This window comes from Macaca thibetana, chromosome 5 (assembly GCF_024542745.1).
Source record: "Macaca thibetana thibetana isolate TM-01 chromosome 5, ASM2454274v1, whole genome shotgun sequence".
NCBI lineage: Eukaryota > Metazoa > Chordata > Mammalia > Primates > Cercopithecidae > Macaca > Macaca thibetana.
Genome location: NC_065582.1, coordinates 176,771,017 through 177,905,525, shown reverse-complemented (window position 1 = coordinate 177,905,525; position 1,134,509 = coordinate 176,771,017). Strand labels below are relative to the sequence as shown.

At 45.8% G+C, this 1,134,509-nt stretch overlaps 11 protein-coding genes, 2 long non-coding RNA genes and 3 pseudogenes across 28 annotated transcripts; 9 read left to right on the top strand and 7 right to left on the bottom strand.

Moving 5' to 3' along the window:
- The first annotated feature begins 28,122 nt into the window (after window positions 1-28,122).
- On the top strand, window positions 28,123-29,176 carry LOC126955526 (L-lactate dehydrogenase A chain-like; annotated as a pseudogene).
- Window positions 29,177-59,486: 30,310 nt separating this feature from the next.
- On the bottom strand, window positions 59,487-63,482 carry MSX1 (msh homeobox 1). The gene is made up of 2 exons (XM_050792200.1): window positions 63,013-63,482; window positions 59,487-60,684 (listed from the first exon to the last, which is right to left on the bottom strand). The coding sequence occupies exons 1-2, from the start codon at window positions 63,479-63,481 to the stop codon at window positions 60,242-60,244; spliced, it is 912 nt and encodes a 303-aa protein (XP_050648157.1). The 5' UTR covers window position 63,482; the 3' UTR covers window positions 59,487-60,241.
- A 71,870-nt stretch (window positions 63,483-135,352) lies between these two features.
- On the top strand, window positions 135,353-139,435 carry LOC126955479 (zinc finger protein 532-like; annotated as a pseudogene).
- A 7,312-nt stretch (window positions 139,436-146,747) lies between these two features.
- On the bottom strand, window positions 146,748-170,925 carry LOC126955550 (uncharacterized). Its single transcript, XR_007725975.1, has 3 exons — window positions 170,618-170,925; window positions 168,231-168,442; window positions 146,748-148,614 (listed from the first exon to the last, which is right to left on the bottom strand). It is a non-coding gene; the product is annotated as an uncharacterized LOC126955550 (long non-coding RNA).
- A 206,596-nt stretch (window positions 170,926-377,521) lies between these two features.
- On the bottom strand, window positions 377,522-391,724 carry LOC126955542 (uncharacterized). Its single transcript, XR_007725963.1, has 4 exons — window positions 391,226-391,724; window positions 384,381-384,547; window positions 379,457-380,376; window positions 377,522-378,899 (listed from the first exon to the last, which is right to left on the bottom strand). It is a non-coding gene; the product is annotated as an uncharacterized LOC126955542 (long non-coding RNA).
- A 60-nt stretch (window positions 391,725-391,784) lies between these two features.
- Window positions 391,785-516,529, top strand: STX18 (syntaxin 18). Of its 3 annotated transcripts, none has more exons than XM_050792194.1 (11): window positions 391,785-392,054; window positions 463,448-463,515; window positions 476,391-476,506; window positions 478,386-478,463; window positions 478,629-478,695; window positions 497,332-497,447; window positions 500,989-501,077; window positions 510,718-510,776; window positions 512,336-512,405; window positions 515,009-515,089; window positions 515,872-516,529. In XM_050792194.1, exons 1-11 carry the CDS (start codon window positions 391,887-391,889, stop codon window positions 515,965-515,967), a joined length of 1,008 nt encoding a protein of 335 aa, XP_050648151.1. In that variant the 5' UTR covers window positions 391,785-391,886; the 3' UTR covers window positions 515,968-516,529. The 3 variants fall into 3 exon arrangements, with proteins under 3 accessions (XP_050648151.1, XP_050648153.1, XP_050648152.1); XM_050792196.1 differs by lacking the exon at window positions 510,718-510,776 and adding an exon at window positions 482,254-482,306; XM_050792195.1 differs by lacking the exon at window positions 478,386-478,463.
- On the bottom strand, window positions 426,374-427,091 carry LOC126955536 (40S ribosomal protein S7-like; annotated as a pseudogene).
- Window positions 516,530-516,938: 409 nt separating the features above from the next.
- On the bottom strand, window positions 516,939-1,073,615 carry NSG1 (neuronal vesicle trafficking associated 1). 6 transcript variants are annotated; one of them, XM_050792226.1, is made up of 6 exons: window positions 1,073,606-1,073,615; window positions 550,773-550,852; window positions 550,213-550,367; window positions 546,460-546,576; window positions 528,523-528,633; window positions 516,939-518,762 (listed from the first exon to the last, which is right to left on the bottom strand). In XM_050792226.1, the coding sequence occupies exons 3-6, from the start codon at window positions 550,339-550,341 to the stop codon at window positions 518,562-518,564; spliced, it is 558 nt and encodes a 185-aa protein (XP_050648183.1). In that variant the 5' UTR covers window positions 550,342-550,367; window positions 550,773-550,852; window positions 1,073,606-1,073,615; the 3' UTR covers window positions 516,939-518,561. The 6 variants fall into 6 exon arrangements, with proteins under 6 accessions (XP_050648183.1, XP_050648182.1, XP_050648186.1 ...); XM_050792225.1 differs by lacking the exon at window positions 1,073,606-1,073,615 and adding an exon at window positions 1,071,180-1,071,189 and having other exon boundaries at window positions 550,773-550,858; XM_050792229.1 differs by lacking the exon at window positions 1,073,606-1,073,615 and adding an exon at window positions 916,659-916,668.
- On the bottom strand, window positions 633,812-666,287 carry ZBTB49 (zinc finger and BTB domain containing 49). 2 transcript variants are annotated; one of them, XM_050792108.1, is made up of 8 exons: window positions 666,137-666,287; window positions 656,427-656,597; window positions 653,458-654,563; window positions 650,032-650,078; window positions 642,799-642,872; window positions 640,198-640,280; window positions 639,952-640,113; window positions 633,812-634,951 (listed from the first exon to the last, which is right to left on the bottom strand). In XM_050792108.1, exons 2-8 carry the CDS (start codon window positions 656,576-656,578, stop codon window positions 634,275-634,277), a joined length of 2,301 nt encoding a protein of 766 aa, XP_050648065.1. In that variant the 5' UTR covers window positions 656,579-656,597; window positions 666,137-666,287; the 3' UTR covers window positions 633,812-634,274. The 2 variants fall into 2 exon arrangements, with proteins under 2 accessions (XP_050648065.1, XP_050648066.1); XM_050792109.1 differs by lacking the exon at window positions 666,137-666,287 and having other exon boundaries at window positions 656,427-665,102.
- LYAR (Ly1 antibody reactive) lies at window positions 666,298-689,258 on the top strand. Of its 5 annotated transcripts, none has more exons than XM_050792144.1 (10): window positions 666,298-666,461; window positions 669,590-669,643; window positions 672,257-672,431; window positions 674,161-674,275; window positions 676,312-676,419; window positions 676,531-676,614; window positions 683,315-683,717; window positions 684,421-684,507; window positions 688,341-688,426; window positions 688,934-689,258. In XM_050792144.1, the coding sequence occupies exons 3-10, from the start codon at window positions 672,310-672,312 to the stop codon at window positions 689,066-689,068; spliced, it is 1,140 nt and encodes a 379-aa protein (XP_050648101.1). In that variant the 5' UTR covers window positions 666,298-666,461; window positions 669,590-669,643; window positions 672,257-672,309; the 3' UTR covers window positions 689,069-689,258. The 5 variants fall into 5 exon arrangements, with proteins under 5 accessions (XP_050648101.1, XP_050648102.1, XP_050648103.1 ...); XM_050792145.1 differs by having other exon boundaries at window positions 666,298-666,511; XM_050792147.1 differs by lacking the exon at window positions 666,298-666,461 and adding an exon at window positions 666,573-666,870.
- LOC126954468 (SH3 domain and tetratricopeptide repeat-containing protein 1-like) lies at window positions 690,867-707,083 on the top strand. The gene is made up of 6 exons (XM_050789973.1): window positions 690,867-690,893; window positions 697,563-697,658; window positions 700,877-700,999; window positions 701,802-701,952; window positions 703,033-703,229; window positions 706,691-707,083. The coding sequence occupies exons 1-6, from the start codon at window positions 690,867-690,869 to the stop codon at window positions 706,943-706,945; spliced, it is 849 nt and encodes a 282-aa protein (XP_050645930.1). The 3' UTR covers window positions 706,946-707,083.
- On the top strand, window positions 739,503-742,527 carry LOC126954467 (SH3 domain and tetratricopeptide repeat-containing protein 1-like). The gene is given in 4 exon segments (XM_050789971.1): window positions 739,503-739,570; window positions 740,309-740,402; window positions 740,720-741,236; window positions 741,239-742,527. Coding segments are annotated over 4 exon segments (1,968 nt in total).
- On the top strand, window positions 742,412-769,101 carry TMEM128 (transmembrane protein 128). Of its 4 annotated transcripts, none has more exons than XM_050792220.1 (5): window positions 742,412-742,862; window positions 746,331-746,511; window positions 747,738-747,888; window positions 758,052-758,193; window positions 758,736-762,904. In XM_050792220.1, the coding sequence occupies exons 1-4, from the start codon at window positions 742,739-742,741 to the stop codon at window positions 758,139-758,141; spliced, it is 546 nt and encodes a 181-aa protein (XP_050648177.1). In that variant the 5' UTR covers window positions 742,412-742,738; the 3' UTR covers window positions 758,142-758,193; window positions 758,736-762,904. The 4 variants fall into 4 exon arrangements, with proteins under 4 accessions (XP_050648177.1, XP_050648176.1, XP_050648179.1 ...); XM_050792222.1 differs by lacking the exons at window positions 742,412-742,862; window positions 746,331-746,511; window positions 747,738-747,888; window positions 758,736-762,904 and adding exons at window positions 755,845-756,063; window positions 763,863-764,021; window positions 766,742-766,850; window positions 768,413-769,101; XM_050792221.1 differs by lacking the exons at window positions 742,412-742,862; window positions 746,331-746,511; window positions 747,738-747,888; window positions 758,736-762,904 and adding exons at window positions 755,848-756,063; window positions 763,863-764,021; window positions 766,742-766,850; window positions 768,389-769,101.
- On the top strand, window positions 778,092-815,211 carry OTOP1 (otopetrin 1). Its single transcript, XM_050792123.1, has 6 exons — window positions 778,092-778,559; window positions 791,266-791,402; window positions 798,221-798,279; window positions 801,529-801,659; window positions 806,312-807,243; window positions 814,856-815,211. Exons 1-6 carry the CDS (start codon window positions 778,157-778,159, stop codon window positions 815,024-815,026), a joined length of 1,833 nt encoding a protein of 610 aa, XP_050648080.1. The 5' UTR covers window positions 778,092-778,156; the 3' UTR covers window positions 815,027-815,211.
- On the top strand, window positions 841,020-843,515 carry DRD5 (dopamine receptor D5). The gene has a single exon (XM_050792126.1). The coding sequence runs from the start codon at window positions 841,527-841,529 to the stop codon at window positions 842,961-842,963; it is 1,437 nt and encodes a 478-aa protein (XP_050648083.1). The 5' UTR covers window positions 841,020-841,526; the 3' UTR covers window positions 842,964-843,515.
- Window positions 886,794-1,085,797, bottom strand: SLC2A9 (solute carrier family 2 member 9). Its single transcript, XM_050789970.1, is given in 19 exon segments — window positions 886,794-888,239; window positions 888,241-888,270; window positions 898,124-898,228; window positions 898,231-898,253; window positions 938,141-938,216; window positions 941,182-941,283; window positions 959,064-959,174; window positions 967,316-967,427; window positions 967,429-967,496; window positions 998,834-998,965; window positions 1,034,528-1,034,559; window positions 1,034,562-1,034,672; window positions 1,042,531-1,042,655; window positions 1,043,136-1,043,227; window positions 1,071,321-1,071,419; window positions 1,078,184-1,078,286; window positions 1,081,432-1,083,371; window positions 1,084,062-1,084,179; window positions 1,085,726-1,085,797. Coding segments are annotated over 16 exon segments (1,542 nt in total). The 5' UTR covers window positions 1,078,247-1,078,286; window positions 1,081,432-1,083,371; window positions 1,084,062-1,084,179; window positions 1,085,726-1,085,797; the 3' UTR covers window positions 886,794-887,978.
- Between the last annotated feature and the right edge of the window lie 48,712 nt (window positions 1,085,798-1,134,509).

Sequence of the window (1,134,509 nt, the reverse complement as noted above, 5' to 3'; positions counted from 1 at the left end):
GAGAAAGGGACACAGGAGAGACTGAGGCACCCAGGATGGCTAAGGTGTGTGGGGCAGCTGTTATGTGCCAGCACTGTTTTGGGTATTCTCTATATACACTCTCACCCGGTCCTCCCAGGATCCCCCAATATCCCGTTTAATAGATGGGGACCTTGGGGCATGGAGAAGATCATGAATGCACCCAGGATGCCATGGCTCAGAGCTGACAACTGAACTAAAGAGGGGCCAGATGCCCTGCAGGCTGTCACCTCAGGCCCATCCTGCCCTTCATCCCTGCCCAGGTTTGACCCAGCCCAGAATGAACATGCTCCTCACTTGCTTCCCAAACTCCCATCAACATCTGACAACAACAACAGCAAGAGGAGGGCCCAGAGGATCTGCTGCATGCTGTGGGCGTCGCCAAGTTCTTAATGTTACCCAGCTGTGCAGAGAGGTTGGCCGGCAGCCTGGCCTGGGCAACCGGCGGCGCCATGATTCACATGGGCTGAACAGTACCAAGTGAGTCACCGGCGTCTCCCACAGCCAGCCAGCCACTGGACTGTGAGCTGCATGTGGGCATGGAGTGTGCTCTCTGGATGCCTGACCTGCAGTGAGTTCTTGGTGCTACTGCTATTGGGCTCCCTCAGCCTGTTCTATTGCATCCGCTTGCTTTGACCACTGGGCCTTTGTGCCCTCTGAGAGCTTCCCACTGTGGGTATGCTTGGTGTGTCCTCTCTGGACAGCTGAGTGGCAAGTGGCAGGCACAACTGTGTCCAGGAACTCAAGGTTGCTTCCAAGGAAGTAAAGTCAGGCAAAGCCACCCAGGAAGTTGGATCTTCAAGATAATTTATTTACCCAGAATTCTGGGACACCAGGGCCCAGCTAATGAAACCATCCTCTTTAGTAAGATGGGCTCCAAGGTAACCAGGCAAAGGGAACTGAGCCCCCACTTCCCTACCCCCACACACCTGACAGCCTGTCCTTCACCGCACTAGCCTGCTGGCCCCTGGGATGTTTTGCACATCACTTAAAGTAGGGCTCCAGTAGCCTTTCCCTGGGTTCCCATCTGCACAGGGAGACAGGCAGAGATGCACGGGGGAGAAAAGAGGAAAAAATCCCAGTCCAGGCACTAAACCAAGATGGCCCCTGTTCAGCCACAAAGAGCCACTCGGCAGATCCATGCTCCAGGGCATGGACCTATCATGGCCCAGCCCTCAGCCCCTGGCTCTGCAGCCTGCTGGGCTCAGAGGACTAGGGAAGTCTGAGGAGGGCCTGGGAATTGAGAGCCCAAGAATAGCTGAGAATGGTGAAGCTGGCACTTGCACTGAGTATCACAAGGTAATAGGAGTTTGCTTTCGTGGGGGTGGGGGCGAGAGTGTGAGGAGGGCATATGCAGAGGCTGGTGGGTAGGCAGCAGCGATCATTCTGTTGTGCAGGTAAGGACAGAGGGCATCTAGATTCTGGGACAGGGTGGAAGCTCAGTAGCCTTAGGCACAGGGTGATAGCGTGCACAGTCTCAATAGCAAGGCATGAAGGTCTTCTACAGCATGGGCCACCAGGCAGGAAGAAGCCCAACTAGGCAGGCCAAGGAGTGGGAGGTGTGATATGGCTGCAGACCCAGGTCCCAGGGAGTACCTAGAGAGAGCCCTTTGTGCAATCCCAGCCCTCTCCCTCCTTGTCTGGTAGCAGGCCCTGTCTCTCTGCTCACAGAGGCGTGTGTGAGATCTCCTGGCTGCCTGGTGCCTCATCTCTTAGACCATAGTCCTGGGCCCAAGGGGGGAGCTCGTACCCCAGGTGAGCCAACCACATCCTTCCAAAGGATTTTCCAGGGGAGAGCAGGAGACAGAAGACCTTTTCCTCTTGAATCAGACATGGCTTCAGGGGCATGTCTCCCCAGTTAACTGTAGCAGAAGAAAACTAAGCCACAGTGTGCAAAGAGAAGCAGGTACCCTTGTGAAGAAAATGTCACTCTGTGTTTCTGGCTTTGCTGGCCCTTCTGCAATGTCCACTTCATGCTCCTTTTCCATCTTTGAGGACTTGAGCCAATAGATGTTCCTCTTGGACTTAAGCTGGTTACATTTGGCTTCTGGCATCTGCAACCGAAGGCATACAACAACCCACTGAGATCCCGCCCTTGAAGGATGTGACATTGTTGTCCTCATCCAGGCCACTCCCAGGGTCTGGTGCCATGTTTGTTGATTGTTTTTCTGCCTCCTCTAACCCCTAGATTGTAAACTTAGAAGGCCAAAGCCTTACCCATTGGGGGCCTAGGGGAAGTGTTTCTTGCATTATTAACTAATCTAGGTTTTATGGCCCATGTTAGCCCAGTCCAGCAGGGAGCATGGTGTCAGGGGTTACAGAAGGTAGAAGCCCCCAGAATCAATGAGGGTGGCAACATCATAGTTCAGTTTGGAGTGGCCAGGGGGTGGGACTGACAGCTCAGAGTGGGGATAGCACCTGTGGGGACAGGTAAAGGACAAGAGAGATGAGGGGCAGACACCCACCCCATGGGAGGCAAACAATGTATTGGCATTTATTTATTCATTTAACAAATACTTTGGAGCACCTATGATATGCCAGACACTGTTCCATGCACAAAGGATACAGCACTGAACCTCACAGGTTCAGTCCCTACCCCTGTAAAGTTTGCATCATGTAGAGGTGAAGTGATGTGGTTTGGCTGTGTGTTCCCACCCAAATCTCACCTTGAATTGTAATAATCCCCACATATCAAAGGTGGGACCAGGTAGAGATAATTGAATCATGGAAGCAAATTTGCCCATGTTGTTCTCATGATAGCGACTGAGCTCTCACAAGATCTGATGGTTTTATAAGGGGCTTCTGCCTTTGCTCGGCACTCATTCTCTCTCCTCCTGTGCTGTAAAGAAGTACCTTCCACCATGATCGTAAATTTCCTGAGGCCTCCCGAGCCATGTGGAACTGTGAGTCAATTAAACCTCTTTTATTTATAAACTACTCAGTTTTGGGCAGTTCTTTATAGCAGCATGAGAATGGACTAACACAGTATATTGGTACCAGGAGTGGGATGCTGCTATGAAGATACCTGAAAATGTGGAAGTGACTTTGGAACTGGGTAACAGGCAGAGGTTGGAACAGTTTGGAGAACTCAGAAGACAGGAAGATGAGGGAAAGTTTGAAACTTCCTACAGACTTGTTGAATGGCTTTGACCAAAATGCTGATAGTGATATGGACAATAAAGTCCAAGCTGAGGTGGTCTCATATGGAGATGAGGAACTTGTTGGGAACTTCTTAGATGCAAAGGTGACTCTTGTTATGCTTTAACAAAGAGATTGGTGGCATTTTGCTCCTGCCCTAGAGATCTGTGGAAGTTTAAACTTGAGAGACATGATTTAGGGTATCTGGCAGAAGAAAGTCTAAGTGGCAAAGTGTTCAAAAGGAAGCAGACCATAAAAGTGGAAAATTTGCAGCCTGATGATGCAATAGAAAAGAAAACTCCATTTTCTGTGCAGAAATTCAAGCCTGCTGCAGAATTTTGCATAAGTAACAAAGAGCTGAATGTTAATCACCAAAACAATAGGGAAAACGTCTCCAGGGCATGGCAGACCTTCATGGCAGCCCCTCACATCACAGACCCAGAGGCTCAGGAGCAAAAAACGGTTTTATGAATCGGGCCCAGGGACCCTTTCTGTGTGCAGCCTAGGGACTTGGTGCCCTGTCTCCCTGCAGCTCCAGCCATGGCTAAAAAAGGCCAAGGTACAGCTCAGGCCATGGCTTCAGAGGGTGCAAGCCCCAAGCCTTGGCAGCTTCCATGTGGTGTTGAGCCTACAGGTGCACAGAAGTCAAGAATTGAAGTTTGAGAACCTCTGCCTAGATTTCAGAGGATGTATGGAAATGCCTGTATGTCCAGAGAGAAGTCTGCTGCAGAAGTGGGGCTCTCATGGAGAACCTCTGCTAGGGTAGTGTGGAAGGGAAATGTGGGGTTGGAGCCCCCACACAGAGTCCCTACTAAGGCACTGCCTAGCGGAGCTGTGAGAAGAGGACCACCATCCTCCAGACCCCAGAATGGTAGATTCACTGATAGTTTGCACGATGTGCCTGGAAAAGCCACAGGCACTCAATGCCAGCTTGTGAAAGCAGCCAGAAAGGAGGGCTGTACCTCGCAAAGTCACAGGGGCAGAACTGCCCAAGGTCGTGGGAACCCACCTTTTGCATCAGCGTGACCTAGATATAAGACATGGAATCAAAGGAGATAATTTTGGAACTTTAAGGTTTAATGATTTCCCTATTGGATTTTACACTTGCATCGGGCCTGTAGCCCCTTTTTGGCCAATTTCTCCCATTTAGAATGGATGTATTTACCCAATGCCTGTACCCCATTGTACCTAGGAAGTAACTAATTTGCTTTTGAATTTACAGGCTCACAGGTGGAAGGGACTTGTCTCAGATGAGACTTTGGACTTGCACTTTTAGGTTATTGTTGGAATGAGTTAAGACTTTGGGGGACTGTTGGAAGGACATGATTGTGCTTTGAAATATGAGGACATGAGATTTGGGAGGGGCCAGGGGTGGAATAATATGGTTTGGCTCTGTGCCCCACTCAAATCTCACCTTGAATTAAATAATCCTCATGTGTCAAGGGTGGGACCAGGTGGAGATGACTGAATCATGGGAGTGTTTTTTCCCAGATCTCATGAGAACTCACTCACTATCATGAGAACAGGGAGACACAATGAAAACCAAGTAAGTCAATGTATCATGTTGCAAATGATGACAAAGGCTTTGAAGACAAATGGAGCTGTGCAGGAGGTGGGTTTTAGATAGTGGCTGAGGGCAGATCTGACTCTCCAGGAACTCCACTCTATGATACAGAATGAGCACTCTTCTTCTGCCCTCACTCTGTGGGAGCGGGCTCAAAAGATTTTAGCCCCTGTTCCTCCTTGGAAATGAGGAAGACATGGTTTTTGGAGCTGAAAGTAGTGAGTTCAAGCCTTGGACAAGAAATGCAGGAAGGAGATCCCTGAATGAAGTTGCAGGGGCAGGTGCTGCCAGAACAGGACAGACCCTGCCACTCCAGGCAGCAGAGTCTGGATTGGAGCTGGGATCTCTGCTGCCTCAGTTGAGAATATAGGCCACAGATGGGCAGGAGTGAGGGCTGGTGGCATCAGACAGCACCAAAGTGTAAGCCCAGCTTCTCTAAAAGCTTGGGTGTGGCCTGCTCTGCCCCATCATTCAGTGACCTGACCTGGGACTACCATGCAGCCAATCTAGGGAAATCCAAAGCTAAATTGGTGACCCCTCCTCACAACCAGTCAGACCCAGTTCCACAGTTCTGCAGTGAACTCCTGACAAGACGACCTACATACAGGATCAAATCCCAGCTCGGCCCCACTGCTGCCACCTGCCCCCTGACCCAGCAGCCCCCTTTGAAGCCCTCCTCCTTCATCTGGTGGGGCCATCCCAGAGGTCAGAGGACACTGTCTGTGGGGGTACTGTGAGGTATGAAACAACAGGACAAACGGGAGGGATCATTGTAAAACCCGGAGCCCAGCCACCTGCAGATCGGCCCGCATGTTGGCGGCTTCCTCCTCCAGCTGCATGCCTGGGAGATGCTGACCCTGAGATGAAAACCAGTTCTCTGACATGAACTCAGAGAAGGGTGGGCTCTGCAGGGGTCTGTGTCCTCATGGCACAGGCTGAAGAGTCCCAGATCCAGTGGGGATTGAGGTGAATCACTGTAGTAGGCAAAGCCCCCATGAGACAGCAAAATGCGCCTTGAAGGAACACGCAACTGGGGCTGCAGGGTAGAGGACTTGAGTGCCAGTCCTGGTGCTGCTGACCCTGGCAGAGTCACTCCTCCTCCCTGGCTCTGCTTTTCTACCTTCCCTCCAAGAACATAACAAACTCTGGGGCCCAGGCAGGAGTCATCAATGGACAAAGAGGGGTAGGGTTTGAGAGGACAGAGAGTGGGGTTGGCGAACACAGCAGCCCTAAACAGGGTGGTGGTTCAGCTTCAGCCTCCCTCTGCCAAATGAAACACAGGTCCAGTGATAACAAATCTTCCCTCTCCCTCAAAAGGAGCCAGAAATACAGATTTTTATGTGATGGCTCCAACTTCTAAGTGCTGGCAATGAAGGCTGTTTTTTATAGAAAATGCCATATGGTTCAAAGCAGGTATATCATTGGGATCTAATCCATAGGCTGCAGCACTGAGGGTCCCCTGCACCCTGCCTTCCAGGTGGGGTCAGCCAGTGAGGACACTCACAGGTGTTGGGGGAGGTGGGAAAGAAGAAGGAGAGAGGGAGGGGATTTGCTTTTCTGATGACCAAGTTGCAATCTTAAACACCTTCAGGGGCCAGACAAGTCCCAGAAGTGGCTGGCAGCAGGTCATTCCCTGGTCCCTGCCATAGTTGTTACTGACTGCCAATACCACTACTTCCTCCCTCATCATTTCAGACCCAAAGGAGGTGATGACTTCCTGCATTACGAGCACCGAGAGCCTCTACATCCCTTGCCAGCTTCCCTAACCCTGCCCACAGTTCTGTAAATAGTTCCTTCATTAAATTTTGCCTCTATGGGCCCTTTTGGGTGGGATTCCGCTTCCTACAAAACCTTGGCTACACACAATATTATTTTTTGGTTGTTGAAAACTCTTGCAGGTGGCCAGAGGAAGGAAGGGATCGTCTGGGTACAAATCCTGGCTTTACTCCCATTGTTGTGTTGCATCAGCTCTCTATGCCTTGGATTCCTCATTGCAACCTTAGAGAGCCAACAGACAGGGTCAGTCATGATAATCCCACAAGCCCCTAGCCAAGGGTGCTCAGCAAACTGGCTTGCCTGGGGCCTGAACTTAAATAACAGTAGCATTTGTAAAACAATGGCATTTTCTGGAAATGCATGGCCAGTGATCTTCAGACAGTGTGACTGCCTGTTCCTGAACAAGGTCTTGATGCTCTGTGCCCCTTCTCCTGCTCACTCTGCACCACCCATCCTGGAGACCCCTTCCATTTGATGGGCAGGCTGGAGGGGCTGAGAGGCAGGAGCAGGGAGAGAATAGCATTGGTTTTCCTCATTCCCAGAGTCAAATCCCAGCATAGCCACCCTCTAGTGTGAAAAGTCCTTTCCCTCTCTGGGCTATTTCCACATCCACATAAGAGGAGTTTGCTCTGGAGCCTCCACGGTTCCCAGCAGCTTCCCCATTCTAGGGTCCATGGTGGATTCTACTTCTGCAGACAAACCAAAGTTCTGCACATTATCTATGACACTTTATCTTAATGAAGCATAAAAATTATGAAATTTCACGCTAAGCTTTCCTCAATTGTGTGGTAGAAGAAATGTTTAAATCTCTCTTTTTTTGGCTGACTCTTTGCAAGGCAAGTGTTTCCAAATGTTTGGCCCAGTCCCTTTCCCTCCTCCTTCCCCAGGGCCTGTCCTCAGGAGGAAGGCTCCAAAGATGAGGGGGGAGGGCCAGACCCAGGCCAATCAGGGGGTGGCACTGCTGACCGCAGATGACCCATTGGCTGGGTCTACCCCACACCTGGATGACTGACCGCTATTCTGGACTTACTTTGGGCCAGATGTGTTTGGCAGCCACCCACAGTCAATCAGGGGGATTGCGTTTGAAAAACTAGAGAGCAGCAAACAAAGGCAAGGGTGAGAAGGGTGAGGCCTTCTGGTTAGAAAATACTGAAATTCCTCCTGGTTGCCATCCAGTCAAAAGAACAGGCTGTTCCATGGGTTCCTGGGGACTACTGGGGAGTGAGAAAGTTGATATCTGAATGGACATGGCTTGACTGCCATTTTGTAAGATTAGGAAAACCATTCAGTTCTTACTTTCCCTGGGTCTGTCACCTGGAGGAGCAGAATCCAACAGGGATGGTGCAGGGAAAGATCCCAGCTTTGGAATCAGACTGATGGGGGGTTGGAACCCGAGTTTGCTACTTACTACTTGGGTAATTTGGGCAAGTTACTCAGTCCTCTTGGCCCCACTGAAAATGGAGATAGTAAGGGTTAACTCACAGGGTTGGAGAGAGTATTAATGCAGACTGGTGTGGATGACTGTACAAATGGACAGGTGAACACCTCACTAGCAACAAAAAATAGAACTACAGGGACCACCACGCAGCAGTGTTACATGCTCAGTTGAGAAGAAAACAAAGTACTGAATGGAGAAGTTAGAGACTACCCATTCTCCTAACTAATCTCAATTTTATCCCACCTAACCCCCCTTCAAAAAGAGGTTATGGTTTTTCATTCTGGTGTGATAAATTCAGGGCTAAGAACAGCAGAAACAGAATTGTTAGGATATATAGAAAGATATAAGAGGGGGTTTATGATGGGAATTGGCTCTGGAACTTATACTACCAGGAAGCTGACCATGTAACTTCCTGTAAGTTTTGGAGTCCAAAGGCCAGAGAACAAAGAGGTCCAATGTCCAAGGGCAGGAGGAGATGGATGTAGAAGAGAGTGCAAATTCATTCTTCCTCCACTTTTTTGTTCTACCTGGGCCTCAACTGAGCTGCTTTAAGAAACCACCCACTGTGGTTACTGGGCGGACGTTGTCGAGGATGTTTCTCACTGCTTCACAGTGTCATCCTCCCATGTGTCATCCATGAAGATTTGTGGGAGAAGGTTCAGCTCTATTTCATTTACCTATTAACTTATTTTGAGACAGGTCTCACTCTGTCATCCAGGCTAGAGAGCAGTGGCACAGTCTTAGCTTACTGCAACCTTCACCTCACTGGCTCAAGTGATGCTCTCACCTTAGCCTCCCGAGTAGCTAGGGCCACAGGTAAACACCACCATGCCCAGCTATTTGTGTGTGTGTATGTAGAAATGTGGTCTCACTATGGTGCCCAGGCTGGTCTCAAATTCCTGGGCTTATGCAATCCTCCTACCTCAGTCTCCCAAAGTGTTGAGATTATAGGCATGAGCTACTGTGCCCAGCCAGGTTCAGCTTTAGTACCAGAAATCATCTTGCTACTCTTAGCACCATATGGGCTTCTGAGCAACCGGTTTAGTGCTACTTTGCAGACACAATCACGTGCCTGATGACATGGCTCTCAACATTGGCTGCTGGAGAGGTCAGCACAAAATCTATGACCTACCTCTACCAAGTCTCCTGACCTCATTGTCAAACTTTCACACGCCAATTTCACCCTGGCTTGCCTTTGGTTTTCCTCACCCTCATTGCCTCTTTGACCTGATTTTTTTCTCTCAGCTTTGTTTTTAACCAAATTGGATTTTGAACATGACAAGTCACTTTGGATCATCTGAGGATGAAGTTGGCTATGGGTTGTTAGATGATAAATAGACAGGGTGATGAAGAAATCAATATGGAATATGCCATGGGAAGATGGTACCTAGTGTGTGTTCAAACAAACATAGGTCTCTATCCACCTTAGTCTGTTCAGGCTGCTAAGCAAAGTACCTTAGAGCTGGCCTATGAACAGCAGACATTCATTGTTCATGATTCTGGGGCCTGGCAGGCCGAGATCCAAGTGTGGGCATGGTTGGGTGCTGGCGAAGGCCCTCTTCTGGGTTGCACACAGCAACTTCTCTGTGAATCCTCACATGGTGAAAAGAGAGCTCGCTGGCTCTCTGGCCTCTTTTTATAAAGGCACCAATCCCAATTCTGAAAGCACCAGCCTCAAGACCTAATCACCTCCTAACACCATTACTTTGTGGGCTAGGGTTTCAACCTATGAATTTGGGGGGACACACACATTCAATTCTAACACTATCCTCTTCTCCTATGCAATATACGCCACACCAATACTAGCAGATGAGGTCTAGAACTAGCTTTTCTTCCATAGGCCAGGGATCTGGTTTCCCTTTATGGGTGTTCTGCTCATGTCCGCTGAATCACAGTGCCCTGTTTTCACCTGGCATCATGCTGAGATGATGCAGTGTGGGTGTAGTGTTAGCTCTAACATTGTCCCAGTCCTGCCTCACTTTTCTCTATTGACATTCTGTCCATCATAAAGCATCCATGAGGCCAGGCACAGTGGCTCACATTCACAATCCCAACACTTTGGGAGGTCGTGATGGGAGAAGTGCTAGAGGCCAGGAGTTCAAGATCAGCCTGGGCAACATAGTGAGACCTTGTCTCTACTAAAAAATATTAAAATGTCTGGTTATGGTGGTGTTATGTTTGTAGTCCCAGCTACTCAGGAGGCTGAGGTAGGAAGATTGCTTGAGCCCAGGAGTTGGAGGTTGCAGTGAGCTATGATTATGCCAGGACACTCCAGCCTGGGTAACAGAGTGAGACCCTGTCTTTAAAAATAAATAAATAAAACATCTACAAACCTCTATCTGGCTGACGTCTGCTTATTGTTTGGGTTTACTCTTGGTACAGAGTGGGTGTTCCCAGGAGGAGATAACAGCCCACTAGAGGCAGAGCCTGACGGGGGCTATGAACCCCTCTTCTGTGGAATTCTGGGAGGAATGAGGTAGAATCAGCTCTGCAACTCTGGGAGGATCATCTAATCTCCCAGCCTGCCTCCTCATTTCCTGGCAGGGGTGGGGCAGGTTTCGGGGGGTAAGACATGCAAAGCTTGAGGCCTGCCTTCAGTAAGTATTTACTGAGCACCTAGTCTGTGCCAGGGCCCTCAGTGAGCAAGACAGGCCCAGTTCCTGCCCTCATACAGCTTGTCTCTGAGTAAGGGAAGCAGACATGGTATAAATATATAGCCTGGAGAAATGATTACGCTGAGGGCAAGGAAGAGAATTTAAGTGAACTGTTGAGACGGTGACTATGGAGATGCTTGAATTTCAGAGGTGCAGGCTTCAAGAACAGACGTTTCTGGGAGGATAATCAGAAAGAACCTTCAAGACGTGGTCAGATTGTGGAAAGAGAGGTCCCTAGAGTGGAGGAATTCTGCAGCCAGGAAGGGAGGAAGGATTGCTGGCCTGGATATGAAAGTCTGTAGTCGTCTATCATCTGGAGGGGGGAAAATACGGTCACAAGCTGAGTTTGCAGAGTGGAAAACGTCCACGACATACTGTAGTGATTTGCAGCTGCGCATAATAAAGCGGCCGGGAGACAGCTTCTTGGACATGCCACCTTGCTCTGCTCCAACCTGAGAACTCTGAGAAACCTGCCTACTGTGTGCGAAGTCCATCGCCTCACCTGGTGCTGCCAAACAGCTGTCAGCTGGTGACGGAACCAAATGTTTTCACTGGTCAAAACATCCAGCCCGTTTCTCAAGTGGAGAGAGAAGCAAACCTTGATTTAAACCCAGAAAGGGGTGGGTGGATAGAAAGGCAGCTAAGCAGACCACATGGCGCTTTCACGTTTACAGAGAGAAGAATAAACTTAGGTGGCTAACTTTAAAAGCTTGGAAATATTCACATCGTAACCCTAAAACATGAGGTTATAGCTCAAGAACATCGTATCCCATAGTAGCCTGTATTTTCCTCTGAGTGAAGGAAGAAAGACGTGTTTGAGACCGAGTGATAGTGCTTAAGTGAACATGTAGAAGTGGATGGACTTGGCTAACTCTGATGGAAGGTGGTGGGAGGTGCCGGGTCCTGGCTTCTCTCTCTGGCTTTGCCCCTTGTCCTTGGGATAGTCACTTCACTCCTCTGGGAACAGTGAGATGCTGCACACACACACACACACACACACACACACACACACACGCATACACGGTTGCTGTGCTGATCATCCGAGTCAAAAAGATTTGAGAGTGCTTTGCAAACAGTAAAATGCCGAGGAATAAAAGTGACTTTTAGTTAACAACTAGAAACAACTTTAGAGTGAAAGCATTTCTATGAACCCAGCTCAATTCCTCTTTCAGCTTTCCTCCTACTTTTCTGCTCATCACTGGATTTCATTTCACATCATTTTAGGGTTTCTGGGACTAAAATCAAAGGTGCTAATGAACACACTGACTGTAAAAGATGAAAAAAACAAATAATACTTGTCCAAAGATAAACAGTAAGAAATGCTGAGGCTGCTCATCCAGACCCCACTCACCAAGGTGGGCACCCCACCCTGCCCACACTGCTAATGTCTCTCAGCTGTCCTCCTCTCTGGAGAATGGTCCTTGGCCTTTTGGAATATATCTGAAGAGCTACACCCTGTCCCCAAGCTGGCCAGGGTCTGCCTGAGCCAATTTCTGACTAATGTGTATACAAAGCTTTCTTCACCTTGCCTAGAAATGAGACACCCCAGGGCTCCCCATGGGATGCAGGGAAGGCCAGACTTCAGTTGAACCCATGTCTTTGCCAAGCTGCTCCCCTACCCTGTCCTGCTTCTCTCGCTGTCTTCCCAGTTTCTCAGAAAGTATTCCTTCAATATCTCAATTGCACCAGATCCCTTGTCCCAGGCTCCTATACTGGGGACCCCAACTCAGCACATGTGGTACTAGAGCAGAGCTAGGAAACAGACCCTAAGGACAGGAATCTGGAGTTGGATCCCTCGCCAGCCTGATGGTCATAAGGACCCCATCACTGGTAACAGGGGCATCCCTAGCATGCCGTAACAATGTGATTGCTAAGAGTCTCACCTGTGTTCATTGGGGCACTATATAGGTGAAAGGGTGACTCACTCGCCTGTGCAATCTTTCTGAAGTTTGAGAGGTGCTATGGGCTAAATGTTTGTATGAATTCAAATTCATACATTGAAGACTGAATCCCCAGGGGGTTAATATTAGGAGATAGGGCCTTTGGGAGATACTTAGGTTTAGATTATGTCATGAGGGTGGGGCAGTCTTGGTGGGATTAGTGCCCTTATAAAAAAGAAATATGAGGGAAATGATCTCTGTCTGCCTTGTAAGGACACAGTCAGAGGGCATCTGTCCCCAGATCAGGAGGAGAGCCCTCACCAGGAACCAAATCAGCTGGCATCTTGATCTTGGACTTCCCAGCCTCTATAACTGTGAGAAATAGATTTCTGGCTTTTTTTTTCTTTCTTTCTCCTAACTAGTCTAAATTTTAACTAGGCTGGAGTGCATTGGTGTGATCTTGGTTCACTGAAACCTCTACTTCCTGAGTTCAAGCGATTCTCCAGCCTCAGCCTCCCGAGTGAACCACCATGCCCAGCTAATTTTTGTGTTTTTAGTAGAGATGGGGTTTCACCATGTTGGCCAGGTTGGTCTCGAACTCCTGGCCTCAGATGATCCACCTGCCTCAGCCTCCCAAAGTGCTGGAACTACAGGCATGAGCCACTGCACCCAGCCAGATTTCTGTTGTTTAAGCTACCCAGTAGATGGCATTTTTGTTACAACAGCCCCAACTGACTAAAATAAGAGATATAGGAGAAACAGTAATGATAAGATCTGTGGAACTGAGAGGCTGTTGCTAAACACCATAGATCAGAGGTTCCCAACCTTTTTGTCACCAGCGACCAGTTTCGTAGAAGACAATGTTTCCATGGACTGTGGTGGCAGGGGATGGTTTTGGGATGAAACTGTTCCACTTTAGATCATCTGTCGTTAGTCAGATTCTAGAACGCTCAACCTAGATCCCTCACATGCACAGTTCACAGTAGGGTTCATGCTCCTATGAGAATCGGATGCTGCTGTGGATCTTACAGGAGGGGGAGCTCAGGCAGTAATGCTTGCTCACTCACCAGCTGTGTAGCCCAGTTCCTAACAGGTCATGAATTCGTACCAGTCCACAGCCCAGGGATTGGGGACCCCTGCCATAGATGAATGGAAGGTAGAAAACCACAGGCTCAGATTGATAAATCACCAATTAAAAGATGAGTGTGAGAATCAGAAGATCTATTTGGCAAGGTTTCAGTGACTTTTTTCTCTGCACCTGGAGTTGGACTGAGCTGGAGACCAGGCATAGGATTTAACTGGAAGATAGCAGAACTTCAAGGAAGGTTGAGTGCTCAGCCTAGGTGAGTCTTCTGTGCCATGGAGGTACAGAAGCACAGAGTAGAATCTTGAGACCTGGATTAGAGATATTTGCATAGATGTAACTGAGAACTTTGCAATTCCCTTGAGCCCTCTGACCCTGCAGAGTGGCCCATCCCCCTTGTTGGAAGTTAATGGGGGTCCATAGCTTGAAGACCGTACATGGGTCTGGTGAGGTGGATGCCCTACACGAAAGCACTTGCCCTCCTCAGAATCTTCCTCGTTTCCTCTTCTAGCCATCGGACTAATAGTTAGGCTCAAATCTCAGCATGACCCAGGTGGGGAAGTGGTAAGTATTCTAAGGGGTGATAAGGATAATAGGTCCCAATAAAGTTTCCAGACTGGCTAACATATACCAGTAGTAATTTGAACATCTTCTCAGGAGGAGACCCTGGAGGTGCTGGATTGAAAAGCTGGAATATAAAGCTGAGTACAGGAGATTTTATGGGCATGGGACACTCTCTTATTTTATAGCATTTAATATCTTGGCAAGCGACCCAGGAGAAGTTTCTAGCATGCTGTTTTTAGGTGCTCAGGAAAAGTGATGGACCTAATAGTACGAACTAGAGATGCCAGAACTGCGATAGGATGTTCTAGAAGAAGGGATCAAAAGATTAACAAAAGTGTCCATGCCTTATGGTTATGTATATCAAACCAGAAAACCTATTGGCTTTACTCTGTTCTCCAGGAAGCCTTTGAAGGATGCTGCATTTACCAAGACTGCATTAAATGCTCTGGAAGAGCAGCAGAAGTAACATTAAGCTCCTAGTGACTGTCCTCTGTAATCTGGGCCAATGGTGAGAGATGCTATGATAAATTGGGCTACTCAGTAGCAATGAGGATGATAACATCCCAGAATAGCGGAGTAGAGGGGCAGCACCTAACTGTCAGGATAATTACCCTAAATAGGCAACCAGGGTCCCTAATCCACAAATACCTTAGACGTAGTTAATAGAATATGGCATTCCTAAGGTAAGATAGCTAGAAAACCAAGAACAGGTATCACAATGTATAATCAAAAGAGAACAAGAATGAATGAGACTTAGTCTATGTGTCTGTCTTCATGCCAGTACCAGGCTGATTTGGTAACTATAGCTTTGTAGTATGTTTTGAAGTCAGGTAGTGTGATACTTCCAGCTTTGTTCTTTTTTTTTTTTTTTTTTTTTTGAGACAGAGTTTCACTCTGTCACCCAGGATGGAGTGCAGTGGCATGATCTCAGTTCACTGCAACCTCCACCTCCTGGGTTCAAGTGATTCTCCTGCCTCAGCCTCCTGAGTAGTGGGGATTACAGGTGTACACCACCACATCTGGCTAATTTCAGCTTTGTTCTTTTATTTCAGGATTGCTCTGACTATTCTGGGTTTTTTGTGTTTCCATGGAAATGTTGAGATTTTTTCTATTTCTGTGAACAATGTCATTGGTATTTTGATAGTGATTGCATTGAATCTGTAAATTCCTTTGAGTAGCATTGTCATTTTAACAATATCAGTTCTTCCAATCCATGAGAATAGACTATCTTTCCGTATTTGTGGTGTCCTCTTCAATTTCCTTTATCAGGGTTTTGTGGTTTCTGTTGCATAGATCTTTCACTACTTCGGTTAAGTTGACTCCTAGGTATTTTATAACTTTTGTAGCTATGGTAAATGGGATTACTTGCCTGATTTCTTTTTCAGATTGTTAGCTGTTGGCATATATAAATACTACTTACTTTTGTGTGTTGATTTTGTGTCCTGCAATTTTACTGAATTTGTTTAATAGTTGTAACCTTTTTTTGATGGAGTCTTCAGGTTTTTCTAAATACAAGATTATATCATCAGTGAACAAGGCTAATTCGATTTCTTCCTTTCAATTCCACATGCCCTTTATTTCTTTCCTTTGCCTAATTGTTCTGTCTGGACTTCTAGCATTATATTGAATAAAAGTGGTGAAAGTGGGCATCCTGGTTTTGTTTCAGATCTTAGAAGAAGGGTTTTCAATTTTTCCCTGTTCAGTAATATGTTAGCTGTGGGTTTGTCATACATGCCCTTATTATTTTGAGGTATATTCCTTCTATGCCAAATTTGTTGAGGGTTTTTACCATAAAGCAATGTTGAATTTTATCAAATGATTTTTCAGCATCTATTGAAATGATCATTTGTTTTTTGTTCTTGATTCTGTTAATGTGATGTATCATGTTTATTGATTTGCATATGTTGAACAATCCTTGCATTCCTGGGATGAATTCCACTTGATCATGATAAAAAATATTTTTAATGTGTTATTGAATTCAGTTTGCTAGTATTTTGTTTAGGATTTTTTCATCTGTATTCATCAGAGATATTGGCCTGTGGTTTTCTTGTTTCGTTATGTTCTTGTCTGGTTTTGGTATCAGGGCTATACTGGCCTTGTAGAAAGAGTTTGGAGGTATTCTCTCCTCTTCAATTTTTTTCAGAAGAGTTTGAATAGAATTGACATTAGTTCTTTTTTAAATATTTGGTAGAATTTGGCAGTGAAACTGTCAGGCCCTGGGCTTTTCTTTGATGAGAAAGTTTTTGACTTCAGTTTTTATCCTGTTACAGTTATCAGTTTGTTGTGGCTTTCTATTTCTTCATGGTTCAGACTTGGTAGGTTGTATGTACCCAGGAAGTTATCCATTTCTTCTAGATTTTCCAGTTGGTTGGCATATAGTTGTCTGTAATCGTCTCTAATGATTCTTTGTATTTCTCTAGTCTCAGTTGTTATGCCTCCCTTTTTGTTTCTGATTTTATTTAGTTGGGTCTTCTTTTTATTTTCTCCTAGTATAACTAAAGGTTTATTGATTTTGTTTATTTTTTCAAAAAAAAACCAACTTTCTGTTTATTGAACTTGTGTATATTTTTAGTTTCAATTGCATTTATATCTGCTCTGATCTTTATTCCTTCTTTCCTTCTACCAATTTTGGGTTTGGTTTATTCCTGCATTTCTAGTTCCTTCAGACGTACTGTTAGGTTGTTTATTTAAAATCTTTCTACTTTTCTGATATAGGGATTTATTGCTGTAAACTTCCTCTTAGTATTTCTTTTACTCTCTCACGTAGATTTTGGCATGTTGTATTTCCATTTTCATTTGTTTCAAGAAGTTTTTTAATCTCCTTCTTAATTTCTTTATTGACACCTTGTAGTTTAGGAGCATGTAGCTTAATTTCCATGTGTTTGTGTATTTTCTGAAGTTCCTCTTGTTTAGTTTTATTCCACTGTGGTCAGAGAAAATACTTGATATAATTTCTACTTTTTAGAAATTTGATGACTTCTTTTGTGGTCTCTCATATGTTCTTTTCTGAAGAATGTTCCATGTGCTGATAGAAATAATGTGTATTCTGTAGCAGTTGGGTGAAATGTTCTGCAAATGTCAGTTAACAGAATAGAGAAGCCAGATATAAATCCATGTACTTAGAGCCAACACATTTTTGACAAAGGTGCCAAGAACATACAACGGGGAAAGGGCAGTTTCTTCAATAAATAGTGCTGAGAAAACTGGATAACCATATGCAGAAGAATAATCAAGTCAAAATGAGTTAAAGGTTTAAATCTAAGACCTGAAACTATGAAACTACTAGAAGAAAACACAGGAAAAATAGTCCAGTACTTTGGTCTGGGTAAAGATTTTTTGTGTAAGACCTTGAAAGCACAAGCAACCAAAACAAAAACAGACAAATAGGATTACAGCCAGCGAAAAAGCTTCTGCACGGTGGAGGAAACAATCAACAAAGTGAAGGGACAGCCTACTGGATGAGAGAAAATATTTGCAAACAATCTATATGACAACGGATTAATAACCAGAATATATAAAAAGCACAAGCAATGCAACAGCAAAGAATAATAATGATGATAATAATAATATTAATCTGATTTAAAATGGGCAAAAGATCTGAACAGATATTGCTCCAAAGAAGACATACAAATGGCCAACATGTATATTAAGAAGTACTAAATATCCTTAATCATCAGAGAAATGCAACTCAAAACCACAATGAGATATCACTCTAGTTAAAATGGCTTTTATCATTTGTCATCAAAGACAGATGCTGGTGAGGATGTAGAAAAAGGGAAACCCTCATATACTACTGTGGCAATGTAAATTAGTATAGCCACTATGGGAAACTGTATGGAGGCTCTTTAAAAAGATAAAAATAGAACTACCATATGACCCAGCAATTCTACTACTGGGTATATATTCAAAAGAAAGAAAATCAACATATTGAAGAGATACCTGTACTCCATGTTTATTGCAGCCCTATTCACTGTAGCTGAAATATGGAGTCAGCCTCAGTGATCATGAACAGATGAATGGAAAAAGAAAGTGTGGCACATATACACAATGGAATATTATTCAGTCATAAGACAGAATGAAATCTTGTCTTTTCCAGCAACATGAATGAAACTGGAGTTCATTATGTTAAGTGAAATAAGCCAAGCACAGAAAGACAGATATTACAAGTTCTCATTCAGATGTGGGAGCTAAAAAAAAGTGGCTCTTATGAAGACAGAGAGTAGATTGGTGGTTACCAGAGGCCAGGAAGGGTAGTGGGGAAAGGAGGATGAAGAGAGGCTGATTCGTGGGTACAAATATACAGTTTGACAGAGGAAATATGACGTAGTGTTTGATGGATCAATAGAGTGATCACAGTTAACAATAATCTATTGCATATTTCAAAACAGCTAGAAGAGAATAGTTCAAATGTTTCTAGCATAAAGAAAAGACAAATATTTAAGGTGATGGATATTCTAATTACATTGATTAGTCTTTAAAATTTATATGAATGTATTAAATTATATGCATCATGAAATATGCAAATCTACTATGTTTCAACAAAAATAAATAAATGAGCAGAAATCTGATTCCAGCCACCCCAACAGAAAGTCATAGTCCTTTGCCCATTTTTAAAAATGGATTCTCTAGAATTTGTTCATTGAAAAAGAGTCCTGTTTCCATGATGAGAGACCATGTAACACTGAAGAGTATACAGAAATGATTCCCTGATATCTTCCCAAAAAGAGCCTCTGGACATTATTTTGGCTAATCATACACCAAAGAAAGGAAATGCCCAAGTCTTTTGAGAACTGTTTGATACCTGGTCCAAGATGACACTGAAAAATGCCAAAGGGCCATCCTGGTTCCCCCATGAGGGTAGAAGCAGTTGAGAGTCAGGTCTAATGGACTTGGGGGCTCAGGTTCATATCATAGTATGTCCACTGGGTCATTTCTCCAGTTCCCAAAGTATATTCAGAATAGACAATTTGCCAGAACTCTCATACTAGTTCCTTTACCTGTGGAGTAAAAGTTATCGTAGTAGGAAAATCCGGGAGGAACCATTATAGTAGGGAAAGTCTTCGAAACAACTCTGCCTTTGGTGTAGCTAATAAATCAAAGTCAATTTCACATTTTGTGAGATTAGTACCACCCTCAAAAATGTTAAGAGTAAACAACAGATGGTTATCATATCCTCACTTAATTCAGCAGCCCAACCTCTGGAAAAATTGGATGAATCATGGCAGAGAGCAGTGGGTTATGACAAATTTAACCAATTAATGACCCAACTGCAGCCACAGTGCCAGACATTGTATCTTTACTAGAGAAATTTAATGCAACTTCTAATGTGGCATGTGGCTATTAATGTGCTATTAATGTGCAGAATGCATTTTTAAATTATTTAATTATTTTTATTATTTTTATATCCATTAGGAAAGGTACTAGAAACAGCATGCATTCACAAGGCATGGGCATCAGTACACATTCACAACTTTTCCCTGTTGCATGAGTAGTCTCATTTTGTCCTACTTTCTATTGCAACAGAAAGGCTGAAGGACCCTGGACCGTCTAGGCACAACCCAGAATATCATATTGGTCCACCATACTGAGTCTTCCTTAAGATGTATGGGCTTCAACGGGTGGGAACTGCCATAAAGGTGAAGTTTTGAGAGGTTCACTGATCTAGGGTATGCTGGAACATCTCCTCAAAGTAAAGGACAAATTGTGGCACATTTTCCTAATACACATAAAGGTGCCATATGGGCTCAGGCAGCCATAAATGGCCAATTTTTCAAACCTCACTGCATAGCAGTTGTGTAGTTTGATAAAGACTCACTCCATTCTACCCAGGTCTGAGGGTGGACCCTGATTAGACTGAGTCAACCGAAGAATTCCCACCACCTACAAGTCATGCTTACTGGCTATGGGTGGGTGACCTGGGTTAGTCCATTCTGAATAAAGCTTGGAACTTCTGTTTGGCGACTAATGGAAGAGAATCCTGTTCTCTTCTCTAGTGAAGGTGAAAGCATGTAGCTCTGGGAGCCCCAAAGCCAGCTTGAGAGCAAAACTGATGAATGATACCTAGAGACTGGCAGAACCAAGAGGATCATAGAGAAACTAAGCTTCCATCTGATGATATGTGGACCAAGCAACCCAGAAGCCTGCTCTACCTATGAGCTTTCCCAGTGTTTGAGCCAATATGTTCCACCCTTCCAGATTACGCCACCTTGAATGAGCCTTCTGATGTTTGCAGCATATTGTGTCTTAATTCATGCAGGACCTTCTCAGCATCATGTCATCACCAAGAGAAAAAGAAATCTGGCTTCAATCCACTGGCCAGCAATGTCAACCTCTTCTAAAGGAGGTTCTGAAAGAATAGTGATAGGGGAGTTTGTTGCACAAATAGAATAAGATATGCTCTTTGCTGTCTCTGTCCCCAAAGTCCAATGATAATTGCTATTATCTCCTTCTCTCTCCCTTCCCCTTCCCCATACCCCAGCCCCTAATCAGTCCTCCTGTCTTTCCTTCTTTTCTCATCCTCTCTACCCCTCACCATGGTCAGCAAAACAAGAGCTCAAGAGATGCCAGAGCAAGTGAGAATCCTGAGAAGGCATAGGGCAGAGGGGAGGGTGCCCATGCCTATAATTTGAGATTTCATCCTTTACCTATGCCATGCTCTGGGTACAAAGGGTCTTCATCAGGGCAAGAACATTTTTTCAAACCCATCATTTACCTTATTAAAAAAAGTGTGAAGGCCATTATCAAGAAGACAAAAGGCAACAAGTGTTGGTGAAGGTGGAGAGAAAAGGAAACCCTTGCACACTGTTGGGAATTTAATTAGTACAGCCATTACAGCAAACAGTATAGAAGTGCCTCAGAAAACTGAAAAATAGAACTACCATAGGATCCAGCAATCCCACTGCTGAGCTGATATGGTTAGGCTCTGTGTCCACACCCAAATCTTTGTGTCCACACCCATATCTCAAATTCCCCATGAGTCAATGGAGAGACCAGGTGGATGTAACTGAATCATGGAGGCAGTTTCTCCCATGCTCTTCTCATGATTGTGAGTGAGTTCTTAAAACATCTGATGGTTTTATAAGGGGCTCCTTTCCCTTCACTCAGCACTTCTCCTTCCTGCCACCTTGTGGAGAAGACACATTGCTTCCGCTTGTAAGCTTCCTGAGGCCTCCCCAGCCATGTTGAACTGTCAGTTAATTAAACCTCTTTCCCTTATAAATTACCCAGTCTCAGGCAGTTTTTTATATCGTATGAAAACGGACTAATAATGAATACATATCCAAGGGAATTAAAATCAATATGTCAAAGAGGTATCTGTTCACCTGTGGTATTATTCACAACAACGAAGATATGGAAGTAACTAAAGTGTCCATTAATTAATAAATACATAAAGAAAATGTGGCATATATGCTCCGTGGAATCCTATTCAGAATTAAAAAGAGAAGGAAACCCTGTTGTTTGCATGGAGGTACATGGATAAGAATGGAAGACATTCTGCTCAGTGAAATAAGCCAGACACAGAGACAAATACTGTATGGGCTCACTTACCTGCAGAATCTAAAAAAGGTGACTTCATAGAAACAGAGTGGAACAGTGGTTACCAGAGGCTGGAGAGGGAGTCAAGAACGGGGAAAAGAGAGATGTAGGTCAAAACATACAAAGTTTCCCTTAGGAGGAGTTGGTTTTTGTGATCTGTCACATAACATGGTGACTACAATTAGTAATAATGTATTGTATATTTTACAATTACTAAAAGAGTAGATTTTAAACTTTTTCATCGTGAGAAAAGAATAAATAAGTGAGGTGATGGATATGTTACTTAGCTTGATTTAATCTTTCTACAATGTATGCATATATCAAAACATCACATCATACCCCATAAATACATGACTATTATTTGTCAATTAAATAAGTAAATAAAAATTATAATTGCAAAAAAAGCGTGAAAAGGAAACAACTCACGAATTTCCTTCTTGAGCCTCTCCTGTTGTGGATGTCAGCAAGAATCCTGGTCTTCAGCCATGACATCTGCAAAATTCAAGGCAGAGATGAATGGCCACATGCAGCAGGTCAAGGGGTCCCGTGGCTGGCCCAAGGACACAGGGAATCAGGTGCTCAATGGGGTCCCTGGAGACACGGACGGCAGGAGCCTATGCTGGGCAGGTGAATGGCTTGGATTCAACCTGGTTCTGTCACTCCTTGGCTGTGTGGCCTTGGACAAGTGATAGAATGGATTGGGTCCACAGTATCCTTGTCTGTAAAGTGGGGACAATAGTGATTGTACATACTGAGTCCCCAGTTGAATTTAACTGTAATCATAGAGTCTCTGGTCTGTGGGTGTTGGTGGTGACTCAGCTGCAGGGTGGGGAACAAGGAGGCCCCAACAGCCAGTACTAAAAAGACATCTGAAGTTGGTATGCATTCTACCCCTGTCTTAGTTTTGGTGCCCCCCAAAGCACAGCCTGAGACAGAGCTTGGGTGTGGGTAGTTTGTTTGGGAGGTGACCCCAGGAAGCAGGAGGAAGCAGGGGAAGGTGTGCTCTCAGGTCTCAGATAACGTTTTGAAACATGTACAGAAGTTCTCTATACTGTTTTGAATAACGCCCCCCCAAAATTTGTGTCCACCTGGAGCCTCAGAATATGACCATATTTGGAAATAGAGTCTTTGTGATGTAATTACTTAAATTAACGTGAAGCCACACTGGATTCAGGTGGGCCCTGAAACCAATGGCTGATGTTGTTATAGGCAGGCCATGCGAAAGCACAGAGAGGAGGCCATGTGAGGCTGGAGTGGAGACTGGAGAGAGTTTATGAGCCAGAAAGTACCAAGGATCACTGACGACCACTGGAAGCCAGGAAAGAGGCATGGGACGGTTTATCCGTCAGGGTCTCCAGGAAGGAACTAACCCTGAAGGCACCTTGACTTCAGACTTCTGGCTTCCAGAACTTTGAGCAAATAAATTCCTATTGTTGGAAGCCACCAGCTTTTGGTCATTTGTTACAGTAGCCACAGGAAACTAATAGAGTCTCCCAGAACCGCCCACCACACCTCCAGCCATGACTCATCTCCCAGCTTGCCCAAGAGTTTCTTCACTCATGCATCCATTCATTCAGTGCACATTCCCTAAGCTCCTGCTCGCGAGGATGATGCGACCTGGTGTCTGGGCTCAGTGAGCTCAGGGGCAGTGAGGGAGACACTAAATCATTGGGACACACGTGTTAAGCTTGGTGATTGCTGGAAACAAAGCAGGTCAAGAGAGCACTGAGGACAGACTCAGCTCAGCCAGGGCTGGGGGCTGTGTGCAGGGTGCAGGGCGGTAAAACTTCCCCAGGAAGACTGCTCACACAGAGAAAACAGTGTGTGCCAGGCACAGTGGGGAGACAGCGTGAAGGATTTGGGAAGAACACTGTTAGGTGCAGTGGGAGAGTCAGGAGATGAACGCTGGGCATCTCCAGCACTAAGCTGATAGGTTGTGGGCACCTGCTGCCCCCAGTGTCCCTGCATGCCCCTCCTTTCAGGAGGGTGACCCAAGCTGGGCCAAGAGAGTCCTTGCCTGGGACTTCATATATAGTCACCATAAGAGGAACTCTCTCCTGTCTGGCTTGGCTGGAGCTGGGAGTGGCCTGTGACTCTGCTTCTCCTCCTGCTTGGACAAGGCTCTTTGTCAGAGGGAGAAGATGGGACCAAGGCACAGAGGAAGGCAGTGGAGAGAAACAGAGAAAAAGAGGTTGCCTGACCATGTCTGAGGTCAGGTCCACTCCCATCCTTCCCAGTCTTACGTCAGCTTTTGTCTTATGTAAACGAGTTGGGTTTCAGACCCTTAAAACAGAAAACAGAAAACCTCCAGATGGTTTTTAAATGTGTATGTAGTGGGTTGAATGGGGTGGCCTCCAAAGGAAATTTCCACCCAGAACCTCAGAATGTGAACTTATTTGGAATTAGGGTATTTGCAGATATAATTAAGGTAAGAGTCTCAAAGTGAGTTCATGCTGGATTAGGGTAGGTCCTAAGTCCAATGACAAGTCCTCAGAAGAGAGAGAAAAGGAGAAGCCACGTTGAGAGACACAGACAGCGGAGGCCATATGGTTATGGAGGCAGAGATTGGAATGCTGCAGCCTCAGGCCACAGAACACCTAGAGCCACCAAAAGCTGGAAGAGGCAGTAAGGATCCTCCCCTAAAGCCTTCAGGATTGGGGGAATGCAGCCTTGCTGACAGCTTGAGTTCAGGGGAAAGCGAGCATGGTGGAAGAACGGGCTTTTGGCTCATTGACCCACCACTTCTGATGACTCCCAGGGCCCTCTCCTGTGTACCACCTTAGATCCTCTTGGCCTCATCTATGTATGATCACAGCCCCAGCTGTGGTGGCCAGGTGTTCACAGGCTCTGCCCAGCTTCCTGCAACAGTGACCTGACAGCATCTCACCCAATGTTTATCAATACTGGGCTTAGGATGCCACAGGAAGCCTCCTTGGGCTGGGCACATGCACTCTTCAGAACTGTGAGGAATAAACATCAAATAGGATAAACCTTAACCAACAGGGACTTCAAGTCAGTGGAAAATTGCTGCACTCTCTCTACCTTTAATGATTGCTCTGAGATGATTCTCATGGAATCATTGGAGGAGATCAGGAAGTCACAGAAGGTGGAGCCAAGACACTCCTCCACCCAAGCCTCACTTGTTGTCCCATACCTGATCCTGGGACCACACTGTCTAACAGTCCTCAAACAAAAGCTTCTGTCTCAGGCTCTGCTTTTGGGGAATCCAGGCTCGGGCAGGATTCACACATGATTCTAAAGCAGGAACTATTCCATCTGGCTGCATGTGATTGTTCTTCACAGCTAAAGCCAGTGAACAACCATGTATTAAATAAGAACCAGATGAGGCTGTTTTAACAAGTAACCTTCAGTACAGTGACTTCAAAAGGAAAGAGTTTATTTTTCACTTGTGTAGAGTCTCCGTAGATGGCCCAGGGCTGGTGAGGAGCTGGGAAGCAGGGCACTCTAGCTCGTTCTCAGCCGTCACCATGACTGGTGTCAAACAATGCTCTTGTCACATTCCTGCCTGCAGGAAGAGAGAAGAGGAAGAGTGCTCCTTTTATGGGCTCTGCTCACACCCCGTTGACCAAAATTTGTACACAAAATTTTGTTATCAAAATTTGGTCACACCCCTTGCTGCAAGGGGTGTTAAGAAAAGTGGTTTCAGCTAGATGGCCACGAACCCAACCCAAACTGGTGGATCCCATCATCAAAGGGAAATTGGATTGATGGATACTGGGAGACAAGAGCACCCTCTGCTGCCAGTCAAACTGCTTTCAAGAATCTACAACTACAGACACCCTACCATGCAAAACAAACCAACTTGGAGGAAACATAGTGAACATGAGTGGCATTGATTCAGGGCCTCCAAGGAGCAGAGTCCTTTATATTCAGATCAGCTAGTAACCTCAGAGCTGTCCTACGAGGCCTGTGCTCTATCATTCCCATTTTACAGTTGAGGAAACTGAGGCTCAGAATAAGTAATGTTCTCAAGGTGAAGAAGTGCCATAGTTGGAATTTGATATAACACAGTCTCCTTGGGCAAATATTCTTGACTCCCTTATCACACTGCCTCCCTTTGAGAGCCACTAACTTCCTGCTTCCAACTCTTTCAACTCATAATGACCCTCTCTGGGTCATTATGGTCGACAGCCTCTGGGGTGGCCCCATAAGCTGATGTTTATTGATATGGTTTGGCTCTGTGTCGCCATCCAAATCTGATATTGAATTGCAATCCCCAGGTGTCGGGGGAGGGGCCTGGTGGGAGGTAATTGGATCATGGGGGTGGATTTCCCCCTTCCTGTTCTCGTGATAGTGAGTGGGTTCTCATAAGATCTGATGGTTTCAAAGTCTGTGGCATTTCCCCCCTCTCTCACTCTCTCTCCTGCCACCATGTGAAGAAAGTCCTTGTTTCACCTTCACCTTCCGCCAAGTTTCCTGAGACCTCCCCAGCCATGTGGAACTGTGAGTCAATTAAGCCTCTTTTGTTTATAAATTACCCAGTCACAGGTAGTATCTTTATAGCAGTGTGGAAGCAACTAATACATTTATACTCTTGTGTTATCCCCTGCCCTTGAGTGTCAGTAGGACCTGTGATTTGTGACGAGATGCACATTATTATGATACAAAAGATTGTAACCTCTCTTGCTGGGTGTGAAGAAGCAAGCTGCCATGTTGTAAGATGTCCTATGGAGGGGGCCACATGGCAGTGAACTGAGGGCAGCTCCAGCCTCCATCCAAAAAGGATAGTGAGGCCCTCAGTCCAGCAGCCTGCAAGGAACTGCCAAAACCTATGAGCACAGCCTCCAGTCAAACCTCAGATGAGATCACAGCCCCAGCCAATATCTTGATTGCAGCTTTGTGAAGGCATAGAGCAGAGGACCCAGCCATTCTGTGCCCAGACTCCTGACCCACAGAATTATGAGATAATAAATGTGAAGTGGTTTAAGCTGCTAAGTTTATAGTAACATTGTTACACAGTCATACATAACTAATACAGTCTTAGTTTCTCTCTCTGAAAATGGGCAAAATATACCACCTTTCAGATGTACACTCAGCCAGTGGGAAGGAAACCATTCTCCTATACTCAGCTGTATTAGTTTTCTATAAATGTTGTCACAGAGTACCACAAGCTTAGTGGCGTAAAACAACACATATTTACTTGCTTGCAGTCCTAGAGTTCAGAATTCTGAAAACAGTCTCACTGGGCTAAAGTTGAGCATTGGCAGGGCTGGTTACTCATGGGGAGACTCTAAGGCAGAATTATTTTCTTATCTTTTGCAGCTTCTAAATTCCATTTTTTATTCCCTGGCTCATGGCCCCTTCCTTCATCTTCAAAGCCAGCAGTGTAGCTTTTTCAAAACCCTCCTTCCATCATCACATCACTTTTGTAACTCTGAGTCTTCTGTGTCCCTTTATAAAAACACTTAAGATTACATTAGGTCAACCCAGATAATCCAGGATAGTTCGTAAACGTGTGCTCTTTTAAGCTGCTAAATTTGCGGTAACATCGTTACACAGCAACAGAAAACTAATACTGTGTGTACTAGTCAAAGTTCTCCAGATAAACAGAACCAATATGATATATAGAGCGATAGAAAGGGAGGTTTATTATGGGAATTGGCTCCAGGACTTATACTACTGGGACCATCCCCATCCAGGGAAGTTGATGGTGTAACTTCCAGCAAGTCCTGGAATTCAAAGGCCCGAGAACCAAGAGCTTCAATGTCCAACGGCAGAAGACGGATGTTCCAGCTCAAGAAGAGAGAGCAAATTCATTCTTCCTCCACTTTTTTTGTTCTACCTGACCCTCAACAGATTGTTTGGTGCCCACACACATTGATGAAGGCAGAGTTTCTTTACTCAGTCTGTTGATTCAGTGCTCATCCCTTCCAGAAAGACCCTCACAGACATACTCAGAAATGTTTTACCAGTTACCTGAGTATCACTTGACCCTGTCAGTTGACACATAAAATTAACCATCATGCTATCTCAAAACCTTAATTTGATCACAGGTGCAAATTCCCTTTGCCTATAAGGTAACACACCCACCAGTTCTGAGGATTAGGACATGAACATGTATGGAGGCCATTATTCAGCCTACCACATTATCACACCTTAGGAACACAACCAATGCTAGTTACTAAGACACCCATATTCATTAGTTTGTTTTTTCATCTATTCTAGACCACCTCGTGTATGCCTGGCATGGCTCTGGTCATTGCAAATAAATGTATGATGTCTGCTCTCTAGGGGTTGAGAAAAGAAACATCTGAACAGTCGTAAAGGGAAAATTGAAAGTTTATATTTCTTCAATGCCTACCATATGTGATTACTTTTCTGTTGATCCTGTAACATATTGTGAAGAACTTGTGGCTTAAAACAACACAATAGCTGGAGCCGCTGCCACCAAGTCCAAATCTCCTTGTTGCATGCCCCCGATGGCCACCCAATGTGCATTCCCGATTCCTTTTGGTTCTAAGTCCAATATGGCAATTCTCAAGGATCAGTTGATTCATAATCTTCTAAAGGAAGAACAGACCCCCCAGAACATGATTACCGTTGTTGAGGTTGGTGCTGTTCACATGGCCTGTGCCATCAGTATCTTAACGAAGGACTTGGCAGATGAACTTGCTCTTGTTGATGTCTCGGAGAACAAATTAAAGGGAAAGATGATGAATCTCCAATATGGCAGACTTTTCCTAAGAAAACCAAAGATGGTCTCTGGCAAAGACTATAATGTAACTGCAAATTCCAAGCTGGTCATGATCGCAGCTGGGGCACATCAGCAAGAAGGAGAAAGCTCTCTCAATTTGGTCCAGTGTAATGTAAACATCTTTACATTCATTATTTCTAATATTGTAAAATACAGCCCAACTGCAAGTTCCTTATTGTTTTAAATCCAGTGGATATCTTGACTTGTGTGGCTTGGAAGATAAGTGGCTTTCCCAAAAGCCGTGTTATTGGAAGTGGCTGCAATCTGGATTCAGCCCAATTCCGTTCCCTGATGGAGGAAAGGCTGGGAGTCCACCCATCAAGCTGTCATGGGTAGGTCCTTGGGGAGCATGGATAGTCCAGTGTGTCTGTATGGAGTGGGGTGAATGTTGCTGGTACCTCCCTGAGGATTCTCCACCCAGATTTAGGGACTGATACAGATAAAGAACAGTGGAAAGAGGTTCACAAGCAGGTGGTCAAGAGTGCTTATGAGGTGATCAAACTGAAAGGCTACACATCCTGGGCCTTTGGTCTCTCTGTGGCAGATTTGGCAGAGAGTATAATGAAGAATCTTAGGCAGGTACACCCGATTTCCATCACGATTAAGGGTTTCTATGGAATAAAGGATGATGTCTTCCTTAGTGTTCCTTGCATCTTGGGACAGAATGGAATCTCATACCTTGTGAAGGTGATTCTGACTCCTGAGGAAGAGGCCTGTTTGAAGAAGAGTGCAGATACACTTTGGGGGATCCAAAAAGAGCTGCAATTTTAAAGTTTTCTGATGTCACACCGCTTCACTGTCTAGGCTACAACAGGATTTTAGTTGGAGGTTGTGCATGTCGTCCTTTTTATCTAATCTGTGATTAAAGCAGTAATATTAAGTTGGACTGGGAAAAGCATCAATTCCTAAAGTTAGAAAGAGGCATAGTTTGTAAAATCCTACAGCTATATCCTGATGCTGGATGGTACTAATCTTGTGTAGTCCTATAAGTCTACCACCTTTGAGGCACCACTGCCAACGCTGCACATGCTGCAGTTACTTACCCCTTGAGCCAGATGGATGTTTACTGTATGTTATATACTTTCCTGGCTCCTTCACCAAACATGCCTCGTCCAACATTTTTTTCCCAATCAGTCACATCCTAGAATCCAGTGTATAAATCCAATATTTCATGTCTTGTGCATAACTGTTTCACAGGATCTTATTCTGTGTGCTATATATATCAGTAGTACACATTGCCATATACTGCAAAAGAAACATCTACATATAAACAATGCAACCAACTATCCAAGTGTCATACCAACTAAAACCCCCAATAACCTTTGAACAGTGAAAAAAAATAAAAATAAAACACAATGGATATTCTTACAGTTTTGTAGGTCAAACGTCCAGCACGGGTCTAAATCAAGGTTCCAGGAGGGCTATGTTCCTTTTTGGAGGCTCCAGGGGTCAATCTGTTCCCTTGCCTTTTCCAGCTTCCAGAGGTCGCCTCCATTTTTTGTTTATGACCTCTTCCATCTCAAAACCACCAATTGTGGGCCACAATCTTCTCAGGCTGCCGTTGGTCTGGTTCTCTCTCTTCTGCCTTCCCCGTCCACCTATAAGGACCCTCTCGATTACATCAGGCCACTGAGATCATCCAAGATGAGCTCTGCATCTCAGGGATGGCTGATGTGCAAGCTCAATTTCACCTGCTGTCCTAATTTCCCTTTGCCATGAATCTAATGTAGTCACAGGTCCAGGGGATCAGGAAGTGGACATCTTTGGGAGCCATTATTTTGCCTACCATAGCATGTCACACCCAGTGATAGCATTTTTAAAGTATTATCTCATCTAGTCCTCAGAACAACCAAGTAAAGTAGTACTGTCATCATCCCTATTTTGCAGATGGGGAAATGGGGTTCAGGGGGCTTATGTAATTTTCCCAAAGTCACATGGCTGATAGTGATTATATTTGAAACCAGAGAGTTTTGGTCTAAAACCCACTCTTATAAACACTGCACCACGTTGCCTCATATGCAATACCTACTACATGCCAGTCCTGTGCTGTTTTATAAACTATAATAAGCTAGCAGTTTCCTTAATGTAAACAAACCCTTAACTTTCAAGTTTGCAACACAGAATCTCCATCAAAGAAGGGGTTTTGGACCTCCCAGTCCTAATCCTCTTTACTTCATGGACGATGGTGGTTTCTGCTACCATGACCCACCTCTCTGGCCTAGGGGAGATTGGTTGTCCCCCTTAGCCTCACAGAGCCAGATTAAGAACCAACAAGGCCAGGCATGATGACTGTCATCCCAGCACTTTGGAAGGCTGAAGTGAGAGCATCACTTGAGCCCAGGAGTTCAAGACCAGCCTGGGAAACAGTGAGGCCTCATCTCTACAAAGATGAAAAAAAACATTAGCCAGGCATGGTGGCGTGAACCTGTGGTCTCAGCTAAGCTACGGTTGCCCCACTGCACTCCAGCCTCAGTATCAGAGCAAGACCCTGTCTATAAAAGGAAAGAGAGAAAACAGAACCAACAGCTGAGCATGTCTCTGAAGCTATCTATGAGAGGGGCCAGATCATTCCAGGGAGAGTGAGATGGAGGGAATTATATTTAGCAACATTCTCTCAAGGGCAATATGACAGGAAAGAATTCTTTGAGGGGCCCCCTGGATTCAAAAATGAGACCCCCAAAGGCAGGCTTGATGATCAATAGATGGTTGATCTAATCTTAGTGGAGGGGGCTCAGTTAATTATAGTTTTATTTTACTCTGTACAGCCTGCAAATTTGGGCCGGAGCAGAATTGTTCTGACAGCAAAAGAGATGTAGAATCAGGGTTCCTACTTCCCCACACCTGCCACTCCTGCCCCCAGATGAGAATGAAGACATTTAGGGAACATGAGTTTGGAGGACAAACTCTTAGCCTGCTCAGGGTCCCCACACATTTTCACTCCCTTTACAGAGATTCTTCCCTTATAATCCCATAGTACAGTTGAGACATGACTAAAAGTTTCTATTTTATCAAGATTTTTTTCCCTAAAGTCCAAAATAAATGTGGAGAGGAACATAAAACAGCATCATTTCAGCAGGCTATGTCATCCTGGCTTCTGACCAGATCTGCTCACCATCTTAGCAACCACTGCCCCAAAGACCACCCTGCCACACACACCTGCCCTTGAGGAATGCTAACCTGAAGTGATTCAGGCAAGTACCCCCACACCAGCCCAGGGCCCACCCTCCAAGATTCAACTTCCCAGCTGAGGACCCAGCTCTTCATTTGATTAACACTGGAAGGGCCTTTTAGAGATAATTAGGCAGTGGGGCTCAGAAACCCCTACAGGAAAACACCATCTCCACCAAGCCCCTCCTTCATAAAACACACACACATACACACACACACACACACACACACACACACACACCAGGGAGAAGAAGACTGCAGAACACACACAGAATCCACAGTCACTCCTCCCAATAACTCATCAAAATGAGTACCATTACCTCTTTTTACAGAGCAGTAAACTGAGGCTTGGGAAACGTAATTTCTCCAACCCACGCAGTAACTAACAAAGCCACAGTTTGATTAAGCTTTCTCAGACTACAGAAACCATGTTGCCTCCCCATGATAAAGGAAAAAAAAAAAAAAAAAATAAGTGCACACAACTGTTCTGGCCTCCGTAGCCCACACCCCTCTCATTTCACTACTTAATATTCAAATGCAGAGAATTTCCGCACTGGAGAATCAAAAGCCCAGAGATTTTCCCTAGAAGGCCTCAGAGCTTGATTTTTCACAAATGGCCCCAAGGATGGAAAAAGTCTTCCAAATTGAGACTGGCAAGAGAGCGGGACCCATTTTGTCTGATTTTTCTTCTCTCCTTTCTTGGCACTAGTAGGCTCAGCTCACGCCAATGGAAAATTCCCAAGTGCCAAGCAGTTCTCAAATAATCTGCACGCAAAACAAAACAAAACCAAAAAAAAAAAAAAAAAAAAAAAGCCTTTCAACAGAGATAGCTCATGAGGGGTTAAGCCGAGGCTCCAGCCAAAACATAGATTTTTTTCAGATTCTTGACATCTTTTTCATGTTGATCAGGAGGTTTGTGCCCAGCCACAGCCTATGATGGCCTCAGTCTGTCACTGAGACCAGTACTGGGTCAGACCAGAGCCTGCCTTTGGACTCAAGAGGGTCCCAGGTCCAGATAGTTTGACCTCTACCAGGCCTGGGCCTGGAAATTCCGTGTGGGAAAGGACAGGGGCTGCCTGGGAGGGTTGAGGAAGAAGGGTCTGTGCTGGCTTGGACTCAAGGACGACAGATAGATGGACAGAGGTGGAATCCGGAGAGGGTGAGAAAGAAGGAGAGAGATACTGACTGTCGAGGAGTCCCTATATATAACCTAGAAGACAAAATCTGGTATAGAATGCTCTATTCATAAGACAAAAGATGTATTAATCCTATCTCGTGCAATCATATTAACAACAACATTTGTATATATTCATTTAGACAGTATTTATTAAGCACCTAAGCATCAGGCAAGAATTTGACAATGAGCAGAGCAGCCTAGGTGCCTACTGGCAGAGAGCTTTCATCCTTACCATGGAGACATGCCGTAAAAATGACAGTGACGTAGTGAACTTCAGTGCTATTTAAGGGACCATGGGAGCACATAAGACAGGGAAATCTGATGTTTATTTGGAGCTGACGTTTTTGCAAAACATGCTCCCCCACTGCAGTTCTTAATCTTCTAAAAAAAAAAAAAAAAAACCTCTCAAGGTAGGCATTACTGTGTTATCATCGGAGTCATCCCATGTTGGAGATGAGGAAACTGAGGCTCAGAGAAGTGGAGGAGCACACAGGGCAGCCTAGAAGCTAGGTGTGCCTACCCTCAGGTCTGAGACACCCTCCTTCGGGATAGCGCTGGGCTCCTCCGCTCACCCGCTGAGGGCAGGTGGGCAGGGTCTGCCGCAGCTGAGGCTGGCTAACTCCTTGTTGTGAGGAAGCTGCCTGACTGCCACCCACTCACTCAGGGGCCTTCTCGGCGAATTCAGTAGGCCTGAAAAAGAGACATGGGAGACTGAGTCAGACCCTCCAAGGTAACCTCTGATGACCCCTGTTCCCCTTGCCTTCCCCAGGCTTAGCATTATAACAACCCTGCTTCCCAGGTCAAGAGATCCCTGGGTAGTTCATAAACACAGCCCAGTTCTGTAACACCTTATGCCAAAGACCTGTAACTCAACACAGGCTCTGCCTGTGCCCACAAGCATGGGAAGATGGCTTTTCATCTTCCCTCCACTCCTTCAACCCTAGCCCCTGGGGTTAGTGATGGGCAGAATCTCTGGGGAAGAAGGACCACCTGCGACAGCACATCTTGGGGAAGGCTGTAATGACCTGTTTACATTCCCTCTACCCCAACAAGCTGTAAATTGGAGAGAGCTGAGTTCTAACCTGGCTTCACCATTTGTCTTAGCTCCAGCTGCTATAACAAAGTACCACACCGGGTGGCTTATCAACAATAGACTCCTATTTCTCACAATTCTGGAGGCTGCCAGTCCAAGATCAAGGCTCCAGCATGGCCAAGGTCTGGCGAGGGCCCCCTTCTGGGTTGCAGAATCCTGACTTCTCCTTGGATGCTCACATGGTGGAAAGAGGGCACACTGGCTCTCTGGTCCCTTCTCATAAGACATGAATTCCATCATGAGGGCTCAGCCTTCATCACCTCATCACCTCCCAAAGGCCTCACCTCCAAATGCTGTCACATTGGGGGTTAGATTTCAGCACACGAATTTGAGCGTGTTTGTGGGCTACATAGGCATCTCTTGACCTGGGAAAGAGGGTTTTTATAATACCGTAGATTTCAGCATATGAATATGGACAAGCACTCAACCCATAACCCCACTTTAAACCGGGGCGACCCTTGCTAGGATCTGTTACCCTTTCAGCCTTGGCGTTCCTACCTGTTCAGTGGCGACAGCTGCTGCTAGTTGAGTGGCCCTGAGTTTGTGTCTGGTGCACGTGTCTTGGGCTCAGCACAGGCTGCTCTTAGGGAGTTTCCTTCCCTCCATCCTTGACAGCAAGGACCACCTCACTCACTAGTCCCAGCACCCAGTGTCGGCCAGGCATAGAAGAGGCACAAGGAGAATTTCCTTTTGATTAAAGTTGGTTCATTTTATTCTGCTTTACTCTTTATTTTGGGGCTCTGTGGGAGGGGACCTATGTGGGATTTGGCCACATGGCCCCGGACCATGAATAGATCCATTAGGATACATTTTCCAGTCTCACAGATACATGCCCAAAGGAAATGAAAACCAGAGGTTGGAGTCAAGAGACCTAACTTCTAGCTTGGTTCAAATTCCAGCGTCATCACTTGCCAGTTTCATGACTTTAGCAAGTCATTTGCTTTTTCTGGGCCTCTCTGTTTCTCAATCACAAGGGTGGGTCCCGAAGGACTCCCCCTCCCTGACAATCCCAGAGATCTCCCTAGTTCAAGAACAGGCCAGAAGACTCCCTCTGGGTCTGCTCTCCTCTCCCTGTATGTTGGGGTCCGATGCTGGTTTCAGAGCCGTGACTCTTCACCAGGACTGTGTAACCTGAAGCACACACAGAACCTCTTTTAAAATGCTGTGGGATGGAGACCAGGTATCCTCTGGGATGGAAACCAGGTGGTTTCCACATACACCCTGCATTGAAAACTGCAGCGCCTGCAAGAAATTAACCAAGCCTAAGCTGGAAAGAAACATCAGCCTAAGATTGCTGCCCTGGGTCTTTAGAAACCAGGTCATACTTCAGCAGGTATCCAGTTGGTCATGTGTGGGAGAATCCTGAGATGTTCTAAACTCATATCTTTGTTGTGAAAACTTTTCCCAAAGGCATCATTAGTTCCCTGAGGTTTCTGTAACCAATTAACCACAAGCTGGGTGTCTTTTAACAAAGTAAATGTATTCTCTCACAGTTCCATCCCAGCCTTTGAGGGGAGTGACCACAAGTAAGCCACTTATGCCTAGAGCCAGGAATAATAGCCCAGGAATGAGAGTCCCAGGGGCAGGAAATGAATGGGGAGCACACAGGCCTGGTGGGAAGGTCCCTCATCACAGGCAGCGAGATGAGTACCACCCGGCCTCATGAGCCACCACTCTGGTTTTCTCTCTGGAGGAATTGCCCCAAACAGGCTTTGGCTTCAGGAACACCAACACATCTGAAGGAGGTGTCCTGACACCTGGCTAATCCCAGAACATGTGGAGGAAATCTGCACTCTCAATGGTGAGACCTCTGGGCATCTTTCCCAACTTGGCTCCCAGAAACCTGGCAGCCAGGCTCTGCCCTTGCTGCCCTCCCCTGGGAAGAAACTGAAGGGTTCCCCTCTAGAGAAACCCACTGGCTTAAGGGGAAAGACCTACACAAACTGCCATTTCGGCAGCCCCAGTGAAATGATGGATCGCTGCTTCATTGCCTGACTTGCCCACAAACCCAGACTATGCCCACAGAGCTCTTATTCCACGTTTTTGGGCAAATGTCACCAGTAATTTGGGAAACATCTCTTGATATAAAAAAGGAAGATGAAAGCAGAAAGGGAGAGAGAGAGAAGGAACTCAGAGAAAAGAGAGAAAATGCAGCAAGCAGAATAAACTTATTTTTAAAAAAATCTATAATTCCAAGCCTCAGAGAGATAAATATTGCGTCTGTGAAATAAGAACAAGATGCTATAATAAAGGAGACATTCAAAGACTATGAAAGAGCTCTTAAATACTACGAATACAAGAGCAGAAATGAAACCAAGGAAATGAATAAAATTCAGAAAATCTTCTAGAATGGAGCATAGGAGAGATTTTAAGAGATTTTTGTAAACTAAAGGATTGATCTAATCAGTGTAATGTCCAAATAATAGGAAGTAATAGGAATTCTGAGAAGATAGATGATTAAATTTGCAGTTAAGGGTACAGGTTGAGTATCTCTTACCTGAAATGTTTGAAACAATGGGTATTCTGCATTTAGGATTTGTATTAATCCATTTTCACACTGCTATAAAGAATATCTGAGACTGGGTAATTCATGAAGGAAAGAGGTTTAATTGACTCACAGTTTCACATGGCTGGAGAAGCCGCAGGACACTTACAATCATGGCAGAAGGCAAAGGCAAAGCAAGGCCTGCCTTACATGGTGGCAGGAGAGGAAAGGAACAGGGGAAACTGCCACTTATAAAACCATCAGATCTCGTGAGAACTCACTTGCTATCGTGAGAACAGCATAAAGGAAACCACCCCCATGATCCCATCACCTCCCACCACATCCCTCCCTTAAAATATAGGGATTACAATTCAAGATGAGATTTGGGTGGGGACACAGAGCTAAACCATATCAGAATTTGTATCATATTTTGGAATATTTACATACATATAATGAGATATCTTGGGGTGGGACCCAAGTCTAAACAATAAATTCATTTATGTTTTATATAAACCTCATATACATAGCTTGCTGGTAATTTTATGCAATATTTTTAATGATTTTGGCAGAAAACAAAGTTCATGTACACTAAAACATCAGAAAGCAAAGGTGCAGGGACTAGGCATGGTGACTCATGCCTGTAGTCCCAGTACTTTGGGAGGCCAAGAAGGGCAGATCACCTGAGGTCAAGAATTCAAGACCAGCTTGGCCAACATGGCGAAACCCTGCCTCTACTAAAAATACAAAAATTAGCCTGGCGTGGTGCACACCTATTATCCCAGCTACTCGGGAGGCTGAGGCAGAAGAATTGCTTGAACCTGGGAGGCAGAGGTTGCAGTGAGCTGAGATCATGCCACTGCACTCTAGCCTGGGTGACAGAGCGAGACTCCATCTCAAAAGCAAGCAAGCAAGCAACAGTGTGATTATCTCAGCCACCAATGTGGACAATCTTGGTCGGTTGGCATCCCCAACATTCCTGACTGAATTTATATTCTACCAATAAACAACCATTTTCTTACACTTAGTAACATGAGTACTTTAACAGTAAAAAAAAAAAAAAAAAAAAAAAAAAAAAAAAAGAAAGAAATAAAAGAAAAAAAGATGTGCCATTAATACAGTGAAAAATCATATGCTCAGGGTACCCAAGCAGTGCAGCAGCATCATGAGAACTCATGCATCACCGCTAACCAGCAGCAGCCAGCAAAGGCAGGCGTTCGACTTCACCAGCAATGCCTTGTCTGATTAAAAGGTTACTAATAACTGGTTTTGTTTGTTTGTTTGTTTGTTTTGAGTTGGAGTCTTGCTCTGTCACCCAGGCTGGAGTCTAATGGCGCGATCTCAGCTCACTGCAACCTCTGCCTCCCGGTTTCAAGCGATTCTCCTGCCTCAGCCTCCCTAGTAGGTGGGATTACAGGTGCCCACCACCATACCCAGTAGAGATAGGGTTTCACCATATCGACCATGCTGGTCTCGAACTCCTGACCTCAGGTGATCCACCCATCTTGGCCTCCCAAAGTGCTGGGATTACAGGCGTGAGCCACAGTGCCTGGCCTAGTGACTGTTTTTTGTTGTTTTTTGCTTTGATTTGTTTTGGGTGAGAAAAAACATGAGAAGTAGTTGAGGAACGAGAAAGTGAGTCTTCCAGGGATGAGGAGGCATTCCGCGGGATGGCTTTTTAAATGTTTCCTGCAGGGTCCTCTGCCTCATTAATAAGGTTTTTTTTTTTTTTTCTGAGAGTCTCTCTTTGATTTTATAAGGGACATGATTTTGTTGTTCTGTTGTGAATGTGCAGTGTGCTAGCCCTTCAATAAGCCCATCCTGCATTTTCATCGTGTTGTGTGTAGACACTCTTTCTACAGTGCTAACATCATCTTTATTGTCACTATTATCACCATCACCTTGATTCAGAAACATTTCAGCTATTTCGCCATTAGTCAATAAATGAACAATTGGAGCCCCATTCTCAATGTTAAAAACTTCTATATTCACCTCTTCCAGCTCACTGATAAACGCTAAAGGTCTATATTTTGCACATATAAGGTCAGACATGATTTTTTTTTCTCACTTGACATATGGAATCCTTGAAAGTCACCAGCTTGTTTATGATCATCACTGAACACAGTCACAGGCCAGAGGTTGTGCCAGGCATGCACAGCTGTGTCTTTAGTCACTGTGTTCTCAGCCCTGGCAATAGTGTTTACAGCATCCTTTGTGCTCAACTCCTCTTGAAAATCTCCCACACACACACCACTGTTCACTGCTGCTAGTGCATTGTTCAAGAGAGGGTTTTTATATTTACTCGACATTGATCTAAGGATACCCTGGTCACATGACTTAATTAATGAAGCCACATTTGGGGAAAGTACATGGCATAAGCCTTTTTTTATGAGAATTTCAGCTGAAAGATGAGCAGAACTGTTGTCAAGGAGTAACAAAACCTGGCCAGTTTTGTGGCTCATGCCTGTAATTCCAGCACCTTTGGGAGGCCAAAGCGGGAGGAGTGCTTGAGCCCAGGAGTTTGAGACCAGCCTGGGCAACATAACGAGACTTTGTCTTTATAAAAAATTTAAAAATTAGCTGTAGCCCTAGCTATTTGAGAGGCTGACGTGGAAGAATCACTTGAGTCTAGGAGTTCAAGACTGCAGTGAGCTAGGATAGCACCACCGCACTTCAGCACGTGTGACAGAGAGACACCTTGTCTCTAAAACATTAAAATAAAATAAAAAAGGAATAACAAAATATTGTGGTCATAATCTAGCTCACCTTCCCTGAGCACAAGTCACTGGTACAAAACGTTTGTGAAATAGGCCGGGCACAGTGACTCACACTTGTAATCTCAACACTTTGGGAGGTTGAGGCAGGAGGATCGCTTGAACCCAGGAGTTCAAGACCAGCTTGAGCAACATCATGAGACCCTGTCTCTGTTTCTTTAAACTAAATTAAATTGAGTTTTAAAAAGCAAAATGTTTGTGAAATCAATCAGAATTGGCGTTGCATACATTTTTGTTAGCATAACAATTAGACCGGTAAGAAATTTACTCCATGAAAACAGTGAGAGTACAAGTGTTTGCCCATCCCAGCAAGCTCAAACTTATGCGTGCCTACAGCATTAGCACATCCCAGCACAGTCGTTCTGCCCTTGGAATCCTTCATTCCCACAGGGGCTGTCTCATCAGCTGTAGTCACTGTCTTTCTAGGGCAATCACAGCAAAACAGTGATGTTTCATCGGCATTGTAGAGTTGTTCTGCAATGGTGTCAGATTTTTATCAGTGATGACCTTTGCAAACTCGTTACTGAATTTCCTCACTGCTTCTTGATCAGCAAATGTTTTATCATCACACATCTTTAATAATTTAATGCTGTCTTTAATTTTCTTTTCTTTTCTTTTCTTTTTCAGACGGAGTCTCGCTCTGTAGCCAGGCTGGAGTGCAGTGGCGCGATCTGGGCTCACCGCAACCTCTGCCTCCCGGGTTCAAACGATTCTCCTACCTCAGCCACCCGAGTAGCTGAGACTACAGGCATGAGCCACTATGCCCAGCTAATGTTGGTAGTTTTTCTTTTCTTTTTTGAGACAGGGTCTCACACTCTCACCCAGGCTGGATTATAGTGGTGTGATCATGGTTGACTGCAGCTTCGACCTGCTGGGCTCAAGCCTTCCTTCCACCTCAGCCTCCCAAGTAGCTAGGACTATAGGCACATACCATACCTGGCTAATTTTAAAAATGTTTTGTATAGTAATTGGTTTTTCTGGAGTAAAATCAAAACAGAAATCTCATCCCCAAATATTCAGGATACGTCTTTTTTAATTGCAGACACAGTGGGGCATTGACCATAACTGCTTTAACAAAAATATTTAAATTGTCTTGTAAGTCTATGTTTTAAGGAGATAAAAAGAATCTGGGATGATGTGAAATAAAAATACAGTGGAAATAAAAAATCTTAAAAAACAATGTTTTGTGTAGATGAGGTCTCACTATGCTGCCCAGGCTGGCTCAAACTCCTGAGCTCAAGCAACACTTTCTCCTCAGCTTCTCAAAGTGTTAAGATTACAGGCACGAGCCACCGAGCTCAGCTTAATGTCGTCTTTTCTTAAATTTCTGCATCCAGCCTGTTGAATATTCACAGTTTCCTTCGATGTTTTGTTCAGCGTGACTGATCCTTGCTTGTTTCATGATCCGGGTACACAACAACTGATGGGGTCACACTCAATACACAGCTGAAATCTTCATTTTTAGCTATACACAGTGTTTTTCTAGTTTTCATTAACTTCTGTTCACGACTTGCGGCATAGGACTTTGACAGTTCATCCTTCTGTTTCTTCAGGTCATGTGCTGTGGTCATCCCAACACTGAGCTCTTCCATCCAATGTTTCACGTCTACAGCACTGTCCAGCTTCTCCAACAGCTTGACTTTCCATGTCATAGATAAACACAAATGCTTCTTTTTTTTTTCTCACCACTGTAGCCCATGGGAATATCAGCAGGCCTTTAAATTTTTAATCAATAACTTTATTTATTAATTAATTTATTTATTTTTATTTTATTTTTATTTATTTATTTATTTTTGAGATGGAGTCTTGTTCTTGTTGCCCAGGCTGGAGTGCAGTGGTTCACCGCAACCTCCGCCCCACAGGCTCAAGCAATTCTCCTGCCTCAGTCTCCAAAGTAGCTGGGATTACTGGTGCCCGCAACCACACTTGGCTAATTTTTGTATTTTTAATAGAGACGAGGTTTCACCATGTTGGCCAGGCTATCTCGGCTTCCTGACCTCAGGTGATCCGCCCGCTTTGGCCTCCCAAAGTTCTGGGATTACAGGTGTGAGCCACCATGCCTGGTCTTAATCAATAACTTTACACCACACAGCAGAGAATAAGAAAAAGAACCAACGGAGTAATGCAGGTAGATCTTGGCTTCATGTGGGGCATTGTGGGGAACCTGTCATTGGTGCCTCAGCCTGTGCAAGTGCTATTTTATTCCCTGTGTGAGTGCTTGAAGGGTGGAGGGAATCTGGATGTGCATGGAAAAGATACATCACCGCTGAAGGGGGCTGAGAAGGCCTTTTTTTCCCTTGGGAATATGAAATAAACGATGTGTTGTGTGCCAGTATTTTGACTGTGACATGTCACACGAGATCAGATGTGGAATTTTCCACTTGTGACATCATGCCTGCTCTCAAGACATTTCAGATCTTGGAGCATTTCCGATTTCAAATTTTAAGATTAGGGATGCTTAACCTATACTTTCTTGCAACTGAAGGCCACAGGTTTCCAGATTGAAATGATTCACTTGGGAACAGCACAAACAACAAAAAAGATCTACACCAATGCACAGGATGATGAAATTCCCAAGCAACAGAGATAAGGAGAAGAACCCAAAACCCCACAGAGAGAGAAAATAAGAATTAGAATGACATCAGACTATCAATACCTGGAAACAAGATCACAGAGAAATGGTTCCACGGTTGGAAGAGGTACAATGCTGCACTCAAGCAAACTATCATTGAAATGTAAGAGGAGAATAAAGACAATCTTAGACACGCAAAACTTTGAAAATGTTACCTTCCATGCAGCTTCTCTCAGGAAGCTACTGAAGGAGATGCTCCAAGAAAGGAAATCAATGAAGCAAAAGGAAGGCCTGGAACCCAGGAAATCAGGGCTCCAACTCAGGAAACGGGCAAAGGGGACTTCTCAGATGACGGAGCAGGGAAGTCCGGGGTTGACAGCAGTTTGATGGCTTCCAGGACAACCAGTGGTAGGAGGGCAACGTTCTCCAGGGGAAGTGACTCCAAGAGGAGAAAGGGAACTGGGATATTACCTGGCGTGTGTAAAGTTGCTCAGAATAGTTCTCCATTTCTGAGAGAGTGAAGAGGTGAAATTAACGACAAGCACATAGGTAACTAAAGAAAACATAAAGGCAATGATCAACTTCAAGAAAAAAAGGTTATACAAGACAGGAAATGTAATTAAAGCATATTATGTGGCATAACTATGGACACTATTTATGTGGTCATAATAGTAAGCACAGAATATTGATCTAACAAAAAATGATACTCTTATGAGAATGGTGAGATGGTATTTGGGAAAGCAGCATAAGAGTTACTCTTCATCTTCGTAACAGAAAGTCCATCGATAATATTTAATACTAAAAAATCAAGGATTATCAGTGCAGAGAGGCAATTTAGAAAGAGGTGAGAAAATGCCAGAATAAATAACTAAAGGTTGAAAATGCTCAATCTGGGGAAAAGATTTGGGTGGGCAGGCACAGGGTGGGGCTGTTCTTTTTCATTATATGCCTTTGAAAACCATGTGACCTTTAAAATGATATATGACTTATTTACTTAAATCAAAATTAATTTTACAAACAACTTTTAAAAACAATCTCTAGGGAGAAGTGGAAACAGGCTCTATAAACAACATATGTATCCCTTTAAGGGGAAATATATTTAAAAATGGTTTATATTAAAACAAAAATTAAATTTTAATTTGTTTTTAAAAAAAAGGGGGGAATACCGGATTTGAACCCAGGACTTTGACTCTCTGCCAGAGGACGGTGGAGGGAGGAGTTGGACCAGCAGGACACATAGGACTTGGACCAACAAAGAGGGGGAGGGAATTCCCAGCTGGGAGAAGACACAGAATATTTGGCTCAAAACAAGAAACCCACACAGAGATTTTGGTTTGAAGCTTTGGAAAACATTTGTTTTCGTTCCTCATAAAAAATGGATGACGAACGGAGTTATTTGAAATGAGATTTTAACAAGAAAAAAACTCATCACATTTCATTAGCATTCTCCTACCAGCCCATCATTAACAAGTCCAATGACTGGTTTTAAGAGTTTCTATTTATTTATGATCTCCAGTGAAAGTCATCAACACCAGGAGAGGGTTCAGAGTTTGTTGTTCGCTATTGTTTTCAGTTAACATTCTTTGTTCTTCCTCTAAGCATATTATTTGATTTATATGTTTGCAACCACTTTCCACACTGCCTTTAGAGCTTATTTATGTGTTAAAAAGGCACTTACGCAAGCTTAGTTCCCTCAGCGTGAGTGGATTGAAAGAGCATGTGCTTTAGAGACACACAGAACTTAATTTGAATTCCAGATACTGGTTTATTAACTGTGTGATCCTGAGCAACTGACTCATTTACACTGGGCTCCAGGATTCCCTGAAAAACTGGAACCAGACATTCATTTCCCCAGCTATTGATGTGAGTATTAAATTAAGGAACAAGGCTGGGTACAGTGGCTCACACCTATAATCCCAGCACTTTGGGAGACCAAGGCGGAGGGATTGCTTGAGCTCAGGAGTTTAAGATCAGCCTGGGCAACATGATGAAACCTTGTCTCTACATAAAAATACAACAATTAGCCAGGTCTGGTGGCATGTGCCTGTAGTCCCAGCTACTTGGGAGGCTGAGGTGGGAGAATCACCTGAGCCTGGGAAGTCCAGGCTGCAGTGAGCCATGATTGTGCTACTGCACTTCAGCCTGGGTGACAGGGCAAGACCATATCTCAAAAAAAATTAATTAATTGATTAAAGAACAGACATGAAGAACCTGCTAGGTACTTAGCAAACAGAAACTACTCTTCCTTTCCCCCATCCACATATACAGAAAAGTACTCAGACGCTAATTACTTAAATGACTTTTACCACAATTGTGTCCAAGTGGAATTTCATCCATCCACCTACATTTTGAGGATTTCTTGGAACTCCTTGTCCATAAATATCTTTTTTTTTTTTTTTTTTTTTTTTTGAGACGGAGTCTTGCCCTGTCACCTGCTGGTTTTTTGTATTGTTTAGTAGAGACGGGGTTTCACCGTGTTAGCCAGGATGGTCTCGATCTCCTGACCTCGTGATCCACCCGTCTCGGCCTCCCAAAGTGCTGGGATTACAGGCTTGAGCCACCGCTCCCGGCCCATAAATATCTTATGGCCATTACAGACTCATAGTGCCTGCTGAAAGCTCCTAGAAGAGCCTTGTAGTTCAGTGGCTGTGCTCTGACCTAGCATCAGCAGTAAAACAGGGTCCAACTCCCTATCATGTCTTCAGGTTCTAGCTCATCTGAGTCATGATCAGTCCATTGCCATTCAGAAGGCAGATCCAAGGAAAAGCAGTGCAATGTGCAAATGTGACCAGAATATAGCACTGGCCCCAGAATCCAAATGTCTGATTCCGATTCTGGCCTATCCCTCACTGCAATCTTGGGCAAATCCTTCCACCTTTCTGGACTGTGGCTTCCTCATCTGGCTAAAGGGAATCACACTCCTGCTTCATCAAGCTCACTGGTTTGTGGCGAGGTCTACAAGGTGAGGGAGCAAGTGAGGGTACCATCTGTATGTCTTTTCTCCCAGTGTTTCCTTGCCCCCTCTTTTCTGCTCCCACCCTGGCTGATGTGGGGTGGGAGGACAGGAAAGAGCCCTCAGGGCTTCCAGCTTCTGAGTCCCACGAGAGACAACTTATTGCAGCCTCACTAAGTCGCTGGCACTGTTCGAAGCATATCACGTGCATCAACTCATTTGATCCTCAGAACAATCCTATGAGGTGGGACTTATCACAACCCTTGTCATCCAGATGAAAAAACTGATCGCAATCACTTAAAGGGGTTCGGAAATCCCCCCACGGTCCCATAGCCAGGAGGTGAGGGGCCAGGATTGGAACCCAAGCTTCCTGGCTCCTGAGCCCCCAGACTCAGCCAATTCCTGTGTTCATACTTCCTCTCGCACCATAAAAACGTAAACCTTTAGGAAAATTGAGAGAACTCTCCCAAATGAGAGGAAAAGAAGGGGAACTGTGGGTCCTCACACACCACCTTAGAGCCAAGGGGAGGTGGTATTAAGATACCAGCTTCTTGGATCATTGTGGGGATTGAACTACAAAATAAGCATTCTGGCTTATATGTCCTCGGAGACTGGCACTTCCCTTTAGCACCAGCCTGGAAGCCCTATCACTCTGAGTCTGTCCATCTCTTGGAATCTTGAAGTGTCCTGTGTCTGGTCGGGACAGGTAAGTAGCAAGGCTTGAGTGGAGCTGGCAGGCCTACATGGAAATGAGGGCCAACTTTTTCACCTTTATCACTTTCTCCCAAATCCAGGTTCCAGGGACTTGACAGCTATGGCCAGCTGTCAAGGGCGAGGCTGCTGACTTCCCGGCACCCACTTCCATGCCTCCTGGGCCTCCCTGGGTTCCGTGGGGCCTCTTCTGAGTATTGATGGCAGGAAGGACAGGCCCCAGAGCTGGGCTCAGAGCTCAGCAGCGTCCAGTTTGCCATCCTGCGGCTCCTCCAAGCCTCAGGCTCCTCTTGTGCAGAACGAGGACGGAAATCCTTCATTTGGGCAGGTGTAGTGGCTCACACCTGTAATCCCAACACTTCGGGAGGCTGAGGCAGGCAGACCTACTTGAGGTAGGCCAGGAGTTTGAGACCAGCCTGAACAACATAGTGAAACCTCGTCTCTACTAAAAAATTAAAAAAGTAGCTGGGCCTGGTGTCATGCGCTTGTGATCCCAGCTACTTGGGAAGCTGAAGCAGGAGAATTGCTTGAACCCTATTTGGGAGGCAGAGGTTGCAGTGAGCCGGGATCACGCCACTGCACTCTAGCTTGGGTGACAGAGCAAGATTCTGTCTCAAAAAAAAAAAAAAAAAAAAAAAATCCTTTGTTCACTTAACAAATATCAAAGTCCTACTGTGTGCTGGGCGCTGTTCCAGGTACTGGGAAGATCAGGGAATTACACAGATGAAGCCACTGCCCTCACAGAGCCCAGGGCCTAGTGAGGGAGAGACAAAGAATAAATAAACATGTAAGCGTGACCTCTGCTGCCATGGAGCGATTTAAATGGAGAAAAACAAAGCAAGGTGAGGAGGAACCATAAAGACTCACAACAGCACAATTTTAGGCAAGGGGTCAGGAAAGGCTTCTCCGAGCCACCGTGCAGGCACCTGAGCCAGGGAAAAAAGGGACAGAGAGAAGCACACAAATAACCAGGGCACAGTGTTCCAGGAAGAGGGAACAGCAGGTTCAAAGGCTCTGTGGCAGGAGTGTGTGCTCTGTGCTGGAGAGACAGCCAGAATCACTCAATGGCATCAGTCAGTGAAGTCACAGGAGGCAGGGGAGCTACATCCTGTAGGGACTTGCAGGACAGGGTAAGCGACACTGGAGGAAGGAGAACATTTAACAAAAGAAAAGACTTAGGAGGACAAAGGAGAGTGTAGAGCCAGGCCTCAAAGTCAGCCAGACAAGGTTCAGACTATGGCTGTTATATTTAATAGCTGTGTGACCTCAGAAAAGTTCTTTAAGCTTTCTGAGCCTCTGTTTCCCCATCTATAAAATGAGTCATTGGCTGGGCACGATGGCTCACGCCTGCAATCCCAGCACTTTAGGAGGCCGACGGGGGTCGGATCACTTGAGGTCAAGAGTTCGAGACCAGCCTGGCCAACATGGAGAAATCCTGTCTCTACTAAAAATGCAAAAAAAAAAAAAAAAAAAAAACACAAATTAGCTGGGTATGGTGGTGGGCGCCTGTAATCCCAACTACTGCGGAGGCTAAGGCAAGAGAATCACTTGAACACGGGAGGCAGAGGTTGCAGTGAGCTGAGATGGTGCCACTGAACTCCAGCCTGAGCGACAGAGCGAGACTCCGTCTCAAAAAATAAAATAAAATAAGTCATCAAGAAGCTTCGATGGGTGTGGGGAGCAGCGGGAGGAGGAAGAGTATCAGGACAAATAGCTAATGTATGTGGGGCTTAAAACCTAGGTGATGGGCTGATAAGTGCAGCAAACCACCATGGCACACATATACCTAGGTAACAAACCTGCACGTTCCGCACATGTACCCCGAAACTTAAAGTAAAATAAAAATTTATAATAAAAAAATAAGCTTCTGCAACTCAGCTCCCTCTGTGTGACCAGCCTTCTCTTCTCTGAACTTCAATTTCCTCCTCTCTGGCCTTGGTGTTCCTTCTCATAAAACAGGAGTAAGAATATCTTCATGTGCTGTGGTGACCTCATGTCCAAGGTGATTACTAAATAGTATAATATATGTTGAGTTTTCTCTCAGCATGGTGTCACTTATGAAGATGAGCATTTCATGTGTATTTTCATAATCTTCAGTTAATATCTGTCTCACCCAGACTCCAGTGCCCATAAGGGCAGAGATCTTGCTTTTGTCCCTCTTTGCCAGTGTGTCCCCAGCACTAGCCCAAGTCCTGGGTACACAGTTGGTGCTCAATAAGTGCTTGGTGCTCATTATGGGTAAGATAAATGCTGAGTGAATAGGTGGATAGACAAATTAACTGTTTCCCAAGGTGGTGAGTGCTCCATACACGGAAATGTACAAGGAAACATCAGAGCAGAGGTTGGTTTCATTTATTCACTCAACAAACATTGCTGGGCTGCCCACCATGTATCAGCTCTAAGGACTCACAGGATCACAGCAATGAGGGAAACTGGGAAGCCCCTGCACTTTCCAGTGGGGCTAAAAGACAGGAAACAATAGATGATGTCTCGGGATGATGAGTGTTAGGAGTAAGAGAAGTAATGCTGGGAGCTACAGAGGGACCCCATGTGATCTTGGAAAAGGTACAAATAAAGAGGTGCTTGGATGCTTCAAGTTGGGGGATTTGAGAATCCCTTCCAGCTAGAAGATGCTTTCCTCCCTTGATGACTTCAGAAGGAACTGGGGTTGGGATGCGGTCCCTTCTCTGGGTAGATTTGTGAAGCAAGAGGCTGAAATTGGCCCAGACCATGTGAGTGCCCTATCCTGTTCAGCTCCACTTCCTTGTGTGATGCTGTCACCAAATCTTCTCAACCTCAGTGTCCTCCGGTGGCCCCTCAGGACGTGTACCCTTGGCTGTCTTCATGCCCTGCCAGCTCTGATTCTGAGCCTGGGACTTCCAGAGTCCCTGCTGCAGATATGTCAGCCCTGACCAGGCGGCATCTCCTGCTGGCATGCTGCCAAGCATGTCTCCTTGTAAAGCTATGGTCTCAGAGGAAGCGGGGTGTCCTATTTTATGAAGACATGTTTATTGGCTGAGAGGCTGCTCTTGCCTGTACCCAGACCTCTCATGGCTCAGCCCTGCTGACCAGGTCAAGACACCCAGTACACGGGGGTAGTTTCAGCTGCTTAATCTGTAGGGTCCAGTACATTAGGAAAACGCAGGGCCTCTGTTTTAAAGTAGGGGGGAAGCGTTGCTAAAGGTATTCTCACGTAAAGCTTTTTACTTTCTTTGTGGTCTTGCTCTTGACCCGTCATGATTTTTGTTGTTTCTAAATTTCCTATTTAATGCCAGGCTCACTCATGCATCCTCAGGGATATTCGCAAGTGAGTGCAGATTGTCGCAGGCACCTGGGGCCCCAAACAGTGACTTGGCATGGGAGCACAAGGCTCTTCACCAGCTGACAAATCTGACCCAGGGTGGAGAAGTCAAGCATCTACCTCCTCTTCCCTGAGGCCACTGCCCCAAACCCTGGCAGATGGGTAACCTCCAAGGGCATTGCAATTTCAGTGCTTGGATGTGCTGGGTACCTGGATCAGGGCTGGATGAAAGGCTAACCCTCATCCACCTTGCCCATGAAACATATGTCACTGCCAGCCCAGGGCAAGAACGGCCAGTGCCCACCATGTCTCACCTGGTGATGCCGGAGATGTGAACATTGAGCCCTGACTCTCCTCACACTGGCACCCAGGCCCCTGCCAGGTGGAAGGCAGTGGCAGTCACAGTGGGGACAGGGAGCTGGAGGCTGGGCAGGGCCTGGCTTCCCACGGAGTGGAAAGCAGGCAGCCAAGCATTGTCCCAGGGAAGCATTGGAGGCAGGTCCAAGTGCCCAGAACACACTCCATTGTCCCATCAAACATCACTTATAACGCATAAATTCAAAGATAAAAATCACTAAGAACTCCAAGATGGTAACTGAAGCACTACACCCCAAGCGTGGCACCCTTCTGAGTGCAAGCCCCATGCCCATGAATCCAGCATGGGAGAATGAAATCAGACTGGGCCCTGCCACTCCCCAAGCAGTGGTCAGGGGTTCATTCAGGTAAATTACTTCAGAGACCCCACACAATCTCGGTGAGCCTGGCCAGGTGTGCACTGATCCCCACTGGCTGTGGATGGACCCCAGGGGCAGGTGCTTTCTCCCAGAAGGAACAAGGACCCAAACATCTTTGGAATCCCACCCAGGTAGGGCAGACCATATACAGGAAAAAGAAACACCCCCTGATATCAACACCCTTCAGAAACCAACAGTTCCTGATCTCCTCCAGGGGCTTCTCTCTGAGCAAGAGGGTAATGTGCTCCGTGTGCACTATGCTCTGGAACATTTCTTGTGGCTTATCCAAACCACTCACCCTGTCCCTCCTGGAATGAAGGTGCTGGTGAGATGCAGGCATAGACCTAAGCACTCTCCTAAACCTGTTTGCCTGCAGTCAACTGGGTGTCCTGGAATGACCCAGGCCTGCTTTCTCATCCCAGATTTACCTCTTCACTCAGGAACAGGCCACAGAGCCTCAGTTCCCTTATCTGTAAAATGGGCACAGTGAGAACCCGTCCCTGTTGCCTGCTAGATGATGAAGGCCAGAGGAGACAAGGTCTGCGCATTCACATGAACAGCAGACAGGTTCTTCAGTGAGGCAAATCCTGCCAGGGTCATCTGAAGGCTGAAGGATGGTCACAGCCTCACAGTTCTGCCCACTGGTTGACTTGGGGGACTTTGCATCTGCTGGTTCCGTGGCCTGGACTTCCTTTATTCCATTCAAATGTCCCCCATGTTCCCTCTTCCGGAAAATCCCCACCCCAATGGCTCTCTCACCACTCTGTTTTATACACTACCTGGCTTGGTAGTGTTGTTTTCCGTTCCTTCTTAGCGCCAGCTAAGCGCTGCTGCGGGGCAGGGACCTCAGCACCTCACCCCTACCCTGCACTTGGAGGAGTGGCTGAATGAGCCAGCGTTCAGGGAACCACTGCCCACGCCACACCTTTTAACATAAGAAATTATAGTCATCGTATTAAAATAAAATGAGGGAAAAGAGAGACAATAAAGGAAGAAGAAACTTGGGGAGGAAAAAAAGAACGGGCAAGAAGAAGTCCTCTCGGGGTCTCCGCCAGCTTCCCCTGCCTCCCCCCGCCCGGCTGTCAGGAAATCCAGAGCTCTCCTCCTGGAAAATAAGGACGTGGCACAGGCATGGCTCTTATACCGAGCTCCGCGGGCGCACCTGCCCCAACTCCCCACCCCTGAAGCCAGTGGAGTTTTCCTGGATCAGGTGGTCTACTGGCCCTACCCTCGGACGGGAGCTGCCGGATTTCCCGCCGGAGGAGGTTGGGATTCTGCTGCCCAAGGCCCCGCTTCTCCGAGGAGCAGTCCGGAGCGGGAGCACTCAGAGCAAACTGGTCCCAGCGCCTCCTTGTGTCCGCGCCCCAAAGTTCCCGCTGCGTCCCCGCCTCTCGCAGCTCCCCTTGGAGGGCTCCGAGGGCGCGGGGAAATCCCGGGTTTGGATCGGGAGTTCGGATTCCCTGAGGGCTCACTCAGAAGGTGTTTGGTGACCTTGGGCACGTGGCTTGACACCTCTGGTCCACAGTCGACACGTCTGTGAAAAAGAACTAAGGCAATGATTTCCTTTAGAGGACTTGGCGTGGATTAAGGCAGACAGTGCCTGTGGGGGGCCTGTCATACGCTCAGGTTCAGAGTAAGCTCTCACCGAGGGATGGGGCGCTGGATTCCCCACGCGGGGCCATAGTGGGCGCTGGCATAAATTCCTCAGGCAGGAATTGAAATGTGAGTAAAATCCCAGGTGCTGGTGGCGGCGGCGAGGGGCAGATTGGGACTCACGTTCCTCTTCTGTTAAATGGGCACAAGAGACACCGCGAAAGCAGAATTGAGACAATATTCTGATAAGTCGGTGCCTTCCTCTCTGGATAGTTCATCCCTCCTCCCTTCTCTCCAGGTGCCCATCCCGCACTTGCACAACCCTGAAAGTATCTCCTTACATTTTGCTCCCCGTGTTGCTCCCTTGCCTTCCTCGGTTGGAAATGGGGCTAGCTGAAACCCTGGGCAGGTACCTTCGGGCCTCTGCGTGCGCAGCAGTGTGCTCATGTGTGCAATGGGATAATATTCCTCCCTAAGTCGCTCGGCTTTTGTGAAGATTAAACGGCTCCATGCACGCCGAGCGTTTAGCACAGGGTCTGGATCCGGTACGGATCAATACAGTCCCTCTCTTCACAGGCTTCCAGACCTCAGTTTCCTGGAACGCGAAATGGGCGCAGGGCCGGGCCTGGAGGATGACTGCATTCCGGGAGCGCAGGCCTAGCAGGCTCGTACAGCTGGCACGCAGCTGGGCCGCAGGAGCCGCGCAGGGTGTCAGAGGGAGGGGAAAGCCAGCGGAGTTGGGAGCTGCAGTTGCCCCGTGGGTGAGGGTGTCCGCCACGGACGGACTCCGCCCCACAACTGAGGCTCAGCTGGCCCCGCCCGGGGCTGGCATAGCCGAGTTCGGGGACTCCGGGGCCGCAGCTGGGCGCCAAGGAATCCGGGTGAGCTCGGAGGGAGGAGAAATACCCGTGTGTCCCGGCGATGCTTCACTCTGCAAGGCTGCGAAGTTTCTTCCGGAACTCTCTCGATTTGGGGGTTGGAGAATTACAGGAAAGAAGGGTAATCACCAAGGACGAGGCACGTCTCAGGCAACCACCCCTGGTCCTGGCCATTGACACTTCCCTCTCCTACAAGGGCACGCGGCCCCTTCTACCCCGCCCCCATCTTTCTGCTCCAAGTGGCCGCCAGAACATCACAAAACGCTAAGCCTACTCCAAACTCGCCTAAGGCCGGTTCCAGCCGCGCCGCGGCCTCTGCTCTCCTTGAGGCTTTTGCACTTGCCGACCCCTCTCAATAGGAAATTCCTTCTTCAAACTATGGTCCCTCCTCACCCTTCAGGTCTCAACCCATAAGTCGCCTGCCCGGAGAGGCCTGCCTTGACCGCTCCGCCGAAAATGAGCTCCGACTGTGCTTCCCGCCCGCGTCTTGTTACTTCTCCCCTTAGAAGCATTCAGCTCTACCCGAATTCGTATTTGTTAGTGTGCTGCTCTTGTTCAACGCCGCCAAATTAATTAATTTAAGAAAGCTGGACTAAAATCGGGGATGCCGGTTCTGTCCAGCCTTTCTGCCGGACCTCGCTCAAATCACTAAACCCCTTTGAGCCTCAGTATCTCATCCTTAAAGAAGGATGTTGGCTCATTGGTGACAGTGGAGCGTCCCTCAGGCAACGCTTAGAGCAGTTTCTCGCAGTCCAATGTGGGTTTAGGGATTCAGCCAGCATCTAGAGTGAGGCAAACCTGGTCAACTTTGACCATGGCCAAAGGGGAATTCTGCCAAGTATAGGAACCGGCTCTGGCCTGGGCGCTCGCTTCCCGGTTGCCTGGTCGGCTGTTGGATGCTTTCTGCATTCATGGAGAGGCAGCGGCAGAGGTCGGTGGGAAATACAGGCCAGGTCTTAGACACCTACTGACATTTGGCAAGTCACACACCCTCTCTGTGCCTCGGTTTTCTCACTTGAAACAGATTGAGTGCCTGCGTCATAGGGAGAAGGCTAAAAGAGGTGAAGGTGTCTTAATTCCAGGTAATGTCGCACAGAAAATGGTGTTCCACCCTTCCTGACACTTTCCAAGAACAAGAACACTTTCTTCCGCTTCCACTCTGCTCATCCCTCTGGCCTCAGGGACCTCCCCTCACCCACACACAGCCTTGGAGGACTGGAGCATAAGGAGTTGCAATCGCGCTGCGGGGAGCAGAGCCAGCCAGCAAAGAGCATTCAGGTCACCACCCTGACTCTACGCTTGGCGCTCTCAGCGCGCGCTCCCCTTCTCACCTGGAGTTCTCATGCGCGCTGCCTTTGGAGTCACCCATAGTTTCCTCTGCACCAGCCCGGAAGTGATTCCATTCCGCGGACCAGGAAACTGAGATTTAGGGGCACCAGATGGTGGCACCCAGCAATGGCTGTCTGGGTTGGAAGCTCTGTTTCACTCTCACTAGCTGTGTGATCTTGTCTGAGTCATTCAACTCTCTATGCTTCAGTCTATGAAACGGGTCACAATGACACTTGCCCACCTGGTAGTGAGGATTCGTTGGGATAACCCGCGTGGAAAACTTAGATTCTAAGGGTTCTGATCCCTATGCAATCGCTCATACATGACAGCTGCGGTCACCCCAGGCGGAACAACTGTGGCGACCTCACCACCATCACCAAACTGGGGACGCAAGTGAATGGAACAGCCCGTGGAGAACGCTTTCCCTTCCACTCTTTCAGGAACTGCCAGGGGCCATGATTGTGCCCATTTAACAGAGATGGAACCTGAGTCTTGGAAAACTCAAGAGGTGGGGGCCCCACCCAAGGTTTCAGCCTGCCTCAAACATTCCCTTTTAGTCGATGTGGCTGTTTCTCCCGTGAAGAAGGCCCTGCTGCCACCGGGGGGGGGGCCACGGGGGTCATCAGAGAGGAAACGGGGTATCTTTTTAAAAGCAGCATCGTCAGAGAAACAACCACTCAAAGCACCAGAGGCCAGCCCGCCCTTGGGGCAGCTCGTCTAAGGGGCAACAAAGAGGCAGGGCATGGCAGTGGGTTATGGAAAGCGCCAGGTGGGTGAAGCAAGGAGTGGTCTGCAAAGGGGAGGCTTTGGGGTCTATCACATCCTCCTCAGCTCCCTAAACTCCGCAAACTCTGGCTGCCTGGGCGCACACACGAACTGTCCAGCGGCGCCCTGGGAATCATCAAAATCTGCACCCAGCTGGTGGAGGAGAAAGCAACTCCTGAGGTCCCACAGCCGCGGGCTCGGATCCCACCACTGTCTCCTCGCCTGTGAAATGTGCAACAAAGGCTGCAACGTAGGGCTGCTGCCCAGCCCCACTCAGAATTAAGGGTCGGGGGACCCTTCCTTCCATCTGCCCCTAATCAGGCCCCAAAATAAGGGCGGGCTTTTGAATTCGCTTTTAATTACCCACCCCCACTCCTTCACCCCACCCCCCTACACAAAGGCAGATCTTTATTGCATCCCGCTGATGCGATAGCCCCTGCGAGCCTGGCGTTAAGGGCAGAGATTCACCCAGAGGGGGAAACCTAGATTTGAGCCCCCTGTCTGAGGCAGTGACCGGCCTTGACTCTTTGGGAGGTTCCAGGGAGGTATAGACATAACCCTCCCTGCTTTGAAATTGATCTAAGTGCAGAACTCATAATCAACGTTAATTGCTATCAGTGCCAAGCATCTCACAGAGCATTTCATTTGATTCCCTTAACAATAGAAGCAATTGTGACGATTCCACACTTTATATGGAAAAAGCGAGGCTCAGTGAAGTTAAGGAACTTGCCCAAAGTCACACAGTAAGTACCAAAACGAGGATTTATAAGTAGATGATCTGATTCCAGGCCGGCGACTCCGACACCCGCCCTAACCAGGGTCTGCCACTGCTTCTTGAAGTACCGCCTTCTCTGTCAAGGGGAGATGGGATGGGCATTCCAGATCTCCGGCCTTGGTCCGTGGAGAATGAGCAGGGTGTTGGGTCTGATCAAGGCATTCTGAAACCCTCTGCCTAGGTGGGAGAAGGTGGGTGTACAGGATGAGATGGGGCCGGAGGGGGTCCCAGAGGAGGGGACCAGGAGGAGAAAGGAGAGCTGAAGTCACTGGCTGTTCTTGGAGAGGGGGGACTCCCGGCATTCCCTCAGGCGATTCTCCAGGCCTTCCAGTAAAAGGTCTGTGTCCGGGGATTGACCCCACGTGCGTGCGTGGAGCCAGACTCCGCACTTACCCTCTGGTGTCAGCACAGCAGAGCACCCAGAGCTCTCACACCTTGCGCTCTGAGCTGAGTTTCTCACTTGCTGTGTTGAGCTTCCGCCGCTCAGGTCTCGCATGGTTTTGCTCCTCCTCTCTCTGGAGTTCCTGAGTCTGAAATTCTCTCAATACAGCACCTCCTTGGTTTCTCTCTCCCACTATGTCTATCTCTGGGGTCTCCCTCCCCCTTTCTCCCAATATGATACGTGTCTGTGTCACCAGAAGCCCTGTGGAGATGTTAGAGCGTGGCCTTGAGTGTGTATGGTTGCCTCTATAACTAGAGCTTGTGGGTGTTGGATGTGTGTTGATTGTGGGCATTGGGTGTATGTTGGTTTTGTGTCTAGCATGTGTTGGTTGTGTGTGGCTGGGTGTGTTGGTGATACGTGTTGATTTATGTGTTGTGTTTGTATTTGTCAGCCTTGTGTGTATGTGCTGGGTGTGTGTGGTGAGTCATGTGTGTTGATTTGTTTATGTGTACGGTGTGTGTTGGTGCCTGCATGTGGATTATACATATGTGTCGCATGTGTGTCTGTTTCGGTGTGTGTTGGAATGTCGTGTTGATGATGTGTGTTGGTCCGTGTGTGTGTGCACTTGAGGATCTACTTGTCACACAGGGAGGCAAGGCCAGTGTCCGGCACCGGAACTACAGTGAGCAGGCGCTGGGAGAGCGGACTGTGAGCTGAGGGCCGCGGGAGGGCGCTGTGGGGGAGGCGGGCGGGGTGGAGGCAGGTCCCCCTAGGCCTGGGAAGGCAGCGGACTGCGCGGCAGGCGTGGGAGCTGTTGAGTGGAGCGGAAAAATTCCACAAGTCTGGAGTGGGGGCCTGGGGGAGCTCTGGAGAGTGGGCACTTGATGGTGGCACTTGGGGGCCGGCGTCTTCCCAGGGCGTCCGGCCTCGGGGTCAGGGGACTCTTCCACTGTGGGGCGATGCAAGCTGCTGGGCGGGCGAGACCGAACCTTGAAGGCCGCGCGGCCCCGGGGGCCCGGCCAGGCCGGCGCCAGCCGCCGAGTTGAAAGGCGGCCGCGGCCTCTCCTCGCCGCTTCCTATTGCGCCCCGGAGGGCTCTAGGCGGGGCGCAGGTCTGGACCCGGCTGGGCTCACCTCCCGGCCTTGGGTCACTAAGGAGGGCGCAGCAGTAGGATTCGCACTCGGGGCCCCTGCCTCACCAGTAACTGTCTTCACTGGGCCTCCTGCGCAATCTGGGCCTTCAGCCCCTGGCTCAGCGATCCGAGAAACTAACCCTAAAATAAGGCGCTCTTAGGGCGAGGTCTTCAGCCCCACCCTAGCCTGCCGGTCCCCAACTACCCGGGCCCCGCGGACCTAGCCTCAAAGCTCGAGACGCCCCAGGTCCCTTGCCGCCAGGTAACCTCATTTCTGCCCCGCTTCCACGCCACTGACTGCTTTGGTCTTGACTGCGTGGTCAGAAGCTGAATTTGCAAAATGAGGCTTCCGTCTCCTCCCCAACAAAACGAAAACGCTCTCACAGCGTGCAGGGCCGGTGAGACGCCCTTCTCATTCCTCAAGGGACAGTGTCTGTTCGTGGTTAGAGCGCAAGGAGTTAAATTCAGAACTAGTGCCTGGATTCTGCGCTCCGTTTTCCGGCGAGACGCGCACTTCGCAGGATTGCTGCTCAGGCACCAGCTGACCCTCAACCAGATGGAGATGGGCAATGCGGCAAAAGAAGGATCCTCGAGTGGAATCCGGGTTGGAATTCCTGCTATGTCCTTTATTAACTGTATAACCTTGGGAAAACGACGTCACCTCTCTGAGCCGCAGTCCTCTGCGCTATAAAAATCTCCTAGGTTTGTTGGGAGTCAGCGTGAGCGGGAACTCCCCGCACACAGTAGGCTGTAAGTGCAAACTGCTCCATCACTACCTCCCAGCGGGAAAGGTGGCCGGCCCCTCCGCCTGGTAGATCCCATGTTTCTGACCAGAGAAGGAAATTGGTCCGTAAAGGAACAGGCCCAGGAAGCCCCTGCCCACTCCGCCTTCGGTTGATAAACCAGGGAACCGAGTTCGAAGGACTGGGATGGATGAGAAGCAGTGCCGGGAGTGCAGCCGCGATTTCCGGCCGGACCCGGCTGACTGTGGCTCTGGGTTTTCTCCCCACACCAGCGCACCGCCCCGATCCAGCAAACAATTATCGAGCACCTTCTGTGTGCACATCCTGTTCAGAGAGGGAATGCGGAAACAAAAGAGGGGCAAAGAATAGGATAGACGGACAGAAACAAAAATGGAGAGATTCAGAGGCCCAGAAGTGGAAGGAAGTCCCTATCCAAGACCGGCAGCCAGAGGCGGAGGCGCGCGCGGGCCGGGGTCCCAGGGCAGCGGGGCCCTTGCACCCGGTCTGCCGCGCAGGGAGGGGGCGGGGAGGCGTGCCCGCGTCGCCTGCAGCTACCGCCTCGCTGGAGCCGCGACGCGTCTGCAGAGCGCGAGCCGTTGCTCATTACCGCAATTATGTTGCTCTAAATTTACCTCTATCCTAAATTGCCAAACTCCAAGGAGCCAGGAGGCCCTGGAGCCGGGGCCGGGGGAGACACCCGATCCTGCCCTGCCATTTCTCTTTCACGGATGCGCGGAAAATCTTCAGTGCTGCGGACGCGCAGTAAGCCAAGAAAAGTCAGATGCACCCGGTAGTCCCTGGGTGCCCTCCCGCGCGGGGGCTCGTCGGCCCTTCCCCCAAATCCTGGGGTGTAGGAGGAAGAGGCCAAGGCCCATTTCACAGACGAGAAAATGGCGGTGCAGAGAGATGATGCGATCTTTCACAGTAAGTGGCGGACTTGATCCACAGTGAACCACATTGGGTCTCTGACTTCAAGTTCAATACTAACCCCATGACGAGGACATCTCTAGCGTGTTCCAGAAAGGAATCCAGATTTGCCAGAGCCGTGCGTCCTGCGTGCCGTCATTCGAGGGTTGCTTAATTTATAGAGAAAAGAAAAAAGAAAAAAAACGCTGCGAGGCACTTCAACCCTAATGCACCTTTAGAGAGCTGCGTGGCGTGGGAGTCTGAGAGCTTGTTCGTCTGAGTCTGATAGCTCCTCTTTGGGGGGCGAAAAAGCCCAGATCCGGGCTCTAGTGTTTTTCTAGAGGTTCCCAGGCCGAGGGCAACAGCTCCCGGGCTCCCCAAGAACGAAACTGCCCTCCACAGCAAGGTTTTCTTTCTTAAGGAGCGGGGTTGTAACAAGTTCATATTGCAGCTCCAGCCAGGGTAGACAGAATCTTTGCCCGAGCTGCAGAGACTGGAGGATCGGAAGCCCAGGATGCCCCGGAATGTGCCCGGCGCCCGCGCAGAACCTGCGCAGGGCGCATTCCCGAAACCCTGGGCTCACTGGGAATTCCTAGACCGACCTCAGGGTCCTGGGGCTAGAAATCGCGCGCTGCGCTTGGGACTCCGTTTTTAAGGTCTCTATCTGTGGAGCTGTTCACCCCTGCCCAAGTTCAACGCCAGGTACCCAGGTTTAGAACCATCTTTAGTCTACTGGCCTCCCTCTTAACGGCTTACTGCAGACAGTCCGGCGCTATCCTACTTGGAGTTTGGAGGAGCGGGCCACCGCGGCACAGAGGTTGAAGGAGGAGAGGAATGTGCAGGTCTGCGGCAGCCCGAACACGAAAGACAACAGAGCGGTGCCTGGAGCTTAATAGGCTTTATTTACCAGGGGGTAATTTTCTGCATTCAGCGTTCTTGCAGAATTCCCCGGAAAGCTAAACTTGGCGCGTGTGCAAATATATTCTCCTGGAAGACTGATCTTAAGAAAAACCGAGTTTGTGAGGGTTTGGAAACAGGGCTCCTACAGAGGACTTTCCAGGCAAGAGTGGAAGGTGGCCCTGGGTTTTCTGTAAAGTTTGTTAGGTTGTGTTGTGTTTTTAGCGGCCAGAATAGGGGATGAGAAGGCGCTTATATTCTGGCAGCTCAAAATTAGTTCCACAAACCGCGTCTACACTGGGGGTAATTTAGAGAGGCAAAACAATCGCTTCCATCCCCCAGCTGGCCTCCCGTGGGAAAAACAGATTTGCGGAGGTGGGAATTGTCTGGATTAGCTGTCTACAGTCATCAAGCCATTTGGGCGATTTGCTTTGTTTTCATAGACAGGTTAAAAGGAGAGAAAGAAAGCAAGAGTTGGTTATAGGTTGCCGAGCAAGTGTCGATTTCAGCTTAAAGTGAATTGGAAAATTGAGCCTAATTATCCTAGGTAATTGCTTCAATTCTCCACTTGACTTTGCTAATGCAGATCTGTCCTGTGTGTTCAAAAAGACACCCCCCTCTATCCCTGCATACCCTGTTATCACCTTTCAAAGTTGCTGGCATAAAACTACTATCAAATTGAAAAGCAACAGTACACATAAAGAGACGGCAAGAAGCAAAATTAAAATAAAAGACTAAATCAGTAAAGAAATAATTTTTGTAGCTTAAAATTAATTTATTTAACAAATATAGCTATAATATAAATGATAATAAAATTTCAAATATACAGTATATTACATAGTACACAGAATCCCTTCCAAAGGGATGTTTGAGAGCCACACAAATGTACTGTTAAATAGAAAGAGTTTTTTTTCTTTTTTTAAATTTACAATTGTGTTTCTGGTACTGGTAAGAGAGAGGTCCCTTCAACCTACCTTTGCAACGCATCTGTGTATTCCCTGCCCCCCCAGAGCAAATGTTTTGTTGTTAAACTTCTCTTAAATTTTCCAATGGAAGAAGCTAGGATTCATCTCCCTGGCTTGCTTTTTTTTTTTTTTTTTGAGATTGTTCTCATTTCCAAAATCGTCAGACATCAATTTCTCTGCGCTTTTCCTGCCTGGTGTCAGGACAGGGAAAAGCTATGCAGGAGACATGGCCTCTAGTTCTGTTCAACTGCCAATTCTGCTGGGGACCTTGGATAAATTCTTAACCGCTCTGCCCTCAGTTTCCCCATCTTTAACTTGAGAGTGTAGATCTAAATTCTAGAAAAGTACTAAGGGACCCTTCCAGTCACTTTTCGGCAGGGATCAGACTTCGGAGACTGAACTCAGGGAGCAAAGAACTGAAACTGGAGCAGTGTGGGGGTTAAAAGGAAGGCAGCTGGTGGTGCCGAGCAGTGGAGCACGTCGGGGGTACAGCACCAGGGCTGGAGGAATCGGATGGCCCACAGGTGGGCGACCGTGGGACCCTCTATGTCAGGTGGTACATGCTGTAGCCTACATGGGCCGTGTAGAGTCCCACTGGCGCCACGGGCAGCGCAGCGCGCTGGAAGGGGCCAGAGGCACCGTAGAGCGAGGCACCCGCCGCGGCCGCTACAGCTGCGGGGCCGCCAAGAGGGAAGGAGAGGCCGAAGGCAGTCGGTGGCAGCATGGGCTTGGCGGCCATCTTCAGCTTCTCCAGCTCTGCCTCTTGTAGTCTCTTTGCCTTGGCGCGGCGGTTCTGGAACCATATCTTCACCTGCGTCTCAGTGAGGCTGAGCGAGCTGGAGAATTCCGCGCGCTCGGCGATGGACAGGTACTGCTTCTGGCGGAACTTGCGCTCCAGTGCCAGCAGCTGCGCGGTGGTGAAGGGTGTCCGCGGCTTACGGTTCGTCTTGTGTTTGCGGAGGGTGCAGGCTGGGGGGCTCAGCCGCCCTGAGGGCCGAAAGAGAAAAATGCAAGGGGTTAAGAGAGAGGCTTTGAGCATAATCAGCCCAAGGAGTAGTAATAATAGTCAAACAATACCAGATATTGAGTGCCGCCCAGTGCCTCGGTGGCGGGCACTGTGCAAGGCACTTGAAAGATATTTTCTCCAATTCGCATTGCAACCCCCGCAGGGGAGGAGTTCCTGTCTACTTTTTGCAAATGAAGAAACTAAGATTTCAGGAGAAAAATGTTGAAGGCCCGGTGTCCACGTCTAAGGCCCAAACAGCTGGGAAGATGTGGAATCACCTTCGTGCTGCCTGGCGGCTTAGGAAGGCCTTCATGGCCGGCCTCCTCCCACGGCCACACAGAGGAAAGGTGGATGTTAATACAGGTGACGAGACATGCAGAAAGAGGACCTGCGCCCAGCCCAAGGGCACATGTAGTTTTACATGCTGGCCAAACATTTATCAGTGCCCGCGAAGTGCTTCAGTGCGGGGGCTAGGCCTTACTGTGGCATAGAATCCAGATCAAATTCTACACTATCCCCTGGAACGCTTTGCTCCTACGGGATTCTAGGAGTAGTTCCCGCAGACCAGAGGTGGAGCAGCGCAGACCATCATGGAGGGTGCACTGTAGCCCGCACTCTTAGAAACAGAAAATGTCATCTGGAGTGGAGAACGAGGGGCTGCTTTATTCTAACGGACTTTTTCTTTTGATTGTCTCAGTCCTCTGTTGGATTGCGTTCACCCCTGGCGCCAGGGCCCCCTGGCCCCACTCAAACGTGTGTGTGTGTGTGTGTGTGTGTGTGTGTGTGTGTCGGTGTTGGCGGGGGGGAGGGGGGGAAGTGTTGAGATTGCCTCTCCCCTCAACCTGTGGCATAGTCAGCAGACACCAACATGCCCAGCTGTCTTTTTCTTTTGACTTCAAAATAAACCTCAAGGGTGGACGGTGAAGAAGCATTAGAGCGCAGGACTAGTGCAGGTCGGGGATGGGGTCCGCTGGGGACTGCCCCCGGATAAAATGTGGAACAAATTATTCCCAACACGGCCGGGATCGCTATGACTTTGTGGTCTTGGGGCCCAAGGCCCTAAGCGTTGGAAAGGACACTCTGCTTATGCAGCAGCTTTCCTGGCAGAAAGTGAATTCAAATCGAGGATGTTTCACCACGCGGGTTTTGCCTAAGCATACATTTTTTCACACTTCTTTTAAAAAACAACCACCACAAACAAACAGAAAAAAAAAGAAAAACCCACAACCATCCTTTGGACTTTCAGGCCACCAGGATATGAGTCAAACGAAATCTCGTGTTAACACCCCGCTTCTTCCCCGCTGGAGGCCACCGGGAGTCCGGGAAGCGCTTGGCCCCCAACTAGCTTTCCGGCGGGCCGCCCGAGGGGCGGGCGCCGAGAGAAACGTCACTCTCTTCAGCGGCGACAACCCAGCGCGGGGCCACCTTCTCCAGCCATTAGGCTTAGGGAGGGACTGGCCTTTCAAAGACGTTTAATCCCCAGATAAAAATCATTCCTCAGCATCACGCCATTGAATTCTGGCTGCTATTATGCCGAGCAAAATAATCGGAGGAAACGAGGAAAACTTGGGAATTTCCCGTGCTCCTGAAATATCTGCGAGCGTGTTCTCTGAGCAGAGCAGCCAGGGGGCCGCGAGGCCTTGGAGCGAACTGCCTTGAGCACCTGGAGTCCACTGTAATGGCTCAGTTCTAGACATTTGTGAGCTTCCGACAGGATTAAAGAGGGCGCCTTCCCCTAATTGACTGGGTGCCCCGCCCCCTCCACTGGAACTTGAGTGTCCCCACCCCTGAATCATCCATCCGCCCAAAGCACCAACTATCTGCCTCAAACTCGAAGGGCATGGGGAGGTGGAATTCTGTAGAAGCTTCGGAACCTCTAGGCAAAGAGGTACTTGAAAGCGAAGAGGGGCTGGGGGACGCCAGCTCCTACTGTGAGAAAGTGAAACTCCGGGTGCAGGCAAGATCTGCGCACCACACACATTCATCCGCTGGGGTGAAGCCGATGAAACAGAGTTTGGGATCAGATGAGGGATCATGGACCCCCGGGGTCGTTTGGTGGGGGCAGGAGGACAGGGTGCCCAGACATCGGTGTCCTATCCGTTAACTCCCACCCGCGTCTCCGGGCCAAGGCGAGGAGGTCTGGAACCTTCTTCCTGGGTGGGAATGGAGGGAGGCGCAAGACCCGGCCTTGCAGCCCTCGACTCCCTAGCACCGGCTGCAGGTACGCAGGCGCCGGAGGCCAGCAGGAGCCCTCGGATCCCACACCCCGCCCGGCCCCCTCCCTCGGCGCCTGGGTTCTGGCTACTCACTGGCCGGCGGCGGGGAGAAGCGGGGGCTCTGCATCCAGGGCGTCCTCTCGGGCTTCTCGGGGCTCTCGGCTTTGACGAGCGCATCTTCTGGCAGCTTCAGGAGTCCCCCCACCGAGAAATGGCCGAGCGGCCGCGGCGAAGAGGGCGCGTCCGGGGCGCCCAGCGACCCCGGCGGGACGCCCAGTGGCTGCGCCGGGCCACCCGCCGCCTGCGCGCCCTCGGAGGGCGCCAGGGCGCTCTCCTTGGCCCCCGGCTTCCTGTGGTCGGCCATGAGAGCCTCCACGCTGAAGGGCAGGAGCGAAGGGGACACTTTGGGCTTGGCCCCCTCCTCGTCCGCGCCCATGGCGGCAGCCGTGGCCGCGGCTGCGCTGGGGGCCTGGCCCGCGCCTCCCCCCGCCGGCTTGCCGAAAGCGGAGTCCTCCACTTTGACACCGAGTGGCAAAGAAGTCATGTCAGCAGCCGGGGCCATGCAGAGCCGGGCCCCCCCTCCTGCCGCAGCACGGGCCAGCCGCCGGGCATGGGCTCGGGGCGGGCTGGGAGCGCTGCCTGCCTCTGGGAGCGCCCGGGGCTCTGGCGGGGCGGACCCTCCCGCGCGCGCCTCCCGCCCCTCCCCAGCAGGCCAGCTCCGGCGCGCTGGGCCTGGCTCCTGGTCGTCGCCGCCGCCGCCGCTGCAACACAGGCCGAGTTCCCGGGAGCACCCGCCGGTTCCTGGCCCTGCCGCGGCTCCCCAGAGAACTTGCTAATAAGGCGAGGCCAGCGCGGCGGCGGCCAATCAGCGCGCAAGGGGGCGGGCCCGGAGCGATCCATTGGGCCGCGCTCCTGGGGATTCTCCCGGAGGCGCGCTGGGCCTGGGGGCGCGCAGGGCAGGGCCCAGGCGGCGGAGGGCAGGAGAGGAGAGGGGGTGCCCGGGGAACTTTCCTCCGCGCTGAAGCCCAGGAGGCCCTCTCTGCGGGGGTCCCCCTGGGTCTCTATCTTTCTGTGTTCCCGGGGGATTTTCCCTTGTTCTTGCTCAGTCTCTTCTGTCCTCCTTTCCTCCCCTCCGCTCCTCAGCCCTCTTTTCCGCTACTCTTCCCACCTCCCGCGTCCTTGTTTCTCTCCTCTACTGCTTCTTTTACCTTTCTCTTTAGTCTGTGGCTGGGTTTCCCTGTGCCTTCTCCACTATCTGACCCCCCCCCTTCCTCTATTACAATAATTTGAGTTGAGGTCATTTCTTATACATTCCTTTTATATATTTTTAAAAATACGCATGGCTATTTATCCTAGGAGAAAGACATACTATTAACTTCTTTCCAAAAAACGAAACAAAATCAAACCTTCATTTTCTTCCTGTTCTGAAATCTTCTAAACTTTACCTAGAGGTAAAAGTGGGCCTTTGTCTCTAACTCAGAGCTGGAGTAAACCTTGCGGGAAGAAGCCAGCTTCCTGTGGTGCCAAGGATGTGAGAATACGTAAGATTATCTAGAATCTGGAGTCGGTTTTCATACACCATGTGTATTTCTCCCCCACCCTCGCTCTGAACTTCTGTCCCGAGGGTCACAACACCTATAGCGCCCGGCCAGGGAAAGGAGCTGCCGGATTCTTTTGATATAGAAATAAAACCAACAGAAACATCAACAAAACACCGATCTGACCTTAACGTGACCTCAAACAACGCGTCCGCGGAAACAATGACATGTCCCTATCTCTGGGTCGCTGATTCTGGAGGGGAAAGTCACATTTGGGGGAGGGGGCCGGGAAAAGAGGACAGTTCCTGGCGGTGGACTCTCGTGCGGGACTTGAGAACTTTTGTTTTGCCGATTTTGGAGAAAACATGATTTAATGTTTGCTGTTAATAAAAAGAAAGTAACAAACAGGAAAAAATGAGTTGGGGTCAGGGGAGATGCAAGATCTGTGCGAAGCGGGGTCGGCGCTTGGCCATTTTCTGCGCCTGTCGCTTTATGGCCTCTCCTCCCGCGGCCCAGGCCAGCGACTCTCAGGGAGTGAGCGGAGGTGATTGGCGGCTCACTCGGCCCTGCCATTGATGACTGCGGGGTTCTAATCTCCAGGAAACACAAGGGGCTGCCGTGGCCATTTAGGGGTAATTATCCGAGCGCGGAGGGACAGCGAATTCCCTCGACTTTTAACTGGGAGCAATAAAAGCTGTAGATTAGGGGCGTCCAGATTACGGAAAATGAATTAGAGCGGGAACTTTATTAACCGGAAGACGTCTGGGGTCTGGCCGCAGGGGTAGGGCTGCGGACGCCGGAGCGATTGGTAGCCTCCCATCTGTCCCCGAGATATGTTGAGACCTGGGGAAGTTCGGTAATACCTGCATCTGTGAATTTTACGGGCATCTCAGGTTTCTAACGGACCCAAGACTGTAACTCGGGCACTGGGCAGTGTTTGGGGCTTCTAGCTCGAGTTGGGCCGGCTGGACGCGCCGTGCACCGGGGCCCCTGGAGGTCTGCCCGAGAGGGTACAAGGATAGAAGACTTTACGACCCAATTTTGAAGCTCAGCTCGCTGAGGCTGAGCAAGGCTGTGGGGCAAATACCTTGCTGGTAGCCCAACCAGGATGGCGAACTTCGTCGTCCTCCTCCTCTTCTTCTGCTTCTGCTTCTTCCTCTTCCGCTTCCCCTTCCCCTTCCTATTCCCTTTCTTCTTCTCTCCTCCTTCTTCTTCTTTTTGAGACGGAGTTTTGCTCTTGTCGCCCAGGCTGGAGTACAATGGCGCGATCTCAGTTCACTGCAACCTCCGCCTCCTGGGTTCAAGCGATTCCAAAACGGCAAACTTCTATTGCTCCCTTTCTAATCACTCTCTCCAGAACAACCCCCTCCGCGCCCAGCGAGAATCTCCCTTTGCGGCCAGGTTAAAGGGGGAGAGGAAACAGAGGCCTATCTGCTTTTGCGGCCAACATTTAAAAAGCGAGCAGTGTGCCTTTTCGAGTCTTTGCTTAGTTCCGCCCTCACCCTTCTTCTCCAAATGTTTTGCTCCCAGGTCTATTTAAGAATCTGATACAGCCAAGAACTTCTTCCCTAGAAAAATGCACATCTACAAAAACACATTACAAGCAACGGTGCAGACAACTTCAGGGGCTCTGGACCCACATGGAGTGCTCCAGTTAAGAACCCCTGCTTTAGAGCTGAGCGGGGGCTCGAACCCAGAGTGTGGAGCCGCAGGGTGCAGCGGGGGCTAGTGTGGAACTTGCGGCGGTGGCAGTTGAGGAGCGCAAGAGGCCTGGATTTGGCCACGGTGGGGAGGAGGGGGCGGACGGCCTGAGAAGGGCCGCATCGCTAATTGCGGGGATAAACAATCTGTCACGATTCCTCAGCGCGCCTAATAGGCAGACTAGGATGTTGTTTTAAGGCGCCAGCGGCGGCCTGATCAAAGGCTGCACCCGGCGCACGGGCCCTTGAAGTCGCGCCCCTGCCTCCAGGGAGCAAATCGCCTGGCCCCGCAGCCCCGTATCCGCGGCCAGCCCCTCGTCTTCCCGAGCCGAGTCTGAACGCCACCTTGTCTTTTTTACAGGTTCGGCCTTGGTTCGTGTCTGCTGTCGCCCAGCGCGGCGGGTTAACCGCGTGTAAACGTTGCTAGGCAAGGAGAGTGCATCTGCAGAGAAGCGGGTTCAGACTCGGTTCCGTGTCAGAAGAGCGCGGGGCTCTCCTACTGATCTGCCCCTGGATTGAGAGAGAAAGGTGCCGGCGGTCTCAAGAGAAAGGAGTCAGAGAAAAGAAATAAAATGTCTGCCTGTTTCCCAGGGTGTTGTTTGTTCCCGCGGAGGAAAGGCACGAGTTAGAGGGGCAGTGAGAGGGAGCCTTCTCTAAGTTATTTTTTGTCTAGGCCTTTACCGATTTCCCGGCCCAGGGGTTCAGCGAGCTGGCAGGCCCCGGGGGCTGAGCCTGTTATCTCGCCGCCAGTTCTAACCTCGAGGCGTTTGTACCCCCGGCATTTCTCCGCGCTGCCGCTGCAACCGAGAAAGCCGGGCAGTAATTCATGCCTGGCAAGGGCAGGGCTGGCCCGCAGCAGATAAAGCTCCAGGACTGGCGCTCGGCTTCCATCCTCTAGTCTTCCCTCCCCTCCCCCCTCGCTCCATCTCCCTTCATTTTCAGGCATCCTAAAGCACTCCCCGCCCCCCGGTAGAGCGCCTCTGCATTTCGGATCTTGAAGACGGATTATCCTTCGCCTACTTTCTGGGCAACTGAACTGGTGGTGGGTTTAGGTGGATTTTTTGTTTGTTTTTTTTCCTAAAATTTTGCAGGTGTTGGGGGAATGGAGGCAGGGGTGGTGGTGTTGCTAGGTATCCACCACCTCCGTGCAAAGATTAATTTTTAGAAGGACCCCATCTTAAAGACGGTTGTCCCAATCTGGGTATTGCTGCACGGGTTGGAGAGCCTGCAGGCTGGCTTCTCACTTCGGCATTTGTTGTCGCCTCCATCGGGTTTTTGTTTATGCCCCCTCCCCCTCTTTCCACTGCATTTTGTGGCCTCGGCCCAGGAATCCCGCGTGCATTTTTTAAAATGTGCAGCTCAGTGGGATCCCCCGGCAATTAGCGAGCCCCAAACAGTCCTCTTTAATAGAATGAATGTGCTATGAAAACCGATTACCCGGAACGATTTATTTTGGTGGGAATTCACCAATCGCCAGGAGGGCGACGGAGTGGGGAGAGGGAGGAGGTATTTTGTCCTGGGGAGGGGGTGGGGGTTGACGGGCAGACAGAAAGCACCGTCATGGGGTCTCCCAATCTCGGGAGGGGGCCTCCCGACCCCGCCATCTCCACTCTTTTGGCCTCTGTCGCCTAGAAGTGAGGAGCTGGGAGTCAGGTTCAGCAAACTGTCTGGGAGTCACTAACTTCGGGAGGACTTCACAGCTTTCCAGAGAAAAACTCCGAGCCCTGAGAACTACAGGGAGTCTTCAGCTATTGGCTGAAGATCCACGACACAGACCTGGAGAAAAACAGCGTTCTGCTTTCCGGAGACGTGGGCAGAACTTGCGCTTTTCAGGAGTTTTAGTACCTCCTTTTAAAAGCGAAGTCAAAATACAAACTCTTTGTGAAAATGTTTCCTCCTTCTTGCTAAATGCTCCTCAAAGTGGGTGCAACTTGTGCGGTGGTACAGTCCGCGTGGAGTGGATTTCACCCGGCGCCAGAGCGAAATTGACAAGCCCCACTCCCTGCTTCTGCCCCCATCCCGCCCTTCCCCCACTTTCTGCTTTCTCTTCTGTCCCAGGCCCGGGCTCCCTTGTGTCTTTAAATTTGGAAGGGGGTGAGCAGGGCCAGCATCAGCAGAAGAGAGCCCCAACCTCCCCCGCTTTCAAATGGCCCAAATTAATGTGATCGCGACGTGAGGGTGCACTTGGGAAGATGAAAGCAGAGGCCGGCCGGCTCTCCTAGAGCTCTATAATTATAGATAATATATCCCATTTCAAAGCAATTAGACCAATCAGGCGTAACGAACCACTTTGCTGCCGACGAATAACAAAGGCGCACGGTTATTTAAGCCCGGAGATGTCAGGCAGACCCCGAGGCTCCAGGGTCGACCAAACATCTTCCATTCTGGCTCTGCCCACCCCCGGCGGAGGAAGGCTGGCGCTTCTCCCCTCCAGCTCTGCCCTGCGCAGCCCGCCGTGGGCCCCATCTCAGTTCCGGCAGGGGGTTGGAGAACTGCCTCATATTGAGTTGGGTGTCAGGCCCCTTGTCAGAGGTTTCACAAACTTTATCTCTTTTAATCCTCTCTACTCCGTACTCTTGGAGGTAGGTATTGTCAGCTTTCCCCCCACCCCACCCCCCAAGATGAAAGAACAGAATCAGAGAGGTTAAGTGTCTTGCTCAGGGTCACACAGCTAGTTAGTAGTGGGACCGGGATCTGTTCGCAGGTGGGTCTGAACGCCTGGAATCCAATCCCTTCACTCTTGGGTGCAGCCTCTCTAGGGGCGCTTTCGAAAGACGAAATGCATTAAAATATAGCAAGTGTGGACAATGGCTTACGCCTCTAATCCCGGTACTTTGAAAGTCGGGAAGATCGCTTGAGCCCGGGAGTTCAATCCCAGCCTGAGCAAAATAGAGGGACCTCGCCTATACCAAAAAAAAAAAAAAAAAAAAAAAAAAAAAAAAAAAAGACCAGGAGTGGTGGTGCGCGCCAGTAGTCCTGGCTACTCAGGAGGCTGAAGCGGGAGGATCTCTTAAACCCGGGAGGTTAAGGCTGCAGTGAGCCGTAATCGCTCCACACTGCTCCAGCCTAGGTGACAAAGGAAGACCCTGTCTATTAAAAAAAAAAAAAAAAATACATGTGATGCTCGCAGTATTTTTATGGAACCGTCTCCGCGTCCCGCCCCCCAATCCACGAAATGGGTCTTCGGCCGTACTCACTACTTTTCTCTTATGCTCCTCCCCCTCCCGCCCACCACCTTCTTTGGGAGTCCTGAACACTGTCGAGTTTTTCCATGAATTTAGGAAATGTCGAGGATCTCAGGTCTCTCTGAGAAGAAAACAGACCCAGGGCTGCGAGCCAGGTAACCAGCTGAGGGTGGAGGGCCAATTTTTCTAAGCCTCTGTTTGTCGTCTTTGAAATGGGCAAGGACGGGCAGGAGCAATGATCAAGAGACTCCGGAAGACAGAGATTCCCCGGCCCAGGAGGCGCAGAGCCTTCCGTGGACACCGCGACGGAGAGAACCGAAGACCGCCCGACGCCTCTGAGAGACCCAGATATGGAGTGAAACTGAAGGCAAGCTGGGGATGCCGAGAAAGGCCAGAGCTGAGGCTGGAAAAGAGGGGCGTCCAGGGAGAGAGTTTCCCCCGGAAAAGCCGCCCCGCGCCCCGCCTTCGCGGGGGCAGCTGTCGGGACCGTGAGGGGTTCGGGAGCTACCTCTCCACGAGGAGGCGGCCCGCGGACAGCCCGGTGGGTGGGAGGAGTCTCTTATTTTTCTAGGACTCAGGTTTGTCCCTGGCTTTCGGCGACATTCCTTTCCTGTGTCTGTCAGTCTGTCTGTCTGTCTGTCTGTCTGCCTCTGAATGTCGGCGCCTAAGGCGGTCTCCCCTCCGAGCGCCTCTCTTGGTCTCTGTGGGTAGGTCTCGCAGCCTCTGCCTCTTCCGCTCTCTGCACTGCTTCTCCAGGCGCGTGGCTCGGTCTCTCTTCCCCTCCCTACTGCCCAGCTGTTTTCTCTGGAAATCTCTCTCGCGTCCCCCGCCCCTCCGCCCAAGTTTAAGTCTGAATCACTGCTGTCAAGTCGCTGAGAAGCTGCCGTGAGTCCAGCAAGTTCTTCCTGGAGGCTGTCTGCGATTTCTGCAGCAGCCGGCGCACCTTCGGGAGAAGCAGTACAGCGCCGGGTCGGCCCAGGCGGGAGAGGGAACTCCTGCAGGTGGCTTTTCCGCGGCTCCCTTTCCACGTCTGGACCGCGAGCTGCACAATGCACTACCTTCCCCCGGGCAGCCCTGAGGACCGAGGAGCAGTGGCCCAGGCCGCAGCAGGCCGGGCTGAGCTTGAAGGAGCCAGCGTATAGTAATTCATGCCCACTGTCCCAGAACACGAGGAATGGAACTGGAGGGTGCAAGCCGGGCAATGCAGAGGATCTTAAGGAGGGGGAAAGGGTCACCGGGAACCCACCAGTCGGCCCACCCGGGAGCCGCTGGAGGCAGCAGGCAGCATCTGTTTTCTGGAGGGGCAGCTGGTACAGCGCAGGGCACCCAGGCTGGACTCCAGCATGTTCCCTTTTAGCTGCTGACTCCCTGTCTTTAGGGCTGGAAGAGCCACAACCCCGGCCACCTGGAGTCTCCGCTCTCTTGCGCTAACCGCCCAGAGCTCCGCCGGCCCAGGATAGGCAGCAGCAGGACTACGCCCTGTATCTTTGGGCCTGGCTTTCCTCGTCCTTGAGCGAGATGGAGGGGTGTTCACCCTACCGGAGGGCCTCTCTGGGTAGAAAACAGAGGTCCAGAAGAGACAGTGGCTGGGAAGACTCCCGCATGCAGTAAGTGCTTAATCAGTGCTCACTGAGTATGAAGAGAGGAAGGAGAGAGTCCATGGAGTTTGCCTTTCAGTCAAAAAACCAATAGTGAGTTTCAGTGGGGAAAGTTGGGGAGGTGGAGCACCAATGACCCAGGGTCTCTGTGACTTGGTGAGACCTGGACAAGGCTCTTTCCTCTCTTGCCTCTTTTCCCCAGGCACGGCCTCTTGCTCACCACAGCCCCCACCCCAACCTGGGTTTGTTATGGAGAATAGGGCAGTCCCTCCCCCTCCCCGGGTGGGGTGGGGATGCTGTGTGACTGTTTTTGGTCCTTGCACTTTTCTGAGCCAGGGTCACTGACAGGGCTGAGACCAAGCTGAGGGACTGGGGAGGGGAGGGGCGGGATGCTCATGCTCACTCCTCCTCAGGCCTTCCTTTCAGCCCAGGAAAACAAAACAAAACAAAACAAAACCAAAAAAACACCGGGGCTGCAAGAAACTAGACATCTGGCGCAACACCCATCCTCCGTAGAAAGGGACACTGAGGCCCAAATAGGAGTCATTTTCCCAGAGGTATCTGAGCCAGAAACTGGCAGAACTGATACTAAGTGCATGTTTTCCAACCACCAACTCAGTGCTCATCCTTCCTCGTCCTCAGAAAGGTCAAGATACCTGGGGCATTTCCCGGCCTCTCTGAGCAGAAGCCACCTATGCCATGTGGCCTGCACCTTCGCTACCTCGCAGAGGGCCATGTCCAGTCGTGAGGACTGGGGTGCAAAAGGCTGTAAAGTGTGGGGCACCCTGCACACTCTGGCCCGGTAGGTTCGGAGAGCATCTCTTCTGCTCCCTGGTGTGGGAGGAGGGTGCAGCCCGGGTTCAGTTCTTGGAGCTGGGGGCGCCTGGAGAAAACCCGCTTTGACTACGTGCTCCTCCGTGCTAGGTGCTTCACATGCACCACCAAAGTTAATTCTCATGATAGTCCCGAGGTGAGCACCCCACTTTTCAGATGAGAAAGTGGCCACCCAGGGAGTTGAAGTGGCGAGGTCCTGGCCGCGCAGCTGTGCATGGGGACCATCAGGACTGGAACCCGTGGGCGCCATTGTGCGGTTTCCCATATATCGCAGGCTGGAGGGGGGCCTCTGGTTGCGTGCCTTCCAGCCTCTGCATGAGGTAGGTTGACCCTGGGGGTCGCAAACGTCTCAGACTTTGGTTTTCCCTGTACCGTGAAGGTCAGGGAGGCTCCGACTTCCTGGGTCCCCCAGGTCTAGAGTGTTCACAGGTTCTCAGGCACGCAGAAGGGGCAGGACAGTGATTCCCTGTGAAGCCCTGCCCTCCACCTCACCGCACTGGGCTCTGCGGGAGGGGGTGAGTGTGCCAGCCTCCACCTCTGAACTGAGCAAGTGACCATCCCTGGATCCCAGTTCCTGCATCCGTGTCATGGATCTGCTAAGCCCCATTCTGTCTTCCTCCTTGAAGCTGTGCGAGGAGGATCTGAGTCCGAGGAGACTGGAAAATCAAGGAGCCAAATACCAGCATGAGAAAGACTTTTTTCTTGTTAATAATAGCATGCATTAAACAATTACTGTTGCCAAGCATTGTTCTGAGTTCTCAGCATGTCTTAATTTACTTCATCCTCACAGCAACTCTATTTTTATCCCTAGTTACACAGGAGAAACTGGAGTTAAACAGTTCACAAGAGCAAAAACGAGCATAAAACAAGCCGTCTGGGCGCTCGGGATTTTCAGGGATGAGTCCCACTTGCGAGACTCCCTGCTGTGGACTTCCTGATGATGATAGGCAGGGAAGGCTGCTTCCGCTACCCCTGCGCCAATCCCTGTGCTTGGCCATGGGGTGGCTCCCCAGAGCGAGCTCATGTGGGTCCCTGAGACCAGTACAAAGCCTGATATAAAGAGGGGACCTCAGAGGGGGATGAACGGCTGACTACCAGGCAGTCAACCCTTCATCAGCCAGGCTGGGCTTCTAACCCAGAGCACCCCATACACATGGGAGGCTGCACCCGGGTGGTGGGTAAGGCCTGAGGGCAGAGCCTGGGGGTTAGGGGTGGGGACAATCCATTGGAGTGTTGGTCCCAGATTTCTTGAAAGACATGTTAAAAAGAAAGCTGAAGTCACCCCTCTTCGGTGGCTTATTCTCATGTGTTTAAATTTCCTTTGTTTTTTTCCAGACAGGGTTTCACTCTGTTGGCCAGGCTGGAGTGCAGTGGCACAGTCTTGGCTCACTGCATCCTCAACCTCTTGGAGTCGAGCGACCCTCACACCTCAGCCTCCTGAGTAGCTGGAACCACAGGCTTGAGCCACCATACCTGGCTAATTTTTAAACGTATTTGGTAGAGTCTGGGTCTCACTACGTTGCCCAGGCTGCTTGCAGACTCCTGGGATCCAGTGATTCTCCCACCTTGACCTCCCTAAGTGCTGGGATTACAGATGGGAGCCCCTGAGCCTGGCCTAAATCTCTTTTGCACTTGAAGATGGGTCTAGCTACCCCTTCCTCCACTGAGAAGAAAGCTGTGGCCCAGAAAGGTCAGACAACATGCTTGGTGTCACACAGAACCATCTGTGAGGCCTCTAAGACCAGTGGCTGTCCCCGCAAGGCAGCCTGCCCCTACCCAAGGCACCTCCCACTGCCGCTTGCTCCCTCACCGGTGTCCAGAGACGGGCTGTGGGAATGGAAGGTGGGCTAAGCATCCCCTAGGAAGATGTGGCAGGTTGTCATCCAGAGGCCCGGTCTTTCCAGGAAGGCCAGTTTTCCCTCCCTGGGTTTTATGGTAGAGGAGAGAGAATTATTCTCCTGACAGCCCCTCCCCAGTCTAGGGTTCTCCCAACCCCCTCTAGCTTCTCCTGTCCCAGCCAGGGTGTAGGACCACCCTACCTGATGGAAGATTCCATCCCTGGGGAGACCCCCTATCTGATCGAACGCTGGGCCCTTGGCCACAGTCCAATTAAGTGAAAATAGATCTGGCCTTATCAGATTCAGGCCGTAGTCCCCAGGGTGGTCCCCTCAGTGCCGGGAGGGTCCCTGTCTCTTTGACTTTCCTGCTCAGACACACTTGTTTAAACAGACCCCTTAGGGCCTTCAGTAACCTGAGCCAGCCTGGAGGGCAATTGCCAGGTAAGGCGCAGTGGTTCAGATGGTGAGTGGAGCAGCCAAGAGCACAGAGGAGGCAAAGGTAGTGTGAGGAGAGCAGGGTAAAACCACCTTTAGAACACAGAGGAGTCTCTTGAGCTTGCTCTGGGGGTTTAAATCCTGGCTCCACCCCTTTCAGCTTTGTGGTCTTGGACAAATTACTGACGTCCTTTGGGCCTTGGTTTCCCATTATGGTGAGGATTCAATGAACGTGAACACATCTAAGGTTCTTGGAGCTATGTGGGCTCAGCCTGAGGGCTCAGTGATCTGAAAATCCAGGTGCCCAGCAAGTCATTTTTACCATCACAACAGCCCTGGAATGTGGTTACTACTGTGCTGCTCTAGAGGGAAGAAAGCCAGGGGCCAGAGAGATCCAGTGACTGACATTGACCAATGTCTAGAGACTGGGTCCCCACCCAGGCTTGTGGCCCCAGGCAGGTGTTCTTTCTATCCCACCAGGCCACTGAACAGCTCCTAACTCAGGATCTGAGTCAGGTTCCAGCACCTGTCCAGTGTAGGCAGGGGCAGAGCACAGCGCATCTGGGGATGTAGGTCCTTGGCCTCCTTCTCCTCCCAGTTCCAAAGTCCTGGGCCTCAGGTCTCTACAGGAGCCGTCCTCCCTTCTCCGCATCTCCCATTCCCTGCCGTCTCCACCGCCATGTCTGGCTCAATCCAACAGCCACACTCTTGGATTGCAGTTAGACCCACATGCCAAGCATACTCCAGCCTCAGGACACCCGTGTGGCTCTTCCCTCTGCCTGACATGCTATTCCCACATATCCTACTGATCCCTCACTGCCTTCAGGGTTTCTGCTCTGAGGGTATGTCCTCAGAGAATGCTTCCTGACCACCTTCACTGAAATAATAGACAACCCTCTCCCCAGCCAGGCAATCGTTTCCAAAATCCTGCTTTAACTTTCTCCAGAGTATGCATTGCCATCAACATTTTATTATCATCTCCGGTTAGTTGTTTATCTGTCTCTCCCCATTAGGACTTCAGCCACATATGGACAGATACTTTGTTTTGCTCATGGCTATCTCCCCAGTACTCAGCACAGAACCCAACACATAGTAAATAATTAATAAAAAAATTTAAAAAGAGACTGGGTCTCGCTATGTTGCCCAGGTTGGTCTCAAATTCCTGAGCTCAAGCGATGCTCCCGCCTTGACCTCTCAAAGTGCTGGGATTACAGGCGTGAGCCACCGCACCTGGCCCAATAAATATTTTTGAATGACTGAATAAATCTCACATACTTACCGTAACTTCATGGCCTCGATGGCCTCCGTTTTCTCATCTCTAAAATGGGCCTAATAAGTCTATGCATCTTATATTGTTGTGAAGAATAAACTAGAGAAAGCGTGGCAAGTGCCTGGTGCAGTGCCTGGCACCAAGGAGACCTGCAGAACTGTTGTTGTTGTTGCTGTTTCCTGACTAAAAAAGGTGAGTGGACTTTCCAGAAGGTTTCTGCTCTTGAGTGGAGTTAGTGCAGCAGGGTCAACTTTAGTTCCAGGTTTTTATCATTCACCCCAGAAGATAAAGCCACTTCCCATCCTGTATTTTATCTGAGCCTTTCAGTGACTCTATGAGCTGGCCAGGAGATGTTTAGGTCTTTTTGGAAGTGGAAAGACAAGGCCCAGAGAGGTTAACACACTAACCCAGAGGTCACACAGCTAAGCAGCCCTTTCACATTCCCAAGAGAGCTCTCTTGGCCCTACTCTAAGTTCTCATTCAGAGACTAGAAGCTTGCAGCTGACATCCTTGGACCTTACTTATCTGAGAGGGCAGGTTCCAATAGGCTGGTCCCTTCAACAGGGACTGGTGCCAGGCAGTTTCCCTCAGAAAGACTCTGAGCTAAGGGTAGCCCTGTAGATGTAGACCTGGAGGAAGGGTCGGGATTTGGCCAAGCTGAGTGGAGGGGGCTAAGCAGGTGCAGGTGAAAGGACAAAGGCAGGGAGGTGGAGGGTGCGGGGTATGCAGGGTATGAGTGACCCCAAGGCTCTGGCAACCCACCCTGCTTCTGGTAGTTCTACCAACTCAGCCTTTGGTCAGAGGTCAGGGGGCCGTTATGGGCTTCCATGGACTCTGTCTCCCCTGTAATGATAGTCGTTCCAGCTGCCTGCTCAAGCCCTCATTTTCCTGTTTACAAGCTTTCTAGAAAACAGAAGTAAGCCCAGCACGCCCCTCCCCACTTCCTAGGCAGGAGTGCCAGTTCTGAGCTCTGAGTGCCGACAGCAAACCCTCCCTGGGACTCTCCTGGGGCTGGCAGTGATCTTGGTAGTCCCTGTTTGCCTGTGGTGGGGGTAGGGAGGGTTGTGGAGTTTCTGTCTTCAAAGGCAAATTTGGGCTGACATTGAGGCTTTGCCTTCACAATTCAAAGACAGGCAGTGAGAACAGAAGGCAGAGATGTGACGCTGGCTCAGTGTGAGGCACTGTTCGTATCTCATTGAATGTGTCCAACGACCCTGATATCCATGCACTATGAACCCATTCAATAGATGAGAAAACAGAGGCACAAGAGTCTGTGGTCTATGACAAGAGTCCCCCTGAATGGTGTTTGCTTCTTGCATGTAAGACACGTGGAGAAAATTAATAGCATAATGATTACTACCATGAAGCTTCCAAACACCTACTAGGGGCAGGCTCTTTACACACATTACCTTGGTTAATCCTCCCAGTCACATGGGGTTTACACCACAGTCTCCATCTGACAAATGGAGAATATAATGGGGGTGAATAGTCACTCACCCAAGGTAATTCAACTTCTGGAAGACAAGGGAGGACTTTAGCCTCTAAAAGAGTCTCCTCCAAGAGGAAGCTGCCCCTTTGTGGGGAAGACTAGGCAGGCTTGTGAAAGTACAATGAAAGGAAACAAACATTTTTGTTGCCTTTTTCGCTGGCAGGAAAAGCCCCTGGGATTGCCCCCTCTCCGTATGTGCAAGGACATCAAAGGCAGGACAGAACTGCTCTGAAATCCCAAGCCAGGGGCTGGGTCTCCCCTAGGGAGGGAGCCTGGATGAAAGGGAGAGAGAGGGAGGAAGATGGAGCAGGAAGAGGAGGAAATGAAGGCGCATCAAAGCCCCCCCTCTCCTGGCTCCACCGGGATCTGCTGTGCCCCAGTGGGGTGGGGGCCTAGGTGGGGTTGAGGCCTTCAAAGAGGAGCCCTTGAGGCACTCAGCCTACTGCTACTGAATGCAAGGCCCTAAGATAGGGCATTCAGGGTCTCCCAATGAGGGCTTCAAAAAAATCAGTGCTTGTAGCTGGGTGCTGTGGCTCTTGCCTGTAATCCCAGCACTTCGGGAGGCCAAGGGAGGCAGATCACCTGAGGTCAGGAGTTCGAGACCAGCCTGGGCAACATGATGATACCCCATCTCTACTAAAAATACAAAAATTAGCTGGGCATGGTGGCGCATGCCTGTAATCCCAGCTACTCAGGAGGCTGAGGCAGGAGAATCGCTTGAACCAGGGAGGCGGAAGTTGCAGTGAGCTGAGATCGCACCACTGCACTCCAGCCTGGGCCACAGAGCAAGACTCTGCTTCAAAAAGAAAAAAAAAAAAAATCAGTGCTTGTGATAATGCCATAGAATTAACAATCTTGCCAAAAGGGCCAGTGCCTCACTGACTTGATGCCATTCACTCTTTTTTTTTTTTTTTTTTTTGAGACGAAGTCTCGCTCTGTCACCCAGGCTGGAGTGCAGTGGCACAATCTCAGCTCACTACAACCCCCGCCTCCCAGGTTCAAGCGATTCTCCTGCCTCAGCCTCCTGAGTAGCTGGGACTACAGGCCTGCGCCACCACACCTGGCCAATTTTTATATTTTTAGTAGAGATGAGGTTTCACGTGTTGGCCAGGCTGGTCTCGAACTCCTGACCTCAAGTGATCCACTCATCTTGGCCTTCCAAAGTGTTGGGATTACAGGCATGAGCCACTGTGCCCAACCCTTGTTCACTCTTTCCATCCGACCTGTGACGGGGAGCATCATGGTCCCATAGCTGTGGGAGAATGGGGCAAGTTGTTGAGCATAGTGGGATCCCCACTGCACATCAGGGTCTGTGTGACTCCGGGGCAAGGGCTCTTCGGCCCCACCACACGAGGCTTGGAATAGAAGTTGTCCTATTCGGATGCATATTCATTTCCTAACGTGGTCCTAACAAAGTACCACAAATTGTATGGCTGAAAATAGCAGTAATGTGTTTTCCCACAATCTGAGGGCTAGAAGTCTGAAATCAAGAGACTGGCAAGGCCGTCTCCCTCTGAGACCCTGGTAGAATCTTGCCCTGCTTCTCTGGGCTTTGGTGGTGGCCAGCAATTCCTTGGGGTTCCCTGGGTTGTAGCTGCTCACTCCAGTCTCTGACTCTGTCTCTCATGGTGTTCCCTTGTGCCTCTCCACATCACCATCCCTCTGTGTGTCTGTGTCCACATTTCTGTCTTCCTGAAGGACAGCAGTCATATTGGACGAAGGGTCCACCTACTCCAATCGGACCTTATCTGAATTTGATTACTTCGGCAAAGACTCCATTTCCAAATAAGGTCACCTTCGCTGTTCCCAGGGGTTAGGACTTTCACATATCTTTTGTGGTGGTGGAGCGGGGCGGGATGGGGGCGTACAATTTAACCCACAACAGGACCGATGTGTCTCCCCTTCTACTCACAGGGAGCTCTGTGGCACCACTGGCCCCCAGCTCTGAAAGCCACTGACTCCAAGTGAAATAATAGCAATGAAAACTCCCAGGTGCCCCATTTCCTTTAGGTGATGTGGCCCATTCACCTCCTTTTGCAACACCCTCATTCAATTTTGTACACTAGCCGGACTGGCATCATTATCCCCACTGTACAGACGAGGAAATAGAAGGTTTAGAAACATGCCACGGTAAAGCTTAAATCTGAAACAATATCTGTTTGACTTCAAAACCAACCACCATCCCCCCATGCCACCAGGGGTTGGGGTGGGCAGGCAAGGGTTAAGGCTGAAGGGAAGGTGGGCCCTCCAGGCCCTGCTGGCTCCCGGAGCGCTGAGTGTGATGCCGGGGTCCGGGCTCTGTCGGTTGCCGGGGTGCTGATTAAGATGTCACAGAAGATTACGCTGTCAGGTGCAAGAATCACACTCCAGGAGGGGTGGCTGCTGGGCCGGGAGGGAGGTTACCCTAGCAACGGAGACGGACCGTCCATGCAGTGCAGTGTCCCAGCCTGGTGAGAAGGGCTTGGGGTTCAGCATCACCTGTCCTGGATAAAAAATTTGGCCCCTTGACCCTGCAGCTGGGTAACGGTGGGTAAAACAGTTCACCTTCTGAGCTTCCTGGCCTCATCTCTGAGATGGGGGAGTCATTCCATCCCTGTGGGGATCAAATGGCAAAGCCAGAGAAAATCCCACGTCTCTGCAAGCATCTGCCTCATGGTGGTTCCCTGGGAACACCAGGCAGGCATTAGCTCCAGAGCTGAGGCCCGGGCATGGGTAGGCTTGCCCAAAGGTGGCAAAGAAATAGTACCAAGTCACCTCGCTGCTGGGACCGAGGCGCTGGGAATGCGGGGTCACCTGGTGATGGGGGGCCCTGTCTGCAGCCTTCTTTGTGCTAATCAGCGGGGAGATCAGTGGCTCCTCCTCTGAGTCTCCTAAACTTTCTGCACAAAGTAGTGTTGACCACAGCACACAATTACTGTCTATTCTATTCCATTGTTGGCTTTCTATTCAGCCATGAAACCTGTCTCTTTAGATGCCTAAAGCTCAGCATATGGCCCAAATGCATGTTGAAATAAAGGAAAAGATGAATGAAGGTGTTTGCTCACATTCCCCCTCTATTCTTTGGAATAAATTTCTTCTGTTATGGAGGAAGAAATATTCTTTCTCTTCTGCAAAGCTACTCTTCTGCAAAGCTACTCTTTCCCTGTCCTTAATTCTGATCTTATTTTCCCAAGTCCTGGCTTTCATTCACCCACGCACCATCCACCCATCTCTCCACCCACCCATCCAGGCAGCAGACCGTGGCTGAGTGTCTGTCTCTGAGCCACATCCTGTGCCAGGCCAATAGGGCCGAGTCAGACTGGGACCTTGGTCCAAACTAGTTCTCACTCAGCCTTGTAAAGGTGAGGGGGCGTGAACCCAAATCTGTGTGATGCATAGTAGAACTCGCAGGCTGTCTCAGAGAACAGCACACGGCAGAGGAAGGAGAAATTATGTTCCACTCAGGAAACAGGGGAAGCCAGAGCGGACAGCGACCTCTCTTTGAAGGAGGATTTGGGCACAAGAAGTGAGCAAAGAAATAACTGGGAAACACCCTTGTCTTTCACTGCCCTCACCACATCCTGATGTCTCCTCTCCTTTGTGGAGCCCTCACATGGGTTCAGAGAGGTTAACTAACTTCCTCCAAGTCACCCCAGCTCATAAGTGGTAGCACTGATTGGAGAAGCTCAAATGTCAATCTTCAGAAAGGCCTTCCTGGACCACTTCCGTGTGTCTCACTTGGCCTATTTTCAGTCAATCCCTGTCCTGTGTCTTTTGTCCCTCTCCCCTGCTGGAAGGCGGGCTCCACGATGGGGGTGGGGAGGGGTGGCCTTGCCTTGCCTCTGCTCTGTGCCTCGCCCCTGGAAACTAGCAGGTGCTCAAAGACATCTCTCTGAGATGCTGTGGATGCACCAGTCCCTGTTCTGACCCAAAGGACGGTCACCTGGTCCCCAACCTTCTTTCCACTCCTGGTAGCCCTCTCCTTGGGGGTCTGATCTGCCCTCACCGCTCAGCTACCTTTTAACTCTGGCCCCTTGGCTCTGCAGCTGAGCCCCTCAGTCAAACGTCGTTCGGGCTCGGTGTCTCCTGGCCAGGGCTGGCATCCCTGCTGCACACTTCTGATCATCTCAGGAGCCGTGCACCTCACAAGCAGATAATTGAAAAGATTACCCTGAGATGGGACTCGTGGAGGTTGATTTATTGTGCGTCATCCCTACTTCAGGGTTTTTATTAGAAATTGAAGAATGGCTTTCCAACTTGAGGCTGTGTTTAACCTCCACCAGTCCTGCAAACCAACAGTGGCTCCCAGGGTGGCTGCAAAGTCACCGCACACCAGAGCTCTGCCCTGCAGCAGCACCCTTGAGCGGCTCTCACCCCAGAAACACAGCCTCTCCCTCTTTTTTTTTTTTTTTGAGACTGAGTCCTGCTCTGTCACCCAGGCTAGAGTGCAGTGGCACGATGTTAGATTACTGCAACCTCTGCCTCCTGGGTTTCAATAATTCTCATGCCTCAGCCTCCTGAGTAGGTGGGATTACAGGCACCCACCGCCACGCCTGGCTAATTTTTGTATTTTCAGTAGAGATGGGATTTCACCATGTTGGCCAGGCTGGTCTTGAACTTCTGACCTCAGATGCTCCACCCACCTTGGCCTACCCTCCTTTCATTTCTCCCTCCCTCCTGTCTGTGCTTGGGGGCCTTGAGAGAACTGGTTAAGAGTGGGCACTCGAGCTAGACTATCCAGGTTAGTGGGTGGGGAAGAGGCTGGACCTAGAAGGCACTGTGCTGCAGTAGAGGCAAATATTGTGTGGAATCCACCCTGCTCCAGGAAGCCCTCCTTGATTCTCCTCTTTCCTATCTGGAAGTAGTCCCTTTCCCAGGTGTGTTCAGAGCTATTGGCTGGTGCCTATGTCTGTAGCACCTGCCCTGCTCGCCTGGCACTGGAGTGGCTGTGTTCACTGTCAGTCTGTTCCCTCTCCTTCAAGGCAGAGGCTCTGTGATCTGTGAGAACAGAGGCCAGGAAATGGGGGATGATGTCAGGTACTACGGAAGGTGTGGGGTGGGGAGTGGTTAGATGATGTATTGGACCTCATAGGCCAACAGGAAGATCAGCTGGGGACTGGTCCATAATCCAAGTGAGATGACCACACTGGTGAACACAGCATTTAGTAGCTGGGTGGCTTTGGGCAAATCGCCTGACTTCTTTGAACTTGCTATTCCCCATTTATTTCTACCATGAGATAATAACACCCACCTTACTGGGCCAGCAGCATGGGCATCACCTGCCAACTTGAGAGGAACACAAATCATTGGGTCTACCCCTGACCTGCTGAATCCAGAACTCTAGGATGGGGCCAGTAGCCTGTGCTAAGGGAGCCCTCCTGGGGATTTCCATGCACACTCAAGGTCGAAATCCACTGCCTTGGAGCATTGCTGAGAGCAGTAGAGGAGATAATGTGGGTGCAGCAGTTGGCACAGCGAGGCACACGGGGTCTCCGGGGCCCTTGCCTCTATGCTGAGATGATGAGGCCATGAGTGTGCTTCTGACAGGGAAGACCTAGCCAGAAAGAAGTATGTGTTCTGCAGACACGGGGCTGGGGCCTGTAGCTCCAGATGCCCACAGAGCAGCAGAGTCCCCCCTCCCTCCCGGAGGTGCATCTGGGGTTCAATGAAGGAAATGCACCCCGAGGGGAGGACCTTGGTGGGGACTCATGCAGTTGGTCTGCTGCCTCTACATTGTATTTGGTTCATTCCTGTTCATTGAGATCTGCCTTCCCCTAGAGAGACAGATAGGGCATGCTGCTGCCCTCGGGAGGGCTGGGGCCAGGGAGGTGTGCAGTTAACTGATATCAGATGCCTGGGGAGGAAGGGAGAGAACGACTGTTTCTGAGTCCCCACTGTGGACCAGAGGTAGAGGGAGGCGGCCATGTGACGACAGGTAGAGACTGGAGGGTCGCAGCTACGAGCCGTGGGATGCCAAGGACTGTAGCAGCACTGAGGCCAGGAGAGAGGCCTGGGCCGGATCCTACCCTCGAGACTTCAGAGAGATCACGGCCCCATCAGCACCTTGGTCTTGGACTTCTGGACTCCAGAACTATGAGATTACATTTGTGTTGTTTGAAGCCTGCCCATGTGTGATACTTTGTTATGTCATCCCTAGGAAATGAATTCAGATTTTGTTTTAGTCCCTGAGGAATGCTGTAAGGAGGGTATATGAGTCCCCATTACATAGATGAGAAGGCTGAGGCTCAGACAGGTTAACTGCCTTCCTCCGGGTCACTCAGCATCAAGGGGGCACCAGGATCCCAAATCGGACGTGCCTGCGTTCCAACAGTGCGTGCTCCTGGGGTGACTGTAGCTGACAGCCTCCCCTGATCCTGAGATCCTCTTTCTCCTCATTTCCACCCCTCCCTGCTCTGCTGGGTATTTCTCGGGGGGCCCCTCCACACTTTAGTGTTTAGTTGAAAAATCAGTGCTTAGACCTGAATAACTCCACTCGTCTGATTGCTTGGTCCCTCTCTGCTCAAACTGTAGTCCCCAAACCAGCATTATCAGCCTTACCTGGCAATTGGCTAGGAATGACTAGAATCCTGGGGCCCCTTCCACACCCCTGAAATGGAATGTGCATTTTAGTAAGACCCCCAAGCAACCGGATGCTTTCTGAAGTCTGGGAAGGCAGCTCAGCACAGCCTACAGAGCCCTTCGACAGCTATGGCTCCCTTGGCGTTGGACTGCCCTGGCCTGGCAGGGGCTCCAGAAGGACAGGGTGGGGCAGGGGCAGGGGTAGGGCCAGGGGAAAGGGCTCTGTCTTCTCAGAGTGGAGCTTTCGCTTGACTCTTGGCTCTAACACCGGTTGGCTGTGTGACGCTGGGTCAGTTTCTCAGCCTCTCTGGGTCACGCATCCACATTGGTGGGTAACTGAACCAAGCTCCTTCAGAGTGTGGCTGTAAACGCTCAGTGGGTTCATTCAGGTTACAGCTGAGTGCCCCCAAATGGGGCTTTCATGGGGAAGCGCTTGAGCTGGAAAAGTTCCTGAGACTTGTGGGGAGGCGTCCTCAAACCCCCCACTCACATCATCCCTATTGCCATTCCCACTGCACAGACAGGCACCTTCCGATTTCCAGCGAGGCGTGCTGAGGCCTGGGTGCAGGCTGCACAGCCAGGGGCTGGTGGGGAGTCCTCTCCTTCTGGCTGAGCCTGTGACCACTGGCTCGTGCCTCACCATCATCTTCGAGGGCTTTGCTCTCCAGTCCCCTTTGCCCATTTGCCTGTTTTTCTGTCTGGTCTCAGTTCCCTTTTCCCCCATCTTTCTGTTCCCTTGTTTCTGCTCTCCACATTTTCCTCTCTCTCTTCCTGCCCCCACCCCCTCTCATGGGCACACACAGCCGGGAGCTGGGGCAGGCATGAGGGAGCAAAAGCTTCTCCCTTGCTCACTTTCTCACAGGTGGATCCAGAGCCTTGATCTCCATGGCTTCCTGACATCTTTTCATCCAGGTCATGTCAACATATTTGCTAAAACTAACCGTGGGAGATGTGTGCAGGTGAGCACAGCCTCCTACCCCGGCCCAGCCTCTCCGCCTTTCTCTCCTCTCTCTTCTCCCTCTGTCTCTCTGTCCCTGTCCCTCCCTCCCAGCTGTCCCTTTTCTTGTTTCTCTCTCTGTGCCTGTCTGTGTCCCTGTTTCTAAGTCTCTCCCTCCTTCCTCACCATGGAAACTGATTTTAATTCTGACCTCATCCAAATGCTTACAAATAGGAGGAGAAAACCACAGGCCTGGAATTTGGGCGAGGCAGCTCTGTCAGTGGCCGTGTTCGAAGCTTGATTTCCTTCCTCTGGAGTAGGGCAGGGTGTCCCTTGAAGCCCCCCAAACGGGCAGCCTGCAATGCCCTCTGTCACTCCCACTTCCAGGCCCCAGGCCTGAGTCTTTGAGCTCTCCGGTACAGGAGGAAGGAGGCACTCACGCCAAGGCTGGTGTCAGAGGATTACGTGATTTAGGCTGCTCTCCAAGGCCTGCGACCACCCTCTGCATCTCCTGGGGTCTCTCCTCCAGCAGCAGCTGTTCGGTTTATGGTGACCAGGCCCAGGGGCTCTGGGGAGGGCTGGAGTGAGGAGCGCTGCCCTGAAGCAGTGCAGACCTGGAGGCTGGCAGGCTCATCCAAACCTGTTTGCCTAATTCCTGCTCCAGGAGCTGCCTGGAGACACAGTTGTAGGGGGGAGGGTGGCTAAGCCTGGCCTCTTTCATCAGCTGGGACTTGTCTCTTTCTCCGTCCTTACCCCTCCCCTGAGACAGACCTGCTACCACTTCAGTCCTTTCAAAGAGAAATGCCTTCTACTTCCATTCCCTATTCAGTTCTGAGGTTTAATGAGTCAGGATTACGATTTGCAAGATAGGGGATAAGCTTACGCGGGCTAAAAGGCTTGATTAAGGAACTAGAGGAAAAGAGGTGTAGTGTTTCTTGCCCCTGCTCTGGGTCTCAAAAATGAATGTTTTTATTCTGAGTCAATCAGCCATAGTCTTGGTTTGCAACCTCCAACTCTATTGGATACCTTCTTCCCTAAAACACATACCCACTCAGACACCCATCACATGCATGCCCTAACACGTACATTCACACCCGCATACATGCACACACGCCACACGTACATGCTACTCACTCACATGCTCATGCACACACACAGACACTCACATGCACTGAGGCACTCACACATACTCAAACACACACTCACACTCATACACTCAAATACACACATGCACACACAAACACACAACTCACACTTTCATGTGCGTGCACAACACACACACACACAGATAATTTCTTAGGCTCTAACAGCAAATCTATAGATACTCAAGATTATTCAAGCTACCAGGAACCTCAGAGGCCCTCTGATCCAGGGATGGCAAACTCACTTGGTCTGGGGATGGGTTGACTTGGGCCATGTGGGACTCTGCTGACCCGGATGAGACTGAGGAAGGAGGCAGCCAACACTCAGTGCAGTCACAGCTGGGTGGGAGTCCTGACCTGGGCTCACCCTTTCTGCTGATATTTTCAGAGAAGCTGGAGACCTGAAGTTTTATTAGAAATAGCTCATTAAAAAATTTTTTTTTCAAGAAAAAAAACCCAATTTTAAATGCTGGCCATTAATTCAACTAATGGCAAGAGCAATGGTTCTTCAGGCTGGATCTGTCCTTGTGGCAGCTAATTTAGGATCTCTTAGCAGGGCCAGTGTGCCCACCTCACAGGTAGGAAAACTGAGATTCGCAAAGGAAAGCGGCTTTTCCAGGGATTCTCAGGAAAAGATTGACCCAACGAGGAGTAGAGCCAAGATCTTTTGGAGTTTCTCAACAATTGAATCTGGTAAGTGTAGATGGTTCTCCAAACCACCAGAAAAAGTTTAGCAAGGCAGTCATTTGCTTCCCTTAACCTAAAATTACTGCTCCAACAGCTCACATGTCACTTACTCAGACTGTCCCATCTAAAGGAGCTCTCTGCACCAGGCTCCTCCATCTCTTGTTACCCAAAAGTCCTGCTCTATCTTCTTCAAGGCAGTTACCATCATTGCAAATGATCTTCATTTGCCAGCAGTTTACTTTTTGTGGTAGCCAACAGTGCTATTCTCTCTACCTCCAAGAGAGAATGGGAGGATAGCCATTCCTTGTCCCTCATGAGTGGGTTCAGTTATGTGACTGTGAGCAGAAGTAACTTGTGTCACTGCAGGTAAAAGATTTCACAGCCGTTTGTGGCTAGGCATGGTACCTCACTCCTGCAATCTCAGCACTTTGGGAGGCCAAGGCAGGATGATCATTTAAGGCAAGGAGTTTGAAACCAGCCTGGTCAACATAGTGAAATCTCATCTCTAAAAAAAATTTAAAAATTAGCCAGATGTGGTGGCATGCACCTGTAGTCCCAGCTACTTGGGAGGCTGAGGTGGGAGGATCACTTGGGCCTAGGAAGTTGAGGCTGCAGTGAGCTATGATTGCACCACTGCACCCCAGCCTGGGTGACAAAGCCAGATTCTGTCTGTTAAAAAAAAGTAACTGTTGTGAGATCCTCCAGAACACTCTTTCCCATGGTCATGGTGACCTGCAATATTTCAGAGCTGGCTACTCCAGCAGTCTGGTGCCTGAGAGGTAAGCAGAGTCCCCCTGGTGATCCATGGTGGACATACAGCATAAGTGAGAAATAAACTTGTTATTTTAAACATGGAGATTGAGGGGTTGTTTGTTACAGCAGCATAACCTATCCTACGTGACTGATACACTTAAAAAATTAAAGACAATATTTTTTGAGCAGTTTTTGGTTCACAGCAAAATTGAAAGGAAGGTGTAAGGCTATCCCATATTCCCCTTGCCTGCACATGTCATAGTCTCCACCATTATCAGCATCCCTACCAGAGTGACACATTTGTCACAATTCATGAACCTACCTTGACACATCATTATCACCCAAAGTCCAAAGTTTATATTCGAGTTCACTTTTGCTGTTGTACATTCTGTGAGTTTGGGAAAATGTATAATGGTGTGTATTCATCATTGTAGTATCATGCAGAATATTTGCTTTGTATTTATTTATTTATTTATTTATTATTTGAGATGGGGTCTCACTCTGTTACCCAGGCTGGAGTGCAGTGGCAATATTACAGCTCACTGCAGCCTCAACCACCCGGGCTCAAGCCTCCTTCCACCTCAGCCTCCTGAGGATCTGGGACTACAGGCATGCATCACCACACCCAGCTAGTTTTTGTATTGTTTGTAGAGATGGGGTTTCACCATGTTGCCCAGGTGGGTCTCAAACTCCAGAGCTTTAGCGATCCACCCACCTCAGCCTCCCAAAGTGCTGAGGTCACAGACATGAGCCACCTTGCCCAGTCTCAGAGTATTTTTATTGCCCTAAAAATCCTCCATACTCTGCCTATTCATCTCTCTCTCCCTTCTAACTCCTGGCAATCACTTACCTTTTCACTGTCTCCAAGTTTTGCCTTTTCTAGAATGTTACATAGTTGGAATCATACAATATGGAGTCTTTTCAGACTGGCTTCTTTCACTTAGTAATGTGCATATAAGTTTTCTCCATGTCTTTTTGTGGCTTTATAGCTCATTTCTTTCTAAAGCCGAATAATATTTCATTGCCTGGATGTTCCAGAGAGTTTATTTATCCATTCACTTATTAAAGGCCACCATGGTTGCTTCTGGGTTTCAGCAATTATGAATAAAGTTATTATAAACATCTGTTTGCAGGTTTTGCATGGACATAAATTTTCAACTCCTTTAGGTAAATACCAAAGAGCATGATTGCTGGATCATGTGATTAGGATATGTTTAGTTTTGTAAGAAGCTGCTGAACTATGTTGGCAAATGGCTGTACCATTTTGCATTTCCATCACCAATGAATGAGAGTTCCTGTTTGATATGGTGTGGCTGTGTCCCCACCCAAATCTTATTTTGAATTGTTAGTTCCCATAATTTTCATGTGTTGTGGGAGGGACCCAGTTGGAGATAACTGAATCATAGAGACAGGTCTTTTCCATTCTATTCTCGTGATAGTGAATAAGTCTCATGAGATCTGATGGTTTTATAAAGGGGAGTTTCCCTGCACAAGTTCTCTTCTCTTGTCTGCCACCATATGAGATGTGCCTTTCACCTTACACCATAATTGTGAGGCCTCCTTAGCCACGTGGAACTGTGAGTCCATTAAACCTGTTTTTCCTTGTAAATTACCTCAACTCAGGTATGTCTTTATCAGCAGCATGAAAATGGACTAATACACTGTTACTCCACACTCATACAGGATTTGGTCTTTTCAGTGTTCTGAATTTTGGCCATTCTAATAGATGAATAATGTTATCTCCTTGTTGTTTTAACTTGCATTTCCCTAATGACACATGATGTGGACCATCTTTTCATATGCTTATTTGCCATCTCTGTATTTTCTTCATGAGATGTCTGTTAAGGCCCTAGACCCATTTTTAATCAGGTTGTTTGTTTTCTTATTGTTGAGTTTTAAGATTCTTTGTATTTTTGATAATGTTTCTTTTAAATCAGATATATCTTTTAAAAATATTTTCTCCCAGTCTGTGGTTTGTGTTTTCATTCTCTTGACTATCATTTGCAGAGAAGAAATATTTACCTTCAATTATTTACTTCATGGATTATGCCTTTGGTGTCATATTTAAAAAGTCATTACCAAACCCAAGGCCATCTAGGTTTTCTCCTAAGTTATCTTCTAGGACTTTTAAACTTTTGTATTTTACATTTAGGTTTGTGACACATTTTGAGTTAATTTTTCTTTATCTTTTTCTTTTTTTTGTTTGTTTGTGGACGTCTGGTTGTCCTAGTACCATGTGTTGAAAAGATGATCTTTCTTGTACTGGCTTTCTCCCTAGTCAAAGATCAGTGACTCTATTTGTGTGGCTCTATTTCTGGACTCTCCATGTTGTTACATTGCTCTATTTGTTTATTCTTTTGTCAATGCCACAACTTCTTGATTATTATAGCTTTACAGCAAGTCTTAAAGCTGAATAGTGTCAATCCTCCAACTGTGTTCTTCTCCTTCAATATTGTGTTGGCTATTTCTGAGTCTTATGCCTCTCCATATAAACTTCAGATTGTCAGTAGCTACAAGAGAACTTGCTGAGGTTTCTATTGAGATTGCATTGAATCTACACATTAAGTTAGAAATAACTGACATCTTCACAAAATGGAATCTTCCTATCTATGAACATGCAATGTCTCCATGTATTTAGTTTTTCTTTGATTTCTTTCATCAGAGTTGTGTAGTTTTTCTTAAGTAGATCTTATGCATGTTTTATTAGATTTATATCTGATATTTCATTTTTGAAGGTGCAAACATAAATCATTTTGTGTTTTTAATTTCAGATTCCACTTGTTCATTGCTGGCATACAAGAAAGCAATTGACTTTTGCATATTAACCACTAACCTACAATATTGCTGTAATCACAATAGGAGAATTTTTTGTGGTTCAATACAGTTTTTCAAATCCAAACACTTAGTAAATACCTGACACTTAGTAAATAATAAATATTGATCTGATGAATGGATGCATAAAATAGTAATTAACAGCACTGCCTTTCAAAACAAGACAGACTCAGATTGGAAACTTAGCTCTGCAATGTGACTTTCAGCAAGTAACAACCTGTCTGGGCCCCATTTTCATATTCAGTAAAATAGGGACACTATGAGACCCACCTCACATGGATGTTACATGGATTTATTGAGATCATTCACACTGTATTTTTAGGACTATTCCTGAGTTGGATAAATGTGCTAGGTAAATGCTTCTAAACAGAAGCTGGTGATATTCTCATTAATGTAATTAATAAATCTCCCTCCCAGGGAGGTAGGTCTTAGAATCTCTCTAGGTGTGTAGTATAATGCCCACTCCAGGGCTCCAATTCTAGAGAGCCTAATTCAGTATATCTGGCCCAGAGTCCTTTAACCTGCAATTTTTAATTTTTTTTAGCAATCCTATTCCAGCACTGGAAATCTGCATTTTAAATAAGACCCCTGGGTTCCTTCAAGAATGAGAAGTAGATCTAACATTTGATTCAGCAATCTCACTCCTAAGTATCTACTCGGAAGAAAAGAAGTCATTATATGAAAAAGACACTTGTACAGGCATGTTTGTAGCAGCACAATTGCAAAAATATGGAACCAGCCCAAGTGCCCATCAATCAATGAGTGGATAAAGAAAATGTGGTATACAGGTATGTATACAGGTGGTGTTTGGTTACATGGATAAGTTCATTAGCAGTGATTTCTGAGATTTTGGTGCACCCATCATCCAAGCAGTATACACTGTACCTAATGTGTAGTATTTTATCCCTCAGTTCCCTCCCACCCTTGCCCCAGAGTCTCGAAGATCTATTGTATCATTCTCATGCCTTTGCATCCTCATAGCTTAGCTCCCATTTACGAGTGAGAACATACGATGTTTGGTTTTCTATTCCTGAGTTACTTCACTTAAAATAATGGTCTCCAATTCCATCCAGGTTGCCGCAAATGCCGTTATTTCAAAACCCCAAATCCAGAAATTACTGCTAAAGAACTTATCCATGTAATCAAACACCACCTGTTCCCCAAAAACTTATTGAAATAAATAAATAAATAAATAAATAAATAATAAGCCTCCTGAGTGATTCTGATGCAATGGCTGCACTTTGAGAACACAGGTCTAAGTTTTCACTAAGGAAACTGATAGTGAGTTCAGGGAAGGTGGAAGGCTTAGTCAGCTTGTATTCAATTTGGCATTTGACAGAGCCAATTTCCTTGTGATTAATACACTAAAAGCAGACTGTTTCAAGCACTTCTTATACACCAAGCTCTCTGCCAAAGTGGCTAACAGGTCTCAGCTTCTAGTTATCCAAGAGGAAAAAGTTATTGCCCCCATTTTACAGATGAGGAAACTGAGGCTCAGAGACGGACAGGAATCGCCTAAGGGCACCCAGCTGGGGAGTGGCAGAGCCTGTGGGCAGTCCAGTCTTGAGCACTGTGGCTGAAGGCAAGAGCCGGCCATCTTCATCCATGCAGATGACGAGCAGCTAGTGTGAAATCCGACAGGGATCCCCATAGATTCCAATGGGTAGGAGGGGCTTATCAGGATAAAATATGGTGTAGTTCAGTCTAAGCACTGATATTAACTTTTAAAAACAGCTTCGTTGAGATATAGTAGAATACAATAAAATATCTATGTTTAAAGTGTACAATTTGACACTTTTTGACAAATGTAAACACCCATGAAACCTCCACCATAACCAAAGTCAAGAGCATGGTATTGGTCTTTGCCTGCTTTGGCTGCCATGACAAAATTCCACAGCCTGGGGGGTTTAAACAACAGAAATTTTTTTTTTTTCCACCATTGTGGAGGCCGGAAGTCCAAGGTCAAAACGCCAGCAGGGCTGGCTCCTGGTGGGGCACTCTTCCTGGCTGGCAGACAGCCCCCTTCTCACTGTGTGCATACATGACCTTTCCTCCTCTAGATCTTCTTCTCCTCTTTTTTCCCTTTTTTTTTTTTTTTTTGAGACAGAGTCTTGCTCTGTCGCTCAGGCTGGAGTGCAGTGGCACGATCTTGGCTCACTGCAAGCTCCGCCTCCCAAGTAGCTGGGACTACAGGCGCCCACTGCCACACTTTTGTATTTTTTAGTAGAGATGGGGTTTCACCATGTTAGCCAGGATGATCTCGATCTCCTGACCTGGTGATCCCACCCACCTCGGCCTCCCAAAGTGCTGGGATTACAGGCGGGAGCCACCATGCCTGGCCCTTTCCTCTTCTTATAAAGACACCAGTCCTATAGGATCAGGACTCCACCCTTGTGGCCTGTTTAACCTTAATGACCTCCTAAGAGCTCTGTTTTCAAATGTAGTCACATTGGGGGTTACGCCTTCAACATACAAATTTTTTTGGGTTGACACAGTTCCTCCATAGCAATATTTAACTTTTAAAACTTAATTGTTTATCCAAGTATGGGTGGAAATTTTTGCCCATAAAAGTCTGTTGGCCAGGCGTGGTGGTTCATGCCTGTAATCCCAGCAATTTGGGAGGCCAAGGTGGGAGGATCTCTTGAGCCCAGGAGTTCAAGACCAGCCTGGGCAACATGTGAAACCCTATCTCTACAAAAATAATTTTTTAAAAATTAGCCGGGCATGTTGGTGTGTGCCTGTGGTCCCAGCTACTTGGGAGGCTGAGGTGGGAGGATCACCTAAGCCCAGGAGGTTGAGGCTGCAGTGAGCCATGATCACAAGCCTGGGAGACAGTGAGACCCTGTCTCAAAAATAAATTATTGTGGAATTACTGCTAGAGTGAAAAATCAAAGCCACTCAAATGCCTAGCCATAGAGGAAAGGCCAAATAAATGATGGTGCATTTATATAGCAAATATGAAAATAAACCTGCATTTAGAGCAGGACTTGACACTTAGTAAGTCCTCAATAAAAAAGTTAAAAAGCTTTGTTTGCAAAGAATTTCTAATGATGTAGAGAAATACTGAGGATGTGGTCTTAAGTGAAAAAAATATAATTTAAAATGGCATTAGAAACCTAATCTAACCATGTATACAGCAAATATAAACACATAGAAAAGGCTAGAAACTATTCAAATTTTAACAGGGATTGTCCTAGAGTGATGGGAATAATAGAAATGATATATGCTGCTTTAAATACTCTTCTCTAGTTTCCTGGTTCTCTAAAATGAGCACATACAACTTTTATAATGAGGAATAAAAACTGTATTTGCAAATAAGAAGCAGCACTGGAAAATTCAATTGCACAGGAATGAGAGAAGAGGCACCCGGCTTCGCAGAGGTTCATGACAATGACCTCGAATAACTGAAAGAATTAGACAGACATGGGTTTGGGTTTCAGATTCAAACAGACGTGCTATTTTGGGGCAATTTACTGGGACTTCTCTGGGCCTCAGTTTCCACATCTCTAAAATGGGTATCGTCATGGGTCCTTTAGGGCATACTTTGAGCTTTGAGTATAGCTTCATCCTCAATTTTCCTTTCTCCATCCTCCCTGCTGACTCTCTTTCATCTTTTGTCTGTTCTTTACCTTCCTGATTATTTTTCTCAGTTATCCAATTAATATTTACTCACACACTTTGTTCCAGGCTTAGCCTAGCTTCTGATGATGCAAAGATAAACCAGCTATTTTCCCATTCCCCTTGAGGATGAGGAAGGGCGTTGATGAGTCAGGACAGGCTGGGGGTCTTGGAGCCAGCCACTCCTCACTGTCACCACACCACAAGTTCTCCCTGTCACACCAGGAAGATGCAGTCTGACTGGCAGTTAGAATGAGCTGTAGGGGCTGGCCCACACGGGCGCTCTGCTAGCAAGATCTGCACCCCTCATCCGCCTTCCATGTGGCTGGGAATGCCACAGATGGATGCGTAATTCTGGGGTAAGAGGGACTCAGGAAAGGGCAGACATCTGATCTGGGTCTGGAAAGCTAAGCAGGGGCTTAATCAACAGGGAAAATGCAGGGAAGAGGGGACAGCACAGTTAAAGGCCTGGGGTTTAGACCTGCACTTTGTGCAGTCTAATTCTGGATGGAGAGGAAGGAGGACATGAGGGCGGCACCTAGAGATGGCTAGGGATTTGAGGGGTGGATGTAGATAGGGGCAGGAACCACTTCCCAAAGGGCTTGTAAATGGGAGTGAACACTCAGATCTTTAACACAAAGGCAATGGGAAGTCATTGAAGGGATCATGTCGGGGAAGGCATGAGGTTTTCTTAGACAGAGACACCTGTGGCTCAATGAAGAGGCTGGATCAGGAGTGAGAAAGCAGCAGGAGCAAGCGGGACCCTGTTTTGTGATACAGGAAGGGCTGTGGGGATAGAGAGGGGAGGAAGCTCCAAAAGAGGTGGGGAGGGAAGGATTGACAGGGCTGTGTGATGGGCTGATTTGGGTGTGCAGAGGATGCCTGTGCAGCTCCTGGGGAGTAAGTAGATAACGGTGGTCCCCTGTAAGCCAGGAGAGGCTGGAGGAGGGAGAAAAGGAAGGAGAGGAGAGAGGAGGAGGAGAGGAGGAAAGGAGGAGGAAGTAGAGGAGGAAAAGAAGAAAGAGGAGAAGAGAAGAAAGAAGGAAAGGGAGAAGGAGGAGAAGAATAAGAAGAGAAAAAGAATGAGGAGGGAAGGAGAGGAGGATAGAGGAGAGGGAGAAGAGAGAAGGTAGAGGAGGAGGAGGAGAGGGAGAAGCAAGGGGAGCTGATTTCCTCCGTAGGGGATAGGACTCTGCCTAGGAAGTGGGGAGCCTCCTCTTCATGCCCTGGGGTGACCTTCCCTGCCCTTCAGAGGTCTTGCCAGGCTTAATAAGGGCCTGTAATGTGCAGGGACTGTCAATTATGGAGATGAGTTTATTTTGAAGTCCAAGATAGGAATGGCTGTGTCTCAACCAGGTATGTGTTTACACCTCCAGGCCACCGATGCCAGAAATAAACATTTTTGTCATGGCCTCAAAACTGAGCCCAGGCCCTAGAAAGCTACTGTGCAGAGGTCTGCCCTCTAGACTCTAGGTCACGGTGGGAGAGAACAAACATTTAGGGGACCGCTACTGTGTGCCAGGCAGTGCTGAGCACCCAGGATGCGTGCAGTGGAACTTCATTCTGGAGACCCTTGTAGTCTGGTGGGGAGGCAGAGGGGTACAGGCAACGACAGCGTTGTCATCCGTGTTGAGACGAAGAGAAGTGCTCTAGGCTGGAGGCCCAGAGGGGTCTTCCCGGAGGGTGATGTCTCTCCTGAGGATTGGAAGGGGCTAGCCAGTATGCAGCAGGGTGGGTGGGGACCTGTGCCGGCCCGTGATGAACGGCGTACATGCTTCCTGTGGCTGCTGTAGTTAATAACCACACACTGGGCGCCTTAGGACAACAGATATGTTCCCCTTCATAGTTTGAGAGGCCAGATGCCCCAAATCAAGGTGTCAGCAGGGCTGTGCTCCCTAGGAAGGCTCTAGGGGAGGAGCCTTCCTTGTCTCTTCCAGCTTCTGGTGGTTGGCAACAACACAGGTGGTGCTTACAGATGCATCCTTGCCGTCTCTGCCCGCATCGTCCACATGGCCCTCTCCCCATGGCTGCATCTCTTCTCTTCTTATGAGGACACCAGTTATGTGGAATTATGGCTCACTCCAATCCAGGATGACCTCATCTTAATCACATCTACAAAGGCCCTATTTCCAAATAAGGTCAGATTCACAGGTTCCAGGAAGACATGAAGTTTGGAGAGACTACGGAGGCCAGTATAAGCTGAATGGCTCAGTGTGACTGAGACTTCCATCTGAGACAAGGAGAGGCGCTGGTTGGAGATGGGCTGGAGGGGCAGGCAGGGGCTAGGTTATGGGGGACCTGGCAGGCCAGGCAAAGAGCCTCGGACTTTGATTGCAAATCTATAAACAAACACGGCTTTCTCAAGAAACACAGGCAGATTCCCTTGCAGAGCAATGCAGAGACGGCATTAGATTTTGATCTCTGAAGGGTTGGCTGAATTCAAAGGCATCGGCCTCATCCTCCCTGATGTGTCTGCCGCCCTCTGACACCCTACAGATTTATTCCTCAGCAGCAATTAAGGTGAAGAAATGTGGTCAGGCCAGAGGCAGCTCCTTTTTCTGGTGTCTGGGATTGTTTTTTTTTCTTCTTCCTGCGGAGGATCTGTCTCTGAGAGACGATGAGGCACTCTGCCCTTGCTCCAGGGAAGACCGCCCTGCCTTGTCAGCCTGAGTCTGATTCTCACAGATGGTCTTGGGGTCCTTGAGCACAGGGGACATGTGACCACTCATGACACGTGACCCTTCATGACACCTGGCTGGGAGCCTGGAAGTGTCTTTCTTACTTCCTGCGTGCCAAGTACTGTGCTCAGTACTGCGAATTCACTTGTGGTTTGAAACCTGCTAACCCCTGCATACCACTGGCTTCATTATCCCCATTTTATAGAGGCAGGTGCTGAGGCCCAGAGAAGCTCAGTGGCTTGCCAACCTTATACAGGCAGTGAGCCAGGCAATGGCTCATTTTAGCAGTCAACTTTTCTAGGCTATGGTGCCCACTTATTTGGGCAGACACTGGTCCAGATGTTGCTATGAAGGTATTTTGTAGATGAGGTTGACCTTGAGAATTAGCAGACTTTGAGTAAAGCAGAGGACCTCCCATAACAGGGGTGGGCCCTCATCCAATCTGTTGAAGGCCTGGAGACTCGAGACTGTGGTTTCCCAAGGAAAGAAGTCTCCTCAAGACTGCAACCTAGAAAGCCTGCCCGAATTTCCAGCCTGCAGATTTTTACTGAAGACTATATGACATCAACTGTTTTCTCAGTTTTCAGCTTGCCAGCTTGTCTTACAGATTTCAGATTTACCAGCTCCTACCATTGCATGAGCCAATTCCTTAAAATCTCTCTGTCTTTCCAGCTTGCAGATAAATGTTTTGGTAAGTAGACAGATGGATCAATAGATAGATGAGAGAGGGATATAAATATAGATATGGATGGATAGATGGATGGGTAGATTAAAAGATGAGAGAGTGACAAATATAGGTATGATGAATGGATAGATACAAAGAAAGGTGAAGATGGATGGGTGGATAAATAGATGAATAGATAGATAGATAGATAGATAGATAGATAGATAGATAGATGGATAGATAGACAGACAGATAGATAGATAGATAGATACATACATACATACATACAGACAGACAGACAGACATAGGTGAAGGGTGTGTGGGTGGACAAATGGAATAGGTAGGTGAGTAGAGGAGTGGATGTATAGAGAGAGAGAGAGCGGAGAGAGAGAGAGCGGAGAGAGAGAGAGAGGAAGACAGACATCATCTCCCATTGGTTCTGTTTCTCTGCAGAACTCTAACTAACAGTGCAAACAGCAAGGCAGGGATTCAAATGCTGGGCATCTCATACCAAGCCACTGTCCTGCTGCCTCCCTCACATGGCCCCTCTGAGTGAGTTGCACCGGCCATGCCCAGTGTGCCCCACGCTGCAGCAGCATTGCAGCATCACCGGCTGACATGCAGAGACCCAGGGCCCCTTACTGAACCAGCAACTGCATTTCATCAAGTCCCAAGCAGCGCGGGCATGGAGCTCCTTTTCTATTCCTAGGTAGTATCCCACTTGATATGGTTTGGCTGTGTCCCCACTCAAATCTCATCTTGAATTGTAGCCCCCATAATTCCCACGTGTTGTGGGAGGGACCTAGTAGGAGGTAATTGAATCATGGGGGCAGGTGTTTCCTGTGCTGTTCTCATGATAGTGAATAAATCTCACAGGATCTCATGGTTTTTATAAAGGGGAGTTCCCCTGAACACACTCTCTCTTGCCTGCCACCATATAACACGTGACTTTGCTCCTCATTCACCTTCTGCCATGATTATGAGACCTCCCTAGCCATGTGGAACTGTGAGTCAATTAAACCTCCTTCCTTTATAAATTACTCAGTCTCGGATATGTCTTTATTATAAGCAGCCTGAGAACAGACTAATACATCACCTCACTCATGGTCCCAGCTAGCCTGCTTGCTTTTCCATACAAGAGGCATGAAATAAATTCTGATGGGTTGCTTAGCTGATCTCTGTCCTGTCCCTGATATTTAGAATTGGCATTTCTATTCACTGTATATTTTATTTCCTATCCAGACATTTTTTATTGTGGGGAAATATACATACATAAAATTTACCATTTTAACCATTGTTATGTGTATGATTCAGTGGCACTAAGTACATTCATATTACCGTACAACACCATCACCATCCATCTCCAGAACTTTCTCATCTTTTCCAACTGAAATTCTGTCCCCATTAAACCCTAACTCCTCTTCTCTGCCTGTACCCCAGCACCTGGAAACCTCCCTTCTACATTCTGTCTCTATGAATTTGAGTACTCTAGGGACCTCATATAAGTGGAATCACACAAATTTGTGCTTTGTGTCTGGTTTATTTCACTCAGCATGATGTCCTCAAGGTTCACCCATGTCATAGAGTAGTGTGTGTCAGAATTTCCTTTCTAGGACTGCGTAATATTCATGTGTGTGTGTGTGTACTACATTGTATTTATTTATCTGTCAGTGAACACTTAGATTGTTTTCACTCTTTGGTTATTGTGAATAATGTTACACGAACACGAGTGTACAGATATCTGTTTGAGTCCCTGCTTTAAATTCGTTTGGTATAGCCAGATGTGGGATTTCTGGATTTCTGTTTAACTTTTTCTTAATGTTTAACTTTATGAGGAACTGCCACACTGTTTTCCACAGGGACTGCACCATTTTACATTCCTAGCGCAGTGCACAAGGTGCATAAGGGCTCCAATTTATCCACATCCTCGCCAACCCTACCAGTTATTTTCTGTTTTCTTGATAGTGGCCATCCTAATGGGTGTGAGTTGATATTTCTTTTTCTTTTTTTTTTAATTTTTATTGTATTATTATTATACTTTAAGTTCTAGGGTACATGTGCACAACATGCAGGTTTGTTACATATGTATACTTGTGCCATGTTGGTGTGCTGCATCCATCAACTCATCAGCACCCATCAACTCATCATTTACATCAGGTATAACTCCCAATGCCATCCTTTCCCCCTCCCCCCTCCCCATAATAGGCCCCGGTGTGTGATGTTCCCCTTCCCAAGTCCACATGATCTCATTGTTCAATTCCCACCTATGAGTGAGAACATGCAGTGTTTGGTTTTCTGTTCTTGTGATAGTTTGCTGAGAATGCTGGTTTCCAGCTGCATCCATGTCCCTACAAAGGACACAAACTCATCCTTTTTTATGGCTGCATAGTATTTCATGGTGTATATGTGCCACATTTTCTTAATCCAGTCTGTCACTGATGGACATTTGGGTTGATTCCAAGTCTTTGCTATTGTGAATAGTGCCGCAATAAACATACGTGTGCATGTGTCTTTATAGCAGCATGATTTATAATCCTTTGGGTATATACCCTGTAATGGGATGGCTGGGTCAAATGATATTTCTAGTTCTAGATCCCTGAGGAATCGCCATACTGTTTTCCACAATGGTTGAACCAGTTTACAATCCCACCAACAGTGTAAAAGTGTTCCTATTTTTCCACATCCTCTCCAGCACCTGTTGTTTCCTGACTTTTTAATGATTGCCATTCTAACTGGTGTGAGATGGTATCTCATTGTGGTTTCGATTTGCATTTCTCTGATGGCCAGCGATGATGAGCATTTTTTCATGTGTCTGTTGGCTGTATGCATGTCTTTTTTTGAGAAATGTCTGTTCATATCCTTTGCCCACTTTTCGATGGGGTTGCTTGTTTTTTTCTTGTAAATTTGTTTGAGTTCTTTGTAGGTTCTGGATATTAGCCCTTTGTCAGATGAGTAGATTGCAAAAATTTTCTCCCATTCTGTAGGTTGCCTGTTCACTCTGATGGTAGTTTCTTTTGCTGTGCAGAAGCTCTTTAGTTTAATTAGATCCCATTTGTCAATTTTGGCTTTTGTTGCCGTTGCTTTTGGTGTTTTAGACATGAAGTCCTTGCCCATGCCTATGTCCTGAATGGTATTACCTAGGTTTTCTTCTAGGGTTTTTATGGTATTAGGTCTAACATTTAAGTCTCTAATCCATCTTGAATTAATTTTCATATAAGGAGTAAGGAAAGGATCCAGTTTCAGCTTTCTACTTATGGCTAGCCAATTTTCCCAGCACCATTTATTAAATAGGGAATCCTTTCCCCATTTCTTGTTTTTCTCAGGTTTGTCAAAGATCAGATGGTTGTAGATGTGTGGTATTATTTCTGAGGACTCTGTTCTGTTCCATTGGTCTATATCTCTGTTTTGGTACCAGTACCATGCTGTTTTGGTTACTGTAGCCTTGTAGTATAGTTTGAAGTCAGGTAACGTGATGCCTCCAGCTTTGTTCTTTTGACTTAGGATTGTCTTGGCAATGCGGGCTCTTTTTTGGTTCCACATGAACTTTAAAGCAGTTTTTTCCAATTCTGTGAAGAAAGTCATTGGTAGCTTGAAGGGGATGGCATTGAATCTATAAATTACCTTGGGCAGTATGGCCATTTTCATGATATTGATTCTTCCTATCCATGAGCATGGTATTTTCTTCCATTTGTTTGTGTCCTCTTGTATTTTGTTGAGCAGTGGTTTGTAGTTCTCCTTGAAGAGGTCCTTTACATCCCTTGTAAGTTGGATTCCTAGGTATTTTATTCTCTTTGAAGCAGTTGTGAATGGAAGTTCATTCCTGATTTGGCTCTCTGTTTGTCTGTTACTGGTGTATAAGAATGCTTGTGATTTTTGCACATTAATTTTGTATCCTGAGAGTTTGCTGAAGTTGCTTATCAGCTTAAGGAGATTTTGGGCTGAGATGATGGGGTTTTCTAAATATACAATCATGTCATCTGCAAACAGGGACAACTTGACTTCTTCTTTTCCTAACTGAATATCCTTTATTTCTTTCTCTTGCCTGATTGCCCTCGCCAGAATTTCCAACACTATGTTGAATAGGAGTGGTAAGAGAGGGCATCCCTGTCTTGTGCCAGTTTTCAAGGGGAATGCTTCCAGTTTTTGCCCATTCAGTATGATATTGGCTGTGGGTTTGTCATAAATAGTTCTTATTATTTTGAGATACATTCCATCAATACCAAATTTTTTGAGAGTTTTTAGCATGAAGGGCTGTTGAATTTTGTCAAAGGTCTTTTCTGCATCTATTAAGATAATCATGTGGTTTTTGTCTTTGGTTCTGTTTATATGCTGGGTTACGTTTATTGATTTGTGTATGTTGAATCAGCCTTGCATCCCAGGGATGAAGCCCACTTGATCATGGTGGATAAGCTTTTTGATGTGCTGCTGGATTCAGTTTGCCAGTATTTTATTGAGGATTTTTGCATCGATGTTCATCAGGGATATTGGTCTAAAATTCTCTTTTTTTTGTTATGTCTCTGCCAGGTTTTGGTATCAGGATGATGTTGGCCTCATAAAATGAGTTAAGGAGGATCCCCTCTTTTTCTATTGATTGGAATAGTTTCAGAAGGAATGGTACCAGCTCCTCCTTGAACCTTCGATAGAATTCAGCTGTGAATCCATCTGGTCCTGGACTTTTTTTGGTTGGTAGGCTATTAATTATTGCCTCAATTTCAGAGCCTGCTATTGGTCTATTCAGGGATTCAACTTTTTCCTGGTTTAGTCTTGGGAGAGTGTAAGTGTCCAGGAAATTATCCATTTCTTCTGGATTTTCTAGTTTATTTGTGTAGAGGTGTTTACAGTATTCTCTGAGGGTAGTTTGTATTTCTGTGGGATTGATGGTGATATCCCCTTTATCATTTTTTATTGCATCTATTTGATTCTTCTCTCTTTTCTTCTTTATTAGTCTTGCTAGCAGTCTATCAATTTTGTTGATCTTTTCAAAAAAACAACTCCTGGATTCATTGATTTTTTGGAGGGTTTTTTGTGTCTCTATCTCCTTCAGTTCTGCTCTGATCTTAGTTATTTCTTGCCTTCTGCTAGCTTTTGAATGTGTTTGCTCTTGCTTCTCTAGTTCTTTTAATTGTAGTGTTAGAGTGTCAATTTTAGATGTTTCCAGCTTTCTCTTGTGGGCATTTAGTGCTATAAATTTCCCTTTACACACTGCTTTAAATGTGTCCCAGAGATTCTGGTATGTTGTATCTTTGTTCTCATTGGTTTCAAAGAACATCTTTATTTCTGCCTTCATTTCATTATGTACCCAATAGTCATTCAGGAGCAGGTTGTTCAGTTTCCATGTAGTTGAGCGATTTTGATTGAGTTTCTTTGTCCTGAGTTTTAGTTTGATTGCACTGTGGTCTGAGAGACAGTTTGTTATAATTTCTGTTCTTGTACATTTGCTAAGGAGTGCTTTACTTCCAATTATGTGGCCAATTTTGGAATAAGTGCAATGTGTTGCTGAGAAGAATGTATATTCTGTTGATTTGGGGTAGAGAGTTCTGTAGATGTCTATTAGGTCTGCTTGGTGCAGAGTTGAGTTCAATTCCTGGGTATCCTTGTTAACTTTCTGTCTCGTTGATCTGTCTAATGTTGACAGTGGGGTGTTAAAGTCTCCCATTATTATTGTATGGGATTCTAAGTCTCTTTGTAAGTCTCTAAGGACTTGCTTTATGAATCTGGGTGCTCCTGTATTGGGTGCATATATATTTAGGATAGTTAGCTCTTCTCGTTGAATTGATCCCTTTACCATTATGTAATGGCCTTCTTTGTTTCTTTTGATCTTTGATGGTTTAAAGTCTGTTTTATCAGAGACTAGGATTGCAATCCCTGCTTTTTTTTGTTCTCCATTTGCTTGGTAGATCTTCCTCCGTCCCTTTGTTTTGAGCCTATGTGTGTCTCTGCATGTGAGATGGGTCTCCTGAATACAGCAAACTGATGGGTCTTGACTCTTTATCCAATTTGCCAGTCTGTGTCTTTTAATTGGAGAATTTAGTCCATTTACATTTAAGGTTAAGATTGTTATGTGTGAACTTGATCCTGTCATTGTGATATTAGCTGGTTATTTTGCTCGTTAGTTGATGCAGTTTCTTCCTAGCATCGATGGTCTTTACATTTTGGCATGTTTTTGCAATGGCTGGTACTGGTTGTTCCTTTCCATGTTTAGTGCTTCCTTCAGGGTCTCTTGTAGGGCAGGCCTGGTGGTGACAAAATCTCTAAGCATTTGCTTGTCTGTAAAGGATTTTATTTCTCCTTCATTTATGAAACTTAGTTTGGCTGGATATGAAATTCTGGGTTGAAAATTCTTTTCTTTAAGAATGTTGAATATTGGCCCCCACTCTCTTCTGGCTTGTAGAGTTTCTACCGAGAGATCTGCTGTTAGTCTGATGGGCTTCCCTTTGTGTGAGTTGATATTTCATTGTGGTTTTGATCTGGAGGGAAGGAACTATGTTTTACATGCCTGCATCCCCAGTCCTGGCACAACACCACAAGAAGTAGGAACCCAGTAACAATGTTGAATGAATGAATGAATGAATGAATGAATCAGTGAATGAGTCAGCTGAGAGATTTTCAGATGACCTCAGTAAGCCCACCTCAGTTAATAGTCCTCCACCTGATTGAGTTAACCTGACATTCTGCATTCCCTTACTGCAGTTCACACAGCTCCAGATGGCGGGAGTGAACTACATCTACCCCTATCATTCTGCAAGTCTAGAGAAGCCACAGGGCCAGAGCAGCATGGGACCAGTTCTGACAGGGTCAGCTAGCTCAGTTCTCCAGTGGAAGGCTCTGTTTTGAAGAAGGTGTTTTATCTATCCCTGTTGTAATTTGTGCCCAGTGGACTCATAGTTTCACCAACTATTCATGACATATGGCAGAGTGTGTGTGTGCATGTACACATGTGTGTGATGTATTATTTCCCATAGCAGTCACTGTGGCTCACAGTGGAAAGCACACAGGTTTCGGCCTCAGGCTGTCTGGAATGTCAATTCCAGTGATGAGATTTCGGTCAGAAGGTGTGGGCCCTGGAGCGGGCACCCAACCTCCTGGAGCCTCAGAGTCTTCATGCATAGATTTTGAGCATCAAAACCCTCCTTGTCTGATAGTTCTGAGAAGATCGAATCATGGTAAATGTTTATTAACTACATCAGTACTTTACCTTTTCATTTGAGTTGAGTGTATTTTCTGTAGTAGTACATTCTCGCATTGCTCTAAAGAAATACCTGAGACTGGGTAATTTATAAAGAAAAGAGGTGTAATTGACTCACAGTTCTGCAGGTCGTACATGAAGCATGGCTGGGGAGGCCTCAGGAAACTTAAAATCATGGCAGAAGGCAAAGGGGAAGCAGGCACATCTTCACATCATGGAGCAGGAGAGAGAGAGCAAAGGGGGAGGTGCTCTACACTTTTAAACAACCAGATGTCACGAAAACCCATGATCACAAGAACAGCAAGGGGCAAGTCTACCTCCATGACCCAATCACCTCCACTGGGCCCTTCTTCCGATGCTGAGGATTACAATTCGACATGAGATTTGGGTGAGGACACAAAGCCAAACTGATCCTTGCCCCTCCCAAACCTGATGTTCTTCTCACATTTCAAAACACAATCATGCCTTCCCAACAGTCCCCCAAAGTCTTAACTCATTCCAGCATTAACTCAAAAGTTCAAGTCCTAAGTCTCTTCTGAGACAAAGCAAGTCCCTTCTGCCTATGAGCCTGTAAAGTCAAAAACAAGTTAGCTACTTCCAAGATATTAATATAACGGGGGTACAGGCATTGAGTAAATTCACCCATTCCAAAAGGGAGAAATCAGCCAAAACAAAGAGACTATAGGCCTCAAACAGGGGAGAAATTGAATATTAAATAAAAATAAATATTAAATATTAAATACTAATACTTTCCAGCAGGGCAGTAATTAAATATTAAACCTCCAAAATAATCTTTTTTGACTCCATTCTCTCACATCCAGGTCACACTGATGTGAGAGGTGGGCTCCCAGGGCCTGGGGGATCTCCACCTCTGTGACTCCACAGGGCACATCCCCCAAGGCTGCTCTCATGGGGAGGTGTTGAGTGCCTGTGGCTTTTCCAGGCACATGGTGCAAGCTGTCAGTGGGCCTATCATTCTGGGGTCTGGAGGACAGTGGCCCTCTTCTCACAGCTCCACTAGGCAGTGTCCCAGTAGTGACTTTGTGTGGGGGCTCCAACCCCACATTTCTCCCTCTGAACTGCACTAGTAGATGTTCTCCATGAGGGCTCTGCCCTGCAGCAGGCTTCTGCCTGGATCTCATGGCGTTTTTTTCTCTGAAATCTTAAGGTGGAGACTCTCAAGCCTCAACTCTTGCCTTCTGTATACCTGCAGGCTTAACACCAAGTCTTCTTACAGCTTACACCCCTGGAGCAGCCACTTGAGATATATCTGGGGCCCTTTTAGCCACAGCTGGAGCTGGAGTGGCTGGACACAGGAAGCAGTGTCCTGAGGAGGTTGCACAGGTTTTTGTGGACCAGGCCCGCAAAAACCATTCTTTCCTCCGGGCCTCCAGGCCTGTGATGACAGAGGCTGCCATGAAGGTCTCTGAAATGCCTTCGAGGCATTTTCCCCACTGTCTCGGCTAGTAACATGCAGTTCCTCTTTAGTTATGAAAATTTCTGTAGCCAACTTGAATTCCTCCAACAGAAAATGAGTTTTTCTTTTATACCACACGGTCAGGCTGCAAATTTTCTAAACTTTTATGCTCTGTATTCCTTTTAAGTATAGTTTCCAGTTTCAGATTATCTCTTTGCTCACACATATGACCATACACTGTTAGAAGCAACCAGGCCATGTCTTGAACACTTTGCTGCTTAGAAATTCTTTCTGCCATATTCCCCAAGTCATCTCTCTCAAGTTCAAAGTTCCACAGATCTCTAGGGCAAGGCCACAATGCCTTCAACCTCTTTGCTAGCACATAACAAAAGTGACCTTTGCTCCAGTTCCCAATAAGTTCCTTGTCTCTATCTGAGACCACCTCAGTCTGGACTTCACTCTCCATATTACTATCAGCATTTTGGTCACAACAATTTAACAAGTCTCTAGGAAGTTCCAAACTTTCCCTCACCTTCTTTTCTTCTTCTGAGCCCTCTACACTGTTCCAACCTCTCCCCTTTACGCAGTTTCAAAGCTGCTTCCACGTTTTCAGGTATCTTTATAGCAACACCCCACTTCCAGCACCAATTTTCTGTATTAGTCCATTCTCATATTGCCATAAGGAAGTACCTGAGACTGAGTGATTTATGAAGAAAAGAGATTGAATTGACTAACAGTTCTACATGCTGTGTAGGAAGCATGGCTGGGGAAGCCTCAGGAAACTTACAGTCATGATGGAAGGTGAAGAGGATGCAGGTACATCTTCACAAGGTGGAGCAGGAGAGAGAGCAGAGGGGGAAGTGCTACACACTTAAACAAGCAGATCTCATGATAACTCACTTATTACGACAAGAACAGCAAAAGGGAAGTCTGCCTCTATGATTCAATCACCTCCCACTGGGTGCCTCCTCCAACATTGGGAATTACAATTCCACATGAGGTTGGGGTGGAGACACACAGCCAAACCATATCAGGTGCTGGTATCTCTATTTTGCAGATGAGGAAACTGAGGCTCAAGAGATTAGGTGACTGGCCCAAGGTCATACAGCCCGAGAGTGACAGAGCTGGAGTTTGAACCCCAATAGTGCAGTCCTGGAGCCCCCATGCTTGAGCTTTCTATGGGGCTTGGCACAGGAGTGCTCCAGGGCTGCATGGCAAACCTACAAGGTGGAAGGTATTATTGTGTCCATGCTCAACACTAGCGCCTGAGATTCAAAGAGGTTGAGTGACTTTGCTCAAGGTCACAGAGCTGGCCAGGGATTCCACATACGTCATGCTGATGTAAAACCTGAGCTCTTGGTACTGTGCAGGGGCCTGGCAGTGAACACTAACTGCTGGCCATTATTGTTAGGAAATATTATCCACATTGCTTTTTCATCAGCTTTAAGGAAACAGTCATCAAACTGCTTGACCTGTTGGCTTCCCAGCTGTTCTCTAAGATTCCACCTTCACCAAGGCCTCCGTGGCTGGGGTGCAGCAGGGCAGCGAGTTAAGGTGCTTAATGTGCAGAGAACCCTCAGCTAAGCAGCCTGGGGTGGGATTATCCCCACTCTGGCCTGGCACGCCTGGAGCCTGTCCACAGCCGCCTGCCCTCGCCGCCTCCCGCCCTCCAGCAGAGTTGTCACAGCAACCGCTTGGGCATCTCAAAGGCGTCTCCTTCAATAATCTGGGCCTCTGATCTCCGGCAGGCCTGTAATGAAGGGACAGTTTGTTAGTGCTGACATAAACATTGGGGAACTCGAGCCGCCTATTTTATGTCATTTAAGAAGTCAGCTCAAGCCTGCCGACAGTCGAACAAACTGTGAAGATATTTATTTGTTCAGCTTCCTATGGTGAAAACCAATGTTTATGAGGCCAGTTTTTTTGTAGTCGTTGATTTCTTTTTTTGTAAGGAAAGAACAATATCTCAGAACATGATCATGTGCATTTTTTTTTTCCTTCACTCAACCTGTGGCTAAAGCAAGTGGAATACCAGTGCCTGATCATGAACAGAGAAGATGCCATTTACATCAGATTCTCTCATTTGCAAAGCCCTTTCTTGGGCATCACTGCTTCAATAACACATCAGTTCCGAGAGGAAGGGAGGTCTTGTCCCCATGGGCAGATGTAGGGAAAGAAAGCAGAGAGGTTGGGTGATACATCCAGGGTCACACAGCTAATAAACAATGGAGTTAGGATTTGAATCCAACAAAGGCTTTCTGTGAAAACTCCAGAGTTCTTTCTACTACCTTGTGCTGGGGTTTCTTGCTCCAAGGTATCTAAGCAACCCCATGTATTAATCCCCAAATTCACAGGAATGGCAGGAGGGGGAAGTGTGTGTCCTAGACCTTTCCATGTGTTTTTAAAAAATTAACCTGATGATTTTTTGGCAGAGAAAAAAAAGAATTATAGGAACAACCACAGAAACAAAACTTCGAGAGCTGCTATTGGGTTTGTACTTTGTCTTCTTAGCAAATAGACCTTTTTTTAAAAAAAAAAATCAGGCTTCTAGGGGAAGAGGTTAGGTCCCAGATTCCAGCAGCTCAGTAGTGCCAAGTGGTTCCCTGGGCCTCCCAGCCAAGGGTCTGGGGTCCCTCTGTCAGTCCTTGGCTTCGGTTTTGGGCCTCATTCTAGTGGATTGCTGGGTTGTAGCCCTGGTTCTGGCACTCACCAACAGAGTGATCTTGGTCAAGTTGCCTAGTTGCTCAGTTTGCTCATCTGTTAAATGGAGTTGAAAATCCCCATAGCTTTTCTCACAGGACAGGATTCTGCGTGGGGAAAAAGTATCTGTCAAAACTAAACATGCTTCATGCTTGGGTGGCATCATATTGACGAAGAAAGAACCCTGGCTCTGGGTCAGAGGTTCTGAGTGTGTAGTCTGAAGGACTCACATTCCCTCTCCGGGCCCCTGCTTGTTTGTTGCAAAATGGGATGACAATCTATGGCAGTGGCAGTCGCAGCAACATGTTCATTTGCTCCTTATCCACTCATCGGCTGTTTACCCCATGCAGGGCTCTGCATCCCAGGCTGTGCAATTCATGTATCCAACTCCTGCAACTCTCTCAGCGCATGTACCCATTCTACAGAAGAGGAAAATGAGGCTGGCCTATCTGACTAGTTTCTCCCACCAGGGCTGTCGTGAAAAACAAATGCTTCTCATCCAAGGGCATGGTAAACAGTCACATTTGTCAAGGAGCGATTCACTGGTGCATTGTCTTTTCCTCTCCTGCTCCCACTTCTCTAATGCATGGGGTTCCTCTGCACTCCCAAATTAGGTGCCGCAGGACACAGACTTCCTGACTCTCGACAGAACAGAGCCAACACTTTGAAGGGGAAGCTCCATGTCGGAGTCTTCCTCAGCCACCGGGCTGACCAGGCAGCAGGGGGCAGGCAGTGCCTCACTCCTTTCGGAGCCTCTGTCTGCAGGAGCCTGGTCGCCAACTGTCCCCTGGGGTCAGATCCATCACGCGGTGGCTGCACTCCATCAGGCGTGCTCAGCCGGAGGGTCAAGTGGCCCGCCGACGCCAGGCTCTGGGAGCCCATCACAGCCATATTTAATTTAATTAAGGCTGTCAGCACTATTGATTTTGGCAGTTTCAATTACTAGCCTGTTATGGTTTCTGGATCAACTGATCTGTGATGGGTCCTATCAGCAAAGACACACATTGAGGAGAGGGCCCTTCATCTCCTTTAAAACCTGACACATGCTGCCACGGGCCGTAAGTTATTGCTTTTATCCAGCCCCGCTCCCCTTCCCTTCCTCATAATTAATTTCTCATTAGACAGCTCTTTATTGTTTAATTTGTGCAGTTTATAATCAAATTGGGCACATTAATTGTCGTTGAATTTAAGGCTAATGAAAAATAAAGGTTTTCAATAACTTACTCTTCCATTACTCCCGACAAGATAAAATAAAGCGCTTCAAGAAGTGTCAGCTTTTTAAATTATAAATTAGGTTTTTTAAAGAGCATGGGCATTTAAGGAGCAGTTATCACACATTTAGTAATTATAAATCCTATGCTGCAAAACAATTATTAAGATATAATTATGCTGCTTTACTGTTACGCAGCTCCCGCAGCTGGTAAAGGCCTGATTCTTCATTGCTGATGGGGTGGGGGCTTCTGTTGGGTTTGAGGAGGAAAGAGACCCCAGCAGGGAGCTAAGTTGGCAAACTTGGGAGACGGTGAGGTGTCACTACTTTTTAATGAAACTGTTTGACCTAGGGGTGTATCAAATGGAACACCAACTCATGGGCTTGTCTCTCTGTCCTTTAGATCTTTGAAAGACCACCCAAGGCCCACTTATGTGCCCAGCTTGTGCTGAGACCTAGAGACACAATGATTAAGCAGACATGGGCCCCAACAGACAGACACACAGACAATGGAGGCACAGGTCAGTGGGATGTGAATGAGAGAATATCCAGATCTACCTGTGGGGAAGGTCAGGTCCCCTACACTCCACTGTTGTGAGTGGCTGAATCTACCTGTAGCAGCAGGCACGCAAGGTTTCCTAGAGACAGCATCATTTAAGCATCAAAGGTCTTCAGTGATTGGAGAGTGAGGAGAACACTATAGGCAAGGGTCCCAGTGTGAACACAGGCCTGGATGTAGTCAACATGGCCATCTCTTTGGAGGCAAAGAGAGTGATTGCTGTGGTGGGGTGGAGGGTGCAGAGCCATGAGGTCATCACAGAAGGAGGGAGGCTGAGGGGATGTGGGCGGTGCAGGGAGACACTGGGCACTGTGTTTAATGACAAATTACCCAGTAGGGCATTGGGAGGACTGATGCAGCTGGAATTTACTATGTACCATTCACTCTGCTAAGCCCTATCAAAACATCTTATGTAATCCATGCACATTCCTGAGGAATATGTTCTCCATTTTGCAGAAGAAGGAGACTGAGAGACCTGTAGAGGTCAAGATGTAAAACTGGGTCTCCTTCACACCCCACCATTTTGCAGCCACTGTTCCATGAGCACCTACTATATGCAGGAAACTATGCCAGGGGTTTCAGGAGAAACTGGTGAGTCAGACAATGTCCAGCTCTCAGAATGATGGGCAGGAGCCAGGCATGTCCACAGGAATTCAAGAGAAGGAACACCAAGAGATAAGAGTGTCACATCCAGGGTGGGCTAAACTTAGCATTAAAGAACCTACTTGGTCCAATTCTACTTGTGGTTATATGGTGTGTAACAATGAGATTCAGGCATTCGTTTGCGCAGCAACACTCTGGAAGGTCCCCATGACCAGAGGTGAGTACCAGTAGAGAGGAGGTTGATGTTTCATGGGCAAAGCAGATTTTAATGGAGCAGCCTCCAGAAAGTGTGAAAGGCATCACACGACAGTAGAAAGGGTTGCCTTGGGAGAGGTCAGTGATGTTTTCTCTGAGAAGTGACATTTAAACTGCAACACTAGGGATCAAGTTGATTTATAACCACATCCCATGGCAGGGTTATGCCCCTGGCAATTCCAGGATACTTGGTGATATGGTTTGGATATTTGTTCCCTCCAAATCTCATGTTGAAGTGTAATACCCAGTGTTGGAGGCAGGGCCTGGTGGGAGGTGTTTCAGTCATGGAGGTGGATCCCTCATAAAATGCCTTCCCCATGTGTATTAGCCTATTCTCACTCTGCTAACAAAGACATACCTGAGACTTGGTGATTTATAAAGGAAAGAGGTTTAATTGACTCACAGTTTTGCATGGCTAGGGAGGCCTCAGGAAACTTACAGTCATGGCAGAAGGGGAAGCAAACATGTCCTTCTTCACATGGCAGCAGTAAGAAGTGTCAAGCAAAAGGGGGGAAAAGCCCTTATAAAACCATCAGGTCCCATGAGAACTCACTCACTATCATGAGAGCAGCATGAGGGTAACTGACCCCATGATTCAATTACCTCCCACCAGATCCCTCTCACAACACATGGGGATTATGGGAACTACAATTCAAGATGAGGTTTGGGTGGGGACATAGAGTCAAACCATATGACCATGGTAATGAGTTCTCACTCTATTAGTTCATGTGAGAGCTGGTTCTTTCAAAGAGCCTGGCATCTCTCTCTTGCTCGCTCTCTTGCCATGTGACACGCTGGCTCCCCTTTATCTTGTGCTGTGGTTGGAAGCTTATTGAGGCCCTCACCAGAAGCAGATGCTGAGGCACTATGCTTCATTTACAGCATGCAGAACCGTGAACCAAATAAATCTCTTTTCTTTATAAATTACCCAGTCTCAGGTATTTCTTTATAGCAACACAATTGCACAAATATACTTTGGCCTGCCCAGATGGCCTCAGGAAAACTGCTCACCCTATTTGGGCCTCAGTTTCTTCAGAGGCAGAGCTGAGAGTATCTGACTACTTTAGATGATCTGTCAGGTCCCTGAGCGTGGGCAGGGTCTTTCAGAACCCGGAGGAGTTCAGAATTGCTTTGAAAATGGTTGTCCACTCATACCAGCCATCCCACCCGAATCCCTGCTATTCTTTCACTTAGAGGTATCTGAATGTTCCCAACTGCTCAGGTTTAAATGACTTCTTTAGACTCCATACACAGACATAAAAGGCATTTCTCTGTCCCCAAGTTGAAAGACCTGTTACCTTTCAGACCCACTGTTTCCAAACAAGATGGACCAACATCAGTGTGCTCCACCTCTGTACCCCCCAAGACAGACAGATGAAACATCTTCTACTCCTCAACCATTTTATCTTCACAAGTAAGCCTGGAGGTGGGGAACTTTACTCCCATTTTATAGATGAAGAAACTGAGGTCAGGGGGTTAGCAAGGATGGAAAGGCAAATCTTTCCAGCTCATCTCTAGGGATTGTCAGTCTTGCAGCTCAGGGGCTCAACAAGAGACTTTTTTCACCTTTATTTCTTCTAAAAACCAAAAACAGGATACATGTGCAGAACGTGCAGGTTTGTCACATAGGTATATGTGTGCCATGGTGGTTTGCTGCACCTATTGACCCATCTTCTAAGTTCCTTCTCCTCACCCCCACCCCTCCATAGGCCCTGGTGGGTGTTGGTCCCCTGTGTCCAGGTGTTCTCAATGTTCAACTCCCACTTGTGAGTGAGAACATGTGGTGTTTGGTTTTCTGTTCCTGTGTTAGTTTGCTGAGGATGATGGCTTCCAGTTTCATCCATGTCCCTGCAAAGGACATGATCTCATTTTTTTTATGGCTGCATAGTATTCCATGGTGTATATGTACAATATTTTCTTTATACAGTCTATCATTGATGGGGATTTGAGTTGGTTCCATGACTTTGCTATTGTAAATAGTGCTATAATAAACATATGTGTGCATGTGTCTTTATAGAAGAATGATTTATATTCCTTTGGGTATACCCAGTAATTACATTGCTAGTTCAAATGGTATTTCTGGTTCTAGGTCCTTGAGAAATTGCCACACTGTCTTCCACAATGGTTGAACCACATTCCCAGCAACAGTGTAAAAGCATTCCTATTTCTCCACAGCCTCACCGGCATCTATTATTTCCTGACTTTTTAATAATCGTCATTCTGACTGGCATGAGATGGTATCTCAATTGTGGTTTTGATTTGCATTTCTCTAATAATCAATGATGTTGAGCTTTTTTTCATCTTTGTTGGCCATGTAAATGTCTTCTTTTGAGAAGTGTCTGTCCATATCCTTTGCCCACTTTTGATGTGGTTGATTGTTTTTTTCCTGTAAATTTGTCTGAGTTTCTTGTAAATTCTGGATATTAGACCTTTATCAGATGGGTAGATTGCAAAAATTTTCTCCCATTCTGTAGGTTTCCTGTCCACTCTGATGATAGTTTCCTTTGTTGTGCAGAAGCTTTTTAGTTTAGTTAGAACCTATTTGCCAATTTTGGCTTTTGTTGCAATTGTTTTTGTCATTTTCATCATGAAGTCTTTGCCCATGTCTGTTCAATACTGAATAGTATTGCCTAGGTTTTTATGGTTTGGGGTTTTACATTTAAGTCTTTAATCCATTGTGAGTTAATTTTTGTATAAGGGGTAAAGAAGGGGTCCAGTTTCAGTTTTCTGCACATGGCTAACCACTTTTCCCAGCACCATTTACTGAGGAAATCCTTTCCCCATTGCATGTTTTTGTCAGGTTTGTCGAAGATCAGATGGTTGCAGATGTGTGGAGTAATTTTTGAGGTTTCTGTTCTGCTCCATTGGTCTATATGTCTGTTTTGGTACCAGTACTATGCTCTTTTGGTTACTGTAGCCTTACAGTATAGTTTGAAGTCAGGAAGTGTGATGCCTCCAGCTTTGTCCATTTTGCTTAGGATTGTCTTGGCTGTACGAGGTCTTCTTTGATTCCATATGAAATTTAAAATAGATTTTTCTAATTCTGTGAAGAATGTCAATGGTAGTTTGATGGGAATAGCATTGAATCTATAAATTACTTTGGGCAGTATGGCCATTTTCACAGTATTGATTCTTCCTATCCATGAGGATGGAATGTTTTTCCATTTGTTTGTGTGTCCTCTCTTATTTCCTTGAGTAGTGGTTTGTAGTTCTCCTTGAAGAGGTCCTTCACATCCCTTGTTAGCTCCATCCCTAGTTATTTTATTCTATTTGTAGTGATTTTGAATGGGAGTTCACTCATGATTTGGCTCTCTGCGTGCCTATTGTTGGTGTAAAGGAATGCTTGAGATTTTTGCACGTTGATTTTGTATCCTGAGACTTTGCCGAAATTGCTTATCATTTCAAGAAGTTTTTGGGATGAGATGATGGGGTTTTCTAAGTATAAAATCATGCTGTCTGCAAACAGAGACAACTTGACTTCCTCTCTTCCTATTTGAATACCTTTTATTTCTTTCTCTTGCCTGACTACCCTGACTAGAACTTCCATTACTTGGTTGACTACGAGTGGTGAGAGAGCAACAAGAGATTCTTGGGAGAACTTTCTGTTAGACTGTAGTAAAAGCTCTTCTCTGCAGGGAATGATTGCTTGCCATAATCACTTGCCTGGTGCCACCAATTCCCAGGCACAGAAGACCCCAGATGCTTGAGATGTCTCCTCTGCCCTCTGGAGATTTAAGTCTGGAATCTGTACACTGTATACTGGATTTAGGTCTGCTGGATATACTCCATAAACAAAGCTATTAAACAAATAGGAGTCATTTATTGGTTGTGATTCTTTTGTTTTTGCTTTTGAATAACAATGAGCAATTTTATTTGTCTAAAATGTCTAGATAATTAAAGCTTTTATAAAAATCATTTTTTTTCCTCCTGGCATTGTTTAGATCACTGCTTCTTTGTTCACGTCAAACTTGGTGTACATTCAACCTCAGGCTTTTCTGTTGAGAAACTACTTTGTGCTGTCTCTTTGTGACTGATTTTTAGGTGTATACATTAGAGCAAGAGCTTCTAAATTGTGAAATTGTGGCATTTGCCTTATCTCCTCTAATTTTTCATCCTGAACTCTTTGCTTACTTCCCTGTGATCCCCATCTCTCAACTGACTCTCTACTATTTCTATCATGAGCTATTCTCAAGAAGGCACCTTGTAACAGGCATTTAAGCCCAGTGCAACTTTTCAGGTATATTTTGCCTACCAAGGGCATTTACAAATAAACAGATCAAATTTTGTGGAATAAAAAGCCTTGTCCTGGATAAGGAATTGTGAGGATACAACACCATGGAGACGTTTTCAGTCAGAGTAAAAAGCTCTACTATGACCCTGAAGTTCCACCATCCAGGCCGTGGCCTATGTTATATGGATTTTAGACTAGTCTTGATTACAGTTTTCATCTTCCTCTCTGAAGCACCTTCCCCAGAACATAGCCTGGTTTATCCAGATACACTTAACCAGCTCTCGAGGGATAGAGAAAAAAGCCAGCCGTTGAGTTTTAGTGTTATCTGAGTATAAGAAGAACTCTTTGCTACGTACAAGGTACCCTGGACTTTGAGACAGGAGAGCTGGCTCCAAAGTAGTCGTAGTTTAACCAGGAACTTACATGACACTGGGCAAGTCACTTACTCCCCAGGGTCTCAGGTTCACCGATTTTGACAATATAGTTGGATGAAGGAATGATTAGATGATTTCTAAGGTCGCTTCCCACCTTAAGAACTTTTCTGACTCCCTCTCTTCACTCTCTCTTCTTCTTTCCCTTCTTTCATTCTCTTTTCCTTCATTCATTCTTTCCATTCTTTCTTTCTTCCTTACCTCCCTCCCTTCCCTCCTTTTTTTCTCTCCCTCCCTCTCTTCCTCTGTCCTTTTCCTTGAGTGATGTGAATACTTAACACAGGATCTACCCTCTCAGCAAATCCTCAATATTACCCTTCACAGCATGCATCTTGCTCCCCTGCCTCCCCTAATAAGAAGTAACAAGAGAATATGTCCAGTCCCAGGGTGGGATTCCAGGGACTTGCTCCATGTAGCATGAGAGCTGATCCCTTCCCAAAGAGGAAAAACCTTTTGGCCAATCTGGGACCCATGTGGGGGCTACATGGTTTCCAAAATCATTTCCCACCTACTATCCACTGACAACAAAATGGGTTCAAGTTAACACATCTTTATGGCTCACCCACTGTGTGCCAGGAACTGGTGAACAAGACTGAACATCCCACCTCCAGGAGACCACAGGCTTTGGGGGTCAGAGAGCAAACAGATAGGTGTGTTTAGAGGGAAATAAACAGCAGACAGGGGACACTTGGGACAAGAGTTGGGGCAGGAAGAGGCTGGGATGGTGAGGTCTCCTTGGAGAGTGGCACAGCCTTTGAAACCAGCCATTTGGGTGGCCTCAAGCAAATTACTTAACATCTCTGTACCTCATTTGAAAAATGGGGATGACAATAGCACATGCTGTCACAGTGTTGTCCAGATCATTGAACAAAGAGCATGTGAAGCACCTGGAAGCCTCAGCGCTTATTATCGCAATGCTAGCATGTTTGGGGAAGTCTTTCTTGGGAGCGGCATTTGAGCTCTCCTGGTCCACTTTGTGGATGAGAAGACAGGGAGGCAAGAATGGAAGCAAGGACACAAAGTAGGAGTTGATGGCAGTTGCCCAGGCAGCATCCAATGGTGGCTAGGAACAGGAAGGAACTGGGTGACATGATCTTTGGGGGAAGAACTGGCAAGACTTGTTGAGGGATGAGGAAATGGAGGGAGGCATCCAAGAATACCCCCGAGATTTTGGCCTGAAAGAGCAAATGAAGCAAAGATGGTGGTGTTTATTAAGGTCAGGATGGAGGGCCCAGGGAGGAGGGAGGAACAAGTTTGGGGAGGAGCTGTTTGGTTTTGGATGTGTTGAAGAGGTGATGCCCGTGATTTCCAGAGGAAACGTCAAGGAAGTGGTTGAGGATATGAATCTGCAGCTCAAGAGAGGGTACGAACTGGAGATATAGATGGGCAGGAGAATGTAGAGAGAAGAGAGATGAAAAGAAAGTCACCTGGGTGAGCGCCTAGGGCACCTTAACATGTGCAGACCTGGCTAATAGGACAGCCAAGTTCAGGCCCTGAGCACTGACCAAGAAGGCTGAAGGATCAGGAAGCCCCTTGCTGGGTCAGGTATCTGCCCTTTTGTTTCGGGATTATGAGGAGGCCCAGGGATTCCTGTGCAAGGGTCCCTAGAAAGTGGGAGGCCCGTAGGGGGTTGAGGAAACAATTTACCAACGAGTATGAAAGTATTCTAATAGTTAAACAAGCAGGATAATTGTACCAGTTCCACTGAATAACACCCCATGTCAAGACCCCTTGTCAGGGGTGGCCCCAGCTCCCCCAGGTTCCTTGCATCCCCAGTCCCAGCTGGGACACTGATGTGGCTGCCAACTGGTCACTGATTCCAGCTCCTGAATTTTCATTAAAATCCTGGGCATTTCCCCAGAGCTCAAAGGCGTCCCGATTAATTACAGGCAAATGTTGGCTCTCCCCCCGGAAATCTGCTGCCCCAGCCTGGCTCTGTCCCCTATGATTTTATTAAAATCCACCTTGCCAGCCAGGGCCCTGAGATTTATGGCCACAGCTAATAGGCTGCCTCCCCAGGAGACATAAATCTGGGGCCTGCCCAGGGAGCTACTCGCTACTAAGAGGCCGGTTAATTGTTCCACCCAGAGGGTTCCACGGAGGAATGTTCAATTAGGCCTCTTAGAAAATTTGGAGCATTAAATAAGGTGAACAGGGATTTGGGTGCCATTATTTTCTGAGTGAGAAACAGCCCTTTCTTGCTCCCCTGGCCTATTTCAGGCCCCTGGGCCTCCACTGGCTTTTTGCAGAACAGAAGGAATTCTCTAGGGTCAGGGCTGTGCTCTTAGAAGACAGCTAGACATAAGACAAGACCAGGATTTATCATCTTACAAAACCCTTGAAACTTTCTAATGCAAGGTCAACTACAGACTTGCAACTGTGTCCTTGGGTGAGTCACTTCTACTCTCAGAATCTGTTTCCCTTTCTATAAGATGGGTCAATACTGTCTATTCCATCTGCCTCACAGCATTATTGAAGGATACATTCGTTCATTCATTCATTTATTCATTCATTCATTCAACAATTATTTGACGAGGGATAGGCCTTCTGTCTTGGTCAGTTTGGTCTGCTGTAACAAAATACCATAACATGAGCAGCTTATGCAATAAAAATTTATTTTTTACAGTTCAGGGGCCTGGGAAGTCCAAGATCAAGGTGCCTGCAGGTTTGGTGTCTGGTGAGGGCCCACTTCCTGGCTCATAGATGGCCGTTCTTCTTGCTGTAACCTCACATGGCAGAAAAGGGAGGGAGTTCTCTGGGTTCTCTTTAATAAGGGCACTAATCCCATTCATATGGGTTCCACCCTTATGACCCAATCCCAAAGACCCCGTCTCCTAATACCATCACAATGGAGACAAGATTTCAACAGATGAATGTTGAGAGCATACAAACATTGTCTATAGCACCTCCTATGTGCCAGGAAATATGCTAGATCTGAGGTTATAGGGGAGAAAAGGACAAGGTTCCGGTTCTCAAAGAGCTCACAGTCTCGAGGAATGGCCAACAAGGAGCCCAGAGGTGTGGACTCATACATGTTATGATAGAGGCACGAGGAATGTGGGAGCCCAAAGGAGATTCTCATTCCAGATGGAGGGTGGCACCAGTCTGGGGAGACTTCCTGGAAGAGGCAACAGGAATTATGTGATATTGTATCTGTGTGTGGCTCAGCTCCATGACATCATGCCACCATTTCCCTTCATGGCATTTCTTCCTCAGAAGATTACTTTATGAGCACACTCTGGGTACATCTTGCATTCACAAATTAACAACCCCAGGCACCCAGTCTATTGCTATAGATTAGAACCTGGGGCTTAAAGTCGTGGAGTAACAGGTGTATGGTGATACCGCTATAGCTAGCAAGTGGCGGGGCAGACTGTGAGATAGGCTAACAGCTCTGCAAGGAGGTGATCAGACCAGGGCCCCCACGAATGCCTGGGAGTGATGGCCACAGGCCCCAGGTAACATTCTGTGCTGGATTCCACCTGGAGGAGAGACCTTTCTCTAAGCTGCCATTTCTGGAGACCTGAATCCTGGTAAGCCCTTCATTTGTTCAACACCCAGCTGCCCTGAGCCCAGCAGTCCATGAGCCCGTGACCTTGGTCCAATCTTGCAGGTCATACAGTCTTGGTCAGTGGGAAGAGGACCCAGTCTCCCGCACTGAGCTCACAGGCCCCTTCTCTCCCTCCTCCAGGATAGTGACTCTGTCTCCTGAGTTCTTGGACCCTGGCCCCAAAATGGGGCTGTAGCTTAGGATGAGCTCCACACTCATCCCCTTGCAAATACTGCCCAGCCCTTATAAACAGTCTCATTATTAAACACTTGAAAATACTCTTTCCCATTGGACCCTGACTGGTAACACCAAGTAAGACATAGACAGGAAAATGTCTCCCAGGTTTAGACTGGAAGGACGAGGACATCAATTCCAACCCTACTGGGAACACCAGTTGGCTTTGAACACATTCGTGATGTGATAGTTAGTATTTTTCCTGATCTCACCTAACACATTAACAAGAAGACAAGTGGCCGAGAAGAAGGTTCCTCCATGTGGAGCCAAGCAGGTCTGGCCTGAGTCTGGGGATCTCACTTCCCTTTCTGTGGCCTTGGGTGCCTCAGTTTTCTCATCTATCATTAGGAATAAAACCTCCAGCCTGGAAAGATTGTGGTGGGGTCTGTGGGGCGAGATGACTGGGAAAATACTTGACAAAGTGGAAAGAGCCACGAGAACAGAAGGGATTATCACAATGCTTTGCATTTTTATTTTTAACCTGCATGAGATTCTGGAAACCACTGACTGCCAAGAAATGCTAAGCTATAGTTTATGTTCCACAGGAAAATCAAGTTTTGTTTGTTTGGTTGTTTTTTGTTTTTAAGTGGGAATTTGCATGGTGCACAACTTATTTATTTGGGAAACATGGACAGAACCAAGACAACTCCAGTCACCAGCTCTCTCCCTGGCGTTGCCTCCTGGGACCCACCACACTGACGGGCTCTTCGTTTGCAATTAGGGCCCATCCAGAATTTGGGAACAGATTGTTTTCACCCATGATCTCTGCCTCCTGCCCCTCCCTCCCCTGTAGGGCTGGTTAGCCTGTGTTTGCACGAGCTGTCCCGAATGCCGCTCCCCACAAATATAGTAACATTTCTCACCAGAAGAGCTGTGACTGCTGGCCTCACCAACACAGAGAAACAGTAACTGGATTCTCACAGCAAGGCTATGGCAGATGACACGGTTCAGGAGGGACACAGCTCTGTGTTGCAGAAAGCGTTGGTGGCAAAGGCTCGCTCCTGAGTCCCCTGCCATATTTGACTTCAACTAACGAGCCCTCTTGGCCAAGGCAGGAAGGAGGAGTGGCCCCAAGTCAACCCCAAGGGGCTGGATGTGCTCCATCTGCAGAGCGGCCCCTCCTGACTCGTCACCTCTGGCATGCTGTTGAGCCCTGCTTTCCTTGTTCCTTCAGATGCACCACTAAAATCTTGGGCGCATGAATCACAGAATCTGTTTCCCAAAGAACCAGACCTGTGGCAAACCCTATGAGAAGCTGTCCCAACTTTCAGAAATGAGAAAACGGAGACACAGAAGGTTGAGAGACTCACATGAGGCCCTGAAGCTGGCAGGTAGCAGAGCTGGGATTTGAACTGAGGCCATCTGACTCCCCAGGAACATAAAGCTAAACACTCACTGTCAGTGAGCACCCACAGCATGGCAAAGCCGTTGCCAGCCCAGCCCTAGCCCTCCTGAAACCCCACACCTGGGCCACGCACAAGAAAGCCTGGAGCATGTAGAAGACAGCCCTGGGCAGCAGCACCGGCCACGTGGATCACCTGAGGTCCTGCTCCTCACTCTGCTTCCCTGCAGTGCCTATGGCTCTGGGTAGCAGAGGCTGCCCCCTGCCTGGGCCACATGGCTCCTGATATTCTCTCTGGCAATGGAGAAGGATGAGACCTGTGCTGGTCCGCAGGGACCCAGATAACTAAGATATGAAGTCCCTGAGAACCTGTAACTCACGGTCAAGCTGAGATGACTGATACTCCAGGTACGGTGGTGATCAATGGAGCACAAAGGAAGAACAGCATCCCTGCCCTTTGTCCCTGCCAGGACGCACTGTCCTAAAGATGTGTACAATGCACAATTACATTTAAATACAACAAAGCACTGCTTGGCCCAGATTCACAGGTGCAGAGGTGCTGATCTATCTACGTGGTGGGTCAGAGGGGCCTCTGGAAGGGGTGGCATCTGAGCTTTGAAGGTGGCACCCACTCACCTACCCACAAGGCAGTAGTGGCGAGGGCATTTCTGGCCAAAGAAACTGCACAGGGAGCAGTCATGGTTCTACCTCCTCTGTTCTGTGCACCACCAAATGCCCCATCCCCTCTCTACCTCCTGCCGACCCAGAAGCACACAACTTATTAGGAGGCATCAGTCCAAACCTCTGTGTGCTACATCCGGCAACACCAACTCCCAAGGCCCCTTCTGTTTTCTCAGAGACTTAACAGGGGATGAGGTGCTTGCAAACCTCTTGGGAAGGCTAAGGAGGAGCTGGAGGCTGAACCTCCTGGGAGTGACTGGCCAGGGTGGCTACTAAGGTTTCCACCATGGTAAGATGGGAAACCAGAAGGTCACCACTTCCACTGTGGAGCTTAGGGGGCCCAGGGCACTGGGCAGATGGAGATGCTTTATAGCTAGACGATGGAGTGGTTACTTGGATTTATGTATACATGTCAAAAACCAATCAAGAATCCATTTTTGCACCCTTTATATAGGAGGTTAGATCTCAACAGAAAAGGACCATAGCTATGGCTATAATCAGGGATCAGGGAGAGGAAATCAGGAGGTTGCAACCACTGCTAAAACTGCCCCTCACCCTCTAGGAACCTGCAGGAAGCACACTCCACTGGAACGTCGACTGCGGCAGAAATGTGCCCTGGCTGCCAACAAAAAGGAGCCCGAAGCGCTGGAAAGAAGACCTCGCCCTGTTTGTGCTTTCCAGGGCTCCAGATGCATCTATTTGGTGGAACCGAATTTGTCTTGGATCCAGAACTGCAAGGAAGTCTGGGAAATGTAGTTTTTAGCTTTCCAGCCCCTGAAGTCCAGGAAGAGGAAGCAGAAGGCACGGAGCAGGGATGCTAAGGGCCTGCCTACCCCATAGACTCTTTCACGTCTGCTTGAGTTTTCTCTGGAGCTCTTGTCAGCATCTGACACTTCCTGACATATTTATGTTTACTGTCTTCTTCCTCATTAGAGTGAAAGCACTGTCTCCCATTTTCCCAGAGCCCGTGCAGTGCTTGGCTTACAGTAGGTGTTCAAAAAGTATTCATGGAGTGTAGGAATGAAGTCTCATTTAAGTCATTGCAACTGCCTCCTTTCTGATCTCTTTGTCCCCAGCCTCTTACTCTTTGGCCTGTACATTGCTACCAGAGATCCCTCCCCCTAGATAAAGCCGATCATATCTCTCCCTTGCTTAAAACCCTTCTATGGCTCTCAAGTCCAGACTCCCCTGCTGGCCTGTAAAGCCCTTGCCTCCACCGTCCAGTGAGTATTCCCCACTGACACACTGCATCACGCCTTGCCTCTCTGCACGTGCAGTTTCCTGTGCTTGGATGTCCTCCCATAAAGGGGCAGACTCCTGTGCAAGCTTCAAAGCCCAGCCCAAAGACCCCTTCCCCAGCAGGATTGTGGTTCTCTGCTCAACCCTTGCCTGTCTCCTCTCCAGACAGTCAGCTCGTAGAGGTCAGTGACGGTGTCTTAGTCACCTCTGTAACCCCAGAACCCATGCCTGGCACAAAACGGGCACACAGGCAATGCTGAATGAATGGATGGATGGATCAATAACTAGAGTGAGTTCAAAGAACAGCAATTTGTCCAGTGTAAGTAGGACTTAGGATTCAAGAGGTATTTATGGCATTATTTGCATACCAACTTCCTGACTTCATCCTCTCCTATGGTAGGGGGTAGTGGGAAGGAGGAGTTTTTCACTTCCATTTTATAGGCAAAGAAACTGAGGCCAGGAAATGTTGACAACACACAGTGGCAAGTGGCAAAGCTGAGACCAGAGGCACCACCCCAGAGGCAGTGCTGCTGTGGCTCAGCTCGCCCCAGGGCAGCGTGAAGTGCCACAATTAAGACTTCAAGAGAGGGGCCCTTTGATCCAAATTATACAGCCCCTTGTGCTCTGGAGCAATTAACTTGGAGCCACCGGATGGCTCTTGCAGCTGGTGTGGCCAGTGTGGGCGACACAGAGGCATCATTATCTGGTGCCACGTTGCCTGCTCCGCCCTGCCTCCAATGGAGGGCCCAGGCAGTGCCCAGCACAGTTGAAGGCAGTGCAGGTTTCTATACTGGAAAGCTCAGGAGTGTCTATGCCCTGCAGGCTGTAGACCTGAGCCCCAGAGCTGTGGAGGAAGCTTCCTTAGACCGCAAGTTCCCACCGTTACCCTCTTCCATACTGGCTTAAGTGTTCCCTCCTGGAGAAGTTCACTCTGACCACACAACTTGCATCTGCAGCCCTCTCTCCTGCGTGCACTCCCAATTCCTGTTACCAACTCTACCCTTTCTTTTTTTCATGATGCTTCCCCAGGAACTCGCATGGAGCTTGCCTTATAGCAGACACGAGATACTTGTTGAATTAATTAATTAATTGGTAAATAGTTGAATGCAAGGAACTAGTGGTGTGACTTTGAGCAAGTCACCTTACCTTTCTCCAGGCATTCATCTGCCTCTCTGTAGAATGGGGAGAGGCCTTCCCACCTCAGCCAAGGACTGTAAGACTCTTGGAGATAGCAGAGGTGGAAGCTCTTGCCTGAGGCTTGGCACTTAGTACAGTCTCAAAACTTTTTCTTTTTGCCCTTCCAATCTGGAGGTGCTCCCTCCACCCCCACTAGTTCCTGCAGTGGTACTTGCTAATCATTTAATATGATGTCACTTCTCCAAATGACTGTCCAAAGGTCAGTCCAAATGACTGTTCCAGGTATCCACTGCTGCGTAACAAACAGCCTCAAACTTAGCGGCACAAAACATTTTACTCTATGTCATGATTTGGGGTGAGGGGTCAGGGTTCATCATGATGATTCTCTGGTTTATTTGGCATTGATGAGGATCACTTAGTGGTATTCAGCAGGCTATTGGGCTGGGCTTGTCTGGAGGGGATGTGCAGACACAGAAAGACAAGTTGACACAGTCCCTTTACATGTGGGTTCATTATCCAAGTCCTGGCAGGTACTGTGCAGCAAAGGAAAAAACACAGGTCTTTGTAACAGGAAGAGACTCACAAGTGAATGGACTACATATACTGTCATCCCCAGCAAACGGCCTTTTCTGCTCACCTCCACCAATCATCTTGTGAAAACCACAAACCGCGTCTCTGCTCAAGGCAGACCAGTCTGAGGCCATCTGACTCCTCTGACTGTAAGCAACACAATCTAAATGTTTGCTGTCTTACATGGAGTATCCCAAGAAACATGTCTAAGAGCTGATGGGCATGCAGAAAATTCCTGGAGAGTGCTCTGGGCAGCAATGCCCAGGAGGGAGAGAGAGGAGCAACATGGACAGGGGAGAAGCTGAACTGTGATGCAGCCACCACTGAGCACCACGTGGAGCTCTGAAGCTGGGATGAGCTGAAACTGTCCAAATCAAGGCCAGGCTCTGTCCCCTGAGATTGACTGTTCATTCAATGCAGGCTGCCCCAGTGGAGCGGGTATAACCTTGGGTGAGGCTGCTGTCTTCTGCAGAGGGCAGTTCCCAGAGAGGACTTGGCTGTGTGACATTTATAGGAGAGTGAGGGCCTGGGTGGGATGATTGGAGGGGCAGACACAGAACATCAACCATGCATCCAGCTCCCACTATGACTGCAAAACAAATTTCAAAGTTTGCAAAGATACACAATTTCCTCAAAGTGAATAAAAATGGTTGCATTTGATTCCTACTGCTGCTGTGACAAATGAACACAAACTTAGTGACTTGAAGAACACAACGCCGGGCGCGGTGGCTCACGCTTGTAATTCCAGCACTTTGGGAGGCCGAGGCAGGTGGATCACCTGAGGTCGGGAGTTCAAGACCAGCCTGACCAACATGGAGAAACCCCGTCTCTACTAAAAATACAAAATTAGCCGGGGTGGTGGCACATGCCTGTAATCCCAGCTATTCGGGAGGCTGAGGCAGGAGAATCGCTTGAACCTGGGAGGCGGAGGTTGCGGTGAGCCGAGATCGCACCATTGCACTCCAGCCTGGGCAAAAAGAGCGAAACTCTGTCTCAAAAAAAAAAAAAAAAAAAAAAAAAAAGAAGAAGAAGAACACAAAGCTATTACCTTACAGTTCCGGAGGTCAGAAATCAGAAATGGGTCTCCCTGAGGCTAAAATGAAGGTATGGGAAAGACAGTGTTCTTCCTAGGGGAGATTTCATTTCCTCGCCTTTTCCTTCTTCTAGGGGCCTCCTATGTTCCATGGGGTCATGGCCCTTTCTTCCATCCTCAAAATGCATCACTCCAACCTGTGGTTCCTTCATCACGTATGCGTTTTGTGACTTTGACCCTCTTGCTTCCCTCTTATGAGGACCCTTGTGATGACTTTGGGCCCACCCAGACTGTCCAGGAGAGTTCCCCCATCTCAAGGTCTTTAACGTCATCACATCCACAAAGTCCCCTTTATCAGGTAAGGTGACATGTTCATAGACTCCAAGAATTATGATGTGGACATCTTTGAGACCATTATTCTACCTGCCACAGTGTTTTTCAAGAATTTCTTCTGCCACAAGCGGAACTGGAGACACATGAGGATCTGGTGGGATTAACTCCGAGAACATTTGATGAAGAGCAGATCCACTCAATCAGGACAGCACAGGCACTTCAAGAGGAGGGATTTGCATATCCAAACTTGAGAGAAGCTCCTGGGAGCATTGATGAACTCCTCGAATGCTGTAAAAAATGATGCCCTTGACTTGACGCATCCTGGTGTTGTACAATTTGTCAGGATCTCCAGAAGGACCAACTCTCATCTCATCTTGACCGGTCCCAGGAGCCAGTCCATTGGTATCATAGGACTAAACGTTGTGAAATGTAAAATAAACTGTTTCACAATGTTATTTTATTTATTTATTTATCTATCTATTGAGACAGAGTCTCGCTCTGTCACCCAGTGGCGTGATCTCAACTCACTGCAGCCTCTGCCTCCCAAGTTCAAGCAATTCTGCCTCAGCCTCCTGAGTAGCTAGGACTAGAGGTGCCTGCCTGCCACTATGCCCAACTAATTTTTTTTTTTTTTTTTTTTTTTTTTGCAGTTTTAGTAGAGATGGGGTTTTACCATGTTGGTCAAGTTGGTCTCAAACTGCTGACCTCAAATGATCTCCCCGACTCGGCCTCCCAAAGTGTGAGGATTACAGGTGCAAGCCACCATGCCTGGCCTGTTTCACAATTTTAAATTTTATTTGCAAGCTAAGCTCTGATCAGCCTCCCCTGTCCCACATTATTTACTATGACTTTTTGGTGCCTTTCCCAGAATCTGGCATCCTCCACAGCCAGGCTTTCCTGCCCTTGAACTGCGGCCAGGTTCAGAGTCTCTACGAGGCATAGAATGGGAGCAGAGGAGGACAGGGCCAATTCTGCTTGGGGATGGGGACTTGAGTCAGTCAAGACTTCACAGATGAGCGGAGCCTGAGGTGAGGTGCTGGCTTGGCTGGCAAAACAGGGCATCTGTTGCAAGCAGGCATGGTGGCATGAAACTGCTCTTGAAGGTCCTGGGAAGTTCTGAAACTCTAAGATGTTCCAAAGGGGTGCCATGGGAATGGGAGGAGGCTGGGGAAGAGAAAGAAGGAACAGGTACTACAGCTCTCATAGGGGGCCAAAACCACAGAGCTTCCCAGAGACCCCAGCTGTGGCGTTAGGGCTGTGAATAGAACTGCAGCTGTTTTCAGCTCCCTGGACAAGGCACAAGGGACAGAAGGGAGTGGCAGGAACAGGAGCCCAGGCCACTCAGCCAAATTGCTTGGGTTCATCTTCTGGACTCAACCTCTTTCTAGCTGTGTGACCTTGGGCAAGTTCCTTCACTTCTTTGGGCCTGTGTCCTTGTCGATAAAATGAGGACAGTACAGTCGCTCCCCCAGGAGGTTGTTGAGAACATGCAATGAGTGAGCTCAGGAATACCTCTAAGAGCAAAGCTTGCCACAGGAAAAGCATTTACATGTCTAATCTTATTGGCTCTCTTCTTAGGAACTCATTTTATTTTTGAACCATTTTCATCTTCCTTAGAAGAATGTTACGTCTAGAATGCATAACTCATGCTGTTACCTCCTTCTTGTCTAGTATTTCAGTTTCTCTTTCTACCTTTAAAAAAAAATCCCAGCTTTGTTGAGATGTAATTGACATACAATAAACTGCATATATTTTAAGTGTACAACTTGATAACATGTTAGCAGATGCATACGAACTCAAATCAACCAGTCATCACAACGAAGTTAGTTAACTTAGAAGTTATCATCCCTCAAAGTTTCCTGGGGCATCTTTATAATCCCTTCCTGCTTTCCCTGCTGGGTACTCCAGAGAGCCACTCAATCTTCTATTTGTTATTACAGATTTTCTAGAATTTTATGTAAATGGAACCATTACATTATGTACATTTTTGGTCTGTCTTCTTCCACTCCACATAATTAATTTGATACCTGTCCACGATGCACGTGTACTACCGCTCATTGCTTTGTTGCTGGGTAGCATTCTGCTGTGTAGATATACCACAGTCAGTTTACTATTCACCTGCTGATGGATATTTGGATAGTTTCTAGTTTGGGGCTATTGCAAATAAAGTGGCTCAACGTGTTCCCAACATTTGTGTGCAGTTCTGTGTGCTTTCATCTCTGTTGGCTAAACACCTAGTAGTAGAATGGTGGGTCATTTGGGGGTGTGAGTGTAACTTTTTGAGAAATTCCCAAACTGCTTTCCAAAGAGACTGCACCTTTTCATGTTCCTACCAGCAGTCTATGACAGCTCTATCTGTTCTACATTTTTTCTGATACTTGGTTAATCGGTCTTTTTCATTTTAGCGTGTGTGTGTAGTGGTATCTCCTTATAGTTTTATTTTTTATTTTATTTTATTTGAGACAGGGTCACACTCTGTCAACCACACTGGAGGGCAGTGGCTCCATCTGAGTTCACTGCAGCCTCTAACTCCTGGTCTTAAGTGATTCTCCCACCTCAACCTCTGAAGTAGCTCAGATTACAGGCACTAATCACCATGTTCAACTAATTAAAAAAAAATTAAAGACACAATCTCACTATGTTGCCCAGGCTGGTCTCAAACTCCTGGCCTCAAGTGATCCTCTGGCTCCAGCATCCCGAAGCACAAGGATTACAGGTATGAGCCTCCTCGCCCCATCTCCTTGTAGTTTTAATTCCCTAATGATTAATGATGTTGGGCATCTTTAATGTCAGTATTTGCTATCCACATATCTTATTTAAGTCTTTTGTCCATTTAAAAATTAGTTTGTTTTTCTTACAGAGATATGATAATTATTTATATATTCTAGATATGAGTCCTTTTCTGGATATATGTTTCATAAAAAAAACTGCCAAGTTTGTGGCTTGCCTTTTCATTTGAGTGTCTTTTGAAAAGCAAAAGCTTTATATTTTGATTAAATACAATTTGATGCTTTTCTTTTATAGTAGGAAATTTCTGTGTCCTATTTAAGAAATCTTAACAAATCAAAGATCACTATGATTTTCTTCTATGCTTTCCTCTTGAAGTTTTATAGTTTTAGCTCTTACACTTTAGATTTATGATATAGTTTTGGTTAGTGTTTGCACATGCTCTCGGGTAAATGTCGGGGTTCATTTTCTTGCATATGGCTATCCAATTGTTACAGCATCATTTGTTGATAGATTATCTTTTCCTTATTGAATTGCCTTGGCACTTCGGCAAAAGTTGAATGTTTTGTTTCTCTAGTGATGCGTTAATGTTGATAGTATACATTTTTAACCTATCACGGTTTACCTTCAAGTAATATTACACCACTTCACATTATAGTTTAAGAACGAACCACCTCCTAGCCTTTTTGCTGCTATTGTTACATATTCAGCCTCTACAGGTTATAAACCACATGGTTGTTATTTTAAAATATAAACTGCCAATTACATTTCAAAGTGGTCAGAAATTTAGAAAAGAAACCCCTTATATTACCAACATATTTACCATTTCTGCTGTTCGTTTTTTCTTTGTGTAGATCCAGGTTTTCATCCCGTCTCATGTTACTTTGGCTGAATAATTTCCTTTAATACTTCTTGTAATATTGCTCTGCTGCTTTTAATGTTTGTATGTCCTTTTCACCCCTCTCTTTTTATTTCCCCTTTCTTTAGAAAGAACTTTTGCTGGGCATAAGATTTTTATCCACAGTTTTTTTTTTTTTCTTTCAGTTCTTTAAATATTTTGCTCCACTTCTTTCTGGCTTACATTGATTCCAATGAGAGATCTGCAGCTATTGCTATCATTGTTTTTCTATATGTAATGTCTTTTTTTTTTTTTTTTTAACAGGGTACTTTTGAGATTTTCTCCTTATCATTGTTTTTGAGCAATTTAATTATGATGTACCTTGATAATGTTTTCTTCTTTTTTTTTTTTTTTTTTTGTAGTGGGTTCACTGGTTCTCTGGGTTAAAGTTTTCATCAAATTTAGAAATGTTTTTATCTCTTACTTCTTCCAATATTGTTTTTATTCTCCCTTTCTCTCTTCTTTTTTGTGGACTACAATACACATTTGTTAGCAAACTAGAATCTGTACCACAGCTCAATGCTGCTCTGTTCAATTTTTTCAGTTTTTTTCTTTTCTGTATTTCCTTTTTGAATAGTTTCTATTACTAGGTCTTCAAGTTCACTTATCTTTTCTCTCTGCAGTTTCTAATCTGCTGTTAATCTCACAAAGTGTTTTGTTTTATTTTTAAAAAATCTCAAGCATTGTAATTTTCATTTCTAGAAGTTTGATTATTTTATAACTTCTATATCTCAACATGCTCAATTTTTTCTCTACTTTCTTAGACATAGTTATGTAGTTGTAATAACTGTTTTAGGGTCCTTGTCTCTTAATGCTATCACCTGTGTTATTTTTTGTTCTGTTTCTATTGACTGATGCTTTCATCATACATTTTATTTTACTGTTTCTCTGCATGCCATTGCTTCTTTTATACCATATATTATGATATTTATTTTCTTGTGTGCTAGACATTTTTATATTCTGTAAGTATTCTTGAGATTTTTTTCCTGCAACACGGTTAAATAACTTGGGAGCCATTTGTTCCTTTCAAGGTTTGTTTTTAATCTTTGTTAGATGCTATCAAGGCAGCCTTTAGTCTAGGGCTAATTTTGCCCACTTTTAAGACCCTAAATGTCTTCTGGAGCACTCTGACATTCTTCTAACTATGAGGCTTATCCACTGTGGCTGGTGAAAATGCTATATTCCTGGCCTGTTTGCGCTCTAGGGATTTTTTCTCTAATTCTTTGGAGGAGGGTAGCTTCCTTTCATGCAAGTGCTGATAAGTACTCACAGGATCAGATGAAGACTCAGGAGGGACCCTGTGCAGCCCTTTCTGTGTTATTTCTACCTCTGGTGCTCTGCGTGAATTTCAGCCATCTCATACTCCCTGTACTCCCACTTCCACCGCCTCAGCTTGTGGAGATGGTCAAATGCTGCCTGGGTTCGACCTCTCCTGTAGTTGGAATGTGTTGCCCAGAACACATGTGCTGGAAATCGAATCCTCAGTGCAACAGTGTTGGAAGATGGGGCCTAATGGGAGGTGTTTGGGTTGTGAGGGCTCCATTCTTCAGAATGGATTAGTGCTGATTATAAAAGAGCTTGAGGCTGAGAGTTTGATTTCTTGCCCTCTTTCACCCTCCCTTGCCCTCCTGCCATCCACTGTGGGATGATCCAGCACAAAGACTCGCCAGATGGAGGCCACCTAATCTTGGACTTCTCAGCCCCCAGAACTGTAAGAAATAAATCTCTGTTGTTTATAAACTACTCAGTCTCAGGTATTCTGTTGTTGCAGGATAAAACTTACTAAGATGGCCTCCTTGCACTGATCTCAGGAAATGGTCTCCATTTCCAGCAATAGGCTGGGCAATTGTAGCCTTGTTTGTTTTCTCTTTCTCAAGGATTTTGGTTCTGTGCTGCCTGATGGCCAACATCTGAAAACCAGTTTTCACATGTTTTGTCTTGGTTTTCATTTGTTTCAGGAGGGAGAATAAATCTGGTTCCTGTTCCTACTTCTATGCAAGAAGCAGAAATATCCTCTTACAAGTTTTTGAGGTAGGTTTGTCCTCCCTTTTAATAGACTAAGAAACTGAGGTTCAAAAGGGTTATGGGATTTCCCATGGTCATGCAGCTGTGATATGGAAGCTCTGGGCTGGTAAAGCAGAATCCTTGCCCTGGAGCTTTGCATTGTTTTCCTAATGCCTCCCATGCTGATAATGCTGAGGAAATTGACTGGGTGTGGGCATGAAGAACCAATGTTAAGCTATTCGAATTGTTGCTGCACAGGTCTTTATTTGGACCAGAGGTACTCAACCCAATGGATCCCATAGAAAATGTAAGGAATGTTATAGACTCTCTTCCCTGAAAATCACATGTATATATTCCTCATTTTGCATACAATTTTAGGAAGTCTTTGACTCCACTGTGGCAGAGACAGCTGGTAGTCTATTCAGTAACCACTTCCCTTCTTGCTTTTTAAGAGCACTACAGTTTTACTTGGAGGCTGCAGTCTACCAACTCAAATACAAACTTAATTCTCAGCCTCTCTTGCAGTTTGCAGTAGTCAATGGGATGTATGGGGAAGATCTTTCTAGCAAAGACCTTAAACAGGGATGAACCAACTGGCATATGCTTTTTTGCCCCTCACATTTATCCCTTCTTCCTGCTCAGAAAGACATTATGATGGTGGGGGTGGAGGACGTCTGCCCTGTGACCAAGAGTACAGGAACTGCAGGCTATGGATGGTGGCACCAATGAGTTGAGGAGTCCTGGGTCCTAAGGAGCCCTGGATTCTGGACCAGTTATTTCCAGAATTCTTATGTCAGAGAAAAATGAGTCCTATTTGTTTGATTTTTATACTCCTTTAAGTTGGCCATGTGTCACTACAACTCTTAGAGAGAGCAATGATTTTGTCTCCTTCATGGTTCAACTCCTTCATTACTCAATAATTTTCATGGAGACGAGCATAAGGCCAGAAACATGGTGAAGATGTTATAAATAAAAGTGACAGAAAATGATAGCTGGGAAGTGTAAAATGTCACACTATCACCCATCGCCATTAGAACATGGAGAAGATGGCCAGGTTAGTCCTGGCAGAGAGACAGGCCTCTAGGGAGTGGGACACAGGAGAGGTGGGTCGAGATGTGCAGTGAACAGGGAATCAGGCTGCAGAATCCCCCCAAGCCCTGCCACTAGCTTTAGCAAATCACTCCTTCTCTCTGAACCCATTTTTCCATCAGAATCAAAGGCCTAAGCTCCTTATCAACCTTGACTTTCTCCTTAGCGTTGAGATGATTATTCCAAGGGCCTTGCTGTTGATTTACCCACTCCCTGTAAAACCATGGGGAAATTTCCATCCCCTCCATAACAAGGGGCATTTAAATTTGACCTGTAGGTCAGCCTCCTCTACTGTTGTTGATTAGAAACCATTTCCCACACAAGCACAAACCACAAACTCTCCCTGAGGAGCAGGCTGTGGTCCATTTGTGTGCATGGAGGCACTCCGGGACTGAGGAACCAGGAAGTTTGCTTGGTCAAGAAGCACATGGCGGCCAGGTGCAGTGGCTCACGCTTGTAACCCCAGCACTTTGGGAGGCCAAGGCAGGCGGATCACTTGAGTCCAGGAGTTTGAGACCAGCATGGGCAACATAGCAAAATCCTATCACTACAAAAAATAAAATAAAATTATCCCTGTTGTGACACGTGCCTGTCGTCCCAGCTATTCAGGAGGCTGATGTGGGAAGATCACATGAGCCTGGGAGGTCGAGGTTGCAATAAGCCATGATCTTGCCACTTCACTCCAGCCTGGGTGACAGAGTGAGACCTTGTCAAAAAAAAAAAAAAAAAAAAAAAGAAAAGAAAAAAGGAAAGAAAAGAAAAGAAGCACATGGGTATTTAGTGTGTGCTGCTGAAGGGCAGCAAAGCCAAGGTGCTAAAATTCAGATGAGCCAACCCAGCTTTGAATCCTGTCTATAAGCCTCAGTATCCCCTGCTGTCATATGGGGATATTGGCAGAAAAAAATCAGAACAATTAAAGGAGAGAAAAAAGATTAAAAGTGCTCTTGATGCCAAGATTTGGCACAATGCCTGGAGCACAGGTGTTCTAAATGATGATTACAGCACCATGTGCCCCGCAGTGTGCTTGTGTGCTTGAGGATGTGTAGGAGAGGACAATCAACTCACATTCCCAAGCACCTTTTCCAGTCCAGGCAGTGTGCTCCATGCCTGACATTCCTGATTGTCTTTACAACTTCTAAAGCTTATCAGGAAGATCTTTCTGTTCTCTCATTTCATTTTTCACAATACCTCTGCCCACTAAGATTGTATTATTTCCTTTTCATTTTGTAATAGATGAGGAAACTCGCTGGGAGAGGTAAAGTCACTTGCCCAAGATCCTGTAGCTGGTCAGCAGCAGGGCCACGTCTGCATGGCTCTGACACAATGTGGTCCTCACTTTTAGTGATTTGCCCTGTCCATTCAGTGTGAGAAGAGCTGTCCAAATAATATGCATTGTAGCCCGTCGTGCTACTCCATGAAGAAGAATGTGTGAATGTTCTAGATTGCAGATTAAAGTAGTCTAGTAAGTCTCATTTTTGGAAGAAGCAGGATGGAGAGGGAGGAGGAAGGCATTCCAGGCAGTATGTGCATAAACAAAGTCACAGAGATGGAATTTAGCCCAGAGCATTAAGGAGCTATCACAGACACTGTGATATTAGAGGTCCTAGAAGGATGCCCTAAGGGACTTTCAAAAGTTTAACTTAGTTTATTTAGTCCTTCACACTAGGAGAATCCACTAAAAATTCCTGAGCATAAGAATTTTGTGATGGTAAACATCATTTGCAAGAAATTCACCTGGTGTGTGCAGGATAGACCACATGGGAGAAGAGGTACATGATTGGAATCTTGGATAAGGGATGAGCAAACAAAAGGGCAGATCATGATGGAGCAGGAATGAGGGATGAAAGTAGGTGTTTACAAAACGTGAACAAATCAGGCAGCCTGAGGCTTTTGCTGTCACAGGTACTTTGCATGATACATTGGAGAACTTCCTTGAAAGTCAAAAGATTAGAGCAGCAAATGGTAGAAGAAACAGTGTGGAGTGGTGCCTAAGAGAAGTGGGAAGTAGGACAATCACGGATTAGATGCTAAATCTGCTGGTTATCAGCCATGTGACCTCAAATTTCTGGGGGCTTCAATCTCCTCTTCTATAAACTAGGAGAGATAAATATAGTTCTTATCTCAAATGATTGAATATGGGAGTTTAAGAAGAGAATGGAAGGTGCTTAGCACAGCAGTAGTATAAATGCTCAGGGATGGTAATTACTGTTGTTACCACCACCACCTCCATCATCATCATCATCATCATTACTACCACCACCATCACTACAAACATTATCACCATCATAACCACCACCATCACCATCACCACCATCATCACCATCACCATTATCACTATCACTACCATCACCATCACCACCATCATCACCCTCACCATCATCACCACCACCATCACCATCATCACCATCACCACCACCATCACTTCCACCATCATCCCCACCCCCACCACCATCATGTACCACAGCCTCCACCACCATCATCAACATCACTACAATCACCACCACCTCCACTACTATCATCTCCATCACTATCACCACCACCATTCCTACCACCATCATCACCGTCACCACCATCACCACCATCACCCCCGTCATTACCACCATCACCACCATCACTATCACTACCACCAGCAACATCAGTCATCACCATAACCCACTGTTACTACCACCATCACCACCACCACCATCACCACCGTCATCATCACTACCATCACTGTCACCATCATTACCATCACCACCATTACAACCAGTATTATCGCCACCATCACCACCAACACAATCAGTACCAACATCACCATCACCACCATTATCACCATTACCAGCACCATCATTATTACTTTGCAGAACCACAGACTGTCAGGATTGGCAGAGTCCATGGGGATTTCCCAGTCTAAAAATTCTCATTTTACGGCCGCCGCCGCCGCCCGGGCCCGCACCCCCAGCCGTTGGCCTAGAGCGCGGTGCCACGGGAGGCGCGGTGCCCGGGCCAGGCGCTCGGCGAGGCCGCTCCACCGCACATGCACACACAGACTCCGGCAGCAGGAACGCAGATGACACGCCGGTAACATGGAAGCCACCCCCGCCGACGCCGCCGCTCCGACAACAGCAGCAGCAGCCACAGCAGCGCACTGAACAAAGGTCATAGGAGCTGCGGCCCAGACGCCCGGGCTTGACCGCCGCGTAGGCCAACCCCGGGAAGGGGGGTATGTTCTGTTTTGTGGTTTTTCTTTCAGACGCTACTAAAGAGTGTTGGGGATGCTTCTGACTATTATGAAGGCCAAAAGGCCTGTTGACTGGGGCTGCTTTTAACCCTTTCCTATTTGTTGAGAACGCAGCCGTGTGACAGTAACTGAACATTGGTCTAAAGTCTTTCCAAAAGGTCAAGGTTCACGAGAATATCTGCTCAAATTCATGACCATGGGGGATATGAAGACCCCAGACTTTGATGACCTCCTGGCAGCATTTGACATCCCAGATATAGTCGATCCTAAAGCAGCTACTGAGTCTGGACACAATGACCATGAAAAACCGCACGAAGCAGAACGCCCAGGGAGAGGATGATGCCCAGCACCATCATCTTCTGACGTGGGTGTCAGTGTTATCATCAAGAACGTTGGGAACATCCACTTCGTCGAGGGCAGGGAGAAAGATGGCCATAACCCCACCGGCAATGGCCTACATAATGGATTTCTCATAGCGTCCTCCCTCGACAGTTACAGTAAAGATGGAGTGAAGTCCTTGAAAGGAGACGTGCCTGCCCCTGAGGTGACTCTGAAAGACTCAACGTTCAGTCAGTTTAGCCCGATCTCCAGTGCTGAAGAGTTTGATGACGATGAGAAGACGGAGGTGGATGACCCCCTGACAAGGAGGACATGCTAAGCTGCAGGTCCAACCTGTTGATGGAGTCAGCTCCCCGGCAGGGCTACGATAAGCTGAAGGCACTCGGAAGGGAAAACTCCAGCAAAACGGGACTCTACATCAGGCAATATGGAGGAAAACAAAGTTGTTAAGAGAGAAGCAGAAGCCAATTCTATAAACCTGAGTGTTTATGAACCTTTTAAAGTCAGAAAAGCAGAGGATAAATTGAAAGAATGCTGGAAAACAGAGTCCTGGATGGGAAAGTGAGCTCCAATAAGAATGACACCGGCCTCTCTGGCGTTGCGCCATGAAGACAAAGTCATCCTCCAAGCTCTCGTCCTGCATCGCTGCCATTGCAGCTCTCAGCGCTAAAAAGGCGGCTTCAGACTCCTGCAAAGAACCAGTGGCCAATTCGAGGGAATCCTCCCTGTTACCAAAAGAAGCAAACGACAGTCGGAGAGCAACTGACAAGTCTCCTGAATCCCAGAATCTCATCGAGGGGACCAAAAAAAAAAAAAAAAAAAAAAAAAAAACAAAAAAAAAAAAACCACCCCTAAAGCAACCGGATAGTCCCAGAAGCATCTCAAGTGAGAACAACAGCAAGGGCTCCCCGTCCTCTCCTGCAGGGTCCACACCAGCAATTCCCAAAGTCCGCATAAAAACCATTAAGACATCTTCTGGGGAAATCAAGAGAACAGTGACCAGGTTATTGCCAGAAGTGGATCATGACTCTGGGAAGAAACCTTCCGAGCAGACAGCATCCCTGATAGCCTCTGTGACATCCATTCTTTCGTCTCCAGCATCAGAAGCTGTCCTTTCCTCTCCCCACCGGGCGCCTCTCCAGTCCGTGGTCATGACCACATGGTCAGTTTCCCCTGCAGAGCTCACCCCTAAACAGGTCACAATCAAGCCTGTGGCTACTGTTTTCCTCCCAGTGTCCACTGTGAAGACGGCAGGATCCCAAGTCATTAATTTGAAGCTCGCTAACACCACCACGGTGAAACTCAGGGTCATATCTGCTGCCTCTGTCCTGAGCGCCAGCAGTGCCATCATTAAAGCTACCAATACCATCCAGCAGTAAACTGTCATGGTGCTGGCATCCAGCCTGGCCAACGCCAAACTCGTGCCAAAGACTGTGCACCTTGCCAACCTTAACCTTTTGCCTCAGGGTGCCCAGGCCACCTCTGAATTCCATCAAGTGCTAACCAAACCTCAGCAACAAATAAAGCAGGCAATAATCAATGCAGCAGCCTCTCAACCCCCCAAAAATGTGTCTCAAGTCCAGATGATGTCGTCCTTGCAGAGTTCTGTGGTGGAAGCTTTCAACAAGGTGCTGAGCAGTGTCAATCCAGTCCCTGTTTACATCCCAAACCTCAGTCCTCCCGCCAACGCAGGGATCACATTACTGATGCCTGGGTACAAGTGCTTGGAGTGTGGGGACTCCTTTGCACTTGAAAAGAGTCTGACTCAGCACTCCGACAGACGGAGCATGCGCATCGAAGTAACGTGCAACCACTGTACAAAGAACCTCGTTTTTTACAACAAATGCAGCCTCCTTTCCCATGCCCGTGGGCATAAGGAGAAAGGGGTGGTAATGCAATGCTCCCACTTAATTTTAAAGCCAGTCCCAGCAGATCAAATGATAGTTTCTCCATCAAGCAATACTTCCACTTCAACTTCCACTCTTCAGAGCCCTGTGGGAGCCGGCACACACACTCTCACAAAAATTCAGTCTGGCATAACTGGGACAGTCATATCGGCTCCTTCAAGCACTTCCATCACCCCAGCCATGCCCCTAGATGAAGACCCCTCCAAACTGTGTAGACATAGTCTACAATGTTTGGAGTGTAATGAAGTCTTCTAGGACGAGACATCACTGGCTACACATTTCCAGCAGGCTGCAGATCCGAGTGGACAAAAGACTTGCACCATCTGCCAGATGCTGCTTCCTAACCGGTGCAGTTACACATCACACCAGAGAATCCATCAGCACAAATCTCCCTACACCTGCCCTGAGTGCAGGTGCCTTCTGCAGGTCTGTGCATTTCCAGACCCATGTCACCAAGAACTGTCTGAACTACACAAGAAGAGTTGGTTTTCAATGTGTGCATTGCAATGTTGTGTACTCTGATGTGGCTGCTCTGAAATCTCACATTCAAGGTTCTCACTGTGAAGTCTTCTACAAGTGTCTTATTTGTCCAGTGGCGTTTAAGTCTGCCCCAAGCACACATTCCCACGCCTACCTTCAGCATCCTGGCATCAAGATAGGAGAACCAAAAATAATATATAAGTGTTCCATGTGCAACACTGTGTTCACCCTGCAAACCCTGCTGTATCGCCACTTTGACCAATACATTGAAAACCAGAAGGCGTCTGTTTTCAAGTGTCCAGACTGTTCTCTTTTATATGCACAGAAGCAACTTATGATGGACCATATCAAGTCTATGCATGGCACATTGAAAAGTATTGAAGGACCTCCAAATTTGGGGTTAAACCTGCCTTTGAGCATTAAGCCTGCAACTCAAAATTCAGCAAATCAGAACAAAGAGGACACCAAATCCATGACTGAGAAAGAGAAATTGGAAAAGAAATCTCCATCTCTTGTGAAAAAATCAATGGAAACGAAGAAAGTGGCCAGTCCTGGGTGGACGTGTTGGGAGTGTGACCGCCTGTTCATGCAGAGAGATGTGTACATATCCCACGTGAGGAAGGAGCACGGGAAGCAAGTGAAGAAACACCCCTGCTGCCAGCGTGACAAGCCTTTCAGCTCGTCCTACAGCCTGTGCCGGCACAACCGGATCAAGCACAAAGGCATCAGGAAAGTGTACGCCTGCTCACACTGCCCAGACTCCAGACGTACCTTTACCCGGTTGATGCTGAAGAAGCACGTCCAGCTGATGCACGGCATCAAGGACCCTGACCTGAAAGAAATGAGACAGCACCAATGAAGAGGAAGCAGAAATAAAAGAAGACACCAAGGTCCCCAGTCCCAAGTGGAAGCTGAAAAAACCGGTTCTGGAGTTCAGGCCTCCCAGAGGAGCCATCACTCAACCACTGAAAAAGCTGAAAATCAATGTTTTTAAGGTCCACAAGTGTGCCGTGTGTGGCTCCTCCACCGAAAACCTGCTGCAGTTCCACGAACACATCCCTCAGCACAAATCGGATGGTTCTTCCTACCAGTGCTGGGAGTGTGGTCTCTGCTACACATCTCACATCTCTCTGTCCAGGCACCTCTTCATCGTACATACGTTAAGGGAACCTCAGCCAGTGTCCAAGCAAAATGGGGCTGGGGATGATAACCAACGGGAGAACAAACCCAGCCACGAGGATGAATCCCCCGATGGCGCCGTGTCAGACAGAAAGTGCAAAGTGTGCGCAAAAACTGTTGAAACTGAAGCTGCCTTAAACGCTCACATGCGGACACACGGCATGGCCTTCATCAAATCCAAAAGGATGAGCTCAGCCGAGAAATAGCCACAGATGCTCCATGGGGAAAATCCCTGTCCACATTGGAATAAAAAAGACATTTTTGTTACAAAAAGTTTGCAGTATAATAGAGTTAACAGTGTATGTTGCAATATATTCTCTTTCAACGCACCTTCCTTCAGCTCGTTGTATATATCCTCGATAAGTATTAAAACAGTATTTGAGTTTAAAAGAGTTTGTATATATTTAAATGAATAACTTTTTATACTCTTTGTTACATGTTTGCGTCAGTATTTAGTGGAAAACCATCTGAGTTGTTCTGGGTTAGAATTTTTCTTTTTGTACCGTTTCTTTAAAACAGAGTTCTTAGTAACAGGGGCGGTTCCTGAATTCAAATAAACCATTTTGTATGTTTGGATTTTTAATGGGTTAACAAATTACAGGCTAAAATAATGCCTTTTTTAGTGTTTTTAATTTTTAGAATTCACTACATAAATTGTAAGTAATTGTGGGTCTCAAAAACACTAGGAACTTTTAAGTGTCTTAGCACTTCCTCGATGTGCCTGCCCTGAGGGAGTGAGTTCACATTTGACACAACTGCACTCTAGTGTGGGTGTGCCTTTGTCTTCAGGCCACGCCGAAGGGTGTTTAAAGCAGCCTTGCAGGTCACTCCTTTCCCAGCCGTGGATAAAAACTGAAGCCAGGAATCTAATAAGGAATGCTGATTTCCTCAATTCCATTTTGAGGAATGGGGAAAACTATTCAAAAGAAAAAAATGGGACTGGTTTTCTGGGCAGGTCTGCAAGGCTGGCTTTAAGAGCACAGGGAGGGAAAATAATCAAAGGGCTGGACTGCTATAAAAGTTACAAATACGTAGTTAGACCAATAGATTTCTATAGTCAGGTTTTTGTCATGTAATTTATTAACTATTACAGAAACACACCTAAGAATATCAAGCATTTCTCTGGCTCGTGACAGAAAAAAAATCAGTTGACTTAACCCTTTGCTGTCAAAAGAGTTGGCGTTTCCTGTTCTGAGTGCTACTGCCAAACGTTCTGGTACTTAGAGTCGGGATGCACAACTTCAACCACCGACTTATCAATGCCGCCGCCTGTGTATTGCAATGGGCCGTTACCTTAAGCACTGAGCCACCCGGGTTTAGTTCAGCCATTTCAAGAGTATATTTAATGCTGGTAATTCTGCTTTATTAAAATGCAGCAGAGGTACTCTTCTGTCCCTTCTGTTTATAGTTCTCTGAGAGAGTTCTATTTTTTGGTTTTGTTTTGTGTTTTCTTTTGCATTTTATACCTTGTATTTATCCCTGAATATGTTTTGTACTTTTTTTTTTTTTAAGAAAAGGAATTCGTTTGTGTATATATAGATACTTGCATGATATACTGTAGTCAACGTTCAGTTCCTCGAAAGGTCTTGCTGCCTTCGGGTGTTAAGCACTCCATCCATCATAACTGTATGAAACACATTTCATATGTAAATAAACATGGGACATTTGGCCCTTGAAAAAAAAAATTCTCATTTTACAAAAGGGGAAATTGAGACCCAGAGACTGGCCCAAGCTTATACAATGAGTTAATGGCAGACCTGGAACTAGAACCAGGGACTCCTGGCCGCCACTCCCATGTTCTTGCCTCCGACACCAGACCATGTGAGAAATATTGTCAATCAGCACACATTCTTCACAGGATTCACAGGGAAAGATTTGAAGACTCTTTCCTCTTCAGAGTGGTCCTAACTCTTCCATTTCCTTGTGGTATGTTTCCATAGTCAGTTATTCGTTGTGTTCTAACCCTCAGCAGGTATCCAGAGTGAGTGTGTTTCTAACAAACTGATTTTCATTTTAGTAAAAGAAATTTTAAAAATGAAACTAAGAAAGAAAAAGAAAGTAGGAGTCTCTTTCAAGGGAGCCTCCCTGATCAGTGATTTGGAGCTGGGGTTCTGACACATGTGGACGTAGCGCTAAGGCAGTGGCGACTCCTGCAGAAAATTCTGCCGTGGATGTGCTTAAGGTTCTGACACGCTTCCAAAGAACTCCTACGGAATTCTTGAAACATTTGGATGGAATTTTTGCAAAGCAGCCTCATGGAATCTTTTATAAGCCCTCCCGTAAGTCCTGCTACACTTCCTTCGGTTGCTCCTAGAATGTTCATGTCATCTGTGCCTCCTTCTCGTAGAATTTTTCCACAAGTCTGAGGGAATGTTCATAGAAGACCTATGGAGTTCTCAATGAATTTTCATGAAAACCTCTCAGAGTTGCCATGTGATCCTTAGTGAATTCTCACAGAAACAGCATGGAATTCTTACTTGGAAGAGTCCCCCAGCTTCCATGGAATTCTTAACTAACCCTCATGGCATGCTAATAAAATTCCAAAGACATGTTCACAGAACTTGCATTAAATTATCTTAGAAACCACAGAAAGGACTCCAAGGAAATGTGCAGAATTCCTTGGGAACAAAAACTAACGAGTCTCCAAACTATCAAGGATAAGACGGGTCCAGTCCTGGGGGTCACTTTGTCCTAGGATTCTTAGAGTGGGTGTCTTCACTAAACGTGATGAGAAGGCAGGCGCAGATGCGTCTCAAGCTGTAACTTCTGATTTGAGCAGCAGGGAAGGAGCAGGTCCTCTCGGCGTAAGGTGAGGGATTTTCTCATCAAATATTTTCCCATCCCACTTTGTACTGTCACACGCCAAAGCCAGCTCCACACACGGTCTAGCAGCAGTTGAACGGAGTGTCTCCATCCAGTCCTTTATGTTATTAATCTATCCCCAGCCCCTCCCTTTGGAGCCTCGGGCTGTCCGTGGATGTTCTCCCAATCATTAATTAAGCCCGAGTCAATTAAGAGCCCTGGATGCTGGCACATTGTGGGCACCATCTATTGATGTAACATAATTCTTTTCAGGTTAGAATCCATGCAGGGCTGGATTTTCATTGAACCCACCCCAGAGCCTGCTGTTACAGGACAATACCCCAGGTTTTGCAAGCCGGCCTCCACAGAAACTGGATCCCAAGGGGCTCGGCATGGGGGACAGTACTGCCACACAAAGGAGATGCCCCGGGAGGTCAGGGAGGCAGCCAGGCAGCGCTACCCTGCCTTCAGCACACAAGCATCTGCCAAGGCCTGGCCTGCTCTGAGCCCACCTGGCCCTGTCCCAAACTCTGGGCCTGGGAGCCGAGGCCCGACAAGCTGGTTAATGCGGCCAGCACAGAGGGTCTTTGGCCTTCATGCCTGGTTTGCTGAGCAGCCCTGGATGAGCCTCTGGAGCCCCGTGAGCTCTTCTCCACTCTTAGCTGGGCTGACTCCAGCTGGTTCCTGAGGACTCAACTCATGACAGCTGCTCCCCAGGGAAGCCCCGGGTAAGCTCAGTGGCCCTGCTTCATGCTTTCAGGGCCCCTGGCATGAATCACAACTCAAGCTCATTAAGTGTGGGATGAATCACTTAGAGGCTGGACTCCCAGCAGGGCAGAGACTCTGCCTTTTTTATTGCCTATTCCACAGTGCCAAGGCCGTGCACGGCACACATGGGGTGCGATAGATGTTTGTTGAATGAATGAATGATGACAATCCCAACAATGCCATGATAATCATAAGAATAGTGGCTAATGCTTAGGGAGTACTTTCTATGCCTGGCACTAGTCTAAGTCTTTCCATGCATTAAATGCATTTAAGGAAAGAATGAATACACTTGGAATGCCCTGGTGTGCAATATTTATAAGCATAAACTAATGCTAAGTACCTACTACGTGTCAAGCACTGCACTTGGCATTTTTTCCTTTTTATAATTCGAGGTTGAATTTGCTGGATGAGTTTCTTTTCAGGCGGCCGGGCAGCCTGTGGCTAGCTCCTGAGGACATGTGTGGTTCTGAAATCAATGAGAATCCAGAGTCAAAATCAATATCAATGACAGTCCCAAATTCCCTACCTTGTTTTATGCTTTAATGCTTACATCAGGTCCCTGGGACACCCCGAGCTGTGAGGGAAGCTGGAAAGGGAGGACTCCATCTTTGCAGCCTCTGTGATGGAGGGTGGGCCAGAAAGAAGCCTTGCTGCTGGGAGAGCCCTGGGTCAGTGGCTGCTGCAATCCTGGGAAGAGACGAGGGTGTGAGCTCTGGCCTTGGAGGCAGCAGGGCCCACTGCCCAGCCTCTCTAAGCCTGGGCTTGCCTCCTTTGCAAGAGGAAGGAAGCTGTCCTAATGGTACCAACTCCAGATCCTGGAGTAATGCAGACGCTCCACTTCTTACTGCCTTCGCGATGGTTACCACGCTCACCTGTTACCTGGACTTAATGTCCTTAATCATCCTCTTTCAATGGCCTCAACTTTTAAATACTCTAATCTCATCCCAAGCAATAATATCAATGAAATCACAGTTTGGATGTGTGTGGAAAAGACCTCAGTCTTTCCACAATAATCGTTCTCCCCTTCTTCCCTGTGGAAGAACCTCTTATTTCTTTGCTGGCCACAGAGTAGCTTGGAATAAAGATTCCCTGTCCTGGCTTCTCTTACAAGGAAAAGTGTGGGTTTTTTGTTTTTGTAAATGTTGTTAGAGATGTGGTCTTGCTATGTTTCCCAGGCTGGTCTCAATCTCCTGGCCTCAGGTGATCCTCCAGCCTTGGCCTCCCAAAGTGTTTGAATTACTGTCATGAGCCACCATATCCGTCTCACTAAGTGTGGTTTTATAGCTTGTCCTCACCAGTGGGATGTAAGTGTTAGTTAAAAGAGAGGAATGTATCTTTCTCCTTTCCTGTTCTCCTTGCTGCTGTCTGGAATATGGGCGTGATAGCCAGAGCAGCAGCAGCCAGATTAGACCATGAGGTGACCTTGAGAGTGGAAGCCCTGCATAGCAGAGCAACAAAATAGAAAGAGATGGTCCTTGATCTTGTGGCATGCTGTATTAGTCTGTTTTCATTTGGCTATAAAGAACTACCTGAGACTGTGAAATTTATGAAGAAAATAAGTTTAATTGACTCACAGTTCTACAGGCTAAACAGGAAACACGACTAGGAGGCTTCAGGAAAGTTACAAGCATAGCAGAAGGCAAAGGTGAAGTAAGGCATGTCTTACCATGTGGCAGGAGAGACAGTGAAGGAGGAAGTGCCACTTTTAAACCACCAGATCCCATGAGAACTCACTCACTATTGTGAGAACAGCATGGGGGAAACTACCCCCCATAATTCAATCACCTCCCACCAGGCCCTCCCTCAACACATGGGGATTACAATTTGAGGTAAGATTTGGGTGGAAATGCAGCCCCAAATCATGTCATTCTACTGCTGTCCCCTGTCCCCTCCCAAATCTCATGTTCTTTTCACATTTCAAAACACAATCATACCTTCCCAACAGTCCCCCAAAGTGTTAACTCATTTCAGCATTAACCCAAAAGTCCAAGTCCAAAGTCTCATCTGAGACAAGGCAAGTCTTTTCCACCTATGAGCCTGTAAAATAAAAAGTAAGTCAGTTACTTCCAAGATGCAATGGGGTTACAGGAATTGGGTAAATCTTCCAGTTCCAAATGGGAGAAATTGGCCAAAACAAAGGGACTACAGGCCCCATGCAAGTCAGAAACTCAGCAAGGCAGTCATTAAATCTTAAAGCTCTGAAATGATCTCCTTTAACTCCATGTCTCACATCCACAGCATGCTGATGCAAGGGGTGGCCTCACAAGGCCTTGGGAAGCTCCACTTCTGTGGCTTTGTGGAGTACAGACCCTGAGGCTGCTTTCACAGGTTGGCATTTAGTGCCTGTGGTTTTTCCAGATGCATGGTGCAAGCTGTCAGTGGATCTACCATTCTGGGGTCTGGAGGATGATGGCCCTCTTCTCACAGCTCCACTAGGCAGTGCACCAGTGGTGACTCTGTGTGGGGGATCCAATCCCACATTTCCCCCTCTACACTGCCCTAGTAGAAGTTCTCCATGAGGGCTCCACCCCTGCAGCAGACTTCTGCCTGGGCATCCAGTTGTTTCCATACGTCTTCTGAAATCTAGGAAGAGGCGCTCAAACCTTAACTCTTGCATTCTGTGCACCTGCAGGGCCAACACCACACGAAAGCCACCAAGGCTTAGGGCTTGCACCCTCTGAAACAATAGCCAAAGCTGTAACTTGGCTCCTTTTAGCCATGGCTGGAACAGCTGGGACAAAGGGCACAGTGTCCTGAGGCTGCACAGAACAGTGGGGCCCTGGGCTTGGCCCAGGATGCCATTTTTTCCTCCTAGGCCTCTAGGTTTTTGATGGGAGAGGCTGCCATGAAGGTCTCTGCAATGCTCTGGAGACATTTTTCCCATTGTCTTGGCTATTAACATTATGCTTCTCTTTACTTATGAAAATTTCTGCAGCCAGTGGCTTGAATTTCTCCCCAGAAAATTGGTTTTTCTTTTCTAGCACATGGTCAAGCCTCAAATTTTCCAAACTTTTATGCTCTGCTTCCCTTTTAAACATAAGTTCCAATATCAGATTATCTTTGTGAATGCATATGAGTATATACTTTTAGAAAAAGGTTACCTCTTGAATGTTGTGCTGCCTAGAAATTTCTTCCACCAGATGCCCTAAATCATCTTTCTAGAGTTCCACAGATCTCTAGGGCAGGGACAAAATGCTCCCAGTCTCTTTGCTAAAGCATAGCAAAAGTGATCTTTACTCTAGTTCCCAATAAGTTCCTCATCTCTGTCTGAGACCACCTCAGCCTGGACTTCATTATCCCTGTCACTATCAACATTTTGGTCAAAACCATTTAACAAGTCTCTAGGAAGTTCCAAACTTTCCCACATCTTCCTGTCTTCTTCTGAGCCCTCCAAACTGTCCCAACCTCTGCCCATTACCCAGTTCTAAAGTCACTTCCACATTTTCAGGTATCTTTATAGCAGTGCCCCATTTCTGGTACCAATTTTCTGTAGTAGTCTGTTTTTACACTGCTATAAAGAACTACCTGAGGATGGGTAATTTATGAAGAAAAGAGATTTAATTGACTCACAGTTCCACAGGCTTAACAGGAAGCATAACTGGGAGGTCTCAGGAAACTTACAATCATGGCGGAAGGTGAAGGGAAAGCAAGGCATGACTTACTACAGCAGCAAGAGGGAGAGAGAAGGGGGAAGTGTCACTTTTAAACCATCAGATCGTGTGGGAACTCACTATCACAAGAACAGCATGGGGGAAACCACCCCCATGATCCAGTCACCTTCCACCAGGCCCCTCCTGCGACACTGAGGATTACAATTTGAGATGAGATTTGGGTGGGGACACAGAGCCAAACCATATCCCATGCCATGCCAGCCCCTGACTTACAGCAGAGGAAAAATAAACTTCCTGTTGAAGCCACTGGTTTTTGTTGCTGTTTTCTTTATTTTTTGTTTTGTTGTTTGCAGTGAAAACTATTTCTGATATAATACACTAGAAATATTTTTAACACATATTAAAATAAATGCAAAAGTATTAACATTTTTAAAAGGTTCATTCACATATCACCAACCATGTTACACTGGTTGCCCCCAGTGCATTGCTAGTTTAGGAAACACTGACATCATGTGTCTTAGTCTATTTGGGCGCTATAACAAAATACCATAGACTGGGTGGCTGAGACAACAAACCAACAAACGTTTCTCACAGCTCTGGACACTGGGAAGTCCAAGATCAGGGTACTACCAGATTTGGTGTCCGGTGAGGGCGCTCTTCTGGTTTGCAGACTATCTTCTTGTTGCATCCTCATTCAGTGGAGAGAAGCCTATCCTGTCTTTTTCTCCTTTTGTAAGAGCAAAATCTATCATGGGGGTCCCATCTCCATGACATCATCTAACCTTAACTAGCTCCCATGGGCCCCACCTCCAAATACCATCCCACTGGGGATTAGGGCTTCAATATATACATTTTGAGAGGACAAAAACATTCAGTCCACAGCAAATGAAAAAAACCTCAAAAATGATCAAGTAGCCCATAAATCTCAGACCTCTTCCCTCCAGGTGCCCTTGGTCTTGCTCAGCCTCCAACACATACAAGGTGCTGGGTCATGCTTTTCACTACAAAAGAAAGGGGGCAAAGGTGCATTGAAAATGCAAAGTATGAAGCCACGGCCCCTCTGCCCCCTCCCAGGAATAACAGAAATCTTCATGTCCATGCTTGGATGTGACAATAATCTCAGAATTGACACTGAAGGTGCTACTTAAGGTTCATATCCGAAGCCAACAGTCATGAGTTCCAGTAATGGGTTCCAGTCATGGGTTCTGTTATTGCCCCTCTGTGTGACCTTGGACGAGTCCATTGATCCAACTGAAATCAAAGCATTCAATTCAATTCTCCAAATATTTCCTTGTTGCTTTGTCTGTGTCTGGTGCTCATGCTTTGTGCTGGGATCCTTACCCTTAAGGAGAGTAGAGTTTAACTGGGGGTAGACTTAGCCCTGAGAAGATCAGGAAGAGAGGAGCTAAACACAGGCCTCTGTTCGGAAGGCAGCATGTTCATCTGGGTTCCCAGAGACAAGGGTTCAGCATCAGAATTTACTTGACAAGTGATCTTGGGAAGTGCTTGTCTTAACCTCTCAATGTCTTAATGCCTTAATCTATAAAACTGGCATAATAAAAGTGCTGTCCCCCAATCAGGGTGCTGTGAGTTCTTAAGATCAGTGCATTGGAACCACACAGGAGACCCAGTTGTACGCAACCTCTCCCAGTTCCCTGTCAATGACCTCATGTTGATAGCTTGAGATCCACCATGGTGGGAAGTGGGATTATTTACACCATGAGGGGAAATGCTGTGGATTGGAGTTCTATCTCCAAGAGCTGTTTGTCAAACATTTCCTAGCATGCCACTGATTTCACACAGGACAGTGCGTAGCACAAGGCACTTCACGCATAGTCAGCAATGATTATTAGAAGGCAGTGAGGGCCACGTGGAGCCCAGGCCCGAGGCACAGAGGACATAGCCCCGGGGACACATTTTCCACTCCAGGTCATGGTTGACTCCCTTCATCCGCCTTGAATCTCAGAATTTCTGCTGGCCTACAAGGGCACAGTCAAAGGGCAAGATAACCCTACTTCTGCGCAAAAGTAGATGAATTCATTGCTGTCTGCCAAACACCAGAGTTTCTGTTCAAAAGTAACGATGGTTCCAAGCAGATGGTAGCTTTTGTTCCTGCTTCTGCTAGCCATTAAAACTAGTCACCACTCTCCAGCCCTGTGATCTTGAACAAGTCATTTAATCGCTCTGTGCCTCAGTTTCCTCATCTGTAAAATGGGAATGAAAGTAGCATTACAAAAGTGCTGGGCATGTAGTCAGTGTTGAGGAAAGTTTACTACTGTTCATATAATGTGACGTTGACATCAACAGGGCCCTCACATCTGTGCCCGTATCACCATTTATATTTTACCTCCACACACAGCTGCTCAACAACGTATCAGATAAGACCTTTGCACCCATTTGAAAGAGGCACAATGGGAGGCGCTGAAATTCTGTATCTCTAACTGAGGTCACAGTAAAGATTAGAACTTCTCCATCCAGCCCAAGTCCAGACCCTGCAAGGGGGAGATCTCAGTCGTCTATAGAAGGATGGGGAGGGATCTTCTGCAGTGAGGGACCAGCATTTGCGAAGGCCTAGGGTTGGAAAGTGTGTGGCTCCATTAGTCTATCAATGTTCCTCGAGTGTCTGCTTTGTACTGGGTCACACACCAGGTGGGAGGAAGGAGACTTGGCCCCAGCTTCATGGTGCTAACAGAGGTATGGTGGATATGCCTGGGTGTGAACCGAGGTCTGGACTCCCAGAGAGGTGACTGTGTCCTATTCATGTTTATATCCCAGGGCATAGGCTTGTAGCGCTAGTGAGGTCGCAGTAAGGTCAGTGTGGGAGTTGGGGAGCCTCAGTCCCTTGCACACCCCACCCCACCACCTGGTCCTAACTCGTCACCCACACTCGGGCTGTCTCCGCCCTGACCGCCATTTCAGTCCCTTCCCAGCTGAGAGGCTGCTGGCCCCAAATAACTTCTGCATCCCCTCCTCCCAGCGGGAGCTTCAGAAGTCAGTGGCTCGGACAATTGCACTTGCTTTTCTCTTTCCAAAGAGGGATCTGCCTTGGGAGCCCTTTGAAAGGGCTGTGATTACATCTTCATTTGTGGGTAATGGGATTAGCACACGGATGGCAGAGCCTCCCTGCGGCAGTGGGGATTGTCAGGCCTGCCCGAGAGGGCCGGGAAAGAGGAGCTCCAGGTTCCTTTGAGCTGCCAGGCCCTGGCCACCACCCCGGAGGAGGGGGCACCCCAGTGCTGGGACACAGGGACTGGAAAATGGAATTAGCTCCATCCCAGTGCACAGAGGCCAGCTGTCTCGCCCAACCCCAACTCCTAAGCCGATGGAGAGGATCTCTCTGAAGAGGAGATATGAGAATGTGTGTGTGTGGGGTCAGTGGGGAGTAAGTTGGGGGGTCTTTTCGTGCCTTTAGTCCCCAGCTATCTCCTTCTAGAGAGACTCAGACAGGTGAAGTCACCAGGTTCGGGTCTCCCACAGGTTACATCCAATTTCCTGCCTCCCATGTGCCAGGCCCAGTAGTACTTACAGGGACACACATCATAGTCACCCTTCTTTGAAACCTGGCTTCTGGGGCAGGCTTGGTGCTGAGGACTCTACGCACGTCATTCATACAATGCTCACCACACACCTGTGAGGCCGTGACCAACCTCATCCCCATCCGGCATAGGAGGAACTCAGGCCTGGGGCCGACTGAGGCTGGAATGCGGGATCTACTGGCCACCAAGAGGCCCCACAGCAGGGCTCGGTTTAATGCCCGCTAACACATTGTGTGTTTACTTGATATTTTTGTTAAGCTTTCTCACTTTTAAAAGTTTCAATTTATTATTTTTCCAATGTTTTATTTTGAAAATTTTCAAACCTACTAAAGAGTTGCATGAATAACACAGGAAACATTTATATGACCTTTCTTTAGCGTCTAGATGCACTGGGTATTAATGCTGATATTTGCTTTTTTCTCTGTCTCACCCTCTTCTCTCTCTCTTTGAATGTGTATGTATATGTGTATATGTATTTATATGTATGTCTATATATACAGATATGTGCACGGCTGTGTACAGCAGTGCTCCCTTATCCACAGGGGATATGTTCCAAGACCCCCAGTGGCTACCTGAAACCTCAGATAGTACCGAATCATATATAATAAATATATAATCATACATAATAAATATATAATCATACATAATAAAACATATATACTGTGTTTTATTCCTATACATATCTAGGATAAGGTTTAATTTATAAATTAGGTGGACTAAGAGTTTAACAACTAATAATAAGATGGAACAGTTATAACAATCTACTATAATAAAAGTTATGTGAACACTTTCTCCCTCTCTCAAAGCATCATCTTGTACTGCTCTCCCCCTTCTTCTTGAGACAATGTGAGTTGGTAACACGCCTGCATGATGAGATGAAGGGAGATTAGGCTGCTGTCACCTTCTGATGATGCTTTGGAAGAAGGAACACCTGCTTTGGGTGATCCTGTATCATAGAGACAGGATAATGTTGATGGCTGGATGTCAGGAACAGATGATCTCGGTGACTAACGGTACGTAGTGTCTCCAGCGTGGACCCACTGGAAAAAGGGATGATTCATGTCCTGGCAGGATGGTGTGGGACAGCATGAGATTTCATCACGGCCACTCAGAATATTGCAAAATTTTAAACTTATCAATTGTTTATTTCTGGAATTTTCCATTTCATATTTTCAGACCACGGTTGACTGAGGCTAACGGAAACCACGAGAGCAAAACCATGGATAAAGGGGGACTGGTGTGTGTGTGTGCACGTGCACACGCACGTGTGCACACATGCATATATATTTTTTGTGAACCATTTGTAGACAAGTGTGAGACAAACATGAATTGTCTCCTAAATACTTCAGCACGTATCTCCTAGAACAAGGGCATTCTTGTACATAAATACAGCAATGATTCTCACACTTAGGAAATTTAACATCAATTCAATTCTATCATGTGCTTCTTAATCTACATTCACATTTCCTCCCAATTAACCCAATCATGCTCTTTAGATCCTTTGTCTTTGCAAATCCCAGCAATTATCAAGGATCATGCATTGTACTTACTAATCACTTCTCCAAGATGTGATCTGAAGAACTGAAAGCAGACTGAATGAGGGGACTCTCCCTCCCTGCATGGCTGCAGAATGCTGTGTCGGCATGCAGAGAAAATCAACACTCTCGTGTGGGGCACCTTCCAGGAACCCTGCTCACTGAGATTGCTTCCAAAAATCAGTACAAAGCTAGATCTCCTTCAGATCTTGTCTTTGGGCAGTCACACTGGATTTGGTCTCCTGGCTTGTTAAATGAAGGTGTGGCCAAGTCTCTTCCAGGTCTGTCTGGGTTTCCACACCCCTTTGCCCTTCCCTTACAGCTGCAAAATCATGGTGATTCATGAATGTTTCACATGATCTATCCTCAAGCAGCAGCAAGGGCAGCACTGCAGTTACCCAGGCCAGGGGTAGACTCCTGCTCCACCACATGGAAGCTCAGCAGCCAAGTGGGCGAGTCACAGCTTCTGTGAGCCCTGGTTTCCTCATCTATGAAAATGGAAATAATCATATCTGCTGAGCAATGTTACTGGCATGTAATTGAAACTCGAGGGGAGCAACCCCTTTGCCTTCCCCTCACCATCCGGCCCTAATTCTGTTCAGAGCAGCAGTGAGCCTGTCCTCGTGGAACAATTGTGATTGGCCTGGGCGACTCTGGCCATCCCGTCAGTCTTTGCTGGAGGCCCACCTCTCCAGCCGCCCTTGCAGCCCAGGGTTGGCCATGTGGCCGATCTAACAAGCAAGGCTTAAGGGGAAGTCTTCTGAGACAGCTGCCTCTGGTTCCCTTTTCCTTTGCTGATATAAGAAGAAAGCACTTCAGGAAATGCACCACCCCCTCCTTCCTTCCTACCTCCCGCCTTTGAACTTGGTTGTGATGCCTGGAGCTGTAGCAGCCATTTGTGACCGTAAAGTAACAACCATTAGGACAAAAAGCCAACTGGTGGAGGATGACAGAAGAGGAAGCTGGAAATAGCCTGGTTCCATGATGCCAATGCTCAGCTGTTGCCCCAGTCCTGAACTGCCACCTCCCACTTCTCATGGAAGAGGATTCCATCTTTATCGCTTAAGCTACTGTTGTGCTTTATAGCTTAAGATTCTGTGGGAAGCATTCCTAATTGATACAACTTCCAAGAAACTTCTAGATGCAGTGGAAAATATAAGGCATATAGGATCAAACACAACTGGGTTCAAAGGTAAGAGGCAGCCCCTAATTAAGTGCATGGGCCAGGATGCATTACTTCACCTCTCTGAATCCAAATGTCTTATCTACAAAACAACAACAACAACAACAACAACAACAATTCCACAAACAAACAAAAATATCCAGGAAATGCTGTGAGGCTAGAAAGACATACTTATATGCCTATATTTATTCAATTGTCCATTCAACAAGTATTTGCTGAGCACTGCTGTGTACTGTTCATTCAATGAACGTTTTAATGAGCACCTGGTATGCTCTAAGTACCGTTTTAACACTGCGGGTATCATAATGAAATAGATCAACTTTTCCCTCTCATAAACTTACATTCTGCAGTTCCCTTTGAGTTTCAATTACATGCCAGTAACATTGCTCAGCAGATATGATTATTTCCATTTTCATAGATGAGGAAACCGGGGTTCACAGAAGCTGTGACTTGCCCACTCGGCTGCCGAGCTTCCATGTGGTGGAGCCGAAGTCCACCCCTGGCCTGGGTAACTGCAGTGCTGCCCTCGCTGCTGCTTAAGGATCGATCACGTGAAACATTCACGAATCACCGTGATTTTGCAGCTGTAAAATGCTCTGGAGGAAGGACAATGCTGTTTCCAACTCCTTTTGGAAATGTGTTTCTCATTTTGATCCCATTTTATCAGATACATAAACTGGATTATCTGGAGAACGAACAGGCTCAATGGTACATTTTCAGCTAATAAAATTTGCTTTCGACTTCTCAGACCTAGTGGAATTGCCATGCCAAGAGAGCCCCGGCCCGGCCTGGCACACAGCATGCCGTCCTGTGTATTTGTATCACCCTTTTCTTCTTCAGCTACTCGAGAAGCCTTAGAAATCCAAGTGCAGTCTTTTCCTCCACAGTCAGGGAGAGCAGGAAGGAATTCCACTCTTTAGAATGTCTACTAAGGTGATGGCCCCGTCTCTACCCACTTCATTTCATCCTCGGGCCAACTCTGGGAAGTAGGAGTCATTCATCTTATTTTATAGATGGAGAAACTGAGGCTTGAGGGGAAACTTGCTCAAGATCACCCAACCCAGACCTGTTTGTGGTTATTTGTTTAGCGTCTGTCTCCCAGCATGACTGTGAGCTCAGAAACCATGTCTGTTTTATTTACCACTAAATCCCCTTAGTTCGGGGTCTGGCGCCTAATATAATACATGTTTGTAGGATTGAAATGTGGAGTCTAGAACCTCTTGCAGCTTGAGGGTCTATATGGCTACAATTCTAAAATTCTCCAAGTTGTTTACCTTAGCCTGAGAGGGGATGTGCAGGGCATAAGACAGAAAGACGAAGAAAGGAGACTCACATTGAGAATAAATGCAAAACCCAGGCTAATGTCGGAGAGACAAGGCTTCCCCATCATGGCCCAGGACTGCTTCATTGGAGCCTCTGCAGGTTTCCATCACACACATTAAGCAAGGCTTGGTGTCATTTTCTAAAACAGAAAGAGGTGGGCAAAGCCTAAACGGGTAGCACCGAGTGGGTCGCAAGTTCCTGGGTAAACCCCTTTCCTTTTCTGGACCTCTGTTTCCTCATCAGTAAAGTGGAGGAAGTTGAATTCCTAGACTCAATCTTCTCTCTGCTCAAACATCCTTCCCAGAGCTGAGATTGCTGAACTTTTTTTCCAGGCACTATAAAGTAAAAATACAAAACTCTAGCTTAAGACAACTTGATCTTATCTATTTGCAAAGAGTAGGTAGCTTAACAAACTAATAGGAATCAACCACGTCAATGTACAGATGAGAATAAACCTATGCCTACATGATACTTACCAGGTATTTCATCATCTCCATTTAACAGACGAGCAAACTGAAGCACAAAGAAGATGCATTTGCATAAGGTGTCATGGTTACTAAGTGGCGGAGGCTGACTCTCAGTGTCCATGCTCCTAACTACCTTACCGTGCCACCTTCCAGTTTGGTCTCTGCTATGTGCTGGACCTGGGGCCAAGATTTTACACAAAATATTTCTCACTGATCTCTCCAGATGGGAAGACATTGCCATCATCTCTGTTTTCAAAGAAAGTAAGTAGTGCTCACACAGGAGGCAAAAATGGCTGAGCTAGAACCAGGGTTTCCCCTGGGAGTTTGACACTCATGTCCCTAAAGATGTCATTAAGCAGGCCAACCTGGGTGGCGATCCCTGCTCTTCCACTCAGCTCTGCAACAGCAGGAAACTTGCTAAACCTCTTTGATACTAAGTTTTTCCATTCTGGGAAAACTCTCCCGGGCTGTGTAATGCAACCCTTTGAGATTAGGCTCTGAGATAAAAGAGAAACTGCCCTGGATTATTCTTTCTAGTGAGGTTGATGCACTGAGGGATGCAGGAATACACACATTGGCTCCAGGTACTTTTCCCTTCAGACTCTTCCCTCCCCAGTCCTTGAAGTGAGTGGAGCTGGGACTGGGCACTTCTGTTCAGGCCACTCTTTGTGAGGACAGAGGGGTCACTACCAACCTGCCAAGGATTTAAGGGCAAAAACTTCCTGCATCCCTGACCAAACGCATGTTCAGTCCCCACCCTGCGGGGTGTGTGGAAGGCCATCACTGTTCTACTGTGGCACACAGCATCTCCTGATCCAACCCAAAACACTCAGAGAGGACTGATATTAGAGGATGTGGACATAGGGAATATTCACTCCCGTTTGCAGAGAGCTTCCCACGCTTTGCTTATATTGCGTCATCCTTTGAGCTTGGTGGTGTTCTTCCTGCTTTACAGACAAGGACATGGGCCCTGAGAGATCATTTCCATATCATATGGTGGTGCTAGAATGGAGGTCATCAGTTATCCCGTCTTTAGATCATGGTTGTCACTGCCAAACTGCAGGCAATAGCTGGTGGATGTGCCTGGGCTGCGAACCTAGGTGTGGACTCCCAGAGAGGGGACTGTCCAATTCATGTTTATATCCCAGGGCACAGGCTTGGCACACAGTAGGTGCTCACTGAGCACTCACTGGATGGATAAATGAAGGACGAATGCACAGATGAGAGCCCCAGCTCCTAAGGTAGTGACTAACTGCTCACCATGCCCACTTCCTCTTCCCCTGGGCACCCAGCTGGACTGCGTTTTCCAGCCTCCCTTGCAGTTCTGGCCAATGGACTATGGGGAGACATTAAGTGCACCATTTCCAAGGTTGGTCCGTGAAAATCTTCCATGTGATCCTCCACTTTTTCTTTTCCCATATTGTCTAGCCATATGCACAGGATCCATCTAAGAACTCAGAGACTCGAGGGATGGTGGAACCACAGGTGGAAGGAGCCTTGATACCTGAGTCACTGCCTGGAGGAAGGCCGCTGGTAAGTACCTGCATGGAGCTGTTACTTGGCCAAGAAATACACTTCCACAGCATGAAGCAATGAGTGACGAGGTTGTTGGCCACAGCATCAGGCTACCTTCACTAATCTTGGAGTTGGAAGAGAAAACTTCTCCTGGAATCATAGGCTCTCAGGGTTGGAAAGTACCTTGGACATCTCAGAGATAAAGTTTCCACCCAGTGCAGCAATCCCTTTATAACACGTCTGCCTACAGTTCTTCCAACCAGATTTACACACCTCCAGTGATGGGGAGCTCACTTTCACAGAAGCTTCTTTCTCTGTCTTTGGACTGCCCTGGCTGCAGAAGAGACTTCCTTACCCGGAGCCCTATCTCCTCACATCTTTCTCATCTTGATCTGCCTGTTAGCCCCTCAGAGATGAAGCTGGCTTTTCCTTCTCACATGCAGTTGAAGGCAGAGCTCAAGTCCTCCTGAGTGACTTCTCATTCCTTTAGTCAACAGCTATGTGGTGAGCCCCTCCCACCTGCCAGGACCTCCCCAGGCCAAGCCTTGCCAGCTATTCACTGTTACCCCCTGGGCATGGTTTTAGGTCCTGCTCCATTTTTTATCATTTCCTGTAGATATGAGCAACCAGATTCTCTTCAGGTCTGTTCCTGGCATTGACCTTAGTGGGAAAACTCACCTTAATAAATAGCATTTCCCAAAAGACCACCTGTGCAGTGCTAAGTATCCTGTCTCCCATTTCACCCTCACAGTGATTCGGTGGAGTGGGCATCGTTTTACTCCCATTTTACAGAAGAGAAAACTGAGGTCAGAGAGGTGACTTGCCCAGAGGACCATAAGTAGAAAATGGCAGCAGGGAGTTTGAATCTAGGTGCGTCTGACACCAGAGCCCAGACCCAGCCTTTCAGGTGGAGGGGAGAGGCCCCAGGCCCTAGGCAGCCAGGCATGAAGGACCGGGCTCAGCCACACTGGCCTTCAAGCCATATCGTGGGCTCACCCCTAGGAGCAGCTGCCCAGCGTGCATTGGCCCTCTTTGGTTAGCATGGCCACACCATTGGAGGCCACAACTCCTCCCTGGGCACGTGGGAGCTGGGGTTACAGGAGGAATGCCAAGGTCTGTGCTGTGGCTGTTCCTTGTGTCCAAATTGGTTAAGGGAAGCCCAGAGTATGGTGGAGCCAATTGCTTGGCCGACCTCTGCTGACTGGAAATTTGCTAACATATGTCCCTAATCTGATCTGCCAGCCACTTGCCAGGCGCTGGAATTCGGGAGCTGCACTGAGGCCCTGCTGATTTGGACAGGAGGACCCCAACAGGAGGGCTGTGTACCCACTGTGTGCCAGGGGCTCACACACCAGATTTTATTTTATCCTCACAACAGGCCAGAGAAGTAGATCATAATCTACCTACTTTCCAGATGAGGAAACTGAGGCTCAGAAAAGTAAAGTCACTGGTGTACACAGACAGGGGCAGGAGAAATGGGAGCTGTTCCCACTCAGGCAGATCTGGGTTTGAATTGCGTGTTCATTCCATGCTGTGATTTTCCAGTCTTCTGGCTAGAAGAAATTTATTTACAAATGGTTTCTCCCTCACCCTTCACACCTCATCCACCACGTGGGCAGAGCCCCACTGCACCATGACAGCAAGGATTGACCCAGTTAACCCCTCTGTTCCTGCGACATGCAGGAGATGCTCAGGTAACGGTGAGTGAATGGGACTCCAGGGGTTTGATGCAGGGAGAGCATGGGAGCGGGAGGCCTGGGGAACACAGGAAGGAAGGAAGCAGAAGAATAAAAGGGCAAAAGATAGGGAGAAAGACAACCAGAAGCAAGCCTGGAAGGGAAATCGGTCACAATAAAAGCAAGAGATAGAAGAGGAAGACCTTCAGCAAAGGGAAGGCCTTCGCCTCAGCAGGAGAATGGAGAGAGCTTCCCAGCTAGTAAGGTAATGAGCTCACTGTCGCTGGAGGTGTGCAAGCAGGGCTGCATGAACCTGTGTCTGGGAAGTCCTAGGGTGGATTCATGCATCCAGGAATGGCTGCACAGGCTTCTCCTACCTCTGAGAGACCGAGGTTCTGATCAGATAACCACTCCCCTCTCATACACAAGCATATTTAGAGAGCTCAGTTCCCATCTCTCATGCACTTTGAATGGAGGTAGAAAGTGCCAGAATTATAGGCTCGGAGCTGCTTTTCTGAGTTGTAAGGGCTCTGTCCTTGACCCTGAAGTCTCTCAAACCTAGGCAGAGGAGAGCTGTGAACCTGATGAAGGCTGCTTAGCACCAGCAGAGGATCAGGTCTACATTCCTCAATCTGAATTCAGAGCTGACTGTAGTTGGTCTGGGCCCTCCCCACCCCTGTCCCTCCACACCCTATCAAAGCCCCACATAGGCCTAAGTTCAGTCCCAGCCAGTCCCTGCCCTCCTCTCCGCTCTCCAAATAGCCACGGTGGTGGCTGCACAGTGACTGCTGTAGTGCTTTGCTTGATGCCACGTCCAGCATAACTCTGTCAGCACTGTGAAGCCGGCGCCAAGTCTCCTTCCTCCCGCCTGGTGTGTGACCCGGCACAGAGCAGATGCTCGAGGAACACTGGTAGACTAACAGAGCCACACGCTTTCCAACCCTAGGCCCTGGCTAATGCTGGTCCCTCACGGCAGAATACCCTTCCCCATCCTTTTATAGACGACCCCATGCAGGGTCTGGACTTGGGCTGGATGGAGAAGTTCTAGTAATAGCTCACATCAGCAAAAGCTTTGCTATGTGTTCTTAGTTCCTCAAGGTAACCTTAGGACGTAGGTACATCACTATCTCAGTTCATAGGCGGGGAAACTGAGGCAGAGAGTAGCAGAGGGGTGTTCGAGGCCCAGAGTGTTGGCTTCTGAAGCCACACCCCAAACTCTAGACTGTGAGTTCTCAGGAAAAGAACGCTGGACTGAGCAGCAGAGAATGGTAGCTGTAGGTTTCTCTCCCCCATCCCCTGGCTCCTCTCAGGAAGGGGACAGAGCTCCTTGGGATCTGGCAAGATGCTTAGCACACAGTAGGTACACAGAGAAAAGTTGGGTAATGAATCAGTTCCCTTTGGGCAGCACTTTACTGGACTGTCTTTTCTTCAAATGACCCACCAGTATGAAGGATCCTGAATACTGTGTGGCTTCCCTCGCCCCGCTGATCAAACAATGGAGCATCAGGAGCTGACTTTGTGGTGGCTTGCGAATCAGGGATGGGACAAATGTATTCAGTGTCACCCAAACCCTCTGCTGATGTCCTGAGACCTTCCTCCAGTGGAAGAGCCTGGGACTGGGTCTGAGGTGCCCAGTTTGCATTTCCATCGGCTGTCACAGTGGGTCCCCCAGGAAGTGGGCAGGATGGTTCTCAGGGCGTATTCTGAGGCTCCATACCTATGGGGCGGGCGAAGAGGGAGCAGGCTGAGCGGAGGAAGGCATGGAACTGCAGTGCAGGTTCCCCAGGGCTTTGTATCAGGGATGACCCTTCAGAGCCTTCCTGGTTTGGGACAAGAGGCCAGGTCTTGATGCCCAGTTGGGCAGGCCCTGGGTGGAGCTGACCCTGGAAAGGGGCGTGAGTTTGGATGACTCCAGCCCAAGTCCAGGTTCAGTTTTCTTCAGAAAAAAAAAAAAAAAAAGAAATCCCCGAAGAGGGTCGACAGCAAAGTTCCATCCTCCAGCAGCTGGGGAATCTGGGAGGAACATCACCAGCCCTCCCACCATGTTGAGTGATTTTCCAGCATGGCGACCTCAGCCACATTGCCATCCTCTCTCCAGCTTTGGTTTCCTTGGCTGCAAAATGGACTAACCAGTGGTTCTCAAACTTTTTGATCTCAGGACCCCTTTGTACATTTTTTTTTTTAAGATGGTGTCTCACTCTGTGGTCTAGGCTAGAGTGCAGTGGTGCAAGCTCGTCTCACTGCAACCTCCACCTCCCAGGTTCAAGTGATTCTCCCACCTCAGCCTCCTGAGTAGCTGGGATCACAGGCGCCCGCCACCATGCCTGACTAATTTTTGTATTTTTAGTAGAAACGGGGTTTCACCATGTTGGCCAGGCTGGTCTTGAACTCCCGACCTCAAGTGATCCGCCCACCTCAGCCTCCCAAAGTGCTGAGATACCAGTATGAGCCACCACACTCGGCCTCCTTCGTACTGTTAAAAATTACTGAGGACCCCTAAATAGCTTTTGCTTATGTTCTGAATCTACCAGCATTTAGATATTAAAACTAAAAATATTTTAAAATATTTATTAATTCATTTAAAAAAAATAATAAAAAATCTTGTATGTGCTAACACAAATAACCTGTTTTTTTTAAAAAAAAAAATCAGTGAGAAGAGTGGCATTGTCTTATTTTTTGCAAATTTTTTATCTTCTGGTTTAATAGAAGCATTGAATTCTCCTATCTACTTCTGCAATCTGTTGTGAGATAGGTTGTTTGGTTGAAGTATGTATAGAAAATCTGGCCTCACAGATATGTTGTTGGATGCAAGACAAGTATTTTTATAGGCTTTTCAGATAATTTCTTGATACTACACAAAACTTGACAAGCAGTAGTATAGTATTTTAATGTGGAATCTGAAAACACATCAGTGAACATTTTGTTCTTTGTCACATTAAAATCCACTAGTCTGTGTTGCACTTTGGATGTATCTTTTGCCTATGTGAGATTCTGAAACATCATGCATTAGTCATTGGAAAATGCTGGTTCACTGACTTACAAGATCTGCCAAATGTTGACACAATGAATTTTACAATATCAAAAGAAAGCACATTCGCTAATACTATCATCAAAAAAGTCTTTACATTTGGAGAGCAAGCTCACAATGACGGATACAAGTTTTCTAAAACTCTAAGTTTTGTTAGAAGTTCAAATCTCAGCCTGGCATGGTGGCTCATGCCTGTAATCCCAGCACTTTGGGAGGCTGAGGTGGGTGGATCATGAGGTCAAGAGATCAAGACCATCCTGGCCAACATGGTGAAACTCCGTCTCTAGTAAAAACACAAAAATTAGCTGGGTGTGGTGGCGTGTGTCTGTAGTCCCAGCTACTCAGGAGGCTGAGGCAGGAGAATCACTTGAACCCAGGAGGCAGAGGTTGCAGTAAGCCGAAATTGCGCCATTGCACTCCAGCCTGTGTAACAGAGTCAGACTCTGTCTCAAGAAAAAGAAAGCTCACATCTCTCTGGCAATAAATACTATTAGCTGTTCACCTTGAAGCGACAGGCTCACTTTGCTCATTCTCAGAATGAGAATGTCAATCATTCTTTCAAATAACAAGGGTGCTCCGTGAAGAAGGCAGTGAGTTTCTCTTACCACTCAAACGACTGCATAACTAACTGTGTTTCTTCTGTCTGCGGCAGAAGTGCTTTACGCAGGCTTCCCATTTTGTCACACAGAATGCTAAAAAGACGTTCTCAAAGATTGAGATTTGACAATCCTTAAGGAATTTTATTACCTCATTCAAGATTATGTGTTTATGTTTTGCTGACTGCATGATGGTGAACAATACCATAACTATTAGTATAGAACCTTCACCAGAAACCAAATTTGCTGACACCTGATCTCAAACTTCTCAACCTCCAGAACTGTGAGATAATAAATTTCTGTTGTTTAAGCCACCTAGTCCTTGGTATTTTGTCATGGCAGCTCACGTAGATGAATGTACCCTGCCCCCATACCCTTCTCCTTTCAAAGTGCTTGTGCTGTTGGTTTATATATTAATAGTTTGAAAGGCCTCTGTTTGCTGGAAAGAGCTAGGCATGAGCAAATAATATTGGCATTAGAAGCTCTGTTCCCAGACAGCCCTTGGGCAAATCTCCCAGCTTCAACGATCATGCCTTTCAGGAGATTTCTGATGAGAACATTCCAAGATGCCAGTGGAAAATCCTGATGCTGGCTATTTGAGAACCATACTGGGAAGAAAGCAATTTTCTAATAGATTTTCTAAAACAATAAACAGTGGAGAGAATGCCAGGATAGTATTTTTAACTACCACAAGCCACAAAAATCAGCTTCAAGACCTAAACCATCACACAGACTTACCATGACAGATCTGTCCCATGGAAACACCAGCAGTCTACCTGATGGTAATAATGGTGGTGGTGACGATGGTGATGGTGATGACGAAAGGGATGATAATGATGAAGATGATGCTGATGTCATGATGATCACGATCATGACATGATGATGATGATCATGACAATCGATAATGATGAAGATGATGCTGATTGTCATGATGATCATGACAACCGATGATGTCAATATTAGAAATTATGGTGATGATAATGGCGGTGGTAATGGTGGTGATTGTGACAATGATGGTTATGGTTACAGTTATGATGGTGATGTTGGTGATGATGGTGGTGGTGATGATGGTGTTGGTAATGGCGATGATGGTGATGATAATGACAATGGTAGAGATGGTAATGAAAATGATAATGCTAATGCTAATTGTGATAATAGTGGAAACCATGGCAGTGATGATGATGGTAACTATTGTGATAATGATGATGATGATAATGATGATAGTAATGGTAATGATTGTGACGATCATGGCAGTGGTAATGATGATGATGGTGATAGTTACAATAGTGATGTTGGTAATGATGGTGGTGGTGATGATGATGGTGATGCTAATGATTTTGATGATGATGGTGATGGTGATAGTTACAGCAGTGATGTTGGTGATGATGGTGGTGATGCTAATGATTATGATGTTGATGGTGGTGGTAATGGTGAGGATGGTGATGGTTATGACGGTAATGTTAGTGATGATCATGGCTGTGATGGTGATGGTGATGATGATGACAGTAATAAGGATGGTAATGAAAATGATAATGCTGATGCTAACTGTGATGGTAGTGGAAATCATGGCAGTGATGATGGTAGTAATTATAGTGATAATGATGATGATGATGATGTCAATAAAACAGCCAGTTTTTTGAACATCATATGCAAGGAGCTTTGCTAAGTGCTTTAATGAGCACTCATTTAATGTAATTAAATGTGTTATCTCATTTAATGACAGGCAATACCTTCGAAGTAGGTAAAATATGCCCATTTTACAGGTAAGGAAACTGAGCCCTGAGAGGCGAAGTAACTTGACTAAGGGCACACAGCTGGTACATGGCTGAGATGTATTCTTTTCCCTCTATTCCAATAGTAATTTATTTTCTTTTGCTTATTTTGTTATTGCAGCTATTCCTAGGCTGACAATAGACTGAGATCAGGGTTTAAGTTTGTAGGAGAAGAAAGCTGAGCAACTTGCCCCAAAGTCACACAGCTTGTGAGTGGCCATGCCAGGATGTGTCCTCCAAAGCTCTGTACAGCTTTTGGAGTTTCAACTAATGTGCAGGTGTAAGGCCTTATTGGAAGTGCGTGTCTGATGGTTTGACCTCCAGAATCCAAGAAACTCCAGAGTCCTCTTCCAGGTGGCCAGGAGAGGGAAACAGGTTGATGGGCACTTCAGACACTGAGCAAGGCATTTGGGCCCCATCCTGCCTTGTACTTAGCTCCTGCCATTCACTCCCTACACCCCATCCAGTCCAAAGCCGGCTTTCTGAGACAGTCTCAGCCCTCCAGCTCCCCGAGGGTCCACAGCACTTGCCGGGAGCTATCGGTGAAGCAGAGAGAACTCACTTTTCAGGCTCACAGACCTGGATCGGGTTTTTTGTTTCACCCCAACGTGCTCTGTGACCCTGCACACAGTACCCCATCTCCCAAAGCCTCAGTTTCCCATCTGCAAGAATGACCACTTCCCAGTTTCAAGCAATAATCCACGTGAGCCTGCCTCGGGCAGAGTGTGGCAGGAGACGGATGCTGGGTCAATGGAGCTTTTATCCTCCCTTTCCTACAAAATACAAGTTTTATGGGTGAGCTACATATATTTTGGCTCAAGAAAGGCTCACTACCCACAAGATGGAAAAACAAACATTCGGTGTTGAAGAAACTGCATGATCCAGGGACCACATTGGCTTCCCTGTCTAAAAGTACAACGCAAGCCCAGTGATTACCCATGCCACTGGCCCCAGAAATGTTGATTGACCAAAGTACAATTTCATTAGTGGTTTTAGAGATATACTCACGCCAAAGTGGCTAATGCAGACTTTTCCAGCACATAGCCTTACGAATTAAGCTCCTCTTGCAATCTGAGATTTAGCAGTGGATGTGGTCAACTCCCCTCACCTACCCCAACCCCACATTTATCCCTGAATTTCCGCTTATAAATCCACTTTGGGATTTGGCCTCTCTATCTGTCCATCTTCTGCACACTGGGCTGATAGAATTCATTAGGGAATCCACAGGCTGCCCACTATGCAGCAGGGGCCGGTAACGAGGGGCCGGGGTGGGTGATCACAGGGCCAGTCACTGTGAGCAGGGCCCTGAGTGCACCCGGCTCCTAGTCCTGGCATTAATCATGATTACCCAGGGAACCCATGGGGATGGATAGGAAGCCTCAAATTGTTGTTTCAAGGCCCACCAAGCCCAATCAAAGCACTTTTGAGGGAGGGTGGCTCCAGTCCTGGTGGAGCACCTTCAAGGCCCAGGTATCCATCCTCACCGCCCCCTGATCCTCTGATCCACACTGCACCATCAGGGCTCAGAGCGGTTTGGGTTCTTACTCGAAGTCAGGGTCTCATTGTGATGCTTTAGTGCATGGGCTCTGGAGCCAAATTACCTGGATTCAAATCGCAGCTCCACCCTTCCTTGATGACATGGGGCTATCTGTTTTATCATTCAGAGCCTCAGTTTCCCCATCTGTAAAATGGTAATAATGAGGATAGCTTTGTGACAGGGCTGCCATGAGAACTAGAGGAGCTGTAAGGGCTCGGAACAGGGCCCACACCGGTAAGTGTTCTGCTGCAACTTCACATCATCCTCAATCGACACAGTGTAAGAATGGCATTCAAAAGTCCCTCAGACATAAACAACATGGTTTTATGTATTTATGTAGAGACTGGGGTTGCTGGGGTTTTGTTGTGATGCCCAGGCTGGAGTGCAGAGGTGCGGGATCACTGCAGCCTTGAACCCCCTGGGCCCAACTGGTCCTCCCACCTCAGTCTCCCAAGTAGCTGGGACCACAGGTACGCCCACCACACCTGGCTAATTTTTTTTTATTTTTGTAGAGACAAGGTCTCCCTATGTTGCCCAGGCTGGTCTTGAACTCCTGGGCTGAAATGATCCTCCTGCCTCAGCCAACCAAGGTGCTGGGATTACAGGTGTAAGCACCCAGCCTGGCTTTAATTTTTATTGAGGTAAAACTCACCTAGCATAAAAGTAACCATTCTAAAATGCACAATTCAATGGCATTTAGTACGTTACACTCACATGCTATGCAGCCATCACCGCTATTTAGTTCCAGCACATTTCCATCACCCCAAATGGAAACCCCATACCTATTCACCAGTCACTTTCCTTCTTCCCTCTCCCAAGTCCCTGTAAACCACTCATCAGCTCTCTTCCACTATGGATTTTCTTGGACAAATTCTGAACATTTCATATAAATGGAATTATACAGTGTTTGCCCATTTGTGTCTGCCTTCTTTCCCTTAGCACAGTGTCTTCAAGGTTCACCCACACTGTAGATCCTCATTCTTTTTTATGTCTGAATAGTATTGCATTGCCTTAACAGACTACATTTTATTTATCCATTCATCAGTGATGGACATCTGTTTCTACCTCTTGGCAATGGAGACTAGTATTGCTATGGACATTCATGTGCAAGTCTTCATGTTGACATCGCTTTTCCTTTCTCTTGGGAATATACATAGGAGTGGAATTGCTGGGTCATATGGTAGCTTTATGTGTAACTTTTTAAGAAATCACCAAACTGTTTTTTACAGTGGATGCACCATTTTACATTCCCACCAACAATACCCAAGGGTTCCCGATTTCTCCACATTCTCACCAACATTTATTTTCCATTTTTTAAATTAGCCAGCCTAGTGGTTGTGAATGGATAACAACATGGTTTTCAAATGAAGGTAGGATGTGACTTTTTTTTTTTTTTTTTTAACACAAGCATTGACCCCACAGCCTTGACCCGCTATAAGCTCAACAAGGAGACTCAAGGAACAAACTGTGGCCAGGATTTCCTCTCTCTGGGCCTCAGTTTTCCCCTCTGTATCATGATCCGGTTGGTTTAGATTAGTGTGTCTCAAATGAGCTCTGTGGAAATGGCAGAGAGAAGAGGATGGAGATATTTTGCTACGGAAATGGAATAGTGCAGATGCTTTCTGGAGTCCCAGGGGAAGAAAAGATGAGTCATTCAGATAGATTCCCCTTCGTCTGGAGTTTCTCATCTACTCCGAGGTGAGGGGTCTGGCCTTGATGATCGAGTCAGCTCTTTGGGGCTGTTGCGTCAATGTCTTAAGAAAGAGTACCCAGCCCTCACAGCCACCAAAAAGCTCTCAGGTCAGATCAGAAACATAGGAAGTCTCCTTCATCCAGCATTCAGGCTTCTCCAACCCAACCCTGAGTGGGGCCCCAGAGACTCCGAGGCCACATGGAACATTCCAGGACCCCTCTGTTACTCAGGAGGAAAAGCATTCCCACGTCAACTGCTTGTCTATTTCTCACTGCATGTTTTGCTCACCCTCTGCTCAGAACACCCTCCCCCGCTTCTCCATTCAACCAGCTCCTGCAGCTCTGCGAATGCCCAGCACAGCACTGCTTCCTACAGGAAGCCTTCTCTGATGCTCTGCCTGGAGTCAGGGGTCCCACCCCCGTGACCCCTCTGTCACAGCACTCTTTACCTTGTTTTGAGCACTTTCTACTTAACTAGCCTCCTCCACTGGGCTGTGAGGTCCTTGAGCAGGCACGGTGGGACCCACCTAGGGGTCTAGCACTCATCAAGGTCACATCTGGGATAAAGAGCCCATCAGGGATGACCCGTGTCTGGGCTGCCAGAAGCCTTGCGAGGTGTTTTCCTCCAGGAGCCAGCTCCTTCCTGTCACAAGTGGTCTTGGCGGAGGGTCAGTCGTGGTGTCTGACCCTTTTTGAGCATGTGACCCAAGCTGAATTGATTTTGTGCTCCCTGCTGAGAACTTCAGGCATGAGAGAGCAACGCCAGGCGGGATAAGAGTTGACACCAAGTTTTTCTGACCTCCCCTTACTTCCTGCTCTGTAGAAGCCCAGAGCTACCCAATTCCTGTCTTCCTGTGACCTGATGGTTCAACTTCTCTTGACTTTTGTGAGCTACTCCAAATCTTGGAAATAGCGTCTTTTGTTGCATGAGGTTTGCTGGCGTCCATCTGTGTTGCTTTTCTCCAGAAAACCCTGGCAGATACAGCATATCCATTATTCTTTAGTGCACAGATCACACAGATTGGTGAACAAATGAGCTGACTCTTGAGGTCTCCCCTCAAGATGGCCAATCGGATGGGAAGGAATGAAGAAAGAAAAGCCCTTACAGCAGAGGGATCTGCACTGGCAAAGATCCCTGGCAAGGATGTACACAAGGCTGCAATGCTGGGGTGAAGGTGGGTGGGAGGGGTCCTAATTGCAGGACCATCTTCTGTCATCTTGGCCTCCTTTACTTTGTGTGTATTGTGGTTGAATACAAAACAGAGAGAAGATGTCCAAACCTATGCAGCAGTTTATGGAAGTGGAGAAGGTGGCTGGGAAATGAGACTTTAAGTGATGTCCCCCTCCCCAAGACATTGCTGGGGAGCCTGGGGTGCAGGACAGGGCCCCAGAGCAAGCTGAGGTCCCTGCTGGGAAATCAAAGGTCCAGTTCAGCCAACAGCACGCTGCATCAGACAAAGCTGTCTTACTTCAATAAAAATGGATAATCTCTTCCTTAAGCCTTTCAAAAGGTGGGCTCCAGATGGATTAAAGGCCTAAATGTGAATGTTAAAATAATAAAGCCAATCAAAAAAGCATAAGGAGATATCTTTGTGCCTAAAAAGGAATGATTCTACTCCAAAGACCCTAAGAGCACAAGACAGAAGGAGATAAATATGAAGAATTGGACTGTGTGAAAACTAAGGATTCCTGTCCACCCAAGGCACCGCCGGCCACGGCAGCAGACAGAGGACGCATGGGATGATGCCGCAAAGAGTCAAACTGATGAACGGTGACTACTTGGAATATACACGGAACTCTTACCAAACAATAAGAAAAACATCAAAGATCTGATAGAAAAATAACCACAGGTTGTGAGAGGCAGAAGAGAGGTCTAAATGGTTAACAAGGATAATGAGATGTTCAAACTCAGCAAAAATGACTGGTAGTTTTTAAAGCAGCGGCGTCACTTTAGACTTACTATGAAAAAGGCAAATTTCCATAAGTGGATGAAGTAACATTGCCTGGAATGTCTTGGAGAGCTGTGCACTCTCGTGTACTGTAAACCCGAGAGTCTTTCTGAAGGCGTGCTGGTCAGTCCGGACAGAAGTTAGGCCTAGGTACAGCCCACATCCCTGAGACCCTACTCTGGGCTGTGGAGGTATGGATGCCGGGGAGTTGTTACATAGGCCCCTGGAAGGGCAGAACACAGATACCTAAGTAGCATTGGTCATGGGAGCAGAGGACTGGGGACATCCTGGTGTCCACCCCTCACTAGGAAACACTGGAGTTCAATGCAATGAGCTCCAGGTATAGCACACCACGGGGTGGGCCAGGAAGCAAGGGGAACAAAGGTGCCCAGTCCATAGTAAGTGCTCAGCAAATATTATTACCAACTCTTGCAAACATGGCATCCATTCACAGTAAGGCAAGACGTGCTCAGAGGAAATGGCCTGCCCTCACTCCTCTAGGAATGTTTAATACCCAGGCAGTGTCCCTGGGACCTTGTGGGCACAAGTTCTTGTTCATTTGCCTTTTTGCTGTCCCACCGAATCCTGTGACAGGAAATGCAGCAGGTCTAATCCTGAGGTCAGAGTGGCCCTCTGAGATGGCTGTTCTTTCCGGCCCACCCCCTTCGCCCTCCTCCCGTTCTTGGGACCCTGATTAGCCTGAGTATTGGATGACCCCTGCTCTTCTTCCCCTGCCTCGCAAGGGTTAATCAGCCTTCCTGCGGGGCGGCAGGGTGGCTAGGAAGGAGGCAGCAGGGCGGCCTGGCGGCAGGCGGCTTTCATTACTTTGATGGGATACATGTGCTCGGCTTTATCTCCGGCCCTTTCTCCCTAATTCAGCGCTTGAACGTCTCAGCTGTCGGCCGATCTGCAGACAATTGCTCAGGGTAATACTATCCGGAAAAAGCTGATAAAACGCAGATGTGACGAGGCCTCTGAAATTTGCGGTTTGCTAAGTGGTTTGCTGCGATGCTTGCCCCTGGCCAGGGCGGCTTCCCTTCGAGGCTGGGAACCAAGGGGGTGGGAGTTGCATTTTTTTTTTTTTAAGTGAAAGGTTGAATAGAGGAAGTGAGTGTAGAATTTTTTTCTCTAATTAGGAAGATGGGCAAATAGAAAGTAGAGGGGGAGGGGACAATACCGGAGGACGTGGCAGTTCTGGCCTCCCCTTGGGTCCCCATCTAACCAGCCTCTCCAGGGGGTACCTCCAGAAATGGACACCTTGGGCTTCCTCTGTGCAGCCTGGAGGGGGTGTGTGGTGCAGGGGCCCCTTGGAAGGAGGCCACTCACCGGCTGTGTGACCCTGGGCAAGTCACTCAATCTCTTGCTCCACTGACTCAACCAAAAGACCAAATGACTCACAATCTCAGTTACTTACCAGGTGCGCTATGCCCAGCAGGATGCCTGAACATGGTAGGTGCTCAATGAATGATGCAGAGGTTTTCTTTACCTCACTTGGGATCCCATGTGACCCTAGAGAGTAAAGCTGCGTGACACTGATGTAAACACAATGAGTCCCAGTTGGGTGGTGGGGAAGGGGCTGGCCAGGCTGTTAGTCTCAAAAATCACAACTTCCAAGGCCAAAGTCACCGGGCTGGATCCCCTGAGGAAACAACCATCACTGTATTTTCCTGGGCCAGAGAAGTGTTGGGGCAGAGCTCCTCCACTTTACTGTGCACCCCAATCACCAGGGATCATTCCAAATGCAGATTCCCATTCAGGAGGCCGGGGCAGCCTGTGAGTGTGCATCTCTCACAAGGTCCTAGAGACGCTGAGGCCACAAGCCAGGTGAAGACCCCGAGGCGTCAGGCTGGGGAGGAGGCTTTGGGCATACTTAGGCCTTGCCCTCTCAGTCCCAGGAGAACCCTGCTGATCAGAGAGGACAGGCGGCATGGTTGGTGTTGCTCAGCACGTTGGGAACAGAGCCAGGCTGGGAGGGTGACTGCACCTGGGGCTTGGTGCTTTTCCCATAGGGCCTCTGGTGACCAACCTTCCATAGCCAGACCTGGTTTCAGACCCGTGGGTGAATCCACGTCACAGCATCCCAAAGAGAGCTCGCCTCATTACGCCCTTCCCAACTTGCTTTTATGACAAAGGAAAACTATTAATACATGAATTGATGCTGTTATGTGCTGCCATTGAGGCCATGTAACACAGTTCTTAAAACAGCCATGGGTCTGACCTGCACCTGTCTGTGGACCTCATGCTGCAATCTGTGTGCCAACATCTCAAATAATCAATAAGCCATAAAGACAGCTTGTGAAAACATGGCTTCAGTTTCAGGGGATGCCTTTTCACTCTCTTACATGTTTACGCTAAGGTAAAAATAGCCAGCACATTGAGCTTCTCCTACCGTCCTTACCTCTGATCCTCGAAAACATCCCTGGGAGGTGACTTGATCACACCCATTTTCAGATGAGGGAAACTGAGGCCCAGAAGGTTAAGTCACTTGCTCTAAGGCTCCTCGCTGGCAGGATCAGAGCTGGGGTTCAAACCCAAACGTGTTTGGGAGTATCCAGCTTCAAAGCACACACAGCTGGGTTGGTGCCACGCTGCCTCTGGACAAACAGGACCCCAGGGTCGGTGCGAGGACGCAGAGTGCTAATGCAGCCGATTGCAAAATTTAGGGCAGGGCTTGGGTATTTCCCTTGAAAAGGCCAGTCTGCAATTAGAGGGGCCGTTTGCAGTTCTTGCCTTTCAAAGAAAGAGGGCGTCTCTCCCCCTGCTGGGGTGTGGGCAGAGCTGGTAGCAATTTTCCCACAATGTGTAAATTAGTCAATCTCCGAGTCTGTAAACGGGGGCCTTTGAAGCGATCTTAATGAAGCACTCCATTAGGGCTTAGTGATGGCTGCCTCCAGCATTACTGGACCCAGCTCCTTTTGATGTCTTGGGGCCACGGGTTGGAGGCTCAACTTATCTAAATGCCCCGGCAGGCTTAAAAAAAAAAAAAAAAAAGGCAAAAAGCTCCCTTAGAGAAGTTGAAAAATTTTTAATGAAAAAAGTTAGTCCTGGCCTGACTGATGTTGGCACTTCAAAGCCGGTGCAGACTAAATTGCTGTAGACTGCTTAATTCAAAAGTGCTCCTTCGCGGGTGACAGTCCAATGGTGACAAAATACAATTGGCAACAGGAGACGGGCAAGATCAAAGGCTGGCTATTGTAATAGTTTTGTTCCATGAAGAATTGCTCATTGTCAGGCATTTTTAAGCCCTTCTCTCTCTCTCTTTTTTTTTTCTCTTGTTTTGGCTCCAGCGCCATCCCGGGATTCTCTGGTTCAGAATCAGTGTACATAAATACTTGTAATTACATCCTTCTGATAATACATTTCAGTTCACAGAGGTTGCGACAGCCTTCCCGTCTCTCTCAAGGTTCACGGAGCTGATGGTTGGTTGGATGGTAAAAATCATTTCTGTGTTTTTGTTAGAAAAGATCTTTCGAGGCACCTGGAGGGCGAATTACAGCTGGGATGGGCTCATCTTCTTGAGGACTATTTTAGGATTTGCTTCAGATTAAACTGCTGCCTGCAGAGGCCCTTGAGGGGTGATGGGGTGGAGGGAGTGTCAGATGACTGGCCATAGGGTTCTGGCTCTTCTTTATGATGTTACCTGGTGTCTCCTGGCCTCAATTTCCCCAGTTATAACCTGGGGCTCGTTTACTCACACTGCAAGTATTTATTGAGCTCTGATCTGGGTGAATACATGCCTTGCAGGGTCATTTAAAAGGCCATTAGGATAAAGTGGGCATGAAAGCACTCTGTCATCTGGACACTGCCTCCTTCACTCTGCTCTGCGGTTCGGAGGGGCTGTTTCCGGGATCTGTGGGTTACCTGACTTCTTTGGCCCCATCATTTCCTAGGAACATAGAACCCAGAATGAAATATTCTGCTGAGTTCTTCACAAGCCTCTACTTGGAGAGAGGGAACAGATGAAAGGAAAGCGTGTCCCCAGGCTGAGAATCCAGTTCTCACTTCTCTTCCCGCAGTGTGGCTCCACCAACTCACTTTACTCCCAGAACCTCAGTTCCCTTCCCTGTATCATGGGAATCATATTCCCCGCCCTGCCAAATCTCCTGTTTTTTACCAGACTTGACACAAGACTCAGACAAGGGAAAAGATGCCAACGCACTTTGTAAATGACCGGAAAGCCAGAAGCATCCCAAAGTTAGTCCATGCTATTTTCTGATCCAAGCCAGAGGAGGCTGGGGCTGTGTGGGTCTGGGTCGAGGGTAGAGATGACTGGAGACCATTAAGAAGCAGGAATGCTCTGGCTCCTTTTATTGCTTCAAATATTAGTCACCAGGAAGCTGCCCCGTGAAGCCTATGAGGCCTCGTATCATTTACTTGTCTTGAATTAATTAAGAAGACTCGTATGGGGACAATTAGAGGACCCTCAGGCTGATGATATCTCATCTTGTTGGGATGGAATTTACTTCTGCATCCCGTTCGCCTCCCTGCATGCCCCCAGATATCAGCAGGTTCTTTTTTTCCCAAAGTATCTTAAGTACATGTTAGGGCTGGATTCGTGGTTCTACAGGTGTGTGGACAGACAGTCATCCCCATGAGGGATGAGCTGAGGGTCTATCTAGTTGACAGGTGTCTGTTTGCATTGACTCCATGTCTTGCTTTCCTACTTTCTTTTCCTTTGAACCCAACTCCCCCTGCCCTTCCCCACCCTTTGCCAATGTTTCTGTCTGTCTTTTGTTTTTAAATTCCATTGGCACCAAGAATTCTAATTTCCCAAACATTTTAAGCAAACACTCAAGGGTGGCACCATTCTAAAGCCAATAAGCTAAGGGGCTCCATCCCAACTTTCTGAGGGTGCCGTCCAAGTGTCCACAAGGCCATGTGAGACCCCCAGAGACTCCAGATCCACCCGCTAATCAGAAAGGGATACATCATCCTCTACAGACTGGCCTGTTCACCATAATCACGCACAAGTATGCGTAAGACCAGCTGAGCAATTATGAATAATTAAATCAATTAGAGACAGTCTAGCACCAGGGATTATGACCGTTCGGGTGTGGGCCTCTGTAATATTTTAACAGTAAATGCAAGAGCCCCAGAGAGGCCTGGCGGGGAGAAGGGAACAAAAGCGTGTCCAAATGCCAAGCCATGTTGCTCGGTGACCCTCCTCCACAGCACCGGCGGCCTTCCCAAGGAAAACAATGGCCATGAAATGCCAAGAAAATATTTTGGGGGCAAGTATGAAAGCTTCAAAATGAGTTAATTAAAAACGGATAAAACACGAGCCTTCGAAAGTATGTTGAGGAAATCTAGTGCTTGAAATTTGACAGAAGGGAAAGGTTTTCCAGCATGAAGCAGAACTTAAAAGTGGCAGAGCTGGACCACTGGGTTGTTTTCTTCTAAAACCAACCTCCTCCAGCTTCTTCATACCACAACGGCAGCTCAGGGAGGCCTTGGAAAGCACCTACGCCTTCCAAGGTTGCAGAGATCAGCCAGGGCACCTGTAGGGTTGTTTCAGGAGCAGGCGACTGAGAAACCTGTTTCAAATCATGGGCGGGCGCGAGGTGAGCGGTTCTGAAATGAGCAATTGAATATTGAAGGCATTTGCAGAACGAAATCTTGACTCCATTTACACTTGCTTAGCATTCAATGAATCTGGAAGAAGTGACGACCTGAGAGAATTAACACTGTATGACTCAGTTCCCTAGAAAGGGACTCACTGGTCCAGATGCACAAAGGGGGTCTGGAAGAGAGAAGCATCCTTGCATGTCTTCTTACAGAGATGGGATTCATCTCACAGCCCAGCCAATTTGAGAGCAGCTGTTGAAGATGCCAGCTTCCCAGATTCCACCATCCCCATGGTCTGGGAAGGGCTGAGATCTCACTGCTTCATTGTGGACAGTCAGAGGACACCAGGAAGATGATGGGTTTGATGAAATCAACAGGAACATAATCAATTTTCTGTTTCTTCCATGTCTGAGCCAAAGGCATAAATATGGCTTGCTTTGGCCCAGCAGAGAGACTTGAATCGAACCCTTCTGGCAACAAAGGACCAGTGTGCCTTTTAAGTGACACTTTGTCCAGATTCATTAACTAGGCCCTGAAGGTTATGCAAGAAAAGAACAGAAATTCCCACTATTCTTTCCAACAGGCCAAATCCAGTCCTGTCCTTACGAGTGTGAGAAAAAGCCTGGCCTCCCAGGCTGCACTCTACTCTTCCAAGATTCCGTTTGACACTTTGCATTTGTTTATCTCTGTGCTGGGTTTGAGACATTAGATATCAACATTCTGTGTTGTGGAGGAGGCTACTGATGCTCAGAGAGGTCGAGGAACTTGCTCAAGGCCCCACAGTAACAAGTGGCTGCTGAGATTCAATCCTGCAAACACCTGCGCTGCTGCCTTGCGCTGCTTCTCAGAGCATGCATGGTGCATGTCGCGCTAACACTACGAGGTATCAAGATGTCCCAGTGAGTCTTGCCCCAAATGGAGAAGCTCAATATCCTCATCTGTGATTTTGTAGGGTTGTTGCATGGATTAGCCATCATACCCCAATGCACACCTGATTTCCCCCAAGTCTCAATGATCTAGAGACATGATTTCCCCAAGTCTTGATCCTATGGGGTGAGGGACTCACACCCTTACTAACTGTAGCATGTCACTAGCTCCTCACCCCTGCCCAGTTCAAGACGTCCCCTGAGATTCCCACCCCCACCCTCGGCCTTGAAAGGAAGTCTCCAGCGCTGTCAACAGCCTGCAGGGGAGATCTGAGGTTAAGTCCTTTCCTTCCAGGTGTTGCTGAAATTCTCTCTCCCACATTTGCTTGGCATCTCTGTGTCCATGGTGACTCCAGCTCATCCACCAAGTTCTCAGGGTGCTAAGGCAGACTATGCCCCATTGTAAGAGCTTGGGAATAGTGTGCTTGCCCCTCCTTGGGTTACACTGCTATAGGGTTCCTGTCTGTGCTGCTCAGGTCCTAGTGGGCACAGAGGCAAGTGCTGCATTTTTCTTTCTAGAGGCTGTCTTCCTTCTAGAGCCACATGTGGGTCTGTCCAGGGGATGGATTTGAGTGAGTTGTCACCTGAGCCCTGGGTCACTGTCCTCTAATGACTGGGCTTAGTCACTGGGTGGTTTTCTCCAACGGCCATGCATGCAGAAGCAAACAGTGCATCCCAACCCCTGTTTGCTAAGATTGTGTTCCTCCTCGGCAGACCCTCAGCTGTCCAGATTCAACCTGGGTGTGTTCCTCTGCAAGCAGCCAGGTGTGCCCAGAAATCTTTGCCCATGAGCAGTGGATGCCAGCTCGGCCCATGCTGAGATCCCCTCTCCATGTGCACCACAGTCCCGGCTCCTATTAAACATAGCAATAGAAAGAGACCCTGACTCCTATAAAGAAGAATAGAAGGTTACTGGATGCTAGAGTGAAATCTAGGGTGGGATGAGAAGATTGACATCCATCCAGGCCACCCTCTGATGACAATGAGTAAGGTCAAAACACTGATGGTGGAAGTGGATCCACTGGATCATTTGACTCGGCAGGTTCTCATGAAAGCCCTGGCAGAAGGGGGCACAGACAGCACTTACAGAATGGCTCCCAGAAGTGCAGGCACCTGCAGAGGGTCGGCGCTGCCTGCTCTCTTCCACATTTTCATGGCAACCAGTAGAATGAAAGCGGCCAGGAGGCGACCCCAGGCTGGCCTCTGCCCTCAGAGGCAAAGCTACTTCCCCACGGCAGGTGGAGGTCGCTGCTCTTCTGCTGGCAGTGAGTCCCGCCTGGAGTCTTGCTAAGCCCTTCCTAACAGCCAGCAGCCTAGAGATCAACTAACACTGGGAACAACATGGTAAAAATGGGGTTTAGATGAGGGGCATGGCTGTGAATAGGGGAGGGGCACAGAAGCCCGAATCTTCTCTATTTGCAGCTTTGTCTAGGACTGACCCTCTACTGACCCACCTCCTCATTTATCCCCTGCTGGGGGCCATCACAAGCCACTCTGTCCCCAGCTAGGGATAGCTGCACAGATGATAGTACAACCACGTGGGAATCTGAGCTTGCAGGCCCTCAGGTCACCCTTCCGAGCCTCAGTTTCCTCATCCACGAAATGGGAGCAACCCTAAAGCTGGCCTGAGTATCTCACAGGAATGTGGGAAGCAGGAAATTAGATGATGAGTAAAAGTGAAGGGCAAACTGTAAAGTGCATGTCCATCAAAGGCATCCCGATTGCATAGGAATACTGTGGAATGAAAGAATTTAAAGCAACATATCTTTTCATGGCTCCTCTGGTATGATAGCAAGGGGTGAGCAAATCCCAAGTCCAAATTTTTCCAAATTCAGTGAGTTTCCCGCAGCACCCCAGAGAGCCGGAGGAGCCTGGGGACATCCCTTAAGGGTCACCTCTAGGGGAAGGCAAAGAGGGAGGCCAAGAAGGGCAGAGGTTGGGGTCTACCAATTCAGCTCTGCTCTTTTTGGCCTGGTAAATTGTGAGGTTTCAGTGTAAGAGAGTTCTAGTTCTTGACGCAGAAATTTAAAAGCCAAAACTCAACAATGCACAGTGCCTCTGGTGGACTTACTGGGGACACAGATCCCCTAAACAGCCCTAGGCAGAGCTGCTGAACAGGAGTTAGCAGGGGAAGAACCCAAGCTCCTTGATGAATAATAAGGATGAAACAAATCCTGTTTCCCCAGCATGTGACGATGCCACATGGACCTCCTGAGGCTCCCAAGACAGCAATGGCTCCAGGAGCAGAAATACTCCTTGTGTCTGATTTGCTCAAATTGCTGCACGTTCTCAGGTCCCTGGATTATCTTGGTCACATCACTTCCCCTCTGGTCCCCATCTGTGCCTCAGTTTCCCCATCTGCACCACCAGGGGTGAACTGGATGGTCTGAAGCATCCCATGATCTCTGCTATCCTACTCCTAAATTCACCAGGGTCCTCTCCCTGCCACCCGCTTTTCACCCTGTCAGCCCTGCCTCTGTCTCCAGGAGTATCCAGCGCCCCCATCCCAGATCCATACTTCCCCTCCTCCCCTGCCAAGTTCTCTACGAGGCCACCGCAGAAAGCAGCAATTTGGATAGAAAGCAGCAATGTTTTAATTTTACTCGATTAAATCACCATGTGGACAGAGGCTTGTGAAGGAATCTGCTCTACAGAACTTTTCATTTAATAGAATTAGTTGAAACCAGATCAGCCAAGCCCCCGTTCCTGCAGGCCATCTGCCCAGACAGGGAAACAGCTTCCCTAAATAGAACCCCATGCTGCTGGGAGCCTCCTCTGAAGGGCCGGCAGGGAGCTGCCCCCTGCACCGGCCTGTCTGTTCGAAATGGGTTCAAAGTCCTTCCCTTTGGGGCCAGCGGGGCGAGCAAAGCTCACGTCCACTTTCAGCTAAGAGCTGGGGACTATAATCAGATTCACATTGAGGTCCACCTGCAGAGGCATCGTGCCAAGACGAGGGCCTGCAGAAAAGAGATGCCAACACAGGGCCTTTTAATTCAGAAAAGAGGTCTGTCAAGTCATCTGCCCAGACTCTTTAAGAAAATTAGATAAACTAACATTTACTCAGCATTTTAGAGTTTCCCAGGAACTTTCCCATGTGTTTTGCTTAATCTTTGTTATGATCTTGCAGTACGGCTCTTCTACATCCTTTTGCAGATGAGGGTCAGAGAGGTTTAGTAACTGCTCAAGTCTACACAGCTAGGAGCGAGGACCCGTCAACTCCAAAACAGCAGTTACGACAGATGCACAAAACGTAAGTGTGGGGATGTGGTGACAGCCAGGAGGAAGGTTGACGATGGGAGACCTGAGAGCTTGCAGGGATTTGAGAAAACCAGACACAATATGCCAAGCACGTTGTTCTGGGGCTAATGAAGTGGTGTCACTGTAGTGCCTCACATACGGTCACTGCTACTTCCCTGCCCTTCTCTTGAGCACGTGAGCCCAGAGCTACCACTCAAATCGTGTCGTGATCCATGCTAGTTTTATGACTTTGGGAAAACCACGTAACCTCTCTGGATCTCAGTTTTCTTATCTGTGGGATAGGAGGAGGCAATGACACCTCCTTCTCCATGTCAAATGAGATGAGGTGTGGAGAGCAGCCTGACACACCTCTGGGTGTCAGGAGCCCTTGCTGGGAATCCCAGCTGCTGACCTGAATTCTGCAGGCTGGTCCCCTTATCACTCAGAGGGCAAGTTGCCAGTGATGAGGATGTTAAGGATGAAGATGTACCATTTAGAGCAGAGGTTAGCAAACTCCAACCCGAGGGCCAAATCCTGCCTACTTATTTTTGTAAATAAAGTTTTATTGGCACAGAACCACACCCACTAGTTTACACATTGTCTATGCTTGTTCTCATCCGACAACAGCAGAGTTGGCAGTTATGACAGACACCAGAAACCGAATGGCCCAAGAAGCCTAAAATATCTAGTGTCTGTCCCTTTACAGAAAACATTTTCCAAATCCTGATCTAGAGGGCCATATAGCAGTAGCAACACTGCCCTCACACCCAAAGAGGCTGAAGACAGGCAAGGGGAAGAGAGAGGAAGTTGCCTAGAGAACATTTTATCCCAGTTGTTAATGAGCTTGCTTAATCTCTTGGGCCCCTACTCCCTGATCCTAGAGACCAGTTTGAGTCTTGTGTGTTTTGATGTGGCATTCCTGTTTCAGGAGGAATTATGAATGTGCCCTGATTAGTCTGTCTTGGGGAGTTTTAAAGAGGGGAGGTGGGGTGGGAGTAAACTCTTCTGTTATCAACGGCCACTTTATAAGTATGCGGCTTCCACTGCAGGGAGTGGCTGCTGTATGGAATTGATACACTTGGAGATTTATAAGGTCAAGTTTTATGAGCCTACAGATTCTCGTGGTGTATTACCACATCCTTATTACAAGCTCATGCTGCTGTCCAGTTAAACCAACGGAGCTAATATATTACTCCTTGCCTGCCTGGGCCACAGACTTGAAGGAAACAGTGCAAATAAAATACGGCCTTTGGGAATCAATCGTGTCCTGGTTTTTTCCGCCCAAGTGGCTTTGGTTGTTTTTCTCCTCTCTCTAACCCGCACACTGAGTGAGAGACTGCTGTTCAGTTGGTGCACACAGAACAAGCCCTTGGGAGTGACCCGAGACTCCCAAAGTTAACTGGGAGCAGGGGGAGCAAGCCTGAGTGGGACATTTCTCCAATAGGAGGGGAGACCTACAGGGAGCCCTCTGCAGAACATGGCCCAGAAGGAATGCCTGGCTGAGCTGCTGTCGTGCTAACAGGACCATAAATTCAGGATGCTTGTTTGTCTTTAGGCCGAGACTGTTTTAATGGAGACGGGGAAGTCAGCCTGAAGCAGGATGTGCTGAGCTGGTCGGGATGTCTGTTGGTGTCTGTTCTCTCTCTCCGGGCCTTTCAAGACTTGCACTGGGGAGGGCCCAGCCAGGAAAGGGTTCTGAGCCAGCTCAGGGGAGCAGAGGTAAGGGTGCACCATGACCATTCCAGGTGGGGCCGCGGGGACCTCATGGCCAGGGCAGGGGAGTGGGAGGGGCTTCAGGTCCCACCCCAGTCACCAGAGCTATGATAGTGGTGATTTCCAAGCCTTCTCTGGTGTGGATGACACTGAGATGAGTCTTTGCACAAGTCTGCTTGTCCACCCATCTTTTGAGGAAATGAACTGATCTGCACACACCCACACACACACCTGGTTCTGGAGCCAAAGAGAATGTTGAAAATGACTGGCTCAGACGATGCCCGAGAGTCTTTAGTCCCCACAGCATAAGGCCCTGTCAGCTCCCCGCAATCTCCCCTGGCTGCATCCCACCCCACCCCAGGCTCTGTCATCACCGAAGCCCCCCAGCAAAATCCTGGGTTCTCTTGCTGGCAGGCGCCAGCTGCCTTCCTGCCCACACTGCCCAGACTTGTTTTATGAGTCCAGGCAGCTTGCCCCTCCCTGGGCCCGATGTCTGTAGCCCTGTAATAAAGGCTCATTTCTAGCAGCAAATTTGACTGTCCATACAACGAGTCTCAAATAATTTTGATTTGGGAATTCCACTTCTAGAAACCTATCATATGGAAAGAACCAGGTATTTGAATAAAGATCAGGAACAAAAACTTCCACCGTGGTGTTAATTATAGTAGAGGATTGGAAATAACAGAAATGTCCAACCATGGGGGACTAGTTAAATAAACTCAGGGTCATCTAGTCAGTGGACCGCTAAGCAACCATTCAATATTTATCTTTGTAAATCTTTGTAAAGAATTTGTGATGACATGAGAAAGGCATGCCACAGTGCTAAAGGGGCACCCCCACCCCCGGCCCTGTAGCAGGAACAGCAGCAAGGGTGGCAAGGTTGGCAAGGAGGGATTCAACCCTCCCCTGGCTGTCTCCATGATGCCCTGAGGCCAGGGGTCACCCTTGCACTCAGGGTTCAGCAGAGCTGCAGGAGTCTTAGGGGAAGAGGGAATTTCGTACAGAAATTAGCCTGCACACAGATGAGGGCCGCCTGGAAGAGGAGGTCTGGAGGAGCAGCCTGAGGACCTGAGAGAAATATCACTCAGAGCCTTGCCGCACAGGTCTGGCACTAGCAGGGCTGGACAGGCCAAGGTTTGCAGGAAAATCCAGGAAGCGGCATGCATCAGGAGAAGGGCACCCGAGGGGCAGATGCCTGGAGAACCTGGCTCCTCTGGGAGCTGCCACCTTCCAAGCTGCCCACAACCAAGCTCCTAGTGGCAGGCTTGGGCTGATGTTCACTAGCACTTGGGAAGATGAGCTAGACGCACAGAGCTGGACAGTAAGGACACGCGGAAGCCCACCACACACCTCCGAGTCTGCCACCAAGTGTGGCCAACATGATCTTCTGGGATCAATGGCCTCAGCTTCCCTTTCACCTTCCACATCCCACTAGGAGCTTCCCTACTGGACAACTCTACAGGACAATAAACGGGAGGGAGTTCTGGGAAATGGAGTACCCATCCTGCAGAAGGGAGCCAAGTTCACAACACACACTCTGGCACAGCCATCATTCCACAGCTGAGAAGACTGCCATGCAGAGATGTTGTGTGACTTACTCAAGGTCACACAGCACATCAGTGCAGCCTATGAGGTCGCTGAGGACTGAACACCCCCTTGGGCTAGCTTTGTTTATTGTTCATCTTTGGCTCTTCCCCTCCATGCAGAATGAGATTAACAAGGTGGGGAAGGCTGGAGAAGTGGGGATGTTGGACTGGGAGCAGGGAGCTAGCAGTTGTGCCCAGCATCTTACATACACGTGTGAACTGAAGTGCTCGGCAGGTGCTGGGTGCCTACCTCTCCTGTCTCATGAGATCCTCTCAGCAGCCCTCTGCGCAGGGGCTATGATTATCCCCATTTACGGGTGGAGCAACTGAGGTACCATTCCTTGCCCAAAGTAACAGCGTTAGTAGGGGGCAAAGCTGAGATTCAAACCCAAGCCGACGGGCTCCAGAGCATGCTGGAGCCCTCTCATTTAGTCCCCACAGCAATGGAGTGTGCTAAGATTTACTATCCTGTCTGCCTTGGCCCCCACCATATCTGTGGCAGTAATAAACTAAGTGTTCAATCTTAAAGACACAAAGTCGGTTGGCCTGGTGGCTCTCCAAGCAGCCCTTTCAAGCGGTGATGTGGGGAGTCAGAAAGTGGGTGTGTGTCTGGTCAACTTCAGGCGTTCAGGTTACTGGGCCATCTGGTCCAAAACAGAGCACAGTAGGTGGGTCACACCTGACCAGGATGGGTGTGGCTTGGGAAGGGGCGTGGCTTCCTTCCACTCCTAATCCATTGGCCAGAACCAGTAATGTGACTCCGCGGGACAAGGTAGGGAAGCACCACAGGGTTCTGCTGGCGGTGGAGGGAGGCGGGGGAGGAGGGGGCGAGTGGAAAGTGTGGGCTGCAAGTACATTAGTCCTCTCTTAACTGCCTTTCCCTTTTGCCGTTTCAGTTACCCATGGTCAACAGGGGTTTGAAAATATTAAATGAAGAATTCCAGAAATAAATAATTCAATTCATAAGTTTTAAATTGCTCCTTTGATGAAATTTGCAGCCTTCAGGTATCCATGTTGTCTACACTATGCTGTTAGTCACTTAGTAGCTGCCTCAGTTATCAGATCTACAGCCGCTTTATTCGCAATGGCTCCGAAGCACGGGGTGGTGATGCTGGCCATTTAGATGTGCCAAAGAGCACATAAAGTGTTTCCTCCAAGCAAAAAGATGAAGTTCCGGACTTTATAAGGAAAGAGAAAAAATTATGTGCTGAGGTTGCCAAGATCTTTTAAAGAATGAATCTTCTATCTGTGAAATTAGGAAGAAAAAACAGAAATTTGTGTATAGTATACGTAGGGTTCTGTACTACTCGCAGTTTCAGGCATCCACGGGGGGGTCTTCTGACATATCCCCCCAGATAAGGGGGGACTCCTGTTCTGTGCTCACCAAGGAGAGGAAGTGACTCCACAGCCTGCCTTTTTGGACACTAAATATTCAGTAAACATCTAACCCCAAACTTAGAACAAACTCACCTCTTCCCCCAAGAAACAAAACCCCAAACTCACAGACCCCATTGCTTCTGCCTGCCTGGTGTCAGGGGGTTCGTGGGAATTCCCCACCTAGAAGGCTCCAGAGACCCCCCTAATCTGCCCCTTCCTCCCCAGTGGGGCCAGGGTAGGCTTGGCCACCCACCTCCACCTTTGCCTCAAACATTTGCCCAGCCTTGAAAAAAAATGGTCTGGAAGCCATGCTTAAGCCACAGTGACCCCCAGGACAGGGTAGACTCTGCATCTGTGTGATTGATGATGCAGAGAGAGCCCCTTCCTTTGCCTCTCTCTGCTTCTCTGCTCCACACCTTCCTCTTGCTTCAGTTGGCTTCACGCAATGTGCGGGACAGGCCTGAATCCCCAACCCTGTGGAGCTCAGCTGGGGAGGCTTGCTTTCTGAGGACTTACAGAAAAATTTATTCACAGGTCTCTGTACTGGGAGCAGTTGAGCTTCGTTTGAGCAAACGTTTTCAAATGTTTAAGCAAATGTTTTTGTCCAAGAGTCTCTGTGAATCTTGCATTTGATCATTTTTACCTTCTGCTTTGGCCACAAGGAACCACAGAGACCGCCTCTCAGCATGGCTGTGGCAAATACACACTACCTATGGTATGCTTCCCTCCAAAGACCGAACTTCACTTTGGCTCACTCTTATTTTCTTACCTCTGTTTTCCTATTGCACTAAATGCCCTTGATTTTGTTTCCATTCTTATGGCATTAAATACATCTTAACGTGATGTTTCAAGTCTTATTTTTAAGAGTTGAGGTCTTGCTCCATCACCCAGGCTGGAATGTGGTGGTGCAATCACAGTTTACTGAAGCCTTGAGTTCCTAGGCTCCAGCAATCCTCCTGCCTCAGCCTCCCAAGTGGCTGGGAGTACAGGTGGATGCCACCATGCCTGGCTAATCTTATATTTTTATTTTTTTAGAGATGGGGTCTTACTATGTTGCCAGGCTGGTCTTGAACTCCTAGCCTCAGGCAATCCTCCTGCCCAGCCTCCCAAAGTGCTGGGATTAGAGGCATGAGCCATCATGCCTGGCCTCAAATCCTTTTTAATGTGAGGCAGAAGTTTAAAAATAATAGAATGTAAGTAAGTCAGTTAAACCTTCCTATTCCAACATTCTGCTTCCCACCCCACATCCATCCCATTCAAAAACATTGCTCCAACGAATTTGCTAAAGTGATATATTAGGTTTTTACACAGTCAATATTAAGCCAGGCATTTAGGGAGACAGAGAGTGCAAAGAGCCACATTGGACGGTCATGACCATCCAGAGCCCTTGTGGTCATCTCATGGATTTCTCCACTTTTCACCTTAGCCTTAAAATGACACTAAGAGGTCTGGAAGAATTCCAGCCACCATCTAGTTTTCCTCCTGCCATTCCATTATGTTACAGCTGTATTAAGAGAAGAAGATCCCATCTATTACCAAAAATGGCTCCATCCCAGTGTTTCCCATGGTTTCTGCCAACATTGCCCTTCCCTGGCTCTGGCAGTGTCAGGAACCAGAGGGAGCTTGGCATGGTGTTCAGTGAGGGCTCCTGATCACATAGTTGTCAGTCATCACAGGAGAGAGGAACCAGGGCTCAGAAAAGTGCGTGTTAGCCTTATTGACTTGGGGGTGCCTGAGACATGCCCAGGGTCTTCATTGTGACAGTCTTCGAGATGTTGCAGATTAGAGTAGGCTATCAGCTATGCTTCCCACCTCCCAGGTAGAAGATACACAAAGAACTGGGCTAATTCTTGCTTGTGGCATGAACTTTGTGACCCAAAGTGCATTACCCCTGGTAAGCTGGGTTGGAGGACAATAGCTTTGCCTCAGGGGTCTAATGGGGCTCACTCCTTCCCTTGCACTTGAGTCTTATCCAGCAAGTATGGACTATGAAGCTGGAGAAAACTTCCTCTTCTACTGGCTGGGAAGGCTCTATGAGAGGCCCCCTTTCTGGAGACAGGAAGTGCAGAATGAATTCACTCTGGCCAAGGGCAAGCATTCTCAGAGAGCAGGAGACAGAGAAAGGCAGCAGAACTTGCTTTTTGCATGGTGTAAAAACCCCAGCCCGTAGTCCAATCTTACCTATAAGGGGTGGCAAGAAGAGAAAAAGTTTCTTCCAACTGCTATGGGCTGAATTGTGTCCAATCCAAAGTTCATATGTCAAAGTCCTAATCCCCATACCTCAGAATATTGCCATATTTGGAGACAGAGCCTTTGAAGAGGTGATTAAGTGAAAATAAGGTCATTAGGTGGGCCCTAATCCAATATGACTGGGGTCCTTATAAGAAGAGAAGACTGATAGACAAACACACACAGAGGGATTAGTATGTGAAGACACAGGGAGAAGACACTGTCTACAAGCCACCTAGGGAGGCTACAGAAGAAACCCAAGCTGCTGACACCTTGTTCTTGGAATTCCAGCCTCCAAAATTATGAGAAAATTAATTTCTATTGTTTAAGCCACCACCCAGTCTGTGATATTTCATTTTGGAAACTCCTGCAAACTATTATACTCACTATCCCCAAACTAATATACCTAATATACCCAATAGGGATTGGTTGAACTTCCTTATTTCACTGGGTCAAGGCAAGAACTTGGGGAGGGTAGTGTGGCATAGGGCTACATTGATGGCCCTGATGATCTACCTCTTCCCACATTCTTTACCACATGACTTTGCAGTTCCTCTCACTGAAGAAACTGAATCTGTCTCGCTACCCCAGGTCTGAGTTCATCTTTTCACCTTGCTTTGGCCAAAAAGATGGGAGTGAATGTGACATAAGCACAAACGTGAAAGAGTGCTGATGTGTTTCCCATCTGCTCTTATTCTCAGCCTTGGCTGCAAGAGCATGCCTGGGCTGGCCTGCTGAATGAGGACACACGTGGAGCAGCCCATCTCCCCAGCTGCCCCAGCAAGCGCTCTTCTAGATTAGCCAGGCTACCACCAGTCACCAGAAATGAAAGTGACCCTAGCCAAGACCAGAAGAACCGCCCAGCTGAGCCCAGCCTAAATCAACAGCCACTTATGAGAGAAAGAAATGCTTTCTTCTTTTAAGCCACTGAGGGTTATGTTATTATGCAGCATTATTGTGGTAATAAATAACAGAGTCCCCTTACCACAGCATGTCTGAGCTGGGAAGGATCCTCATAAAATCTCAGCCAGTGATTTTAAATTGCTGTTTAAGAATTTCTCAGATGTTTGTTTCATATTTCAATGTTTTAATAGCATTGTTAACCCTTCTAAAAATGGAATAAAAAATAACACACAATCCAATGGATGGAGACATATTTTAACACACTGGGGGACACCACAAATCTGTTATAACTTGGACTGCCAGGTTAACTAGATTTCATTCAGACTTAAGAAAAAGAAACACCTAAAAAAAAACCCTCCTTTCATCTGTATTTAATTAATGCATTACCTGAGACAGTGAGACAAGATGTTTGAAGGATGTCACCATTTGCATATATTTATTTTTGTGAATGAGCATTACTGTACTTGCAATACAAACTTCAGAATCCAAACAAACTTCAGAAATGGAAATAAATTAGCTTTGGAGGTTAATAGAGACTGTCTCAGACGTAACTCCTTATTTTAAACATTTGCGTTCATAACCACTCCATTGCCCTTATTGTACAATTTTATAAGTAAATGTTATTGTAGACTAATAAAATGCCATTCGTATAGTTTTTATTTTACCAGAACCCTATATAAGAATCTATTTGAATTTTTTTAAAAGGGTTCTACATCTAAACAGAAAAAAAAAAAAAAAAAAAGTTGAAAACAAGAGCAGGGAGGCATTAGGTAGAAATGACCAGCTCTCCTAGCCCCTTTCTGAGAGGTCACTGTCCAGGAGCCACTTGGGGGAGTGTGGCCATGGCGTGGACACTGCAGCAGATCCCAAAGGTGCAGCAGTCTGCACCCAACTTCACTCCTTATGGTTAGTTCTCTACACAGGGAGATCTGAGGGGCTGCAGCCAGCGGGGTCACAACTTTGGTGGCACACTTATATTTGGGAAAAAATCCCCTTCCTGTTTCCCAGGGGTCATAATCATAAGACTGAAGTCAGAATAAAATTCAGAACTGAGAAGCAGAAAAATTAGAGACCTAGAATTCCAGTACTATTAGGGAACTCTGGACATTCATTCATTCATCAGCCAATATTTACAGCTTGCTCACTCTTTGCCAGTCATGGGGAATTCAGACCTGGCCTGGTCTTTGTGAAGGCTGCATTCTAGCAGAGCAGAAGGGAATTAGGGGCAGTAGACAGTACAAGGGCAACGGAGTCACCAACACAGGGTTTGAAACTCAGCCTCCTTCCCTTGGATTTGTGACCAGGAGTGAGTTGCTCCATCTTCCTGAGCCCTGATTTTCTTATGGATAATAGGAATAGAATCACATCTTGCCTAATCCTTGAGAGATACTCAAAAAGTAGCACTTTCCTTCCTCTTTCCCTTCCACTTTTTTTTAAGCTTCCAAATACCTGGCAAATTGTTAAGTTCTGCATTCGTGTTCACTTCACCCCACCTCCACTCCATCTTTGCCTATCCCTCTCTTTATCCATAAAGTAATAAACATGGCTCCTAGGGCTGTGGTAACAAAACACCACTAACTGGGTGGCTTTAAACAATCAAAACTTATTCTTTGGCAATTGCAGGGGCCAGCACCTGACATCAAGGTGTCAGCAGGGCCATGCTCTCTCTGAAGCTTCCGGGGGAGGATCCTTCCTTGCCACTTCCAGCTCCTGGGGTTTCCTAGCATTCCTTAGCTTGTGGCAGCATCCCACTAATCTCTGCCTCTGTCTTCCCATGGCTTCTTCTAGGCATAGTAGTCATTGCAATTAGGGTATACTCTAATCCAGTATGACTTTATCTTAACTAATTACATCTTGCAAAGACCCTACTTCCAAATAAGATCCCATTCTGAGGCTCCAGATGGACATGAATTCTGGGGGGACACTGTTCAACCCAGTACAATGGCCAGCTTGCATCCAACAGAGGAGGCATGTCATGGCTGTGCTGAGCCCACAACAGGTTTTAACTCCACAAACTGCAGAGCACTTAGAACAGATCCTGGACCATGGCAAGCATCCATGATCTTAACGTTATTATCAATCTTCACTGCCAACCTATATGGTGGGGGCTACCCACCATATCAACTCCATTCTGCAGAGGAAGAAATTGAGGCACAGAGAGGTAAAGTTACTTTCCCAAAGCCACACAACCCATAAGTGGTAGAGGCAGGACTCACTCTCATCCAGTCTGGTGCCAAGTCCCCTAAACACTACTCCCCAGTGTCCCATAGGGCTGCTGAGGGCCAAGGTGGGAATCCTCTCAACACCACTTCCTTGAGCCATTGTAATTCATTGGCATCATCAACTGCAACCCCTCTCCCATTTCAGAGATGAGAAAAGTGAGGTCCAGAAAAGCGAAGTGATTTGTCCATGGCTGCAGTGCTGTGACTCGGCCACCTTGCATCTGGTGCTCAGAAGGCTGTGCCACCTCCACTCCATTCTCCCACCAGTGCTCCTCATTCTTCCAGCACAAGCTGGGCAACTTCTGCTCCCACCGGCATTCCGGACCTGGGACCCAGCAATGTGGCTCTGTGGCTGTGGCTGCTCAAATCTGTTTTGGATTTAGTGCTGCAAATTGTGCCAAGTACCCCAACCCGGAGCCATTTAACATTCCTCTGGTCCTTGAGAACGGAGCTTGAGAAAAATGTCTGCTTTGCCATTTTCACGCTGTGGTCATTCAAGATCCTGATGTACCAGAAAAGGCAAGTGTCCCAGGGGAAGCCTGGCAGGGCCTACAAGGGGCCTGGGTGCTGCAGAGAAATGCCCATCTTCTTCCGTCTCACTTTGTTCCTTCATTTCCTAAAGGCCTCTGGGTGAGTTTAGTCCATAACATGAACTCTGGACTTGGCTCTGACACAGCCCAACTACAGCCAAGAAGGAAAGCTCCTCACTTCTCACATAAAATGTTTTACACAGCCTTGCAGTCTAGGTCCTCAATGGCAAACGCATGCTCCAATGCTCCAAAGATTTGTTGTGAGGTATCCAGGAGGCTTTGGCCACCCCACGGGCTCCATGGCTATGGGTGGGGCAGATTCAAGAAGCCCCAAATCTTCTCTGAGGTCAGGAATCCTGGGGACATGATGTGTGGATATGCAGAGAACTTCCATAGACTAAGCCAGGGACTTACACACTTAAGGGCCCACAGGGGTTAGGCAGGAAACACAAACGAGCCAAGTGCAGTGGGTCTAAGGCAATAGGGAGTGGTGGGGCTGGGGGAACTGAGGTGCCCAGGCCTGTCTCCACAGCAACTACATCTCCGCTCTGACTGAGTGTTGCCAGGTAGGAATACAGGCCCAGTATGCCCAGAGTTGCAAATCTGTCAACAGAAGCTGAACATCTAGACCTTTTGGGGAATTTGTTCCATTTTTGAATATCGGTCGCTAATTCAGCTTCTTTGAAAAACCACTATGAAGTTTGATAAAACACATGTCTGGGCTGGGCTATTTTACAACCCTTGGGCCACCACTCGGAGGCCAGTCGAGGCACAATGATTCCTGCTTCTCATTGCCCTCAGTCTCTTAGGAGTGGAGTGATGCTCTGTGAATTCCCATATCCACACTGCACTGGATCCTCCTTGTCTTGTATACGCTCGGGTATATTCTCTTCTTGTCCATATTCACACCCTTGCTGACTTCACCCTATCTGATGGCTTTAAATATCAGCAGATGCTCCCCAAACTTGAATCTCAAGGCCTGTTCTCTCCCCTGAGACCCAGGCTCAATTCTCCAACTTTCTGCTTAACACCTTTATCTGGATGTCTATTCATTCTCTCGAACTGAACATGTCCTTTACCCAACCACTGAGGCTCCCTGTACCCACAACCCTGTTATTTCCAGTGTCTTCCCCTCCCAGTAAATGCCAACTCTATCCTAGAACATCCAGCTGCACCCAGCCTAGCTCAGCCAACCTCCACCCTGAAGATGCACGATTGGTACTTTAAGTCACTGAGCTTTGGGGGCGATTTGTTACACAATAGCTGGCTGATACACTTCGTGTTGGATAGCATCTTTCTTTCCACCATAACCACTTTCCTTGCCATAATGTTCAACACTTGAGGGGACGTATTGTTTAACACCAGGCAAAAGCAAGGGCGCACTTTGATATCACTGTGGACAAGCACACGACAGCACAGATGGCTCACACCGGGCAGAAGATAGAAGGCCTCTTTCAGTGCCAACATCATCTGAAATACACACTCCTTTGGTTGACATGTGTATATATGATTCTGACAGTCTGTGGATTTTATCTGGGATGTAATTGGAGACTTTTCTCACTCATCATTTTATTTAGGGAAAATGTTATGTTGAGTTATTTAGACATAAATATAATTTTTAAATGTAAACACTGGTCCCTCAAAATGAAGTACTGTGAGATATAGATAGTCTATAAAATTTGGATATTAAAAGCCAAGGAGATGCCTCCTGGGAGCACATTAACCAAAGTGGTATTCTTGAGGAGAGGAGCCTCTATTTCCTCAATTCTAAGGCACCATCAGTTATAAGAAGCATCATGGATTTAGTAACAGCTTTCCTTGAAAGAAAAGAAAAAACCATTCTGCGTACATTCAGATCTGGGCATCTCCGTTTCAGAAGAGTTACACAGGATCAATAGGATTCCTAGACTTGAGGACACACACATGAGTGCACAGAGACACACATGTACAGAGACACAGCAGCTGTTCCACTTGAAATTCCCAGCTGATGCTGGATGGCTGATGCTGGATGGCAGAGTCTGGTTGAACCCAATACGTCTCTCCAAAGCACTTTGGGATCACTTTAATTGAAGTGACAGGGCATGGCGTGGCCACACCACTTTGATCTGCATTGAACTCTGGATGGAAACACATCTAAGCTTCCTGCCGAATGCTTCTCTGAACTTCAGATACAGGGCTGGATTCAGGCCCCAGGGACGCTGTCTCAGGGGTTCTGCCATGAAGGAATGCAGCTGTCTGTGTGATGAGCCTGCAGAGGCCTCTAGGAGGCCCTCCCAACCCCCAAATATCTCTCTCCCTGCCTGACACCATGCTTGAAATTCTAGTATTAAATTCTTAATTTTTTTTTAATCTGGAAGAAACCTTAGAAGAGATTTTCGCCAGTCAGGGTTTAACCAGGAAAGTAGAAGCCACTTTCAGACTTGACAAGGTAGCAAATGTGTGTAGTTACACAGAGATTGCGACAGAAGGAGACACTGGCACCCCTACATTGCAGAGGCAAAGGGAGATGGTGCTAGTGGAGCCAGGACTAGTGGGCTGGGCTTTATCCCAGGATGGCAGCTGAGCCATGCAGGAGGTGTGGTTGCTTCTGGAGATGCAGTGAGGTAGAGAACAAGGGGAGAGATCCTGTACCACTTCTTCTCCCCAGATTGTCCCTTGAGTGTCCTTCGAGAACCTTCCATTAGTTGGACCTTCCATTAAGCTGATATGGAACCTGGGAGTTGCAGCCTGTGGGAGTCAGCCTCTGTGATACCAAGCAGATCAGGGGAAGTGTGAGATCTGGATCTGAGGACCAACAGGTCTCTAGGATTCTCAGCAACTAATGCAATCTGTGTGTGTCCCATGCAACGCCACGGAGGCCCAGAAATGTTGAAGGCTGCCTCTCATTTAGGATCATTAACTTGTGACCACTGTGAGGTCCAGAGGGGAAAGGGATGCCTTTCCATTCGTCTTTGCATCTCAGGCTCCTAAACCAGGGCTGAGGACATAGTATGCGCACAAGAAATATTTGTAGGGGGAAAAAAGTGCATAAAAGGATGAATGAGTGAATGAATAGCATAAATGTGAAGTAAAGTCACATCTCTCTCTGGGCTTCAGTTATCATATCAGGAAAAATGTTAACAATCATTGACATTTACTGTGCTTAGCATTGCTTCAATTTTACCTTTATATCTTTATTGATGTATAATTGACATATAATAAACTGCACATATTTTAGTGTACAATTGTATACAATTGACATATTTCTATACCTGCGAATTATCACAATCAAGAGAGTAAACAAATTAGTGATCCCCAACTTTCTGTAGGCCTATCTGTACTCTCTTCTTCCTGTCCTCCCCACCCCCTACTCAGGGAAATATTGACTTGCTTTTTGTCTCTGCAGATTAGTATGCATTTTCCAGAATTTTGCATCAATGAAATCATACATGTGTACTCTTTAATCTGGTTTATTTCATTCAGCATAAGTGTCTTAGTTTGTTTTCTGTTGCTTATAACAGAATATCTGAAACTGGGTAACTTAAAAAGAAGAGGAATTTATTTCTTACAGTTATAGTGACTGAGAAGTCCAAAGTCCAGGAACCTCATCTGGTGAGGGCCTTCTTGCTGGCAGGGACTCTCTGCAGAGTCCCAAGGCAGAGCAGGGCACTCCATGACAAGGGGGCTGAGTGTGCTGGCTCAGGTCTCTCATCCTCTTCTTATGAAGCCACTGGTCCCAGTCCCATGATAACCCATTAATCCATTAATGTGTTAATCCATTAATTCATAAATGGACTAATCCCATTGGGTCCATAAATGAACCCAATCACTTCCTAAAGACCCTATCTCTCAATGCTGCCACACTGGGGATTAAGCTTCTACATGAGTTTTGGAGGGGACAAATATTCAACCCTTAGCAATAATGCTTTTGAGTATTATTCATGTTGTTGTATGTATCAGTTGTTCATTCTTTTTAGTTGTTAAGTATTCCATTGTATGGACGTACCACAATTTGTTTATGCATTCTGCCATTGGTGGATATTTAGGTTGTTTCTAGTTTCTCACTATTATTTAAAAAACTGCTATGGACATTCCCATACAAGTCTTTGTGTGCCCAGATTGCTCTTGGGGATACATAGGAGTAGAATGAGTGGGTGATATGGTAGGTGTACATTTAACTCCATATGTCCAAACGCACAGCTATGAGCTGGTACAGCCAGGGTCCCAACCCCCATTCTGTCTGACCAAGTCTAGTGTCTGTCCACAATTCTGATCTATTTTCCTGCTCCTTTGATTTTAACAGTGGGGAGACTGAGGCCTGGAGAGGTGTCAGGACTTGTGAAGATTGCTGTCCCAGAAGACAAAGCCATGGCCTAAAAAGCAAACAGACCCTCAGGAGCTGAGCTCAGGGCCCCTTGTTATAAAAACAGAACAAAAAAATAAATGTACAGAAATGTAAAGTGTTTCCCATTCTTCTGCAGTCTCTCTGGACTTGCTGTGGTGTATTTTAATTTGTTATTTAATGACATTGTAAGTTTTTTAAATTAAAATTTCATATTATTAGCATGAATTTCATGGTTCAGTTTCATAGTGTGTGATGCCAGTTTTAATGCACATATAAGAGTATCTAACGTGTAGGTGAAATCGCAGAAATCACACATTCATATGGCGTATCTCATATCTGAATGTGCATGTCTTTCTTTCCAGAACTGGGAACACTGCACGAAGCGAATTCAGCTGTTTTTAGTTCACGTTTTGATATGTATGCATTCTGCCACCACTTTCTACCTTCAGCTTACAGAGGACTAAGGAAGTACTGAGTGGAAAAAAAGCCTGTGATTTCCCTATCCTTCTTTGTATTTCTTTGTCATCATTGTCAGCATAGGTGGTTGTCTTATACCAGGGAAGCAGCAGGAAAAGGCAAGGATAGAATGGGTTGTTCCCATTGCTTAGAATGTCACTGTCTTCTTTCTGCATTTGAAGCACGTCCTGGTTGGAACAGAAAGTATAGTTTCTTCTTACTGCCCCCCCCCGCCCCCACCTCCATAGCCACACATGTAACCTGCTTTCCTTGGACTTGATTTGAGTCCTACTGAATTCCTATGCATCCCGTGCCTCTGGGGCCTCGAAGATGCTTTGTGCAAACAGAGTCACAGGAACACTGGGCACACACAGAGCATGGAGCTCCTCTGCCCATGTGCATGCTCCACGGTCCCATCAGACTTCACTTACAAAACACATGTCCCGCAGGCTTGGTGACAGGCAGGGCTGCTTGGGGTTCCCTTCCTCACTCCACCACCAAAGCCTCCATTGCCTCAACCTCTCCAACTCTGGTCAGCTCCCCATGCATTCTGGGTGGGGTGAGGCCTCCAGACCCTTGTCCAGTCCATTTGTCTGCCTAGAATACTTGCCCTTCCACCCGCCAATGCTCAGTTCCAGCATCACCTCTTCCTGGAAGCCTTTCCTGACCTCAAGCTGTGTGGTCCCCTCCCTCCTTGGTGCCTTTCCCCCATTCTCTGCTTCTACCAGAGAGGTGGCTCTGTGCAATGATGAGAGCTGAAAATCTCCAATTTTGGAATCTGAAAAGGGGTTTGAATCCCAGTCTCCCACTTACAATTTAGGAGATTTTAGCTAATGACAGCCTCCTGGAACTCAACTTTCTCATCCCTAAAATGAGACCAGTACTGGTACTGCAAAGCCTTGCAGTGCAAAATGAAATGGGAACACTATTGTGGGGCTGCCGTTATCTGCTGCAGAACATACTGAATGCACTGATTCCGTTGTTCATCTGCACCTTGCCCCCAGTGGAGTTCATCAGTGGAGAAGGGCATTTGTCCTTGTAGGTCCTGGGCTGGGCATGGGTACTCTCCAACCCTGGGAATGACATCTCAAGCAGGAACAGGAGACTTCCCCACGCACTCTGGACTTTCCCACCCTCCTGAAGTCAGTCTGCCCGCAGGATTCAAAGGATTCATAGCAGATTCCAACTTCCTTCTTCATTTTCCACCAACCCCAGACAGAATTCCCTTCCTGCCCATCCCTTGAGTGTCTGTCCCAGGCTGATTTGCTGTTTACACTCTCATTTCTCTGTTTATGTTCACTCTCCCCTCCCGGGCCTGCAGCCTGCCTAACCCTGCCACCGCAGCTCCAGCCCCCACTTGCCCAGGCCCCTCAGGGCAAGCGCCAGTTTACTTTCACAAACCTTAAGAAAAGAAAAAACAAAAGGCGGCCACTAATGCCAAAACTTTCCACGAAGTCCAGACACCGCATCATAATCATCTGGGGAACCACTACGTAATCACGGGGCCCTGCCAAGTCTCTGGTTTAAAGCGGGAAAAATACTTTGTAAATAGACAATATATCAGGCTATTAGACATTTTCAGTGTAGGTTGCAAATTATTTGCAGCCCTGAAAGGAGGCAGACTACCCTGGGTTGGCGTCCCTCCTCTGCCACTTCCTGGTTTAGGCAAGTGAAGGGGCTACTGGGAGCCTCTGTTTTCTCATCTGTGAAATGGGTGCAACTTGTGGGGTCCTACACAGACCAAAAGATCTAAGGTAAGTGAAGGGTGGAACCCAGCACCCAACACCAGGAAAACACTGAGAACATCTTTATTTTCTCCCCTACGGAGCAAAATTGCAAAAAGCAAAGGAAAAAAAAACTGAGCAAGAGTTTACAAGCAGCCACTGGGGTGCCAGTAAAACCCAGAGGACAATTATTTCAAGCAGGAGCATAGATGCTACTGGAAGGTCCATGGGGTTAGGTGGAGCCAGCTTCTGAGAATCTAAGCATCTCTAAGGGGAAAAAATAAATTAAATAAATGGTTTCTCAAAGACACGGCCATCTGGAGATTTGATAAAAGTATTGGGTTTCTCAAGGCAATCCACGAGTGCTCCCTGGGCGCCACCATTTATGGCTTAAATATGACTCGCATGTGGAACCAGCATTACAAATGGGAAACAGCAGCTCCTGAGCTTGTTCCCTAATGGGGGCCTTTCATCACCCAGTTACCCTTAAGCGTCTCCCTTCCTATTGTAATTGGCCCTAAATGAAAAGCATTAGTCCCGTCAATAAAAACTAATGGTTCTACTTACTAAAGAAGAAGGGGGTGGAGAGAAGAAGAGAAGTCTCTTTAAAAGGCAGGAAGGGCCTGGCATTGCTTCCCTTCCGGAACTTGGGGGATTTGATATTGGGGTGCAGAGGGCCATGCTGGGGAAAGTGTACCCAGCAGGAGCCAACAGGCAAGGTCCCTACTCTGGCTCTTGCTGTGTGATGCTAGATGGGTAGCTCTCCCTCTCTGGGCTTCCCTCGATCTTTGTCAAAGTTGATATAATGAGGCCACTCTGGCCTGCTCACAGTAGGGCTGATTTCAAAAATCAAAAGAGAAGCTGGACCAGAAAGGGTTTTGAGAACCGTTAAGGGCTTGAGCTCTGGGTCGAGTCATGGCAATTTTATCCTTCCTGGCAATGGGAAAAGTCCCCCAGGCAAAGTCTTCTGCTGGGATCCAAAGGGAAGTCTATTCAGGGTCCTGTGCCTCAAAAAATGTGGCCTGCGGCTGCTCGGCCCACAAAGAGGAGCTGTTTGAAATTAAACTGAGAAAGCATTCTCCACCGGCGTGGCAGGGGGGTGGTGGGGATAGTTATTTATTTGTTTGCTTAAGACTTTTCAGAAATGGTCTAATCCTCTTTTGGCTAGTGGCCATCGCCGGCTGTGGGCCCCCAGTGCACGTCAGTGGGAAAGGTATGTCCTCCAGTAAGCACAATTACAAGAGCTTAGAGATGGGATGTTCAGGAGCCACCAGCATTTTCAACAACCCTCACTTCAGACTTGTCACATTGAGCTTCTATTTTGTACCTTGTCCTTGAGGAGAAGTACAGTGCAAGCCTGCTAGAAGGAACAGCCCTTGGGCAGAGAGGTAGGAAACTGAGCTGTGAACAACTGCTATGGCCAGAACCTTTCCAGGTGCTGAGAAGCCATCCATGCCTGCAGTCCTGCCAGCAACACTGCAGGTGTGGCCTGCTATCTGCATTTCATAAGTGAGGGATTTGAAGCCCATCCTGGTAAAGTGAATTGGGTAAAGCCACACAGCAACAAAGGAGGTGGTAGGTTCAGACTAGGTACAGAGCAGGTGCTTTGCCCTTCAGAGTAGCTTCCCCAGGACAGCAGGTAATGGGAAGAACCTCAACAAGGCTGTAGTTTAGATGCTATGGGGGCCACACCTTTATCCCCTCACCCTCACCTTGCAAAGCATACTGCCCCATTTCCCAATGCCTGCCCCTGTATTTTCCGGCCTGATGGCTTTCTCTGGCCATCACAGGCAAAGCTAGAAGTGTTAGGAATCCATACCTCCCAGTAAATAGCCCTTAGTCACTGACATGGGGGAGTTGGGGTATAAATACCACAGCTCCCTCTCCCTCGGGTGAAAAAAGTTTGGGTCACCTGACTACATTTATTCTCAGAGCTCCCTGCAGGCATGAGCCACACCTGGTTTCTAACACATTATTGGTTGTCTGGCTCCCCTTCCCTATCTCACTTCCCCCCTCATCTCAAGTCTGTCTCAGGTTTTGCTTCTGGGAGAATCCAAACTCAGATGTGTGGGATGGGCCCAGGGGAACTGACCTGACACCTGGGTCATTCCAGGCCAGGTCGATGTGAGCCCAGACCAAGGTTAAGACACAGTTATATTCATTCATTATTCATTCATTCAACAAACATTTATTGCATGCCTTGATGGGCCAGGCACTCTGCAAGGCACAAGGTTTCCAGCGAGAACAAAATAGAGATTGTGTCTGACCTCATGGAAATCACAGAGAGATGGCAAAATTCCATCAATAACCAATAAACAAATGAGAAATTGTGCAAGAACAGCACAAGTGCCTTGCAGAAATAAGAGGAGGGAACTCTGCTAGAGAATACTGGAGGAGGGGACATTTCTTCCCTAAAGAATGGGAAGGATCCAGGCTTGCGAGAGCAAGAGCATTCTCTGGGGAGGGCATAGCCCCTGCGGAGGTTCTGAAAGTGGAGGAAAGATTCACAAGTAAGGAAGCCTCTTGTATTCAGAATAATGCTGAAGTGGGCTTTTAGGAATTGATGGACATTGAATAGGATTCTTTGGATGACAAATAATTGAAAACCTGATTCAACCTGGTTGAAGCATAAAAGAGAAAATATAGACTTTAGGGATAGATGTAGTTCTGGACACAACCACAGTCAGGAGTCCAACAGTCTTGGTGAGCTGCCTTTGCTCCTGTCTTCTTGGCTCACTCTCTCATGTTAACTCTGTTCTTAGACCAATTCTCCCCTCACAGCTACATAATAGCCACCTAAATTCTGGCAAAAGGCCAGAGATTCACTCTTATTGGACCAGCTCAGGCATCTACCTATGTGGCTCACACCACACCAATTACTATGTCAGGACAAAGTGATGCCCTGTCTTAGACCTGGGTCATGTGATCCTCCTCAGGGCTAGCAAATGATGGCTTCTATTGGAAATCAATGCTTTCATCCAAAGAAGGGGAAATGATTGCTGAAAAGGGGGAAAACGTCTTCTAGAACGACCATGCCCCCGTGGGAATGGCTAAAATTAAAGACTGACAATATCAAGTGTCGACAAAAATATGAAACAACAGGAACTCTTGTGTGTTGTTGATAGAAGTCTAAAATGGTACAACTACTGTATCACAAAGCACAATAAAGTGAGGTATGCCTGTACTTAGGAAAGTTGCTTGGCATTTTCTACTAAAGCTAAACATACACATACAATATGACCCAGCAACCCAACTTCTGGGTATATATACCCAGCAGAAATGAGTGTTTATGTCCCCCCAAGAGTCATACTGTATTATCCTGTTCTCATATTGCTGTAAAGAAATATCTGAAACTGGGTAATTTATAAATAAAAGATATTTAATTGGCTCATAGTTCTGCAGTCTGTACAGGAAACATGGCAGCATCTGCTTCTGGGGAGACCTCAGGAAACTTACAATCATGGTGGAAGGTGAAGAGGAAGCCAGCACTTTACATTACCAGAGCAGGAGAAAAGCAGGGGATTAGGTGAGGGGAGGTGCCACACACTTTTACAACCAGATCCCAGTGAGAACTTACGCACTATACAGTACCAAGGGGGGATGATGCTAAACCATTCATGAGAACTCTGCCCCTGTGATCTAATCACCTCCCACCAGGCCCCACCTCTAACACTGGGCATTACAATTGAACATGAGATTTGGGTGGGGACATAGATCCAAACCATATCACATGCCCAAGAATGTTCACAGCACCTTCATGTATAAAGCCAAAAAGTAGAAATGGCCCATATTTCCCTTGCCAGTAGAATGGATAAGTCCATCACATGAGATATAAAGAGTAATCTGCGGCAGTGAAGGAGAGGAGAGTACAGCTGCCTGCATCAATGTGAGTGAACCTCACAGATGTAGTAGTGAAGGGAGACAGATACAAAGGAGTATTTACCGTGTAATCCGATTTACATGAAGGCTTAAGAACAGGCAGAACTAATATATGGTGAGAAAAGTTTGAACAGTGGCCACCTCTTCAGAGGCGCTGATGAGAAGGGGAAGCCTAACGGAATCTACAAGGGTGTTATATCTTTATCGGTGGTGGTCATCCGGTGGCAACACATGTAAAACCCGTAAACCAAAAATAAAATTCTAAGGCCTCCCTGCAACCATCTGAATGGACCCCTCCTCTTGGCCAACGGCATTCCAGAGTCAACCTGAAAAACGAGTTCAGGACATGATGGAAGAGAGGATCGAACATGCCTCATCTACCCTCCAGCATTATCATCAATACAGACCTTAGTCTGATAAGAAACATTTACAATCTTTTCTCTCCGAAGCCTGCTACTTGGAGGCTTCAGCTGGATGATAAAGCCTTGGCCTTCACAACCCCTTACTGTAACCCACACATTCCTTTCTATTGATAATAACTCTTTCAACCAATTACCAAATAGAAAAATTTTAAAGCTACCTATGACCAGAAAGTGCCCCCCGTCGCACTTGAAATTGTACCCTCCTTCCAGATCAAACCAATGTAAATCTTACCTGTATTGATTGATGTATTATGTCTCCCTAAAATGTATAAAAGCAATCCACACCCCGACTGTCATGGACACATATCGTCAGGACCCCCTGAGGCTGTTAACCTTGGCAAAATAAACTTTCTAAGTTGATTGAGACCTCTCTCAGGTAATTTTGGGCCCACAAACTTCATTGAGCTAGCTAAACACTTAAGACTTTTGTACTTAATATATGCACATTATACCTCAAGTTAACAGATTTTTAAATATTATTTTTAATGCTCCCAAGAGTAACATATATAGTTCTGTTGATTATCTTTTCTCTGGCTTTATTATATTATCCTTTATTTTCCCTTCATCCTGATTTCTTAATCTATTTATCTTTATCCTATTATATTGTGTCTCTGTAAACTATCTCAAACTCATTTGCAATGAGAGAAGTTAAGAATTTAAGGGAAAAAACGTTTGAATAGGGGTCTGCTTTTTTAACTTAATGAAAGTGATTCTTTTTTATTGTCTTAGCTTCGTTGCTTTCAGTCCTAAATCAAGATTTTTCTCTGTCTGCCAATTTGCAAATGGACCAATTTCTACCAATTGGCCTTAACATATACAAATCAGTCTCATAAATAAAAACAAAAGTTTTCCAGCCGACACAGCTTTGGTTTTCCATCTTCAGACCCCTACCCCATGCTGTTCTTCTGGGAGTAAAACAAGAAAGTTATCGTCCTCTTCGACGCAACATAAATTGTCATCTTTCCCTGGTTAAGCCTCAGATGCTTACTGCCAAAAGCAGGCCCCTGATTCATTCCACTGAGATTCCAGAGTAATCTGCCTCGCGGCTGCAACCGAAGATACCTTCAGCAGACCCCATTATAAATTAACGTTTAATCTTGGCCCAGAGAATGCTGGAGCTGAAACAGCCCGCGGGGGTGGCTGAGCCCACCCGTGTGAAGCCCGGGAAGGAGCCCCATCCCCGCCCTGAGCCCCATGGACCCACCACAGTCCAGGGATGGATGCAATTTCCAGGTGCCTGGGCACGGGGCTCTGCTGCTGGTGCCACGTGATTGTGCACAGCCTCTGTGAGCCTCGGTGTCCTTCCCACTCTGCTCCCATAGCAGATACAGGCTATAGGGCTGATGGACTCAACGATCTTTGCATCTTGATCCCTCAGGATTGCAAAACCCTGAGCACAGACACTGTGTTGTAGTCTTCAGTGCAGTGCAGGGCACACAGCAGGGACTAAGCCAATGCTTGTCAAGTGACTAAATAAGGACACGAGACACCACTGAGCAGTAGGATATGGGCTCCGAGGGAGGGGAAAGACCCAAATGTGGCAATGGGTTCAAGGCTTGAGTAACTGATCAGAGACGGTGGTGCCATTCTCCAAGGTAAGCCCCTAGGAGAAGGCAGAAGCATGAAGATGGGAGTCACATTTCATGATTTGCCTGCACCTCCCCACAAGCCAGCACCAGCAGAGGGAGATTCTGGTCTTTGTAACATGCTCAGAACAGTCCCTAACTCAATTGCTAACTCAGATGCTCCTCATGGGCATAATAGACCCCATTGTTTCCAAGGGCAGGGTCCTAGCCTTACCGACAGGGAAAATCATCTTTTCTCAAGATGGAAATAGACCATGGAATCACCAAAGCCAAGTGGCACACATCTCTGAAAGACGGATCACAGGAAGAGGGGCTGCCAGCCTGCCAATGGGGCTGGGAGTGGGGTGGGGATTGAGGTGAGAGCTCAGGTTACAGTGGGGCATGTTCGCCAATGCTGAGCTCAGGGGACTCGCGAGAGGCTAAGCGGAAAAGAGCACCAGCGCCCACCCAGGTTAGGGCTGCTACACATCTCCCAACTCCAGAGCTCAGGATACCCACGGATGACTCCCTTGCTGCGCCCTGAATCCATTACCAGAAAGAGGGGTAAAGTTTCACACTGAGAGACTTGGAGAGGGAACTGGATGGGGCTCAGACAGGGCAGTGAGGCAGGGGTGGGGCAGGGGTCCCCTCCCAGAAGGCTCAAGGCCTGAGCAACACAAGGGAAAACCCAAGTGGAACCAGTATTGAGTGTCACCCCTAACAGGATGTAATCCTCTGTGACCCCAAGGGATTGCCCTGACCCAAGTAAGAGCGCTACACAAGCCTGTGTACACTGGGTGATGCTTCCCAGGCAGGGGGATCAGGGAAGGGTGGATTCTGCCCTGCAGCTTCCCAGATTGTCACAGAGGAAAGGGCCTGAGCTGTGGGTAGGGAGTGGACAGGAGCTGCAAAGTGACTGGCAGCAGCCAGGAGCCATGCTGGATATGGACCCTTAGAGAAAGGGCCGCGTGAAATCTCCACACTGCCCCTGTGCCACAATGGGCACCACCTGCTGTGCTTATTGAAGCTCTTCATCCTCATGGTGACCCTATGAGGCATTCTATTATTACCGTTATATTCTCATTTTGCTGATAAGGAGCCAGGAGGTAAAAATCAACTGCTCAAAACCTCTACACTAGAAAATAGCAGGGTCAGCCTTTGAATCCAGGGAGGTGCAGAGACCCTGCGCCTAACCTCAGTACCCCCACTTCTGTGGCAAGCCATGACATCACACCCAATTTGCAAAGCTGCCCCAGGCGACTGGAGGCAGGAGCCTCAGCCACCCCAGCCCCCACCCGTGCCAGCTTAGAGCCTCAGGGGGAAAAGGAGCTCAGTTCTCGCCAGTGCCCTCCGGTGCTGATTCTGAACCCTTTATTGAGGAATTCATATGGCCTTTTGCCATGAATTTTGTGATCTACTCAGCCAGTCCCCACAAAGGCAAAACTTCCCTTATGATATCGTAAGATCTATATATTACAACTATGAATAATAATAATACTTCACGTGAGTTCAGCTTTTGACAATTTACGGAATTTTCACCTCCCCAAATGCAATCGGCTCTCACAGCAACCAGGCACAGACGTTACAGTCCCTTTCAGAGATGAGGAAACTGAGGCTGAGAGAAATTCACTGACTTGACCAGTCTTGCACAGAGGACATCAGACTTTTCATCAAGAACATCTAACCTCAAATCCTAGGCAAGTATTGCCTCATGCCTGCAAGACTTTCTGATTTGGAGATAAAATTATTTAACATTAAAAAAAAGTTATGGGTAGGAAGCAGCTTGATAATTTTAATAGAAGGAACCTTTCCCAAACTGTAAGTTATTCACTTTCCAACACAGGATCATAAGTGGTTTTGCTATTTTTATATGATTCTCTGTGATGAAATCTGTTATAGGTTACACTTGCAGGGTCTACAGTACAGGAGGGGGAGGTGGGAAAAGCCCATTCCCTGCCACTAAGCCCAGTCCTCAGAGAGATTTGCCCAGGATTTGCTCTAGGTTACCACAAAGTAAGAGGAGTCCTTCCTACCATCTTGCAATTGCAGATTGCTGGGCAACTGAGCCATGAAAAACAATCCTACCCATGTTCCTCCACTGGCCTCAGAGAAGAAATCCCGAAAGCAAATTGTTGTGGTGGAGAGACTGTTGTCTGCATGCCAAGGAGTTCTTTCTGGGGGATGGGAGCAGTCCTATGCTTCCTAAGAAAGTATCCACAGAATTCCTACATTTCCAGGTTGGCTTCGGTGCAGAGAATCATCTCCTTTCCCGGTTCTGATGGACGCTTGTGAGGTTGGTGACCATGGATGTGTTACTGAAGTTCTCTGTGCCTCAGTTTCCTCATATAAAATAGGGCATCAGGACCCACTTCCTCAGGTGGTTTGAGGATATGTAGATATGTATTAGTCTGTTCTCATATTGCCATAAAAAGTACTTGAGACTGGGTAATTTATAAAGAAAGAAGGTTTAACTGTCTCATGGTTCTGCAGGCTGTCCAGGAAGTACGGTGATTCTGCTTCTGGGGAGGCCTCAGGGAGCTTTTACTCGTGGTGGAAGGCAAACCAGGAGCAGGTGTCTTCATGTGGCTGGAACAGGAGGAAGAGAGATTGAAGATGTTCTACATGCTTTTAAATAACCAGATCTTGTGATAACTCACTCACTGTCATGAAAACAGTACCAAGGGGATGGTGCTAAGGCATTCATGAAGAGTCTACCCCCATGATCCGGTCACCTCCCACCAGGGCCCACCTTCAACACTGGGGATTACAATTGGACATGAGATTTGGGTGGGGCACACATCAAAACCATATCAAGATATAATAGAGGTTAAACATCCAGCCAGCCTCGTCCTGACACATGGCAGACACTTGATAAATGTCACCTTCCCGACCTTCCAAAGCACACACCCCCTCCTTCACACCCCCCCCAGAGAACACCCTTGACTCCAGAAAGAAGAGTAAGAACTCCCAAAGTTGTAAACATATGGGTGCTTGTTTAGAGATGGAAAGTGAAATGCTGCTTCAAACCTAAGCGGCTTCCTGGGAAAAGCCAGAAGGTAAACAAGAAGAAACCACTGCTCAAGCTCTGTCACCTACAGCATGGGGGACTCAGATAAAGCTTCTGCTATTTTTGTGTATGCTGGAAAGTGAGGGGAAGAAGTCATCCCTTATTAATTTTTTTGTGGCAACCTGTATTCTTTGTTTTACCAACTCAGTGCACAGTGGACACCCCTGAACTTTGCCAGTCAATCACCAAAGGCTTTTGTGTCCAACTAGCAGAAGCTCTTTTCTCCCTGAGGTCACCTTTACACACACCTGAACCCACCCTGCACCTGTATCATAATTGTTTGATATACTTAGAGGCTTGCTTAGTCTAGAAAGGGTCATTCCTGCCTCTGAGGTTCACTTGGAGAAGCAGAGTCTGATCTATTTACTGCTGTCATTGCCTTGCGTGGCCACAGGTGTCACTGTTGAAGACAAGCTCTGTGCAGCTTGCCTAAAATACTTGCTCCTGCTGCTGGGCTGCACCTACTTATGGAGGCTACTATGCTGCTCACTCTAGGCACCAACAATACAAGTCTTGCAGTTCACATTCCCATATCTTTTGCTTAGCTATTATTCCCTCAAACACACCACTTGTGAGGGTGACTGGGTCCAAAATAATTTTCTGAATAGATCTCAACTTCTGCCCAAACCAGCAACTTCCCTGTGAGCACTCTGTGATGGTTCATTTTATACAACAGTTTGGCTGGGCCATAGTACCCAGATATTTGGTCAAACATTTTTCTGAATGTTTCTATGAGGGTGTTTGGGGATGATGTTGACATCTAAGTTGGTGGACTTTGAGTAAAGCACATTGCTGTCTGTAATGTGAGTGGTCTTCATCCAATCAGTTGAAGGCCTGAATAAAACACTAAATTAACCTCCCCACCAAGCAAGAGGGAATTGTGACAGCAGATGGTCTTCAAATTCAAACTGCAACATTGGCTCTTTCCTGGGTCTCCAGCTGCAGGCCCACCCAGCAAATTTTGGATTTGCCAGCCTCCATACTTGTGATTATGTGAGTTAGTGCTTTAAAATAAATCTCTCTCACTCGCTCGCTATTTCTCTCTCTCTGCATGCACACACACACACACACACACACACACACACACACATGCATCCTATTGGTACTGTGTATCTGGAGAACCCTCCATCCCTATATTGAGACTTCGATCTGACTCTCCTGACTGTCACACAAGTTCTCCTTCAGCCTCTGATGCTTTCTCTGCCTGCAGATCATAATCAGGTGACCTCCATCTTTCCTGACAGTAGACTGGGTCCCTGGGTTTTGTATGCAAGATGGTAAGTTCCACTCCATTGTCTAAAAATGAAGGTCCATTTGCCTTATACTGCACTGACAAACCAAGAGAGACCCCCAAAGGATTCCTTCCTGGACAAAGACGATCTGCTCTGAGATGAATGGCCCACCTCCTAGGAGCCAAAAATCCCAGATTAGCTTCTAGTAACCAGAAGCAATCACAGACAGATCAGTTTTGGGCCTGCTAAAAGCACTTTGCATAAATTTTCTCACCTGATTGAATTCTCTGCTCACCCTGGGAGGTGGGTGTTTTACATACACAATGAGAACACCAAGGTGAGTCACTTCTCCAAGGTCACATAGCCGGTTAATGGCAAAGTTAATATGCCCCTTATAATCTGTAATAATGTTTTAATAAAAGTGTTATTTCTTAATAGAAAAGTAAAGTTGGATTTGTGCCTTAATCCTCAGCCTATCTTAGCTAACTTAAGATGAGACTACACTCCAAACTTTTAAAACCATTTTTGGATTGATCAGCCAAGAACAAAACGGCTTCTAGGGAGTGTGCTTAGCAATGCCAAGCTATTAACTTCCAGCAGAAGTCAACCATGATACTAAAATGGAAGTTTGATAATATCTATTATTTATCATATTGTTCCCCCATCATCTCTTTATGATAAATGGATGGAGGCCCAGAAATCCTAATTGCTATGCTTCTTCCAGATGGGAAAAGTAATAATTTTCTCTGTTCTGCCTTTTTTGTAGTTGAATGAAGTTTATGATGAACTCTGAGTTGACGCCATCTGGTTCTTATGGGAAAGCAGAAAGTTCTGACTGTGTTCCAAATCTTTGGGATCAGTCTGCCATGAACTAGATATAGGACATGAGGAAGGTCACTCATCTTTCTATCATTAAAAACAAGAGGCAGCTCTAAAGTCCCTTCCAAGTCTGATGGTCCATCTGCCTCTGGTTCTGCAGATACCCCTTCAGGGTTCAGCTAGGGGCAAACAGCTGCTCTGGAGAGATGGAGGCCCTGCCACAGTCCAATATGGGTAACACCTTCACAGTCAGAGCATTTACAAGGCCCAGATGCTGATCCTGGCTCTACCGCCACTGGCTACAAAATCTTGGACAACTCATTTAACATCTTGGCATTTCCTTATCTGCGTTTTCCACGTTGGTAAGGTAGAGATGATAATGCTGGCCCGAAGCCTACCATTAAAAAATATGAAACAGCTTATTTTAAAAGGCCATAAAGCTACAAGGCAGAGCGCTTCACCAAAAGAAGCACTTGGAAACAAGTTTGCCTGGCCACCAAGTCCTCAACCATTGCAGGGTTTCTATGCAAACACTGCCCTCCCAACACACATCGACTCCAGGCTGCTGAGGGTGACTCCTCTGTAAGGGTCCTCAGCTCCCCGAGGAGCTGCACCAGTTTCTGCATCCCAGATTCAAGAGGGGTTCATAGGATTAACCAGAGAAGGGGAGAGTCACAGAGGGACAGTTGTGTGAGGTCTTGAGCCTCTACCCTGGCTACCACGGCTCCTCTCGCCTGTGTCTGGTGCACAGTTCTTGAAACCCAGAATGTTTATTTTCTAGGAGCTTGGGGAGTTCATTTCTCACAGACCCAAGAAGTACTAAAACTGGAAGATTTCTAAGATCCATTTTCCACATAGATGTATATCTTCAAAATGCCATGCCCCACACATCTTACAAGCTCCTAGAGAGAGGGAAATGGAGTGGAAAGGGAGAGCTTTATGGCCTGTAGTACCTGGGTAGCTGTGTCCAGGACAGCATAGCCCCTGGTCTTCCAAACAACCATCCCTGTAGCGGAGAAGCAAGAAAACCAGCACAACATGTGCTCCCACCTCTGTAGCAGGTTCTTCTCTGAGCCCTAGAGTAGGTGTCCCCAACCCCTGAACTGTGGACTGATGCCAGTCCCTGGCCTGTCAGGAGCTGGGCTGCAGAGCAGGCAGTGATCAGCGGGCCAGGGAGTGTTACTGCCTGAGCTCTGACACCTGTCAGATGAGCAGCAGCATTAGATTCTCATAGGTGCACAAACCCTTTTGTGAACTGTACACGTGAGGGACCAAGGGTCCGAGCTCCTTTTGAGAATCTAATGCCTGATGACCTGAGATGGAACAGTTTTATCCCGAAACCAGTCTTCTCTGGTCTGTAGAAAAATTGTCTGTCATGAAACCAGTCCCTCATGCCAAAAAAGTTGGGGATAACTGCCCTAGAGGAGAGAACTTGTTTGAAGGATAGGATAGTTATCTTTAAAATTGGGGAAAAGAGTTGGGACACTCATCTAAAGTTTCCTCTCCTTTCCTCCCTGTCTCCTCAGGCATGGCCAAGGTAAGCACTAGCCAGTGGGGCTGCGGTGGCCCACAAGGAAGTCTATGCTAAACATGGATGTTTACAAAGGCAGGTTTGCAAAAATGAAAAATGTTAGTCTACACAAATGGCTGTCCCTACTGTTCTGTGGACCGATTACCAATGAGAGTTGTTATTGTATAGCCCATAGATTTTGCACATAGGCAATGAAAGCCAAGATATAGTAGGGACCCAGGGGTTAACTCCAGTATGACCCAGTTTCTGGCTTGAACAACTGGATAGATGGTGTCACATCTCAGATGGGGAGCCCTGGAGGAGGAGCACTAGCCCAGGGATCATGGGAGGAAGACCTGAGTTCAGTTTGGGACTTTTAAAGTCTAACCATCCAGGCCAATTCCTAAGAGAAAGGTATTCAATATTCCGTGTCTACGGAGCACAAGATACACTTCTGGACATGGAGGATTCATTGACAACGCAATACTCATATGGATGATACAGCGGCCTTGGAACTTATATCACCCTCAAGCGGTGGGAAAAGGATTTGGTAGTAAGATGAGAATCCAGAATTTGGGCCACAGGCACTGGGCCCCACAGAGGCTGTGTTTTAAAGCAGGAGTGACTGAGTTACCTGGAACTGGCGAAAACACATTTATCCTCAATAAAAAAAACTGGGAGAGTCATAAGACAAGCTGAGGTCAATGGAAAAAAAAAAAAAACTTCTGTTATTGCGCATATCACTACAAGGGAAAGAGAAAAAGAGAGAGAGGAAGAAAGAGGGACAGGCCAAGAAAGTCACTTAAATATTGACACTAAAGTGGAGGTAAAATATACCTTGCTTTCTCATTCCACAAAGGAGTAAAATGAGAAAATGGAGGCAAAGACACTTCGCAAATTCAAAAATCCATCCCTCAGTGGTAAAATACTGTAACTTCTTATTTAAGATATAATATCTTTAAAATATGTATATTTTATTTCAAAGTGTAAAATAGCTTGTAGAACCTTATAGAAAGTAGTTTAGTTATCAGTTCATCTCTAGGGTGGTAGTCTCCATGTTTTTTTGGATCTGGTCCTCATTTAGTAAAACAAATTCTCACCATTAATATGTATTGATTATTTCCTTTATAAATTCAATACACGTCTTATTATTATTGACTTATATCCCAAGGTACAATAAGCCATGCAGGGCAAAACTTCAAGCAAAACTACAGAAGCAGTAGAAAGATCAGTGGTTCCCAGGAGTTGGGGATGAGGAGAGCGAGGGATGAGCGGATGGTGCCCTGGAGGGTCTTAAGGCAGTGAAATGATTCTGTATGGCACTATCACGGGGGATCCCTATACATCTGTCCACACCTATAGAATGCACAACACAAGTCATAAACCCACGTGTAAACTATGTTCTTTAAGTTATAATAAAGTAGCAATATTGGCTGTTGTCAGTTGTAACAAATGCATCAAGTGAATGCAGGACACTGACAATAAGAACTTTTGGGAGTGGAGGGGAGGGGCTATGGGAACTCTGTACTTTCCATATTCAATTTTCCTAAAAACCTAAAACTGCTCTAAAACATAAAGCCTATTACTTAAAAAAAAAAAAAAAAAAAAAAAAAAAAAAAAAAGGTTTGGCTGACCAGTACTTTAGGTCAAGAACTTCACGTTGTTTTAAAACATGTCAAGCCCCCTTAAAATGTGTTTTCAGCAACCCTGGTTCATGAATGTGACCAGCTGTGCTCATCTGAAGGCAAAGCAGGCCAGTCTAATACGGGTGAAAATCTATAGGCCAACTCCATTTGGACATCATGAAAATCCATATCTCAGAATCCCTTCTTCCCAAAGTGAATTTGATATGCCTTCCTTTCATCACCTGTGGGGTTATTCTAAGGGGGCGGTCTCCCGGTTCTTTTTGTTATTTCTGGAGTTTGAAATAAGCTCAGTGTGGTTATGGAGGAGAGGAAGGTACATGAAAGCTTCATAGATTTCATGTTCCAGAATTCAAATATTTCAAAATCAATTATTCGGCTTTTTGGTGGAATCTTTAAAACATGTCCTCTAAGTCATAACAGAGGCTCCTGCAGGGCCAGGGATGGGAGCCACCTCTTGGTTGTCATCAGATGCGACTCACAGGCTCACAGCTGGTGCATCTGCCTGGGGGCACACCCCTAGACACTGTCTTTACTTGTGTGACATGCCGTCCTCTCCCTTTTTTCCTCCTTTAATCACCCTCCAAACACTGGGAAGAGATTCACTTCCAAACCACTCCCACAACCACTACCCTTCCCTCCCCTGTTGTGTCCCCGGGGACAGTCACAGGCACAAATCTGTCCAGATGCCAGTGAGAAGAGGCAGTCGGTCTCCAGGTACAGTCCTGAGTGCTTCCATTTATTGTGTTGTTTACTTATCAAACAATCTGAAGAGGTGTGTATCATGATCACCCCGTTTTCCAGATGAGGATGCTGAAGCTAGAGATGCTAAGCTGTGCTATGCTTTAGACACAAGTGGCAAGTGTTTGTGACGTGCCTGCTTGAAGCTCTGCACTGTGTTGGTAGAAAGGAGAGGGCTCAGGCTTGGAGACAGGCAGACCTGGGCTCTAATCCAGACCCTGGCCAGGGATGAGAGCAGTGCTCACCTATAACCTCCCTCCCAATGTGCCAACCATTAACCCACTTTTGTTGAGCGCCTACCCTATACCTGGAGCTGTTCTGAAGGATTGGGGTCTGTCGGTCTTTGAGGAGTTTATATTCTTGTGGAACGAAACAGACAATAGCCAACATACAACATCAAAAAATAAGAAGCTGTGTATGATGTATTGAGTGCTCCTGGCGTGCAACCTGGGCAGTTGCACCAGGGCCCATGCACAGAAGGGACCCCAGGTTGGTTTAATGCTCTGCTGTCTCTATCTCGAAATTCTAAATCACATTTGAAGAGGGGACTCTGTATTTTCATTCTGCCCAGGGCCCTGCCAATTATGGAATCTGTCCTGGCTCCAGGAGGGGAGAGAAATGACAGTGACGTAGGGGGATTGAGAGGCCTGGGAGAAGAGTGGGGGTGGCCTGCAGTGGGAAGAGATGGTCCAGCAGGCCTGCTTCAGGAGGCAATGAGGGGCTGTGCTCAGTTCCCAGGGCTGCTGCATCACAGGACCACACTGGACGCCTTCAGACATCACAGATTCTCTTCCTCCCCATTCTGGAGGCCGAGTGGCAGCAGCGTGGATTCCTTCTGCAGACTGCAGGGGAACCTGCTCCAGGCTCTCCCCCAGCTCTGATGGCTGCTGTCAGTTTCAGCCTACTCCTTCCTATGGTGTCCTCCCCATGTGTCTCTATGTCCCTGAGTCTCCACACAGCCTTCTTATAAAGACACCACCTGATATGGTTTGGATGTGTGTCCTCTCCAAGTCTCATGCTGAAATGTGATCCCCAGTGTTGGAGGTGGGGCCTGGTGGGAGGTGACTGGCTCATGGGGGTGGATCCCTCACCAATGGCTCAGTGCCATTTCCTCGGTGATGAGTGAATTCGCGTTCTATTCGCTCATGTGAGAGCTGGTTATTTAAAGGAACCCAGCATCTCTCTCTTGCCCCGTCTCTTGCCATGTGGCATGCCCACTCCCACTTCACCTTCTGCCAAGATTGGATGCCTCCTGAGGTCCTCACCAGAAGCAAGTGCCAATGCCATCCTTCTTGTACAGTCTGCAGAATCCTCAGTCAAATAAACCTCTTAATAAACCCAACCTCAGGTATTCCTTTATGCCAACGCAACATGGACTAAGACACCAGTCTACTCCAGTATGACCTCCTCGTAACTTGGTTATGTCTGCAAAGACCCTATTTCCACATGAGGTTGCGTTCATAGACACCAGGGATTAGGACGTCAATGTATCATTTGAGAAGGGACACGATGCAGCCCCCATCGGGGGTGAGCCCCATAGCTATCAGGGAAGGTGCTCTCAGCAGAGGGAAACAGTAGTACAGAGGCCCTGCATGTGCAACCACAGGTGAGCGTGCTTGCAGAAGCGCAGAGCCCAGAGCAGAGTGAGTGAGGGGAGGGTACAAGTGGAGGAAGCCAGAGCCAGGCATTTTCTGCATAATCCCACTGTGAAGCAGCTGTTATTGTTCCTATTTTATTGATTAGGAAACTGGAGTTCAAACCAGTCAATTAAGTAACAGACACACTCTGTGGTACACCCCAAAGACCACAGGAGAGTTCAGAGGGACCCAGGGATGACACCTGGGCATCAATGATTGCCTGCCTTGGATTTGTGGAACATGGGCTGAGTGAGGACAAAAGGAGAGCCATCCCATGAGTTATCCTTCACGGGCGAGCCAACCCTGCCTGGTACACAGCTGGGGTGGAGGAGATGCTGGGGCACGGAGGAAGAACTGTGCAGTCAGCACATTCCGTCAGCTAGACCTGCTGCATTCCGGTGACCGTGTACACACTGGGAACCCATTCCACAGTGCCAAATGATTCATTAGTCATTTGATTCAACCAATTGATACTTCCTGAATGCCTTATTTGTGGCAGGCCTGGTTCTGAACAGAAAAACATAAAAAGGTTCTTTCCTCAAGGTGGGAAAGATAAATTAAGAGATAATGCTGTGAGCTAAATGTTATGGCAAAGAGCCCGGACGCCAGCAGAACGGAGGAGAAGCCCCTGCCACTAATGTTGCATGGGGACATGGGGACATGGGGACAGGGGCAAGGAGTTAGGGAAGATTTCCAAAAAGAAAGAAGTCCAGCTGGATCCTGAAGGAGGAGTGGAAGTTCACCAAGAGGAGAAGCTGGAGAAAGGACGCACCTGCTGTTGCCTGTGGACGGGAAGCAGGTGGAGCCCAGGGGCCACAGTGGTGACCCAGCATTAGCTTACCCTCTGTTGGCTTCTCCTTCCCTATCTCATCTTCTCCACCCTCAGCTGTTCTCTGTGGAGGAAACAGCTGGAGCAAAGGTGTGCAGACCCAAAAGTCACAAGATCTGGCCACACTCTGTCTGCTGTGCTGCATGAGTTGTACATGTGAATATGTGTTTCTGTTTCCTAGTCAGGAGTTTCATGTGGCAAGAGCCCAGGCTGGCGCACAGCTCTGTCCTAGCACTGAATCCAAGGCCAGGTACATAGTAAAAACTTCTTGATGTGTGTCAGATTATCCACTCTTGGATAGAATCCTGGAGGTTTATCTAGAAGGGAAACGCAAGAGGCTAGTACCTTTTTCAGGCTGTAGACAGAGGATACCTGTCAAATGCCTTAACAGTTCGTGCATGCAATCTGGTCTCAACTGTGGAGTGAATCCCACTGGCTGCCCACCCACCTCCCCTGGGGTGGATGTTTTATTCTGGGCCACTGTTCCTCATCTGAGATAGGGATGATGGAGAAGCCAACAGAGGGTGTGTCACCACTGTGGCACCTGCGCTTAGTCCTGATGGGGACCCTCCAAGGAATAGAGTGGAACCTACTTAGAGTAGAACCTCATAGCGGTGATGCAGGAACGGCATGTGAGAAAATGCTTAGCACAGCTCTCAAGAGATTATGTTTACTGTGCAAACTGACAAGCAAAATAAGCCAGTCCAGAGACAGAAAAGGAGAAATAGACTATGAATTCGACCTACCAAGTGGAGCCATGGACAGAGAATATGACCCAGGGGATCTTAATTTCCTGGATGTCATGAGTTCTTTAGCAGCCTGTGTAAGCCAAGGGATTCTTCTCAGGGGGATAAAAAGGTAACATATAAAATAAAATGGGCTGGGCATGGTGGCTCATGCCTGTAATCCCAACAGGAGGCCAAGGTGGGCAGATCACCTGAGGTCAGGAGTTTGAGAGCAGTCTGGCCAACATGGTGAAACCCCATCTCTACTAGAAATACAAAAAATTAGCCGGGCATGGTGGCGGGCACCTGTAATCCCAGCTACTCGGGAGGCTGAAGAGGAAGAATGGCGTGAGCCAGGGAGGTGGAGGTTGCAGTGAGCTGAGATTGTGCCACTGCACTCCAGCCTGGGTGACAGAGTGAGATTCTGTCTCAAAAACAAATTAATTAATTAAAATAAAAGAAAGAGGATTATCAAGGAAAGCAATCGTACTAAGATACCATCATCAAAATATTAAAAAATACATTTGCGAAATAGTAATATATGTGTTGCTTTCTTCACCACACTAGAAGACACCATCTGGCATCAGATCTAAGGTGCTCATTCTGAGGCAGCGATGGGCACAAGTGGTCATAACCATGTGATGTGAAATATCTGTGATTTCTATTTGTGATGAATTCACAGGTGTTGCTAGTATTGCTCTGGTTTGTCGTCTATAGTCATTAAGTGGAGGAAATGCTAAATTTCAATTCAAGATTAATAAAACTAAAGATGCAATCCTTTTCATTCAAGTTTAAGAGCTCCCCTGAATTCCAGATATAACCCTTGAGCATCTGTAGCTCCAGGCTGAAAACTCTTGCTCATCCCGTTCTGAGAGCAGGTGCTTCTGCCTGTTGTTTGCATGAGATATCTTTCCCTTCCCCATCATCCCAATAAATCCCCCTTTGATGCTAGAGGGAGCCTGTGGGTCTCTGTTACTTGCAATCAGAAGAAACTGGTTTAAATCTCTGTCTATATTTCTACCCTTGCAGGTGCATTGGCAGTTGTCAAACATCAGTTTGCATTCTCCTTCCAGCTTGTGAGCATCAGGATGGTTTCTTTCTGTGTTGGTCCATGAGTACCTACGAAGTCAGGGAAGAGCCTAGCATGAGCAAAGTCCTCCTGTGGCCAGGCATTAGGCCGGAGGACTTATCATAGCCCTGCCAAGCAAGTGGCCTATTTTGCAGATAAGAAAATGTAAGACCCAGAAATGCCAGGAGACTTGCCTAAGGCCACACAGTGAAAGGAGTGAAGCCAGGGCTCAGTTTCAGGTCTGACTCAAAGTCTATACACTCTCATCCCTTATATCATTGGAACAAAAGGACTTGACACTGTGTATGTTTTTTATATTAAAGTATGTGAAAAAAGTATCTGACTCCATTTAGAAAATTGGAACTGCCCATCATTTTGTAATAATTATATTGTATTGGGGGAAAATGATACATACTCAACAATCTCTGAATTTGAACATTTCAACAGGTTGCTATAGGTAAAATACACACACAACACATGCACATACAATGCACACACAACACACACACAACGGAGAAGGACTTGTGAAGATGAAGGGAGAGAGTAGAGTGACTGAGCTACAAAACAAGGGACCCCAGCACTGCCAGCCACTATCAGAGACTGGGAGAGACAAGGAACCAGCTCTCACTGTAGCCTTCACGGGAGTGCAGCCCTGCCAACCCCTTGATTTGAACTTCTGGACTCCAGAACCAAGAGAACAAATTTCTGCTGTTTTCAAACTACCAGTTTGTGATAATTTGTTAAGGCAGCCACAGAAAATTGATACTGACCCCAACAAATGAAAATTCGAACCCACTTTCTCCCCACTGAGCAGAACAGAGGCTTCTGCTCTTCGTAGATTTGAGGGTTCAACATGCTTCCCCCATTGGAACCACTTAATCATCTGTCCACAGCACAAGGGCTACATCAGCCTTATACATCCCATATCCCCAGATGTGATGAATATTTATTGAATTGCGTTATACACCCTTATCACTAATCACTTGGGGTCAGGTGTCAAATTCATGGATTAAGATCTCAGCTCCTACATTCACTATAGCTTGGTAACTGTGGCCCACTGGTCTCTGACTAGTCTCCACTGACTCCTCTGTTTCCAGGGGGATAGTTATGACCTCATAGAGTTGTCAAGAGCCTTCAGTAAAGTTCAGGGAAAGTTCCTAAAGAAGTGGCCACTGCTTAATGGAAGCTCAAAATCTCTTTGTTCCAGCCAGGCATGGTGACTTACACCTATAAATATTGGGAGGCCGAGGCAGGCAGATTACTGGAAGTCAGGGGTTCAAGACCAGCCTGGCCAACATGGCGAAATCCCATCTTTACTAACAACACAAAAATTAACTTGGTGTGTTGGCACATGCTTGTAATTCCAGCTACTCAGGAGGCTGAGGCACGAGAGTTGCTTGAACCTGGGAGGCGGAGGTTATAGCGAGCCGAGATCACGCCACTGCACTCCAGCCTGGACAACAGAAATAGACTCCATCTCAAAAAAAAAACAAAATAAAAACAAAAGAAAAACCACTTTGCTCTTTTCATCAATAATTATAATTATAAAAGGAAGGAAATGACTTTGTTATTAATAGTAGAAGAAAATACTTCTAACAGAATTAGAATAGAATTATTCCTCTATAAATATAAAAAGAAGGAAAATGATTGTATTATTAATAGTAGAAGAAAATCAGGGTGAATACTGGAAAACTGAGTTTGTTTTTCTTTTTTTTATTATTATTATACTTTATGTGCTAGGGTACATGTGCACAACTTGCAGGTTTGTTACATATGTATACATGTGCCATGTTGGTTTGCTTCACCCATTAACTCGTCATTTACATTAGGTATATCTCCTAATGCTATCCCTCCCCACTCCCCCACCCCACAACAGGGGCCGGTGTATGATGTTCCCCTTACTGTGTCCAAGTGCTCTCATTGTTCAATTCCCACCTATGATTGAGAACATGCGGTGTTTGATTTTCTGTTCTTGTGATAGTTTGCTGAAAATGATGGTTTCCAGCTGCATCCATGTCCCTACAAAGGACACGACTGAGTTTGTTTTTCTAAAAAAAAAAAAGTGTTTATTTACTTTATAACGCTAGACTCTTCAAATATATAATCAGATATACAGGTTAATGTAATAACCACCTATGTTCCCACTACCTAAATTTAACAAATATTAATACTCTAGTATATTTGCTGCTGATTTTTCATAATGTTCCTGTGTTGTGTTTTTCTTGTTTATAGGATTTCTAGATATTTCTCAGTGATAATTTGTGCCTTGTCTTTCTCTCTCTCTCTTGTTTTTTTGGTGTTAGGATCTGGCAACATTGCCCAGGCTGGTCTCAGAACCCCTGGCCTCAAGCGATCCTCCCACCTCAGACTTGCAAAGCACTGATATTACACTGTCATCCTTTTTTTTTTTAATCAGTCTTATAAGAGCATTATCAATTTTATCGGCCTCTTCAAATCTCAAACCCTTGGCTTTATTGATGCTATTGCACATTTCTTTCCTATTGTAGTAATTACGACTCCCATCTCTATTATTTCCTCCCTTTGGCATTATTCGTGTTTGTTTTGTCCATTGTATAACTGCTGTGGTCTGATGTTTGTGTCCTCCCAAAGCTCATGTGTTGAACTCCTAACTCCCAAGGCAATAGTATTTGGAGGCGGGGCCTTTGGAAGGTGATTAGGTCATCAGAGTAGTACCCCTCATGAATGGGATTAGTGCCCTCGTAAAAGAAGCCCCAAAGAGCTCATTGGTTGCTTCCGTCATACAAACACAACAAGAAGGCATGTCTACAAAGGAAGCCGGCCTTCACCAGGCACTGAATCTGCCAGCACCTTGACCTTAGACTTCCCGGCCTCCAGAACTATGAGAAATAAGTTTCTCTTGTTTATAAGCCATCCAGTCTATGGTATATTGTGATAGCATCCCAAATGGACAAAGGAACTAACTTTCTTAGACAAATACTATTGCACAATAGGGTCTCTCTAAGATCTAGGTACAGGATGGGCCTGTAGGATCAGTCCCTGTAAGGGAGGGAAACAACCAGGATGGGGCAGAGGGAGAAGTTGAACTGCAATGCAGACCCAACAAGGGCCTCTGCCAAGCCCAAAGGGTCAAGCACTGGTACTGGGATATGCCATCTGGTTTAAGGGGTGTTCTGTATCTTCTGACATTCTTTATTTGTCCATGTGGCATCTGTTAGTCACAGGCCAAACTTGTAGCTGAGTTGTTTCCTGCTGCCCTGAGATTCAGAGCTCATTCTGAACCACTTCTCTATCTAACTCACACACCAGTCAATATTTCCCTGCCTTAAATCAACCCAGGGCTGGGTACCAGACAACTAGGACAGCCCCTGTGGCCCAAGGACTGCCAGAATTATTCAAACTAGACAATCCTAAGCCATTGCCTCTGCCTTCCCTTTCCTGCAGAAATTCTAATACAATATCTTGCCTAAACTTGGCCCTCACTCCTGCTGCATGTCCTGACCAATCCTGGTGCTTCCCCACACGGCCCTGTGTGACATGGCATGCCCCCTTCTCTTGGGAAATATAAGCAATGAAAATCTGTCAAGGAGACCGTACACCAAACTGCTCATAGTCATTTCCTCTAGGAAATGAAATGAAGGGGTGATATTCAAAAGTTTTAAATTTTCTTTTGTAGTACTGATTTTTTAACAGTAATCATGTATTGCGTTTGAATTGAAAACAAAACTTAAAATCTTAAAAATATAACAACACATTCTTCTGCTGCTAATAAAACAATAAAGAAATATAGAGAAAACAAAAATCTATCAGGGCATTGGCCTCTCTCTGCCGGCCCCCAGTCACCTCCATAAATTAAAATTCCACAGGTATGACTGAGGCACGCAGCCAGACCTTTATTCTCTCATCAACTAGCTATTGGATGTAGACCATATATGAGAAGAGAATGTGGCCTGGGCAAGGTGACTTTCATCAGTCAAGGGCAGTTTCCCAAAGAAGACTCAACTGAAAACTATTGGTTGCAGGCATTCCCAACAACCGAGGCAATGAGGGCTTCAGTCCTAAATGGGAGAACCTGGGCAATACAGTGTCTTTTACAGATGTTTCAATTTCCAACCTTTCTTTCTTTCTAATATTTAAGGCTAAGAATCTCCCTCGAAGTACACCCTTAGCTGCATCCCACAGATTTTATATTCATTGGCATTTTTATTTGGATTTTCTAAATTTTATTAATTTGACATTCTAAAGTATAATTGCTGAACTTCCCAAAATTTGTGAACTTTCTAGTTATCTGCTTTCAGAGACTTTTGCAGCCATTATTGTAATTTACTCACCCAGATATGCTAGAAAAATTTCACTGGCTAGTCAGAAGATTAAATTAACCAGAATGTTTTTTCCTAAGCATTCTGGGTAATTGCCAACTTGTTGCTCCACAAAGGTGCACTAATTATGGTATCTGCAGATCATTCAGGCTAAATACTAATATTTCTTTCTTCCCATTGCAGATCAGCCACGTGGCCTTGGGAAAATCCTTCAATAGGTTAAGGTCCTAGATGTCCTCTCAGTAAAATATGGAAGCAAACCTTCTGCCCTAGAGCAGAAATATGAATACATATGAATTCATGAATATGCATACCTATTCATATTCACACTCGAAAACCATTTTCATTTCAAGTTTGTGACTTTCTAATAATAATCACTAATGCAAACTGAACACTTCCTATGTGCCAGGCATTACCAACTGCCTTATGTGTAGAAACACAATCCTCACAACAACACTTTGGAGAAAATACTGTTATTAGCCCCAATTTACAGACTGCAATCTGAAGCACAAACAAGTTAAGTAACTTGCCCAGGGCTAGCAGATAAGAACTAGCAATGTTGGGATTTGAACCTAAGAAATCTGCCCTTAGAATCCACATCTTTGGCCACTATGTTTTACTCCCTCTGAGCAAGCCAAAGATGTAGCAACTTATTATAAACAATATTTTTATTTCTGGGGAAATTCATATAGTAGCTCAAAGATATTATTTTCTTTTTTATCCTGTTTCCCATGAAGTTTGCTCCAAAGCAGAATTCTCTTTTGGTCCATTTAATTTGGCATCACGTATTTTATTGGTCAAACATCCATTTTATTAACATTTCATATGAAATTTCAGTATAATTGCACTGGTTACATTTTCTGACAAAATTATTTTCACAGCAAAAAGAACAACAAAGATGCAGCTTAGTGGAACCACTGTGTTTGAAATCAGAAGATAAAGGTCAAATAGACAATCTCTCTTACAAAGCATACTTCACCCTTCCTCCTTAGAGAAGGGGGTCACTGAAAGATTCCAAAAAGGGTCCTCATCACAGTTCAATTTAGAGTCTTAAGGGGACATCAAGGGCGGTCCATTGCCATTTCAATCCTCTGATCCCATGGAAACTGTGAAATCAGAAGCAAGTATGCTGAATTTACAGAATGTCAGAGCCGGTTAAGAATCATCAGTTTAACCCTCATCAGAAAAATGAAACTCAGTGGAGCCGTGTCCTGTTGAACATCATCCAGCCAATTAGCATCAGGTCTCAAGTGGGTTTTCTGGGGCTTGCACACACAGTTTCCTCACTAGTTCAGTCCAAAAAAAAAATTGAAAAATAAAATAAAGCAGGGTTTGAACTTGATTTTATCTTCAATAAAGTGGCGGAATTGAGTCTTAAATGTTTCAGTTACCAAAAACCCATAAAATAAAAGTAAGACATCAGGGGAGCATATGTGGGAGAGAGGACCGTGAACGAAGCAGTACAGAGGTCTCACCAAAGAAATGGCAGAGTATCAGGCCTCCATCGCCTGTCAGCTTCTAGAAGACCCTAACTTCCAGAAAAGACAACTCCCAATATCTAACCTAACGTAACCTTTAAGTCTGTGTTGGCAAATACACAAATGCTTCAAAAAGGCAGTGTGGCCGTTCATTAAGAAGTTTTAGATGGCCTGTAATCCTAGCTCAAAGGAAATTAATGTTATCTTAAACAGTTCCAGGTTTCTTGGTCCAAGCCAGAGGTCTGTAGTGCTTGGAGAGATATTACTGACTTATTAAAAATTATATGGAAAGAAGGCAGGAGGCCAAGTCTGATTGTCCTCATAGACTGTAAGCAGCTCCCATTAGTCCTGGCACCAGAACAGCTGAGAATTTTCACACGCTTGTGGGTGAGGTACAAAGTGTATACAACAGATTACTGTATGTGAAGAGAGGAGCAGGGTCTTGGTAGAAACACATGGGGGCTCCTGGTCAATGAACTGACAATGACATTTGCCAGCAGGTGGCCTTCAGGAAGCGTTGTCACGCAGGTGAATCACCTGAATCAACCAGTGGAGACCGTGGTGGACAAAGTACTGAGACCCAGATAAAAGTCCCTGCTTTGCTACATATGAGCTATGTTATCTTTGGCCATTTACCTTGTTTGAGCCACTATTTCTTTACCTGAAAAATGGGCATCATGATGTAAGCATTACAGAGCTAATAGGAGAAGTCAATAATGTCTGTGAATAAAGCATATGGAGGCCTTATCATCACTGATTACTACTACTTGTAATAGTATTATTTACTAATCGCCAACTTTGAACACATAAGAGTATCCACATTCTGAGGCAAGAGGTGTGGTGCATAGCCTGAGTGGGGTCAGAGATTGAAAATGTCAAAAATGGCAAAGTTAAGGTCTGATGAAGTGGGAAATATGGAGCCACCAAAGGCTTTTCACCAACAGAATCACGTGTTGAATTGGGGGCTTAAAAAAGATGGGTTTCACAGGATTATGCCAAGTTTACTAGAAAATGAGAAAGACCTAAGTGGGGGAGTCAGCTCAGAGATGATTATAACAATGCAGGCAGCAGAGAGAGGGAGAAGGAGGAAATCACCAAACACCTAAGGAATGCTCCAAGATGAAATACAGAGACACAAACAAACAAACAAGGGAAAAAAGTAACTTGGGGAAAACAGACTATGAAAGAAAGAGAAAAGATATTACATCCATGAAATAAGAACAGGCTACTATATAAAAGGAACAGTCAGAGAATACTTCCTTCCACTCCCCGCTCCAAAAAAAGTTATTTTGGAATTTAAAATTATAATCACAGAAAAGATAAAAGTAAAAGTTTAGAAGAAAAAATTTGAGAAAATATCCCAGAAGGTAGACAAAAGTGGCCAAGAAAAAAATGGAAGAAAGGAGGAGAAAAGATAAGAAAATTAAAGCTCTGTTCAAGAAATTCAACATATGAATAATAAAAATTATCAAACAGGAAACAAACCAAATAAGAGAGAAAATATTCAAAGAAATAATCTTCAAAAATACTCTCCAGACCTGGAAAATTGCTGCAGTTGGCTCTGAAAATTGCGATGCCCTCACTTTGAGACAGTAAATACAGTTTGAAAAATTCATTGGGACAAAGCAAAACAAAACACCATGCTTTGTCTCTGGATTATTTATTGAGAATCACAACATGTTAAGAGCAGCAGAGAACATATTAATAATTGCTCATGATCCCTGGTTGGTCCCCTAAGAATTCATATTCCAGGCAATCACACTGCCCCTGCGGGAAGGAAGCTATTGTGCGAGAACTGTGCAGTCAGGAATCCATTTTTAAATTAGGAACCAGAAAAAGCTCTTGGCTTATTATAAAGTATGAATCCTGATATTCTCTGGAAGAAAAAAAACCTTTCACTCAGTGAAGGATTCCTTGCGTCTCCTTCTGGAAGGAATATTGGCCTTCTGCATGGGGTGAGAATGGCCACTATCCCAGAATCCTTCCCCAACACCCCTCGCCTTCCTCTTTTAAAACATCTCCATACAATGCAATAAAATAAATGAAAACTAAAGGAGCCTCAGTTTAACATTCAGGGGTTATAATTCAAGTGTAGCCAGTTGGACAACTTTCCTGTTAATAACAGTTTTTCTCCTAGTTTTCTTTGTAGAACATAAAACTCAGACTCTGCACAGAGGCCACATAGATGTGTGGAAAGAGTGTAGATGGAGAATTGAAGCCTGGCTTGCCTTGGACTCACCACATCTCCCAAGAAAAAGTTCAAGACCAGATTTCCTCCAACCCAACTAAATTAGAATCATTTTCAGGTCTTCTTAAGAATTCAACTCCCTTTGGTTTCTAAGATTTATCTAAGGAAAAGAAAAAAAAATTAAAAAGAATTTATATTCCCAAGCCCCATCCCAGGCCTTCTGAATCTCAGCCTCCAAATATAAGAGTTCCAGAGCCAGGTTTTTATAGACTCTCCACGAAGCTCTAAAAAGAGACCAACTCAGCTCCTGCCGACACCCAACACTGGAGAATGCTGTGTTTAGAGAGTTCCTTCCAGCCCTGAGATTCTAGGATAAGACTGCCAGTATGGTGAACCATGGGCCCAGTCATGGGCTGGTGTTTGATTTAACAAAGCAGAACTCAAGCAAGAAAATAAAAATGGAAAAGAGGATCAGAGTTCATTCAGCTAGCAAGAGGAGCACCAGCTTTCTCTTTAGCTGAAGTCTCTCTTTTTGACTGTAGGCCACTGCAGAATTCTTTAATTCAGATTGGGGTGGAAATGGCTTTCTCTAGTGGTGGTGAAAGAGCAAATGAGAGTAATGGTACATCTTTTTCATTATTATTTTAGATTTAGGGGATACAGGTTTGTCACATGGGTATATTGCCTGATGCTGAGGTTTGGGCTTCTATTGATCCTGTCACCCAAATAACAAACATAGTACCCAATAGGAAGTGAGCCATTGTTCATCTTTAATTGGTAGAATAAGACAGAGGGTTTGTATTCAGGAGGGGTTTCTGCCTAGTACTCCTTACCTAACTGAAATCCATCAGGAAAAAAAAGAAAAGAAAAAAACAGAAACAAGCAGCTTAGATGATCTCCTTTTTGTTCAAGAGCTCCAACACGGTGGATATCTCATCACAGCCCACAGCAAAACCACTCCAGACCACCTGCAGGTCCCTAAATGTACCCTGCTGTCTCACGTCTCTAGCTTTTGCATGGACTTCTGCTCCGCTTACAGTGTTCTCATGTTCTCTCTGTCCTTTCATTCCCTCCACCTGTTACACCAACATTCACCCACATGTACCTAGTGATTACAGGTTCATCCTTCAAGGGCACCATTTCCACAAGGAGCTAATGACTCATCGTTTTTCCCACTGTCCCTCAAGCCTTCTCATTGATAAATCAAAGCCCAAATGTGTGACAGGTTTCTTTGGGGATAAGTGACTGCTTTCACCTCTGGACTCAGTCCTCTGAGTGCTCCGTGGGCTTCCTTTGTGGCCCTAGACAGACTCCTCACCTCTGCCATACTGCCCTGTGCCTGGGGGATTACCTCCATTATCTGTGTCAATTGATTTCCCTTGCCCTCTGGCTTCCAGTTGGGTTCAGGCAACAGGAAGCATTGGCAAAAGCTGCAAGGGAAGGATGAGGAAGGCCCCAGCCTGCTGGGCCTCAGATGCACAAGGTCTGTGCTGCTCTACAGAAGGGTGCAGCTTGTGTTAGGTGGCCCTGCCCAGAGCTTTGGCTACAGCTACTACTGGGTCCTGTAACTCACCTGCCCCAGCCCTTTTTTTTTTTTTTTTTTTTTTTTTTTTTGAGACGGAGTCTCGCTCTGTCGCCCAGCCCAGGCTGGAGTGCAGTGGCGCGATCTCGGCTCACTGCAAGCTCCGCCTCCCGGGTTCACGCCATTCTCCTGCCTCAGCCTCCCGAGTAGCTGGGACTACAGGCGCCCACAACCGCGCCCGGCTAATTTTTTGTATTTTTAGTAGAGACGGGGTTTCACCGTGGTCTCGATCTCCTGACCTTGTGATCCGCCCGCCTCGGCCTCCCAAAGTGCTGGGATTACAGGCGTGAGCCACCGCGCCCGGCCTTGCCCCAGCCCTTTAAGTCAAGTGAGAAGGTCTCCTAGTGTCACTAGTCTTGGGGTGCTTTGTCACATCTTGCTGGTTTCCTTTGAAACAGTCTCTTTGGCTGCCCTGTGTAAATGTGCCCTCCATTTCATGGTAAGACCCTAATACAAGAATATGTAGCTTTGGGGAAGGAGGGCACCTTGATACTTCTCAACTGGGTTTTCAGTTCTACCCCCAGTCTGAGAACTTTTAACTCTGTTACTGACCCTCTACTAGTAGAATGTTGGGAAATAATCTTGGTTGTCTTGAAAGTGAGGCACTGAGGTTCCTTTGTTTAAGACTAACTTGTTCCTGTTGGTAAAGAAACAGCCTGAGACTATAGAGTGTCTTATTCCAGAACAAAGGGTAGATTTGCTCACAATCTTGGAAGATAAAGATAGTGTTTCTTTCCAAAACAAAGAGGATGAAAGTTTACTACAGATTATTAAAGACTTCAGTTGCCTAAGCTCAGGGCTCCCCACCTAAAATGCAAGCTGTGTAGGCATCACCTGCTCCTCCTCTTGTCACCTTATGGAAATCAGGGCTCAGGGAATTGCACAAGAAAATGACGATATTCTGCCTACTTCTATCTAGTCAGTAGTATACTGTCCTTTGTCTGTAATCCAAGAGTCTCATGTCTTCTGCAAGCATCCAGGAAATTGTGATGGGCTCACTTGTTAGCTTGCAAGTAGGGATAAATCTCAGCCCCTGTACAGTTCTTAACACAGGTGAACTCATAATGCTGGTAAAAAGCTAAAAGGCATAAACTGTAATCTCTCCACCCCTTCTCTTAATCAAGACCTAAGAATAGAGAGATACCTGTCTCTTCAGTGCCCTCAGTGGACTAGATATAATGAAAATCATACCCCTTCCAGCTTTTGCCAGTCCTCTAAGTTCAAGAGACACTCTGAGGGTGATATGAGTTCATATACATAGTAGATATAAATTATAGTTCACAAAACATCACTCTCTTGGGTGTCATCAAGGAAGGAGGTACAGATTCCCAGTCTTCTATAAATCACTACCTTTGCCCCATTCCCTGCTTCAAGGTCTCTCTCTTCCCTCCAAATGCTTCCAAAAGCACTTCTTTCTCTCACCTTCCCATCAGAGTTCAAGCTTCTGGAAAAACAAACAAACAAACAAACAAACAAAAACAGTGAGTCAAAACTTTTCAAGGGGATGAATATGTTCATTATTTTGATTGTGGTGATGATATCACAGGTATATACGCATGTCAAAACTTATCAAATTGTACACTTTACCTATGTGCAGTTCATGGTATGTCATTATACTTCAATGAACTTGTTGTAAAAGGCAGCAAATCCAGTAGTCTGGGGGACAACTTCTACATTCAGGCTTATAACACAACTATCTACAAAAGCAACAAAGAGCAGATACATACACCTTGTTAGCATACAAAGGCTAAGCTGCTCTAATCCAAGGTTCCCAAAACACAGTGGTTCAAATAAAATAGAAGCTTTTTCTTCTCTTTCATGATAGTCCAGGGGAAATCAGGCAGCCCAGGGTGGGCAAAGGCCTCTGCTCCACGGGTCACTCAGGGCCCCAGCTTCCTTCCATCTTGTTCCATGACCACATGATGGAAGCTGATCATCCATTGGCTATCCATGATTACATTCCAGGCTGCAACCAGGGTAAAGAGAGAGAAATTGGAAGGCAAACAATTTTCATTTAAGAAAATGTTGCTGAAATTGGCACAAAACATTTCCACTCATATTCTACTGGTGAGAACATGGTCTCATGGCTGTATCTTACTGCAAGGGAAGCCAGGAAACATAGTCTCTGGCTATTAAAATCGGGGAGGCTGTTTCTCTTAATAAAAGGAAGGAGACTGTGTACTGAAGAGCAGTTAGCCATCTCTGCTCTAGAATGTTTGGGACAGAGAGAGAATACAAGTCTCCATAAATTCTATTGCCACACACTCAATAAATTATATTGTCTTAAGAACTACAATGTGTTTACCATGATGAGTGGTAGATTCATTTCTTGGACTGCTGTAACAAAGAACCACAGAGCAGGTAGCTTAAACAGGGGCAATTTATTGTCTCATAGCTCTGGAGGCTAAGAGTTGAAAAGCAAGGTGTTGGGAGGGTTGGTTCCTTCTGAAGTCTATGAGGGAGGATCCACTCCATGCCTCTCTTCAGTTCCTGGTAGCTGCAGGAGATCCTTGGCTTGTAAATGACCATCCGTCTTCTTCATGTGTCTTTACGTTGTCTTCCTTCTGTGTGTGCCCCGTCTCTCCGTGTGATTTTTATTAGGTAGAGTCTTGCTATGTTACCCAAGCTGGTCTCAAACTCCTGGGTTTGAGTGATCCTCCCACCTCAGCCTCCTAAGTAGCTGAGACCACAGGCACCCATCATTGTGCCCAGCTTGGTTTTTTGAAAAAATGACACCAATTTCAGGATGCTGAGGCAGGAGTATTGCTTGAGCCCAGAAGTTTGAGGCAGCAGTGAACTGTAATCATGACACTGCACTCCAGTCTGGGCAACAAAGCAAGACTCTATCTATAAAAAATAATGAGAAGAAGAACACCAGTCATTGGATTTACAGCCCACACTACTCTGGTATGAACTGATCTTAATTATTAATAATTACATCTGCTATGAACCTATTTCCAAATAAGGTCACATTCTGAGGTACTGGAGGTTAGGACTACAGCATACACATTTTTGAGAAACATAACAAGTGGGAAAAGAACTGAATTTGAAGGCAAGAACCTTGACTTCCTGTCCCAGCTCTACATGGCTGGCTGTGGAACCTTGGACAATTACATGAAGTCTGACCTCATTCTCCCCACTTGCTGATGATGAAATAACCACACACTCTTCAAGGGCTGAGGTTAGAGACAGAGGAAACGATGTCTGCAACAGCAGAGAGCCAACTGTAAAGGGCGTGTGGCTCACACTGGTCTGCCTTCCACCCTTCTCTCATTAAAAGGTCAACTCCAGAGGAAGACGGAACTTCGGGCACTAGCCTGTCCTCTCTTCCTGGAGCACACTCTTCTGAATTAAATCTGGAAGAAGATTCTCCACACTAGTCAAGTCAGAAGGGGCCTCTTAAGAGAGAAACTACCACAGGGCAAAATACCTTCAATTCCCTTTAAGGGGGAAAAAAAATTCCCTTTTGGTCTGCAGATGGGTAATTGTATTCACTGTTTCCAAATGTCAAAATGCCAGCCTGGGCCAGCTTTCCACTAAGATCAAACGTGCTCTTCAGGGCCTCCTCTCTACTGATGTGGATGCGCGTTTAGCCACAGTGGAAAAGGCTGATTGCTGAGTGGAGTGGCCTTGGCGGACTGCTGTGCTCACACAGCAAAAGAGAGATTGGACGGAGACCTTCCTGCTAAGCCACGCTCCGAGGAGTCACACCCAAACCCAGGAAAACCCTTCAAGCTACCAAAAATATACAGTCTTCATTGCCCAATATGAAGAAATAAAAACTGGAATATCTCAGGGAAATAAGGCAAGCAAGGTTGTCCAGTCTATGTTCTTAGTTTTGTAATTAAAGATCAGACTAATTGTATTAGTTGTTTTCACACTGATGATAAAGACATACCTGAGATTGGGCAATTTACAAAAGAAAGAGGTTTAATAAACTCACAGTTCCACATGACTGGGGAGGCCTCACAATCATGGCAGAAGGTGAAAGGCATGTCTCACATGGCAGCAACAACAGAAGAGAGTTTGTGCAGGGGAACTCCCCTTTATAAAACCATCAGATCTCATGAGACTTATTCACTATCGTGAGAATAGCATGGGAAAGACCAGCCCTCAAGATTCAATTACCTCCCACCAGGTCCCTCCCACAACGTGTGAGAACTGTGGGAGCGACAATTCAAGATGAGATTTGTGTAGGGACATGGCCAAACCATATCACTGACTCTTTCCATGAATTGATATTTGTTATTGGTTTTAGAAATTAAACGAGTTAGCAGTGTAGTGTTGATGAGGGTGGAGGGCCCCAGTGTATGCTCCTGGAGGGTGAGAAGGTGGTATGAACTTTCTAGAAGGCACCCTGCAAATGGGCTACCAAAGCCTTGACAGTGCCTTCAGGCTAAGGGAAGAATCAGACCAGCCTACAAAGTGGAAGGTGGTTTGTTCTTACTGTTTATAACAGCAAGGAATGGAAACACCTAAACATCCAGTGATGGATGGCCCCTCAGGGCTCATCTCCAGTGGGAGCTCACATGGGAAGGCTTGCCGACAGCCCCAGCAGGTTCAAACTCCTTCTCTGGTTCCCAAACCTCTCGCACACCTCCGCCCTAGCAACTGCTTGCGTTAGGATCCTTTCTCTGGCATGTTTCTTTTAGCTTCGCCAGAGGCGGGCAAACCACAGGTGAGCCAGGCCACCACCTCTTTCTTCCTTCCTTCCTTCCTTCCCTCCCTCCCTCCCTCCCTCCCCCCCTCCCTCCCTCCCTCCCTCCCTCTCTTTCTTTCTTTCTTTCTTTCTTTCTTTCTTTTTCTTTCTTTCTTTCTTTTCTTTCTTTCTTTCTTTTCTTTCTTTCTTTCTTTCTTTCTTTCTTTCTTTTCTTTTCTTTTCTTTTCTTTTCTTTTCTTTTCTTTCTTTCTTTTTCAGGGTCTGGCTCTGTCACCCAGGCTGGAGTGCAGTGGCACAATCTTGGCTCACTGCAACCTCTGCCTCCTGGGTTCAAGTGATTCTCCTGCCTCAGCCTCCCGAGTAGCTGGGACTACAGGCACTTGACACCACACCTGGCTAATTTTTGTATTTTTAGTAGAGACGGAGTTTTGCCATGTTGGCCAGGCTGGTCTCAAACTCCTGACCTCAAATGATCTGCCCACTTTGGCCTCCCAAAGTGCTGAGATTACAGGTGTGAGCCACCATGCCTGGCCCACCACCTGTTTCTTAAATAAAATTTTGGGGACACAGCCCCACCTATTTGTTTACGTAGTGTCTGTGGCAGCTTTTGTGAAGGAAGTTACGTGACCTGCAAAGCCTCCAATATTTGCTATCTGTCCCTTTACAGAAAAACTTTGCCAGCCCCTGACCTATGCTATAAAGCTCTTGAAAGAAACAAATAATCTTACTCATGTCTGCATTCCATGAAGCCTGAGTGGTGCCGGGGGCACAGAAGGTGTTTCATAAATGTGTGTTGGGTTAATTCAGTAACTTGAATCTCAGACGGACAGTGGCTCACACACTTACGTGTGCATCAGAATCACCGTGGGCATTTGTTAAAATGAAAGTTCCAGATTCCCAAGAGTGTGATTTGAGAGTCCTGGGGTGAAACCAGAGAATATACATTTTATTAATTACACATTTCCAAGGTGAGTCTGACGCTGATAGACTTAAATTAATCCTGTCAAGAGACATTGATGATGACACAGGGAATCAAGTGGGTTTCTAGCAGCATAGTGGGTGGACCAGAAAACCTGAAAATCCTTCTGCTATGTGCTTAAGAAAAACATGCAAAACTTAATTAAATGCAGAATTAAGTTCATAAAGTCAAATAAAGGAAATTTGCAGGGCACAAAGGAGTGACAGGAACTGACAACCAGAGCAATCCACATGAGCTTACCTGTGGCTGCCCTGGGGCAGGGATTAGAGGGTAGGCTTTGGTAACTTAAAGGCTGGGGTGTTCGTGGGCCAGCTGAGGTCAGGAGACAAGGCCTGAGGCCCATGCATGGTGGGGAGTTAGAACTGAGGACATCACCATAAAGCAGGGACCCTCAACAGATTATAACCCTGGAGAAGAGTGGGTTAGAAAAACCCTCCCACTGGCCCCAGGAGCTGCCCAACAAGCTAGTCTCTCTCAACTTCGTCATCCTTTAAGAATTCGCCAGACGCGGTGGCTCACGCCTTTGGGAGGCAGAGACAGGCAGATCACAAGGTCAGGAGATCAAGATCATCCTGGCTAACATGGTGAAACCCTGTCTCTACTAAAAATACAAAAAATTAGCCGGGCGTGGTGGCAGGCGCCTGTAGTCCCAGCTACTCAGGGGGCTGAGGCAAGAGAATGGTGTGAACCTGGGAGGCAGAGCTGGCAGTGAGCCAAGATCGCACCACTGCGTCCAGCCTGGGCCACAGAGCAAGACTCTGTCTCAAAAAAAAAAAAAAAAAAAAAAAAGAATTCACACCCACTGAATGTAAGCTAGCACAACCACTATGGAAAATGGGGTGGGGAGATTCCTTGCAGAACTAAAAGTAGAACTACCATTCAATCCAGCAATCCCATTACTGGGTATCTACCCCAAGGAAAAGAAGTCATTACATGAAAAAGCTACCTGCACATGCATGTTTATAGCAGCACAATTTGCATATGGAACCAACCTAAGTGCCCATTGACCAACAAGTGGACAAAGAAAATGTTATATATATATATATATATATATATATATATATGACAGAGTACTACTCAGCCATAAAAAGAAATGAATTAATACCATTTGCAGCAACCTGGATAAGATTGGCGACTGTTATTCTAAGTGAAGTAACTCAGGAATGGAAAACCAAACATCATATGTTCTCACTCATAAGTGGGAGCTAGGCTATGAGGATGCAAAGGCATAAGCATGACACAATGGACTTTGGGAACTCAGTGGGAAAAGGGGTGAGGGATAAAAAACTACAAACTGGGTGCAGTGTATACTGCTCGGGTGATGAGTGCAACAAAATCTCACAAATCACCACTAAAGAACTTACTTATGTAACCAAACACCACTTGTTCTCCAATAACATATGAAAATAAAAAAAGAAATTAGAAGTCTGCATTCATATTTACTGTTAGCATTGATACACCCCATGTAGTTGAAGAACCTGAAGCAGAGAAATTTACCTAAAAGGCCAGGCTCGTCTCATGAATCAATATTTGTTGTTTTCGAAATTAAGGTAGTAGTCCATTGTTGATGAGGATGAGTGTCTGAGATGCCCACAAGAAGCATATGCAAAATTTCCTTGGAGATGTATCCCTCAACCTTAGCTGCAAGGTATGTCTGCTGAAGATAAGCTCACACATCACAGTCCCAAAACAGTAGGAGCAAGCTGACAGATGCAACCAAGTACAAATAACAGAACTATCATATTCCACTGTTTCTTGCCACTTTCCTGACAACACCTGGTCCCAGTCACCATCCCCTCTACCTAGGATGACTGCTTTTGCCCTTGTTGTCACTGCAGTGTGTTCACTTTGGCAATCAGTGATTCTGTTAGAACATAATCTGATCATGTCTCTACTCTGCTCAGAATCTTCCAAAGGCTTTTCCATCTGATACAGAGTAAAAGCCATGAGACTTTGCATCCCCCAGCCCCTCACTGTCTTTCAGTCCTCATTTTTTATAGTCCCACTCTTTCTCTCACTCTAGACTCAAGGGCGTCCTGTGTTCCCCAATCACTCCAGGACTCTACTATTTGTTTTACTTATTCCATCTTGTTTATTCATCTTGTTTGTTGTCTGTTTTCTCTGTTATGTTGTAAGTTCAAAACAGATACTCTGTTTTGTTCCTTTGTCCCTGGTATCTAAAACAGTGCCTGACACATACTAGATGCTCAATAAATACTGAAGAGTGAATGAATGAATGAAGACAAAAGAGAACCACTGCAGAATTTGAATAAAAGATAGAACCTGCTCATACTAATGCTTTAGAAAAATCACTTTTCACATTAGGACTGTAGTTATTGCTCACCTACTGTATACATGTATGGATTTAATTGCCATGGCTACCACATGAGGTCAAGGAGAAGGAAACTGTTTTTAACCCTACTTTGTAGTTGAGTACAAAACGGTTCCATGATTTAATGGCTCACCGAACTTCATACAACTGGTGGGTCTGAATTGGACCTATGCTTTAAGATTCCTCACTCTGCCTCTTGCTTTTGTATTTACCACCCTTCCCCTAGTTTCAAGTTTCAAGTGTGAAATACCTCTTGACACATGAAGGATTTAGAGCTGAAACCTCAAATCAAATGTTACTTAAAGACCAATCCCAGGGACATAATGTCATTTAATGAGGTGTCTCATGGCAGGATTATCTGTGCAGATATTTTATCCAGGAAGGGTGGGAGGTGGGAAGTGGCTGCCTCCAGAAGGTCAATTTTGATGTGGTTGAGGTGAGGTGGGAAGCTCACCCAATGGGACATAGAAATCCTAGCCTCCAGCCCAGCTCCACCCCCAGCAAGCTGTATAGCAGCTGGCAGGTTCCCTGACCACCCTGGCTCTGTTTCCTCATCGACAAAGAGACAGTAGCTCAAACTAAAGTAATGTTATGTCTTTCCCAGCCCTAAAGGCTGTGCTTGAAGAGTTGATGACTGAGCTTGGGACACCAAAGTGCTGGTTCACTTTCTCTATTAAACACTTCATTAACCATTTCTCTGTGTGTGAAATAAACCCAAACACACTTCTCAGCCCCTCCAGTGACCCTCATAATTCTTAACCACCCACATTGTTTGACTGACCTGGTCCAGAGCACCATGTTTAAAGCCCAGGGTTTGAGACCTGGCCTTGAATCCTTACTCCACTTCTCAAGCTAGACACCCCTCAGTGAGTGACTTAACCTTCCCTCATCTGGAAAGGGAAGATCATCCCAGCTCCACCTGTGGAGAGCAGAACTCAATGGAATTAGTGTCATAAAGTACTGGGAACCCACCCATTAGAAGAAATTGCTTTCCATCATTGAGCATCATCAGACCCTCAGCTGGGGAGGGAACATGATTCCAGGACTCACAGTGTTGTGATGGGAAGACCTTCATCAGTTCATCCCCCTGCTCCGAGCCAGAGTCCACCAGGAACACATTACATTTGTGCTTTTGGCATGAAATATCCGGCTTTAACAACACAGACTTGCAGAGAAATGAAAGGACAATTTGCAAACATCAACATTCAAAGGCCCAAGGGGATATTGCCAACCACACAATCCATCAAAAATAAACAGTGATGGATTTTATTGGGAAGATGTGATTTGTTAGCAGAGCTTTATCCTGAGAACGCTTCCTGAGGCTTGGAGGCAGGCCATGTGGGGAAAGGGCTGCAGAATCCCTGCCCACTTCCCCAGCTCTTTCTCACACCCCTCGCTCCTCTGCCCCACTGCGCTGTATCACACCTACACTCTGTCACTTCCAGCACCACATAGGTCATTCCCTCTGGTGGACTGCTCCCCCACCCCATGGCGGCAATTTCTCCAAAATCAGTAGATCAGTCTCTATTTAAAACTGACCTCTGGCCGGGTACAGTGGATCATGCCCGTAATCCTAGCACTTTGAGAGGCTGAGGTGGGATGGTAACTTAAGGCAAGGAGTCCAACACCAGCCTAGGCAACATAGTAAGACCCTGTCTCTACAAAAAATTTTTTAGATTAGCTGAGTGTGGTGGCACATACCTGTAGTCCCTACTACTCAGGAGGCTGAGGTAGTAGGATCAATTGAGCTGAGGAGGTCATGAGCTGCAGTCCTGCTATTGCACTCCTGCCTGGGCAACAGAGTGAGTCAATAGATAGATAGATAGATAGATAGATAGATAGATAGATAGATGGTAGAGAGATGATAGATAGATAGATAGTAGATAGATGATAGATAGATAGATAGATAGATAAGATAGAGAGATAGATGATAGATAGATAGATAGATAGATAGATAGATAGATAGATAGATAGATAGTAGATAGATCTGACCTCCCACAGGACAGGCCCCATCAGGTTGGTGCCCTCTGGGTTGGCTCTCTGATCCCCCTGTGGATGCTGCCTTGTAGCACTTTTCACACTGGTGACTCAGAAATGGTTTGTATAACTCACTGTTTGGTGTCCATCACTCCCAAGAGATAATGGGAAAGGGAAGAGCTGTCCATGACTGTCCAGTTCACTGCTATCACCGGGCCTGGCATTTAGTAAGTTCCAAGTGGTCACATGAACAAATGCGAAGAAGGAGAACCAATATTTTTTGAGTTCCTCCTACAAGCTGTTGTCTCATTTCTTTCTCCTTACCTTCAGGAAGGTAGAGGTTTTGGATGAGAAAACAGACTCACAGAGACAAGAAAATAGCCCAAGGTCTCCCAGCCAAGAAGAGAGGGAGTCAGGAATCAACTCCATCATGACACCAAACCTATCCATGACCCTTGTAGTTCCATCCTCTGGGATTCCAAGTGATCCCCTGTAGTCTGTGAAGTCACTCTGATAGAGGCCTCCACATTGGATATTAAGTGGGTATCAAGTCACTGGCATGAGGAAACATTCAGGTAACACAAGTCTCCCTTTTCTTCTCAGTCCTGTGCAACTTTGAGAGTTGCACAATTTGCTTGAATATATCTTGGCTATTTCAGGGTGTGCCAAGGCTTCATCCCACTTTGCCTGACCCAGGAGTGGAGGCTGGAGGAGGCTGAGAGGGGTTGGAAATGCCTGACTAGACTGAGCACAGAGGGGTGATCTGTGGGGCTCTCATGAAAGCAGACAGGGCTTAGTGAGGCAAGGCTTCCGTCGGGCACGGGCAATTCAGTGGGGTCACTGAGGCTTCAGTGCCAGCACAATGGCGTTCCGGGAGGCCGGCTGGAGGGAAAACAAGATTACACAAATCCCCCGGCTCATGGACTCATCAGGGTAATGAGGCTTGATGCCTGCTGCTTGGTGGTAAAAGAAATTAATTGTGGCTCCCGTGCCTGCCTCCCACGGCAGAAGATGGAGCCTCTGGCTGCACATTTGTGGACCTACTCCTAACACACTGGCCTTAACTGTGGTCCTGAGGGAAAGTCTTCCTCCTTCCTTCCACCCTCCATCCATCAAATATTATGAAGCAGTCAGTCCTCCCTTTGAAATTTACCTACTACCTGTCTGACTTTGACAGGAAGCATATATTATGTATAACGGTCGTGATGACCAACATTTGGGTGTTTACAATGTGCCATTCACATGCTTTATACCACATAATGCCCACAACAATCTGATGAGATGGGGACTGTTATTATCCCATTTCACAGTGGAGGAAACAGAGACTTGGGGAAGGAAGTGACTTTCCCAAAACGCAGAGCCCAGATCTGAACCAGGCACCAGAATTACAGTGGGAGCACAGGACAGATGTCACAAACGAGGCCCTGGGCTAAGCTCTCTATCTCTCAGAGCCTCAGTCTTCTCCTCTTTTAAGTGAGTAGAGAAAGCCCCATGTCACAAGATTGCCATGAGCATGCAAAGTGTAAATGCATGTGGAGTGGGATCCCCACATGGGACACAGAGTAGGGCAGAAGAACGGTTTATGGTCTGACAGCTCATGGAAGCAGGAAGGGTCCAAAGGTCAAGGTACCTTGAAGCCTAGTGCCTTCAGGGTTCAGGCAGCTTTAGGATGGAATCCTGGCCCACTGACCTTGTACAAAACTGTAAGCTCCTCAACTATGGAGATCTAGCTATAGGCTTCTTAATCTGTTTTCTGATGCAAAGCCCGGGGGATGGCACATGGGATGGGTAGGTAGGTTAATGGATGGGTAGGTGAATGGATAGAAAGATAGATGGATGGAAGGTTAGATGAGTGGATGGAGAGATGGATGAGCAGATAGATGGATGCATGTATACATGCATGGATGGGTGGATGGATGGATGGATGGATGGAAGGATGGATGGATGGATGGATGGATGGATGGATGGATGGATGGATATACGCATGGATAGAAAGATGTTTGAATGGATGAATGGATGGATGGGTGGATGGATGCACAGATACCTACATGGATGCACGGATAGAGGGATGGATGGATGGATGGATGGATGGATGGATGGATGGATGGATGCATGGATGAGGGAATGGATGGACAGAATTCCAAAACTACAAGGAGGTGGCCAGCTGAATCCACACATTCCTCTTCAAGTGACCAAAAGCCTGAAGTGGGGAGGTGACTTGAATCACACAGTTAATTAGGCCCAAGACTGCGAGATTCCGTCCCACTTCACTATGCTCCTCCCTCTTTTTAAGTTCCCTGGTGTCATTTATTCCTTCTTAAACTTGTAGCACAGAAACTAGATTATACCATCCACAGTCCCTACCCTGTGCTTGGGGGTCTAGGGTGGGGAAAGGAGGGAACACCTTTGTTTCTGGCTTGAGCTACACGTGGTGCTGCCTCAGTCAGTCTTCATCTCATGAATCCTCAAAAGATAGGAAGGCGGGTTCAGGTGAGTCTAGCCCTCACCTGGACTCTTACACAACCCAGATACTGGAAGACTTGAAGTCAGCAAACTTGGGGTCTAGCCCTGATTCTGTCACTAACTGGTTGTGTAACTGGGCAAAAGTCACTTAATCTCTCTAAGCCTCCAAAATAACATGTGAGGGCCATTCTGTCTCTTTCATGGTTTATGGTTTATGGATGTTGGTGAGAGATAACCCTCCAGGGCAAAGGTTTTCCAAAGCCATCCTGAGGGCTCAGAAGTGCGAAAAGGCAATTCACAAGAAAACTGCCTACAAAAAAAGGGAGGGCACAGGGAACCCTGGTGCCTTCTGGAAGGTTCCTCACCTATAAAGCTTCTTCAGGAGCTGAGGGGAGGTTTGCACGCAGCTCCAGATGACGGGCTTCCAGGCTGCCAGGCTGCCCAGTCACAGGAGAGGTAATGAGGCAAAGGCACAGTTCCACCGTGCCTCTTATTAAAACAGTACAAGAAACTGTCTAAACACTGGCCAACTGCCAAGGCCACTGAGGCCTCCTGCAAGTTTGTCATTCCATGAGCTGAGAAGAGAGAACCATGCTGCCGCAAAACGGCAGGGAATTCTGCCAGCCAGGGCACTTCAAAGACACTGATGTCCTTGTCCAGCAGCTGCGGTGATTCCTGCAGCCTGCACAGAACGGACTTTTTACCCTGGAAGGCCCGCTTTAAACAGATGCGAAGGAAGGAGAGTTGGAGCTGAGCAGGAGCAGGAGCTGGGAATTGGGGGAAGCCCTCAGGCCAAGGTCAGGGCTGGCAGGGGGAAGCCACTGAGTCAGCAGAATCCTCCAATCCCTGTCGCTATTCATCAACCACCACTGGGGGACAGGGGCTGATGGAGATCCATTGTCATTCTCACAACAGGCATGTAGAGCAGATGGTCGGCCTAGCCCCACCTCACGCAGGGGAAAGCTGAGGCTCTGAAAATAAGGAAATTGCAACCGGCTTTCCAGAGGTGATTCCAGAATTTAAATCTAGGTCTGTCATCTCAAAGTTAGTGAGTCCTCTTCTCAGCCTGCACTATTCCTCCTCCTGGCCATGGCAGGACCCCAGAAGCCATTTAGTGAACCAAGGAGAAGTGTGCCCTTCTCACTTCCCACCATCCAAGTTGAGTAGGTAGGCGTTCCCACAGACTGGCTGCACCAAAGGGAAGGCAGTCAGCCTTTAGGAGCAATCAATGCCTGGCCCGCAGCATCCCATGGCCCAGAACTCACTGAAGATCACTCTCAAACAAACCCATGAGCTCCCCTCTCTCTGGCTGCAGGAGCTTGTTTGGCTTGGCACACAGAACAAGTCAGAAGTGCCAGGATGTGAACACCCTAGGAGTGACCCTCAACCAATGAAGGACAAGAGTTGGGGGATCAACACCCCATGTTCCTCGCTCTGCATGGGACAGCTCTGAGCTCCACCTCCACATCCTCCTGCAGAGGCTCCCAGGGGGCTAAGCCCCAGTTGCCCTCAGCAAAGACTGAAGACCTGACCATCTCCCCCCTCGATTGACTTTCCCTACCTTCCTGCCTCACTTTCCTTTCCCTCCCCGTGCTTCCTGGATCATCACCAAATAGATTGCTTGAACCAATCCTTGTCTCAGGATCTGTTTGGGGGGGGAAGTTTAAATTTAGATACCATTCTATAACAGGTGCCATGCAAAAGGGGAACCCCCAAAAGAAAGAGGCAGGGGGAGCTCCAGGCCACATTTGCACTCAAAGCCTCATCTCTGACTCATTCTCAACTTCTTCCTGCCACTGGATTGCACTTTTTTCTTTTTTAGACAGAGTTTTGCTCTTGTTGCCCAGGTTGGAGTTCAACGGCATGATTTCGGCTCACTGCAACCTCTGCCTCTTGGATCCAAGCAATTCTCCTGCCTCAGCCTCCCAAGTAGCTGGGATTACAGGTGTGTGCCACCATGTCAGGTTAATTTTGTATTTTCAGTAGAGATAGGGGTTCCCCATGTTGGTCAGACTGGTCTTGAACTCCTGACCTCAAGTGGTCCAACCACCTCAACCTCCCGAAATGCTGGGATTACAGGCATGAGCCATTGTGCCTGGCCTGCACCTCATTTTCAATTATCTGGGTACTCACCTGGTGATATCTGTATATCTGTTTCCACTTTCCTTCCCACTTTTGTGATGGTTAATTTTTTTTTCTTTTTCTTTCTTTTTTTTTTTTTTTTTTTTTGAGATGAAATCTCGCTCTGTCGCCCAGGCTGGAGTGCAGTAGCACGATCTTGGCTCACTGCAACCTCCACCTTCCAGATTCAATTGATTCTCATGCCTCTCAGCCTCTCGAGTAGCTGGGATTACAGGCACATGTCACCACACCCAGCTAATTTTTGTATTTTTTGTAGAGACAAGGTTTTGTTATGTTGGCCAGGATGGTCTTGAACTCCTGACCTCAAATGATCCACACTCCTCGGCCTCCCAAAGTGCTGGGATTACAGACCTGAGTCACTGTGCCCAGCTGTGATGTTTAATTTTTTATGTCAGCTTAACTAAATCAAGGGGTGTCCAGATATTCTGCTAAACTTTATTTTTTGTGTGCCTGCCAGGGTGTTTCTGGATGAGATGAGCATTTAAATGGGTGAACGGAGAAAGGCCGGTGGGCCTCCTCAGTGCAGGTGGGCCTCATCCAATCTGTTGCAGGCTCAAATAGAGCAAAAGATGGAAGAAGGGAGAATGTGTCTCTTTTCTTTGCCTGACGGTTGAGCTGGGACTTGGATTTTTCCTGCCCTCAGGCTGAGACTTACACCATCAGCCCTCCTGGTTCTCGGGCCTCTGGACTGCACTGAACTCCACCGCCAGCTTTCTTGGGTCTCCAGGGTGGGGGATTTCTCAGCCTCCATAATCATGTGAGCCAGTTCCTCATAATAAATTGTGTGTGTGTGTCTGAGTGCATATATGTGTGTGTGCGCACATCCTGTGAATTCTGCTTCTCTGGAGAGCCCTGACTAATACACTTTGCCATGGAAATTAGACTTTGGGGCCAGTTCCAAGGTCCCTACGTCACGTTTTCCGCTTGGAGTCACTCAGGTAGGTGCCATCCCTCGGACCCTGAGCCCAGCCATGCCTTCCTCTGGGCCAGCCTTTCTGGCAATAAGATTGCCAAATGTGCCTCATTCTAACTTATTTTCTCCAACATTCATGGGCATTTTACTCCACAGAGTAGCCACTGGGTGGACAGTGATACCATTTAACAAAGGGGACGCCCAGGGTGAAGAGCTAGTTTAGGGAAGGAAAAAGTGTTGAGTGGGAAGTCCTGAGGGACTGCTGGGAGAAATGCCTCAGGGTGGCTCGAGCCATAAAGCTCAGGCTTAGCTGACTGAATGGATCTGAGAGGTTTTTGCCCAATAGCTAGTGGGCAAGCCATCAGAGTGGGTGATGGTCCCCAGAGACCAAACCTGAGCCAGATTTTGAGGGGCCCAGAGCTTATACAATCTGGGGGATGGTGAAGTGCTTATTAAGAAACAAGGCCGGGTGTGGTAGCTCATACCTGTAATCCCAGCACTTTGGGTGGCCAAGGTGGGCAGATCACCTGAGGTCACGAGTTCAAGACCAACCTGGCCAACGAGGTAAAACCCTGTCTCTACTAAAAATACAACAAAATTAGCCAGGTTTGGTGGCATGTGCCTGTAATCCCAGCTACTCAGGAGACTGAGGCAGGAGAATTGCTTGAACCTGGGAGGCAGAGGTTGCAGTGAGCCTAAGAGAGAGAGAGAAACAAAACCCACAAAATTGTGAAAACAAAATCACAAGGCCTTTCTCAGACCCGGGTAGAGACCCATGCAGGTGAGGGACACTGAAGCTTAAGCTTCATGCTTCACTGTATACCCACCTCTGAGTGGGGTCTAACAGACAGGTACATTACAGTGACATTACTTTCTAAGTTTCTGTCTCCATCACTAGAGTGTGAGTGTCTTGTGTTATGGAATTAATTGTGTCAAGTTCACCTGTAGCCCTAGGGTTTTGCACAGTGAATGACTGTATCAGCAGAGTTCAGTCAAGGAAACAGAAATGTGTCTAGGTATTTTTGGCAATGAGGTATTCAGTATGAGGAAATAAATGGGTGCTAGAAAACTGTTGGATCAGCTGGAGGAGTGAAAGTGATAAGGCTGCTCCTGGGCTTTAGGCTTCAAGGTCACTTTGCTTTGATTCTGAACTCAGGATAATGTAGGCAATCCCAGCTGGTGCCCCACTAGTCCCTCACTCATGAACTGATAAAGAGAGAGTATGACCACTGCAAAGCTCACTCCTGCCAGAGCCTGCCCACCAGCTGCCACTGCCAGAGCAAATTCTGCTTTCCAAATGTTGCACATGTGCTTCTCATTGACAGAGGCTAATTTTTTTTTTTTTTCTGTCACCCAGGCTGGAGTGTAGTGGCGCGATCTCAGCTGACTGCAACCTCTGCCTCCTGGGTTCAAGAAATTCTCCTGCCACAGCCTCCAGAGTAGCTGGGACTACTGGGACTACAGGTGTGCGACACCACGCCCAGCTAAGTTTTGTATTTTTAGTAGATACAAAGTTTTACCATGTTGACCAGATGGTCTCAATCTCCCCACCTCGGCCTCCCAAAGTGCTGGGATTACAGGTGTGAGCCACCCCGCCCCGCTGTCAGAGCCTAAATTTTATCCAGAACCCTAGCAGCAAGGGAACATAGGCAATAGATTTCATCCCCTGTGAAAAATCAGGGTTGGGAAGTTCATAGGAAGGGGTACAAATGGATGCAAAATGTCCACAGAAGACATTTAGAACAATGGCAGAGTGGGTGCTGTGAGTTATTGATGTTGGTGTATGAGATTACCCCAAAACTTAGTGGCTTGAAACAATATTTATTATCTCGTGGTTTCTGTGGGTCAGAAATCCAGGCACTGCTTCTCTGGGTGCTCTGCTTCACGGTCTCTGGCTGATGCCATCAAGGTGTGTCAGTCCAGGGGCTGTGATGTCATGGGAAGACTCCAAGGGGGAAGGGTCCACTCACTCAGTGGCTGTTGGCAGCGTTCAGTTCCATGTGGCTGCTGACTGGAGCCCCGGTTCCTCACTGATTTTTGGCTGAAAGTCACCTTCAGTTTCTTGCCACATGGGCCTCCTGCTGATTTCATCAAAGGATACAAGCCAAGAAGTCAATAGAAAGAATCTGCTAGCAAGACAGAAACCACGGTCTTTTTAGAACCTAACCACAGAAGTGACATCCCATTATTTCTGCCATATTCTATGGTTAGAAGTGATTCACTAGGTCCAGCCCACAGTCAAGGGCAGGGGCTTACACAAGGACGTGAGTACCAGGAGGAGGAAATCACTGGGGTCAACTTTGGAAGCTCTCTGTAATACTTGGTGAACACCTGAGTAAGGAAAGACCAAGAGCAAGAGGCAATGGAGTCTGGTGCTCCAGGGAGAGGTCTCTGGCTGTCCGTGCACAACTTCACACGGTCATGGTGTCCCAATGGCAGCACCTGGAAAAGGGTGCCCAGAGGTGGCCAGGCTGGAGAATGGAGGAGGACTGCTTCACCGGGACCAATGCATATGACATGGATGGCTAAACTGCATGTCAAATTCTCTTCTGTTGTTGCTTTTTTTTTGAGGCAGGGTCTCACTCTCTTGCCCAGGCTGGAGTGCAGTGGTGCGATCTCAGCTCACCGCAGCCTCAAACTCCAAGGCTCAAGTGATTTTTCCACCTCAGCCTCACAAGTAGTTGAGACTACAGGTGCACACTACCATGCTTGGCTAATTATTTTGTTTTTATTTTTTGTAGAAATGAAGTCTTGCTATGTTGCCCAGACTGGTCTTGAACTCCTGGGCTCAAGTGATCCGCCCTCCTCGGCCTTCCAAAGTGCTGGGACTGCAGGTGTGAGCCACCGTGTCTGGCCCCAAGTACCCCTTTTACAATGAGAAAGGTAACTGGCATGAGGTCCAGAAGGTGGAGTCAGCCGGATGTCTTGTGTTTGGATCATTGTCTCAATTTGATTTAATCTTGCCTTCTCCTCTTCTAAAGTTCCTGTCTCCCCTTGTCTCTTTTTTCATTTTATGGCACAAAAATCCACATGGTAGATAGCTGTGACTGAGGGACTTCATTCGGACACATTCGTGTGCTTAGCACCCCCCGGGCACTGTGCTAGGCAACGGGAATACAGAAACGAGTAGGACATTTCTCCTCCTGTTTTCACGGTCTTTGCCGACGCTGGTGGAGACATGAGCACAAACAGGAGGATTGAGTATGGGCAGAGCCAACCAAGGAGAGGCCCTGAACTCCAACTCAGAGAGGATAAAAGGCCTCCAGAAGAAGCAACCCAGGAGAGGAGTCTCAGACGTTAAGAATTTAGTGAAGGAAAAAGGAGAAAGGACTCCAGGGAGAGGAGACAGCTGGACAACAGCAGGAGTGGGGATGAGAAATGGGGTGACAGGGAAGCAGACATTGGAGGCAGTGGGAGAGCTCACGTTGCAACGAACCAGGGAGCTGCCTCTCTAGATGTTGTCTGGGCTGCCCTCTTGAAATCGTTAGAAAGAATGCAATGTTCGGGGGCACTTTATTTTAGGCTTTGTTTAGACTGAAAAGTAAAGCAAAGACGGTGGTGTGATCCTTAATGAAAGCCTAGCAGACCCAGGCATCAGCCAACTGGAAAGCAACAGTCCACTCCTTGGGAAAAGCAAACAGTTGCTCTGGGCCTTGGTGTTTCCATCCATAAATGGGGTTGCCTATATTTTACACCTACTCGCTTGATGGAAGCACGGGGGATAAATAAAGACGAGATTCCCAGGCAAGGTAAGTCTCCAGGGAGCTGTCTCCATCTTTAAAAAGGCCTTTGAGGCCCTCAAGATGAAAGAATCTGTGGACGAGAAATTCTGTGATTCTCCAAGAACAAAGTGCCCGGACCAATTTGTAACCCATGGAAGAGGTGACTCATCGGCTTGAAGGGAGAGATGTTGAAGGAGCACGGAGCCAGGGAGGAGGGAACACAGGAACACAATGGGAACCCACAGGTGGTTTATGAAGGCAGCCCTCAGAAACACAGAGGAGAAAATCAACAATATCTCAAACAACAGAATGCGTAGCTGTCATGGAAGTTGGTGTTTACAAAGGTATTTTAATGATATGAGAATGTGTTTGATAAGAAGTGAAGAAAAGGAAAAAAAGGCAAAATTGTGTATGTAGTTATATGATTATTATAAAAATATATATATACTTACATACATGCACATGTGTACACACATACATATATGTATGATCTAGATATAGATATAGATGCAGATATAGTTATATAGACACACATACACACAGGGGAAAATGATTGGATGGAACTTTGTTTAAAGGAAAACATCCAGGTAGTGGAATCACAGATTTGTATTTTACTTACATGTGGTTTTTTTTTCAAATTTGCCAATTTTTTTAGGAAGGGCATGCTACGTTTTGAAATCAGAAAAATGTTTAGAAATGCAGAAAGAACAAATGGGGCGGGGGAGATAAGACAGGAAAGCTGGAAAAGTGAAAGAAAAAAGTATTTTGGAAAATAAGAAATTCAGTCCATTTCCTCAAACATTTCACTTGACCACACGCTGCATGCCCAGTACGGCACAAGCAGAATAAGATAAAAATCATGCCCACCCAGGACATAGGCATGGGCAAGGACTTCATGTCTAAAACACCAAAAGCAATGGCAACAAAAGCCAAAATTGACAAATGGGGTCTAATTAAACTAAAGAGCTTCTGCACAGCAAAAGAAACTACCATCAGAGTGAACAGGCAACCTACAGAATGGGAGAAAATTTTTGCAATCTACTCAGCTGACAAAGGGCTAATATCCAAAACCTATAAAGAACTCAATCAAATTTACAAGAAAAAAACAAACAACCCCATCAAAAAGTGGGCAAAGGATCTGAACAGACACTTCTCAAAAGAAGACATTCATATAGCCAACAGACACATGAAAAAATGCTCATCATCACTCGCCATCAGAGAAATGCAAATCAAAACCACAATGAGATACCATCTCACACCAGTTAGAATGGCAATCATTAAAAAATCAGGAAACAACAGGTGCTGGAGAGGATGTGGAGAAATAGGAACACTTTTACACTGTTGGTGGGACTGTAAACTAGTTCAACCATTGTGGAAAACAGTGTGGCAATTCCTCAAGGATCTAGAACTAGAAATACCATTTGACCCAGCCATCCCATTACTGGGGATATACCCAAAGGATTATAAGTCATGCCGCTATAAAGACACATGCACACGTATGTTTATTGCGGCACTATTCACAATAGCAAATACTTGGAATCAACCCAAATGTCCATCAGTGACAGACTGGATTAAGAAAATGTGGCACTTATACACCATGGAATACTATGCAGCCATAAAAAAGGATGAGTTCATGTCCTTTGTAGGGACATGGAGGCAGCTGGAAACCATCATTCTCAGCAAACTATCGCAGAACAGAAAACCAAATACCGCATGTTCTCACTCATAGGTGGGGATTGAACAATGAGATCACTTGGACACAGGAAGAGGAACATCACACACCGGGTCCTATTGTGGGGAGAGTGGGGGGAGCGATAGCATTAGGAGATATACCTAATGTAAATGACGAGGTAATGGGTGCAGCACACCAACATGGCACATGTATATATATGTAACAAACTTGCACGTTGTGCACATGTACCCTAGAACTTAAAGTATTTTTTAAAAAGTGTCTACCCAGGAGCTTCAGTCTGGGAGAGGCTGAAAAGTAGCAGGCTGTCTAGTACCTGTGGTGTGTGCTAGGGCTAACAGGAGGCTGTGCAAAAACAAAGGTGACAACTCAGTCTAGGAAAACCCAGGAAGCCTTCCTGTAAGAGGCAACACTTGAACTGAGTCTTAAATAAGCAGTGGGAGATGGCCTAATACAGCAAGGATGATGAGGAGGGATGGACAAGGGGAGACAGACATCTCAAGGAGGGTTAACTTGTGAATTCTGTCAGGAGACAATTAAAAAGAGTGTCTTTCCAACTGATTCAGCCAATATGTGGTCCCCAGTGTCAACCCTCATGTCTTCAATCTCTGGGGGTTATGAGGTTTATTTGTTTAATATCTTCATGTAACAATAGTGCCCTATTGTTTTAAAAGGCCTTTGTACGTTGTCTCATTTTATCCTCTGACAGGTCTCTGACATAGATATCATCAAAAGTGTCTTTTCATACATGATAAAATTGAAACTTGGGAGCCTGGGGGGAAGCAAATGAAGCCACAAGGCGAGGCCCTGGCGCAATAGAATTGGTGTCCTTGTGAGAATAGGAAGATGCGAGGAATGTAATGCACAGGAGAAGGACCATGTGAGAATGCAGCAAGAAGGCAGCCATCTGCAAGCCGAGGAAAGATACCTCAGGAGACACCAACTCTGCCGACACCTTGATCTTGGACTTTGCAGCCTCCAGAACTATGAGAAAATAAATTTCTGATGTTTAAGCCACCCAGTCTGTGACATTTTGTTATGGCAGCCCAAAGAGTTTGATACAGGTTCCTATATCAGCTTTATCACTATTAGCTGTGTGACCTTGAACAAGTTGCTTAACCTCTCTGTGCCTCCATTTCCTCAACTGTAAAATGAAGATAGGAATAGTGGCCAAATTTGTAGTGCTGTCGTAGAGTATATGAGTTAATATCTCTATATAAAAAGCACTAAACACCCCTGGCACACAGTAGGTAGTAATAAATAAGGGTTATTTACTATTTTAGTGACCTGCCCAGGGTCATCATACTGTAGTCAGTGTATGGAACAGAAACTCAGACCTGAACCTGGCACAACCCCTGCTTCCCATTGCTCCCCTTAGGTGGATGTCATAAAACCCTTTTGTTTTACAAATATAGAAGCCGATGGGAGAAAGTTTTGGTTCATTTTTGCCCGAGGGAAGCAGCACACCTGAGCACTGAGGCAGGTCCTACTGGAAGGCACCTGCCACCCACCACCACAGCTCAGGCCTCCACCTTAGAGGCGTCCAGACCCACGAACCAGTCAGTAGACCCCAGAACTGACCGGCCTCTCAGCGGCCCGCCCGTTCCTTACAGTCCCGAGGGACCAAAGCATGTGGTTGAGATATCAAGTGTTAATTTACAGTGAGAAATGAACGCTCCTGTGGCTGGACATCTAGGCCACCCCTGATTTCATCCATTCACTTGGTAAACGCCGCCGAGCATCTGCTATGCTCCAGGTCCTGGGGATGAAATGGGGAGCGATACAGACTTAAGCCCTTCCCCCATGGAGCAGGGAGCCTGAAGAAGGACAGGCATGTTAATGAAAGACCTGTGCACGTTCATGTAAATTATGTAACCAGAGTTTTGAACACAGAGGATTCCTGTGGTGTAATCAGAAAAGCAGCTGCAGTTTTGTTTCTCAAAGTCCCTGCCTGACTGCCTGCCCTCGATCTCCTGTCCCGGTGAAAATGCCGTAGTTCTACAACTCTCCTGCTCCTTCTTAGACAATAGAAAGTTCTGCCATCACTCTAAGCCATAATCCTGGTTTCAATTCGGCATGAAATAGCCAATCCCAGGGAACAACCAAAACTCAGAGCTCAATTTAAACTTGGAATTTTCTTCTCCCTAGCCCAGACTGGCTCCAGATGGGGCACCTGCCCGGGAAGGGGAATTCATCCTCCTTTGCCCTCTCCCTTTCTCCCATGCTGGTTGTTCTTCCCGACCTCACCAGGGTCAAAGTGGGGGGAGGGGCCAGGCACGGTGGTTCATGCTTGTAATCCTAGCACTTTGGGAGGACAAGGTGGGTGGATCACTTGAGGTCAGGAGTTCGAAACCAGGCTGACCAACATGGCGAAACCTCATCTCTACTAAAAATACAAAAATTAGCTGGGCGTGGTGGTGCGTGCCTATAATCCCAGCTACTCAGGAGGTTGAGGCAGGAGGATCGCTTGAACCCAGGAGGCACAGGTTGTAGTGAGCCAAGATTGAGCCACTGTACTCCAGCCTGGGCAACAGAGACTCCATCTCCAAAAAAAAAAGGGAGAGGGAAGAAAACCAGAAAAATACTCCTGTGATGAGTGCCGCCTTCAGATGGCTTCTTGCTCTCCGCACCCGACAGATATTTACAGGTGACCCTCCGTATGTTGCTGCCCCTTCAGCTGCCTCCAGCAAGAGGCAGGCACCAGTGCCCTGTGCCCAGCCACAGGGCACACAGCAAGCCCTCCGATGATCCTTTGGGTGCCTTTTTTTAACCAGGTTTCGGATCTGTGCGGATCGTTCCCCAATGCCCAGCCCTATACACCAAGAACTTCCTCCAAAAATAACTTCCCGTTTCCACTCTCTTGATCTGTTTAATGTCCTTGCCTTAGACTAAGGGTCCAGTAGCCATTGTTGGATATTTCCTGTCAAGATGTGCATTGTGGTAGGCTATCTTGCAAATTCTTTTTTTTTTTTCCCGAGATGGAGTCTTGCTCTGTGGCCCAGGCTGGAGTGCAGTGGCACGATCTCAGCTCACTGCAACCTCCGCCTCCTAGGTTCAAGAGATTCTCCTACCTCAGCCTCCTGAGTAGCTGGGATTACAGGCGCCCGCCACCATGCCCGACTAATTTTTGTGTTTTTAGTAGAGACGCGGTTTCGTCATGTTGACCAGGCTGGTCTCAAACTCCTGACCTCAGGTGATCCACCCACCTTGGCCTCCCAAAGTGCTGGGATTACAGGCATAAGCCACCACGCCTGGCCTATCTTGCAAATTCTATCACTGTCCAATAAACTCTGTATTGGCACCTCAGCTAAGACATGTGACCACTGGGTCACATTTCACCCCCAGTGCCTACCACAGGACCTGGCATACAGTAGGTGCCCTAAAATATTTTTTGAATGAATTAATAACATGATAACATGAATGTCTGGTTGGCCTGTTTATTTATTTTTGTGAATTAGTTCATTGATCTCTGCTCAGTGTGCTTTTGCTTCTTGTGCTTTTGATTAAGGGAAGGACAAGGCACTATAACACCACATGGCTGGGCCATCCAAGGAAGAGGGTATAGAAGAGAGGGGAAAGGGGAACAGCATGGAAGGAAAGAGGGAACAGCATGCACGTAGGCTCAGAGTATGTGTGAATGAATTAACAAAATTGAAAAAAGAGGGAGAATAATGACCAAAAGAGCTACTCTTTATATATTACTCTTCAATATTTATGGAACATCTTGTGTCAGGCTCTGTTCTGCATTCTTTATAGAAGAGGAAATTGAGGCAGGAGGGTTTTAAAGTAATGCCCCACATATTAGAAACAACCATGTTTGTCAATAAGGCATCGATACTAAATTGCAGTATAGCCCACACTGGCATCTGATAACAGTGCAGCGACAGTCAGAGTAAGGAAGTTCATGAGCTTGTCTCCCACCGCCTCCAGGATGGAGAGTTAGGCAGGAAAATTAAAGTGCACAGCAGAAGGGGAGAAGGGGAAGAAAAGACTACAGTCGTATATTGGCTTGTGTGCACAGAACCCATCTCTCAAAGGATACGTGAGAAACGTGGAACATTGGAAACCTTCTGGGAAAGGAATGACGAGGCTGGGGAGAGAGTTACAGAGAAAGTTTTCCCTGTATATTTGCTTAGACTTTTTTTATTTTGCTTTATGTGACTATATTAGCTGTTTTCACAAAAATGTTTAAGTTAAGCCAGGCTCAGTAACTCACACCTTTAATCCCAGCTATTTCGGAGGCTGAGGCGGGAGGATCACTTGAGGCCAGTAGTTTGAGACCAGCCTAGGCAACATAGTGAAAGCTCATCTCTTAGCTAATAATAATAATAATAATAATAATAATAATAATGTTTAAGTTAAAAGAAGGAAATAAAAAATATAAAAGTCTTTGCCCTGTCTCTGGAAATGAATGGCTGGGAGTTAAGTCTGCAGCTGGGTCCTCGGCCCCTAGCTCTCCTGCCTTCCCATCCATTGCCCTCCATTCCTGCTCCTGAAACAGGTATAGCTGGGGGAATCTGGCTGGGAAGAAGAGTGGCAGCTGTCACAAAGGCCAACCGATCACCACCCTCACTTGTCACCTAGACCACCTGACCTGACCCCAGAGTTCCCTTCCAGCCAGAGCATGTGGGAGAGACAGCCCCAACTGGAACATGGCAGAAAAAGGACAGCTGCCCCTCTGCTCACGATGAGCTGCTTGAAGGACATCCTTGTTCTGCCTGAAGCTATGGGATGTCCTTGAGCCTCCTCCACTGAGGGCCCCTAGGATCAATCCCACCTCCCTGATGAAGAAACTGAGACCCAGTAACAGAAGGAACTTGATCAAGGATATGGCTACTAGAGGGCCAGGGTGGAGCTCATGACTTTACATCAGCTGCTGTGAGGGGATGACTTGTGCTCCCCCAAAAATCTATATGTTGAAGTCCTAACCCCCAGGGTGTCAGAATGTGGGTGTGTTTGGAAATAGAGCCTTTACAGAGGTAATTAAAGTTAAATTAGGTCATTAGGATGGGCCCTAATCGAATCTCATTGGTGTCCTTATAAGGAGAGGATTTTAGGACACAGACACACAGAGGGAAGACCATGTGAGGACACAGGGAGAAGGAGGCTGTCTTCAAGTCAATCAGACAGGCCTCAGAAGAAACCAACCCTGTAGACACCTTGATCTCAGACTTTCAGCTTCCAGAATTGTAAGAAAATACATTTCCATTGTTTAAGTCCCCAAGTCTGTAGTACTTTGTCATGGCATTATCCCCATCCTGCCCTGGGCATACATTATCTTATTTTATCTTCACAACAAGCCCTCGGGGTAGGTATGCTATTCCCATTCTATGAGTAAACCAAGTGAGCGAAGTTGCTTTTGAGTTAACTTAGCCAATGAAACTATTAAGAGAGACAATCAGCAGAAATCAAAGGACAGACTGGACACAGGGGCTCACACCTATGATCCTAGCATTTAGGGAGGCAGAAGCAGAAGGATAGCTTGAGCCCAGGGGTTCAAGACCAGCCTGGGCAATATAGCGAGATCCTGTTCTCCACCAAGAGAAAAAACAAAAACAAAAACAAAACAAAAGACAAAGAAAGAGAAAGAAAAGGAAAGAAAAAGTGTAAAACTTTAAAGAAACAGGCACAGTACTTTGTTCTACTGTTAGAGTAACCCCATCAGTTAATACATCACTTAGATGAAAATTAACATAGGATGCTCAAGTCTGCAGGACTTTTTGCAGCTGTGGTGTCAAAGTCAAATTTCTCAGCCTGGAACAGCCATACAGTCTCCTAGATGAAACATAAGTGCAAAGAGCTTTAGATGCCAAAGACCATGCTCCATCCATGGTACCTCCCATGGCCGCCCCCTGCTCAGATAATCCTGGGTACTTTCACATCCAGCAATTTTATGGAAACATAGACATTGGTAAGTGTATGTATGTAATAAGTATATATACACATATATATGTATATATAAAAAATATTTACTAATGTAATAATATATAAATGTATGTAATGTGACCACCTCTGTCCTGGATGCCGTCTAAGGATCATACTCCACCTAAGCAAGGCAGCACGATGTGGAGTTTTCTACAGCATTGGAGTCCAGCAGATGTGGATATGAACCTGGCCCTGGCACTTCCTAGCTCTGCCTCCTTCAGCAATTCACTTGCAAGTTCCAGGCGAGGCCTGAAGATGCATCATGGGTTTGCACTTCCTCTCTATGCATTTCTGCCATCATCCTGAGAAGAGAGTCCCCAAGTAGTTGCTGTTCCTTCAGAGATAACAAAAAATGAGTAGACAGAGAGCAAAGCCATCCCAGCCAAGCTCAGCCACCAGACTCCCAGCTTGAAGGAGAACCGCCCAGCTGAGGCCAGCCAAAATGCACTGCCCCAGATGACTTCTACCCCCATAAGAAGTAAATATTGATTGTCGAATGCTTCCGAATATTGTGGTTGGTTGTTACATCGCATTACCAGGCAATAGTTGACTAATACAGGCTATCAATGGGACTTAAAAGTAGTTGTACATCATCACACATAGCTTTAAATTGGTAATCAGTTGCTCCTGTTATAGCTTGAGAGAGGAAGAAAGGCCCTTTGCCTTTATGACTAAAATCCTAGCAATAACAAAACCAACAGTGAAAGTCAGGTGGCATAGACTCAGAGTTCAAAGCTAAGTGTCATCATTCGGTAACTAAGTGACCTTGGCAAAGTTACTTAACCTCTCTGTCCTTCAGTTAATAAGCTGGATAATAATCGTTCCTAAAGAATAGGACTGGGTGGGAATTGAATGAGTTCCTATATGTGCAGCATTTAACACAGTATCTGGCACATATTGTTAGTGACTGCTATGCATTGAGCACCTATTTCATCCTAGGCCCCAGGCTGGGCACTCTGCCTTCTTATTGCTCATCTTCTCAACAAATCTATGAACCCCATGTACCAATGAGCTCAGAGAGGCTGATCCATACAAATCTCTCCACCTATCTTTCTACCCCTGGTCCAAACTCTGGAATGCTCTTCCTTTGGCGCCCTACCTATCTTCTTGAGACCTCAGCCTTATTTTCACATCTTCAGAGATATTTTTCTACCCTGCCAGCAGGCCATCCCTCCTCTGATAGCCTTTCATGACACCAGGTACCTGCCTGTCTTGCAGCTGCATTAGTCAGGATAGGCCAGGCTCTGCTGCAGTAACAAACAAGCTCTGAATCTCAGTGGTTTAACAAATGTTTATTTCTCCTCATGCTATGTGTTCATTGTGGGATGCCAGGGGGTGGGAGTATAATTCTTCAGAGTCACTCTGGGACTGAAGCCTAGCAGAGGCTTAATTTAACGCCCGCTTCCACACTCACTGCCACAGTGGAAAGGGAATGTGGCAAATGGTGCACTTGTAAAGTGACTTGTAAAGCTTTTACCCATCACTGAGACACATGGCCCTTATGCTTGCATTTCATGGGCCAAACAAGTCATGGTCTTGCCTAACCTCAAATGGGGTGGGAAAGTACAATCATACCATGCATCCAACAAGAAATGAGGGGACAAGCTGGGCGCAGTGGCTTATGCCTGTAATCTCAGCACTTTGGGAGGCTGAGGCAGGTGGATCACTTGAGGTCAGGAGTTCGAGACAGCCTGGCCAACATGGTGAAACCCCATCTCTACTAAAAATATAAAAGAAATAAAAAATAAAAATAAAAAACCTGTCTCTACTAAAAATACAAAAAAAAAAAAAAAAAAAAAAAACTAAAACAAATTAGCAAGGCATGGTGGCACACACCTGTAGTTCCAGCTACTCAGGAGGCTGAGGCAAGAGAATCACTTGAACTGGGAGGCGGAGGTTACAGTGAGCCAAGATTGCACCACTGCAGAGTGAGACTCCATCTCAAAAAAAAAAGAAAAGAAAAAAAGAAGTGAGGGGACATCCTGGTAACCGCCATGGTAGTTCTGAATGTTCACATATTTGTGTGATTCTGATTAATATCTACCCCTCTGCTAGACTATGGCTCCTAGGAATAGAGCCCATCTGGTTTAGCTTATCTTTGCATCCCTTGTGCTTTGCACACAGTAGGCACTCAATAAAATGTGTTGAGTACATTATTGAAAAGTGACTATTCCAAAGTCACCTTATGGCAAGATCTGAACTTCAACCCATACCTATATAATATAAAAACTTTTATCCATATTGCTATACTACTGTTTACTTCATTAGTCTGAATTCGTACCCTCTTTTGAACTGTTAAATGTGTGTGTGTGTGTGTGTGTGTGTGTGTGTGTGTGTGTGTGTGTGTGTGTGTGTTTAGAGACAGGCTATCACTCTGTTTTCCAAGCTGGAGTGCAGAGGTGCAATTATAGCTTACTGTAGCCTCAAACTCTTGGGCTCAAGTGATCCTCCAGCCTCAGCCTCCAGAGTAGCTACAGGCACATACCATCACACTCAGCTAATTTTTAAATTTTTTATAGATAGAGGGTCTTGACATGTTGTCCAGGCTAGAAATCCTGGCTTCAAGCAATCCTCCTGCCTCGGCTTCCCAAAGCACTGGGATTTCAGGCATGAGCCACTGTGCCCGGCCCTGAACTGTTTTGTTTTTTGTTTGTTTTTAATTCTGAAAAGAGTTTAGGTAGGAATGGAAGGATTAGTTCATGTCTCAGTGGGAATTATTAATAATTCAGCCGTACAGTTTTTTTCCTCAAAATCTGGCTTAGCTCTACCTGAGAAGCTAAATCTGGGGTGGAGATGCTGGTATGGATCATGGGTTTAATGAATGAGATAAGGATGAAAAACAGGAAGGGGATTATGCTCATTTGGAACCCTTACCACCCGTGTAACAGTTTGAGATGAGACGACTTTTGAAGGACAACCTTTGAACATTCCCTGGTTTTGCCCACAGTGGACTCTGATTGCAAAAGTGACACATCCCCAGTTGGATAATCCATGTCCCTTCCTTAGAAGGCGCTGTCATTAGGAAACTAAGTCATCTGTGCAACTTGAGCACACAAGTAAAACAAGGACTCTGTGGACATATAACTTTCGCTTTTCTTAATTGTGGCTGGAAGTAATTTTACCAAAAGCAAGCAGGCCGTGGATATGAAATACTTTTAAGAAAGTTACCATCACACAGCACCCTGTAGTTCTCAGGACCTTGTGCAAGGGGATACCAAAGTGCCCTCTTGTGTAGAACCGGAGAACTACAAGCCCACTGCGGTCATGGCTTCTCAAACGCATCCTTTACATCTTGCAAAGGGGAATACATGTTTTGCAAAGTATGTTTCCTAATACTTCTTCTTTGTTGTCAACCACAAGCATCTCAAACACAACATCGGATGGCTAAAAGACGTCTATTAACTGCTGGATTGTTAGCGGTGTGGGAAAAGTGAGAAAAGATGGCTGTAAACTGATATGCGGTACTGACAATAACATGTCCACGGTAATGAAGCCATTCAGATATTTTCAGTAATTACAGCCTTTGCTCACTGCCAGCTTGAATTGCATAATGGGAAAAAGGGAAGAATGTTTTGTTTTTAAGGAAAAGAGAAGACACACTCGGAAAGTGGCTGGAGCTGAAGGTGGGGGCGGGGACTGTTAATGTAGCACAGACATTTTGGCTCCGAGAAGCTCAAGAATTCAGCGGAGAGACTTCTTCCAAGATGAATAAACGCATTTTAAAGTGATCTGCGATTCATTTCACATCTCGGTTTTCAAAAGCCTCACTGAGAAGCGCACTCAGTGCACTTTTTTAAATTTAGCCTGGAGATTTCCTGAGTCTGAAAATACATTTCTGCAGACTTTACTACTTGTGGCTCAGAAGTAGCCATATCAACACAAGAGATTTTTTAACCTCAAAGACACGGCATCGCTGGCACTTTTACTGGCTTCATACTTGAGGTCGATGTAAATCAGGAGCTCCCAGGAAAACGCCCACACCCCAGCCCTGCTTGCACCCTAGGCTGGGCGGGAGACCTTCTCCCACCGGCAGTACCCCGCTGAATGAGGTTTCCCAGCTCAAAATGCCAAAGAATTTCTTAACAAGTCAGAGCCCTTTTTTGGTTGTTGCTGTTGTTTTGGTTTGGGGGTCTTTTTTTGTTGTTGTTTGTTTTTTGTTTTGTTTTTTGGTGGGGAAGAAGGCAAGACGCTTGCAAAGACTCACAACAGATATGATTCCAGTCATAAAGAATCCATAATTGTCAGTAACGCTACATATTTAAGAACAGGAAAAGACAGACAAGAAAAGATGGAATTTTAAAAAAATTACTAAAGAATAGGACATAGAAGAGTGAAATTGAGAAGGTAAGGAGGAGGGGGAAGGATGTAAAAACTATGACAATACACGGGTTATTCAAAAAGTAGCCTTTCTTCCGCATGAGGCCACCAGGCAGAGTACCACTTACATGAGGATGGCTGTGACACTGGTACTCATGGGAAGCTCTGGGAAATAAATTTGCTCCCCTGGAGAAGAAGTGGCTGTGAAAATTCTTTGAAGGGGTAAGTGAAGACCTTTCTGGAAAGTTCTGGAAATGTCCTCCTCAAGCCAACTCTTCCATATGGATTTGGGGGAAGATGTGGATTCTCATTCGTGCACATTTGGGCGTGTTTCTCCATCATCTTTTATAGTGGCACCCCCACTCTCTCAGTTGTTTACTTTGAGGCAAACACTGTCCTACCTCAGCTTCCCTCCTCTTTTCTCCAAATGTCATTTGAAAATTTGAAAAAGGAAAAATTAAATTTTTTGGTCAGAGGGCCCAAAAGAACTGAAATAGCCCCAGGAAAGCCCAACTACAAGAGAGTCCTTAGGAAAGCAAGTAGGAAAGGGAGTAGTGTGCTTCTAAAATAACAACTGTGCCCTGTTTCCAATCTCCTCAACGCTCGAGGGTGATCAATGCTGGCTTCTTGGGAGGGGACGGTATTAGCGGTGAACTCCCCATGGCGGTTGGAAGCCGAGAGTCTTGTGCATGGATACACACACAGGTAGTGTTTCGAACCGGAATCTTTCCCCACACGGTGGTATTTTTGGCTTAATCCTAAGCTAAATTTTATAAAAGGGCTTCTCTCTCTCAAGCACCTATTGGACTGATACAGAAGTTGCCCTCAAAGTAAACAACTGGGGAAGTGGGAGTGCCACTATAAAAGATGTTGGAGAAACACACCGAAGTACGCATGAATCATGTGCCCTCCGTTAGAACTCCTGTCTGAAGTCAGTGCAGACTCCAGCTAGAGGAGCAGCATACCCTCCAACAGAGGCTGAAATGACCTGCTTTGTAAAATGTGAATTCTATGACAGTACACCTTTCTCTCTATTTTCTTTTTAGCTGAGAAACTTGTTTGTGAAAGATCAAAGCATTTGTTAAGCCACCTTTAGGATCTTCTTGTTATCCTCACTTTATTTTGGATGCCAATTCAGCCTCATTCTAAAATGCTTTTTTGCTTATTATTTATTCCGTTTATTTGAGATAGCCTCTCTTCTTAAATGCATCCTAGAGTGATTTCTAGGTAATTAATAGAGATATAAATATTATAGTTGTTTTCTACTTTTAATAGAAATGCCCCCATACAATATGCCTATCCTTATGCTTACATTAAAACACACACACACACACACACACACACACACACACACACACACACCAGATCTTGCCTTACAAATTTCAGGACAAAGTGAGTCTGTAACATAGTATAACATTTGCTGTAAATCATTGTAAATACCTCTTAATTCTCTTAGCTTCAGGCCCAAGATGCTATCTGCAAAAGGAGATATTTCAGAGTTCAGAAACTCCTCCTCTGCCAAAAGCCCCCATAAAAGCCACGAGAATCACAGGCATCCACCTCACCAACCCACCTGCTTAGGAAAGAACAAAAGCAGGGGAGGCTCCTTGGTGAAACTAGAACTCCACAGTAACAATTGAAAGTATCTTCATAACATGGTGCAAACTAGGAGGTGGGAGGAGGCAGAGAAATTTGACCTTTATTAAAATGATTCAAATATTCAATGGAGGAATTTCAAAGAGACTGGGGGCCCAAGGTGGGGAGCAGGGGAATGACTTAGAAAGGTAATAAAGTGTAACCTTTCAGATGTCCCTGCAGGAATAAAGAACAGAGAGAGAAAGATTCTTAGATATTCTCATCTTCTTATTCCGTTGTGTTATAAACAAATAAGAGAGTAGATTCAAGAAGATGGAGCTGGAAATGACAGAAAAGATGGGTGAATGGGTGGATGAATGGATGGATGGATAGATGGATGGGTGGGTGGATGATGGGTAGATGGATAGGTGGGTGGATGGGTGGATGGATGGATGGATGGATGGACTGATGGATGGGTAGGTGGATTAAATGTGTAAGAACAGTAGACAGGTGGGTAGATAGCTGTACAGGTGAGTGAGTGGGTAGATGGGTGAGCACGTGGGTGGGTGATGGATAGGTAGATGGATAGGTGGATGGAAGAAAGGGTGGGTAAATGAGCAGGTGAACGGATAGGTGGATGGGTAGGTGTTTGGAAGGAAGAAGGGTGGGTGGATGGGTAAAAATAATAAGCCTTTTCCTATTATATGTAATTTCATTACAGCATGTCCCCCTCAATATTCACAGGTCTTTCATTTTGAAAATTGCTGTCAAGTGCTGAATGTAGTAAAATAGGCACTCATACACCCACTGCTAGTGGACACATAAATTGGTACAACTTTTCCAGATGATAAAGCTTATTAAGAATCTTTAAAAGGCTGGTGCACCCACATGTTCATAACTGCATTATTCACCATAGCCAAAAGGTAGGGACAGCCCAAATGTCCACCACAGATGAATGGATAAATAAAACATAATACATACAAGAGCGTGCCACTGCACTCCAGCCTGGGCAACAGAGTGAGACTCGGTCTCAAAAAAAAAAAAAAAAAGTGATAATACATATGCAATGGAATATTATTCAGCCTCGAAAAGGAAGGGGATACTGATACATGCCACAACATGGATGGAGCTCGAAGACATTATACCAAATGAAACAATCAGTCACAAAAAGACAAATACTGTACTTGTCTGAGGTCCCTAGAGTAGTCAAACTCATAGAGACAGAAGCGGAATGATTGATGACTGTCAGGGTCTGGAGGAGCAGGGGTAGGGTTCATATTTAATGGAGACAGAGTTTCAGTTTTGCAAGATGGAAAACGTTCTGCTGATGGATGGGGGTGATTGTGGTATAATAATATGAATGTACTTAGTGTCATTGAATAATACACTTAAAAACAATTAAAAGGTAACTTTTATGTTACATATATTTTACTGCAATAGAAAAAAAAAGGAAAAAGAAAAAGATCAGTGCTCTCTGACCCCTTGTAAATCTACTGAGAGCAATCAATCCTTAGGAAATACGTCAAAATGCCGAGAAAGAATTGTGCACAATTATATGCGTCACCTAATTGTTTACTGGAATTAATATAAATGTCCAAAAAATTAGGGACTGATTAGGAAATGATACCTTCTTCACACCATGAATTATTAAGCAGCCATTTAAAAATGAGATTTGACCTGACGCGGAGGCTCAGGCCTGTAATCCCAGCACTTCGAGAGGCCAAGGTGGGTGGATCCACCTGAGGTCGGGAGTTCCAGACAAGCCTGACCAACATGGAGAAACCTCCTCTCTACTAAAAATACAAAAATTAGCCGGACGTGGTGGCGGGCACCTGTAATTCCAGCTACTCTGGAGGGTGAGGCAGCAGAATCGCTTGAATCCGGGAGGCGGAGGTTGCGGTGAGCCAAGATGGCACCATTGCACTCCAGCCTGGGCAACAAGAAAGAGAGAGATTTACAAAATTATTTTAAAGATTATAGGTAATATGTGAGATCGTTTTAAATGATAAAAACAGAACACAAAACTGTCTGCATAACCTACTAATAAACTCATAAAGAAAAAGAAATAAACTATTAGAAACGGGCCAAAAGATTATCTCCAGTCCTCAGAGAAGGAGAATAATGGATAGAAGCTTTTCAGTTTTTTACACCTTTATGTTCTAAATTTCCTACAATATGTGTGTGATGATAGTGGGTGGAGTTAAGATAGCAAATGGGAGGAAGAAGTATGGAGATGTGTCTCTTTGAGCAAAGTCAAGGGGTAAGGGAACGTGATCTGAATCGGCGTCAGGATAATGTGTGCAGAGAAATACTGCTAATATTGCAACCAGCAAAGAGGCTTCCAAAAGTCCACCAGGAGTGAAAGACCTGAAGGGAAGATGAGCTGGGCGTGGGCGTGAGGAGAATGGGCGTGGTCCTGAAGATGCGTTGGGCGTGGTCTTGAATGGAGTGGGCGTGGCCTGGAATGGGAGAGGGGCGTGGTCCTGAGTGGAAGAGAGGCTAGTCCTATAGGGATCCGAGTGGTCAGGGAGGGTGTAGGCGTGGTCCTGAAGGGGACAGGGGCTGGGATCAGGAAGAAGTAGGTGTGGTTGTAAAGGGGTGAGGGGCGTGATTATCACAGGACTCGGAACAGATGCTTTTGCCAAGCTCCTAGGCAGCCTTCAGAGCCAGAATCTCACAGACTCCTTTGTCCTATAGTGAACAAACCAGGCTAGAGTTTTAAGGGAGGTCTAAGGAAAGGACTCAGAGAGGAGTCAGTCAATTAAGAGCTTTTCAGAACTAGATATATTATTGAAATAGCCAATGGGCTGATTATTTCTACTCTATAGATTTTTTCAACACTGGGGACAGGGTGGAGAGTAGTTGTTGTGGGGATTTTTATAAATGAGAGGATCAGACAAACATTCTCTTCCTGAAAGTTGCCCGTGAGTGAGTATATTACCCATTCATCTGCCAAATACTTATCAAGTGCCTACTATGTCAGCAGGGCACTAGGCTCTGGGGAGATCAGTGACCAAAACAGATGAAGGTCCCCGCCTTCGTGGAGCTTGCATTCCAGGGGGAACAAAGGACAGTAAATGTAATAAACGTGTCCAAAGGGAGTGGCACGTCACTGTGTACTTGGCACCACCCTGGTGCTGGGAATGGAAACTCGAGTGCCTGTCTGCTCAGGGTACATCACATATCCACGCCTGCCCACAGTGTCCTCACTGGAGTCAAGAGCACTTGAATAATGGAGAAAGACCCTAATACTTGGGATATTGCGCATAGCTGAATTCAATGTCTAACACATGGCAAGCACACAGTAAACTTGTACTGAATGTACTGAACAGTAAATGAATGAATGCATCAATCAGTGACTCAATCAATGACATCACTCACTTGAAGGGCAGAAAAATGAGGGTTCTAGAAAGAAAAGTGTACCAGCAAAAAGGGGTTTGCCAGCATGAGGACCTACTGTGTATCAGGCACTCCCTGTCCACATAAGACAGACAGCCACACACCCACATACACCCACACACGCATGCTTGTGCAAGGCTAAGCACACGTTGACACAGAAAGGCTCTATGCCCTGCACACTGGCCCACACCCGTACTCAGGGAGCCAGGGTTTATATCCAGGTCTATCTTTTCCTTCCACTCCCTTCCCTGGGTGTCTCTGTGAAATCAACTCAGTTGCTAAGTTTTCTCTTTGCCCCAAGTAACTAAACCCTGAAGAACTTCCCAGGAATCCAGACATGTTTGCAGCAATGGTGACTAAATTTGGTGCCTGAGACGGGCCCTTTGTCATCTTTATCTAACATGTCAGAGGTTTCTTCTAATTGGGTTTGTTTATGGGTGTTCTGCCCAGCCCTACAAATTTCTGTCAATAGAATCCTAGGGACTGACTTAGTTTAAATCTCATCTTACAGGGAGTTGATAAAAGCAGTGTCACCTCCTCTGGAGAGGGCTGGAAGGTAACTGGAAGCCCAGCAGACCCCTCACTCCCAATCCCCCACCCATAAAGAGCCTGCCCTCTCCCAGCCCAGTTGACAGTAGGTATTTATACTCTGAGACCCAGAGATGCTGTTCCGTGTATGATGACCCTAATGGCTAGCAAGCCAAGATACTGTTTGGAGAAGGACATAAATTAGACCTGGAATTTTCAGGATAAACATCTTCAAGATTTACTTCTGCAGCCACTCCTATGAGCACTGGTTTCAGAGTAATCACAAGTCTTCTAGGAAAAGGTCCTGCACATTTTTTTCTGGAGCCACGGTGCTGGGAAAAGGCCACAGGCCCAACCTCAAAGCTCACCAGAAAGAAAGGTCCCTCCTGAATGGCAGGAGCTCTCACCCTGGGCAGGAGACTGCTCTGAGAATGCAGCACTTAGGAGGCCTCCAAGCTTGGAGTTTTCCCCTGGTCAATGCCTTAGCAAAGGCTTTTTTTTATTCTGCCAACTTCTGCTTCAAAAATTAGCTTTAGCCATGTCCAGGATAGCGCAAAGTGCTTGGGTTTTGTAAGCTAGAGGTAGGCTTGGGAGCCAGCAGGAGGATACAGAACACATTTCCTCTTTTGTAGAGACAGGGTCTCCCCATGTTGCTCAGGCTGTTGTCGAACTCCTGGGCTCAAGCGATCCATCGGCCTTAGCCTCCCAAAGTGTTGGGATTACAGACATGAGCCACCGTGCCAGGTGGGAATCATTTAACAATGGCAGCCTGAGGCTCAGGACACCAAAGTAAGTTGACCAAGACCACAACGCTAAGCAGAGGAAGAACCAGGATTTGAACTCAGATCTGCCTGACTGTTAAGCCCTTGGCTTTTCATTGTTCTATGCTGCCTGCCTCTTGAACACAACCGATCACACTGAGGTGCAATTCTGCCTCTCGAGGGCTGCCTCTGTGGCAGGGCTCAGGTCTGGGCCTGGAAGGAGCCAGCACTAGGATCTGGGTGCCAGATGCCCATGGCCAGAGCCAACTGGGAAGGTGCTGAGTGACACCCATGCAGTCAGTTACTGGAAACAAGTCCTGATCCAGAACCCAAGAGAGGGTTCTTGGATCTCGCTCAAGAAAGAATTTGAGTTGAATCCATAGAGTAAAATGAAAGCAAGTTTATTAAGAAAGCAAAGGAATAAAGAATGGGTACTCCATAGGCAGAGCAGCCTTGAGGGCTGCTGCCTGTCCACTTTTATGGTCATTTTCTGATTATATGCTAAACAGCAGTTGGATTATTCATGAGTTTTCCAGGGGGTGGGCAGTTCCCAGAGCTGAGGATTCCTTCCCTTTTTAGAACCATATAGGGCAACTTCCTGACGTTGCCAATGCATTTGTAAACTGTCCTGGTGCTGGGGGGGGGGGGGTGTCTTTTAGCATGCTAATGCATTATAACTAGCATATAATGAGCCATAAGGATGACCAGAGGTCACCGTCATCACCATCTTGGTTTTGGAGGGATTTGGCCGGCTTCTTTACTGCCAGCTGTTTTATCAGCAAGGTCTTTACGACCGGTATCTTGTGCTGACTTCCTATCTCATCCTGTGACTTAGAATGCCTAACCTCGTCGGCCCAGTGCGGTGGCTCACGCCTGTAATCCCAGCACTTTGGGAAGCTGAGGCAGGCGGATCACAAGGTTAGGAGATCGAGACCATCCTGGCTAACACGGTGAAACACCGTCTCTACTAAAAATACAAAAAATTAGCGGGGCGCGGTGGCGGGCGCCTGTAGTCCCAGCTACTCGGGAGGCTGAGGCAGGAGAATGACGTGAACCCGGGAGGGGGAGCTTGCAGTGAGCCGAGATAGCGCCACTGTACTCCCGCCTAAGTGACACAGCAAGACTCTGTCTCAAAAAAAAAAAAAAAAAAAAAAAAAAAAAAGAATGCCTAATCTGGTAATGCGGCCTATCAGGTCTCAGCCTTATTTTACCCAGCCCCTATTCAAGATGGAGTTGCTCTGGTTTGAACACCTCTGACCAAATCCAGCTTCATTGATTCATTCATCAACAAATGTTCATTGAGTGCCTGCAAGGAGCCAGGTGCTGTTGTAGGCACCGGCAAAACAGTGGAGAAAAAGTGCAGCCCTCACGAAGCTTGTATCCTACCGGGCAGAGCCGGACCACGAAAATAAAACAGGAAACTATGTCAGCTGGCTGGTCATGAGTTCTATGAAGGAAAGTAGAATGGGGGAGGGTGATAGCTAAGGGGTGGGGTCACCGTTGCCCATAAGGTGGTCAGGAAAGGCCTTTCTGCTCAGAGACTTAGAGGAAGCGAGAAATAGTGGGGAAGGGGGAACGGCCGTCCAAAATCCCAAAGGTGGTGGGAAGAACGCATTAAAAATGGAGCCAAGGCTGCTTCGGAGGAACGGAGAAGGGCGAGCAGAGCGCCCACTGGCGTCGGGGACCGGGAATGCCCCAGCTGTGAAGTCCAGAAAATGCCGAGCCCTCCTGAAATGAAGGCCGGCTTCCTCAGTGAGGGATGTCTAGGGCCTCAGGAATGAGGCAGAGGATATCAAGCTCCCAAGCCTAACCGACCCCAGAATTGCTGGGGAGGAAACACATCCAGGATAAACACTCCTCAGAAAACACATTGGAACCTCAGAAAAGGGGTTTCTGCGATGTTCGGCAGGAGCTGTTTGCTAAGCTAGAAAGGACAGTCAGGTCTCACGTCCTCCAGCTGTGGGCCTGGGGGAAGCAGACCAAATCCTCAATGAGCACAGCTCCCCGCCTTTGAGGAAACGACGTTAAAAAACGGCCGTGTGTGAACGTGGGTTAGCACCGGCACCTCTCTGAGCCTCAACTTGATAGTACTTGCTAGGCTGGATTTTTGTGAGGATTAAACGACTCAACTTGTGGCAGAATTGTCAGGCAAACTGTAAAGTGTTGAAGACATGTGAGTCATATTCGTATCTCCCTCCAATGGCTTAGCATCCTCGAAATACTTTTTATGTCAACTGGGGCAAAACCTTAGTCAAATTAGTGACTTTAAGGATAAAAATATTGACCCTGAGGACAATAATAAAAATTCACAATAAAAATATCAAAAACAACAAAAGCTTCATCTACGACTTGTCTGTGCCTGGCCCATTTACATATATTAGAACTAGTCACAGCAACCCTGTGGGGTAGACATTACCATTTTCACTTTATAGATGGGAAACCCAAGCATCAGGGAGGTTAAATAACCTGTCCAAGGACACACAGCAGGCAAAGATGCCACTGGGAAGATATTTGTTCATTCATTTAAGAAATATCTGCTTGCTACTTTCTCTGTCCTGTTCCCTAAGGTTTCAGAGGGGACTTCCCTCCCGCACCATCTATTACTTGCAAATAGGTCACTGTGGTGAAACGAAGTGATGATACAGACATACAAAATGTACTGCAGAAACAAACTCAGGCCTGGAGGAAAAGAAGGCTCCCTGGAGGACGTGATGCCAGTGCTGAGCTTTGGAAATGAGTGGGACGCAATTTGGAAAGAGGGGAAGAAAAGGGGGCTTCCAGGGTAAGCGAACAGCTCCAGAAAATACGTCCAATGGAGAACAGCAGCCTAGACCTTCTCAATCAAACCCCGTCTTCTGCCCTCAAACAGAGCCATTCCTGGTGCCTGGACAGTAGGGAACCCCGTGGAAAAACGTGCTCACTTCTTCTCAGGGCATTGGTTTTGAACAGTGGTTTAGAAAGTGTTCTCCCCAAACCAGCAACATCAGCATGACAGCATGACCTGAGAGCTCACTAGAGACACAAATCCTCAGGTCCCCCCGAGACTTGTGGAATGAGAGCCTCTGCAGGAGGGGTCCCGCGATCTGCATTTTAACCAGCTCTGATTCTGATGCTCCGGAAGGGAAGGTCTGAGGACGTCATGTTTGCTACCCGAAGTGTGGGACTCTGATCAGCCCAGTCAGCGAGAATGTTAGAATCTCAGGCCCCACCCCGGACCTACTGAATCAGAATCTGCATTTCACAAGATCCCCAGGGAATTGTATGCATATTAACATTTGAAAAGCTGGTGACACCCAAATTCGGAATGACACCTCCTTGCAGCTGTAAAACTCCAACAGAAACTCTTGGGAAAATCACCCAACCTTTTATTTCTTCTTCTGAGAAAACTCCCAGGTGGGAGGGAAGCCCGTCAGGCTCAATTAGGGCCGTGAGACCCTTTGATTCTTTCCAATCTCCCGATAAGAACGCGAGGCCAAGGGGCGCTGGGGGCAGCCCTCTCCCAATAAGGAGAAAGTGCTTCCCTCCAGGAGGCAGGAAGCCAAACAGTGCTCTTCTGCCAGCTCGGCCAGGGAACGTCCCCCTCGTGGAGCCTCTGGAATTGGGAACAAAATTCCTTGCAAATTCCACGGCCATCTCAAGCCAGTGCGAAAACGCAAGGGCAGCCCAACGTGGTGCAGCCCAGCTCAAAATGAGTTCAAAACAATTACGAGCCAACATGTGTTTCCTATGAATGGTGCAAGTGTTAAAACGGATTTAATTTTCTTTTGTAAATAAAGAGGCCCATCCAGACCGGCCTGTTTATCTCCCTGGGAGAGATGAAAGTGTTTCATCTGCCAGTAGCCTCTGCCGGCTGCGGAGGTTGGGGGCAGCTCTCTGGACCCCATGTGTTCTCTATCTTGTAATCCAAAGTCGTCTTTCCCATGTGGAACTGTTTGAGCACCATGAGGTCTTTTCTCGAAGTCTTACTTTTAGTTATCTAAAATAGTCCTCCCCTTTTTTTTTTTCTTAAACATATTAGTGATTCATAAACAGTAAAATTAGTCTGCTAGAAGCTGATGGAGGTATTCATCCTGGTGGCGCCTGCTTTCCTGGGTTAGTAGTTAAAATAAATCATTGCTGTCACAATGGAATTCAGGCCTAAAAATCACCTGTAGGAATCCTTACCCGCCCCCTTCACCTCCCCCAGGCCTCCAGAGCATCTAGGATCAAAGCTATCTTCCTCACTCCTGCTGAGGGGGGAGAGAAGGGAGGAGAAGGAGGAGGAGGCACAGAAGGAAAATCCCAGAAGTTATACCAAACCAGGAAATTAATGTCTCTGCTCTACTGTTGAAACTGGAAGCACAAAAGTATGAAGCCAATTTATGATATTAGTGTTTCTAAAGCAAAATATGATTAACCACTTCATTATGTAAAGTTGTTTCCACTTAACCTCTTTGTGCTGGCATCCAGAACTTTTTTTTTTTAACTGCAAATTTAATAAATTCCAACATGCCCAAACTTCCTGACTTCCACTGTCCACCACTGGTTTCTTTGGGAAACTTCAATAGCGAGAGATAACTGGCGAGGTCTGCTCTGCCTACCTTCGCGGCACATGCCATAATCCAGGATCAGGCAAATAAGCTTTCATCTTCGAAGCACTTAAGTTAATTACATGGAGGCCGGTGGAGGCCCCGGAGCTGGTTCTGTGCACAGCCCTCCCAAAGTCAAACATCATAGGATCCAGATGCAAACCCTTGGCAACTTAAGCCCAACAAATTTCCTTTGTCAAGAAATGCAAACAGCCAAACACTGAAGCAGAGGCTACTTCAGTGAGTCGGCCTCCTTGTGCGCTAGGGCCTGCAGAGCCCAGGCCAGAAACCCAGATCAGAAATGATTCAAATGTGCAAGTGGTCAGGACCTAGCTGGTTCTCAGGAAGACCATGGGTTGTTCGATTTTATTTTGGACGGGTTACCGACCGTGCGTGCTGCCTCATTTTGACATTTTGACAATTTGAAAGGAAGGCATCCCAGAAGCGAGGATGTGGGGGCAGTGTGTTGCGGGCGGGCAGGGGGAGTGCTGTTCCCACATCCAGCGGAGTTCTCACTGCAGGGTTTCTGCCAAGACTCCTGCGGCCTTCCTCTCTTTCTGACTCCTTCCTATCTGTCCCATCTACAATCATCTCTTTTCCTGGATCCCTCTACAGACCCAAGCACCGTGTTTGGGGATGTCCGTGTCTGTCCTTTGTTCCCATTGTGCACTGCACAGCCCATGCTCATCATCTAGAATTTTCAGGATAGGGCAACCTCCTGCCCTGGCTACATGCTCCAGGTTCCATGAGAGGGACATTCATGGTCGTCCTCGTCCCTCCTGCCTTTCAGGGTGGCTTGGACTGCGTGGGTGAACCTGCCTGATTCTGGGGGTGGCCAAAGGAGGTGTACTGGTGCAGCACTTATCCGACACAGTCACCAGCTTCTAGACACAGCACAGCGGATACTTTGGTGCTATCCACCCGACTTCAGTGGATTTAGAGCTCAGGCAGATTCAAAAGAGAGGGTTGTGCTTGTTAAGCATCTTTTAATTTTCTTTTTTCTTTTTTTTCTTGAGATGGAGTCTCACTGTGTTGCCTAGGCTGGAGGGGAGTGGTGCAATCTTGGCTCACTGCAAGCTTCGCCTCCTGGGTTCACACCATTCTCCTGCCTCAGCCTCCCAAGTAGCTGGGACTACAGGGGCCCGCTCTCGGCTAGTTTTTTGTATTTTTAGTACAGATGGAGTTTCGCCATGTTAGTCAGGATGGTCTCGAACTCCTGACCTCGTGATCCACCCGCCTCAGCCTCCCAAAGTGCTGGGATTCCAGGCGTGAGCCACCGTGATTGGCCAGTTAGCATCTTATTACAGGTTAAATTGGGTCTCCACAAAAGATATGTTCAAGTCCTAGTTGTGGTGCCTGTGAATGTCACTTGGAAACAGGCTCTTTGCAGACGCAATCAAGGTAAAATGAGGTCACATCGATTAGGGTGGGTCCTAATCCCATGACTGGGTGTCCTGATAAGAAGAGGAAGATTTGGACACAGAAACAGACACACAAGGAAGGAGGCATGTGAAGAAAGAGGCAGAGATGGCAGCCATGCAACCAACAGCCAAGGAAGGCCAAGGATTACAAGCAATTATGGAGGCTGGAAGAGGAGAGAAAGGATCCCCCACCCCCAAGAGCTTCGGAGGGAACATGGACTTGAGAACATGTGGATTTCACTTCCAGCTTCCAGAACTAGGGGGGAATCATTTAGGTTGTTTCAAGCCACCCAGCTTGTGGCACTTTGTACTGCAGCCACAGGAAACTAACGTACCTCCTAAAGCCTCAATGATAATCACCTGCTTAGGGTTTCCCACGTGGACTCTGAGCATTGCAGGGGGAGAAAACTATACCCTTTCCTCCCCTATGACAAGCTTCATAGCCAACACCCTATAACAAAAGACATATTAACAAGAGAAAAGTGCAACACATTGATTCCATCTAAGTTTTATGTGACATGGGAAACTTCAGAAATCAAGACTCAAAGACACAGGAAAACAATGCATTTTTCTGCCTGGGTTTGCAAAGAGTGGAGAGTCTTGTGATTGGAGAGATGGGGTGTGATCTCAGGGTCATAAACTGGAGGCGCTCAGCAAGGCCCTGTTTGTTCAGATGCGTCTTGGCATTTCTGTCTCTTCATTCCTTTCCTCTGGGTACAGGTCAGGACACCTGTCACATGAGGGTCTCTACTTTCAGGGGAGTGGGTCAGAGAATCCTTTCACACCAGCTGTCACACAGCAAGGCTGGGGAAGGGCAGACAGTGGCCTTCCTGCCTCTGTTGTTTTCTCAATTTCTGAGGTGCTATGTATTGGGGTTGTATGTCCTGCACCCTGTCAGCAACACAGGGAGTGGGGACCAGGTTATCCACAGCTTTGCCTGCTCTCTTTACTGGCACATAGTAGGGATTCAGTATGAGCAGTGAAGCCTGCACTCACTCAGCTGGACTTATGAGCCCTGCCCACAAGTGTCTGGCTGCCTCTTGCATTTCATCACCGGCACCCAGGCCCCATCTGCTTAGCCTCAGCTACCCTGTGTCTTTGCATGTTCCTGGACTGGGACTGGGATGCCCCGCCAGCCCCCAGCCCTCAACTAGTCTGTTCTCCCTCCCTGTCTTACCCATCCTGCTTCTCCACCTGGCCAGCTCTCACTCAACTGGCAAGACCCAACTCAGAGGACCCTACTTCCAGGTTCCAACAGAGCTTCCCCGAGCCCCATCCAGCCTGGCTCACGGCCTCTGTGTCCCCACAGCCCCTTGCATAGCACATGTCACACGGTACTGTCATTGTGCATTCAAAGGACTCACTCACAACCACCTGAGGGCAGGGGTCATGCACCACCCACCTCCGGACCCCCAGCCCTCTGCCAGTCAATGACGCATGGGATGCGTGTTGAGTGGATAAATGCCTAAAATGAATAAATGTTCCATAAATAACTGAGTAAATCTCAACAGTCTCCCCAAATGTGCATCCATATGAATCCCAACTTCACCTCAAAGGTCATATCCCCACATAGGAACAGAAATAGGAGACAAGGAAACCAGCAAGGCCTCCTGTTCCCTAAAAGAGCAAAGGGAAAAATCCCTGTAAATTCCCTATGTTGGGCTCCCTTTAAGCTGGACATGAAACATGCCTCATGAGCCCTTGCTCTTTGGGGTGTGCATGTAAGAAAAATTATGTATATTTTTTCCTTTTTTTGTTTCTGAGACGGAGTTTTGCTCTTGTTGCCCAGGCTGGAGTGCAATGGCGCAATCTCAGCTCACTGCAACCTCCGCCTCCCCGGTTCCCCGGTTCAAGCGATTCTCCTGCCTCAGCTAATTTTGTATTTTCAGTGGAGACAGGGTTTTTCCATGTTGGTCAGGCTGGTCTTGAACTCCTGACCTCAGGTGACCTGCCCGCCTTGGCCTCCCAAAGTGCTGGGATTATGGGCGTGAGCCACCGTGCCCAGCAAGAAAATTATATTTGTCTAGCTGTAGAAAATTTTCTTCTTTATGAGCTTCCAAACCCATCTTATCAGTGTGCAATGTTGACTGTTTGCTTTCTCCTGAATGAATATTGTTGCTGGCAGGAACAGCGATATGATTAATCCCCTGGGAGTGGTTAGTTTGGGATGACCAAGAGGGACCCACTGGATAACTTTGTAACATTGATGCTGGGAAGAAAAGTTCCAGATGCAGGTTGGTGTTTAATTTCTCACAAGGTCCCGAATCTAGAAAAAATATTTCTAAAAGTTAAACAGCCAATCACTAAATATTTCCCAATGACCACAACCCACCCAGAAGGGGAAGTTAGAGCAGGCCGTGTCCCCCTGGTGTGACAGTTTTTATCCTAAACTTTGTCCTGGACAAAGTGGCCGGCGACACAGCAGCTGTGATCATGTCACTGCACTCCCCACTTCCATCCACAACTTCTTGCCAAGCCACAAATTTGCCATTCTCTTGTTTCCTCTGCCTGACACTACATTCCCTTCCTGCGCTGGCCCTGCCACCAACTCCTCCTGCAGGTCTCAGCTTAAATGTTACCGCCTCAGGAGACCTTTGAGCCCCATTCCAGCTCAGCCCCTCCTGCAGGTCCTTGTGTGATGGTCCCCAGGTAAGGTGACTGCATCTGCCCTGGTCACACCACACTCCAGCACCCAGGCTCACACCTGGCACAGAGTGAGATCTCAATATCCGGAAAGTAAAAACAGCTTGGCCATCTCTTTGCAGCCTCTGGCTTAGTGAAAGGCACACACTGGCAGGCGGACAGAAACTGTCATTCATGTATAGTGACTCTAAGAGAGACCCAGAATAATCGCAGCTTAACAAGAGAGAGGTTTGTTTCTCTCTCACCAGGGACCCAAACTTCCTCTGTCTTCTTGCTCTGCCTAACAGGAAACTCCCACCTCATGGCCCAATATGGTTCCTCTGGCTCCTGCCCTCACATCTGCACTCTAGCCAGTGAGAAGAAAAGGGGCAGAGGAAAGACATGCCCTGCAAGTTGCACACATCACTTCTGTTCACAGCTCATTGGCCGGAACCTGATCCCATGGCCACACCTGGTTGCAAGGTCGTCTGGGAAAGCAGGCATCAGCTAGGCAGCCACATGCCAGCTGAGAACTCAATTACTCTAGAAGCAGGAGAGAATGGACATTGGGGGACAGTGGAGGACTGCCACCTCCAGGGATCATCCTGAGTAATTCTCACCATCCTCTCCTCATAGACAGTCTCTAACCAGTCACCGTGTCCTTGTCCCTTGGGTTTAACCTTCCAAGGGTCCTCATCCCTCGGCTGGAATGCCACAGTAATCCCCTCCCCCACCAGCCCTGCCACCCCACCACAGCCATGCTGGCCCCAATCTATCCTCCACATCTGAGAGTCCATGTGGTACAACCCTGCGGTGAGCAATTTGGAAATATATATCAAAATTGCAAATTCCCATGGAGCCCTTGATCCAGCAATTGTATATCTAGGAATGTGTCCTGCTATGCTGCTTGTGTGCAGACAAAGTGTTGCTATCCATTGTGCTCCAGTGCTGCTCAGTGCAGGGCTGTGCATGACAGAGAACAACCAGAAACAACCCAGTAGCCATGCATGTGGGATTGTGAATCAATCATACTGCACCTGTGCATTGAGACCCTCCCTATTACTCACAAACAAGGAAAGGCTAGGTAGGTGCAGTGGCTCACTCCTGTAATCCCAGCCCTTTGGGAGGCCGAGGTGGGAGAATCCCTTCAGCCTAGGAGTTCAAGACTAGCCTGAACAACATAAGGAGACCCCTGTCTCTACCAAAAATTTCAAACTTAGCCGGGTGTGGTGGCACACACTTGTAGTTTCAGCTACTTGGGAGGCTGACACAGGAGGATCACTTGAGCCAGTGAGGTTGAGGAGGCTGCAGGGAGCTGTGATTGTGCCACTGTTCTCCAGTCTGCGTGAAAGAGCAAGACCCTGTCTCAAAAAAAAAAAAAAAAAAAAAAAAAAAAAAAAAAAAAGTTCTGTGTTCTGATATGCAAAGATCTTCAAGATAAACTGTTAGAAAAGACATTCATGGTTGCCAGGGCAATAAAAGAAATAGAAAGAGCTGGGCATGGTGGCTCATACCTGTAATCCCAGAACTTTGGGAGGCTGGGGTGGCAGATCACTTGAGATCAGGAGTTCGAGACCAGCCTGGCCAACATGGTAAAACCCTGTCTCTACTAAAAATACAAAAATTCGCCAGTGCAGATGTGAGGGCAGGAGCCAGCCTCCCAGCTACTCGGGAGGCTGAGACAGAGAACTGCTTGAACCGGGGAGGTGGAGGTTGCAGTGGGCAGAGATCGCACCACTGCACTCCAGCCTGGGTGACAGAGCGAGACTCTCTCTCAAAAAAACACCGCAAAAATTAGTTGGGAGTAGTGGTGGGCACCTATAATCCCAGCTACTGGGGAGGCTGAGTCAGAAGAATCACTTGAACCCGGGAGGCAGAGGTTGCAGTGAGCCAAGATTTTGCCACTGCACTCCAGCCTGGGCAATGAGCAAGACTCTATCTCAAAAAAAAAAAAAAAAAAAAAAAAAAAAGGAGGAAACAAAAAGTCAGGATTCTTTCTGGTGTGATGAGAGTCTTTTAGAATGAGATAGTGGTCACAGTTACACAGCTCTGTAAACATCCTGAAAACCCACTGAACTGTACACTTTAAAGGGTGAATTTTTCATCACTAAGCAAAAAAAGCCAGGTGTAGAACGACACCATAATATTTTGTGTAAACAGGAAAAATAAGAATCTTCATTCGCCATTGTTTCACTTAAACTCTGAAAGGCCACACAGAAAACTAACCTGGGAGACTAATGAAAATGAGCATGGGGACATGGAAGAGAAACTTTTCCGTTTCCCTTGTATATTTGTTGGTTTGGGAGCCATGCGACTGTATTGTTGATTCAAATGTTTTAATTAAAGAAACAGACCCTGAAGTGGCTCCCTGCTGCCTCCAGCATCAAGTCCAAAATTTTGAGGCCACGAAACAGCCTGGTCTCTGACTCACATCCTGCACAACCTCTGTTCCCTCCCCAGCCTCACTGTGTCATCATTCTGGGTATCCTTGCTCTGGCTGTTCCTTCTACCAAAAACGCTGTTCCCCAAGTTGTTAACCTACTCACTCCCCAATATAGCTATAGCCACAAAGCGGGTGGGTAAGGCATCGACCTTCATGGGTCCAAAGCCAGGCTCAAACTCTTCCTAGCTGGACAATCTGGGTAATTACCAAGCCTGGTCTCTTCATGTGCAAAATGGGAGCCATAAATACCGCCTGCCTTGTGCAAGAAGCTGCGTGTGCCTGGCACAGAGGGCCCAATGGGTGGTGGATTTTCTATTTGGTTCAATCACAAAAGCAAAGAGAAGCAGGGGGCCCTGGTGGGAGGAGTCTCTCCTTTACCTCCATGTATCTCGGGGTTGGAAAAACTAAATACTTGTTTTCTTAACCTCCTTTTAGGTCAGGCATGGCCAAGTGGAGGTTCCGGTGATCTACTGCTGCCAGTTATCTTTCGACCAGTGTGGAGGCTCCAGTTACCTACCAGTGTCCAACCAAACATCGCTTAACTTAGGAGCCTAGGACAACCTCTGTATTTTGCTGATAGTTTTGTGGATCAGGCAATTGGGAAGAGCCTGCTGGGTGGGCCCAGTTAAGGTGGCTGGGGCTGAAGGACCCACCTCCAGGATGGCCTCCTCATCTCAGGTCTGAAGCCTCAGAGCCCCTGAGCTCCCCCATCTCTCCAGGTGGCTTTTCCTCCTCCAGAGTTTCTCTTAACATGGCAGCCTCTGAGTTATCTGACTTCTTGCAAAGCGGAGGGAGGAGGTGGAAGCTCCCAACCAGTTACGGGCCACACTTGGAGCTGCGCACAGGCAATTCCGTTGTGTTCTAAGTATAGGATCTTCCCAAGTTCAAGACAATGGAGAAACAGCCCCTACCCCCAACCCCCCCTTTTTTTTTTTTTTTTTTTTTGAGATGGAGTTTCACTCTGCGCCCAGGCTGGAGTGCAGTGGCGTGATCTCTGCTCATTGCAATCTTTGCCTCCTGGGCTCAAGTGATTCTCCTGCCTCAGCCTCCCAAGTAACTGAGATTACAAGCGCCTACCATCACACCCAGCTGATTTTTGTATTTTTAGTAGAGACAGGTTTTCACCATGTTGGCCAGGCTGGTTTCGAACTCCTGACCTCAGGTGACCCACCTGCCTTGGCCTCCCAAAGTGCTGGGATTACAGGTGTGAGCCACCACACTCAGCCCAGCCCCTACCTCTTGATGGGGGAGTGGCAAGGGCACCTTGCAGAAGAGCGTGTGTAATGGGAAATATTGCTGGGACCATCTTTGGAAAACACAATCTGCCATGCTGGGCTAAGCAGAAGCCTTTAGCAGATTCTGGAAAGCTTTGACTTTTTCAGCAAAAGGGTTCACATGTTGCTGGTAATGCTCCTGTTCCCCTTTCGTCCTTGAACAGGAATGTGATGGTCAGAGCAGCAGTAGCCGTCTTGCAACCAAGAGAAACAGTGAAGAGAAAAACAGGTATGTCAGTCCCACTCCCTTGAACTGCTAAATCATCACCAGCAATCACCTGCCTTCGGGTTTCCTGTTGCATGAGAAAAATAAACCCACTTTTCCAAACAGAATTCCAACTGATACAAGCAGGAGTTCTGATGTAAGACAGAGTGGGTTTGAATCTCGGCCTTTTGCAGGGCAGGAATCTTGGCTCTCTCTCCTTCAGTTTCTTCATCTGTAAAGTGCAGGCAACAATACCCAGCATCTGGAATCTCATGAAGACCACATGGAAGACATATGTGAAAGTTCAGAACCCAGACTCCTTCCATCATGCTGTCCCGCCAGTTTAGCATGTGGCTTCCAGACCCAAAGTCCTCTCAGGATACAAGAGAGCTGCTAGAGTTCCAGACATCACATCTACATTCCAGACGCCTGGAAGGAGGAAGGAAGGAATGGTGGATATGGATGAGTCAGCTCCCTTAAGGAATCTTCCCACAAGTCCCTCTGACACTTCTGCTTTCATTCATTGGCCAGAACTTAGCCATATGACTACACCTGCCTTCAAAAGAACCAGGAAGTAGAGTCTTTTAGCTGGGCATATTATAGCCCTGAATTCATTAGGTTTTGTTACCAAGGAAAAGAAAAGAGATGTAGAGTGGGCAGCGGTCTCTGCCCCAGCTCTGTGCATCTCCTCCGAGGCTGTTCTAGCACTCTAACTTCATCTCCCACTGGTTCCCATCCTGCAAGCTCCACTCCAGGCAGGCCTGTCCCCTGACTCCCCTGGCTGCCATGTGCTGGGTGGGCATCCTTTCCCTTTTAGGGCCCCAGGGTCCTCCTCTATAAAATGACTGTTGAGGCATTGTTGTGTCTAAGCCCCCACATCCATCTGACAGCAGCAGTTCTCCATTCTGTCTCTCTCACCCCTACTGTCATCTCCACCTCTGAGACACACACACAGATCTTTCTCACCTGCTCAGTTCCTACCTCAGAGCAGCCAACACTGAAATATACCCACAGCCCATCCCCTCCCTGCTTTCTCATTGGAGACCAGCCCCACAGGAGAAGCCGAGACTGCCAGCCAGATGCTCGCATTCCCAGCCTCCCTGACAACAAGGAGTGACCCCTTGTCCTAGATCTGCTAAGTGAGACATCAGTGATGCCTTTCAGGGCAGGGAAGCTTCTGGGACAGTTTTTCTTCACTGAGGAAAGAGAGAGGAGCGTTCCGTGTCACTCCCTTCCTGCTGTGCTATTGTCGGGTGAGGAGATGATGCTCAGAGCCAGGCTGACACCTTGTGACTGTGGGAAAGGTCAGAAGAATCTTAGAGAGGCCAACCAAGGGCCCTAAAGTGGTTGGGCTCTTGGCAGTTTCCTTGTAAAGTTCTTGGATAAGTTAGGATCAGGATCTCCTGCGTATGAGCATTAAATGATCCCACTCAGAGTAATCTTCACGACATCCATGAAGTAGGTAATACTGTGACCCTACTTCACAGATGGAGAAACTGAGGCTCAGTAAGTAGGTCACACTGTGACCCCACTTCACAGATGGAGAAACTGAGGCTCAGTAAGTGCCCCACACAGCGCATGAATAGAAGTGAGACCCGAGTTTGCCAAACACCCAAGCTTAATAGTCATTGAACAATTCTGCGAAATGGAGATTTAAAAACACAAATGCTTTAAATGATAGGCCTGGCCCCCTGTCAGTGTGCAGATTGTAGTTATTATTGTTATTGACAGCACACGGCTTCCCTGGCCAGGAGGAATGGCAGGTCGGAGGGTTGCATCCATTCTAAGCCTTCTGCGTTAGTCAGTTCTGATGCTATCACAAAATACCTGAGACTGGGGAATTTATAAAGAGCAAAATTGGATTTTTCAAAGCTCTGGAGGCTGGGAACCCAAAATCAAGGCACCAGCAGGTTCAGTTCTGGTGAGAGCTGCTCTGTGTTTCCAAGACAGAGCGTCTTCTTGCTGCATCCTCTGGAGGGAATAAACGCTGTGTCCTCACATGGTGGAAGGGAAGGGCAAAGGGACGTATGCAATGAAGCCTCTTTTCATAAGGTGATATGGTTTGGATCTGTGTCCCCACTCAAATCCAATGCGGAATTGTAACCCTCAATGCTGAAGGTGTGGCCTGCTGGGAAGCGATTGGATCATGTGGGCAGTTTCTAATGGTTTAACACCATCCCCCTAGAGCTGTCTCATGATAGAGTTCTCAGATCTGGTTGTTTAACAGTGTGTGGTGCCTTCCATGTCTCTCTCTTCCTTCTGCTCCAGCCATGTAATGTCCCTGCTTCCCCTTCACCTTCCACCATGTTTGAAAGTTTCCTGAGGCCTCCCCAGAAGCCATCATGCTTCCTGTACAGCCTGTGGAACCATGAGCCAGTTCAACCTTTTTTCTTCGTGGATTATCCAGTCTCAGGTATTTCTTTATAGCAGTGGGAGAATGAACTAAAACATAAGGCATTGGTCCCATGCATGAGAGTGGAACCCTCGAGACCTAATCATCTCCTAAAGGCCCCATCTCTTAATACTTCTGGCCATTAAGTTTCAACATATGAATTTCGGGGACACATTCAGACCATAGTGTCTTCTAAGGTCAAATGACCATGTGGTTTTTATTAAAACTCATATTGCTTTGCATTTTTCCTTCCCTTCCCTACGTCCTCTGCTATTGTATCTACCCTGAAAAGTTCAGCCTGCTCCCCCCCTTTTTTTTGTTTTTTTGTTTTTTGAGATGGAGTTTCACTCTTCTTGCCCAGGCTGCAGTGCAATGGTGCCATCTCGGTTCACCACAACCTCTGCCTCCAGGTTCAAGCGATTGTCCTGCCTCAGCCTCCTGAGTAGCTAGGATTATAGGCATGTGCCACCATGCCCAACTAATTTTGTATTTTTAGTAGAGACGAGGTTTCTCCATGTTGGTCAGGCTGTTCTTGAACTCGCAACCTCAGGTGATCCACCCACCTTGGCCACCCAAAGTGCTGGGATTACAGGTGTGAGCCACCGCGGCCGGCCTACCCTGCTCCCCTACTAAGCTCCTGCGTGTCTCCCTGCCTTTGCCCATACTCATTCCCTGTGCTGCCTGCAGTGTGCTTCCTGTTTGTTCTTTCTTCCTTTCTTTCTTTTTTTTTAAATATTAAAACTCCTATACATCCTTCAATGCCTAGGTCAAATGGCACCCCTGTTCGTAGCTTTTCTTCATGCTGCCTTCTACTCCTGATAAAGGAATCATTGCTCCTACCACCATCCTAGAGGGCCTGGAAAGGGCCTAAAATGTAAGCACTCACCAGATCAAAATGTGGTGACTATCAACTCCTAATCATCCACAGGTTGAGAACTGCTTTTCTGTTGATAGAAGTGACAGCCCATCACAAACCTGGGACCAACCACCTCCTGAAGCAGGCTCATGAGTTAAGCCAAAGAGGAACCCAGACACCTTGTGAGTTGATCTGTTTGACAAGAACCAGGGACCCAGAGTCCCACCCTTCTTGCCTCCTCCTCATCAGTCCTACAGCCCAGGGCTGTGGATTGGCCTCCTCCTGTCAATAAAAGCTTACTGTTGCCTTGGAGCTGAGATTCCAGGGACGGGATAAACTTAAAAACCAGTTACCATACTCAAACATACATGGTCATCTGCTTATGTCAAAGATAGCATTGCAGTGATCAGCCAATTGGATGTCTATATGGGGAAAAAACAAAGCTGAATTCCATCTCACACCATACACAAAAATCAATTCCAGATAGCTTACAGATCCAAATATGAATGAAAGGTAGGCCGGGCGCAGTGGCTCACGCCTATAATCCCAGCACTTTGGGAGGTTGAGGCGGGCGGATCACCTGAGGTCGGGAGTTTGAGACCAGCCTGAACAATACGGAGAAACCCCTCTCTACTAAAAATACAAAATTAGCCGAGCATGATGGCGCATGCCTGTAATCCCAGCTACTCAGGAGGCTGAGGCAGGAGAATTGCTTGAACCTAGGAGGCGGAGCTGAGCACCATTGCACCCCAGCCTGGGCAACAAGAGGAAACTCCATCTCAAAAATAAATTAATTAATTACATAAAATGAAAGGTAAACAATAATGTTTAGAGGAAACATAGAATAATATGTTCTTGATCTCCGAGTAAGCTGAGATTTTTTTTTTGAGACAGGGTCTCACTCTGTCGCCCAGGCTGGAGTGCGGTGGTGCAATCTTGGCTCACTGCAACCTCCGCATTCCGGGCTCAAGCGATTCTCCTGCCTCAGCCTACTAAGTAGCTGGGACTACAGGCACATGCCATCACACCCAGCTAATTTTTTTGTATTTTCAGTAGAGACAGGGATTTCACTGTGTTAGCCAGGATGGTCTCCATCTCCTGACCTTGTGATCCACCCACCTTGGCCTCCCAAAGTGCTGGGATTAGAGGCGTGAGCCACCGCGCCCGACCTCAGATATCTTAAATAGGACAAAAAGGGGGCTAACTACAAGATTAAAAGCTTATAAAGTGGGATATATATTAGAATTAAGTACTTTATCCAAAAGCACCATTAAAAGAGTGTAGTGGCAGCCCACAGAACGGGAGAAGATATTCACAATATATACACCTGACAAAAGAGTAGTATCCAGAATATATAAAGAATGCCTATAAATCAATAAGAAAAAGAAACAATCCTATTTTTCAAATGGGCAGAAGACTTGAGCAGATAAAAAAAAGAGGGGGGAGTATGCAAATACCAATAGGCATATGAAGGTACTCTATATTAGTCATCAGGAAAATGCAATTCTTTATTCTAAGGGCGATGAGAGCCACTGGGCTTTAGCATGGGAGAGACGTGTTGAAAAATGGACTAAACAGGGCTGTGTTAGTTTCCCGGAGCTGCTATAACAAATAACTACAATCTACATGGCTTCAAACAACTGAAATTTACTCCCTCACTGTTCCAGAGTCCAGCAGTTTAAAATCAAGGTGATTGGCTAGGCACAGTGGCTCAGGCCTGTAATCCCAGCACTTTGGGAGGCTGAGGCAGGCAGATCACTTGAGGTCAGGAGTTCAAGACCAGCCTGGCCAACATGATGAAATCCCATCTCTACCAAAAAATACAAAAATTAGCTGGGTGTGGGGGCAAGCACCTGTAATTCCAGCTACTCAGGAGGCTGAGGCACAAGTATCACTTGAACCTCGGAGGCAGAGGTTGCAGTGAGCCGAGATTGCACCATTGCACTCCAGCCTGGGCAACAGAGTGAGACTCCATCTCAAAATAAATAAATAAATTAATTAATTAAATAAAATCAAAGTAATGGGTAGGCTCACTCCTCCCGAGAGGCTCTGAGGGAGGATTTGCCCACCCTCTTTCCTGGCTTCTGGTGGTTCCCAGCCACTCCTGGTGCTCCTTGGCCTGTAAACACATCACTCACCTCGGCATCCATCTCCTCATGGCTTCCCCTCCGTGTGTCTTCTCCTCTTGTCCTCTGAGAAGGACACTTCTCATTGGATTGAGAGCCCACCCGGCTCATCCAGGAAGTTCTTGTCTCAAGATCCTTAACTCAATTACATCTGCAAAGGCCCTTTTTCCACATACGGTTACATTCCTAGGTTCGGGGTAAATGGATCTTTTGGAGAACACCATTCCACCCCCTTCAGGGGGCCAGGGTGGACAGAGGAGGATCACTTAAGAGGTGCATGACAATGGTGGCCTGGACTGGACATGGGGAAGCAGAGTCACAGGCAGGTTTCAGAGGTACCAGGAGGTGGAATCCAAGCACTTCACTAGTGTCGAGGTGCACAGAATTGAGGAAGATGGAGATGTTAAGGATGTCCGTCAGGCATTGGCTTAAGCAACTGGGCGGATCGTGATTTTTAAAAAAATCTTTATCCAATTCTATACCACAAAGTTTACCTGTCTCCCCAAACCCAGTTGCCCAGTTCCTTGGGTTACCCCTGGGGCAAACCCAACTTCTTCAAAGCCAGGTCTGGTTCTCTACAGAATTCCAGGAAACACGAGAAGCCCTTCATGTGATTGCTAAGTAATTGCTTTTCAACTATAAAAGTAATTAAGAAATGGCACCAATTTCCCTAAGTGTATAATGTAATTAAATCCACTGGCTTGGAAAATCATTTGTGATAAACTGAAACAGCGAAAGATCAAGCTACGGGGAATTAGGGAAACGTCTGACATACGGACAGAGTGCTCTCTGGGGCCTTTTCCTGGAGGGGCCTTGGTGGGCGTGGAATGTGGCTGGGAAAGGCAGGGAGAGTGGAGGATGGGAAAACCAGATCCCCAGCTGGCTGAGCCTGGCCAGGGAAGAGGCAGTGGGAAGCCTCCTGCCAGGGCTTGGGCTGTGGAAGGGAGCTCAGGGCGCAGGCCAGGCGGGGTAGGAGTGTTACCGGTAGAGGGTCTTGACTGTAAGTTGCCCAGGTTCTTGGCATTTTGAACAAAGAATTGAACAAAAGCCCAGCAAAGCAAAGAAAGAATGAAGCAACGAAAGAACCAAAGCAGGGATTTATTGAAAACAAAAGTACCCTCCACACTGTGGGAGCGGCCCAACCAGCGGCTCAAGAGCCCAGATACAGAATCTTCTCGGGTCCAAATACCCGCTGCAAGTTTCCCATTGGCCACCTCACGTAAATGAAGTGGTGGCCCGCAATCGGTGTGATTGGCTGCAGAAAACAACCAATCAGAGGCTGAAGTGAAGTTACAAAAGTCACACTTCTCTGCAAACACCTGATTGGCTGCAAGAAGCAGCCAATCAAAGGCTAAGGTGAAGTTACGAAGTTCCACTTCTATGCAAAGGAAGACTCCGCCCTCATTCAGTCTGATTGGTTGCGGACAGCCAATTTCCCATCTGCCTGGCGGAAAAGGGATTTGCAAAAGGAGTAGCCTCTGGTCCTTTTGTTACTTAGGCATGGAAAGTTAGGGTTTTACTTTCTTTTTGTTTTGTTTTGTTTTGTTTTGAGATGGAGTCTCACTCCCTCACCCAGGCTGGAGTGCACTGGCGCGATCTCACTCACTGCAACCTTCCTTCCCTGGGTTCAAGCAATTCTCGTGCCTCAGCCTCCTGAGTAGCTGGGATTACAGGTGCCTACTACTGCACCTGGCTAATTTTTGTATTTTTTTTAGTAAAGACAGGGTTTCACCATCTTGGCCAGGCTAGTCTTGAACTCGTGACCTCGTGATCCACCCGCCTTGGCCTCCCAAACTGCTGGGATTACAGGCTTGAGCCACCGCGCCCGGCCTGGGTTTTTTCTTTCAATTTAGTTTTAGGAAGTCGGCCTGAAACTATCTTAGGTTTCCTGCCTCCAGACCCTATTCTCCTGTCTCAGAGGCATTACCCCAGGAGGTCAAAGGCAGCTCAGACTCAGTCAAGAAGGCAGCTAAGGAAGCACTATGGGCGGTGGGGCACAAGGAATGAACAGAAGGGTTGAGATCAGGGTCAGGTTGGGCCAAGAAATTCCAGACAGTTCAGGCAAGCCGTTCAAGACTAAGATTCGGCCAAAAGGTAGGGGTCAGTGACCTCTTTTTATTTCTTTATTTAAAATTTGTTTTTTTAGAGACTGGGTCTCACTCTGTGGTAGAGGCTGGAGTGTAGTGGTGTGATCATGGCTCCCTGCAGCCTCAGACACCTGGGCTCAAGCAATCCTCCCGCCTCACCCTCTCGAGTCACTGGGACTACAGGCATGCACCACCACACCTGGCTAATTTTTTTTAAATGTTCTGGGTCTTGCTGTGTTGCTCTTTTTAAGTGGTTTACCTGCTAACACAAAGTCTGTTGCTTAAGGGAGCCAAGGGGTCAAACAGATTTCCAATACACACTGAAACTAGCCCCCTTTTTTGGCTCGGTGTAGCAGAGAGAGAACCCGAGTCAGGCACAGAGCTCTGGGTTCAAATCTCAACTCTCCCCCTTGTTATCTTGAGCAACCTGCTTCACCTCTCTGAGCCTGTTTCCTTTCCCATAAAATAGCAATTGTAATTCCTAACAAGCGCATTTTAAGAGCAGACATACGGGGTGTGCTTTATAAACTGTAAAGGCCGATGTGTGCATCCCCTGGGATTTCTGAGAAGGCCTTTCCCTCCTTACTCCCTAACTCCTCTGTCCAGCTAGGACGTCCCCTCTCTCAGTTCCTCATTGTCACCTCTCTTTCCACGGGTACTCTCCCCAAGACATAGGCTCCTGCTTTCTGAGTCTCAGTTTCCTCAAATATATAAAGAAGAAAATTAAAGTCCCTCCCTCATGGAGGACTATGAGAATTTAAATGCATGAATTAACGCTGAGAGTGAGGCTGGCACTGAGCTCTGTGGGCCCTCAGGAGTGCTTAGCTATTACTACTACCACTACTACTACTAACAGCTTAGAAAATAGCGAGCAAAAGAAGAAAGAAAAATCATTCCTAAAAACTCCCACCTAGTAGTAACTATTATTAACAATTGGAGAGTAACCTTCTTGGCTTTTAAATAAAATGCATGGAGTGAATTTTCAGGAACTTGTCATTTTGTGCAAACTGTTTGGAGACCTATTTTTGTCATAGAACAATATACCATGAGCAACTTGCCATGTTACCACGCTGTCTTATGCATCATCGTTTCAGTGGCTTCCACATCATCCACAGTACTAGCACACTACTGTTTAATGCAATAGTGATTCCATGGACCGTTGCCAAAGCTGTTCTCCAAACCTCCTTTTCAAGCAATTCCCACCCCCAGGTCCCCAATTCCGGCCCAGGCTTCCTCCTCTCCAGTTCTGCCTACAGATCTCCATCAAGGTAAAATCTAGTACCAAACACATCACTCATCCACTCAAATACCTTCCATGGCTCCCCAGTGCTTAATAGTTGAAATTGTATCTTGACTGCCTGGCAGCCAAAGCTCTTTACAAAACGTTGCGTTAACCCTGCTTAGCTCCTACATCTTCCTTGTTATACTCCACATGTCACCTCAAGGACCCTTCTCACTCTTGCTGTTCCCAGCACCTATAAGGAACTTCTTTCCCCATCCCTGTCTCAGTCCTACCCACCTTTCAAAACCCAACCCAAGTTAATTCTCTTCCTCTCAGTTGCCCCACTCTTATCATTTAGGATCACATTCAACTGGTGAGAAATAAGACCCAGTATCACAGTGACGTAAACACAATACAAGTTCATTCACCCTTGCATAGAAGATGACCAGAAATAGATGATCTAGGGGCAGGTATGGTAGCTCTTCAGCCATCAGGGACCGAGTCTTTTTCTGGCTTTCCTCTCTGTCCTTCCTGGGGTGTACATTCATCCTTATGGTCTGATATGGTTGCTAGAGCTCCAGACATCATCTCCACATTCCTGCCAGAAGGTTTTTGAGGAAAATGGGAGAAGAGTATATTTGCTCTCCTTCAGAAGGTTTCTCAGAAGTACTGCACAAGACTTCTGTGTACATCTCATTAGCCAGAAAGTATTCACTTGGTCACCTTGCTGCAAAAGAGGCTGGGGAACGCAGTAATGTGCCCATTGCTAAGAAAGAAGGGAGCGTGGACACGAGATACATCCCAGCCCTCCACAATGAGATAGAAAAGTTCCTTTTTCCAAGCATAATGTTGAGCTCTTACCCCAGGCAGCAGCAGTGTGTGCTGGAAGACAAAGGCTTTGGAGTCAGACCTGGGGTAGATCCTGGCTCAGTTACCAGAATTCCAGCTAGATGATTTAGAAAAGTTGCTTAGACTCTCTGAATCTCTGCATCTAAAAAATAGAAAGGGTGGGGTGGGGGAGCAGTTATGAGAAGGTAATCGACTAGAATCTGTGTATAGAGAATCCAGGAGGGTGCCCAGTACAAGCCTGATGGTCATGAGTTGTCATCCCCATCAGCACTGTGTCATCTATATGCATGTATTCTATATTCTACAACACTGTGTTATTTAAATTCTTTCATTATAATAATATTTTTATTTTATTTTGTTTTAAAGACAAGATCTTGCTCTGTCACCTAGGCTAAATTGCAGTGATCATGGTTCAGTGCAGCCTCAAACTCCTGGGCTCAAGTGATCCTCCCGCCTTAGCCTCCTGAGTAGCTGAGGGAAGTCCAGGCACCTGGCATGTAGTCAGGGCTGTCAGTAATATTTGCTGCACTAAATGGAATCACATTGTCCTGACTCTTCTCCTGGGCTTGGTCTGACCCTGCTTTCACCATTGGGATGCTGTGCATGATGTGGTCTCAGCGGGTTTGGGATGGGGTCTGGAAACCTACATTTTTCATCTCTCCAGTATTGTAAATCTGTGTTTCAGAAGGCTTCCCAGGAGTACTACACAAGACTTCCATGTAGGCTGGGCACAGTGGCTCATGCCTATAATCCCAGCACTTTCAGAGGCCAAGGCAGGGGGATCACTTGGGGTCGGGAGTTTGAGACTAACCTGGCCAACATGGTGAAACCCTGTCTTTACTAAAAATACAAAATTAGCCAGGCATGGTGGGGCATGCCTGTAGTCCCAGCTACTCAGGAGACTGAGGCATGAGAATCGCTTGAACCCAGGAGGTGGAGGTTACAGTGAGCTGAGATCGTGCCATTGCATTCCAATCTACAAAAAAAAAAAACAAAAACCTTCTATGTATCACTGTAGCCTCAACCTCCTGGGCTCAAGCAGATCCTCCCACTTCAGCCTCTCAAGTAGCTGGAACTACAGGCACACACCACCATGTCCAGCTAATTTTTTTTTTTTTTGTAGAGACAGGGTCTTGCCACCTTGCTAAGGCTGATTTTGAACACTTGGGCTCAAGTTATCCACCTGTTTCGGCCTCCCAAAGTGCTGGGATTACAGGCATAAGCCACGGAGCCTAGCCCAATTTCACTTTTTTATTTTTTTTTTTTTTGGAGACAGTCTCGCTGTGTTGCCCAGGCTCCAGTGCAGTGGCGCGATCTCGGCTCACTGCAATCTCTGCCTCTTGGGTTCAAGAGATTCTCCTGCCTCAGCTTCCCGAGTAGCTAGGATTACACACACCACCACGCCCGGCTAATTTTTGTACTTTTAGTAGAGATAAGATTTCACCATATTGGCCAGGTTGATCTTGAATTCCTGACCTCAAGTGATCCACTCCTCTTAAAGTGTTAGGATTACACAGTCTCCCAAAGTGTTAGGATTACAGGCGTGAGCCACTGCGCCCAGCCTCATTATCACTTCTTTACAAGTGGAAGAAGCTGCGTTTCAACGTTCCTGCTTCCTCTGACTGTATAAGCTCTTAACACAGTGCTGAGCACACGGCAAGTACTTGGTCAATGTTAGCCCTTATTCAATGGTTGTATTTGCTCTACATACTGTTGCTAAGTAACAAATGAACCCTAAAACGTAGTGGCATTGCACAGCCATTTTTATTACATTCATGAATCTCTGGGTCAGGAATTTGGGCAGAGACAGTTTGTCTTTGTTCCCCAACATCTGGTACACAGGAGACTCAATCTGTTGGGGGAGACTCAGGGGTGGGAGCCATTCTGAGGTGTCTTCATTCCCACGTCTGGCAATTGATGCTGCTTTTCAGCTGGGACCTCAGTTGGGCTCTTGGTTAGAACACGTGCTGTCTCCATGTGGGCTAGATTAGGCTTCCTGACAGCATGGCGGCTGGGTTCCAAGAGAGACCCAAGAGAGTAAGGTAGACATGCATGACATTTTAAAATCTAATAAGTTTTTCTTGGAAGTTCCACAGTGTCACTTCTGCCATAGTCACAAGCCTGCCCAGGTTCAAAGGGAGAGAATACAGTCATCCCCACCACTCAGTGGGAGGAGTGTCAAAGTCACATTATAAGAACATGTGGAATGGGAGATATTGTCACAGCCATCTTTAGAAAATATTATCTGTATAATGAGTGATAGTAGTTGTCATCGTCATTGTCATGGTCTGTGATCTCTCAGGCCACTACAACTCAGTTCTTTGGAGCAGACAAATCTCAGATCTCTTACTTCTCAGCCATGTGATCGCGAATGAGACCCTTCTTGTCTCTTCCCCTAGGTTGTACATTTAGAACATGGGAGTGAGACTTCTTCTCTTCCAGGACTATTATGAGTCTTAAAGAGAGAGAAAGTGTAGAAAGTTCCTAGGGCTTGGTGCAGGCTCACTACATGGGTTTTCTTCTCAGTCCTGCCTCCCAGGCCCGAATTAGAGCCAGTCCTGGCTACAGATATTTTTGCAGCTCTGTGAGGCTTTTGGTCAGGGTCAGGGACAATGGGCGCCAGACCAACAATGCGTGTCCAGGCCACCTTTAAAGGACTGTCATGGGCTTTTAAAATTTCAGCTTTCTGGACGACCGTCCTTTGAAGTTACCCGCAGCGGCCTGAATCTCTTTGGGAGTGCATTTCAACTTTCCCCTAAGAGTCCAGTGAGATATTTGGTTGGTGATAGGACCGGAAAGATCCACAGGAGAGCCATGCAATATCTTTCTTCCCAAATTTCCCAGTCCTCGAAGGAAAAGCCATGTTTGGTTTGAAAACAGAGCTGCTTTATCACCAACCAGGGCCCTGGATGAAATCTTTTCCCCTAAAGCTGAATAAACAGCTGCAGGCTCAGCTCACACCCTGCTCTTAGCTCCTGAAACTCACTTATCTCCTGCCTACTCCCCCGCACCCCCACACATACCCCAGGCCTGCCCAGACACCTTCTTCTTTGAGGCATACCCTGAGCCCCAGAATGACCTCACAGTGCTGTGAGACCTGTGTTCAGCTCTGTCTCCTCCTTGTAGGAGGAAAAAGGGGCAGTTGGATTCAAGTCTTCTCCAACTTTGAGCCTCAGTCTCCTAATCTACAAAATGGGGATGATATTGCCTGCCTCGCCAAACTGTGCCAGGGCAGAATGATACTATTTTACTGGAATGTGCTGGCATAGAAGGTGCTCAGGGAATCCTGGCTTGGCTGAGGAGTGGCATCCAGAGTCAGGCTTGAACCCATGCCCACCACCATTACCACTTCCATGACGGGTGATCTTGGGCAAGTTATTAACCTCTTTGAAGCTCAGTTTCTTCCACTTGTAAAGAAGTGATAATGGGCTGGGCGTGGTGGCTCACACCTGTAATCCCAGCACTGGGGGAGGCGGAAACAGGTGGATTGCTTGAGCCCAAGAGTTCAAGACCAGCCTGAGCAACATGGTGAGACCCAGTCTCTACAAAAAAAAAAAAAAAAAAAAAAAAAAATTTAGCTGAACATGCTAGTGCATGCCTGTAGTTCCAGCTACTTGAGAGGCTGAAATGGGAGGATCGCTTGAGCCCAGGAGGTTGAGGCTGTAGTGAACCTTGATTGTGCCATTGCCTCCAGCCTGGGTGACAGAGCAAGACCCTGTCTCAAAAAAAAAAAAAAATTGCTGTGGAAATTAATATAGAGCTTCAGGATTGTGCCTGACACAGGGTCACTCAATAAATGGTAGTCATTTAAAAGTTATTACTATTAAGATTATTATTAATTCAGTACATTCCTCTAGGGCAAGAACCAGGTCTTATATTTATTCCAAACATTTCACAAATACACAATAAATTTACTCAGTGTGTTTACAGATAGAATCCTGTATATTTTTAAGTTTACTGTTTATTTATTTATTTATTTATTTTTGAGACAGGGTCTGGCTCTGTTGCCCAGGCTGGAGTGCAGTGGTATAATCTCAGCTCACTGTAACCTCCATCTCCTGGGCTCAAGTGATCCTCCTACCTCAGCCTCCCAAGTAGCTGGGACCACAAGCAGATACCACTATACCTGACTAATTTTTTTGTATTTTTTTTGTAGAGGCGGCGTTTTTCCATGTTGCCCTGGGCTCAAGCAATCTGCCTGCCTCAGCCTCCCAAAGTGCTGGCATTATAGGCATGAGCCACCGTGCCCAGCCCATTTCTATTTTGTAAATTGATGTTTTGATTGAGATTATTGTGGATTCATGTGAAGTTGTAAGAAATAATACAGAAAGACTCCTTATGCACTTTGCTCACCCATGTAACATTTTTGAAAACCATAGCATAATATCACAATCAGGATATCGGCATTGATTTACTCTACCAATCTTACTCAGACTTTCCCAATTTTACTTGTATTAGTGTCTGTGTATTAAATTCTTTTTTTTTTTTTTTTTTTTTTTTTTTTTTTGACACGGAGTCTCGCTCTGTCGCCCAGCCTGGAGTGCAGTGACCGGATCTCAGCTCACTGCAAGCTCCGCCTCCCGGGTTTACGCCATTCTCCTGCCTCAGCCTCCCGAGTAGCTGGGACTACAGGCACCTGCCACCTCGCCCGGCTAGTTTTTTGTATTTTTTAGTAGAGACAGGGTTTCACCGTGTTAGCCAGGATGGTCTCGATCTCCTGACCTCGTGATTTGCCCGTCTCGGCCTCCCAAAGTGCTAGGATTACAGGCTTGAGCCACCGCGCCTGGCCTGTGTATTAAATTCTCTACAATTTCATCAGGATAGATTTGTGTATTTACCACCACAGTCAAGATACTGGGATCTAACACAGTAACACTGCCCCTCCGCCCCCCATAGAAATCCTATTTCTTTAAAGCTAGAGAGCAGTGTGGTGGCTCACTCCTGTAATCCCAGCACTTTGGGAGGCCGAGGCAGGCAGATCACCTGAGGTCAGGAGTCCAAGACCAGTCTGGCCAACATGGTGAAACCCCATCTCTACTGAAAATACAAAAATTAGCCAGGTATGGTGGTGCACACCTGTAGTCCCCGCTACTCCGGAGGCTGAGGCAGGAGAATCGCTTGAACCCGGGAGGCGGAGGTTGCAGTGGGCCGAGATTACGCCACCGCACTCAAGCCTGGGTGACGAGCAATGTAAAAAGTAAAGTAGAATTTCCTCTTCAAAGACTTTCCTCCCCATCTAATTAAGAATAAATAGTAACTTCTCTTAGAAGCAAAATGTATTCAAAGACCTGTGCTAACATTCTTAAATATCTGCTAGCCGTAATAAAGAAATCAATGTACTTTATGTTCTTAGCTCCCACAATTTAGCCTAAATATTTACCCCGGCATGCTTATACTGGTCCAAGCAAGCATTAGGTCATAGCCTGCTCCTCTTCCTTATTTGAAGCGGTTTTTAAATTTCTTAGCATTCCACAAGTTACCTCATCCTTCCTTTGTTCTCCTCTGCCTTTGCCTCTTTGTAAAAGTTCTAAGTTGTTAGCCAATCAGGACAAATACAGAATGTGAGGCCCCGTTCCAGCCAATAGAAATCGAACACAGCGGTAAGGTGGACACATCAGGTTATAAATGACCCTGGCTCTTTTGTTCGGTGTACTCTGGTGGCAGAACTGCTGATGAGTAAAAAAATGGCCTTGCTGAGGAAATTAAACTTACGTTCAAGTGCTATTTCTTTATGGTACCGAGGAACGAGCATTTCTAACAGCAAGACTGTCTCAAAAAAAAAAAAAAAGACCAAAAACATATATATATTTAAAGCTAGAAAGGCCCTTAGTTGGATTTTGTGAGTCAACAGATCATAAAGATTAAGAAAAGGCTCAGTATCTGCTGATCTGGGTTCAAATCCCAGCTCCACAACTCACAGCGTGTGAACCTGGCAGGGCCTCTAAGATCTCAGTTTCCTCATCTGTAAAATGGGCGAAACGGCAGCACCAACACTCAACAAAGCATTCCATAAATGCAAGCTGTTCGCCCGGCGCAGAGACTGATATTCTGGACGTTGGTGATGAAGAAACTGAGGCCCCAGAGGCATAGACACTTGCCCAAGATTGCACACGAAGCTGGGGGCACAGCTGAGATGGGAGCCCAGACAGACGGGTTACAGCAAGATTCCTGACCATGCAGGTGGGCCGTGCAGCCCAGCATCTAAGAATACAGGCTTTGGAGGCCACCTGCCTGGGTAAATATCCCAAATATTAACGGAGACAAGCTACTGCAGGTTCCCCATGGCTCAGTTGCCTCATCTGTATCGTGGGGATGACAATCAGGCTGTGGTATGGATTTGATGACATAATACAGGTCAAGTAATTAATTTTCAAACGAAGAGCACAGTGTGTGGTTATTATTCATATTAAGCCAGTTTCTATAACTACTTGTCTTCATTGATTTTTTTTTTTTAATTAAAATTATTGTAGGGGACCGTCTGGGCTAGGATGGCAAGGGGCAGACACGTCCAACGACATGAGAATGTTATAGCAGAATCCGAGTATATTCCCTTAGAACCGGAATAAACAATCAAATTAAGGAGACCTCAAACGACCCATCTGGCCCAATCCTCCTGTTTCCAGGCAAGCGCAGCGCCTCATTCCTCCACACAGAATTTCTTTCTTTTTGTGAATTAACTCTTGAATACCAAAAACTTCTGATCCTGTACTTTGTGCCTGTTGTTAAAATGTCATTTCCAAACAAACACAGGTTACAATCTTTTCTTCTCTCTCTCTCTTTTTCTCTCTTCCCCAAGATCAAAGAAGGCATTTGGGCCTTTAAGATAACATTCATTTGGAAAGCGATGGTAATATATAAGATTAATGAAAATTAACATAATCCCTCTGAGTAGAAGAGAGCCTTTGTTCAATCGCTTGTCCTGCTGTTAATTATGCGTTAGGTGGTGATAAATGCTTTAAATCGAGCGATGCTGTGAAAACCATTTAAATGATTTTCACCTAATTAGGTTCCTTGCCTTGTTCTGAGCCAGGGATCCTTCCCCAGCGCACCGCCTCCTTTTGATATGTAATGTACCAGGGGGAATCAGGGAACCCTGAGCTGGAGAAGGAACCTTCTCTGTCTTCCCTGGCTCTGACCAACCACCGTGGACCCACTGTTGCGATTTATTTTTTTCTGAGCGGCTTTGCAGATCTGAGATCAAAAGAAAATTTATCAGTTTCTGTCTCCCTTCAGCCTATTCCAACCAGACTTTGTGACAAGACCCTATCAGCCTTAAAGTTGAGAAGGCCCCAGCACGGAGAACAGAGAGGGAGGGAGAGAAGGTCCCCGTGAACTGTCACTGTCAGATTCAGCAGCGGAAATTGCTGCGTGGCACCCAGCCGGCCTTTGAAGAGGGCTGGGGCTGGCAGCGGCTGGACCGGGCGGGGGAGAGCTAGTTTGTGCAACTCAAAGAGCCGGGGGTCACAGATTCATAAAGGCCCCCCAACTCTGTCGCTCTCTCTGAAGTTGAAATATCATCTGCGCGCCTGAAAGAAACTGGTTAAAGGTGAACTGGGTACTCTGGAGGGGAGAGGCGGGGTGGAAGAGCGAGAAACAGGCAAACATCCCAGACAGCGCCCAGGTCCTCAACAGGAGGTGTCCTGAGCTGAGAACTCTGGCCACCATGGTGAAAGTTTGGGGAGCAAATGAACGCCTCCTCCTGGGAGGCTCCGGGATTTAAATTCAGCACATTCTAACTCGAGTCTTTCTTGCAGCGAAATGTGGACATCAGAAAATTCATTTGGAGGCAAATCAGCCACCAGTAGGGACTGGCCCTTAGTAGCCAGGTGGCCCTGGATAAGGTGCCCAGGCTTCCCGGGCCTTGCTTTAGTCTCGGGAAACCTGTAAAGCGCCGCAGGCCCCATGGCCCCACACACCGATATGATTCCCTGATTCCGCGAGGAATCCCAGCCAAGACCCCATGTCTACACCACCTCAGTAGATTCCTGGTATCTTTCTGTTTCCAGCAGCCTGAAAAATAACAAGGGCAGCCTCTGTCGCTGTGTTTTAACCTCTCGCCATCCTCTTTGAAGCCCAACGATACAAAAGAGAAAAGGAAAGAACAAGTCCTACAATAGACACTCCTTCTGGCTTAAAAAAGAGCCGGTTCACTTGTGAAGATGGCATCGCCAGAGTTTCTTCTCTGCTTTTATCCCAAACAATTTGTCTGTTTACAATGGAGAGCTTTTCAGATCCCCCCGAAGTTGCTGTGATTCCAACATTTTTGGAACGTGTCGGTTGATTTATGATCCCACGGACTGCTTTTGAATTGATTCCTTTTTCTAAAGGACAGTTGGTTTCCCATTACGGGGCAGACCCTGAACGCCATGCCTCTGCCCTCGTGCTAAATGAGCTTTTTAGAGGTTCCAGATGATGCCTGGCATTGGACAGAGGCCAGCCAGCCAGAGAGGTCACTTAGCTGGGATGAGTTCCCGGGACCATCCCCCATGTCACTGTGGCAGGAAGCAGTGCCCTCCGGAGTGAGGCATTTCAGAAATGCCTTTGAGACCTCAGGCCAAGCTGAGCTGGTCTCTGGGACTCTCAGCAGGAGCAAATGGGAGAAAGGTCAGTCCCAGCCCCCTCAAAAGCCCTGAGGTCCCCACTGCTGTGCCCAGTTTGCCTGACTCCACCCTCCGAGCCCCACAGGCTCCCTGCTTCACGGGGAAGCACTTGGCCTTCCCAGGAGCCTTTCATCATTCTTCCCCCACACTTTTTAATACATACGCAACATAAAACTTACCATTTTACCAGTTTTATTTTTATTTATAGAGATGGGGTACCATCTTGCCCAGGCTGGTCTCGAACTCCTAGGCTCAAATGATCCTCCCAGCTTAGCCTCCCAAAGTGCTGAGATGACACGCATGAGCCACCAAGCTTGGCCGATTTTAACCGTTTTTAAATGTGCCACTCAGCAGCATTAAGCACATTCACATTGTCTTGGAACCGTGACCACCATCCATTTTTCCAGGACATTTTCATCTTCCCAGACTGAAACTCTGTCCCCATTAAACACTAACATGCCCATCTCCACCCCTACAAACCCCTGGCACCCACCATTCTCCTTCCTGTTGCTATGAATGGACTACTTTAAGTACCTCATACAGTATGGTGCATACATACTGTATGCACCAGGGTTCCAATTTCTCCACATCCTCACCAACACTTGCTTTCTGTTTTTTGTTTTTTAATCATATCCATCCTAATGGGTGTAACATAATCTCTCATTCTAGTTTTAACTTGCATTTTCCTGATGAGCAGTGATGTTGAACACCTTTTCATGTACTTTGCCATTTGTATATCTTTGGAGAAATGTCTATTCAAGTCCTTTGCCCATCCCCCCCCCCCTTTTTTTTTTTGGTAGAGACACTGGTTTCACCATGTTATCCAATGTTTTACTTACCATAATGTCCTCAAGGTTTAACCAGGTTGTAGGATGTGTTAGAACTTCGTTCCTTTTCAAGGCTGAATGCTCTTCTATCGTATGTATAAACCACGTTTGCTTATCCACTCAGCTGTCATGGACACTGGGTTGTGTCCACCTTTTGGTGGAAATTAATGTTAGTGTGAAGAATGCTGCTATGAACAGGGGTGTACAAATACCTGTTTGAGTCTCTGTTTTCGGTTCTTTTGGGGATACACCCAGAAGTGGAATTGCTTATCCTATGGTGATATGGTTTGGCTGTGTCTCCACCCAAATCTCATCTTGAAGTATAGCTGCCATAATTCTCTCATGTTGTGGGAGGGACCCAGTCGGGGAGAATTGAATCATGGGAGTGGTTTCCCCCATACGGTTCTCGTGGTAGTGAAGTGAATAAGCCTCCTGAGATCTGATGGTTTTATAAGGGGAAACCCCTTTTACTTGGTTTACTTGGTTACTCATTCTCTTCTCTTGTCTGCTGCCATGTGAGATGTGCCTTTTGCCTTCTGCCATGATTGTGAGGCCTCCCCAGCCATATGGAACTTTGAGTCCATTACACCGCTTTCTTTTGTAAATTGCACAATCCTGAGTATGTCTTTATCAACAGCATACAAATGAACTAATACATACGGTAATTCTGTGTTTAATTTTTTTAAGGACCTGCCATTCTGTTTTCCACAGTGACTGCACAATTTTACATTCCCACAGCAATGCACCAGGGTTCCAATCCTCACCAACACTTGCTTTCTGTTTTTTGTTTTTTAATCATATCCATCCTAATGGGTGTGACATAGTCTCTTATTCTAGTTTTAACTTGCATTTTCCTGATAAGCAGTGGTGTTGAACACCTTTTCATGTACTTTGCCATTTGTATATCTTCTTTGGAGAAATATCTATTCAAGTCCTTTGGCTCACCACCACTCCCCTTTTTTTAAATTTTATTTATTTATTATTTATTTTGGTAGACACAGGGTTTACACCATGTTGCCCAATCTAGAGATTCTCCTGCCTCAGCCTCCTGAGTAGCTGAGACTACAGGCACCTGCCACCACGCCCAGCTCATTTTTGTATTTTTAGTAGAGATGGGGTTTCAACATGTTGGCCAGGCTGGTCACAAACTCCTGACCTCAAGGAATCCCCTGCCTTAGCCTCCCAAAATGTTGGGATTACAGGCGTCAGCCACCACTCCCAGCCTAGATATTTTTCATTATGAAGATCTTTAACCTAAAGTATTTCACAATTATTCACCTGATAGAAACTATTTCCATGTTTATATTAATTGAGAATATGTATGACAAAAACAGCGAGGTTTTAAAATAAGTGTGCTTCTATTTGGTACCTATAGCATCTACACTCCCTCCATCTGCCACAGCACTGGTTTATAGGGGAATGCTAAGACTCAGAATTAACTATGCAGTCCCCTCACCCCTACTGGGATCCACAGGCCACAGATGGGGAACAACCACGTATTTACCAAGGGGAAAATTAAGTCTCAAAAGTGGAAAGGGAATTGCCCTGAGAATCTGGCAATGGTAAGTCCTGAAATACCAACTGCAAAAATCCTGCCCTGCTGTCTCCATAAGATGGTTAGCTTGGTGGACTCTTGTCCAGACGTGAGATTTGAAAAATTGGGTGGCTGTGGCACAGACAAGCCTTGAGGCCCACCACTCATTTCTTCTTCCTGGGCATGTCCTGGCCTGCATTTCCCAGCCTCCTGTGCAGTTAGACTGGAGACCATAGCACTGAGTTATGGCCAAAGGAATATGGCAGAGAGGTGAAAACCACTCAGCTGTGGTGATCCTTAAAAGGCATCCTGGCGGCTGGGCACTGTGGCTCACACCTGTAATCCCAGCACTTTGGGAGGCTGAGGCAGGCAGATCACGAGGTCAGGAGATCGAGACCATCCTGGCTAACACAGTGAAACCCCATCTCTACTAAAAATACAAAAAATTAGCCAGGTGAGGTGGTGGGCGCCTGTAGTCCCAGCTACTATGGAGGCTGAGGCAGGAGAATGGCGTGAACCCGCCTGGGCGACAGAGCGAGACTCTGGCTGATCCTCTCTTTCCCTGCACCTTCCAAAGTGACCTTGGCAGCCATGTGTTTAAGACAATGATGTCCCAAGATGGAAGAAGCCTGGACCCCCAAGTCAGCACTGGCAGGGGAGCACTGACATGTGACACAAATAAGAACTAAGCCTTCAGTGTGTCAAGTCCCTGAGGTGTCTGTTAATTTGTCATCTTGGCATGGCCTAGCCTCCCCTGACTAATGCAATTTCTCCACAAATGAGTCATGTCTGCTAAGAAGGAGCCTCACCTGCCCGCAGGGGTCAGAATCCCAACCCAGTGCTCTTTGCAGCATGCGACCTCTCTCAGTGTTACCCAGTTTGTTCAGTGGAATGTGGAGACAGGTGACACCTTCCCCTGTCCTCAAGCACCTCATAGTCTAATGGGAGAGGCTGACAAATAAAGCAAAGGTTTGGGCACCGGGCCACAGGTGAACTGAAAGTCAGAGTCATGGCCACATGTGTTACAGTGAGAGGGACAGCAGGTTACAAGTGACAAACCAAAAGGAGAAAAAACAGCCCAGATACTTGGGTTTTAGAGTCACACAAATCTGAGTTCAATTCCTCCCTTGGCCACCTGAACAACTCACATCAGGTCCCAGGCCTCAGTTTTCTCATCTGTAAAACAGGAAACTAATAATTACCAATAATACATCCATCCATCACTCTCTATTTGCCAGAAGAGCTGAACGAGATGTATAAAGCTCTGTAAGTTCTATAGTTCTGCATGCCACCTTCGTAATTTTATGTCTCAACTATCTCCTAGCTTAGAGTGCAGGAACCAGACCAAGTATTAAGGAGCAAGAGATGGATTTTCCCTTAGGAATGAAGAGAACAAACTGTACTCCATCGGTTTCTTTCTGTTTTGTTGTTGTTGTTGTTGTTGTTTGAGACAGAGTTTCACTCTGTCATCCAGGCTGGAGTGCAATGGCACGATCTCGGCTCACGGCAACCTCCTCCTCCTGGGTTTAAGCAATTCTCCTGCCTCAGCCTCCCGAGTGGCTGGGTTTACAGGTGCCCGCCACCATGCCCAGCTAATTTTTGTATTTTTAGTAGAGAGAGGGTTTCACCATGTTGGCCAGACTGGTCTCGAACTCCTGACCTTAGGTGATCACCTGCCTTGGCCTCTCAAAGTTCAGGGATTATTGGCGTGAGCCACTGTGCCCAGCCTCCATCAGTTTTTCAAAAGTAGATGTGGTGATCTCCATTTTATACATAAAGGAACTCTGGCTCAGAAAGGTCCGCTCAGTCAGGCGACAGTTGCTACAGGAAGGCGCAGAGATTCAAACCTGATGTTCCTGCTTCCAGCTCAAGGCGTTTGTGCCAGGTAGGAGTGTCTGAAGCCCAAATCGGAGGTGCTGATGGGAGTGATGGGATCTCTGTGCCCCTCACATGTCTCCCTAGGTCCAGATCAGAGGAAGCTCTTGGAAATGCTGGTCCCACCTGGCCCCAGCTCCCTCTGGCTTCATCTCATCCCCTGCACTCCAGCACATCTGCCTCCCTGCTTTTCCTCCAATATTCCAGGTATACGCCCACCTCAGGGCCTTTGGACTTGCTGAGCCCCTGCCTAGAATGTTCTTCTGCCAGATAACCTCCAGGCTCACCCTCTCACTTCATTCCCAGCTCTGCACACATGTCACCTTCCAGAGAGGGGACTTCCCCGTCTAGAAGAGCACCCCTTGTTCTCTGGCCCTTACCTGCTTTGTTTCTCTTCATAGCACTTACCACCGTCTCTTACATGGGAGTCATTGTGGGTTTGCTTTACTTTCTGCTTCCCTTTCCTGCCATTTCAAATAATGGAGTAGAGAATTGTGGCCTTAGATACACTGTTTCCCTAATATCTAAAACAGTGCCTGTCATGTGGCAGATATTCAGCAAACATTTTCTGAGTGAATGAATAGATGAAACAAAGAATGAGTGAACCAGCTGAGAAAGGCTCTTGTCATTAGACACGTTCCGAGTTGCCGTCTCTGGCTCTAGCTGGCCTCTGTTTGAAAGAAAACCAGCAACTCATCCTCTCTCTGTGTGGTGAATGTGCTGGGCCTCCTGGCAGACTCCACCCCATTGCCTCTGGCTGGTGGGTCCTGACTACATCTGATGGCTCCCTCCAACTAAGCTGCTTAATTCTCATCTCTGACTGAATAAAATTAATTCCCCAAAGTGCCAAGGAGTCTCCCATGTTGAAGAAACTAGATGGGCATTTTGCTTGGACTTAAGCACACTAGAGGCATTATTTTACATTATCTGCAGCTTGAAAAGAGAAAAACTAGATTCAGGGACCCAAGATTTTCTGAGAGGAGCTTAAACCATGCATGTAGCAATTGATTCAAGACTGGTGAGTCTGGTTACAATATAAATGAACAAGCTACATCTGCTATGAAAATATCTAGGCCAGGTATGGTGGCTCATGCCTGTAATCCCAGCACTTTGGGAGGCAGAGGCAGGTGGATCTCCTGAAGTCAGGAGTTCGAGACCAGCCTGGCCAACATTGCGAAACCTCGTCTCTTCTAAAAATACAAAAATTAGGCGTGGGTGTGGTGGTGTGTGCCTGTAATCCCAGCTCCTCAGGAGTCTGAGGCACAAGAATCGCTGCAACCAACTCAGGAGGCAGTTGCAGAGAGCCGAGAGCACGCCACTGCACTCCACCTGGGCGACAAGAGCAAGACTCTGTCAAAATAATAATAATAATAAAAGAGAGAGAGAGAGAGAGAAGAGAAAGAAAGAGAGAGAGAGAGAAAGAAAGAAAGAAAGAAAGAAAGAAAGAAAGAAAGAAAGAAAAAGAAGAGAGAAGAGAGAGAGAAAGAGAAAGAAAGAGAGAAAGAAAAAAGAAAGAGAAAGAAAGAAAGAAAGAAAAAGAAAGAAAGAGAGAGAGAGAAAGAAAGAAAGAAAAAGAAAGAAAGAAAGAAAGAAAGAAAAAGAAAGAAAGAAAGAAAGAAAGAAAGGAAGAAGGAAGGAAGGAAGGAAGGAAGGAAGGAAGGAAGGAAGGAAGGAAGGAAGGAAGGAAGGAAGGAAGGAAGGAAGGAAGGAAGGAAGGAAGGAAGGAAAGAAAGAAAGAAAATAGTAGTTTAAAGGGCAAATAGAGTATTTCGTAGCTTAATGTGCAATGATGTACACATACTTTGAGACTGATGGTGACATTCTGGAGAGATTTAGCAAGAATTCGCCATTTATCAACGAATGAGAATCCGAAAAGAACTGAGAGTTACTGTTTCTTCAAGAAGTTTTTGCTCCATCTCAGAAAACATGGACAAAAGGGTTTCTATAAAATTAAGTGTAAACTGACCTTTTCCCCTCCTAAGGAAAGTTTCTCTGTTTTCTGGGCTCCTGCAGCTGTGGAATGTAAATAGCCTCACCTCACCAGCAAGACACTTTGAAACTGTCAAGTGCTCATTATAATCAAATTCTCTTGTCCCAGGTTTATCCAATTAAGCTGTGACATTGTTCCTTTTCACTTTCACCAAAGTTGAATCGAAGGGTGGGTTCTCCATTTCTATTTCTGTCTTTGAGAAGATCATGTCCATGAATGCTGTCAAGTAGGAAGTTAATGCTTCAACAAACCCAAGGGACAAAACTCTGTTAACAATGGCATATTGACACAAAATTCTTCTGGTAATCACAATCTCCTACGTTTTTACGGGACTTGAATTTTCCATTCCTGCATTTAACCCACACACTGAGAGAAGTAAGCCAGAGTGGAGGGAGCTCTGCTCATTTTGCAATTTTTTATTTTTATTTTTTTGAGACAGAGTTTCACTCTGTTTCCCAGGCTGGAGTGCAGTGGCACGATCACGGCTCACTGTACCCTTGACTTTTTGGGCTCAGGTGATCCTCCCACCTCAGCCTCCTGAGTAGTTGGGACTACAGGTGCATAGCACCATGCCAGTTAATTTTTTGTATTTTTTTGTACAGACAGGGTTTTGCCATGTTGCCCAGGCTGATTTCGAAATCCTGGACTCAAGCAATCCTCCCTCCTTGGCCTCCCAAAGTGCTTGGATTACAGGCATGAGCCACTGCATCTGGCCTATTTTGCAATTATTAATCCAATTTACTGCTATTTACTTAGCACCTACTACTACCAGGTCCCTGCCTCAAGGAGCCACAGTCAAGAGATACATAAACAGACAATGGGGTTGTGGTATAACAGAGAAAAGCCACCATTTGCTGAGCACTTGCATGTGGGGGCACCATTCCAAGTGCTGCACGTGTGTCATTCATTTAGTCCTCATGACAAATTGACAAGCTATGTCCTATTAGGACCATCTCTGTCTGGCGCCTGAGGACAGTAAAGTCACTTGAAGTCACTATTTAAATTCTGGAAGTCCATTCTAGAGTCCACACTCTCACTTACTCTAGTGATGGTTCTGACGAAGAAAGCACTTCATGGCCTCTGAGAAGGCAGCTACCCCAAGCTCAGTGGGGAAGGGGTATCCAGGAAGGCTTCCTGGAGATGGGAGTCCTAAGCTGAATTGTGTGGATGGAGTAGGAATCAGCAAGGGAAGGAAGATGCTCCGGGCTGAGGAAACAGTATGTGCAATGACAGGGAGGGAAGATGCTTACCATGGCCACTCCCTTCTAGTGTGACCCCTGATGCTCAGAGGGAGGTGGTGGAATGAGACGTGTTCCTGGGCCCACACACCTAGGTCCACCTTGGGCCAGTGACTTCATATTCCTGGACCTCAGTGTCTTCATCAGTTGAATGCGGTAGCTGGTATACCTACTGTATTAGTCAGGGCTCTGTAGGGGGACAGGATGAGTAGGATAGATGTATATTAAAAAGGGAGTTTATTAAGGAGTATTGACTCACATGATCACCTTCACAGGTGAAGTCTCACAATAGTCTGTCTGCAAGCTGAGGAGCAAAGAAGCCAGTCCAAATCTCAAAACTTCAAAAGTAGGGAAGCTGACAGTGCAGCCTTCAGTCTGTGATGGAAGACCTGAGAGCCCCTGGCAAACCACTGGTGGAAGTCCAAGAGCCCAAAAGCTGAAGAATCTGGAGTCCGATGTTCGAGGGCAGGAAGTGTCCAGCATGAGAGAAAGATGGAGGCTGGAAGACTCAGCAAGTCAGTGCTTCCACGTTACTCTGCCTGCTTTTATCCTAGCCATGCTGGCAGCTGATTAGATGGTGCCTACCCATATTGAGGTGGTCTGCCTCTCCCAGTCCACTGACTCAAATGTTAATTTCCTTTGGCAACACCCTCACAGACACACCCAGGAACAATACTTTGCATCCTTCAATCCAATCAAGTTGACTCTCATTATCAACCGTCATGCCTACTTCATAGGAATACTATGGGATCAGAAGACAAAACATAGTAAAAACAATTTTTAAACTCGACCTTAGACATTTTTGCAAATGAAAGGATGCTTGTTACCATCTACTGATTTCCACTTTTTGATGCTTTCCCAAAATATTATTTCGTTGTACTCCAGGCAACATTGGGATGAATTAATTCACTCAACGGGCATTTGCTTAACTGTAGGAGAAAAGGGAAAAGGAGAACTCAAAGACATCCTTGAAGTGTCAAGTCAGGAAAGCTTAAAACGCACTCATTCCAAAAAATCCATCAAGCACCTCTTAGGTATGACCCATGGTGTTAGAGATTCAGAAATAAGGATGATTGTATCTGTTTTAGTCATATTACCTCCTATAACAAGTAAACTCCCACATTTCAGTGACTTTATGAAGTATTTCTCACTCTCTCACAGATACACCTGTCTTCTCTCTTCCTCAGGGTCATTCAGGAGCTCAGGCTGATGGAAATTCTGCCATGTCACACGGTGGCTTCCACAGTCATTCTGGGAATTGACCTCTGGCTGGGAGGTGGGAGAAGATGATGTGTAAGATTATACCAGGAGGTTGGCAGGCCAGGCCTGGAAGTGGCCACATCACTTCCATTCGCATTCCAGTGGTACAGACACAGGGCCCCATGTAGCTGCCTGAGGAAAGGGAAACCAGGTTTGATGCACAGCTGGCTGCCTATGCCAACTGACTCCGCCCTCCAGTGGCTCATAACCTCACTCAAAAATTAAGAAAACAATTCCAGTTTTGATACCATCTAAAAGGACAAAATGTTAAAGATAAATTTGGCCAAAGAAGTGCAACACTTGCATACTGAAACTAGAAAACATAGTTGAAAGAAATTAATGACAACCTAAATAAATAAAAAGGCATTCTATGTTCATGGATTAGAAGACTTAATATTATTAAGATGGTAATATTCTTCAATTAATCTACATCTGATATGATACCTATCAAAATTCCAACTGCCCTTTTTGCAGAAACAAACAAGCGATTAAAATTTATATGAAAATGTAAGAGACCCAGAAAAGCCAAAACAAACTTTAAAAATACAAAGTCAGAGAACTTAGACTTCCTAATTTCAAAACTTACTACAAAACTACAATAATCAATATGTGGTATCTAGAGTAGTCAAATTCATAGAAACAGAAAGTAGAATGGTGGTTGCCAGGGGTGGAGGAGGAAGAACAGGGAGTTATTATTTAAAAAGTACAGAGTGTCAGTTTTGCAAGATGGATGGTAGTGATGGTTACCTAACAGTGTGAATGTACTTAATGCTATTGAACTGTTCACTAAAAAATTATGAAGAGGAAAAATTTTATGTTATGTATACTTCACCACAATTTAAATAAATAAATAATCCAAAAAATGAAAAAAATACATACAGTAATCATGACTGTGGGACACTAACATAAGGATAGACATATAGATCAATAGAGTAAGATTGAGTCCAGAAATGAACCCTTGCATTTATGGTCAATTTATCTTCAAAAAAGGTGCCAAAACCATTTGCTGGGAAAAGAATGATCTTTTCTTTCTTTTTAAAAATATTTAAGTTCAGAGGTGCATGTACAGGTTTGTTATGTAAGTAAACTTGTATCACAGGAGTTTGTTGTACAGATTATTTCATCACCCAGGTATTAAGCCTAGTACCTATTAGTTATTTTTCCTGATCCTCTCCCTTCTCCCACCCTCCACCCTCCAATAGGCCCCATTGTGTGTTGTTCCCCTCTGTGTGTCCGTGTGTTCTCATCATTTAGCTTCCACTTATGAGTGAGAACACGCAGTATTTGGTTTTCTGTTCCTTTGTTAGTTGGCTAAAGATAATGACCTCCAACTCCATCCATGTCCCTGCAAGGGACATGATCTCATCCTTTTTTATGGTTCCATAGTAATTCCATGGTTTATATATACCACATTTTCTTTATCTGGTCTATCATTGATGGGCATTTAGGTTGATTCCATGTCTTTGCTATTTTGAATAGTGCTGCAATAAACATTTGCATACATGTATCTTTATAACAGAACGATTTATATTCCTGTGGGTATATACCCAGTAATAGGATTGCTGGGTCAAATGGTAAGAATGGTGTTTTCAACAAATGGTACTGAGACAACTGTACCTCCACATGCAAAAGCATGAATTTGGACCCTTACCTCACACCATCAACAAAAACTAACTGAAAAATATCAAAGACTTAAATATAAGAGGTAAAACTATAAAATTCTTAGAAGAAAACAGGTATAAATCTTCATTGCCTTGGATTAGGCAATGGTTTCTTAGATATTACACCTAAAGTACAAAATCAAATAAAAATATATATAAATTGTACTTCAACAACATTTAAAATTTTTCTGTATCAAAAGACACCAACAAGAAAATGAAAAGACAACCCACAGAATGGGAGAAAAATATTTACAAGTCATATATCCAATGAGGGTCTAATATCCAATATACATAAATAGCTTTTACAACTGAACAATAAAAAATAATTTTTAAAATGGGCAACAGAGACTGGGGCACCATGGCTCATGCCCGAAATCCCAGCACTTTGGGAGACTGAGGCAGGCAGATAACCTGAGGTTGGGAGTTCCAGACTGACCTGACCAACATGCAGAAACCCTGTCTCTACTAAAAATATAAAATAAGCCTGGTGTGGTGGTGGGTACCTGTAATCCCAGCTACTTGGGAGGCTGAGGCAGGAGAATCACTTGAACTCGGGAGGCAGAGGTTGCGGTGAGCCGAGATCATGCCATTGCACTCCAGCCTGGGCAATAAGAGTGAAACACCGTCTCAAGTAAAATAAAATGGGCAACAGATTTGAACAGATAGTTTTTTAAAGAATATACGCAAATGGAGTGTGCAAATAAGCACAAGAAATATGCTCAATGTCACTACTCATCAGGTAAATGCAAATCAAAACCACAATGAGATAACACTACACCTCCAGTAGGATGATGACTTTTATCACAAAGATAATAACAAGTGTTGAGGACAATTTGGAGAAAATGAACCCCTGATATACTCCTGCTAGGAATTCAAAATGGTGCAGCTGCTTTGGAAAATATTTGGCAGTTCCTCAAAAAGTTAAATGTAAGAGTAACCATGTGACCTAGCAATTCCACTCCTAGGTATATACCCAAGGAAATTGAAAGCATGTGGTATTAGTTCGTTCTTGTGTTGCTGTAAAGAAATATCTGAGGCTGGGTAATGTATAAAGAAAAGAGGTTTCATTGGCTCACAGTTCTGCAGGCTGTACAGGCATGTACTTGGCTTTTGGTGAAGCCTCAGGAAGCTTACAATCATGGCAGAAGGTGAAGGGAGAGCTAGCATCTCATGGTGAAAGTGGGAGCAAGAAAGAGGAGGTGGGAGGCACCATACTCTTTTAAACAACCAGATCTCATGTGAACTTACTGAGCAAGAACTTTTCACCAAGGAGATGGTGCTAAGCCATTCATGAGGGATCCACCCCATGATTCAATACCTCTCAGCAGGCCCCAATTACAACATTAGAAATTACATTTCAATGTGAAGTTTGGAGGGGACAAACATCAAAACCATATCACATATATCGATGCAAAAACTTCCATGTGAATATTCATAGCAATATTATTTGTAATAGCCAAAAAGTGGAAACAATCTAACATCCATCAATGGATGAATGAGTACATAACATGAGATACATCCATACAATGGAATATGATTCAGCCACAAAAAGGAATGAAACACTGACCCATGCTACAGTGAGGGTGAACCTTGGAAATGTTATGCTAAGTGAAAGAAGCCAGATACAAAACATCCCACATTGTATGATTCCATTAATATAAAATGTCCAAAATAGGCAAATCTAGAGAGACAAAAGCAGATTCGTGGTTATCTGGGGCTGGAGGAGGAGGAAATTGGGAGGGGCTGCTGATAGGCGTGGGAGTTCTTCTGGAGGTAATGAAAATGTTCTGATTTAGTGGGAATGGTTATTACACAATATGGTGAATGTACTTAGAACTACTGACTTGAATACTTTAAAATGATAAATTTTATGTTGTGTGAATGACATTGCAATAAAATTCACTCTAAAAACAAATGTGATAAATTAAAATAAGGTGTGAGTAGGGCAATGGCAGGTCACTCAGGGGAGGGAATAACTAAAGTGTAGGGCCAGCAGGAGGGCGGGGAGGGCTTCCTGGAGGGAGTGAGACCTGGGTTGAATTTTGCAGGATGAGTAGTTTATCAGGAAATGAGAACAGCCCACGCAAAGACATGGCTGATCTCTTCAGAGAATGAGAAGCTGCTCAGCCTGGCGGGGAGAGAGTGGGTATGCCACGAGCACCATGAGTGAAGCTGGGTAGGGGACTGTCACCCTGCTGAGACCAGAGATACATCATCCAGCCCCAGGCCTATTCTCTTGCTCTGTGCTTTTCCACACTTGTGATTTTTATTCAATTATTTGCGTAACTCTGCAATCAGGGGGTCTGCCTGCTAGACTGTCAGCTCTAGGAGGGCAGCTGCTGGGTCTGTCTGTTCACCATCCTGGCCCAGCAGCTAACTCAGTGCAGGCCAAGAGGGAGCCTCAGGAGCTTATGCTCTCCCAGGCTCCCCCATTATACCCCACAGCCCTGGGCACCCTACACTACGGGTCTGAATACATCAGACAGTGCATCATGAAATCCATCTGTTCCATCAAGGCAAACCCGCATTTCTAAGGCTTGACAAGGCACAGGGACTCTAATGCAGGGAGCCATCTCCGGACTGCTCAGCACTTCCAAATGTCAAGGCAGGAAGTAAAATTCAGATAAGATACACGCACAAGGCACCAGCAGAATTATCTGATTCAAGCTCCCGCTCCTCCAAGGTGAAGATCCCACTGGCCCCAGATTCTACAGCCCCCTCCTGATGAACCAACAGGGATGGAAACACCCTTGACTCGTTCATGCAGAGCACATCTGTCAGCTAAACAAATACCAATCAGCAAAACAGCACAAAGTGCAATACACTGACTTCACAATAAACTTCAATAAGCTGTTGTGTTTGGACACGTGGGTGTGGGGAGCTCTATCCTTGTGTTGTTTCCTTTAGGAGGGAAGCAGGGAGGATGCCCAGGAAGATTCCTTCTTGCTAGAAGCTTTGCAAAGGCTGCTGGCCCCACCCACAACTGCTGGCTGAGGGGCCTGGTGGGCTCACAACTCAGGAAGACCCCACCCACCTACCCGCCCCCATGAGCAGCCCAGGAGCAGGACCGAGCACAACACAGTGGAGCTGATTCACCTCCTGCAGCCCTTCTTCTCTGCCAGGAGTCTTCTGGGGCCACCAGAACCTGGCCATGCTCACAGAGTGTCCAGCCCTCACTGAGCACAGGCCCTAGCATGGGCCATGGGGAAAGAGGTGACACGGGAGCCAGGGCCATGCTGGGCTGGGCTGGGGTTGAAGGAGAAAGGAGAAAGGAGACTCAGGTCCGAGGAGGGTTAGGGAATGTGGCTGGGAGCAGCTCCTCTGGGCTCCATAGCACCCCACGTAGACCTCTCCATATAAAAACAGTAATAGCTGCTACTCTTGTGTGTGTCACCATTACATACATTTTCATATTTCAAGCTCCCATCAACCTTCTGCAGTAGGTGCTGCTATCATTCCCACTTTTCAGAGGAAGAAACTGAGGCTAAAGCAACTTGCACCAGGCACCACCCAGTTAGTGGCTGAAGGGAGGTTCTAACCCAGGTCTCTAATTTCACAGCCCATTCTGTTAGCCATTAATGTTATGCTGCCTGCTAGCAAGACCCATGGGTCCAGTATGCATGGGACTGAAGGGTTTTCCAGCACATAGGACTTTCGGTGTTCAAATGGCAGCCCCAGGCTGTGCATGGTGGCTCATGCTTGTAATCCTAACACTTTGGGAGGCTGAGATGGGAGGGTTGCTTGAGCCCACCAGCCTGGGCAATACAGTAAGATCCCATCTCTACAAAAAGTTTAAACATTAGCTGGGTGGGCCAGGCACAGTGACTCATGCCTATAATCCCAGCACTTTGGGAGGGGATTCATGACTCATGCCCATACACTTTGGGAGGCCGAGGTGGGTGGATTACCTGAGGTCAGGAGTTCCAGAACAGCCTGGTGAAACCGCATCTCTACTAAAAATACAAAAATTAGCCAGGTGTGGTGACACATGCCTGTAATCCCAGCTACTCCAGAGGCTGAGGCAGGAGAATCGCTTGAACCCAGGAGGTGGAGGTTGCAGTGAGCCGAGATTGCACCACTGCACTCCAGCCCGGGCAATACAGCAGGACTCCATCTCAAAAAAAAAAAAAAAAAAAATAGCTGGGTGCGGTGGCTCGCACCTGTAGGCCCAACTACTCACGAGGCTAAAGTAGGAGGATAGCTTGAGCCCAGGAGGGCGAGGCTGCAGTGGGTGATGATGGCACCACTGCACTCCAGCCTGGGTGACAGAGTGAAAATTTATAGATGATCTATAAATTAAACCAATCAGTCTGGCGGTCCCAGGCAAATTGGCTTGGTTGTTCGCTGTGATCGGCTGAACAATAGCATACCACCACCACCACCCCAAAGATGTCCACGTCCTTATCCCTGGAACCTTTGATTGGCAAAAGGGACTTTACGGATGTGATTCAATTAAGAATCTTGAGATGGGAAGATTACCCTGGATTATCTAGATGAGCCCAAGGATACTTATCACAGGAAGACAGAGGGTTAAAGTCAGAAAAAGGAGACATAAAAATAGAAACAGTGGTTGGAATGATACAATTGCTGGCTTTGAAGATGAAGGAGCCAGAAGGCAAGGAATGCAGGCGGCCTCTAGAAGCTGGAACAGGCAAGAGCCAGAAGGAACCAGTCCTGCTGACAGCTTGACTTTAGCCTATTGAGAGCCACATGAGACTTCTGACCTCCAGTACATCTGTGGTCATCTGTTACAGCAGCCAAAGACACTAAGACACACTGTAGCTGCCTCCAGGCACTGGCCTTGCCACTCTATTTTATTTCATTTTCCCAGGGGAAGGAACAAATGTTTATTGAGCACATACAGTGTCAGGGCCCAGAAAGCTCCTCATTTACTCTCCTGTACATTGTTTCCTGGACTCTCTGGACAAGAGGTATGGTGCGTATTACCATGATGATTCCCAGTTACAGATGAAGCAGCTAAGTGGGAAGAGATTCAGTGGGTCCTCCGTGCCCTTGGCTCTAACGAGCTCCCAGATCCCTACTCTCAGCTCACCCTCCCAGTTCCAGAATGTCACCCCTGAGCCCCACCCTAGAGTTTGGGTCCTGCCCTAGGACTGCTCATGGACTGATCCTGGTCATCTATTCTTTCATTCGTGTGTCCGGCAAACACTGAGTGAGCCCCTTCTGGGTGCCAGAACAGTCCCAGGAGGGACCGAGATGATTGTGACGTGCATTTTGCCCACAAGTAGCTCATAATCTAAGAGGCCAGTGGTCTCCAAAGTGGGGGAAAATGCATGCCAGGGACAGGCAAGATGATGCGCTGGGTGTAGGGAAGCCCTTAAGTCTCTGCTTATATTCATTTGTATCAGGTAAGCAGCAGGAGTTAGGAAATTGAGTCATGCTGTATTTATTATGAGGGTCAACCCTGGTGCCCAGGAGCACACTATGTCTGGTGGGCATTTGAGAGCATCTGACGGTGATATGGTTTGGCTGTGTCCCCACCCAAATCTCATCTTAAATTGTAGCTCCCATCATTCCCACATGTTGTGGGAGGGAGCCGGTGGCAGATAATTGAATCTTGGGGGCAGTTTCCCCCATAGTGTTCTCGTGGTAGTGAATAAGTCTCACGAGATCTGATGGTTTTATAAGGGGTTTCCCCTTTTGCTTGGTTCTCATTCTCTCTCTGGTCTGTCTCCATGTAAGGCGTGCCTTTCACCTTCTGTCATGATTGTGAGGCCTCCCCAGCCACATGGAGCTGTGAGTCCATTAAACCTCTTTCCTTTGTAAATTACCCAGTCTCGGGTATGTCCTTCTTAGCAGCATGAAAACAAACTAATACAGATGGGAAGAGGGAGAGTTCCTCACACAGGCTGGGGAACCCAGCAGGTGATGGTGCCCTGCATCCCGCTTGGTGCTCTGTGGCTGTCTGTGCTCTGTGAAGAGGAATTGCAACTTTATATTGTCTAGTTAGTCACACGAACTCTCATTGTGGAGCCACAGATGAACAGAATTCCTGCAAAGAAGCCATGGATTGAAGAAGATTATAAACATGGAAGCCTGAGAGAACAAGAAAACAGCAGATTTGTCATTTGTCCCCCAAATATGAGTTCATTGTCATCCTTTAGGTAAAACCCCTGAGAATCTAATCAGAGGCAATGGGAGTCAACGAGAGAGAGAGAGACAGAAAGAGAGAGAGAGAGAGAAACAGAGAGAGAGAGAGCTCATTAAGAAAAGAGCTGAATATAATTCACCTCTAACATTAGCAACATTAGCAACACAACTAACATTAGCAATGATCCCTCCATAAAGGATTATATATTGTGTCTGGAGATATTCAAGATGATGTGAAAATACCCAAAACGTTATTAATAATTTTTATTTTAGTACTGTGAATAAATACAATGAAAGAATATTTTAAATCTTTTAAAATATCTTTTAAAATTCTTTTTGAAGTTTTTATTTATCATTATCATTATTATTATCATTTGTTTTTTTGAGATAGGGTCTCACTCTGTCACCCAGGCTGGCATGCAGTGGCACAATTTCAGCTCTCTGCAGCCTCGATGTCCAGGGCTCAGGTGATCCTCCCACCTGAGCCTCCTGAGTAGCTGGGACTACAGGCACGCACTACCAAGCCCAGCTCATTTTTTGGTATTTTTTGTAGAGGCGGGGTTTCACCATGTTGCCAGGCTGGTCTCGAGCTCCTGGGCTCAAGCGATCTACTTGCCTTGGCATCCCAACATGCTGGGATTATAGGCGTGAGTCACGAAAGTCCCCACTTTGCAGGGGCAGAGGGAACTGAGGTGCAAAGAGATTAGCAACCCAGCCAAGGTCACACAGCTAGTAAGGAAGGTAGGTCGGTGTGGAATTCAGACCTGCCTGTGTACCTTCAAAGCATGCTTGCACTCCAGTCCCCCATTCTGCTATCAGAAGCCTTGAATTCAACAGTTATTTTTAAATTAACTAATCAAATTTTTAGAGATGGTGTCTGTATTCATCCATTTTTACACTGCTAATAAAGACACCCCCGAGACTGGGTAATTTATTTTAAAAAAGAGGTTTAATGGACTCAGTTCCACATAGCTGGGGAGGCCTCACAATCATGGCAGAAGGCAAAGGAAGGGCAAAGGCATGGTGGCAAGCAGGAGGCCATGTGCAGGGGAGCTTCCCTTTATGAAACCATCAGATCTCATGAGACTTATTCACTACCATGAGAACAGCACAAGGGAAACTGCCCCCATGATTCAATTATCTCCACCTGGCCCCACCCTTGACTTGTGGGGATTATTACAATTCAAGGCGAGATTTGGGTGGGAACACAGCCAAACCATATCAGTGTCTCATGTTGCCCAGGCTGGAGTGCAGTGGCTATTATCAGACTCAGTCACAATGCACTGCAGCCTCAAATTCCTGGGTTCAAGCAATCCTCCTCCCTCAGCCTCTTGATTATTTAAACTACAGACACATATCACCATGCCTAGCTTTGAAGTTTCCATTTTTGTGTAAGGTTTTTAATATTTGTAATATATTTGTAGGTATAAATATATAATTCCTAGACAAACGAATACATGGAGTGCATGCTAAATTTTTTATGGGGTAAACAACTTTTTTTTTTTTTAATGGAGACAGCAGCAAAGAGGATGAAAGGCATGTCAATAATGAAGAGGATAAAAAATTACAGGTACCAGTTGAGCAATGCTGGCTGCCTACTTTCTATCTGTTTCTTTTTCTTTACTAAGAGAGCTCTGATTTTTCGTTTTGGATGTCAACGCGTTTGCTAAAATTCTATGTTCCCCAGCATCTTTCTGCAGTTAGAGGTCACCATATGACACACTTATGGACAATGGCATAAGTCCTGATTATCTGTTACAATGCAACAAAGCAATCCAAAACCTATTCATTTTAAACAGCAAATCACCTAAAGCAGTTTGTAATTTACTTTACAAACCTGAATATGGGCAAGGCTCAGCTGGGATGGCTCACTTAGCCCTACAATGGCATCCACTGGGGCAGCTCATCTAGAAGATCCATTTCCAAGGTGGTTCACTCCTGTGGCTGGCTGTAGGGTAGAAACTGTAGTCTGGGGGTTTCAGTACCTCTCCACATGGGCTTCTCCACTGGATAACTTGGACTGCCTGACAGTATGGTGACTAGGTTTCAGGAGCAAGGATTCTAAGAAGAATTGGAAGCTGCCATTTTCTCAAAGCCTGGACCTAGAAAACAGCATAGCATCACTTCTGCTATATTCTATTGGTAGGCAGTCAAAGACCCTACCCGCATTCAAAGGGAGAGGACATAGGCCTTCCCTCTCAGTGAGGGTGGTGGTTATCTTAAATCTAAGATTACATGTAAGTAGAGCTTGCTAGGGATTTTTAGAAAAGCTTTTATATTGTTTTTACTATTACTTTCTTCTTCCTTTTCCTAGAACTCAAATGGAAAACTTGGGGTGAAACATGCATCTTGTAACAAGGAAGCAACCATGTTGATGGGTGCCGTGTACTACAGAGGGTGGAACAGAAAGACAGAGGGAGCCTGAGCCTCTGGGAGCACCACTGAGTTGCTATGGCAGCCAGGTCTTCCCATTTCTAGACTTCTTGTTATATGAAGAAACAAAAATTTAGTTAAGGTCCTCCAGTAATATTTCTGTTGCAGGGAGTCAACCATAGTCCCTAATTCAGTGCACAATGCCCAAGATGCATAAAGGAGAAAGGATAAAAGGACTTCTTAGGAATGTGATGTTTGAGTTGATCTTGACAAATGAATAGAGTCAAAGATTTCCCATGGGCCAAGGCACAGAGGGGTACCCTCTTATTCTCCCCGCCTGCCAGGGCTTTGATACCTGAATGTGCAATCATCGTTGTGACACCCACCTTCCAGAACCTCTTACTTTTTCTTGAGCACTTGAAACTAAGAATCTGGTCTTTGGCCAACTAAATAAATCATCACCTTCTCCCATTCAACATTCCAACCCCCAGGGTGGGCATGGTAGGTCACACCTGTAATCGCAGCACTTTGGGAGGCCGAGGCGGGCGGATCACCTGAGGTCAGGAGTTCGAGACCAGCCTGGTCAACATGGTGAAACCCCATCTCTACTAAAAATACAAAAAATTAGCCAGGCGTGGTAGCAGGTGCCTGTAATCCCAGTTACTCAGGAGGCTGAGGCAGGAGTATCACTTGAACCCAGAAGGTGGAGGTTGCAGTGAGCCGAGACTGTGCCACTGCACTCCAGCCTGGGCAACAGAGCAAGACTCCATCTCAGAAAAAAAACAAAACATTCCCACACCCTACTACTGCTGGGTCCACCCCCACCTCTTCTCCTCACCCCCAAGCCTATTTTATTGGAATACACACTGGATAAGGAGTCATTAGGAGAATGGAAAGAGTAGGAATTAGACACTGCTATGGCCTGAATGTTTGTGTCTCCCTAAAATTTATATGTTGAAATCCTAACCCCCAAGGTGATAGTATAAGGAAGTGGGGCCTTTGGGGGATTATTAGCTCATGAGGGCGGTGCCTTCATGAGGAGGATCAATGCTCTTATAAAAAAGACACTCCAGAGAGCTCCCTTGCCCCTTCTGCCATGTGAGAACACAGTGAGAAGGTGCCATCTATAAACCAAGAAGTGAGCCCTCACCAGACACCAAATCTTCCAGCACCCTGATCTTGGATTTCCCAGCCTCCAGAACTGTGTGAAATAAATTTCTGTTGTTTAAAAGCCATCCACTCTACAGTATTTTTGTTACAGCAGCCCACATGGACTAAGACAGGCACCTTCTAGGAGCCTGGCTCTGGCCTCTGTGCCTCACATTTATCTCATTTAACTCTTGCAACCACCCTGAGATAAGGACATTTGTCTCCACTTTGCAGGGGCAAAGGAAACTGAGGTGCAAAGAGATTAGCAACCCAGCCAAGGTCACACAGCTAGTAAGGAAGGTAGGTCGGTGTGGAATTCAGACCTTCCTATGTACCTTCAAAGCATGCTTGCACTCCAGTCCCCCCCCCCGCTTCTGCTATCAGAAGCCTTGAATTCAACATCCAGCCAAAACACCACCACCCTGTGTGACTTAGATAAATTAATTTCACCACCTTGAGCCTCAGTTTGTCCATGTCTAAGTTGAGTGGGTTCTGGGGGCTAAATAGGAGCTCTCAAAGGGGGCTTCTGCCCTCAATACCTTTTGATCCTATGCAAGCTCAGATAACATCAAGGTTTATAAAAACAGAACATCATCAAAAGAGCTTGTAAGGAAATTCCAAAGCAATATGCAGGGGTTTAGGGCTGCAAATCCATAAGATGGCAATTCCAAGTTGAATACAATTTACAAGAATATGGTTCAAATATCACAAGGTCAAAATAATTTTGAGCTTTCCAGTATTTACAAACATACCTCACTTTCTAAACTTTTCCAATCCGTGCGGCACCATACATATATGCACACACACACACACACACACACATATATACACATATATACACACACATACAGGAGGGCCCATCTTAAAAGGCCGTATTTAATTTGATGTGGCTTTAAGTGAGATCTGTTAGAAATGTGCTACTAATTTTGGACTTTTATGTTTAGGAGTAAATGCGATTGAAGCTTAATCCAATTTTCTAACACCAGAAAACAGCTACAAGAAAAATAGACAGCCATGAAAGAACAATGGCAGCAGCTGCCTCAGAACAGCCTCTACTGGTCACTAACTTGTCAAGCTAGAATGTCCCATACCAATAAAACATTAGCCCTCAGGCATGAGAGAAAGTCAAGCCATGAAGATAGCTCATAATGGGGCAGGGAACTGCAGGAGAAGAGTAAACTTAGCATGTACAGCTGCTCTGAAGAAACTTTTTGGGGCCAGGCACAGTGGCTCACGCCTGTAATCCTAGCACTTTTGGGAGGCTGAGGCGGGTGGATCACTTGAGGTCAGGAGTTCGAGCCCAGTCTGGCCAACATGGTGAAACCCTGTCTCTACTAAAAATACAAAAATTAGCTGGGTGTGGTGGCACACGCCTGTAGTCCCAGCTAATCGGGAGGCTGAGGCATAAGAATCACTTGAATCCTGGAGGCGGAGGTTTCAGTGAGCTGAGATCGTGCCACTGCACTCCAATTTGGGCAACAAAGTGAGACTCCATCTCAAAAAAACAAAGACACTCTTTCTGGAGGACATTTCTGCTCTAACTAGCTGCACACAGGATTCTCAATACATATTCGCCTGGTTTTAGAGCTAGATGACCAATGATAATAACATTATCATTTGCTGAGCAGCTTTACAGGCAAATACTTTGGATTGCCTAACAGCCATTTTCCATTTCTTCCAAGGCCCTAACCACCATTACTCTGGTAAATCCAGATAGGCAGATAGGTCTGAGTTACACATGGTGAGCTCATCCTCCTTGTTATTAATTTGTTAAGAGGGAAGCATATGTGGCAGACTGTGTTTTCCAAAAATGATCATACCAGTAGATATCCATCCTACATGCTCTTCAACTATGTGACTTTGACATACCTCCTATTGAGAGGATGAGTCTAGGTCGTCTCCCTTTGAATTTGAGTAGGCTTGTGTCCATAGACACAAGCCTTTTTGAACCCAGTCAATCAGGTTTCCAGACAGTGTGGAAGCAAGAATTCAATGTGACTTCTGAAGTTACATCATAAAAGGGAGCACAGTCTCCACCTGGTTCTCTTGGGATACTTCTTCTTGGAACACAGCTACCATACTGTGAGGAAGCCCAGGCAGCCTGTGGAGAGGTACACATGGAGAGGAACCAAGCCCTTGGCCCACCGCCCTAACTGAGCTCCCAGCCAAGAGCCAGCACCAGCTTGCCAGGGATGCAAATGAGCCATTGAAATCAGACCGTCCTCCAGCTCCCAGCGGAATCACCCCAGCTTAGAAATGGAGCAAAATCAAGTTGTCCTTGCTGACACCTGCCCAAATTGCAAATTTGTAAGCAAAATAAATCATCATTGTGGTTATAAGTCACTAAATTTTGGAATGATTTTTTAATGACCCATCTACAGATACCCAGAACATGTTACCTGTTCTAGCAAATAAAACTTGAGGGGAAGACTGATAGGGGCCAAGTGGAAAACATTTAGTCTTCAGTAGAAATGCACAAGGGAGAAATGTCCTTCCTCTGCTTCTGGACATAGGTATGTGAGAAGCTGATGTCTGGAGCTGCAGCCGCCATCTTGCAAGCATACAGGGAGCCCGTGAAAGCACTGAGGATGGCAAAGAGGCAAGATGGAGAAAACTCGGTCTGTGTTGACATGGTTGAGTTGCTAGATTAGCCAAATCTGGAACATCCCTACTTCTAGACTCCCGTTTATGTAAGATAATAGGTTAATTGTTGGTTAAGCCAGTTGAGGAGGGCTGTTCTTTTACCTATAGCCAAAGGCATCCTAACTGATTGATGTGCTATGTACTTTATGTCGTTCTATGTATTTGTGACCCCAATCCTGAGAGATAAGTATTAACACCATTAATTTTTGGCTGAAGAAACAGGCTTAATGAAGCTAGGTAACTTTTTTGAGGTCTCTACCAGAACTGGGGTGACCAGGATTCACACCCAGGTGTGACTCCAAAGCTCACGCTTTCCACGCCGCTCCCCATGGCTTTGTCATTGTCTAGTGGGACAGGTCCTGACCTGAAAGTCAGGTTTCCGGGGTTGAATAAAGACTCTCTCCTAATTCTTTGTGCATCTTTGAGAGGTCATTTCACTTCTACGAGCCCCTGTTCCCTCATATTTAAGCCTTACATGGCTACTGAGAAGCTCAAGGCTTCATCTCATTTACTATAACATGAATAAAATTTGGATGTATCGTAGAGATGTGTTTTTTATCCTCTCTACTGTATTGCAAATATTGTTGCCTGAAAGCCACTCTGCTTTAGAGCCTCAGGGAATAGGAGAAGAAGAAGAGGGCTTGACCTAGAAGTTCTTGCTAGACAGGAAGGGGAGTAAGATAAAACCCATCTGTCTCTCTAAGAGGAGGAAGAAGGAGGTAGGACAGGACGTGTTCATGACCTTGAGGTAAAAGTATGTAAATAATTTTGAGAAAACTAGAGAGCATTAGGCTTATGAGCTGCTTGCTCATACAGAGCCAGAGGAGACTCCAAGCCTCTAGGAGAAGCTGCACATTGCATTTGGTGCAACATCCAATATATGGCCAAAAGCAACAGCACGGCATCAGCAAAGAGAACGTCTAGACGCTGGCCCTGAGGAGGTGCTGCTCATTCTCCATGATCAATGAGGATGCAGCTTCCCACGTGCCTTGGTGAGATGAGGGAGGACCAGGGGATCAACAGGGGCCAAGTCAGAAGGACAGAGCCATGGAATTCAGGGACTTTGAGAGCAGGAACAAATGGCCAAGACTATTTGCAATGAGAGTCCTGATGATACCCCAAAAGGCCGGTTGGACTCTGCTGCCTCTCACGGGACTCCACACAGGGGCCCAGGAGCCAAGTCATACCAAACCGGACATGCCAGAGCAGAGCTAAGAAGATCCAGGGACAGCCCAACAACCTGCATGCCCAGATACTGCTCCGTGTCTTCCCCCAATCCTTGTGGCTGCCATCTTAGAGAGGAGGAGAACTCTGCACATCTGAGCACGTAGCTGACAGAGACTAAGGAGACAAGGAATTGAGGGAGGGACTGAGCTATCATGACTATCAAATTGTACGTCCCTCTCCCTTTCCACAGCTACCCAGCAGCATAGGTTAAGCCATTTATAGGCAATGTAGAAGCTTCATTTTCTTCACCTGTTTGAGGAGCGGGGTATGAATCTGTGATACCATTCTGCTTGTTATTAGTATTGTTTTATCTTACTCTCTTGGATTTTTTTTTAGACAGAGTCTCACTGTGTCACCCAGCCTGGAGTACAGAAGTGCGATCTCGGCTCACTGCCACCTCTGTCTCCCGGGTTCAAGTGATTCCCCTGCCTCAGCCTCCCGAGTATCTGGGACTACACATGTACGCCACGCCGCCATGCCTGACTAATTATTGTACTTTTTTTTTTTTTTTTTTTGATACGGAGTTTTGCTCTTGTTGCCCAGGCTGGAGTGTAATGGGACGATCTTGGCTCACCGCAACCTCCACCTCCCAGGTTCAAGCGATTCTCCTGCCTCAGCCTCCGAGTAACTGGGATTACAGGTGCCTGCCACCACGCCTAGCTAATTTTTTGTATTTTTAGTAGAGACAGCGTTTCACCATGTTGGCCAGGCTGGTGTCAAATTCCTGACCTCAGGTGATCCACCCATCTCAGCCTTCCAAAGTGCTGGGATTACAGGCATGAGCCACCACACCTGGCCAGTTTTTATTGTTCTATCTCATGATCTGTTCTGTCACAAAGTCCTCTCTCTAAAAGGAGAATCTTATGAAAGCTTATTTTTAAGAAGCTCCAATGGCACAGAGAAGAAGGTGGAGCTGATGAACTGAATTTCCTTCCAAGGCTTTCGGAGACTCATTGGCGTTTTAAACAGGAGAATGGCTAAGGAGATGTATAGTTTGGGAAATTATACATGTGGAGGCAGCGAGGGGAAGGCTTTGGGGAGAGGGCAAGATCTGAGGCACAGGGACTAGAACGTGAAGTGGACCAGAAGAGAGGAGGAAAGCATCTTGGACCCAGAGAGCAGCCGCACAGGAAACAGCTAAGGAGGGTGCTAGGTGCAAGACATATTCCAACATCACAGCCTGCCTGCCTCCATCACTGTCTCGGCATCTGTTCTTGGGCAAGAACCACACTGTCTCTGGACTTCAATCTCCTCTTCTATCATATGGGGATATAATACCTACCCAGCAGAGATGTCGGGAGCATTAAATGAGATCACAGCTAAAGCACGTATCACGATGTTTCTCTCACTGCAACTGTTATTTCCTGCCCCCAACCATGTAAAGACTCATTTTCAAACAGCAATGGAGATGTCTAAGAGAGGTACACCCGTCTCTACTGCTGTTGTGAAAATAAACAAAAAACCTCTGTCTTCCGTTCGGAGAAGAAATGATCTTTGAAGCAGCAAGCTGGGATCTGCAAGGCACAGGAGAATTTCATTCCAAGTCTATAAAAAGGCACTCGGAAAGAAAGCCTTCCGCATGAGGGGCCTTCCCCAACCAGATCCAGATGTGTCTCGAGAACAACGTGCCTGAGGAATCAGGCCAGATCCAACATCACCAAATGAGACCATTCTCTCCTTCCACTTAACCATGAGAACTCAGGCAGGCTCCTAACTTCTCAGACCCCAGTTTCCCCATCTGGAAAGGTGCAACGCCTTTGATGTTACAGAGTTGCTGTGAGCCCTGTGAAGCAGCATGGGGAAAGTAGAGAAATCCTGGGCATGCAGTCTCCTGGGAGACTTTGGGCAGATGGTTAGTTATCCAAAGCCTTAGTTTCCTCATCTGTCAAATGGGCATAGTTCTCCCTGTCTCACAAAGTTCATTCATTTTTTCCAAGTCTGAAGAATGCAGCAGGTCTCTCCCAGGGATCTGGCTCCACTGTAGATGCTGGATTTGCCACCAAAAACACAGACAGAGCAGCTGTCATCGTGGGGCTCAAAATCTCTGGTCAAGACCATCCGTGAGAATAGCGCAGCCTCACCAGCACATAGACAGTTGGACATTATGTCCAAAGATCCTCTGGAGCACGCCTGCCTGGGTTGGAATTCTCATTCTACAACTAGCTGGCCGATTGCCCTTTGGCAAGTGTCTTAACATTTCTGTGCCTGAATTTCCTCATCTGTACAATGGGACAAATATTCATTCATCAAAATGTAGCCGGACACGATGGCTCACACCTGTAATTCCAGCACTTTGGGAGGCCAAGGCAGGTGGATCACTTGAGGTCAGGAGTTAGAAACCAGCCTGGCTAACATGGTGAAACCCTGTCTCTACTAAAAATACAACAATTAGCTGGGTGTGATGGTGCACACCTGTAATCCTAGCTACTTGGGAGGCTGAGGCAGGAGAATTGCTTGAGCCCAGGAGGTGGAGGTTGCAGTGAGCTGAGATCGTGCCACTGCACTCCAGCCTAGGTGACAGAGTGAGGCTCTGTCTTCCAAAAAAACAAACAAACAAACAAACAAAAAACTGTTGTGAGATCACTGAGTTAAGATGTGGCCGGCTCTTGACAGCTACCTGTGTGTTCTCTCTCTTAGTCATATTTTCTAGTGTCAGGCGCTATGCAACCTGGCTCCAGTGTCCCTCCTGCCTCCATTCTTAATAATTTCCAGTCATGCACAGTCACCCAAAATCTAGCAACAGCAAGCTACTCCCAAATTTCAAAAAATACTTTTATGTCTCAAGTCCCCATACTCACCCTCAACTATTCCCTTGGCTCAGAATATATATGTCTATCACACTCCACCTGGTGAAGTCTCCCTCCTCCTTTAAGCTCCAGCTTAAACCTCACCTCCTCCAGGAAGCCCTCTCTGATTTCAAAGTCAACAGCATCCCTCCCTCTCTCTCCTCTGTAGTCAGTGGAGGCACAGCTGCAAATTTCTAGGGGGCACAGGCTAAATCTTCACCATCTGTAAACTACCCTGCCCATTCCCAGGGCCAGGCCATGGTGGCTGCTCTGCCAGGGCTGATGGAACAAATGAATGGATGAACAGATGATTCAATGATAAGTCTTCCCAGTAAAATGTGAATATTGGGAGGCTTTATGAGGTAGGCAGATGATTCGCTCCATTGGACCAATGTTGAAGCTGAGGTTCTGTGGGGTTAGGATATTTACCAACTCTCACAGTCGTTAAGTAGTAGAAGGAAACAGTGATGGGGTCTTAGCATTCAGCGCTCTACCAGTGGTGTGCATGTCAGCCTTAACCACACTATTTCATCCCTCCTCAATCAAGCAACTGTGAGGGTTTGTGAGGGTTTGTAAGTGAGGGTTTCACTTCTTTTCTATACATAAATAAAAATAGAATACACACTTTAAAACTTGTCTTTTTTTAAGTGGCATTGTATAATTCATATTACTGGCCAACTCCGGGGGGTGGTTATTTGGTTATTTGTGTGTTTGTTTTACTTAATAACATGTCAGGAAGAGCCCTCCAGATAATTATATAGAAATCTAATTTTGGAAAGACTGATATTCCAAAAAGCCGTGTATCATAACGTATTCAACCTTCCCAGTTTCGATGGACTTTCAGATTGCTTCCAGGTTTTTGCCACCACTAACAGTGTGGCAATAAACATCCTATTCCTATGTCCTTACATTCTGGGGTTTTCATTTCTGCAGGAGAGATTCCCAGAAGTGGGATTGCTGGATCAAAGGGAATGTGTACTTCTAAATGTTAATAGATACTTAGAGATTACATTTTCAAGAGGTTTTGGCAATCCGCAAGGACCCGAACACTAAGTCCAGGTCTTGCAAAGGAAGTACAGTATCAAAAAGGACTTTCCTCCCTTTGGGATGCACAAAACTAGCCTGATGTCTGGAGAGGAGCCCTCCCTCTTTTTTTTTTTTGAGACAGAGTCTTGCTCTGTCACCCAGGCTGGAGTGCAGTGGCGCCATCTCAGCTCACTGCAACCTCCGCCTCCCCGGCTCAAGTGATTCTCCTGCCTCAGCCTCCTGAATAGCTGGGATTACAAGTGCACACCACCATGCCCACCTAATTCTTATATTTATAGTAGAGATAGCGTTTCACCATGTTGGCCAGGCTGGTTTCAAAATCCTGACCTCAGGTGATCTGCCTGCCTCGGCCTCCCAAAGGGCCGGGATTACAGGTGTGAGTCACTGCGCCTGGCCTCTCCCTTTTTGAACCCAGCCAGTCAGGTTTCCAGACGGTGTGGAAGCTATCAGATGGGACTTGCGTCTTGGCTAAGTGCCTGTAGGCAGGCCACTCAACCTTGCCAAGCTTGGTTCCTCATTCATAAAAGGACCCAAACCTGGAATAAAATTACTCTGCAAGCACTTGGCTGGAGCGAGCAGACACAGTGGGGGCTAGACACATGTCACGTATTGGGGATAACTATTCTGTCTGCTTGCGTAAAGACCCCACTGACACTGGTCTTCCTGATCCAGCTGCTCTGGAGGGCTGCGGAGGCCGTACCTTTAAGCCTCTCTAGGCCACTTGGCTCTGCATGAGCCGGGCAGGGCTTGGGCAGCCTGTCTGTCCTTCCTTCTGCATTGACTCGGCACACCCTACCCTTTCCAGGAGGCCTGACCTCTTAGGATATACTTGCTGTTCTCTTCTCCTTTTCCCTTCCTAGCCATAGGCACTGCACCCTTCCAAAGCCTGGTCTGTCATCCTGAGCATGGATCCTTATCTACCTTCCTCCTGGTCACAAAGTTGGCAATTCTGTCTCATCGGTTCAGCAAAATTATAATAATCATAATAATGGCTAATATTTGTTTACTGTTTCCCCTGTGCCAAGCATTGTGCCAGTTCTTGATGTGTATTAATTCATCTAGACCTTACAATGACCACTGAGATCCCACTTCACAGGGGAGGAAACCCACGCTTGGCAGCTGGTTTGGTGTCCTTTAGCTCCTGCTGCCTTGGCTAATTTCCTGTGAATTTCATGAGCCCCAAGACCTGCCTAGTCCAGGCATCTGTGTGCCTGGGAGAAGAACCTGGGCTCACCAAGGTCCACTTGGGCAGGCCAGACTGAAGTGGGGCCCAGTGTTCCAGACAACCTGGGGGCCTACCCTGTCCATTCTAGGCTGTTCCTCTCTGGCCTCCAAATTCCAGAGAGAATCAGTTTGCTGCTGCAGGTTCTGCCACGTTGGATGCCTTCAGCAAAACATTCATCCACTCATGTGTCTCTCCATTGAGTCTCCCATCATCTGGAGCACTAACTATGTACTGGGCACAGGGGAAACGGAGATAGAACTAAGCCAGTGCCTGGCTCCAAGGGAGTCCGGGTGGGGAAGACAGTGCCATCACAATGTGCTCAGTGCTTCAGGAGCTCAGATGGGTCCCTGGCCCAACCTGGGAGCAGTCAGGGAAGTCTTCCAAGAAAAGTGAGGTTCAAGGGAAGTAGTAGCAGGAAAGTTGCTCCTAGAAGAGGACACAGCAAGAGTGAAGGCCGGGAATTTTTTTACAGAGAAGCCCAAGTTCCAGTGGCTGCTGTGGCACCAAACTCATGACTGAGGCCTAAAGTTCCAAGAAGCCACCCTGATTTCTCAGTCCCAGCCCCAGGCTCGGGCAGGAAGAACACTTTTCCCTCCCTGCACCTGGCATTGGAATTACGGTCACGGCTGCGTCTGACATCTGCTCAAACCAATTCGTTATCATTAGGAAATGAGTCCCTAATGAATTTCTGCGGCCATTAAGTCTGATTTACAGTCATGGTAATCACCCTTGGAAGCACACGCTTTATCCCTTTAATTAATAATCCCCACTTATCAGCAACCCTAATGATCACAGGACAAAAAAAAAAAAAAGGGAAGAAAGCCTCCAAATTCCAGCCCTCGCTTCCCCATCACACCTTTGGGGATGGGGAGAGAAGAGTCGGGTCCTATGGAGAGGGGCCTGGAGACCCCTGTTGCCTGCCAGGGAGGGCAGTTATCGACCCTAATCCTCTACCTGAACTTTCTGCATCAGCCAGGCAGTTGTGCTCCCAGCCCCCGGGGCATGTAGGTCATGGCCAGCCCCCATGGGATCAGGCTTCTCTCAATAATCACCCTAACAGCCTGCCTAGCCTCGCTGGCTCCAGATTCACCCATGTGGGCCATCTCCATGCTGCAGTCACGGCTTCTGTCTACATATTAGGAAATCTGAACAAACCACTTTCCCTTGAATCCCCACGGGGGTATGTGTGCATGTCCTCAGGACAAAGCCCCAGCTCCCCATGCCCTGCTCATCCTAAAACCTCCTTGTTTACGCCACCCAGCCAGCGCCCCTGTCCACCAGCTTCCCCTCTCCTCCCAGTCACTCCTGCCTGTTACAACTCTCTACCTCATTCTGAAACGCCCTTCTTTCCTTCCTTCCTCTACCTGGCACATAGCTGCAGCCCTTCTCCCACCCTTGTTTATATTAAAGAATCTGTCTGTGCAACTGGGCAGACAGGTGGATATCTCAGCAGGTCACGCAGAACCAAATATGGGACGTGGTCATCACCGTGTGCATGAGGCATAGAGGGGACTGAGCAGACAGAACCAGGGAGGGTTTCTAGGTGAGGAGACACCAGAACTGGGTATTGAAGGGAAAATTGTATCATATGAATGTTAATCCCCACCACCTATTAAGCATTCACTAGGTGCTGGACACTTTACCTAGAGTACCTCATGTAATTGTCACATCAATGCTGAGAGATAAGTATCAGTACCCCCATTTTACAGGTGAGAGGACCCAGGTTCAGAGAAGTTAAATAGGCCCAAGTTTACGCAGAGCCCTGGGAGGGGGAGAGATGGATTTTGGCCCCTGAGTATCTGTCCCAAGGTCACACCCCCAACAGGAAGTGCCATTTGTCATGAGTTTAACAACACCCTTTATTCTAAAGCAGGACACAGGGAAGCACTGCCTTCATCTGGCTATGGTTCACACACACACATACATTGTATCTAGTGGCTCGCTGGGTTCACAACGGAGGCTACTCCAGCCAGAAGCAGCTGGTGAGCTTGCATCAGAGTAGCCACTCTGAGGGCTACTAGATTCAGTGTCTTGGAACACCTTGTCTTATTCTGCTCTGTCGACCATAACAAAACACCACAGATCAAGTAGCTTAAACAATAGAAATTGATTTTCTCACCATTCTGCAGGTGGAAATCCAAGGTCAGGGCACCAGCACAGTCAGGTCCCAGCGAGGACCCCTTCCTGGCTTGCAGGTGGCTGCCTTCTTGCTGTGTCCTCCCATGGTGGTGACAGAGCAAGCTCCCTAATCCCATCCTGAGACCCCAGCCTCATGACCTCATCTAAAACCTGATCACCTCCCAAAGGCCCACTTCCTAATACCATCACATTGGGGGCTGAGGCTTCAGAATAGGAATTTGTGGGGAACAAATTCAGTCCACAGCACACCTGAATCCTGCCAGTGACACCCAAGCATGGTATGGCTTGCCTACGGGAAGACTCCATTAGGAGCAATGATGGAGCTGAACGAAGGAGCTATTGGCAGGACTCAAATCCTAACTCAACCCCTCCCACACTGTGATGCTGGGGTACTCTCTGTGCCTCAGATTTTCCCATCTAAAAATGGGGAGACCATTAGTGCCTGCCTTGCGGAGTCCTGGCGAGGATTAAATGAGTTGAAACACATAAGATATTTGCAACAATGTTCAGTCCATAAGAAGTGTTTGCAAGTGTTGGTTTATTCATTCATTCATTCATTTATTCATATATTTATTTAGAGACAGGGTCTCACTCTGTCACCCAGGCTGGAGTGCAGTGGTGCCATTATATCTCACTGTAGCCTCAAACTCCTGGGCCCAATTGACCCTCCCTCCTTGGCCTCCTAAGTAGCTGGGACTAGTTTTTTTTTTTTTTTTTTTAATAGAGATGGGGTCTTGCTAGGTTGCCCAGGCTGGTCTTGAACTCCTGGCCTCAAGTGATCCTCTCACCTCAGCCTCCCAAAGTGCTGGAATTATAGGTGAGAGCTATTGCGCCCAGCTGATATTATTATTATTATTATTATTATTATTATTTCAGCAGGAACATCCCACATTCAACAAAAAACATAAAAACCTCAGACTTTGGGGGCTAAAAGATGAAATGGGCATAAAGAGATCTTTTTTTTTTCCGATGCTCCGTAGCCTTTTTATTTTCATTTTTGTTTTTTAGCTTTTATTTTAGGTTTCAGGGGTACATGTGCAGGTTTGTTACATAGGTAAATTCATGTCACAGGGGTTTGTTGTACAGATTATTTCATCACCCAGGAATTCTGTGCAGTACCCAATAGTAATATTTCCTGCTCCTCTCCCTCCTCCCACCCTCCACCCTTAAGTAGAGGGCACAAATAGATCTAATGAGAGAGGGGAAAAAAGTAGGCTGGGTGGAATTTTGAAATAGTAATTTGTATTTTTTTCTCGTCTATATTTCTTTTATTTCCCTCATCCCTGCAAAGAACCTCCAGGTGGCATGTCCCGAAATGTTTGAATTACTGCTCCTCCTAAAAACCCTGACTCAGGCCTTCCTTCCTGCCCTCCTCTCATGTTCCACTGGGTAGCGCCCACGCTGTGCCTCGGACTGACGTCTGCCCACGTCTCTGGATTCATTTCTTGATTCGCTCCCACCCTCGATGCAGGAGCCTGCTACAACTACCACACGCGAGCACACACGCATGCACACACACGCCATGCTGTTGTTAAGCTCAGGGCCTGTGTCACTTGTCCCCTCTCCTCTTCCCAGCCCCCACTCCAATTCCCCATAAGGACACCCACCCCTCCAAGAAGGCTTCTCTGCACCCGCTAGACCACGTGCGGGAGGTGCCGCTCCTCTGTGCCTCCGCAGCCCCTGTGCTCACACCGGTAGCACTGGATCCGCCTCTCTGAGCTGCGACTCTGATGCTGCTGTCCCGGACAGCGGTTAAGAACAGGAACTCTGCAACGGACTGCTTGGATTTGAACCCTGACTGTCTACTTGCTGGCTGCATCACAGTGGGCAAATTTCTTTGACCTCTGTGCCCCATCTGGAAATGGGGATACAGACAGTGGGCCTCCCTTGCCGGGGACCCTGTTAGGATGATATGGGTTAATGTACATAAAACACCAGCATAGTGCCCAGCATGTGCCCATTGAAGAGCTCATTCGTGTTTACAAAACAGGACCCTCCCACTCATTTTGGGGTTGGGGGTAGCTTTATATCCCCACTGCCTAGTAGGGTGATTGGGACTTAGTAGGCGCCCAATAAATGTTTGTTGAGGTGAATTACTCCCACAAAATGAAAACAGAGCTTGGCTCACAAAGAGAGCCATCACTCACATTACATATTAAGCGATTTTTCCAGAGTGCATCATGCCAAATATTGTACATTCTTTGTTATAGCGAGGACGGTGATATTCATTAAAGGGTAGCTCAGTTTCGTTAGAAACACTTATTTTCAGAATTTTATAGCTCAGCCACAAAAATTCACTCCGGGCAAAATGCTAACTTTCGCCTGGAAGTAAATGGGTTTATTTTATAAATTTTTTATGCATTTTCCATGCATAAACAACTCACCAGAAAACCATTCTCTAATGGAAGGCTTGCAAGAGGAAAACCTAATATTCTGGTGTATGAGACATAAAGACTCAAAAGGTATGGTGGGGGTGGGGGCTGGGGGGATGCTTGGCCAGGAGGTGAGTTTCCGGGGCGAGTTCCACAGTAGCTTTTTCGTGAGCCCTTTCAAAGTTCTCAACCATGCATTGACCAACATTTTTGAGGATTTCATTGGGCCAGTTGCTGTTTTAAGTGTTTTCTGCATATTAACGAATTCCCCAAATTATATTTCCTCCTAAAGAATGTTACTGGGGATTAAGTGTCCCTCCAAAATCTATGTCCACTCAGACCTCAGAATGTGACCTTATTTGGAAACAACATCTTAGTAGGTATATTCGAGGTAAAATGAAGTCACACTAGATTAGGGTAGGCCCTAAAGCCAATGACTAATATCTTTATTAAAAAAAAAAAAAAAAAAAAAAAAAAAGCGAGCGCCATGGCTCACACCTGTAATACCAGCACTTTGGCAGGCCAAGGCGGGTGGATCACCTGAGGCCAGGAGTTCGAGACCAGCCTGACCAACATGACTAAACCCTGTCTCTACTAAAAATACAAAAAATTAGCTGGGTGTGGCGGTCGGCGCCTGTAACCCCAGCTACGCGGGAGGCTGAGACGGGAAAATGGCTTGAACCCTGGAGGCAGAGGTTACAGTGAGCCAAGATCGAGCCGCCGTACTCCAGCCTGGGTGACAGAGCAAGACTTCATCTCAAAAAAAAAAAAAAAAGTGATTTGGACACTGAGAAGCACAGAGGGGAAAAGGCCGTGTGACAACACAGACAGAAATCAGACTGACTCAGCTACAAGCCAAAGGGCGCCACGGATGCCAGCAACCCACGGGAGCTGGAAGAGGCTGAGGAGGATTTGTCCTTGGAGGTTTTAGGGGGAGCACGGCCCTGCCGACACCTTGATTCTGGGTTTCTTTCCTTTGGAACTGTGAGAGGATAAATCGCCATTGTTTTATGACCCCCAGATTGTTGTCATGTGTTGCCGCGGCCACCGGAAACTAATTCAATGGGGAAACGGAGGCAAACCAGGTCAGATAATCCCCCCCACCCTGGTTTGTTCAGCTAGTTGGTGTGGCTGAGCTTTAAATACAGGGTCCAGAGACTCCTTTCTCCCCACTTGCCCATTGGAGATGGAACACAAGCAAACGCTAGAGCCTACCCAACAGGAAACAACATGCTTCCAAATGGCTTCCTCTTTGATTGTCCTTGATGAAGGAAAGATCACCAAACAACACACACACACACACACACACAACCCACTTGAGAACTTTGAACTCATAATCCAGCCATCTCTCATTCATTTCTATAGCATGTTGTCACTCTGATCACATCAAAAATACAAATCCTTCCATTTTGTATCTAGGAAAACAAAGTCACGAGGAAAAGCAATTTAACACTGACTGGTTTCAGGCTGAAACTCCTCAGCAGATATGTGTCTATCCTTCCCATCTGCACACTCTAACTAAAAACCCAACAGCAGGGGAGTGTGAAAGGAAGGAGGCACTGGCAATAATGAACTCTTATGCAGCAATTTGAAACGTTGATATTGCTGGGTGTGGCAGCACTTTGGTAGACTCAGGTGGAAATTAAATGTTGATATTGCTGGATGTGGTAGCGCTTTAGGAGGCTGAGGTGGGAGGATTGCCTGAGTCCAGGAGTTCAAGATCAGCCTGGGCAACATAGTAAAACCCCATCTCTACAAAAAGTAAAAAAATTCATCGAGCATGGTGGCACTCACCTGTGGTCCCAGCCACTTGGGAGGCTGAGGCGGGAGGATTGCCTGAGTCCAGGAGTTCAAGATCAGCCTGGACAACATAGTAAGACCCCATCTCTACAAAAAGTAAAAAAATTCATCGAGCATGGTGGCACTCACCTGTGGTCCCAGCTACTTGGGAGGCTGAGGCGGGAGGATTGTTTGAGCCCTGGAGTTTGAGACTGCAGTGAGCCATGATCGTACCACTGCATTCCAGCCTGGGCAGCAAAGCAAGACTCTCTCTCTCTCTCTCAAAAATAAATAAATAAATAAAAGAGAATGATGTCAGTTCATAATTATGGACATGGAATGATGTCCACAATATGTCATAAAGTGAAAAGGCAGCTTACAATCTGTGTAGTGCACGTGGTTTTTAACATCAAAACAAGCAAAGAAGGCATCTATGGGCATGAATGAGCACACAGGAGCAACTGGAAAACAGCCAATGCAGTGTTCATGCTGGTTAGGTGGGAAGACAGTAAGGAGCATTTTCACCCCTTTATGCTTAGTCTGTGTCAACCAAAAGAGTCAAACTCTCTAAAATATTTGAAGAGGTTTATTCTGAGCCAAATATGAGTCACGGCCCATGACACAGCTTTCAGGGGGTCCTGAGAGCATGTGCCCAGGGTGGTCAGGGTGCAGCTTGGTTTTATCCAACCAAAAATTGCTTGGTTTTAGAGAGGCAATAGACATCAATCAAATACATTGAAGAAATACATTGGTTTGGTCCAGAAAGGTGGAACAACTCAAAGCAGGGGCTTCCAGGCTATTGGTGAATTTAAACATTTTCTGGTTGACAATTGGTTGAGTTTGTCTAAAGACCTGGGATTGATAGAAAGGGGATGTTCAGGTTAAGATAAACATTGTGGAGACCAAAGTTCTTTGAAGGCTGCCCTTAGAGACAATAGATGACAAATGTTTCCTATTCAGATCTTAGTTAATCTCTTCAGGATTGGGAGGGTCTGGAAGAAAAAGATGTAGCTGTGTTAAAAGAGATTCTTTACAGATGCAAATTTCCCCCCATAAAGAACAGCTTTGCAGGGCCATTTCAAAATATGGCAAAGAAACATGTTTTGGGGTAAAATATTTTGTTTCCTTGTCTTGTAAGGATATACCAGTCAGGTTGGAAAGTAAGTCACCATATATAGGGTTAAACAGAACCCATCTGATGAGAATTTATAATTTGTAGAGCATGACTCCCCGGATCCCTTAGACAGGAATTTGGGCAAGATTAAAAAAAAAAAAAAAAAAAAAAAAAAAAAGAGTTGAGTTCTCATCTGCATTGCTCCCAGTGAATACGTGTTTATTTTGTAATAAGAACAAATAGCAAAGCGCTTTACATTCTGGGAGGGACTGGAGGCCTGCAGATCCCAATGCACTTGTGTGTGACTTCTTCTTCTGCAAGATGGGCACCATAAACCTCCCCAGGTCATGGGGTTTTGCCCAGCAGTGCCGCCCTGCAAGAAAACTTTTCTTATGACCCTCAAGGACCCAGACAGTTTCTGATTTCAGCTCCCCTCTCGCCTCCTGCAGTCATTCAAAGTTAACAGGACTTTCTTATCTCAAGTACAAATGATTCCTCGAAGTTAATCTGAACCTTCTGCCCTGATAAGCAACTGGGAAATAAAAAAATAAAAAAAGGTCTACTAAAATCCAACCAAGGCAGACACTAGGGATCCAGCATCTACAGTTAAGGGGGAAAGGCCCCTGACAGGGGAATCCTGCCAAACTGCTAGAGTGTTCCAGAAAGAGGAATGGCACCAGGCAATCACCCTTGAGGGGCAAAAAGGCCCAGTGGATGCTTATGCAAGAAGGAGGCTGTGCTAATTTTCTAGGGCTTCCGCAAGGAATGACAACTGATATCTCATCCTGAATTCCCACATCTTGTGGGAGGGACCCGGTGGGGTGGGAGGTGATTGAATATGAGGGCAGGTCTTTCCTGTGCTGTTCTCGTGAGTGAGTAAGTCTCAAGAGATCTGATGGCTCCATAAGGGGGAGTTTCTCTGCACAAGCTCTCGCTTTTTGCCTGCTGCCATCCATGTAAGACATGACTTCCCCTCCTTGCCTTCTGCCAGGATTTAACGTGGCCTCCACAGCCACATGGAACTGTAAGCCCATTAAATCCTTTCTTCTGTATAAATTACCCAGTCTCTGGTACGTCTTTATCAGCAGAGTGAAAACAGAATAATACAACAACCAACCAGGGGACTTAACAGACATTTACTCTCTCGCAGTTCAGGAGGCCAGAAGGCTGAGATCAGGGTGTCACTGGGGCCACAGTCCCTCCCAAGGCTCCCAGGAGAGGATCCTCCAAGGGGAGAATCCTTCCTGGCCTCTTCCAGCTCGCAGAGGTTCCTGGCATTCCCTGGCTGTGGCTGCGTCACTCCACTCTGCCTCTGCCTTTATGCCATTGTCTTCTCTGTGTGTGTATCTGTGTCCCTTTCTGATAAGGACATCGTCACTAATCCAGGATGACCTCATCTTAATTATATCTGCCAAGACTTTACTTCCAAATAAGGCCATATTCTGAGGTTCTGGGTGGACATGAATTTTTAAGGGTACATGGTCCAACCCAGAGACAGATCCAAGTTTCTAGGACTATAGCTACTCTCAACTCGCCCTGAGATTGTCCATCCCAAAACCCACATCCTAACAGTATCTGGTTTCTGATACAACTACCTCTTTGGGTAGTTGGTCATTGGGTCTATAGTCAATAACTGTGTATTGAGCATGGCCAAAGAACAACCCAGACACATTCAGATTAGACAGCTGCATGCCCATCTGCTCGCTCTGATGGTTTACTTTATGTGTCAGCTTGACTGGGCCAGGGATGCCCAGATGTTTGGTCAACTATTATTTCTGGGTGTGCCTGTGAGGGCCTTTCAGGTGAGGTTTGCATTTGAGTCAGTGGGCTGAGGAAAGAGCATTGCCCACCCCAGTGTGGATGGCCTCATCCAGCCAGTTCATGGCCTGAACAGAACGGAAGGCTGAGTCAGAAATCATTCTTTCTCTCTGTCTAATTGCCTTTGAGCTGGGACGTCTGTCTTCTCTGGCCTTCAGACTCAAACTTGGACTGGAACTTCTACCATTGACTCTCCTGGTTCTCAGGCCTGCAGACTCAGACTGGAACTCTACATTGGGTTTCCTGAGTCAGGACTTTTCAGCCTCCCTAATCATCAAATTAGCCAATTTCTTATTTTTATGTGTGTCTGTGTGTGTGTGTATGTAATATTATATATTATATATAGGATATATATAATACATAATAGGTTTATGGGATGTATAACAAATACTAGGATATATACAACATGTTATATGTCATATGTTATATGTCATATATATCCTATTGAAGAATCCTGACAATACACTCACACATAAGGGAGATACCCATACACTATTGTCAGGAAACAAAGGCAAAAATACCGCAAAACCCCCACAAAACCCCAAACAAGAAAAAAAAAAAAAAACCCAGAGTCTAAAAGAGAGAAAAGAGACGGGGGGAACCCTACAGACAATCTGGCAGTGGTGAGCTTTGTTTATCTTGTTTATACAGCTTTGTAGCAAACTGATCAGCTGGCTTCTAACAAAGAAGTCGGCCTGGGCAATTGGAGCCTAAGTGGACAGATGAGGGATATTCAGAAAACCATTTCAGCTGCTTTTTGAGTCTCCGGAAAAGCATGGGGGTTTGGCTGGGAAGCACAGGTGACAGGCTGTACTGCCCAGGCCTCCTGCTCCCCAACCTTCCGTGGCCCAGGGGAGCATCCCTCCTCGTGAGCGAATTTGTAGCCCCTACCATGTGCCAGGAGCTCAGAACACTGCAGCAGCAGCCCAGCCCTGGACCTCAGACGTTCACCTTCTAGTGCCTTGATGACTTTCAGCTCAATCCGGGAAAGAACTGAGTCTTGTCCCAAGCGGGACAGCATAAGGTAGCAAAGTGGACAGCAGCAGAAGCCCTGACCTTCTCTTTTCCTTCTACAACTCCTCTGGGCTGTGTGGCAGACACAGCCTGATCTTTAGCACCAGACTGAGCTCTCTGTGAGCCACAGTCACAGAAGGGGTCCTTAAGAGGCAGACTCCAGTGGAGTTCAGCATGCATAGGGAACCAAATCTTCCCAGTAAACCCAGGACGTTCCCAGTTTTGGTGCTGAAAGTTATCAGTCCAGAGAAAGCTGTCAGTCCAACACACACCTATGTATGTATGAGCAGGAAGCTTATTTCGGAGACAGAAGATGGAATCAGCATTGGACAGAGAGAGAAGCTGAGCTGCAGTGCAGGCCCAGCCATGGCCTTGGATGATCCCGGGGCCACTTCTGGAACTGGGGCAGTGCTTCAGCATTGTCCTGCTTTGGGCCATGCTGCCAGAGCCTGGAAACCCCCATCTTGATCTGCCAGACGCAGGCCACCCTGAGAAGGGCCAGGGGAGAGATCTGAGCAGGTGATCCATGTCCATCCTGCTCTTACAAATGAGCTGTGGATCTTGGGCAGGTCGCCCAACCTCTCTGAGCCCAGTTTCCTTAAATGAACACCATTTTATCTACCTCAAAAGGATAGGGGGAGGAGAAATCTAAAAAATATAAGGGAAGTGATTAGAGTACAGTAGGACCTCACAAATGGGGTCATTTCCCTCACCTCTGCCCAGCCTTAGGACCTAAAGTGAAGCTGTCAACGATCATGATTGTGCTAGTTTGCCATAATGATAACAATAGCAATAGCTAACCTTTATGGAGACCTTGCATCGTACAGCCAGCACCATTCTAAGTACCTTACATACATGAGCCCATTTGATTCTTAAAGCAGCCCTAGGAAACAGCTACTATTATTAACCTCATTGCACAGATGAGGAAACTGAGGCACAGAATTGCCCAATAGCTTGTTGACATTTTCAAGAGTAAACAAGGGAGGGATAGTATTTACATTTAGAATTTCTTTATCTTTCTTTCTTTCTTTTGAGACAGGCTAGAGTGCAGTGGTGTCATCCAGGCTAGAGTGCAGTGGTGCAATCAACAGCTCACTGTACCCTCGACCTTCCAAGCTCAAGCAATCCTCATGCCTCAATCTCCAGAGTAGCTGGGACTACAGGAGTATGCCACCATCCCTGGTTAATGTTTTTAAATTTTTTTTATAGAGACAAGGTCTCACCCTGTTGCCGAGGATGGTCTCAAACTCCTGGGCTCAAGTGATCCTCCTGCCTCAGTCTTCCGAAGTGCTGGGATTACAGGCAAGAGCCACTGCACCCAGCCTTCTTTTCGAGTGACAGGACTTGAGTTAAAGCACCTTTGACTTAGAAGAATAAAAGTCAGTCAGCCTCCAGAATATATAAAGAGCTCTTACAACTCAACAACAAAAAAAGACAAACAACCAATTTAAAAATGGACAAAGGACTTGAGTAGACATTTCTCTGAAGAAGACACACAAGCGGCCAATGAGCACATGAAAATATGTACAATGTCATTCATCATCAAGGAAATGCAAATCAAAAACCACAATGAGATTCCACTGCACTCTAACGAGGGGGGCTATAATGTTTTAAAATGGAAAATAAAAGTGTTGACACAGGTGGAGAAATGGAAACCCTTGCACATTGTTGACAGGAATGTAAAATGGTGCAGACGTTGTGGAAAACAGTTTGGCAGTTTTCCAAAAAGTTAAATGTTGAATTACTGTGTAACTCAGCAATTCCACTCCTGGCTCTATACCCCCAAAGGACTGAAAATAGGTGTTCAAACAAAAACTTGTAAATGCGTATTTATAGCAGCAATATTCACAACAGCCAAAGGATGGGAACAGCCCAGGGGTCCATCAAGAGATAAATGGATAAACAAGATGTGGTAAAATGTGGGCTACATATGCCCTGGCCTATCCTAAGGCCATAAAAAGGATTCAAGTACTGACGCATGTTACACCATGGGTGAATCTTCCACCACGATGCTAAGCGGGAGAAGCAAGATGCAACAGGTCACATCTGGCCTGATTCTGTTTATACAAAATGTTCGGAATAGGCAAACTTGTAGGAAAAGAAAACAAATTCGTGATTTCCAGGTGCTGGAGGAGGAGGAATGGGGAGTGACTGCCTCTTGGGTACAGGGTTTCCTTTGAGGCAATAACAAAACATATTGGAACTAGACAGAGGTGGTGGCTGTATGACATTGTGAATGTATTGAATGCCACTGACGTGTACACTTTTAAATAGTTAAGTTTGCATTGAGAAGTCAAGCAGTAGACGCAGCTCCAGCTCTGTTTCCTGGCGCCTCCTGGGGTTAGAGGTGAACTGGGGCTGCCTTGCATGGGGAGTGTTAGGAAGCCAGGAGTTAAGTTAACAAGTTAAGTTAAGCGATGAGAAAAATACCTGGTTGAACCAAAGCCTTTTAGCCAAGGCTGCCCATGTGTGGTTGTCCAAGCTGTGCACTGCACAGCAAGGGAACTAAACCCAGGGAAATAAAGTCCACTTCATACGTCATTCCCAAGCCATGTGCCTGGGTAAGACTGCATCGACAGAGAGCAATTTCCTTTCCCTAATTCTCACAGAAGTACCCTATAACATGTGACTGCCGCAGCCTTTCTTTTAGCAAGCCAACCTTCCCCAGCCCCACCCCACCCCACCAGCAGCCCATCAGAGACAGCCGGGCAACCTCCGCTGTGCACAGCCTGCATACTGAACCCTGAGCCTCTCCTATTCCTCACTTTCAGTTTCTACGATGTGCTGTTCCTTGCCTCCTCTCCCAGCCCAGCCTCCCACTGACCTTAGGATTTGACAAAAGTCCCCACTCTCCTTGGAGTGACCCTCGGCTCACCTCCCCACTCACCATCTGTACCTGCCTTCAGCTTTGGCCAGCCCCTGCCCCTCATGGGTGGAGGTACGTCCCAGCCTCCTGCCCACTCCTCACCTCAGCATAGGCAGCAGCCCACTGCTTCTTTAATGTGAGTTTTTGTCTGTCCTGGCAAAGACGAAGTGTGTTTCAGGCTGTGGTTTCAAATGGAGTCAGGGGCCCAGAGGCCTGCTCAGGAGGAGGCGATAGGTGTGGAGTTTGCTTCTCCATTGTAACTAACAAGTTTCTTGGCCAGAATAGTTTTACCCCTGCCTCATTCCTCCAGACCTCCAGGCCTCTAGAGCTACAGTTCAGTTCTCACTTTGCAAGGAGGAAAGGATGAGGACCAGAACTTTCTGCTTAAATGTTTAAGCAGCAGAAATTATCAAGCATAGAGGGGGTCTAGTCCCAGCTCTGTTGCAAACCTGCTGCATGGGATCAGCAGGTCCCCTGACATTTCTAATTTTTTATTTCTTCATCTGCAAAATGAATAAGCAATAGACAACGTGCTCGCTAAAGTTCCTTACAGCACAAGGATTTATGCCAGGGTTTATACACGTGAAAGGCAGTTTTCAAAGTTGGCTTCAACTTGAGCAGCACCCTAGTGGATGAACAGAACAGACTGGTGTCCCAAAAAAAAAAAAAAAGAATAATGCTATTATGGACATTCATGTACAAGTTTTTGTGTGAACATCTGTTTTCATTTTTTTTTCAGTGTATATCTAATAGTGGAATCACTGTGTTAAATTATCCAGACCAGTGCTTGAACCACAACTACATCATATTGCTTTCTTTCTTTCTTTCTTTCTTTTTTATTTGAGACAGAGTTTCACTCTTGTCACCCAGGGTAGGGTGCAGTGGCACGATCTCAGCTGACTGCAACCTCTGCTTTCTGGATTCAAGCGATTCTGCTGCCTCAGCCTCATGAGTAGCTGGAATTACAGGTGCACACCACCATGCCAGGCTAATTTTTGTGTTTTTATTAGAGACCAGGTTTCACTATGTTGGTCAGACTGGTCTCCAACTCCTGACTTCAGGTGATCCATCTGCCTCCCAAAGTGCTGGGATTACAGGCATGAGCCACTGCATCCAGCCAACTACACCATATTTCTAGCAACAGTAGTATATTATAAAATATACTAAATATACCACACGATTCACCTATTTAAAGTCTACAAATCAAGGGTTTTTAGTATATTCATAGAGTTGTGCAACCATCACCACAATCAATTTTAAGACATTTTATCACACCTAAAAAGAAACCCTGTATTTTTTAGCTATTACCCATAATCTCCCATCCCCCTCTGCCCCAGGCAACCACTAATCTACTTTCTGCCCCTACAGATTTGCCTATTCTGTGCATTTCCTATAAATGAAATGAAAATGGAGTCATTTGTGATTGGCTTCTTTCACTTAGCATGATGCTTTCATAGTCTCTCTGTGCTGTAACATGTATCGGTAAGTCATTCTTCTTTATGGCTGAATAATATTCCATTTTGTGACTAGACCAAATTTTGATTATCCATTCATCAGTTGATGGACATTTAGGTTGTTTCCAGCTTATTTATTTATTTACTTATTTATTTATTTTTTGCCATTAAGGATAATGCCACTACGAGGCCAGGCACATTGGCTTACTCCAGTGATCCCAGCACTTTGGGAAGCTGAGATAAGTGGATCACTTGAGGTCAGGAGTTTGAGACCAATCTGGCCAACATGGTGAAATTCCATCTCTACTAAAAATATAAAAATTAGCCAGGCAGACGCCTGCAATTCTGGCTACTCAGGACACTGAGGCAGGAGAATGGCTTGAACCTGGGAGGCTGAGGTTGCAGTGAGCCGAGATCATACCATTGCACTCCAGCCTGGGTGACAGAGCAAGACTCCATTTAAAAAAAATAAAAATAAAAAAGAATAATGTCACCATGAATATTCATGTACAAGTTTTCGTGTAGACATCTGTTGTCACTTCTTTTCAGTATATACCTAATAGTAGAATCATTGGGTCAACTAATTGCCATGAAGACAAAGAGTCGTATGAACAAGTTGCAGTTGAGAGGCCTTTGGAACATTCAAAAGGGGAATATGTTGCAGAGAATGGAATAAACAGGTCAGACCTCCAGCAGAGAGGTAAGGGATTGAAACATGCAGTTGGGAGCAGGAGGAAATGCCCTCTCAGAGCATGGCAATGGCAGTCCTTTTCTGGGGATGTCGGGTGCCATATGAGGGTATATCCTGCAAATGCACCTGTAAGGGTGAACTCTCATCCCTGTGAGGGCCACAACTCATCTGGCTTCCTGGAGGAGCTGCATTTCTCAATCAAAACCTTGGATCTGAGCACAAATGCTGAAAGGGAGATAAGCAGACATCCTTTTTCTTTGGACTGGAGTTTGGGAGAAGAGAGTGCCCTGGAGAGATGCCCGCTGTTTTGTAGTCACATGGAGTATGAGTATGCCTTCCCAGGGGCCCTCACCTGAATGGAAACTCCAGAGAAATACTCACTCAGAACCTGAAGGGACAAGGGATTCTTTGAAGTATCACTTATAACAGAGGGTTTGGAGGTAATCTGGGTATCCATCCATCACTAGGAAAATGAATAAGAGAAATGAAACAAACGTCCTTCCTAGAGTCCACAGATAATGAACAAGATGAGATATGGAATAAATCCTTTAGTCCAACATTCATGAAAACTAAAAATCCATGAACAGACAAAACAGTGCTACATACTTATAATATGTATAAAAATGCAAGGACACCCACCAAACATTTCAAAGCAATTGCCTGTGGCAGTTCTCAGGGAGGGGGTGCAAGAGAGAGAGTACAAGTATAGATTGGAGATTAAAAAAAAAAAGAATAAATGAATAAAGCAAAAAAGGAGCCTTGTATAGACAAAGGATGAAAGTATACCATGAGATGAGAGGTAAGACTGATTAATTATCCACTCTTATGTCCAAAGATAAAGCTGGAGAAGGGGTGGCCCTAAATGCTCTTGGCAAGTTACTGCTTAACTTGTGGCTATGGGTGAAATAAAAAAATAATGGTCTAAAAAGCTACTCTTCCCAGGGATCCTCATGGAGTAGGACAGTCCTGCAAATCCTGAAGAACAAGTTGGCTCATGTCATAGCCAACTTCTAGAGATGGTGTCCAGTGATCTCTGCCTCCCAGTATTCACACCCTGTGTAGTCATCTCCCATATTGAATCAGGGCTGCCCCTTTGTGACCAATCAGATATTAAGAAAATTGAAATGTGTGACTTCTGAGGTTAGATGAAAAGCATTGCACCTCCTGCAATGATGGCTCACTCCAGGGAAAGCCAGTCATCATGCTATGAGGACTCTCAAGCAGTCCTGTGAAGAGGCCCACAGGCAGAGGAAATGAGGCCTCCAGCCAATAGCCAGCAAGAACTTGCTGGCCATGTGAGTGAGCCACCTTGGAAATGTAGCCTTCAGCCACAGTCAAGCCTTCAGATGAAACTGCAGCCCCAACAGGCATATGAGTGCAACTGCATGCAAAATCTCAAGTGAGAAGCACCTATCCAAGGCCTTCCTGAATTCCTGACCCATGGAAATGATTAGTATAATACATGATCATGTTATACATTAAACTTTATGGTATAAATTACATTACACAGCAACAGACAATTCATACAAGCTCTGTTAGTTTATACCTTGTAAACCAAGTTGTTTACCTTTCCTGGTCTCATTGTGTTTTCCTCTTTGTGTTTCCCTTTGTGCTTGGAACATATGAGGAAAGCTTCTTTCCATCTCAACCATGCTTTAGGAAAACCAAGGGAAAGGAGTTTGCTTCTACTTAGTAAGTTAGACATTTGCAAGAAAGCACGTTGTTCCTGATATGCCCCAGAGGAGTGGGGAGTTAGAAAGCAAGAATTGAATTCCAAAGAAAATAAAACTCAGACAAGGGCCATGTGGCCAGCTGCCCCATTTCACCAAGAAGCTCTCCTCTCAGTATTGACCTGGGAGATTCTTGGTTTTATTTCTTTAAATAAAAATACCACTACTGGGAGGTACTACACTGCCTCCCAGGTATCTCTAGACATAAAATGACAGAAGAAACCATGTGGGTGGATGAACTACCTCAAGGAAGAGAGTGTTTCCACGAGTAGAAAAAGAGAGCTGAGACTGGCTGGAGCCCTGGGAACAGCAACAGTCATGAAATCAACATTGGAAGAGGAGCCAAGGAAGGGACTAGGAGAGGAAGCCAAAAAGTGGGAGGAGAGCCTGGGCAGGAGAGGTCTAGGGAGCAAAGGGAAAAGAGTTTTAAAATGGAGTATTTTGTAACAGACAGACAAACAAGAGGAATAGAACTTACTGACATTAAAAAAAAAAAAAAAAAAAGTGAGAAGATGACCAACCCTGCAGAGGCCCAGAAGGATGATTAGAGCCTACGAGGGTCCAATAGCTGTGGTCCTAGCCAGTGGTCCTGTTCAGCCTCTCTGGACCCAAGATATTGGGACTGCTGCCATGAGCCATCACTGGCACAAACCATCGTTATAAGAAGGCAAAGTCATTCCCCAGTTCTTTTTCTTATCCTCAGACGAGGGACATCTCTGGAATTGCTGAATGTGTGGTTTTAGCAGAAAGATGGGTTCTGTCTTCAGACCCCATTTCCCCTTCCCAGTTGATGTTCCCTTTTGTCTCTGCCCACTTTGTCTTTGTGTGAACACTGAGATTTCATTGAACATCCCCAAAAGAGGGATTGCGCAGCGGCTCGGCTCACCGCGCTGAAATGTCCCCGAGGAAATGCACAATCATCTTCAGTGAGTACAGGACAATGAGGAGGTGTCTTATTACATAATTGAGGAGACAATGTCCTTTATACTCAGTCTGGTTCACTTTTCACACTAAATTAATCTTAATAAGCATCTGCTTTCAGTAAAGGAAGTTTTGTGATAATTCAACCGTGACCTCTGTAGAAGTCCAAATGATTTCACTTCAGTCCCTCAGCCCCGAGTATCCTATTGAAATGGTCGTCTTTATTTCATGATCATCAGCATGTTAACATGAGCTGATTAATCCCATCAACCTAACTACACAGATCGGACGCAGCCCAGGGCTATGACATCATTAGCTTTGGGACTCGAGCGTGTAGGATCACAGGCTAGGCAGGTGAGCTGGTCCCACAGGTCATTCGATCCAGCCTCCTCATTTCTGAGAATTAAAAGCAGATTCTCCCTCTGGCTTGTTCTCTGGCTCCAAGATCCAGGTAAAATTGTCCCAATAACAGCATCTCGGGGACCACACGGTATAGGGTGCCACTGAGCCAGAATTCCAAGCAGAGCACTGGTGGCCAGACCATGGAGCACTCAGCCAGGACTCGGGACCCACCACTTCGTGGGTCTCAGTGACCACCAAGATCCCGGTCAGCCTCTCTCTACCCTCCTCTATCATTCTGAGCACCTTCGTCATAGACCTTCCTTGGTGCATCACACATTTTTCCAGAGCAGGAGCCCCTAACAACCTGGACCTGGGTGTCCCTGCCACATGCAACCATTCCCTCTCTCCTGGCTTCTGCTTCCAATGGATCTTTTAGGAAATTGCTCTCCCCATAAATATGTAGGCTCTGTGGGAAAGCAAGTCAAGGAATTCTACCTTCTCTTAGCCCAGGAGGTCTCAAAATATGATTCCAGGAACAGCAGCATCGATATCACCTTGAAATCCACAAGAAATGCAAATTCCCAGGTCCTTCCCTAAACCCACTGAATTAGAAAATCTGAGAGTGGGGCCCAGCAATCCGCATTTCAACAAGCCCTCCCAGTAGTTCTGACATAGGTCATTGCCAGCGGTAGATATGTAAACTAAAGGACTTGGGTGGCCACTGCAGTCAGCAGAATGGTGGCTCCCAAACATGTCCCTGTCCTAGTCCCAGGAACCTGCAAATATATGAAATTCCATGGCAAGGGGGATTTTGCAGATGTGGTTACATTAAGGATCTTGAGATGAGGAGATTGTTCTAGCTTAACTACAAAGACCCAATGTAATCACAAGTCTCATAACAGGAAGATGTAAGGATGGAGGCAGAAGTCAGACAGGAGAGAAGCTGCTACACTATTCACTTTGGAAGTGGAGAAATGAGCCAAAAGCCAAGGCAGAGTCTAGAAGCTGGAAAAGGCAAGGAACAGATTCTCCCCTCGAGCCTCCAGAAGGAACACAGTCCTTCTGACACCTTGATTTTGGTCCATGGAACCAAACTCATTTCAGACTCCTGACCTCCAGAACTATAAGAGAGAAAGCATCTGTGTTGTTTGAAGTCCCTGATGTGTGGTCATTTGTTACAGCAGCAATGGGAAACTTATACAGCCACTTTCTCCATCTGCTGGACTTCAGTTGTGAGCGGAGAGGTGTGACACAGAATGGAAAGCTGAAGCTGATTGACACCAGCATGGGCTTTGAGTTGCTCATCTTCCCCGTATCCTCCCAGGCATGCAGGTCCTGTCCTTCTGAAGCCGGGTTGTCAGCCTTTCCCCGAATCTAAGAGCTAGCACAGTCTCCCTAGAGCTTGCCTTTTTGCTTCTTTTAGCCAGAGTTGGTGTTTGTTGCTTAGAGCCAAAGGGACTTGCCTCCACCTTTCACACTGCAGATTTGAAGGATAATAGGACTAGTGGTGACAGCTAATACTGAATTCAGTGCTTACCATGTGCCAGGTGCCACCTTTTTTATTTAATAAAGTGCCAGGGCTTATTTATTTAATCCCCATAGTAACCCACTAAAGTGGATCATGATCCTGTAGGAGAATAAAAATTATTTATTCTTCAATCCTCATAGTTTCTTAGTTGGAGCAGACCCCTGTAACAAAAGACAGACTAACAAGAAGAGAAAAACAAACCAAAGTTTATTATCATGTATATTTCACATATATATGGGAGACAACCAGGGAACGAGTAATTCTCAAGGAGGTGGCTTTGGATTCCTGCTTATAGCTTATACAGCATCTTCAACAACAACAGCAACAACAAAAACAAACAAACAAACAAAAACAGCACATTTTTAGAGAATGACAAGACAAAGGGAAAAAGGACTTTGAGTCTCTAGGGGATAGCCTCTTGTGGGAAGGCAATAACAGGCAGATTGAGGTGGATTAGGGAAGCTGGACCCTGTGCCATCTCCAGACAACAGGGCTCTAATATTGTCTTCCATGGTTACCCTTTGTTCTCCCTGCAGAGTGGAGGTGGGATACCTCTTGTCTTTGTAAATCTATGTCCTGCTTTTAGGCAAATAGAGGGAGGGCAGAGAGCCTTCCTGCATCCACTTCTTAATTGCCTTCAGCTCAACAGTCCTTCATATTTTGGGGTGGTTTATTCTGGTTTCCTTCAGTCTCCTTTACAGATATGGACACCAAAGTACAGAGAGGTTAAAGGTCTTGCCAAAGATCATGCAGATATCCTTGCTCAAAACACTGCAAAGATCACCATAGAGGCAGAAGAGTTGATGGAGTCTTCCAGCTTCATCCGTCAAAGCTGAGTGCCTTCGTGTACCTACTTTCCCTCCTATAAGATGGGATGGTAATACCTGCATGACAGGGTGGGTGTGAGGATGAAATGCTGCAATGTGTATGAAACAGTTGGCAGGGATGGGACTCCCAACCCATGCTAATCCCTCCATATGAGCAAACCAAGGCTGATGAGAAAAATCACAGCCCCAGATGACAGTCACATGCCAAGCACCAGCTAGCCCATCAGTGGCGAAGTCAGAAACGCCATTCCCAGCCCCAGCTCTGAAAGGCGGGAAGCCTGCCTGTCAACTTCAACCATCCGTGAAAGATCTACTCCTTTCCATGGAAAGCTGTCCGCCTCTGTGGCTGCATTGTTTTAAACTCTATTCTGGAAACAGAATGGAAAGACTTTTTTTCTCAACATCTTAAGAATATTTCACTTTCATTTTTATTCTAAATTCTAACTCACATCAGCTAACTTGGCATTTCTTTCATTTGGGATTTGAGGCTGGAAAACTCAAATGTTCGTTTGCAGAAACTAGTTAGTTTAGTTTAGTGTTAGCTGCAGAAACCTCATCCAATTCTTTCAAGTTTTCTGCATGTGTGTGCGTGTGTGCATGCACATGCCCCCCCAACACACACACATACACACACACACACACAAACAATCACAGCATCACAAAATGAAGTCGGGCGGGAGGATAGGAAAGTCAGGAGGCCAAATGAATCAGGCCTCCCCAGTATGACCCTGTCACACGGCCTTAGGTCCATGACCTCCACGGCCCTCCAAGCTGCTGGGAGCCCACTGCACACACATGGCTTCGATTTCTCTTCCTCGGCCTGGCACACAGATTTAAATACAAATATCCTGTAAGAGGAAATGAGTCGGTGCTGACTCCCAGACTCATAGATTTGTTCCCTCCTCTCTGATTTTAGCAATGAGGGAAGGAGGCCCACTTGGGGGCGGTGGAGAGAGCACTGGGTTTGGAGGCCGGAGACCTGGGTTCTAGCCCTCCTTCTGCAACCAAGTCACTGTGTAATCACAGGTGAATCATTTGCCAAATCTGGGTCCCAGTCATTACATTTAGGGAAGGGAAAATATATATATTGCACTGAGAGGAGATCGCAGTTAGAACCCCTAGGATCCATAAGATATTTATTGAGCACCTACTATGTAGGCACAGAAGCCACGGCTATGAGAAAACACATCCTTCCACTGAGGGCCTCCTTCTTGGAGGTCAAGGAGGCACTAGTGGCTGTCCATCTTCAGCCTCAGTGCTGTCACTAACCATAATCTTGGCTAGTCCTTCTGTTATGGGTTAAATTGTCTACCTCAAATTTCATGTATTGAAGCCCCAGCCTTCAGAACCTCAATAGGTGACTGTATTTGGAGATAGGGCCTTTAAGAAGGGCCTTTAAAGCTAGGTGTGGTGGCTCACTCCTGTAATCCCAGCACTTTGGGAGGCTGAGGCCGGCGGATCACCTGAGGTCAGGAGTTCAAGCCTGGGCAACATGACGAAACCCCGTCTCTACTAAAAATACAAAAATTAGCCAGGCATGGTGGCAGGAGCCTGTACTCCTAGCTACTTGGGAGGCTCAGGCAGGAGAATAGCTTGAACCCGGGAGGCAGAGGTTGCAGTGAGCCGAGATCACGCCATTGCACTCCAGCCTGGGCAACAAGAGTGAAACACTGTCTCAAAAAAAAGAAAAGAAAAGAAGAGAAGAAGAAGAAGAAGAAGAGAAGAGGCCGGGCACAGGGGCTCATGCCTGTAATCCCTTCACTTTGGGAGGCCGGGGTGGGTGGATCACCTGAGATCAAGAGTTCAAAACCAGCCCGGCCAACATGGTGAAACTCCGTCTCTACTAATAATGCAAAACTAGCCAGGCATAGTGGTGGGCACCTGTAATCCCAGCTACTCGGGAGGCTGAGGCAGGAGAATCACTTGAACCCAGGAGGCAGAGGTTGCAGTGAGCCGAAATCACGCCATTGCACTCCAGCCTGGGTGACAAGAGCAAAACTCTGTTGCCAAGACAAAAAAAAAAAAGAAGAGGAGGAAGAGACACCAAAGAGCCAAAGAGCTCCCTCTCTCCATGTGCACATGGGAAAGGCCGTGTGTTGTCATAGCAAGGCAGGTGAATATACCTTCCCTCATGCTGCCTCAGTTCCTCAGATTAGATCACTGGATCTTAGCATTGTCTCAAGGATCCTTTAAGAATCTGATAAAAACACATGTGCAGGTAGACCCAATCTTTGCTTGAAATTTCGGAGGCACACACTAAAGAACATCATGAGAGGGTCCTTGAACCCCTGCTGGTCTCTGTAGTGCCTACTAGTCTTAATGTTTCCCCAGCCTGGTCTTACACATGATGCATGCAACAGAAGACTCTACACCAATTATTGTCAAATGTGAGCTTCCTTTCAGGGTAATGAGAGCAACTGCATATCTTGAAATATCAAAGAATGCTAGGGCGTTCTTCCTCTCATGTCCAGACAAACCATTAACCTTTTTTCATTAGGGAAGGGAACCCACACTGAATAAAAAACTTCTTACAGGCCATGTACTATGCAAAACTTAATTCAAACTTTTACATCTGCCTGAAGATAGGTTGCTGTTATCAGTCCTAACTTGTCACCAAGAACAACTGTAAAAGCTGAAAATTTTTTAAAAGGTCTGTTTGAAGGCATCACAAAATATCCCAGGCAGGCCAGACTTGAGGGATCAAGACCCCAGAGAAACACATTAAAGTGAGTGCTGCATCCCCTGCGGGTTTCATCCCTTGCAGCGTATTTCACAATGTGGGGTCACAGAGACCTAATTGAAAGCAGTGAACTAGAGCATAAGGCAGCATCTTACTGGGATAAGAAGAATCATCTTAGTCCATTCTGGCTGTTATAACAAAGGCTGACTTATAAACAACAGACATTTCTTTTTTATAGTTCTGGAGGCTAAAAGTCTGAGATCAGGGTGCCAGCATGGTCAGGTTATGGTAAGGGCCCTCTTCTGAGTTGCATACTAACTTCTACTAGTAGCTTCACATAGTGGAAAGAAAGCTAGCTGGATCACTGTCCTCTACTTTTTGACTTTTTTTTTTTTTTTTTTAATTTTACTTTAAGTTCCAGGATACAAGTGCAGAATATGTAGGTTTGTTGCATAGGTATACGTGTGCCATGATGGTTTGCTGCATCTATCAACTCATCATCTAGGTTGTAAGCCCCTCTTACATTAGCTCTTTGTCCTAATGCCCCTCACCCCCCAATTGGCCCCGGTGTGTGTTGTTCCCCTCCCTGTGCCCATGTTTTCTTATTGTTCAACTCCTACTTATGAGTGAGAACATGCGGTGTTTGGTTTTCTGTTCCTGTGTTAGTTTGCTGAGGATGATGGCTTCCAGCTCCATCCATGTCCCTGCAAAGGACATGATCTCATTCCTTTTTATGGCTGCATAGTATTCCATGGTGTATATGTACCACATTTTCTTTATCCAGTCTATCATTGATGGGGATTTGGGTTGGTTCTATGTCTGCTATTGTAAATAGTGCTGCAATAAACATACATGTGCCTGTGTCTTTATAGTAGAATGATTTATATTCCTTTGGGCATATATACCCAGTAATGAGATTGCTGGGTCAAATGGTATTTCTGGTTCTATATCCTTGAGGAATTGCCACACTGTCTTCCACAGTGGTTGAACTAATTTACATTCCCGCCAATAGTGTAAAAGTGTTCCTATTTCTCCACAGCCTTGCCAGCATCTATTGTTTCTTGACTTTTTAATAATTGCCAATCTGACTGACGTGAGATGGTATCTCACTGTGGTTTTGGTTTGCAGTTATCTAATGATCAGTGATATTGAGTTTTTTTTCATATGTTTGCTGGCACATAAATGTCTTCTTTTGAGAAGTGTCTGTTCATATCCTTTGCCCACTTTTTGATGGGGTTGTTCGTTTTTCTTCTTGTAAATTTGTTTAAGTTTCTTGTAAATTCTGGATATTAGACCTTTGTCAGATGGGTAGATTGCAAACATTTTCTCCCATTCTGTAGGTTGCCTGTTCACTCTGATGCTAGTTTCTTTTGTTGTGCAGAAGCTCTTTAATTAGATCCCATTTGTCAATTTTGGCTTTTGTTGCAATTGCTTTTGGCATTTTCATCACGATGTCTTTGCCCATCCCTATGATTGCCTAGGTTTTCTAGGGTTTTTATGGTTTGGGGTTTTACATTTAAATCATTAATCCATCTTTTGTTTTTGTTTTTGTTTTTTTTAGACGGAATCTGGCTCTGTTGCCCAGGCTGGAGTGCAGTGGTGCGATCCTGGCTCACTGCAAGCTCCGCCTCCTGGGTCCACGCCATTCTCCTGCCTCAGCCTCCTGAGTAGTTGGGACTACAGGCGCTCGTCACCATGCCTGGCTAATTTTTTTGTATTTTTAGTAGAGACGGGGTTTCACCATCTTAGCCAGGATGGTCTCAGTCTGCTGACCTCGTGATCCGCCCACCTCAGCCTCCCAAAGTGCTGGGATTGCAGGTGTCAGCCACCGCACCTGGCCCTTTAATCCATCTTCAGTTAATTTTTGTATAAGGTTTAAGGAAGGGGTCCAGTTTCAATTTTCTGCATATGGCTAGCCAGTTTTCCCAGTACCACGTATGAAATAGGAGATCCTTTCTCCATTGCTTGGATTTGTCAGCTTTGTCAAAGAGCAGATAGTTGTAGATGTGTGGTGTTCTGAGGTCTCTGTTCTGTTCCATTGGCCTATGTGTCTGTTTTGGTACCAATACCATGCTGCTTTGGATACTATAGCTTTGTAGTATAGTTTGAAGTCAGACAGCATGATGCCTCCAGCTTTTTGCTTAGGATTGTCTTGGCTATACAGGGTCTATTTTGGTTCCATATGAAATGGCCTCTTATAAAAGCACCAATCTCGTTTATCAGGGCCCTACCCTCATGAACTAATCACCTCCCAAAGATATCATATGGGGATTAAGATTTCAATATAGAAATTTTGGAGGGAATACAAACATTAGTCCATTGCATTCTGCTCCAAACCCCCTAAAGTTCATGTCATTCTCACATGTAAACTATATTCATTCCATCCCCAAAGCCCTCAAAGTTTTAACTCATTCTAGCATCATCAACTTCAAGCTCTTAATCTAAGTATCATCTAAACCACATAAGGTGAGACTCAGAGTACAATTCATTCTGAGGCAAAATTCGTAGCTGCAACATGTGAAATCAAACATGTTTTCAAAATACAGTGGTGAGACAGACATAGACAGACATTCCCATTCCAATATGGAGAAATAGAAAAGAAAGAAGGGTTAACAGATCCCAAGCGAGTCCAAAACCTCACAAGACGACTTTCACCAGGTCTTCCAGCTGAAGATAATCTTCTTTGGCTTGACACTCTCCCGTCTAGGGCCACTGAACACACTGGGGCAGAAGTACAGTCTTGCAGACCCACTCAGGAGGTAGTCTTCTCCACACAGCTCTGCTGGACAAGAGTCGCAGCTCCAGGGCTCTGCCAGGAGCTGGTATCCCCAACAGCTTTGGGTGGAGCTCATTTCTGTTGAAAGCAAGGCACTGGTCCCTCCTTTTGAAACTAAGAAGGCAACCCTACTGACCTCTGCATTGCCTTTGGGTTCATTCTTCCCCTTGTCTTTAAGAAGAGCACACATTCACAACTGAATAGCTCTATAGTCCTGTCCTGTAAAATCCAAAAAGTCCAACAACTTTCTTTCATTCTTTACCATCCCCTTCCTATTTAGTTCAAACTGACAGTTTTCCTGCTGGGAAACTGCCGGTTGATTAAGTCCATGGTTCACACCCATACTGACCTCCATATCAAATGGTCACCTAGCCACACCCTTAACGTTATTTTCCAAATACACTTTCACCATTTTTGCAATATGAGTAGGCTGAGAATTTTCCAAATCTTTAAGTTCTAGTTCCTTTTGTGAATAATTCCATCTTCAAGCCATTTCCGTCTTCTTATGTTTTGCCTTAAGTGGTCAGGAGGAAGCAAGTGACTTCTTCAACACTTGGCTTAGAAATCTCCTCTGCTAAATATCCACTTTCACTGCTCATAAGTTTTACCTTTCACAAAAATACTAGAATGCAAAGACAATTCAGCCAGGGTTTTTTGCCACTTTATAACAAGGATTGCCTTTTTTCCATTGTCTAACAATTTGTTCCTCATTCCTGTCAGACACCTCATCAGAATGCCCTTTATTAGCCATATTTCCACCAATATTCTGCACATGATTATTTATGTATTCTCTAAGAAGACAGAAGCTTTCTCAATACCTCTTATCTTTCCTTTCTGAATCACCTTTAAAAGTACTTTTGGCCAGGCACAGTGGCCAAAAGTGCCGTAATTCCAGCACTTTGAGAGGCCAAGGCAGGAGAATAGTTGAGCTCAGGAGTTGAAGACCAGCCTGGGCAACATAGCAAGACCATCTATCTACTAAAAATCAAAAAAATTAGTCAGGTGCGATGGCGCACATCAATAGCCCTAACCACTGGGGAGGCTGAGGCAGTAGGATCACTTGAGCCCAGGAACTCAAGGCTGCAGTGAGCCATGATTGCACCACTGCTCTCCAGCCTGAGTAACAAAGCGAGATCCTGTTTTTATGTTTGTTTGTTTCTTTGTTTTAATTTTTAGTGACAATGTTGACCTCTCCTAGCATGCACTTCAAAACTCTTGACAATTTTGACCTCTCCTAGCATGCACTTCAAAACTCTTCCAGCCTTTACCCATTACCCAAAGCTGCTTCCACATTTTTAGGTATTTGTTATAGGAGTACCCCCACTTTTTGGTACCAATTTTGGTCTTCATCAGTTTAGGCTGCTCTAACAAAATATCACAGACTGGCTGGCTTATAGACAACAGAAATTCATTTCTCACAATTCTGGAAGGTGGAAAGCTGAGATCAGGATGCCAACATGATCTGGTTCTGATGAGGACTCTCTTTTGTGCTGCAGACTGGACACATTAGAGTTTGGGGTAAAAAGTGGCCATGACATAAGGGACTAGATACCAGATGGTGGGGAACACAGAGAAGTGAGTCCTACAGTCTGTGTATGATTTCTCCCCAAGAAATGCACTAAATCCTAAACTGTGTAATCACAGGAAGAGGCCCAGAGAACCCCACTATAAAGCAACTTCTAAAGCTAAACGATGAGCAGAGAACATGGCAGTATCATGGGGTTGGGGAAATAAAAACTGGAGTTCAGAGCAAGTTAAGGATTAGGGCTCCCAACAAATACCTCAAGCTTTCCACTGAAACCCTGAAAAGGGTAAGAATAAGAGGAAGTGTGAAACAGGCCAGCTGTGACTAGATAAAGATGATTTGGCCATACTCTATGTGCCAATAAGAAGAAAATTAAACCCTTTATGAAAGAATATAACACCAACCATACGCTCTATAACTTTTCATATGCAATTTTCACATGCAATAAAAAATTACCAGGCAGGACAGGCAACATGATTAAATGCTGAAAATCAACAGAAAAACGAAGAGTTAAAAACAGACTGCTGAAGAACCAGGTTTTTATTTCCAGACATAAACTTTAAAATAACCATGATTACAATGCCAAAAGACAGGGAGAATGACAGAGAAAATCACAAGAAACTGGCATCTATTTAAAAATAGCCAATTGGAAATCCTAAAACTGAAAAATATACAATAGAAAGTAAAATTTTAATTGTTAGCTCAGTATACCTATCAGAAGAGAGTACTAGTGAACCAGAAAATAGGGATATAAAAATATTCAAACTGAAGCAGAGAGAAAAAGGATAAAAATACAGAAAATTAGACATATATGGGACCAAGTAGAAAATATTTAACAACATATAATTGGAGGCTCAAGAATAGAAGAGAGAAAGAAGTGAGCAGTTGGTGGTGAATTTCACAGGTCAACTTGACTAGATTATGGTGATTCATTGTTTGGTGCTGGATTCTGAATGTCTGTGTCCTCCCACAAAATTCATGTGTTGAAACCTAAGCCCCATGGTGATAGTATTAGGAAATGAAGGCTTTGGGAGGTGATTAGATCACAAAGATAAAGCCCAGATGTGGGGCAAAAGTGGAAGAAAGGTGGGTAGGAACTGAAAACTGTTAGAATGAAACATAAAAATATAAAGTCTGGGCTGGGCATGGTGGCTCATGCCTATAATCCCAGCACTTTGGGAGGCGTAGGTGAGCTGATCACCTGAGGTCAGGAGTTCGAGACCAGCCTGGCCAACATAGTGAAACCCCATCTGGGTAGCTGATGGGATGGTGCCCACCCAGATTGAAGGTGGGTCTGCCTCTCCCAGCCCACTGACTCTAATGTCAATCTCTCCAATGTCAACGCCCTCACAGACACACCCAGAAACAATACTTTACCAGCTATCTAGGCATCTCTCAATCCAATCAAGTTGACACCTAATATTAACCATCACACCAATTAAAAATAAAATAAAGGTAAAATGAAGATACTTTAGGCAAGAAAAAACTTTGAAAATGCATTGCAAGTGGACCAACACTAAAAGAAGTATTAAAGGAAATGATCCAAGATAGAAACACAAAAAGGTAGAAATAAATGAGGAGTGCTGGGAATGGTAAATATATTGGTATATGGGTAAATATAATTAAATTCTGACCACTTAAACCAAAAGTAACAACGTCCTCAGGAAATTAAAATATATGTAGAATTAAATACACGATAGCATAGCGCAAAAGGCAGAAGGAGAGAAATGGACTGATGGTGTTGTACTGACGACACTTGCCATGGTAACGTCCAAAACTAGACAGAATGTAACAAGCCAGTGATGAGTATTCTACTCTCTAGGGCAGGGGTCCCCAACTCCCGGGCCATGGACAGGTACCAGTCTGTGGCCTGTTAGGAACCAGGCTGCACAGCAGGAGGTGAGTAAGGGGTGAGCGAGCATTGCTGCCTGAGCTCCGCCTCCTGTCAGATCAGCAGGACATTAGATTCTCATAGGAGCGCGAACCCTACTGTGAGCTGCACATTCCAGAGATCTAGGTTGCACGCTCCTTATGAGAATCTAACAATGCCTGATGACCTGAGCTGGAACAGTTTCATCCCGAAACCATTCCCCTGCCCCCATCCGTGAAAAAAATTGTCTTCCATTAAACTGGTCCCCAGTGTGGAAAAGACTGGGGACCCCTGCTCTACGGGAACAGGTACAGGAATGATACAGAATGCATAACGAATAGGTTAGCAGGGTGGGGAAAACTGAATAATTTTCAAAATTATTTTAGCAATCCAAAAATTATCAGATATCTAAAATAGCAAAACCCAATTACATTGTGATTATAAGAAACATTTACCTTAGAGATAAGGAGTTTGAAAAACTGAAATGAAAAGCACAGGAAAAGCTGATACATAACTACATTAACATATTCTTAATAACAACACAACATAATTATAACACATATGTAATTATAATAACTTATAAAGACAATACATTCTTTAAAGCAAGAAATGTTACTAGAGATATTTTATATCTCTAAAGGCATTTGACAAGATAAGAATTTAAAATTTGCATGCAGCAAAAAACATAGCCTCAAAAAAAGTGGGACAAAAGGAGAAACAGTCAAATTCATTATCCTAGTAGAGATTTTAAAATACATCTCTCAGTTATTGAAAGAAAAAGCAGGCAGAAATTCAGTAAAGATATGAAAGATTTTAATAACATGATTAATGAACTGGAGCCAATAAAAATAAATAGAGCTGACCGAGCATGGTGGCTTACACCTATAATCCCAGCTCTTCGGGAGGCCGAGGCGGGTGGATCACCTGAGGTCAGGAGTTTGAGACCAGCCTGGCCAACATGGTAAAACCCTGTCTCTACTAATAATACAAAAATTAGCCAGACATAGTGGCACGTGCTTGTAATCCCAGCGACTGGGGAAGCTGAGGCAGGAGAATCACTTGAATCCAGGAGACAGATGTTGCAGTGAGCCGAGATCACGCCGTTGCACTCCAGCCTGGATAACAAGAGTGAAATTCTGTCTCAAAAAAAAAAAAAAAAAAGAGCCATGCAACCGATAGCTGCAGTGTACATATTCTTTTCCTTTCTTTTCTTTTCTTTTTTGACACAGGGTCTCACTCTGTTGCCCAGGCTAGAGTGCAGTGGCACAACCGTGGCTCACAGCAACCTCAATCTCTGAGGCTTAAGCAATCGTCCCCACCTCAGGACCACAGACGTGCATCGCCACGCCCAGCTATTTTTTAAAATTTTTTGTAGAAATGGAGTCTCACTATGATGCTCAAACTGGTCTCAAACTCGTGGGCTCAAGTGATCCTCCTGCCTGGGCCTCTCAAAGTGCTGGGATTACAGGCGTGAGGCACCATTCCCAGCCAATCTCAATGAATTTGAAAGGATTATCATCATATGGTTATACTCTCTGATCACAGAGAAATTAAACTAGAAATCAATAACAACATAACTAGGAAAACTCTAAATATTTATATTTATGTATGTATGGCAGCGTAAATCGTGATAGCCAAAACCAGAAGCAAATCACATGCCATTCAACTAGAGAAGAAATAAAGAAGCTGTGGTATATCCATACGATGGAATACAGGGCAGCAAGAAGAACGAGCACATGACTGCTAGACACGGCTACAGGGAGGAGCCTCACACGCACATTGTTGAATGAAGGAAGCCAGATATCAAAGACAGCATACTCTATGGTTTCATTTATGTAAAATCCAAAAAAGAGCAAAACTAACTTACAGCAACTGCAGTACAAATAGCGGTTCCCTTTCTCAGGGGATAATGACAGGAGGCACATAGGAGGGGGACTTCAGGGCATCTGTCAGGCTTCATATCTTGATCTGAGTGGTGGTTCCAAGGGGATATTCATCATTTTGTAAAAGTTCTTAGTGCCGGGCACTTGAGTTACGCAAATTGCTGGATACAAGTTTTACTTTCCAAAAAAGTTTGCCCCTCTCCATAAAAAGAAACTTCATTCATAGGCTGGTTAAAGAGCCAGATCTGGAGTCAGACAGCCTGAGCTCAAATCCTGGCTCATCTGTTTACAGCCTGTGTGTCCTTAGACTATGTAGCCTCTCTATACCTCAGTTTCCTCATCTGCAAAATGGGGATAACACTAGTACCTAAGCCTAAGGTTGTTTTGCAGACTTGTGATTTGATCCATGCAAAATATTTACCATAGTATCAAATATATAGTAAGATCTCAACTTACGTCACTCTTTTAAAAAAATGATATTTGCAACCAACCTAGAGGGCCACACAACATTGGGATTAAAAGCAAGGACTTTATACCCTTGGGCATTTTTCCCAAAAAAGTGAAAACATGTTCACACAAACACCTGTACGTGAATGTTCACAGCAGCATTTCTCATAATGGCCAGAAACCGGACACAGATATTCTTCAGTGGGTGAATGGTTAAAGAAACTGTGGTACTTCCACGCCGTGGAACACCACTCAGTTAAAATAAACAAACAAACAAACAAAACACTACCAATGCATGCCATAACTCAGTGATTCTCAAGAGAATTATGCTGAGTCAAAAAGCCAATCCCGGAAGCATATACTTCCACTTATAGAACATTCTCTAAATAATGAAATTACAGAGATAGAGAACAGGTTTAGTGTTACAGTAATGAGGGATGCAGGGTGACATGGAGAAGTAGATGTGATTATAAAAGGCTGCACAAGCCTGTGCTGACAGAGCTGTTGTGTGTCTTGACTGCAGCGCTGCATACATGGACCTACCTACATGTTAAAATTGCAGAGAACTAAATATGCTCGCATGAAGACAAGTAAAACTGAGGAAATCTGAATAAGGCTGGTGGATTTTATCAGTGTCAATATCCTTGCTATGATATTGTAGTACAGTTTTGCAAGATGGTCCTTTTGGAGAAAACTGGATAAGAGTTACACAAAATCTCTCTGTATTATTTCTTACAACTGTGCGTTCATCTACAATGATCGCTGATGTCAGTCAGCCAAGGTCAGGTAATGTCCTGACTCCACCATTTACCAACTAGGTGACCTTGGGCAGGTAAACATCCTAAAGGCTCAGTTTTCTCACCAACGAAATGGAGATAGTTAGAGTTCCCACGCCCTAGGGTGAAGGTGAGAAGGAAGTCACGGAGCATAGTGCCCAGACAACATAAATCCTTCACAAATGTCACCTTAAGGAAAATTGCATAGTTACAAGTGAGAAGAGCGGAAGAGACTGGGTCACCCTAAAACAAGCCAGGATCCTGGTCCCTGAAACTGTGTTCCAGGCGGTGAGAGAGGAAAGGACCAAAGTGGATACACTGATTTTCTCCTCCTGACATTCGTGTGTGTGTGTGTGTGTGTGTGTGTGTGTGTGTGTGTGTGTGTGTGTGTTGGGGGAGGGGAGAATTAGGAGCGGGGCGGGGGTGCATTAGGAGACAAAGGAAGAAGGGGTCAGAGAGCAGGCACCAAAAAGAAAATCAAAGGGCTGCATGGAAACAATCCTTTCAGGGGCTATTGTGCTCTTGCCCAGCTCCTCCTCCGGGACTGAATGGATTCCTCAGCCACGTCCTCCTCTCCCAACAGGGTGCCTGTAGGGGTCAACTGGGTTCAAGGATGTGACAGCTGCTCAGGACAGGGGAAAGCACTGCACAAATGTTTGTTGATGGTGACGATGATGATGTTGATTTTTGTATCTGTGGTCCGAAGGACCCCTCTGGAATCATTTCACATTCTGTGCTCTCCTGGCTGACCCAAATCTGGGCATCTGGGTTTTTGTTGCTGTTGCTGTTGTTGTTGTTGCTGTTTGTTTGTTTGTTGTTTTTTGTTTTTGTCACTCTCTTTGTGCCCACTGCCAGGGCTCAAGGTCTGTCCCTTCAGAGCAAGAGGTGACCTTAGAAGTCCTCTCAGTCCTTGCTCCTCAGTCAATCCACAGACAGGCAAAAGTAACTGCATCCTCTGGGAGCTCGTTAGAAGTGCAAGATGTCTGCCCCCAACAGGCCTCCTGATTCAGGCTCTGCATTTTAACAGGACCCTCGGATGATGTAAGAAGCTCTGCTCTAGTCCAGACTTCTGGTTCCCTGCAGAGGAAACAAAGGCTCCAAGAGGATAAGGGACCTGCTCCAAGTCACAAAGAATGTTTGCGCCAGGACTGGAACCGGCACCCTGGCTCCTGGGTCCCCAGACAGATGTGTTTAGTCAGAAGCCTTTGGGTAAAATAGGTTGTGGAGGAGTGGATGTAAGATTCCTATGTAAGGAGGAAAGCTGTCTTCTGCCCTGAAAGCTGTTCTGGTGGGAACACAGTGTCCCTCACTGACCTCATTCAGCTGTGGTTTGGGTACAGGCAAGAAGAAAGTTCGTGCAATTTGCAAATATATAAAATCTCTCCTCTTCCAGAGAAGGCTGTACAGAAACATCATAGCAGTCAGATTGCTTTTGCGTTGACTCAGACCTCTCTGTGCCTCAGTTTCCTCATCTGGAAAAGATGTTCCCTCCTGACACCTATGCATTGAGCACCTGCCACATGCCAAACCCAATGCCTGGTGGTCACACAAGTCACAATGGCATGAGACACACAGAAAAATCATGGCAGTGTCTGCTAAGGATTCAAGGAAAAGTGAGGAGACTGCACCCAGAAAAAAAATCACAGATAATCACAGGCTACCACTGTAGAAAATATCTATTTGACCCCATTTGCGAAAGCAGGCCGTTAGAACTTTACCTTTCCCTAATGCTCTGTTGCATGAAAGCAAACTTCTTCTTCCATGAACCCATACGAGAGACTGACGGCACTGAAAAGAGCTTCAGATAGGAAATTTTCTGATTCACCTTCATTTTCCAGAAGAGGAAACTGAGGAACAGAGAGGTGCAGAAACTTCCCTGGGGACACACAGCATGAATAGTAGCACCATGTTATGGACAGAATGTTTGTGTTCCCTCCAGATTCATATGTTGAGGCCTTAACTCCCAAGGTTGGTATTTGGAGGTGGGGCCTTTGGAGATAGGTTGGTTGAGATGAGGTCATGAGGGTGGGATCTTCATGATGGGATTAGTGCCTTTATAGGAAGAGACCAGAGAGCTTGTTCCTTCTCTCTCTCCACTATGTGAGAACACAGCAAGAAGGCAGCCGTCTGCAAGCCAGGACAGGAGCCCTTACCCAGACAAGAATCAGCTGGCCCCTCCATCTTGGACTTTCAGCCTCCAGAACTATGAGAAGTCAATATTGTCTGAGTCATCCTATGGCTATGGTATTTTGTTATAGCAGCCAGAGTTGACTGAGACACACCAGAACTACCCATCCTTTTTCTGGTACAGTTTATATCTCATGTCCTTCTAACCCAACTCCTCATGAGAAACTCGCAATTCAACCAGCACTGACAAGTACCCTCCTTCTGTTAGAATTAGGCTGGTGATTGCGACATGGTTACAATCACACTGGACTCCAGGGAAGCTACAGCTTAGCAAGGCCTGACCTGAGAAAGTCCTGCTCACATAAAAACCAGGACACTAGAAAGATGTGAGGCACCCCACCCCCAGCATGGGGAGGAGGTGGGGGACTGAAGTGGGCAGGACCATCCAACCATAGGGGTTGGGTACCCTAAGAAAGGTGCCCGGGACCCCCATGCTGCTGGAACGGCTTTCCAACAAAAATACTGGAGATCTGGAAAAACAATTTTTGGCTCTACCAGGAGGAAAGCAAACTACAAAGTCAAAACTAATAAATGTTTAATTAAATGTCTACAGAAGGTAACACCGTGTCAACATCATTAAAATGCTAAATTAATTATTCCTAAAAATTTCATTACATGTGAAAAGGATTTAATTTTCTCACTTTGCAAGAATTTCCCAGTACACCCAATCATTTCTGTGAAATCACAGCCACTGTAAATTAGTGCCTTGTAGCCAACTAAAAGCAAAATCCAACTTATTTTTAAAAAATAGTTTCAGAAATTATGGAATAAAAAGGCCCTATGTAATGTGTTTTTAAGTTTGCTATGATGATGGCCAGGCTCCACAAAGCAAAGGTACCTAAGGGCCTGCAAGGTGCTGACTTGGTACCTTAACTAGCTGGTGTCACATTCCTTGTTGGGCATCCCTGGGTAGGTCACGTCACATCTTTGACCTTCAGTTTTTCTCCTTCTGAAGTATCCAAGGGGTCAGTAACCCTGGCTGCGTGAGCTTGTTGTGAGGATCCAAAGCCTCGAGCCAGGCAGTAAAGCCGGGTAAAAGCCAGACAGGGCCTCACTCGCCCGGGACCCAAAATGTAAGAGGGCGCCCAAAATCTCAATAACCAAGATAAAGAATACTTTAATGCAATATATTTTTAATCGAAGTAAATATATTTTTAAAATTAAATAAATAAATGAAGAGTTTTTAAAAACACACACACAGACAAGATGACAAAAATGCCAAATATGTAAACATCTGTCTGGGACTCTGAGTCCACTCTGCCCAGCAGCATCCCTTCTAGCTCTCTGATCTGGGGCCTCTGTGATCTGGGGCTCCTTCCAAGCCTCGCTTCACAGATCTGTACAATGGGGTGATCTGTACAGTGAGATCTACACAATCAGGTGGTCTATACAATGGGGTGATCTGTACAATGGGGTGATGTGTACAATGGGGCGATCTGTGCAATGGGATAAGCTGTACAATGAGGTGATCTACAATGGGGTGATCTGTACAATGAGGTGATGTACTCAGTGGGGTGATCTGTGCAATGGGGTGATGTGTACATTGGGGTGATCTGAATAACGAGGTGATCTGTACAACAAGGTGATCTGTACAGTGGGGTGGTCCATACAATGGCTGATGTGTACAATGAGGTGATGTGTACAATGGGGTGAGCTATACAATGGGATAAACTGGACAATGGGGTGATCTGCAGAATGGGGTGAGCTGGACAATGGGACTACTCACCCCACCCACCTCGCAAAGTGATCCAGGACAGGAAATGGGTTAATAGAAGGTCGGATTTAGAAGAGTGTGAGGTGCGAAGAGGGTGCTATATTGCGCTCAGCGGACACATCCCGCGAATCGGAGAAAACCCAGGTCACACTGTCACCCACGAGGTTACGCTGGGGCTGGGGCTTGGCACAGGCACGTTCTAGTCGCCGTCGGAGTGGCCTGCGCGGCCGCTCCCGCCCTCAAAGAGGGTCTTTGGGGCTGCGGGGGCAGCAAACCGGGCGCCGGGCGCTGGAGGCCAGGCTCTTCTGCCCGCGGGACCCCGCCGCGCGCCCGTCTCCGTCTTTGTCCAGCTCAGCGCCGCGGGCCGCGCGCTCCTCCCAGCGCCGCCAGGCGGCCCGCGCCCTTTGTCTGCCCTGCGGCGTCTGGGGCGGCGCTGACACTTGATCCCGAGGCCCAGCGAGTCCCTCATTAGGCGCGGCCGCACTTCAAAGGGGGCGCGACCGTCCGTCTCAGACTGCGACCCGGGTGGGGCCGCGCCAGCCGAGCGGTTAACCCGCTCCTTTGGGGATGGGAGGCGCCTACACTAAAGGGGTCCAATAATGAAACTCTTTTTGTCCATTGCAGGCTCAAGCCGTCTGTGTAATTATCTTAAAGTTTTTCATTTCGGAAATGAAACAGCTCCTCCCTTCACCGCCACCTTGGCTATTTCTGGGACCAAAGGAATCCTTGAAGCTGACCGGGCAGAAGAGTCCACGCTGGGAGTAAAATCACTGCAAATGTTTTTCAGGGCCTGGCTGAAATTAATTTTCAATTTCTGTGTGTGTGTGTGTGTGTGTGTGTGGGAGTGTGTGTGTGTGTGTGTATGTAAAATCACTGCAAATGTTTGTCAGGGTGCTGTAGTGAGAAAGTGTGTGTGTGTGTGTGTGTGTGTGTGTGTGTGTGTATGTAAAATCACTGCAAATGTTTGTCGGGGCCTGGCTGAATTAGTTCAATTTCAGGGAGAAAAACTGTGTGTGTGTGTGTGTGTGTGTGTGTGTGTGTGTGTATGCGTGTATGTGTAAAATCACTGCAAATGTTGGCTGGATTAGCTCAGTTTCAGAGAGGAAACTGGGGTGTGTGTGTGTGTGTGTGTGTGTGTGTGTGTTGGGAGGAGGAAACTGGGGTGTGTGTGTGTGTGTGTGTGTTGGGAGGGAGGGGGAGGAAGGAGGAGGACATTCTCCAGTGGAGGAGAAAGAGCCTGAGCTTCTCCCCTTCCCATGTCTTTCACAGCAGCTCATACACTGTTTTCTTGCCTTGCAATGCCCCACTTTCTACCTAATGACTTACCCTCCTCTAAGGCCCTGCTCAACTCACCTTCACTGAGAAGTCTTCTCTGGCCTTCAGCCCCTTCCTTAAAGCCCAAGGTCTCTGAAGCTGCACTTGACTGGTTGGATACTGTATTAGTCCATTCCCATGCTGCTAATAAGAACATACCTGAGACTGGGTAATTTATAAAGGAAAGAGGTTTAATTGACTCACAGTTTAGCATGGCTGGGGAGGCCTCAGGAAACTTACAATCATGGCAGAAGGGGAAGCAAACACGTTTTTCTTCCCCTGGCGGCAGGAAGGAGGAGTGCTGAGCAGAGAGGGAAAAAGCCCCTTATAAAACTATCAAATCTTATGAGAACTCATTCACTATCACAAGAACAGCATGAGGGTAACAGCTCCCATGACTAAATTACCTCTCACTGGGTCTCTCCCATGACACTGGGGATTATGGGAATGACAATTCAGGATGAGATTTGGTTGGGAACACAGCCAAACTATATCAGATACTTAGCTGGTTGGATTCCCAGCTGGAGCACACACTTGGCCTGTGAGCTACTCATTAGCAGGGCCAGGTGTTGCAAATGCAGTGTCTGGACCAGGTTTCCCACATGCTGACCCTTGGAGAATGAGTGGGCAAAGTATTTATGAAGGAAGGTGCTCTCAGAAGAAAGCAAGAGGGGAGTGGAGGAAGCAGGACAGGAAAGGAGAAGAGGCCACACAAGGCTACACAAGGACATCACATCAGAAGCCCTAGTCCCAGCCTGATCCCGAGCTCTCCAGAGTAGATTACGTCTGCTTGGAGGCAAGAAACATGGGCTGTCCTACCCTCCCGCCTGTCCGTTTTTGAACTGTTGACGTTCACTGCCATTACAGAAGTGGCTCCAGTAGCCCAAGGAAGTCCCTCCAAGAAGTCTGCAGGGTGAGTCTTAAGAGTGGAGCTCACAGAAGCGTGGAGGATGGGCATGCAGAGCCAGGAAAGGGCATGCAGGGTATCTGAGGGCCCTGGGCAGACCCAACGGTGTCTGCTGCGTGCAGCGGCTCACAGCGAGTATGCCACACCATGGCCTGGAAAACACTCTAGTGCTCTTTTTATATACAGTTGGTGTCTGTCTCTCCCAGTAAACAACCAGCTCTTTGAGGACAGAGACAGTGAGAAAAGTCTTTAGCAGGGAATGAGTACTATGTTCCATGCTCTTGACACCAGTCTTAGAAATTCCAGTAAGCATTCATTCACCATCTTCCATGTGTCAGACTCTATGTCAGCAATATGGATTAGGATGGCTTGGTTACCTAGTGAAACCCCCCACTAGACTGCAAGCTCTTTGAGGGAAAGTGCTATATCTTGTTCTCCATTTTCATCCTTGGTACTTAGCACAGAGCCTTTTACAATGGTAGGAGCTCAATAAATATTTGACGAATGAATGAACAACTTGTCTCAGGGAGTTCACAGCCTAGTACAAGGGGTGCACAATATATTAAATATTTTTTAAAAGCTACATGTGAAAATAGTAGCAGAGGAAGAAAAATGATTAACTTGGGGTCAAATTTAGGGGTTAAAGAAAGTTTCACAGAGTCAAAATATTTGAAATGGAGGAGTTTATCGCGCCTGGGAAAAGCATTCCAAGCAGAGAGACAGCCTGTGCAAAAGCAAATAGGCATGAAAGAAGCTATCTGGTTCTGGGAAACGGGGGCCTTCCAGCTCCAACATCACATGGGAACTCAGGGAAAATTAGTGATGATGTAATGATTTCAGGGAGTACGGCAGAAATGGGTGATTTTCATTTTCTGCTCAGATTTCACTGTAGCCTTTGAAAACGGCAGAGCCACAAACTGTGAAAATTGATATACCCTTCCAAGGGGAGAGGGCCTAAGCTGCCACTGAACAGGTGTGATACATATGCCTCCTTTCAGCTGGTCAGGTGGGACAGGTGGAGTAAGGAAAGCCTCTATCAAAGGGTGGCCTGGAGCAGAATATCAGGCTATGTGTTAGTTCGTTTTCACACTGCTATGAAGAACTACCTGAGACTGGGTAATTTATAAAGAAAAGAGGTTTAATTAGCTCACAGTTCCCATGACTGGGGAGGCCTCAGGAAACTTACAATCATGGTGGAAGGCATGATGGCAGGAGGGGTGGAAAGAGGGGAGTGTCACACTTTAAAACCATCAGATCTCGTGAGAACTCACTATCATGAGAACAACAAGGGAGAAATCCATCCCCATGATCCAATCATCTCCCACCAGGTCCCTCCTCTGACACATAGGGATTACAATTTGATATGAGATTTGGGTGATGACTACATCACCACGGAACCTGAAGAAGACGTCCAAGGAGGAGGGCTGCCAGGCATGAGTGCTGGAGCTCTGGCTAAATGAAGAAAGCACCAAAAGGGGTAGGTCAGTATAGGGTGTTAGATCCAAGGTGAGGAAGGTGACCCCATAGAGATGTCAGAAGCCAGGCAGGATGAGCAGGCATCCATGCATGGAGAAGGCCTAGCACCACCTGTCAGGACCTCAGTGGACCAAGAATAACATCCTTCTAAGGGAGAGAATGGCAATGGAGATCGACAATTATTTATATCCATGGGGATTTATCAGGTAGGCAAATATATTAAAAGCAAAGGAGAAAGATTTCTTGCTGTTGGAGAATCAGGTTACAAATATGGAAAGAGAATCTGGAAAGACCCTTGTGGAGGGGATTGTGATTGGAGGTATTGATAGGAACTCATGGCATTCAATGTCTAAATAGACATAGAAATATAGATGAAAAATATATGTGCATTATGTATACTTGCAACTGGATGTGTATATACACACATATATTCCTTAGTTTTGTCTATTGAGAGAACCTGAGGGCACTGACACTCCAAAAGTGGTGAGCCTACATTGTAGTCAGGTTTTGGATTATAAAGGCCATCTCAGCTAAAAGGAAGATGCACCCTAGGAAAAATGGGTGATTCTGGGACTGAGACAGAACGGAGCCTGGAACATCTTGTTACCCAGAAAGTAAGCACCCAAACAATGACGGAAACGTGCCAGAAGAACCCAGAAGCCATTGCTGGACATTTCCGGAGTAATCCAAATACAAATAAGTAATGAGAGGTAAGGATTATGGCCCACAGAATAAAACAGGGAAACAGGAGTCCATGGTGTTATTAATAACTGAATACATTGAAGGTTTCATGAGGAACAGGATATTTATATAAAAATAAATATCAACTGCAGAGGGAAAAACAGTAAAAATAGTAACTTCACAATGGAGAAGGTGGGCTGATGCCACTTTAACCAGGTGATGCAGGTGAACATCATCAGTCATGGGACAAACTGAGTTCTTGTGCATCTGATAGGATGCAACCTAGAGAACACAGTGCCATTTGTGTGATATTTCTGCCAAAGATGCATATCCTAATTCTAATCAGGGTGAAATGTCAGACAAATACAGATTGAAGGACATTCTATCAAATCATTGGCCAGTCATCTTCAAATGAGTCAAGGTCACGAAAATCACAGAAACCCTGAGGAAACATTTCAGACTGAAGGAGACTAAAGGAGCTTGGTATGTAACGGCAATGTGTGATTCCACCCTGGCTTCTTTTGTTATAAAGAACATTATTGGGACAAAGGATGAAACCCGAATATGGTCTGAGGACCAAATAGTAAAAAATGCATGTTGTAAACATCATGATTTTGATGGTCATTCTCTCTGTTTGTTGGAAATACACAGTAAAGTGTCCAGGGGTGACAGGCATCATGCTGGCAACTTACTTTCAGATGATTCAGGGAAAAAAAACTATTTGTACCATACTTGTAACTTTTTTGTAAATTTGAGATCATGTTAAATATATATAATGTATAAAACTTAGATCATATTACTCCACTGTTCAGATTACAATTTGAGATGAGATTTGGGTGGGGACATAGAGCCAAATCACATCACCATGGGACCTGAAGAAGGTGTCCAAGGAGGGGGACACCTAGAGATTGGATACCTTTTCTGGTATGCTTTATATCTCATGTTCCTATAACCCACCCCCTCCCCCATGAGAAAGTCACAATTCAACCAGCACTGACACGTTCCCTCCTTCTAGTAGAGTTAGGCAGGTGATTGAGACATGGTTATGGTTACACTGTAACCTTAGTGCTTCCCTATCACCTTTGATATGAATATAGAGTCCTGACCATGGTCCCCGAGTCCTACATGGCCTGGCCAACCTCCTGTCCCAGCCCCTGTGCCTGGCTGTGTTTCAGCTACATTGGCCTGCTGGAGGTTTCTGGAACATGTCCAGTGCTCTCCTGCCTCTAGGCCTTTGCACTTACTCTTTTCTTTGCTTGGAGTGTGGGCCCCCCAGATTTCCACCTGGTGCTCCCTGTGCAAATGTCCCCCATCAGAGAGGTCTTTGAAAATAGCTCCTCCTCCTGGTAGGTCACCTGCATCCCTCCACCTGCATTAACTTTCTTCATCATGCTTTCACTACTTGATATTTTAAGATGGTAATATGTTTTGGCTGTGTCCCCATCCAAATCTCTTCTTGAATTCCCATGTGTTGTGGGAGGGACCCAGTGGGAGGTAATTGAATCATGGGGGCAGGTCTTTCCTGTGCTGGTCTCGTGATAGTGAATAAGTCTCCTGACATCTGATGGTTTTAAAAATGGGAGTTTCCCTGCACAAGCTCTCTCTTTGCCTGCTGCCATCCATGTAAGATGTGACTTGCTCCTCTTTGCCTTCCACCATGATTGTGAGGCCTCTCCAGCTATGTGAACCTATAAGTCCATTAAACCTCTCTTCCTTTTGTAAATTGCCCAGTCTCAGATATATCTTTATCAGCAGCATGAAAACAGACTAATACAGATGGGTTTCCCTGTGTGTTTGTTTCTTCACTAGAAAGTCAACTCTCTGTGGGCAGGAACTCTGTGTTGCTTCTCTCTACTCCCAATGCCTAGAAGAGTTCCAGCACTCTGGGGACGGGTCACTGATTACTCCTGAGTGAGGAGTGCCAGGCCCCTGGCGAGGGCCTTCCCTCATCACCTTGCAGCAAGGTGGGCCTACCTGTGTTCTCATTTTGAAGATGAGGAAGTTGAGACTCAGAGAAGTGAAGTGATTAACCCAAGGACACACAGACAATACCCAGAGGAAGCAGGATTTGAACTATCAATGAAAAAATTAAAATAAAAAACAGCACATTTGTGAAAGGTGGCAAGACAGGTTTTATTCAGACTCCTGCTTTGGGGGAGATTCCAGGTCAGACAGAACTCAGCCCCAATTAAAGCAGACTGAGGCTTCTGAAGGGAGAACAAAGAAAGAACCAAAAGGGATGCTGGGGAAGTGAAGAAGGGGGAACAAAAAGGGCCTGGAGTCTATGTAGAAATGGAAATTACAGAAGGGGTCACTAGAGAATTCCTGAAAACAGTTTGGTGCAAGCTGGGTTGGGACAATGCACATTTTGTGGTTTGGTAGCATTGCATTTTCTTGCGTAAAGACTTAGTACAAGGTAGGGGTGGGGTCACCTTTAGAGACACAGCGTAGAGCAGGTGAAGCCAGCCTGAAGTGTGGTCAAGTCTCAAGCATGGTGTCCGAGGGAGCGATTTGTGCCTCCTGAGAGTTCACTGTTCACAGAACCCGAGCCTTCAAACTCCAGAGCAAAGCACAGGGAGGAGGATTTTGCAAATTATTTTTCAAAGGAAATCTCAGGGGCAAAGGAGAAGCCCATTGTCTATTTCTTTTGTATCTTGTCCTCTCACAGTGCCCATCAGAAGGCCGTGCCCAGACCCCTGCTGAGTAGTTGGCAGGGTGGCCACGCATACTGGAAAGCACATAAGTTTGAAGCCAGGCAGAAGGGAGTTCCAACCCCAGCCCTGCCATTTATCACCAGGTGACACTGAGTAAGTGACTTAACTTTCCTGAGCCTGAGTTTCCTAATCCCAATCACGTTACCCACCTGGCACCTTGTTGGAAGGTTTACATAAACCCAAATGTGTACATGCTAAGCACAGTATGTGGCCATAGGCAGTACTCAGCAAGTGGGATGATAAATCCATCATGGGCTGGGTTTTGACACTGTTCACCTGTGCTTAGCAACTAGAGATTCCAAGAGATGAAAGATCAGGGAGGAAGGACCACACCACCTCTGCCAGAGGCCTGGAGGGGAAGCTCCTGGTGACAGAGGCCGGATTCCAAAGTGTCTCTTCTTTGACGTCGGTACCAGTCCCATTCGTGATTTGCATGAGATTTGCCCCCAGACCCCGTGGACTCAGCCAAGCCCCACAGGGGTGGTGCTCCTCCCTCCCTGCTCAGTGCCTAATGCTTCTGCTTCAAAGCCTCCATGGAGATGGGCTTTCTCATTTGGCCAAGGCGGCCAATTCCAGTGGAGCATATGATATCGTCCACAGGCTGTTGGCTCAATGTGGAGAAACACAAAACCATCTTGAAATGCGACTTTACAGTTTTGATTTTGCTTGTTTACAAATGCATACTGTAAGTGGGCTGCCATCGCCTACAATCTGGTCTCTTCTCTGGCATCTAATTACCTTTAGAGCATGAATATCAACATCAAGAAGATGTTTTTTCCCCAGCCAAAGAGCAATTGGAAACATTTGATACCCTTTTCACCATTAAGGATGGATAGGAAGGGGAGGTTATAAAATATGTACTTATTGGCTCAGCACGGTGGCTCACGCCTGTAATCCCAGCACTTTGGGAGGCTGAGTAGGGTGGATCACCTGAGGTCGGGAGTTTGAGACCAGCCTGACCAACACAGAGAGACCCTGTCTCTACTAAAAATACAAAATTATATGGGCGTGGTGGCACATGCCTCTCATCCCAGCTACTCAGGAGGCTGAGGAAGGAGAATCGCTTGAACCCGGGAGGCAGAGGTTGTGGTGAGCCAAGATCATACCATTGCACTCCAGCCTGGGCAACAAGAGCGAAACTCCGTCTCAAAACAAAACAAACAACAAAAAAATGTACCTATTGCACTTTTTGATAGTCTTTGCATCTAGCTGGGAAATAAAGCTCCACCGTATTATGTCGTGTCAAGTTACCATCCAATCACTCAACAAATATTTATTGAGCGCCTTCTCTAGGGCAGGCAGCACTCTAGATACTTGGTCAGTGGACACAAGAGGTGATGATCCTGTCATTGACAGCTTGGCACAGGTGGTACTTTCCTCCAGGTTCACCTTTCTCCTTTGCTCTACCTGGTGAATTTCTATTATCCTTCAAGACTCAGTTCAAACCCATCTCCTCTGGAAGGGTTTCCCTGTGTGCTTTCTCTGTGTTGTCATAACACTTTGTACATATCCCTTTTATTGCACTTCATTACCTTGTTCTCTACATTAATAGACTATTCTGGGGGGCAGTTGTAGTTTTACAGAAAAATTGAGCAGAAAGCATAGAACTACCACATACCGTCCTCAACACCTCCTCTCTCAGACTTTCCCCTATATTAACATCTTGCATTAGTGTGGTACATTTGTAACAATTGATGACTAAATATAGATACATTATTATCAACCAAAATCTATAGATTACATTAGGGTTCATTGTTTGTATTGTACATTCCATGGGTTTGACGAAGGTATAATGACATGTATCCACCATTACAGTATCATACAGAATAGTTTCATTGCCCTAAATATACTCTGTGTTCAACCTATTTATCCCTCTGTCCCTCCCCTGAGCCCCTGGCAATCACTGATCTTTTTACTGTCTCCATAGCTGTGCCTTTTCCAGAGTGTCCTATAGTTGAAATTTTGCAGTATGTAGCCTTTCAGATTGGCTTCTTTTACTAGCAATGTGTATTTAAGGTTCCCCCACATCTTTTCATGGCTCTATAGCTCATTTGCTTTTAGTGCTGAATAATATTCCATTGTATGTATGTACCACAGTTTGTTTATCCATCACCTATTGAAAGACATCCTGGTTGCTTTCATGTTTTGGCAGTTATGAACAAAGCTACTGTAAAAGTCTGAGTGGAGGTTTTTGTGTGGATGTAAGTTTTCAGCTTCTTTGGATAAATACCAAGGAGCATGCTTGCTGGATCTTCTGGTAAGAGTATACTCAGTTTTGCCAGAAACTTCTAAACTGTCTTCTGAAGTTGCTGTACCATTTTGCATTCCCACCAGCAACAAATAAGAACTCCACTTACTACTCTTTATTTTATCTGTTAACTGCTCTGTTCCCACCACCATCTACCCTTCAGATTGTGAGCTACCTGAGCATGATGGCCAGGTGTTATCATTGCATCTTCAGTGTTTGGCAATGAAATGTTTATGGTATTAATTATTTGTCGAGCTTAAATTTTAAATTGCAGAATGATCTCTCAAGTAATAGCACATACCTCTGGACACTACTTTGGTAGTGGGGAGGGGATTTAGAGGCATATGTTATGGCCAATGGAAGACCTAGCTTCTGTTCTGTGGATATGTTATTATCTACAGCATGTTAACATCAAGTTTAAATAATGTTCAGAACTAGAGTCCAATCACAGTCTTCGAATAACTTATCCTTTATATTTTCATTTTGTAACTTTTATTATTTTGTTAATAAACTGTTAAAGAATTGGCCATTGTGACCATGAAAACTACACTTATCGGCTGTCACCTAGATCCCACAAAAGACTTACACATCTCAGCGATAGCAATCTTTTGGCAATCCACTGGGGAAGACAGACAATGGAATAGGTAAGGGCAATGGAGAATCCAAAGCTGTAACAGAAGGATGCATTAAGGACCATGGGTGCCCAAGGAGGACTCCTAACCCAGTTTGGGCTTGAGAAGGTGCAGTGGATTAGATTCCTGTTCAGCAAATACTTGCTTTCTCCTTCCCTCTCCTGGAAAGAATAATCTTCCTCGTCAGACCCAGCCATGGGACTTGCTATGGCCAATGGAACATGAGTGGTCATGATGCAAGCAGAGGCTTTTAATGTGCTCATGTGGTGTTGTCCTTTTTTGCTCTCCTAATCCACCATGAGGAAAGCATCTCCTAGGTACTTGGTGCTCCCTAGGTTAGGATTCTGGAAGGAGAGACACAAAAGCAGACCTGAACCCACACCCTGGGCCAGAGCCCCCTCAGCTGACCTGCAGACCTGCGAGTGGGAAAAAACATTTATTAATGTTTGGGAGTTATTTGTTACACAGCGTAATCAGCAATAGTGACTAGTACAGAAATCCTCCTGGGGGAGGAGGAACAATAAGAAATGTTATCCAGATGGACAGGGAAAGGTTAAGAGAAAAGCTGGCTTAGTGCAGGGAGCTATGAGTACAATGAATAATATTTATAACTGGCATGAGGCCACTCGATAATTTGCTACAAATGAGAAGTAGATAGATGGAAGGCAGACTAGAGCTGGTAACAATCACTATGGTAATCACTGTTAGTATCTAAACTGCTTACTCCTTCCGGGCAATGGCTCATTACTGGTGTGCCAATCATGATTATGCTGTTCCTAACTTTCCCAGCCTCTTTGCAGCTAGGGAGTAGCCAGTGACCCAGTTCTGGCCCTTGAGACCTAAACAAAAATGTTCTCATGGATTTCTGGGAAAGGCTTTTCTTTCCTGATGAGAGATGTCAGATGTGGTTAAGGCAGTCTTCCCCCTTTCTCCTGGCTTAAACAAGGATGCAATTGCCTGCATTCTAACAGCCCTCTTGCATCTATGAAGAAACGTCCAGAATTTCAGAGACATTGAGCCCATCAATTTTGAGCTCCTGAACTGAAACCTGCAACTACCTACTTCTAGACATCTTACTGTATGCAAAAAATAACTCCTTCTCTGTTTAAGCATAAGGAGGACTTTGTGTTAGGTATCATGTTCTGCATTAGCTCGCTTTCCTAACTAATATAATAGCTAACATTTACAAACACCACAAGCCTGGCACTGTGTTAAGCATGTCATAGCTATTACGCCATTTAACCTTAGGAATAATCCTATGGAAAAGTTGTATTATTGCCACATTAGAACTTTTCCCAGAGGTCAGATCTGCTAAAGGCTCTGCTACTCCAATTCTACCTAACTCCGGGGGTGCAAACCCTAGTCCGGCTGTACCTACTCCAAAACAATAAGCAAAAGCTTCACTCCACCTGGATATAGGCTGAGCCAGAAATCACTCTGAGAAACAGAGATTTGGCCCAAGGTCCTCAATCCCTTCCAATGACAAGGGAGAAAGTTGTGAGTTGGGGCTGAAGATCTCAGGGTTCTGGGGTTCCCACAACATTTCTGAGCTCCCTGCTGTCAAGTGGGTCACTGGGATGCGTAGAAAGAATGTTGATGATTCTCCAAATATTGCTGGATCCTGGGGTTAGCCAGCCTCTCTCTAGAAGCTCTGACAGAGGAGAGGGTTGGGTGTGTATGGAAAGGGTTGGGTGACTCTGTCAGAGTCAGCTTCATGATACTATTTAAACAAGACTTGTCTCCACTTGCTTCTGCTATTACTGCTTGATTTCACCAATCAGTTTAAGAACCAAACACCTTGGAATAGTTAAGAAGAAGGTGAAGCAGTCATTAAAAAAAAAAAAAAGACAGAAAGAACAAAATCATGTCCTTTGCAACAACATGGATTGAGCTGGAGGTCATTATCCTAAACTAACACAGAAACAGAAAACTAAATACCACATGTTCTCACATATAAATGGGAGCTAAACAATGGGCACACATGGACATAAAGATGGAAACAATAGACACTGGGGACTCCCAAAGGGGGGATCATTAGAGGTGGGGCTAGAATTGAAGAATACCTATTGGGTACGATGTTCACTATTTGGGTAATGGACACGCTAGAAGCCTAATCCCTCCAGTACACAATTACACCTCTGTAGCATACATGCACATGAACACCTTGAATCCAGAATAAAATACATTTTTTTAAAAAAGAAAAAAATTGAATCAATATGTATGCATCATGAAATTTTTATTCCATTCTCATCAGGCACTAACAGAATGAATTTTTCTAAATGAGAAAGTTTGTCTTCTGAATTTTAAGCAGAGCACACTTGAATTTTGATGCTGATAATAAAATGCAGTATAGTGATATGTAATTCATCACTGTTTTAATTTTCTGACTGGTGGAAATTAGGCCAAAATAAATGCTACTCTCTGCTTTAAAAAATGCAGGTGAGCACTATCAATAATTCACTCCTTAGTATGCATTTCGTTTGCTTCTATTCTCTTTGTAATGCCTGGGTAAAAAAATGCTCTAAAACGAAAGTTTTGTTAGGGGATGTTGAATAAATGTTGCAGAATGAATAAATGTGTGTATGAATGAGCTGCATTCATGGAAGATTGTTCAGAAACCTATGGGTGGGCTCCTCAGAGTTGTACCCAGGGGTGTGCGTGCAAATACACGCACATGCACACACATACACACACATTTTCAGAGGAGATGTGGAGCTTTCTAGGTCTTCTTGGGTAACAGAAGCAAGACTCAAAAGGTTTGAGAAGTTAAAACAAGGGGACTAGTGTAATAAGATTACGTTTAACAAGGGCAGGTGTTGGACTCTGAACATTTGTTGAAAACTGCCCCACACATGGAGACGATGAGGGAGGTGAGGCTTAACAGACTCACGTGTGAAAAAGACAGGGGTCCCCTAAGTGGCCAGCCAGCTTCTGCACGTCAGGGGTAGGACCTGGCTGCCAAGAACATTAATGAGCTCCCAAGCTGCTTTAATACAAGCACGGTTTTCAGAGGGAGAGAGCCGATAGGACATGAGTCAGACCACACCTGAAGTCTGGGACTCACTTCTGGAAAGAAACACGGGCAAAGTGGTGACCAAACCAAAAGCCACTTGACAGAAGAAGGGACAAGGTGGAAAGGCAGGGCAGAAGAGGTGGCCGCAAAGGAGCGAGAATACCGGGAACAGCTGGAGGGCAGGAATTGTGTCTGATTCGTCTCTGTATTCCCAGCTTCTGGGATGTCTTTGAAGCTTTGTAAAGATTTGCAGAATGAGGCCAGGCGTGTTGGTGGCTCACGGCTGAAATCCCAGTGTTTTGGGAGGCAGAGGTGGGAGGATGGTTTGAAGCCAGGAATTTGAGACAAGCTTGGTCAACATAGCGAGACATCATCTCTACAAAACATTTTTTTAAAAATTAAAAAGCTAGCTGGGAGTGGTGGCACATGCCTGTAGCCCTTTGCTCCTGGGAGGCTGAGGCAGGAGGATCACTTGAGCCCAGGAGTTCGATGTTACATTGAGCTATGATCACACCACTGCATTTCAGCCTGGATGACAGAGTGAGACCCTGTCTCTAAAAAAATTGAAAAGAAAATGTGCCGAATGAACAAACTGGGGTGTCCCAGATATAAAGAGCTTTCCCATAAAGGAGAGAGTTCCCAATCTGTGGGGGTATTTAAGTACACAATAGACAGATGTTTGCTGGGGTTGCTCTAGGAGAGAGTCAAGTGTCCAACGAAGATAGGGATAGGAATAGATGCTAATGATAGAGACAGGAGGCAGCCAAATGTCCCGGGTGAAACCCCACCTCCAAGACTAAAACAGCCTGAAGTCTGAGAAACCGGATTGCTGGTCCTGGATGAAGTCTGCCCTTTCCCAAATGATTTTCTCTAAATGCGGCCCACCTGCTTATCGGGGGAAATGGGTAGAGCCAGGGGAAGTTCACGACATTTGCAGGGGAGAGGAACCTGGCTTATGTGGTAACCTGGGATTCAGTTTGTGAGGAGGGAGGTTGTTGGCAAGACCCCCTCTGACTTTGCTGAGAGTTTTTCTTTCTTTTTCCTTTTCGCCCAATAAATTCTGTTTTCCTCACCCTTCTATGTGTCCAAGAGCCTAATCTTCCCTGGTCGTGTGACAAGAGCCTGGTTTTAGCTGAACTCAGGAGAAAGCTCTGCAACACTAAGTTCTGTTGGGTCCCAAGGATTTTGTTCCATAAGGCTAGATATTAAAGCCCTCCCCATGTCTACGTCTCTGACATCTACTTCTCTTTTATTAGTGATGTCCAAAGAGAAGGGAGGAGGAAGGATGAAAGGAAAGACAGAGAAGGAAGGAAGAGAGGAGAGGGGAAAGAAGAGTGACCGGCACAAGGGCTTGGAGATCCCTGAAGCTGTTTTCCTTTCTCCTCATCCCCACAGGGAGGGATCCACACCGTTATGGGGTTTTTGTTGTTGTTGTTGTTTTGTTTTTTTTGTTTTGTTTTTCCTTTTTTGCATCCCTTCATCACGGCATTCATTGTAGTGTACGGTAATTGTCTCTGAATGAAACAGCCTCTCTTTCCTGAGGCCTGGGTCTGTTTGTTTCATACCATCTTGTCCTTAACACACAGTGCTTGGTAAACAATACCTGTTAATAAACATTTGTTGAATGAATGAACGAACGAATGAATGAATGAATACTGCACTCTTTCGACTTGGTTAGAGACATGTCTTGTAGGCTGGCATGTACTTCACATAGCACTCTTAGATAGAGTTTTTATATGTTATTCCTTTGAAGGGAAAAGGAAGCCAGACAGTCAGGAGGAAAAAAAAAAAAAAAAAAAAAAGACATTCTGAAGAAGTAAAAACTACCCTTGTGGGTTTCAAAAAATGTCTGGGCTATTATGCCTGAAGCTGAAACATTAGGTCATATTTACTTTTTCTTTTCTACAAACAGCTTATAGGTTTTCTAAAAAACAAAAAACAGACAACGAAACCTCTTGTTACTTTCTGCATGCCTCCTTTCCATGTTATTTTCTTTTTGTAATGAAATCTTATGAGCATCTGTCCCTGAAATTCTGGCTCTTGATAATCTCTCTTTTATTTGCTTTGCTCTTCAAAGTTTATGCAAATTGTACATGGATCTTGTACCTTGCGCAGGGTTTTAATTAGCAAAAGGCCTATAAGTACTTGAAAAAATTTCAATGAGGACAGGGCTATCCTAGTCTCTATTACAGTTCCTGCAGGTAGGGCGATGCCTGACACATAGTAGGTGCTCAATAAATACTTAGAGAATGAATAAAATATGTGCTGTCTACCTTGATGACAGATATTATATCATAAGCACATTACTAACATTACTAGTTAATCCACCAACACCCTTGTGGTTAAGTGTGATTCTGTTCTTAAGATAAACAAGAAATAAGATAAAGGAACTAGCCGACGGTGGTAACTCAATGAGTCAGAATTCAAACCCAGTGCTGCCTGACTCCAAAGCCAGGCTCTCTCTGCATCACAGGCTACTAAGGGGACAGTGGCATGTGGCTTTAGTGAAGCTCATCCTGGGCATCTCCAGTAATCTGCCCAACCCCTTCCCTCCCCAGCTGCTCTTGGGGCCAGATCTCTGGCAACCTGCTTTGAATGACTTTGAGAACAAAAAAGTATGTGTTCAGTGGATGGCTGGATAAAGGGTTAGGTAAATGATAAAGACATGACAGTAAAATCAATGGATGGATACTTACATACAAACACATGCTCCTTCCCCTGCCTGTAATCCTGGTGTTGGGAGGCAGAGGTAAGGGGATCACTTGAGCCCAGGAGTTCAAGGTTACAGTGAGCTACGATCATACCACTGCACTCCAGCCTGGGTGACAGAGTGAGGTCCTGTCTCTAAAACACTTTCTTTAAAAAGATTTGCTGAATGAACAAACTGGGGTGTCCCCAAATATAAAGTGCTCCCCCTCTTTACAGAGAAAGGCTGTACCTACAGTAGCAGCCTGTCCATTTCAGTCTGGCAACGCATCCTTAAAAAAACAGATTGGCCTCTAAGTCTTCCCTGCCAGTTCCACCCCTGCTGCCTGCCCCACCAGGATGATAAAGGCCCTGAAGTCTTAAAAGCGAAGCATACTTTTGTGCTACAGTTTTTGCCCAGACCTCATTAATTCAGGAAGATGATATACTTCAGCCAGTGGAAAGATATCGAATGCGTGCAAAGCCTCTTTAATTGTGGGTTTCCTTTCGCTGTCTGCTTCCTTAATAAATTTGGAAACTATTTTATGTAAATTATATTTTCTAAATGAGGTTGTTGCATTTTCCTGCTCTAGGAGCTAGAGCAGAGATGGAGCAGAGCAGGATGGAGGAAAAAAACCACCTCATGAAAATGCTCCTTCCCTAGGAGGCGGCATTGCCCCTGCTTTTCTAGTCTTGGCCAAATTCCTCCTAAGGATGCTGCGTGTCAGTGTGAGCCTTGAGGATGGGAAGGCAGGAGAAAAATGGTGAGACAGAGATCTTGGCACCAGCAGTAACTTCAAGGGCAGGAAGTATAAACTAAGCCTGGAGATGCCTGGGGTAGGATTGGGTGGCTTTAATAAGGAAGATGTGTGGGCAAGAGGGAATGAAACTGAAATGGAGAAAAGGAAATGTTGATTCAGCCAGCAAGGCAGAGCTGGAAGAGCAGCCCAGTGGGGCCAGGAGCCCAAAGGGTGAGACGGCTCCCTAAGCTCCTTCTCCAGGTCACACTTGGCCTCAAAGCCAGAGTCCCTGCCCCTGCCACTCTACTTTTCCACCTGGTTGGTCCACACACACTTGTGGCCTGATGACTCTTCCTGAGACTTTGGGGCTGAGTTGCCTGGGTTCCATTCTTTGTTGTTGTTGTTGTTGTTGTTGTTTTGTTTTGTTTTGAGACAGTCTCACTCTGTCACCCAGGCTGGAGTGCAATGGCGCGATCTTGGCTCTCTGCAACCTCCGCCTCCCGGGTTCAAGCAATTCTCCTGCCTCAGCCTCCCAAGTAGCTGAGATTACAGGCACCTGCCACCATGCCCAGCTAATTTTTGTATTATTAGTAGAGATGGGGTTTCACCATGTTGGTCAGGCTGGTCTTGAACTCCTGACCTAAAGCAAACCACCGGCCTCGGCCTCCCAAAGTGCTGGGATTACAGGTGTGAGCTCCTACATCTGGCCTAATTTTTGTGTTTTTAGTAGAGATGGGGTATCACCATGTTGGCCAGGCTGGTTTCTAACTGCTGGCCTCAAGTGATCTGCCCACCTCAGCCTCCCAAAGTGCTGGGATTACAGGTGTGAGCCACCAGGCCCAGCATTTTGGGTTCCATTTTTCCCTTTTTCATTTTTGAGACGAAGTCTCGCTCTGATCCCTAAGCTGGAGTGCAGTGATGCGATCTCGGCTCACTGCAACCTCCGCCTCCCAGGTTCAAGTGATTCTCCTGCCTCAGCCTCCTGAGTAGCTAGGACTACAGGTGCGTGCCGCCATGCCTGGCTAATTTTAATTTTTGTGTTTTTAGTAGAGACAGGGTTTCACTATGTTGGCCAGGCTGGTCTCGAACTCCTGACCTTGTGATCTGCCTGCCTCAGCCTCCCAAAGTGCTGGGATTACAGGCTTGAGCCACTGCTCCCGGCCTTGGGTTCCATTCTTGCTCTGCAACTTACTAGCTGTATAACCTCAGGTATGTGTCTTAACCATTCTGTGCCTTGATTTTTTTTTATATCAACGAAATGCATATGACAATACGAGCCACATAGGATTATATGATTTATTCTCCCTCAAGCACTTAATAGGGCTTGGTACTTAATGAGTGCTACATAGGATTGGCTATCATTATCATCATCTTCATCATTATCTATCTTTATCAATGACAGCCTGTCACCCAAGCCAGAAATTTCAGAATATTTTCCGGTGGGGAATGGATTTTCCACTATATTCCCATCCTCAATTTCCTGAAAATTTCCCTCCTCAAGACTAAGACAAATAAAAGACAAACTAAAGAGGAAGGAGGCAGACGTAACATAGAGAAGGCGCTTGCAAAGCTTAGACTTGAAGCACATAAATGAAAGGTCTGACTCGCTGACCCAGAGTCCACTCTACAACAGTACCTAGGGGGGCGCAGCAAATTTCCAAATTTCCTTCAGCCCTGGCTTGAGCAACAGAAGCAAAGACAAATGACAACCCAAAGAGGACAGGACCCAGGGGATCTCCAGGGACTTCAGTGGACCAAGAAGCAGAGGAAGGAAGAAGGGAGGAAGAGAAAGAAGGTCTTCAGAGAGGAGATTTTGGTGCTGACTACAAGAGTGGCCACGGCCGTGTGTAAGGAAAAGAGGGCTAAGATTTCATGCTGGCTGTGGGGCTGGGATGATGGCTGCTTCTAGGGCAGCTGCTTCTGCCCCTCCTCCCTCTGTTGACCCTGTGTGAGTAGAAACTTGAAGTAAAATGACTGCTTGCATATTTTTCTGGACTCTGTGGGGGATTTACTGGAAAAGAGCAAGTCTGTTGGTTTATAGATATCATCACCCAGTCCCTCTACAGCAGGGGATTGAGGGCCTTGAAGGGCTGATTCGGAGCCACCAATAGAGGCCTGTGGGTCCGACAGGAGGCAGCCAATATGTGAAAGTCCCTGGGCTACAATCAGGGGCTTTATCAATGAAATTATAGTAAATGAGACATTCTAGACAAAACAATTTGGGGTGTATAGGGGCATATTTAATATCTGCCAACATACAGCCTCTTTGTTGAAGTCCCTTACAAGGGCTAGTTATTCAACTCTAAGTTTATTTAAAAATAAAAATCTAACCCATCATGGGCTACTTTTGGGGTGAGGGTAACCCAAAACTATTCGCTGTGATGCTCACAGTGAGACCTTTGTGTCCTGACTTTGAACTTAGAGCTGCTGCAATTTGCCTGCCTTTTTGATGTACAATTATGAAAACTAGTGGTTGGCTTAAAACCTTCTGAAATTAACAGCTAAAGACTTAGCTTCCCTGGGAGGGTAGGGGAGAACCCCTGCGGCGTGGTCAATGCCCGGTTATTGATAACTTATGCCTACAAAGCAAAGGAAGGTGAAGGAATGGAGACCTAAAAATATATCAACAAAAATAAATGCATTGTGAGGAAATTCCAAGCTCTATTAAATGCACTTTTGGTGAAAGAAGCCCTGCAGAGAATTTCTTAATAAACTTCAAGGAGGGGAGGTGTTTGGTCACTGGAGTAGCCTACATAAGCAATCGTGGTATTTGCGGAATGTCAAACTGCAGAATGCCAGAGATAATCATCCAGCTCCTACCACAACCATTTCTTATGCTAGAACAAGGTTTTGGACAGTGGTTTGGGGTTGACTGAGACTCATATCCTCACGTTAGAAGATCCCGTTAATGTCATAGACTCTCCCACTTGGAAAGAGTATGTGAGTGTAGACACTCCTGCATAGAGCCAAGGCTTCAAAACTTCAAGATCTGCAGCCAGAGAGACACTGTCCTTATTTTAGACACCTTGGTAACTCATTCCAAAGTCCAACAATACCCACATCCAGGAAATTCTTCTTCATGTTTAGCCTAAATCCCTCATGCTTCAATGTAAGCTCATTTCCTCTCCTTCAGTCCAAAACAGAAATAGGGAACAGCTGCTCTCCACCACTGGTTCATGTGCTTGAGGACTTTCATTTCATCCAACCCCCAAATCTTCTCTTCTCCAGAATAAATATTCCAAATCCCAGAAACATTCTCTGAGATTTACCCAAACCATGTGCCCGATTACTTTCTAAGTGCTTCCTTTAATTCCAAACACTTGTCCAAGGTACCGTCTCAGCCTTCTCTCTTGAACAACACACATTCGTTGGGTGATACGGAAGACTGAAAGTAACCAAGCTTCCTTCCAAAATCTAAAGAAGACTTCTTACCACCTCCAGATGCCTTGGCATTGCCAGTCTGAAGTTTCTTCTGTCTAGTTTCATCCTCAAAATCCCCATTGCCACAATAGCTGGATTTTTTTTGACTAACTGCACCAGATGCTGTGCTACACACTTTATATAGATCATCTCATTTAACATGTTGATATGGTTTGGCTGTGTCCCCACCCAAATCTCATCTTGAGTTGCAGCTCCCATAATTCCCATGAGTTGTGGGAGGGACCCGGTGGGAGATAATTGAATCATGGGGGTGGTTTCCCCCATACTATTCTCGTGGTAGTGAATTAGTCTCATGAGATCTGATGGTTTTATAAGTGGAAACCCCTTTCGCTTAGCTCTCATTCTGTCCTTGTGTGCCACCATGTAAGATGTGCCTTTCACCTTCTGCCATGATTGTGAGGCCTTCCTAGCCACGTGGAACTGTGTGTCCATTAAAGCTCTTTTTTTCTCTTTATAAATTACACAGTCTTGGGTATATCTTTATCAGCAGTGTAAGAACAGACTAATACACATGTACAACAACTCTGATGGATGTGTTTTTATCTTTTTTCATAGATGAGGAAATAACCTCGCAAGAACCCATTCCTAATAAGTGACTGGGATTGGAACCCAAGCTTGTCTGACACAGAACTGAGGCTCTTGCCACAATGCCAGGCTAACAGGTGGTTCCTGCTCCATAGAGTTCCATCAAGACAGAGATAATGAAAGGGCCAGAAATAGACCACAAGGAAAGCATCTCTCCAACTCTATTTCTGGAGTGCTGATCATGTCCTGTAGCTTTTTAATTTCATGCTTTGAAGCTGCTATGGAAAAATAACAAACTCTATTATCACATTTATGTTTAATTATGTCTGTACACACTTGTCTGTCCATTTTCATTACTCCTTGACTTGCTCCAAGGCGGGGACTTCAGCTTTGCTTTTATATTTTCAGCACCTAGCACGTGTCACCTACTGAGTAGACACTAGAAATATGGTTAGAATATGACTCACTGACTGGCTAGCTTAATGGATGAATGAATGAATGAAATACACACAAATCCACACATACTAGTTACTCCAATTCTCATATTCAGAAGGGCTTACAGATACATAGGGATCTCTTCGAATAAATGCTACTTTCCTTACTCCTACTCTCGCCACAAAGCTATTTGGGGGACATTAAACAGTTGGAAGATAAAGATTCTAATCTCATTTTCCCCTGCAACTCAACATGTGATCTTGGACAAGTCATTTGTTTTCTCATCTGAAAAATGAGGGAGTTTGGCCTGGATGATATTTAAGGTTCTTTCCAGTACTAAATTTCCATAATTCTATGGCTGCCTACCTACCATAATCACACTAATCTAAATAATCACAAAAAACACTACTTCATGCTGGAGGAACACAGTCATAATAAACTAAGCAAAACCAAATGCCCTTCAATATCCTGTTGTGAACTATAAAATGCCCCTTAAAATCACATTTTCCCCTTGAAACAGGATGTAGGAAAAATATTTTCCTATTAAATCCTTTTAAAGTGCAAGGGAAAGCATTTATTCTGTGATTTGCTGTCCAACTCAATAAAAAGTGGAGGATTCAGCCATCTTAATCATGGAAGATACTGTCAAAAAAGCAAAGGTGGTGGAAATTCAAGTTGGAAACCAAGATGCCATGCCAACAAAACAATGCACACGTTCTCTGGAGGGGATTTCCAAGTGTGTATCAAGCAGTTTATTTCTGCCATTATGTTGGGGAAACCAGTAAATGGGGTTTTATGAGGTGCTTTATGAAACTCCTGGGATGGACGAAGTCAGCCCTGGGAAGAAGTTGCACCAAACTTCCCAACCTGGGGGCCAGGAGAAGGAGGGGAGAGAGAGGCCTTGAACTTTGGTGACTGTTGATCACATTGTTGTGAGTTGATGCCTCTAAAATGGGGTGAACAGGGTGGGATAAGTACCTTAAAAGAGGCAGAAAGGACTAGAAGCTTTCAGAAGAACATTGCCTTGTGTTTGGATATTGGTGTGTCTCCTACTAGGTTAGATCCTCAAGGGGAAAAGGTTCTGTTTTCTTAATTTCTGTAGACCCTTGGAATATCACCAGAGCAGGCCTACAAACATTGAGAAATGGAAAAGAGTAGGTGGATCTCTCTGTCTTCCAGGAAGACACAAAAGGGGTGTCTACCCAGCTCATAATCACCCTCTCTTTTTATTGGAGCTACCTCCTTGTGGTAGACTGAATAATGGCCCCCAAAAAATGTCCAAGTCCTAACCCCTGAATGTGTGAATATGTATTTCACTTGGCAAGGGCACTCAGGTTGCAGATGGAATCTGTGATGTTGATCAGCTAGCCTTCAGATAGGGAGCTTATCTTGGACTATTTGGGTGGGCCCAATGTCATGACAGGCGTCCTTAAATGTGGAAGAGGGAGGCAGGACAGTCAGTGTCAGAGTGATGCAATGTGAGAAGATCTCCACCCATCATACCTGGCTTCGGAGAAGGAGTGTAGGGCCGTGAACCAAAGAACGTGGGCAGCCTCTAGGAGCTGGAGAAGGCAAAGAAGTGGATTCTCCCTCAGAGTCTCCAGAATGGAACACAGTCCTTCCAGCTCCTTGATTTTAGTCCAGTGAAACCCACATTAGACTTTGACCTCTATAACTGTAGGATAACAAATTCGCATTGGTTAAGCCACAATGTGATCATTTGTTATAGCAGCAATAAAATATTAACATATCCCCTCCCCACAAATCCCCAGCCAGAGAGTGTATCCTGACAGTCACATTGGACCCAGATGCTAAAGCCTAGCTGACCAGACCAGGGGAAGGTCTGTCTCAAGCTGGGCCAGTTTGGGACTTGGGATTGAGACATCAAGTTAGACCCTTTCTGTGACTAGGGGTATATTAGTGCATTTTCATCTACTGATAAAGACATACCTGAGACTAGGAAGAAAAAGAGGTTTAATTGGACTTACAGTTCCACATGGCTGAGGAGGCCTCAGAATCATGGCGGGAGGTGAAAGGCACTTCTTACATGGTGGCAGCAAGAGAAAACGAGGAAGCAGCAAAAGTGGAAACCCCTGATAAACCCATCAGATCTCATGAGACTTATTCACTATCATGAGAATAGCATGGGAAAGACCGGCCCTCATGATTCAATTACCTCCTCTTAGATCCCTCACACAACATGGGAATTCTGGGAGATACAATGCAAGTTGAGATTTGAATGGGGACATAGCCAAACCATATCATTCCGCCCCTGGTCCTTCCAAATCTCATGTACTTATATTTCAAAACCAATCATGCCTTTCCAACAGTTCCTCAAAGTCTTAAGTCATTTCAGCATTAACCCAAAAGTCCACAGTCCAAAATCTTACCTGAGACAAGGCAAGTCCCTTCCACCCATGAGCCTGTAACATAAAAAACAAGCTAGTTACTTCCTAAACACAATGGGAATACAAGTATTGGATAAATACAGTCATCCCAAATGGGAGAAATTGAACAAAACAAAGGGGTTACAGGGCCCATGCAAGTCCGAAATCCAGCAGACAGTTAAATTTTTTTTTTTTTTTTTTTTGAGACGTAGTCTCGCTCTGTCGCCCGGGCTGGAGTGCAGTGGCCTGATCTCAGCTCACTGCAAGCTCCGCCTCCCGGGTTTACGCCATTCTCCTGCCTCAGCCTCCCGAGTAGCTGGGACTACAGGCGCCCGCCACCTCGCCTGGCTAGTTTTTGTTTTTTTGTATTTTTTAGTAGAGACGGGGTTTCACTGTGTTAGCCAGGATGGTCTCGATCTCCTGACCTCGTGATCCGCCCGTCTCGGCCTCCCAAAGTGCTGGGATTACAGGCTTGAGCCACTGTGCCCGGCCTAAATTTTAAAGCTCTAAAATGATGTCCTTTGACTCTAGGTCTCATATCCAGGTCACACTCATGTAAGAAGTAAGTTCCCACGGTCTTAGGCATCTCTGCTCCTGTGGCTTTGCAGGGTACAGCCTCCTTCCCAGCTGCTTTCATGGGCTGGCATTGAGTGTCTGTGGCTTTTCCAGGTGCCTGGTGCAAGCTGTTGGTAGATCAACCATTCTAGGGGCTGGAGAAGAGTGGCCCTATTCTCACAGCTCCACTAGGCAGTGCCCCATAGGGACTCTATGTGGGGACTCCAACCCCACATTTCCCTTCCACACTGCCCTAGCAGAGGCTCTGCATGAGGGCTGTCATCCTGCAGAAAATTTATTCCTGGACATCCAGGCATTTCCATACATCTTCCGAAATCTAGGTGGAGGTTCCCAAACCTCACTTCTTGACTTCTGAGCACCTGCACGTTCAACACCAAGTGGAAGCTGCCAAGGCTTGGAGTTTCGACCCTCTGAAACCACAGCCTCAGCTATGTTGGCCCCTTTCAGCCATGGCTGGAGAGGCTGGGGTGCAGGCCACCAAGCCCTTAAGCTGCACAAAGCATGGTGATCCTGGGCCCAGACCACAAAACCACTTTTTCTTCTAGGGCCTCCAGGCCTGTGACAGGAGGGATTGACATGAAGGTCTCTGACATGGCCTGGAGACATTTTTCCCATGGTCTTGGAGATTAACATTGGGCTCCTTGCTACTTATGCAAATTTCTGCAGCCAGCTTGAATTTCTCCCCAGAAAATGGATTTTTCTTTTCTATTGCATAGTCAGGCTGCAAATTTTCTAAAGTTTTATGCCCTGCTTCCCTTATAAAACTGAATGCCTTTAACAGCACCCAAGTCACGTCTTGAATGCTTCGCTGCTTAGAAATTTCTTCCACTAGATACCCTAAATCATCTCTCTCAAGTCCAAAGTTCCACAAATCTCCAGGGCAGTGGCAAAATGCCACCAGTCTCTTTGCTAAAACATAGCAAGAATCAAATTTGCTTACATTCCCAAGGAGTTTCTCATCTCTATCTGAGACCGCTTCAGCCTGGATTTTATTGTCCATATCACTATCAGCATTTTGGGCAAAGCCATTCAACAAGTCTCTAGGGAGTTCCAAACTTTCCCACATTTTCCTGTCTTCTTCTGAGCCCTTCAAACAATTCCCATCTCTGCCTGTTACCCAATTCCAAATTCACATTCAAATTTTCGGGTATCTTTTCAGCAATGCCTCACTCTACTGATCCCAATTTACTGTATTAGTCTGTTTTCATGCTGCTGATAAAGATATACCCAAGACTGGGAAGAAAAAGAGGTTTAATTGGACTTTACAGTTCCACATGGCTGGGGAGGCCTCAGAATCATGGTGGGAGGCGAAAAGGACTTCTTACGTCAGCAAGAGAAAACAAGGAAGAAGCAAAAGTGGAAACCCCTGATAAACCCATCAGATCTCATGAGACTTATTCACTATCATGAGAATAGCATGGGAAAGACCGGCCCTCATGATTCAGTTACCTCCTCCTAGGTCCCTCCCATAACATGTGGGAATTCTGGGAGATACAATTCAAGTTGAGATCTGAATGAGGACACAGCCAAACTGTATTAAGGGGTATCTCATATATTAATAAATGTAGGCGTTGAGTGGGGCTCATGTTCAGCCGTAGGAACAGAGAAGCACAGAAAACTGACTTGAGGAGATGATAATGACAATGAGGGAGAGAGAGGCAGAAAGAGTTCTGGCAGCGTTCTGGTTTTTAGCTTCTCTCTGAGGTAATGTATGAGTCTGCAGAACACAGTCCTCAGCCAGGTCACTGCCTCCCACTGGCTCAGGTTAAAGGGTGAAGGCAAAAGACCAAATGTCCTCAGTTGATAGATTGCTTTGACCAACTGAAAAATGCAGACTGGCCGATGTTGCCTCAAAACTACATGACTAAGGCTGCTTCCATGGAGAGGTATAAAAAGGAAATCCCTACTCACAGAAATCAGGAGCAGTTAAAAGGGTTTGTCTGCATTTTTTAGACAGAGGCTCAGAGAGGTGAAGTAACGTGCCCAGAGTCACACAGTTGGTGAGTTGGGCGGCTGAATTCAAACCCAAGTCTTTCCATCTCTGCATCTCAGGTTGTAGGGGTGTTGTGTTTTTGTTTCCTATTAGTCATCCTCTGTTAACTGTTTCCTGGACTTCTGTTTTAACTAGAAAGAACTCAGAGATCTGATAAATATCCCTTAGGTACCCTATAAAAATTCCATGGGTATTACAATACTCCAGGCTACCACTGTCCTGAGAGGAAAAAAAGTCAATGTGTGATATAGTTGAGGCTGGTCTAGGCTTACAGTGTGCAGAGGCCTACAGGCCAAAGGCAGGATGGCGGTTAATTGGGCAGTGATGTCCCCTTCTCTCTTCTGAGGGCCTTTGTTCGCTAGTGCCCACCTCCGAGTAGCTCTGGGAGTAGAGAGCAGTGATGATGGATGCTCAGCTGCCCTTTGGCCTCCATCTTTGCCTGCTGGCTGGGCTCGTGTGATTCCCAACTGAATTGTGACTCTTGGCTTCAAGGATATTTGTGGAGCTCGAAGACCATCCTGCATGGTCAGAGTAAAGGGATGCTGACAGGATGGTTTTAATGCAGGGTGGTCTTAGTTCTGAGAGATTGCTGCCTCCAAAGCCGGACTCTTGGGCTGTGCCACACTGTGTGCATGTCATGCTGAGCCCCCTTGCACTTGCTGGGCTTTGTATTCCTGAATACTAATTTGGAGCAAGAGACAACTGAGTCTTCTTGAGGGCTAGAAGGGAGGAGTGGGGGTCATCCCCAAGGCCATTGCTGATGGCAGGAAACACCACAAACTGAGAAGCAGTTAGTTTTTAACCCTTGTGTCTCACCACAACCAAACACACACATGCGCGTGCACACACACACACACACACACACGTCTTCCCATGTGAAAATCAACAAAAAGACATGTCTTCCTTAACTTCCTAAGTCAAGCTTCTCATGGTGATTGCCTGAAATATGACAGGTAAGAGTTCAAATCACACGTAAATGCCCCATCAACTTTGCTCTTTCTAACCTGACCTCTTGAAATTTAGTCGGATGGACTCAGGATGACAAAAGAAGAATCCTTGACATCTTGGCACCTGTTTTGTCCCTGTGCTGACTCTTGTTATCCAGTGGCTCCTAATGTTGAAGTTCTGGAGGCAACTTGTTGTTCACTATCCCTGGGACTGACTTGGCTGTGTGGGCAACTGTCTCCTTCCTCTCTCTGCACTTACTTGAACTGCTTAGAATGGGCTTTCTTTTATTCATTTTTGAGACAGAGTCTTGCTCTGTCACCCAGGCTGGAGAGCAGTAGCATGATCTCGGCTCAACTGCAACCTCTGCTTCCCAGGTTCAAGTGACATGCCTCAGCCTCCCGAGCAGCTGGGACTACAGGTGTGCGCCACCATGCCCGCTAATTTTTGTATTTTTAGTAGAGACGGGGTCTCGTGATGTTGGTCAGACTGGTCTTGAATGCCTGACCTCAGGTGATCCACCCACCTTGGTCTCCCAAAGTGCTGGGATTACAGGCGTGAGCCACCGTGCCCAGCTGAATGGTCTTTCTAGACTGAGAAGGGCAGCTCCTTGGGTGCAGACACTCCAGATACCACAGCCGCTGGCAGAACTGCCATACAAGCTCTCTCCTATCTTCTGCATTCAAATAGCTCCTAAATAGAGAAGTTGGAAACAAGAGTTGAGTATGTCTACCTTCTCTGAGTCACACATGGAGAGTGAAATATTTGTTGCACGGACACCCTTTCTGCTGCACATTTGATGAAAAGAGCCCATCTTGGTGTGCTTTTTGGTTAGATTCAGTTCATTCTGGCCTCCAGTTTTCCTTGTGGGACAGGGGGCCTGGTCAGTTGTGATTCTCCAAGGGGAGATCAAATAAGAGATGGGGAAGGAAAGAAGAGCACCAGGCTAGGCAGCTGCAGGACTAATCAACCACAAGAAAGGTACAGACCCAGTGAAGCTGAAGGTGGCTTACCTGCAGGGCTGAGAACCCAAACAGGGGCTGAGGGCCACACCCAGGAAGTAGAGAATAGGTAATGGAGGAAGGATGGGCAGGGAAAAGAGTTAGGGTGCACATTAATTTCCTATGGTTGCAGTAACAAATGACCACAAGCAGAAATTTGTTTTTTACAGTCCTGAAGGACAGAAGTCCAAAATCAAGGTGTTGGCAGGGCCACGCTCCCTTCAGAGACTCCAGGGGAGAATTCTTCCTTGCTTCCTCCGGTTTCTGGTGGTCATCAGGATTCACGGGCCTGTGGCTGTATCTCTCCAGTATCTGCCTCTGTCTTCACATGGTCTTCTATTCTATGTGTCTGTTTTAAAGATATTTGCTATTGGATTTAGGGCTCACCAGGATAATCCAAAATCATTTCTTCATTTCAAGGTCCTTAATTTAACTATATCTGGAAAGACTTCCTTTCCTAGTAAGGTCAGGTTCATGGGTTCTAGGGATCAGGATATGGACATATCTTTTGGGCATAGCCAACATTTAGCTCATTACAGGGTGGGAGGAGACAGAAAGTAGGATAAAACAAGCCAGTAGGCCAGGGCAAGAGGCTCAGGATCCAGAACAAGAATCAGGTAGGAATGAGGTAGTGGCAGCCCCTCCTTTAGGTACCCTCTGTGTATTAGTCCGTTTTCATATTGCTGTAAAAATACTACCTGAGACTGGGTAATTTATAAAGGAAAGAGGCTTAATTGACTCACAGTTCTGCATGGCTGGGGAGGCCTCAGGAAACTTATAATCATGGTGGAAGGCGAAGGAGAAGCAGGTACCTTCTTCACACGGCAGCAGGAGAGAGAGAGTGAAGGGGCAAGAGCCCCTTATAAAACCATCAGATTTCATGAAAACCCACTCACTATCATGAGAACAGCATGAGGGACACTGCCACCGTGATCCAATCACCTCCCACCAGGTCCCTCTCCTGACACATGGGGATATAATTCCGATCACAATTCGAGATGAAATTTGGGTGGAGTTATAGCCAAACCATATTACTTCAACGGGTGGTTGGGGGACAAAGGCCACACCTCAAAGGGCTGGACCATGACAACCTCCTGTTTGCTTCCTGACTTTCCCTCCCTTTTTGCGCACATCTGTTTCAAAGCTAAACTTCTGGGGGAGCTGCCGGAAGAAACCCACCTTGGGCCGAGCTCAATGGCTCATGCCTGTAATTCCAGCACTTTGGGAGGCCGAGGTGGGTGGATCACCTGAGGTCATGAGTTCGAGGCCAGTCTGGCCAACATGGTGAAACCCTATCTCTACTAAAAATACACATTCCCCCCAAAAATTAGCTGGGCATGGTGGAGGACATCTGTAATCCCAGCTACTTGGGAGGCTGAGGCAGGAGAATTGCTTGAACCCAGGAGGTGGAGGTTGCAGTGATCCGAGATCACGCCATTGCACTCCAGCCTGGGCAACAAGAGCAAAACTCTGTCTCAAAAAAAAAAAAAAAAAAAAAAACAAAAGAAACCCACCCTGAATTCTTTATCTAGGTTCCCTATTGGGAACAAAAGTTTCTTCTTTGAGCTTCTCATCCCTAGAGTCAGGGTCCTTTCCAGAGTCCTTGAGGGGAAAAAAATGGTTTTCAATGAATTTCATTAAGTTTACTTCCTAATGTGAAGGTATATGTTTTTGAAGGCCTTTCCTCTTGCGTTATAAATTCTACCCTGCCATGGTCACAGTCTTCCAAGGTTTCTGCCACTCTGACCCTGCCAGCCTGGTCTTTTCCACTGGTTAGGTTTAGGCACAACTGTTCTTTCCTCTCCATGCTTCATTCACTGAGGAATAATACTATTAAGATGGTGAGTGTAGAATACATCTAACATTCTTGTTTTGGTAGATACCTAGATGTTGGTTGTCATCAGTCAGGACAGGCTAATGCTGCTGCAGTTAACAAACACCCACAAATCTGTGGACAATTCTCAATCTTAGTAAATGTCTGTGATGGTTAATATTGAGTGTCAATGCCAAACAAATGGAAGAACATTCCATGCTCATGGATAGGAATAATCAATATTGTGAAAATGGCCATACTGCCCAAAGTAATTTATAGATTCAATGCCATCCCCATCAAGTTACCAATGACTTTCTCCACAGAATTGGAAAAAACTACTTTAAAGTTCATGTGGAACCAAAAAAGAGCCTGCACTGCCAAGACAGTCCTAAGCCAAAAGAACAAAGTTGGAGGCATCACGCTACCTGACTTCAAACTATACTACAAGGCTACAGTAACCAAAACAGCATGGTACTGGTACCAAAACAGAGATATTGACCAGTGGAACAGAACAGAGCCCTCAGAAATAATACCAAACATTTACAACCATCTGATTTTGACAAACCTGACAAAAACAAGAAATGCGGAAAGGATTCCCTATGTAATAAATGGTGCTGGGAAAACTGGCTAGGCATATGTAGAAAGCTGAAACTGGATCCCTTCCTTACACCTTATATAAAAATTAATTCAAGGTGGATTAAAGACTTAAATGTTAGACCTAAAATCATAAAAACCCTAGAAGAAAACCTAGGCAATATCATTCAGGACGTAGGCATGGGCAAGGACTTCATGTCTAAAACACTAAAAGCAATGGCAACAAAAGCCAAAATTGACAGATGGGATCTAATTAAACTAAAGAGCTGCACAGCAAAAGATGGTAGTTTCATCAGAGTGAACAGGAAACCTACAGAATGGTAGAAAATTTTTGCAATCTACCCATCTGACAAACGGATAATATCCAGAATCTACAAAGAACATAAACAAATTTACAAGAAAAAAATCAAACAACCCCATCAAAAAGTGGGCAAAGGATATGAACAGACACTTCTCAAAAGAAGACATTTATGCAGGCAACAGACACAAGAAAAAATGCTCATCATCACTGGCCATCAGAGAAATGCAAATCAAAACCACAATGAGATACCATCTCACACCAATTAAAATGGCGATCATTAAATAGTCAGGAAACAACAGGTGCTGGAGAGGATGTGGAGAAATAAGAACACCTTTACACTGTTTTTGGGAGTGTAAACCAGTTCAACCATTGTGGAAGACAGTGTGGTGATTCCTCAAGGATCTAGAACTAGAAATAACATTTGATCCAGCCATCCCATTACTGGGTGTATACCCAAAGGATTGTAAATCATGCTGCTATAAAGACACATGCACACGTAAGTTTATTGTGGCACTATTCACAATAGCAAAGACTTGGAGCCAACCCAAATGCCCATCAATGATAGACTGGATTAAGAAAATGTGGCACATACACACCACGGAATACTATGCAGCCGTAAAAAAGGATGAGTTCATGTCCTTTGTAGGGACATGCATAAAGCTGGAAACCATCATTCTCAGCAAACTATCAGAAGGACAGAAAACCAAACACCGCATGTTTCAGATGGCCTATTGTGGGACCTCACCTTGTGACCGTGTGAGTCAATACTCCTTAATAAGCTCCCCTTTATATATACATCTATCCTATTTGTTCTGTCCCTCTAGAGAACTCTGACCAATACAATGTCCTTGGTTGGCTATGCTCCATGTCATATTTACTTAAGGACTCAAGCTGATGGAACATTGGAACATTAGGGGTTGTCACAGCAAAGGGAAAAGAGAGCATGGTGAATCATACATTAGCTCCTAAATTCGCTGCCCAGAAATGAGACGTTGGTTTTCACTGGCAGCCTACATCTAGTCTCCTTGTATAGGAGTTTCTGCTGTAGGGAGCAATATTTAGGGATGCCAATACAGTTGATCCTTGATGACTCCTCCACCCTTCACAGTTGGAAATTCGTGTATAACTTCTGACTCCCTAACATCTTAACTAATAATAGCCTACTGTTGACCAGAATCCTTATCAATAACATCAACAGTCGCTTAACACATATTTTGTATGTCATATGTATTAGATATTGTATCCTATCGATAAAGTAAGCTAGAGAAAATGGTATTAAGAAAATAATCAGAAGGGAAAATAAATTTACTATCCATTAAATAGAAGTGAATCATCAGAAAGTAAAGGTCTTCATCCTCACCATCATCACATCGAGTAGGCTGAGGAGCAGGAGGGGTTGGTCTTGCTGTCTTAGGGGTTGCAAAGGCAGAAGAAAGTCTGAGTATTAGTGGTCGCATGCAGTTCAAGCCTGTGTTGTTCAAGAGTCGACTGTGTATTTTTCAGAACAGTGTCTGGCCCAATGAATGTTTGCTGAATGCATAAAGAAAACATAATTTGTGTACTACATCCAACTGGGCAGTTGAGTACTACGTCCAACAGGCCAGGCATGGTGGCACGCACCTATAGTCCCAGACACTCAGGAGGCTGAGCGGGGAGAATCATTTGAACCCTGGAGATGCAGTAGTATACTCTTATATTTCTGCTCATCCTTTTAATCCACATCCCCTCTCAGCTTTATGGGGCTTAATATAGTTATTAGTCAACTGTCAACTGAAGTCATTTTGCTCTTTGAAATTAAAGAATAAACACAAAATTTACAAAGCGCAACCCCATATCCCACGGTCTGTGGAAAGTTCAGCAGCCACCTCAAGATCTTTGTGACTTATCTAGGAATTTTATGCCCTCTGGTCACTTGTGGATTTACAACCTGATGTTTTGAGCTCAACTTGGGTCTTATATCCACCACAATCTTCTCTGCTCTTGCAAATCCAGACAGAAAACTTAGATTTTTGTCCCTACCCTTCTACCCAAAATATCCAACTGCAACAAACACGCTGTTCACACAAGGCACCACTCACTGAAGGCTTGATGTAGTTCAGCCTCCCTCCCACTCAAAGATCCTTCCCAGTTACCTACTTTGTACTTTCCTGGCCCCCTCCCTGGGTTCTGGCTTCTCTTTTTCTCCCCTCAATTCAATCCCCCTCACTTTACTATGCAGGGCAATCTCTCTTTCCTTCTACTCTGCCCCAAGCTTAACTTTGCATAGCCAAAAACTGATTAATGTCTGGATTAAACAAAGGGCCATTTATGCAAGATAGAATCATTGGCAGAGGTTTTGTAATTTCTTTCTCTTTTCCGCAGTAGGTGGAAGAAAGCTGTATGGAAATTCATTTTCCTTAAACTGCAAGAAGTGGCTACAGTTTGGGTTTAAATAATCTTTTCCTGGCTAGGTGAGGTGGCTCACGCCTGTAATCCCAGCACTTTGGGAGGCAGAGGCGGGAGGATCACAAGGTCAGCAGATGGAGACCATCCGGGCTAACACGGTGAAACTCCATCTCTACTAAAAATACAAAAAAAAATAATTGGGCGTGGTGGCGGGCGCCTGTAGTCCCAGCTACTGGGAAGGCTGAGGCAGAAGAATGGTGAACCCGGGAGGCGGAGCTTGCAGTGAGCCGAGATCGTGCCACTGCACCCCAGCCTGGGGGACAGAGTAAGACTCCGTCTAAAAAAAAAAAAAAAAACTTTTCCTTCCTCCTTTCTGGTAAATATACACTTTCTTGACATCTATTTCTGATAAACTTTATTTCTTTAACACAGTGGTTCTCAAACTTTTGGTCTCAACTCTTTTGCACACTTAAAAATTATTAAGGGCTCTAAACAATTTTTGTTTATATTGACATTATCGACATTCACTATATGAGAAATTAAAAACTTTTGATGTTTTTGAAAATCTTTTTTTTGAAGTCTGGCTTAATAGAAAACAGCTGTTCTGCATTTATTCCGTTGCAATATCACAGTCTAGCAAACTCAACTGTATGCAACTCATGAGAAAGTGAGAGTGAAAAGGCAAATAACATCTTAGTATTATGAAAATATTTTTATATTGACCATTAAAACCACTATTTTAATACACATTCTACTTGTGCATCCTCTTTATGAAAAAAAAAAATCTTGAAGAAATCAATGAGATTTTGAATATCCTTAGGCCAGGCATGGTGGCAAGTGCCTAAAGTTCCAGCTACTCAGGAGGCGGAGCCGGGGAGGATCGTTTGTGCCCTGGAGTTCCAGTCTGTAATGAGCTAGGATGGCGCCTCTGAATAGCCACTGCAATCCAGCCTGGGCAACATAGCAGACCCCCATCTCAAAAAACAACACAAAACAGAACCATGAACCAAAAATGCAGAAGAAACTCATTGACTGACTTGTCAATTTTAATAGCTATGGCTCAAGACGGTACAATTAAAAACTATGCATGAAGGAAGAACAGAATCCAGCGACATTAGGGCCACTCTTTCACCTTTGCCTCCATCTAAAGTTCCTATTCATCCTTCAAATCTCTGCACAGGTGACGCCTTTTCTCTACAGCCTCTTCCATCACCACAAATACGAGTGATTATAATAATAACATTATTAACGATTACTACCATTTATTGGCCACTTACTAGGAGCCAAGCAACATCAAAATACAGCACGCGTCAGCTCACTTAATTTTCACAGTAAACTCCGAGGAGGATGCTGGCTTCACTTTACAAAGAGGTGACTGAAGGGTGGAGAAGAAAGACCTCTGGCCTCTAGCTCTATGCCTTGCACATCTGCTCTGTCTCAGCACTTATTGCACCCCGAGGGTCACCGTCCAAGTGCCTCTGTCCTGCTCAAGGTGAGTCCTTGCAGTCAAAGGTCAAGGGTGGCTCGCCTCCACGTCCCCCGCAACCAAACCGCCCGCTCTCAGTGAGGGAGCCACCAGAAGGGAAGGAGCCTCCCAGCTTCCCGGTCCTCACGCTCCCGGAGCCCACACGCCCCAAAAAAGCACAGGAGAGCTCGCTGAGCTCTCCGCGCTGCTAAATCCTCCAAGCTTTGCCGGGAGAAAGAGGTGCCCGTGAGTTCGTCGCGGGGTTCCTCCTCCGCCAGGTGCGCCGCTGAGTTCGGAACCTTTTTCCTCCCGCCGCGGTAGCGGGGCTCAGGCCGGAACCTTTCTTCTCGCATCGCAGTTGCCGGTGGGGAGGAGTGCGGGGCAGGACCAGTCCTCCAGCGGCCGGGTTCTCGCCGCGGTCGCCGGCTGCTTACGTGAGCGGGCCCAGTGTGGGGCTGCGGGTACGGGTCGCTATGGCCGTGGACATCACGCTGCTATTCCGGGCCAGCGTCAAGACCGTGAAGACGCGGAACAAGGCGCTGGGAGTGGCGGTGGGCGGCGGGGTCGATGGCAGCCGGGATGAGCTGTTCCGCCGGAGCCCCCGGCCCAAGGGCGACTTCTCCAGCCGGGCCCGCGAAGTGGTGAGCTGGTTGCTATGGAAACGGCGGGTTGAGGAGGGGGCAGTCCTGCGACAGGGACCCCGAGCCCCAAACCACACCCCGTCCCGTAAGCATTGTGTGAAGGAGGTGGCCCCAAGGGGGACAGGAGAGTTGGCCTCAGAGACCAGACAGCTTTTTGGGGAAGGAACAGCCTTATTTTAAGGAAGGGGGACGCATATTGGGGAACAGATTTCTCCTGCGGCGGCGGGGGTTGGGGGACGAGGAAGGAGACCCTCAGAAATCTCTATCTGGAAAGTGCACGGGCGGCTTTGTGAGGTCATGAGTTCGCCGTCACTACAGACTTGCACTCAGGGGAAACCTCACTGTCCTTCACTTCCTGTTGCAGAACTGACCACACCGTATTTGCCTGTGCTCTTTACTTGTCTGCCTCCCATCCCCAGTTGCGATTAAAAACCATATTCAACCGAACTCTTTCTTCCCTTTGTCTCCGCGATAAGTAGGGCTCAGTTCCTCTTGAGACGAGTTTAGGGTCATCTTTCGCAAACACGGTGTTACAGTCATCTCAACTACTTTCTGTTCCCTGATCAGAGCAGGTGTCCCTTCATCTCTCTGGGAACAGGAACCTTTTCCTTAAGGACAGGGACAGTTGTTTTCATCTCACAATGCATGACTCATAGCATTGCTTAGTAAATGTTTGTTGAATGAATGAATGAACAAAATGGCTGTCTTTCCCGTTAAACAGAAAATTCCATAAGGGGAGAGATGTTTGTCTTGTTCCCTTTTGTGTCCGTGACACCAAGGAGGGATCTAGGTTTTGTGGGGCCGAAAGTTTTTATAGTTATGTCTGCCGTCTTTAAGAAATAAAAATCACCAAGAGAGATTCAGAGCTTTGGAAGATGGAAGTGAGGGACCCCGAAGCTAAAACCTCATTAATTTCACAGTAAATCCTACTCTGCTTGGCATACACTTGGCACTGCATAGACACTCAGATATTTTCGAATGAATGTATGCATGCATGCATTAATGACAGTTAGCAGAGGATACTTGAACATCAGAAAGGGGTTGGACCAGATGAATACACTCTCCCTATTGATGAACATCTATGAAGCACCTACTTTCTGACCAGCCTCATGTTAGAGTAATATGATGTAAAAGGAGTAGTGGAGTAGACGGACATAGACATAAAACAAGTGCCATAAAGCCTTGCAAGTGTTATGTAGGGCACAAAGAAGAATGTGGTCAGTTCTACCTGAGGATCAGAAAAGGCTTTATAGAGGTGATGATGCCCAAAACAAATCTTGAAAGAGGATTAGTTGGCTCCAGTGCAGAAGGGCATCTCAGGCTAAAAGAATAGTATGCGCTAAGATGTGGAGGTGTGTAAGAGTCTGATACAAGTTGGTTCAATAAACATTTGAGTCAGACTGGTATGTGGGACTCTCATAAAAATTGGACCGGGAGAGATCTTAAAGGGCTTTGTATATCACTGCGGAGTTTGAATTTTGCCCTCTAGGCCGTCAGATGTTATATGGTAGAGAAAGTACCAGAGAAGGAGCCAGGAGACCAGGTTGTTGTCTGAACCCTGCAACTGTTAGCTATATGATTTCATTAAGCAAGTGTCAAGACCTCAGTTTATTTACCTGTAAATGGTCCTTCTTTTTCTCCTCCTCCTTTTAAAAAACTACCTTGGTCCTCTATATATAACAAATTAAAGTGGAAGCTTCCTAGGCTGAAATGAGAGGAAGAGAAACAGGACACTCTCCCTCCCAGTTTGGCCTAAGCACTTCCTGGGGTTCCTTTTGTAGAACCGTGGTATGAATATCACAGTATTGGCGTTGTAAGGGTCCCTTCTGACTCTGAAACCACTGATTTATGAACACTGTGCTAATTTTGAGTCCTGCTCAGGGAAAGGGGGGATTTGGGAATGGTCGAGACAAGAGGCACAGTTGAGTTGGCAAGCCCTTTGGATAGCCCTGTGATCACTTCCACCTCTCCCTGAGTGGTGAAAATGTGTTTTAGACTTTTGAGTTAATGGGCCTCAGGGACAGTAACAGTCCTGTAGGGTGCTGAGTTCCCTGTCACTGGAAGTAATTAAACAGAGTGATGACTGCTTTTCAGAGATGTTTGAGAAGAACTTTGTGCATATGTCATAGGTTTGGACCACGTGACAGTGAAACTTCCAATTCTGCTATGTATTGATGTGAGTAGGTGTCACATTACCTTAAGTGAGTACATGGGCTGTGTTGTTCAGGGACACTGTCCCCCTGACGTAGAGGAAACATACATTCTTTTAAGCAATTTTGATTTTGTGTTGTCATTGCTTTGCGTATTATCTCCTGTTCTTCCAACCATTCCCCACTCCCCATCTTCTCTTGTGGGAATTTTAACTAGAAGAGCTAGTGATGGATGTCCTGTGCTTTCACTATGATTAGATGTGTCAAAAGTTTGCCTGTTATTTTGTTTGGCCTGGATTCCTTATACAGAAAAGTCTGGTCAATACCAGAAGCACATATTCTAATTCAGGTTTAGCCCTGGTTGTCAGACTTAATGAAATGTAATAAGTTATAGTATGCCTTTTGGTAAGTGCCTTCCTTGAAGCATTTGCTGTTACTTCTAGGATGCGTTTTAATCTGGTTCAATTTCTGTTCTTCCATTCCATTCCTCTAATACATGCCTGATGCCAGATTTCCATCTCACTGAATTGTTGTAAAGGTTATATTAAGTTTCATAAAATTGCATTGAAACTAAATCTTCCTTCCCTACCTCCCACCAATAGACTGATTTCTTCTGCATCATTCTTTTAAACATTTAACTTTTATGTTCAATTTTGCTAAATTTATATGTACTCAAATGCATGTCTACCCATTAAATTACAAATGGAGAGTAATGACTTTTCAGATTATTTGGGGGAGGAACTTATATTATTCGAACAACTCCAAATAATAATGAATATGTCACTCTGCAATGGGAATTTGATTAGTTAACTCATTTGAAGTGTGGGACTAATGAGGACGGTGGGATTGGAAAGAGACCTGGGCCTTGGGTTCAAATCTGGCTTCTGCTACTTAGAAATGGGTGAACTTGGGCAAGTCTGACTCTCATTTTCCATTTCTATAAAATGGACATGATAATACCCTACCTAACTCACAAGCTAAGTAGGGTAGCTTGTGAGTTACCCTACTCACGTAGTCTATATGTATATATTTTAAGAAACCAGACTAATTATTATTGTTCCCCTCAAATACCTCCCCCCTCCTCATGTAGGCCATTTAGACATATTTTCTTTAGTGGCACCAAGCTATATTTTCCAAACCACTTAGTTTTCTTGCACTTTCATTCCTTGCTTATAAAGGGGAGCCAAGTTAAATGTGTGAGGAATGAGTGAAAATCCTGGGTAGGTACTGATAAATCAGTGATGGTGCAGAAGTACTGTCTGCATTTGTAAAAGACGGTAGCATTTCTTTGCCAAGGTGAAACTCTTTCAGTGATGGCAGATGTGTGGCAGGTAGGCAGCTGTTACTTTCTTTTCTTCCTTGTGATCATGGAAGCCAATGCTCATATCTTCGTGGATCCCTAGAGCTCAGAATTCTTTGCAACATTGTCCCCCAGGAGCCATTACCTGTTATTAGGCTTGCCATTCAAGTTGAAATCTACTTGGCATATGGTAACAGTAGAATCTGTATGCTTAAAGCAGACCCATGTTGGTTTGTTTGTGTGTGTGGTTTTTTTTTTCACTCAAAAGGACCTCGAGTTCATTTTGTCAATAGATAAGAAAGCTAACATCTAAATAAATGAAATTACTTGCCCTAAGTCATAGCAGTTGAGGTCATAGGACAGAGCCAGAACTAGAAGCCAGGTCCTTTGACCTGGTTTAATGCTGCTGTCCCCGTGTCCCCTACATCCTCCTATAATTTTTAAACCAGAATTTCTTTGGCTTCTGAATGGCAGTGAGTTTCTTCTTCTTGAGTTAATTCTGAATACTGAATACTGAATGGAACGTGGGGCAGGAGGACTTGGATTTGAATGTGTCTTATCTGCTATATGAACTTGGGGAAGCCACTTAATTCAGTTTCCTTATGTCTAAAATAGAGTGAGTAATGGCAACCTTATAAAGTTGTTAGATGAAATAAGAAAAGGTATGCAGATACCTACATGAGTCTGAGTTCTTTTGATTGCAATTAATAGTAACCTAATGTAAACTCACCTGAACAAAGTGGAAATGCCTTAGCTCATATAACTGGAAAATCCAGGGATAGAGCTTCTTTCTCTGGCTCTTATCTGTAAAGCCCAGGAAGGAAATCTAGTTTCTGCTTGATTCTCAGCTCTCTCTTGTAGTGGTAATTATGGCCAGAGGGATGTTTCTTTCATTGGTCAGGTCTATGTCCACCTCAATCTGTGGTTAATAGGTGGCTTGGATACTATGTAGCCCCCACCAGAACCTTGGAAACGGCAGTGCCCTGTCTGGGAATAGGGAGTAAGGAATGTTGGGCAAGCAAAAGCAACAAAAACATCCCTCACAGTGCCTGGGACAGTGCCTGATGTGCCTTCACCTTGTCTGCCTGGCTGTATTCAGCTCTGTGGGGAATGAGAAACTAGAAAATGCAGGAGTTTATAATGACAGGTTCTGGGGTGAGGATAGGCCTGGAGATGCCTCATAGTGGCAGCCCGTCTATTCTCTTACTGACTTATAAAGGTTACGGGAGCCAGGGGTGGTTACCACACAGGTAACCAAGAAACCTGTCAGCACCGAACTGCTGTGCAGAGGCAGCAGGGGCTGCTGGAGAGCCCTGGACAGGAAAGCAGGAACCCATGTTCTAGCCGCAGGTCTGCCAGTAAGTGGGCTGCTCATGTGATTTCTCTGGGCCTCAGTTTCCACATTAGTAAAACTGAGAGCTTAAACTAGATAACTACAGAGATTTCTTGTAGAATAAGGACATTTTGATTCTAAATAAGGTAATAGTGATCCTGAATTGCTGGGAACTCTATTTTCAGATTAGGCATGCAGATGAGATTTTGTTCTTGATAATACATTCTTTTGTGGAAGCTAAACTTCATTTTTTATTTACTTATTTTTAGGAATTGATTATCTTGAATCTTTGGCTGAAATTCAGAGTTCTTGGAGTGGCCCAAAGCCAGATGATCTGGTTCTGCTACCTCTCTGGCCTCACCTCCTCTCCCCCTCCTTTTGCTCACTCTACTCCAGCTACTCTGGCCTCTCATTTTCTCACATGCATCATGCACATTCCCCTCTTACAACCTTTGCATCCCTCTACCTGGAACACTTTTCTCCCAGATTCCATATGGCTTGATTTCTCAGTTCCTCAGGTCTCTGGTTAAATGTTGCCTCCATGAGGGCTTCCTTGAATGTCCTGCGTAGAGAGGCATCCTTTTTCTGTCGCTTCCCCTAGCATATCGTATATCCGTTTATTTGTTGTTTGTCTACTAGAATATGTGTTTTCTGAAAATGAAGAACTTTGTGTTGCTAGCACTGAATCTGTAGCTTCTAGAACAGTGTAGGGATGCAGGTGCTTAGTACATACTTCTTAAATTAATGAATAACTGTTTTTTTTTGTTTTTTTTGTTTTTTTTGAGACGGAGTCTCGCTCTGCCGCCCAGGCTGGAGTGCAATGACCGGATCTCAGCTCACTGCAAGCTCCGCCTCCCGGGTTCACGCCATTCTCCTGCCTCAGCCTCCCGAGTAGCTGGGACTACAGGCGCCCGCCACCGCGCCCGGCTAGTTTTTTGTATTTTTAAGTAGAGACGGGGTTTCACCGTGTTAGCCAGGATGGTCTCGATCTCCTGACCTCGTGATCCGCCCGTCTCGGCCTCCCAAAGTGCTGGGATTACAGGCTTGAGCCACCGCACGTGTCTCTCTCAGTTTTTGGGCTAGGTGATCTCTGTCCAAGGCTCATTGTAGTTCTAAAGCTGTGTGATCCTCACATGATTCTTGAATATTACATGATGCACGTTTATACTTAGTCCAGTATTAGGAGTAAGCATTCAGTATATAGTAGCTTTTATTTTATTACTAAGATTCAGTTCCCCCCTCAGCACGTGTACACTCTAGTGAAAAGGCAGGCACAGGTACACAACAACTGAGGTATGAGTAACAACTGTAACTTTTTTAGCATTGATTCCCCAGAACCTCCTTGATTTCCTTTTCGGAGGCAGTGTTGAGTTTGTGTGCCAGTGTTGGAACCCAAAGCTTGAGCTGGGACCACCTGGGTTATAAATTTTACCCAAGGGTTGAGTATAATCATAGTTAGGGGATTTCAGTTGAGGGAGCATGATTCAAAGAAGCAGTATCATGCAACAGGTACAGTGATTCCATGAGAGGCAGGAAGGACAGGAGATAGGGCCAAACCATACAGAAGTAGGATCAGGAAACAATGGAGATTTAGAATGCAAGCTGTGAACAGAGCATGAGTGTGCTGAATAATATAGATTTCTTTTTAAATATGGCAGGAACCTTTTAGCTAATGAAATAAGGAGCAACTTTGGTAAAAGCTGGAGTGAGAGGTTTAGGGAGAAAGGTTCATTCGCCAGCCTACCCTTCTGTTACCTTCCCCCTCTCCTTGAGGAACCCCAAGGAACCAACCAGAGGGCCCAGAGACACACAGTTTAAAAACCACTGCTTTAATGCTCTCCAGGGCCTCTTTTAGCTTCATGATGCTATGTTTTTATGGATTGCAATAACTAAGTGTGTACTGTAAGGAGAGCTCAGCACTGCAGAGTTTTCATGAGATTGTGAATCCTTTGTGTGGATTACACTTCTGAATTTTGCCCAAGACTTAGGAGGACTGTAAGTTTTGAAATGTATTTATTCAGTAATTAATTTATACCATCATCCAATAAACACTGAACAGCTGGTGTGTCAGGCATTGTGGGGCCATAAAAAAAAAGTATGAGGCATATGTCCCTGTTCTTTGAAAATATAGATAAAGGATACCTAAATCTCTTTGGGGGAGAATCAGTGGAAATCTCAAAGTGATCATCAAACTTGGCCTTTAAGGAGAAAAACCATTCCACCAGACGTAGGTAGAAAGGATGGATGTGAGCAAAGGCAGTGGCGCACAACAGCAGGGCAGTTTGGGAACCAGCAGCAAGACTGGTATGACTAGAGCCCTTTTCTAGAGGAGATCTGGGTGAGGATCAGAGTATCAGGGGATGAAGTTGTGCTGAAGTGGGTTAGAGCAGGGGTCCATAAACTGGCCCACAGGCCAAATCTGGCCCACTGCCTATTTTTGTAAATAAAGTTTTATTGGAATATGTCATTTTCATTTGTTTAAATATAGGCCAAGGATACTTTCGTGCTATAGCAGCAGAGCGATAGCCTACAAAGGCCTGCGAAACTTAAAAATACTTCCTGTCTGACCCTTTAGAGAAAAATTTGCCAACTCTTAAATGACAGCATTGTTAGCAGTGCTGAGGAGTTTGTACTTTATGCTCTGGGCTATGCAGCAGAGGCATGAATGGATCATGTTTGCATCTTAAACTAATCCGCAGTGCTGATGATGGGTTTGAAATGTAACAAGACTGACATGGGGAGCTAAGTAGGATGCTGTTGCAGTAATTCAGGTGAAACTGAGGGGCCGGTGACGGTAGGGTTGGGTGGGAGAAAATAGATGAAGTAGGTATTTAGTATTTAGTAGGTAGACTCAGCAAACTTAGTAAAACTTAGTAACTAATTAGTGGAAATAGAAAGAGGAGGAGGTAGAGTAATTCCCAGTTTTCTGGTTGGAAAAGTTAAATGGTAGAAGATTACAATAACAGCATTTTCAGGGTTAGAGTTGGGTGCCAGTTATTCATGCCTTCTTCTTAATTCTAAATAGTAGAGAATAGATCCAAGGAGCCCAGTGGACACTGAAGTTTTATTAAGACAGCACGTGGTGGATAACTCCCCAGCAGCAGTGCTTACTGATAAATCTGGATTGGAGAACATAGCTGGAACTCAATGGGGTCCTTCAGCTTTACTATATTTAGACCTTGGAGACAGTTGAGTACAAAATAGATACCCAGTGCATACGTACCTATGCCCAGCCAGTTGCATGGAGATTGAGACCTGTCTCAGCAATACGGCTGTCACTAGGCTGGGCCTTATGGTGGCGAGAAGTACAAGGGGGTAGAGACTCAGGAGGGCCCGTGTGGATGCCAGGTTCTCTCCTGTTATTCTCAGTTCTGCTTTCTTTATTCTTGAATGAAACTCATCCTGGGGGTAGTGATTATATCACATGTTGTAGAAGCATGATTCTCGGGGATAGTTGATTCATTTTCTCCTGCATTCCATGAAGAATCTGGAGTGTGTCAAAGAGTTCCCTCTTTCCTCACTTTTGAGTTGGCAGTTGACCAGTTATTATGTGTATCACCTACTAGGGTAGGGCTTCAGAAACACGTCTTCTCAGTGTGACATTTTTAGTGAATTCTTCCCGTCAGGGGCTGGCTTCATTTTGGAGGCCCAAGAACCAGATTTATTTACATATTGGGTCTAGAACCATCTGTCAGGGCAGATATCAGCCAAGCTCATATCAACCTGTGTGTAAGTCAGAATACCAGTTAATTTGTTGTAAGCACTATAAGTAATGTGCAGAAGGATACAAATTTTGGAAACTCAGTCATTTTTGAGCTTCTGCTGTAGGTCAGGAACTCAGTTAAGGACTTTATGTGCCCGATTTCATTTAATTTTTCTCTTTTTCAGGGGATAGAAATATATTATTGAGTGATTTTATAATATTGATTGTATTATGAATAATGTGATTGTTGAATTCACATAAACTTGATGTTTGAGGTCTCTTACTACATGGAAATCCATATGGGCTCCCTCTGGTGGGTAAAGTGTCAGTGAAGTCTACAAATATTAATTACAACTTATGGTATGAAAACCATTTTATGTTTAAAACGTATTACATTTAATATTGACTTAAAAAGAGGCACCTTCAAAACTCCTCTAAAAGAAAGTGAATAAACCAAAGGAATGAAAGTATGGTATATTGAATGAACCCAATAACTCAGATATGGAAAGCTTGCAGCACAGTTGAAATTTTACATTCGGTAATACTTTTTTCTTTCTTACAGACTTTCAGATCCTCAAAGTCTATGAATACTAAAGTTTGCCAACTTCCACTTATCACCATCTAACATATGTCTGTTTGTCAAAATGTTCTTATGGAATTTGTAAGCTGTATTTAACCAAGAGAGAGACACTTTCCATTTCACAATATTGTAACATTTCTATCTAATTCATAGTCAAATGATAAGAAAACTCTGGGAAATGAACACTTGCCTTTTCTTGGACATTTTCTCCAGCAGTGAATTCTGTAGTCTTAGCAGAAGTAAGAGGCTACAGCATGTCTTAATCAGAGGAATTGAGACAGGAATTAAAAAGTGTATGTTCTGAATTATAAATACTTTTGGCTTTGCCAGTAACTTACTGTGTGATCTTGGAGAACTCACCTAACCTCTCTGGGTGTCACTCTTCTGATTTTTTAAATGAGAGGTTTTGACTAGATAATCCGTAAGGACCTTGTCAATGAGATGGTTGCATGACTCAGAACTCTTTTTCTGAAAGTCCCAGGATATATTTTTAAATACTTTTTGCAGTGATAACTGCCCATTACCTTGTGATATTTTCCCAGATTCTCTGAAAGAGTGAGGTTTTGTTTTGTTTTGTTTTGTTTTTTTGGTTTGTTCTTTTTTCAAAGTTAGCATTTGGTGTGTTTTCACAAATGTATTTGATTCAAAAGTGGTTATATAATTTTATAATGGACTTTTATCAGCAGGGCACATTTTTGAAGTTGACTATTTTAAAATCTGATTATAAAATTAATAGGTGCTCATTAAATAGAATAAGGAAGAAAATAGTTCATATTTAGTACTACTGTCAGGAAATAACCATAGTTAAAATTCTGGTGTTTAACTTTCCAGACATTTTTTCTATTAAATAAAATCAGGATTTTTCTATAATACTGTTATGTAATCCCTCTCCACATGCCCCCCCTCCTTCCTTGGGGGAGTAGAGAGGGGTTACATAACAGTATTGTAGAAAACAATATATTTTGGAAATTTTTAAATATCAGTATATATTGCTTTTACCACCAGTTTATTTGGCTGCATAGCTATTAAAAATAGTAACAAAGAATTGATTTATCTGAACCCCTGTTGAAAGCTATTTAAACTGCTTCTAGTTTATTAGTATTGTAAGCAAACTATATTTTTTACCAAATTAGTTTGAAATTGATCATAGCCTCTTAAAAAAGACAAAAAATATAGTTTGTTTTTCATTTAATCTTTTCTCAAATGTAAAAAATTGAATGTCCTAATATTGATAAAAGGAAAATTATTGCTACATTATTTGAAAGTATTAAATGTTTTAGAACTTATTATCAGTTCTGGTTGAGTATAGAAAAAGGCATGTAATTAGAGGCAGACTACTTAGGAAAGCTTTGACTGACCTGGGAACAGATCTTTGAAGAGCAAGTCAAGTGGATGGATGGTGAACATGAGCCTGGCGTGCTCAATGACAGTAAGGAAACCAGCGTAACAAGGCCAGTGGGGGCTTCTTACTCAGCAGTGTGAAAACGGGGAGGTGCTATGGCCTGATTACAGAGGCCTTGAGAGCCATTGTATAACATTAGTGGGCAAAGGTCAATGGTGATCCTATATCTAATTAATGACCATTTAGAATATAATGAAACATTTATAGTAGCAACAAAAAGAGTTTCTAGTAATAACCTTAAAAAGAAATGTAAATGACCTAGTTGAAACAAACTGCAAAATTTTGTAGACAGATACAGAAGATTTGGACAAATAGAAACACGGATACCTGGAAGTGAAGAAAAGTGTTGTCAACACATTAATTATTACTTTAGTGCTCGCTTTGGCAGCACATATACTAAGACATTTTAGCACCAAAAAATAATATATGCATATGTGAATTTTTTAGTGAAACCCATTAGTCCAGGGTGTGTGTGTGTGTGTAAATTTTATCCATGCTAAAGGATGTGTTGTAAATCAGTAAGAAAAGGAAGATTTATTCAGTGATTGCGGATAATTGGTTAGCACTTTGGGAAAAAAATAAATTTTTAGTTCCTTGTTTCATACATATATTAAAATAAATTTCTAGATGAACTAAAGATTTAACTGTAACAACCAAACTGAAGAAAATGAAGATAAATGTTGACATACTTTGTAGAAGTGGGAGATCTTTCTGAGATTAAAAGTTTGACTGGGTATGGTGGCTCATGCCTGTAATCCCAGTACTTTGCGAGGCTGAGGTAGGTAGATCGCTTGAGCTTAGGAATTCGAGACCAGCCTGGGCAACATGGCAAAATCTCATCGCTATAAAAAAAATACAAATATTAGCCTGCTGCGGTGGCACACACCTGTAATCTCAGCTACCTGGGAGGCCGAGGTGGGAGGATTGCTTGAACCTGGGAAGCAGAGGTTGCAGTGATCCAAGATTGTGCTATTGCACTCCAGCTAGGAAAAAAAAAAAAAAGAAAAAGCGAAGTTTGCAGCAGCAGGGGTTGTTTTCTTTTCTTTTCTTTTTTTCACGAAGCCTTGGAAATGTTCACAGAACAGCAGCAGCCTTAATAATACAATAATAATGATTTTGATGACGATAGTGATGGCAGCTGTCACAAGTGCCTTACGTAGAGACACTAGCATTATTCCCAAGTAGAGAGAAATTGTTAGGTAAATGTGACATACTGAAGAGTATGTCATGACATGAGAATTATATATTATTATATGTAATTAATATATACTTATATTATTATGTTAGCTTAAAAAAATAACTACCCAAACCAGTTACAATTAAAACTGTGTATGCAAACCCAAAAAACTCTAGGCATGGAAATGACTGGAAGGGAATACACCAAAATGTTAACCATGGCTTTTTCTGAGTGATGGGACTTGGGTGATTTATTTTTCTGCTTCTATCATCCAGAATTTCTTTAATGAACACAGATACTTTTGAAATGAAAAGCAAAACAGAACAAGTAAAACTCCTGGCAGATGAGTTTTTATTTGCTGTGGTAGGAAATGGAGAATTAATAGTTTTTTATTAGAAAAATATTATGAGTAAGCAATATCTAATTCTATATTAAATGTGCAGTGGAGGGGTGGGGGCTATTTTAAGGAAGTCTGTGGTAAAATCTTTTGTAAAGGGAGTAATTTTCCTGTATCTCAGCTGGATTTCCAGTCTAGAGTTTCTTAACCTATATGAGAAAATGATCCACAAATGTTGCATTGATGTCTTAACTTTCTGGTTGTTATTCTAAAGCATAATAAATGATAATAATGGCTACCACTTGTTGAGCACCTACTCTACCTGGCCCTTTGTTAAAAGCTTTATAATTTATTTGACTATCCTTTCAAGTTAGGCTCCTTTATTCATGAAGAAACTGAGGTTCAGAAGGTTAAGCTATCTCCCAGGATGACGTCCCTGGTGCTGTGAGATGAGTAGTCATGGCACGTGTGTGCTGTGCTTCTCGGGTTGCCTGCTGCCTCCCAGCTCTTGGGCATGCACAGGTGTCCTGTGGCAAGATTGTCCCAGGCTGGGAACTGTGCTCCACTTGGCGTTCCACAGACCAAGCCTCTGGGGACTTGCTCCTTAGTGTGTTATCACATCATCTGCTGTCTTTAGGAGCATATTTTGGTGCATATATTATATATTTGAAAGTGCTTGACTACCTTTTGGGGAAATACGGCTGCTTCCAAACCAAACTTTTTCTTTTAATCAACAATTACCATGTGACCATGCTTTTTTTTTTTTTTTTTTTTTTTGACACGGGGTCTCACCCAGGCTGGAATGCAGTGACCAGATCTCAGCTCACTGCAAGCTCCGCCTCCCGGGTTCACACCATTCTCCTGCCTCAGCCTCCCAAGCAGCTGGGACAACAGGCACCCACCACCACGCCAGGCTAATTTGTGTATTTTTAGTAGAGATGAGGTTTCACCATGTTAGCCAGGATGGTCTCGATCTCCTGACCTCTTGATCCTCCCGCCTCGGCCTCCCAAAGTGCTGGGATTACAGGCGTGAGCCACCATGCCTGTCCGACCATGCATTTCTTAAAGATAAGTGTTGAGGTTTACTTTTGGGGAAAAGGGAAAAAGATTTGTGGTTTTAGTTAGTAAAATCATTGAGAGGGAAGGAGACCCAATTTATGGATTATAGACATTTGAAAAATTGTAATTCCCTTTTCTGTTGTTGGGATACCAGTTTTTAATTTTATTTGTTTATTAAACAGTCAGTTCCATGGAGATCTCTGGAGCTGAAATGGCTTTTTAGAATTGCCCAGTTGAGGCAAAGGGCCAGGGCTTTTTAACCACTGCATTGGCTAGCCATTGTCTGTGGGCTTCTCCCAGGGAAGGGCGCTAGCGTTGGGTGAGGCACCTTCCTGCTGCTTGAGACTCACTTGGCTGTGAGCCAGCAGCAGGCAGTCCTCCTAGTACCTGGGGGCCTCACTCTGAAAGGTGTGGTTTAGCCACACAACCTGCATTAGTTCATTTTTTGCATTGCCATAAAGGAATACCTGGAGCTGGGTAATTTATAACGAAAAGAGGTTAATTTTGGCTCATGATGCTGCAGACTGTACGAGAAGCATGGCATCGGCATCTGCTTCTGTGAAACCTCAGGAAGCTCATAGTCATGGCAGGAGTTGAAGGGGGAGCAGGAGTGTCACATGGTGAGAGAGAGCAAGAAGAGAGAAGGGGGAGGTCCCAGACTCTTTTTAAACAATCAGATCTTGTGTGAACTGAGCAAGAATTCACTTATCACCAAGGGGACAGCGCTAAGCCATTCATGAGGGATCAACCCCCATGATCCAACACCTCCCAGCAGGCCCCACCTCCAGTATTGGGGATCATATCAAGAGGCTGATGTTTATGGGCTGCATAGTGGGGTTTCCTTGCCCCCTGGCTTCTGATAGGGGTCAACTAATGGGAGGCTCCAGCAGGAGATGGGAAGGCTGGAAAAGAGGAGTTGGCTTGGGAACTGGGTAGAAGCTTTGCATCCACAGCCCATGACTCAGGTTAGGTGTCTGCCCACCAGCTCTAGAATTTTCCCCTGTGTAAGTCTAGCATCCTGGGGGTTAGGATGATTTAGCTAGTAGGCTAGAACCAGCCAGCAATGGACAAGGCAGCATTGCAGCCTCACTCAGGGTGACCCTGAAAGACAGTGGCAAAGAGAAGTCTTCCCTATGCCCAGAACTTGGACCAAATCATCACTGCCTTTTAATTTAAGGTAGTTTTAAATATGTGTGTGTGTGTGTGTGGGTGTGTGTGTATGTATGTATATATATATAATTATATATGTATATAGTTTTTTTTCTCTACCTCTCTTCCTTAGGCTCAGCATTACAGTGGGAAAAGTCAGGTATTTTAGGCTTACACAGATTTTTCTCTCAGTGATGTGGCAGTTCATACTTTCCCTCCAAATATGACCTGGTAAATGACTGTGTGGCATGTTGACTGTAAATCTGAACTGAAATGAAATCTGTAACCCATTATCAGATTCTGAATCAAGCTGCCTTGTCCTTCTCCAGTTTTTGTTTCAGTGGAAATGTGTGTTTTTATTCTGTCAATGGACAGTATGCATACCTAATATTAAAAGAGAATTACATAATGAACACTTGATGTAAAAGAGACTAGTTAAATACTTCAACTCCAAAGGTTTCCATTAAAGTAATAAGGAAATTACATTTAATTTTAACTGGTAGGAAGATTTTTAAAATGTTATTGCTATTAAGCATTTACTACCTACACTCAACCCTTTTTTTGCAAGTGAATTCCCAAAGCACAATTCATCTTTATACAGGTAGAAAGGAAATATTCTTGCAAAATATATGTAGTTTGATGTCTTCTTCTTAACTGTGAAGAGAAGCATATTTTTCCAAAGAATAGAATGTGATGGTTGATTGGAAACTTTTGGAGTTACAGGCTAACTCTACCTCTTGAAATAAGAAAATATATATAAATTGGTCCTCAGATGAAGGCGTTGTGGGGTACTTTACAGCCCTAATTGGCTCCAGACACAGAGGCAGTGATTTGTAAGCAAGCAATGACAAGAGGAAGTTAAATCAAAATTAGATTAAGAGAAGGAAGAAAAAAGAAGAACTATCAAGGAGAGGTGATGAATTTCCTGAAAGCTTCTAAATACCTATCTGTGGGTAAATGATGGAAAATCTGTGAATATATCTCACTTATGTCAAAAGATGAAATCTGGAAACATTTCAGTCCTAAAAAAATGCCTTACTTCTACCTATCTTTGAAGTCTTTTTTTATTTTTTCATTTTTTTTTTTTTTTTGGAGATAGAGTCTCACTGTGTTGACCAGGCTGACCTCAAACTCTTGGGCTCAAGCATCCTCCTGCCTCAGCCTCCTGAGTAGCTGAGATTATGCATATACACCACCATGGCTGGCTTCAGAAGTCTTTTAAAATATTCATTACTTGGCACAGTTCAACCAGTGCAAGCACATTTGCTTCTATACTTTTCCATTGACTCAACTGCAATAAAATCAGCATCTTCCATGGTACACATGAAGTGGTATATTGGGAGGGTTGGTTTTCCTGTTTACGTTTTGACATTTTGTTGTTGTTCCAGCTTGTGTGAATAAAAATTTAGGAATTCCAACTCACCAGAGAGCTCCTCCACCCTGACTGCCATTTTTGCAATTACATCTATCATTCTCCCTTTTCCTGTCCTCCTCTATCCAGTTAATTACCAAGCCCAAGAAGATAGACACTGTGTAACATTCCCCTCACAGCACAGAGCACAGTTCAGTACATAGTATTTGGAAATGAATTAAGTGAATAAGCACTTGCACTTTCTCTCCATCTCATGCATTCTGCTGCTTCCATAGGAGTTCAGACTCCTACCATCTTGTGCCTGAGCTGACACAATAACGGTGAGCCCTCAGTCCCTTTCCACGCTAAGCCACTGTGTGGAAAATGTTGCTTTCATCATTACTTTGACTCAGAAGCACTCGTAGTACCACTCATTCTCCACGCAAAGATTCTAAGATATTTGGTCTTTATAAAGCTAGCCTAGCCACCTTTCCAGTGTTAAACCCCACACTTCCTCCATCATCCCACCAGTTTTCACCACACTGCTCTGTTAGCAGTCCCCTCAGCTTCTTGCCTCCTTCTTTGGTTCCTGCTGTTTCTCTTGCCTGGACTGCTTGCTCTCCTTCACTTTCTCAAATTCCATTGGTCTTGAAAGGCACATTCTAGCCTATACTTGTCTCCTCCTGAATTGAAAGCATTCGCTGCCTGTATTCCTTACTGTGGAAATATGTATGGCCTGTGACATCCCTTGCCTTATTATTTTGTGTTTTTATTTAATAATAACATTGTCACTTAACCTTTTAGCTGCTACTGTGTTATCTCAAATGATATTGTTGATTTTGGGGCTTATTTTTGGCGTGGGGGATGGAAAAGGAGAGAGCAGGACTCTATTTTCCTGCTTCTTTGTATTTAGCACAGTGACTCTTGTACCAAGTAACATAGCCTTTAGACGGAACAGACACCATATTTTCTTGGTGTTTGTATTCCCAGTGCCTTGCAGAGCACCTGGCCCATAGTAGGGATTCATACATGGCATTTGAATAAATGAACAGAAGGCACATCTCAAATATTTGTTTAGTAGTTTTACCCCCAAACTAAAAGAATCAACATAGGTAATTTTCCATCTTTTAAAAGCTATAAAAATCCAGTTTTCCATTTAGTTTTTTTCATCATTAACCATTCTCCCTCAAGCACTTCTCCTTTGCCTGCCTTGAGCTTCATACTGAAATTTAAATCAATTTCCTGTCATTCTTTTCCCTGTGAAATTGGAGAACAGCTGTTTAGTCACCTCCTTATAAATAACCCTTCAATAAGTTAAATTGCCTCTAGGATTTGCTTTCTCCAGATTAAATTATCCCAAAGTGTTTTCTTTTTTTCTCATAAAGGCCATTTCAAAAAGAAACATTGGTTTTTTAAATTTTTTTTCTAGCTCTTTATAAAACTTTATTCTTTTCATAAATGTACCACAGGATACCCCTATATGGGCCTGAGTGATGCTGTCTGGAATGGAAAGCTTTCTTTCCACATCTGGAATCTCATTCTCCTGTTTGTGTTGTAGAGTACCTTGTTAGCTTTTCTTTTCTTTTTCTTTTCTTTTTTTTTCTTTTCTCTTCTCTTCTCTTCTTTCTCCTTCCTTCCTTCCTTCCTTCCTTCCTTCCTTCCTTCCTTCCTTCCTTCCTTCATAGCCTATCACATTTAATTTGCGGTCCCCTCTCACCCTCTCCCTGTTTGTCTCCTTTTTCTGTACATTTCTTCAAATGTGTAGCTTGATTTTCTTCCCATAAACACTAACTTGCTTTATCAGAAGTCTTATGGTTATAAGTTACAGAGAACCCAATGCAAATTAGCTTAAGTGATCAAAGGAATTTATTGATTTATATCACTGAAAAGTCTAGTGGTATGACTTAACCTCTGGCATGGCTGGATTCGGTGAACCAAACAGTGTCACTACAGGTCTGGTTTTTCTTACTCCCTCTGTTCTTTCTTGCACACACAGTGTTGGCCTCTCCTTTAAGGCGCCTCTAATGCCCTTGCTTTGTGGCAGCCACTGAGCTGCGGCACTTGGCAGGCCTCACTTTCTCATAATGCCCCCTCTGGAGGAAGAGAGAGGCTGTTTCCTTGACTGGGATTCACTTTCTCTTACGGGCTCAAATTGAGTGATATTCTTATCCTCAATCCACTCCTATTGCCAGGAAAAGGATATACTGCTTAGGTTGGTCCACTTAGGACCCAGCTCTGCATCTGACACAGTATGTTACTTCCACTCAATACATTTTTGGCCGAGAATCAGGGAAGAATTGTTTCCAAAGGAAATTTGGGGAACTGTTCCCAGAAGGAGGGTAGCAATGCATGTGGGTGGCCAACAAGAGATGTACATTGCATTAAAAATTGTGCCCATTCACTCTGCTTTAGACATTATAAGTATCACTTTGAACTAAGGGTATCTCTGAGAATGAATTATTCATTCACTTATAGTCACTTACTATTAAGCACCAACTATATGCCAGGTATACAACTAGGTTAGGTATTGGGTGTACAAACATGAGTGAGACAATGTCTGACTTTGAGAAACACATAATCTAGGGAAAAAATAGACTTAGAGGCATATAACTAAAGCATGTTCTAATAAGTGCTGCTATCAAAGTGTATATGGACACAGGTGGAAGTGAAGAACTCACTGGGAGGGGTTAAAGGGAGAGGGCATAATAGGAGAGGTGAGTTTTGAGTTAAGCCTTGAAGGGTAAAAAGGGATTCCCCTAGAATGGGAAAGGAATGGCATTATCTTGAAGGCCATGGTGAACTATAAAAAGTTTTCAGTAGGAGACTAACGTGATTAGGTATGTATTTGAGAAAGATCATTCTGCTGGCAGTTGGTGGATTCGGCAGAGGTGAGAAGGACTGGCAGCAAGGAGGAGGACCAGTTGAGCTGTTGCAGTAATCAAGTATAGTCAAGATCCGGCAAGGACCTGAACTCAGCTCGTTACTATAGAGCCAGGGAGTAGACTCAAGATATATTTGACAAGAGCTGGGACTTGTTCAATGTAGGAGATGAAAATCAATGGTTATAGATGACTTTGAGGTTTTCATTGTGGATAACTAGGTAGGTAGTTAAGATGAGTTCCGTTTTGTAGTTTTTGAGGTGCCTGCTGAACACCCAAGGGACACATTTCCCAGGCAGTTGTAAATATAGAAATGTACTGGAGGAAAGATTTCTAAGCCAGGAATTTAGAATGGAGAAGACATCAGAATGTAAATGGAGATTGAAGCGTTGAGGAAAGAGTGGAATGGCCCAAGGGAAATTTCAAGTCAGAAGAAAAGAGGGCCTCAGAGTAGTCCCTGGGAAAAGACTACATTTGAGAAGCCAGCAGAGGATAAGAAGTCCGAGGAGGCAGCTATGGAGAACTTAGGCCTGTGGATCCCTCCAAGTAATAGGCTTGTTTTTACTTGGATTAGAGGTAATGTCACCCAGAATGATTTGTGCCCTGATGGTTAAGAGCATGGACTCTGGGCTCTACCACCTCCTGTGGCTGATCTGTGGGTAAAATATTTAGCCTTATTTCCTCATCTATGTAATGGGAATAAAGTAGTACCTAATCTTGGAGGATTAATGTGAGTAAAGCACCTTGAAAGTGCTTAGCACATAAGAAGTGCTATAGAGTGTTTGATAAACACATGTGCCAGTAAACACGTGTGTTTGTACATTTCTGTGTCTCTGCACTCACCATAGCTACCGGCCAGTTAATCTGAAATCCAAAATTAGTTTATTTGGACTTAAATAATTTGATTTTATGGAAACTCTACTAGTTCCAATGCAACTGAACTTCTTGAAGGTTTTCCAGATTATTTACTGGATTTTTTTTTTTACTGACGATTAATTTTTCCTCTGACTTTGATATACTTTTCTTTGTTTCTTCCACACTTCACATATTTTTTATTGTTCCTAATACTTTATAGCATACAGCTTTTGTTTATTTTTAAAATTTACTTTCTCAGAATTATTCCTAAAGTTCTGGAATGCTCTGTGAGTTGCTCCTCTACATTTCAGTCAGTTTCTAATGTGTTACTTTTAATCAGGCTACTTTTCTCATGCATCTGTAGGAATTGGCAGTATTCTCAACTCCTTCCCATTATGGTCAGGGATATGAACTTACTGTCTTCTTCTTTCATTTTCCCAAGTAAATGTCTTGAACCACTGATTAGATCTGTGTGCCCACAATAACATAAGCAGGCACGAAGCTTAAATCTGATTTAAAGGAGAGGGCTCTATAGTCTATTACTCCATTACACTTTTTTAAGTGTCTAGATTAAAACAGAACAGTATTCACGGTGTGAGTATGTTGCTGAGTCTCTAACACTCATTGAACTAGACATCATGTGTGTTCATTTTTAAATGATGGAGTGGGTCACTTTTATATTTATTATGAACACAAACACTGATGCTAACAACTGACATGTGAAAGGAAAGCAGGCAATAGTGATGAAAACCATTTAATGATTAGTGAGGAAACAAATATTGTTTAATGAAAATAAAAACCATGTCTAAAGGGCCTAATGCTGACTTTTGGAAATATAACCATGTTGCGGTCTTTTGTGTACCCTGTGTCCTGTACAGTAGATATTGTTTAAAATTGCTTGGGAACTGGAGCTTGCAATTGTGAGCCTGGAATGTCCTGCAGATAATTAAGTTGTGGTCAGGCTTTGGAAAAATAAAAAGTTCTCGAACTATGATTTTATAAACATGCTACAATAACATTTCTTTATATTTAACAGTTTCTTATAGAAAGTTGATACTCTCATGAGGCATTGATTAAAGGTAAAACATCAAGAAAGAAAAAATATTAAATTAAAACTTCACTTAGGATGTTGACAGTTGGCTTGTAATATTAAACAGATGTGTATGTTCCTGGGGATATTCTTCTTTCTGAACTGAATTGCTAAGTTGTATTTTTTTTTAATGACAACTACAAATTTTTGATCAGTTAATAATTTTAAATACCCTTTCTACAATCTTCTGTATCTAACTTCATCTGTAGTTTGAGCCCTCTCAATGATATAATGATTGGTGAAAGCTTTGCTGCTTCTTAAGTCTTTCATTTTCTTTCTTTCTTCTTTATCCTCCCCCCTCAAAAGCTTAACTGGGCTCTTCTGATTTCATGATGCATACTTGGAGATTGATTCCTTGAAATAATTTTAGGATCATTGGGTGGAATTCTACCCTCGCAGATTTATGTCTGTAGTTTACTTCCATATAAGCTTCACTTTGGCATTTGAGTGCACAAGTTGACCTACATTGTGGTATTGTGTTTGTGTGGTCAATTGTAAAGGCTTCATAATACGTCTGTATAGCCAGCCATGCAGATCGGCCTGTACCCCATGCTGTGGGGCCAAAGAAATGTCAGTGAGGGGACCTAAAGGAAACCAGGCCTTGGAGTCAAAAGAGATTCAGTAACTTTTTCTTTTTGCTATGAAGATTTTGCCAGACTTTTGCATTTTACTGGACAAATAACAGAGTCTAGTGAGAGCTGTAGAGTGGGGTGGAGGGGTGGGTTAGGTGGGCGAGTAGTCTTTGGTAAACGAAGTCAGGTGGGATTTTATAGGATGTGGTGAAAATGTTTTGCATCTTCAAAGATTGTTCAAGTCTTTTTGGAAGACTAGATAAATTCTACAGTGTTGTTTTTGGGATGATGAATTTTTTTTAGATACTAAAGATCATTTTGATTGTAAGTCTTCAACATGTGGACATCTTGTGTTTTCTGAAAGATATATTTCACTAGGCAGGAGTCTTTGATTAACCTGGAGGAAGTTTTGTTGCTTTGAGTAGATTTATTTATCTTGGAACTATGTATTGTTTGCACAGTCTTCTTTTTGGAATCAGTGTTTTTTTTTTTTTTTCTCTGCAGATTCCATTTGGGAAGCTTTGGTTTGGGGCCTTAAGTATATGGAAGGCATTTTCAGTAAACACAAACAAAGGCCAGCTAGACTGTCTGAACAAATGCACTGATGTATTTTATAATACAAAACTTCAACTTCAAGAATAATGAATTCATTTTTAATAGCACATTACTTAAAACTGGCTATTTGTTCTTTACATCTAATAGTATAGCTTTTTAGGTATCTTATTTCTTAAAGTCTGTATAGAAGCAAAAATATTTAAAGTGCATTTTTATGTGAAAGTATTTGATGAATACACATTTCATGTCTTCAACTTTTGTTCTCTAGCTCACTGTTTTAGAATTGCACTTACTATATTTTGTGTGTGTGGAAGGAAGGAGACCAAATATCTATGTACGACGTCTTAACAGATTTAATCAAATGACTGCCATATTCTCCTGGAATTTGAGATGCTCCTTAACAGCACCCTATTGGGAAAGAGTTGGGTTATTTGAGCTATATGCAAAAATACTGTTTAATTTCAGCATAATTTGTTACGAGCAACCATTTTACTGTAAGAATCTGAAAAGCAATAAAATGTATCTGTTAAGGTTTGTACCAGTTAACTTGTTTCTGGGATTCATGTTTATTTCTCTTCAATTCTCTTCCAGTGTTTTACTGTGAAGGAATGTTGCAAGTATTTTAAATCGTTCATTGTACCTGGAATTTGTAATTATGAACAGGTTTAAGTAGAAAATGCTGTTTCGTTTTACTATTATTACTGCATCATAAGATAAATGATATTCTTTTATAGATATTTTGGCTTGGCTCACCAATCCTAATTTCAGTATCATGCCTGACTTAGCAATAAGCTGCTGTGATCAGCTACAGGGAATTGTATTAGGCAGGCTTTATTTTTCTGTATCAGTGTGGTATTGCAGTTTCGTCCACCTATAAGTTAGAAAAGCATGGTTTTAGTATTTCAGTTTTCTTGTTCAATAATTCTACCATGGGGAAAGGGAAAGTAGAAAGTTTTCTAGAGTAGATGATGATTCAACAATTACACCATTTGAACTACTCACCCTCTTAAAATCTCATTTGAGCATTCTCTTTTTTGCCTATATAGCGTTCAGTTCTTCGCAGCTATTTTACAGCTAATGATTTGGTTCTATTAGGGAGAAGGTAATACATGCTTATTTTTGCAGCATGTTAATTCTATTAACTATTCAGTTACTGACTCAGGAGTGGATGGCACCTATTGGTCCCTAGTGGTCTGAAATGGGAAATGCATCTCCTGAAAATTTCATTAGGACTTTCCATAAAGCTTAACATTTGACTAGAAACAAAAATGTTAGCAGCTTTAGATAGATTGATTAGGTTATTTAAAGTGTTCCTTGAGCTACAGATGAAGTTAATAATTTTGTTAATCTCTTATTAAAAATAGATGAACTACGTATAAAAACTTGAGTCCTAGATTAGCACCTGTATTTCAAGTCACTTAGGGAATGGAGGAAAATTCTGTAAATGCTTGTGTGTTGAGTATATTGAGTAAACTGTCAGGATTTTTCTCTTTGTCATCTTTTTGTCAGCTTTATCATGCTTAATTTTCAAGAAAATAATGTGTTTGTTACTGCGGTCACACCGTGATTTTGCATTGGCTTATGTATGATATTTTATTGTCTCTGTCCTAGAAAATTATAGCAGTTTTTATGAAGAGTGGTTTGTGGGTTCACACAACCCACTTGGAGTGCCATTTACTATAATTCTCTTCTAAAAGGACCATAAAACATCATGTAAATTGTTTAAAAAGGGAAAGACCTTTTTTGAGACAGGCTAAGAAGAAATCTTTCCAGGCTTTCTTTTGTTTCTTATAGTCAGTTTTATGATTTTTAAGCTCCCAATTTATTTAGAGCGCTAATGTCATAAAATAAAGTACACGTGTGTATAAGTAAACCGTTGTGAGCTAGAGCTGGGCTAGAACTGGGTGGTGTTGATGCAGATAATATCAAATTCATTATTTTATAATCTTGTAAGATATGTTTTCTGTGACTGGAAATGAAATTAAAGAAATTAAGGAAGAAAGGAAAGGAGAGAGGAAGGAAGGAGTTAATTTATAGCTTGTATATCTTTTTTTTTTTTTTAAACCCTTATGTTTTCTTAAGTAGTGATGTGTTTATAATCTACATTAAGGCACAATTTTTGGTAACCAGTCCTGTGAAACTCACATTTAAATTCACAAATAAATTTACTTAGAGAAATTTTCTTCCTTGGGAGTTTTACCATTTAGATTGGCTTGTTGCACTCAGTTTATATACACCCTTTCGAAGAAAGAATTAAACAGCACAATAACAAGGCCAAAGTTCTGTCATAGTTTTCTATACAAATGCCTTATTCTGATATTATCTTGGCTTTGTGCATGAGCCCTAAGGAGAGTAAGGATGGAAATTGTTAATAATTTTCTACAGCATTTACATGGTTCTCTGTGCTTTTAGTCACTTAATACAGGTATGTCTTACGTTTAACAAACCGTTATAAGAAAATTCATATATATCTGAAATATAAATTGGGGCAGTTGTTCATTTTGCATAAAGATATAACACATTTATAATATATTTAAGTTTTAAAGCCACTTCCTTAGCACATGCGAGATCATTATATTTGCAACATTTTATAAGAACACTTATAGGCCAGGTGTGGTGGCTCATGCCTGTAATCCCAGTGCTTTGGGAGGCCAAGGCAGGCAGATCACAAGGTCAGGAGTTTGAGACCAGCCTGGCCAACATGGTGAAACCTCGTCTCTACTAAAAATACAAAAATTAGCCAGGCATGGTGGCAGGCGCCTGTAATCCCAGCTACTCGGGAAGCTGAGGCAGGAAAATTGCTTGAACCCAGGAGGCGGAGGTTGCAGTGAGCCGAGACCGCGCCTATACTCCAGCCTGGGCAGCGGAACGAGACTGTCTCAAAAAAAATAAAAACTAAAAAACACTTATAAAGAATGGTGATTGCTATATTCATGTAGGTAGTGAAATGAACATTTGTCTCTGTAAAATATTATCTTCTTTTGAAATTAGTGGTTTTTAAAAACAGGATTATCTGTGTGGTTTAGAAACTCTTGATTTGATGACAAGAAGAGGTTATAAGTAAATCACGTTTATGCATTTTGTAAAGAGTGTTAGTAAAATTGCTAGATTTTCTTGAACATGGTTATAAATCTTTTTGTTTTAATTATAAAGCTTTCTGCCTACATGTGTGACTTTATGAAGAATGTCAACTTAGGTTTTAATTATGTGACTATAAATTCCCCTTTTCCTTATGTGTGAAAACACAACACCAACAAAAAGCCAACTTCCTAAAATATACAAACTTTTGGGGATTATTCTTTATTCTACACTGTCTTCCTATTATTTTTCTGATGTTGGGATGTTTCTATTTAGTATCACAGTAGCTAACTGAAGTAAATTTTGGGAATAGAAAATGAAGCTATAATTGGAAAGGAGATTTTGAAAAAACAGAAGCACCTGATGTCATGATGTCGGTGGGAATAAGGGGAAGAATGTACTGATGAGCCCCAGTACCGCTGGTTCGGAACAGCCCTGGAAATTCTATAGCTATTTTCCAAAGGATTGTTTGATTGATACAGTCAGGAGTTCCTGTGAACAAATCTCAGCCTTAGAACCAACTTTCTGTGATAAAGTATACTAAGCAAAGAAGACTGTGGCATTGTAACTGATGCTACTGAGTATGCCACAAATGTTCATCCAAATTTTGTGTATTGTCAGTGCTGTTGCATAAATCGTTTTAATATGGGATGTTTGGAAATAAGATAGGCACTACACTGAAGGGACCAAATACTGAATTCTCCAAGTTAGATACTATTTTTCACTATGAATTTAAATATATTGCTATATAATAACATTATTATTACTGCAAGTGATGCAGAATGTTATGTTTAGAGTTTTTTTTTTTTAAATTGGAAAATCGTTTAAATGTTAGCACAGACAAAATGTTTCCTATTTATTTATAGTTATTAAATAAAAATGCGTAGCACATTAGTCAAGAGTGCATTGTTTTATAAATTATTCAGTTGCAAGTATCTATCTAAGATTACTTTGCTTACAACTTAAATGCAGAATGTTGATGTTTCCTTGTTTCTGTTTTTCACTTGAGTCAGCTAGAAAATATTTTTCATGGACTTTGTATATAGCTAAAGATTTTTTTCTTATGTGAAAATCATCAATATGGCCAATTCCTGTTGGAAAAGAGGCATAATTTTTCAATTTTTTCCTCCAAAACTGCAACTTCAGAAAATATGTAAGAGATGTAGCAATTAACCTACATGCACATTTATAATACTAGAAAATGGGCAGCTAGTTATATTCAAAGACAGGATCTGATAGACCCAAATTGCTTAAAACATCACAGTTATTGAAGATATACCCCAGGGAATTTGAGAAACCATTTAACAGATGAAAGTACATTTTGAAAAGTCTGACCTTACAGGCAATCATAAAATGAATCAAAACAGTGCTTTTTTCCCCCTGAAATGTACAGAGCCCATCTGTGTCTAATCCAGTAATTATAGACTGTGTTCAATTACCTTTTCAAACTTGGAGCAGACTGGAGACTAGGCAGTGAACAAACATAGGGTTTTGTCTAGACCTCAATTGACCACAGTCTAAAACTTGAATTTATATCTAATTTTATTTTTTGTTTGGTTTGATAGTTCTTAAAGGATTCATTTTTGCTACTTGGTGTTTTACCTTCTTAGATTTGAGAAACTGCCTTTTCTCATCACAAAAGGTTTTGTATCAGCTATAGCTTATGCTGTAATCAGATGCTGTTTTCGGAATACTTATTCTTGTCTGCAAATCAATAATTTGCACTGGAGAAAAGACTGCATGGGGTGGGGGAAGGGATTTTACCAGTGAGTAGTATTTTTTTTAAGTAGCCTTTAAAATGTTGCTGCTGACTATAACTCTTTTTTATGTGCTAGGAAAAAATAATTTATTTTCTTCTTAAATTTAGAAAACTATAGGTAATTTCCAGTTGCTTTGTACACTTAATGTCTCCAAAAATATGTGTAGACTGCTAAAGCACATCTGTCTCTCTTTTATCAAATGTCTTATAGTTTTTTCTGGGTACACATTTTTATTTCATTTACTAATCAGACTGGTATCCAGTATAAGAGACAGTGTATAGTATTCAAAGTCCATTTCAAATAATTTAATAAAGTCAATTTATGATCTGATGAGTCTTTGAGTAAGAATTAATTACCATGAACCACCACAGCCAGTTCAAAGTATTTAAATTTTATCCGGGAACCTTGGCTGTTCAAGTTTTTCTTAAAACACAAGGTAAACAAAAGATGACCACAATTTTTAGAACTGCTTATGTGGTAGTCAAAGCTCTTTTTTTCCATTATTTAGTATTCGCAGTTATTCACATTACAATTAGCACTGGAAACAAATGTTTTGAGGTATTATTAGAAGTAATCATTGCATATTAGGCCATGAATTTTTCTAGAAATTTTACAACCTTTCCTAGTATGTTATATTAATAAGTTTTATTCTTTTAGGTCTCACTATCCTTTGGAACTTTTAAGGACTTTGTCATTGGGGAGAGAAGTGGTTTTATTTGGTTGCATGAATGTACTTTCTGAGAATTATATGGAGAAAGTGAAACTTAAAGAGGATTACAAGTACCTTATGTTGAATGTTTTCATGAGACGTTTACTTGCAAACACTTGGATAATATGATTTCCTTCCCTCCTTCCCAACTATATTCCAAACAATAGTTTATGGAACTATTGTTACAATTAGCCTCCATTGTGTGCTTCTTCGGATCTTCATAGAGAAGGCAAAAGATTAGTCTTCCTATCTGGGAACTTGAGAGACCCTTTGGATCCTCTTTCATATACCCCCTTATCTGATCCAAAGAAAGCATTCTCTAGTCTTTCTCTTTTTTTTTTTTTTCCACAGCCCAGAGCCCCTCCTAGTTCCTGCTTTCATTACCTAATGTGTGGGTACTCCCTTTGGTGGTTTGGATTTTATATTCGTTGATTTGTTGATTAACCTGTTTATGCCACTTCCACTGGATTGTAAGCTCCTTCAGATCAAAGACTAGATGGATGTTATCCTATCCCATTGTGTTACTGCTTAAAACACAGTGCCTGGCTTGTGACAGGCACTTGCTCCTTGTTAACCAAATGAGGAGAGAGTGGATCATCCATTTGAGATCTTAGTATTGAAAGGTAGGAGTGAAGGATTTTTAAAAGTTAGTAGAAATCACATCTAAGTAACATATAACTCTCTTTTTTGCCATAACCAAATAACTGAACAATAGAACTTTTTAAAATTTCTCACTTTAAATTTTTTTAATGAGACCAATGATAGAATGAATTTTATTCATGAAGTCTCCATTTTCCATGGAAGCTGCACTATCTGTTGCTGTGCTTAAGAAGTTGATAGCTTTACTTACAGCAATTTTTATGCAGCTGTTTTCTCCATCTGCAGTGAGAAGACTGAGAAACATTTTTCTGATTCATGTATCTACGTATATCTTTTTCTTCATGATTCATAAAGAAGCCTTCAGAAAGAGTCAGTAAACAGTATTGAATACTTATGACTTTCAAGGTGCAGCTTGATACAGTGAAGCCGTAATATACAAGTCCTGGCCACGTGGATTTTGAAGTGTGTGGTTGATGACCACATCTCCTTTAGGCTGGATTCTCACCTGCAATGGAAGGTGCCCTCTCAACAGTTCTTTCTCCAGTACTGACTCTTAACGTAATCGCATGTCCTTACCCCCACTGAGGTCTTCAGTGTCTTTATCACACCCCTACCCTCAGGTTAAAAGGGAAGAAATCACACCATTTATAAAAGCAGTGATGGAACATCGGTCTTTATAAGAAAAAAACAGAAGTTTGTGATTGCCTGATCACAGTCAACTGGCAATTCATTATCGCATTAGCAAGGAGATATCCCAGACCTCTGGCTTTGCTGTCAATATGGAGTGCTGGGGTGGTTTTGACTCAGCATTAAAAATTTCATCAGCCATGCTGTTTTGTCAGGTATCTGTTTAAGATGTAGCAGTGTGATTTTTACTAACTTGATTTTAGAGATTTTCAATGTGTCACATTTAAGTAATCTTATGACCTTTGAAAATATCACTATACCTTTATGTTGCTCACCAGGGAATGTGGCCCTTAAAAGCAACCATAAGATCCAGGAACAGAGCAGTGAGAGCCATGACCATAAGATGACTTCCACGAAGCAGTCTAACTCTGTTGGTTGAAATCCTCCACACTTTCCTTTCCTTCTTCAAACCTTTTTCTCTGTAGTTTGATTATGATTGGCTCCTGGCCGGATAAAGTGGTGCTGCTTCTGGGATAAAACTGTAATCAGGCACTTGAGTCTTACTTCTACTGGAGGATCCCAGATGAATGGGAAACCCCATGAGCCCCGGCTTGCTTAGACAAAGCTGAGATTTGAGATCCAGGCCAGACAGGAGCCCATCCTCTATCTGAATCTCCACTCTCAAAGTACAGGTACTTCTTTACTTAACGTAGAACCAAATTTCTGAGATTTCCTAAAGAGACAATCAGGGAAGAATTTCCTATGTCTGTCTCCTCTCATTCTTTGGGAAGTCTTAAAATTTTTCAACTTAGACTGCTTCCTTCTTTAAATTCTAAATTGAATGCCCTTATGTCCGTTTGATATGTATATTATTATTATATTCCTGGATTTTATTCTCAAACCCAGTTGGAGTCTCAAGACAAACAGTTGGTTTTCTGTCAGCCCACAAATTGAGCAATGGTTGGTCAATTATGGTCTTCTATTGATTGAGGCAGAGTCACATGTTAAAAGTATATTTTATTAATAGCCCACAAAGCATACCAACTGCCAGCTTTTTGCCATGTCTAACTTTGAGCAATATTTAGTAACAATATTCCCAGTTTTCATCTGTGGATTACTTAAATGTGTCATCCAGAAAGTCACTTTAAGATACGTTGGTGAAAAAAACCTTCAAGCTTAGATATTGTGTAATCTGCTTACCAACTCATGCTTCCCAGAGTACTGACTCACAAACGTGCCTCAAATGCAGAAAAGCAAATCTAGTTCAGTATTATAAAGGACTGTTAATGTCCTGGCTGTTTGCTCTATGGTGTGCTGGTTAATCAACAGTAGATGATTGTGGCAGATACCTATCCTTGGTCCCGAAACCACCCTTCTGTCAACAATAGTACCTTCCTTCTTCTTGGGAACTGATCCCCCCTCTGGCTTCAATCAAGTGGTTTCAGTACAAGCTGCTGTGTTTCCATAATATCTTCTACCCTCTAGGTCACAGACCAGAGGTAGCAACCAGACTCAAATCAGGCCAATCAGAATCCTTTCCTAAGGTTTTTTAAAGTTGAATTAGAAAAAAGAATTATTCTTAGTCCAGAGGCCTGGATTTCAGCAAACAAAGCGCAGGAGCTGTTGGTGGCCAGTTTTCATTGCTAAGCTGCAATGAGAAAATTAAGGCTAAAATGCAGACAAAACAAGTAGGAGTTAAGAGAGTTCTAGAGGAGTTTTAAATATCTGGTTTAGTTGTTTCAGAGGCTAGCAATATCCTTGCCCTTCCCATCTTTTGATCATTTAAACTAGTGGCTCTTGCAATTTTGCTTCTAGGGGATATTTGCCAATATCTGGAGACATTTTTGGTTATTACACCTAGGGGGCTGCTACTGGCATCTAGCAGAAAGAGGCCAGGGATGCTGCTAAATATTCTGCAATGTACAGTTCTCCCACAAACATCCCCGCCTCCACCCCCAAACAAAGAATTATCCAGCCCAAAATGTCAATAGGGCTTAGGTTGATAAAACCTGAACTTTAACCCATCCTTCATGTATTATCTTAGTATTTTTCAAATCTTCTCTCCTGCTAACTAGAATTAGTTTATGTTTAAGAGGACCTTAACCTGGGGGCGCGCACACACACACACACACACACACACACACAAATCATGAGTGTTGTTTGGTGATTGTACATATTTTTGGTCCCATATTTAAGATTTTTCAGTTTATAGCTGCCCTAGTATACAAATATCCCATCACCCAGGTTTAGAAGGACTATTGATCCCCCTACCATATAGATTCAAATAGATATTTCTAGCCTGCCTTGGGTACCTAAACAATACATATTCCAAACTATTGAAGCAAAGGCTATTCAGGAATTGCTACTAGAATTGCATCAAAATTATGCTGTCCTCCCTAAGATTTCTTTTACGATTAATATTCAACTCATATATTAGAGATGAAATCACTATTTTTAGGAATGATTATGATAAAAAATCATTCAGTTTCATAGAACAAAACATAGCTGTCGTATGAAGTCCGTGATAAAGTATTGCTGGCACAAGGAACTGTGAGGGTCCACATTAGCATAGTCTGGACAAGCTACATTCCTCTTTGAAACTGTCAGAATGCATTGTACCTTTGATTCATCTTCCAACCCACGTTCAAGCCATGGCATGGATTTCTTTTTTTAAAGTTTTTAAATTTTACTTTAAGTTCTAGGATACATGTGCAGAATGTGCAGGTTTGTTATGTAGGTCTACATGTGCCACGGTGGTTTGCTGCACCTATCAACCCGTCATATAGGTTTTAAGCCCTGCATGCATTAGGTATTTGTCCTAATCCTCTCCCTCCTGCTTGTCCCCCACCTCACAACAGGCTCCAGTGTGTGTTGTTCCCCTCCCTGTGTCCATGTGTTCTCCTTGTTCAACTCCCACTTATGAGTGAGAACCTGTGGTGTTTGGTTTTCTGTTTCTATGTTAGTTTGCTGAGGATAATGGCTTCCAGTTTCTTCCATGTCCCTGCAGAGGACATGATCTCATTCTTTTTTATGTCTGCGTAGTATTCCATGGTGTATATATGCCACATTTGCTTTATCCAGTCTATCATTGATGGGCATTTGGGTTGGTTCCATGTCTTTGCTATTGTAAATAGTGCTGCAGTAAACATACATGTGCATGTGTCTTTATTGTAGAATAATTTATAACCCTTTGGGTATACACCCAGTAATGGGATTGCTGGGTCAAATGGTATTTCTGGTTCTAGATCCTTGAGGAATCTCCACACTGTATCCCACAGTGGTTGAACTAATTTACACTCCCACCAGCAGTGTAAAAATGTTCCTGTTTCTCCACAGCCTCTCCAGCATCTATTTTTTCCTGACTTTTTAATAATTGCATGTCATGGATTTCTTGATGGACAGATTGATGAAAATAATGTTAGCGAATGACTTGACAAAGAGGATCTGAGACATTTAGCAGGTGCCTGCAAGTTAATTACCTAGATTAAGACCCAGATTTAAGATTACTTATATTTTACACACAATCTGTTTTTCTTAACTTTCTTTAATTTTTTTTTTAAAAAAACTGTGACTGGGGATGATCTGTGTTTCTCTTCCTCTGCCTTCCTCCATTGCTTTGGTTAAACTAAAGTTAAACTAGCAGAGGATTTTGTGAAGCTGAGTTTCTCTTTCTGTCTCTCTCTTTGGCACACAGTTGACACGTAGTAGGCACCCATTATAAAATGCTCATAAAATGATGCGTGGTGATTTCCTGCAGTCCCCTAGCTCTAAATATTCTCTGTAGTCCAGTAACTCCCAGATTTATATTTCCAGGTCAGACCTCTTTGAAACCCTACACTTAGAAACATCTATAGATGTCTTCCTACCTGACATTATTTCTGTTACCTGAGGATCTAATAGACAATCTCCTTGCTGTTCGTCACACATGCTTGATACACACCTGTCTTAGGGCCTTGTACTTATTGTTTCCTCTACTTGGAATGTTTTTCCCCAAGTATTTGCCTGGAGATACCTGTCTGCATAACTTTTACTTCTCCTCCAAACATTTTTTTGTATGTCATCTTTTCAATAAGTTCATCCTGACCACCCTGTTGAAAATTAGAATTCACTTTTTCCCTACACGCTTCCTAGATTTCCCTTACCTTACTTTACTTTTGCTTTTTGTCCTGTAACACTTATCACCACTTACCATACTTTGTTAACACACTTACTATTGATTTTAACATATTGGTTGTACTTATTGTTTATTATTTGTCTAAAATATGGCTGGATTATAACCAAAACCCATGCTCATTTAAATAAGGGTCTTTTGATTCCAAGTTAAATTTTTGTTACAAGACAACCTACAGAATGGGTGAAAATTTTCGTAATCTATCCATCTGACAAGGGTCTAATATCCGGAGTCCACAAGGAACTTAAACAAATTTATAAGAAAAAAAAAACCCTTTAAAAAGTGGGCAAAGGACATGAACAGACACTTCTCAAAAGAAGATATACATGCAGCCAACAAACATATGAAAAAAAGCTCAACATCACTGATCATTAGAGAAATGCAAATCAAAACCACAGTGAGATACCATCTCATGCCAGTTAGAATGGCGATTACTAAAAAGCCAAAAAACAACAGATGTTGGCGAGGTTGTGGAGAAATAGAAACACTTTTACACTGTTGGTGGGAGTGTAAATTAGTTCCACCATTGTGGAAGATAGTGTGGCAATCCTCAAAGAACTAGAGGCAGAAATACCATTTGACGCAGCGATCCCATTAGTGGGTATCTACCCAAAGAAATATAAATCATTCTGTTATAAAGATACATGCGTGCATACATTCATTGCAGCACTATTCACAATAGCAAAGACATGGAATCAACCTAAATGCCCATCAATGATAGACTAGATAAGGAAAATGTGGTACATATACACCATGGAATACTATGCAACCATAAAAAGGAACACGATCATGTCGTTTGCAGGGACATGGATGGAGTTGGAAGCCATTATTCTCAGCAAACTGACACAAGAACAGAAAACCAAACATTGCCTGTTCTCATTTGTAAGTGGGAGCTGAATGATGAGAACACATGGACACGTGTTGGGGGAGCAACACTCACTGGGGACTGTCGAAGTGGGGACTGGTGGGAGGGAGAGCATCAGGAAGAATAGCTAATGGATACTGGGCTTAACTCCTAGGTGATGGGATGATCTGTGCAGCAAACCACCATGGCACGCGTTTACCTATGTAACAGACCTGCACATCCTGCGCATGTACCCCAGAACTTAAAATAAAAGTTGAAGAAAAAAAAATTTTTTGTTGTTACACAGCAGTTCCTTCTTGTTAAGTTCAAAATAATCCTGACATTTTAGAATATGGCACTCCTGGTCTCCAAGTAACAAACTTCATATATATATTTTTTATATAATCTTTGTGCAACACAAAAAAAAAACAAGATTTTCACCGAACTTTTGGGATGCTGTCAAGTGAAATACAGGATATGTGCCATAAATGGGAGGCAAGAAGTGACAGTTCAGAGATAGGTTGTTGTATTCTAGAGAAGCAAAACTGGGGGATATGGTGAGGTCCACATATGACATACTTAAGACACCATGAACAGACAAAAAACAAAAACAAAATAACGGTGGTTTCAAATATGAGCCCTAAGTTGAAGTCCTAAAAGCAGTTGCTTTTCACATGGGCACTTCAGTGTCCTGTGCACTAGGGGGAGTGTCAGCCATGATGCATTTTATTTAGTGGTGATTAATAATTCTCCTGAGCAGTGATAGAAAGCTAGCTAGTATTGAAGTTAAAAACATCCTATATTTGGACTCAGAATGCCTTTTACTTTTGTGTTAGGATAGCCAAGGTCATTTGTTCTGAGGTTGCCTCTGTGGCATGGCGACGGATCAGTGGTAAGCATGCAGTAAATATGGAATGCTTCCTTTACAGGCTAGAACATAAGGGACTAGGAGACTTGTATATTTTTCTAGCTAGCTGCCGCTTTGTAACTTTTTTTTTTTTTTTTTACTGTGAATATATTTTATTTAGTCATTTTTGTTTACAATTGAAACTCTGGGAATTCAAAATTAACATCCTTGCCCGTGAGCTTCTTAGAGACACCAGAAAAAGTTTCAACCTGTGTTCCACGTTGTTCTGCTGGGCTTTGTCCAAATGAACCTTTTTGAGCTGGCTGCCATCCAGTTTCACGTGGATTCTCTTGCCCACAATTTCACTTGGGAAGATCAAGTCCTCAAGGATTGCGTCATGCACGCTGTCGAGAGAACGCTCCTGGGATGCTTTTGCTTATTTTTTGTGTGGCTTTTTCGAATTGGCTTAGGCAGAATTCTCCTCTGAGTGATAAAGACAATATGCTTTCCACTGAACTTTTTCTGCAGCTCGCATACTAGCCGGACTTGGATTTTCTGAAATGATTTCAGTTGAGGAATGGGAACAAAGATTATGATAGCTTTCTGACCACCACCAACTTCAATTTCCTGGGCTGCCATAATATTCAGCTCCGTGAGCTGAGCCTTGAGGTCCGAGTTCATTTCCAGCTCCAGAAGAGCCTGGGAGATGCCGGACTCTTAACAGTACACTGTAAAGTATGGGTTGTTTACCCTCATTGCATGGCTGACTGAGAGCTGCTGCCGAGCATCAAGAGGGAGTGTCATACTGCACATCGCAAGCAACACAGTGTACTGTGTTGCCAGCATTCTTTGGAACTCATCTGGCTTCTCGCCGCTGGGCTTCACGATCTTGGTGCTCCAAGAGAACATGGCCTTCTCTTTGCTGAGCACAGGCTTAGGAAGAGCTGCTTTTTAAAAATTTAAGTGTTATTTGTAGATTAACATACAGTAAGCTTGACCTTTTTGCTAATACAGTTCTATGAATTTTAGCATTTTATGTACAATAGTCCCATCCCCCACCTTATCCATAGTTTAATTTTCCACAGTTTCAGTTACTCGTGGTCAACTGTGGTTTGAATTTTATCCTCTCAGTTCATCACAAAAAGAAAGGTGATTACAGTACAATAAGATACTTGGAGAGAAAGAGACCACATTCATATAACTTACGAGAATTCTTCTATTTTATTATTATTGCATTTATTCTCTAACTGTACCTAATTTGTAAATTAAACTTTATCATAGGTATGTATGTATAGAAAAAACATAGTATCTATAGAGTTCAATGCTATCCTTGGTTTCAGGCATCCACTGGGGGTTCTGTACTCTCTCCCTTTGTGTGTATGTGTGTTTTGTATAACCATTTCACAATTAGGATGCAGAACAGTTCCATCTCCCTTCAGAAACTCCCATGCTGTCGTTTTGTAGTCACCGCCACTCCCCTGAACCCACAAACTGTTCTCCATTGCTATAATTTTGTCTTTTCAATAACATCATATAAATGGGATCATATATACCCTTTGAAACTGACTTCTTTTAGTCAACATAATGCCTTTAAGGTTGATTCTAGATGTGTGTGTATCAATAGTTCCTTCTTTATTGCTAAGTACTATCCGTTATATGGAGGTACTACAATTATCTATCACCTGTTGAAGGACATTTGGGTTGTATCTAGTTTTTGGCAATTATGAATAGAACTGCTACAAATGTTTGTGTGCAGATTTTTGCATGAGCATACATTTTCATTTCTCTAGGGCAAATACCTAGGGGTAAGATTCCTAGGTGAGTGTGTGTTTAATGGTATAAGAAACTGCCTTACACAAATGTTCATAGCAGCATCATTCATAATAATCAAATAGTGAAAACAATCTGAGTGTTCATCAACTAATGAATGGATAAATAAAATGTATATCCATACAATGGAATATTATTCGGCAATAAAAAATGAAGTACTGATACCTGCTACAATATGGATAAACCTTGAAAATATGCTAAATTAAAAAAAAAAAAACAGGAACCAAGGGCCACCTATTGCGTAATTCCATTTACACATAGTCTCTAACTTTCTAAGGTTCAGGACATGATTTTTCAACTTTCACAGTGCTGTAAAAGTGATAAGCATTCAGTAGAAACCATACTTGATTTTTTGTTTTTGTTTTTTGAGACAGAGTCTCTGTCACCCAGGCTGGAGTGCAGTGCTTGATGTCAGCTCACTGCAACCTCCACCTCCCAGGTTCAAGCGATTGTCATGCCTTAGCCTCCTGAGTAGCTGGGATTACAGATGTGCACCACCACGCCTGGCTGATTTTTTTTTTTTTTTTTAAGCAGAGATGGGGTTTCGCCATGTTGACCAGGCTGGTATCGAACACCTGACCTCAAGTGATTCGCCTGCCTTGGCCTGCCAGAGTGCTGGAATTACAGGCATGAGCCACTGCACCCAGCCCATACTTCGAGTTTTGGATTTTGATTTTTTCCCAGGCTAGCGATGTGCAGTATGTCACTCCCTTTTGATGCTCCTCAGCAGCTCTCAGTCAACCATGCAATTATGAGGGTAAACAACCCATACTTTACAGTGTACTGTGTTGCCAGCATTCTTTGAATATGACTTTGTCCAACTGTAGGTAAATACTTCAATAAGTGTACTGAGCACGCTTAAGGTAGGCAAGGCTAAACTGTGATGTTTGGTAGGTTAGGTGTATTAAATGCATTTTTGACTTCCCATATTTTCAATTTATGATGGATTTATTGGGACATAACCCCACCATAAATGAAGGAATCACTGTATATGAAATGTCCAGAACAGGCAAATCCATAGAGTTAGAAAGTAAATCGGTTGCCCAGAATTGTGGATGTTGGGGGAAATGGGGAGTGACCACTAATGGGTATGGGATTTTGGGGGTGATGAAAATTTTCTAAAACGGATTGGGGAGATATAATTGCACAACTTTCGAATATACTAAAAACCATGGAATTGCACAATTTACATGGATGAATTGTTTGCTATGTGAATTGGAGCTCAATAAGTCTACTATTTTTTTTAAACTGCTGCTTATTTTCTAATGTGGCTGTACAATTTTGTGCTCCCACCAACAATGTATGAGAATTCTAGTTATTCCACATTCTCACCAGCACTTGGTATTGTTAGTATTTTTTATTTCAGCTATTTTAATAGGTGTGTAGTGACACATCATTGTTAATTAGCATTTCTCTAATAGCTAATGAGGCCAAACATCTTTCATGTGCCCCTTTGCCTTCTTTAGTGAAGTGTCTGTTCAAGTCTTTTGCTCAATTTTAGTTTAGTTTTTTGTTTTCTTAGTTTTGAGTTTGAGAGTACTTTGTACATTCTGAACAAGTCCTTTGTCATGTGTATAATTTGCAAATATTTTCTCTTAGTCTCCCATTTAACTTCACTTTTCCTTCTCTGAAAGTAAATACTTCTTGCTGAGTTTCGAGTGGTATCAGAGCTTTATTGTCTGTGTACTCCTGTATCCTGAGTGCCTCATAGAATCTGGCACAAAACAGATATTCAGTTAATATTTAATGGATGGATGAATGAATGAATGAATGAATGCGCTGTTTTCACTGATAAGCAACAGATTTTTTTTTTTTCCTGAGGAATAATAAATATATAAGTAGATCTGAGTAGATCATTTTCCAGATTACAACATTTCCTTCCAGGCATCTCTTTAGAAAAAAAAAAATAATAATATCTACTATAGATTAGAAAGCATGGCATGATCCAGCTTGATTTGTTGAACATTTCATGTTCTCCTCCACCTCACAGCCTTTACATATGCTGTTCTTCTGTTTCAGAGAGCTCTCATGGTATGCTTATGTTTTTGCTTCATAGAATTTTATTTGTAAATATTTGTTTAGTGTTTTTGTCCCTACTAGATGTGTAAGTCAGTGACTTTTACACATTTTTATTCATGTATCCCCTAAAAGAATTTTGAAAAAAAACTGAGTAACCTCTCATATGGCTCTATCAATCTGACATCTATAATTCTTCATTGTAAGTTTAAATAATTGCAAAGGATATAATTTTCAGTGCACTATAAAACTTGACATTTTAAGCAGAACTAAAAAGTTCCACTCTTTTAAATATATCTCATGGAATCTGAATACCATATTTGATATCCACCATCATTTGTTGAAAAAAAATTCTTAAAAAAACTTTACAGTCATCAGTTTTACAACCTTTTTCTTCTTGAACTCACATTTCCATTTCATTTTCCCCACATAATGTCCTATCCCAGTTTATGCTTGGAAATGTTTTTTAAATTTTTATTAAAGTAATTTTTGGGGAACAGCTTGTTTTTGGTTACATGGATAAGTTCTTTAGTGGTGATTTCTGAGATTTTGGTGCTCCTGTCACCCAGAAATCTTTTCTTGATCATTTTATCATATTTTTGTGCCACAGAAATAGATATGCAAATTGAAATTTAATTTTTAAAAAAATTTCCAATGATGACCAAAAGTCTCTAAGTGTTGTATGTTGTGTTGTTCCGTGTTGAGTTACCTTTGTAATTATTACTAGTGTATGTGGATTAAATGACAACAGTAAAAATACACTATTTTATCAGTAGAGCCTCTCAAGGTGATGCATGGGTTTAGTTTTTGCTACCTAGGTTGTGTGCAAGTAGACGAATATCTCTTTTTTAAAGAATCTGACAAGGTTTAATATCAATTTCATTCTTAGCTTTCATTTCTTAGAGACGTAAGAGCTGAGAACCCTCGTTTACGTAAACAAGGAGATAAGAAGGGAGCTTTTGTTAGGGCACTGCCACTCCACTCACTTCTTGGAACTTCCTCTGAATTACAAGCCAAAACTGCATTAACTTTTTTTAGTGACCTGTCAGATGACAACTCAGTTAGATTCTCTATTAATTTTGTTGGATGGAAAAAAATTGGGAGCCCTTGACTTGTGAGAGACTCTGTTGTCCAGTCATTAGAGTCATTCATGTTCTCAGCTTCCCCAGGATTTCTGAGCGTCGTTATGTTTGAGGTTTTTATATCCAGGACAGTGCAGCATAGTGGGGGCGGGTTTGGTGAGAACTCTGTGTTTGTGTTCTGAAGTAGGAGAAGGAGATTGCATCGAGCATGTGGGAAAGTAGAGCCAATGAAATGTGGGTTATGGCAGGTTCTCATGCAGAGCTGCATAGGAAGAAGACAGATGAAGGTTGGGGATCTAGACATCAGTTCCCTTAAAATTACATGTGCCCCATACACCTTAGCAATTCAGCCTCCACTTCCAGGGATCCCCATCCCTCCACTGTGTGGACTGCTGCTGAAAGCTACAACAGGGAAAAGAGCTGTGTATTTTTTTTTTCCTTCAATGCAATTTCCTCAACTCAAGGCATCTAGTAATAACTCAATAAATTTTTTTTTCACTGATATTGAATACTGGGAAAAACTTTTTATGTAAAATTTGACTCCAAACCTGTGAACCTTTTCAGTTTCATTTGAAAAGATATAAAAGGGAAAGTTTTATCCTTGAGTAGTCTTTTATGCCATGAAGTTAATTTTCAAGAACAGAAATATTCTTTTACAAGTAAAGTTTTTATTGACTCCTAGCTTCTTGCTAACTTAGTAACACTGCCAATTTCCCTAAATTCTTTTTCTCTGTTTTCCCAATTGCATTGTTTTAGTTATTTTTTACTGTTTTTCAAGTAGTAAGGCTCCACTCAAATTCTTTACTAAAACAATGTTAGGGTGTTTTTGGTACATTTTATACTAATGTAATTTTCACAAGATTAAAAAAATAGTGTTGTCATTTGTTTCCCTTTGCCCTATAGTGCTTTCGAGGTATCTGGCAGATACTTTTAGGTATATTACACCTAATAGAGGTCTTTGTGTGTACGTCAAATGAGTATGTTCTATGCTGTTTAGACATATTAACTGCAGATTGGCAGCTTCATCTTTCCGATAATGTGCAGGTTCTTAATGCTTAGGAGTATCCTGGAGGTTTCTGTTTTTCTGAGAAAATCTAATACAGATTTTCAGTTGCCTTTTAAAATGCTATACTTCTCTAGGAAACCTTATCTTTAATATAGCATCTGGTTTTCTGTGAAGTTACAAGTTTGAATCAGAATTTCCAGCTGTGCAATCTAGTTTTATGGAGCCTGAATTGAGAATCAAAAACTGGGTTACGTATTAAAATACCAGAAGTAAATGTTATCTTTCTTTTTATAAAACAGCATGACAATTGTATTTAAGTATTTCCAATTTGCAGAATTATTGTTCATGAACTGCTTCCAGAGAAGCAAGATTAAATAACAGCTGAACAGCTTTAAGTGAATAGGTTACATTATATTCTTCTGTTAGTGTCTTGTGAACCTAAACTCAGTGTCTCCACAGCAAAAGATAAGAATCATAGAATGTTAGAACGCAAAACAGCCTGAGAGGTCATGTAGTGTGACTCCCCTCATTTTCCAGATGAGGAAATTGAGGTCTTATTTTCCCTCGTGTAGAGAAGATATTAATAATTACTAACGAGTGAAATAATTGGGTTTAATTGCATTGGAATAATCATGTTGTTCACTGTTTTAAAATGCAGTCATTCTGACAGACAGTGAGAGGGAGTTGGCAGCAATGGTCCCAGAGTGTGGCCTGCCTGCCTCGGAGGCTGGGGGCGGTACTGTGAGGCAAACAGAATGAGAAACCATGTAGCAAAAATGTGGCTGTTTTCAGAAATGCTCCTAACTTTTAACTTTGTAACTCCTTTTTAAAGCTGTTATGTTAAGGAATGACAAAATCAGACAAAGGTTGAGTGTATAAAAATACTCTGGTATAGTTTGGCAAAAAGATGTTCATTACAGCATAGTTTGTCCTTATAAAAAATTAGAAGAAACAAACTAGGTGTCCAACAACAGAGAAACTGTTAAATTATGGTAAAATTTTTATTTATTTATTTATTTTTTGAGACAGAGTCTTGCTGTTGTTGGCCTGGGCTGGAGTGCAATGGTGCCATCTCAGCTCACTGCTACCTCTGCCTCCTGGGTTCCAGCAGTTGTCCTGCTTCACCCTCCCAAGTAGCTGAGGGTACAGGCGCCCACCACCATGCCTGGCTAATTTTTGTGTTTTTTAGTAGAGATAGGGTTTGACCATGTTGGTCAGCCTGGTCTTGAACTCCTGACCTCAGGTGATCTACCCGCCTTGGCCTCCCAAAGTGCTGGGATTACAGGTGTGAGCCACTGCACCTGGCCAAATTATGGTAAATTTAAACAATGAAATGTTATGTAGCCATTAAAGGTAATTTTTTAGAAGAATTTGTAACTACAAGGGGATGTACTCATTATGGTGTTGAGTAAAGTAAGTAGAATATAGAAATTACATGTCATATGGTTTGCTTATATGAGGGCCATACGGTCATCCCTTGGCATCCTCAGGGGATTGGTGTCAGGACTGCCTGTGGACACCAAACTCTGTGGATGCTCAGGTCGCTGATAAAAAGGTGTAGTATTTGTGTATAACCTACAGACATCCTCCTGTTTATTTCTCTGGATTACTTATAAAACCCAATACAATGTATGTACTTCATGAATAGTTGTTATGCTGTTTTGGTTAGAGAATAGTAACAAGAAAAAAATCTACACATGTTCAGTACAGGTGCAACCATCTTTTTTAAAAAATATTTTCCATCCGTGGTTGGTTGAATCCACGGATCTGGATGTGGAACCCATGGCCACACAGGGTCAAGTTATGTGCATAAAATGGAAAAGAATATATTACAGTGATGAAAGAGTTTCTTTCTAGGTGATGTTATTATGGACTGATTTTATTTTCCTCCTTGTATTTTGCATATCTCATAAACTCTCCACTATAAGCAGAAAATAAGGTTGGAGAAAAGAAATTTTAAACATAATTGAAGAGCTAAATTTTTTTGTGACACCAAGTGATAGAAAACTCTGAAAATCCCATTGAAGATAGGATCATAGACACATAGTCCCTGATGCCTGTGCTGGTATAGTCACACACGGCTGCCTCACCTCTGCCCCAATGGTGAGGATCCCAGTGGTTGGGGACAGTGACCCATTTGGAACATGAGCAGTTGGGTCAAATCCACAAATAACTGTTTTAAACAGCCGTCATTTTATTTGAAAAAAAAAAAAAAAAAAAGTCGATTTGAAAAGCCATTTCCCCCCACTGAACGAACATTCCTTTACTCTTTCATTTAGCAAGCAGTTCGGAGTGCCTACTAGTTAGTTCCTCTGACTTGAAGATAACATTCTGCTACTAGTGATTTTTTTGCCCAGGGATTGTTGAAATTTTCATAAATCTCCTTGACAGAATGTTCTATTGTATAAGTAACTTGACAGTTCCTGTTCTCACCTGGTTCGGGTTTAATGATTAAGTTGGATTAACTATTGAATAATGAATGTTTGTGTAGAAGCCAATCAGTGAATACCTGTGAATCCAAAAATGCAGCTTTAATCAGTGCTAGGCTTGGTTGGATCCATATTGCTGTTTCTTTGCAGTACAACATGGGCAAGCAGCTGTGCAAATGAAATGCTGTTTTTCTAAAAGGTAAGTTTTTCCAGAGCACAGTATGGTTTTCTTTGCTTTCAGAATTCTTTGAAAAATCTTTGAATATTTTGAAGTCCTCCATTCCACTTTATAATTTCAAATTAATAACTTCTTACTACTGTAATTTCATACGTTTTATACTACCCCCAGGAAAAAAAGTATTTACTTACTTCACATTTCTGATATTGATTTCAGTTGGTCTCATTCCACATTACAATCATGGCTTTCCATTCCACAAGGTATGGTTTAGAGTTGTGTTTCAAATTTGAAATGGGTTGTGCATTAATAAAGCTACTGTTTTTAATTTGAAAGAAAAGATCTTTTAAGGAAAGTTTGTTAGGCACTAGGATAAATTTTTGAAATGTTTGTCTTACGTAAATTCATGATAGCCTCAATTGTTATTCCTCTCCTAAGAAGTGGCACTTTCAGCTTCTTCATTTGCCGATTTGGCTTAGTTGTATATTTTGTTTCATATGCCATAGCCAAGGAATTGTAGAGCTAGTATATGCTATCTACGTGAACTTTGTCTTCTTGCAAAAATAACCCTAAATTCTATGAAACAGGTGATGTCTTACTTATTCTTAAAGACCTTTAGAGATAGAAATTCTGTATTCTTCCTAGTGTTTAGTTTCTTTCATTGTCTACATCTTTCTTTTTTTATTGAATAAAAAAACCTAGATCTTTTTCTTAAAACTTAAACTGCTTTGCTATTTGATTTATGCTTACATTAATATAATCTTTTATTATGCTCCTTAAATGTCCTGATTTCCTATTTTGTGTTAGCTGATGGTTTTGCTCTGACAATAGTGTTTGTACACCAGTGAATTAGTATCACAAAACTGTTCTCCTTGGAGAGATTATGAAGTCTTTGATTTTGGATTGGACCAATGATATAGATAGTCCAAACACAGGTGCTTATTTTTATTTACTTATTCAGTAAATATTAATGGAGTACATATTATGTGCCAGTCTTTGGGCTGAGGATTGAAGATACCAAACAAACAAAAACCACCAGTGCTACTGTGTTCTAATTTAGTGTTTTAAGATGTAGCAAGTCTAATAGGGACACGTTTCTGATATCTTGGCAGTAAAATTATTTTGGGCGGTTTATTATCATCATTGATCTTATTATCCAGTACTATTTTGCGAAGAAAAGTCACTGCAAATCTACTTGCTTCTTTTTGCTGGGAGTGCCTCCCTTCAGGAAAAAAAAAAAAAAAATCTAAAAAGAAAAAAAGCTTTCAACTTTAGGGAAGACATACATACATGAGTTGTAAGTTTTTCTTTATGAAAATCAGCATGCACTGAGTTTCTGTGGAACAAGAATTCCCCTTATCTAGAAAAGGGTGACTAAGTTTGAATTTCCTAATTAATATAGTTATTAAAGTCTTACGTGACTAATTTTAGTACGTAGGAAAACACAACATCGCTCATTTACATGAATTGGTAATCATCCCTTTCTTTGACAGACCATAGACCTTAGATAGAAACACCTATGAATACATTCTCTCTGGACAGAGGCATATTATCTCCTTACATTCTTGTGTCTTGGAAGGTAAAGTTGATGTTAGTTTACCTCTGCAGGAACAAGATAAATTTTATTCTAAATACAGTTGATACATCTCAGGAAAATAGGACAAGGTGATTCTGAGGATCGGCGAACAATTTTTGTATCGGCAGATCTTATTTGTGTTTAGGGCAGTGATAACATGGTAGGCAGTATGGACAGGAGTTAGGTGCGAAGATTCTAGAGACAGATTAACTGGGTTTTAATCCATTTATACTGTGTACTAGCTGAGGGACATTGAGCACAGTACTTAACCTTTATGGGCCTCAGTTTTCTCCTGTGTAAAATCGGGATAATCAGTTTTCTCATGTCTAAAATAATGACAACCTTATTAGGTCATTAATGAGGATTAAATGAGTTAATGTCTGTAGGACAGTATAAAACTCTGGTGCATAGTGTTACATAAGTGATTTTGAGTGAGTGAGTAGACATTTAGTTATTCATTGCTGTTTTCAGTTTTAATCACATGTTGTAATAAAGTAACATGTTCTAGTTCCAGGGCCTGATCAGTCAGTGATGATTAAGTACAACATTTCTCCCCCTGGTTTTTCTGCCATGATGATGCATTATAAGCATTTTAGAAAACAGAAGTCTGTGCTCCTCCTTGGCATATTGTCTAGTAATCCTGGGAATTCAGCCTGTACTTCTGAGAGTAAATTGGAGGTCGAGCTATCCTGACCCCATACGAAGGAGACCTTCTTGTACTGGGGAGTGTGGGAGTCATCTTGTCTTCCCCGCACCCCTGGCCCTGGAGCCGGAGAGAGGATCCTGGGCAGTGTCCACCGTGGGCCAGTACAGCCAATCCAGGGCCTAGATTTGGAGCCATCATACTCAAAAACTGCTCTGGTTGAAACGCTGGCTTTGTGGGGTTTGTTTCACGTAAAACATGAAGACGCCCACCCTGACATTGTCTAGGCACTCTACTTAAGTCTTCTTTAGATGCAGGCTAGTTTGTCCTGGCCTTATGAAGGAGTTCTCCCCACCTCCTTCGACGGGTATGTAAGTTGCTGCTTCCCATGCATATCATCTAGTTATTTCAGGCATCTGTTCTTTTTTGCATCCTAAGTGCTTAAGGCTTACAGAATTTTAGTCTCCTGCATGACACCATAGTGTAACATGACTGGTGGTAGTTTTTTCCCCAGACTCATGGTGAGACAGCTGTTTAGCATAGAAAGGATTAAAGAGAAGATGTCAGCCTTTCTACCCACGGTTGGATTGGGCGGCACCATCCAAGGCTTAAGAATGACATGCAGAAGCTCCTGATTATAAAATAGCACAAATATGTTAGGCCTAAACTTTTCCTCCTTAGCAGAAAGGCTTAGGTAAGCTCAGTGGGTGGTGTGGGAGAGTGGATGTTGCATTAGAAAGGGTAGAGACTGCAAAGACAGGGCCACAAGTGAGGAATCCAAGAGTTAAGCTGATGGGGTGAGTGAAAGGGAGTGAATTTAGGAGCCCTTAAAGATGTAGAAGCTGGAGGACTTGATAGCAGGTTGGCTGGAGTGGTTCAGCAGGAGACAGTGATCAGCTGTGAGGCTGTTCACATAACCAAGACACAGGATCTCACTGGACTGTGTTTGGAGATGGGGGATTATCAGGTTGTGAGAACCTCAGCGATTTTTGGGTGCCAGTTCATCCTGCTGCCTAGGCCTCTCCCTTACCTCACCACTGGCATTGCTATTTAAGAAATCAGTGTTCATCTCACTTATTGGCAGCCTTGGCAAGTCCCTCGGACACTCAGTTTCTTCATTTTTAAATGGAGGATCTTATATTATTTGCTTTACCTTTCTCTTGGAAATGTAAAGAATTTATAGAGAGAAATCTCGTTTTTGAAAGTGTATATGGAAAATGTAAACGTGCCTTAATGAAGGTACATTATTTGAGGAAATATAGTTCAACTATAGGATTAAAAAATTGCATTATCTGATAATCATAGATGTTCTTATTCACCTTCCCAGTATTTGAAACATAAATAATTTTTAGAGCCTGTAATGGGAATATGGACAGATAGTACCACTGCTCTGCTATTCTATTTTGCATTTTAACTTGTTCGATTTCTTTGCACTAGGATTAAAAACTTGAGTTAACAAAATTCATTTGCCTAAAAATGAATTTTATTAGGTTATTTTCCTTTTTAAAAATTTGGTCTGGGGGAGGTGCTGGAGATGGACTACTATAAGATTATCTTTTTTTTTTTTTTTTTTGCATTTAAGTATACAATTTAAATATAAAAGAAAGCAAGCCAAGGCAGGAGGATCTCCAGAGGCCAGGAGTTTGAAAGCAGCATGGGCAACATAGCAAGACCTTGTCTCTCCAAAAAAAAAAAAATTAGCCAGACATGCGTGCCCGTAGTCCCAGCTACTTGGGAGGCTGAGGCGGATGGGTTGCTTGAGCCTAGAAGTTTGAGGCTGCGTTGAGGTGTGATCATGTCACAGCACAGCAGCATGTGTGATGGAGCAAGACCTTGTCTCAAAAAGAAAGAGAGAGAGAGAGAGAAGAGAAGAGAAAAGAAAGAAGAAAGCTGCCATCTTGTGTCTCCATCGTTTGTAAGAGAACATTTTAACATTGTTGGCTTACAGAATTCCTTCACTAGACATTTGAGGTCTTCCAATATTAGCCTAGTACTTACATATGCCAGGCACTTTTCTAGGCCCTTTGCATTTCATCCTCACACACACTCTGAGGCATGTACTATTATCTTTCCCATTTTACAAGTGAGGAAACTGAGGCAATGGCAGGTTAAGTAAGTTTGGAATGCTGTATAGTTCATGAATGTCAGCCTGTGTTAGGTCCCGGCAGTCTGATTCCAAAGTCCATGCTCAGCCACTTTCCTGTGGCTCCTGCATCAGTGGCTCTCAACCCTGATTGTACATTAGAATCATCTGGGGGCCTGATGGAGCAGGGTGGGGAAGGGATAAATAACTTCTACAGGGCCCTACATGAGACCACTCAGATCTTCCCTCTTCTGCTTTCAGGTTAAAAGTTACTCTGTCTCTGTTTTCTAGACCTTTGTAATCTCTTCTTGCCTTAATTTCTTGGCACATGTGGGGCTCCTAATGACCTTGTGCAATTAAGGACACACAGCTTTTTGGTTTAGCGCTGTAAAACAGGCACCATGGAGATAGGGAGATGCTTGCCACCTGTATGTAACCTGTGCACAACATTTTACACATAACCTGGCGCTTGATTGTTAATTCCTCAGCATGTGATTCAATATATTGTTATTTTTGCATCAGGGGAAGAACATGGATAGTTAATAAGATAGATCTAGGATTAAATAGCAAGTCTAACATATCTGAGCCACACTGTTCTTACCTATAAAATGGGAGAAGTGAGAATATTAGAGGACCCTTGTGGAGATTCAGTGAAATATGCAATACGCTGTGTAATGTAGTCATCAGAAATGAATGCTAAATACATTCCCTTGTGAGTGAAGCACACCAAGAAGACTTGGATATGAAAAATCACTTGAAACTATACTGTTCAGTCTTCAGTCAGATGCAAGAAGCCAGGGAATTTGGGGAGCTGGAATAGACCTAGGGATCAGGGAATGCAGTCTCTTCATTTTATTAGCAAGGATTGAAGCCTGGAGAAGGAACTTGACCAAGGGTACACTGTGAGCCCAAATATATATACAGTACAATATGTAGTGTACAAATAGTTAATACATACTTTCTTGGTGCTGTGATCATTATTAGTTTTTACTTCGTAGCGTTTGTCTTCTCTGTCACCTCAGTGTGCTCATGTATATGTTATGTAACCCTCAAAACAATTTTGTAGGCCTAGCTTACCTGACCCCAGTGTAAGACTTTGAGATAAAATCCTTAAGGATACTACCATGGGATATGGGCCTATGGAGGTACTGAAAAATAACATATATTTACCTTGTTGACTTTTCTTGCATGAGAGGGAAAAGAGTTAAAGACACTCAAACCATGTGTGCTTGAAAGCCCACGAACCTCTTTCCAGTTCTTCTGTTTTCCCAAGAAAATGAGCCTGTTGTATCTTCATAATTTCTTGCATGTATAAGATTAAAAACAGAGGGGAATGAAGATATTCCAACTATATTTCTAGTAGAACACCAACATTTTGTTTTTGTAACCATGTTGTAAAAACTTCAAAACAGCATTACGCTCTGCAGTTACTTTTAAACCATTATTAATATTTTCTGTTGATGCTTTAGTATAGATTTTTAGATTTTTAGATTTCTAGTATTGTTGATTATTATAATTTGAATTAAAAGTGAAAATTCATGATATGTACTTGGAGGACCAGTTGCTGTGGAAGTGTGCAGCCTACAATGAAGATAATAAGATGCGTCATTTGAATCAGTATTTCTCCCACCTAACAATATTTCTCCCACCTAAACAAAAACAATTTTTTTCTATCATAGAGGAATAGTTTTTAGAACTACCAAGGTGAATATGCTGTAGTGTCAATTAAATACAGTGGAAACTACCTACAATTTACAATTCCTAATCACTTTCTGTCTCTTCCTGCAACTCATTACATGTACCACAATGCCTTGATTCCCTTAAGTGCCTAGTAAATTTTCTCTTTGTAGGACTGTGGAATTAGCCATGGGCAGTGTGGGAGGAAAATGCCTTTGCCTTTTCCAAAAATTGGGGTTGCGTAGAGAAAATGATAATGTGTAGCCTTTTTAGTGGTGCCTAAATGTATATGGAGAAACACCTACTTCAGGCCTCTCCAAAGACTTTGATTGTCTGAAAGCAGAAATATTTGCAGTTTGACTTTACTTGGTGTTTACAGTACACTTTCTGAGCACTTTATGGATATTTAATATTTTATGACATGATCAGCAGTATCTTTTTTTCCAAATAAGTGGGTTTTTAAAAATATAATAATGGGAATCAGAATGTGGCTAACTTTTAAAATTATTTATTATGCAGAGAAAAATCTGAAGCCATGAATTTTAAATCTCATGTAAGTTAAATTTGGAAGTATGCAGATTTGCCCAGAATCTGAATTTCATAAGCCTTGAAAACTTTCACATTTTAAAAATATTTGAGGAGTTTGTCATTACCATCTCTTAAATGCACACATTTTTTTCAGGCTACTCGGGAAGAGAGTGGCTAAGCAGAGCATTGTAGAGTGCCCCAGACATCCTCTACTGGTTTCTAAATCTGAAATAAACTTCTTAGTCATATGGTGATAAGCAGAATTCAGAACATGTCTCTTTTTTAAAGCATGTGAAATAGAAAGTGATAGTCATCACAAAATGAAATTTGATTTATGATGTGTTGATGGATCGTCATACTAAGACACGCTGAAAATTATTTTCAGTTTCCTAATAAAAACAAAGTGAGTTCCCCTATGAGTGATTCTCCTAATTGTTATTGTTAAATGCTTTTCTTTATGCTTTTTTTCTTGCTCACACTCAGATAATCTACAACATTGTTTGAATGCTGTGTTTCACTTTCTTTTCTTACGAAAGGTTTTCAGTGAGTATAGTCCCTGAGCGAATCCCTTCCCACAAAGGACTTAACTTTCTATGCGCACAATTCAAAAGTCAATTACATGTGTGTGATTCATTGATCACGAAGAGTACCACCTTGAGTTAAAACACTTACACTCTGTGGAAAATTCTTTCTGTTCAAAAGAAGGTTCTTATTTCTAAGAACGAGCTCTGATTTTAATTAAATAAAGAGCATTTTATGCAATTTTTCTCTAAAGCTTAAGATTAATTTCTATGGTTACTAGGGATATAAATCTCTAGATTGCTTTAAAACAAAGATTTTTGTTTGGGAGAGACTTGACAGCTCCCTATAAGAGAAGCTATTACTTAATTTTTCTTTCCTAAGTTTAAACACATAAAAATATTTGTAATGATACCCCAAAGGCATCATAAAAATGTAAAATAATTATACTCTAAAATATCTAAAATTACAGGAAATAGACCTCATTTTAAAAAATGAACTGAGATTCATGGCTGGGTAACTGGGGTGTGACATACTTCAAAACCAGAATCTCTTGTCAGGATACTTTTAGTTTTTTAATGGCTAAAAAAAAGAAGTCTTTTGTCAATCATAAAAACTTTAAAATATGTTCATTCTATTAGGAAATCTTACTTTTTAGTTTCTTTACCTTTAACTTATGTTACACTGTGGATGCACTAGATAGATCCCTTTGAGAGGCACATTTCAGTCTTTAGAATTAGATGGCATCACTAGGCTTGTGATCAACTATATCACAAGACAACCATTAGACTGTTTTTAATGATTATTTTTTAAAAGTACATAGCCATTTTCTAAACAGCTTCGGAAAAAGGCAGCATAAATCGTTTCCAGTGTTTTACTTACCCAAAGTATACTTCCTCTTTTGGTAGATAATGTTAACTGGTAAATTGTTCCCAGGTTAAAGGTTTGTCATATTTTAATAAATGTAGTGTAAAATCTATAGTAGAGACACTTCAAGGAAAAAACCCTCAACGTTTTCAGTAAATGAAATTAATATATATCCTTTTTCCTACGTTAGTATTATGGTATCATTTCTTTTGTTATTTTTATTTACTAAAACTTTAATTGAGCCTGATATAGTAAAACATCCTCATGTTTTTAGGAAAAGTGAAATTAGATTTATAAAATGTCCAGAGTGAAGTTTTGAAAGAAATGGCATTTTGTATATAATATGGATGAATGCTGTTGAGGCTAGACGTGCTTGTAGTTTAAAACATGCCTGATCCGGGAATGCTTTGCATTAAATGAGTTTATATTTTGAGAGCAAAACGGGGAAAGAAAACACTTTCCCGCTTTTTTTTTTTAAGAGACAAGAAAATTAAGTTGAATGCATATATTGAAAGTGCTATAAGCTGAATGTTTGGACAACAAAAGTAAACACTGATTATTACAAATGTACATTTGGACCACTTTGCTTTTATCTTTCAAGCAAAACATTTCCCACAGTTTTTGTGGGTTTTTATTTAAGTTGGGAAAACTTTGGAAGTTTGTGTGAAAGTATAAATAAGTTTGGAAATGTAATGATTAGAGTTTGATAATAAACATGCAAAAGCAAATGGGAAACTCTATTCAAGTCAGATGTAACTTTTAATAATGTTTTCTCTAAAAATGTATTTGCAGAGAGAAGAACAGTGATTTATGTGGATTTGAAACAAAGACTTTGGCTGTAATTTGAAATAAAGGTTAAATGTGAATTATTCAGCATGAACGTGGATAAAGTTTTTTGTTTTTAAGAGCTTCCTTAGTGATTGTTATAGGAGTCTCTGTGCCCTTTTCCAATTATGGGCACAGAAATTTTGCATGTATTTATAGATTCCATGTAAAAAACCAAATCCTTAGTGTCCGATAAGTTTTAAGCTGCATTTTACAAAATAAGCATCTGTAGAGAATCTTTTGGAGAAAAAACAGGAGGGAAAATGTTTTAGTTTGTGTAATTATTGAAATATACCACAGTATAGAGAATGAATAAAAATTTAAAACCTTAATCTGAAATTTGTTTTAAATCTCATTGTTATAAGATTGACTTCACAATTGCAAATCGGCATTTTGTGTTCAGTACAACTCCAATTCTTAAGGAAATTTGTCTGTTCTACTAGAGTAATAGTGTAAGTGTAGGAAGATGCCCCCTTTGGCTATTGTTACATATGGGCCGTTTTGAAAATAGTGGTCATGCTAATATTTGATCAGATAATGCTAACTAATGCTGTAGAGCTTTCGAAAGATTTCTTGAACATTGTGAAGTTTTGCTTTCCTTTCTTAGGTACATGACTATGTGTATCTCTTAAAAGTGTATATGTATTTGTAGGGGGCAGATAGTGTTACATTTTTATTATAAATTTATTACTTACAAGTTGATATGTGATTTTGAGTGAAATTCATTGCAATAAGAATGAAAATTTTTTGTATGTATGGTGTTTCAAATGCTTTACCTAATTAATTGTCTGAAAAACTGTTAAAGGGAGTTTAAATTGCATGTACTAGTTTTACATTTAAAGCTTTCACAGTGAGCTGAATTCAGATACAGGACCTTATTTTTTTTGTTCAAAGAAAGTACGAGCTCATGTAGAATGAAAAGATATAATTTGAGTCTCAAAATCAAAAGCTTTAATATACTGCTCAGGACCTATTATTTTTCTAGTAGTTTTCACACATTTTTTTTCTAGCAAATGTTATGGAGTGATTATTTTATGTTATTTTGAACACTTAAGTAGCAATCCATTTTTAGCCGACGAGCCCTCATTTTGTAAAACCAAGCTGTTGGCAATTTGCTAGTTTCTTTAAATTCTAGAAACCACTAAGTTTTACCTTTTCATTTTTTTCCAGGCAAAGAAGATGTTGTTAGACCATTCTGTAACTTATTTCTTGAAATAATATTTTCTGGCTGGTGTGGTGGCTCATGCCTATAATCCCAGCACTTTGGGAGGCTGGGGCAGGCAGATTGCTTGAGCCCAGGAGTCTGAGACCAGCCTGGGCAACATGGCAAGACCTCGTCTCTACCAAAAAAAAAAAAAAAAAAAAAAAAAAAAAAAAAATTGTTTTGCATGTGTATTGAAGTGCTTTGAGTTTCTTGCCTTGTTTACTCCAAAGACGATCATAATGACTTTCTTCATTATGGGAAAAAGGAAAAAAGGAATCTATATATTTTTGAGGACAGGGAATGATGAAGCAAGACCCTGGCTTTTGCTTGGAATTTGTACATTTGTATTATTGGTCAAGGCCAACATACTCTGCATTTTATTCCCATTCACTGAGTTGAAAGATGACTTTGGAGGCAAGGCCATATATCTTGTTACCAAACCCTCTTTCTCAGAACTTCAAGATAAAATGAACATTCATTCTTTTGCTTTTGTTTTTGCTAAAAGAGAAAAAAATCAGTTTGAATAAAGCGAAAACATTTCTACTTTTGGGGTTTGAATGTTAACAAAGCAGTTGAGAGTAAATTATTGACATCTATCAAGCAGAATGGTTGTTGAACGTATGTTCTTGCTATGCGCCACTCGAAGTTGCTTTTGCTATTCTCTTTGCTGATGTGAAGCAGAAACTGAACAAGGTAACGGTTTTGATGGTGAGATTAGAGGTAGCCAGGCTGACTGTCTCCTGGCTCTTAGAGACCCTTATAAGCTCAGGGCCACCCCCTCCCCTTGTTTAGATATTACTTGCTCTTTTGAGTTTCAGATTACAGGAGCAATTGATCTGCATGACCTATCTTAAGAACTTTAACTTTGCAGTGGAAACTTAAACCAAATGTATATCCTCTAGAGACAAATCATCTTAAAACTAGGCTGTTGTCATTTTAATGTACGGTACTGTTCACTGAGGAACAGTGTGGTGGAGAGCACCACCTAGTGGATGGGACCCATACTTGCTGGGCTGGGTAGGAGATTTCATCTACATTGATGTAACTCTTGCCCTTGTCTTGCAAATAAGTGATTTTTAATCTTCTTCCTAGCACATGTTTTTAACTAGCGCTAGGACCCCAGGAGAATGAGATTGGGAGCAGTTGTGATACGTCAGTTTTCTTTGTAGTTTTCACACTGCTATAGGTGTATGTACTGGTGATTGACATCTCCACGTTTTCTCCTTATAAGCTGATATTATAATTCAAACAAAGCTTTTTTTTTTTGGTCAGTAGGGAAGTATTTAGTCTTTGGGGATTTTGTGTTTTTGAGTGCTCATGTTCAACCTCAGTAGTAAGAGACGGCTTTGGATAGAACCTGTTTGTTGCCACAAACTTTATGCTATGCTGATAGTCTGTTCACCTCACAAAAGGAGGAGTTGCTGCTGATTATAAACTGTAGGTCATAAATTGTTGCCTGCTTATTATAGAGACTATGTGCCTTTTGAGTGTACTAAAATATTTGCAAAAATTAGATGAAACAATTCCACATTACCAAAAAAAAACAACTTTTAACACATAATGACCACAAATTTTAGGTACAGCCATTCCTTGATATTTTTTTTAGAATGTCAAATTCTTGATAAAATGTATCACCCCTTCGTTTGTTGAATGTTCCTAGACATTTGTTGAGCTAGGAACTATGCCAGGCTTTGGGAATCCAAAGTGAACAAGACATAGTTCTTTTTGGACTTAGAATTTTTTAAAGTTTTAAAATTCTTCAACACAAAAAGGAGTGAACATATTCCTGAGATGTGGAATGTACTATGATGGGGTATAAATGCATTTGTTTGCTTAATATTTTCCGACATCTGGCAAATGCTTTTGAAGCAACTGCTAAATAAAATTGATGGATTTGTTTTCATGGGTTTGGCAGGTAGGAGGCGTCAGAAGGCTGCAGATAACACCTCTTTGGTTTCGTTCTTCACTGAGTTTTATCCTCGGAGAGCCCAAGTTTGGAGGCATAGAGTGAAGAATTTAAGAGCACAGGCTTAGAGTCTATTCCAGAGTATAGACCCTGACTTTTCAACTTGTCAGGTGTATGCCTTTGGGCTAGTGTACTCATCTGTTTTCTCATTTGCTGTGAGGATTCAATGAGATAGTCTACACAATGGGTTTAACACAGTATCTGACACATAGGAAACACTAAATGTTCAGTATGGGTTTAACACAGTGTCCGACACATAGGAAACACTCAATGTTCAATATGATTTATTATGATGATGATTTGGAAGTTTATTATGATGATGATTTGGATGATTCAGTGTAGGTGGTTCTCATGGTACACTCAGTCTTTCCCCACCACCTGCAGGCCCCAGATCCCTACTTAGTGTGACTGGTTAGTGCGACCATGCAGACAAACCCCCACTGATGGCCAGCAGATGTCTGTGAGTGCTGAGCTGGAAAGTTCTTCCTTATGCAGATGATGTTTACAGAAAGAGTATACCCTCGTGTGTCTCGTGTGTGTGTGTGTGTGTGTGTGTGTATGTGTGTGTGTGGAATAGTGTTTACAATCAGAGGTACTTAACCTGATGTCCATGAACCAAAAGCCTCTGAAGCTCAAGATGACAGGCAGAAAGTTTTTTGTTTCTGTGTATGTGTTTATTTCTTTTATAGAAGATATCAGATTCATAGCTTTTGTCAGGATCTCAAAGGCATCTGTGCCCCTAAAAAGGTCAAGAACTATACTTTAGATGACCGTGACTCTGTGTAAGGCCACTGGAGAAATTTAAAATACAGTCCCCTCTTAGAAAGTGAAACTCAAATATGAATTTTGCACTATTTGTTTTTGAAGATATGTAAATAATTTTAAAGATAGAGTTGATATTTTGAGGAACTCAAATATGAGTAAAACGTTTTTTCCTCTCGCCCCTCTTGTCAAGGTTCTGAAGAATTTTAAGAGCAAGAAAAAGTTAAGAATACAGGCTATGGAGTGGACCTAATTTCAAATACAGCTCCGATACTTCCTAATGAGTCCTCAAGCCAGTTAACTTGGCCTCTCTCCTCTGTAAAAGAGGAATGCTGGGGGTACCTGCCTCCTAAGTTTATAATGAGGATTAAATGCAATAATCTGTAAAAAGCCCTTAAAATTCTTCTTGGCATATAGTAAGTACTATAATAGTGCTTGCTGTGATCATTTTTGTTGCATATTCACTCAAAAACATTTCTAATGTATCCACATTAGTTGCCTGTTATGAATTGTCAAGGTAATTCTTTTCTTGTCTGTTTTACCTCCATCTTATTGGCATGTGAATGATATTTTTAATTTCTTATGAGCAGACTTTCCAAAGTTCTGCAGCTGAATTGCCCTAAGTCAGATAGCCTCAGTAACTGAGAATCCCAAATGTACCTGGAGCCTTAGAATGATTTTGGAAGCTTTGGAAAGCATAAAAGTAGAAAGAAACTGACAGGGTTGGTGGTAGGAGCTTTCAAATTGATTGAACACCCAAAAATTATCTAGAATTTCTGAGCTGGAAAGCATTTGGGGGATCTTTCCATCTGACCTTTGAAGCACACAGGTGAGAATCGTGCATCACCTGGTGACTCCAAGGTCATAGAACTAGCTGGGGGTTACCATGTGCCTGGAGTTGCCTTCCCCACCCTCTGCCTGCGTGCTGACCATCCACCACTCGTGCTTCTAAGAGAGCAAAGGGGATATAGGCTGCTCATGGAATTCTAGTATAAGCAGTGATCCCAGAAAAAGTGTGTGGTGAGTCAAAGACTGTTCCGTGCAGGAAAGTACCAGCAGCATCGAGAAAAAGGAAAACTTTGGGAGCAGGAGAAAAGATATGGAGGAGAGCGCATAGGGGGCGGGGCAGGGACAGGCTACACGCTGTAGGTGCATCCCACAGAAATCTAGTGGTAGGAGATTAACTGGGTGTGCTTGGCAGAAAAGAAATGCCTGTTTCAACGTGCCTGCCGTCCACCCAGCATGTGTGAGCTCTGGGGTGAGGGTGAGCTGGGGCTCGCGAATCTGCCATTCCAATCATTGATTTTGTTCCCTAGGGCCTCTTCTAGTAAGAGTATCTTGCTTACTGCCTGCGAGTCTAGCATTTTCACTGCCATCTTGTCTCCTAAACTCAAACCAGCCGCTTCCTCTGATGCACAGCTGAAGAAATGGCAGTCTTTTCCAACACTGGGCTGGGGGCACTGGCTGCTTTGAACCTATTGCAAGAGTGAGTTGAAGTCCAGAGTGGCCTTGTGGCCTTTTAAAATTGTCACTTGAATTGTGTATGTTTTTCACCTTATGCACTAAAGTTCACCTTGCCCTAGGGGTGAGACTGAAATAATGATGAAATGAAGAAGAAAACTTAGAGTAGTTGAGCACCTACTGTGTGCCAGACATAGTGTCAGACTCTTCACAGGTGCTATTTTCATCAGGGACTTGTGGTCTTCAGAGTTATTATTGTCTCAAGTTTATACCTCAGAGATGAAGGCTGGAAGAGTTTAAGCAACACAAGGCCATGTCACTAGTAAGTGGCAGAGCTAGGATCTAAACCAGGTCCGTTTGACCTGGTTTCATCCTATGCAGTATGGAGACTCAGAAGAATGCAGCATGCATGCACACCCTCCACACACAGCCTCCAGACCAGATGGGGTTTGGATTGAAATGCAAAGCAGTGCAAAGTTGGGTTGGATCCTTGGGTTGGAACTTCTTGTTCTGTTCTCCCTCCCCTCTTCCTCTCTTCTTTATTACCTCCTTCCTTAATGTGCCTGGCCCATGCTGGGTCTTACATATTTGTCAAGTGAACAAATGAAAGAAAGTTTTCCAAGCACACAGAAAAGAAAGTAGTGATTATTAACCAGCAAAGATTCAGAAGCCTGAGCCATGTCCTCCCAGCTATTGTGTAGTTTTGGATTGGGTTGTTAGGCAGGTAGGGGAGGAGAATATTTGTTTCTAGACGGCAGTAGTTAACAAAGCCTCTCCGTGATGTTTTTGTGGAGGAAATGTTTTTAAAATAGACCACTCGTGCTTCTAAGAGAGCAAAGGGGATAGGGCGTTTGTGACTAGTGGAGCTGGCTGTCTAAGGGAGGGTTCTATGGTTCTGTGCTACTTTTTTTATCCCATTTTCATCTCATTTTTTGAATGATGATTTTTATTTATAGATCTCTTTAATGGCATAATGAGCAGAATTCCAAATGACAGGAAGCCAGGAAAAATGTGCATATAATGAAGACCTAGTTTATCAGCATCACTCATGGAAAAAGTCATTTTAGTCAATGTAAAGTCAGCTTGACTCAGTGACATGGAAGTGAGCATGCCCTTAGGTGGCATTACTAGAAGCCCAGAGCCTGGAACAAGGGAGGCAATGGTTCTGTTTTCCTCGGCACTTCCTGCTGACACGGAGAGTACTGATTCTATTCTGGAAAATGCATTTTATTTGGGAGGCCCATGAACTATATTCAGAGGTAGTAAGTATGGCCAGAAGCCACAGATGTATTTCACATAAAAAATTCCTGAGAGCAAGGGCCGGGCACGGTGACTCACACCTGTAATCCCAGCACTTTGGGAGGCCAAGGCAGGCGGATCACGAGGTCAGGAGATCAAGACTCTCCTAGCTAACATGGTGTAACCCCGTCTCTACGAAAATTACAAAAAAATTAGCCGGGCATGGTGCGCACCTATAGTCTCAGCTACTCGGGAGGCTGAGGCAGGAGAATCACTTGAACCTGGGAGGCGGAGGTTGCAGTGAGCCGAGATCATGCCACTGCACTCTAGCCTGGGCAACAGGAGCAAGACTGTCTCCAAAAAAAAAAAAATTAAAAAAAAAAATTCTTGAGAGGATTGGGAATGATTAGCTTGGAGACGAGAGAAGACTCAGGTGGGGTGGATCATAGTAGCTGACCTCAATTCAGAGTAAGAAAGAGCTTTGTACTGTCTGAGGTGAAATGGATGGCCAGGGAGAGGCAGTGGGTGCCCTATCATGCTGCTCATTTGGCATAGCAGGTGTCTTCTAGACCCTTGCTAGTCTTGAGAATCTAAGCAGGGAGGTAGTCACTGCTCTGTGCGTCATCTAGCCTGTTCTAGGCGAATAGTAAGGTCAGATAAACTGGGAGTAGACGGAGCTTCAGAAATAGTGGGAATGTGCTCAGTAATGCCAAATAATTGTAGTTTGGGGAGCTAGAAGAATGGGAATGAAGATGTTTAATTAGAATGAAATTAGTAAGTTGGGGCTGGAAGGAGTGAGGAGGAAGAGTTGAGTACATTTGTTTTTTTCTTTGGGTGTAAGAGTCCTAGAACTCTTTTAAAATGGAAGTTGCATTGAGTTTAATGGGAAACTTAAGCACTACGTGGTGCCACTCAACTTTTGAAATTAAATCATGAGTTCTTTGTGTCATCAACACTAAGATTCTAGGTTTTTGTTTTTTTAATTTCTGAATTTCTTTAAAGATGATAGGGGCTTAATATTAGAAAGGAAGCAATACATTCCAGGTAGAAAGTTAGTTGCTAATATGAGAAATTAGACTGCTAAATCCACCTACCTAGCGTTAACCACCCGTGCCCCCCTGTTAACCAGCCCCATTGTCAGTTACTTGAGACTCCCTGAAATAAGAAGGTTGGAAATGGAAAAGTCATTCTCCTCTTTTGTGCACATGTTTTCTCTCCTCTGTCTCTTAAAAAACATATGCTGAATTCTGGAAGCCACAGTTCCATAAGATTTGTATTGGTTCTCAGCAAAAATCCAGACTAGGTTATTTAGCTACTGATTATACTTTTCCTAAGTTAAGATGGCCTTATTTATTTTTTCTGATAAGATTTCCAGACTGATGGAATAAAGAACTTGATATATTCAGCTAGCATTTATCACTTATTGCTTGCCTCAAGGAAGGTGGAAAGTGAACCCAGAATACCATATTTTAAAGCCTCCTTGGGCACGCAATTTTGAGTAGAAGTTGACTGATGGGAATGAAGACATTCTGGGCAGAGAGAAGCAGGTGCCAGAGTGCAGGGCAGGAAAGAGGAGGGTTGCTTAAGGAAAGGCTCTGTGGTCTGGCACGCAGGTGGTTGCAGGAAGTGCAGGAACAGAAGCTGGTGGGTGGGGCTGGCTCCTTTAGCCAATGTTTAACAAGGTGAGTGAATGGGACTGACTGATCAATTTCATTTGTGGAGTGAAAAAGAGAGAAGAGTCCAAAATGGCCAAGATATTCTAACTTGGAATCTAGAGAGAATGAAGGCTTTCTGTTCGGGGCCATCAGAACAGGAGGGACTAGGAGTAAGCCAGAGGGTGTGAGTGGCTGCATGAGGATACCGTTGGGACACACTGCTTTTGAGGCATCAGTGGGACACACAGTGGCAGTGTCTAAAAAACAGTTGGATACACTCAGCTTGAACACAGGAGGGAGGCAGCAGCTGGGTGGACAATTCTTGTAGACAGTAAATAAAGCTATGGATTGGAATGAGTGAGCTCAGCAAGAACATGTAAAGAAAGAGCCAAGGGCTGAACTTATAAGAAGTTTCAGAGATTAACAAAGGCAGAGGGGGAATGAATGAATGAAGAAAAGGAGTCATAGGTTTTAGAAAAGAAGCTAGACAGTGGTGTTCTGGAACCCGAGGGAGGCTAGTGCTTCAGGAGGGGACAGGGAAGGAGGGGGCAGGAGCAGGGAGGAGAACCATCTGAGTTTGGTGAGGCCTGGTGAAGAGTGTCCCCCTCGATAGGAATTAGGGGGAAAGTGATAGGAGATAGGCCAAGCCCATAGGAGTTGCTTACTCAACAACTGCTGAAAGAAAAGAAGAAAGCGAGAAAGGAACAGTTGCTTTATGTATTCCCTCAGCAAACTCGCTGCTGTGGTCCCGGGCACAGTGGAATGTCTGTGGCTGTACTAGCCTCTTTTGTGGGCGATTGGTCACTGGGGAGTTTCTCTTGCACAGGGATAGGCCTCAGACAGTCCCCACTGTGACCTCAGCAGGTCAGCGTGCTCCAGAGGTGTGTTAGCTCTAAACTTTTAGCTCTGACTTAGTAATTGCTATTGATGCATTTTTCAATTAAGACTGAAAGGAGTTAGACTCGAAATTTAGTCAGTGGGCTCCAGGTTAAACTTGATCCTTGTGAAAATCACTGTAACTTATCAGTAGTTGGCAAATGTTATACAGCAGTGGGTTTTCTGGCTGTACCTTTGGCTGCATACTAACTGAACAGCAAGCTGTGTCCACTGATTGAATGAAAAAAAAATAATGATTTTGTGTTACAGGGAACTTTTTACAATATGCCAGAGGGACCCACTGGAGTTTCTTTAATCTTGAACAATGCTTGTTTCTTGCAGAGGCAAATTATGCAAATCAGTACTTAGTGTTCCATAATCAATCAGGTCTTTGTTGGAAGTGTTGTGAGTGCCAGCAGAACAGAATTTCTATCGTCCTGGGAAGGGTGAGGGGGGTTGCAAGTCAAACCACTGCTGTGATTAGCAAAGGACACTTGCCGACTGCTTTGAACTCTCCCCACAGTCAGAGTGCAGTCGTTCTTTGAGAAGAATCCCATCATTTTGTATCAGGGTTTTTGTTTTACAGTATATCGTGCTTTGGGTAATTCACAAAACACCCACGAAGGAACAGCTAGCAAGGCTGTTCTGTGGGTGACACATAAAAACAAAGCTGGGCCTGCTGCCTGGGATGGCAGCTGGCAGCCATGCTCCCAGAGCTCCCTTTGTGTGGAATCTGCCTAGAGTGCAGTGTTTCAGAATATTCCTGGACTCAGCTTATCCGCGGTGCACATGTATGTTTAAAATCAATCTCATTTCAGCTTCATCCTGCACAGAATGGTGAACCTTTATTAATCCTTTGATTCCAGATCAAAAGAAAGAATCAGAGAAATTTTTTAAGTCTTTGGGAAAAAATTGTGCTGTTTTTGAGGGAGGTCCTGTTACTACTGCTGCTCTAATGCTTGTGTTGCCATCTAGTGGATAATGGGAAGTATGTGGCTGCCTTAGTATGTTTGGAGTTTATTGGATCTTATTACTGATTCTTGAAGGGGATAGAAAATCAATTCAAAAAGTTTTTTAAACAAAGAAAATCCCACGTAGAGCATTAAATAATTATTGAGGAGCCACTTTGGGCTAGGCAGATGCCTCAGCAGCTTATGTCAGACAGACATGAAAACAATTCAGAAACTCACAAGATGGTGACATCTCTGCAAGGGATATATTTACAAGATGGATCCTTAACCTGGCCTGGAGATAGCAGGGAAGCCTTTAGGAGGTGTAACGCCTGAGCAGAGCCTCACGCGTAGGACTGAGTCAGAAGACAGGATTGGGAAGCGGGGAGGACTTTGCATCTGGAGATGGCAGCAGAGCGTAAGGCACTGGTGGGCCTTGGGCATGAGGACGTGGACTTATCCTGGGTTAAAGGGGAAGGTAATGTACAGTTTTAGTCAAGGAAGTATGTGGGAAGATTCACCCTTTTTGATTGTTTAATAACATGTTTTATCTGATTATAAAGATTATACATAGTAATTGTAGAAAATTTTTAAAGTGCAAGAAGTATTAAGAAGAAGGCAGTCTCCAAATCTTACCACCTACAATCATTGATACCTTGATGAGCAGTCTTTTAGATTCCCCTTTACATATGTATACAGCTCTAGGTATGCATTTCCTATGTTTTATGCAAATGGATCACACCATACATGCTTTGGGCAACCTCTGTTTTGTCCCAGTTTTTCGCCTCTAGGTAATATGTTTATGGGACTTTCATCCATGTTAGTAGTTCCTGGTATTGAGTCCATGTCAACTGTGTAGATCCACTTATAGGACCAGCTCTCACAGGGGAACTGTTTGCCTATTGGGATGCTGTGTTGTTTTGTTTGGTCTTTCCTAGTGAAACCTTTATGTGTATAAGAACAGGTAATGTAAGAGAGTCTTTTTTTCCCCTGTCAAATGCATCTCATGTAGGGACCATACTACTGCTGTTTTATAATGAATTTGCTTTTATGGTAGATGGGTTTTATGGAGAATTTCAGTGTCTTGATGATCTAGGGAATTCGCCTCATTAAAATATAGCTAGTTAAAAAGTAAAGTTGATTTATCTTTGGAGAAATAATGGGATGAGTCAAATGAATGCCTGTAGTTTTAGAATGGTGTTTAAATAACTTGTTTGGTTAAGTATTAGCCTAATGAAGGAGCCAGAGCCTGGCTTATCCTGGATTGTGGCTGTTAGTTCTGTGCTGGCCCATAGCTATAGACAGTGCCTTTCACCTGAACAGGTTAGATCTCACTATGTCCCTTCTACAGGTCCGGTAAATGCGACCTTCAGTGACTTAATTGTACTCAGATAGGACAGCAGGGTCATCTTTGTGGGTAGACTTGCAGAAGCTGAAGGCACACAGGCACTCGGTTTGAGACATACCAAACAAAAATTTATTTTTGAATTTATTTCAAGCCATTTATACAGAATGTGTTAGTTTACTGTCTTCTCATCTGCAAAATGGGGTAATAATGATATCTACCCTAAAGGATTGTTAGGAGAAGCAAGTGGGATGCAAGGATTTAGATTGGTACCTGCTGTATAGTATGTAGTACTCAAAAATTGACTATTAACTTGTGCCACTACTATTTTTTAAAAATAGTTTTTACCCAGTTCCCTTTTGTAGTGAAGCCCAGGGAGATTAAGCAATTTGCTCAAAATTTCAGCTGGCAAAGGTTAAAACTTTAGTGGAGCTTGTAAAATATATGCCTTTCTTCCCAGTTCAGCGGAACTACCTGAAAGAAAAATACAGGAGTCAGCAAGAAAAAGCCAAGTGGAGAACCTGGCTTTAGAGTTATGGCCCAATACGAGTGGAGCATGGACCAGAATATACCCTCTGTGCTGGCTGGCCGATCTGAAAAGAGGAGAGGACAGGGCAGCATGCTCTCCCTTCTCCAAATCTTAACACAGGTCTCTCCTCTTCTCTCTAAGAAGACTCAGTAAAGATTGGGAGATAGGCCAGGAAGACTGGTCCAGCTGAAGTCCCTCCACGCGATGCATAGCAGTGGGGAATACGGAATCCCTTCACAGTAAGTGGCAAAGCAGGGAGTAGAACCCAGGCACCTTGGCCAACTCCCTGGATTTCATGCCCATCTTTCTTTTGTCCACCCTGATTCATCCAAGCCCCCCACAGTCTTTTGCCCAGAATTTCTCCTCTGCCCTCTATCCTATTCTAAGCTAAAAACTGGATATAGATTAATTCAAACGGGAGAACGAACCATCCTGGGTGTTGCTTTCATTACTTGTTTAAGCCATGTTTTCAGGTGGCTTGATGATTGATACTCAAAACGCACTGGTCTTTCTGACCATTCTTTTTCCTTTCTTGTATTTGTGGACCTTCTTCTCAATATCCCTATGGGCTTGCCAATCCAAAGCCCCCCATGTCGTAAAACACAAGGAACAGTAGTAGCCAACTTCAGAGGAGACAAATGTCCATCAGTGAAAACTTTTTTTTTTTTTTTGCCGATCTTTCTGTATGCAAGTGTAGTTAATTTTTTAAAAAGTCAACATATACAAATACTCTCACAAATACTTTCATGAAGCTCAGTTTATTTCTATGAAGAAAAATTCAGACCTAACTAAGCTAAACATAACATGAACACTGTGAGTCATACAGGTCTGTGATCAATGCCAATTCTTCCATTTATTAGCCTCGTGACCTTGCATAGGTTTGTTTCCATGTTTACTAGGTGGGGCAGGAGGAGGTAATCTGATTCATACGATCGTTATAGAGGGGTGGAAACCACAGAGCATACATCAAGCAGTTTATGCACTACCTGGCACACACGTGGAGGGTGCTCTGTAAGTAGTGGTCACGATTGGGTAAAGTCAAGCGTGTACTGCATGTTGAATGGAGATGTAGTACAAAAAGAAAAGAACAGGTTGATGTTGATATTGCCCACATGGAGGCTTTTTCTCAGTTCCCAGGTGCTTCCTTGCAAATATAGTACTGGAAAACTGTAGTTGTGACTTGCCAGGATTTTGTGTAAATTTGGCAGTTAAGAACTCAAGACTGGTACTTAGACTGGCTGGATTGGATCCAGGCTTCAACCCACATGTCCCTGAGGAAATTTCTTATCTTCCCTCTGACTCAGTTTTCTCATCCATAGGGCAGTCATGATGCTGTCACTGCCTCCTGGGCATTGCTGGGAGAAGTGGATGAGTAGCACACGCAGAGCTCTTTTGGACTTCCGCCTGACTGGGAGTGAGTTCTCAGTGAAAGTTTTGTTGTTGTTGTTGTTTTTGAGTGGCATTGATCCTGTTAAATGGAATTTAAGCAAAGATTGCAAGTACTTAGAAATAAAGTAGCCAAAGATCGTTGGGATTTAGTTGTTAAGTAAGAGTTGTTCCTAGTTTGGTAGCAGAAAATCTCTACCTCAAAATGACTAAAAATGTTAAAAAGAAGAAAGTACTACATGAGTTTGTTTTGTTTTTTGTTTTGTTTTGTTTTGAGACCGAGTCTTGCTCTGTCACCAGGCTGGAGTGTAGTGGCGTGATCTCGGCGCACTACAACCTCTACCTCCAGGGTTCAAGCGATTCTCCTGCCTCAGCCTCCCAAGTAACTGGGATTACAGGCGTGTGCGTCACCATGCCTGGCTAGTTTTTTTTTTTTTTTTTTTTTTTTTTTTTTTTTTTGTATTTTTTTGTATTTTTAATAGAGACAGGGTTTCACCATATTGGCCAGTCTGGTCTTGAACTCCTGACCTCAAGTGACTCGCCCACCTCAGCCTCCCAAAGTGCTGGGATTACCGGCTTGAGCCACTGCCCAAGCCCCGAGATTTTTTTAAATAACATGTTATTATGGAAGATTTCAAATATATACTAAAGTAGAATAGCACAAGGAACGCCCCATGTAAGCATGTACTCACCTTCAGCCATAAGCAACTGAGGACTCATCCTGTTGCATCTGTTACCTCCCCCTGTCTTATTGTGAAGCAAATCCTGGGCATTGTATAATTTTACTTGTAAGTTGTTCAGTGTATATCTCTAAAAGATAAGGATTCTAAAAACAGATAAATGAAAACATAATCCTAATACATAATATCATTATTACATCTAAATGAAATTTATTATTTCTTAATATCACTAAATATTAAGTAGGAGATTTTTTAGTGAAATAACAACAATATACAATGGACATGAAAATGACTTCAACATCAAATGAAACTAAAAAACACCAACATAATTTAACAGTACTGAGGGAGCCCATACTAGTTCAGCGTAATGGTTAAGGGTTAAGGGTTCTGGTTCCGGCTCGGTCAGTCTTGAGCTTTGGTTTCCTTCCACTAAGAATATCTGTTTCCACAGGTAATCAGAGTTAAGTGAAATAGCTCATTTACATTAGTAGAGAGGAGACATTAAATAAATATTACATTCCTTTCCTTTTTCTTTTACCTACAGTTCAATTCTTGTTTTAAACTACAGTTTATGTCAGAAATACAGAATTCTCTATTCTTTGTCCATACCCTTCCTCTCTGGTGGAGACATATTTAATATGGTGGTGTAATCAAACCATAGCTCACTGATGAAAACTCTTTTCCGTGGCAGACCATCAGTCTGATGGAAGACTGTTCACTGTGAGGACACATGATCTTGGGAAGCTGTCAGGTTGCCCAGTCTTAGTAGATTTCACATGGTGATGCTGCACCTTCTGAACACACCTCACTGACTTTTCTAGGAGAACTGTTTATTTGCACAGACCTCTAGCTTGTCTCTCTTCATTTTTAAAATTCACTCGGGTCTCTCTTCATTTTTAAAACTCACTCAGTTATCTAGATGCAGTCTATGTGATACATTTGATACCTTTTTGATACACCTAGTACATCAGGATGTATCAGATCTTGAAGCCTTTTCTGTTGGATCTCCTTTTTTTCTCCTCCTCCCTTTCCCCCCCCTTTACCCCTTTCCAACATTTAGGCACTAGTGGGTGTACAAAAATGAACAAGACAGAGATGCCAACCTCAAGGATCTTACTTGAAGTCTAGTGGGTATCACAGATAAATACTTCTAATGTAATGTGGAAAGTGCAAACAGTTATCTACAAAATATAGAGGGAGGTATTAGCGAAGGCTGCGTAGAGGAGGTGTCATTTAAGCAGAGCCTGAAAGATGGAATGGGGTTTGGGATAAAGGAAGGCTTTCCAGGCAGAGAAAGAGCAGTTACAAAGACACAGAGCAGTGAAAATGGTGTGTTCCTCCTGCTGTCCAGGCCTGTGAGGTGCCTCAAAACATGGGTTCAGCATCCAAAGCACTCCCAGTTTTTAGCCCTTGCATCTTGTTACCTACTTGGTCCCACAGAGACTTCACCAATGATCCCTTTTTTCCCTGTGCCCTTTCCCCACATCATTCAGTGAGATCAAAACTGTTAGAAATTGACACTAGTTTTAGATCCTTAAAATACACTTTTATTTTACTCTGATTTCCTTATCAAAGTTTACACCAGAATGGCCTTTCTCTTTTTAGAAGTAAGAGGCATTCTCTTTATGTATATACTTATTCCTGCTTTATCATATTAAGTGACTCTTCCAAAACTAGCACTACATATGGAAACATTTAAAGTCCAAAACATAGGCCGGATATGGTGGCTCATGCCTGTAATCCCAGCGCTTTGGAAGGCCAAGGGGGGAGGATCACTTGAGCCCAGGAATTTGAGACCAGCCTAGGCAACATAGCAAGACCCCATATCTGCAAAAAAGAAAAATCCAAAGCGCACAACTACTTAACCTCTCTAAAAATGTGAAAATGTAACAAGCACATCAGAATTGTATGCACTATAATATGCTCTCTTTGCCAGTTTATTCTGAAAAATAGGATTAAGCCTAACAGTAAATAGATTAAGCTTGGCCAAGAGTCTTTATAAAGTTAATGGTAGTCATGTGATTAAACAGTCAAATCATTCTCTACAGAGATAATTGTGTTATGCTATTTGGGGACTTAGGTATGCCTATGTAGATAAATCAAAGATCTATTGAACTTTTTTCTTTGCTGTTGATTTGTCATGATTTTTTTTTAAAGAAATTAATTGAAAATTCAGAGCTCTCGAATTTCTAAAGAAATCTTAATGTTCCTATATTTTTTCATTCTTAGCATTTAAAATATCATACATTGTGTTCCTGTTAAGTATTGAGTTATTATGCTGATGTTATTTAGTCAGTAATTACTTAACATACCTCTTGTCAAGAATTCCATTTAATCCTGAACCAGCTGCACTCTGTTTTAATAACCTTATTTCATAGAAATTTCCCATTACAGAGCATATGAAGTTGGGATCACATTTGTTAGACTAACTGCAACCTCTTGTATAATAAGTATGTGCTTGTGGGCTCCTGTGGGGCTTGCTTGCTCCTGGCACTCATCCCCAGGCACCATCCCTCCCTTGTAGAATAGAACTAACTAAAAGTAGGGGTGGGCAGCTGGATCTAACCTGTATAGTAGATTCCTCTGGACTTTTCAAAACTTTGTATGGAAAACTTTATGACTTCTAAAAAAAAAAAAAAAAAAAGGAAAACCTGTTGTGGATAGTAAGGCTCTTAGTTTCTCATTGCTGCTGGTGTGTTCGTTTCTCATTGCTGCTGTAACAAATTGCCTCAAACTTGTGGCTTACAACAACACAGATTTATTGTCTTATAGTTCTATAGGTCAGGTGTCCAAAATGGGACTCCCTGAGCTAAAATCAAGGTGTTGGCAGGACTGTGTTCTTTTCTGGAGGCTCTAAGGAAGGCCCATTGCCCTGCCCTTTCCAGCTTCTAGAGGCTGCCCACATTCCTTGGCTTCCTTTCCCCATCTGCAAAACCAGCAACATTGGAATGAGTCTTTCTCACACTGCCTTACTCTCATTCTCCCTCTGCCTCCCACTTCCACATCTACCGAGCCTTGTGATTACATTGGGCCTACCCAGATAATCCAGGATAATCTCTCTACTTTAAGGCAGCCTTAACTCATCTGCTGCATTAATTCCCTGTTGTCATGTAACACCATGTAGTCACAGATTCCAGCGATTAGGAGTTGGACATCTTACAGGGGGATGGGACTGGGGAAGCTGGAAAACCATTATTCTGCCTACCATAGGAGGTATAATCCTTCTGGGATTATTCAGCACCCACCATTTATTCAATATTTAGTAAAAGTTTTTGAGGGTCTGCTTTGTGCCGGGAACTGTGCCTGACAAGCTCTGGGGAAAGAGAGAGGACTCTCTGCCCTCTCCGAGCTTGCAGTCTGGTGAAGGCAAATCCGTCTATGAACTAGTCATTGTTATCATGAAGGAGCAGGTGCTGAAATAGATGCACTTGTAGCATTTTATGCGGGAATGAGATCTGACTGCAGCTGGGAGTGTACGGTGAGTATGAGGAGGAAAAGAGAATATTGAACGAGGAGGAAGAATTTGCCTGGGAGAGAATGATGGGTTGGGCATTCCAGGGAAAGGGAGAACCATATGAATATGCAAGTGAGGGGAAGGCCTGGGACTTGGAGGCTGAAGTGTTGCAGGATGGAGGCTGGAGTGGTGCAGGGTATGCGGCAGGGACTTTCAAGGCTGAGTTATGAAGGGCCTTGTGTGCTGCATTTGGGAGTTTGGACTTTTTCCCATTGTTTAGACACTGAGATGACTCATTGGCTGCCCTTTGACAAATCAGTCTGCAGAGCTGCTTCCTTTAACTGCAGTGTATTTTGAAACCAGAATTCACCACTGTCAAGTATATTCTACCCACCCATTTCCCTTGCTTTGCTCATTTATACTGTTCACCTGGCCCCTGGAAGCAGTTGAGTTTTTGACCCCTGGTAGGCAGGGGAGGAGGTAAGGAGATGGAAACCATTGAAGGTTTTAAAACAGAAGAGTAGCTTGGTAAAATCTTGTATGTGATGCAATTAACCCCTTGCTTGCGTATCTCTTAATTTTTTTTCCCAACAGACTTAAAAGTCAGATTTCTGACTAGGCGCGGTGGCTCACGCCTGTAATCCCAGCACTTTGGGAGGCCGAGGCAGGCGGATCGCGAGGTCAGGAGATTGGGACCATCCCGGCTAACATGGTGAAACCCCGTCTCTATTAAAAATACAAAAAAAATTAGCCGGGCATGGTGGCGTGTGCCTGTAGTCCCAGCTACTCCGGAGGCTGAGGCAGGAGAATGGCATGAACCCAGGAGGTGGAGCTTGCAGTGAGTCGAGATCGCGCCACTGCACTCCAGCCCTGGGTGACAGAGCAAGACTCTGTCTCATAAAAAGGAAAAAAAAAAAAAAAAAAGTCAGATTTCCTGATGCAGCCTAAGTGGAAAGCAGGAACAGGGATTGTAAGGCAGGCAGCAGTGGTACACTGGGAAACGCTGAATTTGGACTTAGTCCTGAGCTTTTGAAACCAAGCTCACATACTAAACATGTAACCTTGGACTAGTCACTTAGCTTTTCCCAAGTGGTTAATGAGAACAGTAGGAATCATAGCACAGCAGGGTTGTTGGGAAGAGAAATAGCCCAAGTACGTGAAAGTGTTGAGCAATGTCAGGGATGGTGGACAGTCTCTCAGTCCTGATTTGCTATCTGTGAAATAAATGAATATTGTGACCATACTTAATTGTTTTTCTTTGATTTGTTTGCTTACAATGCGTTAGGGTATTTTTCTGAATCACATTTATAATAAGAGTCTAGACTATGTGGGAAATTTAGCTGAACCCAAACTGACATATCTCCAGACAAACTATGGATGGTTTCTTTTGTGATCAGTGCTATTTTGTATTTAGGCATATATTCATTCCACAGTGTTTATTGATCACCCCTGTGCTGTTTCTTGTGCTTACAACTGTAGGGGAAGCTGAGCAGCTCCTCCATGCATAGTTCTGCCACTGACAAAGAAGTGTGTATTTACAAGTTAGGTCAGAGTACATGGCCATGAATAATTGAGTGCCAAGAGGGTAGTGTGCAGAAGTCCTTTTAAGATCAGAGCAAAGTGAAAATTAGCCTGGATTGGCCTTGACAGAAAAATTTCCATGGAAGAGACGAAAGTTCAGCAGACCTTGCAAGGCTGGGGCCACGTGTTTAAAACGAGTGCAAAGTGTGTGAGTCGGAAGCTGAAGTAAGATGTCGTCAGAGGACCAGCAGGCCACTGGCTAGTAGTCATTCTCCCTCTGGAAACATGTTTGTCCCCATTGACTGTGGTCTGAGCTTTCTTCCCACCACTTTTTATTTATTTGTGAATTGCTAGTTCCATGCACAGTACCTGACAGGTGCTTTAGAATAGGTTTTTTATTATACTAGAAACAGCCATCACAAACACAGTGCTTTGTTCCTGTACGTTTGAGTTCTTTTTCTTCATCCATGGAAATAGCCCAGAGGAAAGACAGATATTTGCTATGTGGGGATAAATTGTTACCCCTGAATCTTTGCTTTAACTCTGCTGCTCTGCATGGACCCTATTTACAAACCCAACAGCTTCAGCTTTAGAACTGTCCCTTAGGACACTTGGAAGAAGGAATACTTGCTGTACAATTTTAGCTATAAGAAAAGAAAAGGAATTAACCTTTATTGAATGCATGGTATGTAATTACTAGACATGCATTATCTCATTTCATCTTTAAGTTACTTAGAAATCACCTACTTGTAGTGTCATAGGTCCTAACAGTTAGAGGTAGAAGGAACCATCGATGAGAGACTGAGGCCCAGGAATGGTAACTAATTTGTGACTGTAGGAGAGTCTAAAACCAACGGTGCTCAGTTTGTAGCTTCAGAATCTTTCTGCAATTTGTATTTTATTCTCTATTGATTGAAAATTCATTACATGAGTGTAACATATCTATCTATATAAACTGTTGGCTTTCTTTTTTAATTTTAGATTTCTCACATTGGCAAACTGAGAGATTTTCTTCTGGAACACAGGAAAGATTATATTAATGCTTATAGGTAAGTACATATTTTTTTACTAGGACTTTGGTGACTGTGCTCTTTTCTATGCCTATGTTTCTTTTGTGCTTTTTGCCCTCACCTTTTTGTTAATAACTCAGAGTTGTAATGAGGAAGACCAGTTTGGCAGTGGAAAAATCTCCTCAAAGCAAAAGACTCTGCAGTACTGCATGTCCTCAAAGTCATGAAATCACAGTATATCTTCCAGTCTATTTGTATCTCTATATATACCATTATCTCCTGTCAAATGAAACTCACTCCATAAATACTTACAGAGCTGTATTTGAAGTTGGGGACACATGTATCTGTATGCCCTGAACCTGTGGAAGAACCAAGTTTTCAAGCCTCTGCTAAGCTATTTTTGCCCATCTCTTGCTGTCCCAGTCTGTGACACCAGTTTTGCTGTTTTGGTGACGTTCTCATGAGCACATTTCAGTCCTTACCCTCATGTCGCTGGGTCATGACTCCCTCACCAATTCCCAGTCCTTAGTCCTGATGGCCATTTTCTTCTTTTGTCCTTCCCCCGGGCTTTTGACACCTGCTAGAGGCAGCTACACACTCACTTTGGCATAGCCTTCATTTCTTAGGGCACTTTTGATGAATCCTTCTGTTCATCCCCTAATGTTACTCATGGTGACATTCCTTCTGGTGGCTAGGTCCAGTTTCTACTCAGTAGCCAGAGTCTTTTTTAAACTTTAATTGGATTATGTCGCCACCTGAGTAAACCCACCATGAATACCATGTTGCAATTAGGATTAATACCAGCCTCTACACTGCGGTCTCCTTGCTCCTGACCTAGCCCCTGGCCTCATTTCAAACACCGCCTTCCCACCATGGTGCTCCAGACATGCCAGCCTTCCTTGAAGGTGCCATGCCCTTTCCTGGTGCAGGGCCTGGGCGTGTGCTGTTCCTTCTCTTCCCATGGTGGTTTCCTTTTCAAACTTAAAGGCTCAACTTAATACTCCCTCTTCCGAGAGGCCTTCTCTCACTACCCTTTATAAAATAGGTCACTTCTGTTAGTTTCTCCACCCTGTATATTTTCTTCAGTAACTAAACACAATTTGTAATTATTTAATAATTATAGTTTACGTCACCAGGCTGTACATGTCATGAGGTCAAGGACCTTGTCAGGTTTCCATCATGTTTCCGTAGTTCCTCACCCATATTTGGCACTCAGTAAATACTTGTTGAATGAATGATTTCCTCCTAGTCCTAAAGTCCATGACTAGCACAGCAGTTCCAAGTGTGGTGATTTTGCACCCCAGGGGACATTTGCAATGTCTGGAGAAATTTTTGTTTGTCCCAAGAGGAGTGCTGCAAGCATTTAGTGGGTAGAGACCAGGAATGTGCAAAACTCTGGACAACTCTCCACAACAGGGACTTACCCAGCCCCAAACTGAGGAGGTGCTGACATTGAGATCCCCTGCTCCAGCTTGACCCCTCACTCCAGATTAAACTTCCTGGTTCGTCACAGGTTTATTGAATTCTAGATGCTTAGGGCACATCGGGGAATAAAATACAAGTATTCCTGCCCTCATGGCGCTTGCATTCTCGTGGGCTGGCAAAGACAAGCACTACGTGTATAGTACATTAGGTCATAGGTCCTACAGAAAGAAAAGGAAGAGTGGAACCAAGGTAACAAGGATCGGGAGTGCTGGGAAAGCTCGTGATTCTTACACAGAGTAGTCAGGACAGGCCCCATTGAGGTGGCATCAAAGCCTACTCCTCTGTGAAGTTTGGAACCTCTGATAGGATCTCTCAGTTCCCTCCTCACCTCATCGCGTTCTTTCCACCTGTCATAGAGAAACCCCTCTCTTTGTTTTTAAGGATACTGTCCTACATGTGTATAAACTAAAGGGAAGAAAAGAGCCAGATGACCAAAAATAGCTGGGAATCATGAGTGCAGCGGTGCCTGAGAAGCAGTGCGAGCGCATCCTTTATCTCATCCCTCACACCGCCTCTCAGGTACTGCTGTATTCATGATTCCTGGCCAGTTTTCATCATCTGGCTCTCTTCTTCCCTTTAGTTTATACATGTGGTGCGAGCGCATCCTTTGTCTCATCACTCACACCGCCTCCCAGGTACTGCTGTATTCATGATTCCCAGCTATTTTTGGTCATCTGGTTCTTCCTTTTAGCTTGTACGTTTGACCTTGCTTGCTCCTTAAGCCACAGGCACTGTCACTTCATTTCACGTCAGTGCCAAACACAGGGAGAAAGTCTAATCAGGGATCAGCCAACTTTCTGTAAGAGCCAGATAGTATAGTTTAGGCTCTGTGGGCCACGTATGGTTTCTGTTGCATATTGTTTTGTTTTGTTTTTTTACAACCTTTAAAAACCTTTAACCATTCTTAGTTCTCAGACCACAGGGAGCCATGCCTGCAGGGTAGACTTGGGCTACAGACTGCAGTTGACGTGACCTCTGCTTCCTCACCTTTTACTCCACGCCAACCATATGGCTTGGTTTCCATCATTTTTCTGAAATTTTTCTCCTAATGCTCCTCTGTGACTTCCTAATCACCAAATCCAGTGGCTTTTCCTTAAGGGGAATATAAATAGACTTGTATGGTACACACTCTGGTGTGTCTACCTTCTTTTACTCCACATGTTTTTGAAGTTCTTGCATGTTGTGTATACCAGTAGTTTGTTCCTTTTTGTTGCTTTATTATTTGTAATATTCCATTGTGTGAAGTTACCACAGTTTGCTTATCCATTTATCTAATAGAGAATACTGGACTGTTTCCACTTTGAGACTAGTAGGAATAAAGCCTTTGTGAGTAGCATCTTCCACAAGTCTCTTTGTGGACATACTGATTTATTTCCTTTGAATAAATACCTAAGGGTGAAATTAGTGGGTCATACAAATGGTAGGTGCATGCTTAGCATTAAAATAAACTACCAAGCAGTTTCCCAAAGTGGTTTTTCATTCCTTGTAGCAATGCATGAGAGCTATAATTGCTGCCTATCCTTGCCAGCATTTGGTGTAAATAGGCTTTTCGATTTTAACCGTGATAATGTAACCAAGCACAGGTTCAGCTGCTCACGGCTTGCAAAGCCAATAACAAGAACAAAAGGAAGGTGACTTTATTTCCAGAGCAAGCGGTGGAAAGGCAGGAGCGGTGCTGAGTACTAGGTCTGTGTGTCTCTTTCTGTTGGTACCTGTCATCTCAGGCTGGCGACATGTCAGCAATGGCCAGGTTGTAGACTACCCGCCTTGAGGTGATCTCTGGAATTTTGCAGTTAGATCTCCATGCTCAGTCTATCTCAAGTTAGCCCCTGGAACTTCCAGGTAAGCACATAATTAGATACAGTTAGGTAAATATGCATGTGTGGTGTTTCAGAGAAAGTATGTTTCAAGGCTGTATTCTAAGACTAAGGAGGAAAAAAAGGGTTTCTGCAGTAAGCCTTAAGATTACATCTTGAGACTAGGGAGAAAAGAGAAAAAGGAATAAAAAGTTTTAAAGTGTGCTTTCAGGCTATCCTGTCCAATTCCGGTGATAAATGTGAAATGGCAAGTCACTGTACTTGAAGCATGTCCTTCTCTAATGAGAATGGTGTTAAGTGCCTTGATGGTTTTTTCTCAGCTCTTCTACTTTGCCACAGTTTTTGATCCTGTTGACCATCATCAGTTTCTTGAAATTTCCTATTTCCTTGACTTCCACTGCAGTATTTTTTGGCTTCTCTCACCACTCATTTTTGCCTCTTTGTCCTTCATCTATCCCCTAAGAACTCCAGGGCTCTGTTTCAGGCCCTTTTCTTTTATTTGTCTCTACTTTGCTTAGGAAAAAAAGTTCTACCTACCTAGCTACCCTCCCACCCATCCCCCACCCATGTCCACCTTATGTTTCCATCCTGAATGTTTATTCTGTATTAGGTACTCTGATAAGCACCAATTAGTCATATTTTATCTCATTTGGTCCTCACATCAACCCTGTGAGGGAGGTACTGCTGTTAAGCCTGTGTGGCAGGCAGGCAATGAAAGCGTAGTGATGACATAACCTGAAGATCACAGCTGGTGAGCCTCTGGCCAGGGCAGGCCATGGAATCCTTGCCCTTCCCCACCACACATTCTTACTACCTACTGTGGCTTCCTCTCTTGCCGGTATGCCAGTAATGAAACCACCTTTGCAAAGGTTGTAACAGTGAGAAAATTATGACAGCAAACGAGATCTAACCTAATCAACTCTGTCTTGCCTTTAACCTCCCAGATGCCCTTGATCATTACCGGTCGTAGGCCAAACTGACTTTGGGAGGAAGTTAATTTATAGTTTTAACTTTGAAACAAACACTATAACAGCCCCTCCTGGAAACAAACCCCCTTCTTGCTTGAGAACAAGGCCACTTTTGTAAAACCAACAAATTACCCACGAGATTAGAAATTATGGCTCAGGAGTCATGTAGCCAGAAGCCGGAAGACCACTAACCTCCCCAATTGCTCCTATAGATAGCATTACTGCTGTGAAACCTAAGATTGATGTTTGAGATATTTTCAGACCCCACATTTTGATGGATCAGCTGGCACCATGCAGACCAGGACACTGACTCATCTGGTCTTATGGCCCCCACCCAAAAAATGACTCTGTGCAAGAGGACAGCTTCAACTCCCTAGGATTTCATCCTTAATCCGACCAATCAGCATTCCCCATTCCCTAGCCCCCTGCCCACCAAACTAGCGTTAAAAACCCAGCCTCCGAATCTTCAGGGAGGCTGATTTGAGTAATAATAAAACCCCAGTCTCCCTTTTAGACAGCTCTATGTATATTTAACTCTCTATTGTAGTTCCCCTGTCTTGATAAATCGGCTCTATCTGGGCAGTGGGCAAGATGAACCTGTCAGGTGATTACAGTTGTTCCAAAATGCGTGTCATTAGCACAGGCTTCTCCCAGTCCCCATTGCCACTGTCCTGCTCGCCCAGCACCTGTGAGCAGCACCGTTCTCATGCATGCTGCCCACTCCTCCCATCCGCTCTAGAGTGCTTCAGTACAGCCTTTGTCACTTGCCTGATCTTTGTTCTCAACTCCCTGCTCTTTGGCCCTTCCTCTCCTGGTCTGTCTGGAAGGCACAGGTGTAGTCCTTATCATCGTAGATGGAATCACACGCTTCCCTCTTCAAATCCCTTTTCTGCCTGCAGGATGTGGCCCATCCATACTTCTTAGATAAGCAAGACTTTTCATTACCCTCACCCACTTTTCCATCCTACCCCTTTCCTTCACGTGCCCTGCAGCTGCATTCAGAGTTAATATTTGTTCTGCCTCCAGGCCTCTACTCACACTGTCATCATGGCTGGTTGCTCTTCGCTCTGATCCACACATTACATGTTCACACGCTTCCATCCTGAGAGACCCATTTCTCACCACCACCTTCTCGGTAGAGCCTGCCCTGGCCCTGCCTTCCTATCTGAAAGCCATCTCTCCTGCCTCTGAATACTGACAGCTCTTTTTCTGTGCTTTTCTTATGGTACTTCTGACATGTGCCTGGTAGAAGAGTTATTTGTGCATAATCACCTCTACCGCATTTCTTGAGGTGAAAAACTGTCCTACTCATCTCTGCATGTTTATAGTGCCATGATTTGATCAATTTGATTAATTCATCAGTTTATTCATTCTGCAGTTATTTATTGAGTGCCTACCATGTGCCACAGACTATGCCAGGCGTGGAGTATAAAATAGTGAACGAACACAAACATGTTTGTCCCTGCCTTCATGGAGCTGCTAAAGTATTCATGCCAACAGGTAACATTGCAGATATGACAGGTACTGCAAAAACAGAGTACAGGTAGCCTTTTATTTTTCCAGCTTTTACGTTCTGGGGTACATGTGTAGGATGTGCAGATTTGTTACATAGGTAAATGTGTGCCATGGTGGTTTGCTGCACAGATCATCCCATCACCTAGGTATTAAACCCAGCATCCATTAGCTGTTCTTCCTGATGCTCTCCCTTCTCCCACCCCCCACCCTCCAACAGGCCCCAGTTTTTATTGTTCCCCACCGCCTCGTGTCCATGCATTCTCATAATTCAGCTCCCATTTATAAGTGGGAACATGTGGTATTTGGTTTTCTGTTCTTAGGTTAGTTTGCTGAGGATAATGGATTCCAGCTCCATCCATGTCCCTGCAAAGGACATGATCTCATTCGTTTTTATGGCTGCATAGTATTCTATGGTGTATATGTTCCACATTTTCTTAATCTAGCCTGTCATTCATTGATGGGCATTTAGGTTGATTACATGTCTTTGCTATTGTAAATAATGCAGTGATGAACATATAAGTACTTGTCCATGTATCTTTATAATTGATTTATATCCCTTTGGGTAGACACCCAGTAATGGGATTTCTGGGTCAAATGGTATTTCTGCCTCTAGGTCTTTGAGGAATGGCCACACTGTCTTCCACAGTGGTTGAACTAATTTATGCTCCCACCAACAGAACAAAGATACCAACATACCAGAATCGCTGGGATGCAGCTAACGCAGTGTTAAAAGGGAAATTTATAGCACTAAATGCCCACATCAAAAGCTAAAAAGATCTCAAGTTAACAACCTAACATCAAAACTAAAAGAACTAGAGAGCCAAGAGCAAACTAACCCCAAAGCTAGCAGAAGACAAGAAATAACCAAGATCAGAGCTGAACTGAAGGAGATAGAGATGCAAAAAAAAAAAAAAAAAAACCCTTCAAAAAAATCAATGAATCCAGGAGCCATTTTTTTGGAAAAATCCAGGTTTTTGGAAAACATTAATGAGATAGACTGTTATCTAGACTAATAAAGAAGAAAACAGAGAAGATTCAAATAAACACAGTCAGAAATGTTAAGAGGGATGTCACCACTGACCCCACAGGAATACAACTACATGGAACTCGAACAACCTGTTCCTGAATGACTCTTGGGTAAATAATGAACTTAAGACAGAAATCAAGAAGTTCTTTGAAACTAATGTGAACAGGTAGCTTTTGAGGAATTTAGCCTTGTCAGAGAAAGTATCCTTGAAGAAGTGACATTTGAGAAGAGCTCTGAAGGAGTAGAGTTACCTAGGTAAAGCAAGAAGGAAGGAAGGGAATTCAAATGCAAAGGGGTTAGCACATGCGTACACCCTGTGGACAGCATCTGCTCTATTGTGAAACATGCAGAGATGAAAAAGATAGTTTCTCACGCACTAAATATTTAGCGAGCAGATGAAGGAATGATGCGAGTCATCAAAAATGCCATTTGGAAAGAAAGAGAAAAAAAACATTCTAACCAACACTTCTAAAACAATTTCTGGAATAGACTCCAGCTCTCCACAGGCAGTGGCAGCACGGGTGTCTTGTCTCTGTCTTTTCCCCTAGCTCCATTTGCACTGGCTTTAGGATGGCATTTTACCGTAGGACTCATCTTCAAATGTGTTATGTAAATTAATGAAAAAGTTGGATTTGACAGATAAGGTAACATCATTAGGAGCATCTTTTTAGGATTTCATCTTTATGAAACAAGGAGTGGTTGTATTTCAGAAGCCTTCCTGTCACAAAGATAGAGAATATAAAATAAATCCTGCTTTTTTTTAACTTTGTCAATATACGCAAAAATGGAAATATGTCCTGTAAATTCTCCAACAGAGAAAAATAATTATACCCCAGTTGAATTTTAAATAATCCTTGATGCTTTGTCTGCTTACACTTAACATACATAGGCAATTTTATGCTTTTAAATGCATTTCATTTGCGTTATTTTGGAATATACTAAACTAATTATATAATTATTCTGATGCATAGTACCAAGAAAACCTTATTTTTAAGTTCTCAGTTAAAATAGTTGGTTAACACTAGATCGTAGTGTCATTTTTATTTCTAAAGGTGTGTATGTGTATCAAATACTAATTTGATAGGCTGTGAAAATGGAAGCTACAGGGATTTTGTAAAACGTTACAAAACTTGTATAAAGCTCTCAATTTGTAGCTTCTTTCTTTAGTATCTGACAACTTAGGCTGACAAAGTGGTTGTAAATATCTTTTATAGAAATCCCTTTTTAACTTCCCTTTTCCTTGAAAAGACATCCAGCAAAGTAAATGCTTTGAGTGCTGGTTCGATTCACACCACTCCTTACAAACCATATGAATCTGTGAAACTCAGTGTCTTCCTCCAGTACCAGAGGTCAGCAAATACAGCCACAGGCCAAATCTACCTTTTAAATATACATTTAAATGTAGTTACATATTTTAATGTTGGGAAAAATAGTCACGATATTTTATCACATGTGAACATTATATGAAATTCAAATTTCAGTGTCCATAATAAAGTTTTATTGGCACACAGCCACGTTCATTTGTCTACATATTGTCTAGGGCTGCTTTTATGCTACAACAGCAGAGTTGAGTAGCTATGATGGGCTACAAGGCCCACAAAGTCTAACATGTTTACTCTCTGGTGCTTTTCAGAAAAGCTTTGCAAAGCCGGTAGTGGGAGGGATAATCACTCAGGTAGCAGTGGAGAGGTTCAAAGCAGACAGTATGATTGAAATGCAATGTGAAAAGAACAACACAGTGGCATCCAGGTGTTCTTCTGGAACTTTGTAGTTGTTTTAAGCTTTGTAGTTGATGTTAAGGCAGTTATTATACTCAAACAGCAAAAGGAGGCTCCTGCACACTGTTTTTCGGTGTTCCCAGACTACCGCAGCATGGACTCTCGTCTCAGTACAGTAAAGAGGGCCTAAGCCTTCCCCTTTCCCAGCTGTAAGGGCAGTAAATGCTAGGACTGAGGATCAGGTTCTCTGGGGGCCAGTGCCAGCTCTGCCACTTACAGGCAGATAACTTCAGGAGATTGAACTGTTGTCCCCGAGGCAGTCTTCGTCTTGTTAGGTCCATCGCCTCATTCTAGAAACTCAGTCTTTTTTTTTTTTTTTTTTTTTTTTTTTGCTTTTAAATTGTTTTATTACAATTAAAATTACACAAAAGCAAATCGATTCATTTCAATCAAAATAACTCATGTTTACATATTTATAACTACAATAAAATATATAAAATGTTTTCATATTTCATACTTCAATCATCTTCGTCTTCTTCTTCATCACTGATCACGTACTTCTTATGCTTTTTATTTGCTTTATCATCATCTTCTGCTTTTCTCTTTCCAGAAGGTTCACCCTCCTCATCACTGGTAAGTTTCTTTGCTTTGAGTAATCTTTGAGCCTTATCTTCTTCTGACCCCTCATCACTGTCTGATGAATAGATTCTGGCTCGTTCCTCTCGAATGCCCCCTTTATATCGGTTTTTAATGGCAGCCAAGCTGATGGACTCCTCGCCTTCCTCCTCCTCATCATATCGATCAGGTTCCAGGTAACTGGCACTCAGCCCCCGCTGGTGCTGTTTCTCTCTCATTCGGCGCTGCTGAGATTCCCTACGTATGGAAGCCCTCAAACGTTCTTCTTCTTTCTTAATCATTTCTGTGCGTTGGCATTCAGGATCACGACCAGCCATTGGCAAGATTCTAAAGCATGTCCCTGCATTTAGGCAATGAAGTGTTTGATGTGTACAAAGCCCCACTGCAGGGCGACCACAATCATCTTTTTATAAGACAAGGTACTGGTCTACAGGGACAAGCAGTCTTTAAAACGAAACTCACCTTCAGACCTCACTCTACGGACAGTGCCACACATAGAAAGATGACTCTGTCGCTTGCAGATAGGTGTTCAAAGACACAGAAGATCAGTCTTTTTTTTTAAAGGTGGTTTTGCAGTGTTGCCCAGGTTAGCTTCAAAATCCTGAGCTCACATGATCCTCAGCCTCCTGAGTAGTTGGGACTGTAGGCATATGACATGGTGCTTAGCTAGAAACTCAGTCTTTTACTCATTTTCCCGAAGCCAGTTGTTCATTGCCAACTCATGCATACTGAATTCTACTCCACCCCCTGTTTTGGTCCCTGTGAAAGAGCATGGGCTTTGGGGTCAGTCACACCTAAGTTCCAATCCCGATCCTGCCATGTATTTATCATGTGAATGACTATAACTCACCTTTGTGCTAGTTTTCTTTTTTATAAAATGTGGATAATGTTCTTGTGAGGATTAAATTAGATGGGTATGAGAGTTCCTGACACATAGAAGTCTCTTGGTGAATGATAATTGAATTGGAACCCCATTTGACTTATGATGCGGTTCCTGGGGGTTGGAGGGTATTGGTTATTGAACAAGACAAAACCCACCTCTGTTTTCTGCCAGAGAGTTGGGAGGAGGCAGAAAGAAAGAAAGAAAGAAAGAAACAGAGGCAGGAGTCAGATCAACACAGTGGAGACCCTTTATCATTGGTAAAATCTAGGTCGGCAGACAAAGCTTAGGTTTGCAGGCGGGTGGCCTTGCTGATACTCTGCTCCTGAATTAGACACTCACTCAGCCATTAGTGCCACTGAGCAGTCGCAGCCCCTGGAGCACAGACAGCAGGGACAGGCCCCTTTGCAACATAGGAGAGAGAGGAACAGAGCAGAACCTCTGCTGTCTCTAAGTAGGCAAAAGAGAGGAGAGAAAGCTGTGAGGAGTAATGCACACCCCGTGCTTTCTGCCGGGGGGCCAGAGGGAGGAGGCTCTGGGAGGAAGCAAGGTGTCATTCGGGGAAGTTGGTTCCCATAGAAACATGAGGATTAGGGAATAAGCAACCCCTCCGGTAGCCCAGGTTCTGTCCAGATGAAGAAAGGCCACCCTTACTATCTCTCATCAAGTTCTCCCTCCCAAAGGTAGTAGACAGCTTAAAGCCTTTCTTTTTCACTCTTCTGCCCTCCCAATGCAATGTGCAGGCCTTGGCCTGCTCCTAGGAACATTTTATGTGGAGTATGATCATGGAATTGAAAGAATATGTGTAGAAATATTGCCTTCAGACCTATGAGGCTTTGTTAGTTTGACACAATTAGGAAGCTGTAATTTTTTCCAGAACGTAGAACTCAGACTTTATTGACCCATTTAATTTTTTTTAATAATGACATTTTACTAGAGCAGAACAGCATGTAACCTAGATAGCCTCGGGCTAGATCTCTGAGTGATTTTAATTAAAAATAATGTCTCCACTTCTGGTAGATGGACCTTTTCCACAATACCCTGGCAACAAAACAATCTGGGAGAAAAAACTTTCTTGGTTTCTGTTGTTCTTACTAATAGAATAACCATACTGTCAATTTTCAATTTAGAAGGTTAATGTATATATATAATGTTTCCTAAAGGAACATTACCTTTTAATTGAATAATCAGTTTTATCAAATTAACCTTTAGACCTTTTCAATTTCACTGAGTTGAGTTTCCATTAAATCAAAATATAGAGTAGGAGGATGTTAATCTAATGTTCTTGGAACTAGTCATTTCTAGGTCTCTTCTGTCTGCAGGGTACATATTCACTAAGTTGGTACCTTTCTGATTCATTTGTCCCTGACCCCGTTAGCCTCTATTTCCGACGAGAAGGTTCCTAGTAGGGATGAACCTGAGGCTTTGGCCCCTCTGCTTGTTACTCTGGCTCCTCCCCAGAGGGGAGCCATTCATCTGGGATTGGGGGTGGGCTGGGGCTGGGGAGAGGGGATTGAGCTTGCTGGCTTGGCGCTTTTGTCTCACTGTTGGGTCTTCCCTTGGACGGAGTCCATTTTCTCATGGTTACCATCCCAAGCCTAAGTAACTAACAGAACAAGATCCTAAGGAGCATTGGAATAAGGAACTAATTCCATGTCACTCTTCAAGTTCCATGGAGAGAGGATCGTCTATTCCCTAGGAGGCTGGAGGCTATGGGGTTTCCTTTTCAACTCTCCCTCAGAAAATGTGGAAGTGGAGTGGGGGTCGTGGGGTAGGGGTGACTCCAAGGGAGGAGGGGATGCTTATCAGGTGATTGGGAGTGAGGACTCTGTGCTCATCTCACCCCTTTCTTTTTTAGAAGGGCCTGTCCTCGGGATGGATGTATTCCCTGTTTGTTTGTGCCTGAAGTTTCCTAGAGAAGGCTTTGGGACAGCGATGCCTACCCGTCTTGAGGTGGGGGAAAAAATTGGTTCAGGAGGAACTTACTAGACAGCACAATCGTAGCTGTGTATCAAGCACATTCTCCAACTCATTCATTTGTTCAGTTCATTCAAAAGTATTTGATTACTGATTTATTAATTGATCAGCCTACTAAAAATGCTAGGCATTGCTCTTGATGATGGGGATACAGCAGTGAACAAACAGAAGTCCTTGCGTTTGTGGAACTTACATTTTTACAAGGGGGAGAGACAGGCAAGAAAAGAAATGATTACGCAAAATATATGGAATGTTAGAGTGGGATAAGTATCTTTGTGGGGAAGGAAGAAGGGAAGTGGGATAGAAGATGTCAGGGAAGGGACAGTTTGTAAAGAAGGATTAGGGAAGGCCTCATTCAGAGGGCAACATGGAGTAAACACCTAAAAGAAGTAAGGGATCCATTGATGCAGCTATCTGGGGAAAGAACATTCCAGAGGAGGAGACAACCAACACATGGAAAGGTCCTGAGGTGGGAGTGTGCCTGAAATGTTTCGGGAACACCCTCCACCCTCTGATTCGGTCATTGTGTGGTGTGAGACCCCTCAGTAGCTGCCCCATTGCTCTCAAAGCAGAGCCTACATTCTTCATAGCCCAGCTTATGCTGCAGCCCTCACTCCACGCTCCTTCTCTCTCTCCCTTTCCCCATCTGGCTTACGTCAGTTGGGTCTATTCCGGAGGGTTTTCTACCACACACCCTTCATATGTGTTAGTTCTACTGTCTATCTATCTAGATGGTTCTCTCACCTTTTCACCTGGCCTGTTCCTTCTCATCCTTCAAGTCTCAGCTTAAATGTCACTTGATGAGGGAGGCCTTTTCTTCTCTTCCCATTCCACTCAGACTATATTATGTTATCATTTGCTGCTGCCCTTTCCTTTGCTGTCTTTTTTTAGCCATACCATGTCTGAATATGGGAGGATGACAGACACAGAACGAGACCAGATAGACCAGGATGCCCAGATATTCATGAGGACCTGTTCAGAAGCAATTCAACAACTACGAACAGAAGGTAAAGTGCTCTGAAAGATGCAAACGTACAACCATGAATATAGCAGGTAGTTAAACAGAATTCATATGGTGTGGCCAGTTAAAATTCTCTCTTCTTATGTTGATTTAGGTTTCAAAACATTAAAATCTTTTCTTTCTTATCAGTGTTTTAACCAAAGCTGTTAAAAGTACTGAAAAGGCTGCATTTTTCAAGTTAAACCAATGGGAGCAGGGAGATGGAAAGGACCTCTCCAAACAGAACCAAAACTTTACCTAGGGGCCAGGGACAGTGAAGACAAATTGTGTGCGTGTGTGTGCGCGCGCACGCGCATGCACGCCACATGCGCGTCTGTTCTGTGTGGCAAATTGTATGTGTGTGGGTGTGTATGTGTGTATGCTTATGTGTGCCTCTGTTCTGTGTGGCATTTAGTGGGATAGGGGTTGACAGCAGCCCGGGGTACTTAAGCTCTCTACTTGTAATATTCAAGTAAACTTTCCTATCAAACCTTCAAGGTTAGGAAGGCTCTGGATCCAGGACTGCCTAGGTGGTACCCCAACTCCACCCGTCCGAGTCATATAGCCCTCTGCAAGTCACTTAGTCTCCCTGGGCCTTGTTTTTTGTCTATGAAATGCAGACAATTAGGGGATGTATCTCTAGGGTTGTTATGAGAATTAAGTTAAATTCTTACAGCATGCTTAGAACCATATCTGGCACTAGGGTGCTTATTATCTCACTTTCATTGATGTTTAATTCTCACTGAGACAATGAGATGGCTTCCCAAGTCACGCCTCTTTCTTGATTCTTTTTTAATTTGCTTAGGCAGATGCAGAGTACATTAAATAGTAAGTAGAGCTCAAAGCTGCCAGATGCTGTTGTGCTCACAACACAGACTTCTGTTTGGGAGGTTTTTATTAGAATGCTGATGGACCACTTGGAGACTCTGATGGAAGCAATAGGCATTCTTGCCAGAAAAATGTACATACACAAAATTCTATATGCAATTTCACAGAGCTTCTGAGTCCCCCACATGAATCTTGGGTTAGGCAGCCCTATAGTAAAGACAGAAATCATGCCCTCTACCCTTAAGGGCATATATATTCATTGAGAGACCTAAAAAATACACAGGAATATTAACAAAACCTACATTTACATATGAAACCATCTAACCTTGGGCTATTTATTGCCTCTGAACCTTAATTTCTTCATGTGTGAAATGAGGAAACTCAGAATTGCTATTTTAGTTACTAGCAGTACATATATAAAGTGCTAGCAGAGCACCTGCACACAGTAGGCAGTCAATCTCTCAGTCAGTGGTCACTGTCTTACCAAAACCAGTGGCACAGACTTCAGGTCTGGTAAGGCCTTTTAGCACATTTCTGTGTGGTGGATCCCAGGAGAAAGGCATCTGTGTGGCTAGGAGTCATAGAAGGTTTCCTGGAGACAGAAAGTTTGACTCATTGTCTAAGGGACCCTCAGAATGTGAGTGGCCTGGGGGAGAGGATGGGGCACCAAAGGCTGAAAAGCAGCACAGGTTCAGGCAGGGAGGAGTGTGTGATTTCAATTATTTAAACATGTTCCCTGAAGGTCAGCTTGAGCATTGGATGCTGTTAACACAGATGGGGGTCAGCATTCAAGAAGTGGCTGCATCAAATACTATCCTTAAGTGTTCTGATAAACCATAAATTATTTGACTATAGTTTTTCTACAGGTTTAATCTTTCACTCTTGTGAAGCCTAATAAATCTTACTCTTCTAAAAATGTAGTGTCTTGACACAAGACTTGTTTTATAGCTGTGTTTTAAAAAATACTCTCAATAAAGAAAGTGTTGTGAGGAAGCTGATGAATTGCTCTTTAGGATAATTGAATGCGAAGACCTGAACATTGTCCTTTTCTGTTACAGCTCACAAGGAGATACATTCCCAGCAAGTGAAGGAACACAGGACTGCTGTTTTGGATTTCATTGAAGATTACTTAAAAAGTATTTCATTTTCTTTTAAAGGTCAAATGTGGCATTTCACAATAGATGTGATGCAGAATTTAGCTTTGCTAGCTGAAGACTGTAGTGTCTCATTATATTTAATGATGCCTTTGCCTGAGAAGCTGTTTTAAGCAGTCTTTCTTCTGGTATTTTCCCCTGCAACAGGAGTCTGTAAACTTTACTCAGAACAGAGAGCCATCCGAGTTAAAAGAGTGGTGGATAAGAAAAGATTGTAAGTATTGCTTTCATTGGTGTTTCTTAATAATAGTACTACTAATAATAGCAGTTAAAGTTTGTAGAGCACTTACCCTATGCAACTTACCATATTTGAACTTCTTCACAAAATGCCATAGCTAGCGCTATGGGGCACTCACTGTGTGCCAGGTACCATGCTAGTCACTTTATTAGCCCACAACAAACCCTCATGAGGCAGGTACTGATTCCTCCCTCATTTTACAAATGAGGAAATTGAGGCTCAGGAGGCTTGGCCACTCACCCAAGGTCTCACAGTTCCACAGGCTGCGTAGCTGGGGTTTCAGCCCAAGCAGGCTGTTGGTCCAAAATCTGTGCTCTTGCCCATTTTGTCTCTTAATAAACTGATGAGGCTGGCACATTTTGAGCCATTTTACCTCAATCTCTTTGACCCCCATACCCCTTCTTGTTGTCCCTGAAAGTGTATTCCTGAGAGAAGAGCTAGGGCACAGCAAGCAGGCCACTGTGAGGCTGTCCTCAGGTCACCTGTGACAGACTTGCTTGATGCCACGTGCTGTGAGTGCTCACCTTCCTCCAACCCCACTACCTGTTCTGTGCAGGCACTCTGAGGAGGCCCATCAGCAGGTAAGGACAGTGACTCGCCAGCAGGGTAAGTGACCCATCCAAGGCCACACAGCCAGGAAGCAGCAGGGCCAGACTACTGTATTTCCCATGGTGCCTGCCTGTCTTCCCCTCTGGGCTCACGTGAGCATCTGGAATGCAAGCGCTGTGTCCTCATGGTTGTTCCCACTGCAGCTCGGCCAGTCTTGGAGATTGAATATATTGGTGAACAAATGTCCAAACCTGGACCATTTCTAGACTAGCTTTGGAAATGTTTTAGGATGTTCTTTCAGAAGATAGCATCACATAACTGTTTGGGGACACGTTTATTTATTTATCTATCTATCTATCTATTTATTTATTTATTTTTGAGACAGGGTCTCACCCTATCTCCCAGGTTGGAGTGCAGTGGCATGACCTCCTGGGCTCAAACAATCCTCCCACCTTAGCCATCCAAGTAGCTGGGATTACAGTCATGTGCCACCATGTCTGCCTATTTTTAAATTTTATTTTATAGAGGTGGGATGTCACTATGTTGCCCAGGCTGGTGTCAAACTCCTGGACTCAAGCAATCCTCCTGCCTTGGCTTGCCAAAGTGCTGGATTACAGGCGTGAGCCACCATGCCCGGCCCACATTTTTAAAATTCTTATTGTGTCAGGGGTCCCTAGCACTACTCTCTGGTTCTAGGAGTCACTAGGAGGTCTCATAGGACTCAACATACAGTCCTGCTCCTGTCTATGATTTGTCACACTGAAAGGATACGAAGCAAAACAGCAAAGGAAAAGGCACGTGAGACAAAAGTCCAGAGGAAACCAGGCATGAGCTTCTAAGAGTCCTGTCCCAGTGGAGTCGCACAGCATGTGACCTATGAAAGCATGTGAAGTGTTGTCTACCAGGGAAGCTCATTAGTGACTCACTGCCCAAGAATTCTGTTAAGGGTTGGTCACGTAGGCACCTCACACCTGGCATGTACCAAAACTCTAGACTCCCAGGAGGAATGCAGATGTACTGCACTGAACTGCATTAAAACTGCATTTTTTTTGCAAAACAGTTCAGGCACGGTGACCTGTTTTTATCAATTAGGATGGCATAAATTCTGCCGAAGTCCAACTTCTCAGACACCAGGCAAGGGTTAACCTTGCAAGCAGGCCTTTCTAAGGATAGCAGTCTCAGGCCTACTATGTGAACCCTTTTCTGCACATTTGTGAAACAGATTTGAAATTGTTAATGCCAACAAATAGAAGCATTTATGGAAGATAGTAAGCAGATCAGTCAAGTTATCTGTCAGCAATAGCTACTATTATATAATGCACTGAGAGAGTAGATTGAATGAAGCCATAGATTAAGTCTTTGCACTTAGGGAGCTTAGAGGCAGACTGGGTTGCTTTTAAACATGAAAAATTAGCTTAATCAGGATATGTCGTAATTAGCAAAGTTGGTAGTAAGCTCAGAGGGGGAAATGGTACAATCAAGTGGCATAGTATGGTGCCTAAGAGCCAGACTCTGCAGCCAGACAGCCTGTGTTTGAATCCTGGCTCTGCCACTTTAAAACTATGTGACTTTGAGCAGATTGCTTAACTTTTCTGTGCTTTTGTTTCCTTACCTATAAAATGAGAAAACTAATAGTACCTAACTTGTAGTGTTGTTGTGAGAACAAAATGAAGATACAGATAAAACACTTACAGTGAGTTAATAAATGTTAATTTGTACTATTAATATTTTCTACCATTAAGCATTTACCATGGGCCAGGCAGTATATTATTTTATTTCATTAATCCTCAAAAAGCCACCATATCAATAAATATTAGTATTTCATTTTCTGAATTAGGGTATTGGGGCTCAGCAAGTTTGGGTTAGCTGTCCAGCATCACAGCTGAATCAAGATTTGAATCTCAGGGTAATTGGAGCAGATTTCTCAAGCAATGGGATTTGTGTTGGCTGTCAAAACAAAAATATCTGGGTGTGTGAATTAGATAGAAAGCAGTCCAGACCTGGGGAAGAGTTTGAGCTGAAGGTCTGGGGCACAGTGAGACCAGTTAGCTCCAAGATGTTATGGAGGAGGAGGTAGGCCTCTGATGATGTGTGATTTGTCATCAAGATGCTGTGGTGGTCACTGGGTCTCACACTTACCTGGGAGAGGAATGCAGATTTCTCCTTCACTATCCCAAGTGGACTTAACAGGTACCCAAGTAAAGGAAGAAGAGATTTTTGCTGCTACCTTAGTTCCTGTTTCTCAGCAGAGGCCTCGACTAAAATACACATTAAAATTGGTCAGATGGGAATTGTTCTCATTTAGACAGCAAAGTATAGCCTTGTCTCCTGCCACATCGTTAGCTGCCCTGTGCCAATTACTTTGTGCAAAAGACCTTGAGGGAAATAATGATGTGACCCTTCACAGTGTAGTTCATTCAACGCCCTCCTTCTTGTCCTTTCCTCGTCTTTAGGCACAAGGCATCTGACTAAAATGTACGTGTGATTTTATCACTCCCTTGCTTCCATGTCTTACAAAGGCTAAACAGCATGGCATTCAAGGTCCGGGATGCCTGGACTACAGCCACAGTAACTCACCACAGTAGTCTGACAACTCCTGAGCTTGTCTATGCTCTGTCCAGCGAAATGAGACCACTGATTAAATGGCAATGTCAGATTGCTATAAATGTTTCTTGATGCTTACTCTTCACTTTTGTACTTACCTTGTAGCAGACCAGTAACAGACAGTCCATGGTTTGGTTCTGTTCCATGGACCACACTTGGAGTAGCGCTGGGTTAGAAAGTCACCTAGTATTTGGTATGTGTCCAGTAAATTGAGTGAGTGACTGAGTAGTGGTAAAGGTGGCGTCACTGAGGTAGTGTGAAACATCTCCTGCTTTTGGGGTTCACGGTACCTGTGCCTGAGTGGATACGTTTGTCTGAAAGCTAGTTTTAAAATTATAGTACCATGATATTATATATCAAAAGTATCTTCTTTCTACCCAGAGCCTTTGTTGGAGGCATAAAAGAAGTACAGGTGTACCTCGGAGATATCACAGGTGTGGTTCCAGACAGCAACAAAGTGAATATCACAATAAAGCAAGTCACAGAAACATTTTGATTTCCTAGTGCATATAAAAGCTTTGTTTATACTATAAAGTGTGCAATAGCATTATGTCTAAAAAAGTCATGTGCATACCTTAATCAGAACATACTTTATTGCTGAAAATGCTAATGTTTGTCTGAGCCTTAGGTGAGTTGTAATCTTTTTGCTGGTAGAAGGCCTTGCCTCAGTGTTGATGTCTACTGACTGATTTAGGGTGGGGATTGCTGAAGGTTGGGGTGGTTGTAGCAGTTTTTAAAATAAGACAACAATGAAGTTCGCTGCATCAACTGATTCTTCCTTTCACGAAAGATTTCTCTATTGTGTGCAGTGCTGTTTGATAGCATTTTACCCATAGCAGAACTTCTTCAACATTGGGGTCAGTCCTCTCAAACCCTGTTGCCACTTTGTCAACCAAGTTTATTCAATATTCTAAGCCCTTCCTTGTTATTTCAACAGTGTTCACAGTCTCTTCACCAAGAGCAGATTCCATCTCAAAAAACCATTTTCTTGGTTCATCCATAATAAGCAGCTCTTCATCCATTCAAGTGTGATCGTGAGATTGCAGCAGTTCAGCCCCATCTTCAGGCTCCACTTCCAATCTTAGTTCTCTGGCTATTTCCACCACATCTGCAGTGACTTCCTCCGTTGAAGTCTTGAACCCCTCAAAATTATTCATGAGTGTTGGAACCCACTTCTTCCAAACTCCTGTTAAAGTTGATATTTTGACCTCCCCCCATGAATCGCGAATGTTCTTAATGGCGTCTAAGATGGTGAATCCTTTTCAGAAGGTTTTCAATTTACTTTACCCAGATCTGCCAGAGGAATCACTATCTGTAGCAACTGTAGCCTTGTGAAATGTGAGGTTTTTTTGTTTATTTTGAGTTAGGGTCTCACTCTGCCACCCAGGCTGGAGTGCAGTGGCAGTCATGGCTTACTGCAGCCTTGAACTCCTGGGCTCAAGCAGTCCTCCCACCTTAGCCTCTCGAGTAGCTGGAACTACAGGCATGTGCCACCATGCCCAAGATTTTTGGAATGGTAAGTGAGCATTGGCTTCAGCTTAAAATCATCTGCTGCATTAGCCCTTAACAAGCAAGTCAGCCTATTCTTTGAAGCATTGAAGCCAGCCATTGACTTCTCCTCTGTAGCTATGGAAGTCCTAAATGGGATCTACCTCCAATAGAAGGCTGTTTTATGTAAATTGAAAATCTGTTGTTTAGTATAGCCACTTTGATCAATTATCTTAGTTAGATCTTCTGGATAACATATTGCGGCTTTTGGGTCAGCACTTGCTATTTTACCTTGCACTTTTACATTATGGAATTGACTTTTTTAAATGTCATGAACCAACCTCTGCTAGCTTTCAACTTTTCTTATGCAGCTTCCTCACCTTTCTTAGCCTTTACAGAATCAAAGAGAGTTAGTTAGGGCCTTGCGCTGAATTAGACTTTGGCTTAAGGGAATGTTGTGACTGATTTGATCTCTCCAGACCACTCACACTTTCTCCCATCAGCAATAAGGCTGTTTTGCTTTCTTATCATTTGGATATTCACTGGAGTAGTGCTTTAATTTCCTTTAGTAACTTTTCCTTTGCATTCACAGCTTGACTGACTGTTTGGCACAAGAGGTCTAACTTTTAGCCTGTCTCGGCTTTTGACCCGCCTTCTTCCTAAGATTCATAATTTCTAGCTTTTGACTTCAAGTGAGTGACATGCAACTCTTCTTTCACTTAAACACTTAGAGGCCATTGCTGGCTTATTCATTGGCCTGGATTATGTCCCCAGGAATAGGAAGGCCCGAGGAGAGGCAGAGAGTTGGGAACAACTGGGCCGGGAAGCACTCAGAGCACAACACTTAAGAAGTATGCCATCTTATGTGAACGAGCTTTGGGAACTCCAAAACAGTTACAAAAGTCACATCAGAGATTACTGATCACAGATCATAGAAATATAATAATAATGAAAAAGTTTGAAGTATTTTGAGAATTACCAAAATGTGACACAGAGACACAAAGTGAGTACATGTTGTTGGAAACATGGCGTCAGTAGATTTGCTCCATGCAGTGTTGCCACAAACCCTCCATTTGTAAAAACAAATGAAAAATGCAGTATCCGCAGAGTGCAGTGAAGCAAGGCATACTGAAACAAGGTACGGCTGTATAAGAGTCACACTGAAATCGGAAAATTACTTTTGTCTAATGACTGTAGCAGGCTGTATTTAAGGTTTGCAAAAACCTCCCACATATTTTCTTGTCTCAAAACTGAAAAATCTGTCTCTCTTCCTCTCTTCTATCTCTTTGTGGTTCTTTTTAAATTTTAAATAGAACCCTGAGGGTTTTCTAATAAGGGACCTGGAAACAGATGCTGGCCAGGTAGAAATTGTTTGATTGCAGTTCTGAAATATTCAGCTTTCAGTTAGAGAAATCAGTTTAAATAAATCATGGGGCATAAACCGATCTTTCTGATGGCTTTTTGAAAATTGCTTTCTTTCCCCCAAATTGGCTTCAACTAGTTAATGTGTAATTTCCCTGAGGACTTTAGTAGACATTCTGTATATAATTAGAATGTGTTTTTATCACTTAAAAAAAAGAAAGGCACTCAACTTTGAGTCTGCTGCACTGTAGTCTTTGATTCATTTTAAATTGGAAACTCGTACATTAGCATCCTCTGGACACAAAGGATGACAGACATTAAAGGAGTCCTTTATTTAAAAGTCGGTGAAGCCCTTTGACTTCTTGAAGATGTCAGTCCTGAAGCCATGCAGTGAGGCAGGGGTAAGGTGGGCGTCTGCAGTGGTGGGGAGCAGCAGTTTTCCAGGGCAGGGTGCCTGACCCAAGCAGGGAGAAGGTGGCTTAGCATGGGCAGTTATAGCCTAAGTCAGGAGAGGGACTGATCCGTGCTGGAGAGGAATGGAGGGGGGTATTAGAGGCGGGTGGTTACATTTAGGAGAATAGATGAAATAATAAAGGAGGCGGCTGGGTGTGGTGGCTCACGCCTGTAATCCCAGCATTCTGGGAGGCCGAGGCAGTTGGATTGCTTGAGGCCAGGAGTTCGGGACCAGACTGGGCAATATGGTAAAACCCCGTCTCTACTAAAAGAAAAATTAGCATGACCTGTAGTCCCAGCCACTTGGGAGACTGAGGCACCAGAATCACTTGATTCAGGAGGCGCAGGTGGCAGTGAGCTGATATTGAGCCACTGTACTCCAGCCTGAGCAACAGAGCCAGACACTGTCTCTAAATAAATAAAGGAGGATCAATTGAAAGCTAGGTTTCTTACTATAGGAGAAGTGAAAAGGGAAAAGCCTTGTCTGTGGTCTTGGGTGGAAATGAAAGATACTGGCACGAATTCACAGTTTTCAATTTCCAAAGATCAATACAGAAGTACCTGTGGTTGTAAATGTGTGTATATGTACACATTTATACACATGTATGAAAATGCATGCATGTATTTTCTTGCTCTGGCCACTGAGAAGGCCTGGAAACAGTGACACTGTAATAGCAATAAGCATAGTTAGCACTCAGATCTTGTCTTCTGAATACCAATTTCACCTTCAGGGAGCTAGGCCTCTTAGAGAAATGGCTGATTCTTAAACTGGAGCAGGGAACATATAAAATAAACCTGGAACAAGGAAGGGCTCAGAACGGTAGGACGTGTGTAAAGGACACAGCCATCAATTTGAAGCAGCGTCTACTGGCCAAATCAGAGATAACTTAAGCATAAAAATAAATGACAGTAGCACCTTATAACCCATTCAATGAGATAGGACATTATGAATCCATCTAAATAGGAGTAAGTAAATGAATAAATTGAAAGATTGAAATTGATACATAGTGTGAAAGCACTCCTCCCCCTGGTACTTACTAATTACAAAGCAGAAGAGAATAACTTGACAGCGGAGAAACCTGGCAGTCACCACCTTCATCAAGTGGGCAAAGTAAAACACACAACCTAATAGGATGCAGCGAGAAGAAAGCATCACTTTTGTGATTTCTGCCAAAGAAGCAAGACTTGAATCCAACCGCGAGGAAACATCAAACTCAAATTCAGAGAGCCTTACAGAATAAGTGACACATGATTGTGTGTTGAGGTCATGAAACTCAAGGAGACCGAAGAGCTGTTCCAAACAAAGGAGACTGAAGAGAAGTACTAGTTAGGAGCAATGTGTGATGCTCTTGTTATAAAGGATATTATTGAGATAACCGGTCAAAATAGAGTGGGGGGCTGCACACAGTGGCTCACACCTATAATCCCAGCACTTTGGGAGGCCAAGGTGGGAGGATTGCTTGAGGCCAGGAGTTTAAGACCAACCTGGGCAACATAGTGAGACCCTATCTCTACAAAAAATTTAAAAATTAGCTGGGTGTGGTGACATGCACCTATAGTCCCAGCTTCTCAGGAGGCAGAGGTGGGAGGATCACCTAAGGCCAAGAGTTCAAGGCTGCAGTGAGCTATGATCACAACACTACACTCTAGCCTGGGCAACAGAGTGAGACCTTATCTTAAAAAAAAAAAAAAAAAAATGGGGTCCAAGGGAGAAATGGAAGTAATATAATAATATTTTTCATAAGGTACTTCTTTTTGGTCTACTACTTTTTTAGTGTGGTCTACTACTTTTTTAGCATTTGCAACAACTTTAGTAGTAGATATTGTTGGAAGGATATTGGAAGCCAGGTTTCTCACTCAGAAGAATGAAAGGGATAAAGCCAGAATGAACCCTGTGGTGTTGGGTTGGAATGAAAGATACTGAAAGCCATTTTACAGTTAAGAAAACCAAGGCCGGCCGGGTGCGGTGGCTCAAGCCTGTAATCCCAGCACTTTGGGAGGCCGAGACGGGCGGATCACGAGGTCAGGAGATCGAGACCATCCTGGCTAACACGGTGGAACCCCGTCTCTACTAAAAAAATACAAAAAACTAGACGGGCGAGGTGGCGGGCGCCTGTAGTCCCAGCTACTTGGGAGGCTGAGGCAGGAGAATGGTGTAAACCTGGGAGGTGGAGCTTGCAGTGAGCTGAGACCTGACCACTGCACTCCAGCCTGGGCGACAGAGCGAGACTCCGTGTCAAAAAAAAAAAAGAAAGAAAAAAAAGAAAACCAAGGCCTAGAGGTTAGGTGGTAAACCAGAGGAGCACCTACTGTGTGCCAGGCTTCATGCCAGGCACTTTCTCATGAGTGATCCCATTTAATCTTCGAAATAAGTCTTTGAGAAAGGTAGTATTTTCTCTGTTTTGCAGATGAAGAAAACTTGGACAAAGAGAATAAAATTGGCTGGGTGTGGTGGCTCATGCCTATAATCCCAGAACTTTGGGAGGCCGAGGCAGGTGGAGCACTTAAGATCAGGAGTTTGAGACCAGCCTGGTCAACATGGTGAAACGCCGTCTCCACTAAAAATACAAAAATTAGCTGGGTATAGTGGTGCACGCCTGTAATTCCAGCTACTTGGGAGGCTGAGGCACAAGAATCGTTTGAGCCTGGAAGGTAGAGGTTGTGGTGAGTTGAGAACGTGCCACTGCACTCCAGCCTGGGTGATGGAGTGAGACTCTGTCAAAAAAAAAAAAAAAAAAGGATAAAATAAAACCCATCTAAGACCACATTAAAAATAGTGGCATTCTAGAATTTAAGCCCTTTGTTTTCTCCAAATCCCATTGTAAATGTGTCTTTTTCAAGGCAGCCAGTCAACCAGTGGTTTAAGGACTCTCACCTCTAGACTGTCATGGGATTTGTGGAATTGCTGGAGTAATCTGACAGCCAGGACAGCCTTGGAGGGCATCAGGTCAGTCTACTGTGCAATGTGACCAAGGAGAAAGCCCCCCACCACTTGACCAAAGGTGGTAGCCTTTGGTCACCATCCCAGACCACTCCCCTGCTGCTCTGTCAAGGCTCCTTCCCCTCCATAGTGACAGCCAGAAGATCAGTAGCTAGTTGGGCCAGCACTGAAGACCCTACCGAGTCCCTTGTACAGATTGTACCAGTGTACTCTTTTCTCTGAATTATCTGCATTATTTATGGGTTGTTTCAGCAGTTTTCTTCTGTTCCTCCATTGGTCTGCATCTTGTCAGAGGAAAAAAATGTATATTCCTTTAAGACTTCACAAAAAAATTGTCTTATTAAACCATTCTGCCTTTTGTTATTTCACAGTAATAATAGCAGCAGCAGCAGTAGTGTAATCGTTGTAGTAATAGCTAATTTTTGAGCTCTTATTATGTGATGTAGACTGTGCTGAGTAAGCACATATAAACCAGTAACTCTAACAAGAAAGATAGTCAGAGCCCCATTTTATAGGTAGGAAAACAGGCTAAGAAATTTTATTTGTCGTTTAGTAACTGGAAAAAAATCTGAAACTTCTGGCAGATGAGTATCTTGTCAAGCTAGTTTAAAAATTTGCTCATGTGTCACGTTGCTCAATTCCTACATCCCACAAACTAATATTTGAGGTAAAATATTAAGTCACAGATGCTAAATTTAATAAGCATATATATATACCTAGTGTCAAACATGGAGCAAATCCTCAGTTTATCTTTAAATAGGTTTCTCTTTTAAGTTATGTTTTTAGCTGGCTTTGTTTCCTTTGCTTAACACATTTTTTTTTGAGACTTACCCTGGCTGTGTTCTCCTTCATTGCTGAACGGTATTGCATTGCATCAAAGTACCTCCACTGGCTTATCCATCCTGTTGGTGGACATTTAAGTGTTCCCATTTTTTTGGCTATAATGCATAAGGCTGCTGTAAACATTCTTTTACAGGCCTTTGTGTGGACCTATCTTTTCATTTCTTTTGGGTAAACAACCTAAAAGTGGGTTGTCATAGTAGAGACTTAGTAAGAAACTGTCTTGAGTTTTCCAAAGTGATAGCACCATGTGACACACTGTCCAGCAATGTGTGAAAGTTACAGTTCCTCCACATGGCACGATTGGCGTTGGCCATTTTTTCTAGCCATTCTACTGGATGTGGAGTGGTATTTCATTGTGGGTTTAGTTTGCATTTCCTCACTGACTAATATTGTTAATCACCTTTTCATGTGTTGATTGACCATTCATTTTCTTCCTGTGAAGTATCTGTTGAAGTTTTTTACTCATTTCTGTATTGGAGGATTGTTTGGCTGTTGATTTGTATAGGAGTTCTTTGTATATTCTGCATACACGTCCTTAGATACATGCTGCAAATATTTGTTCCTATTCTATGGTTTATTTGTTTTCTTAATGGTGTCTTTTGGTGAGCAGAAATGTTTAATTTTGAGGAAGTTGAATTTTATTAATTTTTAGTTTGTCTACCCCAAGGTCACAAAGATATTCTTTTATGTTTTCTTCTAGAAGCTTTATGATTCTGGGTAGTATGTTTATTGAGGTCTATCATCTGTCTCAGACCAACTTTTTGATAGAATGAGATGGGGTTGAGGTTTATTTTATTCTATATAAACATCTGGGTGGGATTAAGGTTTATTTTATTGTATATAAATATTTATTATATCAATGTTTGTTTAAAACACTTTCTTTTTCTCACTGAATTGACCTGGCATCATCATCAAAAGTCAGTTGACCGAAACATGTATATGTCTGCTTCTGGATTCTATTCAGTATCATTGGTCTGATTGTCCTTATTCTACTGCCACACTGTCTTGATTACTGTGGTTTTATCATAAGTCTTGGAATCAGCTAGTTGTAAATCCTTCAGATTTCTAATTTTTCAGTACTTTTTTTGCTATTTTAGATTTTTGTGTATTTTCATATCAACTTTGGAATAACCTTTTCAATTTCTTCAGAAAATCTGCCAGGATGTTTATAGGGATTATGTTGAATCTATAGATCAATCTGGGGAGAATGGGCATCTTAACATCTATCCACAAACATAGTATATCTTTGCATTTATTTCTGTCTTTGACTTTATTTTTAAATTTCTTTTTCTCAGCAATATTTTGTTATTTTCAGTGTAGACATCTTGCTCATCTTTTGTTAGATTTATTCCTGGATTTTTTTATTCTCTTATAAATGATACCATTTTGTTAATGTTATTTTCCAGTTTTTCATTGCTAGTATATAGAAATACATTTTTTGTATATTGATCTGTGTACAACTGTGAGTAATTCACATGTAGTTCTAGTAGCTTTTTTTGGTAAATTCTTGTTGTTGTTGTTGTTGTTGTTGTTGAGACAGAGTTTCGTTCTTGTTGCCCAGGCTGGAGTGCAGTGGCTCCATCTTGGCTCACTGCAACCTCTGCCTCCTGGGTTCAAGCAATTCTCCTGCCTCAGCCTTCTGAGTAGCTGGGATTACAGGCACCCGCCACCATGCCCAGATAATTTTTGTATTTTAGTAGAGATGAGATTTTACCTCGTTGGCCAGGTTGTTCTTGATCTCCTGACCTCACCTCAGGTGATCCACCTGCCTCAGCCTCCTAAAGTGCTGGGATTACAGGCGTGAGCCACCACACTCGGCCTTTTTTTGTAAATTCTATCAATTTTCTACATACGTAATCATACCATATGTGAATAACAGTAGTTTTGCTTTTTAATCTTTATGCCTTTTATTTCTTGTTCCTTTCTTGTTTTATTGCACTGGCTAGGGCCTGGACCTCTGGTACCATATTAAATAGAAGTGTTTAGGATGGACATCTTTTCCTTGCTCTTCATTAAGGGACAAGGATTTAATACTTCACCATTAAGTATGAAGTGTTGGGATTACAGGCATGAGCTACTGCACCCAGTGCACCCATGTTTGTTTGGTTTTTTTTTTTTTTTTTTCACATTTGTGGTTCATTTTTTTATGTGTATATCACAGAAGTACGTATTATGTAGCTGTTCTTTATCAGGTTAAGGAAATTTCCTTTCTTATTGAGGGATTTCCTACAAGAATTCACAGAACTCAGAAACGCTATTATACTCACAGTTACAGTATATTATAGTGAAAGAATACAGATTAAAATCACCAAAGCTAAAGGGAACATAGGACAAAGTCCAGGAGAGACCAGGTACAAGCTTCTAGCTGTCCTCTCCCAGTGGAATAGTGTAGACGCACTTAATTCTCCCAATATGTGACTCCCAATACCTGTGTCACCATGTACTGTCAATCAGGGAAGCTCACCTGAGCCTTGGTGTTCAGGGTCTTCACTGGGGGTCAGTGATGTAGATGTGAAGTGCTAGCATAGCAGGCCATAGTTAACTCAGTCGCCATCCCCTCCAGAGGTCAAATTGATTGTCATGTCAGACCCCTGTTAACTTCAGTGGGGATGGCACTTGGTTCAGAGAGGCTGAAGAAGAGACCCCAAGCCAACAAACAGAACGGAGTTTATTTGGGGGAGCTTATTTATAGAGCAGTCCAGTGGCAGTGGGCTGCACAGGAGAACCACTACTGCTTGTAAAAAGAATGTAGTTTATATAGCACCTTCACTTAGCCATCCTCCCACCAAGCAACCTCCACATGGCAGCCCTCATTTCTTCAATTGCCATCAAGTGTGTCTGCCGTGCACTGATACAGTGGCCCAGGCCCCCAGTCATAAATCACACTGTTAGCATAAACTATCTGGAATGTCCCCAGGTATACAGATACTGTCATCAGACAAGATATTCTAGGAGCTTAGAGGTTATCTCCCAGGAGCCAAGCAAGGGCCAGTTTTTTCCTTGGAATGTGCAGAATTTGAACACCACAAACCTGCTGAGTCATCCCTTTATTGCATACCTTATTTTCCTAGTTTGCTGAAAGTTTTTATCATCAGGGTATCTTGACTTTTTCAAATGCTTTTTCTACATCTAATGCAATGATCATGTAGGCTTTTTTCTTTTTTTGTTAAGGGGATATATTACATTGATCAATTTTCAAATGTTAAGCCAACTTTGTATTCCTGGGTTAAACCCCATTTGGTCATGATACATTATTGTCTTTATATATTGCTAAAATCAGTTTGCTTGTATTAAGGATGCTTTTATGTTCATGAAGATATATATCTAATTTTCTTGTAATATCTTCATAGGTTTCTGAATCTGGGTAATACTGGCCTCATAAAATGATTTTGTAATTGTTTTCTGTTCCTCTGTTGTTCACATCTACCAGGTCCTTACCTTGTTCCTCATCCTAGGGAAAACACTTAGGCTTTTATCATAAAGTATGATGCTCACTGTAGATTTTGTACATGTTTATCAGATAAGGAAGATCCCTTCTGTACATGCTTTTTCCCGTCTTGTTTGATTGCTCTAGAGCACTATATAAAGGTATACATTCTGTTTTACAGCTTCATAGTACTGCAGAGTGTCTTCCACCAGTTCCATGTTGATGGACATGTGGATTTTTCCTAGGCCTTCGCCATATTAAAATTGAATTACAAAGTTGCTATAATCAATAACCTTTTCATATTATCATTATATCTTTGGGATAGAGTCCCGTAAGTGGGATTGCTGGATTAGAGATTAAATACATGTTAATTTGCAGGGTATTACCAAGGTCCCCTCCATAGGAGTCACACTGTTTGGCACGCTCACCATCAATACACAGAAGTGCCCTGCTTGACAGCCTGACCCACCCATTATGTCTTCACATTTGGGTGTTTTCACCAGTCCCAGTAGGCAAGAAATAATGACGCAGTGTAGTTGTTGATATGCATCATCTTATGAGGAAGATTGAGCATTTTTCATGTGTTTAAAAGCCATTTACATTTGTGTGAACTTTCCTGCCTAGTTTACTGTAGAGCTGTTGGTCTTTTTCTCTTTTTACTTTACCTATGGTGGGTTTGTTTTTTTTTTTTAAATAAACTTGTTATTTTAAGAGCAGTTTTTAGGTTCATAGCAAAATTGAGCAAAAAGTACCAAGAGTTCCCATATACCCCCTTCACTGTCCCCCCACCCGCCAGTACACTAATAGCCTTCGCCACCAATAGCCTTCGCCACTGTCAACATCCCCCACCACTCATGGTGCTTTGTTTTGTTTTGTTTTGTTTTGAGATGGACTCTCCCTCTGTCGCCCAGGCTGGAGTGCAGTGGGTGATCTCGGCTCATTGCAAACCTCCACCTCCCAGGTATAAGCAATTCTCCCACCTCAGCCTGCTGAGTAGCTGGGACTACAGGTGTGTGCCACCACACCCGGCTAATTTTTGTATTTTTAGTAGAGACAGGCTTTCACCATATTGGCCAGGCTGGCCTCAGACCTCAAGTGATCCGCCCTCCTCGGCCTCCCAAAGTGCTGACATTACAGGGGTGAGCCACCACACTTGGTTCACCCATTTTTTTTTTTTCACATGTGTGGTTCATTTTTTTATGTGTGTATCTCTGATGCATTTGGAATTTACCTTGGTGTATAGTATAGGGAAAGGGAAAACATTTTTTCTTTCATATAACTACCAATTATCCCAGTGCAACTTATTAAACCATATCATATATTAAATACACATATGCAATTGAGTCCGGTTTTGAATTTTATATCCTATTCATTGGTCTGTCAATCTTTTCATGCCCTAATACCACACTTGGTTTTTTAGGGTTTTCTTGGCTATTATTCCCTCCCCTTCCTAATCTTCATGATATTTTCATTATAAATCTTTTCAAACATATGGCAGAATTGAATTTTGCAGTGAACGCCCATATACCTATACCCTAGATTTGAGCATTTACATTTTACTATACATGCTGCTTTTACCTGCCTATCATTCTATATTCATTTAGCCTCTTTTTAAAATAGATTTCAGAGTAAACTTCTAACAGTGCCCTTCCCCTTAAATACTTTAGTATGCATATCATTAACTAGAGTTCAATATTTGTTTACACTTTTTCTGACCATTCTTGCTTATTTCCAGATGAATTTCATAGTTGATTTGTCCAGCTTCAGGATGGGACCTGGTGATTTTTTTTTTTAATTGAGATCACATTACACTTATAAATTAACTTAGGGAGAACTAACATCTTTATATTTCTTTTTCTATCAAGAATGATGTGTCCTTTCTTTCCTTTGTGTCTTTCATTAAGTCTTTTTTGGTTTTTTACATATGGGCTTTGGGCTTAAGTTTATTCTAAAGTTTTTGTTGATATTGTTAGTTTTCTATCTTTTGTTTTGTTTTGGCTATTGCAAGTAGAATCGTCTCTTTCATTGTATCTTCCAACTGTAAATGAGGTACATTATGCTGAACATTTAAGTCATTTTGTTATTGTTGTTATAAGCAGTGCTGTGGTGAATATCCTTATAACTTTATCTTTGTGCATATTTTGATACTTAGAATAGCAGATTGTATTTTCCAAAGAAAGCTGCCCCCAAATATATCCCATACCACATGCTCTTCTTAAAAGTGATGTTATCACTGCTCCATTGAGAAAGCAAATTGGAGTCTGAGTTTCTTCCCCTTGAACCCTAGTGGACCATCGCAAATGCGTTGGGCAGTAGAATATGGCTAGGATCATGATTTCTGACTTCTAAGGCAAGGTTATGAAAGGCATTGAAGCTTCCACCAAAGTCTTTGAGACTGCCAGCCCTGCAGGCAGCCAGCTGCCATGCATCAGTGACACACTCATGCAGCTCCATGAAGAAGAAATGAGGCTCCCAGCAAGCACCAACTTGCTAGCCATGTGTGTGACCTCCTTGGAAGTGAACCCTCCAGCCCTGGTCAACCCTTCAGATGACTGCAGCCCTAGTTGCCTTCTAACTGTACCCTCCTGAGACACGCAGAGCCAGAACCACCCAGCCAAGGTGTTCCCAAATTCCTGACCCCAGAAACACTGATCAGTAATAAATCTCACTGTTTCAAGGCACTAAGTTTTATGACTCAGCTGTAGTAACCTGAACAATTAAAAAGATTGATAACACAGTTACTTTTGAAAAATTTTTTTGTTAAATTTTGTAGAGGAGCATTTCCTAAATCATCTTTTTTGAAAACTACTCTCAAAAAACTCTATGAAGAGAGTCTCTGCAATCAGGTTATTTGCAAAAGCCATCCTTTTTGGAAATTCAGAATGTATTTGAGCATATTAAAGGCTCTGAAAACTTATATAGTGAAACACCTGTCTAGGTTTGACCTAACTTTCTCAGACTGATTTGACCACAGAAGTCCTTTCCCACAGCCCAGGATGGGTAGAATATACCCCACATGGAGCAGTTGTTATAAGCATGGGCGTCAGAGCTAGGTTCCCTGAGGTCATGTCCCAGCCCAGCCATTTGCTTACTGTGACCTGGGCAAGTTTCCTAACTTCTCTACGCCTCAGTTTCCTCCTTTGTTAAAAGGTTGTTAATACTAGTACCTACCTAATGGGGATATTCGAAATCAAATAAATTTATCCATATATATTGCTTAGAAAAAATGTCCACTATATAAGCCATTAACAAATGTTAGTTGGCATTAGTAATATCACCCTAATATGCATTTACATTGTTCCTTTAATTATAGTCTCTCTGCCTAACAATATGGAATTTATCCTAGATCTTTTTAGCACTCTGACTATAATTTTATAGTGTTTATGTAGATTCTAGCAAAGCTATTACAAAGTCCGTTGTTTCATAACCAAAATTTTTTCTCTTATTAATCATTTACTTGTATTTATAATGCATTCATTCATTCAACATATATTTATGAAACTGAATACCAGGCACTAATCCAGAATCTGGGATCTAGGAGCAAGGCTGACAACCAACAGATAAATAAACAGATTATAGACTGTGATAACTGCTATGGAGAAAACAGGTGCAGAGGAGTGGGAGGCAGCCTTTCCTTGATAGAAGAGTCAGAGGTGGCCTCTCTGAGTAGGTGAAACTGAGCCAAGCCCTGTAGGCGGGAAGGAAGATGATGTCCTGGGAAGAGCCTGTGGGGAAGAAGCAGGGGAATGCCAAGTGCAGAGGACTCAGTCCTGAAGTGAGTCTGTGCCTTCGAGTGGGTATTTAAGGACTTGTGCTTTCAGAGTTCACTTATATTAAGATGTGACTTAGAACATGTACACGTGTGGGTATAGGTATATATGTGTGTGTGTAAGTATATATGTTGGGGGGTGTGTGTGTGTATATAGGTAGGGGATATATATGCATGTGTTTGTATGTGTGTGTGTATGTGGGGGTATATGTGTGTGTACATGTGGGAGTATATATCAGTGTGTGTGCATATGCATATGTGTGTGTAGGTGTATGTGTGTGTGGAAGGGTATATGTGGGGGGTATATATGCATATGTGTACATATATGGTGTGTATGTGTGTGTAGGGGGTATATATGTGAGTGGGGGTATATATATGTAGTATATGTATGTGGGTGTGTATACATGGTGTGTGTATATGTGTGTGTGTATATATGTGTGTGTATGTGGGTGAGTATATATGAATATGTGTATGTGGTATGTGTGTATATGTGGGGGGATATACATGCATGTAAGTTTGTAGAGGATATGTGTGTATGTAGGGGGTATATATGTGTGTGGGGGTATATATATGTGGTATATATATTGTGTGTATACATGTGTGGGTATGTGTGTGGTGGTATATATGTGTGTGTGGGTATATATGTGGGAGGGTATATATATGTGTGTGGGTATATACATGTATATATATGTGTGTGGTGTGTGTATGTGTGGGTATACATATGTTGGGGTATATATGTGTGGGGGTATATATACATATGAATATATGTATAATATGTATTATATATTATAATTAATAACATATTCAGCAATCTTTTTGCATTAGTGTCTACTGCTGGGTGAACATCAATCCAGCTTCCTGGGTTTGTTGAGTGTGGTGTCAGTCTATGGAGCATATTCAGCACATACCAACTGTAGCCTGCCCCTGCATGCTGGTCACTGTGCCATGGCTGCAAATGCAGAGGGCGTGCACAATCTCTACCCTGCAGGCAACAATGCCAGTGTTAAGTGCCCCAGTGGAGGTGTGTCTGGATAGCCACTGGGCCCAGAAGCAGTGACTGCTCCCCAGTACGGAGGCACAGGACAAAATTGCAGGGTCACATGTGACTTCTTCTGTTGTCAAAAAGGAATCCTGTTATGGAAATAAAACACCTGACTGCTAATTATGTATTTTTAGATCTAAGCTGGAACCAGAACCAAATACAAAGACAAGAGAATCCACATCTTCTGAGAAAGTTTCACAGAGCCCTTCAAAAGACTCTGAAGAAAACCCTGCCACTGAAGAACATCCAGGTACGAATTGAGATGAATATCTTGCCTTGCATTTCTTCCTTTTGACATGTTGGCAAGAGTACACCACAGGAACGAAGTAGCACAGTCTCAGACATGTATTGGTGTTTGTATTTGCATAAAGCAAAGGAAGCAGGAGGTGGCAGCCTTTGTGTCTGTCACAGTTGATCTTCGTGACTGCCACGGAGGCAGGAGGTGCTTTCACCCAGTCACCTGGGAGCTGGCGGGGTGCAGGAGAAAGGGCCTGCTATAGAGGGGTGAGGCCGGGATCTGTCTGCCTCAGGAGCCCTGTGTGCCAGCCTCAGGAGAGGCAGCATTGCCTCCCTGGCAGCCGTGCCCTGCATGTCAGCTCTGAGCTTACAGGCCTGCGCCCAGGTAGAGTGTGCAACCTCAGCGGCCTTTCACAGCCAGTCAAACCAACAGGACAAAATGCAAATCTATATTGATGTGCTGCCTGTCACCACAGATACTAGACGGCCCAAGGCTTAGAACAGTTCCTGATGCACAGGAGATGCAGAAGAAATACAGGGTCTCCATGAAGTCTGAAAATGTGGGGGCACATACACAATGTGGTCATGGATGTCTGCGATCTGTGTGTCTGGCTGGCACCCCCACATACGGATGCCTGCATAGTTTGCTATATCCGAGAGACAGAGTGGAACAGGGTTCTTTGCATGAATCACAGGGTGATGGCGTGCTAGAGCCAGGAGAGACCTGGGAGTCCCCTGTGGCATCCTTCTCCATAGTCTCATGGCAGTTCTTATTAACTCTTGTCTTCCAGATGCTAGGCACAGTCCTGGACATGTCACAGAAATTACAGGTTGAGTATCTCTTATCTGAGATGCTTGGGACCAGAAGTGTTTTGGATTTGGAGTTTTTTCAAATTTTTGCATATTTTGCATTATACTTACCGGTTGAGCATCTCTAATCTGAAAACCAAAATCTGGAAAGCTCCAATGAGTATTTCGTTTGGGTGTCACAATGGAGCTCAGGAAGTTTCAGGGATGTGATTCCTGCCCTCAAGGAGCTCACAGTTGATGGGAAAGATAATACTCTAGCCCCTGGGAGAAAGTAAGTAGTACCTCAAGAGAGGGCAGAGGGCCAGGGAGACTTCAAGAGGAGGCAGCACTAAGAAGTGAGTCTGGGCCAGGCACGGTGTTTCACACGTGTAATCCCAGCACTTTGGGAGGCCAAGGTGGGTGGATTACCTGAGGTCGGAATTCAAGACCAGCCTGACCAACATGGAGAAACCCCATCTCTACTAAAAATACAAAATTAGCTGGGTGTGATGGCACATGCCTGTAATCGCAGCTACTCGGGAGGCTGAGGCAGGAGAATCACTTGAGCCCAAGAGGCGGAAGTTGCGGTGAGCCAAGATCAAGCCATTGCACTCCAGCCTAGGCAACAAGAGCGGAATTCCATCTCAAAAAAAAAAAAAAAAAAAAAAAAAGTGAGTCTGGACCTGAGAAAAAAAAAAAAATGAAAGCTTAGAAAGTTCTAGACAGAGGCAGCAGCATGAGCAAATGCTCAGAGGCCAGAAAGCCTGGAGCTTGGGTGGAATGTAGTCAGTAAAGAAGACCCCTGGGGATCAGTGAAGCCCGTCAGTGGGAGGAGAGGTGGGAGTAAGCTTGGAAGAGTGGGTGGAGCCTTGAATGCCAGACTAGGGAGTCTGGACTTGCCTCTGTGGCACCAGGGTGCACGGGTGGCCTGCGCAGAGGACTGGCTTGGTGGGTGCTGTGCTTCAAGCTGATCCTTATGGCAGCCTGTCAAGAAGGCTTCTGATGGCCACAAATGAGCATGCTATAGAGTGTGAGTTCTGCTAAGAGAACTTTCCCATTCTAGCTCAGAGTTAATTTATGCTTAGTTCAGATATGAACAAGGTTTCTGTTTCTAATTTTGGTGTTTTTATCCTTAAAAAAGAAATCAACAACAGTAAAAGCTTGCAATGGATACCATAATGAGGACAAGTAGGAGACAGCTCGTAAGGTGGGGATGGGGGGTAGATGAAAGTACAAATGTTCCTACCCAAAGAATGTCATCTCAGGAAAATACCAGATCATTTCTAAAGATACTTTGAGCCAACCTTTTACAAACATGTTTTTCTATAATGACACTTCTGGTAAAAACAGCCATTTTTCTAAAAGCCTGCATGCACTAAGTTGTGGATGACATGGAGACTTTTTTTGTAAAGATATATTTCTAATAAATAACCATAACTTTCAGGCATGGCCTGCCTAGTCAGCTTTCTCTACCCTGTTGCTATCATTATGTTCTCTTCCCCTATTCGAAGATCTGGACTTGTCACCATCTCATGGGGCTGAGGTCGACTACAGGAAATTTATTGAGATTGAGGAAAAAAGGAAAAGAAGCAGTATTTGCCTTTGAGTACTTGGAAGCTCACTGATAAGCCCAGAGACACCACTGAGACACACAGACACAAAGTGATTTCATTAAAGTCTCCCCCGAGGATCCATCCCTGCCATCCCTCTCCCCTCCGCTCCCAACCCCACCCCATTGATGAACTGCACAGACCTCTTACTGTCATCCTGGGCAGCAGCAGTCCTTTCTAGGGGCCTGTGGTATTGACATGCTTCATGGAGGACGCATCATGTTTTGTTGATCATAATGAAAAAGTTCTCCAGATTAAAATGTCCCTACGCTCCCATTCAGCAGTTCCATGCCCAGGTGTCTGTCCTAGAGAGTCACTCCAGCATGTGTACAAAGCACAGACTGGGACACAGTACCATTATTACCCCAGTGAACAGTCTGAAACCACTGAGGTCTGTCAGTGTAGTTATGGCTAAAGACTAGTGTATCCTCACGATGGAATATCATGCAGCAACTTAAAAGAACAAGGTAGATCTACTTGGACGATCTCCAAGATGTATCAATAAATCATACAAAGCAAGTTTTAGAACAGTATGTTACCATTGATATCTGTGTGAAAAGCAACCATACACACAAAACTGTGTATTACTTGAATTTCATAGGTAGGCAGGGACTCATATCTTTGGATGTGAATATGTTTAGATAAAATATATGACGCTACATCAAAGCAGTAACTTCTGGGAGAGGAATAGGATTGGGGAACGGTATATCACTTCCTGTATATATATATATGTGTGTGTGTGTGTACATATATATGTATATGCATACGTATTTTTTACATTAAAAATATGTCTTACAGTCTTTACAAGTAGAGAGGCGTGTATGTGTCCTGAAGTAAAACATACTTTAAGACTCATTCTGAAGAATGTCCATTTAGTTTGCAGCCATTGCTGACATTGGTGCAATATTGAAACCGTGCGTAGGTCCCCTCCCCACCACACGCACACATGCATGTGCCTGCACAAAGACAATTTACAGCCTAAATGTTGTGAAAGAATCATGTCTGCAGTTCCTGAATATTAGCCCAGAGATCATGACATATATGGACAAAGCTGTAAGATTCTGCTCCATCTCATGTTTGTGTTATGATTACATCCTAAGCCAGCCTATTCTAAAATGAATATTTGGTCTTCTATTTTCAATTTTTTTTGAACAGAAAAGATTTTGGCTGAAACACAACCTGAATTGGGAACCTGGGGAGATGGCAAAGGTGAAGATGAGTTATCCCCAGAAGAAATACAAATGGTAATGCTATTCTCTGCCTAATCATTTATTTTTAACTGGTTTTCATGAGACTGTTTCACTGAGAAACTCATCCTCAATGCCCTTGCCCTGATTTTTATACTGAGTTTTAAAAATTATAAATGTGTATCTTATATACACTTTCCCATTTGAGTTCCTAATTCTTAGTGTGCCTTTCATATGCTTTAAATTTGCAGTAGCATAATTAAAGAATAAATTTTTCCTTGGAAGAATTTTACTAATAATAGATGTCTTTTCAACAACAGTAAAATAGTCGTCTAGACTAAAGAGGTCTTTTATAAATGCCACTATGATGCTTTTTAATTGTTTGAATTGCTAGTGCTATGGTAATGTGAAAAAAGTAAGATAATGACTGAAAAGTGAAATCTTATCTTAACTACTGATAGCACCTCCTTTTAGTTACCTGCCCTCGAGTTTCCAGCTGCTTAGCTTATCATCTCTAGGTGGGTTTCAAAAGGAAACTGATAGGTCTGCCAAGCCCCTGCCAGCTCATGTCCAGCAGTGTGTGTGCAGCTCATCTGGATACTGGTGTGACAGAAGCCAAATGGAATATGCTACCTGTGTGTGAGAACAGATGTCATCTAGAGCTGCTAGGATGTGACACCGTCCTGTGCCTAAGACGTGGGGAATGTGGCTACCACACAGCATGCCTCCAGTGACTCTGCCTGGCAAGTGACAGCATTTTAAGTGTGCAGCAGTTTGCAGTGGACAGAACTTTTTGATTCTCATTTTATCCATGATACTCTTAATAATTGCACTAAGAGGTGGTGGAACATTAGCATCTCATTTTAACATTGGCAAAAGGCAGCAAAGGGTCTTGCCCAGAATCCCCTAGTTAATCAGGGAAGAGCTGGATTTCCAGCCCTCAAGAAGGTAAGAAGTGGAGCGTGAAAACAGCTCTGTTGAGGAAGCATGGGATCCAGTCTTTTCCCCAGCCTTGAGCCTCTCAGACTGAGGCATTTGTGTTGCTACTTATGCCACCTGAAATTTCAAGTTCTCTCTGTCTACTCCTGGCATGTCTTACAGGTCTCAGGTGTTTTTTTCCCTCAGAGAGGCCCGGTGATCCCACCTGCAGCAGCTCCCAGATACTGTGTCCCATGACCCTACTTGCTTTCCCCCCATATCCCCACTAGAGCACAAGCTCTGTGAGAGCAGAATCTTGTCTTGCTTTCCTCACCATATTCCTAGAGCCCAGAACAGTGTTTGGGAATTCTTTGTTGAATACATGAGTGACTTTGATGAGTATAACATAAAAGCTATAGGTTGTTTTCAACAGTAAGACAGAATCATCAGTAATAACTATTAGAATGTTCTAGTGTTCAGTTATTACTAGTATTATGGATACTTATGAATGGCTTCTCTATCCCAAGCCTTTTGCATATGTTGTCCTGTTGAATCTTCATGACAATCCACTCAAGTAGGAATTATCACTATTATGCAGTTGAAGAAAATGATGCACAAAAACTAAAGCCCTGCCCAACGTCATAGAACCAGTAAAACAGCAGAACCAAGCTCTGGCTCCAACCCTGCGCTTTTTCTCCAGTTGGTTCTGGTGGTCTAGGTGAGTGTTGCTGCATAGGAGCAGCGTGGCACACTGACATAGGCCAGCCAGGCAGGAGTCAGAACAGCCACGCCGGCCCACTGAAGTGTCATTGTAAGCATAGTGGTGCAGGCTGGGGACCTCCAGGGATGTCCAGGACCACATGTCTGCTCTCGTGAGCATTGGCTGCCAAGGGCAGAGGACTAGCTTAGCATCCTCTTGCTCTCTGGACCCCCTGTTTCTTCTCCATGCCTGAAATAAAAGACTGAAACCAAATCTCTTTCCTAAAAATTCTTCTCCATGCCTGAAATAAAAGACTGAAACCAAATCTCTTTCCTAAAAATGACATGAACAAGTGAAGGCAAAAAAAAGCCAAAAGCCAAAATCCAAAAGGCAGCACAGCCTAGTGGGAACAGTGCATCGTCTGACTGGAGTCCACACCTGGCCTCTCATCATTGCAGCCCTGGGCCCTCTCACTGCTCGGGACCTCTGTTCCCTCATCTGTGAAATGGGCAAATAATGGCCACCTCACAGGTGGGGCTAAAGTCTGAGCGAGCTGGCCCATGAGGTGCGTGCAACACAGTGCTTGAAAAATTCTGTTTCCCCTTCCTTTACCCTTCAGAGTGGCAGGTTATACAAAGAGGCAAAACAGCCTCTCCCTGCACAGGGTGGAAGAGATTGGGCACAGCTGCCCGTGTGCCATCAGTAGGGAAGGACTGTGGTGTGTATGCTGTCATGGCAGGGTCAGGGCATGCAGGATGGCAGCTGGAGCTCAGAGCATTTTCATATGCCTTTCATGTACAATTCAGTTTCGCACAGATTTATCCACCCAGATGAGTGGTTTCCCCTTTAAAATCATGGCCTTGGAAGCTTGAAACTGATTCCAGTGATGGTACTGTTAGTCCTGACTTCCCTGAGACTTGCTTTGGGGGTTCTCCTTCAGAGCCTGTGATACTTTCTTTGGAATACTAAGCAGAGCTGTCTTTATCCTTTATAGACAAAAATAATTCTGAACTAAGGAAATGACTCAAACACCTTAAATTGCCCTGCAAGTTTCTTGCCTTCCTCTCCAGCTTCTTTCCTGTTCCAGAATTCACCTTATGACTTGAATTAAGTGCTCACCAAATCCAGCAAATGGGGGAGCTAGGCCCTCGAGGTGCACATTGTGTAGAGGGTGGTTAGAGGAAGACAGCCGCAGGAATTCCAAGCAGTCATTGCGGTCAGTCGGGTTGAGAGATGATGAGGGCCTTGAGCCAGGAGTGGCAGTGAAGGTAGTGTTGAGAGCTGTGGCGTGGGAAATGGCCTGCACTGAAGTGTGAGATGAGGAAGGAACCTTGCACTTTCTGCCATGGGAGGGTGCACAGAAGGTGGGCAGGCTGGGGCTGAGCAGGAGATGATGAATTTCATGTAGACAGGTGTGAGTTTGAGGCACCTGTGGGACATTCATGAGAGGTGTCTATGGGCTCCAGGGCTCGGGCTAGAGAAAAGCACGTGGGAGACATCTTACAGCTGATATCTGAAGCATGGGCTTGGGCGAGGCTCTCTAGAAACAAGATGAACAGCGAGAAAGGAGAAGGGGTTGTGGACACCACCCTGGGGTACACTCCACTGGAGGGAGGCTGGGGCGGAGAAGCCCACAAAGGAACATAAAGAGGGATTGGATCATATTCCCATCTTACAGCCAAATAATGGCAGAAGTTTCTTAAAAATCTCTTAGGTTTTCATCAGTTTATATGAAATCCTTTTATGAGTGGAAATGAGTCATTTCCCCAAATATTATACCATTGCCCCATTTCTTTGCTAGAGAAAAAATGTGTACAGCTCTGTCTCTTCATTAAGAAAGAATACATTTGTGTTTAAGAAGAGTTTGCCTTCTGTGTTGGGCTTTTTCTTTTTCTTTCTCTTTTTTATTATTTTTTTTTTATGCACTCCACCACTCTTCATAAAGGAAATAGCTAGAATAACAGTGGTGTGGGTTGTTTGTCCAAGGATTTTTGCCTTTCTCTGGGAGGCAGTGGTGAGCTAAGTATGTTGACCTTTGCAGCTATGTGACTTAGCAGCCTGTAGGTGTGAAAGGTGGACAAGAGGAAGGCTGGCAGTGAGGATATCCACAATCACCTGGCGCTCCCATCCCGCGGAGGGATGATGAAAGAACATGGGCTTTGGGACTAGACAGAGTTGACCATGAATTTATACCACTTACTGTCTTTGTAAGCTGAGGCTAGAAATCACTGCCATCAGTGATCTCTTCAGAATCAGTACCCCACAGAATTGTCTCAAGTGCTGGATGCAGTAGCACCTGTAAGAGCACCCAGCAGAGGGCAGGGCAGACCAAATGGTGGCTCCCTCCCACCAGAGAGATACTGCCATGTCTGTGCACGGTGGCATGCCCTGCACATGTGCAGCACGTGATTTAGTAACTGATGTATCAGAGTACGGCTCCTCTTCCCACAATGAGGTTGATGCAGCATGCTTCTGTTTCATTCCACTGTCCTGAGTCATTGTCTAAAGACACTCCCAGTAACGCTGGTGATTCCAGCATGGAGGTATCAATGACTAAAGCAATCAGAATCAGCAGACTTCTTACTTTCTATTGTGTTACTGCAAGAGGATCGGGCAGAAGGCTGTAATGTTCAGTACTTTTATGACAGGCTAATTAATGTCCAGTTAACTTCTTTCTTAATTGGGAATAATAGGTAAGTACCGTATCTTATAGTCTGACTCACTCCAATCTTATGTAAAAGGCCTAACTCTGAAAATAAAGAGAAAGAAATATAACACTGTTGGTTTTAAATTGGAAAATGTTGTAGCAAATCGTGGTCATAATTCATAATCACTGTTTCGGAATTTTTCCTCAGGGTACAATAATAAATTAAGCCCAATATAGCAATATAATTCATTGTTTCACCCAAAGGAACAGTTATTACATATTCCAAAATGGTTGCAGGGTATTATATGATTTGCACGATAAATTTCCCTATATAATTCACGATACAGATATATTGATGCCTTTGAGTTCGCAGATGTTTGTGGTCAGGCTGAGTGGAACCAAATTGTTTTCCAAAACAATTGGAATTGTCCTGGGCCCTGCCAGCCTCCTTAAGTAATAGTGACCTTGTAGTTGTCTGGGAAATAGGCCTTTTGTTTTTTAAACACAGAGGCGGCTCTCCATTAAAACTGGCCATTGGCAAACCTCTCTCCTCAGCCCTTAGCACCTTTGATCCTTGAGGCACCTGGTTCTCTTCCTCTAGGGACTAGGTATTTTCCATCAAGAAAATGCCTCCCTTTCTAAAAACACAGTCACTTTACTTGCCTCAGGTAAAACCACCTGCATTTATTGATGTACTCCTTGGGATAATTTTTTAAAACATGAATGTGGCTTCTGTTTCTTAAATCCACATGAAAGTCATCTTCCAAGGCCCTGTCCCCTGAGGTAGGCCCGTAGAAACCCCCAGTGGCTGGCTGGCAGGGCTTGCCAGTTTCAGCTCATGGATCTAGAACAAGGAGTAGTGGAATCTGAATGCCACATAGTGAGAGCTGGACAGACCCTGGGGAGGCTCCAGGTTTACAGGCACAGCAAATGCTGGCTTCCACCAGAAGGAGGTGGCAGGGTCCATCTACTGGCGCATTATGGGGGATCACAGGGGATCGAGGTGAGGGTCACACAGCCAGGAGTGCGAAGGGGTTTGGTACAGAGAAAGCACGTCTGGAAGAGTCCAGAAAGGGCCTGGGCAGGGGACTCCTGAGCTATGAGGGCCAGAGGGCTTTCTGGGATGGTCCCCTGTGCTCCTCAGTTAGCTTTTCTTGGCTCACTGTGACACAAATACTTCTCTTGGCCTCATTTTATACTCAAAGGCCTTTGTAGGAGTGATTTTCTTTTGAAAATTAAAGAGGATTAGCTTAGAAAAGGATTTCTGTAACAATATATTCACAATGTGGATTTGTATCCATTAAACCAGATTAGAAACCTTTTAGCAGGGCTTGGTTGAAAAGTCTGACTGACTTCTAAATGGGATAAAACAGTCGAATAAATGATATTGCCTAACACACATGTGACATATACCATGTGCCGAGTACTGCTCTGAGCCCGTCAGCATATGTTCATTTACGCAACCCATATGGAAGAGAGTATTGCTGGCCCCATTTTACAGAGAGCTTAAGTCACCAGCCCTAGGTCACATAGCTCCCAAGTCCTAGGCTGTTCAACATGATGCTGTGCTGCCGTGGTTGGAGGGTGGGGGAGAGTGCTCGTCTAGCTGAGAGAAAGCATCGTGTTTTGGTAAGAGACCTTAACAGCGTAGAGCAGACGGACCAATGTAGGGAGCCCAGAGCAGCAGCTGGCAACCACCATGCATGGAAGGCCCAACCTGCCCACTGTACCCACCATCTCGGCCTCTCACCTTCCTTTGCAATTCCATAGGAAATGAGAATTTCCTTGATTGTGTTCAGGTTTGTCTTCACAAAGCATCTAGATACCCTGTCTGTCGTGCTGACCTTGGAGACCAGGTCTTTCATTCAGCACCGCACCTTGCAAAGTGTGACCACAAAGAGACAGATACTAGCTGGTGAGGCTCAGCGAGCTCTGGAAGAAGATGCTGTGGGTGCCTTTCCCAGTGCCTGGGAGAGTGAGCTGGCTGAAAGCCACCGTGGGCCTCTAGGGTTTGCGAATAGAGGGTAGAAGTGGTCCCCACAGCATCTGACCACTCACTTTGCATATCCAGAAACTGACACCCAAGAGATTAAATCATGATAGACAGCATTCACCGAGAACTTACTGTGTGCCATGCACTTTGGTAGACAACTCACATGTATTCACTCATGTATTCCTTCTGACAACCCCACTACTTAAGTACTGTTACTATCCCCATTTTAGTGACAAAGACAGAGACACACAGAGATTGTTACCTCCAAAACAGCTTACTGCTTAGAAGGTGAGAGGCTAGAAGTCCAGCTGTGGCTTTGCAGCCTCAGGGTCAGGCAGAAAAGGATAAGAATCACCACATCTGTCCCCAAAGAAACTGACAGGCCCACCAGAAGCCAGTGACTGGCCCAGCATTGCCCCAGGGTTCCTACAAGGCCCCCAGAACTGGCTCCCATATCCACCTGGTACATGCACCACTACGCCTGCCACCCGGCAACAGATGAAGGGAGGCACACAGGTTTGCCATTTAGACAGTGTTGGAAGCCATCCTGACACCTGGTACAAGTCAGTGTTGTCAGCAGCCTTGCTATGACCTAATTGTCCTGGGCCCTGCCAGCCTCCTTAAGTAATAGTGACCTTGTAGTTGTCTGGGAAATAGGCCTTTTGTTTTTTAAACACAGAGGCAGCTCTCCATTAAAACTGGCCATTGGCAAACCTCTCTCCTCAGCCCTTAGCACCTTTGTTCCTTGAGGCACCTGGTTCTCTTCCTCTAGGGACTAGGTATTTTTCAGGTGGGGTGGAAGGAAATTAGGACCAGCATCTGATCCCACTCCTGACTGCAGTGGAGGGCGGACGTGGAGCTATCAGAAGTAACAATTACGAAGAGGCCTAAGAGGAGGTGCCGCACATAAGTGCCTTATGCCACACGCCCTCATGTTGGGGAGGAAACAAGAAGAGCTTTGTTCCCAAGGAACAGGCCAGGAATAAATCACCTCGAACCACTAATTTTGTTTAGGAACAGTTTCAAAGCATAAAGGGGACTGTGGATTTAAAAGGGTAGGACTGTATTTTGTCATTAGAAAAATTCAAGAAAATGCTCCCCCCGCCCCCCGCCCAAGAAAAACTGAGTAGTACCTGAATTAGCCAAAGTGAATTGGCGCCTACATGTTTTAGTAATTACATGTTTTCCTTAAATACTGTCCTTTTAAGTAACTGTTGAAGTTAACAGAGCTGATACTTTCAAACTCAAAAGTGAAAGTTTTATTCTCTTAAATAGCCTTTGTCTTGCCTAATTAAAGGGGCCATAAGCAATTCTGTGTCAGCAGCCAGCAAGGCAGCCTGCTGTGGATGAGGTGGTCCTGCAGGGAGCTTTCCGCCCTTCCCAGAGCTTTGCCCCAGTCCCCCTGTTTTCTGGCCTGGCAGGTCTGGAGTGCAGCAGATGCCTCCTTGTGTTTTGATGAGTAGCCGGGGCCGAGAACTGGTGTCCTGTCATGTGTGAGGCCCTGGGCTGGGCTCAGGGTCCAAAGGAGGACAGCTGCCCTCCACAGAGAGAAGACAGGTCCATGAACAAGTGTGAGAAATGTCCTTGAAGAGCCAAGTACAGGGGAACTTGGTAACAAGAGTGAGGAAGTAAAAGAAGGTGATTCAGTCTGCCCTGAGGTATCAGATCGCTAGGAAGGTGCCTGGGGTTTTGAGGGACCTCGTGGAGTTCTGCAGCCAGGCAGGAAGCTAGCCTGTGCAGAGCAGAGCTGAGGTGGGAGATGTCACGTGGCCAGGTCATGGATAACAGTGTGCCTTAGACCTGATCTGTAGGGGCAACGGGCAAGGCCAGCATGAGGCATTCTGGCATGACCAGCACTTGAGATCACTTTGACCAAGGATTGGATAACAGGCTGGAGGCAAGTGAGAAATGATGAGGGTAGAACGTGGACAGTAGGGGAAGGGCTGAATACAGCAAGTGCATGTGTGGGGGCAAAACTGGTGGACTTAGGAAGCGGCGCATGTGTGAAGAGCACCTGCATAGAGCACAGCTGGGGTACTTGGGGGGAGGGGTTCTGGGTGGGAAGGAGACTGCTGGGGAGGCCCTGCAACTCATTTCCGCCCTAGGACAACGGGAACAAGGTCGGGCTGTTGCATGAGTCTGTGCATCCCAGCGCAGGAAGTGCCAACATAGCCCATGGTGGTCAGCTGCCTCCCATAACCATTGTTTCCCTTGTATTTTTGGTTTACTAAGCAAGTGATAAGCCCGATCTTCAGTCGATTCGGAGCCTCTGGGGGCTTGCTTGTATTTATTCCTCCAACCCCTGTTACAGAATGCTCGGAAAACATTTGTGATTTGATGGCAGCTTTAATTGATATGAAAGAAAGAATAACTGGAATGCCTTTGCAAAGTTACGTTCCACACAGTTCCCACCCTCAGGAAGCTCAGAGTGACACAGGAAGTTTGGGATGTGCAGTTTATTACAAGGCAGAAAGGGACTACTATCCGAAGATATTTTCAGAAAATGGCAGGCCAGGAATAGGAATATGAGAAATAAGTTTGAGCTTAGGGGCCCGGGTAGGTCTCCTGGAGAAGTGGGGCCTGCGGGACGCACCATGGAGGAAATGCAGGATGCCCCTGACTCCCTGCACATTCCGGGAGTTGGATGGACCCACAAGGACAGGGCTGTGGGGGCCTGCGGTGAGGGCAAGGAGCTGTTCCTTGTTCCTGGCCATTCTCTGTGCTGAGTTTCAGGAGCTTCCATCCTTTTCTTTAGCCCCTATCAAGCTGGCAAGAATGGCTGAGAGAGCAACTATCTGTGCCAAGCTCACTCAGCTCCAAGAAGCTCCCATGTATCCCTGGTGTCAGGGCACCTGGCCTCACCCAGCCTGAGCACTGGGAAACATGCTGGTCTGGCTCTGGGCCTCTGTCCCTGTTGAGCAGTGGAGTGGCCAGGGGCATGGCTCTGAGGTCAGAGGGGCCCAGGGGCAGATTGGCCAAGCTGCCGACCCCCTCTTCCTCTCCAGACCCTCCCCACACCAGATCCTTCTCCATATTAAAAAATATGTGTAGTCCTTCAGTATACTTCATGAGAGAAAACAACAACAAAAGAATTTTTTTAATAATGGTACCAGAGGCAGGAAGCTGGCCGTGGGAGCCCAGGGGAGAGCGCATAAGTAGATACAGCTACAGCCATAGCAGTCAGCTTGCACCCCTGGAGTGCAGTGGTTGAGATGGAAAAGTCGATTACCAGGCAGCACAGCTGTGTTTTAAACTTTTCTCCTGAAAGCAGGGACGCTGTTCACACTGATGCTCTCGGTCATCCAGCACCGGCCACCATGTTGCTGCAGCTGGAAATGGGGGCTTCGCCAGTGGTTCCTGGAGCGCAGGTCCGCTTTCTTGTTAGACGCTTGCCGAAGTTCAGTATGATGTCATCCTGAGTGTGTTTGTTTCCTCGCAGTTTGAACAGGAAAATCAGCGACTCATTGGTGAAATGAACAGCTTGTTTGATGAAGTGAGGTATGTTTGTAGCTCCTCTGTGAGCTGAGAGCCTGCTTTACAACTTTCCAGGAACTAGGAACGTTATTTACCTTGGTGCCCAGGCATCCACATGGGTCCCCTGGGCTGGTGCAGCCCCCCTCAGCCATTTTGACAGGGCTGGGGTGGGCATGTGGCCTGAATCTACAACTCCCTCAGCCTGTGGGCCTGTGGGTTACCTCCCGCCTGCTGCCACTGCTGCGGGGGGCCCAGATGCTTTCCACCCCAAGAGATGCAGGAGTGACTGCAGATTACCTGCGTGTAATTTCCACCACCATTTGGGCTGTTTCCATGCAGCGACTCTGAAATGAAATGGGGCCCTCGCGAAGGACAGCTGACCAAGGGAAGCCCTCTTTTGCAAATGGCTCCACTGGGGTCTGCCTGCTTCTGTACCCACCAGGGGGTCAGGAATGCAGAAGGCAAGGCCTTGGTCACCCACACGTGCACCCACTGAACTCTAGTTTCTGTGGGAAGGCCTGCAGCATGCTGAAAGTAAGGCCCAGGACTTTGCAGAGCCTGTTGTATTGTGGACATGTCCCCCAAATCAAATCAATCCTGATGCTGCACTCACACAGCCTGAGGATTTTCTCAGTGTAGGTGTCAGCCTCCCAGGGGCTCTTCGCCTTCTGCCCTCAGATGGACCTCCTAGTCCTCCTCCAACAGCCTACCTTTCACTGTCCGTCCCCGCTACTCCCCCATGCCCAGATACTCACTGGCTTTTCTTCCCCCATCTCCTCCCCTGCCCTCCTGCCACTGTGACACTGTTGGGATTCGTGTCTGCTTCCACCTGGCCAGGAGCTCAGCTCCCACCACTTTTCGCCTCCTGCCACTTCCTGTCGCTGCTTTGTGCTGGAACAGCAGTTAACTTCAGCCTGGGCCAGCTTCCGTTTGTAAATAGATGGGCCCCCACCTGTCCCCCAGGGTAGCCCAGGCTGCCCCTGACACCAGGAAGATGGCTAGCCCAAGTGTTTCAGATCCGACAGAACACTCCATTGCCAAACCAAGACATGGCATTTTCTAAATGAATCAGAGGAGCTTTTTTCTTGGAACAGGGAGTTGGTTTGAGGGTAAATACACTTTTTTCTTTAACCCGCTGAGCAGTAACAAAGCAGGATCATCAGCATATTCTGACCTTCTGAATCCCCACCATGTGTTACCATGGTGACAAGGCTAGGCAGAGAACTTACTGGAGACTGCTTTCTGTAACTGGGGCATAACCAGACCCTCCCCGGTCCTTGACCAGTGACACAGAATGCAAAGGGCACTGCCCACACCCACCTCTTGGGACTGGGGCTCAGTTGGCATGGTAGAGTGGACTTCCAAAAAGCCCAGCGTGCTAGGCTACACCGGGAGACAGGGAAGGTGACCCAGTAAGGAGAGTTTGCCTTCCTCTCCAATCTCTTCCCCCAGCCGACATGGTATGCTCCCCCGTCTCTCCCACCTTCATGTAGAAGACAGGATTTCTTTAGAAATGTGTAACAGTCCTGTTAGATTACCAAGTACTAATAGTTAATATGTAATCTATTCTTCTTTTTATGAAGGCAAATCGAAGGGAGAGTGGTTGAGATTTCCAGACTCCAAGAGATATTCACGGAAAAGGTTTTGCAACAGGTAAAAACAAAAACAAAAACAAAGTAGCTGTACGTTTTAACTTAAAGGGGAATGTACTTGAGAGACATTTTTCCCAAAGGCTGCTGCTCTGCGCAGCCAGGAGCAGAGCCATGTGTTGCTAGCAGGTGTGCGTGCGCAGAGCTCCTCAGGGAAAAGCTCTCACTACCCAGAGCTGCCTCTGCACATGTGTGACAGAGGAGGAGCTCCCCACAGGGGATCCACTGGCCCCACTGACCACGCCGTGTGGTGGCGCATGCAGTGGCACGTGGGAGGAGAGTCCAGGCCTGGCAGGCAGGGTTCTGGATGTGCTGGGTGAGCTAGGTAGCCCGGCCAGGCAACAGTTTCCCATCTATAGATTGGAGTGACCCTTGCAGGGTTGTTCTCCATTTGAGAGAGAACTACAGAACGATGCTGACGGGCAGTTGCTTTTCTGTCAGTAGAGTTACAGGAGCTCAGGCCCAGGCCTCTCACAGTGCGAGGTCCATGCCGCCTCAGGGATGGTGCCTGCATGGGAAATAGGATTGTTCTTTTCAAGTCAATTTTCTGAAATTCTTCCAGCCAATAACTGGCAAAACTTTTAGGGACCTAATAAATTTGCCCTTTTCTTTTTAGCACCCAAAGACAATGGGAACGTTTGAAAGACAAATTTTTCTCCAGTATGTTAAACTACTTAACTTAAAATACTTCTCTCAAAATGACTTTCCATAAACCACACAGCCAGAGTGAAATCATTGTAAATGAGGTACATTAAGTCTAACAGCAGTTTGGAAGTTCGGGTTCATAGGAGTTGCTCTTTTGAATAACACTACCCTGCTTCAAACCTCCCAGCGGCTGCAGGGGGCCTGGAAGGGGTGTGCAGAGCACAGGCAGAGCCTTGCCTTGGCTCACCAGGATTTTTTTTTTTTTTTTTTTTTAATTTTTTTTTGGAGATGGAGTCTCGCTGTGTCACCCAGGCTAGAGTGCAGTGTTGTGATTTTGGCTCACTGCAACCTCCTCCTGGGTTCAAGCGATTCTCCTGCCTCAGTCAGCCTCCCGAGTAGCTGGGATTACAGGCATGCCACCACGCCTGGCTAATTTTGGTATGTTTAGTAGAGACGGGGTTTCACCATCTTGGCCAGGCTGATCCCGAACTCCTGACTTCAGGTGATGCACCCGTCTCGGCCTCCCAAAGTGCTGGGATTACAGGCATGAGCCACCAGGCCCGGCCCACCAGGAGTTTCTAAGGCCTGAGGAACGATACGTGTTTCTTGTTTTTTTCATCAGTGTTACATTGTAGTTCATATTGATTCTCTCATTGGAACCTTGGCAGTGGTCACTTAGCTCACACTTCAAGATTCTCTAAAATGGGGTGATGACAGGGCAAAGCCATCTCGGTAATATTCATTGCTGGGAATAGAGGCCAGAGGCTGCCTTCCTCCCTAAAATGTGTCAGGTTTCTCTAAAAACCCACACTAGCATTCATTCCGCCCCGACCGTGTTAGGAAGCAGCTTCACCACCACCAAAAGGAGGAGAGAAGCAGGCACTCCTGCTTATAAGGCCGTCTAGCACCGTTGCTGCTCCTGCGGGGCCAGACGCCCCCTTGTTAGACCAGGATCCCACGCTCCTCAAGCTTTCCGAGGCTTTGTTTGGAGTAAACGTTTTATGTAAGCATTCTGCATCCTATTCTGATTTTAAAATTTAGCCTGTTTTTTTAAAGATATAATTGTAAAACACAAAGCACTGTTTTTGAAGCTAGCATATGTATTTCGAAACACATATATGTTAAAGCTTACTTCTGTGGACTTCAAAAAGAAATGAGAGACTAGAAGGGAAACCTCTGGCATATGGTGGCTGCTCCACAAACAGTAGCTCTTAGGTTTTTGTCCCTGTCATCAGCAAGTGGCACAGGAGGGATGGTAGGTGCAGTGGAAGGAGCACTGCAACAAGATGGGGCCTCAGCCCTGCACGGTGGCTCACGCCTGTAATCCCAGCACTTTGGGAGACCAAGGCGGGAGCATGGCATGAGCTCAAGAGTTCAAGACCAGCCTGGGCAACATAGGGAGACCCCCATCTCTACAAGAAAGTTTTAAGATTTAGCTAGGTGTGGTGGCGCATGCCCATACTCCCAGCTACTTGGGAGGCTGAAGTGGGAGGATCATTTAAGCCCTGTCTCAAAAAAAAAAAAAGTCTCATCTCAGTCCTGCCACTTGGTTGCTATGTGACATGACTTTGGTCAAGTTAGTAAACTTCTCTGAGCCGTGAGTTTCCCTTTCAGAAAATAGGGGTAATACCTACTTCTTGGGGTGCTGTGAGGGTTTGTGGCTGTGCAAGTAAAGCCGTTTGCCCTTGCTGACGGCTGCTGTTCTTGTCATGATATATGCTTCGGGGAGGAGGAAGTTGCTGTATAGGTCAAGCATCCCTAAACTTAAAATCCAAAACGTGAAATCCTAAGTGCTCCAAAATCTGAAAGTTTCTGAGTGCCGACACGACACTCAAAGGAAACGCTTGTTGGAAACTCTCTGAGTGCCGACATGATACTCAAGGGAAATGCTCGAGGGAGCATTTTGGATTTCAGGTTTTTGGATAAAGGATACTCAACTTGTATTTATCTTTTCTTCCACAGGAAGCTGAGATTGATAGCATTCACCAGTTAGTTGTGGGGGCAACTGAAAATATCAAGGAAGGCAACGAAGACATCAGAGAGGTAGGTACTGTTTGGGTTCCCCAGGTCCGACGTGGTGCAGCACTGAGTCCGAGCAGTGGGTGTCAGTCTCACAGGCATAGCTGCCCAGGAGCCTTGCTGGGCAGAGCTCACAGGGCAGATCACAAACTTGTGTGACCATGAGGCCATGGTCCATTCCAACGGAGCTGCGTGTGTTCATGAGACCCACCACCCGTTGCCCACCTTGGCTGCTGTTGAGAGGCAGTGGCTCCCCAGCCTCCAAAGGAGCAATCCAGGGTGGGTAGGGGTACTCCTGGCAGGGTCAGGCCAGCTCCCCGTGTACAGGGATGCACACAGGTGGACGAGCTTGTTGGCCCCCACCGAGGGGTCAGAGCCTGGCCCTTACAGAGGACACTACAGCCATCCTGTTGAAGGGACTGTTTCTCGAGCTCAGTCCTCAGGGTTGGGTCACTACAGACATCGTGTTACTGGGAAATACAAAACTTGCGGTCACACTGTGCTCGGGGCCTTTAACCCTGGGACAGAAAGGAGTGATTCCGAGAGTGTGTTGAGGGAGAACTGTGCCGGACACAAATGATGGCCAAACAGAGGGAACTAGAACCCATTTGTCTTCTGGTGGATCTCAAACCCACGTTTTGGTTTTGCTTAGTAATTAAGCCATCTATTCAAGGTAAGCACAGATGGAGTGACACCCATAGTTACAGCCAGGATCAGGAGAGCACGTGGGAAGAGTGGGGCATTTCAGAGCTGCTCAAACCACACTCCTGTGTGATAAAAACCCCTGTGCTCCCATCCCTGCCCAGGCCATTAAAAACAACGCTGGCTTCCGTGTGTGGATCCTCTTCTTCCTTGTGATGTGCTCCTTCTCTTTGCTCTTCCTCGACTGGTACGACAGCTAGCCTGGGCCACGGGGGCCCAGCACGAGAGTCCGCATGGGCGCTCACAGACTGCGTGCTCCATGTACCTCCGGTGCTGGAGCATGGTATGACCAGATTTTATCACAGTGCCATTTGAAGGGAAAGGGGTTCGGACAGACAGACATTCCCCAAAAAGGGATACCCCGGGCCAATGGTGTTCAGCCCATTTAGCAGCTGAAAAAGAAAACAGTGTACACCAATGGGAAGCAGCCTGTGTAGCCATCATCAGGTAAGACAGACTGAATGTGGGAGCTGGTGATTAGCTGCTCCTGAACTTGAGGCTGCCTTGGCAGGGGGGCTGCTCCAGTAGCAGGGGCACAGCAGGCCTCAAGAGCCCCTAATTGTCTCAGGGTTCAAAGGAAGTCACTGACCTTTCCCATCCGGTAGCTTCAGGGAAGAAAGTAACGTCTCTCAACAAACGATTACTTTTGTTTCCTTGTGGCTTCTTGTCTGTCTGAGTCAACCAATACACAGACTCACTGGATTATAGAAAAGAAAATTCACATCTGCCTTGTTAATCTAATAAATACAATTACAGACCCTTCATGTGTTGTCAGTGAGTCTAAGTTGAGAAATTCAGTGGCAGCCCAGCCATCTCCTATCAGGGAAGAAATGCAGGGGAGACTGGGGCCCTCAGTGAGGGGCTGCCTGGCGTGCTGCTGCCCCCAGAGCAGGCAGGGGGTGTGGGAGGGCCAGTTTCCTGCCACTGGGTCCAAGGAGCCTTTGTTCAAAGGAGGAAGTGGGCCACAGGAAGAACGGGCCTGCTTCTTTCGTGCCTGTGCATCTGACCTTCCGGGAAGTGTAAACAGGAACACCTATTGGCAACTGAAGGCGTGAGACATCTGGACCACATCTGTACAGAAAGCATCCCAGCGCCCACGTGGGCATGAGACAGTTGGCACTGCGCCTGGTGAAGTGCGTGTGTGTACAGACAGTCCACTGGGCAGCACCGGTATCCTCGTGTTCTTTATTTGCACAGAGTGAAATGTCAGAAGTTACATGTAAATGAATTCACAGTCAATAAAGTCCATGTCTACTGGGAAATACAGGCTCGGCCTCTGCACTGTGTGCACATGGGCTTCACTTGTCTCTATTCAGATGTGCAGGGAAGCTTTGGCACTGATTTATTGCTCTTGAGTCATTTTCCACAGCTTAACAACACCCTTCTCAACACATGCCTCTGTGATGCACACCGCTGTGCCAAGGTCACGGTCTGTGTCTCCAGACACCCTTGATGATAAAATATATTTTCTGTCTTAGAAGCTATTTCAGGAAACAATAGTGGAGCTGACCATGGTCACCATGCCTGTTCACAACACATCTCACACTATTTGTCATTTATTTCTGATCTACTAAAAAACTGAAACTTTTGACATGTACACCAGAAACAACACATTCAATAACATAGAAGAAACGTCTGTGAATGTCTTTTTTCTATTTAATTGTTTTACACACTTAGTTCATCTAACTGGCAATCTTGTAAACATAAACTTTAATATCAAGATTCAAACTGGAACAATTTTCTTACAAAGATCGTGAGTTGAAATTTGTCATTTTGTTTGCACGGTGCCACACCAGCCCCCCACCCCACAGCCTTTCCTGCCTGTTTCCCACATCAAGGGATATCAGTTTCATAGAATAAAAATTAAAGTAGCCCTAGCTTAATAGAAATTACATTTCCACTTTTCCCACCCAGCTCATTTCTTTAAAAACTAACAGGGCTATTGGTGCAAATGTATTCATAACAGAAGTGAACGAGAGGGCCGGTGGGCGTTCTTTCCCATCAGCTCGTCCCAGAGCAGACAGACCACCTGCAGGGAGAGAGTTCTGCGCCTCACGGGCCCAGGGCCATCTCTTCCCAGCCCCTCCCTCACATGCTCTGCCAGTCTACACACACTGGAGCGAACCCCAGCTGTCGCCACCCAGGTGGGTGGTGCCCCTCCCTCCTTATCAAGATGCCAGAGTCAGAGGGGAGAGAGTAGTAAACCCACACCGAGCCTGCCACATTGCAGGGCCGTCCCACCCCGACTCAGGACTCAGCACGGGGGGGGCAGGTGGGTCTCTGTCCTCATTCTCTATGCCACTCACTACAGTGCATCTTGGCAGCAGTCAGCACAGTTACCTGCTGATGGCAGTGGAAGAAATGCGAAGGAGGCTTGCTCTTAGCACAGCGAGAGATCACTCTAGATATGGCTATGGAGGAAGGTTTGCAGACAGTAGGGTGGTTTCAAGAAATCAATTCCACAAAATGCATTTATCTGAGGTCCAAACCCTTGGCATATCCAGTGTAAATTTATTTTTTGACAGCATCCAATAAATCCCAGTAAAGGAGCTAAATGAAGATCTTAACATGAAAAGTGGTGTCAGAGCTCTTTAGGCAATGCTGAAATGCACTTGATTTTATGCCCGTGGGTGGTCGGCAGCAAGTTTTATTTGCAAAGCAGCATTAGCAAACAGAAGCAATTGCACCATAAATGAGTAACCTCTAAAGTATCAGTAATTATATTTAATGAAATGTCCCTCAAAGTCCCTTTGTTACTTGCAAGTGACACATTGTAAGGAACTTGCCCATCCCGCTAAGCTGACTTCTCAGCCGCTTCAGTCTCCTGCTCAGACAGCTTCTCTTCTGACAGAACTGACATCCAGGGCGATACAGAGCGCGTGATGCTCTGCTTGGCCAGGTTGTAGTGGTTTATGACTGTGTAAAATTTCTCCCGGGCACTGGAGTCTTGCTCTGCGTAGTAGCTCTCCAAGCCTTCTGGGATGCACTGGGTGTTCTGAAAGACAAGAGGCCATTGAGAGCACGCGTCGGTGCAAGAGGGGGTGCCAGTGTGTCTCCAGTTGGCGGCCAGCAGTTACTGAGCACCTTCCCTGAGCTTGGAGGAACACATACAGTGATGAGCAAAAACGGGCATAGATCTCGCCCTCGGAGTGCACAGCACAGGGGAAGCCTGGCCTTGATTATTCTTTATAGACTGGCTGGTGAGTGTCATGGCAGACGGACACTTGGGCTCCAAGGGCGCCAGTGTAATGGGACAACAGGCCTTACTTCACTGAAGATCTTGCACTAGTTGTCATTTTTAATCAATTGGAAAACAATGACACTTCCGAAATGTCCAGAAACAACCAATTCAAATGAGGACGGAAGGGAAGTGAGAAGGGCTTCCCTTGAGCTAGGTTCTCAGCAGAACTTAGCTAGGTGAGACGAGGGTGGGGCAGCACTCAAGGCAAAGGAAACCAGAGTGGAGAGAGGCCTTGGGGCAGGAGTCAGAAGAGCGGTACTGGAAGGAGCTGGGAGGGGGGCCTGGTGACTCAAGGAGCAGCTGGAGGCTGCTGAGGAGCTCAGGAGGGGTGGGGGTGCCAGAAGCTATCCCCTACGGGCTACAAACCCTGCAGAGGCCAAGGACTCCTAGGGTTGTATGTGGAATTCTGTTGTGTGGGCATTCTGGAGGGAGACTGTTCATCACTGTCATCAGCTTGTTGGGAGTCTAGGGCCAAAAAAGGTTAAGGTCCTGCAGCCAAGGCTGGTGGCCTGGCAGTACAGGAGCAGACCTAACCCACTGCCCCACAGTTAGAGCTGGTGTTGGTGGGGCACTAAATGGGCATGGTGGTCAGTGTGCTCATATAGCTCAGGGATCCCACACCATCACCCGAAGGAAGGCGTGCAGAGGTTGCTGTCTACCCATTTTCCCCAGGGAGTTGATCAGGGCATGTGGCACCCACCAAAAGACTACATTTCCCAACCTGCCTTGTAGCCAGATGAAGCCATTGACTGATTTCTGACCAATGGGATTCAAGTGGATGTAACCAACCCGGTTCTGCACTGGGCCCTTAAAGGGAAGCTACCTGCCCTCCGCCATTCTGCCCCCTTCTGGGCCAGCTCTGACCATGCAGAGGACAAAGCCCTGGGGGCTGGCAGGGCAGCAGGAGACAGGGAATCAGAGCTCCGGGATGACTTTGTGGGTCCCACACTGCCTTCAAGCTTGGAGTTTAGTGTGAGAGCGTAATAAACCTTCCACCTTGTCAAAGCTGCGACTATTTGTGCATCTAAGCAACCAAAGCATTACACTAATAGCCAAGAAGGGTCACTTTATCAAATAGGAAAAGTGAGACTGCAGTTGAGTCAGGAGTCTCCAGCCTTAGCCACCACCACTGTCACCTGGGAAGAGTTTAAAAACTCCAGATTCTCAGGCCCTCCCCACAAAAGTGTGACTCGGCAAACTTGTGCTGTAGTAATCAGTATTTTTAAACATCTTCCCAATAAGCCTAAGGTTCAGCCCTACTGAGTCCAGTGTCCAAAGTGGCCAAGGCCACTTTGCTGGTACGTGGCGAAGTCCACAGCACTCACCAACTCCTGGTACTTAACAAGAAAACCCTGAAGTTTCCACCTCTGCCACCGAAAGTGCTGGATTCCTTTCCCCGCCCCAAGTAAATACAGGGTGGTGAACATCTGGAATCTCTTTGATGACTCAACATCTCCAGGTACCTCAGGCCAACACTAGGATTCCCAGCGGTGGCTGCAGCACCAGTGAGTGAGGACAGGCAGGAGACATCTGTGCCTGGCTTACCCACGACGCACCAGGGAATCTCCTTGGGGAACCTCCTCGCCTGAGCGCAGGTCTTTCTCTACCTCTGAAGCTGAAAGCAGGTTAACCGGGCTCCCCAGCTGAGGGGCCAGCTCCTGAGGCTGTCCTGCTGTGTCTAGGCCCATCTCCCCCACCCGTGGCAAGCAGGAAAGGGGAACTGCCCAGGTTCACATTTCCCTCCTGACATTCTCATACTGGCCGTGTGCAGGATGCTTTTCAGGCATTCTCTCTCTGTGAGGTGAGTTCCACTAGTCCCACTCTATAGATGGGGGAAGCGAGACCCAGACAGGTGACTACAACCTCAACTCCACGACCCCATACCGTGTCACCCAAGGTACTGATCCAAGACTTCCCACCCAACCCAAAGACAGAAGAGTGAGAAAAGGAAGGCCTTACAATAAGCTCTACCCAGGGGGCGCTGGTCAGAACCATCTTTTCCATTGGCAGTCTTAAATCTGGCCAACATGCATCCAGTCCCTGCCGTGGGGCACACTGGCCTGAGAGGTGGATCCCAGCTTGCCTTGACCATCTCACTCACTGGAGCTTTCATGGAGGTTTCACCCTTCGGTGCCCTCAAAGACAGCAATTACAGAGCTCATTTTATAGAGGGGGACCTGAGTTCAGGGAAGCCTACACCTGCCCTGTAAGTCAGGGCTGCAAATAGAACCAAGGCTAAGGCCACAGTCTACACAATATCTGCTACCCAACGTGGGGCCACTTTGGGCCCAATGCTTTGAATCCGGAGGCCCCTCTGACGTGCGGGCTCATGTGACGCTGCCTGGCTGCTATGTAGTGTCAGGAGCAGACAGGGGGCGAAACACGTTTCGCTGAGAGAGGAAGAAAGGTGGATCTCAGATGTTCTCACATGAGCAGATTTGGGGGCCTGAGTGTGACCTGGCGTGTCTTGTTCTTTCTCTAAGGGAGTGAGCTCCTGTCTCCATTTGGAAATTCTTATGCTGGATGCCTGCTGTGTTTAGGAAAAGGAATGTCAGGGTGAGGTTAGCAGGTGGGCCGCCCATCAGGTTTATCTCATGCCGGTTCTGTGCTAGGCACCAGGACCACCAAAAGGAGCATGATATAGCCCAGGCCCCAGCACTGCTGAAATCGGCCCTGCTGGTCCCCTTGCCCTGCCCGTGGGCTTCACTCAGAAAACCCGAGCTCATGCTGCTGTAGCATCAGGAAGTGGCAGGCCTGTGTTGTCCTCTGCAGAGGGAGGGTGGTACCTACCTTAGGTCGTGGCTGACAGATCAGATGTGATGTTCTGTGCCCCAGCGCTGGCACACAGAGCCACTATGTGGTCATGACTAGGGGCTGGGAAGATGGCGGGGGGGGGAGGGGCCGTGGGTTGGGGGTGCGCTAGACAGCACTTGGGTCTTACAGAGGTTTATCAGGAAGTGGATTCTGGCAGCAAATCCACACCCCCATTCCCTGCAGGCCAGGCCCTGTGGTTCAGGCGGCGCTGGGGGTGTTTTCCCTGTTTTGGCAGCTGTGGCTGCTGCCTGTCCTTGGAGGTAAGTGACTCACCTCCACTGGCTTAGGGCAGGTGTACACGGATCAGCTACTGATGCCACCCTGCCCCGTGGGGAATCCATTCTCTCTGTTACCAGCTCATTGAACCCTAAAGTCTAAAGATGAGAATACTTTATACCTATAAGGCCCTTGTGAGCAAAGAGCTATTTTCAGAAGAGAAATGACAAATGGAATGTGCTTCTCACCAACACTGCCCCTCGTCCAGTGTTCAGGGGCTGCCACTGGCAGGAGGGCAGCACTACAGGAGAAGGGAAGCTTTGGGGCCAGGCCCACCGCACCAGCTGAGTTCACGTGGAAGTACTTTCTCTGAGAATCTCAGGTCCCTCACCTATAAAATGGGGCTAATGAGTCACCCCACCGTGTTGCTGAGGACTCAAGTCAATGCACGGTGGTTCATGTTAAGAAGCCGGGATGTGCCTCAGGTCACAGAGTGGACAGAAAAGATAAAGCCAAAAGACACCACCTAAGTACAGCCTTTTTGTCACCAACGTCTTCATCTCAGCCCCACCAGGACGTTGGGAAGCACCTGACACGCTACAGAACAAACAGCCCATTCAGATCGGCAGCACCTGCGTCAGGAAGGCTCCGTAGGCCAAACTCCCCTCCAGCCCACCGCCACGCCCCTTCACGCTGTCCTCTCCACCTGCCGCTCATCATCCCTCAGGGAAACGGACCACGGGTTCCCCTCTTCCCTCCTACCTTGGCACCCAGCAGAGCACTGCAAGACCTGATGTGGCCAATACCTGTGGAGTGGCGGCCCCGCTCAGGGCTGGCATACGAGGTGGCTCAGAAACGGCCCTGCCCTCCAGGTGCCCCGCCCAGGGAGAAGGACAGATGGAGTCCCCACGTGCCCCCCACACAACGTGGCTGCCTGAAGGCAAGGCTGGGGAGGCACCTCGGTGCCCGTGGTGGCAAGCACCCCAGGGGGTGAAGAAGGGCTTCCCAGTGGAAGCAGAACACAGAGGCCTTGCCGTGAGCGCAGATGGGCCGGGGAAGGCTCCCTGCGGCACTCCTGCCACCCCCCTTCCCATCTCATACAGAGCTGCCGTCACCTGTGGGGCGTGCATCGAGGGGCGCGTGGCCCAGCTGGGCCTGCATGTGGAGGAGTTGGGGAGGCTCCCCACCTTCTCTGGGCCTCATTCCCTTACCTATGAAGCGAAGCTGATGACAGACCTGTCTTGTGAGGGATGGGAGGACTGAGGTAGCTAAGTAAGTGTGTTCTTACCAGCACCCAGCACTCGGTCAGCACTGGAAACGAACAGCCACTAAGGGCCGGGTGCGATGACTCATGCCTGCAATCCCAGCACTTTGGGAGGCTGAGGCTGGATCACTTGAGCGAACCCAGCGTGCACACAGTAGGAGGCACTTAGTAAATACCGCACGTGCTGACTGTACCGAGTGAACTGAAGGGCGTGACCCACCGGTAAAATGGGGATATAACCAGCGTGCACCCTCGGCCACCGGTAAAATGGGGATATAACCAGCGTGCACCCTCGGCCACCGGTAAAATGGGGATGTAACCAGCGTGCACCCTCGGCCACCGGTAAAATGGGGATGTAACCAGCGTGCACCCTCGGCCACCGGTAAAATGGGGATGTAACCAGCGTGCACCCTCGGCCACCGGTAAAATGGGGATGTAACCAGCGTGCACCCTCGGCCACCGGTAAAATGGGGATGTAACCAGCGTGCACCCTCGGCCACCGGTAAAATGGGGATGTAACCAGCGTGCACCCTCGGCCACCGGTAAAATGGGGATGTAACCAGCGTGCACCCTCGGCCACCGGTAAAATGGGGATGTAACCAGCGTGCACCCTCGGCCACCGGTAAAATGGGGATGTAACCAGCGTGCACCCTCGGCCACCGGTAAAATGGGGATGTAACCAGCGTGCACCCTCGGCCACCGGTAAAATGGGGATGTAACCAGCGTGCACCCTCGGCCACCGGTAAAATGGGGATGTAACCAGCGTGCACCCTCGGCCACCGGTAAAATGGGGATATAACCATCCACCTCACAGGGCTTCTGGGTGCATTCCACGAGCAACTGGTATAAAAGCCCCACACAAGCTGCCCAGCGTTGACAAGCACACGCACAAATACAGAAGAAAAAGAGCGGGGGGACTTCATGAGCTCACACCTCCCCTTTCTCCAGCTTCGGCCAAGGGCAGCTGGATACAGACCAGCAGCTCCCTGGCCCTCCCAGGTGCCTTCTCCGGAAAGGACACCCCCTCCTTCGATGCTAGTGGAAAATGCCAAAGTCCCACAGGACATCACTCCAGAACAACTTATCAGGGGACCCTCCATTCCCAAGGCTGGCTGTGAATGGGAATCACCTGGAGGGCCTTTTAAACAACAGGTGCGGGGCCCCTTCCAATGTGGCCGCCAGTCTCATCTGCAGCCGGGCATAGGACCGGGGCTTCATCTCCTGGGTCATCTCCCACCCAGGCCAGGTATCCAGCGGGACTTGGGCTTGCAAGATGCGAAAGACAGTTTTAGCCGCCCCCTCCTTCCCGTGGGGAACCTGCTCCAGGCCCAGAGAGGATGAGCCAGGAAGGAAGTCCAGGGCAGCCGGTGAGCCGCTGGCCTCAGTTATTTGTAAGTAGCCGGTTTTGGTGGGGACTTCTGGCCCCCAGGAGGCTGTCCTCTGCTGTCCTCTCTCCTGCTCAGGGCCAGCTCCTGGGCCAGCCCGTGCTCCCTCTCCATGACATCGGCCTCCCTGAGTAACTAGCTCTGCACAAGGCCCTCTCCTTTTACCCCTCTGCCTCCCAGATTAAATCAGTCCTCCAGTCTGTAGTCTCCCCTCCATCCCCAGTGCCCCGGTCTTCTCTTCCCTCAGCCACTGCAGCAGCCTCCTTTGTCATCTCACTGCCCCGTCTCTCCCTTCCAACCTCCAGCCTCCCTAGACTACCCGAGAGATCACCCTATCACTTCCCCTCCTCCAGGGGCCTGTGTCTGGCACTCAGGGTGCACCCGGTCTGGCCGTAAGCTGGTTCGTCCTCCACTGCCTCCCTGTGCCTGCAGCTGGCCCCTCACCAGCACACCCCCACCAGCACGCCCCCACCGCCCACTGCTCCCTCTGTGCTCCTCTAACATCACACACCCCTTCCCGCTGGGTCAGGGCCAGCACTGCCCTCCTTCCCTGAAGCCCACACCCTCTGCTTCTGTTTGTTGTAAAGCCCTGGTGTCCTCTTAGCCTCCAAAACAGACTCAAACTCTCCCAGCCCCAGCCTAGGGCATGGACAGGGGTTTGCTGAATAAAACATGAGTGAAAGGGTGGGGGCTTTCCTTGGTTGGGCACACTCCCCCAAGACCCGCACATGCCCTGGCTTACCTCCTGGAGACCCGCTCCTCCAATGTGGACCGTCCTTCTAGAAACTACCACCCACATGCCCATGCCCAAACCCTGGGCCCTCTTTCCTGTCTGTCTATAGCCTTTGCATTCAGTGTGAGATTGACTTCCTCACCACTCTTTTGAGAATGTAAGAGCCTCGCGAAGGCAGGGAGCTGCACCTGACTGGCTCTCGCCTGTGTTCCAGCGCCTAGAACAATAGCAAGAGCTGCTGGCACGGCGTGGGTGCCACGTACATGCCTATCCAAGGAAGGAAGAGCTGAATGTCGGGAGCCTGAAGGACAGCATGATGTGGAAGGAGAAAAAGGGACTTGGGCTGGACGACGTGAATTCCAGCCTTTCCTGCTAACTGCGTAAGGACTCTGCGTCCTCATACCAGCAAAAAACAAAACCTAAACGAAACCCAAACCTAAGTTACCCAGTGACAGCTGACGAGCCAGGCTTCCCTGTGCACGTGCTCAGTGCCAGAAACAGTTGGCTTCTCCTGCTTTATTTTAATCTCAGCAGTGCCAAGCCCGGGAAATGAGCATCTCACACTGACTCTGGGAAGTTCAGAGCCAGCTACGGAGTGTATGGATAATGGGAGCCCACAGCAAGCGCGTTTTACAGCCACGAGCGGCCTAACAGCATTTGGGTCAACGATGGACCACGTGCCACGGTGGCCCCATAAGACAATTGCGGAGCTGTAAACTCCCATCATCTGGTGACCTCGCAGCCACTGTATGGACAGAACACAACACATGCCTCACGTTTGCGGAGGTGCTGGTGTAAACACACCCCCTGCACTGTCAGCTGTATAAACGTCTTGCACATAAAATTACATACAGAACATAATACTTGACAGTGATAATAAATGCCTATGTTACTCGTTTATGTTACCATACTATACTTTCTAATCAGTATTTTAGAGTGTATGCCTAGTTATTAAAACAAAAGTTTAAAAGAGCCTCAGGGAGCTCCTCCAAGAGGGATTCTGGAAGAAGGCAACGTTATGTTATGTTTTGTTTTGTTTTGTTTTGTTTTTAGACGTTGTCTCACTGTGTCGCCCAGGCTGGAGTGCAGTGGCATGATCTCAGCTCACTGCAACCTCAGTCTCCTGGGTTCAAGCAATTCTCCTGCCTCAGCCTCCCGAGTAGCTGGGATTATAGGCGCCCACCACCACGCCTGGCTAATTTTTGTATTTTTAGTAGAGGGGGTTTCACCATGTTGGCCAGGCTGGTCTTGAACTCCTGACCTCAGGTGATGCTCCCACCTCGGCCTCCCAAAGTGCTGGGATTACAGGCGTGAGCCACCACACCTGTCCTGGCATTGTTATCCTAGGAGATGACAGCCCTGCGCCTGTCACTGCTCCTGAAGACCTTCCAGTGGGACAAGGTGTGGAGGCGGAAGGCGGTGATACTGTTGATCCTGACCTTGTGCAGGCCTGGCTAATGTGTGTGTCTGTGTCCTTAGTTTTTAACAAAAATGTGTTGAAATTAAAAAAAAAAAAATTGAAAATTTTTTAATAGTAAAAGCACATGAAGAAAAATAATATAGAGTTGTGCAACGTGTTTGAGCTTTAAGCTAAGTGTCATTACAAAAGAGTCAAAAACTTAAAAGTTTATGGGCCGGGCATCGTGGCTCACGCTTGTAATCCTAGCACTTTGGGAGGCCAAGGTGGGCGGATCACCTCAGGTCAAGAGTTCGAGACCAGCCTGGCCAACATGGTGAAACCCCGTCTCTACTAAAAATACAAAAATCAGCCAGGTGGTGGTGGGCGCCTGTAATCCCAGCTACTCGGGAGACTGAGGCAGGAGAATCACTTGAACCCAGGAGGCAGATGTTGCAGTGAGCCAAGACCGTGCCATTGCACTCCAGCCTGGGCGACAGAGTAAGACTCCGTCACATAAAAAAAAAAAAGTTTATGAAGTAAAAAGGTTACAGTGAGCTCAGATTAATTTATTACTGAAGAAAGAATATGTTATGAATCGAGTGTAGCTCAAGTGTCCAGCGCTCACTCCGTCTACAGGAGTGCACAGTCACCCCTGGGCCTTCACATTCGCTCACCACCCACTCCCTCACACACCCACCCAGACCAGCTTCCAGTCCTGCACACTGCATTCATGATGGAACTGCCCTATTCAGGTGGACGATGCATTATCTTTTATACCCTGTTTTTACTGGACCTCTTCTATGTTTAGATACACAAATACCATTGTGTGACAACTGCCTCCATTGTTCAGTACAGTAACATGCTGTCCAGGTTTGTAGTCTAGGAGAAGTCGGCCATACCCTACAGCCCAGGTATGTAGCAGGCTGGGCTGTGTGGGTGTGTACAGTACACTCTGTGAGGTTGGCACAATGATGGAATTGCCTAACAATGCATTTCTCAGGAATTATTCCTGTCACTAAGTGATGCATGGCCAGGCCTCCTCCTGGCTCCGTCTTCTCTTTCCACCCTTATCTCCTCTCCCTTTTCTTTAATCCTGTTGCCTTGCATGCCACTTGTGGGCTTTTTGGAATGACCATTATACATGGAAAGCAAGCATTTTCATGCCTGTAGAGAGCCCAGCACCAGTGTGGCTCCCGCGGTGGGACAGGCAGAAGAGGGACATGGGTCAAGAGGGTAGGTGTGCCCCCCAGCCCTGCTCCCCAGTCCCTGCGTGGCCTTGGGCAAGGCCTTCCTCTCTCTGGGACTTGGCTTCCCCCAGTATGTCCTCTCTCTTTCATGTGGCGGACATGGTCCCCTCTCCCTCTCTCCCCCAGAGCAATCCGCTGGGACCCGGTAGGTATCACCCTGGGCATTTCCCTGGCTGGGCCCACTTTTGAGGAGGGCCCTTCCCTGGACTGCTTGAGGTCAGCTCCCAGGGGCCGAGTCCAGGAGTTTCCTTCCTGTGGGTCTCATGTGTCCCCTGCCTACCTGCCCTGCTCTCCAGTTGAGCCTTCCGCAGGGACACTCCTGACACTGGCCCTCTGCTGCTCTAAGGCCTGTGCCTGGGCCAGCTGGGGGAGACGGCAGGAGCAGCTTTGAGTTCAAGGGAGAGAACAGGGGGTGCCAAGACATCCCAAGGCCTCTGGGGGAAAATGGAGCTTTACCTTGAGGACGAAGCCATCGGGGCAGGCGCGATCGTATTTGTACACCTTGTAGACGACCAGGAAGACGACGCAGGTGAGGAAGGCCAGGGCGAAGAGGACCAGCACAGAGACCTGTGGGCAGAGGCGGGACCGTCAGGGGTGGTCGGAAGGCAGCAGGACAGACACACACACCCCCGCACACGCAGGCCCCCCAATACACAGCATGTGCAGAGACTGCCTCTGGAAGAACCTGGGGAGGGCAGCTGAGGACAAGAGGTTAGAAGCATCACTTTTCACTGGGCAATTTTTTGTAACAGTTTAATTTTTCACCATATTAATAAGTGACCTTCATTTTAAATTAGTTATTTTTAGTACCCAAGGTCCTGCAGAGAGCTCAGGGTACCGATATGAGGAAGCCCCACTGTTGCCCAGGCAGCTCTCGGGCCACTGAGACACATGTCTAAGAAGCGGGGTTGGCTGCCCACTGCCCCAACACGGCCGTGGTGCATCAGCTACCAGCCAAGCATCCGCTCAGCAAACGTGTCCTGAGCCCTGGGCTCAGTGCTGGGACGCAGTTTCACACGGACACCAGCCTGCTTTTGCGTGGGGCCATCCTGACAGAACCTCGGCAGCCCCATCAGCCTTTGCCCTTGGTGGTTTCCCGTGTGGTTAGTTAGTGTCCTCAAGGACAGGGATTCGGTTTTCTTCACCATGGTGTGCTGAGCACTAGACAGCCCCAGCACACAGTAGGTGTTCAGCTGGGGTTTACAGATGAACTCATGACAGCTGCAAGACAGCTGGCTTGGAGGGGGACAGCCTGCCCCAGCTGGAGGGCATGGGGCATGGGTCACTAGATGACACTGGACCTGGACCTTGAAGGCACCCGGCTGCCAGGGAGCCTGGCAGAGATTAAGAGTATGTCTCAAAGCCAAAACGGGCCGGGTGTGGTGACTCACGCCTGTAATCCCAGCACTTTGGGATGGCGAGGTGGGTGGATCACCTGAGGTCAGGAACTCGACACCAGCCTGGCCAATGTGGTGAAACCCCATCTCTACTAAAAACAAAAATTAGCCGGGCGTGTTGGTGGGCACCTGTAATCCCAGCTACTCGGGAAGCTGAGGCAGGAGAATCGCTTGAACCCGGGAGGCAGAGGCTGCAGTGAGCTGAGATCGCACCACTGGACTCTAGCCTAGGTGACAGAGCGAGACTCCACCTCAAAATAAATCAATAAAAAGCTAAAACAGTGTGCAGATGGCCCCCCTCCCGCCCAGAGGGGCAGAGAGAGCGATGAGGCTCCCTGGCTGGGTGGGAGGATGCCGGGTACCAGCACATGGCAGGGCCTCCGTAATCTTAGTCTGAACATGCACAGAGCTGCTCTCTCCCCACCGCCTTCCCAGCAGCCTGGGGGCTGCAAGGGGCTGGGACTCTCCCCTGGCCACATACAGACCCTACAGCCAACAAGGTTAAAGAACGGGGAGCTCTGCTGCTTCCTAAGGCTGCAGTCCCAAAGCTCCGCTGGGTAGACCCTCCAGCAGAGTGCCCTCCTGAGCCCTGCCCACCTCTGGAACTCTAGGCTTGGAGTCCCCTGACCCCATGGGGCCCCCGGTTCCCGTCTGTGAAAGAGACCAAGGGCATCCCAGGCACTGGTCCTGGGGAAGCAGGAGATGTGCGTGAGAAAGTGCCCTATCAGCCGTGCAGCATGGTCACCTAGAAGACGGGCGGCCAGCCCTGCCGTGAATGCTGCAGTCACTCTGGGCAACCCTCCTTCTCTTTGGGAGTCCCTATGCACCCCCTGCAAGCAGCCCAGACCCCAGCACCAGGGCCCACGGTACAGATTCTGCCTGCAGCTGCACCCTTGCAGCTTACCAGCCTCACCACCTTGGAAGCCCCTGAACCTCTCTGAGCCACAGACTCCTTGCCTATGACATGGGACGACACCTCCACCACCTCTCTGTCTAATGCCTGGAGAGCCACACTAGTCACTGCAGCTCATCCCCTGCCTCCACTTCCCAGGGGTCCTCATCTCCAGGCCTCACAATTGTCCCCGAGCCTGCATCTTGACTGCAGGGAGCCCTAGCCGCAAGACCAGCTCTGAATCAGAGCTGAGGGACGTGGCCTCTCTGCTGTCAGATTCCTGTCCATTGTGCTGCCAGATTCATCGTTCCTAGGCGCTCTCAGCACTGTGCCCAGAGCAGGACAAGGGCTGCACCAAGACCATGAGACCCCAGCCCAGGCTGCTCTCGAGCGCCACCTGGCTACCTGCTATGCCCCACCGCCCGCCCTCCGGTCTCCCCAGCTCACACCCACTACAACTCCAATGAGACCTGTCTCCTCTGTGTCCCTTCACCCAGGGAGGGACCCCTCAGGCCCCTGGCAGGCAGATTCACATCCCCTCTGAGGGGCCCATCCTTCTGGTCCCCAAGTCCTACCAGTTCCTCAGTCACGACTCCCGCCTCCACTCCCCCAACCCCAACCGACTGTGGGTTGCCTTCTCAGGGCCATCACCCTCTCTAAGGGCCAGAGAAACTTCAGTCCACTGGGACAGCCTACAGTGCATATGGAGCCTATGCCTGACAACGGACGCAGACGGGACGGAGCCAGGCTGCCCCCCAGGGCCGCAGCACCCACAGGGAAAGGCACCGTTTAGTCCGGATCACAGCTGCGGTGCACAGGCCGGCGCAAGGCCAGGGCAGCAGAGCGCGGAGCTGTGGTGAAGCAGGCAAAGCTGGCCAGAGAAAGAAGGCGCAGCCGTCCGACGCATGTGGCAGCCAGAGGCAGTGGCAGGAGCCCAGCCGAGGAGGGCCGCCTGAGGATGACAGCCGCAAGCCCTGATGATGCCTGGGGTCAGGACAGGCTCTGGACAGGGGCTGAAGCACAGACCCTGCGGCTCTAGCTCACTGGCCGGGAGTCCAGCACCTGGCTCCAGCCTGTGAATGGCAGTGAAAGGAGCGCCTCCCAGGAACGGGCCCGGGATGCTGAGGACAGCGCCTGGGCGGGGGGAGCACGGCGAGGCCGTCTGCTGTCACTGCTGTTATCCTCACTCTCATTTCCTCGCTGGCCCCGGGGTGGCGCCTGGCAGGCAGCAGAGCGGGCTCTCAACCCTCTAACCAGCTGCCCTGTCCCATGCTCACCCGGGGCCACCTTGCCTTTCTCCAAGTCTACACTGCAGGGCTGCCTCACTCAGGGTAGTCCAGAGGACTTGGTTCCATCTAACTGGCCTCCTTCATAAGCCTTTATATTTTATTCTGTGCATCTGAAAACACTATTCTGAGAAGAGATCCAAGCCACCACAGGTGAAGATGTCCTGTTAGAAGAGGGTTTCAGGGGCCGGGCGCAGTGGCTCACACCTGTAATCCCAGCACTTTGGGAGGCAGAGGTGGGCAGATCACAAGGTCAGGAGTTCGAGACCAGCCTGGCCAATATGGTGAAACCCCCGTCTCTACTAAAAATAGAAAAAATTAGCTGGGCATGGTGGTGGGCACCTGTAGTCCCAGCTACTCGGGAGGCTGATCACTTGAACCTGGGAGGTGGAGGGTGCAGTGAGCCGAGATCGTGCTATTGCACTCCAGCCAGGGTGACAAAGTGAGACTCCATCTCAAAAAAAAAACAAAACAAAACGAAGAGGGTTTCAAGTTTCAAGTCCTTGAAGAGATGAGGCATCATTAAACCTGTTTCTCCAGTTGGGAAGCCACATCAGTTTGGCTCCTGGCACCCCATCTGTCTAGGTTTAGAAAGAACCCCCATTCTCTACTGCAGGGCTGTGGGGGAACAGCCTCCGTGGGCGTGTCCTCCGAAACCTAGCCAAGCCTTTCCCACAGGATCCCGGGCCTGATGGCTGAGGAGCCAGCAGAACCGTGCAATGAGAATGTGAGAACGTGAGAGTCCCTAGAACAGTTGAGGGGAGAAGGCAAAGAAATACATCCAAGGAGAGTCAGCAGGTGGCCCGGGGTGTGGCAAAGCGCTCCCCTACAGGCTGAGCTCTCTCTTCCCCTTGCCCTGTGCAGACTCCGGGGCTGGGCTCTCCTCTGCCACTGCAGGGCACGGCGTGGGGTCCATGGCCTAAGGAGAGAGAGGGCCACGGGCCTTGCCAGAAGCTGGCTCGGAGTTGAATCCTGTAAGCTGCTGACTGTGTGATCTTGAACAGGTCATCTGGCCTCTCTGGGCCCCACATCTCATCGCCCAAGTGGGGGCACCATGCCTCACACCCTGGCGCACCTCAGGAGAAGGACAAGAGACCAAGAGTTGAGAGCACGCTGGGCCCCTCAAAAAGAGATGCTGAAGGTCAGCCCCCAGGATCTGTGAAGACCTGATCTGAAAATAGGGTCTTTGTGAATGAGGCCATCAGGGTGGGCCCTAATCCAACCAAATTCGTGTGTCCTTATAAAGAGGGGAAATTTGGATGCAGACAGACACGCACATGGGGAGAGGGCCGCCTGAGGACGGAAGATGAGAGAGCACTGGGTCTACATAGCAAAGCCAAGGATGGTGGCAACCTCCAGGAACTAGGAGGGGCAAATACAGTCTCCCCTGCAGGTTTCCAAGGGAGCACAGCCCTGCCGATGCCTTGATTTCAGACTTCTGGCCTCCAGTAGTGGGGAGTAAATTTCTGTTGCTCTGAGTCCCCCCAGTTTGTGGTACTTTGTTACGGGGCTCCTAATAGCAGAGTGACTTCAGAGGGCTCAGGACCGGCTCCCCTCCCCTGCACTTGTTCTCTCTGCCATTACCCCGTTCCTTCCGCACCATGCCAGGCTGCCCTGCCATCTCTCCTCCGTGCCCTTCAAAGCCCTGGCCAGGCCCCCTGCCCCAGGAAGGCTCTGGAACATCCCAGCCTCTATCGGGACACCAATCGTGCATGCAGGCACCAAGGAGCCCAGCACCTATTTTTCCCTAATGAAAGTGAAATAAAAGTGTGTCACAGTTTGGAGACTTTCCTAAGTCCCTGCCCCCTCCCCATGAGATACTTAGAAGGATTCTGGAACAATGGATGACGTTACTGAGCCAGACATCGCATTTCCTCCAGGACCGTGCAGTATCTTTTAAGCTTTCTCTACAACAACATGCCATGATCGTAAGCATCTTGGAGATCCACGACCACCAGCAACTCCATCTTTCAACCAACTGGAAAATACTTAAAAGACGGACAAACTAGCCATTCACTGCCAGGGACTAACAGTGAGGTAGCCCTGGGGTCCTGGCCTGCTTGGCCGCACACAGTGACCCTGCAAAGGGCATCCACCCCAACGCCTGGCTTCCTGTGAAAGGGGGATGCCGGCCCAGCACCTAAGTCTATGGTGGGGTGTGCAGGAGACCCCATGGCTAGCAAACAGTGGGCGTGGTGAGCTGGGTGAGCCATTGTTACCCAATGGGAGCCCCACTCCCACACAATGTTGCAATCGTCATGCTGGGCAGAAGCTGGAGACCGTCCAATTCAATGCCTTTCTTTACACATAACAAAGGCCTTGTCACTGAAAAGGCAGCACCTTCAAGTCGGCCAACAGGACCCAGGTGATCCTAAGAGGCCGGTGTTGGCTATGCAAAAAGAGAGGTGGCGCCATTCGCAGTGGCTCCAGCCTGGGTACAAATGGACTCAACTGTGGCTGCCGATGAGAATCATGGGCGTCTCTAATGTCCCCAGCGTCTGGACTCCACCCCAAGTAGTGACAGTGGCATAGCAAGTTTAAAACTCCAGATGCCTCCCGCATGCAGCCTAAGCTGGAAGCAAGGGGATAAACAAAGGATTCCACATCTGGGCAGAATTCCTGGGGGCTCTCTAGCTACACACCCCACCAGACTTTATACTCTCACAACAAAACACTACCATTAGGAGGAGCTCTGGAGACGTCCGCCGCCTTCTGTAGTCTGGTCATTGTTTCAAGTCTGCGTACTCCTTATACAACACCTGCAAGGCAGTATTACTGACCGTGTTTTATAAATGGGGAAATTGAGGTTCAGATGTCCATGACTGGGCCCAGGCAAACTGGCTGTCGGTGGCTGAATAATGGCCCTAAAGACACCCAGGTCCTACTCCCGAAACCGTACCTGGTAAGGGACTTTGCTGATCCAATCAAGTCAAGGACCTTGAGAAGAGGAGATTATCCCAGATGATTAGGTGAGTTCTAAAGGTAATCACAGGTGTCCTCCTAGCAGGGGAGCAGAGGGAGGTGCCCCTGCCGAGGAGGTGGCGACTTGAAGACAGACAAAAGAGCAGAGAGAAGCTTGAAGACATTGTGCTACAGGGTATGAAGGCAGAGGATGGGACCATGAGCCCCATGCAGTTCCAGAAGACAGAAGAGGCAGGGAAACAGTGCGTCCCTGACAGCCTCCGGACAGAGCAGGGCCCTGCACACCCCTGGATTTTAGCCCAATGAAACTGACTTAGGACTTCCGACTTTCAGGCCTGGGGAGAATGCCCGTGCACCGTCTTCAGCCATGGCATGGGTGGTTATTTGTTACACTCACTTCTCCTTTCAAGTTCATCTCCCCATAGATGGAACCCGAGGGCAGGGCTATGATTCACACATCTGGCACAGAGAAGATGCCTCCTGCACATTCAGTGCGTGAGTGACTGAGTGAGTGACTGACTGAGTGAGTGAGTGAGTGAGTGAATGAATGAATACAACCGGCAGATACTCCATCTCCTAATGAGCACATACTGAGCAACTCTTGGGCACCTGGAGCCGACCCAGAATAACGTCTACACATCGAACAGAACATGGATTTAGTTTGCAGGAGGTGCTGGCTGTCTTGGTTTTATTAAGCCAGTGATCTCGCCTGGGAAGGAAGCAGATCCAGGGCGGCTCTTCTGTCCACGCCCTGTGGGTTGACAGACAGTATCTGACTCTCATGCCTGGCTTCTCCAGGTGGGCCAGGCAGTCTCTAGGTTGGGAGAAGCGCATTTCCTTAGAAGCCGGGACCTTCTTCCAGGGCGCATTATCTCTGTCAAGCACAGGAAGCACGGGGCCCGGACCTGGGTCCACAGTGCCTGCAGGAACCCACAAACATGTTCAAGTTTAATTTTGTTTCAAAATCAAAGGAGAAAGGCCGGGTGCCATGGCTCACGCCTGTAATTCCAGCCCTTTGGGAGGCTGAGGTGGGCAGATCACCTGAGGTCAGGAGTTCGAGACCAGCCTGGCCAACATGGTGAAACCCCAACTCTACTAAAAATACAAAAATTAATCAGGCATGGTCATGGGTGTCTGTAATCCCAGCTACTCAGGGGGCTGAGGCAGGAGAATCGTTGGAACCTGGGAGGTGGAGGATACAGTGAGCTGAGATCGTGGACTGCACTCCAGCCTGGGCTACAGAGCAAAACCCCATCTCGAAGAAAAAAAAAAAATCAAAGGAAAACAATAATAGCAGGCTGGGTGCTGTGGCTCATGCTGTAATCCCAGCACTTTGGGAGGCCGAAGCGAGAGGATCACTTGAGCCCAGGAGTTCGAGACCAGCCTGGGCACCATAGGGATAACTCATCTCTACAAAAAAACCAAAAAAACAAAAAAACAAAAAATTAGCCGGGCATGGGGGTATGCACCGTGGTCCCAGCTGCTCAGGAGGCTGATTTGGGAGGATCGCTTCAGCCTGGGAGCTTGAGGCTGAAGTGAGCCGAGATGGTGTGCCACTACACACCAGCCTGGGTGACAAAGCGAGGTCCTGTCTCAAAAAATCATCATCATCATACTGACGCTGGTGAATCTATACTGAGGAACTCTGCCTGGACTGTATTGATCTTTAGAGCAAAGCAGTCAAAATTTTCTCTTTTTTTAGTGAAAGAAGGGGCCCATGATGGCCAAAGCACCTCAGTCCCAAAAGTCCCTGCCTTCTTCCTTCTTACAGAATCCCCAGGCAGCCAGGGCACATTCTCAGGCGCTTTGATGTGGCTGAGCAGCCCTGCAGGGCTGTAGGGTCCCACAGCATCAACCTGGTGTTAACTCTTCCCAACACAGGCTGAGAACTGCTAAAGAGCCAGCCCGGCTAACTTTGCTAGGCGAGGCTTCTGGGAGGAGGGGTCCATGTCCCAAAGGAGGAGGAGCTTACCAGGGAGGAGGGAAATGAGAGTCCAGCAGGGAGAAAGGGTTTGTGCCACAGGCCTGAAGCATAAAAAAACCCAGTGTCTATGACCAGTGTGGCTGCAGCATCGCACATCCTGCAGGAAAGGGAACACGAGCCCAGCGACAAAGGTGCCCGTCTGCCACATCAAGATACTGGAAGCAGACAGTTCCTGGGTGTTTCAGGACCCCAGGAAGCAACTGCCACTTTGTGACAAACTAGCTTTCCTCACAGCACAAGCAGTCATCTGAAGGACAGATGCCTATCCCTGATGTGCATGCATGTGTGTATTACAGCAGGACAGATGCCTATCACTGACGTGCATGCATGTGTGTATTACAGCAGGACAGATGCCTATCCCTGATGTGCATGCATGTGTGTATTACAGCAGGACAGATGCCTATCCCTGACGTGCATGCATGTGTGTATTACAGCAGGGTCTACATTATCCCGAAATTTACATCACTTCTGTGCAGCTGGCAGTAAAAGCTCTAAAGCAGGAGCAATGGGATTATAGCTGCTGGGCAGGGATTTGTACTCATTGCTGTGCGTCCCACAGTAGCCCTGAGGTGGCCCAGCCCCCACTGCTGTGGGTGCAGGGCTCCACCAGGTTTGTGTCATTGACCTCTTTGGCAGCTGTGTGAAACCACAAATCCTTAGAATGATGTTCTAAATGCAAAAAACACAATACATACACTTGCAAAGAAAACTGATTATACTGAAATACTGGTATAGAAATATTACAAAAGTATAAATTTTTCATATAATATATATGCATTTATTAACACACTGAACAAGATCTGATACTATGGCTTCAAAGGAACTATGAGCAATAAACACTGCCCCAAGATCACATTGTCCCACAACTGCATTGTGATATAAAAACACCTGTGATTTGCATGGGTGACAAATTCACAAGTACTACTAATACCTCTGTAGTTTACTGCCTACATTAAAAAGTGAAGGAATTTGTACACTGAAAACTGTAAGAAATTTTTGAAAGAAATTAAAGGGAAAGACACCCTGCGTTCATAGATTGGAAAACTTAATATTGTTAGGATGGGAACACTTCCCAAACTAATCTACAGATTCAAAACCATCTGTCAACAATCCAAAGGCTTTTTTGTTTGTTTGCAGAAAATGGAAATTACAAGGGACCCTAAAGAGTCAAAACTGTTTTCAAAACCAGTCTGGAAAACAAAGAACAAACTGGAGGAGTTCTCAATTTTAAAACTTACTACAAAGCTACAGTAATCAAAACAGAGTGGTATTGGCATAAGATGAGATATACAAATCCATGTAATGGAGAGTCCAGAAACAAAACTATGAGTCCATGGTCAACTGATTGTCAATAAGGGGGCCAAGACTATTCATTCAATAAGGAAAGAACAATCTCTTCAACAACAGTGTTAGGACCACATGCAAAAGAATGGTATTGACCCTTACCTCACACCATATGCAAAAATTAACTCAAATGGGTCAAATATCTAAATATAAAAGCTAAGCCATAAAACTCTTAGAAGAAAACACAAGGGAAAAAATCTTCATTGATTTGGCAACGGTGTCTTAGATCAGGGGTCCCGAACCCCCGGGCTGCAGACCAGTACCAGTCCATGGTCTGTTAGGAACTGGGCTGCACAGCAGGAGGTGAATGGCAGGTGAGCAAGCATTATTGCCTGAGCTCTGCCTCCTGTCAGATCAGTGGCAGCATTAGATTCTCATAGGAGCATGAACCCTACTGTGAACTGTGCATGCAAGGGACCTAGGTTGTGTTCTCCTTATGAGAATCTAATGCCTAATGATCCTTATGAGAATCTAAAGCCTGATGATCTCGCTTCACCCCCAAACCATCCCCTGCTCCCTGGTCAGTAGAAAAACTGTCTTCCACAAAACCAGTCCCTGGTGCAAAAAGGTTGGGGACCACTATCTTAGATAGACATGACACCAAAAATACAAACAATAGAAGAAAAAATAAATGATACTTCACCAAAAATTTAAAATTTTGTGCATCAAAGAAACGAGCAAGAAAGTGAAAAAAGAACCTACAGAATGGTAGAAAATATTAACAAATCACATATCTTATAAGGGCTTAGTATCTAAAATATATAAGGAACTCTTACAACTCAACAACAAAAACATGGCTGGGTGTGGTGGCTCACAATCTGTAATCCCAGCACTTTGGGAGGCCAAGGCGAGAGGATTCCTTGAGTCCAGGAGTTTGAGAGCAGCCTGGGCAACATGGTAAAACCCCATCTCTACAAAAAATACAAAAATTAGCTGGGTGTGGTGGTGAATGCCTGTAGTTCCAGCTACTCCAGGGGCTGAGGTGGGAGGATTACTTGAGCCCAGGAGGTCAAGGATGCAGTGAGCTGAGATCCCACCACTACACTCCAGCCTGGGTGACAGAGTGAGACCCTGTCTCAAAAACAACAACAACAACAATAAAAACACAAACAACCTGATTAAAAAATGGAAAAGGATTTGAGTAGACATATCTCTGAAGAAGAGATACAAATGGCCAACAAGTACATGAAAAGATGCAGAACATCATTAGCCACTAGGGAAATACAAATCAAAACCACAATGAGATACTACTTCATATCCACTAGGATGTTTATAATAAAATAAAATAAAACAAGTGCTGGTGAGGATGTGGAGAAATTGAAACCACTGTGCATTGCTAATGGGAATGTAAAATGGTACAGCTCTGTGGAGAAGTTTGGTAACTCCACAATATGTTAAAAATCAAATTACCACATGGCCCCACAATTCTACTTCTGGGCATATATCCCCAAAAATTCAACAGGTATGCAAACAAAAACTTGTAAATGAATGTTCATAGCAGCACTACTCACAACAGCCCAAATATGGAAACAACCCAAATGTCTTATCAACCAATGAATGGATAAACAAAATGTGGTCTATTGGTACAATGGAATATTACTCAGCCGTGAAAAGGAATGAAGCACTTGCAAATGCTACAATGTAGCTGGGCTTTGAAATAGCAACCTAAGTGAAAGAGGCCAGATAGATGTTCACATCACAACTTATAAGATTCGATTTCTATGACATGTCTAGAATAGGCAAATCACAGGGACACAAAACAGATTTGTGGCTACCAGGGGCTGGGGAAAGGGGCATGGGAGTGACTGCTTAATGGGAATCAGGTCTCCTTTTGGGGTGATAAAAATGTGCTGGAACTAGCTAGTGATGATGGTTGGACAACACGGTGAATGTGTTAGATGGCACTGAATTTAATATGGCACTTACCTTAAAGTGGTAAGTTTTATATTTTGTATATTTTACCACAATTATTTAAAGACCATTCTTTAAATAATGGGCCAGGCCGGGCATGGTTGCTCACGCCTGTAATCCCAGCATTTTGGGAGGCCAAGGCAGATGGATCACGAGGTCAGGAATTCAAGACCAGCCTGGCGAAGATGGTGAAACCCCATCTCTACTAAAAATACAAAAATTAGCCAGGCATAGTGGCGGGCGCCTGTAATCCCAGCTACTTGGGAGGCTGAGGCAAGAGAATCGCTTGCACCTGGGAGGTGGAGGTTGCAGTGAGCCGAGATCGTGCCACTGCACTCCAGTCTGGGTGACAGAGCAGGACTCCGTCTCAAAACATAAAAAAAAAATAAAAATAAAAAAATAAAGAATGGGCCAGAGGAGAGAGGGAGGAGGCTGAAGGTGTCGCAAACTATTGTGGGGGTGCTGACAAGAGACCGTGAGCCCTGGCGGAAGGCAAGGGAGACCTGAGGAGTGTTTTCTGGAAAGAACAGCCGGTCACAGAGAAATACAAACAGGATCTGGGCCTCAGGGTGCGTTTGTAACAAGTTGATAAGGAGGGAACATGTGTCCTCGAGGCTCAGGGATCCTGGGTGATGGCCGTCACCCAGCATCCTGACCACTCACTGTGTGTGCTGTCACTCACAGAAGGGCCCCACCTGGGCTGGGCGTTACACGGTCACAGAAGTGAAAGGCAGTGGCCTGTGGCCTCGTTCTCGGAACGCTTACCATCTGGACAGTGAAACCTGAGCGCCATCAGCACTGGCTGTGCTCCTTTCCTGTCTGCCCTCTCAGGTCTGGGGCCGCTGCCCAGCTCAGGGTCTGCAGGGGAGTCGCCCTACAGGCCCCACTGGTGTGGACGGCACACAGTGGGCTTTGGTGTGTCACCCTCATTAGCTGGGTGACCTTGGGCCTGTTCCTTAGCATTTCTGGTCTTAATTCGTCACCTACAAAATCAGGACAGCAGGGTCAACCATCAGAGACTGTTACTAACAGTGAACGAGACAGTGCTCATGGCACCCCAAGCCCAGGCGTGCACTGGGTCGATGGCGCCAGGTCGATGGTGCTGGGCGGCTGCTGTCACTCTCCCCATCCTCCTACCCTAATGGGGCGGGAGAAGGAAATGAGCATTTCTGCTGAGTAATGCAGTTAAAAAAAAAAAAAGGAAAAAACTTGGAAAAAGAAGATGAATCCCGACATCTTCAAGCGTTTACAGCCCTAAATATTTTAGGTAACCCACACAAAAGTGAACACACACACACACACACACACAGATGACTCAACCCACATGGTATCCGATCCAGCCAAAGCCCCCACACTACAGCTGGCCTGGGGAAGGTGGGCTCCGCAACCACAGCCCGAGGACCCTACAAGATGCTCGCATAGCTAAAGGTGAGGGGGCGTCCACACACACTTTCAGGGTCTCCAATACCACTCCCACAGGAAGAAACCCGACTCCCACTGCTGAATGCCAAGGAAACGGCATCACTGTTCATAAATATTTAAGAAATGCATCTTGAAACACACCAGGGGCTTACTGGAGAGTGTGGAAACAGATGGGCACGCAGGAAGCTCAAGGTCATTAGGGATGTGAAGGAAAGACACAAACCACCCCCAGAGTCCTCTGCGACAGGACACAGAGGGACACCCCCACCAGAGTCTGGACTGCCAACCACGAGGACCACGCAGACGGACGAGGTCTCTCCTGCCAAAATGCTCCCCAGCTCTGCCCTGGCAGTGAAAGGTGTTCCTGTGCAAAGCCAACCTTGGAATCTCTCATGGCCCCAGGGTGACATGGTAGCCGGTGAGGGGCATGGCTGGACCACCCAACCCTGAACTCACATCACAGGCAAACCGGGTGTGGAGACCTCTCCAGTGTCAGCAGCCAGTCATCACCAGCACCAAGAAGCACAAAGGGCTGCAGTGGGCCCTGAGGGAGCCTTCCTGTCACCTGCCTAATGACGGTCCCTAATGACTGTCTCCAGATCAGAAGAACCGCAAGCAGCGGCTCCAGCAGCCCCGACCCGCCGTTCTGCAGGCATCAGTGGGGAAGCACAATTTCAAAAATGTTTAGGTTTGGTTCATTTGAGAAACATCTCAGCCAGTGTTTATTCTCAGCGTAAATATGCCTCCAATTAATTAAGCGACTGCTTTCCTTGTTGACAAGAACCTCTTTGGAAGCCCAAGCTGCTGGCCGCCGCTGGGGGAGTCCTCCTGCCATCCTGTGTGGCAGAGTCTCTCAGAACCTTCTCCCAGTCAGCAGTTACCTAGCAACCAGCCTAGCAACCTCACAGCCAAGAGATTAATCCCCAAGTGACAATCAGAAAGCTGCATCCAAAAAGACACTCCGTTTCAAGGATGCCATCCAAAGGCCTATAAAGATGAGGTCTCCTGAGCTACACAAATTAGAGACAGGAGGGAACAAACGATTTACCTATCGCTTCAACATCAGAAAGGTGAGATTCCATTCCTGCGATTCACACGTGGAGATGAAAGAGCTAAGATGATGGCTGGGCCAGGGAGCTGCACAGAAGCTGTCCAGTCACCAGCCGGACGAGGAAGATGCTCTGTCCCAACCACAGCTTCGACTGGGCCCTGGCAGGGGGGCACACAAGCCAGGGAAGGCGGATCTCTATTCTGGACCCTCCATCATGCCCGTGTCTCCAGCATAGCCTGCTCCCCATGTGCTCCCATTTCAGAAAGAGAGACCCCCAGCCCTCAACCAGCTGCAGCTTCACACAACAGCAGCACGACTCGTTGTGTGCACACGTTCAGGGATGCCAGAAATCCGCCTGGACAATAAAAAGCTGGGAGAACATTCCAGAAAGGTAGGCACCCTTAGCATTCCCAAAAGGCACCAGCCCTCCTCACCCTTCCCGGCTTCTGTGCCAGAATGGACCACCATCGAGAAGGTTCAAAAACTTGGGATACATTAGGATCACCTGGAAAGCATTTGTTAAAACGCATCACCCTGGGCTTCAGGGTCCCTGTGTTAAAATCAAACTTCAGCTGATGCTGACAGGTAGATCCAGATACACCTGGGGAAACAGCACTTTGGAGGTTGCCTCTCACATCCACCCCACAACAAGTGGGCAGGGAGTTAGGTAAATCTCCTTCCCAGTTGAGAAGGGGCTCGGAGCAGGCACAGGGAAGAGACGCTCTTAGAATGTAAGTTGTTCAGCTGCAAAAGTCCATCTGCAGGCTTCCTGGACAAGCTAGTGGGCTGAAGTATGCCACAGCAACAGGCTTCTAGAGCCTCCTGCCCAGCTCCTACTGTGCCTCTGCCACTGACTGACTGTGTGGCCTTGAGCAGGTCACCTGTCTGACTTGGTGATAAGTGGCAGGCATCACCTGTTAGAGGCTTACATGCAAGCACGGCCCCGAGAGAGGGCTCAATCCGACGAGCTGCCACTGAACTTACTCAACAAGCAAGGACCCACAGGCAGACCCAGGAAATCTTGCCAAGTCCCCCATTCATGGGAGGCCAGCAGCACGATTAGTCATCCATTTACTTATCAAGCTGTTACTGTGCGTGCAAGAAGCGCCAGGGAGATGCTATCAAGGAGCTCTTCCCGTGGCTGGCACGGAGCAGCTGATGAGTAAGTTCTGTCTGCACAAAGAGTCCCGAAGCCTTCATTTTTGGCTGACATTCTTGGCTCAGGGGGTCTCTATGGCCTTGTTCCCCTCCTCAGGTCACCCGTTCAGGCTGAGGGGCCTGTGCCTGGAAGGGCCACACCAATGGACCTTGCCAGGACACATCTGGTCACAGGTTTCGCACCCAAAGAGAAGACAACCCAACCCAGACCCTCAAAAGAGGACACCTAGGGGAAGGGAGTCTGGAAACCAGGACTCAGGAAGAAACATGAGAAAAAGAAGCTGTACACTGGGGAGGCTTCCGGGATACCTGAGCCTGCCAGGTCTCTGAAGGCCTTGGGGCTGGGGAAGGAGGGCGCCGCACATTCTGTGTGGCTCTAGGCAGCAGAGCAAGGGTTTGGAATCAACAAAGGAAAAGGATTTGTAGAAGCGGAATGGCTCAACAGCGATGGCGCCTGGGGTGAGGGCTCCCACGCAAACCCACTTCTCCAAGAAGCCAAGGAGCTCTGGTGCCACAGCCGAGAGCAGGCAGTCAAGGCTGTCTGCCTCAGTTTCCCCTCTATGTAAAATGGAGCTATGAGGCTACTTCCTGAGGTGTTTATGAAGATTAAATGAGGTAATATGAGCATAGGAGTGCGAAGCAGAGTCCAGCTCATGCAGCACTCCGTCACTGTTACATGCTGTCGCGGCCTGGCTACAAAGGGCACTGGAAACAGGACGCTGAGGTTTGTTGCAACTGAGAGGGACCTAGGAGGCTTCCCGGCAGAGGTGTGATCTGCACCTGTCCTGGGAGGAGATGGAAGGGATGGGGTCTGGGAAGCAGCAGGCATCCCATGGGAGTGGGGAGGGATGGTGGGAAGGCTTGGCTTTGAAGCCACAGAGTAACAGAGGGAGCACCCAGCCGCCCTGGGGCCACCTGGGGCTCAGCAGTCTTATGTGTGAAGGGGCCAGTGCCACCCCCTTCAGGGTGGTTGTGAATCATAAAGGAGGCCAGGAAAACTAAGCAGAGGAACACACCCAGCGGACTTCGTCCAGTACAGTCATGTACTGAGCACCTACTGCATACATCGCCTTCTCAGACAGCCACAGGAGGTGGAGGCAGGGAGACGAGGCAGGGCCTCTGCGGCCAGCAGCCAGTCTACTGGGACAAGCACAATCGCCCATGGTCTTCTGAGCCTTCAGGTTCTGGGCAACAGGGGCTGGGTAACCACAGAGTCCCAGCCAAGGCTGTCAAGGGCCCTGGTGGCAAATTTGCGTCACCCATTCCTTAGGCAAGAGACCTGGGGACCTGTTTCAGGTGGTCATGTGGGAAAAGTACAAATGAAGAACACCAGAGGTCGGGGACAGAGCCTGGCACACCATAGACACTCAACAGATGAAGCAATAGCTGTTCAAGTGTCGCACTGCGCCCTGCTCTGTGGGGATCTAAAATGCCGGGGCTGGGAAAGCAAAGGGCAAGGCGGGCCTGAGAAACCCAGACACACTCAGACATCAGACAGCGTTTAGCCATCAGGACAGAGGGCACCGTGACCTTGAAATCAAGGCCACTCCTGCCTCAACCAGGGGTAGCAGCCAAACCCAGGTGCAGATGGGGCAGGACAGGTGAGTGGCAGCAGATAAGGCACACGCTAATCCCACTGGCCAGCGTAGAAGACAGGTTTGACCTCGGGTCAGTATGTCTTGGCCCTGGCCATGAACCTCAAACACATATGAACGGCTGAGCCAGGAGCCACCAAAAGAGCCTCTCAGCACACACGACATCCTTACATACCAGCAGGGACAGACACAGACTGCTCTGTGCCTCGACTTCCCCATCCGTAATACCGGTGATACAAATAGTACCTACTATTAGTAGGTAGCAGGCAGAGGGCTGCTGGGAGGATTCGCTGAGCTGACACAAGTAATCGCCCCACAGCAACACTCACGGGACCCGCTGGACCAGGCAGGCCCTGACAGGCAGTGTGTGGCAACAGGAAGCAGGAGGGACTGAAAGTCAGATTACGCCCTGGCTTCCCCAGTCACTCTGTGGCTCCAGCTTCATCTGGTAACCAGGGATGGCCCCCAGTCCCACCCCTTCTGTGATCCACAAGGTTGTCACAGAGATCAAATATGATGCCATACCCACAGGTGCTCTGGAAACTGCAGGGGTTGGGGGTGGGAGTTCCTGTGCCCCCAGCACAAGCAAACTGCTCACGCTGTCAAGTGGAGGGTGACCAGAGAGCCAGACAGGGCCGCTCTGCAAGGCCTGGGGCCCACTGATGTCTCTCAATTCACCGCCTTGAATCTGGATGAGGCTACTGCTTTACCCTCTCTCTCATGTTTCCCAAAGAATGAGTTTCCTGATAAACATCCCAGCTTGTTCTTCAACCAACGCGGCCTCTGAAGGCAGCCAGGCTGGCAAGAACGCTCCTCCCACCCAGACAGGCTGGAACCCTCCCGCTCTGAGCAGCACCCCTTCATCCCATCGGGATAGGGGGAAGGATGGAGGATACACACAGGCCCAAAGCCAGATCCCCTGCAGATGGGATCCTGGCTCTGCTGTGTAGAGCTGTGACCACTCTGTGCCTCAACCTCTCCATCAGCAAAATGGGTTATACGGATAGTACTGGTGTGCCAGGAGGGTTGCTCAGATGAGCTCACTAGGTAAAGGGCTGGGACCCCCGTCGGGCATGTGATCAGCGCTGTGCGTTATCTTTTTGTTATTGTCTGCTTCCGTCCTGGAACTGTTAAGTAAATATTTTAATGTTTGGTGAGTGATTTTTCATATGTTTATAACCTTTGTCTAAAAGACAGTTCGTGGGTGGGTTTTCCCTGTGATCATTTTGGAAGAGGAAAGGAAGAAAGAAATGTTCAAAAAGCACAAGGACAACATCTTGGCAGGTAGCCAGAAGCTACTGGGTGTGCACAGCTGGGATCAGCCCAGACAAACGGCATCATACCCTGGGCCTCTCTGCAGGGCATCTCTGCAGCTCAGCGGACCCCTTCTGGGGGCAACAGCAGCATCTCCCCCACCACAGGACCACTCACCTTAAACCTCTCGGTGACACCCTCCGTGATGCTGACGGTGAACTCAGCAATTTGGGGAGGACGTGCTTTCCCTTTCTTGCGGTCAGGTTCATACTCGGTCTTGGTTTTCACGACCACCTTATCCAGGAAACAGAGAAACAAAAGTCAGATGCATTCAGACGATCTGCCCAAAGAGGGTGGGTCTGGGAGCTCCCACATTCAAAGTCACCATTGGCCAGGAAGAAATTCACAAGAAGAACGGGAACAGCCACTACTTTTTGGAAATCTCCTCTGTGCCAGGACTTTCAGAGAAATGTCCCATTAATAATCCTGATAGCAGTCCCAGGAGGGAAACATTATAACCGAGGGCCACAGAAGGTAAGCTTATCGGCCAAGGTCACGCAGCTCATAGGCGGCAGGGCAGGGATGCAGCCTAGCATCTGACTCCTAACCCAGTGCTCCTTTCACCCACCAGAGCCGAAGCCTGGCTTGGCCCAGGAAGCTGGGAGACTGCACCTGCTTTTTCACTGGCCTTGCTGTGCCACCATGGGCACAAGAAGAGGAAGTCTGAGGTCACTGTCCACAGCCCTCCAGGACTGGCTGGAGAAGCTGGTCGCCAGCCTGTCAGGAAACAGATCCAGGATCAACCTCTTTGTCTCCACCCCCACATCCTCCTCTCCCTCTGCCCCTGCCACAGCCCCCAAAGGGTCTCCCTGCTCTCATTCCCCTCCACCCCCTACTGTGAGGCAGAAGGATGTTTGTCCAACCTGGAAACCAGCCCTTACACCCGAGCAGCTTCAGATGGACCCAGGAAGCCTCCCCACCCGGGACACTCACAACCCTGGCCTCAGCGGTGCTGCCTTCATCACTCCCCACACCCATTGCCAGGGACTGTTTACTTCTCTGTCCCACTGGACTGGGAGGTGTTCAGGAGCAGTGTCAAGGCGTTATAGATCTCTAATCCCCAAACTTCATTCCCCAAGCCAGGTTCCAGGAGAGGCTGTTGCACTAGAGACAGTCAGCCACCTCCAAGCTCTTCTCCCTCGAGGGACAAGGCTCCCTTCATTGGGCGGTCCGTCACCTGCTCTCCACGATGGTGGGGCCCAGGGCAGAACAAAGAGACCCCAGCAACCGGGGATGGTCAGTCCCCGGCGGGCAGCCAGAGGGCCTCTCAGCCGGCGCTGTGACCCCCAAAGCCAGCCTTGGGGAGAAAGAACAGCAGAGCCCATTCCAGGTGTCACTGAAAAATGATCCCAAGAGCCATAACCTTGTAACCACACTCTTGGCCCCCCGGCCCCAACTCCTTTTCCACCCAGTGCTCCTGTGATGGAGAGGGAGGGGGTGCCTGGCATGGGCTGGCCTGGGCACCCACCCCTGTGAGGCACCCATTTCTTGAGGCAGTGGTTGGGTGCCACCTTGTCATTCTTAAACCCCAACTGGACCCAACTAGCCATGTGACCTTGAGCACGCAGGCCTAGACTGGCCAATGAATGGGAACAAGGCTACTGCTGAGGACGAGGAAACCCACAGAAACCTCCATCCTGTGTGGGGGCCGCATTAATATTCTGTCGACCTGGGTTCTATCTGCACCTGCCACGAACAGGCTAGGTTACCTCGGGCAATTCTCAAACTCTCCGTGCCTGCATTTCCACACCTGCAAAAGGGGGCTAACATTGGTAGTGACCTCATGACATGTCAACGCATCAAAAGAATTTAAACCTGTAATAAACCTAAAAATAGAATTTAAACTGGCAGAATAGTTCCTGGTGCAGAATAAGTGTCCAGCAAATGTGAGGGAGACCACTCTACTGCCAGCACTGTGACTGCTGTCACCGCTGCCCCTCCAGCACCTCAGCACTCCATACACGTTCTCAGAACAGATTCTTGTTTACAGTCCAACTGTGTCACCACCCCTCAGAAGCCATGTCACCTGGAACAGGTGACATCACCTCCCTGAACTCTGACTGTCAGCAACACGTTGCGGTTGTTCAGGTTAAGAGAGGTCTTACATGAGCGACATCTGGCTCCAAGCAGGGTGGAGTAAGAGGCACCGCAGAAACTTTTGCATCCTGGAGGACTGTAACCTTCAGCCCAGTGACCTTGGGCATGTCCCATAAATGCTCCGAGGCTCAGTTTCCTCATTGTGACCTTAGAAGCCATCTGGAAAATGATCCCAAAGCCATAACCCTGTACCCACACTCAGTCCTGGCTGGAAGTCCCGGCTGGACCTGAGACTGGTTGCCCCCCTTTGGACACTTGCAGAGAGAGGAGACTCATCCCTTTTCCAGCTGCCTAGGCTACGCCTGGTCGACCTGATTAGTGGGTGAGGATTTCATACCTGCCTGAAACCCTCCTCCCTGTATAAACCAACCGTGCCAAATGGTTCTGGAATGGAACAGACTCAGGATGAGAGAGGAAGCTCAGGCCAAGTGAGGGGAATCACCTGATAGAGGTGCTGCCTCAGGACACGGAGTTCCTGGCACAGGCGCCGCTGCTCCTCAGCCGAGCAGCTGGGGGCCGAGGCAGGAGGGGGCGTGGAGGCCTCGGGGCCAGGCAATGCTAACTGGACAAGTCTGATGCCTAGACAGGGAGGGGTGGAGCGAAAGCTGAGGCCTCAGGCAACCCTGCCCCTCCTGCAAAGCCTAGCCTGGACCATCAGCGGCCCAGAGTGGCACCACCATGGCCTGGGGGGCACAGGTGTGGCCAGTTGATCCCCCTTTCTTGCACTGAAACCCCTGCTGCCAGCCTCTTCCCGGCTCCTGCCTCCCTCCCCCGATAACACACACAATAAAGCTGGGAGGACACCTTCACAGGGGTTAGGGCCCCCACCGGGACACCCCCACCCCACAACACCCGCCCCGCCAGCAATCACCAACTTGCTGGAAGGAAGGCAGAGCCCTGACTCAGAGCCCCTTTACCAGGGACTAAATGAGAAAATAAATAGAAAAGCACTTCCGGGAATTATTCGTGGCTGTGGTGGTTTGTAAGCGGCAGCAAGATGCTGAGAACAGATGCTGTGTCTACGGTCTTAGATATGAGTTTTACAGTACAATTGCCTAGACATGCAAAGATCTATTTACATTTTCAAGTGTTAACTCCTGGAAATATTATTCTTAGCAAATAGAAACTATTTAATTGGATGCTATATTCAAAACGAGGAGATTCTTTAAATCCAGCAGAAAACACTTTGGGGAAAGGTTGATGAATGGTTGTTCCCAGTGACACCAATACTGAGCGAGCCCAGGCACTTATTTGCAGATTTCACAAAAGGAACAAAGAGGAAGGAGACCCTGTGTGAGCGCGCACACCCTCCTGCACCTAGCGCCCGCCTGGCAGGGGCAGGCAGAAAGGGCGAGAACAATTCAGCCCTGGGGAGGGGCCATCTGACCAAGGAGAGCGTTCCCCCGCCTCGGTGGGGCAAGTCGGGCTAAAACTGCCACACCCGGGAAGGTACAGGGGCAGCCTCGTCCGCCCCAAGGCTCACCCCCGATCCAGAGCCCCTGGGGCCACGGGGCAAGGGAGGAGCAGGGCAGCTGCGGGGCTCCCAGGAAAAACGCGAAGGAATCTTGCCCCACCGCGTTCCACTGTCAGGACTAGGATATCATCTAAGGCAGAATCCCGCGCGGGTACAATGTCCTCGCCGCGCTCCCTTCGGCCTCCCGAGCCCGCCCCCACTTCGCGTACCCAGTGCACGCGGCGCGTTTCTTTTGTTGCGGCCACCGTGCGAGATTTGGGGGTGCGCACCCGGCAACGTGGAGGGGCGGGGGGGCTTACCTTATCCGGGGGCGGGAACTGCAGCTGATTGACATCGAGGGGCGTCATCAGGGGAATGGTGTCGAAGCCATCCTCCAGCAGCGGCTGCTTGGTGCCCTTCTCCGCAAAATTGTTCCCCAACTTCACCATCGTTCCGGGAGCTCCGAGGCTGCAGCCTGCGGAGGGAGGGCCGGGGGTAGTCACCGCAAGCAAGACCCGGGGCGGGGCTGGGGAAAGCGGGCACCCACACCCACCGCCGTCCCGCTTGGTCTCGGGGAGGGGTCGTGGAGACGCGGTGGTCACGGCCTGATGCGGCGGTCGGAGGGTGCTGGGTATTTCTAGACCTTCATCTCGCAGGACCCAAGCGCCAGGCGCAAGGGCGCACAGCAGCCAGGGGAGGGGGCGCCGCCCCTGCCCAGCCCCTCCAGACCTGGTTCCCGGTCCTGGGGCAGCCGCACCTGGGCGACCCGCCGTCCACAGCCCCGTCCCGCGCACTCGGGGAGATGGGAATCCCCCGGGCCCCACTCCCGGGCAGGCAAGGTCCGGCCTCGGCGAGCCCAGGCGCGGCCGGCCGCACTCACCCACGCCCGGCTCCGGCAGGTCAGCTCAGCGTTCCGAGCTCCGCGCACCGAGCTCCGCGTCGCCTGCTCCTGCTCGCAGCAATGGCGGAGGCGGCGCCGCGCGCGGACCCGGGAAGGGGAGCGAGCGATTGGGCTCCGCGGCCGCTCCCTCCTCCTCGCGCCGCCGCCTCCCTTCCTGCCGCTCCCGGGGGCTGGGTGCGCGCGGGTGGGTGCGCGCGTGTGGCCGCGCCTCTGCCTTGACGCAGCGCCCGCCCGGCCGCACAAAGGAGTGCGGGGCTGGGCGGGAGCCTCCCCTGGGACCTCGCGCCTGCCCTGAGCTGGGGGAGGGAACAGGGGACAGGGAGAGGACGCACCCCGAGGGGGCCTCGGAGCGGCGGAGGGCGTCCGGAGCGTGAGGGCTGCGGGCTGCGCCGCCCCGGGCGGCGGCCTGGGCGCGAGGCGCTCAGAAAGGAGAAAGGGGAGGCGGGGACCCTAGAGACACAGCGACCCCCAGGGGTGCGGGGAGGTGCAAAGAGGGTCCCCGCCCGCAGCGCGCCGCGCTCACCTGGGGGTCCTGAGGAGGTTCAAGGGTTTGTGGGGATGAGTCCAGGAGGTGCTGGGTGGTGGCAGAGACCAGAGCAGGGCGCTCCTGAGCGCTGGGTTGGGGAGGGGGCGACCAAAAGAGGGCGCGTCCGCGTATAAAGGGGGCGCGTACCCAAGAGGAGGAGGAGGAGGTTTTCGGTGGTGCGGGAGGCTGAGTAGCGCTCTCCCAGGGCTGGGGTGCGGGCGCCCAGGGCGAGGCTGCCCCAGGCAGCGGGAAGGAAGTCTTTCTGGGCAAAGAGCGCTCAGTGCGCCGCGCGGAGGGAGGCGGAAAGGTTCCTCCGGTCTGGTCGGAAGAGAAGGCGGAGGTCCCACCGCAGCAGCCGCCCGAGCATCCTGGGCACAGAGGAGGGGCCGCTGGGACGATTCCGAGACTCAGAGAGAAGGGGGGTGGTTCTAGCCTGACCTGCGCCCGCAAACTCCGAGCGCAGCCGCTGTCGCAGCTTCCCAGAGAGGGTCTTGTTTGCAGACCTCCAACCCGACCTGCCTGCAGGACTCAGGGATGAAAGACTATGGGGTGTGGGGGCGAGGCCGAAATGGGAGTGGAACCCGCGGAGGAGGAGGCCGGCTGCGGGGATCGGTGCCTCCTGGGCAACTGGGCCAGGAGCTGGGCCCTATCAGGCGCTGGACGCGGAGGAGGCATCCTCCAAAGTTGATACTTTTTCACACCGTTTCCGGGGACTTCCCCGTGGCACTGCGGAGGGTCCGGGGCGTTTTCCATCAGCCGTCTGAGAATCCCGGGATTAAGCCAAGAGCACAGGAGCAGTCACCGCCTTGAGCCCCAGGCACAGCCTGGGAACTTGCCGCGGATGCCCTGATTTCAAAACCGCCAGGAGGGCTAGCTGACTTTGACAGGTGACCTAGTGGGTCTCTCGTAACTCGCCCCAACTCTCCAGTCAGGGTCTAAGTGTGCCTTTGACCACAGGCCAGCCTGGTCTGAACCCGGGCTCTTGGCAGAGGCACCCCGCCCCCAACCCAGGGAAAGCAGGTGTCAGACTCTGGCCCCTGCCATGGGCCTCAGGGACCCACGGAAGCCACCTTTCTGGCACTTTGATGCCTCCCTGCAGCAGGTGAAGAAGAGATTTCTCTCGCTTCGCTTTAGAAATCTGCCCAGGCATCTGCCATGAGGATGACTCACTGGTCAGGAGAAACCCTTGGGCTTAAGCAAGGGAATGGCTTTTTCCCCGTCTCAGGCTCAAGCATTTAACAGAACCCAACACACACACACACACACACACACACACACAGTTGGTCAGAATTCCACACCGGGAGGAACAAAGTGGAGGCCCTCCCCCTTCCTCAACGACTCTGTCAATTGAGGAGGACAAAGAGGCAAGAAGGACCTAGGTTGTCCCAGAGATGGACAGTGGACAATCATGTTTCTGCCAGCTGGCTTTTCATGCTGTCTTGGATCTTGACTGGTGCTGGTTGTTGGGACTGTTTCATCCTGTGGTTTTCTTCCTCTGCTGATTATGTCTGGGCCCTGTGAAGGGCATGGACAATGCAAAATGCATGAGACACACAGCCACCTGCAGGGAGCTATGGACAAGGGCAAGTGTTTGCTGGGAGCAGTGGCCCTGTGGGAGGGAGTGGCCTCTGCCTCTTGCCAGGAGGGAGGACATCAGAGACTGTGGGTAAAGCATCCTACAGGTGGGCCTGAGAGAGGTGCTGCAGAGGGGAAGGCATTCCAGGTAGGGGAACAGAATGTGTTAAGACAGTATATAAGCTTCCTGCCGCTGTTGGAACAAATTTGGCCTAACACAACAGAAACGTTCTCTCCTGGTCCTGGAGGCCAGCAGTCTCAAGTCTAGGTCCCAGCAGGGCCTCACTCCCTCTACAAGCCACAGAGGAGAACCTGTTCTTTCCCCTTCCAGCTTCCAGTGGCTCTAGGCATTCTTTGACTTGTGGCTGCATCACTCCAAACTCTGCCTTCACGTTACTCCAGTCACATTGCCTCCTCCTTTTCTCTGTGTCTCTTAGAAGGATGCTCATCATAGGATTTAGGGCCTGCTTGGATAATCCAGGGTAAGGTCTACCTCTTAAAATCCTTAACTTAATCCTGTCTTTGCTGTGTAAGACAATATTCACTCTTTTACTATGTAAGGTAAATCACAGGTTCTGGGGATTAGCATGTGGACATATATTTTAAGGGTCCTCATTCAGCTCACTACAGGCATTAAGCTTGCAAGGGTGTGGTGATTTGGAGAACCTAAGTCATTCACAAAGGATGGCAGAAATTAGGTTGAAGAAGCCACAGCCACCAAAATGGGGATGACTGAGGCTGCGATGGTGGTTGCAGGTCAAACAGATGTCAGGTATTTTCACAACATACAAAAAGGAAAATCAATGGGATGTGATCTCCCCTGCGACCGGTTTTATCCCAGCACCAACAATTTAAAATCCAAGTGCCACAGAGGATTGTTGACACAGACTAAGTTTTTCTAAAGGATTCTTTTTTTTTTTTTTTTTTTTTTTTTTTGAGACAGAGTTTTGCTCTGTAGCCAGGCTGGAGTACAGTGGTGCGATCTCAGCTCACTGCAACCCCTGACTCCCTGGTTCAAGCGATTCTTCTACCTCAGCTTCCTAAGTAGCTGGGATTACAGGCACGTGCCACCACACCCAGTTAATTTTTGTATTTTTAGTAGAGACGGGGTTTCACCATATTGGCCAGGATGGTCCCGATCTTCTGACCTCGTGATCCACCCACCTCCGCCTCCCAAAGTGCTGGGATTACAGGCGTGAGCCACCGCGCCCAGCCCTAAATGACTCTTTTAGGAATACTTCCAGAGTTACTGATCTCAGGCACAGACCGTCACTGCCTGTACGATTGTAATCCCTACCCGGCTCCCTCTCCTCAGGGCAGCCAGGCGCTGCTCTCTAATGACCCTGGTACTTCCAGGTCCAAGCCTTTTAGCAACTTCCCTTGTCCCACTGGTTGAAGTCCAGACTGTCACAGCAAGAGGCAATGTGACACAGTGGCTAAGCCGTGGCCCAATTTTGAATCCTGTCGCTCTCTTCCTAACAGTGTGACTTCAGGCAAGCTGCTTAACCTTTCTATGCTTCAGTTTCCCCATCTATAAAATGGAGATAATGATACCTCCATCATAGCAGTGTTGTGAGAATCAAATGAGCTATTCTTATTTTGTTTAAGTGCTTGTTTTAGGTATTCCTATTGCTTTGACCTCTAATTCTATACTCCTGTGGTCTCTATTCTTAGCAGCCACTGCTGGAGCCAGGGTGAGGTGATAGACACTTTTCCTGGTTATGTGACAAGTATTCAGAGTGACTAAGGTGACTCTTCCCCTAGAGACCTGGTGAGCCTCTTTGCAGCTCAGAGAAGTCAAATGATGAATCCCGAGCCACAGGCTTCCCTGCAGAGCTGGGATGGGTAGCAGGCTCTAGTCAGGCCTCCCACACCCAGCCAGATGGCCAGAATGGATGAGGTCCTGCTGCGGAGGTGGCCATCCAGTGCCATCAGCCTATGGAAGTTCAGTGGCAGGTGATCAGCGGAAGTTCTACTCTGTTTTTCTGCAGCCTGGCCATGTCGATCCAGAGATGCTTCATCCAAATGTCTTGTTTTTAGATTGAGATGTAATTCACATGCCACAGATATCACCAGTTTAAAGTATACGCTTAACTGGTTTTAGTGTATTCACGAGGTTGTACAATCATCACCACTAATTTCAGAACATTTTCATCACCCTGTAAAGAAACCTGAGTCCTACAATAGTAACTCCCCACACACACCCTCATTTCTGATGGTTTTAAGTTTCTCAGGTCCACTTCTCAATCCACGGGATCAGCCAGCACACTGGGATCACTCGGCAACTGACACAGACGCGGGAGAGACGTGAGGCTCTGCATCTTTCTGCAAATGGGACAATCCATTTGCAGTGTGAAGAATCAGCCCACCTAGGTGAAGTCATCCCTGTTTCTCCTTAAATGCTGTCCTCTAGGCAAATTCTCCATTCCCCCAAGTGCCTGCCTCCAGGCCTTTGCAAATGCTATTTCTCTTGCCTAGATTGCCTACCCCACTCCTCATCCATTTTGCAAACTGCTCCTCATCCTCCAAAGCTCAGATCCAATGTTGTCTCCACTTTGAAGCCTGGCCCTTCTTTGTGCTTCTCTATCCCGGAGTCTGGGTATTTACATTTCTAGATAGATCATGAGCAAATCAGGCAGAATCACTTAATCTTTCATTTCTATATCCCCCCGTCTAGAGCATGGCCTGGTAATCAGGAAAGGCTTGCTTAACTGAATAGGCATCCACTTCTTTTACATTTACAGTAAAGTAAGACATGTGAACATCACGGATGTAAAGTCGAGTTCAAGTGCATAGTAAGAAACTCAGGTCAGGGCCGGTGGCTCATCCCTTTAATCGCATCACTTTGGGAGGCTGAAGTGGAAAGATCACTTGAGCCCAGGAGTTTGAGAACCACCTGGACAGCAAAGTGGACCCTGCCAAAAAAAAAAAAAAAAAGAAAAAAAGAAAGAAAGAAAAGAAGGAAGGAAGGGAAAGAGGGAGGGAAGGAGAGAGGGAGGGATGGAGGGAGGGAGGGAAGGAGAAAATTAGCCGGATGTGGTAGCACACACCTGTGATTCCAGCTACTCGGGAGGCTGAGGTAGGAGGATCCCTTGAGCTCAAGGGTTTAAGGCTGCAGTGAGCTGTGATCACACCCTGCTCTCCAGCCTCAGCAACAGAGCAAGACTGTCTCAAGTACAAAAAAAAAAAAAAAAAAAAAAGAAAGAAAGAAAGAAAGAAAATTCATGGTCTAATTAAAACTGAAGGTAAGTTTGCCCATGACATCACGGTGATACTCTCTTCTTAGAATTGACCTTACTGCAAAATGCTCATTTCTGGAAAACCCCAAATGCTATTATTTAAAATACATAATATATAAATGAAGTCATAAATGCGGTTTCTAGTGCTCTCCAGGGTTTTATTTACCTTTGTGTTTCCCAGCGCTTGGCCACATGAGATGCTCAATAAATTGCTAAGGAATGAATGGACTCACTTTACTTCTTTGCTTTTACTGGGTAAATATGATTATGGGGCTCAGAAACATTTGATGACTGATGATGTATTTAAACAGAATTGTGTCTGCGTGTTTAGTTTGGGGGTTTGGGGATTTTGTTTAGCTTGTTGTTGCTGTTTTGTCTTATAGTCTTAATGAACCACTCAGCAATTCCTGATTTTCCCAAATTATTTCTAAGATCCATTTTGCTTTGGCTGTGAGGCGCCTGACCTTGGGGGAGCGTGAGCAAGAAAAAGACAGCCAAAGGCTTTGGTGAAAAGCCCTCTGTGGCCTGCGTTTCCTCATCTGTAAATTGACAGGAATGGTCACACGTGTTTTCTTCTTTCAGCGCCAGGATTTAATATCTAAGAAAAGATGATTTACAAATGCTCCCCACTGGAGTCCTGCTTTTGGATTTGAGATGAGGGCCTTGCAATGCGGGCTGATCGAGGGGTGTAAAGGCAGCAGGAGCCGAGTGTTCTTCTGTTGAATACTCACCTCCTAGATGCTGGCAGCTCCGAATGCCTCTGGCCTGCTCGTTTTCCTCTCACAACTCAGGCTATTTTCAAATAACCCAACCTGTCCAACTCCAAAATTAAGGACATTAGAGTAGAAAAATATGTAGGTCAAGAAATGTTCTCCCTGTCTAGGATTTTCATCATGGAGAGGAAGGAGGGGAGGGAGGAGAAGCAGCCCAGCCCCCAAACTCAGCAGAGGCAGGGGAGGGAGGCACGTGAGGATTTTTCTTTTTTTCTTTCTTTTCATTTCTTTCTTTCCTTTCTTTTCTTTCTTTCTTTCTTTTCATTTCTTTCTTTCCTTTCTTTTCTTTCTTTCTTTTCTTTCTTTTCTTTCTTTCTTTTCCTTCTTTCCTTCTTTCCTTTCTTTCTTTTCTTCTTTCTTTTCTTTCTTTCTTCCTTCCTTTCTTTTTTTTTTTTTGAAACAGAGTCTTGCTCTGTCACCCAGGCTGGAGTGCAATGGCACAATCTCGGCTCACTGCAACCTCCACCTCCCAGGTTCAAATGATTCTCCTGCCTCAGCCTCCTGAGTAGCTGGGATTACAGGTGCCTGCCACCGTGCCCGACTAATTTCTTTTGTATTTTTACTAGAAACAGGATTTTGCCATGTTGGCCAGGCTGGTCTGGAACTCCTGACCTCAAGTTATCCGCCCGCCTCAGCCTCCCAAAGTGCTGGGATTACAGGCATGAGCCACCACGCCCAGCTGCACATGTGAACTTCTAAAGAGTGCATCCAATACGCCTATTTTGGGGAGAGGGTCAAATTCAGAAGATAGAGCTCTACAAAGTCTTGCAGAGGGGAGGGGATGAAATGTGGACTGAGAGAACGATTATGTTAGGGTCATGGGTTTTTCCGAGGTTCAATAATCTTCTAGTTTACACCTTCATTTTATACCTGGGCCAGCAGGGAGTAGGGTGCATTGTTGTCGGCCACTCAGAGGAGAGGTGGAGCCTGTCCCTGGGCTTCTGCCTGTTCAGTTACCCCCAGTGAGCCATGGCAGGGGAGCTCACAGACCAGGCCAGACTCCTGCTGCCACAGCAAAGCCCCCGACCCCCAGGCACCCTCGCGGTTCTGATCCACCAATGGTGCTGTGCGGGCCTCTGCCCTTGGCCTGTCAGATCCTATCTCTAGGACAGGAGCTGGGCTGTATGGACTGTGGCCACTGCAGTGGACTCCCTTGCCCTCTGGCCAACAGGCATTTGCCCCCCCGGCTCCCTCAGGCTGGCTCTGTTCTACAAAAGCAGCCACCCCTCCTCTAAGGCAGCCTCAGCCTTTCCAGAACCTGTCACACCCCCTCCCCTCCTCCTGCTGGCCCAGGGATGGCAACAGCTCTCTCTGCAAGCCCAGGCTACTGAACGCTTCTTCTGAGCCCTACACTCTGGCCACCTTTGCAGACAATTCTTTGAAATCCATCTACTCAAATGACCCCATTTGGCGTGGCCCCTGCAACCTCTTGGCATCTTGACTGATACAAATGCTGAGGAGAACACTTCTTGCTCCCTGAAGCCCCCCAGAGCCTCAAGGAGGAAACCCCTCTTTAACCATCCTCCAGGCAAAGAATTAGATGATGAAGATGACCATGAAATACTTTCCATTTCATTATCTTAGTTTTTTTTTAGCTTCACAAAATTCTGAAGTAGAAAGGACAGGTACTGTTACACCCGTTTTTCAGGTAAAGTAACAATGATCATTGGTGTAAATGACCATACTAATAGTATCTGTCGTCAGTGAATACAGAGGGAGCACCAAAGGGCTTTCTAGGTATTTCTTGCAATGCCCTCAACCCACATTCTAGGGCTGTTTCTATTCATAGTCCATCTCTCAGATGAGGCCACAGAAGCTTGGGTGACAGATGATAATTAAGAAGATGCTGGGTGTTCTCACTTATAAGTGGGAGCTAAATAAGGGGAACACATGGACACAGGGAGGGAAACAACAGACAGTGGAGCCTGTTGTGGGGGCGAGGGAAGGGGGAGCATCAGGATAAACAGCTAATGCATGCGGGGCTTAATACCTAGGTTGATAGATGCAGCACACCGCCATGGCACACATTTGCCTATGTAGCAAACCTGCACATCCTGCACATGTATCCCAGAACTTAAAATTAAATTAAATTAAAAATAATAATACAAATAAAAACATTAAAAAAAAAAGAAGATGCTGGGAAGGTATGTTGGCAGGAGGGAGAAAATCAGACACTTCAAGAACTCAGTCAGAGTCCAGGTGTAGTGGCTCACGCCTATAATTCCGGCACTTTGGGAGGCCAAGATGAGAGGATCACCTGAGGTCAGGAGTTCAATACCAGCCTGGCCAACATGGCAAAAACCCGTCTCTCCTAAAAATACAAAAATTAACAAGGCGTGGTAGTGCACCCCTGTAATCCCAGCTACTCGGGAGGCTGAGGCAGGAGAATCACTTGAAACCAGGAGGTGGAGGTTGCAGTGAGCCGAGATCGCACTACTGCACTCCACTCTGGGTGACAGAGCAAGACTCCATCTCAAGGAAAAAAAAAAAGAACTCGGTCAGAGGAGTGGACTCCGGAGCAGCGATGCAGTCCCCTACTGTGCCTAGGCCCAGCCCTTCTCTTGGCCCATGCTGGTTGACAGGAGACCTAGCTATGCCTCTCTTTCCCTTCTTGACTCTAATAAAGCAGGGAGGGAGGATCCCCTAAAGCCGAATCCTCTCCTCCAGTCCTGAGGTGATGCTGGTCCTCATACTAGTCATGTGGCCTTGGGCAAAGCGTGCCTCCACCTCCGTTTCCCCTTCCCATGAAATGAGGGGTTTGGACTAGAATAACTTAATTCTCCTCCCCCTGAGAAGTCTCCCCCCTACCCACTGTGTTCACTGTCACGATGGCAAGAATGGCCCAGGATGAATCAGAACCTGATAAATCAGAAAATTATCGAGGACACACTGAGGTCAAGCAAGTGATGACACATGACCGGGGGGATAAATAACGAAGGCCACATAATTCCATTCTGCCCTTCCCCCGCTTTTTTCATAAGCAGTCCGGTGTCCCTCAGCACCAGCTAAGTACCAGATTTCTAGCTTGTAGCAATAACTCGTATTAAATTATTTAGCCAGTAAATGATTATAAAAGCACTTTGCCAAAGTAAAGAACCACAGAAAGGCCAGATTCTAATAACAGTAATACCACCATACGCTTGAATTAATTATTGAATTTTTTAAAAGCCCACAGATGGATGAATGCAATTCATTTCATGCTTTGTGGAGCCAGGGTCCCTGGGAGAGTGTCTAAAATTCGCAGGCTCCCCGGAGTGTGCTGGAGATTACACAGCGAAAGGCTGAACTGCATTGCAGGCGGTGCAGCGATGACCTAATGGGGCTTTTCCGTCTGGAATGCCTCCATCCATGCAGCTGGGGCTGGGGTTTGGTGGCCACAGCACAGTGAAATTAGCATGTAACCCCTAAGTCAGCCCTGATCCCCAGGCCCTGAGCTGTCCTGCAACTTCTGGCCATGACATGATTTTTAAAAAATTTTTTTTAATGTTCATAATGTGTCACCTTTTCTCCCCTTGTTTCTCAGGCCCAGCTCAGGAATAAGGTTGGAGTCCTCATGAGCAGATTTTCCAGAGATTGAATTTTTATCCCTCTAGGTCTAATTTTCCTCATTTTGGACCAGAGTCATTCTAAAATGCAGGGCACGTTGTCCTGCCTTCCAGAACAGAGGATGTTGGAAAGAATTTAACCTCTTGTTGAAGAATCAGGTCAGTTTCATGAACACCATAGACCAAATGGGGTCGGGTGCTATGGGCTGGGACCCACGCCCCACACTGGCTGTCCACAGGCTGTGGGCTTGGCTAGACTTGCCCCTGCCCTTGTTGCTGCCTCTGTGGCCGCCATTCACACAGGGGTTGCAGAGGCGATCCTCACTATGCACCCCTCACTCTTTCCAGAGCACTGTTTCTAATCTGCTATGAGCAGAGAGTCCAAATTGCCGAACTTATCAGAATGACATCCCAAAGAGGCTGTATTGGGTTGAAAGGTGTCCCCCCAAAATTCATGTCCATCTGGGACCACAAAATGTGACCTTATGGAAATAGGTCCAGTCAGATAGAAAAGGTAAAGATCTTGAGATGAGAGCATCCTGGATGTAGGGTGAACCGCAATCCAATAACTGGTATCCCTATAAGAAGAAGGGACATGGCTGGGCGTGGTGGCTCACGCCTGTAATCCCAACACTTTGGGAGGCCAAAGCGGGCAGATCACTTGAGACTAAGAGTTCGAGACCAGCCTGGCCAACATGGCGAAACCCCATCTCTACTAAAAATACAAAAATTAGCCAGGCATGGTGGTGCATGCCTGTAGTCCTAGCCACTGGGGAGACTGAGGTAGGAGAATCGCTTGAACCCGGGAGGCAGAGGTTGCAGTGAGCCGAGAAAGCACCACTGCACTCCAGCCTGGGTGACAGAACAAGACGCTTTCTCAAAAAAGAAAAAAAGAAAAAATGAAAGGACACAGGGAGACACACAGAAAAAGGCTGTGGGACAAGAGAGGCAGAGACTGGAGGGATGCGGCCACAACTAAGGGCTGCTGAGGATCCCCAGGAGCCTCCAGAAACTAGGAAAGAGGCAAGGAACGGAGTCTCCCATGGAGACTTCAGAGGGCACAGAGCCCTGCTGACACCTTGAGTTTGAACTTCCAGCCTCCAGAACTCCGAGACAATAGATTTCTGTTGTTTTAAGCTGCCCAGTTTATGGTAATTTGTTAAGACAGCCCCAGGAAATGAATACGGAGGTTCTTGAGCCCAGGTAGTTTTTCTACTTTTTAATGTGTTTTCCCTTTATGTTTAAATATATTACATATTTGGACATCATATGCATTGTTTAGAGTTTTCGAAGCATTTCACGAGTGTGAATTCCCCGGACTGATTAGAGCTCAGTAGAGGGAAGGTGCGTGGTCCCCGCTCAATGCTGCTGTCCCTCCCTGGTGGCCTTTGCAGGACAGGGCAGGGATGGCTTGCTGTACTTGTCTGGAGCCTAGCCAGCATGTGGTGCTGCTTCTCCCTGAGCAGAGTGCCTCTATGTTGGGTTTTGGAATCATAAACCTGCACTGGAGGGTTGGGGTGGAGCCCAGAAAGCGTTAGTCCCAGGGCTCTGGTTCTCAAAGTGCAGTGGCTGGACCAGCAGATGAGCTTTTCCTAGTAGCGTGTTAGAGATGCAGATGCTCAGGCCCCACCCTAGACTTGCTGAATCAGGAACACTGCTTTTTAACGAGCCCTCTAGGGAGATTCTGATGCACACTTAAGTTTCAGAATCATCGGTTCTGGGTTTGTAAACTGGAATTCTGCAGGGTGAGCTGTACTCATTTGTATACTTTGAAAATTGCCAGCTGGGTGCGATGACTCACGCCTATAATCTCAACACTTTGAGAGGTCGAGGTGGGAGGATTGCTTGAGCCCAGGAGTTTAAGACCAGCCTGGGCAACATAATGAGACCCCGTCTCAATAATAATAATAATAATAACAACAACAACAATCGGGTGAATTTAGTGGTGGAGCACATTTGTAGTCCTAGCCACTTGGAAGGCTGAGGTGGGTGTATCACTTGAGCCCAGGAGGTTGAGGTGACCGTGAGCTATGATCATACCACTGTACTCCAGCCTGGGCAACAAAGTGAGACCTTGCCTCAAAAAAAAAAAAAAAAAAAAAGGAAAGGAGGAAAGGGAGGAAGGGAGAGAGGGAGGGAAGAAAGAAAGAGAGAGAGGGAAGGAGGGAGGGAGGAAGGGAGGAAAGGAGGGAAGGAAATTGCCTTTATTGGAAAACTTAAAAACCAGATTTCACAAAACATGCAACTTTACTGCCTTCTTCTGAAAAATTAAGAGACCTCACAACAGAGACATTCCCATGTGGCAAAAATCAGCTCCACTGGGAGAATGGCTGCTCACCTCCTGCATCCACCATTCCCTCTCCTGCCTTAGATGTGAGGCTTGTGCCTCACTCACCTTGGCTGCCCAGTCTGCCTGGCCCTGTGGGTGCTTGGGTGTGAGCCCCTCATCCAGTTCAATACCTCAGTTTACAGGTAGAGAAACTGAGGCACACAAAAGGGAATGAACATGTTCCAGGAACCATGCAATGCTACCGATTGCTGAGTGCCTGGGCAGCTCAGAAGCCTTTGCAGTTACTTGAGGCAAGCACGAGAAGTCCATGGGAGGACCTGGGAACCCTGAGATCCTCAGGAGCTCAGTTCTGGAATGAGAAAATCTTGGTGGCACCCACAGTCCAAGCTGGAGAAGGTGAGGGTGGAATGAGGGTAAGGCCATGGAGATGGACAGGAGACACAAGAGATGGTCAGAGGATGGCCACAAAAACACCAGCCAATAATAAATGTTCAAGGAAACTGGAACTCTCATATGTTGTTGATGGGAATGTAAAATGGTGCAACTACTATGGAAAACAGTATCAAAGTTCTTCAAAAAGTTAGACATAGAGTCACCCTATGACCCAGCAACACCACTCCTAGGTATACACTCAAGAAGACTGAAACATAAGTTCAGTTCCCACAAAATGTGCACATGAATGTTTATGACAGCATTAATAATAATAGCCAACAAGTGGAAAGAACCCAAATGTCCATCCACTGATTAAGGGATAAACAAAATGTGGTCTAGCTGTACAGTGGAATATTACTCAGCCATAAAAAAGGAATGGAGCGCTGACACATGCTACAACATGATTAAACCTTGAAACCATTCAACTAAGTGAAAGAAGCCAGACAAAAAAGACCTCATGCTGTATGATTCTGTTTATGCAAAGCAGGCAGAAGAGGCAAATCCATATAGACAAAAAAACAGATGAGTGGAGGGAGTGGGAGGTGACTGCTGGTGGGTACGGGATGTTTTGGGGGGATGATGAAACTATCCTGCAGTTAAAAAGTGGTGATAGGTGCATGACCCTAAAATATACTTTTAAAAAAGCCCCAGCAAATTCCATGCCTTGAAATGGTGAGTTTTTATGATATGTGAATTGTTATATCTCAATTTTTTTCTTTTTTGAAATTTTTAAATAAGTCCTTAAAGGACTCTGTGGTTTGTTTTTTGTTTTTTGTGGTTTTTTTTGAAACAGAGTCTCCCTCTGTGGCCAAGTTTGAGAGCAGTGGCATGATCTCAGCTCACTGAAACCTCCACCTCCCAAGTTCAAGCCATTCTCCTGCCTCAGCCTCCCAAGTAGCTGGGACTACAGGCACGTGCCACCATGCTCAGCTAATCTCTGTATTTTTAGTAGAGACGGGATTTCACCACATTGGCCAGGGTGGTCTCAAACTCCTTGACTCAGATGTATCTCAATTTTTAAAAAGAGATGGTCAGTAAAATGAGGAGGAAGACGAGGGATGTCAGGGAAGAGGATGACTCCGAACTTGCAGCGACTGAGCCTGCTGTGGGCCTGTCCTGTGACAGTGGGCGATCTGCAGATTTTCTCTCCTTTAATCCCCTCCCAGCTGTGGGAGTGAGGGAGGCACCCTCATTCACCCCATGTTACCTGTGAGTAAACTGATGCCCAGGGAGGTGAAGCACTTGCACAAGATCACACAGCTGGGAGGGAGGAGCTGGGTTTGGGTCTGTCTGTCTCCAGCTTTCTGTGCCCTCTCCTTTCCCACTTCTGGTCTGTGAGCCCTGGAAGGGCAGAGACGGAGCTCGTTCATCCCCCAGGCCTTGGCCTAGTGTGGGGCCTGTTCCCCACCATGTTCTCATTAAATGGTTCTTTAATTGCATTGAAGAGACTGGAAACGGGCAAGAAATGGGGGGATACAGGACGGCGCCATTCACTTCGTTCTCTGGGTCATCTTGGTTTCTGAAGATTGTTTTTAAACCTCCAACAATGACCCCTGAATGTGAAAGGAAAATGTTGTCCCAGGAAAAGGGGCGTCTGTGCGTGCGAAATGGGAGGCTGTGCCGAGAACACTCTGCCCATGTTGCTCCTGCGTCGCCCGGTGTGGAAGGAGATGAGATTTATAAATGATACAGCTAATTGTGTTTTTCTACAAGATTAATTTTATTGTCCCATTATCTGCTCCTTCCGAGTCCATTCAGGGGTGGATTATGTCTTAGCTTTCATCTCTGGAGTTTTCATTAATAATTAGGTCACCTTTTAGCCAGGAGCCCTGGATATCTCAGGCCAAGGAAACTTCCAGCTGGAACGGAAACCCTTTGTGTTACAGCGTTCCCCCTGCTACTGTGGGTGCCTCTGTGTCAGAGGAGATGGGCGCTTCCTCCAATATCCGCTGTCAGGAGTGAAAAGGCCAGTGGTTCTTTGGGCTTACTAGGTTCCAGACCCTGTCTGGGGGTACTTTTTTTTTTTTTGGTGAAATCTCACAATTGCCTGTGAGGTCAGGACTGTTGCCCCATTATACAGATGAGACGACCGAGCGGCCCCTCTGCAGGATTAGAGAACATGAACTCACCTAACCACCAATTTGAGCCTAGGTGGCTTGCCCCAAAGCCAGTGTTGTCCCCACGTTGTCACACAGATAGCTCTCACTCCAGAGTCTAGAGAGTCGGAGGGCGGAGTTCCACTCTCCTGAGATCTTGGAGAACAAGGTGCATCGAACATGTTGACATCTGCCCCATATTTTTGGCTGGTGGAGATGCGCAGGGGCTGGAAGGGTTGGAGACCGTTGACTGAGCAGCAACCATGCACCACATAAGCTCTATTTCTTTCTTTCTTTTTTCTTTTTTTTGAGACGGAGTCTTGCTCTGTCACCCAGGCTGGGGTGCCATGGTGTGATCTCGACTCATCACAACCTCCGCCTCCCAGGTTCAAGCGACTCTCCTGCCTCAGCCTCCCGATTAGCTGGGATTACAGGTGCGTGCCACCATGCCCAGCTAATTTTTTGTATCTTTAGTAGAGACAGGGTTTCACCATGTTGACCAGGCTGGTCTCAAACTCCTGACCTCATGATCCGCCTGCCTTGGCCTCCCGAAGTGCTGGGATTACAGGCATGAGCCACCTCTCCCGGCTACACACAAGCTCTATTTCTTATCTCTGGTCCTCACCATCATCCTAACAGGTAAAACACATTTTCTTCTATTTTCCATATTAAGTAACCGAGGTGCTGGGGCCAGACACTGAATGACTGGGACCCAATGTGGGACCCAACCCAACAGCGCATGTTGAGCATTTGGGATGTTTAGGATTCTTCACAGTAAGTAAAGCTGTAGTGAACAGCTTTGGGCATATTCTCTGTGCACATCTTTGATAGAAACTGTTGGTATAGGAATTCCTAGAAATGGAATTAGTGTTCAAAGGGTACAAGGATTTTCATCTATTATCTAATAGAGAGGCTAGGCAGCTAAATCCTTGGCTTTCCAGACTCCCTTGCAGAGAGGGGTTTCAGGAGATCCCCTCCTGGCCAATGGGACTCTATGCAGTCTTTGGGGGTGTGTGGAAAACCTTTTGTTCTCCTGTGGAAGAGGGACATACAAGTCTGGCATTATTCTTCATCCTTCCTCCTGCCTTCCATGTAAAAATGACACCTGGGCTGGGCACGGTGGCTCACACCTGTAATCCCAGCATTTTGGGAGGCTGAGGCAGGTGGATCAGTTGAGGTCCAGAGTTGGAGACCATCCTTGCCAACATGGTGAAACCCCACCTCTACTAAATACAAAAAATTATCTGGTCATGGTGCACACCTGTAATCCCAGCTACTCGGGAGGCTGGGGCATGAGAATCGCTTGAACCTGGGAAGCGGACATTACAGTGAGCCGAGATGGCGCCACTGCACTCCAGTCTGGGTGACAGATCAAGACTCTATTCCAAAAGAAAAAAGAAAGAAAGAAAAGAAAAGAATTGACACCTGGAACCACAGCAGCCGTCTTCCGTCCATGAGGCTACAGATCTGAGGATGGAAACCAACCCTCAAAATGTGGTCATCTTTGGGCCGACTGCACTGTGCCATCCACCAGACACTTCTTGCTCTGTGAGAAAAACGAAGTCTTACTTACTTAGGCCCTTTTGGGGCAGGATTTCTGCTCCTTGACACTGAGCACACTCCTAAATGGCATCGGCTCAGACAGGTGAAATATAGCAGAGATGTGGGTTATCCCCAACATCTATTCTCCCCTTCTTCCATTGCAATAAAAATTCCCTCTAGGCATGAGTCTGCAGGAAATAAGAACTCCCTTGTCGTGTCTCCCTTTTGGCAAGGTGTGGCCCTGTAGCGACATTCTGGCAAGAGGAATGAGAGAAGTGCGCAGCAGCTCTAGTAGTGACCTTCCGGAAGGGACACTGGTGCACAGCCCTCTCCTTGTCTTGCTGTCCCCTTCTCCCTCCTGCCACCTGTTGTGTGGATGCCATCTTGGGCCATGAGGTTGAGGTTCCCACCCAGGATGGTGAAGCAGGGTCCTGGGAGGAGGTGGGCCTGAGGACCTCAGGGGGCAGCGCCCCTCCCTCTATGACCCTGGACCACCTACAGACTGTAGCCAAGTCTCTCGTTGAAGCCACTGATACTTGGGATTTCCTGTCTCTCACCGTCAAAACTAATCCCTGCTGTACTCATTCCCTGTTGCCGCTGTGACAACCTTCCACAAACAGAGGCTGAACCCAGTACAGATGAATTCTCTTACCGTTTAGAGCTCAAAGCCTAAACTCAGCTTCACTGGGCTGAAGACAAGGTGTCGGTTCCTTCTGGAGATGCTGGGATAGAGTGGCTTCCCTGCCTTTCTCACTGTCTACTGGGTGCACTGATGTTCCTTAGTTGGTGGCTCTTCCCCTATCTTCGAAATACATCACTCCAATTTCTTTGTTCTCTTTCTTTCTTTCCTTCCTTCCTTCCTTCCTTCCTTCCTTCCTTCCTTCCTTCCTTCCTTCCTTCCTTCCTCCCTCCCTCCCTCCCTCCCTTCCTTCCTTCTTTCTTTTTTTGATGGAGTCTCACTCTGTTGCCCAGGCCGGAGTGCAATGGCACGATCTCGGCTCACTACAATCTCTGCCTTCTGAGTTCAAGCGATTCTCCTGCTTCAGCCTCCCAAGTAGCTGGGATTACAGGCACACACCACCACACCCAGCTAATTTTTGTATTTTTAGTAGACATGGGGTTTCGCCATGTTAACCAGGCTGGTCTCGAACTCCTGATCTCAATTAATTTGCCCACCTCAGCCTCCCAAAGTGCAGGGATCACAGGCATGAATCACCATGCCCGGCCAACATCACTCCAATTTCTGTTTCCCTTTTCACATTGCCCTTCCCTCAGCCTGGTTCCTCCTGACTCCCTCTTATAAGGACTCTTGGGATGACATCAGACCGCCCTGAATAGCCCAGGATCATCTCTCTGTTCCAAGATTCTCCACATAATCATGTCTGCAAAGCTCCTCTTCCCATTTAGGGAGACTTTTGTAGGATCCAGGGATTAAGACATGGACAGATTTTGGGTGATATTGTTCAGCCTACCTCACAATCTGGACTACATATTTGTGTCTCCCCTAAATTCCTGTGATGAAACCCTAATCCCCAATGTGACATATTGTGAGATGGAGCCTGTGAGGAAGTGATAAAGGTGAAATGAGGTCATCAGGGTCGGGCCCTGATCCAATATGGCTCTGCCCTTGTAAGAAGAGGAAGAGACAGCAGAGCGTACCCTCTCTTTCCGCCACAGGAGGACAAAGTGAGAAGGTGGCTGTCTGCAAGCCAAGAAAGGAGACCTCACCAGAAATGGACCCTGCCGGGCCTTGGTCTGGGGCTTCAGGCTTATGCTCCCACGAGCTGGATCATTGCAGTTATATAGAAAACAGGGCCCTGATTCGAACTTTGATAAACTGCCATCACATACACCTCTGGGATATTTGGGAAGTGTGACGAGAATCAGACAGGCTTGTACTCAATCTCAGATGTAGAACTTACTGACTCCCTGCTGGCAAGCAAGTCTCAGTTTCCTCATCTGTAAAATGGGACTGATGATCCCAGTGATGATGTCATGCAAGCTGGCTCAGTGTGGCTTAATGCCCAGCACTCAGTGGGCTTAGGGTATTGCTAAGCACATGCCCTCCATTGCCACTATCTCCCACCCCTGACTCAGCCACCCTGCCTTGCCCTTATTCACTCACTCATTCATTCATCCAACATGTTTTACTGAGGGTCTATCCTTACGAACCAGGCACAGCATGGGGCAGCAGGAACACACTGAATAGATGCAGTCTCTGCTCTCCAAGCTCCATCCTGGAAGTCCCAGTTTCCCTCTTCAAAGGGCTGACCAGTCCTTCCCCTAGAGAAATGTGGGAAGCTGTCAGGCATTCAAGCTGCAGCGCTGCTCAGCTGCGTCCCACTCCACCATGGGGCTGGAACGCTGCTTCCTCGTCTGTGATCAGAGGCCTTCCTGCTCCTTGACCCGCCCTTGCAGGCTTGCCTCCCAGCTGGAATGGAATGAAAACAAATCAACACTTTGCAAACTCACAAGCACTATGGACACAAGAGGAAGCATTAATTTTTCCCCAAACAATAATAATCATAAGTCTTAGCCTTCGTTAAGCACCCACCATGGGTCAGGTCTTGTCCTCAGTGTTTGTCCAAATAATCTCTCACGATTCTCAGCTCCTTCTAGGAGGTGAGGAGTATCAGTGTCTCCAATTTCCAGGTGAGAACACTCATGTCCAGAGAGGCCCCTGCAGCTCCATGCCAGACCTCAGTGACTGTAAGGGTGGATGGACCTTTTCAAACCAAGGGGTCAGTGGTGGAAAATGGCTTGACTGCGTCAGAGAGGCTGAAGGGAAAAGGCTGGCAGCAGGATGTGTGAACCAAAGCCATGGCCTTGGGGGTGGGGAGGCGGGTTTTGGGGGGAGGGAGGCAGGTTTGGATCCTACATTAAGGAGGTGTTTTTCAGGCTATGGTATTTTAAAAAGAGGCATCACCCAGTTGCACTCTGAGCCAGTGTATTAGTTCATTGTCAAGCTGCTGATAAAGCCATACCCGAGACTGGGAAGAAAAAGAGGTTTAATTGGACTTACGGTTCCACGTGACTGGGGAGGCCTCAGAATCATGGCAGGAGGTGAAAGGCCCTTCTTATATGGCAGCAGCAAGAGGAAAATGAGGAAGAAGCAAAAGTGGAAACCCCTGATAAACCCGTCAGATCTTGTAAGACTTATTCACTATCATGAGAATAGCATGGGAAAGACCGGCCCCCATGATTCACTTACCTCCCCCTGGGTCTCTCCCACAGCACATGGGAATTCTGGGAGATACAATTCAAGTTGAGATTTGAATGGAGGCACAGCCAAACCATATCAGCCAGTGCGGAAGAAAGGAAAGCAAATCTATTGATTCCCAAACCATCAAGAGAGGCAGGTGCAATAATTTATCAGGGGACTTTGGGAACTAAGTACGTAGTGGGCTCAGGGAAATGAGGGGTAGGAAGTAGGGCTGACCCAAATCTATTCACAGGGAGACATATATCAGCCCCTTCAAGATGCTGAACACTCCCAGAGATAGATATTTACTGCTCATGAAGAATGATTTCACCCATAACAAACTCTGAGCACAGGCCATACCTTTTGGAGTGGAATTCAGTATTTGCTAATAAAACAGCACTGATCAGAGACTGCCCAATGACACAATTGACAATCGTGCCACCCCAGGAGTGTTGATGAACCTGGCTCTGACCCAGGTTTCCTCAAGTGACCTGCAGGGATTCTCCGAGGCTCCCCAGGGCTCCTGCATCAATAGCAAAAGCCACTTCAGTAGCAGTAGCTTCTGTCTTCCAATAAGTTCACAAGCACAACATGTGACAAGTAGCAGAGTGGTGTGAGGAAGATAACTGGGCCAGACTAAAGGCAACACAAAATTCCCTGGGCACTTATGCCAGTTCTATGTTAAGTATTCTAAGGTGCATTATTACCTCATGTTGATGTCACAAAGATGTCATCATCCTTCTTTTTTTTTTTTTTTCCTTTTTGAGACAGTCTCACTATGTTGCTCAGGCTAGTCTCAAATTCCTGGGCTCAAGCAATCCTTTTGCCTCAGTCTCTCAAGTAGCTGGGACTATGGGCTTGTGCCACCACATCTGGCTTCAGTCCTCATCTAAGCCAAATAAAATTTTGTTTCAGGGAGATTAGGTGCCTTGCCCAGATCACACTGGAATTCGTTGGCTATATTTTGTTGATTTTCACACCTATGTTCATGAAGAATTTTGGTTTGTAGGGGTTTGTTTCCTTGTTATGTCTTTGTCTAGTTTTGGCATTAGAGTCATGCTAACCTCATGAGATTAGCTGAGAAGTGTTCTTCTATTTTCTCAAAGAGATTCTGCAGAGTAGTTATCCTCAAATATTTGGTAAAGTTAGCCAACAAAACCATCTGGGCTTGGAAATGTCATTGTTAGATATCTTTAATTTTGAACTTAATGTATTGAATAAATATAAGACTATTCAGATGGTCTAGTTCCTCATGCATGAGTTTTTGTAGTCTGCAGATTTCAAGGAATTGGTTCATGTAAAATTTTTGGTGTATTAGTTCCTTCTCCTGCTGCTAAAAGGACATACCCAAGACTGGGTAATTTATAAAGGAAAGAGGTTTAATTGACTCACAGTTCCTCAGGGCTGAGGAGGCCTCAGGAAAATTACAATCATCTTGGAAGAGGAAGCAAACACGTCCTTCTTCACATCGTGGCAGGAAGGAGAAGAATGAGTGCCCAGTGAAGGGGGAAGCCCCTTATAAAACCATCAGATCTCATAAGAACTAACTCACCATCATCAGAACAGGATGGGAGAAACTGCCTCCATGATCCAATTATCTCCACCTTGTCCCTCCCAGAACATGTGAGGATTATGGGAAATACAATTTGGGATTTGGGTGGGGACACAGCCAAACCATATCATATGAGACATATTCATTTTATCCTACTAATGTCTGTATGACCTGTAGTGTTTACCCATCTTTCATTCTGGGTCTTGGTAACATATCTTTTCTCTTTTTCCTTGGCCAGTCTTGCTAGAAGCTTCTCTCTCTCTCTCCCACTTAGCAATGATGCTCCAGCTCCCAGCCTCCTTTCTCCTCCTCTGGCAGTGACCCTCCTCTGAGCCTCAGCACTTGATGGTTTCACTCCTGTCCTACAGAATTGGAGATCCTTAAGTTGGGAGGGCCCTTCAGTGACCCCTGGTAGAGGCTTCTTCCTGGGTGCTTCTAGGAAGACTGGCTGGTGGTCAGGCTGCCTCCATGCGCCTCTCATTGGAACCTGAGTTCTTGTATCATGTCATTTGTTTCTACTTTTGGCAACTTTCCCATCAAGGGCAATAACTGCTACCACTTACCAAGAGTGGCAACACGGCTATTTGGGTGAGAGTCTCACGTGTGACTCTGGCAGCCACTCCCTGGGCACTCCCCTCTATCGAGTTCTGGCCCTTTGGGCTCCAGGCTTACCTCCATGCTTTCTTCTCTGTCATATCATGCTGGATGGTGCCAGCCCTGGAACCAGGCTGCCTGATCAGAGCCCAGCTCTGCCCTAGGTCACAAGCTGTGTGACCTTGTGGAAGTTACTGAAACTCTGTGCCTCAGTTTCCTCACCTATAAAATGGACCTAATACTAGTTTCACTTAGAAATGTTGGGAAGATGAAGTTAGAATCATCCATGTGGCTGGGACATAGTAAGAGCCCAGTGTCAGCTGTGAGTTTTAATCTCGTGCTAACCCATCAGAGAGTGCACCCCTGGCATTTCTTTTCTCCAGGCATTCTTGGCACCTTCAACTGTTTTTACCTAGCTGCACCTTCGTGTCTAACCTTTTACCTTCAGGGTCACCCCAGGCAAGACATGTGCTTGTTCATCAATGGGCCCCTTCCAGGGTGAGTCCTGAACTGGCCCAGAATTCAGATTCTGCATCAGAGGTGAAATGTGTAAACACGATGCTCTGGGGGTTCCTGAGAATCTCCACAGGGAGGTTATTCATGAGGTCTCCAGACAGAAGGGCCCTGAGGAAGGGCAGGGAGAACATTCTAGAAGGAGCAGCCCCTTGGCACATCTAAGCAGGGCTAGATGGGGCATGTGGAAAGGTGAGGAGCTGATGTTGCCGAGGGAAGCAGAAGTCTTCAATGGTGGCTGTGTTTGGCTGCACCACGGCCCCCAAGGATACCCCCATCCAAATCTGCAGAACCTATAGTTGTTACTTTATATGCCAAAAGGGACTTTGCAGCTGAGACCAAGTTAAATGTTTTTGGGTGTAAAGCTTATTCTAGGTTATCGGATGACCCGACCCCTGAATGTAATCACAGGTGTCCCTATAAGAGGGAGGTTTAATGCAGAAGAAAAACTGGAGCAAGAGGTGACACTGCTGCCTTTGAAGGTGGAGGAAGGAGTTGCCACCTGAGGAATGCAAGGAATGTGAAGAAAGCAGCTCCTGAGCTGGAAATGGATTCTCCCAGGGCCTCAGAAGGAGTGCAGCCCTGCCAACACCTTGCCTTAAGCCCCATGAAACTCATTTTAGGTCGCTGCCCTCCAGAACTGCAAAAGAATACATTGCTCTTATTTTAAGCCACTGAATACATGCTAATGAATTTGTTACAGCAGCCACAGGACACTGATACACAAGGCTAAGGGATAGGTTTTGGCTGTGTCCCCACCCAAATCTCGTCTTGAATTCCCATGTGTTCCGGGAGGGACCTGGGGAGAGGTAATTGAATCATGGGGGCGGGATTCTCCTGTGCTTTTCTCATGATGGTGAGTCTCACGAGATCTCATAGTTCTATAAAGAGACATTCCCCTGCACAAGTTCTCTCTCTCTTTGCCTGCTGCCATCCACGTAAGATGTGACTTGCTCCTCCTTGCCTTCTGCCATGATTGTGAGGCCTCCACAGCCATGTGGAGCTGTAAGTTCAATAAACCTCTTTCTTCTGTAAATTCCTCAGCCCCAGGTATGTCTTCATCAGCAGCATGAAAATGGACAAATAAACCTAGGGAATTTTTAACTTCCTCCCAAGCATACATAACCCAGTGAAGAGTTTTGAGCAGGGATGTTTAAAAATACAGTGTATGCATAGGACATCTGAAGTCCCTGAAGGCCCACAGATCAGAAGATGCCTCCATTAAAAAGATAGTTTTTCACTCACAGTTTCCAAGAGGAGGAAGCAGGCCACACCCGGGACCATACAGGAAGATGGGTGCAGTCAGGAGGAGGAGGCAGAGGGGAGAGCTGTGAGTGGGGACTTTGACTGTGTTGCTGTGGGACAGAACCAGCAAGAAAGGTAGGCAGGCTTAGGATTGGCCAGCTTGAATAACTGAAGCTGCTCCAGGGCACAAGGCTGTCCCTACCAGTCTGGTACCTGCCCTGGGCTGATGAGGACAGGTAGATGTGGCTGGAGCAGTGGAGCCTAAAAAAGCAGGTGGCTGCAGCACGGACTATGGGTTGGTTGGTTTATATTTGAAAAGTGCCTCTACCCAGAAGAGGACTCCTCTGAGGAGTGGGGGAGGTGATGAGACAGGCAGGAGGTCAGACAGGGTGACTTAAGCCATTATCAGGTTGTTCAGAACAAGGCCTTTCTGGCCCATGCATGGAGGATGGATGTCAACAGTGTCAAGTTCACAGAGGCTAGAAACACAGGTGACACCAGGTGTAATGCATTCAGGCATGTCTCAGCAAAATCACCATGGTAGCAGGGTGGAGAGACCCCCTCTGGCAGCTGAGCAGGCACAGAGGGCTGTGTATTCAGTAGGTGCATATATTAACCCTCCTGCACCCTCTGTCCCCTCCCAGCCCCTCCTGGAGCTGCCTTTCCTCTCCCTACCCCAGTCTGTGCTCTGACCACACTGCAGTCTCGTGGGTGCCCCCCAGCACCCAGCAGCCCTTTCCTTCCGCATGAACTCCTCCCCATCCCTCCGGGCCAGTGCAGATGCTACTCTCCCCTGGAGAAATCAGCCCTGACAGCACCCGCCGTGCATACACGGTGCTCCCTGTGCATTCACCGCGAGCTCCCTGCCATGTTGGGCACTTCTCACAGATCACTGGGTTGGCTCTGATGCAACTGCCAACATCCAGTCATTTTTGACCTACAAAAAGTGGCAATTTAATACAGTTCAACCTAAATCCTTCAGTTAATCCTCAAAATAATTGTGTAAGTTAGGGGCTGTTTGCCAGTGATGAAACTGAGACCGAGATGATTTGGGAATTCAGTCACAAAGCTCACGTTCATTTTCTGTGGCTGCCATGACACACACCACGGTTTGGGTGGGTTAAAACAACACACATTTATTCTCCCACAGTTCTGAAGGCCAGAAGTCTGAAATCAGGGTGGCAGCAGGGCCGCTGCCCCCGATGGCTCTAGGAGAGAATTCCTCCTTGCCTGTTCCAGGCCTTCTCTTTGGTCTCAAATCTCCCTCCGCCTTTCTCTTGCAGGGACCCTGTCATGTCTTTGGGATCCACCTGGATGATCCAAGTTGATCTCCTCTGGAGATCCTTCACCGAATTGTATCTGCAAAACCCTATTGCCAAATAAGGTAGTTGACATGGTTAAGCTCTGTGTCCCCACCCAAATCTCATCTTGAATTGTAATAATCCCCATGTATCAAGGGTGGGACCAGGTGGGGATAATTGAATCATGGGGGCAGTTTCCCCCATGCTGTTCTCATGATAGACAGAGTCTCACTCTGCTGCCCAGGCTGGAGTGCAGTAGTGGAATCTCGGCTCACTGCAACCTCTGCCTCCCAGGTTCAAGCAATTCTACTGCCTCAGCCTCCCAAGTAGCTGGGATTACAGGTAAATGCCAACACACCTGGCTAATTTTTATGTTTTCAGTAGAGACGGGGTTTCGCCCTATTGACCAGGCTGGTCTCAAACTCTTGATCTCAGGTGATCTGCCCACCTCGGCCTCCCAAAGTGCTGAGATTACAGGTATGAGCCACAGCGCCTGGCCTAAGATCTGATAGTTTTTTAAAGGGCTTTCCCCTTTGCTAGGCTCTTATTCTTCTTCCTGCCGCCATGTGAAGAAGGTTGTGTTTGTTTCCCCTTCTGCCATGATTGTAAGTTTCCTGAGGCCTCCCCCATCATGCAGAACTGTGAGTCCATTAAACCTCTTCCCTTTATAAATTGCCTGGTCTCAGGCAGTCCTTCGCAGCAGCATGAGAACAGACTAACACAGTGGCACTCGCAGGTTCTGGGGATTTGAGCACAGACACATCTCTTTAGGGGCCACCATTCAACCCACTACAGCTCATAAGTGGCATCATCAGCTGAGCCCAGGGTGTCTCCAGTCACAATGCTGGTGTGTGGTTAGGGCTTGCTTTTGTACCACTTCCCCACCTGACACGCATTGTGTCTGTGTAACACCTGCCCAGCCCCCACATATGGACTTGGCTTTGGTCATGTCCAAGCTCCAGATCCCAAATCATCTGGAAGCCTCTTTCTTACCCTCCCGAGTGTTTCCCCACATGTTCAACACACACTCAGGGTGCTTTTCTTATGTCTTTAATTTCTGGGCACAAAACAAGTCTAAAAATAAGCATTCACTGCTTCTCGTCAAAAAATTCTGAAAACCATGTGTAGGAGGGGCCTGTGTTGACAAGGGTATGAATATCCTGGTGGCTGATGTCAAATGGGGCAGTTCCATGTGCTGGGTTCTGTGCAGGACACAAAGCTGACACTGGCCAAATCCTGCCGTGGGCAGCTGACCTGTGAGCAGCTGTGCAAAGCCCACACAGAATGAGCTGTGAACCCTGAAAATCTGAGACAGGTCTCAGTTAATTCAGAAAGTTTATTTTGCCGGCCGGGCATGGTGTCTCATGCTTGTAATCCCAGCACTTTGGGAGGCCGAGGCGGGCGGATCACGAGGTCAGGAGATCGAGACCATCCTAGCTAACACGGTGAAACCCGTCTCTACTAAAAATACCAAAAAAAAAAAAAAAAAAGAAAGAAAGAAAGAAAAATTAGTCAGGCATGGTAGCAGGCGCCTGTAATCCCAGCTACTCGTGAGGCTGAGGCAGGAGAATGGCGTGAACCTGGGAGGCGGTGGAGCTTGCAGTGAGCGGAGATCGCGCCACTGCGCTCCAACCTGGGTGACAGAGTGAGACTCCGCCTCAAAAAAAGAAAAAAAGAAAAAGAAAGAAAGTTTATTTTGCCAAGGTTGAGGACACACGCCCATGACAGCCTCTGGAGGTCCTGATGCCATGTACCCAAAGTGGTCAGAGCACAGTTTGGTTTTATACATTTTAGGGAGACATGAGCCATCAATCAACACATGTAAGATGGACATTGACTTGGTCCGGAAAGGTGGGACAACTCGAAGCAAAAACAGGACAACTTGAAGCGTGGAGGGGGCTTCCAGGTCCTAGGTAGATAAGAGACAAATGGTTGCATTCTTTTTATTTTTTCTTTGAGATGGAGTTTTGCTCTTATTACCCAGGCTGGAGTGCAATGGCATGATCTCAGCTCACCCCAACCACTGCCTCCCAGGTTCAAGCGATTCTCCTGCCTCAGCCTACCGAGTAGCTGGGATTACAGGCATGCGCCACCATGCCAGGTTAATTTTGCATTTCTGGTAGAGACGGGGTTTCTCCATATTGGCCAGGCTAGTCTCACACTCCCAGCCTCAGGTTATCCGCCCACCTCAGGTTCCTAAAGTGCTGGGATTACAGGAGTAATCTGGCCTGGTTGTATTGTTTTGAGTGTCTGATTAGCCCCTCCAAAGGAGGCAGTCAGATATGCATTTATCTCAGTGAGCAGAGGGGTGACTTGGAATAGGATGGGAGGCAGGTTTGCCCTAAGCAGTTCCCAGCTTGACTTTTCCCTTTAGCTTAGTGATCTGGAGGCCCCAAGTTTCTTTTCCTTTCACATAGCGGCTGTCTAGAGTGAGAGAGCTGAATGGGGAAACCATTTCAAGGACAAGAACCAAGACGTTGTTTCCTCCTGACTTCACTGAATCCCCCTCAGTGCTCTGTCGCAAAAAGTATTATTATTCCCACTTTAAGGAAGAAGGCAGCAGTTCAGAGAGGCTGGAACCGTAATAGGCTTGTTGCCTGGTGCGTGTGGCAAACCAGCATGCCAGGACATGGTTGCAGCAGAGGAAGAGGTTCCATCGTAGGGCCACCAAACGAGGAGATGGAAGGAAACCTCAAATTCATCTCCCCAGGGAGTTTGGGGCTGAGGTTTTTCAGGGTTTTGGAGTGCACTGATGTGTGGAGGTGGTTGATTGCTGGAAGAGTGCAGGATACAGCCGTGGAACCTGGACCAGGGAGAGGAACCGCTGCATTCTCCCGCCCATCCCACCGTCCCGCTGCCCGCAATTCCTCCCCGTTCCTCTGGAGGGGGCTTCAAAGTGTTTGCTAGAATTCAAGGTGTGAGAAGCATCTTAAGGGATCCTTAAACAAAAGCCTAATGATCAGAAAGCCGAGATAGTGTAGCTTATTAGTCTATTCTCATGCTGCTAATGAAGACATACCCAAGACTGGGTAATTTATAAAGAAAAAGAAGTTTAGGCCGGGCACAGTGGCTTGTGCCCATAATCCCAGCACTTTGGGAGGCTGAGGCAGGTGGATCACCTGAGGTTAGGAGTTCGAGACCGTCCTGGCCAACAGGGTGAAACCCCTTCTCTACTAAAAATACAAAAAATTAGCAGGGCGTGGTGGCCGGCGCCTGTAATCCCAGCTACTCAGGAGGCTGAGGCAGGATAATAGATTGAACCCGGGAGGCAGAGACTGCAGTGAGCAGAGATTGCACCATTGCCCTCCAGCCTGGGCAACAAGAGCAAAACTCCGTCTCAAAATAAAAATAGGGCTGGGCGCCGTGGCTGGAGCCTGTAATCCCAATACTTTGGGAGGCCGAGGCAGGTGGATCACTGAGGTCAGCAGTTCGAGATCAGCCTGGCCAACATAGTGAAACTCCCTCTCTACTAAAGATACAAAAAATTAGCTGCGCGTGGTAGAGCGCACCTGTAATCCCAGCTACCCAGGAGGCTGAAGCAGGAGAATCACTTGAACCCGGGAGGTGAAGTTTACAGTGAGCTGAGATTGCGCCACTGCACTCTAGCCTGGCAATGAGAGCGAAACTCTGTCTCAAAAAATAAAAATAAAAATAAAAAAGAGGTTTAATGAACTCACGGTTCCACATGTCTGGGGAGGCCTCACAATCATGGCAAAAGGTGAAACGCATGTCTTACATGGCAGCAGGCAAGAGAGAATAAGAGCCAAGTGAAAGGGGTTTCCCCTTATTAAAATAATCAGATCTCGTAAGACTTATTCACCACCACAAGAACAGGATGGGGGAACCACCCCCATTATTCAATTATCTCCCACAGGGTCCCTCCCACAACATGTGGGAATTATGGGAGCTACAATTCAAGATGAGATTTGGGTGGTGACACAGCTAAACTGTATCCTATAGAATTTCTGTAGGAACAATGGGGATGCAAACGGGTTCTTAAACAGTCTTATGACCCTAATGTCAGAAATCCTACCTCTAGGAACGATGGGTAGTGTCTAGTGCTACATGCAAATGGTCAGTGTCTAGTGCTACGGGACTTCTAACAAAAAGGAAGTGAGCCAGAGTGTAGCCTGATGAAAGCTTAATTATAACTAGATTTCTGTGCAGAATTCTTATTAACCCTGTGAGGACGGCTTCAAGGCTAAGTGAGTTGGTCAAGGTCATACAGCCACAAGCAGCGAAAGTGGGTTTTGAACCCCTGTCCCTTTAACTCTACACTGGGTAGGGGATTGAGAGGGGAGGGGACTGAGATTGGAAAGACTGTCGTGAAAGTGACAATTGTACAGAGCTCAAAGGCTCAGGCTGCTGGGGGGTTGTGGGCTGGGGTGCAGCCCACTTGAGAGGTTAAAGGTCAAAGGTGCAGAGCAGCCACACTCCAGGAGGATGATGTTGTGGATGCCGCACCGTGGGTCAGCTGGGCTGAGGCTGGGGGCTTTCCCTGCTGCCAGTCCTGTGTTTCACAAGCAGGTCCCCTGCAGTAGCCTGCAGCGTTATTGCCTCACAGACAATAAATTAGGGTCTTTAAACCATAAAATTGGCATTTGGACTCCAGTCATGTGCGAAGGGCTCAGCCTGCTTCTGTGAGCTGTGAAACAAAGCATCCTTGGTTATGAATAAATTAGGTCCTTCCCACTTGCAGGGGGGACAGGCAGCTGGGGAGATGGTGCATGATTCCAAAGCAGGGAAGAAAGAGCATGAGGTGTGGGGTTATTTCAGGAGGCAGCGACCTGAGAGTTTATTTATTTAACAACACTTAGGTAGGACGACCTTCAAGCCAGGCACGTTCTGTGCTTTACAAAGATTAGTTCATTTAATCCTCTGACACCCTGGGAGAAGGAACTGTTATCATCCCCATTGTACTAAGAAGAAACTCAGGTACATAGAAGTCATTTGCCCAAGATCGTGTAGCCAGTGTGTGGCAGCAGGGTGACCCAGGTGGCCTGGCTCCAGAATCCTTGCTCTTCTTCCCCATTGCTAAACGGCCTCTTCATTTGGTGACAGTCTCTAAAGAAGGTCGAATTCATGTGGGGGCCTTGAACCCTGTGTTAGAAGCTTGACTTCGCCCTGGGTGACGAAAGCCTCTAGATGCTAAAATGACTGAACGTGAAATGGTGGAGCCATTGCATTCACATTCATAGCAGCATTATTCACGGTACCCACGAGGTGGAAGCGATCCAGGTGTCCATCCATGGACGAATAGATCAATAAACTGCGGTGGTCTAGCCATGCAGTAAAGTACTGTCCAGCCTTAAAAAGGAAGGACATTCTGACACATGCGCCAACAGGGATGAATTTGGAAGCCTTTAGGCTAAATGAAAAAAGCAGTCACAAAAGGACAAGCAGTGTGTGATTCCACTCATGGGAGGTACCTGGCAGTCAAATTCAAAGAGGCAAAAAGTAGATTAGAGGCTACAGGGGCTGGGGGAGACCATAGGGAGTTACTGCTTCATCAGTACAGAGTGTCTGTTTGGGGTGATGCAAAAGTTTTGGAAATAGATTGTGATGATGGTTATATGACAGTGGGAAGGAAATTAATACCAAGAAATGGTATTATAAAATGGTAACACACGCCGGGTGCGGTGGCTCATGCCTGTAATCCCAGCACTTTCGGAGGCCGAGGTGGGTGAATTACCTTAGGTCGGGAGTTCAAGACCAGGCAGACCAACATGAAGAAACCCCGTCTCTATAAAAATACAAAATTAGCCGGGTGTGGTGGCACATACCTGTAATCCCAGCTGCTGGGGAGGCTGAGGCAGGAGAATCGGTTGAACCTGGGAGGCGGAGGCTGCAGTGAGCCGAGATTGTGCCATTGCACTCCAGCCTGGGCAAAAAGAGCGAAACTGTCTCGAAATAAAATAAAATTTAAAAATGGTAACATAAAATGATAAATTTTATGTTATATATGTATTTCACCTCAATTTAAAAAACCCAGTGGAGTGAAAGGAGTTATTGTCTCCATTTTACAGATGAGCACATGGGCAAGCAGGAAAGGGTAACACATCCAAGGCCAAATAGCGCCCTGCAGAGCACATTCGTCTCCATTAGAAAATGTCTCTGCAGCTCCAACTGGACAAAGAGGCCTCTGCCTGGGGACGGCCCTGAGCAGCCAGGGCTGAAGTTGTGCGGGGGACAGCAGGCAGAGCCAAAAGGCACAGGGAGTGTGGGAGTTATGCTCCTGCCTTCCAGCAGCTCACAGGGGTGGCCCTGTGCAAGAGCTCTGTGTGGGGGTGAGGGTGGGGGCCACGGGGCTGAACTCTCCAGAGAAGGACCCAATTTACACTCAGGGAATGTGTTCCAAGCAGAAGATCTTGCCACAACGGCAGAGAGAGAGATTTCTGTGTTTGGCCCTATCTCCTTAGATTGACTTTTCCTGAATCACAAAGGCTCAGGGAGGAGGCAGGAGTGGAGAATAGCTCTCGGGATAAAGGAGGTCGTTGGCGATCAGGCATTTAATGCCCGCCCTTAATCTGGTGAATATGATGCTACAGGCGAGGTGGCCATTTTTCCCAACTGCAAAGACAGAGTCCAGCCTCATAGTCCCAAGGAGGCCCCAGACCCCGCATCTAACAGCCATGGACCTGTGCGGGTAAGAGGTGCTGGGGGTGGAGAGGGCTTGGCCAGGGATGTTCTGAGACCTTGGGAATACTCGGTCCACCAGCAGGCCTGGGGGTCCTGCTCCCCCTGAGCTGTGACCTGGGCCATGTCTCCCCTTCTCTCCCAGCATCCTCCACCACAGGCTCACTGGCCCCCACAGGACTAGCCATCCACAGTGCTGTGCTGTTAGCAGGCTAGTCCCTTGGCTTCCTAAAGAACAGCCTCCTCCTCATCCAACCACTGTGCTCCTGTGTCACCTTTTCTAGAAATTCCACCCCAGGCCTACAGGGAGAGTTAGCTGCCCCTCTTCTCTGTCTGTCTCTGTCTCTGTCTCTCCTATTGCCTTGTTACAGGGGGAACCATTTCCAAGGGAGGAGCCAGGTCAGTTATCTCTGGAACTTGTCAGGCCTGTTACACGGCTGGTGTAAAATCAATATTGATTGAAGTGAATTGGATTAAAATGAAACACTGAATAGAAATGAAATGAATTGAAATGAATTATAAATACACTGACTACAAGTATATGGAATGAGTTGAAAGGTGACCTCCAAAAAGAGATGGCCGTGTCCTAACCCTTGGAACCTGTGAATATCACCTTATTTGGAATAAAGGACTTTGCAGATATAATCAAATTGAGGATCTCGAGATGAGATCATCCCAGATGATCCTGAACCCCAAATCTAATGACAGTGACCTTATAAGAGACACATAGAAGAAAGAGGAGGAGCCCACATGAAATGGAGGCAGACATTGGAGTGAGGCAGCTACAAGTCAAGAAACACCCAGAGCCACCAGAGGTTGAAAAGCGGCAAAGAGTTGTCACCTAGAGCCTTTGGAAGGAAGTGTTAACCTTGAAGAATGAGATTCGGAGAATGTGATTGAGTATAGAGTTTATTCAAGGGCAAAGCTTAAGGATGGCTACCAGGGAAAGCACCAACTCCAAATGAATGGGCTCAGAGTTTCCAACATGGAGGAGTTAAGGTTTCAATGATATCAGTAGAGAAGTTCCAGCAAGATTACATCAGCTACTCTACAGGGCCAGGTGCATACATCACAGCACCTGGTTACAGATTGGTTACAGATTGCTGCATACCAAGGAAGATTACTTTATTACTCCATGAGGAGGGGCAATGATCTGAAGGGATCTTATCTCTGGTGCAGCTTGGGTCTTCTTAATTATTAACAAGAAGAAATAAAGGCAGAAGTTGCAGCTGCAACCCATGTGACCAAGACTGCATAGCCACATTGCTCTCAAGGCTCAGGTTAATTGGAGGTTTCAACAGTTTTAAGCTTGGATTATTTAACTACACATTACCCCCTTTTCATCAAGATCTTTTCAAGAAAGCTTCATAGATGAACTCAAATGGTTTTGGCTCCTTTTATGTCGGGACCTTAGTCCCTTATTGCTAGAAGGTTCCTTCCTAGAGTGTCATGTCCATGGCAGGGGGAATGTCAGGCTATCAACCTGATGAGGTAGGAGCCTAATTTAAAGCAATATGAGGAGTGACTTTGTGACCTGAGTCAGGCTACACAGCTGCATCTTCAGTTAATACAGTTCTTCAAGTGACCATTAATTTCGTTTTTTCAGTTATGAGTTGACTCCATTGCAAATACATTCTGCAGCAGCAGTGAAGACAAAAAGAAGGCAAAACCCCCCAGGCGCGGTGGCTCACGCCTGTAATCCCAACACTTTGGGAGGCCGAGGCGGGTGGATCACTTGAGGTCAGGAGTTCAAGACCAGCCTGACCAACATAGTGGTCTCTACTAAAAATACAAAAACTAGCCGGGCTTGGTGGTGGGCACCTGTAATCCCAGCTACTCGGGAGGCTGAGGCAGGAGAATTGCTTGAACCTGGGAGGCTGAGGTTGGAGTGAACCAAGATTGTGCCATTATACTCCAGCCTGGGTGACAGAGTGAGACTCCATCTTAAAAAAAAAAAGAAGAAGAAGAAGAAGACAATACCCAGCAATGATGATAATTTCTAGAACAAGTAATAGCTTTTGCCACCAAGTTTCCCAAGATCCCAACCAGCTGTTTAGCCAATCATTTAGGGAGGGCATTGGATCTGAAAGGATAATTATTTGGGTTTTCATATCAGCCATTAATTTTTTTTTTTTTTTTTTTCTTTTTGAGACAGAGTCTCGCTCTGTCGCCCAGGCTGGAGTGCAGTGGCGCAATCTCGGCTCACTGCAAGCTCCACCTCCCGGGTTCACGCCATTCTCCTGCCTCAGCCTCCCGAGTAGCTGGGACTACAGGCGCCCGCCCCTGCGCCCGGCTAATTTTTTCTATTTTTAGTAGAGACGGGGTTTCACCATGGTCTCGATCTCCTGACCTTGTGATCCGCCCACCTCGGCCTCCCAAAGTGCTGGGATTACAGGCGTGAGCCACCACGCCCGGCCCATATCAGCCATTAATTTAGTGATGTTATCTGATTTATCTGGGATATAGATACAGTAACCAGTTTTTATGATAGCATAGGTTCCCCCTTGGGCTGCAGTGAGTATGTCTAAAGCCATATGGTGTCAGGTAAATGCACCTGACAGCAAACATTTAAGCATATCCTGAGACTGACCCTGTGTGGAAGATGCACCTGAATGTGTATTCCCAGCTAGAGAACCTGGGAGTGTATGGCTTCTCGGCCTTTTGGCTAAGATCAAGTGGAGAACCTGGGAGTGGACAACCTGGAGATTCATTCCTTATCTATGGTAAACATCTGAGTCCTCATCCCATCCCATTGAACATGGGCCATACAGGGCACTGAGGTTCTAAGTTTTGGGTTAAATGGAGGCTGCCAGGTGTAGGTTGTTAAGGGGAGAAAGTGTTAAGTGAAAATGCTATATGAACTGCATGCTGTTTGCAAGCATTTGTGGTTTCTCTGCTCGGCCTGCCACCACTAGACCGTTTCTTATTTCTTTTTTTTTTTTTTTCGACAGAGTTTTGCTCTTGTTGCCCAGGCTAGAGTGCAATGGCATAATCTCAGCTCACTGCAACCTCTGCCTCCTGGGTTCAAGCGATTCTTCTCCTACCTCAGCCTCTTGAGTAGCTGGGATTATAGGTACCCACCACCATGCCTGGCTAATTTTGTATTTTTAGTAGAGACAGGGTTTCTCTATGTTGGTCAGGCTGGTCTCAAACTCCCGACCTCAGGTGACCCACCCACCTCGGCCTCCCAAAGTGCTGGGATTATAGGCGTGAGCCGCCACGCCCAGCCTAGATGGTTTCTATACATAAGGGGGTTCTCTAACCTAGAAAGATTCTCTCCCCTGTGTGTAAGCCCCTGATAAAACCCTGTGTCTTATTTGCTGGCTCTGGGTTTCTTAGCCTCTTGAATCTTGTGCCTTCCCTATTGAGGTTAATAGGGGTTCAGCACAACACACAGTTCCGTGATACAGCCTTTCTCATAAGAGTAACTTTGTTGTTGAATAACGAGATGCCCATGTGGCTATCCTCTAGGGCATTCTGTGTATAAATGGTTAGGGCCTCTGCATGCCAAATGACATCCTTAATACCCAGTTGTGGCAGAAAGATGGAAGCTAAATGATCACACCAATGGAATACAGAATGAACCCAATGAACTCAATGATTATAAGTGAGGAGGATTTGTGGGCTTTGAAAGAGCATAAACTATTCAACCTTGTGCCCAGGCATAACCCCAAAAATACTGTCTTCACCATCCTGTGGGTAACCATGGACATAGTTGGTGCTGCACAGCAAAGATGTTCCATTTGGAGATAACCAATAAATAGCTGGTCACTGTGCCCTTTCAGTGGGATGCCAATCAGTGCCTTGTAATATAATGGTGTGGATACACTCTTATCTGGATATCCATCTCATATCTCTAGCGCTACTGGGGCAGGAATCTTTGGTGTGATTGTTTTGTTCCCAACATAAATGGGCAAGCTAAGCTGACCAAAATAGGGGGTACACCAGAAAAAACCAACCCAAATTTGTGTTATACGATCCCAAAATTGAGTTGTCTCATTTCTCAGTTGAGGCAGCACCAGTGTTGAAACTGACAAATGGGCCAGGCGCGGTGGCTCACACTTGTAATCCCAGGACTTTGGGAGGCCGAGGTGGGCAGATCATGAGGTCAGAAGTTCCAAACCAGCCTGGCCAACATGATGAAACTCCATCTCTACTAAAAATACAAAAATTAGCTGGTGCAGTGGCAGGCCCCTGTAATCCCAGCTACTTGGGAGGAGAATCGCTTGAACCCGGGAGGCGGAGGCTGCAGTGAGCCGAGATCGCACCACTGCACTCCAGCCTGGGCGACAAAGTTAGATTCCATCTCAAAACAAACAAACAAAAAACTCACAAATGAGTTTCTTTTACCGAAAAGTTCTTCCCGTGCCCTTTGCTTTGTAGAGTATTAGTATGAACCTCATCCTTAGTTACATTAGTGGTCAGCACCAATGACTGTTTTTGAAAAATATGGATATTGGCAGGGTGCGGTGGCTCACACCTGTAATCCCAGCACTTTGGGAGGCCAAGGTGGGTGGATCACCTGAGGTCAGGAGTTCAAAACCAGCTTGGCCAACATAGTGAAACCCTGACTCTACTAAAATACAAAAATTAGCCGGGCATGGTGGTGCATGCCTACAATCCCAGCTACCCGGAAGGCTGAGAACCCGAGAAACAGAGGTTGCAGTGAGTTGAGATCATGCCACTGCACTCCAGCCTGGCTGACAGAGTGAGACTCCATCTCAAAAAAAAAAAAAAAAAGAAAAAAAAGATATATTTCAGATATTGTATCCAATCTTATCCTTGGAGAGGAGATGCCCACCATGGTAGGTCGGAACTACCAGAAAGAGGCGTGAGGCCGCACACCCAACAAGTGTTCTCTTGAATCTATCAGCATACTCCTAAGCACATTGCAAAAAGGGATTTGCTTCACAGGCAACAGCTGGTGAAAGTAGTGACAACACATAAGAAATTTATTGAGAACTTGCAAAGGAAGACCATCCCCATCTATTAGTGAGTGATATAGTTTGGATATTTGTCCCCACCCAAATCTCATGTTGAAATGTAATCCCCAATATTGGAGGTGGGGCCAGGTAGGAGGTGTTTGGATCTCATGGGGGCAGATTCCTCATGGTTCAGTCCACCCCTTAGTGACAAGTGAGCTGTCACTCTGCATTCACACGAGGCCTGGTTGTTTAAAGGGTGTGGCACCTCCCCCACTGTCTCTCAGTCCTGCTTTCACCATGTGACATGCCTTTCACCTTCTGCCACGACTGACAGCTCCCTGAGGCCTCTCCAGAAGCCAAGCAGATGCTGGCGCCATGCTTGTACAGCCTGCAGAACCATAGGCAAATTAAACCTTCCTTCTTTATAAATTACCCAGTCTCAGGTATTCCTCTATAGCAATGCAAGAACGGCCTAATATGAGTATAAATCTTATACATTCCTTTAGTTGCAGGCCTGATGTGGTGTCTTGGGAAAGTTGACTGCTTCAGATGTCATCTTCTCATTCTTATTGGTTCTGGAGAATTGCAATCTTAGATCACCAGTTTGAGATGAAGTTCAATTTGGTGAAGCAGCTTTCTTTTAATGGGCAACATGTCCATAAATGGATTCCTTTTAGCTTAGTGGCACAAAGTCTGTTTAGGAGCACGTGATAAGATCCCTTCCACCTTGGCTGGAGAGAGTCCTTTAAAAATTGTCATTTCCTAGGCCGGGTGTGGTGGCTCATGCCTGGAATCCCAGCACTTTGGGAGGCCGAGGCTGTAGATTCAAAGAATCTGCAGAATCAAAGCCATGATTGTACCACTGCACTCCAGACTGGGTGACAGAGCAAGATCCTATCTCAAATTAAAAATAAATAAATAAATAAAATTTTAAAGTAAATAAATAAATAATAAATAAATAAATAAATAAATAAATATTTGGGAGGCCGAGGCAGGTGGATCACCCGAGGTCAGGAGTTCAAAATCAGCCTGGCCGATATGGCAAGACCCTGTCTCCACTAAAAATACAAAAATTAGCTGGATGTGGTGGCAGGCGCCTGTAATCCCAGCTACTCAGGAGGCTGAGGCAGGAGAATCGCTTGAACTCTTGAGGCGGAGGTTGTGGTTAGCCAAGATCGTGCCATTGCACTCAAAAGCCTGGGCAAAAAGAGCAAAATTCCATCTCAAAAAATAAATAAATAAATAAATAAATAAAAGTGCCATTTCCAATAGACGAAATCTCCTGGGTGAAGTCCATGGTCCTTGAGTTCTCTACCTTCTCGAAGCTCACTTTGGAAAGGGTCTTTTGCTAAATTAGTTTTTAGTTAGCTGCCTTGTAAGGCTGCTACAATAACACAACATATCCCCTTTTAATATCTTAGATTCACAATTTCCCAGAGACATTTTCATAGGTCTGCCTGTTTACAATTTCAAATGAGGACTGCCGGTGTTTACCAAGAGAGTCTGATCTTAAGAAAACCAATGGAAAAGCTTTTGGCCCCCCAAAATATTTATTATTTATTTACTTTTAAATTATATGTATTTATTATTTTTTTAAATTTGAGATAGGGTCTTGCTCTGTCACCCAGGCTGGAGTGCAGTGGTACAATCATGGCTTTGATTCTGCAGATTCTTTGAATCTGCAGCCCTGACCTCCCAGATTCAAGCGATCCTCTCACCTTAGCTTCCTGAGTAGCTGAGGCTACAGACGTGTGCCACCATAACTAGATAATTTTTTTTATTTTTTGTAGAGACAAGTTCTCTCTATCTTGCCCAGGCTGGTCTCGAACTACAGGCTCATTATCTTCCCTCCTCCGCCTTCCAAAGTGCTGGGATTACAAGTGGAAGCAAACACGCCTGCCCCTGACCAAATTTTAAAACTTCAGTTAATTTTGCCAATTGAGTTTTGATTATTCCGTTTGTGCATTCCACTAACCCAGACGACTAGGGGAGAGAGGCACAATGGGAATGTTGACGAATAGGTCAGATTTTGCATACTGCCTGGAGAAGTTCTAGAGGGACTCCCCAAGTCAGAATAATTTTTTCTTTTCTTTGTTTTTTTTGCCTCAGAATAATTTTCCTTAAAAGGATTGTACTTATTACTAAGGCTATTGTTCTTCTGTGTGGAAATGCTTCTACCCCATGAGGAAACATGCACCATCACTAGGACGGGTTTGTGTCCTTGGAATGGAGGCAGCTGAATAAAATCTAGTTGTCATAGCTCAAAAGGGGTTTCTGGTAAAGAAGAATAACCTTGAAAACTACGTAAGGGCTTCCCTGGGTTAGGTTTATGTGCAGGTGTGGCAGCGATTTCACACCTTATGAGTAACAGTTGGAGAAGGTTCCCAATAATTTTTTTTTCCCCAAGCAATCATCTCATCAGGGCTCCAGTGAGTTCAGTCATGCACGTAAGTTAAGAAAAACGACTGTAAGGCAGGGCACAGTGGCTCGTGCCTGTAGTCTCAGCACTTTGGGAGGCCGAGGTGGGCGGATCACAAGGTCAAGAGATCGAGACCATCCTGGCCAACATGCTGAAACCCTGTCTCTACTAAAAATACAAAAATCAGCTGGATGTGGTGGCAGACACCTGTAGTCTCAGCTACTTGGGAGGCTGAGGCAGGAGAATTGCTTGAACTAGGGAGGCGGAGGTTGCAGTGAACTGAGATCGCGCCACTGCACTCCAGCCTGGCGACAGAGCAAGACTCTGTCTCAAAACAAAACAAAACAAAACAACAACAAGACCATTTGGTCCACCCCAAAGCCCAGGCTCAGGAGAGTACAGTCTCCCTTTTGTTTCCCAATTTTCTTGTTCTGCTTTCGGAGCTTTGGATTGAGCTAATTTTATATCAGAATCAAATGCTTCTTTAAAAGCTGAAATGATTTGATTTTCACATTCAGGTACTTTTAGGGCAGTCTTTTTTGGTATACTCTCTGCTAATAGAGTTACCTTGTTTTCTGCAATGTCTGACTTCAAATGGCCTAAAATCTGGATAATAGATAATTATTTTGGTAATACTATGGCTTCCAATAATTGTAAAACAAAGCATCTTTTTTTTCTGGACTGACCAGAAGAGGCTAAAAATTATCTTTGTTTTCATAGCTTTCCAAAATCATGAGCTACTCCAAAAGCATATCTGTTATCCGTATAAATATTAGCAGCTGTTTCTTTTGCCAATTGACAGGCTCTAATTAATTCTGTTAACTGTGCTTGCTGAGCAGAGGTGGCTCTTGGAAGATAAGCACTTTCTGTTTCTTTAGTCAAAGATGCTGGAGCATATCCTGCATGATACATTCCAGATTCATCCTTCAAGTAAGATCCGTCTGTAAACCGCTAACATCAGCATGAATAAGGGGAGTTTCTTGCAGGTATATTGTAGGCGAGAGAAGCTGATCAGTTAAGATGGTGCAATCATGCAGCATTTCATCTCAAAGCAGAAGCAGGAGTTTAGATGATTACATCAGGAGATTGTAATATGGAGAGCCCAAGGAAGAATTTCGTAAGAAGCCAGTTTACTGACTGGATGGTGTTGAGAGCGGTGTGAATGTAGACGCACTTTCACTGAGTGTGAAACAAAGAGAGGAGAGATCGCATCTCTGTTTCACAGTTGCCCTTATTAACAGGTCAGTAGCAGTTACTGATCTCATGCAAGGTGGCAATTTTTTTTTAATTTTGTGGATATAGAGTAGGTAGATATATTGATGGTGACCATGTGAAATTTTGATATAGGCATGCAAAGCATAATAATCGTAGCAGGGTGATGGAGCATCCCTCACCTCAAGCATTTAGCCTTTGTGTTGCAAACAATCCAATTATACTATTTTAGTTATTTTTAAATATACAATTAAATCACTTTTTACTCCTCCGGTATTTGCTAGCAAATGCTAATACTAGGTCTTATTCTTTCTAACTTTTTTGTACCCATTAACCATCCCACTTCCCCTACCCTACCCCGGGTACCCATCTCAGCCCCTGGTAACCATCTGTCTACTCTCTATCTCCATGAGTTCAACTATTTTTATTTTTAACTCCTACAAATGAGTGAGAACATACAAAGTTTGCCTTTCTGTGCCTGCCTTATTTCATCTAACATAAAGACCTCCAGTTCCATCTGTGTTGTTGCAAATGGCAGAACCATTCTTTTTATGGCTGTATAGTACTTCATTGTGTATATGTACCACATTTTCTTTATCCTTCCATCTGTTCATTTTTGGTTTTGTTTTTTTGAGACTGAGTTTCACTATTGTTGCCTAGGCTGAAATGCAATGGCACAATCTCGACTCACTGCAACCTCCATCTCCCAGGTTCAAGCAATTCTCCTGCCTCAGCCTCCTGAATAGCTTGGATTACAGGCACCTGCCACCGTGCCCAGCTAATTGTTTTGTACCTCTAGTAGAGACAGGGTTTCCCCTGTTGCCCAGGCTGGTCTCAAACTCCTGACCTCAGGTGATCCTCCCACCTCGGCCTCCCAAAGTGTTGGGATTACAGGCGTGAACCACTGCACCTGGCCCCATCCCTTCATCTGTTAATGAACACTTAGCTTGCTCCCTAATCTTGGCTATTGTGAACAGTGCTACAGCAAACGTGGGAGTGCAGATATCTCTTTGACACACTGATTGCCTTTCTTTTGCGTATATACCCAGCAATGGGACTGCTAGATCATATGGTAGCTCTATTTTTAGTTTTCTGAGGAATCTCCAAACTGTTCTCCATAGTGGTTATACTAATTTACATTCTCACCAACACTGTACGAGGGTTCCCTTTTCTCCACATCGTTGCCAGCATGAGTTATTCCATCTCTTTTGGATAAAAGCCATTTTAACTGGGGTGAGATAATATCTCATTGTAGTTTTGATTTACATTTCTCTGATGATCAGTGATGCTGAGCACGTTTTCATGGACCCATTTACCATCTGTACGTCTTCTTCTGAGAAACGACTTTTCAGATCTTTTGCCCATTTTTTTAGTGAGATTATTAGATATTTTTCCTATAGAGTTGTCTGAGCTCCCTATATATTCTGGTTATTAATCCATTGTCAGATAGGTAGTTTGCAAATATTTCCTTCCATTCTGTGGGTTGTCTCTTCACTTTATTGATTATTCCTTTGCTGTGCAGGAGTTTCTAACTTGAGCAATCTCATTTGTCAATTTTTGCTTTGGATGCCTGTGCTTATGGGGTTTTATTCTAGAAATCTTTACCCACTCCAATGTCATGGAGACTTTCCCCAGTGTTTTCTTTTAGCAGTTTCATAGTTTGAGGTTTTAGATTGAAGTCTTCAATCCATTTTGATTTGATGTTTGTATATGGTGTGAGATAGGGGTCTAGTTTCATTCTTCTGCACATGGATATCCAGTTTTCCCAGCACCATTTTTTGAAGAGGCTGTCTTTTCTCCAATGTATGTTCTTGGCAACTTTGTCAAAATCAGTTCACTGTAGATGTATGGATTTATTTCTGGGCTTTCTGTTCTATACCTCTGGTTTATGTGTCTGTTTTTATCCCAGTATCATGCCATTTTGGTTACTATATCTCTATAGTATAATTTGAAGTCAGGTAATGTCAGGTAATCCAGTTTTGTTATTTTTGCTTAGGATAACTTTGGTTACTCTGGTTCTTTTGTGGCTCCATGTAAATTTTAGTATTGTTTTTCCTATTTCTGTGAAGAATGTCATTGTTATTTTGATACAGATTGCATTGAATCTATAGATTGCTTTAGTATGGATATTTTAACAATACTGATTCTTCCAATCCATGAACATGAAATATCCTCTCATTTTTTGTATTGTCTTCAATGTGTCATACCAATGTTTTATAATTTTCACTGTAGAGATCTTTCAATTATTTGGTTAATTCCTAGGTACATTTTTTTGTGGCAATTGTAAATGGGATTGCTTTCTTGATTTCTTTCAAATATTTTTTGTTATTGGTATATAGAAATGCTACTAATTTGCACAGTTGATTTTGTGTCCTGCAACTGTTCTGAATTTATCTGTTCCGATTGTTTTTTGGTGACATCTTTAGGTTTTTCCAAATACAAGATCATATCATCTGCAAACAAGAATAATTTGACTTCTTCCTTTCCAGTGCAAATGCCCCTATTTCTTTCTCTTGTAGGATTGCTCTAGACAGGACTTCCAGAACCATGCTGAGTAACAGCAGGGAAAGTGGTCATTCTTGTTATGTTCCAGATCTTAGAGGAAAGGCTTTCAGTTTTACCCATTCAGTATACTAAGTGTGGGTCTGTCATATATAACTTTTATTATGTTGAGGTAAGTTCTTTCTATAACTAGTTTTATGAGTGTTTTTATCATGAAGCGATGCTGAATTTTATCAAATGATTTCAGCATCCATTGTAATGATCATATGTTTTTTTTTTCCTTCAATCTGTTGATATGATATGTCTTATGGGTTGAGTTGTGTGTGTTGAACCATCCTCCCTCTATCACTGGGATAAATCCCTCTTGGTTATGGTGAATGATCTTTTTAATGTATTGTTGAATTTTGTTTGCTAGGTTTGATTTGTTTTGTTTTGTTTTGTTTTTTGAGACGGAATTTCGCTCTTGTTGCCCAGGCTGGAGTGCAATGGTGCAATCTTGGCTCACTGCAACCTCCGCCTCCTGGGTTCAAGTGATTCTCCTGCCTCAGCCTTCCTAGTAGCTGGGACTACAGGCACCCACCATCACGCCTGGCTAATTTTTTTGTATTTTTGGTAGAGACGGGGTTTCACCATGTTGGCCAGGCTGGTCTTGAACTCCTGACCTCAGGTGATTCACCCACCTCGGCCTCCCAAAATGTTGGGATTACAGGCGTGAGCCACTGAGCCCGGCCTGTTTGTTGGCATTTTGTTGATGATTTTTACATCAATATTTAACATGAATCTTGGCCTGTAGATTATTTCTTCTTCTTCTCCTTCTCTTTCTCCTTCTTCTCCTTCTTCTTCTTCTTCCCCTCCTCCTCCTCCTCCTCCTCCCCCTTCTCCTCCTCCTCCTCCTCCTTCTTCTTCTTCTGTGTCTGGTTTTGGTATCAGGGTAATACTGACCTCATAGAATGACTTTGGAAGTATTCCCTACTCCTCTATTTCTCAGAATAGTTTGAGTAGAATTAGCATTAATTCTTCTTTAAATGTTTGGTAGAATTCAGCAGTGAAGCCAGTGGGTCCTGGGCTTTTCTTTGCTGGGAGACTTTTCATTATGGCTTTGATCTCATTAGTTGATATTGGTCTGTTCAGGTTTTGGATTCCTTCCTGGTTCAATCTTGATAGGTTGTATGTGCCTGTGAATCTATCCATTTCTTCTATATTTTCCAACTTATTGGCATATAGTTACTCATAGTAGCCACTAATGATCCCTTGAATTTCTGCAGTGTCAGTTATAACGTCTTCTTTTTCATCTCTGATTTTATTTATTTGGGTCTTCTCTCTTTTTTTCTTAGTCTGGTTAAAGGCTGGTCAATTTTGTTTAACTTTTCAAAAAACCAACTTTTTATTTCATTGATTTTCTGTATGGGTTTTTCATTTCAATTTCATTTATTTCTGCTCTGATCTTTATTATTTCTTCTACTAATTTTGAGTTTGGTTTGCTCTTGCTTTACTAGTTCTTAAAGATTCATTGTCAGGTCATATATTTGAAGTTTCTCTACTTTTTTATGCAGGCATTTATTGCCATAAACTTTCCTTACAGTGCTACTTTTGCTGTATCTCGTAGATTTTGGTATGTTGTGTTTCCATTATCATTTGTTTCCAAAAGATTTTCAATTTCCTTCTTAATCTCTTCAGGTTATTCAGGAGTATATGGTTTAATTTTCATGTGGTTGTATAGTTTCTAAAATTTATTTTGTTACTGATTTCTAGTTTTATTCCATTGTGGTCAGAAAAGATGATATTATTTCAATTTTTAAATTCTTAAAATGTTTTAAGAGTTGTTTTGTAACCTAGCATGTGGTTTATCTTTGAGAATGTGCGCTGAGGAAAAGAATGTGTATTCTGCAGCCATTGTATGAAGTGTTGTATGAATATCTATTAGATCCATTTGGTCTAAAGTGCAGATTACATCCAATGTTTCCTTCTTGATTTTCTATCTGGAAGATCTGTCCAGTGCTGAAAGTGAGGTGTTGAAGTCTCCAGCTATTGTTGTACTGTGGTCTGTTTCTCTCTTTAGCTCTAATAATATTTGTTTTATATAACTGGGTGCTCCAGTGTTGGGTGAATATATATCTATAATTGTTATGTCCTCTTGCTGAATTGACACCTTTACCACTATATAGTGATTTATATTCCTATAGTTTTTATCTTGAAAAGTGTTCTGTCAGATGTAAGTATAGTTACTCCTGCTCATTTTTTGGTTTCCAAATGGGATGGAATATCTCTCTTTTTTCTATCCCTTTGTTTTCAGTCTATGTGTGTCATGATTAGTGATATGTGTTTGTTATAGGCAACAGATCATTGGGTCTTGTTTTTTCACCCATTCAGCCACTCTATATCTTTTTGCTGGAGAATTCATTCCATTTTCTTTCAATGTTATTATTGATAAGTAAGGACTTCCTTCTGTCATTTTGTTATTTGTTTCCCCATTGTTTTGTAGTCTTATCTTCCTTCTTTCTTCCCTTCCTGTCTTCCTTTTAGTGAAGGTAATTTTCTCTGGTGGTATGATTTCATGCTTTTCATTTTTTAATGTATTTGTTGTATGTATTTTTATTTTAAGTTACTGGAAGACTTGCAAATACTATCTTATAACCCATTATTTTAAGCTGGTAACAACTTAACACTGCTTGCATCAACAAATTAACAAGCAAAAATAAAACTAATAAAAACTATGCCTGAACTTCATCCCCACAATCTTTAACTAGAAACTCATTGTTTCTATTTATATATTATTGTACCGTCTATGTCTTGAAAAGTTGTTGTAGTTATAATTTTTGATTGGGTCTCTTTTAGTCTTTCTAGCTAAGTAGAGTAGTTTACACATCACAGTTACAGTGTCATAATACTTTGTGTTTTCCTGTGTATTTACTATTCCACCAGTGAGTTTTGTACCTTCAGATGATTTCTTGTTGCTCATTAACATCCTTTTCTTTCTGATTTAAGTACTCCTTTAGCATTTCTTGTAGGACAGATCTGATGTTGATAAAATGCCTCAGCTTTTGTTTGTCTGGCAAAGTCTTTATTTCTTTTTTACATTTGAAGGATATTTTTGCTAAATATATTATTCTAGTCTGAAAGTTTTTCCTTCAGCACCTTAAATATGTCATGCTACTCTCTCCTGGTCTCTAAGGTTTCCACTGAAAAGTCTGCTGCCAGATGTATTAGAGCTTCATTGTATGCTATGTGTTTATTTTCTCTCACTGCTTTTAGGATCCTTTCTTTATCCTCAACCTTTGGGAGTCTGATTATTAAATGCCTTGAGGTAGTCTTCTTGGGTTAAATCTGTTTGATGTCCTATAACCTTCCTGTACTTGGATATTGATATCTTATTCTAGATTTGGGAAGTTGTTGGTTATTAACCCTTTGAATAAACTTTCTAGCCTGTCTCTTTCTCTACCTCCTCTTTAAGGCAAGTAACTCTTAGATTTGCCCTTTCGAGGTTATTTCCTAGATCCTATAGATACGTTTCATTGAATAAGAATATAGTTTATTCTTTAAGTGTAGGGGTGTGTGACTTAACCCTTGCCTGGCAGGACATTAGGTCCTGTTTATAATTGGGTATCTTATTGCCACAATGTCTGTTCCGTCAAGTTTATGAGCTATAGTTTATCATTGGTGCTGGTGAGTTGTGTCTAAACTGCAAAAGGGAAGGGATATAATGAGATGTTTCCAACCTTCCTTCCCATCATGCCTGAAAACCAAGTTTTTAAGATTTTGGGGGGATTCTCTTGGCCAAGAGAGGGTCCATTCATTTGGTGGGGGTCTTAAAATTTCATTTTTAGTTTGCACTAAGAATGTTTAGAACTCAGGGACCCCTTTTCTTATGTTTACTTGTTTATTAGAAAGGATACAGATGAACAGGCAGATGAAGAGTTGGATGCCTGGGGAGGTTTGGAGGGGACAAGGAACTCCTATTGCCCTCTTGGGGCCTGCCACTCTCCCAGCACCTCCACAATTTCAGCACACTGGAAGCTCATCGAATTTGTGGTTGAAGAGTTTCCTAGAGCAAATCTCCACCTCTCCCTTCCCAGAACTCAGTGGGTAGGGCTGAAAGATGGCACTCTCTAATCACTTGGTCTTTTTGGTGACCATCCCCATCCTGAAGTTATCTAGGGGCCCCACCCTAAGTTGCCCCTTTAGCACAAACTAAAGGGTGAGTTGAAAGGGGCTCATTATGAATAACAAAAGACTCCTATCACTCAGGAAATGTGGCTCATGCCTGTAATTCCAGCACTTTGGGAGGCCAAGGCAGGCAAATCACCTGAGGTCAGGAGTTCAAGACCAGCCTGGCCAACATGGTGACGCCCCCTTCTCAACTAAAAATACAAAAATTACCCGGGTGTGGTAGCAGGCACTTGTAATCCCAGCTACTCAGGAGGCTGAGGCAGAAGAATCGCTTGTACCCAGGAGGCAGAGGTTGCAGTGAGCCAACTATGCCACTCCACTCCAGCCTGGGCAACAGTCTGTCTCAAAAAACAAAAACAAAAACAAAAACAAAAAAACAAAACAAAAAAAAACCAACCTGGGCACTGTGGCTTATGCCTGTAATCCCAATACTTTGGGAGGCTGAGGCAGGTGGATCACCTGAGGCCAGGAGTTCGAGACCAGCCCGGCCAACATGTTGAAACCCTGTCTCTGCTACAAATTAGCTGGGCATGATGGCATGCACCTGTAATCCCAACTACTTGGAAGGCCGAGGCAGGAGAATCACTTGAACTCAGGAGGCAGAGGCTACAGTGAACCAAGATTGCACTATTGCCCTACAGCCTGGGCAACAAGAATGAAACTCCATCACACACACACACACGCATACACAGAAATTGCAAGGGTTTAGGTGCTCTGTGAGAAAAACCAGGAACAAAAACCAAACACACATATTTCATATTGTAGGGGCCAAGAGAAAGTTGCCCCTTGGCCCACTGAAGGTTCCTGAAAATGAACTGACAAAAGGCAGATCAATAGGATAAAAAGATCTACACATTTATTTAACCTGCATAAGCACAGGGGAATTGCAGGAGAATGGTTACCCAATAACCCAATGAAGTCCAGAGGCTTATATATACCGTTCTTCATAGAGGAAGGGGAGATGAAGAAAGTGTGCAATTTGGAGGGATAGTCAATGGTTTTTAGAGGGAATGAATGCGCCCAGGAGGCAAACATTATTTTGTGAATGATTCCCCTTGGAAATTGAATGGGACGAGAACTGACAATGGTTTGGGACAAAATTCGTCAGAGCTCCAGGTGCAGTGTTTAATTTTGTCTCTTCCTCTGTGATATGAGTTTTAATCTTCTCTGGTTAATGAAACTTTAGAGATGGGGTCAAAGGTGAGAGAAGAAAAATAGCTCAGAGCAATCTGAGCTCTGTGAGCTCTGCAGGCCCAGAAAGACACATCAGTGTGGGACTTCAGTCGATTCCTATGCCCTGCCACTCCCCTCCCCACCCCTGCATCCATGCCTGAAAGAAATTGTTTATTTTGTTCCTGATGAGCTGCCTTTTCCATTATCTTCATGTTCCTAAAATTTGTGATGCAAAGAACAATGTATCGCCAATCCACAACTTGTGTTATTTTCATGTAAATTTTTGTGGAACAACTCAGGAACTCCCTCTCCTTTTCCTTTAAAAATCCACTTGTACCTGTGGATAACTGAGGAATGTGCATTGAGGGCAACTTGAATCTACACTCCCAGTTGCAATCCTTCAGCTTGGCCCAAATGAACTCTCCACTTACATGAACTTTGCCTCAACGCTTGGTACTAGCATGAACTCTGTTTTCAGAAGTCTCATTGGGTATTTCAAGTGAGTTCTCCTAAATTTGGACCTCCCACTCTTTGGTGGAAGGTCTAGACTTTATCTGGGCTTTTCTTTAACCCTGTTGTCAGGCCTCTGAGCCCAAGCTAAGCCATCATATCCCCTGTGGCCTGCACATATACATCCAGATGGCCTGAAACAACTGAAGATCCACAAAAGAAGTGAAAATAGCCAATTCCTGCCTTAACTGATGACATTCCACCATTCCTGCCCAACTGTAACTGATCAATTGACTTTATGACAATACACCCTCCCCACCCTTGTAATAATATACTTTGTGATACTCCCCCACCCTTGTGAATGTGCTTTGTGTGATACACCCTCCTTGACCCTTGAGAAGGTACTTTGTAATATCCTCCCACGCCCTTAAGAAGGTACTTTGTAATATTCTCCCCACCCTTGAAAATGTACTTTGTAAGATCCACCCCCTGCCTGCAAAAAATTGCTCCTAACTCCACCGCCTATCCCAAACCTATAAGAACTAATGATAATCCCACCACCCTTTGCTGACTCCTTTCTTGGACTCAGCCCACCTGCACCCAGGTGAAATAAATAGCCTTGTTGCTCACACAAAGCCTGTTTGGTGGACTCTCTTCACAAGCACGTGCGTGACACCTGTCTTTCCTTTAACAGTGAGAGCTTTGGACTCTTGTCTTTGGATAGGAGATGTAGGTAGAGAGCTCTGCAGACAACCGTCTTTCTTCTGCTTCTGTCTCAGGACCAGAGGTTCATCTAAAGGTTTCTATGTCTCTGTCTCACAACTGAGGTTCAGGTCAAAGGATTGGCAGTTAGGTACCAGTGGCTTCATTTTGTCTAGCATGCGTTTAAGATTGCAGCTGTCGGCTGGGTGCTGTGGCTCGTGCCTATAATCCCAACACTTTGGGAGGTCGAGGCAGGCAGATCACCTGAAGTCAGGAGTTCGAGACCAGCCTGGCCAACATGGTGAAACCCCATCTCTACTAAAAATACAAAAATTAGCCAGTGTGGTAGCAGGCGCCTGTAATCCCAGCTATTCAGGAGGCTGAGACAAGAGAATTACTTGAACCCAGGAGGCGGAGGTTGCAGTGAGCCGAGCTCGCACCACTGCACTCCAGCCTGGGCAACAAAGAGCAAAACTCTGTCTCAAATTAAGAAAAAAAAAAAAAAGATTGCAGCTGTTTTCTTTCTTCTTCTTTTTACTTTTGTAGAGACGGGATCTCATTTTGTTGCCTGGGCTGGTCTCAAACTCCTGGGTTCAAGCAATCCTCCCACCTCAGCCTCCCAAACTGCTGGGATTAGTCAGGAGCAGGCATACCCAACCCTGCAGCTGTATCAATTGAAAATTGAACTGAGCCTTTCATTTGTGACCAATTCCAGTTTGTTTCTACTGAAAAGTGTGCCCATTTTTTGCCTTTCTAGGTGGGTATGTCTGGTTCCCCCCATACCTTGAGCACTCTGCTGCCACCTGGTGGTGAGAAACAGTCCAAACTACATCACACTTTGACCCTAAACACACTCCTAGCCTTGGTCACTTTTGAAAAGTTCCTAAAATATGAGAAATCAAGCTTCAAAATCTGAGTGCTCTTTTTGGAAACACCAACTGGATTTATGTATAACACTTATGGGACATCTTTTTTTTTTTTTTTTGAGATGGAGTCTATGTCACCCAGGCTGGAGCGCAGTGGTGCCATCTTGGTGCAACTTCTACGTCCCAGGTTCTAGCAATTCTCCTGCCTCAGACTCTCGAGTAGCATATGCCACCATGCCTGGCTAATTTTTATATTTTTAGTAGAGATGGAGTTTCACTCTGTTGGCAAGGCTGGTCTTGAACTTCTGACCTCAAATGATCCGCCCACCTCACCCTCCCAAGGTGCTGGGATTATAGGTGTGAGCCACCATGCTCAGCTGGCATCTTCTTATAAATATCTAGGACAATGAACCCACCTAACCCAGACAGTCATAAGCAGCAATAACCAAAATAGGAATCCTTTGAAATATCTAAAATAATTCATCTGCATGCACAATTGGAGAAAATAAAAGCTGGCTTTAGGGCCAGGCAGAGTGGCTCATGCCTGTAATCCCAGCACTTTGGGAGGCCAAGGCAGGCAGATCACCTGAGATCAGGAGTTCGAGACCAGCCTGGCCAACATGGTGAAATCCATCTCTACTAAAAATACAAAAATTAGTTGGGAGTGGTGGCCTGCACCTGTAATCCCAGCTACTCAGGAGGCTGAGGCAGGAGAATTACCTGAACCTGGGAGGCAGAGGCTGCAATGAGCTGGGATTGTCCCTCTGTACTCCAGTCTTGGGGACAGAACAAGACCCTGTCAAAAAAAACAAAAAACAAAAAAGCTGGCTAATTTAGAACCAGACAAACTGAATAGGAAACTTACTTTATATTTGTCCTGGCTGAAATCTGATCAGAAGAGATTTGAAGGGTATTTTTGTTATTGTTGTTTGTTTATTTTTTGAGTGCCATGGTCAGAAGTCAGCTTAATTAAAAGCTGATATTTAGGTGATTTTTTTTTTTGGAAAAGAAAGGCCTTCCTGCTTTTTCCTTTTGGATCCTGTTTCTGGAAAATTTTTTGGTTGACTGAAATCCCTTTTTAAATGTGTTTGATTCCTCTGTTGGCTTTTCATTTCATTGGCGTGATTTTTGCTGAGAAAAATGTAAAACTTTATTGGTCTTTTAGGAAGCTTAAAAACTCCCCAAATCAGCTCCTCTAAGACTTATTCTATTTCCTTTCACTTCTGCTCCTCCTTCCTTTTGCCATTTTTTGATGCCACATGAAGACATCAAGAGGAGTCTTCTTTGTTTGTTTGTTTGAGAAAGAGTCTCACTGTGTTGCCCAGGCTGGGGTGCAGTGGCGCGATCATGGCTGTTGATGAAATCAGTCCCTACACTGGGTACCAAATTATTATCCACAGAAATAGTCAAACTCTGTAAAATATTTGCAGAGATTTATTTTGAGCCAAATATGAGTGACCATGGCCTGTGACACAGCCCTCAGGAGATGCTGAGAACATATGCCCAAGGCCATTGAGGCACAGCTTGGTTTTAGACATTTTAGGGAGACATGAGATATCAACAAAATACATTGACAATAAACATTGGTTTGGTTCAGAAAGGCAGGACAACTCAAAGTGGGGTGGGTGGGGGAGGCTTCCAGGTTATAGGTGGATTTAAATTTTTTCTTTTCTTTTTTTTTTTTTTTTTTTTTTTGAGATGGAGTCTCCCACTGTCATCCAGGCTGGAGTGCAATGGCGCAATCTCGGCTCACTGCAATCTCTGCGTCCCGGGTTCAAGCGATTCTCCCGCCTCAGCCTCCCGAGTAGCTGGGATTACAGGCACACGCCATTATGCCTGGCTAATTTTTGTATTTTTAGTAGAGATGGGGTTTCACCATGTTGGCCAGGATAGTCTCGAACTCCTGACCTCAGGTGATCCACCCACCTCAGCCTCCCAAAGTGCTGGGATTACAGGCAGGAGCCCCCACACTGGCCAAAAGAGCTCTAATTAGTTGGCCTAAGAAAAAGTAAGCACTTAAATATTTTATCAGAAAAATAGAAACTTGAATGCATTTTAGTTCACATGCCTTGGGTAAATCTTACAAACAAAACTAGTGTGTTGGTTTAATGAAAGCAGCTGCGGCTTCTAATCAGCAAAATACCCATGTATTTAACTGTAGGGTTTCCCAGGCTGCAGAAATGCTTAACAAATAAATACCTTGAGATGATGGTAGCTTTGTTTACTGAACTATTCTAGCATAATTGTTAAGAATAAATAAATGAATGTAAATGGGATAAAAGTTTATAATCCAGCTTTTCATAGTTTGAAACATAATTCTCAGTAACTTAAAGTCATGTTAATGCTAAATTAAATAATAGATAATCATAAAATGTTTAAGTCACTTATACAGTATAAAGAGCTAAACATATTTAGATGTGTTAATAAATGACAATCAGAAAACCATCTTTCAGAAATTATGAAATGGCTTCATCTACAAACACTAGTATAAAACAATTCAAAATTACTTACTTCCTGAGTTTTTCACTGGAAACTGGGGTTACTAAGAGTTAAAATTCACCCCACTGGAAATGAAAAAAGAAAAATTAAATTTAAAAAATTAAAAAAGTGGCCGGGCACAGTGGCTCACGCCTGTAATCCCAGCACTTTGGGAGGCCGAGGTGGGTGGATCACTTGAGGTCAGGAGTTTGAGACCAGCCTGGCCAACATAGTGAAACCCCATCTACTAAAAATATAAAAATTAGCTAAAAATATAAAAAATTAGCCAGGCTTGGTGGCGGGCACCTGTAATCCCAGCTACTCGGGAGGCTGAGGCATGAGAATTGCTTGAATCTGCGAGGCAGAGGTAGCAGTGAGCCGAGATTGCACCACTGCACTCCAGCCTAGATGACAGTGGGAGACTCCATCTCAAAAAAACAAAAAACCAGAAAAGTTAAAATGGTAGTTAATATAAGTAACTAAAACTACTAGTTACAAAAGAAGCAATTCTATATACAGAAAACAAAAGAAAATTGAAAAGAGAGTAATTTGTTTTCTTTTACATGAGAAAGAATTTCGTGTGGTCAAAAAGATGCGGGAGAAACCACTTTTTGTCCTAAGGGGGAATGCCAATAGGAAAAAGGAAGTGTAGTCCAAAACTGAAGGTTACATGAGCTGTAGAAGGTTTGTGGGAGATACGGCCAGGCATGGTGATCCAAGATAGAAGCACAAAAAGGTAGTAATAAATCAGGAGTCCAGGCGCGGTGGCTCATGCCTGTAATCGCAGCACTTTGGGAGGCTGAGGCGGGTGGGTCACTTGTGGTCAGGAGTTCAAGACCAGCCTGGCCAATATGGTGAAACCCCATCTCTACTAAAAATACAAAAAATTAGCTGGACATGGTGGCGCACACCTGTAATCCCAGCTACTGGGGAGGCTGAGGCAGGAGAATCGCTTGAACCTGGGAGGCAGAGGTTACAGTGAGCTGAGATCGTGCCACTGCACTCCAACCTGGGCGACAAAGAGAGACTCTGTTTCAAAAAAAAAGGTTTGTGGAAGATTAATCTCATGAAAGGAATTTTGTGTGTATTGAAGTTGGCTAAAATTAGAAGGGGATTATTTAGTTTTTCCAAAAACCGAGCAAACTGTGCATTAATATGAAAAGCACATTGATGCAAGGTCAGAGTCTGGGCCCTGGTGTTGGAATAACAGGCTTTTCTTGAATCATCCATCTATTCTTTAATATAAAATTATATGAGTTTATAAAAGGTTTATGGAAATCTTATGTGGTCAAAGCTGATTGAGATTGGATGGATTTGTTGATAATTAGGTTTTATTAAATTACCTTTAGCGTTAATAATATGCTTATACCAAGGTAGAATTTAGTTTTATCTTTTGAACAAGAGTTTCATATAATATTAATAAGAGATAATAAAAGACTCATGTTTACCTTTTGAGTAAACTGAAAAAAAAAAAGAGAAAAAAAGATTCCGTTTGTCTCATTCTTCACGCTGTCTTTTATTAGGTCTTTTGATTGGAAAACTGAGTCTCTTCTCTCTCAAAGAGTAAAGGGTGGGCTTTTTGAAATCTTTAAATTATCACTTTGGCAAAATAAATGACTATTATTTTACAGTGACCTGTGATACTATTTTAATTAAGTGTGCTAAATCTTCCCTTTCAAAAAGGAACTCCTGGAAGCCCTAGAGAAACATATTGAGCCACCTTGGTATGTTAAAGTCATACAGGAAGCTTTGTCAGATAAGAAATGCTGTTTAAATTTGTTTAAGTTATATTTGTATAGATATGGTATTAATGTGTGTTCTCAAGTTATGAGATTCCTAACATGCTGATACGTCTTTCTACGTTGTCACACATAATTATAGTTCTTATGTTAAATTGTTGTATGCCACAGAAATAATCAAATTTCCTTGTTAATTACATCTTTATGGCTACCCGAAGTCTTTCGCCATTCGTAGACAATTATTGCTCTATTTTGATTCTTCTCAAAAAGTGATTTACAACTGGTTACAGTTCAAATTTGCTTTTTCTTCAAGGAAATTCTTGGAAAAGGACCCTGGCCCGTACTCTTGAATACAAGTTTTTGATAACTTCAAAGATCATATCACTGGACCAAGTAGAAAATTTCAGAACTCTAATGCATTCATGAAGATTGCTAACCCAACATCGAGCATGACAAGAATTAATTACATGGGACTGAACTGATAGAGGACTGAAATGACTTTCGTGATTTTTTTGTCTGACACATTGCTGATTCTTTTTATATTTTGATTTCCACAGTCAAGACAGCTTTTCTCTTTTGAGTTATTTGTAGCTTATAGCAACTGGATAAAATATACCTTTGTAAACAAAATAGAAACATTTGCCTTTATCTCTACCTGATTTCCCCAAAACTTGGAAACTCTTCATGAGTATTCTTATTTTATGGCAATCAAGTTATTTGCATTGGTTCAATAAGAATCTGTTTTCTGTCACAGGACACAATTTGAGACACTATTTTTTAAAAAATCAAGATTCTGACTGGAATGGCATATTTGCAGATACAATAACACTGCTTTGAGGAATTGAAATGGACTTTTAGAGCTGATAAAAAGCCTCTTGGCATAACTGGCCTACTATCTTCTACTATCTTGTCTACATGGTTCCCTTTCAAAGTTTCTAATCTTGCAGTAAATAAAGAATGTCTCTTTCTGATATTCCCAGGAACCAAAAGATATTTTGGGGACCTTGGGAAGAGAGAAATTCACCCAATTTGTTCAAGTATTACAGGTGCAGTCTAGCGGTGAATCCTTGGTTTGATCTCCTAGCCTTGAGACTTTTAAAAGTCTAATCTGAAATTCCTCTGAACGTTCCAGCAAAGTCAACTTAAAAGGGTCTATATGGCCAATCACTATTCTTGCTGCACTTTATGCAAATAATCAGGCTAAGTATAATACTAAACTTTGGTAAAAATGGGAACTGGAGAAAAATGTTATGCTCCTGAAGAAAACTACAGAATACCTATTATTAGATTCCGGCCCTGACCATTGTTTTAGAGTTCTTTTATTATTTTCCTATAATTTGAACTGAATCCCCAGGGGAATAGGCTTTGTTACTATGTATCTCTCATTGTTTTGCTTCTTCCAAGAAAACCAGAAAATGATATTCTGAAGAGCGGAGATGATTCAACAAGCAACGACAGCGTTTATATAAATTAGTGGCTTGACTGAGGACTACCCAGGAATGAGCCTTCCCAGCACTGAGGGATGAAGGGCATCTATCACTGTCACCTAAGCAGAGACTGATCATCAGTGCTGCTATGGGAATAGTTTTGGTCAACAGGGGGGAAATGAGAAAAGAAAAACAGCTCAGAGCAGGCTGAGCACTGTGAGATCTGCAGAACCAGAGAGACATGGGTTTGGAACTCCAGTCATTCCCTGCCCCACTGCACCTGGTGCCTACACCTAGGGACAACTGTTTGAAGTTATTTTGTTCCTACCAGTTGGGCATGGTGGCTCACGCCTGTAACCAGTAAGAGGTGAAGCCAGCTGGGCTTCGGCTTGGGTGGGGACTGGGAGAACTTTTCTGTGTAGCTAAAGGATTGTAAACACACCAATCAGCACTCTGTGTCTAGCTAAAGGCTTGTAAACACACCAATCAGCACTCTGTAAAAACCCACCAATCAGTGCTCTGTGTCTAGCTAAAGGGTTGTGAATGCACCAATCAGCACTCTGTAAAAACGGACCAATCGGCACTCTGTAAAATAGACCAATCAGCACTCTGTAAAATGGACCAATCAGCGCTCTGTAAAATGGACCAATCAGCAGGATGTGGGTGGGGCCAAATAAAGTAATAAAAGCTGGCCACCAGAACCAGAAGCTGCAATCCCCTAGCGTCCCCTTGAAGGCTGAGGAAGCTGTGGTGTTTCACTTTTGACAACAACTCTTGTTGCTGCTCACATTTTGGGTATTTTGTGTGTTTATGAGTTGAGTTTATGAGTTGTAACACTTCCTGTGAAGGTGTGAGGCTTCACTTCTGAAGTCAGCAAGACCATGAACCAATCAGGAGGAACAAACAACTCTGGATGTGTGGCCTTTAAGAGCTGTAACACTCACTGCAAAGATCTGCGGCTTCACTCCTGAAGTCAGTGAAACCACCAACCCTCCGGAAGAAACGAAGTGGGGACGCGCGGTCTTTGAGAGCTGTAACACCCACTGCGAGGGCCCATGGCTTCATTGTTGAAGTTGGTGAGACCAAGAACTCACCAGAAGGAACCAATTGTGGACACACCAGCACTTTGGGAGGGCAAGACCAGCAGATCACGAGGTCAGGAGTTCGAAACCAGCATGACCAACATGGTGAAACTCCATCTCTACTAAAACGAAAATTAGCGGGGTGTGGTGGTGCATGCCTGTAATCCCAGTTACTCAGGAGGCTGAAGCAGAAGAATCACTTGAACCCAGGAGGTGGAGGTTGTGGCGAGCTGAGATTACGCCATTGTACTGCAGCCTGGGTCCCAGAACTAGACTCGTCTTAAAAAAGAAAAAAAGTTATTTTGTTTCTGACTGCCTCACTCATTATTTTCATGTTCCTGAGATTTGTGATAGAACAATCTATACCCAATCAAAACTTGTTTTAATACAAGTTCTTGATAACTCAAGAACTGCCTCCTCTTTTCCTTTAAAAATTTGTTTTTAACTGCTGCTAATTGGAGTGTATATTCAGAGCAATTTGAATCTATGCTCCTGGGCTGCAATCCTCAAGCTTGGCCCAAATAAACTTTGTACTTAATGTTGCCTCAACTTCTTCCTTTTAAGTCAAAAAAGGCCACTATGTTCCTCACTGGGGGTCTGTTTTCTAGGTAGATAGGGGAGGTTCAGAGAATAGCCTGTGCTCTGAGAGAGACAAGGTTGACAGGAGGAGGGGAACAGAGAGACCTGGAGGCTGCTGCTTCGGGTCCGCATGGAAAGTGTCATATATTAGGGTGGTGTTTTCTGTGCTCCAGCAATAGTATACGACATGGCCCCGTATCTGTCCCAGAGAGAGTCCCTTGTTGTACTTGGAAATTTTTCTCTTTACGGCTCTTGTCATGAGTATCTCAAGTCCTTTTATTCTGCACCATTTGTACACATTTGTGGTCCTACTGGATATACAATTTCGCATCCCTTCTCACTTAGCATAACCATTCCTGTAAGTTAGCACACACCCTTTTATCAATGCCTATGGGTAGACATTTAAGCTAATTTTAATTTGTTTCTACCACTGTTTCTCCCCCCCCCCCCCCCCCCAGATGTTGTAACAGCGTCTTTGTATAGAAATTGTGACCACATCTCTGATGATTTCCTTGGGAGAAAGTTTTAGAAGTGGAATCATGGAATCAAATGGAGTGGATCTTTTGGCCGCCCCTGGGAAACACTATCCAATTGCTTCCCGAAAAGAGGCCACAGCAGTGTAGGAAAGTGACTGTTCAACACACAGTTTCCAGCATTCACAATTACCATTTACAAAAACTTTCACTAATTTGAAGGCCAAGAAATGGAATCTTACATCAGTTAGTATTTATTTGATCACCAGCGGGTGAAAATATTTCCAGGCTTGTTAACTAGTAACATTTCCTCCTGTGGGTTGCCTGTTAATTCTCTTTGCTTCTGACCTTTTTTATTTTAGTTTTAAGGAGTACAGGTGGTTTTTGGTTACGTCAATGAGTTCTTTAGTAGTGAATTCTGAGATTTCAGTGCACCCATCACCCAAGCAGTGTACGCTGTACCCAATATATTGTCTTTTATTCCTCACCCACCTCCCAACCTCCCCCTGATCCCTGCCCCGGCTTTTGACCTCTTAAAAGTACAACAAAAAGCCTGACGTGGTGACTCATGCCTGTAATCCCAGCACTTTGGGAGGCTGAGGCAGGCGGATCACCTGAGGTTGGGAGGTTGAGACAAACCTGGCCAACATGGTGAAACCCCATCTCTACTAAAAATACAAAAATTAGCCAGGCATGGTAGTGCATGCCTGTAATCCCAGCTACTTGGGAGGCTGAGGCACTTGAATCACTTGAACCCAGGAGGCAGAGGTTGCAGTGAGCCAAGATTGCACCACTGCACTCTGGCCTGTGCAACAGAGTGAATCTCTGTCTCAAAGAACAGAGCAGAAAAGAAAAAAGAAAAGAGATGCAGAGTCCGGGTGCGACGGCTTATGCCTGTAATCCAGCACTTTTGGAGGCCGAGGCGGGTGAATAGCTTGAGCCCAGGAGTTCGAGACCAGTTCGAGCAAAATGGCAAAACCCATCTCTACCAAAATTCAAAAATTAGCCAGTCTAATAACCTGGTCTCAATTAAATAGATTAAATTTTTCAAAAGAAAAAAGAGATGCAGAGACAGACACAGGGGAGGAAGGCCACGTGACAACAGAGGCAGAGACTGGTGCGATACAGCTACAAGCCAAGGGGGGCCAGGACCACTGGAAGCAGGAAGAGAAGAGGAAAGGTCCTCCCTTAAAGTCATCAGAGGGAGGATGGCCCTGCCAACACCTTGACTTTGGACTTCTGGCCTCTAGCCCTGGGAGAGAATACATGTCTGTTGCTGAAGGCCACCCAGCCTGGGGTCATTTGTTCTGGAAGCCCCAGGACACTGATGTAGGGCTTATGGCTGTGCGGGGCAGGGAGGATGGTGTTGGCCAGGGGACTGAGATGCAGCAGAGCTGGGTACATGGGGGCATCAGGGAGACTGGACTCAACCCCAGCTCTGCCACCCAGAGCTGACTGGCTTTGGATCAGCTATGTAGCCTCTCCGTGCCTCAGTTTCCCTTTCTGTAAGTTGAGGATACTAATAAGTGTCCCATGAGGCTGCTATAAGGATTGAAGGAGATGATGCAGCAAAATAACACAGGAACAGAAAAACCCCGCATGTCTCACTCATAAGTGGGAGCTGAACGATGAGAACACATGGACACAGGGAGGGGCACATCACACAGTGGGGCCTGTTGGGGGTGGGGGTCTAGGGGAAGGAGAACATAAGGAGAAATACCTAATGTACATGACAGGTCGATGGGTGCAGCAAACCACCATGGCACATGTATACCTATGTAACAAACCTGCACGTTCTGCACATGTATCCCAGAACTTAAAGTATAATCAAAAAGAAGAAAAAAAAAAAAATGGAAGGAGATGATGAACGCCTGCAACACCAGACTCTCACATAGTAGTTGCCCAGATATTGTTATTCCTTTTCTTCTCCATTGCCGTTTTAAGCCTGGGCCCCAGCCTCAGACAGTCTGGGTTCAAGGCCAACCTTGCCACCTCAGCAGTATGACTTGGCAAGTCACAAACCTCTTAAAGCCTCGGTTTCCCTCAGTCCCCCCATTTGTAAAAGGGGGCTATTGAGAGATCAAATGAGACATTGCGTGCAAAGTCCTTCACCTGTTCCCCAGCTCGTAGGAAGACCTCATCTGGAAGTGGTTAAGCAGTCTATGGCCATACCACTCTGAACGTGCCCGATCTCATTTGAAAGTGGTTAAGCAAGTGCCGGGGGAGGGGGGAGGGTGGCTCACACCTGCTTTGGGAGGCCAAGGCGGGTGGATCATGAGATCAGAAGTTAGAGACCAGCCTGACCAACATGGTGAAACCCCATCTCTACTAAAAATACAAAAATTAGCTGGGTGTGGTGGCACGTTCCCATAATCCCAGCTACTCAGGAGGCTGAGGCAGGAGAATCACTTGAACCCCGGAGGCTGAGGTTGCAGTGAGCCAAGATCGTGCCACTGCACTCCAGCCTGGGCAACAGAGCAAGACTCCATCTCAAAAAAACCAAAAACAAAACCAAAAAAAAAAAGTGGTTAAGCACATTGAAACTACTGTATGTTGAAGGACTATAGACCTGTAACACTTTGCCCTTCAAAGCGGGGTCCATGAACCACAGCATGAGCACTGCCTGGATCCCGGATAGAAACACGGAATCTTGGCCTATCTTAGAGCAGCTGACTCAGAGTGAGCCCTTGATGAGACCCCCAGGTGAGCTGTATGCACAGGAAGGTTGTGGGAAGTTCAGCGGTGATTTGGTGTTTCCAACCTCTCACCACTCTCAGATTCACCCAGGAAACGTGCTTTGATCACAAAGTCTCAGACCTCCACGTAGGACGAGGTAATGTGGATTCACTAGGGACAGAGCCTGGGAAGCTGCATGTTCAACAAGCTCCCGAGGTGATTCTTTTCACCTGGAGACCTGGGAAACACCTAGCAATGGACCAGCATGGGGAGGCTGGATAGCCTGGCCAGGAGTTTTGTTGATCATGGTAGCCTGGCCAATTGGGTGGGCATGTGGCCTAGGGAAGGGTTAAAGAGGCCAGATGAGGACGCTTGATCCCTGGAGATCAAGGCTGCAGTGAGCTGCGATTGAACCACTGCACTCTGGCCTGGGCAACAGAGTGAGACTCTGTCTCAAAAAAAAAAAAAAAAAAAAAAAGGGCTGGGAGTGGTGGTTTACACCTGTAATCCCAACCCTTTGGGAGGCGGAGGCAGGCGAATTGCCTGAGGTCAGAAATTCGAAACTAGCCTGGCCAACGTGGTGAAACCTCATCTCTACTAAAAATACAAAAAAATTTAGCTGGGCATGGTGGCACATGCCTGCAATCCCAGTTACTAGGGAGGCTGAGGCAGGAGAATCACTTGAACCCAGGAGGCAGAGGCTGCAGTGAGCTGAGATCATGTCACTGCAATCCAGCCTGGATGACAGAGTGAGACTCTTGTCTCAAAAAAAAAAAAAAGTACAGTACAGTTAGGAAACTAGGAAGCTAGGAGCCACTGATGAGGGCGGAAGTCCTGGAGAGGAAATTCAAGAAATGACAGTGAACCAATCAAGAGCAAAAGTAGGCCTGGCGCGGTGGCTCATGCCTGTAATCTCAGCACTTTAGGAGGCTGAGGCGGGTGCATCACTTGAGGCCAGGAGTTCAAGACCAGCCTGGCCAACATGGTGAAACCCTGTCTCTACAAAAAGTACGACAAATTAGCTGGGCGTGTTGATGCACATGTGTGATCCCAGCTACTTGGGAGGCTGAGGCACAAGAATTGCTGGAACCCAGAAGGCAAAGGTTGCAGTGAGCCCAGATCACGTTACTGCACTCCAGCCGGGGTGACAGAGTGAGACTCTGTCTGAAAAAAAAAAAGGCGCAAAAACTCCCTGTTTTGTCAGGATTGTACAGTACAGCTGGCCTCACACACGGCAGGCATTTTGTTGATCACCGTCATCCGGCCAATTGGGAGGACATGTGGCCTGGGAGAGGGATAAAGAGATCAGGTGGCAAAATGTCCAGCACACAGAGGAAGAGTTCCCAAGAGATGTGCTGAATGAATGAATTAGCGAGTAAAGAATGAATGAATGAATGAATGATCAAATGGCAACAGAACCCTAGAAAAGGATGGAAACCTCTCAGGATTCCTGTAAGAGTGTCCCAGTCCCTTGGGGCAAGAGTATCTCCACAGCAAAAGCCTGTGCTTTATCTCTCGGCCTGGATTTCCTGCTCAAATTTAGCTAATAGGCGTGTGAGTACCTAACACACACCAGGCTCTGAACTACACACCATGACATCTATCATCACGTTCAAGCTCATACACCCCATGCCAGCCCTCCCTGAGGTAAATAACCCTCATATACAAGAGGGACCCTCCTGCCACCCTGTTTATTACCTTTGTAGCATAGACTGTTCTCTGAAATGACTTTGTTCATCGTTTGCCTCCTTGTCTCCTCTAGTAGAACATAAACTCCATGGGATCAGTGTCCTGGGTGACACGGCTGGGTCTGTAGCTCTGGCATCTTCATCTCTCTCTCTGCTTCCGTCATCACACTGCCCTCTTTGTGTCAAATCTGCCTCTGCCTCCTGTTTATAAGGACCCTTGTGATTGTATTTAGGACCCACCCAGATAATCCAGGATAAACTCCCCGTTTCAAGACTCACTCCTTCACATCTACAAAGTCCCTCTTGCCATACAAGGTTCCCTTCACAGGTTCGAGGGATCAGGTCCTGGAAAGCTCCAGGGGCATGTCCAGATGACCACACAGGACCTCACAGAAGGCATCCTTCGTGGTGGCTGCTGGAAGACAGGGCCTGAAAGGTGTTGTCCGCAGCGATTGCCTGCCGAAGGAGCTGCAAAAGGGAGCCTCCAGTGATTCAGGCAGTGGGGATGTAGCAGGCTTCAAGGAATCCCCTGAATGACGGAGGGCCAAGTGTCTGCCTGGCCAGGGCCATTGCACAGCTAGGAGTGAACTTCAGCGCCACCAGCTATGGAAGACTGTTCTGCCTTCTTGACAGCACCCCCTGTCTTCGTCCATTTTCTGATCCTTATAACAGAATGCCAGAAACTGGGAAATTTATAAAGAAAAGAATTAATTTCTTACAGTTCTGGAGGCCGAGAATACCACAGTCAAGGGACTGCATCTGGTGAGGGCCTTCTTGCTGGTGGGGACTCTCTGCAGAGCCTCAAGGTGGCACAGGGTATCCCATGGCGAGGGGGCTGAGCATGCTAGCTCAGGTGTCTCTTCCTCTTGTAAAACCACCAGCCTCACTCTCTTAACAACCCATTCATCCATTAACTCATGAATGCAGTAATTCATTCATAAGGGCGGAAGCCTCATGACTCCACTTCTTAAAGTCCCACCTCTCAATACTGCCACATTAGGTATTATGTTTCCTTTCTTTATTTTTTATTTTTATTTTTTAGAGATGGGGTCTTGCTATATTGCCCAGGCTGGTCTCAAGCAATCCTCCTGCCTCAGCTTCCTAAAGTGTTGGGATTACAGGTGTGAACCACCACACCTGGACAGGATTAAGTTTCAACATGAGTTTTGGAGGGGACAGATATTCAAACCATAGCACCCTTCTAAATCACAAACACACTGGGGGAGCCAGGAAGAGCCTAGTGCAGGAGAGAGGCCTGCACAGGGTGAGCAGGAGAGAGGAAAAGTCCGGCCCACTCCTCCATGCCCAAGACCTGGGGCAGAGGAGAAGTTTTAAATCAGATGAGAGCTTTCAGGCTTGAGAACCGCCTGGACCTGACTTTGAATCCCCAGATAACAGCACATTTCACACAGTCTCTCCGGAGCATGGCTGGAAAGGCTAAGGGATCTGTAGGATTTCATCCTGAGATGGGTTGAAAGGGACAGAGATGAGAAAGAAGAACTTGCTTCCATGACCCTTCACTGTGGCCATTTGTTCAATAAACTGACTTTGCTCTCATCCTCCCTCCTGGGGGACTCAAGTAGGCCTCACTTTAAGAAAAAGCCTGTAATTCCAGCACTTTGGGAGGCTGAGGCAGGCAGATCACCTGAGGTCAGGAGTTCGAGACCAGTCTGGCCAACATGGTGAAACCCCATTTCTACTAAAAATACAAAAATTAGCTGGGCATGGTGGTGGGCACCTGTAGTTCCCAGCTATTTGGGAGGCTGAGGCAGGAGAATTGCTCAAACCCAGGAGGCGGAGGTTGCAGTGAGCCGAGATTGTGCCACTGCACTCCAGCCTGGGCGACAGAGCGAGACTCTGTCTCAAAAACAAAAAAAAGAAAAAGAAAAAGCTGATGATGACACCAACCATCGCCCCGCCCCCCGCCCACCCTATAGGAGAGCATCAATTCCTTCCTTCACAAGAGGATTCTCCCTGGGCATGCATGACGTGCCAGCTGTGCCTGGAAAATCAGGCCTAGTTAGCAGCAGTCGCATGGCCATGGATTCTCACCAGCCTAACCGTAACCAGGCTTTTTTTTTTTTTTTTTTTTTTTTTTGAGACTGACTTTCACTCTGTCACCCAGGCTGGAGTGTGCAGTGGCACAATCTTGGCTCACTGCAACCTCTGCCTGCCAAGTTCAAGCAATTCTCCTGCCTCAGCCTCCCGAGTAACTGGGATTACAGACACGCGCCAGCACACCTAGCTAATTTTTGTATTTTTAGTAGAGATAGGGTTTCACCATGTTGGTCAAGCTGGTCTCGAACTCCTGACCTCAGGTGATCCTCCCTCCTCAGCCTCCCAAAGTGCTGGGATTACAGGCGTGAGCCACCGCGCCCGGCCTAACCAGGCTTTTACACAAACAAGGAGTGAATGTGTTTGTCAACAGCAGGACCTCATGGACAATGCGTCAGTTTCTGGAACCTCTCTCAGGCATTTTGAAACCAGAACCTTGGCCAGGGGCTGGGGGTCTCTGCCGGGCATCTTTCCAGCTCCCCCCACCATCCTGTTCACACTCATCATGAATGCAGGCCGTTGGTGAGGCTGAGGCTGTGTCCTTCAGAGTGGCTGTTCCCTTTTGTCCTGGTGCGTTTGTATCTGTAAGCACGAACAGGGAACCAACGCCAGGCTTGGCACTAAAGGGGGCTGAGGATAACAGTGGCCAACATGCAGCCGCTGCAGTGAGGGATCTCACAGTCCAGTGGGTGAGACAAGCAAGGAAACCGAGGAGGTCAGGTCCCTGCTGGAGGGAGGGGCACGGGGAGGAGTGGCAATGCTGGCAAGTCCGGCACACATACTTGAGCCAGGCCCCAGGGGAACGTGGGCATGATCGTCCCACGCTCACCCCAGACTAACCCTACGAGCTAGGAGCGTGACTCCCCCAGTGCATGGAGGAGAAAACTGAGGCTCCGAGGAACATGCCTCCCATCACATGGCAATGGCGACGGCAGCTATGTGAACCTGGGCAACTGTCAGTCACACCCGTAAACGCTGTGAAAGTTGCAGATACCAGGATAAAATCACTTCTGTCAGACTTAGACAAAATAGGGCTGGGAAGGCGTGAAGGAGGCTCGCACTTCCATGTCTGAGATAAGAACTGTTTCCAAGGACTTTCACGCAGCTCCTGCTTTGATGAGGCTTACCACTGGACGTTCTGCAGGACTGCAGGAACGCAGATAAGGCGCGCTTGGAAGAACATTCGCCCAGCACTGGCATCTCCACCAAAGCACTGACAACAACTCTGGCTTTGAGCCTCGGGAACCAGTGAACTCTGTTTCTAAGCAGCTTATGTAAATCTCTTTTTCCCAATAAAAGCGCCCCTTTACCCTTCCCTCGCCGAATGCACTGATGGCTTGCATGCATTCCGGATTATCATCCTTATTTCTTACTCCCGAGTAAGCTCGACATATTTAGAGATCATTTTCTCTGGTGTCTTTTTTTAGGTTGACCACGATGCTGTTCTGCCCAGTTGTGACCCGGTCCCCTGGGTGAAGGTGAGGAGGGCTTATTGTACAGTAATTGCCGAGAAAGGTAGAGGGGATGGGAAGAACGCAGGGATGCCCTGGAGGAGGGACATGAGCAGAGGCATGGTGGTAGGGGTATGGGGGCGGTCCATGGATGGTGGGATCTGCAGAGATTCAGTCTGGCCGGAGGGAGGGGTGTTGGGAACCGGGTCCAGGGCTCAGCACAGGTGTAGAGGGCTCTGAGTGACCCAGCTTCTACTTCCTGTTCAGCCGCATTGCTGCTGCTTGACCCTGGGCCTTGGGATTGCCTGGGAACAACCTGTGGGCATCCTGAGCTGCTTCTGATGTCCCACCCATCACTTTGACCTGCTCAGAGCAGAGCATTGTTCTGAAATCTGAGGCACTGCCCTGCCCACTCATCTCTGGCTCCAGGAAGGGCCCAGTGTCTCTGGCCAGCTCTAGGTCACCTCTTCCTCCTCCTCCTGAGTCCTGTAAGTTGCCAGGCTGATGAGAGGAGTGGGGCCCTGAAGATGCGCTGGATCAGAGCCCTGCTCCCCTTGATTTTGCTTGCACAGCTGGGAGGTCTGTTTGAAAAGCGCGGTTGCATAATTGCATCCCTGGGGTGTTGGCAGGGAATGCGTCAAGATAGCGATTGCAGAGCTCCAATCCATCTTAGATACAGAAGGCACCTGCAGGGCGTCTTGGCCCTGTGCTGGCAGAGGCTAGACTCTGGCTTTGCTTTTGAGGAGGTTGAGTCCCAAAGGCTCACTTGCTCTTGACCAAGGGTGACAAAAGCAGAGAGGAGGGAAAAGGAGAGAAACAGTTCCCGGAAGAATAGACATCAAAGCAGGGCCTGACATTCGCTCCTCCCCACCTTCCAACAGCTCTGTCAGCAACGAATTTCTCCTTGTCTTAACGCCTTTCTGCTTGAAAAAACCTAGAATGGTTTCTGTTTTCCTGAAGGACCCATGCAAGGCCTCTTGTGTAATGTGCACCCAATACACAAGCATTCTCCTTCCTTCCCACCCTCGGAACTGTTTTATTGGGATCCTTAATGTGTTGTTCATTGAATGTACCCTTCCCTCAAGGTCCTCCTCAAACGTCACCTTCCTCCATGAAGCCTTCTTGGATCACTCCAGCTCCTAGTGGTTGCTCCCTTCTGCCAACTCATTCATTCATTCATTCATTCATTATTCAGTGGATGTTTATTGGTGGCCCCCTGTGTGCCAGAAAAAAAAGTTAAGATACTCCATAATGCCTCTCAGTTCCATCCTATTCGAATGGACAGTGCTGAATTTGACTTGAGGTTGTGCTCCCGGAAAACAACAAGGATTAGGAAATCCCCTCACCCGCTTCGTGTTCCAGGAAACAGCTTACTGCAAAGAACCAACCTTTCCCAGTGGACTTAGGCAAGACCCACAGATGCCCACCCACGACTTGTTTGTTTGAGACAAGCCAGGCACAGAACTTCCAAATTCTCATTCTTTGCCTCATCAAAGATTAGCTAAACTGTGTATCCCCACTGATCAATCTGGACTTGTTAATTCATCTGATTGACTCTAGTTTAATTCAGCTTCTCTCCTCTCCCCAGGTCCCCAAACTTTGATCTACCCTCTTCCTGGGCTAGTGGATGCCCCCTCCTAGTGGCACCTCCCAAAACCCTTGGCTGGCCACAGGAAGGCCATTCTCTCATCCGCTGATTAATCACTCCCCTGATACTGTCCATCTCACTCCCCGCACCTGGTTTTGCCTAAGCCTTGTCTGAGCCACCGCACCCGGCCTTCATTTCAATATTTAATATCGTTTTTCTTTTTCTTTCTTTCTTTCTTTTTTTTTTTTGAGACCGATTCTTACTCTGTTGCCCAGGCCGGAGTGCAATGGTGCGATCTCAGCTCACTGCAACCTCCGCCTCCTGCGTTCAAGTGATTCTCCTGCCTCAGCCTCCCAAGTAGCTGGGACTACAGGCACACGCCACCATGCCCAACTAATCTTTGTATTTTTAGTAGAGACAGGGTTTCACCATGTTGCCCAGGCTGGTCTTGAACTCCCGACCTCAGGTGATCTGCCCACCTCAGCCTCCCAAAGTGCTGGGATTACAGGCATGTGCCACTGCACCTGGCCTGACATGGTTTTTTAATTTGAATTTCGTGGGTGGCAAGCCACCCAGGTGCCAAGGCAAGAGACCGAGGGACACAAGCTGTTCCAGTATAATAAAGAAAATATAGGCCGGGCGCGGTGGCTCAAGCCTGTAATCCCAGCACTTTGGGAGGCCGAGACGGGCGGATCACGAGGTCAGGAGATCGAGACCATCCTGGCTAACACCATGAAACCCCGTTTCTACTAAAAATACAAAAAACTAGCCGGGCAAGGTGGCGGGCGCCTGTAGTGCCAGCTACTCCGGAGGCTGAGGCAGGAGAATGGCGTAAACCCGGGAGGCGGAGCTTGCAGTGAGCTGAGATCCGGCCACTGCACTCCAGCCCGGGCTACAGAGCAAGACTCCGTCTCAAAAAAAAAAAAAAAAAAAAAAAAAAAAAAAAAAAATATATATATATATATATATATATATATATAGAATAAGAATAGTTATACTAGAAATAGATTATAGATATGATTACATATGAGTATCATTAATCATTAGTTTGTAGTATTACTCTTTATTCCAATATTATAATAATCTTTGTTCTACAATTATAACCTAGGAAAAACCAGGCCTTACAGAGACATGAGCTGAAGGGACACAGTGAGAAGTGACCAGAAGACAAGTGTGAGCCTCAGTTACGCCTGGACAGGGCCACCAGAGGGCTCCCTGGTCTAGCGGTAACGCCAGCGCCTGGGAAGGTGCCCGTTACCTAGCAGACCTTGGTCTAGCGGTAGCATCAGTGCCTGGGGAAGGCACCTGTTACTTAGCAAACCGAAAGGGAATCTCCCTTTCCCTGGGGGAGTTAGAGAAGACTCTGCTCCACCACCTCTTGTGGAAGGCCTGGCCCGCCCACAGCCATCCAGAGGCCTAACCGTCTCCCTGTGATGCTGTGCTTCAGTGGTCACGCTCCTGGTCCGCTTTCATGTTCCACCCTGTACACCTGGCTCTGCCTTCTAGATAACAGTAGCAGAATTAGTGAAAGTACTAAAAGTCTTTGAAATGCATAGAAGAAACAATGGCGTAAGCTGTCCTCTCTCTCTCTCCGCCTCGGCTGCCAAACAGGTAAGGGCCCCCGTCCAGTGGACACATGACTCGCGTGACCTTACCTACCATTGGAGACGGCTCACACTCCTTACCCTGCCCCCTTGTCTTGTATCCAAGAAATAACAGTGCAGTCAGGCATTCGGGGCCACTACTGGTCTCCGCGTCTAGGTGGTAGTGGTCCCCCGGGCCCAGCTGTCTTTTCTTCTATCTCTTTGTCTTGTGTCTTTATTTCTACACTCTCTCGTCTGTGCACATGAGGAGAAAAACCCACAGACCCTGTAGGGCTGGACACTATAGAATTCGTCAAACATTTTGAAGAAACTCCGAGACATTTTCTGCAATGGCTGCAGCACTTTTCATTCCCACCAACAGTGCACGGTGGCCCCAATTTCTCCACGTTTTCACCAACACTTGTTATTTTCTATTTTTACTTTTTATTTTTTTAATAGCAGCCATTGTAATAGGAGTGAAGTCATAGTTGCTTTTTATTTGACAAATCAATACATATTCTGAGCACTAAGTGCAAAGCCACAGCGGATGTGCAGGCAGGCAGGATGAGAAAGTGAAGGCTGCGCAGGGCTTTGCTGTGAGGGCGGGAAGGTGCCACCTTCTTGGGGCCTCTGCCCTGAGAGCCCCGGGGCCCAGTGGGCGTAAACCTGCAACAGAAGCGTGAGTGAGTGGGTGCTGGGTGTCAGAGGCTCAGACTTCCACCATGCATGCACTACACCCTAGTGAGAGGCACAGAGGCACAGCGACCAACCCAAAGACCCAGCACAAAGGCATTCCAGAACACTCGTTCCTGAAGGGGCTTTGGAGATGATGGAGTCTGGGGATGCTGGAGACCGTCCTCGTTGGTGCAGTTGGTCAGGCTGAAAACATGTGGCAGCACAGTGTGGAGGAGGACCCTAGAGTCGACCTGAGCTCTGCAAGAAAATGCTGCAATCAGCAAGCGAGGCAGGCCAGGGCATGGGTTGTGGGTGAGCAGGAAATGTCTTCATTATTATTTATTTATTATTATTTTTTTAGAAGGGGTCTCCTCTGTCACCCATCATCTAGGCTGCAGTGCAGTGGTGCAATCTTGGCTCACTGCAACCTCAACCTCCTGGGCTCATGCCACCCTCCCACCTCAGCCTTCCAAATAGCTGGGACTACTGGTGCACAACACCACGCCTGGCTAATTTTTGTATTTTTGTAGAGACGGGGTTTCACCACGTTGCCCACGCTAGTCTTGAACTACGGAATTCAAGTGATCCTCCCTCCTCAGCCTCCCAAAGTGCTGGGATGACAGGTGTGAGCCATTGCACTAAGCCAGAAATGTTTTCACAAAGCAAAAAAAAAAAAAAAAAAAAGCAAGGCCCAGAGAGGTCACGTGCTTTCCCCAAGCTTGCACAGCAGGAAGGGCAGAACACAAATCGCCTGATGGCTTTTCTGTCAGCCAAATGGGCAGATAAATACGAAGCATTAAGTGTCTTTTTCTTGCTTTGTGGCTGCCCTCACCAGCCACATCTGCCAACGCGAGGGACAGTCCCTGTAGCACACGTCTGGGAAACAGGGCTGGCCCCAGTCCTGTGGTCTGGCCGGAGCCCACAGCCTCTGCATTCCCATATCAGCTACTTCTCTGGAACGAAAACCAACACTAGCTGCTGAAAGAGAATTGTAAAACCTTAAAACCACAGGGCCGAAGGGAAACTTTAGACAGTTTACAGTCTACTGCATTTTTTTCCCCCCAGAGGGAGTCTTGCCAAGGCTGCAGTGCAGTGGCACTATCTCGGCCCAGGGCAACCTCTGCCTCCTAGATTCAAGTGATGCTCCCACCTCAGCCCCTCAAATAGCTGGGACTACAGGCGTCCGCCACCATGACCGGCTAATTTTTGTATTTTTAGTAGAGACGGGGTTTTATCATGTTGGCCAGGCTGATCTCGAACTCCTGATTTCAGGTGATCCACTCGCCTCGGCCTCCCAAAGTGCTGGAATTACAGGCATGAGCCACTGCGTCCAGCTTCTAGTCTACTGTTTTCTAATGTGCCTGATTTAATGGGGGAAAAAAGTCAGTGGTTAAAAAATAATAAAAATTTTAAAATGGGAAAAATGCCAGGTAACATTTATTTTTAAGTACCACCTGGGTGCCAGGCACTGCATTTATCACCCTGGATCTATCCATTTTGATGAGGTTGCCAGCTTAGCCTGCATGAAATGCTGAGATTCCAGTAACAGATTTCCTTCTTTGCCTTGCCCACCGGGAATCTCATAACCAAAGGTGAAACTCACAGGTATTGTTAGGACTGTATGTATATTAGTTTCTGGGGTTGCCATGATGACAAAACACAAACTGGAGGACTTAACAGAAATTGATATTCTTACAGTTCTAGAGGCCAGAAGTATGAGATGGCGATATTGACAGATTCCCTCTGAAGGTGCTGGGAGGGACCTCTCTTCTAGCACCTGGTAGTTTCTCGGCTTGTGGCAGCACTGTTGTAATCCTCACATGGTGTTCGCTCTGTGTGCGTCTGTGCCCAAATTTCCCCTTTTAATAAGGACACCAGGCTGGGAACAGTGGCTCATACCTGTAATCTCAGACCTTAGGGAGGCCAAGGCAGGAGGATCACTTGAGCCTGGGAGTTTGAGACCAGCCTGGGAAACATAGTGAGACCCTATCTCTTCTAAAATAAAAAATTAGCAGGGTGTGGTGGCATGTGCCTGTAGTTGCAGCTACTTAAGAGGCCAAGTCGGGAGGATCACTTGAGCCAAGTTTGCAGTGAGCTATGATCACACCACTATACTCCAACCTGGATGACAGAGCAAGATCCTGTCTCAACAAATAAATAAATAAAATAACAAGGATGCCAGCTATATTGGATTAGGTGTCCATCCTATTCCAGTGTGACCTCATCTTAACTTGACTCATGATATATAGATGACTCTATTTCCAAACAGGGTCACATTCTGAGGTCCTGGGGTTTGTGACTTCAACATATGAATTTTTGTGGGACATGGCCACCTTCTCGCCGTGTCCTCACATGGCCTTTCCTTGGTATGTGCTCATGGAAGGTGAGTGAGTGAGGTCTGTGGTATCTCTTCCTATAAAGGCATGAATCCTATTGGATCAGGGTCCCACCCTTATGCCCTCATTTAACCTTAATTACTTCCTTAGAGGGCCTGTCTCCAAATACAGCCATACTGGGAGCTAGAGCCTCACCATATGAATTCTGGGGGACACAGGCATTCAGCTCATAACAGCATGTTATGCATTTCTATGTAGGAACCATACCCCCTGGCTTCATCTCATCCTGCACCTCTATTTTCCCTTGGCATTTCCATAGTCTTCTTGGAGCAAGGCACGTGTTTATAAACACAAAATAGTGGAACTGTCCAGAGTTGATATATAGAAGCCAGAAGGACAGCATCCCCATGACTGATTGGTCATTTCCTGCAGTCTCTTCTGTCCCCGAGGTCAGTGGTTTCACTGTTATTCTTTGAAGTTTCTGGGGGTCTCTTGGAGCTCAAGCCTAGAGGGGAAAAACGGATGAGGGGCCAGGCACATAGGGCTCTGGGTTCCCATCCTCCTATCAACTGGATCATCGAGTTTTTCTGTCCTGTGGACTGGGCTTCTACATAACATGTCACGAATACGTGTTTGAAAAGCCTGCAGCCCAACGAGAACCACCAGCTTAGCCAGAAGGAAAAGGTGTCTCTCCTCAAAGCTGAGAGTTCTCGCTCTCTCTTCTTTCTTACAGTCAGTGGTCCGGCAGTCTACAGCAAAGGGCCCTGATAAATTCACCTGGTAATTTGAGAATCTGGGAGATGGAAAATAAAATGACCAGCTTCCATTAGCAATAGGACTTGTCTGTTATGGGCCTCGCTGCCCTGGACTCTAGGATTTGAGAATTACAGGCAGCTTCATTTACTGGGCCACTCAGCACTCACTACTGGTGCCATGCATTGGGGGCACTAGTGTCACTGCCCCACAGGTTTTGAGAGGAGAGCCCCCTGGGCAGGTGGGACCGCTGCTTGGCAGAGGTTGGGTATGTGTGCAGGATTACAACAGGCCAGGGGGTGGTGGAGGGCATGGCCAGCTCCAAGGCCTGCAGGAAGTGGTGAGGAACAAGATGCAGACACACCTATGTCTGGCTCTGAGCAAGCTTGGACCCCCGAGGATGGGTTCCCCTGGCTGCAGACATGAGCAGGGGCTGACTGGGGCCTAGAGACCCCGAGTCCTCCAGTCATCATGAAGACTCCAAATTAGGGAGATCACCAATGGCGCAGGGGTGGCTGAGAGAATGAATACTTTCCTCCGGGACAGTTCAGACTCTCAAAAGCTTTCAATTGGATCCCTTTGCTTATTTTTTGCACTTCCTTGTCTCAGAATTCAGAAATTATCATTATCTGCAGACCCAGGTACAGGGTGAATTAAATTGTAGGATCTTGATATATTGCATTTGAAGCCTTCAAACCTGAGTAACTTCATTAGTTTGCTAGGGCTGCAGTAGCAAAGTATCAGGAGCTCAGTAGCTTAAAAAGAGACATTTCTGCTCTCACCATTCTGGAGGCTGGAAGGCCAGGATCAAGGCGTCTGCAGGTTTGCTTCCTTCTGAGGCTCTGAGAGGGAATCTGTGCCAGGCCCTCTCCTGGCTTTGGGTGCTTTGGTGCAATGTTCGATGCTCCCTGGCTTGTGGAGGTCTCACCCTGACCTCTGCCTTCGTGTTCACAGGGCGCTCTCCCTGAGTGCATGTCTACGTCCCAATTTCTCCTTTTCACAAGGACACCTGTCACAACAGGGGCCTTCCCTACTCCAGCAGGACCTCATCCAAACTAATGACATCTGCACTGACTGTATTTCTAAGTAAGGCCACATTCTGAGGTTCTGGAGGTTTGGACTCCAAGATGTGAATTTGGGAGGGGGTGCAACTCAACCCATAACAGTAACTAACTTGCTTGGATTTTAGGTAAAATCATTAGTGGTCATTTTGACACAAGAATAACGAAATTATTTTGTTTAATACAAACTCCACCTCCACCATCCGTTCATTAAATAACTCCTGAGTGCCTGTCATGTGCCTGGCACTGTTCTGGGCCTAGAGGAGATGCAGTGAATGAGAAGGACTGGAATCCTGTTCCCTTGGCCCCTGCAAGAGAGAACAACCACGAAGGCCCACATGAATTGTGGATTTACCCCCATCCCAGGCTGTGATCTGGCCCTTAATGGGCCATTTCCTCTGTTCCTCACAGCAGCCCTAGAAGGTGGGCATGGTTATTACTCTCCCACTTCACAGAGGGGAAAACCGAGTCACAGGACCAAGGTCATGGCCTGGTTTCTCTGAGCTGCCTCTCTCATCCCTCCAGGTGCCGCTCAACAATCATTTGACCTCAACTGAAGTTGATACTTTATGGTGACAGAATTTTCCAAACAAAAATCGGGCTCCCCAGCATGAATATATTTAAGAAGCAGCTGAACTCATTAGCTGGGCATGGGAGCACGCTCCTGTAATCCCAGCTACTCAGGAGGCTGAGGAGAGAGGATTGCTTGAACCCAGGAGGTGGAGGCTGCAGTGAGCTGAGACTGCACCACTGCACTCCAGCCTGGGTGACAGAGCGAGACTCCGTCATTAAAAAAAAAAAAAAAAAAAAAAAGCAGCCCCAGAACACCAGGCCCTGTAGTTGCTGTTCCCACTTGTGTGTTTTTGTTTGCTTGTTTGTTTGTTTGCTTGTTTGTTTGTTTGTTTGCTTCTTGTATTCTTTAGTTTGTTTGTGAGGTGGAGTCTCGCTCTGTCACCCAGGCTGGAGTGCAATGGTGCAATCTCGGCTCACTGCAGCCTCCACCTCCTGGGTTCAAGTGATTCTCCTGCCACAGCCTCCCGAGTTAGCTGGGATTACAGGCGCCTGCCACCGTGCCTGGCTAATTTTTGTATATTTAGTAGAGATGGAGTTTCACTATGCTGACCAGGCTAGACTGGAACTCCTGACCTCAGGTGATCTGCCCACCTCAGCCTCCCAAAGTGCTGGGATTAACAGGCCTGAACCACCGCACCCGGTTTGTTCCCACTTCTTTGGCAAGAAGCGGCAAGAAGGGGACCGAGTTCCACTTTGAACCCCAGGGGAGCTGGATTCAGCTTCAGCCTGTGGGCGTGGACTCTGAAAGCAGCCACCTGGGCCCCAGCTAACCTCATGTCATCCGCACAGCAGTCTTGTGGGACAGGGCTACTTGGTGGTTATTATTATTTATTGTAGTAAAATACACATAACATGAAATTTACTATTTTCACCATTTTAAAGTGTACAGTTCAGTGGCATTTAGTGTGTGCACAAGGTCGTGCAACCATCCCCATTTTATTAGTCTGCTCTGGCTGATATAACAAGATACCATACACTGGGGGGATTACATTTTTTTCTCACAGCTCTGGAGGCTGGAAGTCTAAGGCTTAAGGTGCCAGCAGGCTCGGTGCAGGGACTCACATCGGTAATCCCAGTACTTTAGGAGGCCCAGGAGGGAGGACTGCTTGAGGCTAAGAGTTTGAGATCAGCCCAGGCAACAAAGTGAGACCCCATCTCTACAAAAAATAAAAATTAGCCAGACATGATGCCGTGTGCCTATAGTTTACTAGGGAGACTGACGCAGGAGGATTGCTTGAGCCTAGAGGGAGGCTATGGTGAGCCAAGACTGCATCACTCTACACCAGCCTGGATGACAGAGCAAGACCTTGTCTCTTTATTTAAAAAAAAAAAAAAAAAAAAAAAAAAAAGTAAAAAAAGGTGCCAGCAGGGTTAATTTCTGGTGAGCCCTCTCTTCCTGGCTTGCAGACAGCCCAGCCTCCCTGTATCCTCACATGGTCTTTCTCGATGTGCAGAGAGAGGCAGAAAATCTGGTGTCTCTTCCTTTTCTTATAAGGACACTAAGACTATGGAATCAGGGCCCCACCCTATGACCTCATTTAAACCTTATTACTTCCTTCTCCAAATACTTCCAGCTCCAAATACAGTCACCTTGGGGATTAGGGGGTTCAACATGTGAATTTTAGGGGGAGGGGGACACATTCCAGTCCATAACAACCACTCTCTAGTTCCAGAACTTTTTCATCAACCCTCACAGAAACCCAGTGAGCAGTCGCTCCCCATTCCCTCTCCCCCAGCCCCTGGTCACCACTAACTTACTTTCTGTCTCTATGGATTTGCCTGCTCTGGATATTTCATAAAAATGGGATAATAGGCCGGGCGTGGTGGTTCATGCCTGTAATCTCAGCACTTTGGGAGGCCAAGGCAGGCAGATTGCTTGAGGCCAGGAGTTCGAGACCAGCCTGGCCAACACGGCAAAACCCCGTCTCTACTAAAAATACAAAATCTATCCAGGTGTGGTGGTGTGTGCGTGTAATCCCAGCTACTCAGGAGGCTGAGGCTGGAGAATTGCTTGAACCCGGGAGGTGGAGGTTGCAGTGAGCCGAGATTGTGCCATTGCACTCCAGCCTAGGTGACAAAGTGAGACTTCGTCTCAAAAAAAAAAAAAAAAGGATAATATAGTATGTGACCTTCTGGCCTTCTGGGCATGGCATCTTTTACTTAGGATAATGTTTACTATGCTAAAAGGTATTTATTATCTTGATACGTACTGTTTGTGCATATTGATGGGTTCCATGTGACAGTCTGATCCATGCATACCACGTGTAAAGATCAGTGCAGGAGCACCAGCCCGGGGCCCCACCTCCCAGTTTAGAATATTAATCACCTTGAACATGTATTATTTCTTTGTGTTGGAACATTTCAAATCATTTCTTCTAGTCATTTTGAAATATATCATACAATGTTGTTAGCTATATTCTCTATTGTACTCTCAAGCACGAGAACTTATTTCTTCTATCTAACTGTATGTGTGTACCCATTAACCAACCTCTTAGAGCTATTTTTGTTGTTGTTGAGAAGGAGTTTCACTCCGTCGCCCAGGCTGGAGTGCAGTGGTGTGATCTCGGCTCACTGCAACCTCTGCCTCCTGGGTTCAAGCAGTTCTCCCACCTCAGCCTCCCAAGTAGCTGGGATTACAGATGGGCACCACCACACCCGGCTAAATTTTGCATTTTTAGCAAAGATGGGGTTTCACCATGTTGGCCAGGCTGGGTACTCCTGGCCTCAAATGACCCGCCCCCCTCAGCCTCCCAAAGTACTGGGATTTCAGCGCCTGGCCCCTAGAGCTAGTTTTTAAGCCCATTTTTACAGGCGGAGTCACCGAGGCCCCACTGGGAGCTTGGCTGAGTTCACACCACTGTCAGATGCAGCGCCTGTTGGGAGCTGGGAGGTGGGGCCCCGGGCGGGGTTGCTCCTAGGGCAGCTCCAGCGTGAACGCTAAAGTCCAGGCCACAGGCAGCTCAAAGGGTGAAAGATACTTGAGCAACTGACTTCCCTTCTCAGGACACGCGCCTCCAAACCGGGGCAAAAGAGAGAGCCACTCTCCAACGGGCCCCTGGGGGTCGAAGGGGAAGGTCCCTAATGCCCTTGGTCACCTGCCCAGGGTTGCAGAAATGCTGCCTCTGATGGTGGCCTTAACACAGGGAACAGCCGGGCCACGTCTCTGCCGGTTGCCAGTGGCTATGTTGCCATCTGGCGGCTGGAAGGAAATGCTGTAGCCCTGGGAATTCAGGGAAGAGGGAGCTTGGACTGAGCTCCTCCTGCCTGCTCAGAACCCTACGGGACCTTCACCAACGTCCTGAGCTGAAGGGAAGTGACAGGAATTTCACAGGGATTCAGAGTCAGTGTCGAAACACACGTTTTCTGACAAGGGAAGATGTTTATGGCAATTTGCTACATGAAAGGCAGATTACAAAGTAGGATGTATGCTATAAGGTACTTTAAAAAGCGTTCGCCGGGCGCGGTGGCTCACGCCTGTAATCCCAGCACTTTGGGAGGTCGAGGAGGGCGGATCACGAGGTCAGGAGATCGAGACCATCCTGGCTAACATGGTGAAACCCTTTCTCTACTAAAAATACAAAAAAAAAAAAAAAAAAGGAAGGAAGGAAGGAAAAAATAATAGCCGGGCGTGGTGGCGGGCGCCTGTAGTCCCAGCTACTCGGGAGGCTGAGGCAGGAGAATGGCGTGAACCCAGGAGGCGGAGCTTGCAGTGAGCCGAGATCGCACCACTGCACTCCAGCCTGGGCGACGGGCAAATAACAACAACGAAAAGACAAATAACAACAACAAAAAGCCTTCAAGTGTCTATATTTCTTTGTGTCTGATTGCAGAGGGAAATGTCTGATGGGAAATAAACCGAGATGTGAACAGTGTGCCATATCGGACTGTCAAGGGATTTCACGAGAGAACGCGTGCGATGCATGAAGGCTTTTTTTCCTTTTTACTTCTTTGTATTTTCTGATATATTTTCCTGTTGTCCATGTATTATTACTTAAGTAATTTAAGAAAAAAAGAAGCGGCTGCGCGGTGGCTCACGCCTGTAATCCCAGCACTTTGGGAGGCCAAGGTGTGAAGATTTCTTGAGTTGAGGAGTTTGAGATCAGCCTGGGCAACATAGTGAGACCTCGTCTCTACAAAAAAAAAAAAAATTAAAATTAAAAATTAGCCGAATGTGGTGGTGCACGCCTGCGGTCCCAGCTACTCAGGAGATTGAAGTGGGAGGATCGTTTGAGGCCTGGAGTTCCAGACCAGCCTGGACAACATAGTGAGACTCCAGCTCTACAAAAAGTATATTTAAAAAAAAAAAAATTAGCCAGGCGTGGTGGTACTCGCCTGTGGTCCCAGACTATTTGGGAGGCTGAGGTGGGAAGATCACATGAGCATAGGAGGTTGAGGCTGCCATGTGCAATGATCACCCCTGCACTCCAGCCTGGGCAACAAAGTGAGACTCTGTCTCAAAAAGTAGTTAAAATAATGGGGAAGAATGCAAGACGCTCCTGGAGCAGGATGGGTGATGAGTATCGTGACTACAATAGCAGCAGGTGTCTCTCCAGATCCATCACAACCTGGCAGGTGAGCCCTGCACTCTGTTCCAGGCTGCATCTGATCCTGGCTTGGGACTTTGCTACCAGGTCTTCCTGGAACTTTGGGACCCAATTCTCCTGGCTAGGTGGTATTGGGCAAGTTCCTTGACCTCTCAGGGAGTTACTTTCCCCAACTGTCCATGGGGCAATTATGAGATACACCTTATGGGGTTCTTATGAAGCTTGAGTTGACTTGCAGAGTGTTTACCATTGTGCTGGCACACGATAGACATGATACATCCTTGCTACTGTTATTATCCAGCAAGTCACTTCTCATCTCGGGGGGTCTGTACAATACGGAATTCACACTAGATCAGCGTGCCTGCAAGTACTGCCCTTGCACTCCCTGCCTCAGAATCATCTGGAAAACCAGCTAAATGCAGATTCCTAGGCCTTGCCTCAACCTATAGAATCATTTCCAAACATCTGCATTGTCAACAAGTCTTCCAGCTGAGTCATAAAAGGTTGAAGCCCATGAAAATAGGATATAATTGCTAAGTTCCCTTTCCACTCAGACATTTTAAGATGCTGGGGGGTTTCTGATGACCTGCCCAGCCTCTTGGCCTCTGCTCCCAACTTGGTAATGGAAGCCAGGTCTTGACCCTGGAAGGTTCTACCAAAACCTAGCCATGGGCCATTCTTAGAAAATCATAGAGCTCTAAAATGGAAATTCTGTAGCCATTGCACAGTCAGGACACTGAGGATCAGTGAGAAGAGGGCATTTGTCACATAGTCAGCTAGCGATGGAGCCAAGAACACAGTCCTGGTGTCCTAACTGGGATAAAAGGTGTGTGCACACATATGAGAACACACACACATGCTGTTATTCTTGCTGTGAATGGCCCATGCTGTGTGTACAGCACAAGGTCAAGGTCTGGTCCGCTGTCAGATAATTTGCTGTCCAAGTTTGCATTCACGCATATCCAAGCCTTCTCTCCTCTTCTGAGATTTTCTTTCTTTAGGATAAGGCTTTGGGGCCAGGGTAACAAGGACAGAAAAGGAAGAGACAGGAAATGTGAACGAAGAGAACTTTGGGTTTTTGGTTTGTTTGTTTTTGGAGACAGAGTCTCGTTCTATTGCCTAGGCTTAGGTGCAGTGGCACAATCTCAGCTCACTGCAACCTCTGCTTCCTGGTTCAAGTGATTCTCCTGCCCAGCCTCCCGAGTAGCTAGAATCACAGGTGCCCACCACCACACCTGGCTGATTTTTGTATTTTTAGTAGAGAAGAGGTTTCACCGTGTTGGCCAGGCTGGTCTTGAACTCCCGACCTCAAGTGATCTACCCACCTCAGCCTCCCAAAGTGCTGGAATTACAGGCATGAGCCACTGAGCCCAGCCTAGACCTTTGGTTTTAATGCTATTCCCTAAAGTTTTATTCTACAAGAGCAAATTATTGTCCTCATCAAGCAGATTTATTAAAAAATGTGACTTGGCCTAGGTGTCTTGTTTTCTGAGCCTTTGGCAAATCCAGTGCCTGGCATACAGGAGGCAAGTCCATAAGTGCTTCCTGATGAAGTAAGATAACTCTTAAGGTTTTTAGTCTGAGTAAAATGCTCAGGATTAAAAATCCTGGAGGAACAGGATTGCCATTTAATAAGGTGGCCATGAATTGAGGAAAAGACAAGGAGCTTGGTCTTGAAAGCTCTTGGTCTGGGATGTCTGTGAAGACGCTAGCAGGCAGCTCAGGACAGGAATCCAGAGTTCTGGGAAGAGTCACAGGCAGACAGTACTTAAGGCCATGAGATGTGAGTGTAAGAGTTAAATAAAGAGGAAAGAAACACGAAAAGCCACTCAACAAATATAGGTTTATTTTGGAGAGTAAACCTGAGAGGGGCTTCTGGCCGAGTTAGGTCAGAGGCCCTCTCTCTTACAGACTAAAAGTATTTAAGGGTTCAGGGTGGGAGAGCTTATCACAGGCTCAGAATGTTTCTGTGTCTCTGTCTTGTCTGGGAGGGAGAGTTTTTGCGTCTGTTCCCACACATCTTCCTGCAGCTGCAGGCATACCACCTGTCTGCTTTTAGCTTCCCTGTCTCAGTGTGCCTAAAGGGAAAGGAATGTGCTTATTAGGGCCCACTGTTTTACTGGGGCCCATTGTATGAGGGTAAAGTTTGGTGATTACCCTAGAGACTTTCCCTCCTCCCTCTGTGCCCAAGCTGTCTTATCTGTGTTTCATTGTCTGCTCTTCCTGGCTGCTTGTTGTTAGAAGAGAAGTGATTTCTTTGAAATGCATGAGGTTAGAAAGGGGGCTGGAACTTAAAAAGTGGAGTTGTTTGTCCAAGATGACGGTGCTCCTGCTCTGTCATTGAGGAGATGGCCTAGGGACAGAGCAAGGCCAGAGAGGCAGGGCCTGTGCTCTTAAAGTTGGGGCACCCCAACTTTACAATGTGTGTTGGGGTAGGGGAAGGAGTCCAAGTCAGAGCCACCCATGCATGAAGGGGAAACCTAGCAGGAGTGGTCCTCTTGGTTCTTGTTTCAAGGAGAAAAATGGAATTCACTTGCTGCTGAAGTGTCATATACTGCCTAAGAGTCATTAGGATGGGGACTGAGAATTCTCACTGGGTTTAGCAGTGGGCAGGTCGTGGGATACCTGGGCAAAAAGTGTTTCAGTGGAGTAATGGGACAAGCATCTGACGAACAAGGTTCAGGAGAAAAAAATAAATCAATCTAGGAGGTCCAATATTTTGACTAAAAAGTATTCCAAAGACATTCATTTGACAATTTGTTACTGGGCATTTAGTGTCAGGCACTGTTTTGGGCACTGAGGATAAAGCAGTGAACAAAAGAGACACAAAGAGTTTATATCCTGGCCAGGCTTGGTGGCTCATGCCTGTAATGCTAGCACTTTGGGAGGCCTAGGCGGGAGGATTACTTGAGCTCAGGAGTTTGAGACTAGCCTGGGCAACGTAGTGAGACTCCGTCTCTATTAAAAAAAAAAAAAAAAAAAAGAGAGAGAGAGAGCTTACATCCTAATGGGGGAAGAATATATAGTAGGTCAGATGGTCAGATGGTGATAATAAGACTTCATGAGAAAAAGCAGAGGTGGGAAATCAGGGGTTGGGGGCAGGTTGGTTTTAGATGGGAAAGTGCAGAATCCACGGGCACAGATGTGGGAAGGTAGGGAGGTGTTGTGGGAGCTTGAGGAACGTTCTTTCCTCTTTTCTTTTCCCTCCCTCCCTTCCTTCCTTCCTTCCTTCCTCCCTTCCTTCCTCCCTCCCTCCCTCCCTCTCTTTCCTTCCTTCCTTCCCTCCCTCCCTCCCTCCCTCCCTCCCTCCCTCCCTCCCTTCCTTCCTTCCTTCCTTCCTTTCTTTTCTCTTTTTTGAGACAGCCTTGCTCGGTTGCCCAGGCTGGAGTGCAGGGGTGCGATCTCACTGCAACCTCTGCTTCCCAGGTTCAAGAGATTCTCATGCCTCAGCGTCTTGAGTAGCTGGGACTACAAGCGTGTGCCACTATACCTAATTTTTGTATTTTTAGTAGAGATGAGGTTTTACCATGTTGGTCAGGCTGGTCTCAAACTCCTGAGCTCAAGTGACCCGCCTGCCTCAGCCTCCCAACCTGTTGGGATTACAGGCGTAAGCCACCATGCCTGGCCCCTATTTGTTTCTAGGTTCTGAGAGAAATAGGAAGCAAGGCCATAAGCACGACAGGCGAGCTGCAGAGGTCTGAGAAGATGTGACACAAGCGCCTAGGGTAGCATGTGGCCTGGATCAAGGAGAGGGGATTGTAGGATAGGGTGTGGGCTCAGGAGAGCTGTAGAAACTGGAGAATGGCTGTTGCTCACTAGCCTGGCTGGGCTACCTCTGTGTAGCACTAGAGGTTCACCAGGTGAAATGGATAAAGGGGTTGGCGGGTGAACCATGGCCGAGGAGGGTCCACAGGGACAGCCAAGGGGATGGATGGGCTGTAGGTGCTGCGAGGCTGAAGAGCTATAGGAGTTGGGATGAAGGAGGAGCCAGAGGAGGCCACGAGAGGAGAGGACACGGGGAAGAAGGAGGAAGATCTGCATTCACGTGTGGCCACTGTGTTCCAAGTTCACTCCATGTGTGCAACGGGGACAACAGATGCTCGCTGAGCCAGCCTGGCAGGAGCGCAGTGCAGCTGATGGTTGGGAAACCACGAAATGCACCTGTAATGGACTTCAGAGCTGATGCCCTACTCTGCAACTGTGCTGTTTTTCTATGAAAATCCTCTCCTCCTCACTGGTCTCTCGTTTATCTTGTACTTCTGAGTTAGAGCTGCTCAAGAGTATTCGAGGGTGCTCTCCACACAGTCCTCCGTGCAGGCAGTGCTCTAAGCAGATCACTGTGACGTGCCACATCCACAGTCTCACCTTGATATTCTAGTGACAGCATCACAGGCACATCTCCTTCCCGTGGAGGCCGTCGAGCCTGCTGGGAAGGGGAAGTAAATATTTAGAAAGCCCTGTCAAGGGCCAGGCCCTGGGTCGGTATTTTCAAGTGGGTGCTCAGATCAGTCAAGCCTTGTAAAAATGCTGGAAGATATTCCTCTCATACTGCAAAAAAGAAACCCCAAAGAAGATCCTGACAGGGTGAATAGCTCACCCATGACCTTACCAGTAAGTGGCAGCCAGGAGTCGGGCTGTTCTGACCACTCAGAAACCCGCTGTACCAGGAGGAGGCTGACCAATGAGGTTCTTATCCTTGCAGAGTGAGTGCTCGCTGCTATTTATTTTTATACCCCTAGTCTTTAGATTCATAAAAATGCTAGAGGACACATATTACTATTATATAGAAAAGTTTCATTTATTCAAATTAAATTATGGTATGAGTTTCATATACAAATAAATTCTGTGTAAATAATACAAAATGCTACAAATTTCAATCTTGTAAAAATGCAAAAATACTTGTAATACTATACATATATAATTCCTTTAACATGACCAACACGTACAGTGGTTGACACTGCACATGCGCTCTCCCGCTAGCTGAAGCTGCTGAGACAGCATCCAGCCTTTGGCTTCTGTGACGTCAGCGCTCCCTCCCGCAGCTGCCTCACGGTGAGCCAGCAGGCCCTCCCCCTCAACCCTCAGTTCAAGATGCTTCAGATTATGTGCCATCATCAGGAGGGAAGCTACCTATTCTCTGGCTAGTTAGAAGGAACCATCATGGGGAAACCGGGTCCTCCTACAGCCCTGACACCAGCCTGCCAAACTGCGAACAGACCTCTACTGTGGAGAAGCGCGGTACATCACTGGTCTAACTCGTTTTCATTCTGCAGCGTCTTCATCGCTAGGCCCCAGAGAGTCATGCTGGAGAAAAACTGGCCCTCTGAGTTCCTATAAGCGGTGGAAGATGCTCGACTGCCCAGGGGATCACCGCAGTGGTTGTCCAAAGCAGCCAGAGAGGAGCGGATCATGGCCATGCCATCGGCCTGCAGCGGCTCGCCACCGGCTGGGGTGTCCACATCCGAGTAAGCATAGGTCTGAGGCTGTGTCTGCTGCATCTGGGGCTTGGCAAGTTTACCAGGATCCAAACTCAGCTTCTCCTGGTCACTAACTCCATGAGGTTGGATCATGGACCGTAACTTACAATAGGAGCCGCCAGAGTGGCTATCAAATTCCGCCACAGAATTTTCCACTGGGTGGACGGGGAGTTTAACCGACACTGGCATCAGCGTCACGGACGTGTCTTGGGAGAAAGAGTCTGAGCTCTGAGATTTCTCCAGGTCAGAGGTCTCGATAGCTTGGCTGAGCTCCTCCAGCACGTCTGGGCTCTCGTCACCAGCTTTGCAGTGCATCTTCTTGTGCCGCCGGAGCACTGCGGAGCGGGTAAAGCACTTGTTACAGATCTCACACGTGTATGGCTTCTCCCCAGTGTGAGTGCGGACATGTCTGCGGAGGTCACCTGACCCCCCAAAACATTTCCCTGGAAAAAGAAAAACAGTTATTTATTTATTTAAACAGGGTCTCGCCCAGGCTGGTCTTGAACTCCCAGCCTCAAACAATCCGCCTTCCTCAGTCTCTCAAGCAGCTGGACTACAGGCGCGTGATACCACGCCTGGCTAATATACATATACATTTTGTAGAGACAGGGTCTTGCTATGATGCCCAGGCTGAAAAAAGATGTTTTTACAGTGGCCATTCTGGAAGGATTCTCTCCTCCCCTCCTAAGACACCGAACAACCCTGATCTGAGGAGGGGGGTCACCTCACAGCTCCTGCTCACTCTGGAAGGCTTTCCATTCCTGTCGGAGGTGCTTCTCCAGCTGCGGACCCCTCCAGCTTACGACCTTTGGTTTTGAGTATCTCAGCGTCAGTCCTTTGATTCTCACTGAGTCTCCCTGCACGTGGGTACCATGGGCACCTGCCAAGCCCATGCTGAGAAACCACAGCTCTCCTCGTCAGTTTCACTACATGTTCATAAATCGAACACAGCCAATCTATAATTTAGAAACACCTTTTCTAAAGGTGTTTGTGTATTCGGGTGTTTGTCTCGAAAAAAAAAAAAAATTGCCCAGGCTGGAGTGAAGTGGCGTGGTTTTGGCTCACTGCAACCTCTGCCTCCAAGGTTCAAGTGCTTCTCCTGCCTCAGCCTCCCGAGGAGCTGGGACTACAGATGCCTGATACCACGCCTGGCTAATTTTTGTATTAATATTTTTAGTAGAAATGGCATTTCACCATGTTGGCCAGGCTGGTCTTAAACTCCTGACCTCAAGTGATCTGCCCACCTTAACCTCCCAAAGTGCTGGGAGTGAGGCGCCCAGGCTGTAGTGAGGCGCAATCTCAGCTCACAGCAACCTCCACCTCCTTGGTTCAAGCAATTCTCATGTCACAGTCTCCTGAGTAGCTGGGATTACAAGCGTGTGCCAACACACCGGGCTAATTTTTATATTTATTGTAGAGATGGGGTTTTGCCATGTTGGCCTGCCTGGTCTTGAACTCCTGGCCTTAAGTGATCAGCTCATCTCAGCCTCCCAAAGTGCTGGGGTTACAGGCATGAGCCATGGCGCCTGACCCTGTATTCAGCTTTTAACAAAATTGTATGCATTCCTGTCCAAGTTCTATTTCCTTTCTCTGTGAATATGGCAAAGGTAAGGAATCTAGCTCCACCATTGGAGTAGGTAAGATGAGAAGGAACTCAGCACATAACCTTACAAAGGCCACAGACTAGCCAAGAATGAGCTGCACAACTCACATGGATAAATATTTAGAACTTTTCACTTTATATCTGAATTCTCAGCTATCTAGCTCCAGTCAAGCAATGGGTAGGCTATTTTTTTGTTTTTTGTTTTTGAGACGGAGTCTTGCACTGTCGCCCAGGCTGGAGTGCAGTGGCGCGATCTTGGCTCATTGCAAGCTCCGTCTCCTGGATTCACGCCATTCTCCTGCCTCAGTCTCTCAAGTAGCTGGGACTACAGGCGCCCGCCACCACACCCGGCTAATTTTTTGTATTTTTTTTAGTAGAGACAGGGTTTCACCATGTTAGCCAGGATGGTCTCGATCTCCTGACCTCGTGATCCTCCTGCCTCAGCCTCCCAAAATGTTGGGATTACAGGCGTGAGCCACCGTGCCTGGCCTATTTTTTTTTTTTTTTAAGCCTTGAATAATCAAACTGGACGTGAGCTTACATGCCTAAACTTTGGGCACATTTTCCATATAAAAAATACTGTAGGCCAGCTGAGGTGGCTCACACCAGTAGTTCCAGCACTTTGGGAGTCTGAGGAGGGAGGACTGCTTCAGCTCAGGAGTCCAAGACCAGCCTAGGCAACATAGTGAGACCCTGTGTCTACAAAAAACAAAATAAAAATTAGCTGAGTGTGGTGGTGCATGCCTGTGGTCCCAGTACTCAGAAGACTGAGGCAGGAGGATCGCCTGTGCCCAGGAGGTTGAGGCTGCAATGAGCTGTGATCGCACCACTGCACTCCAGCATGAGCAACAAAGAACTCCGTCTCAAAAAAAAAAAAAAAAAAAATTAAAAAACCAGAAACCAAAACACTACAACAACACATCACAGTGACCTTTGCCTTTGTGTTTTCACATCTGTGTTTTGCCCACAATGTCAGGCTCAGGCTCAGTCTCCTTCACAGAATGCTAGAGTGAAAGCATATTTAGTTTCTGCGTTGCCCCTGTAACACATGCTTTACTCAGACATGCGGAATTTTGTGAATTAGAAGCTTCACTGCTGCACTTGCTGGCTGCTTCCAACTGTTTGCTGCTCTAACATAAAGTTTTTATTTTTATTTTTATTTTTTTTTGAGACAGTCTCACTCTGTCGCTCAGGTTGGAATGCAGTGGCACGATCTTGGCTCACTGCAACCTCCGTCTCCCGGGTTCAAGTTAATTCTTGTGCCTCAGCCTTCTGAGTAGCTGGAACAACAGGCACACACCACCATGCCCAGCTAATTTTTGTATTTTTAGTAGAGACGGGGTTTCGCCATGTTGGCCAGGCTGGTCTCAAACTCCTGACCTCAAGTGACCCACCTGCCTCAGCCTCCCAAAGTGCTGGGATTACAGGCGTGAGCTACCGCGCCTGGCCAAGTTTTTATCTTTCTTTACATTGTTTCTTCAAGATAAATTCTCAATAGTTGAATTACTGAACAAGATGGGACAAGCACTTTTAGTATCCCTAATATGTAAAATTTTTAGTCATGACAGAGTTCCCACCAAGAAAGAGGAGTATGGGAGTCTCTCCTTCGTCTTTCAAGTCGAGAGGAGCTTGGCTCCACCTGTGTCCGGTCGCAAGGAGGGCACAGGGGAATAGCGCCCACCTCCTGCACAGTAGGTCTAGTAGGGGATAGGTGGGTGGGCGCCACACTGCTGTGGGCCTGCAGGCCCCTGAATGCAGGCCCCTGAACACAGGCCTGAAGGCTGCCACCCACTGGACAAGAGGCACGCTGGAGCTGCTCTAAATCAGCAGGGAGGCTGCCCAGAAGGCAGTGAAGCCCCAACAAAGCCTCCCTATAGTAAGCTGCTACTAACTCAGGGAGCCAGGGAAGAGGCCAGTTGGACAGAAATGCATGGCTGCGTAGTGCAGGCCTGTGTCTTGGAAAGCACAGTGAAAAGCTGGGGGAAGACAGGGAAGGCAGACTTGAGAACTATGAAGCCCAGCACGCATGACACAGCGAGAGCGCGCGAGCCTGCGAGCAGTTCGACACACTGAGAAGCTCAGCATGTGAAACCCTCTTAAAATAGAACTGTCTATATACCCAAGAAAATGGAAACACACCCCCACACAGGCCTGTGTACACAGATGTTCATAGCTGCTTAGTGCAAGATGTCGACTACAAAATACCCCGTGTCATATGAGTCCATGCATAGGAAATGTCTAGAACGGGCAAGTCCACAGAGACAGAACCTAGAGGAGTGGCAGCCAGGGGCCTGGGCTGGTAATGGGGTTGCTAATAGGTATAAGGCTTCCTTTTGGGGTGATGAAAATGTTCTAAAATTAGATTGTGTTGAGAGTTACACAACTTTGTGAATCTACCAAAAACCACTGAATTGTTCACTTTAAATTGGTAAATTTTATGGTATGGGAATATTGTCTCAAAGCTGTTAAAAACTGACCCTGTCACATAACATTCCTGCTCTCTTCAGCTCTTCCCCATCCCCCAGAAGTTGACCTCGTCAGGGTGGGAAACCAGGGTTAGTGAGGCAGGGAAAGGGCAGAACCCTAAGTGGAGTGGAGGGGACGGAAGGCCTCACTTCCTCCACAGCAGGGTCTGAGCAGCAGCAAGTCCTAGCCGGGGAAGGAGGACAAAATTTACCTTTAAATCAAGTTCACAGTTGTGACAATTATTTGGAACTGACATTTTAAATTAGTGATTTGAGACTCATTACTGATGCTTTGAGATGAAGCTCTCGCTGTCACCCAGGCAGTGGTGCGATCTCGGCTCACTGCAGCCTTGGCCTCCTGGGCTCAAGAGATCCTCCAGCTCCCACCTCCCAAGTAGCTAGGATTACAGGCACACGCCTACATTAGTGATTTAAAGTGATGAAACTTCACTTTCTAAGAGTGATCAGAGTGGTCATGGAGCTGCCTAAATCTGTATCCAGAAGATCTGTGTACAATTTAAATGGAGGGACAAAAACCAAGTGTCCTCTGGTTATATGCAGAAGTCCTGCTGGTTTCAGACTCCAATTACAATCAGAACGAACCCCTCTGAATGGTGCCCTGAATCCAGGCTCCCTACAGCTGGACTCTGAGCATTTCTTATTTGGTCTAAACAGATCATCATCGAAGTTGCTGTCACTCATAGTTTTGCCCATGATTCAATAAGCACCTCAATTACCTGTCATGGGTACACACACTCCCTCTTTAGAGGCCGTGTGTATAGGAATCCCGGCTCCAACGCTGTGATCACAGGTCATGAGCGACCTGATCCTGAGTCTCCGTGTCCTCATCGGAGCAGTCAGGTGCCCTGAAATCGGGGGCCGCCAGCTTTTCACTCTCCTCCCAGAGGCTCACAACAAAGCATCAAGTGCCCACGAGAATAACCTCTGCTCTGTAAGTCTGTGATCTATGGAAGCCCACCTCCTGTGCTCAGCATGTGCTCCTATGCTCTGGCGGGACCGCCGCTCTCCTTCATGTGCGGCCACACGTCCTGCTGTCCCCCACTTTCCCAGCCACCCTCCCTCTTCCCATCTGGACCAGGAGCCCTCAGCACCTGGGACCCTGTCTTAGTCATCTTTGTATTGGGAGCATTTAGGACAGTTCCTAATACCTCAAAGACAAGCAGCAAATGCCTGACACACAAACGCAGGAATGAACGAGAGATCATGTGAGGCAGTAAAAAAACAGCATTGTTCCCATTTTACCTTGGAGAAAACAAAGGGCTCATCCCAGACACACAGTCAGCTAATGAGGGCTGGGGGACAAAGCGCTTCCCACACACGGATGACTAGGGGACAGCCAGAAACCCAAACTCACCGCAGGCAGAGCAGCTGTAAGGCCGCTCCCCCGTGTGCCGAATTCTGTGCTTTACTAACTTCCTTTGCATATTAAAAGACTTTCCACACTCATCACAGGTGAAGACTTTATCAGCCGTGTGTGTCTTTTTGTGCTCCTTCAAATTACTGAAGTTACTAAACCCTAGAGAAACCATAACAGGTGTTAAGCTGAAGGACAGAGAACATTTGAATGAGAAATCAAGAAGAGGAAAACACTCAGCTGTACCTCGACCACAGATGTCACACAAGTGTGGTTTTTCTCCTGAGTGAATAATAATGTGACGTTGGACGTCGCCAGAGGCTGCAAACCTAGAATGTAATTTGAAAATTCAATTAAGAGCCTTTCCACATTACTGTGGGTCTTTATAACTGCAACTCTCTGAGGGAGGAGACACCTGCTCCTGACATTGCTGCAGAAAGGAATCTGAACTGGACTGGTTTCATCTGAAACGTGCATGGAAAAAATCCTTTTCTATTTTTTTAAGGACAGCAGAACATGATGCAAGTGTCTTGTTTTTGAAGCATTTTTTTCTACCTGATTTCATTACACTTTCTTCCTCAGTTTTACAGAGCACAAGATCAGATACTGTATGGTTTAGCATCTCTACCTTAGGGGCTATAAAGAGAGTGAAAAGGGAGTCTCACCAGTTCAGAGCCAAATGCCCCTTCCACCCTTGCAGTCTTGCCAAGGTTCCTGGGGTCTCATGGGAGAGACCCTAGCTGGGTGGTGCCAACCCAAGGAGGGTGACCTTGAGAGAGCCCAGAGAGAGTTCTGCCCTGATCTAGCCAGGTGTGACCCTTGACCCTTGCTCTTTTCACTATAAAGTAAAATGCAAACGGGAGCTCAGAGTCTCAGGGACCAAGAGGTATGGCCGTCACCCTCCACTGTGAATATCCCCAGAGAATAAGCTCTCCTCTTTCTGAGCCACAACAGAGACTTATACCTGTCAGTCCTAACATTGAGAACAAGGGAACTAAATGAAGAAAGGGAACCAGCATTCACTGAGCGGATGCTGTGTGCAGGTGATCGGTTACATGTTTAACAACCATTATCCCACTGAGTCGTTCCACAACACTGCCAGGCAGGCACCTTCACCCCACTTTCCAGATGGGAAAACCAAGATCTGAGGCGGTTACTAACTTGCCTTAGACAGTAATTCCAACCCGGGCCCTCAGATGTGGAAATCTATGTTCTTTCCTTTCCACTACGCCTGATAGCAGAGTATGTTATATTCTGAGGAAGACGCTGCATATAGACCTGGTTTCAAATACATGCCTTGGCCGGGCGCAGTGGCTCATGCCTGTAGTCTTAGTACTTTGGGAGGCAGAGGCGGGTGGATCACCTGAGGTCAGGAGTTCGAGATGAGCTTGGCCAGCATGGCAAAACCCCGTCTCTACTAAAATTACAAAACTTAGGCGGGTGTGGTGGCACGTGCCTATAATCCCAGCTACTTGGGAGGCCGAGGCAGGAAAATCACTTGAACCCAGGGGGGTGGAGGTTGCAGTGAACCGAGAGCGAGCCACTTCACTACAGCCTGGGCAAAAGAGTGAAAACTTTATCTCAAAAAATAATAATAATAAATAATAAACACATGCCTCACTTTGAAATTGAATTCAGAAGGTTCAGATTTCAAACACCGTGCAAAATGAGACACACAGGGGCCAACAGTGATGTGACGCCATCAGAGGCAGCAGGAGGTCTATGTTCCCAGACATCTGGAAGGAGCGGCAGATGATACTGGGCCCTGAACTTGGCTTTCAGCGTTCAGGCCACTACAGCAGAAAGGCAGATGTGCTGCCGGCCGCAGCTTTCGTTTGTTTTCTACCATTGGCAGAGACAATGGTTTTCCTGCAACTGAATCTAGAGTTGCTTCTTCCTCGGCTTTCCCCAGCATGTGCTGAGACTGAATATGAGGACTCTGACTTCTAACTGACCCCAATGACTATCTCTTGCCCCAAGATGCTTCGATATGAACCTGTGAGAGGCTGAGACTCTGTACTGTTTATTTTTGTGGACCCATCTAGCACTTAGCATACAGCAGGTGTCTAAAAAATGTTGAGTCAATGAATGATTAAATAAATGAATATAAAAGCTATGTAACCAAGGTGCGTATGGAGCTTCGTAACTGGTATAGTCCTGGCTGATGCCTGTCATTCTGGCACAACCACCAGATGATGGAGTATGTGGCCTGACGTACAGCCCAAGGATGGGAAGGAGGGTTGAGGGTGCCAGCCTGCACACACAGCAGGGGAAGAGCTCCTCATTTATACCACGCTGCAGAGGAATCAAACTGCCATACACACTGACCTCAAGAGTCAGATTCTCTTTCGCCAGGTCAAAATCCTACCCACCCATCAAAATGTACTTTCCTCCTCCCTGGGGTGGAGCTCCCACAGGCTGTCACAGACCCACGGCTTGTGGCACCTTCCACCATCTCTTTCTCTCCTGAAATCTAGTCACTCGGCTGGCAAGTCCCATCTCTCCCCTACTAGACAGTCACCTCCTTGGGGGCATTAATCTATTATATTTTCAGAGATATTTTTAGAATGATGAAAATTTTAATATAAAATAATTTTGTGGCATGTAAAACCCCATTTTCTTTTTGCGACTCCTGTCCCAGATTTTCTTTCTTTGAATTTTCTTTTGATTATTCTCTCACGTGTCGCATGCAAAGCCAGAAGGTTTGAATTTACCTGTGTTCTGCAGTGGCAGGGTGAGCCCAAATGTGGCTCATCTGCAAGCCACCGCTTCAGAGGACACTGACTGCCAAAGACACTGAGACTAGACATGCTCCCTTCCACACGGAAGAACACGCCCAGCACTGACCTCTTTCCACAGATCTCGCAGATGTATGGTTTTTCACCAGAATGCCGTCGTAAGTGAGTCTGCAAGTTACCTGCCTGCAAAAAGAGGAAAAGAAGAACACGCCAATAACGAAAGTTTTTGGTTTTTTAAATTATATAAATTCAAAAGGAAAACTGACACATTTAGCCAGGTTCTAATTCAACTGCCAGAAGATGAGCCACACACAACTCAGCCGTGGGCAAGAGGATGAGGAGCAGCCAGAGTGCCTGGCCACCTGCTGCACACGGGATGTGTCTCTACCCCATCCTCCATGTGAGCCCTTGGCTGTGTCCCAGCTGAGGCACACACTATGCAGTGCTTCCCTGTTAAAACAGCACCCTGTGGAGGCTGCTGTGGTGGTCGCCAAGCCTGGACTTTAAACAGGCCTTGATATATTTTACTTGGGCCATGTATTTAAAATATCATTTAAAACAAACAAAAGCACCACACGTCCTTATTTCAGTATTGTTTCTTTCTAAAAAACATACTTTTGTTCATAAACAAGGGAAGATATTTCCAAAAAGTACTTCCTCTGGCAAGTACACTTGGTTCTTTCTGACAGGTTTCTCAATGTTACCTTTGTGCAAAAGTGCAAATCAGGAGAATCACGGCAGCCTCTCAGGTGCAGGGCCACTGTGTTCCTAATTTCTGAAGCTAGCAAGGCTTTGCGAAGAATAACACTGAAACGGGGATCATCAGATGGATTTCTATGCACTAATCAGTATCAAATTACCTAAAGTACAGGGAAATCAAAACTGCAAATGCCTCAGATATTTAAAAAGCTACTTGCTAATGTTTCATATTAGGATTTGGAAAATCTTCCATTGCTGTAATTAATAGTCTCAACCTGTTATTTTCCTCATTTTAATCTTGTACAGTGTTCTGTTGCAAAACAAAGAAAAAGAAAAAAAAGGAAAACCCACGGAAATTAGGTAATACACCCAGCGGTAAAAATAAGCAGGTGTCATGCACAAGATAAGCCAAAAACAAGAATGAATATCAGCCAACTAACATATGGGGCTTTTTCAATTTGCAAATTGTATTTTAAATAAAATGCAAAGATTAAGATTCATGGTTAAGATCTGAAGATGAGTTTGATATCGACTTGTGAGTGAAAACTAGAAATTACAAGTATTAAAAAATGCCATCTGACTATATAATGTGAAAGATTCATCACGTCTATCAAACTCTGGGGAACAGAGTTAGACATTACATTTAAGAATATGATAAATGTGGCTTCGAAAAAACTCAGGTTTATTTTCAATAACCAAAGAGAAAGAGTTTGACAAGACTTTGGAAAATGTCCAGCTTTTAATAGAATGGCTACTAATAACAATAAAACAAGTATCAACAGCAATATACATTTGCTGAACCTGAAATTAGGCCTTTACATGCATTATCAAATTACCACCTATTTTCTTGAGATAAATAATACAACTAACACTGTATTCAGATAAACTGCACAATTACCATTGTATTCAGATAAATAAAGTAGTTGTTCCAGTTACATGGTGGAGCCAGAAATTAATATTGGTTGGTGTGAATCTAAACTCCTCTACTTGTGGGGAAACCTTGAGGACGCACAAGTTTCTATGAATGAAAGTGTGCTTTGAATATTTAATATGACAGTTACTTTGCCACTCAGGAAACACATACTGGAGAGTTAAAATAATACACCAGTGTTTTAAATTAGTCACTTGCAAATTTCAGAAAAGCTGATCAGTTACATAATAATCAGAAATAGCACCATCTGCTGAACTGTTAAATTAGAGCCCTCTTGTTTTTGGTTATTTTGTAAACTATGTACTCGGAATGAAATGCATTCTGGGTTAATTTTTAGCAAAGCTGCATTTTTCTTTTTTAAAAATGGTGGAACAATTACTTGTTTTCAAAAGAAATATAATCAAATGATCTTCCATTTAATATTTTAAGTGATAGAAAAAACTTTAAAGTGTTCTTTACTTATTTTGTACTAGAAACAGACAATGAAAATAATCTTTCTCCCTGATTAAGGAATGTATATTTCTGATAAATAATATAAAAGCAGATTAAATAAAACTAATAGAATGAGCCATGCAAAAAATCCAATAGTACATTCAAATAATTTATTCCAGGTTACATAGCAAACTCAGGCCCAGATTATTAGAGCTTTAGTCAATATTTTTATTTCTGGTAAACTTTTGATATATTCTAGTATTGCATGCACAGACCATGTCTTAGAAATCATCTATAGTTGTGTCCATAAAAATTCTAGCAAGTAAGCCGGGAACAGTGGCTCACGCCTGTAATCCCAGCACTTTGGTAGGCTGAGGCAGGTGGATCACGAGGTCAGGAGATCGAGACCATCCTGGCTAACATGGTGAAACCCTGTCTCTACTAAAAATACAAAAAAAAAAAAAAAAAAAAATTAGCTGGGCGTGGTGGCAGGCAGCTGAAGCCCTAGCTATTCAGGAGGCTGAGGCAGGAGAATGGTGTGAACCCAGGAGGCAGAGCTTGCAGTGAGCTGAGATCATGTCACTGCACTCCAGCCTGGGCGACAGAGCGAGACTCTGTCTCACAAAAACAAACAAAAAAATTCTAGCAAGTGGTATAATAGCTATCATTTATTAAGAACTTACTATGAATGAGGCTCTTTGCTAAATTGTTGCAAAGAGTATTTAACTTAGTCAACACAATGTCTTGTAAAGCAGTACTATCCATGTTTTACAGATAAGGCAACAGAGGCTCTAAGAGGTAAGTAACCAGCCTTGGGTCATAAAATGGGGACTGGATTTACTAATGCAGGTTTGCCTAGTGACTCCAAAGTTTGGACTGTTAAACCTATGTTAAAGATATTAGCAGTAAAGGAACTTTGATCCTTTCTAATACCGTTTTAATTCAGATGGAGTTGTTAGAATTTTTAACAGAAAAACTCTGCTGTAGAGAAGAATTAACATCTGCCCTGAGCAATTTTATAATAAACTCCTTCTGACCTTCTGACAGGTACTTGAACCTCAGTGCTTCAACGTGAACAAACCCAGCATCTATTCCCTATCATGAGCACTCTTTTGGTTTTTTTTTTTTTTTTTTTTTTGAGACGGAGTCTCGCTCTGTCGCCCAGGCTGGAGTGCAGTGGCTGGATCTCAGCTCACTGCAAGCTCCGCCTCCCGGGTTTACGCCATTCTCCTGCCTCAGCCTCCTGAGTAGCTGGGACTATAGGCGCCCGCCACCTCGCCCGGCTAGTTTTTTGTATTTTTAGTAGAGATGGGGTTTCACCATGTTAGCCAGGATGGTGTTGATCTCCTGACCTAGTGATCCACCCGTCTCTCGGCCTCCCACAGTGCTGGGATTACAGGCTTGAGCCACCGCGCCCGGCCCATGAGCACTCTTAACAGCAGTTGAGTGTTTACATCAAAAAAAGTCAGGAATTGTAATCATTTAGAGATAAAAGAGATTCCAGATCTTAAAAGTCAGTTAGCTCAGGACTTTCAAGACTTTAGGATTTCACAAAGCAATAAAATTAAAAAGAAAAAAAAAACGTAAGGATTAACATAGAGATATCACTTAAACAATAACTACTATTTTGATGAAATGTCATTTAACAGTAAAGGTGTGGAAATATAACCTCAGAGATGAAAACGTAATAGCTTGGGCAAAGCTCATTAAGTGTCCTTATTTTTTGTTTCCACCATGGATGGATGACACTGTCGCCTCTGGCACGAGTCCACATCAGCATCCTGGAAACGCTTCCTATAGGGTAATCCTGCAGACGGCACTAGCACCCCCGGACTTGGGCAGACTGCTGGCTAGACAGCGCTGCTGGGAGAGTACTGCCTCTCAAAACCCACCTCAGTACCAGCTGCCCAGTGTTCCTGTTTCTGCCTGCTTGGAGGAACAAAAGCAATCCTACTCCTCCACCCAAAGAGAGCTAATTACGCCGCATTCTTTCCTGTTTCTCACAGGACAGGCACTCAAAACTTTTCACTCTTTTGGTTCTCTCCAATGCCCTCCCAACAGTCCATGTTCTATGCCACAGAGGAAACGTTTCCCTCTGAGTGTGACTCAGTCATACTCTAAAGTATGACATGACTCTTCCTTGCAGAGATCTGGACATATACAGTGTCCAGTCACACGGACAGATGCAGCTTCTGTGGTCACTCTAAGATGATGCTAACTTCCTCATGCTGGCATGCCATACTCATAATGCAGGTTGCGGTTAACTTTTTTAAAAAGACTAACCCACTAAATACTAAATTCTCAGTAAGCAGGATGAGGCATTCTTACTTGTAAATGTTTCTATACAAGAGCATTCCAATCCCCTGTAGCCACAAACATTTACTCTAGTTCATTACAAGAAAATAATGTTAGGCATACGGTGGAGGGTGGACCAGCGGGCATTCTTTACCACGCATCCCTATGCAGACAATCTGACTGCTTTCTTGCCCCAGCATGCCAGGGACGCCAGGCTTGCCCAGTGCCTGCTTGTCTGCAGGGCTCACCTAAGCAATCTCTCAAGCATTTCATGGCCTCGTGCTGTCCCAAACACACCTTTCAGGTAGAAAGGACTACTGCCTTTTCTTTGCCCACATTGTTCCTGTAGATATCTGTCAGCAGTTCCGACATTTCACTGTACTCGATCATTTACGTGTCTGTTTCTTCCTCTAAACGGTAAGCTCCTGGAGGCCATGGCCATTATTGTCCCTGCTCCCAGCACACAGCAGAGCTCATGGACAGCATATGGACACTGCAGGCTTGCAACAAACATTAGAACAGTTCCTTGTTCACCAAAACTCATACTTTACTATGAAAATAAAGCAGCAATATACATCTGAAAACTATCACTACGTATGACTCTACAATCATAGAAACCTAATAAAAGTACACAGACGAATACAGAAGGGAAGGGTTTCTGGATTGGGCAGGGCTACCCTTGGTAGGATTTAAGAGAGCAAGTGCAGGTCAAGGGCTATAGTGGTGGTTCTCAACCTTGGCTGCACGCCAAAATTGCTGAATTTTTAAAAATACTGATACCTGGCTGGGTGCGGTGGCTCACACCTGTAATCCCAGCACTTCGGGAGGCTGAGGTGGGTGGATCACGAGGTCTGGAGTTTGAGACCATCCTGGCCAAAGTGGTGAAACCCCGTCTCTACTAAAAATACAAAAAATGAGCTGGACGTGGTGGCACGCACCTGTAGTCCCAGCTACTTGGGAGGCTGAGGCAAGAGAATCACTTGAACCCAGGAGGGGGAGGTTACAGTGTATGCCACTACACTTCAGCCTGGGCGACAGAGCGAGACTCCGTCTACACACACACACGCGCGCACACACACACGCACACACACACAAAACCAAAAAACAAAAAACACCAATACCCAAGCCCCACTCCAAATCACAGAATCAGAACCTCTGATGTGGGAACCAGGGATCTGTGTCAGGAGAGAGGAGTGGATGTGGACTGCAGCCTGACTGAATGTCTGGCTTTAATTTATACAGTCAGCTATGGAGAGTCGGAGAAGGCATGAGAAGGATGGAACTTTTTGACTCTCATCATAATCTGAATGTATAAAGGGCTTTCAGCTCTAGTTTTTCATTTTCCCACTAGTTCCATGAAGTAGTATTATCCCTATTTTAAAAATTAGAAGAATGAGGCCCAGAGAAGTCGCGATTGCTAATTATTCATGGTCATTAGTCTGAGTCTCACGCTTTTCCCATCAAACCAAAGCTGCTGAGATGAAAATGGGGGTGGGGGTGGGGGTGGGGAGGTGCCTCAAAAAGACCAGCATCTGGGGGTCATGAGGATGGACAGGACAGAAGAAAGCGGATGGCAACAAGGCAGGGAATGCTGGCGTTTCCCGAGCGATTACAACGTGCCAGGCACTGCTCTAAGGGCTTTCCATCATTACCTCCTTTACTCTTCACACTCTATAGGGTTAACTAATCTTGTTACCCATGTTTCACAGATAAGGAAACTGAAAGGGCAAAATGTGAGCTTGCCCAGAGTCACAGGGTAGTTAAGCCCTGACAGAGGCAGAGTTCAATTCTAGACTGTCCAGCCCCAGAGGCCAAGCTCTGAACCTCGGACGCTCATCAAGAATGGCGGCCAGAGAGACAAGCTCTCAGCCCAGTTCATCAAATCCTTCCTGAACACCTGCTGGCTGCTGGGCGTCCTCCTGGATGGGAGAGAAGACACGGCCCCAGGCCCAGAGAAACTAACCACCCAGGAGGACACAACCCAACCGAGTAGGCGATGGGAGACCATGAGGACTTGGTGAATTCCAGCAGGCAGGGAGTCAGAGAGTGGGAGAGTGAAGAACCATTAAGATGGCAGGTTTCAGTGTGTGAGAAAATGGAACTCACACCCTCAACAGATGAAGAGAAACTGGAAGAGTCTGCTCCAGGGGGAATGTGAGCAAACACGGCGCTTGCCATTTCCAAGTTCTGTGGGGCCTGCCTCCCAGCTCCACAGGCATGCACTGCGGCCACACGATCTACCATGTTGTGCGTGAGACAGTCATGCCAGTGACTGTGCCCTGAAGAGCTGCGCCCTCACGCCCTGGAACAGCTTCCGTCTGCTCTACCTCTGGAAGCCCAGCGCACTGCACATGGCAGTGAATAGTTACCTTCTGTTTCAGAGAGTAGGTTCCCACAAGCCATTTTCTAGAAAACACTAGGTCTCTAGGTTTCTTTGTGTCCCATGCCCAGCACAGTACCTGGCCCACGGGAGGGTAAAACAAATGTTTCCTCAAGGAGTGAATGACTTCGTGTCCAAATGACATTAATGGAGGTCAGCTAAAGGTAGCAGTCAAAACAGGGAACAAAACTTGCTTCATCTTTTTTCCAACATCCTACAATCTACAGTCCCAACAAGAATAAGGAGACTACTTGTCTTCAGCCTATCCCAGCACAATGTGCAGCCTCCAGGTACACCAAGCTCAAGGTGGTTTACTAGGAACTTCATTCATGAAACGGAAGACATATACTAAGTCTGGACTCACCCTTAGCAAGGGGAAAAAAGTATTGTAAGAATTCACACATGAAAATGCTATTTTTCTCTCAAAGAACTAGAAATCTGTTTTCTTGAAAAGGATTTCTCCTGATTTATTTAGAAGTCTTTAAAGTTACAAATATCACCAGAGGCTTCTCTCACAAGTACAAAAGTATGTCTTATTTCCAATTAAAAAAAAAACACTGTGTTGCAGGTTTCCAATTATTAACAATAAATAAGAGTATTCCCACCTGAGAGAAATGTTTCCCACAAATGTTACATTCAAAAGGTTTCTCACCTAAAACAAAACAAAACAAAACAACAACTTGTAAAATCATTACTAGTATTTGTTCAATAATTTTTTGTTTAAACGACCTCCTATGTAGTTTCAAAATGGCATTACATTCTGCATCCTAACCGTATGAAAATGGGGAATGTCTACTTCCTTATACCTCTCTCTTGCCTTTATTTCTACACAGAGATGATAAAAGTAATATTTTCCTCTAAAAAATAAAACTGTTCTCCAAACAAAACATATGTTAAAATCAATGTATTTATTTGCATCCAGAGCAGACCCACGTTCTGGAAGCGGTCTTTTCCTGTGGTTGAGTTTTCCCGCTGAACAGCACAATCCTGCTCACCTATTCTTCAGCCTGACGCCACCCAACCACCAATCCTAACAGACACAGGGTCACTTGTTCACACCACACAAGGTATGAGCACAGAGAGCCCCAAATACAGTGGGACCTCCTGAAGCATGAGTGTGAAAGGGAAAGAGCCCCTCACCACAGTCTTCCTGCCTTGGTTGCTCAGGGGAGAAAGTAGGATTTCATTTCGGGAGATGTGCTGCTCTGCGGACTTCTTTATCACCTCTAATTTCAGTAACTAAGTAACTGCACTTGGGGACAGAACAGATTGTAAGAATGGTACTCTACTACAAAAAACTATAGCTGTTCTGAAATGTGGCCTATAGAACATGATCTGGAGTTAAAAGCACACTCCATGGTACTGCCTTTAATCTACATAACACTAATGAATAGACTTTGAACACCAAGAACCTCTCATTTTCTCCATTTCCCTGAAATCAAATGGTTTCATTAAGATCTTTAAAAAGTAACAATAGTGGCCGGGCGCGGTGGCTCAAGCCTGTAATCCCAGCACTGTGGGAGGCCAAGATGGGCGGATCACAAGGTCAGGAGATCGAGACCATCCTGGCTAACATGGTGAAACCCCGTCTCTACTAAAAAATACAAAAAACTAGCCGGGCGCGGTGGCGGGCGCCTGTAGTCCCAGCTACTCCGGAGGCTGAGGCAGGAGAATGGCGTGAACCCGGGAGGCGGAGCTTGCAGTGAGCTGAGATCCGGCCACTGCACTCCAGCCTGGGCGGCAGAGCGAGACTCCGTCTCAAAAAAAAAAAAAAAAAAAAAAAAAGTAACAATAATGTTTTCCCTTCCTGCTATATTGTTGGGGCTTGCTACCTTGAAGAAAGCAGCTTGCTAGCTTTCTGGGCTCATTCTAGGATATTTTTATTTTATTTTATCCCGAAAATGTCTAATGGCTTCCTTGACCCTGAATAATTATATATTATTAATTAATAATAAATTAATAATAATTACATTAATTCTCTACTGCAATAAATGAAACTGCATTTATGTCTGAAATTATTGCGGGTGACAGATAGTAAGTTAAAGCCCCCATAAGAAATGTAAGACTTTGAAAACAGAGGTCACCAGTTACTAAGACTAATAAATGACCAAGGTTAACAATCCTACTCCAGTAGGCCTCAGGCTTCTCGGCCTCAGGACCCCTTCACACTCTTAAAATTGAGATCCTAAAGAGCTTTTGTTAATATGGGCTATAGCTATTGATATCTAGCATATTAGAAATGAAAGCAGAGTGATCTTTAGATCAGGTGAACACACACGTCACAGGCCACCAGGGTGAGGACTTCATCACACATCATGTCGCTTTGGGCAGACTAACTGTACACTCATGAGAGGAGGAAAAAGCAAGTAACATCTTAGACAATTTTGAAAATAGTGTTGGCCTCACAGACCCCCCAAAAGGGTTCCCCAGACCATACTTTGAGAATTGCTGCCCTTCTTGGTAGATATTTAGGTCCCAGTAAGCATCTTTGCCATGACTCTATCTGTCATTCAAAGAGGTTCTCCCAGAATAAACAATTTTTGATTCCTTTAAAAGCTAAGCAGGTAAGTTTCACAAATAAAAAATTACAGCCATCAGGCCAAGCATGGTGGCTCACGCCTGTAATCCCAGCACCTTGGGAGGCCGAGGTGGGCAGATCACTTGAGATTAGGAGATTGAGACGAGCCTGACCAACACGGTGAAACCCTGTCTCTACTAAAAATACAAAAAAATTGGTGGCATATGCCCGTAGTCCCAGCTACTTGGGAGGCTGAGGCAGGAAAATCACTTGAACCCAGAAGGCAGAGGTTGCAGTGAGCCGAGATCATGCCACTGCACTCCAGCCTGGGCAACAGAGCAAAATTCCATCTCAAAAAAAAAAAATAAAATAAAATAAAAATGCAGTACTCATTAGGCTGTAGGAGATTTAGGCAAACAGAATGATCTAAAGTTTTTTCAGGGCAAAACTAAGTCTGTGATATTGCCTTCACGTGGAATAATTTTGAACTACTAGTGATAATAACAGTACTTTATATTTAAATGCACTAAAATGTATAAAGGGCTTTCACATTTATCAAAGAAATCTCCCAATAATACAAGGTAGTAAAATGCAAACTGGGAATCCATAGTGATAACGAAGATCACATCAACAAACACAATTACACAAACACCTTAAAAGCAGCGTTGTCGAAGCATCCTGTTGCATGTTATTTCTCAGGCCTATAAGTTAATTGTTGTTCATCTGTAATGTGCTATTAAACTCATGTTTAATTATAGGAAGAAAAGTAATATATACATATTGTATAACATAATTTGTGTGTGTATAGATATAAACATATATATATATATATGGAGAGAGAGAGAGAGAGAGAGAGAGAGAGAGAGAGAGAGAGACAGCATACCTTAAAAAAATCTTTTGGGAAAGAGACAGAGGCATGAATTAAGATAACAAAACTTTGACAAGTCAATGTTTAAATTGGAAGAATTTTCTTTTGAGAATATCAAATGGTTAAAGCTGATTCTTATTTAAAAAGTTTACTTCCTGACTCCCAAATCAGAATTTTAAAAATTAGACACTCAAATTCCTTCCAAGAGAACTTTTAGAATTATTCAAAGTAAATTATGTTAGTCTAAATTAACCTACATGATGCTTTCAAAAAATAAGCTTAATCTAATTCTAAAAAGACAACTAAATATAGCTAATCCATTTTAGAATTAATTTGAAATTCTGAGTGCACCAAAATTACTACACTTCTTTAGAGATGGATGGTTTGTCATACAAAAATAGAGTTGAAATAAAAATTAAAAGTATGCACCTTTTTAAAGTGGCTTTATAAAACCATTTACAAAACTTTAAGTCAGATGTATCACCAAAAACATAAAACAAAAAGTAGCTAATCTCCCTTATTTTGTTTAAAATCATCAATGATATCAAGCAATAGCAAAACTTCTTACAAAAACAAGAAGAGCCAGTGGTGTCTGAGCATCCGCATCACGTCCTTCCCTCTGCCTGCGGGTACTGAATCAGTTACCTGTATGAGACCGTTTGTGAAGCTCCAAGTTGCTTGGGTGTTTAAAAGGTTTCCTGCATAATTCACACGCATATTGTCTCTGGGACTGAAGTGTCTGGGACTGGTCTTCCAGCGCAGCCGGGTCTTCGTGCCTCTCCGTCTCACTAAGGCAATTAAAATTCTCACAACTGACGACTTCTTCACTTTCTTTTTCTTCAGCACTTTGGCTGCTAGCTTTCTCTAGGGTATTTTCACTAGCAGATTCCATCCTCTTTGTCAAACCATCATCTGACTTGGGTTCAGATATTTGCTCTGCGGATTTCTGTGACTTCAGGAAATTGAGTTTCTTCAGATGAATGGCCTTTTTGAGCCTCATCTGCTTGGCAGGTTGTTGGCACGTGGCGTCTGACTCAGGGTGTGGGGCAGAGTCATTCACAGGCTGGGCCAGGAAGTTGGAAGGTAAGTGCTCAGGAGACTCCAGGATGCATTCGGAATGACTGACAGCACAAGGCTGGCTGTCTACCGTGGTAAGGTCTGTGGAGGTGCTGAAAGCAAAAGGCTGCTCAACAACTCGCTCCTGACTGGGACCAGCTGCGTGTTTATGGTACTGCTTACTGTAAAAGTTTCTGAGTTTGTAATAGTAATTTGGCTGTTTGAAAGGCAGTTGTGTGCAGCTGCCGTCTGAAGTATCAGGGGCTTGTTTTGAGACTTCACCTGCGGAGTGATGACGATTAACTGATGGTGAAGCATGCGGATGCGATTCATCCAACACTTTATTACGCTGTGCATCTGCCGAACATTCCTGCAGTAAATGAGGGGGGTAGTTGTTTTCATTGATAACACAAGTGGCATCTGGGGTCAGGGTGCTTTGCAGAGACAATGTACTATTACAAGGCATGCCAGGTGGCTGTACTGCAGTGGCTGATTTTAAAAATGTGTGACACAGACTCAGAACATTTTGAACTTGCAAACACTGTGCTGTGTCCAGCATTACTTGTATATTGTCCTGGTTAAGATCTAGATGAGAAGTGTACATGAAGTCCAGGATCTGCCCTATGCCACTGACGTTTTTAACATCCAAGTGAAAAACATCACTCTTTTGGCTTGAAGAATTCTGAAAGAGGCTCCTGGTAAAAGAAAGAATATCTGTTTACAGTGTCAAAAATTCATACTGTCTTTTTCTTATAAATAACGTTCATATATTAATATCAAAAAATACTATCCTTCTGTGAATGTCAAGACTTTTAACATAAGTATGTTTTAATCCTTTAAAACAATCTGGCAAACCATCCAACTAAATAATTCAGATGAATTAAATTAGTGGATTGGATATACAGACTTCAAAACAGATCTCAAAGTAAATTTCTGAAATATACTCAAATTTACACATTACAAAATTACATACAATAATATGACTGACAAACCACAAATCAAGAAGATTCTAAGATAATTCCCAATATGATCTAAGAAATAAAAGATTGCTCTAAACATTTTTTCAAAAGGTAATTATCCATATATATGTTAAATACATACTAATAGAGTATACAAAATTAAAGAATATACACTTTTCAATATTTCATATTTAGTCTAAATATTTCCACATCTAAGTGCCTAGAAAACTTAAAATAAAAATAGCTAGAATAAACCAACCCCCCACATACATTCCTTTGTAACCAGTAATTTATTTGGCTGTTAGGATTTTCAGCCACCCAGTGGTTCAAAAACTAACAGTGAGAAAAATCCTAAGAGTTAATGAATACCAAAAGGCACCCTAAAGCCCAGACACTTTATTCTGGGTACAAGCCAAGGTCACAGGTGAACAAATTTGTATTATGTATGAAATAATAAGCTCAGGTAAGTAAGTTGAAGACATTTTGTCACATACAGTCACTTATTTCCCCCAAACAGCCTTCAGTTCTGTTTTTAAGTGCAAAACAGCCTGTGTATCACAATATCAAAATTTAATTGTCCTGGGAAGACACAAAAAAAATACGTGATAGCAAACGAAGAGTTTGCGATCATTTTTCACGGGAACAAAACCTGCTACCTACCTTAAGAAGCTGATTCATTACAATGTGTAATGTGGCCTATACAATAACTGAGACTCAATTTGATGATTCAGGATTATCAAGGAAGGAGCAAATCATGTCCCATGTTGTCTACTATAGCAGTAAAATGGTATGCATTTTGGAAACAAAGAGTACTTTAAAAAGAGAGACTTTGGATTTAAAGAGAGATAAACCTGCTAACAACAAAATGAACTTATGCAGAATCACTTAACTCTAACGATTTTTTTTTTAAGAGACGGAGTCTCGCTCTGTTGCTCAGGCTGGAGTACAGTGGCATCACCACGGCTCACTGCAGCCTCCACCTCCTGTGCTCAAGGGATCCTTCCACCTTAGCCTCCTGAGTCGCTGGGAATACAGAATAATGTTTAAATAAGCTGAAACACAGCTTCTTGGTATTATTCATTATATATAAACAAATATTTCATATAAGCCAAAATGATTATAAGGTTTTCTTAGAATATTCAAATGAGGAACAAAAACTAAAATGCTTCAATATAGAAAAAAAGAAAAGAAAAGAAAAATCCAACACACAGAATATGTTTTCCCCTCTGATTTCTTATCACAGAAAAATTCTGACCAGGAACTTAATTTGTCTATCGTTTTATCTTGAAAGGATAAAAAATATATGTAGAAGACTGACATTAACCAGAATTATTAAAATGAAAGACAAAGAACCAAAATACTTTCAATCATACCGAATTTATTTTACTTAAGAGCCTCTTTTCAGGTTACTCTAAACACAAAAGCAAAAATAATAAATATGATTAACAAACTTAAAAATTAAAACAACTCCTACAAAATCCAACGTGCCATAAAAGATAAATACAGTGAAATCCAAGGAGAACAAAATATGAATACTTCCATACTAAAAGAGCTTTACCCTTAATTCACAGCTAGGAGAATGAAGTCTAAAATACCTACCTAAAATACTGGCTGAATGCTGCCAGGACATTCTTATGTGCTTTAAAGCAGACTCCTTTTACCACCAACATACAGTCACAAAGCAGGCCTTGGATTCGCTGCTCATGCAGTTGCTGGAGGAGATGGCAGCTGTGGGTAGCAACAGGGTCCATGCTCAACCATTCAAGTGACCTACAGCAAAAAATCACAGATACGACAGATATTCTTAAGGACCTCACTGGAAACTAAATGGGATTAAAACTCACTGACTGATCTGTGCTTCACTCTCCCGTCACAGTATCACACATACATATGCGTGTGTGCACACACACCCACCCACACACACACCTCCCTCTGGTTCTGAGGCATCCAGACCACAGCTGTTCAACAGAATTATCTGTCATGATGAAAATGCTCTGTATCTGCACTGCTCAATACAGTAGCCACCGGCCACACATGGTCACTGAGCACTTGAAATGTGGCTAAGGGACTGAAATTGTAACTTATATTTTAAAAGCCACAGAATCTAAACAGTACAAATCTAGAATATGACCATGTTAATACTATATGTACTTCTCTGTGTCTACTTAGGAATATGTCAAATGAAACATAAAATATACATATATAAAGATGTATAAGGTGAAAGAAAAGCCAGCTGGATAAGATCAAATCCATATTTATCAAACACCTGTACACAGGTCACTGAATAGAAGTTGCGGAAATTAGGAGCCTAATTTGGGAGATAAGGTACTGGTCAAAATACCTATCACCAGACAATGATATAAGAGGCATTGCAAAGCAGCAGGTCCCCTCACTCTTGCCTTTGTGCCTCTCTAAGAGGCTACTTGAGCAGATGCCTGAAGGAAGGGAAGGAGCTGGGCAGGTACCTGGGCCAGAAAGAACAGCAAGCACCAAGTCTCTGAGGCAGGAGCTTGCTGGGCTCAGGTGTGGCTGAGCGAGTAGTAGGAGATGACATCCAAGAGGGGACAGAGGGTCAGGTCATGCCCAGGCCTGCGGGCCCTGTTACGAATCCTGACTCTCACTCCAAATGGGATGGGAAGCCATTGTGTAGACACTGCAAGTTTCATCCTTCAGCCTCTATTCACCAACTGACTACTGTGTCCAGGCTGCAGGGCCACAACAATGAACAAAACACGCCAGGTCGCCACTCTCATGCAGCTGAAATTCTAGTGAGGGAAACACACAACGAAAGCGCATGACACACAACTAAACAAATAGTTAGGGCTAGACACTGGAATACACAGGCCAGAAAGCCATGGTCTTGGACGTCTAGGGGCACAATCTAGTAGGGGATGATTTATGGAAGAGAAATAGTTGGAAGAAATGGAACCAGACTGGGATAAGACTATGAAGGTTAGGCAGTCTGCACTAGGCGTGGTGGTTCACACCTGTAATCCCAACACTTTGGGAGGTTGAGGCAGGAGGATCACTTGAGTCCAGGAGTTTGAGATCAGTCTGGCAACATAGTGAGACCCTGTCTCTATGAAAAATAAGAACAAAAATTAGGTGGGCATGGTGGTGCGTGCCTGTAGCCCCAGCTACTTAAGAGGCTGAGGTAGGAGGACTGCTTGAGCCCAGCAGGTTGAGGCTGTAGTGAGCCATGATTGCACTATTGCCCTCCAGCCTGGGTGACAGAGAGAGACCCCATCCAAAAAAAAAAAAAAAAAAAAAAAAAAGGCAGTATGGTACTAAAAATCTAAAAAGTCATCATCTGCTTTCTTTGCCTTCACTCTCAGTACTTAAGCATTGCTGAAAAAGTCACTGCATCACTAAGCCCAAATCTAAGCTTTTCAACACACCCCTTACGTCTCACTTAGACTTATCTCCCATTACTCCAAGTATGTGGCAGCCAAAATGAACTACTAGTAGCTCCCCAAACCAGCTATGTTCTTGGCCAGTGGGTTGGAGACCGAGTTCCACCTCTCACTGGCTATATGACTTTGGGCAAATGACTTCTCTGTGACCCACTGTCCTTACCCTATCTCACCGGTTATTGCAGTAACCTGTGTAAACATTTAGACTAGTATCTGGCATATGGAAGGATTCTGTATTCATCCATAAGGATCACCTGGGGACCTTGTTAAAAATGCAGGTTCCTGGGTACATCCCAGGATTTTGTTCTGTCAGTCTATAGTGGAGCCTGGTAACTGCATCACAGGCACTCCATGATTCTGAGCAGGCGGACTGCAGATCTCTGCCTGTGCTCTCCTCTAAAAGCCTTTGGTTCTGCCCTGGGAATACTTTACTTATACCTGACCTTCCCACTTTCCAGATCAGGGCTCAGCTGAGCTGTCACCTACTTTCCCACCATTCTTTTTTTTTTTTTTTTTTTTTTGAGACAGCATCTAGCTCTGCCACCCAGGCTACAGTGCAGTAGCGCGATTACAGCCCACTGCAGTCTTAACCTCCTGGGTTTCAGGCGATCCTTTCACCACAGCTGGGACTACAGGTGTGTGCCAACATACCTGGCTAATTTAAAACATTTTTTTTGCAGAGATGGGGTTTTGCTATGTTGCTCAGGCTGGCCTTGAACTCCTGGGCTTAAGCAATCTGCCTACCTCAGCCTCTCAAAAGTGCTGGGATTAAAGGCGTGAGCCACTGCACCCAGCCCCACGATTCTTAACCTGCTCTGGGTTTGGGGTTGCTCCTCTGTGATCTTTCCAGTGTCTTAATTCCCACCACGTCTTTTTGCCTCACTCATAAAAATGACTGTGACTTTAACTTCACTAAGAAGGTTGAACCCAATCGGGCACCGTGGCTCACTCCTGTAATCCCAGCATTTTAGGAAGCTGAGGTGGGCGGATCACCTGACATCAGGAGTTCGAGACCAGCCTGGCCAACATGGTGAAACCCTGTTTCTACAAAAATTAGCCAGGCATGATGGCGAGTGCCTATAATCCCAGCTACTGGGGAGGCTGAGGCGGGTGATTCACCTGAACCCGGGGTCAGGGGGGAGGTTACAGTGAGCTGAGATTGCGCCATTGCACTCTAGCCTAGGCGACAAAGCGAGACTCTGTCTCAAAAAATAAAAATAAAGAAAAGAAAAGAAAGTTGAACACATGTATAACTTGATAAGCATAGTGCCTTAAATTTTTCTCAGTTCCAAATTTCCCACTCACCCCTCCCTCATTACCTTAGGCTTCACGGGATGAAACGTGCCTCCTCCTTCCCAAGATGAACATTCCCTCTCCTCTTGAGCCTTCCTGCCTCCCCTAGAACCTAGTTCCATCAGTGAAGCTTTCATTGCTTCACCCTGTCCTTTGCTTGCTCCTCCAAACAAACACACCGACATTGCCCCACGATGAAAACAAACCAAAACAGGATAACGACAAAGCCCTCCACCTAGGTTCCTCTAGTCATCACAGGCCTCTCTTTCATGCTTTTCAAAATAGCTATCTACACCCACCACTTTACTTTCTCATGACTCCTTTTTCACCTTGTGTATTAGTCCGTTTTCATGCTGCTGATAAGGACATACCCGAGACTGGGCAATTTACAAAAGAAAGAGGTTTATTAGACTTACAGTTCCACATGGCTGGAAAGGCCTCACAATCTTGGCAGAAGGTGAAAGGCAAGGAGGAGCAAGTCATGTCTTACATGGATGGCAGCAGGCAAAGAGAGTGCCTGTGCAGGGAAACTCCCATTTTTAAAACCATCAGATTTCATTCACTATCATGAGAACAGCATGGGAAAGACCCACCCCCATAATTCAATCACCTCCCACTAGGTTCCTCCCACAACAGGGAGGGATTGTGGGAGTTACAATTCAAGATGAGATTTGGGTGGGGACACAGCCAAACCATATCACCTTGCAACCTTGCTGCCACTCACTCCACTGAAACAGACTTTCCCAACAATGACCTTTCCTCAGTCCTCAACCATCCTCTCCAGCTTTCCTGCCACACATGGCAATGTGGTCTGCCAACTCCCATCCTGAAATCCCTCCTTTCCCAGAACTCTTTTGGTTCTCTTCCTATGTCCCTGATCTGTCCCATCCCTATGCTATACCTGTCTCCCTCAAGCCTTGCAAACGTTGATGTTCCTTAAGGTGCAGCACTATAGCCCTCTCCTCTTTCCCTTGACAATCACTTTCATTCTTGGCTTTCATATGTTCTAACACAACTCCTAAATTTGACACTTTAGCTTCAGCTACCAGTTCCAATCTCCAACTCTCTGCTAAACTTCTTCAACGGCATGCCCCTTCAATGTAGAGTCTCTAAATTTCATCCCCCATCACCTCACCTATCAAATCTAGACCTTATTCTGATTCCCCTCATCTCTTTATGGAAAGCTTTGTTTCTAATATGTAGAGTTTGCGGTATTGGCATGATCTGCTTTGAGATCAAAGTGAGACTCAGAGAAAACTGGGACAAAGAACAAACTGAGGTACTGCCCCAAACAAAAGTATAGAAAGAAAGGCATGATGGTAGGTGGCGAACACTGTTCCCAGTGCTGAATCCTCAAAGCTAGTAACAGCCAAGTGAGTTATCAGTTACCCACCCCTGCCAAGCTGGTTGCCTGGAAAGGCTTCTAAGTTTATCATTATTTTTAGCTATCATTTACTGACTACTTACCACAGACCTGCGCTAAGCATATCATATCTGTTATGGTTTGGCTCTGTGTTCTCACCAAACCATAATCCCCACATGTCAGGGGAGGGACCTGGTGGTAGGTGACTGGATCATGGGAGCAGTTTCTTATTCTTGGGATAGTGAGTGAGTTCTCAGCAGATCTGATGGTTTAAAAATGTTTGGCAGTCTCTGCTCCCCCCTATCCAGTTCTCTCTCCCCTGCTGCCTTGTAAGATGTGCCTTGCTTCCCCTTCACCTTCTGCCATGATTTTAAGTTTCCTAAGGCCTCCTCGGCAATGTGGAACTGTGAGTCAATTAAACCTCTTTCCTTTATAAATTACTCAGTCTCAGGTAGTATCTTTACAGCAGTGTGAGAATGGATTAATACAACATCCATTAACTGGAACAATTCTATAAGAACCCAATTACCACCATTTACAAGAGAAACAATTGAGATATGGAGACTTTAAGTCAGTTATCCAAGATCATACAACTATTATGTGCCAAAGGCAGGATTTGAATCTTGGTCCCTAAACAATGGAGTCTGTGCTTTTATGCTATGCTATTTCACATGGGAAAAAAGACATTTTACACACACACACACACACACACACACACACACACGAAACCCTCCTCCACAGACTTAACTGTTAAAATTAGGTAAAACTGTCTAATTATACAAATGTAAATGTCTAGGTATATTAGGTAGATATCTAATTAGAAAATTAGACATTTTCCAGCTCTACAGAAGTGATAAAGGAAAAAGTTATTTGGAACAATCCCCAGAGTTATGATGAATTAACTGTTACACAATTTACTTTTACTATAAGAATTATAGGCTGGGTGTGGTGGCTCATGCTTGCAATCTCACCACTTTGCGAGGCTAAGATGGGTGGATCACTTAAGGCCAGGAGTTTGAGACCAGTCTGGCCAACACACTAAAAATACAAAAATTAGCCAGGCGTGGTGACGCATGCCTGTAATCCCAGCTACTCTGGAGGCTGAGGTAGGAGAATCACTTGAACCCAGGAGGTCGAAGTTCCAGTGAGCCAAGATCGCACCACTGTACTCCAGCCTGGGCAACAAAGCAAGACTCCATCTCAAAATAATAATAATAATAACTATTCCATATCATTTTGTATAGTTCCCTAAATTACTTCATGATGTCAATCCTGTACCTCCCCAATTAGGTTATAAAAAGCTCTGGAAACCCCAATAAGGTTATAAAAAGGTCTGGAAATCCCAATAAGGTTATAAAAAGGTCTGGAAAAAAATTGTATCTTGCATTTCTTATGTGTTCTGTAAATTATAACTATAAACAACAAAGTATCTCATACCTAATAATAGTAATGATTATGACAAATACTTATGTTTCCTAGATGCCAGGCACTGTTCTAAGCCCTTTACATTTATTAACTCATTTACTGTGTGATAGGTGCTACTATTATCCACATTTTACAGGTGAGGACAATGAGGAATTTGGCAGATTTAAGATGGCCACAAATTCTCTGATGATTCTCCCATGGGGTAGTGGAGTCTAGGTCTCCTTCCCTCCTACGCAGGCTCTGTCTTAATCTGATTCTGTGCTTATAAAGCTGTGCTCATTTCCCAGGCCCACGCCTGAAGAGCTAACAGCTTCCACTTCCCATCTTTCAGAACAGTGGCTATGGAAGGCCTGAGCCACCTGTACGATGCCCAACTGGAGAGAACACATGGAGACAGAGAAGGGTTCAGCTGGCTCCCAGGAAAGTCATCCTGACCTCTCCAGGCTGGCCCCTCCTTCAGCTGAGTGCCACTGAGTGACCCCAGTTGACACCACAGAGAATTGAAGAATTTCTCAGCTGACATCTGCCGGAATACCTAACCCACAGAATTATGAGATAAAAAAGTTTTTAAGTCACTAAATTTGGGAGTAGTGTGTTACACAGCAACAGAAAACCTGACCATGTACAGAGAAGATGGTCACACAGCTAAAATGTAATAGGTAAGCAGTAAGGGACAGAGGTGGGATTCAGAGCCAGGGAAACTGACACCAAAGCCACATTCATAACCACTGTTTCCTTTGATCAGAATCAGCTGCCTCTTCAGTCTACTGCCTATGCCTGATTGTCTAGGTAATCCCACAGACAAGCATTGCATTAAGGAACTGCACAATTCAGGACTAAAGTGTGCTACACAAGGTGTTATAGTGTGACAGAAGGAGCACAAAGTTCTCTTCCATCTTTGCGACTAACTCACCTGGTGACAAGCAGTAAAAATTTTCTGTGGTGGAGACATGGACTCCATCTGTCTTATTGAACAATGTATCTCTGGTACCTAGCAGAGTGTCTTCGACAGAGTAGGGGCTCAATACATATTTCTGGATGGAAGAGACTCTGGGCCTCAGTTTTTTGTCTATAAAAACGGAGAGGCCCCCACTGGACTGGATGATCTCTTTTAGAGGTTTTTTTCTTGTTCTAAAAGCTACAAATCTATACGAGGAATGTGATGGTGGAAAGATGGTATGAACGGCATTAAAAAATGAAAATATGGGGGGAAAAGAAATAAGAAAAAGTTTAGATCAATGTGAACGAAGAAATGCTTCTAAAGAAAACAGCCAGAATGGAATTTCGACCTGCAGAGAGGGCTCCTAGAGCAAAGGCCTCTCAATTCTACCAACAGGTCAAACACTACTGGATAGAATCTGCGGATGTCTTTTCAGCAGAGCCATTCATAGATTACTTCTCCAAAAGCCCACAGTTCATGCACCTTAATATCAAGCTTACCTTAGAGGGCTCCTAAGGATGTCAGACCATCATCATACTTTCAAATGGCTTACTCGTAGCTCCTCACCTCTACCCCACTCATAAAAGCACTGGCTTAAAGCAAACAAACCTGGAGTCTTGTCTTAGCTTTATGCTGACTCTTATCACACCGGGAAGGCCAATTCAGTTAAACAGACACTGTGTGCCTAATATGTGCAACAGACTGTCGCGAGGACGAAATGCTGACAAATGGAACAGATGTGTTCCCTGCCCTCCACAGGCTCTATGTCTCAGTTTTCCATCATTCACTTAACTTTACAGTGCCCATTATGCGCTAGGCACTGAAGGTACGATGGCAAACACATCAGATATGGTCATCCATGTCTTCATGAAGCATCAGTCTAGCGGGAAAAACAAGTATCATCGCACTGTACCAGAGTTATTTGGTTTTTTTTTCCGAGATGCAGTCTTGCTCAGTTGACCAGGCTGGAGTGGAGTGGTGTGATCTTGGCTCACTGCAACCTCTGCCTCCTGGGTTCAAGTGATTCTCCTGCCTCAGCCTCCTGAGTAGCTGGGATTACAGGCAGGCACCACCACGCCCAGCTAATTTTTATATTTTTAGTAGGGATAACGGAGTTGGGCGGGGGGGGTGCTCACCATGTGGGCCAGGCTGGTGTCGAACTCCTGACCACAAATGATCCACCCGCCTCAGCCTCCCAAAGTGCTGGGATTGCAGGTGTGCACCACCACGCCCGCCCAATTTTTGTATTCTTAGTACAGACGGGGTTTCACCATGTTGGCCAGGCTGGTCTTGATCTCTTGACTTCATGGTCTGCCTGCCTCGGCTTCCCAAAGTGCTGGGATTACAGGCATGAGCCACCGCACCCAGCCCTGTATCGGAGTTATTACATGGAGGAAGCAGAAATTAATTTGGGAGGGAGGGTCAGGGAAAACTTTCTGGAAGACACATCTATGCTGAAATGTGAGTTAAGTCTGCCAGACTGAAAAAACGAGACGGCTCACCCTCTTTGAGTTTTCAGGGGGACAAAATGAAAAAACAAAACAAAACCAAAAACAGTAGGAGAGCACAAACAACACTGAAGTACACATATGTGCCTTGAACACAAAAAACATCTTGAGCACTCTTGGCCATTCTGTCACTTCTGTTGGAAAATATTTCCCTCCTTGTCCATTCTCATGAATTCCTTTTGTTATGGGTAAACTGCTTCCCCCAGCACCCCAGAATGTGATTGTATTTGGAGATCAGGCTTGTAAGAAGGTAATAAAATTAAAATGAGGCCATTAAGGTGGGCCCTAATACAACCTGACTGATGTTCTTATAAAAAGAGGAAATTTGGATACAAAGAGAGACACCAGAGATGTGAAAACACAGAGGAAAGACCATGTGAGGACACGGCAAAAGTAGCCACGTGCAAGCCAAGGAGAAATGTCTCAGAAGAAACCAAACCTGAGGACACCTTGATCTTGGATTTCTAACCTCCAGAACTGTGAGAAAATAATAAATTCCTGTGTTTAAGTCACCCAGTATTTTGTTTGCAGTCCTAGCAAACTAATACACCTTCTATTCCAGGCCCAACACTGCTCACTTTCAGAGTGAAACCTTCCTCATCACCCACATACACACACCTTGGGAGTGAAGGTCTCTCACAATACTCTGTGGATCCTCCATTCAACTTTCATTCATTCATTTAAGCAACAAACACCTAGTGACCACCACGGTATGCCAGACCCTGTTTTAAGGGCGGAGCAATAGTTAACGTTTATTGAGCACTTACTAAGTGGTAGCCACTAGTCTAAGCGATTTACATGCACCACCAACTCATGAAATATGACAAGGTTCCAGCGACGCAGGTGCCGCTATGATACCCGCTTTACAGATGCGGGGCTGAGGCACAGAGAGGCCACACCGTAATCAGACTGAGCTAGGCTGTGGGCTCTGCCGTCTTAAGCGCTACTCTCAACTACAGCGTGGACGGAAGGAAACAGGAGCCGATAGATTGGCAGCGCGGAGCGGTGGCGGGCCGGGCTGGCTTCCAGCGGGCAAAGCCTGGAGATGAGAGGACGCGGGTGGGGTTTCCAGGCCGAGGGAGCTGCACCAGGGAGAAGGCCCGGCTCCAAGGCCCGGCTCCCAGGCCCGGAACCTGGCCTTCTGGGTCTCAGTTCGCGTCCCCTGTGATGCCGGGTACAGAGCAGAAGCTCGCTGACTCTCGCAGGAGCCGCCAACTCCCCGGGTATCCTCGAGTGCCCCTGAGATGCGGAAGGAACAGCGGGTCCATGCCCTTCTGGGCCACCTCAGGCCGCGCGGCCTCGCTTTCCTTCCGGGCCATTCCCACCAGTGCCAGCCCTGCATGCCTTCGCAAGGCCGGCCACCTTACCCTCGGAGGCCGCTCTCTGCCCCGCCGCCTACTCTTCACCTGCAGCAGCTGCCTTCAGAGGCGCTCGCAGGGACCCGCCGGCCGCGGAACCATCCCGACAACGCCCCCTTGGCTTGCCAGAACCGCCCTCCTGCTTCCGATGGCGTCACTTCCGCTGGGGGGGGGGGAGTTGTGTGGCCGCGGTGCGCAGGCGCGCTGGGTGGCTCAGCAGTGAATTCTGCACCGCGAAGCCAAAGAGGCAGGTAGCTGTGGCGCTGGGCCGGCGGCGGCGAGTCCACGTGCTCCCCGCGGCCGGTTGAAACCGTTGGCGGGCGCTGACTGAGAGGTGAGGGGCGGTGGCCCAGAGGTCCGACCTAGAAGGCTGGGGCTCAGAGAGTGAGTAGGGGAGGGACACCGTCAGCCCCTCTGGGTTACGCATGGAGGAAGGATTTCCATTCAGATCTCACTCCTGCTCTGGGGAAGTGGCAGGAGTCCTGGACTTAGGGTGACCAACTCGTTTTAGTTTTAAAACTTAAAGTCCCGCGTCCTGGGAACCCCCTCAGGCCTGGCCAAACCAGGACGGTTGGTCACCGCCCGACTGGGCTTCAGGCTTGCTGCATGTTGGGGACAGGGCTCTTCTCTAGCCTTGGCCGCATCCACTCCCTGAGGAGGAGGTCTTAGGATGTAGCGGTCCAGAGCACGTACTTAGGACCAGAATAACTACTGCGTGTGAATCTGGGTTGCCACTACCTGGTGTAAGTTTTTTAACCTCTTTGCGCCTCAGTTTCCTCATCTGTCATAACATATAGAACCTAACTCGGAGGACTGTGATGAGGATTACATGCGTAGAAATGCGTTGACCTCCTATGAGAGGGCTTGGGTGCTCCATAAATGTTAGGATTCTCTGCAGCACCTGCCTCTGAGGAGGGGGGGGGAATGAGGTGGGGTGTGTATTTGCAACCCTGATTTCTAGCAGAGGAGGGCCACTTGGGACTTCTTCACACTGTGCCCCAGGCTCCCAGGGCCTAGCATAGTGCCTGACACATGGCAGTTTCCCGAGTGAAGGGATGGTGTTTGAAACAGTGCTGGTGATGTAGTGTGTGGGGTGGGAGGTGGAGAGACATGGCTTCTGTGCCTCAGTTTGCTCATCTGTTTAGTGGAGATAGGTGCACCTACTTCCCAGGGCTTTTGCAAGGAACAAGGGAGAGATTCTCTCCTTGTGAATGTTACCCATTGTAACCCTTATCAGCCCCACACACAAAGGTACAGGCAGGATGGTGGACAGAGTATGTTTGTCTGTCCTTCTCTTGCACCATATCCATGGTTTCTCAGAATGCTACCTGTGGAAGGGGCTTGAGTCTTGTCAAGTTGGCCTGACTTCTTGTTTCACAGATGAGAGAACCTGAAGTTTAAAGAGGCAGTGGCATGCTCAGGGTCACAGTGTTCAGTGAGGGATGTCCTGGGGTTGCCAGCCAGGCCCCTCAGGTGGGCTGTTTCAGTGGTAGTGGTGGTAATAATGTGTAGGTCAGTGTCTGTATGTGCATGCAAGAATATTTTAAGAATAGTCAGGGCCAAGCGCGGTGGCCCATGCCTGTAATCCCAGCACTTTGGGAGGCCGAGGAGGGTGGATCACCTGAGGTCAGGAGTTCACGACCAGCCTGGTCAACATGGTGAAACCCCATCTCTACTAAAAATACAAAAATTAGCCGGGCGTGGTGGCACGTGCCTGTAATCCCAGCTACTGGGGAGGCTGAGGCCAGAGAATTGCTTGAATCTGGGAGGCAGAGCTTGCAGTGAGCCAAGATGGCGCCACTGTACTCCAGCCTGGGCAACAGAGCGAGACTCCATCTCAAAAAAAAGAAAAAAAGAAAAAAAAAAACAAGTAACAAAAAAATATAGAGGGAGGAAGGTTAAAAAAAATCATTCCAATCTCAGAACCAAACCTAAGGGCATGTTTTCAGGGAACTTGGTAGAGTAGGCACCCATGGGGTGAGGAGCCAGAGAAGGTTAGAGTGAATTTATGAAGATAAATGGGTGGGTTGATGGTCATATTTAAAGGAGCATGGGTTTAGGAGGGGGCTGGGTGTAATAGCATTGATGTGCAAATTAGTAGGTCACAGAAAAACCTTTCTACAGTTAGGCAGGGATGAAGCTTTCATATCTGATGTCTTATTTAACTTTCCACCCAACGCTTTGAGTAGGTATTAGATCCATTTTACAGATAAACAGATTCTGGGAAGTTAAGGAACCTTGAAGTCATTTAGTTTTTAATGACTTTTTTGGCATTAGCAGATGTAGGCTCCAGCTCAGATCCTCTACCCCTGAGCCAGGGCTCTGTCCAACAAAACCTGGCAACCATCTTGTTAAGAGACGACTAACAAGTTCCCAGCCCCTTACTGACCACTGGCTGCTGCCAGTCAACTAGCTTAGCTGTCCAGCACCTGACAGCCTCTCCTGTGACATGGGTGGTCTCCTTGCCCACTGCACACAGGCTTTATAATTAAGACTTAGGGTTCTAATATTTTTACATGGAAAGCCATCTTGTAGAGACTTTAATTTTTTTTCCTCTTTGGATGAGGACCTCAACGTCCTAGGTACTGAGTAACCACCAAGCAAATGGCTAGGACATGGCAGGTCAAGATGGAGGCAGGGTGGGAGCCTCGACTTGTTGCCTGGTCTTTGAGGCTACCTCTGCCACTTACTGTGACTTCGGGCAGTTCACTTACCCTCCTGAGCCTTGGGTTTTCTCTCCAGATGGAGGTAGTATGATCAAAGCAGTCTTAGTTGTGTTGGGTGCAGTCGTGTTCATAAATGGGACACGGCTTCGTAGAGAGCTAAGGATCATGTGTTCTATGGTGCAGACCCCATCATCTTTTTCATGTGTATGGCATGTGATGAGAGCTCAGTAAACTGACCATACAGACAGACGAAGACGCAGCCAGAAGCACACGCAGAGGACGTGCGTGAGGGCCCAGGTGTATCTGGGTGGATAGTATGGCGTCAGCGTTCAGGAAATGTCTGCCGAATTGAGTTAAAGTGACTGGGCAAGAACGGAAGTATGCTCTCAACCAGTCCAAGAACACTGCCTTCTGCTTGCCTTTCTCTTTTAACATGCCCATATGGCCAGAAGGAAAGCATGTAGAATCTCTCTGGCTGCACTGGGACTGGGCATTGGGCAGAGGGAGTTGGGGAGCCAGGGAAGGAAAAGAGGACTCTATTTAGATCCAGCCCCATAAAGGGAAAAAAAAAAACTGCCATCTTTTTACACTTAGGGCTAAATGTTGAAGTCTGTCACCTGGGAGCCCAGCCAACTGGGTGTCCTCAAAGTCTTAATGCAGTTTTAAGCTTTCATAATTTCAGAAGCATAAATGTTCCAAACTTGCCAAAACATTATTTAAAAGTTTAATTAAATTTCCTTCATGCTTATCTAGTCTTGTGGAATTTGAGTAATACCGTTTTACTTTTTTGTTTTAGGCAATGTTTGCTGTCTTCCATTAGAGGGACTGAATTTCCACATGACGGCTTTTTGTAAGTTTGTAGCATTTACACTTATGAATATTAAGCCTGCACTAAGACCTGGGACACCCTGTCTGCTCTGCAGTTAGGCTGACGGAAGCTTTTGATGGTTTTGAACTTTTCTTTGAAGCCCAAGCAAGTGTTTATGGCATAATTTACAGGTATTTCCGCCTGGGGCTAGGTCGGGTTTGAGGTGTAATCAAGGTGCTGGGCTGTCCTCCAGGCTCGGAATAAGGGAGAGGTGAGCTCCTTACAGATATTAGCTCATTAGTCAAGCAAGTGGACACAGCTGTTCCCATTTCATGGCTAGTGTAAAAATCCAGAGGAAGGTAGGAAGAGACAGGGTTCTGACTTCCTGTGCAATCCACCCATTCTGCCTTAAACAAGTAAAGACCAAATGAAAATGATGTGACAGTTATTTTTTAGCTGGACGTGTAATCAGATTCTAATCATCTTCTGAATTGATACTTAATTACACTGTGGTGTGTAGCCAATCTCCAGAGAGATAGAATGTTTTGCACAGTTACTCTTGAGTATCTTTTTGTCAGTATCACTGCTTTCACTGCTTCTTTCAGTCCCTGTATTTTGTTTCCAGCTTCCTTCCTAGGCCTTTAATTCCTGACCTGCCGCTACAGGAATCTCTCAATTGAATCTTAAGCCTTGTCAAAACCTTTCTTCCTCCCATCTCCCACTCTATCAAGAAATAGAATTGTCCTCAGCAATAGAGGTTGGCAAGCTCTAAGCCATATCTAAGTTTCAGGGACTGTTTTTTATTGTTGTATCTTATTAGGAAAGTGCTTGAAAGTTTTTCAGCAGATAATTTGGCATATCACAGCTGCTTTCACCTTGTGCCTGTGATGACAATGTATTTCTTGGTGAGTAATAAGTTATTCCTGCTCTTCCACCAAAGTGCACCCCTCGCTCTTTGAGAATGTGATGTTGGCTCTTGTTCCAGTCTTTGCTCTCCCTTGTCAGGCAAGATAGCTGCTCTTGTTGCCTGACATGTTGATCATTCCTCTGCCTGTTTTAGAATGGTAAGCTGGGTGGTGGGAAAAGTGATTCCAGCTCCCAGGAGCTTGACAGTATCACACATCTTTACAGTAACCAGATGAGAAGGTGACAGTTGCTGCAGCACATCCAGAGGAGTCATGTTTTCTTTCCTGAGGATTTGGTGCTAGGTTGTAGCTGACCAAATGCTGTCCGCTTACTAACATACACTGATAGTGAGCTAAGGAGTGGGGCCTGGGACAGGAGTCTGTGGTTTGTATGTAGCATAGAAGCTGAGCTGGTGTTTGATAGTGTCCCACGGGGCAAGAGGCCTCCACAAGAGACCAGCTGGGCCTTTGTAAACCCTGGAGATGCAGCCTGGATGTACATCTCCATTCAAGGCTGAATGGACATGAATAACCCTGGTTGCTGCATGGGTGTGGCCTCACCAGCAGTGATCCAGAACGTGCTGGTGGAGGAGCAACGGTGATTTCATGCATGGGAATTCTTTGCAACCCAAGGGTAGATCATTTGTACTGTAAGCTTGTTGGATGAAGTCCTACCCTGAAGTAAATTGCATCGATTTACTTGACCCTCACTTTTATTTTCATAATAAGAAAGAAAGCTCTGAGTTAAACGGTTCTCAGTATTTTTGCTGTAAAACTTATAATGTAAAACAACAATGCTGTTTTAAAATCTAGTGATTAAAAAATTATGTAAGTGTGGAAAATTACTGTGACTTCTCTAACACTTTTAGATGAATTTGTGTTTTCTTCAGCACAGTAGCATTTCTGTGAAATTTTAAAATGATGTTTATGTACGTGTGCAGACATACTTCTTATTGGGGCAGTGCTCAGGACACCTGGGTTCGTGAACTCCAGTAATTCAGCACCCAGCAGTTGGGACACCTGGACATGGTTCCATTTCTTTCTGACTTGTCCGACAAGCTGCCACATGAAGGAGGCCCCTGTCCACTACAGCTGAGGCACATGTCCGCATTTTAACCTTTGTGGATATATAGTAATACTGATATGAATGCTTTTAGTGCCGTAGAAATTGTGCCCATAGAATTGCCTCTTCTTCACTTTCTAAACTTCACTCAGTTTTCCTCTTGCTGTGTTCTTAGTATATTTGAGGACCTGAAATAGTTTGTAGTGTACACCTAAATTGCAATGCCTTCTGTAAGTTTCATATACAGGGAGTTTAAGGTATTACGGAAAGTAAGATTTAACACCCTCAAAGCTCTTCATCTAGAGAGCCAATCTGCCAGGTTTAAATCTTGGTTCTGTTAACTGTGCATCCTTGGGCAAGTTATGTAATCTCTCTGTCTCAGTTACCTCATATAAATTCTGAACAATAATAGTCCTTACCTCAGAGGGTTACTGTGGGGATTGAATAAGTGAATACACATAAAGCCTCCAGAATAGTGCCTGGCACATGGTAAGGACACAGTAAATGTCAGCCATTCTCATTGTTAATGTCAGTTTTACTTATATGAATGGTGGAATTTTATGTAGATTGCTAATCAACTTTGACTCTGTTATTTTCATGTGAAATTATGGTTGAAAAGTTAGCTGCATGAGCCATTTATGAAATGAGAAGTTTCAGTTTATAATGATATTATCTTTTATTCCTTAGGACAAGATTTAAAACCTGTCTTGGATAGAGAATATTTAGCCATTTACCTCAAAATGGTATTTTTTACATGCAATGCATGTGGTGAATCAGTGAAGAAAATACAAGTGGAAAAGCATGTGTCTGTTTGCAGAAACTGTGAATGCCTTTCTTGCATTGACTGTGGTAAAGATTTCTGGTAAGCTTCACAGAATTCATGTAAATTCATAGTAAATCCAGATCAATTTTGGAAGCGTTGGCCCCACAAAGCTTGGAAAAATAGTGGCAAATGTGAGGAACGAAATTAAGACTAAAAACTGGTATGGTCCATTGATTATAACCGGTGTGATGCTTTAAAATGTGCTTTACTAGGCTGGGTGCAGTGGCTCACGCCTGTAATGCTAACACTTTGGGAGGCCAAGATACGCAGATCATGAGGTCAGGAGTTCAAGACCAGCGTGTCCAACATGGTGAAACCCCATCTCTACTGAAAATACAAAAGTTAGCCAGGCATGGTAGTGTGCGCCTGTAATCCCAGCTACTCGGGAGGCTGAGGCAGGAGAATCGCTCGAACCTGGGGGGCAGAGGTTGCGGTGAGCCGAGATTTCGCCACTGCACTCCAGCCTGGGTGACAGAGCAAGACTCCATCTCCAGGGGGAAAAATGTGCTTTACTAAACAATTTGCTTTTTGAGAATACGTTAAAGAGAAGACTAGGGGAAGGGGAATTACGATGATGAGAGCATTCACTCAGTGACACTGGTTGCTATTGCATTGCCACTGTTACCAGACCCAGGGAACCAACTGCATGGAAGATGGCTCCAGGGTTTTAGAGCCAGTTCCGTTAGGCCTCGGGCATCGTGTGCCCGTCACAGTGAAGAGATGGACTTACAGACCAGAAAGTGAATTTATGAGCTCACGGTTGGGGAGATGACTGGTAGCAGAGGAAACTATGTCCTCCCTGGAAAATCAGAGGTGCTGGTGGAAGTGAGGCTCTTCCTGGCCCCCAAGTGTCAGGAGACACTTCCATTGAGGAAGCCTCTGTGAATGTGAGGAGTTAGCCGGGAGGGACAGGACAGATCCTGCCTTAGACACTATTTCTTCAGGTGGGTCATTTGCAGAGGGCTGCCCTCTTGAATTTCATGTTCATTCCCCTTCAGCCTCAGAAGGTCCAGGCGAGAAGCTAGCTTCGCCTGCATCTGCCCTAGTGTCCTCTGAGGCATTTAGATGGTACTGGCTAAAACTCTGTTTTAATTCATTCTAGAGCAGTGATTTTTTGGAAACTGCTAACCTCTGTTCAGACCTAATCCTAGGAGGAAGCTTGATACATAAAGTAGGTTAAATTTGAGTTTTCGTTACCCTGGACCTTGTCCCCAGCATTTCCCTAAAGAACCCCATGGAGCTTTACAAAGATTATATGAGAGCAAATTGAGTTTTCTTTTTTCCCAGGACCCTAAGGTACCCAGAACTGTTGGTAACCTCATGCTGCCGTTTTGTATCTGTTTTTGATTTATTCTACAACTAATTATTGCTTGTCCATTCTATTACCAGGAAGTCATGGAGATTTTTGTAATTTAAGAAAATGACCCTATTGCATAGAACTATTTTCTTGTTTATTCAGTATATATACACTTATGACTAAAAAAAACAAAAAAAACAAAAAAAAACTGCCTATCAATTTAACTTAAGGTGTTTATAAAAATGGGGGAAAATTTTCGCGATGCGTTTTATATTGAAGACTTTGGAGGAAGGGGGATGTGGTTCTGACCAGGAGGTTGTAAACATAATAAGTGAAATCGATGGGGTGCTTGTGTGGTAGACACATGTGAAAATACACAGTGTAGGCTACAGAAGATAGTGGCAGCATGCTGGTATTAACACCTCCAACTTGGTTATCAGTCTAATGGCAGAACCTTTGATCACTTTAAAGGGGTGATGACTATAAAAACCACGTGAAATGCATAAGTGAAGATCAGAAGTATGGTGGCAAAGGTTATGAAGGTAAAACCCACAAAGGCGACATTAAACAGCAGGCGTGGATTCAGGTAATGTCTTTCTAACTCATTGAGTAGCTTCCTTTGACAGCTTCCGCTTTCTTTGGAAGCCCAAGAGACTAAATGTGTCATCCCTGCAGACAAGCCCTGGAAACCTCATGTCCTAGGATAGACAGGTTGAACTAAAACCTCTTGAAAAAGAGTTCTTTGGCCGGGCGTGGTGGCTCATGCCTGTAATCCCAGCACTTTGGGAGGCCGAGGCAGGCGAGTCACAAGGTCAGGAGTTCGAGATCAGCCTAGCCAAAATGATGAAGCCCCGTCTCTACTAAAAATACAAAAAATTAGTCAGGCGTGGTAGCAGACACCTGTAATCCCAGCTACTCGGTAGGCTGAGGCAGGAGAATCGCTTGAACCCAGGAGGTAGAGGTTGCAGTGAGCTGAGATTGTACCGCTGCACTCCAGCCTGAGGGACAGAGTGAGATTCTGTCTCAAAAAAAAAAAAAAAAGGAAGAAAAAGAGTTCTTTAAAACAGTTGTGGTGCCTTATACCTTTAAACCACATGTTTTGTTAATTTCCTGAAAAAATGTTTTAGAATTTTCATTAGCTTTCCCTTGGCTGTAAAACTGAATGGAACCCTTCTAATCTCTTCCTGCTTCTAGTAATAATGCAGCTTTTATAACTGAAGCCATGTTATGTTACTCTGTCATGTCTGCCAGTCATTAGAATTTGGCAAAATAAAGATACTTTCATCAATGTAGAGAATTTTCTACTTTAAAATAGTATGAAAACATGCACAATAGAAATGGCAGAAGCATTGACTCCTCCCTAATTCACTCTGGAAGTATAACTCTCAGAATGCTACTGATCATTTACAGAATAGGTAGCAAGAGGAAGGATTCAGAAAGGAAGGGGGGAGAATGAAAAGACAGATGTCATCTATGTGAAAATTCTGTGTTTTTCTAAAAACCAATAAAAAATAATCACTCCATTTGATAATAGAGTTGAAACATGAGTTTTTCAGACATTAACTAGCTTCCTGAATTAGCATACTACTAGGGGGACATTTCTGTTCACAAAGGACTTACAAGAGCAGGTTGAGAAGCTAATGAAATCCTGTTTGCGCTGGTGACCAACAGCCACACTTTTGGGCACTCTCTGTAATTCTCTAAAAACCAGATGACATTCCTAGGCCCTAAGGTTGAGGTGCATGGGTCTGTGAGTTCCATCTCTGCTGTTGTCACACTCAATGAAATCCTCTGAAGCAGGGGTCAGCAAACTACAGAAACTTTTTACAGCTTTGTAATAAGTTTTGAAATTAGAAAATATGAGATCCGCATTTTTATTCGTCTTTTCGAAATTGTTTTGGCTATTTGGTGTCCCTTGAGATTCCATGTGAGTTTTAGGATGGATTTTTCTGTTTCTGCAAATGTATATATACGCACATTGGATTTTGATAGGAATTGTATTGAATCTATAGATTGCTTGGGTAGTATTAACATCTTAACAGCTTTAAGTCTCCCAGTCCATGAGTACAGAATGTTTTTCATTTATTTGTGTCTGCTTTCATTTCTTTCAGTAATGTTTTTTGGTTTTCAGTAAACAAGTCTTTTGCCTCTTCGGTTAAGTTTATTCCTGATTATTCTTTTTGATGCTGTTGCAAATGGAATTGTTTTCGTAATTTCTCTTTCTGGTTGTTTCTTGTTGTTAGGTAAAATGCAGCTTGATTTTTGAATGTGGATTTTGTATCCTGCAACTTTGCTGGATTTGTTTATTAGTTCTAACAATTTTTGTGTTGACTCTTTAGGACTTTTGACATATAAGACCACATCATCTGTGAACAGAGATAATTTTACTTCATCCTTTGCAATTAGGATGCCTTTTATTTTGTTTTCTTGCCTAACTGCTCTGGCTAGGACTCCAGTGCTATGTTAATAGAAGTTAATCTATATATTTTTAAGCATAGACATGAATACAGAATCTGGGCTTACAACGTGAACGCTTTAGCCATGGCAAGGACTTTTTCAGTTGACTTTCATGAAACTCATGTTGGTTGTTTATTGTTTTTCTTTTTTCTTCCTTTTTTGTAGAAAATTAGTGAATTAATAAAGAGACCCAACGTCAGCCCCAAAGTGAGAGAACTTTTAGAGCAAATTAGTGCTTTTGACAACGTTCCCAGGAAAAAGGCAAAATTTCAGGTATGAATTGACTTTCTTGGATGGAGGGGGCTGTGTGGCCCATCAGTGACTGAGCTTGTGTGTACCTGTCCCAGGGGGATCAATAGTTCTTTTTCTTTTTGTTTCTTACAGAATTGGATGAAGAACAGTTTAAAAGTTCATAATGAATCCATTCTGGACCAGGTGTGGAATATCTTTTCTGAAGCTTCCAACAGTGTAAGTCAGATCTGATTTTAGATTTGCAGTGTGACAAAAATGATTAGTAATAATGAAATGGGAGTTTCTTATTTTTGGAAGTCAAGGCAGCCTTCTTTTTTATTTTTATTTTTTTGAGACAGAGTCTTACTCTGTTGCCCAGGCTGCAGTGCAGTGGCGCGATCATGGCTCACTGCAACCTCCACCTCCCAGGTTCAAGCAATTCTCGGGTCTCAGCCTCCCAAGTAGCTGGGACTATAGGCACGAGCCATCATGCCTAGCTAATTTTTTGTATTTTTTTTAGCAGAGACAGAGTTTCACCGTGTTGACCAGGCTGGTCTTGAACTCCTGACCTCAGGTGACCTGCCTGCCTTGGCCTTCCAAAGTGCTGGACTTACAGGCATGAGCCACCGCGTCCGGCCCGGCCTTCTTTTTTAGAGAGCCTCTTGGTGCCTTCATTTATGGAAAGGAAGAAACTGAATGCCCTGCAGAGACTTCCTTGTTGTAAAGAGCAAGGTGTTTCATCCCAATGTTTGATACTGGTTCCAGCCAGCGTGTAATGATTTGCTTAGTAATCAGGCAGGGAGATAGGTACGTGGGAAAGAACAGGAGCTTTGGATTTCTGACAGACCTGGTTCAAATCCCTGCTGTGCAGTTTGCCTGACGTTTGATCTTAGGCAGATTTTTAGCCTCTGAGCCTCAGTTTCTGTATCTAAAAAAAATGTGAATAGTAATATTCATTCATTTATTTAATACTTAACTGAGTGCCTGATCTGTGCCAGGCCCTGAACAAAAAATCTAAAGTATCCCAGGTGGTACTACATGAAGGAAAATAAAACAGGGTGAGGACATAGTGACTTGGTGTTCCTCTGAATAAGCGGTGAGGGGTCACAGCAGCCTCTGAAGGTTACAGTTAAGGTAGAAGAGCAGTCTGCGTGCAGTGCCTTCCTTCTGTTAGAAGGAGAGTTCCCTTGGAGTAATTAAATCAGCCACCTGTTAGTCAAAATGGTTTAATAGAGACCCTAAATGTGGACTATATATGTAGAAAATCTTGGTTTGGTATCCTTTAGCCACATTGTTGATTACATTGTTTATTTTTGTGTAAATATCAGTTTCAAAAAACAGTGGGGTCAGAACCCCACTGGTCTTCACTCTTGTCAAATTATCAAGAGTTGATTCATTTTATGTAGAGAGAATACTTTTGGCAGCAAGTGGGCATCAAAATGAAAATTTATCTTGGTAGTATACCTACCATTTGTCTCTTTCAGAATGTACAGATTGACTCTTTGGACCCGTATAACTGATCATTACATTGCCCTTCATGTGGCACCTTTTCTTTATTAGTATTATACTTTAAGTTCTAGGGTACATGTGCACAACGTGCAGGTTTGATACATAGGTATACATGTGCCATGTTGGCTCGCTGCACCCATCAACTCATCATTTACATTAGGTATTTCTCCTAATGCTATCCCTCCCCCAGTCCCCCACCCCCTGACAGGCCCCAGTGTGTGATATTCTCTGCCCTGTGTCCAAGTGATCTCGTTGTTCACTTCCCACCAATGAATAAGAAGATGCAATGTTTGATTTTCTGTCCTTGTGATATTTTGCTGAGAATGATGGTTTCCAGCTTCATCCATGTCCCTGCAAAGGACATGAACTCATCCTTTTTTATGGCTGCATAGTATTCCATGGTGTATATGTGCCACATTTTCTTAATCACATTTTCTTAATCCAGTCTATCATTGATGGACATTTGGGTTGGTTCCAAGTCTTCGCTATTGTGAGTAGTGCCACAATAAACATATGTGTGCTCGTGTCTTTATAGCGCATGATTTATAATTCTTTGGGTATATACCCAGTAATAGGATCACTGGGTCAAATGGTAATTCTAGTTCTAGATCCTTGAGGAAATGCCACACTATCTTCCACAATGATTGAACTAGTTTACACTCCCACCAACAGTGTAAAAGTGTTCCTGTTTCTCCACATCCTCTCCAGCATCTGCTGTTTCCTGACATTTTAATGATCAACATTCTAACTGGCATGAGATGGTATCTCATTGTGGTTTTGATTTGCATTTCTCTGATGGCTAGTGACTATGAGCATTTTTCCATGTGTCTGTTGGCTGCATAAATGTCTTCTTTTGAGAAGTGTCTGTTCATATCCTTTGCCCACTTTTTGATGGGGTTGTTTTTTTCTTGTAAATCTGAGTTCTTTGTAGATTCTGGATATTAGCCCTTTGTCAGATGGGTAGATTGCAAAAATTTTCTCCCATTCTGTAGGTTGCCTGTTCACTCTGATGGTAGTTTCTTTTGCCCTATAGAAGCTCTTTAGTTTAATTAGATCCCGTTTGTCTATTTTGGCTTTTGTTGCCATTGCTTTTGATGTTTTAGACATGAAGTCTTTGCCCATGCCTATGTCTGAATGGTGTTGCCTAGGTTTTCTTCTAGGGTTTGTATGGATTTAGGTCTAACATTTAATCCATCTTGAATTAAGTTTTATATAAGGTATAAGGAAGGGATCCAGTTTCAGCTTTCTATATATGGCTAGCCGTTTCCCAGTACCATTTATTAAATAGGGAATCCTTTCCCCATTTCTTGTTTTTGTCAAGTTTGTCAAAGATCAGATGGTTGTAAATGTGTGGTGTTACTTCTGAGGCCTCTGTTCTGTTCCATTGGCCTATATATCTGTTTTGGTACCAGTAACATGCTGTTTTGGTTACTGTAGCCTTGTAGGATAGTTTGAAGTCAGGTAGCGTGATGCCTCCCGCTTTGTTCTTTTTACTTGGGATTGTCTTGGTAATGTGGGTCTTTTTTGGTTCCATATGAACTTTGAAGTAGTTTTTTCCAATTCTGTGAAGAAAGTCATCGGTAGCTTGATGGGGATGGCATTGAATCTATAAATTACCTTGGGCAGTATGGCCATTTTCACAATATTGATTCTTCCTATCCATGAGTGTGGAATGTTCTATTTGTTTGTGTCCTCTTTTTATTTTGTTGAGCAGTGGTTTGTAGTTCTCCTTGAAGAGGTCCTTCACATCTCTTATAAGTTGGATTCCTAGATATATTATTCTCTTTGTAGCAGTTGTGAATGGGAGTTCACTCATGATTTGGCTGTCTGTCTGTTATCGGTGTATAGGAATGCTTGTGATTTTTGCACGTTGATTTTGTATCCTGAGACTTTGCTGAAGTTGCTTATCAGCTTAAGGAGATTTTGGGCTGAGACGATGGGGTTTTCTAAATATACAATCATGTCATTGGCAAACAGGGACAATTTTACTTCCTCATTTCCTAATTGAATACCCTTTATTTCTTTATCTTGCCTGAATACCCTGGCCAGAACTTCCAACACTACGTTGAATAGGAGTGGTGAGAGAGGGCATCCTTATCTTGGTGGCATCTATTTTTTAGAGTTATTTCTGTTTTAACTAAGAATCAAAGATTTGAAATTGCTTCAACTGCAGGGTTTTAAAAAGTTTTTTCCAGTTTCCCTTTTGAAGTATGAACATACTAAGCATTAAATAAAATAAGGAGTAAATAGCCCCTGGTAGACCCTGAGCTCTGCGAAACACAGCCTGTCATCCCCCACCTCTACCTTTGCACTGTGACCCTCCCAGCATACCCTGTGTTTGTAGTGCAGAGCAGAGGATCCTGAGGCCTTGTCCTCCATACCTTGGATGTTTATCCTCCTGTAACTCTGCCAGATGTCAGGTCGGATGTTTTTGTGCCCTATACCCCATCACAGATAGGACCCCATCTGTCCTATACCACAGTTCACCTGATCACTGTGGATGCAACCGTAATTAGGCCAAGGTCCTGGCTACTTGGAGCTATGTTCTAGTGGGGGAGATAGACAGCCACCTACGGGTCCATGGTGTAATGTCAGGTCCTGATCAGCACTGGGAAGAAGCCAGAGCCACTGGGAGGCCAGGACTGAAGAAGGTGCTCGGTTAGGAAAGAGTCAGGGAGGGCATCACAGAGGACACCACATTTGAGAAGAGTGTGTAATGAAGTAGAAAGGAGATGGGGAAGAATTGTTTTACCTATTTATTGAGCAGCCGCCAGATGGGAAAATGTGTGCCTCCCTCTCTTTTTTATGGCCAGGTGGAGTGGCTCATGCCTGTAATTCCAGTACTTTGGGAGGCCGAGGCAGGGAGATCACTTGAGGTCAGGAGTTCGACACCAGCCTGACCAACATGGTGAAACCCCATCTCTACTAAAAATACAAAAATTAGCTGGACGTGATGCTGTGCTCCTGTAATCCCAGCTACTTGGGAGGCTGAGGCACGAGAATCATTTGAACCTGGGAGGCGAAGGTTGCAATGAGCCGAGATTGTGCCACTGCACTCCAGCCTGGGTGATAGAGCAAGACTCAGTCTCAAATAATAATAATAATAATGATAATATTTTACTAGAAGATACCAACAAAATTGAAGGATAGATGTGAAGTTTCTTTGTCCCCTTCTTCCTAAGTCTATTTCTGACATCATCCTCTGCCCTTTTCCCCATGAGCCTTGACAACTTGATGTTGTTAAACCACTGCTACTGAGAAAACTTGAACTCCTTAGTTCAGTATCCATTTTCTTTTTTTCTTTCCTTTTGAGATGAAATCTCACTCTGTCACCCAGGCTGGAGTACAGTGGTGTGATCTCTGCTCACAGCAACCTCTGCCTCCCAGATTCAAGCGATTCTCCTGTCCCAGCCTCCCGAGTAGCTGGGATTACAGGTGCTCGCCACCACGCCCAGCTGATTTTTGTATTTTTAGTAGAGACGGGGTTTCACCATGTTGGCCAGGCTGGTCTTGAACTTCTGACCTCAGGTGATCTGCCTGCCTTGGCCTCCCAAAGTGCTGCAATTACAGGCATGAGCCACTGCGCCCAGCCTACAGGCCTACAGTATCCATTTTCTTTTCTTTGTTTTTCTTCTTTTTTTTTTTTTGTTTGAGACGGAGTTTCACTCTTGTTGCCCAGGCTGGAATGCAGTGGCATGATCTCGGCTCACTGCAACCTCTGCCTTCCAGGTTCAAGCGATCCTGCCTCAGCCTTCCCAGTATCCATTTTCTAATGCTGCTCCTGTAGCCAAGGACTGAGCCTTAAGGTCTGAGTCTAAGTCCTGAGTCCTTGCACTCTAGTGAAATCTAGTCTTTTTTTTTATTGGGTCCAGTTTTGACAACATTGTTCTTCCTTGCTACCCACACTCTCCCAAAGGAGGAAGACTGTAGGTAACTTACCCTGTCATTTGGCTGGACTAACAGACGGAATTTGAACCCCGCCTGCAGGGGCGTCAGCTCAGTGGTTTCTCACACCCGGGAGCAACCCTGGACTGCTGCCACTGGCCACTCCCTTTCTCTCCAGAGGCAACAGGGAACATGGAGCAGTTCAATAAATTGCTCCAGGTCATCTCTTGAGAAAGGGGCTCAGGGAGTTCAGGAAGGATTGGGACTGAACTGTGCTGATGTCATTGTTTAAAGTAGGATCTATGTGCTGATTTTAATAAGGTAATGCAAGGCTGGGTGCTGTGGCTCATACCTGTAATCCCACCACTCTGGGAGGCCAAGGCAGGTGTATCACCTGAGGTTGGGAGTTCAAGACCAGCCTGGCCAACATGGTGAAACCCTGTCTGTACTGAAAATCCAAAAATGAGCCAGGTGTGGTGGCGCATGCCTGTAATTCCAGCTACTCAGGAGGCTGAGACAGGAGAATCACTTGAATCTGGGAGGTGGAGGTTGCAGTGAGCTGATATTGCACCACTGTACTCTAGCCTGGGTGCCAGAGTGAGACTCTGTCTCAGAATAATAATAATAATAATAATAATGCATTTAACAGTGGTAACCATGAGAGAGACCCCTCCATACGTAAAGAATAGGTGACCCCGTCTCTACAGAAAATGCAAAAATTTTCCAGTTATAGTAGCTTGTGCCTGTGGTCCCAGCTACTTGGGAGGCTGAGGCAGGAGTGTTGCTTGAGCCTGGGAGGCGGAGGTTGCAGTGAGCTGAGATTGTGCCACTGCATTTCAGCCTAGGCAACAGAACAGAGCAAGACCCTGTCTCCATTGAAAAAAAAAACAAGAATGGTGAGAATGGTGACCATTCTTCTAATGGTAACTTTCTAGTCTGAATAATGATGATAATAACTACCATTTTCCAATGCTGATAATTTACAAAACTCTTCACACACAGTGGGCTGGTTTATTGGGCATCACTGTGCTAACAAGCATGTGACGGATCTTCCCTCGTTTCATCCGCCCATGTGTAAGGCAGGAATTACTACCTTTCATTTTACAGATGAGGAAATAGGTGTGGAACAGATAAATAACTTGCCCAGACTAGGAGTTAACAGAACTGGAACTTGAACCCAGGTCTGCAGACACATACATCCAGTGGTTCCTACCACCCCTAAGTACTCTTATCTGAAAGGCGAATAGTGAACTGGAATGAAAGGTCTTATCTTCAGCGACATAAGGATTCTTCGCTTTTCCAATGGAATGAAAATGTCTGTTCCGTGCAGACAGAGGGGTGGGGACTGGGGGAGGTGGTTTCCCATTTTGTATATTTACTGCTACATTTTAGCTGCTGGTGGGGGGTCACAGTTATAAAACGGTAAGGGATAAAATCAACCATTTTTCTTGAACAGTTTATGTAGTAGCCCAGGCAATAATGTGACAACTCTGTTTACACATTTAAAATGAATATGTGTTTCTTGGTTTTGCTTAATCATAAGGAACCAGTCAGTAAGGAACAGGATCAACAGCCACTCCACCCAGTGGCACATCCTCGTGCAGAAATCTCCACCAAGGTTCCACCCTCCAAAGTGAAAGATGCCGTGGAACAGCAAGGGGAGGTGAAGAAGAATAAAAGAGAAAGAAAGGAAGAACGGCAGAAGAAAAGGAAAAGAGAAAAGAAAGAACTAAAATTAGAAAACCACCAGGAAAACTCAAGGAATCAGAAGCCTAAGAAGCGTAAAAAGGGACAGGAGGCTGACCTTGGGGCTGGTGGAGAGGAAGTCCCTGAGGCCAACGGCTCTGCAGGGAAGAGGAGCAAGAAGAAGAAGCAGCGCAAGGACAGTGCGGGTGAGGAAGAGGCAAACGTGGGTGCAGGAAAGAGGAAGCGGAAGCACTCAGAAGGTAAGTGGCTGGCTAACGCTCCAGGATTCGTCTGAAAACCGGGAAAGCTGTGAATTTGGGGTATTTAATCCTGTTAGACCTAGTGTTGTGTGTGTGTGTGTGCGCGTGTGGTTTTAATGTTTTGTTTTTGTTTTTTTTTTTGAGACAGAGTCTCGCTGTGTTGCCCAGGCTGGAGTGCAGTGGCACGATCTCGGCTCACTGCAACCTCCACCAAGCGATTCTTCTGTCTCATCCTCCTGAGTAGCTGAGATGACAGGCATGTGTCACCAGGCCCAGCTAACTTTTGTATTTTTAGTAGAGATGGGGTTTCACCATGTTAGTCTAGCTGGTTTCGAACTCCTGACCTCTGGTGATCCGCCCCTGTCAGCCTCCCAAAGTGCTGGGATTACAGGCATGAGCTACCGCACCCAGCTAGACTTTGTGTTTTGAACCAAGTAAGGGAACGAGCATAAGCTTTGTGGCCAGGCTGAGCTGGGCCCTGCCCAGGCAAATGACCTCACTTCTCAACTCCCTTCGTCCCATCTCCAGCATGGAGGAGGATAAAACCCTCCTGGCGTTTTGTAAACCGGGGCTGGCTAGGCAGCCTGGAGAAGAAATGAGATGATAATGTGGAGCGTGCCTAGCTCGCATAAGGTCTCATTAAATGGTAGCTGCTAGCATAAATGCAAAATCTTCTTTAAAAAAAACCTTTCCAAATACTTAGTTGAAACAGATTCTAAGAAGAAAAAGATGAAGCTCCCAGAGCATCCTGAGGGCGGAGAACCAGAAGACCATGAGGCTCCTGCAAAAGGTATATCACTGCTGTCATTCCAAGAGCACAGCTGCGCACAGCGGCTCTCACTGATAGTCCCAGCTACTTGAAAGGCAGGGGCAGGAGGGTCACTTAAGCTCAGGAGTTTGAGGCTGTAGTGAGCCATGGGCATACGACTTTCAAAAAGAAAGAGAGAGAGAGAGAAAAGAAATGCATGGTCCCTTGTAGGTTGGGAGAGGGGCCGATAGATGCCCCCTTCTCGGGGAGGAAGGTGTAACCCGGGAACTTCTGATAGGGTCTTACCCTCCAGAGGCATGTATAAGAATTTGAAAGTAAAATCAGCTCTCTAGGGTGTATGAGTCAGTCTTACAGTGCCTCTCACCCACTGTCTTTAAGGAGAAAAGTAAAGCAATCTAGTTTGGAAATGTATGTTATCTTGGGAATTTAAATAAACCTAATATAGCTTTCTGAGACCGTTCCCTTTCGCTCCTCCCCAACTCTCTCGTCCCTGCCTTTCATTGTCCTTTTAGAAGTCCCCTCAGCTGTGCCCCTGCCCATCTCTGGGCCTGTTTCTGGGATCTCCTTGCTTATATCTTCAACCTCAGAATCCAGTCCCTGGCCTTCACGGGCCCTCTGAAATGCTGCCTCTTACACAAAGCTTCTCTCCTGCTTCCTCAGGTCTGAAGCACTCACACCTGTCGGGAGGTGGCAAGTCGTCATCTCTCTGCCACTTCCCCCAACCCCCAGGATCCTGCAGTTCAGAACAGGTCCAAGGACTCAAATGGGCCTGCAGCTTTATTAGCAGAGTTCAGTGACTCCCAGTGTTGGGTTAGATCCCTTAGCTTAAAACCCCCTTCTCAACTTTGTAAACAGTAGTGCCCCCATATCTGTGGTATGGAAAATTCCAGAAATAAACAATTGATAAGTTTTCCATTGCTTGCTGTTCTGAGCAGCATGGCGAGATCTCTTGCTGTCCTGCTCTGTGCCTTCTTCACCACAAGAAGGGTGAGGATAGTACAATAAGGTGTTTAGAAAGAGAGAGAGACCACATTCATATAACTTTTATTATAGTGTATTGTAAAATTGTTGTATTTTATTATTAGTTATTAATATTTTACTGAGCCTAATTTATAAGTGGAGAATTATCATAGATATGCATGAATATTGAGGAAAAGACTGTATATATAGGGTTCAGCACCATCGTGATTTCAGGTATCCACTGGGGGTCTGGGAACTCTGATCCCTACAGTTCAAGGGGGACAACTGGAACGGTTTTTTTGGTGGTGGTTGTTGTTGTTACATTTTTTGTTTTGAGATCCTTGTAGACTTACATGCAGTTGTAAGACATAATGGAGACTCAGGCGTCCTTATGTATCCGCGTACCCTTTACCTTGTTGCCACCCAGGATAACACTTAACACAACTGTAGTGCAGCATCTCAGCCGGGATGTTGACATTGATCCGCTTCTGTTTCCATCGCCATCGCACAAGGCTGCCTCCTGCTGCCCTCTTGCAGCCATAGCCATTTCCCTCTTACCCCCACCCCCTCCTTAGCCTCTGGCAATCACTCATCTGTTCTTCATTTCTGTAATCTCAGAATGTTCTATGAATGGAATCATACAGTATATAACCTTTTGAGATTGACTCTTCACTCAGCATTTTTCTCTGACGATTCACCCAGGCTGCTGAACTGATAATATTCATGTTATTGGTGAGAAGTATCCCATGCTATGCATGCGTCACACTTTCTTTCATCATTCACCTGTTGAGGGACACCTGGGAGGTTTCTAATTTCTGGTTATTAATGAATAAAGCTGCAGTAAATATTGATGTGCAAGTTTCTGTGTGAACTAAGTCAGTTTTTCTGAAGTAAATTTGAGTTGTTTGGGGGTTTTTTGGTGGTGGTTGTTTTTGTGAGATTTTTTTGTTTTTTTTTTTTACTGTTGAGATTTGAGTTTTTTATTCTAAATATTACTCCTTTGTGGGACATATGGTTTGTGAATTTTTTTCAGTCTGTTGCTTGTTTTTTCATCATAACAGAGTCTTTTTTAGGGCAAATGGTTTTGTTTTGATAAAGTTTAATTTATCAGTTTATCTTATGGATTGTACTAACAACTCTTTACCTAGCCCGAGAGCCTAAAAATTGTTTTGTTTTCTAAATTATCTTATTGGGTAACTTTTTTTTTTTTTTTTTTTTTTTACAAATCAACATTTTATGTATTTCAGGTGTACAACTTAGTGTGTTACTGTGTTTTATTTTATTTTTTGAGACAGGGTCTCACTATTGCCCAGGGTGGAGAGCATTGGTGTGATCATGGCTCACTGCAGCCTCAACTTCCTGACCTCAAGCAATCTTCCTGAGTAGTTAGGATCACAGGTACACACCACCACACCCAGCGAATTTTTAAATTTTTGTGAGGATGGAGGTCTTGCAATGTTGCCCAGGCTGGTCTTGAACTCCTGGGCTCAAGCAATCCTTCCGCCTCAGCCTCCCAAAGTGCCTGGTTTACAAGCATGAGCCACCATGCCCAGCTCAACTTAATGTTTTATTATACATGTACATTGTGAAATAGTCACTACAATCAAGCTAATTAGCACATTTATCACCTCACATAGTTTACCTCTGTGTGTGTGTGTGTGTGTGTGTGTGTGTGTTGAGAACACTTAAGATATATCCTCTCAGCAAATTTCAGGTCTATGTTAAATGCCTCCTAGTCTTACATTTTATATTGAAGTCCATGATTCATTTTGAGTTAGTTGTTTTTGTAAGGTGTGAGATCCTGTTTATGCTTTCAGTTTTACCTGGCTTTCTCTCACACGTCTTTGGTGGTTGTAGAGGGGCACGGCCTTGTTGCTGTCAGGTGGGGGTGGAAGTCCAGGCTCCCCACTGAGCCTCCATCAGCACCTGAGGACGGCCACTTCTTGCTCCTGCTGGGCAGGGCTCCTGGTGCAGGCTCCACTGACATCACAGCAGGGGCAGCCTCATGACTGGCCTGTATGGTTGAGAACCCTGAATTCCTGCTTGGCCTTCTGTGACACCATCCCTCATTACAGCCTGGCAAAGGTAGAGAGCTCAGCCTCCCCACTCGGCTTTTGCTGGTGTAGGTGGGGGTGGAGCCACCGTTTTTTCTGTGATGTGAGGCTGTGGTAGGGTGGTTATTGTACAAAAGTTTTCTGTCTTGCTAGGCTGCCGTTTCCTGGTTCTTTGCCAAGAGCGCGGGCTTCTGTTGGAACTGTTTTGTCTGTGGCTGTTGGTGTTCAGGTTGCTGGCTTCTTGAGCTCCAGATCTGGGGTACAGGCTGCAAGAAGCTCACCTCGTGTTGCTCTGCAGGCCCCAAGGTCCCGGCTGGTCTCTGTCTTTCAGAATCTTCCTATGTTTCTTGTGTGTATAGTTTCAGGGTTCTCAGTTGTAGCGGGCAGGAGGAATGGGGAAAGTATGTCCACTCCATCTTCCCAGAAGCAGAAGTCCCCTCGATGAGTACTTTTAGTCCCTCTTTAATAGTTTGTGATTGTCCTCTCTCTCATTCCAGGTCAGGCTGCTTTTGCTCATCTTTGTCCTCCCTACTGTGCAGGGACAGCCCCATGATCTTAGTGGATTCTTAGGAAATCTGTGTTGAGTTCATTAAATCAACTCTAGGAGTTTGTCATACCGATGGCACGTGGGCACCTGCTCACTCTAAGAGCCAGTCCTTTGAAGGGTAGTGAGTGCTTCTAGGACACTGGAATTGAACAGATGCATGGTGCTGTGGAGTCCGGTTCATTAGGGGGTTAACTCATTTCCTGGGAAGCAAATAGGTGTTGCAGAAGTTGTTTCTTTACCCTTCTCATAGTAAAACAAAACATTTGTCTTAAATATTATTATTTATATTGTAGGTAAATTCAACTGGAAGGGAACGATTAAAGCAATTCTGAAACAGGCCCCAGACAATGAAATAACAATAAAAAAGCTAAGGAAAAAGGTATGGCATATGAACAAACCCACGTGTCTAACAGCTGGGGAGAACTGATTTCTAAATGTACAATTGTTTGCTTTTTCTTTTTTCACCTAAAACACTGAAAATCTGTGTGTGTCTCAGTGATTTTCAAGCTGCTCCAAAGCCCCTCACACAGCCTCAGCCAGGGTGGTTTCTAGATTTTGGGCTTGTTTATAAGACTTTGAAGAGAGGCTCCATTTATTTAATTTTTATTGTTTGGAAATTATTGTTCTAGGTATTTGCTCTCTTTCGCCTGTTCCAGAGCAATGGTTTCTTCTCCTTTATTTTACTTTGTATCTCAGGGTGACTCACACATAGCCAAGCCCCCACACGTGGCTGCTACCTGGGTTTTCACAAGTGGAGCACACCTGAGTAACTTACTCCTGGGTTTCTTTTACTTTTTACTGTTGTCCTATTTCTGGGTTAAAGACAGAACATTTTAAGATAAATTTCCAGGTGAAATACACTCATTTGATGTTTTTCTTTGTGAAGGTTTTAGCTCAGTACTACACAGTGACAGATGAGCATCACAGATCCGAAGAGGAACTCCTGGTCATTTTTAACAAGAAAATCAGCAAGAACCCTACCTTTAAGTTATTAAAGGACAAAGTCAAGCTTGTGAAATGAACATTTCTGTATTTAAAAACTGAATCCATTCTGCTGTCTTCTTCCTTTCACTGCTGTTTATAAAATGTGTAATGAATTCTAACAACTCAAATTTTGCTTTTTGAAGCTATATTTTTAAGTTAAGAAAAAATGTATTTTTGGTATAACTTTTATGAGAAAAGTAAAATATATTCTTGTCCAAACTTCTAAATTTGTTGTGGCAAAAATTACTGAACTTGACAAAATAATTTTGTGTGAAAAATTTTTTTCAGTGTAGTACAGCAACAAGTAAAAAAGTAATTCCTCTTTTGATCAGACTAAAAAGTATTCATTTTAACCCCATCGTTTCTACACTTTGTTGTTGTTGTTGTTTGAGAAAGGGTCTCTGTCTGTCGCCCAGCCTAGAGTGCCCGGGCTCAGTCTCAGCTCACTGCAAGCTCCGCCTCCCAGGTTCAAGCAGTTCTCCTGCCTCAGCCTCCTGAGTAGCTGGGATTACAGGCACCCGCCACCACACCCGGCTAATTTTTATATTTTTAGTAGAGCCAGTGTTTCACCATGTTGGCCAGGCTAGTCCCAAACTGACCTCAAGTGATCCGCCCGCCTCAGCCACCCAAAGTGCTGGGATTACAGGCATGAGCCACTGTGCCCAGCTATTTCTACACATTTTTAATTAGAGATGTTTTGTGTGTTTGTTTTTTGTGTTGTTAGAATGTATATGTGACCTGCGGGAATGATCATGACAAGAGTCTTTTGTATGTGTTAATCCTTCTGTAGCCAGAAGTGTGGTGCTGTAGAGGAGGCTTCTCTGTAACAGGTTCACCCATCCACACTGGCCCCATCTACCGTCAGCCAAAGAGACGAGTTTGTCAGTGACTGGATTCAGGAGCATGGCCTGTGACTGGAAGTAACAGGCACAGGGAAATAGCTCATCGGAGACTGAGTCTGTTGTGCAGCTGTGTGGCTGCTCCAGCACTTTAATTGGACTGAATGTTTTCAGAAACAGCGTTTGAAGTCCTGGTTGATCGTGCTGTAGGACAGCCTTTTTGCCACCTCTTGGGTGGTTCAGTAGGTTTTGCCCACAAGACCCTTAAAAGCTGGTGCTCTGGTACGGATCACCCCTTAGCCAGTTTCGTTAATATCTCATCAATTCCCCACAAAAGCAAGTCTGGGACACGGAACAAGTGGTTTAAAGGGTCAGGAGTGAGAGGGAGGACAGAGGCCCTGTCTGAGCCTCTGAGTGTCCAGAAGCCCATGGAGCAGCTTCTCTCTGGGACTTGCCAGCCAAGCCAAGCAGCATCTTGAGTTCAGTGCTTATTAGGGTATGTGCCACGTATAAGTGTAGTGATGGAATTGAGTGGCACTGTCAGAATGAGTAGGACGCAGGCTTCAGAATCAGGCCCACAGTCAGGTCCTGACTCTGTCCCTTATTGGCTAACCTCTGAGCCTCACTTTTCTCAGCTGGACAATGGGGATAGTAAAGGTTGTGAGTGAATGAACTACTTCATGTAAAGGACACAGCATGTTTCCTTAAACACAATAGATCCTCTCAGTGGGTGCTGTCACTACTCTTACTGTTACCAGTAACAATTTTGGGGCCATGAGAAGCTTTAGACATTCTAGAAGGCAAAAGGAAACTGAGATAGTGAAACAACCCAGACCACATACCTAATTAGGGACAAAAGCAGAACAGAGCTGTGACTCCCCCAGTCCAGTCCAGAAATCTTCCTATGCCAGCACTCCGGGGAGCAGGGGGAGGTGTGCTCTGCAGTTATCACCCGGGCACAGGGGACAGGCAGGGCCACCCCGTGAGAGTCGCATGATGCTCTACAAGCACCGTGGTATTTCGGTTTGTGATTGTATTAGTTTGTTTTCACTCTGCTGATAAAGATACCTGAGATGGGGTAATTTATAAAGAAAAAGAAGTTTAATGGACTCACAGTTCCACGTAGCTGGGGAGGCCTCACAATCACGACAGAAGGCAAAAGGCATGTCTTCCATGGCGGCAGACAAGGGACAGGAGAGAATTTGGGCAGGGAAACTCTCCTTTATAAAACCATCAGGTCTCATGAGACCTATTCAGTATCACAAGAACAGCACAGGAAAGACCCACACCCATGATTCAGTTACCTCCCACCGGGTCCCTCCCACAACACATGGGAATTGTGGGAGCTACAATTCAAGATGAGATTTGGGTGGGGACACAGCCAAACCGTATCAGTGATCTTTATTTTTCAGTCAAAACTGTCAGTTACTGTGATACATTTAAGGCAAAGTTTGGCAAATGTGATGCAATTAAAAGGTGTCCTTAGCACTGCAGCAGAGTCTTCATTTCTGTTCTTGCCATCAATTACCCCAGGTCCTTGAGAGTTAGAACTTCTGGGCCTGGCTGTGCTGCTCAGGAATTCAGCAGAGCATCCATCCCACGGGGGTTGGAGGTGGCCTTAGCTCTCTCAACTCTACAAGGACAAAGAAGCAAAGCTAATGATGGTGATTCTGATGGTCCATGTCATGGAAGAGTCTGCAGTCAATGGCAGGAAGGACTAACTGTAAGTGCAGTCGCCCCAGGGATCTGGCTGCAAAGCATGGTCCAGGGGTCCTTCCCAATGTCCTTGCAGAGACCACCCTGTTCAGTTTGGGCAGCTGCCTGCCTGACTTGGACTCAAAACACCTGATGTTGAAGTTCCTAGGAACTTTAGAAAGTGATCTAATGATATTGCTGTCAGGTCTTTCAGCTTCATTTTGTCTAAGTTGGGTATATGGCTGAATTCTACCATGTTCTGCCTGTCCTCAGGCTGCTCTGATGAGCCTGACACTTGGGTATCTCCAAGGCTGCCAGGCATGCATTTTGACATACTGTGGTTGTCTTACCTTGATGTTCCATTTTCTGGGGATTCCTGGCGTTTGTCAACTTTGTGTACCGGCCATTTCCTGTGATGCTGCTGAACCAGCAGGATTTGGGAGAAGATGGACTCTGTCAACCTCCCAAAACTTAAAATGTGGGACTGTTGCATGCCCTTAATTTGGGACACAGTAGGTGCTTAGCACTCCAGCAAGGAAACAGGCTCAGAACAAGTGGGAAGCCAGGAAGTGAACCAAAGTTTCCCTTCTTTTTGCATGTGGACGAGGCAGCTAGACCCAGACTGATGCAGAAGAAGTCAAAAGAATGCAAATGAGGCTGGGCGTGGTGGCTCACGCCTGTAATCCCAGCACTTTGGGAGACTGAAGAGGTTGGATCACTTGAAGTCAGGAATTTGTGACCAGCCTGGCCAACATAGTGAAACTCCATCTGTATTAAAAATACAAACATTAGCCGTGCATGGTGGTGCACACCTGTAATCCCAGCTACTCAGGAGACTGAGGCAAGAGAATCACTTGAGCCCGGGGGGCGGAGGTTGCAGTGAGCGAGATCACACCACTGCACTTCAGCCTGGGTGACAGAGTGAGACTCAGGCTTAAAAATTGCAAAATCACTCAAGTTTTCCCTTGGTGAAGTAAGATGACGCCTCTGCTCTGAGGAACTAAGGCTTTTCCAGAACCCCATTTCTAGTTATCTGTTTAAACCCACCTCAGGGTGGTTAGGAGAACAATGAAAAACTAAAAGGCAAGATTAATCAACAGCATTTTTACAGGTCTGTAGGTTTTCATGAATAGCTATGAAAAGCTCTCACATTATCCTTCTAAGCATCTAAATTTTCTTTGAAAGTTAAAACCTGGGCTGGGCGTGGTGGCTCACGCCTGTAATCCCAACACTTTGGGAGGCTGAGGTGAGCTGATCACCTGAGGTTGGGAGTTCAAGACCAGCCTGACCAACATGGAGAAACCCTGTCTCTACTAAAAATACAAAATTAGCTGGGCTTGATGGTGCATGCCTGCAATCCTAGCTACTTGGGAGGCTGAGGCAGAAGTATCTCTTGAACTCCGGATACGAAGGTTGTGCTGAGCCGAGATCGCACCATTGCACTCCAGCCTGGGCAACAAGAGCAAAACTCCATCTCAAAAAAAAAAAAAAAAAAAAAAAAAGGAAAGAAAAGAAAAAGAAAGAAAGAAAGTTAAAACTTGAGCTGACCAGGTCCTCTTAAACAATTTACTTTGGTAATCTCACTACCCTTGAATTGCCTCTCTTGTCCAAAATAGATTTCTAGGAATTAAACATTGTTTTTCAAAAAAGCAGCCTTTGATATAGAGTGCTGTCTTTTAGATAGCACTTTTGCAGTCGAATAAAGAAAGTTTTAAGAGATCAAGGGGTTTTAGCCAATTAATCTCCATAGTGAAAGCTATTGAGAGTATACCGTAGTTCTTTATTCCACCACCGAAAACTCATCCTGCTAGCTGGTGTTACTCTTTTTTTGGCTCAGTGATGAACTGTGACTCCAGCATAAAGCAGATAATTGTATGTTGTTGACTTTTGCCTGGATATAGAACCATGACACCATAGCACTCAAGATTGTAACTCCTTCCCTTGTGGAAGGAAATTGGAGATCAATTATCCTCATCCAAGGTAAGAGAAAGGCATATCCTCTATATTCACCTGTTCTTTGTGGTTGATCTCAAGAATGTATTCAGCCTTTATCCCTTCTCCAAATTAAGCTTTCAAGAAATGGCTAAAATAGGCCTTCTAAATTTCTTTTCTACTCAGGGAGCATATTATGTTTCTCATTTACTGAGTACAGAGAGTGTTACTTTATAGTGATTCCTGAATTACATGTGGGCAGGAGGTTGTTTGTGTAGTTAATCCTTGCTCTTATTCCAGTAAACTGGAGTTTAGCAAAAGAGTTGGAAGGTAGGAGACAGCTCGTCCTTTTCAATTTCTTTCTTCTTTTTGTTTGTTTGTTTGTTTCTGAGACGGAGTTTCGCTCTGTCACCCAGGCTGGAGTGCAGTGGCGTGATCTCAGCTCACTGCAAGCTCCGCCTCCCGGGCTCACGCCATTCTCCTGCCTCAGCCTCTGGAGTAGCTAGGACTACAGGCGCCTGGGACTACAGGCGCCCACCACCACGCCCGGCTAATTTTTTTGTAATTTTAGTAGAGACAGGGTTTCACCGTGTTAGCCAGGATAGTCTCGATCTCTTGACCTCGTGATCCACCTGCCTCGGCCTCCCAAATTGCTGGAATTACAGGCCTGAGCCACCACGCCCAGCCTTTTCAATTTCATAAGAGGAAGTACCGGTCATAAGCACATGGTGGGATTTCACATGGTAGGCTGGCAGTGGCTCACACCTGTTACTATAATCTCAACACTTTGGAAGGCTGAGGCGGGTGGATCACTTGAGCCCAGGAGTTCAAGACCAGCCTGGGCAATGTAGCAAGACCCCGACTCTACAGAAAAATACAAAAATCTGCCTGGTGTGGTGGCACACGCCTGTAGTCCTCCCAGCTACTTGGGAGAATCACTTGAGCCTGGGAGGCAGAGGCTGCAGTGACCCAGGATCGTGCCACTGTACTCCAGCCTGGGCAACAGAGTGAGACTGTGTCTCAATAAATAAATAAATAAATAAATAAATAAATAAAAAAAATAAAATAAAGAATTCTGTTGGGAAGTTGTCTTACGTGTCTTGAGTTTTGCTTCCCCCACATACATGTTTAGACCTCAGTCCTCTAGTACCCTCGGTGCCTGCAATTCTGCACCAAGCCCTTGTGTCATTGAACCCATTTTCAAATGGGTTCACAAGGACTAATCAAATCATTCCAGATTGCCCACCCGGGCTGAGATCTAGGCTGGGTACTCGGGCACTGAGGTCTTCAGGAAGGAAGAGACAATAGTGAGGCCAACACAAGGAATGTTATGAGGTGTGCTGGTCAGAACGTGAGTCCGAGAAGGACTGGCTAATTCTGCCTGGGTGGGGATGGTGGGTACCAGTTTATTAAAGGCCCCTGGATTGATTCTTGGAAGGTAAATGGTTATCTATTACCTGCTTGATGTTCTAAGACATTTTTTCCATATTCCTGCCACTCTATTTTCACCCAGGCTGTATGAGGTGACATGTTCTAAACAGGGTCCATGTGCCAGAATGAGACTTGAGGTTGAATCTGAGCTTTGTATCCTACTCGCCAAAGGTCCCCACATGGGCATGTTACTTAGCATCTCTAAATCTCAGGGGTTTTTCTCTTACACTAACTTTCTATGGTAGATAGAGTGAAATCGATATGCTGTACACAAAGTGGCACAGAGTAGGTGTCTGAAAATATCTCCTCTTAAAGTACAGGAAGTACACAGACTGAGCAGTGTCTACCATTGGTTGTCCGAGGCACTGACCCTACAGAGAGGCCCTGACGCCTTGCTTTTTCCTGCACAAAGCTCTCCAAGTGACTGGACGGCCGCAAAGAAGAACCAGTGTGGCCAAAACCATACAGCATTTAAGAAATCCACTTCAATTTTTGAAGTAACACTCTAGTTTATAGTTAATGTGTAACCGTTTTTCTGAACAAAGACGCAATCCTAAAACTGTCAAACCTATATGAGTTAATATTTTAATGTGGGTTTCTATTGAAGTATGACATACATATTGAAACGTGTAAAATGTAAATGTACTACTCTATGAGTTTCGCGGAGTGCCCACACCTCAATCAAGAAACAGACTATTCGGGCCCGGCACGGTGGCTCACGCCTGTAATCCCAGCGCTTTGGGAGGCCGAGGTGGGCGGATCACGAGGTCAGGAGATCCAGACCATCCTGGCTAACATGGTGAAACTCTACTAAAACTACAAAAAAACTAGCCGGGCGAGGTGGCAGGCGCCTGTAGTCCCAGCTACTTGGGAGGCTGAGGCCGGAGAATGGCGTGAACCCGGGAGGCGGAGCTTGCAGTGAGCTGAGATCGCGCCACTGCACTCCAGCGTGACAGAGGAGTGTCAGGAGTGACAGAGCGAGACTCCATCTCGAGAAAAAAAAAAAAAAAAAAAGGAACAAGACTATTCGGCCCACCTTACTTCTGTCTGCATGGTTGGTTTTGCCTGATTTCGAACTTGATGTAAATGAAACCGTACAGCATGTATCTGTTTGTGTCTTGCTTCTTTCACCCAACATTCCATGAGATTCATCTCTTGATGAAATGTTCGATTGTACAGCCTGGTGTGGTGGCCCATGCCTGTAATCCCAGTGCTATGGGAGGCAGAGGTGAGAGAATCACTTGAGCCCAGGAGTTCAAAAGCATCCTGGGCAACATAGCGAGACCCCATCTCTACAAAAAATAAAAAATAAAAAAAATTGCCACCTGTGGTGGCACATGCCTGTAAGCACCTGTAGCCCCAGCTACTCCAGAGGCTGAGGTAGGAGTGTTTCAGCCCAGGAGTTGGAGGTTAGAGTGAGCATTAATCATGCCTCTGCATTGCAACCTAAATGAGAGAGCAAGACTCTGTCTCAAAAAATAAAAATAAAGGCAGGGCTCGGTGGCTCATGCCTGTAATCCCAGCACTTCGGGAGGCCGAGGCGGCAGGATCACTTGAGGTCAGGAATTCAAGACCAGCCCGACCAACATAGTGAAACCCCATCTCTACTAAAATTACAAAAATTAGCTGGGTGTGGTGGCAGGCGCCTGTAATCCCAGCTACTTGGGAGGCTGAGGCCGGAGAATCGCTTGAATCCGGGAGGCGGAGGTTGCAGTGAGTAGAGATTGCGCTACTGTACTTCAGCCTGGGCGACAGAGCAAGACTCCGCCTCAATCAATCAATCAATCAATCAATCAAATGTTCAGCTGTTTCAGGGTGGCTAGGTTTCTAATGAAATTGATGATGTCTTCTCCATGTCTCCTGGTGGGTACATACACTTTCTCTTTGCTGCTGAGGATATGCCCATAGTGGCATGACTAAGTCATAGAGTATATTTCAGCTTTAACAAATGTGGCCCCTTTTGAGAGGGCTTTTTAGCAGTTTACACTGCCACCCTCATTATTTGAGGGTATATGTATTTATTTTGCCCAAAAATACACCGAAATTTAGTATGACTCCAATTTCTATCTCTGTGTTTGTCTTTTCAAAATAGCTCTGTTATTGAATGCTGTCAAGCAAAGTCACTGGCTACCCCTAGATTATAAAACTGTGAAACATGGTGACTCCATTTTCGCAGCAGATTTCAGTCTTGGATGATGTTAAAAATAAAACGGAATAGCAATTTCTTCCAGGTTAAAGAATAGCATCGGCCTTCCTCTGTCCTTTTCACATTTAAGAAACTTGAGATGTTGCTCTCGGCCCACTTATCATTAGATTTAACAGCTTCTGTAATTTGTGGTTGGCCCCTGCTTCTCACTGTCTGTCTGGGTTACAACACAGACGATTTCTGAGAAAAACAGAAATGGTATGTACCGTGAAAAGAGAAGTTTCTTTGTTTTCTTTTGAGTGCAAATGCTACTTTCTTTTCTTGTTGCTGTTATGGGATCTAGGGAAGCTTTAATTTATTCCCTTTGATACAAGTGATTAAATTGCCCCTTGGGTAGTTTAAATTGTAATTGCTGAGTAAATACGTATGTTTGTCAGAGTTTGAAGGTCAGACATCGCTCAGGAGGTCAGGCCTTTGTTTGGCCACAGAGCGGGTATTGTGAGCTGCTGAAATACCACCTTTGCCGCCCACCTCCCTTCCCGGTGACCTCGGGCCGACTTCTGTCCACTGTAGATCAAAGGCAGGTAAGGATTCAGTTTCATTGAGCAGTTGCTAACAGCAAGGCTTTGGGGATTTGGCATCAAGTTGGACTCAGGATACTATAGTAGTAATGTCATAGGATAGCCCCGCTCAGCCTGATTTTATACTGAACAGGGAGTTATCATACAGCTGAACTTGAAACGGCAGTCTCTCTTGCAGGTTTCAGAAAAAAGTTAAGGTCATAGAATTTCTCAGTTTTAGTGTCCCTGCTTAACATCTCTTAAGCCTTTCGGCATTTGTGGCCATGAGATTCTAATGTAGATGCTAGGAGAGCCGGCATAAACATTTATAGCACTTGGCTATTTTTTGCTTAATTTATCCAGATTTCATGATGTTCCACAAAAGTGTGCCTGGCGCTCTACTGTGTGAATGAGTTCGAGAGTTGTGGGTCTATAGGGGGTGGCAGTCATTGCAAGACAATTGTAATGATGGCAGCAGCGACTGTATCTTTCTTTTTTTTCTTTTGAGACAGTCTCACTGTCGCTCAGGTTAGAGTCCAGTGGCGTGATATCAGTTCACTGCAACCTCTGCCTCCCAGGTTCAAGTGATTCTTGTGACTCAGACTCCTGAGTAGCTGGGACTACAAGGGCATACCACCACACCCCGCTAATGCTTGTATTTTTGGTAGAGACGGGGTTTTGCCATGCTGGTCAGGCTGGTCTTGGACTCCTGACCTCAGGTGATCTGCCGGCCTCGGCCTCCCAAATTGCTGGGATTACAGGCATGAGCCACCGTGCCCGGCCTAGCTACTGTATCTTGGGGGCTCTTTGTGCCAGGTGCTGTGTCGATTCCTGAATGTCAGGTTTGCTTCCTGCCGCATCACAGCACCCAGGCTGGGATTGGTTGCTGAATGTCAGGTTTGCTTCCTGCCGCATCACAGCACCCAGGCTGGGATTCCAGATGTGGTTGTTCTTTCCCTCACAGCTGGGCACTCTGCTCACTGTTGCCAACCTTGAAAGGCTGACAGTTTCTCTCCTTTGTCTTTTCTTTCTTTCTTTTATTATTATTATTATTATTATTATTATTATTATTATTATTATTATTTATATTTTTGAGAAAGAGTTTTGCTCTTTTGCCCAGGCTGGAGTGCAATGGCATGGTCTCGGCTTGCTGCAACCTCTGCCTCCCGGGTTCAAGTGGTTCTCCTGCCTCAGGCTCCCCAGTAGCTGAGGTTACAGGCATGCACCACCACGCCCAGTTAATTTTGTATTTTTAGTAAGGATGGGGTTTCTCCATGTTGGTTAGGCTGGTCTCAAACTCCAGACCTCAGGTGATCCACCTGCCTCAGCTTCTCAAAGTGTTGAGATTACAGGCGTGAGCGACCGCGCCCGGCTTCCTTTGTCTTTTTTAACTTGAGGGTCAGCAAGTATTCTCAGGAGTTGACATGGTGGTGTTAGGGTGATGTCCAAAGGGATATTACAGCATCCAAGCATCCAACTGACTCACCCTTGTGTGTGGGGATTCATCCTCCAGGGACAACCTTATAACACTGATTTTTCTCTTTTTTCTTTTCTTTTCTTTTTTTTTTTTGTTTTGTTTTGTTTTTTGTTTTTTTGTTTTTTTGAGATGGAGCTTCACTCTTGTTGCCTAGGCTGGAGTGCAATGGCGCAATCTTAGCTCACTGCAACTTCCACCTCCCAGGTTCATCCATCCATCATCCATCCATCCATCATCCATCATCCATCATCCATCCATCTGTCCATTCATCCATCCATTATTCACCCATCCTTTTATCATCCATCCATTCACCTGTCTATCCATCCATTCACCTGTTGGTCCATCCATCCATCCATTCATCCTTCCATCATCCATCCATTCACCTGTTCATCCTTCCATCCATCCATCATCCATTCATCCATCCATCCTTCCATCATCCATCCATTCACCTGTTCATCCTTCCATCCATCCATCATCCATCCACCCATCCATTCATCCATCCATCCATCCATCATCCATCCATCCATCCATCATCCATCCATCCATCATCCATCCATCCTTCCATCATCCATCCTTCCATCATCCATCCTTTCACCCATCCATCCATTCACCTGTTCGTCCATCCATCCATCATTCATCCATCCACCCACCAATCTACCTATTAATCCATCCCTCCATTCATCTATCTGTCCATTTGTTTATCCATACATTCGTCTATCCACCATCTATCCATCCATATGTACATACATCATCTACCCTCCACCCATCCATACATTATCTACCCACCCATACATACATACATACACACATCATTCCAACCATCCATCCACCCATCCATCCATCCATTCATCTGTCCATCCATCCGTCTGTCAATCCATCCATCCATCCATCCATCCATCCATCCATCCATCCATCCATCCAAGCATCCATCTATCCACACACCCATCCATCCATCCATGTGTCTATATATCTGCTCATACATTCATCCATCCATCCACTCATTCCTAAGCCACTGCTGAGCACCTGTTGTATGCCTTTTCCCTCCCTCCAACTGGTTCCTTCATATCCTCCCCCAGTAGCCAGCATCTTCTCCCTGAGGGCAGAGGCGTGGCCCCTCACAGTGCCCAGCTGGTATACAGCACATGCTCAAATAATGTGGCCACTCAGTTAACACACAGAAGAACTTGCTCCAAGCGACACGTGGCACATCTCCTTACAAAATGCATCTATCATAGCAGCTGTTTTCAGAGGCTTTCCCAAACACAGTGTGATCTGGAACAAACTGTGAAGCCCACGAGCCTAGTGAAGCTTTCATTATTGAGCACCTGCTGTATACCTCCTTGAGCTGAGGAGAGGGATCAAGAGCTCATGGCCAAGAGGGGACCAGGCCCACCCACAAACACTGTTGATGTGTGGCCCTGAGGTGTGGCAGGGATGTGGCAACGCAGAAGGGAGCCAGGGGATGGGCTCCCAGCAATCTGGGGGCCATGGAGACTGGTTTGAGTACAGGGGGAGTGGGCTAGGGCTAGCCCTGGTGGTAAGATTCACAGGTGTCAGGCTCCTGGGCTGCAGCTGCTCAGTCACCTCCTGGCACTCAGGTGTATCAGTTCATTGTCCTCATGCCAGTGGTGGGGACAGCCCTCATGCACAGGGTCTGAAACATGCTCAGGTGTACCTGCAGTGTGTGAGAGGAAGGAGGCTGGAGAAGGTGGGCGTGGCCACCTCGCCAGGTGTGGGTCTTGAGGGAACTTCTGTCTCCTTTCAGGTGGCACAGAATGTGGCCCTGTACACAGGCGACCCCAACCTGGGGCTGGAGCTGTTTGAGGCAGCTGGAGACATCTTCTTCAGTGGGGCCTGGGAGCGGGAGGAAGGCATGTCCTTCTACCGGGTGAGCTGGCCTGTGGGCTGATGTGGGTGGGCCTCAGGGGGGCACCTGGAGGGCTGAGGCACAGGTGTGGCAGGGCAGAGGCCTCCCACCTGGAGGCAGGGCCACCCATGCACATGCTTAGTTTCCCAGTGGTCTCACCGGGAATGATACTGACCGTGCCCCTGCCCGGGACAAACGCTTGGGGCCTGGACATGGCAATGGCTCTACCCTTGCCTAGTGGTCTCACCGGGAATGATATTGACTGTGCCCCCTGCCTGGGACAAACGCTCGGGGCCTGGACATGACAATGGCTCTACCCTTGTACCTGATGATCTCAAGCAACCATGAGTGGGAAGTCCTGTCCTTATCTTCCAGATGAGGAAACTGAGGCTCAGAGAGGCACAGGGACATGTGAAAGGACACACAGCATGTCAGTGTGAGGCCCAGGGCCAGGGTCCAGGTCTGCATGCACCCCAAAGCGGGGACGGCTTCTCCCTTTGAGCTCACGGTGTGGCTCAGCCCTGGGCACGGATAAATGTGTTTTTAGAGCAGAGAGGAGTGCTGGCTCCCCGCAGTCAGACCCCTGGTGCCCAGGTAGGAGAGGCTGGTCTGAGGCTGCCGGGTGTAGCTGGATGGGCCTCAGGTGACTCTTCAGCCCCCAACTTGGGTGTCTGAACCGTGTGTTTTCCCAGAGCACAGAGCTGTGTCGAGGTCCAGGGGTAGCTGGGGCGTGGGAAGCTCCAAGCACATGTTCGAGCTCTGAGGAGGGTACTGGGCAAGGTGGGTGCTGCGGGAAGCCTGATCCCACCTGCCTGTGTGGTAGGACCGGGCCCTGCCCCTGGCAGTGACTACGGGCAACCGCAAGGCAGAGCTGCGGCTGTGCAACAAGCTGGTGGCACTGCTGTCCACGCTGGAGGAGCCCCAGGAGGGCTTGGAGTTTGCCCACATGGCCCTAGCACTCAGCATCACTCTGGGTAAGTCCCCTGAGCCCCTGCCCTGCCAGGACCCACACTTTGCCAGAGCCCATCCTCCAGGTCTGCAGGGCAGGAGCTGAAACAGCTGTGGGATTTTCCTGGTCTCCTGTCCAGGCAGGCAGATCTGCCCAGCTGGCTTCCCCGTCCGGCTGTGGGGCACAGCCCGAGGTCTCTCACACAGTGCAGAGCTCCCTGCCTGGCTGAGCTCTGCTTCCTCTGCCTCTTCCTGCTGCTGACCACAAGGGCCACCCAGTGTGCCCTCTGTCTTCGAGACATGCCAGGCATCTCGTTGGTCCCTGTATGTGCCAGACTGAGTGGCACATTCCCTTTCTCTTGTGCCCTTCCCACCCTCATCAACCACGCAGCTCTCTGGCTGATGAAATCCCAGTTCCCCTTCCAGCAGCCTGCCCCTTAAGGCCGGGCATCCCCTGGTGCTGTGCCAGGGTCGTCTGTCCTCCTCCAGAGACAGGGAGCCCTGGGCAGGCCACATGCCCCAGTGCCTTGTGGCCCGGGGTCCAGTACGCAGTAGGTGTGCAGCTGTGTGGCAATGCATCGAATGCAAGCTCCACGGCACTCGCCCTGGAAAGGGGAGGACATCGGAAACAGCCTGGGTGGGTTTGCGCATCTGTGGGGGGGACCTGGAGCTCAGGCAAGCAGTGACTCCCCAAGGTAGGGGGCTCTGATCATGACACACCCAGGAGGAGTTGGATGTCATGTCTGTGGGTTGCCTGGAGCCGGGGTGCCCGGGAGCACCTGGACTGCATGGCTTTTGGGCTATCCTGGTTAAAACCGGTGAGCAAAGGCAGGTGGCTATGTGTAGGCACAGAGCTGGGCCATCCAATTCCGACTTTGCCAAAGCCTCACAGTAGACGGGGGCAGGTCTTATTAGTTTTGCTTTGCAGATGGGAAAGTGAGTCTGGGAACCTGGAAGGGACTGGCCAGCACTGCCCAGGTGACCGCAGGTGTCCGGAGGCAAGCCAGGTGTTGCCCGGGGTCTGCCTACCTGCTCCTGAGGGGCCTGTGCCCTGCCTGCCCCAGGGAGCCACGTCTTCACACCTGCCCCTTTGGCCTGCACCACAGGGGACCGACTGAACGAGCGCGTGGCCTACCACTGGCTGGCCGCCCTGCACCACCGGCTGGGCCACGGCGAGCTGGCGGAGCACTTCTACCTCAAGGCCCTGTCGCTCTGCAACTCGCCGCTGGAGTTCGACGAGGAGACCCTCTACTACGTGAAGGTGTACCTGGTGCTCGGTGACATAATCTTCTACGACCTGAAGGTGGGTGGGGAGGGGCAGGGCTTGGGGTGTTCCCGGCCCCCTTGGAGTGGGATCTCCACCTAGACCCCAGAGGCCTGGGTTCCAGCCTTCCTTAGGAATGGCCCAGTGGCCTCCCTGGAGCTCTGCACCCAGCTGGAGGAGCTGGCAAGGTTAGCAGATACAACCCAGCTCCCAAGCTGGCCAGGCCCCACCCTCAAGAACTCAGTCTCAGCCAGGGAGGCTGACACATGAGCGGGCAATGGTGGCCTCTGGGTAAAGAAGGGGGATTGTAGTCAGGGGGGCCCTCCTGGAGGAGGTGACACCAAAGCTGAGTCTTGACAGTCAAGTGTCAAGTTGCATTTAACAAAGAAAACAGGGTGGGGAGAAGGACATTTGTGAGAACGGCATCATCCTCACATTGAATCCACGTTGCCAGATCCAACCCAAATCCCGGCGCCTCCTCTAGGAAGCCTGCCCAGGGTGCCAGCCCGCACTGAGCAACTCCTTCCTGGAGTCCCGGGACACCTTGAATCTTCACATCACCCAGGAAGGGTGGGTTGGGGCCGGTGTCTTACCATCTGCTTCACAGACGGAAACCCCAGCTCAGGGCAGGTGCAGTGGGGCCGGGCCACAGCCAGCCAGGCTGAGGCCTTGCTGGGTCGTGTCTGTCTGGAGGGGAGGTGCTGGGACCTGTGCTCCCTCTGTCCCCAGCCCTGCAGGGGTGGAGAGCTGGGACTGGCAGACTCGGACCTGGGGTGTCTCCACCCCTCTGCCCAGCAGGCACCGCCCCTCCTAGCATCGCACCAGCACCTTGGCATCGCACCAGCACCCTCTTATAGGCTGAGGGGCCAGGGTGCTCCAGTCCACGGACCGAGATCTTGGGGGCCTTAGAACAACATGAGGAGCTGGGGCAGCCCTAAGACCCCGCCCCATATCCCCCACCGCAGGCCTGGTGCTGCCCGGGAGGCCCCCGCCCAGTGCTGGTGACACCTGGTGGTCAGAAGCGGTCCCTGTGGCCTCCCAAGTCCCAGCCAGACAGGGAGGTGCCAGGTGTCAGGCCCAGAGGGACGCTGCTCACCGCTTAGGGGCTCACCTGTGACCCAGGGGACGGGCCTCCCATAAGCGGCCTTTATCTCTCTTGGTCAAGCCTGCCGCCCACTCCGCCTGCCCAGGAGGAAGGAAAGAGCCAAGTAGTACCTGAGAGGCCAAAGTCCACCGTTGGGGTCGAGGGGCAGAGGCCTCCTTCACCGCCTTCCCCTGCACAGCCCTCTGGGCCTCATTGTGACTATGCTGTCAGCGCAGGCCAGCTTCCCACAGGGAGGCCCCCTTGGAATTCCCCAAGGGCGGCTGTCTTTCGAAGGCCACGCCCTCCTCCTTGTATAGGAGGCTCTGGACCCAGGGCCCAGAGGAGTGGGAGAGAAAGCTGGGCTGGACGGGGCCTGGAAGGCTGGCGGAGAGGCAGGGGCAAATGGGCATCTTTGCTGATTGCCTCTAAAATGGGGTCCCCTTTAGTCTACATGTGAGAGTGAGCCCTGGAACAGGGTGGATTAGGTGTCTCCTGGCTCAACCTGCCACTCACTAGCTGCTGCACACACTACAGGCACATGGAAATGCACACGCAAATGTGCACAGGCACAAGCACACACACACAGGCACACGCACACAGGTGTGCACACACAGGCACACACAGACGCACACGCGCAGAGGCACATGCACACTCACACTCAGGCACACACACACAGGCACACACACACAGGCACACGCACACAGGTGTGCACACACAGGCACACACAGACGCACACGCGCACAGGCACACGCACACTCAGGCACACACACACAGAGGCACAGGCACACCCACACAGGCACAGTCACACGCACACACAGTCACACACACAGGCACAGGCACACAGGCATAGGCACACAAACACCCAGAGGCACACACACAGGCGCGCACACAGACCCACACGCACACAGGCACACACACACAGGCACACACACACAGGCACACACACAGGCACACACACAAGCACACACACACACACAGGCACAGGCACACAAACACACACAGGCACGCACGCACAGGCAGAGGCACACACACAGGCACACGTACAAACCCACGTGCATACAGGCACACACACAGGCACACGCACACACAGGCACACACACAGGCACACACACACAGGCACAGGCACACAAACACACACAGGCATGCACACACACAGGGACACACACACACAGGCACACACACAGGCACACACACACGGGCATACACACAGGTGCACACACACAGGGACTCGCACACACAGGCACACACACAGACGGGCACACACACAGGGACACGTGCACACGGGCACACACACAGGGACACGCACACACAGGCACCACACACAGGCACACACGCACACACAGGCACACACACACGCACATGCGGAGACATATGCTTTGGCTGGCTCCTTCCTGTTGGGATGCCCCCACCCCTTCAGGAAGCCCTTGCCTCCCACCCCCGGCTGAGTCTGGGGCCTCCTGGGCCCCCCATAGGCTCCTGGGCTTCCCTCTGCCACAGCCCGGGCCACCCTGTGTGGTCAGTGTTCACTCCCAGGTCCCTCAGACTGGGAGCAAGGACGTTAGGCTCAGCCATGCACCCAGCACAGAGTCCAGTGTTCGGCTGGGCCGGGGGGCATTGGATGAGCAGTGGCGGTGACTCGGGGCCTTCTCACGCCCCTGCTCCGTGTGTGGGGCGGGGCAGTGGGGGAATGGACTGCTGCATCTTGGACTTTGTCCTTGGCCCTGGGAGCCATCTTGAGATAGTAAAGGGGGACAGGCCAGGCATGGGTCTTAGAGAGGTCCCTTGGGTGACCCCCATGTGGAGGAGGTGCCTGGGGAGAAGCCGGGCGGGGGATGGGAGGGCCAAGGAGGAGTTCTGGGAGGCGGCATCCCAACCCAGGGATGGTGAGTTTGAGCCAAAGACGCATTGAAAACAGGAGTGGATGTCTGGGGAGTCACACTCCGTCAATATTTCAGGGAACATTGCCAGAGAGGACACCTGTGAGATGATTTTGTACCTGGCCTGGCCTGTGGAGGGCCTGGAAATGGTCAGCATGGACAGGGGCCAGAGGACAGCCTAGGTCACTCAACGCCGTGCCCCTGCTGTGGCTTGGAGCCACGGGCCCTGCATGGAACTCTCAGAGCAGGCAGGATCTGCCCTGACCTCAGCCCATGGGGAAAGCAGCCACTGCCTGCAGAGAGGGTGGCACTGGGGCAGGAGGCTTGGGGTGAGTGGGGTGTAGGGACAGGAAGGCTTCCAGGGGTGTCAGGGTCATCCCCACCTCCTGCAGCTGAGACCACAGCAGTGTCACAGGCTTCGGGGCTCATGGGGTGAGCCAGCATTGGCTGGACATGTGGAACGACCCGGAGACAGGAACGGCCTCTGGGAAGACAGGCTCCGAGTCCCCCTTTTGCTGAGCATGGCCTGTCCCCTTCAGGACCCGTTCGATGCAGCCAGGTACTACCAGCTGGCACTGGCAGCCGCCGTGGACCTGGGCAACAAGAAAGCACAGCTGAAGATCTACACGCGGCTGGCCACCATCTACCACAACTTCCTCCTGGACCTCGAGAAGTCACTCTTCTACCAGAAGGCCAGGACCTTCGCCACAGAGCTCAACGTCCGCAGGGTCAACCTGCCTCCTCTGCCACTCTGCGGGTGGGCCCCCTGGTTGGCCCCCAGCCACCCTCGCTGAGTACAGCATCCGAGGGAGTGGGTTTTGTGCAAGGAGGATGGTCTCCTGCCTCTCCTGGTGTCTCCCGTGGCTCATTTTCTGGGAAATGGAGGCATGAAAGCAGCGTTCAAATAGCAATAATTTTTTTTTTTTTGCAATAACATACCGAAGTCCCCAGCGCATCCTTCCCTGGTGTGCTTCCGGGGTGTGTCTAGGGGCCAGCTCTTTCCCTGGTGGCAGCCCTCTGATCTTGGGGATGAGAAGGACCCTGAGTCCAACAGACCTGGGCCAGGTCACCATGAGCCTCGGTTTCCTTGGCAGCCAGAGGGGAGATTGTGGTGGAACTCCCTGGGTAGTTCCCTGCTCAGAGCTTTTGCTGTAGCTCTCGTGCCACCCTTGCCTTTAATCTTCAGGCCACTGTGCCCGGATGTGGGGGCTGCTAGTGCCCTTGTTTGCCATTGAAGAAGTAGAGGCACAGAGAGGTTAGGTGTCTGGCCCACCATCACACAGCAGGTAGGGGCGGAGACGCAGAGCCCAGTACACTGACCACCACACCACCCTGCCAGCCTGCTGCCAGGAAGGTGTCCCCATTAGGACCCAAGGTCAGCTCCTGGACCTCTCTTGTGGTGTCAGGAGAGCCACAGGCCAGTGAGGGTGGCCCGGAGGATCCCTCATTCAGTGTCCTCTGCTCTCAGACTTGGCTGGGCCGAGCCTGGCCAGTCCCACCTCTGGCCACTGGTCAGCCCTCTGGGAAGTGAGATGCAGGGATGTACACAGACTGCCTGAGTAGATGCTGCTGCCCAGTGTTGAAAGTCTTATCTGGGCTGACCCCCAGCCGTCCCCACATACCCCTCCTCTTCCGGCCCCCGGCCCTCATCCCAGTCCCAGGAGTCCCAGGTTTTCCTTCTTGGAATCTCTTGGCCCCAGGGAACACGGCTCACACGGTCTCTTTGTCAGTTTACGGCAAGGAAACCGAGGTTCAGAGACTGTGGGTGTCCCACGTGATTCTCACATACACTGCACTCTCCCAGGCCCCTCTTTTAAACACTTTAAATGAGGTGACATTCACATCGCATGCAATTACCTATTTCAACGCGAATCATGTGGTGGCATTTGTGCATTCACAGTCCTGTGCAACCACTCACGCCATCTAGTTTCAAAATGTTTTCATCTCCCCAGAAGAAACCTCCCATCCTTACTAAGCAGTTACCCCTCCTTGGTATCCCCCCAGCCCCTCGTTTGATGGAAGGGGAAACTGAGGCCCGGAGAGAGACTTGCCAGTGGGCGGAGCTCTGATAATAAGGAATCAGGCACCCATCTGCTGCTTCAGTCCTGGGTTGGTTTTCCACCCAGCAGAGGTGACAGAGCCGGGAGGTCCTGGGAGCGCCACAGGGGAGCCCCACACTTGCAGCCAGAGCCCTGCCCCGAGCCTCCCCACCAGGGGGCAGCAGAGAGCTTTCCAGAACCGGCCGCGGGGCTGGCGGGAAGCAGCGGGTCAGAGCTGCTGACAAACCTCATGTTGACCCCAGATCGCTGTCTCTGTGGGTTGGGGTTGGGCTTGGGAATTGGAGGCTGCATGATTGGAAACATGAAGACGGCTCGGCCTGGCTGGAGCAGCGGGAAGCGCCGTCACGTTTGCTGAGGACACAGACCTCCTGCCCGCTGGGCCGAGCGTGCAGCCATTCTTCTCGGGGTGGGGGCCGCAGGTCCGGGTTGCTGTCGCCCCCGACCTGCCTCAGAGTCCGGGAGGCTTTTGAACTGTGCCTCCCCATCTCCACCCACCCTGGCTGGTGCCATGAGGGGCCTGGATCCTGGGATCCTGTTCCTCTTGGGCAGCAGAGACTGGGGGACCAGAGGAGATGATGGGTCTTCAAGCCCCACATTCAAACCCCAGCCCACCATGTACAGTCTGGGGGTTCGGGGTGACGGAGTTGATGTCTCTGAGCCCCAGTTTGGTCACCACTAAAATGAGGCCGACATACTGGGGCAGAGTGCCAGCCCCAGGGCTAACAGAGGCCTGTTTCCTACTGACAATACTTCTTACTCCTAGGAACAGCTCCAACAACCACACACCAGGGAACGCTCAACCCAGGCCAGCTTGTCAGAGGCACGTGAACCAGAGCGACTCCATCTTGAATGGGGACTGGGTAAAGGGAGGCTGAGACCTGCTGGGCCGCGTTCCCAGGAGGCTAGGCATTCTTAGTCACAGGATGAGATAGGAGGTCGGCGCAAGACACAGGTCATAAAGACCTTGCCGCTAAAGCCGATTGCAGTAAAGAGGCCGGCCAAAGCCCACCAAACCCAAGATGGCCATGAGAGTGACCTCTGATTGTCCTCATGGCTCATTATGTGCTAATTATAATGCATTAGCTGCTAAAAGACACTCCCACCAGCGCCATGACAGTTTACAGATGCTGTGGCAGCATCTGGAGGTTCCCTACATGATCTCAGAAGGGAGGGCAGAAACTCTCAGTTCTGGGAATTGCCCACCCCTTTCCTGGAACACTCATGAACAGCCCAACCCTTGTTTAGCGTATGATCAAGAAATAACCATGAAAATGGGCAACCAGCAGCCTTTGGGGCACTCTACCGCCTCCTGGGTTCAAGCGATTCTCCTGCCTCAGCCTTCCTCGTAGCTGGGATTACAGGCACCTGCCACCACGCCCAGCTAATTTTTTGTATTTTACTGGAGACAGGGTTTTCCCATGTTGGACCAGGCTGGTCTCGAACTTCTCACCTCAGGTGATCCACCTGCCTCGGCATCCCAAAGTTATGGGATTACAGGAGTGAGCTGCTGCGCCCGGCCAGAGCAGCCATTCTGATATGCCTTTTCTTTCCTAATAAACTTGATTTCACTTTATGGACTCACCCCGAATTCTTTCTTCTGTGAGATCCAAGAAACCTCTCTTGGGGTCTGGATCGGGACCCCTTTCCAGTAACAAACTTGCTTAACCTCTCAGACCCTTCGTCTCTTCATCTGTACCCAAGACAAAGCCTCCCCCGAGGTTCCAACAGTGAGGAGAGAACACATGGGAAACGAGGGGCACGGAGTTGGTGTGCAGAACCAATATCACAGACTGGGTGTTAAGCCACTGTCATACTGGAAGTAATATCATGCTCTCCCCCACAGGTTATGAGGAATAATATCACAGGGGGGTGAGTACCTTCTCTGGTTGTGGGAGTAGTATCGTCATCTCTTCCTTTAGATGACAGGAACAATATCACAGGGTGGGGGTACACCCCGTGTGTTTTTGGAAGCAATGTCATTCTCTCTTTTTCTAGGTTTTACGATTTGTATCACAGGCGGGATGTACACCCCTTCTTATATTGGATGGAATCTCAACCTCTTTCAACCTGTATCTTTAGAACAATATCCCATGGGGGTTATACATCTCTTCAATATTGGTAGTAATACCATCTTCTCCTTTCTTGGATATAAGAAGCAATATCACAGGAGGGGTGTACACCCCTTGCAATATTGGTAGTCATATCTCCTCTCCCCTGTGGTTATTAAGGACAAAATCCCAGGGTGGCTGTACGGTTCCTACTTTATTGGGAGTAATATCATCCACTCACCCCCTGGATAAGAGGAACCATGTCACTGAAGAGGTGTCCACCCCCTTCGATATTGTCGGCCATGTCATCTTCTTCCCGCCTGGATATTAGGAATGATACCCCGGGGTTGGTGGCGGTGTACACCCACTGCGATATCGAAAGTAAAATCAGCCTCTTTCCCGCTGGATATTAGGAACTATATCACAGGTGTGTGTGCGCCTTCTGGGATATTGGGAGTACTATCAGCCTCCACCCCGCTGCATATTAGGAACAATATACGGGGGGCAGGGTGGTTACACCCCTGCGATATTGAGAGCAATATTCTTCCCTCTCCCCTGTACAGTAGGAACTACATGACAGGGATCTGTACACCTTCCGCGGTAATGGGATTAATGTTGTCCTCTCCTCCACTGAATGTCAAAAACAATATCACAGAAGGGTGTACACCCCCTGCGATATGGCCAGTAACATCATCGTCTCTACCTTTGGATACTAGGAACAACATCACAGAGAGTGTGTACACTCCCCTGCGATATTGGCCACAATGTTATCCTCTCTTCCTCTGGATATTAGGAACGATATCCCTGGTGGTGGGAGGTGGAGTACATTAAGAACAATATCCCTGGGTGGGTGTACACCCCCTGTGATATTGGGTGTAGTATCATCCTCTCTTCCCTAGGATATTAAGAACAGAATTACAGGAGGGGTGCACAGCCACAGTCCCTGCATTATTGGGAGTAATAGCATCTTCTCCCCCTCTCGACATAAGGAACAATATCCCAGGGTGGGTGTACATCCTCTGCGATGTTGGGCGTAATGTCACCGTCTCCCGACGTGGATATTTGGTATAGTGTCCCAGGGGGGTGTATACCTTCTTCGATATTGGGAGCAATATCATCCTCTCCCCTCAGGATTGTAGGCAAAATATCGAAGGGGTTCTACAACTCATGTGATGTGGGCAGTAATATCATCCTCTCCTCACCTGAATGTTAGGAATTATATCACAGGCGGCTGTACACTTCTTGCGATATTGGGATTCTTATCATCCTCTCCCCTCATGGATATTAAGAACAATATTACAAAGGAGGTGTACACCCCTGTGATATTGAGAGTAATATGCTCTCCCCTTCGGGATATTAGGAACAATATGGCAGGAGGTGTGTACAACCCCTGCGATATTGGGAGTAATATCATCCTCTCCCCCTGAATAAAAGAAACAATATCACAGGAGGATGTCCACCCCCTGTGATATTGGGAGTCCTATCATTTCCTCTCCCTCTGGATATTCGGAACAATATCACAGTGGGTGTGTACACCCCCCTGCGATATAGCCACTGCTATCATCGTCTCCCTCCCAGGATATAAGGAACAATATCACAACGGGGTGTACACCCCCTACGATATCGGGGGTAATATCTTCCTCTCCCATGCTGGCTATTGGGAACAATGACACAGAAGGGGTGTACACCCCCTGCTTTATTGGGAGTGATATCGTCCTCGCCGTCCCCCGATATTAGGAACAATATCCCTAGGGAGTGTACACCTCCTGCAATATTGAGACCGATATCATCCTCTCGCCCCCTGAATATTAGGAACAGTATCACAGGGGTGGTGTACACCACCTGCGAAATCGGAAGAAATATCATCCTCTCCTCCTTTGGATGTTAGGGAAAATATCACGGGGGAGGTATACGCCCCCTGCGATATTGGGAGTCACATCATTCTCTCCCACCCACGATACAAGGAACAAGATGACCGAAAGGATGTACACCCACCGGGATAGTTTCAATATTGTCATCCTCTACCCCCTGGCTATTAGAAATAACATAATAGAGGGGTGTACACTTTTTTCGATATTTGGAGTAATATCATGCCCTTCCCAACAGATATGAGGAACAAGTCAATTAATTATTAATATTAATAAATATAATAAAAATTAATAGTAATCATCAATATTAATAATCACAATAAAGACAGTAAAAAGTAACAATGGTTTAAAATGTTGAAGATTAGTATTAATAGTTAATAATAATATCACTATTAATAATAAAATACTAATATCAGGAATTATGGTTACTTAAATCAAAACTAAGTGATTTTGGTAAAAAATTAATTAATATTAATAATTAATAATACTGTTAAGTGATATTAATATTAAGAATTAACGTTAAATGTGCATAATCATATATTTAAAATAATTATCCATAATTAATAACAGTATCTTATTAATTAATAGTATCATTGATAATTATTAAATCAATCATTGATGTTTAAAAATTAATCATAGCATTATTCCTACTACGGCAGACGGTGTACATCCACCCTGAGATATTGTTCTTGCCATTCAAAACAGGAGAGGATTACATGACTCCAGATATCAAAGAAAGTGCAAGAGGAAGAGGATGATATCATTCCCAATACAGATGGGTGTACACCCTTTGAGGGTGTACACACTAAGGGTGCACATCTGTCAGTGAAAGACTTCATAATTTCCAGACAGGGAGATGATATTACTGATAAAATCATAAACAGGCTGAGAGTCCACCATGGCTCCCAATAGCCAAGGGGGGGAGAGGGGGTGGCTATTGGTCCCCACCTCGCGGGGGGTGGCTCACCCCCCTGCGAGGTGGCTCCCAATAGCCAAGGGGGGGGAGAGGGGGTGGCTATTGGTCCCCACCTCGCGGGGGGGGGTGGTGTTATATTGTGAGTAATATCATCCTTTCCCAGGTGGAAATTTGGAATAGTATCACCGGGTACATGTACACCCCCTGTGATATTGAGAGTAATATCATCCTCTTCTTTCCTGGATGATGGGAACGTCATCACTGGTGGGTGTACACTTTCTGCGATATTCGGGGCAACATCATCTTGTCTGCCTTGGAATATTAAGGACCATATCACAGGGGGGCTTGTACATCTTCTGCAATATTGGGAATGAAATTGTCCTCTCTTTCCCTGCAAATTAGTAACGATATCACAGAATGAGCGTTCACCTCCTGCGATAATTACCACCTTCTCCCTCTCCGGATATCAGGAAGAGTATCACACGGGGGTATACAGTGTCTGCGATACTGGGAGTAATATCATCCTTTCGTCCTTTAGATATTATGAAGAATATCACAGGGTGGATGTTCACCACCTGCTATATTGGGAGTAATATCTGCCTCTCCCTTCCGTGGATATTAGGAACAATATCCCACGCTGGGTTTACGCCTCCTGCTCTATGGGGAGTCATATCATCCTCTCCCTTCCAGCATATTAATAACAACATCACAGGGCGGGTGAACACCGCCCGTGATACTGGAATTATTAGCCTCCTCTCCCCCTCCGGATACTAGGAACAATATCACAGAAGAGCTCTAACTTCCCTGCGATTTCGGGAGTAATATCATACGCTTCCTCCGTGATTATTAGGAGCAATATCACCAGGTGACTGTCCATTCATTGCTATGTTGGGAGTCATGTCATACTCTACCCCCCTAGATATTAGGATCAGTGTCACAGAGTGAGTGTACACTTACTGCGATATTAAAACTAATATCATGCTCTCCGTTCCTGGATATTAGGAACAACATCACAGGTAGGTATACACCCCCTGTGATATTAGGAGTCATAATATGATTAATTATTAAACACCAATGATCGATTTTAATAATTATCAATGATACTATTAATTAATAGGATACCATTATTAATTATGGATAATTATGTTACATATATGATTATGCAGGCTTCAAATTAAGTATTAATATTATTTCACAATATTATTAGTTCTTAATATTAATTATTATTTTATTACCAACATCTCTTAGTATTGATTTCAGTAACATTGATTGCTGATGTCATTATTTTATTAATAGTCATATTACTATTAATTATTAATACTAATCATTAACATTTTTAACCAGTATTAATTTTTACTATCTTTTTTGTGATTAATGTCAATAATTATTATTAATTTTATTATATTTATTAATATTAATAATAGACTTTTTCCTGATATCCGGCTGGGAGAGGATGATATTACTCCCAATATCAAAGAAAGTGTACACCCCTCTATGATGTTATTCGTAAGAGCCAGGAGGTAGAGGATGACATTATTGGAACTATAGCAGTGAGTGTACCTCCACTCGGTCATCTTGTTCCTTATATCCTGGGTGTGAGAGGATGATATCACTCCCAATATCGCAAGGGGCGTAGACCTCCCCCGTGCTATTGTCCCTGACTTCCAAAGGTGGAGGGGATGATATTTCTTCCGATTTCGCAGTGGGTGTACACCACCCCTGTGATATGACTCCTAATATCCAGGGGGTGAGAGGATGATATTAGTCTCAATATTGCAGGAGTTGTACACTCCCTAGTGATATTGTTCCTAATATCCAGGGACGGAGAGAATGGTATCACTCCCAATAGAGCAGGGGGTGTACACCCCTTCTGTGACATTGTTCCTAATAGCCAGCAGGGGAGAGGAAGATATTACTCCCAATATTGCAGGTGGTGCACACTCCCTTGTGATATTGTTCCCTATATCCTGGCAGGGAGACGATGATACTAGTGACAATATTGCAGGCTGTGTACACATCCCCCACTGTGATATTGTTCTGAATATCCAGAGGGAGAGGAAATGATAGGACTCCCAATATCACAGGGGGTGTACATCCTCCTGTGATAGTTTCTTATATTCAGGGGGAGAGGATATTACTCCCAATATCACAGGGGTTGTACACCCCTCCTGTGATATTGTTCTTAATATCCTAGGGAAGAGAGAATGATACCTCACCCAGTATCACAGGGGGTGTACACCCACCCAGTGATGTTGTTCTTAATGTACTCCACCCCCCACCACCAGGGATATCGTTCCTAATATCCAGGGGAAGAGAGGATAACATTATGCCCAATATCGCAGGGGAGTGTACACACCCTCTGTGATGTTCCTAGTATCCAAAGGTAGAGACGATGATGTTACTGGCCATATCGCAGGGGGTGTACACCCTTCTGTGATATTGATTTTGACATTCAGTGGGGGAGAGGATAACATTAATCCCAATATCACAGAAGGTGGACAGACCCCTTTGATGTAGTTCCTACTGCACAGGGGAAAGAGAAGAATATTGCTCTCAATATCGCAGGGGTGTAACCACCCTGCCCCTGTATATTGTTCCTAATATGCAGCGGGGTGGAGGCTGATAGTACTCCCAATATCCCAGAAGGCGCACACACCCCTGTGATATAGTTCCTAATATCCAGCGGAAAAGAGGCTGGACGATACCCCTGGAGTATCGTTCCTAATTTCCAGGTGGGGGGTGTTGACCTCTAGGCCCGCCATCCTGGCCACTGTGTTTTGTGGGGATCACTCAGTCCTGGGAGCTTCCTGGGGACCCCAGAAGGAAGAGAACAGGGTGGTCATGGCAGCCTCAGCCCCAGGCTCTGGGCCCAAGTGCAGCAGTCCTTTGATTCTGGTTTGATCTGGGCAGTAACAACAGGTCATGTCATTCACACAAGGATTGGCTTCAATATAATGCATCAAGGGACTGTGGAGGACACAGATCAGCCTCCAGGCCAGTTATACCTGGTGGCTTAGCCAGTGCAGGCTGGGGAATAGAAAAGCTGACCCCTGACCTCCCCACCTACCCTACCCACAGATGCCAGTAGCGGCCAGGGATCCCTGACTTCACGCAGAGGCAGGCAGCACAGTTACTGCCTCCTTTGATCCCATCCCAGGGCCCACAGGGCCTGGAGAAACCTGGCAGGGGCTGAGTTGGGAGACTCAGGCAAGGGGATGCCATGTGAAGAATGTGAGGGACTGGGTATGAGGGGCACTAAGGGCACAGGGTCTGCTTCCCCGGGGGAGGTGGCCGTGGGACATATAGCAGCCAAGCCTCCACAGGCCCCACCCTGCTGCCAGGCACACGTGGTGCCCATACTCACCCCAACGGCTGCAGGAAGGTTCTTCATCAACAAAAGGGGAGGACGCACCTACATCCACATAGGCATGGGTGCCCACACACACCAGAGAAGAAAATTCCTGCTGTGGCTAAAGTGTGGGGAAAGGGGCAATGTCCCCTTCCTCCCCATGGTGGGTCCAAAATCACCTGCTCCTGCCAGCACCCCCACCCCTAACTCCACAAGCTGCTGACCTCCACCACAGTGCCACGCCATGTGCCAAGAACAGCTCAGCGGTACATCCCAAAGGGTGCTATCCTGGAGCGACTGTGCTGGGCAAGGGACACGTTTCCTAGTCACAGAGGTTTTCTTTCTTTACCACTCACCGGCCCTGTGCCTCAGTTTCCCCCACTATGGCGCAGTGTAAAAATCCCATCTTGAAGGCTAGGAGCCCAGAAAGGTCACCACACCTGGTCAAATGGGGGGTGAAACTCCCTGCCTTGGACCTCTTGCTCCAGGACTGATGTCCATTGGGACATGGCCAGGCCAGCATCCCGGGGAGGGCTGCATTCCCTGCCTGGGGAACCTTGTTCCCAGTTAGGGATCACTGGAATTGAGGCCCCTAATGGATCGGGGGAGGCACAGGGGTAGAATGGAGGTAGCCCCATCATACGGGCCTGTGCAGCATTGAGTTCAGACTCTTGTCTGAAGCTGGCCACCTGAAAGGATTTGGGCTTTGGGGTGTGATGAGGGCCTGGGGTCAGGGAATAAAGTATGCTGGTTTGGACACGCAGGAGGTTCTCCGCAGCTCTCTCAGGTACAGGGTATGTTGCTAAGTACATGCTTTTAAAAACCCTAGGAGGAGGGGGCACCCAGAAGGGGCCCTGAAGCCTATGGCAAGGTCCAGCCTTTCCACCTCCCCAGCTGAAGGCAGGCTGGAGGACAATTCTCCAGAGTTTCATAACAGAAGAGAAAAAAGAAATCAAAAAGACCTGGAGGATAGGCAAGCTAATGAGGGCTTACTGGGATTACCTTGCCTAATTCTCTGGGCCAGGTGAGGAAACAGGCCACAGTAGGACATTCAGACCCTGGGCAGGCAGCTGGCAGCCTGGAGCCCAGGAGGTCCTAACAGACTGCCCCAACCCCAGCCCTCAGCCAGGAGCGGCTCCGCCCACAGCTCACTCACTGGTAAATCAGGCCCACTGGGCTGCCTGCCCTTCCCCAATCCCCCTGGCTCACCAGGCCACAGCCTCCCTGCTCCTGGCTGCCAGACTGCGGATGGCAGTGCACGCCCCCTCCATTCTGGCTTCTCAGCTGCCCACCAGGCCATCCCTCTCTGCCAGGCCACCTGGAGCCTGGCCGTGTGCATGCGGGGTGGACAGCACCTGGAATACTTGGGCCGGCTTGGCTGGGGGCTGCGGTTCCTGTGCAGGGTGGAGTTAGTGCCCCATCCCATTCCCTGGCCCCATGGCCCCTCTGAGAAGACCCTCCACATACTGCCAGGCCTTGACCACCAGTAGCCCCACATCCGGGAGGCATCGACGTGCTCACCTCTGGTTGGCAGTGGGCATGCAACCCTGGGGCAGACGCCCTAGAATCCCAGGTATGAGAGAGCTAGGTGAGGGCAAGGGTGGCATCAGAGTGAAGGGGGACTGCCCCTCCACACCTGTGGATATTTCTCAAAAGACGGAGACAAGAGACTGAGAAAAGAAATAAGACACAGAGACAAAGTATAGAGGAAGAAAAGTGGGCCCAGGGTGCCTGCGCTCAGCATACGGAGGATGTTCACTGACACTGGTCTCTGGAGTTCCCTCAGTATTTATTGATCACTATCTCTACTATCTCGGCAAGGGGGATGTGGCAGGACTACAGGGTACTGGTGGGGAGAGGGTCAGGAGGAAAACGTGTGAGCAAAGGACTCTGTGTCATCAATAAGTGTAAGGAAAGGTGCTGTGCCTCGATGTGCACGTCGGCCAGATTGATGTTTGACTTTACACCAACATCTCCGTGCAGTGAAGAGCAGTATTGCCGCCAGCAGGTCTCGCCTCCAGCCGTAAGGCGGTTTTCTCCTATCTCAGTAAATAGAATGTATGGTCAGGTTTTACCCCGAGACATTCCATTCCCAGGGATGAGCAGGAGACAGATGCCTTCCTCCTATATCAACTGCAAAAAGGCCTCCTCTTCCACTAATCCTCCTCAGCACAGACCCTTTACGGGGGTCGGGCTGGGGGATGGTCAGTGCTTTCCTTTCCAAAGAGGCCATATCTCAGGCTGCGTTAGTGGGGAGAAACCTTGGACAATACCCAGGCTTTCTTGGGCAGAGGTCCCTGAGGCTTTCTGCAGTGCACTGTGTCCCTGGGTACTCGACACTGGAGAATGGCGATGACTTTTACCAAGCATACTGCCTGCAAACACATTTTCACTAAGGCACATCCTGCACAGCTCTAAATCCATTCAACCTTGAGTCAATACAGCACATGCTTCTGTGAGCACAGGGCTGGGGCTGGGGTTACAGATTAACAGCATCTCAAGGCAGAAGAATTTTTCTTAGTACAGATCAAAATGGACTTTCTTATGTCTTCATCTTTCTACGTAAGACACAAGAACAGTCTGATCTCTCTTTCTTTCCCCCACACAGAGTGTGTCACCACTGTATGTCAGCCACTGGGGGACAGGCTTCAGCTTACACCCACCTTCCAAATTCCACCCTCTCACCTTGGCAGAAGCTGGCCTGGGATTGGGGCCAATGGATGGGTGGCAGACGACACTGTGTTCAGGTCCCCATGACGGCCTCACACAGGGGTGGTGGCCCTGCAGTTCCAGGTGCCACACACACGCCAGCCCCTGCTCGGGCCCTGATCTTTGAGGAGGGGGAGCAGCAGAACCTGGGCACTGACCCCACAGTGCCACTCACACCCACAGACGATTCTCCACACAGGCATCAGGTCTCGGTCCTGGCCACCTCCCCCTGCAGGGCCTCAGCTCTTTCGCGGGACTCACGTGGTCCTTCCTCACATGCCGCTCTGGTAGGATGCATTGCTCTGTACCCAGGGGCTCTGAGGTGACAATGGCCACGCTCGTGCAGAGTGCAAGGGCACAGGCTGGGTGCCCATTGTGGGGACCCTGACTGCAGCACTCCCAGACTATCATCGGGCATGCTGGCCCCCAGGCTTAGCTAGGGCACCAGCGGTAGGAGTGCACGGCTCTGGACTCTGCAGGAGGAGGACAACTGTCACCACATCTTGATGTTCTCCTGCTGGTGTCACTCTGTGCTGCTCATCTCCTGGTTGTAGGATTCAGGGCAGACTCTCTGAACACCTTGTGGGAAACAGCAGAGTCCAGCAGAGAAGAGGAGAAATGCCCAGCTGCAAAGATGAAAAAAATGGCAGGTGTGACATGGGCCCCCATTCAGATTCTGTATTTAAATGAGGTCTTCTGGAACACCTGCTCTCATTGGATAATACTTCAAATATATATATGTGTGTGCATATATATATACATATATATATATATATATTTTTTTTTTTTTTTTTGAGAGAGAGAGTCTCGCTCTGTAGCCCACGCTGGAGTGCAGTGGCATGATCTCGGTTCACCGCCACCTCTGCCTCCCGGGTCCCGGTTCAAGCAATTCTCCTGCCTCAGCCTCCTGAATAGCTAAGATTACAGGCATGCACCACCATGCCCAGTGAATATGTTTGTTTTTTCTTGAGACGGAATCTTGTTCTGTCACCCATGCTAGAGTGCAGTGGCACGATCTCGACTCACTGCAATTTCCAACTCCTGGGTTCATGCTATTCTCCTGCCTCAGCCTCCCGAGTAGCTGGGACTACAGGCACCTGCCACCACGCCCGGCTAATGTTTTGTATTTTTAGTAGAGACAGGGTTTCACCGTGTTAGACAGGATGGTCTTGATCTCCCGACCTCGTGTGAGAGAGCGAGGTCACCTGGGCGAAAGAGCGAGACTAAGTCTCAAAAAAAAAAAAAAAAAAAAAAAAAAAGAAAAAGAAAAAGAACAATATAAGCCAAATTCACTCAAAAGAAATAAAAACAAGATGACAAGTCAATGGCACTGAAAACAGAAAATCAACAGAAGAACTCAATAGAACAATAGCCGTTTCTTCATAAAGATCAACAAAATTGGTCACTATCAGCCAGGCTAACAAATAAAAAAAGAAATCACACAAATTACTATAAGGTGAGTACAAAAGTAATGGCAGTTTTAGCATTCTTGGAATTTGCTGTTTGATACTGGAATACCTTTTAAATAAGTGTGATTATGTTATTCATCATTTTAATGGGCATTTCTTGCCTTTTTCTTTTTTTTTTTCTAATGACTTATTACTTATTTATTTTAGACTATGGAAATGATGTCAAACAAAAAGCAAATTCAAATGACTTTCTTATTCCAGTTCAAAATGCGTCCTAAAGCACGGGAGACAACTCACAACATCAACGCATTTGGCCCAGGAACTGCTAATTAATGTACAGCGCAGTGGTTCAAAAAGTTTTGCAAAGGAGGCGAGAGCCTTGAAGATGAGGAGCGTAGTGGGCAGCCACCGGAAGTTGATAATGACCAATTGAGAGCAACCACTGAATTCGATCCTCTTACAGCCACATGAGAAGTTGGCGAAGAACTGAATGTCGACCCTTCTATGGTCATCTGGCATTTGAAGCCAACTGGAAAGTTGAAAAAGCTTGATAAGTGGGTGCCTCATGAGCTGACCAAATAGTTTAAAATGCGTCCTTTTGAAGTGTCATCTTCTCTTATTCTATGAAACAACAATGAACCATTTCTTGATCAGATTGTGACATGCCACGAAAAGTGGATTTCATACAACAGCCAGCTCAGTGGTTGGACTGAGAAGAAGCTCCAAACCACTTCCCAAAGTCAAACTTGCACCAAAAAAAGGTCATGGTCACTGTGTGGTGGTCAGCTGCCGGTCTTCTGATCCGCTACAGTTTTTGAATCCTGGTGAAATCATTACATCTGAGAAGTATGCCAAGCCGTTCGATGAGACGCACGGAAAACTGCAGCACCTGGAGCCGGCACTGGTCAAAAGGAAGGGCCCAGTTCTCCACAACGCCTGACCACATGTCATACAACCAGGGCTTCAAAGTTGAATAAACTGGGCTATGAAGTTTTACCTCAGCTGCCATATTCATCTGCCCTCTCGCCAACCAACTACCATTTAAGCATCTTGACAACGTTTTGCAGGGAAAACACACAACCAGCAGGATGCAGAAAACGCTTTCCAAGAGCTCATCAAACCCTGAAAGCACGGAATAAACAAGTTTATTTCTCCTTGGCAAAAATGTGTTCATTGTAATGGTTTCTTTTTTTTCTTTTTTTTTTTTTTTTTTTTTTTAGAAAGAGTCTCACTCTGTCGCCCAGGCCAGAGTGCAAAGGTGCAATCTCGGCTCACTGCAACCTCTGCCTCCTGGGTTCAAGAGATTCTCCTGCCTCAGCCTCTTGAGTAGCTGGGATTACAGGCACATGCCACCATGCCTGGCTAATTTTTGTCTTTTTAGTAGAGACGGGATTTCACCATGTTGGTCAGGCTGGTCTCAAACTCCCAAACTCCTGATCCGCCCGCCTCAGCCTCCCAAAGTGCTGGGATTACAGGCGTGAGCCACTGCGCCCAGCCCATTGTAATGGGTTCTATTTTGATAAACAAAGATGTGCTGCAGCCTAGTTATAAAAATTTAAAATTCATGGTCCAAAACCACAATTACTTTTGCACCAACCTAAAATATAAGAATTAAAAGAGCCCTTTATATTAGAGAGCCCATGGATGAGAAAATAATAAAGAATATTACAATCTCCATAACCCACAAACTTGTAACTTAGACCAACTGGATGAATTAAAAGACACAGTCTATTAATACTAAAACACAGGAGAAATAGGTCATCTAAATATATTTATATCTATTAATAAAATGGAATCAATACCTAATAACCTTACAGAAAACTTATAGATTCCAAAAATCTGACATTCTGTCATGTTATTCTAACTGGTGGGATTCGGGGATTTCCATTTCGATAAGAACATAGGTGAGTCGCACACACTTAATTTTAGTGCTCATTGGTCAGGAAACATATGTCCACTATAGGATACTGCAGAGCGATGCGTTATGGAGAATTTAGGCAAGTTAATATGATTTTCAGAGTTAAAGGAAGACAACCTGTTTTATGTACAGTAATTCCTCATAATATTATAGGGGATACCATATTTAAACTTCGGGATATCCCCAGGTATAATTCTTATTTGAGCCACATGTGAACTTCAGACACGGAGGCTGTCCAACTTAGGTGGCTTTCAACAAACGTGGAAGTTAATTCGCAACCTATTTTGTGGAGGCATAAAATTCAATGAGCACTCACTTAACCTTTTATTTTAAATATTATTTTTGTAAACTTTGCATTTCCAATTAGGTGAAATTTTAAACCTGTTTCAGTTCTTATCCACTTTTTTTTTTTTTTCCTGAGACAGAGTTTTGCCCTGTCACCCAGGCTGGAGTGCAGTGGCATGGTCTTGACTCACTGCAACCTCCCCCTCCCAGGTTCAAGCGATTCTCCTGCCTCAGCCTCCCAAGTAGTTGGGATTACAGGTGCCCGCCACCACGCCCGGCTAATTTTTGTATTTTTAGTAGAGATGTGGCTTCCCCATGTTGATCAGGCTGGTCTTGAATCCCTGACCTTGTGATCTGCCCACCTTGGTCTACCAAAGTGCTCAGATTACAGGCCTGAGCCACCGCGCCCAGCCTCTCCACTCTTTTTAAGTGGAGGGGAGTAAGGGTTGCTTTAAGTTAGGAGGGACTCCCATGTACCCAACCCATTTGTGTAAATTTCTTCCTTCAGAGTTCTTCAAATCAGCATCACAATTGTTAAAGGTCTCCCACATGGTAATAATTGTGCTACAAGGTTTTACAAACATGAAGTTTATGTTTGGCTGAATTAACCTCCTTGCTGTGGCACAAGGGGGCCATAGGTAGTTTCACCAATTATGAAGCGGGTTCACTGTGCAATGGGTGCCGTTGTTCTTGAGTACAATGAGACCAAACACATTCATACATAAATCCCATGAAGTGAATTTATTACTTACAAATAGCAAACAAAAGACAACAGAGGTCTAGGATTCAATATGAACCGCTACCACAAGATCAGGAAGGCTACCCAGAGCAGATGGATGGAGTTTTGACTGTAAATGCTTCACTTGCACAACTGAGGGACCCCAGAAAGCAGCCCACCTTGGGTTTTCTCCCAGGATGTGGTTTGCTGGACACAAGCGTTAAAGGTCATTGTTTCGAGCAGGGACTATAACAGAGCCTGGGCTGTTCTGACCAATGTCACCTGATTATCAGGATATTGCCTTCCCAGCATATCATACAGTTATCTTGAGAACTACCAGTAAGAAAGGGAGGAAAATGGCCCTACACCCTTAAAACTGAAGGATCAGAATATTTGTGGTGACAGAGGCACAGACAGTAGCGACAGTGTTCTTGTGAGCCATCTACTAGTTCTCTTGACCGGAGAGTGGCATCTGACTGCTTTTCTCTTCCCTTTCAATGGAAACTGTTTCAGAATGTTTTGAATATTTTGAGTTTCTACATCTAGAGTTGTGGCACATGATCACTGGCAGTGTGGACTCTCTGCACGGTTAAAGTAAAGAGTTCAGGAGCCCATCAAGCCACATTGGAGGAGACCACCTAATCCTCCAAAGAGTGTCACTCCATCTTCCTGGGGTTAGCTCCACATGCAGTAAGGCCATTATGTCTAAGGCCGGCAAGACCTGCAGTCCGAAGATTTGACTTTTGACATGCTGATAAGCAGCAGTGATAAGAAAAGCCCACACCCTGGCTAGGAATTTTTCAATGAAACCAGCTGAGATGCTTCTTCATATGCTTCGGTAGGGGCTAATAGCAAACTCTTTCTTCCCATTGTCTTTACTCATCAGTGCCTGAACCGTGAGGCACCATGGATGTACACCTCATCAGGAGGGCGTACGGGACAGAAGCAAGCGGAGCAGCAGCACAAGAAACAAACAAGGCCACTACTTCTGCCTACATAATAACTATTGTCTTGGAGTGTACAATAATTAATAATGTTCACATGGCTGCCCTAAGCATACAGAGATGGTGACCAGAGTAGGTGCAGGGACTACAGAGATACAGCCTGATTCTTGCTAATTAGGACATAAGTGTCGGCTTATGTGCCGTGCTTTTGTGCATTAATAAGCCAGGGCCTCAAAACTGCCCGCTAAGCACAGGCCAAATGTCATGCTGGGGTGCAATTAAACATTCATGTCTAGGAGATGACAGCATTTTAGTGTGGGAGAAGATGACAACAGCTGAAGACCACAAAACACTGTGCAGAACAAAGGGAAGGCCCATCGTCAGCTCACGGTTCTGACCCAGGTGACTGCTGATGTGTTTCGGAACTGTCAGCCGACATCAGGTAGGTCAAGTTGAGCAGGTGTCCTGTATGAGGGCTGGTCCATTCGTTTTGTGTTGCGTTGCCAATGGTTTCAATAGCGTCTCATGCACCCCACTGGTGAGGAAGGAATTAGCACCCTACGTTTACTGGCACTGTTAAACACATAACATCTATTACTAAACAGATAAGCCAGACATCAGTTATTACATGTAGGAGGATGGTGTAAGCTCCCACAGGCCCAAACAGGGATTAACTTGGGAGCAGAGAGTGGTTTCGCATTAAAAAAGTGAGGATGTTCCTTTTTTTTTTTTTTTTTTTTTGGAGACAGAATCTCGCTCTGTCACCCTTCCTGGAGTGCAGGGGTGTGATCTCGGCTCACTGCAAGCTCTGTCTCCTGACTTCACGCCATTCTCCTGCCTCAGCCTCCCTAGAAGCTGGGACTACAGGCGCCCAACACGCCCGGCTAATTTTTTGTATTTTTAGTAGAGACGGGGTTTCACCGTGTTAGCCAGGATGGTCTCGATCTCCTGACCTCGTGATCCGCCTGCCTTGGCCTCCCTAAGTGCTGGGATTACAGGCGTGAGCCACCACGCCTGGCCAAGGAATCTCCTTTGTTCCTACAGGAGTATATGATTGGTTTGTCTGTTGGCTGGTAGGGAACTGAATCATGTGACACTGACTGGTAAGACTGTAATACTGTAAAATACTATATAAATTATAATACCATAATGGTGTAATACTATCTACTACAGTACCAAAGGCATCGATGAAAAGCCCAACACTATCATATGTGACTGACAGACTGCATGCTTCCTCCCTCAGATTGGTTACAACATATTGTCCTATCACAGTTCTCTCCTTCATTCAAAATGAACGATCCAAATAACAGACAAAAATAATAAAGAATAAAGGGCAAAAGATGCAAAGAACTCACGAGATGATACTCTATGGTAAAGTTTATGTACTTAGGAACTAATACCAACTCATTATTAGCAAAAAATAAACATCTTTACATCAAGAGTAGTTTTTCCTTTAAAAAAAAAAAAAAGGTGGAATGTGTATAATGGACAAGGGATAATCAAAATTTGTCAAATGAGGCTAGTAAGACAATCCCAACAATTCACAATCATTATTCACTGGTCCATTAATCACAGGGCAATACATACAAATGAAACTTACCTGGCCGGGCGCGGTGGCTCATGCCTGTAATCCCAGCACTTTGGGAAGCCGAGGCAGGCAAATCATAAGGTCAGGAGTTCAAGACCAGCCTAGCCAACATGGCAAAACCCTGCTTCTACTAAAAATACAAAGAATTAGCTGGACGTAGTGGCAGGCGCCTGTAGTCCCAGCTACTCGGGAGGCTGAGGCAGGAGAATCGCTTAAACCTAGGAGGTGGAGGTTGCAGTGAGCCAAGATCACACCACCACACTCCAGTCTGGGCAACAGAGTGAGACTCCATCTCAAAAAAATAGTAATAATGAAATAAAAAAATTAAACTTACCTACATATTAGAAAAACATCAAAATTCAACCATGAATCCAGCACATTATCAGATGAATAGACAAAAATTCTACCAACAAACTTAAGAAAATACCATTATCTATGAAATTCAAGTACTACTGCTTAAAGAGCATTTACAGAACTCTCACCTCAAGCTTTCCCTGCAAAACAAGGTGAAATGCATACTCAAGACTCTTTAAGAATGAGCCACTGATAAAAAACAATATAGTTGTAACTTGTGTAACATTTCATACATTTTTTTCAAGCACTGCACCATAATTAATTTGCGTCAGGCTTTCCAAATTAGAAAAGCTTCACTTATAGAACTTCTTTCCAGTGGGAGTTTTCACACCACTTTTCAAGTAAATGTGAAAACCAAAAATATTCTTGCAGTTTCTAAACTATTAGAGTTTTAATCCTGTGTACGTTCTTGTATTTACAAGGTCCAGCCAGCTACAGTCTGCATTTTCCTATGTCCTTGAGTGGGTATGAAAGAAAGGAAACGTTCCCACATTCTGGACATTCAAAGGGTTTTTCTCAGGAATGAGCTGATGTCTTCAAACGGAACTAAGACAACTGAAGGCCTTACCATAAATTTATATTCAAAAGGATTTTCTCCACTGAGTCCTGCCAAATCTTCAAAAACAGGAAAATTTGAAGGCTTGACCACACTTCCTACATTCTTAAGGTTTCTCTACAGTGTGAGCTCTTTCATGTTTATGAGGGAATGGGAAAGAGTAAATTTTTTACCACATTTCTTAGATTCAAGGGGCTTTATTTATTTTTTTGAGATGGAGTCTCACTCTGTCGCCAGGCTGGAGTGCAGTGGCACAATCTCGGCTCACTGCAACCTCTGCCTCCTGGGTTCAAGTGGTTCTCCTGCCTCAGCCTCCTGAGTAGCTGGGATTACAAGCATATGCTACCAACCCAGCTAATTTTTGTATTTTTAGTAGAGACGAGGTTTCACCATGTTGGCCAGGATGGTTTCAATCTCCTGACCTCGTCATCTGCATGCACAGGGCTTCCCCCCAACCCCCGTGGCTTTTTATGTCCTTGAAAAATAACTAAGACAACTGAAATGTGCCACCATGCCCAGCTTTTTTTTTTTTTTTTTTGAGACAGAGTCTTGCTCTGTCGCCCAGGCTGGAGTGCAGTGGTGCAATCTCGGCTCTCTGCAAGCTCCGCCTCCTGGGTTCACGCCATTCTCCTGCCTCAGCCTCCCTAGAAGCTGGGACTACAGGCGCCACCACCATGCCCGGCTAATTTTTTGTATTTTTAGTAGAGACGGGGTTTCACCATGTTAGCCAGGATGGTCTCTATCTCCTGACCTCGTGATCCGCCCGCCTCGGCCTCCCTAAGTGCTGGGATTACAGGCTTGAGCCACCGCGCCCGGCTGAGGATGCTCCTTTGTTCCTACAGGAGTATGTGATTAGTTTGTCTGTTGGCTGGTAGGGAACTGAATCATGTGACACTGACTGGTAAGACTGCAATACTCTAAAATACAATGTATAAATTATAATACTACAATACCAAAGGCATCGATTAAAAGCCCAACACTATCATATGTGACTGAGAGACTGCATGCTTCCTCCCTCAGATTGGTTACAACATATTGTCCTATCACAATTCTCTCTCCTTCATTCAAAGTGAACGATCCAAATAACAGACAGAAATAGTAAAGAATAAAGGGTAACAGATGCAAAGAACTCACGAGATGATACTCTATGGTAAAGTTTATGTACTTAGGAATTAATACCAACTCATTATTAGCAAAAAATAAACATCTTTACATCAAGAGTAGTTTTTCCTTTAATAAACAAAGGTGGAATGTGTATAATGGACAAGAGATAAACAAAATTTGTCAAATGAGGCTAGTAAGACAATCCCAACAATTCACAATCATTATTCACTGGTCCATTAATCACAGGGCAATACATACAAATGAAACTTACCTGGCCGGGTGCAGTTGCTCATGCCTGTAATCCCAGCACTTTGGGAGGCCAAGGCGGGCAAATCATGAGGTCAGGAGTTCAAGACCAGCCTAGCCAACATGGCGAAACCCTGTCTCTACTAAAAATACAAAGAATTAGCTGGACGTAGTGGCAGGCGCCTGTAGTCCCAGCTACTCAGGAGGCTGAGGCAGGAGAATCGCTTAAACCTAGGAGGTGGAGGTTGCAGTGAGCCAAGATCACACCACCACACTCCAGCCTGGGCAACAGAGTGAGACTCCATCTCAAAAAAATATAATAATGAAATAAAAAAATTAAACTTACCTACATATTAGAAAAACATCAAAATTCAACCATGAATCCAGCACATTATCAGATGAATAGACAAAAATTCTACCAACAAACTTAAGAAAATACCATTATCTATGAAATTCAAGTACTACTGCTTAAAGAGCATTGACAGAACTCTCACCTCAAGGTTTCCCTGCAAAACAAGGTGAAATGCATTCTCAAGACTCTTTAAGAATGAGCCACTGATAGAAACAATATACTTGTAACTTGTGTAACATTTCATACATTTTTTTCAAGCACTGCACGATAATTAATTTGCGTCAGGCTTTCCAAATTAGAAAAGCTTCACTTATAGAACTTCTTTCCAGTGGGAGTTTTCACACCACTTTTCAAGTAAATGTGAAAACCAAAAATATTCTTGCAGTTTCTAAACTATTAGAGTTTTAATCCTGTGTACGTTCTTGTATTTACAAGGTCCAGCCAGCTACAGTCTGCATTTTCCTATGTCCTTGAGGGTGTATGAAAGAAAGGAAACATTCCCACATTCTGGACATTCAAAGGGTTTTTCTCAGGAATGAGCTGATGTCTCCAAATGGAACTAAGACACCTGAAGGCCTTACCACAAATTTAAACTCAAAAGGCTTTTCTCCACTCCGAGTCCTCCCAAATCTTCAAAAACAGGAAAATTTGAAGGCTTGACCACACTTCCTACATTCTTAAGGTTTCTCTGCAGTGTGAGCTCTTTCATGTTTATGAGGGAATGGGAAAGAGTAAATCTTTTACCACATTTCTTAGATTCAAGGGGCTTTATTATTTATTTTTTTGAGATGGAGTCTCATTCTGTTGCCAGGCTGGAGTGCAGTGGCACAATCTTGGCTCACTGCAACCTCCGCCTCCCGGGTTGAAGTGATTCTCCTGCCTCAGGTTCCTGAGTAGCTGGGATTACAAGCATATGCTACCACACCCAGCTAATTTTTGTATTTTTAGTAGAGACGAGGTTTCACCATGTTGGCCAGGATGGTCTCGATCTCCTGACCTCATGATCCGCGTGGGCTTCCCCCGAACCTCCTGTGGCTTTTTATGTCCTTGAAAAAGAACTAAGAGAACTGAAATGTGCCACCATGCCCAGCTAATTATTATTATTATTATTACTTTGAGATGGAGTCTTGCTCTGTCGCCCAGGCTAGAGTGCAGTGGTGCGATCTCGGCTCACTGCAAGCTCCGCCTCCTGGGTTCACGCCATTCTCCTGCCTCAGCCTCCCGAGTAGCTGGCGTGAGTCACTGTGCCTGGCAGTATTTTATTTTTTGTAGAGACAGGGTTTCACCATGTTGCCCAGGTTATTTCATATTGTTTTAATCCAGGCTGGTTATGAACTCCTGGGCTCAAGCAATACACACACCTTGGCCTCCCAAAGTGCTGGGATTATAGGCTGAGTCACTACACCCAGCATCTATATCATGACTTCTTTCATGGCGAGTAAGGTGACTGGAACGAGTGTAGGCTTTACTGCATCTCTTACATTCATAGGGTTTTTCTCCAGTATGAATTCTTTCGTGGAGGTGAAGGGAACTGAGGCAACTGAAGGCTTGGTCACATTGTTTACATTCATAGGCTTACTCTCCAGTATGACTACTTCTATGGTTACAGAGGGAACTCAAACGACTAAAGGCTTTGCCACATTGTTTACATTCATAGGGTCTCTCTCCAGTATGAATGCTTCCATGGTCATGAAGGGAAGTGGAACAGCTGAAGGCTCTATCACATTTGGTACATTTATAGGGTCTTTCTCCAGTGTGAGTCCTTTCATGCGTCTTAAAAGAACAAGAAAATCTGAATGTTTTCCCACATTCCTTACATTCGTAGGGTTTCTCTCCAGTGTGAGTTCGTTCATGTATTAGACAAGAACCGGAAACAGTGAACGCTTTACCACATTGTTTACATTGATAGGGTTTTTCTCCTGTGTGAATTCTCTGATGTCTTTCAACTGAATTGAGAAAATAAAAAGCTTTACCACATAAGCCGGATTTCCACTGTGCATTATCCTGTGTCTTATAACACCTGGAACAGAAACGAAGAATTTCCCACACTGTTCACATTTATATTGCTTCTCTCCATATGGTTTGTATCCTGAGTGAGCTAGGATGTGCCTATTAAGGAGGGAATGACGTACAAAGACTTTTCCACAAATACTGCATTCACATTGTTTTCATCCAGTAGAAATGTTCTCATTCAGATCAAGATTTGGAATTTGGCTGACAACTTGTCCATCATACTGACTACCTTCTTTGCTTTCACACAGTCTCTGTACCATATGATTTCTGTAAAAAAAAGACAAGCACATTATTATTGCTTGGTTTTATAACTTTCTACTTATTAATAGGTCTTGGACTTACACTGCTACCAATACCAGGGAAAACGCATTTTTTTTTTTTTTTTTTTTTTTTTTTGCCATGACTGAATTATTTGAAAGTAAATGGGTTACTACTGAAAATACAGCTACTACCTGCACGGCTGTGACCAAAATAGTCAGATTCACATACACAATTTTGTAGTACTATTTTCAAGTAAACTGTTTTTCAAACACTGACTGCTACACTCAAGTACGTTACATTTTGGGTGAAATTTTTCTAAAAAGAAATAAATTTCAAGTGACTCTTATTTGTTTTGATTGCTTGTTTTTAAGCTCATGACATGCTAAGATTCCTTCAGATGACTTTATTTCCTCTTCTCAGTACAAATTATCTTATATCTTTCCAAGGTTTTTCGAAGTGATCTTCAATATTCTGGTCTTTCCATTTGTTTCCTAAAATGCAGACCCACAAAATTATCATGAATTATTACAAACTATAGAAACATTACTACATTTAATGTTCATTGTACACAGTGCCCATGCCTGATTTCTTCACCAAATCATTCCCTTGCCACATTCCAAATCACAAATAGCACTGAAGATAGGGAAATACTTCTGTAATTAAGTGAAATGTGTTGTCGTTCTCACCTACAAAAGCCAGGTTCCTGCAGGTTTCCTGCATCACTTTTCTGGAGAGATTCTTCTCAGAAGAATCTAGCAAAGCCCATTCCTCCTGGGTAAAGTTCACAGCCACATCCTCAAAAGCCACGGAGTCCTAGAACATTCCACACATGTGGATAGACGGATGGGTGAGACTGACAGCACTGGGAATCTATACTCAATTCATAAGCTATTTACATGATTCTAAAATTTCCAAGCATTTATTTTATGACTTGTCACAACTCTTACTCTGTTCACACATACTCCCCCCGACACAGCAGTACGAATGCTAGAATTGAACTATTCAAAAAGGCAACAGCAAAGTAGAAACATCCATCTCTTTAGAGAAGCCAAGAAGTAAGATGTGCTGCTAGGAGTTACCTTTTAACTTCACTTTGTACATTTCTAGTATCTGCCATAATAAAGTCCTACCTGATGTGCATAAGTGAGTTAATATTATCAGTCCTGAGACTACTTATTCTTAAAAACGGCTGCTCGCAAAGTTCAGTCTTTGTATTAGTAACTTACATTTTGAAAGGGATTCCACCAACCCAAGTAATAAGAATGACTCACTGCATCTAAATGGCTTATGCAATATATTTGCCACAACTTTTTCTGCTGAAGTTCTGTTATTTTGTGTCACTGCAGCGGTGCTTAGGGAACCAGACACCAAAACACAGTCTGAACACTAAGTGTTCAATGAGTTTCCCTGGTAGACAATGTTTTACATGTGCTGTCACTTGTTAACTGGGGAGTTGAGCCCATCCCATGTGATTACACCAAGACAGAATAGGCTTATTAAATTTAATTGAGAAGTAAATAAAACCAATAATTGATATTTAACAATACTAAGACAACAATTTTTAAAATTTGTATTGCACAATGTCAAGGCAGAAAGGAATAAGAGGAAATATGACACATGTTTTTTAAAATGACATTAATGTCACCACTTCCAGATGCTAATCCTATGAAATCACATAAATTCCCAAATCAGGGAATTTAAAACATTAGGCAAGAAAAACTACTTTTTCATATGTAGTAAAAATGACAAATGTCTAATGGTTTTTAGTCCTCTAAAAAAAGAGTGATGGCTTGTCTAACATACTTCTAAGATTTTCAAATGAAAATATTCAGGACAGGACAGTATTAGCAGAGAGATGAGCAAGCAGACCAAGGGAAAAAAGTCTTAATGACCCAGCATTTATATGGAAAGTTGAGGAATGATAGAGTAGGCACTGTAGAATAGAAAAAGAAATCATATGCACTTTAAAATGTGAGGTAAACCAGGCTGGCACCTACTTGGGAAAATGCATTGCATTCTTCTCTATTCCATGAACAATAATCAACTTATTACATATCAAATATGAAAGATAAAACCAGAACACTTTCAGAAGTCACAGGAAGATTTTTTTTTTTTTTACGAAGGATTAGGCAGAATTTTTTTATGTAAGAAAAAAGTGATAAAGAAACAGACAAACTCAAACATATTAAAATTTAGGGAATAAAAAGAAAATAGAGTGGGCCGGGCGTGGTGGCACACGCCTGTAATCCCAGCACCTTGGGAGGCTGAGGCGGGTGATCACCTGAGGTCAGGAGATCACCTGAGGTCAGGAGGTTGAGACCAGCCTGGCCAACATGGCAAAACCCCGTCTTTTTGTTGTTTGTTTGTTTGTTTGTTTTTTGAGACGGAGTCTTGCATTGTCGCTTGGGCTGGGGTGCAGTGGCAAGATCTTGGCTCACTGCAACCTCCACCTCCTGGGTTCAAGCAATTCTCTTGCCTCAGCCTCCTGAGTAGCTGGGATTACAGGTGCCTGCCACCACGCTCAGTTAATTTTTTTTGGATTTTTAGTAGAGACAGGGTTTCATCATGTTGGCCAGGCTGGTCTGGAACTCCTGACCTCGTGATCTGCCCACCTTGGCCTCCCAAAGTGCTGGGATTACAGGAATGAGCCACCGTGCCAGGCCTAATACCCTGTGTTTACTAAAAATACAAAAATTAGCTGGGTGTGGTGGTGGGTGCCTATAATCCCAGTTACTCGGGAGGCTGACACAGGAGAATCACTTGAACCCGGGAGGTGGAGGTTGCAGTAAGCAGAGATGGCTCCACTGCACTCCAGCCGGGCTACAGAGCAAGACAGCGTCTCCAAAAAAAAAACAAAAAACAACAACAAAAGAAAACCTCAGATATTTAGATACCAGGATACAGATGTGTCCACTGTCATAAATTCTTCACCATGCTGCAAGAGGGGAACTGACATTCTGGTGAATCTTTGTAAATCATCAATTTATCTATCACACTTTTATTTCACCGGTAGCATTTACAAAGCTAATTCCTACAATTCCATTTGAAATTACCCTTAAAAAGAACAGAACTTTAAAACTTACTACACTCACTCTGGGGAAGAAAGAAATATGGAGTTTTAGCAAATAAAATACATCATTTTACCTTGCCTCTTTGGAAATAGTATTTTTATCTTTCAAGCTGTACTGACAAAATGTATCTTATTGTCAATGAAAACCTGAAACTCAAATAAGCAGACAAGCCTTTTCAAGGTAACAAACTCAGGGAGAGGCAGTGCTGACTCCAACACAGACCTTTCTAAGTGTCACGGCAGGCCATTCTATCACTCGGGACACCCATCCTGTTCAGTAAAGTACTCAGTGACCACCTAGGAGGCACTGGCACTGCTCTTTGTCCTCCTGTGCGCCTTAAGTGCATTTTAATATTCAAGTTCTTGCACGTCCTCTCTGGGGTGGGTTTTCCTTGCCCTTTGGGACAGTTTTTCTCTCTTCACAAGTCTCAGACAATCTAGAGAGCAGAAATCATTTCTGCCTTTTCCTCTCAATATCAGCATCCGATTGGCAGACCATCGATGTGTCTCCGAGGAATAAAAACTCGGGCTGGAGGAACAATTTTAATGACCTAACTTTAATGACATTACGTTGTATTGTCCATTAATTTTAATGTCCTAAAATTTCAATAACCCTAAGGCGTCACCATTTTAGATGAAACTATACCAGGAGATTCCTCTAAGGCCAAGAGCACCCAGCTGCTCCCCTGAGAGACTCTACCCCCTACCTCAGGCTGTCCTTGGCGATGAGATGACCCCGGGGCTGATACTCACTAGACCCTCCAATAGACATGGCCACTGTGGGTATCCTGGGTCATCCCCAGACAGTTTTAAAATGCCAGGACTAGGAAAAGACAGGAGGGTGGCTGAGGACACAACACCCTGTAAAGTTTTCACGGGGAGACCTCAACCTAAACACATTTTGGTCATATGTACACTTAGGAAGGATGAAAAGAAGAGAGGCACAAAGATTTTTTTTTTTACAGTAGAGTGTCAGATGATTTATTCTCCACTTTCCTCTCATGTAAAATGCTTGGAAACAGAAAAATATTTTGGCCAAGGTGGCTCACGCCTGTATTCCCAGCGCTTTAGGAGGCCGAGGCGGGCGATCAATTAAGGTCAGGAGTTCGAAACCAACCTAGCCAACATGCCAAAACCCTGTCTCTACTAAAAATACAAAAATTAGCTGGACGTGGTGGTGGGTGCCTATAAGCCCAGCTACTTGGGAGGCTGAGGCAGGAGAATCGCTTGAACCCGGGAGTCAGAGGTTGCAGTGAGCTGAGACTGCACCACTGCACTCCAGCCTGGCGACAGGGTGAGACTCTGTCTCAAAACAAAACAAACAAACAAAATATATATATGTGTGTGTGTGTATATATATGTATGTATGTATGGTTTGCTTCCTCATTAACCTTATCAAAGCCTCTCATTTACGCCCCTCCTGTGGACCCCAAACCACAAACCATGACTGCGGTACCCGGTTTGTGAATCACCGTTTGCTCAAACACACCGTTTAACGTTTAAACAAAGTCTCAGGTTAATTTTAGGGGGAGAAAGGTGGGACTGGAAGCCCACGAACCACAGTTCCTCCCACGCTGGAACCCCCCTCACAGTGTCGGGGCTCTCCCGGATCACCCTCCAGTGGTCACCGTACTACCTGGGTGGGGGAGGCGCGGGGTTCCCGAAAGGGCTCCGGCCGGCGGAAGTGGGGCCCGCAGGTACAGACAGGACCCAGGGGTCCCGCTGCCCGCCCCGCCCGGCCCTGCACAGAAGGGGACTGAGGCCCGGCTGCGCCGCGGCGACTCGGTCCGCAGGTTCCGCAGCCGATGGCTGGCTCCAGCAGGTTTCAACCAGCGCTCTTCCCCACTTCAGGAAGCCAGGCGCAGTCCACTCACCATTCCTCGGCTCCCCGGATGTCCCGGAGTCAGCGAGGAATGTCCCAATACCCGCAGGTCACAGGGTGGCCGAGGCTGCTGCGGAGCCACCTGGGCCTCCCAGAGCCAAGAAGTAGCAGCGGAGACTCACAGAAAGAGCCTACTGCGGCCAAGGGCAGACAGAGCGCCCGCCAGCCGGATCCCGGAAGCCGCCCTCTCCTTTCCGGCGGCGCGCCTGATTGAACGCTCCCCGCCCCAACGCCCCTGATTGCAGGGGGCTTCAGGCCCCGCCCCCTCAGGCCCTGAGTGACAGGAGATTGCGAGCTCACGCGAGGCTGGCTGAGGCCAGAAAGACCGTTTTGGCCTAGGGGTTTGTAGGGGGTGCGTCCTTCCTGCCCTGGGATCTCACCATGCAAGGACATTCCCAATTAAACTTGTGTAGAAGAAGATTATAGCTATTTGTGCATAAAATATATATAAAATTGCAAGCAATATAATGACAATTCTGTAACTGCCCAGTGGGTTCACCTTGCCCGCTACCTAGACAGAGCCGGTTTCTCAAGAGGGGGGAATAGCAAGAGAGAAGGAGTAATTCACGCAGAGTCGGCTGTGCGGGAGACTGGAGTTTTTAATTTAATTTTATTTTTCTGAAACAGAGTCTTGCTCTGTCGCCCAGGCTGGAGTGCAGCCTCGGAGTTTTATGATAATTCAAATCAGTCTCCCTGAGCATTTGGGGATAAGAGTATTTAGAAAGTTTATTTTGCCAAGGTTGGGGATGCTTGTGCATGACACAGCCTCAGGATGTCCTGATGACAGTGGCCCAAGGTGGTCAGAGCACAGCTTGGTTTTGTTGGAGATAAATGCTCGGTGCCGCAAAGTGAAACCAGCACTCAAGCGAAAGTTTTCTCAGCCACACAATTTACTTCTGCAGAAGCGTGCTGCTCGCATCAATCACAATCGCAAGAGCACACGGAACAAAGGAAAGCGGGGGTTTTTATTCCTAACGCAATCCCTACCTCTGGCATGGGCTGGGGCCAGACCTCAAGATCTAAACCGACCCGGTGGGCTATTTGTGAATATTTTCCCAAATAAGGAAGGGGGAAAGGGGATGTGAGTTACAACGGTGGGACGTGTTGTTTCGAAGGGAGAAATGGGTGCAGAGCAGGTAACCAAGGGAACAGATGTGAGTTATTGATTAGAACTGATGGGAAGGTTGTTTACAGTAACTAAGGGCAAGGAGACATGGAGAACAAGAAAGTTGAGTTCCAGAACAAAAAACAAGAACGTTAACATGCCAAACCTTGGAAGCGAAACTGACTGTATCTGACAGTTTTATACATTTTAGGGAGATAGGAGACATCAATCAACATATGTAAGATGAACACTGGTTTGATCCGGTACAACCTGAAGCAAAAGTGGGTCAACTCGAAGCCAGGAGGGGGCTTCCAGGTCACAGGCAGGTGAAAGAAACTCTTCTGAGTTTCTGATGAGCCTTTCCAAAGGAGGCAATAAGATATGCATGCTTCTCAGTGAGCATAGGATGACTTTGAATAGAATGGGAGGCAGGTTTGCCCTAAGCAGTTCCCAGATTGACTTTTCCCTTTATCTTAGTGATTTGGGGGGCCCAAAATATTTTCCTTTCCAATTTCCCCCTTTTGTTTTAAAAATATTTTGGAGAAAGCATTTTAGAAGAAAATCAGTCTCTGGTGCCAGGTTTTGTCTGATTTCTCATGGAGTAGCTGGGATTACAGGCGCGCGACACCACACCTGGCTTTTTTTTTTTTTTTTTTTTTTTTTTGGTAGAAACGGGGGTCTCCCTCGGTTGCCCAAGCTGGTCTCTGGTGCCCAAGGCGGGGCTCCCCGTAATGTCTACAAATAATCCAGTGAAGGAACACCAGAGAGTGGAAAGCGGAGGACGACCGAAAAAGGACTCCCCAGTAGGTTTTCACTTCAAGCTCTAGGGTAAGTAGGGAGCTCGGAGAATTCCAGGGAAACCTCGGGAAAATGTGGGTCAGGCTGAGAGTAAGTTCGCGAATTACTTAAGCCTTGTACCGCAGTTACTGCGCCGCGGAGGGGTAATTGTGAGTACCCCAAATCTCACATCTTTGTTCCATCTGGTAGACAAGTATTCTCCTTGGTTCCCGGAATATGGAACCGTCAATGTAAAAGATTGGGACAAGGTGGGATCAGACTTAAAACGAGCACAAGAGGGCCGCGATATTCCCGTCTCTGCTTGGTCTGTATGGTCGGCAGTTAAAACAGCACTGGAGCCCTTCCACACTGAGGAGGAGGAGGAGGAGTTCCAGGATGACATAGGAAAGTTGAATAATCAGGAGTCTAATTATCAGCTAAGTTAACCGTGACAGTCTAGTTTAAAAAAGGGCGAGAAACGGGAAGGTATGTATGCTAATCTCCAAAAACGTATAAAAGAAACAGTGCCACCTACTGCGGCTTTAGGGGAAGGTCTGGAATGGCCGCCCCCAGGCCAGCCTTAGGAATTTTTGGAAGGGGAGCCTGACAGGCGCCTTGGGGCTCCCATTGTTGCAGGCCCCCCCCAGTAACTATGGTGAAGGGAAGCTTCAGGCTTGTCCAACAGCCAATCATGATGAGGGAATGATCCAGGCTTGCCCATCTGTTAATTATGGTAGAGGAATGCTGCGAGCCGGTCCAAATACAAATGATGACACAGGGACAATCCAGGCATCCATTCGCCAGGCACAAGAAATGGGGGATTTGAATGCTTGGCAGTTTCTGGCAATTCTTTCGCCAGCTGAGGAGCCCAGAGAACTTGCTCAAGCATGCTGGGAGCCATTTCCTTTTAAAATATTAAAAGACTTAAAGCAAGCAATTGGACAGATGGGCCAAATTCTCCTTATGTTCATTCCTTGTTACAATGTGTGGCTTATAACAGACGTTGAATACCTACAGATTGGAAGGCACTAGCCCGATACACCCTGTCCCCCTCTGAATTTCTCCAATTTAAAACCTGGTGGATGGATGAAGCAACAAATCAGGCACGCAGAAACGCTCGAGCCCAACATCCCGTTAATACCACATCTGATCAATCGCTTGGAATCGGACAGGCATGGGGTACTCTAAATCAACAGATGGTAATGGGTGATGAGGCTGTTGATCAGCTCAGAACTACATGCCTAAGAGCCTGGGAAAAGAATTCACAACCTGCTACTGCTTATCCTTCTTTTAACACAGTTCAACAGGGTCCAAGGGAGCCTTATCCAGATTCTATTGCCCGTTTGCAGGATGCGGCTCAAAAGGCTATTTCCGATTCTCATGACAAGAAAGTGATCGTTCAGCTGCTTGCTCATGAAAATGCTAATACAGAAGGTCAGGCAGCAATTAGACCTATTAAGGGAAAGGCAGATCTAAATGAGGGAAAAACTTTAAGTGAATACATTAAAGCCTGCGATGGCATTGGGGGGCACCTCACCCATCGCGGGGGGTGCCTCAGCCCACTGCCATGTGGATGGTAACAGTGAGGAGGAGAGAGGGGGTTGCTATTACTCCCCATTACGATGTGGATCGTAAAAATGACTCCCCCCTGCAATGTGTGTCCATTATTAGCAGTTTTTTTAGTTCAGGATATTAGGAACAATTTCACAGGTTGTGTGTACACAGCCTGCGATAGGAGAACGAACACCATCCTCTGCACCTCCGGATATTAGGAACCATATCACACAATGGGTGTACACTTTTTGGGAGATTTGGGGTAATGTCGTCCTGTGTTTCCCTGAACAATCAGAGACACATCGCCGGGCGGCTGTACACCTGCTACTCTCGGCAGGAACATCATACTACTGGAAATTAGGAACAATATCACAGACTGGGTGTCAAGCCACTGTCATATTGGAAGTAATATCATGCTCTCCCCCACAAGTTATAAGGAACAATATCACAGGGGGGTGTGTACCTTCTCCGGTTGTGGGAGTAGTATCATCATCTCTTCCTTTAGATGACAGGAACAATATCACAGGGTGGGTGTACACCTCGTGTGTTTTTGGAAGGAATGTCATTCTCTCTTCTTCTAGGTTTTACAATTCATATCATAGGCGGGGTGCACACCCCTTGTTATATTGGATGGAATCTCAATCCTCTTTCAACTTGTATCTCATCCTCTTTCAACTTGTATCTTTAGAACAATATCCCATGGGGGCTGTACATCTCTTCAATATTGGTAGTAATGCCATCTTCTCCTTTCCTGGACATCAGAAACAAGATCACAGGAGGGGTGTACACGCCTTGCAATATTGGTAGTAATATCACCTCTCCCCTGTGGTTATTAAGGACAAAATCCCAGGGTGGCTGTATGGTTCCTACTTTATTGGGAGTAATATCATCCACTCACACCCTGGATATCAGGAACGATATCACAGAAGAGGTGTCCACCCCCTTCGATATTGTCGGCCATGTCATCTTCTTCCCCCCTGGATATTAGGAATGATACCCCAGGGTTGGGGGCGGTGTACACCCACTGCGATATCGAAAGTAAAATCAGCCTCTTTCCCGCTGGATATTAAGAACAATATATGGGGAGCAGGGTGGTTACACCCCCTGCGATATCGAGAGCAATATTCTTCTCTCTCCCCTGTACATTAGGAACTACATCACAGGGGTATGTACACCTTCCGCGATAACCGGATTAATGTTGTCCTCTCCCCCACTGAATGTCAAAAACAATATCACAGAAGGGTGTACACCCCCTGCGATATGGCCAGTAATATCATCATCTCTACCTTTGGATACTAGGAACAACATCACAGAGGGTGTGTACACTCCCCTGCTATATTGGACATGATGTTTTCCTCTCTTCCTCTGGATATTAGGAACAATATCCCTGGTGGTGGGAGGTGGAGTACCTTAAGAACAATATCACTGGGTGGGTGTACACCCCCTGCGATACTGGGTGTGGTATCATCCTCTCTTCCCTAGGATATTAAGAACAGTATCACAGGAGGGGTGCACAGCCACAGCCTGCAGGACCCTGAGGAGCCCTCCTTCTGCTTGGAAGCTGAGGACGACTGGGAGGACCCAGAGGCCCTGAGCTCACTGCTGCTGTTCCTGAACGCCCCCGGGTACAAGGCCAGCTTCCGTGGCCTGTACGACGTGGCGCTGCCATGGCTGAGCAGCGTGTTCTGCAGCTTTAGCGACAAGGAGGAGCTGACTGGGCGCCTGGCACAGGCCCGAGGGGCGGCCAAGAACGCTGGCCTCCTCATGGCCCTGGCCAGGCTCTGCTTCCTCCTGGGGCGGCTGTGCAGCAGGAGGCTCAAGCTGTCCCAGGCCCGGGTGTACTTTGAGGAAGCACTGGGGGCCCTGGAAGGCAGCTTCGGGGACCTGTTCCTGGTGGTGGCTGTGTACGCCAACCTGGCCAGCATTTACCGGAAGCAGAAGAACCGGGAGAAGTGTACACAGGTGGTTCCCAAAGCCGTGGCCCTGCTCCTGGGGACGCCGGCCACATCTGCAGCACCGAGGCGGAGGGGGAGCTCCTGCAGCTGGCGCCGCGGTGGGCGGTGGGTGGCCAGAGCCTGCAGGCCGAGGCCCGGGCCTGCTTCCTGCTGGCCAGGCACCACGTGCACCTCAAGCAGCCCGAGGAGGCCCTGCCCTTCCTAGAGCGGCTGCTGCTTTTGCACAGGGACTCGGGAGCCCCAGAGGCTGCGTGGCTCTCAGACTGCTCCCTACTCCTGGCTGACATCTACAGCCGCAAGTGCCTGCCCCACCTGGTGCTGAGCTGTGTCAAGGTGGCCTCATTGAGGACACAGGACTCGCTGGCCGGCTTGCTGGGGAGCGTGAACCTGGTGCTCCAGAATGCCCTCCAGCCCCAGAGCCTCCCCACCCAGACTTCCCACTACCTCAGGCGAGCGCTGGCCTCCCTAACCCCGGGCACAGGCCAGGCGCTGCGCGGCCTTCTCCACGCCAGCCTGGCCCAGCTGTATAGCCACCATGGCTACCACGGCCCGGCCATCACCTTCATGATGCAGGCGGTGGAAGCCAGTGCTGTTGCCGGAGTCCGTGCCATCGTGGACCACCTGGTGGCCCTGGCCTGGCTGCATGTGCTTCATGGGCAGAGCCCGGTGGCCCTGGACATCCTGCAGTCTGTCCAGGATGCAGTGGTGGCCAGTGAGGACCAGGAGGGTGTGATTGCCAACATGGTGGCCGTGGCTCTGAAGAGGATGGGCCGGACTAGGCAGGCAGCCGAGGGCTACTACCGCGCCCTACAGGTGACTCGGGACCTGGGCCAGCGGAGGAACCAGGCAGTGGCGCTGGCCAACTTCGGGGCCCTGTGCCTGCACGCGGGTGCCAGCAGGCTGGCCCAGCACTACCTCCTGGAGGCCGTGTGGCTGTTCTCGAGGCTGCCCTGCGGGGAGTGTGGCCGGGACTTCACCCACGTGCTCCTGCAGCTGGGCCACCTCTGCACCCGCCAGGGCCCGGCCCAGCAGGGCAAGGGCTACTATGAGTGGGCCCTTCTGGTCGCTGAGGAGATGGGCCACGTGGAGAGTGAGTGCCCCGGTTCCTCCTGTGTGCCTTCTGGGGCCACTCGGGTCAGGGCACACCTGGGGTTTGTGATTCAGAAACAAGTGGTGGTTTTTCCACCATCGAAAGTGCTGAGTCGTGGCCAACAGCAGATGTTGGCAAGAGCCCTAGAGACAGGCGGTTCCAATGCAGGGCCAGGCCCTCTGTGCCCTACTGGGGCAGCCAGCTCTTCCCGGTTTGCCCAGGGACCATCCTGCCTTGAGCACTGAAAGTCCTGCATGCTGGGAATCCCTAGACATAACCCTGGGATCAAGGCAGGCTCTGCTGAGCTGGGACTTGGGGCCCCTGCATGAGCCAGGCCCTGAACGGCGGTTCTTGTGCCCGTGTTATCTGCTTGGTATCTCGGCAGCCTGTGCACCTGTCATCCCACTTCACAGAGGACACAGGGGCGGGTGATTGCCCAAAGCCGCAGAGCAGTTCATGCAAAAGCAGCTCGTTGTGCAGAGTGTGCCAGGCCCCACCCACAAATGGGGCTTGTGGGGTCCTCGGGTGGCAGGGGCTGAGCATGGGAATGTGAGCTTCAGGCCAGAGAAGCCACAAAAGGGTGAGTGGCATGATGGCGGGGCAGCACTTGGCCCCGGGTTAGGGAAGCCTCTTCAGTCTGGGACCACAGGGTTGAGAGGATTTAGTCAAGTAATAGGTGTGGGAGAGGGGCTGGTGGTGTAGCCTGTGTGAAGGCCCAGGGGTGAGCGAGTGGGGGTGAGTGAGCGGGGATGAGTGGGGTGTGAGTGGCGGTGAGTGAGTGGGGGTGTGATGGGGGTGAGTGAGTGGGAGTGTGAGCGGGGATGATGAGTGGGGGTGAGTGAGCGGGAGTGTGAGCAGGGATGAGTGAGTGGGGGTGAGTGAGCAGAGGTGTGATGGGGTGAGTGGGAGTGTGAGCGGGGATGAGTGGAGTGTGAGTGGCGGTGAGTGAGTGGGGGTGTGATGGGGTGAGTGAGCGGGAGTGTGAGCAGGGATGAGTGGGGTGTGAGTGGTGGTGAGGGGGGGTGAGTGAGCGGAGGTGTGATGGGGTGAGTGAGTGGGAGTGTGAGCAGGGATGAGTGGGGTGTGAGTGCGGGTGAGTGAGCGGAGGTGTGATGGGGGTGAGTGAGCAGGAGTGTGAGCTGCGGGGATGAGTGGGGTGTGGTGGTGAGTGAGTGGGGGTGAGTGAGCGGGAGTGTGAGCGGGGATGACTGAGTGGGGGTGAGTGAGCGGAGGTGTGATGGGGGTGAGTGAGCAGGAGTGTGAGCGGGGATGAGTGGGGTGAGTGGTGGTGAGTGAGTGGGGGTGTGATGGGGGTGAGTGAGCGGGAGTGTGAGCGGGGATGAGTGGGGTGTGAGCAGGGGTGAGTGAGCAGGGCTTATGCAGGGAGGTGCAGAGTTGGGAGGGGGTGGGTTGGGTGCTGGATGGTGAGAAGCTCTTCTGGAGAGCTAAGCAGGGCCTGGGGCCTCAGGCTGTGGCTTGGTCTTTTCCCCAAGAGCACTGGGGAGCCATGGAGTGCTATGGAACAGTCACTGCAGACTGAGCAGTGAACAGACAGTAGGGGGGCAGGGCTGTCCGAAATCTAGGCCGCAGAGGATAGATGAGGAAGTTGAGTCCAGGGAAATGGCTGAGACAAGGGATACTGTTGTGGGTCCCCTCTGCCTTGCAGCGCTTTGTCCATCCTCCCAGGATGGACGTCATGGCGTAGTGAGACCACTCAGAGGTGCCTCCTGTGGCCTGGCCCAGAGCCCCAGGGGCTGTGGCCAAATCTGCCCATTTCCCAGCATAGGCCTGGCACCCACTCCTGGCCCTAGGAGGGATGAGATTTTGGAAAGGACCATGTGAAGGGGCCCCGGTCCCACACATCTGCCCAAGGAGGGGTAGGGGGTTCAGACCCAGGCTTCTTCCCCAGGGGCATTCTCTGACTGGAAGGAGACCCTCCAGGAACCCAGCGCCCCAGCCCCCACTGCAGCCTCCGGTGGCTCCTGGCACAATAGTCTGTGGCACCTCCTCCTACAAGGCCCTCTGTGGGGTGCTGGGGGATTCAGACTTGGAAATGCGGGCCAGGGAACGGGGATCATGCTTCCCTGTCTCCCCACCCCGCGCTGAACAGTCGAGGAGACCGAGGGCGGGGCTGATACCCCACATGCTTACTTGGGGTCATTTTTGAGTCACTTTCGGTAGTTTGTGTCTTTGTAGGAGTGTGGCTGTTGTGTCTAGATGATCTGATTTGTTGGTTTACAATTGTTCCTGGTGTTTTCATGGAATCCTTTTATTTCTGTCAGGTCGGCAATAAGGTTTCCTCTTTCATTTCTGATTTTAGAAACTTGAGTTTTTAATTATTTATTTATTTATTTTTATTAGAGATGGGGTCTCATCATCTTCCCCCAGGCTGGTCTTGAATGCTGGCCTCAGCGATCCTTCCAGCTCGGCCTCACAAAGCGCTGGGATGACAGGCGTGAGCCATGGGGCTCAGTCTCTGATTTCAGTCATTTGTGTCCATCTTTCTTTTCTTGGTCAGTCTGGTGAAAGATTTGTTAATTTTGTTATTATTTTCAAAAAACCCACTTTTGGTTCTGTTGATTATCTCTTTTGTTTTTCCATTCTCTGTATTTTTACTTCCATTTCTACTCTCATGTTTATTATTCTCTTCCTTTTGTTTGCTTTGGGTTTAGTTCATTCTTTTTCTAGTTTCTCAAGGTGAAAGGTTAGGTTTTTGATTTGAGATTTTTCTTCTTTCTTTGAATGTAGACATTTACAGTTATAAATTTCCCTTTCAGCACTGCCTTAGCTGCATCTTGGAATTTTTGATATGCTGTGCCTTTTTTTTTTTTTTTTTTTTTTTTTAAGACAGAGTTTTGCTCTATTGCCCAGGTTGGAGTGCAGTGGTGCAATTTTGGCTCACTGCAACTTCTACGAGGTTCAAGCTATTCTCATGCCTCAGCCTCCTGAGTAGCTGGGATTACAGACGAGCATCACCACGCCTGGCCCTAATTTTTGTATTTTTTATAGAGACAGGGTTTCACCATGTTTCCCAGGCTGGTCTCAAACTCCTGGACTCAAGCGATTCTCCCGCCTTGGCCTCCCACAGTGCTGGGATGACAGGCATGAGCCACCACGCTGGCCAGGGCTGTGTATTTGTTTGCATTCTTCTCAAATTAGTTTTCAGTTTCCCTGATGGTCTCTTCTTTGACTCACTGGTTGTTTAGGAATGTGTAATTTCCACATATTTTTGAATTTCCCACATTTGCTTCACTGTTGATTTCGTTTCGTGCCAGTACAGCTGAAGAACACCTCTGCTTTGGTCTCAGTCCTTCTCCATTCACTGAGGCTTGTTTTGTGGCCTGGCATGTGGTCTGTCATGGGGAATGTCTGTGGGCGCTCGAGAGGACTGTGTATTCAGCTGTTGTTGGGTGACGTGTGTAACAGATGTCCATTCGGCGTACCTGGTTTCCGGTGTTAATCTCCAGAATGTTTCTGACACTAGAAAATCAGAAGCTTTCCACCATTCCCAGCGCCCTGGCTTTGGGAGAGGCCAGTGAGCCTGTGGCTTGGGAGCCTGGTTGCGTGAGAGAAGCATGTGTGGGAATGCCAGGGGCCGGTTTTGAACCCCATTCCCCCAACATGATGCCGTGTGTGGCAGACGCCTGGCTTTGCTCTCTCAGGGTTCCATCTGCGGCAGGGGCTACTTGTACCCCTGGCCTCATCAGCTCAGGCTGAAGGCGGCCCTGGTCCTGGCCAGAGGGGCTTTGTGGAACAGAAATAGACGACCTGGTGCAGGGGCTGAGCCTGGCCAGGACCTCAGCCCTGGGGGTTGTAAAGAAGGCCGGGCTCTACCATGAGCATCTGCACCAAGCTGTGCCCATGTCACGGTGTGCTCGGCGGCTGCCCTTGCATGGGTGCATGGCCTGTCTGCGCTCAGGCTCCCCGCCTATGGGGCCCAGGCTCACAGAGGTGTGAAAGAGGTAAGCACAGCGCAGGCGCCTCTGAGCCCAGCCAGCCTCGCTTCGATGCTGGGAGGCTGACATCTTCCTTCTTGTCTTCTGCCCAGGCCAGCTGCGGGCCATCCAGCAGCTGTGCTACTTCTACAGCACCGTCATGCCCAGCGAGGCCCAGTGTGTCATCTACCACGAGCTCCAGCTCTCCCTGGCCCGCAAGGTGGCCGACAAGGTGCTGGAGGGGCAGCGCCTGGAGACCATCAGTCAGCTCTACCTGTCCCTGGGCACCAAGCGGTGAGGGCTGGCTTTGTAGTGGTGGGGGCGGGGAGGGGGGCAAAGAGGGTGGGGGAGCAGGGCAGGGAGGGGGGCACAGGGAAGCTGGCCCAGGGCCCCAGCAGCCCCTCTCCTTGGGATCATTTGGTTCCTTGGCATCAGATGATTTGAGTTGGTGGGCCTGGGGTCGTCCCAGGGCTGCTGATGGCCTGTGAGTCCCAGCTTGAGTCTCCCTTGGGTGACACGTCTTCCTATCCCTGCCTGCACACCTCCCCAAAGGTCATCTCAACCCCAGCAGAGGCAGTACGTGCATTCTGGACCGTTCTTCCTACTATGATGGCTTTTGTCATCTGACCTCTGCCTGCCCCGAGTCTTCACTCCTGGCCTTCATCTGTCCCCTTAAATGTGACCACAGCAGCCACCTGTGGCTTCTCTCCCACAGAAGACAGAGCCAGTTGTGTCACCTGCTTCCCTGGGGCAGGTTTTCAAGGTCTCACATCCCATATGTGGCCCACTCGGCTTCCCCAGAGCATCCTGACTTGTTAGGGTAATCATGGCCCTGGCCACCCCACCCATAGGGCCCGGTGACATTGCTGCAGTCACACCTCCTGGAGTGTCGGACTTACTGAGAGAGCAGGGAAGGAGCCAGATTCCATGGGGACCCAGGAGACTGGCTCCAGTCTTGGCCTCAGGTTCACAGAAGGAAAATGGGTCAGTGTGCTAGAACCATGCTTCTCAAAGTGTGGTCCCTGGACCAGCAGAGCAGCATCCATGTCACCTAGGAGCTTGTGCCGAGTGGGAGTTCTAGGGCCTGCCCCAGGCCTGTGGAGCCGGAAGCTCTGGGGGCAGGGCCAGCAAGCTATATGGACAGGCCTCCGGGTGACTGTGATGCCTGCACACCTTGAGAACCATCAGCCCAGATAGCCTCTGAACACTAACGGCTCCTGGTGCATCTGGAGAACACACAGGCCATGTCTGGGAGGCAGGGGAGATGGACTAGCACACTCCTCCTGCCACAGGGCAGCATGATGCTCGATTCCCTCAGAAGGATGTCCTTCATCTTTTCCATGCCGTGTGTGTTCACCCTGGCCCTCCCAGCAGCCTGGGAAGGGCAGAACACTGCACACACAAGAGAGCCGTTCCCAGTCCCCACATTCCAGATTAATCTGTCACCAGACCCACGGGAGGAGGCAGACTGGTTCCAGGAGGATGACAGCCCTTGTTCTGACACCTGTATCTGATTCCAGGGCCTACAAATCCGCTCTGGACTACACCAAACGAAGTCTGGGGATTTTCATGGACCTCCAGAAGAAAGAGAAGGAGGCGCATGCCTGGCTGCAAGCAGGGAAGATCTATTACATCCTGCGGCAGAGCGAGCTGGTGGACCTGTACATCCAGGTGAGTGGCAAGGGATGCAGGAGGGACCCTGTGCTGTTCACTCTCTGTCCATCCATCCATCCACCCTTCCATCATCTATTTACCTGTTCATCGTTCCATCCATCCATCCATCATCCATCCATCCATCATCCATCCGTCCATCCATCCACCCATCATCCATCCATCCATCATCCGTCCATCCATCATCCATCCGTCCATCCATCCACCCGTCATCCATCCATCCATCATCATTCATCCATCCTTTTATCTTCCATCTATTCACCCGTCTATCCATCCATTCACCTGTCCATCCACCCATCCATTCATCCTTCCATCATCTATCTGTTTACCTGTTCATCCTTCCATCCATCCATCCATCCATCATCCATCCATCCATCCATTCTTCCATCATCTTCCCATACACCTGTGGGTCCTTCCATCCATCCATCCATCCATCCATCCATCCATCCATCCATCCATTCATCCATCCATCCTTCCATCATCCATCCATTCACCTGTTCATCTTTCCATCCATCCATCCATCCATCCATCCATCCATCCATCCATCCATCCATCCATCATCCATCCCTACGTCCATCCATCTATCTCTGTAAATACCTGACAGAAATAACTTAAGCAGACCCTGGGAATGACCTTTATGGCAGATGCACCTGAATATGTGTTCTAGGCTAGGGAATCCAGGAGTGGCCAACTGGAGATTCTTTCCTTGTCATCTGAGCCCCTGTCCTGTCCTATGGAACACAAGCTGTAGAGAGGATCAAACCCTTGAGTTTTGGGTTGCATGAAGGTTGCTAGGCGTAGAGTGGAGGTTGTTAGGGAGAGGGTGTTAAAAGATGCTATATAAGCTCTATGCCTTTCAAAAGCAGTTGCAGTTATCCAGGCCAGGCCTCCATCACTGGACTCTGTCTTGTATGTAACACCCCATGTCTCATTTTCTCTGTCTCTGGGTCTCTTCTTTTGCCTCTTGAACCTGGTGGCATCCCCACTGGAATCAATAGGGGTTTGGCACAACAGGTGTCTCCCTGATTTCTTTGTATTCTCCTAGCCAGCATTTTCCCTTGGTCAGGACCTCCCTCTTGTTTCTCTTTCCCTTTCTCAGCACTGATTAGGTCATTATTATAAAGATCTTGCAGGTAGGGTTTTAATTAAAAACAACAGGGTTTTCTAAGTGGGTTCCATGATGGGCCATGTGATCAGAAAGCCTTTATCATAGTTTTATGGATGATAACATCAGGCACAGCCATCATTCAAATATACAGGGGTTGTTTTGAAAGAGAAAAAAATGAGTCTGTTTTATTTGATCATCTGCAAACCAGTAACAGACCAAGTTCCAGGCACTGAACAATCAGCAAGTGACAAGATTGACAAGGCTGCATGGTTCACCTGGGAAGGGCAGTCAGCCAGGACCCATCTCCATTTTCCTCTAGGTTTGCCAGTCTAGTAGTGACCCTCAACCTGAATGGCAGCAATTTAATAAAAGAAATTGTCCTCCCACAGAACTGGAACCCAAATGTTGCCACACAGCCAGAAATTTCAAGAGTGCTTGGAACACTTACATAGTCAAAGGTCCTGCCCACCAGGCCTCTCAGTCGAGGCCAGTTCCCTCCTACCCCTCCCCTCTGCTTTCTGGTTTTAGGAACTGTCCTTTTCCCCGCTCCCGATATTTTGCTTGAGACCAGCACCTCTCTTCTCTGTTCTTCTCCCCAACATCCTGTTTCAGAAAACAACACGCTGCCTATGTCCTTAGAGGCTCACTCGCAGCCCTTTTCTGCCAGTGCAGCAGACACCTGTTGCACTCACATTGGCTTCGCTTCTGTGAGAATCCCCTCCATCTCGCTGCGTAAACAGAATGCATCCGGAGAAAACCCCAGGCAAAGTGGCACAGGTGCTGAGAGTCAGAAGTAGGGCAGGCAGGCACTGAAGTGGTGAGTTCCACAGGGATGACGGCAGGCACACCATATGTGACAGATGCACAGTGTCCTCAAAGCTGCATCACGAGCTGCCCTGGGCTTCACACTCACTCAGGCTTGATGGAAATCCTATTTTTCTTTCAATCTTATGAAATAGTTCAGAGGAATTCTAATAGATCTCTTTCTGAAAAACTGTACATGCATTTTATGATGATAATGATTATTACTGTCATTATTATTATGATCGATAGAGACAGGGTCTTATCATATTGCCCAGGCTGGTGTCCAACTGTTGGGCTCAAGCGATCCCCCCGCCTCAGCCTCCTGAAGTGTTGGTATTACAGGTGTGAGCCACTGTGAACGGCCCAATATTACTGTTGTCATTACTGTTATTATTTTGCTTAGGCTGTGTATTAGTCAGAGTTCTCTAGAGGGACAGAACTAACAGTGTGTATATATATATATACACACACACACACACATATATATACACACACACATATATATGTATATGTACACACACATACACAAATAAAGGAGAGTTTATTAAGTATTAACTCACACGATCACAAGGTCACACAATAGGCCATCTGCAGGCTGAGGAGCAAAGGGAGCCAGTTCAAGTCCCAAAACTAAAAAACTTGGAGTCTGACGTTTGAGGGCAGGAAGCATCCTGCACAGGGGAAAGATGTTGGATGGGAGGCTAGTCCAGTCTAGCCTTTTCACGTTTTTCTGCCTGCTTTATATTCTAGCCGAGCTGGCAGCTGATTAGATGGGGCTCACCCAGATTAAGGGTGGGTCTGCCTTTCCCAGCCCACTGACTGAAATCTTAATCTACTTTGGCCACACCCTCAAAGACACACCCAGGATCAATGCTTTGCGTCCTTCAATCCAATCAAGTTGACAGTACTCACCATCAGAGGCTGGTTAAAGTTGGTGACCTTTGCGGGTAGAACCTCTCACAGTACAGCTAGTTTGAGTAATGAATGGGTGAGGAAAACTTGGCTCACTTGAAGATGGTTCAAGTGATTTCTACCATACAGTATGTCCCCTAAGTGAAAGACACTAACATCGGGAACACTTCCCACGAAATGTGCTTTTCCATTTAGATCCCACAGGGCAAGCCCATTCCAACTCTCTTCATCACAGGGTATGAGAAGTAAGAAACAAAACGTAGGTATGAACATATGTTGAACATGATCAAACTTAAAAGGCAAACACATTGGGAAAAAAGTAGACTTGCCACATATCTGAGGTTCAAAGACAGCCTTGATCTATCAAAATATGCAAAAATGAAAATTCCAAAAGGAAAAAGATATATGCATACTCGATTAACATACAAAAATCTGTTAGCAAAGAAAAGCAAATTAAAATGGCAGGTCCCTATGGCCAACAACTATCACTTGGGAAAAATGTATCAAAATGATAAAGCCCACTGCTGGTGCAAACATTGAAGATGGCCTCTCCTGCCCTCTGCTGGTGGGAATTTAAACTACAATAGTATGGTAAATCCTTTCTGGAGCTTGTTTGAAAATATCAATCAAAAGTCTTTAAAATGGCCGGGCGCGGTGGCTCAGGCCTGTAATCCCAGCACTTTGGGAAGCCAAGGTGGATGGATCACAGGTCAGGAGATCGAGACCATCCTGGCTAACATGGTGAAACGCCGTCTCTACTAAAAATACAAAAAATTACCCAGGCGTGGTGGCCGGTGCCTGTAGTCCGGAGTACTTGGGAGGCTGAGCCGGGAGAATGGCGTGAACCCGGGAGGCGGAGCTTGTAGTGAACACAGATGGTGCCACTGCACTCCAGCCTGGGCGACAGAGCAAGGCTCTGTCTCAAAAAAAAAAAAAAAAAAAAAAAAAAAAAAAACCACAAAAATTAGCTGGGCATGGTGACATGCACCTGTAGTCTCAGCTACTCCGGAGGCTGAGGCAGGAGAATTGCTTGAACCTGGGGGGCAGAGGTTGCAATGAGCCGAGATCGTGCCACTGCACTCCAGCCTGGCAACAGAGGAAGACTCTGTCAAAAAAAAAAAAAAAAAAAAAAAAAAAAGTCTTTAAAATGTTTGCATCTTTTGATCTAGTGATTCCAGTGCTATAGCTTTTACCAGGGGAATAATCACAGCTCTGTAGAAAGAGACACACATTTTTATTGTTTTTATACAATGAATGGAAGACCTTTCTAAAACTAGCTTTCTTCTTGGAATGAAGAACAGTATCCCAAATGATAGATATTAACATTAACATTTACTGAGCACTTCCCACATGCCAGGTGCTTTCTAAGAGCTTTACCTGTATTCTCATTCCTGGAGGTGCTCATAGAATACCTGGGGACCAAGGGGGCAGCTACATGGCACAATGAGAGAACAGGGTGGTACTGGTCTGGCCTCAGAGTTGCAAGTAACAGAAAACAACTGAAATTAAAGTTAATTTGAAAAAAAAAAAAAGGAAAATTTAACCATCTGTAAAGTCTCAGCAATGGATAATAACAGTTAAGATTTATTGAGAGTTTTCTATGGGCTGCTCTAAGGACTCTGCATGTATTAATACTTTTAATCTTTACCCAATCCTATGAGGTGGATATTATTCTTAACCCCATTTTGCAAGTGAGGAAACTAAGGCAAAGAGTGGATAAGACGCTTGCTCAAGGTTGGAAGAGTCAGTAATGACAGGACCGGCAATGACAGCCAGGCAGGCAGCTAGCTCCAGAGCTCAGTTCCTTAACAGGATTAACTAAGGCTTAGCTAGATCCGGGAGGCGGTGCAATGCTACCAAGACCTCTTAGCTTGCCTCTCAGCACTTTCTTCCCACGTGGGCTCCCCTGTTTCCAGAACAGCAGCCCTCAAGCCCAAACTGACCTCACAGCGCACCATATCAAAGCAACCGTGAACATCTTCCCAGCCTAAGACCTGGACTATAAGAGGTCTGTTTTGGGTCTTGTACCCTCCCCTAGGACAGGGTCAGTCTCTGGAAACTGAGCAGGACCACTATAGAAAGCAGTAGTGGCTTCTCAGAGGAAGGGTTGTAGGCAGACACGTGTATGTCCATATTGAAGACAAGTTAGCTGTGCTCAAGGACCTGCTATGTGCTCGGTGTTTGCAGGGCACTGGGGCATACTAAGACATGGTTGGTTCTCCCAATCAACTGGGGGAGACACAGGCAAAAGGAAAAGAGCAATAAAGCTTGGTAATTCTCGGAAGAGAGACATGAACAAAGAGTAGCTGGAACCCAGGGACAAGGGAATACTGATCAAGGGGTGAACAGGCGCCAGATCTTGACAGCCCGGCAGGCCAAATAAAGGAGTAGTGAATAGTAACTACTGATGTTTGGAGGCAAACTATATATGCCAGGCACTAAGCTAAACGATAAACATGTATCTTCACTCCAATACCTGATGTTTCACAGATGAGCAAAACTGATACTCAGAACAATAAAATAACTTGCCCAAGGACCCACAGTGATGGAGGCAGGATTCAACAGTCTATAAACACCTTGGATTTCACTATGTTGCTAAGGGGAGGCCAGCAAAGGTCACAATGAAATTCATTGTTTCCCACAAGTAACCCACATTGAAAATGAAAACGTCTTAATTGGTAGCAAATCTGGTATCACATATCTATCTATAATTAGGGTGCCACAGTACACACATTGAAGGGTTTCTATTCTTTTTCTTTCTTTTTCTTTTTTATTTTTTTGAGAGAGAGTTTCACTCTTGCTGCCCAGGCTGGAGTGAAATGGGCAGTTGTGGCTCACTGCAGCCTCCACCTCCTGGGTTCAAGCCATTCTCCTGCCTCAGCCTCCCAGGCAGCTGGGATTACAGGCGCTTGCTACCACGCCCAGCTAATTTATTTATTTATTATTATTTTTTTAGTAGAGATGGGGTGTTTCACCATGTTGGCCAGGCTGGTCTCAAACTCCTGACCTCAGGTGATCCACCCGCCTCGGCCTCCCAAAGTGCTGGGATTACAGGCGTGAGCCCCCGCACATGCCCAAAGGGCTTCTTTAATGGACCTCAGAAATGAAGATGTGGTCATTAAATACTGGAATTTTTCCAACCTGCTTTTAAGTATCAATATGGTGTGCAAGTAGTGCCATTTAAAATTGCAGAGAAAAAAACTCTGGAAGGATTTCAGATCCAAATTCAAAGGCCCCGAAACCACAAAAGGAGAAACCTGATCTGACCTGAACATACCATGTATGGGAACCTGGGATAGCGGCGATGCTCTTGGGAGTATTCAGTTACCAGGGAGGCCCTGCACTGACCCTTTTTCGAGGAGACAATCAACAGAAGATTGTATTTGATGGGACAAATTCACTTCCTGTTAACAAGGCTTCTAACCCTGTACGAGAGAGAGAAGAAGGGAGGGCAAAGACTTTAGTTGGCTTTGAAGAAACAAATCCAGTTCTTTAGGAGTCTTGAAAGAAAAAAAAAAAACAGAAAAAAAAGGAGGTATTGTTTAGAAAGGCCATATGATCCACCCAGCTGTTAAATCCTGTGCTCCAAAGGGTGAAGAAAGGCTGAAGAAATGATAAATCAGTAGAGATTTGGTACTTCTCTCTCTCTCTTTTTTTTTTTTTTGAGATGGAGTCTCGCTCTGTTGCCCAAGCTAGAGTGCAGTGGCGCAATCACTGCAACCTCCTTCTCCCAGGTTCAAGCGATTCTCCTGCCTCAGCCTCCAGAGTAGCTGGGATTACAGGTGCTGGCCACCATGCCTGGCTAATTTTTGTATTTTTAGTAGAGACAGAGTTTCGCCATGTTGGCCAGGCTGGTCTCGAACGCCTGACCTCGCGAATCACCCGCCTTGGCCTCCCAAAGTGTTGGGATTACAGGCGTGAGCCACCGTGCCCAGCTGGCACTCTTTTCTTGAGTATTTATTACTTTCCTTTTACAAACACCCCAACACATAGTAGATATTAAACAGTGCCTACTAATTCAAATTTTACTTCCTATGTAGCGCACTGGCTCTCCACCCCTGTATTCAATCCACCTGAAATCACTCTCCCTGCTCTCCCACACTCCAGCAGAATAAACTGCCCTTTACATGTACAGTGCTTCTATTATGCCCCATGTACAGTGTTTCTATTATGGCACTGTATTGAAGCTGCTTCCTCTACTAGATTCTTACTTCTGTCCTCACCACTTTATCACATGCAGCCGCTCAGAAAATGTTGGCTATACTGATAAAGTGCTTTCACAAATTTATAAATACAGAGTTACCTTGTAGTACACCTCTGTGGTTTTCTTTGGACCAGGAGCTCCTCACGTGCAAGGCCATGTCTTACTCATCTTTATCTCCACTGCTGGCATGGTGCCTAACAGCTCCTAGCAAATAGTAGGTGCTCAGCAAACGTTTGCGTGGTTAAGCCCACCATTTCTCAGCACATGACTCGGTGGGAAAGGGTTGGGAGAGTAATACGCGGGATTACTGACGGAGAAAAAGTTGTGACCTCGTAACACACAGTTCGTGGGCGTGAGTAGTGTGGAAAACGGCAGTTTGCTGGGAAAGTAATTTAGTTCCCTCGGTTCAGGCTGGGAGGATTTTTCACAAGTGGCGAGGAGAAGGCTCACGTGAACCACATACAGGTGCTTCTCACTGAAACGCACAACAAATCTAGAGCCAAGTGTAATAACGAAACGGGCCCCAAGAAGTTTATTTAATGCCCAGGGGTCCTCAAGTGGTCACTGCCAGGCTCTAGCATCCTGTCCAGCAGGCCTTTCTCCTCCTTTCAAATCTTGCTGGGCGACTCCTGAAAAGCAAAAGTAGGAAAGAAACTGGGGGCTGAGGATGGAGGCCCGGACAGAGGGTATCTCTCCTGCTCTGGCACCCGGGAGTCTGCGAGGGCTTCGGAAGCGCAGCGTCTCACGGTCTCGCATCCCGGACCTGGACGCATCCTGCGGCAGCGGTAATCCTGGTCCTTCTGGGCTTCCATAGGTCGGAATAAACTTGGGAACCTTTCGACCCGGAAAGCTCAGTGTTTTAAAATTCAAATCTCACCTGCCGACCTGAGAGCGAAACCCTTCAGGCCGACTCAATCCTAGCTGCTCGTTAACTAAAACCGCGAAGAGAACACAGTCTCCAATCCAAACGCCAGGAGGCTCAACTCCGGAGCCGACGCCGGAAGCGCTCTACCTGACGTCACTTCCGTCGCGTTTTGGGGCGGTACCAAGATGGACTCTTCACGGGCCCGGGAACAGCTCCGTCGGCGATTCCTTCTCTTGCCGGACGCCGAGGCCCAGCTGGACCGCGAGAGTAACGCCAGGCCGGGTGAGGCGCGCACCAAGCCGCCCCGAGGTTCTCAGAGGCGAGGCGCTGGAAAATGGCCGGCCTCCGGCGGCCCCGGCCCAGTCTGAAGGGACCGAGTTTCGGTTTTGCAAGTCGAATATTTGATGTCAGGCAAGATCCTTAGAATCGCGTAGTGCTGTGCATCGTCATCTCAGCTGCGCTTCAGAATTCTCTGGAGAGCTGATTTGACACCTGTTTGGAAATACCGGTTAAAATTAAAAATACCCACCGGTTCTAAGTCTTAAGAATTTACCGGAAACATGCCTGTATCGCAGTGTACAATGATGTGCGCAGTGTTTCACCTCTGCATTGCTTGCAATAGCGAATCACTAGAAATACTTGTCTTGCCTGTCAGCAGAAGGCTGGTTAAGTAAATTTGGATATGTGTATACATGACACGCCAGGTCGACTTGTATGTACCAATGGGGATGATTTTCAAAGGGAAGTGCGGAACACTATGGTATGCCGCCATTTGGGTACAAAACAGGTAACCTGTGATGTATGTTCACCTGTAGGTGCATAGAATAATGGAAGAATTCAGTAGAAATTGTAAGTGGTGGTTGCTTCTGGGGATTAGATCTGAGGTTAAGGATGGGAGTCAGATACCTCATTTTGGATATTTGTAACCCATATGTTTTAAAACCGTGTCCATTTATTACCTTTTCAAAATAAACATGAATTACCTGATGCCCAGGCATGATGATGTATACATTTTGAGGATATTCCAGAATATTATGAACATGCTTCGTAGGGTTTCCGATGGTCATCTAAAGGCCCAAAACCTCATATGTGGACCATTCATTCTCACGTGAACATAGAGGGCATGTCAGAATCCTCGGAAAACTTTCTAGAAATCATCCATCTGACCCAACCCCCATCCACCCTTTCTTTCGGATTGCGTTCCAGACAGGAAAAATGACTTGTCCATCACTTGTCTAGACAGGGCTGTGCTGGAACTAGAGCTCTGGTGTGCCGTTTCCACTTTTGAGCTGTGTTTAAAGTAATGATTTAGTTATAGGCTGGGCATGGTGGCTCACGCCTGTAATCCCAGCACTTTGAGAGGCCGAGGCAGCCTGATCACGAGGTCAGGAGTTCGAGACCAGCCTGGCCAAAGAGACCAGCCTGGCCAACATGGTGAAACCCGGTCTCTACTAAAAATACAAAAATTAGCCGGGCGTGGTGGCAGGCGCCTGTAATCCCAGCTACTCGGGAGGCTGAGGCAGGAGAATTGCTTGAACCCGGCAGGCAGTGGTTGCAGTGAGCTGAGATGGAACCATTCCATTCCAGCCTGGGCGACAGAGGGAGACTCTGACTCAAAAAAAAAAAATATATAATTTAGTTATAAAAGTATTCTTGAAAGACCACAAGTCCAGTTCATGCGCTACCATTTGCCTTTGGCATTTTTCCTAATCAACAGGACTAACTCCTTTCCTAGAAGAAATGTGAAACATATTAAAATTCTTACATTTCCAGGTGGCATTGTTATTTCCGAAAGACGATGAAAATGTAAATTTGATTTCAAAATATATTTAGAGGAAATAAATTGACTGTATTTGTTAGTGGGCTCTTATTATTTTTTGTAAATATAAACCTATCTCAAGGGTTTTTTTTTGTTTGTTTGTTTTTTGAGACAGAGTCTCGCTCTGTTGCCCAGGCTGGAGTGCAGTGGCCAGATCTCAGCTCACTGCAAGCTCCGCCTCCTGGGTTTATGCCATTCTCCTGCCTCAGCCTCCCGAGTAGCTGGGACTACAGGCGCCCGCCACCTCTCCGGGCTAGTTTTTTGTATTTTTTAGTAGAGACGGGGTTTCACTGTGTTAGCCAGGATGGTCAAGGGTTTTACAGAAGAATTTATCATGGGAGAGACTCTGGTTCCTAGCTCTAGGAAATTATTTTATTTGGCTTAAATTAAGTGTAATTTTTCCTCGCAAAATTATGGTAACTTAATAAGTTGAAATCTCCCTTATTTGCAGAAACCTCCACAGCTGTTCAGAAAAAGGAGAAACCTCTTCCAAGACTTAATATCCATTCTGGATTCTGGATTTTGGCATCCATTGTTGTGACCTATTATGTTGACTTCTTTAAAACTCTTAAAGAAAACTTCCACACTAGCAGGTAAGAAAACTTTATTGCTTCATAAATTAAACGCATGTCTGATTTTTCGTGTTATATTTTGTTAGTTGAATTCTTCAAACAGTAAGCACCTACTCTGTGCCAGGCCCTGTGTTGGAGGTGCTGGTGATACGAAGATGAATATGAGATGGGGATCAAAGGGTACATATTTTTAGTTGTAAGATGAATAAGGTCTGGGGATCTAATGTACATACAGTATGGTGACTATAGTTAATAATGCTGTATTGTATACTTGAAATTTTCTAAGAGTAGGTCTTGTGTCTTCCCCTGTTCCCTGACCAGTGGTAACTGAGGTGATGAGTGTGATGATTAACTTGATTGTGGTAATCATTTCACAATGTGTGTATATATATATATATCAGGTCGTCACATTGTACATCTTGAATATATAAAATTTTAATTTGTCCATTATACTTCAATAAAGATGGAAAAAATAAAACCAATGGGAGGGTGTGTGCTCTGGGCATACACAGTAGAGTGGAAGAGAACTGGAAGTTATTTTTGTGCAAATAAATATATTGTAGGATGACGAAGGTAAGAAATTTAAGAAGGACCTAATCCATTTGGGGAAAAAAGGAGGGAGAAAGACTGACTGAAGGTCTTCATGAAGACCAAGTACAAGAGTACTGGGAGGAAGGCTTGAGAACTGTGGCCGGTGAGAACCGGGTCTCAAGGTTGGTTTCAGAGGGTACTTACAGCTGACAAGGTAACTACGGGGTGTGACTGCGTTGGAGTGCAGGTGAAGGTCAGCAGTGGGAGGAGTGCGAGCTTTGTGGCCAGGCCAGATGTACAATAGTTCCTCATTCGCAGGGGCTGAGATCCCTTCAGTGTAGTCTCCAGAGCTGACATGGAGGAGAGGGTTGGAATAATATCCTAGGGTCCTTACTGCACATTGGAGAGTGATGTGGAGACCCTCAGATAATAAACGGAAAGGAGAGGTATGTTGGTGAGCAGCAGAGCTGGCATTGGGAGGGCTGGTGTGCTTAGGGTCAAGAGTAGTAATTTGGAAGTACCAGTGGGGTTAGGAAGATGCAGACAGGACTGTGGTGCCCTGGTATCACAGCAGGACACATGATTTCTCCTCAAGGGCCTTCAGGAGGAGCAGTGATTTCTGGCAGGGGAGACTGTCGAGCCACATGGAACAAGCCCTCGGGAAAGTAGGCAGAGGGGAGTTTATTTAAACTGTCCTCTACTTTCTAGGGGAGAAACTTTCCCTAAACACTCCCATCTTCTGCCCTTCCCTGTCACTCACTCCTTTTTGGGAGGTGGCGTGACTGATTGAGTGTGTGATGAAGAATTGGACGAAGGTAGCTCAGCACCTTCTCCTGCACATCAGCTGCCTGTAGGAAGTGCAGAGTCTGGTCTGCCTTCCCATGGTGTCATTTCACGGGGGCAGCCCTCACAGGAAAAGGTCTCTAGGTTTTCATTTTGACCTGGAACCCAGTGGGTAAGCCTGCCTGTTTCTGGGTCTCAGAGACCCGGTATTAGGAAGTGCTTTGTCACCACTCACCAAAGCCATATTCTTCCCACCGCTGCATCAGTATAACAGACATTTAATCTTCATCAGCTTGACTCAGTCATCTGTCTTAGAATGTGGGCTGGGAAAAGAGAGATGGATACTTTATTTTTATTTTGAGACAGGGTCTTGCTGCACTGTCACCCTCCAGTGGTGCGATCATGGCTTACTGCCTTGACTTCCTAGGCTCAAGTGATCCTCCCACCTCAACCTCCCAAGTAGCTAGGATTATAGGCGCACACTACCATGCCTGGCTAATTTGGTTTATTTTTTATAGAGACGAGGTCTCTTCATGTTGTCTAGGCTGGTCTCAAACTATTGGGCTCAAGTGATCCTCCCACCTTGACATCCTAAAGTACTGGGATTACAGGTGGGAGCCACTGCACCTGCCTGGAGGGGAGGGATACTTTAATCACCACCAACAGCAGCTGCTCTTTCCTTCATCAGAGACTTTACGGAACCTGAGACGTGTTTGGCTGTGGGTGCCAAACACATGGAAGGTGCATTTCTAGCTCTCCAACAGCTCACTTTAGGCTGCAGCAGACAAGTGACCAGGCCTCATGTGTGCTCTGTAAATGTAGGCACAAGGTATTATGGGAGCGTCTAGGAGGGGTACCTAGTCCAGGTCAGCCTCAGGACTGAGATCTTTTTGAGGTTTTAGGAGATGTGAGATAACTTCTCTATTTGTGTCCTTTTATTGGGTATTTCGGGTAGTTTAAATAAATGGCAGAGTAAGAAATGATCACACATAAGATGTTTGGGGGCAACTGCAGTGAAGTGGAGTGCCCAGGACCACACAGGTGCTGTGTGGCGAAGCCAGGACGCAGACAATGGGACCAGGGCTGTGGGGGTTGGAAAAAAAAAGTAGAAGTCATAAATCTGTCCTCAACAAGGTGTCATCTTAGAGAGAAAAAGGCATAAATGCATTCTCAAAGGCTGAGGATTTTGAGTCGCATTGTTTTCTTGGGAAGAACTCATTAAGGGGTGTTGGAGGGTATTGAGCAGCCATGAAATGAGAGGGCGGCACAAAAGACAGTGCTGGCTGAGTTCTGCTTTTGGAAAATGGCTAAAATGGCTTGTTCCTCTGACACCTGAGGTGATTTCTTTTCCCCCTGGCTGTAGCCTAGGTTTAGAAGCTTGAGGCCTTAAGGTTCTTTATATTGTTCAAAGATAGGAGAGCAGGGCCGTATTAAAAACTGAAAAACACTGTGATGCTATAGAAATCACAGTTTAAAAAACTCTGCTTGTGTGCGTCAAAATCAACTGTGGACTTAAAAGCAGAAAGCAAAATTAAAATCCCAGATGCTCGGGCCCAGAATTTTGGAAACTGCGGACTAGGTAGTTTCTCTTAGAAAGGTGCAAAGTGATTATGATATAAAGCCAGAGCCGAGGACCACTGACTGATAGTATTATATTTTGTTCAGGCAGTTTAAAAATTTTTCTTAGGCTGGGCACGGTGGCTCACGCCTGTAATCCCAGCACTTTGGGAGGCCGAGGTGAGTGGATCAGCTGAGATCAGGAGTTCAAGACCATCCTGGCCAACATGGTGAAACCCCGTCTCTACTAAAAATACAAAAGTTAGCTTGGCATGGTGGTGTGCACCTGTAATCTCAGCTACTCAGGAGGCTGAGGCAGGAGAATCGCTTGAAAACGGGAGGTGGAAGTTGCAGTGAGCCGAGATCGTGCCATTGTACTCCAGCCTGGGTGACAACAGCGAGACTCTGTCTCAAAAAAAAAAAAAAAAAATTTCTTATATCCTTTACCAGTATGTGCTTTTCAGCCTTTTGTTATCACCCCTAAGGAGTCTTTTTAGACATTTTTTTTCTAATCATCCCTGTGGAATGTGGAGTTAGATAAACTATATATTCACTTATATACTGCATGCATATCTGTGCTTTATACATACAATTAGAGCCAGATTTTTTTCTTCACTTTGGGGGCAATACTCCCCACAGTGAGACTGCACACTCTAGCGGAAGAGAGGTCTTTGAAGACTCCTAAAGATGAACATGGACATTTTTTCCTCATAGATATAACTTGAGTGATGGCCGGGCATGGTGGCTGATGCCTGTAATCCCAGCACTTTGGGAGGCTGAGACAGGTGGATCACTTGAGGTCAGGAGTTCGAGACCAGCCTGGCCAACATGGACATGGTGAAACCCCATCTCTACTAAAAATACAAAAATGAGCTGGGTGTGGTGGCCGGCGCCTGTAATTCCAGCTACTCGGGAGGCTGAGACGGGAGAATTGGTGAACCCGGGAGGCAGAGGTTGCAGTGAGCTGAGATTGCGGCACTGCACTCCAGCCTGGGCAACAGAGCGAGACTCTGTCTCAAAAATAAATAAATGAAAATAAAAATAACATGAGTGGAATAATAATGATTATGATTGAGGGTGAGCTGTGAGGAGCACTTTGCTTACTACTTGATTTAATTCTTACAGCTATTCTGAGTTAAGTACTGTCAATATTTCTGAAACACACGGAGGTTAGGTAATTTGCCTAGGGTCACAAAACTAGTCTTACTCAAGTTAAGATTCAAACCCATATAGACAGATTTCAGAGGCTGTGCTCTTAACCCCTTCACTCTGCTGCCTCTCATGACTCCGAATCTCAGAATTGCATCGTCATAAAAAGCCTTCATGGAATCTGGAACCTTGCATTATTGGAAGCTCACTTTGTGCCTTTGTAACTTAACAGTTGTAGCCATCCGTTCTCCCTCTCTCTTCCACGTGGACTGTCAGGCTTTTCCCATAGTGAAGCAGATGATGATGGGATATTGGATTGAGTTGGGAGAATGGGAAAGGGACCTCAGTCCCCAAGTCCAGCTGGGGTGGAGGGAAGGGGTTGTCCAGGTTGCCTCACAGTGGCTGAATCAGATCACAGGCAGACTTGGAAGGGAGTCAAAAGGCATTGGCATTGAGGGTGAGGTGGTGGGTAGAAGATATTTTGAAAATGGGAGAATTTCATTTAGGAATCTTTTATGAGAGAAAATTTGAATTATAAAGTCCACTTAACTTGGAGGAATGAAGTTTCCCAGTGATAAACTTCTTTAATCCTTTCACACTCAAAACTTCAGAAACAACCAGAAAGCCACTATCTTCCTTGTATTTTTGTTTTATTTTATTTTATTTTATTTTTTATTTTATTTTATTTTATTTTATTTTATTTTATTTTATTTTATTTTATTTTATTTTATTTTTTTTTATGGAGACAGAGTTTCACTCTTGTTGCCCAAGCACTCCAGGCTGGAGTGCAGTGGCGCCATCTCAGCTCACTGCAGCCTCTGCCTTCTGGGTTCAAGCGATTCTCCTGCCTCATCCTCCCAAGAAACTGGGATTACAGGCACCTGCCACCATGCTTGGCTAATTTTGTATTTTTAGTAGAGATGGGGTTTCTCCATGTTGGTCAGGCTGGTCTTGAACTCCTGACCTCAGGTGATCCGCCTGCCTCGGCCTCCCAAAGTATTGGGATTACAGGCGTGAGCCACTGTGCCCAGCCTCTTCCTTGTATTTTTAAAGAAAATGCATTGTCGTGATCAGACTTTTCCCTTGGTTGGTTGGCTGATGAGAGTGTATATGTAAATGCATGTATTTCAGGTCTGTCTTTTCATTCTTTCCTGAGTTGTGTGTCTCTTTTTCTGACCCCCATTTTCCATAGATTGAGACTTTCTGAAAGTCTGGATTGTTTAAGTATGGCTTTTTCTGCACCACTTGATATTCTTAGAAGTAGATTTTTTTTTTTTTTTTTTTTTTTTTTTAAGACAGAGTCTCACTCTGTCGCCTGGGCTGGAGCGCAGTGACGTGACCTCGGCTCACTGCAACCTCCGCCTCCCGGGTTCAATTGATTCTCCTGCCTCAGCCTCCCGAGTAGCTGGGACTATAGGCATGTGCCACCACACCTGACTAATTTTTTATTTTTAGTAGAGATGGGGTTTCACCGTGTTGGCCAGACTGGTCTTGAACTCCTGATCTCAGGTGATCCAGCAGCCTCGGCCTCCCAAAGTGCTGAGATTACAGGAGTGAGCCACTGTGCCCGGCCTCTTAGAAGTAGATTTTTAAGCTGTTAATGAAAACTTTTAAGATACCCGATGATTCATTAAGTGCTGTCAGCCCTCTTACTGTTTTTATCTCCACAGCTGGTTTGTCTGTGGCAGTGCCTTGTTGCTCGTCAGCTTATCAATTGCGTTTTACTGCATAGTCTACCTGGAATGGTATCGTGGAATTCGAGAATATGATGTCAGGTATCCAGCCTTGATACCTATTACCACTGCCTCCTTTATTGCAGCAGGAATTTGGTAAGTTAACTTTGAAATGACTAACAGGAATGAACAACAAATTTTTTTTGATCAGATAGTGATATACTTGGTCCAAACTTTGAAAGAAAAACGGTATAACAGAAAAGTAGTCTCCTGGTCATTCATGCTCTCTGGTTCCCTTTTCATTAGTATCTCTTTCTCCTTCTATTTATGGATCTAGTTATTTAAAGCACAGATGGTGACATTCTGTACATATTTTGCATTTTGCTTTTTAAATGTATCTGACATACAATACATATAGAAAAGTGGAAAAAACTAAAATGAATGAATTAGTGAATGAATTCTTATGAAGTGAGTATTGGTGTAAATCGAGCCAGCACACTGGGAACCCCCTTCATTCTCCCTCATAGTTCCTACACCTTCCCTCCTGCCACAGGTAAATACTGCCTTGACCTTCATGGTAACTACTTGCTTTGCTTCATTAGGTATTCTATTTTTGTTTCATCTACGCTTTTGAACTTTATAGAAAGGGATTGGTACAGGGTGTATTCCTTCACATTGAGCTGGCTGTGTGCAGCATTATGTGCAATTCTTTCATATCGTCGCCCGGAACAGTGACTCATCTTCATTGCCCTTTTGCATTCCATTGTTTAATTGAATCCCAGTTTCTCTTTTCCATTGTTGATTGTGTTTAGATTTTTTTCAATTTGGGGTTACTATAAAGGATGCTATAAAGAGCATTCTTGTATGAGGCTCTTGTAGCACCAACTGAAGTTGGTGTGTGTGTATATGTGTGTATATATATATATATATGTACCCCAAGGGGTAAAATTGTTGGGTGTACATACCTTTGACTTCAGTAAATCATGCCAAACTGCTTTCCAAAGTGGTTGTTCATCTTTTTTTTCCTTTTATTTTTCAATGGATTCTTATAGTTTGGGATTCTTCCATAATGGTACTTATAGATGTTTCTCATTCTTTTAAGCAGTTGCATAGTTTTCACAGCATGGACATATCATGATTTATGTAACCTGTCTTCTGCTGTTGGACTTAATTATATTTATACTCAAACAATGCCACAATGAATAACCTTCTTCATAAGTTAATTAAGTACTCAATGAAAAGTACAGGGTTTTTTTGGGTTTGTTTATAAAAGTAAGACTTGCTCACTGAGGAAAAAAAATCTGTAAATTACAGAAAAACACAAAGGAAATACATCCTATGATCCAACCAGAAAGAAAACTAGTTTTCCTATGTTGTGTGTAGCTCTTTAGTTTTTTCTTTCTTTATATCAATTGACTTTTTTTTTTTTGGAGGGAGACAGGGTCTCACTTTGTCACCCAGGCCAGAGTGCAGTGGTGTGATCACAGCTCACTGCAGCCTTGACTTCGCAGGCTTAAGTGATCCTCCTACCTCACTCAGCCTCCTGAGTAGTTGGGACCACAGGCACATACCTCCACACCTGGCTCTTTTTTGTATTTTTTTGTAGAGATAGGGTTTCGCCATGCAGCTCAGGCTCGTCTCAAACTCCTGGCCTCAAGCCATCTGCTTGTGTCCGCCTCCCAAAGTGCTGGGATTACAGGCGTGCACCATGACCACCCCAGCCTAATTGAATTTTTATTTTGGAAGAACCACATACCTTTATACATATTCAGTTTAAATATATTCTTTCTATGACTCACTTTCTGTAGTTGAAGTTCAAAGTTGTTTGACAGTGTGATACGGTTATTGTTAACTTTTTTAGTGATGTGGCGGCATACAGATATGTTGTTTTACTTTTTCCCATAAGGCTAAGGCCATCTCCAGAAACATTAATTTTGTAGACAGTGTGATTATAGTTATTTAATACTCACACTTATCAAAATATTATATATTAAAACCAATAACTATCTGAACTTATTTGAATATAGTTTTCCCTATTCTGTTCTTAGAAATTTCAGTCATTGGCCGGGCGCGGTGGCTCACGCCTGTAATCCCAGCACTTTGGGAGGCCGAGACGGGCGGATCACGAGGTCAGGAGATCGAGACCATGCTGGCTAACACGGTGAAACCCCGTCTCTACTAAAAAATACAAAAAACTAGCCGGGCAAGGTGGCGGGCGCCTATAGTCCCAGCTACTCGGGAGGCTGAGGCAGGAGAATGGCGTGAACCTGGGAGGCGGAGCTTGCAGTGAGCTGAGATCCGGCCACTGCACTCCAGCCTGGGTGACAGAGCGAGACTCCGTCTCAAAAAAAAAAAAAAAAAAAAAAAAAAAATTTCAGTCATTAAAAATCATTTATACTTAGAAAGTTTATAATTTTACTTTGATGACAGGAATAGTGTTTTTCTCAATGAAAGATATAATAGCAGCTTATAAATGATAACTGTTTTCATTCTGTTTTTAAGAGAAAATACTTTGATATTTTTTACCGTGATAATTTAGTGTGTGATTTCATAAAAACGAGCTGTAGCCATTTAAATTCTTGTTCAGGTGCAGAAACTAAGAGACTTCAGTTTCTATTAAGCCATGTCAAGTCCTATTAGGAGACCTTTAGTGGTTTCAGTTCCAGGGCCTTCTTGAAGAAATTGTGATAATTGTGTAAGTATATCTAGAGTTTTCCTTTTCAGCATTGGCTAAGTCACGTAAGAGAATTATGATACATAGAGATAGTTGCTGACTGGATGAACTTTTCCACATTGAATTCTTTAAATCTAGATTCTAGAGTAAAATATATTGATGCATATCAGAGTCGTCAACTGTGTATTTGTTGTTTTTTCAGCTTCAACATTGCTCTATGGCATGTGTGGTCATTTTTCACTCCGTTGTTGTTGTTTACCCAGTTTATGGGGGTTGTAATGTTTATCACACTCCTTGGATGATTTTTGAAGGTAAGATATCTGGAATGGTTTTTCTAAAAATGAACTCGTTTGAAAAATGTCTTTTATGACAATTTTGTTGTCCACACTAGAATTATCCATCCGTTGACCTCTGAAATAGAAGGTATTGAGACTCTTTTTTTTTTTTCTTTGTAGACAGGGTCTTACTCTGTTGTCCAGGCTGGAGTATAGTGGCATGATCACAGCTCACTGCAGCCTTGACCACCTGGGGGCTCAAGCAATCCTCCCACCTCAGCTTCCCAAGTAGCTGGTATTACAAACATGTGCTACCATGCTTGGCTAATTTTTTAAAAAATGTTTTGTAGAAACAGAGTCTCCCTATGTTGCCCAGGCTGGTGGGGATGGGGGACTGAGACTCCTTCTTTTGAAAAAGTTGGTTCTAAGTTACTACTTTTTAGAAAAGGTACACTGCCTTTCAAAGACCTCATAAAGACAGGATTTGCACCTTCCAATATAGTTAAATTCACACATTAGAGCATTTTATGTTGAGATCATATTAATTTCTGTCAACTTACATTCAATGACTGTTGGCTAGATCATTCTTAAGAGATGGGAATACAGGAAGAATGGACAATTTTACCCAATTGGGAAAAAAAAATCTGCCATCTTCGAACTGTGCTGACTTCCTCAGAAAAATGTGTTGGAGGACACAATGAGCTTTGGTTTGGTGTTATTCATAGAATTTCCGCCTCCCCGCAGATAACCCCATCCTGAGATCTGCCGCCTTACACAGTGGAGGCTGTTGTCTGAGTGTCGGATAACTCTGTTATTAAATAAGTGTATATTGAGAATGCTCACTCCAGATGCCTAGGGGCATAGTGAAAAGGACAGAGTGCCTCCTGTCAGGTCACTTACATCAGAACTTGCAGAAAATCTGCTTTATACAGCAGTTGACAGGTGTGGAAACTGAGGCCTATGGAAATGAAAGTTAATACACTAAATTTTCAAGATGTTAATGAAAAACTGACATTTCTGCCAACAGCATGCTCTCTCTATGGGATTTAAAGGAAGGTCAGTGGTAACCATGCACAGAAGAAATGGACATAGTCTCATTGTTAGCAGTCTGAAAATAGTTGCTAGCACCTCCATGCCCGTTCCAATGTCTGCAGCCTCCTTCATGCACCCGCTGTGTCTTGGGATCACTGGAAGCCCTCACTGGAGGCCCTTCATTCCTATACACTTGTGGTGCCACAAGCGGCTCTGGGCCTGGAGGAATCCTGCACATCTCAGAACACTTCCTCACCTGACCCTGTCAGCCATCTCTCTCCTCATGTTCTCAGCCCCTTCTTTGGCTCTTCAATTTTGAGTTTTTACAGATGTTTGGGAGCTCTTACTCTGACATGGATTTATAATTGGTAATGGAGACTCAGTGTTGTAGATCACAGAGTGAACTATGCTTTTTAGTGTTAAATGCAATAGCTTAAGATAGAAGGTTTTCCTTGGTACATAAATACTGGTTTTCTTTCAGATTTAAGGACATATACTTTTTTTTTTTTTTTTTTTTTTTTTTTTTTTTTTTTTTTTTGAAGAGACAGGGTCTTCTATGTTTCCAGGCTGGCTTTGAACTCCTGGGATCAAGTGATCCTCCTGCCTCAGCCTTCAAAGGAGTTGGGACTACAGGCCCACGCCACCGTGCCTGGCTGGACATGTAAATTGGAAGTGAATGGTTAAACATCCAGCTGGCTGAAAGTATGGCGGACCCTCACAGAAAAGTTACAGTGTGTTTTTGCAACTATGAAGTGAATGGTTTCCTGGGAAAAATTGTGACTTTGTATAACTGTTGTTGAAATCAGAATAAATTATATTTCACTTGCATATTCTTAAATTATTAAAATTTTCAGAAGTCAGTGATATAGGAATACTATTTTGCAATGCGAATCCATTTGAATATTTGGAGAAGGTGGTTTCATTATAGGTGCATAATGCACTCAATATTTTAAACAAATAGTTCACTCTTCCATTTAAGGGATAGCAGTTCCTTATATAAAATGACTGGATGTGTATAAAGGAATTATGTTGCCATGTGCCTTTAACCAGCTTTAGTAATTACTATAATCTCATATTTATGATAGTTTTGTTAGGTACAGGACCAAATGAAAGTATTTTACGTTTTCCCATCACTTTAGATTTTATCATTGTGTAAATTACTGGGTTTTTAGCATTTCCTAATGTGAAGTTTTAATCATTTTTAAGTATACATATTTTTTTCTGTACCATTTAAATAAAATATTTTTATAACTTTCTTGTGAGTTTTGTTCATGCAAACTTTGGAATAACTTCTGGTTTTTAGCTATTAGCACTTTGAATTAACTATATAAATAACAAGGGCTCTGTTCTTCAAAGACTTTATAAAGACAGTATTTGCACTTTCAAATGCAATATGTCTGCATTTAATCTAAACAGCATAAGCATTGTGACAGAAGGTACCTCATGTTGATTGTTTTCTCTGTAAGGTGACTTCTAATAATGACCTGACTTAATCACCACTTGTGTGTGTGTCTGGTTCAGATCATACCCTGCCATTTACTAGCTGCAAGACCTTCAGCAGTATAGATTTAGTATCCCTAATTTCAAAATCTGAAACTTTTTGATTGCTGACATGACACTCAAAGGAAATGCTCATTGGAGCATTTCAGGTTTTGGAATATAATGCAAATATTCCAAAATCTAAAACAGTTGTGGTCCCAAGCATTTCAGAGAAGTAGTAGTCAGCCTGTAGTCTTTTTTCAGCTGTGAAGTGGGAATAATATCTGTCTTCTTGTGGGTTGTGGGTAATAGTAATAATGTTTGTGAAACACCAATTACAGTGCCTGACACACAGTAGGTGTCCACTCAATAAATGGTAATGGAGAGGGAAAGAAAGGGAAAGCAGAATCTAGGATCAGGAATATCACATCCGGTTATGACATTTGCAAAAGGGAAAGTCAGGCATGATGAGTAGACAGAAGCAAACCCAGTTTGTGGTCATGGGTATGTGCAGGTGTGGCGAGAGTGTCATTTAAAATAGGGAGCAAGGCCAGGCGAAGGCCATAATCAGGCAGCTGAGTCAGGCAGCTGAGTCAGGCAGTGATGAATCAGGCAATGATGTCAGGGTCCAGCATAACTGAGGCTGCAGCTCTGGAAGGTAGGGCATTTGGATCAGATCCCCTGGAGGGAGCTTGGGTGAAGAGTGCCCCATGTCAGCCTTCACACATTTTCTATCTGTCTTTTATTATTATTATTTTTTTCTTGAAGAGTGTGCTTACAACATGGATAGAAATCTAAGGCTGGGATGTGTTTAAAACAATTAGTTAAAATCTAGTTTCCCAAGTGCTAATAACTGGCCAATTAGGATGGTATGAAGATTATCCTATTACTTAAAAAGAGACTTTTTGAGACAGAGTCTTTAACTTGTCATAACATGTCTGAACAGGATGTAGTTTGAGACACTAAAAAGGATAAGACATCAGTTTGGAAAGAGACCACATCAGTGCAACATGAATTCTGCTAAAATCGAAGCAAGAACAAACATCAATTTATTGTGAAGCTTGGGTGAAAAAATGGTGAAATCATTAATGCTTCACGAAAAGTTTATGGGAACAATGCCCCAAAGAAATCAACAGCTTACAAATGAATAACTTGTTTTGAGAAGGTAGCAGATGATGTTGAAGAGGAAGCCCTCAGTGAGAGACCTTACACATGAATCTTTGAGGAAAAAATTAATCTTGTTTATGCCCTAATCAAAGAGGACTGATGATTAACAGCAGTTAACAATAGCAGAAACAATAACCAGTGTCATAGACACTGAACAATTGGTTCAGGTTACACAATTCTGACTGAAAGCAAACTTTCCACTTGATGTGCACCAAAACTGTTGTGCCCAGATCAGCTGCAAACAACAGCAGAGCTTTCAATGGAAATTTTAAACAAGTGGGATCAAAATCCTGAAGCATTTGTTCAAAAAATTGCAACAGGATATGAAACATGGATTTCCTAGTACTATTCCTGAAGACAAAGCACAATCAAAGCAATGGCTACCAAGAAGTGGAAGTGGGTCAGTCAAAGCAAAAGCAGACGACTCAGGAGCACAGGTCATGGCAACAGTATTTTGGGGCTCAAGACACTTTGCTTGTTGACTTTCAGGAGGACCAAAGAATGGTAACATCTGCTTATTATGAGAGAGTTTTGAGAAAGCCACAACTTTAGCAGAAAATTCTTGGGAAAGCTTCAGCAGAGTCCTCCTCCACCACAACAATGCTTCTGCTTATTCCTGTCATCAAGGGCAATTTTGGGAGAATTTTGGTGGGAAATCATTACAGTCCCGATTTGGCTCCTCCTAACTTCTTTTCGTTTCCTAATCTTAAAAATTCTGTAAAGGGTACCCTTTTATCTTCAGTTAATGTGTAAAAGACTGCATTGATATGGTTAAATTCTCAGGACCTCCAGTTCCTTAGGGATGGGCTACATGGCTGTATCACGACTTACAGAAGTGTCTTGAACTTGATGGAGCTTATGTTGAGAAATAAAGTTTATATTATTATTTTTAATTCATTTTCCCCAAATTTTGAAGTCCGAGGGTACATGTGGAATGGCTAGATTGAGTTCATTAATATATGCATTACTTTGCATACTTATTTTTCGGGGTGAGATTTCTTAAAATCTACTCTCTTCACAATTTTTAAAATGATATAAATTGTTATTAACTGTAGTTACTATGTGTACAATAGGTCTCTTGAACTTACTCTTCTTAACTGAAATTTGGTACCCTTTGACAAACATCTCCCAACCCCCTAATTCCCCCTGCTGCCCAGCCCCTGGTAGCCACTATTCTACTCTCTATGTATATGACCTCAGCTTTTTTAGATTCTACATATAAATGAGATCATGTGGCATTTGTCTTTCTGTGCTTGGCTTATGTCACTTAACATAGTATCTTCCAAGTTCATATCCATATTGTTGCAAATGTCAGGATTTCCTTTTTTTTTTTTCTTTTTTTGAGAGAGGGTCTGGCTCTGTCACCGAGGCTGGAGTGCAGTGGCACAATCTCAGCTCACTGAAACCTGGACCTCCCAGGCTCTAATGATCCTCCTACCTCAGCGTCCCAAGTAGCTGGGACTACAGGTGCGCACCACTGGGTCTGGCTAATATTATTATTATTATTATTATTTTGACACAGAGTTTCACGCTTGTTGCCCAGGCTGGAGTGCAGTGGCGCGATCTCGGCTCACCCGCAGCTTCTGCCTCCCGAGTTCAAGTGATTCTCCTGCCTCAGCCTCCTGAGTAGTTGGGATTATAGGCATTTTTACTAGAGATAGGGTTTCTCCATGTTGGTCAGGCAGGTCTCGAACTCCCGACCTCAGGTGATCCACCTGCCTCGGCCTCCCAAAGTGCTGGATGTACAGGCGTGAGCCACCGTGCTCAGGCTTTTTTTTTTTTTTTTTTTTTTTTTTTTTGTAGAGTTGAGGTTTTGCCATGTTGCCTAGCTGGTCTTGAACTCCTTGGCCCAAGCGGTCCACCCACCATGGCCTCCCAAAGTATTGGGATTACAAGTGTGAGCCATTGTGCCTGGCCATTTCCTTCCTTTTAAGGCTGAATGAATAGTATTCTGTTGTGTATGTATACAATGTGTATACATACACACATTTTCTTTGTCCATCCATTGATGGATGCATAGGTTAATTGCATATCTTGACTATGATTTGTGTGTTATGGCTTGAATTTTCTCTCACTGGAAGATCTGTTGAAATCCTAATCCTCTGATTGTGGCCCTATTTGGAAATGGAATCTTTGTAAATTAAGTTGTAAATTACAATGAAGTCATACTGGAGTAGGGTGGGCCCTTAACCCATTATGACTGGTGTCTTTATAAGAAGAGGAAAAGAGACACAGATACAGAGGAAAGATGGTTAAATGACAACAGAGGCAAAGATTGGAGTGATACAGCTACCAGGGAAGGAATGCTAAGGGTTGCCAGCAACCAGCAGAAACTGGAAGAGGCCAGCGCTGCTGGAGCCTTCAGAGGGAACTTGGCTCTTCTGACATCTAGATTTTGAACTTCTGGCCTCCCAAACTGTGAGAGAATAAATTTTCATTGTTTTAAAGCCACCCAGTTAGTGGCACTTTGTTACACCCATCCTAAGAAATGAATACACTTGGCTGTGCTTGGTGGCTCACGCCTGTAATCCCAGGACTTTGGGAGGCCGAGGTGGGTGGATCACGAGATCAGGAGTTCGAGACCAGCCTGGCCAGCATGGTGAAACCCCCATCTCTACTAAAAATACAAAAAATTAGCCAGGCGTGGTGGTGTGCACCTGTAATCCCAGCTACTTGGGAGACTGAGGCAGGAGAATCACTTGAACCCAGGAGGCAGAGGTTGCAGTGAGCCACGATCACACCACTGCACTCCAGCCTAGGCGATAGAGTGAGATTCTGTTTCAAAAAAAAAAAGAAAGAAAAGAAACGGATACACTAACTCTTTTGTTCTTAAAAATACTGGAATTGGCCGGGCGCGGTGGCTCAAGCCTGTAATCCCAGCACTTTGGGAGGCCGAGACGGGTGGATCACGAGGTCAGGAGATCGAGACCATCCTGGCTAACACAATGAAACCCCGTCTCTACTAAAAATACAAAAAAATTAGCCGGGCGAGGTGGCGGGCGCCTGTAGTCCCAGCTACTCGGGAGGCTGAGGCAGGAGAATGGCGTAAACCCGGGAGGCGGAGCTTGCAGTGAGCCGAGATAGCGCCACTGCACTCCAGCCTGGGCGACAGAGCGAGACTCCGTCTCAAAAAAAAAAAAAAAAAAAAAAAAAAAAAAATACTGGAATTACATAGCTACCACCAAAGGTGACTGGGGGCAAAATGTTCTAATTGCCCCTTGAGACCTTCTATTATCTCTGGTAGCTGAGTGTGCCAGGGGGCCTCTGGCCTTGTGAAATCCCATCATCTTCACTGGAAGAAGGGAGCTCATGCGATCTTTAAAAAGTCAGGAAACAACAGGTGCTGGAGAGGATGTGGAGAAATAGGAATGCTTTTACACTGTTGGTGGGACTGTAAACTAGTTCAACCATTGTGGAAGACTGTAGCGATTCCTCAAGGATCTAGAACTAGAAATACCATTTGACCCAGCGATCTCAATCCTGGATATATACCCAAAGGATTATAAATCATGCTACTATAAAGACACCTGCACATGTATGATTATTGCAGTACTATTCACAATAGCAAAGACTTAGAACCAACCCAAATGTCCATCAATGATAGACTGGATTAAGAAAATGTGGCACATATACACCATGGAATACTATGCAGCCATAAAAAAGGATGAGTTCATGTCCTTTGTAGGGCCATGAATGAAGCTGGAAACCATCATTCTGAGCAAACTATTACAAGGACAGAAAACCAAACACCGCATGTTCTCACTCATAGGTGGGAATTGAACAATGAGAACAACTTGGACACAGGGTGGGGAATATCATGCACTGGGGCCTCTTGTGGGGTAGGGGGACAGGGGAGGGATGGCATTAAGAGAAATACCTAATGTAGATGATGAGTTACTGGGTGCAGCACACCAACATGGCACATGTATACATACGTAACAAACCTGCACGTTGTGCACATGTACCCTAGAACTTAAAGTATTTAAAAAAATTAAAAAAAGAAGGGAGCCTATGTCTGAGGGCAGCATGTCTGCCTGTCCATCTGCATGGTACTGAATCATCATTGGGAGGCAGCTGCCTGGTCAGAACGTTTCAAGCTTTTACACTGATTGAGCCATGCCACACAGTTCTCAGGACACAGTGTGAGCAGGGGTAAGATGTGCCAAATGTGGTGAAAACAGAAGGCCTGGGTGCCACCAGCATCATTTCTGACCCCTTGTATCTGCCCACCACAGAGCAGGGGTCAGTCATAAGAAATTGGGGGCCCCGTGTGGCTCAGATTTTTGAAAAAAAAATCTCACCGGTGGAAGGCAGAACACAGTGTGGGTAAATCTCTTATTTATTTATTTATTTATTTATTTATTTATTTATTTATTTATTGAGATGGAGTCTCACTCTGTCATCCAGGCTGTAGTCCAGTGGCACAATCTTGGCTCACTGCAACCTCTTCCTCCTGGGTTCAAGCGATTCTCCTGCCTCAGCCTCCCAAGTAGCTGGGATTACAGGCACGCACCACCACACTGGCTAATTTTTGTATTTTTCGTAGAGACGGGGTTTCACCATGTTGGCCAGGCTAGTCTCGAACTCCTGACCTCAAGTGATCTGTCTCGACCTCCCAAAGTGCTAGGATTACAGGGTCTCAGTTAGTTTTAACATTGTCTTGAGATTACAATAAAGGGGGCTGACTTTAGCCTCCAGAAACTTTCATTTCATTGCTTCTTAAAAAAAAATGCAGGCCAGGCACCGTGGCTCACGCCTGTAAACCCAGAACTTTGGGAGGCCAAGGCAGGTGGATCACAAGGTCAGGAGTTGAGACCAGCCTAGCCAGCATGGTGTACTAAAAATACATAAATTAGCCGGGCATGGTGGCAGATGCCTGTAATCCCAGCTGCTCAGGAGGCTGAGGCAGGAGAATCGCTTGAACTTGGAAGGCAGAGGTTGCAGTGAGCCAAGATTGTGCCACTGCACTCCAGCCTGGGTGACACAGTGAGATTCCATCTCAAAAAATAAAAAATAAAAAAATAAAAAATAAATAAAAATAAAAATGCAGATAGCCCAGAGACAGGCATTCCACCTGATTTTTCAGATGGTGACTGAGTGCTATTTATCTTTGTACGCAGCGGGTTAAGGTACTGCTAGCTACTGGAACATTTCAGACTTGTGGTGGCTTAGCACAATGGAAGTTTATTTCTCACTTGTGTAAGGTCCAGCTTCGGGAGAGGAAGCTGCCTCACCGGTCACTGGGGAGACAGGCAGACTGCCTCTTCCACCTTCAGCTCAGGGCCCCAGGTTGCTCTAGCTGTTGGTGTCGGCATCCATTGCTAGGAAGAGGAGGGGAGAATGTGGAGGGTTCCTAGTAGGTTTGCTGGATCCTCTTCCTGGACTGCCTTTCCAGACCCTGCTCCCTTCCGCCTGGCCATCCACTCCTAAGCCTAAAGAATGTACAGGAGGCCTGACGCAGTAGCTTGAGCCTGTAATCCCAAAGCTTTGGGAGGCTGAGGTGGGAGGATGGCTTGAGCCCAGGAGTTTGAGATCAACCTGCACAACATAGCGCAACATCTCTACAAAAAACAACATAGCACAACATCTCTACAAAAAACAACAAACAAACAAACACAAAAAAAGAGCCAGGCGTGGTAGCACACACCTGTAGTCTTAGTTATTGGGAAGGTTGAGGTGGGAGGAGCACTTGAGCCCCAGAGTTCCAGGCTGTAGTAAGCTATAATCACACCACTTCATTCCAGCCTGGGAGACATAGGGAGACCCTGTCTCTATTAAAAATAAAATAAAGAAAGAAGACTGTACAGGTGTTGCCTCCTTCCTGAACCTCTCAGCCTTCCTGCAGACCTGGGTTCCTCCCAGGCCTCTCTTCTAGCCCTGCTTAAGGGTGCTGTGCTACTTACTGTGTCTCCACCCCCAGTCTCCTAGAAGTTGAGGGCTAATTCTCACAGGTCATGCTCCCCAGCTTCCCAGTGAGGGCTCATTAGCTGTTTGTCTATTGCTGTTTCTCTGCCTGAACATCAGCTCCACCTGAGCAGAGCCTTTCATAGCTGAAACCCCAGCGCCTAGAACAGAGACCAGCAAATGATTCATAAGTCAACACATAAATATGTGTTGATCAAATGAATGAACGCATGAATTGGAAGGATGATGGTGGCAAGGCAAGGTCCCCCAGGTTGACTCCTTGCCGGCCCAGGGCTACCCGCCCCTCCTTTACTAGTCAGGACCTGCTATTGCAATTTGCTGCGCTCAGCGCAAAACAAAAATATGGGCCCTCTTGTTCAAACATTAAGAATTTCAAGACGTCAAGAGCCTTAAACCAAGAGGGGAAGGGTTGTCTTCCGGGGCCCAGCCCTGGGCTGCTGCACGGTGGGATGTGGACTCGCCCTCGCCTGGCTGCCAACTCCCCTCTCCAACCTGCGGCTGGGGTCCGGCGCCTCCTGTCAGCCACGCCCGACCCGTAGGATGCTCTTCTGCAGAAACTTCCCAGACCTCCACTTAGCGGCACCCCAGCGGGGAGCCCTGTCGGACGCAGTCCCCTTCCGGGAGCAGGCGGGTGCCAGGCGGGCACCGGGGCTTTGGAAGGGGCTGGTGGAGAGGCTCGGACGCGGGTAGCCCCAGAGCAGACCCCGGGGCGTCCCCCATTCCAGCTCCTCTTGGTCCAGAATGGCTGCCGCTCCTTTGGGAGAGGGTACGGGATGGTCTCTTCTTAGAAAGTGGCTCAGGTCTTATTCCGCTTGGGGGCATCTCGCAGCCAACACACAGGCACACCAGACGGACAAACAGAAAAACCCACAGAAGGCGGCCCCTCCCCCAATTCAGAGACCTAGTGACGGGCGTTCCTCCACCCCTAACCAGACACACCCACGCTAGAGTGACCCGCACAGAGAAGACAATACAGAAATACGCAGGGACGAGGACGGACCGAAGGACGTTCGGACACGGACCCAGGCAGGATCACCTGGACCTCTGGGTTCCCCAACGGAGACCCTCGGGGAAGGCCCAGAGCATCGCACGCCCCTGTGGAGCCCCGGGCACCCCACTTGGCAACAGCCACCCCCACCCCCGCGCACACCCCCTCGGGCTGGCTCCAGGAGACCCCCTCTCCCCAGCCCCACAACCCCGCGACCCCGGGAGGCACCTCTCGTCACCCAGCGTTTCCGGGGCGCCCGGACAGGGGCAAGGTGGGCGGGGGTCGGCGCAGGGGTGAGGGCTGCAGACCGCGGGCAGGGGCCGGGCGCGCGGGGGGAGGTGCGGGAGGACGCGCAAGCGTCGCGGCAGCGCTGGCCTGTGTCCCAGGAATCAGGAGCGGGGAGCTGTCCGCGTGGGTCCCGGAGCGGGCAGGGGGTTGCTCGGGGCGTTGCCCAGTGAGAGGCAGTGGGCAGGGGAGCTCGTAGAATCCTGGGTCAGCGGGGTGGGGCGCTGGGTAAGTGGACAGGGTGGTACCTTGACGGAGGACGAAGGGGCAGAAGAGGCGAGGGAGAGCGTCGGGAGGTGACAGGAGAGGGAGCAGGTTGGCAGAGGCGTGGGGTAGGAACAGGAGGGGAGGTGAAAAGGGGGGTGCTGGTTGGCAGAGGCGTCGGGGCAAGGACAGGAGCCAGGAGCGCAGGCGGAGCCCGACGGCAACCACCCCCGGGACCAGACTTGGCGCGGGTGTCTCCAAGATGCTCGAGGGCCTGGGGTCGCCCGCCTCGCCACCGGCAGCTGCGAGCACCTCGGTCGTGGGGTCGTCGGGGCCCGCGGCCTGCCCGCCTCCCTCCCCCTCGGCCCCGAGGTGCCCGGAGTCCCCGGTCCCCCGGCGGGGCGGTATGCGCGCCAGCGTCCCACAGAAGCTGGCCGAGACGCTGAGCAGCCAGTATGGGCTGATCGTGTTCGTGGCGGGGCTGCTGCTGCTGCTGGCCTGGGCGGTGCACGCCGCGGGCGTGGGCAAGAGCGACCTGCTGTGCTTCCTGACGGCGCTCATGCTGCTGCAGCTGCTGTGGATGCTGTGGTACGTGGGCCGCAGCTCCGCGCACCGCCGCCTCTTCCGCCTCAAGGACACGCACGCCGGCGCCGGCTGGCTGCGCGGTGAGTCCAGGCACCGGGCGAGCGGGTCTCAGCCTCCTCGCCCGCTGGCTGCATCCTGAGGCGGCTCTGCGCATTTCCCACCGCTGCCGTCTTCCCTTCAGCCTTTTCTGCCTTGGTCTCTGTGTATCTTTCCTTGCTTTCCCTTCTGCCCTTCTTTCCTCTCTCTCTCCCAGACGCTTCCATCATTACAGCTACAGTTACAGAAATCTCTCCAGTCCTTCCCTGGCTTAAAGCCATGCAGTGGCCCTACTGACCCCATGATGGAGGCCACACTCCCTCTCCTGGCACTCAGGGCCTTCTAGCATCCGACCCCCGAGGGCCCGTTTCCTTTGATCCCCTCCTTTGTTCTCATCCTGTCCTGGGGTCATTCTCGCTGACTTTCTTCTTCCTTCGCATGATCTCTGCCTCTGCACACTTGGCACCTTCGGTTCCCTCCTCCAGGAATGTCTTTTACACTCTCCCGCCTGCCTCCCTGCTTTCCGAGACAGGGTTCAGGCCTCACCCCATTCTTCCCGCGAAGCTTCTTCGACCCTCTTCTCCTCCCCGCTTTGCAGGTCTGACCACACGCCCCCAGCCCGCACTGGGCCCCAGTGTTCTTGTCGACATGTCTGTATCCTCCACTCCACTGGGGAGCTCTGTGATCCCTGTCTCTCGGTCCTAGAGCCACCTCAGGGCCTGGCACGAAGTGGGTGTTGAGAAAATGAGGGGGGGATGAATGAAGTAATGAATGCGTGGATGCAGAGTGGGGCAGAGAGGGATAGAGGCTCCTGCTGGTATTCACAGGTATTGACTGAAATTGTCAAGATAGGAACTCTCCCTTCCTCAAGGGGCTGCCACTTATTTTTTTTTAAATTAATTTTTTTTTTTTTTTGAGACAATGTTGCTCTATTTCCCAGGCTGGAGTGCAGTGGCACAATCACAGCTCGCTACAGCCTCTTCTTCCTGGGCTCAAACAATCCTCCCACTTCAGCCTCCTGAATAGCTGGAACTGTAGGCACACATGGCCTTGCCCAGCTAAGTTTTGTTTTATTTTGTATAGATAGGGACTCGTTGTGTTGTCTTCTGGTCTCAAACTCCTGACCTCAAGGGATCCTCCTGCCTTGGCCTCCCAAAATGCTGGGATTACAGGCATGAGCCACTGTGCCTGGCTGGTGCTGACAGTCTTGAATGGGAGACAGATGTGGTGCAGGTGAAAGGGAGGAGGTCATGGGGAGCATGCTTGTGAAGAAAGCCTCTGTCTGAGTAACCTTCCTGGGAGAGGCTGAGTGCATTTCACACCATGTGGTCCAGACACATCACACATGGCCACTTGGATTCTCATATTAGACCTGAATTTAAATCTCCATTAGAGTGGGGCTTCCGTGTTCCTTGCATGCATGAGCTTGGGCAAGTTACTTGATTGCCTCCCTTACCCTGAATCCTGGTTTCAGCATCTGTAGAACAGGGACCCCGCACTGGATAGGATCCAGTGACTGACGAGGTGGCTGCCCAGCACACACTAGGCCTCCTTTCCACATTTCTTTCAAAGGTCCTGGCCAGATGCCACCTTCTTTCCAAATGCCTGGCAGGAATTACTCCTCACTTCCATGGGCCACCATGACCTTCCTTCTGTAAAGGTCTTTTGGTCTTTGTCCATTTCTGCCTTGTATTATGACTATTGGATATGAACCTTATCATCCAGATGAGATTTTAGGCTTCTTAGGCTCAGGGACTGGATCTAGTATCTTGCTTTTGGGAAAATTTGATACCATTGCAGGCTGGCCCAAATTCCTGTTCTGAAAATGGTTGTTTTAGGGAAGTTCATGGTTTTGTGACTCTGTGAATGACAGTGAATCTGGTACTATTTAAAACAAGGCACAAAGTGTTGTTTTAGGGTATTGACTTACACAGGCTAAAAAGGATTATACACATGAGCCTTTACCTGTGCTTTCCTGCAGTCAAAGCCCCCTTTTCTGTTCCTCACTTCTTTTTCTCCTCCATCCTTTTTTCTCCCTTCTTCCTTCCCTCCTTCTCCTTTCCTTTCTTCCTCCTCCCTCCCACCCTATTTCTTCCCCTTCCTTCCTCTCTCACTTTCCTTCTTTTTTTCTTTTCTTTTCTTTTCTTTCCTTTTCTTTTCTTTTCTTTTCTTCTTCTTCTTTTTAAGATGGAGTCTTGCCCTGTCTCCCAGGCTGGAGTGCAATGGTACAATCTTGGCTCACTGCAACATCCATCTCCTGGGTTCAAACGATTCTCCTGCCTCAGCCTCCCGAATAGCTGGGATTATAGGCACCTGCCACCATGCCCAGCTATTTTTTGTATTTTTAGAAGAGATGGGGTTTCATCATGTTGGCCAAGCTGGTCTCGAACTCCTGACCTCATGATCTGCCTGCCTCGGCCTCTCAAGGTTCTGGGATTACAGGTGTGAGCCACCATGCCCGGCCTCCCTTTCCTTCTTTTTTTCCTCATTTTCTTTCTCTCTTCTCCTCCTTCATCCTTTCTTCCTCTCTTCCTTCCTCTATCCTCTCCACCATCCCTCTTCCTTCTCTCTCTCTTTTCTTTCTCTTCCTTCTTCTCTTCCTCTCTCCCCTGCTGTTTTTTTGTTTGTTTGTTTGTTGTTTTTTGTTTTTGTTTTGTTTTTTTTTTTTGATGGAATCTCACTCTGTTGCCCAGGCTGGAGTGCAGTGGCTTGATCATGGCTCACTGCAACCTCCACCTCCAGGGTTCAAGTGATTCTCCTGCCTCAGCCTCCTGAGTAACTGGGACTACAGGTGCACACACTACCGCACTCAGCTAATTTTTGTTATTTTTTAGTAGAGACAGTGTTACATGTTGGCCAGGTTGGTCTCGAACTCCTGAGCTCAGGTTATCCACCTGCCTTAGCCTCCCAAAGTGCTGGGATTACAGATGTGAGCCACCACACCTGGCCTGGTACATTTAGAATGTTCTCCTTCTCCTTCTCCTTCTCCTTCTTCTTCTTGTCAGTCTGTGCTTATCCAAGGAATGCTTTTCTTTATATTGAAGTGCAGTTAACTTCCCAGAACCATCATCCTCTTCCCTGGAGCTTCTATCATAATTCATTTATGCATCATCCATCCATCCATCCATCCATCCATGTTTTCTTGTTCTTTCTCTTTCTCTGCCTCCGTCCAGGTTGACTCCGAGCATTGGCGCCTGAGTCTATGGGTGAACGGTTGCACCATTTCCCAAGATTGGGAAGCCAAAGGGAAGAGCAGGGTGGGACACAAAACCAATGACATGTTACATTTCTCTTCTGGACATGCTACGTTTGAGGTGTCTTTGGGACACTAAGTAGAGAGGGAATAAATGGGCGAGGTAGAGAGAGCACGTGATAGGTGTTCAGTAGATGGTGGCTATTTAGACATTCAGGGAGTTTCCTCATAATAATGTAATTCAAGTGAGGTGTGTGTATCACGGAAATGGTGTTGGCTCTGGAAGGCTTGACTTGAGGTCTCAGCTCTATCACCTTCACCTTTCTGAGTCCCGCTTTCCTCATCAGTAAGATAAGAATCCCAGCCTTTCTGGGAGGAGCTGAGGGATGTTGAGAGAAGCAGTTTGCAAAGACCTGGCCATTCCTGTGGGTTCATCAAAGAAGCAAGAAGCTAATTATTAGTGTCGGGAGGCCCTGGTGCCAAAAGGAAGCACTCCAACAGGGACTAGGGTTTCCTCTGGAATTCTAGCTGGAAAGACAGGTTTGACCCAGGAACTCAGCTCTGTCCTGGTGCTGGTGACAATCTTAGATCAATTGGCAGAGGGCAAATCCCTCAGGAAAAAGAGGAGTGATCCCCAAGATCCATTCTGGGGCCACTATGAGAGTCTTGCTTAACTGCATGCATTTTCTTACATATTTATTTTCTTAGATGAAATTTCTGGTCCAATGGAAAATATAGACATAGTGTCACAATTTCAACACAAACAAGAGAACGTTGCTGCCAAAAAATCAGATGCAAGCTTGGCTTTCATTCAGACTGTGCGTGGAGGGTATCATCCTCCTTGAGCATTTACAGGCCCCTGGAAAGAGTGGTGGCAGGAGGAACCAAAGGAGGGTCAGTCTAGAAGAGAGAAGGATGAGGAGGTCACAGAGTAGAAAGTGCTGCTGCCTTGCACCTGTCAGCTCCAGGCCATCCTCTGTCTTTCAGCAAATAAGAGTCATTTCCTCGGGGAAGCCTCTCCAGATAGTTTCAGACCAGGGGCAGCTCCCAGGTTGTATGGTCTCATAGCACTCTTCATTTTCTTTCTAGCACTAATCAAGCAGGAGATTGTATTATTCAGTGACTGTTGGGGTAGCTGGACTGAGCCCCTAAAGACAGAGACCCTGTCTGAATGTGCTTACCATTGTATCCTGAGCTCCTGGCATGGTGCTTAACATGTAGTAAATACCAATTCATATCTACTGAATAATGGAATGAATGAATGAATGAGTGGATGGATGGATGGATGGATGGATGGATGGATGGATGGATGGATGGATGGATGACTAGATGCGTGAATGCATAAGTGAATGATGATAGAAGCTCCAGGGAAGAGGATGATGGTTCTGGGAAGTGAACTGCACTTCAATATAAAGGAAAGCATTCTAAAGTAAGCACCAGGCCAGGCGCGGTGGCTCACGCCTGTAATCCCAGCACTTTGGGATGCTGAAGTGGGCAGATCACCTGAGGTCAGGAGTTTGAGACCAGCCTGGCCAACATGGTGAAACCCTGTCTCTACTAAAAATATAAAAATTAGCTGGGCGTGGTGGGGTGCTTGTAATCCCAACTACTCAGGAGGCTGAGGCAGGAGAATTGCTTGAACCCAGGAGGCAGAGTTTGCAGTGAGCTGAGATTATGCCACTGCACTCCAGTCTGGGGAACAGAGTAAGACTCCATCTCAATAAAATGAAATAAAATAAAATAAAAAATAAATAAAGTAAGTACCAGCTGGTGATGGAAGAGTGCGCTTTGAGAGATGTTGAGCCTCCCAGCCCTGGGTTTGTCCAAGTAGAGGTCAGATGGCTGCCAGTCATGATGCATTGGAAAGCATTCTTGCATGAGATAGAATGTAGACTAACTCTGTGAGACTTTCCACCTCTAAGAGGGGGGTTCAAGATTCTAGCCTCCTAGGAGGGATTTGGGTGCCTACCAAAGAGGAGGGGGGTCCCTTTGCCATCACTAGATGGGTACCCTAGGTAGTCTTTGGATTATTCTCAAGTATTGTAGCTGGTAAACTTTCTAATTGATTCTAATGCATCGACTTTTTCTTGGCAATTGAGCGATGACAATAACATCCTGCTTATAGAACTTTCTGGCCGGGCGCGGTGGCTCAAGCCTGTAATCCCAGCACTTTGGGAGGCCGAGATGGGCGGATCACGAGGTCAGGAGATCGAGACCATGCTGGCTAACACGGTGAAACCCCGTCCCTACTAAAAAAATACAAAAAATTAGCCGGCGAGGTGGCGGGCGCCTGTGGTCCCAGCTACTCGGGAGGCTGAGGCAGGAGAATGGCGTGAACTCAGGAGGCGGAGCTTGCAGTGAGCTGAGATCCGGCCACTGCACTCCAGCCTGGGCGACAGAGCGAGACTCCGTCTCAAAAAAAAAAAAAAAAAAAATAGAACTTTCTAGGTAAGGAACACTGTTCTAGGCGACTTCCATGTAATGACTCACTTAATCTCCTCAGCACCCCTATGAGATAGGTGTTATTACTGTCATTACATCTTAGAGATGGGGACACTGAGGCAAAGGTAAGTTACATAATTGCCCAAGGTCATCAGCTAATAAGTGGTAGGAATTGGGCAGCTGGCCTCTGCCACTCTATGTTCTACTGTCTTTTAGAGCATGATTTTTGTCAATATTCCATGTACATCCAACATTGTATACTCTGTTTTGAGGTATGCAAGATTTTATATACATATAAAAACAAGTTCATTGATTGTATGATTCAATTCTTCTATGTCTTATATTTTGTCTACTTGATCTATCTAGTTCTGAAATTTTCCATTCTTTTTTTTTATTACCAGCAGTTAAATATATAAAGCAGGGAGGCTGAGGCAGGACAATCCCTTAAATCTGGAAGGCGGAGGTTGCAGTGGGCAGAGCTTGGACCATTGCACTCCAGCCTGGCCCAGAAGAGCGAAACTCCATCTAAAATATATATATAATATATATGTATAATATATATATTTATTTATTTATATATATTTATACATATATGTGTATATATAAAGCAAAAACTGTTTTATTTGGGCACACGTGTGGCTGTTATATCTTCCTCATACAGTCTGTCTTTTATCATATGTAGTGACAAAGGAGGAGGGATTCTTTATCCTACTTACTACATTAAGTTTAAATTCTGTATGGTCTGATATTAATATTGCCATTCTGACTTTCTTTTTGTTTGCATTATCTGATTCCTCTTTGTCCACTACTTTATTTTAAACCTTTATTACTTTGTTAAAAGTGTGATTTGTGTAAAGATCATGTAACTAGGTTTTGTTTTTAATTCAATCTTCCTATTGTTGCTTACTACCTAGTGGGAGGATTTAGATCATTCTAATTTACAGTAATAATTTATATATTTGACTTTTTTGTTTCCATTTTTCTTTACGATGTTTATGATATATTTTACATTCCGAATTCTTCCTTTTCCTTTTCCACATTTTTGTCTTTTTTGAGCATTTGAAATATTTATTGTGATTTTTTTATTCCATTAATGGCCATTTTTTTCCTTTCCTTACTCTCATAATCAGATGCATATTACTTCATTCTTTTTTTTTTTTTTTTTTTTTTTTTGAGACAGAGTCTTGCTTTGTCGCCCAGGCTGGAGTGCAGTGGCATGATCTCAGCTCACTGCAACCTCCACCTCCCAGGTTCAAGTGATTCTCCTGCCTCAGCCTCCTGAGTAGCTGGGGCTACAGGTGCCCATCACCACACTGGGATAAGTTTTTGGTTGAGACGGGGTTTCACCATGTTGGCCAGGCTGGTCTCGAACTCCTGACCTCAAGTGTTCCGCCCATCTTGGCCTCCCAAAGCGCTGGGATTATAAGTATGAGCCACCGCGCCCAGCTGCCTATTACTTCATTCTTATTTGAAAACAAAACATTGAACATTTCCCTCAGCGAGCCACACTGTGTGCCAGTCCAAGATGCTTGCTGCTCCCACATCCTCTCTATCTCATGGGATGGGACCTTTAGCGTGCGTTTGCCTCCCTATTCCTTTCCCTTCCTCCCTCTCCCTTTCTGTTTATTTACCATGAAGGCTTTCAAAGGTTTTTCTTTGTTCCGCATCCAGTCCTTCTCCAACTTAGGTTTTGTTGTTGTTGTTGTTTTTGGCGGTTTTTTTTTTTTTTTTTTTTTTTGAGACAGAGTCTCTCTCTGTCACCCATGCTGGAGTGCAATGGCACAATCTTGGTTCACTGCAACCTCTGCCTTCTGGGTTCAATTGATTATCCTGCCTCAGCCTCCTGAGTAGCTGGGACTACAGGTGCTTGCCACCACACCCGACTAATTTTTGTATTTTTAGTAAAGACGGGGTTTCAGCATGTTGTACAGGCTGGCCTCGAACTCCTGACCTCAGATGATCCGTCTGCCTCGGCCTCCCAAAGTACTGGGATTACAGGTGTGAACCACTGCACTCGGCCGAACTTAGGGGTTTTGTAGAGATGGTTAATAGAATTTCGCCTCAAAATGTCTATTCTGTATGACAAGTCTTTATAGGGCATGTAAATTACACATCTCAGGCAGTTTATCCATTTGAATTTAAGTTCTTTTCTTCTTTTCTCTCCTATTAATCTAATTATCTATCTCTATCTGTCTCTCCATCCTTTATGCCTCCAGCCTTCTACAAAGTTGATTGGTCACTGTAATTTGCTCTCCTTTTCATCTTCCCCTCTTTTGGGGACTCTCTTCCAGTTCCAAGCTGTTTGGTTAAAGTCCTTTGTCAGACGAGTTATGTGCATGACAGTTTTCTCTCACCCTCTGTTCTCTGTTCAACAGTCACCTCCTTTCCTGTCCATGTACCTTCAACCTCAGTCCCCTTTTCTGCTTTACTTTTCTTCATGCACTTAGCACTTTCTGACATTCCTTATATGTCTACTATTTACTGGTTTATTTTTTGCCTTCCCCACTAGATGTGAAACTCCTCAAGGCAGATACTCTGTTTTATTGACCTTTATCTTTTCAGTGCCTGGGACAATGCCTGGCCCATGGTTGCTGCTCAATAAATACTTGTGGAAAAAATAACATTTTGTATATCTTCAAACATCGTTCTGCCTTTTGCCCTGACACGTGGGCGACATCTTAGCTGGGAATAAGGTTTCTGAGGTGCAGTCCTTTCCTTGCGGCAGATTCTTCCATTGTCTTCTGGTTTCCCAGGCTGCACAGAAAAAGTCTGTTGCCAGCTCATCATCTCTGATATTTCGTGCACACCCCAACTTACACAATATTATACTTGTATATTTTTGTTTCTATAGCAATCTCGTATGTCTGTCTTTGAGCCCTTCGCACAATGTCTCATGCATAGTAGGAGTCCCCAAGATATTTGTTGTATAAATAACTGGGTGACTGAATCCATGGATGAATGGATGAACACAGGAAGAAAGGGAGGACTTAAAGAGTATAAGAAAATATGTAAATGTTTATTACTGAACCCTTGACATGTCAACCACAGAGATGGTTTAGACCAGTAGTTTTCAAAGTGGGGCCTAGATTAACAGTGGCAGCCCCATTTGAAAACTTGTTAGAGATGCAAATTTTGGGGGCCCCGCCCAGACCTACTGAATCAGAAACTCTGGAGGCAGAGCCCAGAAATTTGTGTTTAACAAGCCCTCCAGATGATTCTGATGCAGGCTCCAGTTTGAGAGCCACTGCTGTAGACCATCCTCATTTTCTGTATGGGATCCTGAGGCTGGGAGCAGGAAGTGACTCACGTGTTCTGTGAGTGTCCAGGTTCCTATAGTTTCAGGCCTGTGCTCTCGCCACTCAACCACGCTGCCTCGCCTCATCTTGCTATGCTTTTTTGTAATTAAAACCAACCACGTATTTGTCAAAACATTTGAAAGCACTGGGATCGAATCTCCACTCTTACAAAGTTTCTGATTTCATTGGGGCATTTCTAGGATTAAAAAAAAAAGTGAGTTAGAGTTGTTTCTATAAGGCTTTGAGCAGTGGAAAAGTGCCAGGCGATTGCATTACTTTTCAGGAGGCTTCTCAGGCTGGAGCTGTAACGTTATAGCCCAATGTTATGGCTCATGCCCTCCTCTCTGCTCAGTGCCTTAATGCACGTCCTACATGATCCAGTTTCCTCCTGTTGGTGGGAGCAAATGTGTAAATGGCGGTCAATACTAGCCCAGAAGAGAGATGAGGATCTCTGACTTGATCAAGCGCTCACGATCACGGCCTTTTTCTCACTAATTTCTTCATTTGTCACCAAGTGTCTTTTTAATGTATTTTGTATATTCCTTTCTAGTCTTTTTTATATGCATATTTTTTATTAGTTTGTTTTTATATTTTGGGCAAAACCATGCTCATTATCTTATCAAAGATTGCTTCCTTTCTTCAGTACATCTAGCACAGGCCCTTCCTCCGCTACTACTCTAGAGCCCTTACTCATCTTTTTTTTTTTTTTTTTTTTTTTTTTGATATGCTTTCAGCTGGGCTCAGTGATTCCTGCCTGTAATCCCAGCACTTTGGGAGGCTGAGGCAGGCGGACCTCTTGAGGCCAGGAGTTTAAGACCAGCCTGGCCAACATAGCAAAAACCTGCCTCTACTAAAAATACAAAAAATTGGCTGGGCATGGTGGTGCACGCCTGTAATCCCAGGTACTTAGGAGGTTGAGGCACAAGAATCACTTGAACCCAGGAGGTAGAGGTTGCAATGAGCCAAGATCATGCCACTGCACTCCAGCCTGGGTGACAGAGCAAGACCCTGTCTCAAATAAATAAATAAATAAACGTTCTATTTTAGAAAAACTTTAGATTTATGGAAAAGTGGCAAAGATAGTTCAGAGAATTACTGTATACCTATATGACCTGCACACTCTGCACTCTAATTTCTTATTTATATATATATTTTTTGAGACAGAGTTTCACTCTTGTTGCCCTGGCTGGAGTGCAATCACGTGATCTTGGCTCACTGCAACCTCCACCTCCCGGGTTCAAGTAATTCTCCTGCCTCAGCCTCCTGTGTAGCTGGATTACAGGCATGCGCCACCATGCCTGCTAATTTTGTATTTTTTAGTAGAGACGGGGTTTCTCCATGCTGGGCAGGCTGGTCTCGAACTCCTGACCTCAGGTGATCCACCCACTTGGGCCTCCCAAAGTGCTGGGATTACAGGTGTGAGCCACTGCACCCGGCCAGCTGCACTCTTACTCTTCAGAGAACAGGATTTTAGGATTAGAGTAGATTTTTGAGTAGAACAGTGACGTTCTTAGATTGCTCCTTTTTGAAAAAGCTTCTAGAAGCCTTCTGTTGATTGGACCAGGCTTCGTTGATTGTATATCATTTGTCAGACTCTGGGCTATGGGGTAGGTACAGTGATGAACAGGACACAACACCTGCCTTCTAGTTTTACCTTCGCAACTCAACAGTAGAATTTATTTATTTATTTAGAAATAATTTTTATGTTATTTTTGGGTAGAGATGGAGTTGCTTAGGCTCTTGGCCTCAAGTGATCCTCCCGCCATGGCCTCCCAAAGTGCTGGGATTACAGGCATGAGCCACCATGCCTGGGCTAGAATTTATTTTATTAACATTTTTAATCATGGTAAAACATGCATTTATATATATAAGATTTACGAACTTACCAGTTTTTAAGTGTACAGCTCAGTGGTGTTAAGTACATATATGCTGCTGTGCAACCAACCTCCAGAAGTTTTTCATCTTGCAAAACCGAAACTCTGTCCTCATTAAACACTAACTCCTCATTCTTCCCTCCCTCCAGCACCTGGCAACCACCATTCTACTTCTGTCTATGAATTTGCTTACATTTGATACCTCATATAATGAAATCCTACAGTATTGTCCTTTTGTGGTTGAGTTTATTTTACTTAGCATAATGTCCTCATGGCTCATCCGTACTGTATCGTGTGTCAGAATTTCCTTCCTGTTTAAGCTGAATAATGCTTTGTTGTATGTCTATACCTCATTGTGTTTATCCGTCCATCTGTGGATGGATGCTGGGTCGCTTCCACTTTTTGGATACTGAAAATAATGCTGCTATGAACAGGAGATACAGATATCCCCTCGGGTCCCTGCTTTCAATTCTTTGGGGTATATACTCAGAAGTGGAAATGCCAGATCATGCCGTAATAGTGTTTTGAATTTTTTGAAGGCCCTCCCTACTGTTTTCTAGAGTAGCTGTGCCACTTTACATTCCCACCAACAGAGCACTATTTCTCTATATCCTCACCAATGCTTGTTATTTTCTATCATTTTCTTCTTCTTCTTTTTTTTTTTTTTTTGATAGTAGCCATCCTGATAGTGTGGTGGTATTTTCGTAGTTTTGATTTGCATCTCTCTAATAATTAGTAATGGTGGGCATCTTTGCATGTACTTGCTGGCCATCTTTATGTCTTCTTCGGAGATATGTTTATTCAAGTCCTTTGCCAATTTTTAAATTGGCTTTCGTCATTGCTGATTGATTGATTTTTGGAGACGGAGTTTCGCTCTTATTGCCCAGGCTGGAGTGCAATGGCGTGATCTCGGTTCGCTGCAACCTCTGCCTCCCAGGTTCAATGGATTCTCCTGCCTCAGCCTCCCAAGCAACTGGGATTATAGGCATGCACCACCATACCCGGCTAATTTTTGTATTATTAGTAGAGACGGTTTCACCATGTTGGCCAGGCTGGTCTCCAGCTTCTGATCTCAAGTTATTCACCCTCCTAGGCCTCCCAAAGTGCTGGGATTACAGGTGTGAGCCACTGTGCCCAGCCCACTGTTGTTGATCTATAAGAATTCTCTATAAATTCCCTCATAGCAGCATTATTTTCAGTCTCCAAAAGGTGGAAGCGACCCAGCATCCATCCACAGATGGACGGATAAACACAATGAGGTATAGACATACAACAAAGTATTATTTGGTTTAAAAAGGAAGGAAATTCCGACACATGATACAGTATGGATGAGCCATGAGGACATTATGCTAAGTAAAATAAACTCAACCACAAAAGGACAGTACTGTACGATTCATTATACAAGGTATTTAATGTAAACAAATCTGTATATTGTGGATATTAATGACTTATTAGATACATAATTTGCTAATGTTTTCTCCAGTTCTGTGGGTTGTCTTTCCACTTCGTTGGTAGCGTCCTGTGATATGCAAAAATTTTTCATTTTCATGTAGTTCAGCTTATTTATTTTAATTTTTGTTGCTTGAATTTTTGGTGTCACAGCCAAGAAATTATTGCCAAAGCCAATGTCATGAAGCTTTCCCCCATGTCTTCTTTTATAAGGTTTATACTTTTATTTTAGATCTTTTATCTGTTTTGAGTGAGTTTTTGTATATGGTGTAAGGTGAGGGTCCAACTTCATTCATTTGCATGTGGATATCCGGTTTTCCCACCACATTTGTTGAAAAGACTGCCCTTTCCCATTGAATGGTCTCGGCACCCTTGGGAAAAATCATTTGACCATATACATAAGGGTTTAATACATAATATAAATTATTTTGAAATGACATCAATGTATATCAATGCAATGTGTGTGTTTCCACTTCCTCTTTCATCCCGCATTTAGGTAGTATCACATTGTTTGCAGTCATTACCATCATCCTGGGATGCCTTAAAATTGGATACTTCATTGGATTTTCAGAATGTTTATCAGCCACTGAAGGAGTTTTCCCTGTCATGCATGCAGTGCACACTTTGTTGCAGGTAAACCACTGATGTTTATTTATGTTGTCTCATTCCTGTGAAGTGTTTCCCAGGGTGTGTAGAAACTTGTAACATCAAGACGTGCGGCAAGTGGAGCCAGTGTGAGCAGCTGTGGACTGCTCAGCCAGTCCCAAGGTGAACTGAAGCCTTTCTTTGAGGCTTAGTTCTTCAGCTGCCTCCATTGCAAAATAAAAGTCTGTGTCCCCATGGCCGTTTCTGCAGGGATCCTATGAGGCAGAACTTCTAATGTTGAACAGTCAGGAAATTCTGCCAAGCCAAAGTCTAGAGTAAAGGCTTGAGGGAATTTTATTTTCTGGGTATGTAACAGCTTTATTGAGAGAATTCACATGGCATATAATTCGCCCATTTAACATGTGCAATTTAATGGTTTAGTCTGTTCATAGAGTTATGCAACATTGCCAAAATCAGTTTTATTTATTTTTAAAAATTTAATATTCTTCCTACCTAGAAACCTTGTGCCCTTGCAGTGCCTCCTCTGGGTCATGGGAACACTTTTGTTTTCTCATTTGGGGATTAAAATCTTTTAGAAATGTATGAGGATTTTTTCCCGTAGCACCAGTAAACTTGGTGTGGCTCAGAAGTAAGGATTTGATAAACATGATTTAAATACATAGCTCAGGGTCAGAAAAATCTCATGGTTGAAAAGAATGTTAGATGGGCCTTCAGGGTAGTGTTCGCCCTTGGCAGAAATCCGTGGTAATGTTATCAGAGTCAGGATCTGAATTGTTGAATTGTCAGCCTCATTTGTTTTTCTTTTTTATTGCATATGTTTAAGGTATACAACATGATTCCTCTATATTCCTATCTGTAGTGAAGTGATTACTACAGTCAAGCATATTTATGTCTGTCATCTCACATAGTTGCCTTTCTTTTTTTAGATATGGTAAGAGCACCTAAAATCTATTCTCTTAGCAAATTTCCAGTATGCAATACAGTATTATTAACCATAGTCTTCAAGTTGTGCATTACATCTCTAGAATTATTCATCTTACATATTTGCAACTTTGTACCCTTTGACCAAAATCTTCTAATTTTCCCCATCCAATCACCATTCCACTCTTTATGTTATTTTTATTTATTAATTTAATTTAATTTTAGAGACAGGGTCTTGCTCTATTGCCCAGGGTGGAGTGCAGTGGTGCCATCATGGGTCATTGCAGCCGTAAATTCAGCTTAAGTGATCCTCCTGCCTCAGTCTCCCTAGTAGCTAGGACTACAGGCCCACGTCACCATGCCCAGCTTCTACTGTCTGTTTTTATGCATTTGATTAAAAATGTTTTTCTAGATACCACATATAAGTGAGATTATGCAGTATTTTTCTTTCTGTATCTGCCTTATTTCACTGAGCATGATGTCCTCCAGATTTGCCCATGTTGTTGCAAATGGTAGGCTCTGCCCTCATTCTTTTCTAAGGAAGAAGTTGGAGCTCAGAGAAGACAAATGACTTGCTCAAAGTCACTGCGGAGACACAATGATTATTTTTTTCCTGACAAGTCACCCTGGAAGACCATGAACTTGTTCTAGTGATCCTGCCATTGCTGGAAATATTTTTGAGTTCCCACTTTGGGAATGTTCTTTGGAAAGTTTTCTACCTCTAGAAAACCAGGGATGCCATTTTTAAAACTTCATCTTTTACCTAAAGTGGCCTTCAGTTTGTATCCCCAGCTGACTTACCAGATAGCACCGGATGACCTTAGAGTGTTTCTCTAGATCAAACACATTCTTGAACAGTGAAGCTAACAGACAGAACATGCCCAGTGAGCCTGGAAACAGTTTAACTCAGTGGTGGCACAGTGGGATCGCTGGGGAGCTTGCTGAGGGGCTCATTTGGAGGGGCTACCTTGCACTTGAAAGCTGTTATGGACTGAGTGACTGAGTCGTATCCCCATGAAATTCATATGCCGAAATCCTCATTCTCAGTCCCTGAGCATGTGACTGTATTTGGAGATAGGGTCGTTTAGAGGAAATTGAGGTTAAATAAGATCATTAGGGTGGCCCAAATTCAATATGCCTGGTGTCTTTATTTTTCATTTTTTTTGAGACGGAGTCTTGCTTGTCGCCCAGGCTGCAGTGCAATGGCATAATCTCCGCTCACTGCAACTTCCATCTCCTGGGTTCAAGCAATTCTCCTGCCTCAGTCTCCCAAGTAACTTGGCTTACAGGCACCTGCCACCATGCCCAGCTAGTTTTTGTATTTTTAGTAGAGATGAGGTTTCACCATGTTGGCCAGGCTGGTCTCGAACTCCTGACCTCAGGCGACACACCTGCCTCGGCCTCCCAAAGTATTGGGATTACAGCGTGAGCCACTGCGCCTGGCCTTAGTGTCTTTAAAGAGGAGAGAAGGACACAGATGCACACAGAGGGACAGCCATGTAAAGACACTGGAGGAAACTGACCACCTACAAGCCGAAGAGAGAGGCCTCAAAAGGAACCAACCCTGCCAACAACTTGATCTTGGATGTCTAGCCCCAGGACCCAGAGAAGACAAATTCCTGTTATTGAAGCTGATGGTCTGTGGTCCTTTGTTATGGAAGCCAGAGCCGATCAAAGATAACTGGCTGCTCATTCCAGGGGAGCCAAATCCCATGAAGACAAAGCCTTACAGTGATTCAATGACAATGTAGGAAGCTTTAATGAGACCAGAAAGAACTGCATTCGTTCATTCATTCATTTTTCATGCAGTTCATCTTTAAGTACTGGGTGAACATTGTTCTCAGCATGGGGAATACAAGGGTGCAAAGCCATGGTCTGTGGCACACACCATGAGGGTGTCAGTTAGGTGACAGACAGTCCCCAAAACGGTGACAACACTGGGCTCAGTGCTTTGACCAGAGTGTCCCAGAGCAATGAGGGAACACAAACAAGGGCATTTTGGCAGCTTGGCGTGAGGGTCGCTTTCTGCCAGGGAAGGTCCCAGAACCATCTGTGAGAGAGCGAGGAGCACAGGGGTAGAGGCTCAGAGGCCACTGGAAGAGGGTGTCTTTGGGACGTGCAATCTTTCCTCACAGTGGGGTAGGGAGAGGATGTGTGGGCACAGGCTGGATTCGCGGTTTGGTGTAGGGCTTGTAAGCTTGCACTCTGGTCAGATTGCATGACTCCGGCTCTGACCACAGCTTTGTGACTTCAGGCAAGTTACTTAACTTCTCTGGGCCTCATGGGTCTTACCTGCGAGGTGGGGACAATCACAGTACCTACTTCATCAGCTCATTGTATAGATTAAAGGCACAGGTGTATGAAAAGCACTTAACACAGGGCTAGGTGTGCAGCAAATTCTTGGTCAAGGCTGACCATCAGCTAGGGGCTTGAGTTTCACCTCGAGGGCAATGGGGAGCCACTGAAGGCTTTAGGCAGAAGAATGACCGGGACAGATATGAATTTTCAAAATATCCCTCTTAGTTGGTGGGTTGGAGATCCTAGCTTCCTAATTTAAGGCATTTTATTGGCCTGGCAAGTCAATGAATTAATCATTCTATACCTTTTGGACACTTACCATGTGCTTTTGCTACATTAGATGACTGGAGAATGAAAAACAGTATACACACACACACACACACACATATGTAATAATTAGGCGCTCTTCTAAAAAACAGAGTATTTATTTTAAAATTGTGGCAAATACTGTAAAACCTGTAGATACCAGGATGAAATCACTTTTGTCACCCAGGCAAAACAGGCCTGGGAAAGCACCAAGGAGAGGTGACTCCTGCCTATGTGTCTGAGATACAAGGTGTTTCCAAAGACTTTCTAAAAACCTTTCATGTATCTCCTGCTTTGATGAAGCTAGACATTACTAGACATTCTTTAGGACTGCAGTAAAGCAGATAAGATGCTCCTGGAAGAACTCTTGCCCAGCACTGGCATCTCCACCAATGAACCGATGACAACTCTGGCTTTGAGCCTCTAGAACCAATGAACTCTGTTTCTCAGTGAATTATGTAAATCTCTCTTTGCTAATAACAGCTCCTCCTTACCCTTCCCTCACCGAATGCACTGGTGGCTTGCCATTCCATGCATTCTGGATTGTAATTCCTATTTCTATTTCCAAGGAAATCCAACATATTTAGAGATAATTTTCTCTAGTGTCTTTTCTTTTTAGGTTGACAATCACATAACATCTACCATCTTAGTCATTTTAACTGTAGGGTTCAGTAATGTTAACTACATTCACTTATTGTACAACCAATCTGCGGGCCTTTTTCATCTTGCAAAACTGAAACTCTGAGCCCACTAAACAACTCCCCATTTCCTCCCCTTCCCCGGCTGTTGGCAAACTCTGTTCTACTTTCTGTCTTTATGAGTTTGACTATTCTAGATGCCTCATTCAAATTGAATCATACAGTATTGGTCTTCTCATGTCTGGCTTATTTCTCACAGCATAATATTCTCAAGGGTCATCCATGATGTAGCACGTATCAGAATTTTCTTCCTTTTTAAGGTTGAGTGAAATTCCATTGTATGTCTATACCACTGTGAAAGGAAAATAAATCTTGGGACCCCAAAATCACTAAACCAAAGGGAAAAGTCAAGCTGGGAACTGCGTCAGGCAAACCTGCCTCCCATTCTATTCCTAAATAAGATAGCTACACAGATTTTAAAGATTTTAAAAAGCTACAAACCTCCCTCACAATTTGTCCACTAGGAAATTCCTTGTGGGATCCAAGATCTTTACTCTAAAACAGTTGTGTTAAATTTCACCCTCACAATGTAAATGGATAGCTGATCTTCACAGGCACAGGAAAAAGGACAAAGGACAAAGCTCAAAGTCAGCCCTCTGCTCACCTGCGACAAACGCATACCTGATGGCTTCTTGTGCCCTACATTTGTTTTATCTTAGTAGAAACGCAGTTTCACCGAGCTAGACGGATGCGTAAGCGACTATTCCTCTACCCCCTTCACATGAGAATGGCTGATCAAAGACTCAAAAGAATGCAACCATTTGCCTCTTATCTACCCACACCTTTATAAAAACATTTCTTCCTTGTTTCACAGTATTTTTCCTTTCTCTTTAAAATATTGAAGACCTCAAAATCATCTGTAAAGAAAGGCATAGACATGTCTCCCAGGTGCGTGTCCTTAATCTTGGCAAAATAAACTTCTAAATTGATTGAGACCTATCTCAGGTACTTTTTGGTTTATATTACATTTTGATCATCCACTCATCCATCAGTGGGCACTTGAGTTGCTTCTACCTCTTGGCTATTGTGAATAATGCTGCTATGAACATGGGTGGACAAATATCTTTGTGAGAACTTGCTTTCACTTCTTTTGGAGATATATATATGTATGTGTGTGTGTGTGTGTGTGTGTGTATCCAGAAGTGGTATTGCTGGACCATATGGTAATTCTAAAAAAAAAGCAAAAAGCATTTATTTTAAAAATATAATGTAACATCACTGAGAAAAAATGGAAAAGATAATAAAAACGCACCTGTAAGCAAATCAACTGAAACCAGCATTTAGTATTGTTTTTATGTATTTCCTCCATTCCTTGTACTTAAAGTGTACATTCTTCTCAAAGTTTCTGGGTGTAGAATTTTCTATTACAAGTTTTTCACTAAAAAAAGGTTTCAGTGTTGGTAGGTAGTTTTTATAAAAAGCATCAATTAAATGGCTGTCTAATTTCAAATCATTGATAATTGCTAATTAACTGTTTCTCTATTATTGGGCTGAATGCTTTAACAGGAGTCACTGCTGTCTGTTTTTATTACTGGATGTTTCAAGACAGTTAATGCCCTGAGTGTGTTTTCCTGAGTAAGACGGTAAATCTTAGGTGAAAGAATGTGAAAGAGGTGATATGTGGATATTTATTTTATTTTGTACTGTCTGATTTTATTTTTGTGACTCTTAATTAGAAAATAAAGATTAAATGAGACAAATTTATAAAATGCCTAGTGGTATTTGGCATGCAGTAGGTGCTCAATATGTGTTTATCTCTAAAATAAAGCCCAAAACATTTTAGAAGCCCAAATAATGCCTGGTATATAGGAGGAGCTCAGACAATGTCAGTGAATTCGTGAGTGAACAGTGGAGAATATTTATTGAAAACATACACGCTTCTTCAGGTGCTAGTCTAAGTGATTGACATGGATCATTTCATTTAATTGCTCACAACACCCTCTAGGGTAAGTTCCCATCATCCCCATTTCAAAGACAGGAAAACAGATTCAGCAAGGTTCCCCGACTTGTCCAAGGCCATGGGTTATTCAGTGAGGAAGTCAGGATTTTCACAGGTGTGTTACTATATAGAATCCCTGATTTCAATCCCTTCCCTGTATTGCTGCTAGTGACTGCATAACCGGGGGATTGTTAGCATATATAATAGACTGAAATAAAAAACCAGCCCAAATCAATTTCATTATTCATTTAAAGCTCTCAACATTTCCTTTCTGGCCACTGGCACACAGTAACTGTACAGTGAATATTTCTTGGGTGAAAACTAACATGTGATATAAACCAGTTATAGGATTAATGTCAGGCAGGCTACTACTTCCGTACCCTGTCCCACAGCAGACATCCTAAATCAATCACCGCATCTCACAGAAAACACAGAAGACATCCTTAATGAATTGCAGCACCGTTTCTTCCTGAACCAAGAGGCCTCACTTTATTTTTCTGCACGGTAGTCCTGGATCATTGTCCCCACTGGGGAGTGGCACTGCCACCTAAGATGGAGCAGGAGGTCACTGATGTCCCAGCATTTTCTCATACCTTTTCTTTGAGTTTTATAGCTTCTCAAGTTTGCAACCGTAATGATGAGTGTATCACCAAGTTTTCTTTTCTTTCTTTATTTCCATCTAGGTATATTTTCTTTGGGGGCATGCAAAGGATATTATCCAGTCTTTCAAAACACTGGAAAGGTAAAAATTGTGGGTAATTGCTTTCTATGTTGAATTTGGCATTCGTTTAGAATGATCAAAATTCGTCACTGCCATCTCGCTTTGATGATAAAATCAGACCAACTCTCCAGTCAGTCCTGAAAGCTGAGCCCTCACTTACGGCAGACAGAAGAGGGTCTCTGCCTTTGGCTTCCCCATGGGACGGGTCCAGAAGTAGCATGAAGTGGCCTTGAATTTTGAATTTGAGTCTGTATCTTAGAATTTGAATTTTGAATTTGAATTTGAAATTCAGACCATTTTGAATTTGAGTCTGTATCTTAGACACTTTTCCCTTATGACCCTCAGTTTCCTCATCTATGAAATGGAGATGAAGGGAAGAAAATGTAATTTCTTTTTTGAACCCTCATAAATTCTCAGTTGAGATGCTGTCCTGAAAACAAAGGTCAGATTAACAAGAGAAAAACTAACAGGAGTTTATTGACACTTGCCGAGTGTGCATAATGTGGGAGGGGGACCTCAGTTCTAACAAATTTCTGTTAAGGCAGTGGTTTGGGGGCCTTGCTTAGATAGTATTTTAACGAAGAGGCATAAATCTTACAAGAACAAGACCAGGCTAAGTTTGCTCCCATATTCTCCTCTCTCTGCTGACCTCATTTCTGAGCTGGTAAGGGCCCAGAGCTGTCCCCAGTAAGAACAAAACTTACATCTCTGTCTGTAGGCAGGAAAGGAAGGGGAGGTAGCAAGATCTTTTGTTTTCGTGAATCGCCATCCTGCCATCAGGCAGGCACAGGGAGAGGCAATGTCCCCTGCGTTTTTAACCTTTTGCCGCTTAACAATCTTCAGTATCACGGAGAAGAATCTATCAGTTTCTTTCAGAGAAAATAACGTAGCCTGCCTCAAGGACTGAATGAAGGAATTGATGTAAAGCACTATGTAACAGGCACTCAGCAAGTGTAGGATCTGTTACTAGGTCCACCCACCACCCTCCCAGGGGATTATGAGGATGGAAGGAAAGAATTAACAGGATAATAGAATGAAACTCCTAACTGCAAGGTGTTGTTACCATGTAAGAAAGCACCAGGTGCACACACACAGATGAAGGAAACATACACTGAGATTAGAAATGGCTCATGAGAGCCTTCCCTTTACAGTAGTCTGGGATTGTCAAATCCAGTGATGAGAAAGGCAGCCTGGCATGGGAAAATGACATCTGCCCTTGGTTTGTGGACCATTTCCAGATCAAGCCAACAGGAGGCTGCCAGCTTGCAGGGAGCTTGCGTGGCGGAACAGCTTACAGCCATGCGTGGCAACAGTGCTACCTCCTTGAGCTCCATGGGCCTGGGACTGGATAGTGCCATTTGGACCAGGAAAAAGGAGAGAAGAAAGGGGAGCTGTGTGCATTATGAGTAAAAGAAAAGCCAGCCAGTATGAGGCAAACAGCATTGTCTGCGTTTGTCAAAGGCTCTATAGAATGCTTCCCAGATGCTTTGGGGAAGGCTGGCCATGATCTACAGCAACTGGGCAAGCGCAAGGGGCAAACAGATTGGCAAACACCTGACTCAGACACCCTGGGATTCTGTTTCCTTCTCCAGTTGTGCTTGGACATTATGCCAAAGGAAGCCAGGATTCAAATGAGGCAAGGTTTTGCCTGCAGTTTCCCGTGAGAGTCCCAGAGAGATCAGCTGAGGTTAAAACTGAGAGAAGAGGCAGGGTCGAGGTTGAGGACGCAGGTGCACCATTTTTCCCGTGGGCAGATCATGGTTGAGGGGTCTCTTTGTTTGTCTCCTTTTAGTAAATTTTCTTCCCTCTAGCTCTGCTTCCAAGACCCAGCTTCTTTGATGTTCTATAGGCATTGAGTTGAGTACTGGCAAGTTCAAGACTAAGGCTGAATGCCAAGACTCTGTGGTTTTGGAAGGTTCCATGGATCTGCCCCTCCCAGCCAGGCAGGGGACCCACCCAGAGCCTGAGCTGCCAGGTGAAACTGGAATCATGCTTCCTGTGGGCCTCTGCTTTCCAATTAGGAGTGATCAATTCCACAGAAAGTTTTAAAGAATCCCTCTCTCAAATCACCAGTGTTTGCTGCACCTGCTACCTGCAAGGCACGTTGCTAAGTACCCTGAAAGCTACCAGTGTGAATACACCTTAAGCCTGCAGATGTAGGAAGACTTTGGAGTATTTGAAGAAATCAGTGACCCTATGGGGACCGCATTCCCCATGGATCTCTCGCCTGCTACCCAGAGTCCAGTGTCTACCTTCCACTTAGTTCTCTTTTCTATCTTCTGCCTTAGGAGGCAGCATGGCACAGAGCCAAGGGCAGGACTCTGGAATCAGACTAGAAGAGCTCTGCTGCTTACCGTCTTGGCAAACCCCCATGTGGCTGCTTACTCCATGTGTGACCATGGGCTCATCTTTGAGCCTATCTGGATCTCCCGCAGCTCAACAAAGTCATTACCGAGCAGGCTCTTTCTAGATTTCCACTCTGCCATCCTCAGTGGGCTGCAGCTTTAGCCCAAGCTGGCTGTCTCATGGTCATAAGATGGCTGCCACAGCTCCAGCCTTCATGTCCACATTCAAGGCTAGATAAAAAGGAGAAAGGGACCATAGCAGACTTTTCTTATTCTTGTTTCTTTTGTCAGGAAAGCAAAAGCTTTTCAGTAGTGCCCAGTAGACTAAAGGTCACATCTCACTGGCCAGAATGGCCATGCCTAGCTGCCAAGGAGTCTCTGGCTTGTTTCAATGTCCTTAGAAGTAGGTGGCGTGGTAGAGGGGTGGATGATGGTTGGGGCTGGCCAATCAGCAGTAAGGGTGGACCTGCTCTCCAGATTTCCAGTGGTACTCTTTCATCTTTCCCTCATTGTTCTCTCCTCTCCTCTTCTCTTCTGGGAAAAAGATTTGGGGTGTGGTGGGGTGGGTTTTCTGCTTTTAGTAAATTTTCATCCCTCTGGCTCTGCTTCCAAGACCCAGCTTCTTTGATGTCCTATAGGCATTGAGTTGAGTACTGGCACGTTCAAGACTAAGGCTGAATGCCAAGAGTCTGTGGTTTTGGAAGGTTCCATGGATCTACCCCACCCAGCCAGGCAGGGGGCCCATCCAGAGTCTGAGCTGCTAGGTGAAACCAGAATCATGGCTGAGAAGGAGCCATGTATTTGTGTGCACACGTCTGTCTCAGCCCATGGGGCTTGAGGCTCTCCTAGGGCTGCTTGAGGCTCTCCCAGGGCTGCTTGAGGCTCTCCCAGGGCTGCTTGAGAACTGAGTCCTTGTGTTTTTCAGGTTTGGGGTAATCCACTCAGTGTTCACCAACCTGCTTCTGTGGGCCAACGGCGTCCTCAATGAGTCCAAGCACCAACTCAATGAGCACAAGGAACGGCTCATCACCCTGGGCTTTGGGAACATAACAACAGGTGAGTGGTGAGAGAGGTAAGTGGCCCTTCTGCCATGTTGGAATATCTTGGAAACCTGCAGAGTCCACAGTGTTCAGAGATGGAGTGCAGGTTCCAAAGAACTGCAGGGCCACCCACCTCAGCATCAGCCAGACAGCCCCCTGTTGTTGAAAATCTTCCAAAACCTGAATCTGTCATACGTGATGTGTAATTAAAGGTTTCTTCCATGACTCAGGGACTTGTGAGACCGACAGTGATCATTCTGATGGCCATTCCTCACGGTCCAGTTCGCTGTAGAAATAAATGTCTGTTTTCAGCTAGAGAAGATTGATGGTTGTTTCTGCTTGTGTTTTTAATTAAACTTCTATTACCAGTTCCTTCTAGTGAAAGTATGGCTTTTAAAAATTCATAGAAGTCTAATGGTAGGTTGTGGTTAATAGGCTGTAGTTCATTTAAAGTTTTAATTTAACTGTACTTGGCTTATAATTCTAGCTCATGTCTGTTCCACCTTGTTCCCATTTGAGAGCCTGTTGGGTTAATCTTTTTATATATATATATATATATATTTTTTTTTTTTATTATTATACTTTTAAGTTCTAGGGTACATGTGCACAATGTGCAGGTTTGTTACATATGTATGCATGTGCCATGTTGGTGTGCTGCACCCATTAACTCATCATTTACATTAGGTGTATCTCCTAATGCTATCCCTCCCCCCCAATCTTTATATTTTCTTCTAAAATCCTTTAGCATTTACAATATGTCACTCCTATATTAGAACCTTCAGGCTGAGAGGAATGTGGGGCAGGGAACTGGGTGTCTCAGGTTTGTTCCCATCATGTGCGAGCTGTGTGACCTTTGGAAGGACATTTAATCTCTCTGAGCCTCCCTTTTCTCCTTTGTAAAGTGAGGGTATCCAAATCATGCACTTGCAAAGATCCCTTCCGGCTTTAATGTGCAGTGAGTCTGTGCCAGCTGTGTACACCCAGCCTGTCCTAGAGAACCACTTTGAACCTGTTTCGTCATCAGTGGGGTGGAGACAATGAAATCACCACCCCCAACCAGCAGCCACTCTTGGTGTTTGGGCCTCATGTCCTCCTTGATATCAATATCAGTAGCAGCAATGGCAACAATAACAAAAGTAAACTTTTATTAAGCATTTGCTGAGTGCCTGCCACTGTTCTTGGAAATTTACACATGTCATTTAATTTGTGCCCCCACACTCTCTGGTAAGCTATATATATGTGTTTTTTTGTTTTGTTTTGTTTGAGACAGAGTCTCACTCTGTCACCTAAGCTAGAGTGCAGTGGCACGACCTTGGCTCACTGCAACCTCTGCCTCCCAGGTTCAAGCGATTCTCCTGCCTCAGTTTCCTGAGTAGCTGGGACTACAGGTGCGTGCCACCACACCCGGCTAATTTTTGTATTTTTAGTAGAGACAGGGTTTTGCTATGTTGGCCAGGCTGATCTCGAATTCCTGACCTTGTGATCCACCCGCCTTGGCCTCCCAAAATGTTGGGATCACAGGCGTATGTCACCACGCCTGGCCTCAGGTAGACAATATTAACCTCATTATATGGATGAAGCCACCAAGCCACGGAGAAGTTAGCCCAGGGTAACACAGTGAACACGTGATTGAGTCATGATTTGAATCTTAGCAATCTGGCTTCAAGGCCCTCTGTGAAAGATGAGATTGGATTAATTTTCTAAAAAAGAACTCTGTCAGCTCTAACATTCTGTTACTCTGAACTTTTCCTCCTGATTTCTTCCCTTGTCTTCTGCATAACGCCGTATTGAATTGTAAGTGCTAGGGAAGCCCTGTATGGATTGAAGATTATTACCGGGGGCAGTGGCTCACACCTGTAATCCAAGCATTTTGTAATCCCAAGGCAGGATCATCCCTTCAGCCTAGGAATTTGAGACCAGCCTGGGCAACAAAGGGAGACCCCATCTCTGGGGAAAAAAAAAATAAAAAGCCAGGCATGGTGGCATGGGCTTGTGGTCCCAGCTAAAGCTACATGGGAGGCTGATGCAGGAGGATCACTTGAGCCCAGGAAGTCAAGGCTGCAGTGAGCTGTGTTTGTGCCACTGCACTCCAGCCTGGGCAACAGAGGGAGACTCTATATCAAAAAACAAAAAAGAAAAGAAAAAAAGAAAAAGAAAAAGAAAATTACATAGTGTTCTGTGAATGTAAAATTATTGCTACGATATAACTTTTCTCAGATTTTACAAGTAATATATACATATCACAAACTAAAACAATGACAAAGTGTGAAGGAAAAAAAAAATCCACAACACTTACCCAGAAATGCAGTAAATGCTGTGAATGTTTGGTTATTTTTTTGTAGTGTGTCACATATTTATAATTGATTTTATACTATATGTTTGATTTTTTTTATCGCAATCTACAGTAAGAGACAGATTTTACACTGTAACCCAAACATGCACATACCTATGTGTGTATGGGTGATGAAATAATACTTACTTTTACTATGTCAGAGACGCTCCCAAATTTTATGGTAGGTGATTCCACTCCATTCTATGCTATTCTAGTCCACTGAAAATTATTTCTGCCACAAAAAAGTTGGTTGCTACCTGATTTTACAGCCTGGTACTGGGTTGTGACTTGCATTAAAAAAAATAGATATACAGTTTGTTCCCACTTTTTCCCATTTTCCTTGAAACGGGATTACTTTCTTAATATTCAAACACATCTTGGCTGGGTGTGGTGGCTCATGCCTTTAATTCCAGCACTTTGGGAGGCTGAGGTGGGTGGATGGCATGAGCTCAGGAGCTCAAGACCAACCTGGCCAACATGGCAGAACCCTGTCTCTACAAAAAATATAAAAATTAGCCAGGCATGGTGGCATTGGCCTGTGGTCCCAGCTACTCAGTAGGCTGAGGTGGGAGGATGCTTGAGCACAGAAGGCTGAGGTTGCAGTGAGCCAAGATTGTGCCACAGCATTCTAGCCTGAGCAACAGGAGACTGTCTCAAAACAAACAAACAATGTCCCCTCCCAAATACCAAAAAACCATAAAGCACATCTTAATTATAATGTACAATGGTTGCCTACTATCTCATTGTTGGGATATACTAAAATTTACTTAACAATTTCTAAATTGTTGGACATTGAGCTGTTTTTCTCTCTCTCTCTCTCTCTCTCTCTCTCTCTCTCTCTCACACACACACACACACACACATAATTTTACCTATCCTTTTTTTTAAAAAAATTATTTTTTGAGATTGAGTTTCGCTCTGTCACCTAGGCTAGAGTGCAGTGGCGCAATCTCAGCTCACTGCCACCTCTGCCTCCCAAGTTCAAGCGATTCTCCTGCCTCAGCCTCCCGAGTAGCTGGTATTAGAGGCTTGCCACCATGCCTGGCTAATTTTTGTATTTTTAGTAGAGATGAGGTTTTGCCATGTTGACCAGGCTGGTCTTGAACTCCTGACCTCAAGTGATCCTCCTGTTTTGGCCTCCCAAAGTGCTGAGACTACAGGGCTGAGTGACTGCGCCCGGCCTTACCTGACTCTTCGATTATATATATATATATATATATATATATATATATATATTTTTTTTTTTTTTTTTTTTTTTTTTTTTTTTTTTGAGACGGAGTCTCGCTGTGTCGCCCAGGCTGGAGTGCAGTGGCCGGATCTCAGCTCATTGCAAGCTCTGCCTCCCGGGTTTTTACACCATTCTCCTGCCTCAGCCTCCCGAGTAGCTGGGACTACAGGCGCCCACCACCTCGCCCGGCTAGTTTTTTGTATTTTTCAGTAGAGACGGGGTTTCACCGTGTTAGCCAGGATGGTCTCGAACTCCTGACGTCGTGATCCGCCCGTCTCGGCCTCCCAAAGTGCTGGGATTACAGGCTTGAGCCACCGCGCCCGGCCGATTATATTTTTTTATTCGTCCCTTTGAGTAGAAGGGTAGAATGGGAAGAATGGAATTACGGGTCAGAGACTGCATTGCCTTTAGGACTTTGGTGACCTGTTTCGTCATTTACTTGCAGCATCTGCCCTCCTGTGATGACAGGGCCCTCCATACCACAGTCAGCTTCTCTTCCAGAAGGTGGCCCATTTGCTTTCCCCGCACTGATGCTGGAGAGCGCCTGTCTCCTGCATGCTTGCTAGCACTGGAGTCTTAAGGGGCATATCTTTTGCTAGTTAAAAGGGGCAATTTCTCCAGAAAGTATTTTTAAAAATTAATTTTTAAAAATCACACGTGTAAATCATCTTCACAGAGAAAATTTAGAAAATACAGGGAAGCAAAATCTAGAAGACATTAAAAATCATCTGTCATTTTTCCACCCAGAGATAACCATTGTTAAGATGTTAGTTTGTGTCCTTCCAGATTTTTCCCATCTGTGTGTCTGTCTATCCATCTATCTATCATCTACGTATCTATTTTTTTACAACAATAGAGTCATCTTCTCTATCCTCTTTGGCAACCCACAAAATAAATGCGATTTAGGTAATGCATACGCTTTGGGGATACTCAGGGCTATCAACTTAGCCATGACATTAAACGTGATAATAAGCCATTATATGATACAGCTTGTAATCCAGTGGGAAGATCCAAGCCTGAATCCACGGTGGAAACGGTTTTCTGTGCTTTTCTGCTTCCCCTTGCACATGCTAATCGCCCTCCTGTGTGATCTACCTGTCTCCCCTAGTTTTAGATGACCACACGCCGCAGTGTAACTGCACACCCCCAACTCTCTGCACTGCCATCTCCCACGGGATCTACTACCTCTACCCCTTCAACATAGAGTATCAGATCCTGGCCTCCACAATGCTCTACGTCCTATGGAAGAACATCGGGCGCAAAGTTGACAGCCATCAGCACCAGAAGATGCAGTTCAAGTCTGACGGGGTCACGGTGGGTGCAGTCCTGGGCCTGACCGCGCTGGCCGCCACCATTGCCGTGGTGGTGGTGTACCTGATTCATATCGGGCGCTCCAAGACCAAGAGTGAGTCGGCGCTCATCATGTTCTACCTGTATGCCATCACCCTGCTGATGCTTATGGGGGCCGCGGGGCTGGCTGGAATTCGGATTTACAGGATAGAGGAGAAATCACTGGACGAGTCCAAAAATCCAGCCCGCAAACTGGACTCAGACCTCTTGGTGGGCACCGCCTCGGGCTCCTGGCTTATCTCCTGGGGCTCAATCTTGGCCATCCTCTGTGCCGAGGACCACCCCCGCTACACCTGGTACAACCTGCCCTACTCCATCCTGGTGATGGTGGAGAAGTACATCCAGAACCTCTTCATCATCGAATCCATTCACCGAGAGCCTGAAAAGCTCTCTGAGGACATCCGAACCCTTCGGGTGGTCACAGTCTGCAATGGCAAGCCCGTTGCTTCTTCCTGCCTCAAGAGTGGAGGTGTGGCTGGAGATGTGGCTCCCCGGGGCAGGGACATGCCACCAGCAGCCAAAGGAAATGTGTGCATGAGAGAAGGCTGTGGCAAGGAGGAGGAGAAGCAGGAGGAGAGCAGCTGGGGAGGGAGCCCAAGCCCAGTCCGCCTTCCCCGTTTCTTACAGGGCAACGCCAAGAGAAAAGTCCTGAGGAATATTGCAGCCTTCTTGTTCCTCTGCAATATTTCGGTAATCTGCACCAACTTATTCTTATTCTTTTAATTTTACTTTAAACTTTCATTTTAGGTTCAAGGGGTACACATCATGTTTGTTACATGGGTAAATCGCGTGTCGCTGAGGTTTGGTGAGCAAATGATCCCGTCACCCAGGTAATGAGCATAGTACCCGATAGGTAGTTTTTCAGCCTGCACCCCACTTCTGACCTCTCCCCTCTACTAGTGCTTAGTAATGTCTATTGTTCATATCTTTGTGTTCATGAGTACCCAATGTTTAGCTTCCACTTGTAAGAGAGGACATGTGGTATTTGGTTTTCTGTTCCTGGGTTAATTCACTTAGGATAAGGACTCCAGTTCCATCCACATTGCTGCAAATAATGTGATTTCATTCTTTTTTAAGGCTGCGTAATATTCCATGGTGTATAGCTACCACATTTTCTATTTATTTATTTATTGAGACAGGGTCGCGCCCTATTACCCAGGCTGGAGTGCAGTGGCATGATCACGGCTCACTGCAGCCTCAACCTCCTGTGCTCAAGCAATCCTCCCATCTCAGCCTCCTGAATAGCTGGGACCACAGGCATGTGCCACCACACCTGGCAAATTTTAAAAAAACTTTTTTTTTTTTTTGAGACAGAGTTTCACTCTTGTTGCCCAGGCTATGGTGCAATGGTGTGATCTTGGCTCATTGCAACTTCTGCCTCCCGAGTTGAAGTGATTCTCCTGCCTCAGCCTCCAGAGTAGCTGGGATTACAGGCACCAGCCACCACACCTGGCTAGTTTTTGAAAATATTTTTAGTAGAGATGGAGTTTCACCATGTTGGCCAGGCTGGTTTCGAACTCTTGACCTCAAGTGATCTGCTTACCTCGGCCTCCCAAAGTGCTGGGATTACAGGTGTGAGCCACCACGCCTGGCCAAAACTTTTTTTTTTTTTTTTGTAGAGATAGGTTCTCACTGTGCTGCCCAGGCTTCTCTTGAACTCCTGGGCTCAAACAATCCTCCTGCCTCAGTCTCCCAAAGTACTGGGATTACAGATGTGAACCACTGTACCCTGCCATAATACATTTTCTTTATCCAGTCCATTACTAATGGACATCTAGGTTTCTCTTGCCTTTTTAAAATAAGGAATGGAGGCAGCTTGTAATAAAAATACTGTAAGTACAAAATTAAAATATAAGGCTGGAAAGTAGACCTATAGTCTACAAATCTACCTACTGAAGACTTGCTGCATGCTAGGGGCTTGGCTAGGTACTAAAGATAAAGTGGAAAGATTCAGTCTCTTTTCTCTAAAAGGTCTCAGTATAACGGGGGAGGGAGACAATGAGAAAATCTAATACAGTGAGCAGGACAAGTGCTGAGAGGGGCTTGTGCAAGGTGTACTAGGAGCAGGGATCCAGAAAGACTTCAGTGAGTAGTGGGTGCTTGAGGTGAGGCCCAGTGTCAATCAGGAGTGCTTTTGGTTGCAAGTGATAGGTGATTTTATTCACAGTGTCTTCAGTCTTAACAATGTTTAATTGTCTCATGAGAATTCCAGAGGTTGGCTGCTTGGCGTTGGCCTGGCAGCTGAACCATGTCATCAGGCATCCAGGCACTGTTCATTTTGTCACTTGGGTGGTGTGGCGCTTGTTGCCACATGGTCATGAGATGGCTGTAGCTGCACCAGGCATCACATCTAGGTTCAAGACAGAAAGCAGCGGGGAAGGGCTGTGTCTCTCACGTGGGCACGCCTCGCTGCAAGGGAGGCTGGAGAAGTGAATGGTTTGCTTTCCAGCTTCTCTGATGGAAGGTAGCAAGGGAGAGGAACGTGTACAGTCACTCACCCAATCTTGTCTGCATCAGCAAGGAATGACTGGAAGTTCACCAGGTGATCAAGGCAGGGAAAAGCATTTCAGGCAGAGGCACACAATATGTGAAGACACAGAAGCAAAGACACCATGGCATGTTCTGGGGGCACCAAGTAGTTTGGCATAAATTCCACGTGTGTCAAGCAGAGCAGCAGAATGGGAAATAGGAGAGAGGGCCCAGCTAGGTGGACTCTGGCTTGAGCAGGGCTTCCTAGGCCTGGCTAGAGTCTGGTCTTTATGCTGAGGGTAGGGGAGAATTCGCTCAGATTTGTGTTTTGGAATGATTCTCCCAGCAGCTGTGTGTAGCAAGGATGGAGACAGACAGGGCCAGAAGCAGAAAGACTGAGAGAAAAAGCCGTGCAACAGCCCAGGCAGGAAGGAGTGACAGAGGGATGGAGAGAAGAAAAAGAAATAAGAAGCATTGTGTGCTGTTGGGATTTTTTTAAAGACACATAAAGGAAGGATGGTGGGGGTTGGTGAGAAGGAGGGGGAAGCAGCCTTTGCCACCGCATGAGTCTCTGCAGTGATGGTGACTGGTGGCTGCAGGGGAATGCCCCAGTCCACAGAGGTGCCTGCCCATCACTCCGGGTGAAGTCGGCTCTCTGCTACCAGCCTCCATTATCAAGCCTGCTCTCTGTTGCCCCAGAAGCTCAGAGGCTTTTGAGCTTCCTCCCCTGAATTTCAGATGGTGCATACAAGGCCTGCAACTTTTGATATAGCCCTAAGAACGCAAAGTTGGGAAGGTCCCTTCTGAAGTCAGAATGGATGTGTGTCTGCCAAGCAAACCTGATCCAACCTAGCCTTGGATCACCCAGGTTCCTTCAGCTTGCTAGGCAGTGAGGAGGGGCTCTGAAGGGGGAAGGTCAAGAAGAGTTTGGCTGCAGGCAGACCCTCTTCTCCGTCTAACAGACATTTGTCAGGCACCTGCTGTATGCCAGGGACTATGTCAGGGGCACAGCAGTGAACCAAGAATTTAAAGAGTTAACAAGAGAGCTAGATACTAGTCAGCTGCAGCTTTTTGAGGTGCATATTCCAAAATGCAAATTCTTGTAAAGTCAGAGCTAGTTCTAGAATCCTCCTCAAGCATATGCTTTTTGTACATATCCTGTGATTAATATTAATATATGTTTATTTTGAGATGGAGTCTTGCTCTGTTGCCCAGGCCATAGTGCAATGGCATGATCTTGGCTCACTGCAGCCTCCGCCTCCTGGGTTCAAGTGATTCTCCTGCCTCAGCCTCCCAAGGAGGTGGAACTACAGGGATGCACTGACCATGCCCAGCTAAGTTTTGTATTTTTAGTAGAGACAGGGTTTCACTAGGTTGGTCAAGGTGGTCTTGAACTCCTGACCTCAGGTGATCTGCCTGCCTAGGCCCTAAAAGTGATGGGATTACAGGCGTGAGCCATCGCTCCTGGCCTGATATATCTTTTTAAAACTAAGTTCTGAAAAGTTATTTTTCCCTGGTTGCCTTTTTCGTTGACCACTGGGTGAAATACTTGGCTTGCATTTTTGGACCCACTTGAAGAAAGATAGCACTGTCCGAAATACCAGAATCAAGTGGCAACTGATGGTTTGTCAGGACCCGAAGGCCAGACCCAGGGCCCAGTCCAAGGAAAAGAGTGGGCTTCGTTTCTTCCTCCCTGTCCTTGGCCCATGATGCCCCCAGGCACTGGTTGGGTTCTGGGGGATTGAACCAGAGGATGGAAATCATCACAGGGTGGTGTCTTAGGATGCCCATGCTGGCTCATTGGGTGGTATTTTGAAACCTTGTGGTTGACCTCAGGTGGTGCCAAAGGCATCTGGCAGACAGCAAGAGCTGTCTTCTCCAGCATCGGGAGCCAGTCCAGAGGCCCCAGTTGCAGGTGCTGATGTGCATGTCCAGGTGGAGTGGGCTCCACTCCAGAGATGGAGATGGAAATGTTAGTTGAATTTCCAGGAGCCGAGGCACTGGAGACAACAGAGGGTGGGTGTGGTGACGGGGAAAGGCAGGGTGCTATGGGTCAGGGAAGGCCTCTTCTAAGGAAGGGTGTGGATGGGGCTGCGGTGAGAGACTATCAGGGCAGAGCTGCAGGTGTGGGGAAGGGACGAACGCAAGGCAAGGCAGGGCTCACTGGACATGACCTGGGAGCATGGAGCAGAGGGCAGAGGGGAGACCACACAGGGCCTGTGAGCCAAGACTCGATCCTAAATGCAACAGAAAACCGTGGAAGGGTCTACACTGAGAGTGATGAGATCTGACTCATGCTTATTTTATTATATTTTTAATTGTGGTAAAAAAATACCATATAAACTTTCCCATTGCACCCACTTTCAAGTGTATAGTTGAGTAAAGTACGTTCACATTGTTGCGCAAACATCACCGATGCCCTTTTCCAGTTTATTCTCATCTGGTAAAACTGAAACTCTGCCCCATTATATATGAACTCCTCATTCTCCCCAGCCCTTGACAACCACTGTTCTTTCAGTCTCTAGTAATTTGACTCCTAGATGCCTCATATAAGTGGATTTGTGGAGTATTAGTGCTTTTGTGACTACTCATCATAACACCCTCCAAGGTCTCCAGGTTGCAACTCATGAAGGGTGACAGATGCCAAGCGTTACCCCTGCCTTCACACTTGAGTTCCTGGGGAGATGGTGATCCTATGTTGGAGACGGAGGACACTGGAGGAGGGGCAACCTTGAGAGTGGTGGGTGGAGGTCAGTGTGGAAGGAAGGACCAGAGTTAAGTAATGGATGTGTTCCGTTTCAGGTGCCTCTGTGGCATCCAAATGGACGAACCCAACAGGCAGATAGTTTGGTTTTCTATTGCCATGCAATGAGCTACCCCAAATGTGTGACAAAAGCAACATGCATGACTGTTTTTGTCTCATGGCATTTATTGTGACTCGTGGCAGGGCTTGGATGGGCAGTTCTGTTCCTCACAGTATCAAGTGAAGTTGGTGAAGCCTTGGCAGGAAGCTCCGTGGTCTGGTGTCTTGGGTGGGAGTGGCTGGGAGGTTGGGCTCAGCGGGACTCTTGACTGGGGTATCCACAGTTGGGTCTCCAGCATGATGTCTCAGGGTTGTCGGACTCCGTACCTGGTGGCTTAAGGTCTCAGAGCCGACCCTCCAAGAGATTGAACTGGAAGCTGCTTGTCTCCTAAGCCCTGGGCTTGGAAACTGCATGGTGTTACTTCTGCCATATTTTATTAGTCCTGTAGTGACAGAGTCCATATAGATTCAAGGAAAGAGATCATAGGCCGCCTCTCAATAGGATAAGTAACAAGAATTTACAGACAGCTGAACAGCAGATATCAAGATGTGGATTTCAGAAAAGAGGTCCCATTTTCCTGCCTTCCTTTCTTCTCTTTTCTCCCCCCTGTCTCCCTCTCCCTTCCTCCTCCCTTCCTTTAAAAGGTGTCCCTTGAGTACCTACAGAGGTCCAGGGACTGCTATGAATGGTGAGGGTACAGCAATGACCAAGATCTCTGGTCTTCCTCTTATGGGGCTTACAAACCAGGCAACAGCAGGCAAAACCATCAACTGAGCAAGACAGACACCTTATAGTGTACCCGTATTAAGCAGAGAAGTGGAAAAGGAGGGTGTGGGAAATAGCTCTTGGGTGGCCATTGCAGATCAGATGGACCAGCTTAGCGGGAAGGCCTCGCTAAAGGGTGACGTGAAACAGGGAGGGGCTGGCCACACATGTTCAGGGCAGAGGGAACAAGGACTGGTATAAAACCCCCGGTGGGAGTGAGCGGGTCTGGTTTGAGAAACAGGAAGAAGGGCTGCATGCCAAGTGGGTGGGGTGAGTGAGGAGAAGCATGTGCAGTGGTTAGAAATCAGCTAACAGAGAGCTTTATCACCCCATGCAGGAGTGTAGCTTTTATTTTAAACATTTTGGGAAGACTTTGGGGGTTTAATCAAGGTAGGGACAGCATCTGATTTCCATAAAATGTAAATCTGGACCCGACAAACAGGTAGGAGAGACCCTAAGAGTCACAGCAGCCAGTAAGCAAAGTAGAAGAGAGGGGTCTTGGTTCCAGGGCCCCCGTGGTGGATACCAAATGCACAGATGCTCAAGTCCTATATAAAATGGGGTAGTATTTGCATGTAACCTACCCATCCTCCCGTATACTTTAAGACATCTCTAGATTACTTAGGATACGTAATACAATTTAAATGCTATGTAAATAGTTGTTATACTGTATTGTTTAGAGAATAAGGACAAGAAGAAAGTTTGTACATATTCAGTGCAGACACAACCAACCATATTATTTTTGAATTTATTTATCTTTATTTTTTGAGACGGAGCCTCACTATTGCCCAGGCTGGAGTGCAGCATCATGATCCTGGCTTACTGCAAGCTTCACCTCCTGAGTTCAAGGGATTCTCTTGCTTCAGCCTCCCAAGTAGCTAGGATTACAGGCACGTGCCACCACGCCCAGCTAATGTTTTGTATTTTTAGTAGAGATGGGGTTTCATCATGTTGGCCAGGCTCGTCTTGAACTCCTGACCTCAGGTGATCCACCTGCCTCGGCCTCCCAAAGTTCTGGGATTATAGGTGTGAGCCACTGTGCCCAGCCTACTTTTTGAATATTTTTGATCCGTGGTTGGTTGAATCTACAGACACAGGTCCCTGGATACAGAGGTCGGCTGTACACAGCAGGGCGTTTTCCATATGGTGATACTAATGAAGGCGATGTGTCTCAGTTACCTATTGCTATGGAAGAGAGCACCCCAATACTCAGCAACTTAAAACAATGTACATTTATAATTTCATAGTTTCTCTGACTTACGAATCCAACTAGTTTTAGCCGAGTGTCTCTGCACAGGGCCATTCCCAGGCTGAAACTTTTGGATGGGACTGCATTCATTTCAAGGCTTGACTTTGTGAGAGGTGGCGGAGGATTTGTTTCCAAATCTACTCATGTGCCTGTTGGCAGGATTCAGCTGTGGCTTGTTGGACTGAGGGTCTGAGTTCCTTGCTGGCTGTTGACGGGAGTGCTCCCTGGGCTCCTTGCCGCATAGGGTGCTTCGCAGCGTGGCAGCTCTGCCAACTGTCTTACAGGAGAACACCAGCAAGAGGGATAGCAGGTCCTTTTGCAACTTAATTTCAGAAGTGACTTCCTGGGCCTTTTGCCATATTTTGTGAGTTGGAAGTGAGTTGTTAGGTGCATCCCACGCTCAAGGGGTGGGGACTCCACAAGAGGGTGGCTGCAGGAGCTGGGGAGCATTGAGGGTCATCCTAGAGGCTGCCTGCCACAGCCAGGGGGTGGAGGAAGCTGAAGAAGTGTGCAGCCTGAAGCGGGAGTGAGGAGCCTGACAACTCAAGGGGTGGTAGAAGGAGAGAGAACTGGGACAGAGAAGAGACTGAGAAGCACGGAACAGTGTGTAGGTTCCGTGAGCAACACAAACAAAAGTCACTGCTTTCAGTTTTGCAAATTTAGTTCTCATCTAAGCCCTTTCAGACACGTGTTAGAATTCCCATCTTACAAATGAGGAAACCGAGGCTGGGTGAGGGCTGTAGGGATGGAGAGAGTTAGATGGGTTCAAAAAGCACTCATTCGGGATGGATTGCAGGGAAGGGTGGGTGAGGAAGCGAGCAGAATCATGGCAGACATGGATTTGGTGGTTTCTGTGGAGATGGGAAATGCCACGAGATTTCCTTATTGTTCTGTCAGGGGCGACTCAGTCTCCATGTACCCAGGTCAGCTCCCACGAGGCCTGGGACTTGAGTGAGGCTTCTGTGGTGGCTTGGAAGCCACTCCCCACCACAGGCCATTTTCTCTTCTCTTGCAGCTTTGGATACCTCCTGCCTTTGGCTGTCGACCCGAGTATGACAACGGATTGGAGGAGATTGTCTTTGGCTTTGAACCCTGGATAATTGTGGTCAACCTGGCCATGCCTTTTTCTATTTTCTACCGAATGCATGCAGCTGCCTCCCTCTTTGAGGTCTATTGTAACATATAGTCTGGGTCCACAAGAGACAGAGGAGTGAGGTAACAAGAGTTCATTGGAGCCACCTGGGAGTAGCCAGGTTGGACAAATATTGCCTGACAAATATGAGAAGGGCCACCTTTTGTCTGCAAAGATTGTGCTTCCTGTGGGCTGGAACTGCTCATCACCCCTGATGAATGTAAACAAGTTAGATCAAAATCCATGAGGTGGCTGGAATCTATCCAATATAAAAAGATATTTCTTACCTGAAATGTTGGCACATTTTTGTGATCATTTTCAAGTATTTTTAAAAAGAAATTTCACTGTTCTCTCTTTCACTGTAAATACGTACATGTTTATTGTAAAAAATTTGGATATTTCAGGAAAGTAGAGTGAAAAAGTCACCTATGATGCCATTGTTCAATTAACAATTACTTTTTAATATCTTGGTGTATTTCTTCCGACCACGTTGATGAGATTCTTTTCGTTGTCATTATTATGCCTTTGAATGTGATGTAACATATTTGATTTTGTATTCAGTTATTTTCCCACTTAACAATATGGCATAAACCTTGCCCCCACATTGTTATAAGTTCTTTATAAATATCATTTTAATGCTGTACAGTAGTCTATTAAGTGAATGTACCTTAATTAACGTAGTTTCCTATGATTGGTTTTACAGTGTTTATAACTTTTTGCTTTTATAAGTAACTCTGCAAAAATCAATCCTATTTGTGAAGCATTTCCTATATTTAGAATTGCTTCTTTAAGATATGGAATTACAATTAGGATGCCTAGTCCAAAGAGTAAGATTATAAATATTTCAAAGTTGCCTAAGGAATATTGATATCTGGGAGGCCTTTGTATAGTTTTTCCATAGTTATTTTAAAATAATAATAAAATTAATTTTCTTACTGTAAGTATTAGTGTGAATATCTTTTCATCTGAGTGTATTTTTTTTCAGACAGTGCAGGCAATGGTACAATAATAGATACAAAGTTTTTTTAATATGACTAAAGTACACTTATTTTAGAAAAAACTAAAAAATAGGCATATGTACTAAAAAACAAAGGAAAACAGCATCTATACATGTCCCAGCTAGAGAATTAGTTCTCCACCTGGGGACCTTGTTCCTTGAGGGGACATTTAGCAATATCTTAAGATATTTTTTAATATTTATTTTTTATTAAAATTTACATAAATCTAAATTCTACATAATATTTGTACATACTTATAGGGTACATGTGATATTTTGATATAAACATATAATAAGTAATAATCAAATCAGAGTGGTTGACATATTCATACCCTCAAGTATGTATCTTTTTTTGTGTTAGGAACATTCTAATTTCACTGTTAGTTACTCTGAAATATACAATAAATTATTCTTAACTATAGTTGCGCTTTTGTGCTACCAAACACATTTTTGATTGTTACATTACTGCGCCCAGGGATACTGCTAACACCCTACAACTCACAGGACAGCCCCACTGCGAAGAGGCATCAGGCTGATTGTCAATGGTGCTGAGGTAATCTAGAGGTAACTGCTGTTAAGTTTTGTTATCTAGGTAGCTATTAGTACACACACACAGGCTGGGCGTGGTGGCTCACGCCTGTAATCCCAACACTTTGGGAGGCTGACGCGGAAGGATCGCTTGAGGCCAAGAGTTTAAGACCAGTCAGGGAACACAAACATAGTGAGACCCTGTCTGTACAAAAAACAAAAATAAAACAAAAAAAACCCAGGTGCGGTGGGGTATGACTCTAGTCCCAGCTACTCATGAGGCTGAGTGTAGAGGATCACTTGAGCTCAAGAGTTTGAGACTGGGTTGTGAGCCAAGATCATGCCACTGCATTCTAGCTTGGGTGACACAGCAAGACCCTGTCGCTAAAAATAAATAAATAAATAAATAAATATATATATATATTTTAATTTTTTATTTTTTGAGATGGACTTTCACTCTTGTCGCCCAGGCTGGAGTGCAATGGCACAATCTTGGCTCACTGCAACCTCCGCCTCCTGGGTTCAAGTGATTCTCCTGTGTCAGCCTCTGGAGTAACTGGGATTACAGATGCCTGCCATCATGCCCAGCTAATTTTTGTATTTTTAGTACAGACAGGATTTCAACATGTTGGCCAGGCTGGCCTCGAACTCCTGAGCTCAGGTGATCCACCCACCTTGGCCTCCCAAAGCGCTGGGATTACAGATGTGAGCCACCACACCCGGCGATAATTTTTTTTTTTTTTTTTCAAAAGTACACATACACTCACACCCACATGAAGGAGGTGGTTTTTACATATATACTGCATTTGTATGTAACTTGCTTTTTTCCTCTTGATATACCAGCATGCTTCTTCCCTATTTTGAGTCCCAGGCATCGACGCTCTGGCTTTAGTGTGCCTGAGACTCATCTGGGGAACTCGTTAGGATTCCTGCCCTCCAAGCTGGAAGTGCAGATTCAATCTGGAGGGGGGCCCGGAAATCTGCACTTTCATCAGCATCTCAGGGGGTGCCAATTCCCTTTGATAGGCATCTACTTGGGAGTCCATGGACTCCTGAGCAAGTTTCCTTGACATTGTGCAGTGTGATTGTGCAGTATCCATGTGCAGTATGATTTTGGGTGGCTTTAAAGTACATTCCATGGAAGGATGTACCATTCCTTATTTTTTCAAACCGTGATGTTGGACATTTAGAGACATTTAGGTGGTTCCTTTTGGTGGTACTACCGTAAACAATGCTATGGTGATCATCTTTGTAACTGAGTCTTTGAGGTCAGTGACAAGCTGTGCTCTGGAGCGATTTATGCTGACTCGGCAGTGACTGAGCAGGAATACCGGTTTCCCCATTTTGGTTGGCATTACCTTTATCCCCATTCTAAGCACATTAGAACAGCCCTGTGGCCTCAGCTGTGGGCTGTGGGCTCTGGGCTCTGGCAAGGAGACAAAGGAGCCATCATAATGTTGGGATGATGGATCTAGGCTGTGGGGATGCTATCGTGGACACAGGGCAGCATCAGAGCTTGGAAAAGCCTGCATGGCCGGCTGTGCTCAGCGTTTCCAAGAAAGGACCTCAAGATGGATGGAGCATCTCTTATCCCCAACAGGCAGCCTCAGGGGTGGCTATTTCTTCCCTATTTTGGGTCCCAGGCATCGACGCTCTGGCTTTAGTGTGCCTGAGACTCATTTGGGGAACTTGTTAGGATTCCAGCCCTTCAAGCTGGAAGTGCAGATTCAGTCTGGAGGGGGGCCCAGAAATCTGCACTCAGGAAGGTGCTTTTTACCTCCAAGTAATTAAGCATCCTGACTCAACCAGGGTAGGTGGCAAGGAAAATTTACTGTCTTAATGCCAAGGCAATTTGCCGAAGAGGAACCAGAATGTGCAATACGCAACTGTTAAGATCTCAGGGATTAATACAGGGAATACAAATTGAAATAATAATGAGTTACCACTTCTCATTTATTAGATTGGCAAGAGTTGGCAAGATGTGAAAGAAAGACTCATATATACTGCTAGTGGGAGTGTAAATGAATAAAATCAGATTAGAGAGCAATTGGCAATATTGACGAAGGCTGGAGATACACATGCCTTACAACCTAAGAATTCCGTTCCTTGGCATGTGCTCCAGAGACAACCTCATGCATGGGTTCAGGAATGTTCACTCAGCATCACTTGTAATTAGGACAATGGAAAACAGCCTAAATGCCTGTCAATTAGGAGTGAAGATAGACACACTAGGGACTATTTCCATGATGGAATATTTCACGAGAGGAAGAAATGAACACACCTGAATTCATGTATCAACACGGAGAGTCCCCAAAACAGTGCTGAATTAAACATTAAGTAGCATAGGGGTACAATTGGTATGATACATTAATATGATGTCTAGGAACAAGCAAGACAATCCCTGATATTACTGGGGGATATGTCCATATGCAGTAAGATTACAAACACACCTGAAGAAAGAATGCACGCCAAGTTCAGTGTAGTGAGAAGGGGAGGGGCTTGGAACCAACAACTGAGTTCATGCTGCGTCCGAAATATTTTTTCTTAAGCAAAGATGTATTCATTATGTTTTCATCTGCACTTTAAACATGTACTCTTTAAGTGTATTTTTAATGTATTTTAATGAACTTTTAAATGAGATATTTCATAATAAAAGTATTTGAGAGCAAGAAAAAAAGAAAGTCTGCATAAGCAAGATGAACTTAGACAAAGCCACCCAAGCAGGTAAATTTCCAGCATTCATCCATCATTGTTGAGAGATGGGTGTCAAAGTCAGCGGTGTTCTGTTCTCCTTGGCAGGTAGATCCCCGAGGTGGGGTAGCTCAATGCAATTAGCTGGTAAGATCACTGGACTCACTCTTCCAGGGATGACTCTGTGCACATTAGGAAACCTGACATTGGTTTGCCTTCCAATGTAGCTCTTCGCTGTGGGGACAATGTCCTGGGCACACATATTATCAGGACAATCTGCAATGGACTGAATGTTTGTTTCCCCCCTAAATTCATATGTTGAAGCTCTAATCGCAATGTGGGGGTATTTGGAGGTGGGTGTCTTTGGGAGGTAATGAGGTCATGATGGTAGGACCCTTGTGAATGGGATTAGTGCCTGTAAGAGGGGGCCAGAGAGCTTGTGCACTCCTTTTCTGTCATGTGAGGATGCAATGAGAAGACAGCTGCCTGTGACCTGGAAGAGGGCCCTCACCAGAACCCAACCATGCCAGCACTGGCACCCTGATCTTGGACTTCCATCCTCCAGACCCATGAGAAATAAATGCCTGCTGTTGATTAGCCACCCAGCTTGTGCTATTTTGTTATAGCAGCTTGCACTGAGTAAGTTATTCCCTTACCTGCTGTAACCGTATACAGGAGGGACCTGTGCAGTTGGTAGCTTGGGTTCCTCCCTGAGCCTGTGAAACTCAGATTTGAACCATGGATTTTGGGTGCCATGACTCTTGTCGAGGCAGAGTGGAAGGGCAAGGGCATGGAGCCAGATATCCAGGGTGACAACAGGCTCCCATGGTGCCTGAGTGTGCATTAGAAAAAGCACCTCTTTCACAAGACATTCTCCAAACTGTCGAACCAAACCCACCAGCATCTTCCTACCTACCCACGCGCGGGGGGCAACTTAGACCTGTTTGTCTCCCCACCACAAATGTCAGCCAAAAGATCCAGCTGGAAAATGCTTGCTACTGCCTTCCAGTTGCATGACCCTCTCAGTTAACGAAGCCCTTCCCGCATCCGTCTCCCCCTACGCCTGTCTGTGAAGTCCCAGCTCACAGTTGACCTGGTTAGGTAAGCACTTACTTTGTTTGAACAGAGGGAACCTTTGGATCACATGTACCTATGTAGTCAGTAGCAGCATTTGGTTCATCATGCCGTTTTTTTTTTTTTTTTTTTTATTTATATTTATTTATTTATTTATTTATTTATTTTTTGAGACGGAGTCTTGCTCTGTCGCCCAGGCTGGGGTGCAGTGGCCGGATCTCAGCTCACTGCAAGCTCCGCCTCCCAGGTTTACGCCATTCTCCTACCTCAGCCTCCCGAGTAGCTGGGACTACAGGCGCCCGCCAACCCGCCCGGCTAGTTTTTTTGCATTTTTTAGTAGAGACGGGGTTTCACCGTGTTAGCGAGGATGGTCTCGATCTCCTGACCTTGTGATCCGCCCGTCTCGGCCTGCCAAAGTGCTGGGATTACAGGCTTGAGCCACCGCGCCCGGCCAATCATGCCGGTTTTAAGAACTTCATTGCCTTTTCTCTTCATTAGTCATATCATCTTATAAAGAAAGTCAACTCAGTAAAAATATCCGTTAAACAATGCCTCAGGGATATGTGTACAGAACAATCCAATCAGCTGACAGAACATCTGGCTTTTCACCCACTTATAAAATGCTGCACTTTGCTTAACATGGTGAAGAATGAAAGCTGCTAACAGCTGGTTCTTTCTCCCAAAATGTGAGCCCTGCTATAGGAGAGTGCAACTAGCAGGCGGCGCCGGCGCCTTTCCCTGAACTTCAGGGCAAACTTGAGAGGGGGCACCTGGCGCGTGGGCAGTGGCCTCAAGGTACCAAACAAAGGGCTGGGCGCAAGGTGTGCTGATTGGACTCCATTGGCTGCGCTGGGTTCCCGTAGCATGTGTCAGAGATGCCTGTCACCACTTCCCGGCCAAGACCCAGCCTGTTTCAGAAAGGACGTTCCCTCACTGTACCCACTAGGACCCACTCCCTGCAGGGCACCCTGGTCTGTCTCAAGAGGCTTTGGAGGAACTTGGGGGTTACAGGGTGTTCCCCTGATGGGAGAGTCCCTGGCATGCGGGGTGTGAGTGGGACTGAGTTCGGTGGGGGAGGCTGGGGCAGCTGGCTGGGAGGGCACTTGTGCTCGGTGTGATGGGGGAATGTAGGCGATGTTAGTTCCTCCTAAGAGCAGCCACTAAGAGGACTCTGGGGAGGGACAGATGGGCGCAGTGTTTTAACCCACAAGTGGGAGGGTAATTCTGGCATGGTGGTTTCAGCAATGTTAGTAACGTACGGACCCCCTTAACCATGAGAGTGAAGCTACATGTCTAAAAAATGTAAATCAAATCAGGCCACCTGCTAAAAACCGTTCAATGGTTTCCCACTGCTTTTTTTTTTTTTCTTTTCTTGAGGCAGAGTTTCGCTCTTGTCGCCCAGGTTGGAGTGCAATGGCATGATCTCGGCTCACTGCAACCTCTGCCTCCTGGGCCCAAGAGATTCTCCTGCCTCAGCCTCCCGAGTAGCTGGGATTACAGGCGCGTGTCATCACACTTGGCTAATTTTTGTATTTTTAGTAGAGATGGGGTTTCACCATGTTGGTCACGCTGTTCTCGAACTCCTGACCTCAGGTGATCCACCGCCTCGGCCTCCCAAAGTGCTGGCATTGCAGGCATGAGCCATCGCGCCCCGCCCTCCCATTGCTTTTAGTAGAAAATACAAACTGCTACCCGTGGTCTATCGGAGCTGTCACGATCTGGGCTCTGCATCTTCATTTTCTTCTCATGCCAATCCCATCCTCTGCCTCGCCTCCCCTCCCCCATCGCCCTTCCTCCTGCACGGCTGCACCCACACCTGGCTTCCTCTTTTTAATATTCCTTCCTTGCCTGCCCCGCAGGACCTCCGCAGGAGCTGCTCTCTCTGGGGCGTGCACTTCTGGCTCCGGGCAAGGATCCATCTTTCTCACCCTTTAGGCCGTGTGTAGATAGGTGTTCCTCTGTAGTGAAGTCCTCACTGTCCATCCCATTACGCGTCACCTCGGCACCCTGTCCAGCCCCTTCACAGCCGGCCGCCAGCTGTGTTTTCTTATTTATTGGCGCTCATCCAGTCCAGTCCTGGATGGGACTGCCTGCCTCATGAGGGCAGGAGCTGTGCTTCCTCCTCTCCCGGGGCCTCCCTGATGTGGTTGCGTGGACACGTGGGCCACCCTCCCAGCTCCAGACTATCGCAGGGCATGGGAAGGGCGGGGGCCTCCATGGGCCCTGAGGATCGCCATGTTTCCTTCTCTAGTTTTTGAGACTTTGGTGAAGATCCTCTGCCTGCTTCTAGCACACACATCCTGACCTCCTTTTGCCTCGAAGACACAAGATGGCGCTTTAAGCCTGGCTTTTGAGAAAGAGGACTACAGACGCTTGAGTTTCTTCCCTCTGCTCGCTCTCAGACCTGGCTTGCGAGGGGATCCCTGGGGTCCACCTCTCCGCAGCTTGGTGGGTTCCGTTCTCCTCCTCGGACAGGGGAGGACCAGCAGCCAATCACTCCTTCCTGCTGGAGAACGAAGTGGAGCTCTAACTGTTTTTCTGACATCAGTAATAGCTGCCTGCACTCCTCTGGCAGGCATCTCTGAAACATCAGTTTTGGATGATTGGTCTAAGCCAAGCACCTTTGTCTTTCTTCCTTCTTTCTTTCTTTCCTTCCTCTCTTTCCTCCTCTCTCTTCCTCCTCTCTCTTTTCTTATATCAAGGGTAAGCCTGCTACCCCTTTCCTGGAGACGGGCATGGAGGTGAGCATGTGAAGAGTGCCAGACCACGTGGTGACAAACTATGGCTCATGAGAAGAATGGAGTATACATTTTTAAAGGGTCATCTCTCTCTCTCGCTCGCTCTCTCTCTCTCTCTCTCTCTCTCTCTCACACACACACACACACACACACACACACACAAATATGCTGCAGAGATCGTACATGACCTGACAAGCCTAAAACACTCACTATGTGGCCCTTTATAGGAAATGCTTGCTGACCCCTGGTCTAAACACTGAGAGGTAAGTGGCCTCTGCTGCGCCACCCTGGAAGGATTTTGATCCCTAAATAAGAAGAGGTGAGGAGGAAGCCTGCCCTTCCTCCTGGCTTGAATGTGCTTGTGAGAGGCAGTCAAGCCTGTGACTGTGGCAGCAGGCTTGTGACCATGAAGCAACCAGCCCGAGAAGAAAGGCCAAGCTGCTGAGGAGGGAACAGGAGCCTGGGGCCTTGATGACATTGCTGAGCCTCTGTGTGACCCTGGAGCTGCCTTCCTCTGGAGTTCTTGTGATGCCAGATAATTCAATGTTGTCATTGCTCAAGCCAGGAGTGGGTGAACTTTTTCTATAAAGGGCTACGTGGAAAACATTTTAGGCTCTGGGTGGGCCATAAGATCTCTGTTGCCACTATAACCCTGAAAACAACCATAGACAAAGTGTAAATGGTTGGATACACCTATGTTCCAATAAAACTTTATTTATAAAAATAGATGGTGGGCTGTGTTTGGCCCTGAGGGCCAGAGTTTGCTGTGTATTTTGTTTGTTACTTGCAGCTGACCCAGCCTAACTAGTACTCCCTGATGTCTGCCTCAGCTCAGAAGCGCCCTTGGGTTCTAAGCCACAGGGGCTAAGCTTGAGTGTGGGTGGGGTCTGCAGCAGGGTTGTGGGAGGGATAAGCACATAAAGCCCCACCCATTGATCTGTCCTTTCTGCGGTCCAGGTCGTGCTTTCCTGCAATATCTTCTCATCATGGGCCTATCAATCTTGACGGGAAGGCACCACTTGAACAGAATGCTTTCAGCATTTCCAGATGGTCCCTGTTTGCCCTCAGCACCACACGCAGTTCTCAGCCTCCACACCTCGCATGTTCGTTAAGCAAGACTAAGCCACACGAAGCAACAGTGCAAGGGGAGGGTCTTTCTGTCCACAGGGTCCCATGGCAGAAGTGTGGTTCGGGGAGAAATGGGGGAGTGTGCCCTTCCCTGAACAAGCACACTCCCTCAGTGTGGAGGAGCCCCTCCAACAATTTACAAGTGCTATGATGACACGATGCTCATTCAGACCATCGGCTGCAGACGGATTGCAGAAATACGTGAAGACTGTGTCCCTGGTGGTAGGATCTGGTTGCTCCTTGTCCCTAAGGTGGGCCCTCAAGGGAAGGCAGGATTCCAGCCAGACTGAATGAAGAGTGAGGCTTCTGGGGAAGGACTTGGATTGCCTCTTGTGCTTGTGTTCACGGATTCCTGATGATTGGTTCTTTCTCAGGGAGACGAGGCTTCGAGGCCAGGTCTCTGCTCCGAGTTACCTTCACCACCCTGCACCTTGGTGGCAGTAAGAGAGCGACCTCAAAGGGCTGCTGAGAGAATCGAGGGGGATGCATGTGCAGCTCTAGGTATGGCACCCATTCCGGCCCATGGCAAGCTCTTACTATGGTTGCAGGTGTAATTTCCAGTCTCTGCCTCCAGGGATTGCTGCTGAGTATAGACAGACGTTTCTCTGCTCACAGAGTGAGGCTGCCAAGATGATTCCAAGATCTCTGGTTCTGTACACAGCCCAGATAGCCTGTGAAAGGGGGAATGATAACCCTGAAAGACGTCCATGTCCTGATGTCCAGAACTAGTGAACGGGATGTTGACAGAAGAGACTCTGTGGATGTGATTACTTCAAAGATCTTGCAATGGGGAGACTATTGTGGATTATCTGTGTGGAACTGCAATGTAATTGCAAGGTGTCCTTATAAGTGAAGAGGGAGGCAGAGGAGATTCGACTGCAGAAGAGGAGGTGATGTGATCACAGAGGCAGAGATTGGAGTGATGTGGCCACAATTCAAAATGCCCCACCAAAGAGGCAAGGAATGGACTCTCCTCTAGGGCTTCTACCGAGGGCCCTGCCAACACCTCAATTTTAGTACAGGAAGACTTGTTTCGGATTTGTGACCTCCGGAACTATGAGAGAATCTATCTGCATTGTTTGAAGCCACCGGGTTTGCAGTAGGGTGTTAGAGCAGCGTGGAAAATCCATTGAGTCCCATTGCCCTGCTTTGTGTGCCTTGTACAGAAGCAGAAAATGGCATGGATAGAATGGGAGGTCATTATGTTAAGTGAAACAAGCCAGGCACAGAAAGACACACATTGCATGTTCTCTCTGATTTGTGGGATCTAAAAATCAAACAATTGAACTCATGGAGCTAGAGAGTGGTAGGATGGTTACTAGAGGCTGGTAAGAGGAGAAGGGGCCGAGGGCAGGTGGGGATGATGTTAGAAAGAATGACTAAGATATACTGTTTGATCACACAGCAGGATGACTGTAGTCAATAATAACTTAATTGTACATTTACAAATAACTAAAAGAATGTAATTGAATTGTTGGTATTAGAAAGGATAAATGTGCTGGGTGCGGTGGCTCACGCCTGTAATCCCAGCACTTTGGGAGGCTGAGGCGGGCGGATCACGAGGTCAGATCGAGACCATCTTGGCAAACACTGTGAAACCCCATCTCTACTAAAAATACAAAAAAATTAGCTGGGCGTGGTGGTGGGCACCTGTAGTCCCAGCTGCTTGGGAGGCTGAGGCAGGAGAATGGCATGAACCCGGGGGGGCTGGAGCTTGCAGTGAACAGAGATGGCGCCACTGCACTCCAGCCTGGGTGACAGAGCAGACTCCATCTCAAAAGAAAGAAAGAAAGAAAGAAAGAAAGAAAGAAAGAAAGAAAGAAAGAAAGAAAGAAAGAAAGAAAGAAAGAAAGAAAGAAAGAAAGAAAGAAAGAAAGAAAGAAAGAAAGAAAAGAAGAAAGAAGAAAGGAAGGAAGGAAGGAAGGAAGGAAGGAAGGAAGGAAGGAAGGAAGGAAGGAAGGAAGGAAGGAAGGAAGGAAGGAAGGAAGGAAGGAAGGAAGGAAGGAAGGAAAGGATGGACAGGGATGGACACCCCATTCTCCATGATGTGCTTATTTCACAGTGCATGTCTGTATCAAAACACCTCATGTACCTCACATCCATTTGCACCTACTATGTACCTAGAAAAAGATACAAAAGAGTATATAAAGAAAAAAAAAAAACCCAAAAGCAGAAAAGAGGGCAAATGAGAGCCGGGGATTGTAATCTCAGTTTGCCCAGGATGAAGTCGGGTGACCTGGGTATAGAGCAAGTCCCTTGGCTTCTCGAGCTCCCATCTTCAGAGTGAGGAGTGGATGCAGGGGCAGGGTGTGACTTCGATAACACATTCCCTCCAGGTGGCTCTGCCCTCCGCCCCGTCTCAGGATTGTTTATAGCTCTTTGCCTCTTCTTAGCCATTTGGAGTTTTCAGGGGCCCTGCTAGGTCCTCCTGACTTCTCACTTTGCTCTCGTTGGTGGTCTAATTCATGGCCAAGGGTCCACCGGCTGTCTGGATGCTGATTTTCAACCTGACCTCTCAGCTCCAGGCTGGTTATTTCCAACAGCCTACTTGGATGTCTCAAAGGCACTTTACACTCAATGTGTCCAACACTGAACTCAAGACTCCCGGCATCGCCAGCCGGTTCTAACTCCACATTTCCAACCAAATGGATTGCACCAGGGTCTGTCCATTATGCAAGCTGGGCTGCAAAGGCTGTCTTGACTCTACCCTTATGCTCTGTCAGGACTCAGAAAATGACACCCCAAAGCGTGGTGCCTCAGCCTGAGTATTTTGAACTGAAGGATATTGGAAGGAACTCAGAAGCAAGGTCTTTCCAACCTTCTCTTGACACCCTCTCTCCTGCTTGTCTTGTTCCTCCAAAGTGAGTAACATAAACCAGAATTCATCTTCCTTAAGGTGGGTCATAGAACCTAGAAACCCTCCTGCTAAAGCAAACTATAAAACCTAGAAAGGTCACTCTCTACTTTCTCCTTCTCCTTTGAAAGCCCTCATTTCAGAAGGGGTCCTGCCCCATACCCGGGAGGAAGGAAGGCTACACAGAGAGGCTGAGAAGAATCTGAGCCGACAGCTTTGCTGGGTCCCCTTTCAGTCTGTTCCCACTAGGTCATACCCATTTATCCAATCACATTTCTTCCTGGCTGTCCATTCTTCATCTAACCTAAGCATAAAAATCAACAGTTTTCCTTGGGTCTTGGGGTTGTCATTTCTGAATCCTCCCATGTCACATACAACTTGTAATAAATAAATTTGCTCTGCTTTTTCTCTTGTTAATGTGTCTTTTGTTACAAGAGTGTTGGTCATGACCCTTAAGGTGGATGAGTAAAGGACTCACACCTTCACAGCCTTGCAGCCCCATCTCCAATCAGTAGCCACACCTGCCACTTCTACCCACAAATAACCTGGATTCCACTCATCTCTTCCCATTGTCATTCCTACCACTCAATTCCCTGTCACCATCATCTCCTGATGAGTCTTCTGGAGCAGCTTCCTCACTCATCTCTCCAGTTCATCCCCTGCTTCTACCAGTCTGTCCTTACTGTGGCAAGAGGGGCATTTGAGAAAGGCAGTTACATGGTTACCTCTCCTCTGCTCAGCACCCTCCAATTTGATGGACACCAAAATCCTTGCCTTGGTCCCCTTGGTCCTGTGTTCCCTCCTCTCTGGCCTCATCTCAAGCCACTGCCCTCATGTCGCACTCTTCCTCTGTAATCCACACTGCCAGCTCCTTGAGTTCCTTGAACGTGCCATGCTCCCTCCTGCTGCAGCAGGGCCTTGCACTTGCTGCTTCCTCTTCTTTCTTCTAGTGAATTCCTACTCCTCCTTCAGCTCTCCATTCAAGCCAGTGCCTCGGGGAAGTCTTCCCTCACCTGTAGATCAGGTCTGGTGTCCCTGCCATGAAGCCTCACACCACCACCTAGCTTTCCTTCATTGCGTCTGTCATAGCTTTTGATCATACAATGATGTGTGACTCTCTGAATAGTGGTCCCTCTTTACCAATTTACCTCTTGAGGTGAGCCTCAAGAGGCAGGACCAATGACTGTTTGCTCCCCCTCTGTATCTCTAGTGGTGGTAGAAGAGGAGTTCAATAATTATCCTCAAATGAACTAAAACGAATGGATGCTTAGATCTTTTTTTTTTTTTTTTGGAAACAGGGTCTTGCTCTGTTGCCCAGATGTGATGATCACGGTTCATTGCAGCCTTGACCTCTGGGGCTCAAGTGATCCTCCCACCTCAGCCTTCCAGGTAGCTGGGACTACATGCATCCACCTCTATGCCTGGCTAATTTTTGTATTTTTGTATTTTTTTTTTTTTTTTTTTAGAGATGGGATATTATTACGTTGCCCAGACTTGTCTCGAACTCCTGGGCTAAAGCAATCTGCCCACCTCAGCCTCCCAGAGTACTGGGATTACAGGCAGGAGCCACTGTGTCTGGCCCAATGCTTAAGATCTTTTGAGACAAAAAAGAGGAAGTGGGATAGTTTCAATACTACAGGAAGCTCAGAAAAACAAAAAACCCCAAACACACCCCCCAGTCCCCACAAAAACATACATATATTTATTTGATACTTGGCTGTGCAGGTTCAAAAATTATTTATTTATTTATTTGCTTTTGGAAAAACTCAAGTCAACTTGGTGAGGTCACTTTTTTCTGGCACTCCTTCCTATTTGGGTAGTAAAGGGACCTGCATGGTCTGGATGGATAATTGTGACGAGGAGGTTACTGGGATTGCCCTGAAAGCATTGACTGTGAGCTTTCAAGGATAGAAGCTGCATCTTCATCTCTATAACCCCACGTTTGGCATCAGCCTGAGGAGATGCTAGGCAGCAAATATGAATTATGGCCCACACTGTTAATTTCTCACCCATGAGTAGTTCCTTTGCTTGCTAAGAGAAAATTCTGATTTTGCTTGGGAAACAAAGTGTCCAGTGTCAGATTATGACTCGTGGTTGGTTTAAGCCAGGCTGGGGGCTTTTGTTCCTTTTGTTCCTCACTGATACTTGAGAGAGTTTACAGTAGGGACTGTCCTGTGGTCCACTTCTGGATAATGAGACATAAGGAGAAGTCTGCTGGATCCTTCTAAGAAGATTTTCTTCATTGGTTAAAGGCAAGAGGCACATCAAGAAAAGCTCCCTTGACATAGCTTCCTCTGTCTTGTTCCTGGAGTCTGAACTTGGTGATGATGGCTGGAGCTATAACAGCCATCCTGTGACCATGAGGCTCCAAGGGTATAAAGCAGTAATATTCAGGAAGGTGGTGCCTTTGGACAAAAAGATAAAAGGAATCTTGCAAAGATAAAGGGAATCTTGTAAAGGCTCAGCTACATCACTGAGCCTTTGCAAGCCCCTGCCTTCTTCCTCTTAATTCCTGTTACGTTAGATAACTAAATGTCTGGATTGCAAAAGCCACAAGTAGTCAGGCTTTCTGTTAGTCACAGCTGAAAACATTTCTCTTATTTTCAAATAATTTCAGACTTAACAGAAGAATTAATTGTAAGGCAAAGAACTTTCATGCCCTTCACCCACATGTCACCAATTGTTATTTGCCACATTTACTTTCTCCATCTATGTAGTCTATTCTGCTCTATTATCTTTCCCTGAACCATTTGAAATTCAGTTGCAGGGATCCTTCTCCTCTCCCTTAAACATTTCAGAACATACTCCCTTTGAACAAGAAGAGTCTAGTGCTCAAGTTCGGGAAATTTGAGGTTGATGCCATACAATCGTCTAGTCCTTGATAATTGTCTAATAGTTCACATTAAAATTTTGTCAACAGTCTCAATAACGCCCCTCAAGGCACCTTTCCCCTGATCCAGCTGTCATGCCTTTTTAGTCTCCTTTAATCTGCAACAATTCCTCCACCTCTTTTTGTCTATCATGGGGTTGACACCAATGAAGAGTTCAGGTCAGTCCTTGAAGGTCCCTCCATCTGTGTTTGTCTGATGTTTCCTTCGGGGAAAAGAATGCTACAGAAGCGATGCTGTGTTCTCAGTGTGTCACATCAAGAGACACTTGGCACCCATTTGTCCTATTCCTGATGACGTTAACTTTGTTCTGTTCATTAAGGGAGGACCTGCCAGGTTTCTCTACTGTTAACACTTTTTCTCTTTGTAATTAATAAACCATATGAGTGGAAGTGCTATGAGACCATGAAAATATACTTTACCTTTTTAAATTTTCACTCAGTGATGATTCTTCCTTCAATAAACTATTATGACTATGGTTGCAAATGGAGTTTTCTATTATTCCCTCTATATTTATTCATTGGCATTCTACTGTAAGAAAGACTCCTTCCTTCTTCCCTCCCTCCCTCTCTCCTTTCCTTTCTTCCTTCCTTTTTCTTTCTTTCTATAGCTATGGGTTCTCATTTTATTCAATAGACTATAACCTACCATTGTCATTATTCATTTGGATGCTCACATCATCCCAGATCTGGCCAGTGGAAGCCCTTTCCAGTTGATTAATGTGTCCTTTGACATGTCTCTGCCATTCTTTGAATGCTTCCTTGCTTTCTGGCACCACACAGCACTCTGGGCTCACCTTGTACTTCCCTACCCCAGCCTTAGCATCAGCCACTTCTCCAAGGAGCTCTGGGTCCTTTTAGTGAAGGGTGGTATTTATAAACCACAATCTGGATGGTTTGTGGATATTGCACAGCATTCAGTCAGAAGCCATGGGAAATGGAGCAACATTTATTCAAACTTGTATTAGTCAAGCTACTTAATGCTAGGCTAGGCTGCAGTGAGTAATAATCCCTAACCTCGGTGACAGTGCAGAAAAAGGAGGGTGTCATATGTGGAGTCTGATGCAGGACAATAGGAGTTTTCTCCACCTGGTGACTCAGGTATCCAGGCACATTCATCTCTGCAGGTCTGCCATCTTGACACGAGGTCATTGCAGAAGGAGAGAGGGTGTAGAGTCATGCCAATTCTTAGGTGCTCCTGACAAAGAGAGCTGCAGCACTCTGCTCACATTCCTGTTTTCCAGAACTCAGTCAGTACCCAACGCAACTGCCAAAGAGTCTGGGAAGCATAGAGAGTACACGGAGAGCTGGAGATCCCTCATCACTGCTGCCACGATATGTTCATTTATGCAATACATATCAATGGGTTCACCCCAGTAAGGCTGACTCCAAGAGGCTGACTTTAACTTGGGTGGTTTGCAGCTGGGGAAGAAAGGCAAGTCAGCACCGAGTGAACATATTATCCACTTCAGTGGGTTGTCGAGCTGTGCTAGAGGCAGATGCAGTGTGCTGCAGAAATACAGGTGGTGGCTACTACCCTGGAGTCTCGGGGAGATCCTAGTGTGCATTGGTGTGGGGTGTGAGAGGTGAGTGGGCACTCACCCCCTTAGGAAGAAGTGGGAAGGACATTTCAGACAGGGGCAAGTGCAAAGGCACAGGGCCTGAAAGAACTAGGCTGGGAGAAGAGGACAGCACTGGGATGGGTGGGAGAGGGGTCTGCTGGGGAAAGCTGGTGAGGCAAGAGATGAGGCTGGACAAGCAGACTGTGAAGGGACACACTGAGGAGCTGGGAATTAATGCATTTATTTTTATTAATTGGATTAATGATAAATAATGTGGGTTGCAGGGAATCATAGGGAATATGAAGATCACTGTGGTTGTGTTTTAGGAAGATTGCCTTGGTGGTAGAGTGTTGGATGGAGGAGATAGGAGTGGGGGTGAAGACATCAACACAGAGAGACCTACCCAAAGGCTCTGGCAGCCGTGCAAGCAAAAAGCATCAAGGACCTGAATTAGGAGGTGGCACTGGGGATGGATACAAGGGGTTGGCTGGTGGAGCCAGTTTGAGATAATGAATATATAATAGCTTCCATCTATTGTGGACTGTCAAGATGTATTATTGGCTCACAATCCTTCCTGGCCTTTCCACATTCCTGCGACCTCCCTGTGGACAGAGCAGATTTCTTGCTGTGCACATGACCAGCTTTGGCTAGAGACGCATGAGCAGAGTTAGTGCACGCTTGGTCTGACCGGAGGCTCTAACTGAATGTGATGTCGGGTGACCCCATTGACCCCCACCCCTGCACTATGAGAAGAGCAAGCTCCAAGGAACCATTGGCCTGTGAATGAGACACACAGAAGCAAACAGAGCCTGGACCCCAGTCCGAGGCAAGACTTCCCAGCTGACTGCAAATTATTAGCAAGAAGTAAACACTTGTTTTAAGCTGCTGAGACCATGGGGCTGTGTGTTATGCAGCATTGCTGTAAAAAAACTTGACCAATACAGGCACTTGCCCTTTCCTAAGTACAGCATCTTATTTCCCCATGATATCTCTTCATAGTAAGGATTAGGGGTGCCGTTTTAAAGATGAGGCTACTGAAGCTTAGAGAGGTTACATCACTTGCTTCAGGTTCCAGAGCTGGTAAGTCAGAGGAGGATTTGAACCCAGGACTGTTTTGTAAGACTATCCTTCTCCTTCTGTCTACACAGTGCTGCCTTTCAAAGCTGCCAAGCTCCTGAGTTACCCATTTTAACCCGCCAGAAACCTCCTCGCTCCTGAACTGGGGAGAGGGACTGAGCTTTGGGTTTCAAGAGGAGGCTCTAGGGCCACCATCAGGGGGCCTGTGCTTGAGGTGATGTGGCTGGCTCATCACTTGGGCCTTTCCACTTGCCCCTCCCCATTCCCTCCTCCCCACCCTGCTCCCTGCCCTGTGCCAAGCTGAGCATATTGGCAGGGCTGGTGGCTGGGAGCTCAGCATGTATCCTGCAGCCACGGAACAGAGCTTTTATTGCTGTCATACAGAGTTGACTGTTTCGATACCAGCAGCGGGTGCAGCAAAATCCCTCCCATTTTCTTATCAAGTTTTCCATTTGTCTCAGTGAAGCAAATCCAATTTAAAATACATCTTCAGAAAAAGGAGGGCCAGTGAGTTTAACTAGAAGAATATTTGCTAACTGGATTAGGAAAACTCGCTCTGTGCTGAAATGTTCGAGGAAAATCCTCTTAGTACAATTTTGCAGGAGCCAGGCATGTGAAAGGATCATTTCCTCTCTATCATCCCCTGAGATCAGGGCTCTGGCTGGATGAAATGAGGCAGGAGTTTATTAGCTGCTTAGCTGATTAGAGCCTATGCTGATGAGGCTGAGCTCTGACAAGTCAATGTCAGAGAGAGATCTTGGTTTCCAGCAGTTTTTAACTCTGCCCAACTCTTTGTGGGAAAGAGCCTGGATAAGAAAGGACACCCACTACTTACTCAAAACCACCATCCCCAGCAGACAAGCAGCTCATGGAGCTCTCCCTGGGAAAGACTGAAGGCTGTGGAGACCTAGCTGCGTATTATATTATATTTTGCATCATAAGGTCTTGATACAGAAAAAACTCAGTTTCCAAAACTGATGAGAAACCCAGTCTTTTTTTTTTTTTTTTTGATAGAGTCTTGCTCTATCTCGTCTCCCAGGCTGGAGTGCAGTGACGCAATCTCAGTTCACTGCAACCTCTGCTTCCCAGGTTCAAGTGATTCTTCACCCTCCCGAGAATCTGGAATTACAGGTGTCTGCCACAACACCCAGCTAAATTTTGTATTTTTAGTAGAGATGAGGTTTCGCCATGTTGGCCAGGCTGGTCTCGAACTCCTGTTAGGTGATCTGCCCACCTCGTCCCCCAAAGTGCTGGGATTAAAGGCGTGAGCCACCACACCTGGCCAAAAAATGATGAGACACTCAGTTGTTTGGATAACAGGGAGAATGTTTAGTGTTCTAAAAACGTATCCTTTCACATGTAACGCTTCCTGCCTCTGAGGCTTTGCCTGTGCTGTTCCCTCTGTTAGGGTCGTATTTCCACCCTGCATGCTGGTGAATTCCACTTTGCCCTCTTGCCCAAGTGTCATCTTTTCTGGACAGCCCTTTCCTGTGCTGCCCATCAAACAGGTCGTCCCTTGTTCTCATGCCACTGCTGAACATTGTTTATTCCTTGTGCTAGTCAGGGCTTTGTCAGTTGTAACAACTGAAACTCCACTTAGACATGTTTCAGCTAAAGGGTGACTTACTGACTTTTGTAATTGCAGAGACCATGGTATGCCTGAATTTAGAGATTCAAAGAAGTCATTTTCTCTCTCTCTCTCCTCTTCCTCTCCTCCTTCTCATTTTCCTTATCTTTTTCTTTCCTCTCCTCCTTCCCTTGTTCTTCTTTTTCCTTCCTTTCCTCTTCCTTCCTCTTTCCCTACTTCTTTCTCATTCTCTCCCTCTAATTTGCTCTATTCTCAATATGGGCCTCATTCCTTCTACTGCAAATAAGGAAAATGACCACCTGGAAACCCAAGGCCCACCACATCCCAGCAGAGCCACCCCAGCAGAAAGAAACCCAGCTTCTCTCTCCAGCATCTACACATCAACCCAGGCCAGAACTCCATCGGACCCTTGTGAGACATGCTTCCATACCTCGGTGGACCGCTGAGTCCAGAGAATTCAGAATAATGACAGGCACTTCTGGGGTCATGGGCCTTCCCTGTAGCTAAGGTGACAGAAGGACAGACTGGTCTGGAATGTCCATGCCAGCTGGCTCACATGGCCAGCCATTGATGCTGGCTGTTTTCTGGGAGCTCAGTTGTTCTCTAGACCAGAAAACCTCCATGTGGCCTCTCTGCATGACTTTCATTTCTTACAGCATGGTGACTAGGGCCCAATGGGGAGACTCTCATGAGCAACGTTTCCAAAAGACCAAAGTGGCAGCTGTGAACCCCCTCATGGCTGAGCCTCAGCCCCCATGCTGCATCAGAGCCACTGCCGTCTTGGCTTCCCAGGGGGCCACCCCAGAAGCAGCATGGAAGGGGACGTGGAAACCAGGAGGTTCCAGGGAAGTCCCTCTGATATAATTTAGATATTTATCCCTACCCAGATTTCATGTTAAATTGCAATCTCCAGTGCTGGAGTTGGGGCCTGGTGGGAGTTGTTTGGACCATGGGGTAGATCCCTCCCACGGACTCTCTCTTGCTTGCTCCTGCTTTGGCCACGTGATGTGCCTGCTCATGACTGTAAGCTTCCTGAGGCCTCCCTGGGAGCCAAGCAGATGCCAGCACCATGCTTCTTGTAAAGCCTGCAGAACCATGAGCCAATTCAACCTCTTTCTTTATAAATTACCTGGTCTCAGATATTTCTTTATAGCAATGCAAGAATGGCCTAATACGCCATCTTTGGAGACTAGCTAGCATATGGGCCTTCTCCATCTGTAGCTACACTTGTAGAACACACGGGGCTTCCAAGACCACTGCAGCAGCTGGAGGAAGAGCTCATCCTGTGGGATGTTCCCAAGGCTCAGATCTGTGGTTCACATCACTTCTGCCCACATTCTATTGGCCAGAATCTCACTCCCTAGCCTCCACCTGAGAGCAAGGGAACCCAAAGGGAAGGATCTGCTGGGGGCCATCTCTGCCACAAGGAGCAAGTGAAAGCAAGTAGAGAGGAAGCCAAGACTGATGCCCAAGTGGGAGAGGTGCTGAGGAAAGAGGTATTTCTTTTATTTTGACAGAGTTCTGAATGTTTCAGAGTAGTCTAAGTGCACCCAAAAGCACAATGATTAAATGAGGGGCAGGAGAGTGGCTTAGAAGATTGTTTTTCTGGATTCAGCTCCAACAAAATTTGTTCTCCACATCTTGGTGCTGTGTCATGGTCCTTCTCGCCACTGATATTCAGCCTTGATACCCTGCTGTGGCTCTACCAGGGAGGGAAAATACTTTCCTGCCACTGCCCTGAGCCTCCTGACTGACCCCAGCTACCTTGGACATCCCAGCTTTTGGGACTACCTCAGACCGCCCTATAACCAACAATCAGAGGCTGGCGCAGCAAGGGTGCTCTGGTACCCTGCCTGGTGCTCCAGGGTGACAGGCAGCACGTGCTATCATTGATCGGTGTCTGTGCAGTATTTGCTAGAGTTTTGTGGATCTCAGCCTTGAAACCTGTGTCTTTTTACAGTCAAAGGGTCTGAGTTGGGAGAAGGCACCTAGATATGCTCCACCATAGCGTTCTGGTGTTTCCTGTCATCTCTGAAGCCTCTGAGCTCTTATAACAGGGGCTTAAAGACTGTAGCATTGGGATATGAAGACTCGTAGTTATTGTCCAGTTCAGGGGACTTTAACTCCAGGTATCTGGAACTTAGAATAAATCCTCATGCCCTCACCATGGCAACAGGGCTCACCTCCTTTGTCTCATATCTCTCCCTCCCTTGGCCACTATTGCTACAGACATCCTGACCCCTTTACCTCTTTATCTCTGCCCCAGGGCCTTTGCTTGGGCTCACTTTCCTCCGAGAATAATTTACCCCTGATATTTGCCTGACTAAATCCTTCTCACCTTTCTGATTGCAAAGAGGCTTCCTCGACAACTCATTCTGAAGCAGCTTTTCCCTCCAGTCTAGCTACTCTCTCTTTCGCTATTCTGTTTGATTTTATTTATAGCACTTAGCACTGTATGACATTGTTTATTTTGAAATTGTTTATTTCTCTCTCCTCAATAACACAAGCCCGAGAAAGACAAGGAATATGTTTTTTATTCTGTTTCTATCCCTGGGCCCTAGAATAGGGTCTGGGAGGTGATTGCAGCAGAACCCCTAGCTGAAAAGGCAATCCTGTGCTAATTAGAAAAAAAGAGCTCCCTTGCCCCCATCCATGCTTTTTTTTTTTTTTTTTTTTTTGATGGAAACTCCCTCTGTTACCCAGGCTGGAGTGCAGTGGAGTGATCTTGAAGACAGCCCTTTCTTGATATACTTTATCATCTTCTGCTGGAAGTTTTTTATACTCATTATACAAACCCACCCTATCTGTGACTTACACGACCTGTATGGCCCTGCCTCCATCCCATCAAAAATGCGTGTGGAGTGAATGAATGGATTGGTGGAAGTCAGGGGGACTGGAATATCTGGAAACAAATGTCAGCGTGTGTGGCCAGCGTCTGTGCACCTCTCTTGGTTTGATTGCATCTTCTGTGCATTGATTTCACAGTGCTGGGCACAGGATCCCTTTTTTGCTCATTACCGACAAAGATTTGTCAAGCACCCACTCACTGTGTTCGCTTGGGGAATTCAGACATGAACAAGACACGATTTCTTGATTTAAGAAGCTGAGATTCTAGAGGGCCAGGCAGTGATGTGAAAGATGGTGCAGTCCAGGGTCCTAACAGCTGTATTAGGAGCCAGCCCAGGGCTCTCCTGGAGACAGGACACCTGTTCAGTGCAGAGGACTCAGTAAGCCTTTCTGAAGAAGTGATTGAGCGGGCTCTGAAAAGATGGAGAGGTTTGAGCATTGCTAAGTGCTTTGTACAACTTACAGAGATCCATGTTGCCCAGTCTCCAAGCAGTCTCATGTTCAGCAGACAAAAGGCAATTTTCAAATGGAAATTCTTTACTTGCATTTCTATTTCTATTTCCTCCCTTCCTTCCTTCTCCCCAACTCCCCCCCTGAATCTTGCTCCGTTGCCCAGCAGACTGGAGTGCAGTGGTGTGATCTCGACTCACTGCAACCTCCAACTTCTGGGTTTGAGTGATTCTCCTGCCTCAACTACCTGAGTAGCTGGGATTACAGGCACATGCCACCATACCTGGCTAATTTTTGCATTTTTAGTAGAGACAGGGTTTCACCATGTTGGCCAAGCTGGTCTCGAACTCCTGACCTCAAGTGAGCCACCTGCCTCAGCCTCCCAAAGTGCTGGGATTACAGGTGTGGGCCACTGTGCCCGGCCCTTTACTTGCATTTCTTAAATTCTGTGAAGTCAGTAGGGATTGTTCTCTAGAATTCCCTTTTACTCTCCTATCCAGATTCCCCCAGATCCCAGTTCCCTCACCTCTTTCATGCAATTTTCCCTGCAAAACTCCACCCACAGCTTTCAATACCTCTCCCCACTTCTCTGCTCTTTATTGTGAAGACAAGCACAGTCTCTTCCTTTTGGGACCATTCTTCCCTCCTCCAGCTTTTCAGGTCTAATAATGTATCCACTCTCTATCACAAAAGCCAAGTTAGAATTCTCATTGGAGCGCAGCCCAGGTCAAGAAACTGCAGATACAGCAGAGGGAGAAAGGAGGTTCAGAACACTCATGTGTTAATTGTTTTGGTCTCATCACAGTTTCTTTTTTCTTTTTTCTTTTTTGAGAGGAAGTCTTGCTCTGTCACCCAGACTGGAGTGCAGTGGCGCGATCTTGACTCACTGCAACCTCTGCTTCCTGCACGCCATCATGCCCGGGTAATTTTTGTGTTTTTAGTAGAGATGGGGTTTCCCCATGTTGGCCAGGATGGTCTCGATCTGATTCGTGATCTGCCTGCCTTGGCCTCCCCAAAGTCCTGGGATTACAGGCATGAGTCACCACACCTGGCCGGTCTCATCACACTTTCTAAACGACTATTATTACCTAATTTCCCAGATGAGAAAACTGAAGCTCAGAGAGATCAAGCGACCTGCCGGATATCCCAAAGCTAGGAAGTGCCGGTTCTTCCTGCCTGCCATACTTCTCTTCCCTCTGTCTTCCCCTTTGCCTACTTAACTTGACTCAACCCAAAGAGAAATTTCCCCAGGAAAGCCATCCCTAAACATCTTGCCTTGGCCAACCTCCCCAACTACCGTACACTTCAATAAGGCTGTGAACTTTCCCTTCACAGCCCTTGTCACATTTGTAATTGTGCATTTCTTTGGATTATTTCTGGGTTAAAGCCTATCGAGACTTTAAACTTTTTTTTTTTTTTTTTTTTTTTTTGAGATGGAGTCTCACTCTGTTGCCCAGGCTACAGTGCGTTGGTGTGATCTCGGCTCACTGGGTTCATGCCATTCTCCTGCCTCAGCCTCCCAAGTAGCTGGGACTACAGGTGCCGCCACCATGATCAGCTAATTTTTTGTATTTTTAGTAGAGAGGTAGTTTCTCCGTGTTAGCCAGGATGGTCTCAATCTCCTGACCTTGTGATCCGCCCGCCTCAGCCTCCCAAAGTGCTGGGATTACAGGCGTGAGCCACTGCACCCAGCACATTTATCCTTTCTAATACCAACAATTCAATTACATTCTTTTAGTTATTTGTAAATGTACAATTAAGTTATTATTGACTACAGTCATCCTGCTGCGTGAGCCATCGTGCACAGCCTAGACTTCAAGCTTTTAGAATAGCACCTCTCTCTCTCTCTCTCTCTCTCTCTCTTTCTCTCTCTCTCTCTCCCTCCCATTGTATAACCAGTGAGTAAAACAACATCTGGGACATGTCAGTACTTGTTAAATATTTACTGAATGAAAGAATGAGTGACTGGAATTCAAACCCCTGTCTCCAAAATCCAAGTTCTTGTCTGACATCATGACTTGGCGTTCTCCAGGAGGAGAGGATGGGGGAAGGTCATTCCAGGTTCAGGAAGTACCATATGACCGTTTACAATGTGTGTTCTTTTCTGGCTGTGGCGGCGGTGGTGGCAGCTTGAATCTAGGCTGTATGCAGAGTGGTGAAACGAGAAGCAGGAGCTATGGACAAAGATGAGGGCAAGATGAGGAAAAGACCTTGCATGCCGGGCCAGGAATGGGGCCACAGGGAGCTGATCATGAAACACACTGAGGGTGTTTCATCAGGGGAGTGACATGAGCATAGTCACATTCAGGAAAGATCACTGCGTGCTGGGAAGACAGAGGGTCAGGGCAGAGCCTGGAGGCCAGGAGAGCGCAACCATCAAACAGGGTAGAGAAGGCACAGTTCTGCACAGGGATGTCAGTGGCGAGAGGAGTGGTCCAGCTCCCAGAAGATGAGGAGAGACAGGAGGTGAGGATGGCCCTTCGGTTTCAGGTTTAGGCACCTGGACAGATGGTCTTACCCTCTCCAGCAGCAGAAAGCACTGAAGGGGAAGGAGGTTGGGGGAAGGGACTGTGTAGGCTGAGTAGCCTAAGTCTGAGAAGCTGGGCCACTTGCAGGTATTGGTCCAGGGTGCAGGTGTGTTTGGTGGAGGGGGAGACTAGGAAGGGAGGAGAAAGTCCAGTCTGTTTCTAGACCTCACCATGCTGCAGGTGTCTGGGCCAGCAGGTCGCAGATGGAGCTGTGCAGCTGGCTGCTGTTACATCCCTTTCTCTCCCAGCTGCCTTCAGCTGAGCTTAAGGCCAGCAGAGGCCAAAACACTTCACAAATGCAACTGGTCAGTTGGGAGGTGCGCTCAGAGCTCAGGAACACTGTTTGCCTTCTTTATTGTTTGCCATCATTCTTTTCTTTCAGTTTGGGTTTTGGGCCCCCTCAGTTTCTTTTCTGTTAACACTGAGCTATTTATCCATCCCTCTCAAGGTTGAAAAAGAGAAAGACTGTAAAAGTGCCCTGCAAAGAAGAGGCTTCCAACCCTCTGGGGTACTCTCTTCCTCCTCTTGTCTTCTGGGTTCATCCCAAATTATTCCCCAAGGGAAAAATCGCTCAAGGATTTAGGGCGGTGGTGGGGAAAGGACAGTCTCCCAAGAGGTCAGGTGAAGCCCCAGCCTCAGGGTGTTGAGGGAGGGGCTGGGGGAAGCGGGAGCCTGTTCCTAGGAGACACTGTCTACTGGACACCTCATCCTAGACGGCTTCCCCGAGTTCTGACACTGTCCCAGGAGTAGGAATCATTCATTATCCCACGCTGCGGTGAAGGAAACCAAGGCCAGGTAAAGTTTTGTAGGGCCCTCAAAGTTGCAGAGCTGGGAATAAAGTCCGGATTGGGACTCAGGTCTGTGGGCAATCCAAGGCTGCCCCCTTTACCCTTCAAATGCTCTTTCCTCCTCCGGAAGCCCTCGCGTCCTCCTCCCTACCCCACCTCTTGTTCCCCAAGGGCTAGGGCTCCAGGGTTGCGCCAAGCGCCGTTCGGTCTTCCCGGGGGGAATTTTCCCCGGCCCGAGGCTAGGGTCTGGCGCTGGGGCGCCCCTCAGACCTGCGGGATCTCCCCTAAACTCTGGCGCGCTGAGCGCGGTGAGCGAGGTCGCCAAGGCACAAGTGGGGCGGGAGCTCGAGAGAGCTGGGCGCGGAGGCGCTGGGGGCGGGACGCGGGGCCCGGGAGCGGCCAGGGACCGCGGCAGCGCCGCAGTGCCAGCCCGGCGCCCGCGGCTGCCTGCCCCAGCCCCTTAGTGGCGGCTTGTTCTCTTCTCTCGCTCTGAACTAGACACAGCCGCTGCCGCTGCCGTCCGGCGCGCTGCAGACTCCCGAGAACAGCCCTGGCTGTCAGCGGGCACCAGCCGCTTCCTGTCCCCAGCGCTAAGACTGGAGGGGCGCACCATCGCCACCGAGCCAGAGGCGCTTCAGGAGGCAAGAGAAGTCCCCGCGCGCTCCGGGGCCCGGCGCAGCTCATGGTGAGCGCCCTCTGGGGCTCGAGGGTCCCTTGGCTGAGGGGGCGCATCCTTAGGGTGCCCCATGGGGCTGCCTTGGGGTCTCAGGGCTGAAATTGGGACCGCCCACAGACCGCCCCTGCAGCCCAGCCCGAAATGCTGCCGCCAGGGAGCAACGGCACTGCGTACCCGGGGCAGTTCGCGCTGCAACAGCAGCTGGCGCAGGGGAACACTGTGGGGGGCTCGGCGGGGGCACCGCCACTGGGGCCCGCACAGGTGGTCACCGCCTGCTTGCTGACCCTACTCATCATCTGGACCCTGCTAGGCAACGTGTTGGTGTGTGCAGCCATCGTGCGGAGCCGCCACCTGCGCGCCAAGATGACCAACGTCTTCATCGTGTCTCTGGCCGTGTCAGACCTCTTCGTGGCGCTGCTGGTCATGCCCTGGAAGGCAGTCGCCGAGGTGGCCGGTTACTGGCCCTTTGGAGCGTTCTGCGACGTCTGGGTGGCCTTCGACATCATGTGCTCCACAGCCTCCATCCTGAACCTGTGCGTCATCAGCGTGGACCGCTACTGGGCCATCTCCAGGCCCTTCCGCTACGAGCGCAAGATGACCCAGCGCATGGCCTTGGTCATCGTCGGCCTGGCCTGGACCTTGTCCATCCTCATCTCCTTCATTCCGGTCCAGCTCAACTGGCACAGGGACCAGGCGGGCTCTTGGGGCGGGCTGGACCTGACTAACAACCTGGCCAACTGGACGCCCTGGGAGGAGGACGTTTGGGAACCCGACGTGAGGGCAGAGAACTGTGACTCCAGCCTGAATCGAACCTACGCCATCTCTTCCTCGCTCGTCAGCTTCTACATCCCTGTGGCCATCATGATCGTGACCTACACGCGCATCTACCGCATCGCCCAGGTGCAGATCCGCAGGATTTCCTCCCTGGAAAGGGCCGCAGAGCACGCGCAGAGCTGCCGGAGCAGCGCAGCCTGCGCGCCCGACACCAGCCTGCGCGCTTCCATCAAGAAGGAGACCAAGGTTTTCAAGACCCTGTCCGTGATCATGGGGGTCTTCGTGTGTTGCTGGCTGCCCTTCTTCATCCTTAACTGCATGGTCCCTTTCTGCAGTGGACACCCCGAAGGCCCTCCGGCCGGCTTCCCCTGCGTCAGTGAGACCACCTTCGACGTCTTCGTCTGGTTCGGTTGGGCCAACTCCTCACTCAACCCCATCATCTATGCCTTCAACGCCGACTTCCGGAAGGTGTTTGCCCAGCTGCTGGGGTGCAGCCACGTCTGCTCCCGCACGCCGGTGAAGACGGTGAACATCAGCAATGAGCTCATCTCCTACAACCAAGACACCGTCTTCCACAAGGAAATCGCAGCTGCCTACATCCACATGATGCCCAACGCTGTTACCCCCGGCGACCCGGAGGTGGACAACAATGAGGAGGAGGAGGGTCCTTTCGATCGCATGTCCCAGATCTATCAGACATCCCCAGATGGTGACCCTGTTGCAGAGTCTGTCTGGGAGCTGGACTGCGAGGGGGAGATTTCTTTAGGCAAAATAACACCTTTCACCCCAAATGGATTCCATTAAACGGCATTAAGAAACGCCCTCATGGATCTGCGTAACTGCACAGACACTGACAAGCATGCACACACACGCAAATACATGCCTTTCCAGTGCTTCTCCCTTTATCATGTGTTTCTGTGCAGTAGTTCATGTGCTTAGAAACCTCACCCCATGGATTGGTAGTTCAAATTATTGGCCGAAGCAGTTGCAATAAACTCAGTCAAATATACCCAGCCTACCAGAGATGGACCAATGATCATATTAGAGAAGACAGTATGGTGCTGCGTCCTTAAAAAAAAAAAAAAAAGTGATACTTGGTCCTTAAAAAATATGCTCTCCCCTCCCTTTTTAAACTAATGGCTTGTTCAGTCACTTGTTTGTGTTTGAATTGATTTTTAAACAGCAGTTTGTGTGTGTGTGCAGTGATGCGGTGGGAGCACAGCTTTCCTGTGTCTGGATTCCCGTGACTCTGTGCTCATGTCATTTCTTCTCTCTGTGCTGGTGGGTGTCTCTTCACCATAGCTGAAGAAGTCTCCCTGATTTATTCTGGTGTCTAATAAACACAAATTATTTGTATTATGCGGTGACTGTCTTTGCTTTGCTGCACTGGGTTTCAGGATTGCTTCTGAGAAAACCATGAGTGCATCCTTAAAATGCAAAGAAGATATTTGCTGGGTCTGGAAGTACATGCTTATTCTCTTTACAGTTTGGCCTTAAAGATACACCAGGGCAAAGGACCTTGAGGAGCTTCTGTTTTCTCAGGTTTCTTTTTATTGCTTATACACATGTTGGCTCTGTGCTGAAACTTGGATTCAATGGCATGGCATTAGATCTTCTCAAGCCCAGATTTTTTTTTTTTCTTTTCTCATTTGGAATCCTTTTTGAAGTAACATAAGACAACTCACCTGATTCCTAGACAGTTGCGATCAGTTCGTTGAAAAGATCATGTAGAATAATACCTTGAATCTTTCTCTATCTGAAATCTGTAGCATGTTTTAGAATGACATGGCTTTTGAGAAATCGTGTTTTCTGAAGAGCTTTGAAATGTGTGAATCAAGATGCTTTAAAAAAGAAACGCTATTTTTAAATAGGCATTTTCCTTAGTGGACAAGAGCAAAATAGGGAAATGCTTTTTAACTAAGATGTAGAAGCCAGAGATGAAATGTGAATGAACTTGAAACTGGAATATCTGTAGGTCAAAGCGCTCAACAGAAAAGCCCAGCTGACTCCAATCATTTTGTTTTTGCTCTCTGCAGTGTGCACAGTCAAGGGGAGTGTTTTATTCCAGACCCACACCAGTTGAGAGCATATTATTACCATCAGATCTAAATGTGAGCACTATTAATGGAAGCAAATGAAATGAGAATATGCAATTTCTTGCAAGTCCCTGCTTTGAAGCAGTTTTATCAAGGACAGTTCAATCAATTTTGATCTCTTTAAGGATAATTTTATTGTCAGTCTTCTGTGCAGCCATATCTTGATCACTGCAAAATGTGCAGTTCCTGGCACATAATGCTTAATGAATACTTGTTGAATGAATGACTATTTCTGGAACAGTGAGATTGAAAGCAAATCCTATTCAGTATGTCAATTTTTATATATAATTTAGTCAAAATGATACTGGAATCTGAGGTCCGTGTTCAGTTTCTGACCTCCTGTGAATGGATAGCTAAGCAAACCATTAGGCAACATTAGGAGCAGTGAAAAGTACACAGCTATAGGATTCAGGAGATGGTCGCGTGACCTTGAATGACTCAATTAACCTTTCTGGGCCTCATTTTCCGTCTGTGTCTGCAAATGGAAACACTTATACTAGATCACTGTTTACTCAATCGTGCTTTGCGATGCAAATGTTAATGGATGGGGTCTCTGGTGAAATAAGTTCAGCAAACCCAGGTTCAATACCTGCTTTCTCGATAGGACTTCTTAGAGCTTCTCCTGTGCACGATGCATCCTCCAGTTGGGGAAGTTTCTGTATCAGTTCCCAATGCCGTTCACCTTGTGAACCTTGTTTGGTGGAATTCCTGTTACTGTTTCTCTGGAGTCCACAGTCACGGTTTGAGAAACTCAAATCTAACTGATCTGGAAGTCTTTACAATATTCTGTTCTAAAGCACGGGTTGCTATAAGCAAAATCTTTTGTGAAAAACACTGTTCTAGGCTCCAGTTTAGACAAGTTCTGTGTTATGGAAAATAGATTATGTAAGGACTTTGGAATTTCCTGTAAAACATCACTCACCATTATTATGTAGTATGCACTAGGCATTGCTCTAGATGCTGGGAATATAGTTGTCAATCAAATTCTCTGCTGTCTTGGGACATTTATGTGAGTCGGGGGAGAGATAAGCCAATAAAGAGTTCTGTACTATACTGCACTGCATTGCACTGTGCTGTACTGATCAGGATAGGTAACGCCAGGCAGGGGTAGTTGCTATGTTGCAAAAAACCCAGGGTGAACAGGGTGGTGAAGCTGCTGTTTTATTTATGGTGGTCAGGGGAGGACTTTCCAAAGACGCACATGAAGAGAGACCTTGATGAAGTAAGGGTTGGAGGGCTGCTAATGTCTGAAAAGGAGAGCAATCCAGGCAGAGGGAGTGGCAAGTGCAAAGGCTTGGAAATGGGGTTGTTCTTGGCGCCCTCGGAGGAGTGTGGCTGGAAGGCTATAAAAGAGGAGCATGATAGGATTAATGTTAATTGCCATAGCAGCAATCACAGCAGGCATGACGGAGACTCAGCCTGTGGTGGGTACAACATATGTATTAATTAATTTGACTCACACTGCCCTGTGAGGTAAGCACCCTTATTACCCCATTTTACAGATGAGGAGATGAAGGCATTGGCAGGCTGTATAACCAGCCTGTGGTCACAGAGCTGTTGAGTGGCAGAGCTCAACTTGAACCCAGGTAGCCTGACCGTGGAGTCTTTAATCCTAACTGCACTTTGATGGTGAGAGAGGATGCCAGGACACCTTCAGTCAGCAAATGCACTAGTTCACAGATCGGAACATTCAGTTTTTTGTTCATTTATTACTGAAATGGTTAACTGATTCATCCCCACAGCTATACGACAGCAGATCTTCATTGCGTACCTGCTCTGTGCACGGCTTTGTGTTTGGAGGGAAGGCACCCTAGGGTTATGGGCAAAGTAGCTCTTACATGATGGGCCAAGTGCTTTCCTGTATTCTTATTTATTCCTCACATTAACCTTACACGTTATTATTTTTCCATTTTACAGATGAGGACATGGGGGCACAGAGGACCTTGAGGACAAGGTTGTTTGTCCAAGGTCATGTGAGTAGTGGTGGAACCAGGGTTCAGTGTAGGTCAGTGGTTCTTAATTGAGGGAACTTTGCACCCTGCACCCCCACAGATATTTGGCAATGTCTGGAGACATTTTTGGTTGTCACAGCTCAGTGTCAGGTGCTCCTGCCATCTTGTGGGTAGAGGCCAAAGATGCTGCTAAACAACTTGTGGTGGACAGAGAATCATCCAGCCCCAAATACCCATGTTGCAGCACCCAAGAGGCCTTGGCCAGGCGGACAGACTCCAGGTCCCAGCTCCCTGTCCACAAGTCCACCTGCCTGGGATTGGAGGCTCCACCGCCCTGAGTTTGAAGTTTGGTTCCACCATTTATTAGTCATCTGAATTTGGGCACCTTTCTGAGCTCTGGCTTCTTTATCTGAGCAATGGGCACACGAACCACACAGAGTGTATATAACACAAGGCACATGCCCCAGAACTTTCTTGCTCTGATACATGCTGAATCTTCTTTTATAATCAGGCCTCCATACACCATATTCATTGGTTAGAAGTGAGTCATTAAGTCCAAATCATATTCAAGGGGAGGCAATTAGACTTCACCTCTTCATGGGAAAAGTGCCAAAGAATTTGCAGAAAAGATGTTTTACATTTTATGCTTTATTTTTAAAAACTTGTTCTCACAGTTTCAGACTTACAGAAACCTTGCAACATGGTACAAAGAATTCCTAAATATTGTTTACCCAGATCCCCCAAACATCAATATTTCACTGTATCACTTATCTCTGTTCTTCCCTTTCTCTTCTGAGTCACCTAAGATGTGATGCCCATTTATTCTTGAGTATTTTGTTGCCTATTTCCTAAAAACAGGGAATTTTCTCATCTCATCTACAGACTTTATTCAGACTTCACGATAATGTCCTTTATAACAAAACAATCCAAGACCATGTGTTGCATTTAGCTGTCCCCTGTAATTTGAAAGTTCCGCTGCTTTGTCTTTCATGACGCTGACCTTTGTGAAGATTACCTGGCCAGTTACTTTGTAGAATTGTCCTTCAACTCAGGTTTTTTGGTGCTTTTCCGTGATTAGATTCTGTCATGCACACTGGGCGGGAATATCACAGAAGCCATGCTGCACTTCTCTAGCTCATGGCAAGAGGGGCAGGTGCTGTTAATTAGTCCCATTACCAGCAGCGTTAACTTTGCTCGTGGGGTTACGGTGCTGTCCACCGTTTTACCCTTTATAATTAATAAGTATTTCCTTTGGAGAAATACTTTGAGACTATGAAGATATCCTATTATTTCTCAAACTTGCATCCATTGGTTTTAGCATTTATTAGTGACCGTTCCCTGAATCAGTTATTACTGTGGTTGTGAAAAGGTTGTTTTTAAAAAAATTCCATCATCTTTCTAAATTTATTGTTGGTTTTCTACTTTAAGGAAAAACATTTGTTTATATATTTATTTACATTGGCATAGAATCTTGGTTTTCTAGTTTTTTGTTTGTTTGTTTTTGAGACAGGGTATCACTCTGTTGTCTAGGCTGGAGTGCAGTGGCATGATCACAGATCACTGCAATCTTGACTCCAGGGCCCAAGTGATCCTCCCACCTCAGCCTCCCAAGTAGCTGGGACCACAGGCATATGTCACCATGCCCAGGTAATTTTTTTATTTTTGTAGAGACGGGGTCTCCCTATGTTGCCCAGGCTGGTCTCCAGCTCCTGGGCTCAAACAAACCTCCCGCCTCAGTCTCCCAAAGTGCTGGGATTTACAGACATGAGTCACCGTGCCTGGTCCAGGTTTCTAGTTTTTATAAAAGGTTGTAATCCTTTACTTGACACTGTTAATGAGATACTATTTTGACATTGCAGGTATGGGACCTGGGGACACATGTGTCCCATTTGTGGGATATTAACACAATGCTCAGTCTAGGAGCAACACTCAGAACACTGTTTTCTATTGTCTTCTAAGACTGTCCCTGCCCTCAAATCTCTCAGTGAACTGAGGGTATACATACTTGGATTTAGGTTGCCCTAGATTTGGTTAGTGGGAGACCTTTAAGTTGGTTTTTGTGTCCTTTTGACATGCTGGCATTATTCTTTGAGTAGTTTGTTACTTTTCAACACAAAATATGTCAGACTCATCTTTCATATTCCCTGTCCAAGCCTTGGAATCAGTCATTTTTCCAAGGTGACCTGGGTTCCTTCTAGTAGAAAATAGTATGGAGAAATCAAGACCTGGGCACTAGGTTGTTTATTGTTACTGCGGTGACATTGTTTCTAGATCCTCTCAAAAGACAGAGGGAAGTTGATACATGTATATACATGCACACATATTCATATGTGCATATACACATACCCATGAGCATCTGTTTCTATTTCTATGCCTACCTATGTACATATATCAAATCCCATGCATTCATTTTGATATCTAGCAGACATATTTTAAACACCATCACCTCTGGTTCAAATCTTGATTCTCTAATGTTCTAGTTCATGAGACCTGGAAGTCAAAGAGATTAAGTTACTTTCCTAGGTTTTAAAAAATATTAAAATGGGAATAATTAGTTGCCTACCTTGTAGTTTATTTTCAGGGTTATGTGCTATGATGCATGTGGAATGTGTAAGGGCACTACACAATGAGAATTTTAAAATGGTCTTCTTGTGACTGCGTCCTTAAGAGCGGAGAGTACAGGGCAGAACATTCCTGTTTCTATGTAGTGGTTCTGTACTCCATTTTGCAGGCAGTGTGGGAAGCTACTAGGGATCAAGAATTCAAGAGTCAATATCCAGGAGAGGGATAGAGTGGCTAAACAGCAAACTAGACTTGGCCACACCTAGAATAGGAAGAAATAGGACAAGATGTCAAGCTTGATAGGAGGAAGCTGTTGATATGAGGGGAGAGTTAAGCGGAGAATGTTGAGTCCATGTGGAACCCCCTGGGCCTCTAGGCCAATTCGGGGGAAGAGCTTAAAGGGAATATGAGTATTCCTACTCACAAGAGCAGGCAGAGCCATCAGACTTTTGCTTTGACACTGTTAATGAAGTACCATTTTGATATTCCAGGTATGAGACCAGGGGACACATGTCTCCCATTTGTAGGATATTAATAATACAATGCCAGTTCCAGGGAAAACACTCAGAACATTGTTCTGATTCTCTTCTAAGACCGTTCCTGTTCTGAAAACTCTTAGTGAACTGAGAGTACCAGCACTCCACCAACACTGACAGAATAAAGGTGACAAGCAGCATTTGTTGACTACATGTTTGGTGAAGTGCTTTGTACATCTTCTCATGCAAACATTGCAATATTCTTGTGAAATAGGCACCATTGTCCTCATTTGAAAAAGGAGGAAAAGGAGGCCGAGAGACTTTCAATAGCAAGCCAGGTTACGCTTCTAGTAAGTGACAGAAGTGGGATTTGAAGAGCATCTACTCCCCACTTTTGGGCTTTACACAACTCTTTGGAGGGACTCAGGAAGAGGAGAGCTTCTTTGTGTATATTGCCCATGTGTCCTCTCCAGGCGAAGTATTTGAGGTTCTGAAACCATTATCAGACTTGGTTGTAAATTCCCTCTCCATCTTGGACCTTTTCCTATGCTCTTCCAATGGCCCTTTGCAATGGGTAATTAGACCTCAGTTGTCTACATGGGTGAGATCTGCTCAACATGGAGGGGGCTCTATTTTTCTACACCTTTGATAATTTGTGGATTTGGGAGAGCATGCCCAGTATGGCTTGCCAGGGCTAACACATATGTCTCCGTTCATATGTCAACTTGGCTTCATGGGTAGGGGCTGCCTGGAGTCCTGGGATGAGAAGGACTCCAAGGTTGCATTCCAACCAATGACATTGAGGGGCCTGGTTAATAAATGATTTCTATTAGGAGCTTGGGAGGTGGGGGATGTGTGAATGTTCTAAGTACTTGCCATTCTGGGTCTCTCAATAGCCCCTAAACCTGTCTATCCTAGAACCACTTGAAAGTTAAAATATTGATGCCTGGGGCCCACTCCAAATTAGTTAAATCCAAATTTCTAGGAATAGGGCCTAAGCCTCACTTAAAAAAAAAAATTGAACGTGTTAGAATGTATATAGCCACAATTGAAAAACACCATTTGTCTACACTATCATTAGGCATGATTGAAATTTATCTGCCTTGATCCTGCCCTGATCTTGCCTTTGCTACAATATTAAATGAGCTCTTATTATCAACAAATACATCTAAGTATTCTCTAGATCTTTTATTAGCTTGAATTATTCTTATTCTGCAACATAAAAGATTTTGAATGTATGGTCTTTGTGGTTGATGGTCTAAATAGCTAAGTACAAACCTCACTGCAGCTGTGACTAGAAAGTCCTCATTGATGGAGAACCCTAGAGATCCTTTTACAGAAGAAAAAATAATTCAGTGAGCTAAGCTGTAATATTTTGCCTCTGATTCTCAGATTCCTTGTTGGTAAAATGGGGATGCAAAATAAATAAGGACTCTATAGTAAGTACCTAATGAGTATTTGTTGAATAAATAAATTAGTGGAATACAAAATTAAAATACTTGTCTCATTAAACATCTAGAGAAAAAGGAGACAGATACAGAGCTAACCCATGCCTGTTACACCATTTAATGCTAGGCGTATGGAAGCAGATACTGTGTCTCTCTAGTTTCACAGGCTCTCAGATTGGGAGGAACTGTACTCTAGGAGCTGCATGTGACTAGTCATTCCCAAGCAGTCCCCACCCCAATACCTGATTTGATGAGATTCTGAACTTTTGTTGATGCTGAAGGGGGAGGAGACTTTTAGGGATGTTGGGAGGACGTAAGTGTATTTTGCATGGGGTGGGGGATGTGAATCAATGGGGGCTGGAGGACAGGATTCCCAGCAACCCCTAAGATGGCCTCCAGTGATCCATGCCTCCTGGTATTCATGCCATTGTATAATCCTCTCCACTCCCTTGCATGTTGGCTGAACCTAATGTCTTGCTCCTAACAAACACAATATGGTGAAAGTGATGAACAGCACCTCTGAGAGGTTACAAGAAGACAGTGACTTGCATCCTGCTCGCCCTCTCTTGCTCTCTAGCTTTCTTGTTCTGATGGAAGCCAGCAGCCATGTTGTGGGTGTTCTATGAAGAGGCCCAGTGGCAAGAAACCAGAGGTTGGGGGAGTGTCTGACCAAGAGCCAGCCAAAACCTGAACCTGCTAATAACCACATGAGTGAGCTTGGAAAGGAAGCCTCCCTCAGCTGAGCCTTCAGATGAGGCCATAGCCTTGTACTACTCCTTGATTGCAGCCTTTGGAAGACTGCGAGCCAGAAGACCCAGCAAAGCTTTGCCTGGGCTCCTGACTCATAGATACTATCAGAAAAACACTTGCTGTTTTAAGCTGCTAAGTTTTGGGTTAATTTGTTACTTTGCAATAGATAACTAATATAGAAGAAAAGGGAGAGAACATTTATTGAATCCTTCACTATACCCCAGGTACTTTGTAAACCTTTTTCCATTTCATCCTTAAGTCAACCTGGATGAAAATATTCAGGTTCAGAGATGCTGGGTGAGTGCCAAGGGCAGGATATGAAATCACTACTGTTCGATTTGAAAGCCTGTGCTCATTTCTCTATTCCAGGACGCAAACCAGGAGATGTTTTCTAGTCTATGGTTCTCTTTTCTTTTCCTTTCTTTTCTTTTCTTTTTATTCTTTTCTTTATTTTTCTTTTCTTGTGGCAGGGGGACAGGGTCTTGCTCTGTCATCCAGGCTAGAGTGAAGTGGAGCAATCATGGTTCACTGCAGCCTTAAACTCTTGGATTCTGGTGATCCTCCTGCTACAGCCTCCCAAGTAGCTGGGATTATAGGCATGTATCACCACATCTGGCTAGTTTTTTTGGTTTTTATTTTTATTTTTATTTTTATTAGAGACAAGGTTGCCCAGGTTGGTCTCAAACTCCTGAGCTCAAAGGATTCTTCTGCCTCAGCCCCTACAAAGTGCTAGGATTACAGGAAGGAGCCATTGTGTCCGGCCACATTTTCTGTGTTCGTAAAGTCAGCAGTAGAATAGTTAACGTTGTTGCTAACAGTTTGTATAAAATGAGTAATTATTAGTGTCCCTGCATGCAGCCACCTACTGTTGCTGACCTTCTGGGCCTCTGCAGCCAAACACACACCAGGTACTTATGTGCACACACTCCACAGGCACAAAGACGCCTCCACAATACACATGTGCCCAAGATGCAATTGCGAGCACACAAGTGCACAAATAAGCACACACATGTGTCTTCACAAAGAACTATCTCCACCTTCATTTTCTCCCATCCAAGTACTAACCAGGTCTGACCCTTTTTAGCTTCTGAGATCAGATGAGATTGGGCATGTTCAGGGTACATGGCTGTAGCCTACAACCTCATTTTTTAATGAAAGACCCTTTGAGACAGTTCATACCTAAATATGTAAATAGTACACAAGATTTTGCAGCCTGAACAGAAACAGCCACTATCGTTTTTTCTCCTTAGCAATTTTCTATGTGCTTTAAGCAAATTTGAAATCTGGCTAGAGACTTCACAAATCATGTTGACCACTCCCCGTATTGTGCAGATGCGGAAATTGAGGCCTTGAGAGACTTGCCCAAGTACCCCAGCAAAGTAGTGTGAACTGGAGTCCAGGTCTCCCAACTCCCAATTGACTGTCCTTGCTGTGGCACTGTGCACTGTTGGTGGGGAGAGCACTCCTGGTCCTTGGGAATCCATTTCCGAAGGACATCAGGAGCACAAACAAGTTCAGGCCCTGTTGTTCTTTCCACGTAAAAGAAGTTGATGACATTTATGCTTTTCTCACAATATCCCATTAAGATAGAACATTGTTGAATTATTTGTGGATTAAATACAGATGTGCAGGGATTTTAGGGCCCTGATTGATTTTCTACTGAAAGAAGTGAAAGGAATGTTAATTTACAACTGGCAAATGTTAGCTCTTAGGAGGGGGCAAAACAGCATTTCAAAGGCCTGTTTGTCGTTTGGTTTTGGTATTTCATGAAAGAGATTTTTCTGTGCAAGGTGGCAGGAAGCCATTTTCAACAAGAGCTAAAGGGAATGAAGATTTAAAAAATGGACTGAAAACAAACTCAAAGGTGCCGGGCCTTTGTTACTGCAAGCCCCTCCTGCAGGATGAGAGGCTGCTAAAACAAAATCAATAATTTAAGCAACTTTCTGTCCCTCTCTCCCCTGCTATTCTGGTAAAATGATTTGGCATTTCAGACAACAAGGAATGAACATCAGACCAGGAAGAAAAGGGCTTGGGTATGAGTCCCAGGTGTGTGATTTTAAGTAAATGATTAAATGTTTCTGAATTTGGTTCTCTCATCTCTAATAATGAAACCATCATGCTTACATCTTGAGTGTAAAAAATGCTCATTTACTAGAACTCACCCCCTATCAGATGCCACATTAGGATTTGTGCAGAGTGATCTCATTAATTCTTTTTTTTTTTTTGAGATGGAGTTTCACTCTTGTCACCCAGGCTGGAGTGCAAGTGTGATCTTGGCTCACTGCAACCTTTGCCTCCTGGTTTTTGTTTCAAGCGATTCTCCTGCCTCAGCCTCCCGAGTAGATGGGATTACAGGCACCCACCACCATGCCTGGCTAAGTTTTTGTATTTTTAGTAGAGATAGGGTTTCACCACGTTCGTCAGGCTGATCTCGAACTCCTGACTTCAGGTGATCCACCCACCTCAGCCTCAAGTGCTGGGATTACAGGCGGGAGCCAAGACGCCCGGCCTCATTAATTCTTTATAGCAGCCCTGTGAGGAGGTCTGTTCATTCTCATTGTACATCTAAAGGTGCTGAGGCTCAGAGAACTCAAGCTCCTCGCTCAGGGTCACACAGCTAAGAAGTGACAAGGTGGAGATTTAAACCTATGCTTGTCTGGCTAGGCACTGTCTTATATAGTAAGAGTGTGGGGATGACAGATTGCAAAACAAAGCAAAATAAAACTCACAAGCTCTGAAAATGTAATGACTGCCTATCTGCCCCTGTGCTAGCGACCCAGAGTTAAAGATGGGTTCTCATCATGGTCTCTGCTTCTGTGGACCCCTCAGCGGCTTGAGAAGAAAGCAAACCTGGTGGTGGCAACGAGGGGATCTGATACTTTGGATTCCATTTTGGACTCATTTTAAAGTGCATATGGGCTATCCAGGTGGGTGTATGAGCTGAGGACCAGAGCAGAGGTCTAGGTTTGGGACCAACATCACCAAAGATGATAGCCAACCCTGAGTGACTGCTTAATTTGTGCTGGGCACTGTGCCAGACAGTTTTCATGCATTAACCCATTCTCTTTTTTTTTTTTTTTTTTGAGACAAAATCACACTCTGTCACCCAGGCTGGAGTGCAGTGGCGTGATCTTGGCTCACTGCAACCTCTGCCTCCTGGGTTCAAGCAATTCTCCTGCCTCAGTCTCCAAGTAGCTGGGATTACAGGTGTGCGCCATCACACTCAGCCAATATTTTTGTATTTATAGTATAGCCGGGGTTTCATCATGTTGGCCAGGGTGTCTCGATCTCTTGACCTTATGATCCGCTTGCTTTGGCCTCCCAAATTGCTGGGATTACAGGCATGAGCCACTTTGACCGGCTGCATTAACCCATCCTATCCTCAGACTGATGCCGTTGAGGCTGCTGTCCTCACCCTGCTGTACTGAGCAGTGAGAAAACTTGCTTGTAGGTGAAAGTTAAAACCTCAAGGAGGATTCCTCTTGAAAGCCATCCCGGGGTTTTTCTATTTGGTGATTCATGATCAGTGTTATGCCCCAAGTCCCCACATTCCGTCTATTTTGAGTCACTCAGTCTCATAAGAGCCCCTGGTGTCTTTATTTTGCTTCATTTGAACTCTGGATTCAGCGTGCATCAGAAATGTTCTCCCTGTGAGCTGGAAAGCATTTTTGTGATGGCTGGGCTGGAGGACCATTAAGAAAATATCTTTGCACACCAACAAAAAAGACTAAAGCCTTAATTGCTGATCAAAAAGGCAACAGGAAAGGATGCACCACTGCGTATATGGTGAGGGACACATTGCCCTGGTCAGGGCACAGGTCCTCTGTCCCTGAGTCCTGTTTCCTTGTGGGGGTAGAGGGCGTTTTCATACTCTCTGTCCCCAAAAGACCTCAGGGGGAACCAAAGAGTAGCATGAGCAGAGGACCATGGTCCTGGGCATTGACTGGGTGCTTGCTACATGCAAAGCCTCTGTGTTAAGCACTTTGGAAACACTAACTCATTCAGTGTCCCAACAAAGCCAGGATGTAGGTACAAGTAATAGTCCCACTTTACAGGTGACAACACTGAGGAATAGAGAGGTTCGGTGATTTGCTCAAGGTCACACAGTACATGTGGCACAGCTGAGATTCAGACCCACAAGTGAGACTCTAGAGCTTGTTCTTCTCACCGAACCCCCTGCCTCTCATGGTTCTGTGGCTCATGCTTCCATAGACTTAAGTCCTGAGGCTGAGGAAGGGTCCTCAGATAAAAGACGTCAATTTCTGTGTCTTTTCTGAGCAGCCCTCATGAACATCAACACTCATTTGAGGTTATTGAGAGCATTTTCCTGACCTTAACATTGTCATCCCAAAGCTCTTTGCCAATTCATTCCCATCTCCACAGCCCTGTCTTTCTCCAGCAGGTTTGGTCTGTGGTTCTAATGAACACAGGAGGCTTGGTTCATTTGGATGCAGGACATGATGAGGAATAATATGAATGGGATTGATCAGATGCCTCAATTCTAATCTGCTGAATGGAGATACTTATCATACCACCTTATGCAGTGCTGTAAAGATTAGAAGGGATTCTTTATATAAAGGACTTAGAACAATACCTGGCATGTTGTTAGTACTCAATTGACTTTATACAATGTATTAGTCAGGCTTTGTTGTGATGATGCTGCATAACAAGTAATCGCAAAATCTCAATGCTAACAACAAACATTTACTTCTCATTTCCGTAGGTCAGCTGTGGTTCTATAGGGCTCTTCTGGACTTGGCTAGATTCAGATGGGCCTGGATCTGGGTGGTGAATTGGGTTCCTATTTGCTTCACTTGGCTCTCATGAGAGGATCCAGGGAAGTAGCAGCAGCTATCTGAAGCATGCTCTCTCATGCTGGAGGACAAGATCACCAGAGGCCATGCAGGAATATTTAATGCCTCTGCTTGGATGTGGCAATCACTGAGTCACTCACATTCCATTAGATGAAGCAAGTCACATGGCTAAGCCCAGTGTCAGTGGGATGGGGAAGTACACCACTTCCATGGAAAGGAGGGAAAACAGATGTTTGCTGAATAATAATACAATACTATGATCTACCACAATACTATGATCTATCATTATACTATGCTCTACCATTAACATTTCTCGAGTGCCTAATAGCTCTCAGGAAGTGTTCCAAGAATCAGGGATTTTAGAGATGAATCACATAGCAGCTCTGCTCTCTGCTCTCAAGGGTGCCCTCACTACAGAGTGTGGTCACTGTGATGACAGGTGGCCCCAGGACAACTTAACCTCTCCTGAACTGTCTTAATTCTCACAATTTCCCCGTAACCCCAGTATCACTATCCCCATTTTATAGACAAGTAAACTGGGACTCAGAGAGGTTCAGTAATTTTCTTTTGTTCCCATGGCTAGAAAATGGCTAAGCCTAGAACCAAACCCTGGTGTGATTGTTCCAGGGTGCCATTCTTTTCATGACCACTCTGGACTCAAGTATGTAGGCAGAGACAATAGAACTGAGACGGAGACTGACCAAAACTCTCATATCTTAACAGGAGCCCAAGTCTGCGTATGTATGAGCCTCATCCATACATACGCAAGCTCTGGCTGAGACATCTGTAACCTGGACTTTCATAGCTGGGCTACTAACTTCATCATCTGAAGGAAGATTCAAGTTATCAGCTGCCACCAATTCAGTGAATTATCCATAAACTTGTTTCTACATTGCCCTATGATGCTCAGTCCAAGCCCAAGTCAAATGTTCCCTCCTGAAAACTTCTTTGATTCCTTAGCCACCAGTTTCTGCCTGTGTTGCCTGTCCACAGCACCAGACACTTAAGACACTTTCTCCATGATCCTACGATTTTTTTTAATTTTTTTGAAACAGGGTTTCACTCTGTCGCCCAGGCTACAGTGCAGTGGTGCACATGATCCTACAATCTTGATGTATATATTTTAGGCAACCACTGCTCACAGAAAGCCCATATTCTCCTATTCCACCTCCACAGTCCCCAGAGTTCCGGCCCAGTACTTGGCATTCAGCAGGGGCTAGATGAAAGTGTGTGGAATGAGTGAATGAATGATGGATGGATAGAGGCTTCTGGGTCCTTAGGAAAGACAGCAGATGAGATTTATTTTTTATTTTTGTCCCTATCCCCTCTTTGGTCCTTTGGAGGGATTTTAGTCAGGATGGGTCTGGTGCAACCAGGTGATCCAAGGGTTATAGGCATAGAGGGAAGTAACTGGAGCTCCCTTTGGTTACCACAGTAAACACTGGTGGTGGAATGCCATTGTCTTATCTTCTGAGAAGTAACAGGAGGCTTCCATATTCTTGTGTTTCATCAACTGTCTCCAATCATTAAGCCAAATACTCAGCTTATGCAATGCACTTAACCCAGATGATTTAGAAGTGGCACCTTCCCAGTCAGTCTAGAGCATTTGCGTGGTCACTGTATTCCAACATTCACTACAATTCGGGACTGCCAGAGAAGCCTGATTGTCTTCATGGGTTATTTATAACCAAATCATAGTAGCAATCATTATGTAAAGAGAGTTGTTTCTCCACACCCCCAACTTCCTCGCCTTGCCCGCCCCCAATGTCAATCCATCTATTTTGTTTAATGCTTCTGGCTGCAGTGATTAGATGTAATGAGCATGATAGGGCTTTGAGTTGGAAAGTGCTAGAGGCAAAGGAGTTTTGTTATTCTCATCCTTAGAGACACAGAATCCCAGAGGTAAAGGGGACTTAGAGATTTCTAGTCCAGCAATCCCATGTTATAGATGGGAAAACTTGAGGATCAAAGTCAGGTAGCTTCATGAAAAGGGCATAAATGTGGAAATCCAAGACTCCAGTTCTGAGGCTTAATCACAGATAATGTGTGTGATCCTGAGCTACTTGCTTAGTGTCTCTGGGTCTGAGTTTTCCTTTCCGAAGATGGGGAAACTAATACGTATTCTAGAGTGATTAGAGATAAAGTGTAGAAGTAGCCAGGTGTATGGCAGCTGGTACAATGGATGCCATAGTAAAGAGTTGGTGCCAGCATCACTGCGTCACTGCTGTCTTCCCATCACTCCACATTGCCTTCAACTAGCTGAGTGCTCCTGCTGAAGAACCGACTCCCGTGTTCCCTGGCTGTCAACCTGACTCAGTTTGACTTTTCATAAGTGCAGGTAAGCAAGATAAAATGGAAGTTCTTGTTCCTCTCTACAGACAGAAAATACCAGCAGGAGACCAGCCAAGTAGAGCTGTGGGAAGTCTTCAGACTCACCCCATGGTCTCTATGACCTTTGTCTTAGTTCCTTTGAGCTGCTAAAACAAAATACCTTAGATTGGGTAATTTATAAACAACAGAAGTTTATTATTATTATTATTATTATTATTATTATTTTGCAGTTTCAGAGGCTGGAAAGTCCAAGATCAAGGCATCTGCAGATTCAGTGTCTTAGTGAGGGCTTGCTCTCTGCTTTAAGATGGTGCCTTCTTACTATGTCCTCACGTGGTGGAAGGGGTCAAAAGTTCATCTTCATCTCTTTTATAAGGTCATTAATCCCATTCAGAAGGGCTCTATCCAAATACCTTGATCAGCTCCTAAAGTTCCCACCTCTTAAAACTATCACCTTGATTAAGTTTCCACATATGAAATTTGGAGAGACACAGACATTCAGACCATACTAGTCCCCATCCTCTGATGTGGACCAGCAGCACACTCTCAGTCTTGCGTAAATGACGTTGCAAGTGCAGCTTTCCGAGCTCCAATCCAATTGTCCCTCCTCCCACCTCCATAGCAGTTTTGGTGAAGCCCTGTGTAACTTCATGACCTACAGGCAGATTTGATAGATGGTGTTATGTTACTAGGAGTGGGGAGCTGCCAAAACACAAACCTTAAAATGTGTGGCTCTAGGGTCAGATGGCAGTGAGCAAGAGAACTGTTACTGAGGGTTGGAAAGATGGTAATCTATGTTATTCAGTGGTGAAATATTTGGTAAGGCTGTTGTAGGAATAACTTGAAAGGCGGATGATGTGCTGAAGGAAATTAAAGCTTAAGGTGAAAAAATGGGGAAACTGAACGTTAGTAACATCCCTTGGTCACTACTGTAATAAAGAGATGAGCTCAGAAAAGAATTGGCTAAATTCTAAGCAGGTATAAAAAGAAATAGAGAGAGTCCAGGACTTCTGGAGTCCGATTTATCCTAGGAAGGGGCCTGCCTCAGTATTCCTGCCAACCTCAGTTACTGGCTGGGAGCGGCTTATGGGAAGCTTGAACTCAGCACAGAGCTGAATTTCAGAGCGCTGCAGCTGGGCTCTAGGTATGGACGTGGGTTGAATTCCTCCCCCTCAAATTCATATATTGAAGTCCTAACTCCTAGTACTTCAGAGTGTTACCTTATTTAGAAATGTCCTTGCTGATATTATTAATTAAAACAAAGCCCTATGGAGTATGGTGGATCCCTCATCTAATATGATGGGTGTCCTTATCAAAAGAGGAAATTTGGACACAGGCATGTATAGAAGATGATGTGAAGCCACAGAAAGAAAGTGGCCATTTATAAGCCAAGCAGGGAGCTCTCAGAATGAAATCAACCCTGATGACACCTTGCTCTTGGACATCTATCCTCCAGAATTGTGAGAAAACACATTTGTGTTGTTTAAGCCATCCACTTTGTGGTACAGCCAGCGTTCCAAATCTGTGAGTTTTGCATCCTTGGATTTAAGGAACCACGGATCAAAAATATTCAGGAAAAAGAACATTAAAAATAACAATCCATCAACAAAAATAATGCAGTATAACAACTATTTACACATAGCATTTATATCGCATCAGGTATTATAGGTAATCTGGAGATGATTTAAAGTAGATGGGAGGATGTGTGGGGTGATATGCAAATACTATGCCATTTTATATCAGGAACTTGAGGATTTGTGGATTTTGGTATCCTTGGGGTCCTGAAATCAATCGCCATGGATACCAAGGGAAAACTATATTTTGTTCCAGCAGTCCTAGTACACTCATGCAGTCAGGCACAGTCCCTGGAGTTGGAGGTCTGCCACACCAGCTACTATGACACAAGCAGAAGAGTAGAAGGCACTTGCAGACTTGTGTTTGCTGCTTCTGGAAACCCTGCTTCTACCACATGTGTAAGACACATGGCTCATTTGAATGTGGCTTTTGTTGTCAGGAGGAAAAATAAAAGACACATGGCTCAGTCCCCTCTTTCACTCCAGCTGACAGGCAGTCAACCACCTGGCAGGTCAGCAAAGCTATCCTAGACTTTCTCCGCAGTCTCTCAGCCTCGCTGCCATCTGATCACAGACACGTGAGCAAACCCAGCCAAGATCAGTCTAGCTCAGCCCAGAGGGGCCCCTCCTGGGCCACTGCCTGGTAAACTTACACGCTAAATACAATTTGGGGGAGTGGTTTCTTCCAGCAGTAGCTACTGCTAACTGAGGATAATTATAACCTCACAGAAGAAAAGCCAGTTGAGGGTGTGTTTTTGAGCTGGTTTACACTATAAATTCAACCCAGTTGGAGACCCTAGTGAGCTGTGGAGAATGCAGTCAACACTGTAGCTCTGAAGCATAAGCGGCTGAGGGACTAACTCAGTGAGTCTCATCTGCCATCATTGAGGGTGGTTCTCGCAGACATTAACTCTCCTAAACTGCTGGGCTAGGGGTTGAGCCAGTTGCTGTAGCTTCACAGGAAGTTGAGGTAGAAAAGTTGAGCCTCAGAGGGCCTTGAGATGAGAAACCATCAGGGTGCCCAGAAACTGTCCCCCCAAGCAGCAGGTGCAGTCAGCTACGGTGGCATCTCCTGCACGTGGTGAATCTAAGTTATAACATGGACAATGCAAAGAAACAAGGGGGTTACAGGATAGGGGGACCGGCCAAGGAGAATGGGTGTGGGAGTGCTGTGAAACTGCTGAATGTGATGCATTTTAATGGCTTTTCTTAATCTAACTCAGGGGATCACTTAAGGGTGAACATTTCAGGCAAGGGTGAGCAAAAGACAGACTCCCAGTTGATTGATTGGGCAGCTGTGTTTGGGCTGCAGCGCTGGGAGCTCTACTCCATCCCACTCGAGCTGCTTCCTGGAGGAGGCCACCTGCTTTGCCAAATGTGGTCTTGTTCTGCTTCTCCAATGATGGGCTTATCAGCATAAGACAAGTGCTTACTAGCCAGGCTTGTTTACTCAGGACCGAACCTTTTAGATGGCCCTTCCAGCAGAGAAATAAGGATGTATGTGTCATGTTTGATTAGAGACAGGGCATTTACAGATTAAAGGGTTTGGGAGAAATGTTTCTTAAAAATGCTTTTTGTTTTTTTTGATTTTAACTAGAGCTCATAATGAGAAGTAATGAATTTCAAAGAAGTGGTGACCTGTGGATCCTGGCAATGCAGAAAATACAATGTTGGGTCTGCAGGCTGGCCCCCACTGCGCCTCCCCAGGACATTCAGGGGCAGCCAGTGCCATGTTTGGGAAGGAAGGGCTCTGTGGCTGATGTGGGGGACAGGACTGGGTGAATCTCCATGCTCATTAGCATAATTAGCATATTCATCTCTCTCAAAAGATGAGCAGTAAAGAGCTTTCTTTTTTTTTCTTTCTTTCTTTCTTTTTTTTTTTTTTGAGATGGAGTTTCACTCTTGTCGCCCAGGCTGGAGTGCAGTGGTGTGATCTCAGCTCACTGCAACCTCTGCCTCCAGGGTTCAAGGGATTCTCCTTCCTCGGCCTCCCAAGTAGCTGAGATTACAGGTGCCCACCACTATGCCTGGTGAATTTTCTTTTGTATTTTTAGTAGAAATGGAGTTTCACCATGTTGGCCAGGCTGGTCTCAAACTCCTTACCTCAGGTGATCCACCTGCCTTGGCCTCCCAAAGTGCTGGGATTACAGGCGTGAGCCACAGCGCCCGACTGGGTAAAGAGCTTTCTAATCCTGCCCAACCCAAGAACATTTCCCAATTGTACTCTATCACAGAACCCTTTCTAAAGACCCCAATTAACGTCCTCAGCGAATACTTTGTAGACACTGGACTGCAGGAATTCACTTCACACCCATTTTCTTGATAGATATATGGTGTCAGAGGAGATGAAACTTGCTTGGCAAATGTATTGGCCTGGGAATTGGAAGGTTTGGACCTGGGCCTGACTTTGGCACTATCTTGCTATTTGTCCTTGGCAAACCACTTAGCCTTTGTAGGTGTCAGTCTGTCTAATTCTCTCTGTTTTCTCATCTGTTAAATAAGGCTAATAATAGTTGGGTTGTTTGAAGATTAAATGTGAGTTCATGGGAAATTCTTAAACAGCCGGAACACAATATGAACTTGGGGTGTTACTGTGACAATGATGATTTTGATGGTGATGATACATGGGACTTTGTGCCTGTGATTTGACTATATCCTCTAGCCATACGCATTGCCATTTATTGGTTGTATATCAAGAACTGTGCTACATGAATTATCTATTTAAATCCTCACACCAACGCTTAACATAGGCAATATTCTCTCCATTTTACAGATGAGAAACTGAGGCTTAGAGAATTTATGTTACTTTCTTAGGGTCCCAAAGCCAGTACACAGCAAAGCCAGGATCCAATCCCAGCCTGAAATCTCTTTCCCAGTAAAAGAATAGTCCCGTGTCCACCATGAGGGATTGAGGAAACCTTTGTTGACAGCTATGGAGACACGTTCTCTCACACTCTGATGTCTTACTGTATTTTCAGTAGCACTTGTTATCACTTGATGTTATGTGTCTGTGGTCTGCCTACCCCATAGAATGTCAGCACTAAGAGGAACGGAGTTCTTGGTTGTCCTCGAACTATGGTGTCCCCAGTGCCTAGAACCCAGCTGATGCAGTAGGCTCTCAACAAAGAATTGTTGGATAAATGAATGAAGGATATACTTATTAAATTCCTCCTACGTGCTAAGGGATATGTTAGATCCTCTGATACAATAATCACCAAGATAGCTTGTGTTTTTGTTTTTTGATAAAGCTTAGATGAAGTTGTCTAAAGGTTATATCTATTCATTTCTTACCCTCCCTCTCCCAACAAAATACGTATCAAGCACTTTTTAACCATTGGTGCTCTGCAGAGTGATTTGAAGGTGTTTTACCCATGCACGTTCTTCTCAAGAAGTTCATGGTTATAAGGAGAGCAAGATACATGAACGGATGATAAAAATACAATTTTAAATCACTAGAAACTCTGTGTATGACGAGAAGAAAATAGCTCTACCTGGTGTCATGAAAGCTTTTGGAAGAAAGGTGATTGAATGTTTGTGGGTGAATAGGGATTTGCTGAGTGGACGCAGGAGTCATGAACTTTTATGGCTCCAGGGTAATGTCAGCAGGTCTAGGTTGAGAGAGGTCAACACACATGTAGAGTTCATTTGGTTTACTGTTCACAACTTCTTTAAATGGCCCTCAACTCATCTGCCATTCTCTTTGACTTTCATTCCTCACTTCCTTCACCCATGGGCTGTTCAGCTGAGCAGAGTAGCTGTGACCTGTGGAAAGCAGCTTCTGTTCTGGGAGGATGGCAAGGGGTGGGACCCTCTTTTTATAGGCCACTGCTTTATTCCCATTTACTGACTCCCCGCCACATACCAGCCAAGTTACCTGCCTGCCTACTGTGATGTTTCTCCCCTCCTTTCCTCCCACCAGGATTTTGAGGCTATATCCTGTCTTTGGCTAAATGCTGCATTTTTTCCTATTATTGTGTTGGAATCACTCTTCTTTAATCCTGCCATCTGCCACATCAGTACTACAGTCTTCAAGAGTTGCAGCAGGATGGAGAGGAGAGAATTGCTTGGGCTTTGAGATAGTTTGACGAGGTTTCTAATTCCAGCTTCGCCACTTCGTTAGGGTAGAGTCCACTCATGACAGTGGAACCCAGGCCTGGAAGTTCAAAAGACAGACTTTAACATGGGGAAGTAATTGGAAGAGCTGAGAGGGCTAACAGGAGTGGGAACAGCCCCGTTGTTAGTGACAGCACGAGGCTTCTATCTTCCCTAGAGCTACAGGGACAAAACAAGGAGATGATGGGGCCACAGGGGAAATGCGGTCCCTGAAAGAGACTCTGCCTGAAGTGGAGAGTTGCCCTGGCCTCGCCCTCTGCCTGCCTGCGGATCTCCTGCCTGTGTCTGCCACTGACTGAGTCAGCTGGGCTAGGCTGGGTTAGGCCACATGACACACAACCCCCGAATCTCAGTGGTTTACAGCAGCAAAGCTTTAATTTCTTGCTCGTGCTGTAGTGTAGTCAGTGGTGCTTCACTCCAGAACCCAGGCTGATGGGTCGGCCTCTCTGTGGGATGCTGCTGATTTTGTGGCAGAAGGACCATAGAGAGGTGGTGAGCCACGAGCTGGCTCAAAAACCCTCTGCTCAGATGCAATACTCATCAAGCCCATCCATGTTCCATTGGCTAAGCAAAGCCTCATGGTCACTTCTGAATTCAATTCATTAGCAAGTATAACCCTGCGGTGGCTCACACCTGTAATTCCAGCACTTTGGGAGGCTGAGACAGGTGGATCACCTGAGCTCAGGAGTTTGAGACCACTGTGGGCAACATGGTGAAACCCCATCTCTACTAGAAATACAAAAAATTAGCCAGACGCGTGGCAGGCACTTGTAGTCCTACCTACTCAGGAGGCTGAGGCACGAGACTCACTTGAACCCGGAAGATGGAGGATGTAGTGAGCTCGTGCCACTGCACTTCAGCCTGGACGGCAGAGTGATCTGTGATTTGACCACAAATCAAAATCAAAAGTCAAATCAAAGCCCCCATTGATCCTGATAAAGGAGCGTCCACTCTATCTTCCAGAACTACTCTGTGGATGAATAGTAATAGCAATAGCCAACAGTTATTGTGAGATTTTTAAGTGCTGGGCACTGTTCTAGGGGTTTTCCATGCAGTAACTAATGATGTTCTCACAATAATTTTAGAAGTAGTTCTTACTATTATCCCCATTTCACAGTTGAAGAATGCTGAGGCAGGGCAGGTTAAGCAACCTGACCAGAGTCTCACAGCAAGTATGTAGTAGAGCCTGGACTTGAACCCAGGCTGTCTGGCTCCAGGGATTGCTCTTCTGTGCTATACTTCAAAGGGGAGAATGCAGAGAAAGTGTTAGCCTGAGGCTGGGAGCATCAACACTCAGTAAATTCTTTCCACCTGCATGTTTGGTTGTTGGGAACAAGCCCCAAAATCTGGCCATAAACTGGCTCCAAAACTGGCCATAAACAAAATCTCTGCAGCACTGTGACATGCTCGTGATGGCCTTGATGCCCATGCTGAAGGTTGTCGGTTTACCGGAATGAGGGCAAGGAACACCTGGCCCACCCAGGGTGGGAAACCGCCTTAAGGCATTATTAAACCACAAACAATAGCATGAGCGATCTGTGCCTTAAGGACATGTTCCTGCTGCAGATAACTAGCCAGAGCCCATCCCTTTATTTTGGCCCATCCCTTTGTTTCCCATAAGGAATGCTTTTAGTTAATCTACAATCTGTAGAAATAATGCTTATTACTGGCTTGCTGTCAATAAATACATGGGTAAATCTTTGTTCGGGGCTCTCAGCTCTGAAGTCTGTGAGACCCCTGATTTCCCACTCCACATGCAGTATTTCTGTGTGTGTGTGTCTTTAATTCCTCTAGCACTGCTGGGTTAGGGTCTCCACAACCAAACTGGTGTCAGCATTTGGCTCCACTGGAGAGGGCGCTGGAGAAAGCACCCTCCCCTTGGAATAAAGGCTGTGTGCATGAGGGGTGGGAGGGGAGACGTGGGGGTAGTTGGGGAGCACAATGTAGAGTGCCTAGCTTCACAGCAATCTGGGAGACATTGGCTTTCGAATCCCTGCATGTTTCTTGAGGCTGGAAAAATGGCTTTCTGCTGCCTGGCTCTCAGTGCCTGTGAGAGTCGCTCGAGGGGATGTGCTTGAACTCAAAGTAGCTTCTCTGGAGGATGCTTGAACTGACGAGAGGAGCATCTGTTTGGCTTTTAAGACTCATGAAGACTGAAAGGGACCAAACTCATCGATTTCCTCGTGAGGCCCCTTCTCAGCCCACTCTTCCAGCTGACTGACACCTGCCTTCTGGTTGTTCACGTGTTCATGTGGTTTGTCTGGGTACAGAAGATGGACCCTGTTTCTTAAAAGTAATCCCAGACCTAGTGGCCATCCAGCTGGCTGGCATGTGGATGGAGGAGATGCTGTGACTACAGAAAAGAGGGGCCGGCACTTCCACAAGGGATCAACTTCAGGTGAGTGCCTGAAGACACTGGCGACTTTCTCTCATTTGTTCTTCCCAACAAATGGCTGATGTAGGGACTGTCATTTCCCTGCCAGGAAACAGAGGCTCAGTGGGGCTACAGAGACTGGGAACAAGAGCACCCAAGCATCCCTGGGGGACATCCAAGGCCAGGTGACCCTTGAAATGAGACTTAAAGTATAACTCAGAGTCTTCCAGGGTAAAAGAGATGGAAAGACATTCAAGGCAAAGCAAACAGCATATGCAAAACTTAGAGTGGTAAAGGAAGGAGGCATAGCCAGGAATGGCAAGTACAGCTGTAGCAAGGACTCAAGAAAGGCAGTGTTGGGGAGTGAGTGCAGGCCACAGTGTGGACCACCATCACAGCAGCTTGAGCAAGACCAGCTGCAGAGCTATAGCAGTGATGGAGTGAAGCAGACAGGCAACATCAATGCCCAGACAGGGGAAGCAGTACTGGAGGATGAGAGGAAAGGGAAGCATGCTCTCAGGGAGTGGCATCAGGACTTGGATGCTGACTGCACCTGGTGGGGAAGAGGACAGCTGAGTCCATGCGGTCCTCTGGTTTTTAGCCTGGACAGGTGGATGGCAGCGGCTATTCTCTGAGACAGGGTGCACAGAAGTATAAACAGATGTCAGCACAGGTGAGTTCTGGTTTGGACGTGCTGACGAGCAGTGCCTGCAGGTGTCCAGACGGAGATATCTAGTGGGTATTTGAACACAGGTCTGCTGCTCGAAAGGGAGATCTGGCCTGGAGATACACATCTCATAGCCTTCAGCATGTTGGGTTGTTGAAATCATGGAGATAGGAGATATTTTCCAGGGATGGCATTTGGATGTGAGAGGGATGAAGGCTGATGATGGAGCCTCTGTAAGTGTAGGAAGAACAGCAAAGGAAGCCAAGCAGGAATGCTTAGGGAGGAAGGAGTGTCCGAGGCCCATGGCGTCACCATTCACTGGGCTACAAGTCCCCCTGGGCACTGAGTGTGGGCCATCCTGCCTCTCTGGTGGGTCAGGGAGGGCTTCTGGAAGAGGTAATATCTGAACTGAGCCTTGAAAAATGGCTCTGAAGCTGGTGAGGAAGGAGGGATGTCAGGAGGATGGAGAAGCTGGGCACACGAAGGAATAATCTGTTACAATAACTGTAATTGGTGACATTTCTGGAGAAATGTGGAAGCAGACTAATAAAGGGGCAGTTGCTTCCCTCTGAACAGCTCTCCAGTACACCAAGCTGACCAGGTTATTCTTTGGCTTAAAAAAAGCATCTGAAGTCTCCCCAGAGGCTCTGGCAGATTTCCCAGAGTGTTCTGTGGGATGGTAATAGCTTTTCTATTCTTCCTGGTTCAGTAGGCTTAGGAAGGGAGGGGTGACATGGTTTGGCTGTGTCCCCACCCAAATCTCATCTTGAATTGTATCTCCCATAATCCCCACGTATCACGGGAGGGACCCGGTGGAAGGTAATTGAATCATGGGGGAGGGTTTTTCCTGTGCTGTTGTCCTGATAGTGAGTAAGTCTCATGAGATCTGATGCTTTTATAAAGAGGAGTTCCCCTGCACATGCCCTCTTGCCTGCTGGCATGTAAGATGTGACTTTGCTTCTCCTTTGCATTCCACCATGATTGTGAGGCCTCCCCAGCCATGTGGAACTGTGAGTCCATTAAACCTCTTTTTCTTTATAAATTACCCAGTCTTGGGTATTTCTTCATAGCAGTATGAAAATGGACAATGGGGTTAGACAAAGTTAAACAGGTTTTTGCTGCAGGGCCTCTCAGGACTTTTATTATGTGAACGCACTCTGTGACTCTCCAAGGGAGTTGGATAGTGTGAGGGTTTTCCCAAACTCATTTGACCACAGAACCTGTCTTTCCCAGGGGTCCCGGGGCTCTACAATTTCAGGAAGAACACTTTGGGAACAGCTTGCCTTCAGCACAAAGGCCTTATTCCTTAAAATAGAATGCAAGATCCTGTCTGCTTCTTGAGTCTAGAACTTTATTACACCTTTACACTTCCTAAAACACCCTGAGGGCCAGTTTCATCAGCCCCAAGCATGGTCCCCATGTGCCACGTTTCATGTGTCCAGGGCCTCTGAGCAGTGGCTCTTTCCTTTTTGCTGGGCAGGCCCTTTCATCTGTGACTCCCTTCAGTGAGAGCCCACCTCCTCCAGGAAGCCTTCTCTGACTTTCTCAGTCAGGTTGGGTGCCCTGCTTTAATCCCATAGTGCCCCATGCTTCCCTCCATGCCAGCCCTCCTCTCATCACCCTGAGACTGTGCACCTGACTGTCCTTTCCCATCAGGGGATATGATGGATTCACCTCCATATTGCCAGTGCTGGGCACACAGTGGGTGCTCCTCATCATAGTTTTTGAGTTAACGGGAAGATGGAAAGAAGCAGAGACTGAGCTTGCCAGTAACATTTCTTCCAGAACAATATTCTTTGATGTAGCTGCTATCAACCCACTGGCAATTCCTTACATCCCAGAGCCCTGTGTAGCTTACAAACCATGTTCTATACACTTTCTCAGTCCCTGGAATTATCAGTAATAATAATTGCTTTATTTGTAGTAATAATTATTACTGCAACCTGCCTTCTCCCAGCCTCTTGGGATAAATTATTTAACCTGTTATTAGTATGGTTCCACATTTAAAGGAGAGACTTTGAAATTCTTCCACCAGCATCTCGCACCCACAAATAAAGATCACCCACAGGCAGGATGAAGCCTCGTAGATCCAATCTTTGAGAAAGGTTGTTCTCTCCCTTTTGCAACATGCTTCCAAAGTAAGCAGCAGTGTGAACCAGAGAGAACACTGTCTTTTGGCTTATAAATCTCTCTTCTCTGTCCTATGTGGACTTGGGGGCAGAGCTGCCCTGCACAACTCCATGGGCGCCATTTACACAAAAGAAGGTACAACACAATGGCTCTGGCTTGGACTGTACCTGGGATGCATCGGTTCTTTCTTGAATCAGACATCAGGATTTTTGCTGCAGCCCTGGAAATGGGCAACATTTGTGTTTGAGTCAACTGGCCTTTCTTGGGAGCCCTCTGATACAATGGAAAAGAATGATTCTGATTTGCCTTAGTTGGGAAAATCTGTTCATTTTCTCAACATGATGTGGCTTGGTAGAATGTACATTAAACTAAGGTTTAGAGTAGTTAAGCTCTAGGAAATCTTGAGCAGGTCACAGATGTCAGACTCAATTTTTAATTATTCAAATGGACAAAAGTGGACAGATAACACCAGCCTGGAAGTTTCCTGGAGGGAGCAGAGTGTGTGGATCAGATGTCCTTGGGTATCATATCCCGCTGTCCCCAGCCCAGCTGTCTTGGTTGCTGGGGGTCATGGGAATGTTAGTGTTGCTCTGAAGCCAGGAAAGCACCTAGTTAGTAAGGACTGGAGGAAAAAGCGTTGGGCATGGGTAGCCCACTGTCTTTTCCATTCAAACAGAAATACTCTGTGGACCACAGGGCACCTGGTTCTAGTCTCTTGTGTGTACTGGGGTGGAGAGAAGGGAGCAGAATGGCCCAGGCAGAAGAGGAAGAATCATGGAAAGGCTGGAGAAAGGAAGCAAACAGCTGAGCACATTCCAGATGACCCTTCAGCCTGGCCTGCAGCGCCCAACACGACATACCTTCTCCCAGCCTCTCTCGGGATAAGTTATTTAACCTCAGCGAATCCGTTTCCTCACTGGTTAAATAGTGAGACCAATACCTGCACTGGCAGGGATGTCGTGAGAATTAGAGATAATTCATTTTAGGCACTTAGCAGAGTCCTGAATAAATTATGGATATTGCTATTACTATCAATGGTTTTAGCTTATCCCAACCTATACAACCCTAATCTAGCCACCATCAACAAGTTTTCTTTTTTTTTAAATTCATGTGATATATTGTTAAGTCAGGTCTCCGGTCTAGACATATGCATGCAAAGATCATTTTGTCCAGGCAACCTATTTTATAGGTGGGCACCTGAAGCCCATGGGTAACATTTTGATGCTATTCTTATGTTATTCTTCTCTGGCCATCCAATCTAAAGTCACAATCGAGACACTTTCTAGCACACCACCATGTTCTAATTGTTGGCATTGCACTCATCACCATTTGACCCTTTTGGTGGTCTATTTATTTATCTGATTATTTCCCATGTTTCTCCACTTGAATGTCAGCCTCATAGAAGGCTGGACATTTTCCGTCTTCTTTACCACCATATCTACAACACCGAGAACATTACTGAGTGCACAGTAGAGACAAAATTAAGTGTTATGTGACGAATGGATTGTATTGAATGAGTGGTGAAGAGCCTCTTTCTGCATTATGGTTGCCAGCTGTGACTGTGGGCCAGTCATTTTTCTCATCCTTAGTTTCTTCTGAGATTAAGTGGGGACAATACCTAGAGGCAGGTGCAGCATGAGCTCAGACATCTCCAGCCAGACCTCAGGGAGACCCTTTAAGGGATGAGATTTTGGTAAATTCACCATGGTGTGTCTTTTAGCCTTCAAGATCAAATCTTCCTTAGTATCTGAGAATTGGTTGGACTGGGAAATGAATCACACCTACTAGTCTCACGAGAGACTGATCCATGAGCCAGGCATGAGCATTTACTAATTTTTGCTGCAAAAATAGTATTATTAAGAAAAGTCGGCCATGCGCAGTGGCTCATGCCTGTAATTCCAGCACTTTGGGAGGCCTAGGCAGGCAGATCACAAGGTCAGGAATTCGAGACCAGCCTGGCCAATATGGTGAAACCCCGTCTCTACTAAAAATACAAAAATTAGCCGAGCGTGGTGGCGGGCGCCTGTAGTCCCAGCTACTTGGGAGGCTGAGGCAGGAGAATTGCCTGAACCCGAGAGGCAGAGGTTGCAGTGAGCCAAGATTGTGCCACCGCACTCCAGCCTGGGCAACAGAGTGAGATTGTGTCTCAAAAAAAAAAAAAAAAAAAAAAAAAAAAAAAAAAAAAAAAAAAAAAAAAAAAAAAAGAAAAGAAAAGAAAAGAAAAGTCCGTGTTCAAATTGGCCTAGCCAGTTTGCTGGAAGCTAAGTTATAATCAGAAACCTGCTGAAGGATTACGGAATGAGAAAAAGGGACCTGGGTTTACTGACGTAAGTATTTGCCATTTCCGGCGGTTGGCTTGGAGAGTTATGCATTCATTTCCAAAGGAAGGAGAGATCGGACAGGTTGAGTCTGTAAGTTGGGGCATTTTCGTCCTGGAAGGGCCAGTGAGCAATGCCCTTTGACGCTCTGAACTTTATCTTCAGACTGTCACTGCTGATCATCATTCCCTTAGGATGAACAGAGCCTGCTTTGAACTGCGCTAGCATTAGTTTTGTCTTCCAAACACACTTTTCCAACCTTTTCTGGTTTGTGGGAGATTCCCTCCCTGATTCTAGGTGGCTCTGAAACAGTTGTCCATGAGATTATTCTACTTCTTGCCCTCTCTCCCATTAGCCACTTCTGGGTTGAGCACATGACTACGCTGGCCAATCAGAGTGACTAACCCTCCTGGGCCACTGGGATGGACTCAGGGATACACAAATGACCTGAATAGGGCCAATACAAATCTTTGCAAGATTGAAGTCTGGACATTGGGGGTGGTAGATAGTTTGCAAAGTTGGCCGTAGTAACTCCTCATCCTGCATGCCCCTTGGGGATGTGACTTTGGGGGCCTCTTATCTGGAGCTGAAGACTACTTCCCCTCACCTTGAATTCGGGCTGGTCCTATGACTTGGTTTGATCAATTGAAGAGATACTGTATGAGTTCTGAGTTCTCAGCCTTGAAAGGTCTTGCAGTTCTCTTCCTGCTCTCCTTTCTAACACTGCTACTTTGTCAGAAAGTCAGGCTGGGGCCTTTCTGAGATGGTAACGGTTGGTCTAGGGACCACACTGAGAGAAGAGAAAGAGGGAGAGACATCCCAGCCATTCTAGCCATCCCAGTTGAGTCCCCTGACATGTGAATAAAACCATTTCAGACCAATCACCTCCAGCTGATGCCACCTGGCCACAAATGCCTGATTAAATTCAGGAGACACCACAGGGATCCACAGGACTGCCTGGCTGAGCCTTGCCTGAATTGCTGATGCACAGAATTGTGAGAAAAGAAAAGGTTGTTTTTTTCAAGCCACTAAGTTTTGGGGATATTTTTTTCCTCAGCAATAGATAGCTGATACATTGGGAGGCAGAAGTTTCTTCCTCACTGAGGTGGCCAAGCTGAGAAGACACAAGGCTAAGGCTATGGAGGCTGCCATCTTGAGAAATTGAAGAATAAAACCAAGCAGAGAAAAGTAGAAGCAAAAAATAAAGGAGGCAGAGTTGGAACTTTGAAAGATGTTATTTGAGTCCCTGAATCCAGACAAGACATGAGCTTACTGTGTATCAGCCTTACAAGACTTCCTAGTTAAGCAAATAAGAAACTTCCTTCTTTTATGTTAAAGCCACTGTGAGTCCAGATTCTGTCACTGGAACCAAAAGAGTCCTAAGTAATAAACATTCATTTGTTGAGTGTGTTATTACATGCAACTCGGTTTCCACCAAATTTTATTGGCCTGGTGACTTTCAGCACTTTTAAAGTTAGTTCCTATCTCTCTCAACAATCCCTGATTTTTAAAAATTACCTTACTCGTGAATTAATTTATTCTTTCAGCTGCACTTTATTTAGCACTTAGTATGTGTAGAAACTGTGGCAACTCGTAGAGATTTAGCAGGAAATGACATATCCAGCGTTCCCAACTTCCACTCAAAGTTATTTAATTAGAATTGTGTTAAATTCCAAGAAGAAAAAGAAATGGGCATTACGAGAGTGTGAATATCCTGTCCTGCAGTCTTGTTGTGAAAACCAAAAAGGATCATATGTGTGAAAATACTTAACATAGTTCCAGCATACACATTTTATATATATATATTTTTACTCATGGTTTGAAACTATAAGCCCCTTTCTAACATACCTGCTCTCAGCACTAAAAATATCTGTCTTTAGATGTCCTTTCTGCATCTAGGTCTGGCATCTAGATGCAACATTCTCAATTTGCCAAATGCGTAGGTAGCTGAGAAGTGCCACATTTTAAAGACTGCTCTAAATTCGAGAGACACATAGTCATGGAACTGCTGGAGGTTTGGGTTTCCGACACACTCTGAAATACTGCCTCTCTCCTCACCACCCACACTTCCTGCTGAGAACCCAAGTTCTTTTTCTTTGCCTTTATTACTTCCAAGCTCTAGTTCTTGGCTGAGACAAACTGCAGTCCCCAAATGCTGTGATTTAATGAGAGGAAATTTACTTGACTTAATGTACAAATTTGCCAGGGGAAGTGATTTTGATAAGGATAATTACATTCACATCTTAGCGTAAATTATAGCAAATATCTTACACTGTGAACAGCTGCCGAGTCCCTGTCACTCAATGTGACCTGTGTTCTTTGGGGTTCATAACCAGCTAATGAATGTTTAGTGAAAGCAAAATGAGAAGGCTGATTATAATGATCTGAACTCCCAGAGCCTCAGCACTTATTCAAGTAAGAGGCAGTATCAGAATTGAGTGTTTTCTGCATAGACCTATGTTCAGCTATATATGGAAAATGTGGGGCAGGCAGGTTGCAGGAATATTTAGGAAGTGGTGTTGGTGTGATACTCATGGTTTTTCAGAGTCTGGGCCAAAACCATCAACCAGTTTCATCACTCATTCTTACTCTCATAGCCACCACACTTGTCCATACCAACAGTTTGCTGTTCTCTGAATATTCCATTTACTTGTTCACTCCCATGTCTTCTGCCCTTGGTCTTGAATTTCTTTTTTCCTTTTTCTCAGTTTGATAAAATCCTAACCCTCACTGGAGATGCAGCTCATATCTGCATCTGCACCTGCCCTGGTCACCTGGAGCCACACTCATTCCCTTCACAAGGCACCCATTACATTCTCTTTATATATTTATGATGGTATTCATTTGTTCAGTAAATATGTAAGGAGCACTTACTAGGTGCCAGAAACGTGGAGCCCTAAGAAAAATCCAATGTAGTTAAGGATCCCAGAGTCTATCATGGGAGGTGTGCAAGTGAAAAATAATCACAACGATCCTAAAGCAGTGATAAATCCATCAATAAAAGTGAACACAGGCTTCTATGGAAGTCAAAAGGAAAGAATCTAGCCCAGACTGGGGAGTCAGAGAAAGAGTTCTAGAGGCAGGGGGCCTCAGCATAGTCATTAAGAATGAATGGGCCAGGTGATGTGGCTCACACCTGTAACCCCAGCACTTTGGAAGGCTGAGGCAGGCAGATCACTTAAAGCCAGGAATTCAAGACCAGCCTGGCCAACAAGGTGAAACCCCATCTCTACTAAAAATATAAAAAAATAAAAAAGTAAAAAATAAAAATAAAAAAAGAGCCAGGTGTGGTGGCACGTGCCTGTAATCTCAACTACTTGGGAGGCTGAGGCAGGAGAATAGCATAAACCCAGGAGGCGGAGCTTGCAGTGAGCTGAGATCCGGCCACTGCACTCCAGCCTGGGCAACAGAGTGAGATTCCGTCTCAAAAAAAAAAAAAAAAAAAAAAAAAAATGAATAGAAGTTATCCAAGTAAAGAGGAGGAGAAGGACGTTCTACACAGAGGAAATACTAGACTCATTCTGGCAATCAGTGGTTTGTCTTCCCTACCATTTGCTCAACTTGTTGAAGGTAGATATTTGTTTCAGTTCTTTTTATATTCCAATTACCTAGCACAAGCATAAAGTAAATGCTCCAAAATTGTCTGGTAGATGAATGAATGAACTATTAATCCAGAGAATATTAATTCTGGTCTTGTTTGGGGATCCGAGAAGTGCTAAGAAATTCACTGAATGGTGAGAAAACTGTGGCCAGAAACAGTGGGTCTGTAGTAGCCATCTATTGCTGTTTAACAAACCATGCCAAAAGTTGATGACTTAAAGCAACAATAATTTATTATTTCTCATGATTCTGTGAATCGATTGTGCTCTTCTGTTACTTCCTTCTGGGCTCACTTGTGTTTAACTGGAGTGTCACTTGGATCTGGGCTTAGCTGGGACAGTGGAGACAGCTGGGCTCTGCCTTTATGTGGTCATTCATCCTCAAGAAGGCTAGATTGGGCTTCTTCATGTGATGACATCAGCATTCTGAGAGAAAGTGCTAGAGCAAAGGTGTTTATCAACTTCTGCTTCTATCACATTTTCTGATGTCTCAGTGGTAAAAGAAAGTTGCATGGCTAAGTCAAGAGACAATGTGGTAGAGGATTACACGTGGGCATGTAGTGGGGGGCACGGTCCAACAAGACCACAAGGTTACTAGATGTCAAAGTGCCATGGTGAAAGGGATTAACAAATGGATGTGGTACACGCAGATAGGGAAACAGATCATCACTCTGGAGACAGAGTGGATGTGGTACACGCAGATAGGGAAACAGTCATCACTCTGGAGACAGAGAGGTCCTGCAGTGTAGGGATAGGAATGCTAAACTTGACTGGATTGGAACCTGGAAGAAGAGGGTTTGAATCATAGAAAATAACCCAATGATATTTACTTCACAGGTTGTCTCCAGCATCATACACAATAGTATGAAAGTATTTATGCAAACTTGAAGATAAATTAGCACTGCTAGGTGGAAAGTCCACGCCAGCACCACGGACAGCACCAGAACTCCAGCAAAGCTGCTGTGACTAGAGAATCCAGGACTAGGAATCCATGCTCCTTTAACCCGGAGGCATCTGTGCCCCACAGAAACAACTTGTCACGTGTCTAAAGAATTGGGCTGGCTTCACATATTCTCATTTGCGTTGTGCCCTTTCCTGTCATAACCTGTATGGATTGAGTTTAGGTTTATTCATGAGTAAGAGAAACCCAAATAAGAGTAGCTTAAACTAGACAGAAGTTTTGACTGTTGTAAGCACAGGGCAGAGGTAGGCAGATCACAGCTGTTACAGAAGTTCTGCTCTGTGAAGTCCAGACTCAAGAGCCTTAAAGCTCCCTGGCCTGTGCCCTTAGGGTGGGGCCTTCAGTTGCATGATCTAAGGAGGGTGGCCAGTGAGCCTGTCACTACATCTGCATGCCTCATTTCTTCCTCCCTCCAATAAAGGCAACGTTTCTGGTTCCTACTATGTACTAGAAAGAGAGTAAAAGGTGTTACATGTGTGGGATTAAAAGTCAGCCCTCTTGGGATTCTAAAGGAAGGTGGAAAAGAGAAGTCCTTCAAAATGTCTGTAAAAAGCAGCAGCCAAGGTGTCTGAGCAAGGTAACGGCTAGTTTGGATTAGGACAGTGCTTGAATCATGTAAAATAAAGTCCAATAATATTCACTCTAAAATAAAAAAAATGAGGCTGGGCACGGTGGTTCACGTCTATAATCCCAGCATTTTGGGAAGCTGAGGCAGGTGGATCACTCGAGGTCAGGAGTTTGAGACCAGCCTGGCCAATACAGTGAAACCCAATCTCTACTAAAAATACAAAAATTAGCTGGGCGTTTTGGCACACGCCTGTAGTCCCAGCTACTTGGGAGGCTGAGGCAGGAGGACCAGTTGAGTCTGGAAGGCAGAAGCTGCAGTGAGCTGAAATTGCACCACTGCACTCCAGCCTGGGTGACAGAGCGAGACTCTGTCTCAATAATTAATTAATTAATTAATAAAAAGACCTTCTAACATTTTCTTCTCACATCACAATAAAGCACCTTGCGCTCTACTCACTCATTACCTGCTCTGGAGACAACTGCTCTTGGCTCTCTGTAATAGTTTTCTGCAGCTGCTGTAACTAATTTCTAAAAACTTACAGCTGGACAGAGAGGAGAATGGTGGTTTCCAGGGGATGAGGGAAGGGGAGAAGTGGAAAGATGATAGTCAAAGGGTACAAAGTTTCAGTTATGCAGGATGAATAGGTTCTAGAGATCTCATGAACAGCATGGTGACTAGTTTCAGGTATTGTATGCCTGAAATTTGCCAAGAGAGTAGATTTTAAGTGTTCTCACCACATATAAAAAGAAAAGAAAATGGTAAATATATGAGATGATGATACGTTAAGTAGCTTGATTGTGGCGATGGTTTCATAACGTATACTTTTATCAAAACATTGAGTTCTACATCTTAAATGTGTGCAATTTCAGATGTATGAGTTCTATATCTTAAATGTCTAGCCCTTGTGAGTCAGTTGATTATACTTCAATGTAGCTGAAAATATGGAAACCTGGGTGATTTTCTCTTTTCGTAAGTTTTCTGTAAGTGTGAAAGTATTTCAACACAAAAAGCTAAAAATTAAAATTTTAAAAAAAGATGACACGCACATACACCCTCTTAGTGGCTCAAAACAACACAAGTTTATTATCTTACAGTTCTGGAGATCAGAAGTCCTAAAATCAAAGTGTTCATAGAGATGCAACACCTTGGAATCTTTAGGGGAGAATACATTTCTTTTCCTTTTCCAGCTTCTACAAGCTGCCTGCGATCCTTGGCTCATGACCCCTTCCTCCATCTTCAAGGCCAGCAGTGCAGCATATTCAAATCTTTTTTTTTCTCTCTCATCTCTTCTTCTAGTATCACTTCCTTTCTGACTCTGACTCTGCCACCTCCCTTTTATAAGGACCTTTGTGTCCTTATGAGGACATCAGGTTTACCCAGTCATCCATGTTAATGACCCAAACTCAAGATCCTTACTTTAATCACTTCAGCCAACATTTGCCCTGTGAGTTAACATACTCGAAGGTTCTTAGGATTAGGCCCTGGACATCTCTGAAGGGGCTACGATGCTGCCTGACATACTACTCATTCATTCATTCATTCATTCATTCATTCATTCATTCAATCAATGTTTGTCAGGCACCTTCTACATGTGTGCCAGGTACTATGTTGGCTGAATACAGTGGAGAATAAAACAGACAAGACTCCTGCCCTCCTGAAGCAGTTCTTCATTTTTCTAGATAAGCACCGCTGATCCAGCCCAGAGTGGGTCAACATATGCAATAATAGAAGAGGAATGTTTCATGTGCTTAACATACATGCACAAACACATCCACTCACATAGTCACATTTGTATGAGTGTCCTGGTCACTGTAAATGTTTAAAATGTGTTTTAGAAACTTTTTTTTGTTTGTGTAATGTCCACTCTGAGTCCTTTTGCTAAATGAATGGGACTTCATTATAAGGGAACACCCCTCTCAGTGCAACTCTCCTAATTCTCAGTCTTATTAAACAATAAAAAGCAGGGAGATTTTTGTCCTACCAAACTTCAGTCTTCATAATCTCAGCTCCCTCATCTCTCTGGAAGCCATGGGTGACTCCATCCTGTTCTGCAAGAGCAGCAGACAATCCCTGCTGCCAGAGGCCAAGCTCGACCAATCACTGGCTTTGTCTCTCCCTCTTGTTTGCTGGTGTTCGGCAGGGCAATTGTGCCGCATTCTTGGATTGACCAGTGAATACATGGCTAAGCACTATTTTGAGTGACTGCCTTCCAGTGCTACACTACTTATAGTTTCCCAAACTGTAAGACAAATTGGGGTTGAGGATTATAGGTTCACTAGTCACCTCCTTGTCAGAGGCCCAGCATCTTCAGTTCCCTTCATTGTCTGCACTCCAGAGATGGATGCTGGATCATGGATGACCCTAGCCATGCTAAGCAGGTGTCCTATGCAAGACTCTCATCTCCATCTGACACTGTGCATGGGCCAACCATTATGTATGTATCTTATTTCTTCCTGGATCTGTTAAACAGGAACTTCTGCTCTTTTTACTCACTCCTCCCCCAAGCAAGGAGGACTAATCTTCTGGCTCAAGTTTTTGTTTGGATAAAGTATAGAGCTATGAGTATCGTCGAAGAAAAATTCCACTGGACAGACTGAAACAGGTAAGGGGAACTTTATTCAAAACTCTTGTGTAGGGGTCAAGACTATTGCACTAGAGGAGACGGCTTGAACTTAACTCTGATTACAACATGGCCAGCTGGGTATTTATAGTAAGGAGTCGGGTGAGGGAATCAGTGGATGGAAAATTACTGAGAGAGCCTTGGTTAGGATTCAGGGTTAGGGAGTTTTCACTAAACTGGCTTAGCAGGATTCTTGCTAACACTGGGGCTGCAGGTCAAGGCCAAGGCCTAGTGGAGAAGAGTGCTCAGAGGAGCTGGACTAGAGTTTGGTCAAGGAGGAAGTCCCTGTCACGATTATTATTTTCTCTGTCCTGGGAATTGTTTGCCACAGGATTGACATAGTCTCTGTTCCTCCATCCAGAGATGGTCTAGCCCTTGTGAGTATGTGTGGGGTGGGGGCAGGTGAAACGCATATAGGTCTTGGTGGGTACAGTCAGCTCAGGGGTTCAATATTAGGAAATATGCCTAAGATGTTTTCTCCAGTACAGCTTCAGTCAGTAACAGAGACACTATTTTGATCACCACTCCACTGGCTGTTTCTGTTTTTCATTCCCACCAGCCATCTATGAGAGTTCCCACTGCTCCACATTCTTGTTAACACTTAGTACTATGAAGATTTTTGTTTTAGCCATTTCAATAGGTTTGGGGTATCTCGTGATTTTAATTTTGGTTTCCCAAATAACTAACCGTGAATCACCTTTCTTCATGTGTATTTGCCATTTGTATACCTTGCGCTTGTTCATAACTTTTGCCCAGTTTTTGAGTTGTTTTCTCATTATTGAGTTTTGAATGCTCTTCATGTATTTTTGATACAAGTTCTTTGGTGGATATGTGTGTGAGAAAAATATGTGAACATATTTTTATCCCAGCCTGTAGCTTGTCTTTCATTCTGTTAACAGTATGTTTTGGCCCGGCACGGTGGCTCACGCCTATAATCCCAGCACTTTGGGAGGATGAGGTGCGCGGACCACCTGAGGTCAGGCATTCAAGATCAGCCTGGCCAACATGGTGAAACTCCATTTCCACTAAAAATAGAAAAATTAGCTGGATGCAGTGACGCGCGCCTGTAATCCTAGCTACTCTGGAGGCTGTGGCAGGAGAATCACTTGAACCTAGGAGGTGGAGGTTGTAGTGAGCCGAGATCACGCCACTGCACTCCAGCCTGGGTGACAGAGCAAGACTCCATCTCAAAACAAACAACAACAACAAAACAACAACAAACAAACAACAACAAACCCCCCCAGTATCTTTCAAAGAACAAGGTTTTAAATTTCAATGAAATGTAATTTATCAAATTTTCTTTTATGCATTGTGTTTTGGTGTTACATCCTAAAGTCTTTGCTTAAATTTAACAAGAATTTCTCCTAAGTTTTTTCCTAAACTTTTTCTAATTTTATGTATTATATTTAGGTTTATGATTCGTTTTGAATTCATTTTTAAAGAGTGAGATATAAGTTGGAGTTTATTTTCTTGCACTATTTCAGAACCATTGTAGAAAAAATAATGCCTTTGCACTTTTGTCAAAATTCAATTGATAATTTTTGTGTGGTTTCATTTCTGGAAGCTCCATTTTATTCCACTGATCTTTGTATCTATACTTTCACCAATATTGTAGTGTCTTGATTGCTGTAGAATTATAATAAAGCTTAAAAATCAGGTAGTATGAGTCCTCTAACTTCATTCTTTGTTTAAAAAACTGTTTTTGCCATTTGTATACATTTTAGAATAGGCTTGTTAATTTCTACAAAATTTCTTTTGGGATTTTGATTGAGATTGTGTTAAATCTTAGATAAATTTAAGAAGATTGACCTTTTAACTTTAGTAAAGTCATTCATTCAGGGAACACGGTATACCTTCCCATGTATTGGTTCTTTGACTTATTTCATCAGTGTTTTGTAGTTTTCGGCAGAAAACTAAAGAACATAAATATGTTTTGTTAGATATTTAACCAAGTATTTCTTGTTTTTGGAACTATTATGAATAGCAACATTTTTTATGTTTTAGTTTTTAGTTGTTCATTGGTAGTACAGAGAAATACAATGAATATTTATGTGTTGAACTTCTATTCTGTAACCTTGTTAACTTTTTAGTTCAGGTAGATTATTGGAGATTTAATATGTAGACAATAATGTGTGTGAATAGAAGTAGTTTTATTTTTAATGTTTTGCTTTTCAATCTGTATACCTTTTATTTATTTTTCTTACCTTATTACATTGACTTGAAATTCCAGTATGATGGTGAATAGAGGCAGTGATAGAAATATCTTTACTTTGTTCCTGATCTTAGGGGAAAAGCATTTAGTTTTGCCTCACTAAATATGATGTTAGCTGTATATTTTTTGTAGATACTCTTTTTTCAGGTTAAGACAGCTTTTTTCAATTCCTGGTTTGGTAAGTGTTTTGAACATAGAGGGATGTTGGATTTTGTCAAATGTTTCTCCTGTATCTATTCATATAATCATATGTTCTTTTCACCTCAGTCAGTTAATATGGGGGATTAAATTGACTGATTTTGGAATATTGAAACAGTTTTGCATTTCTCCACCTTGTTGTGGTGTATTCTCCTTTATATATTGTTGATTTAACTTGCTAATATTTGATAAGAAATTGTGTGCCTTTGGATGGATGAAGCTGGAAACCATCAATCACAGCAAACTAACACAGGAACAGAAAACCAAACACTGCATGTTCTTGCTCATAAGTAGGAGCTGACCAGTGAGAACACGTGGACACAGGGAGGGGAATATCACACACCAGGGCCTGTCGGAGGTTGGGGGGTGAGAGGAGGGAGAGCATTAGGAGAAATACCTAACGTAGATGACAGGTTGATGAGTGCAGCAAACCACCATGGCACGTGTATACCTATGTAACAAACCTGCACGCTCTGCACATGTACCACAGAACTTAAAGTATATATATAAAAAAGAAATTGTGTGCCTTTGTTTATGACAAACATTGGTCTGCAGTTTTATTTTCTTGTACTGTTTTATTGTACTATTTTGGTATCAGGTTTGTGTTAGTTTCATAAAATGAGTTAGGAAGCATTTCTCCCTTTTGAATTTTCTGGGATAAACTGTGTAGACATTTTCCATCAGCATTTGGTAGAATTTTCCAATGAAACCATCTGGACCTGGAATTTCCTTTGTTGGAAAGTTTTAGCTAAAAATTCTGTTTATTTAAGTGAATATGGGACTATTTGGGTTATCCATTTTTTCTTGAGTGACTTTTGATAGTATCTTTTGAAAATTTATCTATTTCATTTAAAGTTGTTGAATTTACAAGCAGGGTTATTAATAGTATTTCCTTATTACCCTTCTAATATCTGTAGGGTCTGTAGGGATATCGCCTCTTTCATTACTGCTCTTGGCAAGTTGTGTCCTATCTCTCTCATCCTTTCTTTTTCTCCCTCCATCTCCCCAACATCACTTCTTCCATACTCCCTCTTTTGGCTAGCTTGGATAGAGGTTTATCAATTGTATTGATCTTTCCAAAGAACCAGTTTTGGGTTTCACTGATTTTATTACCTTGTCCTGTTTTTGATATATTTCAATTTTTGATTTCACATATTTTTATTCTTATCTTTATTATTTTCTTCCCTGTGTTTGCTTTTTGTATAGTTTGCTTTTATTTTTCTAATTTCTTGAAGTGAAATTTTAGATTATTTACTTGAGAGCTTTCTAGCATTTAGAGAATGTAACACTATAAAATTTCCTCTAAGCATTGCTTTACCTGAATCCACAAAATTCAATCTATTTTATTTTCACTTTCATTTAGTTCAAAAAAAATTTTTTTTGAGACTGAGTCTCGCTCTGTTACCCAGGCTGGAGTGCAGTGGCGTGATCCCAGCTCACTGCAACCTCCACCTCCCAGCTTCAAGCGATCCTCTTGCCTCAGCCTTCTAAGTAGCTGGGACTACAGGCACGTGCCACCACACCCAGCTAATTTTTTGTATTTTTAGCAGAGATGGGGTTTCACCGTGTTAGCCAGGATTGTCTTGATCTCCTGATCTCGTGATTCACCTGCCTGGACCTCCCAAAGTTCTGGGATTACAGGCATGAGCCGCCGCGCTCGGCCAGCTCACAATATTTTATTACTTCCTTTGAGATGTCCTTTTTGACTCATGGGTTATTTAGAAACATGTTTTAAGTTTCCAAAATTTGGGAATTTTCCAGATATCTGTTACTGATTTCCATGTGGTCAGAGAACATACTTTTTATGATTTGAATCCTTTTAAAGTTGTTGAAATTTGTTTCATGGCCCAGTATATACTCTATCCTGGTGAATGATCCAAATGAACTTAAAATGAATATATATATATATATTTTACTATTGTCATTAGGAGTGTTTTACTGATGTCCATTAGTCAAATTGTTTAATAGCATTGCTTGGGTCTTCTATAGCCTTGCCATTTTCTACTTGTTCTATTGATTATTGAAAGAGGAGCATTAAAAGTCTCCAAGTGTAACTGAAGATTTGTCTAGCTTTCCTTTCTGTTTGATCTGGTTTGCTTCATGTATTTTGAAGCTTGATTTGAGATACATGCACATTTAGAATTTTTATATATTTTTGGTGAATTGGCCCATTTATAACTATATAACTTCCTCTTTATCATGAGTAATTCTTCTTGTTTCATAGTCTACTTTTTCCACTATTAATATGCCAACTTTCTTTTGGTTCACATTTGCATATTATATCTTTTCTCACTCTTTTACTTTTAACCTATCTATATCATTATGTTTAATGTGGGATTCTTGTAAATAGCATATAGACAGGCCTTTAAAAAATTCAAACTGGATTGACAGTTCTTTCAGCATTTCAAAAAATGCTGAGATATTGTTCCAGTCTCTTCTGGCTTACATGGTTTGTGGTAAGAAATCTAAAGTCATGCAAATCATTTTCCACTCTATGTAACGTTTTGATTTTCTAAGGCGCCTTTCAAGATGTTTTCCTTTATATTTGATTTTCATCAGTTGGATCACATTTTTTTCTCCAAGGGCCACGCCTTTCCTGTCACTCTGGGCAGTGATAGAGGCAGGAGATTTATCCTTCAGCTTTTTCAGACCATGTCCATTGCGCAGTTTCCAAAACTGCCCTGTACTGGATTATAAGCCAGGAGATACTCACTGCCATATTAACTATCCTTTGGGTTTTGATTTCTCTCTTCAATTTTCCTGATATAATTTATTCTTCAGAGTCCTTATATGTTTGCATTATGATTCTGTCCAGGGTTGCTAGTTATGAGCAGTGGGGGAAATAGGGTAGAGTGTGCTTACTTAGCCAGAACTAGCAGCTGGAAGAGTTACTCTTAGTGAACCTGAAACGAAGAAATGTAAACCTCCATGGCTTGGAGATGAGAGAATATGTAAAATAGAAAGACAAGGGTCTAATCCCCAACTCCTGGTCAGGAATTAGGAAAAGAGACCTGTTAATTTGACTAGAGATTCTTTTAGGGTGTGTGAATGGATACAGGGTGCTGTAGGCGGCTAGTACCTTTCAGCCAAGAACCAGAGCCTGTGAAGCAAAGCTCATGAAAATGTCTGTCTCTCTGACTCCTCACTCCCCATTATATTTGGGTATCTGGAAAACAACTTTTTTTTTATGTCACATGATTTCATTTCATTGAATATTATATGAACATCGGGAAAAGTGTGAGACAACAAATCCTAGTTTATGAATGTAGGTAACAGAGAGGAGGAAGGCCCAAGCAAACATAAGAAAAAAGTTCTGCACTGAAGCACAGCTATTCCATTCTACTCATCTGTAAAGTTAAAGTGTGAATATTAGAAAATAATACAATATTAAGACACTAAAAGAAAGAATAGCCCCTAGATTTGTGGTACAAGCGTGTGGCTGTGAAAAACAACTTTATACATGAAGAATTCACTGGAGTGAATATCAGAGTACAAACAAAAGGGTTTGGAATTGAGATGATGCATTTGATTTAATATAAAGTGGAAAAAATAGAAGGTAAAACACAAGATGATTGTAATTGTGTTTCATGTATTCTGTGATTCCAACTGGATGAATAATAAGCAAGAAATGGACAGAGCTGTCTAAAAATTAAACTGCTCATGTTGGGAGAGTGAAGGATATGAGATTATGGGTGTCTCATTGTTTTATTTTTCAAAAATTTCCTTAATGTGGCTGCTATGGTTTGAATGTTCCCTCTAAAAGTCATGTTGAAACTTAATCCCCATGTGGCAGTATTGAGAGGTGGAGTCTTTAAAAGGTAGTCGGGAAACGAGAGCCCTCATGAATTAATGGATTAATGAGTGAATGAATGAATAGGTCATCATGGGAGTGGGACTGGTGGTTTTATAAAAAGAAGAGAGACCCCAGTGAACACACTGAGCTGCCTCGCCATGTGATTCCCCGTGCCGCCTCAGGACTGCAGAGTCCCGGCCAGCAAGAAGGCACTCGTCAGATGTCTGCCTGACCTTGAACTCTACAGCTTCCAGAACTGTAAAAAAATAAGTTTATATTCTCTATAAATTACCCAGTTTCGGGTATTCTGTTATACACAACAGAAAGTGGAGTAAGAAATGGCTCTATGAGCTTTTCAAATATAATAACATATAAGAATAATTCCTGGCCTATTGCCTGATAATGATATTGTTCCCCATTCTATTTCTGTAACTTATTTGAGAAGGTTTTCCTGATTTTCACCTCTCAGCCCAGTCATCCCTGTTGCATGTTTCTATATCACTGTATTGATGACAATTTACTATGCTGTAAAGTACAGTACTGATGACAACTTTACACTTAATGCTTTGATTTTCTATCTTCTCTGGCAGACATGGACTTTTGCAGGTGAGGGCAGCATATTTTCTTGCTCACTGATACATCTTTAGTACATAGCTAGTGCCTTGTCGATGGGAGGTACCTAATAAATATTTATTGCCTAAATTATCAAGTCTCCAAATAAAAGAGAACACCAAAAAGCTAAGATTTTTATTTTGCACTGTTTTTGGCTCTTTTGGTCTCAGCACTTTTGGAACCCATACCTCACTTTCTCTTCGTCTTGACAAACACTGTCCACATTTTTCAGCCAACCCAAAGCTGGATGGCATGGTGCCTTGAGTTGGCAATTAACCAAAGGAGTGGCCCAGTGATGAAAGAATAATCCACAGAAAAGGAAAACCAAACTCAAGTTTTGGCTAAGGCTGCCATCGTCAAGAATGATCTGAGGAAACCCAAGGGATTATGGCCAAAAGGATTCTAGCGGTATTGCTAAGTCAAGTCCTCTCTGGCCCCACTCCTATGAAATACCAACCAAACACACTGGTGTTAATTCAAGTGCACTTTACTTTAGGACACTTTGTTTCATTTTAGAAGCAAGTATAGGAAATCACCCAAAACACAAGCCACACATTACGACGGCAGGCTGCAAGTGGCTCTTACCAAACAACCCTAGCATGTAAGAGTTAGAAGAGCCCTTCAACATGTCTGTTCCAAACACCTTTCTCCAAAGTTGACACAGATTTTCTTAGCAACAGTCAAGATGAGTAATCACCCGGTCTTCCCTTGAGCACTTTGAGTGGTGGTGAACTCCCCATCTCTCAAGACAGTTCATTTCCTTTTCAGAGAAATCTCTTCTAGACTCTTGGTAAACATGAAGTACATGTGCTGACACTCCGAGCCCCACGCTTGTGGCAGAGATCACCAATTAATCACAATGGTTTTTGGTTTTTTTTTTTTCCCACCAAGCCTAGGTTTAGCTTTAGAATCATCCTCAACATTGTTTTTCATTTGGATAGAGGTCAATTTGCAGTCCCTGTTGCAGTTTCTAGAAAGTTAAGTCTTCTGCACATAGCTCTTCTTCATGTTCTCTGTGAGCACACAGGACTCTAATAGTCTGGGGCGAGGACAGCGTCAGCCCTTAAGTCTTGAGCCCATTCCTGGAACACAGTTTGGGAAAGACAAAATCTGCAGGCTGGTGGGTTGGTATTAGGCTCTCCAAAGCCTGAGATCCACAAGGTCAAATATTGGAAACAGGCATTTCTTAGGCACGATGAATAATCTTTCCACTGACTTCTGAAAGCCTATACGGGGGATGGAAGCCTAGGGTCATTGATGCACTGGGACCCAGGTTGAGGGCAGATCAAGGCTGCTTGTGGTAAAGCTGGGACTAGAACCTCAGTCTGTGATTTCTAATCTGTTGAGTCCCCTATCAGACCAAATTGTCTTTCTTTGATAAAGCATTAACATACTATTTCCCCAATTTCATTTTGAAATCGTGGATTGAGTCATGAAGAAGGCAGGTCATCAACCTGTATGGAAGAACGTTGGGTCCAGTGAAACATAGAGGGATTCCTTGCAACTTCCAGAAGAGTTTGGGAGATTTAGTTGTGAATAATGCTAACATAGTTGCAATGTTAGATTAGTACAGGTTTACTTTTAAATACTTAATAATATAAAAGACTTGCACAGCTTCAATTCATTTAAGCCTCCCAATAATGGGTAAATTTTAAGTTTCCTGAAAAGTGAGATTATCCATTTAGACAATCCTGTTTTTGACATAATTGTCCAACGTGGAAGAGGAAACTTGTTCAGAACTTCCGTTTGTCTTATCATCAGTGACAGCTGAGTCGATTTTCTCTTCTGGTGGGTATGCTTTGTTCCTTTTGGAAAATGCCTGACTGATTTCTGCCTGGGTTCTGTTTTTGGTCTCAGGCAGCACAAAATATAGGTAGATAGCACCTGTGATACAAATTGTATCACAATTTCCTGACTAGGAAACAGTAGGTGTTCAGACTTTTCTGTGGAAAGGCAGAGACAAAAACCATCAAATAGATAATCAGTAAAGTTGCTGTCAAACCATCTCTAGACAGATTTTTAAAATAGCTCCACATTCATATACCAACACTCCTAGACAAAACACCATGTGTGATGCTGGCTCTATAAGGCAAGTGTGCCCTACATGAAGTGTTATCACATGAGGCTTGAATAAATCAGCTTCAAACTCTGGTAAAGATGAGCAAATGATACTTTTTGTTGTTGTTGTTGTTGTTGCAAATTTGGCATTTAAAAATTAATCATCATGAAAGCAAAATGGTATGCTTGCTGAATATTAGCTTAAGCTTATATTTACAATTAACCACATTGTCTCCTTGCTTCTACTATACACATAAGACAAGAATGACATCAAAAGGGAAGAGAAATGCCTCAGTTCATAGGAAGAATGTGGAGCATAGAACAGGCCAAGGTAATGCCAGTTTTTCTAATACGCAAGTGATCTAACTCACTAATTGACACTCTGAGATGGCCTTGCACAAATAAGAGAGATGAGAAAAAATAGAAATGTTCAAAGCAATCACTCCATTTTATGTATCCTGATTAGTGCTTGGACTAGAATAACCCTGCCAACTGCACTAGACCTTGAGCTTCTCAGTGACGCAGTCACCTCTGTAGCTCCTGTGCCTCATAGGAGGTACTCAGGACATGTCTGTGGAATAAAAGACTTGAAATCCTAGCCTGAAGCAATCCACCTGCTTTGGTCTCCCAGGTACTGGAATTATAGGCATGAGCCACCTCTCCAGAAATAAAAGACTTTCTGGGTCCCAGCTGTCAGGATTGTGACTATCATATGCAACAAACATCTATTGATCCAAAGATAAGGTTACACTGTCTTTGAATAATACTTCCCAAGAAGCAATATTCAGATATTAGTCCATTCCATTCCATTCTTTGATTTGACAAACATTTATTTTTGGAGAATGGCAGAGTGCTTAAGCTTGATCTCTGGATCACATCCTAGATCTACCATTTACTAAATCTGAGACTCTTTGTGCCTCTGTTTCCATGCTTGAAAAAGAGGATAATCATGGTACATGCAGGGTTGTTGTAGGAATTAAGTGAGACATTCCCTTTAAAGTGCCACATGCAGTAAATGTTCCACACCTGGGGATGCTTAGCTCTTGAGACTGTGCCTTCTGCTCATACAAAGACTTCAAGAGCAGTATGGAGAAGGGGGAGAGTATGGGCTCTGAAGCCAGTCGAGTGGGATTCAAATCCTGATCCCATTACTCACATGTTGTTTTAACACTTATGATGTGCCATTTAAGATAGAATTTCAATCCACTGAGCATCTGTTTCCTCATTTGCAACATGGTGATATATACCCACATATTATTTTGAAGATGAAATGAGATATATCAATTTTGCATTCAACATCCTCCACACCCCCATCTGCATGCTGACTGGACATCTGACTTATCAAGTCCAAAGTGGAGCCTCTAAAACTGCCTACTCTAGCCTTCCTCATCTCTGCTGATGGCACCTCCATCCTTCTGATTGATTATGCCAACAAAAACACTTGGAGGCAGGCCGAGCTTCTCTCTCTCCCTCTGTCTCTCCCACCTACATCTGCTCCATTAGGAAATCATGTTGCTCTACCTTGAAATGTATTCCAAATCTGAGCGTTTGTCACCACTTCTATTGCAACCAATTTTGGTGCAAGCCATCATCATGTCTTGCTTGGATTTTTGCAATAGCTTGTCAACTGATTTCCCTGCTTTTCACTTTAAGCATAATCTTGAGATTATTCTTAACAGACAAGCCAGAGTGATCCTGTTAAACAAAGGACAAAACTTGTCACTCCTCTGCTCAAAACCCACCATGACTTCCTAAGTCACCTACAGGAAAGCCAAAGTCCTCACCACGGCCTCCAAGGCCACCGACCATGTGTCCCTCTTACTTCTCTGATCTCACTCTCCTCACTTTCTTTGACCGAAACTCCACTGCCTTTATGATTTCCCTCCAGTATTGGGCCTCAGAACCTTTGCAAATGCTGTTCTCTCTTGCTGGAATAATCTTCGTTTAGGCCTCTGTATATCCTGCTTTCTTACTCCTCTTCATCTGATTTATAGGTCATTTTCTCAGAGAGGTTCGCTTTGACTCTCATTTCTAAATAGCCCCTCCCAGCCCTGCTTCATTGCTCTTCAAAAACACTCACCACTATGCAGCATTGTAGTGTGCAACTGCCTGTTTATCAACCTTCTCCCTACCAAGAGGTAACTATCTGAAGGCAGAAGTCATCATTTTTCTTGTATTCCCAGAACCTGAAGAGTGTCTGATATACAGTAGATGCTCTGAGTATCTTACTGAGTGGATGGATGGACTGAGGCTCAGAGAGGTTTCCTGCCCTATCCCAGGCCACATGCAGGGCTTTCTAGGACCTCTCTGACACCCACACAGCTGCCTCTTGCTTGGCTTTCTTTTCCCAAGGGACCTGATGGGTGTGGCGAGGATTATTCTCACAGTTTCACAAAATTCAGTCAAGAACACGTGGTTCAGCCGAGCACAGTAGCTCACGCCCGTAATCCCAGCACTTTGGGAGGCTGAGGTGGGTGGATCACTTCATGTCAGGAGTTCAGGACCAGCCTGGCCAACATTGTGAAACCCCATCTCTACTAAATTTACAAAAATTAGCTCAGCATGGTGCAGCCACCTGTTATCCTAGCTACTTGGGAGGCTGAAGCAAAGATTAAAAGTGGACCCCCTCCTTACACCTTATACAAAAAGTAACTCAAGATGGATTAAAGACTTAAATGTAAAACTCAAAACTATAAAAACCCTAGAAGAAAATCTAGGCAATACCATTCAGGACATAGGCACAGGCAATTTCATGACAAAAATGCCAAAAACAATAGCAACAAAAGCAAACATTGACAAATGGGATCTAATTAAACTAAAGAACTTCTCCACTGCAAAAGAAACTATCATCATAATGAACATACAACCTACACAATGAGAGAAAGTTTTTACAATCTATCCATCTGACAGAGGTCTAATATCCAGAGTCCACAGGGAACTTAAACAAATTTACAAGAAAAAACAACCTCATTAAAAAGTGGGCAAAAGACACAAATAGATACTTCTCAAAAGAAGACATTCATGCAGCCAAAAAACATATGAAAAAAAGCTGAACATCACTGATCATTAGAGACATGCAAATCAAAACCACAATGAGATACCATCTCATGCCAGTCAAAATAGGGATTATTAAAAAGTCAAGAAACAACAGATGCTGGTGAGCTTGCAGAGAAAAAGGAATGCTTTTACACTGTTGGTGGGAGTTTAAATTAGTTCAATCATTGTGAAAGACAGCATGGTGATTCCTCAAAGACCTAGAGGCAGAAATGCCATTTGACCCAGCAATCCCATTACTGGGTATCTACCCAAAGGAATGTAAATCATTGTATTATAAAGATACATGCACGTGTATATTCATTGCAGCACTATTCACAATAGCAAAGACTTGGAACCAACCCAAATGCCCATCAATGATAGACTGGATAAAGCAAATGTGGCACATATACACCATGGAATACTATGTAGCCATAAAAAGGAATGAGATCATGTCTTTTGTGTGATGTGGTGACATGGATCCAGTGACATGGATGGAGCTGGAAGCTGTTACCCTCAGCAAACTAACACAGGAACAGAAAACCAAACACACTGCATGTTCTCACTTATAAGTGGGAGCTGAACAATGAGAACACATGGACACATTGAGGGGAACAGTACACACTGGGGACTATCGGAGGGTTGCAGTGGAGGTAGAGTGTCAAGAAGAATAGCTAATGGACTCTGGGCTTAATAGTAATACCTAGGTGATTGGTTGATCTGTGTAGCAAACCACAATGGCATATGTTTACCCGTGTAACAAACCTGCACATCCTGCACATGTACCCCGGACTTAGAATAAAAGTTGAAGAAAAACAAAAAGCTCAGAAAAAGTTTGACTAGCCCTGCCCATCTCACTCTGCTGAGACATTCAGGATATGACCCAATATTCTTCAGGTTGAAAAGAATAATTTGCTCCCTTCCAGAATTTATTGAACTCAAACTGGATTTTACAACTCGAGTAGAATCAAAGAGGCATACATTTGCATGCAATTTTCTCTGAATCAGAAAATATTGGCAGTCCACACTGGAGACTGTTTTTCGCAGGCTTTATAACAAATGGCCCAAGCAACACTGATGCTGACCACAGCAAATGCTGCCAACACGATCCCAGAGCCGGCGTGTGGAGGTGAGCATGAAGGGATGTGGGCTCCTCCCCACAACCACAGTGGCCTCCTTTCTCTGTTGGTGACGAGAGGTCTAAGGATTTTCCATTTTACAGGTGAGGGAACTCATGCTTGGAGAGAAAACCTATGCTTGAGGAGTATGCCCAGGGCCCTGTGCTAATACATGGGCTACAATACGGTGTGATTCGTGCTATTGTCTGTGGCTCTACTGGCTCAGATATTTTATTCTGAGGAAGAAGTCCAGGCTTCTTAGGGGTCTGTTTGAGGGCTGGAATACATTTGCCACTGACACCTATTGGAATAAGTGAAACAATCAAGATGTGTGAGTAGTTTCTCTTGGTGGCTCCTGTGGGCTGAACTGCGTCCCTCCTGAAATTCATACATTGAGTCCTAAGCCCTAGCACCTCAGGATGTGATTAAGTTAAAATGAGGTCATTAGGGTGGGCCCTAATCCAATATCCTGCTGTCCTCATAAGAGAGGAGATGAGGACACAGATCCACACAGAAAGGAGACCACGTGAGGACACAGGGAGAAGACAGCTGTAAGGAACATGGCTGTGCTTTGGTCAAGGGTAGGCTGAGGTAAACATCCAGAGCGACTCAGTGAGTTTAGAGGGCAGGTGTCTAACGCCACTTGCCATAACATGGGAAGGGCATCCCTTGGCCCTACACCACTGTTGTCTGTAAATGTATAACTGCCCTGCTGACACTGTACAGGCACTCTCGCACTGGTGCCCAGAGAAAGAGAGAGAACCAGAGATGTCCATCTGCAAGATGGAAAGAGGAGAGCCAGGACACAGTCGGAGTTCTGGTGCCCAGAGGAAGAGTTAAGCTGCTGACCCTGAAGGGCGAGCTGGCAGTGCAGCCGTGTGTGGGAGCTGCTGGACTAGGCAGCCAAGACAGGGTGGACAGCGTGAGAGAACTAGTGTGAGTGAGCTGCTGATGAGAGAACTACATTGCACCTGTCTACGGCCCCTTGAGTGTTCTTCCAGCTGTCTGCTCATTCACCCACTCCCTTCAGACCTCAGTATGAGCTGGAACCTGACCCTGGGGATAAAAATTGGCGTAGCCGTGAAGTTGACCACAACCATTTACAAGCCAAGGAGAGGGGTCTCAGAAGAAATCAACCCTGCTAACCCCTTGAGCTCAGACTTCTAGCTTCTAGAATTGTGAGAAAACGAATTTCTGTTGTTGAAGCCTCTAGTCTGTGCTATTTGGTCATGGCAGCCTGAGGCCCGAGTAGATGAACACAGTAGCTCTTGATTGCGGCCGAGCTGGCTTTCAGAAGGGAGGTAGGTCAGAAATGGTTCCTGTATGGCGTCTACAACACATACATGTTGCTCCCGTGGGTGGGTGTGGGTGGGGCTGGGGTGGGCTGGGGTTGGGGGATGTGACTCAGAACTTGTTAGCCCTGTATTTCTCTAATGCATTGATCACTGCTCACAGCAGCCCCCTGAGCCCAGCTCTCTGACTTGCTAAGCCCCTCTCCAGAAAGGAAATTAACCGTGGCTGCCTTCCCAGGCTTGGGTCAGGAGGCTGACATTTCACAAAATACTAAACGTAACTACCTGCCCAGTGTCTCCATCCGTGTGTCCGGCCTGGCTGTTCCCGCTCCAATGAAGGTTCATCAACAGTCACACCTGCAATGTTTCCTTAATTACCCCCTGAAAACCCAGACACCCTGGACATGCCCAGCTGCTTAGAAACTGTTTCCAGAAGGGATTTGTTTCGAAATTGCCCATAGGCATAAGAAAAGGCTCATAAATGACAGGCAAGAGAAGCAAGAACAAAACAAAGAATTGATTCCAGGTTTTAGAAATACAAAAAATTATCTAGGTTTGGAAGTGCGGTAACCTTGCAAGTTACTACATCTCTCTGAGCTCATCCCCTTGCCTGTCAAAGGGAGTGATACAGGCACTACCTCCCAGCATAGATGGCGGTGGAGTACTCTGGGCACACAGCAAGCGTTCAATGAACACTATGCTAAAGTGGCATGTTGGTGCTGTTAACGCTCAAACTGTGGCAGGCCAGCAAGGTCTTTCACACCCCACACCTGCGAGTGGCTCAGAAGATAGTGGCCTGCTTCTCGGACATACAGATCTCAGGACTGGGCCATGTGAAGGTGCTGGAACTTCTCTACTTAATTTATAAATGTGATGGGGGAACCGTGTTGACAGAAACAGCTTGAAGTTAACTTTTGCCATAATAATGACGATTTTACTGACACCTGGCTCTGCCGGCTTTGAGCCAAACTGTAAAAAGCCACTTAAGGTTTAAAAGTCCATCGAAAAGACAACTTGTTATGTTCTGACTGCAGCCACGTGAAGATGCCCCCGGATGGGAGTAAATGAGTGTGGGACCTTGACAAACTCCATGGCTCATGGAGCCCCCAACAGCACTTATGTTTCAGAAATAGAGTGGTTGTTGCTAAAACACAAAGATGCCTTGAAAGTTACAGGGTGTGGCAGCCTTTTAACTCTGAGACCAGGAGGCTATAGTAAGTGATGGATGGAGAGGGAAGATGAGGACCAGGTGGTGAAGTGGAGAAACTGGGTCTGATGCTGACTGTGGGACCTGGATTGACCACGTCTACTTCCTGGACCTCCTTGCCTGTACAGTGGCAAGGATCAGAAACTCCAGCTCAGGACTGTGTGAAGGTGATGTGGGCACAGAAAGCCATGCATGGGGGAGGGGGTGGCACAGAGCAACTGCTCCGTAACTGTGAATGCAGAAACAGCCACCATGCAGGCTTGGAACTGGGGTGGCTGGGGCTTGGAGTGCCGCAAATACTGACCTTCAGCTCACCCACGCTGGCAGCAGAATCTCTGGGATGTGTTGCGCTTGGCACTAGTAAATTAGCAGGCAGACTCCGAACTGAGTGCACAGAATAGTTGGTGAGGGGAGGAGGACAGGATTGAAATAGCTCCTAAGAATGGATGGTGATGTATCTGACAGATTCTCACCTTCTCCAGGTGGTACCACCCAGCACAGAGGGCAGCAGAGAGCCCTGGTAGGCATTTGAGCAGGGATGCTTCATCTTCCTTCTGCAAATGCTTCTGGGCCCCTTACTCTGTGCAGAAGGCTTGCAAAGACTTTTGTGTTCCTGCTCCCAGATAACCCTCTGATCTGATCCTCTATCTCACCCATCTTTCTTGCTCACTCTGTTTCAGTCATATAGGCCTCTGGGTGGTTTCTTACACAGGCCAAATCTAGCCCTGCCTAAGGGCCCTGCACTTGCTGTTTTTCTAGCCAGGACTTCACCATTCCCGGACAGCTCTGCTCCCTCACTTCACTCAGGCCTCTGCTCAACTGCCACCACCTTCCAGAGCCCTTCACGACTGCCCCGTCTCAAATAGCACTTCTGCCTCCTTTGTTTCCCCATTCAGCTCCAGGACCAGGAAACACAGGCTTTGTTACCACTCTATCCTCATTGCCTAGAATAGTGCCTGGCACACAGCTGGGACTCAACATATATATGTGTTGAATTAATGAATTCAGTTTCCAATGAATAGATTCTTTCCCTACCCAAAAAGAACTTATATCTGATTCTTGAGTATGTGAGCATTTTCCTACCGATCACTGTCACCCTTGGGATGATGATCCCATTCATTAGCTGTGGTTATGATGATGACAGTGAGGATGTTAAATGGGTGGTGGTTTGCAGTGTGCACTGGAACTATTAGATGGGATCTGTCTTACACAGTGATGAGCACATTGCAAAAATGATAAGTAGGTTGTAGGTTTGAGTTGCTAACCTAGGAGTCCTTGCATAGTCTCAGCAATGGGTAGCCCACGCCCTCAGAAGCAGCCCATAGCAGTTAGGGCAGCTCTAGGAAGGCACAGGAAAGAGAGAGGGATGAAAGGTTTTGCCCGAAGCATAGTTTCTTTCTTTCTTTTTTCTTTTGGAGAAAATATTTGGCTTATATAGCCCCTTTATTCTAGTCCTAATCCTCGATGCATTAGACATAAAGTTGGAAGTGTTTTTGTATATATATACGTTAAATTCTAGGGTACTTGTGCACAACGTGCAGGTTTGTTACATATGTATACATGTGCCATGTTGGTGTGTTGCACCCATTAACTCATCATTTACATTAGGTATATCTCCTAATGCTATCCCTCCCCTCCCCCCACGCCATGACAGGCCCCAGTGTGTGATGTTCCCCACCCTGTGTCCAGGTGTTCTCATTGTTAAATTCTCACCTATGAGTGAGAACATGTGGTGTTTGGTTTTCTGTCCTTGCGATAGTTTGCTCAGAATGATGGTTTTCAGCTTCATCCACGTCCCTACAAAGGACATGAACACATCCTTTTTTATGGCTGCATAGTATTCCATGGTGTATATGTGCCAAATTTTCTTAATCCAGTCTATCACTGATGGACATTTGGGTTGGTTCCAAGTCTTTGCTATTGTGAATAGTGCCGCGATAAACATACGTGTGCATGTGTCTTTATAGCAGCATGATTTATAATCCTTTGGGTATATACCCGGTAATGGGATGGCTGGGTCAAATGGTATTTCTAGTTCTAGTTCCTTGAGGAATTGCCACACTGTCTTCCATAATGGTTGAACTAGTTTACAGTCCCACCAACAGTGTAAAAGTGTTCCTATTTCTCCACATCCTCTCCAGCACCTGTTGTTTACTGACTTTTTAGTGATCGCCATTCTAACTGGTGTGAGATGGTATCTCATTGTGGTTTTGATTTGCATTTCTCTGATGGCCAGTGATGATGAGCATTTTTTCATGTGTCTGTTGGCTGTATAAATGTCTTCTTTTGAGAAGTGTCTGTTCATTTCCTTTGCCCACTTTTTGATGGGTTTGTTTGATTTTTTCTTGTAACTTTGTTTAAGTTCTTTGTAGATTCTGGATATTAGCCCTTTGTCAGATGGGTAGATTGCAAAAATTTTCTCCCATTCTGTAGGTTGCCTGTTCACGCTGATGGTAGTTTCTTTTGCTGTGCAGAAGCTCTTTAGTTTAATTAGATCCCATTTGTCAATTTGGGCTTTTGTTGCCATTGCTTTTGGTGTTTTAGACATGAAGTTCTTGCCCATGTCTATGTCCTGAATGGTATTGCCTAGGTTTTCTTCTGGGGTTTTTATGGTTTTAGGTCTGATATTTAACTCTTTAATCCATCTTGAACTAATTTTTGTGTAAGGTATAAGGAAGGGATCCAGTTTCAGCTTTCTACATATGGCTAGCCAGTTTTCCCACCACCATTTATTAAATAGGGAATCCTTTCCCCATTTCTTGTTTTTGTCAGGTTTGTCAAAGATCAGATGGTTGTAGATGTGTGGTATTATTTCTGAGGGCTCTGTTCTATTCCATTGATCTATATCTCTGTTTTGATACCAGTACCATGCTGTTTTGGTTACTGTAGCCTTGTAGTATAGTCCTAAGCCAAAAGAACAAAGCTGTAGGCATCACGGTGCCTGAAGCATAGTTTCTTCCTTCCTTAGGAAAATAGCATGAGTTTCCAGTTGAAAGGAGAGAGATCAGCCTCTGCTCTATGAATCACCCCTTAAAAGCTGCAGAATCAAAGGGAACCCCATGGGCAAAAGACTCCTTTTCAGTCATACCTGAATGAATGGGAAGAGGAGCCCAACAGCAAAGTTGGAGAGCCAGTTGACGGTGCCTGCGATGATGAAGGTAGCTGGCTGCTGAGATTGCTGGAAGTACTCACCTTAGTCAAGATGAACGGGATGCCACCTGCAATGTGTGAGCCAGGACATGGAATTAATCAATCTGAGGAGGTCATGCCTCCAGCATCCATCTCCATCTGCCACACTTTAGAGCCCCGCCCCTGCCACTTGACTGGATGTGTAGTGGGCCCCAGTTTCTGAGTCGCCCTGGTGACTTAGTGTTACTCAGTGGAGACATCATTGACATTGGGGTGGGACAAGTCTTTATTTTGAGAGACTGTCCTGTGCAATTGCAGGGCATTTATTACCCTTTACTTTCTGATGCCAGGAGAGCCTCCAGTCACCACCACAACCCAAGCTGCCCCCGCCACATTTCCAAACTCACATGTGGTCTGAGGTCTATACCCTTCTATTCCTCCATATCCTGTTCAGTAAGACCGGTGATTGCACCCTTTGCCCAGACCAGGACCTGGGGCTCAGCACAACTGCTGGGATCCCACTTGAACCTCCCCATCTCCAACTGGAGTCACCACTCTGCCAATGAGATCTACACCTGGGTGTTTCTCAGACAAGACAGAGTGGACAATGGACAGGAAATCCCTCAGGGACTTTTACCAAACTCTAGAGAGACACTGAACACAATTTGGAAATTACTAGGACGGAGCCATTCATTGTGTCAACATCCAACAATTATTTATGTGCTGGGACTGTTCCAACATTGAGGTCAAAAGCAGCATGTCCTTGCTTTCATGGGGAACCTTTGTCTGCTGGGATGATTTGTTCATTAAAATGGTAGTGAGTCCAGGAATGGAAAACCAAACCTCATATGTTCTCACTCATAAGTGAGAGCTAAGCTACGAGGATGCAAAGGCATAAGAATGATACAACTGGGGCCAGGCGCGGTGGCTCACGCCTGTAATCCCAGCACTTTGGGAGGCAGAGGCCGGTGGATTACATGAGGTCAGGAGTTTGAGACCAGCCTGACTAACATGGTGAAACCCCATCTCTACTAAAAATACAAAAATTAGCTGGGCGTGGTTGTGCATGCTTGTAATCCCAGCTACTCGGGAGGCTGAGGCAGGAGAATCGTTTGAACCTGGAAGGTGGAGGTTGTAGTGAGCCGAGATCATGCATATTGCACACCAGCCTGAGGTATAAAACACTACAAATTGGGTGAATGTATTTTGCTTGGGTGATGGGTGCATCGAAATCTCAGAAATCGCCACTAAAGAACTTATTCATGTAACCAAACACCACCTGTTCCCCCCACCAAAAAAGAAACCTACGGAAATAAAAAAATAAAAATAAAAAAGGGGAGTGAGCAAATGAATAAATAAATATAAATCAAAATGTGATAAGCATTCTGGAGGAGATACACTGTCTATTTTGGTACTGGGTGGAGAAGGATGCCCTGCGGAGTAGATGGTGGAGATGTGGATTGAAGAAGGAGAGGTGGCTCCTGAAGATCTGGGGAAGATCATGCTGGGTGGAGAAAGGGGCCGGCAGAGGCCCTACAGGCGAAAGGATTGGGCCAAGGTCTACAATAGGGGCCAATCTGTCTAGACACCTGAAGGAGGCAGAGAGGAATGGGGTGAGGTAGCAAATGTGAGCAGGGGCAATGAAGCAGCCTCTTGTAGATCATGGAGGGGATTTGCGGTTGAAGAAAACTACTTTGGGCTGCTGGGCAGCAGTTGAGGTGATCAATTTGCATTTCACAGAGGTCACTGCTGTTTGGAGAAAAGCTGGGAGGGTGTAGGAGTGGATGCAGGGGGCTGTCAGGGCAGTCCAGGGAGGAGGCAATGGTTGTTTAGGAGGGCTCAGATCATGGCAGGTGAGATGAAAGGAAGGGACTGAATTCAGAGACAATTGCCCCATCAAGGTAAAGCTTTCAAGGTAAACATTGCACACACACAATCACTGAGCAAGCTGACCCAACCAAGCAACCCAGGGTGACAAAGACACAAAGCCAGGACCAACTCAAGTCTGAATCTCTCCAGACCTTTCACCGTTATCACTCTGTTATGTTGCCAGCAAGGCTTGCACTCCAACAAATCAAAAACGACTCAGAGTGGACGGTTGCCCAACAGTCCAATATAGCTTAAACTTTGAAAATTAGCCCCAATTAATTATGCATGTGGGTCCACTCATCTTGTTACCTTATTAGAGTCTTCTTTGTTATCTTGTTTGAGTATCCTATTCTGGATTGCCCCAGAAGCAGACACTGAGGAGCAGTTTATGTGCCAGTTGATCCCAGAAAAGGCAGGGAAGAGTGCAGGGAAGTGAAGGAGGTGGATAAGGGGTGTGTTATTAGCAACACCACCATGGTCAGCCACATCTTAATCCAACTGGGACCCTTGGGAAACTGTGGAAAACACATCTCAGAGTTACCCCATCTGAGGGGTAAGAGGGCTGGATTATCTATCCACCATGTCCCATCAGTCACTGACTGTTACACTTTGAGCAGTGCTTTTGGCCGGCCACAATGTGGGCTGAGAGGGCCGGGGAAGTCCTCAGGCAAAAAGCCACATATGGGAGCAGTCGTAGGTCTGTCCGGGAATCACAAAAGGGTGTGGACAACGGGATTTGGGGAAGGTAACAAGAATCTTTGCTACTGCCATCTATTCCTTAAGTGTTTAACTTCTCAGTGACTATTGCAATAATCAGGTAGCCATTACTAATAACAACAGTGATGAAAATCTTTATATCATATACACCTAAGTACTCGTTTCAGGAGCTGGGGTATAACACTAGGGTTAAGAACATGGGGTGGAGGTCCCACACTCTAATTAGGAGTGTGCAGTGGGGGTCTTACCCTAAAGTTAGGGGCCTGAGGTGAGGGTGTAACACTGTAGTTAGGGGCCTGGGTGGGGGTCTGATACTATAGTTTGGAGCATGCTGCTTCAATCAGACCATCTGGGTTAGAGTCTTGGTTCTGAGACTTGCAGGCTCTGTGTGACCTTGGGCACATTAGTTCACCTTTCTGGCTCAAATTTCCTCCTCTGTAAGCAAGGACAATGGAATTGATTTCATGGGGTCATTGCAAAGCTTAAAGGACCTAATACAGATAATACACATTGAATTGTGTCTGAGGTGTGATGAACACTCAATAGCTTTTAATGATGATGATGATGATTATTCAGAAGAAGCATGTTCCAGGAGACTATGAATCATGTGATGGAGTAAGCTTCCCGGCTCCTGGATCCCATGGACACTGAGCCACACTGGTTGACTAACTGTTTTTCCTGAGCGGGTGGTCTGCCCGCCAATTTGCTTTGGCAGAAAAGGGCTTTCCCAATAACATATAGTTGCTCTTGCCTTAGTAGCACATACATTGTGGAAAAGGAAACCAGATTTGAATCCATGCATTTGAGGCATAGAAGCCTAGGACTCTAGGTAAAATAAAAACTCTTATTTTACAGATTAGGAAAATGAGGCTCAGAGAGGGAAATGTATTTGCTCAAGGTCATAAAACTTGGTGGAAGAGCCAGATTTAGTTTAAAAAAAAAAAAAAAAGTCCCTCTGACTCCTTTCTTTACAGAATATCAAGAGGTGATATGGATTGAGGTATCTGTCCCTCACCTTGAAATTATTTTATTCCCCTCTTTCTCTCTCCCCATCTCTTTCCCTCCCCCACTCATTTTTCTCCCTTCTTGCCAGGAAAATAGAAAATATGTACTGATTAATTGAGTATTCTATGTAAAAATTTGCCAAGTAATTTAAAAAATTCTGTAGATACCCTAAAAATATTCCTAATAATTTTGAGACATTGTTCACCTCATTAATAATGTATCGATCTACTTCGTTAATAATGCCATTATTTTTCCTTCAGAAATGTTCATAAGCAAAGAAACATTCTTCCACCTCATTGGTAAATTCCTAATAGTTACATTTAGTTATGTTCAAGTGAAAAGGAATTGAATTATGCACGTTCTTCATACAAGAATTACTTTTTGAAAACTGCCTTTTCCTCCAAATCTCTGTTCTCTGTGAATCTGTGCTCCAGCTCAGCTGGCCTAACAACCAAGCTGCCTTGTGGCAACAGCGCCCCTGGTGTCTATAGTGAGGAACTATCTGCTACCTTTCTTTCTCCAGAGGTAAACCTGATATAAATTCCCATCACTTTACCTACTAGCTATGTGACCACATGTACCTATGGTTCTCAGTTTTCTCATCTATACAATGAAGATAATAATAGTTCCTACCTAGTTTTGTTTTGTGCATTAAATGAGACTATGCTTAGCAACGTGCACCTGTGGTATTTCTCTAGAGCCAGCTTTGTTATTTCTGCTTCCAGCAATGTTTCCTACATATTATCTTTAGGCCCTTTTCTCCCTCCTCTCTATTTTCTAACTCTTGCCCATGTACCCTAGAAAAAGTTCAATTTTAATTTTATTTTTGAATAAAAGAAATAAAGGGCAACTGCCCAAACTTTTCCTTAATTCATATGTATTAAAATGCTTCCAATGGAGCCACTATCATCAATTTCTAAAGCCCTTCAAAATGCCTATAAACCCCCTTAGAAATTTCCTTTAGTGTGTCCATATGTCACTTAATCCTTTAAATAAATGTTCTGTTAAGCACCAGGTTTAAAAATAGCTCTTTTCTTTTATCAAAATATAATCATTTTGAAAACTCTTCATGGCCATTCTGCTTTGTTTACGTCAATAGACTTTATCTTGTTCATCCACTCATTTATCCATTTCCATCCGACATTTACATGTCAAGTGCTAGGCATTTGCAGACACTACTAGTTGATGTAAGAACTATCTTGGGAGGCAGTTACTCTAACTCCATTTAACTGGTGAGGAATTTGTGACCCAGAGTAGAGAGTGACTTGCTCAAGGTAGCACAAGCAGTAAATGATAGACTTGGCTCCGAAACCAAGAGATCTGGACTCAGGTAAGAGACTTTCTCCTCTGCCCTTTCTCTAGGAGAGACATTTGAGAATTTGAAAATGCACAGGCTCCCAAACAGATTTGTTCTATGACAACAGCCAAAATATATGAGCAATTAGAACTCATGCCCTGCAGCCTGTTGGGAGGGGTGGGACCAGAGTGCACACAGGAAGCTCCTCCCCTCAGAGGATGTATAGGAGGTCTGTCCTCATTTCTGAGAGGAGCTTAGACACCCACCTCCTCAGGCATGTGCTTCCTAGGTAGGGAGGCAGAGGAGGCTGCTGAGCAACCAGGGATGAGGAGGTGTGGCAGATGCTTCCTGGGGGCTCCTTGCAGAGCCTTGACTCACCCTGACTCTCAATGGGCTCCTCTGGCTCTGCTGACCACGAGGTGGGAGGCTTTGGTCCTTCTCTAGACCTCAGTTTCCTTGCCTATAATCTCACTTAATGAGCCATTTAAAATCTCAGTAAAGTCAAAACCTTGATAGTGCTTACTTGGCACGTGGCAAATTATTACCATGTGGAGGTGGCCAGGCTAGTAGCTAAGAGCACTGGCACTAACTCTTGCCCAAGTAACCAAGAGAAAGCTCAATTGTAATTTCATGTTTACATAAAAGAAATAAAGGGTACTGCCCAAACTTTTCCTTAATTCATATTTATTAAAATTCTTCCAATGGAACCACTATCATCAATTTCTAAAGCCTGCCCCCCAAATGCCTAGAAATCTTAAAAATCTCCACAAGTGTGTCCATATGTCACTTAATCCTTTAGATATATTTTCTCTTAGTCACCAGGTTTAACCCAGTTTAAATTCCCCCTCTCCACTTCCAAGCTGTGTGACCACAGGTAAGTCATATCTCTGGCTCTCCATTTTCTTGTACATAAAATGAGGACAGAACAGGAGTTCCTGCCTCTTTGGTCTGAACTGGGGATTAAATGAGATAGTGTTTAGCAACATGTTTAATGTGTGGCTGTATTAGTCCGTTTTCACACTGCTGTAAAGATCTACCTGAGACCAGGTAATTTATGAAGAAACGAGACTTAATTGACTTACAGTTCTGCATGGCTGGAGAAGTCTGAGGAAACTTATGATCACGGTGGAAAGGGAAGGGGAAGCGAGTATATCTTCCTGTGGCGGAACAGGGGAGAGAAAGTGAAGGCGGAGATGTCACACGCTTTTAAACCATCAGATCTCATGAGAACTCACTCACTGTCATGAGAATAGCATAAAGGAAACCACCTCCGTGATCCAATCACCTCCAACCAGGTCCCTCCTCTGACACATGGGGATTACCATTTGACATGAGATTTGGGTGGGCACACAGAGCCAAACCATATCAGTGGCAAAGGCCCAATCAATATCAATGATTATGGCGATCCCTCTTCTGCTCATCATTAATCCCCTCAGTGTTTGCTGGGAACTGACTATGTGCCAGGAGCCACACTGGGGCATCGATGGTGGCAGAAAGCTGATTCAACTTCTGCCTTCAAGGAGCTGTCAGCATCTGAGGTCCACTGTGTCAAGAAAGCCAGGCCCAAGCACAAGATTAATGTTCTCCTTTATTGGGCAGCAATAAAATAGTAAAAATGTATTGAACACTTTCTATGTGTTCTTGAAAGGTTTTCCTTTGTAGGGTTTCTAATTATTTTAGAAAAGGAGTGATAAAATGGCATCATATATGGCATCAGACATTGTTGATCTTGGGCAAGGAAGATCAGATTGTCAGGAGTCATTGGTCTGAACTGAAAGAGCAAAGGAAGTTTCCTCCTGTTGTATTTGGTCATTGGTCTGAACTGAAAGAGCAAAGGAAGTTTCCTCCTGTTGTATTTGGTCATTGGTCTGAACTGAAAGAGCAAAGGAAGTTTCCTCCAGAAACACTGCAAAAGTTAGAGGCAGAAAATACCTTAGGGACCCCCTAGGCCAGCCCCAACCCAATATTTCAGGTGGGGAAACTGAGGCCAGAGAGGTGGAGTGAGACTCCCAATGTTTCAGAGGAGTAGGATCTAGAACTTCCAAACTAGCCTGATTGACTGCTCTATTGTGTCCTCCTTGCGAATTCTTGGTGCTCACCCACACTTTGACTGTTCCCACTGCTGGAAATGCCCCCCAGCTTTGGAAAGATTTCAGGGCGCACAAGGATATGGGCAATTTACTTCACATGAACTTGGCTCCCAGTATGGGATAAAGAAGCAATGGTGCCTTTCTCCCCTTCTACACAGCCCAGCCAGGTAGCCAGCAAAAGTATCTATGCAAGCCTGTGGTCTAACCACATGGGACATGTTTTCTAAAAAAAAAAAGGAAAGGAGACTTCTCCAGGAATGGGCATGAGACATGAGCATCTATTTAATTAGGCAAAAGGGGGAGGTCCCTCCACCACTATCTTATTCTCGATCACAGCCTCATGTTTATTTATTTCCATGGATTGCATCCTCATCTTTGCATTTATCTTTTGCTTGTTCATTGTGCTCCTTGAGGGCAGGCATTTTGTCTCTTTTTCTCACTGTTGCTTCTCCCATAGCAAATCATGTTTGTCTCTTGGGTGCTTGACAGATGTTTGCTGAATGTGCAGATGAAGGGAAAACGATGATAGTTAAACAGATCTTTTAAGGATGAGTGGAAATTCTTTTTCTTTTATTTTTTTGAGACAGAGTCTCGCTCTGTAGCCCAGGCTGGAGTGCAGTGGCGCAATCTCGGCTCACTGCAAGCTCTGCCTCCCGGGTTCATGCCATTCTCCTGCCTCAGCCTCCTGAGTAGCTGGGACTACAGGTGCCCCCCCACCATGCCCGGCTAATTTTGTATTTTTAGTAGAGACGGGGTTTCTCCATGCTGGTCAGGCTGGTCTCAATCTCCTGACCTCGTGATCCACCCACCTCGGCCTCCCAAAGTGCTGGGATTACAGGCGTGAGCCCCGCGCCCTGCCGGAAATTCTTTATGCAGTTGAGGAGACGGAGGGCTAAACCGGGTGCAGGTTTGGTGAGAGCCCGGCTGCGATGGGGAGGTGGGACAGCAGAGGCATCCTGTGAGGGGCCAGCAAGGGTAGATTCTAGGGTGTCTAGGAGGCCATGCTTGGGGCAGGAGTTTGCATGCAGAAGCTGTAGGCCCGTTGAAGGGTTTTAGGAGGTGAGAAACAGGATCAGATTTGCGATTGAAAGGTGTCCCTGATGCAGGGTGGGATATGGGTCAGCAGAGGGAGGAAGTGGAGGCAGACGGGGACACTGGTTAGGAAACAGTGGTTCAGAACTCCAGAAACACAAGGGAAGATGTTTGTGAAAAAGAAGTTCATGCCTCTCAGCATCGTTAACAACCATACATGGTGATTCTAACTTGAATTTGTGTAGGATTGGTCATAAGACTAAGATTGTTTCCTGATCTCTGCTCTAGGGAAATGTAAAGAGATTCTTCCTCTTTACTATTCATTAGTATATTTTGACATACACTATTTTCCAGTGGGATTTAAAATCTGTGTTCTTTAGTTGAATCAATAGGCTTGAACATTACCATCCTGGACTGTCTGGGGGAGAGGATGTTTTTGAACAGCCTCAGGAGCAAACGGGCCATGTAAGGCCAAACTGACTGTTAATTCTAATTAAAAAGAGGAAGCTGCTACAGCATAATGAGTGGGACAGTTAATTAGCAGGTTAGAAAACACAATTAAAGTCTATCAGAACAAACCCACAGTGATGTGTTCTGTTTGGTGGTGAGTTAAGCACACTCAGATGACCTGTTTCTAAGCTTGGTGACGAGTTTCTGTTTCAATAAAGACGGAGGCCAGCAGTCTTGCTGGCAGGTTCTCGTGGGCACATTTTAACATTCTTCCTTTTTGGATGAGCACGGGGCTGGGAGGGGGTGTTGAAATAGAAAAGTAAGGGTGACTAGATAAAAGAGGGTCAAGCTAGGAGGAACATCTCCCACCAACGGACTGGGACATCAGGAAGACTGGCACACTCAAGCCATATCCTCAGAGAGAAGGCATTGAGAGTGGATAGAGGGAGGATGCAGATGCTGGGCTGAAGCCAGGAAGTCTGGGAACCCTGCATGGGGCTGTTAAGCAAAGGGATTTGTTTCCTGGCCCCCAGTGACTCCTGGGGAAGGGGTGAGTTGAACAGGTGAGTAATGGCCTGCTCTCACCATGGACTTCCAGAATCCTAGCAGCAGGAGACCCCACAACCCCACAGAGACTTGAGATGGCAGGGAGAACTGCTTAGATGGTGGCAGGGGCAGGACTCCGGCCTGTGTAGTGCCCAGAGGGTTTGATGTGGGAACATCTGCAGTGAAACATGGCCAGTAATGCCCATTCCCCAAGGCTTGCCATGCTCCTCTACAAGGCGTTAGCCTTTGTGTGACTGTCAGACCTGGACAGAGCAGGGTGGCCTTGCCTGTGGGATGAAGCCAGTACATTCTGAATGCCCCCTATCTGCTGGACTCTCTTGGGGCCCCAGCCTGGCTGTGCCCATGTGTAGTGCAGTGTCAGATGCCCAACCAGGGTGCTTTCCTGGGGCCCTCATCATGGCTCCTTTGCCAGTAGACCATGTCTGACCATTGGAGAACTCTAGCAGACTGGCCCCCACTGGTGTGCACCAGCCCACCCACAGCCTCCCCTCACCACAGCCTCCTTTCACTGGCACACACTTGTTCATGCCCCACTCTCCCCACCACCCCATCATCACTTTGCTGGTGCACTGTGAGTGGACCTTGCCTCCCCCTCTTCCAGTACATGTGTGTGCATGTACCCCATAGTGCCTCCACTGCTGGCATGTGTGCACCCTGCTGTGCCCCCTACTGATACATGGGTACCCTGCCATGCTGCCACTGCCAGCATGAATGCACAAATGGACACTGGCAACCCTGCTCCTGCCATTGCCCCACCCCCACTGGTGCAAGGACTAGCACAGGTGCTGGCAACCCCACTCCCACCAGTGTCCCACCCCTGCTCTGCTGCCTTCCATCACTGGCCCAGCTATGTGCAGGAACATCGTCACCCAACTCCTGCTGCGCCCCACCCCAGCCAATGCACATGCACCCCACTGCACCGTTGCAGCTGCTGGCACATGTGAGCGAGTATGGATCCCACTGCTGAAGTGCTTTGGCTGGCACACCCATTGGAGTGTTTTGGTCAATGGGCTGGGAACACCTTGGCCCATTCAGCGTAACAGGTTCCTAACCTTGAGGGGCCAGAGAACAAATCTAGGGGCCCAATGTCAGTCCCCCAGAGCCAGAGCATGCAACCCAGGAGTGCTGAGCTGAGCATTGGCTCCCTAAAATCTTCCCGAAATGAAGACAGTCAACTGAACCCACCTCATGCCGCAATCAAACCCCCAAGGGTATCAAAGAAGATAAAAGCAAAAAAAAAAACCCTATCTAAAGGTCAGCAGCCTCAAAGATTGAAGGGCCATTAGTCAACACAGATGAGAAAGAACCAGTGCAAGAACTCTGGCAACTCAAAAAGCCAGAGCATCTTTTTATCTCCAAATGACCACACTAATTCCCCAGCAACGGTTCTTAACCATAGTGAAATGGCTGAAATGACAGACCTAGAATTCATAATATGGATAGGAATGAAGATCACTGAGATTTGGGAGGTCAAAACCCCCAAGGAATCTAAGGAATTCAATAAAACAATATAGGAGGTGAAAGATGAAATGGTCATTTTAAGAAAAAAACCAAACCTATCTAATAGAGCTGAAAAACTCACTTCAAGAATGCATAATATAATCACAAGTACTAGAAGCAGAATAGCCTAGGATGAAGAAAGAATCTCAGAGCTTGAAGACTGGTTTTCAGAAATAATTCAGTCAATAAAAATAAAGAAAAAAGAATAAAAAGAAAGGACGAACTCTCTGAGCAATATGGGATTATGTAAAGAGACCAAATCTATGACTCACTGGTGTCTCTGAAAGAGAGGGAGAGAAAGCAAGCAACTTGGAAAACATGTTTGAGGATATTGTCCATGAAAATTTCCTTCAGGAAAAGCAGGGAACCCCTGCAAGATACTGTATAAGATGAACATCCCCAAGACACACAGTCCATCAGATTCTCCAAGGTCAAAATGAAAGAAAAAATGTTAAAGGCAGCTGTAGAGAAGAGGCAGGTCACCAACAAAGTGAACCCCATCAGGCTAACTGTGGATGTTTCAGCAGAAACCCTACAAGCCAGAAGAGACTGGGGGCCTATATTCAGTATTCTTAAAGAAAAGAAATTCCAGTCAAGAATTTTGTAGCCAGTCAAACTAAGCTTCATAAACAAAGGAGAAATAAGATGCTTTTCAGATAAACAAGTGCTAAGGGAATTCATTACCACCAGATCTGCCATATAAGAGTTCCTGAAGGGAGTGCTAAATATGTAAAGGAAAGACCATTACTGGCCACTACCAAAACACACTTAAATACACAGACCAGTGATACTATAAAACAACTACACAATCAAGTCTGTAAAATAATCAGCTAACAATATGATGACAGAATCAAATCTGCACATACCAGTATTAACCTTGAATGTAAATGGACAAAATGCCCCAATTAAAAGGCACAGAGGCCAGGTGTGGTGGCTCATGCTTGCAATCCCAGCCCTTTGGGAGGCCGAGATGTGCGGATCACTTAAGGTCAGCCTGGCCAACATGGTGAAACCCTATCTCTACTAAAATACAAAATTAGTTGGACGTGGTGGTATGCACTGTAATCCCAGCTACTCAGGAGGCTGAGGTACGAGAATCACTTGAACCTGGGAGGCAGAGGTTGCAGTGAGCCAAGATTGTGCCACTGCACTCCAACCTGGGTGACAGAGTGAAACTCCCTCTCAAAAAAAAAAAAAAAAAAAAGGCACAAGTGACAAGCTTGATAAAGAAGCCAGACCCAACTATATGCTGTCTTCTTCAAGACACACATCTCACATTCAATGACACCCATAGACTCAAAGTAAAAGGATGGAGAAAAATTTACCAAACAAATGGAAAACAGAAAAAATCAGGGGTTGCTATTCTAATTTCAGACAAAACAGATTTTAAACCAACAAAAATAAATAACACAAAGAAGTGCATTACATAATGATAAATGGCTCCATTCAACAAGAATGCCTAACTATGCTAGATATATATGCACCCAACATGGAGTACCCAGATTCATAAAACAAGTTCTTAGAGACCTACAAGGAGACACAGCACACAATAATAGCAGGAGAAGTCAACACCCCAATGACAGTATCAGACAGATGATCAGGGCAGAAAACCAGCAAAGATATTTGGGACCTGAACTTAACACTTGACCAAATGAACCTGACAGACACTTACAGAATTCTCCACCCAAAAACAACAGAATAGACATTCTTCTCATTTGCACATACTCCAAAATTGACCACACAATTGGCCATAAAACAATATTCAGCAAATTGAAAAAAAATTAGACCAGCCACACCCTTGGAACACAGTGCAATAAAAATAGAAATCTTTACTAAGAAGATCACTGAAAACCATACAATTATATGAAAATTAAACAACATGCTCCTGAATGACTTTTGGGTGAACGATGAAATTAAGGCAAAAATAAAGAAATTGTTTGAAACTAATGAGAACAAAGATATAACATACCGGAATCTCTGGGACACAGCTAAAACAGTGTTAAGAAAAAAGTTCATAGTGCTAAATGCCCATATCAAAAAGTTAGAAAGATCTCAAATAAACAACCTAACATCACACCTAGAGGAATTAGCAAACAAATCCCAAAGCTAGCAGAAGATAAGAAATAACCAAAATCAGAGCTGAACTGAAAGAAATTGAGACACAAAAAAATACAAAAGATCAATGAATTCAAGAGCTGATTTTTTTAAAGAATAAATAAGACTGATAGGCCACTATCTAAACTAATTTAAAAAGAGAGAAAATTCAAATACACAATCAGAAATGACAAAGAGACATTACCACTGACCCCACAGAAATACAAAAAGCCCTCAGAGACTATTATGAACACCAAGAAGAAACTGATAAATTCCTGGAAATATACAACCTCCCAAGATTGAACAAGGAAGAGACTGAAATCCTGAAGAGACCAATAACAACTTCTGAAATTGAAGTGGTAGTTAAAAGCCTACCAACCAGTAAAAGCTCAAGAACAGATGGATTCACAACTGAATTCTACCAGATGCATAAAGAAGAGCTGGTACTATTCCTAACAAAACTATTCCAAAAAATTGAGGAGGATGGAATCCTCTTCAACTCATCCTATGAGGCCAGCATGATCCTGATACCAAAACCTGGCAGAGACACATACATACACAAAATAAAACTTCAGGCCAATATCCTTGATGAACATAGATGCAAAAATCCTCAACAAAATACTAGCAAACCAAATCCAGCAGCACATCAAAAAGCTATCCACTATAGTGAAGTAGGCTTTATCCCTGGAATGTAAGATTCCTTCGACATATACAAATCAATAAATGTGATTCATCACATAAACAAAAGTAAAAACAGAAACTACATGATCATCTCAATGGATGCAGAAATGACTTCTGATAAAACTAATATCCCTTCATGTTAAAAAGCCTCCACAACTTGGCATTGAAGGAACATACCCCAAAATAATAACAGCCATCTATGGCAAACCCAGAGCCAACATCATACTGAGTGGGCAAAAGCTGGAAACATCCCCCTTGACAACTAGAACCAGACAAGGCTGCCCACTCTCACCACTCCTATTCAACATAGTACTGCAAGTCCCAACCAGAGCAATCAGGCAAGAGAAAGAAATAAAAGACATCCAAATAGGAAGAGAAAAAGTCAAACTATCTCTGTTTGCAGACAATATAATTTTATACTTAGAAAACTCCATAGTCTCTGCCAGAAAGCTTCTTGATCTGATAAACAACTTTAGCAAAGTTTCAAGATACAAGATTAATGCACTAAAACCAGTAGCATTTCTGTACACCAACAACATCCAAGCTGAGCACAAGATCAAGAATTCAGTCCCATTCACAATAGCCACACAAACACACAAAATAAAATTCCTAGGAATAGAGCTAACCAGGGAGGTGAAATATCCCTACAATGAAAATTACAAAACACTGCTGAAAGAAATCAGAGATGACACAAACAAATAGAAAAACATTCCAAGCTCATGATAGGAAAAATCAGTATTGTTAAAATGGTCATAGTGTCCAAAGCAATTTACAGATTCAATGCAATTCATGTCAAACTATTAATGGTATCCTTCACAGAATTAGAAAAAACTACTATAAAATTCATATGAAACCAAAAAAAGAGCCCAAATAGCCAAGATCCTAAGCAAAAAGAACAAAGCGGGAGGCAACATGACTTCAGACTATACTACAAGGCTACAGTAACCAAAACAACATGGTACTGGTATGAAAACAAACACATAGACCAATGGAACAGAAAAGAGAGTCCAGAAATAAGGCCACCTACCTACAACCATCTGATCTTCAACAAAGCTGACAAAAACAAGCAATGGGGAAAGGACTTCCTGTGCAATAAATGGTGCTGGGATAATTGGTGAAGTATATGCAGAAGACTGAAATTGGACCCCTTCCTTACACCATATACAAAAATCAACTCAATATGGATCAAAGACTTAAATGTAAAAACCCAAATCTATAAAAACTCTGGAAGAAAACTTAGGAAATACCCATTCTGGACATAGTCCCTGACACAGATTTTATGACATAGATGCCAAAATCCATTGCAACAAAAACAAAAATTGACAAATGGAACTTAATTAAACTAAAGAGCTTCTGCATAGCAAAAGAAACTATAAATAGAGTAAACATACAACCCAGAGTATGGGAGAAAATATTTGCAAACTATGCATCTGACCAAGGTCTAATATCCAGAACCTGTAAGGAACTTAAGCAAATCAACAAGCAGAAAGCAACCCCATTTAAAAATAGGCAAAGGACATGAACAGACACTTTTAAAAAGAAGATATACATGCAGCCAACAAGAACAAGAAAAAATGCTCAATATCAGTAATCATTAGAGAAATGCAAATCAAAACCACAATGAGATACCATCTCACATCAGTCAGAATGGCTAGTCTTAAAAAGTAAAAAAATAACAGACGCTGGCAAAGTTGCAGAGAAAACAGAAAGCTTATGTACTGTTGGTGGGAATGTGTTAGTTCAGCCACTGTGGAAGCAGTCTGGCAATTTCTCGAAGAACTTAAAACAGAACTACCATTTGATCCCGCAGTCCCATTATTGGGTACATACTCAAAGGAATATAAATTGTTCTACCATAAAGACAGATGCATGTGTATGTTCACTGCAGCACTATTCACAATAGCAAAGACATGGAATCAACTTAAATGCCCATTAACAACAGACTGGGTAAAGAAAATGTGGTACATGTATGCCATGGAATACTATGCAGCCATTAAAAAGAAAAAGATCATGTCTTTTGCAGCAACATGGATGGAGCTGAAGGCCATTATCCTAAGTGAACTAACATAGGAACAGAAAACCAAATACATGTTCTCACTTACAAGTGGGAGCTAAACATTGAGCACACATGGACACAAGGGAACAACAGATACTGCGGCCTACTTGAGGGTGCAGGATGGGAGGAGGGTGAGGACTGAAAAAACAGGTACTATACTATGCTTATTACCTGGGTGATGAAATAATCTGTATATCAAACTCCTGTAACGTGCAATTTACCTATATATCAAACCTGCACATGAACCCCTGAAACGAAAATAAAAGTTAAAAAAAACAAAAAAGCGTTCTTTGTATGGGTGCTGGAGTTACAAGGCTGCCTGAAATAGGGTCAAGGATCCAGGGGACATAGCTCAGAACCTGGGTTCCCGCTCATTCCTGTGATGTGAGGCCATCACACCCTCAGCCTAGGTCTTGGTTTTCCCAGCTGCAGAACTTTGTTTGTTCATTCAGTGAACAAAAGGTACCGAGTTCCTTCTTGGAGGGAGCGCAGGGTTGGAAACTGAAGACAGAGCCCGGAAGAAGCCACAGTCCCTGGGCTAGACAGCATCTTAAATCCTGTGCAGTTCTGTCGTTCTCCAGCTCAGACCCTGGAATGCTGAGGCAGATGTGGATGGCTGGTCTTTACTCTATCCTCCCTCACCATCTCAGGCTGTCACCTCCACCTGCCTGCTGGCATCCCTGGCAGAGGTTTTTGTTGGCTTTTCACAAGCCAGAAGGGCTGGGGAGCTGACAGAGCCTCTCCCCAGGATGGACTGAAGAGAGCTGGTGCCTTCATGCTTCCTGTGAGAGGATGCAGTTGTCTTCCCCCACAGTCTTCCAGAGCTCCCCAGAGGATCATGCTGCAGGTGCCCACAGCAGGAACTTGCCCTGAAATGCACTCCATGGCTGCCTGCCTGGCCCTGCCCTGCCTCAGTGCCCACTCCCTCCTGATGTCTCCTGGGATCACCCCCAAACAGACTGCCTTCACTGGCATCTGTGTCCTAGGGTCTCTTTTGGAGAAACATTTTCCAGCTTTTCAGAGTCCTGCTGTCCCCTCCACTGAAGCTTGCCCCAAAATGTCCTTTTCTGAACTCTTATTGCTTTCTAATCCACACTGCCACAGTACTTAGGGGAACCAACTTACTGTCCCAGCTTTAAAAACAGAATATCCCATGTCTCAGAAACCCCTTCAGAGTCAGCAAATCAGACAGTCACTCTGGTAGTACCACAATTAATTATTTCCTGATTACCTGCAAGGGTTTATTATATTGTATTATGATATGGCGAGAAAGAACATTTGAATTGTAAATGGTTCTGAGACACTAAATTGATCTGCATAGGGAAGCACTGAGTAGAAAGAGGGGAAGGTGAGAGATGGGAAGGTACAGGGTTCAAATGTGAAGTGGACCTGGGGACATGGAGTGGGCAGGAGCAGGACTTTAGGGGTAGCTTGATACTTTAGCAATGCTGAGGTTAATTGATGGTGTGAACGCATTTCCATGTTGGTGTCTTTGTGACTGGCTGGGGTGGAATATAAATTTCTGCTTCTCCTTGTTAATGAACTGATGTTTCCATGCATGTACTTTATTCAAGACTGCTATGGTGGAAAGGGGGTGGCATTTCCATGTTTATCAGGGTTTTTCCTTTGCATTCCCTTCATTCTCCCTCATAAAAGTCCTTGCGCATGGCACTATCCATTTTATTGATGAGTAGAGACACCACGCTGTTTACTTTCCAAACTCAGACATTTTGAGAGTGTAAGGGGGTGGTATTAGTAATCACATTAGGATGTCAGGCATAATCTGAGAGTGTTCCGGGCAAACTACTGATGAGGACACAAGGTAAAAACTCTTAGCTAAGGTCCCACAGCTAGTAAGGCAGAGGCAGAGGTGGAATGATGGTTAATATTGAGTATCAACTTGATTGGATTGAAGGATGCAAAGTATTTCTCCTGGGTGTGTCTGTGAGGGTGCTGCCAAAGGAGGTAAACATTTGAGTCAGTGGGCTGGGAGAGGCAGACCCACTCTCAATCTGGGTGACCATCATCTAATCAGCTGCCAGTGCTGCCAGAATAAGGCATCCAGGAGAAGGTGGAAGAGCAGACTTGCTGAGTCTTCCAGCCTTCATTTTTCTCCCATGCTGGATGCTTCCTGCCCTTGAACACCAGACTTCAAGCTCTTCAGCTTTCGGACTCTTGGACTCACATCAGTGGCTTGCCAGGGACTCTCGGGTCTTTGGCCACAGACTGAAGGCTGCACTGTCAGCTTCCCTACTTTTGCGGTTTGGGGATTTGAACTGATCCACCACTAGCTTCCTTGTGCCTCAGTTTGCAGATGGTCTATTGTGGGACTTTACCTTGTGATCATGTGAGTCACTTCTCCTTAATAAACTTGCTCTCATATATACATCTATCCTGTTAGCTCTGTCCCTCTAAAGAACCCTGACTATTACAGGTGGGATTTGAAACCAGGTCTATTGGACTGTCCACGGGGTCCTCTCCATCAAGGCAAACACCTTCAACAAACATATCTCCCATGTGCTGACCATTTACAGTGTGGCCTTCCATGCAGAGCTATACTGATTGATTTTTACATGCTAAGACTCTTTCTAGATAGGTGGTATTATTTCCAATTTACAGATGAGGAAACTAAGGCACAGAAAGATGGATTGCTCAAAGTCATTCACCTAATTTGTGGTAGAGATAGAAATTGATGAATGGTTTTTCTCCTATACCAGCCATGAGGCCAAGTGAGGGAGCACAGAGACCGAAGCCCTTGTTCAGATTAAAACGGAGATCCTCAGGGTGATGGAATAGGTGAAGTAAGGCCCGCTTTAAGCACCCTGCGCACATGTGACCCCATCAGCCTTTGCCACTGTTTCTGACTTCTCTTGAAAGTTTCTCCCAGCAGAAAAGTGAGCTTATTTTTCTTTTCCAGGTGTCTTACTCCGACTTGCACAGCCTGCAGCTCCTGTTGCTGCCATAGATATTAAGACTGATATCAAAGCCCCTGCTGGAAGTCAGGCAGCGCCTGCTCTCTTTGCAGAACTGGCAGCCCCAGGTGTGCTATCTTTCCCCAGTTGGCTGTGACAAGTGACCTCTGCAAGGCCGAACCATTTCCAGATCCAAAAGCTGAATCCCCGTTGGCTGCACTCAGCCCCCAGCTATCAAGAGTGTGGACAGCCAAAATCTTCCTGCTGAGCCCTGACAGTTGCTCATTCTGGGCCCCTTCCCACAGCCTGGCTTCTTCCTGCCAGGAGAAATTCGTCTTTTCACAGCAGAGGGAGTGAGGACAACCTGCAGCTCCTGCTGGATGGCACCTGCTATCTCTCTGCCCCCTGGGGAGTACCAGGTGTTCTCCTCTGTGGGAAATGCCCTTCCTCCTCCTTCTCCTCCCTCCTCGTCTGCCTGAAAAACGACTCAGCTTTTACAATTCACTGCACATCACCACCTCTTCCCTGCCTTTGAGGCTGTTGGGGTCTCCCTCTGTGTTCCCACAGCCCCTGCCCAGCCATCTGGCACAGCCTTCTGCACACAGAAGGACACTACCCGTCATCCTTATGGATTCATGAGTGGTGAAGCGACAGACCTGGCACAGATGAGGTACTTGATGAGGGTGTTGAATGAAGGTGGGGAGATCAATGGATGGGTGTGTGAACAGATGAACAGTAGTATTTAGAAATGAATTAAAGACTGACCCAGTAAACAAACAGGTGAAGGAATAAGAACTGAGGAGCTGAAATCCTGCCTTCCCCAGGACAGGACTGAATTTGAACTTGGTTTCAATACTCATTCATTTCATCCCTTTAGGAGTGACATTGTCCCTTTCAGGTCCCACCTTTCCCAGATAGGGCTGGACTCCAGGCCAGCCTGGCTCCCTTGTACACCTCAATTGATGGGCAACTCATTCCTTTTTGAAAGAAAGAGTCCAGCTTTCTGATGGAGCCCCAATCTGAGTCTCAATTGTCTCCCAGGTCCCTGATCAGATATCACAGCCCTGGGAAGTCCTCCCTGAAGCCTGAGGCTGGTGCATGCACCTTGGGAACTGCAATCATGAATCCTGAATGACACATGGGGCCTTTGCACCAGCTGCTCCTCCGTCTGGATTGCTCATGCGCAGATGTGCGCGTGGCTGTCTCCTTCTTGTCTCCCCATCTCTGCTCCATGATCAACTCTGTGGAGAGGCCTTCCCTGGCTACCCTAAGATAGCATCTTCTCCATCATTCTCCTCCTCATTTTGCATGACTTCCCTTCAGTGCACTTATTGCTACATGTATTAGTCTGTTCTCCCATTGCTATAAAGAAATACCTGAGACTGGGTAATTTATATAGAAAAAGAGGTTTAATTGGCTCATGGTTCCAACAGGCTGTACAGGAAGCATGATGCTGGCATCTACTCAGCTTCTGGGAGGCCTCAGGAATCTTCCAATCATGGTGGAAGGCAAAGGAGAAGTGAGGTGTCTCACAGGGTGGGAGCAGGAACAAAAGAGAGGGTGGGGAGGTGCCACACACTTTTAAATGATGGGATCTCATGAGAACTCACTATCACAAGGACAGTACGCAGGGGATGGTGCTAAACTATTCACAAGAAATCCATCCCCATAATCCAATCACCTCCCACCATGCCCCACCTCCAATACTGGGGATTACAATTCAACATGAGATTTGGTGGGGACACAAATCCAAACCATATAATTACATTATATTTTCATGTGTTTACAATAAGCCTCCCTCAACAGAATGTCCATTCCTTGAGGGCAGGGATTTTTGTTTGTTTGCTTTGTTCCATGCACTGCTCCAGTTTCTACAACATTATCTGCCGTATAGGGGCTCCTCTTGGCATATGGGGCCTCTGGGCTCAATAAATATGGGTAAGTGAATGAGTGAATGAATGAATGAATCTGGCTGTGTCCTCATCAGGAGAGTCTTACTCATCTTTGCATCCTCTGGGTCTAGTATGGAACCAGGCATGTCGTAGGTGCTTAAAAACTACTTGTTGACTTAATGATTAAAGCACAGACACATCTTTCACATTTTGATCAAATCCTTCCTCTGCTTCAAATCTCCAATGGCTTCCCATGGTGTTGAAAGTAAAATTCCTAATTCCTTACCATGGAGTTATGAGATCTTCTATCCTCCAGCCCCTACTATCCTTCCAACTTCATCTCTAATTTCATCTCTTTCCTTTACTAACATGGAACATCAGAATATTCCACCTCAAAACACAAAGGACTGTTGAGCTAAAGGCATTTAAAAAGAAGTAGATGCAGGAAAGCTCTCTGCCCTTCCCTCTATTTGCCTAAAAGCAGGACACAGATTTACAAAGACAAGAGATATTCTGCCCCCACCCTCTTCTGCCAGGGAGAACAAAGGGTACCACCACTGATGACAACTTTGGACCTCATAGGTCTGGAGCTTACACCAGAGGAAACTACATGAACCAGTTTCCCTAACCCACCTCGATCTGCTACTTACCTGTTTTCCCCCAAGTTGCCATCACTAGAGACTCAATGTCCTTTTGTTTTATCTTGTTGCTTCTTTCAACATTTATTATTTTTTCTCGAAGCAGGAATTTAAAGCCACTTCTTTGAGCACTACTCATTCCCTGGGTGTCTCCCATGTATATGTGAAATATACATGTTAATAAGCTTCTGTATTTTTTTCTTGTGTTAATCTGTCTTTTGTTACAGGGGTCTGTTTCAACTAAGGACCTACGATGGTTGAAGAAAAAATATTTTTTATCCCCTATGCTACCAACACTGCAGCCTTTCCTGAACCTTCCAAGCGAGTGCCTGCCTTGGGACCTTTGCACATTCTTCCCCTGCATCCTCACAGGGCGGCTTCCTTCTTAGACCCAAGTCCTGCCTGTGGCGCTGGCTTCTCATGGGGGCCCTTCCTGTACACATCACAAAAGCAGTCCTCTCCTCCCATCGCCCTAGCCCCTTACCCTGTTTACTCCTTCTTAGCACTGGTCAGTAATCCTCAATATTTATTAGCTTACCAGTAATGGTTCTATAAATATACACTTGTAGTGGCCTGTGTCATTCGCTGGGTATCTCCTGTGCCTGGATCAACACAAGAAGTGCTTGATTAATACTTTTAACAAATGCTCTTGCCTATCAACCTTGTTTTTCCAGCTCCTTCCTCTCTATTGCACTGGACAATAAAGCACAATGAATGTGCCCCGCCCAGGGAGGCCTACTGTTATCAGTGTATATGTCTTCTTAATTGGATTATGGGCCTGACGGGGACCGAGAAATGTCTCTGACTCTATTTCTGTGTCATCAGTACAGAGTACAGTACCTGGTACATAGTATGTGTTCAAAAATTTTTTTTGTTTTGAGACAGGGCCTTACTCTGTCACCCAGGCTGGAGTGCAGTGGCATGAACATGGCTCACTGTAGCCTCAACCTCCTGGGCTCAAACCATCCTCCCATCTCAGCCTCCCAAGTAGATGGGACTACAGGCATGCACCACCATGCCTGGCTAATTTTTAAATTTTTTGTAGAGATGAGGTCTTGCTATGTTGCCTAGGCTGGTCTTGAACTCATGAGCTCAAGAAATCCTTCTGCTTCAGCCACCCAATGTATCGGAGCCACAGTGCCCAGCAAAAATCTTTTGCTGAATGAATTAATTTGGGGTAGAACTGAGAATATATAAAAGGGGAAAAATGACTGTGAATGATCAGCATGTAGTTCAGAAAATCCTGCATTAAAGCACATGCATTAGTTTCCTCTTTAAGACAACCTCCCCATAGGTCCTCCTAAGGCATAATTCTGACAAGCTTGGTTTTATATTTTAATCCATATTTTGTTTCAATAAAGAAGTTGGGCATGTAAAGGGAAGCACCTAAGGGGTGAGAGAATGAATGTCCACTGACCAGTCTTCTGCTCGCTGGACCTGACGAATGAGACTTCACAGCGGGGTGAGAATTTCCATCAGAGGCTATGTGGGAACAAGAGTGACTTTATTTTAAATGCAAATCCACCATGTAACTTCTGACTAACCCCACATCCAGGAATGCCTCCAAGAAGTCGAGTTGATGTATTGCTCTTTATGTAGACAGACCCTGTCATAGAATTTTCTCTAGTAAGTCACGTAACGGTATCATTAAATTATAACGTGCTCATCATTTTGGTGGGTTTGTGAAGAAAACAAATTTGTATGAGACCATTTATCATTTCTTTCCAGAACTCTGAATTTATAATTTATATTGTTACAGAATACTTTAAATCTGCCTTAATAAAAGCAAGGAGGTGAGGAAGGAAATTCAAACTCACTAAGTGCCTTCTGTGTACCAGGCACCATACACATCGCTTAGCAGTCTTTAAATAGTTCTTATTGCACAATAGCTCTCAAGGTGGAGGCTTAGGGAGGCTAGGTGACTTCCAAAGACATCACACATGGCTGGAGGTGTAGCCTGTGTCTGACTCAAGCTCATGCCTTTCCCTCGAGGCCACATGGCAGGGCTGAGTTTCCTACTCTTTCCAGGACATAAAGGAAGGGAATGGGCAGGAGCTGGTTTTGTTTGACAGTCTTTGAAGATTTGCCACAATTGGATTGATGAGACAGCCCAAGGTCCCTGCAGTAACACTGGTTTGCAGGAATCTGGCCCTGGGGCCCATGATTTGCCATTTTGGCAAACAGAGCATTTCAAAGCATATGGCCCCCAGATGCAAGGACGTGAAACAGAGAAGTGAGGCATAGCCGAGCACTTCACCCAGGACCCCTCTGCCTCCAGGTAGTGGTTTCATCCCTCAAGCCATTCAGGATGGCAAGGAAGGACTTGTGGCATGGGGGAAAGGGCCCCAGTCCTTGCTTTGATACTAACTGCAATATGCAGGGCCCGTTACTTATTCCCCAGCTTTCTCATCTGTAAAATTGGTGCACTGATCCAACAGAATGATGGATATGAACATGGATGCTAATTACTATTGTATTATCATTATTTTACCATTATTATTATTATTATTATTGAAATATCTGCCTCAGGGCAGCTCCCCTCTGTTGAGAACACCTTGGGCACACGTCCTCCAATATGTTAATCCACACAACAGCCCATGTGATCATTTGAAATAGAATTGAGATGACGTCTGTCCTCTGATGCACACCCGCCAAGAGTTTCCCATTGCACTTGGAATCCAGCTGCTGAACTGACCAGGCTCTGTGGCCATGGAGTTTGCTTCCTTCCTGCTCTCTGACTTGGTTTTCCTTCACTCTGACCCTGCTGATTCCATTCCAGTCACACATGCCTCCTTGTTGTTTCTAGAACGACTCAGTCTTCATGTTCAGGTCAGCGACAACCTGAGAACTGGGGAAGGAAGATGGGGCTGAGACCTGGGATCCCAGGCAAAATGGCACATCCATGGATACAGGGACAATGCTGCCTTGAGTGCTCCTAAGGCAGGAGCCATGAGGAAGGCAGTGGCAGCCAGCACCTTGGACGTACTCCACATCCACACGTGTGGGCTGCATCTGACTCGCTTCATGTATGTTGTCTCCTCTCAGCACCTAGCGCCCATTTTACATGTGGGTAAACTGATGCACGAGGGTGGGAACAGGCCAGCACCACTCTACTGGTTGTATGGAGGATTCGACGCACGGTGGGTGGACTCACAGCTCACAGTCCTCCCCAATTCATGTTGGCTCTCCGGGAGAATCATCTTTTGTTCTTTACGCATCCACTTTTGGAGCCTAGAATCTCCTGAATGCTGGTCACACTGTTCCCAATATGGGGAGACGAAGAGTAGTCCTTCAAGAACTTTTTGCCAGCGTGAATCTTGCTTTCCTCCGTTTAACAGAAAAACAATGGGCCGTGCGTGAATGCAATGGGCCCTTTTCCATCCTAGCGCTTTATTTTTGACACCTCACAGAAGTGAATCATTGTCATGTAACTACATCTCATTTGCAAAAGTACAAATTAAAACAGAGTTAATGCCAATTCCCTCAGCTTCCACAAGAGCTTGGTAATTAAAGCTGCTAAAGAACAAAGAAAGTGGAAGCAGTGTTTCCTTCAAGGCCTGGTTCCATCTCCCAACCCAGCCCGCACTCTCTGCAGCCACATGGCTTTCTCACGTCAGCTGAGGCGACCGGAGTGGAATGCCTCCCTTTCTTTCTCAACTAACTCTTGAGCTTCTTGTTAAAGGAGATAATGCAGGTAAAGTACTTAATTCCATGCTTGGCCCATAATAAGTACTCAATAAATAGTATTGGTGATAATGATGATGATGATGAAGATGATAATGATGATTATCATTATGACATTCCTAATTAGGAATGGAAGAGAAAGTGGGGAAGCAGGGAAGATTTCTACAGAGATAGAGGGGCACCTATTGCTGAGCATAAGTCCCTTTCCCTCGCCCCATCATGGGGAGTGCAGGGGAGCCTCACTCAACCCAAGCCTGGTGAGAAGGACTCACGCTACCCGCTGAGAGCTGGGGACACCGTGGACAGAGGTCTGACTGCCTGGGAGAGAAATGGGCTAATGATCAACTGCTTAAAAGGATGCAGGGGTTGAAATAATATTCCTGAGATTTAATGGACTGTCCCCCTATGCAGGGGACTAAACATGAAGCCTCTGCATGCTGATCCCGTTCTGTGAACTGGTGGAGAGAATTCATGCATGCCACTCACAGGCGGGCCCCCCCACCCGAGGCCCTGGAATGCACTGCCCAGACACACTCAATTACGGGCCTCTGAGAACGTGCCTTGTACAGTCACACCTCAGCGATTCTGCTCATGCTGACTTCTCCACAGGCATGTCTTTCCCCTCTGTCAGTCTTGGAGCTGAAAGAACCCCAAGTGGTGGATTTTCGCCTGACCTGGGATCGTTCCATGCGCTCCTCTGTTGTCCTCCAGGCCCTCTGCTATGTTCCTGCTGGAGAAAGTGGTCTCTTCTGGTGGGCATTAGTCAAGTTCTGTCTGTTTCCCTAACCAGAGTACCACTCATCTCTGATGGGGCCATGCCCGGAGCAGCGGCTCAAGAGTGTTCTGACCTCAGAGCTGCCTGGCAGTGCAGCCTGGTGCCTTTGCTAGTCCACTGTGGCAGGGCAGGCAGTTGTTCCCTTAAACTCCCTTGGGCACGTGGCCCATCATGTAATTAGAAGCCAGGTGACCTGATAATCATCAACTCCTGCCTGGCTGGAAAGCTCTTGACTTCAAAGCATCCAGCTACCCAGGGCTTCTTCCCCAGAATTGTTTACTACCCTGATGGGGAAATGCTATCCACCCATTTATTTCGATTGGGCACCTGCACCTTCATAAAATGGCATGAACTAAACAAGGAAGTCCCTAGAGTCCTCTGTACCCCAGTCGTCACCTGTTGAGGAGCTCATATGTAGGGGATATGAGAAGTCAATTGTCTGTGGAGCTGACAGCCAGCTCAAAGCTCTCCCCCCTGTCACCCCAGGAACCCCCATATCTGTGGGATTAACTGAGCGCTTCATAAGCCCAGAGCAGAACTTCTCCCCTCAGTAATTTTGTGACTAACGCTGAAGATTTTGGAACAGAATGTTTATTTTTTTTTCAAGTTTGAACATTGAGATAACTAAGTCAGCTCATGTTTGCATCACATTTTGAGCAGTGGTGAGGTTCCCAGGGGGAGAACAGCTCTGTGTCTGCAGGAACACCCCCCAAAGGCATGAGTTCTGATTCCCTCTGGGGTCAAAGTTGCTGACGTATAAAGGGGAATGTTTTCCTTCATCAAAGAGGTTATTCCTGCTCAGCCAGGCTTCCTGATGGTTTTTATTTTAGTGTTTATTTAACCCAAAAGCGAAGTCAATGAAAATGGTCAACTAAATTCTGTGTATTCACAGAGCTTATTGGCAATAATGATCTCATTTGACTCTCACACTAATCCGTAAGAGAGAAACAGTGTAAGCTGGGATCTGGACTTTTCCACAGAGAAAACTGAGGCTGAGAGATGGATGGAACTGGGGAGTGGCCCCAGCCTCAGGCCTCAGCATCAACCTCTGTCTCCACCCAGCTTCTAGAATCAACTCTCACATGCAAACCTGGTCAGTCCATGCCTCCTGCTTAAAACCCAACAGTAGCTTCCCACTGGCTTCAAAGCAGGTCTACACATTAAGGCCTTCTGTGTTCTAACTTCTGCCTACCTTTGCACTTTCACCGACTGCTGGTTCCCATTTCCAGGCACATGGTCAGCCTCCTGCCTCTGGCCCTGGGCTCCTAGGCTCCTCCTTCCTCTGACAATGCCCCCTCCTCACATTTGCCCAGGGAACTCCTCCCTGCTCACCTTGCTAGACCACAGCCAACCATTTCTTGCTCTGGGACTCTTATCTGACACACCAGGCAGATGGGATGGCTTGCAATACATCAGTTATCACTCTTATTTGATTTGACACCAGTCTTTCTCCCAAGGGTCTGGTGGCTGTCCCCTGCTCATCTCTGTAGCTTAGACCTAGCACAGTGACTGGCAGACAGTAAGAAGGTGTCCAGTAAACTAGGATCTAACTTGAATGAACTGTTTTTGGTAGAGGAGGCCAAAGTGTTTACCAAAGCATATGAGAAAACAGATGCTTATCTCTAGTCCAGTGCAGTGGGCTGAGTGGCGGCCCCACAAATGTACATCCATGTCCTCATCCTGGAGTGTGCAAATATCACTCAAACAGCAAAAATATGATTAGGTTACGGATGTTGAGAGGAGGAGCGTGGGTCCTAAATGCAGTCAACATATGTCCTTGTAAGAGCATGGAAGAGGGAGTTTTGGGATGCACACATAGGGGAAGGCCTGTGATGGTGGAGGCAGAGACTGGAGTGATGCAGCCACAAGCCAAGGAGCACTGGCAGCTGCCAGAGGCCAGGAGAGGTGCATGGAAGGGACTCCCCTCAGAGCCTCTGGAGGGGCACTGCATCCCTACTGAAGCCCCTATCTCTGCCCTCTGGCCTCAGAACTGTGGAGAGCACATTGCTGTCATTTGTGGAACTTTGTCACAGCAGCCACAGGAAATGGATACAGCCCAACAGAGGACTGTTCTCACCATCTTAGCAGCTGCAAGGAATAATTAAGTGACAAATTCCTCTGCTGGATTCCCAGGGATTGCCCAAGTGACAGTGAAGAGGAAGACAGCTGCTGACAGAAACTACGAGAAAGACCTACGAGCCTGGCAGGTGTCACTGATTTCAGGGCCCCCAGAGCCAATTTTTGAGGTTTTCTACATTTCTGTTGAAAACCCCAGCGTATGCACCAAAACTCTGAAGGACTCAAAATCTTTCTCAGAACAGCATTTGCTTGGACTGCTTCTGAGGGGAGAGATTTTCTGGAGGGTTTTGGCAAAAAATCGTAAGGAACACTGCCACGTTTTCGCATTCAAGTTTCAGGTGATAAGCTCACTAATTAACTCTGCCATAGGCTGCGGGAAAGTGATAAGTAGTAAAACGGAACATGTGAAAATGCAAGGGAGACCGACTGGAAAAAGGAGACTTCGGAGTTGGGCAGACATGCGTTCAAATCCTGGCTGGGCCACCTACACTATGTGCCATGAGATGTGGCCCAGGCAGGGCTCCCTGGAGCTGTGGTGTCCTCATGGGGAGAGGAGGGTCTCCTTGCGGAGACTTTGTAAGGATTAGGGTGAGTGTGGCCAAGTATCTAGCACTGACCAAATGCTTAACTTAGGAAGATTTTTTGGAGGTGTGTGGGGTCTTGCTGTGTCACCCAGGTTGCAGTACATTGGTGTAATCTTAGCTCATTGCAACCTTCAAGTCCTGGACTCAGGAGATCTTCCTGTCTTGGCCTCCCAAAGTATTAGGATTACAGGTGCAAGCCACTGTGCCTGGCTAGAAAGATAATATTATTAATTTTTTTTTTTTTTTTTTTTGTGAGACAGAGTCTTGCTCTGTCGCCCAGGCTGGAGTGCAGTGGCCGGATCTCAGCTCACTGCAAGCTCCGCCTCCCAGATTTACACCATTCTCCTGCCTCAGCCTCCCGAGTAGCTGGGACTACAGGTGTTCATCACCACGCCCGGCTAGTTTTTTGTATTTTCTTAGTAGAGACGGGGTTTCACCGTGTTAGCCAGGATGGTCTCGATCTCCTGACCTCGTGATCCACCTGCCTCGGCCTCCCAAAGTGCTGGGATTACAGGCTTGAGCCACCGCGCCCAGCAGATAATATTATTAATTTTAAAAGTTCCCTGGTGTTCTTGAAAAAGCAGAAAGTGCACCATAACCTTGGCAGGCAGCTTGCCCACCCACCACTGTTTGACATGAAGCGTCGAATGGTGGAGATCGCTAACTTCCAAAGCCCTGGTACATCCACAGCTGCGTGGGGGGTTAGGAAATACTTTCCTGCCAACTTAGTGGCTATATTCATTTTCTAGGGCTGCTGTCACAAATCACCACAAACTTGGGGACTTAAGAGAACAGAAATTTATTCTGTCATTGTTCTGGAGGCAGAAGTCTAGAATCCAGGTGTAGGCAGAGTAGGTTCCCTCTGCAGACTCTGAGGAAGAAACCATCCACGCCTCTCTCCTGGCTGCTGCTGCCGGCAATCCTTGGTGTTCCTTCGATTCTAGATGCACCACTCACTCCAATCTCTGCCTCCACCTTCACATGCCCTTCTCCTCCCTGTGTCCTCTCCTTGTCTTATACAGACACCAGTCACTGAATTTAGGGCCCACCCTAAATCCTGATGGTTTCACTTTGCGATCCTTAACTGAGTACATCTGCAAAGACCTTATTTCCAACCAAGGTCACATTCTGAAGTTCTGAGAGAACATGAATCTTTGGGGGACACTACTCAGTCCACTACAGTAGCTAAGAGCACAAACACTGCCTCCCCTCTGACTTCGGGGGCACCTGCCCTGTAAAACCTATGAGTTATGATCTCTCAGAGACTCAGCCCTTCATGTGCGAAGTGGGAATGAGATGGTCTGTCTCCTGGGCTGCCATGAGGATTGAATGAGGTGGATTGCACAGCCACAGGGTTGGTAGATCTGGCCACCAATTCTGGAGCCTTTGGTTGCTGGGGAATCATTCAGGAAATATGTGGAAATGCTGTCCCTGGGCCTCCTCAGCAGAACCTGGATGAGGTCCCTTCTCATCCAGGCCCCCGGGTGGGGGATGTTCACCTAGGGAAGGGGGTTCTGAAGTGCAGCCATGTAGTTAGCCCTTAATCTGGTTCAACCCCTCATTTCACTGATGGGGAAACTGAGGCCAGAGAGGGACAGGGACTTGCCCAAGTTACTGTAGATTTTGGAAAAGGTCACAGCAAGATTCCAAGAGCATCTCAGACCATCTCTGCCCTCTACTCAGACATTCCTCCTTTTCCCTTTAGCTGGCCACCTCCAAGGCCACTTCTAGCCCAAATGGCACTTTTGCTATTAAAAAAAAATGCCCCTTTCTCAAATAAAATATTGTACAAGTTAGTGCATTACTGAATAAACAGAATGATCACACCCTGTGACCTGGTCCAGCCTTGCCAGGGAAGTTCTCCAGATGCCCTCCCTGATGGCAGCAGCTCTACAACCTCTCTGTGAGTTGGGGCAGGCTGCAGTGGGGTGTGGTACCTCTGTGTCCTGTCCAGGAATGAGGACTCAGAAATGCCACAAATGAAAGTCACACTGTCAGCTCAAGGTTAATTCATCAAAGAGCAAAGACTGGTAAATGCATTTTTGAATAAAAATATGTTAACAAAAGAAACCCGATCAGTGAATGTGCAGGTATCCCTCTCACTATCTGAACCTTTGCTATCCAGACTCTTGTTTTCCAAACAGAGGAATGAATAAATTAGATAAATGTGTTGATATATTGCTTGCTATCCAAATCCTATTTTCTGTTGTATGTATAAATTTCTGGAACAAAATGAATTTGGAAAGGGAAAGATATATATATATATATATATATATATATATTCTTATTGTGGATAAAAGTATATTCTATGCCACTTGACTGAGGCTTCTCTCGTTTACTAACCTCCAGCTACAACAACAGGGAACTGAAGCAGAGGGAACAACAACAACAAAAAGCATTCTACAGAATTCACTATGCAGACATGATGAAGAACTTAGAAACGGATCAAAGTTGTTAGAATCATTCTATTCTATGCACAAAAATATACATTCTTCATAAATAGTTAAAAGAGATAAGGTAAACCCAGCAAATTGTGTTTCTCTATGATTTGACTTTCAGCAATGTGACCACTCAGTGCATTGACTTTTGATGAATTAACTTTCGTTAACTTGCTTTGTTTTCTTCACAGCTAATGGCTGGAGGGGTGGAACTTTGGAAATGACCATAATACGCTGAGACTGCCAGAATGGTCAAGGTCTTCGGTATTCCCCTATAGCCCTCCTGCACCGCAGCAATTTGTGTCCTTTTTGAACATTCCTCAGAATATCCCAGTTTGACTGTACCATATATTCCCAGTGGGGCCCCTGACCCACCACTGTTATTGAAGGTCAGATCCCCAAGGGCAGAGACTGTGTGCGTGCGTGTGTGTACGTGTTTGTCTGTTTGCTCTACCATTGCATCTCCAGGCCTAGAAGGAGGCCCACTTTCTAGTAGGCACTCAGTGATTATTTGTGGAGTGGGGTAAGTGAAGGAAAGCCCTAATTGTCATCTCTTGCCTATTCTACAGTGACTGCCTCTGGGCAATTGTAGAATAGCTGGTTTTTTGCAGCTGCTCCCCTGGGAGGTAAAGTCTTTCTCCATCCCTTGATTCTGGGCTGGCTTTGTGACTCGCTTTGGCTGAGAGAATGTAACAGAAATAGTGTGGAGTTCCAAGCCCAGGCCTCCGGCAGTTTTGCACACTTCCCCTTCTTCTCTTGCAACCTTGCTACCATCATATAAACAAACCTGGTCTCGTCTGTGGGATAGTGATGGACATGTGGTCAAGTCACCCTTTTCAGTGCCAGACCGATTAATGAGGCCACCTTGGACTAGCTGGTGCCCAGATGACCTGCCAGCTGGATGTAGATAGGAGGAAATAATCCAGCAGAAATCAACAAAGCCTGGGCCAGAAGAGCAAAACTGCCACATTGACTCAGTCTTGGGAGCAATAACTGGTGTTTAACCCATGAGGCTTGGGGGCTATTGTTTACACAGTGAAAACTAACTGACAGAAATTCCTTAATGATCTTCCTGAATTCACTCTTCCCAAGCCCCTCCCATATTCCACATTTTACCTCTGGTTTATTCCCTCCTCTGCAGACTTTTAAAACACCCGTCTGATAATGCCATGTCCCAGCTCAAAACTCTTTGGTGGCAGCCCACTCCCACAAGGACAAAGTCTAATGATTTCAGCCTGTGAGGCCCACGACAATCTGGCCACCGCTTCCCCTGCATCCTGATGTCCCCTGAGGTCCCTTTACTCCAGAGTATCTCTCCAGTTATACATGTGTCCTAGGCTTCCATTAGCACATCCCCTCTCTGATGTCTGCCCTCTACTCAGATGTTCCTCCTTTTCCCTTTAACTGGCCACCTCCAGGGCCACTTCTAGCCCAAATGGCACTTTTGCTGTTTAAAAAAAAGTGCCGCTTTCTCAAAGAAAATATTTTACAAGTTAGTGCATTACTGAATAAACAGAATGATCAGTGTTGTAATCAGAATGATTACTTCTTAGTGTTTATATCCTGTGGCCTGGTCCAGCCTTGCCAGGGAAGTTCTTCAGATGCCCTCTCTGATGGCAGCAGCCCTGCGGATGCACATGTGTGCCCCCACAGCTGTCTGCTTTCCCCACCCATGAGCCAGTGTATACCTAGGCTCTGTGCCCTTCCAACAAAGTGGAGCACCCATGCCAGTTTTGGAACCGTGCAGAGGATGAGAATCAGGTCTCTGAGAGTGGGCTAGAGAGGAAGCTCAGAGGCTATCTGGAGAACGGAGTGCACGTGTGTGTGTGCATGTGTGTGAATCAGTATGTGCGGATGTTGTGTATTCCCAGCTGTGTGCATGACTGTTTTGCTTGTGGGTTGATGTAGGAGATGGTGCAGCCCTGTTGTGTCAGAACCTGGCTGGGAGACCTCACATCCCCACATTGGCACCCATGTTCTCATAGGTTAGTGTCTGCCTAAGATGGGATGCTGTGTCTTTAGAAATGGCCATAGTTTAGTGTCTGCCTAAGATGGGATGCTGTGTCTTTAGAAATGCCTTTTTGTGTAGTGTACACCCTGAGAACCCATACTTGGTGGCTGTGCTTGCTCTGACTCAATATTTAGAAATCAGTCTAAGTTGTACCTCCTCTAGGTAACGTGATGTCCATTCACCCAGACACACATGTCCTCTGTGCTCCCTTAGTGCCCGGGACCCGCCTTTAGCTTAGTTGCCTATTGTAGACCTTAAGGACTCAGGCTCTGGAGTCAAACTGATAGGAAGTGGAATTCTGGTTCACTGCTGTGTGATCCAGGTAAAGCTCTTAACCTCTCTGAGTCTCATCTTCCTCTATCCACCTCCCCTTTTACCCCAGTGACAGAGCCGATGACTACCTCTTCCTCTTCTTTACTTGGAAACTGAACTCCAAGCCCCTGGCTGGGACCCTTCTTATTCCTCTTTGTGCTCCCAGGGCTGAAGGACTAATTACAATGTTACTGACTTAACCTCCATTGGCACTGGGCATTGCCCTGTAAAAGGACATCAGAGTGTGGGGTCTGACATGGGGCGCCCAACCAAGCCACAGGCAGGAGCACATCACATTGTTGAATTTGCCTGTTTGGTTCTCAGAATCTCAAAACAGTTTTAGATAAAAGCAGAAATGAATCTCTGCCATGCATTGTCGACAGGGGTGAGAACTGGTTCTTGGGAGGTGGCAAGAAATCTTAAATATCACAACGGTTTGCAGAGCTGCAAAAGCTTAGCCCTACCTGATGAAATCTTACTTCTTAGTGTTTCTATCCTTTTGTTATGGAGAAATTTAACGAAAATTAGTTTACCCCTGAAGTGGTGGCAGCTTCCCACTGTTGTTCATCCCGGAAGGCCTCCGTCTCTCTCTGGTTCCCTATCCCTGCCCACAGGACTATAAATAGTCCATTCACGCACTGCTTTTAAAATCCTGGCAGTCCATGCCTGTAATCTCAGCACTTTGGGAGGCCAAGGTGGGAGGATAACTTGAGCCCAGGAGTTCCAGACCAGCTTGAGAAACATAGCAAGACTCTATCTCCACAAAAAAATTAAAAAGTTAGCCAGGTATGCTGCCATGCACTTGTCCCAGTTGCTCAGGAAGCTGAGGTGGGAGGATAGCCTGAGTCCAGGGGGTGGAGGCTGCAGTAAGTCATGATCACACCATTGCACTTCAGCCTGGGTGACAGAGTGAGACCCTGTCTCTAAAACAAACAAACAAACAAACCTGCAAACAAACAAACCAAACCCTCCTGACCGTAGCTCCTGATTCCCTGATGCCTGCTGGAGCTGGATGGAATTCCACATTTCTATAATGGTTTGGAGTTCACAGGGTAGTTTCAGATAGTTCATCTTTTAAGTCCTTTCCCTGAAAGCCTGTGCGGTACTGGCGTGGCGTCTGGGTCTTTGTTTCTGGACAGGGACTAGCACCAAGGCTGGGGTTAGTTCTCACCTTCTGAATACATTCATTTTAGAGACATTGATGTGTCCTGAGCAACGGCTACTATTTAGTTTTAAGTCTAGATTTGTGAGACTTTCCATCTGATTTTCACTAAACAATTTTTCAAAAATTATGACTATATACCAGTTTAGTGTCGTTATGTCTCTTAACTTATAGCTGTAGTTATTTTAATGTGTATATGTTTATTTCTTCTATCCAACACTTTCTGCTTGGTCAGGAGGGTTAGAACGTCATTTGTCATTCTGCTTTGCACACAATTCCCTAACCTCTGAGGGGGAAAGGAGTCATCTGATTTGACTCCCCCTAAAGGTCTGGGATACTTAAGGTAATTGGGGCGAGGCCAAGGCCATGGATAGGGATTTTTCTTTCATTTAGTATTTCTTCATTTACTTGTTTATTCATTCAACAAGTAAGAATGTGCCTGTAGCTGCCTAAGCACCCCATGCCAGGCAGGGAGACCTTGCTGTCTGCTGGCTGAGCTCCCTCTCGGGGCAGTGCAGGCTGGTGCACAGAGCCCTCCCCACTTGGGGTAGTGCCGGCCCCCCTGGCATGAGATTCAGAGGCAGACCTAGCTAGGCTTGAGTCTGGACTCCACCTTGCCAGTTTTGGGATCATGGATTCAACCTTGCAGGCATGAGAGAATTGAAAGGCATCACGTATGAACAATGGAATTTGACACACAAATTGTGTCCTACTTTTTTCCCTCTCCTGCCTCCTGTAAATCCAGTAAGCAATCATTATTCATTCCCAGGTCTGTCTCTTTTGTGGGCTCCTCCAGCACCGGAGGAGTTAAAGGACTGAGCCCTTCCACTTGTAGGACAGGACCAGGATGCTTCATGGTTCCTTCTTTTCAGACGTCGCAGGTGCAGGCCTGGCATTGAGACAATGTCGCGCAAGTGCGTGGCTTTGACTCTTTATGTTATCTGATGCTCCTCCCATCTTCCTGCCCCAGACTCTTCTCCTGGGTCTGCTGGACACAGCCTTTACCCGCTCTGGATCTCACCAGGCTCCCATTGGGGCACCCCTGCTGTGTGCAATCCTAAGAGCCTGGCTGGGATGATCAACGTTGTCTGCAGGAGGGTTTTGCCCTGGGGCCAGTCGGGGCCAGCAGCCAATGCAGTTGAGAACGCCAGCCCCCTTCCTCCTATAGAATGTCTAAGTGGTCATTCTCACCCGGTTCCTGTCCCTCTCCTCTTCCTCTGTGGGGATAGGGGATAGAGACACTGTCTTGTTCATACTTTTATCTCCAGCTCCCAGCCCAGGGCTGGCACTGTGGCATAACACACAAACACACACACATACACACACACACACACAAAATTGCAATATATATATTTGATTTTTGTCCCTAGTTTTTGGCCCAGATTTCTTAAAAGCCTTGGGATTTCTGGAATAACAAGAGTGGCTTTTGTAATTTATAATGAAGCCCTGATGTGGTGACTCAGGTGGGCCATTAGATGGTTTCAAGGCAGCAGTGGCCATGTTTGGAGGGCTGGAACCTTCAGCTCCATCTTCCAGCCTCCAAGGAAGGCAGAGGGGCTGCAGGCTGAGTTCAATCACCAATGGCCAATAATGGAATCAATCATGCCTACATAATGGAGCCTCCATAAAAACCTCTAAATGACAGGGTTGGGGAGTTTCCCAGTTGGTAAACACACTGAAGTGCTAGGAGGCTGGTGTATCCAGAGAGGGCATGAAAGCTCTATGCCCCCTGACACACCCCCATACCTTCTCTATGCCTCTCTTCCACTTGGCTGTTTCTGAGTTGTAGCCTCTGTAATAAAGCAGTAATTTTAAGTAGGGCACTTTCCTGAGTTCTGGGAGTCATGCTAGCAAATCATCAAACCTGAGGGTAGCCTTGGGAATCCCTGAATTTATAGTCATCAGGGCAGAAGTGCCGGCTCCCTGGGACTCTATTTTTGGCTGGTGTCTGAAGTGAGGAAAGTCCCGTGGGACTGAACTCTTTAACTTGTAGGCTCTGTGCTCGCTCTGGGCAGGCAGTGTCAGAATTGAGTTCAATTGTTGGACACCCAGTTGTTGGTGGAGACAAATTGGAGAGGTGGTGTGGAAAAATGACATGTATTTGGTGTCAGAATACACACACACATTTGATGTGAGCTGTGGTGGTAGAAAACACCACACACCACAGTAGTAGGAACTCAATGAGTATGTTTTGAAAGAATTCATGAAAAATACAAGCATTTATTGACTGCTGACCCATAGTCAGGCTGTGTGTTTGGATACAGGGGATAGAAACAAGGTTCTTGTCTTTGAAGCAGTTCCTGATGTTAGGAGGACTGACCAACAATGGCCATTGTAATAGGGGTAGGGGGAACCACTAGGAGTTAATCCAGGGGGCTGTGGGAGCCCAGAGGGTCTGTCTGTTTCTAAGAAAGCCTCAAGATGCAGTATGAGCTGACTTTTTGAAGATGAGAAGCCACACCTCAAATAGATGAATAAGAGTGGTTGTTGCAAGTGGGCAAATAGCACATGTAAAGGCTGGGACCATGAAATGTGTGTGGGGGGCGGGGGGCAGCTGCCTGTGGCTCCAGATGGCTGCAGCGCAGGGAGAATGTGGGATAGAGAGGGAGGGCAGGCAGGGCAGGCAGAGCCGACCACGTAGGTCCCCTCAAATGCTAGTACGCTCCTGCAGTCTTTCCAGTTGAAATCAATGTGATAAACAGAGGGGTCCTTTTTCCAAGCAAGGTATGCACTGAGAAAGGCATTTCCACCAGGACCGCTCCGTCCTCTGAGGTGCTCGGACCTTAATTCGCACCTTGATAATGGCAATGGCCTTACCGCTCCATCTTGTTTGCATCTGTCCACCCCACTGAAACACAAACTCCCCACAGAGGACTTAACTTGGTGCCAGGCACAGAGTCAGGGCATCATATTATTTTTAAAACTGGAATTGACACATTTTGGCAATGATCTTTTCTCAAAAGGTGAAGCTCTTTTCTTTTGCCTCATTTGTTAGACTTCCCTGCCACTGCCTTGGAGTTATGCACACAAATAAAATATGCAGCAGGAAACTGCCTCTCTTGTTTTCTTTCTTTTCTTTCACTTAATTTCAACTCCTTGCCAAGTCTTCTTACATCGACCTGTTCCTCACAGAAGCTGCCTCAGGCGGCCTCCTGGCCCCCTTCTGGGAGATCCATCCCTCTTCTTTAATCATGGAGAGCAGGCCAGTGAGTCTCTCCGCCATTCAGCTCTGAGCGTCTTCCTGCCACATTTTCCCGGGGTGGCTCCTCTGGGGACTCGCTCTTCCCTGTCCACTTAGGAAGATGCAAGATGATCTCACAGTCTAAGTGGCAGCTTTCCTTAGACAGGTAAGTTCCCTGAGGCTTTAAACTGTACACTATCAATGTGAGTTTAAATGAAGCTTCTAAACCCCGGTCAATCTTGTGGCTAAAGTCATTGCTAGTCAGCGAGGCGCAGATGCTGGGTCAACACAGGGGGTTGAAGGTGGACTGGGGAAGCGGAGGGCAGGGGCTGACAGGTGATCTGCGATTGGGAGGCACAGGCCGCCTTCCCTCCAGGAAGTCTCATAGACACTGATGGGGAGCCCAGCATTTAAAGCCCTGGAAATGCAGCATGTTCTACAGTCAAAAGAAAGCCACAGTTGCAAACAATTGGAACAGAATCAGGATCATTGCGAAAAGGCTTGGGGGAAACAAAAAAAGAAAAAAAAAAAAAAAACAGAGAAGGCTAAGCTTTGTGGTTTTGGTTAGCAAGGAACTTCAGGCAGATTTGTGGATGAGTCCAATCTGGCTTATTTGTGTGAATGGGTGGGGAAGAAGGTCAACTTTTCACTCAGATACAATGCTGACATTTACTGTTTCTTTTGGGAAAACAGCTGTTATGGAAAAAAGATAACTCGAGAAGCACTAAATCACACCGAGAAACGCACAGCTTTCTTGCCCTCATGACCTGCGCTTATCATAGTGGCAACGCCCATGGGACCCTTCGCAGGGGTGGCATTGTCCCGGATAACTGTCCTGGGCTGACGGCTCCAGGCCCCTGGCGGGTGTCTCTGCCTCCAGTTTCTTCTCGCTGCAGGTCTGCCCTGTGGCATTCATGCACACAGATTCCCCAACAGACCTCTAGGGAGTTCCACAAAACTGCACATCCCTAGTGCAACATCTAAGACGCTCTGAGATCTGCCTCTAGCTTATCTCCAGACTCTTCCTCTGTGTCTCACCCTGCACTCTGGGCAGCGGTTCTTGATGGGCACACAGCTATCAGCGGATGAGGCCTGAATATCCGTGTTTGCTCTGTTTTTTTTTTTTTTTCCCCTAAGTCACCAGGTGATGGTAATATATTCAGCCAGGGTTTAAAAACTGCTCTAGCCCAGTGGTTCTTGAACTTGGCTGCACCTTGGAATCATGCAGCGCTAGAAAATGCCAAGCTTGAGCCCTATCCCTCCAAGATTATGGGCTGGTTGCCCTTCAGTGCAGCCTGAAAACCAGGGCTTTAAAAGCCCTGGTGACTGAGCAATGTTTGAGCACCACTGCTCTGGCCCTGGTGGTTTATTTAAGGTTCCTTTGACATGAACTTCTTTCTATGCTCTGGCAGTGGCTGCTCTCACTGCCTGGAAATTCCTCCTTCCCTACCTCACAAGCTAGCCCACTCTCCCAGTTCCAAATTTCAGAGCTAAGGAACTATAGCAGGGGTTGACAAATGTTTAAAATAGTTAGAAAGAAAATATATGAAGCTTGTCAGGCCACATGTGGTCTCTGGCATGCATTCTTTCTTTCCCCCTTTTAAAATGCAAAAGCCATTCTTGGCTGGTGGGTCATACAAAATGGGCCAGGACCAAATCTGACCTGTGGACATAGAATTGCCTGTTTTGTGAGGCAGTGAGTTCCCTGTCAATAGATGTAATCAAGCCATGGCTGAAGGAATTCCTGGCAGGGAAACAATGACTAGGACTTAAGCTTCTGATAAATGACTGAACTAGAAAATCTTTACGGTCTTTCCAAACTTGGGATGACTTAATTCTAATTTGTCTTAGGCCCTGGAAGGTTTCCTCATCTGCCAGCTGACCTCCCTCCAGCTCTGAAGTCATTCCCATGTCGTGTTCTGCCTCAGTTAATTGTGAACATCTGCATATGTCAGCACAGACTTCATTTCAACACCAAGTGCTAAGATTTAGGGGTCTTCGAATTTAGGAGACAAAGACCGAAGATTGTTCTTGACCTCTGCATTGAGTTCATACCTGAAGCAGGAATGGCTGCAACCACAAAAATCAACATGCTTTTAATTCATCCTCAGCCAAGCTGCTTTGCCAACTAGAAAGAAACGAAAAGACCAAGAAGCCCCCCTTCTCAGTCTGACCTTGGCCTCTGCTGGAGGTCCCTGCTGGACATGGACACAGAGCCAGGGAATGGTAGGATCCTCAGTCGCATTGCATCCTTGTCATTGTACAGATGGGGAAACTGAGGCTCACAAAGAGAAGTCTCTCCTACTGACCCATGGCTAGGAAACAGCAGGGCTAGAAATGAGTCCTGGGTAAACGGAGACTGGGATACTCCAGTTGCACACTCACGCAGGTACCATGTAAGCTGTTGGTGGGGGCCTGGGCCTGGCAGTCAGGCCACTCCACCTACTCACTCATGCAAGTCACCTTCCATCTCTGTCTTCTTTGGAACTGTCCTCAGCCTTAAGTGAGCTTACACAGGTCAAGTTCTTAGCCAAGTATAACACAAAATCAATGATTAATATGTCTTAGACATGGCCATGATTATTGCCACATCTTTCACCCTAGACCGTAACTGCTTAGGCACAGACTGTGTGACTTGGTTGTCTTTGATTCATCACAAACCAGTGTCGCCTCTGGCTCCAAGCCCTCCCGCGTGTGAACTGCTCTTGCTGTGCGGTGGGATATTATCTCCCACTCATCTTCAGGTGAGCCCGTTTTCACCTTCTGTGGGGTAGACTGCAGACAGTCGGCTACATTTCAATCGGGCCAAAAGGAAGGCAGCAGACACACATCCCCAGTCAGGCTTTGCTTCCTCTGGGCTCTAGGTACCCCATCTGTATGAAGAGAGCTCCCCAGCTTGGTGATGCCATGAGCCCCTGGGCGGGGCAGTGAGGAGGGAGGGGCGCCTTACCTGGCCCACTGCAGAAAGAGGCGATGATGGCCAGAATGTCCACGATACGCAGGTAGGGGACCCAGGGGGCACGGTCCTGGGAGAGAACAGGGAGTGGTCAGGTGAGGAGGTGATGGTGTGTCCAGAGGACCTGAGTTCCCACACCAGCTCCTCCTCCACCCATCTGTGCGACCTTGGACAGGTCACTGGATGTCCCCAAGCCCCAGCTTCAGCATCTATAACATGGGAACAATGACAACCCTTCAGTCATTCCATCTGCTTATTTTATAGCCATGATGAAATCAGATGAAGCCTGTGATGAGTTTGACATAGTCCTGGCATACAGGAAGTGGTAAATAAATCAATAACTCACATCGATTGAGTGTTTAGTTGGCAGCAGGCAATATGAGCAATTTTCACAGCTTTATCACATTTATAAAAGTTCATCATTTTCAGCAAACTGACACAAGAACAGAAAACCAAACACTGCAGGTCTCGCTCATAAGTAGGAGTTGAACAATGAGGATACACGGACACAGGGAGGGGAACATCACACACCGGGGCCTGTTGGGGGGTCAGGGACTGGGACAGGGAGAGCATTAGGAGAAATACCTAATGTAGATGATGGGTTGATGGGTGTAGCAAACCACCATGGCACATGTATACCTGTGTAACAAACCTGCATGTTCTGCACATGGACCCCAGAACTTAAAGTGTGTGTGTATGTATGTATATATATACACATATATATATTTCCTCATATACATTTTAAAGACGTCTATATTTTGTTTTTAAAAAGTTACCTTAGTTCTGGTATTATTATATAAAGAACCGTATTTGTACCCCTGCCGTCTTGCAAGGTGTGAGATGAGTTAATTCATTTCACGGAATGTGTCTGGAGAAGCTGTCACTCATCTGGGGGTTGGGCGGCTTGGTGCTGGTTGCAAAAGGATGTTTTGGGATTGCTCCTGCTCTAGCAGACTGGACGGCTGAGCATAGAACACAGTGTCACTGGTTCTGAGTGTGTGGGGGTGCCAGGGCTGCCCCAGGAGAGGCCACCTGACTTGAAGGGAAGGTAAGAGCCTGCACTCACCTCTGTAGGTTGAGCCAGAGTCAGCCCAGTGGGAAAGGAAAGGAAAGAGGTTCCAGGAGGGGGTTCAGCATACACAAGGGCACAGAAGCCTGAGAGGGCACAGTGCAGGGGTGAACTGCAAATAGTCTGGAGTAGAGGACGACGGGTACAGAGGGCAGAGGAATGGGGAACTCCTTACTTCCCCTTGTTCTGTGTCCAAATCCATTAGCTCTAAGGGTTGAGAGGAGCTTCGTGGACTTTCGTAAGCTGTATGAGAATCTGTACCAAGTCACTCACTCACTCATTCAACTGATTGATCTCAGCTGCCCCTGAGTGCCATGCACTGGGATGGGAGGTGGAAATGCAGATATGGTTCAGGCATGGCCCTACACAACTCACTCACTGTCTATTGGGAGAGAGATGCATCAACAGTGAAAGTCAATGGTCCGTGATAAGTGATCTCACAGGGTTCCCCCTTGGGGCTTATGGGAACTCAGGAGAGGGCACCTCACCCAGACTTGGAAGCAAGGGGAGGCTTCCTGCAGGAAGAGGTGTCCAGGAGTGTCCAAGGCTTCCTGAGTCCAGAAAGCAAGGAGAAGCTAGCCAAGCACAGAAGAGCCCTAGGAGAGGAAACTGCCAGGCCCCTTGAGGAGCTGCCGGGGGCAGGGTGTGGGGCACTGGGGGAGACAAAGGTGGCCAAGCCAGGAACAGCTCTGAGACCTTGTGAAGTGAGGCTTAGATGGGGTTCGTGGGCTTCAGGCCTTCCTTTTAAACTTCTGACACAAGTTTCAGAAAGACAATGGCCCAGAACATCACCCAACTAGCTTCCTGAGAACTTCAGAGGACTGTAAAGATGCCCGGGCTCGGGACAGCTTGGGCCTGGCTGTCAGGAAGGAACTGCACCTGCTAGTAAATTGTCCTTGAAGGCAATGCTTCCACCTTCTGCCAGTCAGCGTGCTCGCCAGCCCCACCTCTTCGAAGGGCACCCATCAGACACCACCATGCTAACAGTGCCTTTTTCTAGAAACATTTGGGCCACTAAGACATTTGACAGGTGATCAAAATGTGCACCTATCAATTTCCAGATGCATTTTTGAAAAATGCAAAGATTGATCAATTGCTGCAACCTTGCTTCATGCTTCCCATGGCACCAAGATGAGTTGGAGACACTGAGGCAGTGTTCAATTAATGCAGGCTGCCCTGAGCCATGCAGGGGACAGAAGCCCAACATCCGGGGATCTAATCCCAGCTTGCCACCTTCTGGTGGTGCAACCTTGGGAAGCTTTTTAAATTATATTTATCCCTCAGTTTCCTTATCTCCATAAAAGAAAAAAATACCGATGTTGTAAGGATGAAGTCCTTCGTCACCCCTCCACCTACATGGACGTCCACTGAGTGCTGGTTCCAAGTGCTTTCCGTGCATTTTCTCATTTCATCCCACAACACCCCTGGACGAAGGGACAACTGACTGTTCCATTTTAGAGATGAGGCCTGGAGAGGAGCTGACTTGCTAAAGTTTCATTACCAGTAAGGAAAAGCCGAGATCCACACAGGCTGTCTGGCTCCAGAGCCACTGTCTATAAAATTGTGACCACTGGGGAAGTGGCTGATATGCAGCACCTGGCATTCATGCTGGGCGGTGACAGCTGGAAGCGGCATCTTAGGGTTGTCTAGTGCAAGCTCTTCTATTCCGCAGATGGGTGAACTGAGGCTCAGAGAGGGAAAGTGTCTTGCCCAAGATCACACAACTCGTCAGCGGAAGTGACAGGACCAGAAGTCAGGTCTCTCATGTCCCAGTCCAAGGACCCCTCACCAAACCCTCTTCACTGAGACCCTGAGCAGCTCCAGAGATGAGCTGCCCCCAGGGAGAGCTTTATCACAAGCACTGCTGGTAGAAGTATGAACCCACAAATCAAAGGCCCCAAAATGATGAAGCCAGAAGCCAGCTCCATGCTTATCTTCCTCAAATGTGACAAGCACATCATCTCACCTGCAGGGTCAGCATGATGGTGAGGGTCCCAAAGAAGAGTGCCATTAGCCCAAAGTCACCAATGAGGAGGGGTCTCCGTCCCAGGTGCTCAATGACCAAGCCCTAGTCCAGGGTAAAAGAGAGAGAGAGCTATTATTCCATTTGTAACCACAATGTGGCACTGGGAACTGGCAATGGCATCATGATTAAAAACCGGCTTTGATCCTGAGACAGCTGGGTCACCTTCTTCACAGCCACAGCCCTGAAGCAATGCCCTTTATGAGAAAGGAAAAAGTGAGGGAGAGAAAGTCACAATTCTTGAGCACCTACAGTGTTAATACGAGCACTTTCCTCCTAATCTTCCTTGCTGGGGTGGACTCCTCCAATCAGGAGTTTGGGAGGAGGAACTGGATGGATGTGGTCAGCACAGGCCTTCTCTCCCTTCAGAGCCAGCCTGCATGGAAGGCGATTCCTCTGTGTTTCCATGTGGTGGGTTTCGTAGGGGTAGGCACCCACAGCGGGCGCAGGGGTGGGAGTAGACAGAGAAGCCCATGTCGCTTTCCAGTCTGCCTGTGTCTGGGGGAGTCAATTTCATTGTGGGATGTGAGGTGGGGAGTCCCTGAGGAAGTCCCTAAAGCTATGTCCTCCAAGTCCGCTTCCCTCAGCCTAGGACTGTCACTGACCTCCATCTGGCTGGCTCCTGTGCCCCCCGCGCCCCCTGTCCACTTGGTCAGAAACAGCTCCTCAACTGCCAATGACTGGAAGGGTAATCGAAGCTGAATGCCAGAGACAGAAAAACCTGGGTTTATATTCTGGCTTTACTACTTTCCAGATGTATGAACTCTGGCATGTGACTTCACTTCCCAAGGCCCCAGGGCCTTTATCTGTGACAAAAGAATCGAAATATCCTTCGACAGGAGTGTCTGCAGTGGAAGTGAGGGTTAAAAAAGAGACTGCATGCAATACACACATTAGGTACTCATATTATGTGAGGTATCCTCCTCTCATGCCCCATTTCACAAAAAGAGAACACTGAGGGTCAGAGAGGTGAGACAACAGCAGACACCACAGAGCGAGCAGGTGAGAGAGGGCCAGAAATTGAGCCCAGGGTATTTGAATAAAAATTCATGGATTTTCTCAATGAGGCAATCAGGTGAGGCTTCCTGGAGGAGGCAGTAGCAGGCAGAGATGTGGAGAGCTTGTCAGGCAGAGGGATTAGTGGGAGCAAAGGTTTTGAGGCTGGCAGGTCCTCATCACGACAGTCATTTATCTTGGGCAAGGGGAAGCAGTGACACTGCTGAGGGCCATGAAGCCAGAGCACACATGCCTCCTGCCTGCCAGCTTCAGGTGACGGCGCGAAGGTCACAGCACTGAGATGAATAGTTGCAATCCTGCCCCAAAGCCTCAGGGTTTCTCCACAATGGAGTCCAGCTGCAGGGACCCCAGCGCCCTCTACCTCTTCCTCTTTCCTCATACCCTGCTCCTTAGAGGGAAGCAGGTGAAAAGCCATCTAGACAATGGACGGTTGTTCTGCTTGGCAGAGCCGGCCAGCACTGAGCGGTGAGTGACAGCTGCCTGTGTGAAGGGCATAGCCCTGTGGGTCAGCTGAGCTCCTCGGCCACGTGTTGCTGCCTGGGGCCACGGACCTTTTGGTCCCCTAGGCACGAACGTTGAAGGGACCGGAGGGTGCTGACCCAGAAAGGCAGAGGCCTGGGAGGAAAACGTGCCTGGCTGATGACTACATGTCTCAAAAAGGCATTTCTAGTCAGGACAGGTTACACCAGCTTTGCACCCAGGACAGGTTACACAGCTCGTCCAAGTCTCAGTTTCCCCACCTGGAAAATGAGAATGCTAATACCGTCTTTGCAGGGTAACTGTGAGATAAAGGGAAAGAACTCACAGTGCCTGAAATAGACTCATGAACAAAAGAGGTTGCCAATAAATGGCAGAAAATATATCATTCATTTTAACCAAGGAGTGCCCTGGGGGTCCGGTCCCAACTCTTACCTGTAGCCGGCTGTGTGGCCTTGAACAAGTTAATTAACCCTTTCATGTCTTAATTTCTCATCTTTTCTGATGATAATGGATAGATATTAACAGCTAGTCTGGATGTTAACAGCTAATGATCATTTACTGAGCACCTACTATGTGCCAAGCACTGTATTAAGCACTTTGCATCCAGCAGCTTATTTAATCCTGACACCCCTGAGTATGTTCTATTATTGGCTCCATGTTACAGGTAGAAAACCAGAGGCACAGAGGCTTTGAAAACTTGTCCAGGGTCACGTGGCTGGTAAGTGGCAAAGCTGGGATGATCTACTAAATCTTTTCTGGTTGTTGATACACTAAATTTTCTTGACATTAAACTAGAAATAGACAATGCCACCACTTGGTGACAGCCCAGTGTCCCATCTGGATGTCCAGCTCCTGGACCCAAACAAGAGCACTGATGGCTTTTCTGGTCCTCTGCATTCCTGGCTCTCTGATTCTCTTTCTTCACTTGAAGGCCAGGCGCCTTCATCTTTGCTTCCCCAGAGCCTAGAAGGATATCTGACAGGTGTGGACTAGGTATTTCCAAGGGAGTGAAGGTCTGTCTTTATAAGGCAGGCAGAATGATTCTCATTTGCAGAGGAGGACAGTGAGGTTTGAGAACGCTGAGGGACAGTAACTTCACTTGGTGGGAAGTGGGGAGGGAAGTCAGGCCCAGCGAGAGTCATGGGGAGAAGCAAAGACCAGCAGCTTCTGAGAAAGAGAGAGCGGGGGAGGGATTGAGGGAAGAGGGAGAGAGGCCTGCATTTAAAGCATCCCTTCCTCCTAGGACCTCATGAGCCGGGTCTCATCAAAGGGGAGACACTGATGGGGCTGTCGTGCCAGGGCCAATGCAACATGAGCAAGGGAGCTGGGTCCCACTGCCAGGTAGGACTCCTGCAACGGTGATGGGAGAAAGAGCCTAGAAATATCAGGTGCTTAGAGAGATTATGAAATTGTGGGCCCAGAGAGATTACGCTGATCTCTGTGTAACTCATACCAATTTCAGTGTAACAATGCAACACACACTAATCTCAGTGCAACACATGTCAATCTCGGCATGGCATGCTCAGTGACCTGGGCCCAGGATCAGAGGCCAAGAGTGACTATGGTATTTATCAAAAGTCACCTGGGGCTAATTATTCAGAGAGAAGGAAGAGGGATAGATGCTGTTTTAAACCAAGGGGCAGCTGCAAATGTCCACACCCTTGGACTCAGTCACTCACTTTCTAGGCATTGATCCTAAGGAAATAGATGTTTGGTCAAAGACTCATGGACAAGGACCTTCGTTGGTGTGTTATTTATACTACTGAGGAAATAGAAATAATCTAGAAATCCACCAACAATTAGTTAAATAAATACTGGAATATTTAGATGATAAATATGTAGAAATTAACATAATTTAAAGAATTGTAAAATGGTATAGGAAAATTCTCAGGGTACAATCTTAGGCGAAAAGAGTAGGACATAAATCTGTATATACTAAAACATGTAGTTATATAATATAAATTACATATGCAGAAATAGTTTATAATGGCTAACTCTGGTTGGGGGAATATGTGATTATTATTTTATTTGTCTGTCAGTTTTCCTGATTTTCTATGGAGATTTTTGACTTAAAAACACCAAAAAGTAGATTTAGTTGAAGTGTGTGGATGCAAATCTCTGTCCATCCCCTGTATTATGTCTTTATTCTTTCCTAATCACCAAAGATTTCCAATACTCATACTGGCAATTTTTCATAACTGTGTAAAATATGATTTTGGTACAATCTTTAGATGTCACAGCTTTTCTTGTGGCTAACAGGACAGAGCCCAAAGTTAAGCTGTTGCTGAAAATGAAGGCTGTTCATAACTGGTATATGCAGGAACTTTGTCTCCTAAGCTTCTTAGGGGAGTTGGATTAGAGTATCCAGTGACCTGGTGCTGAAATGACAACAGAATGTGCCATGAAAGAGCATCGCAGTTGCTGGGAGATATTATTACACTGCGACCAGCATGTGTTACATTGTCATACTGAGATCAGCACATGTTACATTGTTATAATGAGATTAATATGTGTTATATTGTTACACTAAGATCAGCATGTGTTACACTGTTACACTGAAATTAACATACATGGTTACTGACTTCAGTATTTTAAAGTTTTTAAAAAAGAGTTTCAAGTGCATCACCCACAATTTCAGAGTCAGAAAGTGTGCTTACAAAAGTCAGTTGAGAACCATTTTCTTACACCATGATGCTGACGTTCAGATGCTTTGGAAGGGGTGGGCTGAGGGACATGTGGCTCTTTGTTTTGTTTCCCTAAAGTCTCTTGCGGAACCAGTAACTTGAACCAATGAAAAGCTGAACACATTCTCCCTGATTTGGAAATGATCTTTAAAGATGGTCCAGGAACATACCAGGGAAACAGCTTTGAAAGAGAAAGAAGGGATAAAAACAACCCTCCTATCCGAGAATCAGTCTCCCGGCTCTGTTCTTCCTCCCTCCCTCCTTTAAGTCCAGTTAAAGTGCACCCTGTCAGAAGGGATTAGAGCGAACATATTTCCACTTGACATTAAAATCATGAGTGAAGACATTAACTCAGACGAACAGCATACTGAAGGTTACTGATGTCAGCTGGGGATGAGTGTCAGAATCCTAATGCTCCCAGGAAACCCCTCTGGGGGCTTCAGAACCATGGGGTCACCCATCAACTCAGCCCCCATTCACCCAGCACCCAGTGCCCTTCCCCACAGGTCTGGGACCTATGGTGAAATAATAATGGGAAACTTTTGTTCTGGTTAGGATTTTAAGAAGCAACTTTATAAAGGTGTAGTTTTCATTCAGTATAATGTACCCATTTGAATTGCACAGTCTGGTATGTTTTAACAAATTTATATACCTTGTAACCACAACTACAATTAAGATATTGAACGTTTCCATCACTTCCCAAAATTATCTTGTGTCCCTTCCCCCAACCCCAGGCAACCTCCGATCTGCTTTCCAGCACAAGGATTCGATTTATCATTTCTAGCATTTCATATTGTTTATTGCAGTGTTTTCGAGATTCATTCTTCTTGTTGTACATATTTTTTTTTTTTTTTTTTTTGAGACAGAGTCTCGCTCTATCACCCAGGCTGGAGTGTAGTGGCGCAATCTCGGCTCACTGCAAGCTCCGCCTCCCGGGTTCACGCCATTCTCCTGCCTCAGCCTCCCGAGTAGCTGGGACTACAGGTGTCCGCCACCACGCCTGGCTAATTTTTTGTATTTTTTTTTAGTAGAGACGGGGTTTCACCATGTTAGCCAGGATGGTCTTGATCTCCTGACCTCGTGATCCGCCTGCCTCGGCCTCCCAAAGTGCTGGGATTACAGGTGTGAGCCACTGCACCCGGCCTCTTGTTGTACATATCAACAGTTCTTTTGTATTGCTGATCAGTATTCCATTGCATGGGTATACCAAAATTTGTTTCTCCATTCACCTGTTGACCCAATAGCTGTTTCTAATTTTTAGCTCTGAGAAATAAAGCCATTATGAGTATTGATTGGTATATGAGTCTCCATGTAGACATGTGTGTTGATTTCTCTTGGGTAAATACCTATGAGTGGAATGACTGGGTTGGATGGGTAAAACCTTCATAAGGAACTGCTGAAATGTTCTCTGAAGGGGTTGTGCCATTTTACGTTCCCACCAGTGGTGGGAACATCCTTGGCAACACATGGTATTATATCAACCATTTAAATTTTTGTCACCCTTTTGGTGAACAATGGTATCTCACTGTGGGTTTTAGTTTTAATTTGCCTGATGACTAACAATGTTGAGCGTCTTTTCCTGTCCTTTTTGATGTTTTCGATATCTTCTTGGGTAAAGCATGTGTTCAGATATTTTGCTCATTTTCAAGTGGGTAGTTGGTCTTATTATTTTTAAGAGTTCTTTATGTATTCTGAATTCAGGTCCCCTCTCAAATGTGTTTTATAGGTATGTTCTCCACGTCTGTGACTTACCTTTTTATCTCCTTAACAATACCTTTTAAATAGTCAGTTTTTAATTTTGATGAAATCCAGCGTACCATTTGAAAAATGGTTTGTGATTCTGTATCTTTCCTATCCCAATGTTGCAAAACTTTATTCTTTGCTTCTAGAAGTTTTAGAGTTTAGCTTTTATGTTTAGATACACGATCCATTTTGAGTTAATTTTTTGTATGGTGTAGTAAGAGTTGCCATTCACATTTTTCCATGTGGATATCCACTTTTTATGGCACTATTTGTTGAAAAGACTATCCTTTCCTCATTGAATTACTTTAGCAACTTCTTGTTTTCTGGACTCCATTCTGTTCCATTGATCTGTGGGGCTGCCCTTATGCCAATCTCATGCCGTCTTTATCCCCATGTTTGAACATTGTTACACCCCTTACTATGTACCAGGAATGGTTCCGGGTGCTTCACATATATTAATAGCTTAATTCTGATAACATTTTCTTGGGGTAGGTGCTATTGTTATCCACTATTATATCCAGAACTTGAGGCTCAGAGGGGTTTAGTAACCTGGCTAAGGTTGCACAGCGAGTCAGAATTCAAGTCTAGGTACTCTGGCTTCAGAGTCTTGCTCTTAACCCTTGTGCTCTACTTCCTCTCCTCAGTGTTTCTGAGGCAAATACACAGTCACATTTGTCAAAAGAATAGGCACATGCTCCCAAAGTTTTTCTCCCTTCATTTGTGTGAGCTGCCTGAGGTCACTGAGAGCCTCCAACAGCATTGGCACTGGGGCACAGAGAAGACAGAACCAGGAGTCTCTTTCCTTGGGGAGCTTTATGGGCTGAATTGCATCCTCTCCAAAAAGGAAATATTGGAATCCTAATTTCCTATTCCTAAGAACGTGACCTTATTTGAGAATAGGGTCTTTATTTTTAGGTGATTAACTTAAAATGATATCATTTGGATGGGCCTCAATCCACAATGACTGGTGTCCTTGTTAAAAGGGAAAGTGTGGACATGGAGACAGACACGCACACATGCCTGTAATCCCAGCACTTTGGGAGGCCAAGATGGGTGGATTGCTTGAGGTCAGGAGTTCAAGACCAGCCTGGCCAACATGATGAAACACCATCTCTACTAAAAAGAATACAAAAATTAGCCAGGTGTGGTGGTGCATGCCTGTAATCCCAGCTACACGGGAGGCTGAGGCAGGAGGGAGGTTGAATCGCTGGAACTGGGACGCAAAGGTTGCAGAGAGCCAAGATTGTGCCACTGCATTCCAGCCTGGGTAACAGAGTGAGACATTCCATCTCAAACAAACAAACTAACAAACAAAAAAGACATAGACAGAATGCCATGTGAAGATGAGGCAGGGGTCGGGATGATGCTTCTGCCAACCAAGAAGCACCCAAGATCACCCTGCAAGTTCCCAGAAGCTGGGAGAGAGGCACTGGACGTTCTCCCTCACAGCCCTCTGGAGAAAGGAGCCCTGCACATGCTTTGCTCTCGGCTTCTGGCCTTGAGAACTGTGATACAATAAATTCCTGTTGTTTAAGCCTCGTAGTTTGTGGTACATTGTTTTGGCAGCCTGGGCAAACCCATACAAGGAGCTAACACCTGATGGAGGGCAGGGCTTGTAATGTTGCCTGCTAAATGATTGAATGTATGTAACAAAAGAAGGAAGGTACTCCCCAAATATGTGCAACTATTATATGTCAATAAACAACATTTAAAAAAGGAAGAGCTGGAGGGAAGGAAAACATTGCCTAAAATTTCATTTATTTCAAATTTATTTCAACTAAAGCTTCCAAATCTGATTTAATGTGCTTTCATATTATTTTACATACATTACTTGATACACACTTTATTTATTGCTCATTGTCTATATTGTATTCAACGTGTATATCTCTCTATATAAACTGCATGCGGTACTCCATGCACGGCAGGAGTTCCTGACTTTCTCAGGGACCACAGCGTCCTGCATGAGTTCCTTCCTGTGCAAGCTTGAGCCTTTTGGTCACAGAAGATGCCCCATTCTGTGTCCAACTCCAGGCCGGGGCCTTTTGAAATTCTGCTGATTACCTAATCCCTGACCTTGCTTGGTTTGATGCTTCCGGGTCTGTGGGCCACGTGGACTGGCTGTCGCAGGGCCCGAGAAGCCTACCAGGAGGAAGCTCTGTGGGTGGGGGCTCTGCGTCCCTCAGGACGTCCTGTCTGACTGCTTCCTGCAGGGATCCCAACCAAAGGCAAGCTGCCTCTTTAGTCAGTTGGTGTGATTTCCTCAATAGGCTTTACTTGAGTCCTACACCATTGAGCAAACCATTAATGGTATTGAATGCATGACAACTACCACAGCCATGTCTTTAAACATGACACACGACACACACACACACACACACACACTCTCTCTCTCTCTCTCTCTCTCCCTCCCTCCCTCCCACCCCCCACCCCGCACTTTCTCTCTTTCAAATTTACATTTTAAAGCAACTCTATGAGGTTTCCCCTGATAACTCAGCCAAAGCCGTGGAGACAACTGAGACTCTTTCAGAGAGAAATGCAAATGCCGGGGCAAGATGTGGCCCAGATGAGGGCCACCCCCCAGGCATCCCTAATAGCTGTTTCCTATTCATGACGCTGGGATGGAGGAGCTCCTGAGGAACCCTTGACACACGAGCAATTGGTGACTCTCTAGTCAGAAGTTGGATTATTGTCAAAGTTTTAGCTACAAAAGGATGGGAGAAAGGAGCAGAGAATGGTGTGGTTAGCACTGACGCAGCTCCCTCAGCAGAGAAAAGAAGGCCAAGATATATTACACGAAAAGAAATTTCACATTCCAGTATTACTTTTAGCTGCTAGTAATCCTGTTTTAAACAAGCAAAGGCTAATCTTTACTTTCACACATCTCTCTGAAAAGAAGCCAAGACCTTGGAAAGCCGTGGTTATTGCAAGCTAGTGAAATTTTCAAATTTATGTTCAGAGGACAGAGTTCCAGAAATAATTTTCTGCTTGGGACAGGCTCTCTCTAAATTAAACACAGAATATAATTCAATGAAACAAACTTTTTGGAGAATTTCTGCTTAAAAGATGAATATGCATAAAAGATATCTGTATCTCTGTCTGGGCCAAAGGTGTGAGAAATGAGAGTTGCATTTTAAATAATTATCATTCCAGGGTGGCCCATGATCTCTAAGTATAACAAATTAAAGTATCTTGAGATGTTTCAACCAAAGTGCAAAACAGACTTGGGTTGGGGCCAAGTGGGATGGAAGGAAAGGCCGGCAGCAGAGAGGCTTTCTGAGTTCTCCAGTCTCTTCCTCTCGGGTCACTTTACAACCTTGGCTTGAGGCCGTAGCTTCTGCGGTTTCTAAGTGAAGCACTCCCCCTCATCCTCTTACCCTCCTCAAAAAAGGTAAAATGTAGTTCTAAACAGGTTTGTGAGGATACATTCAAATTGTTCTTGGAAATTTGGGCAAGTGGAAAAAAATTAGTTCTTCAAGGAGCAGAGAAAGAGACACTGGATGTCCAGATGACTTAGGAATCAGGGCTTCCACGCCAGGAGCATAGTCAGCAGAGGGCAGTGGGCAGTGGGAACAGCCACCACTTAGCACTGACACAAGGGGATGGTGAGTGCTGTCTCCACCCCATACCCCGTGAGCCATATCCTCACTTTCCTTTGGTGAGTGAAGCTGGTGGGGCCAGTCCAGATACAGGGGAGCCAAAGGATGTTATCAGAGGGATGGGGAAGAAATCAGGAAAATTTTGGTGGGAAGTAAAGACTCAGGAATATATCCCAAGAGTCAGAGGGTGAGCTGCAGGAACGGACTTGTATGTACGTCCTTGGCCAAACTCAAAAATAGAGCTACTTACTTAAAAGGTATTATTCAGAGCTTGGGGTGGGTGGGAGTGGGGACTGCAGGGGAATGGGCTTCCAGGGCAAAACCCCACCTTTTCTGCTTGGAGATGATGAGCCACTGACTCTGTTTCTTCCCTTCCTCATCCCCACCCAGTCCGCACCCCACGAGGATGACCTGTCATAACCAGAAGTGTATTCGTTCATTCTCATGCTGCTATAAAGAACTGCCAAAGACTGGGTTTACAGAGGAAAGAGGTTTAATTAACAACGTTCCACAGGGCTGGGGAGGCCTCAGGAAACTTACAATCATGGTGGAAGGGAAGCAAACTCCTCCTTCTTCACATGGTGGCAGGAAGGAGAAGAACGAGTGCCCAGTGAAGGGGGAAGTCCCTTATAAAACCATCAGATCTTGTGAGAACTCACTCACTATCATGAGAACAGCATGAGGGTCACTGCTCCCATGATTCAATTACCTCCCACTGGGTCCCTCCCATGACACATGGGGATTGTGGGAACTAAAATTAAAGGTGAGATTTGGGTGGGGACACAGAGCCAGACCATATCAAGGAGAGTCCACACTCCTCTGCCTGCTTCCTGCTCAGGCAATGGTAACACTAAGGCTTTTGATCTAAGCTCTGAACATGAAAAGTCATTTAGCCTGAGTTTTCACTTCTCAGATCCGGCGGTGCCACCCAGCCCAGACTGAGCTCAGGCCCCCAGGGGGTTTGGGTTGGGAGCCAAGAGGAAAATCTAGCTCTGCTTCCGCTTGCCACAGCCCTCATTTCTCCTAAGGTCCTGGAACATTTGTTAAATAAACTGGGGACTTGATCTAATATTTTAGTGGATGAAGGGTGTAGCTTCTTCTAGTCTGTGACCTATAGAAATGCCATAGAATCATTATTTATCAATGAAAAAGGAATGACTGTCAAGGGAAATTAACTAAACTCAGACCTTTCGAGGCTAGTTCGAGAGCACATGTCAGTCTGATGATTCACAGGGAAAATCAGCCTCTCTCCAAGCCTCGTGACAACGCTCCCTGTTTCTACCCTCATCACCCTCTGCCATTATCTATTTTGTCTACAGCTGCCGGGGGGATTTAAAGCATGACCTGCCACTCTCCTTTTAACACCCCTGTCCACTAAAAGCCTTATAGACAGCAAAGAAAACAATGAACAGTGTGAAGAGAAAACCTACAGAATGGGAGAAAAGATTTGCAAACCATATTTGAATCCCCTCAAGCCCCATGCCCCCCCACCAGCCCCTTGGTCCCTCAAGCGGCAGACACATCCTTGCCCCTGCCTTGGGCTGCTGCAGACATCCCTGTCACCTCTCAGATTCTTGCTCTCCGTCCTAGAGGGAGACCCATGAGTTCAAATCAACAAGCTCCCTGCCCTCTGACCTCTGGGTGGCTTCAGCAGAAATCAGAAAGCAGCGGTCAGAAATCGGAAGGCAGAAGAGAATGAGGCCAGGGGTTGGTTGCCTGGTTCACTTTCTACAGGGACATTTTGCCTGGCTCTGTCCCTCTATTAAAGGTTGCAGCTCCTGATAGGTGGGGTACCCACCCTACATGCCCTCCACTGCCCTGAATTAATCTGCCCTCCAGCTGCTCAGGTTCACTGCGTCCCTCTTTCCCAAAGGTTTTTCTTTCAGCCACTTCTTTTGCTTGACATGCTCTTCCCAGACAACTGGGCTCACCTGGAGCCTGACCACAGTATTTAAGATGGCAAGTGTCCCCGCCTCTCCATTCCCCTTTCTCTGCTCTACTGTTTTCTCATAACACCCTTCACCTTTTAAAACACTGTGTGGGGTACTCCCTTGTTACACTGTCTGTGCCCCCATGAGGAGCTCTCTTTCTCCACAGCAGGGACCTTTGTCTGTTTTGTCCACTGGCACAGAGCAGGGGCCCGAGGGAGCACTTGCTGAGTGGTGGAGGAAGAAGCGCCTGGCCTTGGGCTCGTCTTCTAGTCTTTGAGAGGCAGCAGGGCAGCTTCGGCATTTTCCATGTCTGCTTCTCTTCAGGGATATTAACAACAAGAGTAACTGTGTGTTTCCCAGGGCTGCCGTGATAAGGTCCCACAGACAGAGTGGCTTCGGCAATAGAAATGTGTTGTCTCACAGTTCTGGAGGCTGGAAGTCCGAGTCAAGGTGTCTGCAGGGCCCTGCCTCTGGAGGCGCCAGGGAAGGGTCTGTTGCAGGAATTCTCCTGGCTTCTAGTGTGCTTTGGCTTTGGGCAGCACAATTCTAATTTTTAGAGGGTGTTCTGCCTGTGTGTATGCCTGCATCTAAATTTCCCCTTTTCTTAGGGACAGTCATATTGGATTAGGGGCCCACCCTATTCCAATATAACCTTATCTTAGCTTAACTAACTACAACTGCAATGATCCTATTTCAAATTCAAGTCACATTCTAAGGTACTAGGGACTTCAACATATGCATTTTGAGGAGGCGCAATTCAACCTATAACAATAGTTAAGTTTATTGAGTATCTTCTCTATGCCAAGCACTGTGAATTACAGTATGATTCTCATGACAATACCTGTTGAGGTTTAGGTCTGTTATTATTGCCACTTTCACTAAGAGAAAAATGCGTATCAGAGAGGTTAAATGACCAGCTCAAGGTCACCCAGCTAGCAGGTGTGGGACCAGTATGACACACAGCCCAGAGGCTCTATCACCCTGCTTTCTCTCTTTCACCACGTTCACCTCTCACACGTGCTGGATCCAGTGTCATGAGTTCCAGCAGTAAACTCTGAGGCCTTTGATTCTGAAATTGTAGAATTTATTGGGAAGCTACGGGGAATACAGGCAACAGAAACCATAAGGATTTTTATTTTATTTTATTTTTTTACTACTACTCAAGAGCATATTCCATTCTTGCCAATTATGAAAACTTACTGCACTGAATCAGAATGACTTCCTGTGAATTCTGACCCCCTGATTTGTAAAAGCACAGAGTCTGTGCTTCTCAAGAGTGAGCCCTCCCCCCACAAAGCCCCTGCCCCACGCGGCCTGAATGATGCTCACTGGAAGTTCACTCTTCAGAGAGTTAACACTGTGCCAGGCAAATCAATTTGGAAAACCAGCTGTTTCTGAAAGATGGCAATTATTTCCAGTTGCCCAAGCTGATGACTGAGGCCCTGAGCCAAAATTAATTGCAGATGAAATGAGCAAAGATGTCTTTCCCTTCTCAACTTTATTAGCCTCCTGAGCCATTTTAATAGACTGTCAGAATCTTATAAGAGGAATGAAAAAAACTGACAGGCAATCACTTCAGAGGGCTGGATGAAATATGTGTGTGTATATGTGTGTGTTTATTACGTATGTAACTGTATATATAAATATATATTTATTGCCTTGTTTTCAAATATATTTCAAGTATGTGTACTTGAAAAGAAGGTAATATATTTAATATATACAATTATATATGTAATAAACAAATTTATGTATATTTGAAAACAAAGGAATAAATACATATATACAATTATATATGTAATAAACACGTATTTATGTATCATATATGTATGTTATTTATATACGCTGTTTATATAGTATATATATTTTTATTCTATTATATTGTATTATATACTAAAAATATATATTTATGTTGTATATAAATATATATTTACATATTTTATATGTATATATGTAAGTATATAATATATAAATATATTTACATATATTTACATGTATATATGTGAATAGATACATAGAGCTATATACATATTTTATATATGATACATATTTATATATCATTTATATTTCATATATAATGTATACACATATACTTTTATATATCATATATTTATTTCATTGTTCTCAAATATATAATATATAAACATTATATTATGTATATTATACGATATAATATACAACCTATATAAATATGACATTTTTATATATATAAAAACTTTGGAAAGGGCATGGAATTTACCTTATATTGACTCTCTGTGAGGAACAGGGGAGTGGCTTTCACACTCCTTGGATTTTGTTTCCATAATTCTGTTGGATGCTGTATTAGTTTCCCATTGCTGCTGTAGTGAGTTACCACAGACTCAGTGGCTGAAAACAAGCCAGGTGGATTATCTTATAGTTTTGGAAGTCAGAAGTCTAGAATAGATTTTGCAGTGCAAACACGATGGTGTCTGCAGGGCTGGTTCCTTCTGGAGGCTCCAGGGCAGAATCTGGCCTGCTGCCGCTTCTAGAGAACATCTGCATTCCTGGGCTTGTGACTTCTTCCTCACCTTCAAAGCTGGCAATGGTGTCACTCCTGCCTCTGCTTCCACCATCACATCTCCTTTTCTGACTCTGACCCTCCTGCCTCCCCCTTTCACTTACAAGGACCCTGTGATAATATTGGGCTCACCTGGGTAATCCAGGGTTCACTCTCTGTCTCAAGATTGTCCCACCTGCAACATTCCTTTGTGCCATGTAAGGTAATATATTCCCAGCTTCTGGGAATCATGGTGTGGACATCTTGGGGAGCCATCATTTTGCCCACCACAGGTGGGAATGGTTATGTCCATTTTACAGATGAGCAAATAAATTCAGAGGTGTTGGGCAATGTTCCCAAGACCACTCAGCTGGTAAGTGGATGATCAGGATCTGAATTCAGAGTAGCCTCATCCTAAAGCCAAAGCTCTTTCTCCCCAGAACGTTTTTCTATTCCACATTCTCAGCCTCATGCTGAATTTAGTCTCATGCCTTTCCAGGAATTGGGGTCAATGCTACCATTTTAAGGACTGTTTCCAATGGACTATTCTGCATCTGTCCTTGCATCTCCAGCTCTTTGAGAAGATGAAAGAGGGACAGACTATCCAACGCACTTCACTTCACCTAACTTCTGCTGGCCCTTCAGCTCTCAGGTTCCTGGTCCCTGTCTACAGGAATCCCTCCCAGAACACCTTATTTCAGAGGGAAGCTTGTCTACGTGTTGCATGTAGTAATTGTTTCCAGGTTTGCTTTTCTCTCTAGATCATGGCAACTTCACCTGTGACAGCTGGAACAGTATGAGTGCACCTTAGGTGTCCGTGGAACAGATGAATGCATGCCTGCATGAAAGAATCCACCAAGCATCACTTCCTGCTCAGAGGAACCTCCCACACAGAGGTTCCTGCACCTCTACAACAGCAAAACATCATTCATCCTTGGGTCATAGTCAACCTCCTCCATTGGATGTGAGCTCCTACAGGCAGGCACCATGGCAAAGGCCCTCTGTAAGCCCAGCACAGGGTCAACAGTCTGACCATGGGAGGAGCTGGCAAGAGCTTGCTAAATGGCAGGGTACCAACTGGCCATGGTCCAGATGACTGAGATCCACCAGGTCCACACTTAAAGGCAGCGGCAGGAGCACTCTCCAGAGGCTGCGGCTCTGAGTCCTGATTTTAGAAAGGACTCCTCCTTCCCTTTCAGGACTGTGAAGTCATTTACTCTCCTTTCTGGGGTTCGTCTTTCCAAGGAATACTTTGCCCAGTATTGTCAGCTTTTAAGGAAGATGATCTGCCTGCCAGAGCATGGGGACAAGAAGGAGTGGCTTCTGGAGTCTGGAACAAATAAGAATGGCTTCCTGTGAAGTCTTCTTGGACCAAGGGAAGAAGCGTAGCCACTTCCTCGTGTGCTCCTCTTTCAAACAAGGGCAATCACTGGACTTTCAGGCATGACGTGAGCACTCATGAGGTCCCGTGTAGAACACTTTGGGGTCTCACTGGGGGGCAGCAGGAGCGCCATGATGATCTCTTTTCCCACTCCCTCGGGTTCTAAGCCAGCTGACTGTGTGACCCACAGTAAGTCACTCCTTTGGGTCTTGGTTTCCTCAACTGTCAAAAGATAGCAAGAGTCCCTGTAAAATCCTGCTGTCTACAAGGATGTCCATCGTAGCCTTATTCAAAATCACAAATTATGGAAATCTACCTAAATAGGACAAGAATAGTTACCACTTACTGAATGCATACCATTTGCCAGCCACTGCTGGAATCACTTAATGTACATTCATTGGTACAATCCTCAGCCCATCCCTATGAGGCAGGGATGATGGCCTTTAGAAGTGGGGAAACTGAGTCACAGAGCTGCTGAATAACTTACATGGGGGTCATGCAGCTAATAAAAAGACACAGAGTCGGGACTGGAACCCAGAAAGCATGGCACTGCCATCAGGTTCTGAGCAGAGACATTCAACAACCCCACCCTCAGACAATGGTTAAGGAATGATCATATAGAAAATTACTGGAGAAGAATAAATCTTTCAACACTAGTGTTAATTCAGGGAAGGTGATGATCTGCATAATTTTCTGCATCTATGATACACTTCAACAAAAAATACTTAATAAATAAGAAAATAGAGAATCATTCTGACGTAAGATTACGTGAACAAAAGCAGATTAGAGCACAGGATTACTGTGCTACTATGTAAGAAATATACATCTATGCACAGAAAGACAAGGGAAGAATTTGCCAAACTTCCTTGGGCAGTATGATTGTAGGTAATTTCTTCTTTGTTCCTCTCTCTTTTTCTGAATTTTACAAGTTTGCCCTAATGAACTGGTATTGATTTCTTTACAATACCAATAAAATACTTTACAAAAAACAAAATGAAAAATTTCCCATACTTCCCCCATAATTTTCATCTCAGACTGACTGTGTTTTTTCCACAGCTCAAAGTAAAAATTAATAAAGAAAACTAGATGCAGTCTATAACTTAAGAATAACGAGAATGAATCTTGTGAAACTTCCAGAACGTGAAACGTTGAAATGTTTTCCTCCAACAAAAAGGCTGTGAAGTGGAAAAAGAGACAAAACATCATTCCTCTACATTTTTTATGATATCTATTTTTAAAAAGCATCTCGTTAGAAGGACCCATTAAACGCGAGGTGCAGAATGAAGTGTCCTGTCATCAAGAAGTCAGAAAGACAATTGCAAGCCTCTGCCTGTTTGCATGGGCATCAATCTTGTCAGTGTAAATCAGTGAGCAAGAGTGAAAATAAACAAACTACTCCATCAAGGTCAGAGAACACAACTCTCTAATTTTAGCCCTCTCCTTCCATTTGGAAGGGAGCCTAACTGTGTCCTGTGTGCCTAAAATGTGAGGCACAGACATACCTACAAGAAAGAAGAGACACAAACATCTCATAAAGAGGGCAACTGAAGCTCAGAGATGTTGAGTGCACTGCTCAATGCTACACAGCCAAGAAGTGCCAGAGCCAGGATTCAACTCCAGTTTGATCTGATTCTAAGATGTGGAAATTTATTCTAGGTTCTGAAGCCACCCAACTTTCCCCTCCACCAAATGTTTCTTTTGCATATCGGAGGTTGAGAAACAGTGACGAGCTCTATGCCTTCTTTTGAACATATTGGCTTATTATTAAGGTCTTCCTCTCTATTATACTGGTCCACTGGAATGTCCTTTCTCCTTTGCCTTGCAAACTCCCACATGTCTGGGGTAATGAGATGACTGCTAATGGTTTTGAAATATTTTAAATGTCATGGCAAGAGATTGAAGACTCACATCAATTCTCTGATCCGAACTCCTGGGGACAATATGGCCCTCTTTCACATATTTTATTCATTCATATTTCATCATTTGTGACTAGGTGAGAACTCAAAAGATGGAGTTATTTATTAAAAGGAAGATGACAGGGAAGCAAAATATAGAAAGGAAATATCCTCTAGATGGGTAAAATGTCAGTGAAGAACTGCATGATGAACTCCTAAAATCCAGCCCCCTTGGGCATGACAAAGGACGTGCTCCTTTAAAGGGATGCCTGTTTGTTGCCTGGGGTTCCCACAGTGCAGTGTTGCCTGTCCCATGAGGTGTCAGGGACTGGGTGAGAATTGTCACTCTTCAATATTCACTTTGAGGTTTCAGATCAATAGCCTGGACACAAATGATGTCTGGATTCTCCCCATCCCAGCTATTTCTTTAAAACCAAGAGTTTGCTGAGTGATAGAAAACCACATTGTCCTAATTGATGAATTCTGATGGGGAAATCCCCTGCCTTAAAGGACCTTACGAACATTCCTACTGTGCTGTGTAACCCTCTGTGGCATTCTCAGGAGTAACACTCAGTTGACTTACAGAGAAGACGGCAGCCAAAGTCTCGATGCCCCCTGTACTCAAGGTGACATACGGGATCTTTGCTGGAGGGATCCCAGCTTTTCCAAAGACGCTGTTGGTATAGAACCAAATCTGTAATGCAGGAAAGAATGAGAAGAGAGAATGGTCAGTGGAAGGACTTAATCTATTTTCTAAATCAAATTTGGGTATAAGGTGGTCTCTGGATTAAACTCAGAGTCCCAAGGTGGAGTGGCGTGGATGCTCATTTTTCGCCTTCATCCCACCTTTTCCCTTTCTTCATTACTAAAAGAACTCCTGGATACTGGGAGTTCCCAGCTAAAAGACTACACCTCCCAGTTTTCTTGCAGCCAAGTGTGGTGGTGAGATAGAAACAGTAATGTTGGTGGAGCTTCCAGGAAGTTTCCCTTTTTTTAAAAGGAACTTTTCATCCAGGAGGTGTGCTTCCATTTTTGTTTTTTATTTTTGTTTGCCCTTCCTTCTTTCTGTGTCAGGATGGTGGAGGTGATAGCTGGAGCCTCAGCAGCCTTTTTTGGATTACTAGGTGACTTCAGAACAGCACGGCCATTAACCTCCATGGTAACTTTATGAGAACCAGAAAAGGCCTCCACTACACAAAATGGTTTACTGTCATCCACTGAAAAATTGCCATAGTAAATCCACAATGCGTACAAGGTGAAAGATGTTCCCCAGAGTTGGGTAATGCACAACCTGTTTAACTATACCTAGAGCCCCTGCCTTGGGATGAAAGCTGCTTATTCGGATGCTGGACCAGGAAGTTAGAGTTAGCCTGTGCCCTCACTGACTACAGTGGTTCTGTAATTTGTTATCCAAACATGAACACTTTTGAGAGTGTGGATAATTATGCTGGGACAACACACATATATTGAGTGCATCCTGGGAAAACCAGTATGTGTGGTCTTAGAGTTGCTATACCAGCCCTGGCAACTTACTTCATGTGAGACAGAAAACCTTCCATCTTGTTGAGGTCTCTTTTGGGGTTTCTGCCACATGAGGTTAGGCCTAAATCCTCATTGACTCTCATGGCATCAGACAAGCACTGATTAGGAGTTTGGAGACCTGGCTCCATCTTGAACTAGCTGCATGACCTCAGGCAACTCGCTCTGCCCTGCGGAGACTCCTACTCCTCCCCAGTCAAACGAACATGACCACGCTTATCTTGCCTGTCCCATGAGGTGTCAGGAACTGGGTGAGAATTGTCACTCTTCAGTATTCACTTTGAGGTTCTTAACCTGGACGCAAATGATGTCTGGGTTCTCCCCATCCCAGCCATTTCTTTAAAATTGAGTTTGCTGAACCACAGAAAACCCATTGTCCTAACTGACGAATTCCGATGGGGAAACCCCCTGCCTTAAAGGACCGTATGAACATTTAAGAATAGTTTGATCCCTATTCAGCAGAAATGTTAGAGCACATTGTTCATATCCTGTCAGGTCCAACATTAGCTGGCCACACTCTTGCGTTTTGCTCTTTGTTTCTGGATGCTCTTGTTTCTATAGATCTGTCTTATTACCAGATGTTTTTAGCAAAAATTATTCATGCATTGGGGGGAAGATTTAGGACCTACTTATATCTACAGATGGTTAAATTTTGTGAAGAAAGTAAACCTCCATAAAGTTATGGGCAAACCGAGAGATGCCAGTGAAAACTACGACACCCATTTCTTCAAGCTTGCAGGCAGGCATACATCTATTGGCAAAAACAGGTTTTAATATTCGTGTAAACAAGAACCTTCCTGTTCTGCACCTGTCTCTCATTTGAGTGAGCGTTAGACTCCAGAAAGCACAGGTGAAACCCATACTCTTCGTCAGTATCACCTTGTTCTAGGCAAAAGTAAATGGGGTGCTTAAAGCCTGAACCTTTGCTGTCACATCCATGGTGTACAGAGGTAGCGTCTAATAAATCCACCAATTCCTACAGTTCTCAGAGCTATAACAGAAGCTAACATTATCCTGAAAACCCTGTGTCCATTGAATATGTTTATACAATCGACTCCCCTTTAGGGGGTAACTGTGATCCCCAGTGCACCTTCAGGGTTGGATTCCAGAAGTGTAAGAGCCTTTCTCAGTCATCAGCCAAATTCACTGATTTTCAATGGCCAGCGTTCTCTAGGGGCCCTCTTAATGCCTTCAGGCTGCCACGCTGTCACCCATGTGAAGGTGTCTGACGTTTGTGTTATTCATAAGCCGTGATTCTGATCCCCGTGGCCCAACCAGCTCACGTTCCTGAGGTTCCCAGCCCTAGATCCCACTTAATGTGAGTCCTCTTATGTTGTGGCCAGCACCTCCTTCTGGCTCCTCTCACCCCCTGGTTTCAGTTCTCCCCATAGAGACACTGCTATAGATGTCCCTTTGCAGGTTAGTGGAGAGAGTCATTCGCATAAAATTCTAAGTTCAGTAAGGGACAGTTATAAAAACAGCAATAAAAGCCATATTTATTTTTACAACCGTTCATGCATCAAAAGGCAGAAATCAGCCCACAAATCCTCTCCCCAAGCCCAGGGGCTGCAGGGGTCCTGCCGGGCTGGCCCTGTCCCCCCCAGGGCAGGCCTGAACGTCACACACACTACCAGTCTTATTCTGTTTGTGCCACGAAGCCAATGCCCTCCCCTTGCATCAGCTGATAGAGTGGGAATGTGACTGCCTCCAGCTTTACCTCTGCTCACACTGACGCTTATTTGATTGGACAGTTTGAGGTCGCTGTAAAATAAGAAAACACCCAAGAAACTTAAGAGTGCATCCTGCCCCGGAGCCCCCTTTGTATCCAGAAGAATACAAAGTAAGGACTCAAATTTTAAGAGTGGCCAGAAAATGCTTGCTTTTAAAAGCTTTTCAAAGAGTGTTGGATCACCCAGTCTTGCTTCTCATCTTACAGATAAAAATCTAACCTCACACTGACCCAGCCCTTAGCCCAGTGATACCACCTTTCTGGCCTGCTCTCCTTTGAACTCTGACATGAGTGATTGAGGCTCAGAGGGGTGAAGTGTCTCACCCAGGGCTACACAGCTAGGAAGTCAGAGGATATGTGCTGCAACCATCGCCTCCCTGGCGGTCTCAGGCTGGGGCTCCTTCAACAACATAATAGCTAAGATTACGGAGCGCCACCTATGCGGCTGACCCCACGCTGAACCGATTTATTTATTTGTTTGTTTGTTTGTTTGTTTGAGATGGAGTTTCGCTGTTGTTGCCCAGGCTGGAATGCAATGGCGCGATCTCGGCTCACCGTAACCTCCGCCTCCTGGGTTCAAGCAATTCTCCTGCCCCAGCCTCCCGAGTATCTGGGATTACAGGCATGCGCCACCACGCCCAACTAATTTTCTATTTTTAGTAGAGATGGGGTTTCTCCATGTTGGTCAGGCTGGTCTCGAACTCCTGACCTCAGGTGATCTGCCTGCCCCAGCCTCCCAAAGTGCTGGGATTACAGGTGTGAGCCACCACGCCCAGCCACTGAACTTTAAATGCATCCTTTCATCTATCTTCACCACCACTTTACAGCTGGGGAAACTGAGGCACAGGGCAATCATGACAACTTGTCCAAGGTCCCATACTTCAACAGTTCAGTGTTTCAAGTTGCATGCAGGCAGATGACTCCAAGCCTGGCCCTCTTGACCACAGTTTAGGGTGGCCACATGGAGGGTCTCTTCTCAGCCTTCTCCCTATCCATCAGGACACAGCCAATTGCTGCAGTGAGATGGTCTCCGCTATTATGATTACAGAACGTTTTAGATTCTTCCAATTTGATCTAGGAAGTGATTTCAGGAGAATCTTTTCAAAACAAAAGTTATTAATAACTGCTTCTGAAATTGTAATTTGAGATTTTGTACAAAACCTGATTTAGGCTCCAGAACTCCTAATGATGGTTCAACAAATTAGATGGACCTTCATGCGGTTCCAGGCCAAAAGAGGGGGAAAGTACCACAGTTTTCTATAAACACATCTAAGGTTTCATGTCTCCTTCCCCTTGTCCCTCCCAGTGACCTCCCTTCCCTCCCTTCTACTCAACTGTTTAGAGAAAGGGTAAGAAATCTGGGACTCTCTTAGGCACTAGGTGACAGCAGACAACACAGGTCCTCATCTGCCCTAGAAGACCTCTTAGTCTGGCAAGGAAGGGAGGAGTACACAACAGTTTCCCAAGTAAGTGGTTAGAGGAACACACCAGGAACCCTGTAATGCGTGGGCATCCCACCAAGTGCAAAATCCCAGGCAGCCGTCCACCGCCGGTGAGCACCCAGAACCAATGTCACCAGGCCCATATGGGCTCATTCACGGCTGGCACTCTGATGCTCTTTGCTCTTATTTTACATCGATTTCTAACACACTTGGGTGTCTTGTTTCCCAACCAAGACTGCATATCAGGAAGCAGCAGACTTTGAAACTGCATGACATTGAGAAAGGAGAAAACAATGCTAGAAACAGTCGTGCTGATGACAGCAAGGTTGGGAGGAGATTCATGCATGCTGAGCAGTTGCCACCTGTGAGATATTTCACATAATTCCACAGATTCCTCATATCAGTTGTGCAAACTGAGTATTATCATCCCCATTTTTCATGATGGGAGACTGAGGCCCAGGGAAGTGACTATGATTGGCTTCTGTGTTTAAGAAAGAAGGAACCCCAACGAAGGAAGGGTCATCCCAAGTAGATAAGAGAACCACGCCATGACCCTGGGCATTCTGGAAGATTCAGGAAGGTTCAAGAAAATGAAGGCTTCCCCACACTGGGCTTGACAATTGATATTGATCCAATTTTTAGCCCAGAACTCCCTATCTCCTGCCCTCGCCTCCTTTTCTCCCCTAGACACTCAGGTGCCCACCACGTGGCATGGGCTGCTCTGGTGCTGGAGACACAGGGTTGATAAGATGCAGCCTCCATCTTCAGGGATGGAGACCCACTAATAGCTCTCTCCAGGTGAGGGGAGCACCGTGGAGGGGTAGGAGCTGCTGTGGCCACCCCAGCAATGGGGAAGGGGGTGGGCCTAAAGCCAGGAGCCTCCTTCACACTGGCAACAGACTGACACTCACACTGAAGCCTGGTTTTCATGCTGAGGACAAACTGCTCGAAAGGAAGGCAGCTGCCTAAAATAAGTCACTTTAAGCGACAGGTCTAATTTTAAAGAAGGGAATTTGAAAGCTTATTGTGTGAGGCAGGGGGAAAAAACAACAATCCAACACCAAAAAGGAATTTAGAAATAAATAAATAAATGTTGTTTATTCCAACTTTTGAATAATTTTTTTTCCTTTTTTTTTTTTTTTGTGATAGAGTCTTGCTTTGTTGCCCAGGCTGGGGTGTAGTGGTGTGATCTTGGCTCACTGCAGCCTCTGCCTCCCAGGTTCTAGTGATTCTCCTGCCTCAGCCTCCAGAGTAGCTGGGTCTACAGGTGCCTGCCACCATGCTTGGCTAATTTTTGTATTTAGTAGGTTTCACCATGTTGGCCAGGGTGGTCTCGAACTCCTGACCTCAAGTGATCCGCCTGCCTCAGCCTCCCAAAGTGCTGGGATTACAGGCGTGAGCCACTGCACCCGGTCAACTTTTGAGTGACTTCCAAAGTACGTGAAAACCATTCATCGGTTCCTTAGCATAAATACACTGAGCATCTGTGATGTTGGCTTGATACAGAGGTTCTCAGCCGGGGGCAATTTGCTCCCACTGCGATGTCTGGCAGTGTCCGAAGCCATTTTTGGTTGTCACAGCTGGTGGGGCAGACGGTGCTACTGGTACCTAATGGGAAGAGACCAGCGAGGCTGCCGAATAGCCTAGGCACACAGCATAGCCCCCCTGACAATGAATTTTCCAGCTCAAAATGTACATAGTTATGAGGCTGAGAAATGCAAGTTTGGTACAAAGTGCCTGGGTGGGCTGTACCGGGAGTGCACCCAGCACCAGCAGGTGTGACTTTGTCTGTGCGGGCACCACCCCTGGGACCTTGGGCAAGGCCTGACTCTCTGTGAGCCACAAGTTCTTCGTCTAGAAAATGGGGGCGATACCACCTACCCTGTGGGACTGTTTGGGGCTGGAATAAGATGACAAACACAGAGATGCCTGGCAGTATTTATGGATGTCTCAAGTGACAGGTCATGTCCCCCAAATAATGTCTGGGAAAGTGAAGAAGACAAAACAAGTCTTCCAAGGCAGCTAAAATTTTGGATCCATGTTAGATCTCTTGGACCCGTGAATCTGGATGACAAGGCAGCAGGTGCAGGGGAGAGCTGGACCACAGTACAGCGGTGATGCTGGCATTTGCCACAAAAGAGCAGGGTTCTCTCTGTATGTAACACGGAAGAAGACTTGTCCCTGTGGCCGCCTAGGGATGGCCTGGGGACACAGCCTGAGTGACATGCATGGGGGTGCTCCGAGGGGGACCTTGGGGCCAGATAGCTGGGGCTCAAGTCCTTTTTCTACTATTCCTTGCTGTTTGACCTTAGAAAAGTGTCTCAATGTCTCTGTGCCTAACAGTGGGGCCTAACTCACAGGGCGGCCATGGGGACAGCTCCTGGCCCACGCTGAGTGCTACATGTATGTGCACTTGATTAGGCTTGCAACCCAGTGGGTGGAGGCCAAGCGAAGGGGAGCAGCTGGCCTGGGTTTCTCACTGCAGGTTTGTGTCCCACTGAGATGGGAAGCCAGGCCTCTGACTCTTGGTCCAGAGCTCTGCTCTGGGTCAGGTAAAGCACGTTCAGCTGCAAGTATCATTCCCAACTTAAACATTGAAGATCTTCAACACGGGAGGGCAGAACGCTCTGAGGCTGGGGCCTGGCTTTGGGAGTAGCTGAGATTTTTTTTTCATCACGTGCTTAGGCAGCACGCCTTGCAGGTACACCACAGCGGAATTTATGAAGTTATACGGCGGATGCAAATAGGAAAATGATGTCCCTGTGGAGAAGTGAATTCTGTTTAGAACTGTCATGGTTCTCAATGTAAATGCCTCATTCACTACAGGTTCCATATTCAGTCTTCAAGACTTCAGGCGTTAGCTTTAAGAAATGATTCATTTCCTCTCTCTACTCTCCGAGAACAAGGAGCGCCTCCTTGAGACTGTCTGGCACAACCTCGGTCTCGTCAACACGAAGAGACAGCAGGACTCTCCCAGGATCACTCGGTTAATGTAGGTAGAGCCACTGACCCAGGCACCTGCTCAGTCTGCTGACTTTAACCAGACCAAGGAGAAAGGTAAAAGCAAAAAGCAAGGTGATCTCATTTCATCCTAGTGTTTCCGAAAATAGAACCAACAGTTGTGGAAAGGAGGTGGAACACTGTGGTTGCAGCTTTCTATGCTGCTGTTTTTTCTTCTCTGGACAGGAATGACTCCCCTTCACTTCATCTTCCCTAGACACCCCCAAACGCCCTCCCTGCCCACCTTTGGGGGTGCTGGGCTCATGCTTATTTAGTATAAATGCAAGCTGTCTTACTTGGGGCTCTTCAGAAGGGTGCTGGCGGCTGCCTCTTCTCCCTCCCTCTGGGTTCAGCCAGTCTCCTCTCAAGTGACATGAGTGACCTCAGAGGCAGTTTGGATGCTTTATGCAAGAATCTCCTCTACACTCCCCTGCCAAGTGGTCGGCCAGCCTGTTTGCACACCTCCATAGATGGGGAGCTCACCACCTCTAGAGGCAACCCACTCCATTTGTCCGAAGCAACAATAACAATAAAGATCCAGACTCTGCCTCCCTAAGTCTCCAACCAGGAATTCCACCTTCGAGTGCCCTCAAGGCAGAGGAGACTGCTGCAAACATCCAAGCGTCTGGGGAACCTCATGGAGAGACCTCCTCAGACTTCCCGGCCCATGGCAGCTCAAGCCCCAGAGCATTTCTTACTTAAAGCCTTGAGGTTTTTTTCAAGCCAAAGTTGTGAGTTGAAGACAACCCAGCCAACAGTACTTTTATTAAAATCATCTCAGTGTCTCTCACTTCCGACTTCCTAATATCCGTTTTTTAAAGAACTATGACTTTTAGACATGTCTAGGGATAATTAGTGCTAGCATTTATTATGGGATATTTCTGTGGCCAGCGGCTGACCTGAACACTTTGCATGGATTGTGTCTTTCCATATTATGCGATCCCATTTTACAGATGAGGAAACTGAGGAGGATCAGTCAAATTACATGGTTGCCTAACAGCATAGAGTTTGTGGTGATGACAGAGCTGAGACTTGAACCTGGGCATCCAGGGCCCAAGCCCTGAATCTCCCCGCCCTCTGATCCCTCCAGTCATGCGAGGATGCCCACCGGGCCCCAGGACTCACCGTGTTGAGGCCACAGAGCTGGTAGCAGGCCATGGTGACAATCACGGTGACCACCTGCCAGTGGACGTAGCCAGCTCTCAGCAGCTCCAGCACAGACACCAGACAGATGTTCGCGGCTCTCAGCCAGGACCTCCTCTACTTCTCGGGAAACATCTGCCTTACCCAAAAACGTCTGGAAGCTGCAAACAGAGGCACACGTGGACTTTCAGCAGGGATTAGAGTGTCCATCGTGTCTAATGCTGGGCCCTACAGGGACGGGTCCCACCACCCAGCCACATACCTTAGCTGGGGGTGGAACTTGGCAAGGGCCTTTGAAACTATGGAGTCCAAAGCCCGTGTTTAAAAATGGGAAAACAGAGGTGCAGCAAGATGCCATGATTTGCCCAACCACCCAGCTGGCTGGGAGAAAAGCTGAGAACGGGGGTGTCTTGACTGTCTCCAACGCAAGGTAGAGCACACCCAGAGTTCAAATCCATCTATAGCATTGGGCAGCTGTGCCCCTGTTCATCTTTTGTTATCATTCCTGCCTCCAATGGCTGTTGTAATAATTGCATGATATCATATACATTCAACCATGGCTTGGAGCTTCCCTCACTGAAGCTCGTTTGCTGAATATTCACTAAGCGCCTCCTGTTTCCCTGGCTCATGCGTTCACCCTCATCACAGGTGTCCTGAGAGCGGTAGGATGTCACTTGGCCAGGATGCCCTGCAGTCCACACTATTGTGGAAAGAAGGATTGAGCTTAATGACTGCAAGGCCCTTTCCATGAGACCCTCTGAAATACAAGAAAACTTGAGTGGAAATAGTCCCAAAGAGTGAATCTTCCCAAGACTCAAACCCACCCTCGTGATTTATGCCTTTTCCGTGTTGAACACTGCAAACTTCTAGCCTCAGAGAATCTGTCTTTTTTTTTTTTTAAATGAAGACCTTAATTGTTCAAACCTCTATGAATGTATGCTTGAAGGCGGGCTGACTGATTAGACCCCTGAAAGCACAATAATCAGATCACGGGGCGCTTTCGGACACAGATGCCTATACTCAGTGCTCTGATCTTTCTTCCTCCTGCAGGGAAAGGTGGCTATTGTGATGGCTCCTGAGGACAGTCCATTCCAGACACAGCAGGCAGCATCCCTAAAACAGGCTCTGCCCCTCAGGGTATGTGAAAATGCTCTTCTTAAGCAAATGCCATTAAACTTGCTCCAGATTCTCCAAGAAGCAAGTACCCTTCCAAAGGCTTTGGAGTGTTATTTCCAGCAGAGTACTAAAAACTGCTTCAGAATGTCTTTTTTTATGAACTATAAATTAATGCTTTCCCCAGCATTTATTAAGGGTAAATGAGAAAAGCAGCTGAATGAGCAACATTTCTGTTTCATGCACTAAGTATAATATTTCTACTATTTCCTCAAAGTTCAAAATGCAACATCCATGTGATAAAATAACTCTAGACTTTTGGGGTAGAAAACCATTTCTTTCCTTCATGACCTGCATATTTTCTATTATAAAATAAGGATAACTTCATAACCTATGTTTTTTTTCTCTTTTCACCATGGCTGCCAGGAAGCTCTCAGACAAATTCAGTGTTTAGCCCTTAACAGAATTTCCTGAACCAAAAAAAATCTCTCTTCTTTCTCTTAAAATTTCCTATCTTCCAGCTCCATCCAAGTCCCTGCAAAGGACATGATGTCATTCCTTTTTATGGATTCATAGTATTCCATGGTGTGTATGTACCACATTTTCTTTATCCAGTCTATCATTGATGGGTATTTGGGTTGATTCCATGTCTTTGCTACTGTGAACAGTGTTCAGCAAACTAATGCAAGAACACGTGTTCTCACTTATAAGTGGCAGCTGATCAATGAGATCACCTGGTCACAGGGAGGGGAACAACACACACCGGAGCCTGTTGGGGGGCTGAGTAGGGGGAGGGAGAGCATTAGAAAAAATAGGCGATGGGTTGATGGGTGCAGCAAACCACGACAGCACACGTTTACTTATGTAAAAAACCTGCCCATCCTGCACGTGTATCCTGGAACTTAAAAATTAAAATTAAAAAAAATTCTGATCTTGTCTTAAAGCTTCAATTCAACCCTCCTATTGTATATATGTTCATAAAGTGGGTGACACTGTTTCAGAGTGACCCCCAGCCTATGAAGGAGCAAGGAGGCTGTCCAAGGGCCCAGCCATTTCTGCCCAGTGGGGGACCTCCTGCAATGCACAAGTTTCTCCAGAACTCTCCCTTGATCTTGCTGAGACTTTGCCAGGGGCACTGTGGCCTGATAGCTCCTCCTGCCCAATTCTTCTCCCATCCTTGTCACTTCCCAGGTGTTACTCTCCATTGAAACTTTGGCACTCCTAACTTGTTCTCAGACCTGCTTCCGGGAGAACCCAAACCTGCACCAAGGACTTACCTGCCGGGGTCTCCCACACCCTTCAGCCCCTGCCTCTTGAGTGCCCTGCAGGACCCTGGCCCAAGCGGGCCAGACTTCTATTTCCCTAACTGCCAAGTAAGCCCGCCCCCCACCCCTCCATGACTCTCTCACTATTTTCAATCACTCCTAACAACGGCCTGTCGGGATTTGGGCTTGGGGTCCTCACTATTCCACATGTACTCTTTCTGGCTGAGGGCTCACAGATATTCTTTTGAAAATAGCAAACACAGAAGACTGAGCTGGAGTCCTGAGGGGGCACCAAGGAGGGGGCGTTTCAGGCTGCCAGAGAAGGCAGGGGCACTCCGGGCAGGAAGCAGAAGGATGGAAAGTCGTCTCCTATTCCTGACACTAGGGTAAAGCAAGATACATTCTGTAAGGTACATGGGTGTGCTTTGGTCAAGGAATAGGCCGAGGTAAACATCCGGGCCAGAATGACTGAGTGAGTTTAGGTGCGCAGGTGCATACTCCACTTGTTATATAACCTGTTTCTGTAAGTTCATACTTGGTTTGCAGCCACTATCATTTGGGAAGGTATAACTGCCCTGCTGACACTGTACAGGGCTCTTGGGCATGGCTCCACATGACTCTTGTGCAGCTGCTGGTGCCCAGAGAAAGAGCGAGATAACCAGAGCCGTCCACCTTGCAGATGGACAGAGGGGAGCCAGGGCAGGGTTCAGCACAGCACGGCATGGCACAGTTCGCGCTCGTGCCCAGAGAGAGAAAGAGTTAAGCTGCTGACCCTGAAGGCGAGAGAGAGCTGGCTGTGCAGCTGAGGTGGGAGTGGCCGGCTCGAGCAGCCGAGACAGAATGGACAGTGTCTGAGAGCTGCTGATGAGAGAGCTGCTGATGAGAGAGCTGCTGATGAGAGAGCTGCTGATGAGAGAGCTGCTGAGTCAAACCATATTCACCTGCTTACAGCCCCCCAGGTGTTTTTTCAGCTACCTGTCCATCCACCCAACCTCCTCGGGCCTCAGCTGGGGCGGAAACCTGACACATTCATCTGCACCTCTGGCTCTTTCCTCAATCTGGAATGTTCTTTTGACCTTTCTGCACCTGGCTACTCGCTTCGTTCTTTGAACCTTATCTCAGACACCTCCAGGAAGCCTTCTCTGATGCTTTCCTGGCTGGATGACAAGGGAGGAGCAAGCCAAAGAGGGCCTTGAGTGTTTGCACGGGGATGAAGTTCCTGCCTACAGGTCACAGGGGATGGCAAGACCAATAGTTCTGAGCGCCCCAAAGGTGCCAGGCATGGGCCTTGGGAGCTGGGCATATGGTGATTTAAAGAAAAACCAACCCAGATTGTCCCATCCTCTGGTCCAGCCTCATTATCTTATGACCAACAAGGAACAAAGAGAGAACCTGGTGCTTTAATTTGCGACACGTGTTCCTTGTGTCCCTGTAGCAGGTGCTGCATGCCACCTAAGTCTCTCCTGCACGTGGACAGCTTCCTATGCCCGCACCTGTGCCTCTCTGTCCGCGGCTTTCCCTGGGCACAGGTGTGTGCTCAGCCCTCAGCAGTTAACACCCCCAGGAGCAGGCCTCACTTAATGACAAAGCTGATGTTAACAGAGGTATACCTAGCTTCCTCGCAGACACCTGAGTGAGTTCTACGCTGTGCCCCAGAGGTGACTGGGGGGGGTGGGGTCCCAGTTGCCCACAGCTGACACCTGCTCACTGATGAACCTCAATGCCTCCTCCGCTTCCCTGTCCCACTTCCCGGCTGGGGAAGTGATGCTTCCTCAATTGCACCCTCCGCTTCCCTGTCCCACTTCCCACCTGGGGAAGTGATGCTTCCTCAATTGCACCCTCCACTTCCCTGTCTCATTTCCCGGCTGGGCAAGTGGTGCTTCCTCGAGTCACCTCTCAAATAAACTTCCCATCCTCCAAACCTTGACTCAGGCTTTAGGGGCACCTGACAACAATCACAAAGTCACCTAAACTAGATGCCTGTGGTCACATAACCCAGACACTGCCTTCCGCGTCTGATTTGTCTGATCTAGTGACTAAGCCCCTTCAGCGTCTAGAGTCCATGTGCTCCTCTCTGCCTGAGCCCAGGCCTGCCTTACTTTAGGTCTCAGGCTCTCCCTGCTGGGCTCATTATCCCCAGGCTAATCCCCAGGAGGACGACTGGGCCGCTCTTCTGCACACAAACCTGTGCTGTCTTGCCCCGGCCAGCAGGATCCAGTCCAAATTCTCATCTTCCAAGCAGAGCCTCCTCCCACAGTCCCTGTGGCATCTGGAGGCTCCCCCCATCTCTCTTGGCTGCTGCCCTGGAAAAGGCACTCGTCCTCCATCCCACATACCCCCACGGCCTGGCCTCTGGGCCCTGCTCGTGCTGTTCCTTGTGCCCAGAACACCCTGCCACTTTGTTGCCTGCCTAGGACATCCTTTTCCGAGGATCCCCTCAGCAGTCACATCTTCTGGAGACCTTCCCTGTCCCCATGATGGCTAATCACTGTCACCCTCTCATCTGGGTCGCCCTTGCACCTGTGTCTGTCTCTCTTGGGCACTTTCACTGCTGTGTGGAGTGTTCTGTCTGCACACCTGCTGTGCCCACCCCTGGGAGCGCCCCCTGAACAGGGGCCATTTAAGGGATGCTGTGGTACCATGGAAAGGGGTGGGCCTTGGAGTCGGAGCAACCTGGGCTTCACACCCAGCCCTGTCTCTGCTAGGAGACCCCGGACTAGTCACCTATTCTCTCTGCCCCATGCTTTTTCTTCCACAAAACAGAAATCAAAAACACCTACCTATGAGGTTGTTTTGGGGAATAAAATCAATATGTATTAAGTGTTGGCACGTAATTGGTGTTCACTAAACAATTATTATTATTTTTATTTTCTCTCTGTGGAGTCTGACATAGAATGTACATCCAACCCATGTGTTTTGAATGAAATAGTAAAAATCAAGACTCAGGTGACAGGGAAGGAGAAGAAGCATGTTATAAACACGGAAGTGGGGGCAGGCTGAGCAAACAGGAACAGAGGAAAATTATGCTAGATGTCAACCAAATTGAATCAGCAGGGGGCCAGTATCTGTTCCGCGTTCTCCCTACTCTTCCGGGCATGGTGTGGTTTTCCAATGGCAGGTTCCCCGTGGTCCTCAGACACCTTCAGAGCACAGCAGAGTGACAGACACTGATGCATGTGGGGGTGGCCCACACACGACTGCAAGGAGATGAGACTGAGCCTGCCAGCCTCCCTCAGGGTCCTCAGAGAGCCACGCTGTTAGCACAGGTGTCATCCTGGCCTGGAGACCCCTCCAGGTGTCTGTACATCTGCTGAGCCTGCCCTGGGAGTGCCTCCTGAGCAAGAGCCACTTAAGGGACATTGTGGTACGGTGGAAGAGGGCAGGCCTTGGAGCTGGAGAAACCTAGGCTTCACATTGTCTCAGGGCCAATGGGTGCTCACCAATGCAAACACACATTGTCTCGAGGCCAATGCGTGCTCACCAATGCAAACACACATTGTCTCGGGCCAATGGGTGCTCACCAATGCAAACACACATTGTCTCGGGCCAATGGGTGCTCACCAATGCAAACACACATTGTCTCGGGGCCAATGGGTGCTCACTAATGCAAACACACATTGTCTTGGGGCCAATGGGTGCTCACTAATGCAAACACACATTGTCTCGGGGCCAATGGGTGCTCACCAATGCAAACACACATTGTCTCAGGGCCAATGGGTGCTCACTAATGCAAACACACATTGTCTTGGGGCCAATGGGTGCTCACTAATGCAAACACACATTGTCTCGGGGCCAATGGGTGCTCACCAATGCAAACACACATTGTCTCAGGGCCAATGGGTGCTCACCAATGCAAACAAATCCTGGCTGCATCATTTTCCATCTAGTATGATACCAGGTGAATTACTTAATGTTTCCATGCCTCAGTTTCCCTGTCTGCAAAATAAACATAATAGCATTGGTGTTGTAACCAGTGTTCAATGTTGGCACACATGAAGTCCTCAGAACAGTACCTGGCTTTTGATGAGCAAGGAGCATTATGAATATATGTGCTATCACTGTGGGGTACTTGCTACATTCTCCCTCTCCCTTTCACCTTTAGCCTGGCAGTGGGTACAAGATGCTATAATCTTCTGTTGTGGGTTGAATTGTGTCTTCATAAACATATGCTGAAGTCCTAACCCCCGGTACCTGTGAATGTGAACTTACTTGGAAATAAGACCTTTGCCAATATAATTAAGATGTAAGTTAAGAGGAAGTCATACTATAGTAGGATGGACTCTGGATCCAATATGACTTTTGTCCTTACAAGAGGAGGAGACACAGATAGACACACACAGGGAAGGCAAGCGTGTGATCACAGAGGAGAGGTTGGAGTGATGCAGCTGCAAGCCAGGGAGCGCCAAGGACTGCTGGTCACCATCGGAAGCCAGAGCATGGCCCTGCTGGCACCTGGACCTTGGACTTCTGGCCTCCAGAACTGTGAGGGAATCCATTTCTGTTGCTGTTGTTCTTGTTTTGTTTGTTTGTTTTTGTTTTTTGTTGTTGTTGTTGTTGAGACAGAGCTCCGCTCTTGTTGTCCAGACTGCAGTGCAATGGTGCAATCTCAGCTCACTGCAACCTCTGCCTCCCAGATTCAAGTGATTCTTCTGCCTCAACCTCCCAAGTAGCTGAGATTACAGGCATCCGCCACCATGCCTGGCTAATTTTTTGTATTTAGTAAAGATGGGGTTTCACCATGTTGGTCAGACTGGTCTCGAACTCCTGACCTCAGGTGATCCACCCGACGTGGCCTCCCAAAGTGCTAGGATTACAAGGCATGAGCCACCACGCCCGGCCCCATTTCTGTTGTTCTAAGCCACCAACGCATGGCACTTTGTTAGGGCAGCAGTCACACTTTATCGCCTCCTGCTAGAGCAAAGTGCAGAACAACCTGGAGGCCTCTTCCCTCTTGTGATCAGGGGCCTGGGATTAGAAAGGCAAAGGGACTTCACGTGACGCACAGGGCAATAGCCTCGTATAAGTTGCATGCCCAGAGTGGCACTGAGCTTGTTCTCTCTTACACAGTGCAGGCCTCATGCTTCTAAAAATAGGAGATTTCATCAAAGCATTTATTTTTCCAACTACTAATGGAATTTAAGAGGAGGAAGTCATTGAGTTTTTAACTTAGGTTCAGTGTCTTTTTATTACCCACAGCAGTCACATCCAAAGTAGGGTATGTACGAAGGGGTGTAGCAGGAGATATTGGAGTTCCTATTTACAGTTTTATAACATTTTGTTATGGACTGAACCTGGAGCCTTCACATGGCCTGTGTGAGTGGGGAGCAGAGCTCCACCGTGTGCAGAAGCTGACAGGGTGCCTTTGATCTGTCTTTTGCTATATTGCTGTTTACATGTGCAGTTTACCAGTTAGCAGATTTGGGAATGGTAGTATATGGTTTGAATTGAATTAACCCCAATGAATGTACAGCTGGCTTGTAAAGAATCCCCCAAAGCTGAGTACAGTAGTACATGCCTGTAGTTCCAGCTAATCTTTTTGGGAGGCTGAGGTAGGAGGATCTCTTGAGCCCAGGAGTTCGAGGCCAGCCTCAGCAACATAGCGAGACCTCATCTCAAGGAAAAAAACAAATCCCCCAAAGAAACCACAAATTAAAGGTAAAACTAACAACGCTCACACAAAGACAGACAGGACAATCAATAGTGGAACCCGCCATCTCAACTCCAGGTGCAAGGCTACAGCTAGCCTCAGTGACCACTGACAGTACACTGCTTCACAGAGATGTTAAAATTCAACATGGAGTCAATCTGTTGCTTCAGGATACAGATGACATTTTAACAGGAGTGAGAAAGTAGCAACCTTTTATAAGAAACTGTTCCATAAAAAGAGATGTGTCTGTCACGTGCTTTGGTAGACAAAGTTATGTACACAGGCTACCAATAAAAACTCTTGTATCTCAGCTGGGAGCGCTGACTTTCGCCTGTAATCCCATCACTTTTGGAGGCCGAGGCAGGCAGATCACCTGAAGTCAGGAGTTCGAGACCAGCCTGGCCAATATGGTGAAACCCCATCTCTACTAAAAATACAAAAAATTAGCTGGGCGTGGTGGCAGGTGCCTGTAATCCCAGCTACTCGGGAGGCTGAGGCAGGAGAATCGCTTGAACCCGGGAGGTGGAGGTTGCAGTGAGCCGAAATTGTATCACTGTACTCTAGCCTGGGTGACAGAGAAAGACTCCGTCTCAAAAACAAACAAACAAAAAAGTCTCGGATCTGCACATTCAAAAAGAAAAACTTGCAGGCAGTTAAAAAAAAATTTCTGTTTAAAAATATTCCAAAAGAAAAGTTTCAGTAGGTTTTGTTAAATGATTATCGTTAAAATTTAAAAAGGCAACATCTTCTTACTACTCAGCAAGGACAGTGGTTGATACTAAGGAAGATGGAAGTTCACTAGCCTGCATTTTCACCTCCAAAAACACTTCATTCCTGATGGATGGGATTACAGGTTGAAGCCGCTTCATCAAGTTCAACCAGGCTTGATGTAGCTTCCATTTGGAGCTACATCTGTTTCATGAGGTTCATTTTTGGGCTATCCACATTGCAATAACATTGGCCACCACTTGCTAAGGGTTCCCTTGTGTTTTATGCACCCTTATTCATTTAATTCTCATATAACTGTCCCCTGAAGTAGACACAGTCAGTATTCCTACTTTGCAGGTGAGAACATGGGAGAAGCTTGCCCATGGGCAGGGACACTATGCCCTCGCAGCAGAGCCTGAGACACACGCTGGGGGTGGGAAGTTTACAGGCTGGAGAGCGAGGCAGCCCAAGGTGCGTCTCGTGGAGACTTCTATGGGCAAAGGGCATCAGTTCTGCGGGGCTTCTGAGCAGTTTTGGAATATCTCCAGAACTGTCTCACAGGGGAGGCTGGGGCATTCATCTGCCAGCTCCTGCCCCCAGGGGTATTAACTCCCTGAAAGTCTACAGTGCGCTGCAGATGTCTGAGCAGCTTCCTGGCCATGGAGAGGGCCTGAGCATTTGGAGAGGCACTTACTGTGCTTAAGGTGGGCAAACATTGGCCCATACCTGAGCCCACATGGACTGTCTGCCACAGCGGGGCTGAAATTACAGTGGGCAGAGGGAGGGTGTGAGGGGGACACTAGAAGGGGCTAGTCCTGTCGTTCAGCAGGGGAGTGGAGGAACTAGGCTTAGAACCCGCACCGGAGGCCGGGCACGGTGGCTCAAGCCTGTAATCCCAGCACTTTGGGAGGCCGAGACGGGCGGATCACGAGGTCAGGAGATCAAGACCATCCTGGCTAACACGGTGAAACCCCGTCGCTACTAAAAAAATACAAAAAACTAGCCGGGCGAGGTGGCGGGCGCCTGTAGTCCCAGCTATTCGGGAGGCTGAGGCAGGAGAATGGCGTAAACCCAAGAGGCGGAGCTTGCAGTGAGCTGAGATCCAGCCACTGCACTCCAGCCCGGGCGACAGAGCGAGACTCCGTCTCAAAAAAAAAAAAAAAAAAAAAAAAAAAGAACCCGCACCGGGGCTCCAGAAGCCATCATTATTTCCCCAATGTCCAGCAACGCTTCCCGGAAGCTCGGCCAGCTGGGGCTGCTACAACATCATACTACAGATGAGTGGCTTAGACAACAGGCTTCACAGTCCTGGAGGCTAGAAGTTCAAGACCAGGGTGTCCGCAGAGTCAGTTCCCTGGTGAGAGCGTCTTCCTGGCTGCAGACGCAGCCTTCTCACTTCTCAGGAGGCACCACTCGCATGATTTCATCCAGCCCTCCTCACTTCCAAAGACTCCCCTCCAAAGACCATCACTCTGGGGAGCTGAGTCTTCAGACAGAAATTAGGGGTGGGGAAGGAGCACAAACATTCAGACCATGACGGGAACTTGGAATCAGACCCTTCAGAGCTTTGGAATGCTGTCCTCCCCTCCAATCCTGCCTGTCTCTCTCCTCTCCCCTCTCCTGCCTCCCTTCCACCTTTCCTCCCCTCTCCTTCCTCCCTTCCACCTTTCCTCCCCTCTCCTGCCTCCCTTCCACCTTTCCTCCCCTCTCCTGCCTCCCTTCCACCTTTCCTCCCCTCTCCTGCCTCCCTTCCACCTTTCCTCCCCTCTCCTGCCTCCCTTCCACCTTTCCTCCCCTCTCTCTCAATCTCATCTGAAATTGAAAGACACTCATCCACTCTCTGGCCTTCACCCAACCTTCCCTTCACCATCACTTTCATCAGAGCAAGACGGAGATCTGTGTTGCAAGTTCAGCAGATGCCAGGTCTTCCCCTAAAGATGGGTGGAAGGAAAGGTAGCTCCTCACAGGCCCAGGGTGGAAAAGAGGGCGGGAGGGAGAGCCAGAAAGTCCTCCCTGTGCTTCCAACATGTCACAGAATTGGTGCTAAACTTGCAATTGCCTGTAGTGCAGTGTTGGGCGTGTGCTGTGTCTGGTAAGTGGCCACACCTGTGCTGGGTCCTGTCCTCACAGTCCTGTCAGCTCGGGGCAGCGCTTGCCTTAGGTAAGGCTCGCGGCAGGTGCTTCATGGAAGAGGCTGGTTTTCCTCTGCGTCTAGAATGCAGAGTTGCTCACACCATGCTGGATGAAGGTCATGAGCCCTACTCATATTTGCAGATGTCTAGTCTGGAGAAGGGAGTCTCCCAAGAGGAGACGCCTGGATTGGATTTGCTTTCCTTGGCTCTGAGGTCAGAACAAGGCCCCAGGCAAGAGCTCTGATGTGTGGGACCACAAGGAAGAACTGCCTGATGGATGTGTCCAAGGACGAACATGGTTTTTTGAGCAGAGAGTTCCCCATCCCTGAAGGTGTGCGAGAGGAGCCTGGTGACCACCTGTCAAGCATATTGTGGAAGGGACCCAGGCATTGGAGAGGAAGATGAACAACAGGGTCTCTAAAGCAAGCCCAGAACCTCAGATGTATACAGGCTGTGTAGATGATTGGGAGGAGATGGGGCAATGTCACCCGTAGGGTGGGAGGGGACAGAGTTGACACCTCCAGTTTAAACTGGTTGCCCTTGGAGAGAGAGCAAATGGCCTGGGAAATTGCTATCTATCAGCCCCTTTAAAAAATACATGAGCTTATGGAAGGTAACTGTCTCAGAGGAGTTCATTCTCTTGACTCTCCAAGTCATTTAACAATAGTTCATCCAAGCCCTACCCTCTGAGTGCATGTTCCCCACATTCTCTCTTCAACTTGAAAGTAAGAGGCCTTTCTATGGCTCACACCTCATGCATATTCCTAGCCATGTTCTAATCACTAACTCCAAAGAACTTGAAAGAGGAATGAGAAATTGCATTTCCCAATTGGGGGGGAAAAAAAAACAAACCCTCTGGGTAGCATGGCACACTCCTGGGTTGGGAGAGGGAGCTGTTACATAATCAGATCTTGCCCCAATTACAGATTCAACTTTATTCAAGAAGAGTCAAGAGACACTGAGCAGGGAAGAAGAGGCTAAGGGTTATTGTGTACCTACTGTGTGCCAGGCTTTGTGCAAGGTGTCTTACAGAAACAGCCCTTCAAGGTGAGTGCGTTTCAGTCCACTGAGCTTCAGGGAGGTGAGGAAATGTGCCAAAGGTTGCCCAGGTGAAGAGTGAGGAGTTCACGCTCCGATCTGGATCTTTCTGATCTTTCTTTCCACACACCTCAAAAGAAACCTCAGGGCTGAGAGGCTAAAGAGCCAAGTTCAGCTCATTTCCATTATCTAGCAGCTTGCGAGAGCTTGCTGTGCACCCGGGATGGGGTGAAAAGATCCACTGTGTTAAGGGAAGAACAAGGAACAATTTCTGCTCCCAGGAGGTCTCTAGTGAGAGAAAGACATGACTCACTACCACTTGAGTCGGTGGGGCTTGATGCAGGGACTGTGGGAGCCTCATAAAACCCCTGACGCTCAGTGCTCTCATTGCATTTAACCACAAGGAAACTGAGGCTCAGAGGGATGAAGTCCCTTAGCTGACGTTTCACCCCTGTGCCCACAGGGTCCTTGTGTGACTTGGGAAGTTACTTGACAGCTAAAATCTCAGTTCCCTTTTGTAAGGAATTAGAGTCAATATCAACATGAACAAGACTACCAACATTTATGGAGGGATGCTCTGGGTTTGGAGGAGGTTACTTGTAAGAATCAGGTGACATGGTGGATATGTGGTGATAAGTCCAGGGATTATCCCCTACGAACAACAGCTGTGGGAGGTGGAAGCAACAGTGGAAGCACTTGTCAGAAATAAATAAACAGAGCCAGGTGTGGTGGCTTGTGCCTGTAATCCCAGGTACTTGGGAGGCTAAGGCAGGAGGATTGCTTGAGCCCAGAAGTTCAAGACCAGCCTGGGAAACACAGCAAGACTCCGTCTCAAAAAACACCCAAAACCAACCAACCTTACAAACCCCAAATAAACAATGACCAAAACCAGGCATCCTCCCTGGTCAGCATCTGCCCAGCCAGCCACATGTATTCATGGGCTTATGGTCAACCCTCCATTTATGAATGGGTTTCCCCTCTGTCTCCCTTCACTGAGTTCATGCCAACTCATCTACCAGCTCAGCTGCTGCCTTCTCCAGGAAGCTCTCCCTGAACTCCCCCTGTTAATCCACTTAGCATTCTCAGCTCCTCCCTTTGCAGCTCCTAGTCGAGGGCGACTCCACACTCATCTATGGGGCACCTGGTTTCTGTCCTGTCAAGGTCCCTGGCTGACCCCGTGCTTGGGCACTCAGTGGCCCTGTCTGGTTTTGCCCCGTATTTTATCCCCAGGGCTTAACATGGTGCCCAGTATTCAACAGAAACTCAATGAGTATGTGGATGTTGAGTGAGTGGTGGCTCTGGAAGGTTCCTGACAACTCAGACTGTATTACAATGGCCTTCCGCAGGCTGCAGTTCAGTCTCCTTCTGCTCTCCTGAGGATCCTCTAAGGAAATAAACCATAGAGAGAGATCTTTTGCAGTTGTTTTAACTTTAGTTCAAAACCTGTCTGTTATGCATCCCAGTACCACCCGTGGAGGGCCCCTTGTAATACATGACTTTGAGAGTTGACTACATGTTTCTTCTGGTAAGTTGACCTGCTACTTATAAAGGGAGAATGTGTGGAGAAACCAGTTCCTTCTCTTGCCCTGGCTACCAGGAAGCTTAGAGAGTAATTTAGTGCCTCTTTCTGGAAAATATGGAAATACTTCTTGCAATCTAGTCAATTTCTATGTAAAGTGGGAAGCTCTTTGTGTGAATTAAGTCATTTAAATGTTCAAAACAATCTAATGAGATTAGTACCACAGACAGGGAAACCATGCTAAAGCCATGCATAGCTAGAAAATGGAAATGCAGGGATAAGAACGTAAGCAACTTGGCTCCAAAAATCTAGGCTCCTGTGTTATCGCTTGATAGCTCTGTTAAATTCCATAGGGATCTTCTTTCTTCTAGGACCCTGGGTTTAGTCTATAAACACACATACACACACGCATACACATATACACACAGTTTTACATATATAACCACGTATGCATATACACACATATATGTACACACATAAACACATACACATATGCACTTATACACAGAGATACACACATACACACAGATACACCCATGCATTAGTTCATTCTCACACTGCTATAAAGAAATACCCGAGACTGGGTAATTTATAAAGAAAGGAGGATTAATTAGCTCAGAGTTCCACATGGCTGTAGAGGCCTCAGGAAACTTACAATCATGGCAGAAGGCACCTCTTCACAAGGCAGCAGGAGAGAGAATGAGGGCCAGCAGGGAAAATGTCAGACACTTATAAAACCATCAGATTGCATGAGAACTCACTCACTATCATGAGAACAGCATGGGGGAAACCGCCCCCCCTCATGATTCAATCATCTCTCACCGAGACCCTCCCACAACATGTGGGGATTATGGGGGCTACAATTCAAGATGAGATTTGGGTGGGGACACAGCCAAACCATATCAGCACATATATACACACATAAACATACACATACACTGCACACACACACACAACTGCACTGCCAGCTGCCTTGATTTTGTACTGAATTTTCTATAAAGTGGAAGAAGTCAATAATCCTTGTGAAAATGAGGAGAAAGAGGCCCCTAATGTGTGGCCTGGGCAAGGCCACGTGATCTTTAACTTCCAGGTTCTTCATCTCCAAGGTGAAGACCACCCATGGCCACGCATCTGAACAGCTTTGCCTCCCATATGCTAAATAGAAGGAATTGGAAGAGCTATTTGCACCCTTGCGCCAATAAGCCATTGACCTGGGAGCAGAAGGCTAAGGGCGGGGACTGACTAGCAGGCTAGAAACAAATCGAGTCACCATCAGATGCATCACTGCACTGAAGGGGTCTGAGCAGGCAGGCCTTCCCCTGAACTTGGCCCAAAGCTCCTGCTCCGTTGGGGGCATGGGGAGGGGTGATGACAAGAAGAGTGGACCTTGGGCCAGGAGAAAGAGCTCAGTCCCGGCTCAGCCACTGGCCTGCCCAGTGGCCTCAAAGTGCTCACCTCTGCAAAATGAAAGGGTTGCATTGGCATTGGCTCATTTCTAATTTCTGAAGCCTAAAAGAAGCTCCTCGCCCTGGTTTAGCTCAGCTAGTCTCCTCCAGTCACATTCCATTTGTGTTAAACTTTGTCCCTTTTGGGTCATACCATGCATATCCCAGATTCTGTGGTCTTATAGAGCCAGCTTTGTTGCCAGGTGAGTTTCAGTTCAGGAACTGGTCTCACCACTTGCTAACTGGGTGACCTTTGCCGGGTTATGCCAACCTGCCAAGCCTCTATTTTCTCATCTGTAAAGTGGGGGTAAGAACACAAATCTCTTAAGACTCAGAGAATGCCACAGTGGGTGAGCCAACAGAATGCAGCTGTATGCCCCAGGGCCTTGGCACAGGACAAGCCCCACTCCTGCCTCCTCTCACATCACTGCATAGATTGAGGACGCCCTCTACCTGGGTTTTAAGAAGGCTTCATCGGTTTGTTCCTTCATTCAACATATATTTATTGAGCATGCATTATATACCAAAAGACAGTTCTCTGTGAACCCTAACCTCAGTTCCTAGTACTTGGGATTTGACTTTGTAGAAAGGTTTGTAGAGTGCATTGTTGGTCTCCGTGTTTAGCTAAAACTGCTTTGGACTGGGGCCTCTGTAAACATGAAGAGGCTGCATCTTCACTGAACACTTTGTAAACATTTGACAGTCTGGTTCTTTCCCTCCCAGAACACTTTCAAATATCTCTGCCTGGATAGCCTTCCCTGCCACATGGAGAGTGACTGCAGGGAGACCTGAAATGAGAAATGAGAATGACATATACACACACACACACACACACACACACACACGTGTGTGTGTATATATATGTATATATATATATATATGCCTTGCCTGACTTGGAAAATCTCTATCCTGAGGAAACCTCTCCAGAACAGAGGTAGAAACTATCAAGACAGAACCATCACAGAAGGCCCAAAGCAATGGTCTGAAATATTCCCTTGTAAAAATGGTGCGCTCTCTCTCTCTTTCTCCATGCCTGCTTCTCCTCTGGGTGAAATTGCTTCATGTTCCCACAGCAAGTAAGTCTCCATCTGATTGCTATAAACACCTCCAAGAATGTACCACAGAACTTTAAGCAGCAGCATGCTACAGTCTGTACTTAGCCTTTGGTATACTTTGGTTTTCTTTATTCACGCAACAATTATTTAGTAAGTAAACGCCTACTGTATGCCAGGCACTGCTCTAGGTGCTGGGGTTTCAGCAGTAAGTAAAACAGGAAAAGTGTCCCTCCTCATATGGAGCTTTTCATTCTCACGGAGGAGAGTGATACTAAGCAAATTAATTTATAAACATATCATTTCAGGTCATAATGAGGGCTAAAAAGAAAAATAAATCAGGGTAAGTGGCAGTGAGAACAGGGGACACTGAGCTATGGCAGCTGGGGGAGATGTTTTTGAGAAGATGCAATTTCACTAGAGACCTAAAGGAAGTGAGGGAGGTGTGGGTCATGCAGACATCTGGGGAAAGAATCTTCCAGGCGAAGGAGCCAGTGCACAGGTGCTGACATGAAATGTGCTGACAGCATCTCACAATTTATGAGTTTATTGCATTTGCCTTATTGGGACTCTGCCCCACAACCACCCTTTTAGAACTCTTTTGTGTCATGGGGGCTAGAAGCCTACAAACTGCATGTCCTTACTCCCTATAAATGACCTCTCCTTACTCCCATGCTAGCAGAGTCCTGTTTGATTCCAGTAGTGAGATGCACTGATGCATGGCTGAGTGTTGGAGGAAGAAAGGACCTCTTCTACTAGTCAAAGCTCCAGCACCATCAGCTGTGGCTCCTGGTTAGCCTCAGAGGCTGTGGTTCCCACGTCACCTGTGCCAAGAACATCAGCCATGTCAGCAAGAGCAGCTCCAGCATCTGCCTTGCTGCCACGGTCATGCTTCCAGTAGTGTCAGTAAGAGACGGGACGAGTTCTTGAACCCAAACTCACCTGGCATCAAAACTGGCTCTGTAAGACCACAGAATCTGGGATTTGCATGGTGTGGCCCAAAAAGGAGGACAAAGTTTGACACAAATGGAATGTGACTGGAGGAGAGTCGCTGAACTCAGCCTCGGCAAAGAGGAGCTTCTTTTAGGCTTCAGAAATTAGAAGTGACCCAATGCCAATTCAACCCTTTCATTTTGCAGAGAGGTGAGCACTTTGAGGCCACTGGGCAGGCCAGTCGCTGAGCTGAGACTGAGCCCTTTCTCCTGGAAAGGGGAGGGAGGACGAACACACGGGCTCCAGGGTAACTCTGCCCAACTCCTTTTGTTCCCCCAGCCCTACTGGCACCTCTGTAACCATTTCCTGGCATCCAGTGCCTCTCTGAAATATTATTTCCACTTCCCTGGGTGGAACATTGACCAATGCACTAGCTCTGTGACCTTGTCATTTCCTTGCTGAGTCTTAGTCTCCTCATCTATAAAGCAAAAGGTAGAAATTTTGTAGGCTTTTTAGGGGGTTGAGGACTAAGGTAATGGTTGCCACGTACCTAGCTCTATTGCTACAGTAAACTACAGTGGAGATTTATCATCTTCTAGTTCTGGAGGTCAGAATCTGAAGCAGGTGTCACTGAATTAAAATTGGGTGTTGCAGGGCTGTTTTCCTTCTGCAGGCTCTAGGGAGAATCTGCCTGCTTGTCTTTTCCAGCTCCTGTGGTCCGCCTGCATTCCTTGGCTCCTGGTCCCTTTCCTCCATCTTCAGTGCCAGCAACCTTGGGCCAACTCCTTCTCAGACTGCCACTGGTCTGGTTCTCTCTCTCTTTGCCTCCTTTTTCCACTTATAAGAACGCTTGTGATTACATTGGGCTTACCCTGGTAGTCCAGGACTACTCATTCCAAAGTCAGCTGATGAGCAGCCTTAATTCCATCTGTGACCTTAACTCCATCTGTGGCCCTAATTCCTTCATCATGTAACCTAACATATTGACAGGTTCTGGGAAGAAGGAAGTGGACATCTTTCAAGGTGGGGTGGAGGTCATTATTCTGCCTCCCACACTAGCATATAAGAGGAACTCAAAGAAAGGAAGCCATGAGATCTCCCAATCGAATCCCCTCTTTGTACAAAGCAAAATTCACAGCTTTGTCTGCCCACTGCACCCCACCTGGGTAAGCACAGAAATGATAGCAAGTAGATGAAGACACTATGTGTCTATTGGGGCCGCTGGAGCACATGCTTCCCTGGGTAGCTGGACACTTTCTTGACCACAGGTGACTTTTTATTTTTTCTCAAACTACTTTGCCGTGACTCTTGTGCCCCAAAACAGCTGTATCCCTAAGACATTGTCTGATGGCAGAACAAGAATCCTCACTGTTCCTGGAGGAAGTTTCCATCCTGACAGAGGCCTGTGATTGATGCTGGAAGAGTCCTTTGATACTATCCAGCCCTACACTGGCCATGAGCAGATGAGGAAACAGTCATCTGGAGAGATGCATGATGGCCAGTTAGTAGCAGAGCTGGATTTACCGCGGGGAAATTTTAATTTTTATTTTACTTTAAGTTCCAGGATACATGTGCAGAATGTGTAGGTTTGTTACATAGGTAAACATGTGCCAATGGCCGTTTGCTGCACCTATCAACCCATCATCTAGGTTTTAAGTCCTGCATGCATTAGCTATTTGTCCTAATACTCTTCCTCCCCCTTGCCCCCTACCCACAGGCCCTGGTGTGTGTTGTTCCCCTCCCCGTGTCCATGTGTTCTCATCGTTCGGCTCCCACTTATGAGTGAGAACATGCAATGTTTGGTTTTCTGTTCCTGTGTTAGTTTGCTGAGGACAATGGCTTTCAGCTTCATCCATGTCCCTGCAAAGGGTATGATCTAATTCCTTTTTATGGCTGCATAGTATTCCATGGTATATACGTACCACATTTTCTTCATCCCGTCTATCATTGATGGGCATTTGGGTTGGTTCCATGTCTTTGCTATTGTGAACAGTGCTGCAATAAACATATGTATGCATGTGTCTTTATAGTAGAATGATTTATATTCCTTTGGGTATATGCCCAGTAATGGGATTGCTGAGCCAAATGGTATTTCTGTTTCTAGATCCTTGAGGAATCACCACACTGTCTTCCACAATGGTTGAACTAATTTACACTCCCACCAACAACGTAAATAAAAGTGTTCCTACTTCTTACTGGGGCAGGTTTGAACCCACTTAGTGCTCATTCTCTGCCGTCTCACTGTCCCTCGGAGGGGGAACAATGACACTTATAACCACCTGCTGTGGGAGCCTGTGGGTGGTGGTAGAGCCCGAACACCTGCTTCCAGGAGCCTTGGGCCTGACAGTAGTCCCTGCCCCTACGTGCCCTGGTTGTGACCTCAGAACCTAGAGCTGGGCTGTTCTTAGAGAGCGTCTCGTTCCACTTCTGATGGTACAGGTGGGGAAACACAGCCCAGAGCGGTGTTGTGACCAAGCCAGAACTCCTGACCCCTGCCCAGTGTGCAACACCCAGACCCCGCAGTCTGTCTGCACCTGCCATGTGGAAGGACTCAACAAGACTGATGTCCAAGAAGTCATTGGTGAGGAAGCCCAGAAAATGCCGCATGTTGTTTTAGGGCGTGTGCCCCTGAACATTTGCTCCCAGCACCGTCTCGCCTGCAGACGCGCCCAGCCAAACCTGATGGGTCCCAGGGCCTCACGTTGGGGGCTTAACAGTTTCCATCCCACTCTTTCCTGCAGGAAGCTCTGTGGCTCATAAAACATTAAAATGAGCATTGCTGCCATTTCATGAAATGCCCAGCCTGTGAAGAATGGGTTAAGGGATTTTGGGGAGCTGTTGTGTCTAAACCCACCAGGCGCATCTGGGAGGCACATCCATGAATCTCCTTCCTCATTAGCACGGCAGCTCTTCACCCTACGCCCCAGGATGGGGCAGCTGTCTTATGCTGCCTCCTGATAGAAATTGGAGCCCTTCTGCCAGAATCCCATTGCTATGGGTGGAATGTTTGTGTCCCCCCAGAAGTAAAAAGTTGAAAATGAATCCCCAAACTGATGGTATCAGGAGGTGGGGCCTTTGGGGAGGTGATCAGGTCAGTGGGACAGAGTCCTCAAGAACAGGATTCGTGCCTTTATAAAAGAGAATTACAAAGCACTCTCACATCCATGGTCTGATATCATTTCTGTGGGCCCCGGAGATAAGCATTTGTGTTATTCACAGGCAAGAAAACTGAGCCTTTGTCTGAGATAATGGGCAGCTTGCCTGAGTCACACAGCTGCGGTGTGGGGAAGATGGGGCCGGACCCCAGCTCTGCTAACTCTCAGCTAACCCTGGGCCACATGCTGTGACACATGGTAGGCCTTCCAGAGAGGCAGGGAGCATCAGGATACCAGCAGCGACATTACCAGGTACAAAGCGGTGTGTCACAAAGAAAAGTGTGTCAACTTCATGGCTGACACCCGAATGTTTCTCAAGCACTGTCATGGCTAAGAAGAATATTTAGATGAATGCCTGGAGCAGCAGGTGTCTGCTGGATGTCTGCATGTGTGCCGGTTCCAGCTTCAGAAGGGGTGGGAAGGTGCTCGGCATGCTAGAGGGAGGAGAAATCGGGGCACCAGGGGCATCTAAGAAGGCAGGGGGGATGATGAGCAGAGATGACAGGGAGAGGAAAGAGGAGGCTGTGAGTGGCAGGATGGAGTGACTCCCCCACCACCCTGAAATCTTTGATATGGTCTCTAAACACTCGAGTGATCTGCTGTACATGGGTGCTGTTGTTTTTAAGAAAACCAAAGAAGGTACTGAATTTCAAGTTGGGACCATCATGGTCATCCCAAGAGCAACAGAACTGGTCCCCAAGAAGCAGAGGAGACTCAAAGCACAGGGATGCTCTGAATGGTAAAGAAATGTTGAGCTTCCTTCCCTGTGCTGTGGAATTGAAGGTACAGTTGAGAGCTTCCTCCCAGCTCTCAGGGGCACAGAGACCCCCAGCAATCTCAGAGGTTGCACAGGTATGGCACCCACCACAGGCACAACATAGAAAACATCCTCTGCTTTGGTGAAACCCTCAGCAATTCTCTAAATCTAAAGTGCGGCTGTCCTTACAGCAAGAGTTGCTTGCTCTTTAGAATGAAGAAGTGTGTGAGCAATTTCCACACGCTGAGGGCTGGAGGATTTGGTAGGGTGGTCTCCGAGCTGTGTTTTCCCAACCCTTTTTGGCCCTCGGGTTTTCGGTAGGAGACACTTATCTCTGTGGCCCGCTGTTTCTTCGCTCAGCACCCCCTCCCAACAAATTGTCTCTCTAGCCAGGGAAAAGGGAGTCCTGGGGCGTAGCTAGTCTGTGGGCCAAAATGAGGAGAGCCTCAGAGGCCACCTCTCTTGGCTCACATCTTAGAAAAGAAGCAGAGCAACAGTGGGGGAGGAGGGCGCTGGTCTTCCGGGAGCAGGTGACCATGCCAGCAGAGACCAAGGGAAGACCTCCGAGGGAGTGCGTCCCCTCCTCCCTCTGCCCAGCTCCCTCTGCCCGGTTTAGGAAATGGGGACATCTTTATCATTGACAAGGGTGAGCATGGAACATTACACAGCCCCTCTTCTTTCCTCAGTCATCTCCAGGTGGGTATAGGTGAGCTGAGGGCCACCAGGCAAGGCCACCACAGACGGCAGGGCCTGCGGAGCTAGCTGATCACCCCATGGCCTCCTTCCTGGGTTCTGCGTTGGTTGCTGGTGGGTGCATTTGGTGCACAGGGGAGGGAGTAAGGGGGGAGTTTACCTCTGTTGCCCCTCCCTCGCCAAGAGCCTACAAAGCACAGAACCCAGCTCCCTCATGCATCAATGGCCTCAGTTTGTGTTTGCCTTTACCTGGGCCTGCCCGTATCTATGATGTCTACACTTCTGTGATCACACAGATTCTTTTTATGTTCTCTTTGTTCCCCTCCAAACATTATGTCCTAAGTATGCCTTCATAATGCTACAATCATCTGTAATAGTTTGTTAAATAAGTGAATAAAATTGTCATTGGGATATCATTTTCAGTTGTTTTTTTTTCTTTTTTTTGAGACAGTCTTACTGTGTCGTGCAGGCTGGAGTGCAGTGGTGTGATCTCGGCTCACTGCAACCTCTGCCTCCTGGGTTCAAGCAATTCTCCTGCCTCAGCCTCGTAAGTAGCTGGGATGACAGGTGCGCACCACCACACCCGGCTAGTTTTTATATTTTTAGTAGAGACGGGGTTTCACCACATGTTGCTCAGGCTGGTCTCAAACTCCTGACTTTAGGTGATCTGCCCGCCTCGGCCTCCCAAAGTGCTGGGATTATAGGCGTGAGCCACCACGCCGGGCCTCATTTTCAGTTTTAAGTAAATACACGATTACTTACCTAACTGTTCTTAGATAAAATTGATGCAAATCTGAAATTTAACCCTGCCTTAATATATAAAGTCATAATATTTCAGGAGAAATTTTCTGTGTCCCCAACCCATGGATCAATAGCCCCCAAATCCCTTAACCCATTCTTTTTTTTGCTTTTTTTTTTTTTTTTTAGACGGAGTCTCGTTCTGTTGCCCAGGCTGGAGTGCAGTGGCGCGATCTCAGCTCACTGCAAGCTCTGCCTCCCAGGTTCACGGCCATTCTCTTGCCTCAGCCTCCCGAGTAGCTGGGACTACAGGTGCCTGCCACCACGCCCGGCTAATTTTTTGTATTTTTAGGAGAGACAGGGTTTTACCGTGTTAGCCAGGATGGTCTTGATCTCCTGACCTCGTGATCCACCATCCTCGACCTCCCAAAGTGCTGGGATTACAGGCGTGAGCCACTGCGCCTGGCCGATCTTTTGCTATTATTGGTTGTCTTTATGTGCACATTATGTCTTATAAATAAGAGACACACACGCTGAAGGCAGCACCCTGCACTTCAGTGAATTCAGATTTGAATGAGACAAACTGAGTTAGAATCTCGTTTCTGTCACGAACTATCCGTGGTATCTTAGGCAAGCTACTCAGCCTCTGAGTGGTCATTTCCTTGTCTCCAAAGTTTTGGAGACATATTGGAGATCCAGAAGCAAAGCACCGTGTGTATCACAGGCACTTGATAAATTGTAGTAATAACAAACGTTATATTTACAAGAAAAAGCTTTAAAGGCCTCATGCATAAAGACCTTTAGCCCAGTTATTTTGTATAAAGAAAAAATATTAGAAATAATATTTGCCAGCAATTTTGAGAATTGAGATAAGGAATGTTTTAACTATATTTAAAACCAAGGAGGGCGGGTGCGGGGGCTCACGCCTGTAATCCCAGCACTTTGGGAGGCCATGGTGGGTGAATCACCTTAGGTTGGGAGTTCGAGATCAGCCTGACCAACATGGAGAAACTCTGTCTCTACTAAAAATAACAAAATTAGCCAGGCGTGGTGGTGCATACCTGTAATCCCAGCTACTTGGGAGGCTGAGGCAGGGGAATCACTTGAACCTAGGAGGTGGAGGTTGCAGTGAGCTGAGATCATGCCATTGCACTCTAGCCTGGGCGACAAGAGCAAAACTCTGTCTCAAAAAAAAAAAAAAACAAAAAACAAAAAAAAACCAAGGAAACATTATAGTCCCACCTTAGCTTACTTTCCTCCCTTAATGTGATGTGTGAGCTTTCCATTGTTGCTATAGAAACAGACAACCATGAACTTACTAGCTTAAAACAACACTTAGTTATTACCCTACAGTTCTGGAAGTTTGAAGTCTGACATGGGTCTCACTGAGCTAAAAGCAAGGGGTCAACAGGGCTGCATTTCTTCTGGAGGCTTGAAATAGAGAATCTGTTCCCTTGCCCTTTCCAGCTTTCCTGGGCCCTGGCCTCTTTCCTCCAACTTCAAAGCCAAAAGTATAGCATCCTTTCTCTTTTCTTTCTCTCTCTCTCTGACCTCTGCTTCCATCATCACATCTCCTTCTCTGCCTTTTCTGCCTCCTTCTTTCACTTAAACACGTTGTGATTCCATTGGATTCACATAGATAATCCAATATCATTTCTCCAGCTCAAGGTTCTTAAGGTAATCACATCTGCAAAGCCCTTTTGACATGGAAGGTAACACACTCACGGGTTCTGAGGCTTGAGACATGGGTGTGAGTAATGGACTTGGGGACCATTATTCCACCAACCATACACGACAACATAGAAACAGTAATAAGAAGACATGCTTAGGGTACAGAGATGGTCAGGAAAGGGAGTGGTGGGTAACATTGGCCTAGCAGATGAATCCCTGTGATTGCCGCCATGTCAACATGAACAACAGGCAATGAATGCTCCAGTATCACTGACAACAGCGGATTTTTAAGAGCTGAAGTTGTGAGTGATTCCCAGCTTCCCCAAAAAACATTTACAAATTTCTCTATTCCCAGAGCAAAAACAAAAGTCAAACTCATTTTAGCCATAGAATACCTTCCTTCCAATGCAAGGTGAGGCAGAAGTGCAAAGCACAGAAGCAGACAATCCTCTCACACATACCAGCTTAATTTGAACTTTCTCTAGTTATGAGTACTCTCTTATTTTTTTCTATTAGGAAACTGAAGCCCAGAGAAGATTGGTAGGCAGGAGAGCAGGAGTGTGACTGAGTGTGACCTTCTGGCTCTGTTTCCAGTGGCTCTTCCCATCCCTGTCCAGTCCTCAAACACCCCCGGAACGAAAACTCTCACCTCCATAAACAACCCATTACAGTCTTACATCTCCTTTCTTAAGGTGAGTCAAAATCTGCATCCCTGTGGCTTCTCCCATTTGGTTCTGAATCTGTCACCCCAAATAAGGCTTCTCCCTCATCCCCTCAATGGCTTCTCAATGAATTGGTTATTTGTCCCCTGAGTCTTCTCTTGTTCAGATAAGACTTGCACAGGCTGGAGGCTGGCGCAATGGCAGCCATCCTGGGCCATAAGTGGGAGGACAGTGAGGGGAGCTGGGACAGCAGGAAGGTCGGGGCATCCTTATATCATGGTGGGTCCTCAAAGGCAGAGACCTGAGACCACCGGTTGTGCTTCTTCTGGGCCTTCATCTGGCTCTGCCACCATATGCAGGCCTGACGACCTGGACCTCAGACCTGGTCACCCCAAGGACCTGGACCTCAGACCTCGTCACCCCAAGGAATCTATGCTTTTCTTGAGGGTAAAGTATTGCAGTGGTCTGGGAAAAAGCTTGTATTTTCAGCTCACATCTGGCATGAGTTAACTGGAGTTAACTTCCTTCTTACCTCAATAAAAACCAGATCCGGCCGGGCGCGGTGGCTCAAGCCTGTAATCCCAGCACTTTGGGAGGCCGAAGCAGGCGGATCACGAGGTCAGGAGATCGAGACCATCCTGGCTAACTCGGTGAAACCTCGTCTTTACTAAAAAAATACAAAAAACTAGCCGGGCGAGATGGCGGACGCCTGTAGTCCCAGCTACTCAGGAGGCTGAGGCAGGAGAATGGCGTAAACCCGGGAGGCGGAGCTTGCAGTGAGCTGAGATCCGGCCACTGCACTCCAGCCTGGGCCACAGAGCGAGACTCTGTCTCAAAAAAAAAAAAAAAAAAAAAAAACCAGATCCTATGGAACCAAGTCAACACACTTTAGCTTCTAGCACAAAGGAGAAAAGGAAGTCAGCTGACTCCAATAGGGCCACTGTTGGGACCCACTTGTGACTTGCTGATGTATGTCCTTGTGTCTGAATGTCTCAGGCCAGCTTTGGTCACTAAGGCTGTGGCCCAGGGCCTCCACAGAGAAGCTGCACAGTGCCATTCCCTAAGGCACTATGGTGTATGGCTCACACCTGTCATTCCAGCACTTTGGGAGGCCAAGGCGGTCTGATCACTTGAGGTCAGGAGTTCGAGACCAGCCTGGTCAACATGGTGAAACCCCATCTCTACTAAAAAAATACAAAAATTAGCCAGGTATGGTGGCAGGTGCCTGTACTCCCAGCTACTCGGGAGGCTGAGGCAGGAGAATCGCTTGAACCCAGAAGGCGAAGGTTGCAGGTTCGAGTTGCTGCACTCTAGCCTGAGGGAGGAAGCGAAACCGTGTCTCAGAAAACAAAACAAAATGAAAAAACAAATGGCATGAGATGCAAAAGGTACTTTACCAGGAGGTGGCTGACAGTCTTCATGGGGTGGGACTAAAACTGCCATGGGGTGCTCAGGATTGACAAAGGCAGGCAGGTCCCATGAACTTTGGGGCTTTTGCTTAGCTCCATGGGTGCGGGTAGCATCAGAACTGAAGGGGAGCAGTCCTCGTGTGCCCACTCAGCCCCATTTCTAAATAAGTTTCAAATGGCTGTTTAAACAGTGCCACACGTTGTCAGCTTCCAGGGCACTCAAAATGCCTCAGTTTCACTGGTCCCAGCCATAGGCACTTCCTTTGCATGCTTGCTTTCTTGTGGCAGAGGCCATAGGTAGCAAGTTTCATTATTCATGCTCCCCTCCTCCTCAGGAGCAGACCCTGACTCTTGTGGCAGCCGTGCATTGAATGATGACATTTCCCAGGCTCCTGGCTGTCAGGAGCGTCTATGGGATTCCCTTCGGTCGAAGCAGACAGGAGCAAAAGTGTGTGAACTTCCAAGAAGAATTCTTGGAGCAGAAGGGGCGGGCAGTCCCTTCCTCTCACCCTCCTCCTTCTGGCTGGAATGCAGTTACGATGGCCGCTACTGTGGGCCATGAAAGGACCTTCTGAGAATGGCAGTCAAAGATGAATAGAGCCAGGTCTCTGATACCAGGAAGAACCATAACAGCCCTAGACAATCTACTTTGAGCATTTTTTAAAAATGTGTGACAGAGATAAACTTCTACTTTGTTTAGGACACTATTACTTTGAGTTTTCTATCATAAGGAGCAGGACTTAATCATGATACACATGCCTTTCTCTACCAAAAACAAAACAAAACAAAAGAAAGAAACTTCCTCCAATCAAAATGCCAATGAAAATTCCACTGGTGACCAATAATGGATAATCTTCCTTTTCTATTTAGGCCAGGGTTCCAGCCAATAACTGGCTCCCAAATGCTATATCCCATAAAAACACACTCCTTCCCATACACAAAGCAACAAAAAAGGAGACACATCAAGACTGCTCTGAATTGCCTATCTGTGGGCTGTGGTCTGAGATCCCCGCCAAGTCTATCCCCAGTTGGAGTTCAGACAGCAAAGACCAATACAGACCATGGAGGACAGGGGACATAGCACTACCAGGGAGAGTGCATCCAGATGGGATAAAAGGGTCATTTCTGCATGGTGGTGGCCATCCTGTACTTTTTTCTCTTGCTGCATCTTTTCCTTGAAGCTGTCCTCCTGTGCTCCCAATAATCTCAGTAGAGATGTCAATGAAACCTCATAGCCCTCCATCTCCCAATCATCAGAATGGATGGCAACTGGCCAGTCAGGGAATTCTAATTCCCATTGCAGTGATTGCTTCAAGGATGGCCATAACCCAAGAAAGACCAATTATAATTATTTTCTTCAGAGAGTGAAATGTATGATGTGTGACAGAGAATGTCTCTCCTTCTGAGATAGTCTTACCAAGTTGGAGCTGCTCAGGGCTGTCTTTATATCAAGTAGAGAAAGCCTGTCTGAGAATGAAGCCAATGAAATACTAAGAATGTCAAGATTTGTTGAGAGAGAGGCAGTACCTTAATGACTTGGATTTAGCTCCTGGATCCCACCATACCTGAAGGAAACCCAGCCGTTTCACTGCTTATGATTAGGAAGAACATGTATTGCTCACTCCTGATACTGCTTTGTTCATGAAGGGCATTAGTGTGTCATTCTTCACCTCACTTGCTCCTGTCCAGGAGATGAGAGGGAACCTATCTAACTGGTTAAGTTGATTTAGTTCCCGGATCCCACCATACCTGAAGGAAAACCAGCCGTTTCACTGCTTATGATTAGGAAGAACACTTATTACCCTCTCCTGATACTGCTTTCTTCATGAAGGGCATTAGTATGTCATTCTTTACCTCGCTCACTCCTGTCCAGGAGATGAGAGGGAACTTACCTATTTGGTTAAGCTAGGGGAAAGAAATGGCCCGCACAGCTTAGTTCCTCCCTTTCTTTTTGGGACCTATCTGGCTGGAAGAGCACACTCCCTGTTCCATGTTCTAAGTCTTTCAAGGATGGGCCCTGTCAGAGAGGCCATGAGTAGGTGGCAAGTTCAGTTCAGGAGCACAATCTTAAGAGGTTCTCTTGGCCATCAGACCTAAAGCCAAAATCTCCTAGTAGTCTTTATTCACACTAAAAGTGATCATTTTAACCCACCTCCTCCACTTGTGTATCCATCTCTTGATTGATTTCAACTTTGGCTGGAAAGAGGAAGAGGGCCCATTATTGGTGCCCTCAGATCATGAGGGACAGGAGCCAAAAGTTCCCCTTTTGCTTACACTGCTTTGGATGCAGTTTCTACCTCTTACATCCCAGAGAGTCCTGATCAATGCAATTTCCCTGACCCTAATTCCTGAACGTTGTCCTTTTACATTCTCTATGGTAATATTTCATTTTTATTCAATTAAATACATTTCCCTTTCTCAGAGTAGAAGTTAGGGTGTTCCCTCATTTTTAGGTACTGGAGGCTGGGATTCTCCTAAACTGACAAGAGTGGCGTAAATAAATAAGACCCAGGGCATGGGACTCATTCCCTGCCACTATGAACTGGGGGTGGGGATGGAGTGTGATAGGGACATCCCGAAAGGGGCCTCTTGTCTAAAGTGATTGTGTTGATGGCCCAAGTTCGTGGCCTCCCTACATTTATGTCTCTATCCTAAAACTTTGAAGCCCCCTTCCACTCTGACTTTGGGCTTAGCTATGTGACTTACTTTGGCCAATAGGATTTTAGGAGATTTCCAACTTAGAGAAACTGCTTGTGTTTTCCATTTCCTCTCTGATTACCATGAGAATGTGCCCTGCTGGCCAGCTGGGGATGAGGTACATTGAACAGAGCTAAGGCCAACCTAAGTCAGCCAGCTGACCACCAGACATGTGAGTGAACTTCAGCTGGCCCCAAGAAGGATTACTAAGATTAACAGAATAACACAGTTCACCTATAGGTTTGTGAACTAAGGAATACTATTATCTTAAGCCAATGTGTTTTGGGTGTTTTTTTATGCAGCATTATTATGGTAATAGTTGACTAACACAGGGCCCCTTTTCCCCAAATTGTCAACAGACTGGAGAAGGGGTATCACCCACAGTGCCCAGCATGGTGCTGGGTAATAAAGCGCATTTTGTTTACATTCATAAGTTCCAGAGCCAGATTGTCAGAATTCAAACTTCAGTGCTGTGACTGGCTAGCTTTATGTCTTTGGCCAAGTTATTCCATCCTCAGTTTTTTTTTGTTTTGTTTTTGTTTTTTTTTTTAGGTCTTAAAATGGGAATAAAAATGTGACCTACTTTCTATGGTTGTTGTGATGATTTAATGAGCTAATGTATGTCAAATGCTTAGAATGAAATAGTTTTCAATACAGATGAGCCATTACTGGGTGTTTCTGTCCATCTCCTTTAACTAGACCTTTACCCTCCCTCACTCCTAGGGGGCAGGAATGTCATTTCATACCACTGTCTGACCCTGTCACCTGGCTGAATGCCCAACATGGTAAATATCCATTGCTTGCTGAATGTCTGGAGTAAAATTAGCACTTTTATAGGTACAGATGAAAATTTCAATAATCTATTTCAACTTAAGGTCAGTATCTTTGTTCATTTTATAGAGTGCACATGTAATACTTATCATGTTTTGTAACTAGACTTCTCCCTTACTCCCTACTGTGCTATGAAATAAAACTTTAAAACCTTCTTCACTGTCTGGCATTGGCATGCACTGTTCATTCCAACTGTACTTAATTGAAGCATTTCTTAAGAGTTTTTCCCGAGCAGAGCCAGAGGGTGCGGGTTACCCTCCCAGGCCAGTAGAGACAGAGCTGGAGGGCTCACCCTCTTCCAACAATGCACAGCCCAGGTGCTTTCTAGAATCAGATCTCCTTGGTTCTCTCTCTTAGTCACCTTCTTTTCACTCCAGAGACTCTGCCATCTGACAACCACCTGAACCAAAATTTAGTTAGTTTTTCTCCTCACTGGCCACATGGGAAGTCACCTGGTACAACAGACACTGCTTCCCTTTCCTGGTATCTCTCTGTGCACAAGGGGTGTGGGAGGAAAATCTTCCTTGGGTTCCAATCCTTTGGTTACTAATGGGTTTAAGATTGGGGGTGGCAGTTATTAACCAGGGTCCTCTGGAGAAAAGAGGGCTCAAGTCCCAGGTCCATCACCAAAGCCACAGGCAGAATTTTGTGTGTATGATCACTGCATTGAAGAAAACACTATCATTTCCATCATATTTTCAAAAGCCTGTATAAATCTCTATAAACGAAAACCCACAGCTTTGGGAAACGGACTTCATCTCTGTAAGCCTCAGTTTCTTCATCTGCAAAATGAAGGTAATAACAATTACCTTCTCTGACTTCACTTTAGAGAAATGTTATAAATGAGAAAATGAATCTGATCCATAAACTGCTAGACAAATATAGGCAATTGTTAACATTTCATTATGCCATTTGTTAACTCAGAAAATAGGTAGTGTGAATTTCAAAAAATGTTGCACAAATTGTATATATAATTCTCAAGGTTTCTCCTGGATTTGGACATAAGTGAAATTTAGAGCTAAAATGCACAGAGTTCTCAGTAATGAGGACAGCAGATAATACTACGAACCTTATCCGCACCATTAATTCAATCTTCACAATGGCCCCACGAGGGAAGTTTATGTCATTTCCTTTCTATAGCCGAGGGTTCTGAGGCTCAGAAGGTTTAAAAAAATTGCTCAAGGTCAGACAGCAGAGCTGGATGTGAAGGTAGTGCTGGTTACCTTCACATGCCTAACTAACCATGGCGCTGTCAACTGCGTCTCATTTGATAAAACTAGAAGAATGAGAATGTGATTGTTCGTTCTGCATTGTCTATCTCTAGGCAACATAATTTTGCCTTTTCAGGGCTCTGTAGAGAGATGTCTCTGATTCCGAAAGCCAGGCTTTGAATCTGACTCAGCATCCTCCCCATTTAGGGCATTTAAAGAAAGCTACCTGAGACAACTCCCAAGCGCCTTTGAGAGCCTTATTTTCCTCTCCTGTAAAATGAGTGTATGCTCCTTCCTCCCTCCAAGGACTGCTGGCAAGGTCCCATGGGTCATTGTGCAGAAGCACTCAGACCAGTGCCTGGTGGGATCTGGTGTTCACTTTGTGCTTACATCTTTTCCTTTCCTGGCATGTAAATGTTAAGACAGAGGAAGTCAGTGAAGGGAGAAGGAGTAGAAGGAGGGCCGCTATGCACCTAAGCCACTCAGAGATTTGAGATGGCTTCATCTCTGTGTCTGGAAACAACCAAAGAAGCAGTAGTGGGAGATGCTGCCCAGAGAGGACCTGCATCTTATCTTGCCTGTTCTGGCTTTTCCAGACTCCCTGGGAGACTCCCTGGGTGACTCTGTGTCCCCCGTCTGTCCTCCTAGCAAGGCTGTTGGGAAGATGAAATGAGAAGGTGCCCTATGACCCCCAACCCAGAGTGCCTGCAAAAGGAACAATGACAGCACCCCTTCCTGTGCCCACTGGCCCAGGTCCCAGCATGCCTTGCAGTGCTGATCTATGCAGGGGCTGGAGCTGTGCAGGAAAGAGAAGGGCCCTCACCTTTCACAGCTCTCGCCTCGTTGTGCTTCTCCAAGAGCAGGTAGCGTGGGCTCTCCGGGAGAAAGAGCAGGCTCAGCAGCTGGACAACGGCAGGGACCACAATCACTCCAAACAGGTACGGCCAGGTACTCTCCTGCGGGAGAAGGAGATGCTGCTGAGGGCAGTGGCCTCTGGTCATTGTTGAGGGGACTGAGCCACTGGACCAGGTGGTTTCGACCCTGCAGAACATCTTCCTGCCCAGCATGATCCCCACGAACAAAGGCTGAGGGAAGGAACTGAGCCAGGTTGGGTGCCAGTCCTGTGTATACAGCATTTTCCATGCATGAGTCCAGAGACTCCTCAGAGTCCCCTGTGAGATAGTGACCTGGGTGGTAGCTCTGAAAAGCAGGTGGCTCAGGCTGGCCAAGGCCACTCAGGAGCTGCTTGTCTCCACCTCCCTGAGGAACCATGGTGAGCCTGGGGGATCTTAGGGTCTCCTTCTCTTCACCACCAGGGCTGCCTCCCAGGCTGCCCCGAGAATGGAACCTGCACATGGAGGTGACATGGGCACCACCACTAGACATCCAGAGGCCCACGACATTCGACCATCTCTGTCTTGTCAGTGGGGACACAAGGAGGGCAGCTGGAGCTCTTGCAGACCCCATGGGAGTGAGGAAGAGGGGGCCTGTGGGGCACAGCTTACCCCTTAGGGAGAGGAGAATTTTCACGTTCCAGCCAGCTATGAAAGGCAAACAGATCCCTGTGACACGCACTATTCAAGAGGCACTTGACTCACTCCAAGCAGTGACATCCCCTGCAGTGTAGCTTAAATGCAGCCCAGAGCACACAATGCGATGCCCGTCAAGGTAGTGTTCTTCGTGATCTGCTTTCTTCCTACCTAAGTTTACAAATAAGCTCCCACTGTGCCACTGGAAGAAGAGAATCCCGCCCACAATGCAGTTCCGATCATGAGGAGGAAAAACCAAGTCCTCAACGCCACATCCTTGACATGTTTATTTCCCAAGAAGGTACAAGGAGATGGCCAAGGGCAAAATAAGACACACTCAGGCCTGAAAAGATTTCATATGATGGGCAGAGGCTCTGTTGGCTTCAGGTGGGGCCCATGGGAAGGTGCCCTCAGGATCCTGGGGCAAAAGCACGGGCAGGGCCTGGGGACAGCCTCCCCACATCTCCCCCAGCTGCCTGCTGGGAGTCAGGGCTTCCCTCTTCTGCTCTCCCAAGCCTTGCTCCCTACTGAGGTCCATGGTGATGGAGACTTTTGCAAGTTCTAAGATCCCATGAGGGGAGAGCAGCAGGGCCCCAGGCCCCAGAGTGTGTGGGGACGTGGCCTGCCGGGGGCACACGGCCAGCAGCTGGTCCAGTCCTCATCTCCACCTAAGGGGTGCCTTAGATTTGATTCCCTTTTCTGTACCTAATAACAATTTTTATTCACAAAACTCCTCTGGTTCCATCAGCCGGCAAAGCCCTTCCAACGCACTTTGAGGAACTGGCAAGGCCAATGTTGGCTTTCCAGTTTCAGGAGGAGCTCTCGTTAGAAGGCTGGGAGGGGTAGGCTAGGGCTGCTGGGGGGCCGAGAGGGCTGGGGACAGAGGAGTGGGGATGACTTCTCATAGGTGTGGGGTTTCATCTAGGGTGATGCAAACACCCTGGAATTAGGGAAGGCTGATGGTGGCCCGACTCCATGAAGATACCAAAACCCACTGAGTTGTATACTTTAAAAGGATGAATTTGATGGTATGTGTGTCATAGCTTGATTGAAAAGAAAGACCAGGAAGCAAAAACCCCAACATACATAGAAGTGGAATTTCCACTAGGCCCGCGTGTGGTGTTGCTGATTTTATTTTCTCTAGGGGTTTCGCTCCTGTCTCAGTAAGGGTAAAAACAGGATCTGAGAAAACACAAGGGAACCAACCCCATGAAGCTCTTACCATGTGCCAGGTGGTGTGAGCCCTTCCCACAGCTGTCTCCTTCCACTGCACAGCCACTCACCCCCAACACGGCTGGCACGTTAAAGGTGCGGTGGGCGATTCCTGTGCTGAGGCCTCCCAGCCAGGAACCACACAGGTGGAAATCGAGCCCAATCTTCTCCCACAGCATCATCACAGAGGGGGCACTTCCCAGGGGTGGTGTTTGTGGAGCTGCCACTGGGTGGAAGGGCACCCCCAGAGTAGGAACAGCATGTACAACCACACAGAGGCATGATCCGCCCAGGCTCACTGGGGAACAACTGTAGTGGAAACACAAGGTCAGGAGATGCCGGAGATGTGGGAGCTGAGGCTGAAGCCTTGAGCAGAAGTCAGGTCATGGGTGGCTTTGCTGCCTTTCCATGGCTCTTGGACGTGGCTTGAGGACAACAGGAACCTTTGAGGGGTGTATGCGCTAGTTGAGATGGACACTCTCTATTTCCTTGAATCTACAATTCAGTGTTTTTGGAATCTTACAGTCAGTGGGTACATTTAACATTGCATGACGTATTCCTGAAAGGCTGTTATCAAGTTTATGGCATAGCCTTTGATCTCTGGTGTCTTAAATACAATGACATGTGGACTCTTTCTTAAGGGGGGGTCACATGGGTGACTACGGTCTTATTTCTACCTCTGGAGAAAAGGCGGATTCTTTAAACCTCAGGGTGGGCAGCCCCCGGATTGGGATGCCAACATTTCTGAACTGGGGAAGGACAGTGGCAGTGGCCACTCTGTACGCATCCCTGGGGTGAACAGTGGAAAAGGTGAGGGTCGGGAGTGTCCAGAGTGGAGCTCAGGTAAGAGTTTACTCCAGAGGGACTGAGCTGAGCCAACAGCGGCGTCTGTGAACCTGGCTTTCTCCACCAAGTGTTCAGAGATTTCCTGGAGATAGTAGCTGGCTGCAGGGAGGGGTGATGTAGTTAGGAGGGATTATTCCCCTCATCTTCTACCAAGAAAAGTGTGATTTGGTGTGTGGGTAGGTGTGTGTTGAATGAAGGGTTTCCACCCATATTATACATGTGGCCCACCCAGATAATAAAAGTAGCTTGGATGACCTGCACACACGTCATCTCAATGAGTAAGCCTGCCTCCCCTGCTCATTCACTCCTGCCCTGGGGCCACAATAAAGGCTCTGCTACGCCCTGTGCTTTATGGAAGAATTTCTGACAATGAACATGCACGTCTTCTCTCCCAATGACAGTGGTAAAGATGTAATCGCCATCAGCAACCCTTACTGAGCAGGGGCTTGCAGCCTGGGTCGGGGCAACCTAGTGAGTGGTTATGGGCACAGCTCTCTTGCAGGCGGTCTGGATTTGAATTCTGCCTCTACCCCCACTCACTGTGCCATGGGCAAGTTATTGAAATGCCTATGCCTCAGAGTTCTCATCTGTGAAATGGGGACAATGTCAGCACGTGTTCCTTGGGAGGATTTAGTCCATGAATGGATGTCCGGAGTACTGAGCACAGGCCTGCACACACTGTAGGTGTTCAACAGGAAAGAGCGGCTTTTATTACCAAGCACGTTGGATAGTTCATCAACCCTCATCCTCATAACAGCTCGCAGACAAACAGCCTGTGACATCTCCACTCTACAGAAATATTAACTGCGGCACAGAGGGGTTCAATGGCTCATTGAGGCCACAACTCGGTCATAGAGGCACGACTGGCCACCAAGTCTGGGATCCCAGAGTCTGAATTCAGATCCAGGAGACCTGATAAGACATACCTAGTGACCAGAGAGGAGCCACAAGGCCACCAGACTCAGGGGAAGGGCCAGGAGAGCTTGGTCTGACCTTCTTCCACCTGACCCAGGCCTAAGACCCTCAGTGGCCCTCGGTGGAGCTCCTGAGCACTTGGTCCCAACACAGAGCTGAGGCCTCAGCGTTTTACATTAGATGTGCATGGCCTGAAGGCAGAGACCTGCCAGCACACAGTAGCGGTTCAATACATGTGTATTGAAGGAAGAACTCAGCGCGAGAAAGGGCTTTCCTACACACTGGTCCCTTTCACAAACAGCCCTTGCTATTTTCAGACAGTGGCCTCTGAGTGTCTTTTTCAGGGGCTGTTAAAAAAAGAAGGCATGTTTTTAAAAACCGCATATTACTCGCCTGACACAAGACCATGAGGTGCCACCAAATGACAACCTCAAAGACGAGTGTGGTGTTGGTTCAGCCTGCTGGGTTTGGTAAAGCCCTAGAGCATCCATCTAGAACACGGGCAGAGTCTTTGCACCTGCTATTTCACTCAGGAGGAAAGAAAAGAACCGTCTTGTTGGCCAAGGTGATTTTTAACTCCCAATCAGGTCAGGTGAATGGGCTTTGCAATAACTCTATTATCTTGTTCTTTAATCTGCAAGGTTTCCATGTTTTAAATAGACTTCTAGGTCACATTTCCCCCAAGCTACAAACTACATTAGTCTATAAATAATATCGTCCTGGACTATGATGAATCAGCAAAAGATGTCTAAGTAGAGTTGAAATCATTACTCTTAGCCCAAGTCGAGTTCTTCTAAGGGTGTTCCAACAAGCTGATGGCCTCCAGACAAGGGAGCATGGCGAGGGGATTGATGCTGGCTGGGCCACTTATGCCACTGACAGCAAAAGGGCTCCAGAGGTGGCCATTGCTCCATGCTGCTGGATTGGAAAGAGGAAGAGCAAGCCCTACCTTACACAGCTATTTGGGGCATTAAATGAAATGCTCTTCTTTATATTTCTTCATATGTAGGCTCTTATTCTAATAATGGCTGACATTGATCAAGTGGGCTCCACGTGCCCAGCTCCCTGCTAAGTGTGTTACAAATGTAACTTTGTGTTACCTAAGAACAGTCCAGAATGTTATCTAAATACAACCTTGATCTTTGTCTCCTTGTTTCTGTAAAATTTAATTCCTGGGGCTTTATTTCCCTGCCCCATTCTAGGGGCTTATGTCTTTTCTGCTCAAACTGAGCAGGGTCCTATCCTAGAATCACAATTTCAATTTAGACATCAGAATGGCCAGTACAAAATAATCATCAAAATCAACCAAATCGAATGGATTGACTGACACATCTTCCATCTCCCATACCCCTTCCTCCAAGCCTGCTTTAGGCTGGAAGCCTGCAGTGGAAAGAGGTAGGGTGGGAGGTAGATATGGTCAACTTCTCTATTTCTCTTCTCCTTCCTACTGTTCTTCCCCCCGGCTTGCTAGCCAGTGTCTGACCCCTCTAGGGACCAAGTGTGTGAGGCTGTACATTGGGACTCTGGGGCCAACGGACGTGTAACACTGATAATGTTCCCTCATGAACAATTTCTGAGGGTTCTGGAGTGTCCCAACCTTGGGACCACCCACTCGCCCCTGCAGTTCTCCTAGCCTGCAGGTTGGCAGGTGCTCTTTCTCTGTCTCTGCTGCAAGATGTACATCTCTTTCTGTCTCTCCGCTGCAACTCAAGGGATCCAGGGTCAAGGCTACTCTGTGTATTTGTGAAAGATGCACCCAGCACTCAGCTCCCTGATAAGGGGGTGAACTGAGGCTAAATCCAGCCCACTCTGACCCCCAACCTAGGTGGCCATGAGGTTAGTGTATTAATATTAATCATGTTTTACGTGTTCTGTATTTTATTACGTTTTCATATTGTATGACCTTTCTGATTTCAGAGAGACCGACCTTTCCCGAGCAGTTATTATCAGCAGCTCCCTAGCTATTAATAATTCCTAGAGCTAGTAAACACCCTGCCTGAGAGCACGCCTTTCCTATGCAAACCCACCAATCCAAAGTCTATACTCCATTCACTTCCTTCATCAAACTCTCACACTCTGAGCCAACATTTCCCCTCCCACAGGTCACTCCAGAGGCAGCTATCAGACAACGAGGGAACAGCCCTGTAGCCCAGAGCCTGGCAACATGACCCTAAGCCTGCCTCCCCTGCTCACTCATTCCTGCCATCAGGCCACAATAAAGGCTCTGGGGCAGGCTGTCCCCTCCCTCCTTCTGCCTCCTGACTGACCCCAGTGCTTCCCTGCGTGGCCCTGCATGGTGTGGTATGCCCCTTCTCCAGGGAACTGTGAGTAATAAATTCTTCTTTCAAACACAGTTGCCCCCATGTCCATCACCTCACCATACAGGATTAATACAAATTCTGGGTACATTTTAGAACAGCTGGCTGCTCCTCCCACTCAGGCATGTAGGTTCTTGCTGGAGGTGGCCACTTACTTCTTTCTAAATACCCCCACCCTCGACCCCTTGCCTTCCATGACACACTCTCCCTGGTTCTCCTCCAGCTTCTCAGGATACTTATCCAGGGTTGTGAGGCAAGCCCTCCTCTCATTCGTCTCGCACACATCCCCCGGGCAGTGATTCTTGAACTTGGCTGCCCATTGGAATCACTTGGGGAGTTTTTACAAACTACTGATACTCATTCCCCAATCTCAGAGATTTGGGGTTAACTGGTCTGGGGATGCGGCTTAGGTGCTGGGGTTGTTCAAGCTCTCCAGGTGACTCTAATGTAGAGCTATTTGATGGCCACTGACCTAGGGCTTCCCCAACACCTGCGTCACCTGCAGCGGATGGTGGTGCATAATCCAGAACTGACAGGCTTGTCTTATAGCTGCTGGGAGCATTGCTGGCTATGGACCATGGCTGGGCCTGTCCCCTGGAAGTGCCCTTGAAGGATGTTTCCTCCACCAAGGCTACCTAGCCCTCCCCAAGAACAAACTGCATCCAATGGCTGACTGATGTGGGGGCATGAAGATCTGTTCCCCCACCTCCAAATTATCCCACTCTGATGGGCCATCCCAGCTCCAGAGCTCCCTGTGTGCTCAACTGAGACCTCTGTTGTGCTGAGAGCGGCTCACCTTTTCCCTCCGCTGAATCCTGTCCCCTTCTCTCCCCTGCAGGCATTGATCTGAGCTCATTCTCCAATCAGCTTCCTGCCTACATCTCCATCTCAGGGTCTCTTTTCTGGGGAACTCAACCTAAGACACATCTACGGGCCCATGATTCCAAATCTTCATGTCCATCCACATATCTGACAAAAATTATTTACTTGGCCAAACATTAGTCAGTCAGTTGAAACTTCTCCTAGGCCCATCTGTGTACTTTCCTGTAAAATCTAGCTTTAGCAAAGGACGCTGCTGGGCCATTTTAGGAAGAATCCCTTTCTGCAGCACATCTATCTACTCATCCTTTACATTACAGCATTCCCTCCCATGGATGACTTCTCTATCTGTACCAATTTCCATTAAGGCACTTGTTACTCTGCATAGCAATGTGCTTTTTATGGGTGTGATTCCCTGTAGACTGAGCTCCTGAAGGGTCACCTTCAGGTCACCTGTTGCCTTGTTCCTTTATGTATCTGCCCAGTGTCAGGCACAAGGCAGGTGTTTAATAAATGCCTGTTTACAGAATGTGTGTATCTGTTTACAGATAAGAGATGCTCCAGCTAGAGACAGAAATCCCTGAAACAACAGACACTCCTGCTCTTAAAATACTTTTTATAAAAATGCTAAAACTTTCCTATATGTTGTCCTGTTAGAGGGCTGATGTTTTATAGTATTATAAATAATATTTTCCCACAAAGTATTATTGTAATTTCCAGTCCGTAGAAGAGAAAATGGAGACCTGTAAAGGTCAGGTAACCCACGTAAAGGCACATGAGAAATTAGGGGGTCCGGCAGAACAACAGCCTGGCTCTTCTGATCCCCGCTTGGGGCTCTTTCCTTGACATTATTCCTCAGATCTGCAGTTCTTGGGGCAAAGCAATGCTGCCTTGCCACCTTCCCTTCCCTCTGGTGGCAGTTGCTAGCTGAATAGGGAATTTATATGCAGATTCTATCAGGCTGAACCTGTCACTCTCCTCTATGGCAGGTCCTATACAGAACTCATCAGTGATCACTCAAGCTTGACTCCAATAGCTCATGCTATTACAAAAACACCAAGATCGTGAATCCTGCACTCACGTTCAGTAAGGTTGCTTTGTTACATCTTTGAATGCTTCCTGCTTGTTTAGGAGTGGGGCCTCACAGGGAACTAGCGACAGTCAGCAGATGTTCATGTAGTTTCTTTGACCTTACTGTCCCTCCCAACAACTGCCCCCGGGAAGGACCCTGCAGGCCACAGCTTTACTGAATCCTGGGGTGAGGAGCATGTGGCTGGTAGTGTTTGCCTTACCAACCTTACCTATTGGGCATGAGGGTCAATGTCACCCTCTCCACACCTGACCCCACAGAGTACAAGCCAGCTAGTAAGATGGCTCAATTCATTGCAGCAAACGTGTTGTTCTAGAATTGCTATTTTTGGTGCGCATTCATGCTCTGATTCTATTGCAACACTAACAATAACAGGTATCTCAAGAACACAGGCTCTTTTGATTACCCTCTCATTTCTCTCTGTTGGAAATAATAATGAGATGAACTTCCAAGGCTACAACACTTACCACACAAAAAGTGGCTTTGAGAATTGGATGTGAGAGAAGCACCCACACGGAGCCCCACCATGGGTCATCTTTCAAGAAATGTTCCTTCCCCTATTCCTGAAACATTTTCTATTTTTCAAAGGGTTTGGATGTCCTCTGCCTTGCTTGGTTCTCAAGCAATCTTACAGGAAAAAATGTTCAATATCACTAATCATCAGAGAAATGGAAATCAAAACCACAGTGAGATATCATCTCACCCCAGTCAAAATGGCTATTATTAAAATGACAAAAAATAACAGATGCTGGCAAGGATGCAGAGAAAAAGGAAAATTTATACACTGTTGGTGGGAATGTAAACTAGTACAGCTGTGACGGAAAACAGTATGGAGATTTCTAAAAACTAAAAATACAATTACCATTCAATTCAGCAATCTCCCTCCGGGTACTACTCAAAGGAAAAGAAATCCATACGTCAAAGGGATCGCTGTACTCACATGTTTATTGGAGTACTATTCACAATAGTAAAGATGTGGAATCAACCTAAGTGTCCACCAATGGATGAATAAAGAAAATTTGGTATATATACATAATGGAATACTATTCAGCCATTAAAAAGAATGAAATCATGTCATTTACAGCAACGTGGATGGAATTGGGGGGCATTAACTAAAGTGAGATTAGCCAGGCACAAAAAGACAAATATGGCATGTTCTCTCTCACTTACATGTGGAAGCTAAAAAATTTGATCAGATAGATGTGGAGAGTGTAAAGAGATAACAGAGACAGAATAGTGATGGGGTGAGATAAAGAGAAGCGGGCTAAAGGGTATAAACACAGAAGGAATAAATCCAATGTTTGATAGTAGGGTAGGGTGACTAAAGTTAACAAAAATGTATTATATTCAGGTGATGGACACCTAAAATATTCTGACTTAATCACCACACATATACATGTAACAAAATTTCACACATACGCATGGAGGACCCACCAAAGGCAGGGTGAGGGTGGGAATGAAAACAGAGATTGGGTGGCAGGCCTTTAGACCCCATGCCCTTTATCCACTTCTTGATGGGAACCAGAAGGTGGGGTTCACTCTCACAATCAATGGAACCACAGTCATTCCAGGCTTGGACATATCAGATAGAGCAGCAAAACAGGAGGCCAAAAGCAGGAAAATAAATCTCAGAGCCCTCAGTCACTGGCAGTGAATCTGCTCCCAGAATAGGCATCTCCCATTCTTTGGAGGAGAATCCAAACCTCCAAAGAGAAAAGGCATTCACACACTGACTTGTGGGGCCACCCACAGCTTTTGCTCACCTTCTTTTTAAACATGAATGGGAGAACCACACTTTTGAAAAAGTGTCTAACACAAAGGAGAAAGGCAAAAAGAAACCAACAGAAAGATAAAGCAATCTGGAGCAAAGAGACAAAAATGTAGCCACAGAACAAATGTAGGGGACAATATACCCTAACAGTAATACCCTCTAAAATATAGTTGTAAATATTATATCTAAAAAACAATTACAGGATTCCATGAAAAATGAACAGGGGGGGAAGCTCTTCAAAATTAAAAATATGATAAAATAATAAAAATACAGTCGATAAGTTGGAAGATGGATTTGAGAAAATCTTCCATAAAGAACAAAATGATAAAGAAATGAAGGAAAGGACAGAAAATACTAAAATAAAACTTAGAAGAGCAGCCTATTATCTGACTGCAAGGAGTTTCAGAGAAAGAGAGCAAGAATAGAAAAATGGGAGATGAGGAGAAAATTATCAAAGTAGTAACATAATGATTTAGAATGAAAGGAAATGAGTATTGAGAATTCTGCACAATTAAAGAGAAAGACTCTCACCTGTGGAAGTAATTACACAATTTCAAAAGACAGGATAAATAAGATTCCAAAAGTTAACATAGAAACAACAGTTCACATATAACTGATCAAAAATAAGAAAGGCATCAGATTTCTCATCAGCAGTGTCAGATGCTATAGGACACTGATGCAATGCCTTCAAAATTCTGAGGAAAATTATCACCATACAAGAGTTCTATAGCTAGCCTAACTATCTATTGGGTATAAGTATAGAATAAAGACATTTTTAAACATGGAAGATCTCACAAATTTTGTCTTCATTGCATATTTTCTTCTTAGGAAAGTACTGCAGGAAATGATTTAGCACAACAAGAAAATCAACCAAGAAAAAAAGGATGAGTTCATGTTCTTTGAGGGGACATGGATGAAGCTGGAAACCATCATTCTCAGCAAACTAACACAGGAACAGAAAACCAAACACTGCATGTTCTCACTCATAAGTGGGAGTCGAACAATGAGAACACATGGACACAGGGAGGGGAACATCACACACTGGGGCCTGTCGGAGGTGAGGCCTAGGGGAGGAATACCATTAGGAGAAATACCTAATGTAGAGCACAGGTTGATGGGTGCAACAAACCACCATGGCACACGTATACCTATGTAACAAACCTGCATGTTTTGCACACGTATCCCATAACTTAAAGTATAATAATAAAAACAAGAAACCTAAAAAAAAAAAAAAAAAAAAAAAACAAACAGAACAACAACAACAACAACAAGAGGAGGACACAGGGTCCAGGAACCAGTGGTTTCCACCCAGGAAAGAGGCAAAAATCCCAGAAGGACTGTTCTGCATCAGGACCTGTCCAGAAACGACCCATTTAGATGAAAGCAACAGGCTAGAGGGCTGAGGTATAAAAATAAAGTTGATAGAACATCTGTGATATATTTAAGAATTTTGTAAATTTATTATCAGGTGTCTAATGTTGGAGAATTTGAAAAAATTAATTGTAGGTACTTAGAAAACTAAGCAAATAAGAAAATAAAAACAATGATGGAATTAATAACTCCAGGAAAAACAAAAGGTTGTACAAGAAAGGAAAGTAATTGGTACATAGTCATACCAATATAAATGTTGACCAGTGAACTAATAAAAATTGTATTATATGTGTATTTGTAGGTTAGAGGAGGGGAAGGGAGGGATGGTACTGGAAGAATGCTAAGGCAGGTGGATCACTTGAGGTTAGGAGTTGGAGATCAGCCTGGCCAATGTGGTTCAAGATCGGCCTTGCCAATCTCTTTAGTAGAGATTTAGGCCAATCTCTCCTAAAGATGTATATATATATATATACATATATATATATATATATATAATTTTTTTTTTTTTTTTTTTTTTTTTAATTAGCCAGGTGTGGTGGCGGGGGCATGTAATCCCAGCTACTCTGATGGCTAAGGCAGGAGAATCGCCTGAACCTGGGAGGCAGAGGTTGCAGTGAGCTGAGATTGTGCCACTGCACTGCACTCTAGCCTCGGAGATATGCAAAACTCTGTCTCAGAGAGAAAAAAAAAAAAAAAAAGAATACTAAGGCCTCAATCATCCGGTTGATGTCTCAACCTTAGACACCAATGGATAATGTCTAAAGAAAATGAATTTAGAAGTAGTTCTATCATCAATTATTTTAAAATATGGTGGAATTATCAAATAACAGGTAAAAGAGTTGTAAGAGATTGCCTCTGGAGAGCAGATGGGGAGCTTGAGGGGGTGGGACAAAGGACCTCTGTTTGCCACTATAAGCCTTTTAGTAGCATTGAATTTTTTCAAATCATTTGCATGCATTGTATTGACTAAAATAATTTAAAATTTAAGACAAATATGAAGTTGAACTATGAATACTTTTCCTTTGGGGTTCCCTTTGTGGAGTTTCAAGTGCCCCCTTGAGATTTGTTTTTGGTAGTGAATCCCTGGTCTACACTCTCAGGCTCCATTTGCCATGACTGAGCCGCACAACCGGACTGTAGCCTGGGCCTAAGAAACGTGTTCTGGGTTTTGAGGGGCTGAGTCACATTCAGGGTCTGACTTGACAGCTAGATGAGTTTGGTGGCAGGCAGGGAGATAATTTATTTCCAAGTATTGTCCCACTTCAATACCACGCCCTTCTAGGCAGGAACCAGGGCTAACTGGGTTATATTCTACCCCAGTGTTTAAAGCATGGAAAGGAATCATTATCAGTGGACATTGCTTGGAAAAGCCCCAAGTTAAGGAAGTTATACATGAGAGGAGCCTTATTGTTCCAAATATTAGAACTCGAAATCTGCCAGAAGCAACATCTGTCTCATCCAGTTATTGAAGTGCAGCATTTGAATTTACATCTCCCCTGGGCCTTGCGCCTGCCCAAGTCACTCAGGCTCTGCTAAAACTGCACAGACTGGCACTAAAGACGTAAAATAGGCCTTTCTGCCTGGAAAATAGGCTCCCCCTTCACTAGCCCCAGATATCATCCTCTATCCAAATAAGTTAACATAAAATGCTGCCTAACTGTCCCTATCAAATGCCTAAGTTGGTGGACAATATTAATGATGCCTACTCTATGCTGGGCATTGCCAGGGGAGAAAGGGGAATCTGAAAAGGAGTGGCTCAGCCCCTTAAGGGTTTACAGTCAAGGTGAAGTCAGAGGGAAGCAAGAAGACACGGCCCCTCCACATGCACCCCTATCTGATCGAAGGCACTCAGAGCATGTGAAAATTCAACAGAGGAAGAAAAAGCTTTTGTCAGGAGCCAAAGCTCACGTGGCATTCAGCTTCTCTTCTCACTTCCATTTTCAGAAGGGCTGTGAAAATGCTATTTCCTTTTTGTTGTTGTTTGAATTAGGCTTTTCTTGAAGGCTGAGGGACATGGATTGAGAGGGGTGATGAGAGAGGTGATTCCAGGCCCAGGGAGTGGCATGAGGATTATGGGATGATAGTCAGCAGAAGGGAGATGTGGGCAGTTGAATGGCACTAGAGGATAGAATGGGTTAAAATTGGAGACTGAACCCAAATTCAGGAGGCTTTAAGGCCAGACTGAGGGATTAGGGCTTCATTTGGTGGACACAGGATCCATTGTTTGACTGGATGGCTCCCATTTGTAGAAAATGGTACAAAGTCCTTTACATATAGTGTCTCTTTTAATCATTGCATTAACTCCATGGAGTATGTATTAATATTATTGTCCTCATTTACAGAATCAAAAACTAAGCCTCAGAGAAGTGAAGTAACTTGTTCAAGTCATACAGATAGAAAGCAGCAGAGGTAGAATTCAAACCTTCAACTTCCTGTCTTCCAAATCAGAGCAATTTCCACCATGGTAGGCCCCTTCCCACCAAGAGGCTTGGAGTAACCCAGCCAAAGCACAGCACTAAAAAGATGTTTGGGCGGTATATAGCCAAGACAATCCTAAGCAAAAATAGCAAAGCTGGAGGCTGGCTTCAAACTATACTACAAGGCTACAGTAACCAAAACAGCATGGTACTGGTACAAAAACAGACACATACAGCTGTGCCACCCACCTCCAGGGTCACCTCTATGGGGCTTGGGAAATTCTCTCTCCCAGCTCCCACTCCAGGGCATCTACTCAAAGGGCAGCTGAATTAATGGTTTCCCCTGTGGCTATTTTGAAGATTGGACAACAAAGTTGAGACAAGCTTCAAAGACTTTCTTTACAATTCCAGATGACATGACTTCATTAAATTTATCTTTGTGTCCTTTCAGCCTTCCTTGTTTGCAGAATAGAGAACTCAGAAATAAGACTGAACACCTACAAACATCTAATCTTCAACAAACCTGACAAAAGCAATGGGGAAAACATTCTCTATTTAATAAATGGTGCTGGGAGAACTGGTTACCCATAGGCAGAAAATGGAAATTGGACCCCTTCCTTACACCTTATACAAAAATTAACTCAAGATGGATTAAATGTAAAACCCAAAACTATAAAAACCCTAGAAGAAAATCTAGGGAATACCATTCAGGACACAGGCATGGGCAAAGATTTCGTGACAAAAACATCAAAAGCAATTGCAACAAAAGCAAAAATTGACAAATGGGATCTAATTAAACTAATGAGCTTCTGCACAGAAACAAAAAAAAAAAAAAAAAAAACCAAAAAAACTATCATCAGAGAAAACAGCCTACAGAATGGAAGAAAATTTTTACAATCTATCCATCTGACAGAGGTCTAATATCCAGAGTCTACAAGGAACTTAAACAAATTATAAAAATCAAACAAACAAACAACATCATTAAAAAGTGGACAAAGGATATGAACAGACACTTCTTGAAAGAAGCCATTCATGTGGCCAACAAACATGAAAAAAAGCTCAACATCACTGATCATTAGAGAAATGCAAATCAAAACCACAGTGAGATACCATCTCAGGCCAGTCAGAATGGCGATTATTAAAAAGTCAAGAAACAACAGATGCTGGTGGGGCTGTGGAGAGATAGGAATGCTTTTACACTGTTAGTGGGAGTGTAAATTAGTTGAACCATTGTGGAAGACAGTGTGGCAATTCCTCAAAGACCTAGAACTAGAAATACCATTTGACCCAGCAATCCCACTACTGGGTATATACCCAAATGAATATAAATCATTCCATTATAAAGATAGATGCACGTGTATGTTCATTACAACACTATTCACAATAGCAAAGACATTGAATTAACCCAAATGTGGTTAATTCCACATAAGAAATGTGGTACACATACACTATGGAACACTATGCAGCCATAAAAAAGAACAAAATCATATCCTTTGCAGGGACATGGATGGAGTTGGAAGCCATTATCCTCAGCAAACTAACACAGGAACAGAAAACCAAACATTGCATGTTCTCACTCATAAGTGGGAGCGGAACAACGAGAACACATGGACACAGGGAGGAGAACAACACACACTAGGGCCTGTCGGGGGGCTGGGCAGGGGGAGGGAGAGCATCATGAAAACAAGCTAATGCATGCTGGGCTTAATACTTAAGTAATGGGTCTGTAGGTGCAGCAAACCACCATAACGCATGTTTACCCATGTAACAAACCTGCACACCCTGCACATATATCCCAGAATTTAAAATAAAACTTAAAAAAGGAAGATGTTTGGGCAGATGTGACTCAAACTGTAGATGTGTGCAGGTGGGTGTGGCCCCAGCTGACCATCCACCTCATCACTTGTTGTCACCTCTGGCACTCTTATTAAATGACTCTCAGTTTCTCAATGTGCTGAGCTCCCTCTTGTTCTTTTTTTGTTTTTGGACTGGCTATTCCCTGTGCCTGGAATGGTGTTTTTCTTCCCTTCCATTTGGCTAATTGTCCTCCAGACCCCAAGGTGGATGCCACCTTCTCCAGAAAGCTTTCCATGGCCCTCTCTCACTGCATTAGGGCAGCCCCCTGGGGCCCTTCTGCCTTTGGGCTCCCTATTGGCCTCCAGGCCACATTTATCTCACAGCCACCACAATCTTCCCTCAAACATCCCACTAGCAGTGAGCTCTTTGTAGGCATGGACTCTGTCTGACTCATTTCTAGTGTCTGGTGCATTGTGGATGCTCCATAAACACTGGCTGAATGAATTGATTGAAATTTTATGGATATAAGAGCCAGACGTTATAGATGCTGTGGTCTAGAGGGGAGGAGAGTAGGACCTGAATTTAGGGGCATCCAGTGGGGAGGGAGAGGGGGGATGTGTGGGATACAGATTTGAAAGGAGAAAGACAGGGCCAGAATGGAGAAGAAAGAAGCCAGGCTAGGCAAATCTTGCCCACAGAGGCATTACTGGGGAAGAGTGGGGATGTCCTTCCCCAGGGATCTGCCCCAGTCACTCCCATGCTTCATGCTGGGCTCAGCCCTTCTCTCACTGGTCACCCTCCCCGTTCCTGCCTTGTTCTATTTCACCAGTCATCACTACTAAGCTTTCTATATTTATTTGTCTCTGATCTGTGTCCTCCATTAAAATGCAGGGCTAATCCTTGTAGGTCTGTTTTGTTCACTGCTGGATAGAGCCTAAGCACTCAATAGATGCTTGTTGAATAAATACATCAGGAATAGACAAACTGGTTCAAGTCGCAGGCTTGGGCTCATGAAGACACTAGAGGGCGTCCAATCCCAGGCCCAGTTTGGACGCAGTGCTCCTGACTGCCCCAGCCTTGGCCCTGCAGTCCAGGGCAGCAGCAGGGGCTTGCCTGCCCTACCTAGCAGCTCTTGGTAAGAGGTGAGCCCTGGGTCAGGCTGCTTTGGTTATAGACAGACAGTAATTATGTGCAAGGGTCTGGGCTCCACTGGCTGACCCCTGGCTCGGGGACCCCTGGCTCGGGGACTCCATGTGGCTTTGGGCAAGTTCTCCAATCTCCTGTGGGACGTGGTTTGCTCATCTGCAAAATGGATATAATAATAGTTATCACGCCCCATGGGATTGTTGTGATGTGGGGACTACATGAGACAATGCTGGTGAAGATTGTAGCACAGGTCCTGACACGTGGCAACCCCTCCAGAAACAGGGGAAGGCCTTTTATGCATTCACTGAACAGCATCTAGTCCTGTCTTCTGGGTGGTAGGCATACACCATGAGAAGTCATGAGAGGTGAACTGAATATTCAGTCCTCACAGTGAGGAAAGGAAAGAGGAAGCTAACAGACATCTGGACCATTATGTGCTAGGCCCTGTGCCGGGTCTCCCATACCATAGCACATTTCTAATGCCTACCCAGGTTCAAATCATGCTCCAGGATCACTGGCCATAGAGCCCTGAGCAAGGCTTCCCACTGTGAGTCTCCATCTTCTAACCTATAAAATGGGGATGATAACATAACCTACTCTCTAGGTTGAGGTGGGGATTAAGCGAGACGACATGGGTAAAGCCCACTGCTTGGCACAAGGTAAATACTTTGCAAATTTTGGTCCTCTTCCTCTTCCCACTTAATCTTTCCCTCCACTGTCTGAACAAAGGATCATTATCCCATTCTCCAAAGAAGGAAAATGGAGTTCAGAGAGGCTGAGAGACTTGTGCAAGACAGTCAGGCAAATCCAAGATCGGGGGATTGTGCTGGTCGTCTTGCCAGGATGCTCAACCTCCCAGAGCCTCAGTCTTCTCATATGTAATGTAGCCATGCCCCACCCCAGATGGTGGCAAAGACGCATGACATAGCACATTCACAGCACCCAGCTCTGCAGCTGAGAAACAGCGGAGCTCAGGATCTCTTTGCAAGAGAGAATGGCCACTGCATGGGGAAGTCAACAGGGCTGGGATCGGCAGCCAGAAGGCTACGGACCCAGTCCTCCTCTGTAGCTGTGCCACCCACCTCCAGGGTCACCTCTGTGGGGCTTGGGAAATTCTCTCTCCCAGCTCCCACTCCAGGGCACCTACTCAAAGGGCAGCTGAACTAATGGTTTCCCCTGAGGCTATTTTGAAGACTGGACAACAAAGTTGAGACAAGCTTCAAAGACTTTCTTTACAATTCCAGATGACATGACTTCAAGAACTATTAAATTTATCTTTGTCTCCTTTCAGCCTTGCTTGTTTGCAGATGGAGACACCAGCTGAGCTGACCCAGGGGCTCAAGTGCATGCATCACCATCACCACTGGCCATCACATCAGACGCTCCAGCAAATGGGAGCTTTGGAGCTACTTTTCTATTACATTTACAAACCCCTTCATATTACTGATAATGAACTTGAGGTCAGAAAAGGTGACCCCAAAGTCTTAGAACGCTGAATACTCAGTGGCCTGAGTCTTGACCATATACGCATCATAACAGGTAGGCATAGGAGGAGGTCTGTTGTGTTCTCAGAAGTAAGAAAGTTGTATTAGTTTGTTCTCATACTGCTAATAAAGACATACCTGAGATTGGGTAATTTATAAAGGAAAGAGGTTTAACGGACTCCCACAGTTTAACATGGCTGGGGAGATCTCACAATCATGGCCAAAGGCAAAGAAGGAGCAAAGTCACATCTTGCAATGGTGGCAGGCAAGAGAGAGCATGTGCAGGAGAACTCCCATTTCTAAAACCATCAGATCTCATGAAGCTTATTCACTACCACGAGAACAGTACAGGGGAAACCGCCCCCATGATTCAATTATCTCCACCTGGTCCTGCCCTTGACACGTGGGGATTATTACAATGCAAGGTGAGATTTGGGTAGGGATACAGCCGAGCCATATCAGAACCATTAAAAAAATTCACTAATCAGGGTCTTCTTCATAATTCCAAGTCAAGGGAAATGTGTAGCTTCCCTCCACATTGAGGGGGCAGCTCAATGCCCCAGACCCCATGGTAGGCTCTATGTTGATACAAAGATGAGAACTTGGACTTTGGTCCTGGGTAAAGGTGGACACGCAGATGACCACCTGACCACTACGTAGAACAAAGCAAGTCTATGAGAGAGGACTACTGTTTGTGGGAGGCTGAGATGGGGATAGCTGATTCTAGTGGCTGGCAGGAGAGAGGGCCTCTCAAGAGGCCCCTGCTTGCTGGGTTTTGCAGGATGACAACAGTCAGGGAACGTAGAAAAAGGAGGTCGGGAGGAAGAAACGGCAAAGGCAGAGGCTAGGAGGTGGGACCCCCATTGTGGGGTCCCGGAATGGGATGTGGGGCCATAGCGGGATCCTCTACCTTTTCTGTATGCAAGAATCACACCCAGGGAGTCTGATAAACAATGAAGATTCTGGGGGAACCATCTGGTTCAAGATTCAGATCTTGAGGTCTGGAATGGGGCTGAGAAGTCTCATTTAACAAACACCCAATGTGCTTGTTAATTCCAATGTGCTGTCCATTGGGCTTAGCTGCTCTGTGAGGTGGAGGGGTGGATGGGTGGAGAGAAAGAGCCTGGAGCCAGGTCATGCGGACCTGGCATGTCACCATCCTGGGAGGTCTAAACCCTGCAGAGGGAAATCAGGGCGTCAACAATGAATATCGAGGGGGAGCCATTTGAGAATTCTTACAAAAGAGTTGCTGAATGTTTATTAAAGCCAATTTTGGATGCACCTGGGTATACAAAAGAGTTTGAAATTATACATGTAGGTTTCAGAATCTTGGTTCAATAGGGATTGGCCAGGGCAGGGATGAGAATTTGTATTTCTAACAAGTGCCTTCCCAGCTGGTGCCAATTCCGCTGGTCCTGGGAACACGTTTTGAGAGCTCTGGGTGTCATTTAAAGGAGTTCGGGCATTAACCTCTGCGAGGGACTCTGAGGTAACAGGAAGAATGCAAAGGTGACAACCTCTAATCTTCTTTTCTCCTGTTTCCCTTCAAAGGAAATGCATCGTACAACTGCTCCCAACCCAACCCATTTTCTCCAGCTACAGACAATGCCTGGGTCACGCCCCGAAATGAATCTTCTTTTCAAAGAGAAAAGGTAGGATTTACAGGTCAGTGGAGGATAAGGACGATGTTGCTGCGTGGCTGGGGCTTAAAATCACTTTGAAATAGATGAGTACATTTCTTGTAATATTCTTGATAAAAATCAAAAGTTCTTCTCTTCCTGGGCCTGAATGAAGTCCGGAGAGTTCTAAGTCAAAAAGTTCACAGAAAACAGGTGCTTTCACACACTTAGGGTCTGGATGAGGAAAATATGAGGCTGAAAAGGACTGTTTTGCTCAAATTCCTATACCAGAATCTAAGCTTTGGGGACAGCCCTCTTGCCTCCCCATCAACAAGTCAGGACGTTGGTCCTACCGCAGAGAGATTATGGGCTGCAAAACCAGGAAGCTCAAGTCCCACTGCCTGCTGCAGACATTCGGAGTAATTATCACCCCCCTCAGAGACTGAGCTTTTCGTCTGCAAAACAGAAATTTCATAACATCTTTTCTAAGTACTGCCACATGAAATAAATGCTATGATGACTGACATCAATTTGGCACCAGTTCCAGGCACTGTTCCAAGTACTGAACATATATTCTCTTTCTTAAGCCTTACAAAATCCCCACGAAACAGGTACCATTGTTAATGCTATTGTATAGGTAAGAAATTAGACTCAGAAAGGTTAGCAACTTGCCCAAAGTCCCACAGCAAGTATGTGTGTGAGAGGTGTGGGGAGCTGGGATGCAGACCCAGGCAGTCGGGCACGAGGGCCCAGGTGCCCACTACGCAGCCCTGCAGAGACTGTTTTGGGCCTTTCCCTTTGAAGCTCATTTCTCTCTGATAGAATCACACATTATCACCCTTTTTTAATCTCATGGGAAATTTTTCTGTATTTTATGGATTAACCATAATTATTGTGATATAATAAAAATCATTTTGTAATTTTGGATCTGTTTTTTACCATTGTAAAATGGTAACTGCTAACAAAGAGCGGCCATCCTTAAGTAAACATGGAATATTAACAAAAGGTGATCACAAACCGACCACAGAATAAACTATCATATGTTCCCCAAAGAAGAAACTTATGGATTACCTTTCTTTATGCAATCAAACAAAACTGGCAATGAATGACGATAACAAAATCCCATCTACAAAATCCCAAAACCCCAATTGAAATCATTGTTCTAAATAATTAATCTGCATTCATTTCTGTGTTGTTTATGGTACCTGTTTTTACACTTGATTCTTAAAATCATTTGAGTTTTTTTTGGCCGGGCGCGGTGGCTCAAGCCTGTAATCCCAGCACTTTGGGAGGCCGAGACGGGCGGATCACGAGGTCAGGAGATTGAGACCATCCTGGCGAACACGGTGAAACCCCGTCTCTACTAAAAAAATACAAAAAAACTAGCCGGGCGAGGTGGCGGGCGCCTGTAGTCCCAGCTACACAGGAGGCTGAGGCAGGAGAATGGCGTAAACCCAGGAGGCAGAGCTTGCAGTGAGCTGAGATCCGGCCACTGCGCTCCAGCCCCGGCGACAGAGCGAGACTCCGTCTCAAAAAAAAAAAAAAAAAAAAAATCATTTGAGTTTTTAAATGGTATAAATTTACATAGTTGTATGCTAACAAAGTTGAAAGTTTCCATGAAATAAGTGTCTTTATTGAAAAGACAGATATTAATAACATCGACTCAAAAGAAAATAAAAATAGATTTTTCAGAAAGTAAATAAAAGATATTCAAAGCATTTTTTCCCCCAAAAGACTCCAGGGTGGGATGGTTTTACTAGTGAGATCTTTTAATACTTTGATTATCAACTAATGAAATGTGAGAAATTACATTTCTGTCTCTGCTGTGGTTATTTGTTACAGCATCAACAGGAAACCAATATACCTATAAGAAATTCTCATCCATTATTTTTGCCTATCAAATACCAAAGACTTGTTTAAATGCTTGTGGATGACAGGGGCAGAGTGAGACCAATGCCCTTGTGCACTGCCAGCAGGAATGGAAACTGAAGCAGATTATCTGAAAAAAAATTGCTCATATGTACAAAAGCCTTAAATAAATTTATACTCTTTAACCTGTTATTTCTATTTCTTGAAACACTAAACTACATGAATAATTACAGATTTGAATAATGATTCACATAGAAGATTATTCATCTCAAGTTTACAAATCACATTTTTCAGTATAAACACACTGGAGGCTGGGTGCAGTGGCTCACACCTGTAATCCCAGCACTTTGATTATCAACTCAGCTGAGGTGGGTGGATCACCTGAGGTCAGGAGTTCGAGACCAGCCTGGCCAATATGGTGAAACTCTGTCTCTACTAAAAATACAAAAATTAGCCAGGTGTGGTGGCGCACGCTTGTAGTCCCAGCTACTCAAGAGGCTGAGGCAGGAGAGAATTGCTAGAACCTGGGAGGCGGAGGTAGCAGTGAGCCAAGGTCGCGCCACTACACTCCAGCCTTCGCAATGGAGTGAGACTGTGTCACTAAATAAACAAACAAACGCTGGAAACAATCCAAATGTCCAGCAAATAAAAGAAAAATGAAACAAATTATAACTCATAAATAGAAACTAGTACAATTGTTAAACTATGGTGTAATGTAAGCATTGCTTTGGTCTTTTTTCCTACCCTTTTCCCATTTTTTCCTAAGCTATTCATTAAACCAAACAACCTTTCTCCTCTGTTGATTTTTGAGGTTTCCTTTTGCACACATTAAAATCACACATAGAAATTAATTTCTGCTTCTGGCCATCCCTTAGGGCCTTTGATCTTTCCATTCTTGTGCCCATGCTGCATTGTTTTAATTGTTGTCACTTTATTACATGTTTAATGTACTCACCAGTGTCCATTTTCAAAATGATGTCAGAAACATTCACCCGTTTATTCTCTTGTGGAACTTTAGAACTCTTTCCTCATTTTCCATCACAAACAAAAATGTCATTGAACTTTTGATTGAAATTGTATTAAATGAATACATTAGTTTGAATACAATTGACATTGTTTTTTAAAATTCATTATTATCATTATAAATCAGTAAAATTATCACAGCACATAATTTTAATGACTTGTTCACAATATCAGGTTGCAAAATAATCAGAATACAAAAAGTTATAAATGAATGAACCAAATTATGTGCTTCTTAAATTTTATAAAAGACTAAATATCATTGGGCCTATTAATATACATTAAAATTATGATATGATAAAACATGTTTATAAAACTAAAAAATGGTTTCATCTATAAAATATTTGTATGTGATAGTTTAAAATTTATTTCTAGATTTTCACTAAAAATTAATATTAATAAGAGTTAAACATCCTGATATCTACATATAATTCTGTACATAAAATGTACCAAAAAAGTAAGAACTGTTTTTAATTAAAAAAATTATAAGACAAAATATTTACTTCATTTAAAAATAATTTTGTTTAAATTAAAAGGTTTTTAAAAGTTGTGTCAAAATACGGATTTAGAAAGAAAATATAAACAAAAAGAATCCAGTAAATAGGAGAAAGAGATATAAAGAAAGCTATGGGTATAAAGATATATTTTTGGTAAGAAAGATTTAAGAAAAGAAAATAACTTTATATTTAAAAACCTTGCCTGATAAATGTTTTTTCGTAAAATAAAGTGACTGGTTATTTAAAAATAAGAAAGTATAGAACAAAACAAAAGTTGTAAGCATGTCATGAAAGTCATGAAAGTCTGTGTAAGTTGTAAAAGGTCGGAAAAGGATAAATTTATAAAAGATATTTTGTATGTGATCAAGTTGACTATATTTTAAAGGGAATTATTTATAAGCCTTTCTAAGGTTTGAGTTTTGATATTAAAAATACACCAATACAAAACTAAAAATTTGGTCCCTTATGTTAAAGCAACAAAGTTTTCTTGAAGCAATGATCTGCTTTTAATAAAATTTACAAGAAGTTTTGATTTTTAATTCTAAAAATTTCTAGCCACTTTCTAAACTGTAACTTTTTTGTTTGTTTTATAGTCTCCATTTAATTTAACTAGTTTTTAGTTTAAAATGCTATCTTCTTCTTAAAAATGGTATCTTCATCTCTCAAGGTAGTTTTCCTCTAGAAGCTTCTCAGAGTCCTATCTCAGAAGTTCAACTTTTAAAGCGTGTCACAGCATAGGATGTGCAGTTCATACTACATTGCCTTCCGCTCTTTCACTTTCTTCCCTTGAGAAGGTACATCTTTTTGCTTGGCTGGAATGTTAACTTTCTCCTTCAACTTCTTCGTTAGCTCCTATAACTTTTTCCTCTGGTTCTAACAGCTATTGAGGCCTGACACTAAAAACGTTTGTCTCAAAGACCTAGAAAAGCAATGTTTTTTTTTTTTTCCAGTATAACCTGATTCTGTACTTAGCTTTTCTTAATGTGTCTAAACTGTTCCATGTAACCAGGGAATTTCCCATGCTTTTATTAAGAGCCATATATCCCCCTGCTCAAGGTAACACTTTTCTTGTTTATGTTCCACAGTGTAAAGTCACAGCCTTTGATACACATTCTGAATACATACAAACACTTTTTCATCAGGTTATCTGAACAGGCTTCCCATGAGGCAAACCAATCACACAGAAGGAGGTTTTTCTTTGCCTTTTTAGTAGCTGGCCTAAGAAACAAATGTTTTCTATTTTATCAAGATAATTTCCTGTGTTGCCTTTACTAAATTTTTTTATTACTTTAAAAAATGGAGACTTGAAGGGTTGAAGTTTTTTAAATATCTATATAACTTTCTGTATTGCTTTTACAATCTATAATTATCACTCTAATTAAATAAATGACTATCACATAGTGCCCTGTGATCCTGTTTTGATCAGGTATTTTAAACCTTTTGGCATCTTTAATAGACTTCCCCAGCATCAAAACGCTAAATTAAATCTTTTTGATATAAAGTTAACTTAGAGATTTTCCAATCAGGCCCTTAGAAAGACTCAAAGGACTTCTCTCTCATCTTGTAGAGATATTAAATAATTGGGCTTATTTGGTAAATTATATGGGAAATAGCAAATGCTAAGTGATACTAGATCTTCTTTCAGTTACATTTTTGGATATGTTATTGGTATAAATATTCTAAAATGGTAATAAAACTCTTAAAATCTTCTATGTGTTATCAGTCATAATTTTGGTTATTATATTGTATGCCACAAAATAACTAAATTTCCTTGTAAATTTCTGGTAATGGGGAACTTCCATCCTATTTTCAACTATGGTTGTTTTAAATTTTTGTCATTTACAGTTATTTTGAATTTTTCTCTAAAGGTATCTGCAATTAGATTCATTACAAAAAGACTTTGACAAGTACTCTTAAATACAAGTTTCAAATAACTTTAAGATCAATGTGGTTTTTTTTATCCCCCAAGATGGCAGATTAGAGGCATTGTTAGTATGCCTCTTATATTAGTCCATTTTCATGCTGCTGATAAAGACATACCTGAGACTGGGTAATTTACAAAGAAAAAGAGGTTTAATAGACTCACAGTTCCCCATGGCTGGGGAGGCTTCACAATCATGGCAGAAGATGAAGCCACGTCTTACATGGCGGCAGGCAAGAGAGAGCATGTGCAGGGGAACTCTCCTTTGTAAAACCATCAGATCTCATGAGACTTATTCACTATCATGAGAACAGTATGGGAAAATCCTGCCCCCATGATTCAATTATTTGCCACTGGGTCCCTCCCACAACACATGGGAATTATGGGAGCTACAATTCAAGATGAGATCTGGGTGGAGACGAAGCCAAACCATATCACCTCTCATACTTGGAAAGACAAAATAGTGTGTAGAGACTCGTGTTATAATTTTTTTCCCAAGAAACACCACAGGCATTTAACCAGAAAACTGAAAGAAACCACAGACTCTTTGAAAGAACTGGGGGCAGCAGCCTACACCACAAGCCAGGTGGAAAACTGTGAGTCCCCAGAGTGTGACAGCAGGAGAGACTGCCTCTGTGATACACACTCCCACTAGGGAACCTGATAATATAGGCCAGGGGGGAAGGCCTTGGCCCCACCCAGCACTGGAGCTGAGTGGTGTGGGGTGTTGAGAAGGAGCAGCATTGAACATGCTTTGTGTGCACTCCTAGACTTCAGTGGGAATGGTGGGAAGCCATTCCTAATTCTACTTCACAGGGAGCCTGGCAGAAGTCAGCCAGCTAACTCAGGCCACAGTCACAGGTTGAGAGAAGGTCTCAACTGTGATTCATGACACAATCTTAAGTGGGGATGAACTCCCTTGGCCAGAACTAGGGAGCAAGCTGGACACTGCTGCTTTAGGGTGGGCCAGGAGGGGCATGGCCTGAAAGCCACAGCTTCTGTCTGGATGGGGAAAGTTTATAGCCTGCAGCAGTTTTGAGTTCTCAGTGCAGGGTTCCTGGAACCCAGCTAGCTGCATTAAACAAACAAAAAGGGTCTATGTTGTTGCTAATACTGCATGCTATACTTGGATAAATTCCCCTAGAAGAGTTAAGACTCAAATACACAAAATTAAAAAAAAAAAAAAAAAAAAAAAGCAAAACAAAAAACTGCAGGTTACAACAAGTTTCACCTAATTCCTCATGGTCATTTAATTAATTAAATTTATTTAACTGGCTGCCTTTAAACCTAAGTTCATGGATCACAACTACTAATATAAGCTCAGATTATCATGTTACTATTAATTTTACTTTGTATTTTTCTTTTAAACCCTGTACCTGTTACTTGTTAAGTTTCTACAATTCTTCACAGAATAATGCTGGCCCAACACTTTGAGATAATAGTAAATGCCTACAGAATAGACAAAAACTTAAACTTAACACTTGATTTTAGGTAGATGTAGCCTGAGAACCACTCCCTCCAAACGCTGTTGTTAGTCAAATGTAGCTAAAAGAGTTTAGACCCTAACTCCAATGACGCCCTGCAATGTGAGACCAACCAACAACGTGAGACAGGTCTATCCCAGCTGTCTCGCCTAGGGATCATCAAAACCTCACTACAGCCAGGCGTGGTGGCTCACACCTATAATCCCAGCACTTTGGGAGGCCGAGGCGGGCGAATCACCTGAGGTTGGGAGTTCGAGACCACCCTGACCAACATGGAGAAACCTCATCTCTACTAAAACTACAAAATTAGCCATGTGTGGTGGCACATGCCTGTAATCCCAGCTGCTCAAGAGGCTGAGGCAGAAGAATTGCTTGGACCCAGGAGGCGGAGGTTGTGGTGAGTTGGAGATCACGCCATTGCACTCCAGCCTGGGCAACAAGAGCGAAACTCTGTCTCAGAAAAAAAAAAAAAAATCTAACTACAAAATGGTTAACCAGTGATATTTTTAAAAATCTTGATCAGAAAAAGGAAACGTGAAAGTTGGCAGAATAAAAATAAAGTCACCTGTGTTAAAAAGCAAAAATAAAAGCAAACCCCTGAAAAATGAAGCTAGGGAAGGTCATGAAAGGAAGATTCTCATATACAAATGCCTGCTGACAAAAACTATCACAAAAGACTCTGCAAAAACCTTGCACAAAGGCCACTACAACCTTACATAAGAAAATACTGCTGCGAGAACACCTGCCTAGCAACTGACTGTCCAGCCTTGGACTGATGCCACCCTTGTTATTGATACATCTATTCAAAGATAACTCAAAAACAATTATGTAATTTTTCTCATTTTTTTCTTTAAAAACCTTTGTCTTCTTTTACCTCCCTGAATATGCACATGGTTTACTATGGCACACCTACGCCAATTGCAATGCCTATTCCTGAATAAACATCGTTTTCTTTCAGAAAGTATCCCTCTTTGTTTGTTATTTAGATTGAAAAAATTTACAACCATTAGAACATTTCCTTCCTTGAGGGGAAAGAAAAGTGGGAGCTCAAAGTTAATCATTTTATCTGAAATAAATGTTCTTCTGAGCGTATAAAATCATTCCTTTATGGCCTCACATCATTCTTAATCTCTCTTCTCATACTTTTGCCTATGGTTTTCATCTAAGTCTATTTCTTCTTTACCTTTGCAAGAGAAATAGCTAATTGATTTGTTTTAAAAAAATATATCATTTGGAGTCACATAAATGTTCAATCACGACAGTTGTTTTATTATGTATCTTTGATTAAATTCATGGAACCAGCATTAATTCCTACATTTATTTCCCTTTCTTGCCTTCTGGCAGCCTATTCTAAAAGCCACCTTCATCTACCACAGGCTCAGCCATAAAGCAAGCCTCAGTAGATTCAAAAGAATTAAACTCATACCAACCATACTCTCAGACCACAGTGGACTAAAATTAGAAATCAATGCCAAGAAGATCTCTCAAAACCACACAATTACATGGAAAATAAATGACCTGCTCCTGAATGACTTTTGGGTAAACAATGAAATTAAAGCAGAGATCAAAAAATTATTTGAAATAAGTGAAAGCATACCAAAATCTCTGAGATGCAGCAAAAGCAATGGTAAGGAGAATGTTTAGAGTGTTAAATGCCTACCTCAAAATGTTAGAAAGATCTCATATTAATAATCTAACACCACTCCTAGAGGAAGTAGAAAAACTAACTCCAAAGTTAGCAAAAGAAAAGAAACAGCTATAAAATCAGAGCAGAAATGAACAACATTGAGACCCAAAATCCATACAAAGAATCAACAAAACCAAAAGTTTGCTATTTGAAAGGGTAAACAAGATTAATAGAGCAGTAGCTAGATTAAAAAAGAAAAAAAGAGAGAAGACCCAAATAGGCACAATCAGAAAAGACAAAGCTGACATTACAACTGATTCCACAGAAATAGGAAAGATCTTCAGAGACTATTATGAACACTTATAGACACACAAACTAGGAAATCTAGAGGAAATGAGTAAGTTCCTGGAAACACACAATTTCCAAAGATTCAATTAGGAAGAAATTGAAACCCTGAACAGACCAGTATCAAGATCTGAAATTGAAAGAGTAATAAAAAACCTACCAGCCAATAAAAGCCCTGACAGCCAAGTTCTATTAGATGTATGAGGAAGAGCTGGTACCAATCCTGCTGAAACTATTCCAAAAAATTGAGGAGGGACTCCTCTCTAACTTGTTCTATGAAATCAGCATAACACAAATACCAAAACCTGGCAAAGATACAATAAAAACAGAAAACCACAGACCAATGTCCCTGATGAACATATATGAAAAAATCCTTAACAAAATTACCGGCAAACTGAATCCGGTAGTACATCAAAAACTTAATTCACCATGATCAAGTAGCCTTCCTTCCTGGGATGCAAGGTCAGTTCAACATATGCAAATCAATATAGGTGATTCACCACAATAGATGCAGAAAAAGGTTTTGATAACAACAAGCCTTAATGATAAAACCTCTCAAGAAACTAAGCATTAAACAAACATACCTCAAAATAATGAGAGCCAACTACGACAAACCTGCAGCCAACATCACACTGAACAGGCAAAAGCTGGAAGCATTCCTCTTGAGAACTGAAACAAGACAAGGTGCCCACTCTCACCACTCCTATTCAGCATAGCAATAAAGTTCTAGCCAGAGCAATCAGGCAAGACAATGAAATAAAAGGCATTCAAATAGGAAAAGAAGTCAAACTATCTCTCTTCTTCGCTGATGATCTAGAAAAGGCTCCACCAAAAGTCTCCTGGAACTGACAGGGGATTTCAGGAAAGTTTCAGGATACAAAATCAATGTACAAAAATCAGTAGTATTTCCATACACCAATAATGTTCAAGCTGAGAGCCAAATCAAGCATGCAATCCCATTTATAATAGCTGCAAAAAAAAATAAATAAAGGAAATAATCTAATCAAGGAGGTGAAAGATTTGTATAAAGAGAACTACAAAACATTGCTGAAAGAAATCACAGATGACACAAATGGAAAAACATTCCATGTTCATGGATTAGAAGAATCAATATTATTAAAATAGCGATACTGCCCAAAGCAATCTACAGATTCAACACTATTTCTATGAAGCTACCAATATCGTTTTCCACCAAACTAGAACAAAATTCTAAAATTCATATAAAACCAAAAAGAGCCCAAATAGCCAAAGCCATCCTAAGCAAAAAGAAAAAAGCCAGAGGCATCATATTATCTGACCTCAAACCATACTATGAATCTACAGTAGCCAAAACAGCATGGTACTGGTACAAAAACAGACACATAGACAAATGAAACAGAACGGAGAAGACAGAAGTAAAGTCGTACACCTACAGCCATCTGATCTTCGGCAAAGTTAACAGAAATAAGCAATGGGGAAAGGAATTCCTATTCAATAAATGGTGCTGGGATAGTTGGTTCGCTGTATGCAGAAGAATGTAACTGGACTCCTACCTTTTACCATATACAAAAATTAACTCAAGATGGATTAAAGATTTAAATGAAAGACCTCAAACTTAAAGAATCCTACTAGAAAACCTAGGAAATATCATTCTGGACATTGACCTTGGGAAAGAAAATTGCAGAAGAAATTGCAACAAAAACAAAAATTGACAAGTGGAATCTAATTAAACTGAAGAGCTTCTGTAGAGCTCTTCAATTCAAGAAACTATCAACGGAGTAAACAGACAACCTATGGAATGGGACAAAATAATTGTAAACTATCATCTGACTAAGGGCTAAAATCCATAATCTATAAGGAATTTAAACAATCGAAGAAGCAAAAAACAAATAACCCCATTAAAAAATGGGTAAAGGACATGAACAGACACTTCTCAAAAAGAAGGCATACAAGTGGCCCACAAACATATTAAAACATGCTCAACATCACTAATCATCAGAGAGATGCCAATCCAAACCACAATGAGATACCATCTCATACCAGTCAGAAGGGCTATGATTAAAAAGTCAGAAAACAACAGATGCTAATGAGGCTGCAAAGAAAAGGAAACACTTATGCCCTGTTGGTGGGAATGTAAATTAGTTCAGTCACTATGGAAAACAATATGGAAATTTCTCAAAGAACTTACAACAGAACTACCATTTGACCCAGCAATCCCATTATTGGGTATATATCCAAAAGAAAATAAATTATTCTACTAAAAAGAGTGATGCACTCGTATGTTCGTGGCACCACTATTCGCAATAGCAAAGACATGAAATCAACTTAAGTGCCCATCGATGGTGGACTTGATAAAGAAAATGTGATACACATACATCATAGAATACTATGCAGCTATGAGAAGAAGCAAAATCATGTTGTTTGCAGCAACATGGATGGAGCTGGAGGCCATTATCCTAAGTGAAATAACACAGGAACAGAAAACCAAACACTGCATGTTCTCACTTATAAGTGGGAATTAAACAATGGGTACTCATGTACATAAAGATGGCAACACTAGACACTGGAGACAGTGGGACAGATGGAGGGGAGGAATAGAGGGGACAAAAGTTGGAAAACTATTGGATAGTATGTTCAGTACTTGTGTGATGGGATAAATCATACCCCAAACTTCAGTATCTCTCAATATACCCAGGAAACAAGTGTGCACATGTACTCTCTTAATTTAAAATAAAAGTTGAAGTCATAAAATAAATAAAATAGCTACCTTCTTGCTAACCTCCTTCACCCTCTGTGTTTCAAAGCAATTGCCTGCATTGAAGCCCAGTTTTTCTCTCTCTTTTTTCAAAGCTTGGTTGTCTCAGTCTTTGAAGATAAATGAGAAATATGATTAAAATACTGAAAATGAAATTCTGATGCTTAGTGAAATAACTGTGAATTTCACTTGGCTGGAACACTGCAAATCCCCAGAGACATGAATAAAAAAATCCCATTTGATGTTCTTTCCTAGACCAGAAGCCCTAGATCCACATTCCCAGAGCACAAATTTGAAAACAAAAGGATATTTACAGGGTTCCTCACCCATCTTCCTGGCCAGGGCCAAGACTGTCTGGAAACGCCCATCTGATGGGAAGAGACAGCCTATAGGGACCAATGGTACAACTTCTGGTTGGCTCGAGGCCAGAAGGTGGGCGTGGGCAGCTGTGCCCCTTGGCTGCCATCATGTTCATGAGCCCTGTTGTCCCTGGGAGAGAGTGTCCCAGCCTCAGAATCTAGGTACCCAGGTTCTCGAATCAGCTCTTCCTTCCAGTTGCTATGTGACATGCACAGTTCACGTCAGTGAACTTGTCACCCTGTCCCCTGCAGAGCTGCTCCTCCTCCTTCACAGCTCCCTGTCTTAGCATCTGGTACCACTATTCTGTCTGGCTGATGTGCCAGACGCCTGGGAGTTATTCTCGACTCTTCTCTGGCACACCACATCCCATCACCACTAGCCTCACTCAACCTCATCCGCCTCTCTCCATCCACACTGCCATTACTCTGACCCAACTCATAACTGGACCAGTCAACCCCTTCAGTCCTGGCTGGGATCCAATTCTTTCTCCATGCTGCAGCCCAAAAGCCTTCTTGAAGCACTTGTCATGTCCTCAATCATGTCCCATTGCTTTGGGGTACAAACAAGCCTTCACAGGTACACACTGCCCATCAAGGTGTGTGAAAGGTGGTCCTAAGGCTGGACCCAGGCCACAGGAGGTAGGTTTTTTGTTTTTTAAAGGTCAGTTTCCAATATTTACAAATTATGAAATATGACAAATCCGGATTTGTAATATCTCTTGAAACTCAGAAAATCTGTCATCTCTAGGCCAGTGTCTGTGATGGAAACAGTAGGGGCTGCCCTTGTCCCCCAGGCAGCCACAGGTCCAGGGAACCCCTCACCTTGCCCATCCTTCCCTGTGCTCATTTACAGCATAGGTGTGGCCCTCCTGCCCACAGATCTGCCTGACCAGTGCCCTCTCCCTCTCCCTCTCCCTTTCCCTCTCCCCCTTCTCCTCCCTCTCCCTCTCCCTCTCCCTCTCCCTCTCCCTCTCCCTCTCTCTCTCCCCCTCCCCCCCTTCTCTCTCTCCCTCTCCCTCTCCCTTTCCCTCTCCTCTCTCCCTCTCCCTCTCCCTCTCCCTCTCCCTTTCTCTCTCCCCGTCCCCCTCCTTCTCTCTCTCCCTCTCCCTCTCCCTTTCCCTCTCCCCCTTCTCCTCCCTCTCCCTCTCCCTCTCCCCCTCCCTCTCCCTCTCCCTTTCTCTCTCCCCCTCCCCCTCCTTCCTCTCTCCCTCTCCCTCTCCCTCTCCCTCTCCCTCTCCCTCTCCCTCTCCCCCTCCCCCTCCTCTCTCTCTCTCCCTCTCCCTCTCCCTGCTCCTGTCATCTGAGTTTTTCTGCCTCTGAACAAATGCCAGGGCCTTCCCCCATACTCTTACCTCTGCTGGAACGCCCCACCCCCATTTTCTCTCTCTTCGTACAGTCCCACCCAGATAAATCCTACTTGTCCTCAAGCCATGAGTTTAGATGTCACTGCTGCAGGGAAACCACCCCCGATGCCCTACCAGAGGTCAGTGCCTATTTTCCTATCACCTGTGGCCACTGGTCAATCACTCTCCTGTGAGCTCCCAAGGGCAGGGCTAGCCTGATGACCTGACCACTCTACCACCAGCAGCCAACCCAATACCTGGCACACAAGAGGAGCTTTCTAAACATTTGTTGAATGACTGGATAAACTTGACGCCTCTGGGTTATTGTGCATACAAGTAAGATGCCATCAACTGGCAGGACAAGACGCGGAAGCAAACGGAAATCAGTGTGGGAGAGGTACAGGTGCACGGTGTCCTGGAATATGCTGAACAGTCACTATTTGACAGCGATGTTTTCCCAGAGGAAGTCAAGCTTCAGTGGGGCTTGGGAATTTGGGACTTGCAACCATGCCTCCTACTGAAGACGACACTGGTTAGAGAGGTGAGTTGACCTGCCCAAGGTCACACAGTCCTTGCAGTCTGAGCAACATTAAGATGTGGGCTGTGCCTGACATGCTCAAAGCTGCAGCTCCAGCATCAACTCAATGTTTAACAAATGTGGTGAATGAATAAATAAAGGATGAAGACAGAGGTTGAAGAAAGACCTTAAGGACTCAAGCAGCAGAAAGAACTTGGTATTGATTTATAAACAAAGAGGAATTTGGAAATGATCCCCAAAGAGAAAAGCTTAGCTCTACTGAGGCAAATATTTATTTGCTTTTTTACTCCTAAAGGACAATAGCACTCTTCATTAACTTTTAAATGTATTTTTGTTTAGGGAGCTGAGGCTGTTATCTTGTTTTTAATTGTCAACACGAGGTGGTTATTTTGAGAATTTTAAAATATCTTTAAAAACAAAAAGCAAAAGAGTCTCTTTAGTTTGGAACCTCACTTAGGTAGAGAGACTGTTTCTAACACATGCAATTAATTATAGAAATCGTCACGCATACGACAACTGAGATGTAAAATGTGAGTTGTTTCTGTTTTTGCAAAAGAAGAAACTAAAGTTATAGCCATAATAACCCAGAATGGTAATAATAAAAGATCAGAAGCAGATGCCTCTGAGGTGACCTCGACTGGCTGAAATATAAAAAGTCACTTTTAATACCACAGAAAAGTATACTTAAGAATGGTCAAAATGGTAAATTTTATGTGGATTTTACTACAATAAAAAATGTTCAAAACATTGAAAATTTGTTTGAAAAATGTAATGCAATGATTCCTCCACTTATAAAACCTTCCACTGAATGTGAAAGGAGCTGGCCGTAGAGTCAGTGAGGCTCAGCAGCTGGGACAGAAAGGACCCCGTGGGCAGAACTAGCCCCTTCTCTCCAGAGCTCACACATTCCCAGAAACACCAGTGTGATCCGTCCTTGGCTGTATGAGACACTCCCCATACGTGGCTTTGAAAGTACACAGACCCAGGTTCTGGTTTCAGCACCAATATGTCCTTGTTCATGAGGGCTCTGTCCCTTACCCCTCTCTGCTTGCGTCCAAGGCTGCAAATCTGAGCTACTCACAAAGCAGCTGTCAGGATTTGAGCAGCATAACAAACGAGCCTTTTATATAACTGCTCTAGGACTTGCGAATTCGTTATGTTTGCCCCCTGCTGCTAGAATTCAGCTCCACAGGGAGCTGTTTGTCTGTTTGTGCACTGTTCATACCTAGAACAGTCTGGAATGCAGTGGGCATTCGACCATCATTAGTGGTTTAATCTCTGCCCGCCCTCCTGCCCTGCCTGTGTGAGTGGGAAGGGAGCGCCCCTGCATACCTGTAAGGCATCCCTTGGGAGGAATCCTAGCAAGTCCAGTGGCCTCTGCTTCCACCATGGTCTTGAACACACCCATTCCTCTTCATCCCCACGTCCACCACCTCAGTCGCAGCTGCATCCTTCCCTTACCATGTGTACCAACAGCAGCAGCCCTCTGCCTCTCTCCTCCCCACCCTTCCCACTCTAGTCTACACTCACCGCCTCCACCCCAGAGCCACCTTCTAACACTGATCTGGCCATGTCACCCTCCAGCTCCAGTGCCGCTCAGGGCTTCCTATTCCCCCAGGGCGAAGTCTGTGGTGGCTCAGTGAACAGACCTTCATCTCTCACCCTCCCCATGCTTGTTCTCTTCTCAGCCCCAAAGCTGTCTGAGTTCTCTCCCAGGGCTGTGCCCCATCTTGAGCCTTTTCTTTACTGATTTCCTTTCTCTGGTATATCCTCTCTCCCAATCCCCATTATCACCTGCCTAACTCCTGCTTACCCTTCAGGAGTCCATTTAGAGGCCACCTCTTCTGAAAAGCCTTCCTTGATTTTACCCCACCCCATTCAACCTGAGTGAAGTGTTTCTTTTCTCCCTGCCAAGGCCACACAGCAAGTAGATCATTGAACTGGGATTCAAATTCAGGCCCACCTTCTCCCAAAACAGCAAGCCAAAACCAGAAGACTCTACTTACTTATTTATTCAGGAAAAAAGAGACTCAAGAATGAGGTAGAGCTAAGTTAACATCTTGAAAACATGCCCAAAATATATTAAATGAAAACACGAGGTTGTAGATCAATGTATATGGCATAATTCCATCAAAACCACAATAAACTATATATGTTTATATAGGTTTTAAAGAACAGAAGATGCCTAAACACAAATTGAGCTATTAATGATAATTATTGGGTGGGTAAACTTAAACATTCTATAAGGTTTCAATTTGTTATGTATTTTTATGTCCTTAAAAAAAATTAAACTCAAAGGAACTCCACAACTTTTCTCCAATAATAAGGAAGAGGCTTGAACACCAGGAATTGCAATATACAGGGACCAGCTTTTGGAGAAAAGGCTCCTTCCTGCAGTGGTAACATGAGATGAGGGCAGATGCGGTTGACCAGGGAGCCACACTCACCTTTCCCAGCAGCTCGGGCAGGCCCAGCAGCTCCCAGTGAACACGCCAATGCAGATAAAGATGGCAGTTACCTGCCCCAGAGAGCCACGGATCTTCTTGGGTGAGATCTCACTGAGGTACATGGGGAGCACACTGAGGGTGATGCCTGTAGAAGAAGCATAGCAGCAGTTAGAGAGGTGTCTTCCTGAGGGAGCCGCACTCTGGTTACAGTACCTCTCTTGGCTCTGCTTTGCCCTGGACATTAAATAGCACTGTAGCCACAGCATCTTTCCCAGCACTTTGCACAAATTGCCAAAGCTTTCCCATGTACTTTATAATTTAATCCCTAAAGTATGACTGGAGGTGCATTTCAGAGGACAGAACACAGCCGATGGTGTTGGTGGAGGTGATGGTATTGACAGTGATAATGATGGTGATGGTGATAACGGTGGTGGTGGTGGTGGTGATGGTCATGATGGTGATGATAATGATGGTAGTGGTGATGGTAGTAATGGTGATGGTGGTGGTGGTAGTGATGGTCATGATGGTGATGATAATGATAGTAGTAGTGGTGATAGTAGTAATGGTGATGGTGGTGGTGGTAGTGATGGTCATGATGGTGATGATGGTAATGTGGTGGTGATGATTGTGATGATGGCTGTGGCACTGATGATGATGGTGATAATGGTGGTAGTAATGATGGTCATGATGGTGATGGTGGTGGTGATGATGATGATGGTAATGCTGACAGTGGTAGCAATAGTGATGATGATGGCGATGGTGATGATGATGGTAGTGATGGTGGTGGTGGTAGTGATGGTGATGGTGACGGTGATGGTGGTGGTGGTAGTGATAGTCATGATGGTGATGATGGTGGTGATGATTCTGATGATGGTTGTGGCAATGATGATGATGGTGATAATGGTGGTAGTAATGACTGTCATGATGGTGATGATGGTGATGGTGGTGATGACGATGATGGTAATGTTGATGGTGGTAGCAATAGTGATGATGATGGCGATGGTGATGATGATGGTAGTGATGGTAGTGGTGGTGATGGTGATGGTAATGATGGTGATGGTGGTGGTGCTGATGGTGATGATGGTTGTAGCAATGATGATGGTGATTGTGGTGGTAGTAGTAATGGTGATGATAGTGATGGTGGTGATATTGATGGTGTGGTGGTGGTGGTAATAGTGATGCAATGATGGTGATGGTGGTGATAGTGGTCACAATGATAATAGCCAATACACACAGTGGCTACCAAGTAACAGGAATCCTTCTCATCTATTTATATGTATTAACATATTTACTTTTAACAATAGTCTTCTGAATTAAATATACTGTTACTATTTCTCTTCTAAAGATGAGTAAACTGAGGCACAGAGAAGTTGAGAAACTTGCCTAAATCAGCAAGTCATGTCTAGAGATGTTTAAAAAAATTATTTTGCCCAACAGAGCCCCAGTGGGCCTCTGATCTTAGAACTTGAACTTTTCCCGCCAGCTAACATTGCCTCTTGTCATAAATTAAGGGACTCAGTTATGGCAGATGCTATTACACTCATTTTATAAAAATAGGTCACCCACATATAATCTAATGATGTTTGAGATAAATTTACATGTTCAGAGGCTTATGATAGGTATTTTGAATAAAAACTAACAGTTATAAAGATGTTTTACAAAGTGCTTACTACACACACAGTGGGCCTGTAAGTAAAAATTATATAAGGACTCGTCAACTTAAAAAAAACAAACCTTGCTTTCCCCCATACCTGAGCAGGGCTATTCTTAAGCCACGTTATAGGCCTATAAATGACTACATTGCACTTATCCCAGGCAGATTCATTGCTTGTTTAGAGCACAGACTGCATAATCTGGAGTCACAAGGCCTCTTGGGCCAAATCCCTGCAACTTACAAGCTGTGGGAACTTGGGTGGGGTTGTGAGTTTCTCTCAGCTTCCACAAGATGGGGATAAGTATTGAGCCTAGCTTCAGAGGATCTCTGTGAGAGTTGAGATATGCTCAGTTACCTATTCATTGTAAAATACTGTACAAATTAGCATTATTAGCACCTATTACTACCATCTAATTTTTCACCAGGTTGTGAGGGCATCAAAAATATCTTTCCTATCTCAGTTTTCCAATGTCTCTAGTATAGTTCCCGACACAGTTTAGGCACCAATCAATGTGCTTCAAGTTGAACTGAATTCACTCCAGTTGCTAGCATTCAGGAAGGACTTTCCCGAAAATTAGTGAAGGGAATGCACACCCCAATTTACAAACTGGGAATCTCATTCATTGCCTCTTAGCCCAGGATACTGTTTCTGGTTTACCACTCAAAACAAACATGCTTAAGAAGCAAAGAGATGGAAATTATTTGTCACAACATAGACCAGATGATGCTTGAACTTTTATCCAAAACACATATATTGGGAGCATATGGCCTCATGGAGTAATTGGCTGGCCACCAAACAATTTAGTCTATTATTCTTCACAAGCAGGGCAACAGAGGGAAAACTGTGCTACACTGGACTCAAGTCCCACAGCCCTGGTTTCCTCACAGGGGGATCTCAATCAAGTCACTTCATCTCTTTTACTCTCAGCTCACTTATTTGCAAAATACAATGATGACTATTTCTGCTGTAATGAGAATAAAATGACTGCATGTAAGGCACTGGGCTCACGTGTGGTCACTTGATAACACTTCAAAACCTGTTCTTTATCCTGATGCTCCTTTCCCCCCCCCAAGGGGATAATAATCATTATCTCACAAAACATAGTAAGGAAATGAGGGAGCTGTAGCACAGCGGCAGTGTCGTCAGTGGCGGAGGCATGGAGCTAACTTCTCTGCCTTTTCTGTAAAGCTAGGGTGGCAGTAGCATCTCCTTCACATGGTGCCACGCGCCTACGGAACACATGTCAAATGCCTTGCAGAGTGCGCAGCTTAGATTCAGCTGTCAATAAATGGTGACGAATTGTTCTTATTTGTTCATTGTGAGATGACACGGAAGGGGAGATACTAGTGGCTAAAGCAGCAGTGAACAAGGAGGTGGGGTGCGTGAAAAGTCCGCCATCGGGTGACCAGCTCACCCCGGTTTGCCCAGTACCACCCAGAAACCCCCTCAGTCCTGGACAAACCAGGATGGTTGGTCATCCTAGGCCCATGATGCTGTACCAAGCATCCCTACCCGTGAGCAGCCTCTTCTGACCTCTGAGCCCATCTTCTGCCGCTCTCCTCCCCAGGAGTCCTGGATGTGGAGTTCACTGAACACTCCAGGCTCATTCTGATCATAGGATGTTGGCTTCTGCTCTTCTGTTTGTCTGGAACTCTCTGTTTTCAGAGCTCCACAGCTTCTTAACCTTCCAGTCTCCATTCAGTGTCACCTCTTATAGTGAGTTGCATGGTATCCTTCCAAAAGATATGCTGAGGCTCTAAATCCTGTTACTTGTGAATGTAGCCTTATTTGGAAATAGGGTTTTTGCGGATGTAATCAAGTTAAGATGAGGTCATACTGGAGTAGGATGGCCCCTAAATTCAATACTTTTCATTCTTGTAAGAAGGCCATGTGAAGACACAGACACAGACATGAGAGAAGGCCATGTGATGAGGAGACAGAGACTGGACTGATGCAACAATTAGCCAGGAAATGCCAGGATTTCTGGCCACCACCTGAAGGTAGAAGAGAGGCCTGGAACAGATTGTCCACAGAAGCCCTCAAAAGCAATTGATCCTGCTGATCTTGGACTTCTCCTACAGTAGCAGACGTGGGCTTGTCCACTAGCGAGCTCCTAATTCAGAAGACGTGACCTTGCGCCCCTGGGCATGTCGACAGCACTGGGAAGGCCATGGCAGGGACATGTCCAGTGCAATCTTCCACAAACACAAAGTAGTAGTACAGTCTCCTATTTTAACTTTATTATGTACATGAATTTTGCTTCCAACACCATTTGGTATCATGTTTGTACTGATGTAAAAAATAATATGTTTTTTTTTTCTCTAAACCTTCTAGATGAAGAACACTCCAGGAAGATGCCCTGTTGTCCTACTACGGTTCCAAATACTCCGGGAGACCCTGGCTGGATCAGCAAGTCTTAGAGCCTTCTATCATCTCAAAATCCTTCAGGTTTATCATTTGGCTTTAAATTCTTTTTTTTGTTTGTTTGTTTTTGTTTTTTGTTTTTTGAGATGGGGTTTCACTCTTGTTGCCCAGGCTGGAGTGCAATGGCGCGATCTCGGCTTACCACCACAATTTCCACCTCCCGGGTTCAAGTGATTCTCCTGCCTAAGCCTCCCGAGTAGCTGGGATTACAGGCATGCACCACCACACCCAGCTAATTTTTGTATTTTTAGTAGAGATGGGGTTTCTCCATGTTGGTCAGCTGGTCTCGAACTCCCGACCTCAGGTGATCCGCCCGCCTTGGCCTCCCAAAGTGCTGGGATTACAGGCGTGAGCCACCACGCCCGGCCTGGCTTTAAATTCTTTATTACAAACAGATCAGCCAGTTCAGGTAATGGCAGCAATATTCCTTTCTTTCTGACCAATTGTCTCACCTTAAGTGCCCTCGAGTTCCTCTCTCTGCTCTGAGAGGGTTGATGAGAATACATGACATGAAGTCTCCAAGTCCTGTCGTGACTCCAGGCCACGTGCCACAAGTCAGAAAGACCCCAGTTTTTTCTTTCCTCTTTGTTCTTCTTTCTTTCCTGCTTCTTTTTGAAAAGCTCATAGGAAAAAGGGTCTAAAAGACATTTGTTCTATGTCTGTGGTTTTGTAAAAGGGCCATCTTGGAATGCAGCTTATTTTTAGTTAAGGAAATTCAGAGATCAATTAGTTATATGTTCGAAGGGTCAACTCCCCAGATTAGTCAAAGCAACAAGAAAGGGGATAATGGATAAAATATAAAACTGCCAAATTGAGAGAATCTCACTTGCCTCCACTAGGAAAGGACTTCCCAGGTGATCCACTGCAACCTCATTCAGCCTTTCTCCAAAGTAGTCTGGGCCTTTGAAACCCAAATCCTAGATCTGTACTTTATTAATTAAGAAAACAAATAACAACAATGACAACAATACCATTAGCATTCCTGAAGTGGGGCACTAAGTGCCTGGAACTACACTAAATACTGCACATACATAGTAGATCATTCTATTTATTTATTTATTTATTTTTGAGACAGAGTTTTGCTCTTGTTGCCCAGACTGGAGTGCAATGGGCGATCTCAGCTCACTGCAACCTCCATCTCCTGGGTTCAAGTGGTTCTCCCACCTCAGCCTCCCGAGTAGCTGGGATTACAGGTATGTGCCACCATGCCCAGCTAGTTTTGCATTTTCAGTAGAGACAGGGTTTCTCCATGTTGGTCAGGCTGCTCTCAAACTTCTGACCTCAGGTGATCCACCTGCCTCGGCCTCCCAAAGTGCTGGGATTACAGGTGTAAGCCACTGCGCCTGGCCCATTTAATTTTCACATCACCCAACAAGGGAGGCCTTACTACTAAGTTGCCATGCCAGGTGGGAAAGAGGCCAAGACTGTGAGGTTAATGGTTGCTGCGGTGGTCCCTGATTTGTATCCCCTCCCTGGATCCACATCCTTGGGGAGTCAGTCCTCTCTGACATTCATTCTGCACCTGTCCATGGGACTTGCTTGGGCCAAAGGGACATCAAGGGACATCAGGAAATGTGCATGCAAAGTGCTTACACATTGGGACTTTCTCCTTTGGCTGCTACTGGCAGCCCACGAACTTTATGCGAGGCAACCCAGGCCCCCCTGGCCCAGGGTGGGAAGCCAAGAAATGAGCTGGCTCACTGACAGCCCCTGAGACCAGGCCACCTGCTAACACCCCAACACAGGCGTGAGACTATCCCAGGTTATCCAGTCACTGACCAACCTGAAGCCATCACAGACACATGAGAAGGCCCAACAAAGATTGGCAGAGCTGGCCCAGAGCAGAACAGCCCAGCCCACCCACAGAAGTGAAAGCACAGTAAAATGGTTATTATTTCAAGCCACTACATTTTGTTTTTTGTTTTGTTTCATTTTGTTTTGTTTTTAAGAGACAGGGTTTCGCTCTGTTGCCAAGGTTAAAATGCAGCGGTGCCATCATGGCTTAAGTTTTCGGGTTTTTCAATGCAGCAAACCTAACCTATACAGATAAATTAATGAAATTAATGGAAGCAAGTGAGAGCATTCAGGCAGTCTGACTCCACAGTCTTCACCTTTAACTACTTTCCCGCTCCAGCTTTCTGAGCATTAGTGCCCGCATTTGTAAAATGAACATGAAAAAAACAGTCTTTCATTATAGGAGGAGATCAAAAAAGATGAAAAACATGAACACGGTTGGTCAATCACAAAACATTACATAGACACCAGCCATTATTCTTACGGATAAACTCTCAATAGCCATCTCCCTTCTACTTGAATAGAAGGCATCTATTAAAGTAGAATAGACTAATGAATAGACAGATGATCGAGGAGTCATTTCATCATGAGTTTGGACTATCAGAGAGTCCTAGATTATTCCCCTCCAGCAGGGCAACAAAGGTAAGTGAAACCTCCTCTTCCCAACCTTACTTCCAGGCCCCCACTCTCCTGCCCACCTCTCCCTGAGACATTTTTGTTGTTCATCTCACTCAGCTGAACAACCCGGTACCCTCAGCTGTTAAGACATCGACAAGGAAGGGAATTCGCCTTTAAGAAGCTCATGCTAGGTTCCAGGCAGTATATACATGTGTGTGTGTGTTGGGGGGTGTGTGTGTGTGTGTGTGTGTGTGTGTGAGAGAGAGAGTTTCCATTCAGCCTTATTATAGCCTTTCAAAGAAGGTATTATTACCTCCATTTTCCAAATGGGAAAACCAAGGCTCAGAGCCATTAAGTAACTTGTACAAATCAGAAATTGGCAGGCAGCAGAACTGAGATCCAAACTCAGAGATTTCTAATCCTAAGGCTTGCAATCTTTCCACAAATGCCTAAAAGTGACACTTTATGGATTTGCCTTTTTAGAAAGAGAGCAGAGTTTGTCTGACAATATATCTTGTCTCCTACTCTCACTCCCATAGCCAGGATCTGTTCCCTTCTCCCTAGCTCCCCGCCCAGCCCAGTCCCTTCCCCTGAACAGGTGGCTCCTCTGATTCCACTCCTGGCTTCCCCTCACACTTCCTTATTGGAACAAACCAGTCCGTGTCACATTCCTCTCAACCCTCCCTGCACACTTGGCACAGGCCCACAGTCCTCGCCGTGGCCTGCAAGGTCTTGTGTGATCTGGCTCCAGCTCCTCTTTGGCCTCATCAGCACCCACGCATCTCCTTGCTCTTTCTCAGACGTGCCATGCCTCCTTCCGCCTCTGGGACATCATACACTTCTCTCTGCTGGGAACAGTTCTCACACTTGGCTCCTCTGGTCTCCGCTCATATTTCCTCCTCTGAGCAGTCTTCCCTGATTGGCCTTTCTAAAACAGCCCTCACCACCCTCCTGCCCTGCTTTGTTTTCTTCCTAGGACCTGCTACTATCTACCTTATGTATCTGTCTGCCCACTAGAATGTAAGCTCCATTCTGTCCCTGTCCAGGGACAGGGTCTTGTTAATCATTGTGTCTCCATCCTACAGTGTGCCAGACCTTGCAGGTGCTCCACAAATGCTTGGTGAGTAAATGAAACAACGAATGAGTCAGAGGCCCAGAGAAGAAACACCATCCTCACAAAAGCCCCCTGAAAACCACAGATAACCTTGGAATATGAACGTTATGATGAAGGTGACCAAGCGGAAGGCATGACATGCTGAAGACCATCCAGGTCTTTGGGGGTAGACTGGGGACCCTGCCCAGCATTCCTCAATTAGGGGCTAGAGCATCATGAATGGGATGGTTCATCCCATAGGACTGTCCCACTTTATGCAGAGTTCCAGCATCCTTGGTCCCTGCCAACTCAATACCAGCAGAGAGCCCCAGTCATGTGACAGCCCCAAACACCTCTCACATTTGGGACACCCCCAAGGAGTATGTTACTGTTCCCTCCCCATCATGGTGAACTCTCACCTCCATCTATGCCCATGATGAAGCGTCCCAGGATGAGCATTTCAAAGGCTCCTGCCTGGAGCGAGCAGGCCATCAGCAATGCAGCAGAAATTGCAAACCCATTATTAGCCAGCAAAGTGTGCTTCCTGGAAAGAAAGGAGAGATCTGATGAAGACGTCTCACCATGAGGCGTGTCACTGAACTGTCCATCCCAGGAGCAGGAGCCAGGCCCTTCCGAAGGGTGAGCAGAGTAACACTCAAGCACAGTGTGGGGAGCACTGGCCTTGCCACCTCTGGCTGTGTGACCTTGAGCAAGGAACGTCATCCCCCTGGGTTCAGCTCTAGGGTCTACTAGGTCACTTCCAAAGGCACCATCAGCCTTGACATCTACGAATTCCCTGTGGTAGTATTTTATGGCATTAATTCTAGGACTATCATTTAACATTTCTGAAGTCAATGGTCATCTTATAATTCATGAGTCAGGGTCCAGGCAGGAAAATGGAAACCACTCGAGGTACTTTAGTGGAGATAATTTAACATACGGAATTGGTTAAGCAGATATTGGAGAACGGAGATGTCAAAAAGGAAGACCTCTAAAGAAGGGATGTTTCCCATGTGGTGCTGACACCTCAGGGGCCTGGAGGAGGGCCCCGAAGACCTCTGAGAGTGGGCACTGTCCACTAGACTCTTTCCTCTGAGGAGCAATATGATTCTGGTTCTGGAAATGGACAAAAGTTGGAAGCTGGAATCAATTGCCAATGTCATCACTGGGACTGGCAGGAAATTCAGAAAAACCTGAAAAAGCAAGTCTCTTCTCTCTCCTCTAGTGCCCCTGCTGGCAAAGGACAAATGGGGGTGCAGGTCCCAGCCCCAGCATCAGAGAGAGAGCGAACCCAGAAGGGTAAGTGTGGAGCTGGGAGACAACAGCTTGACAAGCAGCATAGCGTTCTACAACTTTAGTTGGCTCCCTCCCTCCCTCCCTCCCTCTCTTCCTTATTTCCTTTCCTTTCCAGTGACTCATAAAATAACAATACTCTTTAGACCCAATGGCATCTTAGATTTGATGAACTACAGTACTAAGTGCATGACTGGACTAATCCTCTCAAAGAAGATCAGGGAAATTTCCATGGCAATAATTATTATTAACAGCTCTGTGTCAGGACTGCCATCACTGTTTTACAAACACATGCCTAAGACCTCATGGCTCAAATACCTGACTTGTTTGGAAGTCTGGGGACCTGGATTCCTGCACCAGCTCTATCCTTCAGGAACTAGGAGACTTTGAACTTCATTGCTCTGTGTTTTCTTTTCCTCACTTTTGCAAAATGATCCTAAAAGCCCACATTTATTGAATTCTTGCTATAGGATAGACCCTGTTTTAAGTACTTTCCATGAGTAGTTCATTTAATCCTTAAAATGACCCAAAGAGATAGGTACTCTTATAATCTTTATTTTATAAACAAGTTAACTAGGTTGCTGGCAAGCTAGAAACTTGCTTTATTTTTAATTTTTATTTTTGAGACAGAGTCTCGCTCTACCGCCCAGGCTGGAGTGCATTGGCACAATCTCTGCTCACTGCAGCTTCCACTTCCCGGGTTCAAGCGATTCTCCTGCCTCAGCTTCCCGAGTAGCTGGGATTATAGGTATGCACCACCATACCCAGCTAATTTTTGTATTTTTAGTAGAGACAGGGTTTCACCATGTTGGCCAGGATGGTCTCAAACTTCTGATCTCAGGTGATCTGCCCGCCTCAGCCTCCCAAAGTGCTGGGATTACAGGTGTGAGCCACCACGCCCGGCCTAGAAACTTGTTTTAGGTCATGTAGTCAGTGAGTCAAGGAGTTGGGGAGATAATAAGCCCTTTACAGCTTATTTTTTTCCTATAGACTCAATGAGTTAGCAGATATTAAATTGTTTTGTAAATTGTGGGAAGCTAGGAACTTGATAGGGATCCTTTTAAAAATTACTTTTAGGAGTTAAATCTCTTGACTTGTAGTCCAGAGCCCTATCCACTCTTTCTGATTTGTTTCAAACTTTCCACTAATTTTTATTCTCTTTCTAGATCTTCCTGGAGAATTCCATGGTCAATGACTTTTGTAGCTCAATGACGATAGTACAAAGCTTGTTCACTGTAGTAGCCCGTGGTTGAGACAACCCAAGTGTCCATGAATAAAGGACTATTTAAATAAATTATAATACATCATATGGTGGGACATGATGCAGACATTAAAACAGAGGCAGCTTTCCATATTCTGATATGGAAAGATCTCTAAGATATACCAAGTACAAAGAGTAAGGTACAGAACTTTTTGTAAAATATGCAACAATTTATGTAAAAAAGTATCTGTGTGTGTGCATCTCTGTGTGTCTCTGTGTGTGTAGATTAGACACAAACCTTGGAAAAGACATACAAAAAACGGGTAACACCAGTTGCCTCCAAGGAGGGGAGCAGAATGGCTGGAGGACACAAATGGAAAGGAAACCCTTCACTTTATATTCAGTTGATCCCTTTGAAAGTTCAGCCACAGGAATGTATTAATTATTCAAAAAGAAATATAATTTTGCTTTTAAAGAATCCATTTAAATGGACCTCATGGTAGAAAATAGAAAGTCATTGACTTGGCAGACACTTAAAACCTCCATTCAAGATGCAGGTCCCTGATTCTGTGAGCAAGGTCACAAGCTCTGGGTGCAATCAAGATGAGCCTGAAGGTATTCGTTTCTGTTGGTGGAACCTCCACACACAGCAGCCACACACGACGCTGCTCAGAGTTCCTGGCTCTCCCTGCGGGCCTCTAAGGAACCTCCAGTTTCCTTATGGAGAAAGTGGGGCAGTGGGTGAGAGGAGGGGTGGGAGATAAGGCTTTGGAGTGGGGAACCCGGGCTGAAAGCGTGTTCTCCAGCTCAGTCAGCAAACAGTGAGGGTCAGACACTGGTATTCTGCTGGGAAAGGGAGTCATTCCTGTTCTCACCTCATGGACTTTACAGTCTAATTAGGAACACAGGCATCAAATACATTGTCCCACAAAAGCTTATTAAAAAGCAATCCTGACTTGTAGAAGTAAAGGCATCGAGGCTATGGGCGTGTACACCTGGGACCTGTGCGTCTCCTGCCTGCTTGTTCTCTAGTATCTGCTCTGTTTCCAAGGGAACTGCTCTCCCTGAATCCCCTGCCTTCTGGCTTCATAGGAGGAATTCCTGGTAGGATTGGCCACTCCTGGTAGGGTTCTGGCTTCCTGGGGGCTGGGGTGTTGACCAAGGAGAGGCCTTCATGGAGGACTGGGACGGGGAAAAGCAAGCTGCCCCACTCCCACCCTCTGTGACCATCGCAGGTGCAGCTCCTCTGTGGCTCCAGCCTTCTCTCTGTGGTCCCTGCCCCCTGCCCCTCCACCACGTGACCCTAGCTTTGGGGCCCAGAAATGCTGCCTCTCTCTTTGACCTTCCATCCAAGGGCAGAAGCATCCTGACTGCAAAACCTTTTTTTCTTTTTTAATTTCTCAGGACAAGCCAAAATATTCTCTCTGTAGCTCCCATCTATGGGCCTGTGGGTCTCAGTTCTACCAGTTGAGGCCTCACAGGGCAAATCTTCACTGGTGTAGGTTCTGGGGTAAGAAAAGTTTGTGATAAGACCGTCCAGATAGGTCAGGCAGGAGAGGAATGCAGTGGCCGGATTCTGAGGGTTCTTGGAGGTTGGGCAAAATGATGTGTTCATTAATCTGTAGACAGCGAGAATAAAGGGCTGGCGAGAAATCAGAACTCGACCCCCTAATCCCGTACACCTTCTCCACTGCCCTGCGACAGGCAGATTGGACATTGGATACTCAGATAATATTACTGATGATCTTAAGAGTACTGTGAGCCCCTCTGGGGCACCCTCAAGCCTGACTGCTTACTAGATTCACTAAACTAAACACAAATATCTAGATTCTCGGACCCACCCCTTAAGACTTGTGCTCCCTAGGACAGACTCAGTGTGAGACCTCTGGAATAGTGCAAGAAAGCTGACAGCTGTTACAGAGGCTGTATCCTTTAATCTTAGACACCTGTATCTGTCAATGTTAATGATCAATTCACAGAGCGGGTGGCAAAGGCTGTTGTCAGCTGAGGACGATCTCCTCCAGCCACCCCAAACTCACCTGCCCACCTGCGCCTGGGTGAGCTCTCCCTGCTCTGATCCAGGGCGTGCCAGTCTCCTCCCACATCAGATTTCACCTCCTCCTTCCCAGGCAGCCTCCACCCCAGTAAAGAATTCCTTCCAGCCAGGTGAAGTGGCTCACACCTGCAATCCCAGCGCTTTGAGAGAGCAAGGTGAGAGGGTCGCTTGACCCAGGAGTTTGAGACCAGCCTGGGCAACATAGTGAGACCTTGTCTCTACAAAAAGAAAAAAAAAAAAAGAAAAGAAAAGAAAAAGAAAAATTATCTGGATGTGGTGAAGCACCCCTGTAATCCCAGATACTTGGGAGGCTGAGGTGGGAGGATTGCTTGAGCCTGGGAGGTCAAGACTGCAGTGAGCCATGATTGCATCACTGCACTCCAGCCTAGGTGACAGAATGAGACCCTGTCTCAAAAGAAAAAAAAAATTCTTCCCTCTCAACTCATTCACCCCTGCACAAACACATCTCAGTACACATCTCAGCGCTGTCTCTCCTGGCCCTCATCCTCACAGCTACTGGCCCTTGCCTCTGTTCCTCTCCAAGTGAGACTCCTCGACAAACGTGGCCCCAGCTGTGTCCTGTCCTCACCCCCACGTGAATTAGTTGTTCCTACCACTCCATTGAGACTGCCTTTCTGAAGGCCATCAACATCTGCCTTGACAAATCCAGCGGCCAATTCTGCCTTTCCCTTGTACAGCCTCTCAGCAGCATGTGATATGTGGGCCACTCCCTCTCTGTTGAAACCTGGTCTTCTCTGGACATCTGCAACCCCACTCTCCCCTGTTTTCCCCCTCCCAGCCTCTCCTTCTGTGTTTAGGCTGATTTGTCCTCACCCCTCAACCTTGGGTGTCCCAGAGCTCCAGCTCATCTCTCCAGTCACTTTTCCATCTATATGCCCTCCCTGGGTAGTTTCATCCAGTCGCTTTGTCTCAGATGATGACAATTCCCACCTATGTCCCTGACCTGGATGGACTCTCCTCTCAACTCCAGACTCACATATTTAGCTGCCTCCTGGAATTCCCACTTGGAGGCCTAGGAGGTTTCTCAAAACAAGCACGTCCAAAACAGAACTCTTGGATCCCCACTACTAACCAGCCCCTGCAACGTGCACCAAACTCTTCTTTCCACAGCCCTCCCATCTGAGTAAATGAAGCCTCTGTCTTCTAAGTGGCCTAGGCCAAAAGTCTGGGAATAATATTTAAATCTTTTATTTTCTCAACAACCCATATCCAATCCATCACTGAGTGCTAGCTGCACTACTTCGAAAACAGATCCCAAATCAAACCACTTCTCCCATCTCCAGTCCCCCAGTGTGGCTGTGATCCAGCCACCATCAGCTCATTCATTACCAGTCACACCACTCTTGCCAACTCCAAACTCATCAGCCTTTTCACTGCCCTCTGGGTGCACAAGGCTGGCTCCTGACTCATGGCCCTTGTCCCTGCCATCCATCCCCTCTTCTCGTGACATCACGGTCTTATCTCACCAGGGTTTTAGCTCACATGTCACCTCCTGACACTGTCTGATGGCTGCTACCAACTGCAGAGCCCCTTTCCCTCAATCCTGTCACTCCATCTTCTCTGTTGCTCCTGGACTGCAGGGGGCAAGTGTGAAAGCAGGGGGACCAGCTGGGGAGCTACCACAACAGCTTAGTCAACCACTGGTAATGATTTGGACCAGGCTGGGAGCAATGCGCGTAGTGATAAGTGGTCAGATCCTAGCATATTTTGAAGACTGAGTTGGTGGGATTTGCTGATGGACTGGATAGAGGTGGATAGGCATAGAGGAGCCAAGGATGCCTCCAAAGGCTTTGGTCTGAACCCTTGCTTTGGACATGATGGTGTATTTTGTGCTAATGTTAAAATTGCATGAAAGGTTGTGAGAATGTTAAAATTACATGAAAGTCTGACTTGAAACATGTGCAAATGGGACTGCACACTCTCTGGGCTAGTTTATCATATTAATATATTCCTTCCCAAAATAACCCTCAGTCTGACAGCATTGCAGTGAGGATGGAAATGTGTGCAAATTCTTTGCAAAGCTGACTCACTGGGCTTCAGAGCAGGACTTTAATCATTGTTTCCATTTGTTTCCTGTGGATGGACAGCAACAGAAACAAGGGAGATCAATTCTGAAAGCAGAACTCCAGTGCCCCCAGAACTCCACCTGGGATGCCTGATTCATTGTTTTTAGCTTCTCCAATGGTGTAGAATCTTCCCAATGAAACCCAGAAAGTCATCAGCTCTCAAGGGGAAAAAGAGACCAAATACAAGGAAGAACGGTAGGGTGATGAGGAGATTGGAGGGCATGTCCCTTGAGAAGTGTCAAAGGGGCTGGAGACATTTCGCCTGGACAAGAGAAGGCCAGAGAAAGCATGAGAGCCACCTTCCTCCATGCCATGCTTTAACTTGGTGCAGAGCACCAGGACGGATTAGGGGAAGACACAGGGAATTCTACTTCAGTTTGAATTTGGAAAGTGCTTTTCATTAAGCCCTAGTAGACCAGAGAACCTATGGAAATAATGGCTTTCTCCATAGACCCTTCCAATAAATCTTCAGCCTGACTGGGCCTATAAGCCAAGATCATGCCTTGTTTCCACATCCCTCACCCTCCTCGTGTCCATCCATTCCTGCGTACCCAGCTTGAATTCCTTGGCTCATCCCTTTAAACATTGATATGCCCATCCACCCCCTTTCATTACATACGCCTGGCAAAAACCCCGCTGGTTAAATCTCTGTCTACCGGGCATCTACAAAGCTCAGGTTGGCTGTAGAAAAACCTACGACTGTGTTGTCCTGTCTCACCTGAAATTCATGACCACCAACCTCAAGAAGCTTTAAGGCTCCCCTGAGTCTACATATTCCCAGTCCATCCAGCACCCTTCTCTCCTAGAGGACTATTTCATATGTCTTCTCTCTCTCTTCAAATCCCCTATTTATCATTCTCAGCTGATGACCATGCTTTCTTTTTCACTGAGAACACAGAGGCAATCCCAAGAGACCCTTCCCACATGCCCTCTGCTTGTATTTCTGCACCTGCATCTGTGCCCAGACACCTGCCTTCCCTTGTTTTCCAGCCCTGGTGCAAACCATGTCCTCTCTCACCTGGGCTATTGCAAAGTTCTCCCAACCAGGCTCTGAGATCCCCTGATAACAGCACACCCTTCCAAATGCAAGTCAGATCAGTTCTTTAAAAGTTCCAGTGACTTCCCATTTTGCTCAGAGGAAGAGTCTCAACCCTGGCCCGCAAAGTCCTCAGGATCTGACTCCAAATATCCCATGTAGCTTCCTATGATTATCTCTACACTGACCTCCACTCTCATCTTCAAAGAAGTGGAGCCTCTTTCTGCCCCTGGGCCTTTGCACCTGCTGCCTTCTCCGCTTGGAGAGCTATTTCCCAGGGTTGGGCATGGCTCACTCCCGTGCTTCCTTCAGTGCTCCCTGCACAAGTCAGCATTTTAGAGACCCTTTGGAACAAAGTGGTGAGCTCTTCACCCTCCCCAGCATCTTCTGACCTCTTTGGGCTGCTCTATTTTCTGCATTGGTACTTGTCACAGGCCGAATGGCACAGTCCACATGCTTGTCACTTGGCTGTGCTCCCTGCTTGGCTGCATGCTTCAGGAGGACAGGGACTTTGGCAGCTTTGCTCATGCCTGAGTGCTTGGCGTATAGAAAGCACTCAACAGATACGTGGTGAGTAAATAAATGGATGAGGGAACGGAAAGCGTGCAAGCATACAAGGATGCTCAGATGCAAGCAAGGATGGCCACACTGGGGAGTTGTGGGAGAAAAATTCAAGCATCGAGCATTCTCCACCCATCCTTCCATTTATCCAACCAACGTCTACTGCTTGCCTGCTGCACACAAGCTGCTGTGTTGGGAGCTAGGGGCCATAAATACACATGGTTCTTATGTCGAAGAGCTCCCTTATCAGGCAAGAGACAGGAACATAATGAGTACAACCCAAAATGCCAAGTGACATAACACAGGGAACCAAAAGTCCTGTGTGAGCTCAGAGAAGGCCAGTATTTGGTTCTGGTAGATGTGTGCTAGGCAGTGGGGGACAGGGGTGAAGATTTCTTATGATTTCTATCCCTGCTTTCCCGGCTCATGCATCTGTAATACCAAAGGGGTTGTGTCCATAATAAAACAAATCGGTGATGCAGGGACAGCTTGTACCATTGAAGCCTCATGTTTTGGATGTGTTGACGCTTTGTTTTACACTCTGGAACCCTGCCTTCCCGAAGTCTTCTGGTCTTATCTATCATGCCCAGGCTTTCTCCTTATGTCCCATCATGAACCCGTTTCCTTCTTCCAGAGTTCTTGCCATTCTCACTATGCTAGTCAAGTCTTCTAAGGCTGGGAGAAGCAGGGTTGAGGATCAGGTTTCCCAGCTGGCTGGTATCTACCTATCCCCTCAGGGATTTCCCCAGCTCAATGAATGCTGGCTTCTAAAGGCTCAGGGTTGACTCTTCTCCAGAAGATTGACATTGGCTCCGAAGGTGGATCCCCCTCTCCCGGGGCTTCCTGCAGCGAGTGACAGATGAGTGGTAGGGGCGGATGCAGCCCCTTACTTCAAGTTGGGTGACTCTGTGTTGTGATTATATCCCAGAACTCCCCCAGATGAGGCTAAACTTGACTGGGGAGTGCAGCCTTGCCTGGCTCCTTCCCCTGTTGCTTTCTGCTTTCCTCACCTTAAAGATTACTCCTGAAGAGCCCTTCCTCCACAAGCCATGTGCACATCCCAACCCCTGTCTCAGGCTCTGCTTCTGGGCAATTGACTTTCTGAGACAATTACAGCCTGAAAGTCATGGACTGAACTGTGTTCCTGCCCCCTGGTTGAGAACCCTTGAATGCATGTAACCTCGCTCAGGCCAAGGAGATTCATGCCTGGGACTTTAATTACAATGATCGGAAGGAGAATTTCCACCAAACTGGGGCCACCTTGCACCTCCACAGGAGAGAATGCCTGACAATGAAGCCAACACAAAGCAAGCTAAATTTAGAGGTGGAGAAAGAGACAGATTTGGATGTTTTTAAGGCTCGCCTGTTAAAGCCCTAACCCCTAATGTGACTGCATTTGGGGACAGGGCCTTTAAAGAGGCAATTAAGCTAAAATGAGGTCATAAGGAAGCCACCCTAATGTGGGATGACTGGTGTCCTTATAAGAAGAGGAAGGGACACCAGGGATGCACACACACAGGGAGCACACAGCGAGAAAGCAGCCATCTGCAAGCCAAGGAGAGAGGCCTCGGGAGGAAAAGACTTGCCGACACTTTGATCTTGGCCTTCCAGCCTCCAGAACTGTGAGAAAATGAATGTTGTTGAAGCCACTCCATCTGTGTATTCTGACACGGCAGCCTGGGCTAACCAATGCAGGCTTGCCACATGCACTGCAGGCTCCTCCAGCAGGCACCTAGAGAGACACAGTTATTTTCTACTACTATAAAATAAAGATGCCTTTTAGAGGGTTGAAGTAGAAAAAGATGAGGGGAAAAATAGTTCTTGAGAATCTGCTGTTTCCCTGGAGTGATGTATGGGATGCCTGTTATTGGTGCTTGCCCAACCTCCATCTTTCCTCTGGGAGGAGTTCCTCGAATTTCCACCAAGAAACCTTCCTGCCTGTCTCCACCTAACCATGGCTTCAGGAAACAGAAGGAAGTAGATGGATGTAAGATATATTTTGAGAGTAGAATAGGCAGGACTTCCTGGGTGATTGGCTCCAGGTTTGAGAACAGAGGGTGCTGCAGAAAGTGAAAGAAGAACACAGAAGATTCCCAGGTTTCAGACGTAAGCAAATGGTCTGATGGAAGGAAATGAGGTGAGGAGGGGAGACACCCTCTGCTTGCGAGGTATTTATCTTCTTTCTGTTTTCTCTTTCCTTCTGGCTTCACAACTATCTTACTGATAGCATGGAGTGAGGATAGAATATATTATCAACAGCTACAGCTATTTATATTGATGATGAAGTTTCCAGACCTCAGTGTGCAAGATACTGATCTACATCATGCACTGACTCATTCAACAAACATGTGCTGAGTACTGGGCCCTGAGCTAGACACAGAGATGAACATACGGAACATAACCCTGGATCTCAAAGATCTTCCATCCACTGGAGCTGATAATGCATTGTGTCATTTAAGGATGCTCCTGGCTGCAAGTAACAGGAAACCTCAACTCAAAATAGCTGAACAATGAGGACACTTACAGAAATGCAAATTTACAGGAGTGGTGAGCTTCAAGGAAGGCCGATCTAGTGGCTCAGAATGGCCAAGAATCCAGGTGCCACCTGGTTGCTTCACTCTGCTTTCCATAGTTTTGACCTCATCCTAAGGCAGCATGCGCTCACAATTGTAGGATGGCTCCTGGTAGCAGTTTCGGCCACATGCTTTTCTATTCATGCATGGCTGGAGAAAGTAACGTCGACCTCTCATAGATCTCTTGGTGCTAAGAGGAACTTTCCCGGAAGCTTCTAACAAACTTCTCTTTATGTCCTACTGGGCATAGTTGGGGCACAGATCCCTTACTATACCAGTGTGGAATGGGACTCATCAGCCTGTACCTCTGCCCCTGAATTCCTTTCCTTTATCTCCTCCTCCCTACCTGAGTGAATGGGACCACCATTCTCCAGTTGCTCAGCCAGAAACCACGAAGTCATTCTTAACTCCTGCCCTTGATCCAATTTCCTCAACTAATCCACCCTCACTCATCCCTGACTGTTAGGGTTGAATTGTATCTAACCCTATACCTCCAGATTTATATACTAATGTCCTAACTCCCCATATCTCAGAATGGGTCCTTATTTGAAATAGGGTCACTGCAGGTATAACTAATGAAGATGAGGTCATATTGGAATAAGGCCCACCCTACTCCACTATGACTGGTGTCCTTTATAGAAAGAGGACACAAAGACAGACACTGGTACACAGTGAATTTTGTTCCCCTCCAAACTTCATATGTTGAAGTCCTAATCCCTAGTACCTCAGAATGTGACCTTATTTGGAGAGTCTTTACAAAGCAAATAACATTAAAATGAGGTCATTAGAGTGGGCCCTAATCCAACATGACTGGTACCCTGATAAAAAGGGGAAATGTGGAGATAGGCACAGGAGGAAGATGATGTAAAGAGGCATGGGGAGAAGATGGCCATCTGTGAGCCAGAGAGAGGGGGCTGGCACTGAGCCTTTCTTCAAAGCCCTCAGAAGGAACCCACTCTGCCAACACCTTGATCTTGGACTTCTGGCCTCTAGAACTATGGAATAACACATTTCTGTTCTTTCAGTCGCTCAGTCCATGGTACTTTGTTACAGCAGCTCTAGAAAACTAATATATTGCCTGGCTTCAAAAAGGCTTCTCACCACTTCCACCATTCCACCACTCAACTGGTCCAAACTGCCATCCCCTCACTGGGGCTACCAGGACACTGATTCCTGAGCCCTCATTAGGGTGCTACCAGCAGCCTTCAGAATGACCACTGTGTTCTCTCTCAGTGGCTGGACATTTACCTGACATTGACCACTTAGTCAATGTCAAGGCTTTATGTCCTCTATTGGACATTTATCTGCCTTTTAGGCTCACCAGCATCAGAAGCCCTCTTCCCACCTGGAAGACTTTGCTGCCTTAGAATCCTGAGTGGGAAACAGAGGACACATCACTACAGAAGCTAAACATGCCAGACATTCGCTCTCCCAGCATCCCTTGCAGCTGGAAGTGGACATGTGACTAAGGCTCAGCCAATCAGACGCCAGAACTTTGACCAAGGTGCTAGTGGGGCTAAGACATGGGGCTGAGAAGGATTCTCCAGCAGCAGAGGGAGCTCTGGTGAGATTGGGTTTGGGGGCAGCAATGTCCTGTGCCAGCGGTGCAGTCAACAGCAGTGGTGGCTGCAGAGGAGCCCATAGGACCAGCTCTGGGAATGATTTAGGGTAGGATCTCCAGCTACAGAGCTTCCAAGCCAGGCTCTCCAGCCCTCCCACTGATCCTGTGGGCAACCTACTCTTCTCAACAACTTTTTCGGCTTTAATCAGATTAAGTTGATGTTGTTCCTTACAACTACAGAAATACAGAAACTCTAGCAAAGCACATAAATAATCTCACTTCACCCTCACGACAGCCCTAGTGGTAAAAGCCCTCATTTACAAACAAGGCGCCTGAGAGTTATATAACCTGCCCACAGTCACAGCTTATATGCGCTGGAGAGGCTTTTGTGCTGGAGCTGCCAAACTTCAGGGCACAAATGCAACTGCTCCACAAACTGAACTCTTGAACTCATGATTAAGATGTAAAAGTTAAGCAGATAAACCTAATGGTGCATTTATTGATTTAAGAGTAAATATTGGCTGGGCGCAGTGGCTCATACCTGTAATTCCAGCACTTTGGGAGGCCAAGGCGGGCAGATCACCTGAGGTTAGGAGTTTGAGACCAGCCTGGCCAACATGGTGATACCCCATCTCTACTAAAAATACAAAAATTAGCTGGGTGTAGTGGCGCATGCCTGTAGTCCCAGCTACTCAGGAGGCTGAGGCTGGGGAATTACTTGAACCCTGGAGGCAGAGGTTGCAGGGAGCTGAGATTGCGCCACTGAACTCCAGCCTGGGTGACCGAGCGAGATTCCATCTAAAAAAAAAAAAAAAGTAATTATTAACTATATCAACTAAGCCTTTGCTATGGACTGGATACTCTGTCAGACCCCAGTGAATACAGCAGCAACTACCCCCAAGGACTACAGAGTCTAACAGGAGAAACAGTGATGATTGCTAAGCGCAAGGATTAGAGGGGCCACAGCAAGACAGGGGGTAGAGGCTGCCCCAAGAACTACTGCAAGTACCTACAGAGTAAAGACCCTTCAGAGAAGCTGGCATACGTAATGAGTATCCAGGACTTCACAGACACCCCTCCTGCCACCTGATGAGCAGGAGACCTCCGCATGTGCAAGGTCATTCTTGCACGTGAACTTGGTCCCTATGGCACTCTTAGACTAATTCAAGCTATTGCAGCTGTCTTGCAAGGAGTCTGGCTAATACCCACCCTGGAAGGCCTCAGTAATGACTGGTTTCCTGGAATTAATGTAAGGAAACGAAAAGGATGCTGATCGGGAGGAAATTTTCTCTTTTCCTTTGTGTTGGCACTGCACTCAGGATCCTGGTGGGAAAACAGGGTTTTCAGCTCACCCACTGCCAAGCATTGCTTTGGGAGTCTGCGCAAGTTGCTTACTGTGACGTCGGGAAATGGCCGACAGAAGCCTCTACAGACTCTGGAGGGGCTGGAAGCCTTGACACATAGCCTGGGTCCCCTGCAGGAACACTTTTCTCAAAAGTTCCCTGCAAGCTGTTTGTAAGCCAATGCTTGTCTTCCAGGTCTGAATTCAGCAATAGCCCAGGTGAAAGGCCTTGTTACCCCAAGGCTGAAGCCCGTGATGAAGTTTGCTCAGAGAATTCACTGCACAAACATTCCCCAAGCTTGAGATTTGTGAACCTCACATATGTGAACACATGACTGGTGATGCATGATACAGAATGGGTGCTTAAATAAGAATTTGTTTTGAGTTTTTGCTGTGCGGCAGTAACCATATAATAATAAAACAGGTAACCCACACATCATAGTTACAATATGCAGTGTACTATTCTAAGAACTGGAGGCATACTGACTCACTTCCTGCCCTCCACAAGGGTACTATTTGTTACCTCTGTTTTGGGCAGATGAGGTGTCTGAGCCACAGAGCCACAAGCAGCCCTCCCAACCTCACACCACTGGCATGCCCCAGGGAGCCAGGATCCAGAGTCCATCTCTTAACCGTTACTTTTTCCAGTTCTAAGTGTAGAAAATACAAAGATGATGATATCAATACCTCTGTTTTAGGGGAGAAGAGGAGACATGGAATGAAGATTGGCTGACTGCTAAGTATGTATCAGACATTTGGATATCTCATCTCATTCAAACCTTGTAGCCATCCTGAGAAGTTTCATTCACAACAGAGAACTCTGGAGTGGAGAAACACATCCCAAAGCCATGCCAAAGATGGTAGAACTGCAGGGCCTGCTAGACCGCACAGTGCTCTTCTCTTCCTGGACACACTGCCAGGCCACCTTACCGAGTCCCTTGCATCTAGGTGGGGCCATATGACTACTTCTCAAGCAAGGAGTGTGAGTATAAGGGACATGTGTCACCTCCACCAAGACATTTTGAGTCTGTTTGCCTGCTCCACGCTTGCTCCTGTCAGCTGGCCAGCCGCAGAGGAACCAGCAGAGGACTCCAAAGTCCTAGAGAATGGTGGAACCACTTCACTTAAGGAATTGGGGTCCCTGAATGGCTTCATGGAACAGAGTGTTCCCGCTCATCTCCTTCAAATGAGGTGATATAAATGAAAACTTTCATTGTGTTAAGCCACTGAGATACAGGGGCTTGTTTATTATAGCAGCAAGTTTACCCTGCTGACGTAATCAACCCAACTACAGAGCCCATGCCATCACAATTGCACTGTGACCTGAGGCTTCAAGAAGGAGGAGAGATTTAGGCCAAGTCATAAAGGCTTGGAGATATAAGCCTTTACCTAGAGCTTTCCTTTTATGTGTTGGGAGAACTTGCTCTTGTTTGAAGAAAACATTCTGCAATAAAAATTTGCTTTAAGACCGCTGTGGTAGGTAATCTCTAGGCCTGCTTTGGGACATCTCACTCATTCGTATCTCACTTGGGATTCCTTGTATTACTTTTTCATTCAGCAAACAACCACGAGGCACACTCTTGTATCTTTCTGTCTGACTTCACAGGTCTGCTTCCTCACTACCAGGGGCCCAGCTTCCCATCCTGTCTTCTAGATACAAATTACGCTGTTTCTTGCCTTCAAGGAGTTCAAGATCTAGTGGAGACAGTAGCCAAGTAAACATACAATTATAACATGGAGTAAAAATGCCATGATAGTAGGAAGCCAAGAAAGGCTGTGGAATCCAAGTCAAGCAAGCAAGAAGGGCAGATGGAGTGGGCTCAGGTGGAGGATGACAGACAGAGTGAACAGAATTATTGAAGGTGCAGAAACTGGAGACCACAGGTTGCCACAGAGGAGCTGTAAAAGACACAGTGGGTTGGAAGGTGGCCCAGTAGAAGTTTGGAGGTTGCCTGTACCTGGCTTTGCCTGCCAGTCTCAGGAGTGTACACAAAATTCTGTGGGCACTGGGGAGCCATTGGAGGGTTTTAGCATGGAATTGACAGCTCTAATTTGTGGTTAAAAAGGTTCTTCATAGGTGCAGTGTGAAGGCCATTTCAGGAATTAGACTACAGGCTGCTAGGCCTGTTAGGAAGCTCCTGCAATTGATATAAGATGATGAGTCTGATCAAAATTGTTATGAGTTGATGCAGAAGTATTGATGTTACGGCTAGTACTAACTACAGCCTAACAATTGAATAAGAGGCTACATGGTTAAAACAAAGGAGGCTTAACACAGAGCCAAGAGTTCTGGCTTTAACACTTGCTTGCACCACTGAGTCTTTCTGTGATCTTGGGTGATCTTCAGCAATCTGTGTGCCTCTCTGGCAGTGCTGTCAATGTTAAGGGTCCTTGGAATTGGCTTTATTCCACTCTCAGCTCTGCCGCTTCTTTGCTGGGTGACCTTAAGTAAGTTACTTAACCTCTCTGTGCCTCAGGTTCCTCATCTGTTAAATTGTTGCCCTCCTTAAAGAGTTATTGTGAAGATTTAATGAGAGAATGAAGATACAGCACAGTGCTGGGCTGATATGAAGTACATAATAAAAACTGGAAGTTGGGGTGGTTAGTGATAGTGTTGTTGATATTATTATTTCTATATTTGTAAAATAAGGGGACTAGACTCATTTATTTGTCAGATTCAAGAATCCACGAATCATTTACCATTATCTCCCAGGCCAGGAACATGGAGGCCAAGCTTCTGGACATAAAATTGAACTCTGCAATTCCCAGCCAAGAAGACTGGCTTAGAACATCTCCAAATAATAAAAGAAATTGCCAGACAATGGGAGGCAAATTATCTTGTAGCCTGTTTAACAATACTAATGTGTCTTACTGATTCACACAGAGCCTCTCATGAACTCCCTTGGAATTATTCTCAGGAGTGCTATAAAAATACATGGAAGTAGAACACTTGGTGGCCGGGCCAGAGTACACACACCATTGCATAAGAGAGGAAGTCATGCCACAATGCCTTAGGGTTTTATAAAGACAGTCTGCACCACTGAACACACCGCCACAGGGAAGAACGCAGTCCAGAAGTCCTCTAAAAAGTGCCTGTTGCTGAACCAGGCCCTCTGAAGTTAGGGCCACACAAGAACAAAATTCCACAATCCCAGCAGTGCTACCTAATGTAGCCTGGCTCCCCGAGGTAAGGCCTCCTGTGTAGAAAAGAGCTTGCACAGCAGGCCTGAGACTTCTCTTCCTAGAAAAACCTGCTGCAGGGTAAGCCCTGGGCTTGCATCTGGGAATCTAGATGTTGGAAGGGTTGCCACCGTTCCCAGATCTGGTAAGAGTGACTCAATGTACCTAAACTGTGCAAACAGTGTGGCTTATGCTGTCTCAGTATGGCTTATATCTGCTTTCTTTCTGGAAATCTGGAATTTTCTGCATGCCAAGCAGAGAGTGCCTAGATGACCACCCCCCAATAAAAACCCTGGACTCCGAGTCTCTAATGAGTTTCCTTGTTAGACAAATTTTACATGAGTTGTCATAACTTGTTGCTGTGGGGACGAAGTGCATCCCGCGAGGCTCTGCTGGAGGAGTTCTTTGGAGCTTGCCCCTGGTTTCCTCTGGACTTCACCCCTGCACCTCTTCCTCTGCTGACTTAGCATTGTGTGCCACCATTGTGGGCAGTCATAGCTGTGAGCACTTCCGCATTCCTGTGCCAATTCCTGTGCCAATGCCTGTGACTCACGCCAGGGAATTATCCTACCTGAAGGTGGTGTTCGGAGCCCTCAGTACACCTCCCTTGTGCTAAGAAAAACACTCAGCTCCCATTTTGGCTTGACTTGATCATTGGGTTTGCAGGTTTGTGGTATTTTTTCCTCCTCCCCAAGTGATTCTCCCGGAGGAGCCTGGCTGACTCACTGGGAAAGAGGCTCCTGTGCCTCCAGACACCTGAGACGATTTTGTTTCCACAGCTAGCTTTCAGAATGAAATGAAACATGATGAAAGAGGAGACATCAGTTACAAGCAACAGCCAGGCAAGTAAGGCTTTCAGAGCCTCCTGGGTTTCCCCTCATCCACCTTTGCAGTGAGGGGGCAGCCAAAAGCTTGGGTTTAATGAGGGGAAACATAAAGAAGGTAAATTTCATTGTCTGTTTGGCCCCAGGCAGAAGCAGAGAAGTGAATGCACTCCCAATATCGTTTTTATTCAATCACAATCCTGAGCCTACCTCCTGCTGGAACATTCTTCTGAGAGGTTGCATAGCTGTGTTTACAGGGGACAGTGCATTGACGCAGACTTGAGATGATATTTTGCTCTCCTTTTTGCATATCCTCCGGTTGGCCAAAATGAAAAGGGCAAACTGTTTTCATTACCAGTCAAATCACTTCTGGTTGCTTGAGGTAGCAGGGGCTCCATCTGCAACATCAATTCTGGAATAACTCATTTATAGAACGGGAATAAGAACCCCTAGCTTGTAGATGAGGCCACCAGAAGGATGAAATGAGGTGTGTGAAGTCCCGAGCATGATGTCAGCATATAGCAGGTCCTCAGTAAATGTCAGGGTCTTCCTGTGGGTCAGAAATAGGGTGTTTCTAGTTTCACTTGTCTGGTTTGTTCACACCAGCTGTGCCACTCCCACATGCCCCTCCAAGTGTCCCCACCTCCCATCTTGCTGGATCAGCTATCCCCAGCTTTCTGGCTACAGAAACCACTGCCTCCACCGCACTAAGCTGAGCTTCCTTGAGACTTGATGGGACCAAGGTCCTTTCCCCATTTGGCTCAATAAAGGCATTTTTCTTGGAGAAACTTTATGAAATGAGAAAATTCTGTATCAAAGAGGCAGGCTGTCCAGCTCTAATCGCTGAGACCTCCAGGGCATGGCGCAGGGGGAGTTGGCACCCACAGCCTGGGACACCTGGATACCAACGCCCCAGGCTGGAAAAGGTCCCTGGGCCCTCATCAGTCAGCAGCTGTGCTGGCTCTGATCAAACCAAACCAAACAATGACTCACAGCTCCCCATTTAAACAATGCAGCAGCATCTCATATTAGAGAAAAACTGATAACAACCTCAGAGGCCCACATTAGGAGGACAGGACTTCACAGAAGGCAGCTCCACACTGCTGTTCAACATCCTAGTGATGGAGGACTTTCAATAGCATAGAAAGGTGCTTACAAATAAATAGTAAGCCAAAAAAGAGAGTATTGAACAGTGTATATGGATGACCTTCGGATAAAGAACGGATTCAGATGAAACATTAAAAGCGGCCTCTGGATGGAGTCTGGGTTTTGACTGTGTTCAGGCCCAAGTGTACCGCCTATGGGCAGCCGTGGGCCAGTCACTCAATCTCTCCCTTATTTGTAAAATGGGGTTATTGGCATAATATCTGCCATATGGGACTGGTATACAAATGAGAGAGATCATCTGTCACACACAGAAGAATGTTTGTATGTGTAGCATCATTATCACATTTCTGTGCCTTTTTTTTTTTTTTTCTAATGGAAGTCTGTTGCTTTTACAGTTACTGAGATAAAGTGAGACAAAGCAAGAGGTAAAAATGAAAAGAGTGGGGGGTGAGGGGACGAAACTCTGGGATTCGGAGATACCCATTTTGTAGACATAATTGCCCGTTGTTTCTGCAGTGACAAAATGCACAGGGTCCTCCTGTAATCTCAGCCCTCTTCCACAAAGTCTTGAGCCTACTATGCCTCTCCCTCACCCCAACCAGAACTTATGTCATTTGACACAGTCTCTGCTCATCGTTCCCTCCTGCTTTCCTTGAGAACGGGTCTCAGGTCACATCAGAGGCACCTGCCATGGGACATGCTTCTTTCTCTAAGATCGCCTGGGTTCCCGGAGCAGCCTGCTAAGATGGCATTGTGGGGTGGGATCAATTGAAAGCACCAGAACTTGCTTCTGGGTTCTCTCTCTCTTGGTTCACCTGAATCTTCTTTGATCAGGTTCTAACATCTGCCGCTAATTGGGCGGCTCTACCCTTATAGAGAGAAATGTTGATTTTGCTTTTTATTATCATTTGTTTATCTGCCTTTAGGGAAGGAGCAGAGAGAGGAAAATAATAGAATATACCATTTATGCTGGGAAATGTATGAGGAGTCAAGTTAATTGCTCTACAGAAACCCTGGGCTTGAACATTAACACCATGGGGGATGAGCGTCTGTGTCTCCCCTCCCAAGAAGACAAAACATTGCCAACTCAAAAACCACTGGAAAAGTAATTTCTTATCAAAGCCAAGCCATTCAGTATTATTTGTGTGGCTGCCAGTGCTGTTTCAAATAAATCCTAATTTATATTGGATGGTGTGGGGCCAGTGAGTTAGACTCCTAAAGTTAAGTTCTCATTCATTCTTTCTCACCCTTTCCTTCCCTCACTCACTAATTCATTTAATAAACATTTTTTGAGTATTTTCTGTTTATAACATGCATTTGTGTAATGTACATCTTATATATCCAGTAGACAATTGTATAATAAACTTTGGCTGGCTTTTGTCTCTGGTTCTTAGGAGGTAGCCTGTGAATTCTTGGGACTTCTTGAGTTATTCATGGCAGACCTCTCAGAACCCCCTTGATAGTGTATGTTAACAAGATACACTATCAGGTATCAGATACACTATACAGGATGGGGGTTGGCCATGCCAGAAAGACCAGCCATGTGATACAGGGTTGGGGCTTTGAGCCGAGTGACATCAGCCCTACCTCCAGGGAAGAGAGGAGGACCAAAGATTGAGTCCAACCTTATGGCCAATGATTTGGTCAATCACATCTACATGATGAAACCCCAATAAAAACTTGGAACACTGAAGCCTGGGTGAGCTTTCCTGGTAGACAGCAGTCTGTGGGTGGAGAGAGAACACCAGAGCTGGAATCCTTCCAGATCTTGCCCTGTGATCTCTTCTTGTGGCTTATTCTGATTTGTATCCTTTTTGCTATAATAAAGCTGTAATTCTAAGCATAGCACTTCCTGAGTTCTGTGAGTCATTTGAGCAAATTACCAAACCGGAAGGGGTACTGAGAACCCCCAAATGTGTTACCATATGCTCAGGGAACCCCTGAGCCTGTCGCTGGTGTCTGAAGTGAGGCCAGTCTTGTGAACCACTGTGCTCTTAACCTGTGAAGTTTGGCCTAAATGGCTAGTTAGCATCAGGAGTCATGGCGAAGCTGTGTGCAAGGTACTTTAATGGACGCCAGGGAAACAAATGAACAGTATTGTTTTGGGTGACACTTTGAGCTGTACAATCCTAACTTTTGCTAAGCCTGCAAGCATTTTCCCCAAGCTACAGGCTAGGAACTGCACAAACAGGCACCAAGTTCACTCTCTATCCTTGTGATTAGCCCTGAACTGTCCCTCCCACCTCACCTTCTGTTCCCCCAACCGCTGCACTCCCTGTTTGCTTTCTCATTTTTATTTTCACTCATGCCTCCTATTCAACACACTCATTACCTCAACTTTGGTGCTTTTCTCTTGGTGACTTTTCTTAATGTCCATCCCCAAGTGGTCATTCTGCCTAGGCTGGCTGTTCTCTTGGGCTTACTGCAATGTGGGTTCCTCCTACAGTCATGGGAAGTGCATGAGTCCTGGGTCAGGAATCCATCCAGGTCTATCACCTCAATAGTTGCTTCTCATGGATCAGCTACTCTTGAACACCACACCCCTTGGCTTGTTTTTTGTCTTGGTTGGGCCCTTTTGGACTGAAGTCTGGGCTTCATATTGTCCGCCCTGCCACAGACCTTGCATTTCTTTAGAACACTGCTTCCGTAATCTTCCTATGGGCTCTGTGGACAACACCCATGAGCAAGAGGAGCTTTGATGCTTTGCCCAGGCACTGGGTTTGCCCAGGCACCATCATCACGCTTTGCCCAGGCACCGTCATCCCACCCAGGCCTTTATCAGCACTGTCTGCCCATTTCAGTCCCTAGAGAATGGCCCTTGGGGCTCAGAACCCCCCACTCCAGTCTGTGGGTCTCCATCCAGCCCTCAACAATCTCTCAGGTGGATTCTAGACACTGGGTGCTCACAGGTACCAAGAGGACTTCTTTCAGCACAACTCTGGCAATCATCCCAGATGACTCTAGCAGTATAATGAAGCAGGTTCCAGGCACGGCAACATTTTCCTACCAAAGGTCAAGGATTACAATGGCATAAATCTGAAGCCATTTGCAAGGATTCAGGTGAGCATATTTGCATGCATGACTGTCCGAAAATTCAGGCTGCATTTGATTGGTATGCAAATTAGCCCTGAATTTGGCAGTCTTTTACAATAACTTCAGGATGTTTTAGACAGACAGGTAGGTAGATGGATAGACAGAAAGATACAACTATGCCAATTAGAGCTAGTCACCGGAAACAGAAAGGACAAAGCCTAGACAATCAGCAAAACATGAACAAAAGAAAGGAGATTAGAAAGCAAATATCTTCAGGAAGATTTAGGTGCTCGCATTTAGATGCTATGCAGCACAGGCTGTGGATTAATTATTCAGCCAGCCAGCCCTCTGCCCAGAGGGACTAATGACACAAGGAATCTACAAGAGCCTCCTCCCTTTCCTAAAACTTCTAGCACAGGGGTTAGCCAACAATTGGCCAGCAAGTGAAATCCTAGACCACCATCTATTTCGTAAACAAAATTTTATTGGCACAGACCCTGGCCCATTCATTTACATATCATCTATAAATGCTTTATCTCTACATAGCAGAGCTCAGTAGTTGCAACACAGGCCATATGGCCAACAAAGCAAAAACCATGCACTATCTGGACCTCCACAGAACATTTGCTGGACCTTCACAGAACGTTTGCCGACTCACAGAATGCAGCAGATCAGCCTAGTGGAACAGAAAGAAGGGATACTCGGGAATTACACAGACCAGGGTCCAAGTCCCCATCTGTGAACATGGTGGAGGCGGTCCTAGAATTTTTCCATAGGACAGACTCACAGCTGGCAATTTGTTTGAGAGTGAAGAGACCTAAGGACTTGCCTTGGACTCACTTTAAATTTAAATTTATCCATTTGCTCATTTAGCAAATATTCTTTATGAATGCTTACAATGTGTCAGCCATTGTTCTAGGTGCTGACACTGCAGAAGCAAGGACCTTTCTAAAGTGAAAGGAAGGATGGACAAGAAGTAAAGGAATATATCGTATCTCAGCTAGTGTTAAATACCATGAGAAGAAATAAATTCACTGAGGGCTAAAGTGTGACAGAGGGGCGCCATTTTGGATAGGCTGGTCAGGGAAGACATTTCTGAAGAGGGAACATCTGAGCAGAGGCCAGAAGTAACCAAAGGAAAGTGCACAGGAAAATCAGAGGAAGAGCACTGCAGCCAGCAGGAGCAGCATGCAAAAAGGCCCTAAGGTTCCAATGTGCAGTGTGTTTGAGGGGAAGCAAGTGGGGAGAAGGTTGTGTAAATGGAGAAGAGGGAGTGAGCGGGGAAATGATGATAGAGTGGTCACAAGGCCCCAGGTACCGTGTAGGTCACCACAGTCTGGCTTGTTTTCTAGATATAGCAGGTTTTGAGCGGAGGGACAATACATTATTCCTTCATTTGTCAAGGATCCCTTTGGCCTTTGGGTAGAGAATAAACTGTAGGAACCAGAGTGGAAACAGAGAAACCAGTTAGGGTTTAGTCTAGAGAGTGAACAGAGCCTAGCTACTGTGGTGTTCATCATGGTGATCAATGCACCAGCACAGCACAGATAACCCTGAGTTTCAACAGCTAAGGACAATAAGAACCTCTTGCCAGTTCATGCAAAGTCCAGTGTGCATTTAACGGTTCTCTGCCATCCGGGGAAAGAAAGAACTGAATATCCTGAGGGATGCTGCCAAAAACCAGGCCTCATGCGGCCTATCAGCACCTCTGTTCACATCCCACCCACCAAGCTGGCCAAGGACCCTTGTGGATGCATGAGGCGCAGGTGTTCTCTTCCAAATGGGGCACGAAAAGTAGTCAGATCCTGGGGATTCTTGGAAAGTTGGGTGGCCAGGAGGCACATCCAGGTGATCGTGTTGAGGAGAGGTCAGTGGGAATTTTTAGGAAGTGTCCCATCCCTGAAACTTGGATGCATTGGCTTCCCTCAGCCTCAGTTTCCTCGCCTTTAAAAGGGGGTTAGTGATGGCTCCCTTGCAATATTGTAACAAGGATCCAATGTGTGCACAATTCAGAACTCGGCCAAGTGCAGAGCTAGTGCCCAGAGGTGAGTTATTTTTGTTTTCAGCATTACAGAAAGTTTCCAAATATCTGAGGAGAGAGGAGCACCGAGAGTTTTTAAGGTTGAGGCTGCCACGGCAGCTACTGCATGGATTGTTCTAATGGTGCAAGCTGCCTCCCCCGAAGGTAAATGCCCACGGCCTGCAGTCTGTGCCCCGATCACCTGGGCCCCCAGTTATCCAACAGCTGGAGAGGCGAAGCTGGCTGGGCCAGGGACTTGCGAGACTGGGCCGGTGCTAAAGACAGCATCCCTTCCCATGGGGCGGCATCCACACACCACCCCCTGGTGGCAGCCTTTGTTCATCATGTCTGCGAGCAGACACCCACCCAGCACCCAAAGCAGCACTAATGTCTGCACCTCTTCCATTCCAAGGGTTTCTTTCTTCTTCTCAAGAGCCCAGCACCCCAGGTGAAGCCTCGCTCTCGCACCGCAAACCCCCACCAGGCTTCGGTCCTTCCAGCCTGCGTTAGATCCCATTCCTTAAGAGTCTCTGCTCTGTTCCTGGTCTCCCTGGTCCTGGGGCTGCCTCACTCACCCATTCCTATGCCCACTGCAAGGGGAAGAGAGAATTCGAGGTGATCACTGGACGCTGGGCTGAGCTCCTCCAGCATCACGTCTCCTTTAATTTCACAGCGACCTCACAAGGGGCTCGACGCCAGCCCTCTACAGAGGCACCTACGTGGGGAGCTGGGATTCTGTGCAGGCCTGCTCAGCTCACGCTCGGGGTGGTCTCCACCTCGGGAGGGCCTCCCAGGGTGAGCCTCGGCCCTCAGCCTGCTCACAGCCTGGGTGGTGCCGGATCATGCTCCTGTTCTGGCCTCCGCAACCTTTCTGGTCTGGCCTCAGCTCCCCTTTCCAGCCTCTACCTCTCCAGCCCCTTGGGCCCCACATCCAGTTACCCTTAGGTCTTCACCATTCCCAGAAAGCCTCGAGCTTTCTCTTTCAAGCCCCAGAGAGGCCCGACTGACCTCCCCAGGTAGAATAAAGTCCTTCAGCTGTCCTGTGGCTGCATGCAGCCTGCCTCACTGTCTGGTATTTATTAAGCCTCTGTCACTGCTGCTGGTCTGGGGGCACCTCGAGGACATGGACGTATGTCGTATTCATCTTTCTACCCCAGACACAACAAGGTCAACACCCAGGGAAGGGCGCTGAAGGATTGCCTGAAGAGTGATCCCTCTCTTCTCACAAAGCAGCACGAGTAAACAGAAAACATCAGGGCCTTTAGGCCGAGCAGAGCAGAGGTTACAGGACCGCAAACCCCACAGGGAGGGAAGAGTTTGGGGAGTGATTCTAGCCACTAATAAAGCCGTCTCTGGTTTCTCAGTTGGATCAGGTCCTTTATGAGGATTGCTCTACGAGATCCCTGAGGGAGGGAGGGGTCGGGACAGGATTCAGACGATCACAGGTTTCTACCTATAACACGACGGCAGCATCATCCACCTTGTCCTTGAGCCCCTAGGTTGTTGCAGTGAAACCTTGCCCTGTCTTTTGGTTGGTAGATGGACAGGTAAGCAGCCCTGGGCTTGCTGTGGCTCCTCCCATCTCCCCTTGTTCCTCTTTGCTTTCATCGATCATGTTAAACTCCCCCACAGCTGGACTGCTGGTGCCTGCCATTAATGGTCAGGGGCAGGAAGGAGCAGCGGAGCGCAGGGCATGGGTCTTGGATTCAGACAGACCTGGGTTTGAATTCCAGCACTGCCACCTCCTGGCTGTGTGATCCTGGGCAAGCTGCTTAAACTCTGAGCCTCTGTTTCTTTGTTCATGAAATGAAGGTAACATCAATAATTAACTACCTTGAGCCGAATTGTGTCCCCTCCAAAAATGTTGCATGACATTTTTGTTGCAAGGATGGCGCATGTTGAAGCCCTAACCCCGATGTGATGGTATTTGGAGGTGAGGCCTTTGTGAGGTTACTGGGGTTAGCGGAGGTCATGGGGGTGGCCTCATGGTGGGATGAGTGTCTTACTCCCTTGCACTTTTCCTCCCTCTGCTGTGTACAGACAGTGAGAAAGAGGCCATCTGCAAGCCGGAAGGATGGTCCTCACCAGACAACGAATCCACTGGCACTTTGATTTTGGATTTCCAGGTTGGAGAAGTATGGGAAAATAAATGTCTATTTCTGAAGACCCCAGCCTGTGCTATTTTGTTACAGCCAAAGACACTGACGTCTCAGTATTTCTGAGAATGGAATGCGCCTGGCACGCAGTACATTTTGGCAGAGTTGATGAGCTGGTGATCACAGTCTCTGCTCCTCTTCAAAGACAGACGGCACATGCAGGGAAGTAGCTGCCCAACTGGGGATGACACTTCCCAGCCCCTGGATCTGGGCAGATGGCTCAGTCCTGGACTCAAGGCCTTCTCGGGGTGCTTGCTCTGGGCTCCTGTAAAGTATGCATGACGAGCCATGGTCTCGAGGCTCAAAGGACATCAGGCTAAAAAGTGCCTCGTGATGTCTCAAGACTGAACACCTTGCTGTTCATGCTGGCCACAGAGGTAGAGCTCTGATAGCCCGAACAAGAAGTCCCGTGGCCTAACACTGGCTGGCACAGAAAGGATCTGTTTTAAAAATGACTGAAAATGTGTCTGATGCCTGGGAAACCAGAAGCCCACCCAGGGCCAAACTCTGGCTCCACTTGCTATGTGACTGTGGGCAAGTCAGTGAACAGTGTGCCTCAGTTTCCTCATCTGTAAAATGGGGATAATAATGATCCATACCTCACAGGGCTGTCATGAGGGTGCACTGAGCTGATTAATGCGTCAAAACTGCATGGAGGAGGGCCTGCACCTCATGCGGGCTTTTTCCATCTGTGCTGTTACTGATGCTGTCATAATATATGTTATTCATCTTAAGAAACATAAAGGCCACCCTGGCTGTGTAGGTCTTCAGAAATCCCCTCCTCTCCCGAAATGGAGGGAGGGCATGTTAAACCCTCTTTGTCTGGCTTACCACGGTCTTTCCCATTAAATACCTCTAAGCTCTGGCCCCTCCTGTCCTTCTCACTGACATCAAAGTTGCTTTTCTAAAAAACAGTGAGCATATTAAATAAGTAAACAAATAAGAGGGCACGTGTTCTCAGGACCTCCTGAGGCTGTGTCATAGTTAAAGAAAAACAAATTTTAATTTAAAAAACTGTGAGTTGTAAACCCCCACCCCCATGAAACTGCCATGGTTCCCCAGTGCCCAAGACTAAAATCCTGATCCTCAGCCTAAGATCTTAGGCCCTCTTCTTTTGACTTCATCCTGCTTTTCCACCTGTTCTTTCATCCCAGCTCCCCATTCCCCCTAGGTACTGGCACATCACACGCTATTAACTTCCTACTATGCCACCATGTGGGCACAGTCGGGCCTTTGTGTGTGTGCTTCAGCTCCCTACCTCCCTGTGACACCTGTGGAAATCCTACACATCCCTCATGGCTCAGCTCAAATACCACCTCCTCCAGGTTGTCTTCCCTGATCCCCAGAGTTGGACACATCATAAACTTTCAACAATGCTTGCTAAATGAATAAGTGAGTAATGGGATTGCTCCTTCCTCATGTTCCCACAGTCAGTGCTTGAACCCATAACATTCTATCCCAGGTGCAAGTTTCACATATCTCTGCTCCACAAGCCATGAGCGCAAAGGATCTGCCCCCTCTCACCTGGATGTTTTGATGAACTTTCAAGATGAAGCAAGAGTCCAAATTCCTAGCCCTCTTTCAAGGACAAATATGGACAAGTCAGATCCCCATCTTGAGATGACACCACAATGACAAAATCAAAGATCACCGACTGTTGCCAGTGCTTGCTGAAGCCATCTAGGCCCCCTGGTTTTCAAACTGTTTTTAGCAACAGAACTGAACAATGTCAAATAATTAACAAACTTTTTCAACATAGAACTGATCTGCGCAAATAGTGCTTAGATCCCTGAGGCACCTCTGCAAAATTCCAGGGCTCCTGGGAACCTTTGAGGCTCACGGGCCCAGGCTTCCCCTGTGTTTTATACACAAGGATGCCCGACTCCCAAGCAAGGAAAAGCCTGGAAGGCACTCGGGGCTGTCCTCAGCCTGCTTCCTGTCTGCCCCCAAAACAGCCTGTGCTCCAAGAACCTGGAGCTCCCTACATTTCCCCAGATGTGTCCTACAACCCGGCCCCCATCCATCACTCCACCTTCCAAACTTGCTCAGGCATCACTTCCTGCAGGAAAGCTTCCCTTAACCCTCCATCCTGCCCTTACCCGTGGGTGGTGGTGGGTCAAAACCAAAGCCAGCACCCACAGGATAGCACCTAAACCTTACAGCCTAGGTAGGCAGGACCCAACCTTTAACTGCAAACCAGAGGCACAATGTGAAGAGGGCCTGGGAGAATTGCACCTGGATCTGATTTCAGAGTAAACCACAAGCCAAAGACGGGTCTTATCCAGCAGATACCTGAGTGGCCTCTGGTTGTAATTTAAAGTCAACAACAACAGGCCGGGTGCGGTGACTCAAGCCTATAATCCCAGCACTTTGGGAGGCCAAGGTGGGCAGATCGCTTGAGGCCAGGAGTTCCAGACCACACTGGCCAACATGGCGAAACACCATCTCCACAAATACAAAAATTAGCCGGGTGTAGTGGCGCACGCCTGTAGCCCCAGTTACTCGGGAGGCTGAGGCCGGAGAATCACTTGAACCCGAGAGGCGGAGGTTGCAGTGAGCCGAGATCGCAACGCTGGACTCCAGCCTGGTGATAGGGTGAGACTCCATCTCAAAGATTAGATAGATAGATAGATAGATAGATAGATAGATAGATAGATAGATAGAATAGAATAGATAGATAGATGATAGATAGATAGATAGATAGATAGATAGATAGATAGATAGAATAGATAGATAGATAGATAGATAGATAGATAGATAGATAGATAGATAGATAGAATAGATAGATAGATAGATACCAACAACAACAAAACAAATCAAGAAAATGTCCAAGTTTCCATGCATAAGGCCCCTCCTGCTCCTTTCCCCGCATTAGGGGCCAGAGGACAGCTCCCCACCCCACCCCGGGACTTCCGAAGCCCCCTCTCATCGAGTCTCCCAACGTTCTCTCAGGACACCCACCCTCCAGCCGCAAGAACTGTCATTCCCCGCCCCCTGTCCCCGTGTCATCATTGTCTGTTTTTGTGCCTACCCGCCCCCCCCCCCTGCCCCGAGCGGGGCCTGGTGTCTGTCCCTGCGGCGTCCCGCACGAGACCGGGCGCTGGAGCCCAGGGCCCTTGCGCACCCGAAGGTTTCCGCGGGGCCGCAGTGCCCTCTGCCGGGCCTTGGCGCGCACTCACCGGGGCGGGGGCGTTCACCACCGACAGGCTGTAGCCGTAGAGGAAGGAGGAGCCGAAGGCGCCCGCGAGGGAGGCCACGAGGAGCGAGCAGGACCAGTCCTAGGCGGAGAAGAAATCACGTCAGAGCCGGCACCGGGCGCGCAGCCAGGTCCGAGGGAAGACCTGGAACGTTCCCTCAGCTGGGGGAGGCCTTCCGGGGGAGAAGTCGTTGTCCTTGGCTGGGATGGAGGCAGAGAGAAGAGACGCAAATTGAGGGCCTGCAGACAGGGTTCCGGTCCACGTCCGCGTGCGCAGGCCGGGCGCCCTCAGGTTTAGCGGCTACGCCTCTGCCTTCCTTCCGGGTTGCGTGAGGATCCCTGAAACGCAGTTTTCAGCAGGTGCTCTGAGCAGCTCCACATGATCCTTTTAGCGAATTTGGCGAGTGTCCGACCCGGACAGAAAAATGCAAAGCCAGACTCCAAGCGCTATCAGCCAGGCGTGATTCTAAGCACTTTCTGAGCATTGTCTCTGAGTCCTTAGATCAGTGCTGTTATATCCTGTATTACAGGTGAGGAAAGAGGGGCACGGAGCGTGGCTGGTGCTATCTGTGATGGGGACTGAAGTCTAGGTGGCCTGGCTTCAGTGCCCCTGTAGTCACCACTGCACAGTCCCCTGCTGACTCGTCACCTGAGTGCAGTGTCCAGGGGCCTGAGGTTGCTGACCACCACACAAATGTGCACACACACACACATGCACATACTGTTCTAGGCTGAGGTGTCAAACTACAGGGGCTGGTCCAAGCCTTGGGACAAGGGCATGCAGACATAGAGATGCAAGGTTTGGCACAGAGAACAGGGTGTCTGCCTTGGTGTTGTCCTGTCCTGCAGCCCCATCTAAAGACAGCCACCACCAGGACAGGGCCACAGGACAGAAACACCTGGATCCCTGGCAAAGGCTGACAAACTGGCACAAGCCAGGGCAGGAGGGACGGCCATCCTCAGCTGGTGGGGGAATATGGGCCAAGTGGACAGGGACCAGGTGCTCCAGAATGCACTTTCTTTGCCATCATTTGACATATTTGTGAGTGTGTGTGTTTTGTAGGCGCCAGGCCCTGACAGCGCTGTGGGGATGCAGCAGTGAAGAAGACAGATGGGTCCATGGTTCAGGGACCCGAATCAGTCAAATCCCATCTGGAATGGAATGTGGGTCTCTAATGGCCACTTCCCTGCTCTGCCCATCTCGTTTGTCTCCTCTAGTGCTACCAGCCACAAGATAGAGCTTTGGGGCTTTGAGCCAAGTGATATCAGCTTTACCTCCAGGGACGGCCCCATCAGCTGTAGGAGCCTGATCAAGTGACTTGACTTTTCTGGGGCTCACCTTACCCACCCGTGAAATGGGATCTCAATAGCAGCCCTGGCCACACATGTTGTTGAGGAGCTGCTGCAGAGGAGGTGCTCCGTAGAGGCTGCTGATCACATGCGGGGGCAAGAGGGAGCATTTATAAGCCTTGGGGATGGGTGCTGCCAAGTGAAATGTAGGAACAGAATATTTTTCTGCAGTGAGAGGAGCTTGAGCTGAATGGGGATCCCCAATGGAACAGAATCACATTTCAGATGAAACGCCTGTTGTCTATCATTCTTTCTCTTTAAACCTATCCTCTGAGTCTTAGCACAGATACCACTTCTTCTGAGCCCCTGGACTGTGCCATCGTTTCTGTGCCCTGTGCCTTCTTTGCTCCCAGCCCCGATGTCCTTAGAGGACACAGACTCCTCCCTTATCTGCACCCCATCAGATTGGGAGCACCTGGTGTGAAGTGCCCCTGCCAGAGGCTGGTGAAGGGCCCGTGGGGGCCGTCTCCTCCTGCCTCAGCTGTGCTCCCCGGAGCCCTCTGCCTGTGTGGCCCGCCTGTGCCCTCCACCCGCTCCCCACTCACTGCAGGGGCAGAGGGCGCCCGCTGACCGACGGCGCTGCTGCCCGTGCCGTGCCCCAGGGAGGGTAAGAAGAGGGACACCACCATACAAGCACGGGGCAGGGCAGTCTGCCACTATACCCTCATTCCATGTACACACCCAGCCTACCAGAGACACTGTTGCCCCAGTCAGCTGGGGCTTGGAGAGAGTATGCCAAAGTCACACAGATGGAGGAGTGCAACTCAAACTGGGGCCTCCCTGCCTCAAAGCCCCAGATCCCCCAGCCACACGCTGCCAGGCTGGGGCTGAGCACTGTCACATGGCTGCCACCCAGGCCTGCCCTACCCGCAGCCCTCCAGCCATGCAGAAAAGGTGTCTGTATTTACCTTTCTTCTCCCCCCACCTGGCACCCGCTCCTCAGGTGGTCACACTCCAGCAGTGCCCTCCCTGGCCCTGGAGGCCCGGCATGGCTGGTGTCATCTGTGAGGGAAACTAGGCCCAGTTCCTTGGAATTCATATTTTGTTTCCTTGCCACAGGTCTCAGTGACCCAGCTGATGGCTCAGTCCAGGGACCCCGGACTCTGCCAAGGCATCTCCGTGAATGAGGAGGCAGAGTCCACTTGAAGGAGGGCAGGAATTCCCGACAGGAAGTGTGGCAATTTGATCATGCCTGAACAGGAAACGGGGCAACATTTTTTCCCTGCTCCTAAGTTATTACAACAACGAAACAGTCCAAAAAGGGAAATCTGTCCTCTCTAGGATTACCACCCAGGGGGTGGAATTTTTTTTTTTTTTTTTCTTAGCATCTTTTTATTTTTCTCTCTTAACAAAGCCTGGAGCAGGGTGACTGCCATTAATCTAGGATACCTCCCTAATGCTTGAAACAGAATGGAGAGGTGGCTGAATTTGACACAGAAGCCTGGATACAGCTCTGCCCCTGACTCCTCCTTTTTTTTTTTTTTTTTTTTGACCGAGTCTCTGTCTGTTACCAAGGCTGGAGTGCATTGATGCAATCTCTGCCCACTGCAACCTCCGCCACCTGGGTTCAAGCAATTCTCCTGCCTCAGCCTCCCGAGTAGCTTGGACTACAGGCCGTGCGCCACCACGCCTGGCTGATTTTTGTGTTTTTAGTGGAGACTGTGTTTCACCATGTTGGCCAGGTTGGTCTTGAACTCTTTACCTCAGGTGATCTGCTTGCCTCAGCCTCCCAAAGTGCTGGAATTACAGGCGTGAGCCACCACGTCCGGCTGACTCCTCCACTTTTTAACTGTGTGTCCTCAGGCAAGTCACTTTATTCTCTGAGCTGCCACTTCTACCACTGCAAAATGGAATATTGACCCCACTCTGACTGTCCTACAGACTTATTCTGAAGCTCAAATAGAAAACAGCCAGCCCTGATTGGCGTGCTGGAAATGAGCGTGGGCTATCCTGGAGCCTAGGACAAAGGCGAGGGCTGTGGGTTTGGAAGAAAAAGAATTCGCCTCTTAGTCATTCCTCCGTCCTGCTCATTCAGCACTGGCTGACGGGACATGTCCTGTGTGCCAGCCCCAGGCTGGCTCGAGGACAGTGTTGAGAAGGCGAGGACCTCATACACGCCAGGAGGTTGTGGAAATCAATTCATCACATGGCCATGTTGCCTCAGATGCCAGAGAAGCACCTTCAATTTTGGCTAGGACAGTTCATTACCAGAAGCAGAGAGCAGTGCAGAGGCTGGGCCAGAGCCAGGGACAGGCTTGGTGAATGCACAATGTCCAGGAGGCAAGGTGGGGCTCAGTCCACAAAAGAGAGACCAAAAAGTTAGCAAAGTACGTTTAGTAAGAAGCACACACTAACATAAAAGGTGTGGAGTACAGCAGACATGCCAGGAACCTGGAATGCGAAACGCACACGGAAACATCCAGCCCCGACGTGCACGGTGGTGGGAATGTGGCTGCTCACAGCAAGTGGGGAACCAAGACTTGCAAAAACGAAGACGACCCCTCGGGAGTTAGGCTGGGGATGTATTGAGCACACCAGTCATTCAGTGCAATCGTCCTTCTGCATATTAATCTGTCAGGCACGCCCCTGGGAGAAGCGGCTATTTCTTGAACTGGATTTCAGCCGTGCAGCCTGGTTTCCTCATTGAGTGGTGGGCCTAGAGCAGCATTCTGATGTGCACATCCTTAATTACAACATGGCCTAAAAAGGCAGGATTCCCCAGGACAGCATGGAGGAGGCACCACACCAATCTCAGCTGGATCTCGGAGACCCCCTGGAGGAGGCGGCTTCTGAGCAGATGGAGAAGGATATGGGGTGAGAGGGCAAGGAGCCAAGGCCTGCAGGCACAGATGCCTGCAGTGTGTGGGAGGAAGTGAAATTGTCAGTGGAGCATGGTTGGGGCCTGAAGTGCAGGAGATGGGCAGAGGAGGGGCAGGGACAGCCGCATCCCTGTGCATGGAGGGTCCCTCTGCCCCTATGCTGTCCTGATGGGGACTGCGTTTTCATCACCTCGTTTACCCTCCTCATCCCGTTGCTGTGTCTCCCCTCTGTATACCCTCCCTTTTTCCTCATCTGTAACAGTGGGGACCTCACCAGATTTTGCTAAAGTGCAAATTGGATCAGGTGACCCCTCATCCCATTAAAAATTGCTTCGTAGTTCTCTGTTGGGATTGCAAATTCAAAAGGCACCAGGAATTAGGCAGTTGACATGAATGTGTAACTACGGCTGGACAGAAAGTAAGAGAGGGGGGGTGGGTCCCTCCCGGACCCAGATGGCAGCTAACCAGGGCTCCTGGTAGCCAGAGCACTTGCCTCACCTTCAGCTCATATTACACATGCACAGGACTTTCCCAAGTGTGTTCACATTCATGATACCATCCAGTCCTCAGAGGAACTATTAGACCTACATTTTGGTGCAACAACTGAAGTTCAGGGGGAGCATGCAGGAGCCCGCCTCCAAAGCCAGGACCGGTTCCCCATTCCACAGGGCCAGCAGCCCCGCACTCCAGGCAACTGCTAAGGAAGCAACTCCTATCACAGATGAAGTCATAAGACAAACATCCCCAGATGTTCTGGGCTGGGGCACGTTCCGCCTGCTCTGACACTCATCGGTTCCTTCATTCGCTCGTAACTTGCCTGTCTTTATGAAGTTCCTACTCATTCAGGTTCTCCTGACCTTGCTCAGGCCCTCCCTTCTGACTGCCCTGAACTGTGCTCACCCTTCAGCACTGAACTCCCTCGCCACCTCCTCCCAGCAGCCTCCCCAAATCTTGCTGCCTCTGTGCTCCATGTGCGCTGCTCACACGTGCCTTCCCCTCTGCACAGGAGCTCACCGCGGGCAGGGATAGTGTGCGTCTCAATGGGCTGATTGTGTCCCCCCAGATTCACATGTTGAAGTCCTCACCTCCAGCACCTTACAATGTGACTGTATTTGGAGATAGGGTTTTTGAAGAGGTAATTAAGGTTAAATGAGGTCATATGTATGGGGCTGTATTCCAGTATGCCTGGTGTCCTTATAGGTAGAGGAAATGAGGACACAGACACACACAGAGGGATGACCACATGAGGATGCAGGCAGAAGGCAGCCACTCATGCCAAGAAGGGAGGCTTCAGAAGGAAGTAACCTGCTGACACTTTGAGCTTGGACTTCTGGCTTCCAAGACTGTGAGACAATACATTTCTGTTATTTAAGCTGCCCAGCCTGTGGGACTTTGTCATGGCAGCCTCAGCAAACCCACAGTGTCCTAAGCCTCTTTGTATTCCTAGCCTTCCTCCAGCCTGGCTCAGGGACAGGGTCCAGTAGATAGGCATCACTTCTGGAATTGACCTTAAACTGTCCTCTGGATGATTTCCTAAGGCTAAAAAGTTATCTTAGACAAGGTGGAAATTTCCTAGCAGGGAAGAGTTGGAAAAGAAGGGGGGGTTTCTATTGAGTATCATTTAAGCAGAATGTTTGAAATGACTACATCCCTTCCTTCGTTACACTAAATACTTAGACAGTAGATTCTTGACTCACCTAATGTAAGCACCAAGAAAAGATACAGTCTCCACTTAGAGAGAATTGCTGTCTATTTGGCATTATTCTTGTGTGGGGTCTTGGGTAACCTCAAACAGGTGACTGCACCCTTATCCTCCATTTTACACCTCTATGGGGACAATGATGTTCAGTTTGTCAGTTTCACACTTTGTTGACAACTTGGTAAATGGACTTGTGTTGATCTCTGTCCTACCGAATACAGGTTTATTATAAATACAAATACATTTTCCCTGGAGTCACAGTAGCTTCCACACTCATCACAGGAGACAAGGCACAGATAGTCCAAGGTTTAAGAAGGATTCAAACCTGTACTAGCCACATAGCCTTGGACAGTGGCTTCATCCCTTTCTGAGCCTCAGTTCATTGCCTGTAAAATAGGGCTAGTGATGCCCTCACCATGGTTTGATCCAGACAGAACCATGTAAAGAGTCTGTCTTTAAATGGGAGCCCTATGTACAGGTCCAGCACAGAGTAGGCGCTCTCTGGCTATTGGTTCTTTAATCAGGTTTAAAGAGAGGGTCTGATGAGTCCCAAGAAGAAAGAAAGTCATTCTATTAATAGCTGCTGAGGACTTCCTGGAGGAAGGGGCAGGTGGACTAAGCCTTGTGATGGATTAGGGGGTGGATTTTAGTGTATCTTTAAGGATGATGACATAATCATTGTCAACATCAATGTCCCCTTGTTGAGAAATGACCTTTGTAATGGAGACTTTTGCCCCAAGCCCAGAAAGTCACCAGCAGATCAGGACTGTCAATTTCACTCTTCTGAGCCTCACCCCATACGCTCTACAATCCTGATGCCTCCTTCCCATAGAACTTGGCTTTCAGCTGCTGCTCACTCTTTTCTCTGGCCAGCTTCACCTTAACAGCCTCCCCTTGACCCAGGGGGAAGGGGGAACTACCCCCTGGGTGACCAGAATAGTCATATAAGGGAGACAGAAAAAAAAAAAAAGCACTGACCAATTTCTTTTTCGCTGAATCACTTTCTTCGTCTTCTCCTTGGTCCTTTTTACTGAGTTTCATGGTTCACTTTTCAGGTATTGAACTTTTGTTGTTGTTATTTCTGAGAAAGAGAAAAAGAAAGAAGCCATTAGACAGCTGCTTTCTCAGATGTGCAAGTCAGAGGAGGTGGCCCAGAGCAGCCTTCGAAAGGTTTGCTGTGAGGAGCTCTGGCTGGGATGCCAGGATGGGACTTAGCAGCATCCTCACTTGGGCACCTCCCTGCTCTCCTCTGTCCTCAGTTTCTCTATTTTTGAGTGCAGGGCTTCCCACACTTGCCTTGTTGCTTATTAAATACAGGCTGTTCTCTGGAATATTTTCATTCAGATGGTAATTCGTATGATGAGGCACATTTTGAAAACACTAGGCTAGCTGTCTCCAAGATGTAAAAATAAAATCAGTGCAAATTAAAACAAAGTGCCAGTCTCACCTGTCAAATTGGAAACAGTTACCAAAATCATACCCTGAATCCCTGGCATGACAGAAGTAGAAAATTCTATAGCTTTTCTGGAGTTTGGAAATATGTTTCTAGAACCATAAAAATATTTCTGCCCTTTTGCCCAACTACTACACTTATAAAAATGCATTCTAAAGCAGGAATAAAAATGTGCACAAGGAGCTAAGGTCAAGATGTTCATTGCAGCATTTTCCATGTTGGAAAAATGGTATTTATAATAGGATAAAAAAATATCTAGCAGAAAAATATGGATAAATTGCAATACATCTATATGATGAAGTCTTACGGAGTCCTTAAAAATTATGTTAAGGAGTCCTTTAAAAAAATAGGACTGGCACGGTGGCTCACACCTGTAATCCCAGCACTTTGGGAGGCCGAGGCAGGCAGATCACGAGGTCAGGAGTTCAAGGCCAGCCTGGCCAAGATGGTGAAACCCTGTTTCTACTAAAGATACAAAAAATTAGCTGGACGTGGTGGCGTGTGCCTGTATTCCCAGCTACTCAGGAGGCTGAGGCAGGAGAATCACTTGAACCCAGGAGGTAGAGGTTTCAGTGAGCCGAGATTGCACAATTGCATTCTAGCCTGGGTGACAGCGTGAGACTCTGTCTCAAAAATAAATATATATATATATATATGAGAATATTTGATGCCGGGGGAAATGCTCATAATAAATTCTTACTTGACAAGAAAAAGGAAGATATATAAACAAACATTATTCAACATTAGTTGTCGGGTGGGGGGAGGGGGGAGGGATAGCATTAGGAGATATACCTAATGTAAATGACAAGTTAATGGGTTCTGCACACCAACATGACACATGTATACATATGTAACAAACCTACACGCTGTGCACATGTACCCTAGAACTTAAAGTATAATAAAAAAGAAAAAAAAAGATGCCCTTTTAATAGATTCACAAAATATATGTACTTAAACTATGTTCACGTGTCTTTTCGCTTAAACCTAAAACATCATATTTATACGTTAAATTATTTATTCAACAAATATTAAGTGCCTCGTATTCTAGGCTATGGGGATACAATTCTGAGGAAGGCAGACCTTGCCCTGCCCTCGTTAGGAGAAGAGGTAGTTTCAGAAGAGCAAACAGACTATGCATGGACGAGTGGAAAGGGAGAGGCCTGGCCCAGCACAGGATGGGAGAGCAGCAGACACCGGCCGCAGAGATGAACAGAGGACAGATGCATATTTATGGACATGGAAAATAGATGGGCAGAAAACCGACCAAACCATTAATAGTAGTTACCACTTGGCCAGGATATTCTAGTCAATTTTTATCTTATTATTTGTTTTCCTATAGTTTTCTAATATTTTGCAGTGAAAAAAATATTTCTATAACTAAAGAAGTTTTTCAAATTGCTTTAAATTAAGAAGAAAAATTGATGTAAGATTTAAGCCCTTAAAGTCTCAGGTAGCCAGGTAGAGTTAAAATAATGCTTGAATGTCCTGCTTCCTAGGACAGAAAATACACTTCTGGAAGAATATCCATTTCTTACAGTATGATGGGCTCTAAGCTACTGATTTAGGCTCAGCTGGTCTGACAAAAATGATAGTTGCTGAACCACTGGGTCCAAACTTTACTGTGATATTCGAGGCCGTGCACTGAGGGGCCAGCCCCTCCCCTCACATCCCAGCATGCATGTGAGGGGAGCACCAGCCTCTGGACCTCCACGTTCCTGTAGCCTTGTGCTTCTCAGGCCTGTCTTCCATTGCATAGGCTGCACCATTGGCCTGGGACGTCTTTGCTCCTTTCTCTGTCTCACCTTCAAGGCTCACCTCCTCTGTCCATTTGTCCCTTCTGGAAATCTGAATCACTCCTCCTGTGCATCCCACAGCGTATCCATTAGCCTGGCAGGAAGCAGAAGGTATGGACTGACTGTTCTCTCATCTGTGTCCTTGTCACTGATAGGAAGTGACCTTCCTATCCATTAGCCCGGCAGGAACCAGAAGGTGTATGGGCTGACTGTTCTCTCATCTGTGTTCTTGCCACTGACTGTGACCTACATGTAATGGCTCATTTTATGTGTTGAGTTGGTTAGGCTGTGGTGCCCAATTGTTTGATCAAACATCTGGAGAATTGTCCAGATATTGCTGTGAAGGTATTTTTTTTCAATATGATTAATGTTTGCAATCAGCTGACGTTAAGTAAAGCGGATGACTCTCCATAATGTGGGTGAGCCTCACCCAATCATTTAAAGACCTTAAGAGAAAAAGCTCAGGTCCCCTGCAGAGGAAGGATTTGGCCTCAAGACTGCAACACAGAAATTCTGCCTGTGTTTCCCACCTTCAGAACAAGACTGCAGGGAACGTCAGCCTTGCCGGAAGTTCTAGCCTGCTGGCCTGCCTTATGGATTTTGGGCTTACCAGCCCCCACAACTGCATGAGCCAATTTCTTGAAATAAATTTAACCAGATAGACAGACAGATAGGAAGTGTGTGTGTGATGTGTGTGCATGCATGTGTATTTATTTATTCATGTTATTGGTTCTGTTTCTCTGGAGAACCCTGACTGATATACTTCTATACTCCTCACGCTCAGGGGCCATAACCGATTCATCTCTGTGTCACAGTCTGACAGAGTTCCTGGCCAGAGGTAGGCAGGGCAAGCAGAATAGATGGAGTGGAAGAGAGGGGAAGAGGTGAGACAGAATGGAGTCAGGTGGGATGGGAGGGGACAAAGAAAGCCAAAATGACAGTAGTCATGGCCACCACCCTGCCCGCCTTGAGGGACTCACTCTCATTCTATTTCATGTGAATGACCGTCTCTGCAAAACTCCAGGAACCGCCATCCTCACAGATGACATGGTAAATGTCCCCTTAGAAGTATGCAACATGGTGGCCCTACAGGGGCCTAAGGATGAAAATTGTCTCCAGATTATTAAGCAAGAGTCACGATTTGAAAAGATGTGAGTGGAATAGAAAGAGCAAGGCCATTAGAATCAAGACCTGAGTCCCTATCCTGGCTTTGCCACTGTGATCCAGGGCAAGTGACTTAACCTATAAGTTTATTTCCTTATCAGTCAATTGAAGATAGATATTATTCTCTCATATTATAATTGTTAAATGAGGGATACAGTAGCTAACAGGTCCTGGGAGATGCCTGGCAAATCCTTGTTATATCCTTTATGGCAACTATCATTCACTGAGCTAGAGAAGACTCGGAAAGTAACAGATTTGTGGGTGGGGGAAAATGAACAGTTCTGGTTAGGAAATGTTGACCTAGAAATGTTTGTGGGACATCAAATCATACACATCGCTGGGGCAGCTGGAAATAAGAGTAGTGCTCAGGAAGTGGTCTGGTCTGGAGATAAATCAACTGGTATTTAATGCCATGGGGTTAGGTGAGGTCACCCAGGGAAAGAGGGCAGAAGGGGAAACTTTCTAAGGAACTCTAACCTGGAGAGAAGCTAGAGATAGTCAATTTCAAAGGAGACTGAGTCAGAGAAACAGGGAGAGCAAGGTGTTAGGAGTGGCAAGACAAGAACTGTAAGGAGATGTGAGTGAATATTAATCAGGGGTCACGTAAGAGGCATGATCAGCATCCATGGCACGTGGCCACATGGAGGTCCTTGGTGACTGTTACAAGGGTGCTTTGAGTAGAGTGGTTGGGGTGAGGCTGGAGAGCCTGCAAGAGGAGTCTGTGTACAGAAAGTTGTCAGAGAAAGTTAATGTGAATAGGAGCAGAAGAGGTGATGAGGATGTGAGTCAATGTATGGGTAAAAGTACAGCAAAGATTGCAGATGTGGAAGTGTGGTACATGGGGGACTTCTGTCCAGCGGCATCTGTATTGAGTCCAGTGGTACCCACGTGAAGGATGGGAAAAGCCATCAACTGCGGGGGAAAGAAGGAGGGTGATGGTGACAGGAGTGAGAAGCCGGAAAACAGCCACTAGGGAGTGTGGAGAGCTGTCTTAACAAGCCTGGTCAGGTTGTGGGAAGGTGTTGAGGGCCTATTCATGGCTCAGTAGTGGAGAAGACAGTGTGGGGGAAGATGGTGGGCGTCCAGAGCTAACACTTTAGATCAAGCTTGTCCAACCCTTGGCCTGAGGGCCACATGCGGCCCAGGATGACTTTGAATGCAGCCCAACACAAATTCGTAAACTTTCTTAAAACATTATGAGATTTTTTGGGGGGGTGGTTTTTGTCTTTTAGCTCATCGGCTATCATTAGTATATTTTATGTGTGGCCCAAGAAAATTCTTCTGCTTCCAATGTGGCCCAGGGAAGCCGAAAGATTGGACACCCCTGCTTTAGATTTGAGAACAACTGAGGGAAGCTGTGATGCCAGCTGTGGTCCGAGCATGGCTTTTGTTGGGGTATGCCTTGTCCATTCAAACTGAAGTCAGAGCAGATGAGCAACCACAAATGTGGAGGAAGAAGCCAGTACAGAAACGGGGGGAAGGAGAAGAGAAGGCAATGAGGGGCCATTTGCAAAGGATATTCCTGTAGGATGGGACTAGGGCAAGGGAACATGGCCACAGGGTGGGTGAAGAGTGCTTGGCAGACCCCAGATGATGAAGCCTCTGTGTTGAGAGAGAGGAGGCTGAGGACAAAGAGACAATCGTGCATTCTTCCCAGAAATCATGTTGCAGGTAGAGAACATTGTCAGCTCCAGGAGGATGTGGGTGGTGGGTTGTCCTTTCTGGGTCACTATCAACTCCCATCTTCTCCTACTCCCTGTCAGCAAGGAAAAGGCAGAAGGTTGTTAAATCAATAAGAACCCACTGCCACTGGAGCTGTATCCAGCAGAGGCTCAACACTGTGTGCCTCACTCTTCAGAGATCACTACAGAGCTGAAGATGCTTTCGTCGTCCCTGGGACGTCACAGTGGGAAACTGCCTGCCTGTGCAGTGCAAGGCCATGTACAGACAGTTTGTACCCCAGGCATGGACTCTGGAGCCATGGGTTCAAATCCCAGCTCTACAGCTTACTAGCTGTGTGATGGGGAAAATTACTTCACCTCTCTGTACCTCCATTTCTTAAGGTTTCAAATGGAGGAAATAACAGGACCTACCTCTGCTGGCTGTTGTGAGGATTAAATGAGTCCATGTATGTGAAACACATAGCAAATGCTAAATGCACTCAGGCGAGCCTCATCATCCCCAGAGGCAACACAAGTAATAGCCTCTGTGGAACACAGAGAAGGTGCTCCTTGTTCATAAGCGCCTCATGGAAGGGATGATGTCTTAAAACCGGTTTTAAGAAAAAAGGGACCTGGCACCATGGCTCACACCTGTAATCCCAGCACTTTGGGAGGCCAAGGCAGGTGGATCACCTGAGTCAGGAGTTCATGACCAGCCTGGCCAATATTGCAAAACCCCATCTCTACCAAAAATACAAAAATTAGCCAGACGTGGTGGCACACACCTGTAATCCCAGCTACTTGGGAGGCTGAGACAGGAGACTCGCTTGAACGCGGGAGGTGGGGGTTGCAGTGAGCTGAGATCGCATCGTTGTACTCCAGTCTGGGCAACAAAGCAAGACTCTGTCTCAAAAAAAGAGAGAGAGAAAAAGGAGAGGGGCCCATTTGGTCTTTGACTAGAGAACCCTAAAATTCCTCAAAATAATTTTCTAAAGCTTAAATAAAATAATAAATACAATCCATAAGATAAAGCACAACCTCTGTGTATGGTGAGAGCTCCGAACATACTAGGTCCCTGTCTTTCCCATCTTCAGTAACAATACTAAAATGACTGCTATTCAAAACTAATGCTCTGCTGGGGCCCACAGGCGCAGTCATACTGGTTCTTAAAAGATCAAAATGCTGCTGTGCCCATTGGTGAATAGCCACCTCCCCAGGTCTCCTGAATGCCCATCTGCAACCTAGGCAGCCCACGCCCCTTTCTGCAGGGCCTCCCCACAACCTAGCAGCTGCAAAGTTAATATCCAGCGCAGCAGAGGATGAGGACTCTGCTCCAGGCGATCTGATTGGCCCCTACCTAGGCTGCATCTGGAATTAAAGATTTAGAAAATGACTTTTGCTGCTGCTAATAAGACCTTGTGTCTGATGCTATGCCAGGCCTATGTTAGAAAGAAAGCAACCAAAGCTCGAAAAAGTAACTTCATTCACCCAACCTGTCACAGAGGTTGGATCTGAGCCCAGAGAGCGTGAAGGCAGACCCTCATTCAGAAGCTGGAGTTGGGTAGAAGGAACAAGGTGAAGAGAAGACACTGATGAGCGTCAGTGTACCCAAATGTCGGCAAACTGCGAACGTGGACTTGTTCTCACAATTCCAGTTCGTGCAAGCTGGAGATCACGCTTCCTTGAAATGCCTGTGGTCGCTGCCTCAGACACTGTCCACTCTAAAATGTGGCCCTGCAGGGCAAAACCATGTGCATCCTACAAGTCGCTGGCCAACAGCTCTGGACAGAGAACCCCACAACACATGCAGGGCCCCTAGTTCTCTGATTCACACTTGGCTGTGACATTTTTCTTAATTTTCAGGGTTGTCTGCTGATTTTGGCATGAAACTAAAGTGGATCCCAAAACAGGAAATTGAAAATGAATATAAAAAATAGAGCAGCTTTAAGGTGGGGAGAGAGAGAGAGGGAGTAAGGTGCAGGAGAGGAGAAAGAGGAGGAGGAACGGAGGGAGAAAAGAAGGAAAGAAGGGAAGGAAGAGAAGAAAAAAGAGAAGGAAGAAGAGAGAGAGGAAGAAAGAGGAGGGGAGGACAGGGAGGAGGAGGAAGAAGGGAGAGAAGAAAGACAGGGAGAGGTAAAGGGAGAAAGGAAGGAATAACGGGAGTGGAGTGAGAAAGGAGAAAGAGACAGTCATTACCAGATTATCAGACACTGGAATAATTACCATAGCCATAATCACTCATAATCAACTGCGTTTTCTGGATTAGCGCTTGTCAGATGCCACACTAAGCACCTTATGTGTGTATTCCCCCTTAATCTTCACCAGAATCCTGTAAAGTTGATTTCAAATCCCTCAGTTTTCAAATCTCTCATTCCTGCTGTTCTGTAATAATCTCGGTAATTCTTGAAATCCTCTTTGAAGCAGACCCAGGTCTGTGAGCGTGACTTACCTGTCTCCTGGGGTTTCCCTTGCCTGTTCTAGTCTAAAGAGCAAATGGAATACGTTTCATATATAGATGGGCTCTCAAGGTAATCAGATGTAAATCTGGGACATTGTCAAGGAAAACAGCATTAATGATTAAACTCCATCCAGCTGTTACTGTAAAGATTTTCTAATGCCCATATTGATAAGTGATTAATGGTTAACTATTGATGGCTAGTTCAGCTTATTACAAATATACTCAGATGTGTGTCAGCATATTCTGGACTGGGAGTCTGAAGGCAGAAGAGTGTCAGCAAAACCACTGCTGACTAATGGATTCACCTCAGCTTCACCTCCCTGGGGGTCAGATCTGTTCTTTTTTAACATGAGGATGTGCCCAGCTCAGGGCCCACCTGCCTGGTCTGAGGGGAGGATCAAATAAGTGACATGGAAGAGCAGTAAAGCAGGAACCAAGCAGTAGGTGGATGGAGTCCTGCATCCAAAGGAGCAAGGCAAGAGGCTGGCTCTTGCTGCTCGGTCCATGCGGCAGGAAAGTCAGCTATAGGGAAAGAGCTGAGCACCATCAGTCTCAAAATGCTATGCTCATGGTCACTGTCATTGTTAAATTCTATCAGTGCCTCGTTGCCCTCTTTCCCTAGCTCAAAGGGCTGCACACATACGAGCTCTTCACACTCTGCAGCAGCCTGAGAGAAAGGGAAGGCTGAGTGTCAGGGAGATGGGACAGAAACAGGTGAAGGATCTGGGAGTGTTGCTGGGCAACCCAGGGAAAGATCCAAATCCAGCCACGTACTGAAAAACCTCCTTTGGACCTGTGCAGTGAAAGAGGTGAGGGCATGGGAAGTGAAGGGCAGGTGGTTCTCTGGGAGGAGCACAGAAAGATGGGCACCATGGGAAAGGGAGGTTGTGCCAGCTCAGGCACAAGCTCAGGCCCTGGGTGACAGCACTCTCTCAGGAACCTGGAAAAGCTCACTCCAATTCCTTGGCACTGATTCAGAGCAGTCGCGAAAACTAGTCATGGCTAGTTCTGTTTCCCTGGTGCACTGATGTTGACAAAGTGGTGGCCTGGAGCAGAAAGATCACCCAATCCCTGGGAGACATCTATGTGAAATGTCTCTATCAACCAGCCTTCAACATCTGACACCACCAGAGCCTGGAAAGATGACACTTCTGTGCCCAGGGTGATCTCAACTGTGCTTAAGGAGATGCAAACAGGGAGGTAGAGGCTGCCTGTGGGTGAAGGAATTGCTTTCCCAGGAAGTTCAATTCTTCCCTAAGTATCCAGCTAGTGCCCACACCCTTTCTTCACATGGTCAACCAGCCTCTTTCTTGACACCTTTTTTAGGTGCAGTAAGTTATTTTTAAAACAATTGTGTAATCCTCTTATTTTATTCCCTTTAAGAAACCTTTGTCTTCCTTTACCTTCCCCAATATGCACATAGTGTACTATGGCATGTGGATTCTCATTGCAAGGAAATAACCCCAAATAAACATATACTTTTTACAGAGCCTCTGTTATTTAGGTTGACGATAGTATACTATAATGACTAACTGGAATTGATGTGAGACATCTGGGCCCAAATCCCAGCCCGCCCCTCCCCAGCTGTGCCACAGCAGGCAAGTCACTCCCCTGCAAAGTGGGGACAAGGGGTATTCACCTCGAGGTCATGTTGTTCCGATCAAAGGAGGTGCTGTCCTTTGATTGCCTGCCACAGAGCAAGTGCTCAGTAATATTTGCTGCTGCTGCGATTGCTGGGAAATCTCTTTATTTATCATTATTTTTATTTTTGTTTATTGATTTATTTTCAAATGTTTATGGAGCACTATGTGCCCAACATTGTCCAGATATTAACAAGGCCACAAAGAAGGGCAAAGCTATCATTTCTATCTGGTAATTCACAAGCTAGCCTAAAGGACGAGTTGATGGAAGGGACCTATATTTAGGAAGCACCCACTAAATGCCAGACACATGCTGTGCACAGCCTCATTGAATCCTAGAGCAGCCCGCCGAGGCTTTGTTATCTCTATTCAAAGGCCAAGGATACTGAGGTTCAAGAGGTTATACCACTTGCCCAAAAGCACCACGTCTGTGGGTGAGAGTTGAGGTTTGAAGAGAGTCTTCCGCTCTTGCCCTTCTCCTCCCCATCCCCGATTTATGCTGCTCTGTGGGAGTCCCCCTCACTAGGAGGGGGCGAGCTCACTGGAGTGAGCCCCAGGGCCTTGGTGTCAGAGATCTTTCTCTTTTTCCTTTGGGCAGTCCAGCGTCCAAGCAGATGCCCCATTCTGGAGCATCCCCCGTTTTGAGGGTCTTGTGTCCCCGTCACCTTCCAAAACATTGCCCCCAGCAATGATCCCATTCCTCCTTCTGCATGATCAATTTCTTTCTCTGTATTGGATCTCCCCAGGCTATGTACGAAAAAGTCCTAGTGTCACCCATGTTAAAAACAAAAAACAACAACAAAAAAAAACTAAGAGTTGTTGCAAGGATGTGGAGAAATTGGAACCCTTGTATAGGATTCTCTTTGCTAGAGGAAATGTGAAATGGTTTAGCCACTGTGGAAAATAGTTTCTTCATTCCTCTAAACATAAAATCACCACATGACCCAGCAATTCCACCACTGTGTCAATGCCCAAGAGAACTGAAAGCAGCTGCTCAAAGAAAAACTTGTGCACGAATGTCCACAGCAATGATATTCACAACAGTGGAGAGTTGGAAACAGCCCATGTGTCCACCAATGAATGAATGAATAAGCAAAATGTGGTCTATCCATATAGAGGAAAATTACTCAGCAATAAACAGAAGTGAAGCGCTGATACAGGCTACAACATGAATGCACCTTGAAAACATTCTGCCAGGTGAAAGAACCCAGACACAGGCTGGGCACGATGGCTCGCGCCTGTAATCGCAGCACTTTGGGAGGCTGAGGTGGGTGGATCGCCTGAGGTTGGGAGTTCGAGACCAGCGTGGCCAACATGGTGAAACCCTGTCTTTACTAAAAATACAAAAATTAGCTGGGCATGCTAGCAGGCACTTGTAATCCCAGATACTTGGGAGGCTGATGCAGGAGAATTGCTTGAACCTGGGAGGCAGAGGTTGCAGTGGGCTGAGATCTCGCCACTGCACTCCAGCCTCATCAACAGAGTGAAACTCCGTCTCAAAAAAAAAAAAAAAAAAAAAAAAGAACCCAGATGCAAAAAGCCACATCTTTTATGATTTCATTTATATGAAATGTCCAGAATTGGCAAATCCGTGGAGACAGAAGGCAGATCAGGGGTGGTCCGGGACTAGGGGAAGGGGCAGTGGCTGCAGCAGCCTCACAGATAAGCAGGAGTTGCCCTTGGGAGTGATGAAAATGTTCTGAAACTGGATGGAAATGGTGGTTGTGAATGTAGTAAATGCTGCTGAATTGTTTACTTTAAAATGGTTAATTTTATGCTATGTAATTTTACCTTATTTTAGAAAAAAATGTGTCTTTGATCCCGTCACCTCCTATTAACCACCCCATTTCCCTGCTCCCTGTTACAGCAAAACGATCCCAAAGAGAACTCACTTTGCAGCTTCCATTCTCCCCTCAGCACCGCACCATTAAAATTGCTCTGAATGAGCTCATCAACAATCCACATCTTGCCAGAGCCAACAGTCAATTTCCTACAACCTCCTGGCATCTTCAGTGAGGTTGACTTCTCCTCTTGGTGGTGCGGTGGTGCCATGGAGCTTCTATCGCAGTGGTGGCAGCTTCTGTTGCAGTGTTGGCAGCCTACTGAGTCTGCGGCATTGGGGCTGAGTGTCCTTTGGTAGTAGGGGTAGAACTGCCTACCCAGGCATTTTTTTAATTGATACATATTAGATGTACACATTTGGGAGGTACATGTGACAAGTTGATACATTTGTATAATCAAAATCAGGGTAATTAGGACAGCCATCACCTTAAATCTTTATCTTTACACTAGAAGCATTCAAATTCTCCTCTTGTAGGTATTTTGAAGTGTACGGTTGATTAATAACTGTAGTTACCCTGCTGATCTATGGAACACCAGGCTTTATTTCTTCCATCTGTTGTGTCCATGAACCCACCTCTCTTCCAGGCTGTTTTCTGCACACTTCCAGAGCCTGGATCTGCAGCCTCCCCGTTGATTTGCTCACGAGCCTCCCATTAAATTCCCTTTCTGCCTGGGCCCCTCCGAGAGGGTTTCTGCTGCTTTGACCAGAAACCCAGCTGCCCAAGCAGCCCCTTCAAGCTGCCACACTAGGACGCTCTGGCCTCAGCTCCCTCATCTGGTTGATTGGGGGCCCCACAGGACCAAGCAGTTTCGCGGTGGGTTGGTCCTGACATGGATTTGACAACTTGGGTAAAGAAGTGACTGTGAGTAACGTGACTCCCTTTTCATGAGAAAAGCCCATAAATGCAAATGCAGCAGCAGAATTTCAGTGGTTGAAAAGTGGAGTTGGATGTCCTAAGACTCAGACTCTCCTCCTGGCTCCTCATTTGGTTTAAGAAGGAAGAACAAGGTCTTGGCACCCACAATGGCCCAGGTTCCAACCCTCGGTCTGCCCCCAGCCAGCTGTGTGAGCTCAGGTGACTGGGTTAACCTCTCTGAGCTCGGCTTCCCTACCTGCATCACGGGAAGGACAACATTATCCCTGCATAGGGACCAATGATAATGCATGGACATCATACCCAGCACCCAGCAGAGACTTGTAAACTGTAGAGATTTTTCATATCCATAAGTCATGGTGCCTTCTAGGAAGGGGGGCAGTTACTCACCATTCTGTAATCTGTCTTAACTGAAACTTCCTGCAAGAGGCAGCCCAGGGAACACTTCTGCCAAAGGTACCCTGGCATTAGGTCAGGGGCTGCCTCTGCCTCCTTCCCGTCCTAGGGAACCTGCTGGATGAGCTCAGAGAAGCGTTGCCTCCCAAGCACTAATCACAGAGCTTCCCCCACAGCACACCCAGCACTGCAGTCTCTGTGCCCCTCACCACCCTGGGGTGAAGCTTCAGCTTAATCCCTTCCAGCCTTCAAAGTCCGAAGCACTAATCACAGAGCTTCTCCCACAGCACACCCAGTACTCCCAGCACTGCAGCCTCTGTGCTTCTCACTGCCCTGGGGTGAAGCTTCAGCCCAATCCCTTCCAGTCATCCAAGTCCGACTGACGGATAACATCCTCAGCTGGCTGACATCTGCCCAGTCTCCTCTACTGGGCAGCGGAGAACATAGATTTTCTAGGCTCAACTCTTGGAATTCTGATTTAATGGATCTGAGATGGGGCAGGGCATCTGAATTTCACCAAGCACCAATCCACCTCAACCCCGATGCACAGTCTCCAACCAAACCATTGGCTTCTCAGTGTCTCTCAGACTCCAGCCTCGGCTTGCCACCTTGATGACGGGATGCTTTAGGTAGTCTTAGCTATCCTTTTACTTGGTTATGCCCTAAGCCAGGGGTCCTTACTCTGGCTGTTTATTAATGTATAAATGTACAATGTATACAATCCCACAGCCAGGTTCCTCTTTGGATGAGAGGATTTTTTTTTTTTTTTTTTTTTTGAGATGGAGTTTTGCTCTTGTCGCCCAGGCTGGAGTGCAATGGCACAATCTCATCTCACTGCAACCTCCACCTCCCGGGTTCAAGCGATTCTCCTGCCCTCAGCCTCCCAAGGCACTGGGATTACAGACACCCGCCACCATGTCTGGCAAATTTTTGTATTTTTTTTTCTTTTTTTAGTTGAGATGGGGTTTCACCAAGTTGGCCAGAATGGTCTCGAACTCCTGACCTCAGGTGATCTACCTGTGTCAGCCTCCCAAAGTGTTGGGATTACAGGTGAAAGCCACCGCGCCTGGCAGAGAGAATTTTTTTTAAAAGCCCTTTGGGCAGTTGCAAGGTGTGGCGCTGTTTAAAGTAATCACTATCTTAAGTAATGATATGCATGAAATCTAACAGTAAAATATATACATAAAAACACATGCATATATATGAATACCCAAAACATGTTCATGTCTATCAAAGGGAACAAAGTTTCTATTAGACAGGGGGAGAAGTTTTCCTGATCTATTGTAAGTTATGGTAAGCACAGTTAATGTATATTTCAAAATTGCTACAAGACTAGATTTTAAATGTTCATACTATAGAAAACTGGTAAGTAGGTGAGGGGATGGTTTAGCTTGATGGAATCATTCTATGTTGTATCTATATACCAAAAGATCACATTGTACCGCATACATATATACAATTATTTGCATCAAAAATAAATAAATCGATGAAATACTCTGTATGATACTATTAATGGTAAATACAAGTAATTATGCCTTTGTCCAAACCCACAGAATGTACAATACCAGGAGTGAACCCTAATGTATAAAATGACCTTTGGGTAATTTGGATGTGTCAATATAGGTTCCTTTTACATTGTAATAAATGTACCATCCTGGGGGGATGTTGCTCTTGGGGTGGGGGTAGGCTGTTCATGTGTGTGGGTGTGGGGGGCATATGGGAAATCTCTGTACCTTCTTCATAATTTTTCTGTGAACCTATCGTAAAGCTCCTCTAAATACAAAAACAAAAATGTGCTCATTCACAATCAACCAAAAGTCATCCTGGCTTTTGTGTTTTGAGAAACTCTAAACTAGATGCTAAGGCCTTTCCCATCTTTCTGGTCCAAATCTAGGAAATGACGGGATTCTTCCTATCAAGACCCTCTTACGTACTAGACCCCACCAGGGCATGTGATGTGTGATGGCATGTGTGATGGCATGGCGCCTGAGAGCAGCCCTCAGCAGAGGTCATGATCAGCCCCAAAACTAAGAAGTTAGCTGCAGAGAACTCAACCCCAGATGCATGCCTCTGCTTTCTATCATGTCAGGAGCAGAAAAGTGAGTGGCCCTGCCTTTTAGGGGGCTTAGATTGAGGAGCTGGGATTCCATTTGTGTTACTGGTTTGTAGCATCAGCTAAGCAGAGGCCTTCCAAAGGACTGGCACCAGGGACCAAGAGTGCTCGGATGAGCACGTCACTCTGCAGACAGTCCAGATTTAGCCCTCTCACCCATGCCATTCCCTCCCTCTGATTTCTTCCAACATTAGACACATAAGGATAAAGTTTCACTCATATAAGAGAAGCCCAGCTTTAGTAATCAGCACTGTAATGATCAGAGTTTTCATTATTCAGTTGTTTGCATGGCCAACAGGCTGGCCCATGACCTTTCATTCCTGGCAAAGCCTAATTGCATGAAAGCGCCACACAGTTTGAAAACAGGCTGCATTATTTACTGATCCATTCTAATTGGCTTGCAATTCCCAGACCAGCTTTAGATCAATGAGATGCATTGTGTGTTCTCCCGCGTGAGTAAGGAGGCCTCTCTGCTCCTGGGCAGCCCAAGACAGCTCTGTAGTCAGAAGATGAGTCTTTGATGGGCTTCCAAAGCATCATCTTAATGGGCACAGTAGGATGCTAGAGGGGATCCCCCAAATCTCTTTTATTCTTAAACAGAAAAGAGTGAATGTTTCTGATTATGAAGTTCTGGAAAGTTAGTCCTAGCCAGGAAGGAGCAGGAGGATTCCTGTTGCAGAACTCCCACCTTGTGGAAATCGGGAAACGAGACTCAGAGTGAAGCGGCCGGTTAGCAGAGCTGGAGAAGAATGTGCCGTGTCCTGAGACTGACTCCATTCTCAATCCTGAGCACTGTAAATACTGTGGCGATTAAGATTTAGCCACTGTCCCCTGGGAATGCACTGGGAATGAGGGTCACCAAGAGGTCACAGGCATAAAAAGAACATTCCCGCATATTGTTATTTGTGCCTATTGTTATTTGTGCTCTGACAGAGGCAAAACAGGGCGCTGGAAAGGAGGCAGCGTGTTTGTTTTAGCTTCACTCACTCATTCATGCATTCACTTATTCATTTGATGGTGTATATTGAGCACCTACCTTGTGTCAGGCCCATCCTATTCTAGGCATTATGGACCCAGAGCCAACAAGGTGGGAAAAGTCCCACCTCCAGCTCCTCACACCAAGTGAGGTATCAGACTAATGAAACACAGACTTAAATTGATGTTCAGGTACCATTATGGCAAACTCTAGAAAGTGGTGTAAGGTGATGGGAGAGGCAATATTCGGAAATTCTGATGTGATGGGAAGAGTGGGGACTAATTGAGCACGTGTAGATGTGGGATTGTGGGTTGGGTGGGGGTCCAGGCAGAAGGAGCAGCAAGGGCCAGGGCTGGAAAGAGCTTGTGTGTGAGGGTTTGAGAGACTGGTGTGGTGGGCTTGTCAAGGCCTGCCTTGTGACGAGGTTAGGGATGTGGGACTGCAGCTTAAGAGCCATGGGAAATCTAGATGGTCGCTATATTCAGGCAAAGAGTTTGGAGGATGATCAGAGGAGCTCTTTCCAAAGATCTCTGTGGTAGCTGTGGGCTGCTGGCTGTCAGGGTTGGGGAGAATGGGGGGATGGTGACAAAGTGGAAGCAGGGAGACCCAATTTGGCCCACATAAAAGATGATGCTTATACCAGGTCAAGGCTACTAATAGTAAACTAATCCAAGGATCACAGGAGACAAGCCATGCCAAGTCCTTTGTGCACACGGTCCCTGGCCATGGTCGACAGGAGACCTGTGTAGCTACTGTCATTACCCAGCCCATGCAGCTCTCACACCCTGCTGGACAGGTGATGCTTATCCTCTTTCAAAACTCTTCAGGAAGTATCTTGTGGGAAGATAGTGAACTTTGGCATCAATGGCATGGTGAGGCTGCAGTTCTGATGACCTAGCCATGACCTTGGGCAAGTTATGTAATGAAGCTGAGTCACCAATTCTTTTTTTATAAAGAAAAATTTGAGTCTCTCTTTGCAGGTCGAGTGCTGCAATTAAAAAGATGCATGTAAAGTCGGGCACTGCTGAGCTGTTCACTAAACCTTAGTCCTCCCCAAAACCCCACCTATGCGCAGACTCCTCCCTCATCCCTTTCACATGCTGAGGAGTCTCTAAGAGTCTAACTCAATTTCCTCCTTTTGTCCAGGGCTCCATGAAAATCAGATTTCTGCTCTTAATGACATTATCACTTGCTCGAGTGTGTTATGTGGGATTGTGTTACAGGAAAGAGCTAAGGTTGTTTGTCTTGCAACAGATGGCATAAGTAAGTTAGAGCTTCGGTATGTCACCCCCACTGTCTATCAGCCCGGCTGCTTCCCACCTTCCTGTCTCCGCTGGAGGCTCGTCTATCTACTCCCAGACGGCTTCCTTCTGACTCAGATGGCTTCCTGGCAGCCGAAGCAGGAATCTAGAACACCCTCTTCCACCAGCTCTGCTTCTGTGAACACGCTCACCCCTCAAAACTTAGCCTCAGTCTTGCCTTTTCCAAGGAATCTTCAATATCTACCCAGAAATCTTCTGGATGAGGAACCGTGTTTTATAAACACTGGACTAAGATATCCCCGCCTGGCTTCCTCTGAGCATCCGGCCCGCTTAAAATATGTATGTTGGACAAGCAGCTGTGTTGCTGAAGCCTTGCTCCATGTCTAAGGGGCAGACTTCCGTGTTAGTTACCCCAATACAGCCACTCTCTGTTTCAGTGAGCAAGCTCTCTGCACTCGCCCGCTTACCCAGTCACTCAGCAACACCTGCAGCTGCCTGGCCGACCTGGGTAGGGCTGGCGACGCTGAGGTGGGAAACGGGTCTGGCTGTGCTTGTGGGCTGTCATCCCGGTGGTGGTGTCTGAAATCCAGCGCGAGGGCCGCCAAAACTGTTCCCTTAAAGAACCGCATGGACCCTGTGTCCTTAAGCCCCAGGACCCATGTCATCCCAAGCCCTTCCTCCCCGCAGAGATTTCCGCCCTTTTCAAGGGCTTCCCCCGCCCGCCCCTTTTCCCCTACTCTGTCCCTGGAGATGTTTTTCTCTTACGGACTCTCTCCCCTTGGCAGCACCCCAACACCCACCAATCTACCCTGATCTGAGCCAGTCCTGACATACACACCACAGAACGTCCCCTACTGGATCGGCTTCCTACATCCCCTTGGGGGAATCAAAAGAAGAAAAATAACAAATCTGGAGAACTATTACTATTTCATGACTCAAAAGAAATAAGAAAAGTATGGAGTCAAACTGAAGCATACATGCAATACGTATTTTTCCAGGTTTTCATCATTTCATTAATTAAACCCCGTACATGAGCGCACACACACACACACACACACACGCACACGCACACGCACACACACACACACACACGCACACGGAGCCGATGGACACAGAGACATGCTCTCCAGCCCTCCTGTGACCCCATACTTGTCGGCCAGGAATGTCCTGGCACACCTGCAGCTTCAGGGTCCCTTGGGGGAGCAGCATGGAATCAGCTTCCGGCAAAGCCAAGGCCACAGCGGCGGGGTTTGCCTTCGGAGATGGTGAGAGGGACCGTGGCCAGAGCTCTCACTTGGCATTTTGTGTGCCTTCATCCTTACAGCCCTTGTCTTCATACCAGGGCAGTTGGAGCCTGTTGTGAGCAGTGCAGGACCCAGGCCCAGGCTCCCTGAGTTCTGATCCTGCCTCCTCCCCTTGTTCACTGTGACATGAGGCAAATCCCTTTCCCTCATGGGGCTTCTGTGGCCTCTTCTGTAAACAGGTCTACAGACAATGATGCCAGCCTCATAGGAGCGTTATGAGGATTGAAGCAGTAGGTACACAGTTCCTAGAACAGCGTCTGGCACTAGAAATGTTTGATCATCTGTGGGGGAATCAAGGCTCAGAGAGGTGAAGCTACTAGCCCAAAGTCACACAGCAAGAAAGAAGCAGGATGACACGTGAGCCAAGCCCCTCTGCCACACTAGCTCTGGAGGCCATTGGCTCTCAGGTGATGGGTTTTCTTTGTACCTGGACATGGGGGTCAGGAAAGCTCCAGTGTAGCTGCTGACTTTTGACCTGAAGGAATCCAGGATATCTCGGGCAGGGAGTCCACCATCAGTCTCAGCAAAAACACTGCTAATCAACCAATCCATCGCTGATGTCTGAAATGATCTGGTGCAGGATGTTTCACCCTCTCTGCTTTTGTCGAGTTGGCCCCCTCCTGGTAGACCACTGCCAGTGCGCAGGTTTCCAAGGGGGAAGTCCTGGCAGTACTGAGAGCTGACCTGCTAAGCTGCATCCTAGGCACCCAGGCTGGGCTCGGGCTGCTGTGTCACCAAAATCCCTGGTCTTTGTACCGTTGGGTACAAAGAACACTTCTCAACAGAAGCAGAGCGAAGTCCTCTTTCCCTTGATGATGCCCTTGGCCTGGTGCCAGGCCTTCTGTTCACTCTCAGATCAGGGATGCTCCGTCCTCTTGCGGGATGTAAGATGTTCAGGAGCTCATCCCGGGCCACCCACAGGCGTCCCAGCTCCCCTCAGTGCTGGTTGCTTGGCGCTGAGCCATAACGGAACCATTCCACACTTCACCTTCTGCACCTCTAGGGTGGAATAAGGGCAATGAACCCCACCTCATGGGCTGGCTGGAGGGATGCCTGCTGGATCCTGGGTGTGATGGTTAATTTCAGGTGCCTGAATTAAAGAATCCCTAGAGAGTTAGTCAAGCCTCACTTTGGGGTGTGTCTGTGAGGGTTTTTCTGGAGGAGACTGGTGTGGGAGTCTGTGGACTGAAGGGGGCAGATCTGCCCTCCAGGGGGGCAGGCACCATCCTATTGACTGTGGTCTGGATCAAACAAAATGGGCAGAAAAAAAAGGCAAGTTTTTTTGTTTGTTTGTTTGTTTGTTTGTTTGTTTTCTCTCTCCTGGAGCCAGGATACTCTTCTTCTCCTGTTCTTGAACATCAGAACTCCAAGCTCCCTGACCTTTGGACTTCAGGACTCGCACCAGTGCCCCACCCACTGCTCTGGTTCTCAGGCCTTTGGCATCAGACTGAGAATTACCATTGGCTGTCCTGGTGCTGAGGCTTCTGGATTTGGACTGAGCCATGCTGCCAGCATCCCAGGGTCTCCAGCTTGCAGATGGCCTGTCACGGGACTTCTCAGCCTCCATAATCATGTGAGCCAATTCCCATAATAAATCCCATCAATCCATCCATCTAGCTAGTTAGCTGTCCATGTCCTGTGTATATAGATAGATTATAACACATATTCTGTCTCCCTGGAGAACCCTGACTAAACTACACTTGAGAAGGCCCAGTTCCACCCCTTTGGGCTTGGGTTCCATCACTTGCAAATTGTGTGACCCCGTACACATTTCCTTAAACCTGAGCCTCAGTTTCCTCATTTGTGAAATTGACCAAGAAAAGGATAACTAAGTCACAGACTTTGAAAAGTGATAGTGTACCAAATGTCTGATCACAGTGCTGAAAGCACTTATCACAGAGTAAAATCCAACCAATCCATAAGCCCATTGCTCTTCCATAACACTGTGGCTGTGCTACTATTGGGTGTTTATGCTACACACACAATTCCTTGTGGTGGTTTCAATATTTTCTTTATCCTTTGTTGTCCTGCTTTTTCCAGATTCCATTCCAGTGTACTTTTCCTCAACATTAGCATCATTTTAGGTGGCTGTTTAACATTCTATCTGTTACTCGGCCATATTTCATTTAACCAGTTGGTCATTTGGGTTGTCTCCCTTTTTCCAATACTACACACAGCTCTGTAGTGAGCACATATGGGTAAATCATTCTTCCATCATCCGGATTCTATCCTTAGCATAGCTTTCGAGAAATGGAATTATGGTATCAAAAGGCAATGCACAGAAACAACAGACAGTGCACACTTTTAAGTCTCTTGATGTGTATTGATCTTTCATGTTCCAAAAAGGAGTCTAGTCTGGGATTTCTACCTTGGTAAGTATCAGGAGGCTGCGTGGCCCACCGCTCCCCCTTGGGCTTGCTAAGGAACAACCGGATCCTCTAGACTTAATTCTTCCCACTCTCGAATCCAGCGGCACTCTCTTGTTTAGAAATACTGCCTGTCTTTGAGTCACTCACTCATTTATTTACTCATTCAATGCTTAATTCCCAATCCTCGCCTTACTCAGCCTTCTTTCTTTTTAACTTGAAGTGTGACTTATGTACCATAAAATGCACTCACTTTAAGAGTACAATTCAATGGTTTTTAGTACCCTCATAGCAGTATGCAACCATGATGGCAATCTAATTTTGGAGTGTTGCCATCATCTCAAAATGAGACCTCAGCCCCTGGCAACCACTGATCTATGTTCTGCCTCTCTAGATTATGGACTTGCCTTTTCTGAACATTTCATAAAAATGGGATCATATGGTATATGACTTTTTGTATCTGGCTGCTCTCACTTAGTGTCACGTTTTTGATGTTCATCCTGTCACATTAGCCTTCTTTTGGGCAAATCTTTTTCCCCTGGCCTCCTTGACACAGTGCTCTTTCCATTTTCTCTACTTCCTCAGTTGCTCCTCCCAGAGCTGAGACTGGGATGAAGTGACTGAGGCAGTTGCCTGGGAATCAAAAGTAAAGGGAATACTGAAAACTCAGTTATCAAGATAAATAATAATTAATGCAATCGTTTAAAAAAATAAAATGAATGAAAAAAAAACTTTATCACAAACAAAATGTCAACATTTTAAATAAAGGCAGGGGCTGGGCAAAGTGACTCACACCTGTAATCCCAGCACTGTGGGAGGCCAAGGTAGGCAGATCACTTGAGGTCAGGAGTTCAAGACCAGCCTGAGCAACATGGTGAAACCCTGTCTCTACTAAAAACACAAAAAAATTAGCCAGGCAGGTAGCGCATGCCTGTAATCTCAGCTACTCGGGAGGCTGAGGCACGAGAATCGCTTGAACCCGGGAAGCAAAGGTTACAGTGAGCCGAGATGGTACTACTGCACTCCAGCCTGGGTGACAGAATGAGACTCTGTCTGAAAAATAAATAAATAAATAAACAAAAAAACAAATAAAACATAAAGGCAGGACCCGCAGTAGCTGTGATAAGGGGGAGGTGAGTGAGGTGACTCTGGCAAGAGGAGCGCTGACCCTGAGACAAGGTGTCCCCATCACACTATCTGGACAATGGTCTTCAGCACTCTGGGCCTCTTAATCTTGCTTTAATTTTTCTCCCTAAGACTTTCCGCATTTGTGAGTCCCTTACACAGTTTGTGTGTATTTGTGGAGTGTGTGTGAGGAGTGATGCCTTTAAAAAACTTAGTCCAGGCCAGGCGCAGTGGCTCACGCCTGTAATCCCAGCTCTTTAAGAGGCCAAGGCAGGCGGATCACTTGAGGTAAGGAGTTCAAGACCAGCCTGGCCAACATGGTGAAACCCGGTCTCCACTAAAAATACAAAAATTAGCTGGGCATGGTGGCAGGCACCTGTAATCCAAGCTACTCAGGAGACTGAGACAGGAGAATCGCTTAAACCCAGGAGGCAGAAGTTGCAGTGAGCCGAGATTGCACCACTGCACTCCAGCCTGGGTGACAGAGTATGACTCTGTCTCAAAAAAAAAAAAAAAAAAAAAAAAAAAAAAATTAGTTCAGACAAGTGGGTATAGCCAGGCCAGGGAACAAAGTGTTCCTCTGTTGCTTGGATTCTTCCCTTAGAATAGATTTCAATCAATGGAACTACTGCATCAAATTCAAGGCACAAGAACTAAATGCAATGGATGTTTTAAAGTCATTTGATGGATCTTGATGTTTTACACCAAGGTTTTATGCAATGACATGGAGCATGTCTGCTTCACATCGCAGGAGAGCCTCGGACAGCAAGCTAAGGATCCTGAACTTGATTCTTAGGCATGGAGGGCTTTTCGGCAAAGAGCGCCAAGGTCCCTCAATCACCATCAAACACCCGTTCACACCAGAGATGGCAGCACACTAGAGCAGGTCAACATTTTTCTTAAAGGGCTAGGCGGCTAAATAGTCTCAGCTAAGCTAGCCATGAAATTTCTGTTGCTCTCACAGCTCTGCCGTTCTAGTGTAGAAGCAGCCATAGACAATGTGTAAACAGATATGCATGATTGTGTTCCAGTAAAGCTTTATTTAAAAAAGCAAGGAGCAGGCCCAGTAGGCATGTGAGTCAAAGTTGGCTACTCCTGCTCTAGAGTGTTCTTGTCAGCTCAATGAATCTCCAACTTTATGCTTGCTGCAGAAATGGGCCTGGAATGTCCCTTAACAGTTTTCAGTAAAACTGCCTTTCTCGGAGCTTTTCTCTGACAGTGTAAGTGCCACACACACTTAGCAGTGTCCAGCGGAGCACCCTCATGCACATGCAATGTGAGCCCTTTGGAAGCTGGTGGAGGGCCAGTGTGTGGAGGAGGGAATGAATGAATGTCCATCTGTGCTTAACCGTGGATGGTGCAAGGTGGGATGTGAAGGGCCAGAGGAAACTGGAAGGTATGCAAAAGCCACTTCCTACAAAACCTGCAGTTTCCCATGAAGCTACACTTCTTTTACCCCTCCTCCTCCTCCTCCTCTATTCTCTATCTTCATGAACAATAACATCAAACACCTCCCTTCTGCTTATGCTAGGTGATGCCTAAACAACTTGCTTCATCCTCCTCACTGCCTTCCTTCTCCTGGATCCCCACATTCAGGGAGTTCTATCTCTGAAGATGGCTCTAACTTGGTCCCCTCCATCCCCACTGTCATCCTCCTGGTCCAAGCCCTTGTCCTCTCCCACCTGGACATCAGCCTGCTGACTGGTCTCCCCATGGCCAATCTCCACCCTCCAGTTCAATTATCTACAGCATCCCTGGAGTCATGTTTCACAAAAGCAGGCAGTATCATTGCTTCTCTGCTCCAAACCCTTAGATGGCTTTCAGTTGTTCAGTTCTTGATTAAGCCTTGACTTAAAGAAAGGAAGGGAGGAGGGAATTGCAAGCATCTGCAATGAGCGCCAGTTCCAGGGCACACTGTGCCAATGACATCTCCTCTGCAGTCATCTGCCCCTGGCACATGACCTGCAGACACCACTGGCTCCCAGCAGAGAGAGCTCCACTTTGCTCAAACACCTTGCCCTGCTCCCGTCGCTGCCCTGGCATTCAACATTCCCCCAAACAGAAGCACCCTTTGCCTGTTTTCTTGGCCTGATCAATTCCTACTCACATTTTAGGGTTTTCCTCCAGTTCGAATCTTCCTCTGCATCCTTCAGGAAGAGTTTACATGGCCCTCTGGAGTCCAGAATGTTTAATTCCAGTGCCTAGTGCCAGTCCTAGAGCCAACACTCAGCCAACAGGAACTGAGTGAATAAATGACAGTCAGCTTCTATTTGTGAGAACTTTTTTGACCAAGTTGAGTTGTAATTGTTCCAGTAACTCTTCAAAATTAATCATCGGTTAATGCCAAGCAAAGAAACAGAAAGGAAGAGCACACGGCACTATGCCATTAAGTAACTCTCTTTCAAGGTGGCTGCTCCCATCCCCAGGGAGAAAACTGACTTTCGATGACCTGTCGATGTAAGTGCTTTCTACATATTGTCTTGTCTACTCCTGTGATACAGAAGCTCTGCCATTCCCATTTTATACATTCAGAGAGATCAAATAACTTGCCTGAGGTCACACAGCCAGGAACTGGAACTGAAGTTCAGCAGCCCCCATGCCCTTGATCTTTCCCCATGCTCAGCTATCCACCAGACACAAGAGAAACTGCTGTGCAGTGGCTCTGTGTTCTCTGCATCAACCCAGTAGCAACCACAGAGCCACACTCCTTTTCTGAAGCTTAGAGGGTTTTATCTGTGGGAGCTGGGAAGTAGCTCTGGGGAACATTGGAGGGTCAGCTTCCTGATCATTTAGAGATTCGAATGTCCAAAGAACCTGGGGAAGAAGAACATAATCTCTAGTATCAGAAGCCTGGAGATTAGTTCCACTGTGTTGGTGAGGAGCCTTCTAGAGGCTTTTTAAGCAATAGGCTTCTTGCCTGACATACAGTATGTGATGGCTGCTGGCCTTGCCACAGACAAATCTCAGTTCAACATCTCCCTTCCTACAGTGAAGTAGATTTCAGTCATTACCCCTTTGTGGCTTGAGTGGGAGGGAGCTGAAGTTCCCACTGCAAATAGCACTCAGGGAGTGTCACCTTAACTTTTTGGCAGCTGGAACCCAGGTTTCAAGCCAGGCTCTTTTCTCTGTGAGCTGAAGAATGAAGCACTGTCAATCACTTCTCTCTTTGGGGGTGTCGGCCCCTGGAGCTGCTCCTTACTATAGTTGTTGGTGGTTAGCTTTCCTATGCCAAGGCAAAAATCAACAAACCCCGTGTTTCTGGCCCTGGTTTTTGTGAAACACCTGCTGGGTCTTCTCATTACAACCAAAAACCAGACTAATTGTTACAAACACAGGAATTGGCCTTTCCTTCACTTGGTTCCCAAGGAGGCCAAAATGGAAAAAGAGGAAAATGCAATGAGATTCTGCAGGCAGAATGGGGAATGGGGCAAGGCAGGCCAGAAGGCCATAGAATTTGCAGACAACTGAACAATTTGAGTAAAAGCGATTAGTGATATGCCATTTTCTTCTTGCCAAGAACAGTCTTCCCTTCATAAATATCTGCAGGGGCATGACTTAAGTAAACAGGTGGTTTGTAATAATTGTATCCCTTTTACTCCTTGGTGCAGCCTAAGTGCTTGATAAATAAATGAGTGATTATAAGCCACACACTTAAGAAGTTAGAAAGAAAATAAGAAAAATGTTCACAGTATTTTCTGGGAATGTGTTTGGTTTCGATTTCATATAAATTTTCATTGTTTTTTCTAATTGTTTTTCTAATCATGGAAACATTATTTTGAAGTGAAAATTAAACTTTATTTTAAAATAAGGTGCTTACAATGATTTGCAGCATTCAAATTGCCTTTAATTCTATTCAAAACTGCTTACACTCCATTTCATTCAACAATCCTTTTGAAACCATTATGATAATTATATTTGGCATAAAATGTTCATATATACCTTGTTAATACGTGACTTTAAAGACTTAAAAATACCAAAAAAAATGGATAACCTAGAAGAAATTAATAAATTAATGGAAACACATAGCCAACTAAGATTAAGTCATAATGAAATAGGAAATCTGAGCAGATCTATAACTAGTGAGGAGATTGAAGCTGTAATCAAACAGCTCCCAACAAAGAAAAGCCCAGGACCAGATGGATTCACTAGAGAATTCTATCAAACATTTAAAGAACTAACACCAGTTCTTCTCAAACTCTTCCAAAGAATCGAAGAGAACACTCTCAAACTTATTCTATGAGCCAGAATTACCTTGATACCAAAACCAGACAAAGACACAGCAAGAAAAAAACACTACAGATAATACCCCTGATTAAAATTGATTCAAAAATCCTAAACAAAATACTACCAAACCAAATTCAACAGCATGTTAAAGGGATCATATATCATGATGAGTTGGGATTTATACCTAGAATGCAAGGATGGTTCAACATATGAAAATCAATCAATGTAACAAAATGGAGGAATAAAACCACCTGATCATCTCAATGGATGAGGAAAAAGTATTTGACAACATTCAATCCCCTTTCATGATAAAAAACACCAAACAAACTAAGAATAGAAAGAAACTACCACAACACAGTAAAAGTCATACATGGAAAACCCACAACAGACATCATACCCAGTGTAGAAACACTGAAAGCTTTTCCTCTAAGATCAGGAACCAGGCAAGGATGCCCATTCTCACCATTATTATTTGACATAATACTGGAAGTTCTAGCCAGAACAATCAGAAAAGAAAAAGAAATTAAAGACATACAAACTAGAAAAGAAGACTTAACATTATTTCTATTTGCAAATGATACAATCTTATGTGTGGAAAACCCTAAAGATCCTACTAAAAAACTGCTAGAATGAATAAACAAAATTAGCAAAATTTCAGGATACAAAATCAACACTCAAAAATCAATTGTGTTCCTATACACTATCAATGACCAATTGAAAAAGGAAATTTTTAAGAAAACAAGTTCATTTACTATAGTATCAAAAAGTATAAAATACTCAGGAATAAGCTTAACCACAAAGATGAAAGACTTGTACATGGAAAAGTACCAAACATTGGTGAAAGATATCAAAGAGGATACAAATAAATGGAAAAACATCCAATGCTCTTTGTTTGGAAGGCTTAATATTGTTAAAATGTCTGTATTACCCAAAGCAATCTACACATTGAATGCAATCCCTGTCAAAGTCCCAACTGCACTTGTTGCAGAAATTGGAAAAAAAATACTGAAATATATATGGAATTACAAGGGACCCCAAATAGCCCAAATGATCTTTAAAAAGTACAAAGCTGGAGGCCTCACACTCCCTGATTTCAAAACATACTACAAAGCAACAGTAGTGGTACTGGCATAAAGATCGATATATAGATCAATGGCAGGAACAGAGAGCCAAGAGATGAACCCCTGCATTTATGGCCAAATAATCTACAACAAGAGTGCCAAGACTACAGAGTGAAGAAAGGATAGTCTCTTCAAAAAATGGTGTTGGAAAACCTGGATATCCACCTGCAAAAGAATGAAGTTGGACTTTTCCCTTGTAGCAGATATGAAAATCAACTCAAAAGGAATAAAAGACCCAAATGTATGACCTAAAACTATTACACTCCTAGAAGAAAACACAAGAGAAAAGCTTCAGGACATTGGATTTGGCAATGATTTCTTATATATGACACCCAAAGCACAGGAAACAGAAACAAAAACTGGCAAATAAGACTACACCAAACTCAAAAACTTCTGTGCATCGAAAGAAAGAATCAACAGAGTGGAAAGGCAACCTATGGAATAGGAGGAAATAATTGCAAATTGTTCATCTGATAAGGGATTGATATGCAGAATACATAAGAAATTTCTACTACTCAACAACAACAACAACAAACAAATAAGACAATTTAAAATGGGCAAAGGACTTAAATAGACATTTCTCCAAAGAAGATATGAGTGGCCAATAAGCACATGAAAAGATGCTCAATAGCACTAATCATTAGGGAAATGTAAATCAAAACCATAATGTGTTATCACCTCATCCATCAGGATGGCCACTGTCAAAAGAATGGAAAATAATAAGTGTCAGCAAGGATGTGAAGAAGTTGCACTGTTAGTGGAAATACAAGACAGAAAAAAAAATAAGGAAGTTTCTCATAAAATTGAAAATTGAGTTACCGTATGATCCAGCAATCCCACTTCCAGGTTTATATCTAGATGAATTCAAAACAGAATATCAGAAAGATATTTGTATATCCATGTTCAGTACAGCATTATTCACAATAGCCAACAGGTGGAAGCAACCTAGATTCCCATCAAAAGATGGATGGATAAAGAAAATATAGTATATACATACAACAGACTATTATGCAGTCTTAAAAAGAAAAAAATCCTGTCACATGCTACAACATGGAAGAATTTCAAAGACATTATGCTAAACACAAGAAGCCAGCTGCAGAAGAACAGATACTGTAGGAATTTATTTTAACTCTGAAGTATCTAACATAGTCAAAATTATAGAAATAGAAAGTAGAAGGGTGGTTAACAATGGCCAAAGGGAAGGGAGAAGGGGAAGTAGCATCTAGTGGATATATAGTTTCACAGTTGCAAGATGAAAACATTATAAAGATCTGTTGCACAATAATGTAAACATACTCAACACTACTGAACTGTACACATAAAAGTGGTTAATAAAGTTTATTTTATTTTATTTTATTTTATTTTTGAGATGGAGTCTTGTTCTGTTGCCCAGGCTGGAGTGCAGTGGCCTGATCATGGCTCATTGCAGCCTCCGCCTCCCAGGTTCTAGCGATTCTCTCCCCTCAGCCTCCCGAGTAGCTGGGATGACAGGTATGCGCGGCCATGCCTGGCTAATTTTTTGTATTTTTGGTAGAAATGGGGTTTCGCCATGTTGACCAGGCTTGTCTCGAACTCCTGACCTCAGGTGATCTGCCCACCATGGCCTCCTAAAGTGCTGGGATTACAGGCGTGAGCCACTGCACCCGGCCAGAAGGTTAATTTTAATTCTGTGTATTTTTACCATAAAAAAAGAGCGAAAAAAGGAAACACACCTTTTAATGAGACAATTCTATAGAAAGACTAAATCTCTGGGTTGGAATATCACAAAGTCCAAGTGAGGAGGTCTGAATGAATAAAGCTCAGTCAATGCCATGACATGTTTCCACATCTCAGTAGTAATTAACACATTCCATGTTGCTGATTCCAAGAATGATATTTCATTTATGGCTCAGAAGACCCTTGAGTTTGTGGTTTCTGTAATCATTTGTCTTCGGAACTATCTCAAATGGAGAAATGCCGATAGGTCAGAATCTTCCAACTCAAAGTGTCTCTACCTTGAGCCTGACTAATCGTCTCCATCTGAATGACTATCCATTCCAAGACAAGCAAGAGACTGTTACTAGTGACATAACTAGTGTAGGAAACAATAATTTGCTGTGCTTTTCTCCTTTCAAAAATACCTTATCATTTGTCATTTCATTTAATTTTCACAGCAACATGGTATATGAGTCCGTTTTCACACTGCTGTAAAGAACTGCCTGAGATTGGGTAATTTATAAAGAAAAGAAATTTAACTGACTCACAGTTCAGCATGGCTGAGGAGGTCTCAGGAAATTTACTTTTTTTTTTTTTTTTGGAGGCAGAGTCTCACTCTGTCACCCAGGCTGGGGTGCAGTGGTGCAATCTCGGCTCACTGCAATCTCCGCCTCCTGGGTTCAAGTGATTCTCCTCCCTCAGTCTCCTGAGTAGCTGGGACTACAGGCGCCCACCACCATGCCCAGCTAATTTTGTTTTGTATTTTTAGTAGAGACGGGGTTTCACCATGTTAGCCAGGCTGGTTTTGAACTCTTGACCTCAGGTGATCCACCCGCCTCGGCCTCCCAAAGTGCTGGGATTACAGGTGTGCGCCACTGTGCCCGGCTGAAATTTACTTTTATAGAGGAAGGCAAAGGGGAAGCAAGGCACACCTTACGTGGTGGCAGGAGAGAGGGCAGAAGTGTCAGACACTTTCAAACCATCAGATCTCATGAGAACTCACTCACTATCACAAGAACAGCATAGGAGAACTGCCCTCCTGATCCAATCACCTCTCACCAGGCCCCTCCCCCAGTGTGTGGGGATTACAATTCAAGATGAGATTTAGGTGGGGACACACAGCCAAATCATATCACATGGTAAGTCATGACATTTAGAGTTTATGCCTGTTATGGGTTGAACTGTGTCTCCTTGAAAAGATACGTTAAAGTCCTAACCTCCGGGACCTGTGTATGTGCCCTTATTTGGAAATAGACTATTTACAGAGGTAATCAAGTTAAGATGAAGTCACTGGGGTGGGCCCTAATCCAGTATGACTGGTCTCCTTATAAAAAGGAGACTGTGACACACAGGGAGCTCTGCTTGTGTCATCCACATGATGACAGAGAAAGAGATTGGAGTGATGCAGCTGCCAGCCACAGGATGCCAAGGGCCCATGGACACCACCAGAAGCTGCTAGAGGGAAGGAAGGATTCCACCCAGAGGATGCACAACCCTGCCAGCACCTTGATTTTGGACTTCTGGCCTCCAGCACTGTGGGAGAATACATTTCTCCTATTTGAAGCCACGTGGTTTGTGAGACTTTATTACAGCAACCCTAGTGACCTCATTCAATTCTGCTTCTGTTTGCTCCGTGACTGAGATGAACCATTGACACTTTAGCTTCTCCCAAGTTCACCAGCCCTCTCTGTTTTCCTCTTTTAGGCCAGATCCCAGATTTTACCTTAATATCCACCCTTACTCTAAACTCTTCTGCCTCCCTTCCTTCTTCACAGTTTATGACAGAATTCCAATGCAAGATGGCTCCAACTCCCCACTTTCTCTTCTGCCTTGTGGATAGGCCAGCCTGGAAGATGGATTTTGTGATGGTTTAATTGTATGCATCAATTTGCTTGGACTACAAGGTGCCCAGACATTTGGTCACACACTACTCTTGGCATTTCTGTGAAGGTCTTTTTGGATGAAATTAGCATTTGAAGCAGCAGACTGAGTAAAGCAGGCTGCCTTTCCATGTGGGTGGGCCTTGTCCAATCAGTTGAAGGACTGACTAGAAGAAAAGGGCTGACCCTGTCCCAGGTAAGAGGGAATGGCTCCTGCCTAACTGTTTTTGAGCTGGATCATTGGTCTTTTTCTTGCCTTTGGATTTGAACAAAAATGTGGGCCCTTCCTGGGTCTTGTGCCTACTGGTCTTCAGATGAGAACTACACCATTGGCTCTCTTAGGTCTCAGGCCTTCAGATGCAGACTAGAGCTACACTGTCAGCTCTCCTGGGTCTTCAGCTTGCCAGCTGCAGACCCTGGGACTTATCAGTCCACCGCCATTTCATGAGCCAGTTCCTTATAGTAAATTTATGTATCTCTCTCTATCTTTTTATTGGTTCTGTTTCTCTAGAGAACGCTGGCTAATGCAGATTCCATCACAACACATGTCACCATGCTCAGATGGGTGGCATGCTGTCCAAAATCTCATTCTCTAAAAAGTGTTTCTTGAGCCTCCTTTGTTTTCTGTAATTCTCTTGCCTCCCCATCTATCCGTTGCCCTCAGCAGATGACTAGCGAATGCTACTGATATTCCACCTGCAGCCCCTCTGTTAAGTCCATACCCCAGTCCCTCCCTGCTAGGAATGGTGCTGATAGAATCTCACAGCTGCTCCCTTTTCCGCAGGACAGCCCGCAGCCAACAGGAAGCCTTACCAGGCAGGCCACCAGCCTCAGGCTTGGCCAATGACTTCCTGATACAAGGGCATAAACAGCAGGTCCCCTTGCCTCAAGGTAGAACATGAAGTAGAGACAGTAGCGACTCCCTCATTTAATACCCCTAAAGACCTTGTGGCCACTTACTCAAGTAACCACGCACTAGGGGAAAGTAACAGATGTTTCCAGGGCTGTTGGATAGAGGGTCTGGGTTGATGATAGCATCCAGGGACCTAAAACATCACCCAGGCTCGCCTGTTATCATTGGCCATATGGGAATCAGGTAACAAATAGAGCTCTGGCCCAGATGTGTCTCATGGTAGTGCACTGAGTCCACAAACCCACCCTATGCTCATTTCCCTGGGCCCGAAATATTTGTAGGAAGGACACTCTTAGCCATCGGGAGGACCCTCACTCTGCCCCTGACCTGCCGTGTAAAAGTTATTACAGTAGAAAAGACCAACTGGAGCCCTAGAATTTCAACTTCCTGCCAAGATAGGGAATGATCTTCTCTTGCTTGGCTAAGAGAAGGAGGAACGATATGGCATCCCAGGAAAATGGCAAGGGCCAGTGCCATCCTCAGAGTCTGGAAGCATCCCGGAGCAGTGGTGTCTCTCATGTGCTATTTGATTCACTAGCCTGATCCTACGAAAATTATATGGATCATTATCAGAAGACCCTGGAACTTTAGAAACATAGCCAAGTGGTAGCTCCAACTGCAGTTGCTGCCTGATGCGGTGTCTGTTCTAGTGCAGATTAACACAGCCTGAGGCATACTGAATGCAGTCACTGATTGGCAAGTGGAATTTTAAATTCCATGCCTCTCAGAAAGGGAGATCAGAAGTAGTTTACATTACAGGGGACAAAATCTAGACCAGAATGTCTAGTCCAGACAGCTCCACTAAGCTCCAGACCTGTATATTCAGCTGTGTACCTGACATTACCACGTGGTGACTCACAGACTCCTGAGTTTCTCCGCCAAAGTCTTCTCTTATCACTGGCCCTGTGATTGCCTCAATATCTCAGTAGATGACCCCACCAGCTTCCTTGTTTATCTCAGTATCACCTTTGATTCCTTCTGCTTCCTTTTTAACCTCATCCATTCATCACTCTGGTATTGAATCTGATCCAAGCTGTATCTCAGCTCTATCTCTCTTCCTGCTTGGCTGCCACTCCCAGCCCAGCCTTCATCACCCTCCTGCCAGATCATCCCTCAGTGCTTCTCATTGAACTTGGAGGACAATCTGCATTTCCTTCATGCTCCAGCCAGCGCATGGTATATTTGTCACTCTTGACAATCATTTTGTCTCTTAACAAAAGCTCAGTACGAGGCAGAACTGTGTTCGTACTATTCACTGTTGTATCCCCAGTGGTGTTCAGCTCATAGAAAGTACTCAGTAAAACCTCGATGCCTTAGGACTTAACATACAAAAGGATGGCTGAATTATTACCAAAGTACATTCTTGTGCAACACTCAGATCTGGACAGTACCAGCCACCGTCACGTGACTGAAGCCCTTTTATTCTATGTTTCCAAAACAGTGGGTTGCGAAGTTTAATGCAACCAGAAGTGCAGTGCCAGAGGCCAGAGGGAGGAGAGGCAAACAGCCTGGTGAGGTGCCTTTTCTTCAGGGTCCACCAGGGTGCCATCCTGGACTTTCTGCAGAGGAGCCGTGGCCCTTGGTCAGCCGCAGCCCCCAGGGATCACCATCGGGGAAAAACATTCCAGCTGTGGTCTGAGGGCTATAGAGTGAGTTTGTGTGATTGAATCTAGACTCTAAAGGCAGAACTGTCTTGCCTTTTATCCACTCTATATGCCAACGTGTTTGTTTCCAGCCACAATTCCAGACTTTGAGAGCTTGCTGAATTTTGATCCTGAAACTAAATAGTATTGTGTCATCACAAAACAGTTAATAATGTCACACGTCATGTTTTGATTGATGTGTTTGACAGGTGGAGGCGAAGGACAGGCAGTCTGTATCTTGTAGAGATGATTGTATGATGTATGATGACAGTGCCCTATACTCGCTGTTTGACCTTAAGCAAAGAACTCAACTTCCTTGCGCCTGCTTTCTAAATGGCGATGATAGGAGCACCTGTGTCCTCAGGCTGCTGTAAGGAATGAGTTTCCACACACACAGCTGTTAGAACGGTGTTTCACATGTTAAAAGCGCTATTGTGAGAGACAGGAAGAACCAAACGGTCTCTCCTAGTTTCCCACAGACACCACTCACCTCTGGTCACCAAAACTGCATGAGGATTTCTCCTCACTAGCAACTAATTCTCCAGCAGACACCAGCTGGGCGTCCTGCAATTCAATTCAGTTCTGCCATAGTCTGCCTAGAGAGCGTCAGATCCCACAGGTTAAGGACTCAGTCCCACAAGACTCCCCTCTTTCAGATGCCAGTCACAAGCCCTAGGTTGTGACCTGTACTTTCAACTAATTGGCTATAAATTGGGGTTTCCTGTGACCCGTTCCTCAGGTTTGATTAATCTGCTAGAGCGGCTCACAGAACTCAGGGAGATACTTGACTTACGACGACCCATTTATTATAAAGGATGTTACAAAGGATAGAGATGAGCAGCCAGATGGGAGAGATGCATGGGAAAAGGTGTGGGGAGGGGACAGGGAGCTTCCAGGCCCTTACTGGTGGCGCCTCCCCACCTCCAGGCATCCCCACGTGTTCAGCTGCCTGCAACCTCTCCAAACCCTGTCCCTTTGGGTTTTTATGGAGGCTTCCTTACATGGGCATGATTGATGACATCACTGCCATTGGTAATCAACTCAACCTCCAGCCCATCTCCTCTCCTCAAAGGGTGGGGATGAAAGTTCCAACCCTCTACTCACATGCTTGGTTCCCCTGGCAACCACCCCCCACCCTGAGGCTATCGAGGAGCCCACCGAGAGTCACATCATTAGAACAGGAAATGCTCCTATCACCCTGGAAATGCCAAGGGATTTAGGAGCTGTGTGTCAGGAACCAAGAGGCAAAGACCAAATCGATTAGAACAAAAGATTCTCCTAGCACCCCTATGTACTAGGGTTTTAGGACTCCTATCTCAGGAACTGAGAGCAGAGATCAAAATATACTTCTTATCATATCACAAATCACAGCGATGTAAGTGTTTGCTGTTGTTTTTAGTATTATAATAACATTACCTCTGTCGTGTTAGAGATAATGAAATGTCATGTCAGAGACTTCAGATAACCTGTCCCAATTCCAGCACTGGAACAGCAGAGTCAGGGTTGCATGCTGTTTCCTCTGGCCCCGCAGCTCATGCCACTTCCAATATGAGATGTCTAGGTTAGCTGACATCTCCTTCTCTTTATCTGTCCTTCATTTGGGCTTTGTTTTCACATCTAAGGGCGGAGAGAATCAAGAAAATATGTTCCCCCATGACAGGCATTCAGGCGTTTCAAGAGAGTGTTGGTGAATCCCTGATCCGAACGGTCTCTGCTCCAGGCTAACCAGCCCCTCCCTTTAAGGAGACTTTGTTGGCTCAGGCAGAGTCGAATCCTCCCTGATCCCTCCATATTTCTCTCACCTGACATGTACTCTGTCTGCAGCGCTATGGGTTCCACTACAAAACAGATCCCGTGGCTGCCTGTTTTCATTACTGTACCCTCAGTCAGCCAAGATGCCTCCGCACCAGCTCTCACGGCCTCCACCCTTGCCCCCGACAAACCGATCGCACTCAGCAACAGAGGTGATTATTTTCAGCGTCAATCAGAGCATGCTGCCATCCTTCCTAAAGCCCTCCAGTGGCTTCCCATTTTCCTTAGAATTAAAACCCAGGGACCGGGAGTGGTGGCTCAAGCCTGTAATCCCAGCACTTTGGAAGGGCAAGGCAGGTGGATCACCTGAGGTCAGGAGTTCGAGACCAGCTTGGCCAACATGGCAAAACCCCGTCTCTACTAAAAATACAAAACTTAGCCAGGCGTCGTGGTGCGTGCCTGTAACCCCAGCTACTCGAGAGGCTGAGACAGGCAAATTGCTTGAGCCCGGGAGGTGGAGGCTGCAGTGAGCTGAGATCATACCACTGCACTCCAGCCTGGATGACAGAGTGAGACTCTGTCTCAAAAAACAACAACAACAGCAACAACAACAACAACAACAAACCCCAAACCACTTGGCCCATAATGTCCCAGTAATCTGATCTCTGCTTTCGCCACCATCATCTCCCTTCCCTTACCCGCGCTTTTCACCTTGCCCCGGCAACACGGCTGGCTTTCTGGCAATTCCTTGTGCATGCCTCAGGGCCTTTGCTCTTGCTTTCCCCTCTGCCTGGATTATTCTGCCCCAGATCAGAGGCTCCTTCTCCACACCCAGGTTTCTGCTCCGTTATCATCTTTACAGAAAAGCTTTCCATGACCATGCTCTCAAAAACCACCACACTACACCCCTTAACTCTCTATCCCTGGACCATATGATGTCTTCTTGTATCATTTATTACTACTTGATATATATAGCTACTCTTGGAGAGCTGTCTTCCTCTCTAGAATGCATACTCGCTGTGGGAGGAGAGACCACCTCTGATCTGCCCCATGTGTGATTAGCACAATGTTGGCACAGTCTAGGAACTGGTGGGACAGGCATGTTAGTGCTTCCCACCTGCTCCCAAAAATGTCCACATCTGAGTCCTAGGAGGCTGTGAATATGTCACTTTACATGGCAAAGGGAAATTAAGGTGGCTGAGAGAATGAGTGTTGTAAATTGGCTAACCCTAAAACAGGGAGATCATCCTGTTCTATTTGGATGGATCCACTGTCATCACAAGGGCCTTGAAAAGCAGGAGATGAGCTCAGCCTGGTGGTCATGCCTGTAACTCTAGCATTTAGAAGGTGGAGTATTGCTTGAGGCCAGGAGTTCAAGACCAGCCTGGGTAACATACAGAGACCCTGTCCCTAAAAAACTTTAAAAATTATCTGGGCATGGTGGTGCAGGCCTGTAGTCCTAGGTAATCCAGAGGCTGAGGTGAGAGGATCACTTGAGCCCAGGAGGTCAAGGCAGCAGTGAGCCATGAGGGCCGAGCACTCCAGCCTAGGTGACAGAGTGAGACCGTGTCTCAAAAGAAAAAAAAAAAAAAAAGGTGGGAGAGGAGACAAAAGAGAGTCAGAGAGATGTGTCAGATATGACATGGAAAGGACCCAGCTCACCCTTGCTGGTTTTGAAGCTAGAAGAAACCGCAGGCCAAGAAACCCAGAGAGCCCCTAGAAGTTCTAAAAAAAAGCAAAGAAACGGACTCAACCAGAGCCTCTAGAAAGGAGCAGCCCTGTTGACGTCCTCAGTTTAGTCCAGTGAGACGCAGTTCTAATTTCTCCAGGGCTGTAGGACAATGAACCTGTGCTGTCTAAGCCACCAAGTTTGTGGGAATTTGTTACAGCAGCCACAGGAAATGAATTCAGCACTAACAATGATTTGCGGAAGGAATGAATAAGTGAATGAATGGAGACAATAGCGAGGGACTCTGTCACATCAGCCAGGGCCCCTGTAACCTCTGCGTCTGTCCTAGTGTGTGGTGCCCAGGGGGCCCAAGCCCATCCATGCCATTGAGTGGAGCCACATCTGCCCTCTCCTTTCTCGTGTCCCTACTAGGATAGACAGAGGACTCACTAGTTTGATTCAAGGTAGCCACATTGCACTTGCCTCATATGGAATCGGTCATACATTAAAATGCTCAACTGGAAATTCACATGCCCCTGGAGCCACGTGTTGTCCAACCCGCTTCTGTGCCTCTGGTTGAGTGTTTTCCTGAGGTTAAGGTACATTCATCTCAAGGGAGCGCTACTTTTCCATTTTTCTTTGTTTTTAATGTCATCCGAGAAACATCCTTTGAGATGTAAGGCAAGCAAGAGAGAAGAACATCAAAGGAAACTTAATCTTTTTCAATCACTTGACCATGTCATCCCAATGAATTCATACAGCTTTGTTGTAATCTCTCCACTTACAAATGAAGAAACAAAAGTATTATTTGTTTAGTACCTAATTCATTTTTCCCACTTACTCATGAACTCTTTTAGTAAACTTTACCGAGGAAACGAGGCATTGTGTTCTGAACATCACACATGACTGCTACTGCCTGGACGTGTCCCAATTTTCGAGAGGTTAAAATGTGAAGTCATGCACATCTTATAGTCAGAACAATAGGATAATTCTTAGCAGAGAGACAGCCAGTCTGGCATCCTAGTTCTCTGTATTGCGCTCCCCCAGAAAGTTATCAGACTGCTCCTGGTATTTAAAACAACAACAGCTGCAGCAAGAAAACACAGATGGCCCCTCACCACCTCGGGTCTTGCACTGACTTGGTGCTAGAACGCTTCATGGGCAGAGCATCTGATTTCATGCCCACATAGAAACGTAATTTAAGCCACACATTCATGTCCACGAAGCTCCCATTGGCTGGACTCCTGGTCCTACCTCCAAGGTAAAGTTGGTTTCTAAAGAATTTCTCCAATGTGTCCTGGCCTTTCCAGTAATATTTTCCCCCAAGCTCTTTTTCCAGTTCATCAAAAAGGTTCCTATTGGCCAGGTACAATGTTTCATGCCTGTAATCCCAGCACTTTGGGAGGCTGAGGTGGGAGGATCACTTGAGCCCAGGAATTTGAGACCAGTCTCGGCAACATAATGGGGCCCCATCTCCACAAAAAACACAAAAAGGTTCTTGTTGCCTCTTTAGGGCTCCATCCTAATCGCCTCTTGTGAGATCCCAATCACCTTTTGTGAGATGAGAAGTTAGTTTCCACAATGAGGAAGTGTTTCCTCCTCCTAACACGGAGTTTCTCAGCCTTGGCACCGTGACATTTTACACTCGATGCTTCTGTTGCAGGGGCTGTCCTATGCGCTCTAGGATGCTGAGCAGTGTCCGTCACCTGTGCCCACCAGATGCCAGCGGCACCCCCATTCAGTTGTGACAACCAAAAATGTCTCCAGACATTGCCAAATGTCCCCTGGGGGGCATCATAGCCCCAAGAGTTATTTCTAACTCTAGGGTTCTATTTTAGTTACACCAGGTGGTCTGTATTGCCTCCGGCAAGGTTGACTATCCTGTGCTTCTATGACACTCATTGTCTACTCAGGGTTTTCAAAAGAAGCACGAGTGGTGATATGGTTTGGCTGTGTCCCCACCCAAATCTTAACTTGCATTGTATCTCTCAGAATTCCCACGTGTTGTGGGAGGGACCCAAGGAGAGGTAATTTAATCCTGGGGGCCAGTCTTTCCTATGCTACTCTAGTGATAGTGAATAAGTCTCACAAGATCTGATAAATTTATCAGGTGTTTCTGCTTTTGTTTCTTCCTCATTTTCTCTTGCCACCACCATGTAAGAAGTGCTTTTCTCCTCCCGCCATGATTCTGAGGCCTCCCTAGCCATGTGGAACTGTAAGTCCAATTAAACCTCTTTTTCTTCCCAGTCTTGAGTATGACTTTATCAGCAGTGTGAAAACAGACTAATATAAGTTGGATGCTTTGTTTATGACTATGCTGAGTAAGAGGCCAGGTTTTATCATGGCAGTGTTTCCTCAGGGTTCTCCAGAGAAATGGAACCAACATGGTGTGTGTGTGTGTGTGTGTGTGTGTGTGTGTACAGACAGATTTATTTTTAAAAATTGATGCACACAACCAGGTGCAGCAGCACATACCTGTAATCCCAGCACTTTGGGAGGCCAAGGAGGGAGGATCACTTGAGCACAGTTCTAGACCAGCCTGGACATCATAGTGAGATCCTCATCTCTACAAAAAATACAAAAAAATCAGCCAGGTGTGATGGAGTGCACCTGTAGTGCCATCTGCTGCGGAGGCTGAGGTGTGAGAATCACCTCAGCCCAGGAAGTGGAGGCTGCAGTAAGCTGTGATTGTGCCACTGCACTCCAGCCTGGACAATAGGAGTGAGACTCTGTCTCAAAGAAGAAAATTTGTGCACATGATTGTGGAAACATGGTAAATCCGAAATCTGTAAGATTGACTGGAGTTGCAGGGAAGACCCATAGCCCAAATTCAAAGGTTATCTGCTGGCAGAATTCCTTCTTGCTTAGGGTAAGGTCAGTCTGTGTTCTAGCAAGGCCTTCAACTGATTGGATGAGGCCAGCTCACGTTATGCAGGGCAATTCGCTTTATTCAAAATCCACAGATTTAAATGTGAGTTTCATTCAAAAAAAAAAAACCTTCACAGAAACATCCAGATTACTGTTTGACTACATATCTGAACACCGTGGCCCAGCCAAGTTGATACATTAAAAATAACCATCATAGGCAGTAATGGACAAATTCATTTATTACTAAGAGAGGGGTGTGTGTGAGTTCATCTAGAATTTGGGCCAGGTTTCCATGGTTACTGCCTGAAACGTCAGTGTTATAGATGCCGGAGTGAGGCCACCTGTGGTTCTCATTCCTGGTCATGACAACCACATGGGGAGCTGTGAAAAGATGCTGAGGTCAAGTTACCCTCAGAGCGTCAGGGTCATTTGGTCCGAGGTGGGGTCAGGCATCGATAGAGATTATTAGAGACCCTGCAGCGTTCCTACGTGCAGCCAGGGTTGAGAAGCTCTGGGCCGAGTAAATCCCTTCAGGATGGTGACTTGGGGAGGTGAGCATGGGCTTTACAGAGAGGTGGGCTGGATTTGAGTTAGTAATGGGATGCTGGGACTGCCATTTCACCTCCCTGAAGCTCTTGATAAATAACATGCTGCCTAGAATGAGCCCAGACCTGTCCCCCCAGGAGGAAGGAGACCTGGAAGGTGTCACTGTCCTCTGCTGCCTGCTCCTGCCACCCAGCACGGTATTAATAACTTGGGGGTCTCCTCCCTTTCATTTTTAAGTTCCTATTAAAATATAACAATGATGTTGCTTTATCAATGAACGTATTGAGCTTTGAGTTGGACACTGTGCTAAAGCAGGTATTGTCTTATTTAATCCTCACAATAACCCGATGAGGAAGATTCCATGACGGCTCCACGTTCCAAATGAGGAAACAGGCACAGAGAGGTTAAGCGACTGGCCTACAGTAGAAACTGACAGTCTGAGATGTTCGAGTCTGACAGCTAAAGTTTTTTATGGAACTTGCTTCCCTGAGACGTAAATCAAGGTTATGGCCACTGAAATGGAGGAAACAAGAACTGGCATAGTTTCCAGATCTCGCCATTGTGTTCGTAGAAACCCTAAAAAAAAAAAAAAGAAAAAATACAAACTCTTGGAAAATTAATGGTAGTTTAGCACAGTGCCAAGATACTTGGTGCATATCCAAAACTTAGTCATGTTCCTGGTTAATAGCCCCAGTCCATGGAAATCTAAAAATAAAGAGCCTATTCACAAAAGGAACAAAAATAAAACGTAGGAAAAATTTGGCATGAAAGATGTAGTACGTGAATGAATAAAACTACTAAACTTTATTAAGGGGTCAAAGAAGATTCAACCTTCGGAGATACGGTCTGTGTACATCATAAATGTTATAAAAATTTTATTTCTTTTTAAATTACCTATAGATTAAAATAATTCCTCTTTTTTTTTCCAAATCAAAGTTGGGCATGGTAGTAATTTCTAAACAATTTGAAAAATTCCAAGTACAATATAAAGAGTGCCTTCTGAGTTCATGGCAACTGCCAATATCTCAGAAGTGAGAAATCAGTCATCCTGGGTACCTGAGTCAGTTCTAGATTTTATTTAAGACTCACACATTGATGGTAGTGAGATCCTTTTTGCTTGGATGTATGTGGGTGCACTCAGATCTAAATTAATCAGTTAAAATAATTATTTCACAGTTTTAAAATATCTAAATTGTGAAACCTATCATAGGTTTAGAAATACCTATCAAGTATGTGTACAATTAACAAATAAATAAACACATGTAAATGAGCACAGAGCCCCTGAAATCTGAAACTCTTGTGCTCTGGGATCCCCTGCCTGTGAGTGTGGGCAGAATATGTAACCTGCCTCTAGTCATACGCAGGATGGTAAAGGTGAGGGGATGTAGGTATTCCACACATGTGATTATGTGTTATGTCACATAAGATTGTAACATGAGTCTTGGCTGGGTACGGTGGCTCACATCTGTAATCCCATAACCACGGGAGGCTGAGGTGGGTGGATCATTTGAGTTCAGGAGTTCAAGACCAGCCTGACCAACATGGCAAAACCCCAACTCTACTAAAAAAATACAAAAATTAGCCAAGCGTGGTGGTGTAGTCCCAGCTAATTGGGAGGCTGAGGCAGGAGATTTGCTTGAACCTGGGAGGTGGAGGCTGCAGTGAGCCAAGATCATGCCACTGCATTCCAGCCTGAGAGACAGAGTGAGAGTCAAAAAAAAAAAAAAAAAAAAAAAAAAAAAAAGATTGTAACATGAGTCTTGCTGGAGACTCTGTCCCTTGCTGGCTATAAAGAAGCAAGATACCATGTAAGGAGACAAGATACCAAGTCTCCTTATGTGGTAGCCATGTAGCAGGAAACTGAGGGGCAGCCTCCAGTCCTCAGCAGGCAAGAGACAAAATGGTGCTGACAACCACATGAGCCTGGAGGCTGATCCTTCCCCAGTTAAGCCTCAGATAAAACTGCAGCCCAACCAACCAACGTCTTGATCATAGCCTTGCAGTGGCCCCAGCTAAGCTGTGCCCAGAGTCCTGACCCATAGAAAATGTGAGATTATAAACATCTATTGCTTCAGTTGCTAAATTATTTGTAATCTTATTATTCACCAAAGATAAATAATATGGCCACTACTTAAGTTAAGCAATAGATTTTTACCAACACTTTAGACTCCCTCATGAACCCTTCCTAATCACAGTTTCTTCTTTCCTCCCCAGAAGCAAGCACTATCCTGATTTTTGTTTTGATCGTTCCTTTGCTTTTCTTTATAGATTTAATACCTATTATCACTAAATAGAATATGCTTTGCTTTGAAAATATGAATATCAATCACAAACGTAAGTAGCAATTTTTTAAAAGGTCAATGGGGTAATTTTAAACTTGAAAATGTAATTTTGAAGTTAACCTTGAAAAACAGATAGTAATGACAAAATATCTTGAAAAAAATTACTATAAATTAATTGTGACATCATAGTTTTTTTAAAAAAGACTTTTCAATGAAGTAGCAAGTTAAAATCTAGTTGAATCTTCACCTCGCAGTGCACTTCTGGCTGCACACACACACTTATACACACAGTGTCACACATCCACACACTTCCACATTCATGGGTGATTGATGGATAAGGAGAAAGTAAAATCACAATACAAAAGAAAATAAACGTGACTATTCTTCTGACTTGGTAATTAATTTTCTAAGATTTCTAAGTTTAAAAGAAAGAAAAAGTCATGAAGAAATTTACTGATAGATTTGACTACATAAAGATTGAACTCATTTTACCAGTCAGCAACCTAAACATTATTAGAAAACAAAACTGAATCCATGACGTGTATTTATGACACATATAAAATAGTACGAGCTCCTGAATACATATATGAAGAGTTCACACTTCAAAGCCTAAGACATTTACGTAAGGAAAAACATAGACAAATAATAAATACATTAAAAATGATCAAACTCGGCTGGGCGTGGTGGCTCACACCTGTAATCCCAGCACTTTGGGAGGCTGAGGCAGGTAGATCACCTGAGGTCAGGAGTTAGAGACCAGCCTGGCCAACATGGTGAAATCCCGTCTCTACTAAAAATACAAAAATTATCCAGGCATGGTTAATTTTTTACGCCTGTAATCCCAGCTACTTGGAAGGCTGAGGCCGGAGAATCGCTTGAACCTGGGAGGCGGAGGTTGCAGTGAGCCAAGATTGCGCCATCGCACTCTAGCCTACGGGACAAGAGCGAGACTCCGTCTCAAAAAAAAATGACCAAACTCACTCATGCAAATTGAATTGCAGGGCCACACTAGCAAAGTTTGTTTCAAGTTATGATGTCTTAAGTTGATGAGGGTGGGATGAGACAGGCTCACCGTTGAAAGGAACACAAATTAATAGAATAGTTTTGGAGAGCACTTTGGTAAAATTATTCCTGTCTTTCAAATGTGCATAGTCTTTGTCCTAGTTATTCCATTTGTAATAATCTCTCCTAATGTATTAATCCTAAATACAAGGTTTATGTTGAAACACATTTATCAAGACATTTGATTGGCAAACATGGAGATAATGTCAAAATTAGGGGAATAACTAAATAATGGTTTACTTGTTGGGTGAGATGCAGATATTTTAAGATGAGGTTTACTCATAGTTTTTAATGACAGAGGTAACTCATGGCCATAAATTAAAACAAAAATAAAGTTGGAATCCGGTTAAACTCTTAGCACCACAGTTTTCTGTGGTGTTAGATCAGGATCAAATCCCCATTACATACCTATTTGCTGTGTACCTTTGCAGTAGTTGCTTAATCCTTATGAGCCTCATTTTTTGCTCGTAGGTTTAAGGCTCCAATGAGATGACTAAATACAGTAGTCTTGCATATTCTAGACATTTGACAAACATGTCCTGCCTCCTCTTGTTAATAACGCTGAACATGGGATGATGTCACACCCAGAGAGAAAGGGACAGAATCAAACATTACATATAGACCGATTATAAGTTTAAAATACATGTTTGTCCACAAAATGTTTAAAGGGTAGAAATGTTTAAAATTTTCAATGTAAAGGAAGTGAAAGTGTTGGCTAACTGTATTTCCATAACAGTGTGGCTTCTGTCTTGTTGGGGACTGTGACAATCTTGTTCACAGGGTCCTTGTCCATAATCTTAACAGGTGGGAAATCTCACACCAATCTTATTCCCTTAGAGACTGATGTATGAAAATCTTGTGACGTTCCACCCCAGATGGGAAATGGGGTTTGCTGTGATTTGGGGGTTGACAAAAGCACCCCCTCACAATCGCACCACCTGCAACCCCGGTAGTCAACGTGCATTGGCACCATCAAGGATGCAAAATGCAGATTTGTAGAGAGATTTGGGTTTGGTAGGTCTGGAATAAGGCTGGGAAGTGCGTGTGTGTGTGTGTGTGTGTGTGTGTGTGTGTTACAGAGAGTAAAGTTTATAGATCTTAAGTATAGAGCTCAGTGCATTTTTACATATGTAAGTACGTGTGTAATCACCATTCAGATAAAGATATTGACCATTTCAAATAACCCAAAAGGCTCCTTGATGCCCCTTCCCAGTCAGTAACTCCCAGCCCCACTCCAGGTTAACATTATTCTAACTTCTGGCACTACGGAGTAGTTGAGCCTGTTCTTGAGCTTCCTATAAATGGAATCACACAACCGATACTCTTATGTCTGGATTCTCCTGCTCAATGTCATGTTTATGAGACGAATCATGTTGTCTGTATTGGTAGTTCCTTCACTTTTATCGCCCCATATGGATAAACCACAATCTGTTTGCTCCTCCATTCTCCTGTTGATGCACGTCTAGGTTGATTCCAGTTTGGGGCTATTGAACAGTGCCGCTCAAATATTCCTAACCATATCTTTGGCTGGGCATAAACCCTCCATTCTCCTGTACATTCTTAGCCATGGAATTGATGGGTGCAGGATAGGCATATGTCTGATTCTAGTAGATGCTGCCAAACAGTGGAAATCCATATTTTTAAAATTGAAAATTATTTGTAATTGACATATAATAATTGTACATATTTATGGGGTACATATTATATTTTGATACATGTATACAAAGGTATAATGTTCAAATCAGGGTAATCAGCATATTCATTACCTCAAATATTTATTATTTCTTTATGCTGGAAACATTCAAAATTCTCTCATATTTGAAACCATTATTGAAAACAAATTATTAACTACAGGGCCATAGAGTGCTATAGCTTATTCCTCCCATGTAGCTGTAATTTTGTATCAGTTAACCAGCCTCTCCCTATCCTCCTCTCCCCATCATCCTTCCCAGCTTCTAGTAGCCACAGTTCTACTCTCTACCTTTTTTTTCCTTTTTTTTTTTTCTTTTTGAGACGGAGTCTCGTTCTGTCACCCAGGCTGGAGTGCAGTGGCACAGTCTTGGCTCACTGCAAGCTCTGTCTCCCAGGTTCAAATGATTCTCCTGCCTCAGCATCCGGAGTAGCTGGGACTATAGGTGCGTGCCACCACGCCTGGCTAATTTTTTGTATTTTTAGTAGAGAAGGGGTTTCATTGTATTAGCCAGGATAGTCTCGATCTCCTGACCTCGTGATCTGCCAGCCTCAGCCTCCCAAAGTGCTGGGATTACAGGCGTGAGCCACCGCGCCCAGCCTATTCCCTACTTTTATAGGCTCAATGTTTTTAGCTTCCACATACAAGTAAGAACATGTGGTATTTACCTTTCTGTGCCTGGCTTATTTCACTTACCATATGATCCAGTAATCCCACTACTGGGTATATATCCAAAGGAAAGGCAGGGAAATCCATTTTCCAAAGAGATATCTGCACTCCCATGTGTATTGCAGCACTGTTCACAATAGCCAAGATATGGTATCAACCTGTGTCCATCAATAGATGAGTGGATGAAGAAAGTGTACATATACCACGGAATACAAATCTGGCCATGAAAAAGAATACAATCCTGTCATTTGTGGCAATGTAGATGAGCTGAAGGAAATCCGTATTTTTATAAGTAGTTACAGAGAGGGGTGGTCTTGGACCACACTTTGAGAAATGCTTCTTGGATAAAAGCCCTATTATATGGACAAATATATTTCCTTTAGTCCTCAGTTCAAGTAGAGAAGGGCTTGCTTTCACAGAGATACCAGCTAGGTGATTTGGGGAAGAGGAGATAATGAGAAATCAACTGAGGGCCATCCATTAGCACCCCTTCCGAACAAATTATTGCAATTTACCTCTTTTGCCCAAGAGAAAGAAGCTGAGAACAGAGAAGCTTTGATAGGATTTGATAGGGAGAATGAGACGCCAGGCCATTGTGTCCAGTCAACCAAGCCTCCTCTCACCCTGGCCATGGGCTAGAATAATGCTCATTTATTTGCTGGTAAAAGGAGATGGCTTGGGGACCTGGGTTATCCCTGCAGGGAGCAACTATCTCCTCTGCTCATCTTAAACAAGATAATTGCAAAGCGGTTCCCTGCCAGCCCATCCTCTTAACAAAGAAGGTGAGATAAAAGAGATGGCATTCCTCCTGCTGGACCCAGCAGGCTTGACAACCAGTGCCAGTTATGGGGAAAATGTCCCTTTCAGCCAACTCAAGATCTTTCAAAACAGACCCAGGCAGTTTCTTTGAGGGCTGAAAGCCAGGAAACGGGGGATCCTGTTGGCCAAGGCTTGGAAGGAGGGCCTGCTTGGTCTGTTGGCCCATACCAGGCTTCCTTAGCACCTCTGCTGGGAGCCAGTTATCCTGCAGGCTGACTCAGCCTCTGCCCAGTCATGATCTGAAGCTGCTCTCTGCTGTTTTAAACTGAGCACTGCAACCGGTGACCTCAGACATCAGAGATAATGCAGGCCTCCAGAAAGCGGGAGAAGGGCTTCTACATCAAGGCTGGCAGGAGGAATGGGAAATGGGCATTCAAGGACTTGGCAGTATGCCAAGCTCTGTACATCAGGACCTCATGGAAACCAGAAAGGTAGGTTGATAATTCCTACCCACCCCAGGCTGGGCCTCATGTCCTTCACTGGGCTCCCACAGCTATGTGGGCATTCTTTACCAACACGGCACTTCTCTCCTGGAATCCCTTGTTTAACTTCTTCCCCACTGCTCTATGTGTGGCGGCTCCTGCCTGTAGTCCCAGCACTTTGGGAGGCCGAGGTGGAAGGATCACTTGAGCCCAGGAGTTCAAGGGTGCAGTGAGTTATCATGGCACCACTGCACTCCAGCCCAGGTGACAGAGTGAGACCCTATCTTTAAAAAATAAAATAAATGCAGGGACACAAGACAACCTATGTCTGTTTTATTCTCAAAGCTGCGTGTGTCTCCAAAGTCAAGTGAGGAGTCTGGAACCTAGTTAATGACCAATGAACATTGGCTGTGAAAGAGTGAAATTACACCACTCGGGCGTATTGACACTAAGTTAAAGCCACCTGAAAAATAGCAGGTGCAAGAAGATCACTTTGACCTTCACGCCGTTTGTTAAAAGGAAAAGACGAGATCCCTATGTGAAAGATGCAACGGTCTTATTTTCAAGGCTGAGAAGTCAAGATGGAAAGAATTCTGTACCAACCTTGTGAAAATAACTCTTACCTTTTAAGCCTCCCCACATCATTTAGTTGCTTCTTCACAACTTACTATTCTTGGTCCAATTCAGTATATCTGTAACTGACTACTTCTTGAGGTCTTTGTTTCCTTATGAGGGTGCCTGTGCTACATAAAACTTGTATTTAAAAATGCGCATGCTTTCCTCCTGTTCATCTGTCTTATGTCAGTTAAATTCTCCAGCCCAGTCAGGACCCTAAGAGTATGGAAGTGGAATTTTGCTGCCCCCACAGTTGATAACATGAGTGAATAAATGATTGAGTGAATTTTGAATTATAAAGAAGCTAAATATCTCAGTCATGGTTTTTCTTCCTAAGAAAATTAATCTATTAAGATGACAGAGTTGTAAAGCTCTTCTAACAACAGCAACAAAAACCTAGCTCTTTAAAAATAAAAAGGAACTCTTTTCTGAATTAGCAATGTCCGGAGAGATTTTTGGTTGTCACGACTGGGGCAGGGGGTGCTACTGGCATCTAGTGGAGGCCAGGGATGCCGCTGACACCCTGCAATGTACAGGACAGCCCCCACACAAGGAACTGTCCCACCCGAAATGTAAGTAGTTGGTTGTGCTGAGGTTGAGGAAGCCAGCTCAAGGAAGTCGTCTGCCAGAGGGATGCTGTCGACACTGCTTGCTACAGCAAAAGCTGCCGCTGAGAAATGTGCTCCAGTTGAAAGTAAAGATTGGAAAACTGCAAAGAGCTGGGCATGGTGGCTCACACTATAATCTCAGCACTTTGGGAGGCCGAGGCGGGTGGATCACTTGAGGCTAGGAGTTTGAGACCAGCCTGGCTAACATGGTGAAATCTGTCTCTACTAAAAACACAAAAATTAGCTGGACATGGTGGCATGTGCCTGTAATCCCAGCTACTGGCAAGGCTGAGGCACAAGAATTCCTTGAACCTGGGGGGTTCAAGCAAAGGTTGCAGTGAGCCAAGATCGCGCCACTGCACTCCAGACTGGGCAACAGAGCGAGACTCCATCTCAAAAAAAGAAAAAAAAGAAACGAAAACTGAAAAGAGCCCCTTAGAACCCAGGCATGGTCGTGCGCGCCTGTAGTCCCATCTACTCGAGAGGATGAGATGTGATGATCCCTTGAGCCCAGGAGTTTGAAGCTGCAGAGAGCCATGATCGCACCACCACGCTCCAGCCTGGGCAACAAAGTGAGACCCATCAATTTTTTAAAGCCACTTAGAGAAGGTTTTACAAGTTACATGAGAAAAAGCTAAGTAACTAATACATCCATGTGCCAGAAAGTGAAGAAAAGGATGAGGTCTCTATGGGACATGTCAGCTAAACCCGAGAATGTGTTTGCTTCTTGTGGCTGAGACAATGATCAAAGCACCTTTCCTCCCAGGGCAAAGACTGTAGTTTGTTTGTGGCCATTTAATTCGGCCAAACCTGAGTTTTGATGAATAATACTTTGCAATCTGCAAATGATATTAATTTTGTTTCCAAATCCAATGAACCAGAGGCTGTAATTCAAAGAAGGAAGAAAGGGAGGGAGGTAGGAGACAGAAAGGAATAAAAAGAGGGCGGGCGGGAAGGCAGGCATGAAAGAAGGCGTAGTTGTCAAAAATCCAAGTTATTTGAGGCGTACTGCTTGACTGACTTTATGCAGTGCAAACAAAACCAGGGTAAGCTAGAATCCAGAAGACAAGGGTACCACTGTGTTTCCCCCTGGAGCGCTCTCAGAAGTGTGACCTTTTCTAATCCCAAACTGCTTAAAAAATGATGTCTCCTTGCGGTGCCATTTAGATTCATCTGTGACCGGACCAGAAGCGAGCTAAGCTGATGATTCTAATTCAATTGCCAGTGAGATGGTGTCTGTCTCCATCTGTAAACGTTCTCATCCTGCTCTCAATGGGGCCACATTGATGGTTGCAGCCAGCATTATCCCTTATAACCCTTTTAACTTTTCGGCTGCATGACATGATCTTCTGTGAAGGTAGAACTAGTTCAAACAAAGTATTTCTTATACAAGAGCACAAGCCCTCGGTTACGTTCTTAAGAACTAATTCCCTGCCTGTGTGTCTAAACCACCCTAGCTAATAAACTCCCCCTAAAATGTGGCTTTCCTGCATTTCACCAGCCTGGTGATGTATGTTGGGGTGGGGGCGTGTTATGCCATTTTATGCATGGGGGCTCAGGGTCTATGATTACCTTGTCCAAGTTTAATCAGTGGGTGAGAAGCAGGTGCAGGACCCCGGGCTATTCTTCTGTTCACAAGGGTAGTGCTTTTTTCATCAGACAGCACACGCCTCTATGGCAGTGTGTTTGAGTCCAAATGCTGTCTAATGTAGAAGGTGGGTCCTGAAAGTTCACTTCAGTTTATACTGGCCACTCAGCCCGCAACTGCTTGCATCAAGCTTCAATGTGTCTGACTGCAGCCATCGTGGCTCCCTCAAGGCCACCAAAGCAAGTCCTGCAGTTGCTTCCTTTTGCTATTGTGAAGACTCTTCAGAGTCTACTTTGTCCTACTGCAGTAGCAGTGAGGCCCGTCCATCAGGGACGCTGGGCTATGAACTGGGCTTCTTGTCTTGCAGTCACTTTCATCACCCCAGGGATACAAGTTACTCCAAACCTAGCTTCCTTGCAACTCCATTTCCCAGGCCAAAACATGGAAAGGATAATGCTGACATCCCACTAGGGCTGTGGGGATGACCGATTTTGTTGTATGACTGAACAGCTTTGCCCTCTTCAAGTCCCTACGAAGGCACAAACCTTGATAACCATTTATACATAAGACACTAGTATGATGAGCAAGGGGGTTTTTATCCTTCTTAAAAAAAAAAAAATTAGGGAGTGGAAGAGTGGAATGGTCATTGTACCAGATCAGGTTATAATCGCAAAATGCTGCAACAGAATTTAAGTGAAAAGACCCAGTTTAGGGTCCCTGGGGCTAGCCTGGCTCGTGGGACAAGAAAACGTGTGCCTTCTTAGCGTAGGGTATCTAATGTCTTGGGACATCTCTGGAATATTTCATCTAAGATTCTTTTTGCCTTTTAAAATTAATTAGCTGGTTAAGAATTAATCACATGAACTATTAGAATTGCTATTTAATAAAATATTAATAATTTATATAATAATAATCAATTGCTTGACTGATAGGTAATTAATAAATTCCGATTCACCCAGCAAGAACATTTTTGTGGCAACAAGGTAAAGAGCAGGATAATTGGATGGCCCAAAACTTAGACCTCAATAAGTGAAAAACGTGTGTGTTGGTATCAATGCTCCTAACTTCTATCATTATCTAACAAGATTTTCCAGGCAGTGGCACCCTTAGAATCCTATCTTCTCTCAGTTTCCGTTTCCTGGTAGCTGCCAATTAGGATGCCAACCATCCCTGATTTTATATAGGATGATGACAGCCAGGGGCAAATGAGGAAACTGAAGACTCACAGAAATCCAGGACTAATATAAGAATTTTTAAAATTGGAAATTTTTATGGTAAAGAATGTGAAGTTTGTAGTTTTTTAATCACCACAGGAGAAATGAACAAATGATTCCATGTAAGAAGAACACTGGAAGATACCAAATTCCACCTTGACATTTTCCAGGAATGTCACATCCTTAGTCTTGGTTGACTTCCTGAAAGTGTCCTCTCCAGTCTTGAGGGACCTCCTGCTCCAGGAAGCCTGCCCTGATTTCCCAGCCAGAGATGGTCCTCTGAATTTCTCCTGGCCTTCACCTGGCTTCTCTAGGAGCACAGTCACAATTCATTTTATATTATCACTAATTGGATCCTTATTTCGTGTCCTGCGTTCACAGTGGTAACTAGCATGTATATACTTACAGTTTGATAACAGCCTTTCTTTCACATCTACAAAAACAACACTAATGCCTAATATTAATTATATTTGCTGTGGGTCAAGCATTCATTTAGGGCTTTACTTGGAGTATTTCATGTAATCCCCATGCAGCCCTGTATCTCTACTAAAACCAGGAAAAATTAGCTGGGTGTGGTGGCACCACCTGTAGTTCTAGCTATTCAGGAGGCTGAGGTAGGAGAATTGCTTGAACCTGGGAGGTGGAGGTTGCAATGAGCCGAGATCATGCCACCGCACTCCAGCTTGGCTGACAGATTCCGTCTTAAGAAAAAAAAAAAAAAAGCTTTGCTACTCTAAGCACTAACCCCTTCCTCCTCTACCTTCCCTTCTTAGCTTCCTTCCCAGAATGCAGATGCTACCCTGGAGGGTGAACTGCCAAAATGGATGTGGAGGCAGCAGCATGACGACAAAAGATGCAATCTGAAGCTGGTGGAGCCACAGGACGGGAGCTGGACAGTGAGGGTTTCATGGAGGCCGTGCGCAGGACTGCCCCCATCTGCAGGGACACTGTGGTTATTCAGTATTGCTGTGTACCTAAGGGCAGTTGCTAAGTGGTGGTAGCTACAGAGCTGGGGAGGGGCTCTGTGAACCAGGGTCTCCTATGGCTCTTTTGGGTTTGGCCCAATGGGAGGCTCCAAGATACACCCCAGCCTCGCACTCTTGGCTCCCATTCTTGGTGGGTACAGGTTCCCTCCCCTTGTGTCTGCAGGCCCAGCATTGGGAACAGCTTCCTTCTGTGCTACTTCCTGAGCGCTTCTGCCCCTTCCTGGCTTCCTTAATCCTACCTGCACCTCTCCAAAGGGTCCCTTCAATTATCTTCAGTTTAACCCTTTGAGCTGCCATCCATTTGCTGCACACACACAGGGCAGGTGGCTTACTGCTTCACAGGCAGCAACCACACAACTGCGGCTTGTCTTCCTACGTCTTCTGCATCTGAAATAACAAAGAACTTCCATCAGGGCTCAGAGTCAGGCAGAATTAATTTCAAGTCTCTATTCTACTTCCTGCAGGAGTTCAATCATTTGCCCAAAATTACCCAGCTGATAATTGTCTGTTTCATTGTCTGCTACATGGGGATAACATCTACTCCTCATAGAACGATTGTGAGAATAAAGTGGAATAACAATGTATGTAACGTTGACAGATTTGTTAAAAAAACAATACAGGATGCCCAATTAAATTTCAGATCAACAATGCTTTTAGTATGTCTGTGCAATATTTGGGATATACTTGTACTAAAACATCATTTATCTGATATTCATATGTAACTGGAGGTCCTGTATTTTATTACTTTATTTACTTTTTTTGAGATGGAGGATCTCACTGTTACCCAGGCCGGTCTCAAACTCCTGGGCCCAAATAATCCTCCCATGTAGTTGGGATGACAGGTGTGTGCCACTGCACCCAGCCTATCCTGTATTTTATCAGGTGAACCTAAGTATCTGCGAAGTGCATAGCACATCGTCTGCACATTACTTGCCTCTAGTGAATAGTAGCAGCTGATATGATTATAATTTGCAATTCCCATATTACTAGCCCCTAACCTAAAACAATACCTGACATAATGCTCAAGAAAACAGCAAAAATGAATAAAGAAATGAACAAATGGAGAAAATGAAAACCACAGAGGCATTTTGTCTGCAGCGAAAGATGCCCAGCTGACAATGGCAGAGAGTCTGGAATTTAAGCGTCCTTGATTCGAGCCTAGTCCTCCAAATCGCATTGGGAACAAAGTGAAAGGAACTGCCAGAAAAGGCAGGTGACCAAAACATGGCACCGAGTGGATCCCCAAAGTTTCTGAAAACACCTTTTATCTTTTACCCATCACAATAATTATGTCCTTATTTTTAAATAAGTTTAGATTACAGATCGGGACTGAAGTTTCATATCATGGACATTTGCAGTTTTATATCAGTCTCACCAATTTCATGTCAATCTCAGTAATCAAACATTTCTCCACTTTGTTTTTGCTGCAGAGTAACTGCATTGAGAAAATCTTGGTTCAGGCAGATGAGCACTTGGAATTGATAAAATATTTTTTAAAATTCATCTTGCAATCCAAGGATATTGTTAATAGAGATGTCAGGAAAAATTATATTCCCAGACCTTCTCCAAAACAACTCAAGCTTAGCAAGGCAAATTAATGTGTCAAGGATGTGTTACATTAGAATTTGGCTCATGAAGAGTGGGCTGGCTCTCTTCCCTCTCCCCTGGAGCAATGGAGTCATGGCTGGGCCTGGGGCCACCTAACCAGGGCTGCCAGCCTCCTAGCCCAGCCACCTGCCCCTCCAAGGTAGATATGCTCACCTAAGAGTTCCTCATAAAATGGGAATGGACCTGAGTGTGTGGCCCTCAACACTGCACTTGTGCCTCTGCTGCGCTTTCTGCCTCTTCTCAAACCAAAATGTAGTTGCAACTTCAGCCTGGCAAATGAGACAGATAATGGGAAAGAACGAGGACAGACACACCCTAGGACCTGGAATATTCATTTGGAACTGCAAGTTCCGTGAGCCCAGTGGGATCCTAACAGTTAAATAATGTTTCTGTCGAGATTGGTGGTAACCTGTAGAAATGTGATTTTTAAAAATACTTTCTGAAATTTGTCCACATTTGAAAGATTAGCATAATTCAACAAATCACTTTTTTTCAAATAATCAAAGAATGGCACAAAATTGTGCACAGATAAAAGTTGTGTTCAAAGTGGATTTTGACAGGGCGGCTAAAGATTCATTGATAGGGTTTCAGATTTCACGCTGCATGAACCTTTAAGAAATTTTCACTTGTTGGATTTTGGCATAGTGCCAAGGATGAAAAATCCAGTTCTCTGAAAATGCTATTCAAGTTCTTATTCCAACTGTGAATCTGTGGGAGACTATTTTTTTTCGTGTACTCCAAACAAAAACAACAACAACAAAATGTATTTCACACATTGAATGGAGAAGGCAGATGTGAAAGAGATTTTCCAAAACGTAAAACAATGTTACTCCTCTACTATTGTGTTGAAAAGCACTTTTCTTTAAAGTTTGCTATGGTAACATGTAATGGGTTTATAACTGGCAGAGACATTAATAAATGTTTAAAATTTTTTGTCTTTCCATTTTTGGTAGGGTATGTCTCCGCATAACCATAGGGTCTATCACCTAAGAAGTTCGGTAACTTCCTAGTGTCAGGAGCACCACACTATGGTTTACAGCACAAAGGGGCCCCCAGCTCTCAGAGGTCCAGATATGATGCATGAGGTTCTAAGAGGCTCAGGGTCAAACACTGGCCAGATTCCCATAAGGCTGAACCCAAGAGATCCTTTTGCTAACATAGTAATCATCTAAAGAAAAATTGTTATGCTAAACAATGTCAGTTTAGTGATCAACACATTTTTGTTAACGCTGTGATGAGCTGTAAAAATGAAAACTTTGCAGCAGGGATTCGATTCCACCATATCCTGTCAGTCTGCACATGTGCACACACACCTACATTCACTTTTCAAAAACTGATCCAATTGGTCAAATGTATGTTATCTACATGATCATTTCACAAGGGCGGTGCCCTAATGGAAGCAGACTTTGTTCTATATCCCCAAGAGGCTCTTAGAATCTGAATCTTCTAGTTCAGCTTCTTCTTACCAAGAGAGGTCAGTGTGTCAGAGCTGGAAACAGAATACAACATTCCTTAGTTTGGCTTTCTTCTCACTACACTGCTTCCTCCAGAGCGAATGCCAGGTCTGCAAGTCCCTAAGCTGGCCGATGAGCATGACAGGAGATGCCTGCACCCTACCCTACCCTCTCCATCCACAGGCGTTGATCCTTGCTGGTTATTGCTAATTGATCTCAGATCAATGTGTAGTTCCAGTGCAGCCCGAGGTCTTGGAATCCTGAACAGTGTTCCAGGTAGCCAAAGCTGGTCTGCAGAATGAAGCTGGTGTGCACAAAGGTATCATTCTGCCTTGAACGGAGCTGTGAGGATTGGCTCCATCTGGGTCGTGCCTGGGATCCAGCTTCTCTCCTCCCCCAAAATGACTCCAATTTGAAGCTCAGCCTTGTGATCACGAATTCCCAACAAACGATTAGCTTGAAAATGCTGCTTGCATTCTTTTCTCTCCAGGGATAAGAAGTGGCTTTAGTTTTCTCCTTCAAAGCTTACTTGTGAAAGAAGAGGATAAAGATCTTCCTCCTTGAAACTGATGCAGATCCTGGGTAGAGATTTAAGTCTTTAATTTCACTGCATGAAGGAATAAGAGATACCCTCCCTTCTGCCATGGATCTTCTAAGCCTCAGGGCCTTGTTTGTACCTTGAGTCAGTGACCTTTTTTCACAAATGGAACCACACTATCTGCATTCTTCTGTAACTTAGTTTTTAATCATATGTTTTGAAAACTTTCCCATGTATGGACATAATATCCATGAAAAAAATTTAACCTGTACTAAAGACGAAAAAATTTAACCTGTATTAAAGACAAATTATGTCAGGTGTTAAACACATCCTTCAGTCTAGTTATATGTTGAAAATTTTTGTGCCATTTGTCTTTTTTGATTTTGTGACTGGTGGTTTTTCCCCCTTCAACAGATTTCAAAAATATATAGTCAAAAGTATCACTTCTATTCTTTACCATTTTTGTCATTCTTAGAAACACTTGTGTTTGTGTGACTAAAATCAGTATTTTCTTGCCCTCCTACGGTTTTTGCTACAAGGACAAGGTAAGCAAGACTATTTTTATCACCCAGTTTTGTCATCACCATTTACTGAATGATTCACCATTCCCACTGATGTGAAAAGTGCCTTGTTCCTAACCCAAAATACACATAGAAACAAAGTCACTTGTGGACTTTAAGATATATAATAGTCTATAACTTCAGAAGTTATAGACTAACATTTTATCCTGACTTTTCTAAGAAGCAGTGTAATTATACTCTTTGAAGATTTTTTTTTTTAAAACTGGGATTGCAGGCCGGGCGCGGTGGCTCAAGCCTGTAATCCCAGCACTTTGGGAGGCCGAGACGGGCGGATCACGAGGTCAGGAGATCGAGACCATCCTGGCTGACACGGTGAAACCCCGTCTCTACTACAAAATACAAAAAAACTAGCCGGGCGAGGTGGCGGGCACCTGTAGTCCCAGCTACTCGGGAGGCTGAGGCAGGAGAATGGCATAAACCTGGGAGACA

Coding starts and splice junctions, on each gene's coding strand:
- MSX1 (XM_050792200.1), bottom strand. CDS start 63,481: ATGGCCCCGGCTGCTGACATGACTTCTTTGCCACTCGGTGTCAAAGTG. Junction 60,685..63,012: donor CTTCTCCCCGCCGCCGGCCA/GTGAGTAGCCAG, acceptor TTCGGCCCTCAG/GGCGGCTGAGCCCCCCAGCC.
- STX18 (XM_050792194.1), top strand. CDS start 391,887: ATGGCCGTGGACATCACGCTGCTATTCCGGGCCAGCGTCAAGACCGTG. Junction 476,507..478,385: donor TCAACAACTACGAACAGAAG/GTAAAGTGCTCT, acceptor TTTCTGTTACAG/CTCACAAGGAGATACATTCC. Junction 510,777..512,335: donor AGCTTGTTTGATGAAGTGAG/GTATGTTTGTAG, acceptor CTTTTTATGAAG/GCAAATCGAAGGGAGAGTGG.
- NSG1 (XM_050792226.1), bottom strand. CDS start 550,341: ATGGTGAAGTTGGGGAACAATTTTGCGGAGAAGGGCACCAAGCAGCCG. Junction 528,634..546,459: donor GTGTCACCGAGAGGTTTAAG/GTGAGTGGTCCT, acceptor CTCTGCCCACAG/GTCTCTGTGCTGGTCCTCTT. Junction 518,763..528,522: donor CCGATGGCTTCGTCCTCAAG/GTAAAGCTCCAT, acceptor CTTGTCTTTCAG/AACACCCAGTGCATCCCAGA.
- ZBTB49 (XM_050792108.1), bottom strand. CDS start 656,578: ATGGACCCTGTTGCTACCCACAGCTGCCATCTCCTCCAGCAACTGCAT. Junction 654,564..656,426: donor GCATTCAGCCAGTATTTTAG/GTAGGTATTTTA, acceptor TTCTTTTACCAG/GAGCCTCTTTCAGAATTCTT. Junction 634,952..639,951: donor TTACAGCTGCTCTGCCTGCG/GTGAGTTTGGGT, acceptor TTCTTTTTCCAG/GGAAATGTTTTGGGGGGTCA.
- LYAR (XM_050792146.1), top strand. CDS start 672,310: ATGGTATTTTTTACATGCAATGCATGTGGTGAATCAGTGAAGAAAATA. Junction 672,432..674,160: donor GACTGTGGTAAAGATTTCTG/GTAAGCTTCACA, acceptor ATCACTTTAAAG/GGGTGATGACTATAAAAACC. Junction 683,718..684,420: donor GAAGCGGAAGCACTCAGAAG/GTAAGTGGCTGG, acceptor CCAAATACTTAG/TTGAAACAGATTCTAAGAAG.
- LOC126954468 (XM_050789973.1), top strand. CDS start 690,867: ATGCTCTACAAGCACCGTGGTATTTCG. Junction 690,894..697,562: donor ACAAGCACCGTGGTATTTCG/GTTTGTGATTGT, acceptor GTTTGGCCACAG/AGCGGGTATTGTGAGCTGCT. Junction 697,659..700,876: donor CCACTGTAGATCAAAGGCAG/GTAAGGATTCAG, acceptor GTCTCCTTTCAG/GTGGCACAGAATGTGGCCCT.
- TMEM128 (XM_050792219.1), top strand. CDS start 746,118: ATGAGCATCTGCACCAAGCTGTGCCCATGTCACGGTGTGCTCGGCGGC. Junction 746,512..747,737: donor CTGTCCCTGGGCACCAAGCG/GTGAGGGCTGGC, acceptor ATCTGATTCCAG/GGCCTACAAATCCGCTCTGG. Junction 747,889..758,051: donor TGGTGGACCTGTACATCCAG/GTGAGTGGCAAG, acceptor CCTTATTTGCAG/AAACCTCCACAGCTGTTCAG.
- OTOP1 (XM_050792123.1), top strand. CDS start 778,157: ATGCTCGAGGGCCTGGGGTCGCCCGCCTCGCCACCGGCAGCTGCGAGC. Junction 778,560..791,265: donor CGGCGCCGGCTGGCTGCGCG/GTGAGTCCAGGC, acceptor TCCCGCATTTAG/GTAGTATCACATTGTTTGCA. Junction 798,280..801,528: donor TCTTTCAAAACACTGGAAAG/GTAAAAATTGTG, acceptor TGTGTTTTTCAG/GTTTGGGGTAATCCACTCAG.
- DRD5 (XM_050792126.1), top strand. CDS start 841,527: ATGCTGCCGCCAGGGAGCAACGGCACTGCGTACCCGGGGCAGTTCGCG.